General features: G+C 41.8%; 4 protein-coding genes, 3 long non-coding RNA genes and 2 pseudogenes across 41 annotated transcripts; 4 read left to right on the top strand and 5 right to left on the bottom strand.

The window, feature by feature from the left end:
• The first annotated feature begins 19,713 nt into the window (after positions 1-19,713).
• TJP1 (tight junction protein 1) lies at positions 19,714-275,311 on the top strand. Of its 27 annotated transcripts, none has more exons than XM_035714234.2 (31): positions 19,890-19,905; positions 27,675-27,756; positions 30,815-30,947; positions 191,314-191,370; positions 208,695-208,819; positions 209,514-209,616; positions 216,303-216,576; positions 219,594-219,697; positions 220,289-220,457; positions 221,422-221,569; positions 234,971-235,110; positions 235,901-236,006; positions 238,651-238,801; positions 244,279-244,387; positions 245,316-245,535; positions 246,018-246,202; positions 246,306-246,401; positions 250,096-250,178; positions 250,734-250,944; positions 251,257-251,357; positions 254,561-254,911; positions 255,244-255,483; positions 256,138-257,010; positions 257,165-257,262; positions 259,172-259,399; positions 263,346-263,396; positions 264,516-264,691; positions 266,946-267,423; positions 269,036-269,253; positions 271,010-271,153; positions 273,770-275,311. In XM_035714234.2, the coding sequence occupies exons 4-31, from the start codon at positions 191,323-191,325 to the stop codon at positions 273,862-273,864; spliced, it is 5,325 nt and encodes a 1,774-aa protein (XP_035570127.2). In that variant the 5' UTR covers positions 19,890-19,905; positions 27,675-27,756; positions 30,815-30,947; positions 191,314-191,322; the 3' UTR covers positions 273,865-275,311. The 27 variants fall into 27 exon arrangements, with proteins under 27 accessions (XP_025293890.3, XP_025293886.3, XP_025293883.3 ...); XM_025438113.3 differs by lacking the exon at positions 19,890-19,905 and adding an exon at positions 20,192-20,324; XM_025438105.3 differs by lacking the exon at positions 27,675-27,756 and having other exon boundaries at positions 19,714-19,905; positions 264,516-264,556.
• A 16,594-nt stretch (positions 275,312-291,905) lies between these two features.
• Positions 291,906-294,743, bottom strand: LOC112654033 (uncharacterized). The gene is made up of 3 exons (XR_003132662.3): positions 294,689-294,743; positions 294,037-294,221; positions 291,906-293,204 (listed from the first exon to the last, which is right to left on the bottom strand). It is a non-coding gene; the product is annotated as an uncharacterized LOC112654033 (long non-coding RNA).
• Positions 294,744-303,739: 8,996 nt separating this feature from the next.
• LOC112653978 (3-oxoacyl-[acyl-carrier-protein] reductase-like) lies at positions 303,740-304,511 on the bottom strand (annotated as a pseudogene).
• A 79,697-nt stretch (positions 304,512-384,208) lies between these two features.
• Positions 384,209-836,991, top strand: ENTREP2 (endosomal transmembrane epsin interactor 2). Of its 5 annotated transcripts, none has more exons than XM_049108392.1 (11): positions 384,209-384,427; positions 579,377-579,433; positions 706,628-706,738; positions 762,883-763,017; positions 806,411-806,518; positions 815,390-815,550; positions 816,171-816,306; positions 824,177-824,252; positions 830,173-830,379; positions 832,045-832,119; positions 833,547-836,991. In XM_049108392.1, the coding sequence occupies exons 1-11, from the start codon at positions 384,209-384,211 to the stop codon at positions 833,867-833,869; spliced, it is 1,608 nt and encodes a 535-aa protein (XP_048964349.1). In that variant the 3' UTR covers positions 833,870-836,991. The 5 variants fall into 5 exon arrangements, with proteins under 5 accessions (XP_048964349.1, XP_035570173.1, XP_048964350.1 ...); XM_049108393.1 differs by lacking the exon at positions 384,209-384,427 and adding an exon at positions 504,235-504,259; XM_035714280.2 differs by lacking the exon at positions 762,883-763,017.
• LOC112653811 (uncharacterized) lies at positions 586,273-592,775 on the top strand. Its single transcript, XR_003132546.3, has 3 exons — positions 586,273-586,466; positions 592,541-592,610; positions 592,737-592,775. It is a non-coding gene; the product is annotated as an uncharacterized LOC112653811 (long non-coding RNA).
• LOC112653810 (uncharacterized) lies at positions 682,041-690,888 on the bottom strand. The gene is made up of 3 exons (XR_003132545.3): positions 690,690-690,888; positions 683,344-687,690; positions 682,041-682,617 (listed from the first exon to the last, which is right to left on the bottom strand). It is a non-coding gene; the product is annotated as an uncharacterized LOC112653810 (long non-coding RNA).
• Positions 836,992-838,066: 1,075 nt separating the features above from the next.
• APBA2 (amyloid beta precursor protein binding family A member 2) lies at positions 838,067-1,076,892 on the bottom strand. Of its 5 annotated transcripts, XM_025438064.3 has the most exons (15): positions 1,076,737-1,076,892; positions 1,025,935-1,026,041; positions 951,580-951,633; positions 898,837-899,841; positions 877,879-877,959; positions 876,791-876,827; positions 862,492-862,637; positions 861,442-861,477; positions 858,244-858,330; positions 855,664-855,849; positions 852,050-852,229; positions 850,884-851,096; positions 849,294-849,413; positions 841,762-841,902; positions 838,067-839,349 (listed from the first exon to the last, which is right to left on the bottom strand). In XM_025438064.3, exons 4-15 carry the CDS (start codon positions 899,800-899,802, stop codon positions 839,278-839,280), a joined length of 2,265 nt encoding a protein of 754 aa, XP_025293849.1. In that variant the 5' UTR covers positions 899,803-899,841; positions 951,580-951,633; positions 1,025,935-1,026,041; positions 1,076,737-1,076,892; the 3' UTR covers positions 838,067-839,277. The 5 variants fall into 5 exon arrangements, with proteins under 5 accessions (XP_025293849.1, XP_025293850.1, XP_025293848.1 ...); XM_025438065.3 differs by lacking the exon at positions 951,580-951,633; XM_025438063.3 differs by lacking the exons at positions 951,580-951,633; positions 1,025,935-1,026,041; positions 1,076,737-1,076,892 and having other exon boundaries at positions 838,067-838,217; positions 898,837-899,836.
• On the top strand, positions 939,817-940,112 carry LOC112653979 (60S ribosomal protein L36-like; annotated as a pseudogene).
• A 42,332-nt stretch (positions 1,076,893-1,119,224) lies between the features above and the next one.
• On the bottom strand, positions 1,119,225-1,119,764 carry LOC112653862 (transcription factor BTF3-like). Its single transcript, XM_035714676.2, has one exon. The coding sequence runs from the start codon at positions 1,119,762-1,119,764 to the stop codon at positions 1,119,279-1,119,281; it is 486 nt and encodes a 161-aa protein (XP_035570569.1). The 3' UTR covers positions 1,119,225-1,119,278.
• Between the last annotated feature and the right edge of the window lie 31,348 nt (positions 1,119,765-1,151,112).

Raw genomic sequence — 1,151,112 nt, 5'->3', positions numbered from 1 at the left:
ACATGTGGATGTCCAATTTTCCCAGCACCATTTATTGAAGAGACTGTCTTTCTTCCAATGGATAGTCTTTCCTCCTTTATCGAGTATTAGTTGACCGTAAAGTTGAGGGTCCACTTCTGGGTTCTCTATTCTGTTCCATTGATCTATGTGTCTATTTTTGTGCCAGTACCACACTGTATTGATGACCACAGCTTTGTAGTACAACCTGAAATCTGGCATTGTGATGCCCCCAGCTATGGTTTTCTTTTTTAAAATCCCCCTGGCTCTTCGGGGTCTTTTCTGATTCCACACAAATCTTAAAATATTTTGTTCTAACTCTCTGAAGAGAGTCCATGGTATTTTGATAGGGATTGCATTAAACGTGTAAATTGCCCTGGGTAACATGGACATTTTCACAATATTAATTCTGCCAATCCATGAGCATGGAATATTTTCCATCTCTTTGTGTCTTCCTCAATTTCTTTCAGAAGTGTTCTATAGTTTTTAGGGTATAGATCCTTTACCTCTTTGGTTAGGTTTATTCCTAGGTATCTTATGCTTTTGGGTGCAATTGTAAATGGATTGATTCTTTAATGTCTTTTTCTTCAGTCTCATTGTTAGTGTATAGAAATGCCACTGATTTCTGGCATTGGTTTTGTATCCTGCCACACTGCCAAATTGCTGTATGAGTTCTAGCAATCTTGGGGTGGAGTCTTTTGGGTTTTCTATGTAGAGTATCATGTCATCTGGGAAGAGGGAGTGTTTGACTTCTTCTTTGCCAATTCGAATGCCTTTAATTTTTTTTGTTGTCTAATTGCTGAGGCTAGGACTTCCAGTACTATGTTGAATAGCAGTGGTGAGAGTGGACATCCTTGTCCTGTTCCTGATCTTAGGGGAGAATTATATTTGCTGTGGGCTTTTCATAGATGGCTTTTAAGATGTTGAGGAATGTTCCCTCTATCCCTACACTCTGAAGAGTTTTGATCAGGAATGGATGCTGTATTTTGTCAAATGCTTTCTCTATATCTAATGAGAGGATCATATGGTTCTTGGTTTTTCTCTTGCTGATATGATGAATCACATTGATTGTTTTATGAGTCTTGAACCAGCCTTGTGTCCCGGGAATAAATCCTACTTTCTGCCATTATTTCTTTAAATAAGTTTGCTGACCCTTCTCCCTCTTTTCTCCTGAGACTCCAATAATTCACAGATTGTTTCTTCTGATGGTATCATGCAAATCATGGCTTTCTTTCCCTTCTTTCATTCTTTGTTCTTTGTTCTCCTCTTAGTGGATAATTTCAAAGGTCCTGTCTTCTAATCCACAGATTCTTTCTTCTGTTTGATCCATTTTTTTAATGTTCTCTACTACATGTTTCATTACATTATTTTTTCAACTCCACAATTTCCATTTGGTTCTTTTTTATGATTTCTAACTATTTGTTAAAGTTCTCATTATGTGTATTGTTTCCTGACTTCTTTGAATTGTCTGTGTTTCCTTGTAGCTCATTCAGCTTCCTCAGAACAGCTATTTTGACATTTTTAGCAAGTAAATTGCAGATCTCCATGTCTTTGGGGTAGGTAACAGGAAAATTATTGTGGTCTTTCAGTGGTGTAATATTTCCCTGATTTTTCACATTCCCTGAAGTCTTGTTTTGCTGTTTTAGTATTTGAAGTAGGAATCACCTCCTTCAGTCTTTACTGACTGACTTTGGGAAACACCTTCCATATGGTGGGGATGCTCAGGTTTTCTCAGATCTTCTATGGACACAACCAGTTCCACACTTCTTGCTCTCTCTTGTGGCAGAATTCTTAGGCTTATATGAACTTCTCTCAATTCTGCAATATCAGGTGGAGTACTCACCACTCTAGGAGCCTCATATAACTGAAATCGTACAATATTCATTTGTTTGGCTTACTTCACTTAACAAAATGTTTTCATCACTCTGGTCTTTTTAATGCTGCTGGGTTTTTTCCAGTGTCTAGTAATTCTTGGGTCAGTTCTTCATTATGCATAAATGATCAGAATGAGTAGTAAAGGGAGCTGCAGCTTCCCAAAGTCCTCCCTATCACCAGGAGGCCTAAATGTGGCCTCTGTGCTGGTGGCAAAGGTAAAACCTTTGAGGGTAGTGGGTATGATGAAGGTAGCCAACCTGGAAACTCCACAAGTCAAAGTCAGGAGGTTTTTACTCTGGAGATGAAGTACTTCGTGGTCTCACTCTTTCTTTTCTACTTTAATGTCTGATGCAAACATTTTTTGAGTTATCTGAAGCCTTGCTTGGACTCTTGCTCTGGTTCCAGACCTCACACCTGGATTCCCTTTTCACACAGATTGTCTTTCTACAAGGAGCAGTCCTCTGACATTCTTCTTCTGCCAATTTGCTTGCTGTGCATAAATGGGGAGGCAGGGTGTGTGTGGAGTCCCACTGACCCTAGCTAGGAATGCAGATCTTTCTTAAAGCATCCTAGTGATTGATTCACAGTCCACACTCCCACTTTTGTTATTGATTAGTTCTGAGCTGAGCTTTTACTGTCCTAGTTGGGATTTTGTGCATAAAAAGAAATCCTTATAATTATTTATTTTAATCAATATTATATTATTATAGTTACAAAGGTAAAAAGTTTTACCATAAACATTTAGGCTTAACTTATAATCTTACTTTATTTACAAATTTTTATGATTTTAATCAAAATAAGAACAGTTTTTTTCACTTGTCCTTTTTGAGTTAACTCATACATTTAATATATTTACATATTTAATCACATTGCCTTGGCTATTTCAAAGTACAATTTTAATATAATTTGTTCTCTCAAATATTTCAAATACACCAAGGGAAGATGACAAATGTAAAAAACAAAAGCTTCCTAAGCATTTAAACCACACTTGACAATCTACTGAATTATCATCCTTATAAATTTTGTAGACAAAATCCTTTTAAGCCTTTCAAAATCATTTAAAAAATTAACAGAGTGTTTACAGGACATCATAATGGTTATATTTAAACACAACTTATGTAAGAGTACACTGAGTTTTAGAGATTATAAATAATTCATCCAACAAACGGGAACAAAATAAGTGTGTCAGACCAGCTGATGTTCCAAGGTCAATAGCTTAGGACAGTGGCCTGAGCTCCAACTGAACCACATGAGAGATCCATGGGGCAGAAGACCCCCATACCTCTGGGCTGGATGTCTTTTTATAAGCAAGTTTTGTCTACCATAGCATCGACAGTGTCCGTATTCATAAATTTCAGCTGAGATTTGACCAATTGCAAAATGTTAGTCAATTACAATTAACCAACTTCAATTTCTGCAATCTAGTGATTTAAAAAAGAAGCCTACCTTTAAATTAATGAGTCCTTCCCAGATCTTGTTTTTAAATTTAATCCTCTGTAGATCTCATGTAAGTTCCTAACAATATTCTATTAGAACGTTGAACCACATACTCAGATGTAACCTATTAAACCTTCTTATCCAGCAGATTAGTTGACTTCTAGAATACCTCATTTCTATATTATTCCATGTAAGTGAGTCACTCTATTTCTTTTCTTTATTCATTAAGATTGTCTAATTTCCACATATCAAAATCTCATATTAAAAACCTATACCTGAATCTTCTCAGAATTTATAAATTAATTTCATGTGGCTGGAAGAGAATTGCAAAATGTCCAACTTTAGTTTCTGCTGCTAATTTTCTGGAATTACTAGCGTATGGAAGCTAATTTCAGATTACCCATCTTAGTTCCCTGCTGTCCATTTTAGACTTTCAACCTATCTTTTTACCTCTGACATGCTTACATTTTAAAAACTCTTATTTAGTCCTCTAACAGCTAGCATAGTGCCTAGAAGATAATATACATTCAACAATTTTTTTAAAGTTTTATTTATTTATTCATGAAAGACACAGAGAGAAAGGCAGAGACACAGGCAAAGGGAAAAGCAGGCTCCCCCTGGGAGCCCAATGCAGGACTCGATCCCGGGACCGGGATCATGCCCTAAGCCGAAGGCAGATGCTTAACAGCTGAGCCACCCAGGCATCCCATGTTCAACAATTATTGATTGAATAGAATAGATGATTAAATAGATCAATTATTATCTTTCATTACTCGTACCTCAGTCATCCAAATTATTCAGAGAATTTTTTTGTTATTTATTATGTATTATTATCTTGGAGGAATTTAACATATATAGAAAAAGTCGGCTAAAATGAGCACACAATGATTGTTTCCTTAATTGCCCCTTTGGTTGTCTTCATTTAAAAAAAATATTTTACTTATTAATTCACAAGAAACACACAGAGAGGCAGAGACATAGGCAGAGGGAGGAGCAGGCTCCATGCAGAGAGCCTGATATGAGACTCAATCCTCGGACTCCAGGATCACACCCTGAGCCGAAGACAGAGGCTCAACCGCTGAGGCACTCAGGCATCCCATGGTTGTCTTTTTGAAACTTAATATTTTATATCAGCCATAGCATCAATCTGTCAATTAGACTCACACTCTGAGCTTCCAATTGCTGATGATTAACAACAGAATTTTATTAAAATTCTTCAATGGATATTTTATTGTGCAAGGAACAAATGTTATAACAATAAGAATTTAATTACCAAATGATTTGTGTCGCTAACTCTTCCTGGCCCATGCCCTCCTACCTCTTGATTAGTGTGATGATGCCAGCCATGGCTCTGAGTCAAAAGCTGAAAACACCAGATGGTGTCATACCTACTTAGAGACAGAGGAAACAAAGCTCATTTGATGAGGGGAGGGTCTTGAGTGGATTGTATTGCATTAAAGTCCTGGAAATGAATGCTGGGGTCTGAATAAATTTCAGTAATTTACCTATGGATTTTGAAGAGAATTTTTTAAATCTTCAAGAAACAGTTAACATTTGTGAAAAAAATTGTTAATACATGCTGACAAATAATTAGAGCCTTTAATGACAAAGATTGCAGGTGCTTAACCAAGTATCTTCTCTCTCATGCTTCTCATAACTCAGATTTTGTTTAGAGGGCCAGTGCACCAATCCAAAAAACTTTACTTCCCAGGCTCCTTTACAATTGAGTCGGTATTCAATGAAATTTAAGTAGAAATCTTTGGTTGGTGTTGTCTAAAACTCTTTAAAGGGAAAGAAGAGTCTGTTTGTCCCTTTCTATTCTCCTAAAATGCAGACATGTTGATAGGAGTTCTAGTAGCTATTTTGTGACCTTGAAGATGGAAAGAATGCAGAGCAGAAATTTAAAAGCTCCTTGGTCTCTCATGACTTTATGGAACCACTTTTCCAACACCAGACTGGCAGACTATGACTTATTTTTTTTTTTTAACTCTCTGTCTCTCATGAATAAATAAATAAATAAAATCATTTTTTAAAAGAAGGAAATAGATGGGCTTCCCTATTAGAATATAAAGAAAAGGTGACATTTAAATAGGTACTCAGGAACTCATTTAAATAGGGTACCTAGGGGGCTCAGTGGTTGAGCGTCTGCCTTCGCCTCAGGTTGTAATACTGAGGTCCTAGGATTGAATCCTACATCAGGCTCTCCACAGGGAGCCTGTTTCTCCCTCTGCCTGTGTCTCTGCCTCACCCTCTGTGTCTCTCATGAATAAATAAATAAAATCTTTAAAATAAAATAAATAAAACAAATAGGGTAATCAGAAGGCATCTATAAGATGATATTTGATGATAAGAAGGAGCCAATCAAACAGAAACTATAGTCAGTGAAAGGGAGAGTGACAGGAGATGAGATCAAAGTGGGCAGTAGCCAGATCATGCAGGTCCTCCTAGGCCATAGGCAAGAGTGTGGATTGTATTCTTTTTTTTTTTTTAATTTTTTTTTTTATTTATTTATGATAGTCACAGAGAGAGAGAGAGAGAGGCAGAGACACAGGCAGAGGGAGAAGCAGGCCCCATGCACCGGGAGCCCGATGTGGGATTCGATCCCGGGTCTCCAGGATCGCGCCCTGGGCCAAAGGCAGGCGCCAAACCGCTGCGCCACCCAGGGATCCCATGTGGATTGTATTCTAAGCGTAATAGAAAGATATTGGAAAGTATTTATGTACAGGAGTAACATGATCTGATTTTTTTGCATGTAACTGTTTTATTTATTTATTTATTTATTTATTTATTTATTTATTTATTTATTTAAGATTTATTTATTTATTTATTCATGAGAAACAGAAAGAGAGAGAGGCAGAGACACAGGCAGAGGGAGAAGCAGGCTCCACGCAAGGAGCCCGATGTGGGACTCGATCCCGGGTCTCCAGGATCACGCCCTGGGCGGCAGGCGGTGCCAAACCGCTGCGCCACCGGGACTACCCCTGTTTTATTTTTTTAATATTACTTTAAGAAACCATTCTTTTAGTGAAGTATAGTTGACATACAATGTTACATTAGTTTCAGATATACAACAGTGATTCTATAACTCTATTGTTAAGCCACGCTCACTACAAGTGTAGCTACCATCTGTCATTACACAACACTATTACAATACTATTGACCATATTTTCTATGCTGCACCTTTCATCCCCATGACTTATCCATTCCATAAATAGAAGCTTGTACCTACCATTTCCCTTCCCGATTTTGTCCATCCTCCTACCCCTTCCTTTCTGGCAACCACTGGTTTGTTCTCTGTATTTACAGATCTGTTTCTGCTTTTTTTGTTTAGATTTTACATCTAAGTGAGATCATATGGTATTTGTCTTTCTCTGTCCGGCTTATTTCACTTAGCATAATACCCTTTAGGTCACATATGGCAAGATCTATTTTTTCTTTGCGGCTGAGTAGTATTCCCGTGTGTGTATGTGTGTGTGTGTGTGTGTGTGTGTGTGTAAAATCACATTTTTTCTATCTATTCATTTATTGTTGGACACTTAGTTTGTCTCTTTGGCTATTATAAACAATGCTGCAATAAAAATAGGGGTGCATATATTGATTTTTGGGTTGGTGATTTCATTTTCTTTGGGTAAATGTCCTGAAGTGGAAATTACTGGATCATATGGTATTTCTACTTATAATTTTTTGAGGAAACTCCATACTCTTTTCTGTAATGGTTACACCAGTTTACATTTCCATCAACAGTTATGAGGGTTCCTGTTTCTCTACATCCTTGCTAACACTTGTTATTTTTTTTCTTTTTGTTACTGGCCATTTGGACAGATGTAAGGTGATATATTATTGTGGTTTTGATTTGCATTTTCCTGATGATTAGTGATGTTGACCATCTTTTCATGTGTCTGTCATATATATGTCTTCTTTGGAAAAATGTGGGGATGCCTGGGTAGCTCAGTGGTTGAGCGTCTGCCTTTGGCTCAGGGTGTGATCCCAGAGTCCTGGGATCGAGTCCCACATCAGGCTTCCTGCAGGGAACTTGCTTCTCCCTTTGCCCATGTCTCTGCCTCTCTATCTTTCTCTGTGTCTCATGAATAAATAAATAAAATCTTTTAAAAAATGTGTATTCAGGTCCTCTGCTCATTTTTAATCAGATTATTTGGGCAGTTTTAGTATTGAGTTGTATAAGCTCTTAAATATTTCGATATTAACCCGTTATTGGATATATCATTTGAAAATATCTTCTCCCATTCAGTAGGTTGCTTTTTCATTTTGTTAATGGTCTCCTTTGCTGTGCAAAAGCTTTTTTTTTTTATGTAGTCCCAGTAGTTTACTTTTGCTTTTCTTTCCTTTGCCTGAGGAGACACATTCATAATTACATTGCTAAGGCTAATGTCAAAGAGATTCCTGCCTGAGCCTTCTTCTAGGATTTTTGTGTTTCAGGTCTCACACTTAGGTTTTTGATCCATTTTGAGTTTATTTTTGTATATAGTATAAGAAAGTGGTCCAGTTTCAAACTTTTACATGTAGCTCTCCAGTTTTTCCAGCACTGCTTATTTTAGAGACTCTTTCCCCCCATTGCATATATATTTCCCCTATTTGCCTTCCTTGTTGAAGATCAATTGATTGTTTAAACACGGGTTTATTTCTGGGTTCCCTAACCTGTTCTATTGGTCTATGTGTCTATTTTTGTGCCAGTACCACATTGTTTTGATTATTACAGTTTTGTAGTATATCTTAAAATCTGGGATTGTTATGCTTTCTGTTTTGTTCTTCTTTCTAAAGATTGCTTTGGCTATGGAGATTTTTGTGGTTTTATACAAATTTTAATATTATATGCTCTAGTTCTGTGAAAATACTCTATTTTGGTATTTTGATAGGATTGCATTGAATCTGTAGACTGCTTTGGGTAATACGGACTTTTTTTTATAATAAATTTATTTTTTATTGGTGTTCAATTTGCCAACATACAGAATAACACCCAATGCTCATCCCGTCAAGTGACTTTTTTTTTTTTTTTAATATGGACATTTTTAGGGCAGCCCCTGTGGCGCAGCGGTTTAGTGCCACCTGCAGCCTGGAGTGTGATCCTGGAGACCTGGGATCGAGTCCCGCGTCGGGCTCCCTGCATGGAGCCTGCTTCTCCCTCTGCCTGTGTCTCTGCCTCTCTCTCTCTGTGTCTCTCATGAATAAATAAATAAAATCTTAAAAAAAATATGGACATTTTTAACAATATTTACTCTTCCAATTCATTAGCATGGGATATTCTCCTATTTGTGTTGTTTTCTTTTTTTTTAAATTTTTATTTATTTATGATAGTCACAGAGAGAGAGAGAGAGAGAGAGAGAGAGAGATCTCTCCACGGAATGTCATCATGAAATGTTAGGACAGTGAAATGAAGAGAAGATTTGAAAACTTCCAAAGTGTGGGAAAACAAGCAAGCAATGTAGTCAGGACACAAAGTACACTAGGTTTCTCAAGAGTAACATTGGAAACTACAGTACAATGCACCAATGACCAAAATTTTGAGTTAAATTACTCACAGTCTAGAGTTCTATATTCAGCCAAAAAAATAAAGTGGTGGTAAAATCAACTTTTCAGATGAGCATCATCTCAAAATATCTAGGTCTCATATATTCTTTTTTTTTAAGATTTTATTTATTTATTCATGAGAGACAGAGAGAGAGAGGCAGAGACATAGGCAGAGGGAGAAGCAGGCTCCCTGTGGGGAGCCCAATGCAGAACTCGATCCCAGGACCCCAATATCATGACCTGAGCCTAAGGCAGACGCTCAACCACTGAGCTACATAGGCTTCCAGGTCTCATCTACTCTTTTGGAAGTTATTAGAAGAGATTATCCATCAAAACAAGGAAGTAAACCAAGATGTGACGTCCAGAATACAGGGGACCCAGCAAAGGAGAGAAACAAAGAAGATACTCATGATAACAGTTGGGCAGAAGTCTAGAGAGCAAATCTTTACAGACTGCAGCAGCAAGATGGAGGGCTCCAAGATGCTAGGTCCAGGAAATAATGAAATTATTTGGTCTAGTCTGAGTGTATGGGAAAATGTATTTCATTTTACTGTATTTCATTTCATATTACTGTTGCAGATGTGAGAACACTTAGTCATGGGTTCTAGGAAAATTAAACAAGTTAAAAACATGGCAATTTATTAACTCCAGAAAAAATTTAAAATTGCATAAGAAGGAAATAAAATGATGGAAAAAATACTAGGGTCAGTACTAAACTATTTTTATGTTTTTTTTTTAAGATTTTATTGATTTATTCATGACAGACACACACACACACACACAGAGAGGCAGAGACACAGGCAGAGGGAGAAGTAGGCTCCATGCAGGGAGCCTGACATGGGACTCGATCCCGGGATTCCAGGATCACACCCTGGGCTGAAGGCGGCGCTAAACCGCTGGGCTACCCGGGCTGCCCTAAACTATTTTTAAATAGTCACAATAAGCAAATTCATGGATTTAACCAAATATGTTGATGATCCACATGGGAGGATAAATAAATCTCTTGCCTGAAGTTGCAAACATTCTGGAGCTAGGTGAAAGATGAGAGTTTAATGTCTCACCGCTCAATACATAGTCTCTCCCATACCACCTCATTTTCAGTCTAGCAGTCTACCCTATTGTTCTGATTCTACTCTCTAGTTCCTCCCCAGAGAATATACCTCTATTTCTGCAGGATAGGGGAAAGGTAGTTGTCTAACTAAAGAGGTAGGAGAGGATATAAGAGAAAGCTGACAGTTTCTGTTCCAGTTCTCAAGTAAACCTCCTATTCTCAGTACTTCCCCTCTCCCTTAACTTACATCCATCTTCTGTGGAACTGGTCACTCCATTTTAATACTTAGCATCACTGCAGTTCTGTGGTGAGAATGAGCTTGCTTCTCTATGGCATTGCCCTAGGTAGCCTAGGTAGTCCTCTCACTACTGCTAAAACATTTACTATTTCTCCACTGCTTTCCAACTTCTGAAATAGGTTTTCCAATACTTCCATGTTTCAGTGAAGATGGTATTTTTATTTCTCTTTCTTGGGCTTGTTCTTTTGAATTTACTTTTAAGAGAAGAAAGGGAGGGAATGTTTTTAATGTCACTGCCTTAAAACTAAAAGTCCGTATTGTTGCTAAGATTTAAGATTTAAGAGATAGCACATGAAAATCTGTACTAATGTCAACTTGAAGGAGTGGAAATACTGGTCTAGTATTCCACAACAACTGGCAGGTACTGGATAGTGGCTGCTCCTTTCTAAAAGGGTAGGCAGATCACAGATTCCACCAATCCCTGGTGACTAACAACTGGCCTGCTTTACTGTTTTAAATGCCTTCTCCTATTGGATTTTGAGTTTGTGAACCCAGTTCTCTAAGGTAAACCACAGGAGTGGGCAGCTGAGGTGGAACAGGGAAAAAAAGTCATTGGGAGTGATAAGGCCAAGGAACTGAGAGGCCAAAGTGTTTGACGGTCCATCCACATGGACGTTGAAGTCATGAAAAAGTATGCCAGAATAGAAAAAGAGAGGGAGTCAGTATATGACAATGAAGAGAGGGGGAAAAGGTGGTAGAGATTAAAAGCATAAACTTCAAAGGGTCAGTTTTTAGGTTTTTCTTGTTAATTTTGTTTTTGATAAGAGAAGAATCAAGAAATGGCTTAAAAGAGGCAGTATTGGCCAGGAGGAAACATACCCCACCTTCTGGCCTTTCTTGAGGCATATGGTGTACAAGAGATAAAAACACCTTCTGCTGTAGAGGACTGCAGGAAGAAGCACCGACTCAGGGGATAGCTGGACATCAAGCAAGGATAGGAGTTAAAGAGAATGTTCCAATCACGTGCTAAGAGCACAGGGGGGCTTGCTCACAGGGCATTCCAGAGAGCATAATTGGATTACCTGAATCTAAGATGAATGAAGCCATAAATCTGGATGCTACTGGCTGACTGGAGGGGCTTAGACTTTTGTTGGCTGCTGAGGTAAACAAGGATGTGAGGCATGATGGCATTAGACACAGGCATCCCTTAGAGCAGTGCTACACAAGCCACAGCTGCTATCTATTAGGTGAAAAATAAATTGGGTAGGCTGTGATTCACATTTTTAAAAATGAATAGAGGAGAATGGAAGGGTTCAATCCAGGTAGTAAGGTAAAATATTGTTTCTAGAAACTTTTGCTTCAGGGGTGTGTGTGTCTGTGTGTCTGTGTTTGCACACATAGGTGCTAGGACATCCATACATGTATGTGCACGCTGGTCACTATTTAAAATGTGCTTCTGACTGGGGGGTGGTAATTTAAAAATTTTGGAAGACCCCATTTTAAAGGAAGATGGATCACAGTTTCAGGCGCTGTAATCCTTGGTAATTTGCTTGTTAGGAGGTCTCTCCTAGGGATGCCTGGGTGGCTCAGTGGTTGAGCATCTGCCTTTGGCTCAGGTCATGATCCTGGGGTCTGGGGATCGAGTCCCGCATCAGGATCCCCTGCAGGGAGCCTGTTTCTCCCTCTGCTTCTCTGTGTTTTTCATGAATAAATAAATAAATTTAAAAAAAATAAAGGACCTTGCATAGTATCAAAATAGCAATTCTCTCATTTTCCTTCAAAGCATTGGCTATCCTCTGAAAACTAACAGACAATTTTTATTTCCTTGGCCTTGTAATACAATGTCAGCTTTCCAGCTACAGAAAACTCTGCGAATAGCTGGTCTGTTCTTAAAGAAAATGTTATGCTTTATGAAAAGTCATGAAGTCTTTTACTTTGCACTTGTGCCCTCATTCAACTTCAACAAATATTTACTGAGTGCCTACTACATCCCAGGCACTATTCTGGGTACCAGAGATACAGCAGTGAACAACACTGACATAACTTCTCTCCTCTGGACTTGGGCTTATTTTGGTGGGAAGGTTTTTTATTCAATCTCTTTGTTATAGTTCTCATATTTTCTGTATGTTCTTGAGTTAGTTTTAGTAGTCTGGTCTTTCTAGGAATTTTTCCATTTCACCTAGGTTATTTAACTTGTTGGTATACAATCACTCATAGTATTCACTTATAAAGTTTTTTTATTTCTGCAAGATTGGTAGTAATCCTTCATCCCAAATTTTAGTAATTTAAATCTTCTCTCTTTTTTTAAGATTTATTTATTTATTCATGAGACATGCAGAGACACAGGCAGAGACACAGGCAGAGGGAGAAGCAGGCTCCATACAGGGAGCCCAATACGGTACTCGATCCCAGGACCCCAGTATCACGACCTGAACCTAAGGCAGGTGCCAAACCACTGAGCCACCCAGGGATCCCCTAAATCTTCTCTTTTTATTTGCTTTGACCAGTTTAGCTAAAGGCTTGTCTAAAATTTTATTGATCTCTTCCAGAAACCAACTTTTGGTTTTATTGATTTTCTGCATCATTTTTTCTGGTCTCTATTTCATTTATTTATTCTCTAATCTTTATCATTTCCTTCCTTTTGCTTGTTTTGGGTTTAAACTGCTCTTCTTTTCCAATTTGTTAAGGTGGAAGAGTGAGCTATAAATAGGAGCTTTATTATCTTTTCCAATACTGTGTTCACAACTATAAATTTCTTTCTAAGCACTTCCTTAGCTGCATCTAAATTTTATGTTATGCCTTTTTTCTTTCATCAAAAGTTTTTTCTAATTTCTTGCATGATTTCTTCATTTCATTGGTTATTTAGGAGTGTTCCATTTAATTTCCATATATTTGTGAATCTCCCAAATTTTCTTGTTACTGGTTTTGAATTTAATTCCATTCTTGTTGCAGAACATACTTTGTATGATTTCAACACTTTTAAATTTGTTGAGGGCTTGTTTTGCTGCTGAATGTGGAATCTATCCTAAAGAATGTTCATGCATTTAAGAAGAATGTGTATTTTCCTGTTGTTGGGTGTGATACAGATGTGTTGGGTCTATTTGGTTTATGGTGCTGTTCAAGTCTTCCACTTCCTGCTGAACTTCTGCCTTGCTCTAGCCATCATAGAAAGTGGAGGTGTTGAAATCTTCAATTACTATTGTTGAGTTCTCTATTTTTTCCCTTTGATAATATTAATTTTTGCTATTTTGGTGCTCAGATGTTATGTGAATATATGTGTCTAATTGTTATGTTTTCTTAAGAGATGGACCCTTTCATCAGTCTAAATGTTCTTTGTGTTTAGTAACAATTTATTCCAAAGTCTATTCTGCTTGATATTAGTATGGCCACTCCTATTTTTTTTTTTTTTTTTTTTTTTTACTTTTTACATGGTACTTTCTATTCTTTCACTTTAACACATTTGTGTCTTTAAAGTTATCTCTTGTAGATAGCATCCAATTGGATCATGTTTTGTTTGGTTGGTTTTGGTTTTGTTTTGAAGAGGGAAAGAGAGAGAGAGGAGCAGAGGGAGAGGAAGAAAGAGAACCTCAAGCAAGCTCCATACCCATTGTGAAGCCTAACACAGGGCTTGATCCCACCACCCTGAGATCATGAACTGAGCCAAAATCAAAAGTCATATGCTTAACCGACTGAGCCACCCAGGTGCCCCTAGATCATGTTTTTATATCCATTCTGCCAATCTTTTGCCTTTTGATTGGAATGTTTAGTAATTCACATTTAAAGTAACTACTCCCCCCCCCCAAAAAAAATAAAATAAAGTCACTATTAAGGTAAGATTTACAGCTGTCATTTTGCTATTTGTTTTTTACATGTCTTGTGTCTTTTTCTTCTTCCATTTCTCTATTACTGCTTTCTTTTGTGCTGTATATATTAGAATGTACCATTTTAATTTTCTTCTTGCCTCTTTTTCTATATTCTAACGTTAATGGTAGTCCTTTTTTTACAATTACAATTAACTTTTTAAAAAATATTTTATTTACTTGAGAGAGAGTATGAGAGACAGTGAGAGAGCAGGAGTGAGGGGAGGCACAGAGGGAAAGGGAGAAACAGACTCCCCAATCCCAATGGGCAGGGAGTCCAATGTGGGGCTTGGTTCTAGAACTCCAGAATCATGACCTGAGCCAAAAGCAGATACTTTAATCGATTGAGCCTCCCAGGCACCCTACAATTAACTTCTTAACTTGAAATAATCTAAGTAGAATTAGTACCAACTTAATTTTAATCATACACCAAAACTATGCTCCAATATAGCTCCATTCTCTCCTACCTCTTTTGTGCTATTATTGCCATACAAATTACATATTTATACATTATAAATGAATATCTCATTTAAGTTACCTTTTAAGTTGGATAGTAAAAAGAAGTTCCAACTGCAAATATTTTGATTAAAAGATTTTAAAAATTAAAAAATTAAATATCTTATATTCTCTTTTATATTCAGCTCTGCAGTGTTCTTTACTAGTGCTCTTTAATTCTGTGTGTGGATTCAAGTTACTGTCTGCTATCCTCTAATTTTAGTGTGAAGGACTCTTTTGGTATTTCTTAGAATGCATGTATGCTGGTGATGATTTGCCAGTTTCTGTTTATTTGGAAATACCTTAATTTCTCCTTCATTTTTGAAGGATAATGTTGATAGATACAGAATTCTTCATTTGTAATCTTTTTCTTTAAGTACTTTAAATGTCTTCCCTTCTGATCTCCATGATTTCTGTTGAGAAATCAGATATTAATCTTATAGAAAATCCCTGTATGTGATGAGTTGCTTTTTTCTTGCTGCTTTCAAGATTCTCATTGTCTTTGGCTTTCAATAATTTGACTATATATGCCTGGGTTTGGACTACCTTGAGTATATCCAACTTGGATGTGCAGATTAATATAATTTTGTAAAATCTGAGAATTTTTCAGTTATTTATTCAAATACTCTTTGTGTCTCTTTATCTATCTCTTCCTTCTGAGACTTTGTGCATATGTTGGTACGCTTAATGATTCTTCATAGTTCTCTGAGGCTCTGTTCATTTTTCCTTATTGTTTTGTCTTTCTGTTCAGCACACTGGATAATCTCAATTGACTTATTTTCAAATTCACTGACTCTTACTTCTGCTATTTCAAACTTGTTGTTGAGTTCTTCTAATGAATACTTTACTTCATTGTATTTTTCAACTCCAAAATTTCTATTTTTAAAATTTAAATCTTTTTAAAAAATTTTTTAAAGATTCTATTTATTTACCCATCACACACACACACACACACACACACACACACACACACAGAGGCAGAGACACAGGCAGGAGGGAGAAGCAGGCTCCATGCAGGGAGCCCAATGTGGGACTCCATCCCGGGACTCCAGGATCACGCCCTGGGCTGAAGGCAGGCACTAAACTGCCAAGCCACCCAGGGATCCTCTCAATCTTCTTTTAAATTATGTATTTGGTGAGACGTTGTTCTCAGATTTCCCTTTCTTTATTTTTTTAAATTTTTTATAAATTTATTTTTTATTGGTGTTCAATTTGCCAACATATAGAATAACACCCAGTGCTCATCCCATCAAGTGCCCCCGCTAGTGCCTGTCACCCAGTCACCTCCACCCCCTGCCCACCTCCCCTTCAACCACCCCTAGTTCATTTCCCAGAGTTAGGAGTCTCTCATGTTCTGTCTCCCTTTCTGATATTTCCCACTCATTTTTCTCCTTTCCCCTTTATTCCCTTTAATTCTTTAGATATGATTTCCTTTAGTGAACATATTTATAACAGATGATCTAAAGTCTTTGTCCAATAAATCCAATGCCTGGGATTCCTCAAAGTTTCTATTAACAGCGTTTCCCCCTTATCTTGGCCATTTTTTTTTCTGTTGCTTTCCAAGTCCTATAATTTTCTGTTGGAATCTGGACATTTTGAATAATAGAATGTGGCAACTCTAGAAATGATATCCTTCCCATCTCACTCCAGGGTTTGTTACTGGTGGTTCGTTGTTGTTTTGTTTGTTCATTGACTTTGCTGAGCTAATTCTGTAAAGTCTGTATTCTTTGTCATGTTTGGCTACCAAAATTTCTTCTCAGGTGTTTAGTATAAGCCAATTATTGGACAGAAATTTCCCTAAATGTTTTCCAACCAGTAAGTGTCCCAGTCTTTGATGAGAAGCTGTGTGTGTGTGTGTGTGTGTGTACACCTTCAACATTCTGATAAGTAGTTTACAACTCTTCCCTAGCCTTCCCTTTCTGCTTGCCACTGAACTTTAAGGTCAGCCAGACATGAGAGATTAGGGCCTTATCAGGCATTTCCTGAACATGTGCATAGTCCTTGATATTATGGAATCTCATTCTCCATCTGTCCTTTAAATTTTTTGGTGAAACTAGCCCCAACTAGTTTCACTACCTCAGGTAGCTGTGATGTTAAACAATTGCTTCTGATTGTTTCTGACAAATGTCCTAGGAATAGGAATAAGGCTATCTGCACAAAGTGAGTTCTAAGCCACGTCAAATAAAGACAATCCCTATGGATGGAGCTTCTCAAGTCAAATAATGACAGTTCTCTGGGGATAAGGCTTTTGGGGACCTCTGAACCCATTCTGCTGCCTCCAGTGGCTGCTAGCATACTGGTTTTCAAAACCACTGTTTAATTATAAGGCTGTTGGTTTACAAGACTACCACAGAGCTGGAGAGATGTGAATTGGACAAGTCAGATGCTATAAAGCTCACTGTTCCAACCAAGATTCAGTACTTTCTCTTGTATACACACTCTTTGGTTTGTTGCAAGTCTTTGGTTAATTTCTGAAGTTCTGAGAAGGTTGATTTTGACAATTTTAGCCAGTATTCCCTTTTTATGGAGAAGCAGATTTTCTGCCATTCTGGAAGTGCTTCTACCAGGTTTATTTTTATCTTTCATTATCCTGAATTGATCCCTCAGCCTTCAGTTGTCTAATCCTTGAGTATAGCACAGTATTTTCATCAAATATCTTACAAGAAATATGAGAAGGTGATATAAAAGGCCATAAAAGAGGATGAAGATGTAAGTATAGGCTCTGATGCCTTTTCAAAGTACTGCTCCAAGGTGCTGACCCGTGTGTGGATAAACATTTGAAATGTCAAAGATCTGCCAATTCTTCATTCTTTGTGAGAGCTAAAACATTTGGATAAAGAAAAGTGAAGTGGATTAAGATGAGCTTTCTTACCAAAGTTACTGTGAAATCATGTTGGGAGCCTACTAGAAGATCTTTGTTTTATTTTATTTTATTTTTTGTTTTTTGTTTGTTCTAATTTTACATGCTAATTAACTTGAAAATGCAGTGTTTAAATAGAGGTACAAGAGAGATGTACTGTGGAGGGAGGATGTTAACATTTGGTAATTCTGTCTGATGGGTGTACAAGTTACCTTATCTGTACTGTTCGTATATACATATTATATACACACACGCACACACACAGAGAAGCAGTCCTTGCTTTGCAGGTTCAGATATGCCTGATGTGAGCTACTATGACTTAGTTAAATAACACCAGTAGCTCAACAATATGGTTCACATTTCAGTTATCATAGCCTATTAACTGTGAGAAAAATGCATAAAGTTCCATGGTAGCTCTACAAATCACCATGTAATTAACATACGTATCATGATCAGTGAGCAATCATAGCCATTCTTTCAAAGTCTGTCAGTGATTGGTAACTGCACATCTGCAATAGTTCAGGTAATGACAGTAAAGTGTGCAGTTGATAATCTAGTATCTCCCAGTGGTAAACCCACACAGTATTGTATGAAAATGGGAAACTTTCAGAGAGAATTGCTAAACAAAGATGATAGTGCAGCAAAGAGAAAAATGATAGACGGAAGTGAAGGGAAATTTGAATGGAATATAAATCGTGTTATAGAAGAAACAGGCAACTGTGAAGATACTGACACTGCCGTCTTTCCAGAGAGTCTAGATTTGCAGCCAGAGGAACTTACTGAATATGAACTAGGATGAGGAGACTGGTTGTGATGAAAAGGATGAGGATGTCCCAGACAATGTCACATTAAAGGAATTCTGACATATTTCACATTGAAAGCTCAGAGGATAAAATTTTGAAAGTCATCCAAACATGATGCATCACCAAGGCTCAGAAAAGATGCTCTATATGACAATTCTACCAGGAGAAGACGAGCACTATTCGAGTTACCTTTGATAAGTTTCTCTTATCAAACAGCTTAATTCTCAATGTCTGTAATATTTCAAACTACAGTGTACTAAATGATTAGTCTTACTTTTTTTTCCATTCACTTAATACACTTACAGCTTAATTCTCAATGTCTGTGATATTTCAAACTACAGTGCATTGAATGATTAGTTTTACTTTTTTTTTCATTTCCTTATAAATTTACAACCACTCATGAAGAGAGTTTGGACTGTTTTGACAAAAATTTTAAAGGTCATGGAACAATCTTAATTTTCCCAATTGATCATTAAAACAATTTTGCAAAATAAATAAATAAATAAAACAATTTTGCATGGTTCACGGTCATTGGTACAGTTCCAAAGTACTGTGCAAGAAAGGACTGTATACATATATATATATATATGCACACACATATATGGATGCATACATATGCCACATAGATCATGTATATAGTATATACACCTTCTGTATTATATATATATAGTATGTCCGTGTATACACATACATGCATTTTGCATGGATGCATTTTATGTAAAAATACACACATACATATATACACACATATACATGCTACATACATCGTGTATATAGTATATACACCGTCCGTATTATATATAGCATGTATGTGTATACACGTACATGCATTTTGTATAGGTGCATTTTTATGTAAAAATACACACATATACATATATGCCACACACAAACACAGATACGTACACATATATGGTGCATACGTCATGTATCGTATATACACCATCATACACATACATGCACTTTGCATAGATGCATTTTTATGTAAACATAAAATCTTCAAACACTTTAGGCTAGAACACATACATGATGATTGCAAACCATTAACCGAGAATCATAGACTAAAACCATTTTTTTTTTTTCTCTCTGTCTTCTGGGAGTTGTCAGGGGGTTCTCCTGGACTCCACACGGTTGCAAAGGCTCTGACGGCAGCCTCCGAGGAGACCGAGGCACACGCGGCGCGGGGCCAGGGAGGCGGGGGCGGGGGCGGCGGCCCGGCAGCTCCGGCCGCTCGGGCAGGAGGAGTGGAGCCGGGCCCGCCGCCCGGGGCGCCCGCGGGGGCCGCGCGGGCCGGGCGGAGGGGGCGGTGCGGGCGGCGGCAGCGGCGGGCCACGCACGGCGGCGGCGGCGGGAGCGGCCGGGCACGCACGGCTACGGCTACGGCGGCGGCGGCGGCGGGAGCTCCGGCCACGCGCGGCCGCGGCGGCGAGGGCGGCGGGAGCCGGAGCGGGAGCGGGAGCGGGAGCCGGAGCCGCGGGAGCCGCGGGAGCCGCGGGAGCCGGGCGCGCACGGCGGCGGCGGCGGGAGCTGTGGAGGCGGGAGCTGTGGCGGCGGGAGCTGTGGCGGCGGCGGCGGATGGCCCAGAGCTGATCTATGCGGCGCCTGGAGGGGCTGTGTCTGCGGCGGCGGCGGCGGCGGCGGGGCCCTGCCCGCGAGCGCAGCGGGGACAAGATGAAGTACCAGAAATACCTGACGGTGCTGCAGATGGCCATCGGCGTCACCCCCTCCAACCGCGGCAGCCTCCTGCCGCTCAAGAGGAGGCTGTGGTGAGGGCGCGGCGGGCGCGGGCGCGGGCCGGGGCCGGGGCCGGGGCCGGGCGGGCGGGCGGGCGGGCCCGAGGGCGCGGGGAGCGCCGAGCGCAGCAGCCATTTCGGAGCCCGTGGGGGGGCCCGCGCCCCGCGGGCAGGTGCGGCCGCCACACGCAGACGGCGCCCGGAGGGAAGGCGGGGGCCCGGCGGCTGCCGCCCGGGGCTGTCCTTGCCAGCCGGTCCCCGCCGAGGCGGTCGCTCGGGGTTTCGCCCCCGCCGCTCGCCCCCGCCGCGAGGGAGCAAGTGCCGAGGCGCTAGTGGCACGAGGCGGGCTGCATTTTGTCTGCACGCGTTCCAGTTCCTCTGACCTGGAAACCGTTATTGGGGGTAACGGGAAAAGATCGCCCTTAAAAGAAAAAATGTCCGAAGTTTTGCAGGTCTGGCGGCCACAGCTGATGATCTTTCGGGTTGCGTCGCGTTTCCGTGAGCGTTCAAGGGGGGCATGTGGCGTCCCCGGGGCTGCCCGGGCGTTCCGCCGCCTCGAGGCTTCAGCGTGAGGCTCTGTCACCAGATAGTCCAGCGAAGGGATGGGGACTGTCAAAAGAATATGTCAGCAACCTTGCTCTTCAGTGGCTATTTTGATTTTAAATTTTGTGGTCGGCGAGGTTCTGTGGAGATGGACACAGTTCCATTTTAATTGAATTGAATTTCAAGGTTATAGGGAAAAGGAAGTGAGGCCGCTGGTAGGCATTTGAGAAAAGTAGTTTGTGCCATCTAAGACTAAATGAGTGATCCAAGGAATATAAAGATGGAGCAACCAAAAAAAAAAAAAAAAAAGCTTAAAAGAAAAAAAAAAAAAGAATGCCCCATAATGAAGAATTTTGGAGGTAAGACCAAAAAATATGGGCAGCAGAGTTCAAATTCAGCTGTGCCACTTACTCTGTGACCTTAAGCAAGTTACTGGAGTATCTGTTTCTTGGTCTGTATGGTGAGAATGATGTTATCTACCTCCTGGGGTCATAACCCAGATCAACTGAGATAATGAATACAAAGCATCTGCCACTAGGTCTGGCTGAATAATGGGTGCTTAGTGACTATTAGTGTCTTCCTCACCGCCCTCCCTCTAATAATTTATTTAAAGAAAGAAATTTAGGGGTACCTTGGTGGCACTGCCTCCAACTCTGTTTCAGCTGGGGTCCTGACCTGGAGGTCCTGAGATCCAGCCCTATATCTGGCTGCACCCTCAGTGAAGAGGCCACTTGAGTTTCTCCCTCCTTCTCTGCCCCCTTCCCCCACCTTTCCTCTCTCAATCAAATAAACATTTTTAAAAAGAGAGAGATGTATTCTGCAAACAGTATTTTAATTTGATGAATAGCAAGGGATAACACATCAAGGACTAGACTGGTAATAGTTGGCAGTAATTAAGAAATGTCCACGGAAGAAGATTTTTAGCAAATATATGAAGACTGTCGCTATTATGAAGCAAGAAGCAGTAACATTGGAAGATGGCTTTTCAGGTTGATAAAGGAAAGAAAGAAGAAAAAAAGAGGTCAGCACCAGCTCTGCTTTTTCTCCTGAGCACTTACAATATATAAGGCACTACATATTTTACTTAATTGCCATGCATACTACCCCCCCACACACACACACAGCCGTGCCACTGGAATGTAAGTTGCATGGGGGCAGGCCTTTTTGTCTGTTTGGTTCATTACTAAGTCCCCTATAACTGGTATCTGGTACAAAATAGTTTCTGAAAAGATACATGTTGAATAGATTTATTCTTTTTTTAAATTCAAATTCAATTAGCCGACATATAGTACATCATTAGTTTCAGATATAGTTTTTAATAATTCATCAGTTGCGTATGACACGTGCTCATCATATCATGTGCCCTCCTTAATGCCCATTACCCAGTTCTTAATAATGCATAACCGGGAAGGAAATTTTCTTGATGTTAAATTTAAAAACTAAGATGTGGGAATATTGTTTGAGGAACTGTTGGGCATGAATATTAATTAGCATCACTGGGCCACCAAGTCAGGATACTAGGTTTATTCTTTTTCAGTGGAGTGCTGCTTCTGAGAATACATTCCCCAATACAGTGTGTGAAGAGAGGACACAAAGAAATAAAATCCAGGTAACTTTTGTGCTCTAGAGATTCATGTTTCAGGCAGGCAGGCAGGCAGGGAACCAGGGCTGTACTTAAAAACCATCTAATGAAGAGAGAGCCTGGAAAAAGCCAGGGGATTTTGTTTAACTTATCCACAATTTTAAATGAGCATTCCAGAATTTCTGCTCAATGTTAAGTGAATTTGCAAATGCTAATATAATTTCTATAATGGCAAAGTGAAGAGCATACATGATGGAAACTCTAGAGTGGATGGTACTTCAAACGTATATATATATAGTCCTTTCTTTAAGTTGAAGAATATTGTGAAGAATATTGTGCTGCCTGACTCATCTCTCTCTTACATCCTCTGGAATTGATTTTCTAGATAACATTTCATTTTGCCAGTATTAGAGCCAACGGCATATGGGGAATTAAGACAGGCACTATTACATAGCAAGAAGATGTGTGGATATGGGTTCTGACTCCAGCATGGTAGGTAGGAACCAATAGCAGACATCAGCATGGATTGTCGGACCTTGGGATGCACTATACCCATTTAGAAGATGTGAAGGATACTATGATAATTGGTTGTGGCACATATGAAGATTTATATGAATGTGCTTACGCGAAAGTGCATGCTGTCTGTGTTCCTCTCTCTCTAAATTCTTGCAGTCTGTGTGGAACGATGGCATGCCTGCAAAGCTTATGCGGATGGAAATAAAGGATAGGGTTGCCTGGTCCAGGGCTCTGGCCCCACACTTCTATCTAGTTTGACCACTTGTGCTCATTAGCTTTCTTCTGTGCACCATCTTTTCATCTTTCTGATTGGCTCTGCAATTCCTATAAGGAATAATAGATTTGTACACCATTTTTGGTGGAAAGTAAAGCAGACAAACAGCCAGATCTGCATCACTGGAGCCTGCAAGAACTTTGTCTTCTCCTTGTCTCCTTCTCCAAGAAATTTAGGAAGTAGGACTGTTTGGTTTTGAATCATTAGTGTTTAAGAACATAGAACTAAGGCCTGTGACCTCTACCCAAAGTAGGTGTGAGTTTGTGCAGCTTGCAGCCAGTGGGTATCTTCTATATTTGCTGCTTCTGAAAAGAGGCAGCAGGGCACTGTTTTTCCTAGAGCTGCTGTAACAGATTACCACTGATTCAGTAGCTTAAAACAGCAGAAGTGTATTCTCCCTCAGTTTTGGAAGCCAGAAGTCTGAAATCAAGGTGTCTACAGAACCAGGCTTCCGGGAAGGCTCTAGGTGGGAATCCTTCCTGCCCTCTCCCCATTCCAGGTGGTTCCAGGCATTCCTTGTGGCTGACTCACTCCCATATTTCTCTACCTCTTCACATGGTCTTTGTGTCTTCTCCACTTCTGTCTCTTATAAGGACATTTGTCATTGGATTTAGAGTCCACCTGGATAATCCAGGATGATCTCATCTCAGGACCCTTCATTATTTCTGCAGAGACCCTTTTTCTAAATGAGAGTCCCATTCACAGATTCCTGGGGTTAGGAAAAATGGAGAGGGAGCACCAACCAATCAAGTACAGGTACTGAGGCCAACTCTCTGCTTTTCAATAGGTGTGAAGCCCAAACAATTGTTATTCCTGTCGATTTTATGTGAAATGTGAAAAATATTTTCATAATAGTTTTATTGTTATTCATCCAGATTTTTGCATGGAGTGCCCTTAGTATCATTTACACTGATCTTAGGGGGAAAAGAGAATGTCACCTCATTTTCTTCATGCCTCTAAAGACATTTCTCCCCGCTATTTGATTGAGTAACTATTGAAGGTGGTGTGGCATCAGTGCACTCATTCAAGTAGTTGTCCAGTAGGCAGATTCTGTAAAAAAAAAAAAAAAAAGAGCTGCCATTCCTTGAGTTTATTACCTAATGGGCCCAGTAGAAGTGCTTTCCAAACATCCTTATATAACCTGCAGCACCACTATGAAGTAGCTGCTGTTTTCCTCCCAGTTTTACAAATGAGGTCATTGACTTGCCCAGAGTCACACATCAGGTTTTATGCCAGTTGTTGGGGTTAAAAACACATTTGAGCAGGGACGTGACAGTCTAGAAAGGAAGAACAACCGAAAACAGGTACAAAACAACTGGAAAGTGCCTTATAGAATGTTGTTTCTCCAAGGGTGGCCCATAGCCCCCTCATGGGTCACAGAGGTTCCTGTGATGGGACAGGAATGGCTCTAATATCCACATCCTTTCTTGGTTTCTTTCTTTTTTTTCTTTATTGAGGTATAGCTGACATACAACATATTTCTTTCAGGGGTACAATATAATGATTCAGTATTTATCTATATAGCAAAATGATCAGTACAGTAAGTCTAGTTAGCATCCATCCCTTTCTTAGTTTCTTTAATGCGCAAATTGTAGCCAGTTATACACATTCTTATTTATATGTACAACTAAGGGCCAGCCATGTATATAAACATTTTAAGGCTTCTGAAGTCTGATACTTAAAGACAAAAATTAGCATTTTACCAGCATTAATGGAAGCATCCTTCACAAGAATTCAGTATCCTTCTAAAGTCAGCTGCCTTGCTGTGCTTAGCAGTATCTCGAGGCCTCTGTTCTTACACCCTTGTTTGTACTTCCCATTGTCTGGGGGAAAGATGCTCTGCTATCACCCATCAGTATTCTTCTTGAGTAGGTTGTGGTTATCAGTTCCTGATATATTTTTTAAGGCTTTATTTATTTATTTATTTATTCATGAGAGAGAGGGGCAGGCTCCCTGTGGGGCGCCCGGTACAGGACTCGATCCTAGATCCCCAGGATCACCACCTGAGCTAAAGGCAGACGCTCAACCCTTGAGCCACCCAGGCATCCCTAATTCCTGATATTTTAAAATTAATATCATGTAGAAAGATTGTTAGGTGTTATTTCTATTGGTACTTTGTTCTTGTGTAACTGCTTAATTTCTACCATTTTGATTATTTTTGCCCAATTCTTTGTTAATACTGAGATCTTTTCCACTAGAAATTAGAGATGGATGAGGTAGGCAAGCTTAGGAGTTGTTCATTCCAAGTGAACCGTGGTCAGAAATTGTTGTGAGCCCAAACTTCTGCATTAGAAACCAAATGAGGAAAAAAAAAAAAAAAAAGAAACCAAATGAGAGGGTTTCTGCCTGTCAAGCATGCCAGCCCTGACCACAAGAAAAAACATGGTTGTATTACAGAGGTTATGAACAGAGTGGAGAGAAGCAGAAATTTTCTCCCCAGTCATCCCCTAGAGATGAATAAATGGAATTAAGAATTAGGAAAAAAACTTCATTGTAAGCTAAATATCGATTTCCCCAGAATTCAAGGGAAAATACCCAAAATGCTTACATCTCAGTTACTAACTTTATTTTCCCTGTCATCAAGGGCCATTCTCCTAAATATTTGGGAAATAAAGCCCAGAGTCTGAGTTAATTCAGTTCAGACCACACCATCAGGAGAGTGGGACCTTGGGATTAAAAATATGCCTGGGGCATCTGGGTGGCTCAGTCCGTTAAGTGTCCAAGACTTGATTTCGGCCCAGGTCATGATCTCAGGATTGTGAGATCAAGCCCCACATCAGGCTCCATGCTGGGTGTGGGGCCTGCTTAAGATTCTGTCTCTCTATACTCACTCCACTTATATTGTCTCTCTCTCTTTCTCTCTCTCAAATAAATAAATAAATAAACCAAAACAAAAACAAACCAAAAACCAAAAAACTAGAACAACAACAACAAAATACTCCTTTTTTTTTTTCCTCCACATCTCCATGTGGAGACGTCAGAAAGAACTGTCCTTCCTGGGCTTTTTGTATCCAAGTACAGCTCGTCTTAACTGAATTGTAAATATTCCTCTCTATTCTTAACGAGGTTCCAGCAGAAAAGTATTATATTTAGGAGTTTTAGTTATATTTAGATAGGATTTTTTTTTCCTGATTTCATCACTAGACTTGATATTACATTGAGTTAAGTCTAATAAATTTCTTGGCTGTCAGTCATGTATACATTTGGTGTATATAAAATCACAGACTTCAGATTTTAGGTTTGGTAAAAAGGTAAATAGTGATACTTTTCAAGTCAAATGAGAGAAAAACTTGTGAAAAATATCTTTGTCAAAAAGTTTATATTAGGGATCCCTGGGTGGTGCAGCGGTTTGGCGCCTGCCTTTGGCCCAGGGCGCGATCCTGGAGACCTGGGATCGAATCCCACATCGGGCTCCCAGTGATGGAGCCTGCTTCTCCCTCTGCCTATGTCTCTGCCTCTCTCTCTCTCTCTGTGACTATGATAAATAAATAAAAATTTAAAAAAAATTTTAAAAAAGTTTACATTAATTTCTTATGATTATATCACATAATCAATGCTATCAAAGAGAGAAAAGAAACAGAACTTAAGACTTACATATTGTTTTGCAAATCTGTTTTTCTTTCCTATATGCCTTCTTCTCTTAAATGAAATTCTTCATTATTTTCACGGAAGCTTTTATTCTGCAGAGAAGAGAGCAACACTGTACGATGTACTACTTTTTTTTTTTTTTTAAAGCCACAACAAAAATACTAACAGTTTGAGTAAACAACACCAAATGCCATCAATGGACCAACATTTTTGCAGAATCTCTGAAATGTACATACTAGATTGGATGGATCTACTGAGAGAAAAGCCTTGTAGGAACCACTGTCCACAAAATGAGCAGAACATTTCTGCACAAAGAGAGGTTGATAGCGTGCAGCAGCATTCCAGGGATGGAAGGAGCAGAGGACATTTGGGGAATTAAACAGATTCGATGCTCAGTTGACTCCTTGCCTCCCTAGTTTGTGACAAGTTGTGGACAACAGTGTTGCTTTCTCACTTACCAAAGCAGTGAATGCAAGCTCTTGGGCCAGAGACACAGGGCTGTAGCTGAGATAGCTACTGAGCCGTGACCCAGAAGAGAAGTTACTTCATAACAGCCTGTCCCATCTCCCTGCCAGAGTTGCCAAAGGCAGGCCACAATAATCTGGACAATGCAGAAACAGATGTTCTCTAATACAAGTATAAGTAGACATTAAAAATTACCAAACAGTTGGAGAAAGCCAGTATTAAGAGAATTACTGTACTTAACAAACAAAAGAACTAAGTCCTGAGAAAATAGAAAAACCATCGATTTAAATGGTTATTTTCAGAAAGATGCAAGAGAATATTAATAAAACACTGTATGAGACACTTCAGAAATTTAACCTTTGCTTATTAAACTGAAAGAGAATGGCTGATCGGATAAAACTGAAAAGCAAGTTAGCAATCTAGAGGAGTAAGCTAAAGAACCACTAAAGAATAAAGGGATCAAAAGTATGAAAGAGAAGTTAAGAGACCTTGAAACTATTTCCAAGAAAGGGTGGAGCTTTTGGTAGGGTTGTCCTGGTGTTGGAAAAGAAGGGAAACGGAGGTGGGTTTAATGTTGTTTCTTGTGGAACAGCAGATAGGAATACCACTGAACTGTAGATGTTGATAGAAATATTTCAGTTTAAATATATATGTGTGTACAAATGTATTCTGGAAATATAGAAGTATGTATATATGTATGCATATATTTACCTATGCACATATAAATATATAAATATGTGTGTGTATATAGTTAGCTAGAGTTAAGAGTTGCCCTAATAAGATGTGTAACTTTGTTTTTTGTTTTTGTTTTGTTTTGTTTTGTTTTGTTTTTAGATGTGTAACTTTGAACTACGAGTTGGAAAGGAGAGAGTCCAGGGGTGGGTGGAGACATAGAAAACTCAATCATATTAAAAAGGTGGGAAAAGAAAAAGAAAGCATTTAAACTAGAAAAATATAAACTATAAAACAATGTGGCAGGAATAAACCTAAATATATTAGTAAACACAACAAATTTGAATGGATTAAGTTTCTCTCAAAAGATACAGATTCCCAAATTGGATAAAAAAGAAAACAATAAGGCAGCCTGGGTGGCTCAGTGGTTTAGCGCCGCCTTCATCCTCGGGGCCTGATCCTGGAGACCCGTGATCGAGTCCCAAGTCGTGCTCCCTGCATGGAGCCTGCTTCTCCCTCTGCCTGTGTCTCTGCCTCTCTCTCTCTCTCTCTCTCTCTCTCTCTTTCTCATGAATAAATAAAATATTTTTAAAAGAAGAAAAGAGAAAAAATAATCTGGTTACATGCTGCTAAAGAGTTAACAAGATTAAGGGTATAGCTAAAAGAAGGGCAGGGGGAGACAGCAGGGGCTTGGAAAAGACAAGCACAGAAAAAGATAAGTCAAGAAAAAAGATAATATATAAATGTAGATGGGGAAATTAATAGACAAAATAGCATTTAAGGTAAAGTCTTTAACTGGAACAGAGACTTTTAATATGATGAAAGGTTAAATCCCAGAAAGATATGAGTTATAAACATTAAAGCATCTAATACAACAGACTTGAAATATGTAAAGGAAAAACTAATATATAAAGATCAGTTTCAAATCCATATTCATGTTGGAAAACTCCAAAATAGTCTTTTTTAATAGAAATCAGCCCTTCAACAAGGTAAGTGTAATTAAGGATACAGAGAAGTTGTTATAAAATGATAAAGTCACTCTTCCACTTGAGGATACTCCCACCCTCACATGAACATACTTTCTTAAATCTTGTTGATGGAGGTATAAGTTGGTAAAGCCTTTTTGAAAGGTGGTACCTAGCAACATCTAGAAACCTCTGACCCTGCATTTTACTTCTAGTAATCTTTCCTAAGTAAATACTATGTGCGCAAAGATGTTAACTATGTTCATTGCTTTATAGTTTGATAACAAACATTTGAAAGCTAAATGCCCATTGGTTAGAAGAGTGGTTGAATAAATTGTGGTACACCTATATAATGAAATACTGTTTAGCCATTAAAATAAATGAAATATGTAAGTTCAAGCCCCATGTTGGATGTAGAGACTACCTAAAAATAAAATCTTTAAAAAAAAATGTGTGGGGAGGGGAGATGCCTGGCTAGTTTAGTAGATAGAGCATGCAACTCTTAATCTCAGGGTTGTAAATTCAAGCCCCACATTGGGTGTAGAGACTAATTAAAAATAAAATCTTTTAAAAATTGAAATAGATCTGGTTATTCTGGGAAAATCTTCAAGATATATTACTAAGTGAAAAAGTAGGGTGCAGGGCAATTTGATCACTGCTAAAAAGTCTCAAAGAAGATTCACACATACATGGATAAGCATGGGCATTTGTTTGGAGTTTATACAAAGAACTGTTAGTGGTGGTTGTCCTTAGAAAAAGGAATGGGGATTTGGGATGGGGGGGAGAAGGAAGCTTTACTTTTCAATTTTGCATCTTTTCATACTCTTTAAATATTCTAACTATAGGGAAGTAGTACTTTTAAACTGCAGGCATACCTAATCTAGTCTAGTTTATGATATTCATTACCATCTTATTATTATATAAGTCAAATTTACTTTGCTAATAGTCCATCCAGTGTGTCCTTTTCAAGCAATGAGAGAAGACCTATTTTTTTTAGACAGAGAGAGAGAGAGAGTGCACGCTCACAGAGAGGAGGGACAGAGGGAGAGAGAAAAAATCTTAAACAGGTTCCATGCTCACCATGGGGCTCAATCTCAGTACCCTGAGATCATGACCTGAGCCGAAATGAAGAGTTGGACGCCTGACTGAGCCACCCAGGCGCCCCATTAGAGACCTATCCCTTTCAGACAGCATTTCAAGTATAAAATATTAATTAGGTCGGGAAAGTTGAAAAGTACATGAACATGGAATGTATACAAGCAGGAAATCTGATCATAAAATAAGGAAACTGATTTTCATAAGCCACACTTAACAAATCAGTCTTACTCCTTAAACCTTTGTCATCCCTAAGATGATAATCCACTAAGTAGTTTCCTCCCCGGTTCCCAGGGCACCTTCTAAGGCTGCCAGCATTAGTGGCACAGAAGCGATTGAACACATGGTGGACTTTGAGTGTGTGTTTACGTGTATCCCAATGTGCATAGATTAGATTAGATTATTTACCATTTCTTTTTATCTGTATTTACTTGGTTCTGTAATCATGTTAAAATTAAGTGTTGGCTGTCATGTTTAAATTTTTGAAGTTATTTTCATGCTTGAAAAAGCATGCTGAACAGTATTTGTGGTTGTACAAAGTGATAGCCAACTTGCTCCAGGTGTGCTGGGCTCTGGGCTGAGCGCTTGATAAAGAATCACCTAGTGGGGAGCAGATGCCTCCCAGTTACCTAGGAAACTTCAGTCTGGCCTTCATTGCTTCTTTGATGGTCACAGAGTTGACTTTTAGTGAGTCTTAATGTAGAAATGTTTGAACCCCATCAAGAAAAATTTCTAAGCCAGCAAGCTGCTAAGAAATACTTAGAAAGGGTATCTGGGGCAGCCCCTGTGGCCCAGCAGTTTAGCGCCGCCTTCAGCCAGGGGTGTGATCCTGGAGACCCAGGATCGAGTCCCATGTCAGGCTCCCTGCATGGAGCCTGCTTCTCCCTCTGCCTGTGTCTCTGCCTCTCTCTCTCTCTGTGTGTCTCTCATGAGTAAATAAATAAAATCTTTAAAAGAAAGAAAGAAAAAGAAAGAAGAAAGAAAGAGGAAAGAAAGGAAAGACAAAGAAAGAAAAGGAAAGAAAAGGAAAGAAAAGAAAGGAAAGAAAGAAAGAAAGAAAGAAAGAAAGAAAGAAAGAAAGAAAGAAAGAATGAATATCTGATCAGAGGTAGCTCCACTGTGGTTCCTTCTTGTTTGAAAAAGAGTACGAGATTTCTAGAGCTATTCTCCAGTAAGTCCTTATTTCATGCTTGAGAAACCTATCTACCTACAAACCTTTTAAGTTTTTTTCCCTTCTTGCAGGGTAACGCCATCCTCTGAAAATCCAAATGGTGCTACTTCTAGCGTCAGCCAAGGAAAACCTTCTTTAAGACGAATAAAAGGGAGACTGCACAGAAGCAAAAGCCTTGACAGCATCGATTTCTGTGAACTCACTGTAAGTGGACTGTGCAGTATTTTTTTTAATTTTTCAAAGAATGTGAACATTTTTATTTCATTATTTTTATTTGCATAAAAATGCAACAGTTGTATTTTGTGCACATTTTTTTTTTGGCAATAAAAACGGGTTTATCCAACAGGTTACCAACCAGAATGCTTTGTTAACTGGTATCTGTATGAAACATCTATAATAAATGATTCTGATTCGAAGACCAAAATAAAGAAATGCTTCCTGAACTCTGCAACAAAAATTGAATTAAGTTCAGTGGAGTATTAATGTAAGTTTCTTAGAAAATTACAAATCTGCATGTTAATGTAAGTAGGGATCTAAGTGTTTGATTAATCCCAAATATCCACCTTCCTGGCAGCGCCAGAAAATAGAGTTACTCTGATATGATTAGGACAGATCCTGATTCAGCTAATGCTAGTCCTTTCTATCTGTTCGAAGTGATTAACATTAGTGGTCATATTCTTTTTTTTCCCCCAGGCCAAGTGACAGGCTTTCATGTGAGTATGTGATACGTTCATGCATGTTTTAGACGAACACTGGCACTTTCAGTCCCCACTGTCCTTTGCTATTAATTATGTTGTTTAGCTCATAAGAGATAATGTAGTGCTATAAAGGACATAGTAGAATTTTCTTTGCTTTAAGAAGATTTTATTCAAATTTATGTAGGGTTCAAATTAATGGATATTTAGGATGTTTAGCAGACCAGATGTGTTCACTTCTCCCCTTTGAGCTCTGAAAATTTCTGAATTATAAAAGTACCATTGAAGGATGCCTGGGTGGCTTGGCTCAGTCAGTTAAGTGTCTACCTTTGGCTCAGGTCGTGATCCTGGGATCAAGCCCCACATGGGGCTCCCTGCTTAGTGAGGAGGCTGCTTCTCCCTTTCCCTCTGCCTGCTGCTTCCCCTGCTTGTGCACTCTCTATCAAATAAATAAACTCTTTAAAAATCAATCAATAAATAGAAGTACCATTGACCATACCTGTTTCAAACAGTGGTAACAAAGACTTTCTTTTTTGAGGGTATGACTTATGCAATCTTTTATCAATAGTTAATGAAACCAAAAGTTCAGTAAATGTGGATATTCTTAATTTTTATTTTAGTAACTATTCTTGTTAAAATAATTATACTCAATTTTGCCTAAAAGTGTACTTGACCATTTTATGACACAAGACAGCAGAAGGTGAAATGTGACCTTCTTGTGAAAAAGACATTTAAGCAATAACTGAGAAAAGACAGTAAGGTTTTGCTAAGCAAAGCTAATAATATGACTAAAGAAAATATAAATATGGTTTAATATAAAGAGAATTGCTTTGCAAAAGTCAAACACTGAATTGAGAAGCAGTTTTTTTTTTAAGATTTATTTATTTATTTATTCATGATAGACAGAGAAAGAGAGAGAGAGAGAGAGGCAGAGACACAGGCAGAGGGAGAAGCAGGCTCCATGCTGGGAGCCTGATGCAGGACTCGATCCCGGGACTCCAGGATCGTGCCCTGGGCCAAAGGGAGGCGCCAAACCGCTGAGCCACCCAGGGATCCCTGAGAAGCAGTTTTGAGTTACTTTTTGGAATATAAAAAATGGAAATTGGAATTTTATCAGGTTCTTTTTTATAGTATTAAACATTGTCATTACTGAAGGTAGTCCAATAACTAATAAATCTGGCATGTCATAAAATACGTTTGTTTGCTTAATTATGGTCTCTGTGGTTGGGGAAGAGGTAAATATATCAGTAGACTATGACAGGAAAAAAAAAAGCTTTACTTCATATACTATTGCTTTCAGCCTCCCAACAATAGAAATAGATTATTTTAGCTGTGAGGAAAAGTTAGCAGATAGAGCTATCTTTTATCATGATGAATATGTTTTAAAATTATTGATAATTCATCCCCTGCCTTGTGCCATGCAAGAGTTGATCTGGCTCAAGTGAGTACACAGTTCAAGCAAGGAAAAAATAACACTATCTGCAGAATTAATTTATTTCTTTTTGAAATCTCTCCAATTTGACTTTATCTCAAAAGTGAAATGTCTTAGTTATCCCCAGAGGGAAGACATTTGACACTGAGGTTAAGAGAGAGAGAGGTAAAGTTGAGATTGATGGAAGGTCCCATTCCAGGGAGGAGTATGTATGTGTTCAAGGACGACGTGGTTTTCTGCTTTCTGGAGAATACATTGAGAGGCCATGGACTTTGGTACACTGACATTTAATCTCTTTCAGTAATGAGAATGTATTAATGAAATGTAATTAGGGTTCACCCTTGAAGATTGCAGGGGTTAGAGGCATCAAGCCTCCATGCAGTCAAAAATCCACTTGTAAGCTGACTCCCCAAAAACTTAACTACTAATAGCCTACTGATGACCAGAAGCCTTAGCAATAACATAAATAGTCCATTAACATGTATTTTACGTGTTCTATGTATTATACACTTCATTCTTACAATAAGCTGAACTAGAGAAAAAGTGTTATTAAGAAAACTGTGGGAAGCCTGGGTGGCTCAGCGTTTGAGTGCTTGCCTTCGGCCCAGGGTGTGATTCCGGAGTCCTGGGATCAAGTCCCTGCATGGAGTCTGCTTCTCTCTCTGCCTATGTCTCTGCCTCTCTCTCTCTCTGTGTCTCTCATGAATAAATAAATAAAATCTTTTTAAAAAGAAAAAACATCATAAGGAAGAGAAAACACATTTATAGCACCGTGTTGTAAAAAATCTACTCATATCTAGACCTATCAGTTTTCAAACCTGTACTGTTCGAGGGTCAACAGTACTGCAATCAATTAGACTTTTTTGCAGTTTGAGTTCGTTTTGTTTCTCAGGTTTCGCAGTGATGGGTGGTAGGACAGCAATGTTTGAAGATTTTTAGATTCTTAGAAATCTTTATAGTGTGCATGTTCCGTTTTTAGGAAAGCAATAAACTGATTTTCCAAACAATAGAGAAATTTTTAAAAAGAGCCTAACAGCCTGGCTACTGCCACCATCTACCATAAGCTGTGGCAATTGGTGTTGTAATATCCAAAATACATAGGGGCATATAGCATCTTTAGCACAAGGATAGGAAGGTTGTTTTCCCCTCCACTTCTTCAAATCTGTCTTCTTTTTGAAAGAAAGAAGTGCTACTCTTGAAAGCTAGATTAGAAAAGAGTCTCAGAGGAGGAGAATGGGATTCAGATCTGGTTCTCTTACACAGTTGACTCTAATGTAATCATAGAAAACCACGTTTCAAAAGCTTCAGCCACAATGTCCAAAGGGTAATTACTTGGTAAATGATGGCCAATTATACAGGAATAGATACTTCTCATCCCCTTTAGGAAATAGTTTAGCCGGGGGGGGAGGAGCAAGATGGCGGAGGAGTAGGGTCTCCAAATCACCTGTCTCCACCAAACTACCTAGAAAACCTTCAAATTATCCTGAAAATCTATGAATTCGGCCTGAGATTCAAAGAGAGACCAGCTGGAATGCTACAGTGAGAAGAGTTCGCGCATCTATCAAGGTAGGAAGACGGGGAAAAAGAAATAAAGGAACAAAGGCCTCCAAGGGGGAGGGGCCCCGCGAGGAGCCGGGCTGAGGCCGGGGGAGTGTCCCCAGGACAGGAGAGCCCCGTCCCGGAGGAGCAGGAGCTGCACCGACCTTCCCGGGCGGAAAGGGGCTCGCGGGGAGTTGGAGCAGGACCCAGGAGGGCGGGGATGCCCTCGGGCTCCCTGGGACAGTAACAGCAACTGCGCGCCCAGGAGAGTGCGCCGAGCTCCCTAAGGGCTGCAGCGCGCACGGCGGGACCCGGCGGGACCCGGAGCAGCTGAAGGGGCTCGGGCGGCGGCTCCGCGGAGGGGGCTGCGCGGCCCCGGGAGCAGCTCGGAGGGGCTCGGGCAGAAGAAGAGGCTCCGTGCGGAGGGGGCTGCGCGGTTCCAGGAGCAGCTCGGAGGGGCTCGGGCGGCAGCTCCGCGGAGGGGGTTGCACGGCCCGGGAGCGCGAATCCACCAGCGCAGGCTCCGGAGCACAGGGCGCCGGGACACAGCCCAGGATCCCGCCTCCCCCGGGACAGGCAGAGGCCGGGAGGGCCCAGGACAGCAAGGACGCTCCTGCCCCAGCTGAGCAGATCAGCGGCCCCGCCCCGGAGCCTCCAGGCCCTGCAGACGGAGTTCCTGCCGGAGCTGAATCCAGGTTTCCAGAGCTGCCCCGCCACTGGGGCTGTTCCTCCTGCGGCCTCACGGGGTAAACAACCCCCACTGAGCCCTGCACCAGGCAGGGGCACAGCAGCTCCCCCAACTGCTAACACCTGAAAATCAGCACAACAGGCCCCTCCCCCAGAACACCAGCTAGACGGACAACTTCCAGGGGAAGCCAAGGGACTTAAAGAACACAGAATCAGAAGATACTCCCCGGTGGTTCTTTTTTTGTTTGTTTGTTTTTGTTTTTGTTTTTGTTTTTGTTTTTGTTTTGTTTTGCTTTTTGATTTGTTTCCTTCCCCCACCCCCTTTTTTTCTCCTTTCTTTTTCTTTCTCTTTTTCTTCTTTTTTTTTTTTTTTTTTTCGTTTTTTTTTCTTTTTCTTCCCTTTTTTTTTCTCTTTCTCTTTTCTTTCCTTCTTTCTCTCCTCTCTTTTTCTCTTTTTCCCAATACAACTTGCTTTTGGCCACTCTGCACTGAGCAAAATGACTAGAAGGAAAACCTCACCTCAAAAGAAAGAATCAGAAACAGTCCTCTCTCCCACAGAGTTACAAAATCTGGATTACAATTCAATGTCAGAAAGCCAATTCAGAAGCACTATTATACAGCTACTGGTGGCTCTAGAAAAAAGTATAAAGGACTCAAGAGACTTCATGACTGCAGAATTTAGAGCTAATCAGGCAGAAATTAAAAACCAATTGAATGAGATGCAATCCAAACTAGAAGTCCTAACGACGAGGGTTAACGAGGTGGAAGAACGAGTGAGTGACCTAGAAGACAAGTTGACAGCAAAGAGGGAAACTGAGGAAAAAAGAGACAAACAATTAAAAGACCATGAAGATAGATTAAGGGAAATAAACGACAGCCTGAGGAAGAAAAACCTACGTTTAATTGGGGTTCCCGAGGGCGCCGAAAGGGACAGAGGGCCAGAATATGTATTTGAACAAATTCTAGCTGAAAACTTTCCTAATCTGGGAAGGGAAACAGGCATTCAGATCCAGGAAATAGAGAGATCCCCCCCTAAAATCAATAAAAACCGTTCAACACCTCGACATTTAATTGTGAAGCTTGCAAATTCCAAAGATAAGGAGAAGATCCTTAAAGCAGCAAGAGACAAGAAATCCCTGACTTTTATGGGGAGGAGTATTAGGGTAACAGCAGACCTCTCCACAGAGACCTGGCAGGCCAGAAAGGGCTGGCAGGATATATTCAGGGTCCTAAATGAAAAGAACATGCAACCAAGAATACTTTATCCAGCAAGGCTCTCATTCAAAATGGAAGGAGAGATAAAGAGCTTCCAAGACAGGCAGCAACTAAAAGAATATGTGACCTCCAAACCAGCTCTGCAAGAAATTTTAAGGGGGCCTCTTAAAATTCCCCTTTAAGAAGAAGTTCAGTGGAACAGTCCACAAAAACAAAGACTGAATAGATATCATGATGACACTAAACTCATATCTCTCAATATTAACTCTGAATGTGAACGGGCTTAATGACCCCATCAAAAGGCGCAGGGTTTCAGACTGGATAAAAAAGCAGGACCCATCTATTTGCTGTCTACAAGAGACTCATTTTAGACAGAAGGACACCTACAGCCTGAAAATAAAAGGTTGGAGAACCATTTACCATTCGAATGGTCCTCAAAAGAAAGCAGGGGTAGCCATCCTTATATCAGATAAACTAAAATTTACCCCAAAGACTGTAGTGAGAGATGAAGAGGGACACTATATCATACTTCAAGGATCTATTCAACAAGAGGACTTAACAATCCTCAATATATATGCTCCGAATGTGGGAGCTGCCAAATATATAAATCAATTATTAACCAAAGTGAAGAAATACTTAGATAATAATACACTTATACTTGGTGACTTCAATCTAGCTCTTTCTATACTTGATAGGTCTTCTAAGCAAAACATCTCCAAAGAAACGAGAGCTTTAAATGATACACTGGACCAGATGGATTTCACAGATATCTACAGAACTTTACATCCAAACTCAACTGAATACACATTCTTCTCAAGCGCACATGGAACTTTCTCCAGAATAGACCACATATTGGGTCACAAATCGGGTCTGAACCGATACCAAAAGATTGGGATTGTCCCCTGCATATTCTCGGACCATAATGCCTTGAAATTAGAACTAAATCACAACAAGAAGTTTGGAAGGACCTCAAACACATGGAGGTTAAGGACCATCCTGCTAAAAGATAAAAGGGTCAACCAGGAAATTAAGGAAGAATTAAAAAGATTCATGGAAACTAATGAGAATGAAGATACAACCGTTCAAAATCTTTGGGATGCAGCAAAAGCAGTCCTAAGGGGGAAATACATCGCAATACAAGCATCCATTCAAAAACTGGAAAGAACTCAAATACAAAAGCTAACCTTACACATAAAGGAGCTAGAGAAAAAACAGCAAATAGATCCTACACCCAAGAGAAGAAGGGAGCTAATAAAGATTCGAGCAGAACTCAACGAAATCGAGACCAGAAGAACTGTGGAACAGATCAACAGAACCAGGAGTTGGTTCTTTGAAAGAATTAATAAGATAGATAAACCATTAGCCAGCCTTATTAAAAAGAAGAGAGAGAAGACTCAAATTAATAAAATCATGAATGAGAAAGGAGAGATCACTACCAACACCAAGGAAATACAAACGATTTTAAAAACATATTATGAACAGCTATACGCCAATAAATTAGGCAATCTAGAAGAAATGGACGCATTCCTGGAAAGCCACAAACTACCAAAACTGGAACAGGAAGAAATAGAAAACCTGAACAGGCCAATAACCAGGGAGGAAATTGAAGCAGTCATCAAAAACCTCCCAAGACACAAGAGTCCAGGGCCAGATGGCTTCCCAGGAGAATTTTATCAAACGTTTAAAGAAGAAATCATACCTATTCTCCTAAAGCTGTTTGGAAAGATAGAAAGAGATGGAGTGCTTCCAAATTCGTTCTATGAAGCCAGCATCACCTTAATTCCAAAGCCAGACAAAGACCCCGCCAAAAAGGAGAATTACAGACCAATATCCCTGATGAACATGGATGCAAAAATTCTCAACAAGATACTGGCCAATAGGATCCAACAGTACATTAAGAAAATTATTCACCATGACCAAGTAGGATTTATCCCTGGGACACAAGGCTGGTTCAACACCCGTAAAACAATCAATGTGATTCATCATATCAGCAAGAGAAAAACCAAGAACCATATGATCCTCTCATTGGATGCAGAGAAAGCATTTGACAAAATACAGCATCCATTCCTGATCAAAACTCTTCAGAGTGTAGGGATAGAGGGAACATTCCTCGACATCTTAAAAGCCATCTATGAAAAGCCCACAGCAAATATCATTCTCAATGGGGAAGCACTGGGAGCCTTTCCCCTAAGATCAGGAACAAGACAGGGATGTCCACTCTCACCACTGCTATTCAACATAGTACTGGAAGTCCTAGCCTCAGCAATCAGACAACAAAAAGACATTAAAGGCATTCAAATTGGCAAAGAAGAAGTCAAACTCTCCCTCTTCGCCGATGACATGATACTCTACATAGAAAACCCAAAAGTCTCCACCCCAAGATTGCTAGAACTCATACAGCAATTCGGTAGCGTGGCAGGATACAAAATCAATGCCCAGAAGTCAGTGGCATTTCTATACACTAACAATGAGACTGAAGAAAGAGAAATTAAGGAGTCAATCCCATTTACAATTGCACCCAAAAGCATAAGATACCTAGGAATAAACCTCACCAAAGATGTAAAGGATCTATACCCTCAAAACTATAGAACACTTCTGAAAGAAATTGAGGAAGACACAAAGAGATGGAAAAATATTCCATGCTCATGGATTGGCAGAATTAATATTGTGAAAATGTCAATGTTACCCAGGGCAATATACACGTTTAATGCAATCCCTATCAAAATACCATGGACTTTCTTCAGAGAGTTAGAACAAATTATTTTAAGATTTGTGTGGAATCAGAAAAGACCCCGAATAGCCAGGGGAATTTTAAAAAAGAAAACCATATCTGGGGGCATCACAATGCCAGATTTCAGGTTGTACTACAAAGCTGTGGTCATCAAGACAGTGTGGTACTGGCACAAAAACAGACGCATAGATCAGTGGAACAGAATAGAGAATCCAGAAGTGGACCCTGAACTTTATGGGCAACTAATATTCGATAAAGGAGGAAAGACTATCCATTGGAAGAAAGACAGTCTCTTCAATAAATGGTGCTGGGAAAATTGGACATCCACATGCAGAAGAATGAAACTAGACCACTCTCTTTCACCATACACAAAGATAAACTCAAAATGGATGAAAGATCTAAATGTGAGACAAGATTCCATCAAAATCCTAGAGAAGAACACAGGCAACACCCTTTTTGAACTCGGCCATAGTAACTTCTTGCAAGATACATCCACGAAGGCAAAAGAAACAAAAGCAAAAATGAACTATTGGGACTTCATCAAGATAAGAAGCTTTTGCACAGCAAAGGATACAGTCAACAAAACTCAAAGACAACCTACAGAATGGGAGAAGATATTTGCAAATGACATATCAGATAAAGGGCTAGTTTCCAAGATCTATAAAGAACTTTTTAAACTCAACACCAAAGAAACAAACAATCCAATCATGAAATGGGCAAAAGACATGAACAGAAATCTCACAGAAGAAGACATAGACATGGCCAACATGCACATGAGAAAATGCTCTGCATCACTTGCCATCAGGGAAATACAAATCAAAACCACAATGAGATACCACCTCACACCAGTGAGAATGGGAAAAATTAACAAGGCAGGAAACAACAAATGTTGGAGAGGATGTGGAGAAAAGGGAACCCTCTTACACTGTTGGTGGGAATGTGAACTGGTGCAGCCACTGTGGAAAACTGTGTGGAGGTTCCTCAAACAGTTAAAAATATACCTGCCCTACGACCCAGCAATTGCACTGTTGGGGATTTACCCCAAAGATACAAATGCAATGAAACGCTGGGACACCTGCACCCCGATGTTTCTAGCAGCAATGGCCACGATAGCCAAACTGTGGAAGGAGCCTCGGTGTCCAACGAAAGATGAATGGATAAAGAAGATGTGGTTTATGTATACAATGGAATATTACTCAGCTATTAGAAATGACAAATACCCACCATTTGCTTCAACGTGGATGGAACTGGAGGGTATTATGCTGAGTGAAGTAAGTCAGTCGGAGAAGGACAAACATTATATGTTCTCATTCATTTGGGGAATATAAATAATAGTGAAAGGGAAAATAAGGGAAGGGAGAAGAAATGTGTGGGAAATATCAGAAAGGGAGACAGAACATAAAGACTGCTAACTCTGGGAAACGAACTAGGGGTGGTAGAAGGGGAGGAGGGCGGGGGGTGGGAGTGAATGGGTGACGGGCACTGGGTGTTATTCTGTATGTTAGTAAACTGAACACCAATAAAAAAAAAAAAAAAAAAAAAAAAAAAAAAAAAAAAAAAAAAAAGGAAATAGTTTAGCCACCATAGGTGTCTCTGTTCAAAAAATAATGAAAATTTTGTCATATGATCTTTTTAAAATCTGTAAAAATTTTTATTAGATGTATGGCTTCCTTTGACTGCCAGAGCAATGAGCAAACCTTAAAGTAGAAAGACAAACTTAGTTCATTATCTCTGGTTATGTGCAAATATCAAATTTGCATGACCAACAGAATAACGTGTATGTTTTTATTTTTACATTTTACTTTCAATTTTGCCTAAGAAAAAATACAATTTTTATTGCTTTTGGAAAAACAGAGCAAATAGAGTAAGAAGAGGTCCACTTGCTATGCATTCAAGGTCCCAGTTTCTGGCTGAGAAACCTCGGATTCCAGCTGAGTTGGCTGGCTTTGGTCCAGGCGTCAGATTGATGCCATTTCACTCCTGGGGAGAGGTGATTGTTTCAGCTTTCTCTGTGGGGATTAAATGGGATGGGCATCCTAGTTCATTTGGCAAATCCTACAGCATAAATGACTGACTTCCGAGTTCACTGGAGGAGACTGGAATCCATCCAGTCTCACTGCTTCCATGAGACAGTGTCCCAGAGATCCTTGGTAAAATTTTGTTGGGCAAGGCCTGCACTGGACAAGTCTGTTATGAACACCTGTCTTGCCTGGAAAACCTGAGCCTTTGTTCAACACTCTAATGGGTAAAATGCTATAAAACCACGTGACAAGTTCTCACCGCCCCTCGAGGTGATGGAGTGATGTATTGACGATCGGAAGAAGAAAAGTGACTATTTTGTCTTTAGACGCAGTTAATGATGTTGATATGCTGAGCTATTCCGTTTCGCTCTGGGCCATGGCCTGTTTAGAGTGATCAGGTTGCCTTATCCCTCCCTGCTTCTCAGATTCTAAGTGTATAGTCAAAACATTTTTAGTGATAATTTAAAAATTCAACAGACTGCTTGAAATTTTACAGCTTCCTTGATCATACATCCTCCCTAAAACAGGAAAATGGAGCCAGTTGAGTAGGATTCATTCAGTGGGGGGAGGCTCTTCTGAATATAGACTTACACAATTTATTTCCTGCTTTGTGGGTGTAAATCTAGATTGCTAATTTTCTCTTTCTGCCAACAGACAAATACTCTAAAAAGTTTCATGTACAATAAAGAGAAAACAGTGAACCAATTAATAGTTTATGGCTGTGTTCCCTTAGCTTTGGATTAGACAGTTGCAGTCGTCACCAAGAACCATTAGGCAAAAATGATAGGTCTCAAAATCTTCAGAGGAGTTTTTGTCATTAGAGGAAAAATATGTGATAATAAGATACTATTTGGAGTATATTACTTTTATATGCATTTCTGGGCTAATAAGTCACATTTCATTGCTGCCTGGTTGTTAAGGTAATTCTTTTTTTTTTTTTTTAATGATCAGCAATTTTTCATATTTGAAAAGGTAACTTTTTTCTCCTGATAAAGAGGAGTCTCTATGTAGGCTGATAGAAAATAAGTGTAACCTATGGAGATATCAGTGATAGAAATTTTCTCCTTCTCCCTCTACCCTTTAAGACCTCCTCTGTGAGCTCTGTGGGACACTTGAGAGAGTCAAGAACACTGTTTTAAAACTAAATATCTGACTTTTAATACCTATCAAGCTTGCTTTCTTCTTGGCATGATTGGGTACCTGACTGGTGAATGAGGAGCTGGGCACCCCAAGGTGAGAAGATGGAAGGTGGATATGTGAAGGCACACTGAATACCAACTTACCCTGCCTCCCATTCTGTTGGGAGGGGGCCAGCCACTTCTCCCCTTTCTTGCTCCCATCTGATCACCACTGCCCATCTCACCAGTCAGTATGAGAACCTAGAAGAAACAGCAGGGAGCATTGGGGGCCCCTTTTACTCTGGGTGCACAGCTTTCCCCCCTGACCTTTAGTGATATGGGCATCTTTCTGTTCACTTTTACAAATCTGCATCATTGTAGGTGTTGGCCCACGACCACCAGCAGATCTCCTCACTGTGCCCTCAACTCTTAGTGCATGTTTTATTCCTGATTGTATCAAGGGCTTCACCTCCTCAGAGACCGGGAGCATGTCTTTTATATTCCCCTGAATGCTACACATGACAAATTTTATGCTCATTAAGTATCTATTGGTTGGTTGTTGGTTAATTGATTGTTTCGTTAGCTGTGGCAGCTCAGTAGAGAAAAACTTAGAGACCATTAAATGTTCCCATAGTAGGCATTAAGAAGTAAGAGATGATGTAAAATGATGTAATTCATTTGATATGGAGTTAGGTAAAGTAACCAGCTTAATCTGTTGACTTATTTATGGGAAACACCCCTGAATACCAAGAAATAAGGGGGGAGCAAAGTAGACGTTGTGATGCCATTTAGAGGTATTGGAGGTGGAGGTGATGGTATTGGTGATGAAGGTAGAGGTGGTGATGGGGGTGGAGATAGAAGTATACACACCCATTGTTATTAGTCTTTCTTTGAAACTTTTGAGAGCAAACTGTACATATAATGTCTCACAATCTCTACATTTTGAATACATAGGTCCCCCAAGCAGGGTCATTCTCCACTTTGCCACCATGTAACAAATCAACAAATCAACACTGACACAGTAATAGTGTTCAATCTACAATTCCCATCCAAAATTCACCACTTTCCCAGTGGTATCTCTCTTTCCTTTCTGGTGCAGGATCCCATCCAGGAACAGGCATTGGTTAGAGATGTCATGTTTCCTCCTTGACAGTTTTAAAGAATCCTCAACCTGGAGCTGTTCAGTGTTTCTCATGACTAGATTCAGGTCATGTGTTCTTGGCAGGAACAGAGGACCTGCCCTCACTAGTCCCAGTACACCAAGCACCTGGCCTCCTTGCTGGCTTCAGTGTCTGTGAACTAGACACAGGAGTGTGCTGTGGCCCACTCCCAAACCTCCCTGAGGATATGCATTGCTGTGGGGTACAGGAGTCTTCCAGAATTATCACCCTCATTAATTTTCCAGAGTGGGAGAAATCAAGTAGAGTTTTGAGGCTCTTGTGCAGAACAAAGGAATCTGGCTGTTATATATGTTTGGGACTTCCAGAGGCCAATCTAAGTCCAGTTTGTCAATTAACAACCAATTAATAGTAGACAGTTTGCCCTTAATGGTTACTTTCATTAAACTGCATATCTAAGGGACTCTCACAGACAGCCTTGCAAGGACTCTTGTCTTTTTGGAAACAGGCTGTCTATTCCTCTGAATACTGTCAGCTTCTACCTTTATCTAACAGGCTTTTGGGATTGGGTCCACAGGTCAGAATTTTGTCTTCCACTTATGTCAGCGACTCCCTCTTTAGTTTCTTTTCACTAGCAAATGCTTTTTGAGAAGTTTGTTGGCTCTGATTTTAGGCGAGATTTTTATTTATCAAAACTGAATAGAAAACTACAGATGGGCCTTTTAGAAATTTAGATCTTAAAGAAAACAATAGAGAAATATTATTTCTAAAAAGAGAATATGAGGTCTTCAGTATTCTACCTTAATATATATTTCATAGTCTGTTTTGAAAGCAGTTCTTTGATTTTGCCTCTCTTTCTAGGGCTTACATTCCATCCTTGGTGGTTGGGCTGGAGAGTAGCCAGCTACTGTCCTTTCCCTGTCTCCAGCCACAGCCTTCACCCTCTTCATGCAGATCAAGATGCCAGCCCCACAGCCAGAATATGTCCAGGCTTCATTTTTGGCTCATCTGGGACCCCTCTCCTTCATATCTTTCACACACACCACCACCACCACCACCTCCATCATCATCTTGTCTGCTGTTAGAATGGTCAGATCTAGTAGAGCAAGCAGAAAAGTAAACAGGCATGTTGCACTATGAACAATAGTGGAGGCAGTCCAGGGTACCTCCAGGGAATATGGAGTACTCATCTCAGCCTGGTACGGCAAAAGAATCACAAGAAGGTGGCCCTTCAACTGTATCTGGGAATGCATCTGACTTTATTTGGGGGAAAAGTAGGGAGGAGGTCATTGATTGAAGGAGCAGAGCAGGGAGTGGAGACAGAGCTAAGAACTACTAGGGGTATGGAAAGATACTATAGTTTGTTTTGAACCCCAGAGCTTTACAGAGATGCCCGGGGCTGGGCTGGGTGGATCTTGAGCCCTCATCTTCCTCTTCAGCAGAAGTAACTCCGCTTTGATCTGTTCTGCTGGAAGGTAGGAGGGACACACAGCTGGGAAAAAAAAAGATTCTCCCCTGGGACGGTTTTGTAAACTAAGAGAGCTAATGCTAGAACCAGAGAGTGCTAGTTCAAGGACAGTCAGAAGGAGAGGAGTAAGCCAGAGAAGTTCATGGATAGATGTTAGAGAAGCTGAGGAAGGCAGTTTCCGGAAGGGAGTGGGTAATCCACAGATACGTGTGGCCTCAAAGCTGGGGTGGGGAGGGGGGAGGGCAAAGCAACTAGGACCTGCCAGTGGTCAGAGAAGGTCATTCGAGGAGTGAGAACTAGAGTTTATATTTTCCTTTGTTTTTTATCTTGAGAGGAGAAATAATGTAATTTTTCATAAAGACACAGAACAGAGAGAGCCATCAGCACTTTGAAATCTACAGAGCTGATGTCATGGACCCTGACAGTTATGTCACATTTCTGACAGTTACAGCCCCCTCGCCCTCAAATCTATGAATGGGGCACACGATGTTAGAACTCACCCTCCGGGTGCTGTGCTGTTGGTGGTGACCGGGCACGAGGGTGGCAGGGGACATTTGGAGGTGGTTGGCCACATTAGCCAAGGGCAGTGGGGAAGGCCAGCAGGCTGGAGAGGTTGATAATAATAGAAATAAAAAGAATATTTTCATGGGTGCTGAAAGTGTAAATGTATGGAAATGATCCTTTATCTAAAATGGATCTGCTTCAGGTTCTCAGAGATGATCTATTATTTCACTATTTTTCATTCAGTGAATGGAATCATTTGATTTCCACATTTGTTATTGAACAGAATAAATAACCTCTGAAGAATGTAATAATGCAGTGTGTTTGTGTGTGCATGTGCATGCACGCATTGTTTCCATTGTGGAGAAAACTGGTCACATTTCTCTTTGAAACAGACATCATTGTGTTCCTGGATGAGAGCATGTTAATTCATCTGGTTATTCCGTGACTTCAGAGCAGAGAAGGGGAAGTCTCAGAATGTGTTGTTTGCCATCCCTGTAACGAGTTCTATTTTGGGGAAGCTGCCCATGTTGTAGCTAACATTTAGTGGGTACTGACTATGCCTGATGGAGAGGCTGAGTGAGGGCCACACACAATGAGAGTACCTGCTTTTTCACACTGGCTCAGGAGAACCTGAGAAAATAAACTAGGAGGAAAGGAATCCTTCCATTGCCTTTGCGCTTTATAGTTTTCATTCCTGCAGTGAATGGGGGCATGAAATATTGATTTATCTTCAGTGATGACTTCATAGCTTGCAGGAGGACTCCTTCCTCAGAGCCTGCTTTGGGTGCTATCATAAGACCCAGTCGTCCCTGGATATCTTTGTGGCCTGTTTGTTCCAGACTGTTTGGACACCAGCATTATTTCCAGATTATTGGAGCTAGCTCTCCCCTTCAGAGGCACTGAGAGGCGGCACAGACTTGAAGTGAGCCTTGGCGGGCAGAGCTTGACAGCCCTGCCTGGGGAGGTGCTATGGGTGGAAAGCAGAGATGATCGGAGCATTCCAGAACAGACCTCAGGCAGCCAGGGCTGGGAAGGAAGGGGTTCCAGACACAGAAGGAATACCAAGAGCCCAAAGTACTGAGATACCCCGTTTGCCCCAGGACCAAAGAACATTGCATGTGACCTTTATATACAATTTTAATATCAACTAAAAGATCCTCTGTGGTGAAGTATTACCAGCAAAATGTAGTTGTGACTAGGGAAGATGTCATTTAAACTGGGCCTCAGTATCGTCACAGAATGTGAATGTCCCTGTTTGCAGAAGTCCCTGGGGAGAATCTCAGTAAGGCCCAGGCAGATACAGCAGTTAATTGTGGCATGTTCCCATTGTCCAAGCCACCAAGCCTGGAAAGGGTTTAGTTTCTGCTTAGGAGGCTTTATCCTGAAATATTTTAACAGTCAGAGGTAGGTGGGCACTTCACAGTATTATTTTTGACTGGAATCTTCCCCTTGTGCCCCAAGGCAGGTGGCCTGGCTACACACAGTTTGGCCAGCCACATGGGGGCAGGGCTTTCTAGCAAGTGCACTCTGGCAGCCAGAGCAAGGCTGTCCAGTTGGGGTCCTTCTGGACTAAAGATTTCACGCTCCCTACTTGTCACCTGTCATAGCTCTACTTAAATTTGTGGTCCATGGACTTCCATGTGGAAATGAAAGTGGAATATTTGTTACAATTTGAAGTTATTTCAGATGTTTGAATTTCTTTTTTTTTAATTTATTTTTATTTAATAAAATAATTTTTATTGGTGTTCAATTTACCAACATACAGAAGTTTGAATTTCTGAAAGCAATTGTTACTTGGAGAGGTTCAGCCTAGGGCAGAGTGGACTTCTGAGTGAGCCACTCTGTGCTTGTTGGAAGGTGATTTATATCTCAAGAGCTTTGATGATTGGAGAGTATCTGACAGTCGAGGCTTTGCTTTATTCTTTGGGATGAAAAACAAAAGTGTTTCTACCCTTCTGTAAGGACTTCTGTGTGACCAGAATGAAGTGAAGCTTTTTTTGTTGTTGTTTTTAAGTGACCTAGTTGAAACTCTTTAGAACTATCTACATCCTGTATCCCAAACATGATTTTAGTTTGTGATCTTTTTAAAATTATGTTTTGGTATTCATTTCCGTGTTTGTTATAACCTTGGTAAGCATTTATTAACTTTGTTTCTCCATTCTCTGTTGTTTACTAAATTTTGAAAGATTTATTATAATTAGAGAATAAAAACTTTAAACTAGCCTTTAACATATTTTTTTTCCTTCTGATCCAACTGTATACTTTGGGTTACTGCATTTTATGTAGATAACTCAGAATCTCTGGCATTTTCCTATTTCGGCATGAAAATTCATTTTCAACATTTTGTTTTTTTTTTTTTTTTTTTTTTTTTTTTTTCATTTTCAACATTTTGGAAATTATATGATTCAATATATTATTGTTGCTACTACTTATATTTTAAAAACCTGTTTCACCTTTGGCTTCCAGTGTATGTTCCATGTTCTCAGCAGAAAGTTTAAAATGGACTATTTAGTTTTAAATGACTTATAAATGTTTATTTTTTCTCCCTTGAAAATGTTAACAAGATACAGTAAGATTGGAAAGACATGCTGATGTTTTGAGGTAGGGCCATATTTTAATTCATCTAAGCTTTGTTTTAGTGTAACACTAGATTTACCATCTAATAATTAGATCTTTTTTCTGGTAAAGAGAGATGTTTTCCATTGTACTTTTTCATATCTAGGTGTATTTTGGAACAGGACAAAAGAATAACCTAATTGGAGCTACTGCATTATCAAAAGTGTCATTTAGGAAAGGATTCCAGAGTCAGGGTTTGCCCTTCTTGACTTATTCTCCAGATGATGATTGTGTTAAGTATGTCTCTGTATGTCATTTTTTATCTTGGACTGGGTCAGTGTTGTCTGTGTTAGGTTGTATACCGATGGTCCCCAACTTAATGATGGTTCAACTTAATAAATTTTCACCTTTATAGTGGTACAAAAGTGACGTGCCTTTCAGTAGAAACCATACTTCGTATTTTGAATTTTGATCTTTACCCAGGCTGGCGATAGATGGGACAGTATTCTCTCATGATGCTGGGTAGTGGCAGTGAGACACTGTGCCTGGTCAGCCACAATCACAGAAGTAAACAACCAGCACCCTTACAACCATTCTGTCCCTATACATCCATTCTGTTCTTCACTTTCTGTATAGCACTCAATAAATTACATGAGATATTCAGCACTTTATTATAAAATAGGCTTTGTGTTAGATTATTTTGCACAACCGTAGGCTAATGTAAGTGTTCTGAACACATTTAAGGTGGGCTAGGCTAAGCAATGATATTTGATCAGTTAGGTGCATTAAGTGCATTTTGACTTAGGATCTTTCTAATCTACGATGTCTTTATTGGGATATAACCCTAGTGTAAGTCAAGGAAGATCTGTACTTGTTATTATCTTTGCACATTGTGTGCAGATGGTATCTGATAACTACTTTTCAAAGTTATTTTTTTTAAGATTTATTTATTTATTTTTTGGGGTGGGGGCAGAGTGAGAGAGAGTTTCAAACAGACTCCATGCGGAGGAGCCCAATATAAGGCTCCGTCTCATGACCCTAAGATCATGATCTTATCCAAAACCAAGATGGAATATTACTCAGCTATTAGAAATGACAAATACCCACCATTTGCTTCAACGTGGATGGAACTGGAGGGTATTATGCTGAGTGAAGTAAGTCAGTCGGAGAAGGACAAACATTATATGTTCTCATTCATTTGGGGAATATAAATAATAGTGAAAGGGAAAAGAAGGGAAGGGGGAAGAAATGTATGGGAAATATCAGAAAGGGAGACAGAACGTAAAGACTGCTAACTCTGGGAAACGAGCTAGGGGTGGTAGAAGGGGAGGAGGGTGGGGGGTGGGAGTGAATGGGTGACGGGCACTGGGTGTTATTCTGTATGTTAGTAAATTGAACACCAATAAAAAAAAATAGATTTGGAAAACAAGACCCAATTCTAAGACAATAAACAAATTGAAGATCAAAAAAAAAAAAAAAAAAAAAAAAAAACAAAACCAAGATTCTGACGCTCAACTGACTGAGCCACCCAGGCACCTGTGCTTTTCAAAGTTATTAAATACTTCTATGTCTTGCATTCCTGAGGAAATACTTTAGTACCTGCTGGTTTTAGTATGCCATTGTTTCTTAGTTTTCATTTCAGAAGATACAACATACAAACGTACTGCTATTTTTTGTATGTTTTCTCAGATTTGTTTTGTATCATTTTTTAAAACATGGAATCAGTGCCTTTTTTTGGATGATATGAAATGAGAAAATCTAAAACTTCCCCGGTAGAAACCAGCACAATTTGAAGCCTCAGGATCCCCAAATCTTTGTTGAAGATTTGATTTTCCAGCATATTACCACCTGATACTAACTTTTTCTTCCTGGTTTTTGACTGATTGAAGAGTTTCAGAAATAGTTTACTCTTAAAGTGTGATCTTCTCTGAGCATAAATTCTGTAGCATTCATGTCATATATAATCTATAATTATGAAAGATTATAGTCTATAACAGTATTGTTTGCTAATTACCGAAAGAGCTGCATAAATTTCAGAATTTGTTTTTAACATTTACACCAACTTAAAATAAGTAGTAAATGAAATGAACCACCTGTTACTGCATGCATGTTTGTCCGTAGATTTGATGAGAGGATGATTGGAGATTAGTAGAAAATGAGAGGAAACTATAAACAAAGGACTGAGGCTAAAGGTAACTGACCTGCTCTCCAGCTGGACTCCACTGGAGCAGCCAGTGTTCCTTGCGTGTATACTGTAGTCCCCAGAGTACAGATACCTGGTATACAAACAGAAACTAAGCCAGGAGCTGGATGATCAGAGTGGCAGATGTGAGAAGGAAAGCCTCATCTTGGAGAACCAGTGGGTGGCCCTCTAGACCCAGACATAGGAAGGCCAGAGGCTTGGTCTTGATGGCTTAGAACTTGCTGGAGCTGAAGCAACAGGAAAGAACATCAGTGTCTACAATAACGTGGACCAAGGAAGGCAGATGCTGACAACGTAAAGTAATATAATGAAAACTTAGCAGACTGCTATATTTAGTATGCAGTAGAGTGTTTTTAAAATTTTGTAATTTTTAAAGCATGGGAGTGTATTAAGCATCTTTATATGCCTAGGGGAGCCTTTGAAGATACCATAGGAAGAAAGAGGTGGATGCAGGCTCCGGAGGTAAGGAGGGAAGGATAAAAGTCAAGGCACCCAAGTGTGGAGCTCTCCACTCCCCAGAGGAAGAACTGCATAGTTGCATATAGAGATAAATTCCAGGTTGGGAGGCAGTTTCATTTTCTGAGTGGGCAGAGATTGCCACTTGAGGAAGAGGTGACAAAGTAGAATTGCTACTGAGGGCAAAGGAGAGGAAATGACTGCCAGGCATGGTTGAGGGGCCAGCAGAGATCAGAGACTGTGACTCATCCTAGGACAGCAGTGAGAGCTGGCCTAGCTGGAAGTGAAGGGTGTGGGCAGTGAGACAAGAGAGGAAGAGAGGCTGGAATTGAAAGAGGGGAGGCTGACTGAAGTGATGGCCCAGGGGGACTGGACTGATGATGTAAGGAAGTGAAATGAAGGGACTGGGGACACCAGGGCTTTCATGCAGAAAACAGGAGCTTTGACCTGAATGCTGGACGGACATGCTTAACTTGTCGGGAATAGTGCTGGCTTTGGGCGTGGACTGATGAACGGAGGGGCAGGGGCGGGGTTATTCCAGGACTGGTAAAGCTGGGAATTTGATGTCATTTGGAATGACCCTGGCCATCTGTGAAGAAGCAGGCCTTGGGGTGTTTATGATTCCCTACTGTCCCCTCCTGGTCATTAGTGTGCTGCTCTAGCAGGCCCTGGTGAACCCATAGTACCTTATGGGAGACACAAGGATTTTAAGAAAACACGGGCCAGTCACTGCTGGAAGAGATAGGGACTTAGAGAGTCGAGTTGTTACTGATGACTGGAACAGAGGAAGGGAATACAGAGTTTAGAAGGTAAAGATAAAGAATTTAGGGATCCCTGGGTGGCGCAGCGGTTTGGCGCCTGCCTTTGGCCCAGGGCGCGATCCTGGAGACCCGGGATCGAATCCCACGTCGGGCTCCCGGTGCATGGAGCCTGCTTCTCCCTCTGCCTCTCTCTCTCTCTCTCTCTCTCTCTCTCTCTGTGACTATCATAAATAAATAAAAAAATTAAAAAAAAAAGATAAAGAATTTAAAATTAAGTGAAATTTGAGGAGAAATTTGAGAATAAGGAACATTTGAGAAATGAGAAAAGAAATGCTTTGTGGAGGCAGTTTGAACTAATTGGAGAGTCAAATGCTAAATATTAAAAACACCTAGGAGATCTACAAGTGATGCTGGGAGTGTGCCAAAGAGCAGCAAATGGTTCATCTAAGCAAATAGAAGAAACATCCGTGGAATGTGGAAGAATGTGGGTATAATAATTTCTCTGTGACTTCATTTCTGACAATCATTTTCCAAATACTTCTGAGAGTAATAATTCAGTTTCCCTCTAATGGCATTGCTTTGATATTACCTCAAAGACTTCCACACTTAACTTACTAATTTATTTAGCCTACAGGAAGATAAAAGCTATTTCAGAAAGTGGAATTGTTGGAACATTTTGTAAATCCACAGTCAAATGAAAAATCTTTGCCAGCTTTACTTCCTCTAATCACCATTAACTCTTCACCCACCGCTTATAACAAAGCTAATTATAGCTTTGCCTCCAACAAATGTTTGTATTTGAAGTTGAAAACTACTTCAGAGGTTCCACATATTTCAGTTGTAGGCTTTATTTCTGCACATACTTAGAACATAACCTTTTAAAAAATGTATTACTCAAATTTTAGATCTCTTTTTAGGGAATAATTAAAGAGGTCAGTAAGCGTTCTTGTTTCTCCAGTTTGTTGGGTTTGTGGCACAAAGGAGTCTACATGCAGGTTTTATCTTGGCGTCACTCAAGGTGGGGCTGACTTTTAAGAGGTGAGGAGAGCGTGGAGCTTGGATGTTGAAGAAATTGAGAAAATCACAGTGACAGCCCAGCCCTACTTCTCCAAGACCGAGGTACAACCTCAGTTTAACTTAATACCAGTACCATGAATCATCACATTTCTTGTTTAATCACAGATGTTTAGGAACACATGAGTTGGGTTATTTCACCTTGAATTGTTTTGCTTTTAATTCTGTAGGTTCAACTAGCAGTTGCTCAGTTGAGCATGGCACACAGAAACATTCATTACTCGCAGCATTCTCCAGGAGTGTGGATAGACACTTGTATATCAAAGAATGATGTTAAAATAAACAAGGTTTTCCTTCTTTTAAGGAAACGAGCCTGTCAGTCACTTGGGTCACTGGTTAGGTTGTCCTAAAAATTCCCCTTAGCATCACTCAAATACTTGTCTTGGTTCTCATGCCATGAATGACTTGAAGCAAAGACATAATGAGGGATTTGGTTTTTTATTTCTAGTAAACTCTCAGATACAGCTTTGCAGATGCTTTTTAATCCAAATAGAATTCTGTACCATGCCAGATTTCAGTACTCAATTACCAGGTCTACCTCCCGGAGGTTCCCCTGGTCATGATCAGCTTGAAACACCAATTTTTGGGGCACCTGGGTAGCTCAGTGGTTGAGTGTCTGCCTTCGACTCAGGTCAGGATCCCGGGTTCTGGGATCGAATCCCGCATCAGGCTCCCTGCAGAAAGCCTGCTTCTCCCTCTGCCTATGTCTCTGCCTTTCTCTCTCTCATGAATAAATTAAAAAAAAATTTTTTTAAAAAAAGAACACCAATTCTTTTCTACAGCATCAGACCATGAATCATGTTTCCTGTTTTCGAACTTCATTGTCTCCCACTGTCTTCAGGTTTCTGTGTCCTTGTTTTCTTCTGTCTTCCAGCATCTTCAGTCTTGGGGTGTATCAGGAAATTTTTTCATAATAGGTGTATTATCTGGTCATAATGGAATCGAGGATATGAGGCTCACTCCGTAGAGCTAAATCTGATTTCTGCCATCTTGAAAAACATTTCCACTGATTTGTCACCTTCTCTTTCCTACCACGTTTGTTGACTATGTGGTCCATACACACGCCTCTACTCCCACTTTCTTTGCACTCCAGCAGTCTGATATTTTCATCACAGCCCTATTGTCTTTTCTTAGCATTTATTCTCTTTAAGTGCTCTCCTTTTTATAATTCAGCAGTGGAGTAGTATTCTCTCCTTGAAATTCTGCAATATCTGGATTCTCCTCCTACCTCTCTGATTGTGCCTTTTCTTTTTTAGAGTCCTTTAATCCAGCATCTCAGTGTAGTCTCTATTCAAATATTTAGTTTTCACTCTTCTTTTCCTCCTAGTCTCTTCCTTCAAAGGTGATCCATTTATTGCCCAAGGAATGATCTTGCCAGTCAGCATTCCCAGACCTTACCTTCTTAAGTGTTTGCTTACAGCTCCAAATCGATGGATGTCACTTGAATGACCCGCCCTCATTTTAGATCCAACTTTCCATGCATATGTACATATGTATATATTAAGGTACATATTATAGTGTACACGTACATCTCTGTATAATAATGGAAACAAAGTATAGAAAAAATTTAAAATATTAACAAGGATGTTTGCATGCATAAAGGATTATTTATGATTTTCCTGTTTCTCTATATTTGTTTCTTTTTAATTTTAACACTTTAATTATTTAATATTTCATGGCACCTGGGTGGCTCAGTAGTTGAGCATCTGCCTTTGGCTCAGGTGGTGATCCTGAGGTCCTGGGATCAAGTCCCTCATCAGGCTTCCTACAGGGAGCCTGCTTCTCCCTCTGCCTATGTCTCTGTGCCTCTATTTATTTCTCATAAATAAGTAAAATCTTTGTAACAATAGAAAAATTATTTAATATTTCAAATGTATATTTTAATACCTTTACAAAATTTCTAGTTATTTTATGTAATCATAAAACTATTAAAATATATTAGTTTGAAAATATTTTTCAGTAGTTCTAATACTGTTCAAATCAGCTTTAGAATTCTTTGTTTCAAATAACAAAAAAGGAAGGGCAGCTTGGGTGGCTCAGCGGTGTAGCGCCGCCTTCAGCCCAGGGCCTGATCCTGGAGACCCACGATTGAGTCCCACGTCTGGCTCCCTGCATGGAGCCTGCTTCTCCCTCTGCTTGTGTCTCTGCCCACCCCCCCCTCTCTCTGTCTCTCATAAATAAATAAAATCTTAAAAAATATATAACAAAAAGGGAAAATATATTCTCAGAGAAGCTAAATATTTATTTTTCAAAATGGAATCGAAAAATGATGACTTCACATTTTTCACATATACCTAAGTTATCTAGAGAGAAGATTGATTATAGATTTGTAGGAGTTTTTTGTATATTTTAATTATTAGTTCTTTGATGGTAAGATGCATTGCAAAAATTTTACCCTTGTGGTTTATCTTTTACTTTCTATCTCAATTTGAATGTAGTCATGTTGGTAGTCTTTTCCTTTATGATTTTTACTCTTTTAATGTCTTGTTTAAAAAACCCTTTCTAGGGCACTTGAGTGACTCAATAAGCTAAGCATCTGCCTTGGGCCTCGGGTCATGATCCCAGGGTCCTGGGATCCAGCCCCACATCGGGCTCCTGTTCAGCAGGGCATCTGCTACTCCCTTTCCCTCTGTCTGCCATTCCCCGCTGCTTGTTCTGTCAACAAATAAATTAAATAAATAAATAAATAATAAAATCTTAAAAAAAAAACAACAACCCACCTTTCTTCAGGTCATAACGATGGTCCCCCTTATATTTTAAGAAATATTTTAAGGTTTACTTTTCACATGTGGTGAAATCTTGAAATTTATTTTTGGGTGTGGTGAGAGGTAAAGATTGCTTTATTATTTTCAAGATGGATAATCAGTTGTCTCAGGACTGTATATTAAATGTTTCAATCTCTTCATATTAATCTGTAATACTTTGTAAAAAGTAAAGCTTCCTTACATGTGTGGATGTGTTTCTCTTTTCTTTTCCATTGCTCTGTTTACCCATTCCTGTGTTGTGACTAAACTCTCTTAATTACTAGAACTTAATAACAAATTTTAAAAACTGGTAAGGCAGGTATCTTCTCTCTCCACCCTGGTTATTTAAGTTGCCTTGGCCTATGCTTGGCTCTTTGATCTTCTTTATATTTTTTATAATAAATCTGTCAGATTCCAGACAAAACACCTCATCAGAAGTTTGATTGGAATTACATTGAAGTATAAAATTAGAATGGGGGAGAATTAATATCTTCATAATTTTGATTCATTAGGCTTGGATAGAACATATATCTCTATTCTAAAATTACTTTAAATAAAGTTTTATCTTGTATGACTTATTAGATTGGTTATACAATATAGTTTTGGGCCATTGTAAGTGGCTTATATTTTATTCTCATTTTCTAACTATGCTAATACATAGATATGTAATTGACTTTTGTGTTTTCATGTGATAACCAGCATTCTGTCATTTTAATTCTAATAATTTAAGATTTCTTGGGTTATTCTATATGCTTTATTAGTCTCTCCATGGTACAAAAACAAATTTATCTTGTTTTTCAATCCTTATGCCAGTCCTATTTGTCCTACTTCCGTGTTGGACATTACAGTAGTCTTGATAGGGTAGTGATAGTGAGCATACATTTCATGAAACATTAGAAACATCCATTTCCTTTTTCTTTTTTTGTTCATGAGAGATACAGAGGCAGAGACATAGGCAGAGCGTTAACGGGCTTCCTGCAAGGAGCCCAATTCGGAACTTGATCCCAGGACCCTGGGATCACAACCTAGCCAAAGGCAGATGCTCAACCACTGAGCCACCCTGGTGACCCAGAAACATCTATTTCTAATATTTCATCATTCAGTATGGTGTTTGTTGTATATTTTTGTAGGTCACCTTTATCCAGTTAGAAAAATTCTCTTCTGGTCTTAGTTTGCTAAGAGCTTATATCATCAGTGAGTAGTCAGTTTTTAAAAGTACCCTTTCTGGGCAGCCCCGGTGGCGTGCAGCGGTTTAGCGCCGCCTGCAGCCTAGGGTGTGATCCTGGAGACCCTGTATCGAGTCCCACGTCAGGCTCTTTGCATGGTGCCTGCTTCTCCCTCTGCCTGTGTCTCTGCCCCTCTCTCTCTGTGTCTCTATGAATAAATAAATAAATAAATAATCTTTTTTAAAAAAATAAAAAGTAAAAGTACCTTTTCTACACCTGTTGAGATAATGCATTTTTTTTCTCCTTTAGTCTTAATTAGTATGTGCATGTCAATGTGGTAAATTAAAAAATTATACTAATGGATTATTGCTTTTATTTTTTGTTTTTAGTTCATTGTTCTGCTCATATCCTTATATCTTCCTCTAATTTTTTGATTTGTACATTTAGATCATAGGTTTTTAGTCTTCTTTTTTTAGTTTTCTTAAGGATTTATTTATTTATTTTAGAGAGAGAGAGAGAACAAGTAGGAGGGGGGAGAGAGAGAATTTCAAGCAGACTCCATGCCCAGCATGGAGCCTGACACAGGGTCCAATCTCACAACCCTGGGATCATGACCTGAGCCAATAGCAAGAGTTGGAGGCTCAACTGACTATGCCACCCAGGTGCCCACCCCGTTTTTTTAAGTAATCTTTACATCCAACATGGGTCTTGAGTTCATGACCTCAAGAACAAGAGTCACATGCTCTTCCAACTGAGCCAGCGAGGCACCCCCAGTCTTTCTTCTTTTCAGATATACTCCTAAACACCACATTTTTCTCTAAGTAGTGACTTAGCTGAATCTCATGTATTTTAATATTTAGTGTTTTCATTGTCACTAAAGATTTAAGTGCTTTCTAATATCCTTTATGGTTTTTCCCTCTGACCTAACAGTTATTTAGAACTCTGTTCATAAATTTACAGGAAGATAGACAGATTGGTTACTTCTACCGCCTTGATTTCTGATCATACCATGGTGACATAAGAAAGTCTGAATGATAATGATTCTTTGGTAATTGTTGAAATTTACATTATTGCCTCATAGAGTTGGTTTTTTTTAAATGTCATCTATAGGATTTAAAATAATAGGTTCTGTAGTATGATCTTATGTTTCCCTTAGGCTTGTTAGTTGTTATTCAGATTTTCTGTATTTGATCAATTAATTTACTGAAATGAGTGTTTTAAAATCAGCTACTGGGGCACCTGGGTAGCTCAGTCAGTTGAGTGGCCAAACTCTAGGTTTCAGGTCAGGATCTCAGGGTTCTGGATTGAGCCCACCATCAGGCTCCATGCTCAGCGAGGAGTCTGCTTGAAATTTTCTCTCTCCCTCTCCTGCTCATGTGTGTGTGCACTCTCTCTCTCAAAAATAAATAAATCATTAAAAAAAATCTACCTTAATAGTGGTATTACCCATTTTTCCTTCTAGTAATTTTTACTTTTAGAAGTTTTCTTGTTTGTGTCTCATGATGTACATGTGCATGAGTTTCTGTTAGTTATATAACCTTGCTGTAGAATTACTGTGTCTTACGTTAGGTATTTGTTCTGTTAGAGAATACTAAACAGTTTTCTAAAGTGGTTTAAACAATTTTTATACTCTTACCAGTGGTGCATGAGAGTTCCTGTTACTCTATTTTTAGCAACACTTGATGTATGTTTAAAACAAATTTAGCCATCAAGTTAACATAATACCATTGTGGTTTCAGTATGCATTTCTTTGATTACTAGTTAGGTTGAGCCTCTTTTCATATATTTATTGATTCTGCTTTATAGTTTCCAATACTCTGCCAAAACAGTCTTTTATTTTGTTGACATAGTATGCAAAATTATTTTATGTCTCACTCTCTAATATCTAGAGTGATTATGAGTATTCTGTTGCTTATAGTTTCTTTTTTTGTTTTTTTATAGTCTTTTGAGGTCTGGTTATTTTTGAGCATCAGAGAAAAGAAAAAAAATTAAAAATAAATCAAGGTCTAGAGAAATGTAGTCTTTCTCCAAAGTAGTTTTGCTAGGTACTTATCAACCATAGTGATCTGGGATCATCTCAGTCTAGTTTCCAGGACTGAGATGATTCAGAACTAAGCTTTAGTACCTACAAAGACCTGCTGATTTCTGGCTCATCTTTATTTGTAGGGAGCACTCCTTGAGAATTCCAATCCAAATTAAGGAGGATTCACCAGGCTCCCTGAATTTGGTGGGCCTTGGACTCAAAGTTTCTAAAACTCAAGTTTCTGAACACAAGAATTCAAGTTTCTTGAATTTCACTACTCCAGTTTCTTTCCCTTAATTCCTGGATGGAGTCACAGTGCTGTTGAGCCAGACTCTCTAGAGTCAGAGGACGCCCAAAAGGGAAGGTGGCCCCAAGTATGCTTGTCTCACTATTTGAACCTTCATCTTCCCAGGATTTGCCTTGGCAGTTCTTTGTTGATTCTGTGATGCCATCAAGAAAATGTCCTTTAGGGGATCCCTGGGTGGCTCAGCAGTTTAGCACCTGCCTTCGGCCCAGAGCATGCTCCTGGAGTCCTGGGATCAAGTCCCACATCAGGCTCCTTGCATGAAGCATGCTTCTCCCTCTGCCTGTGTCTCTGCCCCTCTCTCTCTCTGTGTCTTTCATGAATAAATAAATAAAATCTTTTAAAAAATACGGTAAAATTATTTTTAAAAAATGAAAATGTCCTTTATATTTTTCTAGTTATGTTCAGAGAAAGGCTTAGTCTAAATTACCTAGCCCATCTTTCCCATAATCTAAATCCCTCCCATAGATACATTTTTCTTATTTTTATTCTTAATCTCTATGTGTATGTGTCTCTGTGGATTTTGTGGGGTTTTCCATTTTACAAATCTAAATTTTTATCTAATTAAGCTGACACATTTCATTTATTTATAATCAGATTTATGATATATGTAGATATGTTTCTATGCCATTTTTCTATGTATTGTGTTTATCCTACTTTTCCAGAATTTTTATTTCTTTGGGTCTTTCATTGTCCATCACACATAGGGATTTTTTTCTTGTCTCAAATAATTATTTACTATTTGATGGGTCCATATGGTTATTTCTGGGCTTTTGATTGTGGGAATCAGGGAAAAGATTATGTAAGAAAGCTCTTTTTAAAAAAAGTTCTCAGCCAAAAAAAAGTTCTCAGCTTTGCTTATAAACACTCAACCTGCTATCTCTACTTTAAAAGTATATAGATATGTGTTTTTTTCTCTTCCTTTTTGTCTTTATTTCTTTGGTTTTCAATAAGGATTATATTTTCTGAACCTAGAGCTTGTTCCCCCGGGGAGAGTGTTGGGGTTATGGCATAGTAAACTAAGCCTGCTGCCCTAGCTTGTGGCTCCCTCCCAGATTTACCGGTCATCAGGAAGTGCTGCCGAGAGGCCAAAGGTGGCCTTGGCTAAGTGGGGTGCCCAAGAAAACATGATAGAAGAAGGGAAAATGAAAATGTATCTTTGAAGAGAGGATACCAAATTATTTTTTATTTTCTTCTTTATGCTGGTCAACATCTGCCTGTCAATAATAGAAACCACTGAACTTTACCTCTTAAATAGGTGAATTTAATGGTATGTGAAATATACCTCAATAAAGCTAAAAAAAAAAGGAAGATCAGCCTGTCGGAAGAGTTAAAGGAGAATGTGTCAGAAATTGCTGACCTGCTCACGGATTCCAGAAGCCTGCTCATTCTGTGTCATGGATTGAGTATGTTATATACAGGAAGAAAAGTGTGTGTATAGATGTCTATATAGGAATGATTTTATGGACTCTTGGTGAATGCCATGGTTTACAGGTTCTAATTATTGTGTCCACAGCAGAAAATTGACATATTTTTCTTGTTTTTAATTTTTAAAAAGATTTTATTTATTTATTTGAGAGAGAGAGAGAGAATGTTAGAGGCAGAGGGAGAGGGAGAAGCAGGTTCCCCGCTGAGCAGAGAACCCAGTGTGGAGCTCGATCCCAGGACCCTGGGATCATGACCTGAGCCAAAGGCAGATGCTTCACCAACTGAGCCATCCAGGCAGCCCTAAATTTTTTTAATAGCAAAGGAAGTATAGCACAGAAGAGAGACCAGAGTGCTATTTGATAAATGCCTTCAGTGAGGTGAATGTTGTGATGAGTCCACATTGCAGAGGAGAAAATGTGGGCATGGAGGTGTTGAGTAACTTGCTTTAGTAACCAGGAACAAGGGAGGAGGAGAGCCTGGTTTAATGGGCCTGAGCATCTACCCTCTTTCCCTCTCTCTGTGCCTCAGGAAGATATGTCAGAGTTGTTAGGTGCTCCTCTGTCCTCAAAGGATTTCGCTGTTATTGGAGAAAGGTGCTCAGCTCAGAGGATCCTGAGAAGACTGAGCTTCACATTTTGTGGTGTTGCTTGTCATTTCCGCAGTGGTGTCGTCTGTATGCTAGGATAGAAGGCAGCTGAGCAGACTGGGGTGCAGCCCTGAAATACTTAGAGGCCAGCCTCTGGGTCAGGGAGTGCCTGATTCTCTCAGTCCACAGGAAAGGTAGCAGTAATGATGACTAGAATTCGTGGCTAGACCTACAAACCATGCTTTAGACAGCAATTAGCAATTCTAGACTGGCCTATATGTGTAGCAGGATCCGCTCTTAGATTATTTACTGTGTGTGGAGCAAGTTAAACGAGAAGATGCTCCAGGGAACTGCTGGCACAGGTGGATACCAGCCAGCAGTGCTCCCATGGGATTAGCTTTGCTGTTTACAACCAGCATGTGCTGGGAGAATTCCTGCTTCTGCATTCCAGCCAGTTATGAACGATGGGATTTAGGTGCAGCTAGAAGTCAGAGCTGCCCTAGTGGGCCTAGATCCTAGCAGCATTCTGCAATCTGCACACACGTGCAAACTGCAATCTGATAACTGCAATCTGCACACACGTGCAAACTGGGTCTGAGATTATCTCTTCAGCTCAGGAGAGCAGCCAGTTTGAATCTCATAGTTTCAGTCGCACATTTCTAAGGAAGTGGCTATGATTGTCCACCGCATCTCCAGATCAGTCATCCCTTGTGGCTAGACAGTGTGGTCATATTACACTAGCATAGTGGTTCTCAAGGTTCTCAAGGGGTTGGTATTTAGAAAAAGCAGTGGATGTCCCCCATATCCGTGTTATAGACATGTATAAAGTGCATAAGAGGGATCACACTGTTACATACACTTTGTGTTCTGCTTTTTTTTCACATAGAGATCATGAATACTTTTTCTTTATATTCTATAATCATTGAAGACATTTGAATGACTTCTCACTGCTCCTTATTGGGCATTTTATAGTTTATTGATTTTTCAGTTGTTTTGTTAAATGTTGAGATTGCTTTTTTCCTAGTTAAAAAATAATTGCTTTGAAAATAATTTTCTAAATGTATATTTTCTTATAATAGATTTTAAAAAGGTAATATCTGAATCAGTGGACAGGAGTTGTTATTTTAGCTGTTGGTATGGTATGTATTGTCAGATGGTTTTCTAGAAAGGTAGAGTAACAGATGAGTGTAGAGAAGGCTTGTTGTATACAGATAGTGAAACTCATGCACACAATAGAAAAAACAAATAAGGTATATTTAGCTTTAAGGATGAGACTACCAAGGTGGCAAAAGGACATGTAGATATTAGGAGAGCTTTTTGCTTTTTAATGCCTTTATTGGGGTATAATTTATATACCCTGTACAGTTCACCCATTTAAAATGTAGAATTCAGCGGCTTATAGTATATTTACAGATTGTGCATCCATCATCACAACTAATTTTAGAATATTTACATTACCCTCCAAAACCCCACTCCCTTTACCGTCAGTCCCCCATCCTCCCATTCCAACCCTCCCGCCAGGTCTATGCAACCTGTAATCTTGCTTTCTGTTTCTATTAGCATGAAGTTTTCAAGGCTCATCCATGCTATAGCATGTGTCAGTACTTCATTGAACCTTTTTGCTGCTAATTATGAGAGCTTTAGGGACATCTGGGTGACTCAGTGGTTGAGCATCTGCCTTTGGCTCAAGTAGTGATCCTGGGGTCCTGGGATCGAGTTCTGCATCCAGCTCCCTGAGAGAAGTCTGCTTCTCCCTCTGTCTCTGCCTCTCTTTGTGTGTCTCTCATGAATAAATAAATAAAATCTTAAAAAAAAGAAAAGAAAAGAAAAACTGAGAGAACATACCAATTTAAGAAATGAGAAGTTTAAGGAATAATTGGCAATAAAGAAGCATTTAAAAAAGAGCAAGCTTTGGTCGTATCAGCAGAAGGGCCTCTAAGTCTGTAGTTAGAGAAGCAGAGGGCCCACTTGGGAGCAATGATCATGAATTTACAGCGGCACTAAATTCCTTTGTTATGTGACTTTCTCCATTGTCTTTGTGTTTTTAATGGCAATAGCAGTAGCCCTTTTTATGGATGTGTCACAGTTTACTTACCTTACCCATTGTTAGTGGATGTTTGAGTTTTTCATGGCTTTCACTGTTTTGTATGCTGCTTCAGTGGGCAATCTGCTGGATAGGTCTTCGAGCATTTCTCGTCTTCTAGAAGTAGATTGTCTCCTAGGAGTAGGTTTGGTGACCAAAAGGGTATGGTCACTTTACATTTTGAACAGAGGGCTGCTTGCCTTCCTGAAAGGCAAAGGGTGTTTATGCATTAACCAATGGAACAGGAAAGCATTCATTTCCCTGTATCTTCAACACACTGAAGTAGTCTTAATTTGTAGTGATCTGATGAGTGAAAAATAGAGTCGTTAGAGTCCTTGTTTACATTTCTTGGAACTATTCAGGTTGAACAGTTGTTTTTTTGGAGTTTTTTTGGTGGTTATTTTGCCATTTATGTTTTTCTTTTTAAAAGTATAAGGTTAGAAGTTTATAAGTAGAAATTTAAAATTTCATAGTCAGGTTTTTCAATATTTCAGTATTTCTTCCATTGCTTTAAGTTTAATTAAAATTGTAAAATCTTTTTTTTAAAGATTTATTTATTTAAAAAACAAGATTTATTTATTTATTCATGATAGACATAGAGAGAAAGAGAGAGAGAGAGGCAGAGACACAGGCAGAGGGAGAAGCAGGCTCCATGCCGGGAGCCCGACACAGGACTCAATACCGGGACTCCAGGATCGTGCCCCCGGCCAAAGGCAGACGCCAAACCACTGAGCCACCCAGGGATCCCCAAAATTGTAAAATCTTCTAAATATTTTCTTTAATATCTTTTTATTACTGTTAATTATCATTATTCTGTTAACCTGTTTATTATTCTATTATCCTTTGTTCTATTACCATTCCTTTCCACTACATTTCCTGTGGCTTTTAATAACCATTTAATTTCTTTTAAAAATGCCACCTTCAGTGTTACTCCTCAAAATATTTATTCTTCTCGAGTTACAAGAAACTTACAACCCTCAATTAGACATTTTCCCACACAGCTAACCCTTGCATTTTCACACCAATTATTTCTTTTTACTTTAACTAATTTTAGAAGACTCTCAACTGCTAACTGAATGTTTTCTTAGAAACATAAAAAAGCATTGCCCTTTACAAATGTAATGTTTATGTGCAGCCTATGGGTTAATCTGTTAATTTACAAACTAAATGTCAAATTCATAGACTGCAACCTTTGCCGACCTTTGCATTAATTTCCTTACTTTTGTACAGTTCCTTTGACTTCCTCAATTCCTCTCTTCATTTTCCCTAATTTCTCTCTTTTCCATTCTTTGGAAAGAAGGGAAAGTTGCATTCTTTTTATTCTCCCTAGAAAATCTTCCTTTTTATTTCAAAATGCATTACTTTATCATGAGTAGTCCTGAAGAAGAGAGTCTGTCTTTGGAATCAGAGGTAACTCTAGCTCTGAGTGATAAATATGGAGTATTTGGATTGTGAAGACAACAGGTAATAGCTGAATAAAGAGATGACTGAGAATATCATATAGAAGTATCACTATAATTTACTGAGGAAATGATAGTTTTTCATATCTGACACACACAAGCAACTTTCCTAAAGCAGAAACTATAGGAGATAAAAGGAGAAATAGGCAGGCACTAATAAATAGAGGTATTTAACATACTGCTCTCTGATTTATACAGATCAAGTGCAAAAAATTAGTAGGTGTATAGATGGCCTAAATAAATACTAAGGGGATCTGAAGCTCTGTATTGAACTGTGTACCGCAGTAATAGGGAATAATACAATACAATAATATAATAATAATCTTTTTCAGGGTTGAAAAACTTGACATTTTTTTATTGTGGTAAGAACACCTCATATACCTACCCACTTAACAATGTTGTACAGCAAGTCTCTAGAACTTGTTCATGTTGCATAGCAATTTTACCATTTAAATTTTTTCTTTTATTTTTTCAGCTATATTGAGATACAAATGAAAAAATTGTAAGACTTTTTTATTGAAGTGTAGTTGACATACATACATTAGTTTCAGGTGTACAGCATAGTTATTCAACTTTTATACACATCATGAAGTGACCACTGTGATAAATCCAGCTGCCATTCGTCACCATACAAAGTTGTCACATACTAACTATAAACAACTTCAAATAATTTTGAAAAACAGGAATCAAAATTTTCTGAATAAAACTAGAAATTAATAGAAACAAAAGGTTGGTTATACACGGTATAAATATACATAATATTACTGAACTGTATGCTGAAAACTGATTAAAATGGCAAATTTTATGTGTATTTTACCTTTCTTTTTACAACAGAAACCCCAACTACCTGGTGAAACCAGAGAGAATATGTGGTCGACCTTTAGTAGATAACTGGTGCAGAATGGAGCTGATTTTGCCACCATAATGACCTGGTTCAAATCACATGATTTCTTCCATGGGCTTGATGTATAAGCAAAGCAATCACCTTTAAAATTCGCTTCCCTGATTTTCAGGTGTATAATATTACCTCCTTTAGAATGAAGATTTATTTAGAATTTATGTAAAATACCTAGTAAATTCATGTTTTTAAAAAATAACTATGAGGGCACCTGTGTGGCATCTGCCTTTGGCTCAGGTTGTGATCTCATGAGTCCTGGGTTTGAGCCCCGCATCGGGCTCCCTGTTCCGTGGAGACCCTGCCTCTGCCCCTCTCCCTTGCTTGTGCTCTCGGGCGCATGTGCGCCCTCTCAACTAAAATCTTTAAAAAATAATAATTACTAATTACTATGTTCTTTCTTCAGAGTTTTCGTCGTTAAAATAGTTCCTTGAAGTGACCTTGTAATAATCAGTCAACACGAATTCATGATTTTCATTAACATTTAAAGACAATACTAATATGGACATCAAAGAGAAATGCAAAAAGTGGTCACAAGACTCCAGATTTCTCTGCTTTAAATTCAAGAACAGGTGAGGAGTAGCATTTTTACTTGAGTGCCAATTTATTCTAAATAGAAAACAGAAGTAATTATCACTTACAGTTGCAGCTATAGGATAGAATTTAGACCTAAAACAAACCTTGGAGTCAACGCCCTACTTAAACAGATGAGGGTATTGAAACCCAGAAAGGTGAACTGCTTCCCTGAAAGTCTTAACAGCTGATTAGTGCTAAAGCCAGAATTCAACTTTGTTCTGTATCAGGAGCGTATATCAGAAGCAGAGTAAAATTAACAGCACCAAACAGAGAGGGTTAACAACATACACAGAAAACAATAAAGCAAATAGAAATAAAAATAAAAAATAAAACTTCCGTACAATGTGGAAATTTTTAGAGTGGAATGCCCCTGTGCAAAGTCTTCAAGGTTATTTTATTCATTAAAAATGAAACTCACTCCGGTACAGTTAGAACTCTACTGGGGGTGCGTGAGTGGCTTAGTCAGTTAAGCCTCTACCTTTAGCTCAGGTCATGACGCTGGGGTCCTGTGATCAAGTCCCGTGTCCCTCGGGCTCTCTGCTCCTCAGGCAGCCTGCTAACCTGCTTCTCCCTCTCCCTCTGCCCTTCCCCCTCATGATTTCACTCTCTCTCTCTCTCTCAAAATAAAATATTTTTTAATTAAATAAAACAAAACTCTACTAACAGTTGTTGGAACAAAAGGAAAATATGAACAAAACTACAGAATTCTGAGAAGACAATGTTAAAAACATGCCATATGAGAGTCCCAACAATATAGTTGAAACAATGCTTAGGAAGATTCAGATCTTTATAAATAAAAATCAAAACAAAAAACTTTAAAAAATGAACCAAGCACCAAACTCAAAGCACTGGGAAAATAACAGTGAACTAAAGATAGAAATAAAGCATTCATAATATAAAAACTGAAATTAACTCTTAGTAAACACCAAGAAAAATTAATAAATCAATAACTTCATTCTTGAGCTAAAGATCAAGAAAAGAGAAAAATTACTAGTCCACCTAATTTTTAAAACATGGGAAGAAAATAATACATACCCAAATAAGATATGGCAAGGAGGAAATAACTGTAAAAACAGAGGAAATTTAAAATAAAACAAGAGACTACTTTGCACAACTCTATGCAGATATATTTGAAAACCCGGATGAAACAGACCACCTTTTGGGCAGCCCTGGTGGTGCAGTGGTTTAGTGCCGCCTGCAGCCTGGTGTGTGATCCTGGGGACCCTGGATCGAGTCCCGTGTCAGGCTCCCTGCATGGAGCCTGCTTCTGCCTCTGCCCCTCTCTTTCTCTGTTTCTATGAATAAATAAATAAAATCTTTAAAAAATAAAAGAAACAGACCACCTTTTATGAAAATATAATTTACTAAAACTGAGCCCAGTGGAGACAGAAAATCTTAAAGGGCCCAACAATACATGAAGTAGGAAAAATTGCAAAAGAGTTTGGGTTAAGCACAATGCCCAGATGATCTAATAGGGAAATTATTCCAAATCTTCAAAGCTCAGATAATCACAATACTTTTAAAACTGTTCCAGAGCACAGAAAAAGAAGGAAAATTTCCAAATGTTGTTAATGAAGTAAATTAACAATACTAAAATCCGATAATGGCTTTACAAAAAAATGGAAACTGAGGAACAGTATTGCTTATCAATATCAGTGTAAAAAGTTTAAGTAAAACAAATATAATCTGATGGTACATAAAGAAGATACATGACAATCAAGTAGAATTTATTCCAGGAATTCAAATGTGACTTTTTAATCCATTTGTATGGCATTTTGTATTAGGTCAGTGGATCTCTGGAGAAAAATTAATTATATAGTCATCTTCCTAGAGCCAAAGAAGTCGTTTAGCAACATCCAACACTCATTCCTTAAAAAATGCTCAATAAAATAAGACTTAAGTGCAAAGTATCTTAACATGACTAGACATTCTCACATGTGTATACACATATTCCAAAGTGATGTGGGAAAAAAATCTAGAGGCCTTCCCTCTATAATCAGGAACATGAGAGGCATACAATTTAGAAAGTGTTAAAAATCTGTTTGGGGACACCTGGGTGGCTCAGTGGTTGAGTGTCTGCCTTTGGCTCAGATTGTGATCCCAGGGTCCTGGGATCCAGCCGAGCCTGGCATCTGGCTCCCTGCTCAGCAGGGAGTCTGCTTCTCTCCTCTCTCTCACTCTCAAATAAAATCTTTACTTAAAAAAACAACAACAAAAACAAAAAACAAAACAAAAAAAAACCTGTGATGTTAAATCTTAATTGGAAATAACAGCATGAACTGATTTTTTATTTAAAAAGGAAAACGTATTTCCTGGCTCTGTCCACGGAACAGTCCTAGGAGTGGTAACTATAACATATCTAGCACTCTGACTATAATGTCTAATCAGGACTCCTTGAAAGAATGGCTAGTTCTAGATTTAGGGCAGTAAATATTCAAGATGTGCTTGGAACATTTTATTGTCCTGGAAAGCAAAGAAGTTATTAGAGAGTATTGGGACCATATTAAGAGACACAGGAGTCAACACTAAGAGGCAGTCATTGGCCAAAGTTGGGAAGATTAGGAAATTACGTGTAAAAATGCAATTAATTGAAACAGAAAGAATGTGTAGAAACCTATTACTTTCTAAGAGCACTTTAATAGAGGAAGTCTGAAAACTCATTGCAGCCTATTGGATGAATCCAGAATTAGGGTCCTAGTCTGACTTAGAAACTTAGCAATTAAAAGGAAAGAATTACACACTTATCCTGCCTTTGTGTATCATCTGTAATACAGGTAGACAAGTAACTAACTCATAAGGAAAAGTTGTTCTTTATAAAAGAATGTCAGCTCATAGCTGTGGAAAGAATGGTCAAATTAGAAAATAATCATTTTACAACCCTTGATGAAGTAGTAGATTACGGCAATGGTTATTAGTAAGTGAAATCACTAGATGGAAGGTGGGGCGCGGGGGGTGGGGACTGTTTGATGCAGACTTCAGGCTGTCAGCACCTCAGTCCACTATGGATTGCTTAAAGAGGGGCCGGGAGACACTGTGGGCCCCCAATGTGATGGCAGCAGGAAGCACCCAGCACTACCTATGAACTGTTTCTGCCAAATAGTGAGACCTGAATTTTATCCTGCTTTTAGAGCTACCTCTATTTGCAAGGAGATATGAGAGAGGAAGAAATAAGGCAGATGACACTGTGAGGAAACAGCAGACAAATCCAAAGTGTGAGATGACTGGAACAAAAATGAATGGCATTAGATTAATAAAGGTGAGGGTGGGAGGACTCCTAGAACAAAGGTATACAATCACAGGTAATACATATGTGAGCTCTGAATCTCAATTAAAACCTGTTTGGGTAAAAAGACATTTTTCAGACCTTTGGCCGAGGTCATGATCCTGCAGGAAGCCTGCTTCTCCCTCTGCCTATGTCTCTGCCTCTCTCTGTGTGTCTCTCATGAATAAATAAGTAATCTTAAAAAAAATAATAAAATACTTCAGCAGGGGCACCTGGTTGGCTCAGTAAAGTGTGCGACTCTTTTTTTTTTTTAATTTTTTATTTATTTATGATAGTCACACAGAGAGAGAGAGAGGCAGAGACACAGACAGAGGGAGAAGCAGGCTCCATGCACCGGGAGCCCGACGTGGGATTCGATCCCAGGTCTCCAGGATCGCGCCCTGGGCCCAAGGCAGGCGCCAAACCGCTGCGCCACCCAGGGATCCCTAGTGTGCGACTCTTGATCTGAGGGTTGTGAGTTCAAGCCCCACGTTGGGTGTAGAGATTACTTGTAAATTAAATGAAATAGTTCAGCAAAGAAGGAAAAGAAAAAAGAAAAGTAGAATTAGTGAAGCAAATCTCGACACCATGGAGTTGGCGGGATGGGTTCATATATAGTTCTTTTAAACTGTTGAAAGACAAGTGCCATCCCAATAAGAGTAAACTAGCCTATCTTGGAAGGGGGACTCAGGCACTCAACATCTTTCTGAAGTGGAAGCACTGGGGAGCTCAGTTAACTGGATGGCAAGGAATTTGATTGGAAGAAACAAACTTTTTCACAGGCAGCACTGTTGTGAGGCAAAGGTCCGAGATATGAGGGGACCCCCATAGGTATTGAGGGTCAGGAAGCCTGAGGCTGCATCATTCCATGGATATTGAAATTATCCAAGATGGTGGGAAAGCCCCAAGAATTCATTATGAAAGTTTTCAAAACTACAACCAAGCTGCAAGAATGTTACAGTGAATACTCATCTATCCAGTACCTGGATTCGACTTTGATCATTTTGCTTTGCTTATTTTATCACATATCTGTCCATCTCTGTATCCATCCATCCATTTTACACTTTTGACTCATTGCAAGTACATTGTGGACATGTGTGTGCCTCTCTTCTGCAGGAGCTTTGAGGATTAAATGTGAGAGTATCCCTTAAATTGTTAGATACTATAGAAATACACAGTATTTTAAATCTGACTAAGAGAAGAAGTTGCCTGACTTCAGGTTGCAAATGATGACTAAGTTCTTGAGTCAACTCTGGGAGCTGAGCCAGACCCAGATGGAGACAGGGCCACCCCTACATTTCCTTGCTCAGCAGGACATTGGGCCCGTAGTTGCTGACTCCACATGTTGGCACACAGCAGCCACTCCTCCCATCCTGCACCTCGCACACCCTTGCCTACGGATGCAGACACTTTTCTGCTCTCAGGAGATCAGCAACCCAAAGGCAGGTAAAGGAAGGCAAGTGCAGTGTTTGCAGTGGAAGACTAAGGTGGCATATTCCAGAAAAGACCTAGCAGTGATGTCAGTAACCCAGTCATTGAAACATCCTCCTTCTTGCGGGTTGATTTTTTTTTTACATCTTTTATGTGCATTTCTTTCCTGTAATTGTAGTTGTTTCTAATCTGAGGGAGAATATGACTGGGCTAGTCCTGGTACTTGTCTCTTACCATGGGTAGCTAGAAAATTACAACTCAAAAAGTTCCAGGATGACTAGACTTACATTATATTAAATGCTGAAAGATCTTTTATTCTCCTGAACCAACTTGAGCTTTATGTCCACTTGCATGGAGAAAGCAAAAAGTAACAGTAAAAACATTTTTGTGTCCTGTTGACTGGTCTCTGAAATAGGCCCACGTTACAGTTTGGGCTGTGTAACTAATGTAATCTCTGACCCCTGGGCACATTTTGTACCTGGCAGTGCCTCAATTTCTGTGTCTGTAAATGAAGTTGATAACACCTTGTCTGCCCCTCTCTGGTTGGTTTTTGAAAAAGACACACATTAAAGAGTAGCAAGTATAAGGTGGACTGTCTGCCTTGACCAATTGGGGGAACAGACTTTGCACTTTTGCACTCAACGGCATGGGTCTTTTCTGTCTGGAGTCTCATCTCCTTTGCAAGGTCCCCACTGGGGAAGGGAGAGAAAGAGGATGAGTGTGACAGGGCCCCAGCTGCATGGTAGCTGGGGCTGCTTAGCCCTGCTGCCAGGCTCCAGGCAGGATCACTTCCCAGAGCATCTGGAAGAGATGAGATGGCTGGGAGTGAATGGAAAACCTTGTTCTTGGAGAACGCTTGCCAAGAGCTCTGGTAGGCTGAGTGAGGGCCAGTGGGGAGGTCCTGGAGTATTTGCCACTCTGCAGTTGGGTCCCCAAGATCACCTCCATTCTCTCCCAACCCAGTCCACTGGGTCACACTCTGTCTCTTACATTGCTGATTTTCCTCAGTATTTACCCAACAGGACTGGACTTGTTTCTTTGTTGTCCCTCCCCTGCTTAGAATGAAAATGAAAACTCCGTGAGGACAAGAGCTTTATCTTATCCACCCTGTGTTCCCAGCACCTGGAACAGAGTAGTGCCTAGCACATAGTAGGCGCTCAGTAAAGATGTTGAGAGAGTGAATGAGTCAGAAATAAAGCCACAAAAACACAGCACAAGGCAAGGCCAGAGAAACCCCTACTTCCCACCCTGTGCCTTGTTCTGACCAGTTGACTTCTCTTCCCTTCTCTGATGGAGACCCTTTTTGCCTCTTGCCCAGTTAGTGGTTTACTTAGGTATAGGATTCTAGCTTGAAAAGTATTTTTCTCTGAATTTGAAAAACACATTCTGCAGTCTACCTATGAGTGTTGCTATCGAGACCTCTGACACTATTCTATTTTTTAAGCATTCATATAACCTGCATTTTTCTCTGAAAGCTTTTAGCAGCTTGTCTTTATTCCTGGTAACATTTCACCATGATTTGCCCTATATTTTCATCTTTGCCACACACTGGGAAAGTCCTTTGAATGTGAACACCAGTATTTTCTAATTTTGAGAAAATATCCTCTGTTGTTTCTTCAATCAACAACCTTTGGTCTCTTCTTTCTGGGAATCCTGTTAATTCGATGTTGGGCCATTGTATTGTCCTGCAACATTTGATCTCTCGCTCTCTCTCTCTTTTAAACATTTTATGTATTTATTCATGAGAGACAGAGAGAGGCAGAGACTTAGGCAGACAGAAAAGAGGCTCCTCACAGGGACCCCGATGTGGGACTCAATCCCAGGACCCCAGGATCACGCCCTGAGCTAAAGGCAGGTGCTCAACCACTGAGCCACAGAGGCGCCCCTGATCTCTCTCTTTATACAACTCTTCCAAAAAAAATTTATTGATGCTATTTAAACATTTTTCAGACACCTTTCTCATTATTTTTGGTTTCTGTCTTTAATGTTGGAAAGTTTTCCTGAAATGTTTTCTCATCCTTAGTTATCACTTTATATATGTGTGTAAGTTGCTAACGAGCAATTGGAAGCCCTTGAGCAAGCTGACTCTTACTGAGAGAAAGTCTTTATGCAGGGTAGGGGGTAGGGGAGCAGTCCTGGGGATCCAAGTGTTCGGTAGACCGGCATTCACTGACTCCCCCTGTTTTCAGCTCTACAACACCCTGCCCTGCCCTTTGTGGTCAGTTCCAGTGCCCCTGAGCCTGGAGCCTTTCCTGGGACTCAGAGCACATTGGTTTCTGTGTCGTAGACCATCTGCTAGCATGAGGCTGCAGTCTTTGCTTTTTCTTGTTAGTAAGTTAGTAACTCCTCCTCACTACCCCTCTTCCAAAATGGGTTGCCATCTCCCATTCACTGGGATCTTTTTACCTTGTGGCTTTATTTTTTATTTATTTTTTAATTTTTTTGGTCAGTGATTCAGGAGGGAGAGGAGATAGCATATGTGTATTATCCACCTTTTTAATTAGAAGTTTGCATAGGTTTAATAGTTCTAATCATGTAATTATGGATATGCCACTTTAGTCTTTTTAATCTACTCACATGCAAATGAAAATTCAAAGTGCTTATTTCAGCCAGCTATTCACTTGCTCTAATTATCTACATTGGTACCGCCATCACCTGGGAGCTATGATCAAGATGTGGAGTCATCTTCTAAACCCAGGCTGCAGTGAGCAACAAGTCCTTTCAAAGTAGTGTCCATTCATTTATAGCTGAGGTGGCATGGTTGTGTGGCCTCATAGGATGAGGCATTGCATAAAACAGAAAACTCTACAGTAATGAAACCTTTATAAAGTTAAATCCTGAATGTCTTATTTCTTTTGGTCAATTATTTAAAGAGGGTTGAAAAATACTTTCAAAGTTGTCAAAAGAAATTAACATTAATTTGGCTAAATTTAAACCATAAATATATGCCCTGAAACACTGGTGTGTCTGTGTGTTTGTGTGTGTGTGTCTTTGTGTGTGTGTGTCTGTGTGGGTTTTCTGTGTGTGTATGTGTGGCATTTGGAAGGTGGATTAAGGATAGAGCTTGAAAGAAAATGTCACATGATGTCACACCTTACTGTATTGTTGATGATTTTTTTAAAAAGATTTTATTTATTCATGAGAGACACATACACAAAGAGAGAGGCAGAGACAGGCAGAGGGAGAAGCAGGGTCCCTGTGGGGAGCCCGAAGCAGACTTGATCCCAGGACCCTGGGATCATGACCTGAGCCGAAGGCAGACACTCAACCACTAAGCCACCCAGGTGCCTCTTGTTAATGATTTTTAAATGGTTTATCCCAGTTCCTTCATTACCCTATAGAATGATGCACTAAAATGAATTAGTGAGTTGCTAATTTAAACATAACATGTGATGCTTTTAAACATAACATGTGATGTCCACGTATAATCATCTAGGTACATCTGCCCTATTCAGTGTGATCCATAGGTAGAACTCCGTCCTTGAATTGACAACAAACATATGGAAGCAGAACCTCAAGAGCTGGCTGTTAACTGTAAGCGAGACGCTGAGGACAACACTTGTGTAGGTGTAAAGTTCACAAAGTTCTAATAATTTCCATCTTAGCTAACTATCAGACAAAGTAAATGTCACTTTAGTAGTACCAGTTTTAAAATTTTTTTAGTTGAAGGTGAAGTTAGTTGGCCTCCAGTGGATTAAATGTAAGAGATCCCATTGCTCCTTTGATAACATGGATTTTAAAGCATCCATTTTATTTTTCTTTATTATCTTATCTTTTTAAGATTTTATTTATTTATTCATGAGAGAGAGAGAGAGGCAGAGACACAGGCAGAGGGAGAAGCAGGCTCCATGCAGGGAGCCTGACGCAGGACTCAATCCTGGGTCCCCAGGATCAGGCCCTGGGCCAAAGGCAGGTGCCAAACTGCTGAGCCACCCAGGGATCCCCTCTTTATTATCTTTTTACAGTTTTATTTATTCAAGTAATCTCTACACCCCACATGGAGCTTGAACTCACAACCCTGAGATCAAGAGTTGCAAAGCATGAGTTTCTAAAGGACAGATTCTCCCACTGAATAAACTTTTTAAAAACATAAACAAGGCAATTATTCAATAAAAGGACAAAATTTGTGTCAAATTTGATTTCAGTAGCTACAACTTGAATGTTTTTGTTACTGTACAGTTTGTCAAATTGTAATGTGCTAAAACAAAGGAACTGCATATTTTACATTCAAAAATTAATTTTAAGATTTTCTAGGTGATCTTTAATATTAAGAATTCTGCATCTAGAATACAAATGATAACAGGCACTAAGAAATACTGCTTTGACAGAGTACCTCATATAGTTACTCCACTTACATGTTCTTGTCTAAGTTATATGAAATCCTATTAGCCAGATTTGGCAGTGGTTAAGTATTAATATTCATATTAAGTCTTAATGTGAAATTCTTTTTATCAAGTGAAGCCAAATGCAAATCACAGTAAATGAGCTTGTATGGTGTATGGTGTGTGAATCATTGTTGATAAAGTCCTCTAACAGAGCCAGGGATTTTCCAGTTGAAAGGGAGTGCATCTGGTCATGGGTTATTGAAGGTGGGTGACTGTGGTTGTGATAACTATTCCAGTTAAATTTATGTAGGAGAGGAATGGGAGAATTGCTACATTTTTGGTTAACTCCTGGCCAGTAAATTCCGAAACAGTAAATTAGAGAATCATAAAAAAAAAATCCTCATATCCCTTAAACACTTTATATTAATTAAATACATATAAATACACATTCTTCTACCAGTGTTTTGATGTAGATCCCAGGCCTTTTCTTCCATTAACCACACAGCCATGGTGCAGTTGAGGTTTCTTTAAAGTAGAAAGAACTGGATAGTTCAGGTGGAAGATTCTTTATGACTTTTAGTAATTTCCCTTCCTCCTTTTTAGAGTTGATTTTTTCCATGGCTAATTTGACAGAATGTTGGGTTTTTAGTAAAACCAAAATTTGCTGTCATCAGATGCTTCCAGGGCATTCATTCATTGAATGATTTCTTTGGTACCCCACTCGTCAGTTACACTAAAAAGCACAAATGAAATAGTACAGTTGGCTAAGATTGTATTGTGCATGGAGCTCAGTTGGAGAGAGAAGTGTGTGCGTGTGTGTGTGGTGTATGTGCCTGGTCTGTCTGACTATGGGTGCAAGTGCGCGTCTGTGCAACCATGCTTGTGCTTGCCCATGTGTGTGGTGGGATTGGGGAAGCCCACGGGGCCCCAGGATTGGTGCTAGTCCTCAGTGGCTGTGAATGTTTCACTGAGATGATGAAGAGCAGTAGTGGATCTGACAAAGCTGCGTGAGTAGAGTTCAGATAAGAGCACCTTGCTGGGTAGATAGGAGCATTTAGGAAGCCTTGGCTGCTTTTGTTAAAGGCCCTTTTCTAGGGACACCTAGGTGGCTCAGTGGTTGAGTGCCTGCCTTCGGCCCAGGGCGTGATCCTGGAGCCCTGGGATCGAGTCCCACATGAGGCTCCTTGCATGGAGCCTGCTTCTCCCTCTGCCTACGTCTCTGCCTCTCTCTCTGTGTGTCTCTCATGAACAAATAAATAAAATCTTTTTAAAAAATTAAAAATAAAGGCCCTTTTCTTGGTCACACTCATCTCCACGTGGCAGCCATCCTACTCTCTGGAGCTAGCACCTTTGGCCTCCCAGGCAGTCACTTTATACCTCCATAAGGCTGCTCCCACGTGGCTGAGCTTGACTCTGCACTCAGACCCCCTCATATCTTTCTTTCTTCTGACACTGTCATAGCATCTGGCTCTTGATACCTGTCTGATGAACAGTCTCACTGGCCTTCTGTCATTTGGCTTTCTCCAGGCTTCCTGAGGCTAATTTGCAGCTCTTTGGATTTTAGGTCCCCTGGAGGTGGGTCAGACAGAGCAAATGGAGCAGTTGGAGAAGCAGTGTATAGAGCATCTCTCTCAACTCAGGCTGCAGGAGAATCTGAGGAGATTGGACTGGGGTAGGGGACTTTTAAAAGTGGTGATGGCCAGGGCCCACAAGGGGCCAGCAGCTTTGGATCTCTGGAAGACCTCCATCCTCTGGGTTGGGGCATTCTGATTTACCCAGGGCAGGAACAGAGGGGGTGTCCAGCTAGCCAGATCTGCCACTTACTTTTGCCCTTTGCTGGGGGAAGGTTGGCTCAAAGCAGAAGAGCAAAAACCCTTCTGGGGGCTCAGACCCTGGATAATGTGGTGAAAACTATGCATTGTTAGAAGGAAAAAAATACTCCCAGATCCACAGCCTTTTGTCAAATTTCAGAGAACTGAAAGACAGTAGGGGTAAAAGGAAGCAGCTCCTAATAATGTCCTGTTCTTACCCATCTTCAACCCACTCTGCTTATCCTTTCCTCCCTTCTCTTCTGCTTGAAAATTATGTCTGGGCAATGCTGCCTTGACCCTTACTGACTTCTTTACCACTCAGGGCTGAAGTGGTTTTTTGGCTCTGGATCTACATTTTCCTATAGCATGTGCCAAGAAACTGCCTGCTAAACAAGCTGTTTGGTGGTAGAGAGGAGACTGCAGCAGAGATGATAATGTGGCCTGGTGGTTCTCAGAGCACTGGCCCTGGACCAGTAGTCAGCAGCATCAGGAACTTGGAAATGCAGGATCTCCGGCCCATGCCACACCTGCTGAATCCAAAACTCTGGGGGTGAGGCTCACGTTCTGGGGGATGTTTATTCAGGCAAGAATGTGAGAAACAGAGTGAATGAGGCCTCTGCTCCCCCAGTTTTTTAAGATTTTATTTATTTATTTATTTATGAGAGACACACAGAGGCAGAGACATAAGCAGAGGGAGAAAAGCAGGCTCTATGCAGGAAGCCCAGTGTGGGACTCGATCCTGGGACTCCAGGATCATGCCCTGAGCCAAAGGCAGACACTCAACTGCTGAGCCACCCAGGTGTCCCTGCTCCCCCAATTTTAATGAACTTTTCCTGGTTGGTGTGACGCTAGGACATTTTGTCCCATGGCTGTTGGACTGCTGTGCTCGCCTCTGTAATGAAACACGTGCTGATAACAGTGATTTACTTATAATTTAGACTTCTGTCACACATTATTTAGATAACAAAAGAAAATATCTTGAAAATTGTATTTTAACCACAGAAATTTTTGTTTTACTTAGAAACTGAAATGCTAGAAGTGAGCAGCAATTATACTGTTCCAGACCCAACTTTGAGTGCCTGTGTGTGTCATCATTATTTTAACTTTGGAGAGGGAGAAGGAAACACACCAAAAAGAACTTCGAGTCTCCACTTGGCAAATGTTTCACCACTAAAGATGTAAATTTGTTCCTCGATACAGGGTATGTGTGTAAAAACACAAGAGACGAAGCTATATTCGTTTAAGGGGTAATCCATGCTAGGGACTCAAATTCCTAATTTGTAAAAACATCAAGTCATAGGAAATGTTTTGAACATTTGAAAAAATTATCACTGTCTGGATTGCTATCTTCAGTTTACTTCTCTCATATATGCTAAATTCATTGGCTTATGTGATTGAGGTGAATGCCATCTTCCTGATGTTTCCCAATGCCATGAGAATAGGAGAGCAGGCCTCCAGCAGAGAGCTCCAAGAAGGACTTTGAAGATTGTTTTCTCATCTGCTTTTTATTTTTATATGCAAACAGGGTCCTCTGTAGTTCATCTTATCTCTGTCTTTAGCCAGAAATACTTTGGCTCATAAAAATTGGGCGGGGGGGAATCTCTGGCTCAGAGTGACACAGGTGAAAAGGCTAAGTATTCAGTTCTTTTATGTGAAAACATTTATATTTCTTCTTTGTGTAATGATACCCTGTTCTGTCCCTTTGCTCACTCTTTCCTCCCCACCCTTCCCAGTCACCAAGGATAGAAGCTTTCTTTTCATCTTTAGATCCTCCTCCTCACTCCCTACTTAATGGCAAGTCCAGAAATGGCAATCCTTATGAAGTGTCATAATTTATTCTGTCCTCTGTGCACTTGAACATTACCTTTCTCCTTCTTAATCTTTCTGAGGCTAATGGACCCCATGAGTATCCACAGACCCTCTTCTGGAGGAGGAGATGCGTGTACTCACATGTGTACACATACACACACACATACAATTTTGCAGTCATCTCAAGAGATCCACAGACCCTGCTTAAGAAACTTTCACAGAGCCATTTTCTTGCCTATAATATCTCCTGCAACAAATACATTCTTCATATTTTTTACCATTTATCTTCCTGAAATAGATTTAATTATGTCACTATCTGCTTGAGGTTTTACTGACTTGTCTTTGTAGAATAAGATCTAGTCTGTTAAGCATCATCTTTAAGGACCAGGGAACTCCATAATCTAATTCTCCTTCATTTGGCTTCCCTGCTTTCACCAGCTTCCTACCACCTGAATTATTGTTCTCCAAATATATGCCATGGGTTTGTATAACTTTTTGCCTGCGCCTGCTGCTCTTGTACCTAGAATGCTTACATCCTCACTCTCTTCTTCATCTTTCAGAAATATCTTTTTCAAGGCTCTGATGCAATGATTGCTGTTAATGAGATCATCTGTAACTCCCTTGTGAATCTGCCCACCTCTGCTTCCTGTGTCCCTACAAAACCATCTACCCGTACTAGAGCATCTGTTAAGTTGAACTATATGAAATTGCTGATAATTAGCTGCTTTTAACACGTTATTCTTGAATTTACATACAGTAGAATTCACTCTCTTTGGTGCACAGTATTGAGAGTTTTAACAAATGCATTAGCTTCTGTAACCATCACTGCAGTCAAGATACAGAACATTTCCACCACTTGGCCCCCAGAATATTCTTTCATGATACCCATCTGGAGTGTTCAGTCTTTTTAATGTAATTTTTAATACTTAATCCAAAACACAATGGTTATCTGCTTATATTTCTCATGAGATTGTAAGCTTTTCAAGAATCCAAAAATCCAAGCCATGGTTGTTTTCCCATAGTTCCTAAAAATGCCTAGTGCATTTTAAGTTCCCAGGGCCTGAGTCAACACATGAATGCGTGGTTAACACAAATAATTGGGAGGGTTGCTTTAATTACGACAGTGAACTTCCCTCCTCCTCATTTTCCTGCCTTTTTCTTCTTCAGCTGAATCTGCTAATGGATTCCATCATGCCCTGCCCAGTTCTTGAGTCAGTCATGACAGAAACCATATCCTTGACTCCTTCAGTCTCCAGATTTTGGAATGAAGTTATGATTGTAGCTGGTGCTCAGGTGCAAGAACATCTGGCTCCAGGGGACCCAGATGGACCAGGTTCTGCCACCTGCAGCTGATAAAAGCTAAAGGCAGGAAGACAAGTGGCAGTGATATTACAGGATTTTTGTCCATTTAGTACCTGCGTCTTGGTCACACTGCTTCAAAGAATGAAGAGGTAGACCAGATGAAGAGTGGTGGGCAGCAAAGTTTATTGAGCAATAGTAGAAAGCTCCCAGAGAGGGAAGGGGGCCCAAGTGGGTTGTCTTCGGAATTTCTAAATTTAGGGACTTTTATGAGTTCTTTTGCAGAACTTTCTTAAGCCATCAGGGCTTTGATCACGTGACCTGATAGGTGAATGTCTCTCTGCTAATGGTCTTTTTTTGCTGACATCTGGGGGCTTATGTCTTTTTTTTTTAACTTTTTTTTTTTTAATTTATGATAGTCACATCAGAGAGAGAGAGAGGCAGAGACACAGGCAGAGGGAGAAGCAGGCTCCATGCACCGGGAGCCCGACGTGGGATTCGATCCCGGGTCTCCAGGATCGCGCCCTGGGCCAAAGGCAGGCGCTAAACCGCTGCGCCACCCAGGGATCCCTGGGGGCTTATGTCTTAACTGCCTTTTGCCCCTGATATGGACAAATGATTTTGTGGTTATTTGTCTTATTTTAGGATGTTTTACAGAAGTCATTTCTGCAAAGCCTGCAAAGCAAGATGTCTATGCGGTCCTGTCTAAGCTGCAAAACAGGATGTCAGTGCTATTTTCTTTTAGCCATCCTGACTCCATATTTTCTTGTTGGGGAGCCTGGTCCTGACTATCTAACTGTCCAGCTAACTCCTAACAATGATACAAGAAAGGAATTTATTTCAGTGAGGCCAACACCAGGAAGAGGGTAGATTAATGTCTCAAAGACTGTCTCCAAAGTGGTAAAAATACTTCCAGGTTTATGTAAGGAGATTGTAGGACACAGGTCAGTAGATGATTCAGGTGGGCAGTGAAGGTCAAATCATCATTGTCCTGGGGTCAATCATGGGCAGGGTGTTGCTGGCTCTGGGCAGTTCTTATTGCTTGTTGTTGAGGGGTCATTTGGGTTCCCCTCAAGAGATGCTTTGCCCCAGGGTCTTTTTTACTTGAGTTAGGAGATAAGCTGGAAAGCACTTAATCAGTGGAGGTAGTTGACATCTTTCAAGATCTGATGTGCTTCCTGGTGACTCTGAGCCCAAGGCATTTAAATTACCTCTCAGTGGCATTAGGCAGCTGCTGGCTTGCTGACATGTGAGGACCCTTCAGGAGAGACACCACTGCATGTAGATGTACTCAAGAAGAATAGAACTTCATCATCACCACACTCTTTATTTGTCTCTATTCTCTCAAAATCATCATGCACAACTTACTTGCCTCCCAGGCTCTGAAAGCAACAGAGCTATCTGGAGCTGAAAGTGCCAGCTAGTGACCAGTTATCAGACACCCTTTGATCTGAAATGTCTCCATTACTGTGTACATGTGTGCCTGCCTTTCCCTGTCTTTCAGTGAACATGGCACATTTGATACCACCTCTGGTAATCTCTTACTCTCTTTCAATTTATCCCATTTCACATAATCGAAGATCTGTAATCTGTTTTAGTTGGGGCCTCCCTGTACCTAGAGTATATTCTTTTGGGGAGAGGAGATGGTTTTAGTTTTTTGGTCATAACTCTCCTATCCTTAGAGCTCTCAAACTGGGGTTGATGTTAGCCATTACGCCTCTCAGTCATCACAAAAACTGATTTATAGGACCATTTTTATAGGTAACTAGTATTAGCACAATTTTATAGGTAACTAGCTATAGCGCAAGATAAATACTTTTAACTTTAATAAAATATTACAGAATTATCTACATGCAGGTAATAAGCATAATCTCCATTGTGTGATTTCATTAAAATACTTTTTTCATATAAACAGTGTTTAAAATGTACAGCAAATATGATATCAGAACATATTTTAGACATGGAAAGGTTAAGGGAGTGGTGAAAGTGTTCAAAACAGGCCTGTGTTTAGGACTTCCTAGCGATAGCCCAAACACTTTGGCAAAGATTCAGGTATTGTAGCAATGAAGTTGGGTGGAGTGAGCATAGTCAAGTCACTCTTTCCACTTTAGTATTTAAAAATATAAGTGGGCTTTGATGTTAAAGAAGAAAGTGTACATAGAAAATAAGTACTGTGTTTATTTCTTCTCGAGTTTCTGTGACATTATAACATTTCGTAGTATAAAAGTCTCTGTCTCCACTGCCTGTTATTGTTTTGCAAGGAAAGTAGGCTGTTAGATGTCAATTCAGATTTGGGGAGGTGAGTAACAGTTCAAATTGTTTTTCCAGATAAGGTGTTTTCCCCAGTGGTTTGTAGTAGTACAAATAAACAAATATCACGTTGCTTTTTAGGGTGTTTTCCGATTTCAGTGCAGATATCCCAGCCCTTCTTTATTTTTTTTATTTTTTTTTATTTTTTTAAGATTTTATTTATTTATTCATGAGAGACACAGAGAGAGAGAGAGAGGCAGAGACACAGGCAGAGGGAGAAGCAGGCTCCATGCAGAGAGCCTGACATGGGACTTGATCCCGGGACTCTAGGATCATGCCCTGGGCCAAAGGCAAGCGCTAAACCCCTGAGCCACCCAGGGATCCCCCAGCCCTTCTTTAAAAGGAACATGAATCTGGATCATTATAGAAACTCTGCTTTACGGAGATAAATGATGACTTAAAAATTACTCGAGGAGCTAAGTTAGCTTCCCACTACTGCCTGCTACAGCTTAACCCATGGATGGGTTCCAGGTTAAGCCCACAGCTGACCCTGGGAAGGGTTAGCCACCCTACTCCTTGGGGGCCTGGGTTCTAATCTACAGACTCCAGTTTGGTGCCATAGTACAGAGACGTCACATTTGGAGGGACAGGTGGACAGCTCCCCTCAGAACTTTGTGTCAGCATGCTGTGCAAGTGGGAGTTGCCGGGGCCCGTATCGTGAGAGCAGCAGTGGGTCTTCACATGATAGGAGACCAGTCTTGTACCCAAGGCCATTGAGGATGTAGGCACTATGAAGGGTAAATGTTTCTGACTCCTAAGCATTTTGTACAGAAATCGGTGTAAGTGCATCAGGATCCTCTTCTCTTTGCATTATTATATTGAAATACCATTTAAAAAATTATCTTTTCTTTGAAAAGGTTAACACCTCCATAAAGCAATCACTTGTGCTTTTTAAAAAAGATTTGTTTATTTATTTTAGTGAGAGAAAGCAAGAGCAAGAGATGTGTGCAGGGTGGGGAGGGGCAGAGGAAGAGAGGGAGGGAGAGAATGAGCCTGACGCCAATGCTGATGCTGGGCTTGATCTCACCACCTTGAGATCATGATCTGAGTCAAAACCAAGAGTGAGACGCTTAACAGACTGTGCTACCCTGGCACCCCAGCAATCACTTATTTTTATTTGTGAATTAATGAATCACTTTCCTGCTACCAGATAGCTGAAACCAGATCTCTGAGGTTTAGAGGTGAGCAGGATGTCAGTGAGTTTAGAGCTGAGGGAGGCAGCCTGGAGAGGGCCAGCCCAGTGGGTTTGGCTCAGATGGGTGCTGAGATGCCTCCAGGGTAGAGAGAAGAAAACTTGAACAACAAAGGACACTAAAGATAAACTTCACTTTTCTCACTTTACCTTTGACCAACTCCAACCATAAGGAAACTGTAAGACATTTGTTTTGAAGAATGTGGAATTAAATGATTATCCAAGTCAACAGTCTTTCCTGACTGAAATCTTCCTGCTCTGGGATAACATTTTTGTAGAAAAATCCCAAGAAATCTCCCTTTCTGTATCCTTAGGCAGAAGTAAGGCCTTGGCACCTGCATCCCAGGGACGTGCTCCATGCTGAGTCTGCTCTAACCATCGCCAGTGCTGTCATGCATGGGGTGGGCCTTTGGACATGCTACAGAATCCTTGAGTGATTAAAATAATGAGATTTGCCCCTTTTTCCTTTAAAAAATTAGTAACTATACTTACCAATTCTAGCTGGGCATACTGCAGTTCCATTCTGGCGCTAACCACCTCAAATTAGTGCAGACCCCACAAGTTAGAGGGCCTGCTTCCCAACAAGACCAGCCCTTATTTCAGATGCCAGCTGCACTGTGGAAGTCTCAGGCCACTTGCACTTCCAACCAAATGGCTCTAAATTTAGAGGTTCGCATGACCCCCTCGGGTTTCCTAACTAACGAGCAACACACAGAACTCAGGAAAGCACTGTACTTAGGATTAAAGTTTTATTATAAAAGGTCTGAATCAGGAGGACCGGCCAAATGAAGAGACATATGGGGCGAGGTATGGGAAGGAATGCAGAGCTTCTGTGCCCTCTCCATGTTGAGTCAGGGTGTGTGAGCATCATGGCACATTCATGTGTTCACCAACTAAGAAGCTCTGCTGAGTTTCAGTGTCCAATGTTTTTACTGGGGCTTCGTTACACAGGTAAGATTGATGAAGTCATTGGCCACATGATTGACTTCAATCTCCAGCATCCGCTTTCCTGGAGATGGGGTGGCTAAAATTCCCAACCTTCTGATCACAAGGTTAGTCTTCCAGGTGCCCAGCCCCATCCTGAAGCTCTGCAGGGGCCACCCTGAGTCCCCTCATGAGCATAACAAAGACACTCCTAGGACTTCTGACATTCTAAGTGTTTTAGAAGCTCTGTGCTGGAAACCTCAGGCAAATTATTTTTTACATTACAGTAATGTATTCATATAGTTAACTGAGTTGGATAGCACTACAGGATATAAATACCTTCAACTTTTAACTTTTTCTTTGAAACTTACTTCCACATTGCTGCATGACATGCATACTCTGATTTCTCTTGATTTGTCTGCCGATTTGTTATCCATTGACTTTCTGTTTGGAATATGGAGAAGTAGCCCTTTCACCCTGTGTGTTCTCCCTCCCTGACACTTGCCCTCCTCCCTCAATTCTGAGTTCATGTATTATAACTACAATACCATTCACTGCTCAGCCAAGTAGTATATTAATAGTATTTTCCTTTCTTGCACAGATTTTCATTTTTCTTGAACTTAAAATTGCCTTATTTTTTTAGTTCGCTGAATTTTCTCTGCATCTATTATGTCTTCTTAAATGGAGGAGCCTACAGAATGCTTCTTCTTAAGGTTCTTTATCAGGTAGTCACAAAGCTTTTGTCACTTTTCCCTGGGGGGCTTTTCTTGAGCCACCCCACACTCTAGCCAGGGTCTGGATGTGTTGTTTTGCAGGCTGTGGCACAGCCCTGTTCCTCACTTGTCACTTACACTGTCATCCTGGACATTTCCTCCACCTCTTCCGTTTCATGGCTCCAGAGAGGCCACCTCCATTAATTTTCTGAGAAAGGGTATATATCAGATTATGATGTTTTCTGCTATAGTGACAGCCAACCAAAAGTGACTTAAACAGGACATTTCTTATATCAGGTAAGTCTGGAGTTAGGATGGTACAGGGTAGGCTAGTGGTATTTTGAAACTTAGTGTTAATAGGATTTTTATGCCCTTCGTGCCCGTGGTTCTTGGTCACACTGCTTCAAAGAATGAAGAAGGAGAGCTTATGAAAAGTGGTAGGCAGCAAAGCAAAGTTTATTGAACAATAGTTTAACTGCCTTCAGGGTTTCTAAATTTAGGGATTTTTATGAGCTCTCTTGTAGAACTTAAGCCATCAGGGCTTTGGTCATGTGTCTGTCTACCTGATAGGTGAATATCTCTCTGCTGATGGTCTTTTTTTGCTGACATCGGAGCTTATGTCATAACTGCCCTTTGCCCCTGATATGGACAAATGCTTTTGTGGCTATTTGTCTTATTTTAGGATGTTTTACAGAAGTCATTCCTGCAAAGCCTGCAAAGCAAAATGTCTGTAAGGTCCTGTCTAAGCTGCAAAACAGGATGTCAGTGCTATTTTCTTTTAGCTGTCCTGACTCCATATTTTCATGTCAGGGATCCTGGCCCTGACTAACTCCTGACATCAGGTCTTTTCAAACTTTGAATTCTTTGAGCCTTGGTATGTGGATTTGGCCTTGTGGGCTAGTTGCAGGGTGGGTGCCAACTGCAGGTGTCCTATACAGAAAGCAGTTATCTGGGAGTGAAAAATGAGCCATTTTCTCTGGTGAGCCTCATTTGAATCCTTTTTTGAAAACTTCCTAGCCACTTTCACTTCACATCTAATAAGGGCTCACCCTCCTGGGGCTGATACCCCACCTCCTTCAAAACCACTTAATATATGAATAAAATTTGGGTTTTTCAGCAAGAGAGAAGAGGAGTAGCTGCTGGGTTGGCCATTAACAGTGGCTGCTGTGGTGCAGCAGATTCAATGTCTGAGAACATTTTTATATCACTTGCCCACTTGATAGTTTTGTTGAGTCTAGTATTCTAGGTGGGAAATTAGTTTCTGCTGATTTTGCAGGCATCACTTAATTATCTTCTAGTTTCCAGTATTGTCACTGAATCCAGTGGCATTCTGATCTCCAGTCCTTTATATGCTCTTGTTCTTCTCTTCACTTTGGAAAAATTTAGGAAGCTTTCTTTATCCTTGATGTTCTGATGTGCTGTGACATCTTTTTTTTTTTTTTTTTCTTTTTTAATTCATTGTGCTTGGCACTTAGAACTAGAAGATGTCTTCCAACTTTGGGGAAATTGTTTAGTGGCATTTTCTTCTTCTCGTTGGGCCCCTTAGACTGATCTTTTAATTTCCTTTTTTTATAAATAAAAATTTTATTTATTTATTTGAAAGAGAGAGTGCAAGAGTGGGGGAGAGTGCAGAGGGAGAGGGAGAAGCCAACACACCACTTCCCCCCTGAGCAGGGAGCCCACACAGGCCTGGCCAATCCCAGGACCCTGAGACCATGAAGGCAGCCGTGTAACCAGCCGAGCCACGGCAGGCGCCCCTATTTCTTTTTCTTTTAATCTTCTATTTCCCAACTCTTTATCCTTTTATTTTTTCTTGTGATATGAGATAAATTCTCAATTTTATCTTCCAAATTTCCATTTATTTTTTCCCCCTTTCTCCCTTATTTTTAGTTTTCAAGAGCACTTTTGTTCTAGGGCTTTTTAAAGAGCAATAAATGACAAGAGGAATAGGTGATGTGATGTGATGGGTGGAAATTCCAGGAAACTTCGTTCTACAAGCAGAGGAATTAGAGGTGGTTCATGTGAAATGAATTTCAGCATCCCTTGAATAGGTAGGCAGGTTGCTTAGTAAAAGAAAAGGAGGTAGGAGGAACCTCTGGGGAGCTTGGGAGGACTGTAACAAAGGCCACGAACAGGAAAGTGATGGATAAGTTAAGACCACAAAACAGATAGCATTGAGAGCTTCATTAAAGCAGTTTGTTATTTGTCTCAAATTGATGTTCTTAGGTTTGTCAGACCCCTGTGTTTGTTAGTACTTTTAAATGACATTAACTCTTCATTCTTGATTACAAAAGTAATATATATTTGTTGTAGAAATCTTGGAGAATATAAGAAATCACAAAAAGGGGCACCTGGGTGGCTCAGTCAAGTGTCTGACTCTTGATTTCAGGTGAGATCTTGCTCTCAGTGTCGTGAGTTCAAGTCCTGTGTTGGGCTCCCATGCTGGGCATGGAGCCTACTTGAAAGAAAGAAGTAAGGGGGACACCTGGGTTGGTCAGTGGTTGAGCCTCTGCCTGTGACTCAAGTCATGATCCCGGGGTCTAGGATTGGGTCCCACATCAGGCTCCCTGCAGGGAGCCTCCTTTTCCCTCTGCCTATATCTCTGCCTCTCTCTGTGTATCTCTCATGAAAAAATAAAATCTTAAAAAAAACAAAAAATAAAAATAAAAAAAGAAAGAAGGAAGGGAGGAAGGAAGGAAAGAAAAACATAAAAATTGTGTATAATCCCACCACTCAGAGATAACTGTTATTAATATTTTAGTGTTTTCAGTGGCATACTTAATAATATATGAATATGCTGTATCTTTCTATATACTTTTCATTTTTATTTTTTTAAAGATTATATTTATTCATGAGAAACACAGAGAGAGAGGCAGAGACATAGGCAGAGGGAGAAGGAGACTTCTCACAGGGAACCTGATGTGGGACTCAATCCCAGGACCCCGGGATCACGCCCTGAGCCAAAGGTAGACGCTCAACCACTGAGCCACCCAGGCATCCCTTTATACTTTTTAAAAACAAAATAAGAATCATACTATAGATTGTTTCATACTGCGCCTTTTCCCCATTAACAGTACATCACATATCTTGAGTATTTTTCACATGAAATATCTTTTTGAGATCATTATATTCCTTTGAATTCTTTTTAAATTAATAGACTTTATTTTTTAGAGTCACAGCAAAGTTAAGCAGAAAGTACAGGGAGTTCCCACCTAGCCTGTGTCTTCCCACATTCCACCCCCATAGCCTCTATCAGACGCTGTCCCTGGGTAGTACATTAGTTACAACTGATAAACCGAAACTGACACATCATTATCACCTAAAATCCATAGTTTATTTATTTATTTTAAAGATTTTTTTTATTTACTCGTGAGAGACACAGAGGCAGAGACACAGGCAGAGGGAGAAGGAGGCTCCCTGCAGGGAGCCTAACATGGCACTCCATCCCAGGACCCAGAGCCAAAGGCAGACACTCAACCACTGAGCCATCCAGGCATCCTCAAAGTCCATAGTTTATATTAGGATTCCCTCTTGGAACTGTATATTCTGTGGGTTTGGACAAATGTACAATGACATATATCAGCCGTAATAGTACAAGACAGAATCGTTCACCACTCTAAAATGTCTTGCACTTTAGCTGTTAATCCTTTTTCACGTCCCCTTGAACTGCTGGCAACCATTGGTGTTATTACTGTCTCTATAGTTTTGCCTTATCCAGAATGTCATGTAGTTAGAATCATACAATATATAGCCTTTTTCATATTGGTTTCTTTCTGTTAGTCACACACATTAAAGTTTCCTCCATGCTTTCTGTGGCCTTACAGTTCCTTTCTTTTTATCACTGAACAATACTGTTGTATGGCTGAACCACTGTTTATTTACCCATTCACCTGTTGAAGGATATGGTGCTTCCTAGATTGGGTAGTTATGAAAAAAGCTGTTAAAACATGTATGTGCTGGGACGCCTGGGTGGCTCAGTGGTTGAGCGTCAGCTCAGGATGTGATCCTGGATTCTGGGATCCAGTCCCACATCAGGCACTCTGCGAGGAGCCTGCTTCTCCCTCTGCCTATGTCTCTGCCTCTCTCTATCTCTCATGAATAAATAAATAAAATCTTTAAAAAAGTTTTTTTAAAATATGATATTTTAAACTTGTGTTTGGTAAGCCTTCTGAAATCATCTTTTCTAAAGGTTCTATACTAGCTTATGTGTCTGCCAGGAGGGTTTGCGAGTGACTACTTCCCACACTCTTGCTAACACCCTATATTACTGTATTAGTTTCCCAAAGCTGCTGTAACAACCACAGCCTCTGTGGCTTAAAATTACATATGTATTCTCTCACAATTAATGGAGATTGGAAATCTGGAGTCAGGTGTCAGCAGGCCTGGGTTCCTACCAAAGACTCCGGGGAAGGATTCTTCCTTGCTTTTTCTTAGCTCCTGGTAGTTCCTGGCAGTCTTCCATGTTCCTTGACTTACAGCTGCAACAGGTCCCATCTGGCCTTTGTCGTCATATGGCCTTCTTACCTATATGTGTATCTTTGTGTGCTCTGTCCTTTTGTGAGGACACCAGTCATTGGATTTGAGGCCACTTTAATCCAGCATGACCTCGTCTTAATTACATGTTCAAAGAGCCTGTTTCCAAGTAAGTCGCATTCTGAAGTTGCTGGTGGACACAAGTTTTGTGGGGATACAATTCAATGCGCTACAATGATCTTTAAAAAAATTTTTTTTTCTGACAGAGTGGAGGCGGGGCCATCCCGTTTGTGTTTTAATTTCCATTTCTGTAATTACTAGTGAGGTTGAAATCTTTTGATAGGGTCATTTGCACATATTTCTTGTTTTGTAAATTGTAGCCCTCGCCTGTTTTTCATTTGAATGGTTTATCCTAACTCCTCAGACTATCTGTTGTTTATTTTTATTTACAGAAAGAGGTTAGAGATGTCTTCCTCTCACATCTGGCAGCCTCTCTAATTGTGTGCCAGATGTAATCACTTCTCTGTGTGCCTCTACCGCCTGCGAGGTCTGAGTCCCTCTTGTTTTCTCACAGGAATCACTGTAGGATCCTAGTGTAGTTTCCCTGACTCCACCCAGTCTGCTCTCAACACCGCAGCCAGAACAATCCTTTTCAAATGTAAATCAGATCCTGTCCCTCCTCTGCTCAGTACCCTTCACTGGCTTCTGTGCACCCTGGGAACAAAGGCCCGAGGAGCCTCCTCGTGGCCCACAGGTCCCTGGTGATGCAGCTTCCTCCTTGTCCTTTCCTGCCACTAACCGCCAGCTTCCCTTCCCTCTTGTTTATCCAGACATTCTACTGTTCCAGGACTTAGGGCACTGAAGCCTCCAAGGAATTCAGCTTTGCTGAAATCTGCTCTAGTTATTTTAGGCCTCACACCTGGCAATAGGAGGTCAAAGATATGATAATGGAGCTGCCCCCAGGCACCTCTTTTCCAACTCTGTAGCTCATTTTGTGTGAGCATGGGATTTTGTCTTCAGGTTACCTACTATGAATACATGTGTTTATTTGGTTCCCCTGACAGAATTTCCCATTGCTCTGATCCACTTAGGTTGCTGCTTTTCAAAAAAGTTCTACTCTGATTTCTATAGGAGGAAGGGCAGATATCTCAAAGACTTGGAAAGGGAGATTTTCTGATTTTTAAAAATATTTTGAAAACTTGGTAAGGTTAAACACATAACATTGAATGATTAATAATTTTTCAGTGAGTAGAGTAATTTTATCTGCTGTTTTACCAAATGGCAAGGAGATCCTTCTAGATTAAAATACTTATCATGCCATTAGAAGTACATTTGATACTGGAATAAAACTAAATATCGCATTTATGGCATGCAGGTTTGTGCCATTGTAAAATATTCATCTTGAGCTTTATATAGATCAGTTAGAAAGTTTTGCTTCATTCAGCCTCACCCCTGTATGGAGATGGAAGATGAGTGGGAATGGGATGAAGGGGGCCTGGCAGGTGTGTTTGTGAGTAGCCTGGCCTTGTTTACAGACATTGGGCTTACCTGAAAATCACTTAGGTCAAAACTTGGCCTGTTAGATAGAAAAGATACTTTTCATAAATGGGGTTCACAGTTGTGTTGTTCTTTCCTTAGAAGTGAATAGCACATAACAACTAAGATGTTAACTTGCTAAATTGTTGGTTTCTACATTCTCTGCTTGTTATCAGTTTCCTTTGGCTCAAACTTCTCCCTTGAGGGCAGGGCAAATGGTACTTCAGTGCAGTTGATTAAGTAAAGGAATTCTGTCTTAACTGGTTCATGTCAAAAAGGGAACAATAATAAAGAAGAGTTGCTATGTTCCTGATCATTTCTTAAAGGTGTTTGTAGATAGGAGTAGGACTCTATTCCCCCAAACCTAAGTCACTGTTTCAACTGCATAGAAAGTTTCTTTTAAAAATTAAGCCTGGTCTTTGATTGTTTTCCATATAGTTAACTGAGTTTACTGTATCGTTAGTTCACTAAAGGTTTCTTCCTCTGTGTGTACTGTAGTTAGAATAAAATACAGACTAATGACACTGTGAGCTTGCATTTTCTCAAGTGGTAGAATCTGTAACTTTGAAATAATCAGCAAGCAGAGAAATACATGTTGCATTTCTTTCAGTGGAAAGGTTTTAAACATTGCATTTCCTTATGGACTGTTTATTTGTTTTACATTTTCCAATTTTCTTACAAAGTAAAACTTCAGATATCTCTGTGATTCAAATTAAAGAACCAAACATGACACTGTCAGTAATTTCATTTAATATCTGGATTTTTTTTACTATTTATCTTCTAACTTTTTGGAAATAGAGCTGTGATCAGAATTGATGTGAACTAGATAGAAGGTTAACAGAAATTAGTGGCTTATTTTCTCATATTATTTAAGATTTTTGTAGGTTTTGGGAGGCCTGGGTGGCTCAGGGGTTGAGCATCTGCCTTCGGCTCGGGTTGTGAACCCACAGTCGTGGGATCGAGTCCCACATAGGGCTCTCTGCATGGAGCCTGTTTCTCCCTCTGCCTGTGTCTCTGCCTCTGTCTGTGTCTCTTATGAATAAATAAATAGAATCTTTAAAAAAAAGAAAAAGATTTTTATAGGTTTTAAATTTCCATCTTACTAAGAAAAATCACATGAAATACAGAATTATAGGCTGGTACTAAATATGTGTATAATGTAAAAAGACCTGACTCATGACTGACTAAGCAAACATGTCACCAATTCAGTAATGTTAAAAGTGATACTTATTCACTGCAGAGGATTAGAGTGCACCGGAGGGTTCTGTGGTTCTTGGAATCTGTGGAAAGAGTAAGCCCACGGGCATGACTTGAGGATCAGGCAGCTGTATGTTTCTGTAGAATTTTGCTTTGGAGGCCTAAAATGCAAAGTTTCGCTGCTGATCAGCATAGACTGCACCAAGTTAGAATTGTGAGAGTAAGAATGGTCAAACCACATAACTATGTAGTCAAGGAACATTTGGAAGGAATTCAAAGGCATCGCAGTCTTAGTGACCTGCCTCTCAGTGTTGTGACACACAGAGGAGACAGTGTCTCTGTTCTCAATAGTAGATGGTCATTATTCAGTGTGGGGCCAACGTTCCTTTGACTTCCTGTCCTCTGTAGCCTCCCCCCCCCTCCCCCCGTTCCAGTTCTCATGGGTTCTCCTCTCGTGAAGGCCGCTTTTCTGTCACCTACTCTGGGAAGCCATCAGAGTCCATCACACCGTCCCTGTGACTTTCATACCTTACGTGCATTCTTTTGACTGCTATTGAACCTGGAAATAAAGAGGAATATTTCTTTCTCTCACTGGGTTGTGAACTCCTGCAGGGTGGCTTCCACATTTTACCCTATTTGTAGCTCTAGACCTAACAGAGTCAGAGCCAGATAAAAAGACATGGAATAAGGTGTGTTGCTTTGAAAGCAAATAAACTTGAGGGCTCTTGTACCAGGCACTGGGCTGTGTGCTTACATATAATCATTACTTACCTGATCCTCAGAGGCAGAAGTCAAGTCCCACATGCAGGTTAGGCAGTTAGTAAGTAGAATTTGAATCCCATCTGACTCTACTACATACCATCTTATTAAATGATAGGGCCTATAAGATAATAATATGACTGAAGACTTGCAGGGTATCAGGATTTTGATAGGGATTGTGTTGAATATGTACATCAATTTACAGAGTGTTACCAATTTAACAATATTAAGTCTTTCAGTCCTTTAACATGGGATAATTTTCCTTTTACTAAGTATTCTTTAATTTCTTTCCTTGATGTTTTGTTGTTTTCAGGGTACAGGTCTTGCACTTGCTTTGTTAAAATTATTTCTAAGTATTTTATATTTTTGAGGCTATAATAAATATGATCGTTTTCTTATTGACTACTATTTTTAAGGGTATAAAGTATTACAGATTTTTGTATCTGTTAGATACAGATTTTTCCCCCTAGTTCTTAAAGGACAAAATACAAGGAAATGGAGTTTAGTTGAAAATAAGTAAGTTCTTTCTGAGAATTAAGATCAAGGGAGACTCTGGAGTTTCAGTGCTCCATGGTTAAGAAGAAGATGGACTGCAGTCCAGAGGAATCAGCTGAATCTTCCCATTCTCTTTTCAGTTCACCTAAATCATGCTCCTACCTGCACCCCTTCACTGAAGCCACTGTCCTGGAAGTCACCAGTGACCTTCATGTTACCAGATTCACAGTCATATTGGTCATAATAATCATCTTCCTTGACCATCTGAATGATCTTCATCAGCACAGACACAACTCCCTTTTCCTGAAACATACTCCTAGGACCCCATACTCCTCTGATTCCCCTTCTGTCCCACTGTGGCTCCTTTTTCATCTTCCAACACCTTAATATTGGGTCTAAGGCTTCCTTTTTCTTTTCTTTTCTTTTCTTTTCTTTTCTTTTCTTTTCTTTTCTTTTCTTTTCTTTTCTTCTTTCTTTTCTTTTCTTTTTTCTTTTCTTTTCTTTTCTTTCTTTTTTTTTTCTTCTTTCTTTTCTTTTCTTCTTAAGATTGTACTTATTCATGAGAGATACAGAGAGAGAAGCAGGCTCCATGCAGGGAGCCCGACATGGGACTCGATCCTGGGACTCCAGGATCACACCCTGAGCCAAAGGTGGATGCTGAACCACTGAGCTACCCAGGCGTCCCTAGAGCTTCCTTTTTCTATCTATACTCCTTCGTTGACTTTATCCAAACTCAAGGCCTACCAAATAACATCTAAATGCTGTTGACTCTCAGATTCACATCTCTAATATAGACCTCTGCCTTGATTGTGAACATCATACCCTTTATCTGTTCTGATACCCCAGTCTTCATTGATGGTAACGTCATCCTTTACTTGGTCAGGTGAAAAGCCTTGGGATCATCCTTGACTGCTTCCTCTCATGCTCTACTTGTACCCAGCCCATCAGCAAATCTTAACCTTGGCTACACCTTTGGAATGGATCCAGTATGTGACTGCTTCTCACCACCTACATTTACCACCCTAATCTAAACTGTCATTATCTTTTTCCTGAATTGTTGCACTAACTTCTTAGTAGCTTCTTGCTTTCACTCTTGCCCCTCTTACCACGTGTTCCCAGCACTCTCTTCGAAGAACCTGAAAGGTCATGTTGAAAGTTAAGCTCTATTATGTCACTCCTCTGCTCAGAACTCTGCAAGGGTTCCCATATCATTCAGAGGGAAAGCCAAACTCCTTACCATGACCTAGAAAGCCCCTTACCTGTCTTTTCCTATCATTTATTTCTCTCACCCCAGTAACTGCTGTACCTACACTGGCTGTCCTGACTCACTTGTGCAAGTTCCTCCATTTGTCTGGACAAATGGCTCCTCTCCCACTACTTGGAGTCTTGTTTTATTTTTTTATTTTTATTTTTTAAAGATTTTATTTATTTAAGATTTTATTTTATTTTAAGACACAGAGAGAGACACACATGAGAGACACACAGAGAGAGGCAGAGACATAGGCAGAGGGAGAAGCAGGCTCCCTCCAAGGAGCCTGATGCGGGACTCGATCCCAAGACCCCGGGATCACAACCTGAGCCGAAGGCAGATGCTCAACCACTGAGCCACCCAGGTGCTCCTGGAGTCTTATTTTAATGTCACTTTTGTCTGAAACTGTTAAAATTGCATTTCTCATCCCTTCTAAATTCCCTCACTTCCCTATTTTTTCCTTACAGTGCCTACCACCATTAAAAATACATTTTATCTATTTTTTTAAAGATTTTATTTATTTATTCATGAGAGACACAGAGAGAGAGAGAGAGAGAGAGAGAGAGAGAGGCAGAGACACAGGCAGAGGGAGAAGCAGGCTCCATGTTGGGAGCCCAACGTGGGACTTGATCCTGGGTCTCCAGGATCAGGCCCAGGGCTGAAGGCAGGCGCCAAACCACTGAGCCACCAGGGCTGCCCCATTTTACCTATTTTTGATCATGTTTTCCCTACTAGAATATAAAATTCAGAAGAACAGGAATTGTTGCCTGTTAAACTGCTGTATCCTCACCTATAACAGTGTCTGGCACAGAGTAGAAAGTTAATAAATATATTTTGAATAAATGAATCAGCTCATCCAGTTTCCTGCTAGTAGATGGTTATTTGTTGGGGTTTTTGGTGGGATCCTCCTAGCTCTATGTATGTGTACACTCTTAATGAGCCTTCGAGTGGCTTTAAAGCTCACAACAAACCTGTGGTAATGTAGGCATGATTATTTCCATTTTACTCAAAAAGAGGTTGGGGTTCAGAGGATGTCCATAGAATTGCCCATTACACATCTGGTCAGACAGGCATTGATTCCCTGTCTGGTGGCCTCCAGCACATCAGTGTCCCTTTCCCTACTGCCTATTCCAGGGGCACCCCTCATAGCTGGTAGTGTAAGGAGCACTAGCAGAAGTTCCCAAAGACAATAGGGAGGAAGCAAATGAAGTAAGAAGCTAGATTAGAGAGTCACTCAGCATTATGATTGAAGGGAAAAATATCAAATTGTCTTAGTAATTGGGAACAGGCATAGGTTGTAATTAAAAGAGGGGGCAGCCGGGGTGGCTCAGCGGTTTAGTGCCTGCCTTTGGCCCAGGGCCTGATCCTGGAGACCCGGGATCGAGTCCCATGTCAGGCTTCCTGCGTGGAGCCTGCTTCTTCCTCTGCCTGTCTCTCTCTCTCTCTCTCTCTCTCTCTCTCTCTCTCTCTCTCTGTCTCAAACCAATCAATCAATCAATCTTTACAGTCAGTAGAAACATTGGTGTTCATGAAAGCAAAGATAATCATATGGGCCACCAGATCTTACTTATGGGCAGCCTGGGTGGCTCAGCGGTTTAGTGCCGCCTTCAGCCCAGGGCATGATCCTGGAGTCCTGGGATCAAGTGCCATGTCAGGCTTCTTGCGAGGAGCCTGCTTCTCCCTCTGCCTGTGTCTCTGCCTCTCTCTCTCTCTCTCTCTCTCTCTCTCTCTCTGTGTGTCTCTCATGAATAAATAAAATCTTAAAAAAAAAAAAAAGTAAGTAGAAGATGTAAAATAAGGATTTGAGACTTTTCTGTCCATATGTAATTAAAAACAGAAGAGAGTTACTTCCTCATGCTAGTAGAGGTCCGTTTTTACCTAACGGTTGGGTTAGGAGCATCATGGTTTTTGGAACTCCTTTCGTCAGGTCACTTTCTGCCTCATGAGACATTGGCTTCATGTTTTCAGGGCTGCTGATTGCATGTACAAAATAACACATAGGGGCCTGATAAGATTATCCATATCATTGCAGTAATGCTTTACATTCCCATCCCAGAAACCAACACCAATACTTACCTTTGTCCTTATTGTTTCTGTGCATACTTCAACTAATTATTCTAGCTGAAATCTAATCAAAATGAACCAAGGAGTTCAAGTATATTTTAGTCTATCAGTGATTGTTACCTACATATTTTCATGTTTAATAACCATGTCAACTATTTATCATTTTCTCATTTCAAGAGACTTTGGGGTGGGAATTACTTGTTTGAGATTATATTAGCATTGTGTAACAAACATGCTGTATTTCTTTTTTCTGATAGATTTTATCTGAAACGTTGAAATTAAAGAAAGTTTTGCTTGTAAAAAATATCTGAAGGGGTTCTGTATAGCTGCTTCTTGTGTTCAGATTCCTTCATGTTACATACATACTTCTATAAATTTAGAATCTTTTCTAATCAACCATCCATGAAGTGTATGGACAGAGTACACCTTTCATTATGTGTTGCACTAGTGACATCACATTTTTCATCTAGCAAAGACACAGAGTTAATGAAGCCACCAGGGAAAAACTTGCTTCCCATGGCATGGTCCAATAAGACTCCTTCCCCCTCTTTGCCTTTTTGCAAAAATCTACCTGTTATATAAATACTGCTTCATAGAATCTGTTTAAAATGAGATGAAAATGGATGGGGGGCAGTGCAGAATATGACTTTGACTTTTACAAGGGAATAAGTATTATAAATCTGTTACTTCAGAAGCTTTTGTTTTTATTGTACAGTTTATAAAATGTGGAGAACAGGAAACTAAAATACTGTTCAGAGAATCCTCTTTTCTCAGTAGTGCACATTGTAAATTTTAAGTGCAATGAAAAGGTGATGCCAAGAAGGATCTGAATCAACAGTTTCTGATTTCACATTCTGGTCACAGAATCTCAGAATTTGAGATTAGAACCATAAAGATCTCTAATCCCTTCCGGTATTTTCCCAAGATGGCACCTAGTACTGTGTTCAGTGCTCCTCATCCCATTTGGCATTTGGCCCTCACCATCAGTCTGGAGGGTGATTCACACCCATTCATAGGAGGACTGAATCCCAAGGAGGGTTTAAATTTGATGAGTAGAAGACATGGGGTTTGAAGTGCAGGCTCTGGATTTCAGATGTGTGTGGGGCCGCAAAGCATCATGGGAAAAGATGCTGCCCCCTAGGATGACATTGACATGGTTCCAAAGCAGGAATGTGGAGGTGGAGCTTGGGTCCAAGACCAGCACACTCTCAGTCTTAGCCCCCAACTTGGTACCTCTGTGCCAAGTACACATTGGTCCGGGTGTGGAGTGCAGGCTTCATTGGTGCTACCCTAGAACAAGTAGACATTTTCCCTGGCAGGATCTGTTCTTATTAAGAGTTTTTATACTCTTCTGTGGCATTGATTTTCTCGTGATTCTCCTTTTTTGACTGCCGATGAGAAAATAGTAAAAGAGGATTCTCTTTCCTCTGTTAGCAGTTGTGTAGAGATTTACTATCACATCAAATTCTCTGTGAGGGACTTAGAGGGGCCTAATAATTTTCAACATATTTTGTATTGGCCATACTGTGTCTATTATGCCTTTCACAACAGAACATTTGCCTAACGGTCTGTCCTAGAATTTTGTCAGAGATTGATGCCATATTTGCCAGTTTGTCGCTTCTTGCTCTTTTCTGACAACGGGGCACATATTCCTCTGGTTTCCATGTCCTGTCAGCTGTCCCATTTGTTCACTTTAGGAACCAAACCAGCAGTGGCTCCCCAGAAACATCCGTCATTGCTTCTCATTGCACTTGGGCTTTGAAGTTGTTAAAAATGCCCTTCTTTACCTTCAGCTTTGCTAGTTTGAGGATCTTACTGAGGTGTTACAAATTAAGCAAAATGGTGAAGTGGCCCAGCTTCTATTTTCTTAGCCTGTTTCCCCTTAATTCTCATTTTGCTTCAGATGACTTCTAACAATTGCTTCATTTTAAATAATAGGAAAAGAATCTCATTTCCTTGGCAGCGGGATGCTCCCAGCAGACGTGGTTTGTCGGGCATTTTCACTCAAGAGTGGCAGACTTGGGGTGGGGGGAGTGCTTGGCCAATGTCTGGGTCATGGCAGAACTGTTTTGCTGAGTGGGTCATGCAGCTGAGGATGAGAGCTGTATCTGAACAGAAGCAGTGGTGAGAGAAGAAAAGAGAGATTAATGAAGCTGGCAGAAAGAGAAGTTTTGCACAGAAGAGAGGAGATATTTAATGAAAGAAATTAAAAACTTTTTTTTTCCTCTGTGGTCTATGAAAAAGAATGCATGCACCTGCTACAATTTCCTCACAAAATCTTTAGTAACAGGACTATGACTTGCTAACCCCTCGTGGCATTGGCTCTCTCTGGAGGACTGGATGAATTACTAAGTGTGACTTCACAGTGGGAGAGGGCTGAGGAGGGGCATGGCCTGCCCTGCCCTTCTTCACTGAAAAGAATCCCACGGGCGTGGCTGTGCGAGAGGCTGGGGAATGAGTAAATAGTCGGTCCTAATGTCCAAGAGGGCCTACCGCCCTTACAAAGAACTATTGTAGTTACTTGTGTTTAAAAATAATATCCAGTTTACAGAAGTTATGCTTTTTTTAAAGCTAGTTTTCCTTTTCAATTTACAAAGCTTATTATTCCATTAATGGATATAATTATTTGGTAAACAAAAAGACTGTTAAGTTTTGTTAATTGGATTTCTCCCAAACATTTTAAACTACATTTATAGGGTTAGTATGTTTTATTTTTAAGCATTGAAAATGCCTGAGAGGCAGCTGCACAGGAGAATAAGGCAGGAGGAGGTGTTGTCTGGGCCTTTGGAGCTGGCTCAGCCTGGAGGGGGGATCCCCTAAGGCATGGACCAGCCTGTGGGCAGCAACTTGGGCACTTCCCAAAGTCTCCACACCCCCACCCAGCACCACCCCCTGGCCCTGCCATCCCTCACTGCAGCCTACACTTCTGATAAGTCCAGAACTTTCGGTGTATCTGCCCTCCCCACTCCTCCCTGCCCTCAGCCCCAGGCCCAGGTCAGGCTCCCTCCTGAGACAATGTTGATCTGGCTCAGCGCCTCTCAGCCATGGAGGACTCTCACCCTCCCACCAGGAAAAACAAAGTTCATGCAATCTAACCAATATATATGTTTATTTATGTATTAATTATATGCATATGCCACCATACAAATATATTAGACAAACTATAAAATACTTACCAAAAAATAGAAACTGCAAAAAGAATGAAAGAGTAAATAGATCTAAAAAAATAAAGTATAAAAAACAATGTCTGAGATTTACAAATCCCTGTGGGAAAAAAGTCCCTAATAAATTAAACTTCTAAGTACAGTAATCAAGTTATCTCAAACATGGTGTGCCTGGGTAGCTCAGTTCGTTGAGCATCCTACTCTTGATTTCGGTGCAGGTCATGATCTCAGCATCATGAGATCTAGCCCCATGTTGAGCTTCATGCTCAGCGGGGAGCCTGCTAGAGATTCTCTTCTTTCTCCTACCTCTTCCCACTCACATACTCTCTCTCACTCTCTCTCTCTCTCTCTCTCTCTCGTTATGTCTGTAAAAAAATAACAGGTTATCTCAAACATGACGATATTTACAAACAATACATTTCTTTTTTTTTAAGATTTTATTTATTTATTCATAGACACAGAGAGAGAGAGGTAGAGACACAGGCAGAGGGAGAGGGAGAAGCAGGCTCCATGCAGGGAGCCTGACGCGGGACTCGATCCCGGGCCTCCAGGCTCACACCCCAGGCTGCAGGCGGCGCCAAACCGCTGTGCCACCGGGGCTGCCCAAACAATACATTTGTGATACGCCTTGCAGTTTACAGATGTCAAGACAGTTTTGACGGGTTTCCTGAGATATTATAAACAGTTTAAATGACAGTCACTCAAAAATATCCTTATATTTAACACTGACACAATGCACATACATATATGCTGTGTATTTGATTTACTTTGAGGCCTCTCCTCCTATTTACTTCCCAGGATGGGTTATCTAGCTAAGGGAACAGATTGACCATCTCTAGGTCTTGGGGAGCAGGAGTCCTTGGCCTTGTGCTGAGCACATTTTCTGTGCATTTTTGAGCACTTGATGAGATCCAGTCTGTTCCTGCTGCCTCCTCCGGCCCTGCCCTGCCCTACCTATTATTCTTGCTGGGTCTTCAGCCCCATTCCATAGTCCTTTTAATAACATCCCATAGCATTCAGCATTCCTGTCATGCTTCTGTCATGGTGTTACTCAGATGACGGGAGTGACAACACTTGGAGGTGGCACTGGAGCTTTGGGAACCTGAGCCAGAGCCATTCCTCCTGTAGGCAAAGAATGTCCTTTTCAGATGTACACCTGGGGGGGGGGGAGCAGAAACAATAAAGTACTCTTATGCAGACTGTTTTATTTATCCCCCATTTTAGAAAACCAGTTATACTTGAGCTTAAATGATTTGTTGTTTTAAATATAAGTATTATTTAATATGTGCTTAATTCATAATGGGTTTTTTATTATTTATTTTTTTAAGATTATTTATTCATGAGAGAGAGAGAGAGAGAGGCAGAGACATAGGCAGAGTGAGAAGCAGGCTCCGACGCGGGGAGCAGGGAGCCCGACGTGGGACTTGATCCCCAGAACTCCGGGAACATGCCCTGAGCTGAAGGCAGACACTCAACCACTGAGTCACTCAGGCGTCCCAATGTTTTTTTTGTTTGTTTTTTTGTTTTTTTTTTTTTTATGATTGTGGTGAAAAAATATTGGGAGTTTAGGATACTCTGGGAATTAATTATAATTTTACTTTTGAAATGGATGGTAATGCTACATTAATGACTTTTGGCTTTACATCCTGTTTTTTTGAACAAATTAAAGGTATTAGGTGATGTGTGTATATATATATTTATTAAAATATATAACGTAAATGTAAATATATACATATATATGTACACACACAGTGATGGGCGTATATATCCATTTTAATTAACTATTTTAATGTTTTATACGTAAGTCTAGGTTTCAAAATAAAGTTATATTTCTCACAATGAGTATCTAGATTTTTTAACATTACATAATAAAATGTAAATGTTATTACACATCATTTCTAAGCATCATTTTAAAAGACTGCATAGTTTATTTAACTGCTCTTTAATGCGTTTTTAGATTGTCTCCACTTTTTTTCACTGTGATGAGTATCTTTGTGCACAGAGAGTATTTATTATACGCGATTATTTCCTTAGGCCAGATTTCCAGAAGTGGAATTATTGAGTCATGGATAGGAATATATTTAAGATTCCAGTTACATATATTGCTGAATTGCCTTCCCAAAAGTTTGTACTCATTTACTAGGCTACTAGCAAATCTAATACAAATGTTATATCTTTGTTTATTGGAAAGTCTTTTTTGATGATCATTTTTTAAAGAAGATTTTATTTTATTTATTTATTTATTCATGAGAGACACAGAAAGAGAGGCAGAGACAGCAGAGGGAGAAGCAAGCTCCCCACAAGGAGCCCGATAGGGGACTTCCCGGACCCCTGGATCATGCCCTGAGCCAAAGGCAGACTCTCAAATGCTGAGCCACCCAGGTGTCCCTTGATGATCATTTTTAACAACAAATAATTTTTTCCTGTTTGGTTTGCTTTTACAGAAGTATCTTAAATATCCAGTATGTTTTTCTATCTTAAAAGAATTTTTGTTGTTATGCTCTTTTTTTCATGGGTGTTTATCTCAGTATATGGAATTGGATTAGGGGGCCCTTTTTTCCTGCCTGAATTGCTACCCAATTGGCATAATCCTTCCCCAATTTTCTTTGGTCAGTTTGTGGTTTCTTAATATGTGTAGGTTTTATTTCTGGGTTGTCCACGCTAGTTGCTTGTTCTACTTACTCATGGATGTTTCTGCCCCTGTCACACCGTTTAAATAACACAGTATCCTAACCTCCTTCAGGATTCTTCTGCAAATATTCTTTTGTAATTCTTGCCTGTTTGTCCTTTCAGATTAATTTGTGAATACTGATGTTGAATTTCCAAATTATTTTGGGAAGAATTGGCCATTTAAAAATGTTTGATTATCTGAGTCAAACACATGGCATGGCCTGTGTATTGACTCAAATCTTATTTTTTGTATTTCTCATAGAATTTTCCAGTTTTCTTGAAATAGGTCACACATTTCTCATTATGGTTATTACTACTTATTTTGTAGTTTGTATGTTCATCTCTTTTTTCATCATATTTTCAGACTGAGGGTACCTGGTATTTTGATTTTGTATATCTTGTATTCATTCACTTTTTTTTTTTTTAATATTCATTCACTTTAAAATTAAATCTAGTAGCTTCCCATGTGATTCTACATCACCCGAAAATAAACATTTTATTATCTTCCTTTTTAACATTTAAGTTTTGGCATTTGTTTCATGTCTTTTAGCATTGGCTTGAGTTTCTTTGAAATTTCTAAAATAACAAAAATTTGCAAATGATGAAACAGTAAGACTTTAAATTAGTAAAAATGTATTGAGGAGGGCAGCCCGGGTGGCTCAGCGGTTTAGCACCACCTTCAGCCCAGGGCGTGACCCTGGAGACCTAGGATCGAGTTCCACGTCTGGCTACCTGCATGAGGCCTGCTTTTCTCTCTCTCTCTCTCTCTCTCTCTCTCTCTCCGCCCCCCCCCCCATGTCTCTCATGAATAAATAAATAAAATCTTAAAAAAAAATGTATTGAGGAATGGTGACAGTGGCATGATATGCTTTAAGTCTTACAGAGACTTTTAACCTTTATTAAACAATGCGTTTGGGCATGTCCTGGTCTTCCTACACTGCTGATGTTCACATTTATTTAGAGCACACAGTATTTTTAAGTTGGCATCTCATCCAGCGTGATCTCTTGTCTGAGGGAACAGGCAGAGCCTGGATTACGGTTGATGAGAGGTTTTCAAATCTGAAACTGGCCAGTGGAACTTAACACATATTGTTGTGTCTTAAACTACAGATGCTTTTGCAAAACTTCTTTGCATCTCTGAGCTATGTGGTTTACGTTTCTCAACCTGTAGTAGTTTCTGAGTACTGCAGACTGGGCCACGTGATGCAATTTTTACTAGTCCGTGCAAAACCCAAGAAAAATAGGTAAAATATGTTTTTTATAATCTGAATTTTTGCTACTTTAAAAACTACTCTTTTTTTTCTAAGATTTTATTTATTTATTCATGAGATACACACACACACACACACACACAGAGGCAGAGATACACAGGCAGAGGGAGAAACAGGCTGCATGCAGGGAGCCTGACTCGGGATTCGATTCCCGGTCCCCAGGATCAGGCCCTGGGGCAAAGGTAGGTGCCAAACCGCTGAACCACCCAGGGATCCCCTAAAAACTGCTCTTTATTGAAATAATGCTTTTTCCTATTTTGTGTATAGATGTACATTATGCTTCTATTTCCCCCTCAAATATTCTGAGATACCAAAATAAAAGGTTGTCAATTCTAGGTCAGTTTTCTGCTTTACTCTCCCCCCGCCCCCTAGTTTTCTGCTTTACTCTCTCCCCACTTCTTTCTTTAATTTACTGGCCCAAGGCTGAAAAAAAAGCTGATGGTTTATCAGGTTTTTTTGTTCTTGTTTTAAAGGTTGAAAACCCTGGGCGTCTTGGGCCCACAGTCCTAGGCCTCACTGGGGGCGTTTACTGATAAAGAAGTAGGAAGAGGGGACAAAGCCTCTCTGGCTGAAGCTCCTCCCCACAGCTTTCAGAAATGCTGCTTTGTTTGGATTTCCATTTATCCTCCCTGGTACTACCTCCGGGAGCTCATTGACAGCCAGATGCCTAAAGGGAACCTTGTAATGAATCAAGCCCTGGCCTGGAAGTCAAGATATCTAGATTCAAGCCTGGTAGCTGCCACTCACTTACTTTCTGACCTCAGGGAAACCTCTATTCCCATCTGTAAATCGTTAACCTATAAGACATTGTGAATGTTGGGGTTGTCTATCAAAACTAGGGGTATGTGCAGGATCCAGCTCTACAACAGAGCCTGCAAAGGAGCTGAGTCTATGGAGTGAGGAGTCAGGAAAACAGTCCCAGCAGGGCCAGCCCAGCAGCCCTGGAGGCGAGGGAGACACTGTGCCCAGAGGGAGGGATCTTGTTTGCTGTCACCTATCCCTGTCAGTTCACTAGAAGCACTTCGGTACAAAGCAGTACTTTTGAGGCTGCAGCCCCAGTCTGACGGAAGCCTTTGGTGTGTACACTTGGTAGTGAATGAGATGGTAAGATGCGTGTCTACCTTGCCTTTGGCCCTCAGTCCCTAGCCCTGCCCTCCTTCCTGCCTGGCCTGATCTGTCTTCCTATATATGAAGTCTCTTCATCATCTGAACCAGAAGCGAGGGCTAGCTACTTGCATCTCTTGGATCTCTTTGGTTAATATACTGCTGTGGTGTTTATGGAAGGCTATCTTGAATTGCACCCCTTTGTAAATGTATCATCTCTGCTCACTTGTAAACTACCTGAGGGCACTTCTGTAGCCCCTGCTGCTAGGACAGTGATGCATTATGTAGTGGGCATTCTTTTTTTTTTTTTTTTTTAAGATTTATTTATGATAGAGAGAGAGAGGCAGAGACTCAGGAGGAGAGAGAAGCAGGCTCCATGCCGGGAGCCCGACGTGGGACTCGATCCTGGGACTCCAGGATCGTGCCCTGGGCCAAAGGCAGGTGCCAAACCTCTGAGCCACCCAGGGATCCCCTGTAGTGGGCATTCTATACAGATTTGTTGAATAAATGAATGAGAAAAACCTAAGATATTACTATAAGATAGTTGCAAAAAATATAAGTGTTCATTCTGCCTTTCTACAGTTTAGTTTTTAGTAAATGTTACAATAGTATGATAGTTTGATTATGGATTAAGTTCGAACCAGCTCTGCTACTCAACTCTTGGACAACCTGGGTTCAAGTTTCTGTACTTGAAAAGGGTAGAGATAGGATAACAGAGGTTCTCAGAATTTAGTGGACAGAAGAATGAAATAAGGTGCTAATTAAAACTGTGGATGTCTTGGGGCAGCCAGCTGGCTCAGTCAGAAGAGCGTGCAACTCTTGGTCTCAGGGTTGTGAGTTTTAGCCCTATGTTGGTTGCAGAAATTACTTACAAATAAAATCTTAAAAAAAAAAAAAAAGTAGATGGTTAGGCTCTGTCCTCTGAGATTTGCCAGGCCTGGGAAAGGGCTGAGAGCCTGACTGTTAAATCCAACCCCCAGGATCTGTTGAGAACCAACAAACAAGGTGATCTGTATGGTTCCTCCAGCTCTATTTTATTTATTTTATTTTATTTTATTTTATTTTATTTTATTTTAAAGATTTCTTTATTTGAGAAATAGCACAGGCATGGGGAGGGGGAGAAAGAGAATTCCCCAGCAGACTTGGCACCAAGTGAGGAGCCCAATGGCAGGGATCCATCTCATGATCTTGATCTTGACCCTGAGATCATGACCTGAGCTGAAGGCAGGAGTCCAGTGCTCAGCCGACTGAGCCAACCAGATAGATGCAACTGAGCCATCCAGGAGCACCTCTCCAGTACTATTTTAAAAGAATACTTAAACCATGATAGACATCTATCTGTAGTTACTTTCTTTCAAAAGATGTTTAGTTTATTTCTCCTATTGTGAGTTCAGTGCAGCAGCAAGTACAGATAATGAGCATGCGCCAGATAATACAATTTAGTAGAAAAGGGGTGCCTTCAAATTCTCTACAAGGAGAGAATAGTCAGCAGGCTGTCCTTGTTTTAATAGGGATGCTCTTGGACAGCTTTGGGCCTAAAGACTTTTTTCCAGAAATTTTTATCTTTTAGGAATTTCCATATTTAACACGTTGACTTTGTTAGTAGCTTTGTAGTGCTGGAGCATGGTTGTGACATGTCACCACCAAACACAGGAAGCTGTCGAGCTCCATGTATAATTTGTCTATTCCTTCATACATTTTAACTGTAAATAATTTGTGAGTAGAATGTATCCACACATTCTAAAAGATTCATAAAATCTTACCATTCATTGAAATGCAGTTCTTTTATCATGGGAGACTGCCTCTTTAAAAGAAGACAGATGAGGAGGCAGCCTATCTTCATAATTAAAGTCAGAAGTGAAAAAGGAAACCCTTCCTGAAGACACCTCTTTTTCTTTGTCATTTGATCACCAGTAAATGGCAGTGATAGAATAAATGATCTCAGGGTCCAAAAGGGGGAAAAGTACCATTCACCGCTAAAAATGTGTGCGTGGAGTGCGGTAAGGAGTTAGTCACTGCAAGGAATGGATGAGATTATATTGATTTTATAATTTTATGGCTGAGCCGTGATACAAAAGTTAATCTCCAACTGAGCGGCAAATATAGGTTATTTAAGCAAGTGTAAGTAACTCAGTAAAAAAGAACACAGAACACTCTGCATTCCCTGCATTCCCTGAGCGTTTTGCACAGGACTGCCATCAAGCCCTTCCTTGAGCACCTCCCTCACCAGCTTTCAAGGCTGCAGGAAATGGACCTCGCATAACCCTAAGTCCCAAGGCAAGCCTAGAGCTTGGAGGAAATCTTTTACTTTATTAGATTCCAAATTAAATTTCTTTGACAAGAGATGGAGGAAGCAGACAGATTCCCAGTAGGCTTCAAGCAGTATGCAATCAGAGGTCTCCACAGTTTAGCATAGAATGAGTATTTGCTAGATGTTCTTTTCTAGCAGGAACAACAGTTCTGAAACTCAAGTGGATGTGTATGTTTCTTTTCATTAACTAGATCAATTCTTTCAAACAACCATCTTATTTTATTTTTAAAGTTTTTATTTAAATTCCAGTTAGTTACCATAAATTTAATCTTAGTTTCAGGTGTAGAATTTAATGATGCATCACTATTATACAACACCTGGTGCTCCTCGCACAGGTATTCCTAAGTTCCCATTACTTGTTACCTGCCTCCCCGCCTCCCCTCTGGTAACCATCAGTGTGTTCTCCATAGTTAAGGGTCCATTTCTTGGTCAGCCTTTCTTTTTTTTCCCCTTTGTTCATTTGTTTTGTTTGTTCAGTCCCACATGTTAGTGAATTATACATGGTATTTGTCTTTCTCAGACTTATTTCAGTTATCGTACTACTCTCTGGCTCCATTCATGTGGTTGCTAATGGCAAGATTTCTTTCTTTCTTTTTTTTTTTTTTACAGCTGAGTAATATTCCATTGTATATATATCTCAACTCTTTTCTTTCTTTTCTTCCTTGATGTAGGTTTAAGGGTTAGCTATAACCAGGGTTAGGGGTAGGGCCAGGATGAGGGTAGGGTATGTGCCTGGTATCCTACAGTTGAGAGAACTCTCCAGAGGATTCCATTTAGGGTTAGTTCAAAGAACCATTTAATTTTTTGTTTATTTGTTTTTTTAATTATTTTATTTGTTTATTTGAGAGAGAGGCAGAGATATAGGCAGAGGGAGAAGCAGGCTCCCTGTGAAGAGCCCGATATGGGACTCGATCCTAGGACCCCAGGATCACGCCCTGAGCCAAAGGCAGATGCTCAACCACTGAGCACCCAGCCCCCAAAGAACTGTTTTAAAAGAATTTAACTGCTTTAGGCATTTTTGTATTCCTTCCACCTGGAAGTCATTGGAGTGGCAGAATCAAAAGAGGGGGCAAAAAGAAAGCAAAGACAAGACAGAAGGTATTACAGAGTAATGGAGTCATCACCAAGGCCAAGTGGGTAAACAGCCAACTGGTCAAATCTTGGGTCTATTTAACTTGTCTGGTTACTCTCAAAATCACCTTCCACAAAATTTATCCAATAGGATTTGGGGGTTATTTATGTATTTACTTAGGTTGTTTTTTTTTAACCTTTATTAATAACCTGCTTAGTCTCTCAAGCTGAATTGGACTAATGCCTCTGAATTTGGGAAAGGTAATAATGTGTGCTATAAATGTAAACATAGTTGCTTTTCATCTGGCCCAGCATGTTTAATCCAGCCAACTTGGTCTCTTGGGAATTTGGCACTTAAACCCAGTTACAGATTTAATTTTGGTCCTGTTCCCTCTTCTGTGCATGATATCATGTGCCTGCTGGTCATTTTGTGGCCCATTTTCTGCGGTCTATTGAGTGAGTTGTTTGCTTAACAATTTAGAATGAATGTCACAAAATCATTTTTAGAAAGGTTATTAATGTCTCTAAAATCTCCATGTGCTCCCAGGGAGTCTTTTATCATTGATCTTGGTAATGAGGACATGAGAATCATTTCATATTTTTGATCTGCCTTGTAGTACAGCATTGAGCCTACTGACATCTCTTCTCCTCTTCCCTCAAACCAAAATACAAACAAGCAAAACATATAGTAAAAATTCTGCCCAGTGCTTGATAGTGGGGAGATTGTGGTAATGAGGGGCTTACTTGGTCTCTTTGGTCCATGTACTGGGACAGTGTAAGGTTAGCTTGGGCTGATGGGAAGACATCGTACTTCATATTCAACTTATGTACTTGAGTATCTGGGAATTACTACTAAATATCCACACAGCTTCCTAGGTAGAGGTGGAAAGTTTCTATCCAAAGTGTGGGTCAAATCTATTTTGAATCTATTGGTATAACAGCTGATGAACATCAGTTGGATAAGGTCTTAATTAATAGGTGGGGTTTTATCTCTTTAAATTAGTATTATCCCAGATTAGCAGAGAAGGAAACCAGCTAGAAAGAGTGAATTACTTGCCCAATGTTAAAAAATGAGATCCAAAGGATTTGAACTCAGGTAATGAAGCTCTAAGCTTCTTCTGCTTACCCACTACACTGGACTACCTGCTTCCAAAGGACACATCAGACCATGCACAAGGATGTTTATTATTATTATTATGGCTGTGTTTTTAGAAACAAAGCAAAAAAACAAAAAAAATCTGAGTGTACATACACAGAGAAATGTTGAAATAAATTGTTGCAATACATTGCACCAAGAAGAAAATTATTTAAGATATGGTAGAAGGAAAGCAATAAATATAGTAAAAGCTTGTGTAATTTTGAAATTTACTTTATATTCATGAGAAACAATTGTTTTCTTAAGGCAATACTCAATGTATTTCGGAGTAGCTAACAAGATGAAGATAATTTTCACTGCCGTTTGAATACATTCATTAATATTATCATTTGATCCAAACCACATGTGGAAGAATGCACATCTGACATTGAAATGCTATTGCTAAAGTTAGTGGGTCAGAGGAGTGAGAGTTCCTTTTTCCTTTTTCTTTTTTGACTTAGATTTCCCTGATGATTGATGATGTTGACCACCTTTGCATATACCTGTTGGTCATTTGAATGTTTACTTTGGGAAAATGTCTATTCAGGTCTTTTGCTCATTATTTTTAATTTAATCACATTTATTATTTTAATTACTGAAGTATGGCTGCAGAAGAGTGGGATTGATGGTGATGATGATGATGACAAGATTGCCATCTCCGAGAAAGACATTTCCTAGGATACCCAGACTGAGCTTTTTTAAAAAAGTTTTTATTTAGGGAAGCCCCGGTGGCTCAGCGGTTTAGCGCCGCCTTCAGTCCAGGGTGTGATCCTGGGGGCCCGGGATCAAGTCCCACTTCGGGCTCTCTGCATGGAGCCTGCTTCTCCCTCTGCCTCTCTTCTATCTCTCTTTGTCTCTCATGAGTGAATAAATAAAATCTTTAAAAAAACAGTTTTTATTTAAATTCCAGTTAGTAACATTCAGTATATATTAGTTTCTGGTGTGCAATATAGTGATTCAGCATTTCCATACAACACCCAGTGCTCATCACAAGTGCCCTCCATCATCCCCATCACCTATTTCAACCATCCTTCCACCCCCAGACTGAGCTTTTTAAACCATTGTAAAAATTGAACTGGTTAAATCATTAATAACATTAGAAGTAGAAATCTAAGAAAATATTCAAGAAAAAAAGAAGACCACCAGAGAATCTGGCCCTGGCTCTGGGGAGGTCCTGGGCAGTGCACCATGGAGACAGCTAGCAAGTAAGATGGAGGTAGCGCTGCACATGGATGCCAGAGAACAAAACTGGAGCAGACAAATCTTGAGACTTCTTATTATCAGTGTCTTCCCAGCCTCAAGACAGTCTGCTGCCTTTCTTAAAAGTTTCTTCCCCCCGACACAGTATTTGATAATCTCTTTATCCCATGTTAACCATTTGTTTATGAATGTATGTGAGGGAGATGAGCACTGGCTGTAGCGTGGCCATTATGAACATCAGGTCACTTTTTCTCCCATACTAATCCAGGCCTGCCCTGCCTCCCACAGCAGCTTCCCTGTTGGTCCCGGCAGAATGGGAATATTATACAAGCAAATTTGGAAACAAATACATCAAAAGGGAAATAAGTTTTCATCTTAGCTGTTTACATGCATGATTAGAAATTATACAGAGCTATGGAACTCTAAAATTGTAGGGATAGGCTTTCAAAGAATGCCTCTAGAGACTTCCCTTTTTTGCAGATTTCTTTTTTTTTTGGGGGGGGGCTTTTTTGCAGATTTCTAAGGACAGATTCTAAGGACAGATAGTGAACTATGGTCTGTTTTTCTAAAATGAGATTATTTCTGAATGATCTGACTTAACAAAAATATTTATTTGAAAATATATCCATTTCTTCCAAGGAATTCTTAATGGTTCTGGGCAAAATCCAGGGGCTGTTGACAGAGATCAAGTTAGTTTAAACGGCACTTGACTAGTAACAGTTAACCAGCTTTTAAAAAATTATACTTAACTATAGAGAACAAACAGATGGTTAGCAGAGGGGGAGGGTGGAGGGATGGATGAAATTGGTGATGGGGATAAAGGAGTGCACTTGTGATGAGCACCAGGTGTTGAATTACTATATTGTACGCCTGAAACTAATATTACATATATGTAATTTATAATTAAATGGAATTTAAATAAAGACTTAAACTATACTTTAAGGGAAAACAGGCCAATTTCAATGTAAAAAGTTTAAATATTAAGCTTCTAAAGAAATAATCATGCACTTAATGTCCTTGAGTCAAATATTAAGGCAAATTTTCTAAAATCTTTTGCATCTGTTATTGTTTTTCATGAAATTATAAACACAGTGACTCAGATCTGAATTGGTAAGAATTTGGTGTCATAGAATGCTGCCATAGCAGAGCAGCAAAGTAAACTGCTGTTACACAGAAAATTGTCACAAAAGTGGTAGAAACTGAATGGACTTCAAATTTAAATGAACTGAAATACTTCCATTTTGTTACCTAAGCATTCTAGTTACTTAAATCAAGGCTTCACCGTGTTCTCATAAATGTGTGATGTAAGCACTTGGGAGGTGGTATTGACCTGTCACAGGAAAAAGTTTGGGATGATTTCAGGCTTCAGACCCCAGGATGCTGTTTTTTCAGATTTGTATTCACAGCACTGCTAGGTATTACACTGCCCTTGAATTCTTCGGAGGAATGAAGGGCTGTAGCATGTAGTCTCTAGTCATTTCAGTGTTGTCAGCTGTGTGTGTTGTGGTACAAGCATTCCGTCTTAACCAGGATTGTGGACAGACTGACCTTTCATCTTGTAGAGCAGTGCTGCCCAATAGAACTTTGTGCACTGCCCAGTAGAACTTTGTGGCCACGAGTAACACGCAATTCTAAGTCTCTTGAAATGTGACCTAAGTGTGTCTGAGGAACAGGATTTCTAACTTTATGTCATTTTAATTAGTTTAAACAGCCAACTGGGGCTCGTGGCTGCCATGTTGGACAGCGCAGGTAGGGTTTTGGCCACAGGTGCCTGGGTGGCTCAGTGGGTTGAACGTCTACCCTCTGCTCACGTCATGATCCTAGGGTCCTGGGATGGAGCTTCTCCAGAAGCTCCAGGTCAGGAGTTTCTGATCCTTCTCCCTGCATGGGCTCGTCAAATAATAAAATCTTTAAAAAAATAGAGTTTTGGCTGAAGTAACAGCTGCCTTTTGCCATTGGAAGTATAGCCCACAGGGAAGATGCTAACATTTGCCTCATAATGGCAGAACCAAAACCCACATCCTGTACCGGGGGCAGAATTTATGGAGTTGTACACAGCAGCTCCAGAAAAATTTAGTTTTTAGATACTTACACAAATAGATTTGCTTGAGGAATTCCCACAGCAGATGGAAAGGAGGACTCATTGAAGTTAGGATAATAAGGTCAGCTGCAGTTTTCAAATGCAACAAGGTACTTGAAGAAAATAAAAATCAAACCAATAAAAATGAGGTTGAAATTCCTCTTTAAAAATCTGCCGGGGAGGGGGGTGGGTTGCAGCCCAGGTGGCTCAGTGGTTTAGTGCCGCCTTCGGCCCAGGGCATGATCCTGGAGACCCCCAGATCGAGTCCCATGTTGGGCTTCCTGCATGGAGTCTGCCTCTCTCTGCCTCTCTCTGTGTCTCTCATGGGTAAATAAATAAAATCTTAAAAAAAAAAAAAAAAATCTGCCGGGTATTGGCAGAAAGTACTGGCTAGCGGTTTGCTTTCCTCTGGGTCCACAGGTGGTCACATTGCCTCCTGGGGTGGTACACTTACTGGGGTGGAGTAGAAGGTGGGCATGAAGTCCCCAGTGAGTGGCTCAGCTTAGATTTAACACTCCTTATCAGGAGCTGCTAGATAACTGAACAATATGGGCACAAGGGGAGTGGGTCTATATTTAAAAGAAGAAATCCTTATATACCAGACCTCATCATCCAGTCAGGTGAGGTTTTGCTTATTACAGCCCGAGAAACATGTACATATGTGATAAATGTGACTTTCCACTGAGGAAGAGAAGGGAAAACGAATGACTTTTAAAAATCATACTAATGGGGGGCAGCCCTGGTGGCTTAGCGGTTTAGCGCCTATTTCAGCCCAGAGCATGATCCTGGAGACCCAGGATTGAGTCCCATGTTGCGATCCCTGCATGGAGCCTTCTTCTCTTTCTCTCTCTCTCTGTCTCTAATAAATAAAATTTTAAAATAATCATACTAATTGGTATTATTTGTTTCTTGTAATCATGAACTCTGTCTTTACCTGATTGGTCCTGCTTTATGTTTATGTGTGTGAAAATCAAACAGGCAGCCCTCTTCATATGATGTGTGTGTGTGTGTGTGTGTGAGATTAGAAGCATTAAATACACTAACAGTTACAATATTGATACCACTATGCATTAAGTTGTGGTGTTTAAAAGGCATTACTCATTGAGTAAGGAACTAGACTTTTTGTCTCAACAACTCACAGCCAAATTTGCAGACAAAAACTTTAAATTCTACTTGGTTTAAAACTATGGTTTTGCTAGTTTGTGCTTGATTTAGAGAATGTCATTAACATGGATTTTTGAGTAATGCCATTGCATCAACCCAGAAAGAACATAGACAACGATTCGCTGAGGTTTCTCTTATTTCATAATAGGGCGGATTCCTTTTTCACCCGGGGCATTGTCCCTCTGACTGCTGTCTGTCGCATGCTTGCCTCATGGTTGGTGATGCTGGTCCTGATCGTGCCCTGTGACTGAAATACGCTGTTTGTGAGGTTGGCCCTCCTCCCCCGCACTGCTGTGTGGACCAAGTTGCAGTGAGCCAAGTGCTTGATTGATTCTGACAGCGCACAGTGGGGCCTTCATGAGGCTCTCTGCAACCCCAGCCCTGCCATGCTCCCTGCTGTCACCCTGCAGGCCTCTCTCACTGTCACCCTCCTTCTCAGAGAGGAATGACCCATACTGCCGCAGAACAGAGCCTTTTTTTTTTTTTTTTTTTATTAAGGCAACCATCTCTCCCACTACTATTAGTTTGGTGCAATGATGGTGACAGGCATAAGTGGGAAATCTGAAAGAGAAAATGCAATATCCTCTTTATCTAAACACTAAACTGTGTGATTGAGAAACTCCCTGTGGGCTGTACATTTGGGGGGAGTGGAGGAGGTGGGAGAGAAGAAAACTGCTTTTCTTTCTGTCCCTTTGTTTTGTTTTAATTCTGATTTTTTATCCTATTAGGAGCTATGTCTAATGCTATACTTTGTGCAACATCACGTTTTTCTTGTTCTCAGGAAAATATAAAGCTATGATCTGCCGTTCTACACCAGAAATATTTCTAGATTTATCTGGTAAGAAATAACTATTTGGTACAACCCCTAAGAAGTCCGCCAAGGCCATAAAGCCCGGTGCCTCATCTAGGCAAGTGGAGTCAACTTCAAACCCTAGCTGAAAGTTTTTCTTTTTGAGGGCTGGTGCTTGAAATCTACCAGATGAGAATATTAAAACTTGAAAGTGAGGAGGAATATCAAGTATAGAAAATATTGCCATGATCATAAGTGAATGATCCTCTATGTTTTCTTTATACTTCTGATTTGTTTTTTATTATTTCTTTTATATTTATTTATTTATTTATTTATTTATTTATTTATTTATTTATACTTCTGATTTGATTCAAAAAGAAACTGACTCATGGGGCGCCTGGGTGGCTCGGCCGGTTAAGCATCTGTCTTCAGCTCAGGTCATGATCCTGGGTCCAGAATAGAGCCCTAAGTCCGATTCCCTGCTCAGCAGAGAGTCTGCTTCTCCCTCTACCCACTCCCCCTGCTTGTGCTCTCTCTCACTCTCTCTCAAATAAATAAATAAAATCTTAAAAAAAAAAAAAAGAAATATTCATGACAAGGATCAGTTTGCTCTTAGACCTGGAATTGTGGCAGGCCTCCCAGGAGTCTGGGGAGCAAGGTCCCAAGGAGTGAGTTCCTGCAGTAGGGTCTTGTTGGTCTTCTTCCCCAATGTGTTTTCCAACGCCTGGATTAGGTTAGGGCTATGAAGGATATCACCCTCAAATTTGGGAACAACTAATATCCAGAATTATTTTATTTATTACTGCAGTAGCATTGATACACAGTGTTGTATTACTTTCAGGTGTACAACATAGTGATTTTGACAATTCTGTCCTTATTACTTGTCACTGTAAGTCTTATCCTCTGTCACCATACACCATTATTACAGAATTATCGACTATAGTCTTTATGCTGTACTTTGGTGTACTTATGTATCACCATGACTTATAACTGGAGGTTTGGACTCCTTAATTGCCTTCACCTATATTGTCCATCTCCTCCCCACCCACCCTCAGGCAACCACCAGTTTGTTTTCTGTATTTATGAGTCTCCATGTTCATTTGTTGATTCCCCATATAAATGAAATCATGTGGTATTTGTGTTTCTTTGTCTGATTTGTTTCACTTAGCATTATACCCTTTGGATCCATCCATGTTGCAAATGGCAAGATTTCATTCTTTTGTTATGGCTGAGTAATACTCCATTGTATGTACACACCACATCTTCTTTATCCATTCATCTGTTCATGGACACTTGGATTGCTTTCATATCTTGGTTCTTGTAAATAATGCTGCAGTAAACATAGGGTGCAAATATGTTTTCGAATTAATGTTCTTGCATTCTTTGGATAAATACCCAATAGTAGAATTACAGGATTATATGTTTTTTTTGTTTTGTTCTTTTTGTTTTTTGTTTTCCAAATAGACATTAAAAGTAACGCTCAGAGCTGCTTGAAGTTCCCCAAGTTCACCCTACTCTCAGGAAAGAGTCTCACCCTTCACCCCAAGGTGGCCCTGGGTGTGTGTACTCCTAGACCGACACAGCCCCTGTATGGTTTCCCATGACTTCCATTTCTTTCTCTTTCTTTCTTTCTTTCTTTCTTTCTTTCTTTCTTTCTTTCTTTCTTTCTTTCTTTCTTTCTTTCTTCTTTCTTTCTTTCTTTCTTTCTTTCTTTCTTTCTTTCTTTCTTTCTTTCTTTCAAGGATTTTATTTATTTATTCATGAGAGACAGAAAGAGAGAGGCAGAGACACAGGCAGAGGGAGAAGCAGGCTCCATCCACACAGGGAGCCCAATGTGGGACTCAATCCTAGGACTCCAGGATCACGGATGCCCTGGGTCGAAGGCAGGCGCCAAACTGCTTAGCCACCCAGGGATCCCATGCAAGGTCCATTTCAGATGCAGCTTTGAACCTAAGAAATGACATTGTTGAAATGACTGGTGTATACATCTGCTTGTTAAGAATGATAAATCCATGAGACTCAGTCTCCTATTGCAAAGTACCAGCTCTCTCTGTGTCTGACATATGTTTTTGTTATACTATCCCTGAATTGTGTTTTGTTTTTTATTTTCTCTTCTGGCCTGCACTTTCATCTTTGTTTTATATTTTCAATTTGGATTTGAGTTCAAGGTACTCCATAATCATCTCTGATTGAAATATAGTAAGATTTAGGGGCACCTGGGTGGCTCAGCGTTTGACCGTCTACCTTTGGCTCAGGTCGTGATCCTGGGGTCCTGGGATTGAGTCCTGCATCAGGCTCCCTGCAGGGAGCCTGCTTCTTCCTTGCTGTCTCTGCCTCCCTCTCTGTGTCTCTCATGAATAAATAAATTAATAAAATCTTTGGGGGAAAAAAGAAATATTTTAAGATTTAAATCTTAAAAATTTTAATTCTAGAGAAAATAAAAAATGAAAAGATGCTGCCTCATAATCTAGGATAGTACAAGTAATTCCACATTTATGCTCACCATATAAATACCTCTATAACCCTAAAGCATTCTGGAGTTTATGAGTGAAAGAACCAGCAGGGCTGAACTTGTTTCACCTTGAAAGCTAAGTGCTCTTGTGGAGTCTTTCAGCTGACAGCCTCCAGGACCCCTCTGTGGTCATTATTGTCCTCTTCCCTGCCCACAAATTTTGCTTTCCCACAGCAGACCCTGTTAACCACCTGATGTCCTCTCCACAGCCGGGAGCTGCTGTCCATTCAGACGTGCTCTCCTTCAGAGTAACCCCAGAAAACAGGGAAGCAGTTCTAAGGCTTTCCATTCAGAGAAGCAACACAAGAGCTCAGTCATTATGAGCCTTTCTTGTTTCCATTCCTCATGTCTCATAGCAAGAAATCCATTCGAATATTTTTTTCACAGTTTGGCTAGCTAATGTTTCAATCATCTATTCCCGAATAAGTTCTGTGAGTTAATTCTCACTAGGGGTCTCTCATGGAATTGCAGTCAGGTGGTATCTGAGCTGGACTCCTGTGAAGGCTCACTTGGTCTGCACATCCAGGATGGCGATTTCCTGTGTGTCTGGTGCCTCAGTGTCAGTGGCTAGGCCAGCGGGGAGCCAACTGGCCCCTGTCTTCAGGCTGCTTTCCCCCGTGGGCAGTGTGCATTTTCTCATGAGAAACAGGGCACTTGGGCTTCTCCCACAGCAAGCCTTCCAGGAGGCTCAGGTGGAAACCTCACAGATTCTTAGGAACCAAGTCACACAAGTCACTGTAACTTTGCTTCTAACGCATTCTAGAGGAAAGGGCTGCAGGGGCTAAGTATGGAAGGTTTTGCTCTCAGGATGGTAGAAGTTGGGGGTGTCATTTTTGAAGATTAGCCACTACAGCCAGAAAACCAACTATATATATTCCCACATTTTATAATGTTTTGTACATTTATTAAAATCTTCTCATTTTATTGTTACTGTCACAGTAGTTGAGGTATCTATCTCTCTCTGACCCCAGTTACTGCTTTGCGTCCTTCTTTAGAACTGGATGGGAAATGACCCAAGAGTTGGCTAAGTGAACTTACGTTGTAGGCAGACTTCAGTGACCAGCTTGCTCGTTCTTTCTTTCTTTCTTTCTTTCTCTCTCTCTCTCTTTCTTTCTTTCTTTCTTTCTTGAGATTTTATTTATTTATTCATGAGAGAGAAAGAGAGAGAGAGAGAGAGGCGCAGAGACATAGGCAGAGGGAGAAGCAGGCTCCATGCAGGGAGCCCGACGTGGGACTCGATCCCGGGTCTCCAGGATCATGCCCTGGACTGAAGGCGGTGCCCAACTGCTGAGCCACCGGGGCTGCCCAGTGACCAGCTTTCAATGAGTGTTCAGTGTCTCCTGTAGAGAGGAGTGTCTGTCCTTTCCTTTGGGTGGTAAAACACTGCCGAGTATTCAGAATGTGCCTCTTGAAGTTGCCTCCTCCCCGCCGCCCATGCTAGAATCTGAGGAGGTGGCTGGACAAGGCCCAGCGGGAGGAGGAGATCCCTTGGTGCTCCTGGCCTCACCATGAGTGAGTTCCCTTGAGACTCTGGCAGGTTATCACACAGGCACAGCCTTGAGTTCCTCTTTTGTCTGAATAGATCAGTCAATAAACTTGTTAAGTTTTTAAATTCCTGCCTCCTTTCCTTTCTCCTCCTTGTCTTTGTCCTTAATGTAAAATTTCTCTCTTTAGTCTTCAAGTAAGTGGAGGAGACCAGCTTCTGTTTGGCAGCACACACAATGTTTTCCTGGGGCAGAATCGTTAGTCCTCCCCACATCCCTGTGAGGGGCGCTTCCCCTAACGGGAATTGATAAGGGCACGTTATGTAAAATCTGGAAGGCAAGCCTTTCCCTTTTGGGTCAACATTCAGCCGCGAGCTAAAAGGGCTAATCAACAGAAGCATTTTCTGTGTTCATTCCAGAGAATTTCCCAGGGGCACAATAAATTGAGCCTGCCTGTTTACAGGAACGTGGTTATTTAACAAGCTAGTCTCCAAAGCTTAAGAGTCTTTGGTTTCATCAGACTGAACCCAACCTGCTAAATTTGTGAGATTCATTACTGTCCACTCATGTTGCCCTATGTATTTTAAGATAATTTTGCATACTTAATGTATAATTGGTTTCTATATACGAGACCCATGATATATTTATTACAGAACTATTTTTTAGTGTTATGTCTTTTTTTAACCTTTCACCTGTGTTTCAGTCCTGCCCACTGGTATTTCCAGTTAGCTACCTTAGCTTATTTTACACATTCATTCGTTCATCTATTCAGTAAATGTTAATTTGCATACCTGTGTGGGCTATATAAATGTTATATAAGAAGGATGGTAGGACATCATCCTGCCTTCAAATTGCTGGATGTACAGGTCAGTAGGGCCAGGCAGTGAGCTTCATAATCATTTGGTGTCAGTACAGTGCTCATTTGATTTCGCATCAAGGGGTATCATTGGTGAGTGTAATGAGCAGTGTGTGTGGGTCATGGGGTTGAACCTGATTACAGTGTGATGATGACCTGGAAATAGCACTGCTCCTTCTGCAACCTTGACCTGAGAGCAGAACCTCCGATCATGGGAGTAATATTTATAGGGTAAATTCATTTTGATCTGGGGATTGCTGAGATTCATGTTTTCTGAGCTTTGATAAACCTTGCCAAATTCCCCAGAAATGTTGCATCTAATGTATACTCTCCTCTTAACAGTATGTCAGTGACCACACCCTCCCCAGAGTTTTGCAGTATGATGGGTAAAATAAATAGTATCTCATTGTTTATTCATTTTACCTCTTTTTAAAATTTTTCTATTTAAATTCAATTTAATTAACAATAGTGTATTACTAATTTCAGAGGTAGAAATTAGTGATTCATCAGTGACATGTAACACCCGGTGCTCATTACATCAAGTGCCCTCCTTAATGCCCATAACTCAGTTACCCCATCCCCCGACCCACCTCCCCTCCAGCAACTGTCAGTTTCTTTCCTATAGTTTTTAAGATTGTATTTATTTATTTGAGAAAGAGCACATATGAGAGAGTATGAGCAGAGGGGAGCAGAGAAGCAGATTCCCCACTGAGTAGGAAGCCTGTTGTAGGATTTGATCCCAGGACCCTGAGATCGTGACGTGAGCTGAAGGCAGATGCTTAATGGACTGAGCCATCCAGGCATCCCATGATTAAGAGTCTCTTAGGGTTTGTCTCCCTCTCTGATTTTGTCTTATTTTATTTTTCCTTCTCTCCTATGTTCATCTATTTTGTTTCTTAAATTCCACATGAGTGAAATCATCTGTTATTTTACCTCTTTAAATATGTGTGAAGTTGAACATTTTTTATGATTTTTGTTTTGTGTTTGAGATTTGTATTTCTCCTCCTGCAAATTTTCTGTGTGCTTCATTATTCTGTAAGTTTCTTTTTGTTTGTATAAGCACTTGTTAAAAAAGATTTTTATTTATTTATTTATTCATGAGAGACAAAAAGAAGCAGAGACACAGGCAGAAGGAGATGCAGGCTCCCTGCGGGGATCCCGATGTGGGACTCATTCCCAGCACCCTGGGATCCCGACCTGAGCCAAAAGGAGATGCTCAACTACTGAGCCACCCAGGTGTCCCAGTATGAACACATTCTAAATTAATGAAGTTAGCCATTTTATCTGTGTTGCAAATGTTTTCTCTATTTGTATTTTTGTGTTATGGCCTGTTAGAAGAAACCGTCCTGTCCATTTTTGTGATTCTCTGTTCATTGACACCTTCTCTTATAGCTTCATTTTTATACTTAGAAACTTTGATTCATCTGAAATTATTTTTAGTATAAGGTGTGAAAATAATCTGGCTTTATTGTTTCTGGATAGCTACCTAATTGCATGAAACACTGATGAATCACTCATTTTTTCTTGATATGCTACCTTTATAGTATATAATATACTTTTACCATATGCCCAACTTACAGTGAATTAAATTTTCTTATGCATTTTAATCTTTTATTGTGATCCACTGATCTTTCTTGTTTATTCCTTCTCTAATTCCAAACTGTTCTGATACTAAAGCTTCATTTTTTTAAAAAAGATTTTATTTATTTATTCATGAGAGACACAGAGAGAGGCAGAGACATAGACAGAGGGAGAAGCAGGCTTCCTGCAGGGAGCCTCATGCAGGACTCAATTGCAGGACCCCGGGATCATGACTGAGCCAAAGGCAGATGCTCAACTGCTGAGCCACCCAGGTACACTGATACTAAAGCTTCATAAATATGTTCAGCTATCTGCTGGGACTAGTTTCCAGCCATTAGTCTTTTTTTTTTCAGGGTTTTTTTTTTTTTTTTTCCATGATAAAAACCTTTCTTTTCAAAATTTTACAGTTTATTTACATCCGCAAAATCTGCCTCTTATGTCCTCACAACCAGTCTTTAAAGGAGGTTTAAAAGAACTTAAATTTGGGGGGGAACCCTGGGTGGCACAGCGGTTTGGCGCCTGCCTTTGGCCCAGGGCGTGATCCTGGAGACCCGGGATCGAATCCCACGTCGGGCTCCCGGTGCATGGAGCCTGCTTCTCCCTCTGCCAGTGTCTCTGCGCCCCTCTCTCTCTCTCTGTGACTATCATAAATAAATAAAAATTAAAAAAAAAATTTTTTTTTAAAAATAAATAAATAAATAAAAATTTAAAAAAAATTTTTAAAAGAACTTAAATTTGGGCTATTTTGCATAGAAGGTTCATCTTCTCAACAAATATTGGGAATATGGAGTATGCCAGTGTCAGACATGATTAGTTGTTATATTCTCCTGATTTGTTTCTTCTTTCTTTTCTTCCTTTCCATCAACCTTTATATTACACGTTGGTTGCTACATGCTGGCCACTGTGCTTGGCTGGGAGATCAAGAGGAAAGCCAGCTATTCCCTGATTCATTGATAGCGCAGCAAGCCTAGCCCTGTCCTTGTGAATGAGCTGCATGCAGATTAGAGTTTATACAGATTTCATAAGAAGTCAGACCGCCCAAAAGGGAAGAACGGAAAGAAGCCTCCTCAGCAGTTTTTTTTTCTACATTTTATCCTAAACCTTTGCAAAACAACCACTGGCCAGAATTGGCAACCATACAACTGACCAGTTATTTTTAATTCCTGGAAAATTACAAAGAGGGAATTAGGAGCTGTTTAATCCTCTGCTAATTCTTAAAAATGCTTTTAAAACAATTTTTTTATACACTGAGACAGTTTTTTTTTTAAGATTTTTCTTTTCTTTTTTATTTATTTATTTATTTATTCATGATAGACATAGAGAAAGAGACACAGGCAGAGGGAGAAGCAGGCTCCATTCTGGGAGCCCGATGTGGGACTAGATCCCAGGACTCCAGGATCACACCCGGGCCAAAGGCAAACCGCTGAGCCACTCAGGGATCCCCACTGAGACAGTTTTTGAGAGAGATACACACCCATGGAGCCTGTGGAAAGAGACTGGAGAACTATATTCAAAATTCCCACCAGGTGGCAAGGGAAAAAAGTGTTTCTCCCCTGACCTGAACAGACATAGGCTCTGTTGGGGTATGTGAGAGTTAAACAAGTTACCTTCTTCCGGGGGTGCCTGCTGTAACATTTGAATACAGGTTTACAGTTCTGCCCTTGTGATGGCTATCACGTAGATGATCTTCCTCACAAGTTGCTATTTGCTTTTATAGTTAAAACGACTCAGTTCTACTATTGGCCACAGACAACACATCTGACCTGGGCATTGCTCAACTTTAATGGGTTGGAAATTTCTTATGTCCAGGAGAGTTCCAGTGCCAGTCAGAAATTGCTGTTTCCACTGTTTACATTTGATGCAATACACACTTGGTCATCTTTTTTTTTTGGTCATCTTTGTTCTTGATACGTGTTGTAAGTCCAGTTCAGTGGATTTTGGCAGGACCATAGAGGGAACAAAGAAGCATCAAGAAGCAGAGCACCTTTGAGCATCTGCACTAATGAAACAGAAACCAAAGGATGACGTATTCAGGCTTGGTTGACTATTCTTTCCCTCAGAAGGCCCAGGACTACTGATGGTGGCTCCCTGTAGATCCCTGTGCACCTGAGGCCCCTGCTGTCTCAGGTTAGGGCAGCTACTGGAGAAAGCCCAGGGAAGGTCTTGTTTCCTTATACCGGCTCCTTGATAGTTCAGTTCCAACTAGAAGGCTCATTTTCTTTTTTGGAGGAGGGAGACAGAGCATCCCATGCAGGCTCCACACTGATCATGAGTCCAACACGTGATCCATCCCACAACCCTGAGATCATGACCTGAGCTGGAATCAAGAGTTGGACATTCACAGGATGCCTGGGTAGCTCAGCGGTTGAGTGTCTGCCTGTGGCTCGGGGGGTGATCCCGGGATCGGGGATTGAGTCTCATATCGGGAGCCTCCTTCTCCCTCTGCCTGTGTCTCTGCTTCTTTTCTCTTTGTGTCTCTCATGAATAAATAAATAAAAACTTAAAAAAAAAAGTGTTGGACATTCATGAGCCCCCTAGAACTCCCCAAAGGCTTCTTTATTTTTATTAAGCATACTGTACACCTTCAGTTAATTTGTTGTTGTGAAAGGCAAATGATATTCTTCAATGGATCAGAAGCATTGGAATGCTTTCCAAACATTCCAGAGCACTATTTTCTGATGTGACATTTGACTTACATGAAAGCAGCCTGTTTGTTTCCTGCATAAAATATACACTGAGGACAGCTTTTATAATATAGTAAATAAGATCCCACACAAATTCCACATGACATACTGTGTGGGGAGTTCACATAATAAAATGAAGAATGCTGACTGTTTGTTTTCTGACCAGTGTGGAGTTTTCATCCTATCCTACATCTGTCAAAGCCTGTGTTCAAATACAGAAATGATGGACTTAAACATACTGATTAAAAATGGACACTTTTTCTTCATAAACAAAACACGTTATTGCAGCGATCCTTTATATTTTAGTAAGGGTGAAGGCAAGCTCTAAATATAGTTAATGACTTAAGCTAATGCCAAATTTGTGAGAGAAAAATGTGCCGAAATTTAGGTGGGTGTTGCCAGAAAGAACAGGAATGTGGGGGGGGCAGGACAGGTGACACGGGGATAAAGTCATGCCAGACATAAACACACATTGCAAAGAGAAGAGTTAACAGGGAATTATAATATGCTGCTATTTTTGAAAAGGAGAAGGTGTCAGATCACCGAAAGAAAAAGAAAAAAGGCCGAAAGCTGTGTTTACATCAAAGTTTATGTCAGCTCTGTGTTTCCTTTCTTCCAACTGCTGGTGATGAAAGGTTGCTTTTTGCAGTTGCTCTTTGCAGATTTCTTTCTGTCTCCTTACCAATCAAGGGCAGACAGCTTCTCTCCTTGTGTCACTCCCATTCATAGCACAGAGCCCGGTGACTGAATTGATCTGAACAGACTGGACGTAAGCTTCTCTTGAGTGCTCTGCTTCTCTGTCTTTAGCTATTCTGCCTGCCCCCTGTTGACTCCCTCACTTCTTTTTTTTTTTGGTCCTCCACAAGCTTTTGAGGCCCTGGAGGGCAAGCTGCACTGATAGTTGGGTACTGCTGACGGCACCTAGCTCTGAGGAGGCTCGAGACATTGGCGGATGCAGTGCGCCTTCACTAATCCTCCTTGCAGCCAAGGCTCCTCCACCCATTCCTCTTCCTCTGGGTGCAAGTGAGAGGTTTTCAGATGCTTCACATATTAGTGCACGTTCGTTTGTTCATTTGTTAGACAAACGTTTACCAAAACAAGTTTCACAAACAGAAAAAAATGCCCTTCTGAACATGGTGATGTTCCAAGATCTTTGCAGATACTGCCACTTCCTTTCCATGGAAAAGGTCCTCTGAGGTTGAAGGAAGTTGCAGCCCATTTTCTTAGGAAAACAGCATTTGGAGGTGCACTGGAACCTGGTAGAGTAAAATTTTCAACAATATGAAGTGGAATTAACTATGCAGTTTACATTAACATTTGTAAAAATCACAGGCCTCATTCCCCATGCCCTTAGGCTTTAAATCCATGCTCTTTGTAAATATCTTCCTGGCACTCGCTGGTGTCAGTAATTGCTGAAAGAGCAGTTCTTACCCTATCAAAGGGATTGGTGTTGATTTGTGTAGCTAAAACCAAGAAAAACAGCCATCTAATCTTGTCCTTGAATAATTTCCTAGTCTTGTTACATATTGCTTATCCTGTTAAAATTCACTTGTAGATTCCAACTCAAGCACATTATGAAGATCTTGGCTCACATGAGAGTTCATGGTTTCCTGAACCTTCAGATCGCAGTTGGAAGGGCTCTCTTGTTGTGTCACTCCTGGAGAAGGAGAAAAAATCGGTTATTTTAAACCTTCTAAATTTAGGTTAATGTTTGCTTTTTTATTGTATGACTTTTGGGTTAATTTTAGAAAAGAGATTTACAAACACAGTACAGGTGTTTGTAAAGCGGAAAATTAAAAGGAATAAAAAAAAAAAAAACAGCATACAAATGTTTACCACTCAGTACTCAGTAAAGCAAAGAAAAAAAGCTGCCAAGTAAAAAAGATCTGTAGGAGAGAAAGCACCCCACATGGCTAACTGATAAGAAATGTGGAGATAAAAACAAGACAGACAGGAACTCAGAGGCATAATGCCAGCACCACAAAAAAGATCTGGAAACCCTCAAGGCCAGATTTTGGGTTCCTTGAGTTTATTCGTCTAATTTGGATGAAGACCTTGTGGAATTAAACCTGGCCCAGAGGCCTGCAGGTAACTAGAGCTGACAAGAGTTTATAGATAATAGTCCTGGCAGGAAAACTGTACAATTCTCAGTAATAACCACCTCCTATGGGCCAGGAACCTCATTAAGCTCTTGTGCGACTAAACCAAATGAAATGTATAGTCCCTACCCTCAGGGAACTTACACTCTGAGACAAGGACTGGGATAAATGAATTTTAGAAGAAAACAAAAGAATTATCTTGGAACTAGGGTGTATCTTTTAATCTGGAGAGAGAGAAATCTTCTGAGAGATACCAATTTAAGACAAAAGGAAATACCACCCCAGTGACTAGCGCCAGAATCTCCAGACAACTTTGGAAGCCTGTAGTTTAAAAGAACCTTTGCTTTCCAAGGGACTGCCAGGTCCATGTGCCGCAGCTTTCTGCCTTAAACCTTCAGTATTAAAAAAAAAAACAAAACAAAACAACAACAACAAAACACAGACAAGACATTTTTAAAGATTTCACGATTTTTTATTATTGCCATGAGAGGCCAGCGACCAGCAGTGCAAGCTATTTAGAGCAGCAGGTTCAGCAAAAGTTTTGTCACCATTCTGGGAGAATAGGGTGTGGGTTAGGCACATGGAAGTCCAGAGATTAACCTCTTTCTGTGTTCTTTTACCACCAAAGAGCCAACAGCAGCCTGCTTTCTAATTATTCTGGGAGTTTGTGTTCTCTCTCTCTCTCTCCATTGTCACCACCTTCGCTTGGGCCCAGGTTGCAAAATCAAATGCTCACAGGGTCTAGTTAGTAACATAAACAGGTGCTCCAACCCAGAGAAGCCTAAAGAGGGAGTGTTGGGGTTGTGGGACCCCAAAGAGAGCTTCCCTTTCCCTCCTCCCTGATCAAGTAGTCAAGTTCAAGATGTTTTAAAAACATTCTTCTGGCCAAGCAACACACATCTGCCACCTGCATCTGAAGACTGATTGTAGGCAGAGGACTCTACTTTGGACCTGGTCATGAATTGTTCCAGAGTCTCCTAAAGCTTTCCTCCAGGCTCTGCTTCTCATGACCCATCATCCATGTTGCCAGCAGTGAATTTCTAAAGCACAGACCTGGTGGTGGCATTTCTCTGCTAAAACCCTGGGATGACTCCCCATTGCCCACCTGACAAGGGCAAACTTAGCCTAGTCCTCACGCCTTTGCACTTTGACCTGTTCTGTCACTCCTCCCGCCCTTTTAATTTTTTTTGCCCCCAATTTAAGATCTCACCTAAGTAGTGACTCTGTATGCTTTCTACAATATTTCAGTCTAAAGGCTTTTGTAATTGAGCTTTTTTTTCTCTGCCTGGAATGACCTTCCCTGTGAAACTTGGTTTAAATCACCAGACAGTTGCTTAATCAGTTCCTTCTCTGTGATCTCACACTACTTTATATGTTTCTGCTCTTATTCCTGAACATCCTGCATTGGAATAAATGCCTCCTTCACTAGACTTCAAGATTCTAAGAAGTAGGAATCAAGGTTTCTTTTTTCCTTAACTTCCTTTATTCTGAATGCAGAGCAATTTTAACCTAATCTTTCTGGGCCTAAACTATCTATCTGTAAAACAAAGATGTTTGAGGTGTTAGATTGGAATTCAGTTGTTCTTAACTAGAGGTGTTCTTAATTAGAGGTTCTCAAAATCACTTGGAGTTCAGCAAATGGTACTGGGACGACTAGACATTTACATGCAAAGAAATGAAGTTGGACCCCTACCTCACACAATAAACAAAACTCAAAATGGATTATCGATCTAAATGTAAAAGCTAAACTCAGAAGAGAACACAGAAGTAAATCTTCAAGGCATTGGAATAAACAATGGTTTCTTAGATAATGGCACCAAAAGCACTAGTGACAAAAGAAAAAACAAACTGGACCTCATGAATATTATAAATATTTGTACTTCAAAGGACACCTTTAATAAAGTGAGAAGACAACTCACAAAATGGGAGAAAGTTCTTCCAAATCATATCTAATAAGGGCCTAGTATCCAGAATATATAAGAAGTCTTACAAGTCAATGATTAAAGGAAACCCAATTTAAAAATGGCAATAGACAATTCTCAAAAGAAGATCTTCATTTGAATATGGCCAATAAGCACATGAAAAGATGCTCAGCATCATTAGTCATCAGAGAAGTGCAAATCAAAACCACAATGAGAGGGGTGCCTGGGTAGCTCAGTCCATTAGGCATCTGACTCTTGATTTTGGCTCAGGTCATGATCTCAGGGATGTGAGATCCAGCCCCACCTTATGCTCTGCATGGGGCATTGGAGCCTGCTTAAGATTCCCCCTTCCTTCTGTCCCTTCCCCTGTTCCCATCTCTAAAAAGTAAAAAATAAAGTAAAATAAACAAAATTTAAAAATTTTAATTAAGAAAGAGGAAAGGGAGGCACCTAAGACCAAAGAGTTAACCAGGACTCCCCAGAGAGAGTAAGGGAAAGGAGTACTCTCTTCTGAGGTCAGAGTGTATGTAGGCTGTGGTCAGGTCTAGAGCTGGTGCCAAGGCAAGGACTGTGATACAGAGAACAGGTACCATTGTCACCTTCACATGGTATCTGACATAGGGTTCTGGGTTAGGCAGAGCAGGATGAGACAGAGGGTCCACCTGCTAGGCATATATGAAGCGTGTAGCTTCATTTGGTCAGTGGCCAAAATATCTTTGGAGAAGTCCTGTGATCGATTTTTTCCCTCCTAAGATATTTTCTTTTGAAACATAAACTCATTGGGCATAAATGTAAAAATAAAAACTGACCATAAAATTCATTCAATTCCCAGCATAGGGAGAGACAGTATGAAAAAGAGTTTGCTTTCTAAATTAGATGGTCAGCACAGACCCGTAAGCAAGATCATTGTAATAGCTGTCTGATAGTCCTTTTGGAGCTGACTGTAATGGTAGGGCTTTAGAAAAATGACACCTCTTCTCATTTTTACCTTAAAAATCGAACATTTCACCTCATAGCTACTCAGGCTGTACTGCATTTTCTTTTCTTCCACATTTTAGGCGGACTGTGATGTTGCTATAAATAAAACCTAAAATTTGAGGGTGAAAATTGAAAAATCACATTGACTATGAAGCGGGTCTTTTTATTGGCCATCCTATTTTGTCATTGCATGAACTCTGCCAGTGTCTCCGCCTTGAGTGTATCTCCTATACTTTAAAGCTGTTTTTTTTTTCACCACACTTTCAGAATCTTTTAAACAGTTTTTATGTAAACTAGGTGGGCTACTACTTGCATTATGTTGGCTTCCGCCTGAAATGTTAAAATTGGAATGCTAATACAGAGACATGGAGCAAAAAAACCCACAAAACCCAAAGGCATGAACATTGTTGGTTTGGAGATTAAAAAAAATAAAGCAATTGTTATTAACAGAACAGTTTTTAATAATAATAATCTTGGCAATGAAGCAATGTTTAAGAAGAGCCCCTAAGTGAAAGGTAGCATATTATAGTTTAATTTGTGTAGTAAGAGTAGACAAGTCATATTCATCATCTTGTGCCCTTCCCCAGCAGAACATCCACCTGAGTGGTGTAAGTAGGTGTCTTTAAATGATAACATTTATCCTGTGCTTTGTGGCTATAGCACTTTGAAACTTCCTAAGGCAGCTTTGCCTAATAGCCCTGTCTGTAAAATGATTGCAGTTTTTTTTATCTGATATTAGCATAGATTTTTATCATGTTAGATTTTTGTAAATATTTTATTTATTCATTTAGTTTAGATCGAGAGAGAGCATGAGTGGGGGAAGGGGCAGAGGGGAAGTGAGAGGGAGAGAGAGAATCTCTCAGACAGACTCTGCACTGAGTGTAGAGCCTGACATGGGGCTTGATCTCAAGACCCTGAGATCATGACCTAAGCAGAAACCAAGAGCTGGATGCTCAACTGACTGAGCCATCCAGGCACCTCGTCATGCTAGATTTTTAAAACTGATTTGTATATTTTACAATGATATAAGTAAAATATTATATAATGAGGATTATAGCCAAATTGAGCAAAGTAGGCTAGGTCTGACAGGGTGATATATTTACAGTGAAGGACACATATTTTAATAACTGATGGGGTGGATTGAACTGAGCTATCTTCAGTGTATCTGGGTATAAAGAATGCCTTTGGAGCAGTGTGGCAGCATGATAACCAGCATTTATTAATCATCCCTTACATACGTGCCAAGGTTTGTGCCAGGAGGCTGTGTTATTTCTAACCTTCCAAATAGCCTTAAATGGTAGATAGTTCTGGTTTCATTTTTTTTTCTTTTCTTTTTTAAAGATTTTACTTATTTATTTGAGACAGAGAGAGACAGAGAGCATGTGTGTGCATGAGTAGCGGAGAGGGAGAGGGAGAAGCAGATTCCCCACTGAGCCAGGAAGCTGATGTGGGGCTCCATCCCAGGACCTGGAGATTATGACCTGAGCCCAAGGCAGACACTTAACTCTCTGAGCCACCCAGGCATCCCTGGTTCCATTTTTCAATAAGGAAACTGATGCTCAGAGTTTAAGCCTATTGTCTGCTAGGATCCAGACCCCACATGGGTAAAATATGGCATAGCCCATCTGGCATAGCCCAGATGCTGCGTTATACATAGTCTTGCCGTTACCATTGTGACCTTGGGTGAGTCATTTAACCTCTACTTCCTCTGATTTTTATTTGTACAGTCAGAGACTTGGACTCTACAACTTCTAGATTCCTTTCAAGCTTCAAAAGTCCATGAGAATAAGGAATATTTAAAAGAGAACTTAAAAAAAAATAAAAGAACTATCTAAATACTCTCATTATATATAGATTACTTACACATAAAATCTTGGTCATTCAAAGTCATCAGGAATAGATTTGTGAACAGCCAACCACTGAACTTAAGTTTTTCAGTTTATGAATTCACATTGTTATTAAATGTATCCAGTGCTTCCTTGGCCTCTTTGAGAAGCATGTGCTTTGTGCAACTAGACTTTTGATGTGAGACAGCATTGTGAACACCTCTTCCCTGAGTTGGGGGGGCAGATGAGGGACACCTTTCTCACAGCTCTCAGAAGTGAACATGCCCCATCCATCATCTTTTACCTGTGACCTATTCCCTTAGACTAGAGGGAAATCTGACTGGTTCCCAGGTCACTTTCCACAAGCTCTGAGTGTAAAATAAAAACAGCTTCTCCCTGAGAATTTTTCCTGCCCTTTGAAGAATTTCCTTTCCTGATGCTCTTCCTCTCACTTGACCGGAAAGAACCATAACGAACATTCATTAGTAACTCCTGAATCAGCTCAGTGATTTGCAGATAGTTTAGTAACTGAGACTCTTTCCTTAAATGAAATCTCCGAATGTAAAATGGGAGAGGCTCCAGAGGGAAGAGAAAGGCGAAAGAGCCTTCAAGCTGCTCTGATAAAGAGGATTAGGCTGAGAAAGTGCAGGAAGCTGGATCCAGGTCTCCCCTGTGCAACCCAGAGGACCTCCAAAGAACACTGAGGGCTCTGAGGAACACAGATGCAAAGTGACTTCCTGGAAGGAGGGCTGGGGCAGGAGCCTCCACGTTGGTTGTCACCCTCTGTGTCCTTCCCTGTCCTTCCCAGTGCTTCGTTATTCATGCGACCCGAGGGACTGTCTCTTGCTTAGAGTTTCTGGTGGACTGTGTAGGATGAGAGCCTGCAGACGTTTTGTAATCAGATAACATACCTCTGCTACCTTGCCTCCTGATTCAGTTTTCTTAAAGCTCTTTGTTTTATTTCACTCCCCAAAGAGAATTTCCAATATGATAGTATTTCAAATACTACCATAGCCACACCATTCAAAGATAGTGACTGTCAACACTTTGATCCTTCTGATCTTTTGTTCTATATATATAGGTTTAAAATGATCTTATATAGTTGTGATTACAACATGTGTTCTTAGGATTTTTTCACTTAATGGAACAATATACTTTTCATTGTTCTTACAAATAGCATTTTAATGATTAAGTAATATTATTGTAAGCAATGTTGAATAAATAGTCCACAATCAATCCCTGGTTATTGGACATCAATCTTAGTGTTTCTGCTATTATGAATCATACTTCAGCAACCATCTGTCCTTAGGAAGCAATGTATTTACATTGCCTTAAACTGCATCACATATAGTAGAGACTCCATGTGCATTCTTTGGATTAATATTTCTTCCTGTAGCTGTTTTTATATTTAAGATCAGAAAATCAGAATTACTGTGTCAAAGCAATGGAAATATCTTTAAGAAAATGTATTCATTTAGACATATTTTGTTATTAATGAAGAACAGTTTGAGTACCAGAGCATCTCCCGATTCCCAGAGGCAGGAATGCATCTCTCACAACCTTGAAAAAAGCCTAGAACAAAAAAAAAAAAAAAAAAAAAAAGGAAAAAAGCCTAGAACAGAGATCTTGAATGACATTAATACTCAGTTCTGCATAATTTATGTCTTTTCTCTCTGCATATATATTTTATTCTTTTTGTTTGCCTACAGAAAGGGCTTCTCTGCTTTTCTTGTCCATGTGTCAGAAAACAGACCAAGGCCAAGGATGGATCCATGTGATGTAAGAGGCAGAATGATAGATTTGGGGGCTATCTCATGGTTGTCTCCTACATTGGCCTTTTAAGATATGTGAACAGAAACTTCTGTTGTTTTTAATCTAGCAGTATCCATTTAGGAAGTCTCTTGCATTGTCTGAGTTTGTAAATTTTATATACTCAAGTGCACCCATCTTTTCTGATTTCTTTAATCCATGCCATACCTAAAAGTGGACTTTCCCATTAAAGGTTATAGAAATATTTTTTCTGTATTTTCTCAGAATAATTTCATGGCTTTATTTTCTATTTTAAAATCTTTAATCCAACTAAAGTTATTTTCATGACATGATATAAAGCAACTACAACTTCATAGAAATTCCAGGACTTTTTATCACCTCAAAAGAGTCTCATGCTAATTAGTAGTCACTCCCCATTTTCCCTTCCTGCAAGTCTGGCAGCCACCAATCCACTTTCTGTCTCAAAGGATTTGCCTGTTCTGAACATTTCACATAAATGGAATAAGGCAATGAATGGCCTTTCATGTTTGGCTTCTTTCACTTAATATGGTATTTTCAGGGCTTATAAATGTTGTAGCATGTGTCAGCATTTCATTCCTTTTTATGGCTGAACAATATTCTGTTGTATGAATATACTTCCTTTTGTTCATTTATCCATGTATCCATTTAGCTGATGGACATTTGGGTGGTTTCTACTCTTTGGCCATCATGAAATAATGCTACTATGAATGTTTACAAATTTTTGTAAGGATATATGTTTTCAGTTCCTCTTGGGTGTGGAATTACTGGTGACTAATAATGTCGAGCATCTTTTCATGGGCACATTGGCTATTTGTACATCTTTGGAGAAATGTCTACTCCAATTCTTTGCCCCTTTATTTTATTTTTGTGCCCTACCCTCCTTTGCCCCTTTTTATTTTTTATTTTATTTTTTAAAGATTTTATTTATTCATGAGAGACACAGGCTGAGGGAGAGCAGGTTCCCTATGGGGAACCCGATGCGGAACTTGATCCCAGGACGCCAGGATAATAATAAAGCAGACACTCAACCACTGAGCCACCCAGGCGTCCCTTTGCCCCTTTTTAAATTGAGTTTTTTTGTCTTTTATTTGAATTATAAGATTTATTTATCTTATTTATTAGTATCTTTTTTCTGTTTTCTCTTTTTTTCTGGTGCCCTTTTTACTCTGAGTGAATTTTGTTGAGGATATTAATCCTTTTTCTTATTTATTGTAAATATTTTTTCCAACTCATTCATCTTTTTTTTTTTTTTTTTTTAGCGTAAAAAATTTGGCATAGTAAGATTTATCAATCGTTCTCTTTTTGGTTGATTTTTTTGCATTTACAAGCTCTTTTTTTTTCCTCACTCCCCCTCCCGCCACCCTTGCCTCCAGATCTGGTCAGTTTTCTCTTTTATATTCCTCTGGCTTATTTGTTGTTTAATTTTAAACACTTAAGTCTTCAGCTCATTTGTAGTTTATTTTCATATGAGGTGTGATACAAAGACTTGATTGCTTCCCTACCATCACTTCACCTAGAGGCTAATCCACTGTTATTATAAAGTTCGTTGATGCCATATTCTCTGTCCTGCTGCTGGCTTTATCTTTTATTAATTATCTTCTATCATAAGGTTTATTTCTCTGTTATCTATTCTGCTTTACTTAGCTTCTTCCTTGTTTTAATAATTATACCTTTATGTCATGTTTTAGTATGTAGCAGATGTGGTCATCTTCATACCCATTAGTTTATAAATCTTTCTTTCTCACTAGAGTTTTACACCATGGGTATGTTGGAGTCTTTTAGGTTCCCTCAAAAAATGTATATTGCATTGTATCAAACCTGTCAACAAACTTGAGACTGACTTTTGTCTTCAAGTATTTAGTTTTGCACTTAGCAACTGGGCATGTCCCACTTACTCAAGTCTTCTTGAGTAAACAAAAAAATTAATAAATAATAATAAAATAATATATTTTTTGTTTTTTTGTTTATATATAGAGCCATGCATGGTTGGTTAAAGTTATTCCTTGATACTGTGTTTCATATTTTCATATTTCTGTGAACGCAATGTTCATAAGTTCTATTTTAAACTAGTGTTTCTAGTGTAAAGATATCAATTTAACTCCTGTTTATCAATTTTGTGCTCATTCTTTGCAAGATGCTTATTAATTCAAGGAATCATTTATTTTATTTATTTATTTATTTATTTTGGTAGTATTGCTTCCCTTTGAATAGAATTAAAAATTGTTTCTAAACCTTTTTTTTCCCCCTCATAATACCTTTTTGTTCCGTTGTTTCTCATTCTGGGTGCAAAGTCAGTTTGGAGGTCTCATGCTTACATAAGCTAGATTTTGGCTAGTTAGAGTCTTAAATTATTTTTGAGACCTATTTTTTAATTTTTATTATTTTTATTTTTTTATTTTACTTTTTTTTAAGATTTTATTTATTTATTCATGAGGGACACACACAGAGAGAGGCAGAGACAGAGGCAGAGGGAGAAGCAGGCTCCATTCAGGGAGCCTGACATGGAACTCGATCCAGGGATTCCAGGATCACGCCCTAAGCCAAAGGCAGGAGCTAAACTGCTGAGCCACCCAGGCGTCCTGAGACCTATTTTATCTTCAGTTTAAAAGGTAGTGATTCTCATACTTTGCTTTGATTGACAAGTGTGTGAATTGTATTCTCTGATAAAGGGAGTGTACTAGTTTTCTGTGGTTCTTATTACGAATTACCATACAGTTCTGGAGAACTAAAGACCAAAATCTGGGGCACTTGGATGGCTCAGTTGGTTAAGTGTCTGACTTGATCTGAGCTCAGGTCTTTCTTTTTTCTTTCTTTCTTTTTTTTTTTTTTAAAGATTTTATTTATTTATTCATGAGAGACATAGAGAGAGAGAGAGAGAGGCAAAGACACAGGCAGAGGGAGAAGCAGGCTCCATGCAGGGAGCCTAACATGGGACTCAATCTCGGGTCTCCATAATCCTACCCCGGGCTGAAGGCAACGCTAAACTGCTGAGCCACGGGGGCTGCCCTTTTTTTTTTTCTTAAAGATTTTATTTATTTATTCATGAGAGACACAGAGAGAGGCAGAGACACAGGCAGAGGGGGAAGCAGGCTCCCCAGAGGGAGCCGTCCTCGAACTGGGTTCATGCCCCATGCCAAAGGCAGAGGCTCAACCGCTGAGCCACCCAGGCATCCCTGAGCACAGGTCATAATCTCACAGTGCTAATTTCAAGCCCCATGTTGGGCTCCATATGAGTGTGGAACCTACTTCAAAAAAAAAAGGGGGGGGGGAGAGGAAGACTAAAATCTATGCGCACTCCCTCCCAGAGATCTAGGGGAGAATCTGACCACTGTCTCTTCCAGCTTTCAGTGGCTGCCCAGCATTCTTGGGCATTCTTGGCTAGTGGCCTCTACTCTCCAATCTGTGCCTTTGTCTTCACCTCCCCTTCTCCTCTTGTGTCTCTGTCAAATCTCCCTGTGCCTCACTCTTAAAAGGACATTGTCATTGGATTCAGGGTCCACTGGGATAATCTAGGATGGTCTCGGTCTCAGTCCTTAATTTACATCTGTAAAGACAGTTTCCAAATAAGGTTATATTCACAAATTCTGGTGATTAATTTGTGGCCATATTTTGTTGGGGCCACCATATAGTCTACTACAGAAGTCATTGTGTAATTGCTACTAGAAACACTAGATTCTCTCCCTTGTTTTTAGTATATATATATATATATATATATATATATATATATACATACACACACACACATATATATACACACACACACATATCTTTCTATTCTTTCTATATATTCTATATAGTATATAAAATGTTACGTCTTGCACACAGAATTAGTTTGGTAAAAATGTATATCTTCCAAGTAATTATGTGATTTCCTTTGAAAATACCGCAGCAAGAGAATAGTCTCGTCATTTTTCCATGTATTATATATAAAACTGAGTAAAAGTGCTGTGACATACTCATTTTCTTAAACATGATTCATAGAAATCTAGTGGTGATGTGGTGAAGGTACAGCAACCATCTGCTAGAAATGCAGATGTAATGTTGCTCCCTTCATGTGTTGTGCATCTCTCCTGTGGAAAAAAGACAGCCTATCATTTCATTATTATGTAATACAGAATAGCATTATGTAAGTCATTCTCAACAAAAGATTTTCATTTCAGAAGGTCTGGGTTTTGGTATAAGGAAATTGCTTTCATGATCCTGAAAATAAACATATTTAGTGACTTTTTAAAATTATATTTTATAGTGCTTTGAATTTTTTTAGAATGCATTTGTATTTATTTTAGTTTTGATATATTGATAAGTAACCACAGGGCATCAGTTCCTCTTGCTCAGTTTTCATAGCATGGCCATTGCATTCAATATGAAGGTTGTCGGAAAATAATAGAGCCACATTAAAGTGTATATTTCTCCTTATCTAACCTTCATGTATTTTTAATTAAAAATATTATTGAGATAATTGTAGTTTTCATATGGAGTTGTAAGAATCAATACAGAGAAATCCTCTGTATCCTTTTCCAATTTCCCCAGTGGTAACATTTTATGGAAATGCAGTATAATGTCACTACCAGGACATTGACATCGATACAATCTGCTGTTCTTATTCAGATTTCCTGTTTTATTGCTGTGTGTATATGTATGTGAGTGTATTAAGTTTTCTACAATTTTATCACCTGTGTACCTACATATGTACCTACCACTACAGTCAGGATACTGAGTATTTCCAATACCCCAAGAATCTCTCATGTTGCCTTTCAGTAACCTTATGGTTTTCTCCCTCCCCCTGACACACTCAGCTAATTTATCCTCTATTTCTAAAATTTCATCATTTCAAAATGTAATATAAACAGAATCAAGCATTCAGTACAGAATAAACCTTTTGGGATTGGCTTATTTCACTCAACCTAGTTTCCTGGAGAACCATTCAAATTGTTGCTTAATATCAATTGTTTGTTCCTTTTTATTACTGAATAATATTCCATGATATGGGTAGATCACAGGGTTTTTAATTCACCTATTGAGGAAACTTTGTGCTGATTCTAGTTCTGGGGATATTTTAATAAAACTTCTATGAACATTCATATACAGGTTTTTGTGCAAATATGGATTTTCATTTCTCTGGGACAAATGCCCAGGAGTATAATTGCTGGGTATGGTAATTGCATATTTAGTTTTATAAAAAAACTGCCAAACTGTTTTTTAGTTAGTGTCTCTACCATATCACATTTCCAGCAGCAATGTATGAGTGATCCAGTTTTCCCACATCCTTTCTAACATTTGGTATTGTTACCAAATGGGTATAAACCTGATAGATAGGCAGTGATATCTCATTGTAGTTTTAATTTGCATTTCCCTGAAGTCTAATGATGTTGAACATCTTTTCATGTGCTTATTAGCCATCTGAATATCATCTTCGGTGAAATATCTGGTTTTTGCCAATTTTTAACTTGGATTATTTTTTTTGCTGTTGAGCTTTAAGAGTACATTATATATTCTAGCCTTTTGTTAGATATGTAGTTTGCAGATATTTTCTTGCAGTCTGTAGCATGTCTTCTCATCCTCTTAGTGAGGTTTTCGTCAGAGCAAAAGTTTTTAATTTTGATGATGTCCAATTTATCAGTAATTCCTTTGCCGAATTTGTTCTTCTGGTATCAAGTCTAAGAAATACATACCTACCCCTGGGTTCTGAAGATTTTCTTTTTTTTCCTCTAAACATTTTATAGTTTTACACTAAGTGTCTGATCTATCTTCAATTAATTTTTGTATAGGGTGTGTGGTTTAGGTCCAGGTTCGTTTTTTGCTGATGGATATCCAGTTGCTCCAGCACCATTTGTTCAAAAGACTATCCTTTCTTTGAAGTCCCTTTGCTCCTTTGTCAAAAGTGAGTTGGGCATACTTGTGTAGCTCTAATTCTAGATTCCACTGATCTTTGCTAATACCACAGTCTTGATTACTGTAGCTGTGTAATAGGTCTTGAAATTTCAGGGCAGCCGGGTGGCTCAGTGGTTTAGCGCTGCCTTTGGCCCAGGGCGTGATTCTGGAGACCTGGGTTCAAGTCCCACCTCGGGCTCCCTGCATGGAGCCTGCTTCTCCCTCTGCTTGTGTCTCTGCCTCTCTCTCTGTGTCTCTCATGAATAAATAAATAAAATCTTAAAAAAAAATTTCATAGAATGATTTCTCCCATCTTATTCTTTTTTTTTCCAGAGTTGATATAACTATTTTAATTCCTTTACCTTTTCTTTTTTTTCCTTTACCTTTTTTTTTTTTTTAAAGATTTTATTTATTTATTCATGAGAGACACACAGAGAGAGGCAGAGACACCGGCAGAGGGAGAAGCAGGCTCCATGCAGGGAGCCTGACATGGGACTCGATCCCTGGTCTCCAGGATCACGCCCTGGGCCGAAGGCGGCGCTAAACTGCTGAGCCACTGGGCTGCCCTCCTTTACCTTTTCGTATGTACTTTAGAATAATTTTGTTTATATACACAAATACCTTGCAGGAATTTTGATTGGTGGTAATTCTTCCTCAGATGTTTGGTAGAATTCTGCAGTGAATTCTGCTGGCCCTGGAAATTTATCTTTCAGAAGCTTTTAAATTAGATGTTCAGTTTTTAAGAACAGTGATACGACGATTCAGATTGACTGTTTCACTTCACGAGTTTTGAAAACTTATAATTTTGTAGGTATTGGTCCATTTCTTTGAGTTATCAAATTTCTGAGTATAAAGTTATTCATTGTATTCCTTTATTATCTTATTAATGACTATGGGATCTTTAGTGATACTACTTATTTCATTTCTTTTTTTCTTTTTTTTTATTAAAGATTTTATTTATTCATGAGAGAGAGAGAGAGAGAGGCAGAGACACAGGCAGAGGGAGAAGCAGGCTCCATGCAGGGAGCCCAACGTGGGACTCAATCCCGGGACTCCTGGATCATGCCCTGGGCTGAAGGTGGCACTAAACCGCTGAGCCACCGGGGCTGCCCACTTATTTCATTTCTGATCATTTTTTTTGTTTTCATTTTTATTTTTGTCTGGGTTGCTAAAGTTTATCAATTTTATTGAAACTTCCTCCCAGCCCCCCCACCCTACACCAGACTTTTGGGGTTTTTTTGCTTTCCTCCTTTGTTTTTATATTTTCAGTTTTATTAATTTCTGCTTTTAATCTTTATTACTTCCTTTTGCTTGCTTTGGGCTGATTTTTGCTCCTCTTTTTTTTCCCCCTAGTTTCTTGTGATGGGAAGTTGGGTTACTGATTTGAGTTCTTTTTGCATTCTTAAAATAAGCATTTTTAACGCTATAAATTTTCCTCTTAGCTACTGCTTTAGCTGCATCCCATGTATTTTGATATATTGTGTGTGTGTGTGTTTAAAGATTTATTTATTTATTCATGAGAGACAGAGAGATAGAGAGGCAGAGACACAAGCAGAGGGAGAAGCAGGCTCTTCACAGGAGCCTGATGCAGGACTCAATCCCGGATCCCAAGGTCAGGATCTGAGCTGAAGGCAGATGCTCAACTGCTGAGCCACCCAGGCCTCCATGATATATTGTGTTTTCATTTTCATTTAATTCTGTGTATTTTTAAATTTCCTTTGAGGTATCCTTTTTGACACATTGATTCTTTAGAAATGTTTTATTTCCACATAGTTATTGTTTTTTCATTTGATTTCACTATAGCAGCCAACACACCTGCATAATTACAGTTAACTTTAAATCTTTTGTGGCATGGTTTATGGCCCAAGCAGTATATGGTCTCTTCTGATGAGTGTTCCATAAATGCTTAGAAATAACTTATGTTTTGCTGAGGTTGGGTTTGTGTTCTGCATATGTCAATAAGATCCTGTTAGATTGTGTTGCTCAGATCTTCTCTATCCCTGCTGATTTTTTTAATTGAGAAGTCAATTAAAATCTAGTTTTGGAGAGGAGGGCTATAGTCCCCAACTATAAATGAGGGCTTATCTGTTTCCCTTGTCAGCTTTGTCAGCTTTTGCTTCATGCATTTTGAGGCTGTATTGTTTGGTGCATACTAACATTGATACTTAAGTTTAAATTATGTTAAGCATATCTTAAGATGTTAAGAACTCAAGTCCTAGCTATTATTAATTATCTATTTAAACTACCTTTGCAGTACACTAGAGACAAATTTAGAAACAGAATTTCCTTGTACAGATAATGTAGCAATTATTATTCTAAAAGATTGCCTTTAACAGTTTTCTTATATGTAGACAACTGGTGATGCCTTATTATTGTAACACCTTTTTAAATATAATAGTGAATAGAATATATGATTATAATTATTTTAAAAACTTGTTGACTTATATCATCAGTAAATGAGAGTTCTAAATAATACCGTAATAATTGTGGACTGTGATCCTATACATAAGTTAAAAAAATAGATCAAGATTGAAAAAAAATTTTTTAAAGATTTTATTTATTTATTCATGAGAGACAGAGAGAGAGAGGCAGAGGCAGAGGCATAGGCAGAGGGAGAAGCAGGCTTCCTTTGGGAAGTCTGATGCAGGACTCCATCCCAGGACCCCAGGATCATGCCCTGAGAGAAAGGCAGACACTCAGCCACTGAGCCACCCAGGCACCCTCAGAATGAAATTTTAAATTTAATCAAATGGAGTCTCTTAGATTTTTTAAAAAGATTTTATTTATTTAATGATGAGAGACGCAGAGTGAGAGAGGCAGAAACAGGCAGGGGGAGAAGCAGGCTCCATGAAGGGAGCCCGATGTGGGACTCGATCCCGGCACTCCGGGATCACGCCACCGAGTCAAAGGCAGACACTTAACCACTGAGCCACCCAGGTGTCCTGAGTTTCTTAGATTTAAGGTCTTGAGTAGGTTTTGTGGAACACCTGGTAGATTTGATCCTTAGCTAAATTATAATTTTCTTTGTGAAAGTTACTTATGACACTTCTATCTTTCTTATATTTGCCACATTCCAATTTGTGTTATATTTACATGTGTGTTTGTTTAATAGTATACTATATTATCATTTCTATGGAACTAGATATACAGTGTGATGGTTTTAAAATATATCCACAAGATCTTTGATGATCTTCCCTTCAGGAAGTGGAGCTTAAGTCTCTCATCTTGAATATGGGGTGGGCTTAGTGACTGGCTTCTAATGATAAAATAAGACAGAAATGATGGTGTGTACTGTGGACTCGGCCATACACACCATTGTGGCTTTCTCATTGTTCTCTCCTGAATCAGCCATTCTGAGAAAAGCCAGCTGCCCTGTCATGAGGGCATCCAAGTAGCCGTATGGAAAGTTCTATGTGGTGAGGAATTGAGGTCTGTAGACAACAGCCATGTGAGTGAGCTGCCTTGTAGGCGAATTCTCCAGCCCAGTTAAGCATATGACTACATCCTTGGCCAACATCTTGATGGCAACTTCATGTGAGCCTCTGAGCCAGAATTACTCAGCTGAACTGCTCCTAGATTCCTGACTTTCACAAACTGTGTGAAATAATAAATGTTTGTTCTCTTAAGTCACTAGGTCATATTATGAGCAACAGATAACTAAGACACATACCATTTTGTAGCATGTTGCTTTACATATATAGTATGTGCTCAAAATATATTTACTCATTTTTTCAAAAGGCACTTATTTGAATCAGGCGTTTATATGTTTTCCGACACTTTCTGTAACCCTAACCCTTTTGTTCCTCCTTGAACCTCTTTCTGGTCTGACCTTGTTGATTCCTGGCTCTTTCAGATCCCCATTGTTCCCATTTACCTTGACATGACTAATCTTGTATCTGAGATTGGGATGTTTGAATGTTGTGATTTTGGAGAGAAGGCAGTTGGGGTGATGGGAAAGCCCAGTGTGTGCCCCTGGATATGTATAGCTAAAAGGTTGTGGAGATAAGCAAAGTCGGGGCTTGAGAAGCCAGTGGTGAATGTCGACGTCCTGCCTGGTCACAGGAGACCATTGAGCAGAAGTCTATGAACTGACATTCTCTGCTGTTTTATAATAATGAAAGCAGATTATGAGTACTTTTTACTTTGAAGTTTGCCATTTAAATATAGTGCTTTGTCTTTATTTTTGCTTCACTTTTTATATATTTATTCTTGTCACTCACCTAGATTGTAATCCCCTCACAAATCTGCTGTAGCCCTGGGAGGTTTCTTTGTTTCCTTTGCTGTCTCCGGGGCTTCCGTTCTTCTGGAATTCCTAGGAAGATCAATTAGCCATAGCTGGAAAATCCATCTTTGAATAGATCCCAGGATATTGTTTTTTTTTTTTTTTTTTTCTTTTTTTTTTTCCAGGATATGTTTAGAGTTTAGGGGAGTGAGAGGGGAAGGAGGTACATCCTGACCTATAATGTCTCTTTGTCCTTGTATGTTACAGCTTTCTTATCTCTAGTGTCATTTTAGTGAGATTTAGGAGAAGAGATAAACACATGGACAAACACTCATGTTTAATTTAAGGCCTTATTAAAATATTGCAAACTGAATAAGAAAAGTTTTAAGTTAAAGACTGGCTTTACATACTTTTTTGGAGTATCCATTTTGGTCAGTACTCAGTTATCTTCCTCATAACAGCATTTGACACAGTTCACAATTAATCAGTCCCTTCTTGAAATGTCTTCTTCACCTGACTTCTAAGACACCATCCTCTATCTTATTGGCCACTTATTCTCAGTTGCCTTTTCTCCTTCTCCCTGACCTCGCAACATTGGTAGGCTGCCAAGTATGGTTTGGGGTCTTTCTCTGCATTTACACCTACTCTCTGTGAGCTTATGCACCTATGGTTTAAGGCATCTTAAATTGAGGATCAGTGCATCCAACCTGAACTTCTTCCCTAAAGTCCACTTTCACATCTCCAACTGCCTACCCAACATTTTTACATAGATGTCTAACATGGGCCTCAGATATAACATGTCCAAGACCAGCTCCTGATCAGCTCCAAAACATTTTTTTTCCAGGCTGTATGATTTTATTTGATGTTATTTCCGTCCTTCCAGTTGCTCAGATCAAAAGTCTTCGCATTAACGTTAACTCCTCTTTTTTTCCATACTCTGTATCCAATCTGCCAGCACATTCTGTCAGCTCTACCTTCAGACTGCATCTGGAATTCACAGACAGCACCTCCAGCCTGGCCTCAGAGCCAGGCCCAGCCACCATGACCTCCTCTGTAAGCTACATTAGGTGCCTCCTCACTGGCCTCCCTCCTTCCCTCCTTGTTCTCCCACTTCACTCTCCGCATAGCAGCAGAGTGGCTTCTGTGAAAACAGTTCCTCCATTGTCACTTCCTGTTCACATTACTCCAGTGGCTCTCCATCTCACATAGGAAAAAGCCTCTCAGGCCCAGTGTGACCTGCCCACTCTGCCATAGTTCGTAACTTCCTTGACATGATTCCCTTTGTCTTGGCTGAAACCCACTGACCTCCTTGCTTTCCCTCAAACAAAGGCCTCTCCCATCTCAGAGACCCTGCAGATACTCTCCCTTCTGCCTAGAAGGTCTTCCTCCCATATGCATGTGGCTCACTCCCTGGGCTCTCTCCCTTGTCACCTTCCTATTAAGATCTTCTTGAATCCGCAAAATGAACAGTCCACTGCTTTGCCTCTCGGATTTCCTTTCTTTCTTTGCTTGATTTTTCTCCCTAGCACTTATTACCATGTAACATTTTGCATATTTTTTCTTATTTATTTATTTTACTTGGTTCTGCCTTTCTCCACTATAATGGAAGCTATGTGTGGGATTTTTGTCTGCTCTTAATTGCTGAGTCCCCAGCATATAGAACATGATAGATAGTCATTGAATCTGGACTAGAAAATAACTTTTGTTGGGGTGCCTGGGTAGGGGTCAATCAGCTAAGCGTCCAACTCTTGATTTCAGCTCAGGTCATGATCTCGGGATTGGGGGATCGAGCCCTGTGTTGGGCTCTGCACTCAGCACTGAGTCTGCTTCTCCAGCTCCCTCTGCTCCTTCTCCCACTCATGTGCACACATGTTCTCTTTCTCTTTCTCTCTCCCTACCTCGAAAATTAATTAATTAATTAAATCTTTAAAAAAAAAAGAACTTTTATCATTAGAATGGTTGCTTAACATTTTTGACTTTATTATTATTTTTAAAAGATTTATTTATTCACGAGAGACATCCAGAGAGAAAGAGGCAGAGACATAAGCAGAGGGAGAAGCAGGCTGCTTGCAGGGAACCCCATGCAGGATTCTATTCCCAGGACCCCCAGATCATTCCCTTAGCCGAAGGCAGACACTCAACCACTGAGCCAACCAGGCGTCCCAACACTTTTGACTTTACATTGATATAAAAATAAATAAGTAAATATCAAATAGGTTAAAACTAAAAAGAAATAAAGAATAATTCAGCAAAACAATGAGCGGCTATTGAGTGCTTACCTACTATCTCACATGTGAGCCCATTTAATCCTCATTGAGCCAATTTGTAAAAAGCAGTGATTTTCATTTTTATTGATAAGAAAACGGAGACTTTGAGAAGTTAGATTGCTTATATGTAATCAGTTACATCTGGTAAAGCAAGCACCATGATGAAACTTTGCTTGTCCAAAGCTACAGGTTAGTTTAGCATTTTAGAAGTGAAGCTTTCTTCTCACATATAGAGAAGAAACTTGTAATTTAAGAACACTTACCATTCTTATTGCTTGGGTAGTCCATATTAAGGGAACTGCAAAGGATTCTTACATATTTCTTCATCAGAGATTTCCATTTCTAGTCATATATTGATTCTTCCTTTATACTTATATCTGGAAGCTCTCACTTTCCCAAATTTTCACCCCTCTCTTAAAATAAAAGAATTTATCTTGGGCTTTCTAGTTAAAAGTTTACCAGAAGGTCAAAACACCTCTCTCTATCCCACCACCACTGGAAACATCCTCAGTTATGGGAATTCTTAATGGGTCTCCAGGCTTTGAAATCCCAGTTATGGTGTTGAATGCACTTTGTTATGTGTCACACTGTAAGAAATCAGAAGAAAGACACCACAAACTCAAATTTGATTTTCAATCAAATCAGCTATGGTCAAGAAGGATATGGATTGCATTTTTGTTGATAAGTATTATTTTCCCATTTAAAATTAGTAAATAAAAAGAAGGGCCACAGTTTTGACCTTTTAAAAATCTTGAGAATTTACTAAAGCTGCTACTTCTTGATGGCACGTTGAGAGACAAGTCAGGGCTTCCCAGCTTATACAAGACAAAACTTCACTAAGTCAGACTAATTGAGCACAGAGAAAGTTTGAATTAGTCAAAAGTAAAATTATAGCATGTAAAAAAATGCAGCCTTTTAATATTTTGCTTCTACTATAACTCCCATTAAATAGTACCTAAGTGTTGCAAAGTATAGGTCCTGAAGGGTGGGCCTCCTTTTAATGAGTAGTTAAGAATCATTTTTAATCATCAGGTTGTTTGTACACAAGTATAAATTATTTTCAGTGGGTTAAATATTTTTGCTGAAAGATTTTCTCCCTGCCTTTCTGCTTGGTAAGCTTTTTACCTCGGACTAGCCCGACTCAACTTTCAGCCTGGCCCAGACTACACTGGCACCCTGGCTCAGTGTCCTACCACCACATTTAAGGCCCAGTCTTCTAGGCAAGTGGAGAAGGGATCAGCCTTCTTCCTCTTGTCAACTCTATGTAGTCACATTCCCCCTTTGTGGGTTCTTCTTGTTCCTCATGGGAAATGCCAATGCCCTGTTTTTAGAGGAGCAGCCCTCAAACTGGTGGCACCCTTTGAAATATACTTCAAGGCTGAAACATAGGAACTCTTATTCTGAGGTCAGTGTTTTTCTATTTCAGATGGTTACACTTCCACCATGTTCTCTTCTAGGGACACCTTCCCCCAGAACTCCCATCCCTCTGTATCCCTAGTTCCCTCACTGTGTTTTTAGCCCTTGTTCTACTGGTGCTCATCTCCTATTTGATCTCTCCTCTAGACTACAGGCAGATTCTTTGAAGACAGAGACCTTCCCTTTTTCTTTCTTTCTTTCTCTCTCTCTCTCTTTCGAGAGAAAGAGAGAGTGCGAGTGTGAGCAGGGTTGGGGAGATGCAGAGGGAAAGAGAGAGAATCTTAAGCAGGCTCCATGCCCAGCACAGAGCCTGACACGGGGCTCCATCCCATGACCTTGAGATCATGACCCAAGCCAAAACCAAGAATTGGACGCTTAACCAAAGCAACCCCCACTCCACTCCTTAGTCTTTCCTGTATTCCAAACACCTAGCATGGTGAGTGACATCTACTAAGGAAACAATTTAGGGATGATGGAGAAGAATGCCTTGTATTCAACAGCAGGGTGCTACTATGTGCAGCTTTATTCCATGGCATTGGAGTATAAAAAGTGGAGAAATTTGGAAGTATTCCCTCTGCAACCTTCCTACTGTAGACTTTGCCCCTCAACTTCTGTCTCTTTTTTTCCTGGACAAGGGGAAAGTGAGGAGACTATATATAGTTTTAATTTGTGAACTAAGAATGAAATGGGAAGTGGCAGAGAAGGAGGAAGAGAAGGAGACCAGCCCATATATCTTCTCCTTGAAACTTTCCTCTCCAGTCCTCTGGAACAAACACAATCAGGTCAAGGTATGACTAGAGCCACTAAAGAGGGCCCATCCAACTCTAAGGGCTTTCTAGAAAGGCTGTTTTACATACCTCACTAAAGGTGACTGGATGTCTTCCATTGCCCAGTACCCTGATTCTGACACTGAAAATCCTTTGTCATAGGAAACCACTCCCTGGGATACAAGAAGCCCTGGCTTTTGGTGATGGGTACTGAAGGTTGGAGGAAAAGTATAAAACTCATTAAGTGGTCTCCAAAATAGGGGGTGACAGCAGTGGCGCTTTAATGCCAGATGGGTACTGCATAGATGATTTACCTTCTGTAGTTGCTGTCACCACTTTTTCCCTGAAACCAATGGCATCTGTGATTTACAGTTCATGGTAATGGATCATCCATTGTTGCATCACTCCGAGCAAGGAGATGGAAGTGTGTAATTAACGGTGTTGTAACCATGAGCGTTAAGAATCTGACTTTGACTTGGCCTGTTGATTAACTGTTGTGCTTTTATCAAGATTATGCTTGTTGGACAGCCCGGGTGGCTCAGTGGTTTAATGCCGCCTTCGGCCCACAGCGTGTTCCTGGAGACCTGGGATCGAGTCCCACGTCGGGCTACCTGCATGGAGCCTGCTTCTCCCTCTGCCTGTGTCTCTGCCTCTCTCTCTTTCTCTCTGTGTCTCTCGTGAATAAATAAATAAAATCCTAAAAAAAAAAAAAAAAAGAAGATAATGCTTATTAAAATGTTAACATTGTAATTCTCTTTTTTAAAAAAATATTTTATTTATTTATTCACGAGAAACACAGAGAGAGAGAGAGAGGCAGAGACACAGGCAGAGGGAGAAGCAGGCTCCATGTAGGGAGCTTGATGCGGGGCTCGATCCTGGGTCTCCAGGATCAGGCCCTGGGCCAAAGGCGGCGCTAAACTGCTGAGCCACTGGGCTGCCCCATGGTGAGTAATTCTGATCATGTCTTCTAAGAATTCACATAATTAAAACTATTACAATAGCAATGCCAGCACGGCCCAAATCTCATCGGAAAAGAAGGCTAATTGTGATATTTTAATGACAGATAGAAGGATGCATACAACTGGATTTGGGAGCTAAGTGACCAAAGCAGAGTATAGTACACAATATACAGAACAGACATTGGAACTGGGCATAGAGAAGGTGGTGTGAAAGGACATATGGAGGCTGAATCCCACTAATTTGGGCTGAGATAGGCGAGTACTTTTAATTCAAAAATTTCCTTGTCTCCCCAAAAGATGCCAATAAGCAATTACAAATTGCTGTGGGGCACCTAGGTTGCTCAGTTAAGTGTCTGACTCTTGGTTTCGGCTCAGGTCGTGATCTCAGGGTCCTGGGATTGAGCCCCGTATCCAGCTCTGTGGTCAATGTGGAGCCTGCTGGAGAGTCTCCCTCTCTCTCTGCCCCTCCGACTCCTTCTCCTTCAAATAAATAAATCTTTTTAGAAAATAGCTGCTGCTGAATAATCTTTGGCATACCACACCATTGAATATGCATTATGGTTTCATTTCCCTATTGCTGTATGAAACTGACATTTTTTGATTCAGAGGACACAGTAATGTGCCCTGTGGGCAAACAAGGAAACCTGAATACCAGGTTTGTTTGCCTCTTTTGTTGTAGAGCTGATGCTGTCATGTCTTTTCAACCACGCTGCAGTCTGTAGAATATCAGATCAAATGTTCTGCCCAGCTATTAGGCATTCTGATTTAAAATTGAGCTTTTGATTCATCTTCTTGATTTTTGTGAAGATTTTAATGAAATCTAAGAAAAGGAAAAAGCACAAAGATTGTTGGTATCTTGTTCTACTTAATATTTGCATATCCAACAGATAGTTCAAATGTAAATTTTGGAAATTCCATTCAAAATATAAACTTCTCAACAAAGAAACTGAAATGATGTTACCTATTAAATACCTACATGCCTCATACACACTCTTTCAAAGAAGCATGGATTGTTTATCTGTGATATTGAGGCTTTCACAATGCAAGTTTTAGGTCACTTTTCCATTTCCTGAAAATATGCAGAAGCATTTAATGAGATGTTTGAATTTATAGAAATGCAAGGAGATAGCCTTCTCAGCATTGCCTATAGGATGATTGTCGTGTTGGTCTGGCATAAAATCATATTTTCAAATGTGGAACAAAAGGAATGTCCCTCTCTAATTTGGAAATACATGGAGAATGAAATGGAGGAAAAAAAGTAAAGTAAAACAGACACTTCTATGCTCTTCAAAACTCTTTAGTGATATTTGAGTGAATGAGGCCAGAATAAGCCTAGAGAAGGATAAAGTGCCTGTATCTGAGTCATTTGATGTTATGTTTAGGTTGTTGCAAGAACTCTCATATAGTGATAAAAATGAGTCCTTTTTGGAAATGGCTTTCAAATTTTTTAAAGAAAATTATCAGAAAAGGGAAAAAAACCTCAAAAAGGGTCAAGTTAAATAGAATTTTCTCAGTGAAACTTAAGCTTTGATCTTAGAAATTAAAATTACAGCTTTGCTTCAAAACTATTTTCCTGGAGAAAGAGAGGTTTAACTTATTGGATTATTATTATTTGGATTATTCAAAAATGGCAGACAAACTTAAAACGTAAAACAGAACTTCTAGAAAAGAACATAAGAGAAAAATCTTTGGGACTTAGAACTGAACTCATCAAAATTGGGGATGCCTGAGTGACTCAGTTTGTTAAGCATCTGCCTTCCGCTCAGGTTGTGATCTCAGGGTCCTGAGATTGAGCCCTGTATTGGGCTCCCTGCTCAGTAGGGAGCCTGCTTCTCCCTCTGCCCCTCCTCCTGCTTGTGCTCTCTCTCTCTCAAATAAATAAAATATTTTTTAAATTACCCAATATTGAAACTGATCAAAATTAACAACCTTTAATCCAGGAGAGAGCCTGCTGGAAGGGTGAAAAGATAAGCTGTAGATTAGAAAAAAATATTTGCAAAGTACATATTCAACAAAGTCCTTGTATGTAGACCATATAAAGAACTCTCAAAACTCAATAGTGGGAAAAAAAAATCCTGTTAGAAAATGGACAAAAGAAATAGACATTTCCCTGAAGGAGATATATGGGTGAATTTCTCATTAGCCAGTAGAGAAATGCAAATTAAGTTGAGAATGAGTGGAATACTACTTAGCAAAACAAAGGAAAGAATTATTGGTACATGCAACAACTTGTATAAACCTTAAGGAAAACATGCTGAGTGAACAAAGCAGACCCCAAAAGGTTGCATATTATATGACTCCATTTATGTAATATTCATGAAGAAATATAATATAGTGATGGGGAACAGATTATTAGTTACCAGGGGTTAGAGATTGCGGGGAGAGGGGTAACATAAGAGATGAAATGAAATGGTGAAATGACAGTTGAGTGTCTTGGTGGTGGTGGTTGTGGTCATACAAGACGACAGTATAATCAAGTTGCAGAGAGTTACACATACAGATGCACAACAGGAGTGCTTGCATAGCTGGAAATCTGAACAGTCTTTAGAATGTACCACTGTCAGTTTCTTGGTTTCCGTATTGTACTAGAGTAGTGCAAGATGCTAACATCAGGGGAAGATGGGTGAAGGAAGCATGGAGTTTCCCTGTACATTTCTCTGCATCTTCGTGTGACACTACAGTTATTTTAAAATGAGAAGTTTTATAAAAAGAAGAGGTGTCTTGGACAGTGATAGCCTATATGATGAATTTATAGATACAAACAACCTGGTTAACAAGCCTTTAGATGCAAAGGGGATGGATGTTTTTGGGACAGGTGAGAATGAATTCCTACAAGTCTAAAAATTTATCCTTGCTAGTAAAGAGAATCATAAGCATTCCACACTCACATGATTTTGTTGAGAGGATATTTAGCTTAATGTCATCAGATCAGACTGACACCTGGGATCTGTGTCATGTGGGTTAGAGCTGAACAGAGCAAGTCAAAGTGAATTTTATGTATGACTGTATTCAGTTTTGCCACCAAAGAAAGCATGGAGGGATGTCTAAACTGCTGTAGGCAGAAAAGTGTTATTAGGAAAGAAAACAGAATAAAAATATCCTATTGTATCCTGGAGTTGAAAGAGTCAGGACATTATGATTGTGTGCGATGGTGATTAAATATAAGTAGTATCTGTTTAGCCCTGGTGTATTTATATTTTTAAGAAGTCTTACATTTATATATCTCAAAAATACACAGTAGAAGGCCTACAAAATTTAAATACCCAATAATTTTTAAAGGGTTCAACTGCTGTATCAGAGGACAGAAAGAAGCATTTTAAAATCTTGATACATTTTTCTCATTGTTTAAATAGTACTACTATTAATTACTACTGATTGCCACTACTAACTAGTTTTATGGTTGTTGTGTTTAACATTTATATAACAGAGAGGGAAATAATACAGAATAATATATAATCTCCATCCACACCTATTTTTTTATGTTAAAGCAATAACACATGTGTATAATTACTTACTATATATTATATTATGAAGTCTTTTTGCCTATTACTTCTGTCCTGGATTCACTCTATAAAAGTTGATCACCCTAGGAATAAACTTCTCTTTACAACAGTGCTAGGAGCAAAAATAAGTCCAGCCAGACCTGTATTTCTCTTGAGGTGTGGGGATGGGAGAGAATACCAAAGTATTCATCGATTTATTTGCTCCTCCTGACACCACACTGTGAAGTATTGACCTATGTGGATTGTGCTTTTCCCTAAGAGAGCATTCTGCTTTGAGCACCACAATCTAAGTGGGGCGCCCGGGTGGCTCAGTGTGTTAAACATTCTGCTTTGGGCTTGGGTTGTGATCTCAGGGTCCTGGGATTGACTATGCCTAGAGAAGGAATGATGAGAATACAGATTAAAAATCTTTGGGATGTTGGAGGACCTGTGGCTCAGTCAGTTGAGCGCCTGCCTCTTGGTCTCAACTCAGGTCTTGATCTCAGGGTTGTGAGTTCAAGCCTCATGTTGGGCTCCACTCTGGGTTTGGAGCCTACTTAAAAAAGAAAAAAAAAAATCTTTTGGGTGTTTATCACATATTTTAGCTGACTTAAGTTGATTATATGTATAGGAATATCATGTTTTATGCTATTTTAGGCACCAGTCCTTGCTGTGTTCAGGATATCAGAGAAATGAATTTGGCTTTGTCTGAATATTTCCAAACAATCCAGAGTCAGGAAGCCACACCCTTTCAAAACATACTCTCACACACAGATTCGAGCTTAGCTGGAATTTTGCGTGTTTTCTAGTTTGTCCAGCTTTTATAAAATTGTCACTTTCACATACTATGTGCTCTCACATGGAAATAGTAATCACATTTAAAAATTGAACACATTTAAAATGAGAACTTTTCCTAGAAACAGAGTCTATTGTTTTATCATCTGTACCTTTCCAAAACTTGGAAAACCTACAAATAACCACATCCAGCACTAGCCTGATATAGTGTCAGGATGAAAAGCTTTTGACTCTTTCGATCACTGAAAGTTATGGCCTTCTAAGGAAGGTCTTACAATTAATCCAGTCCCCTCTTCCCCGCCCAATCTCTCCATGTCTCTCCCCTCTGTTGTACAGAGAAGGAAACTTCAGTCCCAGGAGACCTTTCCCAAATCATTTCCATCATGTTCTTTCCGATGCTTTCACCACATGTGTCCACACTTTGTTAACAGAAGAGAACATTTATTTTAGTATTAGGTAGAATGATAATGAATCTAATGGATTTTCCTCAGCTCTTTGTGTTGTGCTTTCAGAAGGAGGAAGGCAGGACCATCAGAAGCAGGAGATCCAAGTGCTGCCCCAAGTGAGGGGTCTGTCTGGGGTCTTGGCTTCTGCACCAACTTTCAGCTCAGCTGCAGGTTTTTCCTTTGTCCACTTCATGTTTAGTTCCACAAATAATGAAGCTGCCACCAATTTTTCTTAGCTTTTAGAGTCCAGTCTTTACAAACCCCATATTTAATGATCTTTTCCTGTCGTTAGATTTTGTTAGATAATGTTAATTCCAAACCCATAGTCTGAAAAAGGCAGTTGCAACATTTACTAAATAAGAGTTTGCTAATTCAAGAGTATAATATGTAGCCATTTATTTAAAATGATTCTTGTGCTTAAAAAATGTACTTGCAAAAATTATATTGCACCTTTAAAAATATAAATGAAGAAGTTGGAAAAATTAGCATGTAAATGTGGGTGGCATTTGTGTGAACAGTAATTCTAATGTACTGAAAATAGCCATATTCATCACAAATTAAAGTATCAAATTAACTTTAAAATAGTTCCAAATAAATATCTATTATTATGGAGAAATATTTAACCCTCTCAAATTTTTCTTTTAGAAGTTTTCTGATGATACTAAGATGAGCTATATAATCCTTAGGAGGATTATTTTAAAGTTAATGTGATTTAGCTAGATTAATTAGTCATAATTTAGAATCCTCCAATATTTTCTCTTAGTAAAAGAGTATCTTGGCTAAAATGTCCATATGCACCTCAGTGACTTCTGCATCATGTTTTCTGGGGCACTTCATTTTATTTTATTTTTTAAATTTGTTCATGAGAGACCCGGAGAGAGGCAGAGACACAGGCAGAGGGAGAAGCAGGCTCTCCGCGAGGAGCCTGATGTGGGACTCGATCCTAGGATCCCGGGATCACGCCCTGAGCCAAAGGCAGACATTCAACCACTGAGCCACCCAAGCACCCCTCTGGGGCACTTTAAACGCTCTCTAATCAATCCTTATACCTGGGCCCGGCATTTGCAGGTGAACGTCTGTGGTAAAGAGGAAACACGATCTGTTCTTACAGTATGTAGGGTGAAACCTGTCCTGGTGGAGAGTGTCACAGATGTGTTCATGGGTGCTAGGGTAGCCCCAGCTGTGGCCTTTAGGGGCAGGAGGGTCAGCCACGCTCGCATAGATGTGTGCCTTCCTTCTGTACTGGCTACTTGGGTTGTGGAATTTGAGTCAGGGAAGAAAGGCAGGGCCTTCTGCCAGCAATCCCAAAGACTCTGTTTTGTCTGGAATTGGTGACTGGAGGCAAAGCCAGACCTTTCCAGTCCTCAAAAAAGAGTTCTTTGTAGTCCATCGGTCATATCAGTGGAGTAACCACTTGGTTTGATAGCCCTCACTGTACATACAAGAAGAGGTGTTCTACCAGAGCCTCCATTGCCTTTAGTGCAATTTCCAAATGTACCATTAGATCTAGTGACCTGGCATTCTTACTCAGATACCTTGACGGAATACATGCCATGTGCCCCCACAGTTCTAGGAAGCTGATCTTTTGTGTATGTTTGTGTAGTGCTTGTGTTGATTTAGCCATACATAATCAGTTTGTTCTGCTGCGTAACAAATCACCCAATACCTAGCATCTTAAAAAACATTCATGATTCTGTGGGCTGGCAATTTGGGCTCAGATCCGAGTGGTTCTTTTGCTAGACTTGCCTGGGCTGAGTCATGCAGATGCAGTCGTTTGTGGCTTGGCTGAGACCAGATGGTCTAGAATTCCCTCACTCAAATGTCTGGAGGTTGGCCCACTGTCCTCCAGGGCATCTCATTCCTCTTCCATGTGACTTCCCCAGCAGGCTACTCTGGGCTTCTCCCCATGGTGGTCTCAGGGTTCTCAGCAGCAAGAGAAAGCGCACCCTCATACCCAAGTGCTTTTCAAGCTTCTGCTTCTGTCACATATGCCTTTTAACTAAAACAGGTCACACTGCTGCCCAGATTCAAGGGATGGGATAAGAAATGTTTCACCCCTGGATGAGAAGAACTTCAACGTCGTGTTGCAATGGGGTATACAAAGAGGGATGGCTGGAATGGCTGACAATTACTTCTAATCCACCTGTCTTTGCTGAGAGGAATATTTATTTTTATTGTTTTTGTTGATTTTTCATGACAGAAAATTTCAAATGTACAGCAACATTTGAAACAAACTCCAAAATAGAAAGAATAACACAATAAACTTCCCATATGCCCATCACCTGGATTCACCAATTTTCAGTATTTGCTATATTGGCTGCCTCTATTTAACTTTTCTCCTTCCTAAAGTGGTGTGTGTGTGTGTGTGTGTGTGTGTGTGTGTTTAAAGACTTTATTTATTCATGAGAGACACAGAGAGAGAGGCAGAGACATAGAGGGAGAAGCAGGCTCCCTGTGGGGAGCCTGATGCAGGACTTGATCCCAGGACCCTAGGATCACAACCTGAGCCAAAGGCAGATGCTCAACCACTGAGCCACCCAGGTGTGCCCTTGCTGAAGTGTTTTAAAGCAAATCCCAAACACTGTGCTATTTCAGCTATATATATGCATCTTTTAAAAAGGGATACCTTCCTATGCTACTATAATACCATTACCACGTTTTGGTATCACTGAACACTCAGTCCATAATGAAATTTCCCCAAATGTCTCAAAAATGTATTTTTACAATAGGTGGGTATGAAAAAGAATCCATCCACAGAAAGTCCATAGCAGTTCCAACTTGCTTTTCTTTTCTTTTTTTCTACTATCTTGTTTTGAAAACTGGGTCCATTCTCCTGTGTAGGACCTCCTACATTCTGTAGTCATCTGTTTGCTTTCTGGTGGAGTCATTCAACTTGCATCTTTATCTCCTGTATTTTTGTTTATGAAAATTAGCCCTACAAGCTGAATTTGGGGACAGCATTCTCTGTAGATAGTAGTACTGTTTGCTTCCAGTTGTATCACATGGAGGCATCAGTGTTTGCTTGTCTTAGCTTTGAATGATACTAACGTTGATTGTTTTGATGACTAGTTGCCTAGGTCTATTGTTTCAGGTGTTACAAGATGATGGTTTCCTCATTGTATCATTCCAGATTTGTTAGCTGGAGTTATTTTATAAGGAACATCTTTTCGTCAATTAGAGTTATTTGGTTATCTGAAATAGAGCTCACACAAAATATATTCTTTCTTTTAAATTGACAGTTTACAGAATAAGAAGTTAGTACCCCAGTTATATCCAGGTCTGTTCCATAAGTAGTTGAGGGCTCTCTCACTTACTTTCTTCTTTGTTGTTATTTGAATTCATGGGTTTTAGATATTCATTGTGTTTCAGTTAATTGCCTTTTTTTTTTTTTGGTTGGGGCTCAAATTGTTTCATCATTGGCCAATGGGAACTGCTGGTAGTTGGCTTCTGTATCCCTTTGATCCATTATTCTTTGAGAACTTCCTTGCTTTCTGGCACAAAGTATCCCAAGATTATCTTGTATATTTCTTGCTCCAGATCTGTAATCAGTCATTCCTGGCTGGAGATTACAATTTGGGCACTAGCTGTGCTCATTGCTTTTGGGTTTTCATCCTTTCTAGTCTTTCATTGTCAAGAGTTAGGAAATCTCTGTATATATACATACATACATACATACCTACCTAAATACATACATGTATATCATATATATATGATACTTTAAAACATTAAATTATACTGATTTTTTAAAAAACAAATTAGAATTGTAGAATTTTTATTTAACTTCTTTGATTTTTGTATTTTTTTCTCTTCTCTTTTAAGCAAAAAATCTTGGTTCATAAGAATGTTAATATGTCCTAATATATATTGATGTATTAACTAATAATATAACCGGTACAAAAGCATACACCATAGTATTAGCATTATTAGCAGACACTAACATATTATCAGCATTATTACTTTGAAATTGGTATATATTTATATGTAACTTTGAAACTATCATATATAATATGCTAATATTACAAAATGTTATGTTAATAATGCTAATATATTAAATATACTAATATATTTGTTAATACACATATATAAATAATAGCTAATCATTATATATGTTAATATGCTAATGAATATGTAACAGTTTAATATTAGTTAATGCATACACGTATTAACAGTTTCAAAGTAATAATGCTGACTATTGAATGAAATTTAAGATTTCTTTGCAGTGCTGTTTTCCTTAAACTGTATTATACAAAGTATCTACAATCAAAGCACTTTGTGCAAGAGGCATTGGAAATAATTCTTTTCTCTGTGTGGTTAGGTTACCAACTTAATGTATGTTTTCTTGCTTCAGTCCATTTTCAGTTTTTACAGATACTTTTTCTTCTTGATTTCATTTTTTTAAATATGTAAAATATTTTTTATGTTTTTAAAACTGAAACTATGTGAAAGAGCATATGTAGAAGTTATTATTGATGTCTTCTCCTTCTCCAAAGGTAACTATATTTATTCTTAGTTTTCCTTCCAGTGTTTCTTTTGCAGGTATATACATCTATTTTATTCCCTTTTTTTTTTTTTTTTAAGATTTTATTTATTTATGAGAGACAGAGAGAGAAGCAGAGACACAGGCAGAGGGAGAAGCCAGCTCCATGCAGGGAGCCAGATGCGGGACTCGATCCAGGGTCTCCAGGATCACACCCTGGGCTGAAGGTGGCACTAAACCACTGAGCCACCAGGGCTGCCCTATTTTATTCCCTTTGAAAAATTATTTTATTTTATTTTTTTAGACAGCATGTGCTCAGGTGGCGGGGTGCGGGGGGCAGGGTCAGAAGAAGAGAGAGAGAATCCCAAACAGGCTCCACACCCAGCATGGAGCCAGATGTGTGGTTCAACTTCACAAACTTTGAGATCATGATCTAAGCTGAAATCGAGTTGGATGCTTAACTGACTGAGCCACCCAGGTGCCCTTAAAGATTATTTTAAATATAAAAATATATTTACCTTTTTTTTTTTTTTTACTGGAGTTTCACTTTTCTACGTTTTATGTTTGTTTTAAAAGAGTATTATTATAAAGGTTTATCACGCACTCAAACACACACATTGTAAAGAGAATCCAAACATACTTTGGGGGATTGGGTCATTCAGATTCTTTTAAGGAATCTCTCTTTTTTTTTTAATCCAGTGAATTTGGTACTTCCTGCCATCTAGGGAAGACACACTCCAAACTAAAGTGGAGTCAGGAGATTTCTTCCAATCTCCACTTATTGTTTGAAGCTGAAAAAATATCCCACAGCAATTGTTTTACAAACATGAGTCTGAGAAAAAAATGTTCCTGAACATAATAAGAACTGTGAAGCTCCAAGTGTACACTTTATGTTGTCCACTGTAACATTTTGGTTTATACTCTGCCTCATTCATAGTCATGTCCACAAACCTAAACTTAAGAAGAGTCTAGAGGCTCAAAATGAACAGGTCTAAAATAATTTCCGTAAGATTTGCAAAGGAGAAGGAATCAGCAGAATTGGAAGATTATCAGAGAAATTAAAGAGTTAAAATTAGCAGAATTTGATTCAGTTAATAATGTTGTAACAATGTTAATTTTTTAACTTTTAACAAATCTACCATAGTTATTTAAGATGTTAACATTAAGGGAAGGTGGATAAAATCTGTACTATCTTTGCAACAGCTAAAATTATTCCAAAATAAATTCTATTTAACACACACACACACACACACACAAGCAGCTGCATTGAATAAAAAAGTATACTTAAAGAGCTTCAACAAATCAATAACAGAAATAACCTAACCAAAAAAAAGGGGGGGAGTAAATGAAATAAACAGGCAAGTAATACACCATTTTTGTCTACCAGATGTTACACTGTATCATTACAACTTCTACCTTGTTATTAGTCACCACCCCTCACCCCCATGCTGTGCACTCACAAATCCCCCCCTCCCCAGATGGGCGCCTGCAGAAAACAGCGCACAGCCCGGCTCCTGGCCGCACACTCGCCCACAACAGGTGGAAGCTTCCGAGGACCAGGATGAGGGCAGAGGAGCGTGCAGGGTGCTCACAGGCGGTCCTCCAGCTCCACGTGCACAGCCGGGCACTTTTCTCCATGTGTGTGCACTGAGCACCAGTAAAATGGGGGGTTATGGAGAAAAATGTTTCTTTTATTTTTTAAGATTTTATTTATTTATTCATGAGAGACACACAGAGAGAGAGGCAGAGACACAGTCAGAGGGAGAAGCGGGCTCCCATTGGCAGGAAGCCCGATGTGGGACTCGATCCTGGGACCCCAGGGTCACGCCCCGAAAAAAAAAATCTAAAATCTAAAAGATAAGTAAATCTAAAAGATAAGTATTATCACGGGTTCATATGGGTGGGGGGAAGAGGATAGGTTGATCTGGTATTATTGGAGGGGTGGTAGATAGTATCAGTTTAAAAAAATTATTTTAAAAAAAGCATATGGTTCAACCCAGAAAAATCCCCTTTTGGATGTCTTACCTAGAGAAATACTTCACATGTGCACAAGAAGGCATAAATAAAGATTTTCACTGAAGCATTATAATATCAAAACCATCTTAAATTAGATAAATTATAGTATACCCATATTATGGACTACTAGACAGCCATTTTAAAATGATGATGTAGATTTTCATTGTTTGACATAATCTCCAAGACAAAAATATTAAGTGGGGAAAAAAGTGCAAAAGTAAATATTGTTTATCATTTGTTTTTAAAAAAAAACACCCTATATATTCCTGTATATCTACACACCCCTTCCTTTCTTTCTCTTTGTTTTCATATATATGTGTAAATAAATACACAAAACATGGTCTGGAAATACATACTCTGGTTCTGTTTAAATACTATTATATCTGGGTAATAGGAATGGGAATGGTGGCATGTGGTCCAGTTGGACTTTTAAAAGTATCTATTGCTTCTTTCATAGAAGGAATGTATGCCTGCATGAGTTGTGAAATTAAGGTGAAAAAAAAAGAGTGCCAAAGGATTTGGGATGCCTTGACAACAGAGAGACCTAGAGGTGAAAGAGAACTTCTGAGAAGCTTGTCACAAACTCATAGAATGTGATCTAGAGGGAGAGGTGGTCTCAGAGCTGCTGCCTATATAATTTATGGGGCCCAGTGAAAAATGAAAGTGTGGGGACCCTTTGTTCAAAAAGCAGAAGAAAGTACCATTAAAGGTACATATAATTATACCATTTATTTTTGTACTGAGCAGTGCCAGTTTTATTTTTTATTTTTTAATTTTTTAAAAAGATTTTTTTTAAAGATTTTATTTATTTATTCATAGACACAGAGAGAGAGGCAGAGACACAGGGAGAGGGAGAAGCAGGCTCCATGCAGGGAGCCCGACATGGGACTCGATCCCGGGGTCTCCAGGATTACACCCCAGGCTGCGGGTGGCACCAAACCGCTGCGCCACCAGGGCTGCCCAAGATTTTGTTTTTTTATTCATGAGACACACATACACACACACACACACACACACACACACACACACACAGAGGCAAAGACACAGGCAGAGGGAGAAGCAGGCTCCATGCACGGAGCCTGATGCGGGACTCGATCCTGGGACTCCAGGATCACGCCTCGGGCCAAAGACAGGCGCCAAACCGCTGAGCCACCCGGGGATCCCAGTGCCAGTTTTAGAGCAAAGATCAGAATATTTAACTTGTATGAGCAATCACTTCAGTTACACAATTTGGAGTTTGTCCCATAAGCTGGCCAGAAGAGACAGGCACAGACAGACTCGGAAAGGTAGGGAGGAGAGAGGACCCCATTCCTTAGGGGAGCACCCCTGGGCCTGGTAAAATTATAGCTAGTATAGACCCTCATAGGCCCTGGGGGTCCCACTTGCCTCCTGGGCCTATTGGGACACCCCCCGCCCCCCTGCCACACACAAGCCAACTGATCTAAGTGCCCAAGCTGAGGACAGGGCCTGGGGAAGTCAGGCTATAGGACTGCTGCTCCAACCCATACATAGCAGACGGGAACTACTAAGGATCTTTAAACCTCCACCCTGACAGCTTGGTACCCCAATGGGGACTAGGCTCACTTCCACTAAGATATGGCCTCCTGTCATTCTGGGGCTCTTGCACAGCCCATGTGCTAAGGGCACACAGGCCTGACCCCAACCCTCTCCCAAATCTTTGTGAGGAACAGAGGGTGGCAGAGCAGGGAGGGAGAGTGCAGGTCCTTCGGGAGTAGTGGGAGCAGATAGCTGAGAACCCCTCCAGGGAGGCCAAAACAAACAGGACCACTGTTTGTGAGCTGAGGTCAGCAGGGCATGCCCCATTGTCCCATTACCTTCACTTACAAAACACAAATCCAAAGCAAAAATTGTTAAGATTCAAGACAATGCTGCAGAGCATTAAATCCAGTGTGGGGCCCTTCTGAGTACCTGGTTCTGTACAGCTGTGCTGACTGCATACTTGTGAAGGCAGCCTGGGTGGAGTCAAGAGTTGTCCCCTTAACCCTCACTCCCACCTCCCATTTTTAAGCGGAAGACCTGACAGGAAGCTTGAATTCTGAGATGTAGAATCCTTTTGGCTGAGAGAGCATGAAGATGATGGTGAGACAGAACACAGCTAATAGGAGATGGGATTCACAGCATAGGGATAGCAGAAGACAGAAGAAAAGCAGGTGCCCAGGGTAGGAATATCATTGTTTGGCTGGATGGAAAGGGAGTTTCCATTCCTTAATTTCTATTTTCTCTATGAATCACTGCTTGGGCTGGGGAGGAGGTCTTTGACTGATCATTTGGAGAGTACAGAAGATGGGAAATGGGCTGGAGAGAAGGGGAGGCAAACTACTCAGAGATGAGTTAGAGCCTTGGCTGGCCAGTCCGGCCGGAGTCGTGGATTCCGTGGAATTATGGAGCTAACAATCTGCCTGGTTGTATGACATTCAGGACCTTGCAAAGAGAAAGCTCCACCTTGCCTCTTCTTTTAGGAAGGACTGTTCTTTATTCTGTCCTGAATAAAATATGATTTTTTAGTGTTTATATGTCCTTTTAAAAATGAAATGTTGGTGATAGTAACATTCTTTTGGTAAATTTTTTATTGTGGCAAAATGTACATAATATAAAACCTACCACTTTACATCTTTAAGTATATTAGTGTTTTTAAATTTGCAAATTTGACTTTGTTTGCAAAGCCATTACTTTGCAAAATAAAATAAGTGAAAAAGTTGGTAATCATATACTGCACCCCTGAAGTGTTATGTTTTAAAATTTTACTGGTCTGTGAAGTCTGGAAATTTCATGAGCCTTAGCAAGCTGTTCCTCATTTAATCTTGTTCTATGACTTTATTGGCAGAGGAAAACTCTGAAGCAATTTTTAGAATTTTAAAAGACATGGCATAGGAGTGAGGTTAGGATTACTTTTGTTGTTGTGGTTGTGGTTACAATGCTTTGATAAAATTCTAATTCTAGGATTTTGTATATACTCTTTTGTGGCATTATCAAGGTTGTCTCATGTTCTACCACAGTGCCGTAATAGTTCCCCTTTGCGCTTCATATGTAAACTCACAGCTCATACCAGAATAACAAATAGGCCTTTCTAAGGATAAAGTTTGTTGTAATGGAAACAAAATATATCTAGATTAAAAAAAAGTGAATGGCCATGGGTATAGCCATTCACTTGGTCAAGGCTGTTTTAATAAATGGTCCTATCTAAGATTTTTTTTTTTTCTATCTAAGATTTAGAAAGATTTTGCACAGTTCTTTTTTCTTCTTCTTCTTCTTCTTTTTTTTTTCATTCTGAGCCGCAGACACCAAAAACCCCACAGGAAGTTCTCTTTGTGAGTGTTGTGGTTTTTCATTTCCTGTTCACTTTGCACTAGATGATTAGACATAAGACAATCTGTGCAATCGAAAGAGATTCTTGGTTAAAATTTGTTACTCTGAGAATCTCAAATTTGCTTGTATTTCTTCCCATGTGATGAATGAGTCTAGAGGAGGTGTAACCACCTCCATGCTCAGTTCATAGCTGAGCATTAAAGTTGTGGTATAAATTTTGTTGTTCAGTAGATGAACTGAACTCTTCATTGTTACAGGGGCAACTATCTGAGATTATGCTCTATGCTTTCCACTTCTTATCAAAGCACTGCCCCAAAAATAAACCATTGGAATGGAGATATGTTTTTAAGACTTGACAAATATTTTACCCTTATTTTTACAAATGACAAAAACTTTCTCGTTTCTTTAGAGAAAAGGAAATACGTTAAACATATCCAGTTTACTTCAGATATTACAAATACCATTAAAAAATTTTAAAGGGTACTATTACTGAGATATTTTTGCAAATGTAATTTTTAAAGTAAGGTATTCTCAAGGTAAACTTTGCTTGATTTCATTATGTTTAAACCATGGCTAAAGTAAAATAAAGTTGTAATCAGGTATATTAGATCTTTGACAAATCATTGTTGTAATCTAGCATTTAAATGATGTATGGAAGACTTGATGAAAAGTGACAAACGAGAAAAAAAAATTTCTGTGCATTTTTAGGTATGTCTCTAGGTTTAGGTGCTATTAAAGACATGATGCCTAGTTCTAGGCAGGTCATGCTGATTGCACATCTTAATAAAATGGCAAAAGTAATAAATATATGAAAGGTCTTTTATTACTGTAAAAACTTTCATCACTTTAAAAACAGTGCTTGCTCCTAAGGACATTTTAATTACAATTCTTAAAAGAATAAATAATACTTTGACCAAAAACAACAACAAAAAAAATTACACCGTAAGTTTAACACAAAAGTGAATGTTATTTATTGTTACTTAGAATTTCTGACATTTGTGAAGAGCTTTCTGTTTTACCAAGTGTAGAATAATGAGGCCGGCAATAGTTTCTTACGTACTCTGGTGTTTAGCAAGGTGATCAGCCTTGTGAGAAGGGTATGCGGAGGCTGATTAACGCCGGACCGTGGGTTGCAGGTCTTTAACCTTGTCTGCTCAGAGGAGAGCTGGAGAACTGCCCTTAGAGGTCCAGGGCAACCTGAGCCCTTTGCTCCCCTCTGCGAATCTAGGCATCCTGGTTGCCGAAAAAGACTTCGGAGATCCCTGCCTACTGGGGTGGGAGAGACTTTGGCTGTGTCTCGAGGCCTCACGTGGGTGGGCCAGGACCTCGCAGTCCTCGTGGGTATTTCTCAGTCTGCTCACCCAGGAGTGCCCAAGACCGCGGTCCGTCAAGAATGAGAGCAATCATTTTGGCCGGGTTCGGAGCGTCTTAAGGATGAAATGACTCACTCTGCTTTCAGTGGGGCGGCAAGGCCCGGGCATGGGGTGACGGCCGTGGCCGTGGGTGTTCGCCACGTGAAGGAAACTACTGTCGGGTGTTCGCTCGGCCCGCCTTTCCAGCCGCCCTTCCGCGTGGGGCTGAGCCGCCGTGGCTTGCCGAGGAACCAGCGGACAAGTCTCTGCTGGAAGTCGAGAAAGCTTGGGTACAGAGGGGCTTCCTCCTCGGGGGGCGATTTCTGCCGGACCTTTGATTAAAACAAAACAAAACAAAAACAAACAGGAAGACTCGCATGCCAGCGGAAACTGCCCACCGAGTACTTCGGGACCGGGCTTTTCCTTCGGCGCCTGGGGTCGGCGGACCTCGGGAGGAAGCGGGCCCGGGGCCGCCCGCCCCGCAGAGGCCCCGCCCGCCCCGCGGAGGCCCCGCCCGCCCCGCGGAGGCCCCGCCCGCCCCGCGGAGGCCCCGCCCCGCCCGCGAAGGCCCCGCCCCCCGCCGTGGCCCCGCCCCGCCCCCCGCCGTGGCCCCGCCCCGCCCCGCCGTGGCCCCGCCCCGCCCCGCCGTGGCCCCGCCCCCGCCCCCGCCCCGCCGGGCATGCTCAGTGGGCCGGGCCGGGCCGGGCCGGCAGGTTTGCGTGGCCTCCCGCAGTTGCCGGCGCCGGCTCAGGCTGCGGACGCTGGGTTCCCTACCCCGCGCCCGGTTCCAGGGAAGTTAGGTGCGGAAGCCGGCGTCTGAGGGGCCAGCGGGCGGGCTGCGGGGCGGCCGGAGGCCCCCGGGGCTGCCCAGCGGGGAGCGGGCGGGGCCGCTGCGTCCGGGCTGGGGGAGCTCGGCGAGGCCGAGCGAGTGGCCGCACTCGGAGGGAGGCGCCGGCCGGGCGCGCCCCGCGGAGAGGACCCGGGCGGGGCGGGCGGGCGCTTCCCGGACTTTTGTCCGAGTTGAGTCCCCTCCCCGGGGGCCGGGCCTGCGCGGCCGCCCCCGCCCCCGCCCCCAGCCCCGCTCGCTCCCGGGAGATGTTTATCTGGTCCGTGGCGTGAGCAGCCGGCGGGCGGGTGGCGCGGAGTTTCGGGTCCGAGGAGCCTCGCGCGGCGCTGGAGAGAGACAAGATGTCCGCCAGAGCCGCGGCCGCCAAGGTGAGCGCCTCCGCGGCCGCCGGGCCGATCCCGAGCGAGCGCGGCCGCCTGCGGGCGTCGGGCCCCGCCCCGCCCCGCCCCGCCGTCCTCCCCGCCGTCCTCCCCGCGGTGCCGTCCTCCCCGCGGGCTGCTGCGGGCCCGGCGGGCTGCGGCTCGGAGCCCCGCGGGCGGGGGCGGGGGCGGGGGCGGGGGCCCGGGCGGGGCGGCGGGCGCGCGGAGGTGCGGCCCGGGCCAGGGGCAGGTGCAGCGCCGCCGGCGTCGGTGCCGGGCCCCGGCTCGCTGCGGGCGGGGACGCGCAACAGGTCCGCCCGGCGGACTCGGCTTCGGGAGCGGGTCCTGCGGGGCGGGCGGGAGGTCGGGGTTGGGGTGCGCCTCCCCCCGCCGGTAGCGCAGTCCCGAGAGGGCTGGTTGGTCACGGCGAAACCGTGTAGTTTCGATCTGATGTCACTCCCCGTGGTATGCGCGCGCCGGCGAGGAGGCGTTGAGGCAGCCAGGCGCTGCTCTGTGTAGTAGGTCGGCATTGCCCCTCCCGCACCGTGTAGTCTGCCTAAGGCACGGCATTGAGAAAGTAACCGCTTCACACTTTTTAATAGTTCGATTTGAAACGGACCCTCAGGAGCAGGTAGCATAAAATGCTACAAATGGACAAGGAGGTGAGGTCTAAAAAATAGCATCAGGAAGGACTTGTGGGTGCAGCAGAAAAAATAACGTTTCTTTTTTCCTGTCATTTTTCATGTGCTTTGCAGTATTCAGGCATTTTTTCTCAGTGCGGTGGAACCAACTTCTGCGTTACGTCGAAAAGCTCAAGTTCGTAAACTCAAAATCCGCCCTTCCTGTTTGCACATTTTAATCTTTCTCCTACAGTAGTAGTGCCTGCTCTTTCTAGCAGTCGCAGACATACAGAAATGTGAATTGTAAATCTCTCTGAAAATCAGTTCGTTACTTCAGATAGTATCGAAGTACTTAAGGTAGTGGTTTGTGTGTTTATTTTTTCTTTTGGAAATGTTTATTCATAGCATCTGGAATGGAAGTTTCTGAACTCAGGATTTTTTCTGGGAGGCAGAAGTCAGCGGTTACATTTAGTAGTGAATATATATATATATATATATATATATATATATATATGTATATTCTTTAAGAAACTTTAATTTGCACCTTTTTGACCTTATGTTGATGAAGAACAACCTAAAGATGAAACTTGAGCCAATGACTTGGAATAAAAAACGACATTTTGCTTAGATTTTAAAATGTTTATATTGTTCACCCTTTAGGGGTTTCCTTTCCTAGGTGGAAGGGCTCTGTTTTCATATTACACATAATGTCACTTTGTTCCTGAGGTGGGATCTCTGATACTTGATATCCAAGACGACACACTTCATTTTTAAAAGATTACTATGTTTATATATATATATATAAATACTATGTATATATACTATATTTAGCATATTGTATGTACTATATATATAAAAACCTAGTAAGTATTTGTTACCGTATTTCAATTCAGGCAGCGCTACATGAGGAAAATGCTACCTCACCAGACAACACACTTTAAAAAGGTTTTTTTCAAGTATGGAGAGAAAGAAGTTTTCAATGGCTTGTTACAGTAAAATGATTTAGAAGGAACAGTCCTTTTCCTCCTGAATTATGGGGTTGAGATTTTTATAGCATGTTGAAAAGCATCACTAGTTGAATATTACATTGTGGGAACATGTGTGTTTTTAAATATTTGTGAGTAAAGTGTAAGCTGAAAGCTTATTTTAAATGCTGTATTATGAGCCTACCACAAAACCTTTTGTAGAACAAGGCAGGTAGGCTGTAAAAAATAGGCGAAATGAAAGAATATTCAGCCATTTCCCTAAATCGCATTTAATTTCTCGAGGTGACTAAAAATGCTTACTACAAGTCAGACTGTGTACTTAATACTATACACGTGATACTTTTGTTCCCCTACTCTAACCCTCAGTTTAAAAAACAAAAAGAAGACCTTAATTTTGCAGCTGGCTTTTTTGTTTTAATTTTTGTTTTAATTTTTATTTATTTATGATAGTCACACAGATCGAGAGAGAGAGAGAGAGAGAGAGAGAGAGGGGCAGAGACATAGGCAGAGGGAGAAGCAGGCTTCATGCACCGGGAGCCGGACGTGGGATTCGATCCCGGGTCTCCAGGATCGCGCCCTGGGCCAAAGGCAGGCGCCAAACCGCTGCGCCACCCAGGGATCCCCTGCTTTTTTGTTTTAGCAGAGTAGTTTGTAGAACTCTTCTCTAAGCCAGTGCCTGTGGTTCTGTATCTTTTTGTAATAGCTGAATAGTCTGCTATCCTGAGAATATGCCGCAGATCATCATTACCTTATTGACAGACATTTAACTTGTGTTCAGGATTTTGCTGTTGTAATAAGTAGCTTTATATTTATATCTGTGTACTATTGTGTTAAGTTCTTAAAAATGGAATTTCTGGGTCCAAGGGTATGTGCTTTTAAAAATCTGGTAAATCCTACTAAATTTTTCTCAGAGAAGAACATGCCTAGGGAATAAATGCAACACTTGTTGGTAAATTTTAAAGGACATAAAACCTGAGTGAATTAGATGTGAGGGAATTGGGGAGAGTCAGTATTATAGAATATACTGATTACCCCAAGTCGATTTATGTATAAATGTAATAAAATTCCAAATAGAATTTCAGTGGCATTATAGAAAACTTGACATATTAATGAGAAAGTTTATCTGATAAAATGAATGAATGAAAGCCATGAAATTTTGGACAAAGAAGGCCCTACTAGGAAACCTAATGTGTTATAAATTTGGAGTAATTTAAAGCTTCTGTCAGCTCAGGAATAGACAGTGGAACCACAGAATCCAGGAACAGTTTTGTATTTATGAGCTTTTGGTGATTATCAGCAGCATTAAGTGCGTCAGGTATTGTCCTAAGTGCGTAACATGAATTAACTGATTTAATTCTTACAGTAACTCTATGAAATGAGCATTACTATTATCCCCACTTTATGATTGAGGAAATTGAAACAGAGATAAAGTAATTTGCCCAAATTCACTTAGCCAGCAAGAGCATAATGAAATAATGCTTATTTCATAGAGTTACTATACTACAAGAATATTGTAGATTACTGGGGAAAGGATGGGTTATTTATTCAGTAGGTAATGCTGGGACTGCTGGTTATCCTTTTTTTTTTTTTTTTTAAATGGTAGTTTTCTGCTTTAAACCATAGGCTCCCCCCAAATCCAGATGACATGTTTGAGTAAGAGCAAATAAAATAGATCATTAAAAAGTACACCTGAGCTAGAAAGGGCTTCTTTGTACGTGATGTTAAATAATAAAGGAAAAGGTTTTTATACATGTAGTATACATCTGAATTGCAAGCATAATTACTAGAGCGCCTGATAATAAAATTATTCTAAAGTTGAAAATAAGGATTTGAGGGTGGTTCTCTGTCTCACCAAGGAGTTAATTATGTAAGAAAATGGTGTGAATAATTATTAGGAGGAGGGTTTCCTATTGGTTGACTCACAGAAAGTGGCTGAAGGAAGTTACAGTGGCTTGTGGATTTTCAAGCTGTTTCACTTTGGAGGAAGCAATAAAATTTAAGGTTGCACTATCATTTATGTTTATTACATTTTGGTGCTTAAACGTTTCCATTATGTTTAAGGGACAGCGTTTTTTTTCTTGTGGTTTTATCTCTAAAATTATAATGTATAAAAATCATTTACATCACTTAATTGATTTATTGTATCAAGTAAGGCACAGTGGACTTTTCTTATTTATTTATTCATTCCTTCATTCCTTCATTCAGAAAGGCTGGGCATGAACTTGAATTTCAGGGCTTGAACTCACAACCCTGAGATTGTAACCTGAGCTGAAATCAACAGTTGGACACTCAATTGACTAAGTCAGCCAGGTGCCCCTGGAATTTTCTTAATAGTGAACATTTGAAAGTTAGGAACTGTAGAAAATTAGTCTTTACAGGTAGGAATTGTGTTCTGAGCAGCTGGTACGATGTAGTTTTAATTTTGGTACTTACTGATCAATGCATATTTGCTGCATATTACTTTAAAAGTAAAGGAGAAACTCACCGAACTTTATGAGAATTCAGTTGATTATGTCTGCCAACTTTTAATGAGCTTCACTGTAGTAATATTTTTCTAGATATGCCAAGTTTATACATTACTTATTTTTCACTGGAAATATTTTAATAGTATTTAAGGCAAAAGGCTTTTATTTATGTTAGCATTTAATTTATGGTTAAAACTAATTCATGTTCTTTGTTGATCGTCTTGACTATATTTATGACTCAAGTTCATTTTCGGACGCCCCTGTACGACAGTGACTTTTCCAATCATACTGTGGCTTTTTTCTCAGGTTGTGTAATGGCACAAATTCCACTACACTGTTAGGAAAGACACACCCTCCCCCCCCCCCTTTTTTTTTTTTTTAAGATACGGATGTTTTCATGTTAGGATCTTACAACCTTCGTTTTATATTTAAGAAGGACTCATGCTGGGGCACCTGGGTGGCTCAGGCAGTGGAGCATCTGACTCTTCATTTCGGCTTAGGTCGTGATTTCAGGGTCGTGCTCAGAAGGGAGTCCATTTGAGAGTGTCTCTCTACCCCTTCCATTACTCCTCTTTTCCTCTAAAATAAATAAACTCTAAAAAAAAAAAAAAACAACAACAACCCCACCAAAGACTCGTGATGCCCATTGATTACTGTCAGTGAGTGATAGAGGAGTCAGCCATCCACAACCAACAAATAATGAATTTGAGACCAATCTGTGGCTTTGAGGGCTGTAATGCTGTGTAGATAGTACTGTTCCCTGTTTGGTTTGAAGGAAACAGATTACAGTAGTTCACTCATTTTTTCAATCCTGGAAACAATGTACTGGCTCTGACTTTTACTTGCTCTTTAATCTTTTTTCTATTTAGAGACCAAATGTAAACTCTGTACAGTTCTAAGAATAAAACAGTATAAATAAGAACATCATATCACCATGCTGTTAAGAAAAAGGTCTTAAAAAATAATTTTGGTGAAAATTTGGGAATGTAGTCCTGTTTCTCAACAAAACCATGACAGGAAAAAAAAAAAAAAAAAAAAAAAAAAAAAACCATGACATGGTTCAGTCTATTGAAAGACCATTAGCCCAGCTATAAATTCGTGTGTGGGACCACCCATCCCTGACTGCTCAGTCATACCTCTTTTCAGGCTCCTGTGCACACATGTGCGCTTGGTATCTGGTCCTAACTGAGCATTGTGGCTGAAGGCAGCCTAATGAAATGAGCAGGTATTTTTTATTAGGAGAGTTTCTGGTCAAATGTTAAATAAGATTAAGATATAATTGTTGATGACTAGTATGATATTTCTGAAGTACTGGACTGGAACTTGCTTTGCATCTTTGGATTTTGTAAGGCAGTCTTGAGAAACCTTTTGAGTTTAACAGCTTTTAATCTGGTAGGAAGAGAGCGACATTAGGATAGTTTACTGAGGGTTTTTTAGTTGTATTTTTTTTTTATTTTGTTTTGTTTTTACAGTTTACTGAGTTTCAAATTTCATCCAAAATTGATAGGCTTCAGAACTGTATTTCCAGTGCAAGGCAGTAATAAATATAGCCCTTTTGGTATCTCTGACCTAGAGTGCTTCTTTATTTATTTATTGTAGAGAAGAGTAGCTTCAGGTTGCTCCTTTATGGGTTAGCCAGGTGCTTTATTTCCATTCCTTCTGAAACAGATAAATTCTTAATAATGAGAAGTATGCTGTGAGTATATGAGTAGGGAGTTTCATTTTATAACTTAAAAATGAATGAAAAGAATAGACTCTTGAGTGATCGACTATGTCACAAAAACACTGCTTCAGAACAAGAGAAAACCTGTGTTGCCAAAATTTGAACCATAAAACATAGCATTTGAGACTTAATAACAAAACCTTGACTGTTACATATGTAATGTTAAATATTGAGTCTCAGATGGCCCTTAACTTTGGGATAGATCAAAAGATAAATTTCTATTCGTGTTGCAGGTATATATCAGAACCACCAAACTCTTTCGTGCTAGTGAAATTCTGGGAAGTTGACTGATAAATGACCTCAGTCATTCTAGTTTATTGTGCCCAGAAGGGATGTGAAAACAGGAGCTAATATTACTTTATATGGATACTAATTAGGAACATAAGGTTAGCATATGCCTCTTCTAATTAAAATTTTTTTTTATTTGCCAATTTTTTTTTTTTTAAATAGCATATATTCCCAAGGAGTGAAAGTTCTTTTTTTTTCTTCTTCTTCTTCTTTTTTTTTTAATCTTAGGAATTTTTTTTTTTTTAAGATTTTATTTATTCATTCATGAGAGACACAGAGAGAGAAACAGATACAGGCAGAAGGAGAAGCAGGCTCCACGCAGGGAGCCCGATGTGGGGCTCGATCCTGGGACTCCAGGATCATGCCCTGGGCCAAAGGCAGGCACTAAACCGCTGAGCCACCCAGGGATCCCCAATCTTAGGAATTTTCACTTTTGAAATTGTCATTGGTAATCTTTGGGGTTTGTACAGTTTCTGACGACTGAATTAAACTTAATTACCTCTCAGGTTCATAATTATAAAATCCAGGAAGATTTTGGTAATTAATTTTTTGTTGTTGTTGTTAACCCAAGAAACATTCATTGAGCACATTTTGTTTTGGATCTCTGTCCTCTAGAAGCTTATAGTTTCCAGCCGCTTTATACTGTAATAATCAGTTGTGATACGTGTTTTACATTTCAATTTTACATTATTTACTCATAAAAAATATGAGCCCACTTACAGTCATTTTATAGTAATACAGCATCTTATGTGCCTTTTTTGTTTGGGGAAGGTGGTAGAGTCTTATCTAGAGCCTAGGCTTGCTCTAACACATGAGTTTCAGTATTTTTCTTTGTTAATTTTTAAAAAATGTTGAATTGAATCTGGACACAGCCATGTAATTGTGTGCATGTGTTTGGTGAAAGTATCTCAAAAGGAGAAAAATGTTAAGAAAAAGGTTAAGAATTAATTAGAATTTATTTACATACTTAAAACTCCTTGAGAATACTAACATGGAAAATGCACAATATGCTAGCTGTTACTATTATATTTAGGATCTGACAAGCTGTGAAATACGGAATAATTTGAGTTTTTGAAATTTTACTTTACATTCAACAGATACTTATTGGGAACCTAGCATGTGCCAGGCCCTGTTGTAGATGCTAGAGATGGAACAGTGAACATCTCTATACACATGGAGCATTTTAACAGTGAGCAGACAACAACAAATAAAATACTGTACATGATGATAAGTTCTAGAATTCCTAACATGCCATTTCTGGATCATAACCTCCTTCTCCCAAAGATTACAACTGTCTTGTCTTCTGTGGTACTCATTTTCTAGCTTTTCTTTATAATTTTACCACTTAATTATGCATTCCGCAAACACAGTAGTTTTGCCTGTGAGATTTACACACACGGAATCTTCCAGTGTGGATTCTGTTATGTATGGTTGCTTTTGCTCAGCATTGCTTTTGTGAGATGTGGGTAACTAGTTCATTAGTTTTCATTGTATTCATGGATCAAATTCATAGTAATCCATTGTATGAGGACTTCACTGCCAAATCCACTTTGGAAAAAAAAAAAACAGTTTGAAGTAGACTTTTGTGGGTTTTGTTTTTGTTTTTTTGTGAGAAAAAAATTGTATTCCTCAATTCTCCTTTGTATTGTATTCCTCTAAGGGGCAAGAATTAGATAAGCCTATTAGCTAGTCATTGGAGTATAACAGCTCTGTGAAATAAAGTAAGCTGCTTTTGGTGTTCATATGATGTCTACCTTCAAAAGTCAAAACTGAAGTGTTTAGTTTTGAGGATATTTTATGACTAGGGTCTTAAAAATTCATCATCTTAAAGTATATTTTAGTAAGTACCCATTTACCTGACTCTGATCAGACCAATAAAAGCCACAATCAAGAAAGTACATGCTTTGGACAAAGCAAGTAAAAACAGGCCTGTGTTTCAAAGTATAATGTAGGAAATCTTTCTCGTGGTGTCATGTAAAGAAACTTTGGAAGATTTATATACTGGTTGTTGATTTTAAGTGTTATGTGTTGAAGTATCTGATCAAATGTATACCAACCCATATTTTTCTGCTCTATTGTCTATAAAATCAGAAAACAGTGGCCGTGGCAAGTAGATTTACATGTGTTGTAAGTACGAGAAAAGCGTGTTGATAATAAATAGCCCCCTAATACTGAGCATTGATTCTGTGACAAGTACTAAGGTATGTATTTTGTGTGCATTATTTTATTTAATCTTAACAGCTCTGTATATAACAGCTCTGTTATGTACTAGTGTTACCTGTATTTTAAATGTGGGGTTGAATTTACTTGCTGTAGCTAATTGCACACCTGTTTGTATGCTTTATAGTTCGTACATGCACATGCTTATACATTCATGAGTTCTAAAGGAGTGTCATGGAGATGAGTGTGGAATGGTGTTAGGTGACTTTTAGATCACATAAGTAGCATGAATCCTGGAAGCTGGGAAACACACGGTGCTGTGGCAGTCAGGGAGCACAGCTGATCTGAAGGAAGTAGCTGTTGCTCAGCTCCAGCTGATTGTTGGCTTGGAGGAAGGCAGGCCAGATCTTCCGGTTTTTCAAACAGGTTGTAAATCTGGATTTTTATGTAAATTATCTTGACTTACACATTGTCAGATGACTTACACATTGTCCTTTTTGTGCCTTTTTATTGTGAAATACAATACCTGTATAAAAGTACTTAAAGAAGATGTAAATTATTTATAAAATCAACACCCAAATAAACACCACCCAAGTCAAGAAATAAAATATTGCCAGCTTCTCAGAAGCTTTTTGCCTTGCTTGTTCCTAATAATACTACCCTAGTTAGGTAGCCTCAGTCTTGACCATAAGATCCATATGTTGTGACCTTCCTAGATGACACCTTTACTCCCCTAAGGCAGTGTGGTGACTTTATGTTTTTAAGATTTGTATGTTGTGTATGAGTTCATTCATCTGTATAGTGTTCTATTCCATGAATATTCTACAGTTTATTCAATCTGCTGTTGATGGACATTTGGGTTATTTCCTAATTTGGTCTGTTAAGAGTAATGCTTCCATAAACACTTGTACATTTCTTTTGGTGCACACCCATATTTCTCTTAAGATATGTATTTGGGGATGGAGTTGCTCCTGGATTGTTTAGTGTATTTTCAATTTTTGTAATTGAAATAGTGATTGAATAATGTGTTTTCCAAAGAGGTTGTACCAGTTTGCAGTCTTCATCATCAGTGAATGAGAGTTTCTTTTGCTCTGCATTTTCACCAGTACTTGGTGTTATTAGACACTTCAATTTTAGCCCTTCTGATGGGTCTTTTAGTACGATTTCTTTGTAGTCTTAATTTACATTTCTTTGACTAGATGAGGTTGAGCAACTTTTCATGTATATAGCCTGCCCAAGTTTTTTGCCTGCTTTTTTGTGGGACTTTCTTTTCTTATTGATGTGCTTTACATTTTTTGGATAAAACCCAGTTGATTTTATGTATTTTAGATATGTTTTCCAGCATGGTGGTACTCATTTTAATGGTCTTTTCATGAATGGCAGCTCTTGATTGGAATGTGGTTTGAGGGTAGTGGCACAGGGAAAGGCCAGCGAAAAAAAGAGTTTCAAGAGAGACCTCTCAGCTGGCCAGATCCTGCACAGAGAGAGATCAAGTAAACTAAGGACTGGAAAGGTTATCATTGAATAGCCCTAAGTTTTAATTGCTTTACTATATGAATTTAGATTATGGAATCTGAATCTTGAATCTTTTTTCTTTGTAACATACAGCCACTTAATAGCTGTTCTCTCATCCGTGAAACACAGATAATATTGACAGTACCCACCTCAGGGTGGTTGTGCACTCAGCACAGCGTTCAGCACATTGTGAGCTGTTATGTTAAGCTATATCTTCTAAAAACATTTTAAGTGAAGTTTGTTTTAATGTTAGAGAAGAGGCACCTAGGAATTAGGTTTCTTTTGCGTGTGTGCATCCTAGTATGAACATTTAATTTATGTGTTTATGTATGTATACATTTGCTTATTTGATACTGCACAAAGGTTGGCCTGTAGGTTAAGAGCCCAGCAAGATGTGCTATGGTTTCAGAGAAATCTTTGGGCTCTGAGATTTTTTTTTTTTTTTTTTTTAAGATTTTGCTCATTTATTCGTGAGACACAGAGGGGAGAGCAAGAGAAGCAGAGACATAGGCAGAAGGAGAAGCAGGCTCCACGCAAGGAGCCTGACGTGGGACTCGATCCCGGGACCCCCAGGATCATGTCCTGGGCCAAAGGCAGGCACTACACCACCAAGCCACCCAGGGATCCCGGCTCTGAGATATTTTTATTTTCTCCGAGATATTTTTGAAAAAAATTATTACATCTTTATTCTGATGGATTAGAGAATACTATTCCAAATCCAACACACAGCTGGAATATCTATCCAGTAAGGTGAATGATTGATTAGCAAATTCTGTCACTTTTTAACTCCTGAGCACTTAGTAGTAGTTTCTGCTTGTTCCATCTGTACTTTGTAGCATCCCCTATACTTTCCCTCTGCCCCAACACATGTATACATACATATATGTTATAGTCTCTCTGGATTCCTGTAATAGCTGCCTAAGTATAATATACCCCTTCTTTTTCCTTACTCTTTTCAAAATCCAAGTTTTACTAGCTTCCCACCCTCTTCCTAAAACTCCTAGACTCAAGTTTTACTAGCTTCCCACCCTCTTCCTAAAACTCCTAGACTTACTGCCTTTAGAAGACCAAAATCCATACTGTGGTCAGTAAGCTCCTTCTGGATTATTTGACTCCTGCCTATCGCTCTGGCCTCATTTTGCATCTTTCTCCTCCTTGCTCTGTGTTCTCAAACTATGCTGTCCTCTTTTTGGTTCCTTGTGGCTGTTACACTTCCTGCCAAGTTTCTCCTCTCGTAGCACTGTTTTTCTTTCTTTGAAGTACTCATTTAAGCCTGTGATTATATATTTAGTTGTGAATTTTTTTTTCTTCTTCTAGATTGTAAGCTCCATGTGAAGAAAGATCAGTACTGATGGTGTCCTAGTCACAGAACTTAACACGGTGTCTGGCATAGAGTAAACTCTCAAATATTATTTGAATGAGTGAAAGGACTTTCCTGCTCTAGGGGGTTCTTGCGTGTACTGTTTTTCTACCTGGAGAGCTTCCCTACCTTTACCCTTTATTCACCAAGCACCTGTCTCAAGAATCACATGTCCTGAGCCCAAAAAATAGGTCAGAACTCTCCTTTAAGATCTCTATATGGGCAGCCCCTGTGGCTCAGAGGTTTAGCATTGCCTTCAGTCCAGGGCGTGATCCTGGAGACCCGGGATCAAGTCCCACGTCAGGCTCCCTGCATGGAGCCTGTATCTCCCTCTGCCTGTGTCTCTGCTTCTCTCTCTCTGTCTCTGTCTCTCTGTCTTTCATGAATAAACAAAATCTTAAAAAAAAAAAAAAAAAAAAAAAAGATCTGTATACTTTTTTCTTTGTAACATACAGCAGTTTGTGTTTACTTGTCTTCTGGTTATTTGATTAATATCTGATGTCTTTCCTAAACTTAGAGTGGCCTTTTTAATACTCTGTTACTCACTTGTAATAGACTAGGTTAAAGTCAGCCTAGAAACTCCTAGAAGGTGCTAACACATCTCTAGACCTAGCTGCATTTTTCTTTTCTGAAGAGAGAGAGCTGTTGAAGTAGCCATCCTATGGGAAATTTATTTACTGGCCTGGCATCTTTGTAGCAGCATTCTTGATTTGAGTCTTCCCTAGATCAGTAATTAATTTCTGGCCCTCTCATTAAGGAGTGAACTTGTTGGATGAGCACTGGGTGTTGTATGAAGCGTTGAGTCACTGTGTTGTACATCTGAAACTGATACTACAATGTATGTTAACTAACTGGAATTTACATAAAAATTTAAAAACCAGGGAGATCCCTGGGTGGCTCAGCGGTTTGGCGCCTGCCTTCTGCCTAGGGTGTGATCCTGGAGTCCCGGGATCAAGTCCCACGTCGGGCTCCTTACATGGAGCCTGCTTCTCCCTCTGCCTGTGTCTCTGCCTCTCTCTCTCTGTGTCTCTCATGAATAAATGAATAAAATCTTTTTTAAACAGTTAAAAAAAAACAACAAAGAAGACATACAGCTGACCAACAGATGCATGAAAAGATACTCAACATCATTAATCAGGGAAATGCAAGTCAAAACCACAATGAGATATTACCTCAGACCTGTCAGAATGGCTAAAATCAAGAACACAAGAATCAAGTGCTGGCGAGGATGTGAAGAAAGGAGAACCCTCTTGTACTGTTGGTGGGAATGCAAAGTGGTGCAGCCACTCTAGAAAACAGTATGGAGGTTCCTCAGAAAGTGAAAAATAGAACTACCCTAAGATCCAGCAATTGCACTACTAGTTCTTTACTCGATACAAAAATAATAATTCATAGGGATACCTGCACCCCATTGTTTATAGCAGCATTATCAACAATAGCCAAATTATGGAAACAGCCCAAGTGTCTATCAACTGAACGGATAAAGATGTGGTGTTTGTGTGTGTGTGTGTGTGTGTATCACATATATATAAAATATGGAATATTATTCAGCCATCAAAAATAATTCAATCTTGCCATTTGCAATGACATGGATGGAACTAGCGTAGAATGCTAAGTGAAATAAACCAGTCAGAAAAAGACAAATACCTGATTTCAACTCGTGGAATTTAAGAAACAAAACAAACAAGCAGATGTGGGGAGAGGACAGAAACAAAGAAAGAGACAGACTCTTAACTATAGAGAACAAACTGATGGTTACCAGAGGAGAAGGTCGGTGGTGATGGGGAATGAGTGATGAGCACTGGGTGTTGTATGGAAGTGTTAAATCACTATATTGTACACCTGAAGCTAATATTACACAGCATGTTAACTGTATTGGAATTTAAATAAAAACTCTGAAAAATTTTCTAGTCCCCTCAAGTTACCTTTCTTTTTTATTTTTTTAAGTGGTAGAATTTCATACCCATACAAAAGTAGGTGAACAATATAGAAAGTCCCCATATTACCATCACCAGGTACAGTTATCAAATTATGGCCAGTTTCATTGATACTTCTCAATGTATTGTATCTTCTCTCCCCCACTATTTTGAAGCAAGTACCAGACTTGTGTTTTTTATCTGTCAGTATTTGAGTATATATCTCTAAAAGATAAGAATTCTTTAAAAAAGAATGAGATGACCATTATTACAATTTAAAAATAACTTCCAAATTCAAAATCCAGTGTTTAGTCAATGTAAAGTTTCCAGTTGTCTTAAATATGAACTTTTATTTTTAAATGTAGTTTTTAAGAATCAGGATTTAAAGTTCTGTTTTGGTTGTTTGGTATCTCCTAATTCTCTTAGACTATAAGGTTCTCCCAGGGCACCTGGCTTGCTCGGTTGGTGGAGCATGCAACATTTGATGTTAGGATTGTGAGTTCGAGTCCCACATTGGGTGTAGAGATTGCTTAAAAATAAAATCTTGGGCAGCCCCGGTGGCCCAGCAATTTAGCGCCGCCTTTCGCCCAGGGTGTGATCCTGGAGACCCGGGGTTGAGTCCCACATCGGGCTCTCTGCATGGAGCCTGCTTCTCCCTCTCCCTGTGTCTCTGCGTCTCTCATGAATAAATAAATAAAATCTTTTTTAAAAAATAAAATCTTAAACAAAAATACTATAAGGTTCCTCCATCTCTCTTTTTTATCCTGTCTCCCTGTAGTTTTATTGGTGAGGAACAGGGTTGTTTGTCCTTGTAATGTTTGGATGCTTGCTTTCCCATGGTGGTTACTATGTTTCTCTGCCCTCTCTCTGTATTTACTCTTCTTTGGTCATTAGAGCCAAAGCACTTCTGATAGAAATATGTGAGTCGCACATGTAACTTAGAATGTTTATTAGCTACATCAAGAAGTTAAAATTAAACAAGTTAATTTTAACATTTTTATATAGTGCATATACCAAAAATACTACCATTTTAACTATGGCAGTTAACTATGACACTTTAGTTTCTCTATTTCCTTGTCTTTCACAACCTTGACACTTTGAGTGAACACCGGTCAGTTGTTTTTTAGAATGTTCCAATTTGGGTTTGTGTGATGTTTCATGATTTGATTGACATTATGCATTTTTGATAAGACTACCACAGACATAATGGCTTGTCTTTCTCAGTGCATCATGTCAGGAGATGATGACATGATGATGATTCTCCATTTGTTAATTGGAATTTATCTGTAAGGAAGAGCTAACCCTTCTTTACTTATTTATTTGATTATTTATATCAGTATGCATTCACAGATAATTTATTCCATGGATTACAGTCTGTTAGTATTATTATTTATTTTGTTGCTCACATTGTTACAGCTTTGGCTATTGAAATCCTACTTAGAGCACTTTTTATTTTTTTGGTACAAGTGTTTAAGGTTCATTTTCCCTGCCCTAACCCTGGATTCACTCACTTAGCCAAGGAGACCTGATCCTTTTATTGGAGAGTGGAATTTAGAAACCAGGATCTGTGTGCCCATTGGTACTGTGATGGTGATGTTCCCAGGCCCTTCCAGCAGTCACAGCTAGACAGGCACATAGGTTAATGTTTTCCCTATCCTCTTCAGTTGTGGTATTCCTTTGAAATAGTTTATTTGTTAAGTGTATTCTGTTTGGGGTCCCACCTCCAAGATCACCACCACCACCTATCTCATCCTGGTTGATATTCATTTATTTATTATTTTGGGGTATGTGGAACATTACTGTAGTTCAAAGCATATACAAAAATATATGCTCAGAAGTGTTAATTCTTCCTCATTCCCAACACCCCCAATCCATTTTCTTTTCCTTTCTATTTCCTGCTTACCTTGTAATTTTTTAGTTTCTCATTTATCATTTCTGTATTTCTTCTGCACGGAGGAATGAATAGGTATATATGTATAATTTTATATTCCTTTCTTTCAAGGGAAGAGTAGCATACTATAGATAGATTTATTCACTTAAAGGTATGTCCTTGAAATTGGTCCATATCAGTTCATAGAGATCATCATTTTTAATAGCTGCATAATACTCCCATTGTACTGATATACCATAGTTTTTTCATTCACTATCCCATATATGGTCATTTAGGTTGTTGCCAAGATGAACTTGAAATTACAAACATTGCTGCAGTGTATGACTTTCTCCATATGTATATTCACATTGTTGGATATGTATCTTAGAAGTAGAATCTCTTCTACTTCTACGTGTTGTTTAGTTCTGTTAGGTATTGCCAAATTCCCTCCAGAAAGTCAGTACTAATTTGTATTCCCATTAGAAAGTTATGAGAGGAATTGTATCCTCACAGTTTTGCAAACAGACTGTGTTGTTGTACTTTTTATTTTTTGCCATTTCGATAGGTAAAAGATGGCATCTTGGGGTTATTTTAATTTCCATTTCTCTTGTGAGTGAGTTTGAACATTTTTTTCAAATATTTAAGGACCATTTTAATTGTTTTTATGTGAAGTATTTGTCTTTTTTCTTTTTAGACTTTTCTGTTTTTCTGTAGGTTTATTTCTTTACATATTAGAGATATTGGCCATTTGTGGTATATTTTGCAAATGTATTCACCTAGGTTTCTGCTTAAGAATGTTTATGGTGTGTGTGTATACGTTTGCATTTTGGTCATTTGGACATTTTTAATTTTTTTTTGTGTACCGGATTTATTTCCTAAGTGAGTTATGGTTAGAAAGCCTTTTCCTACACCAACATTAAAGAGAAATTCACTTGGGTTTTCTTCTAGTATTTATATGGTTTTATTTTTTACATTTAGAACTGTATTTCTTTAGGAGTTTATTCTCCTAAATGGTGGAGAATATAGATCTAATTTTATGTTTTTTTCAAGTGACTGACTAGTTGTTCCAGCACCATTTTATTAACAAGCATATCCTTTTCACCAGCAATTTGAGATGTTACCTTTCTTGCATCCTAATTTGCCATTTATTTTGGTAATCTATTTCTGGATTTTCCATTCTGTTCCACTGGTCTATTTGTCTAATCATGCACTAGTATCACACTTCTAATTATAGAATCCTTATAGTATGTCTTAATTAAGAGGACTTTAACTGATAAGGCTAGTTCCCTCTGGGAGTTTTTCTATTTTAGTGGGTAGTTTTTAAAAAAAATTGTTATTATACTCAAATGCAAACCTATAGTATGTTTTCTTAATGCCTGGCTTCTTATGTTCAACATTGAACAACGTTGTGAGATTCATCCATATTGGTTTGTGTAGTTGTGGTTTATTCATTTCATAATGTGTAATACTTTGAGTAAATGTTGTTAGTTTTCTATTTTATTGCTGATGGGCATTTAGATTGTTTTTGTCTTTTGGTTATTTGGAATAGTACTATTGTGAATATTCTTGTAGTGAGTGTACACGTTTTTGTTCCATAGTGACCATAGCTTATGCATACTGGCAGATTTCAAAGAAGTTATATGAGTTTACACCCCCAGTTGTAGTGAGTTCTGATTAGATTGTTCACTAACACTTCATGTTTTCTTTTTCATATTAGCTCATTGTGTTTGAATGTCTGGGTAGCATTTCATTATGTTTTTAATTTGTATTCTCCTGTTGATTAATGAAATATAGCACTTTTCCCACATGCTTATTGGCCATTTTGATATCTTCTTTTGTGAAGTTTCTTCCTCAAGCCCTTAGCGCATCTTTCCTATTAAGCTGTCTTTATTGATAGGAATACTTTGTGTATTCTGGACATGAATACTATGTTGGATATGTATATATTAGGTTATTTTTTATTTTTGACAACATACCAAATTTTTAAACTCTTATGTATCTGTAATTAGCATTACTTTAAAAACCTAGTTTTACATGAAAATAAATGATGAGGTAAAAAAATAAATTTACCTAAATGACTTGCATTAAAACTCCCTTCCTTTGAATCTTGATCAATTACTGTTGCCACCTTAATGGTAAGATTTTCAGCTTCAAGATGCCTGATCTTAGAAGCAGGAGGAAGCTCCCTGAACAGTGTGTCTAAGAAAGTCTTACCAGTTAAAACAAAGCTTGTCACCTTTTTTACCTTAGATGTTTTGTGATTTGTTTGAAATAGTTTTGGGGGGGCACTTGGTCGTTTAAGCCCAGTTGGTTAAGTGTCCCAACTCTTGGTTTCAGCTCAAGGCATGATCTCATTATGGTGAGATCTACTCCTGCGTGGGGTTTGCACTCAGTGGGGACTCTGCTTGAAGATTCTCTCCCTCTGCCACACCACCTCCCCTTGCCTCCTGCCATGCCCTCGCAGTCTCTCTTACTCTTTCTTTCTCAAATAAATAAATCTTTAAAAAAATAAAATAGGGTTTAAGATAGGAAGGCTGATTTTAAAGAAATGTGACCTATTGAGTCTGTAAATTTGGTCTATTGTCCATTGAGTGCTTTGTTCTGTGGGTATCGTGGGTTTTTCATGTATCTTACTTAGATTATTTAGAAATTGAAAGGATTTTTTTAAACTTTTTTATTTTGAACTAATGTTAAAGTTTTTAAAACAGTACCTTCCTTAATGTCCCTCATCCCACTCACTTTAATATTTTACATAAGCATAGAATTATCAAGGATAAGAAATTAACACTGATAAAATAATATTCACCAAATTATAGACTGTATTCAAATATTGCCAGTTTTTCTTCTGTTTCAGGATTCCACATTGTATTTGGTTGTTTCTTATTGGTGCCTTTGAATGTGTAACAGACTCTCAGTCTTCCCTGTGGTATATGACCTTTATATTTTGAAGAGAATTAATCTGTTATTTTGTAGAATGCCCCTCAATTTGTTTTGTCTGATACTGTCTAATGATTTTAGAATGAGATGATGCATTTTTGGCAAAAAAACTATAAAAATCACAATGTATCCTTGGTGCATCATTTCAAGGGATTCGTGATGTTGATTTGTATTATTGGTGATGTTTACTTTGAACATTTGTTTAAGGTATTTCTCCACTGTAAAGTTACTATATTTTTATAATTGATAAATATTTTGGAGGAGATAATTTGAGACTGTTAATCATGGTACTCTTCAAACTTCCACCCACTAATTTTAGCATCCATTGGTGGATCTCATCTGTAACCCCATCTTACTTGTGGGGTTTGCCTGATGATAATTTTGTTTCCCTTTTTCCTTCCACGTTTGCTAATTGAAACTCCACTGTCAGGAGTGCTGTCCCTTTCTCATTTTTTTTTTTATTATACTGGTATGGACTCACGAATATCCATTTTATTCCATGAGTTAAATTTGAATATTACCTATTTGGTTTGTTCTTTAAGTTATTCCACTTTGGCCGTTAGAAGTTCCCTCAGGTTGGTTCCTGTGTTCTTTTGACAAATATCCTTACATCCCTTTTTAAAAATATTTACTTACTTATTTTGTGCAGTCCCTTAATTTCTGGTATCACATGATGTTCTAGGTTCATCATATATTTTCATCCTGAAACCCACCTCTTCTCCAGGGAATCCTTGTTTATTAGTGGATAGTATTTAGAAATTTAGATCTCCATGATGGTTGTGCTCATTGCAGTTGGGTTTGTTTGCTTGCTTGCTTCCAGGCTGTTTCAGCAGATTGAGCTAGGAAATAGACATATGTATAATAATCTGTACACATCTACATGACTCTTTCTCTCTGTATTTATGGCTAAAACCATGGGTTTATGCTACTCAGATTCCAGTCTCATAGAATTCATTTTAGGCTTCCTCTTTTTTCTCTTTTCTTTTCTTTTCTTTTCTTTTCTTTTCTTTTCCTTTCTTTTCTTTCTCCTTTTTCATTTTCTTTTTAAGATTTTATTCATTCGTGAGAGACACAGAGATGGGGCAGAGACATAGAGGGAGAAGCAGGCTTCCTGAAGGGAGCCTGATACGGGACTCGATCCCAGGATCACAAGCTGAGCTGAAAGTAGATGCTCAACCACTGAGCCACCCAGATCTCCCTTCTTTTCTTATTTATAATTTTTTCCTTTTAACAGTAGAAGCCCAGCTCTCATTATCTGTAGTGTATTTACTTCTTGGTTCACTTATAATTTACCTAGAAAATAATTTTAAACTTCTACCCATTCTTCCAGTAGAAAGACTTTCTAACTAGGGTATAGAATTTCTATATAGTTCTTTTTGTCTTTGGCTTTACAACGTTCAGTCAAGATACTGTTTTCCTCTGTTACCTATTTAGGTTCTGTTCTCTTCTGCCTTTTTCATGTGGTCACGTTATTTATTTGTAACAGAGTTAAGTTTGTTACTGTTTGTATTCCATTTTAGATAACTCTCCCCTACCACCATACCTTTGTTTTAATGTATTTTTTGTTTTGTTTTTTGTTTTTTAGATTTTTAAATTTATTTATTCATGAGAGACACACAGAGGAGCAGAGACATAGGCAGAGGGAAAAGCAGGCTCTATGCAGGAAGCCTAATGTGGGACTTAATCCCAGAACTCTGGGATCATGCCCTGAGCCAAAGGCAGACACTCAACCACTAAGCCACCCAGGCATTGCTGGTTTTGGTTTTTTGATATGAAAAGGATATATATATCAGGAAACAATATTGTGGTTCTGAGAGTCAGAGCTACAAAAAGATGCATTCAGAAATAACTCTATTGTCAGTGCCTGCCACCCCGATCTGTTTTCCTTTTCTACCTGGAAAGAATTTGAAAATGTCAACCTAAAAAAATAACAAAAAAACAGAAGAAGAAAGAAAATGTCAACCTAAATACAGTTTTGTTTTTGATAACTGGAAAGCACTCAAAGTTTTCTAGAGTGTCTGTAACTGTCCCTGATAAGAATTGATCAGTGTTTAATGTGCAAATAATGGTAACTTAGTTAAGCTGATATTCTTTCACATTGATCTTAGGCAGTGGCAAATACGGTGATTTATTTGTAAAGTTGTATTTTAAGCAGACCTCCAACTTTGACCAAAAAATTCCAGTTACATTTATGTTTTCTAACTCTTAATGTTTTCTAATCATTTCATCATCATTTGGCTCCTAAATTGCTAACCAAGGAGTAGACAGAATAAAGCATTTGAAAATATAACCTACATTGAATGTAGTAGGGTGTTAGATACTAAATTTACTTATTTTTTATTGAGACGGTCATCCTGCAGTTGCTGTACTTTATTTTGATCACCAATTGAATTTTTTTAATATTTACTTATTTACTTATGATAGACAGAGAGAGAGAGAGGCAGAGACACAGGAGGAGGGAGAAGTAGGCTCCATGCCAGGAGCCCGACGTGGGACCTGATCCCGGGACTCCAGGATCACACCCTGGGCCAAAGGCAGGCGCCAAACTGCCGAGCCACCCAGGGATCCCCATCAATTGAATTCTTAAGTTTAGTGACTTCTTCAGTTATATTTGAGAAGTTTGTTGAATCTCTGAGTCTCCAAGACCTCTCTTCATTTGACTTTAGGTTTATCTTTTTTACTACCTGTTGGACATTTCTATTTTTTTTTAAACCGTTTTCAGATAACTTAAGTTATGTGACTTTTTTTTTTTAATTTTTATTTATTTATGATAGTCACAGAGAGAGAGAGAGGCAGAGACACAGGCAGAGGGAGAAGCAGGCTCCATGCACCGGGAGCCTGATGTGGGATTCGATCCCGGGTCTCCAGGATCGCGCCCTGGGCCAAAGGCAGGCGCCAAACCGCTGCGCCACCCAGGGATCCCTGGACATTTCTATTTTGAGAGTTTACATGACACCCTTGTTTTCTAGATCAATCCAAATGTATATTTTGTACCTTTTAGCATATACGCTAGTCTTTTTCTTTGTACTTCATTTCTATAGCAGTGATCACAATTGAAATTAAATACTTGAAACGTTAAGGAGGGGGGTACCTGGGTGGTTCAGTGGTTGAGCATCTGCTTTTGGCTCAGGGTGTGATCCCGGTATCCTGTGATCGATCGAGTCCCTCATTGGGCTCCCCACAGGGAACCTGCCTCTCTCTCTGTATCTCTCATGAATAAATAAATAAAGTTTTTTTTTTTTTTTTTTTTTTTTAAAGAAAGGTCAAGGAGGGCAGGGGTCATCTGTTTTATTCACTGAAACTTACTTACGTTGTACTTCTTAAGTTCCTGGCTCAACCTGATCTCAGTAGATTATCTTGCATTTTATTTTGTGTGGAAAATAGCTCAAGACAAAACAAAGACACTGTGGAGAGCAGAAGAATTCAGAAATAATTCAGTGTAGTAGCTCTACTCACAGAAGGATCCCAGAGAGACCATCACTTGATTTTTCACAATGGAGGACTGCAAGTTACCAAGAGTGTTCAGCTGCCTCATTTAAGAGGTAGTACTGACTAAGCCAGTCTAGGTATATATTTAATATTTAAAGGTTCAACAACTTAAAAAAAATATACGGAAATCTTACCCTTTTGTGATATTTTCCATTTTTATATTTTATTTTGGTGTATACTCCGAACAATAAATATTTTGTATTAACTGGTTTTCCTGGGTGCTCACTGGCTGTTCCTTTTCAGATTCCTTTGTTCCTGTTTTCCTTTTTCCTCCTAAAATAAGGGTCATCTTAGTCCTTGGGTAATTGGATCTTTTCTCTTGGGTTCAATACTACTTTGTTGATTACTTCTAGATCCTTATCCACTCCAGATCTCAATCTTGATCTTCAGCCCTATATGCAGCTCCTTACTGCCTGTGTGTCTGCTTCAGTAACTTCATAGGCACCTTCAATTTTGGATGTCTAAAACTAAATTTGTAATCTTTCCTTCGTCCTGCTTTTTCTAGCTGCCTGATTCAGAAACCTATCAGCCATCTTTAACTTTCCCCCCTTTTCACTTTAACTTTCTAACTGGTCTCCCTGCCTCAAATCCGTCTTCCGTGTAACAGCCTTCAGAATGAGGTCGGGCTCTGTCATGTGATTGCCTGAAATTCCTTAGTGTTTTCCCATTGAGTTTCAAGTCCTTAGCATTATATTACAAGGTCTGTTGTAATGACCCTTTTGTAGCTTCTCTTTTTACCCTTTCCTCTTCCACAAATTGTACAACTCAGCCATCTCAAAGCCATTTATGTTTTATGTGCAACATCAACAACCTTGCTGATGTGATGTTTCCTCTGAAACTTCTCTCCACAGTTTTTTTAACTGGTCAGTCTCCAAGCTTGAACTCAAACATTGCTTTCATAGGGACTCTGTCTCTGATCCTCACAGCAGACAGAATCCTCCTGTTCTACACCATTTATGTAGTGTTATACACTTTCTCCTTGGGCCCTTTAGGAGGAAGAGGGATCTATATTTGGCCTCCACAATACTTAGGATATCTGGTAAATGTTTGTTGAGTGAATGAGTAAATAAGTGAATGGGTTGCTTTTAAAATTATAGCCGTAAGATCATAAAATTTAACTAGCTTTTAACTCTTGATTTATATCTAGATAATGTTTAGGGGCTAAGATTTTCCTTCATTTGTAGAACAGTTGCCTTATTTTATTCTGTTTTGGAGTTGGTTTTATTCCAATTACAGGTTCATCTTGTTTTGTCAGTTCTTGTGTCCTCCTGTCTTTCCCACATTTGATCTATAATCAGCCCTAAAGGACAGCAAAACTGCCTAGAATTGGGATCTGAAGTTTTGGCAGGAATCCTTTTAGAGTTGGTGATCTGAGTAGTGTCTTTGCCAGCTGGAGCTTAGAACAAAGAAACCAAACAAACTCTTGGCAGATTCTGAAATGCAGTTTTTTGCTTCTCCAGAAATTGTGATTCTAGTCAGTTGATGCTGATTTAGAAATGTATGTAGAACTGAGAATCCAGTAGTCATGAATTGCAGTCATTCTTGATGCCTTGCAGTACTTCACTAACTATTGAATATGTGACCTGTTTGAAATTGGAATTATAATTGGACTACAATTAGAGATACAATCTAATAGAATTCTGGAGCTAGAAAGGACCTTTTACTTGAGATAATTTGATCCAGTTCTTTAATATTACAGGTGAGGAAAACTAAGGTAATCTATCTAGTATGACACATTTGGGCTCTGATCTCTGTATTTCTGGTTTAGTTCATTTTCTGTTTTTAATAGCATCTTTCCAGATTACTAGGGACTAATAGTGCTGGAATCATGCTTTAAAGGACTAACGCTTTTTCCTGGGTCTCCCAGAAACTTAAATGCTCTGGGAGAGAGATTATAGATTTACCAGAAGATCCTTGTCCAATTTATGCAATTATGTATTATTTTTCTTTTAATAAGAAATGAGAAGCAATTTTAAAATAAGGATGTTGAGTTTTAACAGTCCTTTATTTGAATAGGTAATAGATGAATTGATAAACACTACAAAAGGGGAGTCAGAGTGAAGATGTAAGGTATTCTTAGATATTCTTCCAAAGGAAAGCCTCTGCCCCCCTTTTTCTAAAGTGTCAAAATTCTCATTCCTGAACATTTTTTGTTTGTAGTGCTTATGAAAATAGTGTTTAATTTACTAGTACAAAAACTTTTATATCAGTTTTAGTCTTCAATTTCTGAGTAATTTATTGTGATCACTTTTTTTTTAAGATTTGAGAGAGAGATGATGATTTTCAAACATTGCAAAGTTGAAAGAGTTTTACAATGGATACTTGAATACTGATAAATAAGAGTCTACCATTATATTTTATTATATTTGCATTGTCACAGATCTGTTTGTTCATCTGTTCACTTCTCTCTTCATTCAGAATTCCTCATAAGGTCTGCCTAGTATCATATAAACAGCCATGAGACAGAATTTTGCTGCTTTTGCCACTGAAGGAAAACAAAAGCTATAGAGTGGAGAGAGAGGACATGCTTCATGATTTAACCTGCGACTACATTTTTGTTTTGTTTTGTGGTTTAAGTTGATAGGATTGGCAAGGCATAATAATATAGATTAAATCGATTTAATATGCTGGTCAAGAGCCTAACTAATCACCTTTTTAATGTCTCATTCTCTGTTGTCTTCTTGTACTGCATAGGTCTCCCTTGTGATAAATCAGACTAATAAGGCTGTTTGGCTTTAACAGAGAAGTGAGCTATTATATTGCCGTTTCTTGGGAAGGCATTGAATTAGTTGAGATGTGTGCTTTCTAATCTTCCAGTAAAGAAACATACTCATTTTGATTGGAATGCCTAGAACAGTTGTTTTAGCATTTTTAGTTTTTCCCTTATCCAAAGAAAATAAATTTCTCTTTTTGTACTTCTCTTGAAGCTTGTATATTAAGACCTTAATGTATTAGATCACTTACCAACAGTAGAATAAACATTTTTTATAATTAACTGTAAAACAAAATAATCTTCTTAAATACTGTTTGTTTCCCTAAAACAAAGTTAATAATAGATATTTGAAGTTTCAAAGGAGATTTGGTGAATGTGGTTTGAAATACCTTAGCAGTTTATTCTGATTAGGAGTGAAGAAAGGAAAACAAAGAGATAAAATACCTAATGAAAAAATGTAACTCCTAATCCCTTCTCTCTGAAGATGATCATTGTTAACATTTTGTCTCCTTTTAGCCTTCCTGTTACTACTCATGTTTAAGCATAATTAGGATAACAATATATAAGCTGTTTCATAACCTGTTTTTTCCTCCTTAACGTTAATCTCCTTGTTTGATTAACATTGTTTTACAAAATAGAAAACTCTGAGGTCATTAAAATCATATGGAGGATGATAAACTGCTTCATACCAAAGAAAGTGTTATCACAGTACTTGCTTGTTGTCAGATTACTTTTCCTTTGCACTGATAGGAAAGAGATTAAAAAGGCAGTGGAGCAATGCTACTGGTTAAAGTGGATCAAGAAAAGATGAGCTTAGAGCTATGCAAGCAGTTCTCATTTTTAATAAGTCAGCTAAGATTGGACAAACTGGCAATTATTGCAGATATTTTTATCACGTATATTTCAGTAGGACTCTCAATGTTTAGCAGAATTACTCGTATCATCATTGCTTTACATTAATGGAGGAATTTTCTTTTTTTTAATACTCTAAATCCTGGTCAGTTTCTGTGAAAAAACAGAACAGCTTTGTTTCTAGCAGAAGTCCCATTAAAGGGAGGTTTTGCTGCATTTGATTGGAAGATTGAAACAAAACCTTGGTAAGGTTGGTAGTTTTTATCTATGGGAGTGAACAGAGAGATCCTTTCTCTCCCTGTCCTATTCATCTGGCAGGAAATTTAATCTAGTTGCTTTGAATTTAGGGAAGCAGACTTTCTTTATAGGGATTCATTTTCTAAAGTGGTATTAATCTTTGATTAAAGATGCTGTGGGAAAGGAGAAATGGGTCCATGACACCTTGATGGGAATATTCTCACAATGCTAATGACAGTGTAATAGAAAACGGATCTCACTTGTGAAATTGGCATTTATAACAGTGGGTAATCCGTGATGTTCTGAGAATATTATATTCAGCATTCTCCCCTTCTACCCTGCCTTTTGTTAATTCTGGAAAGGCCTTAAAAAAATTTTTTTTGTTTGTAAATATATTTTTAATAGCGCCAGTTCCATGAAATGATAATAGTAAAAGAGACTGAATTACTTAGGCCTCCAAGAGCAATTAACCCAATTTCTAAGAAATTTTTTTCTGAATTTTTTAGTGTCAGTGCCTTAGATAGGATAGTAACTTACTTCCCTCTCTCATAAGACGTTCTTGACAGGAGGCAAACCTGAACTACACAGTGGTTTGAGTAATCCCTGAATTGGAGCTGATGTTTCAACTCTATGATGATTCTTGGGGTATTTTGTAGTTGCTTGTTTTTCTTTTTCTTTCTTTCTTTTTTCTTTTTTTACATTAGCATTAAGTCATTTTTTTAATTTAAATTCAGTTTTCCAGCATACAGTATAACACCCAGTGCTCATCATATCACTTTCCCTCCTTAATGCCCATCACTAGGTTACCCCATTCTCCCACCCACCTCCCCTGCTGTTTTTTGTTTATTTGTTTGTTTTGCATGTGTGTGCATGATACATAAATTAGAAAAACTTTTTTTCCTTAGGGTTATAAACAAAGCTTGAGAAGATAGTTTGTAGCAAAACTGAAACTAAGTGGAGCAGTAGTGTTTAATTGTGTGATTTTTAAAGCACCAATGTCCAAATCTATGTAATGGTCTTATCTGGTTTCCTGTAACATGTATATTTACAATTACGGAGTTCAGAGGTATTTGACTTTTCCTTCCTTTGTACAACATAAGGAATGCTTTTTAAAATGTTTTGTGTGTCATCAGATATTTTAAAATAGTACTATTTCAACTTTCATTCTTTTTCTATCTGATGTTAAGTATAAAGTTACAGAATTAGCTGCCATGAATGAATATAGAGCAGCATTTGTGCAGATTAAGTTAAAAACAAAGGAAGTTCCTGCGTGTAGTTTCCTGTCTATTACAACAAAAATAAAAGAAACAAAAAAGCCTTCCATAATTATTTCAGAATATCAAATACTAATAGTATGTATGTTGAGATTTCAGTGTGCAAATTGCTGGATGTTCTCAATTTATTAATGACATTTTCTTAAAAGATAATTTGTCTTTCTTTTCCTTTATCAGAACACAGCAATGGAGGAAACAGCTATATGGGAACAACACACAGTGACGCTTCACAGGGTAAGCTTCTGTTGCAGTAAATAATCTGTGTATAACTCAGGATACTGGCAGCTTTTGAAAACAATAGAGAAAAGCCAGATGTCAGGAAGTCAGAAGAAAGGGAAAAAACTTTTCTATATTCCTTTGTTTAAAATTAGAGTTGCAATAAATTCTTTATTAAGGTTAAAAGTGAACATGATTACTTTTTCGTATGTCCTTTTGGTGGTGGTTAGCTTTTTCTTTTTATTCCTGATGTAAGAAATTACAAAAATTTTTAAAAATTTGAGCCATCAGATAAAAGACATTGTATGATGGTATAAATTATAAACTGCTTCAGCCTTTCTGATTAGGTGTGCTTGTATTGTAGGCTTGGGGTTTAAAATCAAACCAAGTCGTGTGAGTAATAAAATCCTAAAAGATATTCTTGATTTGAAATACGTAGACCCAAGCTATTGCTTATGCAATTACAGGTGGACAGAGAGCAAATAACAGTAAGCAATAAGAGTAAGAGCTCTCTCTGAAGTGAGACTGTCCTGAATATGAATTCTAGTGCTGCCTCCTTTCCTTTAGAAATGGGCAAGTGATCTAACCCTATGCTAAAGCCTGGGTTTTTACAGACTTAAAATGGGACTAATGGCAGCTCTTCATGCTTAACCTGAAGTGAGCACCTCCCATAACTCTCCCCTATTCTGCCTTTGAAGAGAGCTAACTCTTCTGATTACTCTTGCCCTTAAAGAATGAATAGAGGAAATTAGATAATTTGGGGGGGGGGGGAGGCAAAGGGAGAAGGAGAGAGAGAATCTTTTTTAAGATTTTTTTTATTTATTTGAGAGAGTGAAAAAGAGAGAGAATAGGCACAGTGGGAAGGGGAGAACTCGCATGCTCCCCACTGAACAGGGAGCCCAACGTGGGGCTTAGTCCCAGGACCCAGAGATCACAACCTGAGCTGAAGGCACAACTGAGCCACCCAGGCACCTCAGGAGACAGAGAATCTTAAGTAGGATCCATACTTAGTGCAGAGCCGGGCACAGGGCTCCATCCCACAACCCTGAGATTGTGACCTGAGCCAAATCAGGAGTCAGCTGCTTAACCAACTGAGCCCCACCAGGTGCCCCAAGATCAGAGATTAAATACTTCATAGTACTGTTTCTACCAACTGTGTCCATTGTTAGGAAAATGGCAAGGTGTAGGTAAATCATATTCCTGAACTCTGCCCCTGATTATTTTGTGAATGTTTGAATCTGCTGCACATAATAGATAATGGGTAAATTAATTATTAAAAAACAGTGATTTCAAGGATCTCTGAGTGGCTCAGCAGTTTAGTGCCTGCCTTCGTCCCAGGGTGTGATCTCGGAGTCCCGGGATTGAGTCTCACATCAGGTTCCCTGCATGGAGCCTGCTTCTCCCTCTGCCTGTGTCTCTGACACTAGCGTGTGCTTGCTCTCTCTCTCTCTCTCATGAATAAACAAATCAACTCTTTAAAAAAATAAAAAAACACAGTGATTTCAGATAGTTGACTTTTTTATGCCTCCCTAAATGGTAAAAGAAATCATTAAGTAATAATGTCCTTAACTTTTAATTTTTAAGGCTAAAATATGGACAATTCTGAAATGTGCTAATAGATAGCAAAATATTTAAATCAGATTAAACATGTTGTAAAATAGCTTCATACCTTGTAATTATTAGATTGTTGTGATGTAATTTGGTATTGTGTATGTCACCACATTACATTTATTTTAATACCTTTATTGCTTTTGTTGGTATAATTTGCATATAGGAAATTTGTCCTTAGTGTACAGTTCTGAGTTTGATAAATTGACATAGTCTTGTAACCACCAGCACAACCAAAATATCGAACTGTCCTATCACCTGAAATTTTCTCTTGTACCCATTTGTAGTCAACTTCGTTCCCTCACTCTAGCACTTGGAAGTCACTGATGTGTTTTATGTTCTCTACTTTACCTTTTTCATAGGGTCATATAAGTGAACTCATATAGTGTGTGTGTGTGTATTTATACAACCCCCCCCCCCCACATGCATGCACTATATGTGTATATATGTAGCCTTTTTAGATTGGCTTCTTTACTCTTAGCTATTTAAGATTTCTCTAGGATGTTGCTTGCATCAGTAGTTTATGTTGCTGTTATTTTTAGGTCCTTCTTATTGCTTGAGTACCATTCCATTGTATGAATGTAGAATAATTTGGGTTGTTTGCAGTTTTTGGTGATTATAAATAATTCTCTAGTGTATAGATTTTTGCATGAACTTAACTTTTCATTTCTCCTGGTTAAATACTTAGGAGTGGACTTGGTCTGGGTCTTAGGGTAAGTTAATGTTTAACTTTGTAAGAAACCGCCAAACTGTCCATACCATTTTGCATCTCCATTAATAGTGTATAAGACTCTTTTGCTTTGGTATCCTTATCAACACTGAAATTATCGGGGGGGAGGGTTCCTGCCCTAATTTTAGCCATTCTAATAGGTGTGTAGTCATTGTGATTTTGCTTTGCAATTCTTTGAAGGCTGATGATAATGTATACCTGTGTGCTTTTCATCCATGTATCTTCTTTGGTAAAATATATTTAAATCTTTTGCCCACTTTTAATTGTGTTGTTGGTTTTCTTTTTATTGAGGTTTGTTGTTTTTTTTTTTTTTTTAAGTTGTGGTAAAATACATATGAAATTACTATCTGTTCAAGTCCTTTGCCATTTTTTAAATTGGGTTGTTTTTAATTATTGAGTTTTAGGGATTCTTTATATGTTCTGAATATTGACCACTTAGCAGATATATGACTTGTAAATATTTTTTGTCATTTTGTGGATGGCCTTTTCATTCTGTTGATTGTGTCCTTTGGTGCACAATCATTGTTACTGTGTTTGAGAATTCTTTATATATTCAAGATACAGATTCTTTATCAGGTATTGCTTTACAAATATTTTCCCCTGCCTGGAGCTTGCTTTTTTCCTTCTCTTGAGAGTGTCTTTTGCGGAGAAGTGTCAAATTTTGATAAAGTCCACTTTGTTAGTTTTTCCTTTTATCAATCATGCTTTTGAGATGTCTTTGCCAAGCCCGAGGTCTCAGGTTTTTTTCTGGATGTTTTATTTGAGTTAAATTGTGTATATGTTATGAGTTGTGGGGACAGAAAAATTTTTTTTTTTAATATGGATGTCTACAAAATTTTGAGCAACCATTAGTAAAAGGATTATCCTTTCTTCATTAAATGTTTTCTACTTTGGTCAAAAATAGGTCTTTCCCTAGTCTGTTTTGTTGCTTTAAGTGTCCCTTCTGCCAGTTATTTCTGTCTTTGTTACTGCAGTTTTATTTTAAAAGAGAAATCAGGTAGTGTGAATCCTCCAGATTTCTTTTTTTTTTTTTAATTGTTTTGACCATTTTAGTTCTCTTGTGTTTCTACATAAATTTTAGAATAGGTTTATCAAATAAAATCTGAGGTTTTTATTGGGATTGCATCTACAGAGTAATTCAGGGAGAATTGACAGCAATATTGAATCAAACTTTGAATGTGATGTGTCTTCCTCTTCTTTTATTTTCTTAGTACTGTTTTGTAGTTTTATTTCTTCTTTTTGATCTATATACAGTTCATTTCTTTCTCGTGCCTTATTGCACCTGCTGTGTTGTTGAATAGGAATGGTGAGCAGACATCCTTTCCTTATTCCTATTTATTTATTTATGAGAGAGAGAGAGAATGAGAGAGAGAGAGAGAGAGAGAGAGAGCACGTATGCACGAGCAGAGCGGGAGAGAAAAGCAGGCTTCCCGAAGAGCAGGGAGCCCAGTGCAGGAGCCCAGTCTCGGGACCCTGGCATCATGACCTGAGCCAAAGGCAGACACTTAACTGAGCCACCTAGGCACCCCAAAAGAAGACACTTAAATTAACTAGAGTTTGTTTCTCTTTTCTACTATTTTGCTTGCTTTTGTTAGGATTTTAAGCATAGGGCAGTGCTAAGTGCTTTTGCTAATTATCGTTATCTCATTAGCTTAGGTAAAGTTGGGAAAGATCTTGAATATTGAGAAAACAGTCCAATTTTCTGAATGTGCAAGAAGTGTCCTACCAACTCATGGTAGATGTAATAGGCAACTCTGAGTTTTCTATTTAGAAGATTAGTGTAAGTTTTGTTCTGTAGCTGGCTTCTTGTGCTTTAGTTTTCTTTTTTCATGGAAAGGTACCAGCTTAGGAAAATGTCATCAGAAGATACATAGAGATGAGTATATAATTCATAAATCTTTGGTTATTAAACATGTTAACTGTTGTGCTGGGAACATAGACCTGTGTTGCTTCTGGGCCTCATCAAAGAGACTGTGACAGAATAGAAGTTCTCAATGACCATCCCTCTAGGAATTGTTGTTGTTGTTGTTGTTGTTGTTGTTGTTTTTCAGGAATTGTTTTTTTTTTTTTTTGAAGGTTTTTAAAAATAGCACTGTCAGTACAAGTTGAGAGACGTATGCCAAAGCATAATTCAGTTGACTTCATTCTCTGAGGCTGCAGAAAAGTACTTTCAAATATATCAGTCTTTTGGTGTTCCAAGTTGATCCAGAATAAAATTTAGACTATTAAGAGCATTATCAGAAAAATTTGCTGTGACAAGCGGATGATAAACATTTTACATCTTGCAGATCATAAATTTGTCACAACTACTCAACTCTGCAGTTGTATTGCAGAAGCTACCACAGACAATAGGTAGACAGATAGGTATGACTGTGTTCCACTAAAACTTTACTTATTTGGCTTGAAGGCCATAGTTTGCTGACCGCGAATCTAGAGCAGTGGCTCCCTGGGCTTATTGTAAAGAGAAATCAAGTAAGTCATCCCCCAACTAACAGAGATTCTGATTCATTTGGTTTGGAATGGGGCCCCTAATATGGGATTTTAAAATGTTCTAGTTTGAAATAGAGGGCCATGGCCTCTGGCATCACGTTTTTAAGAAACATTGACAGAAGAATGGAGAAAGTCATTCTCCTTGGGGTGAGCTGGTGGGCTTTTGGCAGTAGTAAAAAGTAAAGGTGATAATTTGAGGCTATATTCTTTTGGCAGAACCTTGGAGTATTGCCAAATAAAAGCCAAATCATAGTCTTTGACATCTGGTAGTCAGTGATAAAAAAGGATAGAAGTAGCTTCTTTTAAAAGAAGAAAATTCCTGTAGATTAAAACTAACATTTTTCTCCTGTTTATTGTCAAGAATAATATGGTATGCTTTTGAATTGCCTCATTCTTCTATTTGCATTCTCAGAGGAAGCTTTCTTCACTTGAGAATACTAGAAGCCATTGAAATCCTATTATTCCTCAAGGCTAAGTAATTTTTTGGTGCTCCACGGTATGATAAGCACTATTGTAGTCCTTGGAATTAGAGAATAAAAACAGCCAGAACTCTTTTCTTCATGGATTCTGGTCTCCCTATTGGTCCTCAGTGACAGATGAATATATTCCTCAGGTTGTTGTCTACCCCACCTTCTACTGCATTATAATTTTCCTAAGGATAGGAAATCTTAATTTTATATCCCCTTGATGTTTAATACTTGGTTATGCCCAATAAAATATAATTATGTAGAAGGCCAGTCTATTCAGCAAGGTCACTCTTAGGAGGTCTGTCATAGCAGCATTGTCCAATACCAGTACAATACAAAAGCAAACCACATATGTAATGTAAAATTTTTTAGTCTTTACATTAAAAAATATATAATACAGGTGAAGCTAATTTTATAATCTTATTTAACTTAATATGTTTAAAATACCGTTCTCTGTATGTACTCAATATTCAAAAATTGATATATTTTTTCATACTGAGTCTTACAAAACCAATGTACCTTTTATAATTTCAGCATATTTCAGTTAATACTAGCCACATTTTAAGTGCTCAGTCATCATGTGTCTAATGGCTATCATATTGGCAGGTGCAGGTCTGTAGCTTGAGATGATAGTTCAGAAGGTCCTATGTTCCATCCTTCTTGCCACTGTGACACAATCCCACTTTCTTTAGTTTCAGATATGCTTTCTTAGAAAGTGAATATACATTTTTATAATCCTTTGAGAAATGAAGTAAATTCTCAGGAATTTAAAAGAATGAGTTGGTCATATTTTTTTTATTTTCTGAAAAAGCATTGTAAAAAAGATTAAATGAGTATATACTACACAATTAAAGGGTGAAAGTTGAATGCAAGGAACCTAGTTAGGAGATAGTCTGAGGGTGAACAGTCAAATGTTTCAGCTAGGGAGGTGATGGAATAAGAAGTAAACTTGGAAGAAGGTGCCAAGACAATAAAGTAGGGGAAGGTAGTCTTTGTAAGTAATGTTGCTGGAACATCACCCAGCAAAAGAGTGAATTTGGATTTCTACTTCACATCAGGTGCAAAATTAACTTAAAATGGAGCATAGACTTAAATGTTTAAGGGTTAAAACTATAAAATTCTTAGAAGAAAATTCTTGAAGTAAATCTTTGTGACCTTGACTTAGGCAGTGGTTTCTTAGATATGATGTTAACACAAACAACAAAAGAGAAAGAAAACAGATAAATTGGACCACATCATAGTGAAAAGCTTGTATTCCAAAGGACACCCTAAAGAAAGTGAAAGGATAACCCACAGAATGGAAGAAAATATTTGCAAATATATATCTGATAAGGGACTTCTATCCAGAATATTTAAAACCTCTTATTAACAACAATAAAAAGGCAAATAATTCAATTGAAAATGGACAAAGGATTTGAGTTGACATTTCTCTAAAGAAGATACAGAAATATCCAATTAATTCATGAAAAGATGCTTAATATCATTAGCCATCAGGGAAATACATGTTAAAAGTCACAGTGAGATACCCTAGCAACCCACTAGAATGGCTGTTATCACTGGCAGACTGTAACAAGTGTTAGCAAGGATGTGGATATTGGCTGGTAGAAATGTAAAATGGGGTAGCCATGATGGGAAACAAGGAGTTCCTCAAAAGTTAAGTATAGACTTACCATGTGACCCAACAATTCCACTGCTAGGTATACACCTAACAGAAATGGAAAAAAATTTTCACACAATAACTTTTACATGAGTGTTCATAGCAGCATTACTCATAATAGGAAGTAGAAATAAGCTCTAATTGTCCACCACCTGATGAATAATGAATAGGCAAAATATGGAGTATATCCATAGAAGAGAATATTATTTAGTAATAAAAAGAAATGTACTACAATATGGATAAATGTTTAAAACATTTCACTAACATTTACTAACATTTGAAGCCAGTCAGAGGACCATATGTTGTATGATTCCATGTATATGAAATAGTTAGAACAGGTGAATAGACAGAAAGTAGACTAGTGGTCACTTAGGGTTGGGGGTCATTAAGAGATGATGGCTGAAGAGCAAGGGATTTCTTTTTAGGGTGATGAAAATACTACTAAATTGTTTATGGTGATGGTTGTACATCTGTGAATGTACAAAAACATTTAATTGTACAGTTTAAAGAGTGAATTTTATGATATGTGAATTATATCTCATTCAACCTGTTCCAAGAAGGGGAGGGGGAACCCCCTACATATCTGTTGAGTAGTACCAAACTGGTATAAGATATAATGTAAGCATTTACACTGAAGTAAGCATGTAAGCTAAGGTAGGCTTGTTTTAGATGGTTGGAAACCATTGTTTATCTTGATAGAGTGCACTATGAATGTTTTGAACTATTTAATGTTCTGTGAAGTAAATGTTAATAACCACACAGAATGAGTGTCAGGTCTATCTACTCAAATACTGCAAAAGAGCTATAACTTGAACCCAGGTCGTTGGACTCTGCATATAATGCTTTTTCCATTTGTATGTCAAATTAATTTTAAATTTAAAAAATGTTTATGGAATATAATTTCTGAAATTCAGAACTTATATAATTATATTACATAAACTTCCTTCACATGCAATAAACAAAATTGGTAAGTTTGGTAAGGAAGGAGCCAAAGTTTGGGTCTTGTCCTCCCCCCCCCCCCCCCCATTGTAGAACATAGGTAGTGAGGTCAGTTTTGTGGAGAAAGTGACAGTTTTGGAGAATAGCAATTGGTGGTGTCCTATAAGAAGCTGGGAAAAAGAAAATAGAATAGGAATTAGAAATGCAAGCTACAAATTAGCAATCAGAACTGTAAGTAAGGCAGAGTGTAAGAATAAGTGGGGACACATATACAATTTGAATAGCCAGCAGACTGTTTAAGGATACAGAGATAAAAAGGAACCAGTCTGACATTCAAGATAATTTGAATAATGTTCTGGGAAACTACCAAGATAATGTAGAAAAATTGTAGGGGTCTTGTGACTTCTGATCTAGTTTGGGTTTACCACTAATTTTGAATAGGCAAGTGTATCAGAGTTAATAAAATCCTAATATTGTTTATTCAAGTCAGGGAACTCAAGTCCACAGAGGTCCAACATAAGTCATAATTTGAAAGTGGTAGAGGCACACATAGGATCCTAGGCCTCTGCTTTCATTTGTAAAAAGGAAGTTGAATCAGATGATTGCTGAGGATCCATTTGGTTTTAAAATTCAGTGATCCCAGGGTCCATTGCAAAAACAAACAGCTGGAATAAGTACCATAGGATGTTGAGTGTTGATAGGAGGAATTAAATGAAGAGGAAAATTATGATTGGTGAAAAAAGTTAGGATTAAGGTGGCTGATTTGTAAAAATGTTGCATATGGAAAACCAGGATTAAAAATAGAAGGCAATCAGGAGAAAAAATAGAAGGCAACTAGGGAAAATCTGTAAGTAGAGAATTGAGCATCTTTGAAAGAATAGAGAAGAATGTTTGGAAAAGAGGTTATCCAGATATTTCTGCAACTGAATCAACTTTTAGGAATGACTTTTTTCCTTTTTTTTTTTTTTTTTAAGGAATCAGAAATGCTTTAACACATGGAGTGGGCAAACACAGGAATGGGCAAACTTTTCTATAAAGGATCAGATAGTAAATTGGTTCAGCTTTATGGGACATAGATAGGGTCTCCTTATCTATGTTGCAATTACTCAAGGCAATTGAGTAATTCATTTTCAATTGAATTATTTGCCTTTTTATTGTTGTTAATAAGAGGTTTTAAACATTTTTTAAATTTAAAATTAATTTGTCATAATGGTATGTAAAGGAATGGCCGTGGCTAGTGTCCAGTAAAACTGGACAAATAACTGGACAGATCTCAGGCCATAAATTCTGTTTCCCTACCAGGCAAAGACATAAACATTTAAGTTCTTGCTGCTCGTGGCTATTCATGGTCTCAAAAGGATAAAATATGGTGAAAGTAAGATTCTTTGATGCTCTTCCACTCAAAAGCTATAACCACATATGTGTGTGCACATACAAATAAATGAGACCATATTATACTGCTTTAAATCACCTCCTCCACCATCATAAATTTTTTTTTAAAAACCCATTATCTTGGACATTTTCTCATGTATATATATAAAAGTCAACTATCTTTTGGAACACTTACCAATGTTTAATTTACATTTCTTTAGAAAGTACCTCAGGAAGGCAACCATGTTAGTCTTTTTAGTAAGTCTAGTACTGATCATACCAGTTGTCTAGAATAGTAATAATTCTGCCACTATCAATTTTAATTGCTGGAAACAATACTAAAAATTTTTATGCATGCTATACTGCTCCTCTCCCCATTAAAAAAAATTTTTATTTATGTATTCATGAGACACAGAGAGAGAAAGGCAGAGACACAGGCAGAGGGAGAAGCAAGGCTCCACACAGGGAGCCTGATGTGGGACTCCATCCCGGGTCCCCAGGATCATGCCGTGGGCTGAAGGTGGTGCTAAACCGCTGAGCCTCCTCTCCACATTTTGAAGCATGGTTTTTTTACTCTATCTAAATCATATTGGTATCACATAATTTGATCCTTTCACTCTTTAACCTAATTTAATCTTAGTATTATAAGTAAGTACATATTTAGTGTTTATCACCAGTCCTGTGTTTCTTGTCATTTTGATTGTCAGAAAGTCATTCTCCATTAGACTCTTTAAGAAGAGATCATGAAAATAATATTCTCTGGTTTTGCATGTTTATTGGCTTATCTTTGCCTTTTATACTTGAAGGTCTCTTCTACTGGATATAAAATCCTTGGCTTACTGTTTTGAGTATTTTAACTATTTTATTTTTTGCATAACATGTTGCTATCCCAAGTGTGATGGTAATCTAAGTTTCTTTGTAAGTTTTGAGATCTTTTTACCTAGATACCAAAGAACCTTTTTCCTTAAATCTAGTCATTTTATTGGAGCCAATTTTGGTGTTGGTGTCTCTGAATTGATACTCTCAGATAACTCATATCTATAGTGATATGTATCCTTTGGGTGTGTAGTTTCAATTAAAAAATAATAAAGTTTTGTTTTCATTTTTGGTTTTTTTTACAGTTTTTACTGTTCTTTCCCCTTGTTTTAGTTTTTTAGAGACTCTTGCTATATATATGTTGTATCTCTATTTCCTGTCTCCCAATATTTGTAATTTTTCTCTGACATCTTTTAAAAAAAAACCCTAGGTATCATTTCTTCGTTTTTAAAAAGATTTCTCCTTTCACTTTCTTTTATAGTATTATTTATTAGTCTTATGATCCTGTCAAAAATGACCTTTTAAAATTTATGATTAGCTCTTGAACTCTGTCAACTCATTTTTGAGTTTTTCTAATTCTTATTTATGTTCTTTCATGTCTTACATATTTTCTTATGCCTTCTAGTTTGTTTTGTAATAATAGTTTTGATCCTTTTTTTTTCTTTGAGCACTCATTCTGGCATGCTTCCATTTTCTATAGGAATATTATTTTGCTACTCACTATATTTATAGTAATTTTGTAAGGGATTTTATCCTGTTATTTTCTTTGCTCATTTTATGTAAAATTAGTGAGTTTTTTAGAAATTGGCTTCATTTTCCTGTGTGTGTGTGTGTGTGTATGTACACGTACATGCGTGTATGTCTGCCAAAAAACATAACTGCTGCGTTCGGACATTTGCTTTTTGCACACTTTTATCTGGACCTTCTCTTTTGTCTCTGTTGTTCCTGTCCCACCAAATTTTGATTTCCACTGCCAACAATTTCTCCATATTGTGTGGCCCTATCCTAGAAAGGCCTTGAAAGATCAGTGTTGAGAATTCCTATGGGTTACTCTGCTCCAGCTGGTTAAGGCTCTACTGCCAGGCTCCTTGCTCTCACCCACTATTGGAAGCAGGCGAAATGCCCCCCAATTTCAGCTGCTGCTCTCAAATTGACCTGCCATTCTTTCCAGTGAATACCTATCGGTTACTTGGGGGTTCCTCAGATCTTGGACGCTGTATGTATGGCTTTTCTTCCATAGAAGTGTTGGGGACACCCAAGTCTCATAGTTGCTCCTCCCTGACTGCTTGTGTTTTGTACTGTGAGGGGATACATTGGTTACTGGGATTTGTTTTAAAGTCCATGGGTGTTTTGTTTATTGTGTAGTTGCCCTGCTTGTTTTTACTTGAGAATTTTGGAAGGTTCAAAATCTGTGGTACTACCATGGGCGTTAATTTTTCCAGAAATCTGAGCTTCTAGTGCTCAAGTTAGTGCTTGTTTAAAAAAAAAAAAAAACAAACAAACAAAAAAACAACTTTCTATAAATGGGAACTTAACTATTGTTAACAAACCACTCTGTGTTAGGCTCTTGCAGAGTTATACTTAGCTGGAATATGTAGATGAGTATGTGCATTCCTCCTTGATTGGGACACCTGGGTGGCTCAATGGTTGAGCATCCACCTTTGGCTCAAGGTGTGATCCCAGAGCCGCGGGGAGCCTGCTTCTCCCTCTGCCTATGTCTGCCTCTCTCTCTCTCTCTCTCTGTATGTCTTGTGAATTAAAAAAAAAAAAAAAAAAGTTGGGCCTTGATACCCGGGTTACTTACAGTGCCATGTGTTAGGGAGCAGAAGTGTGTACCTCTTCTACAGTGGAAAAGTAGAGTGGTTTTATGAATGAGATGACATTAAACTTGGATTTTGAAGAATGAGCTGAAGCTTGCAAGACTGATGAGGTTCTAAAGAATGTAGAGAGGAGATGCAAAAGCATAGCATTTGCTAATGCTTGGCATGCTTAAGCAGGGATCCGTATCAGCGTGTTTAGAGCAAATACTAGAGTGCTGGGAAGCAAGTTGTCTTTGTATTTCACGATGCTTCATTCTAAGAAATTTGGACCTATGGGCAGTGGAACGACAGGATCAGGTAATCAGGTTTGTTTTAGAATGATAACCTTTCAAACATTGGAGGGAGGGTAAATTGTAACCTGGTGGAGGTAAGAAATCTATTGAGAAGGCCAAATACGATAATGGTGAAGGTAGAAGGAAAGGGAAGTGTAGAATAGTTGAAACCTTTGAAATTTTTTATTGCCACCCAGTTCACAAACCATTTAAGGCTGAGGTGGTCAGCACCTGCTGCTCATTAGAATCACTTTTTAAAAAGTGCCTACTATCTATCTCCCCTCTCCCAGTTTTATTTAATCGGTATGAGGTGGGGGTTATACATCAGCAAGCACGTTTGAAACTTCCCAAGTGATTCTCATCCCCAGCTTGATTTGGGGGAATCACAGACTTCTGGGTAGTCATTAAATGAACTGTAGCAAGCACTGATCCAGGATTTACATGCCTTATTAAGTGCCAGAGCTGCATAGAAGCAGTGGTCCAAGCCAGATTTTCGACCCTGACTCACTAGCCAAAAACTACACTTAGATTTTTTCACAAGTAAATCTTGAGGAAAATATCTTATCTCTTTCTTATTGAAAGTTCCTGACATTTTCAGCATTTCTTTATATTTTTGTGTTATTTTAAAATTTTTAAATAAAAGAATTACCAAGCAAGATGCAAATGAACAACATAAAAGTATATAGAATAAAAGATTAGTCTGCGTCTCCTCCAACGAAGGAAGGAAAAAAGCAAAAGAATAATCCCCCCTCTTAACACCACTCACCCCCCCCCCCATAGGTATTCCTTGGGCATTAGATTTTTCCCAGTATTTGCAATCAACAAACAGTCTTCAAGGAATAGCTGTGTATGTATTTTCATATTGTTGGAGATGTATATGTATCTTCAGGGAACATTCTTAGAATCTGGTTTGCTCTGTCAAAAGATTATTTTTTTGTGGGCAGCGGTTTAGCGCCGCCTTCAGCCCAGGGCGTGATCCTGGAGACCCGGGATGGAGTCCCATGTCGGGCTCCCTGCGTGGAACTTTCTTCTTCTGCCTGTGTGTCTGCCTCTCTCTGTGTCTCTCATGAGTAAATAAATAAAATCTTTAAAAAAAAAAAAAAGATTAGTTTTTTTGTGATTTTTTTCAAGTATTAAGAAATTCCTGAAGAATATTATAGAGTTTACATATCCATCAGCATTGTGTTTCTCTACAGCCTTCTCAACAAAATAGTTGTCATACTTTGTTTTACCATTCACTGCATGGTGTTAGTTTGTAGTTCTCATTACTTGAGTTTTAACATCTTAATATATTTTTTGCAAATGATGTATTTCATTGTTTTTTGTTATTATTGTTTTTGTGCTTTCTTCCCTCTCTTACCTATTTTTTAGTAGCTTCTAATATCAGTGTTTTCAAAAGATGGTCTGAGGACCCTAAAAGGTCTCTGAAATCCTTTTAGGCTCTAGGGAAAATTATTTTTATAACGGTATGAAAATCTTGTCTTTCTCACTATATTGATATTTGCAATAAAGATCCAGAAGCAGCAGTGGATAAAATTGGCCACCACAGCCCAAATCAAGGCAGTGGCACCAAACCTTACTAATAGTGCCACACACTCAAGAGTTTAAAGAACAATTCTGTGTTTGTTTCAGAATGATTTGAAGCAGTAAAATGATTAGTTTTAGTTTTATGGCATCTCAGCTTTTGAGTATAGTTTTATTTATTTATTTATATTTTTTTAAATTTTTATTTATTTATGATAGTCACAGAGAGAGAGAGAGGCAGAGACACAGGCAGAGGGAGAAGCAGGCTCCATGCACCGGGAGCCTGATGTGGGATTCGATCCCGGGACTCCAGGATCGCGCCCTGGGCCAAAGGCAGGCGCCAGACCGCTGCGCCACCCAGGGATCCCTGAGTATAGTTTTAAAATTATGCACTGAAATGGGAAATATGCATAAGGTACTTAATACTGAAGTAGTTGTGTGATTGTTTGAATTGGAAACAATTTGTGTGTATGTCTGTGTATACAACATACTTTTACTTGAAGGAATGTATGATTATCCAGACTTGAATATTTGACAGACATTTTTCTCGAATGAGTACCTGATGCTTCAGAAAACAATTCTGATGTATTTCATTATTTGCCAATAAAGAAAATTGAATTTAAAACAAAAACTAAACCCTTGGACAGCTTTTACCTACTACCATGAGCCAGTAGCTTTTCAGTACTTAGCAGATTTTGATGAGATTGGTGATATTAATATATTATTTTTATCTTATTTTATTTTTATTTCATTTCATTTATTTGAAAGAGAGTACTCAAGCATGAGCAGGGATAGGGGCAGAGGGACAAGCAGACACTGTGCCGAGCTTAGAGCCTGATGGGGGGTTCAGTTCCAGGACCCTGAGATCATGACCTGAGCCAAAGTTAGACATTTGACTGAGCCACCTAAGCACCCCAATATACAATTAAAAAATATATATACAGTGAAATGTGTCACCATTGGAACGATTTGCCTAAGTATTTTTCGAATGATTAAGGCATGCTGTTATAAAACCATGATAGACAGAATATCCATTGAAAGTGCAAAGCTGGCCAATGGATATTTATGTAACAATACCAAAGTCCATTGATACATCTTAGATTATACATTGCAACTGTTAAGAAACTCACACCAAGTTTTGGTGTAAATGAAATTTGGATATCCATAATCACCTAAAAGGGCTACTAAAATAACTTCCCTTTTTTAACTGCATATGTGTGTGAAGCTGGATTTTCTTCATGTACTTTAATAAAAAGCAGCTATTTTAAGAGATTGAACATACCTTCTTGAACTTTATTTACTAGTGACTATTGAATTTTGTCAAATGCCTTTTTAAGGTCTGTGGATAGAATCATAGAATTTTTTTCCTTTAGATTTAATAATAGGATACCAGTGAATTTCCTTGCATTCCTGTAATAAATCCCTTTATCATGAGTATTTGCAGGAAGTTGCCCTCTGCTCCTTTTTTTGCTTTAATACTTTTTGTATAGAGATATTTAAATCATTTTGGGCTTTAATATTTGGAGTGGAACTCTGTCTTTATGGACAGTCACTATCATTTAGATGTCAATAATATAATTGTTTTATAAAAACTTTACAAACTTTCCTTCATTTTTAGCATCTGGAGCAATTTATGGAGCTTTGAGGCTACCTGGGCAATGATGATTTGGTAGAATTCTCCTATGAAATCATCTGTGGCTGGTGCTTTTTTTGTGGGATGTTTTTCTCTATTTCATGTCCAGAAATTGCTTTGTTTAAATTGTGTTTTTAATTTCTGATAGAGTCAGTATTTCCCTAGGGAAATTACCTAGTTCTAGGTTTTCAAATGTATTTAAACTTGTTACGTAGTTTCTTGTATTTCCTGTTGATTTGCTAACATTTGGTTCTTTTTCATCATTTATTTTTTTAGTTTTAGGCCTCTTCCTAATTTTTGAAATGGGTATTGTCTGTCTTTGAGTTATATTAAGGGAATGATTTTGTGTAGTGATTTATTCTTGAAGTATTATTTTGGGAGGATATAAAGGTAGATTCATACAGATGCCATTGTTTTTGGCTACTCAGATGTTTTCCTATTTTTTTCAACATAACCTTTTGTTTACATGGACTTTATTGCAATATAATTCATATACCATGCAATTTGCCCTTTAAAGCATACAATTCAGTGGTTCTTAGTATATTTACATACTTGTATGACCATCACCAGTCATAAATATTTTCATTACCCTAAAAAGAAATACTGTACCATAAGCTATTACTCCCTAGTCTCTCCATCCTAGTCTCTCCATCCTTTTCCACTCCTTGCTTTAGACAACTGCCACTTTATAGATTTGCCTGTCTTTATAAATTTGTCTTTTCTGAACATTGCTTATAAATAGAATATTTATATTCTATAAGACCACTATATGTGGTCTTTTGTGATTGGCTTCTCTTGTAGCATGTGTTAGTGCTGTTTCATTTCTTTTTATTGCAAATAATATTCCATTGTATAGATATACCACATTTTTGTTTTTCCATTCATCAGTTGATGGACATTTGGGTTGTTTTCCGTTTCTTGGCTATTATAAATGATGCACATTTGGGTTTAAGTCTTTGTGTGGACATATGTTTTCATTTTGAGGGGTGTATATACCTACAAGAAGAATTACTGGTGTTTATTTTTAAGAAGTTTTTCTATTTTCTTTTGCTACTTTAGTAGGCTTCAGGGTAGGAGGGGAGGTCATGACATTTACCTAGTCTGCGGTGAATGTGATCTCCTCTGTTGTGGACTGGACAGACTATATCATCAGATGGTTTGGATAGTAGTGCGTAGTATAATACAATTTATATGAAAACACACTTGTCTGCTTTAGTGATTCTGGAACACTAGGAAAATATTTTATGTTTCTTTAGACTACTCTGAATACTATACTTCATTTCCTTTCAAGGGAATGGTGTAGATTTTTTTGAGATTAGGTCATTTTTTAATAACTTGGAAATATTTTGCATTTTTCTTGTATTGGTCTGCCCTTTGTCATCGTGATTAAGATTTTCAGCTCATTTAGAGGTATATTGTTTGTTATTTTATTTAATTAATGTATTTTAAAAGTTTTGATATGGTTCTGCTTTCTGTTATATGCGTTGTGCATATAAGACATTATTATAATGTACTACTTCTAAAGAGACTTTTATCATAATTGAAGGTAGTTGAAATAACATATTTGATTTTAGTAGCTATTGATATTTTATTATACAAAACGGCACCAGATGTTTATGGCACTAGATGTTTAAGTGTTCATTCTATAAATTAGTTGTCACTGTTTGTGATGATCACACTAATGCACTGCCAGTACCTTCAGGAGCCCTTCTGATAATCAAAAATAAATGCAGAATTTCAGTGTTCAGAATTTTTAAATATATTTTAGTACTTAAAAAGCATTCATGTAGTTAGCAATTTTTAATATTTTTGTATGTCCTGCATTTAATTTATTAGAGCATTCATTCCCATACTAGGATAGATCATTTCAGTATGTATCCACACAAGCAAGTGTTTGGATCACAGATGTAATAAGATTGTAATTTTTATATTTAAGCTTTTTTAGATTGTAGAGTACGATATAATGAACAATTATTTTTTGTAATAGCAGTGTTTTTCTGTAATTATTACTTTAGGCACCTGGATTTGGATTTGGAATTGCAATATCTGGTGGAAGAGATAACCCTCATTTTCAGAGTGGAGAAACTTCCATAGTAATTTCAGATGTGCTGAAAGGGGGACCTGCTGAAGGACAGCTACAGTAAGCACATTTCTTCTTTTGGGTGCCTGTGTTACGAGCACTATTCCTATCCTCAGTCACTGGCATACTGTTTAGTGACTTCTTCAACGTACATTTATACTTCTGTTTATCATAAATGAAAAGCCTAGTATCCCTTACCTTAAGTAGGTGGTCACTGTAAAAATAAAGATAGTGAAGAGAAAACTTGTTCAGTTTAAGATGGAATTTAGCCTTCAGAAACCTCTCACCCTTAATCTTGTCCTTATTGTTCAGTTAAGGTAAGCAAGATAGAGGCAAAATGTATACTAGCTAGCAAAAAAGTGAGTGTATAGTTAGAGGCATTGAAAGAAAACTGGAAGGAGAAATGCTTTATCTTTTAAAAAGGGAGTAATTTTTTCCAGCCATGTAATATAATATCATTTAATGCCCTCTAATTGTACCACCAAAAATCATTTTTTGTATTGTGGTACCTGTTCACTCTTTTGTAAGAACATTGTATTAATGATATAAAAATATTAATGGCCTGTGGTCAGTTACTAAACATAGGAGATCGGAAAGTAAATTGTTTGACATTATTGTATCATTGTTCTGAAAACAAATAGATTAACTAGTGTATAATTAAAATACTTTTATGGAAGTACTCATTGTGAAAATATATTCACAAACTTGTTTGTATGTTTTTTCTAACTTATTTTGGTGACCTTTTTTTACTTAGGGAAAATGACCGAGTTGCAATGGTTAATGGAGTTTCAATGGATAATGTTGAACATGCGTTTGCTGTTCAGCAACTAAGGAAAAGTGGGAAGAATGCAAAAATTGTAAGTATCTTTTACCTTTAATTTAATAAAACTATCAACCTTATGGTTGATATGTTTCTGGTTTTTGAATTCATCTTAACGCTTTAAGAAAATGAAAACTGGATCAGTAGTTCTAAAGTTAGCTTACAGGTGGTATGTTTTATCACTGTGTATATATTTTCTCAAAGTTTAGATACGAGGATTTATTTTATTTTTTTGAAGGGGAAAGGAAGGGTGATTAAATGGTCACCTCTTTATGACTTAATGTTTCCTTTTCTTTTAAGTACTTATTAGACTGAAACTTGGCATGTAGTCCATTTGAAGTATTTATTAGCCCTGTTTTCTGTTACAGGGTTTGTTTAGTGGGCAAGTTTTACATTGTCCCTTAAACATATACATCAATAACCACTTTCCTTGTTACTGTGATACAGTTTGAGGAGAAAGTGGTAAGATTTTCTTTATAGGGTTGTTTGGGGTGCATTTTAATGTTACTCTTTTAGTACATAGCTGAAATCTGTCCTCTATTTCATTATTTCTCTTAAGAAGTCTATTTTTTTTAATAAGTAAAGGGAAAGAAATTCAGTTAACTCTTGATAACTGGCCTCAAATCACAAGTAAAACTAAACAAATGTGGCACAGGGATGCCTGGGTGGCTCAGCAGTTGAGTGTCTGTCTTTGGCTCAGGGCATGATCCTGGGGTTCCAGGATTGGGTCTGCATTGGGCTCCCTCTGGGGAGCCTGCTTCTCCCTCTCCCTGTATCTCTGCCTCTCTGTCTCTCATGAGTAAATAAATAAAATATTTTTTTAAAATAAATAAAATCTTAAAAAAATAAACAAATATGGCACAGAATGGATTTAATGTAAAAGTCCTATGTAAAATTATGTCCACATTTTGGAACATGTCTGCTACTTCTTAACCCACTTTATCCCCCCCGCACCCCTCCTTTCTGCCCCTCTAGCCTCTGAAAGGACTGATTAAGACACTGCTTTGTGGCCTTAATTCAGATATAAAGAGCAGGAACAAGAGGCTGCATAGGCAGCTAGGTCCTTTGCCCTGCCTTGTCTATTGAGAACTTTTCTACTTTCTAGCAGACACTCAGAACCACGGTGGACACAATGGAGAGGGAGGGAGAGGGGCTGGAGTGAGGGGAGGAGCCTGCATTGTGTTTTGACCTTGGTGGTTGGGTGAGAGCTAGTAGGTGTATTCCCTGAGATTTTGCGCCCCACAGTTGCGAGGTCCTTTTCCCTTGTGTAGGCTGCTTGCCATATGGTTTATTTCTACACCAGTGTTCTTGCTGGTGGGTGAGAGCTCTTTCAGATTGCGGTAGGTCTGTGTTGAGTTATTGCATTCCAGATGACCAACATCTTTTTCTTTTTAATTTTATTTTAAAAAATTAATAAAGATTTTAAATAAAATCTTTATTTATTTGAGACACACACACACACACACACACACACACACACAAAGCCCAAGCAGGGGGAACGGTGGGAGTGAGGGAGAAGCAGACAGACTCCTTGCTGAGCAGGGAGCCCAACCTGAGACTTGATCCCAGGACTCTGGGATCATGACCTGAGCTGAAGACAGGTGCTTAACCAATGGTGGTTCATTGGAACCACCACCCAGGTGCTCCAACATTTTCTTTTGAGTATATATTTTCACAACTTCATTATAACCATATTTTTACAACTATAATGTTATTTTTATTTTTTAATTTTTTTAAAAAATTATTTATTTATTCATGAGAGACAGAGAGAGAGAGAGGCAGAGACACAGGCAGAGGGAGAAGCAGGCTCCATGCAGGGAGTCCGATGCGGGACCCAATCCTGGGACTCCAGGATTACGCACTGGGCCAAAGGCAGGCGCTAAACCGCTGAGCCACCCAGGGATCCCCTATCATGTTATTTTTATTTTTTTAAAATTTTTATTTATTTATGATAGTCACAGAGAGAGAGAGAGAGAGAGAGGCAGAGACACAGGCAGAGGGAGAAGCAGGCTCCATGCACCGGGAGCCCGATGTGGGATTCGATCCTGGGTCTCCAGGATCGCGCCCTGGGCCAAAGGCAGGCGCCAAACCGCTGCGCCACCCAGGGATCCCCTCATGTTATTTTTAAATCACAGTTCATACACATGCTGGCTAGTGGGTGGTAGAGTTTTTAAACAATTTTTAGAGCATGAGATTGTAGTGTTAATGGAAGCAAATTGCTGATTTTTATAATTGCCGATCTTAAAATTGAGTAAGTTTTAGCATTAGTACCTTAGCTGCTGATCCTGAGCATTGTTATTATTATTCAGTGTCTTTCAGTTGCTCATTTCAAAGTGAGCATCTTAGGTAAATTGAGTTTTTTCTCCCTGTTCTGAGATTGTGAGCTTTGCCTCTAACCCCAACTTTTTAAGCTGAAATGTTGAGCTGTTTTGTTTGCCATGCAAAATATTCAGCATACATACACCACATTGAAAATGCATCTAAGAAAGATGTATTCCAACACCCTAGACTTCTCTCCATAGAAATTATTTTATTTTATTTTATTTTAAAGATTTTATTTATTTATTCATAGACACAGAGAGAGAGGCAGAGACACAGGCAGAGGGAGAAGCAGGCTCCATGCAGGGAGCCCGATGTGGGACTCGATCCCGGGTCTCCAGGATCACACCCCAGGGTGCAGGTGGTGCCAAACTGCTGCGCCACCGAGGCTGCCCTAGAAATTATTTTATAAGTAGGTCCAAAACCTGTAATGTATTTGAAATAGAAGAAGGATTTAGGGCAGCTCAAGGATGGATTTTGCTCTGACCATACTTAGAGCTACATGAGTTGGAAAGGTGGAACTCAGGAAGATTGAGCAAGTATTTTTGCCCTATAGGGAGAGGCTAGAGGGGGATTAGGTAGAAGAGTGTTTTAATCAGCAAAGAGCTGTTCATTTCTACATTTGAAGTGACTGGATCATGGTCAAGTTTATCATTGCCATATGACTTCTAGAATAAAACTCCAGTGTCTTAGACTGTGGTCTTCAAGGTATCTTTTAACTCTTAATTCATCCCTAGCCATAACCAGAACCTCAAGGTCATTATATACATTGTTTTTGCTTGTTTAGTTTAGTTTTTTTTTTTTTTCTTTCAGTTCTGAATAAGTAGCTCCTCTTCCTCCCATTCCCAATCTACCAGTCTCTTTTCTTCCCTATGCTCTTATGTTGGGGTATTCGGTTGTTTATATGATTATCTTTCCATAAGCTAAGAGCTTGTTGGGTAGTAAGCAAATAAATTATTTCTTTTTTGTTGAACTTAAATGTTAGAACTCTTTTAATAGTATAACTACCACAAGTAGGCTTAAATTTGCTTTAACAACAAGTGAAGGGAAGTTAGAAATAGTTTATGACACAGCGAGCATGTAAATTTTTACTAAAAATATTAGTAAATTTTTACTGAAATCCTGAATATCCTAAAAAAGTATTATGAAGTAAATGATTTGGCAGAAACTCTTCTTAGAAATGACATCTGTGAGCACTTCAGTGTATCTCCACATGGCCTTTTATTGTCATGCTTACCTAGCCCATTTATTGATGGGCATTTCAGTTCCAGTTTCCACAAATAATAAAAAAAAAAATTACTGTGTTGAAGATTATTGTGTTTCTATTTATTCAGTTACTGTTTAGGAATAACTTCTTAGTGGCTTTTTAGTTAGAAGGCATTAATGACTTTATATATATATTGCCACTGCTCTTCGGAAAGCCAGTAGGGTATTGAGAGTCCAATTTTATCAACGATGTTTAAATCTTTGCCAAACAGACTGAACATAGTATTTCAAATGAAATATTTTACAATATGAGTTTGATCATCTCATAGTGTATATATTGCCTATTTATGTTTCTTTTTTGCTTATTCCTTTGCATTTCTGTGTTGATGATTATTGTATTAGAGTATTGTATGTATTAGGATTGTTAGCCTTCTGTCATATATACTACATATTTTGTCTGTTTGCTTTGTGAGTGTAAGTTGTTTATGGTGATTGAGGAAGGTTGTTTTTGTATGATTTTAACATTGAAATGCTTTCATTTTTTATGTTATGTCTGTCAGATGTTCACTCGATTGGTTCTGCCTTTGGTGTCAGGCTTACAAAAGTCTTTACCTTATCAGAGTTATAAAAGCATATATCCTATATTTTATTCTAATATTTGTCATAGTATTTTGTTGTTTTATTTTATTTGAATCTTTAATTCATCTAAGATTTGAAGTTGGCATTCCCCCCCAAATTTCTCTTCCAAAATTTTCAGTGTTAAAATCAAGCATAATTGTCAAACATGCTAAATATCTTCTTGTAGGTTTATAGCCATTAACTATAATACACATAGAGAATTATAATAGGATTGAATATTTTTCAATAAGTTAAACACTTACTGGTTGCAAATATTTCATTATATTGAGTATAATTAAATGCATGGCAAGGATCTTCTCCAAGGATCTTGAATCTTAATAGGATAGATGAGTATACACAGTCATAACCATAGTGCACATCTGAGATTGAAAGTAATTTTTAAGTACAGTAAATTTCCAAAGAGATGGCAGGTACTCTTGCAGAAGACATGGAAAGCTCCCAGTCCTCATCTAGTCACTTTCTTTTTGTTTGTATATTGCTAGGGAGGAATTAAAGATTTAAAGTAATACTGCAAACATATTGCAGTGCAGTATGCAGGAGGTTGAAATAGAGGTGACTAAAATGCAGAGTCCATTAAGAATGCTTTACAATAAATGTTACTTGTAAGGGCCTGAGCTGTGGGGCACAGAGGGTAGAAAGATAGGCAGTCTTCTCTCAGTTCATAACAGGGCATTAGCTGGCTGTCCTTTTCATATGTTGATGTCTTGCTTCTTCCTCAGCTTCAAGTGTTGTTTCCTAGGAAAGGACTTCTGTGATCACTCTTGTAGAAGCAAACAGCAAGCAGTATTGAATGTGGAGCAGCCATTTGAAGAAAATTAGTCACGAAGGGAGGATATAGGATAACTTGGAAATGAGTAGCAAGACAGAGGAATAGAAGATTAATTAGCAGATTAGTAATAGGCAGAAGACTAATTTGGGGGAGAGATTAAAGTTTTAAGTACCTTGAGGGGTATTATTGATGAAGAGGGTCTTGGAGGTCATATGGGAGGATTCCATTCATACAAGAAGAAGATCAACTTGGTCTTTGAGCCCTGAAGGAAGGAAAACTAAATAAATGAGATACTGAAAAAATGTAGGAGTATAGGGAAAGTAAAGTGGCATTGATCTCTGTGAGTCTGGCTCAGTGATTGGGATCTTGGAGAATGGTTTTGGAATACCTGTGTTAGCAAATTCCTTAGAGAGGCAGGAGGTACAGGAAAGGATTACTGAACAAGTAAAATGAATTTATGGAGGACCTACTCAGCATGTGTGGAAATGTAGCCATCTGAAGGTAAAGATAATACAGGACTGGAGTTTGTTGTGGCAGGTGATTGAGGTGTCAGGAGAAGATGATTTAGGGCAGCCCGGGTGGCTCAGTGGTTTAGTGCCGCCTTTGGCCCAGGGCCTGATCCTGGAGACCTGGGATTGAGTCCTGCATTGGGCTCCCTGCATGGAGCCTGCTTCTCCCTCTGTCCCCACACCCCGCCCCGTCTTTCATGAATGAATGAATGAATGAATGAATGAATGAATGAATGAATGAATGAATAAATAAATAAATAAATAAATAAATAAATAAGATCTTAACAAAAGAGAGAGAAGATGATTTAAATATCACAGCATGTTATCTCATGCTTGGGAGCAAGGCATGTTAAACCAGGAAGGAATTGATGGACTGAGAGAATAGAAGAGAATGGAGGAATCGGAAAGAAGATGGGCATAGATAGGAAAGTTTCAGTAGATCAAAATGTCAAAAGTAGAAGACAAGGAGTGTTACCCAAGAAGATCTTACAGATCTCTAATGAGATGGAGAGTATATCAGGTGAGAAGGCAAGGTGCATGCAGTCCAGGGATTAAGAGGCCACTCAATCAGAAGGTAATGCTTACAGATCTTGAACCTATAGAAAGCTGAAAGAAATAAATGAACAGGGAAAATAGAACCACTTATCAGAGTCATTGAGGAGAGAAAGCCAGAAGAAGGATTTTTACCAAGATGAGAAATTACAGATTAGAGAACTACAGAAACCGAAAGCAGTTTGTTCTGGTGAAGTATAACAGAGTTACTAGCCCTAGCTTACTAAGTTGAATGTTAGTGTGCAAGTACAGTAAATTTAGCTGTTAAGAATTTCAGTAGGACAATTGTGGACCTTGATACTGTGATGGATTCTTGAAAATATCCAGGAGTCAAATTGGGCTTGCAAGTTTGCTTGGTAGCAACTACAGTATATTTGATTAGAGTACAGTGCCCCATCCTTTATTCCAGCCACCAGCAATTACTACTTTTTCTTTAAGCTTGTGATTATTACTCTTAGAAAATCTTTCAAATTAAGTAACTAAGGACTTCATTAGGCTCACTATTCCAAACGTGGTTCTTAACCAGATGTCTGTCAAGGGAGCAGAAAACACAACCATTATGGAATGTATTCCCTAGTAATTTGTTATAAATTTTTGTGTATTATGTCTCTCTGATTCATAATTAGTTAATTGATATGAGACCAGAAAATCATAATTTTCCTTCCTCTTAGGAACTGAAAGTATACATATGAAAATCAGTAAGCTTTTTTGTATAATCTTTATTTGTAGACCATTCGGAGAAAGAAGAAAGTTCAGATACCAGTTAGTCGTCCTGATCCTGAACCAGTGTCTGAGAATGAAGATAGTTATGATGAGGAAGTCCATGACCCAAGAAGCAGCCGTGGTGGTCTGGTCAGTAGAAGGAGTGAGAAGAGTTGGGCAAGGGACAGGAGTGCAAGCAGAGAGAGGAGTTTGTCTCCACGGTCTGATAGGCGATCTGTGGCCTCCAGTCAACCTCCCAAACCTACCAAAGTCACATTGGTGAAATCCCGGAAAAATGAAGGTATTTTCTTCCAACTCATTTATCATTTTCACATGAAAATATTAACACTAATTGTGATAAGTAAAATTGCCATCCCTTCCTATCTTTGCTTTGTTGTCTCTTGTTTTATCGTCAATGTTATGTCCTGTTTGCAGGGATCATCTTTCTTCTCTTGAATTATTTGTTATAGCAGATAATCCTTCAAGTAAATTGTCCAGTAGTTGGATTTTGGATTTCTTATTGTGATTAGAGTAACCAAATACAAATTACGCTAACAAATGTCATACCATCACCAAGCTGAAATTTAGTGTTTTTACCTAGCTGTTAGGATCAGTAGTAGCATAGCCATGGGAAGAAATCTTGGGCTTGGGGGTCGAGGTTGGGCAGAATACTTTTTAAATGAAGAGATTAAGGGGAAGGAGCTCCTAATAGGGCATGCATCTCTTTATAAGGCAGGACATTTTTTTTAACTTAAGATTTTATTTATTTATCTGAGAGAGAGAGAGAGCATCAGCAGAGTGGGAAGGGCAGAAGGAGAAGCAGACTCCTTGCTGAGGAGGGAGCCCAATGCAGGGCTTGATCCCAGGACCCTGAGATCATGACCTGAGCGGAAGGCAGTTGTTTAACCACCTGAGCCACCCACGTGCCCTTATAATGTAGGACATCTTTAAAATTTTTGAAACTGAAGCTGCCTCCCCTCACTTAATCATATTTGTAAGTATGGCATCCTCTTGCAGTGGACATGTCTCTCAAATGCAAGAAAGCTTCTATGACTGGTCATTTTGGTACGAAGGTGTTATATTAAGAATATTATGCAGTCTCACTTTGGTCTACTCTACCAGCATCTGAAAGACCTTTTTCCAGTTCTTGTTCCCCACTCTACTCTGTAGTAGACTTCTCAAACTGTCTACCATTGCTATTTCTACTTCATTTTACTACTCATTCTTCAATCCTCTCTGGCCTAGTATCTTTCCACCTTGTTCTCCAAACCGTTCACATTAAATCCAGTAAAAGTTTTTAGTCTCTATTTTACTTGCCTTTTTAGTACCATTTTGCATAGCATTAACCACTTCCTATATTTTGAAATAATGTCTTCTCTTGACTACAAGAGAATGGTAATACTGTGTCCTTCTGGGGTCCCCCATCCCCTTTCTGTATCCTTTGCAAGTTCTTCTCCTCATCCTACTCTTATTAGGTAGATTTCTGTTCCAGAATCTCTTTTTTTTTTTCTTCAACATAACCTCTTTAGGCAGTCTGATTTAACTCATCACTTCAGTTATCTGCTGCTGATGGCAAAACTTGCTTCTCCAGTCTGTGCCTGTGTCTCTTGGGTGCTGGGTAACCACTAGGCATATTAACTGTGGTGTTCCCCGTAGCTCCCTCAAACTCAACACATCTCAGATGAAACTGACATCTTCCTCTTAAAATTTTGTTTCTTACAAAGTCACTCATTAGATATATTCTCATCTACCAGTTTCTCATGCCAGTTATGGATGACGTGTTTATCGCTAATTTCTCTCATACATTTAAGGTGTAAACATGATGGCTTGATATACATATATATATTATAAAATGGTCATAAACAGATTTATCACAGTCATCATTTATATGATACCTTAGTTACCTCACATCCTCTAATAGTTACTTTCGGGGGGGGTCTGGTGAGCAACTATCACCTCTTTTTTTTTAATTTATTTATTCATGAGAGACACAGAGAGAGAGAGAGAGAGAAAGGCAGAGACACAGGCAGAGGGAGAAGCAGGCTCCATGCAGGGAGCCTGATGTGGTACTTGATCCTGGATCCCCAGGATCACGCCCTGGGCCCGAAGGCGGCACCAAACCGCTGAGCCACCCGGACCTAATGAATCTCGAAAACTGGTTTCTGGATCCCTTCCTGTTAGTTCTGGAGCCACCTTCACAGGGTTAGAGGATCCTCTGGACGTTTCTCTGTGTTATTTTTTTGCTTCTTAGTTCTCAGTCCCCGCTGCCCTACTGTTACAGCTTCAGCGAACCTGCCAGGTCTTTATACATATTGATGCATTTGTTTTTAACCATTGTGTCTCTACCCACCCACCCCCAATCTCACATACACATACATACATGTACCCTCATCCTTCTAGTTGAGTAGTGTTTCTACTTCAGTATTTCTTCTTCAGGGAGGCCTCCTCTGACTCCACACTGGACACGGAACCCTGTATTGCCTCGTCTCATGTTTATATTTGCCCCTGCTGTGTGTGTGAGTTGTTGGAGTGCAGGGACTACCTCTCATTTGCTGCTATTTATCCATAGTGCCTGGTGCATAGTTAATACTTACCTAAGGAAACACTTGGAGTAATTGAATATATGAGGATTATTTTGAGGTCATTTCTGTATTGGTCATTTTTCAGCTTTTTGATCTTAAATAAGGAAAGGCTTGTCATCTATTGATGTTTTTTCTGTGATATAACAACCATTTCTTAAAGTACATATACTTGACTGCCTAGATCCCCTAAAAAGTCATTTTTTTACCCTATTTTTCCCGCTTGTGAGCCCTCTTTGTGTATTTGCCTTAAGTTAAGCTGCAACTCTGATACAATTTTTAGAAGCTTGAGTTAGATCTGCTACCCATCCCATATTAAAAACAAAAAACCACGTCTTGGGTTTTTCTTCTTTAATGCAGAAAGGCACAGTTCTTTTCTCTGTCCTGACAGACCCAGGGAGCGAGCAGTGCTTTTCCTCTTGACGTCACGTTGTCATCATTGTTCTAATATACAAATAGGCAAAATTCTATAGTTTTGCAGGTCCCTGGACAGTTTTCTGGACTCTTCCAGTGCCTTCTTCAACTCTAACCATTTCCTCACCCACAGATTCCTTTGCTTTCACATTGACATGCACACTTTTTTTGATGATTAGAGGAAATGGCATTTTTGCAGGGTAACCAAGAATAATTACTTGTTATTGATTGTACTTCAAAAAATGTGGTTATTTTTTATATTCTTAAAACTCCATTTAAGTGTCATAGCATTCTACACTAAAGATATTTAAATATATTATTTCAGAATATGGTCTTCGATTGGCCAGCCATATATTTGTAAAGGAAATTTCACAAGATAGTTTGGCAGCAAGAGATGGCAATATTCAAGAAGGCGATGTTGTATTAAAGGTATAGTCCTATTCTTACATTTTAATGAACTGAAATAGAAAACAAATTCTAGTGTAACTATACAGCTTTCTCATGTTCAAAACAATTTTACCAAAAAATTAAAAATCACTGGGGCACTGGATGGTTTGCCATTTATAATGGACAAAAATGGTTTGTCCATTATTACATGTCAACACTGATGTTTTTCTTTAGGCATGGAGTCATCCTCAGCGAACTAATCACTACAAATGAATAGCATTCCCTGGTAGGAGCTACTTTGTAGGTAGTATGTCTAGTCTTATACAATAAGTGGTTTTGATAACTGCTCTAAGTATTATTGAAATGTTTGTTAGTTTGCTTGTAAGTCCTAGAAAGTGACAGGCTTTTGGAGATAGGCTTGGGGATACTAATTTGGGTTTTCTGACAAAGCAATAATATGGTAAAGATTTTATTATTTCAGTAAAAAAGACTACTTTAATAATACAGGAAGGTGTAAAGGGAATATTTTGGTTCTTAAAGCAAGCTGAGGAGTAATTTAAATATTCCTGTTTCATAACATTAATATTTGTAATTTTGTCATTTATGTTCAACCTAGTTTCTTTTCTGTTGCAGATAAATGGTACTGTGACAGAAAATATGTCACTGACAGATGCAAAGACTTTGATAGAAAGATCTAAAGGCAAGTTAAAAATGGTAGTTCAAAGGGATGAACGGGCTACCCTATTGAATGTCCCTGATCTTTCTGACAGTATCCACTCTGCTAATGCTTCTGAGAGAGATGGTAAGTATAATTTTGTTTGGAAAGTCCCTTTAGTTTCCTATTAAAGTAGTAGGAAGGTTTGATATGTTTGAGTGAAATCACTTTCTACAAACCAGATACCATCAAAATCTAAGAATCTAAGAATTACATATATATATATGTGTGTGTATGTATATATATATACATATATATGTGTATATATATGTGTGTGTATATATATATATACATATATATGTGTATATATATATGTGTGTATATATATATACACATATATATGTGTATATATATATGTGTATATATATATATATACACATATATATATATATAGTGGAGGATTTACTTTTAATTACAATTTTTTCTAGTTTTATTGAGAAAAAAATTGACATATATCAGTGTGGAAGTTTAAGGTGCATAGCATGATGGTTCGATTCACATATATTGTGAAATGATTACCATAGTATGTTGGTTAATGTCCATGATCTTCTCCTATAGATAAAAAGAAAAAAGTTCTCCTTGTGATAAGAATTCTTAGGATATAGTCTCTTACAGTACTGTTAACTATAGTCATTGTGTTGTATATTACATCCCTGGTATTTTGTAACTGAAAGTTTGCACCTTCCTCTAATTCTCCTTCCTTTTCCCCTCCCTGGGCCCTTCCTGGTAACCACAAATCTGGTATCTTTTTCTGTGAGTTTGGTGGTTGTGTGGGGTTTTATTTTTTGCGGTTGGTTGTTTTGTTTTGTCTTTCTCTGACTTATTTCAATTAGCATATGCCTTTAAAGTCTATTGAGGTGATGTTGTCACTATTTTTTTTTTTTCTGTAGACAGCTCACCATCATTTATCAGTGGTTGATGAAGTTAATGCTTAAATCAGCAATTTTATATGAAATTATATTTAGTAGCATATATACATTATCATTGGAATACCTTACATTTTACTATAGTCATTTCATGGGAAAATAAATAGCACCCTGTTACTTAACAGATATTTCAGAAATTCAGTCACTGGCATCAGATCATTCTGGTCGATCACATGATAGACCTCCCCGCCACAGCCGGTCACGGTCACCTGACCAACGATCAGAGCCTTCTGATCATTCCAGACACTCTCCACAGCAGCCCAGCAGTGGCAGGTAAATTCTACTCTATTGTTAATATAGTATGTGCTTGATACATAATATTGGTTACAAATAAAACTAGAAGATAGATTTTGTTTTGGTTATCAAGTTTAGGTCAGGGTTTGTGTGTGTGTGTGTTTCTGTTGTTTTTTTTTTTTTTTAATCAATTTAGGGATTATCTAAAAACAGGTCAGTGAAACTTCTTAAAGAGCAAAAAAGTAAGTATCTTATATACGCAAGCTACATAGCTTCTTGTCACTACTCTGTAGCACAGAAGTATAACTGTAGACGGTATGAGAACAGGCAGAGAGTGGTATTCCAATGAAACTTTTTATAAAAACAGTTGGCCTTAAGCTGCAGTTTGCTGATTCACTGCATTAGAAGATGCTACCCAGCTTATAGAGTCTGTTGCTTGGGAAAGTTAACTATTCTATCAATACTTTCCTAGACAGTGTTACCTGGACTTTGTTTTCCCTTTTAAAAATACACTTTATGGTATTTATGCCAAAGATTCTGGTATACTAGTAGTATATGATTTACGTGAGTTTATATGATCTTTGGGGTTACAAATACTTTTGAGAAACTGAAAACTATGACCCTTATCCCTAGGAAAGTACACATGTACATATACATGTATCATTTTACAACAAATTTGTGGACATCCTTAGGGCTCTAGGCCACCAATTGATCTATGATTTTTAACAATAATCCATATGGAGATCTTGAGGAGGCACTTGAAAATTTGAGAACAGTTTAGGATTAGAGATGGTGATTTGGGATTTATTTGCATGGAGGTGTTAGCTCAAGCCATATAAGTTGCTAAATTTGCTAAGAAAGACAAACGTGGAGAGGCCAAGAACTGGACCGTGGGAAATACATTCTGTGAGGAAGCAAGACATAAGCAGAAAAAGGAGGAGTATCTAGCCAGAAGAAAGCTTTTTAAAAGATGTTAAAAGCCAGCTGGTTTTAGATATTTTTGAAGCTGATTCTTTATAAATTTCAAATATTAGATTTATAAATTATATTAACTCTGATCTTTATTTTAAGATTGTAATGATTTTTTAAAAAGGTATATTAATGTTACATGCCATCCTGGTTTATCTTATAACTGATTATTATTTTTAACTGCTGCAAGTTAATATATTAGTTCTTAAAATTTTCCTGACACAGCAGGGATGTTACCTGGAAGAAAAGGACTGCTACCACAACACATACACAGTGGTATAACTAACACCCTTGGGTGATTCATGGGAGCAACTATAATTTTAACACATTTCTCTCACCTACAAATGGTACTGGTATCAAACAATTTGGACATGATATCTTAAAAAAAAAAAAAAAAAAAAAAAAAGAATCATCCAGATATTGGCCATTAGTTTTTATTGTGAGCAAATTTGAAATTTTAGAAAGTTTTTTTGATGTCCTTTTTTTCTTTCCCTACTTAGATTTCATTTACACTTAGCATCTGTAACTTACAAGTTGTGGGGGTTTTTTGTTTTGTTTTTTAAGAAAAGATTTTTTTATATTACATTTGGGGTGTTTTAATTGGGAACCTCAGGTATTCTCATGGGTAACGCCAGTTATCATGAGATCTTTTAAAAATACAGAATTCTGGACCCTGTTCTTAGGTAGAGGAATACTGGTTTTTTTATTGTTGTTTTTAAATTCCTGGTATCATTCTCTTCCATGCACCACCAGATTTAGGAACTTTTGGTTAGAACATGTAGCATATACTAAAGAAAAAATAATGCTTCGACTACAGAAGACCCAAAGTATTAAGATTATTTCCAAATTTTTGTGCTGAGAGTTTAATTCCTGAGTACTCTGAGACCTGCCCATAGGCAAGATATACAGAGTACCAGTTCTTAAAGGTTTCGTTTCTTCCCCTAAAGTTCATGTTAAAAGTAACTATGGAGTTGTACAGATTATCTTGTTTTTAGAAGTAATTTAGATGTTCTTTGAGCGTAAAATCCTAGTATTAAAAAACACTATGGGTCCTACACAGCATTCCATCATCAATACAACCTACTTAATTCTTCTACATGACGTTCTTTTCTGAGAGAGTAAATGTTACATGGACAGACCTCTTGAGAAAAACATATTAGCCTGTTAATTCATTATAACTAGGTGAGCAATGTATCCTCACTGTTTTCTAGAACAGGAGTTGGCAGACTATACAACGTATGGACCAAATAAGCCTGTTGCCTGATTTTGCAAATAAAGTTTTATTGGAACCCATCCTGTAATGGTGTATTTGAGTGATTGCAACAGAATATATATGGTCACAGAGCCACATCAGGAAAATGTTAGCCAGTTCCTGGTCGAGAATGCTAAAATAATCTGTTTTTAAAATAAAAAACAGGTATGCCTGGGTGGCTCAATAGTCTGCCTTCAGCCCAGGGTGTAATCCCGGAGTCCTGCATCAGGGTCCCTGCATGGAGTCTTGTTTCTCCTCCCTCTGCCTGTGTCTCTGCTTTTCTCTGTGTGTGTGTGTGTGCCTCTGGTGAATAAATAAATATATTTTTAAAAAACCTAAAAAATAATACATGTATAGAGATAATTATTACAGTGATTTTCTTATATCTGATACTCGTTGCCAGGTTTGTATAGTATTTTATTCAGGGTGTTTCAAGCCCACTTTGGGCCAAGACTTGTGCTCTAGGAGCTAGGGATGCTGAGGGAGTCTACAGCTGGTGGCACTGCTTCATGATGATTACCAAGTAGCTTTCACTGAGAAGATTCTTTCACTGATTGCACTGTGATCCCTGCATATCTAGAGAGTATTTGATTTTCAGGCTATGTTCTAAACTTTTGCTTAGTTACAGTTTACTCTCCCTACTACTTAGCATTTAATTTAACATATCTGTTTTATGGCTTCTCCCCCTAGAGTGACAGCATATGTTTACCTTTTTTGTTCTGTCTTATAAACTGTTATATAAAGGTGACTGTGATGCTACTGATTATCATAAGCAGATGTAGAGAAAAAATTCTATTGCAGTGAAAGCTCAGATGGAGCTCAGATGAATTTGGATTATAAAAATTATGCTTTGCATTACTTATACTCAGTTATTCCATAAACTGACAAAGTTTACTTAAGGCCTAAGTTGTTGTCTGAAGTCATTAAGGAATGGATATTAACAAATAGAAAAGGTTTAATTTATATTTAGCATATCTGTTTAATAAAAATGGTTGCTTTTGAAGTACTTAAAAGCAATGTTTTAAGAAGATGGAAACTTTGTAAAATTTTTAAATATTCTCTTAGTCATTGTTTCTCCTGAGAGAGGATGCTTCTATTAAATTCTGAAGTTAGTGTTATCAGTATTGATGTGGTTTATGATATAGCAAATGCATAATAATAAAATTAAATTTTACAAATGAGAAATTTCTAGACTACATCCAACAGTTGAGCCCATTTAAGCTGATATATTTGAGATCAAACCTTTTACCTATATGGTCCACTTTTTACTATCAGTATTTTACTATACAAGATTGAATTTAGCTCATGATCTTGTTCTCTAAGAGTACTAGATAAATCCCAATACCTATGGATATAGGGCGTATTATGTATCCGCTTAAATGGCTTAGAGAAGTCTTGGCTTTTAGATTAAAGAACATTTTTTTAATTTACATGCTTTTCATTTTCTTTTACCTTCCATAATTGTTTTCTTAGGTATTAGAGAAACAAATATTCTTTACTTCTAGTATACGTAGTTTCTGTCAGATACTGCTTGGTTCTTGCTGGAACTTTGCCAATAGGCTAAAAATTTGAGATGTTTATATGTATCAGTTGTACATTTCTTTTTACTATTTTAAAATGTGTGGGGTCCCTGGGTGGCTGAGTGGTTTGACGTCTGCCTTCGGCCCAGGGTATAATCCTGGAGTCCCACAATCGAGTCCTACATCGAGCTCCCTGCATGGGGCCTGCCTCTCCCTCTGCCTGTGTCTCTGCCTCTCTCTCTCTCTCTCTCTCTCTCTCTCTCTCTCTTTCTCTCTCTCTGTCTCATAAATAAATAAATAAGTAAGTAAGTAAATAAATAAATAAATAAGGAGAAGTGCCTATCTTCTGACGAATTTCAAATTCTGTTTTCTGATTTTGGTTTTAGTTCTTTATCTTAAAAAAAAGTTTTATTACTTCCAATTTAATAGATAGATGCCTTATTCAGAACAAGATTTACATGTGATAATGTTGGTAATTAATTTGGTGTAGGTATATACTGCTACATTTTCTTTTTTCATGCTATGAAGTCCCTCAGGTTGTTTTTGGTTTCTTCTTCATCAGTGAAAGAAAGAGCCAGATAGAAAAATATAATTTTTGAAGTGTCTCAATGGAATCATTAATGGATTAATGAATTCTTCCCCATGGCTCATATGTCTTTTAGTCAGACTAAGGCAGTAAGTGGTGAGTTGATGCAGCACAGTGAAGGTTCAAAGATTTTTTTTAAAAACCAGTAATATTGACAGTATCCTGCTAATTTTTTTTTTTTTAAGATTTTATTTATTCATTCATGAGAGATACAGAGAGAGAGAGAGGCAGAGGGAGAAGAAGGCTCCACATAGGGAGCCCGATATGGTACTCGATCCCGGGACTCCAGGATCATGTGCTGGGCTTAAGGCGGCGCTAAACCGCTGAGCCACCCAGGCTGCCCTATCCTGCTAATTCTTACTAAATATTTATTGATGTCATATATGTGTTATACATCACGTCCTGAACAATCTAGGCAAGATTCCTGCTGCCATAGAACTTTGAGGCTTATATCCAGGTGAAGAAAACAGGTAAATTTGAAATATGCAAAAGTAATTTCCTTTAGTGATAAGTACTATAAAGAAAATCAGGGTAGTATGATAGTGAAGGCCAAGGGGACAATATTAGATAACCTGATCAGAGAAGAAGGATTCTCTAGAGTGACTTCTTCAAATGAGTAAGAAAGAGCTCTCTAGGTGAAGATAATTACAGAATAAGATCTAGCATGCACCATTTCTCAACTTGTTGAAATAACACCAAGATAACCTATGTAGCAGCATCACAAGAGCAAAGGAGAGAATGATTAGAGTTCTAAGAAGTATTTTCTTCTGTTTTGGAAAAAATTGTTTCTTTAGGAAAAATGTGGAAGGTTTTTTTTTTTTTTTTTGTTTTGTTTTTTTTAAGTTGTTTATTGGGACACCCGGGTGGCTCAGCGGTTGAGTGTCTGCTTTTGGCTCAGGGTATGACCCTGGAGTCCTGGGATCGAGTCCCATGTCAGGCTCCCTACATGGAGCCTACTTCTTCCTCTGCCGTCTTTGTCTCGCTCTCTGTGTCTCTCATGAATAAATAAATAAAATCTTTGGGGGAAAAAAGTTGTTTATTACTTTAATTGGGATTTTTTTTGTTGTTGTTAGATTCTTTGTCTAACATTTCAAAAGGAGTAGAATATTAATGACCCATCCTGAACTTTTGTTACTTAGATGAGAGCCAACTTGTTTTCAGTCCTTGGTAATTTTAGGTTACCAGGTTAAAATTCTAAGCTGAGGCTTTGTTTTTGATATGCTTTCTAAGGAGCCAGGCTGAGGGAACACTGTAGTTGGTGCACTTCTCTACTAATTAACTTGAAACCCAAGTGTAATAATATGTGTGTTCATCGAGTGCTATCAGTCTTAACTTCTAAGGGAAGACAGTGGATCTAATGGCAGAAAAACAAACTTAAATATTCTACTTTATAGCCACAATTTAAACAGTAAAAGTATGAATTTTATTTAATTCATTAGCTTTTATACAGGTACAATAGATAAAATATATTTAAAAGTGGACTATCCACTTGGTAACGTGTTAAGAATAGTAAATGTATGAAAACTCTTATTTCCAGATTTAAATAACATAGAACAGTCTTCTCTTGTCTTTTTGAGAACCTTTTAAAAAATGAGGGGAGTGTTGCAACATTGGTCTCTTGTAAAATCAACCAAACATACCACTCAGTCAAAAGGTTGTTTTACTCTAGGGGTGCCTGGGTGGATCATTCCATTGAGCATCTGACTCTTGGTTTTAGCTTGGATCATGATTTCAGGGTCACAGGATGGATCCCTGAGTCTGGCTCTGTGCTCTGTGGGGAATTGGGTTCTCTCTCTTTCCTCCTCTCTTTCTCCCCTACTCACATATGTGTTCTCTCTCTCTCTCTCTGTCTCTGTCTCTTTCTCTCAAATCTTTAAAAAAAAAAATTGATTTTCCTCCAGGTATTAATCTAAGTACCTGGTAATCATTGCACCACCAATGAAGGCTTAAGTATGCTATCCTCAAATTAAAAAAGGTCTTCCTCAGTGCTTCCCATTATTGAAAATTATGCATTCCTACAAAAATCATAGTTTGAACAAGAGATCTGTTTTCCTTCTAAATCAGATGGACTAGGTTAGTCATCACTATCATAAATAAGCATGTGAGATGAGAAGCTTTGTACAAAATGATAAACTTCATAAAAGTTTGTATCTGTGTTATTATTGCCTGAAAGACATTTGCCAAAATGAGCAGTCTAAGATACTCAAATTTTTTCAAAAGCATACACACACACGTGTGTGTATTTCTAGAAAGTAGGTTACAATGTGTAAAGAATAAGCTTAAACTGTAGGAATTTAGCTTGTAAATTCGCAAAATAAGTACAATTATTCCTTGCCTTCTCAGCATACCACACTTCACTTCTGTGTCCACATACCAGCTTAGAATCTTTGCATGTCTGCCTTTGTCATCCCTAGAATTTTGTTTGTGTCATGCAGATTGTTAATTTTTTTTTATTGCTATTAAGGAGGAACTACAATGTATAAATATCTTTGTTTCCATATAAGATTTAGAAGATTTAGCAGTGGTTGCAACATTCCTTATTTATTTATTTAAGATTTTATTTATTTATTCATGAGAGAGAGGCAAAGACATATGCAGAGGGAAAAGCAGGCTCCCTATGGGTAGCCTGATGCGGGACTCAGTCCCAGGACCCCAGGGTCACGACCTGAGCCAAAGGCAGATGCTCAACCACTGAGCCAGGTGCTCTGGTCGCAACATTCTTAATAGCCAGATTTGAGTGTGCCTTTAGTTTTTCTTTCTCATATTTTCTAGCTCTCCTGGCTGAACTCTCCTGTTGGTGGAGTATGGTTAAGTTAATTTCTAAACATATCTTTATTGTTCATTATGCTGTGATAGCCCAATAATCTTTAAAGGAATTAGTATCTAGTTTTTGGTTGCATCCTACGTTCTGTAGATCTTGCCTCCCTTTATGCAATAAATGAGTTTCTGAAAAGAAAGTATAAATCTGTTTTTTAGGATAAGACATTTGGTATGTAATTAGGAATTTGAAGTTGGTTTTATAAAAGAATGTTTTACTGGAGTGAATGTTCAGCCTCAAGTTTATTTTCTATATTAAGGATATTTTTAAAATAAGGCATGACCGACCAGTCACTTGAGAAGGTGTTTGGGAGCCAGAAGCATGAGAGAATGCTTCATAAATGGGCAGTCTGGCATGTTTTGTCAGACAAGGTCCAGTCAAGACAGGAAGCTGAGTGAGGAGTGAGCCTAGCACGTTTAATGTAAAGAGATTAAATTTAACAGGATTGGAGTAACAAAGATTTCACTAGTAAGAAGTAAAGGGAACTCTAAAGAATATAAGGAGCAGCCACTCCCCCTGATGCTGAGAGGGGATGCCAAAGGAAGAGGCTCCCCCACCCATCCCTAGCTAGGGCTCAGAGCCAGCCTTGTTGGACTTTTCCAATCCCCATGGCTCACTGAATGGCAGAGAATTCAGCTGTGGTGTGTTGCCAGAAGAAATATTTCCTCTAAGGTGCTTAGTAGGGGATCCCTGGGTGGCTGAGCGGTTTGGTGCCTGCCTTTGGCCCAGGGCGCAATCCTGGAGTCCCGGGATCAAGTCCCGCATCGGGCTCCTGGCATGGAGCCTGCTTGTCCCTCTGCCTGTGTCTCTGTCTCGGTCTCTAAAGTAAGTAAGTAAGTAAGTAAGTAAGTTTTAAAAAAATAAAGTGCTTAGTAAAGGAGTTTCCTGGACAAGTGTCTTGTTGGAGACCTTGTACTACAAAACTGTCCTAGGGAGTAACCAGGGAAAACTGCTAACTGCCTGTAGTGTGCTGCAAGGGGCCTGCTGAGGGAGCACACACCAGAACTCAGAGACTCCCTGACCAAGCTGCCTGCCCTCTGCATATAGGCCCAGAAACACTCAGGATTTTAATTACACCTAAAATTTGTCACTTAAAACAATTTGTTACTCCTTACTGATTTGATGAGTGTATGTTTATATTGCTGTTACCCAATTTATACAGTTGATTGGATAAGACTTAAAGAAGGCTGTTTACAATGAGTTCATTTATGTGAATTGTAAAAACTCTGCAGAGACTTTTTACCCCTTCTTTAACAACTGTCTTCAATAGAGTTTTTAACCAGATGAGAGTTTTTAGGTAAATGGATCACTGCCATTAGATTGATATATAAATGAAAAATCCGGAAAATAAACCCTGTCTTCTGCCCTCCAGGAGAAAAACAGATGACCTTAAGAGGATCTTGAGGTCCTTGAGAATGTTGAAATGTCTGTCACCACTACTCAGAGCCAGAGAATGTAGATAAACATGAGTCTTGACTCAGAATAGAAGTGGTTTTTGTATAAAAGTAAGCCTTCGTCTTACAGCAAAAATTACTTTTTGTTTGTTTGTTAAACTTAGATATTATTTCAGAGGCAGTCAAGTAGATCATATACAGAAGAGTTGAGGAGAGTATGTTTTCTTTTCATTGTCATAGCCTTGCCAGTTTTTTTCAATAAGTGCCACTGATTGTAGACTGATTTCCTATGTCCAAATTCAGTTGTTGTCTTGCAATAGACATAATGGTCACATTTGCTCTTAATGGAGTTAACTGTAGATCTATATCGCCCAACATCGTTGCTACCAGCCATTTGTGGCTACCAAGTGTTTGAAATGTGGCCAGTCCAAATTGAGATGTATTTTAAGTGTGAAATAACACATTGAATTTTGATGACTGAGCACACCAAAAAAGATGTAAATTAACCTCATTAATAATTTATAGTTTACCTAATGAAATAATATTTTGAATGTAATAGGTTAAATAAAATGTATTCACTGATTTTTACCTCATTTCATTTAATACATATTCTAGAAAGTTTACAGTTACATAGATGACTTGCTTCATAATCCTTTATAACAGCACTGCTCCCAATTTACATGTATTTTTGAATAATGCCTCCATCTTTTGGTAGATAGCAGAAATGCACTAAAAAGAGCAGTGATACTCCAAATATTAGTTGTATGAAAAATTTCGTAGAATGATATGAGTTCCATTCACCTGAAGTGTTAAGTCATAACAATTAAGAATATTTGGCAATACAATACGAAAATTAACCAATGGTGAAAATACTAGCAGTTTTATGTGATGGAGCAGGAGCCGTATTACACAACAATTGACCCATTGGTTATCATTATGGAGGATGTTTACATTATTGTATTGATTCTAAGTTACAAGATGGTAGTTATCATTAATGTCAGTCATTTTAAATCTAGAACGTTTAAGTTATAAGAAAGAAAATCAATTGCAAATATTTGTCTTAAGATCTTTTTAAAGTTTGTTGCAGAGCAATAGATCTCTAGAACTATTAAAGTTACACATTCTTCAATCTTATTCTCTTTCTTTGAAATGTTCATATTTATAATATATCATTTGCAATTTTTAATGCAAAAAATGTAAGGAGATCTTCTATTTTGTACTGCCTTTTGTACTTGAGGTGCCTAGAACAGTTTGGGGATAAAGCTTAATTGTATTTATTTATTCTTGAGCTAATTGTACCTGAGATTATATTACATAAGCAATGGCTAAACATTTTATGTTTTTATGATTTAAAAATAGTTCATTCTGGTTTGATTCAGAAAAAACTTCGGCTTTTAGTTCTTCCTAAAAGAATATTTTATATACATGCAGCTCATATTAATATTTATATAACTTAAAACAGGAGTACATCCCCATTGAATAGTTAAGTGAATATGAAAATAGAAACTACGAAAAGTACTTATGTTTTATCCTTTCAGGAGAGTAACAGAAGAAACTTTTTCTTGATAAGAGACTTGTATGCATTAATCAAACCAAATTCTTTGTTTAAAGTTAGACTTAATTCCATTTAAAAACAATAGACATTATTTTGCAATGAACATTGTTTTAAAATATTTTAAAACATTTCAATCTTTACTCAGTAAGTAATGTATACGTATTTTTTGTTGTAAAAATTGAAATAGTAGAGATAAATCTATTCCACTTGGGTACAATTTTGTCTACTTCTCCCCTGGGCGGGGGGGGAACACTGGTGCCTGATTGGTTACACCCATCTAGCTCTTCCTCCATGTATGCATGTGCACGTACGTGTATTTGTAGAGCTATGGAGACACCTCATCCTGTCACACCATATACATCCTGCAGTTTGTGCTTCACATTTTGTTTCAGTTGTTCTTGTGTTTCTACATATAGCTCCCTTTCATTGTAACTTATTTTAATGTTAATTTTTATTTTCAATTATAAAAGCAAGATACGCTTATTAGAACAAGTAAAATAGGTCAACTCCACCTTACCCCATCTCCCACTCCTCTTGAATTAAGCCTTTCTCCATACTTACGCACATTTTTATGTGGCATCACGTATAGAGTTTGTGTGTGTTTTTAGTAACTGTAAAGGTCAGACTCTGCACATTTTTCAGCTAGCTAATTTTACTTAGTACAAGGTGAACATCCTTCTGGCTTGTTCCTTTGATGAGAAACTTTACATATTATGGAAATTCTGTTTCTAAGTCTTTGCCTGTGCAATCAGTGTTGTGTAATTATCTTTGTCCATAAGTTCATATAATGACTCTTGTTATTTCTGAAGTCATTAAAGAGTATATTGGTATTATTTAAAATTTTCGCAGATAATGCCGTATTTTCTAAAAGTAACATTTGAGACTACACTTGTTTCTCAGAATTCTGTGTTTACCAGTCTGATGATTGCAAATTGATAACTCCTTATTTTCAACTGATGGTTTCCTGATTACTAGTGGAGCTGAGCATCTTTTTATGAGATTATTGACCATAGTATTGCTTCCTCAGTGAATTACCAGATTCATTTCTGTTGATCATTTTTCTGTTATGTTGTTCTTCATTTCATCAGTCAGTAGTAGCTCTTTTGGGGAGTGTGCTGCAAATATAAGACTTTATAATATCTTTTCCTATGTAATTAAACATTTTTAAGAGTGAAATATATTCATCTTTATGGCTTCTGGATATTTATCTTATTTGGAGATATCGCCCCCAATGCAAGATTGTACAGATTCTCTCCAGGCATTTTATAGTTTCTGATACTCTTGTTGCTGGCATTTTTTTCCCTTTTCATTTTCTTTTGATTATAGAGGACATTGAGGAAAATCAGTTGATTTTTTTAAAATGTAGTTATAATTTTCTTTATATAATTTTAGTATTCTTTTATGCTCACTAAAATTCTCCCAGTATTTCAAGCATATTATCTTATGATTATACCATCTGAGTCTTCAAAATAATGGTAAATAACTGTAGTATTGGCAAGTATCACTATGTTGTTACTGATATTAGAGTAAATACAGTCAGAACTTCCCTGTTTAATATGGTGTTAGCTCTTGGTTTTGAAAAATAGTCTCCTATATATTTTTGGTTTATTTGTGATTTTTATTAGGAATGGCTGTTGAATTTTTTTTTTCACATGCCTGTTTGATATTTTTTTCTTATATTTGGGTGTAATAATGAATTATGTGAATAGCTTCCTAATGTTAAGCCAGCCATATGCTTGTAAAATAACCCTGCTGTGCTCATTGTATAATAAATTTTTAATACATTACTGTATTCCTTTAGCTAGCATTTTATTTAGAATTTCTTCCTTCATTTATAGTTTAAAATATTTGTTTTCTCTGTTTGTTCTATCATTGTCAAAGTTTTTAGTGTTAAGGTACTGTTAGCCTCAGATTGAATTGCTGATAGAGCATTTGAAAACTTTTTGAAATACATGAGATTTTTGTGATACTATTACTATGTATTACTATGTGTTTGGAATTTTCCATAACAAAAGGTTTGAAAGAAAATGCATTCTTTTTTTTTTTTTTTTTAAGAAAATGCATTCTTGAACATGTATTTATTTCTCTAGGATAAGCCTAGAAATGGATAGGTTTTATTCATGTTTGCCTTTTTTGTTTCAGTAAGTAACTCCCATTTTGCCCTCAAGTAGTTGTGCTTATTTACACTTATTTTACCCTCCCTGTACGAGTGTCTGTTTCTCCATGTCCTTCCCTGTGGTTGATGTTATCGTGTTTGAGTTCTCATGAATGATGAGGTAATTTGAAGTTATTTTATTGTGCGTTTTCCTAGTTATTAGGGAGGGTGAACATATTTCCTGTTTATTGTTACTTGTATATTTTTGGTGAATTGAATTGTCTCTTCCTAATACTCATTTTTCTCTTGAGTTGTCTCTTTTAAACTCTTTTATAGTTCCCTATATGCTCTCAATATCAAATTCTTGTATGTGTTGTTAAGCCAACATATAAATTGGTCAATATATAAATATTAAGGTATTAAACTCACTATATATGTTAGGTCAAATTATATGAAATTGCTCATATTCAGCTGTTTGACCTAAAAAACTCCATTTCATTTGGTTTAACCAAAAACAACATAGATTTTTTTAATTGCATGTTTTGTAAATTTTTATGGAATCACTGTTGGCGTATGAGGGATTTTGTGCCTTGAGTCTTACTTTAATAGCCCTCTATTTTTTTTTTTTTAAGATTTTATTTATTTATGCATGAGAGACGCGGAAAGAGAGAAAAAGTCAGAGACACAGGCAGAGGGAGAAGCAGGCTTCATGCAGGGAGCCTGATGTGAGACTCAATCCCAGGTCTCCAGGATCACTCCCTGTGCTGAAGGCGGTACAAAACTGCTGAGCCACCCAGGCTGCCCAATAGTCCTCTATTTTTGATGATACAAATTTTTTAAAAATATATTACGATTTGAACTTAATTCCATCTGAAATTGTTTTTTGTCATTAATATGCATAGAGATCTATCTAATCTTTCTCAATTTGTGAACATTTGTCCTAACATCATTTATTAAATAAATAGCATATTCTTTTTTGACAGTTTTGAACTGCCACTTCCATAATAAATTTTGCTACTGTGGATAGATTAATCCATTTTCTATTTTGATACTTTGATCTGTTTTTCTGTTTCTTTGGCAATACCACTTAAGTTTTAAGTACTTGGTTTTTATAATATTTTGATAGCTGTTAGAGCAAACCCTTGTCATCATTTTTCAAGGTTTGCTTGATTATTCTTAGACTGTTTTCTTACAAATGGTTTTCACATTCATCTCTATGCTCATAATTTTTTAAATTTTAATAATGTGTAGTCTCCGGAGCAGAGAGGAAGAGAGAATTTCTAAACCTGGGGCTGTCTCAACTCCTGTAAAGCATGCAGATGATCATACACATAAAACAGTAGAAGAAGTTGTAGTTGAGAGAAATGAGAAACAAGCACCCAGTCTTCCAGGTAAGCCAAGCAAAATACTATGTTGGGAAAACATTTGCAATCAGATTAAATAAAATAATTGTCAGAATTTACAGACAACTTGAAGATCCTTTAATGATTATGATTTTTTTTTTTTGTACTTGGCTTCTAGCATATTCCTTATGGGTATGAGATTGACATGGATGAGTAGCTTTCATGAATTTTTAAAAAAAAATTTTTTCTGGATAGATAATTATTCATAGTTAACAGCTATTCATAGTGAGTAAAATTGTTCTCCAGCACTGCTCATTTAGGAGATATATTAGATTGGCTTAAGAAATTTTAAGTTATTTTTCCTATTGAAAGTGTTTTCATAAACACTGTTATACACCATAGAGATGTATATACCAGACCTAAGAATCTGCAAGTCTCCAAGATCCATTTGCTTGAAAGGCCAGGAGATTTGGATTCTAATGTCTTAGTTCCTTCTATCAAATCTTTTTGCTCTGCTTGTTTAGTGGCAAGAATGTGGATATTTAAAAACAAATTTTATCACAGTGAAGAGGTCTGCTTTGATTGTCTTAGAGAAATGTAGGGATTCTCCCTCCTTCCCTCTGTTCCTCACTATAGGGATATATATTAGAATTTGTAACTTTAAAATACATAACACATGTTCCTTATCAGATTCTCTGAGCTTATATTTTTGCTGATGAATTTTATATATATTTTGTGGACTTTTTATTGTTTGGTTATTTTCCTAGTTGTTTACATTATTATTCCAGTTTTTAATAAAGTGATTCCTGTACAGTTTTTAAATTTTTCTTTCTCATAGAACCAAAGCCTGTGTATGCTCAAGTTGGACAACCAGATGTGGATTTACCTGTCAGTCCATCTGATGGCGTCCTACCTAATTCAACTCATGAAGATGGGATTCTCCGGTAATGTGATTTTAGACTTGTGTTGTCTTCTTTGTCCATATTGTATATTGTATATCCTTTTTAAAAGCATATACCGCTTAATGCTACGATTAAGGTTTTATTTCACATTATTTATGTGATAGAGATTAGAGAACAAAAAAAGAAACTTTTTGGATGTTGACTTTCTTACCACAGTCACCTACCTAGTTTTCAGATCGGGAATTACAAAAATTAAAAGTTGTTTTCTGCTTGCTTAGATATCAGAATTTTCACGAGTTTTCTAATGCCCTGGCATTTGAAAAAACAGGAAACACCAGTGTTTCTCCATTTTCACACTATTGACATTTTGGGTCAGGTGCTTGTTGATTGTGGTGGACTGCCCTTCACATTGTGGATTGTTGAGCCACATCCCTGACCACTAGCTGCTAGTAACACCTCCCAGTTACGACAACCAAAAATGTCTCTAGACCCTGCCAAATGTTCTTGGGGACAAAATCATCCTTGTTTGAGAACCTGTTGTAGGTTAATTAGCAACTCAAAAGTAAGTTTTTTATATTCCACACCTTTTATTGCTCTGTTCTATACATGATGAGATTGAGATGTAAATTTTTAAACCAGATTTCAAACCATCATGATAATCAATTTAGTCTTTGTTGCCTCTGTGGTGAAAGGAACAGGATGTGAGTAATTGAAAAATAACCAAACTCAAGTGAGTTTGATCTAGACCCCTGCTCTTACCTGTTTTCTTTGCTAAAGAAAATTGGGTTGTTACTGCAAGACCTAGCTAGATAGAAAGAACTCCTGAAATAGAAGGGTAGGACACAGTATTAAAATTGTATATTGTTAATATCAGATAACTGATAATTCAACATTTTAATAAATTATGAAGGAATTAGTTTCCTTCTTTTTCTTTCTTCAGAATTGCTTGAAAGCTTTTATAACTCTTTAAGGTTTAAGAAAACTGTAATGATTAATTCCGGAGACCTGTTTCCCAAGAGAGCCCTGAGGAACAGATACCAAAGAGGATTGAGGTTGTGGGTAGGATTGTACCTGAGCCAAGAAACCTTCAGTTACTCATTCAAATCCACTGGCTGGATTTGGGGCAGAAGTGGTTAATGGGTTTACTTTTAGTTATTGCAAGTAGTTGATGTAACACAGAGTAGAAAATGTCAGTCATCCTTGGATATATGATACTGTGATTGAACCTAAAGCTGTCTTTCAAAAAGACAGAGTTTACTAAGGGATATAGACTACAATCAACGATTTTTACTTTTTGAGATACACTAGATCAGCCCATGTTATGAAAGAACTATCAGGAACCTGGAGTCTCAAGGACTTTGAGGAAGTATTTCAAAAAGCTCTCCGTACTAACTGGTTTGAGAGAGGAGTCTGTGAGCAGGCTCTGGACTTACCTAGAAAAGTAGGACACTGCCACAGCTAAGCAATTCACATATTCCATGATAACACTGGCCCATACTTTCATGGAAGGACCAAGGGTGCCACCAACCCTGGCAGTGAGTGACCTCATTTAACCTACAGGCTCTTATGCTTACATCTAGTAAATGTTCGCTCCAGGGACGGAAATGGGACAAGTGTGAATACCTTATAAGATCTAAAAACTTAAGGTGGTCTTTAGTTGATTTAAAAGAATTAGACTCCCCCCTTTCCTCAACTCATTTATTCATTTGATTTGTGTTTTATGCTTTCTTTTGTCTTCTAATCATTTTTCATTGTTACTTAGTGAATTAAGAGGAAGGGGACTTTTTCTGCACTGCATGTCAGAATAGGTAATAGAATTGTGTGTCTTCTAGACTAGAAAAATGGGAGAGTTCTAGAAATCTAGATGGGTAATTTGTAATCATGTAGGTAATTTGTAATTAATTACCATAAAGGGTAGTTTGTAATTATGATCCGTTTCTGCCTACCCATTCTTCCAAGATGCCCTTTAGTTTTTATGTCAAGACTAGCACAAGGTTTTAGCACTACAATGATTATAAAAGAATGTGCATATATTAATTCCTTCCTATTCTCTCTCTAGTAAAAGAAGGGCAGAGATTGAATGTGGGACTAATCCAGAAAGGCTGAATGCTGATAAGTTTTTTATTTAAAATTCAAGGGGGCTGCAAAGTAAGTGACTTGTGTCAGAGTGCACCAACCGCCAAGTTTAAAAATGACTATCTCAAAAAAATAAAACAAAAAACAAAACAAAACCAACTGTCTCTTGGATCACAATGCTTAGAGCCTCATTTTAATTCCCTGGTATCAGGAAAATTTGTCAGTTTATGCTTCAATTTCTACCCATGTAAAATAGTACGTCTCAGTTATTCCATTGAGATGATATGGTATGAATTGGGATGGAAAAAATGGAAGATGTTTTTAACCATTGCAAATGCCCCGAATGCATCTAAAACGCTAAGAGTTGGGAAAAGAATGTTTTCATAAAGTAGTTTTATAAATTAGTTGTAAAGCAGTAATAAAAGAAAGTACCAGTAAAGCTGATTTGGAATTGTGTAATATGAAATTGTATTCAGTAAATTAGTGGTATGAGGGGAATTTCTGAGATGATGGTCCTTTGTTTCATTCTGAGTGTGGTTTTCATTGTAGCAGTTTACTATTAACTTCAAGCTTCTCTTAACCATTTCAAATGAAATATTTGTTTTAACAGGCCCAGCATGAAATTGGTAAAATTCAGAAAAGGAGATAGTGTGGGCCTGCGCCTGGCTGGTGGAAATGATGTTGGAATATTTGTAGCTGGTGTTCTAGAAGATAGCCCTGCAGCCAAAGAAGGCTTAGAAGAGGGTGATCAAATTCTCAGGGTATGTCAGTATATCAGAGATGCGGTTTGAAAGTACTTAGATCTTTAGAAAAAGACATCAAACACAGCAAACCTAATATTATAATTCAAATATAATCTTAGGTCACAGTCTCTTGAACCAAATAACCATTCATGAGGAATCCATCCAGTCTTTATTATACTAGCCTTGTCCCTTCACATTTCTGCATTTGCTCTCATTTACTGCTGTGATTATGTGTTACTACGGAGTGTGATCCTCTGATTTCATTTTAATCTCTGGTGTTCATAGAACTTAATAAAAAAAAAAGTCTTAGATATTATAATATCGACCAAGTAGTCTTTTTAAGTTCAACTAGACATTCAGGCTGACAAGACTGTCATGGGCCACAGCTTGCCATCCCAGGGGAGTGGTCCTTGCAGCAGTTCACATAGCCCTAGGGATGGCTCACGTGCAAGGAATTGGGGTGTCCATCAGGCAAATGTGTCAGCTGCCTTGGCTCCAAAGCTTCATACCCCACAAGAGGTAGGACCAGTTACAGGAGTCAGGAAGTCCAGCTTAGGTGTGGTCTCTTTTCTTTTGCTGTTGTTTTTCTGTCTATGCCATAAACGATGCTGTCTACTCATATAGTGCCATCTTTATCTGTCTCCTTAAAACATCCAAACCTTTTGGCAGATAAACTATGTCCCATTTTAACCAGAAGATCACATGTATTAAATGTGAGTTCCTATTTGCTCCACCTCTCCAGCTCAGACTGTCATTGTCACCTCTAGTCTGGTCTTCCTGCATTTGGTAACTCCTGCTCCATGTCCTGGATTCAGTCTCCTGCTCAGAATCTTGTTGTTCTGTTCATGTTTTTCTCTTTCCCTTTCCTCTGGCTCTTCATTTGTCCTCCACTGTTTTATTTTTTATTTTATTTCATTTTATTTTTACTTATTTTTATTGGAGTTCAATTTGCCAACATATAACATATCACCCAGTGCTCTCATCCCGTCAAGTGCCCCCCTCAGTGCCTGTCACCCAGTCACCCCAAACCCCCGCTCACCTCCTTTTCCACTACCCCTTGTTTGTTTCCTAGAGTTCGGAGTCTCTCTTGTTCTGTCACCCTTACTGATATTTCCACACAATTTCTCTCTTTTCCCCTTTATTCCCTTTCACTATTTTTTATATTCCCCAAATGAATGAGACCAAATAATGTTTGTCCTTCTCTGATGGACTAATTTCACTCAGCATAATACCTTCCAGTTCCATCCACGTCAAAGCAAATGGTGAGTATTTGTCATTTCTAATCACTGAGTAATATTCCATTGTATACACAGACCACATCTTCTTTATCCATTCATCTGTCAATGGACACTGAGGCTCGTTCCACAGTTTGGCTATTGTGGACATTGCTGCTAGAAACATTGGGGTGCAGGTGTCCAGCTGTTTCACTGCATCTATATCTTTAGGGTAAATCTCCAGCAGTGCAATTGCTGGGTCGTAGGGCAGTTTTATTTTTAACTCTTTGAGGAACCTCCACACAGTTTTCCAGAGTGGCTGTACCACCAGTTCACATTCCCACCAACAGTGCAAGAGGGTTCCCCTTTCTCCACATCCTCTCCAACATTTGTTTCCTGTCTTGTGAATTTTCACCTTTCTCACTGGTATGAGGTGGTATCTCATTGTGGTTCTGATTTGTATTTCCCTGATGGCAAGTGATGCGGAGCTTTTTCTCATGTGCTTGTTGGGTAATGTCTATGTCTTTCTCTGTGAAATTTCTGTTCATGTCTTTTGCCCATTTCATGATTGGATTGTTTGTTTCTTTGGTGTTGAGTTTAAGAAGTTCTTTATAGATCTTGGATATTAGCCCTTTATGTGATATGTCATTTGCAAATATCTTCTCCCATTCTGTAGGTTGTCTTTTAGTTTTGTTGACTGTTTCTTTTGCTGTGAGAAGCTTTTTATCTTGATGAAGTCCCAGTAATTCATTTTTGCTTTTCTTTCCCTTGCCTTCATAGATGTATCTTGCAAGAAGTTGTGGCCAAGTTCAAAAAGGGTGTTGGCTGTGTTCTCCTCTAGGATTTTGATGGATTCTTGTCTCACATTTAGACCTTTCATCCATTTTGAGTTTATGTTTGTGTATAGTGTAAGAGAATGGTCTAGTTTCATTCTTTTCTGCACGTGGCTGTCCAATTTTCCCAGCACCATATATTGAAGAGACTGTCTTTTTTTCCAGTGAATAGTCTTTCCTGCTTTGTTGAGTATTAGTGGACCATAGAGTTGAGGGTCCATTTCTGGATTCTCTATTCTGTTCCATTGATCTATGTGTCTGTTTCTGTGCCAGTACCACACTGTCTTGATGATCACAGCTTTGTAGTACAACCTGAAATCTGGCATTGTGATGTCACCAGCTCTGGTTTTCTTTTTTAATATTCCCCTGGCTATTCAGGATCTTTTCTGATTCCACACAAATCTTAAGATGATTTGTTACGACTCTCTGAAGAGAATCCATGGTATTTTGATAGGGATTGCACTAAATGTGTAAATTTCCCTGGGTAGTAACATTGACATCTTCGCAATATTAATTCTTCCAATCCACGAGAATGGAATGTTTTCCATTTGCTTGTGTCTTCCTCCATTTTTTTCAGAAGTGTTCTGTAGTTTTTAGGGTGCAGTTTTTAGGGTATAGATCCTTTACCTCTTTGGTTAGGTTTATTCCTAGGTATCTTATTCTTTTGGGTGCAATTGTAAATGGGATTAACTCCTTAATTTCTCTTTCTTCAGTCTCATAGTTAGTGTGTAGAAATGCCACTGATTTCTGGGATCCCCACCAATACCAAGGAAATACAGACGATTTTAAAAACATATTATGAGCAGCTACATATACCAATAAATTAGGCAATCTAGAAGAAATGGACGCATTTCTGGAAAACCACAAACTACCGAAACTGGAACAGGAAGAAATAGAAAACCTAAACAGGCCGATAACCAGGGAGGAAATTGAAGCAGTCATCAAAAACCTCCTAAGACACAAAAGTACAGGGCCAGATGGCTTCCCAGGGGAAGATTCTATCAAATGTTTAAAGAAGAAACAACACCTATTCTACTAAAGCTGTTCCGAAAGATAGAAAGGGATGGAATACTTCTAAACTCTATGAGGCCAGCATCACCTTAATTCCAAAACCAGACAAAGATCCTACCAAAAAAGGTGAATTATAGACCAATATCCCTGATGAACACAGATGCAAAAATTCTCAACAAGATACTAGCCAATAGGATCCAATAGTACATTAAAAAGATTATTCACCATGACCAAGTGGGATTTATCCCTGGGATGCAAGGCTGGTTCAACAAAGCAATCAATGTGATAGATCATATCAACAAGAGAAAAAACAAGAACCATATGATCCTCTCAATAGATGCAGAGAAAGCATTTGACAAAATACAGCATCCATTCCTGATCAAAACTCTGATTCAGAGTGTAGGGATAGAGGGAACATTCCTCAGCATCTTAAAAGCCATCTATGAAAAGCCCACAGCAAATATCATTCTCAGTGGGGAAACACTGGGAGCCTTTCCCCGAAGGTCAGGAACACGACAGAGATGTCCACTCTTACCACTTCTATCCAACATAGTACTAGAAATCCTAGCCTCAGCAATCAGGCAACAAAAAGAAATAAAAGGCATTCAAATTGGCAAAGAAGTAGTCAAACTCTCCCTCTTCGCAGATGACTTGATACTGTACATAGAAAACCCAAAAGACTCCACCCCAAGATTGCTAGCACTCATACAGCAATCCTCCACTGTTTTCTTTCTTTCCTTTTGCTGTTGAAATTGTTGTCAGTATGGTGGAGTCCCTTCCCTTACTCCTTTTCAGTCATCACCATCATAAAGTTTTATAGTCTGACTTCTACCGTAACCACTACTGAATCTGACGTTTCATAAGCTATCACTGACCTAATGGGACCTTCAGCCCTCATTTTCCTTTCTTCCTTAGCTGTGTTTTGACTGTCTTAAGTAATCTTTCTTGAAGTGCTTTCTTCCTTGGATTCTATAACACTGTCATTCTGGTACTCCTTTAGTCTTTTACATTCTTTTCCAGCCTTCCCTTAATGGTTCATCTAAGGCTTGGATAATGTCAGCAGCCCCCTGCTTCTCTCTTGCTGTATAGTCTTCATCTTGGCTTTGAGGGCTCCTGTCAGTAGCCCACCATCAGAAACTTCATTTGGAGGTCCTGTCTTGAGCCCCCTCCTGCTTTTCAGCTGCCTGTGGGCGTTTCCCTCCTACTGTCCTTTCCTTTTAGACCTCCTGTAAAAGTCAAGGCGTCATCTTTGCCTTACTGGATTCCATCTGGCACTACTTTGATTCCTCCCAGTGATGTTATATTGTTCTCAGACACAACATGGAGAATGATGTTCATTGTAGTAAAGAAATGAAACCGACCTATCTCTTACCCACCTCATATGCTACTTGAAGTAATTAGGGCATACATACATTTGATTTTATTTTTTTAAAAGCTCTTATTTTCTTTTTTAAGTAAAGTGCTACTCCCAACAATGGGATTCAGACTCACAACCCTGAGATCAAAAGTCACTTGCTCTTATCAATTGAGCCAGGCAGGCATCCCTTATGTACATCATTTAAAAATTGTTTCTTAATAATTTGCTTTTGTTTTGTATCATAAAAGTAGTGCATGTTAATTTTTTTAATGTGGAAAATTTTTGAAAGCTAAACAGTTCTATCTGTAATCCTGTTTATAGTCATCAGTAACATTTTAAGTTTCCTTTGGCCTTTAAGAGCTTCTGATATAAGTATATCCTGACTTGGCAGACGTTGAGCCTACATCAAACAGATGATCTTACAGAGATGGGACAATGCATATACTTTTTTATTTTTTTTATTCATAGACACAGAGAGAGAGAGGCAGAGGGAGAAGCAGGCTTCATGCAGGGAGCCCGATATGAGACTCGATCCCGGGTCTCCAGGATCACACCGCAGGCTGCAGGCGGCACCAAACTGCTGTGCCACCGGGGCTGCCCTACTTTTTTTTTTTCTTTTTATCTCATTTCCTTCTGATTCCTTTTTCAGAGACTAGTAGAATATAAAATCTTTTTTCTAATTGAAGTATATTGGTATACAATATTATTACTTTAAAGTTATATTTGTGGGATTTATAATTTTCAAAATTTAAAGCCAGACCATTTATAATAACAAATATTTGGAATTAGGGATTGTCTTTTTTGGTTTAAATGGGTTAGATTGTGCAGTAGGTGATCTTAAATGTCAGGATGCATTGTGGCTACTCTTAAATTTATACCATCACTCAATTTATTTGGTTTCTACTTATTTTAAATTAGAGTATATTATTTTTCTCCAAAGGAAAGTTCATTTTTTCCCTCTTAAAGATGTGATATTTTCAGATTAGGTAAAGTCTGAGAGTCTTTGTTTTCTGTGTTAGATAAGTAATTTCATCATCTTAAAATATGGCCAAGAGCAATTTGTGAAATATATTTTAACAGGTAAACAATGTAGATTTCACAAACATCATAAGAGAAGAAGCCGTCCTTTTCCTACTCGACCTCCCTAAAGGAGAAGAAGTGACCATATTGGCTCAGAAGAAGAAAGATGGTGAGATACTGTCAGTAGAATGGAGAAAATCTGTAGAATTCTGAGAACTTAAATAGCGATTTTAATTTCCAATTTTTACTAAATCATTCAAAGTTGAGTAATAAATGAATTTGTTCATCTCAGAGGGAGTTTAAATCACTTAGAGGCACAGTCTTACACATGGCTTATTAGAAAGCGCGATAATAGAACCAATCTTTATAGCATTTTAGTTTAAGAGGAATGCCATCCAGCCCTCACAAGGCATAGAAAGATCCTAGTTATTAGTTATCAGAACCATACAAAAGTATATGGTTAGCTTCCAAAGTTTTTACTGATGTTGTCTAAAGAATATATTTTTGTTAGCATTAAAGAAAATGCCTAATTTTCTTTGATTAGGCTGATAAGCTTTTCATTTAGAACACGGTTTCTCACCGTCAGTACTGTTGTCGTTTTGAGCCAAATAATTTTTTGTAGGGCTGACCCATGTATTGTCAGGGTGATTAGAAACATCCCTGGCCTCTACCCACTAGATGCCAGTAGTATATATACCAGATATTGGTATATGTCTCCAGATAGTGCCAAATGTCCCTTGGTGAGCAAAATTACCCTCGTTTGAGAACCACTTATAGAAAATGGGAATATCTGTAGTATTTGCAGCAAAACTAAGATGATATAAATACCACCATGAATGGTTTTGAACAAGTTGCTTGATCTGTTTCTGCAGTACTTTCCTCATCTGCAAAATGGAGGTGCTAAGCATTCCTGTTTTGAGGTAATGGTGCTGTATATGAGATAGAATGCCTAATGCATTACTTCACATAGAGGAAGGATTCAACATACATTGAATACCATTGGTTTTGCTATTACCACAGCATCTTCACATAATCTCTTCAGATTAATTTCTTATCTTATTAGCTATTGATAATGTTTTTGTTTTGATTCCTTTTAGTTTATCGTCGCATTGTAGAATCAGATGTGGGAGATTCTTTCTATATTAGAACCCACTTTGAATATGAAAAGGAATCTCCCTACGGACTTAGTTTTAACAAAGGAGAGGTGTTTCGTGTTGTGGATACCTTGTACAATGGGAAACTAGGCTCTTGGCTCGCTATTCGAATTGGCAAAAATCATAAAGAAGTAGAACGAGGCATCATCCCTAATAAGAACAGGTATGAATATTTGGATACTTCTATAGAACAAGTTAAGTAAATGATGATGGAAGACTTGAATCCCCCTGGGAAATTTTGGCAATGTAAAGAATTAGTTTTCATTGTAGTCACCATATCTATGACTGACTTAGTTGTATAAACTCCTTTAATTTAATTCATTATATTTTATTATTTCTGTATTTATTTATTTACTTGAAGTGGGCTCCATGTGGAGCTCCATGTGGAGACCAACTTGGGGCTTGAGCTCACGACCTGGAGATCATGACCTAAACCGAGATCAAGAGACGGATGATTGAGTCCCCCAGATGCTGCGAAACTTCTTTATTTTAGTTTAGCCATTAAGATTTAATCTGCATGTGAAGTTCTGTCCAGTATTTTGACATTTTGTTTCATCTATGGGTCTTTTTCCATTTTATTTTTTTTAATATATTTTAAATATATTTATCCATCTTCTATTCTCTATTTTATCCTTCCTTGTCCAGGGCTGAGCAGTTAGCCAGTGTACAGTACACACTTCCAAAAACAGCTGGGGGAGACCGTGCTGACTTCTGGAGATTCCGGGGTCTTCGCAGCTCCAAGAGAAATCTTCGAAAGAGTAGAGAGGATTTGTCAGCTCAGCCAGTTCAAACAAAGTTTCCAGCCTATGAAAGAGTTGTTCTTCGAGAAGGTAGTTTATTTTTTACAGATTAATCTTCATACACTTTAATGTCAATATGCTTAGGAAAGAAAACGTATAAACTATGTTATTTTTTCTTTGAATTTCTCCCCAGCTGGATTTCTGAGGCCTGTAACTATCTTTGGACCCATAGCTGATGTTGCCAGAGAAAAGCTGGCAAGAGAAGAACCAGATATTTATCAGATTGCAAGTAAGTAGCCTTAAGACTAACTTAGATGAAGTTGAGGGTGTTAACCTTATTAGGTACTCCTCCAAAAGATGGGTCTGATCCATTCACTTAATAGAAATAAAACTTTCTATAAGTGAAAATTTGCAGTTTATCCAGTTTGAGTGATTGTGTCCTAGTTCCCTTTAATAGTTAAAATTATTACCATTTACAAAGCTCTGGGCTTCATATGAAAATTGCACATGATCTTGTTTAATAAATCCTGTGACAATATCACCATGCTGTAAGTAGTAGAGTATTGATGCTGAGCAGCTTGAGTCTTAGGTGGTCAGGACCGTCACCAACCAACCTCTTTAAACTTTCCTTATGACACCCAGCTAATGAGTCCCAAAACTCCAATATGAACCCATCCCTTACTGACTCCAATCCAGTGCTTTCAGTCACTGAGCTGACAGAAATACTCAAGTGTATAAAAAGGATAATAAAAGCATGATTCATGCCATCAGTTATTATTTAGGCATTTACAGTAAGTTAGTGTTAAATATAAATATTGAAGATGTAGTGCCGTAAATGCCTAAGAGATTTTGCTTGCAGATTCTTTTATTATTTATTTAACTTAGCTGTTGTGGTAGTTTAAATATACAGACTTAGTTATGACCACTTTGGTTTGCTTTAAGCTATATGTAAAAACTTACACTCTCCCCCACAATTATAGAAATAGTGTCTATTTGGAAAGCTTAGAAAATTAATTTTGACATATATTATCATCGTCATCCTAATTTTATCCTGTCGTATTTTCTTCCACCCTACCACCCTTTGTAAGCAAACTTTTGTGTGGAGCTTTATTTATTGTTTTCCTTCTTAATAGATAATACCTTATTTTTTTTATTACCCATTCTGCAACCAGATTTTGGATGATTAGCCTCTGTTTACATAGGTCGTTTCAGTTTTATATTTTCATAAAGGATGCAGAAATCTATTTATTTGCTTGTTTCTGCTATGCTTTGTTTCTCAAAGTATTTAAATCCTTAGGAATATAGCTTTTCCTGTATTTATGGTAATTTTTTTAGAATTCCCAAATATAGGCAGGAATGAACCATAGGACATGAGCATTTTCTGATTACTGCTATGTGTGATCGCTCGTGCTTTCTGAAGGGTTGTGCCTTCATAGCTGTCGTTCCTACTGTCACTAGATGAGACCCTCATTAACATAAGTTTTAATTTAAAAAATCAGAACATTACCTTTTTATTATATTGCTTTAGGTTGTTGGTAAAGTTGAATGAGGATATTTATTTCATGAAACTGAGAAAATCTGCAGACAAATGATAGTAAAATTTAAGCAAGTTTAGAGGGTATTATGCTGAGTGAAGTAAGTCAGTCGGAGAAGGACAAACATTATATGTTCTCATTCATTTGGGGAATATAAATAATAGTGAAAGGGAAAATAAGGGAAGGGAGAAGAAATGTGTGGGAAATATCAGAAAGGGAGACAGAACGTAAAGACTGCTAACTCTGGGAAACGAACTAGGGGTGGTAGAAGGGGAGGAGGGTGGGGGGTGGGAGTGTATGGGTGACGGGCACTGGGTGTTATTCTGTATGTTAGTAAATTGAACACCAATAAAAAAAAATTAAAAAAAATAAAAAAAAAAGTTAAAAGAAAAAAAAAAAAAAAAAAAGAAAATGTTTATTTCTGATTCCTCATTCAGTTTATTTTTTTCAGAAGAGGTTTTTTGGGTCATCATTTGTAGGTAACATTTGGCCTGAAGAAGTTGCTGGTAACCCCACCCATAACCAAACTTAGGATTTTTAAATTTAGGAAAAATAAGTGTGAAGATTTGTAAAGCTCTGCCTGAGGGAGTAATTGATTGCTTTAATTGGGTTTATTCTATGTTTAAGCCAGGTATTTATTTATTTTATTTTATTTTATTTTATTTTATTTATTTATTTATTTATTTTTTTAAGGAATCCAACTTGGTTTCCTTTTTTCTTTTTTTTTTTTTTCTTTTTTTTTTTTAATTTATTTATGATAGAGAGAGGCAGAGACATAGGCAGAGAGAAGCAGGCTCCACGCACCGGGAGCCCGATGTGGGATTCGATCCCGGGTCTCTAGGATCGCGCCCTGGGCCAAAGGCAGGCGCCAAACCTCTGCGCCACCCAGGGATCCCAAGCCAGGCTTTTAAAAAGAGGATTCAGATAGGTTAGTTATGTACCCTTTCTGAGTCCAACGAGAGTCTTTTTTTTTTTTTTTTGTATTTTTTTTTATTGAAGTTCGATTGAGAGTCTTTTTTGTTAAAGAATTAGTAGTATTTTCTCCAACCAGAACTCCTGGTTAATCCCTCTCTCTAATTCTCTGTTCACCAGATTTGAAATTCTGCCATGTTTGCTCGTGGAGCTTTATCTTATGATAGTCTCGTTCTCTAGAGTCATTCAGCTTGTCCTGCAGTGTAACCTTTGTTCTTCCAAATCTCTGATTTTGTCTGATCAGAAACACCAGAGCCCCTCTTTGTCTTTCAAGCTTTCCTTGTGACCAGAGTCAGAAATAGTGATGTGCCTTTTTAGTGAAGAACTTCATGTAAATTGGACCTCTGAGATTTTTGGTTTAGTAACTAGCTCAAGCTGCATTTGGCATATTATACACCAGTAGGCAGGGACAGGTTGCCAGTATGAAACCACAGGCTGTCTGTTACAAATTGACAGCCTTCTCTGCTCCCAGGTTCCCCTTTGTATTGCTATAAAAAAAGGCCTCTAACTTAGAACTCCCCAGCCAGGCTGCTAGAGCATTGTTGCTGATGGACTGTGGACCTGCCCAGGTATTGATTTCATCAGTCCCCAGTGGCTGAATGGGACAGAACTCAGAAGAGGCCTCCTCAGTTTATCTCTATTATCTGTACAAGTAATGCCATTTTTGTTGTGTGTCATCATGTGCAAAACATTTGGAAATAGTGCCATGCCAAACCATACTAGAACATTAGGCAAAACAAAAAATGTCCACACATATATCTTTTTACATCTTTTTTAATGTCTTTTTCTAGAACATTGAAGTAGTTAGAAGAGAATATAAAAAAAATGTGTATTAAAACTTACATTATTGCAAGTTTAAATATTTATACCAAAATAGAATTTATAATTTTATTTTCCTTTAATGAAAGCAAGCTTATCAGTATTATTTCTAAATCTTCTTTTTAAAATCTCATTTTCATTTGAAAGAATTGCCATATTTAACAATTTTTCTTGACCAAGTGACAGTCTTAAATAATTTTTACTCTTCACTTACTGATTCTATTTAAAATCTTGGTATTTTTTTTATTGTAGATTATTAATTTTGATCTTTCAAACATAATGTAGCAAAGTATTACTTGACTGCTGAGTATTTTTGGCACCCCACTGAATACTGCTCCTGAAGTGAGCATCTCATTTGCCTTCTCTAATCCCAGAATTGTGGGGCATCCTTAATCTAACCCAGGGGCACTCAGCCAGGGGTAGTTCTACCCCATCCAGGGTACTAGCCAGTCCTGGAGACATTTTTATTGGGCACAATGTGGACAAAAGGCATGTAGCAGGAGGAGGCTAGAAATGCTGCTGAACAGGCCATAGTGCACAGGATAGATCCTATAACTGTTACAGAGCCCAACGTGTCAGTAGTGCCCAGTGGTTGAGAAACTGTGGTCTAACCAATGGAAATTTGATGTTTTGTTTTTGTCCTGATACCATGAATAGAAAGTGAACCACGAGATGCTGGAACTGATCAACGTAGCTCTGGTATTATTCGTCTTCATACAATAAAACAAATAATAGATCAGGTAAGTTATTAAAAATTGACCTATTTCATTATAAACTGTGAATGTTGTGTTTTTGAGTGCGATGGACTTCAGTTAATTTAGAATTAGAGAAGTAGCATTTCTAAAATTATTACTCGTCTACCATAAGAAGATAAAGCCCCTATTGAAGGGCATTGCAATAACAACTTTCAAGGAAACAATATTACATGCATTAAAGGACATTTACATTGATAGGGAATATGTTGTTACTCTACAAGATCATATCAGGAACATTAAATTCGTATGCTCTTTTTCACTTTACAGAACACAGATAATGCTGTCAACTTGCAAGTATTGGGGCTATCTTAAAGTGAGCTAATGAAGCTTTTTGTTTTGTTTTGTTTTTAATTGGGCTAGAAATTGTATTGAATTAGCTTCTGGTTACAAGTTTTTCTAACATGTACTCTTGAGATGTTTTGGAGCCCAATTAGAGGTCCATTACCATTGGAACGTAGTCTAGGCTGTGACTTTCTTGGAAGGTGATGATTCTTAATTGTTATCTTGTGTCCTTGTTTATTTTTTTCTCTGTGTCTCCAGGACAAACATGCTTTATTAGATGTAACACCAAATGCAGTTGATCGTCTGAATTATGCCCAGTGGTATCCAATTGTAGTATTCCTTAACCCTGATTCTAAGCAAGGTGTGAAAACTATGAGGATGAGGCTATGCCCAGAATCTCGAAAAAGTGCCAGGAAATTATATGAACGGTCTCATAAACTTCGTAAAAATAATCACCATCTTTTTACAAGTGAGTATATTAAAGGCCTTCATTTAGTTTAAAATGCCTGGGCAACAATATGTAGACAAAAATACTGTGGTGTTCAAATGCCAAAAGCTATTTATAACCTTTGCCTTGGAAAACCTCCTATTATGTTGACCACTGCTGTTTGCGTGGAAGAAAATGTACAGTGCCAAAATAGAAATTTCAAAGGTGTGTGTCTTCAGACATTATCTTTCAAATAACTAAGAAATGATGGTTGAGCTGATGCATGCTGGATCGACTGAATTCTGGCTTTGACCATGTTCTAATCGTAAAACAATGCTGTTAATTTATTTTCAGCTACAATTAACTTAAATTCAATGAATGATGGTTGGTATGGTGCATTGAAAGAAGCAATTCAGCAGCAACAGAACCAGTTGGTATGGGTTTCTGAGGGAAAGGTAAGAAACTTCCTGTTATTTAATGCTTTTAATAGATGATATGACCAATCTGAGATGCCTTTGAGTTACCATTGTTTTCTAACTAGATCAACATATTAGAGTACTTTGGGGAGAGTTTACTTTTAAATTTTTATAATTTGTAGGGATTGTGAAAGTTGTTTTTGATAGTAAAAGATTCTGAAATTTCCCCACCTATTTAATTACCACTTCAGGTGTGCTCTCTCAGAGTTTTCCAATGCTAATAAAAGAGTAAGGTTGAGTTCTGGCTCTGTCCCTCCTTGTCTGACTGAGGAATGACTTAGACCCTGGCTTCAGTTTCCTCCTCTGAAAATGAGGAGAGTTGAGTGAGCTAGGTCCTTGTTTCCTAGAGTGCTGTCTCTGCACACAAGATTCAGCACTTGGTCTGAAAGAACAAGGCATTCTAAAGGCAAGTAATGGCTGGGAAATACTCTACAGAGGGGCAGCACTGTATCCACCAGCATAGGAAGGGCTTTGAGAAGTGAGTAAAGAACATATTTTATTACTTTGTTTACCTTGGGAATCTTTTTCCTGCTTAGCACTTGTTCATATTGTTATAGCATACTAAGAAATGTTGGACAGAGCAGTAATCTCCTTTTTAGATACAAATTCAGATTTTTATATACATTCAAATGGCCATCTTTAAAATAACTCCTTTCTATTCCCAGTCTTTCTGGTTTTATTGCAGTCTTTGATGGGAAAGGTGTGTTCATTTTTTTGGGCAAATTAATACAGCTGAGAGAAACTTTTGTTTTTAATATCTTTTACCTTCGGTGTAATATTAATATGTTTTAGTTGCTAGAGAAGATTGAAAATATCTCTGATTTTTTGTTTCAATTTTTTATATTTCCTTGTTGGCTTGTTTTTTGTTGTGTTTTGCCCCTGCATGGCCCCTACTTTCCTCTGCCTGGCTATGGCTACAGATGCTCTGGCAATGCATGCTGCATGCTTAGGACCACCACACCCTTTATCCAGAAAACACAACCTCTGCAAGAAGAGATGCTAAATGTTTGCATCTAGAGGTCGTATCTGGTCTGCTGTTCCCAACCCGGTATTATTATTGTGTCAGAATTGTGGTTTTTCTCATCAGTACCACTTTGGGGGATGCACTCTGTATAGTTAATTAGACCACTCTGAATAACTAGCATATCAGCTAGGACACTTGACAAATGGAGGTAGAAAAAACCCACTGCATCACTTTACAGAAACACACTATTATTTTTACTCATGTGGCATTTTATACAAAGGATCACAGTCCTTTCCATACTAATCTGTAAAAACACAATTCTTTTAGCAGCTTTTGTCAGGTAGGATGGTTGATAATAACTAGTGACTGATTAGGTTTTATAAACCTGAAATGAAATTAGTTTATAAATGCACAAAGTATGCTGTCTGCCTATCTGAGGGTTTTTTTTAATCCACAAATCTTAATTTTCTGTGATTTCTTTTTGTGATATTATTGTGTGCTTCCTGTCTTTGCTTGGATTTAAAAATATAGGTCTAACTCACCCCAACTTTTTATGTGAGGAAAAACAGATCATTTATTATTAGATTGATGCATTTTGTAAATCAGAATAGCTTGTTACACTTTAAATCAAACTTGATAGATCTCCTGCCCCTTCTATTCAAGTATAATAATAATAGATTCTTAAACTAAAACCACATCATTTCACATTGACTTTCCTGAGCAAACTACTCTGGTCTAATTGCTAGGAAGAATTCTTTTTTGCAAGATCTGACACAGTCTTATACCCTACTAAACCAAGAAAAGTCATCCTGAGACTTTCTTAACATGTAGGCATATGTCATTTCTTGGTTCAAAGCAACCCATGGTTCTTGCTCACTTGTGCATTTCATACCACTGCAAAAGCTATGTAGGTTGGTGAATTCCAAGTCAGTTCTTCCCTAAGGACTTAAATATTTCCTTGGCTGGCTGCTGGGTTATAGTCTTCCAGAACCCTGGCAAGTTAAAGGTTACAGTAGATAGCAAAAAGACTTCTCTTCTGCAGCGGCCATTATAGAATTGAGAACCCATTGAGATTTCAATGAGAGAGACTCTGCTATAACTTACAGCCCTGGAATTCTCACTCCCTGAGCCCAGCAGGTTCTCTGTTGAAAACCAGAGCCCCTGGGGTGTCTGACATACCTTAGTCTTTCATATCTGGAGAGCAATACTCAGTGTCAAGCTTTTGAGAGAGCCAGGTATAAGACTGTGTGGAATGTTCCATTCAGGCTACTCAAGCCTTATGTTTGTCCTTCAGCCTGTGCTAAAATGGAAGAAGGATTATCTGAATTCTGGATTCCAGATCCTTCAGCGCTCATGCCCAGCTGGGCACAGTGTCCACCAGGCAAGATCTTCAGGGACTGTACTAATTAATCCAGGTACTAGTTTCAAACTAGTATCTAAATGACAGCCTGTTGATGCAACTCTTTAGATTCTTTTCCCTGGAATGCTTCTCATTTTCTTTCTAGTCTACTCAGAAGATAATGTAGACTAATAAAAACCAACTCTGCTCTTAATTACTTAGAAAAGAGAAACATTATTGCATTTCTCCCTCACCATCCACTGGATACTACATCTGTGAAAAATAATAAAGACAATAATTCTTAATTTAATCAGGCAACCAGTACTTAGATGATGCTTTTCCATTGTGTTTTACAAAAACTTGAAGGTCAAATACCAACTTTAAAAAGTCATTTTCTTAATATATATATTTATATGTATTTGTAAGGTCTTATGCAACTTGAACTGTGGCATTTATTTTCATAGTTACTCTTACATGAGCTGTTTTGTCAGTGTGTCCTTGTTTCTGTGAGTTTGGTTTAGCCGGATTCTCCCTCTTCACCTTGCTTTGGGCTGATAAACTAGTGACTGATTAGGTTTTGTAAACCTGAGTGGTGTCAGGGTTCCTTCGTTGACTTCTGGGGCTGAGCCTCAGAGTCCAGCTTTGTCATGGCTAACCAGCCAACATTTCATTCTTCCAAGCCCTTCAGATCTCAAAGGATGCTCTGTGTGTCTGCATGTGTGCTTGTACAATCTTCTTGACCTTTCCTCACCAGAAGTTTTGAGAAATAGATGTGATTTCTCCAAAGAAAAATATCCTTTTCAATCTCCCTTGTAAAATAAAGGCCATCTCTTAAAGAACTACTGAATAAAATTTTTAATTTACTTTTATTTGACCCAGGCGGATGGTGCTACAAGTGATGACCTTGATTTGCATGATGATCGTCTCTCCTACCTGTCAGCCCCAGGTAGTGAATACTCAATGTATAGCACGGACAGTAGACACACTTCTGACTATGAAGACACAGATACAGAAGGCGGGGCCTACACTGATCAAGAACTAGATGAAACTCTTAATGATGAGGTTGGGACTCCACCGGAGTCTGCCATTACACGGTCCTCTGAGCCTGTAAGAGAGGACTCCTCTGGAATGCATCATGAAAACCAAACATATCCTCCTTATTCACCACAAGCGCAGCCACAACCAATTCATAGAATAGACTCCCCTGGATTTAAAACAGCTTCTCAACAGGTAAGCAGCAAGCATTCAACGTTTTGTAGTTAGAGGTGCATTATTAAGTTTTAGAATGTGGTGATTGAGTTGAAGAATATATTATTTTGTCCTTTCTTCAGATTAAGAATTAATCTTTAATTTCAATTTGAGAATACCGAGGACTTAATTCTAAACTTTGTGTGTTCGTCTTACACAGCAGTATACTGAATATTTTTTTTAAATAAGGATGTGAGGTTATAGTTTTGTTATTCAGCACACTAAAATGTATGTCTACCAGCCCCTATAAATGGAAGTGGGAAGTTAGCAATAAAGAGAAGCACTATATTTAAAATATTTTAAACACTTCACAGAAAGCAGAAGCCTCATCTCCAGTCCCTTACCTTTCGCCTGAAACAAACCCAGCATCATCAACCTCTGCTGTTAACCATAATGTAACTTTAACTAATGTCAGACTGGAGGGGCCTACCCCAGCTCCTTCTACTTCTTACTCACCACAAGCTGATTCTTTAAGAACACCAAGCACTGAGGCAGCTCACATAATGCTAAGAGATCAAGAGCCATCATTGCCGTCGCATGTAGAGCCAGCAAAGGTACCTGTGCTGCAGTGTTGCCTTCATTTGTCGCTCTCCATCAGTCTAGCACACAATCATTTTTGCTTTGCCCTTTGAGTGTTCCTTTTGCTTTTTTACTGTGGGCTTACACACCATAGTGCTTTTGAATCAATTATGAATCATTTCAGTTTTGTAGTTTGCATGGCTTCTGGTGGTATAATGATCATTTGAAAATAGGCCTTTTAATTGGGATTTGTGCTTAATGTTTGTATTACTTTTATTTTTTGGCTTTCAGTATTTTCCAGAATTCCTTATAGTATGTAGTTGTGACTTACCATAAACATTTTTGTGTTTTGTAAATTATGGTGTCTATAAATTTTCTTTATGATTTTTATTTTTGGTGTCCAAATCAAGTGGAATCAGTAGTCAGTGTATTGCTTTTGTACTAAATTTAATAATTATCTTTAACTCACTTTTCATTTAGAACATGCTAAAACATAAAAGCCCCCCTACCTGCATTATTAAATTTTGAGCTTTCACTTCAACTAGCTTTCTCACTAATCTCTTTCTTGTCTTGGGAATAAATGGTAGAACGTGCCATTTTCATATATCAAATTCTTCTATTTTTGTCTTATTAAAATAGACTAGAATTGAAAACAAGCCTTTGTACTGAACCGTGAATTTTTTACACAGGTGTATAGAAAAGATCCCTATCCTGAGGAAATGATGAGACAGAACCATGTTTTGAAACAGCCAGCTGTTGGTCACCCAGGGCAGAGGCCAGACAAAGAGCCTAATCTGAGCTATGAATCCCAACCCCCATATGTAGAAAAACAGGCCAACAGAGACCTCGAGCAGCCCACATACAGATACGACTCCTCAAGCTATACAGACCAGTTTTCTCGAAACTATGATCATCGTCTCCGCTATGAAGAGCGCATTCCCACATATGAAGAGCAGTGGTCATATTACGATGACAAACAGCCCTACCAGCCTCGGCCTTCTCTTGATAATCAGCACCCTCGGGACCTTGACTCCAGACAGCATCCAGAAGAGTCCTCAGAAAGAGGGTATTACCCACGTTTTGAAGAGCCAGCCCCTCTGTCCTATGACAGCAGACCACGCTATGACCAGCCACCTAGAACCTCTACCCTACGACACGAAGAGCAACCAACTCCTGGATATGACATGCATAACAGATACAGACCAGAAGCGCAGTCCTATTCTTCAGCAGGCCCTAAGGCATCTGAACCGAAGCAGTATTTTGACCAGTACCCACGAAGTTACGAGCAAGTACCATCACAGGGATTTTCCTCGAAAGCCGGCCACTATGAGCCTCTCCATGGTGCTGCGGTTGTCCCTCCTCTAATACCCGCATCTCAACATAAGCCAGAAGTTCTGCCTTCAAATACCAAACCTCTGCCTCCACCCCCAACTCTGACTGAAGAGGAGGAAGATCCAGCAATGAAACCCCAGTCTGTACTCACTAGAGTAAAAATGTTTGAAAACAAAAGATCTGCATCATTGGAGAACAAGAAGGATGAAAACCACACCGCTGGTTTTAAGGTAAGCATGTAACCATGCCTTTTCTGCCTTGGACTCCTGGGCACATTTGGTGAAGGAACAATTCAGAATGCTTTGTCACTCTCCCTCCCCTGCTTAAATGAAGCCTCTTTTGCAATTATCTGTTCTTGGGGCATGTTTGTGTTCTGTTTTGCAGCCTCCAGAGGTAGCTTCTAAACCTCCAGGTGCTCCCATCATTGGTCCTAAACCCACTCCTCAGAATCAGTTCAGTGAACATGACAAAACACTGTACAGGTGGGTATGCTTTATGGTGTTTGTGGCCTACACCTGACTGGGAATCTGACACTTTCAGTCAGTGAAGAAGCCTTTTACTCTGTGAGGAGAGGAGAGGAGAGGAAGAGGGAGATGTTCTTGTTTGTCTTTAAATGAAAACTACCAGCCTTTCTAATTAATTGGTGGCCTTAGAAAGAAAAAGATCTTGATTATGCCTTCTGTAACAGACCTTTGTTAATGCTTTTAGTATCAGGTCTTCCAAAAAGATTATTTTTCTCGCCAGCGATTAAAAATAAAACTTTCAAAGCCCTACATTTGTATTATATTCTTTAGTTTTGTAAGTGTTTTCAGACACACAAACTTTCAGTTTTTAGGGGTAAAGAAACAGACTCAGGTTGGCTAAAATAACAAAAATTAATCATTTAGTGAAATGATTAGTGAACATGTGCCATATTCTTGCCATTGCTCGAAGTACTTCAGTGCAGTGTGGGTAGACTATCTTTTTCCCCATTTAAAAGGAAGGTACTGGGGCAGAGAGGGATTGAGCAGCTTATAGGACTTGGGTATAGTCCTATATATAGTCTATATATAGACAGTCCTATATATAGTCTATATATAGAGTTCTATATATAGAGAGAGTTCTATATATATATATAAAGTTCTATATATAGACTATATTAGGACTATACCCAAGTATACTTATGCTACTGTCTAGCATATACATTTTCCTTTTAGTAATGTCTAGTACTTTTTATGAAAACATAAACTACTGTAGGGTTACTGTAGGTAGCCAGTATCATTAGCAAATGAACTATTTTACATAAAATAAATTTGTAATTACTGAAAGCTTAGGTCCCCCCCACTCCTTTTGGGGTGTGAGACCTATTTATTTTTGAGGCAAAGTTTCTAAAATTCACTAAGTAGAGGATACATAACAATGTACCAATTTCCAATGGTTTTTGACTCAGGAATTTTCAACTTTACAATTGTGTGAAAGCAATTATGCATGCAGTAGAAATTGTACTTCAAATTTTGAATCTTGATTCCCCCCCCCCCCCCCCCCCCCCCCATGTCTGATACAGTACTCTCTGCTGATGCTGGGCTGGGGACAACTCCCAGTCAGCCACAGGATCAGGGGCTGTTTAGACAATTAAAGAGTTAGTACACTGAAAACCATTCTGTAGCCATACAGCCATTTTGTTTTTCATTTTCTGTATAGTATTCAATAAATTATATGAGATACTCATTTTATTATAAAATAAGCTTCATGTTACATGATTTTAGCCAACTATAGGCTAAAGTATGTGTCCTGAACACATTTAAGGTAGGTTAGGGTAAGCTATGGTGTTTGGTAAATTAGGTATATTAAATGCATTTTTGACTTAGGGTATTTTTACCTTATGGATTTGTCAGGATGTAACCCCTTTGTAAGTTGAGGAAGATTTGTATTAACTTGCTTAGTAACTTTTTTTCCCACTGCTTCCTGTGCCCTCTAGAACTTTGGACTAGATAGAGTTATTTCCTTATATAAGAGTCATTTATCAATCCTGGATTAAAGTTCTTAAATTCTCTGTTATTACTTGTTGCTAACATTGGTGTATGTACTTGGATAAGTTCTCCACTGTCTTCCTTACATTCCCTTTTCTCTTTCTAATTAACTGCTTCTAACCTGCTGTAAGGCTCTATAACCAGATCATTATCATCAAGCTTTTTAGATTGTGTTAAAGGCCTCAAAAGCCAGAAGAGGGCTGCCTTCCGAGTATAATGTATGAAGGCATGGGATTTGGAATGCCCATTTTGACTGTTGGACTGCTCAGTACAATCCTGAATAACCATAGCAGTGAAAGGTCATGATAAAATATTTATATATTCCATTTTCTTTGTAAAAGTAATATCTAAGAAAGTTGTTCCATTTGTTACTCATTGTCAGGATCCCAGAACCTCAAAAACCTCAGATGAAGCCACCCGAAGATATTGTTCGGTCTAATCATTATGATCCCGAAGAGGATGAAGAATATTATCGAAAGCAGCTCTCCTACTTTGACCGAAGAAGTTTTGAAAACAAGCCTTCTACACACATTCCTGCTGGCCATCTCTCAGAGCCTGCCAAGCCAGTTCATTCTCAGAATCAAACAAACTTTTCTAGTTATTCTTCGAAGTAAGTTATTTCACTTAAGACTTAACATTTTAAAAAAGGATAGATAAAGGTTCAGTTGCATAAAGTAGAAGTTAATCACGTGAAATTCAGTATGTTTGGGAGGAATGCAGTTAGGTCCAAAATAGATGATTCCGGGCAGCCTGGGTGGCTTAGAGGTTTAGCGTCACCTTCAGCCTGGGGTGTGATCCTGGAGACCCAGGATCGAGTCCCACGTCAGGCTCCCTGCATGGGGCCTGCTTCTCCCTCGGCCTGTGTCTCGGCCTCTCTCTCTCTCTCTCTGTCTCTCATGAATAAATAAATAAAATATTTTTTTAAAAAAAATAGATGATTCCTGTCGCTCCAGTGGTTCAGCGTTGTGCATAGTTTCTAGCTCTCGTTTGTGTGTGTGTTTTGTCTTTAAACTCTGATAGCACATACACAAAACTTTTCCCTTATGAAAGATGTTAAAATGTTTTGAGGTAAGGGAATAAACTGTGAAGACCCTGAGTGTTAGGTGAATCATAAGTCACCCCTCTGCACAAAACACTTAATGCTGGTTCTTTCCTTCTTTCCTGATTTTGCTTTTTAAATATGAAAGCCTCAGGACAGGGAGTGACATCATTTGAGGGAGAACAATAGAGAGGTTTTTTTCAAGATGAGAAAGAGCTTATCTTTTTTTATTGTTGGAATTGAGGGGACTTTAAGGATATCTGGTCCAGTTTTATGCGTGAGGAAACCAAGGTCCAGTGAGGTGACGTGACAAGGTAGAGAGGATCGAGCACCCAAGTTTTTGACTTGTAGTTGTCTTTTCCCTATTCTGTGCTCCTCCCTTCTGTTGACTTGTCTTTTGGGGGTCTTGTTGATTTGTCTTTCTTTCTTGGGGCTTTTTTGCTGTACAGACCCAACTGAGATTGGGTTATAAACTCACATAGGCACAGGTGGTGGATTCATAAAATTAGGTTCTTAATATTAGAAGTTTTAAAGAATATTCTAAAAAAAATGTCCACTCAATAGTAAATGACAAATGATAGTTAAGTTCAGACAATCCCAAGCATTCATTTATACCAAGCATTCATTTACACCATTATGAGACCCTACTGATAAGCAAGTTGTGAATTCAGACAAGAAGAGAAGATCCAAAGCTGTTTGAGAGTCTCTGAGTTCAGTGAAGTAAGTTCTCTGTAAAAGGGTCCATCCAGATCTCCCTTTTGATTAACAGAACTCAAGTGATTAGGGGCATTACATCTGTAAATCCCTGTCACAGCAGCACCTACAGTAGTGCTTGAGCAAATGATGGGTACTATTGTTTGGCCTACCAAAGTTGACAAAAAGCCATCACAAATCACTCTTGCTTCCAAATTCAAAAGCACTCAGATTTTCAGTGAATTCGATGCTTGGGATTGTCTGAACTTAACTATCATTTGTCACTTACTATTGAGTGGACATTTTTTTAGAATATTTTTTAAAACTTCTAATATTAAGAACCTAATTTTAATTACCACTCTTCTCTTAGACATCATTTGAGTGAAGATTTAAAACCTTTTTTTCCACTGTTACCCATTTAAATCTTTGTCTAGAGAAGAAAGCTGTTTATGACAACCATAAATGCAAACTTTGAGTACTGCAGTGGGTCTCATTAAATGCAAACAGGGTCTTAGACCAGTAGTCTACCCTACCATGACAATAGGGAGGTGCCCAGTATATCTGGAGAGAGTGTCCAGACTCAGACAGTGAGGTGAGACTTAGTGAGCTCACTTTTACTTAAATCATTAAACACATTCATTCCTGTTAGAAGCAGGTCCAAGGGTGTAGTGTAAGGAGAGAGATTTGATTAAATTTGATTTGTTGATTTGTCTTTATTTTATTTATGTACTTGGTAAACAGAGTCCAACCTTAAATTTAGGAATACATTTAGGCCTAAAATGTAAGTAAGTCTTTTCAGAGAATGAACTGACCAAGCATTTTTGGGTTTGACTTAATGGGGTTTTCTACAAAGAAAGCTTAATGACCTATTTGTGCTGTGTAATTTTCAGACAGGGTCTAGAACGCTGCCTGGTCTGTGGGGGGTGGGGACTCCGTAGCACAGGACACAGTGTACTAGGGGTGTCAGCTGTGCCCCCTTTCCATTAATGCAACCCTGGGAGGAACAAGTCTTAGCTGGTCAGAGGTTTCTCAAGGATATATTGCTTTTGACAGAAATAGATAACCTTTGTGTTTGTGAATATGCCCAGGACTCTTGAGTGTTTGGCTTTGCCATTTCCTGTTGTGTTACGGGAGCAGGGAAGTGTGACTTGAGATGGACACTAGTACACATTTCCTTCCTTTGTTGGCACAAAGTAAAAACTCTGGTTGTGCTGTGTTTCCCCATATGGGTATCCGGTGGGCAGAGTGTTGGGAAAGGGGAGTGAGGGGAAAGATAAGGATGACCAAGAGAAAAGGTGTTTCTCTGCTGTCTCCTTCTCATGCTGTTATACTCCTTGTGCCCATTGAAGACAATTTTAACAACTGGAAAATCATTTAAAGTATATGATCCTCTTTGTCCTGTATTTCAAAACCGTTTACTGTTTTCTCGGTCTCCCGTACACTGCCTACAGGCCTTTATTTTCTGAAGTAAAATATAGAAATAGCAAAGTTGTCTTCTTCCCGGTAACATACGCCAACATGCCATGTAAAAATACCCCTCAGAAATAAATAGTGGCAGTTAGGGGAGAAGTCTACTAGCACAGGACAGACACCCCAGAAAGTGAGTGGCTGTCACCTGTCTTATAGTTCCAGAGAGCTGGCTTGGAAGTGGGGAGGTTAGGAAATGTGGCTCAGACATTCATCTTCACAGCCAGGGAAGAGTTCCCAGGACTCTACAACAGGGCTGGAAGAGCAGTCCCCTTCTGCATCTATGCAGCTCTCCCAGCCCAGAGACTCAGCTTCTTTGAGGCATCTAGGGAGTTTATTGTCACTAGAATCTCTCTCTCAAGAATCCACTTATTTTGAGACTTCCAGGTCTCAAAATAAATGTTAGCGGGTTTCAGCTTTTTAAGAACTGAGTAAGACTGACGTTAGGTTGTGTCTCTTTGTGTGTGACATTCGGTGAGAGAAGCTGTGTGTTTCAAGCTTGGCAGCTTTCCAGACAGGCTCCACCCATCCCAGGACTTCGCTCTGGGACTGGGGATGGGCAAGGTCTTGCTAGGAAAGAGTACAGGTTAATCAGTCATGTTTCAGGGACACCTGGGTGGCTCAGTGGTTGAGCGTCTGCCTTCGGTTCAGGGTGTGATCCCGGGGTTCAGGGAGCCAGTCCCGAATCAGGCTCCTTACATGGAGCCTGCTTCTCTCTCTGCCTGTGTCTCTGCTTCTCTCTCTCTCTCTCTCTCTCTCTCTCTCTCTTTCTGTCTCTTATGAATAAATAAATAAAATCTTAGAAAATGAGTTTCAAAGGCAGGCATATATTCATTGGCCCATTCCTCATTACCTTGCTGGGCATCAGCGCAGCCAGGTGTGTTATACCACTGCTTCGTGTGTTTTCACTTAGAGGATTTCTTTTGCTCAGCCTTTTTTCTTTTAGTGGAGCACTTCATTCTTATCCAGAGCCTGCTGATTATTCTTAGTCCTGCTCCTTAATTTAGTTCATTTCTTTGCTCACCACTAGCAAGTGAAGCCCGAGGGCAGAGGTAGAAGAGAGATCAAGCACCTTGTTCCTCACTAGCTCCACAGTTAAAATATGTAGAGGGCGGGTAGGCGGACAGTCGCAGGACCTACCAATGTTACTATATTTTAATTTATTGGTGATTTTCCTAGCTTTAATGGGAGTTAGTGGTGGTTTCTTTTACAGATCAAATTATTCTGAAATGGTGGATGTTAATTGTTTTGGTTGATATTTTAAAATGACATTTGAGTTCCGTTTGCTACAAATGTACTTAGTTAGATTGACCATTTTCTTTCATTTTTCTATTGCGCTTGCTTTGCCATCACCTAGATTTCTTGGCTCTTACACTAGCTATGACTACTTGAAAAGGAGCACCAAGTGGTAAGACTGGCATTGATGTGAGGCTGTTACATAAGGTGTCCCTCACTGCATCACTGGCATTATGTGCACTTTCAGATTTTAAAGTCCTCTTCAAATGTTTAGCATAAGTGCCTGAAAGCAATGTAACAGTGTAGTTTTAATAAAGCCAATACAAGACTAGACTTCTTCAGTGAAATTTTCTATGAAAGTACATTCCAAATGTCTGTTTTGTTTGTGCACATAAAGCCAGTGCAGCTTTGGCTCTCTGCAAAGGTTTAGATGGCAGTGTTGTAATTATGGGTCTATTTTAAAGATTTCTTCTGTTTGAATTTTATGTGCTACATATTAACAATTGGCAATCTGAAAAAAATAAGCATGCATGGCACAATTTAACTTAAATGAGCCTTGTAAAATTAAGCATATCTGCTACTCTAGCAGTTGTTAAATGAAAAATGCATCTAGTAAATAAAGGTCAATTTCCAAGTGAAAGGTGTCCAGTGTTTTTAGTGTCACTGGAACACAGCCACACCCATTTCATTTATATATGATGGCTGTTTTGGGGCAGAGTTTGAATAGTTGTGAGAGAGACTGGCCCAAAACACCAACAACATTTACTGTCCAGCTCTTTACTATTAAAAAAAATTTTTTTTTAATTGCCAACCTCTGGTCTATAAAACCATTTTTTTTTTTTTTTTTTTTTGTAGCGCTCTGTGCCAGAAGCCAAGGCGTTTTATACCTTAGATACCAAATCAGAAGTGAATCTAAGGAAGATTTGGGCCAATAAATATTTTTTTCAAAATATTTGGAAGACTTTCTCAAACTTCTCAATCATTACTGTTTTTTGTAAGCAACACAATTAATATTACAAGTATACCCAAAATTTCATCTGCCTTTTGGTTGCCATCTTCTGGATGTTTTACTAATATTCTTTAAGTATCTGTGCTGTCTTTACATTTCTTGTGCTGATAAATGGTTGAATTTGTTTGTACATTTGGGTAGAGTTAGCCATTTATACTCATAAGAATATTTTTGTGAAATTCTAGATTTTTCTTTAACTCAAGGATACTTAGAGGATGAGAACTTATTTTGTAAATGTGAATCTATTTTCATATGTTGGCATTCTCTTCATTTTTTTCACAGGGGAAAGTCTCCTGAAGCTGATGCCCCTGATAGATCATTTGGTGAGAAGCGCTATGAGCCAGTCCAGGCCACTCCCCCTCCTCCCCCATTGCCCTCCCAGTATGCCCAGCCTTCTCAGCCCGGTACCAGCTCCTCTCTTGCCCTCCACACGCATGCCAAGGGGGCACATGGTGAAGGTAGGAGAGTTAGCATTCCTGTTGTAATAGAGTGATACTTAGAAAATTGAATTCTTGCAGTCTGTAAGCAAAAGGGTTTTTCATTAAAAAATGCATACATGAAACTTTTAGGCTGAGAACAGTGAAAACTAAGGGTTTTGGTAAATAAAAGTACATCTCCTGTTTTTATGACTATGACCAATGTATCAGACCAGCCTTTTAGCTAAACAGATTTTAATCTATTAGATTAGAATAGACTTAATAGATTTAATTAGATTTAATACTAGATTTTTTTCTATTAGACTAAATAGATTTAATCTATAGATTTTCATATTTTACTAGCACAGCTCAGTTTCTGGAAGTATTTGTTTGCCAGTATGTCTGAATCTAAATATTTGAATGGTAGTTTGTAAAATTACGGTTATGCTCCTTCCTCACTCGTAGATATAGGAAAGCTTTGAGGTTCCATATAGCTTGTGTCCCTTAGCACCTTGCAGTTAGGTACTGTGGCGGAATCCCAGCAAGGTGGCCAACAGCTCTCTCGTTGGTTCATCTTAACAGCTGTGCCCTGCGTTTCTGCCCGCACTCTCTCCTTCACAGCTCTCTGAGTGGTCACTGTTTCCCCTGACCCATGTGATCGCTGGCCCTGGGCCTGGCTCCTCTCCTGCATCCTGCTTGCATCATCTTTCCTTTTCCCTCTGCCCTTAGACATGTGCACTCAACTAGTCCATTGTTAGAGCACCTTGTTCTGTCCCTGCTACCTCCTCAAACTGTGTCTCTTTGCCTTCCATCAGACTCCCCTCCACCCCCCCAAGAGGGCCTACTGTCTTTACCTCCAAATGCTGCTTGTCTTATTTGCCCTTTCAAAAAAAGGATGGTCTATTGTACCCTAAAAATATACTACAATTTATCAATTATCCTGTTGTCTTTTTGCTACTACAGATATTTCTCTATTATTTACGTAGGAGTCAAATTCTAGGACAAGTCTTTAACCAGATGAGCTGTAGAGTCTTAGTGGCAGATTGAGCTTATTACCTCATGTTAGGAATTTCTTTCCACACTGTGCAGATAAAGTTTTAATTCTTGCCAATCCTTAAGTGCCCTTTTATTTCTTTTTCTTACCTTTTTGCTCTGGCAAGGACTTTGAGTAAAATGTTGAGTGGAAATGATGGGAGCAGACATCTTTGCTTCCCCATCTTAGGGAGAAAAGATTTATTATTTCACCCATACCACGTTAGCTATAGGTTTTTCTCATAGCTACTCTATTATGTTTTGGATGTTCCCTTATTACCTTCCAGTTTGCTGAAAGCACCTGGTCACATGCATTAAGATGATCATGACATTTTTCTTCTTTATTCTGTTAATATGAAGTATATTGCTGTGTTCACAGAAATTTGGGTTCTTTTTTTTTTTTTTTTTTTAATACAGTATCCTTGTCTGGTTTGCTATCATTGTTGTGCTAGTTTCATAAAAAAGAGCCTAGGACATGTTCCCTCTTTCTCTTTTTTTCTGAAAGACTTTGTTTTAGCATTGATGTTATTTTTTCATGAATAAGTTGCTAGAATTCAGTTGATACTACTTGATACTGCCACCAGTGGTACATGGAAATTCTTGTCCCGCATCTTTGCCAACTCTTGACATTACCAAACCGAAGTGTTGCCAATCGAATGGGTGTGAAATGGTATTTGAGGCATTTGGGATTACAAGTAGTGGGGTTGAGTACCTTGTATGGTAAACTGAGCATTCCGGCCTTCACTTCCATTGTTGCCTCTGTGGAGCTTTGCCCATCTTCCATTTGGTAAAATTTTTTCCTTTGGGTGTATAGGGGTTCTTCAGAGGTTTCAGATCCTAATCCTGTGCAGTTAAATAGTTGTAAATAGCTTCTCCCAATCTGTGGCTTTCCTTTTGGTTTTAGTTAGGTGGTGGTGTTTTGTTCGTTTTTAACATAGTGGTATTGTCATTCTGTTTATAATTTGTTACAGATGTTGGAGAGAGGATACCGAGACACTAGTCTCGGGAGGCCTAGACTCTTAGCAGCCTGACCCTGACTCCAAGGCAGCAGGATACGCTAGAGCACTACATGTGTCCATGCCCCTCCTGATCTGTCAGTATCACAGACAGTCACCAGGGCTCAAGAGCCACCTTCTGACAGTGTGGACCCTGATCTGGGCCGTGACTCCAGCACTGGGACAAATTATTATGGGAGAGATCTCAGAGGGGCTGTTGAAACCTCTGAAGAGGTTTTAAAAATGCTTATATATGTTTATTCTTTCAGGTAATTCAATATCACTGGACTTTCAGAATTCTTTAGTGTCCAAACCAGACCCACCTCCATCACAGAATAAGCCAGCAACTTTCAGACCACCAAACCGAGAAGATACTGTTCAGTCTACTTTCTATCCACAGAAAAGTTTCCCAGATAAAGCTCCAGTTAATGGAGCTGAACAGACTCAGAAAACGGTCACTCCAGCATATAATCGATTCACACCAAAACCATACACAAGTTCTGCCCGGCCATTTGAACGCAAGTTTGAAAGTCCTAAATTCAACCACAATCTCCTGCCAAGTGAAACAGCACATAAACCTGACTTGTCTTCAAAAGCCCCTGCTTCTCCCAAGACTCTTGCAAAAGCACATAGTGCAGCACAGCCTCCTGAGTTTGACAGTGGAGTTGAAACTTTCTCCATCCATGCAGATAAACCTAAATATCAAATGAACAATCTCAGCACAGTGCCTAAAGCTATTCCTGTGAGGTAAGATATTTTGCCTGTTTCTTAGCCTTGTGATTTGTCTAATGTGAGTGTGGCATAGTTTATGTGATTTGGGACTTAAAATGAACATTTTAACTTCAACTTTAAGCTGAACAGTGTTGTCCAAAACGTTGTTGTGATGAATGTCGTTATGTACTCACAAGGGGTACAAGATAATAAAATAATAAAACTCACAACCAAGTGTGGTCAGTAGGTGTTGTCATTATCCATATTTTACTAGGAAATGAGGTTGAGTGACACTGCAGTTTGAGCAGAGTCCCACAGCTAGGATGAGAGGAGCTTACATTCCACATCTGACCTCAGAGCCCAGACTCTTAACCAACCAACCATAGCTTCCCATAACCTCTAACCTTGGGCTGGTGAGATACGCTTGGAGAATATCTGAAAATCATCATAAGCATCTGTGTTCCTTGTCCACTCTGTTCAACAGTGACGTTAGAAATAAAAAGGTAACAACCTCAAAATGGTTGTTAAAAAATCAGTAGCTCTTTTTAAGTTTTAATGAGTAAGCTATCTGAGCAAATGAGACAAAGCGAGCTTCCCTGGATCTAAACCCATATGCTCGTTTCCCTCTTGTCCTGATGTGGTGACTAACCAGACCCATTCTGGCCACACAGAAGCTCATCTCAGCCTCAGCTTCCCAAATCCACTTATATTGTCAAGCCACCTGTTGAAACAGCAGGGCCAGGAGGGCCACCTGCAGTCAGCTTCCCAAGAGCAAGAATGGTCCTGAAAACGTACTGCCTCCTTGTGAATCTTTCCAGTAGCGGAGGCCGGGAAACCTGTTCTCTCTCACACACAGCAACATTGTCCGTGGTGCTCTGGTCGTGTGGGAATGAAGCTACAGCTTCCCTTCACATACTTTGGCATTCCAGCTTTCTGCTCACCTTTAGGTTGGGACTCAAAATTTCACTCCAAGAAGTCTTGATAGCCTACATTATTGAAGCAGTCATTGGGACTACATCCCCTTGGCCTTTGGTATTCTCTGTGTACTAAGTGAATATACTGTGTTTTTCATGGGTGCTTGACGTGTACCCAGACCAAAGTATTACCTCATTGTGCTGTAGAAGCCATTGATAGCAGGGGCTGTTTGATACTCAGGGAGTGCTGAGAAAAGGCCATAAGTATGCAGGCTCAAAATCCTAGGGAGGTGGGGACTCTAATTAATACTTATCAGGTCTTAGATGCTTTCAGTTCTAAGATGCACCGTTGTCTTATGTATCCCTAAGAAGGAAAAAAAAAAAAGTGCTACCAATTAAACCATGACTGCTAGTTTTAAAACACAAAGTTCATGGATGTTAAGAGGTGTTTCTTAAAACCAATGAACTATAGTAGTTGGGCGAGCAAAGTAGTCAGGCTTTGTACATCCTGGTTGCAGAAATCAGTAATGAAGGGAAATTGATTACTTATCTTCAGAAATGAAATTGATTTCTCCAGGAAGAATATGACTTATTATTTTCTTGAGTAAAATGGGTCACTGAAAACTTCTTGATGATACAGAGAAATCAACTAAAATGAAACCAACTGTTAGAATTGTAGTGGAGATGCCTGTGTATCATTGAGGTTTACTCATCGGTTGTTTCTGACCTCTCAGCCCGTCAGCTGTGGAAGAAGATGAAGATGAGGATGGCCATACTGTGGTGGCCACAGCCCGAGGCGTCTTTAACAACAATGGTGGGGTGTTGAGTTCCATAGAAACTGGCGTCAGTATCATCATCCCCCAAGGAGCCATTCCGGAGGGAGTCGAACAGGAAATCTACTTCAAGGTCTGCCGAGACAACAGCATCCTCCCCCCTTTAGATAAGGAGAAAGGTGAGTGTGCTTATTTTTCTGTGTAGTTACACTAACTAGAGTTGCCCTCTGTGCTCTTCAAAGCTTGTATGTAGCACTCAGTTGAGAAGATAATCTGGACCCCTTTGCTACTTTGCAACCCCAGCATGTTCCTCCCACTGGGGAAGGGAGGTGCCCTGCAGTAAGGCGAGGGGAGAGGTGAGCACACTGGACTTGTCCACACAGTGGACGTTACTTTTGATGCGAAAGTGACTGTGATGATAGGTGATAGGCCTTCAGGCCTTCCTCCACCTATCTGCTGGGTGGTCTTAGCTGACCTCACCAAGTCTGTCTTTGTGTGCTTCACCCCTTGCCTCTCTGGAGATGGGTCTGGGTAACACCCAGTCAGAAACCCTTTGCTCCCTGCTTGTCTCGTGAGTGTAAAAAGAAGCATCCTGGGGCAGGTGCTCATCACCCAATCCTAGCACTGGTAAGGGCTCAACAGAGTAAGTAAAGAATCCCTATCAGATATTACCATGCCTGTTTCTGAACTTCCGAAGGAATCTAGGAAAGCTGTTATTTTTCATAATTTTTCTGTATCCATCAGGACAATGTGATGAACTGTGTGTCAACTTCTTTTGAAATCTTGTAGCAGTTGCTTTACTTCCTTACATACATCATTTTAGCTCAGTTTCTTACATTTTGTGGAACACGAACATAACATAGGTCCCTTAAACCACATCTGCAGCAAATACAACATTTAAAACATCAGATAAAAGTAACATTTATAGGAAGTACATTTGAATATATTTTACAAAAACTCCATAATCGAATGCAGTTACCACCAGCTACCTGTGGCTATTTTTGTTTATATCCTTTGTTGAAAATTTTATTGAAAACAAAGGATACAAAATAGAATACTATTTCACCAAAAACTTAAAAAGGAGAAGTGATAGACATAAACGGTTTTGAAATGAACTTCTAATGGGCTAACATTATCCTTTGTTGTGATGGTAAGGAAATTACAGATTATTTTAAAAATCATAGAAATGACTATAACATTACTAGGGTGAGGCAAAGTTCCTGTTTATGTTAGAAATATGCATATTCTCTACTTTGTCATAAATTTGATTCCCAGATTAATTTTTCTGCAAGAAGTTTTCATGTAATATTTTTTTCTAATTTTTCCCTTCAAGGTTTTACTTAAATTCAAGTTAACTAAGTATTAGTTACAGGAGTAGATTTTAGTGACTCATCATTCACATACAAACCCAATGCTCATCACAACCTAAGTGTCCTCTTTTATCCCCAACACCCATCTAGCGCACCACTTCCCTTCCAGAAACTCTCAGTTTGTTCTCTGTACTTCTGTTTTGCCTCCCTCTCTGTTTTTGTCTTATTTTCCTTCCCTTCCCCGATGTTCATCCATTTTGTTTCTTAAATTATCTGTGATTATTTTTAGTTGGAATGTGCTAGAAGTGCAAAATACACCCTGATTTCAGAGATTTACTATATTGATTATATGTTGAAATAAATATATTTTTGATATATTGGGTTACATGAATATTAAGTTTATTTCACCTGTTTTTTATTTCAGTGTGGCTACTAGAAAATTTTAAATTTTAAAATTTAAGATCCCATGTGTCTTCATTGTATTTTTATTGGTCACTGGAGCTGTAGAGAATTAACTGCATTTGGCTTTAAAGCATATCATAAGAACATGGGGGTGTGAGGAGAACTGTGGTCTGGAAGGAAGAGGCCATCTAACCTGTCACTCCCACTCCCTCTCCAACTGCAGGTGAGACACTGCTGAGCCCCTTAGTGATGTGTGGGCCCCATGGCCTCAAGTTCCTGAAGCCCGTGGAGCTGCGCTTGCCACACTGTGCGTCCATGACTCCTGACGGTTGGTCTTTTGCTCTAAAATCATCCGACTCCTCGTCGGGTATGCTGTCTTCACTCTGTCCTTTGGGGGCTTTGGGTACTGTCATTGATTAATCCCTGGGCTGTTGGAGCTACCCATGCTGTTTGTGAGCAAATCTCTACCTCTGTTCCTGTGGCCTTGTAGGCATCACCAGTGCTTTAAAATTTCCTTGTGGTGCATGCATAAATGAATATGGAAAGGCTCAGAAGTTTCTGCCTTCTAAACATTGATGATTTGGCTAAAGGTTAACTGTTTCTTGAAGTTTAAGAAAATTATTTGTTCTGTCAAAATTATTAAGATGCAGTGAGAGAATTGTTACTGCCCTGTATATATAGGCATTTTCATCTTATTAAAATGATTTGATTCCTTTATTACATAATTTTTATTTTTGGTTACCATTCTTTAATTTCTCAACCTACAAAGTATAATACACCAGAGAAACTTGAAATACAAAAAATACCTCCACTGTGATCATACTTGGCCATGGTTTCCCAGTGTAAAACTCTTAAGTATCTTCTATTATACACACTACTTTTAAATGGCTTTTTGCTCTTAAGGTCATAGCTTCAAAGCTTCCATTGCATTTTCACATTTCTCACTTCCTTGGGTGACTACATCAGTTACCAGTTGAAACATTCTATATTTATGGTATAGATCACTGTAATTGAACCTCCTATAGAAAAATAAGAATTTAAAGTTTTGCTTTTGAATTTTAGTACACCAGGTAAGTATTATTGCAGTTTGAATATGAAATAGAGCTTTCAGGTATAGAGATAATAGGAACATGCTCTATTAGTACCCAAGATTAGAAATTATATATAAATCTATATTTCCTGATACCTATAAGTAGAGCTAATAAATTAATTCTATTTATATTTATTTATTTATTTATTTAAAGATTTTATTTATTCATGAGACAGAGAGAGAGAGAGGCAGAGACACAGGCAGAGGGAGAAACAAGCCCCATGCAAGGAGCCCGACATGGGACTCTATCCTGGGACTCCAGGATCATGCCCTGAGCTGAAGGAGGCGCTAAACCTCTGAGCCACCCGGCTGCCCATAAATTAATTTTAATACAATAGATAGTAGAGCTATTTCCTCAGGGACTCCACTGAGAAGCATTTTATTAGCCTAGTTTGAATTAATGAATTAATATTAATGAAGCTGCATTTTAAGCATATATTCTGAAAGATTGCAACATGAGCTCTGATTATTTTCTAAACCAATATAAGAATCTTTAAATATTTTTCCCCAGATATTATATGAAGCATAAGTGATTTCTCTGTTTGTTATTCCCATATTTTAAGCTACAGAACATACATTATTTTGTTAGATTGAAACAACTTTTTCCTGTGTTAAATTTGAGTACATTCACCTAGAACAGAAATATGTTTGTGTGATCTTCTGTGGCTTTAGAATGCTTTGCTACTATAAATTTCTTTTCAGAAAGTCAAGGGTAGATTTTTGATAATGACTGACTTAATCCCAACAAAAGTTAGTATACTAGAAAGAAACTCGAGCCAGAAGTTAAGATTTTTTAATTTACTTTCAAGAGTTGAAGCTCTGCTTCATTGCCTAAACAAACTGTTGTTATCTGCAGTATGGCATAAGCCCAAATAAGTTTGTGAAGTGATTTAGCCTCTGTTTAATTACTATGTTTTAAACTGCTGTGCCTGTCGTGAGTCAGACACCATCAGGTGATGTACAGCTCAGTGTGGGCAGGGTCTCTCAACCTTAGCACTTGTTGACATTATGGCCAGATGATAATGCTTTGTTGTCGGAACTGTCTTGTGCATTGTAGAACTTTTAGCAGCAGCATCCCTGGCCTCTACTCGCTAGGTGTCAGTTGTGACAGGTAAAACCTTCCCCAGACATTGTCCCATGGGGGTGCAGAACAACTCTTGGTTAAGAACTGTTGCTGGAAGGAAGGCAAAAGTCAGTAACTTTTGTATACTTACCTTGGATGCCATAGAGACATCTGCCTTGACACTTGGTGTCCACTACCCCGGGCTTCTTAATTCTAGCTATTGATCTCAAATCACCAAGAGCTTATTAAATTCAGATACTCAAGCCCTGCTTCAGATTTAACAGTTGATGGGTTTTCAGAGCTCCATGAATGATTTTGTTGTACAGCCAAGATATCAGGGTTGAGAAGTTCTTGGTCCAGACGTAAAGTGATTTGGGGGGAGGTAAAGGGGAAGGAAGGGTCTTTAGGAACCAGATTCTGTAGAACTTTCAGGCGTTCATTTGTTAGTCTATAGTTGAGTGTGAAAAATAGGTTCTCGTACTCAGTTAATTCTTGTCCCAACTTTCAAAAGTGCTGTTAATAATTATGTGGACCTAGGCACCAGAACTACGTCAGGCATGTATGGTCACCCCAACTTCTGTTCATTGTTTGAAAAGGCATAAACTTGAAAACACAATAAAAGAGAAATCTGAAGCTGCTTTGAATCCTTAGATTCCAGTGGGTCTTCATTGAAATACAGCACTTAGCATTTTGATCCAAGTGCATATGCTGAAGAGATAGGAGAAAATTGTATCTGAGGATATATATTCATGTTTGCCCCATGATTACACAGTATCACAGCTAGCGATTTTACCAACTGCAAATGACAAGCACTTCTTTTTATCTCCTAGGTGATCCTAAAACCTGGCAAAACAAGTGTCTTCCTGGAGATCCAAATTACCTTGTTGGAGCAAACTGTGTTTCTGTCCTGATTGACCACTTTTAATTCTTAAAATATAGGAACTTGATTAAATAATGTGAAACTGGGTTAAACTTACTAAATCTAAATGGAAGCACTCTATCAAGTATTATACTTTCCTTAGAATTGATACTGCAGTTCTTAGTATTAAGCATTTTGTCTGAACAGATGAAGATTAGTGAGCATGCCCCTGCACCGTGGTCAGAAAACATGCTGCAGACTGCGTGTTTGTGATGGAAAAACCGTCAGTATTGGCTGGAGGGTCAGAGATGGTTTGCTTTGTAATGATTTTTGTACTTTTTTACAGTCACTGCTTACTTCACTGATTTCCGTTAAAATACCAGCCAGTAAATGGGGTGCATTTGAGTTTTATTCTTTCCAAAGTACACTGTTTCAAACTTGATTATGGCCCTGGCTTGGCATACACATTTTATTTTATTATGCATGAGGTAATATGCACACATTTAAAAAATATACCTGGAGCATATAAACCAGTGTAGTAGATTTAACAGAAATGTACAGCAAGGGGAATTTGTAGCTTTGGGGGGGTGGGGGGGATGGTAGGGAAGTCAAGTGAAGACAATTACTTATTGTATATGGAAACACATTTTTTTAGGGAAGGACACCAAAGCATGTGAGACTGGTTCTGTGGCCTCTTTGGATCTATAAATTAACCATATCACCACAGACATACTAACCAGCAGGAATGCCTTACCCTCATATTTTTAATTCTTAGATCATTCTCTCTGTGTATTACTAAGTTTATATGGCTTTTGTGCACATCTAGTTACTGTATCATGAAAAAGATTGAGTAAATTGTGGATTTGGTGGTTTCAGAAATGTATAATCACCCAGAGAAAATAATGGTGTGATTTGGGGATTCCCCACCCACCACCCCCACCAAGGGGCAGTGGTGGTTTTTCTGTTCTTTTGGCTATGCATTTGAAAATTTTGACATTTTAAGGATGCTTGTACATAATGCGTGCATACCACTTTTGTTCTTGGTTTGTAAATTAACTTTTATAAACTTTACCTTTTTTATACATAAACAAAACCGAGTTTCTTAAGGCTACCTTTGTATTTCTCTCCTGTACCTCTTGAGCCTTGAACTTTGACCTCTGCAGCAATAAAGCAGCATTTCTATGACACATACAAGGTCATTTTTTAAAGAAAAAGAATGCACAGAGTTGTTACATTTTTAAGTGCTGCATTTAAAAGATACAGTTACTCAGAATTCTCTAGTTTGATTAAATTCTTGCAAAGTATCCTGACTGTAATTTGTGATACCATGCTGTGCCCTAAAGTGTATTTTTTTACTAATAGACAATTTATTATGGCACATCAGCACGATTTCTGTTTAGATAATACACCACTACATTCTGTTAATCAATCATTAGGTGTGACTGAATTTCTTTTGCAGTTATTAAAAAATCTCAAATTTCTAAATCTGCGGAATAAAACTTTTTAAAATAAATTGCTGGTTTAGTCTCTTTGCCCATTGTTTCTAATTTTGTGCAGCTTTATTATATTACCCTGTTTAAAATCCCGCACATTGGCCCTCATCACCTGTTTACCCTGTCACCTCAGGCCTGGTGGGGCACCTGCCACAGCCGATGCACTGTGATGGACGAGCAGTGCTGGTCCCTGAGACCTTGAGGCAGAGCGAGAGTCAAAGGAGGCTGACTGCAGAATCCTGGGCAGTGTTCCCACTGCATTTGTAAATATACATACAGTTAGTATGCATTTGTGTTCCTTACAAACAGTTCATATGTAGTTTGTATCCTGCTTTTTCCCAAAAACATAGCATGGGCATTTTCCTATGTTGTTATATTTAGGAGTAGAAAATGATTTTTAATGGCTATAAATATTCCACCATGATTGCCATACTTATTTAACCACCGTTGTATTGACATTTACGTTGTTGCTAAATCTACATTTATGTAGATTTTTACTACATTTATGTAGATTTAGCCTATTTGCTTCATCTTTTTTTATCATGGTTAAAATGTATGTACAGTAAAAGTATCCATTTTAGTGAATAATTTTCCAGATTTTGACAGACATACAGTTTTAAAACCATTACTATTTTTTTTAAGATTGTATTTATCTGAGAGTATGAGCCAGGGTGGGAGGAGGGGCAGAGGGAGAGGGAAAGGCAGACTCCCCACTGCTGAGCAGGGAGCCCAGAACCTCGGGATCACAATCTAAGCCAAAGGCAGACACTTAACCGACTGAGCCAACCAGGCGCCCTCCCTGTTACCATTTATTAACAGTAGTCATCAGTTTCATCATCTCCCAAAGTTCATGCTCTCCCCTGCCCCCCCGCCTACTATCCCTGTAGTTTGTCCTCCTCAAGGGTGTCCTGTCCATAGGATCCTGCGGTATGCAGCCTTGAGTGTGGCTTCTTTGACTCAGCATGAAGCATTTGAGATGCACTTAGGAAGTTGCAAGTATGAGTGGTTCTTTCTTACTGTGGACCAGGTTCCACCATGTGAATGCACCTACCTCTGTTTATCCAGCCCCAGGCGCAGGTTTGGAGATGATGAATAAAGTACATAAAAATGCTACAAATGTATTGCAGGTATAAACTGAACTTTGTAAGAAACTGCCACCCTGCCTGCCAGCATGCCATCCTGTCCTGCATCCTGCCACCTGTCTCGGAGCACCCAGTGGCCCCAGGCCCTCACCAGCAGTTGCTGTTTGTGATAGTTTTATTTTAGCCTTTCTAACGGGCTGTCTCTGGGTGGGTTTGATTTGCATCTCCCTATTGTATTGGCTCATGATATTGAGTGTCTTTTCATTTATCTGCCATGCATTCTTTGCTGCAGTATCTGTTCAGATCTTTTCTCATTTTTGCAAATTGCATTGTTTACTGTTTCAGGAGTTCTTCATATCATCTGAATGCAGGTTCATTATCAGATGTGTGATTTGTGAATACTTTCTCTCAGAGGTCTCTTCGTTTTCTTAATAGTGTCTTTTGAAGTGCATAAGTTATTAATTTTGACAGAGTCCAGCTCATTCATTTTTTATAGATCGTGCTTTTCGTGTCCTGTCTGATAAATCTTTACCTAAACCAAAGCAGAAAGATTTGTTTCAAAAGTGTTATAGCTTTAGGTTTTATATTTATGTCTCTGATCTATTTTGAGTTCATTTTATACTAGTGTGAGATATTTGTTGCGTTCCACTTAGTCTATTTATCTTATTGGTAGGTGGCCCATAATGTTACCTTAGCTCTTTAGGTACACTAGTCTGTCGTGTTTTAAATGTGTGCTTATCCTGAACGCAGACCCATATACACAGAGCCTCAACTAGACTCCAGGTTTCCGTATGTATCAGTGGAAGGAACATACCTCTGCAGGTCTGTTGGTTGTACTGACCTGCCTGGCTTTTACTGCATGAATGCCAGGCAAGGTTTATATACCTGGTGCTTTTTAATGTTTATAGGAATAAGGGCATTTTGTTCCCTCAGACCATCTTCCTGTAGCACTGAGCATGGTACACTGAAGTGACTCACAGTCACGTTCTGGTTCAGAAGGGTTTTTTTTTACCCTTTGCCATATGACTTTCTCATACTAGGAAACCTTGTGAATGTCCCCTAGTGGTACTTGAGTCCGTTCTTCCTCCTCCTTGACTTCGCACGTTTTCACTTGGTGCAGCACACACCAGGCATCACGCCACTGGAGATCCGGGTGAAGGAACACAGTTCTGCACGCAGTGGCTCTCCAGCCTAGATGGGGATGCACTTGACCAGGAAGGGATGTGGCAGCAGACCCAGACAAACTGGGAGCAAGTTGTTTGCCTTTGGCCTTGACTGGCAGTTTGAAAATAGCTGGCCAGCTAGGAAGCTGGCACCTGTTTTTGCAGAAATGACTGGGCACGGAGGTGTCCCAAGCTGGGTCATTGAAGAGGACTCCTCAGGCTCCATAGTCGAGTTACCCCGGATAGAGCGCTGGGAAACCACTGTCTTGTGCAGAGTAGCAGAACCATGTTGTCACGTCAGTAAATCCGGTCTTGGTAAAAGCACAGTTAACAGCATCTCTAACTCCTCATTGTGCTTTCCTTTCAAACCACTGGACAGTGAAGAGACAGTTACCCAAGGTGTAGAAAATCTAGGGTTTTCAGAATTCTCAAAGAAGGTGTATAAACTTGTTCCCGTCCTATCTTGTAGGAAATCGTGGCTCTGCAAACAGCACCTGCCAGAGCTTATTTCCTCCAGGTCACAACGAGCACTCAGGTCAGCTGGAAGGTGGCACAGAAGGTTCTCACGGAGAGATGTGCAGCTGGCAGGAGCCCTCTGTCTCCCTCCCCCTTCGCAGGGTAGGCTGTTTCCAGTTGTCTGAGAAACCACATACTTATGAAGACTCAAAATTAATTCTGTTAACACAGTGTGTTCCCTACTGGCAGGATGCATGGCAGGGAGTGTGTAAACCAGCTGTCATTTGGGGCACCTGACAAGTGCCACTGAGAGAATGCAGAAGAGCCCTGCATCAAGTTGCCCTGCCCTGTGCTATGTGTGGGAAAACCACACATGGAGGCAGAGGCTTGGATGCTGGTGTATTTGTGCTAGCTTGAGGTCACAATTACATTTTTTAAGATTTTATTTGAGAGAAAACACAAGGTGGGGGTGGAGGGAGCAGACTTCCCGCCCAGCAGGGAGTCTGATACAGGGCCTGATCCTAGGACCCCAACGTCATGACCTGAGCTGAAGGCAGATGCTGAACAGACTGAGCCACCCAGGCGCCCCTCAGTCTTTTTTTTTTTTTTTTGAGAAAAATAAAATTTTGTCCACAGATTTATTTTTTTTTACTAGAACCTGAGATATAAGGAAAATGTGAAAACAGACATGGAACCAATTTGCTAATGTCTAAATGTTGGGGAGAAAAGCATAGTATTCACACTTAAAATCCTTCAGTGCTTGGCAACTGGCTAGTGGCAGAAATGAGCCTCAAATCAGAGGGGAGAGAGTTTGGTCGAGCCCAGGTGTCAGGGCTTCTTGGAGGGTACTTTCAGGACATGGGGTTTCCCAGAACGTCTGTAAGGAGTCCCTTCCATGTTGTGTAAGGTGAGGGGAAGTCCAGTCCACTGGAAGGCAAAGCTTGAGGCCTAAAGGGCCTGGGCCTTGGTGTCCACTGGGAAGAACTGGAGTCATGATGGAGAGCTATAGGGTTTCAGAAGTCCTTGAAGCCAAGCAACTTAAGGCAAAATTGGCTTTCTTAGTAAACTTGGTTTTGAGTGTAATGCAACTGTCCCAGGTTTTCATTGAGTTCCTCTCAGATCTGGAGAGAAGGGTGGAGGTGCACGTGGAGGCTCCCCAATGGGACTAGTGTACCATGGAGCGGGGCCTCCTACCTGTGCTTTCATGTCTCTTCTCTGAGGGGACAAGTTTTTCTTTTTCCCTTCAGTTCTGAATATTCAAGTAAACAGGCTGAAGTGTTCTATCAGGCCTTGGGCTCCTGCCCGCCCCACTCAACTGTTGCAAGTGTTAACATCCCCCATTTGTGACAGCATATCATAACATAGGGAAGCATCTGGGTAGGCACGCGTGATCCGGTCCTACCCCTCACACACCACGGATGTCTGAGCCTTCCTCCCCTGGCTCGTGCCGACACTGTGGGGACACAGGGCGGTACTGAGGGCAAATTGAAACCAGCAAGGTCAGACCAGCCTTCCTCCCAAGCCAGCCTCAAGCTCCAGAAACAGCACCCCTTTAAGAGTTTTTAGGAATGTCTCTCACAAGAAGCAAGAGCAGAAGTTCAAGGCCATGACCTACAGAGTCAGAAGTTGACAGCAACGATGGAGATGTTTTCCTGCCCTGGGGCGAACAGGGTTAATGAGAGGATATGCCCATTATCTTGAAAATTGCCAGAAACTGAGCCACCCACTTGCCTGCAGGAACCACCCCCCCATCTCCCTACCCACCATTGCGCTTAGCTCCTCTTTCAGGTGCACTCTTGTTTATTATGCACAGATTTCTTCTAAATCATTTTGATTGGAGTTTAGAGGAAGTACAAACTGCAATGTGTTTCAGGAGAGAACACTCAGATCCCCAGGAACATTCGAGCTAGCATCAGTAAGTGTGGGTGATAGTTGTGGAAGGTTCCAGCTCTGCCTTGTTCTTCACCTTGAAAGAAATTACCCAGGGTTAGCAGTTCGCGGTGTGGTGGAGAATGCCAATCTCCCAGAGCCCTGGCGCCCAGCCAGACACCATCCTCCTCTCTTGGTCTCAGTCACCTTTGCCACCCTGACTGTGCCATGTGCCCAGCCCAGCGGGGAGAAAGCCTCCTGCAGTGCCCTCCTTTTCCTGACCACACTCCCCGCCTGGGACAGAGCAGTAACTGCGGCCTAGTGAGACTGCTTGCTGCAGGGGCAAGTCTGTCCTGATGCAAATTTCCCCAAATGGGAGTCTTCGTGCAGGTCCCGCTCTGGGGAACAGCCTGGAACGCCACCGAGGATCAGCACAGCACAGGAAGGCATGTATGGCACGTGCCCTGTCATCGAGAAATGGCAACAAACTAGTCACCACTCATCCCAGGAAAACCTACCTGCCAGTCCCACCCCACACTCTGGCCTTATCAAGGGCAGGTTGAAATGCCAGCACCCGTTTCCTGGTGACCCTTGGCCACACTGATACTGTAACTTGAGGAATCAGTGGCTCGCCCAGCCTAAGCCACTCCTGCCTGGCTGCAAAGGGAAAGGACACCCAGGAGCCTGGCTTCCTGCCCTGCAGTGAGTTGGGCCACAGGAATTATGGAAGGATCTGGAGCATCCGAGTGCAAAGGCGACTCTTAAGTTACGTTCCAGCTGCACCTCAATATCTGGGGGAGAGTTATGCGGGACCAGCCAGCCTTGGTGAGACTGACCACGTGTTGAATTCAGGTGCTGCTGGGACCACAGAGCATAGGAGGTGTTAATTGGGGTGGCTGTGATGGATGGGAGCATCTGGACCCTCTGCCACGTGGAGAGGACAGCATGAAAGATCTGCATGTGCTCAGCCTTTGCACAAAGAACTTAGAGCCTAAATGGTTTTTACTTTCAAGAGCGAGAAGTGGCTTACAAGTTACCAGAGCCAGAATGAGCGTGTAGGGTTGTTGTCAGGTTGCAGACGGGCAGTCCCACTTCCCATGGGCCTTCGCTCTGATGTGAACAACTGGGATCCGCGGGAATGTTCTTTCCTCCTGCCAGGACATCTATGTCCCTGGATCTGTGACTGGATCATGGGCTGAAGGCCAGGCTAGTTGTTTGTGGAATGACTGGGGCTGTTACTGGCGACCCCTTTCGAAAAACAGTCCTGTTTCCAGAAGGCAAGAGAAACACCCACAATGATGCGTAACAGAATTGGCAGGCTTTCTGCTTGCTCAGCGGATCATCAGTGGAAACGTAAGGCTCTTGTTTGCAGGGTCACTGCCCACCTCCTTATTTTCTCCATCTTATTTTATGTTTAAGAGTAAGAGGTGCAGGAAAGACCGGGAAGCAGCCCCAGTCGGGTCCACGGGGGCAGCAGGGTCACCCTACAGGTGTCCAGGTCCTGTCCACTCAGCCGACGCTGCAGCTCTCTCAGGTGCCAGAGCTGATGACTTTAGCCTCCTCCATGAGCTTTTCCGCAAACATTGTAATTCTTGTCGACTTACTGCAATTTGAATTTCATGGCAGTTATACATTTTATGCTAAAATTACTCATTTTCCCCCATTGCGGCAGGATGATGAATACAGTACAGATGGCACCTGCTACTGTTCTCATGAGCCTTGCAATTAGGAAGAAAATGATAAAAACCCCAGACTTGGTACCTACTGAACAATTGCCAAATCTGAAATGCACTGGCAAGAAAAAGGGGTTACCACTCATGCTGCAGAGGGAACAGGCCCTATTAAGAACAGAGCCGCGCCACCCCCCTGCAGTCCTGGCCGAGGCAGGGCCTCTCTGACTTTCCACATCAGAGTCTGGGCCTCTCTTCCTTCATCTCTTCCTTCTTCCTCTCCTTCATCTGCTTCAGTTGAAGCCTGAAGCCCTTGTGTGGCCTCGTGGCCTCATGGCCTTGTGGCCTGATGGGAGAGGCCAAGGCCAGCAACCCGTGGCCCCTGCTCTGCCAGGGAGAGGGGGGCCATGTCCACAAACACCCCCTCTTCGACAGCCAGTCTCTCCTTGCATGACCACCACCAACCCTGAGGCCACAGCTCCAGCCCCAATCCCCACGGCTCTGCACACCCAGGCATGCTCTTCCTGCCGCGTGGGATCAAGCCCAGCGTCTCCCCTCTGTGTGCCACACCAGCCAGAGCATCTGTCTCCCCTGCAGGCCCGGCCTTCCTCCTCATCCGTGTCCATGTCTGAGTCCTACTCCCTTGTGTTCCCCTGCCCATCTTGTCTCCACTTCCTTCCTCCTGCTGTACCCTGGCTCATCTGCAGGAAGCTACTAACTTTGCTCAGCCATCCATTTGAAAGTGGGGACTTCAAATGGAGTCCATTTGAAGTCCTCCATTCTCATATCTCTTAGATTTTCTTTTTTAATTGAAATACAGTGGACAATGTTACATTGGTTTCAGGTGTACAACACAGCAATTTGACGAGTTTAGGCATTACTCAGTATTCACCTGGAGAAATGTAGTCACCATCAACACAACAGTATTATGATATGATTATGTTCCCTATGCTATGCTTCTCAGCACTCTTTACAACAGCTGAGATAATGGAAGTAACCATCAAGAGATGCCCATCCATAAATGAATGGATGGCATAAATGAATGGATGGATGTGTACACACACACTGGAATATTAGCCATAAGAAAAGAATGAGATCTTGCCATTCACAACAACACGGATGGATCTAGAGGATATCGTGCTGAGTGAAATAAGATAAAGACATATCATACCATTGCACTTATATGTGGCTTCTTTTACATATTTTAAACAATTTTATTATGAATAAGCAATACAGAAAAGTCAGAATAGGGTCATAATCTATAGACTGTCTTGGTTCAACAATTGCTGTGCTAACTACTCTCCATGTTTGCTTTATCTCAATCTGCACACACACAATAAATATGTTGGCTGCTCTATCGGAGATTAAGTTGCAGACATCATGATAAAGGTGGCATTTGATGGAATCTTTAATAAATGATACTGGGACAGCTGGCCAGCCCCTTGGTGGGGAGTTGTGCCCCACTGCAATTTTGGCTGAAATAAATTCTAGATAAAACAAAAGTTTTCATCTGAAAAAATGAAATCACATAAGTACTAGAGGAGAATATGGGTGAGCATTTTAATAATTTTGAGACAAGGAATCCTTTTTAAGGATTTGAGAAAGAGTGCATGTATGCATGTGCAAGTATGGGGAGGAGCAGAGGGAGACAATTTCAAGCCGACTCCTTGCCCAGTGCAGAGCCCAACACAGGACTCGATCCCATGACCCTGAGATCATGACCTGAGCCCAAAATCAGATGCTGGGCACATGGGTGGCTCAGTGGTTGAGCATCTGCCTTTGGCTCTGTGTGTGATCCCAGGGTCCTAGGATTTAGTCCTAGGATTTAGTCCCACATTTGCTCCCTGTGTGGAGCCTGCTTCTCCCTCTGCCTGTGTCTCTGCCTGTCTGTCTCTCATGAATAAATAAATGGAGTCCTTTTTTTAAATTTATTTTTTATTTGTTTTTATTGATAAATGGAATCTTTTTAAAAAGTCAGATGCTTAACCAACTGAGCCACCCAGGTGCCTCCTGAAAGGCTTTTTAAAATATGCCACAAAACTCAAAAGTCATGAAGGAAAAGAGAAAAATATGACAACATAAACACAAACATCTAAAGTATACCTCATGAGCTGACTTTAAAAGAATAACTATGGACAGCAGACCAGAAGTCAAAATTTTTGCTTGGTCACGTGACTATTTAAACTTCAACTAAATACAATTAATAAAATATTCAGTGCATTTATTCTAGCCACAATTCAAATGCTTTATAGTCCATCCCGCATGGTCAGGGGCTACCATTCTGAACAGCACAGTTTATAAATCTTTCCTATTGAGGCAGGAGAAAATATTCACAGCACATTAGCAAAGGTGCTTCACATGCAAAGAGATCTCGCAGCTCAGTTTTAAAAATAAGACAAATTCAAGAGCAAAGCTCAGTAACTGGCAGTTCCTGGAAGTCTAATGGCCTAGAAACGTGACAACACGCTCCACTTTGGGCACCACTTGAGAAACGTCACAGAAAACACCAAGGTCTCAGTCTCCCCTTGGGTCCCATCACCTTAGTGAAGACACTGGGTACAGAGCTGGGCCTCAGGAAGCACACGCTCTCACAGCATTGGCTCTGCCTTCTCCCAGCATGACAGAGCCAGAGACCTGGAACTTAAAACTCCCAAACCCTCGGACCCAACAATTCTGCGCTAAAACGTATCTCACAGCAAAACAAGCAAGTGTGCAAAGTCAGATTCACAAGGATGTTGGCTATGGCACTCTACGATGCAGGAGAAGCTAGAAATGATCCGCTCTCCATGACTTATGGTGAAAGGGACAAAGGCTGGAAACCCAGGCTCACTGAGGTATAGTCACAGCGACATGGTGCAGATGAACCCGTGGTGACACAGAGGGGCTGCAGGAGCTGAAAGTTAGGTGGAGACGGAAACCGCTCGCAGGCACAGTGCTCCTCAAGGCTGGGTTCCCAGCTGAGTCCGGCTCCTTTGTACATCCCAGGACCTTTCCAGGACACCTCCCCTCCCTGTGCCTCTACTTCCCCATCTCCACGACAGGACTGGTGACAGCATGGAACCTGCTCTGTGCTGGCTGTGTCCTCCCCGAATTCATATCATGCTACCCTCACCCCCACGGGAGGTGATTAGGGGTAGAGGAGGGTCACCAGGCCTGGGGCCCGCATGATGGGTCCAGTGCCTCCACGAGGAGGGACACAGCAGGGTTGTGTTCAGGCTGTTGTGAGCTCTCTCCCCTCCGGTCGCCCGGTGTGCAGCCAGAAAGGAGAGGTCATGTGAGCACTTGGGAGAAGGCGGCTGTCAGCAGCCCAAAGGGAGCCCTCACCAGCACCCAACCCTGCAGTCCACATCTCCCCTCTGCCTCTCCCTCTGTGATCTCTCTGAATCTCACTCTGTCTCAAATAAGTAAATAAATAAAAAATAATAAATAAATAAACAAATAAATAAATAAAATCTTTAAAAAAATAAAAAAAAATAAATTTACCATCCTCAAGTCCAGATTGCAAAACAGCCAAGTCTATCTACAACGCGTTTGTATGCACGCAGAAAAAATTCTTGAGGACTATGTGTCCAGTGTTACCAGAGCTCATATCTGCGGCTAGACAGGAGGCAGGTGTGATGGGGGCTCTTAACAAAGGCCTGTAAGTTCTACATTTTTTCCTAACAGGGATGGTTTATTTTTATAATTGGGAGGAAGGATAGAAATAGGAAGGAGTAACCCTGGCTGTCTTACTTGGGCTGTTTTAACAAATTATCATAGGCTTGGTGGTGGGGGCAGAGTGCTTTAAACCACAGAAATGCATTTCTCGCCGTTCTAGAGGCTGGAACTCCAAGAACAGGGCACCAGTATGGTCGAGTTGTGATGAGAGCCTGCTTCCTGCTGTAAGTTGCATCCTCACACAGTGGAGGGCAAGGGGGCTCCCTGGGGCCTCCTGTAAGGACCCTAATCCCAATCACGAGGGCTCTACCCTCATGGCCTCATCACCTCCCCCAAACCCCACCTCCTAGTTCCATCTGACTGGGGCTCATGAGCTTCTCCATATAAATTCAGGGGGGACACATACTTGCAACCCATGACCCCCATCTCCACCAAAGACCTCACTGGCATCTCAGTGGTCATGCTGCATGGGGACCCTGTGTCACAGCGGTGCCTGTCTGCTGGCCTGTGTCTCACAATATTCACACAAGAGGCTCAGGCAGCAGTCACCCAGCACCCAGGGCCAGGCGTCAGGAGGAGCAGCAATCTGGAACCCGGCAGCACCCAGGCCCCAACAGCCCAAGAGATAGGTTTTCCCTGGGTGAAACCTGTCGCTTTGATGTTGCCCCCTGAAATTCTCCGTGAAGCAAGTCTGCACATTAGCAGCTCTAGTTCCCGGGCTTCAAGGACTCCGGCACAGGGGGTCCCCTTACTGGAAGGGGAGGCTTCTCGTGCCTGTGGTACACCACAGCCTTGCTTCCCGAGAGCAGGACTTACCGTCTTCACTCTGTCACAGCCGAGAGGAGATCTAGGAACCCACCATTTTCAGGAACAAGGAGAGATTTTTGCCCTCCTGTGTAAAAGCAAGTTACAAAACAGTAAGTTCAATGCTGAGAAGGAGGAATGTATTTCCTCACAATTAAAAATGGTTCTTGTGTTTGTTGAACGCATCTAGCCAGTGTACCAATTTACTGGTGAAAGCCGGCTTTTGGTCTCAAAGGAGAAGCTCCATGTTTCTGATTCCTCGTTTCTCCTTCTAAAAGCGCAAACATGACTTTTGTTCTCACACCACAACTGGGCTTATAGATTTCTTTAGCTTTTCACCCCAACCACTTAGTGAACAGTTCCCTCAGCCCGTGGGGAAATGTTCACTGACTTAATAAGTTCTGGTATCTTTTTTGAGTGGTTGTTTCTTAGTTAACAGTTTGGAGATGCGGGAAAGGGATAGGTCCCTGAAGAAGGAGAGAAGGATGTGACAAATGCCTCCCCTGGTCCCCACCCAAGCCCCAACTGCACTGCTGAACCACATGGAGAACAATGATGGGTAGATGTGATTATGCTGGGGCCCATCTTCATCTAAAAACAAAGCCAATATAAGGTAAACAGGGAAGCAGAGCTCTGATAACACAATTTGAACACCTAGGTCCAGCTGTGCCTGAAGCATCCCTTGAATGTCTTTGTTATGTAGGACAGCACTTTCCTCTTTAGGGGTTGGATGTCTATCACTGAATTCCAAGCAAGTGGACATGAAACTGAAAGGCCACTCAAAACTCTGGGCTTGGGAATTAACTCTGTTCCCCAGTCTCCATCTTAAGGGTTCTGATATCGGGACATACACAAGGTTTATCGGTGACTTGTCATTTATGCAGTAAGCTTTAGTTTTCCCTTCTCCCTGAGGGTTCACCACCCGGGAGTCACCAGCTTAGGTAAGGGCATCAGTACTCACACCTGGGCATGCATTTGCTCCTAAACCATAGCGGATATTTCATTTTAAGCTGGGAGTGTTTCCCTTATGGCGGCATCACCGCCCCCCACAGGCTGAAAACCCTGACCTGGTGGAGGGCCTGAGCTCTGGGGCTGCCAGTACACTGTGCCTCTCAAGGCCACTCTTCCTCGACCTCCCTTCCTGTCATTCCCACCCACTGTTTTCCCTGTCACCAGTGCATCTCCCCCAACCCCACTCCGCCACCGCAGGCTACAGCCACTGTGTGCTTACCAGTCCTGGGTCTCCTGCCACAGGTGGAACGTTCTCTGGACACTGTGCTCCCCGCTGTTCTGTGAGGTGCTCCTTTTCCTGGGCTGGATCCAGTCTTTCCCAGCTGCCCTGCTGCACCTGGGGCCTCACCTCTTATCCTCTGACCCCCTTGCCCAGGGTGGGGGCTGCAGGGGGCTGCAGGAGGCTGGAGGGCAGGAACAGCTCTTCCCTCCCCTTTCGCCTCGTCCTCCTTTTCTCCAGCTCCGCCCCCCCCCCCAAAAAGATCTTTCCTTGGAACAGCTCAGGACAAAGCTAGAGCCAGCTCTTTCTGGACCCAATTGACTGATATTCCAGGCTGTCTGCAAGGTGCCTGCAGCCTGATTCCCTCCCCCCTTCTTCACCCCCGTTTGTCCCTGTCTTCCCTCAGCCCCCTGAATTTCACCATGAAAGAGCACCCATTCCCCCAACACTGTGTCACCTGGCCTGTGGCTCGGCGGCCAGAACACCTACACGAAGGGGCAGGACATGTCCTGACACGAGCAGCTCTGTCACCAGGGGTTTGACTTTTGCCACCAGCCTCACAATCTTCACCTGCTGGAGCTAGAAACCAACAACTTATTATCTGTTGGGGGGGGTGGGTGGGAGGGGTAAGCTGCCTTCCAGGGAGAAGAGCCCCCAGCCGGTCAGTGGGGGGGGGCGGGCCAGGGGCACCCCTGCCAGCGGGGTGGAGAAAGCTCTCCCACGGGGAGCCGGGCTCAGAGCCGCCCACGGCCCGACACCCGGGCCGGGGCAGGGGCCGCTGGGGGCGGCCAGGGATGAGGCCCTGCTGGAGTGGAGCCGGGGGGCGGGGCCCGGCGGGGCTGGCAGGGCGGACGGGGGCTTTGCAGTGACCTGGAGGCCTGGGGCCGCGGGGGCGGGTGGCGGGGGGGGGGGGGGGGGGGGGGGGGGGGGAGCGTGTCCCCGGGGCTCAGCGAGGGGCAAAGGAGGGGCAGCAGGTGCGGGCAAGACAAGCAGATCCAGGGACGGGGACCCTCCTGCTCCCCAGGCCTCTTTGCCCGATTCCTGTTTTTCTTTTGAAATACTCACATATGTTTCTGTGCTGAGAGGAAAAACTTTCTTCACCTGTTCTTCCTTCCATCCCTCCAAAGTGTTAATCCCTCAAAGCAGTCTATCTCGTGGGGTCTTAGAAGAAGGAAAAATCTGATTCAAGCTCTCCTCAGGCCAGGGCGCCTGCGTGGCTCAGTTGGTGAAGCGTCTGACTCCGGATTTGGGCTCAGGTCGGGCCGTCAGGGTCTGTGCTCCCCGGAGGCTGTTGGAGAGTCTCCCCCCGCCCCTCCCCCTGCTCGCTCACACACTCTCTCTCTCAAATAAATTAATCTATAGCAAAGCAAAAGAACTCTGCTCAGGCCAGCCGGGAGGACAGGGAAGCATTTGGTGACTCCAGAGTGGGGGCAGGTGGGTGAGGAGAAGGTTTTCCCGGCTGCCTCGGTCTCCCCCCGTGTCACAGGCCCAGGCCCACTAGCACTGGTTTCTTCTCCAACCTCCATGCTTTTGGCCCAGAGCCGCCCTGCAGGCAGCTTAGCCCAGGGCACCACCTCTGAGGGCCAAGGGATGGGGGAAGGATGCAGCGGTGTTTCTCTTAAATTTTCACTTGGAAGTCTTTGAACCTTGTAGGGTGGTTCAAAGGGCCCCTTTGAAAAGCTTATGACCGACTCCTTCAGAAAAACAGGACCTTAAAGGAGAATCCTGAGCATGCCACTGTGGGGAGGCACCTCCCAACCTCACGAAGCCATCATGGGTGTGCTGTGTCCACCCCGGGGGGGCATTCAAGGACGATGGGGCTCCTCTGAGACACCAGGTGTTGCCTCTGAGGGGGGCCACAGCCTCACGGCCTCAGAAGCTGGGAGGCTCGTTGGCATCACCTGTCCAAACAGAGAGCCCATGAGGACCCCAGGGTGAACAAGGGGACTGTATCTGGAACCAGTTTTTATGTTCCAAGGTGTATCTTTCCACCAGTTGAAAAATAAAATGTTAGAACAGCAAATCAAACAAAAGCTGCCTTGCCAATACATGGAGAACAGCTTCCCATCTTAGCCCTCCTCGGGCATGAGGCCTTGGGCCACTGAGTGTCCACTGGGAGTACCAAGGCCCTTGCCTCACAGACCCCTTCCCTGGGCCACTGAGAGGGGCCCTGGCAATTTTGTGCCATCGCTTCATACTTTTTCTTTAAAAGTGCTCCCGAGTCCCATAAACTCTGAGCCCCACAAATATTCTTCAGAAAGTAGAGCGATTCAGTTTGGTTTTTATTGTCACAGAAGTCACCACAGAGCCTTGATCAAGTAAATCCAGTCCAGCAACTTCATAAGGGGTAGTGGTGTGGCCCAGGGCCATAGGCAGCCTCAAATGGCCAGCCCATCTCCACAGATATCTAGTCCCTGAAGACCCAAATCCTCCAGTGCCTTGACTCCCCCAAAAGCTGGTGGCTGGGAATGGACACTGGGACCCCTGTTCTGTGTGCCACCCGCATTCCCCTCCCCCCCCCCACCCCCGACTAGAGTCTTCACTCGGCCTACTGCAGGGCCACTGGGCTTTGAGCAGAGCAAGTCTGGCTCTGGGTGCACTGTCCAGAGCTCAGCACCCTTTCCCTGGCACTTGCACCCCCCTGCCCTGCCTGTCCTCTCGCCAGCCCCCAACACCCAGCCCCCACCGTGGTTCCATCTCGAAGGTAAATTTGACAGGTTGCATTTAACCCAGATTTAAATTGCTGCAAAATAAGATATTCAAAATCTGCATGTCACTCAAGTTTGTCTCAAATAAGAGATGCAATCAACTCCTTTATCTTGACAGCAGAGCTGACGTGGCTTTGCAGTGAGTGGCATCTGGAAGCTCTGACTTGATGTGGTGAGAGGGTGCAGTGAACCCTGGGATGGGCAGAGTGTCACCCGGGAGCCGAGCCAACATGCCTCATGGTCAAGGCCCTGCAGGGACCAGCTCCTAACCTCTGCAGGCAGCAGTCTCCATGGACAGTAGCACCTCCTTACTTGTAGTGATGGGGTTCAGGGATGGATGAGGAGGATCACCACAATCGGCACATCATTACAATGAGACTCACGTGGGGAAGTGACCCCGTCTCTGCCCCTGAGGCCCTTCTATGAGAGGGAGATGCCTGAGGACCCGCAACAGGCCTGGTCCCGGTCTTCGTCCGCTGAGCAGGGCAGTGAGAGAGTGCATCCCCTCCACAGGGGCCACAGAGGAACCAGACAAGCATTGCCTCTGGGCCAACCTCACGTGCAATGAGCAAGTCCTGAAGAGGCAAATTTTCTGGGGCACCTGGGTGGCTCAGCGGTTCAGCGTCTGCCTTTGGCTCAGGTCGTGATCCTGGGGTCCTGGGATCAAGTCCCACATCAGGCTCCCCATAGGGAGCCTGCCTCTCCCTCTGCCTGTGTCTCTGCCTCCCTCTCTGTGTCTCTCATGGATAAGTAAATAAAATCTTAAAAAAAAAAAAAAGCAGCAAATTTTCCTCAAGAAGTAGTTCTGTGAAAAGTCCCCTCGAGCCTCAGTGCCTGTTTGTTCGAAGTCACCTTAACTTGCTTCTGCTTCAGGCCTGCATGAAAAAGCTATGGGTGTCCTCCTGCAGGAGTGAGACTTGAATGTGAGCATGGGTGTGTGTGTTGCATTAATTGGAGAGGTGGGAGCCTGACCCCTGGGCCCCAAGGCCACTGCCCTGGGCCAGTTCACAGGAGGGGGAAGCAGCAGCATACACAGGCCCCCAGGGGCTGGTGCCTCCACTCCCTGGAGCCCATCTTGGCAGCCACCCTGCATGCCAAGTGGGCTAGCCCCTGACATCCTGATTCCAGCAACTTCATCCTGAAATCCACCCAAGTATACAGGGCAACATGTTTTTTTTTCTTTTTAAAGACTTATTTATTTATTTGAGAGAGAGAGAGCACCAGCAGGAGGGGCAGAGTGAGAGAGAATCTTAAGAAGACTGCACTGAGGGGATCCCGGGGTGGCTCAGCGGTTTAGCACCTGCCTTCAGCCCAGGGCCTGATCCTGGAGTCCCGGGATCGAGTTCCACGTCAGGCTCCTGGCATGGAGCCTGCTTCTCCCTCCCTCCTCCTGTGTCTCTGTCTCTCTCTCTCTCTCTCTATGTCTATCATAAATAAATAAATAAATAAATAAATAAATAATAAAAAAAAAAAAAAAAAGGAGACTGCACTGAGTGTGGAGCCTGATGTGAGGCTCAATCTCATGACTCTGAGATCATGACCTGAGCTGAAATCAACTGATTGAGCCACCCTGGTAGCCTGACAATTTTTTTTTTGTCTTAAAAAAGAAAAAATCAACTTATTTTTCTTATTCAGAAGGTTACACTTTGAATAAAAGTATAAACAAGGAAAATCACAGTGTACAAATCTACTTCCCTATCCTCAGATAACACCGTTAATATTTTGATTTATTTTCATTGAGTTTTTTAATGTCCATTTTTATGACATGGAAACATAGTAATTATACTGTTACCTAACCCCCATCCCCCCACTTTGTGACTTCAAGAGCTTCCCCTGATAGTAAATATGCTGCTAAACCAGAGTTCAGCACAGGATTCCTTCACATGGGTAAGTCATGACTCAACGAATTAATTGAGTACATTTTTCCAGGTTTTAAAAAAAGAGTTTATTTATCTATTTGACAGAGAGAGCACGAGAGAGCTCAAGCATGGGAGGGGCAGAGAGCAAGAATCTCAAGCAGACTCCCCGCTGAGCAGGGAGCTGGATGTGGAACTCAATCCCAGGACCCTGGGATCATGGCCTGAGCTGAAAGCTGACTTTTCATTGACTGAGCCACCCAGGTGCCCCCATTTTTTCAGTTTTAACAAGTGTCTCCTGTACATTCTTGAGATAAATTCCTAGAAATTAAATTACTGGGGCAAAAATACAACCATTTAAGAATTTTGGTTCCTGGAAATGTAAAGGATAAAATGTGAGTGAAACAGGTAACTTCACCACTATCTGATTCCAGAACGCTTTCTTCACCCTCAAAATCAGCCTCCACCCAGCAGCAGATGCTACCCATTCCCCTCTGGCCCAGCCCCTGGCAACCACTACTGGGCTTTCCATCTCTTGGAGTTGCCTCTTCTAGAGATTTCCTGTACATGGAGTGGTACAATATGTGGCCCTTTGTGACTGGCTTTTCTCACCTAGCACAAGGTTTTCTGGTCCCTCGATGTTGAAATATGAATCAGTATTTCTTTCCTACTTACTGCCAGTCTTGTTTGTGGATCTGCTCTGTGTTGTTTATCCACTCATCACTTGATGGGCATTAAAATAGTTTCCACTTTGGGGGGATTGCAAAATAATACTGCTGTGAACATTCGTGTACAAGTTTTTGGGACCTATGTATTCGTTTCTCTTGTATACCTAGAGGCAGAATTGATGGGTCAGGTGGTAATTCTATGTTTAATTTTTTAAGGAACTGCCAAACTGTTTTCCAAAGTGGCCAAAGAGTTTGGGTTCTCATTTTTGGTTTTATTTTTATTGTAACTCTGTATGGTTGTCAGGTTCCTTTTACTTTTTTTCTTGATTATTTATGTTGCATTTTCCTGGACTGGCAAGAGGGGATGGAGACAGGACACGGTCTGCACAGTCTACCCAGTTTTGCGGATCAATTGATCCCTCTTCTATTGTCAGAGTAAAGGGCACTTATTTGATAAATGACGCCTCTTTCTTCTGCCATATTTCAGTATGGTGTAATCTCTCTTGGACCGGACCCTTACTTGTAGCTGTTTTCTTCTCTCTCTGCCTCTTAGGTGTGCTGTAGGCATGAGCAATGGATGTTTTGGTTTTCTCTCCTTGCTCTTCTGTACAATTTTTAGGAACATGAGTGGAGAGAATCTAATTTCAACAGCTGCCATCATCCTTTGGGGTAGCCAAAAGCATATTTTTGGATAGCGGAAAATGCCATAGGGAAAAAAGCAGGCAGAGATGATGGAGCAAACCAGGATTCTGTACAGACAGGAGGTAGTTATGAATTAAATTTTGTCCCTTAAAAAGATATGTATTGAAATCCTAACTCCCAGTGCCCATGAATATGACTTTATTTAGAAATAGGGTTTGGTAGATGTAGTCAAGTTAAGATCAGGTCATATTGAATTAGGGGGGCTCTAATCCAACGTGACTGGTGTCCTTATAAGAAGAGAAGAAGAGGGTGCCTGGGTGGCTCAGGGGTTGAGCGTCTGCCTTTGGCACACGTCATGATCCCGGGGTTCTGGGATTGAGTCCCACATTGAGCTCCCTGCAGGGAGCCTCCTTCTCCCTCTGCCTATGTCTCTGCCTCACTCTCTATGTCTCATGAATAAATAAATAAATTCTTTTAAAAAAAGAAGAGAAGACACACAGACATATAGGGGTTACTCTAGGTGACAATGGAGGCAGAGATTAGGAGGACCCATCTACAAGCCAAGGGACATCAAGGATTTTCAGAAACCCCCAAAAGCTAAGGGAAAGTGTAGAACAGATCCTTCCCTTGAGCCAAGGCCTGGTTTGACCTCTTGATTTTGGACTTCTGTCTCCAGAACTTTGAGAGCATCCATTTCTTTCACAGAACGACACAGTTTTAAACCACCCAGTTCATGGTTCTAGCAGCCCTGGAAAACTAATATAGATGTCAAGGAAGGCCACTCTAAGGGCTTATCCCAGGGAAGAGCTTTCCCAGCTTAGGGCAAAGCAAGTGCAAAAATTATGAGATGGGAGTATGCCCAGCAGGTTCAAGAAGCAGCAAGGAATATGAGGTGATATATAACTAACCTTACTGTGGCCATCGTTTCTCGATATATACCTGAATCAAAAACTTCATGTTGTACACTGTGAATCTGCACAATGTTGTATGTTAATGACCTCACAGTAAAGCCGGGGGAGGGGTGCAGCAAGGCGCAGAGAGTCTGGAGGCAGTCAGCACGCGGGACAGCAGACTGGGGGACTCACGTGGCGGTCAGAGGCACCTCAAGGACTTCACGTCTGATTCTGTAAGGGGTAGAAGGCCGTTTTCAGCCCGGAATGGTACAATCAGATTGTCATGATGGAAACTGTCTAGCTCTTCTTTTTGAGAGAGAGAGCATGAACAGGAGGGGCAGAGGGAAAGGGAGAGAGAATCTGAGGCAGACCCCATGCTAAGCATGGAGCCTAATGTGGGGCTCGATCCCACCACACTGAGATAAGGACCTGAGCCCAAACCAAGAGTTGGACACTCTACTGACTGAGCCACCCAGCTGCCCCTCTATCTAGCTTTTTTATGGAGAACAGCATGATGAGACAAGAGTGGGAACAAGATGACCCATGGAGGCCATTGCAACTGTCCAGTAAAGATGGTGGCCCTCTGAGCCAGGGTGGGGGCAGGCAGGCAGCAGCACTGCAGGCATAACCAGACTGTCAAGTCAACAATATTGTGCACAGGCAGGATGTTGGGTAAGTGAGAACCAGAGGAGTCAAACCTCATTGCTAGATTTCCACCTGCGCCACTGACACCCCCGGGGAGATGGAGATACCTGGGGAGGAAGGAGGATGAGAATTTTGTTTTAAACACGTGAAATTTGAGATGCTAATTAGATGTCCAAGTGTATAAACAACTCTGTTTTCTCTCAAAAGGGGATTTAAACACATTCCCTGCATTTCTTAAATGCACACACCTATACTTTGCATAATGCAGATGGGTCATCTCTTGAACATTCAGATGTTCAAAACAGGTCCTCTCTATCCACTTAGCTGTCATGTTAGTCAAAGGCAAGGAGGATGTCGGCGTCACAAACGGCTGCTGGCAGGTGGCATGCTGCTTGGGAAGATAGAATTGAGCTGGTTCATCGGGCCACACACTCCTACAGCTTGTCTGTGCACTTTTCCAAATACCCTCCGCCTTTAACAGCAGGTTTTCTAGCACAACCCAGTTTCCTCCCATGAGGAGGAAATTGGAGAGATGCAAGTATTCCCTGGAGAGTTTCCATTATCACCAGCAAGAAAGCAAGTGGTGGCAAATGATGTTTTGTGCTCTCCACAGTGAATGATCTGTGCCACTCGTTTAGAAAGAACTACTCTTTTTATCTAGGGGGAGTACGATGGTTAGTTAGAGAGAGAGAGAGAGAAACCAGGGTAGTCAAGCATATTTGCATTTTGGTTAGACTGAAAGTCCCCGGCAACTGCTTCTTAAGTGGTGTTTGAGGCATTAAAGCTGCTAGGTATGTTTTTGCTATTGAACGAGGCTCTGCTTATAGAGAATTCTTCATATGGAGCCCACATGCACCAAAACAGGTGCTAAGAGAGTGGAAGATGCAGGAGAGAGAGAGAGCATGAGTGTCCTTGCAGAGGTCAGAGGCCAGGATCCAGCGCTCTGGGAAAGGCTGACCATGACCCACCAGGAAGGACTCATGGCCACGTCCAAAGAGAATTCAGAAAGGTGTGCAAGAAGGCCAGGGCTTGTGGCAAGTTCCTAATCAATGATTGCAACTTCCTCTTTGAAGTAGGAAGGGAGCAAGAGAATCAAGGGCTTCAGAAAACCAAAGACTCTAAAAATCTACCACCATAGAAGATGGTAGACAGAGCCGACTTGGGGATATACCAGGATTGCCAGGCATGTGGCACCCCCCACTGAGGAAATGCCTGACTGAGATTTCTGTCTGGTCGTGCCCCACAGCAACAGCACGTAAACAAAAGAGGCAGGACACTGGTCCATGTAGGCCAGGTGTTTCCAGATAAGTATAAAAAGATAAAGGGATAAGGGAGTTCCAAATGTTGGAGGGGAGACTACAAGATTGGTTGAGGAACTAGTTAGTGTAGGCTGTTATAATCATCTAAATGCCCATATTTTAGTAAGTTAACACTAAACACTAGGTCTCACAGCCCAGTGTGGGGCCAGGTCAGTGGGGTACTCACAGCCCCCAGCCCGAGCACAGAGAAAGAACAGCAAGTACTGTGCTAGAGCAATTTTCGATGGGTCAGACAAAAGTGGCAGCAGCATGACCTCTTCTAGCTGCAAGGGATGCTGGGAAATTGTAGATGTACAATTAAAAAAAACAGCATTGAGAAGACATGGCACTTGACTTTTATAGCATAAATGAATTCACATTTAAGAATTCTTCAGATTTTAATATACTTTGATGACATATTTTATGATAGTAGACATCAATCGACAAAATGTAAGGCTACACCCTGCAACCAGTGCTGTTGCTAAAAATGATTCTTAGAAATGACTCCCTCTCATTCTTGCTGTTGCCCTGTGGAGCACACAGATGTACAAACATGTGTGTGACAGATGGAGAGGCTGAGGCTCAGAGCAGTTGGGACTCACACACCCAGTGGGGTTTCAGGGCTCGACTGAGATGGGCATGGAAGAGAGACTCCATCTCGTGGATGGAGTAGGCAGCAGAGGGTGGGCAGAGAGAAATGTGCCCGCAGGCTGGGGTTGGGTGCCCCCCATGAGAAGAAGCGACATTCCTTCCCCTCTTCCAGGACAGGCAGCAGGGCCTAAGCCAGTAACAGTGGACCTGTCACAAATGTTACAAAGCCCAGACAACGCCATGAAGAAGATGGCCCATGAATATCACTATGCTGGACATATATTACCCTGCTATATTAAAAAAATGTTGTTTTTATTTCAGGAAAAATCCTCACAAACCCGATTTTTAAAAAAGTATGCATAATAAGACAGCAGCAAAACCAAAACTATGACTCAATTGTCTTTTCTTTTTTTTTTTTTAAGATTTTTAAAATTTATTTATCTATTCATGATAGAGAGAGAGACACACAAACAGAGGGAGAAGCAGGCTCCATGCCGGGAGCCTGATGCAGGACTTGATCCGAGCACTCTGGATCGCACCCTGGGCCAAAGGCAGGCACCAAACCGCTGAGCCACCCAGGGATCCCCCTCAAATGTCTTTTCAACTCATCTACTGGTTCTTCTAGAGGCTCCATATTCCCATAGTAAACCAAAGTGGAGTAGCTTTGTGGGCATTTAATCAGACATTTATATTTTCTTTAGGTAAATAGTGTTCTGATCTCATAAGTAGATGTGGACATGGAAAAAATATCTGTGTTTTAAAGATTAATGAGTGTGTCACTGCTCACATTTATATTCAAATGGACAAGAACAGTTATTCCAGGGGCAATACTTTTTACACTAGTTTAATAATGGCACTGAGAGTAACCATTAATAGTGAAAAGGAGACCGTAAGCCATTAATGGTTTTATGACTTCTGTGTGTTACAGCCAAGGATACTTGTAAATTTGTGTATGTGTGTATAGCTCATTAAATGTTCTACTGAATTATAATATTCACCTAATATTATGTGGCCCTTGTTTATACTCAGGTTTTAAAGTATAATCTCAGAGATAAATCAGGTCAGCTAAATTAACTCACAGGGAGGGTGTCTGAATTCTATTATATAAAGTTTCTTCTTCTCAAAGGATATAATTCTCTGCATTCTTCCGAATGGAATTTTAATTTCCTTTCTCAATTAAAAAACAAAAGAACATTTTTGGCTTTGTTTGTAATTTATGTTTAAAAAAGTGTCCTTACAAATCAGCAAAACAAAAGAAAAAAATGCTACAGTTACAACCACATTCTTAATTCATCTAAATATCATTAATGTTTCAAAATAGTTTTATTTTACTTATTTATTTTTCAAAATAGTTTTAATAACTGGATTCTAATCACAAAGGACAGACATAAACAAACATTAAAATTTTTTACACATGGGCACCTGGTTCAGTTTGTTAAGCATCCAATTCTTGATTTCGGCTCAGGTCATGATCTCAGGGTTGTAAGATCGAGCCTCTGTGACTGAGCTTGCACTGAGCATAGAGCCTACTTAATATTCTTTTCCTTTCCCTCTGTGCCCCCATTCCCACCCTCTCTCTCTCTCTCTCTCTCACTTGCCCTCAAAAAAAAAAAAAAACAACTTTTACATGAAGCATGTATTTGTACTATTTGTCAAGAAGAAATCTGAAGAAATACTGATTATATTTGTTTGTTACTTCATATTTTAATTTTAAATGAGGAATATGCTCTGTTATTCAAAATCCAAAAGATATGTATCTAAAAGGTATATAATGGAATGCTCCTATGGCATTATTTATAATACCTAAAACCAGAGACAATCCAAATGTCAAACAATAGTACATAAATAATTGCAGTGTGATATATTCATGCAGTGGAATATCGTACAGCAATAAAAATGAACAACTATTTACTCACGCAGCAATGTGGATTTCTGCAAGCACGGTGCAGAGGGAAAGAAGCCAGGCATAAAATTATCTGGATGATTTGGTATGCTTCCATTTCTGTCAAGTTCCAAACAAGGCAAAACTAATCCATGGTGTTAGAAGTATGATAGTGGTTACCTTTGGGGAGGAGAAACAGGATAGTTTGGGGGAAAAAGCATCACTTCTAGGGTGCTAGCTATGTTCCATTTCCTGACCTGGGTGGTGGTTATCTGGCTATGTTGTTAAAAGAAGAAGGGCTACTCCATGAATGAAAATGTGAGCGCTGCATTTATATGTTTTGATGAATGGGAAAGGGAAAGGGGAAAAAATCATGGATTTCTTGTGTTAGAAAAAGAGACGTTCATGTGGTTTTGCCAATTAAGGATTGCAGCTTGTACTGCAGATCAGGCAGGAGTCCTCGTCGACACACATGGTCATGCAAAGCCTGTCTCCTTCTGTAGCTGGGAAGGAGTTTTCACTTAGGTCTGGTGACCCTAACCGGGGTTGTTCACACTCTTGGTCGTTTATCAGCTTCACTAGTAGGCTGCTCAAAGTTTACTTATGAGCTTATTTATCAAAGTCATTTATCAGCTTTGGCTGGTTAGAACAGGATTCGGATTTGATAAGTGCCAGGAAAGTGTTGCAATGATTGTAAAATTGTTCTTCCACAGCACTTTCTTGTGGCCCTGTCTTAGGGATGAAAGGTTGAATGCAAAAGATAAGACAATTACCAAGCTTTCAGATCTGGGTTTCAGATCAGCTTTGAGTGCTGCATCAAGTAGATTTTTTTGTTTTTTATTTATTTATTTTATATTTAATGAAGTGTAATGCATACCCAGGACAAATCTCTGTTATTAGTATGCAGTTCTCTGAAAAACAATTTTTTAAAGATTTTATTTATTTATTCATGAGACACAGAGAGAGAGAGAGAGAGAGAGGCAGAGACATAGGCAGAGGGAGAAGCAGGCTTCCTGTAGGGAGCCCGGTGTAGGGCTCAGCTGCTCAACTGCTGAGCCACCCAGGCATCCTTACAGTTCTCTAAGATTTGACAAACATGTAGTTGTGTAACCAGTGCTACCATTACACATATGATTAAGATACTTAATCATAAGTATCTTAAGTATACTTAAGATTCCTTCACCCCTAAATATCACTCCATTCCTAATTCCCAGTTTTTTGGCAACCCATGATTTGTCTTATTTCCCTTCAATTTTGCCTGTTTTAGAATGGCATATGCCTTTTGAATCTGGCTTCTTTCATACAGCATAAGGCATCTGAGATTCATCCCCAATAGTTGAGTTGTATTCCATTATGTCACTGTACTGCAATGTGGTTATCAACCCACCCTGGTCAATGGACAATTAGGATATTTCCAGTGTTTGGTGATTATGAATAAAGTAGCTTTAATCATTTGCATACAGATTTTTGTATAAAGATAAACTTTTATTTCATTTGGGTAATACCTAGGAGTAAGATTATTGGCTGATTTAGTAAGTAAGTGATAAACTCTTTCCAAAAGGGTCTGCACCATTTTCTTTGCCATTAGCAATATATGAGAGTAACTGTTGCTCTGGATCCTCACTGTTGTTATTGTTCAATTCTTCAAATTTTAGCTATTCTAATAGGTGTGTAGTAGTATCTCATTGTGGTTTTTATTTTTTCCAATGATAATGTTGAGCATCCTTCCTATTTCTTTGCATTAATCCAAGTATCTGTCTGCTATCAGAATTCTTCCACCTTAAAAACTTCCTATAATATTTCTTACATTGTAGATCTGCTAGTAATGAACTCCCTCAGTTTTTGTTTGTCTAAAAAAGTCTATTTCTCCTCAATTTAAGCAAGATATTTTCAATGGGTATAGCATTCAGCGGTGAGAGTTCTCTTCTTTCCAGACTTTAAAAAGTTTCCATTGCCCCTTGGCTTGCATAGTTTCTGATGAGAATCTACTGTAATTCTTACCCATCTTCCTCTTAATCTTTTGTATTTTTTCCTTTTGGCCTCCAAGATTCTCTCTCTCTTTCTCTCATTTGCTCTTTTTGTATTTGACTATTTGAATATAATGTGTTTAGGTAAATGATTATGAAGTAGGGCAGTATTTCTCTTGCTTAGTATTCACTAAGCTTCTTGCATCTCTGGTTTATTTCTCTTATTCTCTGTAAAAATCTCAGTCATGATCTCTTCAAATATTTTTTCTATCCTTTTCTTACTCTCTTCTCCTTCTGAGATTCATATGACACAATATTAGACTATTCGATACTGTCTCACATCTTTTGGATTCGCCTCTTTTTTTTCTTATTTGTATCTTGGTTTGGATAATTTATATTGACCTCTCTTCCAGTTGACTGATCCTTTCCTCTGTGGTGTCAAGTTTTAATGACCCACTCAGGCATTTATCATTTGTTTTGACCAAGTTTGCTTTATTTTTTTAAAATTTTTATTTATTTATGATAGTCACAGAGAGAGAGAGAGAGAGAGAGAGAGAGGCAGAGACATAGGCAGAGGGAGAAGCAGGCTCCATGCACTGGGAGCCTGATGTGGGATTCAATCCTGGGTCTCCAGGATCATGCCCTGGGCCAAAGGCAGGTGCCAAACCGCTGCGCCACCCAGGGATCCCCCAAGTTTGCTTTATTCTGGCATTCCATTTGATGCTTCCTTATAGTATTTATTTATTTGCTGAAATTCCTCATCTTTTCACGTGTATTGTCAAATCTTCCATTAATCTTTAACATATTAATTGTAGTCATTTAAAATTTCCTATCTGTACTTCTGACGTTGAGTCATATCTGAATATGTTTCTGTTCATTGCTCTGTCTCTTGAAAAGAGTTTGTTCTTTTTGTATGCCTTGTAATTTCTTGTTGAAAGCCAGATATGGGGCAGCCTGTGTGGCTCAGCAGTTTAGCACCACCTGCAGTCCAGGGCCTGATCCTGGAGACCTGGGATCGAGCCCTGCATCGGGCTCCCAGCATGGAGCCTACTTCTCCCTTTGCCTGTGTCTCTGCTTCTCTGTGTGTGTGTGTCTCATGAATAAATAAATAAAATCTTAAAAAAAGAAAGAAAGCCAGATATGGCATGTTGCTCAGTAAAGGCTAAGTAAGTGGTATTTTGCATTGAAATGGGAAAGGGAACATCTTCTGCTAGGCTTTTAGGGTGGGAAGTTTAGTCAATATAAGCAGTAGTTGAGTTGGATTTGGGTTATCTTTTGCTATGGTTACTCTCAGTGCACCACTGGCTTCAAAATCCAATCCAAAATATCTTGTGCATAGATTGGAGCTATGCTGACAGAGTTTTTCTCATGCTCCTGTTCTATTCTCAGCTTTACGTTTTTCCTATGGTTCCATGCCTCAGAGAGAGATGGCATATGGAAGAGGCTAAGGACACAGAGTGGCATGAAGAATTGGGGTCGTTATCACACTCTAATAATGGGTGGAGCTAGAGTGTATTACGCTAAGCAAAATAAGTGAGAGAAAGACGGATACTATAGAATTTCATTCACATGTAAAATTTAAGAAACGAAACAGATGAAATAGGGAATAGCAAGAGAGAGAGAGGAGAGAGAGAGAGAGAAGCAAACCTTAAGAGACACTTAATAGAGAAACTAAGGGTGGCTTGAGGGGAGGTGGGTGGAAGATGGGCTAAATGGGTGATGGGGATTAATGAGTACACTTATTGTGATGAGCACTGAGTATTGTATGTAAATGGTGAATCATTACATTGTACTCCTGAAACCAGTATTATGGGACATGTAGATTAGAATTTAAATACAAATTTGTTAACTAGAATTTAAATACAAATTTGGGGAAAAAATTAAATGATAAATAATAAAAATCAACATGAATCCAATGACATTTAAATATCACACTACTCACCCCAAAAGAGTTCAATGCAAAATAGATGTTGCCTGATACTTTACATGCAGTTTGTGTCTTCATCATTTATTTTCAGGCAGATATTTTCTTTTAAGACCAATGCTTTAACTATTCCTTGTAAAGACATTTAATTCATTGTTATTGCATATTTATTTACATTATAATTTATGACTGATCATAAGTAATCGGCTATTATCTTTCTAAAATTTTAGGTTAGAGAAATTATTAATGCAAAATACTCTTAAGTTTTAAAATATCATTATGTCTCATACTGATTTTTTTTAAAGATTTATGTATTTATTTGAGAGAGAGAGTGTGTGAGGTGAGCAGGGGGCAGGCAGCAGAGGGAGAGGGGAATCAGACACCCCACTGAGCACAGGCCTGATGAGGGGCTCAATTCTATGACCCTGAGATCACTGCCCAGGCCAAAAAACAAGAGTTGGATGCTCAACTGACTGATCCGTCCAGGCACCCCTCATACTGTTTTTAAGTAGTTTGCCCTCCTGAGTGTTGTGTGGATTAAAAGAAAAAAAAACAAAAAACACTTCTATTTCCTAAGTTGAAGAGATCTATGTAGCTCATGATTGTACAAGATATTAAAACCTTAAGGGTTAATCCACATCATCATTGAGAATTGTTATAGAGGTCAGTTGTACCACCCTTACATTTGCAGATTATTTTGCCCAGCTGTTCAGCCAAGACTAAGCCACTCAAAGAAACCAGACTCTAACTTCATGTCCATATCTAATTAATACTGATACTTTTTTAAAATTTTTATTTATTTATGATAGTCACACAGAGAGAGAGAGAGAGAGAGAGGCAGAGACATAGGCAGAGGGAGAAGCAGGCTCCATGCACCGGGAGCCCAACACAGGATTCGATCCCAGGTCTCCAGGATTGCGCCCCCGGCCAAAGGCAGGTGTCAAACCGCTGCGCCACCCAGGGATCCCTGATACTTTTTTTCAACCTGTGTAACAGTTGATCTTCTAGGCATATGGAAAGGGAATCCAGTACTTAACTTTAGCAGGGTTGCTAAAGTATTGACAATTAACCAGTGCCCTATAAATATTTTTATTTTGGCAATGGCCCACAAGGTTAACTTCTAGAGAATTTAGCTTGACACAATGAAATAACTCAAAACAACTAGACTATATAATTTTGAGAGAAAATATATAAATTAAGAAGATAATACTTATTCATATCACTTGCAAAATGTCTGTCTACTAAAATTGCTACCGACTATAAGGTACATACCTTTTAGAAAACACAATTGGTCACACATTGTTCTTTTCAGGCATATTCATATAAAAATAGAAAATGAACATTTGTAGCAAATGTCACCCACGTAGGTATGACTGTAAATCAAGAATCAAACAACATGTACCCTTGATTCTAATCATTATTATAACTTAATAATCTGTATATTATATCATGAGTTGTAATCCCCCATCCACTACTAGAATATGCCCTGTATGGTGATTCTAACTCATGACCCTGAGATCAACAGTCAGATGCTCTGAGTCAGATGCTCAGATCATGAGCCAGGCAGGTGCCGTATATGGCGATTCTCAAAGGAAAAATGTGCACATCGATAGGTTCTCCAAACCTCCCAAGAGAGGTATTTTTCTTTACATGTTCAAGTCTTTCGTCCTATCCGTGTGGACAAATACTGGTACAACTACATTCACTGCAATTTTCTTTCTTGTAACTTCTTTAGCAAAAGTATATGCAAATTTAATGCATCTTCCTTTACTGACGCTATACAAAGATTGGCCAGAATTGCCTTTGAAACCAGTATGTCCTCTAGTAACAATAGATCCTCTTTGGTGTTGAATCATAGCCTTTCTGGCAGCTTTCCAAGTCAGCACAGAACCATCAGGTTAGTATGTGCCAAGATATCTTATCTTCAGCTTTTGTTCTTACTAAAAGGCTATCCCTATTAATTCCAGCTGCATTTACTAAGAGATAAAGTCGACCTAAATTTTTCTCCATCTCTTCAAATGTATTTTGAGCCTTATGTCTTTTGGCAGCATCATAGCTAAATGCCAAATGATCTCCACCACAGTCACCAGCACCAGTGGCTTTGGCCACTTGCAGACTTCTGAGGATGATGGCCAATCAGTAGCCCTTCTGGGCCATTAATTGGGTCACTGCCCTGCACTGTGGGAGCCCCCTCAAACAGAGCACACTGCCCATCTTAGATCTCAGAGCCACAAAATCAGGAGAAAGAGAGCTAGCAGATCTTTTCCAGATTCCTTCAGCTTTTAAGCCATCATGGCTGAAATGGAAAAAAAAAAAAACAAAAAAAAAGGCCAAACTGCCACAAAGAAGTAGTACCACTGTACTGTTCCTGCTCCTACTGCCCCAGTTTAAAGTTTTTGAGAGTTCCAAAAAAATAAATAAATAAAAAATAAAGTTTTTGAGAGTCCCACTGGTACCTCTACTTTTCCTGCAAATCATAGTGAGTAGGGGCAATAAGATTTTGATTAAATGAGAATATTTTACCAAGTTCCTTTATGACTGTCCCAGTACCTTTAACACTAAGGAGGAGTAGGGATAGTATCCCCCAGGTGGGACAAAATATTGTCTAACAATTTGTGTAGATATTGCAGTTCTTGCAGTGGTGTTTCTGCCTGAGAAGTCTTTATCACCCAGAAAATTTATAAGTGATCTTGATCACAGGTTCATAACCTTATGACTTGGATGAATGAACAAAGCCCTTCTTTAAATATTTAAAACTCCCCTGGGACATGGTTCAGACCCATATGTATCCCACCTTCACAGTTCTGGTTTTTTTCTGGGTTATGGTGGTACAGATTAAGCATAAGTCCTTCATATCTCTAGCTCCCATGGAGAAATTTCCCCATAAACTCTTATTTGTGGTGGAAACAGAGTGACTACATTTTGGCTAACATTTACCTCATTTTAAGGGTGCAACCAAATGGCCATCTTAACTGCATTAGGAATCATTAAAATTAACAGAACAATTTGGTTTTAGCGAATGTTTCTTTTTTTCTGAACCTGAGGCTGAATACCCCATGTCTGAAACAAATTTTATGTATAAATATATTCATTTTCTTATATTTGTCTCATCATAAATCAGTCCTATCAGCAAGGACAAAAGGGCCACTTATTTTAATGATCTACCAATGTATTACTTTCATCTTCTTTATCATTACTCTTTTGTGGCTATTAGTTCCATCACTTGGTCTGACCCAGCTTTGGGTGGAAGATTATGCTCTTATACAGTTTTATATAGTCTCTGCCTAACCTTAATGGTATCGACCTTGATCATTTAAGAAGAACATTTGTTCCACATTCTCTAGGGAAACATCAACTCGATCTTTCTCTTGGACACTCAGTTTTACAGTTGCTCTTATAGAGTCACGAGGCTCTCCTTCATCAAGTGGTGGAAGCAAGACTGTGGGGTTGAGATGATTACAGTGACAAATGGTCATGCAAGAGTCCAGCAATAGTAGTCGTTAATTTCATCCTGAGCCATGCTTGATGTTGCTAGCTACTAGTTAGGATTGAACAGCATGTGGAACCTATGCAATTTGTGGTGTGGCAAGGGTAACATCCACAGAAGCATCTACCAGTTTTACAACCACGATCATGGCACATAACAGGGAGGAAGACACTACTCGTTGAATCTAGAGAAGTACTTGAATAGGAAGTGGTGTTTCCCATGTTGTTGAGCCAAAGCCTCTACCATTGGTACCCTCCTGCCACCCTCCCCGCGCACCCCCCCCCTTTTTTTTTTGCTTCTGCACAAGGAAATGTACTGAAAGGACATAAGATGATTTTTTAAAAGAGTTTATTTATTTATTGTTGAGAGACACAGAGAGAGAGGCAGAGACATAGGCAGAGGGAGAAGCAGGCTCCCCGTGGGGAGCCCGATAGGGGACTCAATCCCAACACCCCAGGATCATGCCCTGAGCTGAAGGCAGACGCTCAACCGCTGAACTACCCAGGTGCCCCAAGATGATTTTTGTTTTGTATTCCAGTAGACTTGGAATTAGAATCACCTATAATTTAGATTTCAAAGAGACAAGTCAGTTGCAGCTTCTCAAGTCAATTCTGGTTACCTGTTTTTGATAAGTTTTTGAAGGTATGATAGTTGCCTATCATACCTCTTAAATTACGCAAATCCTGTCAATTCCCATGTAGTTGTTAAGTTTGGGTATTGCTGGATCCATTTAATCCAATGTGGGGGTAGAGTGTCTTCTTAGGTAGAGAGCTCACCTCCTAAATACTGAACTACCTCTGACAAAATTGTAACTTTTCCTTCAGGCTTTACCATATTAAGCCCCTTGCTCTTCCAAGAGATAGGTTGAATCCTTGTTTTCCAGGAGAGATAAATATGAAGTAAGATCTTCTATATTTAATGAAATCTTAACCTTTTAGGAGTGTTACCTTTTTTAAATGATTACTTAAAGGCTGGAAGGAATATAAAGTTGCTTGTGTGAACCCCTGAGGCATTACTGACCAAATATGTTATTAGTCATTCCGAATAAAGGAAAACCTATCAACTGTCTTTATTTATAGAAATGCTAATGAACGTGAGGCCACTATCATGAACTATTTACCAGTAAGTGGAACTAGAAAGAGAAGAACATTAACATTACACACTTCTGGAAACCTAGGAATAACTCCATGAATGGCTCTTAAGTCTTGCACAAATTAATATCACTTTCCCCTAGGTTTGTAAGAAGAGCATGCTTAACTTGCACAAGGAATGTTTTGTTGTTGCTCTGAGGATCTATGACTGGTTTATTCCTTGAATAACTTCTGATTTCAAAGGATATTAAAATAGCTTCAGCAATGACTGAGAAGGACTACCCATATCCTTATGAGGTCTGTTCCCATCATATTCCTTCCATCAATAGAGCTTTTGTTCATAAATTGTCATGTGCCAGTTGGATTAAGGAAGCTCAAATTCCAAGAGTCAGGGCACCTGGGTGGCTCAGTGGTTGAGCGTCTGCCTTTGGCTCAGGTTGATATCCCGGGGTCTTGGGATTGAGTCCTGCATCAGGCTCCCCGCAGGGAGCCTGCTTCTCCCTCTGCTTACACCTCTGTCTCTCTCTGTCTCATGAATAAATAAAATCTAAAAAAAGAATAAAGTTCCAAGAGTCATTGTCTAGGCCAGTTTAAGAAAGTCAAGTGCAGAAATAATACGCTGTGAAATTGTGTTTCTAGTGGTTCTTTATTTTCTGAGAACAATCTTTCCGGTGAGCACTTAATCTGACGGCCACATTTATGTGAAGTGCTTCTGCCAGGTGGCCGGCAGGCATGGCAGCCCGAGGAGTGATCAGTGCTGTTCTGTTGGGGCTGATACGGTAGTCAAAGGCTCAATGGGTGTAGAAAAGGAAGCAGGCTTGGAATACCTTCTGTAAAACAATTTCCCGGAGTGACTGGTTGTTTTATTGCAGTGGGGCTCAGGATAGAAAGAGTAGCTCTTGTGTCAACCAGGAATTGGCCTCCTTGTCTCTTTCTGTTCACAGATGTGGTGGGCAGGGTCCTCATAATGCCCTCATGCCCCAGGAGTCCTGTCACTGGTTATTCAATCAAGCATTAATCTAGGTGCCGCCAAGGAGGGATTTTGTAGTTGTAATTAAATTTCTACATCAGGCGACATTAGGATTCAGAGATTCTCTCTCTGTGCACAACTCACCTAATTATGAGTCCTTAAAAGCAGAGGATTTTTCTTCTAAAAAGGGAAGTCAGAGAAATTCCAGGAATGAGAAGGAATCCCAGGTGCCATTGTTGGTGGGCAAGAGAGGCCACATGTGAAGAAACGTGGCAGCCCCTGGCCCCCAGCCTGGCCAACAACCAGAGAGGAAACCAGGAGCTCAGTTCTCACCACAGAACTGAATTCTGTCGGCTTCCCGAATAAGCTCCGAAGTGGATGCTTCCCCTGAGCCTTCAGCTAAAAACCCAACCTGGCCATCCCCTTGTTTTCAGCCTTGGGAGACCCTGGGCAGAGAGCCCAGCTGAGCCCACTGCCTTCTGACTGACAGAGCTGTAGAATAATAAATGGGTGTTGTTGTAAGCCGTTAAGTTTGTTAGGCATCAAAAGGAAATTAATGCAATAATTTCTCTTTTTCCGAAAGAGGAAAGAGGGAGCATAGCTGAGCACTTTTATGGCCTTTGGAATTAAGTCCCTGGAGCTCTTTTGGCTACAATTAACATTTTGCTTTCGAGACAAGTCTGGTGTGGAAGCATAAACCAGGTATTTGACCCGCCTCCACGAGGATGTGCCACAGTCAGGAAAAATCCCACATGACTCACTCCGAGATAAACAAAAACAAACAAACAAACAAACAGCAGGGTCTTCACATCTTACTCTAGTCCTCTCAAATAAAATATCAAGCGTTTCCCACAAAACCATTGGATGCTTATGAATATGACAACCAATGAGAAACGTGAGCAAATTACTGGCTTCTCACTAGGAACACACTATTGGATATGTGACAGCCTTGGCAATATTGCAAGAATTGTGTGTATGTGTGTGGTTGTTGTTCTTTTAAACATTTATGCTTTAAATAAATGAGTAAATGCTTCTGAAGTCTGACTCCCTTGTTCTTTGCCCATCAACTTGGTCTTTTCTTTCCCAAACACTTTTGCCCCTGAGTCTTCCCTTGATACTGGACACATTTTTTTTTTTCAAAGTCTCTGCTGTTGGCACTATCTCTCTCTATCTTTTCTCCATTTTAGACTTTATTCTAGGTTAACTGAGAACCAGAATTCTCACATGTCTTATCCCTGGGGTTCAGGTTTGGTGTTGAGATCATTAAATTGGAGGGCCATGGATTTCTTTCCTTTTCTGTATTCTTCATCCCTAAGTGTTCTCTGATAACATCCTGCTCTATTTTGCAGGTCCTCTAAGATTGCAATGTGCCCAATTTCTTCGTATTGATTTAGGAACTTGGGGACTCAATGTATGATGACTTATTCAGACAGAGCCCTTTGGTGGTTTGCTTCCCTGTCTATATCTTACTCTTTGTAAGTAACTTTAGTGAAATGTAATTCATATACCAGACAATCTGTCCATTTAAAGCGCACAATTAAATGTGTGTTAGAATATTCCCAGAGTAGTGCATCCATCATCACCACAATCCATTTTCATATATTTCCATTGTCCCAAAAGAAACTGTACCCCTTAACCATTATCCCCCTCAGCCTTCAGCAACCACTAACCTACCTTCCACCTATAAAGATTTGTGTATTCTGGACACTTCATATAAATAAAATCATACCATGTGGACCAATCCAATGTGGATGATCTAGCTATGGCCCTTTGTGACTGGCTTCTTTCACTTGGCATAACGTTGTTAAGGTTCATCCATGTTGTAGCACATATTACTACTTCATTTATTCTTCTTGCCAAAAAATATTCCCCTGCATATACCACATTTCATTGGTTCATTCAACAATTGGCAGACATTTAAGTTGTTTTCACTTTTTGGCTATTGTGGATGCTGCTGCTATGAATATCAGTTTACAAGTATTTGTGTAGACATATATTTTTATTGCTCTTGAGTATACACCTAGGAGTGGAATTACTGGATCATATGGTACTTAAGGAATTGCCAGACTGTTCTCCAAAGTGGCTGTACTATCTTATATTCTTACCAGTAGTGTGTGAAGTTATGAAATTGGAAATTGTGAATCTTACAACTCCGTTCTTTTTTCAATAATTTTTGGCTATTTTAGGTCTCATGAATTTCCTTAAGAAAATCAGGGCACCTGGGTGACTCAGTGGTTGAGCCTCTGCCTCTGGCTCAGGTTCTGATCCCAGTATCCTGGGATCGAGTCCCTCATCAGGCTCCTCTTGGGAAGCTTGCTTCTCCCTCTGCCTATATCTCTGCCTCTCTCTCTCCCTGTGTCTCTCATAAAAAAATTAATAAAATCTAAAAAAAAATTTAGAATCAGCTTGTCAATTTCTGAAAATAAGTCCGCTGAGTTTTTGCTAGGGATTGCATAGATTCTACAAATCAATCCAGGGAATATTGTCATATTAATATTAAGTCATTCAATCCACAAACATGAGAAGTCTTTCCATTTTTCTAGGTCTTCTTTCATTTCTTTCAACAATGTTTTATAGTTTCCAGAGTGCAAGTTATGCATTTTTTAGTTGAATGGATTCTTAATTATTTTTTATTACTTTAGATGCTCTCTGTGAGAAGTATTTGTTTTTCTCAATTATTTATTCAATCTCTTTTCTTCATATATGCATATTTAGATTTTTTTTTTTTTCTTGAGTCAGTTTTAGTAGTCTGGGTCTTTCTAGGAATTTTTTCCATTTCATCTAAGTTATCTAAGTTGTTGGCACACAAGTTTTTCACAGTATTCCCTCATGACTATTTTTTATTTCTGTACAAGATTATTTTTTATTTCTGTGTTTCTGATTTCATTTTTGATTTTAGTAATTCTATTCTCTTTTATTCTGGGACAATCTAGCTAAAGGTTGGTCAATTTTGTTGATCTTTTCAAAGAACTCACTTTTGGTAGTATTGATTTTCTCTACAGTTTTTCTGTTCTCTATTTTATCAAATTCCTCTCCAATTCTTATTCTTTCCTTCCTTCTGCTTGCTTTGGGTTATTTTGCTCTTCTTTTCTAGTGTCTTCAGGTGGAAAGTTAGGATTATTGATTTGAGATTTTTTTTTCTTTTCTAACATAGATGTTTATAATTTTAAATTTCTCTCTAAGCACTGATTCAGTTGCACCTTATAAGTAAGTATATGCCTGATTTTCTTTTAGTTTATGCAGCTTGAATTTTATTTATTTATTATTGTAGTGTAGTATACATAATATTTGTCTTTTAATCATGTTAAGTGTTATACCTGACTCTTGCATAAATGTTTCAGTTAATCTATATCTTACTTCTCCAATATTTTATGAATGAGTTGAAATTTGGATCCAATCTATTTTAACCAAGATAACTTCATGTATACCCCTGAGCAGTTTCCTATTTCTTTAGCATTCTTTAGGCTTTCTAAATACCAAAGGCATATAATCCTTAGGATTATATCTTGCCTTTTCTAACTGTGATTTTCATTCCAAAGTCATGAAGATTAGGTTAATCAATTGGTGAAAGCAAGGCCTAGAGTACAGATATCTAATAGATCTCTAAATTGTTGGGGTGCCTGGGTGGCTCAGTTGGTTAAATGTCTGCCTTTATCTCAGGTCATGATCTCAGGGTCCTGGATTGAGTCAGCTTTGGGCTTCCTGCTCAGTGGGGAGCCAGCTTCTCCCTCCCTCTCTGCTTGCTCATTCTCTCTCTTTCTCTCTTTCTAGCATGCGTGTGCACTTTCTCTTAAGTAAATAAGTAAAATCTTAAAAAAATAAATTATTTGGTAACTGTTTTTCCTATCCTCAGTGGGATTTGGGAACTCATTTGTTATAGCTATCAATTATACTCTCATCCAAGGTTTAAATACTACTGCATAAATGCTGCTAGCCAGGTGCAATAAGGACTTAAAGGGAAACTGAGTCATGATTTCATGTGACAGCATGTATGGCTGCCAGGAGAAGAGGATAAGATTTCTCAGAGTTTGAGTCATATTGGAGAGCTCCCCTTCACCTATCTACAGAATAAGGGATTTGGTATGGCATAAGCATATCTTCCTCACAAAAGGTTTTGGGGGAATAGGAGGCAAAGAAGTGAAGTGTGGAGAAATTGAGGGTAACAGAAATCTCCATGATTTTGGAGAGCTCCGGAAGTATGTGGGGGATCAGAGATGTTCCTGATCAACTTTCTCCTTAATCCTGCTAAAGGACCTTACAAAAAGTCCAATATCGATCATTTCAGCATTTATAAATGTTTGAATACCTTAAAAAATGGCTGTTGAATATTTGGAATCTCATCCTGTTATTTCCAGTGCTCCTCATGGATATGAAATCTTACAAAATCAAAAATCCCTCATAGCGATCATTATATCACTAATTATCCTTGGCAAAAGACTTCCACTTTGCCAAGTAAATGAAAGAATTAGTATTATCATGAGTATACATGTAAGAATTCAGAGACCACATTCATTTGGGGAATATAAATAATAGTGAAAGGGAATAGAGGGGAAGGGAGAAGAAATGGGTAGGAAATATCAGAAAGGGAGACAGAACATGGAAGACTCCTAACTCTGGGAAACGAACTAGGGGTGGTGGAAGGGGAGGAGGGCGAGGGTGGGGGTGACTGGGTGGCGGGCACTGAGGGGGACACTTGACGGGATGAGCACTGGGTGTTATTCTGTATGTTGGCAAATTGAACACCAATAAAAAATAAACTTATTATTAAAAAAAAATAATTCAGAGACCGCCCCCAGGAGGAAGTGCTATTTATTTTCAGTTCCTAGTACCAGTGTTTAACAAAGAAACACACAGAAGGAATTCCTTTTCTAGTCAGAAAACAGGATGTTTAAATGTTGAAGTGTATAACATGGTGCTTTCTCAACTGAATGGTCAATTTAAGTTCAGCATTTTGGTAACCACCAGACCCTTAATGGGTGTGGAGTAAGGCACAGCCCAACCACAAACTTTCTGCAGAATTTTTAGAACAACACTCAGAGAGACAAACCACAGACAACTGCCATAAGTGTAGCAAATGACACAGACTTTCTGAGTCAAAAGGAGTTCAGTATTCTGGCCAGCACTCGTTTTTATGAGTTGATGTGTATTTGAATGAGAAGATACAATCGATAATTAGAATCACAAGATTTAGATCTATGAAGACTCTGCAGATAGAGTTTGGCCTGGATGTTCAGAAGCTCAATTAACATCTTGTTCTCAGGCCTGGTGATGAACACTTCTTCCAGCAGATAGTTAGCATTACAAAATAATGTCATACCATGTGTCATGTGATGAATATTCCAATGCTGACCAGGATTCCAATGATGACTAAGAAAGAAAGATGTTACTGCTGTTGAGTGACTCACCATCAGAAGCAGCAGATTCCCTAACTATGGGCACACTCCCTACATTGGGCTGTCTGCTGCTCCAGAGGAGCAGAATCTACAATGCAATCTTGGTAGAACCTTCAGGATTGTTAAAGAATTCCTCAGTGACTGAGAAAATAGAATCTTGGATTTGTCTACTTCCAAAACAATAGTAAACTCACCCATGGAGATAGCCACTGAGTGGCTCCTTGAAGGAAAATGTTAGTTTTGTTTTGTTTTGTTTGTTTTCTCTAAAAAATCAGTTCATCGTGATTATACTATACTCAAGAATTAAAGGTTGTACCATGGACCTGGTGGCATAAGTCCATAAGTCGGTCCATACAAAGCTTAAAACACAGATCCCTCTTGTCATTGGTCAGGAAAAAGTCCTGGACCTGGAGAGGTCCACTTATAATCTCACACTTTAGGATTCTAGATATTTATCAACGTTAGCTGGTTTGAATCATTTGGGGTTGAAATACAGCTTTCCATTTTGACACATTTGAGGCAAATCCTACTATAAAAGCATAGTTTTAACTTGAGTGTCCTCTAAGAGATGACTCTTTGATCTGAGGACTGCTTTATTTCAAAAAAAGTTATTTTATTTTATTTTTTAAAAGATTTTATTTATTTATTCATGAGAGACAGAGAGAGAGAGAGGCAGAGACACAGGCAGAGGGAGAAGCAGGCTCCATGAAGGGAGCCCAATGTGGGACTCGATTCCGGGACTCCAGGATCACACCCTGGGCCAAACGCAGGTGCCAAACCGCTGAACCACCCAGGGATCCCCAATAAATGTTTTTTTAAAGGTCAAATGAAGATCAAATAAAATCTTTTTAAAAGTCTCTTTATTGTTTATTAATTGTACAGAAACACTCTCACTAAAAATTATTAAAAACCAAATTGTTTTGTTGTTTGTAGCGGGACTGATAACGACTGAATAAGCATCATTACTTTCTAAAGTCTTTGTTCAATACTTTGTGATGCATAGGTTTCTCAACTGGAATGACTTTGCCTGTCACCACCGCAGGGACATTTGGCAATGTCTGGACACATTTTGATTGTCACCACTGGGAGAAGGGGCATGCTATTGGCATCTTGTGGGGAGAGGCCAGGGATGGTGCTAACTAACCTGTGTCAGTCCCCCACATCCATGAATTATTTGAATTAATTAAATTATCTGGTTCTTTCACAGGCACTCTTGGCTGCCTAACAGCTACTCTTCTTTGTTGACTGAGCCAGATTTCCTTTCAGTTTCCTATCTTTCATTATGTCGCAGACTGAACCAGTTCTGACCCAATGGGCAGCCACCATTACTCTCTGAAGGTCAAGATGGTTAAATATGGGAACAGATACACACGGAGTTGCCCAACAGGATCCTGCTCATCCTTGCTTGCCTCTGCCCCACATTCATTTCTTCCTGCCTGCTGGCAAATAGCAGCCCCAGACCACCTCCAGATGTTTGGCTGAAAGTCCACACAAGTAAGAGCTTCCTGTAGACTTCTCCCCTTGGAGATGTTGATGATGGGATGTGTTTGACTTCTCAGGATGCCTTGTTGGTCAGCCCTGATTCTCCAACTTCCCCTCTCAGACCTTCACTTATCTGGCTCCTCCAATAGCCAGTTAAGGTCTGGTTCCCATAATAGATCGTCATCCCAGTAGTTCTCCTTCTGACAAAGCCTAAAGGTTGAATAGGAATATTCCTCAGTCTTGCACTGGACAGTGTTCTCTGTCCTTGGTGTTACGATATTTCCATCTTTTATTGCACTTCAGAGAGAGTCTGGTCTAATCCAGGAAGGACCATCACTCTGATTTGGGCAGGTTCTAAAATAGAAAGGCATCATTCATAACCTCACATATCCATTTGGGCACATTCATAGAAAAGGTGACTTTTTGAGAAATCTGATTTTACTTTCAATTTTTGGAGAGAAAGTAGGCTATGTCATATATTTCTGAGAAGTGGATCTAGGAAGTTTTGCTCACTCCCCCCCCCCCCGCCCCCCCTGCTCACTCTAAATGTCCCCATGGGGTTTTTGCAATGATTTACTGGCATTGCATCAGAGCATAAACATATTTAATCAAGATCTGATCTCAAGGACAATTATTTTTTCCATCAAATCCTAAGCATAAGAGTCCAACCACACCTGAAAATCTTTTTGTTTAGATTTCTGGTCAGTTTCCTCTTTTTGAAAAAAAATGAGAAGAACCTTTTTCTGCAGTGTGTTAGGATTTACTCATTTACTCGTCCTTCTGGCTTATCCTTTTGACAGCCAGCACAAAGTTTCCAAGGAAGTAAGCTTCATGTTTAAACTATGTTTATGTTGAACTTTATCTGTCTAAAAATCAGGCATAAGGATCTGATTCTAAAATAATTATTTGTAGTAGAAAATTTTATATAGAAAAATTTATATATTTACATACTTAAATTTGATAAAAATTTATATTTAAATTTACCTAGAAAATTTTAAGGTAGTACATAAGTCACTATAGTTCCCTCAACCCAGAAATACCACTGACACCGTCCTGAGCACTTTGATCTCATCTCTGGAGATTGTATATATTCATAGTTTACAAAATTAGGGCCAAATTATATATACTGAGGAGGTTAGTGAACTTCAAGAATAAAATACTCCCCTGATGCAGACTGGGGAGTAATGCAATATTTGAAGACATGAGAGAAATAAAACTATGCTGGTGTTAGGGTTGTTTAGAAAATAATTCTGAGACAGTAGCAGAAGCATTATATCATTGTCTTTTCTAAAGTCTTGGTTTTGATGATGGACACAATAATGCTGTGGAATAAACAATTTCAAAGTTTCAGTGGCTTGTAGCAAAAGCATTCACTCTTGGGATCCCTGGGTGGTGCAGCGGTTTGGTGCCTGCCTTTGGCCCAGGGCGCGATCCTGGAGACCCAGGATCGAATCCCACATCGGGCTCCCGATGCATGGAGCCTGCTTCTCCCTCTGCCTGTGTCTCTGCCTCTCTCTCTCTCTCTCTCTCTGTGACTATCATAAATAAATAAAAATTAAAAAACAAAAACAAAAACAAAAGCATTCACTCTTAATGCATGGCTCTCAGGGTCCACTGGGCTCGGCTGATCTAGGTGGGGCTACACTGGGCTCTGAGGTGCTCCAAGGGCCTCTTATCTTCTGACCAGCAGTGCCTGGAACATATTCTTCTCATGTTCAATGGCCAGAGCCCGTCGCTGAGCCAAACTGCACAAGCTCATTCAAAGCCTTTGTCTTTGCTCATAATCCAAATGACCACAGATGACAATATTGCCTTCACATTGCTGTTAAGAACTATAGTTTTGATGAGAAATGTGGGGCCAGGGTTTGAGCTTGTAAAGACCTCCAGTGAAAGGTCAGCCTTCACCCAATGCAGTTTTTGGTCCTTTCTGTCCTTGAAGTAGGGACCAGCTCCACTTTTCCCATGTCTGCATCTCTGGTCTCCTTCATAGTAGGGCCTAGCCACCATGGGAAGTAGACATTTGGTGTCAGATAGATTTATGCTCTGGAGGCATTTTCCTTCCCAAATAGCCTTACCTCATCAGAATGCAGAAGGGACCTGGCCCAAGAGCTCCCATTATTGATGACACCAGCCAATATTTCAGACACATCTTTTCCTTGCATCAGCAATGGCAGCTTCATCCCAACTTTATAGGAAATGAGCAAGGTTGCAATTAATGCCCATAAATCACACTTGCCTGGAGCTGACTTCTCTTTTTTGATTCTTCAATGCATTGTGGGCTCATCAAAAGGGCTCAGCTAAGACTTGATAAGTCAGTCTCATGTGACCTGATTCACAAGGGGGCAGTGCAGTGTGACCCTGAACACACAGAAGGAGGTCCCTCCCCCATAATGCTCTATCGTGCAGACCCCACCAGGTTGTGATTTTGGCTTCACCTCCCAGCATAGCCTCCTCTCTTGCTATTCCCCAGTGCCAGGTGGCTATGTGAACACAGTACAGCCCCGTGGCACTTCCAAGCATCTCCATGTAATCTGTGTTTCTGTTCCACACACATCCCGCCCTGCAGTCTATAGAGCACAAGACTCCTGAACACACATATGAGTGAGACTGGGTGTCCCAGACTCACAGACCTGCATGGGGAGGGCGTTTGTGGGAAGAGGTGGGCAGAGCTGGCTATGAGTTGTAGGTTTTGGCCCCAGCACCAACAGAAAGGGGTCCTGGCCTGCTCAGGGATAAATAGAATGGAGTCCCGGCCTTATCCCAGATGTCACAGCCAGCACTGAATGGCGGCAGTTCTGATAGTTATTTTAACCTTCCAGGGAGAGCTGAGCTCCCACCTGTTTGGCAAACTGGCCAAGCCTTTTCCAAGCTGGTCCTGGAGGCCTCCTCCCTACTCTGTGGTGGGCACTTAAATCTATTGCACATGATGGGGCATCTGGAGACCTTGAGACATTCTTGGGGCATCACCACTCATAGCACCAGGGGTGCTGAGTCAGCCAAGGGCAGAAAGTACCATTCATGCAACTGGGAAGACCCAGGTCAGACTCTGAGCACTGAGCCCATAATGGAATGCCTACCCCACTTAACAAAACAGACATGATAATGGCTGCCTTATGAAATTTCTTACTGCAGAATTTTGCATAAGCTTCTTTTTTTTTTTAAGATTTTATTTAGTTATTCATTAGGGACACACAGAGAGAGGCAGAGACATAAAGAGATAAGCAGATTTTCTGTGGGGAGCCCAGTGTTTGACTTTATCCCAGGACCTCGGGATCACGCCCTGAGTCAAAAGCAGATGCTCGACCATTGAGCCACCCAGGGGTCCCTTGCATTAGCTTCTTGAGGTTGTGCTTTTCCTTCCCCATCCATGTATCTTTACGTTCTGCTTTCCTGGTTTGCTTGGGTTCTTTTTTAAAACACTGAAGCTCCCCCACCCCCACCCCATCATACCAAACACACCAAAATGTCCCACCTCCAATATCAAATGCAATTTTTATCTCACCATGTGTCAGTGGAATTATAATTGACTATTTGACATGAAAAATACATCTTAGAGACATTTAACTAAAATTAATGCAGATCCTGTGCTTTCTTCCAAAAGTTGGAATCAATACTCTTCCCCTCCCAATCCCTCCTCAAGCTATAGGCCCTTGGAAAGCTGGTACTTGTAATTAGTCAGCCTGCTGGGCTCTCCAGTGGCGCTTGAAATGCACTGTCATCCAGACCCAGAGAAATGCTGACACTTGGTGACTCTAGTCTCTGCACAGTCACAGAATCCTAGGGTTCCCAGAAGGCAATTTTCTGGAGAACTTACTCTCATGGGAGTTTGTAGTTGCAACTGGAAGATCACAACTGGTAGTTTACTTGTTCAGCAATCAGAATTCATTCACATCGTATGCAACCCTAATGCCAATGTTTGTTTTATTCTTGACACTGTCCCTGAATCAGGAGCCCCAAGTAAAGCAGGCCAGGAATGACAGGTTTCATCCCCTTGTAGCTGACCTCCTGACAGCCAGGTGGGCTGAAGGCAGAATGGCTAGTCTTTCTGTGACACCCCCAAGTCACCTGTGTCCCCTGGAAGACTAGGCTTCCCAGGAGCATCTCCCACCTGAGTGTCATGGGTGCCAAAAGGTCAATCCTGAAGGACAGGTGGAAAAAGCAGAAATCAGGCAGGGAAGCAGAGGTAGAAGTGACAGATAGAAACGGCACAGGGCAATCCAGGTGCCCAGGAAGCAAATGCCCAGCCACATTTGCAGCTTGCTCTTGAGGCCTGTCCACAGTAACCATGGCTGCAAGAGGCTGTGGACAGAGGTTGCTGATGTAAAAGGTGCTAGGCCCATGCTCAATCCACATGGACAGGGTCAGAGGGCCATGGGCCTTCTGAAAGTGAGGCATGTAAGTCACATCTCAGGGAGCACAGAGCTCTTGTACACAGGATGAGCAAAGAAATGATTGGGCTGGACTCTTGGATAACTATTGGCAAATGGCAAATGCATCATATTTATATTGGAGATGATTATGGAAAGACAGGGCATGAATTTAGCCATGGGATTTTCTGTTCCTCTGGCCCAATTCCTTCCAGCCACTTTTGTGGGACCATCTGGGGCCTGCTCCTCTGTGAGGGTGGTGCATGGGGAGCAAGTGGTCTGTCATAGCAAACACTTGGGGTGCTCTGCGGCAGTGTCACTGATCATAGTTAAGGGAGAGTAAGACAAGTCTTGATTCAGGGTGGTAGTGCCCAGGGAGACGTTTGTCTGCAGAAGAGCCCAACCTCTCTTTTCAATATCGCAAAAAGTTAAGAAACAAACCAAAGAAATCCTTCCTTCAATGACTCTATCACTTAACAAACAAATGCATGTATTTCCTTGGCACAGAAATCACAATATACTTTCAGCTAACATAAAATTTTCTCTGGTAACCTAATTCTACGTCAATTTTTTTTAAGACTCCAATTCATGATTATTTAGGCATAATGAAAGGAAACAAGTTGATATTAAAAAGGAGAGTGCAGTAAAAAGTTTGCTTTGTACAAAGTGCTCACACAAAGTTGCTAAAAGAACTATATATATATATATATTAATACATACTATGTTGATCAAAACAAACTGTGTACTTTTAACAATTTTAACTGAAGTATAATACAATATTTTACTTCATACAATATTATATTAGTTTCAAGTTGTACAACATAGTAATTTGACATTTATACACATTATGAAATGCTTGCCATGATAACTATAGTTACCATGTCACCATGCAAAGTTATTACAGTATTATCGAATATATTCCCTATGTTGTACTTGATCACATTTTAATAGGCATGTTATAAGACATTTATATGTTTGGAAAAAGCCACATTGATTTATTTCAATAAAAAAATTTTTATTTCTAAAAAAAAATCCAGGAATTTCTAACTACAAAGTAAGAGGGAAAAACCTCTAGGATAAAAAAACAGCTCTGGTTCTAGACAAGCTTGTGGAGATTTAGTTCTCTCAGGTCCTTTCTGCTAAGATAACTAAAAGCCCTGGAGATAATTCTTTAGCCATTCATCTGTGGATAAACACTTACATTGCTTCCATATCTTGGTTATTATAAATAATGTTGCAATAAATATTGGATGCATGTATCTTTTTCAAATTAGTGTTCTCATTTCCTTTGGGTGAATACCCAGTAGTGGAATGACTTGATTGCATGGTATTTTCACTTTTAATTTTTTGAGGCACCTCCATACTGTTTTCCACAGTGGCTGCACCAATTTATATTCCCACCAAGAGTGCGCAAGTGTTCTTTTTTTCTCTATGTCCTCGCCAACACTTGTCATTTCTTGTCTTTTTGATTGTAGTCACCCTGACAGGTGTGAGGTGATAAATCATTGTGGTTTTGATTTGCATTTCCCTGATGATTAGCGATGTTGAGCATCTTTTCATGTGTCTGTTGGCCATCTGTATGTCTTCTTGGGAAAATGTCTGAATAGATTGACCATTTTTAAATCAGATTGGTTTTTGGTGTGGAGTTATATAAATTCTGTATGTAGTTTGGACATTAACCCCTTAGTGGATACATCATTTGCAAATATATTCCCCCATTCAGTAGGTTTTGTTGATGGCTTCTTTTGCTATGCAAAGTCTTTTTATTTTAATGTAGTCCCAATAGTTTAATTTTACCTTTGTTTCCCGTGCCTAAGGAGATATATCCATAAATATGTTGCTAAAGGTGATGTCCAAGAGATTATTGCCTATGTTTTCTTTTAGAAGTCTTATGGTTTCAGGTCCCACATCTAGGTCTTTAATCCAGTTTGAGTTTATTTTTGTGTACGGTGTAAGAAAACGGTCCAGTTTATTCTTTTGCAAGTAGCTGTCCAATTTTCCCAGCACAATTTATTGAAAAGACTGTCTTCTCTTCATTGTTGATTCTTGCTTCTTTTGTGATGGATTAATAGACCATATAAGGATGGGTTTATTTCTGGGATCTGTATTTTATTCCATTGACCTATGTATCCATTTTGTGCCAGTACTATATTGTTTTGATTGAAATCTAGGATTGCGATACCTCCACCTTTGTTCTTACTCAAGAACGGAGGAAGAAGACGATTTGGTTATTGGAGATTATTATTTTTGATATGATCAAAATTGATATGGTTATGAACAAAACTCAACATCATTTTATGAACAATTCTCAGCAAACCTGAAATAGAAGAAAACTTCCTAAACTTGAGTAAGAGCATCTACAAACATCCTACTACTAACAGAATACTCACTGGTGAAAGATAAATTTCTTTCCTCTAAGATCTCGAGCAAGATAAGATGCGCTTTCACCACTCCTACTCAGCATAGTACTGAAATTCTTAGCTCCAAAAGGCAAGAATAAAATTAAAAAACATACAAAACAAAAAGGAAGAAATAAAACTGTTCCTGTCTGCAGATGACATGATTCTCTATGTAGACAATCCCAAGATACCTAGAAAAAAAGTCTTAGAACTAATACATGAGTATAGTAAGGTTGTGGGATATAAGATCAATACACAAAAATACATTGTATTTTTATAAGCAATAACATACAGAAGCCAAAATGTAGAAATATAATACTATTTGCAATTATTTGAAGGAAGAGAAATATTTAGTATAAAATCTACCAGAACATGTCCAGAATCTGTGTGCCAAAAATTTAAAATACTGATGAATAAAATCTGAAGTCTAAACATATGGAGATATTCTGTGTTCATGAATAAGAAGACTTAACAATAATTTACTCCCAAATATTCCATTATCTTAATGCAGCACATATCAAATTTCCAGCAAGTCTTTTTGACATAGATAAGCCTATTTTAAAATTTACATGTAAAGGCATAGCTTAAGAAAGAAGAATAAAGTGTGAAGAATCACCCTTGGAGATAAAGTCTTACTTTAGAGCTACTGTAATCAAGATAGTGATTGGCAGAGGGAGAGACATAGATCCCTGGAACAGAACAGAAAACCCAGAAATCAACTCACACAAATATGCTCAACCAACTTTTAACAAACGTGTAAAAGCAACTCTATGTAGGACAGATAATATTTTAAAAAATATGTTAGAGCAATTGAATATCTATAGGGAAAAAAGAGAATCACAACTTAAACCTCACACCTTATTAAAAAATTAACTCAAAATGGCTCAGAGCTTTAGTTGTAAAATAAAACTATAAAACTTTTAGAAGAAAACAGAGGAGGGAATCTTTGGGATGTAGGGCTAAGCAGAGCTCTTAGACTTCACTCCCAAACCACAATCCATAAATTAAAAAGTAATGCATTGGACTTCATCAAAACAAAAACTTTTTGCTTGTCAAAGATCCTTGTAAGATGATGAAAAGACAAGCTATGAGAGAAGAGAAAATATTTGTAAACCACATACATAGCAAAGGACTTTGTATATAGAACACATAAAGAACACTCAAAATACAAAAGTAAAAACAATAATGACAATAATAAAAACAAAATCACACAAAAAAAGCTCAATCAGACAAATGGGCAAAATACATGAACAAAAAGCATTTCACCAAAAAGAGATGCAGAGGGCACATAAGTACATAAGAAGGCATGCAATATCATTAGCTATTAGGGAAATGTAAATTTAAACCACAATGAGATATCACCACATGCTCATTAGAATGAGTAAAATAATAATAGGGATAACACCAAATATGGCAAGGCTGTCAAAGAAACTGAAACTCTTGTACGTTATTGGTAGAAATGTAAAAATTATATGGTCACTCTTGAAAGTAGTTTGTTTCTTAGAAAACTAAACGTGCATTAACCATATGATCTTGCAGTGCGATAAAAAGTTACATTCACACAAAAATGTGTATATGAATGTTCATAGCAGCTTTATTCATGCTAGTCAAAAAGTGGAAACAACCCAAATGTCCTTCAAAGGGTGTAAGGTTGAAAAGACTCTGGTTCATCTATAAAATGGAATAACAGCAATAAAAAGAACAAACTTTTGACCTACGCAACAGCTTGGTAGATCTTAAGGGCAGGATGCTTAGTGATAAAAGCCAATCTGAAATGGTTACATGTGGTGAGTCAATTTAAAGCACCTTCAAAATGAAAAAACTATAAAGTTGGGAAACAGATTAGGGGTTGTCATGAACTGAGCCAAGAGTTGGCCAGATGGGTGAGGTTACTAAGAGATGGTAGAAAGTTTATCAGTGATGATGGAACAATTCTGTGTCCTGAGCATGGTGTTGCATGAATCTGTACACAGAGGAAAACTGCAAACTCCTCCCCAGCACACACACACACATACACTTATACACAGACACACATACACACAAATGTTAGAAAAAGGTAAAACTGAATAAGGTCTATAGTCTAGTTAGTAGTGTGTGTCAAATGTTAATTTATTGGTTTTAAGATCATACTAAGGACACCATTGGAGGGCTCAAAGTACCTCTATGAACTATTTTTACAACTTCTTGTGAGTCTACAATTATTCCCAAATAAACAATTAAAAAAGCAACCAGCATTGATGCTTGTTTTTTACCCCTTTAATACAGATTTTCTTAGATTCTATAGTTAGATCTCACTCAGTTCTCCAAAATAACATCACTAAGCTATAGCAAAGTCTGTGCTGTTCTGGTTGGAGACAGAACAGCGTTTACACAAATCTAACATTTTGTGGGAACACAACCCTGATCAGGTGGAGACGTGTTGCCTTACACATAGTCCAAGGCCAAGAAAATGTATGGTTACACCACCCACACATTTGATTTATGGCCAGAAACTTGAGTTAGAGTGTTTTCTATATACTACATTGTCTATATATGTGTGCACATGTGCACCCTGTACTGAGAAATAGAAGAGAGAAATTCTTGTGTCTTTTCTATTATAGCAAAGATAGAAATGGTTAAAATTGTATTTGGCAATGAGAAATGAGAGAATGGATATCATGCGAATCTTTGAAGAACTGCACTGTGGCATGTGGACTAAGAAGACACTGAAAACTCATCAAAAGGTGGATAATAAGTGTAAGTGCTGACAGGCAAAGGGAACTCCTATTCTGCATATTTCATGGCTTATAACTGGTACAAAAATAACAATTTTAACTATGGGTGAAAATAAGAAGGAAAGAAATACAGAAATGCAGAAGGAAGGAAGGAGGAAGGAGGAAAAAAGATGGAAGGAGGAAGGGAGGGAAGGAAGGAAAGAAAGGAGAGGAGGAGGAAGAAAAGGAAGAACAAAAGGAAAGTGTGGGGAGGGAAGTATCCCAGAGACAGCTGGTCAGGTTCCAAGGACTCCTCCAACCTAGGTCTTTGGATCTCATCAGTCACTGTGGACAAGAGTAGAGCAGACCCATTGTCAATATCTGCAAATGCAAGGGAAGCACCAGTTGCATCGTTTTTATGCTTGGTGCAGGAGCTTTGCAGCCCAGGAACACTGTCCCTGATGCCCTGTATCACCTCGTTGGCACAGGACAGCAGCCAGGCCTGCAGTAGTCAGCTCCTGACAATTCCCCTGCTCTAGCCTCCTTGACCAGTGGGCCAGGAGTTTGTTCATGTCCCCAGTGATGGTTTCTGCAGGTGGAGGTTTGGAGATGGAGAGAAGCCAAGAAGGGGTCCCAAGGTCATCTTTGAAGGTTCTACTTGGGTTCTCTGTTCTCGTTTCATGTCCCTCTGTCCATTTTAATGGCTAGCCCAGGAACAGACTTTAGGTTCAGCACCTAACAGAAGCAACAGCTCTACATGAAGCCTTTAACCACTTCACATAGATGTGTGAAGTCGAATCCTTACAGTAAATCCTACATTCTGTATCATACCTTATGGTTCTGCTTCCTTGGTGGAACCCTGGACACAGACCCACTCATTAGGACTGAGGATATGAAGGAAGCCAGGATCAGTCTTCCAGCTACAGTCTGAGGATTTGAGTTTCTTGGGGATCTTTGCACTGCAGAAATAAACTGCGCATCGTGGGAGGACAGAGGAAGCCACAGGAGATGGCCAGGGATCAGAAAAGCCACCTGGAACAGAGAAGGGTGGGCCTCCCAGTATACGACCAGGAGGAAGACAAGCCCGGCAAAGGGATGAGTGTGAGGTGGGGGAAAAGCCAAGAGAGTGGGAATCAGGGAATCTTGGTGTCTGCCCTGTGATGGTCAACAGAAGTTCAGAGAGAACCAACCTCTTCTTTCCTAAGCAATCAGAGCTTCCCTTGTCACTATTGCAATGAGACAGGTGACAGTTTGCCCTTTGTAGGCACTATTCAATATTGTGTCCTTGTCCCTCAGGGGGCAGTAGGCTTGATGGGGTAAGCGTGTGGGTCCTGGAATTGACAAATTCCAGGTTTGTGTGTTTCCCAACTACACCATGACCAGAAGTAGGATCTTCAGAAGCTGCTTAACCCTCTGTGCCTCAGTTTCCCCATCTGTAGATAAAGATATCTACATCATGAGCTTGTTGTGAATGTTTAATGTCAAACACTCAGCACATGCCTGACATGTAGTAAGTGCACAGAAAATGTGATTCAGCTTTAAAATTCAAATGGGGAGCACTTGGGTGGCTCAGTGGTTGAGCATCTGCCTTTGGTTCAGGTCCAATTTTCTTTGTGAGAAATAAATTAATTGAAAGGATCCTGCATCCTTGGAGAACATAAAATCAGGTTTATTGAATATGGCAGTGAGATTTGGGACACCTTGTCTCCAGAGACCCTTTCCTTGGCACAGTGCCAATAATCAGGAAGAGACTCAACTTCCAGGTTCACTCAGTTGAAAGAAGGGTTTGGTTCATGAATCTAATACCTCAACTTTTTAGGAGGGCTCCCCAAAGAACTGGATTCTGTCTTGCAGGTCTTGGAACTCTGATGGGACCAGCACAATCCTGACACCTGGGGGAGCAGAGGTGTCAGTTCAGGATGGTAGACTCCACTGATTCTCCCTCCTGCTTAGCACAGATTGAACTGATGAAAACTCTCAGTTCTCATCTCTCCTTGCCCCCCGCCCCGCAGAGAGGGAAAGAGTAGATCTATATATTCCATGCCCTAACTTCTCTGGGGCCGCCCCAAAACTATATCTGTCTCATCAGTCCACTAATGGGTAATCCAAAAGAATTGAAATCAGGATCCAAACCAGACATTATCACTCTTATGTTCATTTCAGCATGTATTGAGACTATCCAATAGCCAAAATATCTAGGGATCCCTGGGTAGCGCAGCGGTTTGGCGCCTGCCTTCAGCCCAGGGCGCGATCCTGGAGACCCGGGATCGAATCCCACGTCGGGCTCCCGGGGCATGGAGCCTGCTTCTCCCTCTGCCTGTGTCTCTGCCTCTCTCTCTCTCTCTGTGTGTGTGACTATCATAAATAAATAAAAATTAAAAAAAAATATCTAAATAACCCAAGTGCCCATCAGTGGATGAATGGATAAAGAAAATATGATGTATATACACAATGGAATATTTATTCAGTCCTTAAAAAGGAAATGCTCCAAAATGCAACACACAGATGAAACTTGAGAACATTATGCTAAGTGAAACAAATCAGTTATAGGAAGGCAGATTCCACATGATTCCACTTATATGCAGTGACAAAAATAGTCAAATTCATATAATCAAGAGGGAAATGGTGGTTACCAGGGGCTGGGTACAGGGCAAAGTGCGGAGCTACTAATTGTTGGGCATATAGTTTCAGACAAGCCAAATAAAGAAACTCTAAAGATCTGCTGCACAACATCGTATCTACAGCCAGCAATAATATATTTTACACTTAAAAAATTCATTAAGAGGAGGAATGCCTGGGAGGCTTATTTGGTTGAGCATCTGCTCTTGATCTCAGCTCAGGTCTTGATCTCAGGGTCATGGATTCAGGCCCTATGCTGGGCTCTCCGCACTGGGCCTGGAGCCTATTTAATAAAAAAAATTGTTAAGACGATGCATCTTATATTAAGTGTTCTTATTACAATAAGATTAGAAAATCTGAAAAGAAAGGAAAGTTCACAAATGAGCACAGAGGTCTAAACTGGTTATTATCAGATAAATTATGTGGCAGCACAAAAATACAGATAATGGATATTATCTATAATGGATAATAATCTTATAAAATGGATGCCATCTGTTGTTCCTAATGAGTTGTACTCAGAACTTGGTTTGCTTTTAGGTGCTACCATATCAACACACCCATTAGTATAGTATAATTGCATTAGCTAAGTTGAATCACTTGTGAATCTGAAACAATACCTTTTTCTATTTCACAAACATACAGACATAGGGGAGCAAATGTAAGAACCTATCTCAGGCCTCTCTTCTATATTTTCAAATTATTCCATAAACTAGAAGAGAAAGGAAAGCTTCCAAATTCATTCTATGAAGACAGCATTATTCTGATACAAAAACTGAATAAAGACAGTACAAAAAAAATGAAAACTACAGGCCAATATATCTCTGATGAACATATATGCAAAAACTCTCAACAAAATATTAGCAAGCTGAATCCAACAGTACATTAAAAAAATCATTCACCACAATTAAGTGGAATTTATTCCAGGAATGGAAGGGTGGTGGATATTTGCAAATCGATCAATATAATATGTCACGTTAGCAAGAGAAAGGATAAAACCATATGATCGTCTCAATAGATGCAGAAAAAGCATTTGAAAGGCTGCTGAGGTATCACATATCACATTCCCAGATTTCAAGATACACTACAAGGCTGTAGTAATAAAAAATGGTGTGATATTGGCACAAAAATAAACACATAGATCAACGAAACAGAATAGAAAATCCAGAAATAAATTGACCTTATATGGTCAATTAATCTACAACAAAGGAGGAAAGAATATACAATGAAGAAAAGACAAATTTTTCTATAAAAGTTGTTGGGAAAAATGACAACTATATGCAAAAGAATGAAACTGGACCATTTTCTTACACCATACACAAAAATAAACACAAAATGGATCAAAGACCAAAATGTAAGGCCTGAAATAAAAAAACTAGAAAAATATAAAGGCAGTAATTGCTCTGACATCTGCCGTGGCAACATTTCTCTAAATATTACTTCTAAGGCAAGAAAAAAGAAAATTAAACTATTGGGACTAAACCAAAATAAGAAACGTTTGCACAGTGAAGGAAAACATCAGAAAAACAAAACGGTAACCTAGCGAATGGGAGAAGATATTTGCAAATGATAAATCTGATAAGAGGTCAATATCCAAAATATATAAAGAACTTATCCATGAGCACCACAACCCCATAATCAGATTACAATGGGCAGAGAATCTGAATAGACAGTTTTCCAAAGAATATATACAGATGGTCAACAGACAGATGAAAAGATGCTCATCACTAATCATCAGAAAAATATAAATCACAACCACAGTGAGATATCACCTTCCATCTGTCAGAATGTCTAAAATAAAAAACACAAGACATGACTAGTGTTGGTGAGAGTGTGGAGAAAAAAGAACCATTCATACACTGTTGGTGGGAATGCAAACTGATGTGGCCACTGTGGAAAACAGAATGGAAGTTTGTCAAAAAATTAAAAATAGAATTACCACATGATCTGGTAATCTCAATGCTGAGTATTTATCCAAAGAGAACAAAAACTTGAATTTAAAAAGATATATGCACCCTTATGTTTATTGCAGCATTATTTACAATAGCCAAGATATGGAAGCAACCTAAGTGTCTATCCATAGATGACTGGATGAAGAAGTGGCATATATATATGTGATGGAATATCACTCAGCCACAAAAAAGAATGCGGTCTTGCCATTTGCAACAATGTGTTTGGACCTAGAGAGTATAATGCTAAGCAAAATAAGTCAATCAAAGAAAGACAAGTACCATATGATTTTACTCATAGGTGGAATTCAAGAAACAAAAAAAAAAAAAAAGGAAAACAGACTCTTAGTTACAGTGAACAAACGGGATGGTTGCCAGAGGGGAGGTAGCTGGGGAAATGGGTGAAACAGATAAAGAGAATCAAGAGTATCTCTCGGGGGCGGGGCGAGATGGCAGAGGACTAGGGTCCCCAGGTCACCAGTCCCCACCAACTTACCTAGATAACTTTCAAATCATCCTGAAAACCTACGACTTTGACTTGAGATTTAAAGAGAGAACAGCTGGAATGCTACAGAGAGAAGAGTTGGCCCTTCTAACAAGGTAGGAAGACGGAAAATAAATAAATATAAAAGCATCCAACGGGGAGGGCCCCGCGAGAAGCCGGGCTGAGGCCGGGGCGAGTGTCCCCAGGACAGGAGAGCCCCGTCCCGGAGAAGCAGGAGCTGCACCAACCTTCCCCGGGCGGAAAGGGGCTCACAGGGAGTTGGAGCAGGACCCAGGAGGGCGGGGATGCCCTCGGGCTCCCTGGGACACTAACAGACACCTGCGTGCCCAGGGAGAGCGCCACACCCGGCGGCCGAGCTCCCTAAAGGGCTGGAGCAGCTCAGGGGGCGGCTTGGGCAGAGGCTCCCCGCGGAGGAGGCTGCGCGGCCCCGGGAGCGTGATTCCAGCAGCGCAGGCCCCAGAGCCCAGGACGCGAGGGACACAGCCCAGGCTCTTGCGCTCTCCCCAGGACAGGCGGAGGCTGGGAGGACACAAGACAGCGAGGATGCTTCTGCCACCGGGCAGCCCCCAGCTGTGCAGATCGGTGCCCCCTGTCCCCAGAGCATCCAGGCCCCTATGGACTGAGAGCTGCCGTGGTTACTGCAGGAGCTATATGCAGGGCTGGGGACCTGGCCGCCGCCAGTGTTGCTATTCCTCCTGGTGTCACCCTGTGCTAGGGACAGAGCGAGGCTACCAAGGGACAGGGACCTCATGGGGTAAATAGCTCCCAGTGAGCTGTGTACCTGGCAGGGGGTGGTGCAGCTCCCCCAGGTGCACACACCTGAGAATCAGCACAGCAGGCCCCTCCCTCAGAAGACCAGCTGGAAGGACACGGGAAGAACAAGTTGTGGCCGAGCAGCGCTGGAAAGCTCCAGGGGAAGTCGAGGGATTTACAGTATATAAAGCCAGAGGATACCCTGCTTGTTTTTTTGTTTCTGTTTTTGTTTGTTTTTGTTTTTGTTTCCCTTTTTTTCTCTTTCTTTTCCCCCTTCCTTTTTCCAGTACAGCTTGTTTTTAGCCACTCTGCACTGGGCAAAATGACTAGAAAGAAGAACTCACCATAAAAGAAAGAATCAGAAATAGTACTCTCTCCCACAGAGTTAAAAATTTGGATTACAATTCCACGACAGAAAGCCAATTCAGAAGCACAATTATAAAACTACTGGTGGCTCTAGAGAAAAGCATAAAGGATTCAAGAGACTTCATGACTGCGAAATTTACATCTAATCAGGCTGAAATTAAAATTAAATTAAATGAGATGCAATCCAAACTGGAGGTCCTAACAATGAGGGTTAATGAGGTAGAAGAACAAGTGAGTGACATAGAAGACAAGCTGATGGCCAGGAAGGAAGCTGATGAAAAAAGAGAAAAGCAACTAAAAGATCATGAGGAAAGGTTAAGGGAAATTAATGACAGCTCAGAAGGAAAAAATCTACATTTAATAGGGTTCCAGAGGGCGCCGAAAGGGACAGAGCACCAGAAAGTGTATTTGAGCAAATCATAGCTGAGAACTTCCCTAACTTGGAGACGGAAACAGGCATTCATATCCAGGAAATAGAGAGATCCCCCCCGCCCCCGCCAAAATCAATAAAAACCCTTCAACACCTGACATTTAATAGTGAAACTTGCAACTTCCAAAGATAAAGAGAAAATCCTTAAAGCACCAAGGGACAAGAGATCCCTAACTTATATGGGGAGAACTATTAGATTAACAGCAGACCTTTCCACAGAGACCTGGCAGGCCAGAAAGGGCTGACAGGATATATTCAGGGTCTGAAATGAGAACAACATGCAGCCAAGAATACTTTATCCAGCAAGGCTCTCATTCAGAATAGAAGAAGAGATAAAGAGCTTCCAAGATAGGCAGGAACTGAAAGAATATGTGACCACCAAACCAGCTCTGCAAGAAATATTAAGGGGGATTCTGTAAAAGAAAGAGGAGGTCCAAAGAAATAATGCACAAAGACAGGGACTGAACAGGTATCATGATGACACTAAATTCATATCTTTCAATAGTAACTCTGAAAGTGAATGGGCTTAATGACTCTATCAAAAGACTCAGGGTTTCAGACTGGAGAAAAACGCAAGACCCATCTATTTGCTGTCTACAAGAGACCCATTTTAGACCTACAGCCTGAAAATAAAAGGATGGAGAACCATTTACCATTAAACTGGTCCTCAAAAGAAAGCAGGGGTAGCCATCCTCATATCAGATAAATTAAAGTTTATCCCAAAGACTGTAGCAAGAGATGAAGAGGGACACTATATCATACTTAAAGGATCAATCCAACAAGAGGACCTACCAATCATGAATATTTATGCCCCTAATGTGGGAGCTGTCAAGTATATCAATCAATTAATAGCCAAAGTTAAGACATACTTAGATAATAATACACTTATACTGGGAGACTTTAACACGGCGCTTTCTGCAAATGACAGATCTTCTAAGCACAACATCTCCAAAGAAGCAAGAGCTTTAAATGATACACTGGACCAGTTGAATTTCATAGATATTTATAGAACTTTACACCCAAACTCAACTGAATACACATTCTTCTCAAGTGCACATGGAACTTTCTCCAGAATAGACCACATACTGGGTCACAAATCAGGTGTTAACCGATACCAAAAGATTGGGATTGTCCCCTGCATATTTTCAGACCATAATTCTTTGAAACTAGACCTCAATCACAAGAAGAAATTTGGAAGAACTTCAAACACGTGGAGATAAAAGACCATCCTGCTATAGGTGAAGAGGTCAACCAGGAAATTAGAGAAGAATTAAAAAGATTCATGGAAACTAATGAGAAGGAAGATACAACGGTTCTAAATCTTTGGGATACAGCGAAAGCAGTCCTGAGAGGGAAATATATCACAATACAAGCATCCCTCAAAAAACTGGAAAAAACTCAAATACACAAGCTAACCTTGCACCTGAAGGAACTGGAGAAAGAACAGCAAATAAAACCTACACCCAGCAGAAGAAGAGAGTTAAAGATTTGAGCAGAACTCAATGAAATAGAGACCAGAAGAACTGTAGAACAGATCAACAAAACCAGGAGTTGGTTCTTTGAAAGAATCAATAAGATAGATAAACCATTAGCCAGTCTTATTAAAAACAAAAGAGAAAACACTCAAATTAATAAAATCACAAATGAAAAAGGAGAGATCACCACCAAAACCAAGGAAATACAAATGATTTTAAAAACAAATTATGAACAGCTATACACCAAAAAATTAGGCAATCTAGGAGAAATGGATGCATTTCTGGAAAACCACAAACTACCAAAACTGGAACAGGAAGAAATAGAAAACCTGAACAGGCCAATAACCAGGGAGGAAATTGAAGCAGTCATCAAAAACCTCTCAAGACACAAAAGTCCAGGGCCAGATGCTTCCCAGGGGAATTCTATCAAACCTTTAAAGAAGACACAATACCTGTTCTACTAAAGCTGTTCCAAAAGATAGAAAGGGATGGAGTACTTCCAAACTCTTTCTATGAGGCCAGCATCACCTTAATTCCAAAACCAAAGATCCCACCAAAAAAGGAGAATTGTAAGAATCCCTGGGTGGCGCAGCGGTTTAGCGCCTGTCTTTGGCCCAGGGCGCGATCCTGGAGACCCGGGATTGAATCCCACATCGGGCTCCTGGTGCATGGAGCCCGCTTCTCCTTCTGCCTATGTCTCTGCCCCCCCCCCCCCCTGTGTGTGTGTGTGTGTGTGTGTGACTATCATAAATAAATAAAAATTTTAAAAAAAGGAGAATTGTAGACCAATATCCCTGATGAACACAGATGCAAAATTCTCAACAAGATACTAACCAATGGGATCCAACAATACATTAAGAAGATTATTCACCATGACCAAGTAGGATTTATCCCCGGGATGCAAGGCTGGTTCAACACTTGTAAAGCTATCAACGTGATAGATCATATCAACAAGAGAAAAAACAGGAACCATATGATCCTTTCAAGAGATGCAGAGAAAGCATTTGACAAAATATAGCATCCATTCCTGATCAAAACTCTTCAGAGTGTATGGATAGAGGGAAAATTCCTCAGCATCTTAAAAGCCATCTATGAAAAGCCCACAGCAAATATCATTCTCAGTGGGGAAACACTGGGAGCCTTTCCCCTAAGATCAGGAACATGACAGGAATATCCACTCTCACCACTGCTATCCAACATAGTATTAGAAGTCCTAGCCTCAGCAATCAGGCAACAAAAAGAAATAAAAGGCATTCAAATTGGCAGAGAAGAAGTCAAACTCTCCCTCTTCCCAGATGACATGATACTGTACATAGAAAACCCAAAAGACTCCACCCCAAGATTGCTAGAACTCATACAGCAATTCAGCAGTGTGGCAGGATACAAAATCAATGCCCAGAAATCAGTGGCATTTCTATACACTGAGACTTAAAAAAGAGAAATTTAGGAGACAATCCTATTTATAATTGCACCCAAAAGCATAAGATATCTAGGAATAAACCTAACCAAAGAGGTAAAGGATCTATACCCTAAAAACTACAGAGCACTCCTGAAAGAAATTGAGGAAGACACAAAGAGATGGAAAATATTCCAGGCTCATGGATTGGAAAAAATAATATTGTGAAGATGTCAATGTTACCCAGGGCAATTTACACATTTAATGCAATCCCCATCAAGATACCATGGCCTTTCTTCAGAGAGTTGGAACAAATCATCTTAAGATTTGTGTGGAATCGGAAAAGACCCGGAATAGCCAGGGAATATTAAAAAAGAAAACCAGACCCGGGGGCATCACAATGCCAGAATTCAGATTGTACTATAAAGCTGTGATCATGAAGACAGTGTGGTACTGGCACAGAAACAGACACATAGATCAATGGAATGAATAGAGAACCCAGAAATGGGCCCTCAACTCTATAGTCAACTAATATTCAACAAAGCAGGAAAGACTATCCATTGGAAAAAGGACAGTCTCTTCAATAAATGGTGCTGGGAAAATTGGACAGCCACATGCAGAAGAATGAAACTGGACCATTCTCTTACACCAGACACAAAGATAAACTCAAAATGGATGAAAGATCTAAATGTGAGACAAGAATCCATCAAAATCCTAGAGGAGAACACAGCCAACACCCTTTTAGAACTTGGCCACAGCAACCTCTTGCAAGATACATCTATGAAGGCAAGGGAAACAAAAGCAAAAATGAACTATTGGGACTTAAGATAAAAAGCTTCCGCACAGCAAAAGAAACAGTCAACAAAACTCAAAGACAACCTACAGAATGGGAGAAGATATTTGCAAATGACGTATCAGATGAAAGGCTAGTTTCCAAGATCTATAAAGAACTTATTAAACTCAACAGCAAAGAAACAAACAATCCAATCATGAAATGGGCAAAAGACATGAACAGAAATCTCACAGAGGAAGACATAGACCTGGCCAACACGCCCATGAGAAAATGGTCCGCATCACTTGCCATCAGGGAAATACAAATCAAAACCACAATGAGATACCACCTCGCACCAGTGAGAATGGGGAAAATTCACAAGGCAGGAAACCACAAATGTTGGAGAGGATGCGGAGAAAGGGGAACCCTCTTACACTGTTGGTGGGAATGTGAACTGGTGCAGCCACTCTGGAAAACTGTGTGGGGGTTCCTCAAAGAGTTAAAAATAGATCTGCCCTACGACCCAGCAATTGCACTGCTGGGGATTTATACCAAAGATTCAGATGCAATGAAACGCCGGGACACCTGCACCCCGATGTTTCTAGCAGCAATGTCCACAATAGCCAAACTGTGGAAGGAGCCTCGGTGTCCTTTGAAAGATGAATGGATAAAGAAGATGTGGTCTATGTATACAATGGAATATTACTCAGCCATTAGAAACGACAAATACCCACCATTTGCTTCGATGTGGATGGAACTGGAGGGTGTTATGCTGAGTGAAGTAAGTCAGTTGGAAAAGGACAAACATTATATGTTCTCATTCATTTGGGGAATATAAAAAATAGTGAAAGGAAATAAAGGAGAGAAAGGGAAAGGAGAGAAAATGAGTGGGAAATATCAGAGAGGGAGACAGAACATGAGACTCCTAACTCTCAGAAATGAACAAGGGGTGGTGGAAAGGGAGTTGGGCCGGAGAATGGGGTGACTGGGTGATGGGCTTGAGGGGGGCACTGACAGAATGAGCACTGGCGTTTATGCTATATGTTGCCAAATCGAACTGCAATAAAAAAATAATTAAAAATAAATAAATAAATAAATAAATAAATAAATAAATAAATATTAAAAAAAAGAGTATACCTGTCTTGATGTGCACTTACTAAGGTATAGAATTGTTGAATTATTATTACATTGTACACCCAAAACTAATTAATACTGTATATTAATTATATTTCAATAAAAATGAATTACTTGTAAAAATGACAAAAATGTCAAAGGGTACAAAATTGTAGTTAGCAGATGGATAAATTCTGGAGATCTAATGCACAGCATTGGGATTATAGTCAACTATACTGTATATACTTCAAAGATATTAAGATACCAGACTTTAAATGTTCTCACCCCCCCAAAAAAAGGATAATTAATTATGTGACATGATAAAAGTGTTAGCTAATGCTATGTGGATAATCATATTGCAACACAGGAATGTATCAGATCAACACTCTGAACACCTGAAACATATAATGTTATATGTCAATTATATTTCAATAAACATGAAAAAAAAAAAGAATCTATCTCAGGCATATCCAGTACAATGAAGTAAGTGTATGTGTTGTGATGGATTTATACCTTTGAACTCTGGCTCCCTGGCTCTGCAAAAATAGAAAAAAAAGTTTTTAAAAAGAGATAAACAAAAGGATAAGTTATAATTATGGAAATAATTTACATTGTGATAAAGTTTGGTGGGGTTCCTGAAATCTTAGTGCTTTCTAGGGTAGGATAGCAGTGAAAATTGTGGTTTATTTTTATTATGATAATAATATTAACAATTTCATTTATGTTTTCCAAGTTTGCCTAGACTACCACATTAACATTTGTTGCATTGCCCAGGGCTAACAGCAACTTGGGATGATAACATGGTTATTTCAGCTCCTGGAGCTCTTACTGAAAGGTCTCTGATTCACTCAAAAGAACAATAAATAATGATAATAATAAAGGTATTTTGATGTCTAAAATCTTTCAAAACATGGCATCTGTGAGGAGACTGACGAAAAAGGACATGTTTGGTGATGGAATATAAGTAGGACTTATTAACTGAATGGATTCTTAATCTATGCATAACATATGAAGGAAATGGTTACCTGGGATTGGACCAGCCCTATTCAATAGATGATGATGATACTTCCCAAAGAAAGTGTGAGTTTTGTTCACTGAGGATGAGCTTTTAAGCAGGCTCAGGAACATTATACGTCCATCCTTTTTCATTTAAAAATTGTTTTGAATTTTTTAATTTTATTTTTTAATCTTAATTTTTTAATTTTAATTTTTTAAAGATTTTTTATTTATTCATGAGACATAGCATTTATTCATGAGAGAGGCAGAGACATAGCAGACGGAGAAGCAGGCTCCCTGCGGCGAGCCCAATGTGGGACTTGATCCCCAGACCCTGGATCACACTCTGAGCCAAAGCCAGACACTCAGCCATTCACCCACCCAGGTGTCCCTATTTTTCTTTTTTTTTTAAAAAAGATTTTATTTATTTATTCATGAAAGACACTGAGAGAGAGAGGCAGAGACATAAGCAGAAGGAGAAGCAGGCTCCCTGCAGGGTGCCTGATGCAGGACTCTATCCCAGGACCCTGGGATCATGACCTGAGCCTTAGGCAGACACTGAACCACTGAGCTACCCAGGTGCCCCATCCTTTTTCATTTCTGAAGAAAAAAAATTTAAGATTTTATCTCAGTAAACATTTCATGATTTCCTCCCTAAACTATAGAGTAATGGCAACTCATATGTGAGCGAATGGGGGGCTGTGCTTTAAATATCACAGGAAGGAATTTCTATCTCCATAAAAAGGACTCCTGAAGAATTTATTCTTTAAATAGAAAATGGATTCATGTTCTAGTTGTGCCCAAATGAAGTTTCTTATTGGAAGATCAGTTACATTTAATCTATTCTACTAGAACCATGCTCTAAACTCTTATAGGTAAGCTCTGTGTCTTTTTTATTTTTTATTTTTCGGTAACATTATAATTTTTTTCTTTATGCCTGGTAGTTTTCTGAGATTTATTTATGATTCCTCAAGTAGCCAATGTTACAAATGAACAGCCTGCATTCTTATCCACCATTTCCCTTTGGCAATGTCCACTCCATTCCACTCAATACAAATATCCTTCTTTCCAGCCTCTGGCTTGATTCTAGGAATACAATCATGAATGTCATGGTCTTTGCTCTCAAGAAGTTAATTGAATGTCAAAAAAATGAACTATTAATTGTAGACTTGTAGTAAAAAAAAAATAGATGTTCTACTTTTGGCTAAAGGGCATTCTCAATGTCCTGTACATAATAGCACCATAAACAATGACCCCAGTGTTTCTACATATTGCCACTCTGGTCCTAAAATATTTAGTGTCTGTGCATTTACCAAACATGAATAACTATGTATCAAGAGTTGTGTTGGCTTCTTTATGATACAATATTCCACATGACAGAAATTCTTTAGAATAATTCCAGGTACATGGTAGGCTCTCACATAATATTTATTAAATGAATAAAAAGCATATAGATAAAGAGAAAAAATAATAAATGTAACCAGATTAACATTTTGTCAAGCAAATTTTAAAAAGTTTCCATCTGTTTGTTTGTTTATTTGTTTTTTAATTTGACAGTATGACTGCCTCACCGAGCAGGGGTATGAAGAAAAGAATCTTGGGTCTCAGTACAGAGATGTTGGTCCATCATAGCCTCTTCATCTGGTGGCAGAGCCTTTATCTTCTCACACAGCAGGCTAACTTCTCCCATGTACTAGTAGAAGAAAGGCTGATCTAGGCATGGTACTCTCTGTTAGTTTGTCCAAAGATATTCCTTAAAAAGGATCTTTTTGTGAATAATTAAGGGAATGCTCTGATTCACAAAGAATTTCTTCCAAACCAAGGGATAAGCATTAAAAATGACTTGCCTGCTCTCCAGGTTGCAGAACTGCTGTTTATTTCTGTTGTTCAAATACATTGTCTTGTAACAAAATACGTGTAATCCTCCAACAGATGCTGCAGCCTGTGGGGTCCGAGGAAGCCTGTCTGATGGCAGTTGCTCTGGGGCCTGTGGTAGAAGCTGCCTTCCAACTCCCGTGCTCAGATGACAGGGCGAACTCTTTGGGCACCTGTTCTTCAGGCTTCTGAGCCATTAACAAAGGCAGTAGTGAACTCTGCTTCCCTGTGTCACACCAGTAGGATAGATAAGAAGAACAATCTTTGCACACTGGAATGTTTTTTCCCCACCAGCTTTATTGAGATATAACTGACAAATAAAATTGTATATATTTAAAGTGTACAACAAGATGATTTGGTATAGCTATGCTTTATGAAGCGATTACCAAAATCAAGTTAATTCACACATCTATCACCTTACACTGCTACCTTGTTTTTTGTGTGGTGAGAATGCTTAAGATCTACTCTCTTAGTAAATTTCAAGTATGCAATACAGTATTACTAACTACAGTCACCACGCTGCACATCAGAGCCCTAGAACTTAATCATCTTAGAACTGAAGTCTTGCAAACAAAACAAAACAAAACAAAAAACTGAAGTCTTGTACTCCTTGACCAATATCTTCCCCCCAAACCCTAACCCTGGTAACCACCATTCTACCATGTTTCTATGTGTTCAGCTTTTTTTCTTTTTAGATTTTACATATAAATGAGATTGTATAGGATTTATCTTATTTCGCTTAGCATGATATCCTCAAGGTGCATTCATGTTATTGCAAATGGAAGGATTTTCATCTTTCTCATGGCTGAATAATATTTCATTGTGCGTGTCTGTGTGTACATATATCGTGTGTGTGTATATATATATATACATACACACAGTATAATATATATTATATATATGTATATGTATATGATCTTCTTTATCCATTCATCTATTAACAGACACTTAGCTTGGCTATTGAAAGCCATGAAATGTATGGAAGTATAGATATCCCTGAAACACTGATTTCATTACACACACACACATGTACAAATTTACACACATACGCAGGCGTGAGGTTGCTGGGTCACATGGTAATTCTATTTTTAATTTTTTGAGGGAATGCTATAATGTTTTCCATAGTGACTGTACCAATTTACATTCTTACCAACAGCATACTAGGGTTCCCTTTGTCTACATCTTTGCCAATACTTATTATCACTTTTCTTTTTGACAAAAGTCATCATCATAACAGGTGTGGGGTGATATTGTGGTTTTGATTTGCATTTCCCTGATTATTAGTAATGCTGAACATTCTTTTGCTGGTGGATACCCAGTCTTTCCAATATCATTTATTGGAGACTCTACTTTTTTCCCATTGTGTGTCCTTGGTGCCCTTATCAAAGTTTTGTTGACTGTATATGCATAAGTTTGTTTCTCTATTTCATTGGTCTGTGTGTCTGTCTTTATGTTAGTACCATGCTGTTTTGATTACTACAGCTTTGTAATAGTATAGTATTTGTATAGTTCCAAATCAAGAAATGATCACACTGCAGCTTTGTTCTTTCTCAAATTGCTTTTGCTTTTGCAGTTCCATATGAATTTTAGGATTGATTTTTTTTCTATTTCTGTGAGAAATAACAATGCAATCTTGATAGGGATTGCACTGAATCTGTCGATCACTTTGGGTAGCATGGACATTTTAACAATATTTATTCTTCCAATCCATGAAGATACTTCCTTTCCATTTGTTTGTGTTTTTCTCAATATCTTTCATCAAGGTCTTATAGTTTTCTGCACACTGGAATGTTGAAACAAGAAATGCAAGCTTAGAACTAAACCCATGCTATTCCTTTGCATAGACCCATCTGAGCAGCTTCTCCCTGGTGGTAATGAGCTTCAAGGAACTTGCTTAGAATTTTATTAGAGCTGATAAACCCACAAAAAATTCATATACAGAGCCTCATGTAATAAAAATTGAGAATATAAAGTATTATGAGTGTGAACTGCATGTTAAGTGGATGGCAAAAAATGTCAGAAGTCAAGGACCATGGTCAATGACATGAAGTAAAAGACCATGTCAAATGACTCTTAAGGAAAAGAAAAATCACAGATGTGAAGAAAATCTGGCATCTGTTTAAAAATTCCATAGAGCAGCCATGTTTGCAAAATTCGAATGCAATCTTCTCTTTTACATATATTTTGGGAATTTAATTGTCCAAATAAAATTAGAGAACAGAGCTCATGAATATAAGCTTGAAAGTGTGGAGGTGCATGATGGTGACAGAAATGGCATCCTTGTTTTAAAGGAAATAAAATAAGCGAAGGAAATGTTTGGAGTTTCTTAAAGATGTTTCCTGAATAATGAGATTTCCATGCCAGAGAACAACAAGCATGAAGAGATTCAACTTTTTACCCATTCAACAAACATTTATGAACAGTGTGAAATCTTGGGGTTTGAAAGGAGCAAAGAGTGTCAAGGCACTGGGACCAGGACACTGGAGCTGAACACAGAAGAAAAAGCAAGAAATGGACAAGTGGAGAGGAGCCAGCATGCTGGCATGTTGGTGGCTTGCTCAAGAACTGCAGAGAAAGTGGCTGGGAAGGGTACAATAAGAGTCAGAAGATAAGCTTGAGATGTCGACTGAGGCCACACTTGGAGTTGTCTTCATTCCTAGGCCCAAGGGTATGAACTCTAGCCACTTGATACTATGGAATTATGGGGAAATCTACATCAAGGAGCAGGAAAAAAAAAACTGGTGTTCTTTTTTACAAGATTTTTTATTTTATGAGTTCTAAGGTATCTTTGTCTACCTGATAAAGGGGGCTCCCCCACTGGGTTTCTTCTCCTCCCCAGGTCTTCAAGGGGGGTTGGGTCATTTCCATGTTGATTCTTTGGTTTTTTGTGTTGCAAAATTCAGAGAAAGGAAAGATGTGGAAGAGTCTCAGAGTCCAAGGTTGGGGGCCAGGGGAAGTTTGGAGGTGAAAGAGCACAGTATAAGCTCCAGGAAGTGACAAGAGTGGGGGATAGACAAGTAAGGATTTGGAGAAATGTTTCTGTGGGGATAGTACCCCCTTCATGGTGCCGAGGAAGCACAAATAAAGAGGCTAAGTGATTTTGAAAATTACAGGTGTTTGCTGGACTGCATTTCTTGGAACATGACATTAGTCTGAGAGCAGCCCATATGAATCAAGCTTCAAAGGGGTGACTGATTGATCTGGAAGCAGAATTTATGGGAGATGATCAGAAAGAGTAGAGGAAGTGTAGAGATGATCAAGGAATGGTGGCAATAGAATGGAGCTTGGGGATTGATTCCCTGCAGAGGAGTCTGAATGAAGAGCCCAAGATTTCAGTGTGATGTAGTCTCATAGGGGATGGGAAAGAAGATTCAACTTGGATGGCTTCTCCTATCAATCTACAGAGGTTGCCTAGAGTACAATGTTGAGAAAGATGGCAAGACCAAGTGGGGAAAGAGTGCAAGTGGTGAGTGGAGAGGTGTGCATGAGCTGAGGAGCTTGCACTGCATATTTTGACCCTAGACTTGAGGAAGGTTGGCATCATTGACAACATTAAGGGCATCAACATGGAAGCTGGTATTTCGGGAAGGAGAATGAGCTTGGACGAAGCTCAAGCAAAGCCTGCTGTTTTTACTATTTTACATTTCTAGCTTTAGCCAATGCATTTTAAAGTTACCACATTCATACCCTAGTGCTATCAGGGACCTAAGCATCACAGTGTCTCCTTGAAGCAGGCTCATCTACTTACAAAAAATTTTGGGTGCCTCCAAAGGGGAAGTCATATGCTTACAAGACTAAATGTACTCTGCCCATACAATCCAGCAATCATGCTCCTTGGTATTTACCCAGAGGAATTGAAAATGTATGTCTACACAAAACCTGCATGGATGTTTATAGAAGCCTTATTCATAACTGCCAAAACTTAGAAGCAATCAAGATGTCCCTCAGTAGGTATATGAATTAATAAACTGGTACATCTTGACAATGCAATATTACTCAATGCAAAAAACAAATGAGGTATTAAGCCATGAAAAGACATGGAGGAATCTTAAATGTGTACTACTAAGTGAAAGAAGCCAACCTAAAAGGGTTACATACTACATGAGTCCAACTATATAATATTCTGGAAAAATATTTTATACTGTCTATGAAGACAGTATAAAAATTAGTAGGTTCCAGAAGGTAGAAGAGGGGAAGGAGGGATGTATGGTAGAATATAGAATATTAGAAGTTTTAGGATGGTGAAATTATTCTGTGTAATATATTAGTGGTGGATATACGTTATTATACATGTGTCCCAAACCCATAAAATGTGCAACACCAAGAGTGAACTCCAAGGTAAACTGTGTACTTTGGGTGATAATGATGTGTCAATATAGATTTACTTATTGTAACAAATGTGCTATGTGATGGAGGATGTTAATATTGGAGAAGGCTGTGCATGTGTGTGGGCAGGGGTAAATGGAAACTCTGTGTACCTTCCTTTTAACTTTGCTGTGTATCTAAACTGCTCTAAAAAATTAAATATTTTTAAATAATTTTTTTAAGATTTATTTATTTATTCATGAGAGACACAGACTGAGAGAGAGAGGCAGAGACACAGGCAGAGAGAGAAGCAGGCTCCACGCAGGGAGCCCGATGCAGGACTCGATGCAGATCCTGGGATCACAACCTGAGCCAAAGGCAGGTGCCCAACTGCTGACCCACCCAGGTGTCCCTAAATAATTTAAAAAGGAGTTGTTTATTGATTCCTTGAAATAACATGACCAAATAGACAGTGGATGGATAGCTTTTCTCCTTTTCTTTCTCTACTGGGGTTAACTCTGCAGTTTTCTAAGTTCAGATAAAGGCTGGGATAATGTATTTTATGCAGTGTTGCCTGGCTGTGAGTATGAGGGATAGTCTTCATTTAGCTATCAAAGTTGTGCTGAAACAAGGAATGGATCTTCCTCTGAACAGTGAGCTCTGCCAGGGCAGAGGCCTCGGCTATATCCCCAGGCCCCATCACAGTCTAGTGCATATGCGGTCAATACATAATTGCTAACAGCCAATACATAATTGCTAACTGGAAGAATGAATCAATGTCTTTCCTGCTTCTCTCTTTCTTCAAGGAGTCCCAGAATTGTACTTAGTAGCCTGTTTTTAAGTATATTTCTCACAATAAGAATCTTTTTTATATTTTTTTTATTTTTTGTTTACTTTATGATAGGCACACAGTGAGAGAGAGAGAGAGAGAGAGAGGCAGAGACACAGGCAGAGGGAGAAGCAGGCTCCATGCACCGGGAGCCCGACGTGGGATTCGATCCCGGGTCTCCAGGATCGCGCCCTGGGCCAAAGGCAGGCGCCAAACCTCTGCGCCACCCAGGGATCCCTCACAATAAGAATCTACCTGAGCTATAGACTCAGACAAGTTTTTTTTTTAATATTGTGGTGAATATATTTCAATAAATGTATTCAATCAACAAATCTTTTGAGCACCTATTGTGTTTGCTCCTTTGATTTAACTGTTCCTCCTCTAGAAATTAATCCTACAGATATGCCCGTACTTGTGCATCAAATGTGTGCAAAGGGTGTATTGACTGTGATAGTCAAATTCAAAAACACTGTACATGTCCATCAGTGGAAGATTGCCTAAATAAAGTGCCCTGTTACAGAGAATGATGCAAGCAGATCTTATACAAGGGGCATAATTTTTCAATTTCTCCCAATCCGGGGATCCCTGGGTGGCTCGGTGGTTTGGCACCTGCCTTTGGCCCAGGGCGCGATCCTGGAGTCCCGGGATTGAGTCCCGTGTCGGGCTCCCGCATGGAGCCTGCTTCTCCCTCTGCCTGTGTCTCTGCCTCTCTCTCTCTCTCTCTTTCTCTATCATGAATAAAAAATAAATAAAAAAATCTTTAAAAAATTTTTTCTCCCAATCCCCACAAAGATACAGAGAAAATACACAGTGAAATCTAAAACCCACAGACAATATTTACAACAAAACCAGGTGTCAAATGATCCCCACTAACCCCCAACATATATAAGTCACCAATAGCCTCAAGACCTGTATGGTACCAATAATGAAGGGTTGAAAGAAGTTAGGAAGAAAGGCAAGGTTGTAAGTGAGGGACCTGAGAACAGAAGAACCCCCAAATAGCCTAGGTATTCACTGGAGAGCATTGGAAGCCAATCTAGGAAGCTCAGACATCAGAACAGTGGACTCTCCAGCACAGAGTAGTGTTAAGGGCTCACTGTAAGAAGGTTAGAGCAGCTTGGAGCAGTTGGGCCCTGAGGAATGCTTAAGCTGACCAAGACAGAACCTCATGCTTGGGAAGAAGTGCTGGGAGAGGAATCAAAATTGAACAGGATGAGGAAAAAGAAGGAAAAAGAAATTTCACTCTGAACTAGGGGAAGGGAGCAGCTAGGATGTCCTGGAAAGAGGGTGGCCATATTTTTTTTTTACCCAGAAATAGGTGCCCTGGGAAATTTGAAGAGCTTTCCTAAAACTACGTCTTTCTAAAAGTTCAGGAAAACAGATTTCACATGAAAAAACAAGCAACAAAATAGCATCAAAGTCAATGTTATACAAAGTTATTGGAAAAAAAAAGAAGCGCCAAGCAACTGCAACCAACAATAAAGTTGCACTAGAGAGATGTAGTCATAAAACATCAAGCTTCAGTTTTTATATTTCCAGCAAAAAATAAACATTAAGCAAATGATAGACATAAAAGAACATCAATCAGAATTAGAAAAACTCAGAAATGAAGTGACAGAACTTGGGGAAAAAATAGAACTAAGAGAAAAATTCACCCAGGAAGGAAGCTTAACCTACAAGGAATATGAGAGCAAATAAACACGACAGATATTGTCTCAAGAAAAATACAAAGTGGGGGAACCTGGGTGGCTCAGTGGTTGAATATTTGCCTTTGGCTCAGGTTGTGATCCCGGGGTCCTGGAATCGAGTCCCACATTGGGCTCCCCACAGGGAACCCACTTCTCCCTCTACCTATGTCTCTCCCTGTGTCTCTCATGAATAAACAAATAAAATCCTAAAAGAAGGAGAAATACAAAGTGAAAAAAAGAGAAAAAAGAACCAAAGATGAAATAAGGAGATAAGGATTTAAGAGAAAGTACTGAACACCAAAGTATATGGAACACAGGAGACGAGATCTTCTTCAAGAAGAAAACCAATGCAAGAACAAACACTAAGAGCCTTAATCCAAGAAAAATTCTCTAAAATAAAAGATTTAAAACTACGTATTTAACTAGTACAATGCATACCTGACAATATTGGCCCAGAATGACCAACATCAAGACATAGTCTTATAAAATGACTACAGTTTAAAGAAAAAGAAAAAAAAAATCTTCTGGGCATCTAGAAAAAGAGAGAATGTAACTTATAAGAAAAAGAAAAATAGAGCATGACCAGTTTTTTTGTTTGTTTGTTTTTTTGACAGTAACACTTTATGCCAAAAGAGAATGAATTAACATACTTAATCCATGATCAAGAAAAGACAAGTATGAGCTCAGGGTTTTATACCCAGGAAAACTGACCTTCAGCTATAAAGGACTCAGCAAACTTTTACTAACATGAAGGAACTCATGGAATATTGTTCCCATTTTCCCTTCCTGAGGAATCTTCTAAAGAACAAGCCTCAGAAACCAAAAGGGTCAGAGAGGCATCAGCATGAGGACTAGAGGTGAGTATTAAATACATAGGACCCAAGGGCACCTCGGTGGCTCAGTCAGGTAAGCTGCCAATTCTTGATTTTGGCTCAGGTCATGATCTCAGGGTCCTAGGATTGAGCCCTATCTCAGGCTCTGTACTCAGCCGGGAGTCTGCTTGAGGATTCTCTCTCACCCCCTCCTTTATCCGCCCCCCCCCCCCATGCTCTCTCTCTCTCTCTCTCTGAAATAAATAAATAAATCTTAAAAAATCTATGGGACCTGTAGAACCAGGAGTAAAGGAAGGCTTAAAAGTAAAGAATAGAAAGCAATAGCCATATGCTCTGATAATGAGGACATAATACAACCATTATAAAATGAAGTGAGAATGAGGAAAGCGTGTGAGCAACATTCTTTGATATTTTCAGTTAATCATATTATTGGTATTGTTATCCTATTATTCTGAGTATGTCATGTGTGTTATGTGAGATACAACAAATGACTTTGGGACATTTTAAATCTACTATCACTTGTGTCCTCGAGAATGAAAGTTTTCTTTTTCTTTTCGTTTTTTTTTTTTAAGATTTTATTTATTTATTCATGAGAGACACAAAGAGGCAGAGACACAGACAGAGGGAGAAGCAGGATCCCTTTGAGGAACTTGATGCAGGACTCGATCCCAGGAGCCCAGGATTATGATCTGAGCCAAAGGCAGGTGCTCAACCACTGAGCCATTCCTGGTGCCCCAAGAATTAAAATTTTCTAGATGAAAGGAAAAACATACAGACATAAGAGAGAGAAAGTTTTGTGAAAGTCTTGTGGTCTCAAATTTAAATTGGAAACATCAATATTGTGATGGTTAATATTAATCACCAACTTGACTGGGCCATGGGGGGCCCAGATATCTGATTAAATATTATTCTGGATATGTCTGTGAAGGTGTTTCTGGTTGAGATTAACATTTGAATTGGTAGTCTCAGTAAAGTAGATTGTCCTCTTTAATATGTGGGCATCTCATCCAATCAGCGGAAAGCCTGAATAGAACAAAATGGAGTAGTAAAGGAGAATTTGCTCTCTCTGCCTGTCTTTAGGCTGGGTTTTCTGCTTCCAGACTCTAGCTAGAACTTATACCATCAGTTCTTCCGCTTCTCTGGCTTTTGGATTCAGGCTAGAACTACAGCATCATCTCTCCTGGGTCTTCAGCATGGTGACTGCAGAGCTTAGAACTTCTCAGCCTTCATAATAAAGTGAACCAATTCCTTGTTAACTATATATTTATCTATCTACATACCCACAAACATTTTATCTACATTTCAATCTGTCCATCTGTCTGTCCATCAGTCTATTATCTATCTATCTATCTATCTATCTATCTATCTATCTATCATCTATGATCTATCCATCTATATCATATCTCTCTCTTTCCTTCTCCATCTCTATCTCTATTTCTACCTTTATCTCTCTCTCTCCTATTGGATCTGTTTCTTTGGAGAGCCCTGACTAAAAGAAATATAAACCCAGGAGGTATTTCATTTGTATATTTTGTATGTTTGGGGTTTTTTGTTTCTTTTTCTAGCTTGGTCCACTAAAAAGGCCTAGAAACAACAATCCACTCAGTAGCACTGAAATACCACTTCTTTGCAAGAGAAATAAGGGCTTCAAAATGATTGATATGAGGCCTGGAGCAGGAAATGTACAAGATGAGCCTGGAACATCTTGTCATACCAGATGTCAAAGAAGCTATTAAGGACCACTAGAGTCAGATCCAAAGGACCCAAGAGCCAATTTGAAGAGGCTGTTATTGACCAAATTGAACAATTTGAATTTCACTAAAGATAACAATTGAAATGTGTTGAAATCCACTGAATAAGTTAAATCCATGAATTAATAACAACATTAAAACAAAAAGAATGAATCATCTTCAGAAGATGTGAGGGCACCAACTCTTTATCTTGAAAACAGGGAAATGAAAGAACCCAGAATTTTCTTTTCTTTTCTTTTTTTTTTTAGAGATTTTATTTATTTATTCTTGAGAGACAGAGAGAGATAGAGAGAGAGAGGGGGGGGCAGAGACATAGGTAGAGGGAGAAGCAGGCTCCATGCAGGGAGCCCAACGTAGGACTCAATCCTGGCTCTCCAGGATCACACCTGGGCTGAAGACAAGCACTAAACAGCTGAGCCACCCAGGCTGCCCAGAACCCAGAATTTTCATGTCCTTCCTTTTTTTTTTTTTTTTTTAAGATTTATTTATTTTATTTATTTATGAGAGAGACAGAGAGAGGCAGAGACATAGGAGGAGGGAGAAGCAGGCTCCATGCCAGGAGCCCGACATAAGACTCAATCCCTGGTCTCCAGGATCACACCCTGGGCTGAAGACAAGCGCTAAACCGTTGAGCCACCCGGGCTGCCCTGACAGTAATGTTTGAAGATTGAATTAATGTATAAGATCAATGTAGAAAGTATTAATAGCTAATAATTTACACAGCAGTTTGTTGAGTTTCTGAGGAGAAGCACATTACAGGTTCCCTGGGGCATTATTTGCATATTATCAAGAATTTATGTTAGAGCATTTATAAAGTACTGTCATTCTTACCATGTGTTTATGAATATTTGGATCCATTAAAAACCTTTTGGTTGCATCTTTAAACATCCCATTCCATCAATCATGCAAAATTTTTTTTTCCTTTTTTTTCTCCTTTCAAATTTATTTTTCCTGAAAGTTGGAAGGCTGTGAAATGCTCTGAATCTTGCATCCATTCAGGAGCTATTTACATGTGCTGTTGGAGAAATCTTCCTTAACAAATGCAGGGAGGACTCTTTGACCTCCTAAGGACCCTTGGTCTCTCTCTTCTCCACGAATTATAATTAAACTGGATCCCCCCCCCCCCCCCGCCCCAACACAGAAGCTTTGTGTAGGCCCACCTAGAAGGGGCATTAAGGATTTTAGGTCACTGGAATACCATTCACAAAGTTCTGGCAGTAAATGATTCCACCTGCCCTGAAACTCTAATTTACCAAAGAGTAGCCTAGTTTTACTAAATTGCAACTGTAATTTACTAAATTTTACTGAGGAAGTAATTTCCTAAATGGTACCCTAGTGGCCTGGACAAGCAATTACAGTTTCCAGTCCTATCTAACTTTGAGGACACAGACTATTGGAAAAACTATCAAGCTACACAATTCTATGGATGTGCTTCATCAAAAATTCACTGTTGGCACTGTTCACAGCAGAGCTGAGATGAGATTGAATTGGGAGGACACCTAGAAAGGAGTCAGAGGAGAGAAGCAGGAAAGCCTTGGGATGAACATGAAGTTGGTCATACTGTTGGCTACAGCTAAAGCCAGCTCACATAGCACAGTCATACCAAGCAGAAATACCAAAGGAACAAGCACCAGGCCAGGGTACTCAGCCTAGATGGGCCATCCTTGTGCAAGGCACAACCATACCTGGTTGCCCAGCTGCTAGTTCCATTTCTTATCCATAAGGCCAAGATGGAGCCTGGAGGCACTACAGAGAGAAACTTGGAGGAATGGATGCTGATGTAGAAACCAGAAGAACTGCATTCTGGCCACAGTTCTGCCTGTCACTGGTTGAAAGAGCTGAAACTCAGAAGTTTTGCATAGAGGGCACTCTATGGACCTCTATGGACCTCTAAGGACCTCTTCTTCATACGGCCATTACCCTGAAGAATAGAAGATATATCTGATTTCCCTAACACACAGAAACAGTTACAGAGACTTAGACAAAATGAGAAGACAGAGAGATTTATCCCAAATGAAAGAACAGGATCTGGCCACAGCCAGAGATCTAAGCAAAACTGACATAAGTAACATGCCTGATGGATTATTTAAAGCAGTGATCATAGATACTTATTGCACTAAAGAAAAGGGTGGAAGACATGAGTGAGGCTTTTAACACAGAGCTAAGGAATAACAGCACAGATAAAGGGCTCAATGAATGAAATGAGAAACATGTTGGATGGAATAAACAGCAGGGTGGAAGAAGCAGAGGAATGAATGAATGACCTAGAAGATAGAGTAATGGAGAGTAATGAAGCTGAATAAAAGAGAATAAGAAGAATTATACAGTATAAGAATAGACTTAGGGAACTCAGTTACCTCATCAAAGGTAATAACATTCGTATTATAGGAGTTCCAGGAGAAGACGAGAGAGAGAGAAAGGGGGCGCAGAAATTTTATTTGATGAAATAATAGCTGCAAATTTCCCTAATCTGGGAAAGGAAAAAGATATCCAGATCCAGGAAGTACAGAGAGTCCCCAGTAAAATCAACAAAAGTAGATCCACACTGAGACATGTTGCAATTGATTTGTCAAAATATAGTGATAAACAATAAATAAATAAGTAAACAAACAAACAAACAAATAAATAAATAAAATCAGCAAGACAAAAGAAGACAGTAACATATAAGGGAACCCTCTAAGGCTAGTAGGGGATTTTTCAGCAGAAACTTTATAAGCCAGAAGAGAATGGCATGATATATTCAAGTACTGAATGAGGAAAATCTGCAGCCAATGATATCCTATCCAGAAAGGCTATCATTCAGAATAGAAGGAGAGTTAAAGAGCTTCCCAGGCAAACAAAAACTAAAGGAATTCATAACTACTAAACTAGCCCTACAAGAAATATTAAAAGTGACTCTCTGGGTGAGAAGGAGAAACTAAGGTGGCAGTGTGAAGGTAGAAAAGAGAAAAGCAATAAAATGAAAAGCAGTAAAAATGAATATTTCTGTAAAAAAAACAGTCCAAGAATTCACAAAATAAAAGGATGTAAAATATGACAACATGTATCTAAAACATGGGAAGAGAGGAGTAATAGATGGTTCAAACTTAAACAACCATCAATTTAATACAGACTGCTATATGCAGGTTGTGTTATACACAAACCTAAAAGTAACTGTATATCAAAACCACTAATAAATATGCAAAGAATAAAGAGAAAGAAATCCAAATATATCACTAAAGAAAATCAGCAAACTACTAAAGAGTCAAAAAGATAGGAAAGGATCAGAGAAAATCTTCAGAAACAGCCACAAAAATAATAAAATGATAATAAATACATACCTAAGTACTTTAAAAAAAAAAGATTTGTCCAATCATTTGAAAGAGAGAGAGAGAGAGAGAGAGAACATACGAGTGGAGAGAGGGGAGAGAGAGAGAGAGAGAATCTTTTTTTTTTTTTTTTTAATTCATGATGGAGAGAGAGAGAGGCAGAGACACAGGCAGAGGGAGAAGCAGGCTCCATGCCAGGAGCCCGACACAGGACTCGATTCTGGGACTCCAGGATTGCGCCCTGGGCCAAAGGCAGGCGCCAAACCGCCGAGCCACCCAGGGATCCCCGAGAGAGAGAGAATCTTAAGGAGACTACTCACTGAGCTAGGAGCCCAATGCAGGGCTTGATCCAGGACCTTGAGATCATGAAAACAAGACTGGGCATTTAACCAACAGAGCTACTCAGGCATTCCCATATCCATCAATAATTACTTTGAATGCAAATGGACTGAATGTTCCAATCAAAAGACATTGGGTGACAGAAGGGATAAAAAAGATAAGATTCATCTATATGCTGCCTACAAGAGACTCCCTTTAGACCAAAAGACACTGGCAGATTGAAAGTGAGGGAATGGAAAAACATCTATCATGCAAATGGATGTCAAAAGAAAGGGCAGCCCCGGTGGCGCAGCGGTTTGGTGCCGCCTGCAGCCTGGGGTGTGATCCTGGAGACCCAGGATCAAGTCCCACATCGGGCTCCCTGCATGGAACCTGCTTCTCCCTCTGTCTGTGTCTCTGCCTCTCTCTCTCTCTCTCTCTCTCTCTCTCTCTCTCTCTCTCTGTGTGTCTATGAATAAATAAATAAAATCTTAAAAAAAAAAGAAAAGAAAGACAGGGTATGGGCACATGGGTGGCTCAGTTGGTTAAGCATCTTCTTTGGCTTGGGTCATGATCCTGGGTTCCTGGGATCAAGCCTGATGTCAGGTTCTCTGCTTAGTGGGAGTCTGTTTTTCCAACTTCCCCTCATTCCTGCTCACTCAAATAAAAAAAATAAAATCTTAAAAAGAAAAGAAATCCAGGGTAGCAATACTTATGTCAGACAAAATATACTTTAAAACAAAGATTGTAGCAAGAAACAAAAAAGGACACTATATAATAATAAGAGGGAAAATCCAACAAGAAGATAAAATAATTGTGAATATTTATGTGCCTAGCATAGGCACACATAAATTCCATAAAACAGTTAATAACAAACATAAAAGAACTAATAGATAATAATATAATAGTAGGAGACTTTAACATCCCATTTAAATTCATGGACAGATGATCTAAACAGCAAATCAACAAGGAAACAATAGTTTTGAATGACACATTGGACCAGATGGCTCTAACAGTTATATTCTGAACAGTCCATCTGAAAACAGCAGAATATACATGGAATACACACTTTTCAAGTACCCATGGAACATTCTCCAGAACAGATCACATGTTAGGCCACAGAACAATCCTCAACAAATTCAAGAAGATCAAACACATACCATGCATCTTTTCTGATCACAATGCCATGAAACTAGGAGTCAATCACATGAAAAAATCTCAAAAGACCACGAATACATGGAAGTTAAATAATATGCTACTGAACAATGAATGAGTCAACCAGGAAACAAAAAAAGAAATTTAAAAAGTACATAGAAACAAATGAAAATCAAAACACAGTGGTCCAAAACCTATGAGATGCAGCAAAACTGTTCTAAGAAGGAAGTTTATAGCAATACCAGCCTACTTTAAGGAGCAAGAAAAATCTCCAATAAACCACTTACCTTATGCCTAAAGGAGCTAGAAAAGAACAACAAACAAAACCTAAAACCAGCAGAAGGAAGGAAATAATAAAGATTGGAGCAGAAATAAATGGTATCGAAAATAAAACAAAAAACAATAGAACAAATAAATGAAACCAGGAGCTGGTTCACTGAAAAAAATCAATAAAATTGATAAATGTCTAGCCAGACTTATCAAGAAGAAAAAGAGAGAGGACTCAAATAAAATTACAAATAAGAGAAGACTAATAACCAGCAACACAAAAATACGATTATAAGAGAATATTATGAAAAACTATATGACAATAAATTGGACAACTTAGAGGAAATGGATAAATTGCTAGAAACATATAAACTATCAAACAGAAAGAGGAAGGAATAGAAAATTTGAATATACCAATAACCAACAAAGATACTGAATCAGTAATCAAAAATCTCCCATCAAACAAAAGTCCAGGACCAGATGGCTTCACAGATGATTTCTACCAACATAGAATACCTGCCTCTCTCTCTCTCTCTGTGACTATCATAAATAAATAAAAATTTAAAAAAAAAGATTTTATTTATTTATTCATGAGAGACATAGAGAGAAAGGCAGAGACACAGGCAGAGGGAGAAGCAGGCTCCATGCAGGGAGCCCGACATGGGACTCGATCCAGGTCTCCGGGATCACTCCCTGGGCTGAAGGCAGATGCTAAACCGCTGAGCCACCCGGGCTGCCCTCTACCAAATATTTAAAGAAGATTTAATACCTATACTTCTCAAACTATTCCAAAGATGGAAGAATGAAAAAGTTGCAAATTCATTCTATGAGGTCAGCATTACCTTATACCAAAACCAGATAAAGATACCACTAAAAAAGAGAACTACAGGCCAATATCTCTGATGAACATAGATGCAAAAATTCTCAACAAAATATAGGAAACTGAATCCAACAATACATGGAAAAAAGTCATTCATCACAATCAAGTAGGATTTATTCCTGGGTTGCCAGGGTGCTTCAATATTCACACATCAATCAATGTGATGCATCACATCAATAAGGGGATAAGAACCATATGATAATTTCAATAGATGCAGAAAAAGCATTTGACAAAGCACAACATCCATTCACGATAAAAACCCTCAACAAAATAGGTTTAGAGAGAGCATACCTCAACATAATAAAGACCATATGTGAAAGACCTACAGATAATCACCCTCAATGGGGAAAAATAGAGCTTTTCCCCAAAGGTCAGGAACGAGACAATGATATCCACTCACTACTTTTATTTAACAAAGTACTGGAAGTCCTAACCACAGCAGACAACAAAAAGAAATAAAGGGCATCCAGATCAGTAAGGAAGAAGTTAAACTTTCACTATTACAGATGATATGATACTATATATAGAAAACTCAAAGACCTCATCAAAAAACTGCTAGAACTATAATAAACAAATTCAGGAAAGTCTTAGGATATAAAATCAACATATATAAATGTCTTGCATTTCTATGCATCAATAATGAAGCAACAGAAAGAGAAATTATGAAAACAATCCCACTTATAATTATAACAAAAATAATAAGATAACTAGATATAAATCTAACCCAAGAAAGACCTATACTGTGAAAACTATAAAATCCTGGTGGAAGAAATTGAAAATGACACAAAGAAATAGAAAAACATTCCATGCTCATGGATTGGAAGAACAAATATTGTTAAAATATCTGTACTACCCAAAGCATCCTACAAATCTGATGGATTCCCTATCAAAATTTTTCACAGAAATAGAACAAACAATCCTAAAATTTGTATGGAATTGCAAAAGACCCCAAATAGCAAAAGCAATCTTGAAAAAGAAAAGCAAAGCTGGAGACATGGTAATTCCAGACTTTAGGGTGTATTCCAGAGTACAAAGCTGTAGTAATCAAAACAGTATGGTGCTGGCACAAAAATATACACGTAGATCAATGCGACAGAATAGGAAGTAAATTCAGGACTCTATGGCCAATTTATCTTTGACAAAGCAGAAAAGAATATCCAATGGAAAAAAGACAGTCTCTTCAACCAAAGGTGTTGGGAAAACTGGACAAGCAACATGCAAAAGAATGAAACTGGGCCATTTTCGTATACCATACACAAAAATAAATTTACAATGGATTAAAGACCTAAAAGTGAGACCTGAAATCATAAAAATCCTAGAAAACAACCCAGGCATTAAATTCTTTGACATTGGGCATAGCAACTTTTTCTAGGTATGTCTCCTGAGGCAATGGAAACAAAAGCAAAAATAAACTATTGGGACTATATCAAAATAAAAAGCTTCTGCACAGTGAAGGAAATAATCAACAAAACTAAAAGGCAACCTACAGAATGGGAGAAGATATTTGTAAATGACATATCTGATAAAGGATTAGTATCCAAAACATATAAAGAACTTTTGAAAGTCAGGGTGTCCCAGTCGCTCAGTTGGTTAAGCATCTCCCTTCAGCTCAGGTCATGTTCCCAGGGGTCCTGGGATTGAGCCCTGCATTGGGTTCCCTGCTTAGCAGGGAATCTGCTTCTCTCTCTCCCTTTTCCTGCCACTCCTCCAGTTTGTACTCTCTCTCACTTTCTTTCACTCAAATAAATACAATCTTTTAAGAAATACTTTTAAAGAACTTATAAAACTCAACACCCAAGAAACAAATAATCCAATTAAAAATGGGCAGAAACATGATTAGACATTTCTCCAAATGTCTAATGGCCAATAGACATGAAAATCTGTTCATCATCACTCATCATCAGGGAAATGCAAATCAAAACTACAATGAGATATCACTTCACACCTGTCAGAATGGCTAAAATCAGCAACACAAGAAACAACAAGTGTTGGTGAGGATACGGAGAAAAAGGAACACTTGTGCACTGCTGGTGGGAATGTAAACTGGTACAGCTACTATAGTAAACAGCATGGAGGTTCCTCAGAAAGTTAAAAATAGGGCTACCCTACAATTCAGTGTCACACTATTGGTTACTTAGCCAAAGAAAACAAAAAACTAATTGAAAGTGATACACGCACCCTTATGTTTATAGTAGCATTATTTATAGTAGCCAAGATATTGTAACTGCCCAAGTGTCCATTGATTGAAGAGTGGATAAAGAAGATGTGGTGTATATATATACAATGGAATATTGCTTAGTCATGAAAAAGAATGAAATATTGCCATTTGCAACCACACGAATGGAGAGTATAAAGTTAAGAGAGTACAATGTTAAGAGAGCATAATATTAAGTGAAATCAGTCAGAGAAAGACAGATATCATGATTTCACCCAAATGTGAAATTTAAGAAACAAAACAAATGAGCAAAGGGAAATAAAAAAGAAAGGGGGTGCTGCCTGGGAGGCTCAGTCAGTTAAGTGGCCAACTCTTGATTTCAGCTCAGGTCACGATCTCAGGGTGGTGGGATGGGGAGTTATCACAGAGTCATCACACATCACAGAGTCTGCGTGAGTTTCTCTCCCTCTGTCCCTCCCCCTGTTCATGTATATGAGCACTTTCTCTCAAATAAATGCATTAATTTTTAAAAAAATAAAAGAGAGAGAAAGGGAGGCAAACCAAGAAATAGACTCTTAACTATAGGATGCACATGAGAAAATGCTCTGCATCACTTGCCATCAGGGAAATACAAATCAAAACCACAATGAGATACCACCTCACACCAGTGAGAATGGGGAAAATTAACAAGGCAGGAAACCACAAATGTTGGAGAGGATGTGAAGAAAAGGCAACCCTCTTGCACTGTTGGTGGGAATGTGAACTGGTGCACCCACTCTGGAAAACTGTGTGGAGGTTCCTCAAAGAGTTAAAAATAGATCTGCCCTACGACCCAGCAATTGCACTGCTGGGGATTTAACCCAAAGATACAGATGCAATGAAACACCGGGACAACTGCACCCTGATGTTCATAGCAACAATGTCCACAATAGCCAAATTGTGGAAGGAGCCTCGGTGTCCATCGTAAGATGAATGGATAAAGAAGATGTGGTTTATGTATACAATGGAATATCACTCAGCCATTAGAAATGACAAATACCCACCATTTGCTTCAATGTGGATGGAACTGGAGGGTATTATGCTGAGTGAAATGAGTCACTTGGAGAAGGACAAACATTATATGTTCTCATTCATTTGGGGAATATAAATAATAGTGAAAGGAAATATAAGGGAAGGGAGAAGAAATGTGTGGGAAATATCAGAAAGGGAGACAGAACATAAAGACTCCTAAGTCTGGGAAACGAACTAGGGGTGGTGGAAGGGGAGGAGGGCAGGGGGTGGGGGTGAATGGGTGACGGGTACTGAGGGGGGCACTTGATGGGATGAGCACTGGGTGTTACTCTGTATGTTGGTAAATTGAACACCAATAAAAAATAAATTTATTAAAATAAATAAAAAATAAAAAAATAAAAAAAACTGAAAGAAAAAAAAACTATAGGGAACAAACTGATAGTTACCAGAGAATAGAGGGGTAAGGTCATGGGTTAAATAAGTGATGGGGATAATGAGTGCACTTGTGATGACCACAGGATGATACATTGAATTATTGAATCACTATATTGTTCACCTGAAACTAATATAACACAATATGTTAACTAACTGTAATTAACATAAAAAGTTAAAAAAAAGAAGGATGCTGAACAAGTCTCTTACCTTTTCTAGGTCTTTATTCTTACCTGCAAAAGGAGAATTAGAACAGATACATTTCTGTTGTTGTTTTCTTGTTTTTCAGAGCCTGTAAAATGAACTCTTACCTAGAGCACCAAGAGATAGATTTGATGATGCAGAACTGCTCAGAAGGAAATAGCAGTGGCATTCAGAGTCTTGTGGGCTTCTCTTTCTCCAACAGCCTCCTCCAATGGCCCTAAGGCAGCCATTGAAGTTGGCCATGGAACCCTGGGGCTCCTTAGAAGGGACACAACATGCCACTTAGGGGCAGATGGCTCTGGGACCCCCTGAGGCCTTCATGTTCCTAGACCCTATGTCTCCAATTCTTGGCTTCCTAGTGGCTCTGCCATAAAGGCATTCACAGGGAACTGAGCTCTTTTGGTCATTATTTTGTATCTGATGGGCAGAGTCATAATGTGACCCATGATAGGTCATAGGTGATGACAGAGAGAAAGAAATTAATTGCAAGTGAGCTGTGTACGAGTGATGAAGATACCATAGAGTTGTAGAATCCACAAATTCTGTAGCCAACATCTCACTGAAGCCTCCTAATAGTCCTTGGATCCTCCCCACTTTCCAGATGAAGCAACAGGTGCAGGAATATCAAGTGGCCTGCCCCTGATCACATAGCTACAAAAAGTCGCTGGTTTAGCCAGGTGTTTTGATTCCAAGCCTGCTGTTTTTTCCACTCTCTGTATCACAGCTGCCTGTTTTGAGTAATCTGTTGCAGATTAAGCCTGAGAGGAATAAAGAGTTGACATCCAAATAGCTATAAATCCGCAGTGGGGCAGACAGTCTGTGCCAGCATCTAAAAGTTGCAGTGGTGGTGGAGAGAAAGCTAAATGAGGTGTTCATTGCCACAGTTTCCTTTCATTATATAAGGGGTTTGCTTGTCAAGCACCATCTGGAAGATGATGCGCAGCCACTTATCCAAGATGAATGAAGATGCACAGAGGCATATTCCAGAACAGGACATACATCTTTGTTCTGTGATGTCAGACACAAAATTGAGTTATTTAAAAACTTATTCTCAAATACAGGCACAAAAGTCATGGAATGGGAAAGTCGTAATGAAGTTGGACAAGCCAAGAATATGAGGTTTTCATCTTGGAAATAAATATGCTTCTGGGGAGAAGAGCTTAAAAACCTTTTTACTGCACAGTAAAACAGATATAGAAATCCACACAAATCAAGTGGAGAGACTAGTTAAATTATTTTAAGGTGAGTGGCTTTGTACCACCTCCCCAGGTCAAGCAATTAAACTGCCGGTTCTTGCAGAATTCCATCCATGAGCCCTACACGATGGAGGCCTCTTCTTTCTCCTCCAAGCAAGCATCTATCCCCAGACACTACAGTTTATTCTTGCCCATTTAAGAAAATTTAGTATGTCTGTCAAATCTCTTTTTAACCTCTAGGTTTCTCTTCCATCTTTTTCCTTTCTCTACAATTTATTTGTTGAAGAACCCAGGCTGTCTGGCAGTTCAGGTTTTGTTGAGTGCATTCTTGTGGTGCAATTCGACCATGTTACTGTACTCTGCCTTCTGAGTTTTCTGCAAATTGGCAAGTGGATCCAGAGACTGGCTTGGAATCACGCTCAACCCTTTCTCAGGACACAATTGATGTATTCTTTCATCAGAAGGCATGTCATGTCTGGTTTTCACTCTTTTTTGATGCCAGCAGCTGTTGGTGCTCACTGTGTATATCTTGAGTTGCAAAATGGTGATATTTAATCCAATATTTCTTTTTCATCTACTGGTTAGGATATTATAAAATATCATTTCTCCTCATCTATTACCTGATTGTCCAGCAGGACATTTCAAATAGGAAAGGAGGAACAAATGCCTGATTATTTTCTTGTTATTTGCCAGATTTTAAGAGAATGAGTTGTTTCCCTTTTATCTCTAACAACCAAGGAGTTGTTTTTAAAGTATCATTATGACCTTGTGGATTTTAACATATTTGACACTTTTGAATTCATTTCAGTGACTATCCTTATTGACATTCAAATTTCCCCATCTTTACCAAGTAGGAACATCTAAAATCAACTCCTGAATCCTTCTGGCACTACTCTACTAGCATTTCCTGGCGTTTTTGCTATCTGATGTGATCCCAAGCCTGGGATCAACCACTTTTTTTTATTGAGAAGTGGTATTTCAGGACAATAATCAAAGCCCTAGGGATGTTTATTTGCTACTGGGTTGGTCGTTATTTCTAGGATTTTTAGTGGACAGAGTTAAGGAACTCACACACAGATATACAGATATACAACATATCTCATGAATTCATACTGCTATTTCCCATTCAGATTCAGGACTACAGGAGTTTTACGTAACTTAGCCTATGTTATATCTCCAACTTCTTTCCTCTAGGAAAGGACACAAGGGATGGTATGACTAGAATAACCTATAATTCTTCATTTGCTTAATGTAGAATTATGCAGCAAGGAGACTCATAATATTGATGTGAATACTACCATGACCAATTGATTACTGAGAGCAGTTAAAATTTTTGCATTTGCCCTTCTCATTCAAACCCAGTTTTACACAGGCAACACCCTTTCTGAGGTGTTGGCCACAGCAACTTCTGGCAAGATACATCTACGAAGGCAAGGGAAACAAAAGCAAAAATGGACTATTGGGACTTCATCAAGATAAAAAGCTTCTGCACAGTAAAAGAAATGGTCAATAAAACTAAAAGACAACCTACAGAATGGGAGAAGATATTTGCAAATGACATATCAGATAAAGGGCTAGTACTCAAGATCTATAACGAATTCATTAAACTCAACACCCAAGAAACAAAAAATCCAATCATGAAATGGGCAGAAGACATGAACAGAAATTTCTCCAAAGAAGACATACACTTGGCCAACAAGCCCATGAGAAAATGCTCCGCATCACTGGCCATCAGGGAAATACAAATCAGAACCACCTCACACCAGTGAGAATGGGGAAAATTTACAAGACAGGAAACAACAAATGTTGGAGAGGATGTGGAGAAAGGGCAACCCTCTTGCACTGTTGGTGGGAATGTGAACTGGTGCAGCCACTCTGGAAAACTGTGTGGAGCTTCCTCAAAGAGTTAAAAATAGACCTGCCCTACGACCCAGCAATTGCACTCCTGGGGAGTTACCCCAAAGATACAGATGCAGTGAAATGCTGGGACACCTGCACCCAATGTTTATAGCAGCAATGTCCACAATAGCCAAACTGTGAAGGAGCCTCGGTGTCCATCGAAAGATGAATGGATAAAGAAGATGTGGTTTATGTATACAATGGAATATTACTCAGCCATTAGAAACGACAAATACCCACCATTTGCTTCGACGTGGATGGAACTGAAGGGTATTATGCTGAGTGAAGTAAGTCAATCGGAGAAGGACAAATATTATATGGTTTCACTCATATGGGGAATATAAATAAAAAATAGTGAAAGGAATTAAAGGGGAAAGGAGAAAAAATGAGTGGAAAAAGTCAGAGAGGGTGACAAACTCTGAGAGACTCCTAACTCTGGGAAACAAACAGGGGGTAGTGGAAAGGGAGGTGAGTGTGGGGATGGGGTGACTGGGTGATGGGATGAGAACTGGGTGTTATACTATATGTTGGCAAATTGAACTCCAATAAAAAATATACAAAGTAAATAAATAAATAATAGAAAAAAACAGTTTTTTTAAAAAATAAATTTTTATTTATTTATGATAGTCACAGAGAGAGGCAGAGACACAGGCAGAGGGAGAAGCAGGCTCCATGCCGGAAGCCCGAGGTGGGATTCGATCCTGGGTCTCCAGGATCACGCCCTGGGCCAAAGGCAGGCGCCAAACCACTGCACCACCCAAGGATCCCCCCCCCAAAAAAAAAACAGTTTTAAAAAATAGCTGTATTTTATATCCACATTGTCATGTCTTCATTTGTTTAGGCTGCTGTAACAGAATACTCTAGACTGAGTGCCTTATAAACAACAGAAATTTATTTCTCACAGTTCTGGAGGCTGGAAGTCCTAGATCAAGGCACCAGCAGATCAGTGCCTGAGGAGGACTATCTAGTTCCTAGATGGCCATCTTCTTGCTATGTCCTCACATAGCAGAAGGGGCAAGGGAGCTTTCTGGGGTCTCTCTTATAAAGGTGTTAATGAGGGCAGAGTCTTCCCAAAGCCCTCATCTCCAAATATCACCACATTGGAGATTAGTTTTCAACAATATGATTTTTGGAGGGTTACAAACATTCAATCTATAACAGCATAAAATCAATACTCTTCTTAACACTCACTTGGTCTTTTAAAATATAACAGCTTAATTGAAACATAATTCATACAACCACAAAAGGTACCCTTTTAAAGTATACAAGTCAGTAGTTTTTAATGTGTTTAATGCAATTCAGTAGTTTTTATTTTTTATTTTTTAAATATTTTATTCATTTATTTGACAGAGAGAGGGAGAGCACAAGCAGGGGGAGCTGCAGAAGGAGAGGAAGAAGCAGCTCTCTGCTGAGCAGGGAGCCAATGTGGCAGCGCTCTACGCCAGGGCCCTGAGATCATGACCTGAGCCAAGGGTAGACAACCAACTAAGCCACCCAGGTGCCTCAATTCTGTAGTTTTTAATGTGCAGCCACCACTAATTTTAGTACCTTTTCATCACCTGAAAAAGAAACCTGTACCCATTAGCAGAAACTCTCATTTCTCTTTTCCCCAGCTCTTGGCAAACACTAAGTTACTTTCTGTTTCAATGGATTTGCTTCTTTTGGACATTTCCTATCAGAAGAATGATACAATATGTGATATTTTGTGATCGGTTTGTTTCACATAGCATAATGTTTTCAAAGTTCATCTCTATTGTAGCATTATCAGTATGACATTCCTTTTCATGGCTGAAAATGATATCATTGTTGGGATATACCACATTTTGTTTGTGTGGTCATCAGATGGGGCTTTCTAGGTTGTTACAATTTTTTTTTTTTTTTGGTTACTGTGCATAACAACACTGCTATAAAGGTTCATGTACACATTTCTGTGTAAAAAACATGTTTTCAGTTTCTCTTGGGGTAAATCCTTGTGAGTAGAATTGCTGAGTCATATGGTAAAGCAGAACATGTTGAGAAACTGGTAACCAGTTTCCCAGAGTGGCTGCACCATTTACATTCCTGCCTGCAAGGACAATGCTTCCATTTTCTCCATAGCCTTGCTAAAAGTTGTTATTATCTGCCAGTTTGATAACAGCCTTTTTATTGGCAACAAAGTGGTATCTCATTGTGGCTTTCATTTGCATTTCCCTAACTATGGATGATGTTGGATGTCTTTTCATGCATTTATTGGCCACCTCTATATATTCTTTGTAGAATATATTTGTAGAAATTTCATTTCAGATCTTTTGCCCATTTTTCATTTGGGTTGTTTTGTTATTGTTGAGTTGCAAGAGTTTTAAAGACATATATGTATTAGACTCATCAAATATATGATTTATAAATCTTTCTCCTCTCTCTGTGAGTTGTCTTTTCATTTTCTTGATCTGTCTTTTGAACAACTTTTAATTTTGATGACATCCAATGTATCTATTCTTTCTTTTTTTTTTTTTGTTTTGGTTTTGTTTTTAAAGATTTATTTATTTATTTATTTATTTATTTATTTATTTATTTATTTATAATAGACAGAGAAAGAGAGAGAGAGAGAGGCAGAGACACAGGCAGAGGGAGAAGCAGGCTCCATGCTGGGAGCCTGATGCGGACTTGATCCCAGGACCCCAGGATCGCACCCTGGGCCAAAGGCAGGAGCTAAACCACTGAGCCACCCAGAGATCCCCTATTCTTTCTTTGGTGCTTGTGCTTTTGACATCATTGCTAAGAAACCACTGTTTTATTTAAGGTCATGTGTGATATAGAGCTATATTTTCTTCAAAGTGTTTCATAGTTTTAGTTCTTATATTTAGGTCTTTGATGCATTTTTTCACAGCTAGAGAACTTTATTTTTAATTTTTATTTTTTAATATGCAGTGTTACACTTCAGGTGTACAAAACGGGATTCAACAATTTCTATATATTACTCAGTGCTCATCATGGTAAGTGTAATCTTAATTCCCATCCTCTATTTCAGCCACCGCTGACCCACCTCTCCTCTACTAACTCTCTGTTCTCTATGTTGAGTTTGTTTCTTGGTTTTTCCCTTTTTTCCTTTTCTTTGTTTTTTTAAAAAAATTCCATACATGAGTGAAATCATGTGGCATTCATCCTTCTCTGGCCAATTTCACTTAGCACTATACTCTTTAGCTCCATCCATGCTGTTGCAAGTGGCAAGATTTCACTCTCTTTATGGCTGAATAATATTCCACTGTACATATATACCACATCTTTATCCATTCATCTATCTATGGACACGAGCTTCTTCTGTAATTCGGCTATTGTAAATAATACTTCAGTAGACATAGGGATGCATATATCTTTTGAATTAGTGTTTTTATATTCTTTGGGTAAATACCCATTAGTGCAATTACTGAATAATATAGTAGTTCTATTTTTAATTTTTTGAGGAACCTCCATACTGTTTTCCACAAATGTTGGTAAGGACATGGAAAAGAAGGAATCTTAATGCACTAACAGTGGGAATGCAAACTGGTGCCCCGTGATGCATTTTTTAAAAAAAGATTTTATCTATTTATTCATGAGAGACACACAGAGAGAGGTAGAGACACTGGCAGAGGAGAAGCAGGCTCCCTGCAGGAAGCCTAATGCGGGACTCGATCCCAGGACCCCAGAATCACTACCTGAGCCAAAGGCAGACACCCAACCACTGAGCCACCCAGGTGTCCCCTTGTGATGCCTTTTTTTTTTTTTAAGATTTTATTTCTTTATTAGGAAGAGAGAGAGAGCGTGCACAAATGAGCAAAAGCAGAGGGAGTGGCAAAGGGAGAGAGAGAAGCAGGCTCCCCACTGAATAAGGAGCCCAATGTGAGGCTCAATCCCAGGACCCTGGGATCATGACTGAAGGCTAAAGTTGGAATGAGCCACCCAGGTGCCCCCATTTGATGAATTTTTGAGTTAAGTTTTACATATGGTATGAGATACGGTCTTCATTTAGTCTTAGTTCTAATAGGAAATATATATTTAATGTTCATCACCTGTACTTATGTCAGTGTCTCTCTCATTATTTTGGTTGTTTGAGGTTCATGACTTACTAAGATTATTCAGGAAGGGCTCATGGAAATGTTATTCCCCGAGTTCTTGTACACTGACAAGAGTTTTTTACCTTTATACTTGAAATTCATTTTTATTAGATCTAAAATATTTGGGTTTCCTTTTTTTGGTTTCCATTTCCTTTTTTTTTGTTATCTTAAAATTGCTTCTATTATTTTCCTGGGGCAATGAATTATTGCCAAATATTTTATTTCCCTTATGAGCTACTTGTTCTTTTGACTTTAATACCCAAAGGATAGCTTCTTTATCTTAGGAGTTCAGTGATTTTAATACAGTTTATCTTGGTCATAACCATTCTGGTGTGACATTCTCCTGTATTATAAAGGATATGCTCCTTCAACATGCAATTTTAAGCCTTTAGATTTTTTTCAGGATTATTTTATTGAATGATAGTTTTTAATATTTGTTTTGTTCCCTTGCTTTAGTTTCCTTTTTGCAGGAACTCCTTTCAGCCATATGTTGGATCTTCTTTAATACTCCTCAATATATGCTACTATTCATAAATCTTTTTAAACTTTTACATATAATTTAAAAATATATTTCCTTTTCATTTTTATGACTCTTAGCTTATTATCAATTATGTTTATCACTCCTAGCTTATTATCAATTGTATTTCACTTTTGTAACTTCTGGTTTAGCCTCTATTACTGAAATCCTTTCTTCCTTCTGCTTTACATTTAAGTCCATAATCCACTTTTAGTTAATTTTTGCATAAAGTTGAAGTCCATCTTTTTTTCCTTTGCTTATAGATGTCCAATCACTCCAATACCATGTATTGAAAAGGCTGTCCTTCCTTCTTCATTGAATTCTTTGTGTGTCTTTCTCAAAAATCAGTTGCACATATTTTTGCAGTCTATTCTAAGTTCTCTATTTGGTTCCACTAATCTATGTGCTTATCCCTCTGCCACAACCACAATATCATTTTTTTCTTCTATGACTTTATTTAAATTCAAATTAGTGAACATATAGTGTAGTATTAGTTTCAGGAGTAGAATTTAGTGATTCATCACTTACATATAACAACACCCAGGTCTCACTATGTCAAGTGCCCTCCTTAATGTCCATCATCCATTTAGACTATTCCCCCACCCAACTCTTCTCCAGCAACCCTTAGTTTGTTTTCTATAATTAAGAGTCTCTTATGCTTGGCCTCCCTTTCTGTTTTTACCTTTTTTCCCCCTTCCTTTCGCCTATGTTCATCTGTAATATTCCATTGTATATATGTACCACAGCTTTTTTCCCCAATCATTAGTTGATAGACATTTGGGCTCTTTCCATAATTTGGCTATCGCTGATAGTGCTGCTATAAGCATTGGGATGCATGTGCCCCTTTGAATCAGTATTTTTGTATTCTTTTGATAAATACCTTGTAGTGCAATGGCTAGGTCATAGGTAAGCTATATTTTTAAATTTTTGAGGAAACTCCATACTGTTTTCTAGTGTGGCTGCACCAGTTTGCATTCCCACCAACAGTGTAGGGGGGATCCCCTTTCTCCACATTCTTGCCAACATCTGTTGTTTCCTGAGTTGTTAATTTTAGCCATTCTGACCAGTGTAAGGTGGTATCTCATTGTGGTTTTGATTTGTATTTCCCTAATAATGAATGATGTTGAGTATCTTTTCATGTGTCAGCCATCTGTATGTCTTCTTTGGAGAAATGTCTGCTCATGTCTCCTGCCCTTTTGTAACTAGGTTATTTATTTTCTGGGTGTTTTGAGTTTGATAGGTTCTTTATAGATTTTAGATATTAGCCCTTTATCTGATATGTCATTTGCAAATATCTTCTCCCATGCCATAGGTTGGCTTTTAGCTTTATTGATTGTTTCCTTTACTGTGAAGAAGGTTTTTATCTTGATAAAGTTCCAATAGTCCATTTTTGCTTTTGTTTTCCTCGTCTCCACAGATGTATCTAGTAAGAAGTTGCTACCACTGAGGTCAAAGAGCTTGCTGCCTGTGTTGTCCTCTAGGATTTTGATGGGTTCCTGTCTCTCATCTATGTCTCTCATCCATTTTGAGTTTATCTTCATGTATAGTGTAATAAAGTGGTCCAGTTTCATTCTTCTGCATGTGGCTGTCCAATTTTCCCCACACTATTTGTTGAAGAGACTGTCTTTTTTCCATTGGATAATCCTTCCTGCTTTGTTGATTCTGTTTTCATTGATCTATGTGTCTGTTTTCTTACCAGTACCATACTGTTTTGATGATTAGAGCTTTGTAATACAGCTTAAAATCTGGACTTCCAATGTTTCCAGCTTTGATTTTTCTTTTTCAACATTACTTTGGCTAGTTGAGGTCTTTTCTGGTTCCACACAAATTTTAGGATTGTTTATTTTAGTTCTGTGAAAAATGCCAGTGGTATTTTGATAGAGATTGCATCAAATGTGTAGATTGTTTTGGACAGTAGAGGGATTTTAACAATATTTGTTCTTCCAATTCATGAGCATAGAATGTTTTTCCATTTCTTTGTGTCTTCCTCCATTTCTTTCATAAGTGTTTTATAGTTTTGGAGTACATATCTTTCACTTCTTGGTTTAGCTTTATTCTTAGGTATCTTATGGTTTTTGGTGCAGTTGTAAATGGGATCAATGCTTTGATTTCTCTTTTTGCTGCTTCATTATTGGTGTATAGAAATGCAACGGATTTCCATGTGTTGATTTTATATCCTCCAACTTTGCTGAATTCCTATATCAGCTCTAGCAATTTTTTGTGGAGTCTTTGGGTTTTCTACATAGAGTGTCATGTTGTCTGTAAAGAGTGAATCCTTGCTGATTTGGATGCCTTATTTCTTTTTGTTGTCTTATTGCTGAGGCTAGGACTTCCAGCACTATGTTGAGCGATTGCAGTGAGAGTGAACATCTTTGTTGTGTTCCTGACCTTAGGGGAAAAGCTCTCAGTTTTTCCCCATTGAGGATGATATTAGCTGTGGGTATTCTGTATATGGCCTTTATGATGTTGAGGTATGTTCCTTGTATCCCTACTTTCTTAGGGGTTTTTATCTAGAACGGATGTTGTATTTTGTCAAATGCTTTTACTGCATCTGTTGAGAAGATAAGATGGTCCTTATCTTTTCTTTTTTATTAATGTGGTTTGTCATGTTGATTGATTTGCAGATATCGAACCACCCCTTCAGTCCAGGGATAAATCCCACTTGGCATGGTGAATAATCCTTTTAATGTACTACTGCATTCAATTAGCTAGTATGTTGTTGGGAATTTTTGCATCCATTTTCATCAGGGATATTGGTCTGTAATTCTCCTTTTTAGTGGGGTCTTTGTCTGGTTTTGGAATCAAGGTAATGCTGGCCTCCTAGAGTGATTTCAAGATGTGCTACAAAGCTGTAGTAGTCAAAACAGACACATAGATCATTGGAACAGAACATAGAGTGCAGAAATGAATGATATTAATATTTAAATCAGTGGACTTTGAGTAAAGCAGATTACTCTTCATAATATGTATGGGCCTTATCCAATCAGTTGAAGGTCTTGGTAGAACTAAGGCTGACTTTCCTGAGAAAGAAGAAATTCTGCCAGCTGATAGCCTTTGGACTCAAATTACAACCCTTCCCTGGGTCTCCAGCCTGTTAGCCAACCTATTAGATTTTGGACTTACCAATCCTCCACAGTGTGGAGACAAATGTTTAAAATAAATCCCCCCTCTCTCTTTGTATACATCCTATTAGCTCCTTTTCTCTGGAGAAACTATGATTTATATAATAATCATCATTTTTTAATTTTCAGCATACATCTTTTTAAATCTTTTTGTAAGTATAATTAATACATGGTATTGTATTAGTTTCAGATCTTTTACCTTTTTTGTTAAATGTATACCTAAATACTTCATTTTCTTTGTAGTTATTGTAAATGGTATTGTGTATTCTATTTTTAATTTTAGTTTCTATGTGTTCATTACTGGTTATAGAAATGAAATTGATTTCCATGTGTTGGTCTTGCAGCTTGTGGACTTGCTGAACTTGCTATGATTTTGGAATAAATTACTTAGGATTTTCTACATTGGCAATCATATAATCTGCAAATAGGAACAATTTTATTTATTTATTCCTAGGTTAAATGCCTTTTATTTCTTTTCCTTGCCATATTGCAGCGGCCAGAACTTCCTGAAAATCATCTTGAATAAAGTGAGAATGGATATCCTTTTATTCCTGATCTTTAAGGGAAAACACTGTCTTTCATGATTAACTATGATGTTAACCTTTAGGGTTTTTTGTAGATGGTCTTATCGAGTAGAGTTTTCTTTTTTATTTCCATCTTTTCTGGGATCTGTTCCTTCCTTTTTATATTTTATGATTTGACTTATGTTTTTCTTGCATTGTTTTTAAATGTCTATCACCATAATAATAATAATAATAATAATAATAATAAAATGTCTATCACCTTATTTTCAAATAGTAAGTTACTATTTTAATCTATTTTGTAGTTATATCTTTCTGGTATGCTGTTACCATCTATAGGGATGCTATACTGCTCCTTATTCTCTTTTTTTAAATATCCTCTTTAAGAATCTAATTCTTGGGATCCCTGGGTGGCGCCGCGGTTTGGCGCCTGCCTTTGGCCCAAGGCGCGATCCTGGAGACCCCGGATCGAATCCCATGTCGGGCTCTCGGTGCATGGAGCCTGCTTCTCCCTCTGCCTGTGTCTCTGCCTCTCTCTCTCTCCCTCTGTTACTATCATAAATAAATAAAAAATTAAAAAAAAAAAGAATCTAATTCTTCTTCATCCCTATGAGAAAAGAGTAGGAAAGAGACTGCCACATTTTTTCCAGGTTAGGGATTATTATAATCAAGTCTGGAACCATCTACAGAGTGGTTTTGGACTAGACTCCATATGTAAATCACTAAATGATTTCTGGTTTCGTTTCTTATTCCACCCATTCAAAGGCTATTGAAATAATTATATAATTGGAAGAGTAGAACTAATAAAGGCCTTACCATAATGTCTTTTGAATTATAGATGGGAATTAATCTATAGAAGATATAGATTCTGGCATAGGGTCTGAATTGATCTTTACATGTTTAGGGTAATGCCTTGCACATAGTATCACTCAATAGATATTTATAGAATTGATGGATAAAGGCAGGAAGAAAAAGAAAAAAAATTCTTTAAGAAAACTTTATCGAATGAAAAATATTTACTGTATCTTTTGTACTAATACGGCACTTTACTGAGCACTGTAAGAAATCCAAAGTCTTCCCTTAAAGTTATGGTACATTTGAATAAATAGCTTTGTTTGCTTTTCCCTATGGTGGCATGGAAGATGGCTTCTGCAGGTCATCTTTGCTGGACAACTATAATTTGCTCTTTGTCTACCAATGGTGTCAAAGCTCACCCTTCCTCCTATTTTGATTTGGTTTGGCTTGGCATCTTGAGTCCTAATCTGTCTTCACCTTCTAGATTCAGGGTCTGTTTAACCTGCTCTTTGGTCTTTTCTAACCTAACTGGTACTCCATGGAGGGCTGAACCTAACAGGAGTGCCTTCATATAGCAGTATTGTCACACTAATAGAAAAATAATGAGCACTTAGCATTTGCTGTAGGCTGGTGCTGTTCAAAGCACTCTAGAGAAAGTTAATCATTTAATCCTTACAAAGGAGTTTATAAGGCAGGGATTATTACCACCCTCAGTAGAAAGTGGTGGAGCTGGGGTCTGAACCCAGACAGTATGACACCTGCATTTGCACACTGACTACTCCGCTGGCTTGCCTTTGAGATGTGAGAAAAGGCCTAGAGAAGAGAGAAACTTTGCATAGATGATAAAGTAGGGCAGTCTCAGCAGGAATGGCTTACTAATGTCCAGAAGGTAAAGAAGGAAAGCCCAGTGTTCTTCTGCAGCAGAAGGCTAGGGAAACGTGGTGGGCACGTTGGGCAGAGAGAGAAGTTGGGTTTGCTGGATGGTCTGGGTCGTGACTAAGACTACTTGAACACAGCATACTACTTAGTTGCATGAAAAAGGTCAACATATCCCTGAAGAATTACATCTCAGCAATGTACTATTGCTGTGGGGATGCCTGGGTGGCTCAGCGGTTGAGCATCTGCCTTAGGCTCAGGGCATGATCCCGGGGGCTGGGATCGAGTTTACCATTGGGCTTCTTGTGGGGAGACTTCTCACTCTATGTCTCTGCCTCTCTCTGTGTCTTTCGTGAATAAACGAATAAATTTTTTTTAACTTTTTTTAAAATTATTTTTTTATTGGAGTTAAATTTGCCTACATATAGCACACTACCCAGTGCTCATCCTGTCAAGTGCCCGATTCAGTGCCCATCACCCAGTCACCCCAACCACCCCGCCCACCTCCCTTTCCACCACCCCTTGTTCGTTTCCCAGAGTAAGGTGTTTCTCATGTTCTGTCACCCTCTCTGATATTTCCCACTCATTTTCGCTCCTTTCCCATTTAATCCCTTTCACTATTTTTTTATATTCCCCAAATAAATGAGACCATATAATATTTGTCCTTCTCCGATTGACTTACTTCACTCAGCATAATACCCTCCAGATCCATCCACATCGAAGCAAATGGTGGGTATTTGTCGTTTCTAATGGCTGAGTAATATTCCATTGTATACATAGACCACATCTTCTTTATCCAGTCATCTGTCAATGGACACTGAGGCTCCTTCCACAGTTTGGCTATTGTAGACATTGCTGCTATAAACATCGGGATGCAGGTGTCCTGCTGTTTCACTGCATCCAAATCTTTGGGGTAAATCCCCAGCAGTGCAATTGCTGGGTCGTAGGGCAGGTCTATTTTTAACTCCTTGAGGAACCTCCACACAGTTTTCCAGAGTGGCTGCACCAGTTCACATTCCCACCAACAGTACAAGAGGGTTGCCCTTTCTCCACATCCTCTCCAACATTTGTTGTTTCCTGTCTTGTGAATTTTCCCCATTCTTACTGGTGTTAGATGGTATCTCATTGTGGTTCTGATTTGTATTTCCCTGATGGCCAGTGATGCGGAGCATTTTCTCATGTGCTTGTTGGCCATGTCTATGTCTTCCTCTGTGAAATTTCATGTCTTTTGTTCATATTTTTTGCCCATTACATGACTGGTTGTTTGTTTTTTTGCTGTTGAGTTTAATAAGTTCTTTATGATCTTGGAAACTAGCCCTTTATCTGATACGTCATTTGCAAATATCTTCTCCCATTCTGTAGGTTGTCTTTTAGTTTTGTTGACTGTTTCTTTTGCTGTGCAGAAGCTTTTTATCTTAAGTCCCAGTAATTCATTTTTGCTTTTGTTTCCCTTGCCTTCATAGATGTATCTTACAAGAGGTTGCTGTGGCCAAGTTCTAAAAGGGTGTTGGCTGTGTTCTCCTCTAGGATTTTGATAGATTATTGTCTCACATTTATATATTTCATCCATTTTGAGTTTGTCTTTGTTTATGGTGTAAGAGAATGGTCCAGTTTCATTCTTCTGCATGAGGCTGTCCAATTTTTCCAGCTCCATTTGTTGAAGAGACTGTCCTTTTTCCAGGGGATAGTCTTTCCTGCTTTGTCGAATATTAGTCGACCATTGAGTTGAGGTTCCATTTCTGGATTCTCCATTCTGTTCCGTTGATCTATGTGTCTGTTTCTGTGCCAGTACCACACTGTCTTCATGACCACAGGTAGTACTACATGAAATATAGCATTGTGATGCCCCCGGGTCTGGTTTTCTTTTTTAATATTCCCATGGTTCTTTGGGGTCTTTTCTGATTCCACACAAATCTTTAGATGATTTGTTCCAACTCTCTGAAGAAAGGCCATGGTATTTTGATGGGGATTGCATTACATGTGTAAATTGCCCTGGGTAGCATTGACATTTTCACAATATTAATTTTTCCAATCCGTAGCATGGAATATTTTTCCATCTCTTTGTGTCTTCCTCAATTTCTTTCAGGAGTGTTCTGTAGTTTTTAGCATATAGATCCTTTACCTCTTTGGTTAGGTTTATTCCTGGATATATTATGCTTTTGGGTGCAATTATAAATGGGATTGACTCCTAAATTTCTCTTTATTCAGTCTCAGTATTAGTGTAGAGAAATGCCACTGATTTCACGGCATTGATTTTGTATCCTGCCACACTGCCGAATTGCTGTATGAGTTCTAGCAATCTTGGGGTGGAGTCTTTTGGGTTTTCTATGTAGAGTATCATCTCTGCATCTCTTGAGAGGATCATATGGTTCCTGTTTTTTCTCTTATTGATATGATCTATCACATTGATTCCTTTACTAGTGTTGAACCAGCCTTGCATTCCAGGGATAAATCCTACTTGGTCATGGTGAATAACATTCCTAATGTACTCTTGGATCCTACTGCCTAGTATCTTGTTGAGAATTTTTGTATGTGTGTTCATCAGGGATATTGGTCTATAATTCTCCTTTTTGGTGGGATCTTTGTCTGATTTTGGAATTAAGGTGATGCTGGCCTCATAGAAAGAGTTTGGGAGTATTCCATCCCTTTAAATCTTTTGGAACAGCTTTAGTAGAACAGGTATTGTGTCCTCTTTAAATGCTTGATAGAATTTCCCTGGGAAGCCATCTGGCCCTGCACTTTTGTGTCTTGGGAGGTTTTTGATGACTGCTTCAATTTATGCCCACATTAGGGGCATAAATATTCATGATTGGTAGATCCTCTTGTTGGATCGATCCTTTAAGTTTGATATAGTGTCCCTCTTCATGTCTTACTACAGTCTTTGGGATAAACTTTAATGTATCTGATATGAGGATGGCTACCCCTGCTTTCTTTTGAGGACCATTTGAATGGTAAATGGTTCTCCATCCTTTTATTTTCAGGCTGTAGGTATCCTTAGGTCTAAAATGGGTCTCTTGTAGACAGCAAATAGATGGGTCTTGCATTTTTATCCAGTTTGAAACCCTGCGTCTTTTGATGGGGTCATTAAGTCCATTCACTTTCAGAGTTACTATTGAAAGATATGAATTTAGTGTCATCATGATACCTGTTCAGTCCCTGTCTTTGTGCATTATTTCTTTGGACTTCCTCTTTCTTTTACAGAATCCCCCTTAATATTTCTTGCAGAGCTGGTTTGGTGGTCACATATTCTTTCAGTTCCTGCCTATCTTGGAAGCTCTTTATCTCTTCTTCTATTCTGAATGAGAGCCTTGCTGGATAAAGTATCCTTGGCTGCATGTTGTTCTCATTTAGGACCCTGAATATATCCTGTCAGCCCTTTCTGGCCTGCCAGGTCTCTGTGGAGAGGTCTGCTGTTAATCTAATAGTTCTCCCTATATAAGTTAGGGATCTCTTGTCTCTGGCTGTTTTAAGGATCTTCATCTTTGGAATTTGCAAGTTTCACTATTAAATATCAGGTGTTGAATGGTTTTTATTGATTTTAGGGGGGATCTCTCTATCTCCTGGATATGAATGCCTGTTTCCATCTCCAAGTTAGGGAAGTTCTCAGCTATGATTTGCTCAAATACACTTTCTGGTGCTCTGTCCCTTTTGGCGCTCTCTGGAACCCCAATTAAACACAGATTTTTTTCCTTCTGAGGGCTGTATTTATTTCCCTTAACCTTTCCTCATGGTCTTTTAATTGTTTTTCTCTTTTTTTCCTCAGCTTCCTTCCTTGCCATGAACTTATCTTCTATGTCACTCACTCTTTCTTCTACCTCATTAACTCTCATTGTTAGGACCTCCAGTTTGGATTGCATCTCATTCGATTGATTTTTAATTTCAGCTTGATTGGATCTTAATTCTGCAGTCATTAAGTCTCTTGAATCCTTTATGCTTTTCTTCAGAGTCACGAGTAGCTTTATAACTGTGCTTCTGAATTGGCTTTCTGACATGGAATTGCAATCCAAATTCTCTAACTGTGGGAGAGAGTATTGTTTCTGATTCTTTCTTTTGTGGTGAGTTCTTTCTAGTCATTTTGCTCAGTGCAGAGTGGCTAAAAACAAGTTTTACTGGATAAAGGAAGAAAAAAAGGGAAAAAACAAAAAACAAAACAAAACAAAACAAAACAAGGAGGGGTATCCTCTGTTTCTATATACTGTAAATACCTCGACTTTCCCTGGAGCTCTCCAGCTCTGCTCGGCCAAGAACTTGCTCTTCCCCTGTCCTTCCAGCTGGTCTTCTGGGGAGGGGCCTGCTGTGCTGATTCTCAGGTGTGTGCACCTGGGGGAGCTGCCCCGCCCCCTGTCCGGTGCACGGCTCAGTGGGAGCTGTTGACCCTGTGAGGCCCATGACCCCTCGCAGCCCCGCTCCATCTCAGGCACAGGATGATACCAGGAGGAATGGCAACAGTGGCAGAGGCCAGCTCTCCAGCCCTGGAGTCAGCTCCCGCAGTAACTACTGCAGCTCCCAGTCTGTAGGGGACTGGATGCTCCTGGGGTGGGGGGGGGCGCCGATCTGTACAGCTCGGGGCCGCCTGGCGGCAGGAGCGTCCTTGCTGTCCTGTGCCCTCCCAGCCTCTGCCTGTCCTGGGGGGAGCCCCGGATCCTGGGCTGTGTCCCCCACGTCCTGGGCTCTGGGGCCTGCACCGCTGGAATCGCGCTCCCGGCCCAGCAGCCCCCTCCGCGCCGAGCCTCCGCCCGAGCCCCTCCGAGCTGCTCCCAGGTCCAGCCATATGCGCTGCAGCCCTTTAGGGAGCTCGGCTGCAGGGTGTGGCGCTCTCCCCGGGGCGCAGGTGTCTGTTAGTGTCCACGGGAGCCTGAGGGCATCCCCGCCCTCCTGGGGTCCTGCCCCAGTTCCCTGCAAATGCCTTTCCATCCAGGAAGTTTGTTAAATTTCCTGCTTCTTCGGGACCCGGCTTCCCTGTCCTGGGGGCTCTCACTGCTTGGCCTTAGCCCGGCTCCTCGCGGCCCGTCTTCCACTGGATTGCTTTATATTTATATATTTTTTTCTGTCTTCCTACCTTGTTAGAAGCACCAACTCTTCTCTCTGTAGCGTTCCAGCTGTTCTCTCTTTAAATCTCAGGCCGAATTCATAGGTTTTCAGGATGATTTGAAAGTTATCTAGGTAAGTTGGTGGGGCCAGGTGACCTGGGGACCCTACTCTTCTGCCATCTCGCCCCGCCCCCTCAATTAATAAAAGCTTTTATAAAAAATATAATGTTGCTGTGAAAAGTGGGGCCAATCATGGAAATGACACCAAAGATTAGTGAGTCCTAATGTTTATCTTCCCAAAGACTTCTCACTTATCTGTGAGTAAAGTGTTTCATTTTTGTTTGCTACTTAAAAACAAAAAGCTATTCAAGTAGTTCTGGTTGAAGGTGACTTTCATTCTTCAAAACCAAATGATAAATTTTAATTCATTATTTCCTGTTCAGTTGATGGATGAGAATTCTTGAGTTTCATGTGGCTTGATTCATAATTTTGATGATATGTTTTCCTTAAAGACAAAACATTACTTTCATGTGTAATTTTGAGTCAGTGTGTATGAATATGAGTAACTGCTTATTGTCATGAAATCATTACAATATATGTTCTAATAACCTTATTTAATAGCGCTAGTTGAGTTAATTTAAATGGAACTTACTTAACCTCATTGTACTCCCTGACTAATCCAGCATCATTTATTTCTCAGTGGTTTCTCACAAAATTCTAGTCAGTAGCTTAAATGTATTAACAACTTCAATTTTAACACAGAGTGTAGTAGAATTCAATTGAATAAATGTAATTGAATACCACTATCTGCCTAAGACTATGCCAGGTGCGTTAGGGGATTGCAAGCATGACTGAAACTGTGTTTCTGTCTGTAAGGAACTCATGACTAACGGAATAATGTCACCCAGCATTCATAAAGTGCTTTAATGTTTGCAAAATACTTTTATATATTGATGATCTAATTTATATCTCATCACAGAGCCTATGAGGTATCATAAGTATTTCAAGTCCTGTCAAAATTAGATCTCTTTCCTCCTTGCACTATATTGTCCTTTAATTAGTTTATTAAGTGTAGAACACTTTGGATATTGACATCCTCATGTTGACTTCTTATCCATGAACACAGTGCCTTTCCATATATTTAGACGTTCTTTGATTTCTTTCAGCAATGTTCTGTGCTGAAATGTTTGTAGAATTTTCAGTGTACCAATCTTTCACCTGTGTTTAAATTTATTCTTAGATAGCAATTAGATAGACATTTTATAACCCAATGAACAGAGACAAGTCAAAGGTTTCATACGTGTATTATTCTTTGTTAAAGTCCAGAGCTGCCTACACTGACCTCTAACTCTGCAGTTATAAACATCTAAAGAAATCTGCTCCAGAGCTGGTGATGACTAGAGGACATGGGGGAACAAGTTCAAGGTACTGATTTTCAATTCTATACCTAGAATTGGAATTACTGGTAATGTGATAATTCTATGTTTAGCTTTAAGGAACTGCCAGACTGTTTTCCATCTGCACACTTTACATTTCCACTAGCAATGAACAAGGATTCCAATTTCTCTACATCCTTTCCAGCATTTATTATTTGCAGGATTTTTTTATTACTACTATAGTCATCTGTGAGGTGGTATTTTATTGTATTTTTTTCTATTGTGGTAAGACATATATAATGTAAAAAGGAAGGAAATTCTGTTATCAGTATAGATCAGTATATAATATACTTATAATTTTGTTTGTCTTTTTGTAACTGGCTTATTTCACTCAACACAATGTCCTCAAGATTCATCTATGTTGTGGCATCTATCAGAATTTCCTTCCTTTTTTTTTTTTTTTTTTTTTTTTCAGAATTTCCTTCCTTTTTAAGACTGAATGACACTTCATTGTAGATATGTACCACATTTTGCTCAACCATCTGTCCATTGATGGACACTTGAGTTGTTTCTGTCTTTGGCTATTGTGAATAATGTTGTTATAACCATGGGAATGCAGATATCTCTTTAAATCCTTTCAACCTTTTTGGATATACACTCAGAAGCAGAATTGCTGGATTAAATGGTAATTCCGTGTTTAATTTTTTGAGGCACTTCCATGCTATTTTCCATAATGGTTGCATCATTTTACATTCTCACCGGCACTGTGCGACAGTTCCAATTTCTCCATATTCCTGCCAACACTTGCTATTTTCTTTTTTTTCAAAATTAATAACCTGATTAATTTTAATTTTAATTTAAAAAATATTTATTTGTTTAGAGAGAGAGAGAGCGAGAGAGCATGCACAAGTGCCAGGAGAGGCAGAGAGAACCCTCAAGCAGACTTCCCACTGAGCATGAAGCCCAACGTGGGACTTGATCTGATATGGGGTTATGACCTGAGCTGAAACCAAGAGTTCGACATTTAATGGCCTGAGTCACCCAGGTGTTCGAATTAATTAATTTTTATAATAGCCATCCTAATGGATGGCAAGTGGTATCACATTGTGATTTTCATTTACATTTCCTTAATCAGCAGTGATGAGCAACATTTCACATGCTTATGGGCCATGTGTATATCTTCTTTGGAGAAATGTCCACTCAAGTCATTTGTCCAAGTTAAATTGGGTTGTCTCTTTGTTTTTCAGTTTGTGGGAGTTCTTTATATATTCTGGATATTGAATCCTTGTCAGATATATAATTTGCAAATATTTCTTCCCATTCAATAGTTTTTCTTTTTACTTACTTGATAGCATTCTTTGATGCACAGAAAATTTTAATTTTGATGAAGTACAAGTTGTCTATTCTTTCTTCGTTGCCCATGGTTTTGGTATATCTAAGACTCTAGAGTCAAATCCAGAGTCATGAAGATATACACCTATGTCTTCTTCTAAAAGCTTTATGGTTTTTGTCCTCATTTCAAGATCTTTGATTCATTTTGAGTTAATTTTTGTATGTAATGTGAGGTTTCTTTTTGCATGTGAAAAATCCAGTTGTCCCAGCCCCATCTGTTAAAGAGATTACTCTACCACTTGGCACCCTTGTGAAAACTCAATTGATCTGAGATGGATTTATTTCTGGGCTCTCAATTTTATTCTAATGGTCTATCTACTTGTAAGTACCATGATGTTTTGATTACTATAGCTTTGTAGTAAGTTTTTAAATCTGGAAGTGTGAGTCTTTCCAACTGTTTCTTCTTTTTCAAGAGTGGCTATTTGGGGCCATTGCAATTTCATATGGATTTGAGGATTGGCTTTTCCATTTCTGAAAAAATAATCTGAGGAGTTTTGATATGGATTACATTGAATCCACAGAACACTTTGGGTATTGACATTTTTTTTTTTTTTTGGGTATTGACATCTTAATAGAAAGTCTCCTTATCCACAAACAGAGTATTTTTCCATTTATTTAGGTCTTTAATTTCTTTCAGTAATGTTTTGTGTTTTTCAGTATACAAGTCTTTCACATCCTTGAATTTTCCAGGTGTTTTCCAGGTGTTTCAGATGCTGTTGTAAATGGAATTGCTTTATTCTTTTTTAGACTGTTCATTGGTGGTCTATAGAAACACCACTGATTTTAGTATGTTGATCTTATATCCTACAACTTTGCTGAATTTATTACTGCTAGTAGCTTTCTTGTGGATTCTTTGAGATTTTCTATAAATATAGGATCATATCATTCTGTAAACAGAGATAGTTTCAATTCTTCTCTTCCAGTTTGGATGCGTTTTATTTCTTTTTCTTATATAATTTCTCTGGCTAGAATTTCTAGTTCAGTGTCAAAGAGCAATGTTTAATGTAGACATCCTTATGTCATTCCTGATCTTGGGGGAAAGCTTTCATTCTTTCATCACTGAGTATGGTGTTAGCTGTGGGTTTTTCATAAATGCCCTTTGTCATATTGAGGAGGTTAAAGTGAATTTTTAAGATGCCATTTGTAGAAATAATTTGAGGGCTGGGATTAGATTATCATTCTTCAGAGGTGATTTGTTATTGCTTTTTGCCAGCTCAGGGTTTGGGATTTCTGAGCATCTGCAATTAGAGGATAGGCTGGCTTATTCCTTACTCCCTGGGTGCAGCCTTTTGGGGTTCTATCACAAAGCAGGGGACTGGTATACTGGTATATCCCTGATTCTTGAGGGACTGGACTCAAAACTTATCTTTTTAACTCTATTTTTCTGCCAAAGCCAGAAATGCAAGTGCCCAGGGCAGAGGATTCCGACCTGGTGAATACATACCTCTCTGGATTCTTTTCCTCTTGAAACTTGATCTAGTGTTTCTCCATTATCTCTATAACTCTTTAATACTTTTAGGAAGATATTTAACAAAAAAATGTCATCTGACTTCTCAGTTGTCTTCAGCAGGAGAATCTGCAAGCCTGCTGTCCCTGGAAATGGTGGTTCTTTGTTGATTATTACTCTTCCAGAGGTGGATATTGTGAAATGCAAGTACAATTTTCTTCTGCCTTATAGTTCGAAGGGACAAATTTATTTTTTATCCATCTATGGACAGGTATGTTGAAAAGAGCAAGAATCTGAACAAGGGCACTGTGAGACATCTGTGTTCTCATCTTCCTGTTGGTGCAAGCAGTCATGTAGCTTACCTTTCAGTAAAAGCTGAGCCACCTTGTCATGCTATGCTTAAGAACAATTGTCTCAGTCCATTAGTGTCATCTGATCTAGGAAGAAGGAAAAGTTGGTATAAGTTGGTCCCAGGGGTCTACAAGAATCTCTCATAATACTAGGATCATGTATTATAGCAGCTTTTTATTTATTTTTAATTTTAATTTTTAAGAGAGATCTACCTACTTATTGATGAGAAGAGGGAGAGAGACCCCCAAGCAGACTCCCCAGTGAGCAGAGAGCTGGATGTGGGGTTTGATCCCACAACTCGATCACAACCTGAGCTGAATCAAGAGTTAGATACTCAGCCGAATGAACCACCCAGGCATCCCTTTTGCAGCCTTATTATAAGAGAAAAACACTGAGGAGCAAGGAGGGTCAATGAATTATAGGATCAGAGCTAGGGTTAAATCAGCTCCCCACCCTTCTTTCCTGATTCATGTCTGTGAAACTGATTCACTTTATTAACATCTCCAAATTACAATTGTTTATCAAAAGAATGTTGGCTATTACAATCAATACAACAGAGTTTTAAAGTTCTCTATAATACAGAAATGATTTTTAAAATGGCAAAGTGATTGTAATTTCTGGATCTGTCTTTCCCTCTGCCCCCAAATCAGATTTCACAGAAAGTGTTCATCCTCTCTCAAATTTACAGAGAGAGTAGACCCACCTACACCAAAATCCTCTGCTTTGCTGCCTGGAGCTCTCTTTCCATGCCATTTATAAGTAGAAGGAATTGATTCACATATATTTTGTTTTGTTTTGTTTTGTTTTGTTTTTGTTGTTGTTGTTTTTTTTAAAGATTTTATTCATTTATTCATAGAGATGCAGGGAGAGAGAGAGAGAGGCAGAGACAAGCAGGCTCCATGTGAGAGCCCAACGAGGGACCCAATCCAGGGTCTCCAGATCATGCCCTGGGCTGCAGGCGGTGCTAAACCGCTGCGCCACCGGGGCTGCCCTGATTCACATATATTTTGGAAGCACATCTAATACATAAATGGGAGTACATTGGAGGTTTCTACCATTCGGTCCTCTCCCCAGGATACACCAACTGGCATCACCCTATATTTAGTCCACATTTAATTCATTGCTGACACCTCCCAAGTATCTCAAATCCTTCCAGTTCTGGGTATCTCCACCATCTCTATCTTAATCTAAAACACTGTCATTTCTTGCCTAGACGAAAGCAATAACATGTGAGGCCTGCATTCTCGTGGGCATCCCTCAATCCATTTTCTGTAGAGGTTTCTTTTAGATAAACAGGTTTGGGCAGTGGAAAAGGACACAGGGACCCCCTGGCTTGAATCCATACAGGCCCATCAGGAGACCCATGTCAAAATATCCATAGGCTCTGACTGATCAATAGGCTACTTACAACTAGGCACAGTGACCAAAAAAGGGGACAATTCCATAAATTGCCAAACCTCCTTACCTTCCCTCCTTAAAAGCAGCCTCCTCCTCCTACCTCTTTGCAGACAGCCTCTCCTCTGCTTGCACCGTATTCAATAAACATCTACCTCCTTCATTCTGCTTCAGATGAATTCTTTCAGCTCCTACCCGATTGTTGCCCCACATTTGGGGGCTCCCTACTAATGGGACAGATAGGCCATTTAGACACATTTTCTACATTGTGGTCAGAAAGCTCTTTCCAAAGCTCCTTATTATCAGTTTTTTGGCACCATGCAGAATTCTCCACACATTGAACCTAGATGCAATTGGCCTTGGAGCAATTATCTGTGTGTTGTCAATCTAACCACTAGACTGAACATTCTCTAGCTTATTTGCTTTTGCTAATCTTACATCTTCATTGTCTGGCACACATTGGGGGCTTAACATATTTTTTGAATGCTGCATAATGTCAACAAACTCTTTGTAATTTACTTATTTGTTCTGCTTATTGTATTGTTTCTCTCCTTGGGTCTTATTTGTTTTGTTCACTTATGTACTTACTCTAAGAGCCTAGGAGTGCCTGGTGCTTAGAGATTCCTTCCTAAAATGTAAAACTGTTGGATGGGTGGAAATAGATAAATGAATGAACAAGGCAGGTGACTCCTTTGAGAACCTAACCTCTGCCTGTCCAGAATCTTGCTTTGGTATTGCTCCAAGCCCTTAAAAAGTGGGGCCTGAGAGTTTTTAGATAGAGAGTGTCTCTGGGAAATTAGAATTTGTACTCCAGCACTCTAAATGATGCCAGCCTGAGGCTCAGCCACGCTGTAGATAAAAACTGGAGGAAAGGCAGAGTTTGGCCACAGGCCAACATTTTGAGGTCAGTTACTTTATCTGTAGAATTCCCCACCTCTGGTTCATCCCTTGGCCATCCCTTTAAATTGGAAAATAAATCCCATCCCTGCTACGGGGATGGCTGATAAAGGCTTGAGCTATTGGCCCCTTCAAGAGGAATTTGCATTTTAATAGAGGCCCGTCAAGCCCCAAAGGAATCAATATCTCTAACGGTGAAATTTCAAGCACCAGCAACTGAGATGTTCTGGGGCGAGACTCTCCAGTGTTTTGGATCCAGCAGGGGACACCTTCAGTTCCACTGCACGACTGTGGAAGAATGGCCTGGGGGAATGACCTACCCTTGCCCTTTATTACTATGAACTTTGCCTTTTTATGCCTGATCCCTTTAGACTTCCCAACACTGGTGGGTCTCTTAATAACACAGTGTTTTTCAACACCGGTGGTCTGAAAGTTGTCACATCAACAGGCCACAAAGAAAATTGACAACCAAAACTTCCAAGTTTTCTGGGTACCTCAAGGGGGCCGAAAATCAATTGAAAACCTTATACTGGCTAAAGGGAGTGGGGGAGATTTAATAAGTAGTTAATGACATGGTTCATTTAAATTCGTTTTGTGCGATTTTAAAAAAAATAGATTTTATTGATTTATTCCAGACAGAGAGAGAGAGAGAGAGAGAGAGAGAGAGGCAGAGACATAGATGGAGAAGCAGGCTCCTCGCAGGAAACCTACTGTGGAACTCGATCCCAGGACCCGGGATCAACTCCTGAGCCAAAGGCAGACGGACGTTCGACCACTGAGCCACCCGGGCGTCCCTGAGCGGTTTGCTTTAAGCCCAAACTTTTCACTTGTATCCAAAGCCCTGCAAACTAAAGGTGAGTGAGTAAGAGACATCCGTTTGTGAACCGGGAATGTCTTAAATGCCCAGTCCTCCCGGGCTCAGTTCTCAGCAGACGGCTGGGGAAACTGCGGAACTGCAGGAAAGCGGCATCTTGGATCTTGGAATTCCGCATGCGGTAGAGGCTGCCGCGCGCCACACCTGGGGCAGCGCCCTGGGATTCCGCGCCCCCCGCCGCCGGGGGAGCGCCCTTCGGCGGCCGGGCCCAGGCTCGGCGGGCGGCGGGTCCCTGCGGCGCGGCCCTGGGCTCGCGCCGACGGAGGGTTCGGCCGCCGAGGCTGCAGCCCTCGACCTTGACGCGCCTGCGGGCCCCGCTCCCGACCCGCGCGGGGCCCTAGAGCGCCGAGGTCCGGCCTCGGGGACCGCCCCCGCGCCCCGGCCCCCGCCCCCGCCCCGCGCCCCGGCCCCCGCCCGGCGCCCCGGCCCCGCGCGCGGCGGCGGGGCTGGCGCTCGGGCACGGCGGCGGCTCGCCCCCGGCACGCGGCAGCTCGCGCCCGCGCTCGGGCGGGGAACGCGCGGGGCGGGCGGGAGAGGGCGCAGCGCGGCGCGGCCGGCGGGCGGCGGGCGGCCCTGCGGAGCGGCGGCGGCGGCGGCGGCGGCGGCATGGGCGCGGGCACGGGCAGGGCCAGCGGGCGCCCGGCTCCCCGCCCGGCCCGGCCCGCTCCCGGCGCGCGGCCGCCGCAGCCCCCGCGGCCCGCGGGAAGGCGGTCCCCTGGCCCGGCGCAACTTGCCTCGGACGCTCGGTGAGGAGAGGCGGCGGCGGCGGCGGCGGCGGCGGCGGCGGGGGCGGCGGGGGCGGCTGGCGGGGGCGGCGGCGGCGGCTGGCGGGGGCGCGCGCCGGGCCCGGCCGGCGGGAGCGGGAGGCGTGCGGGCGCCCTGCGCGATGCCTCGGGCCGGCGGTCCCCGCGCGCCGCGCCCCGCCGCGCTGCCCCGCAGCCTGTCCCGCCTGCGCGAGTGCCCGGGCCGCTCCCGCGTCGTGCTGGCGCTCGGGGCCACGCAGATGGCGCTCGGATGCCTCATCGTGGCCGTCAGCTTCGCGGCGCTGGCGCTCACCACCTCGGCCCGCGTCCGCCACTCCTGCCCCTTCTGGGCCGGCTTCTCGGTGAGTGTCTGCGGCCCGGCGGGGCCGGCCCGGGGGCGCCAAGTTCGGGGCGCGGACGCCCGGGGCCGAGCTGCGGCGGCGCGGGGTGCAGTTCGGAAACTCCGCGCTGGGTAACTCCGGGGACCTGACTCACCGCTCCCGGGGCAGCGCATTCCCTTTCCTGCGGCGCCCATCCCCGACTCGACTTTTCTTGGAGGGAACCGCAGCCCGGGCACAGCCCTCGGCCGAGCCGGCAGCCGCCGGAGGGACCCCGCGGTGAAGGGCGCGCGGCGGGCGCGCGTGCGGGGTGGAGTGTGCGCCCTGGGGACCCGCCGCTCTCCGCGGCTGGACTCGGGGCGGCCCCGGCCCGGGGGAGGGAGGGAGGGAGGGTGCGCGCGTCTCGCCTCGGCGGGGGCCGGCCCGAGGGGCGGGGGCGCGGGCGCGGGAGCGAGACCAGCCGGCGAGACCCTCCAGCCCCCTGCGGCCGGCGGCGGACTTGGCGTTTCCCGCGCGCGTCTGGGACGCGGAGCCCTGTGGGCGGCGGGCGCGGGCGGGCGAGCCGGGGCCCCGTCCACACTCGGGTGCGACCCCTCCCTAGAGAGACCAGGGACTCACGGACCCCGCAGGAGACGCCACCGCGAGGTCTCCGCCCTAAGGAACCGACCGTCCCCGAGAGGGAATGGCCGGGCGGCGGTGCGTGGAGGCCTCTTTATATCCTTCTGATGAAAGTTGTGTTTTCCTTATATTGATAGAGAGTGGACATATGGAAACGGAAAAAAATACACGCAGAGGACACATTTATAAAGAGAAGCGCTTGTTCTGAGAACTCTTGACATCTGTAACTACATTTGGTTTGCGGTGCCGAAGTACATCTTATGGGCTTAAACTGTAAACTCAGTATGTTTTAATTCCATCTCCAGAAATCCAAACTAAGCCTTTGTAATGCATGTTTGCTGTTTGCTCTCGGATGTTGAAATTTAACAATTCTGCCCAGCGTTGCTGGTTCGCGTTGCAGTTCCTTTATAACGGCCTCTGTGCTTCAAGCCCATTGCAAGGCTTTTGAAATGAGATCGGAGTGAAACCGACTTTGATCCTTACAGGTGCGGTCCTTCACCCGGATAGGGGTGTTCATTTTCAAAGCTTGTTTCAGACCTCGGGTGAGGCTTGGAGAGCTGATTAGGAACCACAGTGTGTGTGTGGCCACAGCTCAGGGTGTTTAAATCCGAGAGAGGACGTTGGAGGCAGAAACCGGGGAGCCATGATTCAAATGGACCACTATATATAGTTTTCACACATCTGTTGCTCAGTTTTTAGCATTATTTAATATGCGTTATTTTCACGTCGTCTGTTTTGTGGGCACTGATGTTTATGTCTGCTGGAACCAGCCTACAGGTGGCAGACTGGTAAATTAGCCTCACTTCCTGGCTCCTCCCTGAGCCTCCCTTTGTCCCATTTAGACTTAGCTATGATTTTGGTACTCCCAGAGGGCATTGAAAAACAGCTGCCTTTTAATAATAAACCTAAAAGGGAAAACATGACCTGGACATGGTAGAAAAACTATGTGAAAAGTGTGCATTCACTCCATTTTAGTTTGAAGGGGTAAATTGTAATACAATAATTCTGCGTTCGTTTCCAGTGTTATTCCTTTCGACAGGTATAACCTATTCGTTTTACCTTTCCCCGATTCAGAGTAATTCTGCAAATGTCTGCTCTGTGCGGGCATTCTTCTACGCTCCGGGGACAGCAATGAACACAGCAAGCTCTGCTTACTTTTTTTTAGATTTTAAGGTAACTTCTCTATCTCCTACTCTACCCCTTTACATCCACTTTCTCACCGCCTTGTTTTCTTTCTTCAAACTTAATCTGCCACAAGCACCTTTAAAGTTCTCTTAATACGGTATATGCCAAATTTCACATCTTGTCTCTGCTGTTGGCAGAAATAGTGGCTGTTTCCAGTTGGGACAGGTGTGCATGTTAGCCTGGCTGTGAGTGGTAACATTGGCCCCTTACCCTATGTATGCCTGTCCTTTGAGGCCCGGAAACTGCCCTGCAAGGATATTTTTCATTTAAGGATAGTGACTAGGGTGTCTGGCTTTATTCTGAAGTCTGCCCTGTGGGGTAGCACTCTAGCTCCTCTGCATCTTCTGGAATGAAATGTGAGGGCTCTGTAGCAATCTCTAGATTTCCATGCCTTCTCTGTGGTTTGTACATGGGGAAGAATCCCTGTAAAAATGACTTGCCTCTATTTAAGAGAAAATAGTACATACAAAAAAGAGCTCACATTTTTTGAGCACGGACTGTGTGCCAGACATTAAGCTGAGTGTTTGATATGGTGTGATAGCACATTTCATCTGTGGTCATTGGTGTTCACACTCTTGTGCAGATCCTTCCACTTGAATTTGGACGGGGCTTCCAACGACTTGCCTTAGCCAATAGAGTCCTGACGACAGAGGCAGTCTCAGGGCTGGGCCTAAGCCCTAAGAAGTCTTGGCTGCTTCTGCAGGATACACTGAGATGGAGAGGGAGTAACTAACCTGCTGTATTTAGGGTTTTCCAGAGAAAGAACCAGTAGCTTGCTCATTCATCCAGTCCTCATTCCCTTGAGGAACAGGCCGATGTGGAAGCCGAGAAATCCCATGATCTTGCCATCTGTGAGCTGGAAGACCAAGGAAATTGGTGGTGTGATTCAGTCTGAAGGCAAAAGGCCAGGAACCAGGGGGCCAGTGGCGTAATTCTCGGTGGGAGTCTGAAAGTCTGAGAACCAGGAGTCCTGGTATCTAGAGGCAGGAGAAGACAGATGTCCCAGCTCACTGAGAGGGTGTGAATTCACCCTGCCTCCTTGCCCTCATATTTTATTCAGGCCCTCAAAGGATTGGGTGATGCAAGCCCTCCTTGGTGAGGGCAGCCTTCTTTACTCAGCTTACTGATTCAAATGCTAATCTCTTCCAGAGAAACCACCCCAGACACCCCCAGAAACCATGTTTTAACAGCTATCTGGGCATCCTCTAGTCCAATCAAGTGGATATATAAGATATAGAAAGTGGATATATGAGATTAATGTGTCCACTTCACTGCGTCCATGCCTGCAAAGGTGAAGATTCCAGAAAAATTTGGAGAGGCTTTGCATTCAGAAAGGCTATGTGAGGTTCAGGGAAGTATCTTGGCAAAGTTGGAGACAGGTGGGGGTGGGGTGGGCAGCAGGTCTGGCAAGAGGGAGCAGATGTTGCTATTTCAGCCATCTATGGACCACCTTCAAATGGTGTTCCTGCCCCAGGTCCTTGCCACCCAGCTGGGTGTTGGGAGGTGGGTCATCTCCCTCTGTGGTTGAATGCCTGGCCCATTTAGAGAGATGATGATCGGCGCGAACAGTTTAGGAGACTCATGGAGCTAGGTCTTGAATAGCTGTCCTTCAGCAGAGCAGCTTCATTATGTTTCTTTGAAAATTTTGTAAGGCCCAGGACATCAGAGACAAATTCACATTGTGAATTCTCTACTTTATCAGTGACACACATTGATAAGGATGGAGTCATTGGGAGCCAACTGTGTGGCTGTTATGTATGTATGTATGTATGTATGTGTATTTTGTTTTTCTGTGAAAGCAATGCTGTTGAATTTTTTTTCATACTTTGAAAGCAATATATACTTTTTGCAATAACTGAAACATAGAAGTGTAACAAAGGAAAAATGATAACAATGCCTCCTTCTATCCCAATTCTGGGCCACCAGGGAGCCTGTATTACCAGTGTTGGGTAATGGGATCCTTTTATGCTTTCCTTTACAATCACAAAAACATTAGAATTTATGCATATGTGTGGAATATGTTTCTTTTAAAAAAATTTACAAAAAGATTATGCCACATCCCATGCTCTGTGACTTTTTAAGTTTAGTATCTAATAAATATTCCCAGCCATAACCCATTATTTATGATTCCCATTATTTGTAATGACTACATTAGAGTCCATAGTATGAATTATTATAATTTATTCAGTTATTCTCCTGTTGGGAATATTCTGATTTTATCAGTTCTCTGCCTTTACAAATATTGCTGCTTATCTAATCTTAGGTGCCAGGACTTTTTTTGTTTTGTTTTGATTTTTTTTTTTTTTTTTTTTTTGAGCATAAATTCCCTGAAGTGGAATTGCTGGTCAGAGGGTATTCAAATTTAGAATTTTGTCGGATATTGCTAGATTGATTTCCTCAGAAGATTGTAGTCATGCCCATCCACAGAAGCATTTCATCAGTGTGCCCTTTTGCCACCTTCTTACCAGCACAGGATGTTAGCAATCCTTAACGTTTTTATTCACTGGATGGGAGAAATAAGATATTTCCTTGTTTTCATTTGATCTGCATTTCCCTGGTTACTTTATTATATGTTGCAAATATTTTCCTGCAATATCTTCACTTCTCATTTGCCTTAAATTTTTGGTGTCTTTTGCCATGTAGAGAATTTAAGGACTTCTTATGTAGTCAAATCTGTTCTTTTTCTCTTTTACAGTTTCTGGGTTCTTTTCTCAGAGTTTCGTGTGTGTGGGGTGTCCTCATTACAGACATCACACAAATATTCTTTTAAACTTCCTTCTAATGTTTTCATTTTATCTTTTAATATTCAAATTTTATTTTATCCAGAATTGATTTTTCTTTTGCTATGGAAAAAGGCCCTAACTTTATTTGCTTTCGGACAAATTTCCTGTGTGGTTCTGTTTTGGGCCTCTCTTCAGTTTTACTCTCTTAATTGTCTATGGCGGAGCCAAGACCAAATTATTTTGATTCTCGTAATCTCATGGTGAGGTTCATTATCTGGTAAGGCACACCTCTCCGCGCTCTGCTTTTTCCCAAGTGCCTTGGCTGCTCTTCCATATGAACTTTAAAATATCTTTATCTACTTGTTCTTTACCTTAGGATGTCATTATTTCACATCTGTTCCTGAAGAGCATTTTCACTAGATACAGAATTCTGGGTTGGCAGTGCTTTCCTTTCAGCCTTGAAAAATATTCCAATTCCAGCCATCCTTCATGTTTCCTGATAGAAATCCACAGTGATTTCAATTGTTATTGTCATAGGAGGTGGTGTACATTTTCTCCTGTCCTCTCCCTTCTGCCATTAGACTTATCCGGTGAGTTAATATATTTACTGTCTTTTCACTTAAAAGGATCCCATTTGGTTCTTCTTCGTATCTCCTATTTCCCCCCGCCCCCCCTTGCTTTTTGTAGTTTTTCCTTTAATTCCAAAATAGTAACCTTTACTTACTGGAACATTTTTATTATCATTCCTTTACAGGCTTTTTGTTGGAGAATTCCAGAAACTATAATTGTTTTCCCCTGGAAGTTGACATTTTCCTGAGTCTTTGCATGCTGAATAATTTGGGGTTGTCTTTTAGACATATTGAATATTACGTTGTGAGTCTCTGGATACTATTTTGAATCCTGAGGAGAATGTTGATGTTTCTGTCTTAGTAGGCTATCAGTCCTCTTGAGTTTAGATCACAACTTCTGACCAGCCTACTGTGGATGGTGGTTCTGATGTCAGTTCAGTTTCCAAAGTCTCTATAATCCTAATCAGAGTTGTCTTGTACATGTGCCACCCAATGACCAATCTGGCTCTTGGTGATCTATCCTGTGGGTCTGTTCCCAAAGTTTGTGTTTTCTGTTTAGGGTTGGTAGTATGTATACATGTGCACCTTGGGGATGAGCCATGAATCCATAAATTAATTTTAGGAATCTCTTTCCCTGGCTCCTCCCTCTCTGGGACTTGGTTGGTTTGTTTCCCTGGAGCTTCCCTTATCTAGTCCTCTAAGAGGGCTAGGGCTTTACCTTGCTTTGCTACATACTTCCTGTGTGGCCATTTGGGTAGGGCCCATGCAGGACGAGAACAGATGGAGAGTCAGCGACAGCACTCTGCCCGGCCTTCTTGGGACCAAGCTTCTGCAATCAGAGAGGACTAACCCTTGTCTGTTCCTGTCGGGGCTCTGGTATTGCTTGGGGCTGAGGTTTGAGAGAAAGAAGAGAAAGACATCCAACGAGAAAAACGATGGGGATTGCCTTACTCTCTTTGGCACTGGGAAGCCTATTTCCAAATCCTTAAGCCAGAACTAGAGTGCTTCTGGACTCTTTTTGTCTGCATCCATGCTCAATTTTGGGTCTTAAGCTGTGTTGAGTTTTGGCTGGGGGACACTGTAGAGAGAAAAATGATAAAACTACTGCCAATTTGGTGGTACTTTGAATTATATTGTTCTTCCTCAGTCTAACTGCTGATTTACTTTTCAGAGTTTTCAAGCTGTTTATTCTGTGCCTTCTATTAGGTCATAGCTGCAATCAGTGGGAGACACAGGGTAATGTATGCTTGCTTCCTTTACCTGGAACTGGAACCACAATGTTTTTATTTTTAATATACTCAATATGTGAGTCAAACATCCAATAATCAGAGAGTTGGCCTTTAAATATAAGTCCACAGACATGTAGTTTTGAACTTGCAACAACTCTGAGAATATTGTACCTATGAGTTTAGTAGAAAATGAGCTTCAGAAGACTATAAAATGATTGAAGATTTTAATAAATTCTAGGGATGAACCCTGACTGTATTTAACTATAAAACAAAAATGTGACAATAGGAGGACAAATTAATACATAAATGTTATGCACTCTGATTATATAGAATTATACAGCTAAAAAAAATAAATGGCAGGAGATGAGGAGAGAGTAAGGGGAAAGTAGAATGAACTCCTTGGCACATTGGTTAAATTAGCTAGGAATAAAAAGTGTCTCTTGAAGCTGACAAAGCAATGGGGAAGTTAAGATTATTTAAGACTATAAAGATTAATACCAAACTAATACTAGGGACTTAGATTGATGGTTCAAGAAGAGCAAGAGAGGGAAGAAGAAGCATTTACTAGCTACTTGCATTATTTCTCATAGTAGTGAGGTGATAATACCCAAAAGGTTACCAAGGGGGTTTTACAAGGTACTCATAGAAAAGTAGTAACTAGAATCCAGATCCTTCCTGCATACCTAAAGAAATGCAGAGAGAGAGAGCAAGGAAGCAGAGACTGCAGCCCACATACTAAAAGATAAAAGACTTTGTGTATGAGTGTAGGTGTTTTAAGCGTAAGGTTAAAAATCTGCCAGAGCTGATGCCAAATATGTATAGACTGTATTAATATACGTAAAGGATCTTAATTAGCCTAGTTAAAAAACTTTTTCAGGTTTACTAACAAAGCAAGATCCAGAGATAGGCCTAAAAATAAAAAAAGCTGGAAAGGCTAAAAATAAAAAAGACTGGAAAAGATATACCAGGCAACTTCAAATAAAGAGAAAGCAGGTGGATGGACGAGATGGAATTCATATATTGCTGCTTGTTCATGATATAATAAAATGCTGTCTTCATTATTTGCTTCTCCTGATTAACATTTTTTAAAAAAATATTTTATTTATTTATTCATGAGAGACACACACAGAGAGAGAGAGAGACAGAGACAGAGACAGAGACACAGGCAGAGGGAGAAGTAGGCTCCATGCAGGGAGTCCGATATGGGACTCGATCTAGGGACTCCAGGATTACACCCTGGGCGGAAGGTGGCACCAAACCTCTGAGCCACCCAGGGATCCCCTGATTAACATTTTTTTTATAAAGATTTTATTTATTTATTCATAGAGACAGAGAGAGAAAGAGAGAGAGAGGCAGAGACACAGGCAGGGGGAGAAGCAGGCACCATACAGAGAGCCCGATGTGGGACTCAATCCGGGGTCTCCAGGATCACGCCCTGGGCTGCAGGCCCCACTAAACTGCTGCGCCACTGGGGCTGCCCCCCTGATTAACATTTTAATAGTTCTTACTACTCCTCTATGGAGAAACTACTTATTTCTCTTATTTAGAAATTTTTTTACCTTCTTTTTAAGTAACTTTGAGCTTTCCATGTCTATTCATTTCACCTATAAATAATTTTGTTTCTTTACATTCAGTATTCTTCATGTTTCAGTATTTTCTATAGCTTATTTCTTTTACATACTACATGATTGAAACCTTAATAATGTCAAAGGATAGTGTGAAAGGAAACATTCATGTCTTGTTTTTGATTTTAGTGGGAATGGCTTTAATTTCATTACTTCGAGCCAGTGTTTGCCTTTATTTCTTAGTAGATAGGTAATTTTGATTACTTAGATTTTGCTGCAATTTCAGACGTGGAGAAGTTACAAGAAAGGTCCAAAGATTCCCATACCCTTATGCAAGGGTGTGTCAATAACTGACCAATAATTAACTTTTTTTTTCCTCATTAGCTTTATCGTTTCCAGACCCCCAAACTTCCAGTTGACCCACTGATCTGTCAGTAATGCATCTAGCTACATATTGTTTTCTGAATCACTTTGCCAAGTACATTGCAGACCTTGTGTCCCTTTGCCCCTATATACTTCAGTGTATATTTCCTTGTAAGGGCGTGACATAAACATGGGGCAGTAATAAAAGTCAGGAAATTAACATCAACACAACACTGTTATCTATGGTCCATATTCGGATTTTGCCAATTGTCCCCAAAATGTTCCATATAAATATTCCTCCCTGCCTGCTCTCCAGTCTAGTATTCAAGTTAGGAATTAAAAGTCATACTTAAGTAGTTTATTTCTGTTTAGAATTCTTATAAAGGATGACTGCTGAATTTTTCAGATGTTTTCAGTTGTATATTCATACAATCCCTTGGTTTTTCTCCTTTAATGATTGATTGATACACTGAGGTATGTTGATAGATTTTCTAACATTGAATTATCCTTGGATTTCTGGAATAAACCTTATCACTTATTCTGTTAACATAGTGTTGGAATACATGTGCTGACATATTAAGATGTTTGTTTCTGTAATCATATATAAAGTTGGCCTAGAGTTCATGCATATACAGTAGCATACACTATATTTAGTTTTCTTAAGTTGTGCTGACTTTGTAAAATAACTTGGTGAGCTTTCCATATGTTTCTGTGGATTAGTATGAGAAAAATCTATTCTTTATAAGTCAGCTCATCTATAAAGTCTAGAAAGTGCCTATTTTAAGTAATTTATTCTTTTTTTCTAAGAAGTAGATTCTTAATGACCATTAATTATCTTACATATTAGTCTGTTCAAGTTGTCTTCTTCAGCAAATTTTGGCTTTTGTTTTTATTTATTTTTTTCTACTTAAAAATTGTCACTTGCTACGTATTATAATCATTCCTAGTTATTAATTTCCACTTTTACATTACTTCCACTTATACATTCCTTCCCTGTTTTGTTTTATTTTCTTAGTATGGTAGACTTGTACTGACAAATGCATACTTGACATATGCATTTTTTTTAAATAATAAAAGCAATCACAGTTAAAATTTTGTTGAGTATAGGTATATTTGTAGCACATCGATTTCAATATAGAGTTCTCCCACTTACATTGATTTGTAGATGTTTATAATTTTAGTTTTATTTTTTTCTTTGATCCTGGGATGCTGTGAAAGAATTTTTCTTAATTAGTAGATAGTCTTTTTTGAGAGGTGGAGTTTGGGTGTCATTGTTACTGATTTCTTATTTTACCTAATGAGAGTCAATGTAGCTTGCAAAGTTTCCATTTGTAACTTAGCAGTTTTTAAAATCATCAGTAGTACATTGTTAATTTTTTCAGAGTTAAATCGTGTTTGTGTGTGTGAGAGAGAGAGAGATGTTACAGTGTTTGACAGGTATGTTTAAGTCATCCCTCCTGTTTTATGTTTTACATTTTTGTATTTCTAGCACTCTGTTTATGTTTTTTACCTTTATGGTATTCTATGTGTGTTTATGACTGTGCCTTATTTATTGATGATATCTTTTGTCATAATATAGTATACATCTTTGTTCTGTTCTGAACTTTAGGTATTGGATTCCACTTTATCTGATATTAGTATCACCACGCCTGCCTTTTAAAAAAAATTTACAGCAACCTTAGAGATTTTCATTGTCCTTGTAATTTTTGTAGATTTTCATTGTCCTTGTAACCTTTTCTCAATTGAGGCACATAATTATCAGTTTCTTTGCTTATCGTTGCTTCGTATATCCTGTCACTTCCTTGTGGTTTAAATTTCTTTCTTTCTTTCTTTTTTTTTAAGACTTTTTATTTATTTGACAGACAAAGAGAGAGAGTACAAGCAAAGGGAGGGGCAGACACAGACTCCCTGTTGAGCAGAGAGCCTGACATGGGACAAGACTCAATCCCAGGACCCCGAGATCATAACCCAAGCCCAAGGCAGATGCTTAACCGACTGAGCCACCCAGGCGCCTCTTAAATTTCTTCTGTAGTCAAAGATGTCTTTATCATTCTTTCAGTAAGGGTTTGCAAATGCCTATTTGTCTGAAAAAATTCTGTTTCACTCTGTCTCTTCAAAGATTGTTGATCTGGGTGTAGAATTCTAAGTTGATGGTTATTTTTCCTCAATATTTTGAGGATATCTTCTGGCCTTTGGTTTTGTAGAAAATCTGCTCTTAGCCTGCTTGTAAGAAATCTGCCTTTTCCTGGTTGCTTTAAAAGTTATCTTCTTGGTCAAAAAAAAAAAAAAAAAAGTTATCTTCTTGGGATACTATGGGTGGCTCAGCAGTTGAGTGTCTGCCTTTGGCTCAGATGGTGATCCCGGGGTCCTGGGATCAAGTCCTGCATTGGGCTCCTCACAGGAAGCCTGCTTCTCTCTCTGCCTATGTTTCTGCCTCTTTCTCTGTGTCTCTCATGAATAAATAAGTAAAATCTTTTTTTTTTTTTTTTTAAGTTATCTTCCTGACTTGGTGGTCTGCACTTTCAGCAAATGTGGATTTATGGCATGAGTCCTGTTTGGGAGTTAACCCATTTGAGTCAAAGGATTGATCATGTCTTCCCATATGTATCTTAGACTTCCTACTATCCTGCTGGTCTTATTTCCTCTTGTTCAGATCTTCTAACTCTGTCTTTGTGTGCCACAGTCTGAATAACGTCCTTATGTTTCTTCCATTTCATGAGCTGTTTCTTTTCAGTTATTGAACCTGTCCTGTGGAGTTTCTGATCTTGGTGACAGTATTTTTTATTTTTAAAGGTTCCATTTTCTAAATCTGCCTTTTCTTCTATCATAGTACTTTATCCTTTTCTTGAGGTCTTGATTCTCTCTTTTATGTCTTTAAGAAATAAAAGCAAAAATGGTTTATAGACCTTGACATTTGGTGTTTCCCTTACTGGAAGTTCTTTGTACTACTCCTGCATGTTGTCTGCTCATGGGTGGGTGATCTGGTTTCCCTGTATATTTTGTATTAGGGTATTTTAGTGAGGAGAGGGGTTGAACACATCTTTAGTGGCCTTCTGCTGTGGAATCCTCATGTAGTCAAATGAGCGTTCATTGCTTGGGAGAGGCTTTGCAAAAGTTTTTTTTTTGTGTGTGTGTGCAAAACTTTTGTTAGGTGCCAGATATCACCATCTGGGACCAAATTTTCTGTTAATTTATTTGCTTGAGAGTTTCCACATAATATGCATGCCAGAAACTTATTGAATGTTCATTCTTTGAAGGTGGTTGCTTTATGCTTTGATTTCTGTTCTGTCTCTGCTTACCTCTGTGGACCAGAGATCCTGATTTTCCTTCCAGCTTGGACACTAGCTAAGCCCCTGGCCATCATAGCTGCCACTCCCCAACCTCTACCTCAGTTGCTCTCAATAGGGAACATTTTGTTGTTGTCTGTTCAGTCCTTCTTGCTGTCTGAGCTGGGAAAGTCTTTGTGTCAGTTGAGGCTGCTATCTTGCTTGAATTGGAAGCCAGTCTCTCTCTCTCTCTCTCTTTTTTTTTTAATTAATTAATTTATTTTTTATTTTTACTTTTTAGGAAGCCAGTCTCTTTAAAACTTGTTTTATGTGTCACTTGCAAATGGGATGTAGCTGGACTTTGATTTTGAATCCGACCTGTAAATCCTTACAGGTTTGATACAGGGAATTCACAGCATTCCCATGTATTGAGATAGGTGATAGATTTAGTTTTAATTCTTTTGATTTAATTTATTATTACTATATATTGTCATTTTCTGTTTTTCCTCTTCCTTTTGCTGGCCCGATCAAGTTGATTTTTAAAAAATATTTCTTTTTAAAAAAGACTTGTTTATTAGAGAGAGAGAGAGAGAGAGAGAGAGAAAACAAGAGTGAGGGGAGGGGCAGGCGGAGAGAGAATCCTTAAACATACTCCCTGCTGAGCCCATGTGGAGCCTGATGTGAGGCTCCATTCCAAGGCCCTGAGATCATGACTTGAGCAGAAATCAAGAGTTGGATGGTTAACCAACTAAGCCACCCAGACGCCCCATAAAAATATTTCTTTTTGGAAATCATAAAATATACATAACATAAAATTTACCATCTTAGCCATTTTTAAGTATATTCTTCTGTGACGTTAAGAAAATTCACATTATGGTGCAATGATTATCACTATTCTTCAGAGCTTTTGCTCAACTGAAACTCTGCATTCATTAAATGCTCCCCCAGCCCCTGGCAACCACCTTTCTGCTTTTCTGTCTCCATGAATTTGGCTATTCTAGGTGCCTCATGTAAGTGGAATCATGTGATACTTGTCTTTTTTCTGACTGGCTTATTCTACTCAGCATGATGTCTATAAGGCTTATCCATGTGACAGAATTTACTTTCTTTTAAGGCTGCATAATATTTCATTGTATGTATGTACTACATTCTGTTTATCAATTCACCCTTCAGTGGACACCTGGGTTACTTCCACTTCTTGGCTATGGAATAATGCCGTGTACGTGGCTGTATAGATATCTGTTCTTAAGTTGATTTTTATTCCATTCTCCACTTTCTTCTCTATTTCATTTTGGACAATCTGTTTCAATTTGAATTTTCTTTCTTTTTCTTAAAGATTTATTTATTTTAGAGAGAGGGAGAGAGAGGGAGCATTGGGGGAGGGGCAGAGGAAGAGGGAGAGAGAAAATCTTAAGCAGACTCCCCACTGAGCATGGAGCCTGATGTGGGGTTCCATCTCACAACCATGAGCTCATGACCTGAGCAGAAACCAAGAATCAGATGTTTAACCAGTTGAGCCACCCAGATGCCTTTTCCTTTCCTTTCTTTTTAAAAATATTTAATTAATTTATTTAAGTAATATCTACACCCATTGTGGAGCTCAAACTCATAACCTTGAGATCAAGAGTCACATGCTCTACTGACTGAGCCAACCAAGTGCCCATCAATCTGAATGTTTTTAAAAGATTGGTTTATTTATTTTAGAGAGAGAGGGGTGGGGTGGGGCAGAGTGAGAGGGAGAGAGAAACTCAGAGTCCCTGCTGAGCATTAAGCCTGATGTGGGCCTTGATCTCACGACCATGAGATCATGACTTGACCTGAAACCGAGAGTTGGCTGCTTCACCAACTGTGCCACCTAGGTGCCCCCAATGTGAATTTTCTAATAGTGCACCAAATAAAATGATTGATGCAATCACTATCCTTTTCATTCAAGCCAAATGGTTTTTCACCCCTTCCCACCCCTCTGTTCCACCAGCTCCTACCTCCTGCCCAGTAGCCCCTCAGGAAAAATCTCTGGAACCTTTCTCTGTCTCTGGTTCAATTTGGAAGGCTAGTTCAAAAGGAAATGGATTTTGGACATTATATAGTACATATACTCTTTGTGAGGGAGAATAGTTTTTTGCTTCATACTTCAGTCTTTTATTGGGGAATTTTGAATTTGAATCTTGAAAAGGTCAACAAATAACTGTATTCTATGGTTTTATTGAAGAGTAAAGAAAATGTAATAAAGCCCACTATGATTTCTTAGACTACTTGATATTGTTGCCATATTTGTTGATGAGTTCAAATCGTGTGTGTGAGGTACTTGGCCCTCACAGAGCTGGGTGGTAGGGTGACCGCAACAGAAGGAGAGATTTTTTTAAAATTTATTTTTTATTTTTTAAATTTTTTTAGAAGGAGAGATGTTGATAGACACAACGAAAGCTACACAGGGCTTCCTCTCGGCCTCCAGCACCCTGCCCTCCTTGGTTCTCCACAGGCACCTGCTGCTGAGAACATTGCCTAGTGAAGGGAGGACCCCCTCAGTCCTTGGAGAAAGCATTTTGCCTTTCTTATGTATGTGTAATGGCTCCTGTTAGCTTTTCTGGAGGCTCTGTAGGAGTGCCTGTCTGTGTGCCTGCCTGGGGTAGCCCTGGGCCCTTGCTTTGAGACACCAGCTATGATTTTTAGTGAAGGCCTGATTTTTAGCTGTCTACCCCCATCCCGCCATCCCCACCATGCCTCGGTTCAGGCAATCCAAATTCTATTTCTGCATTTAGGCATTTTAACAGACTTGATATTGATATCATGTTTTGGAATTATAGTTTCAATTTATAATCATGGTCTGCTTTTATCTCCTCTACATCTGTTGATGAAAACATTGTATTTTATTTAATGGGTGCAGCATAGTGAAGTGGATGGTGATTTAAGGAGCCTACAGGAATTGAGGATACTGGCATTTTGGGGGAGGGGGTTGTTCAGTCAGGTATTCAGGGCATGGCAAATGTCAACAAGTGACTTCTTTTGTATCAGCAGCTACTAGAGCTTGTGACTGAATTATCTACCACTGAGGCAGTTTAATTGTTCTAAAATAAGTCCTTAAGATCTAAGCACATTCTTTTACAGAGAAAGTAGAGAACAGTTGAAATTCATGAAAAGGTAAATTTTTTTTGAAAAATATTGAAGTTATCTAATTATAAGTGGTATTGGCTTCTCCTCCATGATGAGAAATTATAGATAATGCCTTTGATAGTGAACTTGGATGGTGATTTGATTTTATTTTTTAAAGATTTTATTTATTTACTCATGAAAGACAGAGAGAGAGGCAGAGACACAGGCAGAGGGAGAAGCAGGCTAAATCCCGGAAGCCGGATGCGGGACTCGATTCCAGGTCTCCAGGATCATGCCCTGGGCTGAAGGCAGGTGCTAAACCGCTGAGCCACCCGGGCTGCCCAAGGATGGTGATTTTAAAATAGAGATTTGGAACCCTCAGCAAAATTTGAAAGGACTATGATAATGACACCTACTTAACATGTTAATAAGCTACTTAGCCACAAAGAGCATATGCTCATCAGAATCACCTGATTTAAGAAAAAAAATACTTTTTATTCTCCCCCATTTATACCCCACACAGAGTTCTTTGCAAGTATTCACAAAGGGATGGATACTCACTACCTTTTTAGAAACTAGTGTTAGAGCCAGTCGCAGAGAAAGACAAAGAAACACAGCATCTGCTTTTCACTTGTCAAGTTGTCAGATTCAGCATCAGTATCCCAGTGTCCTCTCTCCGTGCCTGCCACTGCCTTTTGGTGCCATGAGAAGGGGGTGAGGCTCAGTGCCCACTCTTTTTTCTTAAAAGGAAATAGCACCTAGGAAGTGTTAGTGGATTAATGGAGCTTTAGGTCTGTGTACCTGGTGGTAGATAGCTTCTTCCAAGATTGATTTTCTTTTTTGAAAAAAGAGGGTATAGAAATATGTACACACACACACGTATATGTATATAGTCCATGATATTTTATTTTTGTTATATAATGAATAATTAAAAAAACACACACACACACACAAAACAAAGAGCCAGGAACCCCTTGAGCAAGGCACTGCCTAGGGACTGGAAGAGTCATACCAGAGGCAGTCACTTGTATTCCAGATGGCAACTGTCAGGTGAGGGGAATGGAGTCAGAGTTTAGGGGAAAGAGAAACAATGTTTCTGGGTGGAGAAACAGCCCTGGCAGTGCCTGTTCTCTTGAAAGCAGGGGCTGGCCAGTGTTTAGACATAGCTATGTTATATGGTGGTGCTGGTGATTATGATGGTGATGTCAAAAGTAGTAGCTGTTTAATATTGTAGAAATTAAAATTCAGATAGCATGGAAGGATACAGACTGAAATGCAAAAAATCCATCCCACAGCTCCTGCATTCCCCATTCCTCAAAGTTAAATATTCTCAGTCTTTCTTTTGTTATTTCTTTGGGGGCAGGTACACCGTTGTCTTCCTATCCAAAGTCCCTGAAGAGAGGTCTGATGCTCATTTTCTTTGATTGGCAGCTTAGCCAGTTTTTCCCCTTCTGGGACATTCTAGGGTCTCTGTTCTTGGGTGTTCTGATAGCCTGCGGTATTTAGTGAAGGGTCTTAGCCATTCAAGGTGTCCCTTCTTTAATGCTGGAAATCCTGTTCTTTGATTATTTCTGCATCTTGGAGTGAGTTTGTTTGTTTATGTATGTATGTATGTATGTATTTTTCTGTGCTGCTTTTAGGGAACTCCTGTTCACTGGCTGTTTGACCTGTGTTGATCTTACAGGCTCCTCAGCTTGGCTTCCCTATTTTAGATGCCTTTGCCTTTTGCTTTGTCATCTGGGCGATTTCTTCAGCTTTAGCGTCTGGATCATCTATGGAAATTTTCAAAAGTAATTGCAGCCATGACACGGGGCTGGACAATTTAAAGGGTCCCAGAGACCGCCGGGTGTACTTGGGTAAGGCTTTAATGAGGGAGAATACATGGCAGCAGGAGAAAAAACACAAGCATGTATCAGAGAGCCCTGGGCCACCCTGGGGGCAGCTCCCAGCCAGGATCCTTCCTCTGTGGCACAGGATGCGAGCTTTGCCTGAATTGTGAACTGTCACGATATTTGACAGTCTTAGCCCAAAGTGCACCTTTTCTACCCTTTCTGGTCATGTAGCCAAAGCCAGGCTACACAGCCAGATTCAAAAGAGAAATATCTAGAGAAGCCAAAGGCAAACTATCCCTCCATCTGAACATGTTCTGTAAACATCTGATGAGTTGGAGCGGTTGCCCGGGTCAGTTTCGGACCCAGCAGAAGTCAGTGTTAATTGCTAGTTGGTACATTTCCTTCCGGTTTGGCTAACTGCCTGCACCTGTGGTCCCAAGTCTCTGGAGACTAGCCTAGCTTGCAACCGACTGGGTGAGACTCTGTACCTACCTGGCAATCGTTATTAAAACTGTGATGAGCTCTTTCGTATTTTCAGCTGATTCTTCTTAGCATTTGTCTTCCTTTCCGCTTGCATTACCTTTTCATTTCTACCTGAGGGTACTCATTGGAATCAAGTAAAATAAGTTTTCTTCTTATCTTTGAGTTCTCTTTGCTCTAGGGTTACATTAGTCTGTTATTCTTTGTAAATCTGCCTGTTGTGCATTGGATTTTCCTTATTGGTGTGGTGGTTCCTGGCTGTCCTTTGGTGTTCATGTTATAAGGAACATGCAAGTTGATTAAAGAGGTGCTTGGCATGTTTTCCTCATATAGCATTCTTTTGGTTTCCACCTGTCAACATACCCCAGCTGTAAGTGCTGGGGTGAGGGCAAGGGGGTCTGAGGGCGTGACATCCATCTGCAGTTTTGCAGCAGTCTTTAGTTACCTGCTTTAGATAGCATTTCTTGTTTTTCCTCTTGGGACCTGTGTTCTGGGGGCTCATCGATACAGATTAGCTTCTCTCTCTAAAGCCTTCTGTCCTGGATCCATGGATCTGAGACCCTTCCTCTGGTTCCTCTGACAGTAACTAATCTTAGCTTCTCTTCCCATTACTTTTAATGGTCTTCTTTCTCTCCTCTTCCACCCAAACTAAGCACATTGGCAGGAGAACCCCAGAGGAGCAGTTCACATAGTCTGAGACTGGATAGTGGAGTCAAAGTCCTGCTGGCTCTCCTTGAGTCCTGCCCCAATTTTCCAAGGTGTGTTCCATACCTCTCTTCCTACCACTTGGTATAAACTTTCTGGACTTCACTTGAGTTATTGCAAGAATGATGGTTTTGAGAATTTAAATTGCCCCCCCCCCCGTTTTTTTAATTTCCTGTAAATCATGTTACCCTACAGCTCTTCCATGCATTAATTCAAGGACATCCAATTGCTTTGGGGGTGTAACAGGCACCCTCCCTAGAACAAAGCACTGCATTACTCAACTTTGAGTCTCAACACTTTCATGAATCTCTAGAGAGGTTATGGTTGTAAAAACCACACTTTGTTCCAAGTGAAGAGTTGCTCTAAATTTCAGTAACCTTCTTTTTTACACTGAGAACAAAATTTAAAGGTGAGGAAATTCTTTGACCTTCATGCTCCATGTTGGTGGACAGAGGGCATAATGGAAGGGAAGTTCCCATCCAGTAGGAAGCAGGAAGGAAGAGGAGGTAGAAAGCCCTCTGGGGCTGGAAGGAAGAGCTTGCAGGAGTTGGAGTTCCCAAGGAGAAGCTTCTTGGGTCCCTGAGAAGGGCCATGACATGATAGCACCCCATTCCACTTGGTAGAAGCCAGATGGGTGAGTGAGAACGTGACCACTCAGGCTAGTGGTCCTCTTACCCTCCGTATCCTCTAGCCTGGTGCAGGAACCATAGGTAGCACTTATGAGAAAGAGGAAAGGAAATGCCTACATCAGGGATTTGTGGGGCAGATGGTCTATGTTGCACCTATTCAACTCTGCCATTATACCATGAAAGCAGCCCTAGACAATTCATAAGTGAATGGGCATAGCTGTGTTCTAACAAAAATTTGATCACAGAAACAAAGCAGACCAGATGTGGCCCAAGGGCCATAGTTTTCTGACCTCTGGTCTAGAGAGTTAGGCCTGAGATTTCCCACAACTTGTGTGTGGAATAAAGATGTCTGGAAGTTTCCGTGTAGATGTGAGTGAGAGATGTTGAATGGAGCTAGGAGAGAGAGTCAGGGTGCCTTGATGGTGTTGGCAAAGATACTCTTTTAGTTGAAGCTGTAGGATAGACCATCCTTGGCTGAGGCCTGTGAAGCCCAGTACCAGGACCCTCAGCATCACCCAAAACTAAGGTGAGGTGGGGGCAGAGGAAGTGAAGGACAATGTCATGCTCCCTGGGAGTGATCACATCACATTGCTGTGTGAGGTACACCTCTGCAGGGGACACACCGAGGGCAGAGCTGACACCAAAGGATGGGGCAGGGGCACAATGAATTCTTTCACAGGGGGGTCATTCCTTGGCTCAGACTCCTTTCTCGCCACACCAGTGGGTACTCCTGTAACTCACAGTTCTTCACATTTGAGATAGTCACCTCCCTCCTTCCCAAACACCCCACCCCAGAGAAGCTAAGATTAGTTTCTGTCTGCACTTGGACATGTCATAAGCACTTCAAATTCAGGATGTCCCAACCCCAAATTCCTTGTCTTCTGCACATATGTTTCTTCTCCTCTCTTCTCACCCATTTCCTCAAACCAGTTAACCAAGCATCTTGGTGGTCAGAGTCCTGTTGATTTTTCTGCTTACTATATGTATCTCTTTTTTAAAAAAAATTTTTTTTAAATTTATGATAGTCACACAGAGAGAGAGAGAGAGAGGCAGAGACACAGGCAGAGGGAGAAGCAGGCTCCATGCACTGGGAGCCCGACGTGGGATTCGATCCCGGGTCTCCAGGATCACGCCCTGGGCCAAAGGCAGGTGCCAAACCGCTGCGCCACCCAGGGATCCCACTATATGTATCTCTTACCCAGAATATTTCTGTAGCACCCTAACTGGCTTCTCCACTTGTACTTTGGTTTCCCCTGGTGTCTCCTTCACACATTGGCCAGAGTTATCTTTAAAAGTGCGAATCTGTAATGTCATATTGAGTTCCAGGATGGTGGATTAGGCAATTTGGACCAATCCAACTATTCACAATGAGAAAAGCTAAATATGTCAAATGTGTGAGGCCATTGTGGATGGCCAACAGATGGTCCCCCAAAGATGTCCATGTCCCAATCTCTGGAGCTTATGAATGTGTGCCTGACGTGGTAAAAGAGGCTTTGTAGGTGTGATTAAGATAAGGGGCTTGAGATGAGGACTTTCTCCTGGATCATCTGGATGGACCTAATGTAATCGCAGAGATCCTTACCAGGGGAAGAAGGAAGTCTGAGTCAGTGTGAAGAGATGTGATGCTGGAAGCAAGTCATTGGAGTGATCATGTGGGAGATGACATGACGGCCACAAGCCAAGGAATGCCAGCAGCCTCTGAAAGCTGGAAAAGGGGAGGAAATGGAGTCTCTTCTCAAGCCTCCAGAAGGAACAAGGACAGCCGACCCCTTGACTTAGCTCAGTGAGAGTGATTTTGCATTTCTGACCTCCAGATCTGCAAGATCAGACACTTGTGTTGGCTGTCAGCCACTGAGTTTGTGGGAACTTGTTACAATAGCAGCAGGAAGTGAATACAGTGGAGAAGTCTGGAGGGGATGGGAGTAGCTGGAGAAACAAAGAAATGAAGGTTGTTTACCTTCTGATGATGTGAGGATGAGGAGCTGCACAGAAAGCCGGGCTCCAGCCAGATGGAATACAGGTCTGTTCAGTAGAATGGAATAGGTGCCAGTTTCTAGTTCTGAGGACCCCTTCTCAGATGAGTGCTGGTAGAACGGGTCCTGCTGTGCCTGCACCATCTAAACTGTACTTGGAACAGTCTCAAGAGCTAACCTGTTGAACACTTGCCTTTTTTTTTTTTTTTTTTTTGCCAGATGCTATCCTATAGGTTTTACACGTTAGCTCATTTCCACCTTGCAGCAATCTCACCTTGCAGCAATTACTGAGGAGTAAATGCTCTTTTCCCCTTTTGCAGATTGGAGATGCCCTAAGAAGCTCCACCTGGGGGTAAGGTTGGGTGGGATGTGTGCAGAAGATGGAAATGGGGGTGGTTGGAGAGGTTGGTCTTGTACTGGACGGGAAAGGGCAAGTAGCAAGCCTGGGTCCTGGGGAGTTGGTGCTGGTCCCATGGGCCTACCTGTATTATCTCCCATGGCATGGTCACAAGTTGGCATGGATTGAGTGTGTCTGGAGATCCATGTTGCTTCACCCATTCTCCCTGGAGGATCCGGATGTCTGGGTGGGAGCAGCAGATGCCAGGCATGGGAAAGAGCAGAGCCATTCTTGTGGGGTGGCTTTAGCAGGCTGCTGAGCAGAGAGAACGGTAATCACACCTGCTGTGCTCTGCACACTCCCTACAATCCCTCTTCCCTCTCCTTCACTCCTCTTGCAAGAAGCCTCGGCACCCACCTCCACCTTTCGGGGATGGGGGAGTTTACTCGGGCCTGTCATCACCTGGCACAAGTGGGTGTTCAAGAAACATTAGTGGTGACCTCTCTGGGACTTAATTTTTATCATTTCTGGAAAGTGGGGCTCAAATCTGAGTTCTGTTTCAAATTGGACAATGCTATGGACAAGGGAAAATACAGAAAGTCGTTATTTTACGCATTCAAACGATCCCAGTGTATAATAGCATAACATTCAACATTCTAAAATAAACAAAAGCAATGGGCACAGGTTTCTAGGCATCAGGGCTGGGCCATGATTTCTGGGTTCTCAGGTAAGGGGGATGCAGTAGGAATTTGGTGGTTCAGGTTGGAGTTGAGGAGGAAATGGGCTGTTCTCATGGTCCAAGCACTAGGAACTAGGTTACTACATGTATATTTACATCGCAGATCCTGTAATTGAATTGTGATTTAATCCCTTTGAGCCCCCAGTGAGTGCTACCCACTGTCTGTCAAGGTGAACGTTAAGTGGTTGTGGATGTAATGTAGTCCTGCCAGCCTTTCCTGTTCTGTATATCATATGGAGACCCTGGATTCTGAGGGGCAGCTTTATTCCACCCAAAGTCTCTTGAATGAGCTCTCTTAATTACCTAGATGCAGGCATGGGGGTGCCTTTGGGGCAATGGGAGAGGGGCCGGTGGTGGGAATTGTGTGTCTGCATTGATGTTCTGCTCCTTGTGACCCTTGACTATGAAGCTGGTTGCTGGGAGTGGGGTAGATAAGCTTGTATGTTGCTCTGGGCTTTTATTTTTATTTTATTTTATTTTATTTTATTTTATTTTATTTTATTTTATTTTATTTTTTTATTTATTTTTTTAAAAGATTTTATTTATTTATTCATGAGAGACACAGAGAGAGAGAGGCAGAGGGAGAAGCAAGCTCCCTGTGGGGAATCTGATGCGGGACTCAATCCCAGGACCCTGGGATCACAACCTGAGCCAAAGGCAGATGCTCGACCACTGAGTGGCCCAGGCATCCCCCAATTTTTTTTTTTTTAATTTAAAAACCATGGGGTTAGTTTTTGAAAATACAGAGACTACCAAAAGAGAAAACACCCCTTCCTGGCAACCTTGATTCTTTCTTTGGAGCGGACCTGTCACAGCCCAGAGAACCCCTGTGGGCGTTTATCAGACAAAAAGGAAACTTGTATAGGAGCTTGTTGGAAAAAGTGATTCAGAAAGCTACAAAAGGAGAAGTCACAGTCTTCCTGCTATCCCCAGAGGTATCCCTGAGCAAAGAGTATTTCTTTCAGACCCAGGGTGAGTCAGAAGGAGAGATGCTGTGTGTACTGTTCTGATTCTGATTATTGTCCTGTATCTTGTGGCTCTTTGTGTATACGGCTCCTCTGCTTTTTCTAAAAATTTCACCGTGCTCTATTGAATGAGTACAACCTAATTTATTTAATAGGCTCCTATTGATCCCACACCGTGATAATTTTATTTCTGTGAAAACATACTTGATAATATAACCTGGTTTGAGGAAGAATCTTCATAGGCTATTACCTGCCAACAAATTTCTAGGTCGAAGGATGCCTGCATTTTATGTTGACGTAGATTTTGTGAATTGCCCCAAAATAGGCAGCACGGTTTGCAAACCTGGCATCAGTAAGTGAGAAAGCCTCAAACCCGTTAGTGGGCTCTGTTCCATCATTATGTTCTTGGAGAGGTCTGTGCTGACCACCCTATTTTAAGAGAGTTTTCCTACTCTGTTATCTCAATTTTTGTTTTCCTTCAAAGCACCCAATATGACCTGAAATTAAATTTGTTGTCTGTCTCACTAAAATCTGAACTCCTTAAAGATAAGAGTTTTGGTATCTGTAAAGCCTGGCCTGCAATGGACCTGTAGGCATTCATTTTACACTTATTAAATTAATTAATGAATGGGCTTTGATTTGTTATCTTTTAAAATGTGAAAGGGCTGCTTCCTCTTCATCCTTTTTTTTTCCTTTTCACAAAATTTACTTGCATACTCTTACTGCATAATAAGTGATCCTCAAAGCAGCCGAAGAGAGGTATTTTATTTTTTTAAAGATTTTATTTATTTATTCATGAGAGACACAGAGAGAGAGAGGCCGAGACACAGGCAGAGGGAGAAGCAGGCTCCATGCAGGGAGCCTGACATGGGACTCCATCCGGGGTCTCCGGGATCATACCCTGGGCTGCAGGTGGCGCTAAATCGCAGCGCCACCAGGGCTGCCTGAGGTATTTTATTTTGCTCATGAGTTTTTCAGTGTGGAAGTTGGACAGGCTCTGCAGGGTGATTCTTAGCACATGCAATTCTGTCAAATGTCAGCGGGGGCTGGAGTCATCTGAAGGCTCTAGTGGGCTGAATGTGCTTACTCACGTGCTGGCAGTTATTCCTGGCTGGCAGCTAGTAGCTCAGCCACGGGGCCTACCTGTGGCCTTTTCAGCCTCATGGTCTCGGGGTGGTTGCACTTCCTACATTATGGCTACTCCCTTCAGAATAAGTGTCCCAAGAGCACCAGGTGGAAGCTGGTGGCTTTTTCTAGCCTAGTCTCAGAAATTCCATGATATCATTCTCGCTCCACTCTGTAGGTTGAAGCAGTCATGAACCTGCTGCATTCAAGGGGGGAGGGACATAAATCCTGAGTTTCGATGAGAGGGGAGGGCACGTCACACTATAAAAAGCATATGGGATGGGCGATATTATAGGGGTTGTCATCAGAAAACATAAACTGCCACACCTAGTAACTGTCACATGTTTGTTTTTTTTCAGATTTACTATTGGTATCATTTTGTCAAGTGCCAGAACAAGTCCCACATGCTTCATATTTCATTCCATTCCATTCCATTCCATTATTTTAAAAGATTTATTTATTTGAGAGAGAGAGAATGCATGCACAAGTGGGAGGGGCAGAGGGAGAGGGAAAGAGAGAATCTCAAGTGGACTCCACACTGAGCACAGAGCCTGATGTGGAGCTTAATCTCAGGATCCTGAGGTCATGACCTGAGCTGAAACCAAGAGTCTAGTGCTTAACCAACTGAACCATCCAGGTGCCCCTTCTTGGTATTTTAAATAGGTTTGCAGAGGATTTATAAATTAATTTAGGGAGAATTAAAAACTTTACGGTATTGGATCTTCCTATACAAGGACATGGTATAATTTTACTTTTTTTGTGTGTGTCCTGTGGGAGAGCTGTCATGTTCTTTTCTTTTTTGGGGGTGGGGGTGGGTTTTATTTATTTATTCATGAGATACACACAGAGAGAGGCAGAGACACAGGCACAGGGAGAAGCAGGCTCCCTGCAAGGGAGCCTGATGTGGGTCTCGATCCTGGGACTCCAGGATCATGCCCTGGGCCGAAGGCAGGTGCTCAACCACTGAGCCACACAGGTGTCCCTGTCATGTTCTTTTCATAGAGGTTCAGCCCACATCTGCTTATGTCAATTCCCCACTGCCCCATTCTTTCCCGGTGTTATTGCGAATGTGCTCTTTTCAGTTGGTGTTTTCTGTTTTTGTTTATAGGAAGAGAAGATACTTTTAAATTTTGTAAGTTGCCAACTTGCTAAATATTTCTAATAGTTTTTAAAATTGGATGCTCTTGTACTTTCTGGGTATGTCCTGTCATTTGCCAATAACACAAATTTTGTGTCATTTGCACTTGTTGATATCACAGATATATTGGGTCCTAATTTTATCACCCCAGATGGTTTATCTTTTTTTTTAAAGATTATTTATTTATTCATGACAGAGAGAGAGAGAGGGGGGGGGGGGGCAGAGACATAGGCAGAGGGAGAAGCAGGCTCCATGCTGGGAATCTGAAGTGGGACTCCATCCCAAGTCTTTAGGATCACACCCTCGGCCAAAGACGGTGCTAAACCACTGGGCCACCGGGGCTGCCCATGGTTTATCTTTTTAAGTGCATTTTTCCTGTTTATCTTTTTATTTACTTATTTATTTATTTTGTTAATCTGGGTGTGTCTGTGTGGTGTTTCCCTTCTTGTACGTTGAATTGTTTAGAGTCCACGTTTAGTTTTTCTAGTGGCTATTCATCCAAACCTATGTATTTGCTATATATGACGTTCTATTTCTTAGCTTAGCAATTCTTAAATTGTATCTACTGTTTTCTTGTCATGAAAGTGGAATAAAACACCCACATTTTCCCTTCTACCTCCTGAGTTTTGTATCTCATATGCATACTTTTAGGTTTTTTGTTTTGTTTTGTTTTTTGGTTACATTTTACTTTCACAGAGCAACCTGAAAGCTCTCTTTCTAGGTTTACCAATGCTAGGCCCTCTCTTAGTAACTGTGAGACACATGAGGAAACGAGTGCATTTATCCATCTTCCCATTTTCCACTCCATCCTGTCCAATTCAAAAGACAGTTCCTTTTACATTGTCATGTTTAAACATTTACCATCTGTAACCATAGGAAAGAGTTTCTTACTTTCCTCTCTGCAGGAGTCATACCATTTTTTTTTTTTTAATCTCTGGGATGACATGGAGGTGTTAGGGAAAATTCTTTTTAGTCTCTGGAAGTTACCTTCAGCTGTTTCCTTTCTGCCTCCTTTCTGAGTTAGTGGCCGTTAGTGAGATTGTTGGGGATTTTATTTACTTGATGCTCTCTTGCTTCCTGCTTCCAAGTTGGGTGGGGCTGGAGGCTCTGAGGACCTGCTGTGTAGTACAGAGGCTTGGCAGCAGCTTTGCTCTGTTGTTAGATTTTTGGGAAAGGATATTTTGGTATTGCTTTTCTTTTTTTTTTTTAAATAAATTTATTTTTTATTGGTGTTCAATTTACCAACATATAGAATAACACCCAGTGCTCATCCTGTCAAGTGCCCCCCTCAGTGCCCATCACACATTCACCCCCACCCCCCGCCCTCCTCCCCTTCCACCACCCCTAGTTCATATCCCAGAGTTAGGAGTCTTCATGTTCTGTCTCCCTTTCTGATATTTCCTACCCATTTCTTCTCCCTTCCCTTCTATTCCCTTTCACTATTATTTATATTCCCCAAATGAATGAGAACATATAATGTTTGTCCTTCTCCGATTGACTTACTTCACTCGGCATAATACCCTCCAGTTCCATCCACGTTGAAGCAAATGGTGGGTATTTGTCGTTTCTAAAGGCTGAGTAATATTCCATTGTATACATAAACCACATCTTCTTTATCCATTCATCTTTCGATGGACACCGAGGCTCCTTCCACAGTTTGGCTATTGTGGACATTGTTGCTATACACACTGGGGTGCAGGTGTCCTGATGTTTCATTGCATCTGTATCTTTTGGGTAAATCCCCAACAGTGCAATTGCTGGGTTGTAGGGCAGGTCTATTTTTAACTCTTTGAGGAAGCTCCACACAGTTTTCCAGATTGGCTGCACCAGTTCACATTCCCACCAACAGTGTAAGAGGGTTCCCTTTTCTCTGCATCCTCTCCAACATTTGTGGTTTCCTGCCTTGTTAATTTTCCCCATTCTCACTGGTGTGAGGTGGTATCTCATTGTGGTTCTGATTTGTATTTCCCTGATGGCAAGTGATGCAGAGCATTTTCTCATGTGCATGTTGGCCATGTCTGTGTCTTCCTCTGTGAGATTTCTCTTCGTGTCTTTTGCCCATTTCATGATTGGATTGTTTCTTTGCTGTTGAGTTTAATAAGTTCTTTATAGATCTTGGAAACTAGCCTTTTATCTGATACGTCACTTGCAAATATCTTCTCCCATTCTGTAGGTTGTCTTTTAGTTTTTGTTGACTGTATCCTTTGCTGTGCAAAAGCTTCTTATCTTGATGAAGTCCCAATAGTTCATTTTTGCTTTTGTTTCTTTTGCCTTCGTGCATGTATCTTGCAAGAAGTTACTGTGGCTGAGTTCAAAAAGGGTGTTGCCTGTGTTCTCCTCTAGGATTTTGATGGAATCTTGTCTCACATTTAGATCTTTCGTCCATTTTGAGTTTATCTTTGTGTATGGTGCAAGAGAGTGGCCTAGTTTCATTCTTCTGCATGTGGATGTCCAATTTTCCCAGCACCATTTATTGAAGAGACTGTCTTTCTTCCAATGGATAGTCTTTCCTCCTTTATCGAATATTAGTTGACCATAAAGTTAAGGGTCCACTTCTGGTTTCTCTGTTCTGTTCCATTGATCTATGTGTCTGTTTTTGTGCCAGTACCACACTGTCTTGATGACCACAGCTTTGTAGTACAACCTGAAATGTGGCATTGTGATGCCCCTAGCTATGGTTTTCTTTTTTAAAATTCCCCTGGCCTTCGGGGTCTTTTCTGATTCCACACAAGTCTTCAAATAATTTGTTCTAACTCTCTGAAGAAAGTCCATGGTATTTTTTTTTTTTTTTTTTTTTTTTTTTTTTAAAGATTTTATTTATTTATTCATGATAGTCACAGAGAGAGAGAGAGAGGCAGAGAGACACAGGCAGAGGGAGAAGCAGGCTCCATGCACTGGGAGCCCGACGTGGGATTCGATCCCGGGTCTCCAGGATCGCGCCCTGGGCCAAAGGCAGGCGCTAAACCGCTGCGCCACCCAGGGATCCCAAGTCCATGGTATTTTGATAGGGATTGCATTAAACGTGTCAATTGCCCTGGGTAACATTGAAATTTTCACAATATTAATTCTGCCAATCCATGAGCATTGAATATTTTCCATCTCTTTGTGTCTTCCTCAATTTCTTTCAGAAGTGTTCTATAGTTTTCAGGATATAGATCCTTTACCTCTTTGGTTAGGTTTATTCCTAGGTATCTTATGCTTTTGGGTGCAATTGTAAATGGGATTGACTCCTTAATTTCTCTTTCTTCAGTCTCATTGTTAGTGTATAGAAATGCCACTGACTTCTGGGCGTTGATTTTGTATCCTGCCACGCTGCCAAATTGCTGTATGAGTTCTAACAATCTTGGGGTGGAGGCTTTTGGGTTTTCTATGTAGAGAGTATCACGTCATCTGGGAAGAGGGAGAGTTTGACTTCTTCTTTGCCAATTTGAATGCCTTTAATGTCTTTTTGTTGTCTGATTGCTGAGGCTAGGACTTCACTTCCAGTACTATGTTGAATAGCAGTGGTGAGAGTGGACATCCCTGTCTTGTTTCTGACCTTAGGTTAAAGGCTCCCAGTGCTTCCCCATTGAGAATTATATTATCTGTGGGCTTTTTGTAGATGGCTTTTAAGATGTTGAGGAATGTTCCCTCTATCTCTACACGCTGAAGAGTTTTGATCAGGAATGGATGCTGTATTTTGTCAAATGCTTTCTCTGCATCTAATGAGAGGATCATAGGTTCTTGGTTTTTCTCTTGCTGATATGATGAATCACGTTGATTGTTTTACGAGTGTTGAACCAGCCTTGTGTCCTGGGGATAAATCCTACTTGGTTATGGTGAATAATTTTCTTAATGTACTGTTGGATCCTATTGGCTAGTATCTTGTTGAGAATTTTTGCATCCATGTTCATCAGGGATATTGGTCTGTAATTCTTTTTGGTGGGGTCTTTGTCTGGTTTTGGAATTAAGGTGATGCTGGCCTCATAGAACAAATTTGGAAGTACTCCATCTCTTTCTATCTTTCCAAACAGCTTTAGTAGAATAGGTATGGTTTCTTCTTTAAACGTTTGATAGAATTCCCCTGGGAAGCCATCTGGCCCTGGACTTTTGTGTCTTGGAGGTTTTTGATGACTGCTTCAATTTCCTCCCTGGTTATTGGCCTGTTCAGGTTTTCTATTTCTTCCTGTTCCAGTTTTGGTAGTTTGTGGCTTTCCAGGAATGCGTCCATTTCTTCCAGATTGCCTAATTTATTGGTGTATAGCTGTTCATAATATGTTTTAAAAATCGTTTGTATTTCCTTGGTGTTGGTAGTGATCTCTCCTTTCTCATTCATGATTTTATTAATTTGAGTCTTCTCTCTCTTCTTTTTAATAAGGCTGGCTAATGGTTTATCTGTCTTATTAATTCTTTCAAAGAACCAACTCCTGGTTCTGTTGATCTGTTCCACAGTTCTTCTGGTCTTCATTTCGTTGAGTTCTGCTCGAATCTTTATTAACTCCCTTCTTCTCCTGGGTGTAGGATCTATTTGCTGTTTTTTCTCTAGCTCCTTTATGTGTAAGGTTAGCTTTTGTATTTGAGTTCTTTCCAGTTTTTGAATGGATGCTTGTATTGCGATGTATTTCCTCCCTAGGACTGCTTTTGCTGCATCCCAAAGATTTTGAATGGTTGTATCTACATTCTCATTAGTTTCCATGAATCTTTTTAATTCTTCTCTAATTTCCTGGTTGACCCTTTTATCTTTTAGCAGGATGGTCCTTAACCTCCAAGTGTTTGAGGTCCTTCCAAACTTCTTGTTGTGATTTAGTTCTAATTTCAAGGCATTATGGTCTGAGAATATGCAGAGGACAATCCCAATCTTTTGGTATCAGTTCAGACCCGATTTGTGACCCAGTATGTGGTCTATTCTGGAGAAAGTTCCATGTGCACTTGAGAAGAATGTGTATTCAGTTGAGTTTGGATGTAAAGTTCTGTAGATATCTGTGAAATCCATCTGGTCCAATCTATCATTTAAAGCTCTTGTTTCTTTAGAGATGTTGTGCTTAGAAGACCTATCGAGTATAGGAAGAGCTAGATTGAAGTTACCAAGGATAAGTGTATTATTATCTAAGTATTTCTTCACTTTGGTTATTAATTGATATATTTGGCAGCTCCCACATTCGGGGCATATATATTGAGGATTGTTAAGTCCTCTTGTTGGATAGATCCTTTAAGTATGATATAGTGTCCCTCTTCATCTCTCACTACAGTCTTCGGGGTAAATTTTAGTTTATCTGATATAAGGATGGCTACCCCTGCTCTCTTTTGAGGACCATTGAATGGTACATGGTTCTCCAACCTTTTATTTTCAGGCTGTAGGTGTCCTTCTGTCTAAAATGGGTCTCTTGTAGACAGCAAGTAGATGGGTCCTGCTTTTTTATCCATTCTGAAACCCTGCGCCTTTTGATGGGGTCATTAAGCCTGTTCACGTTCAGACTTACTATTGAAAGGTATGAGTTTAGTGTCATCATGATATCTATTCAGTCCTTGTTTTTGTGGATTGTTCCATTGAACTTCTTCTTAAAGGGGAATTTTAAGAGTCCCCCTTAAAATTTCTTGCAGAGCTGGTTTGGAGGTCACATATTCTTTCAGTTCCTGCCTATCTTGGAAGCTCTTTATCTCTCCTTCCATTCTGAATGAGAGCCTTGCTGGATTAAGTATTCTTGGTTGCATGTTCTTCTCATTTAGGACCCTGAATATACCCTGCCAGCCCTTTCTGGCCTGCCAGGTCTCTGTGGAGAGGTCTGCTGTTACCCTAATACTCCTCCCCATAAAAGTCAGGGATTTCTTGTCTCTTGCTCCTTTAAGGATCTTCTGTTTATCTTTGGAGTTTGCAAGCTTAACTATTAACTGTCGAGGTGTTGAATGGTTTTTATTGATTTTAGGGGGGGATCTTTCTATTTCCTGGATCTGAATGCCTGTTTCCCTTCCCAGATTAGGAAAGTTTTCAGCTATGATTTGTTCAAATACATATTCTGGCCCTCTGTCCCTTTTGGCACCCTTGGGAACCCCAATTACATGTAGGTTTTTCTTCTTCAGGCTGTCATTTATTTCCCTTAATCTATCTTCATGGTCTTTTAATTGTTTGTCTCTTTTTTCCTCAGTTTCCCTCTTTGCCATCAACTTGTCTTCTATGTCACTCACTCGTTCTTCCACCTTTTTAACTCTCGTGATTAGGAAAGTTTTCAGCTATGATTTGTTCAAATACATATTCTGGCCCTCTGTCCCTTTTGGCACCCTCGGGAACCCCAATTAAACGTAGGTTTTTCTTCCTCGGCTGTCATTTATTTCCCTTAATCTAACTTCATGGTCTTTTAATTGTTTGTCTCTTTTTTCCTCAGTTTCCCTCTTTGCCATCAACTTGTCTTCTATGTCACTCACTTGTTCTTCCACCTTGTTAACTCTCGTCCTTAGGACTTCTAGTTTGGATTGCATCTCATTCAGTTGATTTTTAATTTCTGCCTGATTGGATCTAAATTCTGCAGTCATGAAGTCTCTTGAGTCCTTTATGCTTTTTTTCTAGAGCCACCAGTAGCTGTATAATAGTGCTTCTGAATTGGCTTTCTGATATTGAATTGTAATCCAGATTTTGTAACTCTTTGGGAGAGAGGACTGTTTCTGATTCTTTCTTTTGAGGTGAGGTTTTCCTTCTAGTCATTTTGTTCAGTGCAGAGTGGCCAAAAACAAGTTGTATTGGGAAAAGGAGAAAAAGAGAGGAGAGAAAGAAGGAAAGAAAAGAGAAAAAGAAAAAAGAAAAAAGGAAGAAAAACAGAAAAAAAGAAGGAAAAGAGAAAGAAAAAGAAATAAAGGAAAAAAAGAGGTGGGGGAAGCAAACAAATCAAAAAGCAAAAAAACAAAAAGCAAAAAACAAACACGGCGGAGTATCTTCTGATTCTGTATACTTTAAGTCCCTTGACTTCCCCTGGAACTGTCCGTGTAGCTGGTCTTCTGGGGGAGGGGCCTGTTGTGCTGATTTTCAGGTGTTAGCACTTGGGGGAGCTGCTCTGCCCCCTGCCTGGTGCAGGGCTCAGTGGGGTTGTTTACCCTGTGAAGCCCCAGTGGCGGCGGCCGGCTCTGGAGCCCTGGAGTCAGCCCCCGCAGTAACTCTGGAGCTCTCAGTCTGCAGGGCCTGGAGGCTCCGGGGCGGGGCCGCTGATCTGCTCAGCTCGGGGCAGGAGCGTCCTTGCTGTCCTGGGCCCTCCCGGCCTCTGCCTGTCCTGGGGGAGGCGGGATCCTGGGCTGTGTCCCCTGTGCCCTGTGCTCCGAGGCCTGCGCTGTTGATTCGCGCTCCCGGGCGCGCAGCCCCCTCCGCGGAGCCGCCGCCCGAGCTCCTCCGAGCTGCTCCGGGTCCCGCTGCGCTCGCTGCAGCCCTTAGGGAGCTCGGCGTGCTCTCCCCGTGGCGCAGGTGTCTGTTAGTGTCCCCGGGAGCCCGAGGGCATCCCCGCCCTCCTGGGTCCTGCTCTAACTCCCTGCGAGCCCCTTTCCGCTCGGGAAGGTCGGTGCAGGTCCTGCGTCTCCGGGACGGGGCTCTCCTGTCCTGGGGACACTCGCCCCGGCCTCAGCCCGGCTCCTCGCGGGGCCCCTCCCCCTTGGAGGCCTTTTGTTTCTTCATTTCTTTCCCCCCCCCCACCCCCCCTGTCTTCCTACCTTGATAGAAGCGTGAATTCTTCTCACTGTAGCATTCCAGCTGTTCTCTCTTTAAATCTCAGGCCGAATTCGTAGATTTTCAGGAAAATTTGAAGGTTTTCTAGGTAATTTGGTGGGGACAGGTGATTTGGGGACCCTACTCTTCCGCCATCTTGCCCCTCCTCCCGTATTGCTTTTCACTGTGCCATCTTCCTCTTTTTTTTTTTTTTTCTATAAAGAGGTATTTGACAATTCAGTACATACTGCTTTAAGTGCAATACTCCCATCATTGTCTTTTTAATAGAAAATAACCACTTAGATAAAAAGAAAAAGACTTTAATAGATAGATAAGAACTGTATCCTGTGACTCACAGTGGAGTTTCATTTGATCTTAGCCCAAAAGGCCAAGAAGCAATTCATAGTGAAGCTTCAAGCAGAAGGTTGCTTTACTCTGAATATAGCTCCTAGGCCTGTCTGCTCAGCATGTGAATAATAAAGCACATAGGTGGGATATGACTCAGGATTCTTCATTGCAAGAAGTAGAGTCCATTTTAACCAGTGCCAGAGAACTCCATGTAGCAAGGACCAGTGCCAAGACCCAAGCACCAGGCTAGGACAAGTGAAGACAGCTTTGCAACCACCACACAGCACAGACACCCCAGCTTGCTCAGATTGAGTGCCAGCAGCTTTGCAACTACTGTCTCCCTCCCTCCTCTGCTTGTGCCCACTGTCTCATGCTGCTCACCTGTCAGCAAAGCCAAGTCACGAGCTTGAGCCCTTGATGCCTGGCAAGGCTGGATGACCTCTTCTACCTTGGGGACATTCTCCAGATGTAGGAAGGGTGTTTAGATGATGCTAGGTGCCATAAATTTAACACAAACTACTACTATGATAGTGTTGTGTGTAGTCACAGGGGAGGGAGCATGCCAGGAAGGAGAGTGCATCAGGCTGGAGTTGAGGAACTTCCACTGCTTCCATGGTGTCTTATATTTATTAGTTCTGTGGCTGTGGGCAGAAAATTTGCTCTCTTTGACCTCAAGTTCCTCATCTGTTAAAAAGGGCTCAGGAAGTGTGATGTCTTGCATCCCTTCCAGCATGTGTAAGACCCTTTGTAAATCTTTGCTGCATGCATGCATGCATGAATGGGACTTATCAGATGGCCATGGAGAAAGACAAATGAGCACAAAGAGACATTGGGATTAGATGGGTTAACTTTTGGTTATGAATTTTGTTTTAAATCAGTGTGATTTGAAAGTCCTGGAAATTCTTCACATTTGAGCTTTTCTTTTTTTAAAAAAAGTTGATTTATGGTAAGAACAGGGAAGCAAAAAGTTATCGAGAAAGCTTCAATGAAAATGAATTATTAATGATTATCTTAGCATTTAGAACATTAGAATTTTTATTTGCTTTGGTAGCTGTCAGACTTTAAGATATGATAGCATCCATATAAAATAATGGGAAAGATCCTTTCCTAAGTGAGTTAAATTATTTATAATACTTGCTTTTGCAGTAGATGGAATAAATGGTATTTATTGAGTGAGTACCCAGAGGAATTTAGCTTCTCCATCATCTTTGGTAGAATTTGCTCATTGAGTGTCAGCTCAATTTTAATTATGTGCTGGCTTTCCCTTAATTTTGTTTTTCTTGGTTAAGAGTGGGAGAAAGTGAGGGAAGATTATTTCTAACTTGTTGTCTTCCTCAGGTGGGTATTATAAAAATTGTCCCATATCTAAAGGACCTTGTGATTTTTACATAAAAGATGTTAAGTATATGTAGCAGAGGAAGAGTCTATCTAGATATGTCTTCATAGAAAATCTAGATGTATCTGATGGTTCCGTGCAGGTTAGCAGAGGGATACTGTCCATGAGGCTGAGAAGCAATCATAGGACTGTGGTCTCTGCTGTAGGTGCCTCACAGAACCCATTTCTCCTTTGTTACCCCCTATTTCCCTTCTCTGTTCTTAGGATTGACTCTACTTCTAACTCCATGAATGAATCCTGGATAATTGTGTTATCCCATTAACTTGCCATACAATGTGTTAAAGGAATGAACAGTCAATTTCAGTCAGTGTGAAAAAGTGAATTCCAGGACCTAAATGGAAGTTTCCAGAAAAAGAGTCTTGCTTCCCCTAATATGAAGTTAAGAGACTGGAAATCACTACAGATATTTAATCCTGGTAATAGGAAACCCTGAGGATTTCTGTGTAAATCCCAAGGATGATGCTGATGCCACAGAAGCAGAGAATAAGGTAGAAAAGACTTGGGACTCTAGTGACAGTTGAGCTCCTGGTTCAAGCATGCCCTGAAGACAGCAGTAGTCTCTGAACTCTTCAGTTATGAGAGGCAGTAGGTTTTTTATGTGTGAATGTGTGATTGAATATTTCAAGCATGTAGACAAGAGGGTAATACAACAAATTCCCATCTTTTATAATGAAAAGTATAACTCTTTTTTACTTGTATCAAAGTACAGTTCCTTTCCCAAGAGAACGAAAGCACAGCAAATAGTGTTGGAAGTATCTTCTGATCCTTCTGTACACTCTCCAACTTATGATTGGTTGACTTACAATGTTGCAGCTTTACGACGATGCAAAAGTGATATGCATTTAACAGAAACTTTACTTTGAATTTTGATTTTTTCCCCGATTAGCAGTATGTAGTATGATCCTCTGGGAGTGGCAGCGAGCCACAGCTCCCAGTCAGCCAGGTGATCCTGAGTGTAAACAGCGGGCACACTTAACCACCATTCTGCACCTGTACAACCATTCTGTTCTTCACTTTCAGTACAATAGTCAGTAATTACATGAGATGTTCAACACTTCATTAGAAAATGGCCTTTGTGTTGGATGATTTTGCCCCACTGTAGGCTAATGTGAATGTTCTGAGCACATTTAATGTGGGCTAGGCTAAGCTATGATGTTTGGTTGGACTAGATTATTTAAGTGCATTTTGACTTACAATATTTCCAAGTTATAATGGGTTTATTGGGACATAACACCACTGTAAGTTGAGGGAGGTACATACTGCTCTTATCCTTTCTCTTTCAATAATTTTGTCAGAATGTGTCTTGGTGTGACACACACACATTTTTTTTCCCTTTTCCCAGAGATAGTGTGCCCTTTCAATATAGTAGTTAATTTAATTTATTTAAAAAAATTGTGATTAAATGCCCATAACATAAAAATTAACATTTTAACCATTTTTGCTGTATAGCTTCATACAACTTCCTATTCTCCTCACCCCTCAGTCTCTGGCAGCCACCATTCTACTTTTTGTCTCTGAATTTGACTAAGTGCCTCATATAAGTGGAATCATACATGTTTATCTTTTTGTGAGTGATGTTTATCCCTTAGCATAACATCCTCAGGGTTGGTCCATGTTGAGCATGTGTCAGACTTTCCTTCATCTCTAAGCCTGAATAATATTCCATTGTTGGCTGTATCACATTTTGTTTATTCATTCATCCATTGATGGCCACTTGGGTTGTTTCCACCCTTTGGCTGTTGAGAATAATGCTGCTGTGAACATGAAAATACAGGTATGTTTGAGTTCTGTTTTTACTTCTTTTGTGTATATACTCCAAAGTGAAATTGCTGGGTCATATGTCATTTCTAGTTTTAATTGTTTTAAGGAACAGCCTAGTGTTTTCCACAATGGCTGCACCATCTTACTTTCCCACTAGCAGAGCACAGGTCTCCATGTTCTTGCCAGCACTTGTTGATTGATTGATTGATTGATGGTAGTCATTCTGATGGCTGTGAGATGGTACTTCATTGTGGATTCAGTTTGTATTTCTTTGATGATTGGGACTGTTGACCATCTTTTTTTGTGCTTGTTGGCAGTTTGTAGATCTTTTTGGAGAAACATCTATTCAAGTCCTTGGCTTATTTTATTTATTTATTTATTTTAAAATTTTATTTATTTATTCATCACACACACACAGAGGCAGAGACACAGGGAGAGGGAGAAGCAGGTGCCCTGCAAGGAGCCCAGTGTGGGATTTGATCCCGGATTGCAGGGTAAGGACCAGAGCTGAAGGCAGATGCTCAACTGCTGAGCCATCCAGGTGTCCCCCTTTACTTATTTTAAAAACTGAGTCAATATATAGTTTTAAGTATTTTCTTTTTTGACCTTTGGGAATGTCTGCATGGATTATAGTTTTTGGTAGCTGTTCTGTTCCCCCTGCCCCCTCCTAGGACTCCTATTATATACTTATGTTGGACTCTCTTTGCCCACCTTCTCTATGGCTTTCTGTTGAATGTTCTTTATCTCTTTTTTCAGTTCCTTTTTATTGTTAAATTTTCCTCTTTTCCTAGTTTTATTATTACCTGTGTTTATAGATAGGATAGGTTTCTAGTTTTATCACTCTGGTGTTCCTTCTGTGGTTTTCACAAAGCGACAAACACTTGGGCCATGTATTTGGTGAAATTTGCCTTCTCTTTTCTGATCTACCACTTGTATGTGGTCCTTCTCCTTCCTTTGCCCCTATTATTCATACTTATAATTTGGTTTCTACTCCCAGTAATTTTGTCTTGCAAATTGGAGTCTGAAGAGCCCCTACAGTGTCATTATTGTTCTTATGCTGGCCGTGACACTTACCAGTTTATTATCTGTTGGTGATTTTGGAGTTTTCTGGTTTCCAGGGTCTTCAAATGTTTTATGGCTTTTTCTCCACTACCTTACACATTACATTACTTTGATCTTAAGATCCTTCCTTTATTTTTTATTTTTTTATTTTTTTTATTTTTTACTTTATTTTATTTTTTTTCCTTCCTTTATTTTCTCAGTGTCACAGGCTGGGGCTTTTCCTTGGATACTGGGTTGTTAATTTGGGTGCCATTACAGGCTTTCCAATTTAAATTTCCAACATCAAGTGATCCCACAGTTTGTCATGTCAGAAGTATCTAAAATTTCATTTTTGAGATAGCATGGGTTTGTGATAAAAGCAGCAGTAGTCTCATCAAGTGTTGATTCAGTGAAACTTCACTGACTGGTAATGATGCAGCATTATTACAGATATTTTCAGTGTTCCCCAAGGTTAAATGTGTTTTCTTTTCAGGTGAGCACAGTCAAGGACACAAATCTTAAACATGTTAAACAATGTTTGGATATAATTAGGATTAATATTGGAAGCTATTTTCACTTGTTAATAGTAGGAGGTTGAATTTACAGTACTCATATGTGACTTAAAAAATCTGTTATTCTACCTCCACCAGAAGAATTTGCAATAGGTTAATAATAAACTGTGCAAGACAAGGTGGACTTTGGCAAGTACCTTCATTGTGGCAAAAATGACTTGGTTCATCACGTAATAAATTACTGTAGCATAAAACCTGGGATATACCTTATGTTACAAAGGCCACTCTTTATTAAGCAGCATCTTTATAGAAAAAAGAAACACTATAATAAATGTAGCTTCCATAGGGTATCTAACCATTGGTAGCTACATTTATCCCCAATATCATACTGTTGCATCTGTAACATCACAGAGTTTGAGTTATGTAAGCTCTCTTCTCATTCACAGGATAATTTTTTATCTCTTTGGTCGTTGATGCTTGTATTGGCAGCCTTTATCAAGATGCTTGCTTCTTCTGTGCTTATGTTCATGACCTCTTCTACCCTTTTGGGATGGATAGCACAATTTCAAGGCATATTGAAGATTACCAGATGCCTACATTTCTTCTTTGATTAAGCCTTGAATTTTGCTTTCTCCATAACTGCATTGTGCGGCTGTGATAATTAAACAGCTGCTCTGGAAAGTCAGCTGGAACTTTGGACAGAGAAATGTCACAGTGCATCAGCCAGTCCCACCAACTTGTCCTGACTTTGAGCATTTTATGATGTATCCAAAAGATTCGGCAGTTGTTGCTTATTTTAATTGGACAGCTTAGCCACATGAAAGGCAACTTTCTGTCCCCACGATAATGGTTAGTTTTAGTTCTGTGTCATTGTATAATCTTTTTGAAGATGTTTCTTGAGACAGTAGGCCTTCAAGTTTCAGATCATATTCAACCACCTGGTACCACCAGTGCAGATACATGCACTGATACCTCTTATGCCTTGGTAAGTTTATACCAACACAGGCCATTAGAGCTGCTAGTCAGCTTATACCCTCACTGCAGGTAGCAGATTTTTTTTTAAAGATCTTATTTATTTATTCATGAGAGACACAGAGAGAAAGAGAGGGGCAGAGACACAGGCAGAGAGAGAAGCAGGCTCCATGCAGGGAGCCCGATGCGGGACTCTATCCTCGGTCTCCAGGATCACACCCTGGACCGAAGGCAGCGCCAAACCACTGAGCCACCCAGGCTTGCCAGGTAGCAGATTTCTTTCCAGAAATGGGATGAGGCACCTCAACATCAGGTGAAGAAACACTGGGGTAAAACTTAGGGAAATTCAGTACCCCCTCTACTCTGAAGCAGACATAACACCTTACTCCAGTAAAGATCTCTCTTGCTGATTTTCCTGGGGAATTATACTCATAATGATATAATAGGGAAGGTTTTGTTTTCCTTAATTCAGGCCAACTACAGCAGTCTTCTTCTGCTGACCAGTGGCCAGTCCTGACTACCATTAGTTATTTAAAAAACAGTGTATATTTTTCAATTTGAAAAGAAATTGAAAAATTGTGGTAAAATAGACATAACAAAAGGTAGAAATACCCCAAGTGTCCACTGATAGATGAATGGCTAACAAAATGTGGTCTATCCATACAATGGAATATTATTCAGTCTTAAAATGGAAGGAAATTCTGACACTTGCTACAACATGGATGAACCTGGAGGACATTATGAACGGGTGAAAGAAGCCCGTTACAAAAGGACAAATACTGTATGATTCCACTTACATGAGGTTCCTAAATTGTCAGATTCATAAGGCAGAAAGTTGGGGGCATAGGAGGAGGGGAACTGGGGCATTTAGCATCTGAAGAGTTCAGAGCATCAGTTTTGCAAGATGAAACAAGTTCTGTGGATGGATGGATGATGGTGATGGTTTGTAAAACGGTGTCAATGTACTTAATGACACAACTATATGCTTAAAATTAAAAAACATTTTTTTAAATTAAAAAAATTAATAATTGGAAAAACCCCAAGAAATTAGGACTGTTATTTGAATGAGATAAAAATACAGTGCACTTCATTTAAAATCAAAAGCAGGGGGAGCATGGGTGGCTTAGTTCGTTAAACATCTATCTGCCTTTGGCTCAGGTGATTGCAGGGTCCTGGGATTGAGCCTCACATCGGGCATCCTGTTCCTCAGGGAGCCTGCTTCTCCCTCTCCGTCTTTTGCTCCCCTTGCTTGTCCTCTCTCTCTCTCTCTCTCTGTCAAATAAATACAATCTTTAAAAAACAAACCCAAAGCAGAACCATTGAATTCAGGAAACTAAAAAAATAAAAGATGAGTTTTTTTAAAGGCCTATTTTTGCTTTCACACATGTGTAATAATTCTCATCGTGTCAGCCCTGGTCAGCAATGTAACACGCACTTCTCTCATTTCTGGCTGGTCCTGGATAAAGTAGCTACTTTCTAGCTGGCTTTTGAGACGCCTCTGGTCTAGTTCAGCAGCCCACTCCTCAGACTGTCCTGTGCAGCTCCTGTGTGCTTTCCATACCCAGACCCCTCAAACCCTGCCTGTTCCCTCCAGTTACAGGATATTTGTGCCTCTTCTTCCCTTGGTCTAGAAAACCTCTTTACCAAGTCTGAGGTGTATAACTCTTTACTGAAGCTGGACTCCAAGCTCTCAGAACTCCTTTTTATGCTTCGTGTCTTACCTTTTAGTTGCTTTCAGAGAGGGCTCTGCTTGGCCCTGACTCCTCCTTTTGCTATGAGAACCCCAGCCCTCACCCCACTCCATTCCTTGGCCCACCCAGGCCTCCTCTCCTACACTGTCCTCTCTCCTTGCTTTGTCTTTTCAACTCCTTTTACTATCAAAATTCACTTCCACTGATTCTTTGTTTTCTCCCCCACCCCCACCCCCCAGAGCATAGGCTCCCTGAGGCAGGGGTCTTTCAGGAAGGTGTATCCACCTGCCTCGAGGACCAGGCTTGGCTCATGGCAGGTGCTCAGTAGGGATTTACAGAATAAGCCAATGAATAGATGAAATGGGCTTTGATTCCTGCAGACATACTAACTCTGCATCCACTGTCTAGCTTCCAGAGGTAGATCAGTGGGTCTTTATCAGTTTGTGATGCCTTTTACAGTCAATATAGGTCTGTGAATACTTGGTGGTTTGTGACCATCAGGCCAGGAGTCCTGTTGATACCTAAGGATTGCTCTGGCTTTGTCATCTTGGGATGCCAAGTTGATTCTTTTTAATGGGCTTTGTTATTTTAAAAAAGATTTTCCTCACATCCTCAGACAGATTCTATGTCTAGTCCAGTGGTCTCTAGAATATCATTAGGACCAACAATTCAAGGCTGTAGGACTACTTTGTTGCCTACCTTTCACTTATTTTATGGATTGCTTTTTTATTCTTAACGTTCAGAGAAAACTGTTAAAAATTCCAGTGGTATCGTCTATCTTTATGAGCCCTAGTTGGCTTTAGCAATTCCTCGATCACACTGTTTAAGGGAGATTACATGTGCAGTTTGTAGGGTTACATCACTTTACAAATGGCATCTTAAATGCTTAAGAGCAAGAGAGTTGGTGATTACTTTTATCATGTCAAGGAGACAAGCAAAGTCTTAGGACTTTCTCTCTTGACATGTAACTCTTGATGTATTCTTTTAAGATGACCATATTACTATAAAAGTAGACACATATCTAACTGTCTTGGCTTGGTTTCCCCCTGGGATCATGATGTTTCCCCTTTTTCTTGGCTGGTGCCTAGAAACAATTTCATGGAGTCATGGTGGGTGAAAATAGAGTTGACAGGTTTGCATTTGAATGCTTTCCTTAGGACTCTGAGGTCTTTTTTCTTTCATTGAAACTGGAAGACTCTTGGTATGGCTCCCAGAAAAGCTGGGGTGTCAGAAGAGTGGGGTGTGGGGAACGAATAGGCCATGGGCTTCAGCTGTCAGGTGTGACTCAGACCAAGAAGTCCCCTTGAGGCCAGGGTACACTTGAGCAACTGGCCCACACTGGCCACACTTGCTTAGACTTTGTCTTGGGAGCCAGTGACTAAGGGCAAAGTGACAGCAGTGTCGGCGGCAAGCAACTGCAGCATGGTGGGCTTCCCAGGCAGTATTGCAGTGGCACAAGGGTGTGCCTACATCTAGCCCTGGGAGTGCCATCTGAGCTGTCTGCTGCTCAGTGCTAGCACTGAATCCCCTCATTCTCTGGGTGGGATTAGGGGCCTGGTGCTTGGCTTTGTTGCCCTCAGGATTTCCTTTTGCCTCCCTAGGGATTGTGCGTGTCATCCAATATTCTCTAGGCAAGTTACATTTTCCACTTTGGTCAGCCCACCTGTGTTCTCTTGCTTGCACACAAAAGTGCAGAATAATACCATGCTGGAAGAAGTGGACTCAGGCTGTCCAAAATCTGGACAGTGGTTGCAGGCCACCTGGGTCTGAGGATTCACCCAGGTTAGGGCAGAAGGCTGGGCAGTTCAACCAAGATGAAGCGATAGGTTTCTGACAGTCTGTGGCAGGTGTAGGGGTGCCAGTTTTCAGATTATTACATCGATCATCCAAAGCAAGAGGTGAACCTGAAGGCACAGAAGGTGACCTTGGGAGATGGAAGAGGGAGAGGTGTCTAAGGAAGTCAAGGACTGAGGAAGACTGGAGAAGAGCTGGTTGCTTCTAATGGTTTGTCAGGTTGGAGAACAGGGAAGATGAGCCCAAGGTCTTCAACTTTCTGCTTTCACCATGGCCTGATCATGAAGGATTTTCTATGATTGCACTGAAACAAATGGAGTGTATGTGCATGTGTACACTAAAAGAGAATTGCTGGGAGATTCAAAGTGTGACCCTTATGATTGCTGATCACACCAGCAGATATGTTTGCATCCTTGCCTGCCTCTTGTTTGAGGAAGATCATGATGGAATGTGGAGGAAGATTTGGAAGACAAACCCCACGGTCAGTCCCTGCTCAGCTATCTTTGCCAACCAAAGCAGGTTCTGGTCTGCCTCACTTGAACACCTCATCTGGGAGGCCAGTTTACTCATGCTTCTATCCCACCACCCCTTATCATATCCAGACTTGAGTCAGACCCTAGCAGGGCAGGTTAGTGTAGCTGCTATTACAAAGTCCACTAGGAGAAAGCTAGCATACCAATTGAACTTGGATTTTGCTGATTTACATAGATGCAAATTTGGCTAATGTATGCATGATTAGAATCCAAGGGTGCTAAACCAAGGAGGGACGGGCATAATTTTAGACTATGCCAAATTTATCAATGTGGGTGGACTTCCTCCAAAAAGAGCTTAAATCCCACACTGATCTGTAATCCATTGATTCTTTATCTTTCCAGGTCCTTTGTTCCCTCACATCCTCACCTCCTTCCTTACCCAACCTAATTTCTTCTAACTTACTTTCTGAGGTCAATCATTATCTTACCTCCATTGTTTGCCCCTTTACCTCCCTTGCTCTTCTCTTTCTTCATTGTACTCTTTTGGCAAAACTCCAAACCCACTGGATCCTACTCTTTGCTTACTCCATGCGTGAATCTGCCTAGCTATATATGACTGGTACAAAACACAAGACCATGCTACATGGTCTAAATAACCACATTTGTGGGTTGCATATGGTCTAATTTGGTCAGTAGCGTACAGTCCAACCTAATGCATCTGTTTTTAAGTTCCCAAATCGTGCATGGAGAGTCCTGGGGCCATGGCATTGCACAACTGAAGAGATAGAAAATAGACCCTCCATTTTTTTTTTTTTTGATGAACAAGCAATATATTTACTTTAATCATTAGATGTGTATTCACTTCCCAATTATTTACAAGTAGGTTGTCTTTTTAGGATTATTAGCTTTGATTACCCGAGTTGCTATTTACTGTTGTCAAAATGGATTATGAAGGGTTAATTAAGTTGCTGTGTTATTTAAAATATATATTTTTTAAAAAAACAGACCCAAATTTGGACCTGTTTCTCATTGCTTGGGCCCACTGTGGTCTGCTGGTGGCTCACTGCTGAAGCAGGTGTGGTGTTTCCTTTCTTTCTCTCCCCAAAGAGAGAACTGAGCTGTGGTCTGCCCGAGTGTGAGGTTCCCTTGCTTTAGGGGAGAAATGTCAGCCTGTTGTTTTTTTACTGGGGTGTCAGACCAGCTCATTTGAGAAGGGGGGATTCTGTGGTGAAGATGGCCATAGATGTCGGAAGACAGAATCCCTGCCAGTCCCTTTACAATGGACCAACTGGACCTGGAATACAAGAGGCTCAAAGGTGACCACGAGTGACCTTTCCCCAGATTTTCTGGGCTGCATAAACTACTTGAGATTCTAATACTACATGATGAAATTGAATTTCTTTCCAGGGGGACAGAGGAACCTTAAAAGTATATCACTTAGAAAAACTTAGAGAGGTATTTCTTGTCTGAGTCTATCCTAGTGTCTATGTCCCTAGTCACTTCTCCAGCTACTGCTTCTCCTCCCCCCCCTGGTTACCACTACATCAACAGTCCAGAGCACCTCCTTATGGTCCTGATGTCTGATATGTTTAAAGTGAACACTGCTTACTGCAACCAAAATGTGTAATTTTCATGATATAAGAAAAACATGGCTTGGTAGAAACTTTTTTGGAGAGTTGAAGTTTGTTGTGCTGTGGACTTGGGAGCAGATAGATGTGATACATCCAAAGAGAGTGGAGGCCTTTTTAGACCTGCCTATGCAGCCTTGGGTGAGTCGCTGAGCCTCTATTTCTGCAACTGTGGAGCGGTGATAAGGAGCCTATCTGTGAGAAATCCAGTCAGAGAGAATTAACTGAGCTAGTCTGTATGCAGTACATAGAACATGTACCCAGTGCGTGTTATCTCCCCTTACTCCTACAGAGGTCAGAGTAGCATGGAAGGGTCTGCTGTCTTTGGATGGTAAATATGTCACCAAGTTTCATTTGGATAGTTGAGAATTTTGGCTGTAATCTTGGTCCTTCTATTTAATGCCTTTTATTCTTTTTGTGCATGTGTGAAATGCTAGTGGAATTTATGTATTTTGTAGTCCGAGAATTGCTTTTAATTCTTGGGAAGATATTGGATTTTGTGAGTTTTTAAATCTAGTCGGGATAAATCCTTTGGGCAGTCTCTCCTGTTTTGTTAAAACAACATAAATCCTTATTTGCTATTACAGTATATATGGAAAGTTTTCACAGTGAAAACTCGGGCTTGAGCATTGGTTTGGCTTAGTCTGGTCAGCCCATTTGTGAAAGTGAGATTTTAGCTTTAGGTTAGAAGATGATGCTGTTTGGCACATCAGTGACCAATAGTCAGTCTGTGATTGCAGCTTCTCTCAGAAGTTGCTAGAACAGCCGGTGTTGGAGCTACTAAAACAAGTGTGTGGGATGCATCAGTTTTGTGTATCTGCCAGCAGGAAGGTATGACCATGTTTTCTGCCTACGATTCTGAATAGATGCCTAAATCATCAAGAGAATTTGAATACCACAAGTTAGTAACCACTGTCTCCTTCTTGCATAATTACATTTTATCCTTGTAGAATATATTAAAATGTACTTGAAAGTTTTAGTAAAACATAGATCACTTCTTGAGCTTTTTGTTTATCAGTGATGTTTTCTGAATAAAATATTTCCTCTTTATCACAGTATAGTGAAATAAATTTAAGTTTGCTATTTGTAATGTGGGATAAACATTAGAAATGGAACATTTCAGACAAACTTTTGATCCCCTGGTCCTCCCTACCCCCATGTTTGGCTCTCCTCAGGTGGGCCCTGATTTTTTTCTTTCAGGTTCCAGATCTGTGAGTCAGGAGTCTGTTTGATATCCTTGGCTCTCGTCAAGGTAGAAGATGCTCTTTACCCCTAAAATGGCCTATTTTCCAAGTAGTAAACTCTTTTAATGTGAAATTCTGAATTATTTAAAATTTCATGGTTAGTTTCAAAGTTTGGAATGTCTGTGAGGAGTCCTGGTGAAAAAGATAGGAGACATTTAAAGTATGTTTGTTGAATGAATCTTTGGTAGACAGATTTGCCTGCTCCCTTCCCCTACTAACTCCCCTTCTCAAGGAGAGCCACATGTAAAGAGTTTGCAAAGACAACTGTGATAAAGAGCCATAAGAGGAAGAGCCATGACTCTGGGATCATGACCTGAGCTGAAGGCAGACATTTAACTGACTGAGCCACCCAGGTGCCCCAATAATATTTTTATTGTATCCCAAAATGAAAGCCATAGAAAGGGCAGCCCGGGTGGCTCAGTGGTTTAGTGCTGCCTTCAACCCAGGGTGTGATCCTGGAGACCTGGGATCGAGTCCCACATCAGGCTTCCTGCATCCAGCCTGCTTCTCCCTCTGCCTGTGTCTGTGCCTCTCTCTGTCTCTGTGTCTCTCATGAATAAATAAATGGAATCTTTTTTTTAAATACATTTTTATTTATTTATGATAGTCACACACACACAGAGAGAGAGAGAGAGAGAGAGAGAGAGGCAGAGACACAGGCAGAGGGAGAAGCAGGCTCCATGCACTGGGAGCCCGACGTGGGATTCGATCCCGGGTCTCCAGGATCGCGCCCTGGGCCAAAGGCAGGCGCCAAACTGCTGCACCACCCAGGGATCCCTAAATGGAATCTTTAGAAAAAAAAAAAGAGCCCTACAAAGTCCAATGTACTTTCAGTTAGAATTTTAGATAGCATTATAAAGCCCTAAATGTAGTCTAAAAAATAAATGAAAGTAATTTTCAATAAATAATATGTAGTTTGATGCTTAGGCAGGTCTCCCACTAAGATATGTAATGAATGAGCAGATACTTGCACCTCTGCCCACCATCACCATGGACATGACAGCTGCCCCTGAGGCTGGGATGGGATATGGTGCTGGAGTGGCCTTGTCATCAGTGGCATGATTCTCTGAAATGCTGACCAGCTCAGTGTAAAGGTCTGGACACCCTACAGTTCCCTCAATTGACCTGGTGGTTGTAGTCCTGGTGGTTGTAGTCCTGGTTGTAGTATATATCAGAACAATGGAGAAACTTGTGTTTAAGCATGGAAGAGAATTTCAGGCTGAGGTTATTATATAATGATGGGGTGCCTGGGTGGCTCAGTGGTTGAGTGTCTGCCTTCAGCTCAGGGCATGATCTTGGGATCCTGGGATCAAGTCCTGCATCAGGCTCCCCACAGGGAGCCTGCTTTTCTCTCTGCCTACATCTCTACCTCTCTCTGTGTCTCTCATGAATAAATAAAATCTTTAAAAAAATAAACAGGTGTTGCAGTCACATTAGCATTTCAAGGTTAGCACCTCTTGTATTGAAGATGGCTACTATTTCTGGCCTGGCCATCATTCCCCTCATGCCAGGAGTGATACAGTCCTATGATAACCCAGAGTACCCACAAGAGCCTGGAGGGTTACTGCTATAGAGCTGGGCTCAGGGAACTTGTTAGGTCCTGTCCCTTGGTGTGAAAAGACTGCTCAAGACAGAACCTGAAGCCTTGTTCTGGAATAAGAATGTATGTTCTGGAGCACCTCCTCCCCACTGAGGTGCCTTCAGCATATCTGAGTGTGGGGGATGTGAGCAGGAAGGGCAGCCCCAGCCAGGACTCCTATAACTGAAAGGGTCCTACTGTACCCAGGGGCCTCTTAGTCACATCAACTTTTCCAGTGGAGACCAAGGTCTACAGAGTGTGTTAAAGCACTCAGGCAAAGGCTGGCAGGGGGGTTTGGCTTACTTCTAGCTCTGCCTCTCTTTTAGTCAGGTGACTTAAATAGAACTCCTTAGCGTCTCTGAGCTTCCATTTTCCTCAGATGCAGAATGGGCATGAAGCCTTTATGCTTCAGAGTTCCTGTGAGATCCGAAATGAGGTGATGTATGTAAATGCTGTGTAAACCCCAAGGTAGAATTCCTATTAGCCCATTGGAACTTAGTCAAATCAGCAGACGTCTCTGGATGTCATTCTGTGTAAGACAGGGAGTCAATGTGTATTAGTCACGTCTTTCTATGTTCTATATTTTAATACTTTGACATTTTGGGACCTGGTTGAGCCTAGAGAGATGCCCTTCCCAGTGCTCGCTAACTGCTAGAGTTAACAAATGACTTGTCTACAAGTATGCCTCTCAAGTGCAAACCAGTCATTCCAGCATGCATATCCCCAAGCACCTGCTCTATTGAGCTCTACACTATGGGCCACTTTACCTGTCCACCTGCTTTACCCACTCTGGGGTCAGTTACCAGACAACTAGGGACAGCCCCTATGCCCAGAGCTGGGTATAGCTATTCCTAAGTCTGTTTACTCTGCCTCACCTGATCCTTCCCATGGAAACCACAACAGAGGCTCTCGCCCATGTGTTCCCCTCTCTCTGCCCCCTGACTGACCCTGGTGCTTCCTCATGTGGCTCTGTGGTGTGCTGTGCCTTCTGTCTCTGGGCAACTGTGAGCAAAACCTCTTCCTTCTCTGGGGATTTTATGTCTGCATGTCTAACTGTACCTGATCAAAAGAAATTCTGGGTCCTCTTAAAACATGGTGCCTGTTCATGCCTGTCCAGAGGTTTTCAGTGAGGATAAAGAGAAGAATGCACAGGGGAGCACTTGAAGTCTGAAGACTGGTGTGATGACAATCCTGTGGCCTTTCTAAAGTGGGCTGGGAACAGATTCAGGAGAAAAGTTGAGAATGGATCTCAAATTTATTTTGGGATCATTAGGACTGAGGCATTCTCAGGCTCCTGAGGTGAACACATGGGTCTCTCTTGGTAGGTTCTCTTGGGAATCTTTGCTAAGTGATGGTGGCTCAGGCTACAGAAGTAGACACAGTTACCCATGAAAAGCATGTATGATGAGAGGTACTCACGGCTTGAGGACAGAACTCCGGAGAACTATGGGGTCTTATGGAAAACTGGAAGAGAAAATGAAAACAAGAGACGGAGGAATGGTCCAAGAAGTGGAAGGACAACGAGACGCGAGAGAAGTATCACAGGAGCCAGGGGAGGGCGTGGCCAGCAATGCTCTGCACTGCACAGAAGCATGTGTCCTAATTAGGTTTGGTAAGGAGAGGATCAAGGGCAAATTGTTAAGAACAGTGGGGGGCAGAAGCTGGATGATGTAAAGCAGAATTAAGAGGTGGAGAGGGGTGGGAAGGTAGGGGTCAGGCAGGTGGGAATGGAGGCTGGCCTGAGGGAGAGGCCTGACCGGGTTTAATGGTTTCGTGTAGGTTCAGATAGTTGAGGGTGGGGGGTAATGAAGAAACCAGTAGAGAATCAAGGATCCAGAATATACATTGAGAGATTTATCTCCACTGGAAGGGAGCTCTGCTTTCTCTCCTTCTTGGGTCTCTTAAGTTGGGAATGTCATAGCTGTAGGTAAGTTTATGGTGGTGGGAGAAACCAAATGAAGACCTTCCTGAAACTCTAGGTGGCAGGTTATCACAAGCCTACAGCTGCCTATTTCAGAAAATAAAACCCCATCAGAGATTGTTTTGAGAAATAAATGAGTTAATGCTTTTGGAAGACATGTCTGGCACATAGGAAGGACTTTTAAAAAATGTAGTTTCCCAAAAGCAAATTAGGGTTTAAATAAGTATTTATGGGTTTGGCTTGGGATCTAACCTCAGCTGTTTATAGCATGGTTTCTTTGGAAAAATATGTTCCTAGTTCCAAATAACTGACTCATAAGCAAAATTATGGAATGCAACTTGGGGTATTATCAGTGATAAACTGTGGTACCTTTCCTTTAATTTGAAACATACTAAAAAGAAAGAAAAATATCACCAGTAATTCTAAAAATTCCTCTGAATTTCATAAAGTAGAATTTCCTCTCTCTTTGCCTTCCACCATATTATAAACTGTGTGAGCTATAGCCTTCCTATGTCTATACTGAGATCACCAAGGGTGCATGTGCATGTGCATGCACACACATGTACCTCCCCCCCCAAAAAAACCTTTATATGGACTTTTGCTATCTGAAACTCTTGGGAGCTAATGTGCTCACAGCCTCTTAACTGGACATGTGAAAGGCTTTGCTTTCTATATTGGAAACTCCCAGAGGAGACTCTAATTTATTTCATGTTACGGTTCCTATCCCTGGGAAAAAATCATAGTGGCTGGAGCTGGGGGGCCATGTAGAAAGAGTATGATTGGAAGTTCCTTTTTTTTTTTTTTTTTTTGATTATTATATAATGGCAGTTCTGAGTAGAATCACATGGATGAAGGAGAATTTATAAGAAAAATGGAATTTTAGGCAGATAAAACAACACATATCACTTGAGTAATATAGTTTTATCCAGTTATTTTTAATGGCTGCATATTACTCTGTTTTATGAACATAATCCATGTAACCATTTTCCTTTTGATAGAGCTTAGACAGCTCCTTAACTTTTTTTTCTATTTGAAACACAGAAATGTAATTTTCATGTGTAGAGATCTGTAATTAAGTGAATTACAAAACAACTTTGGCATATAGACTTTTACCGTGGAACTAATCCTCCTACTATCTAGAATTATAATTCTTTGTAATGAGACTTTTGGACTTGATTTACCATCAGAGGATGAGTTTTCCAAGGAAGTATAATTTGGCTCATTTTAGGGGCTCTGTTTTTACATCTTTATTTTTGGGTTTCTTCACCATTTGAAACCGGCTTGTTATCTTTTGAGTGGGCACAAGGCCATTGTGCCAGATGGCTGTGACTATAGGCATGCTGGGCAGGAATGTGTGACTCTCACTTGGGTAATAGAGGCTAGATTTCTCCTGGGAGTGATGAGCCAAGAGGATGAGCATCCTTTCATTCGTTTAGAAGAACATGTGGCTGTTCTTTCAACTCATCCTTCTTCTTCATCTTTTTTTTTCTTTTTCTTTTTTTTTGGTCAGCCCTCACATTGAGACTGTAGCTTCTAATTTCAAAGGATGTAGAGGTGCTTTATAAACCTTGATGGTATTTTTATGGAGTGGAGTTTCCAAATGCTGTAAAATGTTACTGTCGGTCACCTAGTATCAACAATATCCCTTCCCTAGGATATCTGCTTCCTGAGGGACGTATCATTGAGTCTGTCTTCTTCAAGTACAACAGCACCTAGAAAGTAGGATGAATTCAGGAAACATTTGTTCATTGAATGAGTCTGTGGTTTCTGCAGGGCTGATCCATGGGCTAGCGGTCTCAATTATGGCATGCACTGTCATTCTCACTGGGCCTACTTTGTTGTAATCCTAGAGGCAAACAGGGAAGTCTGAGAGAATGGAGGTCTCTGTTGAGTCAGGAGGATTCTGCTCCCCTCCTCCACCAAGAATCAGTAGAAGGGACTTAGCTTGAGTCCATGGGCTAGGGAATGAGCTTGAGGGGATGGACCCGTGAAATTTTACACAGAAGCTTGGGTCTTGTGTAGGAGTTCATTTTTCTGAGGAGGAGATTGTCTTTCATCAGTATCTCCAGGGCCCCTGAAGAAATGAGGTTGCAAGACTAGTGGGTCTCCTGCAGACCCTTTCTGTTGTTGCTTCTTTGATTCTACACTGGTAAGGAAATGAGACAGGCGTTCTTGGAGATTACCTAGGAGTAAAGCAGTAGTCTGTGTTTCATATCACCTAGGGCTACATGTCAGTATGTGAGGAAGCGCAAAGGTCATACAAATCTTGTTAAATAACTGGGGTAAAAATAGGGAAGAGAATGAATTGATCGGTTTATTTTCTTCTAAGTATGTTTTAGACATACTTGTCTTTCTACTCATAAGTTGAGGACAGGCTCATGTTTCTCAAGCTTGTCTTCCTGCAGAACCCTTTTTTAGTGCAATGTTAACTCAGATATCATTGACCAATTAGAAAGTACCCTGAAACCTAAAAGAGATTGAATTGATGATACAAGGTGAGAAGGTGCATAAATGGCATTGGGAATAGAAGTGTGCAACAAGAGGGGGGAGAGCATGGAGAAATTAGGGGTTTCACCTCAGACCCTGAGCAATTCTATTTAGAAGCCCAGGAGAGCAAGTGGAGCCAAAAACCAAAACCAACAGTGTGGCCAGATTAGGGGAAACCAGGAGAATGTGTTGTTAAAGGAGTTTGAGAGTGGAAAATATGACCAGAAGGAGCATGTGTTCAACTGGGTTGATGACATCTTAGAAGCTGAGCAGAAGAGCAGAATTGCATCCTTTGGATGCCACAACATGGAGGTTGCTGGTGACCATTGCGGGACAGGTTTTGTGGAAGAGAGGTGACAAAGTCAGATGGGAGGCGAGAGTGGAAATGTGGGAGCAGACATGGTTTTCTAGAGGTGTTAGGCTGTCAAGGATAGAAAAATGGGGAGGCACTGGAAGAGTGTGGGGCTCACATGCTGGAACATCCGGGAGGGAGCGGCTGCTTGCTAACTGGCTGTTGTCAAGTTTCTGTTCAGCAGGCTGTTAAGAGGTAGCAGGCTGGGGCTCGTCTTGAAGCCAGGAATTTGTCAGTGGGGGTTGCGGGAATGATTCTGAGGGTCTCTCTAAGATAAAAACACCATTTTCTGGAAGCTTGAGGGGAGCATTTAGTTTTTGAAAGAGAGACACTTTCCTTGTGATAGAATGAAATTGTGACCCTATTTTCTCTTTCATTTTTCCTTTCATCAGGTGATTGAAATGTTTGCAAGGACCTTACAATTCAATCTTACAGGAATGCTTTTTCCCTCCAAGCTTGACATTATATCATAAACATGGAATTTTAATTTTACTTTTTGCATCCAAGCTTAAACAATTAATTCTTGTACTCCAGTCTATAGAATGCACCTCTCCTTGGTATAGCATATTAAGTATTCCCATTGGAAGCATTTGGATTTAATAAATACAGAATCAATTAGCTCATTTTGGAAATAAGTCTCAGTTAAGTTCTTTTTTTGAGTTGCTAAGTTTTTCTAATTACTAAAAAATGTACATATTAGGAGAGGAGAGACTTATTTTTGTTTCTTCACCTTCTGTTTGTGGTTAGTTTTTTTGTTTCTGTTTTCTGGGTATATAGTCCTATGAATGTACATAGATTCCTGTAACCACCACCAAAATCATGTAGAGAACAGTTCCATTACCTTAAAAAAAATTCCCTTATTACGTGCTACTCCTTTGTACCCCCAACTCCTGCCAACTACTGATCTGTTTTCCATCACTATAGTTTTGTTTTTTTTGAGAATGTCCTGTAAACAGAATCATACAGTATGTAATTGTTGTGCCCAAGATCGCGAATCCGAGAAACCACCGAGGAGCCGACACCAATGAAAACACACGAGGGTTTATTTACAAGCTCAAGCTTGGGTCCAAGTATACCCGACACAGCGGAGCAGGGACTTGGACCCCGAGACTTAGCAACTTTATAGGGGCCAGTGGACAATGGGATACGTGGAAAGTTGCACAGTCATGCTGGTCCACTTGCAGGTGGCTGATTTAATTACATTTTACCCTACAGTATCCATTTGAACTGGCCTATCATTGAGCCGGATTTCCGGTTAGGGTGTGCCCTGGTCTTTGACTAGGGCGGGGCAGTGCCCTAAGCAATAAGCAGGTCAGCACAAGGCGGGTGCAGCACAAAAGAGAGTCAGTCCTGCTCTGCTTGTCTAGGGGTAGGGGATTTTGTTAAATTTCCTGGGTCCCACATTCCCCCTTTTTCAGAGGATCCTATGCAGGACCCAATCATGGGTCCAGGTTGCTCTCAGAGTGAGCCAGGGGGAATGATTAAACCAGGATTGTAACCAACCTTGTTGCTTTTCTTGCTCTCATTTACATTTAAGGCAGCACATAACCCCCCCCCCCCTTTGTTGTAAGAAGACTAATTTTAATTTTTTTTTATTTTGAAGGACAACCTCGGACTAGGGAGTCTTGGAGGTGGGAAATAAGTGAGAACGGTACAGTCTTAGCTTTAGGGGATTGTCCTTGTCTGGTTGGCTTTTCCATTCTCTAACAAAGTCCTTGAGAATGGCGTGTGGGTCAGCTGGCCGGACGTGTGTGTAGTGGACCCAGGGAGTAATCCCGTCGACCTTGAGAGCGGTGGGAGTGGTCAGGATCAGGAAGTAGGGTCCCTTCCAGCGAGGTTGAAGTGTCTGGTGTTGGTATCTCCGCACATATACCCAGTCACCTGGCCGATATCTATGGGGGTCCGGGGGTGGCCCAGTCTCGTAGAGGGCCCTCAGTTTAGGCCACACCTGCTCATGGGTTCATTGTAACATTTGGAGGGAGAAAAGAAGTTGGTGATCATCAAATTCAGCAAGCACCTCAGGTTTTAAATTGGGGATAATAGGTGGAGGAAGACTGAACATGATTTTGTAGGGAGTCAGTCCCATCTTATATGGGGAGTTCCTCACCCTATATAGGGCGAAGGGGAGGAGAGTCACCCAGTCCCCGCCAGTCTCCAGGGCTAATTTAGTTAAGGTCTCCTTTAATGTTCTGTTCATCCTCTCTACCTGTCCTGAGCTCTGGGGCCTATGTGCACAATGTAATTTCCAATCTGCCCCAAGTACTAGTGCCACTCCCTGTGTTACCTTAGAGACGAATCCTGGGCTGTTGTCTGACCCAATTCTAACGGGAAACCATACCTCGGTACGATGTCTTCCAGTAGTTTCTTGGTCACGATCTGTGCCATTTTATGTTTGGTGGGAAATGCCTCTGTCCATCCTGAAAAAGTATCTACAAACACTAGTAAATACCTATACCCGTATTTTCCAGGTTTTACCTCAGTGAAGTCCACTTCCCAGTAGGCTCCTGGGCGGCCCCCTCGGAGCCGGGTGCCCGGGTTAGATCCGTGGGCAGAGGCATTTGTTAATTGGCATGCACGGCAGCATGCCACAATCTGTTGGATCTTTGCTTGAGAGTCTTTAATAGTGATCTTTGCACGTCGTATGAGGTCTTCCATCTTCCTTGTTCCCATGTGAGTACTCTGATGCATTTTGGATAGGACTCGCCGTCCTAGTTCCTCTGGCAAGATGATGCTGGAGTCCGCGGCCCTCCACCAGCCACACAAGCACTGGGTCATAGGCAAGCATTTGATCCAGTGTAAGTCAGCATCAGTATAGTTGGGGGTGTCAGGCAGGGTCGGTGCCCCCGGATCAGGTAGCGTGGTAGCTAAGACCTGGGTCACCAGAAGGGCTGCCTCCTTTGCTTTTAAATCGGCTCGCCGGTTTCCCCTGGCTACTGGCGTGTCTGCCTTTTGGTGCCCTGGACAGTGGATGATGGCTAGGGCCTTGGGCAGCCAGAGGGCCTTTAGGAGTTCAAGAATCTCCGTTTTGTTTTTAACAGTCTTTCCCTCTGCTGTCAGAAGCCCTCTCTCCCTGTAAAGGGCTCCGTGGATGTGAGCGGTGGCGAAGGCGTACCTGCTGTCGGTGTAGATGTTTATTTGTTTACCTTCCCCCATGGTCAGCGCCTTGGCCAGTGCGGTCAGTTCTGCCCGTTGAGCCAACGTTCCGGCTGCCAGTGGCTCTGCCCAGACAGTCTCCGTCTCCGTGGTTACGGCTGCCCCCGCATATCTGAGTCCTTCTTGGACAAAACTGCTGCCGTCCATGTACCAGGTGACGTCCGCATTCAGCAATGGCTGGTCCTGGAGGTCAGCTCTGATTCCGTGCACCTGTGCCAAAATTTCTTAACAGTCATGCAGAGGGGTTCCCAGTCTGGGTTAGGGAGTAGCCTTGCCGGATTCAGGGTTGTTGGTGGCTTAAATAAAATTCTGGTAAGGTTTAGCAGTAGGCTCTGATAATGGGTCAGATGGGCATTGCTGATCCAGCAGTCTGGGGGCTGTTTGAGTGCCCCTTCAATAGCATGTGGGGTAGTAACATGCAGTTCTTGCCCCATGGCCAGTTTGTCTGCGTCCTTGACCATAGTGGCCACTGCAGCAATAATTTTTAAGCATGGGGGCCATTCAGCAGCCACCGTGTTCAGCTTTTTGGAGAGATAGGCTATGTATGGGTCTCTTCCAGGGACCTAAGTACTGGACAAGGACCCCTTTTGCCACCCCGTCTTTCTCGTCCATATACAGGTAGAAGGGCTTGGCTAGATCGGGCAACCCAAGGGCTGGGACAGACAGCAAGGCCTTTTTAAGGTCATTAAAGGCTCTTTTCATGGCCTATGTCCATTCAAAATTTTGCTGGTGCCTGGTGGCCTCATAGAGGGGTCTGGCCATCTCGGCAAAACCTGGAATCCATAAGCGACAGAACCCTGCTGACCCCAGGAATTCGCGTACCTGGCGGACGGTTTGCGGCTGTGGGATTCTTAAGATGGTTTCTTTCCGTGCATCCGTCAACCATCTTTGTTCATCTTTTAATTTGTACCCAAGGTAGCTCACCTCTGTTCTGCACATCTGGGCTTCTTTAGCTGAGGCCCGGTATCCTAGGGCCGCTATGGTCTAGAGCAAGTCCCTGGTGTCTCTCAGGCATGTGTCCTGGTCCTCCGCCGCCAACAGGATATCATCTACATATTGTAATAAAGTCAAATGAGGGTGCTTGGAACGGAACTCACCCGAGTCTTCGTGTAAGGCCTCATCAAAGATGGTCGGTGAATTTTTGAATCCTTGTGGTAGTCGAGTCCAGGTGAGCTGGCCATTGATGCCTTTCTCAGGGTCCGTCCATTCAAAGGCGAAGAGGTCTTGGCTCCTGGGCGCTAAAGGCAGGCTGAAAAAGGCATCTTTTAAATCTAATACCGTATACCAAGTTTTGTCTGGAGGTGGGATGGAGAGGAGGATGTATGGGTTTGGGACTGTAGGGTGCATATTCTCTATTCGCCGGTTGACTTCCCTCAAGTCCTGGACTGGCCTGTAATCGTTAGAGTGCGGTTTCTAAACCGGCAGCAAGGGAGTGTTCCATGCCAACCGGCAGGGCCTTAACATGCCCGAGTCCAGTAGTCGCCATATGTGGGGTGTGATTCCCTTTCGTGCTACTAGAGGCATGGGGTATTGGCGGACCCTGACAGGGTCTGCCCCCGGCTTTAGTTCTATGTATATGGCTGGTCGATGCTGGGCCAGCCCGATTTCCCCAGTTTCTGCCCATGCTTGGGGAAATTCCCGCAGCCAACGGTCAATGTCAGTCACTGGGGGTGAGGGCATTTGGTGGAGATGATATTTGTCTTCTAAACTCAGGACAAGCACCTGAATCGGGTGCCCCTTCTTGTTTAGGACTTTGCCCCTTCGAGGTGGAAGCAAATTTGCGCCCCCATCTTGGTGAGCAAATCCTGACCTAACAACGGGTAGGGACACTCAAGGATGACCAGGAAGGAGTGGGATACCCAGCCCGTGCCAAGATCCACAGTTCTTCGGGTAGTCCATGAGTATTGTTTGGTGCCCGTGGCCCCTTGCACCCATGAAGTCTTGTTTGCCAATTTCCCTTGGGGTTGTAATAAAACCGAATGTTGTGCCCCAGTGTCCACTAGGAATTCAACAGGTTGTCCCTTCACTTTAAGAGTTACCCTGGGCTCGGGGAGGGGTGCCGAACCCCGACTCCCCTAATTGTCCAGGTCCTCCATTTTTAAGATCTTGGCAGGGGCCTTAGATCTTTTGTCAGGGCAGCTTTTCACCCAATGGCCCTCCTCTTTGCAATAAGCGCATTGGTTTTTGTTCAGCTTAGGGCGCTCCTGACGGGGACCAGGGCCATCCTCCTTACCTGTCCCTAAAGCCAGCTTCTTGAGGTGCCTCCGTCTTTCCTGTGGGTCGTCCATGGTTGTGGCCAGCAGGATCTTGGCCAGGTTTCGGGTCTGCTGGTCACTTAGTTTGGTTTGTTGTTCTTCCGGAATTTTTCTACTATTATAGACTTGTTCTGCCACTATTACTAAGTCCTGCAAGCTCTTCTCTCTCAGTCTCTCTACTCTTTGCAATTTTTTTTTAATATCTGGAGCGGCCTGGTTAACAAAGGCCATGATAATTGCGGCCTTTGTTTCCGGGGCTTCTGGGTTCATAGGGGTGTACTGCCTAAAAGCCTCTATGACCCTCTCTAAGAAGGCTGCTGGACTCTCATCCTTACCCTGCCTCACATCATAGACCTTGGCCAGATTGGTAGGCTTGAGACCTGCCATTAGAGTCTGGCGGTAGACCCGGAGTCTCTCCTTACCTTCAGCTGAGTTGTAGTCCCAGGTGGGGCGGGATAAAGGGAAGGCAGCATTTATGAGGTCTGGGTTTTGAGTCGGCTGTCTGTCCTCTCCCAGGACAGACTTCCAGGCTTCCACCTGAATTCGTTCTCTTTCCTCGATGGTGAAGAGAACCGCAAGAGCTGTTGGCAGTCATCCCAAGTAGGCTGGTGGGTAAAGAGAACAGTTTCTAAAAGCCCGATTAGATCTCTTGGATTATCAGAGAACTTTGCATTTTGGGTTTTCCAATTATATAAATCACTGGTGGAGAATGGCCAATATAACATTAGCTGTTCACCAGTCTCATTGGGGGGCCCCATGGCACGGAGAGGAAGGGCGGTGGAGTCGGCCGGCCTGGCATTCGGAGGTGGGGCCGTCCGGTGGGTCCGACCGAGTGTCCCCGCTGCTGGCCCGTGCACAGTGACTCCCTCATCAGGGAGGGGTGGCGCCCCTTCTGCAGCCCCCCGATGCCTACAATGGAGGGGCGGAAGCGGGGGCGGGGGGGGGATGCCCAGTCTGGCGGCGGGAGAATCAGGTCCTCCGGGGAGGAATCCTGAAAGACCGGGCGAAGGGTCTATGCGGAGGGGTGCCTCGGGCATAGAGTCGGTCTCCTTCTCGGCTTTCCGCATGGCTAGAATCTCCGTGGGTCCTGCTTTGGGGGGTAAAAATGGTTTTAGCCAAGGAGGAGGATTCTCGATCATGTCCTGCCAGATCAGGATGTAGGGCACCTGGTCAGAGTGGCCGTCTGGTTTGTCCCTGAAGATCACGGTCTTAACCTGTAAGATAATAGGTAGGTGAAAAGTTCCTTCCTGGGGCCATCCCACGTCAAAGGTTGGCCATTCTGATATACAATAAATTTGGAATTTCGTTCTCCATATGTCTATGCTCAGAATACGAGCTCTTTTCCTAACATCCGAGAAGTGAGAGAGCATAAGAGACAGGGGAGTGGTTTCCGTCTCCCCCATTATGTTCCCAATCCACACCAAGACACAGACAGTAAAGACGATTAACAAGGACCCAACAACACAGACAAATGAACAAACAGGTAACAGGACATAGTAACACAGACAAACGTGCAGTTAACAAGAACACGGTAACAGACGTTCTGTGCGGCCGCGGAGACAAAACAGAAAGTAACCTGAAGGGCTGGCAGCCGGCCCTCCTTACAGATGAGGACCCCGTCCTCCTTACAGACGAGGACCCCGTCCTCCAGGCAGGGGCAAGGGATGTCTCCTCAAGACCCCCGGTCGCCGGCCCGCCAGCGCGTCCGCCTAAGCCAATGCCGACCCAATACAGCTTGGAATTCCTACAGGCACAGTACAGTTCAGAGCTCTCAGAGAATATGCGCGCCAAAGGTGGAAAAAGTTGAGTGCACGCACCACGCGTGAAACCCTCTGGACGGGGTCCTCGAGGTTTCTTGGATCCCGGACGAGCCCCTAAATGTTGTGCCCAAGATCGCGAATCCTAGAAACCACGAGGAGCCGACACTGATGCAAACACATGAGGGTTTATTTACAAGCTCAAGCTTGGGTCCAAGTATACCCGACACAGCAGAGCAGGGACTTCCACCCCGAGGCTAAGAGGCTAAGCAACTTTATAGGGGTCAGTGGACAATGGAATACGTGGAAAGTTGCACAGTCATGCTGGTCCACTCGCAGGTGGCTGATTTAATTACATTTTACCCTACAGTATCCATTTGAACTGGCCTATCATTGAGCCGGATTTCCGGTTAGGGTGTGCCCTGGGCTTTGACTAGGGCGGGCCAGTGCCCTAAGCAATAAGCAGGTCAGCACAAGGTGGGTGCAGCCCAAAATAGAGTCAGTCCTGCTCTGCTTGTCCAGGGGTAGAGGTTTTTGTTAAATTTCCTGGGTCCCACAGTAATCTTTTGAGACTAACTTCTTTTACCCAGTGTGGTGCCTTTGAGATTCATCCATATTGTTGCATGTGTCAGTTCTTGATCTATTTCAGTGATTGCCAGGGGTATTCCATTGTATGTATTCACCACAGTTTGTTATTTATTTACTTATTAAAGAACATCTTAGTTTTGGCCTTTTGTGTCTGGCCCCTTACACTTAGGTTGTAGCATGTGTCAATACCTCATTCCACTTTATGGCTGCATGATATTCCATTATATAGATACACTACACTTGTGTATCCATTCATCACTTGGTAGACATTTGGGTTTCCACTTTTTGGCTACTATGACTAATGCTGCTGTGACCATTCATGTACAAGTTTTAGAATGAACATACGTTTTCGATTCTCTTGTGTATGAACCTAGGTGTGGAATTACTGGGTCATGTGTAATTCTGTTTAATATTTTGAGGAACTGCCACACTGCTTCCCAAAGTGGTTGCGTTGTTCTACGTTCTGCCAGCAGTATTTTGGGCTTCAGTTTCTCCACATCCTTACCAGCACTTATTGTTTTCAGGTTTTTTTTTTTTTTTATTATAGCTATACTAGTGGTTGTGAAGTGATAGCTCATTGTGGTTTTGATTTGCTTTTCCTCAATGACTAAAGATTCTGAGAATGTTTTTGTGTTCTCATTACTTAACTGAATATCTTCTTTGGGGAAGTGTCTATTCAAATGCTTCACTCATTTTTCAATTGGGCTATTTGTCTTTTTTTTTTTTTTAAGATTTTATTTACTTATTTGAGAGAGAGAGAGACTGCTAGAAGAGGGAGAGGCAGAGGGGGAGAGAGAAGCAGACTCTCTACTGAGCAGGGAGCCAGACATGGGGTTCAATTCCAGGACCCTGAGATGATAACCTGAACTGAAGGCAGGCGCATAACTGACTGAGCCATCTAGGTGCCCCTTATCTTTTTATTACTGCATCATAAGAGTTAGCTTTTATTCTGGATACTAGATCCTTATTAGATATATGCTTTGCAAATCTTTTCTCTAATCCTGTGTGTTGTCTTTTCACTTTCTTGATGGCATCTATTGAAGAACAAACATTTTTGATTTTGTTGAGATCTGGTGTATCTGGTTTATTATTATTATTATTTTTGGTGTTAAGTCTAAGAAACCATTGCTCTTAATCCAAGATCATGAAGTTATCCCAGCATTGTTTGTTGAAAAGACTATTTTTTTCCAAATTAAATTTTCTTGGCACTCCTGTTGGAAATCAATTGACCATAAATATGGGTTTGGTTTTGGACTTGTAGTTCTTTTCCATTGATCAGTATATCTGCTCTTATGCCAGAACCACCCTGTTGATTACTGTCACTTTATAGTAAGTTTTGAAATCAGACAATGTGAATCTTGCTATTCTGATCCCTAGCATTTCTGTATGTTGTAGAATCCACGTTGTCCACAGAAAATCTAGTTGAGATTATGTTGAATTTGTAGATAAATTCCCCAAATTTAATTAAATTCCTCAAATTTTCAAACATGTTTTATGGTTTTCAGCATAAAAGTCTTATATCTTTTTTATTAAATTTGTTCCTATTTTTATGCTATTTTAAACAGAATTTTCTTAAACTTATTTTTGAATTGTTTATTGTACATTTATAGAAATATTATCAATTTTTAATGTCAATTTTGTGTCTTGAAGCCTGGCTGACCTCATTTGTTAGCTCTAATAGTATTTTTGTGTATTCTTTAGGATTTTATATCTAGAAGATCCTGTCATCTGAAAATAGGGTTTTAATTATTCTTTTATTAATTTATTAATCTGGATGCCTTTTATTTTGTTTTCCTACCTAATTGCCCTGGCTAGGTGCCACTATAATGTTGAAGAAAAAGAAATAAGTGAGAACAGATACCCTTGTTTTGTTCTTGATCCTAAGGCAGAAAGCTTTCAGTAAGTTGTATGTTCTTTGTAGGTGCCCTTTATTAGATTGAAGAAGTTTCTTTTTATTTCTGAGTGGTTTTTCTGCTCCTTTTTATTTTAAGTTTTTGTTTTTAATCATGAAGGGGTGTTGGAGTAAATACTTTTACTGTACCTACTGAGATGATCATATGGTTTGCTCCGCCTCTCCTTTTATTGATATTTTCTATTCTATTGACTGATTTTTGTATGCTAAATCAACTTTGCATTCCTGGGATAAATTCCAGATGATCATGCTGTGCAATCCTTTTTATATGTTTCTGGATTTGGTGTGACAATATTTCATTAAGAGTTCTTCAGTCTTATTTATATTGTTTTGTGGCTTTCTTGTGGTGTTTTTGTGGATTTTGCTATCAGAGTAATACTACTTTTACAGAGTGAGTTGGAAACCATTCCTTCTCCTGTTTTTGGAAGTTTGTCAAATAGATATTAATTCCTCTTTATTGTTTAGTAGAAGTCTCCAGTGAAGCCATCTGGTACCGGGGCCTTTTTTTTTTTTTTTTTTTAAATTACTAACTCAACCTCTTGTCTTATTATGGATCTATTCAAAGTCTCTATTTTTCTTCATAGAAATTTGTCCATTTCATCTATGTTGTTTAGTTTGTTGGCATATAGTTGTTTGTACTATTCCCTTGTAATTCTCTCATTTCTGTAATATTGGTAGTAATATCCTCACTTTCATTTCTGATATTAGTAATTTGAGTCCTCCGTCTTCTTCCTTTTCTCTTTTTCTATCTGTCCCTTGCCTCCCCCTTCTCCCTCCCTCGTCCTCCCTGTTACGTCAATATAGCTAAAGGTTTGTCAGTTTTAAAATTTGTTATTTTTAAAGAACCAACTTTTGACTTTATTGATTTTCTCTATTTAAAGAATTTCTCTATTTTGTTTATTTCCACTCTAATCTTTACTATTTATTTTGTTCAGTTGCTTTAGTTTGATCCTCTTTTTCTAGTTTTTTAAAGTAGATTTGAGATCTTTCTCCTCTTTAAGTATAGGCACTTACAATTATACATTTTCCTCAAAGCAGTGCTTTTGCTACATCTCTTAAATTTTGGTATGTTGTGTTTTTGTTTTCATCCATATCAAAGTATTTTCCAATTTCTTTTGTGATTTCTTATTTGACACAGTGGTTATTTTGTAGTGGACCATTTAATATCCACATGTTTTTGAATTTTACAGATTTCCTCCCCTTATTGTTTTTTAATTTCATTTCATTCTGGTCAGAGAACATACTCTGGTTTCAGTTGTTTCAATTTTTTTATTGTCTTATGGCTTGGCATATGATCTATACTGAGAATGTTCCATGTGCCCCTTCAGAAGAATAAGTATTCTGCTGTCAGTGAGCAGAGTGTTCTGTTAGATTGATTGGTTTATAGCATTGTTAAAGTTTTATATTTCCTTATGGATCTTTTGTCTAGATATTCTATCCATTTTGAAAGTGGGTGGTTGAACTCTGGAACTATTATTGTTGAATTGTCTATTTCTGTATTAAATTCTTCCTGCTTTTGCTTCATGTATTTGGGGCTCTGTTGTTACATGTGCATATATTTATAATTGTTTTATTTTCTAGTTAGAGTGGTTATTTATCATTATTAAATCTTCTTGGTCTCCAGCAATATTTTTTAAATTAAAAAAAATTTTTTTATTGGAGTTCAATTTGCCAACATATAGAATAACACCCAGTGCTCATCCCACCAAGTGCCCCCCTCAGTGCCCATCACCCAGTCACCCCAACCCCCCACCCACCTCCCTTTCCACTACCCCTTGTTCATTTCCCAGAGTTAGGTATCTCTCATGTTTTGTCCCCCTCACTGATACTTACAATCATTTTGTCTCCTTTCCCCTTTATTCCCTTTCACTAATTTTTATATTCCCCAAATGAATGAGACCATATCATGTTTGTCCTTTTCCAATTGACTTATTTCACTCAGCATAATACCCTCCAGTTCCATCCATGTTGAAGCAAATGGTGGGTATTTGTCGTTTCTAATGGCTGAGTAATATTCCATTGTATACACCAATGCTTCTTTATCCATTCATCTTTTGATGGACACCAGACTCCTTCCATAGTTTGGCTGTTGTGGACATTGCTGCTATAAACATTGGGGTTCAAGCAATATTTTTTATCTCAAAGTCTATTTTCTCTATTAGTATAGCTACTTCAGCTCTTTTGGTTACTGTTTGCATAGCGTATTTTTTCCGCATTCTTTTACTCTGAGTCTACATGTGTGTTTGAATATAAAGTGTTTGCCTTGTAGAGAGCATATAGTCAGATCATTTTTTAAAAAAATCTATTCTGTAAATGTCTGCCTTTTAAAATTTGAGTAAACACTGTATGATGTCCATGTTTATTCAGCCCATTGACATTTAATATAATTACCAGTGAGGTAGGATTTTTATCTGCCATTTTTCCATTGGTTTTCTGTATGTTTTATGCCATCTTCCTCTATTCATGCATTGCTGCCTTCTTTTTGTGTTAAGTACATATTTTCCAGTATGTCATTTTATTCCCTTGTCTTTTCTTTCACTACATTTTTGAGTTATTGTACAGTGGTTGCCCTGGAGATTAAAATTAATGTGTTAATTTATAAGAAATACTTTGGAATAAAACCAACTAATTACAACAGTATACAAAAATTTTGCTTATATGTGTCTCCTTTCCTTACCCATCATTTGTGCTGTTATTATCATATAAATTACATCTTTAAGTATTGTGCTCTTGATCAAAATAGATATTTAATTTTTTTTGTAGATGTCTTTTAAATCAGAGAAGAATTCCAGACAAAAAATACATTTGTATAAGCTTTTATATTTACCTTCATGGTGTTCTTGTTTTTCTTCCTGTGGACTTCACTTACCTAGTGTTCTTTCATCTCAGCCTAAGGGAGTCCTTTCAGTGTATCTTGCAGGGCAAGTCTGCCAGTGATAGATTATCTCAGTTTTATTTTTTTATTTTTTTATTTTTTAAATAATAAATTTATTTTTTATTGGTGTTCAATTTGCCAACATACAGAATAACACCCAGTGCTCATCCCGTCAAGTGCAGTTTTAGTTTAAGATGGGAGCATCTTAATTTATCCTTTCAAAAGGATAATTTTTTATATATCAAAGTCTTGGTTCAGAGTTTTTCAGCACTGTGAATATTTATTTCCACTGCCTTCTGATGGCATATCAACTGTTAGTCTTATTGAGGATCCCTTGTACATGTTGAATTGCTTCTCTTTTGCTGCTTTCAAGATTCTCTTTGTCTATCAGCAATTTTTTCTGCTTTGTCTGGGTGTACATATATTTGAGTTCATCATAATTGGAGTTTGTTGAATTTCTTATATGCTACACCTCATATTTAGTGTTTTTCATGGAAGTTTTCACCATTAGGTTTTCAAATATTCTTTCTGTCTCTTTCTCTTTCTCCTTTCTTTCTGAGGCTTTCATTATATGTATCTTGGTATGCTTGGTGAGTCCCACAGATTTCTGAGGCTGAGGCTCTCTTTATATTTTTCATTCTTTTTTCTTCTGTTCCTCAGACTGCATAATCTTAATTTATGTGTAGGTTCACTAATTCTTTCTTCTCTCTGCCTAGATCTGCAGTCAAGCTCCTATGTAAGTGTTTTATTTTAGTTACTATACTTTTTTGAACTACAGAATTTTCACTTCATTAACAAAAATAATTTCTATCTCTTTCTTTGACCCCCTGATTGATGAGACAACATTCTTTGGGCATATTTGAAATATCTTACTTGAAGTCTTTATCTAGAATGTCCAACATCTAAGCTTCCTCAGGGAGCTGCTATTGATAGCTTTCTTTCCCCTCTGTATATGGGCCATATTTTCTTGTGTCCTTGGTGCCTCATAATCTTTTGTTGAAAATTGGATATTTCAAATAATATAATGTGGCCACTCTGGAAATTTGATTGTTCCCTTTCCCCATTGTTTGTTATTATTGCTATTTGTTGTAGCTTTTTAAATGCCTCTTATAATAAAGTTTGTATTTTTTGTCATGTGTGGCTACTGAATTCTCTGCACAGTTAAGCTTAATGATCAGACAGAAATTTCCTAAATGCCTAGAATCAATTAGACTTTCAGAAGTCTTTATGGAAGGGTTGTGTGTGCATTTTGGGGGCATGCTCTTAACACTCAGCAAGTTAGTTTACAGTTCCACCTTAACCTTCATTTTCTGCTGGCACAGAATCTCAAGGTCAGTCAGAGATGAGAGTGTAGGACTTTCTCAGACCTTGAACATGCACACAGTCCTTGGCATATGCATAGCCTTTTGCCTGCTCATGACCTTCTGGATTTTCAGAATGGAGCTTTTTTTTTTTTTTTTTTTTTTTTTAAAGACTTTATGAGAGAGAGAGAGAGAGAGAGAGAGAGAGAGAGAGAGAGGAGCAGGCTCCATGCAGGGAGCCTGACGTGGGACTCAATCCCAGGTCTTCAGGATCAGGCCTTGGGCTGAAGGCAGGCGCTAAACCGTTGAGCCACCCGGGCTGCCCATATTGGAGCTTTTCAAAGGCCCTATAGATATCTCATATTTCCTGGCTTTTTCCTTTAAGCTTTTTGACCAGCCTATTTTTTGTCCCTTTGTTATCCATTGCTTCTAGCAGCTGTGATTGTTATCAGTTGTTAATCGTTGTTCACAAATATCCCCAGGAAAAAGACTTCTACTGAGCAAATTCCGAATGAGGTCAAGTAAAGCCAGTCTTCTGAGTGAACTCTTTCAGAGAACCACCAAACAGGTCAAATAATGGTGGTTCTGTGGGAATGGGACTTTGAAGAAACTTCAACTCTGTTTTATCAGGCTGCTGGTATGCATCATGATTGTGGGCTGTTGGGTTTCAAGGCTGTAGCACAAAATGGGATGTGGCGATGGAATAGGATGAACTAAAATGCCACAAAGCTCTCTGTTCTTACTGAGATACAGACATTTTTAGTTAATAAACCCTCTTAGATTGCTGTAAGCCTTTAGTTTATTTCTAGGGTTCTGAAAAAGTCTATTCTGACTTTTTTGGGCCAATTTTCTCATCTCTTTCTTTCTCATTCTCTCAGAGAGAGAATGAAGAGAGAATATTCGTTGGTCCTTACTCTGACTTTTTTTTTTTTCTGACATCACTCTTTTTATTAAATTTGGGAGGGTTCTTTATATATTCTACGTACAAATCCTATATAAAATATATGCTTTGCAAATGTCTTCTCCCATTATGTTGCTTGTCTTTTCATTCTTTCAGTGATGTCTTAGTATTTTTAAAAAGATAAAGGTGTAAAATTTTTATGAAGTCCAGTCTTTCAATTTTTACATTTTATTTCATAGATTGTGCTTTTGGTATTTTATCTAAGAAATCTTTGCCAGATCCAAGGTCACAAAGATTTTTCTTTTTTCCCTGCAAAATTTTACAATTTTCTGTTTTATATTTAGGTCTGTGATTCACTTGAAATTAACTCTTATATGTAGTTTGAGATATGGATTAAAGTTAATCTCATTTTGTCCATATGAATATCTAGTTTTTACAGCAGCATTTGTTGAAAAGACTCTCCTTTCTTTGTGGAATTTCCCTTGTACATTTGTCAAAAGTTTTTGTGTGCCTATATATGTGGGGCTAATTATGCAGTGCTCTGTTGGTCTATTTGTGTATCTTGATGCTAGTAACACACTATCTTGGTTAATATGCTAAAAACACCTGTGTGTGTTCTGACAGGGAGTGAGATCTCTGTATCAGAGAACAAACATCTTACTCCTCACAGTGCATCTTGTATCAGTTCTGTTAAGGGAAGCATGGTGGCTGCTAGTTGTTCACCTGTGGGTACAGTGGCATTGCCTCCTTGAGGAGGAACTGTGAATTCAAAAAGGATGGTTGACATTTCTGGCCTTTGTCTTCTAAGGCAAGAGGAGAGAGAGAGAGAGAGAGAGAGACACCCTTACGCTGCAGTGTAAACAAATCCCCTTAAAGGAAAGTAAAGTTTACTAGGTTCATTACTCTAGAATATAAGAAAATGACTATATGGAAGATTAAGTCTCTATATCTCTCCAGAGTGATACATTCATTCTACCTTTCAAGGCATTCAAATCATCCTGTAACTATGTATTCCAGTGCTGCTTACTCAGGAAGTCCAGACTACACAGACATTCACGGAGAATTCTCTCTCAACATGCTGTAGCTTTTATATTAAACCTTCAATCAGGTTGTGTTCATCCTCTAACTTTGCTCTTATTTGTCAAAGTTGTCTTGGCTATTCTGTCTCCTTTGAATTTTCATGTGAATTTTAGAATTAATGTTTCACTTTTACAATGAAGCCTGCTGGGATTTTTATTGGAATTATATTAAATCTATGGGTCAGTATTTCTCGACCTTGACACTGGCACTATTGACATTTTGGGCTGGATAATCCTATGTTATAGGGGCGGCTGTTCTCTGCATTGTAGGATGTTCAGTATCACTCCTGGTCTTTAGCCACTGGACAGCAGAATGATTCCTGCTCACAAGTTTCAACAACTGTTAATGCTTTCAGACATTGCAAACATCTCCTGGGGGAACAAAGTCACCCTTGATTGACTAATGTACATCAATTTGGAGAGAATTGATGTAACAATATGTTTTATGCCCTATGAACATATTATACTTTTCCATGTATTTAGGTCTTTAATTTCTTTCAGCAGTGTTTTTTTTTCTTTTTCATTTCCAGTGTATAGGTCTTACACATATTTTGTCAGACTTACCCTTATTTATTTCATGTTTTTTTTTCATGTTTAATGCTATTATAAATGATATTGCTTAAAAGTTAAGTTTCTAATTACTTGTTACTAGTGTCTAGAAATTCAGTTGGTTATCAATATTGTATTCTGCAGCACTGCTAAACTCATACATTAATTCTTGGAGGTTTTTGCTAAGGACTTTACGATTTTTTTTTATTTCAGTGCTGTTTTGAGGTTTAAATCCTTTATTTTTCTAATTGATTTTTTCATGGGAAACATGGGAGGTATTGTGTAGAATTGGTGGGTACATAGAATCAGGTTGCCATATGTGGAATTCCTTTTACTTTCTTTTTTTTTTTTGTGACTGCTATAGTATTTTTAAAATTGAAGTATAGTTGAAATACAATATTATACTGCTTTCAGGTGTATAACATAGTGATTTGATGTTTATAAACATTACAAAATGATCACCACAATAAGTCTAGCTACCATCTGTCACCATGCAAAATTATTATATTATTGACTATGTTCCTTACGCTGTACTTTATATCTTTGTGACTTATTTATAACTGGGAGTTTGTATCTCTTAATCTGCTTCACCTATTTTGCCCAACCCATATTCCCTCATACTCTGTGACAACCACCACTTTGTTTGTATGAATCTTTTCTGTTTTGTTTTATTGGTTTATTTTTAGAGTCCATATATAGGTGAAATCATATAGTATTTGTCTTTCTGTGACTTACTGCACTTAGCATAATACCCTCTTGATCCATCCATGTTGCCATGTAAATTGCAATATCTCGTTCTTTTTTATGGCCAAGCAATATTCCATCATATGTATATGTCCATTCATCTCTTGATGGACACTTACATTGTTTTCATATCCAGCCTATTGTAAATAATGCTGCAATGAATGTAGGGATATTATAGTATTGATAGTGAGTAATTTAAATAATTCTAGAAGGATGAAGGTGGAAAGTGAATTCATGTCACAGAGTTAAATGAATGTTTGATGGTCATTTTGCTCTCTGATCACCCAAATAAAAGACTGTTGACCTTTCATCTCTTTTAATTGATATTTGTAAAGTGCATATCCGTTTGCTATGCTTTTTTGAGATTTTTAAAATTCTTTAGTAGTACTTCAGAGGAAGCCAGAATTTTGTGTTTGATATACCAACACCCCATACAGTTGAAAACCCATGTATTACTTTTGACTCCTCAAAAACTTAACTACTAATAGCCTACTGTTGATGGGAAGCCTTACAGATAATCAAAACAGTCAATTAATACATATTTTATATGTTATATGTGTTATATGCTCTATTCTTAAACTAGGGAAAAGGAAATATTAAGAAAATCATAAGGAAGAGAAAATGTATTTGCAGTATTATACTGAAAAAAGTCCATGTAGTAGTCTTTAGTAGTACTTCAGAATTTTTCATCATTTTATAGGTTTTGGACCATCACCTGGGACACCTGGGTGGCTCAGCGGTTTAGTGTCTGCCTTCGGCTCAGGGAGTGATCCCAGATCTAGGATCAAGTCCCACTTTGGGGTTCTTGCAGGAAGCCTGCTTCTCCCTCTGTGTCTCTGCCTCTCTCTCTCTCTCTCTCTTTCATGAATAAATAAATAAAATATTAAAAAACAGTAACAAACAAACCATCACCTTACATGGTTACCTTTTTGTGGTGAGAATGCTCAAGATTTACTCCCTTAGTAAATTTAAAGTATACATACAGTATTATTAGCTGTAGTCACCATGTTGTACATTAGATCTCCAGACATTATGTACCTTATAACAGAAAGTTTATACACTTTGACCAGCATCTTCTCTTTTCCATCTTCTAGCCCCACACAATTACCATTTTGCTTTTTCTATGAACAACTTTTTAAAAACATTAGATTGCACATCATCTGAGTAAGATCATACAGTAGTTTTCTTTCTATATGTGGCTTATTTCACTTAGTATAATGTCCCACAGGTTTATCTGTGTTGTTGTAATGACAGTATTTTCTTCTTTTTTATGGCTGAGTAATATTTCTGTGCATATGCATGTGTGTGTATCTATGTGCACACATACACACACATATATTTTCTTTATTCATTTGTCTGTGGACACATGGGTTATTTCCATATCATGGCTATTGTGAGTAATACTGCAGTGAACATGGGTGTACTAATTTGAGATACTAATTTTGTTTCCTTTAGATAAATACCTAGAAGTGGGATTGCTGGATCATATGGTAGTTGTAGTTGTTTTAATTTTTTTCTTTTTTAAAAAAATTAATTAATTAATTTATTTTTAAATTTATTTTTTATTGGTGTTCAATTTGCCAACATATAGAATAACATCCAGTGCTCATCCCATCAAGTGCCCCCCTCAGTGCCCGTCACTCAGTCACCCCCAACTCCTGCCCACCTCCCTTTCTACTACCCCTTGTTCGTTTCCCAGAGTTAGAAGTCTCTAATGTTCTGTCTCCCTTTCTGATATTTCCCACTCATTTGTTCTCCTTTCCCCTTTATTCCCTTTCACTATTTTTTGTATTCCCCAAATGAATGATACCATATAAAGTTGTTTTAATTTTTTGAGGAACCTCTATACTGTTTTCCATGGTGGCTATCTTAATTTACATTTTCCAATAATCTACAAGGGTTCTCTTTTCCCCACATCCTTGCTAATACTCATTATCTCTTGTCCTCTTGATGAAAACCATTCTAAAAGGTGTGAGGTGATATCTCATTGTGTTTTTGATTTGAATTTCCCTGATGAGTAGTGATGTTCAGCACTTTTTCATGAACTTGTTGGCCATTTGTATGTCTTCTTTAGGAAAATGTCTATTCGATCATTTCCATATATTTTAGATATTAGTCCCTTATATGATATGTGGTTTGCAAATGTTTTCTCCTGTTCCATAGTTTGCTTTTTCATTTTGTTAATTTTTTTTGTATAGAAGCTTTTTAGTTTGATATAATTCTACTTGTCTACTTTTGCTTTTGCTTCCAGTACTTTTCGTGTCATTACTAAAAAAATAATTGCCAAGACTAGTGTCAAGGAGTTTTTTTCCTGTATTTTCAGGTCTAATACTTACATCTTTAATCCGTTTCAAGTTAATTTTTGTGAGTGGTGTAAGATAAGGATCTAGTTTCATTCTTTTACCTGCATTCAGTTTTCTTAGCACCATTGATTGAAAAGACTGCTCCGTCTCCCTCTTGTGTTCTTGGCATCTTGTTACTTTGACCACATGTATGTGGGTTTGTTTCTGGGTTCTTGAGTTTGTTCTGTTGGTCTGTGTGTCTGTTTTTATGCTTCTACCAGACTCTTTTGATTACTGTAACTTTGTAATAGTGTTTGAAATCAGGAATTGTAATATCTCCAGCCAGCTTTGTCCTTTCTTAGGATTTATTTGGCTATTCAGGGTGGTTCCACACAAATTTTAGGATTGTTTTATCTATTTTTGTGAAAAATGCCATTGGTGTTTTCATAAGGATTGCATTGAATTTGTAAATCACTTTGGGCAGTATGGATATTTTTATTTTATGGATATTTTATCCCATAAACATGGGATATCTTTGAATTTATGTGTGCCATCTTCAGTTGCTTTCATCAGTGTTAATTTTCATTGTGCAAGTCTTTCACCATTGGTTAAATTTATCCCCAAATATTATATTGATTTTGATGCTATTTTTTAAAGATTTATTTATTTATTTATTTTTGAAAGAGAGTGAATACACACTAGCAAGCAGGTGGGGGGAGGGGCAGAGAGAGAATCTCAAGCAGATTCCCCACTGATTGTGGACCCCAATGTGGAGCTCAATCTCATGACCCTGAGTTGATCTGAGCCAAAATCAAGAGTCCGATCCTCAACTGACTGAGTCATCCAGGCATTCCTTGATGCTATTATAAATATGATTGTTTTTTAAATTTCTCTTTGAGATAATTCACTGTTAGTGTATAGAAACACAACTGATTTTTGCATGTTGATTTTGTATTCTGCAACTTCATTGAATTTATTAGTTCCAACTTTTTTTTGTGGAATCTTCAGAATTTTTATATGTAAGATCATATCATCTGCAAATAGTTTTATTTCTTTTTTTGATATGAATGCCTTTTACATCTTTTCTTGCCTAATTGCTCTTTCTAGAACTATGTTGAATAAAAGTGGTGAGAGTGGGCTGTTTTTTTGTTCTTGCATTTGAAGAAGCAGTCATCTCCTCTAGTCTTTACTGTCTTTGGAGAGAAATACCTTCAATAGTCAGTCCAGCTAGGGATTCTGAGGCTTTCTCAGACCTTTTATGGTTGTGCTTGCTGCCTACTTTTTTGTTTTTTTCTTGGAGGGGTAGTTCTTAAGATTGTAAGCTTTTTCTCAAGCCCATAAAAAGCCAGGGCAGGTACTGAGAGCTGTGTAGATCCCCTCATTATTCTAGGTGGAGTAAGAAAGAAGTAGGTCTTTTGGGTAGTCTCTCACTCAGCTAGGGAACTTGGGCAAACCTCTTCTATGTTTTCATTTTCCCCACAGGAGATGTCACAGGCTAAGGGGTCTCTTTTGGCACTGAGTTGTGCTGCCTTGTGGGAGGGCTGCTGCAGGCTGAGTGAAACTTTCTCTTACTCTCTTCAGTGTCTCTGCTCTGGGATTTTTTGCTACAACACTGTGTTGAAACTTCTCTGCTGGACTCCTGAACTTCCACAAAAATACTCTTGTCCAGGGGTGATGGTCAAAATTCGTGTTCTGTGACAGATGACAGTAGAAAACTATTTTACCGTCTTTCTGGCATTACTCCATCATTGTTTCTTTTAAAGATACTAGTTTTTGTTTATGTGACATAATTATATTTATTGATACTCTTCAAATTTTACTTTAGCTGTTTAATTTAGCTTAAAGGAACTTCTTATCTACTGAGTGTGAGAGTAGGTGTGTGTGAGAGAGAGACAGACAGATAGTGGGGAGTGTATATTATCTTAGAATACTAGAGAATTTAGTGCTCCAAATAAATAAACAGGCTTTGTTTTTTTGACATGGTAAGACAAATTGGTCCTTTTACTATGTACAGCTCAAGGAACATTTCAGGCAGTATTTGGAGTACTTACTGGTGGAGAGAGATTTTATTCAGTAAAATAAATGTCTGCTTTTGTACCACAGCGGTGCATGTATTTCTTTGGAAAATTGTTACTAGTTCATCTTGAAACATCTTTTATCTCTGTATGTTGTCCTCATATTCTGTGACCTCTCCTCTTTTGTCTCACTCTAGTGTACTTTGTCAAATGGTGTTCTTTTATGTTTTTGCATTCTGATAGAATTTCCGAAGCTTTTCCCTCGATCACTAGTTTGGTTTTCCGGGGTATAAGTTCTGATCTTTACTTCCTTCAGTATGAACTCTTCTTCTGTACTCATATTTTTTAATCTCCGTGGCATTCCTTCTCGCTCCAAATGCGTTGCCTTTCATCCTGTCCCTTCTGAGCACAGCCTGCTCTCTCCTGGGCTCTCTGCCCTTGGCTCAGGGAGGCTCTGTCTGCCTGCAGTCCGCCCAGGATGCATCTTCAAAAGACCTTTCTGGTCCTACACATCATTTTTACAGATATGTTCTCCCTCTTAATGTCCATATGCTCCTCCTTTTCCCTATATTTCTATGTGAGGTACTTTGATTGGCATTTTCTTTCTTATTTATCATTATCAGAATATCATTACATGGACATTTTGTTTAGGATTACTTTATTGTGAAAAATAATGAATACCTATTACATTCAAGCAATATAGATAGGTATAAAAAATAAAGGAGAAAAACCACACATACAAAATGCCACCTCCAACAAATACCCATCAATATGCCATCTGGTGAACAGCATTTCAGACATCCCTCTGATTATGGATATAAATAGAGAGTATGTGGATAAGGAGTTTCATATGCATTTTACTGTAAGAATTAGTACTAAATTTTATTTTTTGTTATGATTTAACAAGAGACAATACAAGTATGCTTCACAGTCCAGTTGAAAAACGTTGTAAAAGTTTTTAAGTGGTTGACCAGAGTTATTTTTTCCAAAAACTAGTTCAGTTTTACAGTGTCTCTTGAACGCCTGTTACAAGCGCAGAGGAAATTGGCAGACACATGCTTAATTTCACAGAACAATATAGCATAGGGGTTACCACCTGGCACTTAGACAGCCTGGGTTCAAATCCCACCTCTGCCACTTGACCTTGGGCAAATCATGGAGCCTCACTGTGATTCAGCTTCCCTCCTTGATATGATAGAAGCAATAATAGTATCTCTTTCACAGGGATGTCATGAACATTGAGTGAGTTATTATAATTTATAATTTAAGGCACTTAGGGCATTATCTGGCATATTAATATTATTTTCCCTCTCTACTTTTTTCTACTTTTTTTCTAGTTAAACTGTTAAGTTCACAGGGCAGGGTTAGTACCATTTGTATTCTCTGCTGCTCTACTTCCTGCAGTATTTCACCATTGCCCCATATTTAGGTGTGTTTGGTGTGCATCAATAGCCCCAGCACCACATATTCTTCCTAAGGTGCTTCCTTTGCTAAGGGGATACCTAACCTCCTCATTTTGGTTGATTCATTTGTGGCCAGATTTTATTGTCCAGTAGTTGTTTGTTATTGTTGTTGTTGGTTCGTTGGTTTTTTTTTTTTTTTTTAAGTAGGGAACGTAGTTGGTTTATCCCTTAAAGTCATTCTTTTTTTCCTTAAGTAACCTCTACATTCAATGTAAGGCTCAAACTCATGATCCTGAGATCAAGAGACGCACAGTCTACTGACTGAGCCAACTCCATTCCTTAAATTCCTGAAGAGAATAGGCTCCTCACTTGAAGGAAAACCTATCTAGGAATAAGTTTCCTTCACTCAAGACAATATGGTCCAGCCAATTCCTCAAGAGACACCCTCCTCTGTGCTGCCCCTTGTGGGTCTCCTCATTCTCCCTGGAGATTCAGATGTTGAATCTGATTTGATCTCCTTTGTTATGATGAAAAACTGAATGCACCCAGGAAAAGTATAGAGAAAAAATATATATAATGTATGCTTGGGTCATAGCATCCACATATAAAAGGCACTAGCATTTTGCCATAATTACTTCGGTTCTTTGTTAATGAAAGAAATTGCTATGTATAGTCGAAGCCTCTTGGACACAGCCCCCAGCGCCTTCCTGCCCCCACCCCACCCCCCGACCCCCACTGCATCCTCTTTATTCCCTTTTTAGCAGGTTGACACCATCTTGTGGTCCACGTGTGTTCTTTTTGCCCACACTTTTATACTTCCTACTATATGTGTCTGTAATCAACACAGAGCATTGTTGGGTGTATTTTTTTTTTTTAAGATTTTATTTATTTATTTTGAGAGAGAGAGAGAGAGAGAGAGAGAGTGCATGAGTGGGAGGAGGGGCAGAGGGAGAGGGAGAAGCAGACTCTCCACTGAGCCGGGAGCCTGATACGAAACTCAATCCCAGGAACCTGGAACCATGACCTGAGCCAAAGGCAGATGCTTAACCAACTGAGCCACCCAGGCGCTCCTGTTTGGTGTATTTTAAACTTTATGTAAATGGTATTGTGTTGTCAATCATCAGTGTTGTATTCTTTTACTCAGTGCTGCCCTTTTTATACCTACATATGTTGATGTGTGTAGACCTTGCCATTTCTTTTAGTTGCATATGTAATATTTTGTTGCATGAATGAAAACCTCAGAGTTTTCCATTGCTTAGTGTTACAAGCAGGGGATTCAGCTACCATTCGTGTATCTGCCTGTGTATGCTTTTGTGTGACCACTTACTTCCCTGGGGCACTGGGTCTCAAACTTGCCAGCACACTTGAAATCCCCTGGGGAGGGCAGCCCCAGTGGCGCAGCGGTTTAGCGCCGCCTGCAGCCCAGGGCGTGATCCTGGAGACCCTGGATCGAGTCCCACTTCGGGCTCCCTGCATGGAGCCTGCTTCTCCCTCTGCCTGTGTCTCTGCCTCTCTCTGAATGAATAAATAAATAAAAGAAATCCCCCGGAGAGGTAAAAAAAAAAAAAAAAAAAAAAAAAAAAAAGCATGTCTATGTCCCAGTGCCAGGTATTCTGATTTAATTGGTCTGAGCATCAGCGTTTTAAAAACCTCTCCAGGAAAATTCTCACTTGCAGCAGTGTTTGACAACCTCTGCTTTAGACAATGCCATCTAGTATTGGGTCCACAGATCACATGGGACTATTCCAACTTAAGTTAATTAGGATCAAAGATATGAAAAGTACAGTTCCAGGGCACCTGGGTGGCTCAGTGGTTGAGCGTCTGCCTTTGGCTCAGGTCATGATCCCGGAGTACCGGGATCAAGTCCCACATTGGGCTCCCTGCGTGGAGCCTGCTTTTCCCTCTGCCTTTGTCTCTGCCTCTCTCTGTGTCTCTCATGAATAAATAAATAAAATCTTTTTTTTTTTAAGTGTAATTTCTTACTTGCCTTAGCCACCTGTCAAGTGCCTAAAAGCCTCAAGTGGCTAGTGGCTAGTGTAGTAGACAGCACAGATGGAGGACATTCCCACTGCTGCAGAGAGCTCTGTTGGACAGCACTGTTCTTTCTAGGGTATAGATACCTGTGTGGACATTTATGGACTGGGGACACATGCCTTGTTGGCTGTACGAGCTATGGCTGTGCTACTTTTTAAATCAGCTGTCTTTGTTTTTTACTGCTACTATAACAAATTGCCACACATTTATTAGTGCCTTAAAACAGCAGAGATTTATTGTCCTAACAGTTCAGCAGTCCAATGCAGGTCTCACTGGATTATAGTCAACGTCTGGTCAGGCTGCACTCCTTGGAGGCTCCTGGGGAGAATCCATTTCCTTGCGCTTCTGATTTTTTAGCAGAATTCAGTTTCTTGTGTCTGTAGGACTGAGATCCTTTTCTCCCTGCTGTGGCTGTTAGAGAGAGTCATTGGCAGCCTCTGGAAGCCACCTGATGCCTTAGCTGGAGGCCCCAACTCCATCTCCAAAGCCAGCAACAGTGGCCAGAGCCCTTCTTGGATCTCTTCTGCCTCCTTTCTTAGCACAATGGGGAAAGGTTCTCTGCTCCTAAGGACTTAGGCAGATCATGTGATTACACTGACCTACCCACCTACATAACCCAGGGTGATAGTCCCATCTCAAGATCCTTAGCCTCTGTCACTTACCAGAACTCTCTTTGGCATATTCACAGGGCATTCGGGTGTAGGCATCTGCAGGGGAGGCAGGGGATGGAGGGGGGCAGATGTGATAGAGGGGCATTTTTCTAGAGACCATCCCAATTTACATGTCCTCTCAAGCATTTGAGACTTCCTTTTAATCCATATGCTCACAACCACTTAGTATTATTACTCTTTGACATTTTTGCCAATATGGGTAGACAGAGATACCCTTGATTACTAGTGAAAGCGATAAGTTCTCCATTCTTAAAGATGGTTAAGTTTACCAGGCCATGTTTTGCACTAATTGTTCTATGTCCAATTTTCTTGGCATTGCAGTCTCACTGGATTTGTGAATCGCTGCACTTAGAATGAGCTTCAGGTGGCTCTAGGAATTAGAGATTAGGTTAGATTCCTTTTTTTCCTGCTATTCTCTTGGTTCTCCATCCTTTTCTGTGGCTCAGCTTGGGCCCCACAGTAGGAAAATGGCCATAGCTCACATACCGCCCTGAGTGTTTTGGTCTTTCTGCTAAATGGACCAGCTTAGGCCATGGCCTACTCCTTGACCCATCACTGAGGCCAACAACTGCCCTGTACCCACCTTTGCTTAGGCCCTAGAGTGTACCCATCCTCCATGGGTCACTCTGGCTCAGCAGAAGAGACCGTGTGATTGGCTTGCACCTGTGGGTGCATCCCCACCTACTGCTGGGTGGGGTCCATCCTCCGTACAGGCTTTTAAACTGCTGGGTTATCCACAGTTGTCTGAGTACTTTAGTCTTAGGGTAATTTTTGTTTCCTCTTGCTATGGTTGAATTGCATTTCCCCACTCTGACACATTCCCAATGTATATGTTGAAGTCCTAAGCCCTCAATACTTCATACTGTGGCCTTACTCGGAGACAGGGTCTGTAAAGAGGTGATGAGGTAAAGTGAGATCTTTAGAGTGGGCCCTAATCCAATTTGATTGGCATCTAAGTAAAAGGGGGAATGTGGTGTGGAGGTTCCCCATGATGTTAAAAATAGAGCTACCCTACAACCTAGCAATTGTACTATTGGGTATTTATCCCAAAGATACAGATGTAGTGAAATACCAGGACACCTACACCCCAATATTCATAGCAGAAGTGTCCACAATAGCCAAACTGTGGAAGGAGCCATGATGTCCTTTGACAGATGAATGGATAAAGAAGATGTGGTCTATATATACAATGGAATATTACTCAGCTATCAGAAAGGACGAATATCTACCATTTACACTGACATGGATGGAACTGGAGGGTATTATGCTGAGTGAAGTAAGTCAGTTGGAGAAAGACAATTATCATATGGTTTCACTCATATGTGTAATATAAGAAATAGTGAAAGGAACCATAAGGGAAAGGAGGGAAACTGAGTGGGGAAAAATTAGGGAGACAAACCACGAGAGACTTCCAACTCTGGGAAAAAACAAAGGGTTGTAGAAGAGGAGGTGCATGGGGGATTGGGGTGACTGGGTGACGGGCACTAAGGAAGGCACTTGATGGGATGAGCGCTGGCTGTTATACTATTTGTCGGCTAATTGAATTTAAATAAAATTTAAAAATAAAAAAAAGTATAGAGAAAAAATAAAAATTTCAAAAAAAAAAAATAAAAGCAATGTGGACCCAGACATGGACGTAGGAACATTGATGTGAAGGCATGGGGAGAAGGTGGCTATCTGTAAGGCACAGAGAGAGACATGGAACAGATTCTCCCTCACAGTCCTCAAGAGGAACTACCCCCAGAGATACCTTGGTCTTGGACTTCTGGTCTCCAGAACTGTGAAACAATAAACTTGGTTGTTGAAGCCATGAATCTGTGGTTCTTCAGCAGCTCTAGCAAACGAATCTACCTGGGATGCATCATCTGCCTCATGGACACTTCCATGCTTCCATTCCTTGCTGGTTGTTTTCCTTTGAATAGGCCAGTTTCCTCCTGGGTGGGGTGGGCCTGTCCTGGGAAGGCATGGCTGCCATTCGCATGTGGCATGTGGATCTGTCTTACCATTGTGGGTTCTAAGGTCTCTGTCTCTGAGCTCCACCATCTTGGGCCTTCAACCTTCTCTGTACCTCTTCACCCCAACCCTACCCCCCGACCCCACCTGGGCCAGACTCTTGGCTCAGGGCGAGTTTCAAGTGCTAGCTGACATCATCTGTCCTTCTCTACCTCCTCCTCCCAGATGAGCTGACATCTGGGTCTCCCTGACTCTCAGCCCTGTGCTAGGCCCCACCCCCCACCCCGTTCTCCCAAGGACCTGATAGCAGTTCAAGAAGAGGGGACATATCTTCCCCAGCAGCTCCCATGCTTGGAGAGATGCTGCCTCATATGTTGTGGGCCTGCTCAGTACCTTGTGTCCTGACCCTGCACTCCTCTGTATCTCACTCTTCTGTTTTGGGTGGAGTTTGGGGCTGGGCATTGGGTACAAATGATCCTGTCATCACCATCTTTATCTCTCTTGCTCTCTCTTTCCCTCTGAACCAGGTGTGAGCTCAGGCTAGACTAGAAGTAGGACCCAAGAGTGCTTACGTGGGCCTTCGTGCTGTCACCTCAGCAGTGAATAGTGGCTTGGCTTTGGTGTGAATTCCCAGCTTCTGGCAAGCTCTCTTTCAGAGGTGGCCCAGAGGCCCAAATCTGATGGATGGTGGAGAATGAATAAAACACAATTACCCTGGGTATTGACATCAGGATCCTGTTCCCACCTGCCCAGTTGGAGGTGGAGCCACACCTCTCAAATGGTAATCCATGACAGGGCTAGGGTTTCCTCCCAGTCTTTGGGGAGTGGCTGTGCTGTCTGGGAAGTAGGGAAATGGTAGAGGTGGGGGTGGAAGTGCAGGTGGGGAGAGAGACGGGATGGTGCTGAGGCTGCTGTGGGCCAGCATCACAGAGAAGCATCTAGGACTGACAGGACAAGAGCACAGCTCCTTCCTGCCATTTTCCAGAGCGCAGTCTGGCTGGGTGCTGATCAGCCCAGGGCCACATGCCTCATGATCAGTTAGTTAACTGCTTCCCTGAGTCGGACATTGAGTGTGGTACTCTGGTGGTCATCTTTTTCTCTGTCTTCTTCACTGATACTTTAGAGGAGTGTAGGAGAGGCTGTTATCTGGCCTGCTTTGTGAAACAGGAATCTTCCTGATTTTTTTTTTTTTTAACTTTATGGTGAATGGCATGTTATATAAAGGTTTAATTGCTATCTCCCAAATGCTGGCTCCAGCTCAGGTCCCTCCCCTGAGCTTCCAGCCTTGGGTATCTGGCCGCCTACCCAACCAGTGTGATTGGCTGTCTCGTTGACATTGTAAACTCAACATCCTCAGCATGAACTTCTGGTCTCCCCATACCTGCTCCTCCCACTGTCCCCACCACTGCAGCTCGTGGCAGCTCTGTTCTTCCAGACCATCAGGCCAGAGAGCTGGGAGATATGCTTGGTTTCCCTTTTTTCTCTCTCTGACTATTCCATTGGCAAACACTGTTGATTCTACTTTTAAAATATATCCAGGATGCAGCTATGTCTGTGCACTGTCCCTACTGTCCCCCTGATTCCAGCCACCGCTGTCTCTGGAGGGGTCATCAGGGCAGCCTTTCTGCAGGTCTCCTGCTTCCACCTTGCTCCCCCAACATACTGTTCTCAGCATGAGATCCCCATCAAAGCATAAGTAGGATCATATCTCTCCCTGCTTAAGATCTTTCAGGGGCTCCCCACTTTTTTCCATGTCTAAGCCCAGTGCCCCACAGTGGCATCTAGGGCCACAGATGATCTATCCAGCCATCCAGCCACCTCCTGACCCTGTGACTCATCTTCTTCCTGCCTCCTTGCTTTCTGCAGCCACACTGACTGGAGCTCACCATGCAAGCTCTTGCCTCAGGGCCCTTGCAGGGGCTGTTCCCTCTGCTGCGAATGTTTTCCCCCCAGATATTGGCATTGCTCACTGCCTCCCCTTGTTCAGATCTTTCCTTAGAAGTGACCTTCTCAATGAGGCCTACCTTGACCACTCCATTTAAATATTCCTCCCTACTCCTTATCCCCACAGCCTGCTCATCCCTCCCAAAGCTCATCCCTCTCTAGCATACTGGAATGGTCACCTTGGTCACTTGTTTGTCGTGGTTATTGTTTGTTGTTTTTGTTCTTTCTTTTTTAAAATATTTTTAGTAGATTTTATTTATTCATGAGAGACACACACCACACACACACACACAGAGAGAGAGAGAGAGAGAGAGAGAGGGGCAGAGACACAGGCAGAGGGAGAAGCAGGCTCCACGCAGGGAGCCCGACGTGGGACTCGATCCTGGGTCCCTAGGATCATGCCCTGGGCTGAAGGTGGCGCTAAACCACTGAGCCACCGGGGCTGCCGTTATTGTTCTTTCTTTGTTGACTACCTGTCCTCTCCAAAGACAGGGATTCTTGTCTGCTTTGTTTAGTGCTGTATCTCCAGTGCTTAGAACAGTGGTTGGCACATAGAAGGTGCTCAGTAAATTGATCGTGAGGAAAGGAGGACCTATGTGAGAGGAGATGCAATGCTGAAATAGAACCTTTTGAGAGTTAATCTGACGTGTGCAATGGGAAACATATTGACTATTATGATATATGCTTATTAATAACGAATGATTAAATTTCTCCAATTAATATATCCACTAAGTTAAACCAGGTATTTTGTTGTTCTCCTTCTCAGGTGCTGGTACAATATATAAAAGTAGCTTGAATGCCAGTCAGTAATAATGCCAACTGGGAAGCCAAGGGTCCTGGAGCCCATAGCTTGATGTCCTAGATTTTTAACCATTTCCCACCCTTGAACACACTCACTTCCCTGCCCCACCAAATCTCTGTTCTGTAGGGGGAGCAGGTAGGGGTAGCTACAGGCCACCCTGGGTGTCCCCTCCCTTCATAGGCAGAGGGGAGGGGAGGGGGAAGAGGAGAGTCAGACTCTATTTTGATGGAGCCCTTCAAGAAAGTTGCCTTCAAGGTAAATTTTAATAGAGTCAAATAAAATATATATATGAAACTTTTGAAATGACACCCTTAGGAAAGAGGTCTTCTGGAATTTGAAACCCTCAACGGGTTTACTGACTTCAGGTTTTACCCAGGCACCTTCACAGATCAGACAGCTGACTCATTCCACTTGCTTCTTTCTGTGGGAGCCCTTACCAACCAAAGGAGGGGCTGTAGGAGCTGCCAGACGGGCATCCATACTAATCAGTGGGGCACTGGTGTAGCTATGAGCGTGCAGGTGTTTTATTTTCACAGCTTTTTCATATGCCCAAGAAGCTGGCCCAGGCCTCTCTGCTGCCAATTTTTTTTCATTCGTAATAGATTTTGTAAGTCACTGGTTGGTAGAACCAGGTCAGGTTTGCTTTTTGGTGGAGTGATGACCCTGTGTCACTCTATGATGTCTCCCTGTGCTCTCATGCCCACCTGTGCAAACCTCTCCTGCGGGGTGTGAGCCTTCTGTGAAATCACGGGGTATCCTTTCTCAGCTTTGCTGCTCTTCTCAGGGCCGTGAACACACACATCACATCTCTCTTTCCCATGACTTGAGCATCAGTCACATAAGATTCAGTGTCTTCTTTGCTGTAAGGCTAATTACTCCTCTCCACTGCTATTGTCTACTACGTGTTTCAAAGTTGCTGCTGCTGCTGAGTATAGTGCTATACACAGTTTTAAGCATTCGCTGTTAAAATTCGTGATACGTGTACCCCACAGCAAGTCTTAGACAGGATCTCTTGTTTACTGCTAGAAGTATTGGGTGCCAGTCAGCACCTAGATGTGACCCATCCTGACTGTGCTCCCTGCTCCCTGTGTGGCTTGGGTGTCCTGCTGCTCAGTCAGTATTTGTGGGATGGTTGAATGGGTTGTGTCTGAATAATTCAAGACTTCAGGAAATCCTTTCTTAATGGTGAATTCTTAGGGTTCCTAGTCAGGTGTCAGAACTTTTCAACATTCTGAAGGAAGCCTTTAAAGAGAGTGGTCCATCTGACCCTACAATTCTGTTTATTTATTTAAGAGTGGACAGGGGGAGGGGCCGAGGGAGAGGGTGAAAATCTTCAAGAAGACCCCCTGCTGAGCACACAGCCCTACATAGGACTGTGTCTCGCCACCGCGAGATGGTGACCAGAGCCAAAACCAAGACTCGGATGCTGCACTGACTGAGCCACTCAGGCGCCCCCCATGACCCTACAATTCTATTGAGGGGTCGTTCTTTTGTAGGAAATGAGGATAGTGTGGCCTTTGTTGAGGTCACAGGTGACATTGTGCTGTCCATTTGGCCTTGTTGATGGAAATGATGAGAGAATATTGGGAGGGGGGAACTGACAAGTGCCTGTGAAAATGGTGAGCCAGGTGCTTGTGTCTATAAGCTTTTTTTTCATTCTCCGTGCTTTACTCTTTTAATGCACTTTGGTCCAAACAGCCCTGTGCTTTGAAGAAAACCATTCAGAGAATAGGTGATTTTGAGTTCCCAGAAATCTCTGGGGGTTGTTCCAAACAGGCAGGTATGCATTGTGTAGCTACTGGTAAAAGAATGACAGGAATTAGATTAAAACTGGGAATTAAAAATAAAACAGCTGGGAATTTTGAGGCATCTGGGTGGCTCAGTGGTTGAGCATCTGCCTTCGGCTCAGGTTGTGATCCTGGGGTCCTGGGATTGAGTTTTGCATTGGGCTCCTCACAGGGAGCCTGCTTCTCCCTCTGCCTACGTCTCTGACTCTCTCTCTGTGTCTCTCATGAATAAATACATAAAATCTTAAAACAAAAAAACTGGGAATTTTTGCCTGCACAGAGGTGGAGATCATGCAGAGGATAGAGGATCATGCGTGGAGGCAGGAGGGAAGGAGGGTTTGTGAGGTGCACATCATTGGGCATCTCAGGCTCTGTAGTGTCCACCCCGACCTGCTCCCCTGAAACCTTCACGTTCCTGCTGATGGCAATACCACTCTGCTCAGGCTGCACACATGAAGTAATCTTTAACTCTGTGTCCATACCCCCCCCCGGCCCCTTTAACGAGAGTATAAAATCCATCAGACTGGGACCTCTTGCCTCTGTCTTCCACTGCCATTGCAGGTGCAAACCACTGTCGTTGTTTTCTTCTGGTGCTGCTTCTTTTTAAATATTTTATTTATTTATTCAGAGAGAGAGAGAGACAGAGACATAAGCAGAGGGAGAAGCAGGCACTCTGTGGGGAGCCTGATATAGGACTTGATCCCAGGACCGTGGGATCTCTCTGTGAGCCGAAGGCAGGTGCTCAACCACTGAGCCACCCAGGTGTCCCTGTCATCTTCTTCTGATGACTGCAGTACCTCCTCCCCACTCAGCTCCTTTAACATGGAGGTGGGCATGGCATGCCTCTGCTCTATATCCTCGGAGCTCCCTGCCCTGTTTTCCTTTGCCTGATCTGCCCCCTTGGACCTCAGGTCACCCCTTCCCCTGATACTCTTGGGCTTGCTCCCCCTGCCCCGGAGCCTCTCAGGCCTCCTGCTGATCTTCCTGCTACACCAGGATGCTCCCAGCTCAGCACCTTGGCCCTGGCCTGTCCCACTCCCCTCACCCCCAGATGTTCTCATGGCTCCCTCTCTCTCATCACCTTCAATTTTCCTCAGATGCCAGCTTCTCAATGAGAAGAATCTTGACCATTCTGTTTAAAACTAGGCCTTCCCTGATAAGAGGATCTTGAAGAGTTGCTGGTGCTCTCACATTAACTGCATTATTAACAATAGCCAGGATGCAGAAGCAACCTAAGTTGGCTGATGGAGATAAAGAACTGTGGTATGCCCATACCATGGAATACTATTCAGCCTTAAAAAGGAAGGCAATCCCGTCATATGCTACAATGTGGATGAACCGTGGGGATATACTGAGTAAAATAAGCAGTCACTAAAGGGCAGATGCTTGGGGTACCTGGGTGGCTCAGTGATTGAGCATCTGCCTTCAGCTCAGGTCATGATCCTGGGGTCGTGGGATTGAGTCCCACATCCAGTTCCCCAGAAGGAGCCTGCTTCTCCCTCAGCCCATGTCTCTGCCTCTCAGTCTGTGTCTCTCATAAATAAAAGAAAAGAAAAGAAAAAAAAGAAAATGGCAGATGCTCTATGATTACACTTACAGGAGATACCTAGGGCTGGGGGGAGGGGCAGTGTGTGGTGGTTTAGTGGGTAGAGTTTCTGTTGTACAACAATGCATGAGCTAATGCTGCTGAGTTGTACCCTTAAAAATGTTTAAGATGACAAATTTTATAGCATGTGTTCTTTACCACTATAAAAAAGCAGAAATAAAAAAACTAGGCCTACTCTGTCACTCCCTGTTCCCCCATTGAGTTCCCACCCCCCTCTGAGCACTTATTATTCTCTTATGTACTTAATTTACTTAGGATGTCTTCCCTTGAGAATATAAACCCCACAAAGGTGAGATTGTTATTTGTTTTATTCACTGAAGTCTAAGACAAAATCCAGGCACTGATCAGGCACTTCATAAATATGTATCAATTATGAGAATGTGCCCTAAATCTCGGCACAGCCAAATGTCAGAGACTAAGACATGGACTCGGGAGTGCTCCTGGTGATGAGTGTGTGCCTATTAAGGGGAGGATTTGTGCTTGGGTAGAAATGCTCCTAGTGAAATAGGAACAGACAGGCAGGGTTAGAAGGTATACTGTGTGTTTTTAAACTGGAGCAAATATTCACCGTTTCTGAATGACTGTTGTAAAGGTCTTGCTAAATGACAATTGCCTGTTCATCGCACATACCCCAAGCTGTGTGTCATGCAGTTTCCTGGTAGTATGGCAGGGTATATGCACTGCACCAGGAGTATTTCTCCCTCCTCTTGTGGACAAGATAGAGGAGACCTGGCTTTTGCAGAAGGGAAAAAATCCTGTATTTTCTTTGCTTCTTGCTCTATGGTAATGCAGATCAATGGTTTTCAAACTAGGTTTGGAAAACCTTAGGGTTTTGTTATTCCTTTTCAGAGAGCACTTTAGCTTTTAGTGGCTTTACATTTTGATGTTCAACTTAATGGTTTATTTGGCAGAGAGCTCTGTTGCATACGGCTTTAAGGTCCTCAGGGCCAGGATTCTAACTGGGTTTGTCAGTTAGCCTCTCTTCTGCTGGGTACTTCAAAGCGGGTGGTCCTGAGATCTTTTCTTTTGGCATTTTCAAAGGGCAAGGAGTGCATATCTAAAACAAGGCAATGAATGGAAAACAACTTTTCTTTAAGGTTCAGTACTTAAAGCTAAGACATTACGCAAAAGGAAATGTTTAAAGAAGGATTTAAGAAGAAAATCTCATTGCAGATGAAAAGAGGCTGACTCTAAAGAACCTGACAGATTCCAGAGAAAAGAGAATCCTTGGGTGCATATTCCTGTAGCATTTATAAAACCCTGGAGCTCACCATTTATGTATAAAACTTTAGCAGTACGGAGACAGGCAATGGCTTAAGTTGCTAAGTTCATCAGTTGGGTGAGTGAATGACCAGGTATGATCATTAGAAGGGTGACAGGTGTATTATTCACTTGGGTGGCCATAACAAAATACCATATATTTCTGGAGGCTGAAAGTCTAGGGTCAGGGTGCTAGTAGACTCATTTCCTGGTGAGATTCTCTTCCTGCTTCCTGGCTTCACCTTCTTGCTTGGTGCTCACTTGGTAGAGAGAAAACATTCTCTCTTCCTCTTATAAAAACATGAATCCCATCATAGAGGCTCTCCCCTCATGATCTCATCTAGTCCTCTTCTCCTCCCAAAGACCCCTTCTCCCAATACTATGACATCACAGGCTTAGGGCTTCACTGTTTCAATTTTGTGGGTGGAGCATCAGCTTTGATAGTTATGAAAAGGAGAGGGAGAATGCTCATTTTATTGCCTGGGTGTGATGATCTCGCCTTGCGTTTGTCCTCGCCTAAGTTGAAAATGTTTCCATCTCTCTTCTTTTGTTTTTATTTTTAAAGATTTTATTTATTTATTCATGAGAGATGTAGAGAGAGAGAGGCAGAGACATAAGCAGAGGGAGAAGCAGGCTCCCTGTGGGTAGCCTGATGAGAGACTCAATCCTAGGACCCTGGGATCACGCCCTGAGCCAAAGGCAGATGCTCAACCACTGAGCCACCCGGGTGCCCCATCTCTTCTTTTAAAGAGTAAGCACAGACTTGTTATACTCCATATGTGCTGGTTATAAGGCAGATGACAGTTTTATGGGTCCTGAAGAATGTACATTTTGGGGACCTTTTTATCCTAAATAATACAAAACCACAGACACAAACGCACTAGGGCCTCTTCCAGCTTGCTGTGTAGAAGGCCCCAAAGCTTAAACTTACTTAGTTTCACAGTAAATCCAATTGTCTCTTTTTTCTTTTAAAATAATATTTATTTGTCATTTTTGCTAATCTTAGCAGTAATACGATTGATTGTAGAAAATACAGGTAGGCCAGAAAATCTGCCCTAACTTCATAACTCTCAGATGATCGCTGTTTATATCTTACTATGCATAAGGTATTTTGATTCAAGGATGTGCAGATTTTCACATTTCAACATTTCCAGAGCCTGGATGGCTCTTCACAATACATAGTGTGTCAGCATTTTCCTGCATCGTGTCTTTTCTCCAGTGGCATGACTTGTGTCACGTTGGCATCTTAGATGTGTTGGGATAAGGGTTTCTCATCCCATGGATACTATACTCTGTGAACATCCCTCCAGGTTGGAGGTGATGGGGAGGACAAGAATCAGCGGTGCAGAGTGACAGAGTGGGATGCCCTGCTGCATCCGGTATGTGCCCCTGGGTGGATGCCCTCTAAACTCCTTCTGTCCTGTGATTAGAGCGTTTTACCTCATGAGGATATTAGGGGATTGAGTGAAACTGTCAGACATTAGCAGCATGCTTATGCTTGGTGATTTGCCAGCACAGGTGGGTTCATCTGTGAGAGGCCTGCGAGGTTCCAGGCTGGGGGACCATGGCCAGGTACTTGGGAGAAATTTGAAAAATCTGTGACAGTCTGGGGAGGCTGATGTAGAGCCCCCATGACAAAATGAGCCCATCTCCCTGCTTCTTCAGGAAGCCCACTTGATATGTGTGAATTTTTTTTTTTTATGTGATCGCTACACCCTACGTGGGGCTTGAACTCATGAGCATGAGATCAAGAGTTGTGCATGCTCTTCTGACTGAGTCAGCCAGCTACCCCCTTGAAGGTCTGAGTGTCTACTGCAGAGTCATGGCTTATTTAACAAATCCCCACTTACCCAACAGTTGTTGGATGTTCTGGTTGTTTCCTTTTTATCTACAAGGTGACTTGGCATCGTATATCTTTGCATCAGAATCTGCACAACTTCAAGAAAATCTCATTAGGATAAATTGCCAGATGAGAATTATTCCAGCCAAGGGAGATAGATGTTTTTGAGGCTTCTTAAGGGCAAATTGTGACAGTGTGGCTGTCACTGAATCTTTGTCAGCCTGGGTACTGCTCTGTGGGGGTGGGGAGATGCCAAAGCCTCCAATTCAGGAGATGAAAGCTATTAACACATTGTTACTAGCCTTTCCTGATTTGCTTATAACTATTTTTACCTTCTTTGTTGGCGAATATGTTTTGTTTTGTTTTTCTTTTTAACATTCAAGTATTTCTTCCACTCAGGTAAATGTTCTTAGCCTAGCTTCAGAGAAAAAAAGGTCAGAGAGAGATCCTAAGTATAAGCATGTATGCACAATGCAGAATGTAGATGCCAAAACTTTGAAATATTTGCGTCAGCTCTTCACAATATTTTTAAAGAATGAAAACATCACAGATCCGGTTATAATCTCTTTTGTATCCTCCCCCAGCCTGTCTGTTCCTTTCAAAACCAAAGAGAACATTCCTTTTAAAATTTCGTTTCTGACTGCAGAACAAACATGTAGTACCTGCACATGTGCTTTAAAAAAAATCACACAAGTGGTATTAACTGCATGTATCATTCTGAAAGTTATTTGTAGCATTTTGTATCATTTTCTATATCCATCCAAATTTTATGGCTTCATTTACCACCTGTTTAGAATTCCTTTGTGAGAATATATCCCAGTCATCTGCACTGTGCTATGATGACCATTCAGCTTGTTTCTGGTGTCTTGCCTTGACAAGCAGGCTAATGGGCATGTCCTCTCATATGTCCCCCGTGCAGCAGGACCAACATATTGGCAAAGCCCATACCTAGAAGTGGAATTTCTGCGTCATGGGGAGTGAGCATCTTAACATCCCTAGAAGTACCATATTTCTCTTCCAATCGTTTAAATCAATTTGTACTCCCACTAGAGGCCAGGAAGAGTTACGGTTCTATTTTCTCTGCAGGTTTGGAGGGACCCTACTTTTAGAGTTCTTTTAATGGAAAGAAAACAACATTATAAATACAAATTTAGTCATGAAAGCAGGTATTTAATTAGAATGAGAAAATAAATCACAAGTTATAAATTCAAAAACTGCTTTGAGATGTACCAAATATGTCACACAATCCAGAAAAATAACATTTGAAAAATTTAAGAATTGCATGGCACAATGCTCTTCTTTCTGTGTTATGTTGCCACATACTCTTTGATTGCCTATTCATATGGCAGTGATTTTGTAATTTCCTTTTCTCTAGATTCTCAAATTATTGTTTAGTTGTTTTTCACTAGCATGGCTGATTAAAATGATTCTGTTATTTTTGTGTTTTATTATTGAGATAGTCACATAACAAAAGTCACCATTCTAAAGTGTACAATTTAGTAATTTTCAGTATACTCCAGGGTTGTGCAGTCATGAACCACTTTTAATTCCAGACCATTTCCATGACCCCCCAAAGAAATTCTGTACTTATTAGCAGTCAACTCTAATTTCCTCTAATTCTCAGCCACTGATGACCACTAGTTGACTTTCTGTTTCTACGGATTTGCCTTTTCTGGACACTTCATATAATAGGAATCATACAATATGTACCTTCTGTGTCTGGCTTCTGTTACTTTGCATAATGTTTTTGAGGTTCATTCATGTTATATAGTATGAAACAGTACTTCCTTCATTTTAATAGCAAATGATTTCCATTATATGGATATACTACATTTTGTTTAACCATGTATCAGTTGACGGACATTTAGTTGTGTTCACTTTTTGCCTATTATGAATAATGCTGCTATGAACATGGGTGTATAAGATTTTGAGTGAATATATCTTTTCCATTATCTTAGGTATATACCTAGGAAGAGATTTGCTGAGTTAAATAATAATTCTGTGTTTAACATATTGAGGAACTGCCAGACTTTTTTTCAAAGAAGCTGCACCATTTTGCATTCCCACCAGAAAGGTATGGCAGTTCTAGTTTCTCTGTAGCCTCTTCCAACACTTGTTATTTTCCTTTGTTTTTTTGTTTATGTGAATTGGTATCTAATAGTTTTGATATGTATTTCCCCAGTGATTGATGATGGTGAGCCTCATTTCAGGTGCTTACTGTCCACTTGTATATCTTCTTTGGAGAAATTTCTAGTTAAATTCTTTGCTCATTTTCTAATTGGGATATTTGTCTTCTTATTGTTGAGTTATAGCAGCTTTTTATATATTATCAATATTATACCTTTATTAAGTATATAGTTCACAAATATTATAAATACCTTTAATTCAATTTATTGTCTTTTACTTTCTAAATATTATACTTTGATGCACAAAAGTTAAAACAATTTTTTAAAGGTTTTATTTATTCATTTGAGAGAGAGAGAGTATGAGCAGGTGGAGGGGCAGATGGAGGGGGAGAAACAGACCCCTGGTGTGCAGAGAGCCTGACACAGGGCTCCATCCCAGGATCCTGGGATCATGATCTGAGCCAAAGGCAGATACTTAACTGACTGAACTAACCAGATGCCACCAAAGTTCTAAATTTTGATGAGGTCCAGTTTACTTATTTTTTCTTTGCATCTGTGTGCTTTTGGTATCTTATCCAAGAAACTGTTGTTTAATTCAGAGTCACTAAGATTTATACCTCTGTTTTCTTCTAGGAGTTTCAGAGTTCTAGCTCTTACATTAAGGCTTTTTATCCATTTGGAATTAATTTTTATGAATGGTGTAAGATAAGGGCCCAACTATATTCCTTTGCATGTAGATATCTAGTTGTCCTAGTACCATTTTTGGAAAAGAGGATTCTTTTTCCCCTTGAATGGCCTTAGCACCCTTGTTGAATTCCAGTGTGCCATAGATCTATGGGTTTATTTCTAAACTCTCAATTCTATTCCATGCAGTACTACATTCTCTTGATCCTTGTGGCATCTTAGGAAATTTTGAAATCAGAAAGTGTATATCTTCCAACTTTGTAGTTCTTTTTCAAGATTGCTTTTGCTAGTTTGGGCCTCTACCATTTGCATATCAATTGTAGGATTAGTTTGTCAATTTTTTTTTTTTTTTAAGATTTATTTATTTAAGAGAGAGCACGCACCATGCACATGTATGCTCACAAGAGTTGGGATAGGGACAGAGAGAGAAAGAGAGTTTTTTTTTTTTAATTTATTTACTCATACACACACACACACACACACACACACACACACACAGAGGCAGAGGGAGAAGCAGGCTCCATGTAGGGAGCCTGACATGGGACTCGATCCCGGGTCTCCAGGATCATGCCCTGGGCTACAGGCGGCGCTAAACCACTGCACCACCGGGGCTGCCCTAGTTTGTCAATTTTTGCAAAATATCTACTTGGGATTTAGATACAGATTGCATTGATCCATTAGTGAACACGGGCTGTCTTCCCATATATTGAAGTCTTCTTAAATTTTATTTAAAATATATTTTTAAATATTATTTAAAAATAAAATTTTTTATAGTTTGCATTCTACCAGTCTTGCACATCTTTTGTTAAATTTGTTCTTTTTGCTACTCTTGTTAATGGAGTTGTTTTATTGATATCACTTCAAATTGTTCATTGCTAGTATAGAAATACAACTGATTTTTGTATGTTGAACCTGTGTCCTGTCACCTTGCTGAACTTGTTTTTTAGCTTTAATAGTTGTGTGTGTGTGTGTGTGTGTGTGTGTGTGTATTCCTTAAGGTTTTCTATATGTAAAATCATGTCATATGACAACAAAGATAATTATGCTTCTTTTTTCCAAATTGCATGTGTTTTATATAATTTTATTTTTTACCGCTTCCTTGCCTAGGTTAGAATCCCCAGTGTGATGTTGAATAGAAGTGGACATCCTTGTCTTCTTCCTTAATCATAAGGACAAGCTTTCACTCTTCCCTCATTAAGTGTGATGTTAGTGAAGAGGGACTGAATGGACATTTTTCCAAAGGCATACAGATGGTCAAGAGACACATGAAAAGATGTCCAACATAACTCATCATCAGAGAATTGCAATCAAAACCACAATGAGATCACCTCACACCAGTCACAGTAAAATGATAATAAGAAGAGAAATAATACATTTTGGCAAGAATGTGGAGAAAAGAGAACCCTCATGCACTGTTAGTGGGAAAGCAAACTGGTGCCACCCTGGAAAACAATATTGAGGTTCCTCAAAAAATTAAAAATAGAAATAAGATACAATCCAGTAATTCCACTGCTGAGTATTTATCCAAAGAAAATAAAAACATGGGGTGCCTGGGTGACTCAGTTGGTTAAGTGCCTGCCTTTGGCTCAGGTCATGATTCCAGGGTCCCAGGATCTAATGCATCAGGCTCTCTGTTCTTTGGGGAACGTTCTTATCCCTCTGCTGTTTCCCCTGCTTGTGTTCTCTCACTCACTCTCTCTCAAATAAATAAATAAAATCTTAAAAAAAATAAAAACACTAATTTGAAAAGATACATGTATCCCTGTGTTTATTGCAGCACTATTACAATAGCCATGACATGGAAACAGTCTAAGTGCCCATCTGTAGATGAATGGATAAAAAAAGACATGAGCCATATATACAATGGAATATTAGTAAAAAAATGTTGAAATCTTGTTATTTGCAACAACATGGGTGGGCCTAGAGGGTATCATGGTAAGTGAAATCAGTCAGACAGAGAAAGACAAACACCATTTGGAATGTAAAAAAACAAATGAACAAACAAAGAAACAAATAGAAAAAGAAGTGGACTCATAAATACAGAGAATAAACTGGCGGTTGCCAGAGGGGAGAAGGGGAGAGGGATGGACAAATGAAGGAGATGAAAAGGTACAAACTACCAGTTATCAAATCAATGTCACGGAGATAAAAATTATAGCATGGGAAATATTGTCAATACTATGTAATAACATTGTATGGTGACAGATGGTAACTACACTTAAATGGTGAGCATAGATTGCAGAACATAAAGAATTGTGGATTCTCTATGCTGTACACTTGAAATGAATATAACATTGTATGTCAACTGTATTTCAATAATGAAAGAGTATGATGTTAGCTGTCAGTTTTTCATAGGTACCATTTATCATATTGAGGAAATTCCTTTCTATTTATTGTTTGTTGAGTTTTTTTATCATGAAAGGATGTTGGAATTTAGCAAATGCTTTTTCTGCATCTATTGATAATGTAGGTTTTATGCTTTATAAAGCATATATATATAGCATATAATATACTATTACTACAGTATATTATTTCGATTGATTTTCATACATTAAACCAACCTCATATTTCTGGGACACATCCCACTTGGTTATGGTGAATAACCCTTTCTATCTGCTGTTGGATGCAATCTGCTAACATATTGTTGAGGATTTTTGCATGTATATTTACAAGGGATGTTAGTCTGAAGTTTTCTTCTGATGTCTTTGTCTGGTTTAGGTATCAGAGTTATACTGGCCTCATAGAATGAATTAGGAAGTGTTCACTCCTCTTTTTGGAGGAGTTTGAGAAAGATTATTGATAGTACTTCTTTGAAGGTTTTGTAGAATTTACCAGGGAAGCCATCTATCTGATTCTGGACTTTTCTTGTTGGAAGTTTTTCCATTCGTGACTCTCCTAGCCAGTTGGGGCTGCTGTAACAAATACCATAGTCTGGGTGGCTTACACAACAGACATTTACTTGTCAGAGTTCTGGAGGCTGGGAAGTCCAAAATCAAAGTGCTAGCTGCTTTGGTTTCTGGTAAGTGCTTTGGTTTCTTGCAGATGACTGCCTTTTTACTGTTATCCTCACATGGCTGAGGGAGAGAGAGAGTCTCTTTCATGTCCCTTATTATAAAGGCACTAATCTCATTCATGTGGGCTCTACTCTCACACCCTGTCCCCACCTCTTCATACCATCACACTGGGATTGTAGCTTCAGTATATGAATTTGGAGGAGACACATTCAGTCATAGCACTGACCTATTCTCTTTGTTACTAGTCTATTCATGTTTTCTGTTTCTTCTTGAGTCAGTTTTGATAGCTTGTATGTTTCTGAGAATTAGTGTATTTCATTTGGCTTATGTGATTTTTTTTTTTTTGACTTAAGTTTTTCACAGTATTTCCCTAGAATCCTATTTTTTTTTTTTTTTTTTTTGGTAAATTTTGTATTGATTTTCCCAGCTATTTTTCTTTTGGTCAGTCTAGCTAAAGTTTATCACTTTTGTTGATCTTTTCAAATAACCAACTTTTGATTTTATTGATTTTCTTTATTTTTTTCTTCTCTCTTTCATTTTTTCCATTGTTATCTTTTTCTTCTGTTTGATTTAGGTTTAGTTTACTCTTTTTTTTCCCTAGCTTTTTATGGTAAAAGACTAGAAGAAGATTATTGATTTGAGATTTTTTTTTCTTTTTTAGCATAGGAGTTTTCAGGTAAAAATTTCTGAACATTACTTTCACTTAGAAGGAGTAAACTCTTATGATGATTAAATTGTGATATGCAGTGTTTATTTTTTATTTGTCTCAAAGTACTTTCTAATTTTCCCTGCAATTTCTTTGACCCATTGTTTATATAGTACTATGTTGTTTAATTTGCACATATTTTGGATTTTTCCAAATTTCCTTCTATTTTTTTAACTTATTATGATTAAAGAACATAGTTCATGTAATTTGAATATTTTAAAATTTAGAGAGATTTTTTTTTTTGAGAGAGATTGTTTTGTAGCTTAACATATATTCTGTCGTGGAGAATGTTCTATATGTGCTTGAGAAAAATGTATATTTTGCTGTTTTGGGGTTGGATATTACATAGTTAAATCTAGTTGGTTTATGGTGTTGTTCAAATATTCTCTTTCCTTACTGATATTCTCTCTAGTTGTTCTGTTATTGAAACCGAGATATTGAAGTTGCCAACGATTGTTGTGGAGTTATTTCTTTCTTTGATTCTGTCAGTTTTTGCTTCATATATTTTTAGGGCTCTGTTGTTGTTGTATTTATAGCTGTTACATCTTCATCATGGATTAGCATTTGTATTATTATATAATGTTCTTCTTTGTCTGTAGTAGCAATTTTTGTCTTAAAGTCTATTTGGTCTGATACTCCAGCTCTCTTTTGATTCTTGTTTGTGTGGAATATCTACTTCTGTCCTTTTACTTTCGATTTCTGTCTTTTAATCCAAAGTGAGTCTGTTGTAGGCAGGATATAGTTTGATCATGTTTTCAAATCCATTCTGCCAATCCTTGTTTGTTGTTGTTGTTACATTTAATTCATTTTCATTGTATGTAATTAAAAATAAGGAAGAACTTACTTCTGCCATTTTGCTGTTCGTTTTCTATACATTTTATGTCTTTTTTGTTTCTCATTTCCTCAGTTACTTTTGTGTTAAGTAAATATAGTATGCTATTTTCATTCCTTTGTTTTCTTTGCTGTATATTTTGAGTTATTTATTTAGTGGTTGCCCTGGAGATTTCAATTAACCTTTTAAGTTGTAACAAAATGGTTATTATTCATGCCAACCTAATTTCATTTGTATAGAAAACTTTGGTCCATTCTCCTCTCTCTTTCTGCTATTAGTATCACAAAGTGTATCTTTATATGGTGTTTGTCCTCAGCATAGACCTATAATCATCACTTCTGCAGATGTGTTTTAAATCAGATAGAAGAGTTACAAACAAAAATGCATTTGTATTGTGTTTTATATTTAGCCATGTAGTACCTTTAGTGGTGTTCTCTATTTCTTTGCATGGTTCAGGTTACTAGTTAGTGTCCTATCACTTCTGCCTGAAGAACTCCTTTTGGCATTTCTTGTAGGGCAACTATGAGCCCTGTTTTTGTTTATCTAGAAGAGTCTTAGTTAGTGTCTTCTTCATTTTTGAGGGACAGTTTTTGCTACATAGAGAATTATTCCTTGACAGCTGTTCTTTTCTTCTTAATTTCGGCACTTTGTGTCATTCCATTGCCTTAGAGAAACCATGGTCTCCATGGTTTCTGATGAGATATTAGCCTTTAGCCTTGTTGAGGATTCATTGTACATGATGAGTTGCTTCTCTCTTGCTGCTTTCAAGATGCCTTCTTTGTTTTTTTGCCAGTTTGATTATGGTAGGTTTAGGTGATTGAGTTTATCCACTTCAGCTACTTGTGGAACTCTTACTGGTTTGTATAATCTTTGAATGTTATATGTAGATAATCATTCTGTTAGTAAGTAATGATAATATCTCTTTCTAATCCTTATTTGTCTTTCTTATTGTTTCTTTTTATTTATTTATTTATTAATTATTTATTTTTTAAAAGATTTTATTTATTCATGAGAGAGAGAGAGAGAGAAGCGGAGACACAGGCAGAGGGAGAAGCAGGCTCCATGCAGGGAGCCCGATGTGGGACTCAATCCCGGGACTCCAGGATCACGCCCTGGGCCGAAGGCAGGTACTCAACCGCTGAGCCACCCAGGGATCCCTGTTTCTCTCTTTTTAAAGAAAATTCCTTGGGAATGCTTTCAAATATTCAGCATTAAGTATACTGCTTGCATCAGGATTTGCAAGGTTCTCAGTTGAAGTACGTTGTCAGGGAAGCAGGGGAAACATTTTATTGAATTGTTAGGAAGTTCAGGAACAATTTCTGTTAATTTCTGTGAATGGGCCGTACTTTCTTCTTTCTTTATGTGTTTCATAATTCTTTTTTGAAAATGAGACATTTTGAACATTATATAGTAGTTAACTCCAGAGGTCAGGTGATTCTCTCTCCTCAGGGTTTGTTGTTGCTTGCTCTCAGCTCTGTTTGTCTAGTGATTATTTATTTTTTCTAGTGACTATTTAAAACTATTTTGTGGGGATGCCTGGGTGGCTCAGTCAATTAAGTATCTGCCTTCGGCTTAGATCGTAATTCCAGGGTCCTGGGATCGAGCCCTGTGTCAGGCTACCTGCTCAGCAGGGAGCCTGCTTCTTCCTCTCCCTCTGCCCCATGCTCATGCTCTATCTCAAATAAATATATAAAATCTTAAGAAAAAATAAAGCTATTTTGTGAGGTCTGCCACAAGTAGTCTCTGAAGGTTTTGTTAAATCTTGGTTCAGCTAGTGCTGTCACAGAGATTTCCTTGAGTGCCAGAACGAGAGAGAGAGAATGGAGCAGCAACACCTCTCCTAGTCTTTGCAGAATGACTGTGTTGGGGTGCTTCTTCACTACCTAGCCAGGCTGTTTACAGCTCTGCTCTAGCCTTCATTTGCTGTGAAGATAATCCAGAGATGAAAGAGTAGTGTCTTCTCAGGTCTTTACTGAGCATGCATTGCCCCGGATATACATCTAGCTCTCCAAATTTCCCAGTATACTTGGGTGTTTCTGAATACTCAAATTACCAAAGAAACTCCCTCTCCAACTTCTCTTTTCAGGCTTTTGGTACTCTATAGTATGCCTCAGTTATAATCACCTGTCTCAGACTGCTGTAAGGAGTTCATTTGCCTGACATTTTTAAGGAGTGCTTTCTGATCTTCTATCCTGAGAAAGTTCCAAGTTAGGTGAAACAGAGATGAGCCCCTTGTGCCAGTTTTTCAGGCAACCTCTAGACAGGTTAGAGTGGACAACACAATTCTTTATGAATAGAGTCTACTTAACCTCCTTCTGGAACCAAGGACCAGGGTCCTAGCCTTGGGAACATGGTCTGTATCTTTAAGACCTGCTACACTATTAAGCTGGAGAGGAGGGCAAAGCAGGGGCAAATAAAAATACACAGGGTTTTCTTTCCATTTTTTGTATTACCTTTTTCTTGTTTCAGTGTTCTTGAACCTTTTACTGCTTTCCAGAAATCTGACAAAGTTGCTTCTATTTTTGCTTGATTTTTCAATGTTTCTGTGGAGGGATGGGCCTTGGAACTTCTTACTCTGCCTTTTTGCTAATAGCCTGGGCCAGAAGCCAGAAATGTTTAGTTATTGGCAACAAGATATATTTTGGCCCTGCAGAGTAAGGCCTCAGGTTAAAGCTTTAAGGCCTTAGACTAAGTGATTAAAGAAATAGAACAGTAAAAATTCTGATTCATAACTTTATGGTTTTTCCCTGCTATAGCCTTTAGCTTATTTTGTAACTTTAGATGTAATGATACATTCTTTTAAGAGAATTTTTCTTTCATATTGTAAGCAATAGATACTTTATTAATTTCACATTTCATCCAGTAAACAATGTGAAAGCTGTGGCAGGCCCCTGGGAAACAATGCATTTATAAATCAATGGGATAGCATCTTAGGTGAGTATTTCTTTTTTTTCCTTGGTCATTTAAAAAAATTATCATCGAAGAATAGTTAACATATAATGTTATGTTAGTTTCAAGTGTACAACAGAGTGATTTGATACTTCTATACATTACTCAGTACTCACCATAAGGAGTGTAATCACTGTGCAATATTATTACAATATTATTGACTATATTCCCTATGTTATACTTTTCATCTCTCCATGACTTCTTTATTTGATAACTGGAAGTTTGTACCTCTTAATCCCTTCACCTGTTTCCCCCTTCATCCCCATCCATCTAGTGTGGAAACCACCCATTTGTTCTCTGTATTTAGGAGTCTGTTCTTTTGTTTTCTGTTTTAGATTTCACGTATAGGTGAAATCATATGGTGTTTGTCTTTCTCTGTCTGAGTTATTGGTGTTTCTTTTAATGTGACCACTTAAAAACTTAGATTTATTTGCATGTATGGTAAGCCTTTTTCTTAACAAAAGGTAAGCAAATAAACATGGTGGGGGTGTGTGTGATATATAAATGATTATTTTCTGTTGGTCCTGTCTGTGTTTGTTACAGTGTATGTTCTTACCCTTAATAGTTTGTGATTTGATACTTAAAAGGCACAAAATTTTAACCTTCATGCAGTAATGCTTCTGGGTCTCCTGAACCTGTGGTATTGGTGGTGTGAGCAGAGATTTATCATGCTGGCCAAAATAGATGCACACAAATATAGTCAGCTGATCTTTGGAGCCGTGGGCTGCCTTTTGAGCAATTTTGGTTATCTGTGTGAAATCCTGAAAGGGGCCTCCAAATCCACATGTAATCCATCCACACAGGTGGGTGTTGTGAATAGTGAGGGCCATGGGGTAACTTTCTATTTTAACTAAACATTTTTATTAGTAGGTGTGAAGCTCAAGTTATTCTAGTTCACAAAGGAGCATTCTGGCTGTCAACCTGTACTGTAGCAAATTAACACATTAAAAACATCTTGAAAACCTTATGTTTGTTTCTTCTGAGTTTTGGCATCCTGGGAGAGCTCTTGACTGCCCTTCCAGGTTCTGTGTGTATACCTGCATATGCCTTGTATGTCCTGTAGGAACTTCAGGACCATAAGGTGGCTAATTAGCAATGAAATAATCATAGAAGGAATCACAGATTTTATGACAGCTGAAATTTAGGATTTAGCTATATATCTAATTTTAAATTAATTTATGAAATCACTTATTTTGTAATTACTTGAAAAGCATATTATGATCAGCAATACCAGAAAGTTATTTTGTGGATATTAATAAACTTACTCTAAAGTTTATATGGTGAGGCAAAAGACCTAGAGTCGCTGACATAATAATGAAGAACAACCAAGTTGGAAGACCGGTGCTACCCAAGTTCAAGACTTACTACAAAGCTCTAGTAATTAAGATTTTGTGGTAGAGGAAAGATGATATACTAATATATCACTGGAATAGAGTGGAAATCCAGAAATAGACTCACACAAATATGGTCAGCTGATCTTTGACAATGGAACAAAGCCAATTCAGTGGAGAAAGGATAGTAGTGTTTTCAGCAAAATGATGTAGGAACAACCAGATATCCACAGACTCTTCACAAAAATTAACCAAAGATGGATTATGAACCTAAATGTAATGTAAGACCTAAAATTATAGAATTTGTAGTAGATAACATAGGAGAAAATCTATGACCTTGGGTTGACTATGACCCTGTTGTATTTAGATACAACACCAAAGCAATGAAAGAATTGACATTAAAATTAACAATTTCTGTTCTACAAAAGACATTTTCAAAAAGATGAGCCACAGACAGGGAGAAAATATTTGCAAATGTCATATCTGATAAAGGACTGTTATCCAAAATACACAAAGAACTCTTAACTCTAAGAAAATGAACAACCTGATTAAAACATGGGCAAACTATCTGAACAGACACTTTGCCAAAGAAGATATACAGATGGCAAGTAAGAATATGAAAAGATGTGTCAACATCATATGTCACTAAGGAATTTCAAATTGAAACAACAGTGATACACTGTTACACACCTATCAGAATGTTCAAAATAGTGACAACACCAAATGCTGACAAGCATGCAGAGCAACAGGAACTCTCGTTCATTACTGGTGGGAATGCAAGATGGTACAGCCTCTTTGGAAGACAGTTTGGCAGTCTTTTACATGACCTAGCATTCTCTTACCATATGATCCAGCAACCATGCTATTATTAACTTGCTATTAACTAAATGAACTGAAAATGTTTGTTCACCCAAAAACCTGCACACAAATGTTCTTAACAGCTTTACTCATAATTACCAAAAACCTGAAGGCAACCGAGGTGTCCCTCAGTAGGTGAATGGATACACAATTGTGCTACAGCCAGACAATGGAATATTCTTTAGCACTAGAAAGAAATAAGCTATCAGGTCAGGAGAAGACTTATCCTTAAGGAGAACTTTAAATACATGTTACTTAGAACCTTAAGGGGAACTTTAAATACATGTTACTTTAAATACATGTTTAAATAAATGGAGGAAGGTCACATGAAAAGCTCTATACCCCATGATCCCAGAGATATGACATTCCTGAAAAAGCAAAAACATAGAGACAATAAAAAGATCCGTGGTTGCCAGGGACTTGAAGGGAGGGAGGGAAGAATGGGTGGGGCACAGGGGGCTTTTAGAGCAGGGAAACTACTCTGTATGATACTATATTGGTGGATACACATCAGTATTTATTTGTTGAGACTCATAGAATGTAGAACACCTTGAGGGAGCCATGATGTGAACTGTGGGCTTTGAGTGATGATAGTGATATGTCAATGTAGGTTCATCCTTTTTTTTTTTTTTTTTTTTTTAGATTTTATTTATTTATTTGAGAGGGAGAGAGGACAAGCAGGAGGATGGGCAGAGGGAGAAGGAGACGCAGACTCCTTGCCAGGCAGGGAGCCTGATGTGGGGCTTGATCTCAGGACCCCAGGATCATGACCTGCGCCAAAGGCAGATACTTAACTAACTGAGCCACCCAGGTGCCCCAGGTTCATCCATTGTAACAGTGTGTCACTCTGGTGGGGACATTGATGATGGGGGAGACCGAGGGTGTGGGGGGGAGGGGAAGTGTGGGAACTTTGTACTTTCTGCTCGGTTTTTGCTGTGAACCCAAACTCCTCTAAATAGCAAAGTCGACTAATGACCTGAAATTTTAAAGTGCCGTGTTCAGCAGTGTATGGGACCAGAAGGCAGGACTTGCTCATTCATCAAGTCAGTGGTGAGCGGGAGCATTCCTAACAAGAAAAATGTCGAGGGCCAAGCTCTGTGATTTATAAAGGAAGATTAAGGTGCTGCTCCTTTATTTATGGGCTTCTCCTTGCCGGGGAGAATCCCCAGCATGTGCTGAACCAGGATGTGTTAGGCACATAATTTAATATTTTTTGTCTTTATGCTGTATAAGTGTTTGCTCCAGAATTTTCATTAGATTATAAGTAGGTATGGTGAAGTTGCTAAATTTATCCACAGTAAGCTCAGGTGAAGGGAACATGTGGCTTCCTTGTCTTTGTGTAACTGGTCTTGCATCAGCTTGCAAGTCAGGGCATATTAAGCATTTTAATCTTTATGCCTTATTAGTGTTTTTAAGTTAATTAATTCTGTTTCATTCAAACAGATTTCATAAACCCTTACCATTTTAAGGGTGACCCAGAGACTTGGGAATGTCTGCCCTTTGTGGGAACCTACTAGAAATTTAGGACCCCAGTCCCCACCCCAGGTGTGCTGCATCAGGGCTTGCAGTTGATCAATGTCCCCAGGGGATTCCTGTGCACTGTTCAGTTTGAAAAGCACCCTATAGGTTCTGCCGAACATCTCCGAGTTTCCGGTCCTGCTGCCTCCCTGCGGGCTCCTTTCCAGAATGGCAGCAGGCTCTAGGGACGCTATGGCTCTCTGACCTCCTGGAGACTAGGAGCAGAGATCCTGGGTTTGGAGTTCTTTGGTGCTGTGGCCCCCGAGACGGCATCTCTTCTCTACCTGCTCGCTGTTGTCATGCAGTGTCCTCTGGTTTCTTGTACCTGGGTATGGTGTGGGGGCCTTCCCGCACTGACTCATGGGACCTCCTGATTCCTCATGGGACCCCTGAGCATTTGACATGTTCCCATCATGCCTTTAGTGTCCCCTCATTTTGCCATGTGGGCCCGGTTCTTAGTCTCCCGTCCAAGTCTCTTAGCCGCCACCTCACACCTCAATTGTGGCTGTGGAATTTTCTGGGTCCCCCTTCACCCTCCTTGGGAAGTTAGAGTGGCCTATGAAGTGGAACATGGGGGTCTCCCCCTGCCCGCCAGGTTTGCTCTGCCAGGTCCAGTCCAGGTTGCTGTGGCTCTGCCCTCAGGTCCTTTCCTTCCTGGGCACACCTCCCTTCTGCTAGGAGATGGGAGACTGGGATCCTTTTCTTTTCTCGAAGTCTTCTCTGCATACTCTCTACTCCCCCATCCACGAGGCCCCCTTCTCTGCCTCATGCCGCCCTCTGATTGTAGCCCAGCCAGCTTGTGGTCTCCCTGCCCCAGCAATGGGCTGGCCACTGTGAGAGGAAAGAATTCCGTGAGCAGGTGTCCTGATGATCCCTTTAGGGCTGGACACCCAGCTACTTCTTGGTGTATGTTTATGTTTTTGCCTTTTTAATTGTAGTAAACATTTTTTAAAAACATTTTATTTATTTATTTGACAGAGAGACAGAAAGAGCACGACTAGGGTGAGGGGTGGAGGGAGAGGGAGAAGCAGACTCTCTGCTGAGGAGGGAGCCTGACTTGGGGCTTGATCCCAGGACTCTGGGATCACAACCTGAGCCAAAGGCAGATGCTTAACTGACTGAACCCCCTAGGTGCCCCATAGTGAACATTTTTTCATATACATTTTTGGATACTTGACTGGTGATTTCCTTGGTATGAACTCTTCAAAGTGAGATTGTAGCCAGTGCAGATTGAGATGTGCTATATAGGGACTCCTGGGTGGCTCAGTGGTTGAGCTTTTGCCTTTGTCTCAAGTGTGATCCTGGAGTTCCGGATCGAGTCCCACATTGGGCTCCCTGCATGGAGCCTGCTTCTCCCTCTCCCTCTGCCTATGCCTTTGCCTTCTCTCTGTGTCTCTCTTTTTAAATGGGGCTACTACGGGATTTAAAATTTCACCTAGGACTTGGAGTATGTTTCTATTGAACAGTGCTGCCTGGAAGCAAGCAGAGCATGATCCACAGAAGAGTAATTGTAATTGTCCAGTGTAGTAGAAACAGTGTTTACAACAGTTCATACCTTTCAGCCACCTGAGGTCTTCACAGTCCCTCCTTCTGGATGTGTAACTTAAGAGTACCTTTAAGTAGAATTACTGGATTATATGGTAATTCTAATTTTTTTTTTGAGGAACCTCCATACTATTTTTCACAGATAAAATGAAAACTAATTTGAGAATACGTATGCACCCCTATGCTTGTTGCAGCATTATTTGTAATAGACAAGATATGGAAAAAACCTAAGTGTCTATTCATAGATGAATGGATAAAGATGTGGGGTATATCATATATACACACAGACACATACAAATACACAATAAAATATTATTCAGCCATAAAAAAGAATGAGATCTTGCCATTTGCAACAACATGGATGGATCTAGAGAAGGTATTATGCTACATGAGCTAAGTCAGTCAGTGAAATACCATAGGATTTCACTCTGATGTGGAAAATAAGAAAGAAATGAACAAAGGAAAAAAGACAAACATTAAAAACAGACTCTTAAACACAGAACAAACTGGTGGTTTCCAGAGGGGAGGGGAAGAAAAGGTGGGGGAAACAAAAAGGGATGAAGAGTACACTTATCATGATGAACACTGAGAAATGTATAGTACTGTTGAATATCTATATTGTACACCTGCAACTCATATAATATCATGTTAATTATATTTCAATAAGAAAAGGAAAAAAAAAAAAAAGAATGCCCTTAGGTGCATTCACCTCCACAAGAGCATGCAGCCTCGAATCTTGCCCAGCTCAGAGCCTGGGCATGATTCACAGGCACCTTGGTACAGTCTGCAAGATCACCCTGGACCACTGCCCCCCACCTGTGTCTGAGAGGGGCAGGGTACCTCTGGTGGGGCTGTGGCTCTTTGACTGCCACATCCTGTGGCCCAGGTGCTGGCATTGGCAGGGGCTGGCCAGGCTTGGTGTTCCTCTGGTACTAAAATTCCCTGAAACATTTCATAGGCTTTAGTGTGTATTCTCTGAGCTCTAAGGGCTAATAACCAAAGCCAGGATTCTGGTTTCTTTGTCTCCTAGCAACAGGTTTTCTTCCCAACCCTTATTTATTTATTTTTTTGAACTTTTTGTTGAAGTCTAACACACATGCAGAGAATTGCACAAATTGTTGAGCATACAGCTCAATGTTTTTTTGTTTTGTTTTGTTTTACAAAATGAATATCTCTGCATAACCAGCACCCAGATCAAAATGCAGAACCTTGCCTGTACCCCAGGAATCCTGTTGTGCCCCTTCTAGTTGCAAGTCCCCTAAGGCTAACGCTAATTCTGATTTTTAGCCTTATGTATTAATTTTGCCTATTACTGGGGCACCTGGGTGGCTCAGGTGGTTAAGTACCTGCCTTTGGCTCAGATCATGATCTCAGGGTTCTGGGATCCAGCCCCGTGTCGGGTTCCCTGCTTAGTGAGGAGTCTGCTTCTCCCTCTCCCTTTACACCTCCCCCTGTTCCTGCTTTCTCCCTGTGTGTGTCAAATAAGTAAAATATTTAGAAAAAATTTCGCTTGTTATTTGAACTTCATATAAATGGAATCATACAGTAGGTGTTATTTAGTGTCTGATTTCTTGCCCTCAGAAGTGTTGATGAAATGCCATGATACTGCTGAGTGGAGTTGTGACTCATTTGTGTTAACTGCTGTGGAGTGCTGTAGTGAGTGAATATATCCTATTTATTTACCAGTTCTGCTATTGATGTAGATTTGGGTGGCTTCCAGTTTGGACTGGTAGGGTCACTGCTGCCAGATGCATTCCTGTGTGTGGTCTTTGGTGAACACATGCCGCATCGGGGTGAGTGTGTGTACCCATATGCTGGGTACGGTGTGCACATATGTGCCACTGTGGTACTTAATCCAGCTTTCCAGGATGTCGTCCTGGTGTCCACTCCCTCCAGTGGTGGCCGAGACTTCCAGGTGCTTCTTGCTGGCATTTCATGGCCTTCATTGTAGCAGTCCTTGCGTGTCTTCTGCACCAGGGAAGAATGAGAGGCTCACTTGCTCTTTGCCCCTGGGGGTCATTTCTACCATCCTTGCCATAAGGGTCTCCATGCAGGCAGGGGCTGAGTAACTGGGTCTGCTTGGGAGGAGCTTCAGGCATCATCTTCCTCCTTGTGGCCCAAGCTCTGGGTCTCCTTCACTGCCACGGTTTGTGCTAATTTTAGGTCAGGGTGAGCAGTCAGATTATCCAGCTTTAGGAATTTCAGATTGCTGGATTCTTAAGCACATTGGATTTCAGGCTCCAGGCTGAATGGGCCTTTCTCTGCCAGGCTCTTTTCTCTATTACCTCCTCATGCTGATAGTCCAGTTTCACCCTGAAATGCCTTGAGGGTTACAGAATGTAGTTCATGAAGGCCAACATGCAGATTTTAGCCTATCGTGTCCTTTTTGTTTGTTTAAAGATTTTGTTTAAACTTGAGAGAGTGAGAGAGCACAAGTGGGGTGCAGGGCAGAGGGAGAAGCAGACTCCCCGCTGAGCAGGGAGCCCGATTTGGGGCTCAATCCCAGTACCCTGGAATTATGACCTGAGCTGAAGGCAGATGCTTAACCAAATGAGCCACCCAGGTGTCCCTGTCCTATCATGTGTCCTAATGTTGCAGCCTCGTAAGCTTGTGGGTGAGTGAGCCCCAGAATAAAACAGGGGACAGGGCAATACTTATTATGCCTCTAGCTTCCCAGTTCCAAAGAGAGGGATTCTCAATGCCCTCCACCCCACCTGACCACCTAGGCTGGAAATGCAGGCACGGAGCCTGGACAGGACCCAGGCACAGCTTGACTGTGTCAGAGTGCTGCAAGTGGGATACATGGAGCCCTCCTACTCTCTCCATCCTCATGCCACTTAGCTTGAGATTGGAAGTCCAGAGAGAGTCCCTGTGGCCAGGCCTAGGTCACAGGCCTATGCCTTGCCCATTGAGTGTGGCAGGGATGATACACCAGCTCTCAGGACTATCATACTCAGTATACACTCACACTGCGGTGAGTCAGAGAGAGGTAAATACAGGAAGGGCAGTAATATGTTGCAAATGGCACATCTAGGGAAATAAAAAAATTAGATATGCAAGATGAGAGAAGGAAGACAGATATATGCAATATGTGTATATATATATATATATATATATATATATATATATGTGTCCTTACAGTTAATAGCATAAAGCCCTCATTAAAAAAGATGTGGTCAAAAAAAAAAAAAAAAAAAAAAAAAAAAAAAAAAAGATGTGGTCAGAGAATAAAATTTAGTTATATGTTTCTAAAAAGCCGCATAGGTAAACCGAGACCGGTTAAAAATAATGGACAAAGATACACAAGACAGGTACAGATGAAAAGAAGTGATATTAAATCAAAGCAGAAGGCATCAAAAGAATGAGTGAGGTTATATTATGGTTAAAAAATAGATTCTGCAGTTGAGTTGAAATTGTTCTGATCTTTTGTATGTGGGAAATATACTCTCAAAATACATAAAATAAAAACTATTAAAAATGCAGTGAGAAATTGACAAAAATTATAGTTGTAGTCTATAAGTTGCTGATTTCTTTGATGGATAAGATAAAATGAATAAAGATACAAAACAATATAATGATATAAAAGGACAATTTAGTAGCTCTCTACCAATATTCTTTTCTTCCAGCAGAAAACCATTTAATTCAAATATTGATGAACCATTTAAAAATTGATTTTATTCTAGATCTCAAGGAAAACATTAGCTTATCCCAAAACGGAAATCTATATCTATGGCCACCATGTTATAATTTAGAAATTAATAAAGACATAGATAACCAGTTGTCATTTTCAAAAAGGTAAGTAAATAAAGGTAAATAAATAAAGGTAAATAAATAAACACAGCCACTAGGTCCATAACCTTTGATTCAAAGGAGAAATCAAAACTGAAATGTCAGGCTCTTTAAAAAAAAGGCCCAAATAGTATACCATTATATAAAGTTTTAAGATACACAAAACAATATCATTTTAGGGAGGCTTCATTTGCATTGTAAGTCTAAAACGCACAGAAATGACACCAAGTGCTGAATGAAAATTTAAAAAACAACAATACTTTCAGTGAAACTTCTGTACATGTTTGCACAGGAAAATTTATAGTTTCAGTGCTTTTATTGTTAAGAAAGAAGAATTTTTAAAAAATGAATGCACCACTTGAATAGACTGGAAAAAAAACTCCACAATCATCCACATCCAAGTAAAACTAGGAGAAAGGAATAATGATACATTTGGAGATGAAAAATTAAGAAACAGAAAAACAGTAGAATTGATGAATAAATCTAAGAGCTCATTCTTGGAAAAGCGCAATAAGATAATCAGATCACGTGATAAGAATAATCTTCCCAAAGCAGAAAAACAAAGAAAATGTATTGAATAAAATGAGCATGTAATGCAGAGATAAGCATTTAAACATAGTGTTTGTGCAACTCTAATGTATTTGAAAACTTTATTGAAATAAATGTTCATCTAGGAAAAGATACCATCACATTTTCTCAAGAAGAAGCAAAACCCCAAATGGGCTGGTGTCCAAGGAAGAAAAAACAATATTCAAGGAAATTTTTATAAAGGAATAGGAATGGGAGGAGATGTTTCCAGCTAGCTATTAAACGTTATTACTGGTAATTCAATTAAAATGAAATGCAAAGAGAAAGCTCAGAAAAAAAGTTTGCCTGTGGTAGGAAATGTATTAAAATATTTGACGTGTCAAATCTAACAGATCAATAAGAGAATAAAGGAATATTTGAGGAGAAAATCAGTACCAAGAAAATGAAAGCGAAGTTTAAAAAACAACAGCATATAAATGGCCAGTTAACATAAGGAGCATGGTTGGAGTCCTGATAAACCTCACTCAGTGGGATTGCTGACAGGATGATGCTTTTGTTTTGCGGGGAACATAGACTTTGGACTTTGACACTCAGGCTTGCATCCTCCCTGGCAGTCTTCATCTGTAATTAAGGGCCTGCTGCTTTAATGCCTCCGTTTTCTCACCTATAAAGTAGGCATAATAGGGACCCCTGACTGGCTTGGTCGGTGGAGCATGTGATTCTTGAATCTTTGGATTGTTGTAAAGGTTAAGTGGGATAATTTATGCAAAACTTTTTTTAAAAATATTTTATTTATTTATTCATGAGAGACACAGAGAGAGAGGCAGAGACATAGGCAGAGGGAGAAGCAGGCTCCCTGCAGGGAGCCTAATGTGGGACTAGATCCCAGGACCCCAAGAATCATGCCCTGAGCCCAAGGCAGACACCCAGGTGTCCCTATGCAAAACTTTTTAATCTTACTATGCCTGGACCATGATAAGCAGTTCATAAATAGTAGCTCTCCTGCCCGTGTTACTGTTATTATTGGTATGTTAACATCAATAACTAAAAAAAGATTTGAAGAATGGTAAAACCCATTGGTGGTGAAGATATGAAGAAATGGGCTCTCATATACTGTTCCCTTACCCTGGACATGCTCTCAGAGATCAGGGCCCGTGTCTGGCCTGTTTATTGTCACATCCCCAGGACCTAGCACAGCACCTGGCTTGTCACAAAGTATTTTTTTCTGGTTGAGTTGCAGTGAATGCTGGCAAGTCTTTGAGGGTCACTGGCAGTGTGATTCCCAAGCCTTAAAGAATGTGCCTATTTGACAAAGAAGTTCCATTTCTTGAAATTTATCTTGAGAGAACGGCCCTTTATTAATGCAAAAATACGCATGTAATAGCAATATAAATGGGAACATAATTGTCCTCCTCAAGGGGATTAGCTAAGTCAGTATTACCACAGAGGCTGCTGTTAGCATTTTGGGCCAGTGTGTGCACACGAGGGCTGTGCATGGCAAGGTGGTCCCCTTGCCTAGGCCCATCCCCTCTGTACCAGTAACACTTCCTGGTCCTGTAACAACCAGCTGACACCTGAAGGACCTTCTCTCCCTATGCTGTGAAATCATACATGCGTATTATTTTGTAAAGGCACATTTGTTGATGTGAAAAGTGTTTATGACACATTGAATGCAATGAACAATTCACAAAAGTTCATGAAAAAGTATATACAGGAAGGGTGTCTGGGTGGTTCAGTCAGTTGGGCATCTGGCTTTTGATTTTGGCTCAGGTCATGATCTCATGAATTGTGGGATCAAGCCCTGCATTGGGCTCCACGCTCAGTGTCTTTCTCCCTCTGCTCCTTCCCCGGCACTATCTCTCTCTCTTTCTCTCACATTAGTAAGTAAGTAAGTAAATAAATAAGTAAATAAATAAATAAATTCAGGATGACCCCCTTTTTGGTCCATATGAATTTGGGTAGGCATGTGGACAAAGTCTCTGAGAGTGTACATCAAGAAATTAACAGTGTGGTCTGTGACTGGTGTGATGATGGGTTGTTTTTCTTATTGGCATTTTCTCTATTTTCTACAGTGAACATGTATAACTGTGAAATTAAATGAAGAAGCAGAGGCAGCCTGTACCCCTGGTGCACCAGGGGCATTGGCCTCGAGGACCCCAGGTGGCTGGATCTGAGGGGGCTTCCAGGCCTGTTCCTGGAAGTGGGGGAGGTGGGGGAGGCTGCAAGCATCCAAGCTCAGGGTGGACATGCAGAAGGACAGGCCTGAGGCAGGGCTGGTGGTAGCCCAGGTCAGAAGCAAGTGCCCTGTGGTTTCTGCTTAAAGAAGCCAAGACCCAGAATCTGGCTGTGGAATTGGAAGGTGGTCAGGGGCAGGGGTATGAGAGTAGGGACACATGTCCAGTAGCCTTGCCTGGATGGCTGTAGTGGCCAAACCATGAGGCCAGGCATGTCATTCCTTTTTGTAGACCTCATGCTGACTTCCTTGGTGCCTTGAGACAGCAGACACTCAATAGCTATTTAGTGAATGAGGTTCTAATGTCATTTTCTTTGGGTGTTTTAGCTCAGAAAGCCTTCTGAAAATGAGGAAGGGTCCTCTAACTGCTCCTCTGTGAATCCTAACAGATGTGAACATAGACTTTTTTCCTTTTGGGGGAGGTGAACTTTACAATGGTAAGCAAATGCTTTACAACTGTAAGCAAATGCTAAAATACACAAAATGCTTTTTCAAAATATTAGCCCATTAGGTAAATAACTGGTTTCATTTTAAAACATTATTTTTAGAAATGAAAGAGTTGTAGGTTTTAGTCATAAAAATTATAGAGCTAAAGTTTCATTTTAAACAGTATAATTTGCTGTCTAAAATTTATATATAAGTATTATGTCTCTAGATTTCAGACAGTTGTCCCTTGACATTTTGTAAATTCGTATTTATTTTCATTTGCAGATCTGTCCCATTTTCCCTAAATATGATTATCTTGCCTGTGAGTATTTCATAATAAACTGTTATCTCATGGATGGAAATTAATGTGAGCAGGATATAGATGCCTATCATTGGGCAGGGACATCATTGAGAAGTGAAGTAGGAGACCTGTCAACATGGGTCAGTCTGTGTTTTCTGTTACATCTGCTTTTCCTGGAGACTGGAAGACCTGCTGGTAGAGGTTGAATGATTGGTGAGGATGAGTAGAAATGAGGAGAAGGCATCCAGAGTGCTCACTAGTGTCTTAGGACTCTCATTCTGTTCCAGGATAGCTTTGTCTCTAGGGAATGGTGGGGATCCTTTGAGGAGGTCACCACCTTCTCTTCATTTTCTCTCTGAACACCTAGAGTTGCATCAGATGGCCTTGGAGTCCCCTCTCTCTGCCCCGACTGTGCTTTCTATCTGCCTTAGTGATGGTCAGCTTCAGACCTCTTTAAAGTTAATTGTGTTCTGCAGACCTGGGAGTGGACAGGCCCTCTGAGTCCTGGTCCAAGTTTGGCACTACTGGTGCTTGCCATGGGAGCCGAGTGGAGCATGGCACATTTTCCAGCAGCCCTGTGCAGGAGAGCCAGGGTGGGCTGGGCTTTCCTGCTCAGCTCAGTGGTAATAACAGGACTACGTAGAGTTTGCCCACCGTGAGCCTTGTGCTGACCTGAGGGCCTCATCAGCCCATAGCACAGTCCTTGGAAGCAGTAGTTCTTATTGGCATCATTCACCTGAGGACTGCAGGCACAGACTGGCCCCCAGACCAGATTTGTCACCCCCCACCCCCATACTGCCTCTGTTAAATGCTGCGTGTAAAGTTTTAGGTGTATTTCGACAGGAACCTGTGCTCTTTGTGGGGTCAGATTCTTTTTTTTTTAAGGTTTTATTTATTCATGAGAGAGAGAGAGAGAGAGAGAGGCAGAGAGAGAGGCAGGCTTCATGCAGGAAGCCTGACGTGGGACTCGATCCCGGGTCTCCAGGATCACGCCCTGGGCTGAAGGCAGCACTAAACTGCTGAGCCACCCAGGCTGCCCATGTGGGGTCAGATACTATCCTAGATTATACAGGTCCCACAGGATTCTGCAGGATAGTAACAGGGAGGTCCCTCTGCAGTGGGAAAAGGGGTTTCCTTCTGAAGTAAAATGAGAGAAAATCAGCAGGTAATGGATGGGACCAGGCATCTGCAGAAATCATCCCCCAGAAAGAGGACTTTGAACTGTACAAGGAGGTTTTAGGACACCCAAGTCCCAATTTGGTGACTGGGACGTATAAATTGTCGGGAGTGGGGATGATCCGAAAGATTGGATGTAACCACGAAGCTGAGATGTAACCATTTGATGGAGAGAAAGTTTGTGTTTTCTGAAGGGCTAATTAATGTCTGTGGTCTATTTCTGGTGCCCCGTAGCCCTTCTGGATGACAGAGCACTACACTTGCCAGGCCAGAGCTGGCATCATTAGGTTGGCCTGGCTTGTTCAGGTGCCCAATCCTGTGCTTTCCAGGCAGCCTCTTGGTGACCTTTCCAAGCGCTTTTTCCTGCAGCGTTGTGTTGAATGGTGCTGAGTGGCCACGCTGCTGCTGGGCACGTCTCCTCCCCTGCTAACCCGCTGGTTGGGGTACTGGCTGATGAATCAGCCTTTTGTGGAATTTTGAAGGAAGAGCCAGCAGGAAGTGGTGACTGTGTAGAAAGGGGCAGCTTGGGGACTTGGTGACAGCCCCTTGGGTAGGGGGAAGTCTTGATAAGTTGGTGGGCAGAAGCCAGGTTGAAGGGAAGGAGTGAATATATTACAAGGAGATGGAGAAAAGTGGTGGATCTAGATCCATGGCTGGGCCATCTGCCTCTGGGCAGGGGGGCAGCACTGGCAGTTGGGCACGTTCCCAGGATCTGCAGCCACTAGGGGAAACAAGTGTAGACGGATTGTCCTTGCCAGCTTCCCGGAGTCATTGGTAACCTCCTCGCCTACCCACCAGCTTGGTGATTTGGACTTGCCCTGAGAGTTTCAGTGAGGTGTGGGGTGAGGACTGGTCTTTTTTTTTTTTTTTTAATTATTTATTTGTTTATTCATGAGAGACACACAGAGAGAAGCAGAGATGTAGATAGAGGGAGAAGCAGATTCCCTGCGGGGAGCCCAATTTTGGACTCAATCACTCCCTGAGCCAAGGGCAGAGGCTCAACCATTGAGTCACCCAGGTGTCCCAGGACTGGTCTTTATGTGATGTGGGCTTTTGCCCTGATTTCTGCAATAGCTGGAGCATGCCCTTAATTAGGGCAGGTGGGAAAGACATGAGCTTTTGCGGACTTGACCAGGTGCCCACCCTCCAGGTGGATGTTTAAAGGTTGTCCGTACTATCATCCAAGAGACCCAGCATTGACATGGGAGCCCCCTGTTTGGTCCTGACCACCCTGTGTGCTGGGTGACCTCGGGTTTTTTCATCTGTGTGTTGGATGAGGGCAGTAGCACTTAGCCCTCTCAAGGTCTGGGGTCCCTATCAGAAGTGGTTGGAAGCTGTGACCCTGTCACCACTCTTAGGGCTTCCCAGAGCCTGTGGGGGCACTCCTTGGCCTTGAGATTTTCTGATTGTCCTGAATGAATGCTAGAGGACTAGCACTCAGCCAGGGAGATGAGAGCTGGGGGCTGGCCTGCCACCCTGAGGTCAGTTGGCTGTGAGCCTCAGGTGGGCACTTATATTTTCTGCTCTGAACTGCTCTTTCCATCCAGTGCCCACCAACCCCTGGTCCTTTGCCTAGTACTAACATAGCATAAATCAATATAGAAGTCTTTCTGACAATTAGTTTTCCCTCCCTCCCTCCCTCCCTCCCTCCTTTCTTTCTTTCTTTCTTTCTTTCTTTCTTTCTTTCTTTCTTTCTTTCTTTCTTTCTTTCTTTCTTTCTTTCCTTCCTTCCTTCCTTCCTTCCTTCCTTCCTTCCTTCCTTCCTTCCTTCCTTCCTTCCTTCCTTCTCTTTCTTCTCTTTCTTCTCTTTCTTCTTTTCTCTCTCTCTCTCTCCCTCCCTCCCCTCCCCTCCCCTCCCCTTTCCTTTTTCCTATTCACCCTAAACACAGAAGGATATCTTCTGGTTCATCAAACCAAGGCCTACAGGTGGCCATCTGCCACCCCCAGATGTGCTTTATTTAACTCACGCAGTGTTTAAAAAATGTTTAATTATCTCCCAACACTTAAAACTTGGTGTGATGAGTACAGGGTGTTATAATATATGTTGGCAAATTGAATTTAAATAAAATAAAAATAAAGAGAGAAAAAACCTTGGGAGAGTTTGCAGTAAAATATAGATTTTGAATTCTTTTGCAGAATTGGAAGATCTGGCCTCCTTGAGGGTGGATTCCCACAGGACAGCTGAGTGGGGGGGTGGCCAGAGCCTTCATGTGGGGGAAGCTTTTTTTTTTATATTTTATTTATTTATGAGAGAGAGAGGGAGAGAGAGAGAGAGTGTGTGTGTGTGTCAGAGACACAGGCAGAGGGAGAAGCAGGCTCCATGTGGGGAGCCTGACATGAGACTTGATCCTGGGTCTCCAGGATCATGCCCTGGGCCGAAGGCAGCGCTAAACCGCTGAGCCACCAGGGCTGCCCCTGGGGGAAGCTTTCTGGTGGCCATGGGCCCCCTTGGTGGCCTTGGCTTTGAAGGGCACTTTTTTGTCCTACCAGGTGACGGCTTTGGAACCTCTTGTCTGAGACTGCCATGTCCTTTCAGTCTGTGTGCTGTCTACTATGCAGGCACAGCCATGGGTTCAATGCCCTTCTGTAGCAGGTGGCAGGGAGCAAGGAGCAGAATGTGCCAAGCAGCACAGAATTTCAGAGTTTTACTGAAAGGAATGCCTCCCAGTCTGATGACATGGGCTTTCTTATTTTGCTTGAAGCATTACGGATTTTCCAGGGAAAGAGATGCTGACATTCAGCTGTGGAAGAGGGCAGGCTGCCCTGCCTGAGTCAGTCACAGCTGAAGCCAAAGAGGGGAAGGGGACTGCAGGCTGGCCCCCAGGTGGGAGTGAGGCGCAAAACCTGTGTGATGGACAGGACAAGAAAGCCAGTTGCCCAGTGCTGGGCATGGAAGGCAGGGGTGGGTGTTGTGAGATGCTCCTACCTCCTCCTGCACCAGCATCCACCCCTGCGTGCTTGCTGAACCCCCTACCTGCCTGGCCTCTTAGGGATCAAGGGTACTGACCTGCCCGTAATGGCTTGTCATCCTTCAACCGATATTTATAATGCATTTTTATTCCCTTTCAAGTAATCACATGTAAGTGCTTGTGAGCTTCACTCTGGAATCTCCAAAAATAGAGAAAAGGGGATTTTTATGTATGTGTATATATATGTATACGAGTATATGTGTGTCCTTGTACATGTATATATGGGTATATTTGTGTATATATATGTGTGTATATATGTATGCCTGTATGTGTGTATATACATGTGTGTAGGTGTATCTATGTATTTGTGTGTATATTTGGTATATATGTATTTGTAGGTGTATGTATCTATGTATTTGTATTGTGTATGTGTGTATTTCTGGATATGGGTGTGTGTATGCACATGTGTATATGTGTGTGTATGTGGATATATGTATGTATGTGGGTATGTATTTGCATGTATGTATATGTGTGTAAATGTCTGTGTGTATATATACTCTGAAGCCAGAGCTGCCTTGTCAAAAGCAGTTGTCATTTGGTGACATTTTCAAGGTGGGTTTGGGTATTCAACACCTGCCTTCCAGAGGTGGTTGTCTCCTAGTCTCACATCCTCTGCTGAATTGTCACCGCTGACACTAAAAGAATTAGATTACCAGCCATTGAGCTGTCCCCAGAGATGAGGACGAAGTAATGCATCTGATGCCACCACAGGAGCATTGTTCTATAAAACGTAAACGTCAGGGTTCCTCGCAATGATCCCTGTTTTGCAGTTCTCTGAGGAAAAGATAGAGCAGGATTAAAATGACCGCTCCACTCTGCTCCAGCTGCACTCACCATCATTCTGAGGGCCTGCTTTGGTTATGGGGTCCTCCTTGCCCCTGTGGTCACCGATGCCTCATTTTTTCTGCCTTCTGAGCATCTTCCCCCGTCCCAGCCCTCCAGGACTCCCATCTCGTGCTGCTCTGTGCTGCCCTTTGTGCTCTATCTGTTCTGTCCCTGCTTTGAAAAGTGGCCTCTCTCGGGCTTCTCAACCTCAGTGACGGACCATCAGAATTGCTCCCAACCAGTCGTGCCATGGCCTGGGCCCTCCGTTTCTCACTTTGCTGCCTGGAGCAGTGCACCTGACTCTGCATGTGCTGATGCAAGTGCAAGTGTGTGTGCAGATGAGTAGGAACTCCTTTTTCAGAGGGGGGCATTGGGCAGAAGCACTGTGCTGTAGATGAATGTGACTTGTGTTCACGGAAACTGTGCACGGGGCCATTGTACCCAAGGTGGGAAGCCTGTTTTGCTTTCTTGTGTCTATGCTGACCCTGGGGACCCTTGGCCACCTTGCTGCTATGGAGGATTTGCTGGGCGTGCAGGCACCAGCCAGTAAAGGTCTGGTCCTTCCTTTGTTACTAGCAAACTGCCAGTTCTTCTAGCTGTTTCCCTGAAGCTTCTGCTTCTTTGCTCCCTGTGTGTCTCGGCTCTCTGGCGCACACGCTCTCAGCAGCCTAAGCCTTTGCTTCCTGTCTGCCTCTGCCCCCTCTCTCCTTCTTGTCTCCCCTGCCTGGTGTATCATCCCATCACTGATCTTTTCCAAATGTACTCCCATTCATGGGTGGTGGGTCCTTCCTTCAGCAGAAGACTGGCTCCTCAGCACAGCTCCTACCCTGGGATCCGAGCAGCACACAGTGGATCCTTCTGGTTGCTCCTGCAGCTGCAGAGGCTGCTGGGCCGTCAGGAGCAATGCTTGCTGGAGCTTTTCACATCACTGTGTGCCCTCTGTGTACAATGCTCTACCCAACAGTTGGGAAAAGATCTTCCCTTGTTGACAGAGGAGCCTTTTCTTCCCATGAAATTAAAAAATATGCATTTGTGAAATGTGCATAGGTAGTTAATCTGGATCAGGGTCGAAGCCATGGGGCTCATGCTTTCTTTACTTGGCAACACCCTTGCCTAGGAGGACCTCGAGCCCCCTTCTAGATCCTCTTGGGCTCTGCACATTGCCTGTTGAGATCCACCGCATTGGGCTGAGCTCTGCCTGTGAAATTGAGGAGTCAGCAGGAAAATGTAGAGTAATTCCGCAATCCCTGCTTGGCTTGCTTTCAGCAGGCACTCACTGGGGGCCAAAGAACAGCAGCCAGTATTTTAGGACAGTCTAAGAAAGCACCCGACAGTTGTTGCTAATGTAAAACAAGGTATGATGATTGTCAAATGACCGTATGGGCTAGAACAATTTTTAATGGCAATTTGGCATCAAGAAATGAACACTAACTAGCAATCAAGCAATGAATTAATCTAAAAAGAGGTTCAAAGGAAGAAATTTTTCAGCATCAGTCACCTTGTCTGCCAATGCTCATCACTTGATTGCAGCTTCCAGCAGTTTCTGGAAGAATAGAGAAGAATTTCGAGGTACATCTGGGCTTCCAGATGGCCTATTGGCAGTGCCAGCCATGGCTAAGGGAGTGTTGTATGCTCTTAGTGATAAGTCTTTGATACCCCTGGGTTGACCTGTAGGAGGAGGGAGTGGCAGTGAGTTGAGATGAAGTGTGCAAAGTTGCTGGTTGGCAGGTGTCCTGAGAACACACTCATCTGCTTGTGAGTGAAGTGCAGCCTGAGGAAAAGACACACAGATCCCAAGACAGGCAGTGCCCACTGTGAATGCAGTATGCAGGGAAGGAGCAAACACAACAATTGCAATGGTCCCCTGGCGACCCCCAGCCCCACCCTATTCTGCCAGAGTTTAGGGGCACCTTGTAATTTTCTGCTGCATGTTTATTTAATTCAGCATCCATTCTTTGATCTTGTCTTAGGCTCTTCTCAGTGATTTAAAGAAATCCATTCTCTGGTTTTTAAAGCTGTGTTGAACATACATAATATCAAATCCCTGCTGCTTACAGGAAATCTGTGGTTTTAGCTCTTACTTCTGAGTACCTATGGGCATTGATTTTGGAAAAGGAGAACAAGTGTATCTATGGTGGTAAAGGGAATTCAACTGTAGCAGGAGATACGGAGGCGCCAGGTTTTCCACGAGAATTCCTGACTGAGACTGGAGTCTCAGGAAGGGCCTGGCTGGCTTCCTTCCGGGAGGTATATATGAACACGGCCTTTGGGGTTGGACGGGAGACCCCCTTATTATTATTATTACTTTTTAAAAAGATTTTATTCATTTATTCATGAGAGACACACAGAGAGAGGCAGAGACATAGGCAGGGGGAGAAGGAGGCTCCATGTAGGGAGCCTGACGTGGGACTCAATCTGATCCCAGGACCCCGGGATCATGCCCTGAGCTGAAGGCAGACACTCAGCCACTGAGCCACCAAGGTGCCCTGGTGAGACCCCCTTTTTAATTTTTAAAACACTTCAATTGTAAAATCGACATACCATTTTTAAGTGGACAGTTTAGTGGCATTAAGTACATTCACATTGCAACACTTGCCGCCATCCATTTCTAGAACTCTTCATTTTTCACAAACTGAACTCTGCCATCATTAAACACTAACTCCTCAGTTTCCCTTCCCCAGCCCCTGGCCACCAACCATCCTGCCTTCTGTCTCCAAAAATCTCACGACTCTTAGAACCTCATATAAGTGGAATCATGCAGCATTTGCCATTTTTTGACTGACTTATTTCACTTAGCATGATGTCCTCAAGGTTTGTCCATGTTGTAGCAGGTGTCAGAATTTCTGGAAGGGAGGGGCACCTGGGTGGCTCAGCAGTTTGGTGCCTGCCTTTGGCCCAGGGCATGATCCTGGAGTCCTGGGATTGGGTCCCACATCAGGCTCCCTGCATGGAGCCTGCTTCTCCCTCTGCCTGTGTCTCTGCCTCTCTGTGTGTCTCTCATGAATAAATAAATAAAATATTTAAAAAAAAAAGAATTTCTGGAAAGGAGACTGTTGCAATGGGATGTGTCAGGGGTGCAGGTGGCCGACGTAGGCACTCTTCCCTCACTCACCCCGAGTGCAGGGGGAGAAATATCTCTTAATGTTTGGCCACACTGGATTGCTCAAATGGCCTTTGTGCTTTGTAAACCTTCACCAGATAACCAGTATAAGTATGTGTGGATGTGGGGTGCAGGGTGTGCCCCATACTAGAAGCACTGTTTTGAGTTCTTTGGAGGTGGTAAAAGCAATGCACTGCTGGTCTCTGTTTTTAAACCACTTGCATCCTGTCCAGCGCGTGCTGTCTATTCTCAAGAGAAGGCGCAGTCAAGTCTCTAGGGTCTCTGGGCAGTGATTCGATTAGCATCTGGATGCAGGAGCAATCAGAAGAGGCTTCAGGGAGGAGGAGAGCTGGACCAAGGAATGGTAGGCAGGTGGGGTTTGTGCAGTGGGGTTTGGGTACCCCAACTTCAGGCAGAAACAGGCAGAGTGTATTTGAAGGCTACTGAGTCACGCTGCAGTATGGGTTGTCCGGAGGAAGAGCAGGGCTGGACAGTTCACTCAGCGCTCGGCTGTGGGTGGTCATAATCCAGGCTTCGGATGTTCAACTTCAAATCTTGAAGGTTATGTCTGTGGTCCCATAAGGAGTGATGTTATAATAGCAGGACACTGGCCATTTCACTGTGTCGTGCCCACATGTAATCCCTCTGACGCAGCCTCAGGAAGTGCCTGTAACTAGGACAGCCCAGCCACAAAAGCGCCACAGCCCTCAGAAGCATCCTGGTTAACCTGCATGTCACCCTGTGCCCCCACTGAATGCTCATGTGGTTTTTTTTCTTAGCATCCAAGCGGGACTGCCTCCCTGCACGTGGGATCATACTTTATTCTGGACACTTGGTCTCCGCGGGTGAGTGATGCTCTGCCATTATCCATCCTTGGTTAGCGGGAGATGCACAGACCACAGGTCTGGTGGTTACTGTTTTGGCAGCTGCTTTGGCTGGGACACTGTGTGCGTGCATCCCCCAAAACGCGGCTTCTCCACTTGTCCGTCACTCATGTCAGAAACCTGAGAGGTATCTTGAGACTCCCCTTCCTTCACCCTTGCCCCTCACCCCTGTCCGTAGGACACACCCAAGTCTGCTTCCTTCTCCCTATCCTGCTGCTGCTCCTCTGGGCAGAGCCCCTGCTTCTTACCTAGGGGCTCATCTGTGGCTTACTGGAGCCCTGCCTCTGTGGCTCACCTAGGGGTCATCACATCTTCCCCTCTGCTCCCTTCACTGTCATTCTTGCCTGTCCACTGACCATCTCTATCCAGCAGACAGAGTCATCACTACAAAAATATAAATCAGACCTCATCAGTCCCCTGTGTAGACTCTCAGCGCTTTCTCTCCATTTTTCTCTCCTCCCTTTTTCTTTCCACCTGGATGGAGCTGGTCCTCCTGTGTCTTCCATAGGAGGGCCAGCTCTCATGTTGTTTTTCCTGATCCTCAAACCAGGTTTTCCTTCCTCCAGAAGTCAATGCCCTCTCCAACTCCAGCGTCTCCACAGCCAATGGGTGCATCCCTCTGGTGGTTCCCCCCACCCCACCCTTGTTCCTTCTCAGAGCTCTCCTTCCTGCACACACAGCCTAAAGGAGCCCTCAGCTACCACCCCCCGTGTTCCATTTGTCATTCTGTGATCTGTCCTGTCTGTTCCCTCCTGTATTGTTCAGTACCTGTTTCTCTTAGTTTCTTGGCACCCACGCGGCATCTGTCTTATTTACAGCTGACTCGCCACACATAGAACAATGCCTGGCACTTAACTGGCACTCAGTAAATATTTGTAGAATAAATGAACGAACCCAGCAGGTCATTAGTATTGGGCCGAGCAAGGCCTGGCATCATCTAGCTTCGATGATCCAAGATCCCATGGCACAAACCAAGGAAATATCTACTTCTGCAGGGACCTACTGACTCTGAAAATTGTTAGGTATATCACTGATGTCTCTGAAAGAAGAAACTCAATCAGTATTCATATTAACTAGGTGTTAGGCAGTTTGTTTTTCTTTTACACTGTTAAAATTCTCCCTTTAAATTTAAAGAATTTTGAAAATCATTTATATATGGCTGGCATCCATTTCTCTGAAGAAAACCTACACATGGCCAGTAAGCACTGAGAAAATGCTCTGCATCACTTGCCATCAGGGAAATACAAATCAAAACCACAATGAGATACCACCTCACACCAGTGAGAATGGGGAAAATTCACAAGACAGGAAACAACAAATGTTGGAGAGGATGTGGAGAAAGGGGAACCCTCTTGCACTGTTGGTAGGAATGTGAACTGGTGCAACCACTCTGGAAAACTGTGTGGAGGTTCCTCAAAGAATTAAAAATAGAACTGCCCTACGACCCAGCAATTGCACTGCTGGGGATTTACCCCAAAGATACAGATGCAGTGAAACGCTGGGACACCTGCACCCAATGTTTATAGCAGCAATGTCCACAATAGCCAAACTGTGGAAGGAGCCTCGGTGTCCATCGACAGATGAATGGATAAAGAAGATGTGGTCTATGTATACAATGGAATATTCCTCAGCCATTAGAAATGACAAATACCCACCATTTGCTTCGACATGGATGGAACTGGAGGGTATTATGCTGAGTGAAGTAAGTCAGTCGGAGAAGGACAATCATCATATGGTTTCACTCATACAGGGAATATAAGAAATAGTGAAAGGGATTAAATGGGAAAGGAGCGAAAATGAGTGGGAAATATCAGAGAGGGTGACAGAACATGAGAAACACCTAACTCTGGGAAACAAAGGGTTGCAGAAGGGGGGATGAATGAGGGGATAGGGTGACTGCGTGACAGGACTAAGGAAGGCACTTGATGGGATGAGCACTGGGTAGTATACTATATGTTGGCAAATTGAATGTAAATAAAATATTAAAAAATCATTTAAATTAAAAAAAGATATGACTGTCATCCTACAGAGCTCTTGATTTATATCAACTATCTTTGTTTGTTTGTTTGTTTATTTATTTATTTATTTATTTATTTTTTGGTTTGCTGATTATGACCATAAAGTCCAGGAATCACAGACTTGCAGATTAGAGATGCATTTAAAGAACCCGTAGCAGCACCCAGCTATGATAAAGACTTAGTTAAATGTCAGATGGTCTTTCCAGTTCTGCTGTCTGTCGTTCTTACAGGATACAGTATCAGAAGGTGTTTGGAGTTTGTTTTAAATCACCCCTCTGCAGAAGGTAGGCTTTCTTCAGTGGTATTTCTGATTCACAGGTACTTGGTCTCCTGGGGCCAGTGATGAGGAGCTCCCGCAAGTCACAGGCTCCATCATCAGGAAGAAGTAGCTGGAGCTGAATCTAATTTTGTACACTGATTACTACTTCTCCAGTTCTTCCTGCAGAGTTAGGAAAACTCCTTCCTCCCCTTCCCACACTGAAGCCCTTCAAGTGGGAGACCCTAACTGCACCCTGTTGCTTGCATAGCTTTTTGTTCCTCTCACACTAAGGCTTGCCATCTGGCATTCATCTGATGGTTTCTAGGCGTCTTGTCCTTCTGGACAAGCACTGAGTGGAGTTGGGGGGTGAACAAGAGGTGGACTGTTTCCACTGTGATCTGGGCAGCTTCTGGATGCATGGCCTGCTGTCTTAGGTCACAGGGGTGGTTACTAACACCCCCTTTCCTCCTTTTCTCCTCATGGTCTGCTACTCAGGGCATTTTATGAAGATTCTGGTACTAGAATGTGAAACGTTTTAACACTGATAAGTTCATCTGTTTGCTTTGCAAGTTAGCGTTCCATCCAGCCTGTTGAGATGATCTGATCTCAATTTGGTGCCACATGTCCGAGGACATGAGCTGGATGTTGTAAACTCTGTGGTGTTAAGCCGGTACCTGTTTTTCATCCAGGCCAGGCCAGGGTACTGTGCCCAAGACCCCAGCCTTTGTTTCTCAAGGCCAGGCAGTGGGTGGCCGCGCTGGCCCCAGTGTGTTAACATTCTGCTGAAATAAAGGTCCTCATCTGCTTAGCATTCCTCTAATATGCCAATCTCATAACCTTATTAAAAGAGAAAATGAGGTGAATTTGGCCTAGCACTTCCTTCCTGAGTACTAACGAGCCTTCTGCTCACATAATCCCTCCTCCGTCTGGTCCAGGATAGACATTGGGCTTATTGGTGTGACCTTCCTCCATTTGCTTTACTGTGCACCTCTGCTGCACCCCATTATAGATTAAAATTAATATTAAAAGAACCCAACAAGAGCACAACAGAGTGAAAGTCCAGTAGTGTGGAGAAACTAGTAATCGGAATAGCTGTCCGTGCTCCTCCCTGCACACAGACACCCAGCCTCAGCCCTGGGATAGCCACTCTTGGGTCCCTTAGCTTGCCTTGTTCACATTTATTCTTTTTCTTTTTTGGTGAAAAACGACATTATTTACTAATTTTGTTTATTTTGGTAAAAATGCCCATAATGTAACATTTACCATCTTAACCATTTTTCTGCGTATAGTTCCATGGCGGTAGGTACATCCGTGCTGTGGTGCATGCATCACCACCAGCATCATTTCCAGGACTTTCTCATCTTGCAGAACTGACACTCTGTGCCCATCAAACACTGACTCTTATTCTCCCCTCCTCCCCTCCCCACCTCTGGGAACCACATTCTACTTCTTGTCTCTGGGAGTTTTACAACTACAGGAACCTCATTCTAGTAGGATCATACAGTATTGGCCCTTTGGTGACTTGCTTCCTTTTTAAAGATTTTATTTATTTATTTGACAGAGAGCAAGAGAGTACAAGCAGGGGGAGGGGCAGAGGGAGAAGCAGGCTCCCCGTGGAGCAGGGAGCCTGGTGTGGGACTCAATCCCAGGTCCCCAGGATCATGACTTGAGCTGAAGGCAGATGCTTAATTGACTGAGCCACTCAGGCACTCCGGTGACTTGTTTCTTTCACTTCACATAAGATCACCCATGTTGTAGGAAGTATCAGAATTGCCTTGCTTTGTCAGGCTGAATAATATTCCATTGTGTGTCTAGACCACATTTTGGTTATCCATTCATCAGTTGATAATGGACATTTCTAGCTTTCAGCTTTTGTGAACAATGCTGCTCTGAACATGGATGTACAAATATCTGTTCCAGTCCCCATTTGCAAGATGAAAAAGGTTCTGGAGATGGGTTGTATAACAATGTGAACATAGTTAACACTATTGACATGTATATAAAAAAATGGGTAAATTTTATATCATACGTATTTAACCACGATCTTAAAAGTATACCAAATGAATAATTAGCCCCTTTGGAGATAAAACATTGTGATACTTTTGGATCATCAAAAAAATGGTTGAGAACCAACTCATGTTTTCTGATTTATTGATATTAGTATATGCCTTGGTTGAGAACACAGTCGTAACTATTATATTTGGCTGATAAACTTATGTGACAGTAGGCATTAAGTAAACTTGGCATTTATAAATGAAGGGAAATAAAGGATAGTCAGCGGGGTTCTCTGTGACAATACATTTATTACAAAGATCACACAGAACAAGGCAATAAATTTACAAAAGAGGGTAGTGTCAGGCATGTCCAACACCCATGAAAATAGGTAAAAATAGATTTCTTGCAATCAGCCTAGTCTTGTCAGGATAGTTACTGTCTTGAGAAAATCTCATTTGTAGACAATAAATGCTCTGTAGCGAGGCACATAAAAAAAGTTGTAACTTGACAAGTTTTCCATTAAATGAAAACTAGAAAGAGATCAGAAAGTAACTGAAAAGCTGGGTAGCTTTTTTACTTGTCAATTCAGAGCTCATACAAGACTGACTTCTAGGTTTTATTCACCACCAACTGTGTATTAATTGGAAAAGAGGGGACAGTGACTTGGATTAGTGGTGTCAGCCAGAGTCTTTAGATTTTCTGTGAGTATCTAGAGGTATCTAGAGTTGTTAGCTTAGAAGGATCCTCGTAATCTTTCACAATTGCTAAATTGCTTGAATATGTTAAGCCTAGTTCAACATGAAATTTAAGACTTGTAGCTGACACGGATTGTTTCCTGTTTTTGGAATTAAATGTTTATTCTGAAAATGTTGTCTTTAGGTGTTTATACTTAAGATTAGAAAGATCACTTTGCAGCTTTTAAAAATTATTATTATTTTATTTTGAGAGAGAGATTGAGAGAACTAGCAAGGGTGAGCAGGGGGAGGGGCAGAAGGAGAGAGAGAATCTCAAGAAGCCTCCAGGCTGAGTGTTGAGCTGGACTTGGGGCTCAGTCCCACAACCCTGAGATCATGACCTGAGCTAAAATCAAGAGTTGGACACTTAGCCAACTGAGCCACCCAGGGGCTCTGATCACTTTGCAACTTTTAATGAAATGTGGTCATATTGTAGCTGTAGTTAATGGTATTTATACTAACAGAGGAAACTGATTTATCCAGTCAAGTAGTGTTGAGGGGAGAGTCACTGCACAAAGGTTGGATTCCCCAGCACAGAGTGTGGGCAGAGGGGCAATAAACTTCTTGGGCCCAGGGCCTTGCTGCATGGGTGGCTCACTGGAGAAAGCCAGGTCTTCCTGGAGCCCCCGGGGTCACTACCTCAGGCCTTGCCTGAGTCTGTGTGCCAGTCCCTTATGGGCTAGGGATGGTAACTCCTTGGTCTTCATGGTAATCCTCACATAACCTAGTGGATGGCTTTCCAGTTTGATTAAAATATTGTACCTAGAAACCTCAAGAAATGAGGCTATCTTACAGTAACAGTGAAAAAATCTTATAAAGCTGGTAGAACTGGCCCAACTCCCTTCACCTCCTAGAACAGGGTGCCTGGCTTCAGGGAAAATGATGGGACTCACTGTCCTCTCCCAGGGAATGTTACAGTAACAGTTTTATAGGCCTTTCAACTTGTCCTTCCCATCCCAACATTCTAATCAGCTTTGAAACTAAATTCTTAGAAAATGGCTGGGTTGACCAGAAGGACAAGGGCTGAGATTTTTATATGTATAATACATATATAATATAATTATATATATAAAATATATAATTTTTTCCTTTTTCTTTTTGGCCATGGAAAGGTTGACCAAGCTCTATGGCAGTGCAAGAGGGGAATCCTAGTTTCTTGGGAGTGCTGTTGATTGACTATATCAGAGAGAGAGAGGCAATGGGTATAGAAAAATCCCATCTCAGCCCTGCATGGCACTTGTTGGGGGGAAGGCTGCCTCATGCTGGGAAGGTCCTTTAGCTTTGGGATTGGGCCCACTAGCTCTGCACCTGGGAAAATGTGAGAGTAAGTACCAGACTCCTTTGAAATCCACATATCCCTTCTGTTAGCAAGCCCAGGGGCTGGATCAGTCTTCTTCATTTGAGGAAAAGCACTACTGATTCTCTGAAAAAGAAAATACTACTGTATGAAAGAAAGGAAATATTTTCCTGAGGAATCAGAGGAGAGATATTCCTCTGAAAGTGAATAAGAGTATGACCAGAAACAACTTGTATTAAGCAGTTTTTTACTCTCAATAGAGAATTTTCCCTTTTTTAGAGTAAAATGTATTTCTAGCTATGGTTGTTGGAACATGATGGTAGTGGGAGAAGTTGGACAGACTTGGCATCCAGGGGAGGCATGACCATGACTTTGGCTCGTCTCATGGAACACTTCTGTGGCTGGGCAGGGGATCGAGGGGGGGTTCCTGATTGCTCTCCTTTTCCATGGTAACCAAGGCTCCCGACTCCAGGCTCAGGCCTGGGCTTTGAGACTGACACCCGATATCCTCTTCCTTCAGGTGTGGGGAAGCCAACCTCCTTTGCAGGTGACAGGTGATCACCTGTCTACAACCTCAGCTACACAGAATTTGGGGCGTATATGGTCCATGCTGCTGGAAAACAAATTGCAGGTCTGGGCACCAGCTGAAGCAATTCTTAAGTGTGACTCTTAAATGTGACAATTTTTAAAAAAGATTTTATTTAATCATGAGAGACACAGAGAGAGGCAGAGACAGGCAGAAGGAGAAGCAGGCTCCCTGTGGGGAGCCCAGTGTGAGACTAGATCCCAGGACCTGGGATCACACCCTGAGCTGAAGGCAGACACTCAACCACTGAACCACCCAGGTGTCCCATGTGACACTTTTGTCTGACCAATAGAGGAAACACCCAGTAGCCTCATGCTGATTGGGGAGGAGTGACCAAGGGTCCGTGAGGACCTGAAGAGGGAAGAAGGAGGCCTTGGCCAGAACAACCTATGCTGTGAAAGAGGCTTTCATGAACATAGCCAGGGGAGTATCTAGGAGCTTCTGCAGTGAGGCACATGGCAGCAGGAATTAGCACCAGCAGGACGGACAAGTCCAGGCCCTGGGCTCACTGTGACCTCTGTTGAGTCTCTGCCGTGTGTGCCCACTGCTTCCCACTGTATGATGTCTGCCAGTGACCAAGGACTGGTTTGTGCCCCTGCTGACCTCACAGCCATGAGTGGGTCCCATAGTTCAGGGCTCCATTCATTCTCATTCTCATTTCTAAGCTTTTAGGATCAAAGTTGATATTCAGTACAATTTAAACAAAAAGGCACCTGGGTGGCCCAGTCACTTAAGCGTCTGCCTTTGGCTCAGGTTGTGATCTCAGGGTCCTGGGACTGGGCCTTACATCAGGCTCCCCACTCAGCAAGGAGTCTGCTTCTCCCTTCCCTGCTCCTCTTTCCCAATTGTATGTCTCTCTCTCTCTCTCTCAAATAAATAAAATCTTTATTAAAAAAAATCATTTTCTTAATGTTCATGCCTGCTCTCTACCAAGAATAAATGAGGGACAGGGACATCTTTTTTTTTTTTTTCCCCCAAAGATTTAATTAATTTATTTGACAGAGAACACAAGTGGTGGGTAGGGGCAGAGGGAGAGGGAGAAGCAGAATCCTTCCTGAGCAGTGAGCCTGATGTGGGGCTCTATCCCAGGACCCTGAGATCATGACCTGAGCCAAAGGCAGACGCTTAATTGACTGAGCCACCTCGGTGCCCCTGTAGATTCTAATATGCAAAAACAACATGTGCCAAATAAGTTTTTAGTAGAGTGGTTAAATGTAAATAGTAAAAATATAAATACACTATTATGAAATATGTTTGAGTATTTAATTGATCCCAAGATAATAATGATAGTAGTAATAAGATGGCAGCCGTTTCAGCTATCACATGCTGCCTTACAAACCACCCTAGAACTTCCCTATACCCACTTATTCTGCATATGAGTTGTGTTGGAAATTTAGGGTGAGCATGGTCAGTGGTTCTTTTAGCTGGGCTCACTCACACGTCTGTAGTTGCTGGCTATACACTAGGGTGCAATAGGAATAGCAGGTACAGCCGCTCCAGCAGACTATGGCTTCCTCATATGGTGGTGGCACAGTTCCAAGAATTGCAAGAGGGAAGGCACCAGCGTGTAGGTTTCGCCTTCTAATTGCCTCTGTTCTTTTGGTCAAATTAAGTCACAGAGTCAAGCATAGTCAGGGGATGACTCCCAGCTTTTCATTGGAGGAATGGCAAAGTATTAGACTATTTTTTGCAATCTACCATAGGCACTATTTGAAGTGTTTTACATATATTACGTATTAGTTATCTCCTGTTGCATAACAAAGGACCCCTAAACTTAGCAGTTTAAAACAGCAAAAGCTTATACTTGACAGTTTCCATGGGCCAGGAGTCTTGGCACAGCTTGTTTGGGTCCCCTGATCAGGGCTTTATAAAGCTGCAGTAAAGGTGTCAGTGGAGAGGATTGTATTCTCAGCTTAATCGGTGGCTGTAGGCAGCTCCCTGGTCCTTGCTGGCTGGGCCTGAGGGGGTTCCATGCGGACACCAGGAGGTGAGGTCACTGGGGGCCAGCTGGGAGGCCATCTGCTGCATCCTATCCTCATGTGGTAAATGCACTCCATTATCCTTCATTTTCAATCAAGGAAATCAAGGCAAAGAGATCACCCAGGTAGCAAGTGGAGAAGCTGGGATTGGATCCCAGGCTGAAGGACCATGACACTCTATTTGCAGTGGAAGGTATAATAAGGGGGCAAGATTGATACAATTGACCACAAATCCATTAGTGTCCTATGTGTGTCAAGCGCCATCACAGAATTGGCAAGTCAGGGCATAACACTGTCTGCCTGCCACTCCATCCCTATTATACTAAAAGCAGTCATAAATCAATAGGAAAACAGTAACATCAGATGGAAAAAGTCTGCCACGGACTTTTATTGGCAAGTCACTGAAGAAATATGAAAAGCAAATAAACAGTTGCTGAACCTCACTACTAATCAGAGAAATGAAAAAAAATTTTTTAAAGACTTTATTTATTTATTCATGAGAGACACACAGAGAGAGAGCCAGAGACACAGGCAGAGGGAGAAGCAGGCTCCATCTAGGGAGCCCGATGTGGGACTCGATCCCGGGACTCCTGGATCATGCCCTGGGCTGAAGGCAGATGCTCAACTGCTGAGCCACCCAGGGATCCCGAGAAATGAAAATTAAAATAATTCTTCTCTCTCTCTCTCTCTTTTCTTTTTTGGTCCACCAAACTGGTAGAGAGTCTTAAATATTAGTTCTTGGTGGGGTGATCATATAGGGGGATAGTCAAATACTCTTATACCCCACTGGGGGAAATGTCCGTGGGACATGCTATGTTATATAAAACAAATGTTTATATCCTTTGACTCATCTTACTGTGAAGGGTTTATACTAAAATTAGAGATATCAAAAAAATTTATGTGTGAAGATCCTCACTGTGGCTTTGTTTATCTCAGTTGGAAATTGGAAGCCTCCTGAATCTCAAGCAATGGCAGGATGGTTACATTGTGCCATTCTTAGATTATGTGGTCATTAAAACTGCATTTTCAAAGAATATTCAGTGTCCTGCAGAAATCCTCATGTCATATTAAGTGGACACAGTGAGATGCCTGCTGTACAGTAGAATTCCAATTTTGTACGATACATGTACAGGATTAAAAAAATACTGATAGAAACAGGCCACAGTATGAATAGTGGTTATCACTAGGTGGTTATGTGTATTATTTCCTTTATTCTTTACCGTGTTCTTTGAGGCAGCTCGAAGCATCCAGACTAGGCCTCAGGGGCTCGCAGGCCAGCAGGTGTGTCCCTCTCTGTGTTCCCTAGGGATAAAGCCAGCCAGTCCCCTCCCTGGTCATTCTCACATCTCTGCAAAGATTGTGCCCAGCAGTGACGATTTCCTGTATTTTAAAATCGAGACCAAAAGCCATGGGTCACATTTCAGCTAGGTAACTGTGTGTTTTTAATCCCTCCCCCAAAAGATGAGGTTGGTAAATTAGCTTGTTGAATAACATTCTCCCCTGGCCTAGGAGGACATGGTTATGAAATTGTCTAGAGACTAAAACACCACAATCTCTGCCTTTTGGGGAAGATGTTCCCTTTTCTCTCCCTACACTGATGTGTCCAGGGATGGCTTGGTAGAATGTTGATAAGTCATTGAAAAATCAGGATCCTGGGGTGCCTAGGTGGCTCAGCCGGTTAAGCATCTAAGTCTTTTTTTTTTTTTTTTTTTAAGATTTCTTTATTTACTCATGAGAGAGAGACAGAGAGAGGCAGAGACCTTGGCAAAGGCAGAAGCAGACTCCCTGTGGGAGCCCGATGCAGGACTCGATCCCAGGACCCTAGGATCACGACCTGAGCCGAAGGCAGATGCTCAACTGCTGAGCCACCCAGGCATCCCAAGTGTCTGACTGTTGATTTCAGCTCATGTCATGCTCTCAGAGTCATGAGATCGAGCCCCATGTGTGGCTCCTCACTCAGTGCAGAGTCTGCTTGGGATTCTTTCTTTTTCCCTCTGCTCCCTCCCCCTTCTCTCTCTCTCTCTCTCTCTCTCTCTCTCAAATAACTAACTAAAATCTTTTTAAAAATAAAAAAAAATTGAGATCGTTTTGTCATCATAAAAGGCCATGTATGGTCAGTACCCCCATGTGATTATTTTAGAAGGGGCAGGAAGCAGGGTGGCATTTCCTTTCATGTTGTCTCATTATTTGCTTCTTACTCCTCCAGTTTAATATACTCTCGGCCCTTCTCTGCTTTTTCCATTCATTTCTGGGCACCTTTCCTGAGCTTCCTGCTGCCCCTCCAACCTGGCCAGAATTCTGGCTTCGTTTCCTTCTCCATCCTTCCTCCTGCCCCTGCTTCCCCTGGGATGTGATTGCCCCTTCCTTTCCATTCTTGCTCATGCTTTAGGGGTTTGCTTTTGAGTGTTATGTGGAGATACCCATCAAAGATGTTCCTTCAAATCTAAGAAATACAGTCTCTATTTTAAAGATATTTTCCTGAGGCAGGATATTGAACAGATTACGATACTTGGATTTCTTTTGGGAAGGTCCCTAAAGTCTGAAGGGACAGGGACATTCCTCTTTAAAATCTGCTCTCTGAAGTCAGAGGCAGGTAGGACTATTAGGATGGTGCAGGATAAGTATCTCTGATATGCCAGGTAGTACTTAGGAGCATGAAGCAGGTAACGCATAATAGTCACCGGTGTTCTGGGGCTATGTTCTTATTAGCCAAAAAAGTTAGTTGAGCCCTGTTCCACACAGTGTGGCAGGTGGACCTCTCTTTGGTATTTCTGAGGCTTCTGGTGGGTAAGGACCTTGGGTTACTTTCTCTGATTACTTGTTCAAAATCCCTGCTCCCTGGGATTCCCATTATCAACTCCTCCATACTTGCCTGTACGGAGGTGGGAGCTCAGCAGGGCGTGTGGGTGTGTGGGTTTGTCAGCTTCTGACTTTGAGTGCTGCTAAAAGCAAACAGCTGGGTAGGCCACTAGTCATTTATGCCTCAGTGTGAATGAAGCGTGTGTGAAACATTGCTAGTTTGGATTTAGGGGATTAATTGAGAGTTGTCTGTATAGAAAATCAGCAAGATAAACTAGAAAGTATGCATTTTAAAGGAGCTGAGGTAACAATATAGAAAGTAGGCCTTTCATATTTGAACTTTTCACTTCAGGAAGCATTTTTTGAAACTCTTAAGTGAAGACTGAGCTTTATAGTTGCCCTTTTGAGCGCTGCCTCCGAGCCAGTATTGCCAGTGAGCAGGACTTCCAGGTGAGCAGGGTCTCAGCAAGACACCAAGATGGGCAGGATGGTGGTCCCTCTAGGGAACCCCACAAAGTCCAGGTGGGAAAGAGTCTCTACCAGCCAGCAGTCAGATGGTGAGGACCCTCCTACTGTGGGCAGGGGGGGATCTGTTGGGTTGTCCTTATTTTTTGTTGTTGTTGTTGTTGGGTTGTTCTTAAACCATCCTTTCTACTGAGTTATACTCTGGGGGCACCTGGGTGGCTCAGTTGGTTAAGTATCTGCCTTTGGCTCAGGTCATGATCCTGGGATCCAGCCCTGCACTGGGGTCCCTGCTCAGTGGGGAGCCTGCTTCTCCTTCTTCCTCTGCCTTCCTCCCACCTGCCTGTGCTCTCTCTCAAATAAATAAATAAAATCTTAAAAAGAACAAAATCTACTTATTTATACCCTGAATCGTCCACAGCAGCCTTGGCCCCTTCTTTTCCTCTTTGTTTGGACATGCCTGGGCTTTACCAGCTCTGCTTGGTCCCCCACGACCCCCTGCACCAGCTTCCTGTGATTGAGGTCTCCTGGTGACTCACCCTGAGTCTATGCTGTTTGTAGGAGGCTCAGCTGTTAATAAACAGCCAGCTGCTGGGGTGGTTCTTTGAACTGTCTGGGGAAAGAATAAAGGGGCCAGGGGGAATGTGGCTAAATCCCGTCCCTACCAGGGCAGAGAGTTTCGGAGTATGAAGGGAAGCTGCAATCTGCGTATCATGTGCACCTGAGCCCTGTGTCTGGGAGACCATTGTGCTCTTTCCACATCCCATGGGGATGGGAACAGGACCACTGGGGCTTAGTGAGAATGGCTCCAGGTAGTGAGCATTGGGGTTAGGCTTGGCTTAGTTTCTCTCGTTTATTCAGAGCCATTAACACTCCTTACTACGAAAGATTTCACCATCATTGAAAGTATACTTAAAGGAAAGAATCACCTCCCATATTTGTAATACTAATACTTTACAAAATGCTTGGCTAATTAAAACCATAAAGTGATCTAGGGTCTTGGAGGATGGCAAACATAATAAAAGCCTTGAGCCTTAAGTCAGCACATTGTTTTGGGGGTAGGTTTGAAGTGTAACTATTGGTATTAAAAGATCCATTTACTTCTTTAATAAAATTTGTCACTTTTTATTTTAACTGCGTGTAGGCTTCTCTGCTTTCGTGTGGTACTTGGGCATGACTGATTTATTCTGTCGAGTTCCTGTCCTACAGAATAAATAAAGGGTAATTATTCACTTCTAGCACATTAGAGATGTAGAGAACGATGGTTATTTGTGTTTACATTTCCTCTGCCAAGCTCCTTCCTCTCCCCTCTCCCCTGCTCAATCCATGATAGAGCCCTCCATTATCCTGAGAAGGTCCTCCCCTTTCTGGGTGTCCCCATCATTGCACCACCGCTGCTCCTGACTCTGGCTGCCCCTCTCACCAGCCCTGACTCAGATGGCCTCCCTGTGACCTCAGGGGTCTGCGAAGGCTGCCCTCCTTTATTCCATCTGGGAGCGACTTCTTGCTCCTCTTCAACCTGACCCCTCTGGTTCTCAGAGGCTGGTTTTCTAGATAAAGGGAAATGCCCAGTTTGGCAATTAACGCTTGTCATGGCCGGTGCTCTTTTTCTTCTGGTTCATTCTGCAGTGATCACAATATCCTGTCTTCTCTCTTGAACCGTTTCATACACGCAGAGTGTTTTTCACAAAGGAGAACTTTCCTCAGATTTCCAGCAAGTCTTGTTCAACTGGTCTAGTGCTTTTTAAAATCGAAGACCAAATGGGTACATTTCAGTGGCAGTGCAGAGAGTGGGGGCAGCCTGTGTCCTTGCAGCCTCTCCTTTAGTGGCTAAGAGGAAGCATGTGGGCTGCTGGGGGCCCTCGAGGACTACCGGGGCAGGGAAGAGCATCAGGAGAATAGTGTTCACTGAGTTACGTGTCCCTAGACCATCTGCTTTGGAAAACTCAGATTGTATTTGTGTATTTTATATTTTCAGAATTGTTTTCACATTTCTTTTTCCAAAGCTGATTTGGAGTACGGCAAGATACCTGGAACACAGGATGGAAAAAACTAGAATAAATTTGGATCACCTGGTTGAACAGTCTTGTTTTCATCTCTACTGATGTAATGCAGCACTTCTCATGTGGAAGGGTTTACAGAAGTTTGCATGTGAACTATATTATTACTGATGAACAAAAATAAGCCTCTGTGGTCTTTGTTGGTTCTGATCTGTTCTTGACATGAACATCATCATTTGTTGATGGTTTCTTTTTTTTTTTTCCTTTTTTTTTAAATTTATTTTTTATTGGTGTTCAATTTACTAACATACAGAATAACCCCCAGTGCCCGTCACCCATTCACTCCCACCCCCCGCCCTCCTCCCCTTCCACCACCCCTAGTTCGTTTCCCAGAGTTAGCAGTCTTTATGTTCTGTCTCCCTTTCTGATATTTCCCACACATTTCTTCTCCCTTCCCTTATATTCCCTTTCACTATTATTTATATTCCCCAAATGAATGAGAACATATAATGTTTGTCCTTCTCCGACTGACTTACTTCACTCAGCATAATACCCTCCAGTTCCATCCACGTTGAAGCAAATGGTGGATATTTGTCATTTCTAATAGCTCAGTAATATTCCATTGTATACATAAACCACATCTTCTTTATCCATTCATCTTTCGTTGGACACTGAGGCTCCTTCCACAGTTTGGCTATAGTGGACATTGCTGCTATAAACATCGGGGTGCAGGTGTCCCGGCGTTTCATTGCATTTGTATCTTTGGGGTAAATCCCCAACAGTGCAATTGCTGGGTCGTAGGGCAGGTATATTTTTAACTCTTTGAGGAACCTCCACACAGTTTTCCAGAGTGGCTGCACCAGTTCACATTCCCACCAACAGTGTATGAGGGTTCCCTTTTCTCTGCATCCTCTCCAACATTTGTGGTTTCCTGCCTTGTTAATTTTCCCCATTCTCACTGGTGTGAGGTGGTATCTCATTGTGGTTTTGATTTGTATTTCCCTGATGGCAAGTGATGCAGAGCATTTTCTCATGTGCATGTTTGCCATGTCTATGTCTTCCTCTGTGAGATTTCTCTTCATGTCTTTTGCCCATTTCATGATTGGATTGTTTGTTTCTTTGGTGTTGAGTTTGAGAAGTTCTTTATAGATCTTGGAAACTAGCCCTTTATCTGCTATGTCATTTGCAAATATCCTCTCCCATTCTGTAGATTGTCTTTGAGTTTTGTTGACTGTATCCTTTGCTGTGCAAAAGCTTCTTATCTTGATGACGTCCCAATAGTTCAATTTTGCTTTTGTTTCTTTTGCCTTCGTGGATGTATCTTGCAAGAAGTTACTATGGCCGAATTCAAAAAGGGTGTTGCCTGTGTTCTTCTCTATGATTTTGATGGAATCTTGTCTCACATTTAGATCTTTCATCCATTTTGAGTTTATCTTTGTGTATGGTGCAAGAGAGTGGTCTAGTTTCATTCTTCTGCATGTGGATGTCCAATTTTCCCAGCACCATTTATTGAAGAGACTGTCTTTCTTCCAGTGGATAGTCTTTCCTCCTTTATCGAATATTAGTTGCCCATAAAGTTCAGGGTCCACTTCTGGATTCTCTATTCTGTTCCATTGATCTATGTGTCTGTTTTTGTGCCAGTACCACACTGTCTTGATGACCACAGCTTTGTAGTACAACCTGAAATCTGGCATTGTGATGCCCCCAGATATGGTTTTCTTTTTTAAAATTCCCCTGGCTATTCGGGGTCTTTTCTGATTCCACACAAATCTTAAAATAATTTGTTCTAACTCTCTGAAGAAAGTCCATGGTATTTTGATAGGGATTGCATTAAACGTGTATATTGCCCTGGGTAACATTGACATTTTCACAATATTAATTCTGCCAATCCATGAGCATGGAATATTTTTCCATCTCTTTGTGTCTTCCTCAATTTCTTTCAGAAGTGTTCTATAGTTTTGAGGGTATAGATCCTTTACATCTTTGGTTAGGTTTATTCCTAGGTATCTTATGCTTTTGGGTGCAATTGTAAATGGGATTGACTCCTTAATTTCTCTTTCTTCAGTCTCATTGTTAGCGTATAGAAATGCCACTGACTTCTGGGCATTGATTTTGTATCCTGCCACGCTACCGAATTGCTGTATGAGTTCTAGCAATCTTGGGGTGGAGACTTTTTTTTTTTTTTAATTTTTATTTATTTATGATAGTCACACAGAGAGAGAGAGAGAGAGAGGCAGAGACATAGGCAGAAGGAGAAGCAGGCTCCATGCACCGGGAGCCCGACGTGGGATTCGATCCCGGGTCTCTAGGATCGCGCCCTGGGCCAAAGGCAGGCGCCAAACCGCTGCGCCACCCAGGGATCCCAAAGACTTTTGGGTTTTCTATGTAGAGTATCATGTCATCGGCGAAGAGGGAGAGTTTGACTTCTTCTTTGCCAATTTGAATGCCTTTAATGTCTTTTTGTTGTCTGATTGCTGAGGCTAGGACTTCCAGTACTATGTTGAACAGCAGTGGTGAGAGTGGACATCCCTGTCTTGTTCCTGATCTTAGGGGAAAGGCTCCCAGTGCTTCCCCATTAAGAATGATATTTGCTGTGGGCTTTTCATAGATGGCTTTTAAGATGTCGAGGAATGTTCCCTCTATCCCTACACTCTGAAGAGTTTTGATCAGGAATGGATGCTGTATTTTGTCAAATGCTTTCTCTGCATCCAATGAGAGGATCATATGGTTCTTGGTTTTTCTCTTGCTGATATGATGAATCACATTGATTGTTTTACGGGTGTTGAAGCAGCCTTGTGTCCCAGGGATAAATCCTACTTGGTCATGGTGAATAATTTTTTTAATGTTTTGTTGGATCCTATTGGCCAGTATCTTGTTGAGAATTTTTGCATCTATGTTCATCAGGGATATTGGTCTGTAATTCTCCTTTTTGGTGGGGTCTTTGTCTGGTTTTGGAATTAAGGTGATGCTGGCCTCATAGAACGAATTTGGAAGTACTCCATCTCTTTCTATCTTTCCAAACAGCTTTAGGAGAATAGGTATGGTTTCTTCTTTAAACGTTTGATAAAACTCCCCTGGGAAGCCATCTGGCCCTGGACTCTTGTGTCTTGGGAGGTTTTTGATGACTGCTTCAATTTCCTCCCTGGTTATTGGCCTGTTCAGGTTTTCTATTTCTTCCTGTTCCAGTTTTGGTAGTTTGTGGCTTTCCAGGAATGCGTCCATTTCTTCTAGATTGCCTAATTTATTGGCGTATAGCTGTTCATAATATGTTTTTAAAATCGTTTGTATTTCCTTGGTGTTGGTAGTGATCTCTCCTTTCTCATTCATGATTTTATTAATTTGAGTCTTCTCTCTCTTCTTTTTAATAAGGCTGGCTAATGGTTTATCTATCTTATTAATTCTTTCAAAGAACCAACTCCTGGTTTTGTTGATCTGTTCCACAGTTCTTCTGGTCTCGATTTCGTTGAGTTCTGCTCGAATCTTTATTAACTCCCTTCTTCTCTTGGGTGTAGGATCTATTTGCTGTTTTTTCTCTAGCTCCTTTATGTGTAAGGTTAGCTTTTGTATTTGAGTTCTTTCCAGTTTTTGAATGGATGCTTGTATTGCGATGTATTTCCCCCTTAGGACTGCTTTTGCTGCATCCCAAAGATTTTGAACGGTTGTATCTTCATTCTCATTAGTTTCCATGAATCTTTTTAATTCTTCCTTAATTTCCTGGTTGACCCTTTTATCTTTTAGCAGGATGGTCCTTAACCTCCACGTGTTTGAGGTCCTTCCAAACTTCTTGTTGTGATTTAGTTCTAATTTCAAGGCATTATGGTCTGAGAATATGCAGGGGACAATCCCAATCTTTTGGTATCGGTTCAGACCCGATTTGTGACCCAATATGTGGTCTATTCTGGAGAAAGTTCCATGTGCGCTTGAGAAGAATGTGTATTCAGTTGAGTTTGGATGTAAAGTTCTGTAGATATCTGTGAAATCCATCTGGTCCAGTGTATCATTTAAAGCTCTCGTTTCTTTGGAGATGTTGTGCTTAGAAGACCTATCGAGTATAGAAAGAGCTAGATTGAAGTCACCAAGTATAAGTGTATTATTATCTAAGTATTTCTTCACTTTGGTTAATAATTGATTGATATATTTGGCAGCTCCCATATTCGGGGCATATATATTGAGGATTGTTAAGTCCTCTTGTTGAATAGATCCTTTAAGTATGATATAGTGTCCCTCTTCATCTCTCACTACAGTATTTGGGGTAAATTTTAGTTTATCTGATATAAGGATGGCTACCCCTGCTTTCTTTTGAGGACCATTCGAATGGTAAATGGTTCTCCAACCTTTTATTTTCAGGCTGTAGGTGTCCTTCTGTCTAAAATGAGTCTCTTGTAGACAGCAAATAGATGGGTCCTGCTTTTTTATCCAGTCTGAAACCCTGCGCCTTTTGATGGGGTCATTAAGCCCGTTCACGTTCAGAGTTACTATTGAGAGATATGAGTTTAGTGTCATCATGATATCTATTCAGTCCTTGTTTTTGTGGACTGTTCCACTGAACTTCTTCTTAAAGGGGAATTTTAAGAGTCCCCCTTAAAATTTCTTGCAGAGCTGTTTGGAGGTCACATATTCTTTTAGTTGCTGCCTGTCTTGGAAGCTCTTTATCTCTCCTTCCATTTTGAATGAGAGCCTTGCTGGATAAAGTATTCTTGGTTGCATGTTCTTCTCATTTAGGACCCTGAATATATCCTGCCAGCCCTTTCTGGCCTGCCAGGTCTCTGTGGAGAGGTCTGCTGTTACCCTAATACTCCTCCCCATAAAAGTCAGGGATTTCTTGTCTCTTGCTGCTTTAAGGATCTTCTCTTTATCTTTGGAATTTGCAAGCTTCACTATTAAATGTCGAGGTGTTGAACGGTTTTTATTGATTTTAGGGGGGGATCTCTCTATTTCCTGGATCTGAATGCCTGTTTCCCTTCCCAGATTAGGAAAGTTTTCAGCTAGAATTTGTTCAAATACATATTCTGGCCCTCTGTCCCTTTCGGCGCCCTCGGGAACCCCAGTTAAACGTAGGTTTTTCTTTCTCAGGCTGTCGTTTATTTCCCTTAATCTATCTTCATGGTCTTTTAATTGTTTGTCTCTTTTTCCTCAGTTTCCCTCTTTGCTATCAACTTGTCTTCTAGGTCACTCACTCGTTCTTCCACCTCATTAACCCTCGTCGTTAGGACTTCTAGTTTGGATTGCATCTCATTCAATTGATTTTTAATTTCTGCCTGATTAGCTCTAAATTCTGCAGTCATGAAGTCTCTTGAGTCCTTTATACTTTTTTCTAGAGCCACCAGTAGCTGTATAATAGTGCTTCTGAATTGGCTTTCTGACATTGAATTGTAATCCAGATTTTGTAACTCTGTGGGAGAGAGGACTGTTTCTGATTCTTTCTTTTGAGGTGAGGTTTTCCTTCTAGTCATTTTGCTCAGTGCAGAGTGGCCAAAAGCAAGTTGTATTGGGAAAAAGAGAAAAAGAGAGGAGAGAAAGAAGGAAAGAAAAGAGAAAGAGAAAAAAAAGGGAAGAAAAAAAAACGGAAAAAAAAAAGAAGAAAAAGAGAAAGAAAAAGAAAGGAGAAAAAAAGGGGGTGGGGGAAGGAAACAAATCAAAAAGCAAAACAAAACAAAACAAAACAAAACAAAACAAAACAAAACAAAACAAAAGAACCACCGGGGAGTATCTTCTGATTCTGTGTACTTTAAGTCCCTTGGCTTCTCCTGGAAGTTGTCCGTCTAGTTGGTCTTCTGGGGGAGGGGCCTGTTGTGCTGATTTTCAGGTGTGAGCACTTGGGGGAGCTGCTGTGCCCCTGCCTGGTGCAGGGCTCAGTGGGGGTTGTTTACCCCGTGAGGCCGCAGGAGGAACAGCCCCAGTGGCGGGGCAGCTCTGGAAACCTGGATTCAGCCCTCGCAGGAACTCCGGAGCTCTCCGTCTGCAGGGCCTGGAGGCTCCGGGGCGGGGCCGCTGATCTGCTCAGCTGGGGCAGGAGCGTCCTTGCTGTCCTGGGCCCTCCCGGCCTCTGCCTGTCCCGGGGGAGGCGGGATCCTGGGCTGTGTCCCGGCGCCCTGTGCTCCGGAGCCTGCGCTGGTGGATTCGAACTCCCGGGCCGCGCAACCGCCTCCGCGGAGCTGCCGCCCGAGCCCCTCCGAGCTGCTCCTGGAACCGCGCAGCCCCCTCCGCACGGAGCCTCTTCCTCTGCCCGAGCCCCTCCGAGCTGCTCCCGCCCCGCAGCCCCCTCCGCGGAGCCGCCGCCCGAGCCCCTCCGAGATGCTCCGGGTCCCGCCGGTCCCGCCGTGCGCGCTGCAGCCCTTAGGGAGCTCGGCGCACTCTCCTGGGCGCGCAGTTGCTGTTACTGTCCCGGGGAGCCCGAGGGCATCCACGCCCTCCTGGGTCCTGCTCCAACTCCCCACGAGCCCCTTTCCGCCCGGAAAGGTTGGTGCAGCTCCTGCTCCTCCGGGACGGGGCTCTCCTGTCCTGGGGACACTCGCCCCGGCCTCAGCCCGGCTCCTCGCGGGGCCCCTCCCCCTCGGAGGCCTTTGTTTCTTTACTTCTTTTTCCCCGTCTTCCTACCTTGATAGAAGCGCGAACTCTTCTCACTGTTGCATTCCAGCTGGTCTCTCTTTAATTCTCAGGCCGAATTCATAGATTTTCAGGATGATTGGAAGGTTTTCTAGGTAATTTGGTGGAGACAGGTGATTTGGAGACCCTACTCTTCTGCCATCTTCTGTTGATGGTTCTTAAACTATGAGCATCACATGTACATTCACATAGGTTGGTGTCAACACTCAGTGCCAGGATAATGGAGGAATGAGTCATTAACGCATTTAGGATACCAGTACGGAGTGGATTTTGTGACCTGGGTGAAATTTCACAGAGCAAGCAGGCAGAGCTGTCCTGCTCAGTGCCTGTGTACCCATCCTCAAGTTCCAGAAGTAGACGTCTATGTTGAGAAAGTATCGTGAGGGCTGAATCATGGCCAAATGCCAGCCATAGGGAATCTTGAACATCTATATGTTTTCCTTTCAATCCACAAAACCCCACTATCCATGAAGGATATCATTCCCTTGCTGGTTCAAGGAAGACATATCCCAAAAGAAAGATGATCCATCTGTATGCCAGTATTTTTCTGTGTTTTTTGTTGTTGTTGTTGTTGTTTGTTTTTTAGAAGCACATCTGGTAGCTTTAATTAGAAAGGAGAAGGATCTCATTGGTTTTGTTAAACACTTAAATAATTGGATGTTCCCTACGACTTATTTTTAACTAAAACTAAAAAATATTCAAGAACCTGGATTTTTTTTGGATGGGATGTGAAGCTGGTGCTTAGACAGAGACACAGGTGGTAGAGGGCAAGGGGCCCTAGCTCAGTAAAGACTGTGAAGGGGTGTGCTATGTAAAACTTCCCTTTCCTCTTCGTTCAGTGAGTTTAAAACACTTCCACTGGATAGCAGAGCTGGTTAGAAGTGATTTAATCTAATCGAATCCTAGAACTGCTTCTTTTTTCCATGGAAATCTTCAAGGGTATTCTTGATCACTGTGCTTCAAAGGGTTGATTTTTTTTCACTTTATTAGATCTTAGTCCCATTTTTTTAAAAAAAGGTTTTGTTTATTTATTAGGGAGAGAGAGAGAGTGAGCATGAGTGGGGAAGAGGGAGAGAGAGAGAAGCACACTCTCTGCTGAGCAGGGAGCCTGACTCCAGGCTCCATCCCAGGACCTGAGATCATGACCTGAGCTGAAGGAAGCTGCTTAATCGACTGAGCCACCCAGGCACCCCATATAATCCCAATTTTTAATATTTAAATTAAAAATGATTTATGTTTCAAATTACAAAAAGAGTTTATGCCTGTTGTAAGAATTTGTGATTGGCTGGGTACTGGTTCCCCAAAGATGTCCACATCTTAATCCAGGCAGGGAACCTGCTAGGTTACATGGCAGAGGGGGTGTGGAGGAAGGAGGTAAAGTTGCTAATATGCTGGCCTGGAAAGGGAAGATTATCCTGGATTATTTGGCTGAGCCCAGGGTCCTTATAAGTGTAAGGGCTATGGAAGAATGGAGCATGTGTGGCCTCCAGAAGCTAGAAAAGGCAGATAAGTGGATTCACACCCCCCAGAGCCTCCAGAAAGGAATGTAGCCCTACCAACACCTTGATTTTAGTCTTGTAAGAGCTGTATTGGATTTCTACAGGACTTCAAGATGACAGATTTGTGTTGTGTCAAGCTGCTAACTTTTGTGTCAATTTGTTACAACAGCCACAGAAAACAAATGCAGAAGCAAAACACTATGAACTATAAAGAAAAAGCCAATCCTGTCCCATTCCCCACCCTGTGGTGCTACTGGGGATCCAGGCTCCTTTTCCTTGCTGCTTGCCATCTTCAGCATGTTGGCTCTGCTCCATGTTTCTTGTCTCAGGGTTACCATAGGGCTGCTGCCTCTCCCTATAACATGTGTGTCTTCTAGACAGTCAGAACTGGAAACAGAAAAGCATGGCAGCTGTTTTGGGAAAGAGAAAGTCCTCTAAGAACTCCCAAGAAGACTTCCACAGACATCTTGTTAGCCAGAATTGGGTCACATGGATCCTCCTAAGCAAAGGCGGTCTGACAAGGCAATGTTAGTTGGGCACAATGGCACCCCAGCAGATGGATTCTTCTGTGAAGATGGAGAATGTCAGCACTGATCCACAACTCTGACCTTTGCAACCTTTGTCTAAAGTCTGATGTATCATCCATGCTTCAGCCTTGTCCATACCTACACTTTTTCCCTTATCTAGAGTTAGTCTCAGAGTGGTCAGTGGACAACCACATGAGTTCCCTTTTCAGAAACTCTTGCCTTTCCAGCCATCTTTACCTGAGAATGTGCCCATTAGATGATATGTTCAGGACTGGTTATCCAGCCTGTACAACACCCGTCAGAGTTGTGGTCATCACATTGTTTTCAGCTTAGTCATTGCCCCAGTAGGTTTTGACGGGCTAACGTATCAGTAGTTAATCCTGCTACTTGTTCTTCCTAACTCACACCTTCCCCAGGATTAGCCTTTCCCCTGGATTTCTGGTGTTTGGGAAAGGCTTTTCAAGGTAGAGAAGAAATGAAAAAAAAAAAAAAAAAAGGAAACTATTAGCAGAGAATCCATTGTTTTGGCAAGGTTGCCTCCTAAGGAAAGTGGAAGGGGCCTAGCAGTAAATTCCCTGGTGCTGACTAGGAAATTCCATGTTGACTGGTTAGAAGCTACCTTTGGGGGTTGTTAGTTAGTTTAGATATTAAGCCTCTGGTGTGCTGATGTGGGGCTCTTAATACAAGTGACTCCATTTTGGACTTGTGGTTTTTGGGGTTTGTTTTTGTTTTTTTAAACAATTCCCTCCTTTTGGTTGAACTTTCAACTTAATGGAAAGATGTGATCAAAATTCCAGGCTTCAGTGCCACTTTCAGGTATGGCTTGGTTGTTCTCACAGTCTCTGTTGGTCTTCCATATGGTATTTACAGGTCATGATGTTTTTGCTTCATCTTCATGACATTCATGAGTTACCATCTCATGTTCTCAGCTTTTAAGTTGGTCATAGTCTTTGTTCCCTTTCTGATCTTGCAGTCTTCAGGAGATCGTTTGTTTGGTGGTTAGCAGCTAAGAACACACGTTCAAAGCTTTTGAGAGAATATAATACATCAGGGAGATTATTATGATTTTTATAAAGCAGGACAATTCCCGATATTTGGAATGCATTTCAGAGCCAAGGTCCCCAAGACCCAAACCTCTCATCAAAGAAGTCAAAGAAAGATTCTGCTGAAGGAGTCACCTTTTGAAGCCGAGTGGCTTGCACAGTGATTTTAGGTAATTGAGTTTTAGCTTCCCCAGAAACGTTAATCCAGGTGTCACAACTGGCATTGGCTGCAGCACAGACACCTCTTTGCTCAGCTAAAAGATAATCAGGGGCTGTCCGGTGATCAAGGACAGCTCTGGCTAGAGGGCATGAGAATCTTTGTTGGGCATCTATTGTTTTAGCAACAGATTCCATACTATCTTCAAGAGTTAAGGAGAGGTTTCTGATCATATTCTTATTTATGTTGACTCTTAACTGGGAGAGTATGGCTCTGTCCCAGGAAGTGAATCCTGAGTCATGAATGCCTCTTGGTAATTCCTTTCTAGCTCAGTGATGTAAATCCAGGAGGGAGTCAACCAGTGAGGTGCAACAGTTAGGGGCACATGAGGGTAACTGAGGAGGCATGACCTAGTTATATGGCACTGTTAATGGACAGACAGGAGTTTTTGATGACAAATCCAGCCATCTGAAAAGCAAAGCTTACCTCCACCTTCTCCTCCTTCCACCCAGCAATGGCTTGGGAAATAGGGATGATGGCATTATTTTTCCTGACCAATGCTGGAATGAAGGAAAGAAAAGGAAGAAGAGAGGGTTTCATGTTTAAAGTATGAAGTCTTGATCTGGAGCTTTGATCTGGAAGCAGTCCATCTCAATGTTGGCTACTTCTCTTCCTTGGCAACATGATTTGGAGGTTTCTGGCATTCATAGGGGATCAGATATCAGCTGGAGCCTTCTTTAGACTCAAGTCCCTGAAGTTTGGCTGTCATCTGGGCAGTAACAGGACCTGGTTTAGTCCCTTGCAAGGAGATTCAAGGGAAGTCTCTTTCTCCAGATACCAAATCAGAAGGGGAACAGAGAACTGGAAACATTAGTTTGGAGATCCATAGCCAGATTTTGAAGAAACCAGAAGAATTCAGGACTCGGTTTGATTTATGGGTATATAAAAGGGACATAAAGACAATGGACAGGATTAGAATCAACTATAGAGAAAGCTCTCAACATAATTTTTCTCTCTACTATGTACCCCCATTTTATATAGTAAAATTCATCACACTTTGCCTGATTATTTATGGACATATAGCAAGAATAGTGAGCTCTTTTACTTTTTATTTATTTATTTATTTATTTATTTATTTATTTATTTATTTATTTATTTTTAGTGAGCTCTTTTAAAGAGTGCTTTGCTGAAACTTTGCAAACAAGTTACCAAGTCTATTTTTAGATCTCTCTCAAACATGACAGTCCAGTCAAAGCCTCAGTAATATGGCCAGCATTTACAGTTGTGTCCTGTTACAAGAACAGATTCTCATTGAACTTAGGTTAGGTAAGTAACTATTTTGCCATGAAAAGAATACTTGAGTTTCTGAATTTTGAAGGATCAGGTAGGAAGAAAAAAAATACATTTTAACTTTGTTCACAAAGGTATATCTTACCAAATTGTTAATAGCTTAAGACAAAAAGGTTTCCTAAAATCTGAAAAAGCTGAACATGAGAGAACCAGTAATGTTTTAAACAAGAGTCATAAATGTAATCATCCTTCCCAAAGTTCATTTATTCCTGTTACTGATTCTTGTTCTTCTTGAATCCATATTTGCTGTTAGTTTCCGAAATTCTTACCCAGTCAAGATGTATGACCTGGAAGCTGTCAGAAACCCATATCTTAGAGTACTTGTCAGATTTCTTTTCATGAATTTGCGGGAAGCTTCTGTAAAAGCATCTGAGTAAAACAATAACTGTCTGTAAATGACAAAACTTAAAATGGCATAGTTAAAGGTCTGATTTGAGTTCATTACAATGCAATTGACAATGAAATTTGGTTATTTTTGTGACGTACAACATTTTAAGATAGTAACTGGAATTTTGGCTGATAACATCATACCAGGCCTAAATCAGATTTCCAGAAATTTCATGTAATTTCTGGAACACTTATATACCCATACAACATAAAGAAGGCTTAATATTACTTTTTACTTGATAATGCTTCCTATGTAATTTGACATGGTAAATAAGCCTATTAGTCTAGCATCTCTCTTTTCATAAGGAGAGAGAACAAATCCTTTGAGATATCCCAGGATGCCTCTGGAACATTTCAAAGTTGGTCAAGATAAAAAAAAAATTGCATTTAGAATTTGATTTTGGGGAAGTTTGTCAAATATATTGAAAGGTTTGGACCCTTGGTCAAATAGGATCATAGATCACTGTGAAGCAATTCTGTTAGATATTTAACCAAAGTCATATTAAAGCTTTCTTGGGCAAATATAGAAAATAATCTAGTTCTAGGCAAAATTTAGCTCTTCTGTTACTAAGAGTAGGTTTACTTAAATAATCTGATAAAAATAGAATAGAGAATCTGTTTTTCTAAGATTACATTAAAGTTAAAGAAAAACCTTTGTCTACGATTTCTTAAAAAGGGCAGACCAATAATCTGAGAAACCTTTGTCTTTTTCACAGAGAGAAAAACTAAACTCTAATTTTGTACCAGTGAACTTTTTATATTAAAACTCATTTTTAAAGAAATTCATTTTAATCTTAGCCAGATGTCTTTTCCACAGACTTTCTACAACTTTCTTTTTTTACATTCAGACTTTGTCCTATATTTTTCCTCTTTAAATAACTGGTCTCACATTAGGACAAAGTTATTTTTCCTTTTACAGAAATACATTTCTGTTCTTCATACCTTCTTTTACCAAAAATACAGACTCTTCTTTTTTTTTTTTTTTTTTTTTGGCATGTGGAGAAGTTTCCCTTGTCATTTCTAGTAGCTTTAACCATATGTATTAATTAGAATTCTTAACCCTTAGGAACCTTGACTAAGATGTTAACTTAGCTCTTAGATGTGAACTGTCTTTTACATTAGCATTCTGTCAGTTGGCAAACTTATACTTTTTATGATTCCTTGAAATATATGTTTTTTTTTTCATAGAAAATTTCTCAATGTGGCATAAAACACATTTACTAACAGACCCAAACATCTTTAGTTTCACTGTAATAAGAAGACAAAAGTAGGTAAACAGTGTAGCAATGAATGTTTCAATATTTTATCTTAATTTGGAAATGTTCTGGGTATTCAGTGATTTTTAACTGAACTCATTATTTAATGCAACTTAGCAAAACTCTCTTAAAGTTTCAGGTTAACCAAAAAGGTTTTGGAAACTTATTTTTTAGTACACATATCATAAAACATAATTTTTGCAAAAATGTCTGCCTAAAAACATCCCTCAGATTTATTCTAAATCATTTGCTCCCAACAATTATGTTTAGATTACTCATCAAAACTTCATGAGACATCAGGCAAAACCAGCCATCACTTGTCTTGTGGATGAATTTTGTAAGAGATAAAGCATGAACTTATTTGATTGGTAAACCTAGATAGAATAAAAAATATACTTAATATTGACCACTCTAACGACAGGTATGTTTTAATTAAACCAACAAGCTTAAATTTTAATACTGAGTATCCTCCCAGATCACATGAATCTCTAAAACATTTGGGCTTGTTTCTATTATATATATATCTGAGATTTAGAAATGCTTGATTTATAAATGCATATTTTTAAGTCAATTCAATAGAGTTCTTTACAAATTAATTTTAGCAATACCATCTAGAGGTAAGAAATATCACCCATCTTCAACAGACACAAACATATAAACTGAGACCTTAGAGCTATTGTTTTAAATTTTCCAGCCAGGAGATAAGTATGATAATGCAAAATTCACTAGTTTGTAAAAGAACAGTTGGATGCAAATGTTTTCATAGAATAACTTAAGCTCGTTCAGCTAAACATTTCCTCTGATATTTATGGAGAAGATATTTAAGATTTTTCATTTCTCAATTTCAAATGATTAATTCCTCCTTTTTGTTCCACTGCTGGTAAAAATTACCTCTCTTAATATTTCCATGTTGAAGGTACAGGGAAAGAATACAAGTCTCTCTAAGAAGAATTTTGGTTTCTTCAGTCCCATGATTTTACAAACCTTTTGAGATAATCAGGGAAGGTTTTAGAAGTGCTGCAAAAGAATAGGTGAACTTTGAGTTGCCTCTAGAGCTACATTTCCAGTTTTGTCAAGATTTGTAAGATAAGGACAGTTGCTTTTAATTTTTCAAAGAATTGGGTTGCAGCCTGGATGTTAAAGAACTGATGGATCTACCCGGCTATGTTGGAATTAATTTTTTCTTTTTTAAGTTTTCCCTTGGCTATTTAGAGGCATAAGGTAGAAGCTTATCAGAAAATCCCTGAGAGTCTTGTTAATTCCCGGAGGGACCCATAGGGGGCCTTTCCTTGAAGGTAGATATAGGGGGTATCTGTAAGGTCATGAACTTGGTGGACTTTGTTGCACATCATGCATAGGCAGTTCAGGTAGAGGGTAACTAGAATGAGTATTCACATAAAAGAGGACATAGGGAAGTAGTAATAATTATGTCATTCTTATAGTTTTTGTCTTAGGTACCTCTTGTGTCTTTTAAATTTTTTATTGGCTTTTGGCAACAAGACTTTAAATGAAGCTATTTTTGGAATCCTGAGGCCTCTGCTTTTGAGTGCACTTCTTAACTAGTCTTATCTAATTGGAACATTCCTCCTAATGGCCACTGTAAATCTAGGTTGTAATTCTCCTGAGGGCTGGCCATGATTTGGTAGGACCCCAGGCACCAATGGATCTGAATCCACATCTAGTCACCACCTCTAGCCACATATGGGGTGCAACTCAGATTTCTGTCTGGCCTTCTTTTGCGGTCCCCAAAATGATGATTACCAAATCCAGTTCTTCAGGACACAAAGCAAGCTTAGTAAGATTCTGCTATCTTTGCTAGGTATCTGTACCTCCCAGGATTACAGTTTTTAGACATAAAACAAGCAGGTGTGCTGGAAGGTGGTATGCTCAACTCTGAATTTAGAGGATCCCATTTCTTTTAGCTACTAGGTCTTTGGGTCTCTCAGAACCGAAGATCTGAGGGGGGCGGGTTGTGCCATGGGGTTTGGGAATTGTGGGATGTTTTCTAGTATGCCCCATGGCAAGGAAATTTTCTTGAGGTTGGTGGGTGACCTAGTGTCAATCTAACCCATTCTCTGACCAATATATTTTATCATGGGAGCTTTCAGGTGGTGAGCTCTCTAACAAACTTTAAATGCTTGACCTATGCCCACTGGTGTTTATGGCCTTTTGTTTTGTTTTAACTTTTGAGATTCCCATTAGCACTGGCCTTCATTTATTTATTTTTAAAGATCTTATGTACTTATTCATGAGAGACACAGAAAGAGGCAGAGACACAGACAGAGGGAGAAGAGGGCTCCCTGTGGGGAGCCTAATGCAGGATTCAATCGCAGGACCCTGAGCCAAAGGCAGATGCTCAACCACTGAGCCACCCAGGTATCCAGCACTGGCCTGGACTTAAAACCAAATTTTGTTCACCAGAGGCTTCGCAGGTGACCCAGTCCAGCTTAAATTGGAATAGTCCAATCCTAGACCCAATCCGATTCTGGACAGAGTCTCCTTTTTAAGTCAAACTTGGTCCAGCTTTGGTCAGTAACTACCAAAGTTCCTCATGTGCAATCTGGGGACTTAGGAAAGGATTGGGGTTTTCCACTCAAATAGGGAACTGTGCAAAGACAGATTGGGAGATCCATGCAAAGACAGCAGAGTTCGGGATTGAAAGGAACTTATCTTTAGCCCATGGAAATGTCAAGAAAGTGAACTGAGAGGGGTACACACCTGTGTTTCTTGTCCCCAGATGCCACTGGAAGTTCAGTGTGGATTCCATCACTGCCACCAAATCTGTTAAACAACAAAATTCATGTGAGTAAATTTGAAGATCAAATTGGCTCTTTTAAACAATTCATGAATTAGGCAGTATCCACCTAGCACATAGAAAGGAACTGCATTGAGCTATAGAAAAGAAAAGAAGGGTGGACAGGAGTGGAAAAAAAGAAAATTATTAGCAAGGAATCCATTGTTTTAGCCCAGGTCACCCTCCTAAGGGGAAAAGAAGTCTACCAGTAAATTTCTTAATGCCCACCAGGAAATTCCATGGTGACTGGTTAAAGGTTATATGCCTTGGCGGGGTGGGGGGGGTTTGAAACTATGATTATGTTAGGTAAGTCTTGGTTTGTTGATGTGGGGCCTTAACAGAAGTGACTCCACTCAGGGCCTGCAATTTTCTTTTTAACACCAGCCACCTGGCTTCCCCTCCATGGCCTCCAAGCCTTTGCTCGTTTGCTACCTCCTTGTGGAGGCTTACTCTGGCTGACTGTTAATAATGCCCCTGCCCTCGGGATCCCTGGGTGGCTCAGCGGATGAGCGTCTGCCTTCAGCCCAGGGCGTGATCCTGGAGTCCTGGGATCGAGTCCCACGTTGGGCTCCCTGCATGGAGCCTGCTGCTCCCTCTGCGCCTCTCTCTCTCTCTGTGTGTGTGTGTGTGTGTCTCTCATAAATAAATAAATCTTTAAAAAAAAAATAATGCCCCTGCCCTCATGCCGCAGGTGTTCTGATTCCTTTCACCTTTCTGATTTACCCTTTTTTTTTTCCTGTAGCACCTGTTACCTTCTAATATATCTTATAGTTTATTACATTTATTGCATTGTCTCTTCTTGCTTAGGTGTAAGCTCTATACGGGCAGGGAGTTTTGTCATTTCCATTCATGTGTTCCAAGCCTCTGGAGCACTGCTTGGCTGAGTCTCAATAAATATGCATGCATGCATGCATGCATGAATTAATGGAATTTGAGGCCAACATAATCAGCTTGAGAGATTCCTGGTGGTGGCCCTGTCTTTATACAGCACCAGTGAGGTTTTCCTATAGATAAACAAGGAAGCTTTACTGTGGGCAAAATGTGGAACACCTTATGCTTGGAGGGGCTGGGCTATGACTCCCAAGGAGGGCAGGGGTGGGCTGGGTCTCCAAAGACAAATTACATCATTTCTGAGAAGAAGCCCTGAGAGCTGTCACCTGGCTCACCCTCTCTTGCCTTTTGCTTCATGATCAGTGACATTGCAGGAGTGGCTGCTACTCCATCAGCTTAGTTCTAGAAGGGAGGTAACATGACCTGAGCCACAACAGACCCCCGTGGGCTGATCAGATGGATGGGAAGTAAAGTGTAATTATTATAAACTGCTATGATTTGGGGGTCATTCGTGACTGAGTCAAATAAACAACCATGAGACAATAGAGGTTTCCAAAACAAGGAACCATGGAAATTGGAGTGGATCTGAGAGGATAGGGCTGGTGCAGGCTTTGTGGAGTTTGAGAGGCTCGTGCATGTCAAGATGCAGATGTTGGGTGAGCATATGGTGTGAATGTCAGGATCAGCAGAGAGGCCTGGTCTGGAGAAGAGCCATTGCTATGGAACCAGGCAGTGAGCTGCCAGAGTGTACAAGCTCCCCTGCTCACATGACAAGGAACAGAATCCCAAAGAATTCAGCATATGAGAGTACCAGAAAAGGAACCAAGTAGGAGTCATTGTAAGTGTTGGTGGAGACTCAAGAAGCAACATAGGATAATTCGAGGGAGTTATATGAAATGATACATGTAAACACCTGCATGGTACCTGGCAGGAATAGTAAATGTTCAATAAATGGAACTATACAAACAGGATTCATGCATATGTGTACATAAATGCATATCCAGCATTATTTATAATACAGATTCACATCCACACCGACCACTCTCTCTCCCTCCTTCCCATCCCACATACAACTGACCCTCAGTGAATGCAGGTAAGATCCAGGAAAGCAGTGGGTTTATAGCTGTAGAACTTGGTTAGCAGCATCAAATCCTATAGATTTCTGAGAATATTTACCAGTTACTGAGAAAAAGGACCGGTTCAGAACTGGGGTTCAGCTGCTTGCTGCTTGAAAGCCAATGCTTAAGAGACAAACATTGGTGGGAAAGGAGAGATTGCTTCATTCAGGAAGAGGCAGCCTGGGAGGATGGAGGATTAATGCCCCCAAAAGCCGTCTTCCCCCTTCCAGGCGATGTAGGAGGTTTTTAAAGAGGAAGATGCAGGAAATGGTGAGGGAGGCTAAGTGCAGGAGAAGCTGGTGCTCAGCAGTTAATCATCTACCCTCACAGGGCTTCCAGATTCCTCTGCTCTGACAATGATCAAGGTTCCAGGTATCTATCAGTGAAGGCTACCCATGCAGTGCAACAAGCTGCATCTGGGCAAGGTAGTCTGGACTCCTGTACCAGGAAGCAAGGCTCCTGGGCGGCTCTTATTGAGGACACCATGGTCAGTGGCAGCTCTTTTCCAGTGTAGTTGGGCTTTATCTTCCAGAAAGTCTGGTCCAGAAAGTCAAGACTGGTAGTCTGTGGGATCTCAAGGGAAGTAGGTTAATTCTGCTATAAACTTTAGGGTTTAGCTCAGCAAGCAAGGTGTGCATAAACTTGAGGCAAGTCAGCCCTTAAAGGGGTGGGTTGGAGTGCCCTCACAGTTGGCCCACTGGATTAGGCGATTGGCCGCGGGGGTGGGGATAGGGGTGGTTATGAGTCACTTTAGTATAGAGTCCACCACCATCTATCCATGGAACTTTTTTGCCATCTTCCCGAACTGAAGCTCTGTACACATTAAACACAAACTCTTGGTTCTCCCTCCTTGCAGCAGCTGGCAACTATGTTTCTGTCTGTGGCTTTGAATTTGACTGGTCTGGGGACCTCATATAAATGGAATCATACAGTACTTGTCCTTTTACAATTGGCTTATTTTACTTAGAAATGTCCTCCAGATTTATCCATGTCATAGCAGGTGTCAGGATTTCCTTCCATCTTAAGGCTGATTAATAGTCCATTGTATGGATAGAGCACATTTTGTTTATCCATTCATGTCAGCAGACACTTGGGTCACTTCCACCTGGTGGCTATCATGAATGATGCTGCTGTGAACATGGGTGCAGAAATATTTGTTCAAGTCTGTGCTTTCTGTTTTTTTTGGGGTATATACCCAGGAGTAGAATAATTGCTGGGTCCTAGGGTAATTGTGTTTTATTTTTTGAAGAACAAAGGGAGGCCAATTTTTAGTGGGGCAAAACAGGATTATGTTGGCTGATGGTAGAAGGACTCAGTGTAGAGACTTTTAAAAAATTCTTTTGATGATTTTATTTATTCATGAGAGACAGAGGCAGAGAGACAGAGGGAGAAGCAGGCTCCCTGCAGGGAGCCTGAGGTGGAACTCTATCCTAGGACCCCGGGGATCACGACGTGAGCCAAAGGCAGATGCTCAATCACTGAGCCACCCAGGCGTCTCTCAGTGTAGAGACTTGAAGGCACAACTTATGGAGCAGAGCCTGGAGGAAGAATGGTGTGGGATTTGAGAGAAGGGGAGAGCCATGATGCTGGTTCTGCGGCAGAGGAGGGTGGGCGGGAGGCGGCAGGGAGAGCTGTTTGTCACCCAGGGCTGGCCTGCCCCCAGAGTGCGAAGCATGGCAGCAGGCTTGGCTGAGCCCCGGGGCTGAGGAGCAGGGACTTGCAAAATGGCAGCCTAGGTGACATTGAAAACTGGATACTTTTAGCAACATCCGTGTTTCTGTTTTTCTCCAGGAAGACTTGGAATCTTGGGGGTGAATTTTTCTCAGTTGTTAATGTTGGAAATGAGTAGAGGTTGTAATTTTACAAATGTGACATTAACTCAAGGGTACTGTAGAAAATTTTATAATTAATGCATAATACTCTATTATAGGCAGAATAAAAATGAATCCTCTACATATGGTGTTCTATGCAAAGTGACATGCGCATTAGCTGGCACTAGGTATTTAAAAAAGAAAATGAAATTAGGTCACTGCTGTAATAATTACTTGACTCAGTGGGGGGGGGGCTTTGTTCAGAAATCATTTTTTTAAGAACTCTAGAGTTTTATGATTCCATTTATAGGAAGTTCAAAAACAGGCCAAACTCATCAATGATGATGGAAATTCTAATAACTGTGGTTGCCTATGGAGGGTGGGGATCAGGAGAAGAAGGTACAGGAGAAGAAGGTACAGGAAATGTTCCATATTTTGATTGGGATGTTAGATAAAGTGTACGCGTTAGAACTGCATGTTTATAGCCTATGGATTTCACTCTATGTACGTTTTACTGCAGTGAAAAAAAAATGTGGCATAAAGTAATCACGTAGTGTTATGGTACATTCTGGGGATTGAGATACACCAACAGAAATGAGAATAATGATGTTTAAAAGATGTTGTAGTCACAAAACCTAAACTGTTTGCAAAGCAAAAATTCTCTGGAAATCTCCTGACTTCAGGGTTAGTAATACATGACATCGAACAGAGCCTTGGAAGTCACTTTCTGAGGTGAGGTGGGAAAAGGTGTTTTATGTATATATACGTGTACACACATATGTATATGTGTGTATGTACATGTATATGAGTGTATATGGGTATATATGCATATATATGTGTATGAGTATACGTATATGTGTGTATATATGTATCACTTATGTGGTTAGCTTATGCAATGATAAAAAATCTTATTTATACAGCATCATATGGTATTATGGACTGAATTATATGAAAAATGTGGCACTAAATAGACTATTAAAACTACACTTGTTTATAGTATGAGGGTTGAAACAAGAAGACAGAGGACTGCCTTGTTTTATTTCAGCTGGAAACCTCACCTGGGAACATGTACCTCAATTATTTGCCTTCTGCACAGGTGTAGGTCTGCAAATGACTGCAAAAGTACCAGGAGCATTGATTCTGGGGTTACACATACATTTTAGTTAGTATATGAATTTGCAAATATGGAAGCTGTGAGTAATGAGGATGGTCTGTATGTATATGAAGCCGGGTCTACACACATACCTGCATTTCTGTGTTTATCTCTCTTTCACTCAAGCTAATAACCATGAGTGTGGTGGTATTTCCAACTCTAACCCAGGACCATAGGATTCAGTGCTATCCCCCTTGCTTATTATAACTTTCTTCTCTGGCTTCATTAAATCTCTTTTAATCAAGTAAAATCTCCCAAGTTTTATTTTGGTGATCATGACTCCTTGAAGAGGTCAGTTGTCCTGTAGAATGTCTCACATTCTGGGTGCATCCTGTTGCCTCCTCATGGTGCTGTCTGACCTGTTCTTCTATCTAATGGCATGCATTTCAATCCTCCAATCCCACTTTGCCTTGCTAGGGAAATTGCCCCCCTGATCTTTGAAAGAGTGGCCATTGCTGGAGGCGTTCTTTGTTTTAGGGACTGTGTGAGGCACTTCTTTATTATATCTGTAATTTCCACTGCCCTCTGAAGAACTGTGGGTTACTGTCTTCTTGTGAAGATGAAAACACCAAACTTAGCTTGTGATGTACAAGTCTACGCAGCTGCCCAGGGCCAGAGCCAGGATTTGGATCCAGGTCTGTTGTGTTCAAGACTGTGCTGATTCTAGTGCCCAGCTCTGCTCCCAAGGCTGGGAAATTTGGCTCTCCTGGATGGAGCTCTGGCAACTGTATTTTTACTTTGCTGGCTAGGCGATTCTTTGGCTTTTAAAATTTGTATTGAATTCTTTGGACTTTTACTCCTTATTCCTACTTAACAACACATTTTCCTTTATGTTGAGGCCAGCTCTAAGATGGACCCTGATGTTGGGATCACTGAAGGGCTCTTCGGATGGATGTTCAGGTGTGGATGGGAGTGTGAGTTTGCTGCCATTCAAGAGGACATTGCTTTTTTTCCCACTAAAGAGCCAGCATCTTCAGGGGAACTGCCTTCCTTGAATATTTTCAAGGGAATTCACATCTTTGCTGAAAATACCAATGTGATTTGCATTTACTTTGGAAATGTGAGCACATTTTATCCAACCTACAGGCACTAATGAAGAGCTGATGAACCACAGAGACACTGGTTCAAATAAATGATTACAATTGGCAAGAGAAGTGCAAACATGACCCTGATGAATTATAATCAAGAGTGAGTGGAAGGGTGATGTTATTAATTATCCAAACTCTAAATCTAGTTTCAGAACTGTGAATAATAATAGAAATTAGAGCTGGAATATTATATAAAATGTTCAGTACTTTGAAAACAGGCCACTTGATACAGAAGACTGTGTTTTTACGTTCATCCTGTGGCATTTATTTATTTCTGTACTTAGAACTGTATACTAATCTCCTCTTAGAATCCAAATAATCAGCTGAAGTTAGTAATTTAAACATTTACTTAATTTTCATATTTTACAGTTAGCTACAAAAACAGAGTTTTTTCTTTAAATATAGAACTTTTGACTCACGAACTCCATAAAGCCAGCTTTATGGTCTACCACAGATTTTAGACTTTGAAAAATCATTATGTACTGGAAAGAACCACTAATTCTTTTTAAATAGCTGATTTTCCATTGGCCTGATGGGTCAGAGGTGCTGGGAAGTTGCAGTTATGATAAGCTGGGGATCTTGGGCTTCAGTTTTGGATACTTAGCAGAAGTCAAATTTGGTTTATTGACATTTTTGTTTGCCTGGCCCCACTTCCTGTTAGTTTCCTTTGAACCTTATGAGTCCCTGGAAAGGAGGTTTGTAGTCAGCAGGGAAAACAAAGTACATTTAATTGAAATTTTGTCTAAAGATTATATATGTACCAGAGTAGCATATTTTAAAATATAACATTGTTGGAAATCTCATAATGTCACAGATATATTTGAAAAATACTTTCTAATGAGTAATTAATGTTTAAACTGGTGGATAAGTCAAACATTAGCTCATCTTAATGATTGAACATTGAAATCATCCATTCCCTTGTATTTTGCTTGAAGCTTCTGGATTCATTTAATTTAAGAGTCTACTAAAATTATAAAATCAAATTCATCTGTATTCAAAATTTTCTCAATACTGGGCAACCAAAATTAAATTTAGAAGTAAATCATATTTGTAGGAACTGCTGTGACTTCGGCTGTCCTGTATCCTCCCAATTTCCAACTTTTTTTAAATTGAATCTGTAATAAATATTTTAAATTTGAACTTCTAATATAAATCTCTGATAACAAAACATCACTTTTGTCTGTTGATTTAGGAATTTCTTTGGGGAATAAAAGTTTTCTTAAAGTTTAAAAACCGTTGACCCAAAGTCCATGTCCCCCAGAATTCCTCAGAAATAAAATCCATGGCTCTTTTACATTTAAATGCACTTAGACAAGACCTGTGGAATATTGCTGATGTATAAAAGATAATTTGAGTATGTTGCAAAAGAATCAAGTACATTTTTCTCTCTAGGTGGAACGTCAGGTGTTTTACAATATAATTCCTGTGCATGAACAGAAAATGACAAATGGCAAAATTCAAGATATCTGAACTCCTGCTGGATTGAATGGTGGGAGTTTCACGTACTCTCACCCTGTGAGTGACATCACTAGCTGGGCTGGCTCCACAGGCACACGGGTCCTTCCTAGCCCAGATCCCATATGTAGCTTTGTCACCACTGGCCTGTCTAGTACATTGGTTGCCTTGTCAATAGCAAAGGGTTTTATGGTTCTCCCAGTGCATATGCTATGCTGTCATGTTGGTTATAATTAGGCTGGCCAAACTGAAGAGGTTCCCAGGATACAGGACTTCCGGTGTGGAAATCCAGGAAGTGCCAGGCAAACTGGGACACAACATTTTTGTAGTGACATTTACATTTTTGTATTTTCTTTTGGCAACATTATTTTGAAAGAAACTGAGAGCTTTATTTTTATAGCCCACTCTTATTTTTATGTCTGCTCTTCCCTTTTTTCCCAGTAAGGCAACTTGACCAGAACTAAAGGACAGTTTTAAAAATTATACCACAAATATGCTTTGAAGATTCGGGTCACTTTTTTTATTTTTTTTTTAAAGATTTCATTTATTTATGAGACACACACACACACACAGAGAGAGAGAGAGAGAGAGAAAGAGAGAGAGGCAGAGACACAGGCAGAGGGAGAAGCAGGCTCCATGCAGGGAGCCTGATGTGGGACTTGATCCCAGGTCTCCAGGATCAGGCCCTGGGCCGAAGGCGGTGCTAAACCACTGAGCCACCCAGGCTGCCTGATTTGGGTCATTTTTATCATCCAGTAAAGAGAAAGTTAATATTAATGAATGTTAAAAATTAAATATGCAGTACTGAAAACTTGTCCCAAGCACCATCCAGGATGTATTATCTTGGTAAAATATTTGCTTGTTCCTGGGAGTACCATGTACATGTACCTAAATCTGGGTCTGGCTTCATCTGCAAGTCGTTAAAGAGCTGGAGGCTCTCCTCCTCTGAAATTGGCATTATTTCTTTCTCTTTGGCGACTGGCAAGTCCATTTCTACCTTGGAACAATTTGAGAAGCTATGGATCTCTGAGCTCACGTTTTGCTGGCTTATTAACACAGATGCTAATGGGATTATGTCTTCTTGCTTAATTTGATTCCATGGCCTCTTTTTTTTTAAAGGTTGTATTAAGAGATCTTTTTTCCCTGAAGAAGGGAAAAATCTTTGATTTTTAAGTTACTTTTATTTTTAAAATTACTATAAAGTAAAATTGCTGGTTTGGGTGCACCATTCTGTGAATTTTAACACATGTACATCTTATACATTTCAGACTATTGAATTGTTCCATCATTCCAGAAAACTCCCTGGAGCTAGCTCTTTATGGACAAACTTACTCTCACCTCCACCCCTAAGTGCTGGCAACCACTGATCTGCTTTCCATCATTATAATTTTGTCTTTTACAGATAGTCATGTGAATGGAATCATACAGCATGTAACCTTTTGAGATTGGATTCTTTTGCTCAGCATAATTAATGCCTAGGAGATACATCCAAATTGTTACTGCATTAATAGTTCCTTTCTTTTCATTTGCTGGGTGGTATTCCTTTGTATGAATGTATCACATTTTGTCCACTTGTGCATCAAAGGACATTTGGGTTCTTCCAGGCTGCTTTTGGGGGACTATGGAGTTGCCACTGTATACTATAGTGTATACATTTTTCTGTGATTATGTTCCCATTTATTGAGGGTGCATACTTACAAGTGAGATTGCAGATAAGTATACATTAAAACAAACAAATAAATAAACATAATGCAAATGCCAAACAGAAGACAGATTCCCCAGAAAGGAAAATGAGGGAAATCACTGCAAGGAAACACACGTTTGTCAAGTAGGGCAGAGCAAAGCGGGCGTGGGGGGTGTGGGGGGTAGGGGAGGTGCTCTTGGAGGGTGGCTGGAAGAGGGGGAAAATTGGGAAGCATACACCAAAGCCATTCAGTCCCCTTGATATAGGCCATAACCAAAGGGCTGCAGGATAAGCATTACTGAACTGAGAGCAATTTCTCAAACTTGCTCACATCTGAGATTCCCTGGGAGCCACAAATTCCCATTTGAGAAACACAGTGTTGGAGTCACATAACACTTGGCCTGTGTCTGCTGTGCTCTCTTGCTGATTCTTTTACCAGAATTCTGCTTTGAAATGTCCATTGGCAGCACAAGCCCTTTTCACTGTGTGAGTTGTCATTTCTCAAATGTCAGGACTTGCTTTGCTACCAGTGGGATGTCTTCAGACCCCAGCTTGACAATCACAGGATGAGTTGTGATGTTTCCTTCCTATGGAAGTACGGTTACTTATGCTTCAGGCTGAACCTACTGGAGCAAGACTCTTGTCTTTTAAGGCCCTTGCTTGGCCATGTATGGATATATTTTGAGTGCATTTGGGTATTGTGTAATTTGTAGCACACGATCCGTTCAGTGACATCGAATCTTACCTAACGCTCCATTGTACACCTGGATTAGCATGAGACACAGGTGAAGGGATGTTGGGGAAAGGAAAGAATGTGGTTTTAATCATGCAAATATCCAGTAATCATAAAACTTCCCAGGTGCATCTTGTTTGGGGAGGCCCAGGAAATAATACCCAGTGGGGACCTCTGCGGGGACCTCTGCACTGGGGAAACATCTTTTTTAAAAGCCTTTGTGAATACCAGACCTATCAGAGATCACCAGTCTCCTCCAAAGTGGAAACTGTGAAGTACACAGATCTTCACTCGTGGATTACCAAATTCTGCAATCATGGAAGCCCAAATGACTTCTTTGAAGGATTGCAGGGAATTCTTGAATGCCTGAAAATCAAGATATGTGCCAGAGCTACAGCAGCTATATGATCATTGGCTCATTCAGTAAATTTTATTGGTCATCTGTTTCTAGATACAGATGTACAAAGCTCACAGGCTCTAGCAGAGACAGAGTAAACAGACAAATCTCCAATATAAAGCCTGGTCGTAATAAGTATGATGACAAAGAAGGCAGGATGTGGGGTTTGAGCAACAGGTTGGTGGCTCCCAGTCATTAGGTAAATGGATTGCCTATGTATTGTTTATGAAAAGGTGAGGGTGGTTCAGGTTAGGTAAGAAAGATCTAGGGACATTAGGGTCAAAAGGTAGCTGTAGCTTCTGTGTAGGTCCCCCCCCCCCCGCCCCCGATTCGCTTGTTAAGAACTTCCTTTGACATCTTTGAGGTCTTCTGTCTGAGAGACAGACAGTAGGAGACAAGGGCACAGGGACAGGCTTCCCTCCTGGAAATCACCACCATCTGCCAGAGTGGGCTGTGAGACCAGCCTCTGAGGCCTGCGATGGGGGCTGGAGCATTGGGATTCTCTCTTGGGTTCATCCAGAGCCAAACCCAAAGAGTAGGAACTTTCTGGGAGTCATTTTATCTTGATTCAAAAGAAGCCATTTTTAACTAGCTATGTTATATGATGAGAAGTAAGATTTATACCATTAAATAAATTGGTCTTTCCCTTGTGGATATGTGAGTTAGTATCAGCAGCCTTAAGAAAAAAAATGTAGGTAAATTGCCACTGGAGTTTAGGATTTCTAAGGGCCGAGGAGATGTTTGACCATTAGTTCAAAAAAGAAAGGCACATCAGAAAGGAAGGAGGCATCTGTGATCCTTTTGAGGCAGGGCACAGCTTTTAATGTCATAACTGGATTCTGGTTAGGCACTGTAATGAGCATGCAACCTGAAGGCCCAGCTCACTGGGGTAGGTTGGAACCTACCATCCTGGGCCGGACCCACCCAAATGATGTGAGAGGAGGGTACCATCACAGATGCTGGTGCTGGGGGTGCTTCTGATGGTTCTGGTGCACAGAGTGCCAGGACCCTGAGGAAGGAGAATCCGAGAGGACCCACGTGGCCACCTCAGGTTCTGAGAGGACCAGGCATGGGTGGGGAGGTGAGCTGTGGGCATGACTGAGCTTCATTTACACTGGGGATTCAGTCATAAATGAGACGTGATCTCTGTGCTCACAGAGCATCAGTCACTGCTGAAGGATGCAGATGTTTTCATACCATGATGGAGGCCTGCCTGGGGGCGCAATGAATAGGTGGAGGGCAGGGGAATACATCTGGGTTACCCTGGGAGGATGGGGGCGGGACAGAGGTGATGCAGGAGGTCAGTGCTTGCTGGGCCAGCAGTCGAGTTGACCTGATTTCAGGCCTGCAGGGATGGCGAGGGCTTCTGCCAGCAGTGTGGATGCCAGGGTCTGAGAATGAAGCTGGGAGGGGGGAAAGGGCCCACCAGGCCTCTGTAGGTGTGAGCTGCTGTGCTGATTCCAGTCCATTTTCAGGGGTGCTATTCTGTGTGTGACCCCACCATCTTGGACATTAGCCATCCCTGGAGGCTTGCTGTGTGTGCTGGGGACTCAGAGTCCTGGCCCCAATGGATGTTACAGTGGCAGGGAGATGGGCCAACTGGAGACACCTCATAAATGTGTGAGGAAGATAGTGTAACATAGCACGTATGCGAAGACAGTGACACTGGAGTGGTTCTTCAGGGAGGACTGCCTGGAGAAGGTGACATTTGAGTGGAGACCAGAGCAGTGAAGAGCATTCTAAACAGGACAGATAAGCAAACCTAAGTACAGCCCCAAAACATGCAGGACCTCTGGTATGATTGGTGTGCTGATGGGACAGACAGAGGACTGGGGTGGCGGGGCCCAGTGCATGGCGGGGCAGTGGTGGGGAGAACGGAAGCCCCCTAGGAGGCAGGTTTTATTCTAACTGCAAAACATTCCAACTGAGGTTATAAACAGGAATGTGCCGGAGTTACCTTGAGCTTTTGAAAGTCATTTAATTTAGAATGAGAGTGGATGTGTTGAGAAAACATGTCACTAATTTTTCATATTTAACACGATCCACTTTGCCTCCTCATTTGAAGGTAAGTGCGTTTTGCAATGATATGGCATATTATGGCCAGAGAGCCATTTTTGAGCAACAAAGGATGAAATCTTCTGCAATTTGTCATGGTTTTTCTGACTATCAAAATAGCCTGTTCACATTGAAAGAAAATGCAAATGTGTTGGCACTTCCATTATTTTCAGACTTCCTAATCAGAGTGGTCTGTGTTCATTTCATTAACTTGAAGAATAGAAAATGAGGATTTTTAGACCTGGAGTGAGAGGAAAGTGGATTGATCTTATTGCTTCAATCTCCCACCCCTTGTCCTCATAAAAATTGCAATTAAAAAAATTTTTTATGGGAAAATAGACTTATGAGATTTATTTTACTTTTTAATTTATTTACTGATTTTTCCCAGGCTTTGCTCTATATGTTCTGTGCCTGGAGATGCCAGGGATTATAAGATTACAATCAGGCTAATGAGTTTACCACTGCTTGGGTCTAAAAATAACCTTAACAGAAATGGTTGTATATATGATATAAATTTGGGGAGAGGCTTCCACAAGATAAATTTTACTTTGTAGGTTCTATTTTCGTTGAAAGCATACCTGTACTCTGGGGGCAAGTTCTAAAATGATATTGTCAGGAGAATGATTCCAAGCATCATCTAGCAGTTGTAAAAGATTTGGAATGACATATAGGTGGACCCTGCCCACCCCCCCTTTCGTAGACCTATTTCATAAACATTTAGATTCATTAAAAAGATAAGTGGTGTGGAATTCTTTATGTATAGAACATTAGTTCATCACAATAAAACCATACCTTGCAGGGGCGGGGTGGCACAGCAGGAAGAAATAGAGTTGACACTTGAACAACACAGTGGTTAGGGGGACCAACCCGCTGAAAATCCATGTATAATGTTTGAAAATTAACTACTTAACAAAAACTTAACTACTAGTAGCCTACTGTTGACTGGAAGCTTTACGCATAACATAAATAGTCTGTTAACATGTATTTTCTATGTTATATACTATATAGTGCATTCATACAATCAAGTCAGCTGCAGAAAAAATGTTACGAAGAAAATCATAAGGAAGAAAAACTACATTTACAGGACTTATACTCTAGTTATGGAAAAAGTCTGCATATAAGTGGGCCCTGCAGTTCAGACTTGTGTCGTTCAAGGGTAAACTGTACCGGGTGGTCCGGAACATAGGTGCTAGAGCTGGATGCCCTGGGCTCAGCCTAGCCCCCATTACCACCACTGTGGCCTCACGTGGGTGTCTTGGCTACTCTGATCTGTTTTTCTTCTTTAGAATATCAGATCTTAACAGTACCTCCCTCTTCAGACCCTTGTGAGTATTAAACAAGTAGAGTGTGTGGACATAGAGGTGCACATGAAGTGTGAAGAACAGTTTTGGCACGTGGCATGCATCAGTAACCCTTAGCTATAATTTACACTTTGGAGCTGGAGTGTACTTCGGGCAAGCAGCAGAAGCCAGTTATGTCTCACAAGCCCAAAGGAGATTAGCGGAAGGTCACTGGGGAGAATGGGAGCTCATAGAGCAGTGTCCGTGAGACCAAGAATGGGGCAACCCTGATGATGTCTAGGTCAGTTTCATCAGACACTGCCATTTTGTTTTTTCTTATGTCCTTTTTTCAGTTCACCCAAGATTCAGAATGGGTCCTTGGCTATTTTGAAGGAGGTGGTGGTCTCTAGGAAAATTAAAGCTGGATTAGATTAGTCCTTGTGCAGGATGATCCTTCTCTCCTTGCTTCTTTCCTCCTTCACTCCCTCCTTTTTCCCCCCTCTCTCCCTCTCTCTTCCATCTGCCCATTCATCTAGTCATCCAGCCATCCACCTACTCTCTATCCATCTATCCATTCATCCATCCACTATCCACACATCCACAGATACATATATCCATTCACCAACCCACCCACACATCCATCCATCCATCCATCCATCCATCCATCCATCCATCCATAAGTATCTGCTGTGTGCCAGGTCCCATGCTAAGAGCTGGAGATACAGTAGTGGATAGGATGGACTAGGCCTTTGCCTAATGAACTTACATCCTGGAGCAAGGGGACAGGCAGTAAATAAGTAAACCATTTCATATGGAGATATGTGTTGAAAAAGAAATAAAACTACAATGCAGTGGGTGGGGGAACTCAGTGAAGGCTTCTTTCTGAGCAGGTGACATTTGAACTGAGACCTGCATGATGGATGGAGCCAGCCAAGGGGAGAGCCTTCTATTAATGGGGAGAGGCAGCCATTATCTCTAACTTCTCTTTCAAAACAAACTTCCTGCCTCTCCCTACTCCTTGTGTTGTTGAAATAATCTGTAAGTTTAATTCTACATTGTTGTTTGTTTTGCCTCCTTATCACTTGGATCTAGGGCTGACAGGGCAATGTTGCCTGTCCTTGACCTTGTATGCTCCCACCTTGGCCTGGGATAACACATCCATCTATGTGACCTTCCATGGGCTCCTTGCCAACTTCTCAGCAGGCTTGGGGTTGGGTGGAGTCGTCAGCAGAAGTTTGCACTTCTTGCATTTCCCAGTCCTTTTCCTCAGAATTGATTTTTCTTTAGAGACGGTGTATCCATGGTGGTTGTGGTCTTTAACACCAGTTTCTGTGAGTCAGAGAAAGTACAGGTTGAAAAGGATTGAAAAGTGTGTGTCCAGCTCCTCTTGTGCAGGTAGGGGTTCATGGCCTTACATCAGGAATGGATGACTAAAGCAGCCTCTCTGGTTGGGGTGACCTATCCGGTTAGCTCCTTTAATTGGAGCTTCTCCTTCACCTGTCACCTCCAACCATGGAGTGGTATCCTCACTCTGGCTGGGATTGGGTATTGATTAGTCCTGTTGGCATTCTAAAGCTGATTACCTGGTTATTTCTCTGAGAATCATGGGAAATCCCAGTTTCAGATCATTGCTCTCTGTAGTTTCAATCACAATTTGATTTGTCCCCCCACCAGATCTTGTCAGAATCAGGACAGAGGGGAGAAAGGCCTGAAACCAACAAAGAAGGTGACATTTTTAATGGGTTCAGTGTGATTTAGAGTATACATATAAATATAAAATCTGAGTTTTAACATGGGCTATCCAAATTCAACAAAGTAACTATTAACAGTGCCAGTGTAAGGTCGAGAAGACCTATTATTTTGGCAGTTAATGTGAAAACAGATCTGGTGTCTCCATTAAGAGCGAGTTCAGTGCGAGCCAGTGTGATCAGCTATCTGGCAAACCTTAGATTCTTTTAATAATCCTGGTGCATCTCTGTGCAGCGAAAGTTCTTGCTTATAATTCTGATGACCCATGGCTATATTTAAAACTTTTTATTTGGCAAGCATTAGGAATGAGTGATAGCTCCATTTTTGTATTTCATGGTTTCTAAATGTGATGCTATTTCTTGACATTTTCATTATACTAACTTTTATATCAGCTGGTAAATGGCAGCTCAGGAAACTCCCACATTATAAAATCTGTCAATTTTGGGTGCTATTTATAATATAAATAGTGACACATTTGGAAATATGGGTGGGCATGTACTAAGAACACTGGTCATTTTAAATTCTGTTTCATAATAATGTATTTAAACAACTCAGAAATTTTATTTTTTTTTCTTTTGGTAAAACAGCTAAAGAAAAATTGGAAAAGTGAAGCTTTAAAAATGATAATGTATTTTTTGAGTGTATGAGAGTCTAGCTGTCCAAAAGCTTAGTGTGAAAGAACTGATAAGGAATTTATAAGGCTAACCAAGGGGCTGTTCTTGATTTAGTTGTGGAAAGCAGACTTCTGTGATTCCATGAACCTTACATCCCAGGTTCTTGGTTGTGTGTATTTTGTTTTGTTTTTATTGTTTTTTGTATTTTGTTTTGTTTTGTTTTTTTTGAGAGAGAGAGGGTGTGCTTGCATGAGCCAGGGAGAGGGGCAAAGGGGAGAGGAAGAGAGAGAATCTTAAACAGGCTCCATGCTCAGCATGGAGCTGATGTGGGGCTTAATCTCATGACCCTGAGATCATGACCTGAGCTGAAATCAAGAGTTGGATGCTTAACTGACTGAGCCACACAGGCACCCTTGAGGTTTCTGGTTTGACTGTTATTTTACTGTACTGATTCTTAAACCTGTCTATTGTCTCATTTGATATTCTATTGAAAAATTAATTCTTATGATGAGTGGGCTGGATACATGTCACAATATTTTATCTTAATAAATAGCCAGGGTGTGTTCTATTTATATTATGATCAATTTGTTAATCTCTGTGTCAGTTTTGCACTTTTAAAGTAAAGAGGACTTAGAGAATGCCCTAAATCCAATGACCATGTGATGACCTCTACTTTGGTGTTCTCAGTGTGTATTCTGTTGGTTCTGGTTGAAAGTACAAATTCCTGAGTATGTAAACAGAATAGTGCCTCTGCCTCTGAGATGTCCATGTCCTAATTGCCCCGAACATGTAAATATGTTACTTTATATGGCAAAAGGGACTTTGCAGATGTGATTAAGGATTTTGAAATGAGATTATCCTAGATTATCTGGGAGGGGGCCCAATGTCATCACAGAGGTCCTCAGAAGGGAAAGAGGGGAGACAAGGGAGTCAGAGAAAGAGGTGTGAGGATGGGAGCAGAGCTCAGAGTAATGCTGGACCACAGGCCAAGAGCCTCTAGAAGCTGGAAGAGGCAAGAGAGCAGATTCTTTCCTTGGAGCCAGAAGGAATGCAGCTCTACCAACCCATTTTGGTCTTCAAGCTTCCTGAAGATAATAGATTCATGTGTTTTAAGCTACTAAGTTTGTAGTAATTGGTTACATCAGCCATAGAAAACGAATAGACTGGGCTACATCCCAAGTTGGATGGTCTGGGAATAGAGACTCCATGATTTGCCTCTTTGTCTCCCCACCCCTGCAAACACACACTGTAAGATTCTGATGAATTGTGGAGTAGGGGAAGTCATTAACTCACATTTATTTGAAAGTAGCTGCAGAGTAATGATTTAGGCCTGGTAAAGCTTTGATAATAGAAGCATAAGAACAATAGTAGACATTGTGTTTATAAAGACATATAGATGCTTATACAACAGAAATTTCTAGTGTGCTTTAAATATAATCAAATCACCTAGGGTTAAAGAAAAAAAGAAAGCACTTCTGAGTTATGAGTCTGTTCTGCCATCTGTCTTTGAAACCCACACACCTGCAGGTTTCTTTGGTCTTCCTTCATCACTTATTTTAAGACACAGTGAATAAGTCAAAGCCCCCATGTTTATTAAAAAAAATGTTTTTTTAAGATTTTGTTTATTCATGAGAGACACAGATACAGGCAGAGACATAGGCAGAGGGAGAAGCAGGGTTCTTGCAGGGAACCTTATGTGGGACTTGATCCCAGGACCCCAGAATCATGACGAGCCGAAGGCAGACACTCAACCACTGAGCCACCCAGATGTCCCAAAGCCCCCATGTTTAATCTTGATTGCACAATTCGTTTTTACTTCTGCATGTAATGCACACACATATATGTTATATATATGTTTGACATATATAGGAAAATTTTCTGAATTTCAGCAGTTAAAAAAAATCAACAATGAGCATTAAATAAAAACAGGCTACTTTCAAAGGAAAGAGAACTTGACTGTTACTAGATTTTCCTCCTCAGAAGCAAATGCTAGAAGATAATACAGCAACATTTATATGTTTCAGAAGGAATAAGGTTATTAAGCAAGATTTTTATAGGCTTTCTATATGCAAGATTTCTAAGCTTATTCATGTAAATGGGAAAATAATAGTTATTTTCAGAAATACAATGGATTCAGTCTCTGCCCATTTCTGAAGAATTAGTTGATGTAAGCCAAATGAAAAAATGTATGAATAAAGGCAGAAAATGAGAAGCATTGGTATAAATGATTCAGCAGTAAGCAGCTAAACCAATAAAATGCAAAGTGTGATTGGTTGATGCTAATGTGGTTGTTTCAATAAAATCTGGGAGGTAGGGTGGAGTAGAAAATCTTGCCTTCTTGCCTAGGGACTCTTGGTACACATGCTATTGATGTATACATGTTAGATTTGTAATTTTAAATAGGTATCAAAATTTAAATAGAAAAATGGTGTGTAATTTCCAAGTGACTAAAAAAAGAAAACAAATAGAAAAGTTGCTCAGAACAGTAAAAGATGGGAAAAGTTAGAAAATAAAAGATAAGAAAATCTAATAAGCATAAACATAAGAGCAGGGGGAAAAATCAAGTATGTCGCTATCACAATAAATATAAGTTGCTTAAATTCCCCTATTAAAAGACAGTGCTTTGGATTGGGACAAAAAACAAAAATCCAATAGATGGTATTGACCAAAAAATGTACTTAAAATAAAAGACCCAGGGCATATGCAAAGAGGTATCTGGCAAGGACCAAAAAAAGAGTGGGACTACTGGTGTAAGATCAAATAGAATGTAATAGTAAAGTAACTGTAAACAGAGTAAAGAGGTGGGATGCCTGGGTGGCTCAGCGGTTGAGCGTCTGTCTGTCTTTGGCCCAGGGCATGATCCTGGAGTCCCAGCATTGAGTCCCACCTCAGGCTTCCTGCATGGAGCCTGCTTCTCTCTTTGACTGCATCTCTGCCTTTCTCTGTCTCTGTCTCTCATGAATAAATAAATGAAATCTTTTTTTTAAAAAAACAGAGTAAAGAGGCTTTAAAATTATTAATCAAGTACAATCATCATCAGAGATATTTGAAAACACATTGTCTTATGGGTTTTGATGACAGAAATAGAATGTACTAGTAAGTCAGTGGAATTAATGGAACATGACATGGATGACAAGATCAAGTCACAAGTAGACACAGTCATGATAAAAACGTGACGTTTTGGTGACTACCAGTGAGGAAAGTACTGGAAGGGATGTGGTAGGAATTGTTCCAGAGCACTGCTTTCAGAAAGGCTTGAGTTATAAGTAAAAGCTGTAAGTATACTTATATGAGTATAAGGCTTGAGTATATGAGTATAAGTTATAAGTTATAAGTGATTTCTGTGAAATCAAGACATGTATTGAGACTGTGAGCTTGAGAATGCCTGGGGGTGGGGTACTGCCTGTTATTTCTGCGTCAAGATTAAGACCAGAATAAAGAAAACCAGAGTTCACAGAACCACTGTCCTTACTTCTTCTCACTGCTATCAGTGTTCTCATCTTTGGTTACAAGTGGTGCAGGCTGCCTACTGCCTCTCTTTCATTCCCTTTACCCGAGACAGTAGAGCCTGACTAGAAATGTTAGAAGAGGGTCAACGATGACATTAACCTTATCCTTTTTCATAACAGGAAATCTTGAGATGGTCTAAGTGTACATTATTGGAGGATTGGTGTCCACATATGTCCACAGTACATTTTTTAAAAGATTCATTTATTTAAATAAATGTTTGATTATTTATTATTAAATATATGTAGATATAAAATAAATTTTATTATTAAAACACTAATTTGCTTATATTTATAATAATTTATTAATTAATAAAAATAAAATTTATTTAAATTTTAAATTATTTTAAAATAATAAAATTTATTTAAAATAAAATTTATTTATTTAAATAAATAAAATCTCAAGACAGTCTAAGTGTCCATTATTAGAGGATTGGCGTCCACTGATGTCCACAATACAGTTTGATAAAGATTCATTTATTTATTTGAGAGAAAGAGAGCAAGCAGAGGGAGGGGCAGTGGGAGAGAGATAATATCAGGCAGACTCGCCACTCTCATGACCCTGAGATCATGGCCTGAGCTGAAATCAAGAGTCAGACACTTAACTGAGCTGCGCAGGTGCCCCTACAACACATTTTTAAATGAAAACCTGTACTGTGGGCCTAGCTTTTATGAAAAGTATGAAATGAACTTAATAGAAAAAGCTAGATATAAATACACTCAAACATTGCCATTGGTTTATCTCTGCATATGGTAACATGGGTAAATTTTACTTTCTTCTATATAATTTTTCAAATTCTCTAAATTTAGCATTGTGAGTATGTATTATTTATGTAGTCAGAAAAAGCTATTTCCATTTTGAGAAAAAGGTACCCTACCTTACCTCTCTCTAATTCCCACTATAATTTCCTATGCCAGCATTTCCTGTAACAGTGCAGTGAAGGATTGCTTATGCAAGATGTTAAATATGTATTTTAAATAAAAGATTCTAAGGTCACATTTAGGGAAGGCCTAGTTGTTCAGGGTTGACATTTTTTTTTTTTTTTTCTGAGCTACATTTTAAAACTTCCAGGGGCACCTGGGTGGCTCAGTTGGTTAAGCATCTGCCTTTGGCTCAGGTCACGATCCTGGGGTCCTGGGATCAAGCCCTGCATTGGACTCCCTGTTCAGTGGGGATTCTGCTTTTCCCTCTGCCTCTCTCCTCACTAATGCACTCTCTTTCTCTCAAATAAATGAGATCTTTGGAAGTTTTTTCGTTTTGTTTTGTTTTGTTTTACAGTGTTTGTTATTCTGTTGTGCATTGTCACTCTTCATGAACGATATATATACTATATCATGTTTTCAGACCTCACTGACTATGGAACCTTTTTAAATATGCATTCATTTTGAAGAGTATTCTGTGGGAAATACTCTAAAAACACACTCATTTATCCCACAATTATTCATTTGATCATGGATCTCAGATTCCGTGCAGACTCCTCCTTTGCCCTTCGAGATCTGGTGTAATTGGCTGGGACATGCCTAATTACTTTGGTCAGGATGTCCCAAGCAGTCCCCATACTTCCTTATAACTCTCACGGATTATGTGCTCCATTTCCTGGAATCTCCATGCTCAGGGATTATTTCTGCACTACCCTGTCTTATCCAAATTTGACAGTCAAAAAAACCTGTGTGAGTTTTTGTAACCTTCCCTTCACCCTGGTCTATCCATACAAAGGCATCTTTTCTGAAATATCTTTAAAAAAAAATTATGGGTGATTTTGTAGGGGAGCTGGTAGGAGGTGGGAGATTTCCCTTGCACAGCTGAGTGCCAACAACTTTCATTATTTGCAGATAGCCGGAGTTCTTTGGCCTTAACAGCCACCAAGGATCTTTCTCTATTCTTCTCTCATTTAGTGTACTTCTCCAAAATCCTAGAGTTTACCCTGTTGTCTCTTCAAATATAAGAATCAAACATTTCCTTCCCCACTATGATTCAAGGACTTTTTACTCAGCCCAAGTAGCCTCTCTGAAACTCTTATAGGTTTGTTAAAACTTACCAAGAGGCAGGAGAGCAGATAATGGGTCTATGGGGTTTTTTATCCTAGATGAGAAGTCAGTTGCTCAATGCCATTCAGCTGGCATGTCTTCTTGAGTTCTTTTTCAGGGCTCTACCATGCCATCTTCGGCATCTGGAATGATGCTGGCTGCTGTCCAGTACTTAGGGCCCATTGCTCATGAAATAATAATTGAAGAAATTAACTCATCTTAATCATTTTGGCACTTTGTGGGAAGAAACGCCAGATTTATTTTTCCCCATGGTACCATGAAAAATGGGGCAATTTGGGAACTTTGGTATAACTTAGGAGAGTTTTAATTCTTTTGAATTTAAAACATTTAAATGTAAAATGGTCAGTTGTTTTTTTCACAGGTATTATAGATGCTGCTGTTACTTAGGTGTCTTGAACATTTCAAATTTTATGTTACTAAATAGAGAAATATTCATGTTACCTCTTTTTAGAATTAATTTTTATGTCATCTAATAAAATAAGGACATAGTTTAAAAAGTCAAATAGCAAATAGGAATACCTAATAGTTCTCTGCCCTAACTTGTTCAGAGGCAATTACTTTTGATTCTTTATTTTTTTCCAAGCACTCACAGCATTTCCACATTTCTGAGTAGGACAAAGTTCCTGCTTTCTTTGATTAATCAGTTTTAGGACTCATTTTAGGTTTCTTATTATGGCATTGAGGATTTAGCTTTTTAACCTTCTGTCCCTTCTACTTTCCTTTTCTTACCCTCCAGAGTAGATGTATTATAAGTTTAGTTAAGTCAGTATTTGGGTTTACATTACCATGCAAATGCAAATATTATTCATGCAGAGCCATGTGGTGAATTATGATTGTTGCCTAACTTACCTTTGGTTTTCCTCAAGTTGACACTTGCCTTTTTTTTTTTTTTTTTTTGGTTAATCATTCAATATTTCCCCTTGCTGTAACCCTTCAATACAGATTTATACAAAGTCAGGTCCAGCAAGTAATCTTTCTATTTCCTTTTTCTTTTTGGATATTTTAGTTGCTTATCTTGGATCGATGGCTCTCTAGGACTGCTGTATATCTGGAATCCTGGAATATCCCTTTGCTTTCATTTTTTGGAATACTGCTTACCTATTTTCTGGATCTTAGGTTTTCCTCATTTTGGCTTTGTTCTCTTGTTTTGGTGGAGCACATCCTACATTAGTTCCATCTAAAAAGATGCTGCATGGCTTCAACATACCTTCTCTTGGCTCACACTGCTGCAGTGTGGACTAGTGCTGGTCAATGCCTACATCACAGACCTTTTGCTTTCATCTTTTCAGGGAATACACCTGCAGAATTCTGCTAGGGTAAATGGAGGAGAATTTAGGGATCTTTTTCAATCAGCCTTCCCAATTCTTTTTCCTTATTTTAGTTTCTCCTTCTCAATTGTTATATAAATTGCAAACAGTGGTCTCACTCTCTTGTGTACTGTCCCCCAGGTTGTTTATTTCTTCACCACTTGTTAGTTCAAAAGCTTGCTGGTGCCAAACTTGAAGGTTTACACACCCAATCATTTTAAAGAAGAGCATGAATTTAAAAAATGTATTTATTTATTTAGCATTTAGAGCCTTCTTTTTTGCATACTCTGGAAGACCTCCCTCAGCATGTTAGCTGTTGGTAAGATCAAGCCTTGTAGTTAACAGTTGTAAGCTGCTGCTGCTGCTGCTCCTCAAGCTCTCTGACCCAGAGACTTCTCATTGTGCTGTTGAGTGACATCACCTAGACACATAAGCCCCTCTCTGATCCCTCTACCTCTACTCTGGGTGTGCCCTTGTTCTCCTTCCCTTCTGGGTAAGTGGCAGCCTGGCCTTAGGCCCCCGGACAGTGTCGTGTTATAAGGGCTTGTCCTCTTATGCAACTGGGCACCAACTGGGGTTACTGCCTTCCTTGACCTATCTTTTTCCTTGACCAACCCTCAAATCCTTCAGACTTACATTAATTCAGCTCTGGTACCAGGGATGTCCAGTGAGGCATGTGCCTGAACCTTCTGGAAATTCTGAGGTATATACTGTTTTGTTTTGTTTGCTGCTGCTTTGGAAAGCATCTTATTCAATTCTGCCAAATCAGTGCCACCTGTCTATCTTTTTCATAGCTGCCAACGTTTGTTTGCAGTCAATATTTATTTATACCTTCCATCAGCCTTTATTCCTTCCTGTTTATCTGGGCTTTTCTCTGGGTCATTTTCCTTTTGCTCTTCTTAATGCAACTTTGCTGGTAACAAGTTCTGCTTGGATTATCTGAAAAAGTCTTTATTTCACTTTTATTTTTTGAAGGGTGTTTTCTTGGTTATAGAATTTTAGGTTGCCAGTTATTTTCTTTCACGATGTTATAGGTGGTTACCATGATTCCTGTTAGAAATTGACCTTCAGTTTTTTAGTTACTTCTTTGAAGATAATTTGTGTGTGTCCAATCCCATCCCTTTACAGCTTTTAAGATTTTCCCTTTTCTGTGATTCTCTCTCTCTTTTTTAACTAGCCAGCTTGGCTTTGTAGGACTTGTGGAATAATTTGTGGTTTGATATTTTGTTTTGGAAAATTCTTGGCTATATGTCTTCCATCCTCTTCTCTTTTCTCTCTCTTGGACTTGAATTACATGTCAGGCCTTTTCATTACATCTTATACTTCTCTAATATTATTTTTGACTTTTTATCTTTTTTGTTAGGTACTTAATTGACCTGTCTTCTAGTTTACCAGTCCTGCTTGCTGCTTGTCTAATTTGCTGTTAAGTCCATCCATTGAATTATAAAGTTTAGGGATTTTTTTTTAGTTCTATACTTTTAGTCTTTGATTATTATTAAAGCTTTTAATTATCTTGGTGAAATTCTTCTTTTCATTTGATTTGTTCAGCCTTTGTTTTGTTCTCTTGGATATAATCATTCTGAAGTTGGTCAGCTAACTTCATTATTTGGATTATCTGGTAGCCATGCCCTTATGCCATCTGGGACTGCCATGCTGGAGCTGATTTGCAGCCCAGGTGAGCTGCAGTCTTGTTCTGGTTTTCTCTGGCCTTATAGGGTTTTCAAATGAGACTCCTTTGTATTTTTCATAGACCTGCCCTCTTGCATTTCTGAATGATAATCTTTATCTTCACCCTTCTTTTCAGTGTCTTCTTTAAAATAATTAATTAATTAATTAAGAGAGAGAGAGAGAGCAGGGGAGAGGAACAGAGGGAGAGGGAGAAGCAGACTCCCCACTAGGCAGGGACTCTGATGCAGGGCTCAACCCCAGGACCCTGTGATCATGACCTGAGCTGATGGCAGACACTTACCCACTGAGCCACCCAGGTGCCCCTTCAGTGGCTTTTTGTTAAGATTTATGTGTCTTACCCTCAGAATTTGAAAAATGTCCCAAGGAGTAAGCCAACCATGTGCTTGGATCCCAAGTCTCTCCCTAAAGGCAAGCCAGTGTTCAGGCTTCTGATTGTGTCACAAATTGGCAAGTGCCTCTAGGATAAAGGGAGTTGCAAAGTTTATCTCCCATCCAGGAGAAAGGCTTCCTCCTCATTGCTGCTGCTCTGAATTTCTTTGCTCTCAGTTGTTTTCAAAGAGTTGACTTCCATATTCTTTCTAGCTTTTTCTGTTGTTCTTGATGGGAACGCTGATGGAATGGTAACTACTCCAGCCTGTCTGAAAGTGGAAGACCTGAACCAATTATGAAGTGCCTTTTAGAAGCATAAATCAAGCTTCTCTTATGCATAACTAGTAGCATCCCTCTACTGCCCTGCCCTGTTCAGTAGCACCTTTACGTAAATAACATATGACATAGCAACACAAATGTTAAGTAATGGTACCTGGAATTCTGTGTCCCTTCTGTACTTGGTGAAAAGTGGTGCTGTGATAGATTAGCGTCATCCCTGTCAATCATGGGATGGGGTTGCCCCCTGTTTGCCTTTCCTGTTAAAAGAGTCCACTTCAGTCCTTGACAGACATTTGGACAAAGCTCTTAAAGAAAACAAAAGCATATTAAGTTAAATGCTGCTTTTACACTAGAGAGAGCTGGTGAGCAGGAAGTGTTTGATAAAAGCTTTGGTTCTTAGAGTGCTGTTATTAATGTTTTGATAAAATGTTGGGCTCCCTGTGTATTTTTCATTGTGTAATGCATAACTTAAACTTTGCAGTAGACTTCATGATAGCTCATCTACAAAACATGTTTGCTGTAAATTCTAAATAAATGATCCCAGTCATTATTCTCAAGTGTTCTAAATTGCTTCTATTCTTTCTCACAGTTGTTAGTATGCTACATATTATGCCATTCTGATTTTTTTGCTGGGTAAAACATAATTGCTTTTGTGGAATATAGCTCTATTGATGGTGTAATCAGATATTAAAAATAGTGTTGCAGAGTTTTGCAGAAAATGCAGTAAAAGAAGCAGTGAATGCATGTGTCTTTTCACTCCTGTTCATAACTATTCTTTTCAGACTAGAGCTATTATAGAAAATCAAATCTTGATTTGAGAGGATTTATGTGGAAATAACGTGAATTATATTTGCAAGATAATACATGCTACTTACATATTTTGCGACATGAAAGTTTCTTTTTGTCCTTAGATTATTGCACATGGGACTGGAGACTTAAAACAGTCTTTCTTACATGTGGAATTGCTTCTCTGGTATATTTTTTGCTGTTCACAAGTATTGGCTCTTTCATGGAATTAGTTGGGATTCTCACTGTTGACTTTCCAATTTACAAGATATGTTTCCTTGAACAAGTTATTTCACGTGTTGGAGGCTTGGTTTCTTTGTAAGAAGGGAGACAGTGAGCCACTCAGAGTTGATGCTTAGTGAGGTACCCTTTGTGAAAGTCTTCATTAAGAGTTGGTTCTTAGGTTCTACTCTTTGAAGCTAACCAAATGCTCTCCATCTCTCTACCCTTCCACATTTCCCTGGGCCACCATTTTAGGCAGTGTAGGCAAAGTTTTAAAAGCTGTAACAAAGTTTGGTTGGAAGAAGGGAAGAGATGGGTCATGAGCACATTGTCATATGTAGGGGCTGTGATTGGTGAACCCTGATAGCACTGTATTTTGGAAATTGTATTTCAAATTCTTGAGTAGTACTTTGGATTAAAAATCCATAGAAATAGACACTGGGATGGGAGAGAGATAGCGTTTGAAAAAATAATCTGCTACACAAGAGAGATACCTTTGAGAAGCTGAATTAGCTGAGATTTATGGACATAAACCTATATTGAAATAATAGAAGAAGGGGATATAACTACCAGACAAGTAAACAAAAAGCAGGACCAAGGTCAATGGATTCATAAATTCAATTCACCTTTTATCTTATTAATAAATATGAAAAGTGTGGTCTATGAATATATTGCAGAAGAGGGAGAGAGGGAACAGCATCTAGAAGACCCAAGACACTTAGTGGAGCCATCCATTGAGAGTTTGGAAGTTGGTATTTTCAGTAATCTGGAAAAAAAACATGGTTTCCAGAAACTGGAGGAAGTGATTAATTTGTTGTTAAATTTTAGAACCTGTTAAATACGTATGAGTTGGTATAATCTCAGGATGAAATCACGAAAGAAAGAAAGAAAGAAAGAAAGAAAGAAAGAAAGAAAGAAAGAGACTCTATGTTCTTAATTAATAGAAAAAAATGTAGTGAGAAAAAAGTTTTAAATTAAAAGCAAGAGGGAGGTGAAAAGCATAGAAAAAGTGGGGTAAATAATTAAAAAAACAAATCCAAATATTTCAGTGATCTTGATAAATTGTAAATGGAGTAAAACTTATCTTGTTAAAAAAAAAAAAAAAGGAGAGAATAGAAGACATTGGATCAAGGAAACAGTGGCTCCCCCACAGGACAGAGATGAAAGGAAGTCCCTGGGAGTCATGTACCACACCAAGGGGACAGGTGGATGAGGAGGAGCAGGGGAGGAAGGACCTGATCACAAGAGGGACATATCCAAGAAAACCAAAGCAGAAGGAACACCTCAAATGTTCAGAATGAGAGGAGACTATCAAGTCTGTAGAGGACTGGGGGTGAATTTATGCTAGATATACAGAAGACTGAGGTGTAAAATGGGACAATTAGCCTCAAAGATTGTCATGTGATTTTAGAAAGAAACTGTAGGGACGCCTGGTTGGCCTGGTGGTTAAGCATCTACCTTCAGCTCAGGTCGTGATCCCAGGGTCCTGGGATTGAGTCCTGCATCAGGCTTCCCGTAGGGAGCCTGCTTCTCCCTCTACCTATGTCTCTGCTTCTCTCTCTCTCTCGTGAATAAGTAAATAAAACCTTTTAAAAATAATAAAAATGAAAAGACACTGTAATTCTAGTACTTCTGGTAGCCCAGTTATAGATAATACTTATATGTCATAATGATGTTCATACTTCAGGCTGAAATACCCAGACAAATGGGCTATTGTTCTACTGGAATTGGGCATGGGTGAGAGAGAGTGGATTTGGCTATGCCTGGGGACTGTGTGGATTGCTGAGAAAGTTAAAATCCTCAACCTTTCTAGTTAGAAGGCAACCAAAGCATCATGCTGAGAAATTTGAATGTGGATACTAGAAGAAACAGGAAAAAACAATTGTAAGTGGCAGTCTCTTTAGGGAACAGTTTGATTTTTCAAATCATGTAAAAGAATCACTTAGATGAAAAAAAATTAAATAAGTGTTCTTAGCTATATACACTTGTTCAAAAATATTTTACTTATGTTTGTGATTTGATTTAAAGTATTCATAGACTAATGGGAGATCACTTTAAGTAAGTGATGATATTTCATGCAGTGGAATATCCTTCAGGCATTGAGGTGATGCAAATGAATACTTACAGGGTGTGATGTCATAGCCATGATACATTATATGGTGATGAGGGAAGATGATTGACACCACTGTGATCCAATTTTTAAAAATCTAAATAGAAGCCAGTAGAGTCCAATCTACAATAGAAGTTATAGAAGTGGTGAGAGATAGATGCTTTCCTTTTCTTCCTTTAGCTTGTAGGGCTTTCCTGAAAGCCCTGTTTATTTTTATATATTGAACTTACATTGCTTTTGTTATTAAGAAAAAGGGTAACAGTGAGAACACTGCTTGCTCCTTGGGACTGTGCTACGTCAGTGTGATTGCAGAAGTGGACAGGCGTGCAAGTGAGGAGGATGGTTGTCCTGGGAGGCTGTCTGCACACCAGGAGCCTTCAGGAGCATCACTTGTACCCAGGCCACTTGCTCAGTATGGGGACTGCCTGCATATTAAAGGTGTGCCCTTCTGCCCTGAGGACTTGCTGCTTGGCAGGAGGATAGGCACATGGATGGGAGTGTGGGCCATGGTACCCTAGGGCCATGGTCTCATAGCTCTTTCCTGGTGGGGGGAGGGGCGCTGCACATTCCGGTGATTAGCTGTGTGGGAAGGGGAAGGCCCAAGTGGTTCATTGAGGTGGAAGGGCCTAGATGAGGCAGAACAGGTGGGCAGGGACTCTGTGGGCCCAAAGATTTGGAACTTACCCTGAAGGCAAAAGAAGGGGAGAGGGCCATGGTTGTATCTGTACTGTAGCATGATGATTCTGCAGCCTGGAGAATAGGTTAGGGGTGCAGTCAGGGGTGAGGGCCAGGGAGACCTGTTGTTGAACTCTTGCTATAGTTATGGGGGCGAGGTGACAGCCAGGTAGCCAGGTATGGGTGGAGGGATGGGCGGGGGGGCGCATCCAGTGTGAGCTGGATGGTGGGAGGTCCCTGCTTTGGATGGCGTTTGAGCATGAAGGGGTGTCAAGGAAGGAAGTTGGATAGCAAGATTTCTGACGGGCATACCTGTGTGAATGGCAGGCCCCAGACAGGGGTAGGGAATGTCTCAGCTGGGGTGGAGCTGTGATGGCAAGGTTGGCACTGTTGAGTCAGACCTGCTGATGAGGCATCCAGCAGGTTTCCACGAGGCCTGTATGGGTACAAAGGGCCTAGAAGGCAAAAAAGGCTGGAAGGAGGGTTTAGACCCTTCCTCAGGATAGAGCAGCATCAGGAAAGAGATCTCCCGGGACTGTTCACATGTGGAGGAGAGGAGAAAGGATGAAGAGATGGGTGGGGGGTGTTCTAAGGGAGGGGTGGATGCAGGGACCAGTTGCAAGAAAAGGGGAACAGGACTGGTGAATAGAGGCCAGCCATGAGTTACAGGGGTGCTGGCCCTTGCTGCCCTGCTCTTGGGAACACCACTGCATCCATCCAGAGCCACTTGGGGGAGATTCCCTGCATACTGCAAGCACGACATAGTCGTCCAGGTTCCCCATTTTCTGTTTGCGGATCCTAGTAGGATCTAGACCTGTGGGTGGGTATAGATCATGAGTGAAGGACAGGGGCCGAGGTGGAATCCCATTGTCCCTGAGTGAGCCGCTTCAACTGGATGGTCATAGCAGGAATGGTCCTCACTCCCATGGGATGGTCAGAAGTGCAGAAGTGCTCCTGGTACCCTCTCACAGGAATCCAGTCTCCCTGCCTCCCCTGTTCTCCCAACCCTCTGCCTTTTCAGGGCACCTCGCTAAGTTCCAGATAGAAGACTTGTTCTGGTTTAGCATCGCCTTTGGCCCAGGGCATGATCCTGGAGTCCCCGGATCGAGTCCCATGTCAGGCTCCCTGCATGGAGCCTGCTTCTCCCTCTGTCTGTGTCTCTGCCTCTCTCTCTCTCTCTCTCTCTCTCACTGTGACTATCATAAATTAAAAAAAAAAAAGAAGAAGACTCACTCTGTACCCAAGTCTCTGTGTTTGGCCCAGATGGCTGAGGAGGACCAGGGGTTGTGCTAGGACAGAGGGGTACCTGGGGGGTAGCATCCAGCCCCAGTCTGGACTACAGAGGATACTCCAAGAGGTAACTATGAATATATAGGACTTTAGGGGACCCTGAAGGGTCCAGGCCACTGGCTTGAGGGCCACGAATTCTGAGAAAAGAGTATGCTTCAGGGTAAGATTAACTCAGAAGACTTACGGTTCAGGAGTATATGCCTTTCGGCCCGAGAACAGGGGAAACCCAGGCAAAGGCACCTGTAAGGAACAGTGCTAGATTTTGGAGTTTGCTGAAGTAGTGTGTAGCTTCTACCATTAGTACAATGGACCTTTATTCATAATCACTTGGAAATGAAGGGGGCAATTTGTCTACCAGGCAGGTTCACTTCCGATTGTAATTCCGGTAGACTTAAAAGTTGATGTGGGTCTGTGAATTCGCTTGCATAATTATACTCTGATAGCTTTTCATTACATGTAATGTGATTTTAATGGAATTAATGTTCTGTATCAACAAATACATTGTTTTTATTATGCAAAGAGGAGACTTTGAAAAGAAGAGAGTCAAAATGATTTGTACCTAGGTTTACATAATATTCTTTTCCAGACGGGCAGTATACCTGCCCACTGTGTATTTTCTTCCTCATGTTCGATGAAGGTAGGAGAGGGGCAGGAGCCTCTTACACCCATTTGGGTGCTTGTTGGAATTCATCTTTGAAATTTGCATTTATATCTTAAGTTCTTATTATTCTCTGTCAAAGAATAGCAGAATTGCTCATGGCCACCTGGCTGGCACCTTTCCTGGCAGACCAGGCCCTCTCCACAGATACCTTGAACCCCTACCACCTTCCTCACCTTCATTACAGTCCTTAGGATTCTGATTTCCTGCCTTCTTTACTCAAACCTCAATCCATAAGTCTCCAGAGACCCTTGACATCTGTTCCTAAGCCAAGGGCCTTTCAGTGTGAATTTGGAATTTAGCCTCATTCACCTGTCCCACCTTTGGAAGGGAGCGTTAGGAGTTATGTCCTCCTTCCCTGAAGGGTACGTCCACCTCCCTTAGGAGGCAGAACCAGCTGTCATTAGCTTGTGCTTCAATAAAATGTTTTCTGTCTTACCCATAAAACATGGGGAAGAGTACAAGGTGGAAGCCCAAGTCCCCCTCTCCAGAGATGATCCATGGCTGTCTTTGGGATTTGGTGCAAGTTTCCTTATGTATTTTTTGTGTTGGCATTTGGATTTATTTACTTAATACAAGAGAAACTATCCTCCTTCCCTCCAAACCATTCTTGTAGCCTGCTTTTCTTTTCTTCTGCTTTTCTTTTATGCAGCATGAATATTTCCACACAGAACTAAATATCCTAACACAACATGATTTAATGGCAGCGACTGGGAAAGACCCAATAAATATAAGCTGTTCTCTCTTGCAAAACACTCAGGTCATTTCCCATTTGCAAAATTATAAAGAACCCTTTGATTAGTACCTGGAATTCTTAGAAGTGGAATTACTGGTTCCAATGGTATGCATAGTTTAAAATATTCATGACATAGTACATGCACAGATTAAAGGCTGGCATTTCAGAAAGTTACAGATTTAATAGCAAGTATCCCTTCCCTGCCTCCCTCGTCTGGTTTCCCATTGTCAGGTTTCTTGGGTATCCTTCCAGGGAAAAACACTTTTACATATGTACCAGCACCCATCCATTTGTCTCTTCACACAAATGGGATCATTCTCTGCTTGTTGGGCTATGTTTTGTTTGTCAGTTGTTTGTTTGAGGTTGTTTCACACCAGCATAAACAGATATACCTCGAAGTTCATGTTATATATATCAAAGTTGATTTAACCAGCCCTTTATTGTTAGCCACTTGTTACAGGTTTTTGCAGTAAATATCCTCGTGTAAGTGACTTGGCGTACCTCTGGTACTGTTTCCATAGGCTCTGTTTCCAGTAGTGAAATCATTCAGCAAAAATATGTGCCTTTCCTATTTTGAGAGGACCCAAAGAAGGTTACATCATTTTACACCAACACCAATCATGTTAAAAGATGAACTTCTTTCTCCTCTGTCCTTACCAGCACTGTTTTTTTTTTTTTTTTTTTAAATCAAACTTCACCCAAAAGTTGGCAGCCTGGGAATATTTGTTGTGTTGTTTTGGCTTGCTTTTAAAAAACTGGAATGGGGGAACCTGGGTGGCTCAGTTGGTGAAGCATCTGCCTTCAGCTCAGATCATGATCCCAGGGTCCTGGGATTGAGTCCCACATCAGGCTCCCAGCTCAGCGGGGAGCCTGCTTCTCCCCCTCCCTCTCCCTTTGCCAGCTGCTCCCCCTGGTTGTGTCAAATAAGTAAGTAAAATCTTTAAAAAGAAAAAACTAGAGTAGGTTGAAGCATCCCTTTATATGTTTATCATCCATAAAAAATGTGAACTTCTTTGGCCATTTTTTTCTATTGAGTGGTTCCCTTATTGATATGAACTCTTTGTAAGTTAAGGCAATCAGCCTTTTGTCTGTCGTATGTATTTTATTTTTCCCCTTTAGAATTGATCTTCTATTTTATGTTCTTTTTAGACCACAAATATTTTGTTGGCTTTTGCTGTGGTAAAGCTGCATTAAAGAAGCACCCCAAAACTCAGTGGTTGGCAGTAGCCAGTCTTTTTTTTCTGCTCTGGTTTGCAAGTCAGCTGGGATCCCCACCTTGGGCTGAAGGCTTGGTTGGGTTTAGGTCTGTGCCATGTGTCCATTCTGGGGCCCAGGCTGAAGGGGCAGTGGCTTTCTGGGCTGTGTCCCTCTTGTATCCAGGAGCAAGAGCACAGAGGACAACAGGCAGCATGAGATATTGGGTGGCACCATGAGATGCCCTAGAGGTCTTGGGGATGAGGGCCACCTCCACCCAGTGTGGCCGAGCAAGTCTTATGCCAAGTCCAATATTGGTGAGGATGGGTACTCTATGTGCTCTCTCTGGAGGCTTCCATGTAACCCGTCAGAAGCATGGATTTGTACTTCTAATATGGAGAGGCTCTGGAATTAAGAGCAGAGATCCAGTCCATCATATATAATTTTTTAAAACAAAAACATTTAGAATTTATTAATCCTTTCTATTAGGATTCTGCATCATGCCTCAAAACACTGAATTTCTTTCAAGATGGTTTTAAGAAATGCTCCAAGTTCCTCTAGGACTTTCGGGTTTTAATTTATGATTCACACTCTTCGGTTACTCTGGAATTTTTTTGGTATAAACAGTAAGGTAGAAAATAAATTTTGTTTCTTTCCAAGTGGTTAGTTGTCCTAATGCTTTTTATTGAATTGATTTTCTTTTTCCCTTTATAATATTTAATTAGAATTTCATGGAATTCATGCATTCTCTGGTCCTTCTCTTTAAAAAAAAAAGTGGGGTTTTTACATCTGAGGACTTTTATATTTTTAGTAGATGTTTTAAGATTTTCTTGATATTGTTCTTGCTCATTTCTGATTAGTCTTTGTGTTCTAAGTCATTCTGCCTTTTTGTCATAAATGGAATTTTTTGGTTATAAAAGGAATTGTTATAAATGGAATATGTCATTTTATTCTTTTTTCTTACCAGTCTATGCTTGCATGTATATAAGAAAGCTATTTTTTCTGTAGTTTAGGAGCTTATATCCTAATACTGTAATGTGGGCAAGGGCTTTAACTTTGTCATCTGTGCAGTGGGGCGCAAAAAATCACACTTGCTTCTTACAGTTGTCAAAGAGCTTAAAGTATAAAGCCGTAGTAGATATATGTCATGCAGTCAGTGTTCACTAAATATAAATAGTATCATACTTTTAAAATATATAATTTTCTAACCATTTGATTTACCAAATTCTTCTGATTGGTTTCTTATTACTTTTGATCAATTTCCCATCAGTGTTCTAGTTAGGTAATCATATCATTTTCAAGTAGTAATCATTTTGCCCCCTCTTTCCAAATTTATTATGTTTCTTTCTTGTTTTGTATTATTAGCTAGTTGTATATAACAAATTACCACAAGCGCAGTGGCTTAAAACAGAACAGACTTATTCTCTTGCAGTTTCCATTGCGTCTGGAATCTAGAACATTTGGGCTATCTGCTCAGCATTTGAAGGCTGAAATCAAAGTGAGGCCAGATACATTTTCATCCAGAGGCTTGAGGAGGGAAAGATCTATTTCCATAGTCCCTCAGGTTATTGGCAGGATTCATTTTTATGGTTGTATGACTGAGGTCCCTATCTTCTTGCCTGGTGTCAGCTGGAGAGGATCCAGCTCTTAGAGCCCCTCTCATGACACAGAAGCATACTTCCTCAGGCAGCAGCCGAATCTCCCTGTGCTTCAAATCTTTGACTTTACAAAGGGCCCAGACTCAAAGGGTTTGCCTAATGAGCTCAGGCCTACCCTAGAGAATCTTCCTTTTGATGAACGAAAAACCAAACTTATTTGGGACCTGAGTATACTGCAAAATTCTTCCACCTTTGTCATATAATGTAACTTTATCACAGGACTAAAATTCATCATATTTGTAATCCCATCCACACTCAAGAAGAGGGGATTCTATAGGAGGTGTACACCAAGAGGTGGGTTACTAGGGACTGTCACATAATTCTGCACACCACACTGGTATTTTCAGATTAATTTTAAATATAGGTGGCAATTTGGGGCATCTTTATTTTGTCCTATTAAACCAAGATTTTTTTTTCATAAAAAATAGTGATTGAATTTTAGCAAGTGTTTTTTATACATCTTCTGAATGGTATTTTCATTTTTGTCATATTCATATAATTAATTTTATTACTGTGCTTCCTCTTACTGAGCCATCTTTTCATTCCTTACATGAACCACCTGCCTTGCTGTTTATTCTTCTAAATGTACTGCTGGAGAAAGCATTTGACAAAGTACAGCATCCATTCCTGATCAAAACTCTTCAGAGTGTAGGGATAGAGGGAACATTCCTCAGCATCTTAAAAGCCACCTATGAAAAGCCCACAGCAAATGTCATTCTCAATGGGGAAACACTGGGAGCCTTTCCCCTAAGGTCAGGAACATGACAAGGATGTCCCTCTCACCACTGCTATTCAACAGAGTACTATAAGTCCTAACCTCAGCAATCAGGCAACAAAAAGAAATAAAAGGCATTCAAATTGGCAAAGAAGAAGTCAAACTCTCCCTCTTCGCAGATGACTTGATACTGTACATAGAAAACCCAAAAGACTCCACCCCAAGGTTGTTAGAACTCATACAGCAATTCGGCAGTGTGGCAGGATACAAAATCAATGCCCAGAAGTCAGTGGCATTTCTATACACTGACAATGAGACTGAAGAAAGAGAAATTGAGGAGTCAATCCCATTTACAAATGCACCCAAAAGCATAAGATATCTAGGAATAAACCTAACCAAAGAGGTAAAGGATCTATACCCTAAAAACTACAGAACACTCCTGAAAGAAATTGAGGAAGACACAAAGAGATGGAAAAATATTCCATGCTCATGGATTAGAAGAATAATATTGTGAAGATGTCAATGTTACCCAGGGCAATTGACACATTTAATGCAATCCCTATCAAAATACCATGGACTTTCTTCAGAGAGTTGGAACAATCATCTTAAGATTTGTGTGGAGTCAGAAAAGACCCCGAATAGCCAGGGGAATATTAAAAAAGAAAGCCATATCTGGGGGCATCACAATGCCAGATTTCAGGTTGTACTACAAAGCTGTGATCATCAAGACAGTGTGGTACTGGCACAAAAATAGACACATAGATCAATGGAACAGAATAGAGAATCCAGAAATGGCTCCTCAACTCTATAGTCAACTAATATTTGACAAAGCAGGAAAGACTACTCACTGGAAAAAGGACAGTCTCTTCAATAAATGGTTCTGGGAAAATTGGACAGCCACGTGCAGAAAAATGAAACTACAGCATTCTCTTACACCATACACAAAGATAAACTCAAAATGGATGAAAGATCTAAATGTGAGACAAGATTCCATCAAAATCCTAGAGGAGAACACAGGCAACACCCTTTTTGAACTCGGCCAAGCAACTTCTTGCAAGATACATCCATGAAGGCAAGAGAAACAAAAGCAAAAATGAACTATTGGGACTTCATCAAGATAAGAAGCTTTTGCACAGCAAAGGATACAGTCAACAAAACTACAAGACAACCTACAGAATGGGAGAAGATATTTGCAAATGACGTATCAGATAAAGGGCTAGTTTCCAAGATCTATAAAGAACTTACTAAACTCAACAGCAAAGAAACAAACAATCCAATCATGAAATGGGCAAAAGACATGAACAGAAATCTCACAGAGGAAGACATAGACATGGCCAACACGCGCATGAAAAAATGCTCTGCATCACTTGCCATCAGGGAAATACAAATCAAAACCACAATGAGATCCCACCTCACACCAGTGAGAATGGGGAAAATTAACAAGGCAGGAAACCACAAATGTTCGAGAGGATGCGGAGAAAAGGGAACCCTCTTGCACTGTTGGTGGGAATGTGAAATGGTGCAGTCACTCTGGAAAACTGTGTGGAGTTTCCTCAAAGAGTTAAAAATAGACCTGCCCTATGACCCAGCAGCTGCACTGCTGGCGATTTACCCCAAAGATACAGATGCAGTGAAACAGCTAGACACCTGCACCCTGATGTTTATAGCAGCAATGTCCACCATAGCCAAACTGTGGAAGGAGCCATTTTTTTCCACAAGCCGTTTTAATAAGTTATAACTCACCAAATTGAAATAAACATTTGTTTTACCTTCCACCAACCAAGTCTCTGTAGGATTTGACAACTTTTCATCTTCAAACAAAAGCTGGTTTCCCCCAGAGGCCCCTCTTTAGAATTGTAGATTGTAAACAGATACAGAAAAGTATTAATATTCAGCAGTGAATATTAACTCAGAGAACCTTCTCTGGGTTAAAACAAAACAAAACAAAAGGCAAATTGTTTCTTTAAATTTTTTTTTTTTAGTGCCTTCCATGTGCCAAGACTTGTGTTAAGGTCCTGTGAGGTAAATACTCTCATTGTCACTTGTTCCCTGTAGAGATAAGAACACCGAGGCCCTGGATGCCTGGGTGGCTCAGTGGTTGAGCATCTGCCTGTGCCCATCGACAGATGAACGGATAAAGAAGATGTGGTCTCTGTATACAGTGGAATATTACTCAGCCATTAGAAACGACAAATTCCCACCATTTGCTTCAATGTGGATGGAACTGGAGGGTATTATGCTGAGTGAAGTAAGTCATTCGGAGAAGGACAAACATTATATGGTCTCATTCATTTGGGGAATATAAAAAAAGAGCAAACAGGATTAAAGGTGAAAGGAGAGAAAATGAGTGGAAATATCAGTGAGGGTGACAGAACATGAGGGACACCTAACTCTGGGAAACAAACAAGGGGTGGTGGAAAGGGAGGTGGGCGGGGGGTTGGGGTGACTGGGTGATGGGCACTGAGTGGGGCACTTGATGGGATGAGCACTGGGTGTTATATGTTGGCAAATTGAACTCCAATAAAAAAATAAAAATAAAATAAATGTACTGAAGTCTAACATTTTATTTTAAAATTGTATACTTCTGTTTATAAGTAAAATTGGTCTGTTTTCTATTCTTGTGGCATTTTACAGGGTTGTAACTGTTATGCTGACCTTTGTAAGAAGAATTTGGAAAGTTTCCTTGTTTTTTTCCCCCTCTGCTCAGAAAAAAATTATGTTGGAAATTTCTATAATTTGAAGCTGTTGAAGAATTTGCCTATGGCTGTTTGACCACTTTCCTAATTTCTTGGTGTTTATGGGCACATTTGAATTTTTTGACTTTGAGGCAACTCCAAAATATAAGTTACTAAACTTATATTTTCCTAGAATATCATCTATGATATCATGGTTATTATAGACTTAATGTTTGTGTCTCCCTAGAATTCACATGTCAAATCCTTATCCTTAGTGTGATGGTGTTTGGAGGTGGTGCCAGTGGGAGGTGATTAGGTCACAAGAGTGGCACCCTCATGAATGGGATTATTGCCCTTATAAGAAAGACTGCAGAGAACTCTCTTGCCCATTCCACTATGTGAGGATATATGAAAAGATGGCCTTCTATGATTCAGGAAGCGAGCCTTTACCAGACACTGAATTTGCTAGCACCCTGATCATGCTCCTAGAAGCATTATAGGTCTCTGGGGTTCACCACCCCATCCTCAGACAAATACCACACAATGACCACAGGATAGAGCAGCCAGTGGCTGGAGCCTGAGCGGCACGGAGCAAGGTCAGAACAGTGTGTGGCTGGAGTGGGCAGATGCCTATGAATGTCCACTGAGCAGTGAGGTGGGATGAGGAGGGCTTGAATGAAGATTTCCATGTTGAGCCATGAGCTGAGCCCCTTGGAGATCACAGTGTTTCTGGATCTTGAGTGCTTCCTGGTTACTTGCAGAAATATACCTACCTTGGGGAAAATTTCTCCATTTTTGCATCCACAGAACCTCACTGATTAAGGGCAGGTAATGTGTTCACAACAAAAGACTTCTGAGTTTACAAACATCAAAGAAAGCAAGCTGCAAAACGTGAGCATCAACAGAAACAACAAGAGATATAGACTTAGGTAACCTTCTTTTCACTCCACATCTTGGACTGTAGAACCTCTGCATATGGAATATTTTAAGCAACTTTGGACAGAATCATACAGATGAGCACACAAAAAGAAACTGTCTGAAACAAATAGTCATATTTGGGGAAAGACAAAAGCAGAACTTGTAAATATCTAAAATATAACCATTAAAATTCTCTAAATAAGTGCAAATGGTCAACAGCTGATTAAATGTAACTCAGGGAAAATTAGTCACCTGGAAGGTGAGCCTAAGGAAATTATTCAGAATAAAACACTGAATGACACAGATATGGAATATGTAAAAGCAGAACTAAGAGATTTGGAGGATGGTATATGAAGGGTCAGCATGCAGCTGCTGGAGTCCCTGATGGAGAAAATGTTGGAGAGGCAATATTTGAAGTGATCTTGGCTGTCTCATTTCCAGAATATTAATTCTGAAAAACATAAATTCATCACATCAGAAGCACAGGGCATACCAACAAGGATATGTAAAAAGAAATCCATGCCTAGGCATATCACATAAAAACCTCAGAACACTAAAGCCAAGGAGCCCATCTTAAAAGTCTTTAAAGAGTAAGAACAGCTTTGCACCTCAAGGAGCAGCAGTTAGAAGACAGCTAACTTCCTGATGGCAACAGTGGAATCCAGATGACTATGGAATAGTAACTTCAACCTTTTGAGAGGAGAAACCATCAACCTAGAACTGTGTACCCAGCAAAACTACTTTTCAAGCATGAAGGCTAAGTAAGACATTTCCAGGGAAACAAAAAATTGGAGTTTACCACTAAAAGATCTGCACTAAAGGAGCTTTTTTTTTTTTTTAAAAAAAAGCTATATTATTCATTTGAGAGAGAAAATGCAAGCAAGAGTACAAGTGGCAGGGAGAGGCAGAGGGAGAGGGAGAGGGAGAAACAGACTCCCTACTGAGCAGGGAGCCCTCTGTGGGTCTTGATCCCAGGACCCTGGGATCATGACCTAGGCTGAAGGCAGATGCTTAACTGACTGAGCAACCCAGGCAGGTGCCCCTGCACTAAAGGAACTTCTAAGTTAAGGGTTTATACCTTGTGGCCTAGCAGTCTAGGAAAGCCTGCGGAGTCCATCTCAGAGTAAGACTTTTGAATGCAGAAAATGAAATACGATTACAAAGGAAACCAATTATTTTGAAATGTTTTAAAATCAAAATATTTTACAAATGTGTTATAATGTTACACATGCTATTTTATTAACTCATTAAATAATAAAATCCACTTGTGGGTCTAGTCACTACCCTACCTTCAGCGTGAACACCCTGATGGAAGGAAGGCTTCATCGCACAAGGCAGAGCCAGGACAAATGAGTTTGGTACCAAGCACGTGTGAAGTAATTTTCATCAAAGAAATATTCACTGCAGAACAGACTATGTTGTTTTTTTCTTGGATTTTCTTTTGACTCATGGGTTATTTGGAATATCTTAAAACATTTGACTTTTTCCTTCTTTTTTTTTTTTTTCATGGGGCTATCTTTCCAATCAGTGTCTCATTTTGCTCTTATACAATGAGGGAATGAAAGATATCGAACTCTTTTCTATTGTGGAGAAGGTAGGTTGAGGAGGAGAATGGCTTTCTTTGTGGACATCTTGATTTTGATGTATGGAAGCCTCCAGTGGGAAGTGGTGGAGAAAGTCAGAGCTGCAGGTGGGAGTGAATGGTTGGAGGAGAGAATGATGGGTTGGGAATTGTTCTGAGAAAAGGAGGCCAAAGCCATGGATTGGGATGGATGTGAAGACATGTATGTTTCCCAGAATGGAGCTGAGATGGACACAGAAGGCTGAAGGTTTGCATTACAGAGTGAGCGCTGCCAGGTGGTCCCAGGGAGACCCAGACACAGGAAACCACTCAGAAAGAAAAGAAAACGTAAGTAGGATAAAGTAGGAGATTCAGCTACTCCATGAAGCATAAGGAAGAATTTTGCATAGTGCAGGTCTGAAGTCTAAAAGCTTTGAGAGATGGGTTCAATAGACTTTTTCTCATTTTGGGAAGCTCAGAGTATTATTTGCTCCATTTTTATAATAACATTTTGTTCACCAGTTGTGAACCCTGGCTTCTTAGTGGTGAGTTGGTACCACTGTAGCTATTAGACATACCTGCATATGTTTTGTGAAATAATTTAATTGGCTTTCAAGCCTATGTTCTAGAAGGACTTACTTCCCAACCTAAAGTGTTGCATTACCATTTGCCTTTGAACCAGAAATGAAGCTCCCAGGAAAATTCTTGATTTGGGGCCAAGAAAGAACTTTTTGATCATCGAGGAAAGGATTTAAAGAGCTAATTTCTCCCAGGCCTCGGTGTTCAGGCAGTAGTACCAATCAAACAGGAAGGCCTTTAGCTCTAAAGATGCCATTACTTCCTGGCAGTCAATAATTCCCTTTCATCACCCTCAACAGCAGGAAATTCTGTCTCACTTTTAATATTATCTCTTACCTCTATTTAGGCTGGGTGGGAAGTGGAGGAAAAAAAAATGAGTTGGTATCCTTTTAACAACCTGCAGGTGCTTGAAAAGTTAAGCCTCTCTCTCTGAGCAATATCATGCCTATCACCTTCTTTTTGGCTTTTCTTTCACAGCCACTTAATTATGTGTTACTTTTCTCTGACCTTCTTCAGTTTCTTCATATTCTGTGTAAACTGGGGACTTTGAATAACGATATTGGCAAATGAAATGGGACAAAGGTTTCACAAGATGCAGCAATTTCACAGCTAACTAGCTCCATGACCCCGTTCCTGACCAAAGTGGTACAAAATAAACCTGCAGAATTACCAAGGTGGCAGAACAGACAATATAATTCTCACCGGTAGCTGGAATTGAGCAAAAACCAGTTCAAACTGAGATCCAGTCATTTCTGAGCAGGGACATGCTCCTTTATTTCTCTGTTGCCCAGTGGACCAGAGAGAAGGAGAGAAGGCATTCTAGAAACTGGGCTTTGAAGAGCCTCCTCCAAGATGCCACCCATTGTTAGAATTGGTGTGAATGGTTCTAGATGGGGGAGTGGGCAGGGAAGTCTGCTTCTTCTGGGGGAGCGTGGAGGAAAAGTTGACATTTGAAAGCAAGAATGCAGTATCCCACTCTTAATTATTAATATTCGTGTATTAATAAGCATGGGTGGCCATAATAAAATCCCATCGACTAGGTGGCTTAGCCAACAGGAATTGATTTTCTCACACTTCTGGAGGGTGAAAGTCAGAGAAAGGGTTCTGGTGCAGAACCCTTTCCTGCCTTGCAGGCTGTCAGAACCTCACTGTGTCCTCACATGGCCTTTCCATGGTTGTGCATGTAGAGAAAGATAGAGAAAGGAAGAGAGCTCTTTCTTATCCTGAAGGCCACCATCTCATCATGAAGGCCCTACCCTTACACCTAGTCTAACCCTAATGACTTCCTGAAGATCTTACCTCCAAATGCTATTGCACTGGGGATTAGGACTTCAATATATGGGTTTGGGGAAGACACAAACATCTACTCCATAATAAATAGTTTTCTATTACTGGGTAGCAAAGTACCGCCAACTTTACAGTTTAACACAACACCATTAGAGTTTTTTTAGGTCAGGAGTCTTGACATGGCCTGGGTGAGTCAACTGGCCAAGGTCTTACAAGGCTGCAAAGTGTTGCTGAGACAACATCTTACAGGTCACTGAGTAGGATCATAAGAGTGATGACAGCACATTGTGTTGATCACTAAGGGCAGGACTTTTAGACAAGCCCATAGGTCATCAGGGATCATTTTAGGATGTGTGTGCCACATTGAGTTTGATGTTATTTATTTATTTTTTTTGGTATGGGGGAATTGGCTCCATCCCCAATTACAGGTATTAGTGATACTTAGAAATGTATCATTTTCTTCAATAAAGCAAACTGTCCGTATTTGTTGGTAGTAGAATTACTTGAAGGGAATTCATGGAATGATAACTATAGGCAAGGAAAGTCAAGAATTTTTACTGTAGCCTAAGTTAAGTGATATTAACTAACTTCCTTTGTGTTTATAAATGCCTGCTCTCTGGAGGGTTGTGGGTTTCCAATAATAATTCTGTTATAAGCAACTTGGTCACTGTAGACATCTGATAGTTTTATGAACTTCAGCTTAGAAGAGATCAGGGAGTTCTATCTGAGCTTATTAAATATGCCTTGAGAGGTCTGGTAGTTTAGAGATTTAATGGGACCCCATGTACTCATGAATTCACAGGCCCTTTCTGTGTGAGGAGGCACTGGGCCATGTCCTGAATAGGTAAAATTTTCTACAGTATGAGTAGGAAGTAGAAGACAGAGTATAAGTGGATGTTTTCTGGGAGGTGTACCTTCCCATCCCCTATCCAGTGTTTGTCTGGGTCAGGCTGGTGTTGGTGTGAAGGGAAAACAGAGGACACTCTTTTGAAGTCATATCCTAAGGAGATGGCAGGGTCCAAGCCAGCTGTGTTGGGGCCACGTCTAGGAGTTGGGTTTGAGTGACCAGGAGGAGGGGTGCCATTCTGGGAGGAGGGATGACAATAGGGAGAGTGGGTTGGGTATAGGAGGGAAGAGAGATGGTAGGCATTGTGGAAGAAGAGCAAGGGACTGGGCTCAGACACAGAACAGTACTCAGGGATTTTTATACAAGTTGCAGCTGAGTGGCATCATGAAGAGAGATTTGGGAGATGAGAAAGTGTTCGCAAATACTATTTGTCTAGATTGACTATGTTTGCAAGATGCAGGCTTTGAAGAAAGAATATATATGTGACATGCTTGGGAGCAGAGCCCTGTTGAGTTCTCTTTGGTTCATTTTGTTGGTTTGTTTGCTTTATGTTTGTGTATGTGCATAAGATTCAAAAGTCTTTTGTATGAACCTCTGGTCCAGATGTGTTTGGAAATCCACCTGAGACTAGCATGATAAGGGGATTGATAGAGACTGTTGGGCCTGAGACTTGGCCCCGCCCACTGCAGAAGTGTTTGAGAGTTAACTGGAGTCAGTTGCCAAGGGAACTTGGGGATCTGTTCAGTAGGATACTCTCCTCCTAGGCCTGGGTCAGTCCTTCTGGAATAGAGGAAATGTAGCCAAAGCCCTCCACCCCAGAGCCCATCTACCTGGCCCATGCCCACAGTGGAAAGTTGGGGTGATCTGTCATTACAACAGACCTCATATGAAAATACCTTACTTATAGTGGGGCCTCCCAGAATATTGCTCTGGCAGATGATGGGGGTGAGGGAGTTGGGACCATCTCTGGCATTTGGATAGGAGTGATCAGGAGCGGGGGGGTGCCATTGTAGGAAGCAGGAGTGACAAGAGAAAGACTGGGTTAGGGAGGTAGAGATTGCAGGTTTTTGTTTTTAGACACGTTGAGGCAGAGTGTGACACCGGGAGCAGTGGGCAGCATGACTCAGTGGTCAGGGAAGCATCTGCAGGAGGTGTTGACAGATGGTGTTAGAGGATCCTGAATGATAGATGGATCTCCAGTGAACCAGAGGGTGAAGGAGAAATAGGTCTGAAGAGAGGTCTTGGGAAGTGGGAAAGGAAAGGGGGGGGGGACCTGGAGCAGAGAAGGGTGTTAAGAGAGTGACACAAAGCCTGGGAGGATGTGGTTAACCTCAGGTGTATAAGCTAATCCATGCACTGTGCCCTACACTTAGCAACCCCGCAGGTGACCTTGGGAAGTGTGTGTGTGGGTGGTGAGGGCTGAAGCTGGATTGAGTGGGGCAGGGTGGGGGAAACACCCGTGTTTTGGTGATCTGTCCTGATCTGTCCACCGTGCCTGGACCCATGGACACTGGGAATCAGTGAGAAGTGTGTGCCTCAGGGATTGTGAACCAGGAGTGGAAGGGTGGTTCTCTTGAGAAAGAAGACACAAGGGTGCTTCTGTGGTTAGGGTGACAGGGAGGAGCTGGGATGGGGGTACTTCTAGAAGGTCCTGGGGGGAACACACTCAGTGGGCAGTAAGAGGCCGGGGGCGGCCCAGGAAAGGAGCCAGCAGCTCAGTGTCATGTGTGGGAAGCTGGGGGCCTGCTGGTGGCACTGCCTCCTGGTGAGGTGGGAAGCTGACTGGGGGACCAGGTGTGTGAAAGGAGAGGGGGGGCCGCTGGGTCTGCCATGCCTAGTACCCAGACACAGAGGGCAGGTAGCTGGGTGACACACAGGGGGGATCTCCGCCTTTCCCCCAAGGTAGTGTTTCGAATCCTCTCTGTGAGTTTTAAGTCACACGGCCAACTAACTCACAGGACCAGAGTGGAGAAAGTACCCAGTCTGGATGGAGGCTCTCAGAAGGTGCGTTTGTCCTTGGGCCCGTCAACGCACAGCATGAGCGACCTGTCAGGAGCTCGCAGCTGTCTCAGAGGCCTTTGTGTCGCCCACAGGGCCTGCAGGCTGTGAGCGTCAGGGGGGAGAGCTCCCTCACGTGTGAGGGCCGCCTTCTAGAAACAGTCCTTTCCCAAGCCCAAGTGACCAGTCCTGCTTTGATTGTCTGTTAAAGGTCTCTAGAGGGTCTTACCTCCCTGCACTGTTTGTCTTTCCAGGTGCTGCTCTCAGGACTCATTGGCGTTGTCTCCTGGAAGAGGCCACTGTCCCTTGTGGTAAGTCGGCACCTGGTTTCCATGGGCAGCCTTGGAGCGGGGCCCTCCTCGCCGGGGTGTGAGTGCTTTACAGGTGACAGCAAAGAACATTTTGGCTTTCTTTGCAGAAAGCAGGATACAGACCTTATAGAACTGGAACCTCTCAATGCAGAGGGGCTCATTGGTAACAACCACTGCGCATCTTACCCTCTCTACTTCTGAGAATACCCATCAGGTGCCTGTCTGAGATGCTCACATGCCATTCTCTGCCTTTGTTCTGTTTGGGTGCCCTCATCTGAGGACAGGCTGGGATCAAAGACGTCTTAGTAAGTGTAGATGAAAGCATTTCCTCTAGGCGTGTTGTTTGTGCATATATATACATATGTGTGCATACGAGCACACAAGCCGTGCATACTTCACCAGAGTTCAAGAAATGTTAGCTGCATGTGTGTTCTGGGGACTGAAACTTTGAGTTTCAGAGGAGGATGTTTATTTAAATAGAAGATCAGAGGGGTGCTGCTGGCATTCCCTATGCCATGGCTGTGACCCTGTGCCGGGGAGGAGCAGGCTGCATGGGAGATGGAAAGGAGATGATGGCTTTTCCATTGGGGAAAGTAACCCCGAGCAAATTCATGTTTATTGATTTGTATGATTTGTATGCATGTTTTTCTCAGCATGTGCATTAATATATTTATGTGTCCGTATCAGGGCCAGACGAAGAGGTTTTCTGGGTTTTGATGGATAATGAAAAAAAAAAAAAACATGGTGTGGCTTTTTTCTCTTTTGTAGTAATCAATTATTTAAAATCTCTTCTTTAAGTGATTAGGTTTGGAGATAATGACATGTACTAAATATTAATGGGAATAGAAAAAAACCCCACAAATCTGCTTGTTGGAAACACCTCCTCCTCATGAGAATAACTACAGCATCCTGAAGAGGCACTGGGAAGAGAGTGGCATTAATTCAGTGAGCCTCTTCTCCCATGACTTGTTGAGAGATTTCCTTTGCAGAAAAAATGTGTCTTTTTTATGTAGAAAGTTTCAAACATGCACATGAGTAGAGAGAGAAGCTAGTATAATGAATCCCTATGTACCCCCCATCTGTCTTCTACAGACACCAACATTTGGCCTGTTTTGATTCCTCCAAGCCCCTTGCTGAAGCATTTTAAAGTACATCACAACCAGTGTGTCAAGAAGCTGACTCCTTTGTGCAGAGGGAAGTGGTGGTGGGCATGCCAGCGTGGGGGCCTGATGTTCTTGGGCTGTGCTTTTGGGTTCCTTTTGTGGACATGGAGCCAGCTTGTTCTATTCCTCCTCACCAGCCCTTATGGTACAGGCTGAGGAAGGCCTCTGATAATGGCTGCCAAATGAAGAAAAACTACAACTCCTTTTGGTGGGTGTGCGGGCAAAAAGATGAGAGGAATGGTGTCCGTGATCACACAGCCACTCCTCATGCCCGCCCCAGTCCTGGCCCCAGGATGGAGATTCTTGCAGGGCTGGGCATTGTACTGTGAAGGATACTATGCAGCTTGTAGCTGAAAAGGAGTCAGGACCCCATGTGGACATGGCTCAGGTGTTTCCTGGGGGAAGCCAGAGCAGTAGGATGGGATGCCAGGGCCTCACCCTAGAAAGAGGGATAAAGTACCAGCTGAAGCTGCTACAGCAGAACATTCAAAGTGCCTGCTCACTAGTCCCTGTCCATTGGGGTAGAACCAGTCACCCTCTGGGCCACCGTGAGCATTTCCTCCCCTTGATTTATTTCTGCCCAACCCCCAAGTAGAAGAGAAGGGGTTCCCTCAGCTCAGTTGACCACTTTCCTAACAGGGAGGTAAGGGGATGGGCTTGGATAACAGTAGGTGCTATAACAAACCCCAGACTTCCAGTGGCTTAACACAATGTGAATTAAGAACCCAAAAGCACAGCCAAAGGACATGCTTCTTTGAGAGTGGCTATTCCAGGCAGTGGGCCACTCCCCCACACAGGGGATCCTGAGACTGTGGTTGCTTCCTTCCTGGGCCATGTCGAGTCCACTGCATTTCAGTGAAAGAGGAATGGCAATGGGAGAGAGTCTGAAGGTTACCTTCATCACTCTCATGTCACACCTTTTGGGAGAGCCTGTCACATGGACCCATTTGGCTGGAAAGGAGACTGGACAAAGTAGTCCCTTTCTGGACACAGCACTTCCCAGCAGCAGCTCCATACTGTGAAGAGGAGGGCAAGAATTCTGGTAGACCGGTGTTTCTCTCTACTGTAAGAACATTATTCTGTGTTGACCAGGACAATACAGTCTTTTGATTCATTAGTAAAAACTCACTGTCCAGACTCAACCAGAAGGGCGTGAAGTCTGGATTTAAATCATTCTTTTATCCCCAGTTCCTGCTTCTGTCCTCTATCCTAAAGGTAGTGTTTCCTTCTTCCTGGAGGTATAAAACTGACAGAGCCCCTAGGACTATTCTGGTTCATTTCCAGGGGACACACTGCCCCCTGCCCCCACCAAGGACCCCCCTGGAGTGAAGAAGGCTATCTGTCCTTTGGGGTGGTTGCAAGAGGCAGTGTTGGACTCTGCTGAACCAGACCTGCACAGCCATGCCCGGTGCCCTGCAAGGGCTGGATGGGTGAGGACAGCAATGCGTGGGCATGCTGACAACAGGGTGTTGTCACTGGTCTGTTGGTAATACCTTTCCCCTAAGTGGCTAGTGCCTGTGGGCCTGTCCTAATCTCTGCCTCTCCTTTCTTTTCATTGCTCCAATTTTATAAGATGGAATGGGGTGAGAAAGGGTATACTTTTCACCGAGTGACTGATAGGAAGTGGAGAGGGGTCAGCAGGCTGTCCTAGAGGATGGGGAGGGAGAATGCCCCTTCCAGGCTGGTGGATGTGATGCCAGAAGGAGGAGGACAAGAAAAATATTGTGACTTTCTTGGGCTGGTATTTTATTTTATTTTATTTATTTTATTTTATTTTATTTATTTTATTTTATTTTATTTTATTTATTTTATTTTTTAAAATATTTTATTTATTCATGAGACACACAGAGAGAGACGCAGAGACATAGGCAGAGGGAGAAGCAGGCTCCATGCAGGGAGCCCCATGTGGGATCATGACCTGAGCCAAAGGCAGATGCTTAATCACCCACCCACCCAGGCATCCCTTGCGCTGGTATTTTATTATTTTTTATTATTTTTATTTTTTTGCACTGCTATTTTAAAGGAGCCTTTCATAATGCTGAAACTTAATAGCTATCTCAGTAGAGAATATGTATTTTTGCATCATTATGGTTCTTTTTCTTTATTTTTTTTTATTGAAGTGTAATTACCATATGCTTATGTTAGTTAGTTATATAGTTCAGGTTATGTTGTTGTATTAGTTTATAATTATCATATAATACAATATTAGTTTCAGATGTATTGAATAGTGATTCACCAGTTCTGTACATTACTCAGTACTCATCATAATAAGTGTACTTAGTCCCCATTACCTAGTTCACCCATCCCCCACCCACCACCCATCCGCAACCACCTGTTCTCTTATTTTATTTATTTTATTTTATTTTATTTTATTTTATTTTATTTATTTTATTTTATTTTATTTATTTATTTTATTTTATTTTTTGGTTGGTTCTCTTATTTTAAGAGTCTAATTTTTTATCTCTCTTTTTCTATTTACTCATTTGTTTCTTAAATTCCATATATGAGTGAAATCATATGGTTTTGTCTTTCTTAGTCTGACTTACTGCACTTAGCATTATATGTTCTAAGGCCATCCATGTTGTTGCAAATGGCAAGATCTCATCCTTTTTTTTTTTAATTTATTTTTATTTATTCATGATAGACATAGAGAGAGAGAGAGAGGCAGAGACACAGGCAGAGGAGAGGGAGAAGCGGGCCCCATGCCGGGAGCCCGACGCGGGACCCAATCCCGGGACTCCAGTATCGCGCCCTGGGCCAAAGGCAGGCGCAAAACCGCTGAGCCACCCAGGGATCCCCCTGATCTCATCCCTTTTTATGGCCAAGTAATAGTCAGTGTGTGTGTGTGTGTGTGTGTGTGTGTGTGTGTGTGTGTGTGTACCACTTTATCTGTTCGTCTATGGACTGACACTTGGGTTGCTTCCATATCTTAGCTCTGGTAAATAATGCTGCAGTAAACATAAGGGTGCATATGTCTTTTCAAATTAGTGCTTTCATTTCCTTTGGGTAAATACCCAGTAGTGGAATTACCAGATCATATGGTAATTCTGTTTTTAATTTTTTAAGGAACATCCATACTGTTTTCCACAATGGCTGAACCAATTTACATTCCTATCAACAGGGCAAAGGATTCCTTTTTCTGTACATCCTCACCAACACTTGTTATCTCCGGTCTTTTTGGTTCTAGCCATCCTGCTGGGTGTAAGGTGATACCTCATTGTGATTTTGATTTGCATTTCCCTGATGATTAGTGATGTTGAGCATCTTTTCACATGTCTGCTGGTCATCTGTTTATCTTCTTTGGAAGAATTCTGTTCAGGTCCTCTGCCCATTTTTAAATCAGATTATTTCTTTTTTTGTATTGCATGTATAAGTTCTTTATATATTTTGAATATTAACCTCTTATCTGATATATCATTTGCAAATATCTTCTCTCATTCAATAGGTTGCCTTGTCATTTTGTTGATGATTTCCTTCAGTATGTAAAAGCTTTTCATTTTGATGTAGTCCCAGTAGTTTAATTTTGCTTTTGTTTCCATGGCCTGAGGACACGTATTTAGAAAAATGTTTTGTGGCTGATGGCAAAGAAATTACTATCTATGATTTCTTCTAGGAAGGAATTTTATGGTTCCAGGTCTCACATTTAGGTCTTTAATCCATTTTGAGTTTATTTTTGTATATGGATAAGAAAGTGACCCAGTTTCATTCTTTTGCATATAGCTGTGCAGTTTTCCTAGCATTATTTGGTGAAGGGACTACCTTTTCCCCATTGCATGTTCTTGCCTCCTTTGTCATAAATTAATTGACCATATCATCATAGACTTATTTCTGGCCTCTGTTTCGTTACATTGATCTGCGTGTCTATTTTTATCCCATACTATTCTTTACTTTTGATCACTACAGCTTTGTAGTATATCTTGAAATCTGGGATTGTGATACCTCAGCTTTGTTCTTCTTTCTCAGGATTCCTTTGGCTATTTGGGGTCTTTTGTGGTTCTATACAAATTTTAGGATTATTTGTTCTAGCTCTGTGAAAATGTTGTTGGTATTCTGATAGCGATTGCATTAAATCTGTAGATTGCTTTGGGTAGTATGGACATTTTGACAGTTGAAAAACTTTTTTTTTTTTTAAGATTTATTTATTCATGAGAGAGAGAGAGAGAGAGAGAGAGAGACAGAGAGACAGAGAGGCAGAGACATAGGCAGAAGGAGAAGAAGGCTCCCTGCAGGTAGCCCGATGTGGGACTTGATCCCAGGTTCCCAGGATCACACTCTGGGCCGAAGGCAGACGTTCAACCACTGAGCCAGCCAGGTGGCCCAACATTGTTTTTGCTAACCTATGAGCATGGAATATCTTTCCATTTGTGTTATCTTCAATTTCTTTCATCAGTGTTTTATAGTTTTCAGAATGCAGGTCTCACCTCTTTGGTTAGGGTTTGTTTTTGTTTTTGGTGCAGTTTTAGATGTGCTTGTTTTCTTAATTTCTCTTTTTGCTACTTCATTATAGGTATATAGAAATGCAACAGAATTCTGCATATTGAATTTGTATTCTACAACTTTACTGAATTCATTTACCACTTTAGTAGTTTTTTGGTGGAGTCTTTAGGGTTTTTTTATATAAAGTATTATGTCACCTGCAAATGGTGAGTTTTACTTCTTCCTTACTAATTTAGATTCCATTTATTTCTTTTTGTCTGATTATTGCGTAAAAGTACTATGCTGAATAAAAATGGTGAGAGCAGACATCTTGTCTTGTTCCTGATATTAGAGGGAAAGATCTCAGTTTTTCACCATTGAGTATGATGTTAGCTGTGGGTTTTTTACATAAGGCCTTTATTATGTTGAGGTATATTCCTTTTAAACCTACTTTGGTGAGAGTTTTTAACGTGCCTTTAACATGACCTGCCTTTGGCTCAGGTCATGATCTCATGATCCCAGGGTCCTTGGATCAAGTCCTACATTGGGCTCCCTCCTGCACGGGGAGCCTGTTTCTCCTTCTTTCTCTACCTCCACCACCCCCATCTCTGAAGAATAGATAAATAAAATATTTTAAAAAAAAAAACTATAAAAGGTTCAACATTATGCTGGATTGCAATTAAGAATGAGATTATATAGCTCTGATTTAAAGAATTTTTGAAGATTCAGTGAAACATCTTGTGAATGCTTATATATCAGTAATGAAACTAGTCTCACACATAATCACAGGTAGTATAATTTTTTAAAAATTTGAGCGAAGTAGTGGCCATTAGATTATTTGTAACAATACTGCTAGGAGAGTAATAAGCATGAGGTTAAAAACATTTTTTATAGTTAATTTTTGTAAACAAAAGATTTTCACAGTTTATTTTATACAGTTTTTAAGCAAAGTAAATCTATTTTTAAAAGCATTAATTTGTAGGAATATGAGTATCATATTGATCCCATGATAATTTAGTACTGTTAGCATTTTATATTATACTGTTCGAAGTTTTTGAGAGTGGTTTGCTTTTATTGTGAAATTTTATCAGCCAAGATGGGGATGTGTATCAGTGAACGTTTAATCAAAGAAATAGAACCTCAAGGAGCCAACACCAAGCATCTCTGTGGGTCAGATTCTTCTGAGTAATGCTTGGCCCCATTTTCCACTACAGTAACCACACCCACCTGATCTTTGGTGATTAAGTGCTGTCACTTGGTCCCTGCCACCCTGGAGTCCCATAATCCTTATTGCATTTAGGAAACCTAGCCTGATGGTAGTGCAGACCCTTCCCACTCTAATTTCTGACCTACAGAGAAGAGTTACCACAAAGCTCTTCAAGGATGCCAGAGTTCCTCTCACAGATTTCTTATAGTTGTGGTGAAAAGTGTGTTCTCTGGATCCTCCAGGGCAGGTAAGCAAATCTTAAAGGATCAGCGCATTCTTATTCCTGTCTCCCTAAGCCTTTAGATATCTTCCTCTTATGGTATACCAAGGAAGTCAGGAGTTACAACTTCATTTAGTTGAAGTTGGATCCACCTTTGGATTCATATGTTAACAAACCAAACAAACTGAACTCTGCTCTTCTCTCTCTTCTTTTCATTTTTAAAGACTTTATTTGTGAGAGACACAGAGAGAGAGAGGCAGAGACATAGACAGAGGGACAAGCAGGCTCCCTGAGGAGCATGGTGTGAGACTCAATTCCAGGACCCTGGGATCATGACCTGAGCCAAAGGCAGATGTTTACCCACTGAGTCACCCAGGTGCTCCAAATTGAGCTTTCCTTAACTATGCCAGCTAAACATGGAATGCCAGGATCTCTGCTTAGCTGATAGCAATAAATCTGGCCTGATTCTACTGTGTATTCCTTCTACCTTGCTCCTCCACCATTAACAGTAAGTTCTAAGATGGTCCCCAGCCTCCAACTACGAGACAGTTTCTAGGCACAGGTAGGGGAAATGTCGGAAGAGCCTGGTACACTAACTGAGTTAAGGAGAAGAAGGTGAAGGTCTGGGGATTTCAAGGTGGCTAGAATTCACAGGATAAAGTGCCAGAGAGGAGAGACTTCCACAAACAGAAGTCTGGAGGTCTGCAGAGGATCCCTTGTGAATATTCAGCTGATTTTGATCAGCTTTTTCATATGAGGAAACTGCCTAAGGCAAAGAAAGAATCATCTTAGTGGATTAGAAGGAACAGTGAAGGCATAAAAACAGGACGTTCTACCACCCAGGCTGGAAAATCTCATGATTCACTCAAGCAGTGAGTAGAATACTTTTAGAAGAATCTCTCCTCAGTAATGGGGAATACTTAACCCCAGAGTACATGTCACTCCAGTCCTTTGTGACAAATCTTTTTTTTATATATAGATTTTCTTTCTTTATTCCTGAGACACACACACACACACACACACACACACACACACACACACATAGGCAGAGACACAGGCAGAGGGAGAAGCAGGCTCCATGCAGGGAGCCCAACAGGGGACTCGATCCCAGGTCTCCAGGATCACGCCCTGAGTCAAAGGTAGATGCTCAACTGCTGAGCCACCTAGGCATCCCAAAAAATGCCTTTGTGACAAATCTTAAAAGCCAGATCCAAAAGAATCAAACTATTTCCAACTAATTTGTGTTCCAGGATAAAGTTCAAAAATGTTCATAGGAGTACAAAAATATACAGCACCAAGTAAGATAATAATCACAATGTCTGGCATCCAGTCAAAGATTACTAGGCAAGCCAAGAAACAAGAAAATACACCCTGAAATGAGGAGGAAAAATAAGCCAATTTAAACTGATACAGAACTTACCCACATGTTAGAAATAGCAGACAGGGACATTAAAACAGTTGTAACTGTATTCCACATGTTCAAAAAGTTAACTAGAGACAGGAAGATATAAAAAAATACCTATTTGAATTCTGAGTGATGAAAAATTCAATACAAGAGAGAAAAGATTCACTGAATGAGATTAATGGCAGATTCAATAAGAGAGAAGAGGGTTTCCTTAATGCTTTGGTTGGTTAAGTGTCTGACACTTGATTTTGGCTCAGGGTCATGGGATTGAGCTCTATATCACACTTCGTGCTCAGTTGAGATTTTACTTAAGATTCTCTTCCTCTTCCTCTGCCCCCCCCCCAAATCAATCAATCAATCAATCAATAAGAGAAGAAAAGATTAGTGAACTCAAGGCATTGCAATAGAAGTTATCCAAATGTAGAACATGGAGAAAAAAGAATTTTTGAAAAACAAAAGAAGCATTAGTGAGCTATAGGGGAGAAGTTCAAGAAGCCTAATATATGCGGAATTGGGGTCCCTAAAGGAGTGGGGATGAATAGAAAAAATATTCAAAAATAGAGAGTAGATCTTAAAAGTTCTTATCACAAGAAAAAATATTTTGTGACAAGGTCTGATGGTGGACATTAAGTAGACTTATTGTGGCAATCAGTTTATAATGCATATATATATCCCAGATCATTATATTATACATCTGAAACTAATGTAGTATTATTTGTTGGGGCACCTGGATGGTGCATTTGGTTAAGTGTCTGATTCTTGGTTTCAGCTCAGGTTGTGATCTCATGAATCATGAAATGGGGCTCTGTGCTCACCGTGGAGTCTGCTTGGGTTTCTTTCTCCCTCTGCTCCTCCTCCCACCCTTGTGAACTCTCTCTCATTCTTCTCTCTCTGAAATAAATAAGTCTTTAAAAATATATGCAATGCTATATGTCAGTTGAATCTCAGTTCAAAGAAAAAGAACTAATAGCCAGTTTTTTATTTTATTTTTTCAAAATTGGGTCGAAACTGTAAACCCACAGATCCGAGAAGCTTAGTACACACAGGATAGGAAATATGTAGAAAAACACACAAGCATTTTGTGGGACTTTTACATATGTGTGAAAAAAATAGTATAAAGGTGAGGAGGGAGGTATACAATGCAAAGCTCTTAAAGATATGTGAAAAAGTATGTGTCTTGAAGGCAAATTGCTGTAAGCTAAACTGTATACTATAAACACTAAAGCAACCACTAAAATAAAAGAGTTGGTTAATAAGCTAACAAACGAAATAAAAAGTCATGCAAAGCACCTAATTATCCAAAAGAAGGCAGAGAAAAGAAAGAAAAGGGGAACAGAGAATAGATGCAACATAAAGAAAACAAATAGCAAGCTTTTATGACTCCTTTCAATTTCTTATTTGAATTTCTTGTTCATTTGTTTTGTCTATTTTCTATAAGACTGGTTCCTTGGTTTGTGGGATTTCTTCATATAGTAATTCTTTTCTGCTTTGAATGGCTAATATTTTATTCCAGTCTGTTGGTTGTCTTTGCTTTTTTAGTTTTAATGAGTGTCTTTTTATTTTTTTTTATTTTTTAAAAATATTTTTATTTATTTATTTATTAGAGACAGACAGAGAGAGAGAGAGAGAGAGAGAGAGAGAGAGGCAGAGACACAGGCAGAGAGGGAAGCAGGCTCAATGCAGGGAGCCTGACGTGGGACTTGATTCCGGGTCCCCAGGATCATGTCCTGGGTCGAAGGCGGCGCTAAACCGCTAAGCCACCGGGGCTGTCATTTTATTTTCTCTTTTTAAAAAATGCAGAATTGTTGGCTTTTTATCTTGTAAACTCTGTTGTTTTGTTTTCTTATGTGGTGTCTAGGGTTTCTTTAAAAGATTGCTCTGGCCCCACAATTCTGAAATTATTTTCCTGTGTTTTTCTAAAACATTTATAGGTTTACTTTTTTATGTTTAGGTAATTGATCCCAAATGTACTTTTAAGTAGGGTATGAAGCATAAAAATCTAACTTTATTTTTTCCAAATGAATAATCATTTCTTCAGCAGCAATTTTTGAATGTTCAGTATTTCCCCTCACATGTGAAGTATCCTCCTCCTCCCCACTACTATGGACATGGGTCTGTTTATTCATCTCTTCTGTTTCATGAGTCTATTGGTCCCTTTTTAAGTGAATACAATGACATTTCAGTTAGTCTAGCCTTATGATAAATAAGTCACTCTTATTTTTTTCATAAATTTTGCTACTTGTGTTTATTTTCGGGAAATTTTTGAATCACTTTGTAATGTTTTACATTGATAATAATTTGATTTGTTGTGGCTACCTTGATTTTATATATTAACTTCTGGACAAATGATATCTTCATTACTGAGAGATGGGAATACATTTTCTGTTATAATTTCTGGAAGGATATTGTGCGTTGATGTTTTATCTGGCTACAACACAACATAGTGACCTGTTGTGGTGGATTTGACTAAATGTCTGTTAGATATTTCAAGAGAAGTTTTCTGGGCAAATTTCTTCCATTAAGTTTTTGATTCTATCTCTTCTCCTATTTTTCTGCCTTCTAGAATTTATCCTAATTGGAGTAGGTAGAAGGATACTCTACATGCTAAGTTGATGCCAAATAATTCTTAACACTTAAAAATATATATATTTTCCTTTTTCTTCCTTACTGCCTGGGATATTTCTTCTGTTGTATTTTCTGGATAACTAATTTGGGCTTCAGCCACCTTTCTTCTACTATCTGACCCTTCTGCTGAATGTTTCATTTTGACAGCATGTTATTTTCAGAGAACTCTCTTGTTCTCTAATTGCTTCTTTTTCATAGCAATATGTTCACAGTTTGTGAAGCACTCATTGTATGGATGCTGTCTCCTTCAGGGGTATTAATTAGAATTTTATTTATCAGGTTTCCTCATTCCTCTGTATTCTTACCTCCCCCATAGGTCAGTTGGTCTCTTTACTCATCTAGCTTTTCAGAAAATTTGTTTTACTCAGTATGTCAAGCCATCCTTGATTAACCTGTTTATATTTACAAAGGAAGGACTGTGTTGATGTGGGTAGGTGGCTGGTATGGTTGCTTGCCTGGTGTCTTGTGTTTCTTGTCTGAGGTGGCATGCGGCTGTTCATATTTCCTGCCACCCCCACCTGTGTAGACCTGCCCCAGGATGGAAAGACCATCTTTGGGATCTGTGAGAGCAGAAGGTCTGTGTGGACTGGAGGATCTATGTCAGGCCTCCTGGGAGAGGCGGCCAGTTCAGGGAGGATCGCTCAAACTTATTTTCCACCAGGCAGACCTGGATTTTCCAACTTTAGTGTCCATTGTGAAGGTTCTGAGGTACCTCGAGCCATGCTTGCCCTGGGCTGATGATGATGATGGTGACAAAGCAATTATTAACATTTATCAATTATTCTCCACGTTCCAAATACTCTCCTAAGGACCATCCTATGAAGTGAGTCCAACAGGGTTTAGTTGTGCCCAAAGTTTTACAGCTTGTGAGTAGCAGAGCTCAGGTTTAAACCCAGGTAATATGCCCTTGCTCTTAACCTCTAGGCCAGTCTCTTACCTGTACATCAGACCCACCTGAGGCATTTAAAAAAAAATACTAGTCCAGACCTGGGGCATCCTTTCCATTTAGCTTCTGTACTAATGAGTGTGGTTGTAAAATACACTATGTGCCAGGCCCTTTTCAAGTATTCTCACTGCTTTGTTCTCGTGACACCCCAGTGGGGCACTTCTGATACCATCCAACCCAAAGGAGGAACTGAGGCACAGGACAGGAGTGGAGAGGGGGGCAGTAAACAATAGGCTAGACTCCAGCTCGGACTGATGGGGTCTGTGCTCCTAATCACTGTGCCACGCTGCCTTCATTGAGATCTTTAAATTTAGCAGCAACAAATTTCTTTAGCTTACTGAAGCATAAATTCAGCTTCCTTAGCACGTCAGGCTAAGCCTTACTGCAGCACAGCATCAGACTAAATAAAATGCTTTTATGTCCAATTCATTATTTCATGATTTCCTTTTCATTAGAAGCTGCCAGAAAGAGGAAGATTTTTTTCTTTTTTCTTTTCTTTTCTCAAAAAAGGCAGCTTCCATGGTCTTGCATTCATTCCAGCAGGTGTTGGGGTGGTTTTTAGCTGCCGGGACCATTCCAGCCGTGATAAACCCAGGTACGTGGTACCAAGAGCTGTGATGAGCTCTCCCACTGTGCTTGGCACTGGCCAGAACATCACCAGTCTTTTGGAGCTTAATTCATTGGAGCTGCCCCAGGAGTGGTACTAATAGGTGTTTACTAATTACTCCCAAATGTCGGGGCGCCTGGGTGGCTCAGGTAATTGAGCATCCCACTCTGGATTTCTGCCCAGGTCATGATCTCGGGGATCATGGGATCAAGCCCCATGCAGGGCCCCCCAGGTTCAGCAGGGAGTCTGCTGGAGATTCGGTCTCTTCCTCGCTCTCTGCCCCTTCCCCCATAAGCAAATAAATCTTTAAAAAATGAATAGTGTTTTTTAAAAAAATAAAAAAATAATTACTCCCAAGTTGAGACCAACCAGCCCTCTATATCTCTACCAAGTATAAATGGCTGATTCTTATAGTGCCAATTTTATTGGAAACCTACAGACAAATGATGAAAGAAACAGCTTTCATTGTTCTTCAATTCAGCTTGAATTCTGTTTTTTATTGTTTTTTCTCACTGCAGTATTTAGTGAAACATACAAGTGCCAAGGAATTGGAAATAGTATGATGAATGGACTTCAACCTGGATTAGGGTGGGTTTTTTTCCCCTCTCTTTTCATTGCTACGGCAATCATTTCCCAATATAAGAAAACTTAAAATCTTACACTACATATATTAGCTTCTTTTTAAAAAGTGTCTGTGAATTTTTGTATTAACAGAAATGTTTCCTGCTGTGCCCATCAGAAGTTCAGTTTTGGTTTCACTATAGATGCATATGTTTGGTGATATTTTGTGGAAAAAAAGTCTTTGAATTTCTTTAACCTTTAATATGAGTTATAGAAAGCCTGTAGGGCTTTCTTTCAAGCTCATGAATTGAGCTCAAATATAACTTTAATATGCTATTTAAAAATATAGGTGAGTTAAAGGTTAATATATTTAATGTAAATGTATTTGGAGTCATTATTTATTCAGAAAATTCATTATAAATCCACTTTGGGGATTTCTTACAGTCAAGATCATGACCTCTCTTCGAGAGAATGTATTTTGCTTGATTACATTAAAGATGAAGCCTTCATTCCTTGAGTGCTGAAGAGGATTCGAAGGAAGGAAGGAAGATGTGCAGAAATTTGTACAGGTCCTTGAAACAATGCTGACTCTTACTCTGTTGATAAAGCAGCCTAAGTAGCTAAAACCCTTTATCTTGTTTATAAAGATAGACTAATATGCTCATCTTTAAACTTACTACTAACATTATTAAATTTCATTAGGGATAGGTAGTCTTCCCAGAAAACCAAGACTGACACAGACTAATTGAAGTAGAGTATAAGAAAAGCACTCAAGGCCAAGTGAAATTAACAATGGTCATTGGTAAAATACCCATTTTTATTAAAACACGACAGTGTGATTTTTAAAAAAATATTTGCTTGAGTCTTTTACTTCTCAGTGTAAATTCTTTTGTTTTGATCCATCAGGCACATTTTTAATTGAAAATGTAATAAAACTTACTTTCTACGAGAGACAATGAGCTTGGACAAGAAAATTAAAAACAAGGTAGACAAAGATATCTAATAAGGTGGTCATGCACCTAAAAGCGTAATGAATTAAAGGCATCACTTTGAATTGCAGCTGGAAATGACTGTAATAGGTTTTCCCCTGGTTGCTGCTTTTGACTGGCTGTTGAGAATCTTTTTAGAGAGATGGAATTATTTCCAGAGGCCAGTCTGGGGAATTTTGCTCTCTCAAAGAGCGCAGAGTCCAGAGAGCAATAAGGTCCATACAAATAGCACTGATGACTGTCAGTGGTCTTTGGGAGCTCAAGAGTCTCATGGAGCATGCATACCTTCATGTTGCAGATATCCAGTATGTGTATCTGCTTGGAGTCCTGGACTCTTTCTATGTATCTATTGATGGCATGAGTGGTTTACTTGTAATCCATGTCCATTGATTAACAGATGAGTTGCATGTAGCTGAATCCCCAGACCCTGATCGATTTCTTCATTATGATAAACCCAGTATCTAGTATTCCCAGTTGTGGGCATCAGCAAAGTGTAGGATGTTTCCAGAAGAGAAGGTTTTACTGGTGGCTACTGAGGCTTCAATACATGTTTCCTGGTATGCTTCAGTAGATGACCTTAGTGTGTATAACCCTGGGCAGATTCTGTCTTAGAGCCAGGTCTTTATTGTGTGTGTCCTGGATGCATAGAAAACATGGTCAGCAAGCCGTAACGCTCAGAACTGTCATGTAATGAAGCTCAGAGTCTGTGATGCCAAGGAGTCCTCCAGATCACATAATACACTGTGCCAGTACCTGAGCTGAGAGATGAGTTGGGAACAAAGGAGCATAAGATACGGTCTTGCCTTCAAATGTTTAGAATCTAGATGAGGAGATGATATGAGTTGGAAAAATATAAACAGCAATCAAAGCATTCAAAAAGTAATAGAAGATAATAGGAAATAGTTGCAAGTTAGAACTTAAGAGAAGAATTACCCATAATTTTTATTTTGAAAGATGAAAGGAGATGATGCTTTGCAGGTACTTTTCATGTAGTAGCTCATAGCAGCCCTCCAAGACAAGTATTCACTGTTCCCAGTGAAAAATGAATTCTTTCCAAAAGTAACATGTAATTGGCCAAGGTCACATGAGTGGTAATTGTCAAAGTTTGGATAGAAAAGTCTAGGTCCATCTGCTTCTAAAGGGCCTGCTCTTTTCATTATGTCCTGCTGCCTCCACCTGGGTTGAAGTGGGGAAAGATTGATTCAGACGGCATCTTCTAGGAAGAGTGGGATTCAACCTGTATATTAGATGGGTAGAATTTGTGCACGTGGATTGGAGAGTAGAATCCTTGCCAGCAAGCAGAACAACATCCACAAAATCCAAGAAGCAAGAAGAGCACAAGATCCAAAGGTCCAGGAGAAACTCAACTGTAGAAACTTTTGGGAGAGAGGGATGACATTGGCTGAGTCACCGACTGGTTCCTGAATCTTCTCTCTAGCTTTCCAAGTTGTCTTCAACCTTTGGTTGAGCACTTCTAGCATCAGGAGTTAGGGGACTGCCCAAACCTGCCAATCCATGGAGTAGTTTCTTTAAAGTGCTTCCTGGTGATATTGTAGTAACTGGCTCTTGACCTTATGGGGCCATATGGACCCGTTTTGGTTCAACATTGACCTAATCACCTGATGCTTATGGTCTGGAAAAGACAGAGCCTGTTGTCAGGGCAAGAGAAGCTCTGTCTTTTGATCCAAGTGGTTTAAGCAGGGTGTTCTGGTGGGTCATAGCTGACCAGGGAGGAGGTGCAGGGTGACACCTCACCTGAAAGTGGCAGTGGCATAGCCAGTGACATACTTAGTATGTGTTTTTGCTGTGCTGGCAAAGATGAGTCTTGCAAATTTCATAGTCTTTTGTTTATAGACATTTTTCTTTTTTTATTAAAGATTTTATTTATTCATGATAGACACACAAACACAGAGAGAGAGGCAGAGACACAGGCAGAGGGAGAAGCAGGCTCTATGCAGGGAGCCTGATGTGGGACTCGATCCCAGGACTCCAGGATCACACCCTGGGTTTAAGGCAGGCGCTAAACTGCTGAGCCACCCAGGTATCCCATATAGACATTTTTCAAAAGCATCTATAGTTAAAGGAAACGTGCAGTCTGTTTTTGATAAGAATTGTCTGATGTCCACCTTAGAAATTCCTGCCGCCTCTAAAATGCCTTTCTTTCCTAATGCACTTCCTTTGCCCTGGGGTCTTCATGGTCTTTAATAGAAAAAAGTCGTTAAGGAAAAAAAGTCTAATATGCTGAGGTAGCTGTAATATAAGAAAAGTAATAAATGAAGTGTCACTAGATTCAAACTGCATATTCTTTCAGAAAAAAAAGGCAATTACTGTTATAAAGATACAGCATTAGAAAAATTATTGCAGCTGAGAAGTATGTGGTATGTCTGTCTGTGGCACAGTTAATTTTAAAAGTATTACCAAGCATACAAATCATAAGACTAAAATGCTGAACCATATTAATTGAAAGTGAATTTAATATGCAGTTCAGAGGAACTGTCTCTACTTATCCAGCTCTAAAAAAATTGTAACTTATAGGCTATTAGTTATCAGATTTTCTTTCAGATGTCCAACCTTTTTAATGAAGAATATTACTCATGGACCTTATCTTTGATTCCTGAATAATTTTTTTTTGCTGTACAATAAGTAATGGTAACTTTGGAACATTCATATTTTACCCTGATTTTTATGTGCATTGAAATCAAATTTCTGTAGGTTCCAATTTTTAATAAAATACAAAAATTCTGATTAGCAATGAAAAGATTTCAGATTTGATTGTTCTGCTCTTCACTTTGTGTGGTTCAACTATTGATAGAAAAAAATTGATTGAAATTGATTTAAAGTAACACTGTAGATAGGCAATATTATCTAATGACTGACAAAAGTTTTTAAAATCATTCATGCTGATTATTTGCAGATTGACGTTAGGAGGAAGAATGATATTACCTGCCTTTCTTATATGTGTGGTATTACCAAACACAGATCTTTTTTTTTTTTTTTTAAGATTTTATTTAATTATTTTAGAGAGCGATAAAGAGCACAAGTGAGGGGAGGAGCAAAGGGATTGGGGAGGGAGAACCCCAGGTTGTCTCCATGTTGAGCACAGAGCCCTACACAGGGCTTAATCCCAGGACCCTGAGATCATGCCCTAAGCTAACATCAAGAGTCAGACACTCAATCGACTAAGCTGCCCAGGCGTCCCCCAAACACAGGTCTTGATGAAGTTTTTTTCTGCATACTATTAGCTATATTCTAGAACACCTGGAAAATGCAGAGGCATAACTGAGCAGACACCTGTAGAGTTCTACTTCTGCTCATAGCCACTATTAGCCTCATTTTGTCTTTTCCTACAAACAGACATTTGCTCCATGATCCATATTAGGTTCTTGCACTGAAGCTGTTTTTGCCAATTTCTCACTTCCACCACTCTTTGCTCTATTTGAATTTTATGTTCTTAAGTATATTAGTGTTCATTATTTGTGGATCATGTCACTTAGTAATAGAAAATATAATTTATTATATAATATATAATAAAATTGCCCAATTGAGTGTTTATTGCCTTTGAATTCTGCTTTGTCTAAAATTAGAGCACCACCCTCATTTCTCTTGTTCAGATTTGCCTGCTATCTTTGCGTATCCTTTATTTTTTATGTTACTGCCCTGTGATATTTTATTTCAGTATGTCTTTTAATACAAATAAATTTGCTTAAAACAGGGTGACTGTTTCTTGTAAAATCTCAGTGAGTGTGAATGATTTCAAGTTATTCTTTCTGTCTTTCTGTCTTTCTGCTTTTATGTGTTTTTCATTGGTACTTTTGATTTTTATTGTTCTTTCTAAACACGTTTCATTCAGTGTGCTTTACTCTGCCAACATTTAAAAGGTAAGCAGCCAGTTTCTTATGCTGCTGGGCAGGTACGTTTTAGAATATAGTTCATCTTTTCCATTTTAAATTGTGAAATATTTATTAGTAAAACAAAATATATGACACCTAGGATGGAATGTTATAAATTCCATATGTGAAGCATAACCTTGAAGCAAACAATGGAGAGCCCCACCAGCCAGCATAAGGGATGTAAATTACTCACCCTGGGGCCTGCTTATTCACCCCTCTCCATCTTGTCTCCTTCTCTTATTCAAAGGGGAGGTTTGAGGGTCGCCATTTATTTACAACATAATGTATATTTCCCTAATACAATATTTTTATTGTTTTTGAACTTGATATAAACGGAATCACAATCTATTCTTTTATGACTTACTTTTTTTTTTCATTTCAGTGTAGCATTAGTGGATTCATCCATGTTTGTGTGTATAGCTCTAGGTGGGTTACTTTTATTTTTTTTAAGATTGTATTTATTAATTCATAGAGACAGAGAGAGAGAGAGGCAGAGACACAGGCAGAGGGAGAAGCAGGCATCATACAGAGAGCCTGACGTGGGACTCGATCCAGGGTGCCCAGGATCACGCCCTGGGCTGCACGCGGCACCAAACCGCTGCGCCACGGGGGCTGCCCTAGGTGGGTTACTTTTATTGCTGGTATTGCAGCAATACAATACAATAGCAATGTATTTGTCTATTCTCCTGGAGTGGAACAAGTGGGCTATTTATGTAACCATTTTTTGCTACTATTAACTGAGCTGCTCTATTATAATACCCATCTCTTCACATACAGGAGGGTTCCTCTGGTATATGCACCCAGATATGGAATCATTGGGTCATGGGGAATGCATATCTTCACTTTCATGGAATAATGTCACATGGTTTTCCCGAAGCCAACAGACACCTAGTAGTGTCCCACCTTTTTTTTTTTTTTTTTTTTTTTTTAGAACTTCATAGGGCTTGATTTGAAAACTTTGCCAGTCTGGTACATGTAACAGTATCTCTTGGTGTCAGATTGCATTTATTTTATTTCTGATGAAATTGGCCAGCTTTTATGTTTTTATTAGCCACTGTTGTTTCCCCTTCTATAATAGGTGGGTTTGTGCTTCACTCATTTTTGTTTATCTTTCTCTTATTTCTGGAAGTTATTTATATCTTCTGGAGGCTATTTCTTTGTTAAACATATGAAACTGTCTCTGTTTTGGTTTTGACTTATGATTTCCACTTTCTTTGTGGTTTTCTCTATTTATCAGTCTCTTTCTCTGTGGTTAATTTTTGTGCATGTATGTAAGAATTTTTGTTAAGAAATCCATCCTGGAGTGATATAATTAATATGGAAGAAGAGGAGTTTTCTACCATCTTCTCCCACAAAGAACACTGATTATGAGGATCAGCTACAGGTGGGCATGCCTTTGTGGAAGTCCGGGACTCCAGCAGAGAAGTTCCAGCAAACTATTGGAGCAAACACTCTCCAAGATTAGATTTGATATAGAGGGTAACCGGAACAGTTACAAGTTAACTGCTTCACCCCTCCTCAAAGGCAGCACAGCTCAGCACCAAGAGAATTGTCTTAGCCTGTGATTTCTCCCAAGGAGAAAAGTGAGATTGCGTGCAAGTGAATGTTTCTGTCATCCTCAGCTGTGTGAGATGCTTCCAGAGCCCCATTTGTTTCTAGCCCAGTCAGAATACTGAGGTGTGCTAATGACTGGAGGGTAGAAGGGGCTGGGGGAACAGCAGCCAGGGCTCTCAGAGGGCATCAATGGGACATGTATCATACTAACCGTGTCATGGACTCAGCCTGCCCACAAACCACAAGGGATGCCTTGCCTGTGATTCCCCCAACTAGCCCACCCATCTGACTAACAGGCACCCCCGCTACTCTGCATGCCTCACCCACCAACTCCCTCATCTTGTGGATGGCTTCCTTTTTGTGCCTCCATGGTGGTGAGTACAAGCCTTTGCAGACAGCTAGTGAGTACATGCAGAAATCCAGCCCCGCTCTCCAGGATCCAGAGAAAGCACATAAACTTATGATTTAGCACTGCTCTAGGGAAAACAAACGGGAGGCTTTCACTTGGACTGGCTTGATGAGATTGAGAGAGAGCAGTCTCAAGAATTCTACCTTTCCCCACTCCAAGAGGGAACAAGAAGTCTGAAACAGGTGTATCCATAGAGGGAGTCTGAGGAAGCCTCAGAATCTCTGTAGGATGACAAGGTATTTTTCTTCTGAAGCCAGCCAGTAAAGACGAGAGGATGTGACTGCTTCTTCAAATATGAAGACAGCAATTCAAGACTTTAAAGAATATGCAAAATCAAGGAAACATTCCACCACCAAAGGAACATGACAGTTTTATAGTAGCTGACCATAAAGAAATGGAGATCTGATTTGCCCGATGAAGAATCCAAAATAGTTGTTTTAAGAAGTTCAGTGAGCTACAAGAAAATACAGAAAAATATTTTAACAGAATCAGGAAAACAATATGAAAAAATGAGAAATTTAACAGATATAAATAATTCTTTTTCAATATTTTATTTATCTATTCATGAGAGACAGAGAGAAAGAGGCAGAGACATAGGGAGAGGGAGAAGCAGGCTCCCTGTGGGGAGCCTGATGTGGGAGGGACTCCATCCCAGGATCCCAGGATTATGACCTGAACCAAAGACAAACGTTCAACCGCTGAGCCACCCAGGAGCCCCAGATACAAATAATTTTTAAAAGAAACCGAGATACTAGTGCTGAAGGATAGAATGGATGAAATGAGGGGAAAATATGGTAGAGATCCTGAACATCAGACTTGATAATACAGAAGGAAGAGTCTATAAAACTGAAGATGGGTCATTTGTAATTACCCAGAGGACAACAAAGAAAAAGGGATGAAAAAATGTGGAGAAAACCTACTTAAATTCTAGAATACCATTCAAAGAAACTATGTATTTTGGGGTTCCAGGAGAAAAATAGAGGGAGAAAGAGGCAGAAAGCTTTTAAAAAGAAATAATTTCTTTTAAAAAGAAATAATGGCTAAGAACTTCCCAAATATGGGGACATATTTAAACATTCAAGTTTATGAAACCTATACATCCCCAAACAGTTTGAATCCAAAGAAAAATTCACGGAGACATATTGTAATAAAACTCTAAAATTAAAGACAACTTAAAAAAAGCAGTGAGAAAAAAATTCCTCGTATATAAGGAAACCTCTATCAGGCTTTATCAGTGGATTTCTTAACAGAAACCTCTTGCAGGCCAGGAGAGAGTGGGACGATATATTCAAAGTGAGACCTGCCAACTAAGAAGACTTTACCGGGTAAAGTTTTGCCTCAGAAATGGTGAAAGACTTTCTCAGACCAACAAAAGCTGTGGAAATTCCTTCCCACTGGACCTGCCTTACATGAAATGCTGAAAGAGGTTATTCCATCTGAAATGAAAGGACAATAATTAGCAACATAAAAACATAGGAAAGTATAAAACACACTGACAAAAGTAGTTAAATTGTCAAATTTATAATACCTCAGACTTAACTCTAGTATAAAGGCTAAAGGATAAAAAATAATAATAAAATAACTATAGGTTATTAAATAAGCCTACCAAATAAAAATAACTACAGGTACAATTTGTTCATATGTACACAATATTAAAAGTTATATTTAAAAAACAAAGACATCGGCCAGCCCTGGTGGCGCAGCAGTTTAGCACCGCCTGCAGCCCAGGGCGTGATCCTGGAGACCGGGGATCAAGTCCCACATCAGGCTCCTGCATGGAGCCTGCTTCTCCCTCTGCCTATGTCTCTGCCTCTCTCTCTCTCTCTCTCTTTGTGTGTGTGTGTCTCTCTCATGAATAAATAAATAAAAATCTTAAAAAAAATAAAAACAGACATCAAAAACAATGTGAGGGGGAGTAAAATGGTAGAATGTTATCTATAAGGTGTTTTGTTAAGCCTCATGGTAACCACAAGCAAAAACCTACAGGTACAAAAAAAGGTAAAGAGAAGGGAATCAGGGGCACCTGGGTGGCTCAGTCAGTTAAGTGTCTGACTCTTGATTTTGGCTCAGGCCACAATCTTGATTGTGGGGATCAATACCACAATTTTCCATACCACTATGGAAAATCATCAGTTCACAAAACACAACAAGATAGGAAGAAAGGAACAAGGAACTATAAAACAGCCAGAAAACAATAAGATGGAATTAGTTAGTTCTTATCTAGGAATAATTATTTTAAATGTATATACATTAAATTCTTTAATTAAAAGGCATTGAGTGGATGAATGGATAAAAAAAAAAAAGCAAAACTCAACTTTAGGCTGCCTGTAAGAAACTTGTTTTAGGATTAAAAATACACACAGGCTGAAAGTGGAGGTGTGGAAAGTGATATTCCAGGCAGCTGGAAACCAAAAGAGAGCAGAGGTAGGTATACTTATAACAGACAAAGTACAGTTTAAGTAAAAAAATGTCACAAGAGACAAAGAAGGTCATTATATAAAGAAAGGCATCAACTCATCAAGGTGATGTAAGTTGTAAATATATATGTACCCATCCTTAGAGCATATATATAAAGCAAATGCTAAGTCTACAGCCCTAAAGGAAGCAATAGACAATAATACAGATCTAGCGGGGGATTTTAGTACTTCAGTTTCAACAATGGATAGATCATCCAGACAGAAAATCAATAAGGAAGTGCTGGACTTGAACTATGCTTTAGACCAAATGGACCTAACAGACATGTACAGAATATTTCATCCAACAGCAACAGAATTCACATTCTGCTTAAGTGCATCCTAAACATTCTCCAAGATAGACCATATGTAAGGTCACAAAACAAGTCTTAGCAAATTTCAGAAGATTGAGATTATACCGTATATCTTTTCTGATCATCATGATGTGAAACTAGAAATTAATAGCAGGAAGAAAATGGCTATTTATGCTATTTATGAAAATTTCACAAATACGTGGAAATTAAACAACACATTCCTGAAAAATTAGTCAGTCAAAGGAAAATTCACACAGGATATCAAAAAGTCTTGAAATAAATGAAAATGGAAACACAACATTTAAAAACTTAAGAAAATTTAAAAAAGCAGTTCTAAGATATAAATTTATAATAATAATAGCCTACTTGAAAAAAGGGAAATCTCTCAAATAAACAACCTAACTTTATACCATATGGAACTAAAAAAAGAACAAACTAAACCCGAAGTTTTCAGAAGGAAGGAAATAAGAAAGATTGGAGCAGAAGTAAATGAAATAGATATAAGAAAACATTAGAAAAGATCAATAAAGCTAACAGCTTTTTTTGAAAAGATAAAATTGACAAATCATTAGCTAGACAAACAGAAAAAGTGAGAATAAATGAAATCAGAAATGACTAAGGAGACTTTATAACTGATACCACAGAAATACAAAGGATTTTAAGAGACTACTATGAAAAATTTTCTGTCAGCAAATTGAATAACTTAGAAGAAATGGATAAATTTTTAGAAACATACAACCTACCAGATTGCGTCATGAAGAAATAACAAAATCTGAACAGAATATTAGCAAGTAAGGAGATTTAATCAGTTATCAAAAACTTCTCAACAAAGAAAAGCCCAGCGCTAGATGGTTTCTCTGGTGAATCCTACCAAACATTTAAGAAGGAGTAATGCTGATCCTTCCCAAGCTCTTTCCAAAAGATTGGAGAGGAGGGAACACTCCCAGACTGATTCTGCAAGACCAACATTACCCTGATACTAAAGTAACGTAAGGACACTGTAAGAAAAAATTACATGTCACTGTTTCTGATCAATATGGATGTAAAAGTTCTCAACAAAATCTAGCAAACCAAATTCAACAGTATATTAAATAGATCATATGCAATGATCAAGTGGGATTTATCTCTGGAATACAGGGATGATTCAACATAAGCCAATCAATAAATGTGATACACCAAACTAACAGAATTCAGGATGAATATCATGTAATCACCCCAATAGATGCAGAAAATATATTTAACAAAATTCAATATCCTTTCATGATAAAACACAACAAATTGGGTTTTAATTTTTTTTTTTATGATAGTCACAGAGAGAGAAGCAGAGACATAGGCAGAGGGAGAAGCAGGCTCCATGCACCAGGAGCCCGACGTGGGATTCGATCCCGAGTCTCCAGGATCACGCCCTGGGCCAAAGGCAGTCGCTAAACTGCTGCGCCACCCAGGGATCCCACAAATTGGGTTTAGAAGAAATGTATCTCAACATAATAAACGCCATATGTGACAAGGCCACAGCTAACATCATACTCCATGGTAAAAGTTTAGAAACTTTAACTCTATGATCAGGAACGAGGCAGGAGTACCCACTCTTCATCTGTTTGCAGATGACATGATCTTACAGAAGTTCAAATGGCTCTACCGAAATACTGTTAGAACTAAAAAATGAATCCAGTACAGTTTCAGTAGACAAAATCAACATATAAAAATCAGTTGCATATGTACAACTAATTATGACCTATTTGTAAAAGAGGTAAAGAAGACAATCTCATTTACAGTAACATAAAAAATAATAAAATATTTAGGAATATATTTAAGGAGGTGAAGGATCTGTATGCTGAAAACTAGAAGATATTGATTTAAAAAATTGAAGATTTAGAAAGACATTCCATGTTCACTATAAGAATAAATATCATTAAAGTAGCTATACTACCCAAAGTCATGTAGCCATTCATTGAGATCCCTATGGAAATGGCTTTTTTTCACAGATAGAAAGTCAATCCTAAAATTTGCACAGAACCACAAAAGACCCTGAGTAACCAAAGCAATCCTGAGAAAGAACAAAGCTGGAGGCCTCACACATCCGGATTTCAAACTGTATTACAAAATTATAATCATCAGAACAGTATGGCCATTGACATAAAAATAGACACATGGACCAACAGAACAAAATTAAGAGCCAAGAAATCAACCCATGAATATATGGTCAACTAATATTTGACAGAGGAATCAAGAATATTCAATGAGGAAAGGACAATCTATTTAATAAATGGTTTGGGAGAACTAGATATTTATATGCAAAATAAATAATTGGACCTTTATCTTATACCACTCAGAAAATTAACTCAAAATGTCAACACCAAAAAAACAAATAATTTGATTAGAAGATAGGATAGGCAGAGGACCCTAACAGATATTTCTTCAAAGATAGGTACATGATACATGTACCTATAGATCATGTACCAATAGATACATGAAAAGATACTCAACATCACTAATCATCAGGGTGATGCAAATCAGAGCCACAGTAAGATATCATCTTACACCTGTCAGAATGGCTAGAATTAAAAACAAGCTATAGTAAGTATTGGTAAAGATGTAGAGAAAAAGGAACTCTCATGCATTGTTGGTGGGAATGCAAATTGGTGTAGCCACTGTGGAAAACAGTATGAAGGTTTCTCAAAAAATTAAAAATAAAATTACCATATGATCCAGTAATTTCTTTACTGGGTATTTACCCAGAGAAAACAAAAACACTAACTCAAAAAGATACATGTACCCTATGTTTATTGCAACATTATTTACAATAACCAAGATATGAAAGCATCTCAAGTATCCATCAATAGCAGAATGGACAAAGATGTGATATATGCATACAAATGAATATTACTCAGCCATAAAACCAAATGACATCTTGCCATTTGCAACAACATGGATGGACCTAGAAGGTAAAATGCTAAGTGAAATAAGTCAGATTAAGAAAGACAAATACCATATGATTTCACTCATTTGGAATTTAAGAAATAAAACAAATGAACAACAAAAAAGAGACAAAAATCCAGACTCTTACACAGAGAAAAGCTGGTGGTTGCCAGAGGGGAGATATGTGGGTTTATGGGTAAAATAAAGGGGATTAAGAGTACACATATTTTGATGAGCACTGAGTAATATATAGAATTGTTGAATCATTATATTGTACACTTGCAACTAATATAACACTGTATGTTAATTATATTTCAATAAAAAAGAAAAATAACTCAAAATGGATTAAAGACTTAAATGTAAGACCTGAAACATTAAAACTCCTGGCAGAATAGTTATGAAGAAAGATCATGGGTCTTGGCAATGAGTTTTTGGATATGACACCAAAAGCACAAGCAGCAAAATAAAAATAAATAAATAAAAAACAAGTGGCAGCATCTAACAAGAAGCTTATGAACAGTTAAAAAATTTAAAAAATGAAAAGACAGCCTATGGAATGGGGGTGGGGGAACATTAGCAAACCATATATCTTATAAGGAGTTAATATTAAAAATATAGAGGAAACCCATATAACTCAATATCAAAACAGATGATATAATTAAAATGGACAAAGGACCCAAACAGACATTTTCCAAAGAAAAGGGCCAACAGGAACATGAAAATGTTTTCAATAGTCCTTATCATCAGGCAAATGCAAACCAAAACTATAATGAGATATCACCTCACACCTGTTAGAATGGCTATTATCAAAAAGACAAGAGATAAGTATTGGTCAGGGTGTGGAGAAAAGGGAACCCTTGTGTACTATTGGTGAGGATGCAAATTGGTGCAGCCACTATGGAAAACTGTATGAAAGTTCCTCAAAAAGTTAAAAATGGAACTACCATATGATTCAGCAATCCCTCTTCTGGGTATATATCCAAAGGAGATGAAATCACTTTCTTGAAGAGGTATCTGTATTTCCAGTTTCACTACAGCATTATACATAATAACCAAGATGTGTAGATAGTCTAAGTGTGCACAAATGGGTGATATCATAGAGATAGCATGCACACATGTGCGTACATACACACACACACACAAACACACTGGAATATCATTCAGCCATAAAAAAAGAAGCAGGGGGATCCCTGGGTGGCTCAGCGGTTTAGCGCCTGCCTTTGGCCCAGGGCGTGATCCTGGGGTCCTGGGATTGAGTCCCACATCGGGCTCCCTGCATGGAGCCTGCTTCTACATCTGCCTGTGTCTCTTCCTCTCTCTCTCTCTGTCTCTCATGAATAAATACAATCTTAAAAAAAAAAAAGAAGAAGAAGCAAACCCTGTCATTTGTAGCAACATGGCTGAATCTTGAGGGCATTGTGGTAAGTGAAATAAGTCACAAAAACAGACACATACTGCATGAACTCACTTATATGTGCAATCTACAAAAGCCGAAATTATAGAAACAGAGCATAGGTTGATGGTTACCAAGGGCTGGATGTGGGGGAAATGAAAAGATGTTGTAGTACGCTTTGATACTAACTTTCAGTTATAAGATGAATAAGTTTTGGGGAATTGGTGTACAGCATCATTACCATAGTCAACAATGCTGTATTGTGTATTTGAATGTTGCTAAGAGATTAGATCTTAAATGTCCTTACCATACACATACAAAAAAGTAATTATGTGGGATTGTTACCTGACCTTATTGTGTCAGTCATTTTGCAGTATATATGGGTATTAAATCATCATGTTGCATACCTTAAACTTACACAATGTTATGTAAATTGTAACTCAATAAAGTTGGTAGACAAAAGAAAAACCCTTTCCTACTTTTGAGGTCATATAAATATTCTTTTTTTTTCCTTCAAAATCTGAAGTTTTGCTTTTCACATTCAAGCATTTATTCCACTTGGAATTGAATTTTGTGTATGCTTTGAGGTAGGAATTCTCTTTCCTTTCTCTTTTTAATGTGGATAACTAACTATATCAGCATCATAGCCTGTTCTTTACCCAGGGAGCTACAATGCCCACTTTGTCATAAATGTTTCCATCTCTTTCTCTTTTTCTCTCTCCCTCTCCCTCTCTCTGTCTGTTTCTGGGCAGTCCATTCTATTCCTTTGGTTCATTTTGTTTGTTTCTCTATTATAATGTACCTTTGAGAATGAGTGATATTCTACCTTCTTCTTTTCTCCAGAAATATCTTGACCATTCTTGGCCCTTTGTTCTTTCATGGAGACTTTAGAATCAGCCTGTGAAATTTCATGAAGGTCTTTTTTGGGATTTTTATTGGAATTTTATTATGTCTGTATATCATTTTAGACAGAATGAACATCTTTATGATACGGAGTAGTCCTGACCATGAAATACTATGTCATTCCATTTTTTTCAGGTCTTCTACAAAGTATTTTGAACTGGGTTTTGCGATTTTTCTCCATAGAGGACTTTGATATCTTTTGATGCACTTATACTTGGTCACTTAATTTTTTCAATGTCTAGGTAAATTTTATCATTCAAAAAATGCATTTCACTTTTACATTTCTAGATCAGTTTTTGATTTTGTGAAAGGTCCTCAACCCTAACCTTTACCAAATTACCAAAATCAAAGATGAAATCTCTTCTTGATATAGAGTAGTTTGTATTGTTTTAAGCATAAAGTTCATTGCATATCAAGTAAAGTAAACTCCTAGGTGACCATCACCATTGTTAAGCTAGAGAACATTTCATTGTACAGGAATTCTACCCCCAAAGAAGTTGTATTTTAAAATCTTCTCCTCTGGAAAATGTATGTTAGCATTTTTTATTTTGTGAATCTAAAACCCCTTTGCATTTTCATTTTATACTTAGATCTCAGATTATAAAGCATTCTTTATTATAAAGGGAACCCCTTTATTTAACCTAGTGATTCACTCCCATGTCGGCTGTCTAATGACAGACCTAAGCACTCTTGTACTCTGATTTTTTGTTATCTCTTTGGATTGGGTACATGAGAATATATTTTTCCCAAGCCATGTATAAATGAAAGTAGCCATCTGTTACTTTCAACACAAGAGAAGTTGGGCTAGTTTCAGAAGTCTCAAGTAATCATTTTTTCTGGCACTAGTAATTTGAGGAAAGTTATGAAGCCAATGTAACTTTCATTCTATAGTGAGAACATAATTATATATTTTGGGCTCTTCTCTGGCGTTTTATATTATTGGTCATTTTAATATCCTCCAAGTGAGGGATTTTTCTCATTTTTATCTCCCTGTTTCTTTTTTAGCATTCTTATGAGTGTTTCTCAAGTTTATTTTCACCAGTTGTTTTCAAACTGCTTTTTATAAAAGCAATTAGAATGCTTAAAAACTCAATTTATTGTCTAGAACCGAACTTTATAAAAGAGATAAAGGGCTGTCTTGGGGGATGCCTGGAGCTCTGCATACTCAGTATCCTTTAGGGTCCTTCAGGAAACAAATGATATAGTCAAATTAGGTAATGTAGAGTTTAATGAGAGACTATTTACAAAGATGAAAGAGAGCTAAAGAAAACCAGCAGAGGATGCTGAGAGCTTTATAGCTGCCCCTAGGACTGAAGAGCAGAGGGAAGGAGTAGCTCTAGAGCCTAGAAAGAGCAAATTCATGGAAAGGACCACCTGGGAAGAGATGTGGCCTTTAGTAGAAGAATGCAGGCACTGATACAGTGGTCTGGCAAAGAGCGACTAAATACCCCAGCATTTCTTCCCTCCTCACCAAAGTCTTAGTGCCTCACATAGCTGAACTCTTGGGAGAATAGGGGAGCCCAGCTCATGTAGTCCTTCAAGGTCAGCCTTCAGGTAGCAGTACAGAGTGTGCAGTGGATCTGGAGGCAAGCAGAAAAATCTAGCAAAATTGGGGGAAAAATTAAATGCTACTGTATGGCAGATATTTTTAGCAACTTCATTTTTTTCCAGTATCCTGTTCTTTTCTGTTTCCGTGCAGAGTTTAAATTGGCATGTCTCTCTCTTTTTTTTCATTCTTTCGTGTGTGTGTGTGTGTGTGTGAGAGAGAGAGAGAGAGAGAGCGAGAGAGAGCAGCTTCTTCTTGTCTTGGTTTATTTCATTTTGGTCACCAGCTATTCTCATCTCTTCCTTTTTTGTCAGTGCAACCTGCTCATGTTTCATGGAGGCAATATCTCTTTATTGTTGGGAAATTTATAGAAAATTTCCAAGAATTTCTCTGGTTTTATTGAACTATTTATTTAAGAATTAGCCTTTCCCCCCCTGGTATCTTGGAACATGCCCTCATTCTCTTCTGATAGGAAAGCCTTATTTAAGTTGTAGATGTGTGTACATATACATACGTGTATCTTTTTATACATTCTTGAAAGGAAAGTGATCTTTCTTTACTGGGAAGCAGTATTACATGGTTAAGAGTATTACATGGTTCCATTTCTTATTCACTGTATGACCTTCACCAAGTTACTAAACCTCTATGTTTCAGTCTCCCCACTGATACCATTGGAATAGTAGGATTTCCTATCTGGGTTGAATGACTCTATCTCCATGCAGACTCAGCTCACTCAATTGTGCAAATGGGGAAAATGATAGAACCTGCCTCGTGGTGAGCATCAAGGCACACAGTAACCAGTGAATATGTGTGGCCATTGGTATTTAGACTACAAGGGTTGTTGGAATGACCAAAATGAGATATTGCATCTAGGTCCTGGGCATCTTAGCGCAGAGTTCCACATGGAACTTTATTTTTTTTTAAACATTTTTTTAAATTTTTATTTATTTATGATAGTCACACAGAGAGAGAGAGAGAGGCAGAGACATAGGCAGAAGGAGAAGCAGGCTCCATGCACCGGGAGCCCGATGTGGGATTCGATCCCGGGTCTCCAGGATCGCGCCCTGGGCCAAAGGCAGGCGCCAAACCGCTGCGCCACCCAGGGATCCCCCACATGGAACTTTAAATGGTTATGTATCTGGGGTAATGGAATCTAAAAAGTTGTCAAGTGACAAGAGATGGATCTTCTCATATGATAATAAGCAAATATAACCAAATGATTGGCCCGGAAGAACAGGAAGAAAAATATCTAGGAAATACTCAAAGTCAAGTTATTATGAAAAAGGAATAAAATAATCTGACAAATGAAATAATAGAAGTTACAAGGAAAAGTACTGGTTTGACTGGTGAAAAGTGACAGGCAGTCAGCATGTCAGAATGAGCGGCAGCCAGGGTGTGGAGGATGAATGCACCAAAGGACAGGCTCGTAAATGGCAAAATGATGAGTGAGTTAGTAAATCTGTCAGATGATGAATGAGCTGACAGTACACATTGGACAGATGACAGAGGAGAGGCCACGTGAAAAAGGCAGTCAGCAGAGATGGGAAGGGAAGGTAAAAAGTCTGCATTTCTAAAACCAAATGACTTTTACATGTAATATCATAAGCAGGAAAAAGTCATGCATTTAATCATGTCCCTGATCTCTTTTGATGACTGTTAAAAACATAGCAGAATTTTCACTGAAGATGCTAAGATTCCATGTAGTGTGCTCATGGCTGTTAATGATCATTTGTGTTACATACCTATCACTCACTAGTTGTTACCCTATCCATTCCTGGGGATTTTCATCTGTAAAATAGGAATAATAGTACAGTATCCTTTTGTATAGGGTCATTTGAGGATTGATTTCATATGAAATACTTAGAACAGTACCTTGCACATAATAAGTAATGAAAAAACTACTCTTGCTGTCAATATTATTAATATTGTTATTACTACTATTCATTTTTTATTTGTTTCCTCTTTGAAGTGTAAACTTTCATCTGACATATCCTCACTGCCTAATTTAGCATATGGATCTCCCTAAAGATTCCCACATTTGTCAAAAAAATAAAATGGTGATGAGTTGCCTTATCTCTTACTGAATATTAATAAGTATTACAAACTATTTTTTGAGGAAGAGAGGCTTCTAGGGTTTTTTTTTTCAGAGTTTAGTTTTCAAACTTAATAAATACCAGAGATAAATTTAAATTCCTGCTTGTAATTATTAAAGTAAATGCATAAATTCACAAAAAGAATAGCTGAAGTAAGATCAAAAGAAAAGTAATGAAATTGAAGTCCAAGAGACAATAGAGACAGTCAAAAAACTCAAAATTCTTTGAAAAGCATTATAACTACACAAATCTGTTATTAGAGATTAAGATAAAAACAGAGAAGAAACCTATAGAACCAATAAAGGAACATAGCAATATGAAGAAGGGATTTTAGACTTCACATAATTACCAACCTTACACACATATATTTGAAAATATAAACTAAATAGCTGACCTTAATAAATAATATAAAGAATGGAAATTAATGTAAGAAGAATAAAAAACCAAAATAGAGTGATAACCATTAAAGAACTTGAACTTTTTAAGATGTATGTATGTATGTATGTATGTATTCATTCATTCATTCATTCATGACACACACAGAGATTGAGAGAGAGGCAGAGACAGGCAGAGGGAGAAAGCAGGCTCCATGCAGGGAGCCTGCCGTGGGACTCAATCCTGGGACTCCAGGATCACGCCCTGGGCCGAAGGCAGGCGCTAAACCTCTAAGCCACCCAGGGATCCCCCAGAACTTGAATTGGAATCCAAAATCTCCCTTTTCCCTGATGGACACCAGACTTAGATGGTAAATTTCAGCAAACTTGTAAAAAAACAAACAAACAAAAAAAACAATAGTAGAAAAAGGAGGGAAAACCGTTCAACTTACTTTATTAATATGGTTAAAAACAAGTAGAGGAAAGGAAAATTATAAGCCAGTTTCACTACTGAGCAAAAATGAAAGAAAAAAAACCATAACAAATTGCTTCTAGGAATTTATATCAAAATACAATATAACTTAAACAGTTTACTTTAGGGAAGAAAGATTGGATTAACTTTTAAAATCTGCCAATTTCTTAATTTTAAAAATTAAGGATGACAAGCCATATGATTTTTCTCAATAAAAGTTGCAAAAACATTTAACCAAAATCTTAATATAAAAACATAAAACTGGTGGCTCAGTCGGTTAAGTGTCTGTCTTCAGCTCGGGTCCTGATCTCAGGGTTCTGGGATCAAGCCCTGTGTGGAACTCCCTGCTGAGCAGGGAGTCCACTTGTCCCTCTCCCTCTGCCCCTCCTCCCACTTGTGCTTTCTCTCTCTCTCTCTCAAATAAATAAAATCTTTAAAAAAAATTTAAATCCAGAAAAGTAGGATAGAGAAGAATTCTTTTACCCTAATGAAGCATATATCGATATATATGCTGTATAATCTATAGTATATGCCATGTTAAATTTTTTAAATGTTTGAAATTAAGTTGGGAGCAGGACAGGAAGCCTACTGTCACACTTATTCAGTTTTGTCCTGGCAGTTCTAGCCAATGCAATTAGACAAGAAAAGAATGAATCACAAGTATACGAGTATACTTGGTATACTTGGTATAGGAATAAGAAAGAAAAAAACATAATTACCTTTATTCAGACTGCTTGATTGTCTGTATAGAAAATCTACAAACTGTTAGAACCAATAAAAAGGTAAGATATGATCAAATTACAGAAATAAGCAGTATTTGTATATTATAGCATAAACCAATATGAAAATTATAATTCAAAAATGTAAATGCTATGATTAAATTTAACAAAAGATACAGAAGACTTTTCTTAAGGGACATAGATCTCTGATTAAATGACGAAAGAGCATGTTACAGCCAGTTTGGTGTCATAAAGAAGGCATACTTTCTAAAATTAGGTGCAGTTCCTATCAAAATCTCAGAGAGCTTTTTTGTGAAACTAAATAAGCTGCTCCCATAATTGATACCGAGCAGCAAAGATTCCCAAATAGCCAAGCCAATTTTGAAGTAGATCTGGCAAGTGGGATTCACTCTATCAGCTATTGAGATTTATTATAAAATCATAATAATTAAAGTGATGTGGTTTTAGCATAGAGATAATCTAATAGATCAGTGGAACAGAATAATAAGCCCAGAAACAGATCCATGAATTTTGGAATTTGATGTATCACAGAAATGTTATTTAAATCATCATTTTATTGAATAGTTGTCTATTCAGTAAAAGCCACATGTACCACTGGGCATCCATGTGAAAAAAGATGAACAGTATGAGACCCTGCCTTGTACAAGGTCTGAATAAATTCCATATAGACTAGAGACTTAAATTTGAAAAGTAGAATGACAAAAAAACATAAAGAAAATATTAGAACATTAAGGAAAATATTAAGACTAAAAATTTCTGTGCATCAGCAAAATACCATAAAAGTAAAAGATGAGCCACTGGTTGGGTAAAGATGTGTACGAAATGTATGATCAAGCAAGGGTTGGCGTACAGAATATTATGAATGGTTACAGGATGTTAAATAGGCAAAGTATTCAGCAAGAGAATAGGCAAAGAATCTGGTAGATGGGAGCTAACAGCAAGGTCACTTTCTTCTGCCCCTTCCCTGCTTCTTCTAACCTCCATTCCTCAGAGGCTGACATCTTAACTTGATTTTAATTTTTCTGGTGGTTACATCCATGTCACCAAGTAATAGGACTGTATTGCCATTTCTTGATTTGTCCTCTTGTTCATTTATCCTTGACTTTCTGTTTGCTAGATGATAGACTGTCTTCTAATGCAGCCGTATGCTGTCTGTACTTTCACTGTTGGTTACCTTCATAACATGAATATGATCCTTAAATCTCAAGTTATTAATCCATCAACTGCAGACATTACATGTTCACAACTAATATTGTAAAATGAGTGAATTAGTTTGGTCTCTTAATTTGAAAAACTGTGTAAAATGATAATTTATTGCTTGGTTGGCAGTGTTTGTACCCCCAAATGTGAGGGAGGGGTTCAACAGAGATGTCCTTGGTAAGAAATAAGATGCATCTGAGTGTCTGGGGAAAATGGAAACAGTTCATAGTAATTTATTCTAGGTTAGTGTGCTATTTCCACCCCCCTTGCCTTGCTGCGAATTAATTATGTTATCACTGTAAGGTTTTCATAGTGTAGGAAGCTAAAAACACTGCCTTCTTCCTGTATCCGGCAGCTTGGGATGTTTCTAATTTGTGTTATCTTTTGTATTGTTAGTTTACATTCTGGTTTGCCAGCGTGCATGTAAATAAGTCCCATGCAGGAAACGTGAAAAGCCAAAATTCACGTACTCATGATTGATGCCAATTTGTCTGCAGTAGAAGCTTGTATACTTTCCTGATTAAACTGTTCTGTGTGTTTTCAATGGTTATGTTAATCTGGATTTCACAGTCTGACTTGCGTTTTGTCTTTACAATTGTGTGGACTTAAAAGTGAGTTGACTTAATTTTGCTATGAGGATATATGTTAGGATTGTTTTTTGTTTGTTTGTTTTTTGGTTTTTTGTTTGTTTGTTTGTGGACCTCTTGAGAAGGAGCATACCCTGTGGCATTTCCTGGAGGAAGCAGGTTTTGCAGGGCAGAGGGAGTAGTGTTGACCAAATGTGAAAGCCTGATGAATATTCCTGAAGGGTCTGGAAAAAAGCAGACAGTGCAGTCCAGTCGGGATAGCAGCCCCAGCCAATCTGCCTGGCTTCAGTGGGGGAACAGGTGTGCATGTGACAAGTGGGAGGAACTCTGAGCAGCCAGATCTGCGGCGCATTGTCCCATCACATGGGCTCTGTTACTCGTTTTTGCTCATTGCAACTGCAATTGATAAGATATTTGAGCTGAAGCTTTCAGGTTGTGTCTGAGATTCTGAATGATCTTGGTAACGTTAAAATATCTGATTAGAATTCAGACTTTAGTTCACAATTGTACAGAAAAAGATGGGCCATTTTCACTTACACCATTTAAATTTCAGGAGGCATCTTTTCCCCCCCCAGGTCATCTTTAGGTTTATATATAATTGTATTATTTTCCCTGCCCAGTTCCACTCAGTATCAGTGGGAAGTGGGTTTACGTATCAGGTGAGACAGGGTAGCCCTGCAGGCGTGTTTGCCTGTGAAATGGATCACACGTTTGTTTAGTCCCCCAACTGGTGTTTACAATTGGAGGTGCTTTTGAACGAGACTCAGGTGCTAAGGATGCAAGGACAAATGGGAGTCTGGAGCAAGTGCTCTGCTGGGAAAGTCAGCCGGGAAACAAGAATGCCAACAGTGAATAATTCCAGGCATCAAGAGTGCTCAGAGGCGGCCAAGTGGGGCATCGTGACATCACAGAATGCCCAGGGGCAGAGGCAAAACAGGCGAGAGGACAACAGCTGGCTGTGTTTTAAAGAACTGCAAAAGGTGCATCTGTGCACTTTCCTGGCTGCTCTCTGCCCTCAACTGTTCCAGGTCACAAATAGAACTTAGTGTTACTGCCACCCCCAACCTCTCCTTCCTGCTGGCCCCAGATCTCGGCTCAGTTCCCTGGTTCTGCTACCCCTTTGTTAATAGCACTTCTTCCTGATGTTCTGGGTTTCAGACCTCTTTTTCTATTACTCTGATTCCCAGTGCTTAATCCTCCTATTTCTGTTCCTGGTCTGTAACCTTAGCGTCAATCCACTGATGGGGCGGCAGGTACCCATGGCAGCTGGGGGTCACCATCCCAGCCCTTGTTACTTACTGCTTGGGTTAAGTCCCAGCATCAAGTAGCTTATAGTCTATTAGCAAGGATCAGACAGACAAATTATAATTCTAATCAGAAGTCGTAAATTACAAGCAAAATGGGTTTCTGTGCAGGACAGCATAAAAATAACTCTAGTTTGCAACTTCGCAAGGGCCATTGTGGATGTCCTCAACTAACCGTTCCTATAGAGTGCCATGAAAACCTCATTATCCCCGTGAAAATATCCAATAAACAGTTGCAAAATTGATGTGTTTCCCATGCTGTCTCTTTGACTTTGCAGTTTTGTTATAAGAACCAGGATGGCTTGAGTTTTTAGGGCTGTCACTCTTTTGCAACATCAATTAGTTAGATGGGCTTGTGAAAATGTACTCCTTGCTCAGACCTTTGCTCAGATGGTTTTAGACTGAGGTTCCTACACTTCTAGGTAAAGCTTCCCAAATGCCACTCTGTCATGACTGGGGCCTCTTGTGGCCCAGACTTGGGGTTGTTCCTGCTGGAACCATGGTGAAAAGTACAGAATTAGATCACAAATGTGAGTCTCCTTAAAGTGGCAGTCTCTGGGATGGGCAGTGGGAGGGGTCACACAGCCCATCACCTAAGAAGTACATAAAAATCCAGTTTGAGTCTCTCCTCTTTCCCAAAATTTTATGCCCGTTGTGACTAACATCTCCTCTGCCATCTGACCTCTGTACCTACTGGCTCGACCTCATGGCTCGTTGTCTCTTTCTTTCTTTCCTTTCTTTCTTTCTTCTTTTTTTGTCTCTTTTCTTTATACCTGTCCTCACCCCATGCCACTCTCTCCAGGCCAGAGGCTGTGGTGTTACCTGGTTCTCCCTCCTTCTAGAAGCATGTCTGGGCCCCTAGAGAATTACTATGGCACTATGGCTGCTTTTTTTTCTGTGAAACTCTCAGGGAAACATTTTTTTTTTTTTTTAACAAAATCTTCCTCTTTACAGACAGATGAGAGACTGTGTAGCAGTGGGGAGTCGGAGCCTAGGATGCCTGCATCTTCCTAGCTGCAAAGTTTGGGTCAGATAGCAGAGCCTGAAATCAGATTTAATGTGGAAGGAAAACCATAATGCAGGAGACTGCTTTTTCCACACAAAAGCTATATTTGTTTCCCAAGATAGCTGTAACAATTACCACAGATGGTGGCTAAAACAACAGAAATTTATTCTCTCCTAGTTGTAGAGGCCAGAAGTCCAAGAGAGCAGGACTGGGTCCGTCCAGAGGCCCGTCCAGAGGCCCGTCCAGAGGCCAGTCCAGAGGCGGGAGGATCCTTCCTTCCTTGCCTCTCCCCTAGCTTCTGATAGGTGTGTGAATTCTTCTTGTGTGGACACTGTATGGCCTGTGGCTGTTTTTCTATTGGGGCTGGATTTTAATTAAGGTTGTGTAAAGTCCTGGTTCACTTCATGTTAAGGAAGCCACAGAAGCTACTGAGCTTTTCCACTGACCTACTCCTGTGAGCTACAAGGATTCTTTCAAAATTCCTGTCAAGCTTGTCACTCTCCATATTGGAAACTCTCCTGAGATCCCCTATTTCCACAGAATAGGAGTCAGAGCTACCCAAGTTTGTGACTACCTTTCTCTCCCACTCCTGAGGCCCTCTTCTGGACTCCTCTTGCTCACTCAGCTCTGGCCACACTCTTCTTCACTGTGTCCTGAGTCTAGAACATTCTAGCCCTGGATAGCAGCAGCACTGCAGGTCTGCACAGATTTCAGCATTTCAGGGAGGCCAGCCCCATTTAAAATTGCTGCTCCACCTTTTACCCCTGCCCTGGCTCTGTTCCCCCCTCACTTTTTTTTTTTTTTTTGGTTAGATCAGGATTTCTTTTTATTCCTTGTTGGTTTAAAATGGCTAATCAGAATAAAAAATAAAAGGGCCTCTGTCTAGAGGCTGGGGTCTCCCCTATTTAGAGGTTAGAACCCAGGTACCCCCACTACCCAGCACCATACTGAGGTGGGCTGAGGGGTAACCCCCAAGAGACAATCGGAGGGGCCTAGGCCTGCCACTCCTTCTCTCTATCCCGTTTTTGGCATGTGATGAATAATATTGCTTTTTGGATTCATCTCTCCCGGCCTTGGATTTAAAAATAATGTGAACCATGTGAGTTGGGGGAAGGCTCTGATGGGGACTAGAGAGGCCCACCCTAATCCCCCCTCTTCATGCCCTATATGGTTTATCACGTTCCTTGTCCTCTCAGTCCATGATGTTTACTCTTTGGTTTTATTCACTGCTGCATCTCCATGCTGAAAACAGCGTCTCGCATGGTGAAGACACATGACAGTATTTTTGAACTGAATCAGTGAATTCAGAATTCAGGAACTTAAAGTTGACTTTTTTGGAACGCATGTGCAAAATGGGCTATTTATCACATATAAAATTGCTTCTCACTAAGCCGATCAACCTCTCAAACCCTAATTCAGTAACATAATGATCCTCCCCATTTGTCTCAGGTTGTGTTCTCTGTAAATGTGTTAAACTGGACTCTCCATGCCTCCCAGTGACACTGGTGTTGGTGAACAGGAAGGTTGGCCTCCTGATAGAATTTTTAAAAAATATTTTATCGATTTATTTGAGAGAGAGAAAGAGAGCAAGAGTGAGGGAGAGGAGCAGAGGGAGAGGGAGAAGCAGACTCCCCGCCGAGCAGGGAACCCGATATGGAGCTCCATCCCAGGACCCTTGGGATCATGACCTGAGCTGAAGGCAGATGCTCAACTGACTGAGCCACCCAGGTGCCCTTCTAGCTAGAATTCTTTGGTCAAGGCTCTGTTCTGCAAGAGAGAAATGCAAAATCCAGCTGATTTTTGCCACCCAGATGTTCTGTCTGCATTGCCTCGGTCCTATCAGTGAAAGAACTGTATGTACATCATGCAGTCAGGCTGTTCCTCATCAACCAGCATTGACTGCTTATGAGCCCCTCTAGGCGCTGACCAACTTTACATGGAAGCTTTGTTCCAGTTAGCCCTTTAACATTTTCTTCAGTCACTGAGATACTTGTCCATCTTCAGGTGCTTTCTTTTCTCCACTTTTCAGATAAAAAGTATTCTATTATAGCAGAGGTGTTTGTTTTTCTCATTCAGTTTGAGATGAAGTCCTGAGTCTCTTTGTGTTTCCTCATATGTGTGTAAAATAAAATAATGCCATCTGTAGAAAAAAAGTAAAAAAGATCTAAATTTCAGAATTAAGAACCTGTATGTAAGATGAAAAATGATTCCTTCTTTTAGGAGTCTGAGAACAGAGGAAGATCCATTCCAGGTTGTATGTAAACAGAGCATTTCAAGAGCATTTCAGATAGTGCTGTGTGATAGGCCATTCTGAAGTGAATCCAGACTTTTCTGTGGACTATAAATAACTATAAATAACAACGGATCAAATGGGCAGCAAATCAGAAACTGTTTTTAATTCTTGGCCTCTGGAGAATTATAGACCAATATCCCTGATGAACATGGATGCAAAAATTCTCAACAAGATACTAGCCAATAGGATACAACAGTATATTAAGAAAATTATTCCCCATGACCAAGTAGGATTTATTCTCGGGACACAAGGCTGGTTCAACACTCGTAAAACAATCAATGTGATTCATCATATCAGCAAGAGAAAAACCAAGAACCATATGATCCTCTCATTAGATGCAGAGAAAGCATTTGACAAAATACAGCATCCATTCCTGATCAAAACTCTTCAGAGTGTAGGGATGGAGGGAACATTCCTCAACATCTTAAAAGCCATCTACGAAAAGCCCACAGCAAATATCATTCTCAATGGGGAAGCACTGGGAGCCTTTCCCCTAAGATCAGGAACAAGACAGGGATGTCCACTCTCTCCACTGCTATTCAACATAGTATTGGAAGTCCTTGCCTCAGCAATCAGACAACAAAAAGACATTAAAGGCATTCAAATTGGCAAAGAAGAAGTCAAACTCTCCCTCTTTGCCAATGACATGATACTTTACATAGAAAACCCAAAAGCCTCCACCCCAAGATTGCTAGAACTCATACAGAAATTTGGCAGCGTGGCAGGATAAAAAATCAATGCCCAGAAGTCAGTGGCATTTCTATACACTAACAATGAGACGGAAAAAAGAGAAATTGAGGAGTCAGTCCCATTTACAATCGCACCCAAAAGCATAAGATACCTAGGAATAAACCTAACCAAAGAGGTAAAGGATCTATACCCTAAAAACTACAGAACACTTCTGAAAGAAATTGAGGAAGACACAAAGAGATGGAAAAATATTCCATGCTCACGGATTGGCAGAATTAATATTGTGAAAATGTCAATATTACCCAGGGCAATATACACGTTTAATGCAATCCCTATCAGAATACCATGGGCTTTCTTCAGAGAGAACAAATTATTTTAAGATTTGTGTGGAATCAGAAAAGACCCCGAATAGCCAGGGGAATTTTAAAAAAGAAAGCCATATCTGGGGGCATCACAATGCCAGATTTCAGGTTGTACTACAAAGCTGTGGTCATCAAGACAGTGTGGTACTGGCACAAAAACAGACACATAGATCAATGGAACAGAATAGAGAATCCAGAAGTGGACCCTCAACTTTATGGTCAACTAATATTCAATAAAGGAGGAAAAACTATCCACTGGAAGAAAGACAGTCTCTTCAATAAATGGTGCTGGGAAAACTGGACATCCACATGCAGAAGAATGAAACTAGACCACTCTCTTTCACCATACACAAAGACAAACTCAAAATGGATGAAAGATCTAAATGTGAGACAAGATTCCATCAAAACCCTAGAGGAGAACACAGGCAACACCCTTTTTGAACTCAGCCACAGTAACTTCTTGCAAGATATATCCATGAAGGCAAAAGAAACAAAAGCAAAAATGAACTATTGGGACTTCATCAAGATAAGAAGGTTTTGTACAGCAAAGGATACAGTCAACAAAACTAAAAGAAATTACAGAATGGGAGAACATATTTGCAAATGATGTATCAGGTAAAGGGCTAGTTTCCAAGATCTATAAAGAACTTATTAAACTCAACAGCAAAAAAACAAACAAACAATCCAATCATGAAATGGGCAAAAGACATGAACAGAAATCTCACAGAGGAAGACATAGACATGGCCAACATGCCATGAGAAAATGCTCCGCATCACTTGCCATCAGGGAAATACAAATCAAAACCACTATGAGATACCACCTCACACCAGTGAGAATGGGGAAAATTAACAAGGCAGGAAACCACAAATATTGGAGAGGATGCGGAGAAAAGGGAACCCTCTTACACTGTTGCTGGGAATGTGAAATGGTGCAGCCACTCTGGAAAACTGTGTGGAGGTTCCTCAAAGAGTTAAAAATAGATCTGCTCTATGACCCAGCCATTGCACTGCTGGGCATTTACCAAAGATACAGATGCAATGAAATGCCGGGACACCTGCACCCCGATGTTTCTAGCAGCAATGTCCACAATAGCCAAACTGTGGAAGGAGCCTTGGTGTTCTCATTCATTTGGGGAATAGAAATAATAGTGAAAGGGAATAGAAGGGAAGGGAGAAGAAATGTGTGGGAAATATCAGAAAGGGAGACAGAACATGAAGACTCCTAACTCTGGGAAACGAACTAGGGGTGGGGGAAGGGGAGGAGGGCGGGGGTTGGAGGTGAATGGGCACTGAGGGGGCTACTTGACGGGATGAGCACTTGGTGTTATTCTGTATGTTGGCAAATTGAACACCAATAAAAAGAAAAAAAGAAATTTATTAAAAAAAAGAACTTGCCTTTATTACTATTTTTTAAAAAGGTTTATTTCTTTATTTGAGAGAGACAGTATGCATTAACAGGAAAGGGGCAGAGGGAGAGAGAATCTCCAGTAGACTCTGCACTGAACACAGAGCCTGACATGGGGCTCGAGCTCATGACTCTGAGATCATGACCTGAGCCAAAACCAAGAGTCAGACGCTCAGATGACTGCACCACCCAGGCCTCCCCAGAACTTGCCTTTAAGATGTGACTGGTCCCTTTTGGAGTTTGGCCTTAGCTTTCATTTGTAGCCAAGAATCCTTAACATGAAAACCGTAAAGTGGAGCATTTTCTGAAGTTTACATCATCTTTTTGGGGAGGGGGGAACAACAGTAACTAAATAATAGCAACATAAATCTTGATTTGCACAAAAGATGATAGGTTTTCACCAAAGATAATAGGAAAGTGAAATAATGAATTTGGAAGTCAGCTGGAAAGTACTCTTTGAAGCTAAAAAAAATGCCTTTTATGGAACTTCTCTATAAAATAACAAAGAATTTAGTTAATGTAATTATTTGACTTTAATAGGATTAATTTTTGGAGAAAATGACCTCCAAAGACCTCACCCATTGACCTCTGTCCCTCTCTCTGCTCAGTGAGGCGCAGAAGAGTGAAGAAAAAGCCAGGGCTCCTGGCAGGGGTTGCAGAGCTCAGCCTGGACATCAGCTCCATGCACTTTCCTAGACCCTCACAAGGGCCCAGCAGGTGACATTTCTGAGATTTTCTCACTCAAAGTGTTTCATCAGGAATTGCTGACTATGCTCTGTTTACTGCTGGCTCCTTTGCTTGTCTTTTGCCTGGTTTCATTCTCTGCTATTGGCTTCTTCTTTACCTTTGCTGGCTCTTCTTTTCCTTCTTGATTTCTATGTGCCTATGTCATCCAGAGCTTTCATCCTTGGTATTCCTCATGTGATACAGCTTCTGCCTAAACTCTGGAGCTTGCCTGTCCTAATTCAAACCTGGACTCTGCTGCTGTTGAGCTGGATAACCATGGAAACTGAGTTACTTTCTCTGTGCCTCCATTTCCCCATTTGAGAATTAAAATGGTTAATAAGGTGCTTGGATCAATGGCTGGCAAGTAATCAAAATCAGTTGTCACTTTATTTTGCCTCACTAGGGAATATGTTTAACGGGCAGTGGCCTCAACTGAAGGATTTGGACAGAAGATGGACGTAATAAGCATGCATGCCTGGGAATATAGATGAGTAGGGACCTCAGGTCCTTGGTATCTTCTTGGATTGCAAAGAACTCTCCATGTTGGAGTTGTATTTTAGATTACCCTAAAGCAGAACCCAACACAAGGGAGCAGGCAAAGGGTTGGGAGAATGAATGGGACAGGAGGAAGAATCCTCAACAGAGCGTAGTGAATTTGTCACTGTGGGGAGTTGGGCCCCAGTTGCCCAGAATGACCCCAGAACTGATGCCACTGAGTGTTATGCCCGAGAGCATTGACTCACTTATATCTACTGCTTCCGGAGTAGAGGGGACCCTACTGCACAAAGCAGAGACACATGGTGGTGACCTGAGGTGGCCTGCTGTCAGTCCTTGGGCAACCCTGTCTGCCCCACCCCAAGTGCAATTTTTTTCTCAACCTCATGTTCTTCTCTAAGGTATTACAATACCATGCATTTTAAAATATGATAGATAGCATTATGTTTAAAAGAATTATATCTCAGTGTTTTTAAAAAGTGCCTTCTTCATCAGGAATTCATTTTCTGTGTAACTGGGGAATTCCCTTTTTGTGTCTTAAGTGTATACAAAGCAAATAACATTTATCTCTTAATTTACATGGCATTTGTTTTAGTCTATATACAAAAGTTGCTTGTGTCCTAAACTTCATTTTCTATTTTGAATAGGTAATGTATTTATATAGTTTAGAATTTCTGAGTATAACAAAGTCTAAGTTGAGAAAACCTATTTCCATCCTGTTCCAGTCCACCCTACCCCATCCCTCCAAGCCCAATTATTTTACTCATTTCTTGTGGAAACCTGCTAGTGTTTCTTTATGAATCAGGGTTCCCTGGAGAAACAGAGCCCATCGTATGTGTGTGTCTGTGTGTGTACACACATATGCATGTATACATATGTATGTATGTATATATTTATAGGGAGGGAGGGAGAGAAAGGGAGAGATATTTATTTTAAGAAGTTGGCTTATGCAATTATAGGGGCTGGCAAATCTGAAAACCCTAAAACAAACCAGCAGGCTGGAGATAAGCTAAGCATTGGTGTTGCAGTCTTGACACCAAATTGCATTGGGTACCAGGCTAGAAACTGAGGCAGGGTTTCTATGTTACAGTCTTGAGAAGAATTATTTCAGGGAACCTAAGTCTTTGCTTTGAAGGCCTTCAGCTAATTGGATGTGGCCCACCCACATTATGGTGGGTAATCAGCTTTACTTACAGCTTATTGATTTAAATGTTAGTCACATCTAAATAATACCTTCACAACAACATTTCGACCAGTGTTTCGCCAAATAGTGGGGCACCATAGCCTAACCAAACTGACAAAAATTAACTGCAAAATTCCTGTGTGAAAACATAAGCAAATAGGAACATAGATTCCCACCTTCCCTTCTTTCTTGCAAAAAAAGAAACATACTCTATACCCATTCAATTCCCACCAAACATTACATTTAGATTAACATTACATTTAGATCTTTCTAAATCTAGACCAAATAGCTTCCCTGTTCCTTTTTTACCAGCTCAGTGTTGTATGCAGCTATAAAATGTTGTAAATGTGAATGTTGTAAATTTAAAATGTAAATGTGACCATCCTTGAAGTACAAAGCTTTTGCATGGCAAAATAATTAATGAATCAAAAAAGCAAATACATCTTCTTTGGAAAAATGTCTATTCAGATTCTCTGCCCATTTTTCAAACAGATTGTTTGTGTAAGTTTCTTATATATTTTGGACACAAACCCTTTATGAGATAACTCATTTGCAAATATCTTCTGCCATTCGGTAGGTTGTCTTTTTGGTTTTGTTGGGGTTTTTTTGTTTATGTTTTGTTTTGTTGGTTTTTTGATGGTTTTCTTTGCTGTGCAGAGGCTTTTTTTATATGTAGTCCTAATTATTTTTGCTTTTGCTTCCCTTGCCTTAGGAGACATATCTAGAAAGATGTTTTTATGGCTGATGTCAGAGAAATTACTGCCTGTGTTGTCTTCTAGGATTTTTATGATTTCAGATCTCACATTTAGATCTTTAATCCATTTTTTTAAAGATTTTATTTATTCATGAGAGACACAGAGAGAGAGAGAGAGAGAGAGGCAGAGACACAGGCAGAGGGAGAAGCAGGCTCCACGGGTCCCCAGGATCACGCCCTGGGCTTAAGGCGGTACCAAACTGCTGAGCCACTGGGGCTGCCCTTTAATCCATTTTCAATTTATTTTTGTGTATGGTATTAGAAGGCAGTCTAGTTTCAATCTTTTGCATGTGCAGTTTTCCCAACACTATTAATTGAAAGACTATCTTTTTTCCATTTGCATATTCTTACCTCCTTTGTCAAAGATTAATTGACCACATTATTGTGGTTTTATTACTGGGCTCTCTATTCTGTTCCATTGATCTATGTATCTATTTTTGTGTCAGCACCATACTATTTTGATCATTGCAGTTTTGTAATGTATCTTGAGGTCCGGAACTGTCATACTCTCAGGTTTGTTCTTCTTTCTCAGGATTGCTTTGGCTATTTGGAGTCTTTTATAGTTCCATACAAATTTTAGGATTATTTGTTCTAGTTATGTAACAAATTCTGTTGGTATTTTAATGGAACTCCACTAAATGTGTGAATTGCTCTGGGTAGTATAGACATTTGAACAGTATTTGTTCTTCCACCCTGTGAGCCTTGAATATCTTTCCATTTGTTTATGTCATCTTCAATTTCTTTCATTAATGTTTTATAGTTTTCAGGGTATAGACCTTTCACTTCTTTGACTTAGTTTATTCGTAGATGTATAGTTGGCCGACAGATACAGAAGAGATGCTCACCATCACTAGTCACCAGGAAGATGCAAATCAAAATCACAATGAGGTATCAAGTCAAATCTGTTAGAATGATGGAAATCAAGAAGACAAGAAACTGTGAGTGCTGGCGAGGATGTGGGGAAAAACCCTTGGGCACTGTAGGTGGGAACAGAAATTGGTGCAGCTGTTGAAAAACAACATAGAAGTTCCTCAAAAAATTAAAAATAGAAATACCATATGACCCACTAATTTCACTATTATTCACCCAGCAAAAACAAAAATACTGGCTTAAAAAGATATATGTACCCCTGTGTTTTTTGCCACATTGTTTACAATAGCCAGGATGTTGAAGCCAAAAAAAGAATGAGATCATGCCATTTGAGACAACATGGGTGACCTGGAGGATATTATGCTAAGGAAAAAAGTCAGACTGAGAAAGATAAATACTATATGATTCCATTCATAAGTGAAAACCAAAAAAGTCAAATAAAGAACAGAATCAGACTTAAATACAGACTTAAATACAGGAACAAACTGATGGTTGCCAGAGGGGAGAGGTATAGGGGATTGAGGAAAATGAGTGAAGGAGAGAAGGAGATATGGGCTTCCAGCTATGGAATGAGTAAGTCATTGAAATAAAAGGCAGGGCATAAGGAGTACAGTCAACAATATTATAATAGGGATGTCACAGGACAAATGGTGTCTACACTTGTGGTGAATGCAGCATCACATATCAGCTTATCAAATCCCTGAGTTGTACACCTGAAACTAATGTAACGTTGTTCATCAACTATATTAAAAATAAATAATAATAAAAACTTGGGCAGCCTGGGTGGCTCAGTGGTTTAGTGCCGACTTCAGCCCAGGGCGTGATCCTGGAGACCCGGGATTGAGTCCCATATCGGACTCCCTGCGTGGAGCCTGATTCTCTCTCTGCCTGTCTCTGCCTGTCTCTCTCTCTCTCATGAATAAATAAATAAAATCTTAAAAAAGTAATAAAACAGCAAATACATTCAAAAGCAAAATATCAAACTGAGAGAAATATTTCCAACTCAGATCACAAATAGTTCCTGCTTTGTGGAAACTGATAAGAGACATCTCCAAGAGAAAAATGGACATAGAGAGAGAGTTCATAAAAAGAAGAGAATCAAGTGGCCTTGCTCCCATGGAAATACTGTGAATGTCACTGATGCCCAAAGGAAGTCTAATTAAAACAACACTGAGAGGCATGTTTCATCCCTCAGGTTGGGCAGAGACCCGCGATCTGGACAACAGGATCTTTTGACGAGGCTGTGGGGAACCTGGTCCTCTCATGCCGTGCTAATAGGAATGTAAAGTGGTACAGCCCAGAGAAAGATTACTTAGCAGTGTTAAACTGACCAGAGGTGAATTCGCTATTCTCAACAGGAATCCCTGATCTGGGATTTGATCTTGCGGGTGACCTGTGCATTCCTAAGGTGATGCCTCAGGGCGACTTGTATGCCACACAAAAGACCGAATGAACACAACCAAGAGTCCATCCATAGAGGAACAGGTTGATAAACTATGGCACATGCACCATGAAAAACCTGCAGTTTTGAAGCATTTCTGTAGCACTAAAAGCTTTCAGTAGGGCCTCAAAAATAACATATAACTAAGATGCGAGGAATAATCATTTCCTTCACTGTCCCACATGAATGCACATCCAGTCCTACCAGGTTTTCCTTCAAAAATTACCAGGAGTGCATTCTTTCATCTTGATCTCTATAGCCACCTCTTGTGTTCAGGCTGCTGTTACCTGTCACCATCCCCTAAGCCATGCAGCAGCCAGAATCAGGGAACCTTCTTCCCAGCACTACGGCCCTGGCTGCAAGGTGAAGGCTAGAATCTGCTGCATCATTGAGCGGGAGAGGCAGCCATTTCTATTTGGAAAACCCCCCTATGGACTTGGGGGCCTGACCAGTATGTTTGTTTGCTCCTTCCTTCTTCCCTTCCCTTCCCTTCCCTTCCCTTCCCTTCCCTTCCCTTCCCTTCCCTTCCCTTCCCTTCCCTTCCCTTCCCTTCCCTTCCCTTCCTTCCCTCCTTCCTTCCTTCCTTCCTTCCTTCTCTTTCTTTCTTTCTTTCTTTCTTTCTTTCTTTCTTTCTTTCTTTCTTTCTTTCTTTCTTTCTTCTTTTTTCTTTCTTTCCTTTCTTTCTTTCTTTCTTTCTTTCTTTCTTTCTTTCTTTTTCTTTCTCTTTCAATTTTATTTGTATATTCATGAAAAACACAGAGAAAGAGGCAGAAGCAGACTTGCTGAGGGTAGCTTGGGGTGTGGGACTCGATCCCAGGACCCAGGGGATCGCAACCTGAGCCAAAGGCAAATGCTAACCACTAAGCCACCCACGTACCCCCAGTCCACTTCTTTAAATATATACATGGGAACCTGTCAGTGAGTCCTCTAAAACCTTTCAGTGGCTTCTCATCATATGTAGAAAAAAAACCCCAGACTTTCCCTGTTGGCCTGCAATACTTTGCCCAAGCTGCTGACTGAATCCAGAGGTGTCCTGTGCACCAGCCCTTCTGGCCTCCTGACAGGTTCTGGAATGCCCCAGGTTTTTCTTTATGTTTGGAATGCTCTTCCTCCATCTCCTTTCATGAGGGCCCTGGGCACGGGTGCCACCACCTCCCCCACAGAGGGTCCCCATGACTGCCCATCATGTAGCCTGTTTATTTCCTCCAGAGCACTTGTCACAAGATGCAGTGTCTTTGCTTCCTGCCTCTCCTCCTCCTGACTGTGACTTCGGAGAGGGCAGGTACAGGGCCCGTGTAGTGCCTGGCCTGTGTCAGCCTGCATCGTGTATTGCGATGGACAACTCCTGCTCATTCCCTGGTCTGGTAGGGGCCACTCCTATGGAGCCTTCGCTGAGCTCTCCAGGCTCACCAGCAGATGCACCCGAGGTGCCCGCTTTGAACTGAGCGCAGCACCCATCAGCCTACTCTAGTGCCTCATGCCTCTCAGCACGTTGCCACTCAGCTGGACAGGAGGCCCGCATCTTCAGTGCCTGCCATTTGTATGTTTGATGGACAGATAACTGGCTGAACATTGAAAGAAGAAATGGACGAGGGAACCAACATGCAGACAGATGAATGAGCAAAGAAACCAAACAATGAGTGAGCAGAGAGAATGTGGTAGAAAAAGGGCTAGGCTAGAAATGAGGAATCTGGGATTTCAGCTGCAGCTTTGCTACCACTGGGGAAGGTGTGCTTGGGCGAGATGTGTTTACTACTTGGGCTGCGAAAGGCACCTTGACCTCTCCTTGGGAGAGTTCCCCCAACTGCTTGCTAACCAGATGTGTGGGTGCTCACTGCTCCATGGGAACGTCAGCTCTAGGTGTGGAAGCTGGTTCTGGCTGGCTCATTGCTGCATACCTGCTCCTACCAGCACGGTGCCTGGCATGTTTGAGTAATGAATAAATGAAGCATTAAATTGGAAAGGGAAAAATAGAGTAGAAAGAAAAGTCAGGGGCATGTAGAGAAACAGAAGTAGACAGTCTGTGACTCTGATGCTGTGGAAATCTTGAAATGGGGCTGATGATCCTTGCAGGGGTTTTGGACTTGTCCATCAGCTGATCTCTCACACATGTGATTTCCTCAGCCACACTGCCAGGTTGTCATCCTGGCTTTTTTATATTTCTATTTTAAAAATCAAACTAGCAATGTTCTAGTTAACAAACATAGGGTGGGAGATGGTAGCAGCTTCCCAGGATAATACTGGTTTTCTGTTAAAACAAAAACAAAACAACGAGCTTTAGAACCATCAGAAATCGCACAGCTCTCTCTGTGTGGTTGTTGCCTTCATAGTCCTACTTAGCTTAGCTTTATTAGAATGGCTTTTGTCTCAGTTAGTTTTGGGTGAGCTGAGTGCACTTTCCCAGTGAGGCTGCAAACACACTTGGTCAGAAAACATTGCATTCTTCTCCATGTCTCTCCCCATCACTGGCCTTCTGAGCACCACCCCTGCCTGGCTCCAGATCCATCCTCCTCACTGTTGTAGGTCTGGTCACTTGGCTACCCTGCTCAATGCCCTTCTGTGCCCCAACCCCACTGTCTGTAGAGGAAAGTGCAGACACCTGACCAGTCTGCAGTACCCTCTTGTGGTGTTTTTGTCTCAAGGTTTCACGCATGCCCATGCTAACCTCTTCCCAAAATGCTTTCCTGGAGTTAGTGCAGTTGGCAAACTATTCATCCAACATCGTTCCTGATCCTCCAGCCTGACTTTATGAAATATTTTCTTCATGCCACCACAAAACCTGGCATATGTACTAAATTGGATGCATCATAATTCTGCCTTCATTTGGGGCAAAATTGAAGAATTATGGCTATTTTTTTTAAAGATTTTATTTATTTGAGAGAGTGAGTGAGTGAGAGATCATGAGCAAGGGGCGGGGGAAGGGCAGAGGGAGGAGCAGACTCCCGCTGAGCAGGGATCCTGATGCAGAGCTTGATCCCAGGACCCCAGGATCATAACCTGAGCCAAAGACAGATGCCTAACTGACTGAGCCACCCAGGTGCCCCAAATTATGGCTATTTTACAGTCTTTCTCTGGCCACCATGATTGCATCTGATTGGCAGACTTCTTAATTTCATCTTGCAAGAATTTTGAAGCAACCCTTAAGGAAAACTATTAAACACCAGTGCTTAAAGAGAATCTCTTAAATGTCTTACCTTAATACAAATTCAAATTCAGACCTATACCCAGCAAGAAAATCAGGATATAATAACACAAAGTAAAAAAGAATCTTTTATGACAAACTCATCATGTGGCTACATCTAAAAGTAAGGGCTGGCCATGGCCAATGACATTGGGAGAGGACTGAGCCAGACATTTTGTCAGCACCTTGCTGTCGTGTTCTGCTTGGAGGGGAACACCCAGACCATGTTTTGCATAGACAGTTTATTAACTGGTAACATTTTCATATGTTAATGAATGACTTTGGAGTGATGAGATTACATGCCTTACAGTGACAGTTCTTTATATTTGAAAATCCTCCTAATTAGGCATCTTTCTCTGCAAATCAAAAGATATAATTTATCTTGAAGTTATGCATAAATTGGAGCACGGCTGGGTGCTGCCGCTGTAGCCATTAAAACATTATTTGGTAAATTAAATCTGTATTTAGTTCAGATCTAATGATTGAAATATTATTACAACATATGGTAGGGGAAGGGCTGAGCATGTTACAGATTGCAAATTCCCTTTATTATGCCTTTACTTCAAAGATGACCCCACATCACAGAGCAGCAAGCAGGCCTGTTCCCATGCAGCACCTCTCTCCTGTCACTCCCTGTCTGTCCCTGTTAAGTCCTGTTTACTTGTTTCATCTCTACCTCCCTGGATGTTAGAACCTATTCTTATTTTTACTTCTGGTTTTCCCTTTACTTTCCTCCTTCATCCTCAGGCTTATAACATCTCAGAAAGCCTGGTTCCAGGGGTCTCAATACTCACTCACTAGCTCCCTGTCATCTGCCTTGGAGCTGGATTGAAGAGGGGGCACAACAAGCAGCTGCCAGGGGCCTCATCTAGTACAGGCCTTGAACATCATTGAAATTATTCAGAAATGCAGCCCTGGTCACTGAGATTTCTACAGGTACTAGATTCACACTAAAGCTGCTGAATTAGGAATTGGCCCAGTTCTGCTGAGGTTGGCAGTATCCTTGGGGACACAGAATGCTAACGTAAAGACCTGCCTGGGCCAACTGTTCCTGCAGTCCCAAATGTGGAAGGTGGGGCTGGAGACAGGCTCTGAGGCCCAGTTAGAGTTAGCTAATGATTTGAATCTGAGTGGGAGACCATTGGTTGCTGGGAATCAGTAATTCATTTTATGATCTAAATTTTAACCATTTAACTATGCCTCTTATAGTTGTTTTATTTGGAAAATGATATTTTAAAAAACCTTATTTGACAATTATAGAAGAGGGCATAACAATTTTTATTAAAAGACAAGTCGTTTACTCTCATTCTGCGTAAGTGTTGAACAGATATTAGCATCATTAGCTGGAGCATTTGGGCCAAATGCTCAGCAGAATGCTGGGCTGTGAGTCAGCCATGTTTCATGGATGGCTAATCAGATGGAAGGGCTAGTTTCCTGAAGAAGCTACACAAACAGGCACTTGCTGCCCTGCCTCTATGTCTCTTATTTGTACTCTCCATCCTGAGTAATGGTTCCACTAGGAACCATCTGTGGAACCTGGGAGAGTTGCAGAACATCTCTGGGAATGGGGCTGACATAGGCTTGACCTGAGGCTCTGAGGACACCGTGTAGCTGTGTGTTTAGGAGAGTATTCCTCAAAGTTCAGGCAGATTGTGGTTGCCAGTAGACTGTTTACGTTTGATTTTAAAACAGTGTTAGTTTTTATTGTTCATTGGAAAACCATGCGGTGCAGGTTATCTGTAAAGCAGATACTACACTTCCAGTTATCATTAGTTGCAAAGTCCAAGTTTAGATGAACATGGCAATAGGAAAAGGGTTTACATTGTACCAGTAAGGAGTATTTTTTTTTAAGACCTGAGCAAAATGTTTTGCCTCTAAAACTGGGGCAGGCAACCAGCAGAAAGGGGTTGGAGCTGTGTCTCTGAAGAGACACGATGGGGGAGACATGTCTCAGGTCATATAGGGCTGTCGTGTCTGGAGGCGACCTGGGTGAGTGACCTGTGGCCCATGTTTCTGTGATCTTCAGCCACACTGTCTTTGATGTGTCTGATGCCTTCTTGAAATGAGAGCTGTGAAGTCCCTAAGTGACCTCAAGTTCACTTTTATTGAAATTTCTATTATGTTGGAGTTGAATCACAACTTTGCTTATAAGCATTCCCATAACATTCTTCTTATATACTGTTTTAGTCTCCATTTTAGTCAAGTGGCTGTTAGGGAGCATAAACATGAGATACATGTTTTTCTGGGGAAGTTCACAGCGTAAGATGTGGTTTGACAAAGACCACGCAGTCCTCTATATTAGGAGACATATTAGTCTCGCTTGTTTGTTAGAAAGCGCCTTTAATGGAATTTCAGTTATATTATAGCCTCTAGACAGATACCTAACTCAGTTTGAGGCTGGAAAGAAAAAAAAAAACTTCACAGAAATGGTGTCCCAGTTATCAATATTGCTACATGATAGACGACCTTGAAGTTTAGCAGCATTAAATAACCAACCTTATATTACATTCATGATTTTATGAGTGAGGAATTTAGGCAGGGCACAGCAGAGCTGTCTTACCAGCAACTGGAGCCTTACCATGGCTGGACATGGCTGGGATGTCCATCGTAGGGCTGTATGTCTGGGAACTAGGTTCTGGCTATCAGCTGGGTTCCCTGGTTCATTTTCATGTCTTGTCTGCTGGAACTGGACTATTCAAAAGGCTCTTTCACTCACATGCATGCATAGCACCTGGGCAGGGATGGCCGGAGCAGGGGGGTGCTGGCCTGACACCCCTGTCTCTTCATGTGGTCCATGTGGCTACTTGAGCTTCCTTAAAGCATGATGATCTCATGGTGGTTGTACTGATTACCTGGTAGCTGGCTTTTCCCACAGGGAGCTTTCTAGGAGATTCAGGTACAAGCTGCCAGACTTCTTATGACTCAAGCTCTTATTCCCAGAGTATCACGTCTGTCACATTTCTTGATCAAAGAAGTCATCAGGTCTAACCCATATGCAAGGGCACTAGAATTACACTCCACTTCTCAATGGAAGAAGGAGCCATCTAGATTTCAACATTGAAGATTCAACATTGTTTTAATTAAGATGAAATTCAACCTAAAGTCCTAGTTTAATATCTAATATTTTGTCCAAATGCTTAGGATAATAGCAGAGACTCTGTGATTGATGTGAGAGAGGAAACTGCTATACAATCCTTACCATTTTGAGAAACTCCGATGCACTTTCAAGATAGAGCATATTTTATCTGCAGTGGGCAGTGTACATCTCTGAGCTTGTTAGTAAGAGTATTCCTTGGTTTGCAGACACATCACTCCAATATCTGGCTGGTTGTTCACACAACATTGTCCCTGTGTCTCCATGTCCAAATTTCCGCTTCTCATTAGGACACCAATTATGTTGTATTAGGGTCCATCCTACTTTTGTGTCACTCATATGAGTTCACAATGTCTGAAATGACCCTGTTTTCAGGCAAGGTCACATTCTGAAAAATTGGGGGTTAGGATGTCAATAAGAATTTTAAGGAGACACAATTCAAACCATAACATAGGACAGCCTCAGAAACATAATTTTGATTATATGTCCTTGGGAATAAAGGAATTGATAAAGCTTTGGAGAAAATGTTATTACTAAAAAGTAATAGAAATCAGGAAAGAGGGACATCACTGCTAGAAGGAGTGGAACATGAGTGCCTGTTGGCTGCCTTGTCCCCCCTACTGCCTCCTCGGGATAGGGGCCCTGCATGTCCACGTGATGAAATATAGTTGACATATAGTGTTATACTAGTTTAAGGTGTACAACATACTGATTTGATAATTCTGTATATTACTCAGTGCTCACCACAACAAGTGTAGTCACCATCTGTCACCGTACAGTGTTAGTACAATATTATTGACTGTGTTCCTTGCACTATACTTTTGACTGGAAGGTTGTACCTCTTAATGCCCTTCACCTCTTCCACCCATCTCCCTCTCCTCTGGCAACCACAGGTTGTTCTCTGTATCTGTTGATCTATTTCAATCTTTCTTTGTTTTGTTTTGTTTTGTTTTTAGATTCCACGGAGTTCCTAGTGGATATTATTCTTTGTGAAAGTAAGTCAGGTGAAGAAAGACAAATACCATTGGATTTCACTTGTATATGGAGTCAGATGTCCTTTAAGGAGGCAGTTCACTGTAATGGGCCCCCTGAAAAGTCTCATCAGGCTGATTGCTTATTGGGATCATTTTCTAAGAGGGGGCAGTTTGGAACTCCCCCATTTCTAGCAGTGTGCATTATTAGAATGCATTTTGCAAAGACTTGTAGCATTAAGTTTTTAGGTAAGTGTAACATTATTGTATGAGCTTTGGCTGCCCTCAGCCTTGCTCCTTACCACTGCTATTCATTTATCCCCACATTACAGGCTGAAAGGAACTCGAGACACCACCTAGCCCACTGTCCTCCCTTCAGGAAAAACTCTCTCAAAGCTCTTCAACGAAATGAAAATTTATTCCATGTTTTTTTTTTTCTATTTAAAAACATTCAATATTGACTTCCATTAGAAGCTGCCCATAAATAACCAGTATAAATAATTGAATGTCAGTGATCTAGAGGCTACCACAGATTTTGCATTTTAAATTTAGTGTTTACATGTAAAATTATGGCTGTAGAATTACACTGGAGTCATGATTTCATATTTCATTTTCTGAACTTTTATACCACCTACCTTTTACAATTTCCTGTTTATTTCCAGTTATTCCTTTGAGGATGGCATGAGAAAGCTGGCGGTTTCCTTTGACCTCTAACATTAGCTGGTTTTTGTGTAAATTTTATTAAGTTACATTTTTGTTTTGGTTGGAAGTTTTGCTTTCATTAGCAGTACACTGTATCTCCTTCCTTGTATGTCTAAATTATTGACATATATGATTGACACTTTAGTGATTAGATATGAATGATACGTATTTATTTTATAGTAGATTTGTACAAAATGCAATTTGGATTTTTATATTTACTTAATCATTACAGAATAGAAATGATAGTACCGGAGGAGTTCTTTGAGAACATTTGACTGTGGTAGTGGGTGGTTATTACAGAGTCTCTACCCTCAGACTTTCCTCAGTGCAAAGACTTCCACAGCACAGGTAAATGAATGCTGCAGGTATGATGGCTGGGAAAGCCAGATTCTTGGCTGGTCCCTACCTTTCCTCTGAGGATCCTGAACTGTCAGCCATGGGAAGGGAAGATCTCAAAGCTCTCATGCTTTTATTTTCTTTGCTTGTGTGAGAAGATGGAGTCTATAATGCTAAGTGGCTTGTCTGGCAGCTCAGCCTGCACTCTTGCCATTAACAGTCATGCTGTCATTGAATGTATGTGCACCCATGTTTACATTAAGCATGTTTAATTCATGGGACATGTTGAAATGTCATAAAGGAACCCTTTGATTATGTCAGTCATAGGTAGGGAGACGAGACTCTCCCTTTTTAAGCTGTATTTGGATAATCTACTTCCTGAAGTATAAATGAAATGGTGCAGAGGCTCGCTCTTGAGTGTCTTGAGCACTAGCACCAGTGACACCTGTGCTTCCTAGAGACTTGTGACAGGAACTCAGGTGGCTTTTCTGACTCACATCCCTGGCTCCTATTGTATTACTCTGTGGCCTTCATGACAAGGCAGCATGAGGGATCTTATCAGTCCATCTGGTAGTCCTCATAGGTCTCTCTCCTGTGTATCCATATGCTTTTCTCTCCTGGAGTTCCCATTGTCTGCACACAGGAGCAGGCTAGTAATCATCAGGCTACCTGCTACCAATTGAATAGCTCTCTCTGGCCCTTCTGAAAATCATGCTCTAAGATTATTCATCCCTACAGCAAACAAGCAAGTGTTTTTTGTTTAGTTTCTTTTCTTTTTTAAAAAGATTTTATTTATTCATTTGAGAGAGAGAGAGCACAAGCTGGGGCTAGGGACAGAGGGGGAGGGACAAGCAGACTCCTTGCTGAGCAGGGAGCCCAACACGGGGCTCTATCCCAGGACTTAGAGATCATGACCTGAGCTGAAGGCAGCCACTTGACTGACTGAGCCACTCCGGTGCCCCCAATAAGCAAGCGTTAAACCCCCTTTCCACAGTCTGAAGCTCACACCACTTGTAAATTAATTTGATTCAGTAATTGAATCCGGGGAAGACAGCTCACTGGCCTGCCATGTGTTTGTGAGGACACAGTCCCTACGCCCAGCCTTGGGGATTCTGGAGCAACCAGCATTTGTTTGCAAAAGCAACCTGCAATGTAGTGGGATATGGCTGACTAAGATCTTTGTGCTGCATGATTGCTGCTTGGATTCTTTAAATAAACTTCATCTTTTAGGACAGTTTTAGAGTTAGAGAAAAATTGCAAAAGTTGTATAAAGAATTCCCATAGTTTCCTATTAGTAACATCTGACATTGGTAGTGCACATTTTTAATGATAATGAGCCAATCTTGACAGGTTATTATGAAAGTCCACAGTTCATTCAGATTTCTTCCCTTTTTTAATCTAAATGTCCTTTTTCTTCTCCAGGATCTCATTCAGGATACCACATAACATTTAGTCATCTTGTCTGCTTAGGTACTTCTTGGCTGTGACAGTTTCTCAGGGTTGCCTGGGTTCTAATGACCTTGACAGTTTGGAGGCATATGGGTCAGTTATTTTGTAGGATGACCCTCCATTGGGATTTTTCTGATGTTTTTTTCTCACAGTTAGACTGGGGTTATGGCTTATGGGAGGAAGTCCACAGAGGGAAAATGCTGTTCTCAGTACATCCCATCACATCAGGGGGACACGCTGGCAACATCATCACTATTGGTGTTGACCTTGATCACCTGGCTGAGGGAATGATTGTCCAGTTTCTCCACTATAAAATTTTCCTTTTCTTTCTCCATTTTTGTACTGTCCCCTTTGGTAGAACATCACCATGCACAGCCCACACTTGAGGAGAGGGTAGTTATATTCCTTCCCCCTGAGGATGGACTGTTCCCATAAATTATTTGGAATTCTTCTACATAGGAGATTTGTCTATTTTCTCCTATATATTTATTTACTTGTTTTTTTTTTACTTATATCAGCATGAACTCATAGATATTTATTTTATGCTTTGGGTTATAGACCAATAGTAATTTACTATGTTGCTAAAATTGTTGTAGTTGGTTCCTGTGTACTGCTGTCATACCCACATCATTGTACAGTTATTATATATATAGTTTATTATTTTATATATAATTATATAAATTATTATTAGTGTCAGGAAGTAAGAAAGAAGTAATACATGGGCACTACAAAATGATCTAGGCTCAGAATCTTATATGTTTCTTGCCCTACTCCTAGAATCAGCCAGTTTTTCCAAGGAGCCCTGGCTCCTTTTAATTGGAGGATGGTCTTAGAAACCAAAATTAGGGTGTAAGGTGTGCTCACTGCTCCTGGACAGTCTTTGTGTCTAAGTTCTGTCAGCCAGAAATATAGAGATATATACTAATACCTGTGTATATTCATGCTATAAATATTTCTATATGTGAAAGGAATATTCTTTTATTTCTCTTCACTCTACTCTCAGTACTTGACTTCTGGTCACTAAACGTGTGTGGGATTTTCCCACACCAACCAAGTCTCCAGCAGTCCAGACACCACTCGGTGTCCTATACCTCAGTTCAATTCTACAATTATCTGAGGCTAGTGCAGACTTCACATGTTAAGAACCTGGACCTACAAGGTTGCCTCCATTACCCCCTCTTGCTTCAGATACCAATTGCAAGTAATGAGTCCTCGGGTTCCTCACAAATTATGTCTTATTGGCTACGTATCAGGGCTTCAATGACCCCCTCTTGAGGTTTGATAATTTGCTAGAACAACTCCCAGAACTCAGGAAAATAGTTTACCTACTAGATTACCAGTTTATTATAAAAGGATATATAACTCAGGAACAACCAGATGGAAGAGATGCATAGGGCAAGGGGTAAGAGGCACAGAGCTTCTGTGCCCTCTCCAGGCACACCACCCTCCCAGCAATTCTATATATTTAGCAACTTGGAAGCCCTCCAAATCCTTTTGGTTGAAACTTTTTAATGGAGGCTTCATTACTTAAGCATGATTGGTTAAATCATTGGACATTAGTGATTAATTAGACCTCCAAGGCCCCTCTCCCTTCCTGGAGGTCAGGGGGCAGGCTGAAAGGTCCAACCTTTTAATCACATGGTTGGTTCCCCTGACAACCAGCCCCCATTCTTAGGGGCCTCCCAAAATTCACCTCATTGACAAAAAAACTCAGATGTGTTGAAAGTGGATTGAACTACCTCATTCATCTTTTTTTTTAATTAATTAATTTATTTTAGGGAGAACACAGTAGGAGGGGTAGAGGGAGAAGAAGGGAGAATCTAAAGCAGACTGCGTTGAGTGTGAAGCCCAGTGGGGCTTGATCCCACAACTCCGAGATCAAGACCTGAAACCAAGAGTCAGAAGCTTAATTGACTGAGCCACCCAGGTGCTCCACCACATTCACCTTTATGCTATATAGCTATTTCAGGAACTAGGGACAGAAACCAAATGTGACAACAAAAGATGCCCTGTCACTCTAATCACTTAGGAAATTACAAGAGTTTTAGGAGCTCTGTGCCAGGAACTGGGATGAAGATCAAACATATAGTATTATGTCACAATATGTAACCATTGGTGTGTATATTAAGCTAAACATGAGCGCATAGTGAGGTCTCCAACTGTAATCCATTACCACATGGATCCTTCTGTTACTAGACAAAAGTTCGTTACCCAATGTGCCGTGAGTTTAACATTGACACCGTCTTTTGTAGAGAAAATGGTTTTTATTGCAGAATGCCAAGTAAGGAGCAGGAGGAAATGTCTCGAATCCCCCGCCCCCCCCCTCCTCCCCCCGCCTCTCCCACCCAAGGAAAAGGGAAGCTGAGCACTTACGGGATTTTACCATGGAGGGGTGATTCTTGAGGGTGGATGTAAGTGACTGGAGGTTGGAAAAAAAAGTGAAGTGAGAAGAAAGGAATCACTGTTTCTGGGCAGGCACCAGCCAGTGACATACATATGTCATATGTACAAAAAAATTGGCAGCGCTAGCATGATGAACACAGGGGAGAGGGGTAGGTCTCACGGTGTGCCATCCAAGAGCTTAACTTTTATTCACATTTGGTACTTTCGTGTGAACTGCAAGAATTCTTCCCAGTTTGCTCCAGTCTTAGCTGGTCTTAGGCGTGGTTGGTCCACTTTTGCAAAACAGGCTTATACATAAGTCAGGTCAGCAGTTTTCTGAGGGCACAACAGTCAAGCCTTTGTTAAGGTAATATGTTCGTTTCACTTCTGGTCTCCTCCTTCTGCCCTCACGCCAGCAGTGAGAAACCTGGCACTCACCACCTACCATGTATTTACTTAATTGCTCAGTTCCAGTATGCTTGTATGGTGGTATCAGACAACCAGGACCCCCACAAGAAACAGTTCTGTCAACTAAAGTTCTGTGCTGACATACAGTTTCTTTTGCCTCCAGTTTTACAGATCCCACGCATTTCCAGAGTTAGTTAGGTTAGCCCCCTTTCCACCCACTCGTTTCAGTGAGATTGTTTCATATTTTTGCAAAACAGATTGTTTTGCTACATTCTGCATTCCATCCGTTGGATCTTCCAACCTCCTAAATACTTCTTTTAAAATTGCATACATCAAGGTTTGCTCTCTGTGCTGTACCAGTCAGTGGACTTTGGCAAATATGTAGTGTAGTATTCACAAGTATAGTGTCATGAGAATAGCTTCGCCAAGCCATTCCCCGTGCTTCGTTGCAATCCTCTCTGCTCTTTCTGAACTCCTGGTAACTCATCTCACTGTTGCTACAGTTTTACCTTTTCCAGAATGCCATGCTATTGGAATCATATAGTGTCTTAGTCTTTTCAGGCTGCTATAACAAAATACTACAGTGCAGAGCTTATACCAACAGCAATTAATTGATTGATTAATTAATTAAAAGATTTTATTTATTCATAAGAGACACAGAAAGAGGCAGAGACATAGATAGAGGGAGAAGCAGGCTCCCCGTGGGGAGCCCAATGCAGGACTCAATCCCAGGATCCTGGGATCATAACCTGAGCCAAAGGCAGCTGCTCAACCACTGAGCCACGCAGGTGCCCCAACAACAAAAATTTATTTCTCACAGTCTAGATGCTGGAAGTCAAATCCTGGTGCAGGGACTGGTGAAGACGCTCTTCTAGGTCACAGATAGGACAAATTCTCACATGGCTGAAGGGCCGGGAACTTGTCAGAAGCCTTGTCTGTGAGATACTGATCCCATCATGAGTCTCCACTCTCATGATATAAACTCCTCCCAAAGGCCCCACCCACTAATACCATCACCTTTGGGCGTTAGGATTTCAACATATGAATTTGAAACACATTCAGACCATAGATATAGTAAATAGCTTTTTCAGACTGTCTTTTTTCACTTAGCAATATGTGTTTAAGATTTACCTGTATCTCTTTTGACCCTTGATGGTTCATTTATTTTATTGTCAAGTAATATACTACTGTGTAGATGTAACCATAGTTTGTTTATCTGTTCACCTATTGAAGGATATCTTGGTGGCTGCCAGTTTGGGGCAATTATGAATAAAGTTGCTAATTCATCCATGTGTAGGAATTTTCAAATGACTTGGGCATGTATCTGTGAGTGTGATTGCTGGATCATATAGTAGGACTATGTCTGGTTTTATAAAAAACTTCTAAACTGCCTCTCCTCCCAAGTAGCTGTACCATTTTGCATTCCAGCCAGCAATGTGTGAGAGCTCCTCTTGCTCTGCATTTTCAGCAGTAATTTGTACTGTTGGTTTGGGGATTTTAACTATTGTTATAGGTATGCAATGCTATTTTACTATTATTTTAATTTGCAATTCCTAATGACAACTGATGTTAAGAATTATTTCGTATGATGATCTGCTGTTTCTATGTCTTCTTTGTTAATGTATTCAGATATTTGCCCATTTTTAAAACTCAGGGTCTTTTTTATTTCTTTTCTCATTGTTGCATTTTATTTTATTTTATTTTATTTTATTTTAATTTTGTAAATCTATTTTTTATTGGTGTTCAATTTACCAACATACAGAATAACACCCAGGGCTCATCCCGTCAAACGCCCTGCTCAGTACCCGCCACCCATTCACCCCCACCCCCTGCCCTCCTCCCCTTCCACCACCCCTAGTTCGTTTCCCAGAGTTAGGAGTCTTTATGTTCTGTCTCCCTTTCTGATATTTCCCACTCATTTTTTCTCCTTTCCCCTTTATTTCCTGTCACTATTTTTTATATTCCCCAAATGAGTGAGACCATATAATGTTTGTCCTTCTCTGATTGACTTATTTCACTCAGCGTAATACCCTCCAGTTCCAACCACATTGAAGCAAATGGTGGGTATTTGTCTTTTCTAATGGCTGAGGAATATTCCATTGTATACATAGACCACATCTTCTTTATCCATTCATCTTTCGATGGACACCGAGGCTCCTTCCACAGTTTGGCTATTGTGGACATTGCTGCTAGAAACATCGGGGTGCAGGTGTCCCAGCGTTTCATTGCATCATTGTTGCATTTTAAATTTCTTTATGCGTTTTGGATACAAGCCCTTTATGAGACATGTGTTTTGCAAATATTTTCTTTCTGTCTGTGGCTTATCTTTTCCTTCTCTTAACAGTGTCTTTTGCAGAGCAGACGTTTTAAATTTTGCTAAAGTTCAATCTAGCATAAGCAAATAATACTATACTGATTCACATGTAGCACAGCTATCTTATTAACAGTGTTCCCAATGTCTTTGTCCCATCCTTTAGGTAGGACACTGCTATCAGGACATTGCATCTATCCAAGTGCTGTAATCACCTACTACATTGTTACTGTTATTTTTTTAATTTTTATTTATTTATGCATGAGAAACACACACACAGAGAGAGAGGCAGAGACATAGGCAGAGGGAGAAGCAGGCTCCCTGCAGGGAGCCCGATGTGGGACATGATCCCAGGACTCCAGAATCCTGCCCTGGGCCGAAGGCAGACGCCCATCTGCAGAGCCACCCAGCCATCCCTGTTACTGTTATAAGGAGTTATTTTTTTGATCAATTAAGAAAATGAAAAACAAAAGCATTTGTTTTATCTTCATTTATTCCTTTTTCAGAGTTCTTCTGTTCTTTATGTAAATCTGAGTTGCTGACCTATTTCATTTTCCTTCTCTCTAAAGAACTTTTTAAACATTTTTTTAGGGGATGTCTGCTGGTGAAAATTATCTCCATTTTTGTTTCTCAGAGAAAGTCTTTATTTTTTCTTCAATTTTGAAGAATTTTGCTGGATGTAGAATTCTAGGATGGTATTTTTATTTATTTTGTATGGTTTTGTTTTACCACTTTAAAGGTTCATTCTGTTCGTGCTTGCTTTCCTAAAGGGAAGTGCACTGTTATTATCACCTTTGTTCCTCTTTATGTACAGTGTTATTTTTTCTCTGGATTCTTTCCAATTTTCCTCTGTTTTTGGTTTTCAGCAATTTCACTGTGCTATGCCTAAGTATAGACTTTTTGGTATTTATCCTGCTTGGTGTTCTCTGAACTTTATTTATGGTTTGGAGTCTATCATTAAATTTGAAAGTTGTCACCATTATTACTTTAGATGATTTTTTATGTTTCTTTCTTCACCTTTTGGTATTCTGCGTATAGTATACCTCTTGAAATTGTCCTGTGGTTGTTGGATTTTCTGGTTTTTTGAAGGGGTTTGTTATCATTGTTTTGGGGGAAGGACAAGGAATTGTTTTATTTTTTCACATCAGTTGGGGACATTTCTATTGACCTATCTTCAGGCTCACTAATTCTTTCCTTAGCTGTGTCCAGACCACTAACAAGTCCATCGAAGGCATTCTCCTTTCCTGTTACAGTGTTTTTGGTTTCTAGTATTTCCTTTGATTATTTCTCAGAGTTTCCATCTCTCTGCTTACATTACCCATCTGTTCTGGCATCTTGTCCACTTTTTCCATTGGAGTCCTTAGCATATTAAACATAAGTTATTTTCAATAGCCCATCTGATAATTCCAGAATTTCTTCCATTTCGGAATCTAGTTCTATTATTTTCTCTGTCTCTTCAGACTGGGTGTTTCTTGCCTTTTAACATGCTGTGTAATTTTTTGTTGAAAGCTCAGTATATCATATTGGGCAGTAAGAAGTGAGGTAAGTAGACCTTGAGTGTGAGGTTTTATCTTCCTATGGCTGGCATTTGGATCCTGTTTAATGTTTGCTTTCTCCAGAGGTCCTCAGGGCCCTAAAGTCATCTACTCTCCTTTGTTAGTTTCATCTGTTTTCTTTTTTTTTTTTTAAATCTTTTTTAAAATTTTTATTTATTTATGATAGTCACACAGAGAGAGAGAGAGAGAGGCAGAGACACAGGCAGAGGGAGAAGCAGGCTCCATGCCCCGGGAGCCCGATGCGGGACTCGATCCCGGGTCTCCAGGATCACGCCCTGGGCCAAAGGCAGGTGCTAAACCGCTGCGCCACCCAGGGATCCCAGTTTCATCTGTTTTCTTTGGACTTTTCTAAAAACTGCTCTTTGTGTCTTGCAGCTCTTTTTGCTATAATCCATTGTGATTAGCCTAGAGCCCTGTTTGTATGGTGGGAAGGTTTATGTAGGGGAAACACTCAATCATTTCAGTGTCCAAGTGGGCCAGTGTCCCTGTGCTATGGCCTTCCTAAGTGTTTCTTAGACTTTAAATCATCCTTTAGGTGAAACAGGATGCTAGAGGGGCATGGAGGCATGCTTCCCACAGGTGGAACAAGACTGGTAAAATCTTTGTACCCCTGAGAATAGGCCTTTCTTATAGAGAAGGTTCTGTTCACATCTCACAGTGTGGTTTCTCCCTCCCCCTGTCATTGCCATCAAGGGATCTTTTTAGGCTCTTCACCATGAGGAACTGGTGGTGTGCTTAGAGGTAAAACACACAAAAATAGGGGAACAAAGACTGTGGCACCATGTTCAAGCTAGTCTATACTCAGTCTCCAATAATTTGTCATAATTGACGTTTTTTTGGTTACCCATCTATGGCTCCAGGAGCTTCTGAGGTGAGCAAATCTCTGTGACTGTCTGGTTCCAACTCTACTTTCAGATTTCCGGGTTGCAGTTTGTCCTGAAACCTTAGCTTCCCAAGGGGCCTAAGAAAAGTCATTGATCTTTGATTCGGTATGTTTTTTTTTCCCTGGTTGTAAGGATGGGAGTGGTGACTTTCAAGCTCTTTACATATCAGCGCTGAAATTGGACATCTCTGTTTGGATAATTAGAGAACTTTGTTACTCCATATGACTTCCTTACCAGGGGCTTGTTTGTGGCTACCAGTGAATTAGTGCAGGAGAACTCATGTCCCACTGTCTAATGGATAGCAGTAATTAGTTTGAATAGTTGGGGATAAGAGAGTTGTTCAACAATCAGCAATCTTACAATTCATTCAGTCTAAACGTCCTTGTGTTACCGCAGAGGAAAATAGGGCTGTCTGAGCTTCTCGTTCAAAATAACTAGTTAATGAGTGGGAAATATCAGAAAGGGAGCCAGAACATGAAAGACTCCTAATTCTGGGAAACGAACTAGGGGTGGGGGAAGGGGAGGTGGGCGGGGGGTGGGGGTGACTGGGTGACAGGCACTGAGGGGGGCACTTGACGGGATGCGCACTGGGTGTTATTCTATATGTTGGCAAATTGAACACCAATAAAAAATAAATTTATAAAAAAACAAAACAAAACAAAATAACTAGTTAGTCTTTAAATTAGGGGTCTGGCTCAGGCTTTCCCAGATTCCTTTTTACTAGTCTGTAAGGAAAAAACCTGTGTGTTAATCGAACCTAGAAGATCTGTGGAGTATAATAAATATATGCATTTCTTTTTTGTTTCTGACTCCTGGTACAGAATATCTAAAACCTTTCTAATCCCCTGAGTGACAAGAGTATCTTTTGTTTTTTTTTGTTGTTGTTGTTTGTTTTTTTTTTAAGAGTATCTTTTGTATGCTGATAGGATGACTCTTGTCTGGGGGCCTTTAGATTAGCTTCAGGAGTGGGGACTGGTCTCCAGAAAGGCCAGGTTGTTATTAGGGGATTGGAACTTTGACTCCCAACTCCCAACCTCCTGGAGCTGCAGAGGGGGTGGAGATTGAGTTCAATCACCAGTGACCAATGACTGAATCAATTGTTCCTTCATTTAAAACCCCTAAATAATGGGATTTGGAAAGCTCCTGGCTTGATGAACCTGTGGCAGTGCTGGGAAGGTGGTATTCTGCAGAGGGCATGGAAGCTCCTCACTCCGTCCTCCTGCCAGCACCCTCCCCAACTTTGCCCTATATATTTCTTCAATTTAGCTGTTCTGGGTTTTCTCCTTTATCTCGAAGCAGTAAACATAACTAGTGTCTCCCTGGTTCTGTGAGGCATCTGGCAAATTCTTGAACCTGAGGAGGGGATTATGGGAACCTCTGATTTATAGCCAGCTGGCCAGAAGTACAGGTGGCCCCAGGACTGGTGACTAGCTTCTGAAGTGGGGGCAGTGGTATAGAAATGAGCCCTTAACCTGTAGGGCCTGTACCATGGTTAGTGTCAGAATGGACTTGAATTCTTAGACACCCTATTGGTCTCTGAGAATTGGAAAAAACCTCACACAACCTCCCATTTCCATTCAGATGAAATGAAAGAACAGGTAGGTGGTTGTTATTTTCAAGTGTCTTCAGTGTCCACAGGAACAACATGATGCTTTCTGGCACCTCCTTGCAGAGCTCTCATTCAGTTTGAGAATGTAGCACAGGTGTAGAAATGAAATATTCTTGCTTCCCATAGCATTAAAAAAAATGGAATAGGTGCTTCAGGTGACATACAGTTAAATTTTAGGATTTAGTTTTACATGTGGTTTTTAGCAAGTTGGCTTCTCTTAGGTAACCACTTTCTAGAGGAAAGCACTATGTGACTGTAGATGTTCCTGGCGAAAGAGAGCATTCCATTAAAGACTTTGGTTTCCACCTAATCTTTACAAGTTTGCCTCCATCCCATGGATGTCTTTTCTGGGCCCATGTGTGACTTTTTTGGACTTTGCTGCTGGGACACTTTCCATCTCTCTGAGTGAGTTGGTCTCTAAAGCAGTAAGACAAATTTTGTATGGGTCTGTCGCATCTCTCATTGCTTTATGGTCAAACCCCATGTTTTCTAGGTTAGAATTGAAGCATTTTTGGAATTATAAAATATTGAATTTTCCTCTGGTCTAGCTAATGCATTTGAGCATTTTTAACAAACCAGCAGTTATGATAATTTTAATGGGAGATTCGTGTTCTATTTTGCATAAGTGATGAATTTAAATTTGATGGAGTCTTTGAATATAAATCCCTGGAGTGTACAGATCTAGTGCCTTAATGCTTTGAGGTCTGTCCCTGCCTATTTTTATTAAAATATTTCCTTGGGATCCCTGGGTGGCACAGCGGTTTGGCACCTGCCTTTGGCCCAGGACACGATCCTGGAGACCCGGGATCGAATCCCACGTCGGGCTCCCAGTGCATGGAGCCTGCTTCTCCCTCTGCCTGTGTCTCTGCCTCTCTCTCCCTCTTTCTCTCTCTCTCTGTGACTATCATAAATAAATAAAAATTAAAAAAAATAAAATAAAATATTTCCTCATTTTAAATTATTGTATTTACCAGATTATTTTAAAAGGAGCAATATTTTGCCTGTGGCTTTATAATTAACCTAATCTGATTACTGTGGGTTTTTTATCGGACAATAGGCAAAAATATGTTAGTGAAGTTTTAAGAACAGCAGGCTGAGCATCTGTGGTGCCACATACTAAATATTATTTATGGCAATAGCTGTATCTTGTTTCTTTGGACTAGTTATATGTTATTGTATGTACCTGGGATTTCAGTTTAGCAATATTGAGTATACACTGGGCATCAATTTAATTCTATTCTAGAAAAAAAAAAACAGACAAAAAAGAGGCTGTTTTGTATAATTATCAAACTGAAATAGTTTAATTCTTTATTTGTCTTTGAAATATTCTCTTGCAATATTACTTTAATTTTGTGTTTAATAAAATGCTTTGGTTATTTGTCAGTTATACTCACATATTGATTTGTTTTATATTTATGTAAGTATAAAAAATAACCAGCCCTTTGTTCAATCCTGCTACATGACTGACCTTTGTTATACCATTAATTTGCCTTGTGACTTAGGTTTATGTGTCCTTCATTTAAAAATGAATGAACCAAAAAGAAAAGGAACTGAGTTTTCCCAAACATAGGAAGATTTTAAAATCCGGCTACACAACTTAGAGCTGAGATCTGAACCTACATCTTTTTCTTCCTTTTTTTTTTTTATTTTTAATTGTGGATAATTTCAAATATATGCAAAGGTAAAGAAAATAATGTATCAAAAATTTTTAAAGATTTTATTTATTCATGAGAGACACCGAAAGAGAGGTAGAGACACAGGCAGAGGGAGAAGCAGGCTCCATGTAGAACTCAATCTCAGGACCCCAGGATCATGACCTGAGCCAAACCCAGGTATTGGACTTGATGCACCCATCAGTCAGCTAGAGCAACCCCTTGGCCATTCTTGTTTTACTGATACCTTCCACCATTGGTCCTCTGGATTATTAAAGCAAATATGAGACATCATATTGTTTCATTTCAAAATACTGAAATATGTATCTGTAAAGGGAAAAGGTTCCTTTTACAAAATGATAAAGTTGCAAAGCCATTACCACACCTAATAAATAGTAGTAATTTGTTTTATAATAAAATATCCCATGTTCAGACTTCTCACACTGTATCTGTCTGTGTCTCTTAAGTCTCTTTCTCTTTAAAAAAAAAAAAAAAAAGTCTCTTTTTTATTTTTTTGCTGGACCAGATGAGGGGGCTGCTAGAGCCCATATAGCTCTTGTTATCTGTTAATATATACGACTAGAGAGACACAGAGAAATTGCTTACCCACCAATCCAATATGCTGATTTATTTCATTTTGCTTTTGTTTTTAGGGATTTATTTTTTACATTTTGATTTAATTTTGTGTCATGATCATATAGAACATTTACCGTTACAAAGTCAAAGCATATTATATAAGGATTTTTGGAGAATTTTAGTTGTCATCCTGTCCCCTTTATGCAGTTTCTATTTCTTTCCTCTCCAATCCCCCACCACTTCACCTCCAGCCCCATGGCAACCAGTCTTAGGGACTTTTGCCTTATACTTTCATCTAAAAATTATAAGCATGTATGTGTACTCTACACATCCTGCATGTATATTTGCATACTAGAAACACCGTCTTAGCTCTTGGTTTGTAACTTAATGATATATCTTGGGGATAAGTCTATAGCATCGTACAGAGATAATTTCTCATGCTTTTTACAGCTGCATGATACTGCAGCTGCTAATGTGAGGGATGTCAACCCTTGTCTATGATACTAATTTATCATTTGTCTTTTTTTATTTACTTCTGGTGGGTTTTTTAATATGTAAAGATTGTAATTTCTATATAGTTAAATTTCATATGCTTTTCCTTTACTGCTTTGGATTTTGAGTAATAGGGAGTATTTCTCAAGTTGTAGCTTGTAGAGAAACTCCCTGTTTTCGTCTAATACTTAGATGGAAGCTCTCTCTCCTTTCCCCCCACCCGTCTTTACTTTTCTACTTAAATGTCTGATCAATTTAGAATTAATCCTGATCTGATTTGTGTGAAACAGATATATATTTTTCCTTTTCCATATGACTATCTGGTTATATCAATACTACTTATTAGAAAATCTATTTTACCCTCAGTGGTTTGAAAGGACACCTTTATTATACCCTAGATTCCCATAAACAGGACTATTTCTGGATATTTTAGTTCCATTCCATTGGTCTGTTAATTCATAAACCAGTACTATGTTGTTTTGATAATAGAGGCTTTATAACATATTTTAATATATAGTAGGTTAGCCTTCTTCATTGATTTATTTCTAAGGTTTCTTTTGAGATTCTTGCTTGGTTGTTCTTCCAAATGAACTATATAACCAATATGCCCGGCTTCTAAGAAGCAATGGTGAGATGTTTTTATTGATATGATTTTAAATTTATAGGTTAACCATGGGAAAACTGACATCTCTGCTGTTGACTCTTCTTATCCAAGAACCTGGTGCATTTTTTTCATTTATTCAAACTACTTTTTTCTTTTATGAATGTTTTACAATTTTCTTTATGTAAGTTTTAGACATTTCTTATCAAGTTGACAGTGATGGTATTTCTTTATCTATTTTACTGTTGTAAATGTGGTCTTTTCCTGTATTATATTTTTTGACTCTTGTCTTTGGTATGAATGAACATTATTGATTTTTGTGTATTTATCTTAGTACCTGTTTTGTTTTTGTTTTTTACACAGTTTTATTTTTCTGTGTGCTTGTTTTACATGAATTCTTTTGGTTTTCCACATATATAATCACATGTTCTGCAAGTAAAGATATTTTAACCTCTTCTTTCCCAAACTTTATGGCTCCAGTTTATTTTTCTTGTCTGATTAATGGCTAATCCCTTGAACTCAAGGTTAAAAAGTAGTGGGCATGGTAGGTACCCTTTTCTTGTTGCAGACTTTAGCAGAAAAACTAGTATCTTCTGTATATTCATAGGCTAGCTTTTGAGGTGAGATTATGTTGTACATTGTATGTTTTCTATTATGTAGGATGTGACTTTATCATCTCCCTCAGTTCTTGGTTTTTTGAGTGTTTTTCATATGTACAGATGTTGAGTTGTTTACATATCTTTGTAGTATCCTAGAGATTATCATATGATTTTTCTCCTTGGCTCTATTAACACAAGGAATTGTATTTCCTACTGTGAAATCACTCTTGCATTTCTGGAATGAGCTGCATTTGGATTAATCTTTGTCTTCCTGAATCTACAGTCTTCCCTGATTTTCCCTGTAGCTGGACAAAGTCTTGGTCTGACTTGTATCTTCAATGCCTAAAACAATATATATATACATATATACTCACACACACACATATATTATGTATGTATGTATATATATGTATGCATATGTATATATGTTTATCTAAGGAATGTTTAGTGGATTTTCTTCCTTTTAAAGTAATGATTATGTTCCCTGGGTGGCTCAGTGGTTGAGTGTCTGCCTTTGGCTCAGGTTGTGATCCTGGGGTCCTGGGATCAAGTCCCACGTCAAGCTCCCTGCATGGAGCCTGCCTCTCCCTCTGCCTATGTCTCTGCCCCTCTCTCTGTGTCTCTCAGGAATAAATAAATAAAATCTTTTAAAAAAATAAATAAAATAATTATATTTTTAAAATAATGCATATTTCTAAGAAACTAAGCAATATAGAAAAGTTTAACAGCAAAAGCAATAAATTAACAGAATTCTACCATCCAGAAATGATCTATTTTTTATATTAGGTGGCCATAAATTCAGAAATCTCTCCATGCATATAGCGATAGAAGATGCGAGCTACAAGGAAATAACACTCTGTGTGTTTCAAACAACTGTTTTTATTTGAAATTAATAGAAAACGCACTGAAGCAAAATTAAAGTTAATTCTAAACTTCAGCCCTGTGCTCCTTCATGGTAAGACACCTTCGTTTCTAGAATTAAGGGAAAAAACTCCCAGCCACCATTCAGATCCTCTTCGTTGTAATTAATCCCATATCACTTGCCTCCACGAAGTTACTGTGGCGATCTCACGCCTTCCCCCATACCAGTACCGTGATTTTCGCTCATGTCTACTCTGTCTGTTGCTGTTTTCACATTATTTATTGGATGTGCCGTGGTGAGGGTTTAATTCTCACTTTGTAATTGGTTTCCTTAGTTCTGTCGCCAGTGTCCTATAATCATACTCCAACCGTTTATCACCTCGAGTGCTTCTGGTGTTGGATTTATATTCTTATTAGGATCTTGAGTTCCACGAAGTACTTGCAGGGAGCTTCTATTTCTTGGTTTATGTTTTCTTCCTGGTTGTCTGGCTCTGTTTTCGCAATCCTTCTGCCTCTGTTTGTTGACTTGCCTGTCTTAGCAGTAGATGTTAGTACGTGCATCTGCCAACACTCTGTCTCGCTCATGTGCGATGCCATTGCCTCCATATCTGTGTTCTTTGGCTCCCATGTGTGTGACTCCTGTCCCATCACCTTCATCCCAGTCTATTGTCCCCTGTCAGAGACAGATGTTGCCTGCTAGCCTTTTTGTAAGCGTCCAGGAGATGATGGGGAGGGCCCATGCAGGCTGAGCGCTGCCCTTGCCAAGGCCCTGGAGTCCTGCTTTTCCTTCTGAAACCCCATGAAATGACTCCTTGGCTGAGGCCTGGGTGAGTCCCACTACTGTGAGCATCAGCCCGGCCCCTCAGTCTTGGCCCTGTCTTCCTTTCTGGAGCCATGAGGTACATACAACATGTGAGCTGCTTTTCCAAAGGGATTTTAAAACCGTATCTCTGGGGCACCTGGGTGGTTCAGTGGTTGAGCATCTGCGTTTGGCTCAGGTCATGATCCCAGAGTCCTGGGATCAAGTCTTATGTCAGGCTCCCCACAGGAAGCCTGCTTTTCCCTCTGCCTATGTCTCTGCCTCTCTCTGTGTGCCTCTCATGAATAAATAAATAAAATATTTTTAAAAAAGTAAAAAAAAAAACCCAAAACAAAAAACAAACCATATTTCCTAGAGCCACCTACCCCCAACTCAGTTCACATTGTTACCAGGCAGAGAAACAATTCTGAACTCAGGTTCAGCTGCTCCCCACTTGAAAGTCAATGCTGGAAAGACAAGTATTGGTGGGAAAGGAAAGGTTGCTATATTCAGGCAGCCAACAACATGGGGAGACGGTGGACTGATGTCACAAAGGCTGTCTTCCCTGTGTAGGGGAAGCTGGAGGGTGTTCCGAGGGAGGACATGGGGAAGGGAGGGGGAGCTGTGTGCAGGAGAAGCAATTGCCCAGGCAGAGAGTTGTATGTCCACATGACCTGACCAGACCCGCTGGCATCAGCAGGAGCTATTTCTGAATGTGGTCAGGTCTTATCTTATGGGGAGGTCTAGTCCTTTGCTCCTTAAAGCCAGCAGTCTCCAAGTCCCTGGGAAAGCTAGTTAATTCTGTGACAGACCAGGGAACTTCAGTCAGCAAGCAAGGAGTGCCTAAGCTTGAAGCATGTGCACACCTCAGATGGCTTCATGTGCTCTTGGTGTCACTTCAGACTTGCAGGTGTTGCTGAGAATGCTCAGGACTCGATTTACCTTCTGTGCTCATGCAGACTTTTGAAGGCCATGAGGGGGCAGGGATCAGATCCTTCTGGCATCTCCTATTTCTTCCCATGTTTCAATCTTCAAGGTCCCTTTCCTACTCAAATATAATGTAGTACCTTCTTCTCCCCCCCCCCCCCCGTTTTTTAAGGATTTTATTTATTTATTCATGAGAACACACACACACACACACACACACACAGGGGCAGAGACACAGGCAGAGGGAGAAGCAGGCTCCATGCAGGAAGCCTGATGCGGGACCCCATCCCGGGTCTCCAGGACCATGCCCTGGGCCGAAGGTGGTGCTAAACCGCTGAGCCACCCGGGCTGTCTCTTCCCTTTTTTTGATTGTGCTGGTGAATTTCTTAAAACATTTGTCCTGTGCCTTTCATGAGGAACCGAAAGAGGGGCCTGTGGTGTTGCCTCACATGGGTATTTAGGTGAGTTCCGGGGCTCTGCATTTCCTCCTTGCACTCTGCCACCCACCAAAGCCAGTAGACATTTATGGAGGGCCGCTGAGGGCAACATGTATCATGTTTTAATCTTTGTAGTTGTCCTTTGTGATAGGCATTAGTATGAACATGTCTATAGACAAGGACACTGAGGCACAGAGAAGCCAAGCAACATTTACTTAATTTGTACCAGGAGAGTCCTAGTCCAGAGCCTGAAGTTTTTTTGCACGATGCTGCCTCTGTGTGAAAATACAGGAGGGAATCTCAGGGCATGGAAACCAGTTACTGTGACGGTGTAGGCAATTCCACAGCATGTGAGCAGGCAACCATGTTATATGAACTGAGAATATTTTTTTCAAGAAATTACTCTGGGCACTGTCACTGTTAACCACTCTCAAATTAATGACTTCTGAGGGTATTTCTTCTACTGTCATTCAATCGCTGTAGAAATAGCTTCCTATTAGGTGCCAGGAACTGCTCTGGGTGCTTATGAATGTTGGTCTCTCACCCTTCCCACTGACCTGCAAGGGGCTCTGATCTTTGAAGAAAGAGGCGGTCAGAGAGAAATGGGGTGATTGCACAGGGTCACCCAGCTAGTGAGGGGCAGTAGCTGGATTCACATTCAGATCCACATGGCCCCTGAGGCTATGCTCTTTGAATTTGCTCTGCTGCCTGGGGTTGATTGAGCTTTTGATACTGAGTTTTGAAGAGCTCTCTGCTTTGCCTGTGACCAGTATTTACCATCTTTAATGCATGTGCCAAGACAAGTCCCCACACTTTAAAAAAAAAAAAAAAAAAAAGATTTATTTATTTATTTATTTATTTATGAGAGTGTGCACAAGTGGGAAGGGGAGAGGGTGTGAGAGAGAGGGAATCTCAAGCAGATCTGTGCTGAGCATGGAACCCAGTGGGCCTCCATCTCACAACCCTTAGATCACTATCTCAGCTGACACCAGGAGTCAGACACTTAACCAGCTGTGCTACCCAGGCACCTCAGCAAGTCCTTACACTTTTAAACAAGCATCAGAAGGGTCTATATTACTGTTAGGGGAAATTGTTGGGGTCACAGTATATGAAAGAAGTGATCTATAGCCAGGAAATCTTGGGGGAAGAAATTTACTTAATTTACAACTGTTTGTTTCCCAGAAAAAATAATAGAAGTATGTGAAAACATTTTTACTACTTATTAGTTAGTATTTAACTCCGCATTTTTACATAAAATGTAAAAAAATAAAAGTCAAATCTTCTTAATAGGTATCTTAGTTCGGGCTGCCATAACAAAATACCATAGACTTGGTGGCTTAATAACAGAAATTTATTTTTTCTAAGTCCTGGTTAGGCTCTGCTTCCTGACTTGTAGATGGCTGGCTTCTTGCTATGTCCCTACATGGCCATTCTTTGGTGTATGCAAATGGAGAAAGAGTGATCTCTCTCTCTCTTTCCTATAATGGCCACCAGCCCTATCAGGTTAGACCCTGCCCTTATGACTTATCTAACCTTAATGATCTCCTAAAAGCCTATCTCCAGATTCAGTCACATTGTGGGGTTAGAACTTCAACATATGAATTTTGGGAGAACACAATTCAATATTTAGCAATAGGGAAGTTGTTTTTGTTTTTTTAAAATCTCATTTCTCCTTTTTATGTATTTTTGCTGTATTTATATTTCATTCAATTTTGCAGCTGAATTCTAAACACCAGTCAGAAGGATCTGTTTCTAGCTGATCTACAAACCACTCAGCACATTATTAATTTTTTACTGTAAGTGGTAATTATTATAGAAGGTAATGAGAGTGATCAGTATGCTTAGATTATTTAAAAATTCTAGTAGACTTTGAGTATTTTATATGGTAGCTGAAGAATAATGTTAAGTCAACTTTTAAAAGGCATGTCAATGAAAAAGAGGCTGTAAAGAAACCAAAGTAGGTATTTGGAGTTTTGGGGATTACAATCCTGGAGACACAAAGTCCACTGAAATCAAAAGTGTCCTCCAAATTGCTAGCAGAAGTTCAGGTTTATAAAGGCAAACTCCCCCAAGTTACATAACTTGTTTTGAAAGGATTAAGATGGTGCTGGCAGGGTTTAAACTAACAGGTGTTAGATTATCTTTAGTTCAGTCCAAAGTAGAAGGATGTGTTCCAAGAAGTGGTGGAGTTGTAGCTGATTAAAGTAAAAAGTTCATGGTGTTCCGGAAATTGAAACAGAAGAGGTGCATAGGCTCTATTTCCTCAACTTCTTTTCTACTCTATTTTGAGTGACTCTCTTAACAGTGTTATTTCATTTTGAATCTCCCTTCACAGGTGGCTCTTCAGATGTTCATTCTATGGGATCAAGTAATCATCGTGTATTTTTTATATAAGAGAAAGGAGAGGGTGCTCTGTATGGCTTTTGTAGAGAGATACATTCAGAATTTAATGTTCTCATTTAGTTACAGAAAACTAGAGAGAACTGCTGCTTTAAACAGTTGGGTTCTTGGCAAAAGAACTTAAAAAAGAATATTGCCAATTTTCCCTGTGGGTCGTAGGTGCCTTGATATAACTTGCTCTTGGGGAAAAAAATATGAGACAAGTATAAAAAACTGGCTCAGTGTGATTAGAAAGGAAAGTCTATCTTTTTAGAAATGTGCTGAATTCTGAAAGTTAATTAAAACTAAGACATTGTCACGTGGTATTCTAAACTTCTTATATTTAGCTTTTCCCTTAAAAAAAAAAAAGATATTTCTTTCTTCTCTGTAAATGTAACTGTCCTGGTGTCTTAAATCTTCTAGCCAGAGGGGATCACCATCTCCTTTAATATTCAAGTGAACCTGTTTACATCCCGGTGCCCTGTATTTGGGAAACCCAGCATGTTCTGTCCCTCTCCTCTTTCCCTAAAGATGGTTGTGCTTGGTCTTGGAGATTTTCCTGGTCACACAGACTCTGGTTTTCCAGCCTGCTGAATGCTAAGATCCTGAATACTGGGTCTCTCATGACTGGCCTGTACCCACTCCACCTGCCCCAGGCTGGGCACTGCTCCCCAATCTCAAAGGAACTGACACATGTTATGACAGCAACCTAGGGGGTACCTGCCACACTGGCAGTTCTGGAACTGTTCCTGGATTCCTTTGATCATCACAATGCAAATTCAATAGTCATCGTTGGCTCATCTTCCTTTCCATGTGGCTTATAGATCAGTTGAGTCTCACAGGTCTCCCCTACTTCACTGGCTACCCCCTCTCAGCCTCTCTGCTGACTTTTTCTCCTGAAGGGTGAAAAAGGGAGAGTCCTGAGTCTTACTCTCTGTCCATGTTCTCTCACTGCTGTGACTTCAGCTAGACTCATGGCCTTAAATACTACCTCTAGTCCAACCTCTTTCTTGGGCTCCTGCAGACTCATGTATCCAGCTGCCCAGTCACCATCTTTATATTAATGTCTGATAGGCATCCCAAATCGAATATGTCCAAAGCAGAGTCTTCATTTTCCACTCACGTCTGTTTCTTTCAGCTCTTTTCCACATTAGTAACTGATACTGCCATTTACCCTCTTGCCCAGACCAAGCATTTAACAACCCTCTTTGACTGTTCTTTCTCTCTCTACAATTCCATCAGCAAGACGTTTTAGCTCTCACTTCATGATATACCCAGAATCCCATTCCTTCTCATCACCTCTACCATGACTTCCCTAGTCAAAGCCACTATAACCCTTTGTTAGACCAACACAGCCATAATACTATCTACCTAATTCCATTCTGGCTTCTAAGTCTGTAAAGCCACACAGGTGCCTTGGTGAACATATAAAACCCTAAGTCACATCACATCACTCCTCAGTTCACAGTTCTTTCGCAGCTACTAGTCTCACTCAGAATATTAATCTCAACTCCTCATCATGCTCTACAAGACCATGTATGATTTGTCCCTTGCCCACCTCCTGGACCCTCCTCCACAAGCCACACTCACCTTCCTGCTCTTCCTTGTACACCCACATGCCTTCCTTCCTTAGGATCTGTGTGCTTGCTGTTTTCCCCCTGCCATGCTTTTCCACAAGATCTTACCATGGCTTTCTCCTTCTCTTCTCTTAGGCTATTGCTCAAGTGACAGCTCTACACAAAGGCCATCACTGACCATGCTACCTAAAATACTCCCCGTGCCCAGATTATTTAATGCAACAAAATCTGGTCCTCATTCTCCTTTGCTTCCTTCTTCCAAAATGAGTAGAGTTGATGAGTGGAATTGAAGATGAGAATTTGGGAGAGAGGGACTCCTGAGGTTTTCTATTGTGAACACTAGATAAAACCACTGATTTTCTTGAACAACAAGCCAGTTCCTTGAGATGGTTTATGCCTCTTCCATAATACTTGAGGACAGCTAAAATCATAAAGCTTAGTTTTAAAAGCTAAAATACTAGAAATTTAGATACTTTTTTCCTTCTGGCTATATAACAAGTAGAAAAAATATTGTTATATTGGTATTCTTACTGTGCTATCCAAATAATTTACAGCTCTGGATTGCTTATTAGATATTGTGGGTCCTGAGTAAGTTTCTCAGGGTTATCAGGTATTTTCATATTTATGGCAGAGAATTTAAAATATTTTTAAAATTTACCTACAGTAAATTCCACCTTTTTCTGACGTACAGTTCCATGAGTTTCAACATATATACAGGTTAATATAACCACCACCACCACAATAATATTCTCTTATGATGCCCCTTTATAGTTCATTTTTAACTCTACTATTAATCCTCGGAAACAAATGATCTGTTCTCCATCCATATAGCTTTTCTGCTTCCGGAATATCATCTAAGTGGAGTCATGCAATATGTGCTTTCATGAGACTGGCTTCATTTACATTTAAGACTCATCCATGCTGTTGTACATATAAATAATTTTGTTCCTTTTTATTGTTGTGCACTGTTTATTCATGTGGATGTAACACAGTTGCTTTATCCTGTGGCCCAATGAAACACTGCATTATTTCTACTTTTTGGTGATAGTGAATGAAGCTTCCATAAACATTTGTTTATAGTTTTTGTATGGACATACATTTTGGTTATCTTCCAATGAAATACATGGAGTAGGATTCCTGGGTCATATGCAGAGGTAAGCCCAACTTTGTAAGCCATGGCTAAACTATTTTCTCTGGGTGGTTGTACCATTTTGCATTCCCTCTAGCATATGGGACAGTCCAGGTACTCTGCATCCTTACTAACACTTGCCTAGTCCATTTACTTTGTTCTGCCATTCTAATAACTGTGCATGTAGTAATATATTATTGCAGTTTTCATTTGCATTTTCCCTAATAACCAGTGATGTCCAGCATCTTATCATGTACTTATTTGTCATCTGTATATCTTTTCACATGGAAATGACTGTCTGAACTTCTTAAATTTTTATATGAAGGTGTTTGGAGGTTCATTACATATTCTGGATGTAAATCATTTGTCAGTTAGGTTATTTGAAAGTGTTTCCTTCAAATCTATGGCTTCTCTTTTCATGTTAACAGTGCCTTCCCCAGAGTAAAAGTTTATTGGTTATTTCTCTTCCAGTTGATCAGTATTTTTTCCTTCAGGGATCATGCTTTTGGTATTGTATCTAAGGATCTTTACCTAACCCAATGTTCTGAAGATTTCTTCCTTTTTTTATTTTTTTTTTTTAGTTTTTTTTTTTTTTTTAGTTTTATATATTACATTTAAGTGTATGATCCATTTTGAGTTAGTTTTTGTGTATGATGGGAAATGTACCTTGAAGTTTATATCTTTTGACATTCAGGTATCCAATTTTCCCAGCACCATCTTTGGAAAAGACTACCCATCTCCATTGAATTGCCACTGTACCTTTGTCAGAGTACAAGTTGGCCACATTCGTGTAAAAGGATGTTTGAGCTCTCTGTTCTGTTCAATTGATCTGTGTGTCTACCCTTTGGCAGTCCCACACTGTATCGATCACTGTAGCTTTATGGTGAGACTTTAGATCATGTTGTGTGAGCTCTATAAGGTTGTTTTTTCTCAAAAGTGTTTCAGCTATTTGAGCTTACTCTTGTTTCTGGGGGCACCTTTTTTCAGTGATCTGACTATAAAATGTAGGCCTTTGCCTTCCCACATCTTCATGTACTTCCCATTTCTGCGCTTGCCTCAGAGCAAAGTGATTAGAAGGAAGAATCTGCAAGGGTGCCAGCATTGCCACCTTCCCCACTGCCCACTACCCCAGCATCTGCTTTCTTACTGCAGCTTCCACACTAAGGCTGTCCTCAGGAGGGGTCAGGAGAATCAAAATAACTTTGTCTAACAGTCACCCCTCCTTGCCCCTTTCCAAGGGACTCTGATAAGGTAGAGTGAGTGTTTTCTTGGAACTTTTATGTCTCTACATAGTAGAATCTAAGCCAGGGGACAGTGGGGGCTAGAAATTAAAACTAAGTGCAAACCAAAAAACAGGGCTAGAAATTAAAACTAAATGCAACCATCACCATATGGTTCTTTGAATTTCTGTTTCTTACCCAGTTAACCTGCTCTTATTAAGTTCTCAGAGTCCTAAGATAGTTGCTTTGTATATTCTGCACAGGGTTTTGAGTTGTAATCAGTTGGAGAGTGAAGGTGGAATGTGTTGTCCCATCTTAACTAGAACCAAAAGCTCTGATAGAGAATTTTAATTAAAAATGTGTCTTTGCATTTATAAGTCATTCATCTATTCATTCAACTACTTTTTACCTTCTAACTACTAGCACTGTTCTGAGCATGTGAGTTACATCAGTGAATAAATTATATAGAAAGCTGATATCCTAATGAAAGTGTCAAGTAATAAAATTCAAAGGGTAATGCTGTATGTTAGAAGATATGTGCCAGGGAAAAAGGAATAGGTAGACTGTAGTGCAGAGGACTGAGAGAGTGATAAAGGAAGAGGTTACTATTTTATTTATTTTTATTTTTTGAGACAGAGGGGTAGGGATAGGGGCAGAGGGAGAGAAAAAATCTTAAGCGGGAGCCGTGCCCAGCACAGAGCCCAATGTGGGGCTCAGTCTCAGGACCCTGAGATCATGACTTGAGCTGAAATCAAGAGTTTAACCAACGGAGTCACTCAGGTGCCAAGAGGTTGCTATTTTAATATGGCAACAGCAGGACTCATTGAGCAGATGATACTTGGGCCAAGTGAGGGAATGAGGAAGTGAAGGAGTTAGCCATATCTGGGGCAGAAGGAATAGTTAGTGCAAAGGCCCTGAGTGGGAGTAACAGGTTCTAACAACAGCCAGGGGGCCACTGTGACTAGAGGGAAGTGAGCAAGGGAGGGAGGAGGAGTAGAAGATGAGGTCAGAGGAAAAGAGCAGAAAATAAGGTATAGGTCCTTTAAGTAAGTTGAAGGACTCTGTGTGAAATGGGGAGCCACTAGAATGTGTTAAGCAGATAGTGACATGGTCTGATTTAACTTTTTAAAGGATCATTCTGGCTGCTGAGGAGGGATGAGCTGCAGGGGAGGCATGGAAGAAAGAAGAGCAGTGAAGAGGCTATAACAGTGTGATGGCTAATTTATGTGTCAACTTGGTTGGGCCAAAGGTACCCAGATATTTGATCAAACATTTTTCTGGATGTTTCTGTGAAAGTGTTTTTTAGGAGAGACTAACATTTAAATTGGTAGATTTTGAGTAAAGCAAATTTCCCTCCATAATGTGGTGGACCTCATCCAATGAGTTGAAGGCCTTAATAGAACAAAGACCGATCTCCCCTGAGCAGGAAAAAATTCTGTTAGCAGACTGCCTTTGGACTTGATCTGCAACTCTTTCTCCAGTCTCCAGCTTGCTGCTCTATCCCCAACAGATTTTGCATTTGCCAAGCCTCCACAATCGTTTGAGCCAGTTCTGTAAAACAATCTCCCCTGTTCTTCACTCTGTGTTTGTGTGTGTGTGTGTGTGTGTGTGTATATATACATATGCGCCCCTCCCCCCTGAATATATATACAAACACACACATCCTGTTGGTTCAGTTTCTCTGGGGAACTCTGTGTAACCCAGATAAGAAATGACGGGCACTGAGGGGGGTGGGGCACTTGACGGGATGAGCACTGGGTGTTATATGTTGGCAAATCGAACTCCAGTAAAAAAGTATACAAAAAAAAAAAAAAAAGAAAAGAAAAAAGAAAAAACAGAAATGATGGTGGATTGAATCAGGTGGGGATAGTAGTAGGGCTAATGATAAATAATTAGATTTAAGGTGATTTGCATAACCTCCTGAAAGTTTGCATATGGGATTAAGAAAAAAAGAAAGGTTAAAGGTGACTCAGAGGTTCTGTACAATTTCAACAGAATGACAAATGTGAGAATGCTATAGAAAGCAGAGTGATACTTAATTTAAAAAACAAACTCCTTAGAACATATATTGGGAAAAGAGATCTTCTTTAAAAATATTTACAAAACTGTAAAATACTTAGTCCTAAAATTAACAAGAAATATTATGAACCTATAGGCAAATAAAAACACTGAAACTCTACAGAAAATCATAAAACATGATTTTTAAAAACTGAAATAATTGACAGATACTCAATAATAGATCTCAATTTCTAGAGAATTTTAATTTTCTAGATCTAGAATAACATATAAATGTGATTAATACCAATTAAAATAACTAGATTGGGGCATGTATTAGTTTCCTAGGGCTGCTGAATCAAATTACCACAAACTGGGTGGCTTAAACCAAAAAACACCTATTAGTAGAAAATTGATCAGATCAAATTTTTCAGTTAGTATGCTTTGGAACACTGATGACCCATAAATGGGTTGCAGGTGTCTTCAGGTGGTGAGGTGGCATTCCCATATCTTAGGTTACTTGAAGGTGCCCCCCAAAGAAGCTGGTTCTAAAAGTGCATGCTATGTGGTCTCTTCAGGGAACAATATCTAGCATTCCATCTACCATCACAATACTCTGCACCAGTGCTGTTCATTGAAGGCCCTAGACTCATGGAAGTAATGGAAGAGTTTATGTTCTAGCTGTCCCAAGGTTGTAGGTGGATAGGTTGCAGGAAGGCTGAGCTCCTGGATGGAGGTAGTAGCTATAGTTGGTAGCATCAAAATTATGTCTTCATCTATATCAGATACTTCTGGCTATTTGAGCTTATGTGTCCTTTCAGTGCTATCTACACTAACCATAGGGGAAATATTCCCACAGGGCAAGCACATTCTGCAAATTACAGTACCATGATCATGTGGAAATATGAATAATTCTGAAAAGATTTAAAATCCATTTGCATTATTAAGAGACATTTCTGTATTACATTTATCAAGAAAAAAAGCAGTATTCAATTTTTTAAGTATAATTTCATTTGTAAAGTTGTATGGAAAATATTGTTTTTAAATTTTTTTTATCATCTACCTGTATATTTCTCACAAATAAGACTATCAAAAATTTAAAGAGCTCATTATTTGAAAAGTCTACTCAGAGAATTCTGCTTCCCATCATGACAGCATAGCCAGTACTGAATTAGCCCTCCCACTACAAATAATTACAACAATGGACAAAAAAAAAAAAAAAAAAAATGAGGCAACTGTTTTCTGATATTAGATAATAAGTACTACAAAATTACAATTCTTCAGAAAGGAGAAACTTATAAATGAGTTCTACAGTCATCCTAGTTTTCTGCTCCAGATACCACTTTCCATACCACAATGTAAGGAGATGGAGCCTAAGCAGAACACAGTTGTCTCACTGAGTTTGGGGGACGTAGAGTAGAGCTACTAACCTGAGTTTGGAGGGCAGCATATTGGAGAGAAGGGAGCTGTACAGAGAAGGAGCTCCAGAAGTCTTCATAAGAGTTCCCCAGTTACTTAGCCAAATAATTAAGCTGTGCGTATGCAAGATGAGATTCTGCAAGGCCTGCCAGAGAAGAACTGTTGGAGGGCTATGAGCTAAACAGATTCTAGAAGTTGCATGAGAAAGCAAGGAGTTTCAACCATGGACAAACATCGTTGAACAGCATCGGCACTGAGCTCACAGCCTAGAAAGGCCATGACTTCAGAGTAGATCTACCAAAGCTCTAGAGAAAGGGCTACTCCAGACCATGGGTTGGCAATCTCTGGTTCATGAGCCAAATATGGTCTTTTGCCCTTTTATACAGCCCATGAGCTAAGAATGATTTTCACATTTGTAAAGTATTATAGTGTTTAAAATAACAATGAAGAAATATATACAACAGAGAACATACATGTGTAAAATATTTACTATAGAAGAAAAGTTTGCCAATTTCTGCTCTAGATCCATCATAATAAATCTTAAAAACAAGCTCAGAAGGATTGAGCTGATCCACCAATAAATCAACTATTGACTAGAACAAAATTCAGCACTCTCTGAAAAAGGAAACTAAAATCCAGATTCTTGACAGTGTCACATTCACAATTTCTAGCATACAATCAAAAATTACTAGATTAATTCATTAGAGAATAAGTTTCAGACAACCAAAATGACCCAAGACATTGACAAAAGACAACCAGAAAGTTTTTACTGGCCCAAATAAGGACAATATGTACATCAAAAAGAATAAAATTGCAGAGGAGTGAAACACATTAAATATGTTTTGGTCTATAAGTTCATAATGATCTTTACCAAAAAAACGACTTGCTACTCCCAGAGGATGCTATTTTTTTGAAGACTAAATAAAGGGAAGGATTTAATCATAGTAGAGAAGTGGTTCCCTCTCCATATGAAAGAATTCAGACTTATAAATGAGGAAGAAATAATATAATTAGAATATCGTCACTTTGCAACATCCACTGTAGTAATGCATCCAGGCATTGGCACCTAGACTTGGCATGCCATGTTGTGAATGAACACAGTATGACCTATCATCTTACCAAAAAGAAAGAACCTGAGTCCAATCAAACCTCTAAATCCTATTGCTTACTTTTTGTTGTTGTCACTTATTTACAAGACATACATGTGAGAAGTGAACATTTTGAACTTCACCAGAAGTAGATAATTAGTAAATGCATACAGGTACTACAGGGGAAATGCCTAGGGTCCTTCAACACATAACATGTAAGGAAGAGGGAAGACTGAAATTAAAAGAGACAAGAAGACATAATAGGTATTTTTTGGCAATTAAAATGCTTTATTTATATGAGTGGTAGGAGTAAATAAACAAATTGAAAATGTGATTATCACTTAAACTACATCCTGTCTTTTATAACTATTGCTCTCTTGGTGGGAGAGTCCTCCAGATGAATCCTGCTGCTATGTCATGAGGACACCCAAACAGCCCATGGAGAGGCCTACTTGATGAAGAACTGAGGCCAAAAGAGTTCTAAGTAGAATGGAAAATTCTATAAACAATTTTACCAAAATCTCAAAATGCAAAATTTCTGAAAAATGGGACAAATATGGGGCATCTGGTGGCTCAGTCAGTTAAGCATCTGCCTTTGGCTCAGGTCATGATCCCAGGGTCCTGGGATCAAGTGCCATGTTCAGGCTCCCTGCTCAGTGGGAAGGGTGCTTCTCCCTCTGCCCTTCCACCCTGCTTGTGATCTCTCTCTCTCTCAAATAAATAAATAAAATCTTTTTAAAAAAGTTGGACAAATAGGCTTTACTTTTCAGCTGTTCAACCTGTTTCTGTTAGCAAATTTTCTTCTCGGCAAAAGACTCTAAGGGCTGTGGATCCATTCTTTTAGTTCTGTTCATCAGTAAAAACCAAGTATATCAATTAGACTATTTAGAATCACTGTTTTTATATTGTAGTTTATTTTAAATATTTCCTAAGCTATAAATAAAATAGCTATTTCCTAAAGAGTTCATTTGAAATCCTGGGGTGCCCATCCACAATGGGCCCCAAATGAGTATACATTTTAGGAGGATTGGGAGGAGGGAGGGAGGATCTGTATATCACATATAAATCTGCACTATGGAAGTGAATATTTCTTAGAGAAGGTAATATGTAGTCATCAAAGGTGTTTCCTTCTTACAAAAGATCCAGAGTGGTTTATGCAGTTCTCATTGGTATCTGATTGGGAAGAGAAAAGGAGAGAGAGAGAGAGAGAGAGAGAGAGAGAGAGAAAGAGAGAAAGAGAGAAAGAAAAGAAAGAAAGAAAAGAAAGAAAGAAAGAAAGAAAGAAAGAAAGAAAGAAAGAAAGAAAGAAAGAAAAGAAAAGAAAAGAAGAAGGAAGGAAGGAAGGAAGGAAGGAAGGAAGGAAGGAAGGAAGGAAGGAAGGAAGGAAGGAAACGGAAATTGGAGGGGAAGAAGAATAAGGACAGGAGGGTAGAGAGGTAGAGAGGTGAGGTTGAACAGAGTGTGTCAAAGAGGTTGGAAAAGCGATACAGAGAAGGACATTTGCTATAATGTCATTGATGGTGAACAAATCACTGCCCATTTGCCATCTCTTGGAAATCTTTCGTGACCCCTCCCCCAATGCATTGTCCTATCCTTTTTACTATTGATGCATAAATGAATTAACCCAAAAATAAAGACATAACAGTCTTTAAAATGAACAGACTAAACTGTAGTGTCTTAGTATTCACATTCAGTGTTGAAACAATAAAAGAATGCAGCAGCAGAGTATACACGGTTCCTGAACATGTAGAATATTTATAAAAATCAGCCATACACAGGGCAATAAAGCAAGCTTTACCATGTATCAAAGGTTAGAAACACCAAGAACATGGTCTCTGAGAATAGTATAATTGAGCTAGAACTATATATGAAAAAGATAAGTAGAAAAGATGTGTATGTTTGGAAATTAAGTACTATACTTCTGAATAGCCTATGGATCAAAGAAGAAATCATAATCAGTGTTTGGAAATATTTTGAACTGAATGGCCAAGCAGAACTAAGGAGATAGAGGTAATGCTGTGTTTAGAGGGAATATATAGCTTTGGAAGCATATATTTGAGAAGAAGCAGAGCTACAAATAATGACCTAAGTATTCCTCTCAAGAATTTAGAAAAACAACTGCAAATTAAATGGAAATTTAGTAAGGAAGAAATAGTAATTATAAGCATAGAAGGGAACAAAATAAAATTTCAACATACAATAAAAAGTATAGGGACAGCCTGGTGGCTCAGCGGTTTAGCGCCGCCTTCAGCCCAGGGCCTGATTTTAGAGACCCAGGATCGAGTCCCACGTCAGGCTCCCTGCACGGAGCCTGCTTCTCCCTCTGCCTTTGTCTGTACTTCTCTGTCTCTCTGTTTCTCATGAATAAATAAATAAAATCTTAAAAAAAAAGTATGAATAAAGGCCAAAGAGGATTTATTGCTCACCCATAAAGTTGGTAGATATGTGGCAAGACTGATAAAGAAGCAAACCAAAGGCATAAATCCTTAATATCAGAAATGAAAAGGAGGGATCCCTGGGTGGCGCAGCGGTTTGGCGCCTGCCGGTTTGGCGCCTGCCTTTGGCCCAGGGCGCGATCCTGGAGACCCGGGATCGAATCCCACGTCGGGCTCCTGGTGCATGGAGCCTGCTTCTCCCTCTGCCTATGTCTCTGCCTCTCTGTCTGTGACTATCATAAATAAATAAAAATTAAAAAAAAAAAGAAATAAAAAGAAATGAAAAGGAGATATCGGGCAGCCCCGGTGGCTCAGCCGTTTAGCACCGCCTTCGGCTCAGGGCCTGATTTTGGAGATTCGGGATCGAGTCCCACGTCAGGCTCCCTGCATGGAGCCTGCTTCTCCCTCTGCCTGTGTGGGTGTCTCTGCCTCTCTCTGTGTGTGTCTCTCATGAATAAATAAATAAAACCTTTAAAAAGAAAAGGAGATATCACTTATGATCCTACAGACATTATAAAGACAATGAGAGGATATTGTCAACAAATTTATCACAATACATTTGAAAATTTAGAAAAAATGAGGAATGCTTAGAAAAATACAACCTAAAAAAAGAAAAATACAACCTACCAACACTGACACGAGAAGAAATACACAATTTGAATTAACTGTTTAAAAAACTGAATCCATAATTAAATACCTTACCTGGAAGAAAACTTAAGGCCCAGATGACTTTACTGGTGAATCCTGCTGAACACACAAGGATGAAATTGGGTCAGTTGTACACAGACTCTTCCAGAGAATAGAAAAGAAGATTATTTCCCATTTATGAAGGTAGCATGACCTTAGTACCAAACCTAACAAAGGCTTTATGATAAAGGAAAATTACAGAACCATTTCCCTCTTGAATATAGATGCAAAAATCCTTTAAAAATTTTAATAAACATGTCTCTGCAATCAAGGGGAAAAATCAAAGGAGAAGAAATAACCATGGAAACAAATTCTTAGAGATACATAAAAAGGATGGCACATTGTGATCATGAAATGTTGGATGCAGGACTGCAAACTTGATTTACACCCAGGACAGATTGAAGAAATTTTTTTTTATTCCTTAAAAGATGAAGGAAATTATGTGATGAGCTTCAGCAAATATTCATGATAAAAGTTAGCATATTTGGTAGAGGTGTCTTGGCTACTACTTACTGGTACACATAAACTCTTCCAGCCTTAACAGGAAAACCACTTGCCTCTGCTTATGGGTTCTGTGGGTCAAGAATCCTCAGGGCACAGAGTGGGGTTAGCTTGTCTCTGCTTTGTGATGTCTAGGCCTCTCCTGGGAAGAATCAATAGCTAGAGGGCTGTGCTACCTCTTCAGCATCACCTCCTACCACTCATCTCCAGTACCATTGTGCTGCAGCCCCTGGCTTCTTGGCTGTTCCTTCAACACACCAGGCAGGCTCCTGCCTCACAGGCTTTACACTTCTGCCAGAGCCCTCTTCACTCAGATATCCACCAGGTTAGACACTCACATTTGTCAGTTGCCTTCTCTTTGAGGCTTTCCCTGGACTCTGTAAAGTGAGAATCCCCCTCTAGTACCTTCTGATACTAGCTACCTTTGTAACTTTGCTTATCACCTTCTGATAATAATTAATTTACTTAACTATACTTTTATTCTTTTTCATCCTTTCTCACCAGAATGTAAGCTTCATGAGGGTAGATATATTTTCTGTTTTGTTTACTGCTCTGTTCTCTGAGTCTAGATTACCATCTGGCCTATAAGGCATTCAAAAAATATCTGTTGACCACATGCAAGGATGGATGGATGGGTGGATGGATGGACGGATGGATGGATGGATTAAGATGAGGCATGGAATCACAATGGTGGGGAATCACCAGGTAAAAAGGGCGTGAGATATTATGCCTTGACTATTGGGAAGAATGAGTTAAAACTCCATGTCTTGTTGTAAAACTTACTCAGACTTACTATGAGAAAGAAGCAAGGTACAGGACACAGTTTAGTATGCCCTGTTTCTATCCATCTAAAAAATAATTTCTGGATAGATGAATATGTATAGAACAATCATCAGTGTTTTCTGGAAGGAGTCAAAAGATGCTATTCATAATGGAAGCATCAGAGAGAGGGCCTAGAACTTAGATGACAATGAAGATCTTAACCTTCTTATTTAGTACTTTTTCTGTACAATTTGAATGTTCTAATCATGTTATTCATATTTTTGCTTCAAAACATTAGAAGGGGTTTTGTGAAGTTTTTCTTTGCAGTGCTCATTGCTAAAATAATAAATAATTGCTATAATTTTTTTTAAGAAAGGGAATTTCATTTAACAAAATTCATGAAAAGCATTGCTTATCTTTAGGGACTTCCTTGAAGTATGGAGAGGTGTTGGTGCATCAAATAAAGATTAGATGGCATTCAGGATTTCCTGTTTGCAGGAAAGGCAGAAGAAAACTTTTACTTATGTCCTTAAGGTATTCATCAACAAAAACTTCAGCTCCTCAGAGTGCTTTGTTCCCTAGCTGTCTGCTTTCCTGTATTGTTACTGAAATCCACAGTAGATTGACAGGCTTTTAGCAAATGGGCAAAGTTTTAAAATTTTTATACTGAGTTTTCTGTCTGAGTCTGTGACTCTGTGTGTTGCCTTTGACTCAATGATGCCATGGTTATCAATTAAACTGTGGCTCCCTGGAGCTCTCCAGGAGGGCAGGACTTTGGAAGCCCTGGGATCTTTGTCCAGCTTTGTATAGTTAATCTATAAACCAGTGTCCATTTTCTCTGTGCTTTTTCACTTTTGATGCTTGTTCACTTTGTACATGATCCCACTCTTCATCCTTACACTACAAATATCTGATATAATATAGCATTTGCTGGAGGCTTCTTATCCAGTAAAATCCCAAGAGGAGAATGAAAAAACAAAAATCTTTTTTTTTGGAAAATTGAGAAAAGCCATTTTAAGAATATATTTGATTAGCAAGACACACACAAATATTTCATTTATCATGATGAGCTTTTCATCTCTCTTTTCATCTTAGAATGTGAAATATAAAGTCCCCATTTACCAACTATTTTAAGTATGGTGATGCTGGCTTAGAGAAGTGCAGAGGTTAGTGTTTTAATGGGCCTGTGCAGCTCACTTGCACTCAAGGCAAATAGGAATTAATTCTACTGGAACTTGATAAAGTTTAAGTCCATCAGCAGCCAGACTACTTTATATTAGATTTTCAAATGAATGAAAAATTAATGAAGAGCTCTTACAATAGCTTCAGAATGGGCATATTTATAACCTTATCCTGCTTGCCAAAAATAATTACTCCCATTTTTTTCCTGCCAACCATATTAATGTCTTTCACAGAAAATGGGAAGAGGGAGTTGGTACAAATTGGGTATTTCCTATAAGAAAGAAGAAAGGTTTTGGGAATTTTTGAGCAACTTGTAAGTCTTGTCAATTGAAACACTCTGCTTGGAATGTTTCCTATTTTTATGTTTATTTGTTTACATATCATTTATCTTCCAGGTCAATTACACAGCATTTATTTCCAAATTCCATAATTATGAAAGTCTGGCATCACATTAGGAGTTGCTTCTTACTGTGCTTAACTGTCTGCTGAGGATCCTGGATTTGTTTTCCCAGCGGAGGCTGATCCCAGTCACCCTAGCTGATCCAATTCTGGGTTAGCCTGGGGAGGAAAACACCTGTCTGACCTGGCTTGGAAGGACAGAGGGAGGACTCGATTCTACTTAGACCCATCTTGCCCACATTCCACACTAAAGCTCTGAGAGACTCCTGAACCCACCCAGCCCTCTTCCTAGAAGCTGCACCCTCTTGCCCACCTTTTGGGATATGGGCTCTTCGCACCTGACTCTTCTCAGTCTCTGGGGAAGACACTGAAAAGGAGACAGAAAGGGTCCATTTTTTTAATGTTAAAATGTTTTAGTATTATTGCTCCTCATTCGGTTTATAGTTGTGTGTAGTTATTTCCATTTTTAGATTTGTATTATATGTTCTGAACAAGTTATGGTTTTTGGTTTTGGTTTCTAGTCAGTGAATCCAAGTGCATGGAAATGCTTAATGTACACCCAAAGCAGATTTTTATATTTACTCTAGAGCCTCAGAGAGTTTTTTTAGGTGAATCTTGGGCATTCTTAAATTAAGAAAATATGTCTAAATGGACATAGCTTTAAAAAGAGGGTTGAATTAATAAAATTAGAATTAATTTTTTAAAATATTTTATTTATTTGTTTGAGAGAGAGAGAGAGACAGAGCATGAATAGGGAAGGGCAGAGGGAGAAGCAGACTCCCCACTGAGCAGGGAGCCCAATGCAGGACTCGATCCCAGGAACCCAGGATCATGACCTGAGCTAAAGGCAGATGCTTAACCAAGTGAGCCACCCAGGTGCCCCTATAATTAATTTTTAAAAAGAAAATGAACTACATTTAAGAAAAAAAAACAATTGTAACTAACTAACCATAAGAGTACAAAGTGAGAATGGGCAGGGCAGAGGCTGGGATTCCTGGACAGAACACAGAGAGGAGATAAATTTTATGTTTTGAATATTAAATTCCTTTTAAGAAAGTAATGATTTCTTAGCATGGTGATCAAGTCAAGGAAACTGGACAATATGAATTATGGTATCATGTAGAAGAATGATTATGTACAACCTGGAACAAATAATAGTATTTGTCTTTTGTTTTGTTTTCTGACCAAGTATAATTACATACATTACGGCAACAAATTTTGAAGTATAATTTTAATAAAAACAGATTTCTGTTGCAAAAAACCCAGAATGAGCTCCAGCTTTAGACTTATTCGTTGGCTTATTTGTTACTGTATGATAAACAGTGTATCCTTTAGATAGATAGATAGAGATTCTTCTCATATTTTCTTTTTTTTTTAAGATTTTATTTATTTATTCATGAGAGAGACAAAGAGAGGAAGAGACATAGGCAGAGGGAAAAGCAGACTCCCTGCAGGGAGCCCAATGCAGACTTGATCCCAAGTCCCCGGGATCATGACCTGAACCAAAGGCAGACTCAACCACTGAGTCACTCATGTGCCCCTTCTCATGATATTTTTTCTTTTCTTTTCTTTTTAAGATTTTATTTATTTATTCATGAGAGAGAGAGAGAGAGAGAGAGAGAGAGAGAGGCAGAGACATAGGCAGAAGGAGAAGCAGGCTCCATACAGGAAGCCCGATGTGGGACTCGATCCTAGGACTCCGGGATCACGCCCTGGGCTGAAGGCAGATGCTCAACCACTGACCCACCCAGGCGTCCCTCATGATATTTTCTTATATTCAGAACCTCTTGACTTGAGTACATATTGCACCATGAAAATCTTCTTAAAGAGTGTAGTTCTTAATTTGAAAACATTCCCCCAGTTTTATTGATATAATTGACATATAACATTGTGTTAGTTTTAGGTGTACAACGTAATAATTTGATGTATGTATACATTGTGAGATGATCACCACAAGTTTACTTAACATCCATCACCTCACACAGTTAAAAAGTTTTTTTTTTCTTATGATGAGAACTTTTAAGACTTACTTTCTTAGCATCTTTCAAATATATGTCATGGTATTATTAACTAGAGTCACCATGCTGTACATTAAATCCCCAGGACTGACTTCTCTCAACATTGGAAGTTGGTGTCTTTTGACCATCTTTACCCATCTTGCTCACCTCATTCCTGCCTCTGATAACCATCAATATGTTTTTTGTGTGTAGAATTTGGAGTTTTTTAGATTCCACATATAAGTGAATTTTTTTTCTGATTTATTTTACTTAGCATAATGCCCTGAAAGTCTATCCATGTTGTTCCAAATGGCAGAGTCCCCTTTTTTTAAAGGTTTTTATTTATTTATTTGAGAGAAGAGAGAGAGAGAATGAGTGCACCAGAGGGAGGAGGGGCAGAGGGAGAGGGAAAAGCAAGGCTCCCCGCTGAGCAGGGAGCCCAACCAGGGGCTTGATCCCAGGACCCTGCGATTATGACCTGAGCCCAAGGCAAACACTTAACCGACTGAGTCACCAAGGCCCCCCTTGAGTTTCCTTCTTTTCTATGCCTCAATATTACTCCATTATATCTGCATATGTATATTATATATACATACATAGACACCTTCCTAGATACATATGCAATTTCTTTATCCATTCATTCCTCAGTGGACACCTGGGTTGTTCACATATCTTGGCTATTTAGAATAATACTCCAGCGAATATGAGAGTACATGTATCTTACCAAGATAGTGACTTTGTTTCCTTTGGATATATGTATCTTATATTTTTAAGCTCAGATTATTTCTGGCGCTGGCCCTTCCTCTTACACGGTGGACCTCACCATCAGCTTTCGTTTCTCCCACGAGGGGATGCTGTGGCTAGGAGGTATCCACTGCTGCCTCCAGGCCTCCCTGGTGACCATATGAAAGAGGACAGGGAGTGGAGGTTAGGCTGTAGGGAATGGTGAGATCACCCACCCAGTATCAATTTCCTGTCCTGCGCTTACTGCAAGAGCACTCTGTCAGGACAGCATGAGGTATTGATTTGGATGTGGCGATTAGTCCCTGGTAGGCTGGAGAATCCCACTCCTCAGAGTATCTGGACTTAATCTGTCTCCAGTGGCAAAGTTTGAAAGATGCTGCTCAGCACTGCCCACTTTCGTGCTTCTCAATGTGTGTTGAAAGCCATGCTCCAGGGAGAGTGTAAATCCAAGGACAGAGAGATGGGTTTCTGTCACTTACAAACCAAAGATCTGTCTACTTAATACATAGGTTCACCTCTGTTTTCTATCCTCTTCATTAATGTTTGCCTCTCATAAGGATCTTAATTGAGAAAAGGCCTCATGATAAGCAATGGTTGTTGTGCTGTGAATCATATAGATCCAGCCTGCTGGTGTGTTTTTGTGACAGCATCATTGATACATGGCCTCTCAGACAGAATCTGTGTGCATCACTGCAGTAGAGAAAGCATTATCATTGTGTTTTAAACTCTTTTTTAAATTATTTGTTTATGATAGTCACACAGAGAGAGAGAGGCAGAGACACAGGCAGAGGGAGAAGCAGGCTCCATGCACCGGGAGCCCGATGTGGGATTCGATCCCGGGTTTCCAGGATCGCGCCCTGGGCCAAGGGCAAGCGCCAAACTGCTGCGCCACCCAGGGATCCCTCATTGTGTTTTAATACTAAGTAGTATTGAGAAGCAGAAAACTTTGCTTTTTATCTTGTTTCCTGTGGCAAATGTATTTGACCTGCATCTGGCATTTTTTTTTTAATAATCATGCATTCTAGAGAATACATAAGAATGGAGAAGAATTGAGAAATAAAAGAAGCATTATCCTCCCCCACTCTGTTACTTTTTAAAACAAGATGTCCAACTATACAATGGTGAACCTCTGCATTTTCCAATCCCAAAATATTTCTCTCCATTATGTTATTATACCTTTTTGTGTTTTGTGACATAACCATGTTAAAAGTCATATATGAAATTATGAACCAAAGCCTGTGATGACTGTATTCATATATTAGTGAAATAACTTGTTAAGGTCCTCAAAGTATTGGCAAAATTACAGTCAGGCTTCAGCTAGGTATTCTTTGATACAGATGAGCTTTTTCTTTAAAGTGGGGAAATGGCATATAAATTAAAGCAGTGTGGTAGTAGAAAATCAGAAAACCATGAGATGGGAGCTTAGATTGTATTCCAGCATTTAAGTCATGGACAGTTTCTAAGACTTCACAGGGCTGTACTCTATCTAGTTTTCAAAAAATAATAGTCACATTTCCTTTTGTTTTAGCTGACATTTAAAATGAACTTCGAACTTCTTAGAAGAAAAAACTATGTGAACCTAAATGTTTTGTTATTATTAATAATAACTGTAATAAACATTCAAAGTAAAGATTCAATAAATATTGTTTATCAGCATTTCTCCTGAAATACCAATAAAATGGAAATAAAGGAATTGGGGCATCTGGGTGGCTCAGTCAGTTAAGCACCTGTCTTTGGCATGGGTCATGATCCCAGGGTCTGGGATCCAACACTGCATTGGGTTCCCTGCTTAGTGGGGAGCCTATTTCTCCCTATCCTTCTACCCTCCCCATGCTCTGTCTTTTGCTTGCTCCCTCTCTAAAATAAATTTTAAAAATATTTTTAAAAATAATTTTAAAAACTCATAAAGAATAAATGAACAGATGGGAAATGCCAGCAGAGTTTTGCAAGGATGAAAAACATAGTTGCATGGTGAGCAGCTTAGGTGTCTGCTTTTCTCCATTCTGCTGAGTGCTGGGGGTGCAGGGTAGAGCCAGGAGGAAACAAGTTCATTTGTGCCTAATGGCCCTGAAAAGTTTCAGGAATTGGAGGCATTGGAGATTTCTGAAGGCAAGGATATGGATGGGGCAAAAACTAGAGGTTTGGTTTAATCTGTATGGTAAGCAGTTAAACCTGTCCCCTCCCCTGAGTCCCAAGCTGAGACTGTACAGCTTTGAAATTGTCCTTCTCCAAGAGTAGACAAGGGTTGAGTCAAAGAGACATTAGGATTAAGGGGAGTTGGAGAGATGACAGGTACAACTAAGGCAGAAGTGTGATGCCTTATGGGAAAGTCAGGATGAGCTAGTCTATGCTTCAGTAACAAACAAAAAGACTTTGAAATTTCAATGGCTCAACATAGCAAAGGTTTGTTTCTTGCTCACAAAATGTCTTATATTGGCTAGGCAACTCTTTGGGGCCATGGGAGGTATTGAGACCACTTCTGTTTGTGGCTCTACCATCTTATCTGTGGTCCCCACATAGCTGCCTAGGGAGAAGAAAGGGGTGTCCCCCTCACTGCTAAGTGCCTCGGACTAGAGGTGACACAATCCTGCTGCTCCAGACTTAGCCCCATGACCCATCCCATCTGTGAGGGAGACTGGACCCCCTATGGCACACATGGATGTTCTGGGGACACATAAGATTAAATGAGGTTCTGGGGGGGAATAGTGAGGCCATGCCTCCATCTGCCATCTCAGCCTCCCTCTTTGTAACTCCCAGAGCACTGACTGCTAGTCCCAACCATCCTTAGGCTGAAGCATGAAGATTCCTTTCTGTAGAAATCCATTGTCCAAGGGGAGAAAAAAAAATCACAGTTCTGGGGAGATAGGGGAACTCATCAGTGAGGCCCACTGGTAGACAAGTTCCTCTTGAGCATAGAGAGCTTCAGTCAACATTTTAGCACCTTTTATGTCGTTGCTCTTCAACAGGATTTTATTGAGCACCTTCTGTATGCCAGGAGATGTTCCGGATGCTGGGGATATAGCCACGAAAAAAATAAACAAAATTTCCATTCTCATGAAGCTTTATTCTAGTTCAAGGAGATGGAAAAACAGGTAGTAAATCATATGTAACATGCAGATAAGTGGAAAACAGGAAGCACATAAGGAATATAAGGTATGAGGCTATTTTAATAGAGTGATGAGAGATACTCTCCTGTTGCTGGAGACCTGGAGGAGGTGAGAGTGAGCTATGTGATCATGGCCTGGGAGAGGGCTGGGTTGGAGAACTTCCCCGGAAAGGGACTAGCTAGTACAGAGGCCCTCAGGTGGAAGTATGCTGGACACACTCAAGAGACAAGGAGAGGTATGCTGGAAGGGACTGTGTGAGGGGTAAAAGGCATTGAAATTAGAGGTCCAACAGGGGCTACCTTGTGTGGAGACTAGTGGATGATTTAAAGGACTTTGTCTTTTACCCTAAGTAAGGGAGCTCTGTAATAGTGAGCAGAGGAAGGGCTTTGAAAAGGGTCCCTCTGATACCTGTATTCCAGGAGGTCAGGGCAGAATCCACAAAAGCAATGAATGAGGAATGAGATTCATTCATGTTGGTGCATTTAGATGGGGTTCCTTAATTCTCATTGCTGTATTGTGTTCTACTATATGTCCCACATTTTATATTTACATGTTTTATTGTGGATAGTCAGTTTGATTACTTCAATTTGGTAACTATTGGCAAATAATGCTGCTATGAATGTTCACTTAAATATCTTTTTTGTGCACTACCTAGAACTGAAATTCTGGGGTGTGTGGGTTTAGCTTCAGTAGATAATGCCACATATTTCTCCACAGTGATTGTTCCAGTTTACATTATTTCTAGCAGAGTATGAGGGTTCCGTTTTTCTCCATTATCACCGGTACCTGGTGTTGCCAGAGATTTTCCTTTGAGGCATATGGTGGGTGAATCATGGTATCTTACTATAGTTTTGTTTTATTTTATTTGTAGCTTTTATTTTTATGCATATCCTTAATTACTAATGAGGCTGAACACCTTTTCATATGTTTATTAGACATTTAGGTACCCTTGTTTGTGAAGTACCTATAAAAGCTCTTGCCCATTTTCCATTGTGTTGTAAGTACTTATTTGTTTTAAAGAGTTCTTTATATATTCTAGAAAGAAGCCCTTTGTCAAGTTATTTGTATTTGTCAGATGGATATATATATACACACACACAATCACAGATATATATATATATATATATATATATATATATATATATATATATATATTCTTGCATTCAGAGGCTTTTTATCTCAAAACCATCTTTTTGGTGTCTTGATTAAAATAAGGTTTTCCTATCTCAAGGTCATAAGGATTTTTTCCTGTTATCTTTAAACATCTTTAAAAATAGTATTATTTCCCTTTTTGCATCCAGAACTATAATTGCATTTAATTTTTTTATAATATAGTTTCATTTTTTTAAAAGATTTTATTTATTCATGAGAGACTGAGAGAGAGAGAGAGAGAGGCGCAGAGACATAGGCAGAAGGAGAAGCAGGCTCCCAGCAAGGAACCTGATGCATGACTCCATCCCAGGACTCTGAGATCACACTGAGCTAAAGGCAGATGCTCTACCACTGAGCCACCCAGGCATCCCTATAGTTTCATTTTTCGACATGAATATCTAGTTGACCTAGATCCACTCAAAAGACAGTCCTTTCCTCATTGCTGTGCAAATATCATCCATGTGATGTGGAACTGTTCTATCCATGGGTCACTTCCTGGATTCTCTATTTGATATTTTGGTCTTTTTGTCTATATTATATATTGTCTTAAATAACCATAACTTTTAAGTAAATCTTGGTATGCAATAAAGTAGACACTTTGTTCTTTAAGATTGTCTATTCATGGCCCTTTGCATTCTTGTATAAATTTTGTAGTCAGCTTGTCAAATTCTACAAAGAAACCCTGCTAGAATTTTTTATGGGATTATAGTGGATCTGTAAATCATTATGGAGACAGTTGACATCTTTACCACAGTATATTTTCCATCCTATGAGTATTTATTTGGATCATCTTTAGTTTCTTTCAATATTTTTATAAATATCTGAGTAGAGGCATTACATGTTTTTCATTAGCTATAAGTCCTATATCTACTTACCTATCTTTAATTTTTTTGGCAGTGTTGTGCATAGTGATCAGTTATCGATTGCTGTGCCACAAGCCACCTCAAAATGTCATGGCTTAGATCTCTACAGTTTATTATCCCTGAACGATGATTCTGTGGGTACTGTGCTGGTCTTGCCTGAAGTCCCTCCTGTGATGGTACTCAGATTATGCTTGGCAGTCCCAATGGCCCCACTTGAATATTCAGAACTTTGATGCTGCTGAAGTTGGGCCTCTCATCATCATTCATTAGTCTAGGTAGGGCATCTGTCCACAGTAAAGAGAGCACTATAAAAGGGAATATCCCAATAGGACAAAAGCAGCCGATGCAGGTGTGTTCAGGCATATGCTCCAAAATTCACATCATGTAACTTCTACCACACTTTATTGTTCAAAGCAAGCCACAAAGTTAGTCCATGTGTGAGGGGGTGAAAAAATTATCTGCCTCTTGATGGGAAAAGCAGCCACCCACATTATAGTACAAAAGGGCATGTAGGATCCATCTTTGGGAAAATGTGTCACATATGGCATATATTTTAATTGCATTTTCTTTGTCATTGAAAAGTGGAAATGAAACGGATTTGTGCCTAATGACATTGTCTTCACCTACTTTGATAATTTACTAATTCTAATGGTTTATCTGTATAGTTTTTTGAATTTTCTACATCTAGAATCATGTCATTTGAAAAAGAAAAGACAACTTTGTTTTTTTCCCAATCTTTGTAACTTTTATTTATCGCAGAGGAACATTTTCAGTATTTCATAATAAAGAATGATGTTTAATGCGGATTGTAGTGATCAGTTAACTTCCCCTTCTATTTCAAGATTTGAGTTTCTTGTTTCGTTAATATTTTTTAAGATGGATATTGAATTTTCTCCCTTGACTTTTTTGAGATGACCATATGAAAGATCTTCTTTATTCTGTTAATGTGGTGAATCACCTTGATTGACTTTTGAATGCTCAGCCAATTTGCCTTCCTAGATTGAACTCAGCTTTCTCAATGCTGAATCTCTTGATGTTCTCTGTTTTGTTCGGGGCTTTTGATTATATATTTGTGAGGGATATTGGCCTTTTATCTTCATTTTTCAAAATGTCAGATTTCTATACTAAGGTTATGATTTCTTTATAAAACACAATGGGAATAGTTCCTCTTTTTCTTTTCTGGAAGCATTTATTTAAGGCTGGTGTTATCTCTCATTTAAGTGCTTGGTAGATTTCACTAGTGAAGTCTTCTGGATTGAGTTTTTTGGGGGTTTTTTGAGGAAAGATTTAGAATTACAGAAACAGTAGTTCCTAGGACTATTAAAACTTTGTGTATTTTTCTTATATAAGTTTTGTTTATATTTTTCTAGGAATTTGTCCATTTCATCTATTTCAAATATGTGAACATTGTAATTAATATTCCCTTATCCTTCTAATATATATAGGGATGTAATTTGCCACCTGTGTGACAGCACAATGAGGCTGGTTCTGGGAGTGGAGGTTGAAACCAGTTGCTGCTGCCAGGACAGGGGTATTTCTAGGACCTTACTGACTGGAAGAGCAAGAAAACGAGAAGCAAGGCCTACCAACAGAAACCAACAGGAGGCCATCTATGGTTTACAGACACCCAACCCCAGCATAAGTGAGCAGAGGACTTGGAACAGAAAGATCAGAGCTTAATAAGCAGCACACCCTCCCACTGAAATAGCTTCAGTGTCCTCTTCACTTCTGGAAGAGACCCTTAGAATTATTTTTCTTTACATCCCCCACCTCTTCTCCTTATTCCTGGGGTATGCTGAGATTGTTTGGGTCCAGGATCTTACCAAAATCTTATTCTTCTACTTCAGAAATTATGATCAACTGTAGAACAATTTACATTCACATTATCATTGTCCATTAAGATTTTAAAATAAATATTACAAGATTTGTTCTGCTTACTAAACTCTGTTTTCACATCCCATGGTTCCTTGTTTGATATGATACTTTGGTGAGAGTATTTTGGAGTATTCTCAAAGAGGACACCTGGGACACCTGCTTCCCACTCAGCAAATCGCATAATCTGCTCCTTTATACTCACATAATAGTTTGCATGGGTAGAGAATTTTTTAATTAAAACTGAGAAATGTGATATTAGATTGTTTCTAGAAGCAATTTAACTCTTGTCTGGAAGCTTATATGATTTTTCTATTCTTGAAATTCAGAAATTTTAGTAGGATGGGTCTAAATTCTTTTTCCAGAGCCCTTTCAAATAAGAAGACTTGAGTTGATTTTCCCTTGATATAGTTTGCATATTCTGTCTTAGGTTGTTCCCCTAAATGTCTGTGATTTATTATGTCTCCTGCTCTGCCCTTCATATCTTGATATTTCACTTGTGATTTTTATTCCAATAACTCTTGTCCTGTATTGTGTAACACATCTCTCACTTGAACCTTCTAAAATTGTGATTTCGTTTTTAGCAGGGACCATTCTCTTATAGTACTTCTACTAGAATTTTAAATTTAAAAACCAAGAATTATTTTGTTCTAGAAGCATTTTATTGTACTCTAATAATAGTTCATTATATGTTCTCATTATATTTTTATTTGATAGTCTATTTCTGTTTCTTCTATTAGTTCTGCTCCATAGTAGCCATCTGTTCTGGAATTAGGCTGTCTTTTTCCTTCAAACCACTGTGCTTCTGAGATATGCATGTGAGTTTGCTTTGCCTGATCATGTTGCTGGGAGTTTCCCCAATGTTGGTTTGGGCTCAGCTGGTGTCTGTGACAGGATCCCTTAGAGATGAAGAAGGGTGAGACTGCTTTTCCCTCTGTGGGGAAGGGGCAGTTGGGCTGGCAAACTCCACTGTCTCACTTTAGATATGGCCGGAGGAGGTGTGGGGATAGGGATAGTGTCCATTTTCAGAATCAAATAGAGCTAGATTGTCTCCAGGCCTACCTTGCAACTTCTCCTTCAATGGAGACAGCTGGGTAACACCTCAGCCATACTGGGTCCCTCTCTGCTGCTCAGAAGTCCCCTGGGTTATCCTACTCTGGGTTAGGATGGCTGCTTCTCACTCTGAGCTCTTCCACAGATTCAGCTTTTCTCCATATTACCTGACCTTTGGTCTATAAAGTCTTACTGATTTCTGGCTCTCTGTGCTAAGTGTGCACTTTTATCAAAGGCCATGGGGAACAATAGTGGGTCAGCCTCTGGACACACTCCTACCCTAGGCATCATCAGTAGCCACAGGATGCAGGAGAACATTTGCTGGCTGGCTGGCCTGGGGCTCTCAGAGCATAGCTGTCTCCTGGTCGTTGTCATATTAGGAACAGTTACAGGTAGGAAACAAGGCTAGACTTGAGGGTGCTGCATGAGTCCAGGTGGTAAGGATAGATTGGAACTCCCCAAAACCTCCAGAGCCTGAGGTTATAACTTCCTGTCTTCTCTTTCCAAGAAAACTGGAGACCAAGTATATAGCATAGAGTCTCAGGGGTCACAAGTCCACTCATAAACCAGTCACTTGTTATGTTGGTTGTATAGCTTATTTATATATTTAGAAAATATCACCCTTGAGTAAGATTAATCAAATGAACATGTGAATGGATGTTAATATTAAGTGGCAATTGAGTTGGGCTGAATTTCTGTAATCTGCACCTAATAATCACACCTGGGCACAAAGGATTAAACATAACAGATATAGCCACATTAATTACTGTGTGAAATTTCCCAATATACAGTTTTTAAGTGTGTAGAGTAATAACCACACTGAATTAGGTGATTTGCTTAGACATAAATGTGAAAGGAAAAGAAAACATGCATGAGTAGTATGAACCACTTGGATAATTATAATCAATTGTGCAGTTCAAGAAAATTTCGTAAGCACATTTTTAATGACTGATTGGATCATAGGAAGTGGTTAATTAGCTAACATTTTCTTTTCCCACACCACCTCTCTCAAAATTATGGGATTAATAAAATCTGAATTTAAAAAAATGTCATCCTTTTCAAGAAAGATGCCTTGGTTTGTCCAGCCAGATTATGGGTTGTTGCCAGCTTCAAGAGGCTGCAATCTTTCAGAAAACCAAGCTCCTCTGCCTCTCATGCATTTACAGCTGTGCTTGCCACACGGTGGCTTCCTGGTTGCTGGAAACAACATTGCAGCCAAGTCAGCTGGGTCAGACACAGCAGGTAGGCAGCAGGTTACCCTCTGCTCTTTCTTCCTTCACAGATGGATGTGATTTTCACTTATGTGTGGGGTTTTATCTCTTCCTTAAATCACTTTCTCAACCACAGCACTGATGTGTATTTATAAGGTTGCCATTTTTCCCTGATGTCAAAAGGTGTGTTGTCTTACCCTTTCTGTTTCTTTCTTCCCCAAGCCTTATTTGTGTCTCCTTTTGTCCAGTTAAGATCAAACTTGTTTATTGCCTGGAGTGTCATTCTTTCTGTTCAAGGCTTCTGAAAGCTACACACAGCATCCACATCTCATGCACATGCAAGGAAAGGAATATAAAGGAATTCTTTACATATATTAATGTATATATCATATATAATTCTTTATATTTAGAATTGTTTATATGTTTTATATAATATAAACACACACACATGTGTGAGTGTGTGTGTATATATATATATATATATTTTTTTTAATTAGAGGTGGGGAGGCAGAGAATCAAGCAGGTACCACACCCAGTGCAGAGCCTGACAAAGGGTATGATCTCACAAACCTGAGATCATGACTAGAGCCGAAATCAAGAGTCAGATGCCTAACCAACTGAGCCACCCAGGAGCCCCTATTTCTTTCATATATTAATGGGATTTTACAGCTGAAAAAGTTTGCTTAAGTCAGCCCTGCCTTTCTGCTGGTGAAGAGGCTGAGATCTAACTATGAGAGGCCTTCCAGGACCCAGAGAAAATTGGTGGCAGGGGAAGGATGAAACTGTGTTCCATTAAACCATGTAGCAGAAAGATGTTCATTTGTTGCCTAAAATACAAACATCTTTGTGATAATAGCAGAAATCATTTCAACAGTAGACTCTGCTCCATTTTAGTGTAACTTTTTAATTAAAATTTCTTTCTGTTGCTATTGATTCAGAAAGTCTAGGTGCCCTAACTACATCATTTGATGGTTCTCATTACTGTTTTCTTAGACTTCTTCTGTTTCATCTCATTACACTTCAGAAGGAGCAACTTATTAAAGATTCTTCAGCTTGGCCTTCTTCAGGTCCTTTTTAAAATAGGTTTAAGACATAATTAACATATCATAAAATTCACTTTTTAAAGTATACAGTGTTTTTTAGCATACTTCAGAGTTATGCAACCATCATTATCTAATTTTATCACATTTTCAATCACCCCCAAAAGAAATCTCATATCCTTTAGCAGTCACTCCCCATTCACAATAAAACTGTGTTCCACAGAAGCTGTACCATTTACATTCCCAACGGCAATACCTGAGGTTTCCAATCTCTCTGCCTCCTTGCTAACACTTGATATTATCTGCCTTTTTTGTTTATAGCCATTCTGGAGTGTGAAGTAGTATATCATTATGGTTTTGATTTGCATTTCCCTAATGACTAATTATGCTGAACATCTTTTCATGTGATTAGCCATGCTTACATCTTTAGAGACATGTCTATTCAAATCGTTTGCCTAGTTTTACAAATGGATTTTTGCAAGTTCCAAGAGTTGTTTATATGTTCTACATATCATTCCCTTATTAGATACATGATTTGCAAATAATTTCCCCCAGACTGTGTAGATTGCCTTTTCACTTTCTTGAGTATCCTTGGACACAGAAAAGTTTTTAACTTTGATGAAGTGTAATTTATCAGTCTTCTAATTTAACACCTCTGCTTTTAGTCTCTTATCTAAGAGGTCTTTGATAAACCCCATGTCATGAAAATTTGCTATGTTTCATTCTAAAATGAGTTTTGTAAGTTTTATTTCTTACATTTAGGTCCATGATCCACTTTATAATTTTGTATGTGGTGTGAGGTCAGGGTCCAGTTAATTCTTTTGCATGTGGATATCCGTCACCCCAGGACCATTTGTTGTTACTCCCATTGAATTACCTTGGTCCCCTTTAAAAAAAAAAAAAATCTGTTGACCATAGATGTACAGATTTGCTTTTGCACTCTCACTTCTGCTCCATTGCTCTATATGTGTATCAGTTTACCAGGGCTGCCATAACAAATACCATGGCTTGGGTGGCTTAAACAACAGAAAATTTATTTTCTAACAATCTGGAGGCTAGAAGTCCAAGATCAAACTGTTGGTAAGTGTGGTTTTCTCTTGAGCCTCTCTTCTTGACTTGCAGACAGCTGCCTTTTCACTGTGTCCTTGCATGGCCTTCTGTGTGCACACATCCCTGGTATTTCTTCCGGGGATGAAGAAGTATGGTGTCCTTCTGAGGGCATCAGTGTTATTGGATTAGCAGCCCACTCTAATGGCCTCATTTTAACTTAATCCATTTAAAGACCTTACTTCCAAATTCAGTCACATTCTGAGGTACTAGTAATTGGGGCTTCAACTTATGCATTTGAGGAGGAGGAGGGAAACACAATTTAGCTCATAACAATATGTCTGTGCTTGTGCCAGTACCATACAGCTTTGATTACCATGGTGTTGTAAGTTTGGACATATTGTAGAAGTGTGAGTCCTCCAACTTTGTTCTTAAGTGTTTTGGCTTTTCTGGGTCCCTTGAATTTCCTGATGAATTTTAGGATCAGCATTTCAATTTCTATAAAAAATGCAGCTGGGATTTTGTTAGGAATTGTCTTCAATCTGTTTTATATATTGTTAGATTTTGTCTGTTACTATTTTGATAAGGATTTCTGCATCTGTATTCAAAAGGAATGTTGGGGGAAAAAAACAAAAGGAATGTTGCTTTGTAGTTTCTTGTAATGCCATTGTCTGATTTTGTATCAAGATAATACTGGACTCAGAATGAGCTGGGAATTGGTTCTTCAGTTCTCTGGAAGAGTTTGTAAAGAGTTGGTCTTAATTCTTTTTAAAAGAATTTTGGTAGAATTCACCAATGAAACCACCAATTTTCTTTGTGGGAGGTTTTTAAACTACTAATTCAGTCTTCCTTTGTTGTAGGTTTATTTATAGTTCCTATTTCTTCTTGAAATCTGTGTCTTTCTAGGAACTCTTCCATTTCACCAGATTTATCTGATTTGTTGGTATATAGCTGTTTAGTGCTCACAGCATTCTAATTTTTTTCAAGGTTGGTAGTAATATCCCCTCCATTCCAGATTTTATATCTGGGTGTTCTTTCTTGGTCAGTGTAGCTTTTTGTCACTCTTACTGCTTCTTTGAATTCTTGGATATCTAATGAGCTGTTTTATTTCACCTGTGCCAGGTTCTGTACTTCTCTTTCCTCTACAGATCATGCTGCTGGAGTTGCTGGTAAGTAGGCTGGGAAGTGGTGAGAGGCTCAGAAGTTTCTGGCACAACAGGTTTTGCTTCTATGAACCACCGTGAATCAAAGAACACACTGTTTATGGGTCTCCTGAGGTACCGTGAAGCAGCCTCTTGGAGTCCAGACTCAAAATGTTTGAAACTCCTCAAGGCCTCTCCCAGCCTCAAGGCCTGATAGCATTTTGACCTGTCTGTAAGGCTTCCTCTAAGGGCAGTTAGCAGCCTGGGCAAGCACTTGGACTACTCTCAGAAAGATGGCAGCAGTAGGCTTTCTCAGAAGGGAGACATGGGTTTCTGCTAGCTGAATATCCAAAGTACCACAAGATCCTGGGTCTTCCCAGGCCTTGGGAGTGTGCAGGCCTTCTCCTTAGCAGGTACCTAAGCTCTCATTTGCAACTCAAGGAGGAAGAAGCCTTGTCCTCTCTCCTTTGCAGATTTTAGAGAACCCATGGCCTTTGTGTATTCTCCAGACTTGAATGCATACCTGTTTTAGTTGTTGATTTAGTTCAAGGAGGGGAACAAGGAAAGAGAGGGGATCAGAGATGGTATCTGTGTCTACCTACCATCTCGCCAGGACTCCTACAGCCATCTCTAGAGTACCTCTGAGTATTATTTCTGGTTTTCTATTTATGACTGTTGTCTCCTTCAGGAGCACCAGTTATACATACATGTGAGATGTATCTTGTCTGCCCTCATATTTTCATATTTCTTTCTCATTCATCTTTTATTCTTAATCCATTTCAATTTGTTCAGTTTTCTCAAAACAACTCTCTTGGGAGTATTAGCCTTGTCCATTCTCCTCTTTGGTACCCTTGCCATGTGAGTATACCTCTGTTCTAAAATGAAACCTAGAAGAATGAGGCTTCTGTCACCTTGAATGGTGTGGCCTGTGGGAAAATACTTTGTTACATATGGAGAAACAACTAGAGTAACAAATGCTTTAAAATATGTTCCAGATTGTCTGAAACTTTTTTCTGCAGAGGTAAATCACCAGATTAGCTCATATGTACATTCTTATATGGAAAAAGTCTTTCATGATTTCTACTTTGGCTTTATTGCCAGCAATTAAAATCATTAAGTGCATTCTTCAACCACAGAACGTGGCAAGAAACAATAAAAATATCAAATTATATTCAGAGTGCCTCTCATTACTTTCAGCAACTTTATAGGTAATAACTTTGTTTAGCTCCATTCTCTTGAAACCAAGTCTCTTTCCTTAGTACCTTCGTTTCTCCTGCTTAATTGGGCTTGGAACTGTTTAGCCAGAATATTTCCAGTTTCAAGTGAGGAGAATCAACTGGAAGCAGATAAAGCAAAAGATCTGACTTGCTTCAGTAAATAGTTACCCAGGAGTCTGACCTTGAACTCAGGATCCAGGAATTCGGATGGTAGCATTAAGACTGTTTCTTCATCTCTTAGATCTCTGAGTTGGCTTCACCATGAAGCAGGCTACACCCAGGCAAAGGTGGCTAGGTTTACATTACCACTGAGCTTGTTAGCTTGGAGAAAAGAGAACTTATGTGAACCTTTGGAGGATGCTGACTGGACTGCTAAACCAGTCACTGTGTCTGGCCTGAATCACATGCACTCAGGTAGAGCCTTACCAAGGTCTCTTAGAGATGGGAAGAAGCAGTTTGTAAAGGGAAAAGATGCAGAACAAGAGGCAAAACCAAGCAAACAAGAAGAAACTTATTGGCCACTATTGAGACCTTATGTGTAATTTTATAACCTAATAGACCTTAATGATTTCCTTAAGTAAAAAGTTACCCTCGGTAACTGGAAGATTTGTATTTCTTGAAAAGAGAGTCTAAGGTATTTCTGGGCCAAATGGCTGCAGTGCTTGAAAGGAGCTATCTCATCAAGCTATACCTCTTCACCCCCTTCCACCAGCCAAGGACAGCTGTATCGCCACGTAAAGTATTCTTGCTTGAAGGACAAAGTGTTATCAAGTAGTCCTATTGTGTGATTTAACTTGTATATATCTTTGTTACAAATGAGTGGACACAAGGGATTTTATTGCAACCATTAAAGTATACGGAATCCTTTTCCTATCTACTCACCACAACAGGATCTGCCTCCCCTGCTCCAACTCCTTTGCTCACATGCAGCACACCGTCCCACTTTCTTTCACTGGAAAAGGCAGTGAAGCTGCTCATATACGGTGGCTGCATCCTTTTATCATTGCTTTTCTACCCAGAAAGCCCTTACCTGCTTTTTGCACTAGGCTGCTGACAGAAAATTTAAAACCTTTCTTTGGTTTTGCAAAAAATACCAATGAATGAAGAGGAGAATCCAGTAGATAATAAAGATGATTAGAGCTTGTTGGCAGTCATTTGCTACCAAGGAGATGAAATAAAGCAACTAATTACTCAGAGACATCTAAAGAGCAAGTGGTAACTGGGAAGCATTTTTGTTCAATACATTTGAAATCTTAGCTAGCTTAATTTTTGCCTCAAGAATTTTTCTTTTTTTCCCTTTTCAGTCTAGTAATAAAAGTGTTTAGGTCATTAACATAAGCTGAAAATGTTTTTTTTTTTTTTTTTTTTAAACTACCTGTCTTTGTTACTTCACTGGCTGAACAAAATCACAAATGTCATATTCAAGTCACACTAAATTTACTGAAAATTTGAATGTGTGTAACTGCTATAGCATGGTGTCAATGTGAAGTTAAAATCATTGAGAATATATTTCTCATTTATCTCTTAAGCAAGACAATCAACAATGAGTTTCATTTTTAAAAGAAAATAACTTTAATAGCACTTTGTTTCTTTCCAGACCTTTCTCTCATTTTTGTGTGTAGAAGTATTACACTGCAGTAAACATCTTTCTACATACAGCTTCGTAGAGTCCTGAGATATTTTCCTTAACATAAATCCTGTGGAAAGAAGCAAACTGTTATCAACTACCCTGTTCCAACCTTGTGCTAGGTACTTGGCAAACGTATCTCATTAGTTCCCTGATGCCTGGGCTATTATAGTAAGCTCCCCCCGCCCCCCCACCTGTGGTTTCGCTTTTCACTCTTTCAGTTACTCTTGATTAGCTGTGGTCTGCAAGCAGATGATACTCCTTCTAACATATTCTCAGAAGGTCAATAATAGCCTAATGGCTACATCAGTGTCTGTGTCATTCACCCCACTTCATCCCATCACATAGGCATTTCATCATCTCACATCATAAGAGGGGTGACATTTTGACACATATTTACATAACTTTAATTAGATATACTGTTAGAATTGTGCTATTTTATTATTGGTTTTTGATTTTAATCCCTTACTGTGCCGATAAATTTTATCCTAAGTACATATGTATGCATAGTACATATAGGATTCATTGCTGTCTGCAGTTTTAAGCATGCATTGAGGGTCTTGGAAGGTATTCCCTCTGGATACGGAGACTACTATCTCATCTTGTTACTTTGGAAACAGAAAGGAACATCAGTAGCTCCCCCAAAGTCACACAGGTTTCTAATTGTAGGTCCATCTGACCTTTGCTTTCTCAAGGACCTCATATTATGTTCTCTGCTTCAACATATGGTTAAAAGCAGTGTGTCTGGAGGTACACTGTCTTATTTTAATTTATTCATGAGAGACACAGAGAGGCAGAAACATAGGCTGAGGGAGAAGCAGGCTCCCTGCAGGGGAGTCTGATTGGGGACCCAATCCCAGGACCCCGGGAGCATGACCTGAGCTGAAGGCAGACGCTCAACCACTGAGCCACCCAAGTGTCCCTGGAGGCAGGCACACTGTCTTAATTCAAAACCAGATCCACCACCAGAACCACCTATTTGCTATAAGACCCCAAAACAGTTAATATTTCCCTCTGTGCCTCAGTTTCTTCCTTTGTGAGAAGAGAAACATAGTCAACACACAGGCCTCATAGGGCTGTTGTGGTAATTAAATGGAGTAATACATGTAGACGACTTAGAACAGAGTCTGACCCACAGTTACCTTTGTAATAATCATCAGCTGCTGTTTACATGTATTATTATTAGTGTTGTTACTACCATCATCATAACAGTTTTTCCCTAAACATCCATGGCTTTCCATGTCAATCTGAAATGGAGGGTGGCTGGGTAACTTCTCCATGTGATGCTTAAACTTCATTCTAATACTATTAGATGTCTGTATTTTATCACCTGCATTCTTCTGGGCACAGTGTAAAGAGGTAGTTTTAACTGTTATCTTTTCTGACCTATTTTGAGTATGACAATCTGCTGAGTAAAAATGCTGCTGAAGGATACTGCACATTTACACTGAAAATGCAGCCTAATTGTTAACAATGGTTTTCATCTCATTTTTCATTTCTCTATTATCTGTTGGTTGATTTTTTTTTTTTTTAACTCAGGGTACAAATGATCCTTTTGGAGAATTCTGCAGAATTCTTAATTGCAGGAGATTTAACAGAAGTCCACATTTGTAAGGAAAATGAAGATGAATTTTCTCATTGTATAAAAAAAAATGAATGCCTTGATGTATTTGTTTTTCTTAGTAGGCTTCTGTCATTAAGATGGATGCTTGAGGATATATTGTTAGATCTTGTGTAGAACAGAAAGTTATTACTCATAGTTTGCCAGATTTGCATACTCGCATCACAACACAGAATATCATTTTACATTTAGATTCACAGTCCCACTGCCATTATCAGATTGCATTTTCATATTGAATTACAAACAAAAATTTTATGTTACTAACACTTAATGAAATTTTAATAAGGCTGTGTTTTGGTGCTATTATTCAAATAATGTGTTTTGAATTGCTTTCCTTTGAATATATTTGCATTAAAGAGGAACTCAATATGATCTGGTTCTTTGAAGAGTGTTCCCACTTTCTGGGCAGCTTTAAAAAGACAAAGTAGGAAATTGTTTCTTCTCTGCAAGTCTGTAAATCGAAAAGGAACACATTTGCTAAGATCTGTAGAAGTGATGGCAGCAGGCTGCAGATGGTCTGAGTTAATGAAATGACTCCTGTTGGCTATTAGAGCTGCACAATTAAAAATATATAGACAAAGTGCAGACATCACAGATTATAAGGAATGATACCCCTGGGTTCTCCTTTCTTTCTCACGGAGCCTTCAGGCTAAGATATTAAAAATCAAGACATTTAAGAGATTCACATTATTCCAGTTCTTGATCAGTGATGCCCCAAATTAAAATGGGAATCTCTTGAGACAGCACGTTTCTGTTTGTAGCATTCTTCTTGGCCGTTTCTGTGCAAATGGTGATGCTGGGCTCAAGGCAGTTTTTTTTACAGGAGCAAGTGCTTTCCAAAAGACGTAAGCCAAGACTTCACTGGCACATGCTTTGTGTGGTTTCGTCCTGGTTGTCCCACAGGAGGCAGCTGAATGCAGAGACCATAAATACTGAAAAAGGGACACCTGGGTGGCTCAGTGGTTGAGCATCTGCCTTCAGCTCAGGTCCCGCATCGGGCTCCGCGCACGGAGCCTGCTCCTCCCTCTGCCTGTGTCTCTCATGAATGAATGAATGAATGAATGAATGAATAAATAAAATCCTTAAAAGAATAATAATACTCAAAGAGTGAAAACGTGCTTAGAAATCCTGCTTGCAAGGCAAGCCGGCTTCTACCAAACATTCGTGTTTAATAAACTCTTAAGGGCCGGACAGAAAGTAACTGGTGGTAAAGGTTCTGGAGGGTCTGGACCGCAGCCGAGGGAAAGGCGTGGCCAGGGCAAGCCAGGTGAGGAGTCAGCTGGGTCTTTTATCCTTTCTGCGTAGTTTCGTGTGGAAGGAAATGCTTTTCCTTCGCTTCCACGCACGCTCTCCTCCTCCTCCCCTCGCCTTACCTTTCCCCCCACATTCGGACTTTTAAGTACGCTCTACCTAAAAATACTCGCGATTTTCAAACTCTTCGTACTCACTCTCTGCAGTACTTGCCCGAGCCGGTGTGGTCCTGAGCTTGGCTGCGCACACCTGCCTACGAGCCTTGGTTCCTAGTGTCTATCTGGGGGGTCTGGCGAGGACGGCCCGGGACGCCGGGACCACAGCCCCCGCCGGGACGCCGCTGCTTTCCGCCGACGCGCCGGCCGCGCAGACGCCCCTGACGCAGCGCGCAGCCATCGTGACGCGGCACGCAGTCTCCTCCGACGCAAGCGCGGTCTCCGCGCCGCCGCTCGCGCCGCTCTGGCCCCGCCCACGGCCGCCGGGACGCGCTGCGCGCCGACCCACAATTCCCGCCGCGTTCGGCTTCCCGGCCCCCCGGCCTCCCCGCTGCCCCGCTTCCCAGCTGCCGCGGCTTGTGCTGCCCGTTACGGCTCCCGCCGCCGGGGACATGTTGCAGAAGCCGAGGAGCCGGGGCCGCCCTAGCTCCCAGGCGGACAGGGACAAGGACTGGGGCCGCGGCGCCGCCGAGGAGGCCCCGAGCACCTCCCGCGGGGCGGGCGGCTCCCAGGAGGCCCGGGGCGCGGCGTCGCAGAGCGCCCGCCGGGCCGGGGCCTCCCCCGAGGTGGGGCCCCGGTCCCAGCAGCAGCTGGAGCTGAAGGTGGCCGAGCTGGTGCAGTTCTTGCTGATTAAGGACCAGAAGAAGATCCCGATCAAGCGCACCGACATCCTGAAGCACGTCATTGGGGACTACAAGGACATCTTCCCCGACCTGCTGAGACTGGCTGCCGAGCGCCTCGAGTACGTCTTCGGGTACAGGCTGGTGGAGCTGGAACCCAAGAGCAATACTTACATCCTCATCAACACCCTGGAGCCGGTGGAGGAGGATGCCGAGGTGAGAGGCGACCAGGGCACGCCCACCACCGGCCTCCTCATGATTGTTTTGGGTCTCATCTTCATGAAGGGCAACACCATCAAGGAAACGGAGGTCTGGGACTTCCTGCGTCGCCTAGGGGTGTACCCCACAAAGAAGCACTTGGTTTTCGGGGACCCAAAGAAACTTATTACCGAAGAGTTTGTGCGGCAGCGTTACCTGGAGTACCGGCGGATACCCCACACCGATCCTGTAGACTATGAGTTCCAGTGGGGGCCCCGAACCAACCTGGAAACCAGCAAGATGAAAGTCCTTAAGTTTGTGGCCAAAGTCCATAATCAGGACCCCAAGGACTGGCCAGCACAGTACTGTGAGGCTTTGGCAGATGAGGAGGCCAGAGCCAGACCTGAGACAGGTGGCCCAGCCCCCTCCTCTTGAAGTTCCAGGCTTTCAGAGGGACCCCTGGAGAGGGTCCAAGGCTCTGGGCGAAGGGGTAGGGGTAGGGGTGGGAGGGAGCCTGTTTCTGTAACGCTTAAATGTGTGTGGCTTTAGGACGTGTTTGCAAAACGTCTGTTCTCTTTTAATGTTGTAAGTTATTTGGACCCACTTTTAAAAACAATCAGGAGAGGATTTTTGTTTTGATTTGTTTGACCTGTATGTTTTGGCATAAAGATTTTGGTAGCTTTATGCAGCTGATTGGAAGACTTTGTCCTATGATCTGGGACAGGTGTTTAAAAAAAGGAACACATCAGTAAATTGCTTTGGCGCCAAGAAAATAAAAGCGAGGTGGCTATTATTTGGTCTCCTAACTAACCCAGTTTGTAAGTTAAAATAAAAGCCTGTATAAATTAAAATAGAACTGTAATTGTCTACATCCTTTTTCACCTGAAGAAATATTTGTATATTTCCCATATATAAGTATTATGCATGATGTAAGCAACGTACATGTTGTATTTTCTCTGAATAGCACTTTTTTGGTACTCGTGATTATCACTCAGTTCTGTGGCTGACCATTTAGTTCTATTTAGTTTTTTGTCCCTCCCCCTTTTTTGCTGCTATAATTGTAATAAATATTGTATATCTCTGAAGCAGTTAAATATTGTGCATTTTTCCATCATGGTTCATGAGATATTAATTTCGTGACTCAGAACTAACATCTTAAAAATTTTTTTCCTTGCTACATATTATTAAGCCAAATGGTGTTTTGTAGAGATTGGTCCTTTATATGTGTGTGCATATTGGATAACGATCTAAAATAGAAAATACATTTCTCACTGGGTTCAAAAAAGTTGACAAAACTGTTTGTGATTAACCTTGCCTAATTGGGAATCAGACTACCTGGGTTCAGCTCCTGGCTTCACATAACTAGCTCTATGACTTTTAGGCAGGTTACTGTACTTGTATACAGATGTTTCCTCACCTGTAAAATATGCTGATGATGCTCATGCTATGTGTGATAATGTAGTAATTAGATATTGGAAGTATATATAAAGTTCTTGGTGCAGTGCCTGGTGTGGAGGACTTTAGTTGTTAACTTGTTCCTTAATTTTTTAAATTTGTTTTTTAATCTTGGTCTGGAGCAGTTAAATGTGTTTTTTCCAGGTTTTCTCATTATCTTCTAAATCACAGAGTAGGAGTTATTAGTTCAAAATTATGTCAGTATTCTAGCCTATTGTGTGGTGCCATGGAAAAACATAACTCATGGTATATAGTCAGTATAGCCCACATAAAGTAGAGCCGGACAGTGAGACATAAGATCTCCCCTGGGCTTGAGAGCTAACTATAGTGAAAGGGTGTGGGTTTTGAGGTTGTCTGACAAGTGGGACTTGAATTAGGGCTCATGCTATGTCAGCATGGTGATTTGGGGTAGATTTTAAATTCTCTCTGTCTCAATTTATCTGTAAAATGGAAAAAAACAGTAGCTATATCATAGTACGTTACATGGATTAAAGGAGTCCAAAGGAAAGATCTCCTAGTTTCTTCCCATTGGTTTCCTTCGATAGCCTCTGGCAAAATGCTGTTTATATTCAGGGACTCAACAAATAATTATTCAGCAGGTAAATAAGTGTAATTGTTTGCGAAGGTACTACAAATTAACCCTCAAATGAGCTTGAAATAAATACTTTAGCTTAAAAAAAATTGGTGGATTTGATCAACCCTGGACTAAATGCCATCTAGAAGAGTCTATGGTGCAGTGGAATGGAAGAATGTGATAGATTAGTGAGTTTTATTTCATTCTGTTGAAATGGAATTTGCATTTATTTCATCAATGGAATGTAATTGGTCCTTGAAGGTATTTCTTCTTGGCTTGAATTTTATTTCATTGTATAAATTACTTTGTCATTGAACATCCTGCTTACTGGTCCCTTACCTCACAGACTGCTTTTCCTTCTGGAGTGTTTTAACACTGGTGTCTTCCTCTGTATGGTGAAAACTATCATTACTCAGAACCCACTATCAGTTATGTCTGAGGCACATCTCTTCTCTCATGCTTTTCCATAGAGATGTTAATAACTTACCTATAATGAATTACCATTTTGTTTCAGATTTTATTCTTTATTTTTTTGAATTTTTATTTATTTCTTTTAAGCAATCTCTACACCCAACTTGGGCCAGCCAGCACTCACCACGCTGAGATCAAGAGTCACATGTTCCTCCTACCGAGCCAGCCAGGCGCCCTCGGATTTTATTTTATTTTATTTTATTTATTTATTTTTTAAAAATCTTTTATTTTTTTATTTTTTAAATTTTTATTTATTTATGATAGTCACAGAGAGAGAGAGAGAGAGAGAGAGAGGCAGAGACACAGGCAGAGGGAGAAGCAGGCTCCATGCACCGGGAGCCTGACGTGGGATTCGATCCCGGGTCTCCAGGATCGCGCCCTGGGCCAAAGGCAGGCGCCAAACCTCTGCGCCACCCAGGGATCCCGCCCTCGGATTTTAAAATGTAAAACATTACAGGCCAGATGAAGCCCTTAAGTCTTTTTACCCTTCTCAGAGGTGTTAAAGTTTGTGGATATCATTCCATTGTTGGGTTTAACACTTTTACTATATATATAGGTGAACAATGTATAGTAGTATTTTGTGAGCTTTTATGTTATGACTTATATAGGGGGTATTATACTGTACTGTTTTGCAACTTGCTCTTTTAACTCACCTTGTTTTTCACATTTACCCACAAAGATCTGATGTATTCATTGTAGTTGTTCTTTACTGTAGAAAAAAGTAACAGTTTATCCGTTTCCTGATGATTGGAGAGGTTCTTTCCAGTTTTTAGCTATTTGCCCACAGTGTATAGTGCTTCCTTAAGCACATGCTTGAGTTTCTCTAGCCAGAAATAACTAAGAGCAATCCAGGGGCCTGCCAGATTGCTCTTGAGCTTGTATTAAGTTACAATCCGCCAACATTTTAGAGTTCCTTTTTACTGACCCACCCTATCACCCCTTATGAAACTTCGGTTCTTCCAAATCACCACACTTCTACTGTGGGTATGCAGTGATAATTTATTGTAATATTAACTTGCTTGTCTTATTTACTAGTGTCGTTAAGTATTTTTTCTTCTGTTGTGTGGGTTTTTTTTTTTTTTTGCCTTATTTTGTGTTCTGCTTTTTCTATTTTTTATTTGTAAGATTTCCTTATATGTTCTGCATATTAATCCATTATCTATTATATCTAGTGCAAATAGCTTGTCACATTTCACTATTTGTTCCTTTTTTTTTTTTTTTTTGGTCCTACAGATGATTTAATTTTAATGTGTCAAAATCATTGCTGTTTTATTTTTAAAGGCTATGTTTTTTGTGTAGTGCTTTTAAAAAATCTCCATAATCCTAATAAGTGTTAAAAATTTTGACTTTCACATTTAATGCTTTTAATCTATTTTTGTATATGATATGAGGTATGGGTGTAATTTTCATGTTTGTCCTATATGGATTGCCTAGCACCAACTTTTCATGGTTTATCCATACTGATTTATAATATGTTCTCTAATATATCCAATATTAATAAATTTTGGCTAGGACTAAACTGATTTATTTGCTATCCCTTTGCCAATATCATGCTATTATAATTCTATAGCATCATAATGTAAGGGTTTTTTTCTCTTTTCCAATTCTTATACCTTTTATTTTAGTCTTGTCTTTTTTGCATTGGCTGGAACTGCAATACATTACTGAAAAGAAGTAGGATTTTTAAAAAACTTTTTAAAGGTTTATTTATTCATAAACATAGGGAGGTAGAAACATAAGCAGAGGGAGAAGCAGGCTCCCCGTAGGGAGCCCGATGCAGGACTCTATCCAAGGACCCGGGATCACACCCTGAGTTGAAGGCTGACACTCAACCACTGAGCCACCCAGGTGTCCCATGAAATGAAATGGTAACAGGTTTCAAGGATGTTCCTGATTCCTTGTTCCTGATTTTTAAAGAGAATCATTTGTAAAGTTCTGCACCAACTATGTTTGCTTTTAGTTGTTTTCCCCATAAATATGTTTACTTGTATTTTTAAATTTCCCCCCATTCCTAGCTTGCTTAGTAGTATTGACAAATTATGAGTAGCTTTTTAAATTTGTATCCTGCTCTTTATTAATCTAATGTGATTCAATTTTTATTTTTACTCTGTAAGTTCAGTATACTTTTTGATATAGTTTAGGGTAGTAACACTGATAGGTTTTTCTGATATCTAACAATCCTGGGACAAATTCTTCTTGTGAATGATACATTTTAAAACAATTTTTTTATTTGCTAAAAATTTATAAATTTTATGTCTTTAGTCATAAGGGGAATTAGCCTATAATTTTCCTATATTGCGGGAATCCCTGGGTGGCTCAGCAGTTTGGTGCCTGCCTTTGGCCCAGGATGTGATCCTGGAGTCTCAGGATCGAGTCCCACGTCGGGCTCCTGGCATGGAGCCTGCTTCTCCCTCCTCCTGTGTCCCTGCCTCTCTCTCTCTCTATGTCTATCAGAAAGAAAGAAAGAAATCTTTAAAAAAAAATTTTTTCCTATATTGCATTGCATTACTGGCTTTGAGATTGCACTTACTTATTTTATTTTATTTACTTATTTATTTTTTATTTAATACCTAAAAAAGTTGTAAGGAATTACAGTGCAAGGAATTTTATCCCTCCAAGCTATTTGAGTGCATTCGTTATGATGTTTCTTTAGTCTCCTTCAATCTGCAAACAGTTCCTTAGTCCTTGATTTTTATGATCTTGATGCCTGAGGAGGGATCCCTGGGTGGCGCAGCGGTTTGGCGCCTGCCTTTGGCCCAGGGCGCGATCCTGGAGACCCAGGATCGAATCCCACGTCGGGCTCCCGGTGCATGGAGCCTGCTTCTCCCTCTGCCTGTGTCTCTGCCTCTCTCTCTCTCTCTCTCTCTCTCTCTGTGTGACTATCATAAATAAAGAAAAAAAATTAAAAAAAAAAGATATGTTGATGCCTGAGGACTACAGGTGTTATTTTATAGAACCTCTGCAGTTGGGGTTTGTCTGCTATTGTTTCATGATCAGATTCAAGTTACGCATCTCTATCAGGAAGTGATGCGTCTTTTTGGATCCTATCAGTGGCACAAGATTTCAATTTCTCCTGTTGTTGAGACTTTGTAAATATTCTGCACCAAATTTTTAATTTATTCATTGTCTGTTTTTATCTCTGTAGACTGATGGGTTATAAACTTTTATTTTGATACTCAAATCATCTCTGATTTGGCCAGTGGAAACCTTTTAAAGCTGACTTGTAGGTCTTCAGCATGCCCCCGTTGTGAGCACTTCCTTACTTTCTGGATCTATTATCTACTGAAAACTCAGATTATATTGATAACGTCATTCCTATTCTAATACCAGTGTTCTTCTGGTTTTCCCCCCTCTATTTGTACCTATCTTCTCTCCGATAATGAGTAACTCAGATCCCATTATCCTTATACTGTGTATTTGATTAATCCCCCTATATATAACCAGTCTCCTGTTGTGACTGCCCCACCCTCCCACGTGGGGAGCCCTTTACTCCCTAGTGCTGAGCTGACATCCCACAGGAGCTGCCCTCTTGGGCTTACACCCACCTCAATGCTTGGGCTCCAGTTCCTTGGGCTCCTTGCCTTTCATTCCCCTCCCATGTGTATCTTGCTCTGTTCTACTTCATGCCTTTAGCACTGAATTGCCCAGGAAATAAAAAACATTGTTCCATTCTCATAAATGGTTGGGCTGCTTTTCTTTTGCCATATTAGAGAAGGATTGCATGTTTTTGAAGGTTTTGAAGAAACCCATCTGTAAGAGGCTCTAGGCCTGGAGTTTTTGGTGGGTAGATTTTGAACTACTGATTTTATTTCATTAATGGGATGTTCAGGTTTTCTCTTCAAATTACTTTTGGTCACTTTATTTTCTAGAAAATGTTTTCATCTATTTTCTGATATATTAACAAAGTTTTCTTAGTATTTTCCTTTGATTTAAAAATAGTTCTTTAGCATCTTCATTTATATCCGCTTTTGCAGTCTCAACATTATTTTTGCTTTCACTCTTTTTTTTTGGTTATACTCCAAGCGCCAGTTTTGGCCAGGAGTTTTGGTTATTCAGGGCTTCTTGAGTTTCATGCAAACTCTAGTGTTTTAAATATAATACGAATTCTTGGTTTATATCGGCATATAGCTTTACTTTGAGCATGTAAATAAAACCTTGTCATCCTGTTGCATAACTGTATAGAGAATTGTCACTGTTGGAAAGATCCTATTATGAGTACATGATGAGAAAAATAGGATTTTTCATTATTTCCTTCCCATTTATTTAACAGAACAAGTACTAAGTTGGCCATTTCAGAGCTCTGTTGTAGTTAGCCCAGCCTTGGGATACTCCAGAGTTTCTGAATATCAAATCCTGTTCTCTGGTTATAAATTGTCTAGCCCTAAGGGCAGATGAGGGAATACAGTGAGCTTCCATACACATTTGCAAATCTGTTTTATTTGTTTTGTTTTATATGGGAAGAAGAGATTTGAGAAGGTTTAAATGTTAGGCCATATGAAGAAAGAACATACAAGCCATATAGAATTAGTGTAATGACAGCTTGAAGACTGCAAAACATGCTGATTTCTAAAGATGAACTGGAAGGTAAACTTAAAGGAAAGAGCTGACCTTTTATGATAACAGAGCAACACAATCACTGTGTTTACTGGTGAGTCTTTTCATGGTAGTTATCTCGTTTTGTACCTTTTGTGAGCTTTCCTTTTTTTCTCACTGGGAAATAGCAGGCCTACACAAGTACCCTCTAAAACTTAAAAATGCCTTTTCCTTATTTGGCAATTTAGATTTTCATTTTAGGCACTTTTTTTTTAAGGTTTTATTTATTTATTCATGAGAGACACAGAGTGAGAGGCAGAGACATAGGCAGAGGGAGAAGCAGGCTCCCAGGAGGGAGCCTGATGCAGGGACTCAAGGGGACTCAATCCCAGGACCCTGGGATCATGCCCTGAGCTGGAGGCAGATGCTCAACCCCTGAGCCTACCCAGGTGCCCCTAGGCACTTTTTTTTTTTTTTTTTAAGGAAAGAATGAGTCATTGTTTCTTGCCCTTATATGAGAGATGTTATAGTTAAATGTTATCAGTTGTGTTTTGGCATTTGTGAAGGCAGCAAACATGGATTCGGAGGATCCAATTCCTATGAGAAATTACTGAGTTTATGACAACTCTAGCCATCATTTGTTGGATTTTTTTCCCCTTGTGTTGCCCTGCATTTACATCTAGCCCATTATATGCTCAGACCCCTTTTCCTATCTCCTTTACTAATATCCCAGTGTATTTTGTTTCATAAGATATGTTTTAAAGGACTAATTAGCTTTTATGGTTTAAAATTTTTTTCATTGTTAGACTAATAATCTGCCTAAATATTTAGATCCATGGTTAATAACTTATTTTTTTTTTGTCTTGGTCTCAGATGTTCAAAATAGTTTTTCCCTATTCTACGGCCAAAAAGTTAATGGACTCCAAATGGAATTTATTCTGCTACAGATTATCAGTAGCTCTGTAGTTACCAAAATGTGTGTTCATTGCTTGCTTGGGATTGAACTGAAAGTTTTGAAAATCTAAGTAGAAGAGTTTTCTATGGACTAAAACCATATCTTGATGTCCATGTCCACAAATTAATTTGGTTTTGTAGTAACACTTGAAATTGAGTCTAGGAGAGCCATTGCAGCAGTACTGATCTCTGACGATGTAAAGACAAAGGACCTTTCCCAGGTCAAAATCATTCCCTAAAATATACCAGACTGTGGATAGTCAGATTAGAGTCTGGGTGATTTTATTGGACCTTGACCAGAGAGGGGAGTCTGCATCTATCTGTTTTGGCATCCACACCACTTTTTACAGCATCTGGCTCCTGATAGAGGCTCAAAATATGCTGAAGGAGTTAATGAATGGTCCATTAATCCCTTCTTGCATAGTCATATTAATAAGAGCTGACATTTAGTCATCTTGCCCTCTGCTTGGCATATATGCAATAAGTGTTTGATGAACTGTCAAGCTGATCTTCAGTGACATTGTTTCCTCCCTGCCTTGCTTCTTGCAGATACTCATTTCCATTTTGATCATTGTGCAGCTGCTGCCTATGGATTTCTCCCTACAACCTTGTATTCATTCAGTAAACATTTCTCAACACCTGCTGTGAACTAGTAGCTGAGAATGCAGCTGTGGGCAAGATACACATGATCTCTGCTTCTATAGTAGAGAATCCAGCCTCATCTACAGGGGTCGATGAAGGCTTCTCAGAAGAGGTCAATATCAGATAATGGCTTAGAGAAGAGTAAGAATCAGGCAAAGCAGCATGCAGTTTTGGGAAAAGAAAATAACGTGAACAGAAACTTGAAGATTTTCAGGAATTAAGAGATACTATGGCTAGATGGTAGAGGGTGTGGCAGGAAAAGCTGGGGACAGGCTGAGGAAATAGGAAAAGGCCAGGTCAGCCATTTACAAGGTGTATTGGGTCTTGGAAATCCAAGCCAAGGAGTTTTATTAAGGCAGAGAGATACTACTGAAGGATTTTGAGCACAGGAGTGACATCATTCATTCATTCATTCATTCACTCATTCAACAGATATAGATCAAATGCTTGGCTATGGTCTTGAGGTCATCAGTGAATAAAACAGAGGACTCTGCTTTTGATAATCCATTCGTATTTTAATAAGATAATTCTGGTTCCAGAGTCCAGGGATTCAAGACCAGAGGCAAGAAGAACAAAGAAAAGCCACCATGGAGAAGATGATGATCATTGAAATTATAGCACTAGTGGAGATGGCAAGATTTCTTATGTAGAATTAATAGGACTTGCTGATTTATTGGGTGCAGTCAAAATAAGGAAGGGTGAGTGAAAGACATCTCACACCTATAATGTGGGAAATTAAGGAGACTGGTGATGCCGATAGTTGGGCAACATTTCAGGAGGATTTTCCTGATTTTGATTTTCTGTGCTAAGTGATTATGAGAAAGCTCTGGTATATCCAGGTGGAAATGTTGAGCAGACAGTTGTTCATATAATGGTAGGATAGGGCTGGGAGAAAGACAAAAATAAGAGTCATCAACATAAATGGAGCCATACTTCATGTTCTTAGATTAGATAACACAGAGGGAATTTACAGTATAAGAGCAGTATATGGATGTTGTGGTTATTAGGGATGTTCACAAATCATCCAGTTCTTTCTTTTCAGAGCATATGGTAGGACTGTACTTCCCCATCCTTTGGATGTAGAGCGTGGTCATGTGGCTTCTTTGGCCAATGAAATGTGAACAGCTATTGCATGTGACATCTCCAGGCAGGAACTTTAAGTTCCATGGCTGAAATGATTGTAGGAGCATCGCTAAAGTAAAGCCTTCACTGGCTTGATTGGCTAAGTGAACCTGGGGCAAAAACCACTTGACCTGTTTCCTATATAACAAAAATTTAAAAATACACTTCCATTGTGTTAGGCCACTGAGATTTTAGAGTTATTTTTAACCTATCCTATCCTGATTGGTCCAGAAATTGATCCAGAAATCTTACCCTGATTCAGAGGAGGTTGGAAAGATGACCATACATGTTGTATAATGGAAAACTATTTGGTAAAAGCGACTTTTGTGATAACTTGAAGAAGCAGATTATACACCTAATGAACCTGTAATTCTAAAGTTAGAAAACAGCAGTAGTAGCATGAATGTTGGTGCCTGTGGCTGCATCTAGCAAAATTTTTAAGAAAGAGACGAAATTGGAAGACACTTGGCTGGTATATGTTCAGGGATGAATAGAATACAGAGAATCCAGAAGTGTATGGATATGCAAGTGCTTCTGAATCACCAACCAATGAAAAATAAAACTGAGCTACAAAAGCAAATTAAACCACATTCTTGGGGCAAAAATCAAATCTATGGTATAGTTGTCACTCCCATTGTCAATACACATGAATGTATTAAAGCGGTTTAGGCTTAACTAGGAGTTGGATGTCTCATATTTTTTAAAGGACAAGATGAGAGAAAGAGTTTAAATGTAGTCTGTCCATCAAATACATGAAGACCGAAAGTACACAATCAAGTAGAGAGAGAAAGAGGAACATGATAGGATATATATAGCAAATCTAAGATGTATACCTAGAAAACAAGTATAGATGTGGCTATTGGCATATGCCCCCCCCCAAAAAAAAATCAAATTGTTTTTAAAGATCTGACCTGTTAAAAAAGCCCTGGCGTGAGCATGCAAAGACTGTGACTATCTGAGGTTTAAAACAACCTTAGGTCCCCACCTTTTGTGAATCAATGCCTATAGTATATGTGCCCTAGAAGGATAACGGGAAAGGTAGAACACCAGAATAGAGTCAAGGTGTATGGTCTCAAAATAAATGTCATGACCTTGTTTACATAAAAAAATTAAAATCTTATTTTTTCACTATGACCAAGTGGGATTTATTCCCGAAATGCAAGGTGATTAAATACATGAAAATCAGTGTAATATGCCACATTGACAGAATTAATTTTTTTAAAAAGATTGATCATCTTAGTTGATGTAGAAAAAGGATTTGAAAAAATTCCCTTTTGTGGTAAAAGCACTCAACAAGCAAGAAACAGAAGATTTCCTTCACATAGTAAAGGCACTATATAAAAAAACCCACAGGTGACCTAACACTTAATGATGAGACACTGAAAGCTTTTCCTCTAAGATGAGTAACAAGACAAGGATGCCCACATTCACCACTACTGTTGAACGTAGTATTGAAAATCCAGTTAGGCAAGAAAATGAAATAAAATATATCCACACTGGGAAGGAAGAAGTAAAATCATCTCTGCTACAGATGACATGATTTTACAGGTAGATCTCTAAAGGTTCCATTAAAAGAACTCTTGGAATTAATAAATGAATTCAGCACAGTTGCAAGATATAAAATCAAAGTACAACAATCAGTTGCATTTTTATAGACTAGCAATGAACAATCTGAAAAAGGAGTTAGGAAATAATTTCATTTGCAATAACATGGTAAGAATTAAATACTTAACCAAATAGGTGAAAGACACTGAAAATGATCAAATATTGCTGAAAGAAATTAAAGAATGCATAAATGCATGGAAAGACATTCCATGCTCATGGATTAGAAGACTTAATATTTTAATAGGCTGAAAGGCGCCAAAGGTGACCTGCAGATCCATGCAATCCCTATCAACATCCCAACATTTGTCTTCAGAAAGAGAAAAACCAATCCTAATATTCATATGAGATTTTAAGCAACCCCCCAATGACCAAAGCATCCTCAAAAAAGAACGAAGTTGGAGGACTCACACTTCTGATTTCAAAACTTTTTGTAAAACAGTACTCAAAACTGCATGCTACTGGTGTTAATGACAGACATATAGGCCAATGGAATAGAATAGAGAGCCACGAAATAAACCCTCACAAATACAGTCAAATGATTTTTGGCAAGGGTGCCAAGATCGTTCAATGGGAAAAAGACAATCTTCAACAAATGGTGTTGGAAAACTGTATTTCTACATGCAGAGAATGAAGTTGGATTCTTACCTTATACCATATGCAAAAAAATAATTCACAATGGATCAAAGACCTAGTTTTTTCTTTTGCTGCCTGCCATATCTAAGAAATCATTGCCAAATCCAATGCCATAAAGCTTTCTATGTTTTCTTCTAAGAGTTTTATACTTTTAGTGCTTAGCCTTAAAACAGAAGGAAATCCTGACATATAGTACAATATGGATGAATCTTGAACATGTTATGCTAAGTAAAAAAAGATACAAAAGGACAAATTCTGTATGGTTTCACTTATATGAAATCCCAAGAGTGGTCAAATTCATAAAGAAAGACTGTAGACTACTGGTTTCCGGGATTTGAAGGGAACAGTGAGTGAGGAGTTAGTGTTTAATGAGCATGGAGTTTCAGTCTGTGAAGATGAAAAAGTTCTAGAGACGGACGGTGATGGTGGCTGAATGACAATGTGAATGTACTTAATGCCACTGAACTGTACACACAAAAACCATTAAAGTGGTCCGTTCCATGTTATGTACAATCACAATAAATACATAATTTAAAACATGGTAAATTTTTTGTTTTGTATTTTACCACATTATTTTCAAGAGTAAACATGAAAAAAAATCTTATCCCTTTTGTTCCTCAACTTTCTAGCGTTCCTCAACTTTCTATATTGTTGAATACCACCTGTGTCTCACAATAGTCTCTTTTCTTGGCTTCTGTGTAGATTGCTGTCCCAATGTTTTTAACAATTATTTCTGAGCACCATTTTGAAACTTTGTGGACTAGTTCATTTCTATATTATTTGATTGATAATATGGTACTGTTGTGACATCTAATGTAGAAAATTAATGCTCACCTCTGTGCACCTCTTACACAGGATGCTGTAAAAATCTACAGCTACTAGAATCATTACTAAAATATTACTAACATGAACTTGAAATATTTCCTAAATTAACAAAATATCCTCTTTTGTTTTCTACCCTGTGTGTGTATTTTAAAGGAAAAAGAAATTTTGCTATATTTGGTGGAGATACATTTATGGGTAATAAATGATAATACTGATTTTTTTCCTATACTTAATTTAGCCAAAACATTTTAGGTATTTTTTTCAAAACATTTTAGGTATTAATAAAAATTAAGACCTTCTTACTTTTAATACATTGCTGGTAGGAATGAAAAAAAATGATATTACTTCTATGTTAGGGAATTTGGCAGTGTCTAGCAAAATTAAATATTTATCTTTTGATCCAACAATCCTCTTCCTAAGCATATATACCAAAGTCATATTGGCAATCATTTAAAAAGATGTATGGAGGGGTGCCTGGGTGGCGTAGACTGTTAAGCGACCAACTCTTCGTTTCTGCTCAGGTCCTGACCTCAGGGTTGTGAGGTGAAGCCTTGCATTGGGCTCACTGCTCAGTATGGAGTTCGCTTACTCTCTCTCCCTCCGCTCCTCCCTCCTGCTCTCTCTCTGAAATAAATAAGTAAATCTTAAAAAATAAAAAATGAATATGGCTGTTTGTTGCAACATTATTTACCGTAAAATACAAAAGACCAAAACAACCCAAATATCCATCAATAGGAACCTGGTTGAATAAACTATGGTACATTTGAGCAATGAAGTACTATATAGCTAAAAAAGGAATATTTCTGTGTACTCTTATTAAGTGCTTTCCACGATATTTGGTCAAATAAAAGTGGATGGGGAAAATATGTATAGTATGCTAATATTTATTTGTCTTTACTAAAAACCAAATAATGGAAGGATAAGATTTAAAAATAAATGGCTACCTATAGGAGAAGCAAGGGAACAAAATGGAGATTAGAATAAAAACTAGACTTGTTTGAAACTTATGTATTTGACTTCAGAATCCTTTTATACAGTTCCAAACAAAACTAAATTCAAAAAAACTAACAATAAAAAAAATGAATCTGTGTTCTCAGTCAGTAGCATAAGCACACATCAAGGAACTCTAGTGACTCTAAAACACCATAATTTGACTACTTTTTCTTGGTAGAATGTACTCTAAGGATAGAAAGAAATATACAAATCTTGAAATGTGGGACGCCTGGGTGGCTCAGCAGTTAAGAGTCTGCCTTCAGCTCAGGTCGTGATCCTGGAGTCCTGGAATCAAGTTCCAGATCAGGCTCCCTGCCTGGAGCCTGCTTCTCTCTCTGCCTATGTCTCTGCCTCTCTCTGTATGTGTCTCTCATGAATAAATAAATAAAATGTTTTTTTAAAAAAATTTTAAACTTTTCAATAATCATGTTTTTAGTGCTAGTATTAGTATTGTTATTTTGGGACTGTTGTGTGGGTATCATGAGATTGAATCGGATGGATAATTGCAATGAGAAATAAGATTTTTGGCATGGTTGGAAGGAAATAGAGATATAAGTTTGATGTGATTAAGTAAAAACTCCGTGGTTCTAAATTTGAATCAAAAACATCAGTATGATGTTATGATATGTTGTATCTAACAACTGAAAAAAATTAAAAACAATGATCAAGATTCAGAACAACCAATTGTACTATATGGAGCTCCTTTGTATCCTTGTAAACTTATTTTAAAAAATTGAGACAATTAAAGAAATGTGAACTCTGAACATTTGATGTTAATGAATGATTTTTCTAGAGGTGATGACATTAATTTGGTTATATTTTCAAAAAGTCTTATTTTAGAAATATACACTGAAAGGATGAAATTATATCATGTCTGATATTTACTACAAAATAATCTAGAGTTAGTGGTTGAGTCTGGATGATAGGTACATGGGGGGGCATCATTAAGCTATCTTCTCTGGTTTTGCATAGGTATGAAATTTTCCATAAAAAAATTAAATTTAAAGGCCTCCTAATAAACTTCTTTCTGTTGGTTTTCTTTACTAAATTCTAAAGTGTTATTTTTTAGACGATATAAAAGTATTATGAGACTGTCTCGTGTAGAGTATTTTCAAGTTTAGCCTTTAAAAAATTTTACAGTGTAAATCAAACTTTGAGAAATAATACAATCCTTTAAAAAATGCAACTATTACTCATGTAATTATTTGATCAGCTTAAAACTTTTTTGAAGCCAAATCACTTTTCCTTCAAACTTCTCCAAGTGAATAATAAATTTTTGTTTGGTTTGTTTCCAGATAACCTTTTTCATGCTGCTCTCTGCAGTGTGTGTAATGCTGAATTTGGCTGGTTCAATTCTCTCCTGTCAGAATGCTCAGCTAGTCAACTCCCTAGAAGGCTGTCAGTTGGTGAGTAATGAAATGCAAACCTTTTAGAAAAGGTCATAGGCTTTGATTTTGCCTGAAAGTAATTTCAAAAATAAATTTGATTATATCCTTGGATTTAGTCTGATGTCTTATAATTGCATAATGAATTTTTTGTAAGTCAAATGATTATGGACTTTAATGACATCTACAAAATACCTTCACAGCAACATTGAAAAACCGGGAGCTTATGGCCTAGCCAAACTGACATAAAAAATCCATCCTGCCTTCCTTTTAGATTGATACATCTTTGACCGACTCCATTATCAACTGGAAGGAATTTAAGTTGATTCATTTCTAAAAATTATTTCAAACTAAACCTTGTCCTACTTGTAAGTCAGTTGCTAATAGTGTATTTCTAAGGATCACAGTATAGTACTGTTTGAGAGCAAATGTTTTTAGTAATGATTATATTTTGGCATTTGTTGCATTGATTTTTCTCTGCACTGAATTTTTAAAAATAAATTTTGTAAGTCAGTTTTAAGTGCCATATACATATAAGTTTGATAATGGGTACATTGAAATAATTTAGTTCACATTTTGTTTTGTTTTCAAACAGTAGATTATCTTTTAGATCTAGGAAAATGGTAGACAGTGTGCTATGTACATAGTATGAGATCAGTACGTAGTTTGCCAGATAGAAGCTTCATTCCATATAGTGACTTAGCTCCCGAGATGGTAACATGTGCTTCCGGGTGGGACAGTCAAGTTCAGTAAGGGTTAGTTTAACTCCGGAATATGACCACAGCTGCCAGAGGTGGACACTTGCATTTCCTGATTTATCCTGGAGACGCAGGGCTACCTTTTAGAACTATTCTCCTCCACAGCTGCCTGTGCATTTGCTGGGCCTGCAGCTGTGATTTCTGAGAGGTCAGGGGCCATCCTGAATTATCTGCTGCTTTTCTTGTAGCAGAGCCATGCTTCCTTTTATTGTGGCCATGCTGTCTGAGTTCAAAGGAGCAGCTGTTGGGAAGCCTGCTGCTCTCTACAGTTTTTATCCATCAAAGCTAGAAGGATGAGTGTAAGTTGGCACAGTTTCAATGCAGAAGCACCTAACTGAGCTCCAAAAAACTCATTGTGAGAACTCTGTCTTGTTATTTTCTGTTCAGTGTGGCCTAGACCACACTGATCAGATTTTATCCCGATGTGATATATTGAGTATCCTTGGTATGGTGCAGTATTGCTCATGACTTCTAATAATTGATAAAACCTGGAGCCCCACCACCATCAGAAAGTAGTTTATACTTTCATAGTTCATACTTTATACAGAAAGTAATTCATACTTTTATATACCAAGGTGGTATAGCGCCACCTTACCAACTTGTCTCCATAGCTAGGGTCAGCCCCTTTATTCCTAAATACTAGGTCCTGTGAATATAATAACATCTGGCAACTGACAAGGAGCTGGCCATTTTTTCCTCTGATCCCCATTTTTTAATGCAAGGCCTTGTGTGTGGGACACAGTGTTTAGGGTGATGAGAAGTGACAGTGCACAGTGGTCTAGACCAAACAGAAGGCCCACATTGTACCCTGCCTAGAAAGGCTGATCCCTCTAGGTCTTATCTCAGACCCTCTTTTCCTATGTCACAGCAGCATGAAAAGATAAAGCAGGTAGATTCAATTTCCTTTATTCCTTTCTGCCTTCAGGAAACCCCTAATTAAATTAAAGGAACATCATGTACACAAGTGCACTTTCACATACATCTTGCTTATATAGTACCATGGAATCATCAACATTTTTCTGACTTTAAACCTTAATCCTAAACTTAATCCCACTCTCTTTCCAGACACTTTTTTAAAAAGATTTTGTTTATTTATTGATTTGAGAGAGGGGGATGGAAAGGGAGAGAGAATCTGAAGCAGACTCCATGCTGAACCCAGAGCCCGGCACAGGACTTGATTTCACAACCGGGAGATCATGACCTGAGCTGAAACCAAGAATTGGATGCTTAACCTGCTGTGCCACCCAGGTGCTCCTCCATTCCAGACTTTAATCAACTTTTCAAAAATATTCTTAGAAGTTAGCCTCCAGATGAGTTTTAAATTTTTTGGGTCAAGGCTCAAAAGGAATAGATTTGAGAGTTGAACTGGAATCACATTAAAATTATAGATTGACTTGGAAGAGAATTCATGTGTTAACAATACCGTGTTTTCCCATTCAGGAGCATTGTTTGTGTTTTTGTTTCTCCAAATTGTTTTTATAAATCCTTCAGTGCAGTTCTTATTTTCCTTTAGGACACCTAGTGCATTTCTGTATCTATATGTGTGTTTGTCCTTTTCCTATGGATTATTAAAAATTAACTCATTTAATCTGCATATGTATGTATATATACTATATATATATATATTCCAAATCCTCATCCCCTTCTAGAAAGTTTTTGGTAGTCAGACATTTTGTATGCTTATTTTATGTATTATCATTTTTACACTCATGGGGAGTCTATTCTAAACATCATTATTCACATTGCTTTTGTCAGCCAGCCGTGTAGCTTGGCGACATTTGTATAACAGCATTTGGAGATCTGCCCAGCTGTTAAATAGAGAGCAGCAGAGAATTCCACTGGATGGATGGATGCAGGATAATTTATTTAGCTGCCACTTAATGAAGGACAGGTTAGGGATGTTTCTAGTGTTCTGCTAAAACAAACATGGCAGAGAAGATTACCCTTTGTGCACATTCATTACTCCACAAATAGAGTGGCTGTGCTGCTGCTGTGGGAACTGACCTAAGTGTAAGAGGTACAGTGGCCAACCAGAGTAGAATGTGCGAGCAGATCTTGAGAAAAAATTACTAAGCGTGTCCTTTCAGTCAAAGCTTAAGAGTGCACTTTAAATTTAGAATTTTATTCCTGTATTATCCTCCAAAGATGGGACACCAGACTCTTGCCAACAGTACATGACTGTGGCCGTTTTCCCAGATGCATGCAAACTTCTGTGTATCATCAGAATGTTTTTTGGTCCTTACCAGTCTGACAAAAGTGGAAGATCTTAATGTGGAATTTGCATTTCTTTAATTAAAAGTAGGGCAGCCGGGGAGGCTCAGCAGTTTAGCGCCACCTTCAGCCCAGGCTGTGATCCTGGAGACCCGGGATCGAGTCCAAGTCGGGCTCCCTGCATGGAGCCTGCTTCTCCCTCTGCCTGTGTCTCTGCCCTTCTCTCTCTTTCTCTGTCTCTCTCTGTCTCTCATAAATAAATGAAATCTTTAAAAAAAATAATTAAAAGTAAAGTTGAGCATCTTGTATGTTTATTTAGATGTGATTTCTTTATTTGCTAACTGCCAGTTTATTTGTGTTGCCTATTTTTCTGTGAGGATGTTGCTATTCACAATTGATTTGTAAATGCACTTCGTATATTAAGGAAACGGCCCATTGTTATATGCGTTTTTGTTATATATGTTTTTTTTGTTATATATGTTTTTTCATAGTTTGTTATTCTTTTTTTTTTTTTACTTTTTTTGGTATTCTTTCTTATGTGGTAATTTCACATACTCAAATTGATTTTATTCGTTTATATATTTCTACCCTTATGATTTCTGGCTTATATGTTTTGTCTAGAAAAGCATTTCCCTATCCAAAATTATAAAAGTTTTCCTGTTTCCTTCCCAGAATCTTAGGGTTTCACTTTTTAATATTTATATATTTCATAGATCTTGCGTGTAGTTTGCTATAAGTATCATTATGTTTTTATAGTTTTAATAAATACACATGTGGACTTTCCGTATTTCTTTTAAAGTTTAGTGTTATAAATTTTAAATAACTTGCTGCTCTGGTGGGTGCATTTTTAAAAATTATTTTTTTTTCTAAAGATTTTATTTATTTATTCACAAAAGACACAGAGAGAGGGAGATAGAGACATAGAAGGAGAAGTGGGCTCCACGCAGGAAGCCTGATGCGGGACTCGATCACACCCTGAGCCAAAGGCAGACAGACACTCAACCGCTGAGCCACCCAGGTGTCCCTAAAAACTATTATTTTTTTATTGCAAGACGCCCCTAATGGCAGATAAGATTTTTAGTGATTTTTTATTATTTATATTTAATAGTATGTGCCATTGAATGTACAATTGAGTCTTTGATCCATAGTCTGTCAGAGAAATTAATTATAATATTGTCTCTGCTTTCCAGTGTTTGTGTTTGTTTTGTTATGCCATGTAGTTATTTTGTCTAAAATTATCAAAATAACATTAGATATTAATGACATTTTGTTGTCTACATTTTGTTCCTGAGTATAATGATTTACTGTCAAACATGATGCTGAACGATAGTTTCAGATAGCCATTTTATAACGTGAGGGTGATAATTTTCCATTCATATTTTACTAACAGTCTTTAAAAATCAAATGGAGGTTGAATTTTATCAAGTTTTCTTTGGACATCTGTTAAAATTATATATTTTTTATTTTGATCCATTGGTATGACAGGTTATACTCATAGATTCTCCAAATTAAGCAACATAGAGCATAATTGGAATGAAATCCCCATAGTCTTTAAAAATATTATTGGATTCTGTCAGTTTACTTTATGTATTATATTTCACTTTCATTCGTGATTTTTGTTTTATATTTTTCATTCAATTCATGCAGTTAATTTATAGTTTTTGGTTTTCTCCTGCCCTTCCATACTTTGTTTCATGATTGTAGTAATTTCATAAAAATTAGTTGAATAAATGAAACCTGGGGAATTTACTGTTCCTTGATGGATATTGACACTCAAGTATATATTTCTCTGGGTCCAACACTATTTTATAAAACAGTTATTTGGCATCATTTTCTACTCCAGCTTTTTTCTATTTCTTTCCAAACTTTTTTTTTTTTAAGAGTTTTATTTATTTCTTCATGAGAGACACACAGAGAGAGGCAGAGACATAGGCAGAGGGAGAAGCAGACTCCCTGCAGGGAGCCTGATGTGGGACTCAATCCCAGGACTTTGGGATCACTCCCTGAACCAAAGGCAGACGCTCAACCACTGAGCCACCCAGTTGCCCCTATTTCTAAGCTTTTGACAATGTCTGTATTATTAACATGTATTGATCTTTCCACATTTATTAATAGAAAGTAATACATTGAATTGTCTTAAAAGTGTCTTTGGTCAATATCTATGTTCTTACTCCTTTTATTTGTATTCATACTGCTTTATATTTTCTATTTCTCTTCCTTTCTTGTTATATTTTTCCAGAAATATATCTATTTTGTTTATTTGAAATGTATCCATTGAAAAATTAAAAACTACAGAAGTATAAGAAAACCCCTTATTATCTCAGGTGGCATGCACCCTTATGGAAATTTCTATATGTAAAACTGAGAAATAGCCTCATATCTAGTCTGTGTTTTTGATTCCTTCATTAGATTCTATGGATGCAACTTGTACACATTATGTAACAAGCCACCAACTGCAAGGTGCTTACATGGTCTCAAACTTCTAATTTCATAAATTATGCTGGAGCCCATAGTCTTTTTTTAAAAAAAAGATTGTATTTATTTATTCATGAGAGACACAGAGAGAGAGAGGCAGAGACACAGGCAGAGCCTGACATGGGACTGGATCCCAGGTCTTCAGGATCAGGCCCTGGGCTGAAGGCGGTGCTAAACCGCTGAGCCACCCTGGCTGCTCTGGAGCCCATAGTCTTATTATAAATAAGTCTGTAGCCAAACCTGTGTATATTTATGTAGGATAGTTCCTAAAATTTGGATTGATGATGGCCCAAAGGCTAAATGCATTAAAAGTTTTGATAGATACTGCTTTCCAGAAAGGATTATGTTCATGCATACTTCCACCTGCAGTCTGTAGGAATGAGTATGTCCTACTCCATGCCAGCATTAGATATTACCAATGCTGAAAATGTTTGTGATTCTGAAGGATGAAGAATAAAATCTCATTATTTTAATTTGCATACTCTGGTCACTAGGGAGGTTGAGCTGCTTTTTTTTGTTTTTCCATAGGAGCAGCATTGAAGGAATAGATACACTGGGAAGAATTGAGTTCTATGAAGATCAAGTTTTTAAATCCAAAAATGGATTATTTCTTTCCTGTTTTCAGGTCTTTTGTGTCATGAGGGAAGTCTTACAGCTTTCTTCATGAAGTGGTTAAACATTTTATATTAACTTTTCTCATTTGTTTGCAGTTTTTGATGCTAATATCAAGGGTATTTTTCTTCATTATTTTTTTTTATAATTGCTTATTGCTATGCTATAGGAAAGCTATTGATTTTTTTAAATTAACCTTTTCATTTTGAGATAATCATGGGTTTGCAAACAGTTGCAAGACATTATACAGAGAGGGACCCTTGGGTGGCTCAGTCAGTTAAGTGTTTGCCTTCGGCTCAGGTCATGATCCTGGGGTCCTGGGATCGAACCCCACATGGGCTCCTTGCTCTGCGGGGGGTGGGTGAGAGAGGTCTGCTTCTCCCTCTCCCTCTGCTGCTCCCCCTGCTTGTGCTCTTTCTCTTTGTCAAATAAATAAATAAATAAATTTTTTTTAAAGAAGAAATTATAGAGAAAGACCTATGTCACTTTTCCCAGTTTTCCACATTACTAACATTTTACTAGGCTACTTTATACTGATACAGTGAAGATGCAGAACATTTCTACCACCATACAGGTCCCCTCATGTTGCTTTTCTATAGCCATCATCACTTCCCTTCCACCTCCACTCCCTCCTTAACCCCTGGCAACCACTAATCTGCTAGAATACTCCATTTCTGTTATTTTTTTAATTTTCAAAATGTTACATAAGTGGAATCATACAGTATGTAACCTTTTGGAATTGACTCTTTTCAGTCAGCACAATCCTCTGGAAATTCATTCAGTTAGCTGCCATCTACCAGGAATTTCTTCCTGTTTACTCCATGGAGTGAGATTCCACTGTAGGGATATACCACTGTTGGTTTAACCATTTACCTGGGGAGGGACATCTGCAGTAATTCCACTTTCTATTACAAATAAAGCTGCTATGAACATTCACATAAAGGTTTTTGCATGAACATAATTTTTCATTTCTTTTAGATAAATACCCAGGAACACAATTGCTGGATTGTACGGCAGGCACATGTTTAGGTTTTTTTGAGACCCTGCCTAGCTGTTTTCCAGATTGTCAATCATATTTTACCTTCCGACCAACAGTGTATAAGAGGTCCCATTTCTCTGCATCCTTGCCACCATTTGGGGTTGTCACTTTTTTTTTTTAACTTGAGCCATTCTCATGGTATGGAGTTATGTCTTGTGGTGGTTTTCCTGATGAATAGTGATGGTGAGCAGCTTTTGCTGTGCTTCATTGTGTTCCATATATCCTCTTTGGTGTAGTGTCTGGTCATATCTCACATCTTTTGCCCATTTTCTTTATACTGTTGAGTTTTGAGAGTTCTTTATATTCTAGATACTAGTCCTTTGTTGAAGATGTGCTTTGCAAATGTTTATCCCAGTCTATAGTTTGCCTTTTCATCCTCTTAATGGGATCTTTGAAAGAGCAAAAGTCTTTAATTTGATAAAGTCTAATTTATCAATTTTGCTTTTATGGATCATGCTTTGGGTGTTAAGTATAAGCATTCTTTACCTACCCCTAGATCCTATGAATGATTTTCTCCTTGATGGGGCAAGAGTTGCCTTTCCCCAATAGGCCTCCACTGATACCTGCCTTGCTAGGAAGGGTGAGAATCCATCATTATTGCTCCCCAGGTGGCTTATACTAACATGGGGTTGGGAGGTGGTCTCATTACCACTGTGTGGTGCTCATTTAACCTGGAAGAGGAGGGATTGCACCTCCTATTGCTGGGTGCAGTGGAAACCCAAATTCTCCTTGTGGTCTTCTCAATACTGTGGGTGTTAGGGAAAGGGGTATCTGTCTTCAGGTCTTCCTCCAACTACAGGATATATGAGGCAAAAAGAAAATCCAGGAAACTCATTGCTGTTCCCTTCCCTGGGTCCTGGGTCCCTAACCGGTCTGTCTTTATACTTTCCAGTCTTTTTTTTTTTTCTTTCCAGTCTTTTAATATACATTTGATACCTAATGTCCAGGGTTTTTTTAGTTGTACTTAGAGGAGTAGGAAAAGGTACATCTCTATCTTTACAAAAGTAGAAGTGGTATTGATTTTTGTTTGTTTTCTAGAACTCTTTTTATTCATTCTAAAAGTTTTTCCAACATATCTTTTCATGTCCAGGTGGACTGCCATATACCTGTGAACTTAAGGGTGTTGCCTGTCTATTATGCAAATTTATAGCTTGTATATTTTCTCTTGGCTTTTTACATTGATAAAGTTTTTTAAAAATTTTATTTATTTATTCCTGAGAGACACAGGGAGAGGCAGAGACATAGGCAGAGGGAGAAGGAGGCTCCTCACAGGGAGCCCGATGTGAGACTCAATCCCCAGACCAGGATCATGCCCTGAGCCAAAGGCAGATGCTTAACCTCCAAGTCACCCAGGTTTCCCCATTGATAGAGTTTTAAGTTGGCATTCAGTACCCTGCAGTGTAATAGGCTTTTAATCTAACCACTGAGCTTCATAGAAAGACACAAGGGAAGAGGCAGGGCATAAAGAAGGGAGAGCCCCTTCATATCATCAGGTGGCCCAACAACTTCCCTTGCCCTTATCTACAAAGCTGTGTACCACTCTCACAGAAGAGGTTCAAGTATGCACAGGCTACCCTGACTCAGAAGAGCCATGGCCTGTTTTCCAACAGTTTTTATAACATGTGGGAGTCTCAGAGGCCCAAGGCCTGCCTCCCAACACACAGCTTTCCTGATAAGGTGGACTCCTGAAGGGCGAGTGAGGCGGGCAGAGCATTCCCACACTGCTGTGTAGTGTCTAAGAAAGCAGTGTGACATAAGAAGCCAGAACTTCCAGGTCACTTTCCCAAGTACATCTGGATCAGCCCAAACTTTCTGTTACCTCTTATTCACCATGAGGATACACAAGGGAAAAGTTTGGTTCATAAGAGACCTTTTTCATACCATGTTTCATTCCTGACTTTCAGGGGGTTCAAAATGAAAGGGGTTGACCTGAGGAGTCACCATTTAGCGTAATGGTTGCTGTCAGCTTATGAGAAAAAGTGCCCTTCATAACTCACAGCACTTCCGTCTGGCCTGGCTCTTGGAGATTTTAATTTTAATCAAGAATGCATGTAAATTTTATCATCATCTTTCGACATCTGTGAAGCTGACCATACAACATTCCTCTTTTAGTTTATTAATGTAGTGATTTGCATTAATAGATTTCCTAATGCTGAACCAGCTTTGTGTTATGGAAATAGGTCCTCCTTGGTCCAAGCGCTTCTGACACAACCTATTATGCTACATTCAAATTGCTAATATTTTATTTAAGAGTTGTATGCCTAAATTCATACATGAGACCAATCTACAATTTACCTTTAGTTGTGACTTGTGCAGTTCTTATATTGGAATTATGCTGCTTTCATGGAATGAATGTGGAAGCATGTGGTTTGATCTGTGTTCTGAAACCATTTAAAGATCCCAGGAATTATTACAGTTTGTTACATTTTGGGGAGTTGATTTGGCAGCTTTTAAATTTTTACATAGGGTCATTGTGTTATTTATGTTGTTTTGTGTACTTTTGTTTATACGTATCTTTCTAAAATTGTGTACTTCATCTCTTGTATTGTTATAAGGCTACAGGTAATGTTCTTTAATAATTAAAAAATGACTGTTTAGCAAATCTATAGACATAGAAAGCATGAGGGAAGGCTGGAGGGCATGAGGGAAGATGGGGGGTTTGGGCAGAGCTTATGGTTTATTTTTGGAGTGATAAAAATGTCCTAAAATTGACTGTGCCTGTATAACTCTGTCAAGATACTAAACACCAATGAATTGTAAACTTTAAATAGGTGAATTGTATGTGATTTGGACCCCAATAAGGCTATTGTAATTTTAAAAGCCTTTTGGTTGATGTCTTCTCAGATTTCTAATGCTAGATTATGCTTCCTCTCCCTTACCTTCTAAAAAATCGTTTTCCCCTCAAAGAACCAGCTGCCAGTTTTATTAACCATGATTACTCTTTGAGTTGTTTCGTTGACCATGTTTTATTTTATTAACCCTTTCTACTTCCCCAAGGACTATTTTGTTCACTTTCTACCTTTTGTAGTGGAATGACAGAGGTACACAGGGCTCTCTCCCTGAGTTTCATTGAATTACAATGAGATGATAATTCATTGTTGCTTTGCTGTTTAATCTAAGCATTACTGAAATTTATAATTTCCTGTTTTCCTGTTTCCTGTTTCAGCTTAACTTTCTAGGTACCTAGATTTTTTTTTTTCGTTTCTTTTTTTTTAAATCTTTTTACTGTTAATTTCTAATACTATTACATGAAAGCATGTGTCTTTTAAATACATATGTGTATATATGTATATCTTTTCTCAGTGTGTTAGGTTCAGAATTAATTCACAGATTTTTGTGTGGAGAGCTTCTCAAAATATAAATTCAATCCAGTGCTTTCCATTGCACCTGGAATGCTGTTCAGAGAGCACTCCTTGTGGCCTGTGAGTTCTTTGATTGGGTCACTCCTATATATATATATATATTTTTTTTTTTAAAGATAGTATTTATTTATTTATTTATTCATGAGAGACACAGAGAGAGGCAGAGACAGGCAGAGGGAGAAGCAGGCTCCCCACTGAGCAGGGAGCCCAACATGGGACTCCATCAAAGGACCCTGGAATCACGGCCTGAGCCTAAGGCAAACGCTCAAACCACTGAGCCACACAAGTGCCTCAGGTCCCTCCTCTTTCCTGTTTCTGTGGAGTCCTTTTGCCCCACTCCTCCTCCATCCAGCTTCCCACTTACCCTCCAGGCCTCCTCATTTTTCTATTCTCCTACAGCTTCAGGTGGTGGTCCTTAACATCCCCCACCCTTCCTTATAGCTTATCTTGGTGTGACTTCCTCCAGTATGGCTTCCTCCACCCCAGACTTCCCATGCTTTCCCTTCCCCTCTCCCCACCTTTCCAGGGGTGCCCCTGGCCCCCCACCCCACCCCGTCCCCAGCCATGGGAGCTCCAGGCTCTTTCTCATCTTGAGCTGCTCCTACAAGCTGCACTCTCTGCATGGGGAGGGTGGGTTGGGGTGGTGTTCATCCTCCCAGGTGGCCAGCAGTGGGAGGTTCTTTCTCATCTTCTAGATTCCAAGAGTAGGTGGTACATCCTCAGAGATGATCCCTGAATCACCCTAACCCAGAGGCTCCCCACCTGTGATATTCTTCCCCTAGGGCATTCTTTTCCTCCAGAGACTGGCCTCTCCCTCATCATTTCCTACTTGGCAAAGCAGCAGAAGGGAAAAGACCACCTCTGTGTTATACCCTGGGCCTGGTGCCTTTCCCAACCCACAGTGCCTTTGAGTGAATCAACCAGTGAATGGCTCCTGGCTGCTCTTTTCCTAAGAGCCCCAGAGGAAAGCAAAAAAGGGATTTTAAGTTAACATGCTGTTTTAGGTTAATTACAAAACAAACAAACAAACGAACAAACAAAAAAACATTGTTGGTTTTCAAAAGACTTTTAAAATGCCTCATCACGTTTTGTTTCTTTTTTTTCACGTTTTGTTTCATTTGAAGCTGCTTCTGCAATGAAATAGTACAGCATCAAACTTGTGTTTAAAAATCCTTTCCTGTGGCTTTATTTTATCAGTTCATTCTGCAAAAGTTTTGGGTTTTGGTTCACACTTTTCTTGCTTTTTTAAAACTGTAATTTTATATCAAAATGTGGTTGCCACACAATGTTACATTAGTTTCAAGTGTACAGCATAGTGATTGACAATTCTGTATGTTATTTCTTACATTGCTTTTAAATGATAGCATAACAGAATGCTCTTCAAATGCAGATCATTATGATGTGATGCATTATGTGTGTTGATAAGTATTTGTCTCAAATGAAAAGATGCTGTTTCCCTTTTTAAATGTGAAATAAAATATCAGAAAGGGAGACAGAACATGGAAGACTCCTAACTCTGGGAAACAAACTAGGGGTGGTGGAAGGGGAGGAGGGCGGGGGGTGGGGGTGAATGGGTGACAGGCACTGAGGGGGGCACTTGACGGGATGAGCACTGGGTGTTATTCTGTATGTTGGCAAATTGAACACCAATAAAAAATAAATTTATTATTAAAAAAAGAAATAAAATATTAATAGTTCTTATTATAGAAGACACAAGAAATACATAAATTAGAATAAAAATGAAAGTTTCCCTCCCACTCTCTACCTCCCACTCCCTGCCATCCTGTGCGATTACTTTATGATGCATCCAAGTCTCTCTGTATACATATATATTTATGTACATCTATGTGTACATGTATATGCACAGAGAGATTTTTTCACATAGTTTTTTTTAAAAGATTCTTTATGTATTTGAGAGACAGAGATCATGAGCAAGGGGGAGGAGCAGAGGGAGAGGGGGAATCAGAATCCTTGCTAATGCAGGGCTTGATCCCAGGACCCTGGGTTCATGACCTGAGTCAAAGGCACTTGCTTAACCTACTGAGCCACCCAGGCACCCCTCATATAGTTTTTTTTTAATAGACTTAAATAATTTTGTCTCATTTCCCTACAGAATGATATCATTTTAGACATTTTTCCCTGCTCAATGATATTATTTCAGACATTTCTGTGGAAGTATACAATTGACCCTTGAATAGTATGGGTTCGTTTTTATGTGGATTTTTTTAGATAGATACTATACTGTAAATGTACTTACTCTTCTTTATGATTTAATAACATTTTCTTTTCTCTAGCTTACTTTATTATAAGAATAGAATATATAATTCATATAACATAAAATATGTGTTAATCAACTGTTATTATTGGTAAGGCTTCTGGTCAACAGTGAAGTTTTAGGGAAATCATAAGTTATATGTGAATTTTGGACTATGTGGAGGATGTTGGCATCCTAACCCCCAAGTTGATCAACTATATGAAGGGAGTCCCTCATTCTTTTAAAGGCAGTTTTGGGGGGCAACTGGGTGGCTCAGTCAGTTAAGCAGCTACTATTGGCTCAGGTCATGATCCTAGGGTCCTGGAATCCAATCTCACATTGGTTCCCTGCTGGATGGGCAGCCTGCTTCTCCGTTGGTTCCCTGCTGGATGGGGCAGCCTGCTTCTCCGTCTCCAACTCGTGTGCTCTCTCCTGCTCTCTCTCGCTCTCAAAATAAATAAAATCTTAAAATAAAAATAAGGGCCATTGTGTGCACTTCCCCTAGCACACCATATTTATCTATACTGAGAGGCACAGACATGACCATATTGAACATTCATTTTTGTCCTTGTTTTTGGCAAATTTAAACACAGATACAAATTTTATTAAGAAGAAAACAAACATAATCTCTGTCACTGTAGTATGGAGTGGATTAAAATATTTTTCTTTCTCGGTATTGCCACAGGAACTAGAAACTTAGGTGGAAAAATTTCATAAATGGTAGATATTTAACTCATTTTATTTTATTTTTTTTTTTTTTTTTAATTTTTTTTTTTTTATTTATTTATGATAGTCACAGAGAGAGAGAGAGAGAGAGGCAGAGACACAGGCAGAGGGAGAAGCAGGCTCCATGCACCGGGAGCCCGATGTGGGATTCGATCCCGGGTCTCCAGGATAGCGCCCTAGGCCGAAAGCAGGCGCCAAACCGCTGCGCCACCTAGGGATCCCTAACTCATTTTAATATATATTTAGATAGAAGCTTGAAATGTGCTCTTTGATAGTTTTATGCAAAACTACTACTAATTGTTATGTGATGACTGCTGAGTTTCTTGAGCACTTGCTATGTTGAAGGTATTGCTTTGAGCACATTATATATGTTGATTCATTTACTCCTGACAACTATCAATAGGGCACAGGTACTATTTTATCTTTACTTTACAGGTAAAGAAACTGAGGTGTTGGGAGTTAAGTCAGAGAGCTAGCAGGTGCTGGCATTAGTCACCCTGTATTCACAACCACTGGCAAATCATTACAGTTCTGTTTATGTAATATTTTAACTTTAGAATGATACTAACAGCTAAAAAAGGAGAGGATAAGAAGCATTAGGCAGTGGAAGTAAAGACAATGTCTCATTTATTCTTTTTTTTTTTGTCTCATTTATTCTTGATCAAAGTCAATCACTGAATACATGGGAAGTAGCTTCCTGTATAGAGAATAATTTCAAGGATCCTAAATCATAACTTCTATGTCACAGAAAAGAGAAGTGAAAACAATGTGTTGTTTTGTAAGAAATGTGAGTTCTTCTCCAGCTATATCAAGCATGTAACTGGGAGAAGTATCCTTCCCTATAAATAAACAGTAACATGAATATATTGTGCTTACCTATGATCACATCACTGTTTTTCTGACCCTAAGTCCTTTTTAATTAGATTCATCACACTCCAGGGACAGTGCAAATATATCCTTGTCAGCTGGAGAGCCTGGCTGTCCCTGATCCTGCTGTGCCTGTTATCTGCACACTAATTGGACATCTCTAGTGTCTGCTCAGGTTTTCTGTTATGTACCTGTAACTGCAAGAACAAAATAAAAAGTGGCCTCAGGAGATATGACACCTGGGCAAGTGTTTTGATGGGAAGCAGATCACTACCTTCTTCTTTTCTTGTTTGTTTGTATTTTTGTTTGGAGAGCTTTATTTCAGCCTCTCCCCTATGAGTGCCTCCTAGGTATGATGCATGATTTCTGGTAGGTGAAGCCAGAGTACAGCCTCTTTTCCTAAAAGTAATGAGCAAAGAATATTTCAAAGTACCCAGGAGAGCAGGTGATGAAAGAAAAGCATTTGGTAGTAAAGGAGGAAGGCATGATGTACTTGGGAATTAAAACTTCCGCCTTACCTTTATTTCCAAGTCCATTTAAGGGATGCAGAAGGGATTATGATTTTGTTAGGAACTGTTACCTTCATTTATGTGCAGAAGTAGCTACTGATGAAAGGGTGTGCTGGAACAGACTTGTATCGATTTGGGAGAATGGCTTATTAAATTATCAGATTTTGTGATCTAGTTATAGCCATTATTAAAAATTAACTTCTATAAATTACAATTAAATACATTCTATTAAAAACAAAAATAGGGACGCCTGGGTGGCTCAGCGGTTGGGTGTCTGCCTTTGGCTCAGGGTGTGATCCTGGAGTCCCAGGATCAAGTCCCACACTGGGCTCCCTGCCAGGAGTCTGCATCTCCCTCTGCCTATGTCTCTGCCTTCTCTCTGTGTCTCTCATGAACAAATAAAATCTTTAAAAAAACCCAAAAATAATATATATTCTAACTCACCACTTACTTTTTAAAAAACAAATACACTCTTCTTTCCATGATCTTGAGGTTATTTACATCTATTATATCCTTATGGTAGAAATACTGTATTATGTGTTATATTAATAGTCAAGTTTCTCCAGAGAAACAGAATCAGTAAGAGACAGAGAGCTGACCCTCAGAGAGCACAGGTTTGAACTGCATGGGTGCACTCCATGGATTTTTTTTTCCCAATACAGTACTATATTGTAAATGCATTTTCTCTTCCTTAAACCTTTCATGATAACATTTTTCTTTTTTCTGTCTTACTTTATTATAAGAATACAGTATATAACACACATAACATACATAATATGTGTAAATTGACTGTTCATGTTACTGGTAAGTGTTTTAGTCAATAGCAAGCTATTAGTAGTTAAGTTTTTGGGGAATCTAAAGTTACATGCAGATTTCCAACCATATGGATGATCGGTACCTGTAACCTCTGCATTGTTAAAGAGTCAACATATATACACATACAGAAAGTGTCTGTAGTCACTACATAAAAACACATATGTGGAATTTATTATATATGAAGAGATTTGTTATGAGGAATTGCTTACATGGTTGTGGAGGCTGAGAAGTCCCATGATCTACTGTCTGCATGCTGGACTCCAAAGACCTAAGAAACAGGGAGCCTATAGTATAAACCCCAGTCCAAGGACCAGAGAAGATGAGGTAAAATGTCCCAGCTCAACAATGAGGCAGGAAAGGGGCGCCTGGGTGGCTCAGTTGGTTAAGTGTCCTTCGGCTCATGTCATGGTCCTGGGGTCCTGGGATTGGGGACCCTGCTTCTCCCTCTCCTTATGCTACTCCCCCTGCTTACACATTTTCTGTCTCTATCAAATAAATAAAATCTGTAAAAACAACAATTACAACAACACCAATGAGGCAGGAAAAAAGAGAGTTTTTGTTCTATTTAGGCCTTCAGTGGATTGGATGATGTCCACTAACTTTGGGGAGGGCAGTTTACTGAATCACTGATTCCCATGCTAATCCTATCCAGAAATACCCTTACAGACCCAGAAATAATCCAGGCACCTCAAGTTGATGTGTAAAATTAACCATCATATGTGTACTATTGTGCTTCTCCTCACAATTCTGCTTTCACTGATGTCCTGTTGGTAGCTGGAAACTGGCCATGGTGGGAGTAGATTATTTTAAATCATGTTGCTTTCACTAAAACATTGAATTCTCTTTCTTGGAACCTTTATTTAGAATGTTAAACATCCATGTGTTTTAACTTTTTCTGTTATAGTTTTAAAGTCATAATTATAATATATCAGATACAGAAAGATTATCAGTCCATCTCAGTTCTTGCAAATTTTATTTAGCACTTTAGTGCTAATTTAAGTAAGGTACATTTTGGAAATCAGCAAAGACTAAGAATCAGGGCTTTATTTATTAGTTTGCTGATTTTCTGTATCAGGTATAGGTTTTTAAATTTTTGTTTCTGTTTTGTTTTGTTTTTCTGTAAAAGGCCGAATAGTAAATATTTCAGGCTTTGCGGAACAGATCGTGTCTATTGCAACTATTCAACTCTACCACTGTAGCACCACATCAGTCATAGACTTTAGGTCAACGACTGGGCATGCCTATATTGTGATAAAACTTTATTAAACCAGGCAGTGGGCTGGATGTGGCCCATGGAGTATAGTTCACCAACTCTGGATATAGATTTAAGAAAGTAGTGGAAAAAATGTTAATGGTGCAGATTAAATATAAAAATGTGTTGTGTCTATAGCCACTACATTGAATGTAGCACAAAAAGTTGAGGACATATTCTTCCCCTATCCAAAAATAATTATATGATTCAGCAAAGAAGTTGCTCATTTCAGGTAAAGTTCCAAAAGCCTTTATTTCTCTTTCACCATACTGATTAATTTATACAAAAATGCCAATCAAGCACATATTCATAAACTGATTTATTTGAATAATAAAAATGGATAATGAATTTTGCAAGAAACAGCAAGTCAAAAATTGCTATAGATAAGAGGGGGAATTTATAATGATTAAAATGTCTACACAAAAGGAAAATATGACAATTGTAAACACATATGTGCCAAATAACAAAAAACTGAAATACATGAAGCATAAACTGACATAATGAAAGGAGAAACAGTCGATTTAACAATAACCGTTGGAAGCTTCAATAACACCCTTTCAATGATGGATAGGACAACTAAACTGAAGATCAATAAGGAAGTAGAAAATTTAAATGACAGTATAGACGTTACAGATATTTATAGAACACTCTACCTGACAACAATGGACTCTATATTCTTCTAAGTTGCACATGGAACATTCTCCAGGATAGACCATATACTAGACCATAAACTAAATAAATTTAAAAGGACAGAATAATACAAAGTATGTTCTCTGACTAAAATGGAATGAAATTAGAAACCAATAGTCCAAAAAGAAAACTCACAAAGATGTGGAAATTAAGTAACACTCCTTAATAATTGGGTGCAAGAAAAAAATCAATAGGGAAATCAGAAAATACCTTGAGGTGAATGGGAATTAATAAATAACCTACCAAAACTTAGTGCAGCTAAAGCAGTGCTTAGAGAGAAATTTATAGTTTTAAATGCTTACACTGGAAAGAAAGGTACCAAATCAATACACCTAATTTTACATATTAAAACACTGGAAAAAGAAGGAAAAGCTAAACCTAAAGTGAGCTGAAGTAAGGAGCAGAAATTTATGAAAAAGAGATTGAAAAAACTATAGGGGGGGCAGCCCCAGTGGCACAGTGGTTTGGCGCCACTTGTGGCCCAGGGTGTGATCCTGGAAACCCGGGATCGAGTCCCACATCTGGCTCCTTGCATGGAGCCTGCTTCTCCCTCTGCCTGTGTCTCTGCCTCTCTCTCTCTGTGTCTCTCATGAATAAATAAATAAAATCTTAAAAGAAAAAGAAAAAAACTATAGGGGAGATCAACAAAACCAATGTTTGTTCTCTGAAAAGATGAACAAAGTTGGCAAACTTTTAGATAACTTGACTGGGGGGTGGGGAATAGAAAAGAATCAGAAATGAAAGAGGGGTGGGGGGAACTACCAAGCTTATCACATAATAAGAATTATAAAGGAATACTATGAGCAATTATATATCAACAAATCAGCTAACAGGTGTAATGGACAAATTTTAGAAACAACAAACTACCTAAATTGACTTAAGAAGAAGTAGACAGTCTGAATAGACCGATAACAAGTGAAGAGCATAAACTACCACCAAGAGTCACACAGGTGCAGATCGTTTCACTACTGATTTTTCTTTTTAAGATTTTACTTATTTACTTGAGAGAAAGGGAGAGAGAGCATGAGTTGGAGGGAGAGGGGCAGAGGGAGAGGAGAAGCAGACTCCCCCACTGAGCAGGAAGCTTAATGTGGGAGCTCGATCCCAGGACCTTGAGATCATAACCTGAGCCGAAGGCAGATGTTTAACCAATGGAGCCACCCTGAGGAGGGAAGAGTGGGAGGAAAAAATAGTTAATGAATTAGTGATGAAAACAAAGAAGACCTTTTCTTCAATGAATAAATATCAAAGTGTACTGCACCTTACTGCAACATTATGTCTAGTCAGGAGCAAGAGTTTAATCATCTGCTATCCCTGAGATGTTGTATCATAGACATGTTTTGTATTTGATGCTATTTTTGTATTTGATGCTATTTGATGTGACAATGTGAGCATTGTCACAGTGGTTATGCCTTTCTTTGCATATGCATCTGCCTCTGTGTTATTCTTTCTTATGTATTTTAAGGCACTTAGAAAAACCATCTAGACCTTTATTTAAACTGTTTAATCTCTCAGCTCTTGATTGCTCATGGCTAACAGGAGGAAGAAGTGAAATGGTTAATTCAATACAATAGGTCAGACTCAAATTTACTTTCTTTGGGTACCAAATCATTTTTACAGTTTATAATTACATCTGCAATCCACTGTCTTTGTAGAAGTTTATACTTCAAAAAGGGTTATGCAGTTACCCACATTTTCATTCCATCCCTGACCCAGTCATCTTATAAATTGTTATAAAGCAGTTTTGGGGGGGATAGGAAAAGAAATGAAATGTTTTGGTTTAAAGTGTAGACCTGATTGTTAAGGATTTAAAAATGCATTCAGACTTAGAGCAAAATAATACATGCTAGCGTGGAGAAAGGAGCAAATTACAAAGCAATTTCCCCTTGTTTCTTTTTTCTACATTAATACTTTTCATGTAAATGAGTAAATTGGAAATTGGAGTAGAATGAACACATAGAATTATACAGAAGTAATGAAATTTAGACATTGTCGATGTTAATCCTCTCATTTTAGAAATGGGCAAGGAGAATAGGTCTATCTGTGTTGATCAGATAACTTCTATAAAACAGAATAACCACAAATCCTTTGTTTTTACTCCCTATAGCTATTAGATCTGAAAAATCTCAAGAACCCTGTGAAAATGGGTACAAAGACTTATTTTGTATTTAATGCTACTCCACAGTGAGCATTTATATTAATGTCATCTACAAATGCCCTATTTCTAAATAGAAACAGAAGAAGGTTAGGATTTTTTCCATTGAAATTTTTACTAAGAAATTTGTAGATTTATGTGGAGTTGTTAGAAATAATAGAGATTGTCTGTACACTTCTTCTGATTTCCCCCAATGGTAACAATATCACAACCACAATATTGATATTAATACAATTAATTCATCTTATTCAGATTTCCCCATTTTTACTTGTATTCATTTTTCTGTTTGTATGAGTATTAGAGTATGTATATTAAGTTTTATGCAATTTTGTCACCCGTGTACATTCGTATATCCACAACACAATCAAGATACTGAACCACATATTTCAACACCATAGTATTCCCCATGCTAGTCTTTTTATAACCATACCTACTTCCTTTCCACCCCATCCTGGTAGCCACTAATCTTTCCACTATTTCTAAAATGTTGTCATTTCCAAAATATTATATAAATGAAATGATAGTATGTAATTCTGTGGAATTGGGTTTTTTCATTCAGCACAATTCTGTGGAGATTCATCCATGTTATACTGTGTATCAGTAGTCTATTCCTTGTAACTGTTCAGTAGTATTCCATAGTACATATATATGACTGTTGAACCATTATCTGTTGAAGGACATCTGGGCTAACTCCAGATTTTGGCTATTATGAATAAGGGTGCAATGAACATTCATGTACCAGTTTTTGTGCTATCACAAATTTTCATTTCTCTGGGATGAATATCTAAGATGTGATTGATGTACCATATGATAATTATATGTTTAGTTTTATAAGAAACTACCAAATTGTTTTCCAGGGTGGCTGTATCATTTTATATTCCCATAAAAAATGTATGAGTGATCAAATTTCTCCACATTGTCTTTGCTTTTAGTCATTTTTGTAAGTATATAGTGATATGTTGTCATCTTATTTTTCATTGCCTTGATGGTTAATGATGTTGAACATCTTTTCATGGGCTTTACTGACCTCCCTATATGTGGTTTAGTGAAATGAATATTCATGTGTTTTGTCCACTTTCTAATTGGTTTCTTTGTGTTTTACTATTGAATTTTGAAATTTCCTCCTATACTGTAGATACTAGTCCTTTGCCAAATATGTAGCTTGCCAATGTTTTCTCCCAGTCTATAACCTTGCTCTTCAAACTCTTCAGAGAACAAAAGTTTTTAATTTTGACGAGGTCCAGTTTGTTATTCTTTTCCTTTCAGAAATGATGGTTTTGGTGTCAAGTATGAACACTTTTCCCCAATGTCTTTCCTTAATGTTCTGTGGCTTTACACTTTAAACCCTAAAAACTACAGAACACTTCTGAAAGAAATTGAGGAAGTCACAAAGAGATGGAAAAATATTCCATGCTCATGGATTGGAAGAATTAATATTGTGAAAATGTCAATGTTACCCAGGGCAATTGACACGTTTAATGCAATCCCTATCAAAATACCATGGACTTTCTTCAGAGTTGGAACAAATCATCTTAAGATTTGTGTGGAATCAGAAACGACCCCGAATAGCCAGGGGAATTTTAAAAAAGAAAACCATATCTGGGGGCATCACAATGCCAGATTTCAGGTTGTACTACAAAGCTGTGATCATCAAGACAGTGTGGTACTGGCACAAAAACAGACACATAGATCAATGGAACAGAATAGAGAACCCAGAAGTGGACCCTGAACTTTATGGTCAACTAATATTCAACAAAGGAGGAAAGACTATCCACTGGAAAAAAGACAGTCTCTTCAATAAATGGTGCTGGGAACTTGGACATCCACATACAGAAGAATGAAACTAGACCATTCTCTTGCACCATACACAAAGATAAACTCAAAATGGATGAAAGATCTAAATGTGAGACAAGATTCCATCAAAATCCTAAAGGAGAACACCGGCAACATCCTTTTTGAACTCGGCCACAGTAACTTCTTGCAAGATACATCCATGAAGGCAAGAGAAACAAAAGCAAAAATGAACTATTGGGACTTCATCAAGATAAGAAGGTTTTGCACAGCAAAGGATACAGTCAACAAAACTAAAAGACAACCTACAGAATGGGAGAAGATATTTGCAAATGATGTATCAGATAAAGGGCTAGTATCCAAGATCTATAAAGAACTTATTAAACTCAACAGCAAAGAAACAATCCAATAATGAAATGGGCAAAAGACATGAACAGAAATCTCACAGAGGAAGACATAGACATGGCCAACAAGCACATGAGAAAATGCTCCGCATCACTTGCCATCAGGGAAATACAAATCAAAACCACTATGAGATACCACCTCACACCAGTGAGAATGGAGAAAATTCACAAGACAGGAAACAACAAATGTTGGAGAGGATGTGGAGAAAGGGGAACCCTCTTGCACTGTCGGTGGGAATGTGAACTGGTGCAGCCACTCTGGAAAACTGTGTGGAGCTTCCTCAAAGAGTTAAAAATAGAGCTACCCTACGACCCAGCAATTGCACTGCTGGGGATTTACCCCAGAGATACAGATGCAGTGAAACACCGGGACACTTGCACCCCAATGTTTATAGCAGCAATGTCCACAATAGCCAAACTGTGGAAGGAGGCTCAGTGTCCATCGAAAGATGAATGGATAAAGAAGATGTGGTCTATGTCTACAATGGAATATTACTCAGCCATTAGAAACGACAAATACCCACCATTTGCTTCAACGTGGATGGAACTGGAGGGTATTACACTGAGTGAAATAAGTCAATCAGAGAAGGATAAACATTATATGGTCTCATTCATTTGGGGAATATAAAAAATAGTGAAAGGGAATAAAGGGGAAAGGAGAAAAAATGAGTGGGAAATATCAGAAAGGGAGACAGAACATGAGAGACTCCTAACTGGGAAACGAACTAGGGGTGGTGGAAGGGGAGGTGGGGGGGGGGTGTTGGGTGACAGGCACTGAGGGCAGCACTTGATGGGATGAGCACTGGGTGTTACGCTATATGTTGGCAAATTGAACTCCAATAAAAAAATTTTAAAAAATAAAATTAAAATTGACCCATTTGAATCAATTTTTGTATAAAGTACGAAGTTTAGATCAGGTTTATTATTTTCCTGTGATTGATTGTTGATTGCTCCAGACCATTTATTGAAAAAGCTATCCTTCCTCCACCAAATTGCTTTTGCACCTATTTAAACAATTAGTTGAGAATATTTGTGTGGGTTTATTTCTGTGTTTTTTTGTCTGTCTCATTGATCTATGTGTCACTGGGCACACTGTCCTCCACTACCACATTGTCTTGGTTACTGTAGCTATAGAGTCAGCTTTAACATTCGGTAGAGTGATTCTTCCCACCTTATTCTTTTTTGTCAAGATTATTTTAGCTATTCCAAAAGCTGTGATTTACATGTAAATTTTAGAATGTGCTTGTCTCTGTCTCCAAAAATTACTGCTGAGGTTTTAGTAGGAATTATATTAATTTTATATAGTAGTTTGGAGAGAATTGACATATTTCTGTGTTGAGTCTCCCAGTCTGTGAACATGGTATATCTCTCCACTTATTTACATCTTTTTAAAAAATTTTTTCCTGATAGCATTCATTATTTTCAGCATACAGATCCTCTACATATTTGTTAAATGTATATTTAAATATTTTGCTCTCTTTGGATTGATAGTAAATGCATCTGACATTGGTTTTTAATTTAAGTTCTGCATGTTTATTGTTACTGTATAGAATATGATTGGGGATGCCTGAGTGGCTCAGTGGTTAAGCGTCTGCCTTTGGCTCAGGGCATGATCCTGGAGTCTCAGGATCGAGTCCCACATCAAGCTCCCTGGATGGAGGCTGCTTCTCCCTCTGTCTATGTCTCTGCCTCTCTCTCTCTCTCTGTCTCTCTCATGAATAAATAAATAAAATCTTTTTTTTTAAAGAATGTGATTGATTTTTATGTGTTGATTTTGTATTCTGTGGCCTTGCTGAATTCATGTTTTTAGTTCTAGGAGATTTTTTTGATAGATTCCCTGGTATTTGCTTCCAATTTGTGTGCCTTTTATCTTTCTTGCCTGTTTGCACTGGCTAGAATTTCTAGTATTTTTTTAAAGATTTATTTATTTATAAGAGACACAGGACTCAATCCCAGGACCCCAGGACCATGACCTGGACCAAAGGCAGATGCTCAACCACTGAGCCACCCAGGTGCCCTGACTTTCTAGTATTATATTGAATAAATGTAGTAAAGATGGACATATTTGCTTCATTCACAACCTTAGAGGGGGAAAGCATTCAACCTTCCACCAGTAATGTGATTTTAGCTATAGGGTTTTTGTATACATTTTTTTCGTGTGTGTGTGTGTGTGTGTGTGTGTTTCAGAATGAGTTCATTTCTTTCTATGCCTAGCCTGCTGACAGGTTTTTATTTTTATTTTTATTTTTTTATTTTTTTTGCTGACAGGTTTTTATTTTTTTATTTTTTATTTTTTATTTTTTTTGCTGACAGGTTTTTAAATGAATAGGTGTTGGGTTTTTTAAATGTTTTTTTGTTATTAATTAATATCACGTGATTTTTCTATTTAGTCTATTGATAAGGTGGATTTCACTGATTTTCTAATCTAATCAGTTTTACATACATAGAATAAATATTCTTGGACATGGTATATAATCATTCTCATACATTTTTTGGATTTAGTCTGCTAATGTTTCATTGAGGATATTTTGCATTTAAGTTCATGAGAAATATTGGTCTGTTTTGTTTTTCTTGTTGTCTGGATTTGGTAGCAGGGTAATAATGACCCCATAAAATGAGTTGCAAAGTTCTCCCTTCTCTTTTCTGGAAGACATTGTATAGAATTGTTGTTAATTTTTCTTAAATTGTTTCACAGAATTTTTCAGTGAATCCGTCTAGGCCTAGAGACTTCTTTATGGGAAGATTTAAAATGATAAATTTAATTCCCTTAATAGTAATAAAGCTATTAAGATTATCTATTTCATATCAGTTGAGTTGTGGTTGTTTGTGTTTTTCAAGAAATTGAATCTTTTCATTTGGATTGTTGTTAAATTTATATATGTAGAATTCATATTATTCCCCAATCATTACTTTAATGTATGTAGGATCTGTAGTGATATCTCCCTTTTCATTTATGATATTGTCAATATGTGTATTTTATCTTTTTCCTTGTTAGAGATTTGGCAGTTTTGTTGCTCTTGCCAAATAACCGTTCCCCAAGTTGTCTGAGAGTGGTGATACTTGAAGGATAGTTATTTGTCAATTTTTGTATTTTTTTCATATTTGTGATCTATTTGGGCTTTTAATCATTTTTTAAGTCATGAATATAAACAATTTATAATATTCTTTTATAAATATTTATAGCATTTCATATATTTTTTTCATTTTGTATATTTTTATCTATTGTTCCACCATATGCAAAGTTTTACCCATGATGTTGCTAATTTAGGCATCTTGCTTTTCTTGTTCATTGCCCTTATGAGTTAATAACTAAATGTTAAATTAATCTGCTTATAAAGGTGAGAATCTTCTTTCTCCTTTTTTCTTTTCTTTTTTTATTAAGATTTTATTTATTTATTCATGAGAGACACACAGAGAGAGGCAGAGACATAGGCAGAGGAGAAGCAGACTCCCTGCTGGGAGCCCCATGTGGGACTTGATCCCAGGATCTCGGGATCATGACCTGAGCAAAAGGCAGATGCTTAACCACTGAGCTACTCAGGTGCCCATCCTTTTTTTTTTTTTTTTTTTTTCTATTTTGGTAAAATAAACATAGCATAAAATTTACCATTTTAATTACTTTTACTTGTGTAACTCAGTGGCATTACGTGCATTCACATTGTTGTGCAACATCACCACCATCCATCTCCAGAATTTTTTCATCCTCCTGACTAGAAACTCTGTGCTCATTAAACACTAACCTCTGTTCCCTCCTCCCAGCAGCATCTGGCTACCATTTTATTCTACTTTTTATCTCTGAAGTTTTGTCTACTCTGGGTACCTCATATTAAATCATACAATATTTGTCTTTTTGTTTCTGGCTTATTTCACTTAGCTTAATATTTTCAAGTTTTTTTTTCCTTATCTGTAAGTTTAGCCTATTTATTTGTATTTATGAAAGCATTTTGGTCTCCTTCCTATTGACTTGTATTGTGTGTGGTGTATTTAAATTTTCATTATGCCTCAGAACTGCAAAGTGTTTTCCTCCTTTTCTGTAATGCATCTTGACTTGGCATGTATCTACTGATTGGAAAAATAAATTAGACTCTTATCTCACTGCAAAGTAATTTAGTCTCTATCAGTTTAAAACAGTCTCTCCTCCAAGATTAACTCTCTTCCCAGAAGACATTCAGCCCTTCAGCACTTCTTCCCTCTTCATCTCCTCCTTTTTTGTCCCTGGTGCTATCCAGGTATAGGGGGAGCAGATTTAGCATCACAAAAGTGGGAGTGGTGGACATAGTGGTTCCTGTCCTTTGTGTCCTCCGAGCTCTTGCTGGTGCATAGATGATAACCCATGGCAGATCCAGCTGAAAAGTCTGTGCTAGCATCTGCTAGGATGTCCGAGGTCCTTACCAGGGTCTCAGCTCAAGACTTACCTGCTTGGGATTCTCCCATCTCTTCTCAGGACCACTTGGGACACAAAGGAATTCTGGGATCCCTCATGTCCCCACTTGTCTCTTTTTATTTTTAGGATTTTATTTACTTATTATTTATAGTGTGTGAGCAGGGGTGGAGAGGCAGAGGAAGAAGTAAAGGGAGAGAGAGAATCTCAAGCAGTCTTCATGCTCAGCATGAGCTTGACACATGACTCATGACCTGAGATCATGACCTGAGCTGAAACCGAGAGTAAGATGCTTAACCAACTGAGCCACCCAGGCATGCCCCAGGTCTCCCTTATGAGTGTAGGTGTGAGAGGCAACATCTCAGACTCTCTCACCTTAAATATGCCACTCCTTTACTTCTACTGCCTTGCATCTGCCCCAGGTTAGCTCCATCTTAGAGACCAAGTTCCAAGAAAGGAGGCTGATCCCCAGATGCTCACAAACACAGGATTTCTACAGGCTAGTAACCCTTCTCCCTTATTCTCAGCCTGATATCAGAGATATGAAGGTACTGGGCTTCTGAGAAAGGACCCCACATGAATTCTGACCTTCCAGTCCTTTTCCTGGCTGGTCAAGGTATTACTGTCTTTCTTTTTGGAAACTCTGTCAGTCTACCTTCCCTCTAGTCAGTCCTCCACACTGCTACTCCCCAGAACTCTTTATTCTCTTGGGATCCAACACAAGGCCATGATAAGAGCTCAGGAAACATTTGCTGAGTGCTGGTCTGAGCAGGATCTTCACAGCAAACCTCGCCTCCTGTGTGTGATAGCTGGTTCACTTAGCCAAAATAATCAACTGAATAGTTTAATGATTCAGTCTGTTACTGTTTTTAAAAAGTCATCTATAATTTTTATGAGCCAGTTATTTTATGCTTTGTCAGTGGGTTTCTCTGGACCACAGGATGAGACCCTCAGTGGCACATTTTGTGGATGACGACCTTAATTTTGTGGTGGTCTCATGCTTTCCAGAGCCTTTTAGAGTTTTTTCTTGTGGCTCGTAACTGCATTTATTACCACCACTCCAGTCTCAAAATTGAAATCATCCAGTAACCAAGCCAACGCCAATTATGTAGCCACAGCCCTCAGAAGAGCCCCTCAGTAACCAGGGCAACCCTGATTTAGCTTCATCGTGATGAATAATAAATTACGACAGGATTGGGTCTGAGGCTGAGGCTCATGGAAATGGCTGGCTTTAAAGATGAAGGGAAACTTGCTGAAAGTCCACAGCCACTCTCGAGGTCTTGTTGGTCCCCAGGTCCTTCAGTTTCCTCTGTGGCCAAAAGATGCAGCTTTCATTCTGCTAATCAGGAGTCAAGAGTAGCCGTGGCCTCTCTCCACTTCACAAGAAATTTAGCACTTGATGGCTCTTTGTGGTTTGTCATGATTACACAGAATCATTCCCCTTGTAGCAACATAATTCTGCTTTAACTTGTCTTCGTGTGCATTTACCATTATCCTGGCTAAAGCAACAGTTTCAAAGTTGATTCCAAACTGCAAAGTTTTCTAGCAAAGAAACCATTCTCAGCAAAATAAAAATTGTTATGTTTAAAGTATGCCAGCGGTGGTTCCATACAAATATTTACCTGTCCTGCATACATTCACTGACTCTTTCAGTCATTGGATCAGTTTGTTTTTACAGAGGCAGAGCCATGTGTCTGGCACATTCTGGGTGCTGAGGTTGGATCAGTGACAAGACGGACGAGTCCTGGCTCTGCCCCTTCCCCGTGTGCAGCATTCCTTCTAAGAGGACAGGGGGATGACACATCAACAAAGGGCTGGAAGGAAGTGGACAGGGAAGTTTCTGACAACAGAAAGTGCTATAAGGGAAACCAGGAATGGAGGTGTGAGGAGGCAGCCCTGTGCTACTCCAAGCATGTGACACATGACCTGGGGCCTGAGCAATGCATGGAAGCCCTATGAGGAACAGAGGAGGAGTTTAAGGAACAGGTTTGAGGAGTGGGTGCAGCAGGGATGAGGTCCTAAGGGTAATGGGATGAGTTTAAAGAGCAGGAAGGAGGCCATGCCACGGGAATCCTATGAGTGGAGAGAGACTCCCTGAACTTACACTGTACCCCCTGCTGTGTGTCCCATGGCCCTTGTAGTGCTCAGACCCTGAGACTTCTCTCCACTGGACTTGATACCTACCTCTAAATAAGATCACTATACTGTCCTCTAGTGGTTTTGCTTCTGTAACTTTGTGGCTGGGGTACTTTGTGACTGTTTTCCTGCCTCTCCAGTCTCCTGCCACCTGTTAGGTGACATTTCCTCATCCTTGTACCTAGATCCACGTAAGCTGTAGGTGGGATTGGTTAACTGCCCTGTCTCCCACAGTTCATGGAAATGTAACAAGGGATTGAAGGTTGGCCATGGTCTATCCTAACAGTGTGGACCCTGATATAACAGCTAGTGCTGCTTAGGAGATGCCGACATGTCAGCATACGTGAGTGATTTTTCTCAGACACAGGCTTTTCTGTTCTCTGAGCCTACAGTTAGGGCTGTCTGTGTTTGAGGAAGGCAGCCCAAGTGGGCAGCTTCAGACTTTACTTAATCCATTTTGGTACTTCTTTACCCTCCCTGGTCCTCTGTCAGATGTGCCTTCTCTGGAGAAGGGTCTTCATTCTGCTGAGATGTACAGGGTGTGAATGAATGAGGCCACCTGGCAGGGCCCAGGGATGGAGATGGAGGTCCAGGAGCTGCAGGTCCAGCTTCTCAGGGGACCCTTCTACCCCCTCCACCTCCTGGCCTACTGGTCCAGTGTCATATTTTGCAGGCTTTTAATATCTACTAGAAGTGTGGGCTCTAGAGGGGAAAAAAATGGTGATTAAAACTAGCTCTTTCTCAAGGTAGCTGGGGGCAGCCCAGGTGGCTCAGTGGTTTAGCACCACCTTTGGCCCAGGGCGTGATCCTGGAGACCCGCGATCGAGTCCCACGTCAGGCTCCCTGCATGGAGCCTGCTTCTCCCTCTGCCTGTGTCTCTGCCTCTCTCTCTCTCTCTCTCTCTCTCTCTGTCTCTCATGAATAAATAAATAAATAAATTTTTTTAAAAAAGGTAGCTGGCATAGTCAGAGCATCCAACTGCATACAGTTTATTCAGCTGGTGGGCTTGTGTCTGCTTCTTCCAGAACCCCACTAATATTTCACTAGAGGGTTATAATAGGAACAAACTTACAAAGGACAAAGTGGGGGCAGATATGATGGTGGGAAGGGGAGTCCACATTGTAGAAGAGAAAAGGTAAGTGGAGAAGGGGACTTCACTTGGCAGAGAGGAGAAAAGAGAGACTCATGGGCTACTGAGGGTGAAGCCAGGTGCAAACTCACTGGAGCTTTAAAGCCTGGAGCTTTATCTTGAGGGACCAGCTCCCACCAAACACTGAATGAGCCTGGAACTGGGAACTTCTCAAGAAAAGCTAGAAAATAAGATTTTTATGTGAAGTTCCACAACATTACCCTTAAGCACTAGGTGAGTTCCCACAAGAATGAAAGAAAGTAAAAAAAAAGAAAAAAAAAGAAAAAAGAAAAAGAAATCACTGTCCATTGCCCAGAGGGTGACTGTGTCTGTAAACAGTGATTCCAAATAGGAGGAGCAGGAAGGAGCTGGTGGCCCTTGTACTTGCCCCCCTAAAGCAAGGGTGGAGTGTGGAGGGGAAAACAGGTCCCCCCGCAGCCACTCCGGAGCATGAGTCACTGAGATGTGAATGGATGTTCTTTTAAAAAGAAGGACTAAGTAAAGAAATGGGGTGAGGAGAGAAGGAGGGGAGGGATGTGGTCAACTCAGTGTGCAGTTCTCTGCTTGGGAACGGAATAGTACACGCTTTTGATTATTAAAACTCTGAGAAGTTATGCATAGAGAGAGCCCCATTTAATTCTTTAAAACATGATTTCCTGAGTTCATTTGACCAAAGAACTTCATTTAGCCTCTTTGTAATTTTCTCTGTTATTCCAAACACGGCTGCTGCGAACATTCTTGTCTGGGTCTCTCTGGAAGAAAAGCTCTAAATGCTCCTCATTTTCCTGTTAGCCAGCACAATTGTTCCAGCCCTTTCACCATTTCTGCCAGCCACGTGGAGCTCTGCTTTGATTACAGTGTGAACTAATGAAATCTCAGAGTCTGGACTAAAATGGCAAGTCTGCGCAATTAACCCAAGGCTTCCAGAAGAAGAATCTCTGTGTCCAACTAGCTCCACACTACTCACCTGATGAGACCGTCTCAAGAAGAGCAGTTTTTGTTTTCCTCTTCCCAGCGGGGCCGATGCAAAACATTCATAGCCTTCCAACTTGCGCCATCCTTGAAAGTGCCATTTGAACACAAAGGTCTTATAAAAATCTGCAAGACCGAAGAAATTGTTGCCATGTCCTACGAAGATAACCTTCAAAGAGGACAGTGAGTCTGGCTTGGTGTTCTCATTTGACAACTGCTACCTGGTAGGAAAGTTGCAGTTGGCACCTTCCAATTCTCACACTCCCTTAAAGTCTGTCTCTCATCAGGATGGAACATGTGATGAAAAATTTGAATATCCAGAATATAACCACACAAAAACTGAAATAAAGGTAGCAGAGCTGTTGTTTAAATAACAAAGAGGTTTTGTTTTATTTTTTTTCTCATGAAAGGTCAGGAAAGGTTATAAGGCTTAGTTGTATGATTTATATTGTTAAAACAAACAAAATCCAACTGAGTACATTTGAATATCTAATTGGTTTTGTTACGTGATTCTTGAGTCATCAGGCAGGTAGAGGGGAAGAGCCCTGAGTTGTACTAAAGGAAAGGTTTTTATAGGAAGGAGGGTGGGGCAAGGAGTTAATAAGAAAAGAAAGGACTGTTGGAGGGGTGGCCACTTTCCCTTTCTTAGGGGGAAAAGCAGGGGCTCTTATCGGGCAGAGTACCTCTGTTGTGCCCAAGATCGCGAATCCGAGAGACCACCGAGGAGCCGACACCGATGCAAGCACACGAGGGTTTATTAACAAGCTCGAGCTTGGGTCCAAGTGTACCCCACACAGCGGAGCAGGGACTTGGACCCCGAGGTGGGTTTCAGCTGGGTTTTTATGGGCTGGACTAGGGGATTTCCAGAAGGGATGGAGGGATTTCTTAAGCTCCGTTTTTATTCCGATATGGGGCTTTCAAGGGCATTAAGCTCTGTTCTCATTCTGATATGGGACTTTGAAGGGCGTTCTGCGGTTTTTCCTGTAACTGAAGTAGGGTAAAGTTCAGCTCTTATTCACTGGGCCCTGAGAGGGCTGTACTTGTGCTAACGCTGAACTTGAGGTGGAATGGCCTTAATTTTCTCTGCCTCCACATTTCCCCCTCTCAGAGGAACCTAGGGTCCAGGTTGGTCTCAGTGTGAGCCAGGGAGGAATGATTAAACCAGGATTCGAACCAACCTTGTTGCTGTTCTCATTCCCATTTACGTCTAGCCAAACCTTCTCTGACTTTTGCCATAGATCAACATTCCTCGTTTAAGGCAGCACCTAACCCTCCTTGTTGTAAGAAGACTAAGTCTAATCCCCTTCTGTTTTGAAGGACAACCTCAGACTAGGGAGTTCTGGAACAAAGTCCTTGAGAACGGTGTGTGGGTCAGCTGGCTGGACGTGGGTGTAGTGGACCCAGGGAGTAATCCCGTCGACCTTGAGAGCGGTGGGAGTGGTCAGGATCAGGAGGTAGGGTCCCGTCCAGTGAGGCTGAAGTGTCTGGTGTTGGTATCTCCGCACGTACACCCAGTCACCCGGCCGATATCAATGGGGGTCCAGGGGTAGCTTAGGCCATGCCTGTTCATGGGTTCATTGTAACATTTGGAAGGAGAAAAGGAGTTGATGATCATCAAATTCAGCAAGCACCTCAGGTTTTAAACTGGGGATAATAGGTGGAGGAAGACTGAACATGATCTCGTAGGGAGTCAGACCCATCTTATATGAGGAGTTCCTCACCCTATATAGGGCGAAGGGGAGAGAGTCACCCAGTCCCCGCCAGTCTCCAGGGCTAATTTAGTTAAGGTCTCCTTTAATGTTCTGCTCATCCTCTCTACCTTGTTCTGAGCTCCGGGGCCTATATGCACAATGTAATTTCCAATCTGCCCCAAGTACTAGGGCCACTCCCTGTGTTACCTTAGAGACAAATCCTGGCCTCTTGTCTGATCCAATCTTAACAGGAAAACCATACCTTGGTAAGATGTCTTCTAGCAGTTTCCTGGTCATGATCTGTGCTGTTTCATGTTTGGTGGGAAATGCCTCTGTCCACCCTGAAAAAATATCTACAAACAGTACTAAATACCTGTGTCCATATTTTCCAGGTTTTACCTCAGTGAAGTCCACTTCCCAGTAGGCTCCTGGGCAGTCCCTCTGGAGCCAGGTACCTGGGTTAGATCCTTGGGCAGTGGCATTAGTTAATTGGCATGCGTGGCAGCTTGCCACAATCTGCTCGATCTTTGCTCAAGAGTCTTTAAAAGTGATCTTTGCATGTCGTATGAGGTCTTCCATCTTCCTTGTTCCCATATGAGCACTCTGATGCATTTTGAATAGGACTTGTCGTCCTAGTTCCTCTGGCAGGATGATGCTGGAGTTTGCAGTTTTTCCCGTAACTGAAGTAGGGTAAAGTTCAGCTCTTATTCACAGGGGCCTGAGATGGCTGTACTTGTGCTAACATTGAACTTGAGGTGGAATGGCCCTTGTTTTCTCGGCCTCCACAACCTCCTCCATCCTTTGGGAGATAGAGAGGGCCCTGTGACAATTACCTCATTGATACTAACCAGAAAATTCCCCAAGTGACTGGGTAAGACTCCATTCCTCAGGGATGTTGAACCTGCAGTTAGGTTAGCTATGAAGCCCTGGTGTACTGACTTGGGGCTTTCATCTAAGTAGTGGCACTTGGGGTCTGTGATTTTCCTTTTAACAATCTGATGCAGGCTACAATAAAGGTCCTATCTTCTGGAATCAGATAATTTTTTCCTGAAATGTTTTATACACATATACACATGTGCATACACACAAACACACTCATTCAAATAAAAAAACCACCCTAGATTCTCATCAGCTTTGAGTTTATAAAAGAATATTTTTTTATAAATTTATTTTATTGGTGTTGAATTTGCCAACATATAGAATAACACCCAGTGCTCATCCCATCAAGTGCGCCCCTCAGTGCCCGTCACCCAGTCACCCCCACCCCCTGCCCACCTCCCCTTCCACCACCCCTAGTTCGTTTCCCAGTTAGGAGTATCTCATGTTCTGTCTCCCTTTCTGATATTTCCCACTCGTTTTTTTCTCCTTTCCCCTTTATTCCCTTTCACTATTTTTTATATTCCCCAAATGAATGAGACCATATAATGTTAGTCCTTCTCCGATTGACTTATTTCACTCAGCAGAATACCCTCCAGTTCCATCCATGTCAAAGCAAATGGTGGGTATTTGTCATTTCTAATGGCTGAGTAATATTCCATTGTAGACATAAACCACATCTTCTTTATCCATTCATCTTTCAGTGGACACTGAGGCTCCTTCCACAGTTTGTCTATTGTGGGCATTGCTGCTAGAAACATCGGGGTGCAGGTGTCCCGGCATTTCACTGCATCTGTATCTCTGGGGTAAATCCCCAGCAGTGCAGCTGCTGGGTCATAGGGCAGGTCTATTTCTAACTCTTTGAGGAACCTCCACACAGTTTTCCAGAGTGGCTGCACCAGTTCACATTCCCACCGACAGTGCAAGAGGGTTCCCCTTTCTCCACATCCTCTCCAACATTTGTGGTTTCCTGCCTTGTTAATTTTCCCCATTCTCACTGGTGTGAGGTGGTATCTCATTGTGGTTTTGATTTGTATTTCCCTGATGGCAAGTGATGCAGAGCATTTTCTCATGTGCTTGTTGGCCATGTCTATGTCTTCCTCTGTGAGATTTTTCCCATATATATGTCTTTTGCCCATTTCATGATTGGATTGTTTGTTTCTTTGCTGTTGAGTTTAATAAGTTCTTAATAGATCTTGGAAACTAGCCCTTTATCTGATACGTCATTTGCAAATATCTTCTCCCATTCTATAGGTTGTCTTTTAGTTTTGTTGACTGTTTCTTTTGCTGTGCAAAACCTTATTATCTTGATGAAGTCCCAATAGTTCATTTTGCTTTTGTTTCTCTTGCCTTCATGGACGTATCTTGCAAGAAGTTACTATGGCCGAGTTCAAAAAGGATGTTGCCTGTGTTCTCCTTTAGGATTTTGATGGAATCTTGTCTCACATTTAGATCTTTCATCCATTTTGAGTTTATCTTTGTGTCTGGTGTAAGAGAGTGGTCTAGTTTCATTCTTTTGCATGTGGATGTCCAATTTTCCCAGCACCATTTATTGAAGAGACTGTCTTTCTTCCAGTGGATAGTCTTTCCTCCTTTGTCGAATATTAGTTGACCATAAAGTTGGGGGTCCACTTCTGGATTCTCTATTCTGTTCCACTGATCTATGTATCTGTTTTTGTGCCAGTACCACACTATCTTGATGAGCATAGCTTTGTAGTACAACCTGAAATCTGGCATTGTGATGCCCCCAGATATGGTTTTCTTTTTTAAAATTCCCCTGGCTATTCGGGGTCTTTTCTGATTCCACACAAATCTTAATATAATTTGTTCCAACTCTCTGAAAAAAGTCCATGGTATTTTGATAAGGATTGCATTAAACGTGTCAATTGCCCTGGGTAACATTGACATTTTCACAATATTAATTCTTCCAATCCATGAGCATGGGATATTTTTCCATCTCTTTGTGTCTTCCTCAATTTCTTTCAGAAGTGTTCTGTAGTTTTTAGGGTATTGATCCTTTACCTCTTTGGTTAGGTTTATTCCTAGGTATCTTATGCTTTTGGGTGCAATTGTAAATGGAATTGACTCCTTAATTTCTCTTTCTTCAGTCTCATTGTTAGTGTATAGAAATGCCACTGACTTCTGGGCATTGATTTTGTATCCTGCCACACTGCCAAATTGCTGTGTGAGTTTTAGCAATCTTGGGGTGGAGGCTTTTGGGTTTTCTATGTAGAGTATCATGTCATCGGCGAAGAGGGAGAGTTTGACTTCTTCTTTGCTGATTTGAATGTCTTTTATTTCTTTTTTGTTGCCTGATTGCTGAGGCTAGGACTTCTAGAACTATGTTGAAGAGCAGTGGTGAGAGTGGACATCCCTGTCTTGTTCCTGATCTTAGGGGAAAGGCTCCCAGTGCTTCCCCATTGAGAATGTGGGAGCTGCCAAATATATCAATCAATTAATAACCAAAGTTAAGACATACTTAAATAATAATACACTTATACTTGGTGACTGCAATGTAGCGCTTTCTACAATCGATAGGTATTCTAAGCACATTCCAAAGAAACGAGAGCTTTAAATGATACACTGGACCAGATGGATTTCACAGATATCTACAGAACTTTACATCCAAATGCAACTGAATACACATTCTCCTCAAGTGCACATGGAACTTTCTCCAGAATAGACCACATACTGGGTCACAAATCAGGTCTTAACCAATACCAAAAGATTGGGATCGTCCCCTGCGTATTCTCAGACCATAATGCTTTGAAATTAGAACTAAATCACAAGAAGAAGTTTGGAAGGATTTCAAACACATGGAGGTTAAGGACCATCCTGCTAAAAGATGAAAGGGTCAACCAGGAAATTAAGGAAGAATTAAAAAGATTCACGGAAACCAATGAGAATGAAGATACAACCAACCGTTCAAAATCTTTGGGATACAGGAAAAGGAGTCCTGAGGGAGAAGTACATCGCAATAGAAGCAGCCATCCAAAAACTGCAAAGAACTCAAATACAAAAGCTAATCTTTTTAAGGAGCTAGAGAAAAAAACAGCAAATAGATCCTACACCCAGCAGAAGAAGAGAGTTAATAAAGATTCGAGCAGAACTCAATCAAATAGAGACCAGAAGAACTGTGGAACAGATAAACAAAACCAGGAGTTGGTTCTTTGAAAGAATTAATAAGATAGACAAACCATTAGCCAGCCTTGTTAAAAAGAAGAGAGAGGAGACTCAAATTAATAAAATCATGAATGAGAAAGGAGAGATCACTACCAACACCAAGGAAATACAAACGATTTTAAAAACATATTATGAACAGCTATACGCCAATAAATTAGGCAATCTAGAAGAAATGGTTGCATTTCTGGAAAACCACAAACTACCAAAACTGGAACTGGAAGAAATAGAAAACCTGAATAGGCCAATAACCAGGGAGGAAATTGAAGCAGTCATCAAAAACCTCCCAAGACACAAAAGTCCAGGGCCAGATGGCTTCCCTGGAGAATTCTATCAAACGTTTAAAGAAGAAACCATACCTATTCTACTAAAGCTGTTCGCAAAGATAGAAAGAGATGGAGTACTTCCAAACTTGTTCTATGAGGCCAGCATCACCTTAATTCCAAAACCAGACAAAGACCCCACCAAAAAAGGAGAATTACAGACCAATATCCCTGATGAACATGGATGCAAAAATTCTCAACAAGATACTAGCCAATAGGATACAACAATACATTAAGAAGATTATTCACCATGACCAAGTAGGATTTATCCCCAGGATGCAAGGCTGGTTCAACACTCGTAAAGCAGTCATTGTGATTCATCATATTAGCAAGAGAAAAACCAAGAACCATAGGATCCTCTCAATAGATGCAGAGAAAGCATTTGACAAAATACAGCATCCATTCCTGATCAAAATTCTTCAGAGTGTAGGGATAGAGGGAACATTCCTCAACATCTTAAAAGCCATCTAAAATAATATTTTTTAATATTGTTTCATTGTCCCTTTGATGCTTGTTCCAAAGTACAATTAAAAACCAAGAATGTTGCAGCTCTTTGCCTTCAGCAGCAGCACGAGTGCTTTTCCTGGACCACGTGTCTTTGTTCTAATGTACTTCAATTATATGAAAAGTGGAATTTGGAAACATTGATCTGTCTGTAACTGCCAAGGTCCTTTGATGGTGTAAAATGTCATAGTGAAAGCAGTGTAGGGACCAGAAAAGCTCTCTCAGTGTAAAGGTGGAAATTTAAATTCTAATGAGCTTGGAGGCACTCAGAACAAGCCCAATGGGAACCTTCATGGTGCTAGATGAAAACTAGTCAAGCCCCAGCTTGGGGACCTGTCAGCAGGCTCTGGGCCTTGGGGGTGGTCCTTAGGATAATCTAAGGCAGGAGGGATATTGGAAGGGGAGGTGGGCGGGAGCATGGGATGACTGGGTAATAGGCACTGAGGGGGGCACTTGACGAGATGAGCACTGGGTGTTATACTATATGTTGGCAAATCGAACTCCAATAAAAAAATGTACAAAAAAAAAAAAAAGGAGGGATACTGGCCTGGAATATGAGCTATAGATGCCAGGTGGTTGGGGGTGTGGGCTCCAGGGAGTGGCTGCTTTGCATATGAAAGGCAGATTCGCCAGCAAGTTGTTTACTCTTCAAATCTTAGCTAGCCCAGGAACAGCTGTCTCTCCAGGACCTATAAGATCCCGAGATGTCAGAGCATCAGAAAGTGCAACACATAAAAAACATAATTAATACAAAACCTCTTTGAAGCCTCTAAAATCTGACTGAATTATCCTAAACGACACTTCGCATCTACCTTTTTTGTGTACTAACTCTTCATCCCTGCATTCAGGGCAGAGTTGGTTATGCAGGCCCTGCCCAGCTGGGGTGGAGAAGGCAGTGCTCGTCCTGGGGCAGTTTTCACTCTGCTGGGGTATAAGTGGGTGGTGTGCATTGTACCCTGAGAGATGCTCGCATGTGGGACTCAGCAAACTCGAGCCTCAGAGTACTAGATCCCACTGGGGAGGACAGAAGAGACTCCTCACTGTAGGGGATGCTTTAGCCAAGTTTTGGAAAACACAATCCATTCCTTGTATTCTTCACATTGGGTAATGGCAACAGTGCAAGCCGGGTGTATTCCCGGCAGAGGAAACGGTGTCTGAGGAACAAAAATCAAAACGCAACTCCTCTCTGGTTTCCCACCATCATTCAAAAGTGCCCCCCTGACACACTGCAAGTGTCCAGCTCAGTGACTTCTTAAAAACCTTGTGAACAAGCTGCAGATCCAGAGATAACATGGCCAGTATCCCCAGGAGTCCCCATCTTTCCTTTTCCCAGGGTTCACCCTCCCCATGAGCAGCCACCACCTTAACCTCCATCAGCTTTCCTGGCTTTCAACATTTTATAAAGAGAATCATACATTAGAATAGTGTTTCCTTCGTTTTTATTCTGCCTTTTTCATCCAACTCTACTCTGTTGGAGTCAGTCATGCCATTGCAAGTAACTTTGGCTTCTCACTGGATGGACACACCACAGTTTATTTTTCCATTCTTCTCTCAACAGACGCTGGGTTATTCCCAGAGAGGCCCTTGAGGTTGGTGGTGCTATGAATATTCTAGTGCACATCTACTGATGAACATCCCTAAGCCATTCTGTTGGTGATACGTAGAAGTGCAATTTCTGGGACCTAGAGTACACATGAGTTTGGCTTTGATAGATGTTGGCAAACACTTTTCCAGAGTGGTTTGAGCTAATCTTCATTTCCACCAGGAATGCATATGCTTCCCATTTGCTTAAGAATCTGACATCCATTGGGTGCTGGTGCCTCCCCCAAACCCAGGGTATAACTTGGGGCAGAAGCACTGAGGGGAGAATTGTTTCTCCCAGCTGCTGGGCAGAGGCAAGGAGAACACTTGAGAGCCTCCTTATATGATATGATGCCAACATTTCTTGATCATTTCCAAGTAGACCATACCTGTGTAAGGAATAAGCTAATTCGCTTTTCGTTGAACATCAACATTTTACAGTATCCTTCTGTACATTTAGTCGGAAGTGGGTTTTTTTTTTGTTGTTGTTGTTTTTGCTGTTTTTGGTCACCAAATCTGCCATGCCACATGGCAAGTAGGTTTCATCTTGCATGCCAATCTCTGTCATCTGGCAGTAAGTGCTGAGAGCAGTGCCTTAAATAGGAATCTGACGGTCTCTGGACTTCCTGGGAAAAATGTATGGAAGCTGTGTTTACCATAAACAAAGAAGGGGGACATGAAGGGATGTGTGTCTTGTGTTTGCCATCTCTTCTATGGGGAACACAAAAGTAAGTCCCAATTCTCAAGAATTCTACAATAGCTTTTTTGGAAGGAAAAAAAACTTTATGATAAAATATCATCATAAAGTAAAATAAACTGAGTGCTATCATTTAGAAATGGGAGAAGAGAGGACAAAGGTTTTTAAATATCACTGTGGGAGGTACACCTGACTGGTTCAGTGGTTAAGAGTCTGCCTTTGGCTCAGGTCCTGATCCTGGGGTCCAGGGATCAAGTCCCACTTAGGGCTCCCCAGAGGGAGCCTGCTTTTCCCTCTGCCTATGTCTCTGCTTCTCTCTCTCTGTCTCTCAGGAATGAATGAATGAAAATATATATATATATATATATATATATATATATATATATATTTACACATATATATTGTTGCCATTACCCAATGTATATATCCCATGTTTTCTGGAATTTTACCAGTGTCATTCAGTGTCCTCAATGTATCCACCAGCATGAGAGTTCTCCAGTCTCACATCAGTAGGGCCTGTGTTTTAGGAATCCTCCAGTGCCATCAGCAGGGATGCTGTAGAACAGAGGGGTCACTCAGAATAAGCAGGGCCAGGCCGGGCGGGGGGCGGGGTGGGCGGCAAGTTATTGAGTTTGGCAGTTGTCAGCAGATTAATGAGAATGTCTGTGAAAAGGCGAAATGCTGGAAGTATTCGAAACTAGGGGCAACTTTTTGCAAATCTATTCTCCAATTACAGTGATAAAATGAATAACACCAACTGTTAGCAATATATATATATATATATATATTTTTTTAATACCACTGTGGAGATCGGGAAAGTTTACACAAAGGAGGGGAGTTGATCTGGGCCTTGAGGATTGTGATTCCTGGAAGGGGTTGGTTGAAGGGGGCAGTCCAGGGAGGGAACGCTATTAATAAAGATGAGCATGGAAAGGTCTCAGCTTGTCCTGGGGATGTAAGCAATTTGACATCTCTGAAACACAGGCAAAGTGGAGAAAGAGTGGTACAGACTTCCGAATACAAGTTCTGGCTCTGACACTTGGGCAAGCTCAGTGATCTTGGCGAGTCACTTAGCTTCTCTGAGTCTTGGCTTCCTTATTTATAAAGATAATAGAGATGGAAAGTTCTTAACACAGTCTGGCTCACAGACTTGGGTAACTGTCAGGTCATCAAGTAGCAGTACCAATTATTCATCACAACAGAGTGGTTTTATGTCTACTTATAGTTAAATGTAAATATACATGTGTCTATATTGGCAGATATGACAAATTGGAAAATTTCACTTAGGATAATGTTTATTTTAGTGATGGACAGAAGTCATTTTTTTTCTATCCTTTTTGGTCTGTGTTTTCTCTTTTTAAAGCCTGTAAGGGATACAGGTAACTTCACTTGATATTTCTTAAGAATCTAGGAATTTTTAACTTTATCATATTTTTAGATTATTTGAAAAATGTACTTGAAAAGTTTTTCTAAGGATAAATCTATCTTTACAATGTATCGCAGTATCTAAATTGGTTTAAGAATTAACTTCCCTAATGAAAAAGGTGTGTTTCCCATTTCATTCTTAAGGTAGGATACAATCAATTCATCTATATGTCTCTACCTATTTATTTGACTTTTTTTTACATATTTCCTTTAAAGTGTTCAAGATTCAGACTGTGAAATTTTTAAAATCTCAAACACTTTCCAAGAAATAAAAAGTGGTAGGATAATCTGTAACTAATTATTAATAGTTATTGTCATTACTTACTGTTCTCTCAGCAAAAACATTCTAAAACAATTGTTAAATGACATGGATACATTTTAAGAGGACCATTTTCTCTTGAAAAAAAAAAAAAGAGAAAATATTAGCCAAGACCCACCTATGTGAAATCTAAATCGTAAGAAAGCTGAAACCAGGACACCTGGGTTGCTTAGTGGTTGAGCGCCTGCCTTCAACTCAGGTCATGATCTCAGGGATCTAGCCCTCTGTTGGGCTCCCTGCTCAGTGGGGAGTCAGCTTCTCCCTTTCCCTCTGCCCCCCCAACTCATTCTCTCTGTCTCTCTCAAATAAATAAAATCTTAAAAAAGAAATGAAGCTGGAATGTGGTTTGGTGGCTGTGGAGGGGGACACAATTCTGTGTTCTGTGGCATCTTCTCTAGGCCATTAGTGTTTACTTGGCTCATGGTCTCAGAGATTTTGTTATTATTAGGATGTTTGTTTGGGTTTTTTTCTGAGTCCTTATCCTTACAAGTGGATGAAAGTTGAAGAAACTGAGTTTTTAAATTTCCAGACAAGCCAGACAAGCCATGGTACGCAGGTCTGTGGGTTGGACCTGGAGTCCTTCCTAGCTTCTCTGTATGGGACAGTGTGTCATGTTGTGGGGCTGTTGTCTGTGCTCCCTGCAAGAGACATTTTGCAGAAGCCCTTACTTTTTTCTTTCCCAGGGTGGGTGACTCCCTGAGGCAGAGTCATGGATATATCAAAACTACTGCTGAGATGTTGTATACCTTAGATTTAAACAATGTTATATGTCAAATGTATTTCAGTTTTAAGAAATACAGCTAAGACTTAGCTATTTCTGTATTTTCAAGGTCAGAGTCACAAGTCAAGACAGGATTGGAAAGAGAGGCTTCCCCAACCCCTTCTACCCTCATCCCTTCCTAGGAACAGTTTGCCTAGAATATTCCTTCTGGGGCTGTAGGCCTCTGGGGGAGAACCAGGCCAGGAGAGGCCAGACATGGAGTTGTGTTATCTGGGGTGCCCCGCCCTCCCTGTGACTGGCTGGCTGCATCTCCAAGCCTGGTGGGAACCCATTGCCTCTCTGGCAGGAATAGGTACCCTAGTCTCTTAATTCTTCGAGAGCAGGGAAGAGCCTAAGAGACCAGGAAAGGGTCTGGCTTCAGGGGCTGCTGTGGCAAATGGATTTAGATGCTTGGGAAGAAAGGGAGTGGTCTGCTGTCATCAGCCCAGAGAGTCTGGGTAATGCTGAGCTCCCAGCAGCATCACATTGGGGAAACTGTGATGGAGAACGTAGAGTTCATTGGTCTTAAACTTTCTATGTTCATGGAACACTTGTGAATATTAAACATTTTGGCAGAACATTGAAGCTAACTCAGTGATGACAATTGTTTCTTGTTTTAAGTACCTGTCGTGATATAATTCATACACTGTTTTATTTACTCATTTAAAGTATATAATTCAGTAGTTTCTGGTGTAGCCCCAATATGTGTAACAATTACCACAGTCAATTTTATTTTTTTTAAGGATTTGGTTTATTTATTCTGAGAGAGAGAGTGAGGGGAGGGGCAGAAGCAGAGGGAGAGAGAATCTCAGGCAGACTCCATGTTGAGTGCAGAGCCTGATGCAGGGCTTGATCTCATGACCCTGAGATTATGACCTGAACTGAAACCAAGAGCTGGACACTCAGCCCACTGAGCCATCCAGGTGCTCCACTACAGTCAATTTTAGAACATTCTCATCACCTCAAAAAAAAAAATCCAAAAAAACCCTGAAAGCCCATATCCTTTACTTATCACCTCCCTACACCCTTATTCCTACCTCCACCCCCAGCACCAAACAACCACTAACTAACGACCATCTACTTTCTCTCTATAGAGAGAAACATCCTGTACTGGACATTTCATATGAATGGAATCCTATACTGTGTGGCCTTTTGTGTCTGACTTCTTTCACTCAGCATAATGTTTTCAGGGTTTGTCATGTTGTAGCATGCTTACTAGAGTTTCTGGGATTTTACCAGTGTCATTCAGTGTCCTCAATGTATCCACCAGCGTGAGAGTTCTCTAGTCTCACATCAATAGGGCCTGTGTTTTAGGAATCCTCCAGTGCCATCAGCAGGGATGCTGTAGGACAGAGGGGTCACTCAGAATAAGCAGGGCCAGGACTGGGGGGGGGGGCAAGTTATTGAGTTTGGCAGTTGTCAGCAGATTAACGAGAATGTCTGTGAAAAGGCAAAAATGCTGGAAGTATTCGAAACTAGGGGCAACTTTTTGCAAATCTATTCTCCAATTACAGCGATAAAATGAATAGCACCAACTGCTAGCAATCTTTGTGCTTTGCACTTTTACCCCAGGAACAGGAAGCTCAGAAATCTCCATGCTTTGCTTACCCCATGTCTCAGCAGGCTTGTCACCCTCAAGGACAGTCAGCCCACTGAGTGTCCCTGGGATCTGTGAGTGTCCCCAGAGTCAGCCTTCCCTGGTGCTTTCCTTTTGGGAGTGTCTGAAGGTCACATATCTGTCTCATTTGTGCTTCTTAAAAGAATCACAGGGGGCATTCTTTTCTGTTGGACGAGCCCTTTCTACTCCCAGACAAGCTGATGGGCCATAAATAAGGGGGGCAGGCTGACTGTTACATGCTCCAAAGAGATTCATGAAAAATTACAGCAGCTTCATTTGCAAAGCTCTGCTGTGTCATTCCAGTGACCCGAACACTGAGGGGCACTCCCGAAATAAATCTGTCAGCCTCTGCACACCCCAGATGTTGAGGTCAGAGAACTCATCAGGAGGTTTCCAGAATTTTTCTTAGAATTAATCACAAACTCGGTGAAACAACTGATGGAGGAGATTTATTTGGATGTCTATTCCCAGGGGTCATGGAAGGGTTAGTTAATGTGATAAACTCTGCTTTCCAGCCAAGCCCAGTCTCTCTTTTCCTCCCCCTTGCTCCTCCACCCAGGGAGCAGTCTTGCCACTTACTTACATCAGCTCCTTCTGTCTTTGTGCCAAGGTGGCGGCATGATCATGTGAAATGATTCCTTGCATAGTTTTGAGATGTGAGAGAGCAAACCAGATCAGGAGAGCTCTGGACACTTTGTCCAGTTGATTAGAGCAGAAAGATACACCAAAGCCAAAGACAGTGCTTCCAGATCCAAAGGCTGAGAATACCCATTGGTGCTTGCCAGCCAGTGGTCATGGCATGAGGAGAACTTGCCAGAGTGTAACATGACTCCTGTGTATTACTATAGTTCTATGGGAAGAAGAAATGGAAAACAACCATTTGGTACATTTCTTACAGTTTCTTTTTGTGAGTTGATCAGACTCTAAACCAGATGATACTTTTTGGAGTGCCATTTGTCCTGCTTTCTTTTGGGCAGCACATTTTCCCATTATCGACATTCTTGGTGCCCAGCCCTCAGCCATGCGGCAGGCCTATGAACCAAGCTGTTCCAACTGGAATTCATCTCCAGGACTTGGAATCTTTAGTTGAGTCATCAATAGGTGAGGGAGATGAGGGATTTTATCCCCGCTGTCCATCTAAAGAAGATGGCACATATTTTAGGCCACCTTAGATGTCCTCAGGTGCCCATGCCTTGTAAGATTCCTTCTGTGGTTTGTAGTCTTGTCCATTCTTTTGGTAAACCTGGTTGTTCCATTTTTGTTTTGTTTTTCACATTGCCAATTTTATTAGTTGATGTTTTCATAGAAAATCATCCATTTTTTCTAGATTTTCAAATTTACTGGCACAAAGTTATTACTTGCCTTTTCTTCTCATTTTTAGTGCCCTATGTATTTGCATTTATGTTCCTTTCCTCATTCTGAAAACTATTAGGGATATTAACTCTCTGCTCACCTCCTGAAAACATATCCAAGAGCTCCAGACCCATAACCTAGTAGGTTAGCAGCCTTGGTGGAAAATGTGTGTGTGTGTAGTGATTGCTGTACTCCAGGACTGGCTGGCCAGAGACTTTGTCCTGGTCTTTTATTTTGAGAATTTTAGAGCTTTCTGAGATTTTTGGTTTACTTTTAAAAGGACTGTACATTCTGTGCTTATGAAACCATTCTTTTACATTTTTCTGGGTCTTTATTGTTTTACTTTAGACTCTTAGTCAAATACATTTTATTTTTATGTTTTGAGACAATTATAGATGAATAACTTATTATGCCGGCACCCGTTATTAAGTAAACTGTCTTTTTCCTGATGAGTTGAAATGCCATGTTTTCCATAAACTAAGTTCCTATAGATTATCATTCTGATTTCTGAAACTGTTCTAACCTGTTGAACTCTTTATTTTTTAAGCCATGACCTTAGTGTTTTGATTAGAACACTAATATCTGTTAAGACATCCACTCCTCCCATTATCACTTTTCTTTCCAAAAAATTTTTGGGGTTCTTTCATATTCATTATTCTATAAATCTTTAAAATAATTTTGTTCAGTTCTATCCACTCCATTGGGGTTCTGATTGGAATGCCAGCACATGCGTGCATTTCTTGGGGAGGATTAGCAATTTTTTAGGATATCACATCCTTCCATTTCCAGTGGGGCCTATGCCTCTCCACTGACTCAGACAGTATGCATCAGTCAGGGTTTTAAGTTGTGAAGAAACCATCTCGAGCTAGTTTTCACCTAGAAGGAACCCAAGAGCTCACAGAGTCTCCAGGATGGCCAAGAACCAAGTTTGGAGGCTATCGGGCCAGGAAAGGAATGATGCTCCAAGTGATACTAAGGAATTGCTTTGAGGAAGACCCCATCATCACTGGGCTGTGACCCCACCAGTAGTGTGTCAACTGACCCTGATGATCCTAGGCTTTGGATACTGTTTCCAGAACCTCAGTGCCTGCCTCCTCTGGAAAGTGTGTGTGTGTCTACTGCCCCCTATTTCAGAATGGAATCAGTTCAGTACATACGTCTGTGTCCCAAGTTCCCACCTGAGGTCTGATGCGGGCATGTCTCATGGGTGAAGCCCTCTCTCAAGTGCTCCCTCTCAACAAGGCAGGTCTGGAAAGCATTTCTGGAGAAGGTGGAAACTCATAAGGTGAGGGTTTCCCAAACTGAGGAAGAGGGTTGAATGGTGGTGGCTGGCCATATAGAATGACCCAGGTTTACTATACCTGAGTATTTGCATTTTAAGAACATTTTATACATAGCTTCACAATGGTTATTTAATTTTCATGATTAATGCATTTCTAGGTATTTTGTATTTGTTACTGTTAACTTTGGGTACAATATGGTTGCCATTTTTATTTTTTTTAAGTTTTATTTATTAATTTTTTTAGTACACCCAACATGGGGCTCAAACTCACAACCCTGAGATCTAGAGCCCATGCTCCTCTGATTAAGCCAGCCAGGTGCCCTGCCATTTTTATTTTGTTGCTACTAGTATCATATTTATTATATTCAATGTAACAAATCCTCTTAATTCCAGTTGTTTTTTAAGTATATTCTCAGGTCTTTTTAGATACTCAGTCATATCATTTGGAAAGAAAGACAATTCTGTCTTTTTCAATATTTACACAGCTTATAATATTTTCTTACCTTAATGCAGTAGCTAAAATGTAGGAATTATCTTTTCATTAAAGACTGGAATAAACTGAGCTTGAAATGCCATTTTGGACTTTGCAATGTCTTCTTTGATTATTGGATTTCGGGTTTACTGCATCTCTTGGACTAAGTGCAGTAGTTTATATTTTGCTAGGAAATATTCATGCCCTCTAGATTTTTGGATTGATAGCTGAGGGGAAGCCTATATTTTTTAAATCTCTATCATGTCTATAGTTAAAGCTCCTTTCTCGTTTCTAATGTTGTTTGCTTTGGCTTTTGTTTGTTTATTTTTAATCCTACCCAGCTTTTCTCTGTTTTGTTTTGTTGTGTGTGTATGTGTGTGTGTGTGTGCGTGTGCGCGCGCGCGTGTGTGTGTGTGTGTGTTGTCTATTCAGGAATCATCTTTCAGCTTTATTATCCTAACAGCTTTATTTCTATTACATTAGTTTCACTTTTTTATGTTAAATTCTTTTTTTCCTATTTTCTGTTAATTTGGTTTTGTTCTTTTCCTAATTTAAGTTTTGCATTTTATTTCTTTTTAAGCAAGCCATTTGTTTTTAATTCCATTAAGAATATAAAAGATATTTAAGAAAGTGTACAGAACAAAAATATAAAGCTCAGCTCTTTATCATGAGGCAAATATCCATGGGACCTCCACTAAAATCTAGAAATAGAGCTTCCCCAATAACCCAAGGTCCTCCTGATGCACTCCCAATTCACTGCCTTTCCATTCCCACTGAGGATAATCACCATCTTAATTTTTAGGATATTCACATCTTTTATTTTCTTTATAGTTGTACCAACTATGCATGCACCTCTGAACACTGTAGTTTAATTTTGCTTATCTTTTGGAACTTCATCTGAACAAAAATATTTCTTATTTCTTCTTTTGTGACTGCTTGCATTCAACTTTATGTTGTGCAACTTATTCATGTGGTATATAGCTATAGTTCACTCATATTCACTGCTTTATAATATTGCATGGTATGAGTGTAATATAATTCATTCATCCATTCCACTGTTGATGGACCTCAAGCACTTCTCTGTGGGAGGCTATTTTGCATAATGTTGCTATGAACTTTCTAGCACATGATTTTTGTTACCATTGCATACATTTTTTGGCTGTGTTCCTAGAATATATTTTGGCTATTACATTATATTGGGCAGTAACCTTTAACGTAAATAGGTAATGCTAAGCTGTTTTCCAAATTTGTTGTTCCACTTCACAACCCCATCAGCAATATATAAGAGTTCTTGTTGTTTTACCTCCTTCATATCTCTTGGTATTGTCTATTGTAATTATTTCTCAATTTTAGCCATTCTGGTGAGGGTGTGACTGACATCTCATTATAACTTTGATTTATGTTTCTCAGAGTACTATTGCGGAAGGGGCTCCTTATCATATGTTTTATATTGTTTGTCTTTTTCTTAATGTTTTGAGAGGGTTTTTCTGTTTGTTTATTTTGGATCTAAGTCCTCTGTACTTATACTACGTGTGATGCAAAATCTTCTCCTGCTTTGACTCTCATATGGGTAGTTTGATGAAAAGAAGTCTTAATTTCAAATAGATACACCAGTCATCTATTTATGATTAACACATTTTGAGCCATGTTTAAGAAGTGTTTTCCTACTCCAAGGACATGAAGATATTCTTTCTTTTCTTCTCACAGCTTTACTGTATTGACTTTCATATGTTCATCTCTAGTCCATGATAAAAAACCTCTCTGAAGAATTATGAACATTCTTGAAATAAATGAATAAATAAAAAACTTCAGCAAAGAGGTAGAAGATATATAGAAGAACCAAAGTTTTAGAAGTTTTAGAAGCTCAAAATGAATGAAATGAAAAGCTCATCTAGCTCAATGGCAGAACGAAGGGGAAAGAGAAAAGAATCAGTGAATAGGAAGATGGAACAATAGAAATTACCCAAATTGACCACGAAAGAGAAAATCGACTGGAAACAAAAATGAACAGAGCCTCAGTGACCTATCATCTAACATTCATGTCACTGAAGTTAGAGAGAGGACCAAAAAACAAAGTTCAAAAATACTTGAAAAAATAATGTCTGACACTCTCTAAATTTGGCAAAAGACATTAACCAAATTTGGATTTGCTCAAGAAGCTGAGCAAATCCAAACAGGATACTCTGAAAGAAATCCACACCAAGACATATTATGGTCAAACTTATGACCTTAAAGACAAAAAATCTTGAATCAGCTACAGAAAAATGATAATTTACTTGTAGGGGGAAAAATAACTAGGAAGAAAAGATTCTCTGTTTTCTAAAATAAATAAAATAATAGTGAGGGGTCCTGTTTATAGGCTATGATTCTTTATTTGCTCATTCCCTATCCCTTTTCTTGGTGTAAGATATTTATGTGGTTGCCATATGTTAAATTTTTCATCGTACTCATCTTTTACATGGAAGTTCTGGCCATACTATAAGTTTTCTTTACTATTATGATGACTATTTCTAAACATGTGGAAGTTAAATAACACACTCTAAATAATCCATGGATCAAAGAAGAAGCCTCAAGGGGAATTCAGATATATTTAGAAAGGAATGAAAATAAAGCATGGCATATTAAAATATGTGGGATGAAGCTAAAGTAATACTGAGAGGGAAATTTGTTGCACTAGATGCTTACATAAGAAGAAGTCTCAAATCAGTAACCCAATTTCCTACCTCAGGAAACTAGAAAAGGAAGACAAAATCAACCAAAAGCAAGAAGAAAATAAAAGAGATAAGAGCACAATTCAGTGAGATTGAAAATAAGACAATTTTAGAAAATCAATGAAAAAAGGAGTTTATACTCTGATGAGATCAATAAAATTGACAAACCTCTCCTCAGTAAAAAAGATAGAAGACACAGATTATCAATGTCTTAAATGAAATGAGGAAATATGTAACTTCAGACTCTGGAGACATCAAAAAGATAAAAAGGGAGGGGCAACTGGGTGGCTCAGTCCATTAAGCATCTGACTCTTGATTTCATCTCAGGTTATGATGTCAGGGTTGTGAGATCAAGCTCCATATCGGGCTCCACACTGGGCATAAAGCCTCCTTAAGATTCTCTCTCTCTCTCTGTCCCTCTGCCCCCCCCCACACCTATGCACATGCGTTCATTTGCTCTCTGTTCTCTCTCTCTCTCAAAAAAAAAAAAAAGTAATAAGGGAATCGTATGAGTGCACAAATAAATTTAGCAATATAGATGAAATGGATCGAGTCCTTAAAAAACACAAAACTACCATAACACACAGTATGAAACCTTTTGAATTGTCCTATAAGTACTAAGGAAATTAAATTTTTAATTTTAAAACTCCCCAAATAAAATCTCCAGGGCCAGGTAGTTTCACTTGAGAGTTCTATCAGATATTTAAAGAAGAATTAACTCCATTTTCACATGCTCTTTTTGAGAAAATAGAGGAGAAGGAAATACTTCCAATTTGATTTTATGAGTGTAATATTATTGTCTACCAAAACCAGAGACAGTACAGCAAAAGAAATTAATATAGATGCAAAAATCCTTAACAAAATACAAGCAAATAGAATTCAGCATATATAAAGAGTACATATATAAATTGTACAGCATTACCAAGAGGGGTTTATGCCAGGGATGCAAGGCTGGTTCAGTATTCAAAAATCAATCAATGTAATCCATTTTATGAATAGACTAAAGAAGAAAATCACATGGTCAGATCAGTTGATACAAAAAAAGCACTTAACAAAATTGAATACCCTTCCATGGGAAAAAAAAATCCTCAGAAAAATAGGCTTAGAGGATAACTTCCTCAACTTGAAAAAGAGCATCTACAAAAACCCTAGAGCTAACATAATACTTAATGGTAAAAAACTAAATGCTTTCCCCCCTAAGATCAGAAACATTCTTGCCATTCTCACCACTATTTTTCAACATAGTACATAGTACTAGACGTTCTAGCTAATGCAACAAGGTAGGAAAAGCAAATTAAAGGAATACAAATCAGAAAGGAAGAAATAGGCACAACTTGGTGGCTCAGTTGGTGAAGCATCCAACTCTTGGTTTGGCTCAGATCATGAGCTCAGGGTTGTGGGATTGAGCCCCTCATTGTGGATCCTGCTTAAAATTCTTCTCTGACCCTCCCCCTACCTCGCTCACACATGCACCCACACATTCTCTCTCTCTCAAAAAAAATTTTTTTAAAAGGAAGAAATAAAACTAACCTTATTTGTAGATAACATGAGTCATCTCATGCACCCACACATTCTCTCTCTCTCAAAAAAAAATTTTTAAAAAAGGAAGAAATAAAACTAACCTTATTTGTAGATGACATGAGTCATGTAGATGACATTTTGTCTATAGTCACATGAGTGTCTATAGACAAAATCCCAAGGAACCTTTAGAAACAATTCCTTAGAATTTATCAGCAAGTTGAGCAAGGTCACAGGATACAAGATAAACATACAAAATTCAATTGTATTTCTCTATATTAGTAATTTGTATATGGACACTGAAATTAAAAATATGATCCTATTTACAATCACTCAAAAAATGCATAGGTGTGACTCAATTGGTTAAGCGTCCAACTCTTGATTTTGACTCAGGTTATGATCTCAGCATTGTGAGATCAAGCTCCCTGTATCAGGCTCCACACTAAGTGTGGAGTCTACTTGGGATTCTCTCTCTCCCTCTCACTCTGCTCCTCCTCCTCCTCCTCCTCCTCCCTCTCTCTGTCTCTCTGAAATAAAACAATCTTTTTTTAAAAAAAGACTTTATTTATTTATTCATGAGAGGCACAAAGAGAGAGGCAGAGACACAGGCAGAAGGAGAAGCAGGCTCCCCTCAAGGAGCCCGAAGTGCAACTCGATCCCGGACCCCAGGACCACACCCTGAGCCAAAGGAAGAGGCTCAACCGCTGAGCCACCTAGGCATCGCAATAAAGCAATCTTAAAAAAAAAAAAACCTATGTAGGTATAAATCAAAATAGTTATTGGACTTGTACATTGAAAACTACATAATCAGGATCCCTAGGTGGCTCATTTAACGCCTGCCTTCAGCCCTGGGATCCTGGAGCCCCGGGATCAAGTCCAACGTTGGGCTCCCTTCATGGAGCCTGCTTCTCCCTCTGCCTGTGTCTCTGCCTCTGTGTGTGTGTGTGTATGTGTCTCATGAATAAATAAATAAAATCTTTAAAAAAAAGAAAACTACATAATGAAGATAAAATAAGTCAAAGAATTCTAAATAAATGGAGAGACATACTACATTCATGAATTGGAAGATACAACATAATGAAGATATCAATTCTCCCCAAATTGACGTGCAGGTTTAATGCAATTCCTATCAAAACCCCAGAAAGTTTTTTTGTAGACATAGACAATCTTATACTAAAATGTATATGGAAAGGCAAAGAAATTTTTTCTTTTGGAGAGAGAGAAAGAGAACTTGAGTGGTCGGGGAGGGGCCAAGGGAGAGAGGGAGTCTTAAGCAGGCTACATGCTCAGCACAGAGCCTGATTTGGGGCTAAATCTCATGATCCTGAGATCATGAACTGACCTGAAATCAAGAGTCAGATGATTAATCAACTGAGCCACCCTGGCGCCCCTGGCAAAGAAACAATTTTGAAAAAAAGATGAAGGGGAAGAATCAGTTTATTTGGTTTTAAGACTTACAGCCATAGTAATCAAGGCAGAGAGAGAGAGAGAGAGAGAGAGAAATAGACACATGGAACAAAACAGAAGTCAACCAGTCCACATTAAAGCAGGAGATAGAGGCTCAGTGGAATGGTCTTTAAGAAGAAAATGAAGCTGACAGAGCATCTGATGAGTAAGATCATACTCAGGATATTTCCAGTTCTCTTGTAGAGATTGCAGGTGCATTAGAGAAGGGCACATAGGATACTAAACAAGCAATAAAACAAAAGTTAAAACTTCAGAATAAAAAACCAAAAAATCACATATATTACATGATTTTGTTGACTATGTGGTTTGCAAACATTTTCTCATGGTCTATAGTTTGTCTTTCATCCTTATAACGGGTCATGTGTAGCACAGAAATCAATGTTTGCTCTTACACATCTGGTGTCACTTCAGGAGCTCTTTGCCTCGCCTTAGATCCTAATGATTTTCTCCAATGTTTTCTCTAAAGATTGTGTAAGATTGCTTTTCTGTTTTTACATTTAAATTTAATTAAAATTAAACTACATTAAATTAAATGCCAGCCACACCTCAACAGTATTGGTCACAGTAAATTGCTGGGCTGTACATTTACTCGTGTGGGTGATGATTGGTCTTGAGCATAACCTGAGGTACTAAGTACTTAATATAGTTTAAATAGATCTCCCTGATTATGGAATCTTAATTCGTCAGTTGGAAAAATGTGTGTGTGCTCTGTAGAAAGTGTTGGGCTGTGGTTTTGAATTCAGAGTGGGCATACTTAGTAAGTATCTAACATAAGATATTATTTCCAACTTACATGCAGACTTGGCCATGTGTACCTTGAGAATCTTGGTGTAGGTCTTTCTACTCCCTTGAAGGAGACTTACCTAGACCTGCCTATTCCCCCAGTTATCTCTTCCTTCCTCTTCCAGCATTAGGCTACTTTATCCCCACAATAGAGGGTGATGTGATAAGCTGATTAGACCAGTGTGGCTAGTGGACAGTGTGATACCCCTTTCCAGGGATCTTTTCACAAAGATGCCAAATAGGCTAGTTACCCCTCGTGTTGTTCCAGCCGGGGTGGCAGGCAGGCGGTGGAGAGATTGGGAGGGAAAGCCATTCTCAGCCAGCACTGTTGTAGGTTCTGGCATGCATCTGCAAATAAGACAGACCCAGATCCCTTCCTTATATACTCTTGGGCAGAACAGAAGATGGAGAGAAGGAATCAGTCCTAGGGCATGTGAGAAGGTGGTAAATGCTGCGGGCAGAGGATAAAATAGAAGGGAGTGAGGGGGATCAGGAGTGGGGCTGAGGGAGGGAGAGAACAGAGGAAGGGCTCTAGGGCAAAAGTTTCTAGAACATAAGTCCCTGACATCAAGCTTTTGATTCTCAAGGCATTCATTTCAAAGACATCTGTCTTGAATAAACACATTTCCCACCATTATAAGCCATGGAACTAGATGAGGACCAGGATGCCTCAGCCATGAAGATTCCCTCTTAGAAAGCCCTAGATGACCTCTTGAGTGACCCTGCTTTTCCCCCTTCCCGTGCCCTAATTCCTGCTCTTGTGGTTTAAATTCGCCAATAAAGAGTGAACCTATGAAAGCCTAGGCACCGCACCCTCGACCACAGTAAAGGTAAAGCCACAGGTTGCCCAACTCAGGCGGGTAATGTCTTTGGGGGCTCATCACAGGTAATATGGATCCAGGTGAATCCCCCCAGGCATTCCTAGCCAATAACATCACTACCAAAAGGCTGAAACCAACATAAAACAGTTTCCCGGGCAAGAGGAATGACTGCTGTACTTTCCCATACTTCTTCATTTCGTGGCATCTCTACTTAGAGAAAAACCTGCAGTCCAAGGGATCAGCTATGGAACAGTATCCCTGCACACAATACAGCCCTGGCCAGCCGGCAGCAAGGGGCCTTGTCCAGAGCACACATGGGATGTGTGGGATTAGGGGGCGCAATCCCCGCTGTCCCCCCTTGGGGATCTGAGTTCTGTGTCTTCTGTGGATCAGAAGGACAGGCTGCCCTGTGCAAAGGAGTGGAGCCACGGGAGGGATTTGTACTGAGTGGCCTGGCCCTGCAGACCCCAGCGTGGGTGGCGGCTGCACCTTCTCTTGGGAAGTGTCACAGGTGTGTTGTGAGGGCCCCCTTAGCCAGGCTGAATGCTCAGTGTGGACTTCAGCTCTGGAGACTGGAGACGTTGGTAAAAGCATGAAAGGCAAAGGTGAATTTTAGAGCCCCGTTCCCATGGGTGGGTGGCCAAGGGCCAGGGTGGTGGTTTATGCAGGTGGTTTACGCAGGTACAGCTCTCCTCCTGCTGCTGCTGCTTGGCTTCCAGCCTCAACTCTTTTCCTCCAGCCTATCACTCATTACTTTATTATTTTTTTTAAGATTTTATCTATTCATTCAGGAGAGACACACAGAGAGAGGCAGAGACACAGGCAGAGGGAGAAGCAGGCTCCTTGTAGGGAGCCTGATGCAGAACTTGATCCCAAGACCCTGGGATCAAGCCCTGAGCCAATGGCAGATGCTCAACCACTGAACCACCCAGGCGTCCCTCATTACTTTAGAAGATTGAATTAAAAGAGCAAACACTGCAGCATAAAGTAGATAAGGGATAAACTAGGGATCCCTGGGTGGCGCAGCGGTTTGGTGCCTGCCTTTGGCCCAGGGCGCGATCCTGGAGACCCGGGATCGAATCCCATGTCGGGCTCCCGGTGCATGGAGCCTGCTTCTCCCTCTGCCTATGTCTCTGCCTCTCTCTCTCTCTGATGTGACTATCATAAAAAATAAATAAAGCAGAAAAAAAAAAAGATAGGGGATAAACAAACTATCCAGAGGTTTGCAATAGATGAAAATTTGGCCCATGGGCAATAGTCTTGACCTGTGGCTGTCCCTTTGTCTTTCTGGAAGTCTGTGTTTGTGAGCAGTTGGGTGTGTATGGGATAGCAATTAGGCGTGAAAGGCTCAGCTGGGAATGGGAAGGAGGAAATGAGGGTGAGCCGGTAGGGCCGAGTGAGTGGCAAAATGCAGTCATTTCTCATTTCTGCAGTCTGGCTGACGCGTGCTACACCAGGCTGTTGGGGGGGGGGGGGGCGGCTGGCATGCTCTGAGGATCTCCTGGGCCCTAGGCTTTTTAAAACATTTGTATTGCATTATTTTTTCTTTCCATGATTTTTAATTTTCCAAGATATTTTTATTCTGCATTTATTAAAATGCCGCACCTCATTGCATTGTGAGTGCTATGGTGGTGACATGTAGTGGCTGCCCTCAGGGGAACAGGGAGGACGCAAGTAACTGCAGAGAGATAGAATAAGTCTCCAGCGGGACCTGGGGTGGGAATATGTTGCCCAGGGGAGAGGCAAGCAGCTTGTGGGGGGAGGCGGGGGAACCAGACAAGACTACCAGGATGACGCTGGAGTTGGGTCTTGACGCATGAGTAGGAGTTTGATGGACCGTGCAGTGAGTCAGGAAACTGCTGACCATGGGAGCAGCATAAGCCAAAGCACAGAGCCATGGTCACACATCTCCATGCATAGCTTGACATGAGCAGTTGTCAGTTCATTGACTTTAATCTCTGTGACTCATCTGAAATTGTAACGTCATAGCTTAGGTCACTACAAATTTACTTCTTTTTTATGAATCGCTTTTAAAATCGGAATTTGAAGTTATTCCTACTAGTGGTTTTCTTTGTTTTTTGTTTTTCCCCCAGCTTTGGTCCATAAAAAATCATTTCGGCTTTATTACTTAAAGAAAACTGAACCAGGGTGCATTTTCACACAATCTTAACTGTGTAGCTCAAGTGTACCCACCAGGGCAGAATGCCGTTTTAATGGTGAGATCTGTCTGTGTTCCTCTGTCTAGATTAAGTTTGACAGTGTCGAGGTGTGTGTCTGCTGTGAAAGGCAGCACCAGTCGTCGGGCTGCAGCAACCTTGGGGAGACGCTGAAGCTGAATCCACTGCAGGAGGACTGCAACGCCGTGAGGCTGACGTTGAAGGTGACGGCCAAGGGCACTCCCTGTTCATGCATTCCATCCCATGCATTTACAGACATTTTCGGGAGACTTTATTCATGTATATATTCCTTCCACTTCTTAATCCACCTCAGTCTCAATACAAGAGGGAATATCTTTGCAGAGAACATTTTCCAGAATTATAGATTTTCACTTTAAGAGGTGTTGCTTTCTGGATCTCCTTTTCCATTTTTATCATCCCACTTTCCTGCCTCTGACATATGTGAAGGAGGATATTGAATGGTTGAAAGGGGTCTTTATAAATGTGGATGTGAAGCATTCTACCGCTTTTCTAACATTTTTTGCTGTTCTGCCATCGGAGAACAGATGGGTATTTATTTTGCCTTTTTAAAGATATTTGGAGAAAGACATTTTACAATTTCCCATGGCAGTCTGTTCTCATGTACAGCATCTGATTTTTTTTTAAGTGACATGGAAAGTTGTTTATATTGTTCCTTTTTTTTCTTCCTACAAGTGTTTTTGGTTTGTTTTTTGTTTTTTGGGGTTTCTTTTTACTCTTGGAAACCAAAATTGGCTGCTTAAAAATAGCTATGAACAATGAACCCAGTTCTTCTCTTTTCCCTGGACAAAAGTGTGCTAAAATTTTTTAAAAGGTTGAGAGCAGGGCAGCTCTGGTGGTTCAGTGGTTTAGTGCTGCCTTGAGCCTAGGGTGTGATCCTGGAGACCCGGGATCGAGTCCCACATTAGGCTCCCTGCATGGAGCCTGCTTTTCCCTCTGCCTGTGTCTCTCTGTCTGTCTGTCTGTCTCTCTCTCTCTCTGTGTCTGTCATGAATAAATATATCTTTAAAAATCTTAAAAAAAAAAAAAGGTTGAGAGCAAGGTCAAAGGATTCTTGGTGAGTGGTAAAACTGTGTTTACACGTTGTAGGGAGCTCTAGAGAATGTGCATAGGGAACACAGTAGCTAGTAAACTGGAGACTCCAGAAAGCCACCCTGGAATCTGGGGAGAAGCAGAGAAATTGTTGCCCTCTGGAACTGGGTACCTGGGATTCATCCTCCCTGAGTGTCCTTTCAGATGCTGGCAAGAATGACTCCTCAGTCTGGGTGAGCTCCCAGGGCACCATGAAACAGAGATACAAGATATACCTAAAGTACAAGGTGGGGCTGGGTCTGGTGCCCTGGGACCTGTCTCATTTCTCAGGGAGGAGTGGGCCAAGTTCCGTGGTCCCAGATGAAAAAGGAAGAGTTTAAACAATCCATCTAGAGTGACAGATCCAGCAGGCTCAGAGGAGCCCAGACTGCAGCATTCAAGGGCCTGGTTCTTACGCACAAGGTGTGTCTTATTGCCTTACATCGAGCACAACCATGGTTTCTCTCTTACTGTGTCACAGGGCTTGTGCAGGGTCAGTGCCTGAGGCCCGCCATGGGGGCTTCTATGGGGTCGGGGTGTGGGCAGCCAGTGCTCACTCTGAGATCTCCTTCTGACAACTGCTAAGTCACCATCTCAAACTGGACACCCTTTCTGGTTCTAGCTCTCCAACTTCCCTTCATGTGGTAACATTATACCGCCTAGTCTCCTTGTGGTCGTTTAGGGCCATGTGAGCAAAACTTACGTGGATCACTTCCAAGCCCGAGTATTCCCTGTAGTGTGAGATTGTCCAGAGCTCTCTTTCCTTCTGGCATGGTAATTGGCAAGTTGTAGATGGGAGCTGTACCATCAGTGTGGGCAACTCTAATGAGTAGGGCCCCCATAACTCACCCACATTTACCAACATTGGACATTGTAGCATGAGTGAGAAACACACTTTTGTTGCCTTAACCCACTGATATTTGGGGGATACTTGCTACCATGGCATAATCTCACCCATCCTGTCTATGCAAGGCAATGGTTTTTTTTGGCCCAGGTGTCAATAATATTTTTCAATTATAAAGTCCATTTGCTTCACTGTGATACACCTTGATATTGGTCAGCCTTTAAGTTTCAAATGGTAAATGTTTGCAGAGTGAGTTTGCATCCTGCTTTATTTTGGCCTTGAACTAGAAATCTGAATTTTTTCCTATTCTCTTTGTTTTAGGGTAACTGCATTTCTTGAACCACTTTTACCCATCTTTAATAACTATCATTTTTTTCCCCTCTGATTGTTTAAACTCTTTCATCTTATTTTGCTCGGTTTCTCTTAAGGCTCTCTTCCTATCTTATTTTCTGCAGGAAATATTATCTTTGTGCTCTGCTTTCAATGTGTTCTTGAGCTTTGGCAGGTCATTTTGCAAGTCTCTGCTTCTCTGTGTCTTATTCCCTGAGCCCTTGTGTCTCTGCTTTAAGCCTTTGGGTTACAGCGACCCTCTGTTTGTTCCCAATTGTCACCGTAGATGTCTCTAACTGGTTAATTACAGTGGAGTTTTCAATGTAATTCATATCTTTCTTAGATCTTTTCTGACATATATGGATACTTTAAAGCACAAAAGCTAACCTGTATCAAGCGTTGTGCTCTATCTAAATAGGCTTTCGCATAATGAAGATTTTATACTTCCTTCTCATAAGATATGTACTGCTTCCTCTGAGATTCATATAGGTCTAACATTCTTTAGTTTTCTTATAATTAGTGGTGCAGTTATTTTTAATGTGGTCATTACTCTTGATGTCATTTGAGTTACACTGTGCTTGATGACATCCACGCAGTAAAATACTCTGCAGCAGGGACCTGATGGTGTTTCTGGGCATTAAAACTCTCAGATCAGGGGCGCCTGGGTGGCTCAGTTGGTTAAGCATCTGCCTGCAGCTCAGATCATGATCCCAGAGTCTTGAGATCAAGCTCCTCGTGAGAGCTTCCTGATCAGCGGGGAGTTTGCTTCTCCCTCTACCACCTCCTCCTGCTTTTGTTCTCTCTTTCTCTCTCTCTCAAATAAATAAATAAAATCTTTTTTAAAAAACCTCTCAGAACACACATGGGTGGTAGGAAGAGGATGCGTTCTTGCCAGACAAAGCACATTTCCATGGGAGCCCCTTCCTGTAGCTTGCAGATATTCTCAACCCTTAGTCAAAGGAGACATAAGGGGGAGTCATTAGTTTCCCTTGCTCGTTCTTTTTTGGTCAGCAAATTAGGGCAGGTTCACTGGTCTCTTAATAGTCTGATTTGAAGCTCTAGTTATCTGATTAGTAATACTCCATGCCTAAATTTCCATATTAAATTATGGATTATCCATACTCTGTATCTAATGAACTTAGTTTGTGCCGGGGAAATCTCACGTAACTGGCTAAGGAATCAGAACTCCTTTGACTTTAGTTGTGTCTGAGTTAACTAATAGTGACTTAATGATATTGGTCTAACTACTCATTTACCATTATGCCACCCTCCTCCCTGCTACGCCCTCCACCCACCCATACCAGAAGGTTGTACATGCACAGTCAGCCATTAGGGAAAACAAGCAGAAACCAATCTTTTTTCCTGGCTAATGAAGAATATATTTGAAATCCAGAAGACGATGCAGACACTGTTTTACTCAGCCGTAAGATTATGTTCAATGGCTTGGAGGCCTGGAAGCCCCCTCTCCTGTTGGTCTCTTTTCTGGCCTTCCCTACAGCCTCCATTCCTGGATTTGCTTATACTTCAGCCAGAGAACACCTGGGGGCAGACAGGCCTCTCTCGAGGGTATCGATTACCAGTTAAACATAATGCATCATGTCCTGCCAGAGTGTGCTGCTTCATCCTCACCACTGGGGTGAGGACAGGGCAGAGGGCTCAAAGGGGATCTAGGACTCCATCGTGCCATGGAAGGATCCCAGGATGGCAGAGCCAGGGGATGAAGCATCCTGACATCCAGCAGTCTGTTGTGTAGCTAGAGTGAGGTCGGATGGCTCCTTGCCAGTCCCTGAGCAAGTCTGGTGGTTTTGGTTTTCCAAGGATCTGGTGTTCCAAGATTCCAGTTTCTGCTCCCTGATGGTGGGAGCTGGCTGTGGGCATCCCATTATGAATAATCTGTGATAAAAGGTGTTTTGGTAGTTGAATGGTCACTTGTGCCAAATCAAACCCAACACAAGATTGGGACATATTTTCTGATCAGTATTAACAGAATTTTTAAAAGGTTACAAAACTCAGAATTATTAGCTGGTGAAATATGCCTCATCATATGCTGATATGATATCCATCCCAACTTTAATTCTTTGCAAGATCCCAGAATGTCCTTATGGTTTTATTATAATGATGTAATTCTAATTCAGAACAGAGTTAAAAATCTATTTCTTGCTTCATCTATCTGGATTTAATTTATTGAGCCATAGGGAACCAAATTACCCAAAGAAACATTATCAATGGATAAGGAGATAAAAGTTTCCCCAGAAATCAGTTATCGAGTTTTTGTGCTTTTTTGTCTTATCTTATAGATGTTTTATCTTTGTTTCTTTAAAAAAAAAAGGCAAGATCATTTCCTAAAAGACTTAGGAACTTGGAAAATGAACTCATCATTTAACTGTGGTTCTCTGGTATGTTCTTAACCATGCTAAGAAATAAATAAACATGATTCTGAGCATAAGTGAATAGTCAACATTTTGTGACAAAACTTCCGGCCTGGACTGGCAGCATGCAGCACCATGCACACACACACATGCACCTGCTAGACGTGACCTTGACATTTTCAGAAGTGGGCAGCCGCACAGTGTAAGGCAGATGTTTCTATCCCTGTACAGCTTTCTTCCCACCCCTGAATTCTTAAGGGGAACAGAGATGGGATCCTCTCTGGCCAGGCATGATTCTCTATGCTATCCCACTTATGCCAGCAGCAACCATGGGCCCCATGTAAGGGAATGTCTGGAAATAATGAGTTCTCCTGGCCCTTGAACCCAACTTATGTCTGACAGGGCTGCCCCCTCATGATGGAGAAGGGGACCCCCCTTGTCCCTGAATGGCACATCTGCCCCTGGTTTCCAACACCACCGAAAGCCTGCCTTGCCACCCTCTGGTTCTAGTGGTATCACTCCCACAGCCTGGTTGTAATACGGAGTTTGGTGGATATCTACACAGACTTACGTAGTATCAGTTCAATGAAACAGCCTCTGGAATAATCATACAGATCAAAGGTTCCACCCAAGAGTGCTGTGACTCATCTGCCCCTGCTGAGTTGAACCAGAGTCCAGGATACTCAGATATTGAGGTGGAAGTATTTTTAGTGATATGTTCATAACAGTCCCATCCCATGCAGGTGGGTTCACTGGTCTGGTTCCCTCTCAAGGTCTTGTGGCACTTCCGGCCTTGCCCAGGACCAGTGGATGGGCTGCAGGTGTGCCCATACCTCCTTGTGCAGTGAGATGAAGGAAGGGCCAAGCGTGGAGAATATACGCCCCAGGAGGGCTTGCTCACTGCTGAGGATCAGAGCACTTTCTGCAGTGTCAATCCTTTGCCTTGTCCCGTCCTTTTTTTTTTTTTTTTTTTTTTTTTTTGCCTTGTCCCTTCCTTTAATGGCTTTTTCTCTAAGTCTCCTTCTCTTTCTGGTTTCCCCAGAAACATAGCATGCCAGGGAGATGCCTTATTCTAAGCCCTGGAATCTCATGATATTAACACCCCTTCTCTTAACCCCACCTTCTCCATAACAGCCCCTTACCCTGCTCCAAGGTCACCATACAACCTGGTCTTTTCCCTGAGCTGTGTCACCTCCAGGATGGCTTGGCAGGGCACCCCAGTTCTCCGGTCCAGCCTTGTCACCTTTACCTTGCTTGTCCAGCTTTCACTCCCACTAGACTTGCTGTCCAATCTCAGCTGGACTCTACTGCGCGATACCACACTTTTCCCTATCTGTGAGCCATATCCACCGCGTCAAGGACACAGGGACCAGTGTGCCAGAGCTCCTGCCCTCTCTTTTTCCTAGTACCTTTCTGGCTGGCTGGCACACACTTGCTGGATGATGTGCACTCTCTCTCTGACTCACCCTGACCAACAAGAGTAGCAGACCTTGCTGCAAGGCCTGTGGCTTATGCCTTATGCTCAGGGGTCACCAGCCTCCCCTGCAGTCTGTGCGCAGCACTCCTTCTGAGACCTTCCTCCTCTGGTCATCTCATTCCTCAACTCTGTAATCTCTCCAGTATTTGTCAGGGTTTTTCAAAGAAACAGAACCAGAAAGATGTATGTAGCAATGCATACACATACTTACACATACATGCACACATATGCTATGTATATACACATATAAACAGAGACAGATCTTAAATAATTGGCTCATGTGATTGTGGAGGGTGGCAAGTCCAAATCTGCAGGGTAATCCAGCAGGCTGGAGACCCAGGGAAGGGCTGTTTTTGCAGTTCAAATTTGAAGGCCATAGGCTAGCAGAATTTCTTCTTGCTCTGGGCAGGTCAGTCTTTTTTGTTTCTACTTGGCCTTCAACTGATTAGATGAGGCCCACCACATTTTGGAAGACAATGTACTTTACTCTGAGTCCACTGAGATAAATGTTAGTCTCATCCAAGAACACCGTCATAGAAATATCCAAAATGTTTGACCCTATTTGCTAGCACCATGTGAACCAAGTTGACACAAAAAATTAACTGTCACATCCTGCTCCACATTGGTCTCAGTGTATTTTCTGTCCCCAGCATCACACCACCACATATTGATGCTAAAATTGTACAACTGATTGGGTCACTACTTGCTTTTAGGGCAAAACCCTAAATCTTGATTGTGTTTTAGAGTCCTTATCTCCTCTCTGGCCTCAGCTTGTGACATTCTTGTGTCTGCCCTTCCTTGCAGTCACACTGGTCTTCTTTAACCTCTGGGATGCCCTACAGGGGTCTCTGCACTATTCTCTTGGCACATGATGCTCTCTGTGTCCAGAACATTCCTCTTCCCCGTTTCAGTGAGCTTATTCCTCCCGACTCTTCAGCTTTTGCCTTTCCCCTCAGACCAGACCAGGCCACCCTTGTGCTAAATTCTCGTAACTCCTTATACTTGATCTTCACGTGATAGCTATCATAGATTGTGACTCTGCCTTTATGTAACTTTTTAATTAATTCCTGCTCCCCCTCTAGGCAGTAAGCTCAGGAAAGGCAGAATGGTATCTTTGGCTTACTAGGACTTCCAGGGAAAGGCACCGCATGATCAACACTCTAAATATTTCTGAGATTGGTGCATTTTTAATGCATTCATTCAGGAAGTTTTTTGAGCATTTTTGTTTCGTGCCTGAGTTGGACACTGGATGTACAGAAATAAAAGACAGACCCTCCCCACTAGGTCTAATGGAGAAGTCACAAGCAGAGGAGCAATTTCAGTGCACTGTATTATTTCCACTGTGAGAGGAAATAAAACTATTAAATCATAAAAGAATTTTCAGTCTTCCCCTCTGTCCTAAGAGAGGCCATTATTTTGCTGAGTGGTGTCATGGATAAAGTTTTAGATACACACAGGCGATGGGGATGGGTTAGCTATAAGGATTAATTGGTGAATTAGAATTGGTGACATGTAAGAAACTGAGGAAGTAGGAAGAGAGGGCAAACATTTTGGATTCTATTGCCAAATGATCCCAGACACACACAGCTCTAGATGCAGTGATGCTGCCAGCATAGGTGCTTGGCCACACACATACCCCATCTAATCCTAACAGAAATGACTGAAGACCCATAATAATAGATTGTATTAGTTCTGCAGATAGACAGAACCAGTAGGATAGACACAGATATAGGTATAAGCATAAATACAGATATATGGAGATCTCTTACAGGAAGTGGAAGCCAAGAAGTCCCACAGTCTATCATCCACAAGCGGGAGAGCCAGGAAAGCCCATGGTGCAATTCAGTCCAAGTCCAGAGGCCTGAGAATTGGCGGGGGTAGGGGTTGGAGGTGGTGATGGCATGAGCCATGGTTTGAGTTTGAAAGCTCAAGAAGCAGACACACCAACGTTAAGGGAGGGGAAGAGATGACATCCCAGTTAAAGCAGAGAGCGCGAATTCCTCCTTCCTCCCCATTTTTGTTCTAGTCAGGCTCTCAGTGACTTGGATGATGCCTGCCCACATTAGTGAGGATGATCATCTTTACTCAGTCTCCTGATTCAAATGCTTATCTCTTCTGGAGACGTCCCCCCAGATGCACCCAGAAATAATGTTTTACCAGCCTTCTGAGCATCCCTTAGCCCAATCAGCACATAAAATTAACCATCACAGTATGGAAAAGCCTGCAACACATTGGACATTAAGGAAGGCTATCAACCTATCCTTTCTAGAAAGCTTCAGAATTTATTGGTGTAAGACCAAAACAAAGACAGATAGAAGGGTGTGGCTCACAACTCATCTCCATGAGGTCTTCTTGGAAGTCACTGGAAGCCATCCTCCACCTTAGGAATGTGTCCCAGTTTTGAAGAGCCCTTGTTCCTCAAATAGGTGAGGTGGTTGGAGGTGCAGATGTGGAATCCATTGTGGTGCCAAAGGGTATTTTTGACCCCCATCATCCATAGGCTGCACTCCCATTCTTTGAAATGGATAGCAGACATTTTTAAGGTCTGATGCAATGTGCTCTGTAAACACAGCTTCAGGATCCACTCCACTGCCCGCTCCCCACCCCAATTCCACCTAGATTACTATCCTGGAGCCTTCTAGACAGTCTGGAGCTCTCACCAAGGGATAGCTCCAGAGTCCTTTGGCTGTAAGCAGAACTACAGACAGCTTCTCAGAGAGACTCCGGACCAGGGTCCTGTACCACACAGGTAGACACCTCTGCACCCTCCGCACTGGGACCCGCAGTCTTTGGCATATTCAGATAAGGAACCACAAAGAGATATTGGCCGCATTCCTTCCTCCCTCAGGCTGCAGGATCTGTGCAATGTTAGCACAGCCTGCATTTCAACACTTGATGGGGAGCGTTCTGACAAACAGTCTCTCTGGGACAGTTGCAGCATAAGTAATAATAGACAACATTTTCATTCCTGAGAGTGTCCCACTCTGGTGCCCAAACAAAATCAGGGATTCCAGGAGGAGTGCCATTGCTTTGTCTGGGGGCAAACAGACTGGTGGAAACACTCAGGATTTATACAAATGAACCGGAGGAGACAGCGTGGGGACCACACTGGAGAGGCGAGCTTATTTCTAAAGCCTTTAGTTATTTTCAGGGCTCTAAATTAAAATAGGGTTGCTGGGAGGAAGAGGGCATGAAGAGGAAAATATGCAGCATGGGAATTTTTCAATATAATTCAATAATGAAGCCATTTGAATGAATGCAAAGGAATAGATGGCAAAAGGGAACATGAAAGCACAAAAGCATTTATAACAAAGGAGCCAGATGCAGCTTTTGAGGGCAGGAGATAAATTCACTGTCTCGACTGTGGTTCTGGCTACTTGGGTGTGTACATGTGTCAAAAATCAAATTGTATGTTTCAAATATGTGTGTTTTATCCTATGTCCACTGCACTTCAATATCTGTTCAATATCTGTTCAATATCCTTCGTGGCAGGAGAAAGGAATTAAAGACAGAAGCTAGAGTCGGGATGATACAGGAATTCAAACATGAGTCTAGGACGTTTGATTTGATCCAGAAATCAGCAGGCAACTGGTTGCAGAAATTTAGAGTAACGTAATCACGGCAGGGCTGAGCAAAATTGCTTTGAGCCATAGTGGAGATGGGCAAGAGAAGTGAACAAGAGTCCCCGGACAGAGCACATTTGGCTTAGGAGCAAAACATATGGCTAAGGAAACCACTCAGCAGAGGAAGAGTGCAGTGATAGCGTTCCTTTACATGTGGCCCCAGTTGGGCTTTTCTGGGTAGCCGTCTCTCTGAACTGCTTGGCCAGCCTGTTCAGATCCACCACGTTGTGTTCTCCATTATTCCAGCCCCCGTGAGGTCTGAGACGCAGACTTTGTCATTTGCCTGTCAGAGATGAGAAAATAGGTCCAGAGTGTGCAGGGCTGAGCTGTGGTCTCCTAACTGGTGGTGGATCCAGATTCTGTCTTTAATGTCAAATCTGGCGTTTCCTCCACCACCACCGTGATCTGCTTAGTAGGAAGCAGAGGCGGAGCAGTGACAGGAGTGTAGTCATTTCTGTCCAAACAGCGATGTCCCAGGCAGGCCCTTGCCCTGTTCATCTGCAGGCACATGTGAGAGTTGACGCCTCTGTCCTGCAGAAGTTAGGAGCTAGTTCAACATACCGAAACGTCTGAGAATAATGTAGCAAATACCACCCAGACTGGCCCAATTTGGCCCGATCCTGCTAGATTTATAATATTTGCTTCTAATCTTTTTTTAAAGTAAGAAATATATTATTATAAACCCAGCTGAGACTCCCTAGCCATGGCTCCCCCTCTGTCTGAAATTAGAAGGTGCCCAGGGGTAGTCACTATCCCAAGGTCTTGCCATCCTCATACATTTTCCCATACTTGGCTAAAATTTTACTTAAAATTTGACACAATCAGTACCAGAAGCTCAGTCTTTTAGCTTCACCCACCATCGTGATGTTTATCCACGTGGATCGTGGATATGTGTAGCTTACTTCTGCCTTTTACACTTCTGTGTAGGTTTGTAAAATCCAAATGTTCTTCACTCATCTCACTTATCTGTCTCGTGTTAATGGACATTCATGTGTTTTCAGTTGTGTACTATCAGAACAATAATAGGTAGCCATGCACTCATCGACATAAGCACATGTGCTAGGTTTTCTCTGCATGCAGACTGTAAGGGTATAAGGGGTGTGCACCTGCACTTTTACAGGACATTTCCTATTTCTCTACAAAGAAATTGCACCCACCTGCTCTTACTGCTCAAGGAAGGGGTTGCCTTGCTCCAACCACGTGGATGCCAAGAATTCTTGAGGTTCAGACTTTTCATATGATTATCGCCTGTTTGTGTTTCTCACCAGTGAACTGCCTGTTTTGTCTGTTCGCCTGTTGGGCAATTTGTTCTTTGTTCTAAATGATACCATTAGTCATAAACATCTTGCATGCAGTCTGTGGCTTGTCGTTTCATTATGTTTTGGATGGCATTTGTCAGAGAGAAGTTTTCCATTTTAACACAGTCAAATTCTTTTCCAGAATGATGTGTCCTGTTTTTGCACTTAAATATTTTTCCTCTCTGGAGGTCATGTAAATGTCCTCTATTTGTTTCTGTCAGTTTGAAAACTTTGGCTTTTCACATTTAGTTCACTAATCCACCTGGGGTTTAATTATGCATTTGGTATGAGATGTATCTAATTTTATTTTATTATTTACATATAATCACCAGTTAGTACCAGTCTGTGGCCATTTATTTGTATAGCCATATATCAAGTTTCTATATTTGAAGACATCTATTTCTGAGGTTTTTCTTTTTCATTGGTATATGGCTTGACTCTGTCAATACCACATTGTATTAAATGCTGTTCCTTTTTCTTTTTAAGATTTTTATTTATTCATGAGAGACACAGAGAGAGAGAGGCAGAGACATAGGCAGAGGGAGAAACAGGCTCCCTGTAGGGAGCCCTGTGTGGTCTCAATCCCAGGACCCTGGGATCACAACCTGAGCTGAAGGCAGATGCTCAACCAGTGAGCCACCCAGCCATTCCTAAATGCTGTTTCTGTGTTAGTCTTGTATTTGGTAGGATAAGCCAGAACTTTGTTCTTCAAAATAGTCTTGATTCTTTTTGGTTCTTTGTTTGCCTCCCTCCCTTTCCCCTTCCCCCTCACCCTCCACCCCTACCTGCACACATGTGTGTGCGCACACACACACACACACAACCATTGTTCATAACTGCATTGCATTTTTAGATTAATGTGGTGAGAATGGTCATTTTTATATCTCCATTTATTTAGCCTTCTGTTATGTATTTCAGTAAAAAATATATAAATTTTGACTACGGTCTTGATCATCTCTTCTTAGATGTTTCCAGGTGTCATGTTTTGTTGCTGTTGGAAAAGTAGATCTTTTTAAAATTATATTTTCTGATGTTTACATTTTTATATAGAGAATCCATGTTCATTTGTTCATTGATCTCACATCCAGTTACTTCTAACTCCATTTACCCCAGAAGTATGACTGTAGATTGCTTGGGATTTTCTATTTACAGAGTTCCATTGTTTGGGCATAATGACAACTTGCTTCTTCTTTTCCAACTTTTACATTTATTATTGATTAATTTTTCCTGTCTTCCTGAACTGGCTAGGAGATTTTTTTAGTCTAGTACATTTTTTAAGGTTTTTAATTACCCTGTGCTCATTATGACAAGTGGACTCCTTAATGCCTATCATGTATTTAGTCCATCCTCCAACCAACCTCCCCTCTGGTGACCATCAGTTTATTCTCTACAGTTAAGAATCTGTTTCTTGGTTTGCCTCTCTTTCTCCATCTCCTTTTGCTCATTTGTTTTGTTTCTTAAATTCCACATATGGGTGAAATCCTATGGTATTTGTCTTTGTCTGACTTATTTCACTTAGTATTATACTGTCTAGCTCTATCCATATCATTGTAAATGGCAAGATTTCATTCTCTTTGATGGCTTAGCAACATTCAATTGTGTGTGTGTGTGTGTGTGTGTGTGTGTATACATACGTACACACACCACATCTTCTGTATCCACTCATCGGTTGAAGGACATTTGGGCTGCTTCTTTATCTTGACTATTGTAGATAATACTGCTATAAACATAGGGATGCATGTATTCCTTTGAATTATTGTTTTTGTATCCTTTGAGTAAATACTCCATAGTGCAATTACTGGATAATAGGGCCTATTTTTAACTTTCTGAGGAACCTCCATATTCTTTTCAATAGTGCAAGAGGGTTCCTTTTTGTCCACATCCTCACCAACACCTGCTGTTTCTTGGTTTTTTTCATTTTAGCCATTCTGATAGGTGTGAAGTGATATTTCATTGTAGTCTTGATTTGCATTTCCCTGATGATGAGTGATGTTGAGCTTCTTTTCATATATCTTGGCCATCTGGATATCTTCTTTGGAAAAATGTCTCTTCATATATTCCTCCCATTTTTTGTTTGGATTATTTATTTATTTATTTATTTATTGGGTATTGAGCTTTATAAGTTCTTTGTATATTTTGGATACTAACCCCTTATCAGATATATCATTTGCAAATATCTTCTGCCATTCAGTAGGTTTTCTTTTAGTTTTGTTGATAGTTTCCTTTGCTGTGCAGAAGCTTTTTGTTTTGATGTAGTCCCAATAATTTATTTTTGCTTTTGTTTCCCTTGCCTCAGGAGAAGTATGTAGAAAAGTGTTGCTATGGCTGATGTAAGAGACATTAATGTCTGTGCTCGCCTACAATTTTTTATGGTTTTAGATCTCATATTTAGTTTTTTTTTTATTTTTTTAAATTTATTTATGATAGGCACACAGTGAGAGAGAGAGAGAGAGGCAGAGACACAGGCAGAAGGAGAAGCAGGCTCCATGCACCGGGAGCCCGACATGGGATCCGATCCCGGGTCTCCAGGATCGCGCCCTGGGCCAAAGGCAGGCACCAAACCGCTGCGCCACCCAGGGATCCCATATTTAGGTCTTTAGTCCCTTTTGAACTTATTTATATATATGGTATAAGAAAGTGGTACAGTTTCATTCTTTTGCATGTGGCTGCCCAGTTTTTCCAACAGTATTTCTTGAAGAGACTTTTTTTTTTCCCACTGCATGTTCTTTCCTGCTTTGTTGAGATTAATTGTGGATTTATTTCTGGGTTTTCTATTGTGTTCTTTGCTTTTTGTGTCTGTATTTGTGCTAGTACTCTGCTGTTTTAATGGCTACAGCTTTGCAATATAACTTGAAGTCCAGAATTGTCATGCCTCCAGCTTTGCTTTTCTCTTTCAAGATTGCTTTGACTCTTTGGGATCTTTTGTGCTTCTGTACACAGTTTAGAATTTTTTCTAGTTTTGTGAAAAATGCTGTTGGTATTTTGATAGGGATTACATGAAATGTATAGATTGCTTTGGGTAGGGATCCCTGGGTAGCTCAGTGGTTAAGTGCCTGCCTTCGGCCCAGGGCGTGATCCTGGAGTCCCGGGATCAAATCCCACATCAGGCTCCCTGCATGGAGCCTGCTTCTCCCTCTGCGTCTCTCTCTCTCTCTCTCTCGGTGTCTCTCATGAATAAATAAATAAAATCTTTTTTAAAAAAAGATTGCTTTGGGTAGTATAGAAATAATCTTAAGATTTGTGTGGAACCAGAAAAGACCCCAAATAGCCAGGGGAATATTGAAAAAGAAAACCCAAGCCAGGGCATCACAATGCCAGATTTCAAGTTGTACTACAAAGCTGTGATCATCAAGACAGTGTGGCACTGGCACAAAAACAGACACATAGATCAATAGAACAGAATAGAGAATCCAGAAATGGGCCCTCAACTTTATGGTCAACTAATATTCGACAAAGTAGGAAAGACTATCCCCTGGAAAAAGGACAGTCTCCTCAATAAATGGTGCTGGGAAAATTGGACAACCACGTGCAGAAGGATGAAACTAGAACATTCTCTTATACCATATACAAAGATAAACTCAAAGTGGATGAAAAATCTAAATGTGAGACAAGAATCCATAAAATATGCTATATGTTGACAAATCAAACTCCAATAAAAAAATATTTACAAAAAAACAAGAATCCATCAAAATCCTAGAGGAGAACACAGGCAATACCCTTTTTGAACTTGGCCACAGCAACTTCTTGCAAGATACATCTATGAAGGCAAGGGAAAGAAAAGCAAAAATAAACTCTTGGGACTTAATCAAGATAAAAAAGCTTCTGCACAGCAAAAGAAATAGGCAACAAAACTAAAAGACAACTACAGAATGAGAAGATAATTGCAAACGACCTATCAGATAAAGGGCTAGTATCCGAGATCTATAAAGAACTTATTAAACTCTTTTTTTATTAATAAATTTATTTTTTATTGGTGTTCAATTTGCCAACATACAGAATAAGACCCAGTGCTCATCCCGTCAAGCACTCCCCCCAAATGCCCGTCACCCATTCACCCCCACCCCCGCCCTCCTCCCCTTCCACCACCCCCAGTTCGTTTCCCAGAGTTAGCAGTCTTTATGTTCTGTCTCCCTTTCTGATATTTCCCACCCATTTCTTCTCCCTTCCCTTCTATTCCCTTTCACTATTATTTATATTCCCCAAATGAATGAGAACATATAATGTTTGTCCTTCTCCGAGTGACTCATTTCACTCAGCGTAATACCCTCCAGTTCCATCCACGTCGAAGCAAATGGTGGGTATTTGTCATTTCTAATGGCTGAGGAATATTCCATTGTATACATAGACCACATCTTCTTTATCCATTCATCTTTCGATGGACACCGAGGCTCCTTCCACAGTTTGGCTATTGTGGACATTGCTGCTAGAAACATCGGGGTGCAGGTGTCCCGGCGTTTCATTGCATCTGTGTCTTTGGTGTAAATCCCCAACAGTGTAATTGCTGAGTCGTAGGGCAGATCTATTTTTAACTCTTTGAGGAACCTCCACACAGCTTTCCAGAGTGGCTGCACCATTTCACATTCTCACCAACAGTGTAAGAGGGTTCCCTTTTCTCCGCATCCTCTCCAACATTTGTTGTTTCCTGTCTTGTGAATTTTCACCTTCCTCACTGGTGTGAGGTGGTATCTCATTGTGGTTCTGATTTGTATTTCCCTGATGGCAAGTGATGCGGAGCATTTTCTCATGTGCGTGTTGGCCATGTCTATGTCTTCCTCTGTGAGGTTTCTACAGCAAAGAAACAAATAATCCAATCATGAAATGGGCAAAAGACATGAACAGAAATCTCACAGAGGAAGACAGAGACATGGCCAACAAGCACATGAGAAAATGCTCCGCATCACTGGCCATCAGGGAAATTCAAATCAGAACCACAATGAGATACCACCTCACACCAGTGAGAATGGGGAAAATTCACAAGACAGGAAACAACAAATGTTGGAGAGGATGCGGAGAAAGGGGAACCCTCTTGCACTGTTGGTGGGAATGTGAACTGGTACAGCCGCTCTGGAAAACTGTGTGGAGGTTCCTCAAAGAGTTAAAAATAGATCTTCCCTTCAACCCAGCAATTGCACTGCTGGGGATTTACCCCCAAAGATACAGATGCAATGAAATGCCGGGACACCTGCACCCCGATGTTTATAGCAGCAATGTCCACAATAGCCAAACTGTGGAAGGAGCCTCGGTGTCCATCGAAAGATGAATGGATAAAGAAGATGTGGTCTATGTATACAATGGAATATTACTCAGCCATTAGAAAGGACGAATACCCACCATTTGCTTTGACGTGGATGGAACTGGAAGGTATTATGCTGAGTGAAGTAAGTCAGTTGGAGGACAAACATTATATGGTTTCATTCATTCAGGTATTATAAAAAACAGTGAAAGGGATTATAGGGAAAAGAGTGAAAATGAGTGGGAAATATCAGAGAGGGTGACAGAACATGAGAGACTCCTAACTCTGGGAAACAAACAAGAGGTAGCAAAGGGGAGGTGGCAGAGGTTTGGGGTGACTAGGTGATGGGCACTGAGGTGGGCATTGATGGGATGGGCACTGGCTGTTATACTGTATGTTGGCAAGTTGAACTCCAATAAAAAAATATACAAAATAAAAAGAAATTCTAACAATATTTGTTCTTTCAATCCATGAGCATGGAATCTTTCCATTTCTTTGTGTCCTCTTCAGTTTCTTTCATGAGTGTTTTATAGTTTTCAGTATACAGGCCTTTTACCTCTTTGGTTAGGTTTATTCCTAAGTAGCTTATTATTTTTGGTGGAATTGTAAATGAGACTGTTTTCTTAATTACTCTTTCTGCTGCTTTATTATTAATGTATAGAAATGCAACAGATTTCTGTACAATGATTTTATATCCTGCAACTTGACTGAATTCTTAATCAGTTATAGCAATTTTTTGGTGGAATCTTTTGGGTTCCCTATACAGAGTATCATGTCATGTGCAAATAGTGAAAGTTTTACTCCTTCCTTGATATGGATGCCTTTTATTTCTTTTTCTTGTCGTATTACTGCAGTTGGGACTCCCAGTACTATGTTGAGTAAAAGTAGTGAGAGTGGACATCCTTGGTTCCTCACCATAGAGGAAAAGTTATCAGTTTTTTTCCCCGTTGAGGATGATGTTGGCTGTGGGTTTTTTATATGGCCTTTATTATGTTGAAGTATGTTCCATCTGTATCCACTTTGTTGAGGGCTTTTGTCATGAACAGATGTTGTACTTTGTCAAATGCTCTTTTCTGCATGTATTGAAATTATCATATGGTTTTTATCCTTTCTCCTACTGATGTGATATGTTCTAGTACATTTTTGAGTGGAGATTAAGGCAGTAGGTAGCCTTGTCTTCTTCCTGATTTTAAATGAAATATGTTCAGTAATTAAGAATATATCCAATAATGTTTGTTGAAAATTTCTGTACCAAATAGTATTTGCCATGTTAAGGGGATTACCAGTTTGCTAAGAGTTTACCACAAAAATTTTAGAATTTAGCAAATGCTACATCTCTAGAGATCAGTATGTATGCATGTGTTTTTATATATTACATATACATATACATTTGAATGTACAAATGTATATGTACATACTTATCTCAATAAGGTATAATGCTCAGACACAGCTATTTGCTAAGACTTAAAACTCTGATATATGTATTAATATATTAATTTAATTAATTATAGAATTATAATTTATTTTATATTAATTATATAGTTAACTAAATTGTAGTAATTAAATATATTAACATATTTAGGGCAGCCTGGGTGGCTCAGCGGTTTAGCACCACCTTCAGCCCAGGGCGTGATCCTGGAAACCTGGGATCGAGTCCCATGTCGGGCTCCCTGCATGGAGCCTGCTTCTCCCTCTGCCTGTGTCTCTGCCTCTGTCTCTGTGTCTCTCATGAATAAATAAGTAAAATCTTTTTTAAAAATTAAATATATTAACATATTTAAAGCATCAGATGCATATATATGTGAATTTATATATACTCACACAAATAATTCTATTCTGTTGATATAGTGAATTACATTAGTGAATTTTTTGTTTTAAAGATTTTATTTATTTATTCATGAGAGACACAGAGAGAGGCAAAGACACAGGCAGAGGTCGATGTGGGACTCGACCCCAGGGCCCTGGAATCACGAACTGAGCCAAAGGCAAATGCTTAACCACTGAGCCACCCAGGTGCCCCTACACTAGTGAATTTCTAAAGTAGAACCATTCTTGCATTTCTGGGATAAAACTCAGTCATGTTTTCATATGATTATGAAGATCCACTTTCCTTATGTTTTATTAAGGATTTTTCATTATTACTCATATCATCTTCCTCCTCCTTCTTGAGATATTCTTAGTATATTTTACTTTTCTGGAAGAATTGTTCATTTTGTTTAGGTTTTCAATTCATTGACACATGTGTACTGTGCCTATAATTATGTCTCAATTTCTGGTGTTTGTAATTTTTCCCTTTTCTTTCTTTTGTTATTCAGCCTTGCCAGAGCCTTGCCCGTTTTACTAGTTTTTTTTTTTTTCCAAAGCACAAGCTTCAGATTTATTGATCCAATTGTTTTTTTTTCCACATATCCATAATTTCTGCTCTCATCCCCCATTGAATCCTTCCTTCCAAATTGCTCTCCCTTTTGTTCCCTCCCCAGGGTGTGTGCTTTGTTATAAATTTCAGCCTTTCTTCTTTTCTCATATAAGGACATAAGATTTTTTTTTAAAGATTTTATTTATTTATTCATGAGAGACACAGAGAGAGAGAGAGAGAGAGAGGCAGAGACACAGGCAGAGGGAGAAGTGGGCTCCATGCAGGTAGCCTGACATGGGACTCGATCCTGGGACTCCAGGATCAGGCCGTGGGCCGAAGGCAGGCACTAAACCACTGAGCCACCCAAGCAAGGATCCCCTAAGGACATAAGATTTTAATGTCTCTCCCTGCATACCCCAAGTTTTGATGTCATTTTTGTTTTTCAGTTCCAACCTTCTCTGATTTTCATTATAATTTATTTTTCAATCCCTGAGTTACTGAGCAGTATATTTTGAATTGTGCAGATATATGGAGGGATTCCTTGCTTCCCTTCTTTTATTAAAAGCAAATGTAATTACACTGTAGTCAGGTAACCAACCGATGCACAGGTGTTTTTGGTATTAGTTCACTGAACTTTACTTTGTATCCAAGTTTGTGGTGAATCTTTGTAAAAAGTCCTGTATAATCATGTTGGACACAGGGTTCTGGTAGGTGTATTAGATCTGGCATGTCCGGTTCTCATCTGTCCTCCCTAACTAATCGTCTGCTGGGAATGTTGAGACAGGTGTGTTAAAAACTCCATTGTAGCAGTGGATTTGTCCATTCATACCTCTAGCTGTTCTTGGTTTCCCTTCTCTGGTCATTCCCATCTATTTTTTAAGATTTTATTTATTTATTCATGATAGACACACAGAATGAGAGGCAGTGACATAGGCAGTGAGAGAAGTGGGCTCCACGACATGGAACTGAATCCCAGGACCCTGGGATTATGACCTGAGCCAAACGCAGATCCTCAACCACTGAGGCACCCAGGTACCCAATGGTCATTCCCATCCTGATGGAGTCAAGATTCTGGGCTCTAATCCAAACATGCTTCTGGCATTTAAGGAAAAGTGTCTAGTCTGGTCAGATACAAAAAGAGACATGCCTACACCTTTAAAGAAATGTCACATATCAGTTAAGTACAGATCAGAAATGGTACTTCTGGTTATAAATAACTCCAAGTACACAAGAGGGGAAGGTTAATGAGATCGTTTAAATTACTTCTGCTGCGTGTTCTTGAGTATTTCCCATGAGTTTCTCCATTCCTCTTAACTTCATTTTGATCCGCCTGGGCTCTAATCAAACTATTCTCTCTCACACATAACCTCAAGGCTGAGGGCTAGGGGAGGCAGGGCAGCAAAAATAAGCAGCCATGGGACAGAACTTTTAGGACACAGAAAAATAGCAGAACAATGAAAAGTGGACTAGCATCAGAATTCTTTCCCCTCAATTGAACAAAAAAGAACAACAGTATAAGATCAGTTCAGAAGGCAAAAGTGTATTCTAGGATGGACATCTAATACTTTTTGGTGCTATTTTTTGAAGCTTTCATGGACAAGGCCTGAAAGTCCTCTGTTGAGTTTATACTCTGTTGAGTTTATATGTGTGTTTTTAATCAGAGGCACTCAGGTCCCCAGCCATGTATAATAATCATAGCCAGTGTTGATTAAACCCTGCCGTGTGCCAGACATTGCTCTCAGCACTTTGCATTTATGAATGAATTTAACCTTTGTGACAGTCCTGTGAGGTTTGAGTATCATTATTCCCATTTTACAGATGAGGATACTGAGGCACAGCCAAATGAAACACTTCCCACAGTCATGCAGATGGTACAAGAGTCCCAGCCAGTCAACTCTGAATGCCCAGCTCCCACTGCCATCTGCAGGGAACAAGTAGACCTACTACCCAGGACCATGGCTTAGCCAGAGGACAGTGAACACACATGCTCAGAATAAGCTTCAGCAAGAAACCAATTGCTTTCTTTTTTAAGATTTATTTATTTGAAGGGCAGAGGGGCAGAGGGAGACAGAGAGAGAGATTCTCAAGCTGACCCTGTGTCAGGCTTTTGCTTTGTGCCCAGCACAAAGCCTGACACAGGGCTCGATCTCACGACCCTAAGATCATGACCTGAGCCGAAATCAAGAGTTGGACGCTTAGCCAACTGAGCCACCCAGACATCCCAGAAACTGATTGCTTTCTAAATTACCCAAAATTAAACTGTGCTCACTCTAATTTGTGTTCAATGCCTTTAAAAAAAATCTGTGAAAATTGATAAACCACAAAGTAATGTTTTACATATGTGATAATACTCTTTGAACAGAATGTTTTGTGTTGCAGGACACCTGGGTGGCTCAGCAGTTGGGCATCTGCCTTGGACTCAGGGCATGATCCTGGGGTCCAGGGATCAAGTCCCGCATGGGGCTCCCTGCAGGCAGTCTGCTTCTCCCTCTGCCTGTGTGTCTGCCTCTCTCTGTCTCTCATGAATAAATGAATAAAATCTTAAAAAAAAAAAAAAAAAAAAGAATACTTTGTGTTGCCTAAGTTCCTTTTACCAAGCAATCCAGGTGAAAAGCCTTGGCATGTTGTGTATTCCGCCCTCTGTGAAGAGAAGTTCTTGGTTTACAAGGCAAAGCTTTAGGGCTCCTGGTATGAGGTGTTTCTAGTTTCGACAGACTCCTGGGGAGGGCAGTTTGCCCCTTCCTTACCAGCTAAATAAAATATCAGTGAAGTACCCTTGCAGTTCCATTCTCTTGTCATGCAAGGAATGAATTGTCATTTTGATACATGGGGAAAAATGATATGTCATCTTCCACGAAGTCAACATTGACGCACAAGTGACAAGTGACGCTTGGGATCCTCCTAGTGAATGAGGACACATCCTAAAGCTCAGGGGCAGTGCCTGTAACCAAGTCATATCTGCAGGTGTCTTTATTCAGGAAATGGCGATCTTAACAAGCCCTCATTTGCAAATTTTTCTTTGAAGGTTATGATTATCTTACTTTCCTTTTAAAATAATGCCCGAAACAAGGTCTACTCTATTTTCTGAATCCCACGTATTTCCCCATTCACCTAACGTGAGTGGAGTATCCTTCCTTCCTTCCTTCCTTCCTTCCTTCCTTCCTTCCTTCCTTCCTTCCTTCCTTCCTTCCTTCCTCCCTTCCTCTCCCTTCCTTTATTTTAGCTGTCAAGAGATTAATTTTAACTATAGAGTTTTCACTTATAAATAGTTATAATCAATTGCTTGTGTACCTGCTAAATAAGAGATTCTAAAACATTTTAAAGCATTTAAAGCAATTAAAATGTAATTAACATTAGAAAGTAACATGAATACATGTAATTATTTTAAGTGTTAATTAGCTGGAAATGCTTCCTAATTTTACAGACGAATAACTTACTTATTTTGCGCATGGCCACCTAGGAGCCGGCCCATGGAGAGAATGGGAGGATGCTACCATGGCCGTGAGGCAGAAAGGTTGATGGAGAGAACGACAGGCCAGGGAAGCAGTGTAGATTTTGTTCCGCTGCTACTGGCATCCTTCATGGACTTTAAGCTGGGAGAGACAGGAAGCAGGTACCCTGGAGGTTCTTGGAGGGGGCACTGCGGATGGCAGGAATGGACCGTGGGGAACTGGGAGCCCCCCACCCCACCCCAACTCTGAGGGGAGGATGAGGACTTTGCTGGGAGATAGGCAGAGGACATATTTCTGGGACCTTGGTGGCTGTATCAACAGCACCATGGAAGGTTTGGACATGGGGTGTGCAGGACAAGTGGATTCAAGGATGATGCTAGAATTTGGGCTCTACCAACCGTACAGATGGCATTTTGGTTAAGCAGGAATGACAGACATTGTGGAAAGGCAAGGGGACCTGTGTTGCTGTCATGTTCTCCATGCTCCATCTTCCTTTGTCCCCCATGGACTCTGCTTGTCGTGCCTTGGTAATGGTAATAGGCTGCCTACTTGTTTTCTCTCTCCTCCTCCATTGGCCTGTACCAGTTGTGGCCTCATTGCCTTCCTCAAGGGTGTGGACTTCTGTACAAGTACTGGAGTCTGGGTCATTACGTGTCCAAATCTCCTCACTTGCTGACCTCCCCTTTCAGCTAGACCCCCTCCAGATGGCTGTGTAGCCAATCCCCATGGAATTTACCAAGAAAGGTACCAAGCGGATGCTGAGTTAGTTAGTCTGGCGCTTGCCCAGATAAATGAGTCAATCAGTTACTGTCCTTCATAATCAACACTAAATCAATAAATAATGATGGAGTAAGAGTTTGCTGTTTTGATCTAATTCCTAAAGTCCAGATTGGTCTCTGGCCTTGTGATTGTGTGGATTTATAGGGCCAACTAATTGATTCCTGAAAGAGTTTCTTTTAAGAAGGCTCAAATGTAATCAAGTCTTCAGTTCCGAAGCATAGGAGGTATATATTAAGGGTACTTTCATGAGTGAAAACACTCCACTGCTCTTTGCAGTCAATCAAGGCTGACAAAATGTATGCCGCAGCACCGCATGAGGATCCTTTTGTACACTTGGTCAGTATTGGCTTCTAGACCTTCACAGTCAGGGTTATGGATGACAAGAGTGGTTTAACACAAGAGGAAAATCTAAATGGATTGCCAATAGGTGCACAATGTAATGTCTAAAGCTACAATCTTGGAGCATCTGGGTGGCTCGGTTATTGAGCCTCTGCCTTTGGCTCAGATCATGATCCTGGGATCCTGGGATCGAGTCCCACACCGGGCTTCCTGCATGGAGCCTGCTTCTCCCTCTGCCTATGTCTCTGCCTCTCTCTGTGTGTCTCTCATGAATAAATAAATGAAATTTTTTGTCTTTTAAATTTTTTTTTAAATTTCCCTTGCAAATCATTCTGCATGAAAACAAAGAAAACACCTTAAGGCACATTGTTGTTTTAACCAATGGCTGGTTGAGTTGGAGTGCCCCTTGTGCTGGCTGTCCTTTTGGGCACTGGGTCTCCTGCCTTGCAGAGCTCCCTCACCTGACTTGACTGCTCAGACATCACCATCCATCACTGCCTCCAGCTGTGCCCTGTGGACTCTCCTTTCTGAAATGACAAGCTTGGGCAGTTTCTCTAACCTCTGGTCACTCCCAGCTCTTGACATGAGATTTGGTCTCCTCCAAAGCTTCACTCCACCTGCAGTTCAGGTGCCCCTTCTCTGGGCTCCCTCTTGACTCTCTCCATGCTAGCAGCTGTGGGGTAAGAGCTGGGACACTTCCATCCCATCTTTCTGGGGTCTAGTCCCTCCAGGGCATTGGCAGGTAAAGGGATGAGAGAAGGAGCCTTGCTCTTTGTCTTATGTCAGGGGTGGGGCTGCCATGCCTGCCCTCCATCATACTGATTCCTTGGCTTCCATGGTGGCCTCTGTGTAGATGGTGTGGTTGATTTCCCATGGCATCAATTTGACCCTGTCCTCTCCCATATTCCGAGGGTCAGCCAGGCTTTCTCTCATTTTGGCAGTAGTCCATGCCCCCAACTGCACCCCCCTTGCTCTGTGGCTTACCAGGAGGCAGGAGGACACTGAATTCTGCACCCAGGATGTGTCCTGCAGAGGGGCTGCATCCCTGCCTGGTGTAGAAGAATTCACCGGCCCCCTGGGCACTGGCTTAGCACCTTCATGTTGCCCATGGAATCTTTTTAGAACTGAACATTACGTTTAAGAAAAAGTGAAACTTCCAGCAACCAACCAGATTGACAAAAAATTGACGGACATTTTTTAAACTTTGGCCTAGCCTGAAGAACCATGTTTGAGAGGAAGACGGGTTTGCTCTGCATTGGCTCTCTCGTCCCAGCTTCACCCCGGGCAGCCAGTGACAAACCATTTGCTACCAGCGCCTCCACTTATCTTATCAAAGCATTTGTTTTGAAGTTGTTACACTGGCGGATGAAGCATCTAAAACTGATCGTTGCCGATAAAACTTCTCTTGACTCGAAGATTGGTTTAAAAAAGTTATCACCTCTTGGTTTTCCTTTTCCCTGTCAACTATTTTGACATTACTTTGGCATTTATTCAAGAAAATTTAAAGCTTTAGGACTGACTTGATATAGTGTCTTGAATGTGGAGAGTTAAGACAACTCCCCCAAATTATTCTTTTTTAAAAAAAGATTTTATTTATTTGTTCATGAGAGACACACAGAGAGAGGCAGAGGCAGAGATATAAGCAGAGGGAGAAGTAGGCTCTGTGTGGGGAGCCCAATGTGAGACCCAATCCCAGGACCCTGGAGTCACACCCTGAGCCAAAGGCAGATGCTCAACCATTGAGCCACGCAGGCGCCCCTTCCCAAAATTATTCTGAGAGGAATTTTATACAGTACATTTTAGGGTTTTTCCTCAATACTCTATTGATTCAAAAAAGAACCTCACTGAATATTTTCTCATTATAAAAGCAATACTTGACCAGTGTGTATGTTTTACAAACTAGACAGATAGATGATTGATAGATTGTTAGATAGGTAGATAATTTTAAAATGGATATGTTGTATACTATAATTTTTCTGCACAACACTCATTTATATTTTATAAATAAGTCATATATATATATATCTTAACACAGAGCAGAAGCTGTGTTAATAGTATTAGGAACTTTGGTTTTTTTCCAATTAATATATCACATAAATAGATAATAGATATGCTAGTTATTGATTATTGGTTATTCCTCTTTACCTCAGACCCTCCCTCCATTATCAGCTCAAGGCTGGTCCTTATATTTGGAGTGATCCAAATCCTCAGACTCCATCCCTCTGGCATCTACTTGGGTATTCCCAGTGAGAGGCACCAGCAGGAGATTGGAGGGTGGGAAGAGAAGTCAGGACATCTACTTTCAGCCTCCCCTTCTCACAGACTGTGGGTTTCTACCTGTAGCCCCAGCTTTTCTGGAGGGGCTTCCTCTCTTGGCTATACTTTTGCTGGGTCCTGCTAGCATGGCTCCCTTCCTTTGTACCCTCAAGCATGGAGTGCTACCAACTCCCTCTTGCTGCTGGATGATTTGCCATTCTTTGTTTGTTTGCTCAACCCTGTCCACAGAGATTATTCATGAAATTTTCTCTAGTCAATCTCAATACTCAGTACTCAAGTGTGTCAGCTATGTACTGCCAGGAGCGTGACTTACAGAGACAAACGGTTGTGTACACAGATATGTGTGCAGGTGGACCTCATTTTTTGTAGTCCCATAGAAGGTTCCACTGTATAGGCTTCTTATTGACATTTTTATTGACTAGGAAATAGTTAAGATACACAGTATGGTCTAGAAAATGATGCAGTTAATTCCCATGTGCCAGCCATATGTGTTAGAATAGAAAGGTTACTAGTTCCACAAAAGTGCCTCTCCATAATTGCATCTCATTTCCCCCTCTTCCCTGTGTTCAAGCTCATCATAGTTGGGGCTATATTTGTGTCCCTAAACAGCGGTGTCAGTTTCTGTTTTTAGATTCACGTAAATTGTGTCTATTCTCATTGTAGCCGCCTTTCACTTACGTAGAATATTATTTGTGAAAGTCATCCATGGTGGTGTGTAGGACTCTGTTTCTGCTGCTGTACTATCTTCTATTATAGGGATCCAGCAACATTTATTGATGGAAATTTGGAATCTTTCAAAGATGTTTTCATTACAGATAGTATTACTCTACACACTGTTGAGCATGTGCCCCTGGGCTGCTGTGTGAGCATTTCTCTAGGAAATGTTCCTCAGGATGGTCTTGCTGGGTCCTGGGCCTTAGGCCTCTTCTGCTTCTCTAGGCATTGCTGAGTCATTCTCCAAAATGGTTGTGCTGGTGTGCACTCCCACCAGGGCTCTCTCATGATCCCCATTTATCTATGACCTTGCCAAGCCTTCTACTTTTGCCATCATGAAGAGGAACAGTATCTCATTATGTGTGCCAAGTGCATTTTTCTGACCACAGGAAGGTGAAACATTCACATGCTAAGAACCATCCCGTTGCCTTGTCCATACTTGTTTCATATCTTTTGTTGCTTTTTATATTAGGTTGTCTTTTCATTTTTAGAAGCTTCTTATATATTCTGAATCCTGATCCTTTCTTGGTTGTTCATATTGTAAGCATATCCTCCCATTCTGTGTGTGTGTATGTGTGTGTGTACCTGTCTGTTTATGATGTCATTTGTCATATAGAAGGTTCACCATTTCAATATAGTTGATTTTATCAATCTTTTCCTTCTGGATTGTTCCTTTTATGTCTTGTTTAGCAAATATAGTTGATCCTCGTTATTCATAGTACTGATGTTCTATAAAGTAATTGCAAACACTAAATGAAGGAATCCTGAACCATTGCTCCTAGAGGAAATACAGGGTTAGGTTTCTGTGAGTCTTTGGTCACAACATTTTCATCAACCCATCAATATAGAACTTTGTTGTATGTGTCATTCTGTTTAAAGACACCCTATTTAATACATATATTTAATATATATTGTGGGTTCACTGAACTTGAAGTCAAGGCCAACAGCACTAGAAATCATGCCTGAATGAAGCTCATAAGGCACATTACAGGCTTCCTGCACTTTATTTTTTTTAATATTTTATTTATTTATTTGAGAGTGAGAGAGAGCATGTGCGAGAAGGGGGGAATGGCAGATGGAGAAGGAGAAACAGACTCCCCCACTGAGCAGGGCTGGATCCCAGGACCCCAGGATCAGGACCTGAGCTGCAAGTAGACACGTAACCGACTGAGACCGCCAGGCACCCCCTTCCTGCACTTTAGAAATACAGCACTTTAACACTATGCTTGGGGGGCATTTTATTTATTTTTTTTTCATTTTTTTTATTGGTGTTCAATTTACCAACATACAGAATAACCCCCAGTACCCGTCACCCATTCACTCCCACCCACCGCCCTCCTCCCCTTCTACCACCCCTAGTTCGTTTCCCAGAGTTAGCAGTCTTTACGTTCTGTCTCCCTTTCTGATATTTCCCACACATTTCTTCTCCCTTCCCTTATTTTCCCTTTCACTATTATTTATATTCCCCAAATGAATGAGAACATATAATGTTTGTCCTTCTCCGACTGACTTACTTCACTCAGCATAATACCCTCCAGTTCCATCCACGTTGAAGCAAATGATGGGTATTTGTCATTTCTAATGGCTGAGTAATACTCCATTGTATACATAAACCACATCTTCTCTATCCACTCATCTTTCGATGGACACCGAGGCTCCTTCCACAGTTTGGCTATTGTGGACATTGCTGCTAGAAACATCGGGGTGCAGGTGTCCCGGCGTTTCATTGCATCTGTATCTTTGGGGTAAATCCCCAGCAGTGCAATTGCTGGGTCGTAGGGCAGATCTATTTTTAACTCTTTGAGGAACCTCCACACAGCTTTCCAGAGTGGCTGCACCAGTTCACATTTGCACCAACAGTGCAAGAGGGTTCCCCTTTCTCCACATCCTCTCCAACATTTGTTGTTTCCTGTCTTGTGAATTTTCCCCATTCTCACTGGTGTGAGGTGGTATCTCATTGTGGTTTTGATTTGTATTTCCCTGATGGCAAGTGATGCGGAGCGTTTTCTCATGTGCGTGTTGGCCATGTCTATGTCTTCCTCTGTGAGATTTCTGTTCATGTCTTTTGCCCATTTCATCACTGGATTGTTTGTTTCTTTGCTGTTGAGTTTAAGAAGTGCTTTATAGATCTTGGAAACTAGCCCTTTATCTGATACGTCATTTGCAAATATCTTCTCCCATTCTGTAGGTTGTCTTTTAGTTTTGTTGACTGTTTCTTTTGCTGTGCAAAACCTTCTTATCTTGATGAAGTCCCAATAGTTCATTTTTGCTTTTGTTTCTCTTGCCTTCATGGATGTATCTTGCAAGAAGTTGCTTGGCCGAGTTCAAAAAGGGTGTTGCCTATGTTCTTCTCTAGGATTTTGATGGAATCTTGTCTCACATTTAGATCTTTCATCCATTTTGAGTTTATCTTTGTGTATGGTGAAAGAGAGTGGTCTAGTTTCATTCTTCTGCATGTGGATGTCCAATTTTCCCAGCACCATTTATTGAAGAGACTGTCTTTCCTCCTTTATCGAATATTAGTTGACCATAAAGTTCAGGGTCCACTTCTGGGTTCTCTATTCTGTTCCATTGATCTATGTGTCTGTTTTTGTGCCAGTACCACACTGTCTTGATGACCACAGCTTTGTAGTACAACCTGAAATCTGGCATTGTGATGCCCCCAGCTATGGTTTTCTTTTTTAAAATTCCCCTGGCTATTCGGGGTCTTTTCTGATTCCACACAAATCTTAAAATGATTTGTTCTAACTCTCTGAAGAAAGTCCATGGTATTTTGATAGGGATTGCATTAAATGTGTAAATTACCCTGGGTAACATTGACATTTTCACAATATTAATTCTGCCAATCCATGAGCATGGAATATTTTTCCATCTCTTTGTGTCTTCCTCAATTTCTTTCAGAAGTGTTCTCTAGTTTTTAGGGTATAGATCCTTTACAGCTTTGGTTAGGTTTATTCCTAGGTATCTTAGGCCTTTGGGTGCAATTGTAAATGGGATTGACTCCTTAATTTCTCTTTCTTCAGTCTCATTTTTAGTGTATAGAAATGCCACTGATTTTGGGCATTGATTTTGTATCCTGCCACGCTACCAAATTGCTGTATGAGTTCTAGCAATCTTGGGGTGGAGACTTTTGGGTTTTCTATGTAGAGTATCATGTCATCGGCGAAGAGGGAGAGTTTAACTTCTTCTTTGCCAATTTGAATGCCTTTAATGTCTTTTTGTTGTCTGATTGCAGGCTAGGACTTACAGTACTATGTTGAATAGCAGTGGTGAGAGTGGACATCCCTGTCTTTTTCCTGATCTTAGGGGAAAGGCTCCCAGTGCTTCCCCATTGAGAATGATATTTGGGGGGCATTTTAAATAGCAAAATCGACAACAAAAAAGCACAAAAAATATGGCACTGAATAGGCCATGAAAAGGACACTTGTTTACAGTGTGAGAGCTGAAACAAGAAAGCAGAACATATCCTTCGTCAGCTTAAGCTTGGAAGTATGCACATCAGGCAACTTGAATTTTTTCCCACTCCATGCATGTCCTCAAATGACCAGGAAAGCACTGTGGGTGATTTTTGGGGTTGCAAATGGATTTTAGCAAGTACATGAATTTGCAGATACGGAATTTACAAATAACGAGGATTGACTATACTTTCCTTCCCCAAAGTTATAAAGATAGTCTCTTCCATTCTCTTCTAATAGTTGTAGAGTTCTGTTTTTCAGGTTTAGGTTTTTTAAATTCCCATTTGTGAATGGTTGTGTAATTAGTAATGATTTTGTATGGATAAATAATTATCCTAGTACCATTTATCACTATCCTTTTCCTACTGATTTGTCATATGTCAGTTTTCCATATACATGTGGTTCTTTCTGTGAACTCCTCTGCTCCGTTAGTCTATTTTTCTGTTTTTTATCACTCTACTTTTATAATAGCTCTTGATATGTGATGGATACAGATTCTTTCACCTTGTTTTGTTTAATTTCCATTTAGTATCTCTTAATGCAATAATGGATACAACAATAGAATAAGTATTATATAGATTATAATGCAGAATACTAAAATGAACACCTGGGACTCACTGGAATATCACCAGTCCTTGGCATCTACCTGTGTGCTTCTCCAGCAAAGAATTTGAATTTTGTATTTTACCATCTTGAATTTTATATATTTTATTCCTTAATTGTTTCTTTATAATTTAATCACATAGGCACATGTGCCTGTATACAATATGATTTAGTTTTGTGCTTTTTCCTTACCTTTACAAGTGGTATATAAGCATTTACTACTTATTTTCTTAAAATTAATCCATGTTGTTTTGTGTAGTTGTAATTCATTCATTCATTCTCACAGCTGTGAGCATAACACAATGTATTCATCACTTCCCTTGTGGAAGGACACTGAGTGGGTCCCTGTTTGCTGTTAGTAACAATACTGGTCTGAATGGATACCTATGCATACGTCTTATGGTCCATGTGGTAAGAGCTGCTTATGACAATAGTCTCAGGAATACAATTGTTGCAAATATTCAACTTTAGAAGATGGTGCCAAGTAACTGTATCAGTCTCTGCTCCCATCAGTCAGCATCCTCATTGGTCCACATCACCAGCACTTAGTATTTTTTAATATATTTTGCCAATCTAGCAGGCATACAAAAGGTATTGTATGATCACAATTTGGATTTCTCAGCTACTACTGAAATAGATCATCTTTTCAGATAGTTATCATTTCTGTTTCCTTTTTTGATAATTATCTTTCATGTTTATTGCCTATTTTTCTAATGATTGTCTTTTTAATTGATTTGTATAAGGTTTGTTTTTTGTCTTGTTTTAGAAGCCCATCCCTATTTCAGGGCAGAAGGCTACTCTTATGTATTTATTTGACTTAATTTTTCCTTTCACATTTATGTCCTTCATCTATATGGCATTGATTTATCAGTATGATGTATGGATAGCCAATTATTTTAACATAGATTATTGAATAGTTCATTCTCTTTTTTTTTTAATTTTTACTTATGATAGTCACACAGAGAGAGCGAGAGAGGCAGAGACAGAGGCAGAGGGAGAGGCAGGCGCCAAACCGCTGCGCCACCCAGGGATCCCAGTTCATTCTCTTAATAAAAATCTTCTTTGTATCATCTGTCATGTATTGTTTTAATATTTATTTGCATCTTTTCCCACACTCACTTTTTTGTTTATATGAATGAATCTTCTTTTTCCCCTCTGTTGGTACCACAGTGTCTTCATGACTGCAGTTTCATGATGTCTTGATAGCTGGTAAGAATTTAAACTTATAAATGTACCCCAAAGTAAAACTATTGTTCCCTCCCATAAGTGTTAGTATGTAGTCCTTACATTTGATATCTACACTCCTCTGCCCTGAGCCTTTCTCTGGAACCCAGGATCTTTCAGGATCCAGCCACTGGGGCATTATGGGCACCCTGTCATTGCTGAGCTCTGCCTGGTTGGCTGGTGCTCAAGTTGTGCCAGCTGTTAAATCTTTGAACTCTCACCTCTGCCATAACCTATCAAAATTAAGCAGATTTGTTGAACCTTTTAAATAATTTTTAGATCTACTAATTTAGAGTTCCTTTTCTTGTCTTTGCATAATTACTTAATACAGATTTGATGTATAAATTTCACAAGCCAATAGCATCCTGCATAATGACTCTTAATAAACTAATAAAGAATCAGCATACTCCAAATCAATGATAGCTTAATTATGCTCTTGTTCCATGCAAGAGGAGACAAAAGAAATAAAATCCAAATTTACTTCAGGCGTACCCTTATAAAAGCTGGTATTCAGAAGAGATGGCTTAGGCAACCAAGAGCTGATCTCCAGCTGCTAAATTAAAACAAAAAAAAAGATAAATAAAATAAAATAAATTTAAAGACCTGATGTTCATTCCGGTCATCTTTATTCATGATTTATCATTGTGCTTCCATTTAAAAATAGTTCCTTAAGCATATACATAGCTGTTCTGTACTCCGTATCTCTAACAATTCCGGTATTTGAAGTCCTTTAGAATCTAAATCTGCATTTTATTCTTTCTGATGCCTTCCACTGGTGGGTGGCTCGTGTCCTCATATACAGGATGATTTCTGATTGAGAACTCCTATTTGCTTAATCCTAATGTATAGGAATCCTGTGGACCTAATTGAGGACTACTTCCTCCAAAAACAATTCATCTTTGCCTCTCCTAGAAGCCAGGAACTGTTGCACACTTTTAGTTTCTTTTGAGTGTCTAAGCTGAATTCTGGAATCTTTATTCACTGACCCTTTTTACTGCTAGCCCAAGGAACCAAATTCCAGTTCTGGTGTTAGCAGTTACCCTCTGGACAATCCTGTTCCTAGACTTGCTCTCTGCTCACATCATCCAGTTCTAGTTTTGGCTCATAAGTTGGTCCTCCAATTTGGAAGGAGGAGTGGAAATGAGGTCTTTGGAGATCTCCTCTATTTCTGCAATGTCATCAATGCATCAAGAACCACACATTATTTGGAATCTGTTCTACAGATGGGGAGGGCCCCATCTCAGGAAGTCTGCCAACCCTACTACCTGAAGTGGAAGTCTGCCATGGCAATTCTTGGCCTTATACTCTGCTCTCTAGGTTTTAGAGTCATCCTGACAGTCTATACACACATACACAGAACCTTGTTGTCATATTTACTGGAATTCAATTAGGTTTATAAATTAATTTGTAGAGAATTAACATGTTAATGACATTGAGTCTTCCTATTCATGACTACAGTCTGTCTTATTTATTAGTTCTCAATATATTATTTATCATTTCATCCATTTTTCTATATTCTCAAGTGTATTTTTGTTGCTGTGATAAAATCATACTTTTTTAAAGACTTTTTTGTTCTTTTAGAGAGCAAGAGAGAGGATGAGCAGGTGGAGGGGCCGAGGGAAAGAAACAGAGAGACTTTCAAGCAGGTGCCCCATAAGCTCAGAGACCGATGCAGAGCTCAATCTCATAACCCTGAGACCATGACCTGAGCTAAAATCAAGAGTCAGATGCTCAACTGACTGAGCCATCCAGGCACCCTAAAATCATATCTTAGAAAAAATTGTTCTTCCTGTTTGTTGCTGGTATATGATAATGCAATTAATTTTGCATATTGATCTTATATCCAGCAACATTGTCCACTAATCTTAATTTAAATATTTGAAAATGTTGTTGGGTTTTATATGTAAGTAATCATATCATATGGAAACAATGGCAGCTTTTCTTCTTTTCTAATTATATGTAATTTACTTCTTTCTAGTGTTTCATTCCAATGGTTGAGATCTGCTATATGGTGTTGAATAGAAGTGATAATGGTAGCCATCCCCATCTCCTACCTGATATTTGCTGTAGGGCTTCTTAACTTAAAGGACCATTCATGTATTTTTAGTTTATTAGGAGCTTTTAAAGTAGTGTTGGAATTGCAACCGCTATTTTGTATCTATTGAGATTAAATATGGTTTTAATTTAAATGATATTAAATAATTTAATTAATTAATAATTTTAATTTAAATATGAGATATAATAATTTAATTTAATTTAAATATGAAATAATTTAATTTAAGTATGAGATTAACTATGGTTTTGAGATTTAATATGGTTTTCATTTAATGGGGTGAATTCCGTTAATAGATCATCTTGTGTTAAAACATCCTTATAATGGAGGAATAAAACAAACTTGGTCATAATGCTTTTTTTTTAAAGTAAGCTTCACGCCCACCATGGGCTTGAACTCATAATTCTGAGATCAAGATCTGAGCTAAGATCAGGAATTGGACACTCAACTTACTGACCTACCCAGGTGCCCCTTATAATGAATCTTTTAATATGCTACTGGATTTAGTTTTTTAGCAATTTGCTTAGCATTTTTGTGTTTAGGTTCACAAGGAAGAATTTTCCTCTCTTGTTCTTTTCATATCTAGATTTGTCTCATTTGTTTTTTAAAAAATGGCTAATTATCCCAACACAAGTAATATAATGTGCCATTATTATGATAAGGATCTGTACCTTCTCTTCTATATAGTTATATATCTATATATATATCTATATAGTTATATACCTATAACTCTTCTATTCCTGTATCAGTGCCACACTATTTTGTGATTGTAGACGTATGGCACATTTTCAGGTGTGCAAAGCCCTTCTTCTTTTCCAAAGATTTCTTGACCACATTTGTTTATTTTTTCTTTCCTAAATATATGGTAATGTTTTGTTTGACACTGTTTTAAGGCTAGAGGCTAGTTAGAATCATAGTGAGTTTTTAAAAATTCTGGATTTATGGGAAAAATATATGTTATAAAGGAATATATAGGAAAGATATATTTTGTAAAATATATACAGACCATTAGAAGTATATTTTATGTAAGCCTCTGGGTAATCACAAAGAAAATACCTATAAAAGTTAAACAAAAGAGAAAGGAATCATCACCAAAAAAAAAAAAAAGAACCAGAAGACTGGAACACAAAGGAAGATGACATGAGAAGGAGAAAAGAACAAAGGCCTAGCAGACAAACAGAACACAGTTAACAAAATGACATTAGTAAATCTTTCTCTGTCAATAATTATGTTAAATCTAAATGGACTAAATCCCCAATAAAAAGATATAGAGTGGCTGAATGGATTAAAGAAAAATCCAACTCTGTGCTGCCTACAAGAAACTCACTTTAGATTCAAGGATACACATAGGCTAATAGCTAAGGGATGGAAAAGGATATTCCATGTAAATGGTAACCAAAGAAAATGGGTGGCTATGCTTATATGAGAGAAGGTAAACCTTAAGTCAGAAACTGTTTATAGACAAAGAAGGTCATTGATAAAGGTCAATTCAACAGAAAGATATAGCAGTTGTAAATAAATATGCACTCAACATCACAGTACCTACATAGATAAACTAATATTGACATATTTGAAAGGAGAAATCAGCAAAACAATAATGGTAGACTTCAGTATGCCACTTTCAATAATGAATAGAACATCCAGACAGAAAATCAATAAAGAAGCAGTGAACTTGAACAAAATAGACCTAACAGATACATACAGAGTATTTCATTCATCACCACAAGAATACACGGAACATTCTCCAGGATAGATTACAGGTTAGGGCATAAAACAAGTCTTAACATAAACTTAAGAAGATTGAAATCCTACCAAGTATCTTTTCTATCCACAATAAAGTGAAACTAGAAATCATAACAGCAGGAAAACTGGAAAATTCACAAATATGTGAAAACTAACATGCTCTTAAACAACCACTGTGTCAAGGAGAAAATCAAAAGGAAATTTTGAAAAAACTAATATACATATACAAAGATCCATATATGTGCACACACATGCACTCATACACACACAGGTAGAGGAGCTTATTTTTTACCTGATTACCCTTTCTTGAATTTCAGGAACATGGCAAATTGTTTTCTTGATGTTAAAACTTGATAGAATTACAAGAAAATAATTAGTCTGTGAATTACTGTTACTTATATAGTTATCTAAGCAATTTATATCCACCAACTAGAAACCAAAAGCTAATGCTTCAGGGGGCAAAGAACAGGTTTTGGATTACCAAATAAGGTGCAGTTCTGCACCATTGTGGGGAGTGTAAATCTCCCCTGAGTCCTTGCTCAAAGTTAAAAGTGTGATTGAACAAACAGCACATATTGTATGAGAAGCAAACCTGTCCTCTTCTAGTAGTATTTGTGTTATTGATGATGCTCAAGAGGCCAAAGCAAGACCAAATTTCACTTAAATTTGTAGGGATCCTAAGTAGAATGTTTGCATCTGGAAATAACTTTCACAAGTTCCTTCGTAAATCACTCACCTTTTCTATATGAGCCTAATTTTAGCTCCATTTGTAAGATCAGTATTCAAGCCAGCCACGAAGACTGCTGTCTGCAAGAACTGCTTTCTACAGAGACAAATTAAATGGCCTGGGATCTATTCCAAGATGTGCTCATCACTTGAAAAATTTTATGGAAAAGAGAAGTCACAAATTTTACACACACACACACACACACACACACACACACATCATACTACCAATGAGAGTTCTTATTCAGAGTCTTTGCTTATCCATGAATTTACTTGGGTGATGGTGAATTTTTCTGTGTGTGTGGTTGGAAATTTAGAAATTCAGCATCTCATTTCCTTCCAGTCTTCTCTTAAAACTCAGAAAAGAACAATGAAACATCCTGTACATTTTCAAACAAGTGTTTACCAGTCGCTTATTTTGAGTGAGGTATTCCATTATAAATAATAACAGAAGACTGGGTCTCTGTTCTTGCTGTCCTCTCAAAATTAAAATGGAAATATACTGTCAGGAACTATGCAGGGTCTGAGATTGTACTTGCTCTCAAGCTAACAAAGTAGCCTATTGCACTTACTGTCACTTCTCAGGCAGAAGACATGAGACCCCTGACTCAGAGACAAAGGATTCTATTACTCATGGCAAAAGCAACTGCCAGAACTTCATGTTGGTTTGTGTCAGTTCCCTGTGGCCCTCAAGTCTCTTGGGACAATTGCAAAGGGCCCATCATGAATGCCTGCACACGCAGTGAGACTGCATTATGGGAGAGAAGCCCTGAGCCTGGAGAATTTGCTGCATTTGTAATAAGCCTACACTTTGTCTAAGGTTAAGGATACCTCCTTCCTCAAGGTTGCTTCTTGCAAACCCAACCCTGGGAAATGAGTGGGGTAATGAGCAGTCCAGGTTTCTCTTCTCGGCAAGCGCAGCAGGAGTTTACAGGTATGCTCAGGGTCCTTGGCAGATTGCTCCTCCCAACGCAGATCTGCATGCAATGTCAGGTAACAGTCCATGGCCAATGTCTAACATCACAGTGCAATAAAGAATACATGGTGCAGGTCATCCTGGGGCTTCAAAGGAGGAAAAATTCTTTGGGATATCGGCTGTTGGAGAAGAAGACCCTGGGGGAAATGAGATTCAACCTGGACCTTGAAACTGGAGTCACATGTGGATTCAAGAGGCAAAGTCACATAAGAAAGGACTGCAATTAGAGAATACTCCACCTGGGTAGGGTGAGTCAGAAGAGGTAGAGAGCAGTTGGGAAGCTGGGGTAGGTTGTCCAGGAATGTAGGTGTGAATGAAGGCCTGAACTGGACAGGCCTGGGATTCGGGAGCAGGGGACAGATGGAAAAGACCCACAGAGGATGCTTGCGTTCAAGCTGGTGACATGAGAACTACTTGTGCAGAGTTTTGAAGTCTTAATGTATTTGCTTCATGCTCAGAGCAGAACAACCCAATTGCGAGTGTACCTTATGCTTCCATACAGGAGATTCTAAGCCCTGGAAGTTACCGAGCATGGCCCTACCCACCTGGAACACAGAGCAGGATGGGGATAGCATAGTTTCTCTGGTCATACTGCCCTACACTTCCATCCACCTTTTCTAACATCCAGTTTTTCCACATTTGAGTCCCATTCCTACCATGAAAGACCCTCTAAGATAGACATCCCTGCATTGAGTAATTAATAAGCTTCAATAGGATAATTCTGATATAGCCCAACTCCCATCCCTTAATTATAACAGACATAAAATTACTGTTAGCTATGGTCTCCTCACTTAATTTTTATGCTGTGGCTGATAATGGTCTCCTATGGGATCTCTTTTTTAATTCAAAGAAAGAAAAGAAATATTTAGGGGGACAAATGGTCAGGGAGCTAATAGAAATGAACGTAAGACCATTTGTCCTCTGGGCAAATTTTATTGGAGTGAGTATGCACAGTGGCTGGCAGCGAAACTTAGCATCCACAGTGAAGACATGCCTTGTTTTCACACTTGCCATTTTGAATGACCTTATAAAAATATTTTATAGAACATGGATTTCAGTGCTTGTGGAGGAATCTCTGATAAAGCTGTCAAAGGGCAGAAGTAAAGGTATTATTTAAGCCAGAAAGAGAATTCCAAAGAAACACATAAGCATAATTCCAGGTGTTGTGCCATTATCGGGGGGGGGGGGGGGGGGGGGGGGGGCGGGGAGCCAAGCATTTTAACAACTGGAAGAAGAAGAAAAAAAGTCTTTTTTGGTGTGTGTTTCAAATGAATACACTCCATGAGACATAAAGCGGTGTTTGCCTCATGATGCATATTCAAAAAAAGGATGTGATTTGTGGGGGGTTTTTGAGAGGTTTTATTTGGTTGCAAATGAGAGTATATATAAAGTTAATATTCTTTTCAGAAGGGCATTTCTTTTAAGAACAGTGGAATATATGGTCAATAAAGTTGAAATTTTTAGATTGAGGACAAAATTAAGGCATTGATTATATTTTTGGTTATGGTACATTATGAGCTGTCACTATATTGGTTCTAGTTTTTAAAATTACCCCCTGAGATATATATATATATATATATATATATATATATATCTCAGGGGGTCATATATATATATATATGATATATATATGTATATATATAAGATTTCTACATACTATCTCAGGTTATCTCTGGTGTATCTTTAAGGTGATAATGGCAATTTCATCAAAGAATGCCCTCTTCTCTGGGGAGTCTGAAGCACCCTAATCCCCTGCAGTCTGGTGGATCTGGAAGAGGGAATGAGTAAACCCCAGGTCATCAGATATATCAAAGGGTACCCACAGAGGAAGACACATATTGATTCTGTAGGGATGACACCTAGCCTGCATCTCCTGTCCTGATCTTCATCATGAGCTCCAAGCCCACCTTTCTAACTGATCATGAACATCTCTCTGGGCAGGTCCCTGGCAACCAGCTTTATGTGTCCCAGATCACACTGGTTATTCTTCAAAGACTGCCTCTTTCCCACAGGCCCCTGGCACACTGCTAGCATCAGGCTCCCATTCTCAATATATGCCTCAGAATCATCTCCTACTCTCATTCTTCTCCCTCATGCTGGTCTGTCCCCAACCAGTGGCCATGCCCTGTTGATTTCAGCTTCATAGTCATTCTAAGACTCCCAGTCTCCATGTTTCTTCCTCCACATGCTCTGGTTTCACCCTTCTGCTGCAGTGGAAACGTGCTCACCCCCATGTTTCCACCCTCTCATTTCAACACATGTTTACTGAGCACCTGTTACATCCCAGCTTCTGCAGTTGGCCCTACAAAAGGTGTCTCAATCATTTGTGAAAATAGTTTGTATTATCTCTTTCCCAACATCAACACACCTTCAGAAGTATCGCATCACTTAGAGAATAAAATCCAAGCTCCTTAGCCTCTCTCCAACCACATCTGTGCATGTATTCTTCCACAACTGAGCTCCCACCCTGCTCCATCCTTAGTGGCTACAGGGGCAGGGAGGACACTCGGGATGGCCATAGTAATGTTGCAAAAGAACTTAAGGCAGCTGTCTAAGTCCTGCTGCAACCACTTAGGAAATGAATACCAAAAAAGCCACCAAGAGCTTTTGACCAAGATGGAATTATAAGGACTGGATTTAGTCTCCCACCTGTGAAGTGACTCCCCACGGTCCCAGCCAAGAAAAACCAAAAGAGACAAAATGTGAAGACACACCAGGCAATAAGGACAGTGATCCTGAAATATGGTCAACAAATGAGGTAAGCCCTCGAGGGGCCCCAGCTTATAGCCTCGAAGTCTCCAGGTCATAGGGGATCTCAGGAGGATCCCTGCAGACTCCCAGAGTTGGAGACATAGAGCTAAGAAAATTAGGGAGACTAAGGCCTGGGGACTAGAGTTCCCAGGACAAGAGTAGTGGAGGGAAGAGAATTTTGAGATCTTCAGAGGATCCCCCTGGAGTAGTCAATTGAATATTGATTAGCCCATGCATATGAAGAAACTATTGGAATCGTAAAAAAGAATCACAGAAAAAGGTTTAGAAATTGGTGCAGGCCTGAGAGTAGCACCTGTTCCCACATTGTTCAGAGGGCCCAGAACACTCTTACCTCAGGAATGGGGAATACTTAGCCCTAGACCAAACTCTTCTCTCTTCTGCCTAACAAATCTTACAAACAAGATTCAGTTCTCTCTCTTCACATTGTCATTGAATGATTTAACATTGGGGATGTGTTTAAACATGGTATGTTAATTTTGTCCCCTATAATATTATCATTATCATCCTCCTTTTGGCTATTTTACAAGGCAGCTTTGAGAGCAAATGAGCAGGGAAAGGGGTTGCACAAAGGTGTGATCACAATAATTTACAGGCGATTGAGGAACTTTCTTAAAGGATGGTATAGATAAGAATACATTTCATGTATATATGAGTAAAACCACTGGGAATGCTCTCAGACCAAAAGGTCATTTGGACACATACCTAGTGCATATATCAAGCATTCCATGAGGAAATACAATGAGTATATTTTCTCGTGAGGATTTGTCAACCCCTTGATTCGATCATTGAAACTAGCCTCATTAATACCATTGTCTTTTAGGTGAAAGATCCATTTTTTTCCTGATAGCTTTTTGAGTATGTACAGTATTTTGTACATTTTTGTATGAATAAGATTAGATTGGAGGATATATCATTACAGGAATACCTTGTTTTACTGTGCTTCATTTTATTGTACTTCTCAGATACTGCGTTTTTTACAAATTGAAGGTTTGCTTTGAGCAAATCTATTGGCAACGTTTTTCCAACAACATTTCCTCATTTCATATCTCTTTCATATTTTGGCAATTCTCATAGTATTTCAAACTTTCATTGTTATTATATTTGTTATGGTGGCCAGTGAGGAGTGATCTCTGATACTACTATTATGATTGTTTCGGGGCATCACAGACCATGCCCATGTATAGGATGGTGAACTTAATTGATCAATATTATATGTATTCTGACCACTCCACTGGCTAGCCATTCTGTAGCTCACTCTCTGTCCTTGAGTCTCCTTGCTTCCTGAGAGACAACAATGTTGAAATTAGGCCAACTAATAACCCTACAACAGCCTCTAAGTGTTCAAGTGAAGGGACAAATTGGATGTCTCTCACTTTAACCTAAAAGCTAGCGATGATTAAGCTTAGTGAAAAGGGCGTGTTGAAAGCTCTGATAGGCCAAAAGCTAGGCCTTTTGCACCAGCTATCCAATTTGTGAATACAAAAGAAAAGTTCTTGAAGGAAATTAAAAATGCTATTCCAGTAAACACATGAATGTTAAGAAAGTGAATCTTATTGTTGATGGGGAGAAAGTGTAGTGGTCTGGAAAGAGGATCAAGCCAGCCACAATATTCCCTTAAACAAAAGCCTAATCCAAAGCAAGGCCCTATCTCTCTTCAGTTCTACAAAGGCTGAGAGAGGGAGGAAGCTCAGAAGGAAAGTTTGAAGCTAGTAGCAGTTACTTCTTGAGGTTTAAGGGAGAGAGCCATCTCCATAACATCAAAGTGCAAGGTGAAATGGCAAGTGCTGATGTAGAAGCTGCAACTAGTTATCCAGAAGATCTAAGTTAATGAAGGTGGCTACACTCAACAGTAGATTTTCAATGTCGGCAAAATAACCTCATTTTGGAAGAAGATGCCATCCATCTAGGATGTTTGTAGCTGGAAAGGAAAAGTCAATGCCTGGCTTCAAAGATTCAAAATACAGACTGATTCTGATGGACATACAATGAAATTAATGTTGTTTTCAGGCCTATCAATACATCCATTCTGTAGCCTCAGATCAAGGAGGATTTTAACTTTGAAGTATTATTATTTAAGAAATACATTTCAAGCACATCAAAACTGCAGTGAGATACCACCCCACACATATCAGAATGGCTAAAATCAAAAACACAAAAAAACAATAAATGTTGGTGAGGATGTGGAGAGAAAGGAACCCTCTTGCACTTTTGGTAGGAATGCCAACTGGCACAGCCACTCTGGAAAGCAGTATGGGGGTGTCTCAAAAAGTTAAAAATAGAACTACCCCAATGATCCAGTAATTGCACTACTGGGTATTTACCCAAAAAATGTAAAACACTAATTCAGAGGGATACATGTATCCCTATGTTTATAGCAGCATTGTTTACAATAGCCAAATTATGGAAGCAGCCCAATTTTCACTGACAGATGAATAGATAAAGAAGATGTGGTATATATATACACAATGGGATATTATTCAGCCATTAAAAAGACATGGTATATCATGGTATATCATTGCACACTTATCAGAATGGCTAAAATAAAAATAGTGATACCAAATGTGGGCAAGGAAACAGAGAAACTGGATCATTCATACATTTCTGTAGGAAAGTAATATGATTCAGCCACTCTGGAAAACAATTTGGCAGTTTCTTACAAAACTAAGCATTCAATTACCATCTGACCCAGCAATTGTACTGTTGGACATTTTTCCCAGGGAAGTAAAAACTTAGGTTGACACAAAGACCTGCCCACAAACATTCATGTCAGCTTTATTTGTAACAGCCCCAAACTGAAAACAACACAGATATTTCTCACATGATGCCCTAGTAAGCAAACTGTGGTATATCCACAATGGAATACTGCTCAACAATAAAAAGGAATGATCACATGGAACAGAGTGGATGAATCTTGATGGAATTATGCTGAGTGAAAGAAGCCAGTTTTGAAAGGTTATGTGCTGTACGATTCCACTCGTGTACCATTCTTGAAAGGACAAAATTATAAAAATGGAGACCAGACTAACGGTTAATAGGGTTTGGGAATGAGAGATGGAGCTGAAGGATGGGGAGAGAGGTACGTGTGTTCTGAAAGGTCATCGTGGGGTGGGGATCCTTGTGGTGATAGAAATGTTCTAGATCTTGACTACATCAGTTGTCAGTCCTGGTCATGATATTTTACTGTAGTTTTGTAAGATGCTACCATGGAGGAAACTGAACAAAGGCTAGGCAGGACTTCTCTGTATTATTTCTTACACCTGCCTGTGAATCTACTGGTACTTCAAGGTAAAAAGTTTAATTAAGGGATGTCTGGGTTGCTCAGTGGCTGATCATCTCTCAGGTCGTGATCCCAGAGTCCTGGGATCGAGTCCCACATCAGGCTCCCCAAAGGGAGCCTGCTTCTCCCTCTGCCTGTGTCTCTGCCTCTCTCTGTGTCTCTCTCATGAATAATAAATAAAATCTTTTTTTAAAAGTTTAATTAAAAAGCTTGGCATTTTACTAAACTCTTCAAAATTTTGAGTTACATTTTAATTGCCAAAGATAGCCCACCCACTGAAATGTTGATGATTTCAAGATTTTCTCAGACAGTGAGTGCCTGGTAGTGATTGAAAGTGTGAAATACATCATTTAGTATCTAAGAATAATTTGATCAGCACTGTAGAAGGATAACAAATGTGTCTCTGTTAAAGGCCAGTTTTGATTATTAAAAAAAAAAAAAAAAAAAAGAACAAAAGTCTACAAAAGAAAAACCTACGTGGAGTGGATGGCATTTGGCCACACTCATTCCAGACCTTGATGGAAATGCTAAGGATCTGCCATGTTGTCAGATGAGACTGACATTCTGCTGCATTTTTCTCTCACAGGATCTCCTCTTCAGCGTGTGTGCCCTCAATGTCCTCTCCACCATCGTGTGCGCGTTGGCCACAGCCATGTGCTGCATGCAGATGGTCTCTTCCGATGTCCTGCAGATGGTGAGTGGGCCCCTTCCTTCCCAAGCTACTTTGAAACCAATGGAGAGGGGGCACTTGGGTGGCTCAGTGGTTGATCATCTGCCTTTGGCTCAGGTCATGATCCTGGGCTCCTGGGATTGAGTCCAGCATCAGGCTCTCTGCAGAGAGCCTGTTTCTCCCTCTGCCTGTGTCTGCCTCTCTCTTTGTGTGTCTCTCATGAGTAAATACAATAAGAAAGAAAGAAAGAAAGAAAGAAAGAAAGAAAGAAAGAAAGAAAGAAAGAAAGAAAGAAAGAAAGAAAGAAAGAAAGAGAAAGAAAGAAAGAAAGAAAGAAAGAAAGAAAGAAAGAAAGAAAGAAAAAAGAAAGCAAGCAATGGAGAGTAGACACTTGTAGCTTCCAACCAGAAGTCCCAAGGGTAATGGGCCCTGAGAGTCCATGGTGCTTGGCAGTCACCTCATGCTGAGAACCTGTACATTTGGTGCCACTAATGTATTTCTTTTAGGCATTGTTGGAGTTGCATGTTAATAGAGTCCTGCCACCCTCTTGGTCCTCTGGATGGCTCCTTGTGTGTGCCTTTGAGTAATTTTAGTAACAATCCTATAGCCCTAGACACCCTCTGGGCCCAGAATCTCCAGAGCAAAGTGCTTCCTCAAGCTTCAGAATTTTCTTTTAATAAAGGAGGGTTTTTTAGAAAATGAGTTCCTTTCAAATTGAAAAACTGCTCATCTGTGCTTTTTAGATTTGCTAATTAACCCTGAGCTCATAATTTAGTGGCGGAGTCACTAGCTGGCCATCATTTGACACTACCCACCGCCCCCCCACCAGGGTCTTACAGTCTAAGAACCGCTGCTCCCACGGGGGAGAAATGAGAATAGAACCAAGGGTCACACGCTTATTAATATACATTTATAAGTACACGCTTAATAAATAATGAAGGCTCTTCATTATTTGGATGTGAATGAAACGCAGCCCACTGTACAGTATATTACCACTAAAAACATTACAAAAACCAGAAACTGGAAGATACGTTCTCCGGTGCTAAGGGTAGAATCATCTGTGTGTCTGTCTGTCTCTGTCTTCATCTCTGTCTCTGTCTCTCTCTTTTTGCTTCTTCAAGACCTATCCTGCTTCCCTCTCAGTGTCTTAGGCATCTCATAAAAGAAAAAGCAAGTTATTCTTGTAGTAGGCTGTTTTATTTGCTCTTTCTTATCCACCCCATGGCAATACATCAGTTCATCAAGTTACAGGGCCAGAGAGCATCATTACCAAGATGTTAAAAATTCATTGGCTCTAATCATATGCAACGTCCGCCTCTTTGTCCCAGTGTATATCTACACAGCTGTCACAGCCAGGCTGACCTTTCTGAGAGGTGGCAGTTTTCTGAAAGGGATCTAATTAAACAGTTATTCAGCTGTGATGAACTTTTGGCCTCGCTCACCGAGGCCTCATGTTGGTGATTTTCTCTGGTGTGTTGTATAAAGGAAAGGTTAAGTACTGTGGGGTTCTACTCACCTCCGCACATTTTACTATTGATTTGTAAATACCACACCAATTTGACCAAACTAACAGAACCAAAGGGCTATCAGTGTAAAAGTTTGCCTTCCCTGGTTTGAAGCATTAGAGTGAAAATTACCAACTAAATCCAAATCAGGTGTACGGTGGCTGTGATGGCATATACAGCAATAACATCGATGCAGGGTCATGCTGTCATTCCACCATGCGGCACCTGAGTGGTCCTGGAATCAGCTACGTCTGGGTCAGAGTTCCACCTCTTCTGCATATGAAGCAAGTGACTCTAGATGTGTCACCACACCTACCGGAGCCTTGGTTTCCTCACCTCCAAAGAGGACCTAATGGCATACCTGGTGAACATTCAAGAAGTGTGACCTATTTGACTCTTAAATGCGGGGGGAGTATTGGTTTGTTATTGGGAATCTCCTGCAGCCATGACCATGAGTGCCATGGTCCTTGATCTACTGTCAACTATAAAACACCATAGGGAAGTGAGGTCTTGTCATAATGAACACAGCCACCATCAGGACCTCTGGTTTTTCTCTTGCTGGGTATTCAAGGGTAACTTTGCTTCTAGCCCCTAGCGTGGAAGTAGAAATTTGTTAAATCCCTGCTGGTGAGTCCTTTTCCCTTTGCTACCAGGGGTTACGGGACCAGACAAGGCTCTGCTCTCCTTCTGAGTCCCTGGCTGTGCCGCTGACCTGCAGCATCTCCGGGGAGTCAAAAGGGAACTAGTGGCACATGACCATGGTGCCTTGTGGGACCAGTGAGTGACCTTGGGGCATGTCACTGCCTATTTATCCCAGTTTTCTCTGCTCTATGTAAGACTGTTCATACTTTGCTGTCCTCATGGGGCCGCTGAGGGAGGAATCAGATAGTACATGTGCATGGGCTTTGAAAAACCCTGCTGGCCACGTGGAGGAGGTTGGCTTTTACCACATGGGTCAGAGGCTGGGCAAGGCTGGCCACACAGGCCGCATCTGGGAAAAAGGAGAAGAGGGGAGGCCCAGGGGCTTATGGTTCGACCCGAGGGATGGAACCTGGAATTGAGTTATTCATGAGCATGCCTCACAAGTTCTTTTTAATTTTTTAGAAAAGTCTTCTCCTCTTTTTCCAGCTTTAATTTGACTTGACTTTAATTTTCTGACTTCACTTCATTAGACTGCTTAATTAAAGAAGTAATATATGATCACTGAAACAAGAAAAATAGAGAGATACATAGACAAAGTTAATAACCTACCTTCTCCCACCTCATACTCCTGAGGAAAGTTTACAGCGAATCCTTCCATTTCTTTCTTGATTTCTTAGGTTTATATTAACATAAACAAATAATCTATATTCCTTGTCCCTCCTTCCCTCCATTCTTCCCTTATGTCTTCCTTTTTTTGTTTTTAAATATTAATTTATTTGGGAGAGACAGCATGAGCACAAGCAAGGGGGAAGGAAGAAGCAGAGTCCCTGCTGAGTTAGGAGCCAACACAGGGCTCCATCCCAGGACCCCGGGATCATGATCTGAGCCAAAGGCAGATGCTTAAATGACTGAGCCACCCAGCTGCCCCTTGTTGTCTTCCTTTTAACTACATGGAATCACGCCATTTATATCACTCTGAAACTTGACTTTATAACCTGAAACTATCACAGATGTCCTCTATGTCAATATACACAGAAATGTCTTCATGTCAACATTGATCTGTACCATGGATGTAATGTCAATCAATTGGCCACTTCTCTATGTGTGGGTGCTTGAATCGTTTCTGGGTTTTGATTTTGGTTTTGTTTAGGCCTGTGCAGATGGTGCTACCAGAAGCTCCTTGCACATACAGTCCTAGCTCTCTTGGTCTACTTATGCTAAACCCACTGGCTCAGTGGCCACGGTTCTCTATCCCACCCGTAATGTGCCCTGCCCACTCCTCATGGCACAGCCACCTACTGGCTGCTTCTGGGGTTCACCCACATGCCAGCTCTGCTCCCAGCAGTTGGGTCACAAGTTTTCCAAGGGACAATTGTAGCTGTCCCCAAACCAGTCTAGGCCAGTGGTATTTGGCTTGTGAGTACATACTGTAGTGCTACATAAGCCAATGAAATGTGAATGCAAAAAAGATCATTGCTTAACCAAAAAAAAAAGTGCTTTGGGAAGATTTGGTGAAAAAGGGTCCCTAGATATATTGCTGTCAATTTTGATGTGAGTGAGACAATTAGTAGGGGTTGGGTTACAACTTTTTAAAAATATAGGAGGTGTCTGCATACATGTTGTTTCACAAGTACCATTAAGTTCCAGCTCTACTCCAAAAACAGAAACAGGAAGCAAGATAATTCTCATTATTGTCGTTTAGGCACCAAAGGCTACGAGGCACTCCAGACAGCAGACTGACTCACAGTGAGGGCCTTAGTCTGGCTCCAGGGGAACCCATAATTCCTCCTTACTTCTGGGGATTCACATCTTGGGATAATTAACCATTTTTGAAACTTATTCATGAATGCATGTATACATGAGATGCAAAGTTTGATGTCTAGCATCAGAATTTATAAGGCTGAAGTACTCTAATATGTTTGGGAAATAGTGGCAAAAGGCGACTGATTATAAAATTCAGTTTATTAATAGTTTCGTGGAGAAAGCTTTTACCTCTGTGTCTCTAATCTCACATTTTTAGTTTTATTCCTTGAGCGTAATTTCATTTTTCCCATTTTTTCATGTAGCTCTTTCTTCCTCATGAACTTTATTGCCAGCCACTTTAAGGGACATCATTTGCTATTACATGTGCCTCCATTAGGCACTTGCTTGTGAACTTCATCTTTTATTATTGTCATTTATGTTCTCAACACTAGTCATACGCCCTGTAAAGCAGAACGCCTCCAGAAAGTGCAGAGTGCCACGCCTTTCCCAGACATGCTTGCTGTGGTCTTTGCCCATGGAACTAGCAAAGGGTCAAGGGTGGTTGTAACACCACCTTCTGGAATTCCCAGAATCACTCAGATTTACCAGTATTTTCACCTCTCCAGCTCACCCCAGTGCCCCACAGAGACTGGCCCTCCTTGGACCCACAGTGATCTTCCTTGAGGTCTGGGTTTAACAGAAACATCTCTGCCTAGTAGGTGCTATTTATCTATCAGACTAGAACTAAGTATCAGATTAATCTTTTTTTTTTTTTAGATTTTATTTATTTATTTTTGGGGGGGTGGCAGAGGGAGAGGAGGAGAGAGAGACTCTCAAGCAGACCCACACTGAATGTGGAACTTGACTCACGGCTGGATCTCACCACCCTGAGCCGAAATCAAGAGTTAGATGCTTAACTGACCAATCCACCCAGGCGCCCCCTATATCTTAAAGGCTAGTTACAGCAGACAGTCCTAACAGTGAAACGAATTTGCTGCAAACATTTTGACTTTAAATATGCAGATGAGCCTCTGTCCACCAGGGTTTTGATTTGGGGCCAAGATCTTCTGTTCAATTGTGGGTCTATGTCTTGGTGTTTCAAGTTGTATTTCTTGTATAAACTTCATAAAAGTTGCACCATCTGTGATTTCCAGATTCAGTTCCTTTAAATTGGAGTGAGAGACCTGCAAAGTGAGCAGAATGCAGGTCTCCCCTGGATGTTTTATGACTCTTGTCCACTCCCTTATAGCTGCCTGGCCAGGACCCAGCTTGGCAGCACTTTCTGCTCAGTGGCTGTCCTTTGTCAAGTCTTTCCAAAGCATTCTACTGGGTTCTCATAGAACAAGCAAGTTCTCTCGCCTGCATTCATGTCATGATGAATTACAGCAGTAATTAAACTGGCCTTTAGCTGTTCAGAAATGCACCCCTGTGCCCCGGGTAGACAGGGAAGGCACCTGGCATGCCTGGTGTCCTGGCAGGACCAGAGAGCAGCAGTGTGCCTCGGACAAGCAGGACTGCAGGGTCTGTACCGGGAGGGGAAACCCAGTTCATCCGGTCGGTTGGCGATGAAAAGTCGATTAAGAAAACTTCTCCTGTAGTAATATTAGAGTATTTCTGCCAAGTCTCGGGAAGGGTAGAGGAAGAGGGCTATTGCCCTGTATTTCTTAGTCCTTATGGGAAATCTCAAAGATGTGGGTGATTATTCAGTAGCTAGAGTGTGGTAGGGAAGCCGGAGGGTGTGAGGGGCTGGTCGGGAGCCTGGGGAGGGATGTAAAAGGAGGCTGGCAGGCCTGCCCAGAGGAGAAAAGGCAGCCCAGAACCCAAAAGAGTTCCTGGAAATTCTAGCCCCTTGTCCTGCCCTCCATCCCTTACTCCCCCACCAGCCCCTGTGACAGGAGATGGAGGCATTAGGGCTGCAGAGCTCATACCAGTGATCTGGTCCTTTGTTTAAGCCACACAAGTCTGCCATCTGGGTCTCTGACTGAGAAGTGGTGTTTCCCAGTGTGACCTGTCAGGCCAGGTGGGGTCAGGGAGGAGGATCGAGACTCAAAGGGACCAGAAATGTGATCACAGTCTCATGGGCCCTCAGTGGTCAGCCAGGGTCACCCAAGCCCACTCACCTCCTCGCACCCCCAGCAGACCCGCTGTTCTTATAGAACCAAATTTAAGGGTATCTGTCGATGGGCCTTGGGAAGATGCCCTAGGCCAGGTGGTACCCCAGCCCTCCACCCTGGTTCCAGTGCACCTGGAAGGACAGTGCACATCCATGTTGGGGTTCCCTCTGCTGAGTAGACAGATGAGGAGGGGCTAAAGCACTCCTCGATTGTGGATGACAAGCGCTGGGCAGCATGATGCTTGCATCAGGTGTGTGGGCACCTCAGCCAGGTACCAGCACCACTCCACTCCACGGGGACAACCGGGGCAGTTGCAGGTGACCCACCTGGGAAAGAAGTGACAATTCAGAGCCACTTTTCCACCCACCACAGCCCGATGCAGGCTTATTGCGCCTGGCCACTCCTTTGCAGATGTGAGAGCATGAAGTGTGTGGTGAGTGGGCTGGCCGGGGGCATTCCTGCCAGCTCCTGAAGGATGACTAGGAGGTTGCCAGGTGAAAGGGAGGTGGGGAACATCCAGGAAGAGAGAACATACACAGGATGCACATCCATGGAGGCAGCTTCCACCCCTTAGGGTGGAACACAGGGGTAGGAGTGGAGAACAGGAGCTCTCTTCTTCCAGGCTCCCTCTAACGCCCCCTGGTGGCAGAGCCCAACAGGGAACCAACTGACCCGGGAGTCTGAGCCACGTGGTTTGCAGACTTCCAGCCCTAGCATCTCAGAGCCATTCGGAGCAGTGACCTTGGGCTTAGAGACAGACCCCACCTCATCAGAGAGATATTGATGGCGGGGGGCGGGGGGGTGTATGTCAAGTGTCACTTGCAGGCTTCTGCCTGGGAAGGCTGAGAAACCTAGGTGAATAGGACAGTTTGCAGCAAGCTGAGTCTTGAGTTGCTTCCCCAAAGATGGAGCCAACACACCACTGGAAAGGTGATCTGGAGTTTAGAGCAGAAGTGGTTAAACCTGTCATTTAGCCCTTAAAAAACCTCTGGTGTGTGGCAGCATCTACAAATTTAAACCTGCTAATAGGATCATCTGGAGCGCCACACCTCTCTCCTTGAAAATGCTTGTTATTCCCATTCCTGGTGGGATTGTATGTGTAATAGGAAAGCATTTTGGCTTTTGCATTTCATGCTTGAGTGTGCTATTGATTTTTCTAATTTCTGATAGAGACTAATTCAAAATATGTCCCTATTAGATCTCAAGGACATTTGGCCTTGTCCTAACTGCTCTGCTTTAGGCAATAAGCATCAGGGCCAACAGCTTTCCCAGGCAGAGGACGATAGACACACATTCAGCTCATAACCACTGACTCACCTCTGTTTCACATAATTAAACAAAGCCATGGCTCAGGCCTGCTGAAAAGGCAAGGAACGTGCTCTGTGTGCTAAGAAAGCCCAGAAGAGACAATTTCAATCCGATGTGTTATGTGTGTAGACAGGTCACTATTCTTTCTCTGTTAATCCAGAGCATGATAAATTCATGGCATTTGATCACATTCATGATCATGACCTCACTCATGCTTGTGCAAAAATGTCCTACCAACCCAGACTCTTATCAAGTCCAGACCACCCTACCCACTGCTGCCAGAAGGCACGTCCTACCATGCAGCTTTAATAGTGCTACTCCCTGGCTCTAGCACCCTCCATGGCTCCCCAGTGCCTCCAGAATTAAGAATTAACTTCTAGAGTCTTATATAAATTTGCTTTTCTTAAACACGTTTCATCAGCTCACCTGTTCTTCTTGAGCCTGGCATACCTTCTTGTAAGCCCACCTGTTGAAATCCTACCAATTTTCAGAACCATTCAAGAGTCATCTTTATTAACCCTTTGTCGACTCCAGATCCCTGCACAGTGCTTGGAGAGCTTGTTTACTAGCGGAATTGTCCTTGCTCGGCCATGTATAGTTGATTGTCTCACCCATCCCTCACCCTCCATGCGGTGGGAGGTCCTAGCGTTCGAGTAGCACAGAGTCTTCCTGCACCGGCAGGCACCCACAGTGAGGTATTAATTGGAAATAGAGGAATGGCTCAGACATCTCCATGCCACAGGTAACCTCTGGGGAACAGTGACCAGAGGATGGGAAGTTATTGGCCAGTGCTTCCCATGGGCAGAAATGGAAAACTAGGCAGAGGTGGGGTTCTTTTTGTTTAAGCTATTTTACCTGTTTGCTCAAGCAGCATCTTGGCTTTAAGGTTGCACCCAGAATGTTCTGGAGCTCATGGTTTCTTTTCCTGAGGGAAAAGTATTTTACCAAGTTTATGAATCCTAGGATCGAGAAGTATTCATTCGTCCTATGTGTCCAAAGGGACCCATAATGAAATATTTGAGAAATGTTCTGTGAATGGGTTAAACAGATTTTTTTTTAAATACAGACCTTCTCAGGGCTTTTAACACACTAACATGTGTTATAGGGCTCCAAGAGGGGAGAACGATCTGTAGCATTTCCCAAATTTCTTTCACTGTAGGAATTTGACAGGGGTTGGAGATGAACATCTGGAGGGTCTGGTGTTTTCTCACGAATGCACTTTGGGAAGGGCTATCTGAATTTATGGATATCAGGCACCCTTTTGACCCACAGGCTTTGAGTAGTATAATCTGAAGAGAAAGATTTCAGGGTGGGAATAGAATTAAAGACTCCCCAGACTGTATTTCTCCTGAGAACGGAGGCATTCTGTGTAGCAGTGCAAGAAACAAAGCCTAAGGAAGGAGTTTGGGGGCGAGGCATTCCTCATGGAGCCATCATTTTGAAGCGTGTGTTTCGCTGTCATAGCCCGATGGTTTAAATTACATAAGTTCTGAACAGACCATTAAAGCTTATGTGTAATCAGCTTAATTAGACACAAGCCACACAAGATATCCCGAATAACTCTGGATCTCTCTGTTTTCTAGTTCCTTCCACAAAGGGCGCATTCCGCCAGCCCGGCCTGCGTGACCCCCCATGGCACCGTGCTCCACCAGACCCTGGATTTCGATGAGTTCATCCCCCCGCTCCCACCTCCGCCCTATTACCCGCCAGAGTACACCTGCACGCCCACCGCTGAGACCCACAGGTGGGTCTTGCCGCTGATGGTGGCAGCGACCCTCAGGGACGCAAGGAAGGTAGAAGCAGTCCAGGATGTGGAATTGGCGATAGCCGTGCTTGTTTGCACTGGGGCAGTTGAGCCGAGGAGAGGGGACATCTGAAAGGCGTATTTGATTAGAGAGTAGAGCATGAACGGTGCCCGGCGAGAGAGCCCTGGCTTAGAGAGAGAGCGTTTCTCTGGCTCTCACTGCAGTGAGAAAAACACAAAAAGCAAAACTAGCCCGACAAGAGCGGCTCTGTTATGTTCTCTTGAAATGCAAAAGTGCCATTGAGTTATGGTCATTAACATGACCTGTAAAATTTAATTAAACATTTAATCGGCTCTATGATTATTTTAATTTTAATGGACAGGGCCAGAGAGTTTATTGAAAATGTCAATATCTCTCCAGGAAAAAAGAAGAAACAAAACAAAACAAAAAAGCCAAAAGGTAAAACTGCCTAGCGAATGAGCCTTTTATTTCAAAAACACAATGAGTATTTGACCAGGGAAAACCCTGACGAGTGATGGTCTGATTGCTTTTAAGAGAAATGTCAGCAGTTCAGGCTCCTTCTCCTGGGAGCGACAGTGTCATGGTTCTGCCTTTTCAGGGGCCTCCACTTGGACTTTGCTCCCTCTCCATTCAGCACTTTGTATGATGTTGCCATCAACAGCCCCGGCCTGCTCTATCCTGCCGAGCTCCCCCCGCCCTACGAGGCCGTGGTGGGCCCGACCACCGCCAGCCAGGTGAGACCTCAGCCCCAGACAAGCCACTGCTCTATAATAAGGCCCACTCTTTGCGTTTGTATTTCTCTCTGTGGTTTTGTGGACAGGAGGCAGCAGGCTCAGAGAGTAGAACCTGCAGAAATCCCACCCCAGGCCTCAGGATGCCAACCCAATATTTGTGCTGTTCCCCTGCAGCATCTTTCAGATGCACCTGAGCCTCACACCGGCTGGTGGTATATCTGGGGACACAGTGCAGAAGGAGCTGGTGCAGGTTGAAACCTGGGAGCAGAGACCCTGGGGATAGAGCTCAGGCCGTGAACCACATACCCAGGGCACCCCGGCCTATTTCAGCTCTGTGCCTCTGTCATTGTCCACGGGGGAGGTGAGACACCAGTCCAGGATCCCTAGTCCTGCCTGATGCCTGGCAGCTGTAGGCCAGGGAGGTGCCAGAGCCACCAGGTGGGTGTAGTAGGCCTTCTCTGAGCCGGGGGAGCCAAGCCCTCCCACCACCTTGGGGTTCCTGACCCACAGTGGGCATGTGCTGGGGATGTGTTGGCAGATCTCAGTTTCCTCGTCTGTAAAATGGGGATCATAATAGTACCAAGCATATAGCAATGGATCCAGCACAGCACTTGACACAGAGCAGGTTTTACCAAAAGTCAGTTGCCCGTTTTATGGTACCATTGTCATCGTGACCGTTATCATCACAGTTGTCACTCCGGCATATCGAAGGCCACTAGCCAGGGCAGAGAGATGGCAACACTGAAAAGTTCACACAGCACCCGAGTGCAGGACTGGCTGCGGGAAGGCCACAGGGTTGGGGGCGCATGTGAGGAGCACAGCAGATAAGCAGAGAAGGGGCACATTTAGGGAACTGAGAAATCCTGCCAAGGCAAAGGCTGCAGCGAGTTCTGAGATCTGAGCGCGGGGCAGAGGAGAGAGTAGGCAAGACCAGGACCAGGAGCAACTGAAGGGCATCACAGCACTCTCCGGAGCCCGTCTGCACCCACATACCTTGGGACTTCTCAGCAGCACCCTAAGCCACCTGCCAGGAAGGGGTGCAGGCCTCAGACTTGGCGTAGACCTTCTAATGTCCTCTGACATCCTGGGCCCACGTGGTGAGTGAGAAGGCCAGGAGACGTGCCCATCCTTTCCCGAGCCACCCACTCCGGAGCTCCTGGCCCACAGGGACGTCTGTGGGTGGAGAAACTTTTGCATGATGACTGATCAGACTTAGCGTCCGCAAGCCTCTGAAGATGATCGCATCCCCAAGGGAGAGGACATTCTGCAGGCTGGACAGTTGTGGGACTGGAAGAGAAGGCAAGATGTGCCTACCTCTAGGCCCAGCGGGATGTTGGCCACACATTTGTTGCAAGAAGGATTGTCCTTGAGGGTCACCTGGGCGGGACTGCTCACCCTTGCACAGGCGACAGTCAAGGGCCTTCTCTCCTGCTCTTGCCCTGGAGCATCCTGGACCAGCTCATTAGGCTGCAGACAGCAGAGCGGGACTCGGCCAGGGACTCTTGACCTTTTTTCTGCCCACAGTAGAAACAGATGCATGGGAGCTGCCGGTCCGGGGGTTGGGGGGATTTATTAGCGAGAGGCATGCCTGCAAAATCTCGTTTTCAAACGCACAGTAATTGGATTTCTCTTGAATTTCGTAAAAAGCTGAGTGAAGAGTTCTGCCATTCTGAAGTGATTTATTTTCCTCTTAATGATAAAAGTATTTCAAATCAGTATTGCCAATGAAAACTGTGTCCTGTAAAGAGAGTCATAAGGACTCTGAGGGAGCCCTCTGTCCTGCTGGAGGGCACTGGGCAGGGGCATCCAATTCATATTTGGGGGGTCCAGGGAGCCTCTGTGAGCTGAGGGCTCAGGCCGAGCGGGTTGTGGCAGGTGGCAAGGCTCAGAAAGAGGGGCAGCACAGCATGCGTGTCCTCAAAACAGAAAGCTGCTCAGGATGTCTGACATGAATGTGATCTGGGTAGAGGGTGACCTGCTCAAGGCAGCTCATTGGATTCAGGGGTCATCAGGACCTCTCAAGCAGGTGTCCACAGGGTAATTGGATCTCTAGCTTGTGGCCTTGGAGAGCTCCGGGTTGGCCACAGAGGCGGTCACTGAATTCCGGGGAACCAGGAAGGGGTGGGAGACCACTACAGAATGACAATACTTTGAGTGCTCGAGGAACAGGACAGGCTGCAGAGTCAATAGAGCACAGAGGGGGTCCTCGAGGGCCTGGACTAACAGACACAGCGCTTCAGGAAGGGACGGGTCAGGTGGTGCCCAGAGGCTGTGGAGGGCTGACCCGGGTGCCTCTGGCTCACCATCCACAGAATGCCGGTGAAAGCAGCATTCCTTCAGCTTCAGCAGGAGCAGCTGCAGTGGGGCAGTGGAGCAGGTGCTGGCACTGGCTAGAGGAGGGGGTGGGCCACGAGGTGTAGCAAGGGTGTGGGCTGGTAGTTTTTGGACTCCAGAGGGCCTCCCAGGCTTGTCAATCAAATGCAGATGGCCGAGCCCACCCCCAGAGTTTCTGAGTCAGGATTGGGAAGGAGAATCCTGTAAAGAATTTGCCTTCCTACCAAGTCCCAGCTCTGCTGCTATGCTGCTCTTCTGGGGAGACACTTTGGCAAGGATGAGAGAAGTTAGGAGATAGTTAGAAGGACGTTGGCCTTAGGGCATGAGGGCTTACCAAGGAGATGTGGAAGGGCCCAGAGGATGGGACCAGCTGAGCCAGGGTCAGGGAGGGAAGCCTATCGAAGGTAGGAGGGGAAGGCTGACGGAGCATCAGATGGTCAGCTCTGCCCTGTAACCAGCAGGGGCACCAGGCAGGGCAGTAGACAGGCCTGGAGACCCCTAGCAAGCCCACAGAGGTGTGCTTCTCCACGGCTGCCTTGGGAAGAAGAAGGAGCTCTGCTCTCACCCTTCCACCTGCTGCTAGAGGCCATCAGAATTCCAGATCCATGCTGGGGGCCAACCTGGGCCTGCCTCTCCATCCTCCCTTTTGTGAGTTGTTACTCCCATTTCCAGCAGAGAGAATGCCATGGAAGGATGAGTGATTATGTGCCCACTACTCTCTGGAGAGCAGCAGGACTTCTCAGAGCCCTTTGCTTCTGGATCTTGATGGCGAGAACCCCCCAACAGCAGTCCTAATGATGAGATTGTGGAACGTCCTTCTCCATCCTGTCAAGGACCCCAGGTCCTGGAAAGTGGCCTCTGGATTTGGGTGTGACGTTTGATGCACCACCCCACAGTTTCACACCAGAAGGATATTGATGAGTGTTTTATCGCTGGTTTACTCTTTTTTCTCTGGAGCATAGAATACAATTCTTCCTTGACTTATGATGGGGTTATAACCTGAGAAACCCACATAATTTGAAGATATCCTTAATACCCCTAACCTACCGAGCATCATAGCTTATCCCAGGCCTCCTGACATGTGCTCAGAACACTTACTTTAGCCTACAGTTGAGCACAACCATCTCATACAAAGCCTATTTTATAATAAAGTGTTGGCTATCTCATGTAATTTCTTGAACACTGTCCTGGAAGTGAGGAACAGGATGGTTATGGTACAAAATAGTTGTGAGTTCTGTGGTTGTTTACCCTGGTGACTGAGTGGCTGAAAGGGAGCTGGGGCCCCTGCCTCTGCCCAGCATCACAGGAAAGGATCTTGCCCCAGATTGCTAGCCTGGGGGAAAAAATTAACAGTCAAAATTCAAACTACAGTTTCTTTGTAATGAATGTGTTAACCGCATTTGCACCATCGTAAAATTGAAAAATCCTAAGTCGAACCATCGTACGTTGGGGACCGTTCGTATGTGGGAGGATAATACTGGGTCTCATATGACACCGTTCTCCAGAACTATTGAGAACTCTTTAAATGGAGATTTCTTTCACATCATTTTAATGATAAAATCATCAGGGAGGAGGAAGGCCTGTCTCCTAGTGCGTTGACTCAGAAACCGCCAGCTTACAAGCGCCTTGTGTAGCACCATCTGCAGAAGCAATGTGTGTCTGCATGGCCCTTCTCTGGGCTGGCCCTCCTGGGGAGGGGGGAGGATCTGGTGATTCAGGGGCCACTGCCATCCTCCCCTCCAGGGGAGGCCCATTCTCTTGGACCCCGTGGTCTGGCAGCACTTTTCAATTCCACAGACACCTCTGGAAGTCTGGAAGTCAATGAAACTCATTCCCGTGCACAGAGGGAAGGCTGCGCTGGCCAGCTGCCCCCTCCTCTGGGGCAGCCCTCCCATCTGAGGACAGCAAGGAGCTTCCCCCCCTTTACAGCACCATCCTCTCTCCCAGGGGGCGCGGGGGGGGGGGGTTAATTACTTCCCCTTATGGACAAATGTCATGGAAATCGCCTCTCAGTACAGGTCTGGATAAAGAGAGGAAGACAGAAAAGCAGAATGTGCATTATGCAGGCCTTGTAGAGGGGCAGGAGGCCGTGCATCTGGGAGGGATTTTTTTATGCAGGAAGGAAAAGCACCCCTTGGCTCAGCACATTGCTTTTGACCCATTCGCTCTGCTGGATTGGCCACATGCATGTTGCATTCTGACTTCATTTGCAATATCCTTTTCTTTCCCATGGCTTAAGACTACAACTGCAGGACAAGATGAAACGAAGTGCCTTCCTTTCTATAGCAGGAAAGTTCCTGAGATTTTGCCAGTTTGATATTCCTACGTGGATGATGGGACTTGCATTCCAGGGATCACGAAAGACTGCCGTGATCTGTGGGATACAGAACCATGAGCTGAACAGGATCCCCTCCTCATGGAACTAACAGTTTGGCATGATGACGGGACAAACTCTAAGAAACTTCTCCCGGCTTCAGGGGAAGAACCAGCCTTGACAGGTGGAGCGGGATTGGGCGTGTGAATAACAGGCAAGGTCATCACGGTACAGCCTCGGCAAAGACACGGTGATGGGTCAACATGGAGCCTGGTTGGGGAACGTAAGGTAATGAAGGATGTTCACTGAAATGATTTGGGTACAGATTTTATGACCTTGGATGTCAGACCCTAGCAGTGCCTTTGAAGACGTTGGCATTTGGAGTTGACGTGATCCAGTGGTGCTTTAGGAATTTTAATTTGGTGGCCGTCTGGCAGGCAGGAGGGAAACCCGAGATGCGGGACTAGAAATTGTGAGAAAGGCACTGGAGGTGGCCAAGGTACAGCCAACCACAGGTCCTAAAAGTTAGAATTTATAGTTTTGAATGCAATTATTTTTACACTTAAACATCTGCAAAGCGAAGCTGCTCTGAAGATTGCCTTGAGAAACTAGCCTAAAATCTTAATTCACATTTTCTGTGATTGCAGACAGTTGCCCCCAAAGAACAGCTTTTTATAACTCTGACACTACCTGGTTGACCCAACCCAGGAATGGGAAATTTACTCCAGAAATAGTAGTAGGCAGAATTTGCATGCGAGTGTCTTAGCTATAGAGCTTCCTAAAAGAAAGGGAGGTGAGGAGACTTAGCTTATTTGCCAAAATTCCAACTGACTTTAATTTTTTATTTATGAGAGGGAGAGAGAAAGAGATGAGCTGGAGGGGAGAGGCAGAGAGAGAGAGGAAGAGAGAGAGAATCATCAGCAGGCTCCACACCCAGCATGGAGCCCAAAGCAGAGCTCGATCTCATGACCCCGAGATCATGACCTGAGGTGAAATCAAGAGTCTTATGCTTAACCAACTGATCCACCCAGGCACCCCCCAAACTGACTTTTTTAATTCCAACAACTGGTCAACACAGTGTGTCTGGGAATAAGTAAATGCAGCCTCCCTGAGTGTCCCATGTGAAGCCACATGCACAGCCTCACCTCTCAGCGGCCCTCTCCTGCAAGAGCTATGTTGTAAGCCTTTGTTGCTAAATTCAAATTTCAACTAAAATTCTGTGCTATAAATATATTTCTTCTCCCCCTTCTCCGCTGCCTTTATATTTAATGGAAAATGCCATGTGAACTGCACAGCTATTACCTCTGCGGCTTTCGTGTGGCAAGGTGGCCTTGGCCATCGAGGAGGGCCAAATTCAAATTAAACCCTTGACACCCCGCTTACAAGACATGATAGATATGCTGCCAGGAGCCATCTCCTCTCAAAACCAGATTTGACCAGGAGCCAGAGGGAAGCCAGTGCCGCTTCTGCAAAATATGAAATGAATCCAATTTCCTCCCGACCTTGTCCTGCTGGGCCTTTTATTTTTCTTGTTTTATTTATATTTCTTTATTACCAGCAGCGCTTCTCTGGACCTTGAGTGTCCAACTGACAACCCATCCCTGCAAAATAAAAAAAAATAAAAATAAATAAAAATTTAAGAGTCAGGACGGAGCCTGGAAGGAAATGAACCTTGAGGGCATTGTTCTTTTTTTGTGTGATTTAGAATATTCTCAACAGAGATGTCCAACATCATTTGTAGGCATATAGCGACTTCTGTGAAAAAGCAGGTGTGCACTGGTAGCCACGTGATTCCTCCTCCCCCGACTTCCCCCACCCTCTCCAGCAGGATGGGCGTGCTGAGGAGGGAACACGGTGTGTGCAATATCACACATAAGTGGGATCAAAGGGAACAGTTAGGTGGCTATGGGTCTTCACCACAGGTGCAGTTCTTGCCCGCCAAACCTGGCTGCAGGTCCCCGTCCAGGGCACGCTTCCCCTTCTTGGTGTTGGTGAGGGGGCTGCAGCCCAGCACCTGCCACAGCTCCAGCCTGGTTGAAAGAGGAGAGAAAAACCGTTCACTATCTGATTGAAGTGGCGGGAGACAAGGGAGGCAGGAATGTAATTACATGAGCTGGAATTGGACCAAGCTGCAGGGGCCCATCTCACCTTCCCAGGCCTCCCCCAGAACTCATTATTTGCAAGTAGGTCCCCAGAGCAATTGTGAAATAACACAAGCATCCAGAAATCGTTTTTTGAGGTAGCACAGGAACACACGTGTACAGTGTTCATAACATTGAAGCACATGGTCTATTTGGGGCCACTGTCCCCCTAGCAGTAGCAATGGAGCAGATGTGGTCACCCAGGGTGGGAACTGAGGATGTGAGCAGAGGATGGGCAGGAGAGCAGAGGTGCCCCATCCCTGCCCTGCAGAGAAGGCCTCTCTGGGCAGAATGATCCATTCAAGAAGAAATCTGCAAGAGCACGATGACTCAAACACAATGCAAGCTGCACAGCCACCCACTCCCTCAGAGCAGGACAGTGTGTCCTGAGCCATGGGGCCCACATTCAACGCAGCACATGGCCCAAGTGGACCTGGACTCGGAGCCCAAGCTCAGGCAGGGAGGGCAACCTTGGAAGCAACCCCTTGATTCCATCTGCTGAAAACAAAAGGTTAGGAGGAGCAAATGCCAACTCCGGGCGTAGTCTGGGAGCTCACCGAAACTAAGATTGTTTGTTAAATGTCCAACCTGCGTCCAAGCTGTGCTGGCCCAAAGCATTACAGGTCTCATGGCTGTCCCCTGTGGCTTTTTTCTTCCTGGTATGGAGGCGGAGAGGAGAATGGCTGAGAGGAGAGGGTTACAAGTGAGGCCAGGGGCTATCCTGCCTCTTAGAGTGACTCTGGAGAGTCCTGTATGCCCTTTGTCCCAAACAGTGCCCCTGGAAGTAGAAGGTGAGTGGGGTCAGGGTGGCTGGCGCCTGGCCCTGCTGAGCTCCCAGGGAATGCTCAGCACTCTGCTTTCAGGAGGGCAGAGAGATGGGCTTTGGCCCTGGCAGTGGTCCTTTGGCTTTGGCATCCTCATTGACCCCATAAATTTCGGGGAGAAGAGCAGAAATGTACGTACATGTCATTTAGATCTTCCTAGAAGATGCACTCTCAAGTCAGCCTTGATTTCTGGAGGCTGTCGTGAGGTCCCCTCCAAACTGCAGATGACCTACCTGATGCCTTGTTTCTTGCTGCAGCTTCCGAGCGTAGATCAACAGGCGACCGAGTCCAGCCCCGGGGACCCAGATGCCATGGCTGGTTGCAGCACACAAGGTAATCTTAGCATTTGGAATAAGACGTTTCTATTTTTCAAAGGATGTCCTCTTTCCTTCTTTTTCCTTCTTTCTTCCTCCCTGCTCCTGTACTCCCTCCATGGCTTGCTCTTCAAGAGGATGGAATTTGCTCCAGCCTTTGCTGTTAAATACCATAGAAGTTCTCCACTGTACCTCCCTTAGCTGCATGCGGTAGTAAGTCAGTGCACCTGAGGCCTCATGCTTTCTTGGGGAAACTTGCCCCCAGAACCCTTTCTCCTTCATTTGAGGGGTACGGGTTTGAAGAGACACTTGACTCGATCTGGGATGGACCTTTTTCTTTTTCTTTTTCTTTTTTTAACAAAAGCATTTATTTGAGGTCTTAGAATTGCAGGTGGGGAGCACAGAGTCAGGTGGTAACCCAAACTATGTCCCACTAGGGAATAAGAGGTTATTTTTTTATTATTATATTTTTTAAATATTTTATTTAAATTCAATTTGCCAACATATAGTATAACTCCCAGGGTTCATCTCACCATGTGCCCTCCTTAGTGCCTATCACCCAGTTACCCCATCCCCCCGTCCACTTCCCCTTCTGCAAAACTTTGTGTCCCAGAGTTAGGAGTCTCTCATGGTTTGTCTTCCTCTCTATGGGATGGACCCTTTCTGGAGCTAAAACTATATACCAGGCTCATGTCCACTGAGCTCCTCCCATGGGAGGGAGCCATGCCTGGGCCCCTGGGCCCTCTCGCTTTGGCGAGAAAGGCTGGGGTAAGGATGCTGGAAGTTGTGTCCTGGCGGGAAGTTGTGCAAGGTCTCGCATCAGACATAAGGTGGGAGCTGCAGTACAAAGCCAGAGGTGGAGAGATAGTCTGAGGTGTCAGGAAGGCAGACGAACCCCTGGTAGCAGAGGGAACAAGTGGGCAGGGGCTGGGTCCTCAGGTGGGCTCTGGTGGGTAGGTTACTCAGAGATGGAAGTCAGCTAACACATGAGATAACTAAGAGTCCCTGAAAGCACCACTGCTATAGTCCAGGGCTGTCTGCCCTTGACCCCAATTCTGAGTTAACATCCAAGAAATGAGAAAGGAGCATCCTTCTAGAAGGATGCCGCTGGGTTGTAGGAGACCTGTCTCTGCAATTGTAGGATTTGGAAGTGACCTTGTCTTTCACTTGGTGGCTCCTAGCAACCCTCAAAAGCCATGTCTGAGAGGTGGTGCCCTGTGACCTGCCCAGAGCTATTGTGACCGCCTTCAGGGCACCGTGGGCCTCAGTCTCCTAGCACAGGTGACCACACCAGCCCAGTTCTTTTATTTTTTATTTTTTTATTTTTTATTGGTGTTCAATTTGCCAACATATAGAATAACATCCAGTGCTCATCCCATCAAGTGCCCCCACTCAGTGCCCGTCACCCAGTCACCCCCACCCCCCCGCCCACCTCCCCTTCCCTCACCCCTAGTTCGTTTCCCAGAGTTAGGAGTCTCTCGTGTTCTGTCTCCCTTTCTAATGTTTCCCACTCATTTTTTCTCCCTTCCCCTTTATTCCCTTTCACTATTTTTTATATTCCCCAAATGAATGAGACCATATAATGTTTTTCCTTCTCAGATTGACTTACTTCACTCAGCATAATACCCTCCAGTTCCATCCATGTCAAAGCAAATGGTGGGTATTTGTTGTTTCTAATCAGCCAGTTCTTTCTAGACTTTGGACTGACAGGGCCCCTTTCCCCATTCCAGCCACATCCCTTCTGAAAATATAAGTTCTGGAGGAAAGCATGGTTGGCAAAGCCAAGCAGCCTGGTGGCTCCCGGAGCCCTGGGCAGACAGAGGTGGACAGAGGAGTCAGGAATGCATCTGGGCAGGGCCTTCCTTACTGCGCAGCATTTGGGCGGTTAACCGAGCTTGTCCAAGAAACTTGGGGCTGCTTCGGACACCAACTCCTGGCAGAGGGGCCAGCCTGGAAGTGGGCAAGAATGTATGGAAGGGTGCTGACAGACACACTCATGGGACAGCAGGCCAAGCAGGTTTCACTTTAGCAAAGATGCCTCCCACCAGGTACTTGCTGTACAGGCTGAGGGTGAGGTCCATGTCACTGTTTTGGCCTGTGCATATCCAACTCTTCCAGCTCATTTGTAGCTTTGGTGCCTTGTTAAAAGTCAGCTGGGCATAACGGCATGGGTCTATTTCTGGGCTCGGCATTCTCTTCCATTAATCTGTGTGTCAGTCTTTCTGCTAGGATGGCTGACGCCCGGTGGGAAGCCTTTGTATCAAGCACAGCCACACCTCTACTTTGCTCTTCTTCACCAAGATGGTTCTAGATCCTCCAGGGCCATGTGTTTCCATATCCAGTTTAGAATCCACTTGCCTGTGTCCACAAAACACTCTAGCTGGGAATGTAGCAGGAACAGCATTAAACCTGCAGCACATTTGGGCGTCTGAGCCTTCTAGTACAGGCACACATCACGTCTGTCTCTCCGCTGATTTGGAGCCTCTTTGATTTCTTTCATTCACATTTTCAGAATACAGATCCTGACCATGTTTTGTTGTGTGTATAGTTGGGAGTTTCATTTTCTTTGGAGCCACTGTAAGTGGTATTGTGTTTTTACTGTTGGTTTCTGCATGCTCGTTGTTAGTACCTGTGACTGACCATGGTACAGATGGGATTCGTTCTTGTGTGTTCAGCTGGTATCCTGCAACCTTGCCAGACTCATGGATTAGCTCTAGAATTTTTTTTTTTTGGTGGGGGTGAGGGGTTGCTCAGAATGGGGTAGATGCTGGTGGTATTGTTTCTCATTTATTGAAATAAAATAGTGATGAGGACATGGATGCTGGCAAGGGCCCAGGGAAGCTGCTACACCCAGCGCTGACTGAAGGCTTGTAAATCAACCCACCCCTTTGGCAAAGCATCTTGATAAAGAGCCATAAAAATGTTTATGCCGTTAGATGTGGTGATCACGCTTCTGGAACTGCCCTAGGAGAGTAACATAAAAAAAAAAGAAAAAAGAAAAAAGAAAGAGAACCGTAGGCATGAAGATAACGTGCATTTTTCTTAGGAGTAAAAGCTTCCAGGGGCAATGAAGTCTATTGGTAAGAGTCAAAGAAACTATGTTACATATGCTAAATATGTCATTATACATTAATTCATAAAAAATGCTTGTAATCTGTTAGGTGAAAAACTGGAAGTCCACTAGGGTTATTGCTCCTGTGTAAATGAGCTCACAATACAAGCAGGTGAGAGAATCTTGGCCGATGAGCTTCCCCTATCAGGTTATCCTCATTCTCTAAGTTTCCATTAATTACAGCTATTCAGAGCCAAGTCACATTTCTCTCTCTGTGACTCTATTTTCTGGAGGAACTCAGCCATTGGATTATTGCTGACATTAAGAAAATTGGGATCAAGGGTAGATGCTTATGTCCAATCTCATCAAATGGTACATATTAAAAATTGGCAGGTTTTTGTATATCAATTATATAATATGTTAAAGCTGTAAAAAAAAAAGAAAAAATGAAGATCAAAAGACAGCAGCAGGAATGAATATTATTCAGAATAATTTTAATATGCTGCTGTGTAATTTTGATCCAGTTAATAATTACACTTACTGGTTTGAAGTTTTCTAACCATAGAGAGAAGTGTTTCTTTTCTACATCGATACATTCACCTTTGAGTGCCTGCCCAGTCATTCCCTTAGAATAAATCGCTATGAGTGAGATTGCTGAGTCCAAGGAAGTGGGTATTTTAGGTTTTGATGTGTCGGCCATGTTGCACTCTGGAAAAGTTTTATTGCTAGTGTATGTATCTACCAACAATGTTCATGACACCCTGAGACATCATCATTCCTGATAATGTCTGTCACCCCTGCAGCTGAACGTGATATGCACGCAAGATTGAGCACCTTTTTACATGTTTATTACCTATTTGTAGGTCAGTTTTCCACTTATTTTTTTGCAGTGTTTTGTTGGGGGGGTGGATTTATAAGAAAAATATTTATTAAATAGAGACATTTTCTCACCTTTCCTAGTCATTGCAGGGGTGCTTTCCCAGTTTGTGTTCTCCCTCCTATTTCTTTTTTAAAGATTTCATTTATTTATAAGAGAGAGAGAGCATGAGGAGGGGGCAAAGGGAGAAGAAGATTCCCCACTGAGCAGGGAGCCTGACGTGGGACTCAATCCCAGGACCCTGAGATCGTGACCTAAGCAAAGGCTTAACCAACTGAGCCACCCAGGCACCCCGGCTTCCTCCCTATCAATGATGTCATTTACCATACAATTTTTATAATTTTTTTTTACAATTTTTCTTATTGTCAGATTTTTCAAACTTTTCCTTTCTGGTGTCTATCATTTTTACAAAGTCTTTCTTCACTCCAAGTTCGTAGATTTATTCTCTTATATTTTCTATGAGTATTCTTCTAGTACCTTAAAAAAGAAAAGGATTGGGGCATCTGAGTGGCCAGTCAGTTGAATGTCCGACTCTTGGTTTTGGCTCAGGTCATGATCTCAGGGTAGAGAGATTAATCCCCACATTGGGCTCTGCACTGAGTGTGGAGCCTGCCTAAGATTGTCTCCCTCTGCCCCCTGCCTCCCCTCTTTCTCAAAAAAAAGAAAAGAGAAGAGAAGAAATAAAAAGATTAATCATCTTAAAAAAATTTTTTTTTTGCTATGATTTCTGAGGTTTGGTTCCTCTTTCTGTTTCTGCTAATTGTCTCAAAGCATCTAGTAAGGGAGCAGGGGGTAGACAGGGGAGGGCAGAGGAAGATGGTGGAAGGCAGGGGTAGACAGGGGAGGGCTGGTGAAGCAAGAATACTCTAGAAATGGCCTCCTCCGTTCCATGGCCTCGTGACCCTCTTCCCCTGAGGCCCCTCAGCTGTGTGTCCTGCGTGTTGGCCTGGGCCGTGAGGTCACCAACCCCTTGGCATGGGCAAGCTCGCAGGTAGAGGGCACTGGAAACAGACCTCCCACAGGACCCATGCAAAAGGATGGAAGGAGTTGCTCACGCGGCTGTGATTCTTACAAAGCTCCCCGCAGCGAGCCGCTGACCTCAGATGTCTGCCCCGATGGGTGAGGAGCCTCATGGAAGCCGCTCTGACGTTGTCTGGTAGAGGGATGAGAGCAGAGGGAGCAATGCTTCCTAAACCTTAATAATGTGCACACAGGCCCCTGGGATCTTGTTAAGACAGATTCTGATCCAGTCCCCCGCTGGCCCGGGTGCCAGCCTTGGAGTGGTGAGGGACAGGAGCCCGAGCTGGCCAGCATCACAGGGAGAGAGGGCAGGGGTGAACACTTGAGGTGGGGTGGCATCGGAATCACCTGGGGGCTTGTTCGAACCCCAGTGGCTGGGCCCACCCCCGAGTTTCCGATGTGGGGACCTAAATGTGACACGTGCCCCAGCGGTGCTGATGCTACCGGCCTGGCCCGGGCTAGCAGTCCAGGCCCTGGGCCGTTCCTCCGTGTGCGGCAGGCAGCTTCTCGGGCCTGGGAGGGCCTGGCTGGGGTGTCCGACGGCCCCCCGGGCCCGCCTTGCTATGCATGGGCTGTGTCCACGGAGCCTCCTGTGCCGCCTCCTTCCTGTACTTCAGATGCCCTGGGCATGCCCTGGATGGGAGTTGGGGCTGGTTTCTGACTTCCAGTCCCTTGTGGAATGTGAAGAGTGTAAGTGCCCTGCACCTATACCCCTCCTGGGATGATTTTTGGGAGGTCATCTGGTGTCCACCAAAACCTTCCTGCCATCAAGCATTTGTGAACCTGCTCAGTGTTTCCATGCCCTCAGGATTACAGGATTGTCTAGATTTGGTGTTGAAGGGCAGCCTGCTCAGGCCCCCTGGGAGGGCTCCAGGAGGCAGAGATTTTCACTCTCAGCTCCAACAGGAGTGTGGACAGGCCCCATGCCTGTTGGGTGGCTCTGTGGTAGCCCAGCGTCCTTGCTAACTAATACTGTCCCTTGCCTTGCAGAGCCTGTGGATAGCTCGAGCCTCCTGGCATCCGAGGGTGCCACTGCACCCGGCCTAAGCCCTGAAGACCCCATGGGTGCCTCGCAGCCCCTGCCACCCAGCCTTGAGCCTCCAGAGGGCCCTGACCAGGGCACGCAGGTGGTGCCAGGTCCTGGGCATGTGGCCCGCTCCACCAGCGACCCCACTTCGTGCTCATCCAGTGTGGCAGGTATGACTGGTCCAGTGCCCCTGTGTCCCTGGCGTGTGCCCTGCTCTGCCCCTGGACACTGCAGGCCTTGGTGAGCTGAGAGTCAAGGCCAGGCCTTGGGACCTCTGTGCAGGGAATGTAGCCTTAATGCCCGAGGGCCCTAGGGAGTGGTGGCCAGGTAGGGGCCCCTGCTGTACACCCACCAGGCTTCCTACTTTCTAGCTGGGGAGGAAGGGGAGGAGAGATGGAAGGTGATGAGAGCTCACCTGGGGTCAGCTAGCCTCTGACTTTATCCTGCTGGTTCTGCACTAGCTCTGGGGCTCAGGTGGGGACTCAGGTCAGGCAGGCGACCAAAGGCTGTATCCATCAACCGACCTTGATGGCTCTTCCCCGGGACTAGCCTGGGCTCCACACCTGTGGGCCGTGCCATTGCCTGGTTAGTGGTCTGGTGGGACCCAGGGCCACATAAGGCAGGGCTGTGCCTCAATGGCAGTGCTGGGTTGGTGGGGTGTCCTCTGGCCGGAGCCGCCACAGGCATACACAGGTGTGTCTCCAGTGGCACTACACAGGCACCATTGGCAGCACTCCCTGTGTGGCCTGGAGCCCGGGTCAGAGTCGCCCCTCGTGACTCTGAGGGGGTGGTGCCCTCCCTGGGCTGCAGCTCCCCAGGGGTCCCGTGTGCCCTGGAACTAGAGAACCACCACTTCCTCCCACGGTGCTAGTTTTGAGTGGGGAGGATGGCAGTGTCTACACCGGTAAGGACGGGTGGGAATTATACGGCTGCAGGGCCGTCGGAGTGTGGACTTCCCACCCTGGAACCAAACGAGGCCTGAAGAGGCCCACTGGGTGCCTGGCCTCAGTGGTCCAGTCCAGCTGAACCCCAGATAGACGAGATCCGTGTCCCAGGAGAATTGTGTCCCTGGAAGGAACCAGGAACCTGCCCAGGTCATTGCCCTCAAGGGCCCTCCAGGTAGAAATGCCAGATTTGCCCCTCCAGGCTCCTGGGCCTGCGCTCCTCTGTCTCTGCCCAGGTTCAGGTGCCAGCTCACCACACAGGACTCCATCAGAGGCTTCTCCTGAGGCCCCTCCCCCACCCCGTGCTGGGGGATTCCAGACTCAGCCCCTCTCTGCTCCTGTGAGGGCTGTTACCTGTAGGATCCCACATACCTGGGGTGTCTGCTCTGTGGCCTCTCATGGCTCCCTTGGGCCTATCCTCCATTTAGGGAAATTGGGGCTCGGCCGATCATGACATTTTGGGGGTGGGGATGAGGAGAAGAGGTGGCTGGATGACAGGTTGTCACAGGGCCTTCTCTGCGTCCCCACACCAACCCTCTTCTCAGCCAAACAAGGTAGTGTTCGGACTGGCAAAAGCATGTGCGTCCCCGGGATCTCTGGGGACCCTCAGGTGCAGATGGGCATTCCGATGGAGCGTGCTGGGTTTGCTTGCAGCCCTGGCCCTTTGCTGGGCTGAGGATGTAACAGGCCCGGGGCGGCCCCTGCCTTGTGGGAGCCAGCAGTGGGCCTGCTCCCATTGGATCTGCACACGGGTTGGCGGCAGTACGGGAGGCCCCCCTCCGCTGGTCTGGCATCTAGAGGGTACTTCTCAGCCACGGGAGGGGGATTGTAGTGTCCTCAGGAACTCCTTTCTCCCTTCCACGTGTTAACTGAATACTCTCTCTGATGAAGGCAAGGCCTCTTCACACACCCCCTCCTGCAGCCGGGACCTCGAAGCAGGACCATCCAGGGCTGCTCTGGGGACTGGTGAGACATCCTTTTCTAAACCACTTCGAGACCTGCTGTGAATGGGGGAAGGTGGGCAGGGGTGGGGGCAGTGTCTGGTGGTCCTTGGCTGCCCGTGTGTGTGTGTGTGTGTGTGTGTGTGAGAGAGAGAGAGAGAGAGAGAGAGAGAGAGTCGGGGCCTCATGGTGTCCCCCAGGAGCACGGGCTCTCCAGCTCTGTGGGCTTTGAAAGGACAGCCTTGGGGCACCTGGGCGGCTCAGTGGTTGAGCATCTGCCTTCAGCTCAGGGCATGATCTGGAAGTCCAGGGATCGAGTCCCGCATCGGGCTCCCTGCAGGGAGCCTGCTCCTCCCTCTGCCTGTGTCTCTGACTCTTTCTGTGTGTCTCATGAATAAATAAAATTAGAAAAGAAAAGAAAGGACGGCCTTCCCTTGCCTCTGTCTCCTCAGGAGAACACCTGAGAGGCTATCACTGAGTTAGCATGCACGTGGTGCTTGTTTCCCTGTATTTATGAGATGCTATTTTAAGGGGAGATTGGCCTCCCATGTGAGGATTTTTTTGTTTCTTTTTTTTTTTTTTTTAACAGTTTCTCTTGCTTAGTTGTCAGGCTTGCCCCACTGCCACCAAAAGTATGCCAGACCACCCAGACTGTGTTTCCTTTGTGTGACTTGAAACATGCCGTGGGCAAGTCAGGCCTAATCTAGCGCTTGGGAGATGGTCACAGGAGCCTGCCCAGGGCTGGCTCTCCCTGGAGGCACTGTCAGGCCGTTGTGCATTCCCTGGCTCGTCCGGAGTGGCCATGGGCCTTGTTGTGAACTAGTGTTGTTTCCCTGGCCTTGCCTGGTGGGGACTGGGAGCCAGACCCTGGTGTCCTGAGCCCTGGTGCCAGGGAGAGGTGGTGCCAGGAGGAGGAGTCAGGTGCTCTCACTGCTCCTCTGTCACCCCCAGTTCCGGTCTTAAGGTGGCCCTTAAGGTGGTCTTAAGATGCCATCAGCCCCACCTTAAGGTGGTCTTAAGATGCCATCAGCCCCACAGGGGCAAAGGTCATTGAGCCAAGGACAGCTGAGAAGGGTCAGCCCCCTGTGAGTGCAGGACTTCCCACAGAAGAGACAGAAGGAAAGGGGTCCCGACCTGTACCTGGCCCTCTCTCCCTACCTGCTTTGCATTTTGCCCTCCCGTCTCCAGTCCTCCAGCTCCAGGTGGGGTGAAGCTGTGGCCCGTCTGGGTTAACCCCAGCTCCATTCAGGGCTGAGAGGGGCCAGGCCACCCAGGGGACGAAAGGACATGGAAGCAGGGTCAGTCCCATAGCTGCTGGCCCCGGAACGTGGAGATGCCAACAGAAAGCTTGTCCCCAGTAGGCTTGTGTTCACTTGTCAAGAACTTCTATAACAGCGGCCATCTGTTTTGTTCTGGTTGTTTTCAGATTTTATCTTTTCCCTTGATTTCTAGTTTCACGATCACACTCCATCACGGCGGCCTGTGCATGTCGGCACCTGCGCTCGCCCCCTGGCCCCCTGGACACCTGGAGAACGGACCAACGGGCAAAGCCAGAGGCCTTACACACCGTCTTCAAAGAGCGGCCTCACTCGTTAGTGCACAGCGAGGCCCACACAGACCCCCGGGGTTTGGTGGTGAAGTTCTTGGAACACTCGAACTGTGCGCTGCCTCCTGAGGTGCGGCACGTGGTGGGCACATTCCGCCCAACGGTTGCCCCTGATGAGCCCCACACGGAGGAGGCCGTCCTCAGCGCCACTGTGCTGGACCAGGTGTGAGCAGGCCGCAGGGCCCGACGGGGACATGGACAGGCCCGGGCCAGAGTGTCCCTGCTGGCGGGCCTGCTGCCCAGGAGTGTCCTGGGTGGCCCGGGTGGGGAACCCCTGTCTTCCTCTGGAGGAGGATCTGGTCCCTTGTTTTCTTGGGGATGACACTTCCTGCCTATCCCAGTAATACAGAAAAATGACTCTCAATGGCCATCGTCAGTTCCTTGGTTTTTTCAGGCACATCACACCCCACCAGCGTTACGGGAACACAGTGACAGGTGACAGTGGAACTAGAGACAGTGAAGTAGCTTCAAAACCTGGGCCATCCAGAAGCAAGATTCTCTCTCCCCCCACCTCTGAGTGAGCTGAGTGTTCCGTGGCTAGAGGAGGGTATCCAGTAATGAGACCATTTTCTTATATGGTTTGTGTCACGCAGTAATCTACCTTTTATCGTCTGCTGAGTGGAAAGAAAATGGGTAATTCTAGCACGGATGGCAGCCTGGGCCCAGCTCCCTGCCTGCAGGGTGCAGGGCTATTGTGCTTACAACTCACAACAGGGGACCTTGCTGTGGCTGTGGCCTGGAAGCAAGCTGGTGTGGCAGGGAGCTTTGCTTGACACCCCCACCCCCATCTGCCCCCATCACCCAGGCTCCTGGGCCTCCCGTCGCCCCCCTCCCTCCATGGGGTGCCCTTCACACTGTCTCTCCAGCTCTTTCCCTGTCTACCGTCTCCTACTCTGCAGACACCTTTGGCGAGCCCCTGTGGGGCTTCTCGCTGTCTGGTGTCCCCAAGATGGCCTGGAGGGGGTGGGGGTTTGGGGGTAGAGGCCTGTATCCCAGGATCTGTGCACCTCCCCACAGAGCATGTCACGGATGACCCCAGAGCATTCCCTTCCCAGCCAGGCAGCAGCCACGTCTGCATTGGAGGATGCAGGTTGTAAATCGTTTCTTTCCATCCAAAACCCCCTGAATTGACTACTTGGAAGCAGGCCAGCCCAACCTCTCTGTGGGGGCAGCTTGGGCATTTTGACTTTCTTGGTACTTCTCCCCACCGCCACCCCCCATGTTCTGGCAACCTTAACAGTAGCCACTTCCCCACAACGGCCCTGGAGCAACACTGTTCTCAAGAACCTTCTGCAGCGATGGGAATGTCTGTCCCTGTGCCATCCACAGCAGCGGTCACCAGCACCTGCACTGCAGCCCTGCATCGAACAAGGAACTCACGCTTCTCAACCCAGAGCCCAAGGATTGAGAGAGCCCAAGGCCTGGCACGGAGAGTGCAGGGGGGAGGACCCGATGGTTACCCACTGTTGCTCGCTGTCCAAGAGTCTAGGCTCTGTGTGCTGTCCTCCCCTCTGCTCTGCGCCCCGCTGTAGCCAAACTGCTGGGTGGAAGCTGGGAAGGGGGTGACAGGGAGAGTCTGCAGTCCAGACGCCAGGAGCCTCCCTGGGAACGGAAGTTCAAGAAGCCTGCGGCGACGGTCAGCTTGGAGCACTTTGCTTCAGTCGTGTTCCTTGTTCACTGCCTCCTTTGCCTCTGGAAGAGGTGAGAGAGCTGGAAAAATTCCCATCAGACCTTTGGATGCCAACCAGAACTTTTCCACTGGAGAATCCCAGAGATGAGCACTTTATCCAGACTATCAAATGGCAAATCCCTAATTTCTCTCAGCTGAGGGCTTCTGAAGTACCCCCCAAAGCAAATCCCTTCCAGGTACGTTTAACCAATAGTTTTTCCAAGTGGCCTCCCCTGAGCCCATCCACAAGGCATTCATGGCCTCTGAATCCAGGCATTCTCAGTGTCACTGGCGTGGGAAGCGGAGTTTAGCAAGCTGCAGGAATGTTCGTCTGCACATGCTGGGGCCCCACTTTCAGGCTTGGGGCCCACACAGCAGTGGCCCTGGGCCGAGCCCCAGGGCTAAGCCAACCTGGCTTCAAGTTGACTGAGGCAGCCCCTTGCCCTCCCTCACACCTGTGGGGTGGAGCTCAGGCATCAGTATTTTTACTGTGCACCAGGGGGAGCGGCCGCCAAGAGCTGCCCTGGTGCTCTGTGCCCTTTGCTTCTCCTCCCTGCAGCGGTACAGTGTGTTTTCTGCCATCCGGGGCTCCTGCTGCCACCTGGGCCTTCACTCATGTACAAACGGGTGATCCAGCCAAAGCCCAGAGTCCCAGATGTTCTCAAGGGCTCTGCCCTTCACACACCCTTCCACGCTCAGTTGTGCTTTTGCTCTCAGCAACTCTGTCTTGCAGTAGAGGAGAGTGTACTCAATTTTATACCACTGAGCTAGAACCTTCTGCCCATCTCCTAGGTGCCCCAGGTGGCCCATGTGGGCTCTAGCAGGGCCCAGATCCTGGCTTTCTGGAAAGGTTCCAGATGAGAGAAGTGACAGAGCCACTAGGAACAAGCCAGGGAGCGGACCTGCCAGTTCTAGTACCCGAGACCCTGCTCTGCTCAGTGGCATCTGGGAGCCAGGAGCCCCAGCAGTGGGCACCCCCAGCCCTGACCATGTGGGCGCATGGTGGAGCGCGGTGGGGAAGCTGGTTTCCTCCTTGTGCTGGTACACCCTCTCCCACCTCTCCTCTCTGTAGAACATCAGCAGAGCCCGACACGCTGTGCTAGGAAGCTAAAACATGGGACCCCTACCTGCAGGGACCCCCCCCACTGCACAGGCCTGGGTCCTGAGTGCTCTCCTGGCCTTTTCCCCACAACCCAAATGGGGTGGGTTGGGGTGTGTGTGTGTGTGTGTGTGTGTGCAGAGCCTGTCCATACACTGCCATTTGCCTGGGGGACGGAAGAAGGTTGTGGTGGGTGAGCTCCGGACCCCACCTCTCTGGCAAACAAGGGGGGACTCATCTGTCACAAGGACCTAAGGTCTTCTTCAGCTGGTGACAACAATGCAAATTAAATGCTTGTAACAAACCATGTAACAGAAAGCTCATTTCAAATGGATGTTTCCTGCTCCGGCCGCCCCTGCCCCCAGCTGTATTGATTCACAGATGCTGCTATTAGGCAGAATTTATAGGCAATTGTTTTCAAGCCACAGGAGACCTGTTTGTACAACTTGAAGGTTGTATTTATTTAATGTACCTCAAGGTGTTTTCATAATGATCAGTGTTTTAATAAAAACTATTTCTGGCCTCTGTGTCTCTGGGTCTAATTGGGACCGACAGGCCGAGAGCCCGTGTGGGCCTCTGAGGACCAGGATCTCCAGCGGCGTCAGGGAGCATGAGGCACCCACGGCTGTCCAACCGTGACTCCCAATATCTTTCCAGAAAAGGGCAGGGCGTGGGGGCCAGGAGGCGGGAAGGTGCCCCCACCCCCCGACGCAGGCCCTGCCAGAGCTGGCTCGGAACATTCTTTAATTTGGATTTTTTATGTGAATCATTTGGTGGGACACCCCCCGCCATACCCCACCCTCATGTCATTTGCTAGCCATGCCTTTTGTCTCCGGAGCCTGTTCACCTGCCCTGTCTTGGGCAATACAGGGACCTACCTCTTGGCTCTCCTAGGCTAAGGTCCGTTCCCTCCAGCTTTTATCCATGTGACATTCCCTGTCATCACCCAAGGACGTGGGCTATCTCTGGCTAGCAGCGAAGGGCCTCTCATCAGTAGCTCACAGCATGGAGTGCAGATTGCTGTGGGGAGACCAGAGGTGGGTCCCACTGCGCCGAGCTTCCCAGACCATCAGGGGGACACATCACTCCAGGCCTTGTGATCAAAGCCCATGTTCACCCCTACTTCCCTATACCAGGTGACAGGCCACAAATAACCCTACAGGTAAGCAAACACCACTGGGATGGGTTGTCTAAGTTTCTGTTTTACACACACACACACACACACACACACACACACACATACCCCTCATCTCTCCTGGAGATAACTGAAATTTAAACCAGGAGAACAGCAAGGCTCCTTCTGTCCCTTATTCCACCAGCAGCCTGTCTCCTCCGCGGGATGGGGTGGGTGAGGCAGGCCTGGTGACCGGTCTCCATCACTAATCCTGCAGCCCCCCAATGGCCAGCCCAGCCTGACCCCTGGTGCCTCGAGCACCCACCTCTCCGACCCCACTGGGGAGCACCCCTGAGGCCCCAGACCCCAAACCCGAAGGGGCTGCCATCAGCACACGGCACCACCGCAGAGCCACGCTGTGAGGCGTTGAGGTTGAGAAGTCAGGCATCCACTTCTCCGTGAACAAACCAGCCACACAAACAGCTTTTCCTCATGACTTCAGGTTTATTAGTGAGATTAGCGAGTCTTCCTAAGGTCGGCTGCATGCAACACAGGTCACTCCTTGAATACAGTAATCCTAAAGCTTTAGTTACTGCATGGTAAGGCTTCTTAAGTCACAGTGTATTCTTCAAGGCCTGGGCAAAAGAAAGAGACTTCCAGACAACATGACGTCAGTTAACAATGACCTCTAATGAGCTGAACTAGACTACGTTTCACTTGATGTACACACACTCTAATACTGCTCGCGGTGACGTGACGCCCGGCTCGCCGGCGATCTGAGCTCTCCTCCGGCTGCCCGGGGGCGGCAGGGGTGGGGGCGCTCGTGTGTGGATGCGTGTGTGCAGACAGAGGTCTGAGACGGAGGGCCGCTGCCCCTTGTCCCTGGGAGGGGGAGCCAGTGGGCCCCAGCCTGGGAAGGGGGGTGGCTCGGTGGCCGGCTGGAGGGGTGCCCACGAAGTCCAGCCTCCAGCGAGGACAGGAGCAGCAGGTGTGGTGGCAGGTCATCCAACAACCCTAGAGTCTCAAGAAGGGCTGGTCAAAGCAAAAGTCAAAACCATGATGTTATCTAAATAAATATGGAGTTTTGATGTTGTAGCCATCATCTTTTATTTAACTCAGGAGCGTCTCCCTGCTGGTTAAATACAATCACATGTTCCCGGACTTCACATATAAGTCACAGCCTGGGAGCCGGGCTGCAGCAGCTCCAGCGGCCCTTTCCCCCGAAGCACCCCAGGGCTCCCCCCCACCCCAGGGAAAGGGGCAGAGGGGGACAGTCACTGCCACCACCACCCCCACCCCCACCCTCGAGCCTGCTGCCCTCGCCGGGCTCCCTTCACGGCCGCTCCCCAAGGCCTCAGGGAGGAAAGATACACTCCACGCCACACACAGATACAAACACACACCCTTGTCCATCGCAACGAGGAAACGGGTCAGAATGGGCAAAACACGGGACTGTTCTACAGAGATTGCTTCCTGTGACTCTCCTTTGACATACCCCTTTTTATCCAAAAAAACAAAAAAACAAAAAACAAAACCAAAAACCAAAAAAAAAAAAAAAAAAGTGGGTGGTGAGGGCAGGCCCTGCAGAGGAGCCAGTGTCCTTGGGTGGGCCGTGGGGTCAGGGGTCAGGTCCTGGGTCCGGCCTTTCCAGCTCCTGCGAACCCAGGTGGGCTGGGTGGTGCGGGCTGGGCGGGCCTAGATGTACAGCGGGGTCTCCTGGCCCGTGAGAAGCCTGAACATGGCAGCAGGCATGGTCTTCATGTGGATCTGTCAACGAGAGACAGGGGCTGAACTGGCTCTCCCTCTCTGGCCTCTCCCGTCCCCATGGTACTGTCAACCAGAAGCAAACGCTGGGCAACCAGGTCGCTCTGGGAACCCCCTGAAGGTTTTCTGCGCAAAGCACCAGCTTTCAAAGTAGAGGAGGAATGACCACACCTCACTGGAGATTCAGGAAGCATTTCCTGACTCTCATCTGGCCTCCCCATCTGGGTCTCCTAAGGGTTTACACACGTTCAAGGGCTAGCTTTCCCCTCTGCTCAAGCTGACAGCAGAGGAGCGAAAGATCAGACTTTTAGTTGTGACTACAGCTTGCCCACTCAGCTGGGGGCAGGCTGGGGGTGCCCAGGCCTCTGAAGCCCTTCCTGTGAAGCCAGGGAAAGTGAGTGTTCTGGGGTCCAAGAACTGGCTCACTGAGGGCCAGGGACCTCAGCCCCCTCACCCTTTGGGGCTCAGTTAGCATGTGAGCCTTTGGAGCCTGGCCTCACTCTGTGGCGCAAAGGGCCTGGGTCGACAAGCAAGGTGCAAGATGGGCCCCTGGGGGACCGACCTTGTGGGGCCCACCCCCTGTGGAGGCTCTGGGAAGAATCAAACCAGTGAAAGCACAGAGGAGGTGGGCTCTGCTTCAACTCATCTCTTCTTAGTGTCCTCCCAGGATGATGCCAGGACTGAGCATTGTGGCTCTAGGAGGTCTGGATGGCCTCACCCTCCTGGTGCCCAGTAAGAGGTGGCCGGTTGCGGTGGGGGGCATGGTGTGGCTGCCCCTCCTCAGGCAAGCAGGTCTCAGGTGTCGTCTGACCAAGCCAGAGAGGTCGGTTGTGCAGATAGTTCTCACAGTGTTACAGGCTCCTTGCCCAGCCCCACTACCAGGATCTGTTTGATCGATTTAGATTTTAGTGCTCCCACCACCCCCAGCATAGCTTTTTCCATCAGGAGAATATTCTGTGTAATTCCTCAATCTGAAACCCACCCAAAAAACCTCAAGTCTTGGTATCAGGGACTAATGTTCCAAATGTGCTCAGAGATGGTGGAAAATGCAGGCAGACACTGCAATCCCCCAGCCACACCTCGGCTGCTTCTGTGCCTCTTTGAATGCCAATTCATCTCAGGTCTGAAGAGTTGAAAACGTTTCTCCTCCACCCGATTGGTTTCCTCGTAAATGTGAGGCTGATCACCCCAGCGGGGTGGCCATTTCAAACATCCACTAAGGAAAATTGGATTTTCCTTTCTTTGAAGCCATTTGTAAAAGGAGGCGAAATGTTGCCTACCTGGCACCCCTCTTCCTCTTGAGAACCAGCCATCTGCCACCGCCCACCTACAGGAAAACAGGCCTCCTCCCCCAAGCTGGGAGCTTCACAAAATAGAGTGTAGGCCCCCCAGGAAATGCGGTCAAACGCCCCCTCTGAAACAGCACCTACCCACTCACCTAGGCACCAAGCTCCACCTCCAGTGGCTACCACAGAGCCTGAGCCTGTCACTGCCCTGCTCCACCCTTCAGGGTATGAACCCCCCACATAGCACCTATGCCCTCTACAAATGGCCCCACACACACACCTACCTCTGCAGCTGTCTCAGCCTCTCCCAGGAAAACCCTCAGCCCATTTGTCCTGACTCTGGGGGCACACGGCCACGACACCCAGACATACTCATGCTGGGTGAGGCTTCCTTCTGGACACTGGGTTCTTAGACTCTGAGCACCATACTTCTCACCCCGAATTACCCTCTTTACTTGTGAGCTCCTTGAGGAAAACTGTGCCCTCCCCTCCGATTCTTGTCTACCTCAAGCTGACATCATACTGGTGCCAGAAAGAACTAGAAAAGGAGGAAATTTCAAGGCAGCAAAGCAGGAAAGCATGCAGCAGCCACAGCTGGCCTGCTCTGCGGGCAGGAAGACGGCAGGAAGCAGGCAGAGGGGCAAACCCTGGACCACAGGCTTGTGCCTGGTGAGGTGGGTCCTGTGGAGGGCAGGGCTCCCTGACTGAGCATGCAAGACCCAGTTCCAGAAACCAAGTCAACCACCTTTGCCCTCCTATCTGCTGCACTGAGCTGGAATGAACAGCCAAATGCCTGCGACTCTGCTCATCCTTGTCACAGGCACTCCCTGGGGCGGGAGCCACAGCCTTGCCAGCTCAGTTGAGGCCCAGGGCCTCTAGGAGAGGGAGTGACTCACAGAGGTCAAGGTGGGAGCCCAATGACCAGCACAGGCATGTTCCAAGGTCCCAGCAAGGACAGACTCTCCTGAGAAGGTAGGTTTTTCTGGGAAGGGGACCAGTGTCTTTCCCGAGAGCCTTATATACCGCCCCCTCTTCAGTAGCCTAGATATTGGTCTTGGAAATGTAGGGCCCAGATGGCCCTAGGCTCCAGTTCTGACTCCAGCAAGGGGACAATGGAGTGTGGCCTTACCTCTCCAACGGAGTTAGAAAGAGCCTGCACTATCTTCTCATGGGCTGTGGCCACCACACTCTGCCCGTTGATCTCAATGATGCGGTGGCCGACTCGGACGCCTCCTCGCTCTGCGATGCCCCCTCGCATGAGGCTGCAGATCTAAGCAGACACATGTCAGGTCAGCACACAGGTCTCCCCTCACCCCAGGTGGAAGGCAGGGATGTTAATCACACAGAAGGAGAAGCCCACAGGACAACTGCTTCTACATGCAATCTGCTGACTGACGGGGACATTTATAATGTGTAAGAGGTTAAAAAACCCAAGTCGACAGCATGGCCAGTGGGAGAACCCTGTGGGCCCTGGGTGGATCTGCCCCCCTCCTACCCCCCAGCCATTCAGAGCCTCTGTTCCTGTGTCAGGGGAGTGTGGAGGGCTGGTGGTGGACACAGTTGAAGCACATCCTAGAAGATTCTCCACCAGCTACATTCTGCTCCTCTTAGAGGTAAAAAAGTCATTGTTCCCATCTCACAAAGAGATATGAATTCATGAGACAACCAATGCAAAGAGTTTGGGGAAATGACAAAGAAGGCCTAAGTTTTTTATATCCGCCCCCTTGTGGGATTCACTAAAGATCACAGCCTTAGAAAGCTGGCCACCTGCCCAGACCACGGGTAGATGGAGGCAAACCCCAGAGGGGGTTTGAATTGCTGAGAACTGCTGGCTCAGGGGGAGGATGTGGGCCAGCTGTACCCCGATGGCCCTGCAGGAGGAACGCTGAAGTCCTGGAGATGCGGCAGTGGAGGGAGCAGAGGGGACACAGGGTCCCTCCCCACCACACTGCTGCCCAGGACCCAGTGCAAGGGTGGAAGCAGGTCCCACAGCAGGGACCCCTGGGCTGTGGTTCCTGCAGCCTCCACTGCTGGAGGTCTCTCCCGTCTGCTCCCCACTCCCCTGGCACCTGACCCCAGATGCCTCTTCCTCAGCCTCTGCTCAGCAGCCCTGGAAGGCTGCACCCCACCAGCCATGCTTGAGAGCAGGGAAGGCCCAGCCCAGAGCCAGTCAGGAGAAGGCCCACCCAGGAACCAGCCCACATCATCTAAAGGCCTCACTGAATTCATGGGGGCCTCTGTGCTTATGGTTTCCTCAATCCAGAAACATTACCAATACAGCTCTTGTCTCAGTGAGGATTTGGTCACTTTTTAAGGCATCTTCACACTTGAAAAGGCAGGGGACCCCAAAAGAACCAGGAAGGGTTATTCTGATCAGCACCTGAAGAGGTCAAGGGTTGGCCTACCTACAAGTAGAAATAACACGCAGGACCAGCCAAGCCCTTCCTCCCACCTCACTGTTCTCATTCCATGGCAAGGCTCTACATTATCCAGGACTCTGCCTTGTGGTGAACACCCTCCTGCCCTCACCCCAGCGACCCCTGCCTGTGTCAGAGCCACCCCTGATCCCACCATGGCCAGGCCTGCTCATTAAGCTGGGGCCTCTGATTTCCAAGGCTGCTGGGGGATGACTCTCCCCTTAGACGGGACAGCCCTGCCCCCAGCCCCCACCCCACTTCTCTCCCTCAGATCCTGGCATGGCAAGTTTTTAAGGCTGAGACAGGCTTAGAAGGCCACTGGCCATAGGCTGACCTTGGCACCACATGCAGGATCCCATCTGTCATGTGTTCTGTGGATCTTGCCTTGTCACTGATGCCACAGGCCTTTCTAAACCAACCATGTGGGTCCCTCCCAGTCCTCAGGGTCTCTGTCTTTCTGGTAGAACACATATACACAGACTGATGTCATGGTTCCACACCACTACTGCCCAGCCAACTGGACTCCCCCGGCAGAGCTGATCACAGTTTAGGACTGTGATCCCTTGAGTCGGACAGGGCTCAACCAGGAGGTAGGCAGAGAAAGAGAAGACGATGGCCCCAATTCTCCATACATGAATTAAGGAGTAACTTCTAGTTTTTATCTCCCCTCAGATGATGTAAGGGCATTTTTGCGCCTGTTGTAACTGGGTCTGTGAAGATCCTGAGGAAGGTGCTTCAGGATGACCTGGCTCACTTCCTGGCCTGACCAAGTAAGTGCCAGAAGCTGGCACACTCCACAGAAGGTGCAATCTTGGTTACACCCCTGGTGGCACCTTCCTCCCTAGCAATGGAGATTCAGGGAAAGAAAGTGAAGAGGGAACGGGAGACAATGGCTTTGCACCTTTAGAGGGAATTGGCAGGAGCATGGACCTGGACCCTGGCAGGAGACTCCAGCTGGAATCCAGGGGGCAGGCAGGGGAAGAGGAAAGAAGAGGAGCAGGACATACCGATGAGAAAGCCATGTGCATGTGTACACGAGTACACACACACACACACACAGGCCCTGGCCTTCCCAAATGATGCATGCCCACAGGAACCAGGGTGTATTCCAATTTCAGGGGGTACATTTCTGCGGGGGGAAGGCTGGTGTCTCCCAGCGGGAGACGTCTTGATTTCTTGAATGGTGTTGTGGAAAGAGAGAGGAAGGATCCATTTAGAAATAGTGCTAACTGGGTCATCCGGGACCTGGCTGCAAACTAATGCCTTGTGCTTTGGGTGTAATGAAGCTGAAAATGGAAAAAGCAGTTGTGCAAGACAAACTCAGATGCCAGCAAACTTTTCCAGGGGATTCAGGGGAACTTGGTCACGTGGGACACCCTCACTGGTAGGCACAGCAATCCCTGCAGTCTTAGGGAGGAGAGAAACTGGCAGGCTCACCACCAAAGCCACGATCAGGGCCCCGTGTACACTTACAGGAGTTACTAATGCTCTGAGCCCTAAATACAGACTTTTCGGCCTCTGCACTGCTCACAAATGCTGCCAAGTCTATGCACACCCTCGCCCATCTGCACACAGGGCCAGGGTAACAACCTGATGATGGGCAATGAGAGTGTGGGCATGCTCTTCACGACAGCTGGCCTCAGGCACAATCAATCCCTGCTCTGCACCTTCCCAGCTGGGAGCCTGGGGGCAAGTTATGTGACCTCCCTGCTCCTTAGTCCTCCATGAAATGGTAACAGAACATGGTCCCTAACTGGACCAGCCTGGCAGACACCAGCTGCACAGGGATACCCTAGGTTTGTGGGAAGAGCTTACCCGTGGGGTGGCCTTCATTTCTTGGTTCCTAGAATGGATCACCCCAGACAGATGGGCCAGGGGGCCTCAGAGCATGTGCAATAATGAAACTAGACAGACTGTTCACAGCAGCAGGATTCACAATAATCAAGAGGTGGAGGCAACCCAATGTCCACTGATGGATGAACAGATACATGCAATGTGGTCTAGTCACACACGGGAGTATTAGCCCTGAAAAGGAATGAAATTCTGGCACAGGCTACAAGGTGGATAAGCCTTGAGGGCATCATGCTGGGAGTTAACTAACCCAGTCACCAAAGGGCAGGTACTGTCTGATTCTACTTATCTCTACAAGGTACCTAGAAAAGTCAAGTTCATGAGACAGCAGGTACAACGGTGGCTGCCAGAAGCTGGGCTTAGGAGAGAGGAATGGGGAGTCAGTTTGTATGAGTACAGAGTTCCCCTTTTGTACCATGAGACTTCTCGAGACTGGTTGCACAACAGTGTGAACGTACTGAACACTTGAAAATGGGTAAGATGGTAAATGTTATGTTAATCGATTTTACCACAATTCAAACAAACAAAAGAAAAAACAGATGTCCGAGTCGAGAGCTGGGGCTGAAAGAAAAGAGGGTGGGTAAGGCTGATTCCAGAACATAATACAGCTTCTTAGCCACATGGGGCCTCTCATTTTGGAGAAAAGACAGGTTGTGCCAAGCTCCAGGAGGAGGCCAGCACCAGCGCTAGCACCTTTCCTGTGCACACACCCATGTGTACACACAGACGTGAATGTACACTCTGACAGGTGTGCAGAGGACCCTTCCCTCTCATGTGACAGCACCCCGATCTCCTTCAATGCCCCGGTGCTGGGACTTCTCTCATCTAAGCACTTATCCTGCACAGTAATAGCTGCCGCCCGCCACAGCAAAGCCTTCTGTAGTAATCACGCAGAAAACCACCGTGGGTGTGCACAGGAGCTAACTAATGCCATTTCCTAGCCAGGCATCCCGTCACCACCCACCCCTGCTGTGGTCAGGTGGTGTGGAGGTGGAGGGGCTCCTGCACTGCAGCCTATTTTGCTTGGAGGACACAGGCTGCCTTGTGGCTGCCCCAGGCCAGCTAGGGGCTTGGTGTGGGGGGACTCCAGGTGGGGCTTGGTGAGGGGAGAAGGGACCTCTGAGGGCCTCGCTGGCACTGGGGACCAGGAGGCCAGAGGTCATGAAAGAGGTGCCAGCCTGGGGAGAGCTCCACCACTGCAAGGCAGCAGGAGACCACAGAGGAAGGGACGGTCACCAGGCCAGGCCCCTCTGGAGAGGCAGGGTGGGCTAGAAGTCCAGGTCCAATCTGATCATGCTGTGAGAGGCAAAGCCTGACTCTTCTGTCCTCAGAGCAAGCTCTTGGTCAGGAAGAGCCAGCATCCTCAGGCCTCCTGAACGTTCTCCCAAATATACTCCTCCAACAAGGCCTCAGCTGAGCAAGGGAGCCTGTGGCATTCATCAACCACCACGGATGATGGGACATGGCCTGAGCAGTGCTGGTGGTGGCAGCTGTCTGAGTAGAAGGGCCTCTGAGTGTCTGGGTGGGGGTAGGGGGTGCTGAACCTGGACAGCCAGCTCCTACACCCACACCTGCCCATGGCATAGGTGTGCTACTCATGGAGCAGGTGCAGGAAGACACTGCAAGCACTGCTGACCTGAGGGTCACTGCTGCAAGGCCAGGAGGAGATGTGGGGCTGATTTGTACAGCTGCCTGCAGCCCATTTCCCAGGTCATGACAGGAGCAACCACGCAGATTCACTTGCTTTATCTAAAACGCTCCCTGGTACTCTGAGGGCAAGCTGCCGCATACTCGGAAGGAAGTCCTCATGAGCCACCACAGCCCCCACCTCTCTGGCATCAGCCACCCCACTGCTTCTCATCCTCAGTGTCGCCCCCAGGCACCGAGCTTCACACACACCCTGGACTCAGCCCCTGGAGCAGTGGCCAACGTGGCAAGAAGAGGACAGCACTCTTGTCTGTGCATCTGTGACTGGGATGGGCGGCCCTGGCAAAGCTGTCCTCAGCACTGGGGGTGATCTTCCCCCCAGCTCCAAGACCCCCAAAGCCTAGATCTGCTGCTACCTCTAGCCCCACACCTCCCAAACCTCAGAGAAGCCCTCTGCCCTCCTCACTGCCCTCGGCCTCCCAGCCACCCACATGGATGTGGCGTGCCCCTCCCCCTGCAGAGACCACCCCCTCCACCTCCCCAGGACAGCCCCCCCACCAGTCACCCTGCCTTCTTCCCGGCTGCCTCCCCTCCCCACCTCTGAGAAGGAAGGCTCACGCTTCACCTCAAACCCCCCAACCTGTCCTCACCACTGCATCCGCTTCCTCTCCCATTTGCCTTGATTTAGCCCCAATCAAACACAAACCAGAGCCCGGCCCCTTCCTTGTCTCTTCTTGCCCCCAGCCCTCTGCCCCCTGCCTTCTCTCCTATAGTCCCAGATGGCCTGGCTAGCTGTGTGACCCGGGGCAAGTTACTAAATCTCTCTGTGTGGCAGCTGCCTCCTCACCAGGACCCACGCTCCTCTTTGTGCCCGCGTAATTACACAAGCTGAAGAGAGGAAGGTGTTTGGGGAGGGGGCGGCCATCAGGCTTGTCCTGGGCTCACAGTCCCCAAGAACAGGCAGTCCTCCTAGCCACCACCCAGGAGCCTGGGAGGGAGGCACTTCTGGAGCAGTACGGCTCCCAGGCAGGCCCCGTGTGAGGGCTTGCCATGTCAGTGGCAGGTCAGAGGCCTCTGTCAGCCCCTCCCTGAGCAGGGGCCTCTACACAGTGCTCACAGCGGGTGCAGGCAGAGACCCTGGGGGGGTTTTGCAGAGCTGTTAGGGCAGCTTCTTGTGCCCAGGGCACCCACATATACAGAGGGCCTGGCAGGGCAGGGCCAGGCCAGACCACCAGCTATCCACCTCCTGGGACAGATGTACTGACCTGGACAGAAGTCCCAAAGGCGATGCAGATGACCCCTTGCCTGGCTGCAAGTACCAAGGGGCCTATCTCCTCTGCAGAATCTGTGCCCCAGGGGGCCTTCTTTAAATGTCTTGATTTACTTTATGGATTTTCTTAGTTTATCTTCATAACCACATTTTAAGGAGAGTCCAGAGAGGTTAAGTGACCAGCCCAGGGTCACACAGCTTTGGCCAACTGGTCACACAGGCTAAATGCCCCCATACCCCTTCCCTCTTTGTCATGGGCACCAGATGGCCATCTTCCCAGCCTGCCCTGTGTTTTGTGGGGCATGTGACTGAGCTCTGTCTGGCCAGTGAGATTTGGCCAGAAATGGCAAGGGTCACACCTATGTCCCTATCTTTCTCCAGCTGCCAGCCAGACAGAGCAGCCAGTGGGGGGCCTCCAAAACCCAGCTGAGGACATGCCTGGGCCCCTGAGTGGCCCTGTGGAGCAAAGGCCCCTCCCACAGTGGGAAAAACCCACTGAATGAGAAACCAACTCTTTGTATGCTGAGATTCGGAGAATATTTGTTATAGCAGCAAGGGGCACTAACATGAGAAGGATGGAAATGGCCCTGTGACTCTCCCAGCTCCATGTACCTCTCTATACTTCTGCACCAGAGAGCAACAGGGATAATTCTGACTCATTTGTAGTTGTCTTTCTAGAATGTTCTCCCATTGTGTTTCCTCTCTTCTCACGGGCAGGCTAATACATATCCCCACCCCTTACCTAACACTACTCCCACCTACTGTACAATCTCTTCCTCAGTTCTTTACTACTCAAGGCTGGCCTAAGCAATCTGGAAATGACTGGACTCGCCTCTTCTGTCCTTCATCTGTGGCCATGTTTTTGCCTGCTGGGACCTTTGCACAAGGAAACACCAAGAAACAGATTCATTCATTCCAGCCAAAAACTCAGTCAAAGAAAAGGCAAGAACTCTGAATGAAGAGCTTTGGCCTGAGGAACAGGCACAGATGTCTGGGCAGACCAAGGCTCACTCAAGCCCAGAATCACCTCCTCCTGGAAGCCCTCCCACTTCCTCAGTGCCTGACACAGTGCAAGCACTTCACACATGGCTCTGAACGGGTGAATGAATGAGTGAATATCTGTTTGTTGAACACAGAGAGTCGGATGTTGCCATTGGCTGGATGTGTCCAGATTGCAGTAGTTAGAAAAACCTGCCTCTCCTCCAAGGCAGGTGTTTGCCAGTAATAGACATCACAGGGACATTCCCTGGCTGCATGCCAGCCCTCCCTCCTACCCAGGCCTGCGCCAGGAGCTGCCAAAAGCTCCTGCCTGGTGTGGCCTGGCTACTGGCAGCTGTGCCCACCAGCTGGGGCCCACGCCTACAGACAGAAGGGGCCTAGGGAGCAGGGTGGGTGGAGAGCTGCCACCCCCAGCCCCCTGCATTCAGGTCCACGCATGCACAGGGGAGGTGGCCAAGGCGGAGAGGGCAGACTCACGATCCCGTTCTGTACGCTGAAGCCCAGTTGGTACTTGAGGTCGGGCCGCTTGATGAGGACTGTGGTGACAGGTGGACAGCTGACGATGTTGAGCTTCACCTGAGTCTGGTTCTTCAGACCCTGCAGAATGGGGCAGGGGCCACGGGAGCCTTAGATGCCACCTTTGAGCAGGCTCTCATAGGCCCAGTCCGAGGCTGCACCAGCAGGCAGGGTGGAGGCCCTGAGTGCAGGGGAATGAGTCTGGCAGGTTAGCCGCCTCTCGGCTTCCACAATCCTCCATGTGACCCAGAGATTGCCAGCTACTGCAGGTGGGAGCCAGCACCATGGCCCACTATGCTCTGGTGTGCTGTCGGACCCAGGTGAAAACAGGCTATTCCTAGAGCCAGAGGGGCCAAGCCAGCACACTATGGTGTATGACCAATGGGACGGCAGCAGGGTCACCCTCACAGGGTCATGGGAGGGGTCATCCCTGCATTGAATGCAGGAGGAGCACCTTGTTTGGAAGGACCGTGGGGGAGCCCTCCTCAAAACAAAACATGTCAATGGCAGGGGTGGGGACAGGGAGTGAAGGGTTCAGTGACAATCTGTAAGCAGGAGGGTCTATTGTCCATAGAGAGACTAGCCAGCTGGAGCCAAGGGCCACCTCAGGCCCTGGGGAGGCTGTGACTGTCAGCAGGTGCCTCAGGCCACGGTTGTGAGATTAGGTTCCGGGGGAGGAGGGGGCAAGGGGCTCTAGTTCCATCTTGTTCCTCTGGCCCATCAGAGCCTGGGTGACCAAGTGCCCTAGGCACTTCAGCCCTCGGAGGGAGGCTCCTGGCAGACCAAGCCTCTGGTTCTACAGGCTGAGGCCTTTGCCTCCTCTACCCTCTCTCTGCCCAGGTGCTCACCCATCAGGCAGATGCTCTGCTGGGCTGGCGCTGAGAGCTGGCTCATGGGATGCTATGGCCCCAAGAATGCCTTTCACTTCTCAAGCAGACAAGGGAGGACACAAGTGTGTCCTCTAGCAGCGAGACCATACTGGGTGAGGAGGGAACAAGCCACAGAGGGCTGGGGACAGATTGCAGACAGAAGGCCTCAGGACTATCCACAAGCAGACAGAGCACGCTGTCTGGAGACCCTGGACAGAGCAAAGGCACTGTTGTGCTAGGCCTCCCGAATGGCGTCTCTGATCTTAGTGCCCTAAGGCTCTTCTAGACCTGGAACAACCAGGTGTGAAGACCCCCCACCCCGCTCCCAGCAGGGACCAGCAGCTCAGTTATCTCCCAAAGCTGCAAGCTCAGGGGTCACACCGTCAGAGCAGCCTCCCTGCTCTCAGACCCATGCAGGGTGACCAACCCTCCTGGTGTGCCCAGAAGTAGGACCCTCGGGAGCTAACCTGGGAAAGTCCCATGTGAACCAGGTCACCCTGCACCTGCGCATCTATGTCACTCGGAACCAACATTTGTGAAACCCCCAAGGGCAGCCCAGGGCCTTCTCTGACTGCGGTGCTACAGTACAGTTTTGGGTCTCTCTGGACCCGTTTCCTCATGTGTCAAGGGGGAAAAGACAATGCGGCAAGAATAAAAGTAGGCAGGGGCCCTGCGTGCGTACCTTGATGATGCCCTGGCAGGTGGCGAGGGGCAGCCCCACCAGGCTGGTGCCGTTGATGGACATGATCTGGTCCCCAATGCTCAGCTTCCCTGAGCGGGCCGCCGGGCCGCCATTCATCATGTTCGCCAGGATCACCGTGGGCAGGATGGAACCCCAGCCTGACTCCACCACCACCACGCCCAGGATCTCGCCCTTGTGCTTCTCCAGCTGCAGCTGCAAGGAAATGAGCAGTGAAGGGTGCCCGTGATAGGGGCCTGGACACCTGCGCACCTACCCCCGGCCTCGCCCAGCTCTGGCTCCAAGCCCTCGAACTCCCTCCCATCCATGCCTGGCAGGGACGCCCCCAGGCCCAAGCGTGGCTCCCGCGTCCTGTCTCCTGCTCTGCTCACCTCCCACAACCCACGGAAGCGAGAAGAGTGTTAGATTCCAGGGCTCAATTCTGCCCCCAGCTCCTGCTCGTATCTAGAAAAGGTCTACCTTCTGTCCACCCCAAGGGACACTCTCTCGGAAAGCTGCCTGTCATTCATTCAGCAAGAAGCCAGGATCATTCATTCATTCATTCATTCATTCATTCAACAAGCAGTCTGATCATTCCTTCCTTTACTTCTTTACAACTAGTCAGGGTATGGGTGGTCCCCAGGGTATCTGCTCCCATGTTAGGACACAGAGGACTTTCTAAAGATCCCTGAGCAGCACACACTGAACCATGTGAGGGAGGGCCTCCACCACTGGCAGCTTTGAAACTCCCCTGGGCAGCACACCCAAGCTCCCCGATCTTAAAGATGCTTCTCATATCCTTTTCAGAAACACCTCCTGGGTGCTGAGCTCCAGTAAATGATAATAGCAGCATTAAAAGGCACATTTTCAAGGTCATTAAGACAGATCGTAATCAGTTCCTTTGTTACAACACCACCTCATTTCACACACAAGTGCTCAGCTCTCAAGGCAGGAGCAAATGTACCGCCCTTCATTCTGCTGTGAGGATGTGGATTTGTGTGCGAGGGCCCTTGGAGGGCTCACTCTCCAGTGCTCTCACCAAGAGTGCTCTGGGGCATCACCAGGCAGCTCTGGCTCTGCAGGAGCTCAGCATGGGTGGCAGAGGCTACTACAGCATGGTGGCATCCCCATGGCATCCCCATGGCCCACCCAGGGTGCATGTGGCTCACCTCCTTGCAGTTCTCAGAGTTGGAGAAGTGGATGAGGTCATCGTTGTACATCTCCTGGGTGTTGATGATGTCACTGTACTCTTTCTGGCTCAGGTCTTCGGGATTTATGCCGTTGGCCCGCAGGAACTCCTGGTAAGCCACACTGAAGGCCTGGCCGATGGACTGTGCGATCAGCTGGGCCTGCAGGCAGGGAGAAGCCACTAGAGACCAGCACAGAAGCACAGGCACCACGCAGCCTGGAGAGGAGGGGCCGCGGGCTGGCTGCAGGGCACACACATAAGCCTGGACTGGGCCCTTGCCTGGGCTCAACAAGCAAGAGTGAAGCTACAGGCTCTCATCCGGTGACAGACGTCTTACTACCTGCACCGTTTAGTCACCTGCCATGGGCCAAGCCTCTCTGCTGCCTCATCCCCATCAGGGCTCAGTCCTGGCTGTTCCCATCTGAGCCATTTACATCCTGGACCACCCAGGACAAAGCACCATTCCAAATAAAGTTGGGGAATATCACAAATTATTTGCTAAATATCCTTTTGTGGCTTTAAATGACTTTACCAGGTTTCCTTTCCACCCATCTTATTGCAAAAATCGACCTGAGTTGTGTTCTCTGAGGAGGGTCACAGAGACTCTTAGTTGCTTCCCCAACATTTATGTCTCTGTAGCAACAAAACCCAATGTCAACGGGGGAGACAAGGTATGTGTCCAGCTGTTCTTGTGGGGAGTTGTGGCTGTTCCCAGCTGAGACAGGTCAGAAGTACAAGACCTGGGACCCCAGCACAGACTCCACAGAGCAGAGTACTTCTTTCTACTGCAGGGAACTGTCTGCATGGACATTAACGAATTTCTGACACTGCAGAGTCTTGGACATGGAAAAGTTACTGCCAGGCTTCGTCCATCACCAGCCAGTGTGCAGACAGGGGACTGCAGGGTGGCAAGAGCTAAGGCCCCGAGCTCCTGGAGGGACACCAAGCACTGGCAACAGTGTGGCCACCAAGAACAATGGGGCTCCCAGGGGCTTGGCCCCCAGCAATGCCTTCCCCCACCCAGCCCTGACCGCAGGAGCCTCCACCTGCCTCCCACTGGCCACCAAATGGGCCTTCTGCATGGCTGCCCCCAGCAAAGCTAAGGACCAGAAAATGGTGAAAACAAAGGATTTGACCTAAATGCTAAATCCCTTCCTCCTACGTACTGCATATTTAAGTGCTACAAATGAACATGCCTCTGTAACAAAGCGGGCGGGGCCAGATAATAAAGGCAGAGCCAGAGCCAGAGCGTGGAAGGCTTTCCTGAAATAGGTATGGATTCTAGATTGAACTGCCCTCCCACACTGGGCCCAGGACAGTTTACATGAGGGACAGGCTGATATATACTTGGCAGAAATAAGCCCTGCTCACTCCCAAGACCAGTATCTTGGCATTTTGGCAGCACTGCTCAGGGTGGACTGGCCAGAGATGGCCAGGTGACACCCTGACCTGGACAGGTGTGGAGTGGAGGGTGGGGAGCCCAGAGATGGTGCACTGGGAACCAGCAGCCAGGGCTCTGTTTGAAGCTAGGAGTCAGGCCTGGGGAAGAGGCCAAAAGAAGGTAGAGGGTGAGTGTGGTGGGGATGGGAGCCTGGGACATCCCAGGGCTTGCCGCCATCTGCTCCCAGGTCTCCGGGTCTGTCCCCACTGGACTGTGGTCCCCTGGCAGGGAAGGGTTCTGGGAGTATCACTCCCTCCACCGCTGCATGGATAGCCTGGCAGCGCTGTCCAACATTCTGGGACTCTGTCTAGGGGTCTGCCTGGGCGCCCCACCCTGCCAGGGTTCCTCTGGGTGCAATCCAGGAGCCCTTGGCATCTCCCCACTGACTGCTGATGGCAGTCTCCTATTTCCCCAGCCGCCTGTGTCCTGGTGTCCCTCCCAGTTGGTCTGGGGGAGCCCATGGGGAGCACCGCAGGCAAGGCTTCCCTGCTCCCCAAGTCACAGCCAGGGCCTGTGGGTGCTCAATGCTGTGAGGCCAGGAGCCCCATGCAGACAAGTGGGAGTGCAGGGGGCTCAGAGAGGAGCTGGCATTGGCAGCTTGGTGCTCAGAGTTGGCCTCCTGCAGGAGGTGAGGAGGCTATCACACCTGTGTGTTATTATTACCTGTGTGGCTCATCTACCCTGGCCTCATCCCTGCAGTGCCTCAGCTCCATTTTATAGAGGGAAACTGAGTCTCAGAAAGAGCCTTGGTATCTGTAATGCCACCTTCCAGGTGTTCCACTCCGCTGTCATCAGATCCTCAAATCCCTTACTTGTCCCCCACAGCCCCCTGGAGGGAGCCACCATCCAGATGCTATGCTCTGGGCAGATGCTGAGTGTCCCCCCACACTCCACCGGGTGGATCCTTCCCTCACTCCTTTGAGGACCACTTAGAGTCCCACTCACGCCCACTTCGTCCTGCCTTCAGCCTTATCTTCCCCCTGCACTGAGAACACCAGGGTCAGCACCATGGTCAGCACCCCTGACAACAGCACCCCCAACTCTAACCTAAGGCCCCCAGCCATCCCTGGGGCTGGCATCTCAGATCCCCATTATGCCTCCCCATTATGACTTCTCTGCTCACCCTGTGCCAATGGCTTTACCCTGCCCTTCACTCACAGCCTTCCAAGGGCCCATCTCCCCCAACCTGGTCTCTAAGATATCCTTAGGCCCTGAATCACACAGATGTCCCCATCCAGGTGCCCACAGATCTCTGCATTGTGGTGAAAAGAATCTGTGTGCACCAGTGGGCTTGCGTTTAAATTTCTTCTCCAATCAACAGACCATCACTTCAAAGCACTTCTAGATGACTTCAACTTTTTAGCAAAAAGAGGACTGCCTCCACCCTTCAGCCCTGTCTTCAAATATAAAAATCTGGGGGTCAGTTCCTTCTGCTTCAGGTCCCTGACCTGCAAGTTCACCTAGAACAAGAATGCCCCTTTCCAAATATTCACAGAAGAAACTGCTTTTTAAAAATTATACTTTGGCAACAGCCACAAGATCTGCCCGCCAGGGGGCAGGAGAGAGACCTGGGCCGCTGTCCCCAGTGTTCACCTCTTGCCCCCACCCCCCTCCCTGATCCCTTTCTCCCAATTCCGGGCTGGGAAAGATGCTCTTATCCCACTGCAGGAAAGGGCCAAAGGTTTCGTGGTCTTTTAGTGAGTCTGAATTATCATAAACTCCAGAATTACAATGTGGAATAGCCATGAGCAAAAGCAGAACTGCTCCTCGGGCACAGATGTCGCCTCCCCGTACACAAGCCTGGCATCTGAAAATGTGCACCTAACCACAGACAAGCCAGGGAGTATTTTGTTTTAGGAGAAAAAAGGCTGTGTTAAAGGATTTCTGCAGATAGCGCCCCAAGCCTATTTAACTATAGTTCAATTTATCAACTGCCCTAAAGGAACTTACCTCACAAAGTGAAGTGAAAGTGCATTCACTGTCTCTGCAAACTCTTGAGGGTTAGAAAACAACCCCACTGATTCCCCTGGAAACATCACTGACGGTGCACAGGACTTCTCTACCTGAGACACGGTTCCCAAAGAGCCGGGGATGCCAGAGCCCTTGGGAAGTCGGGCCAATGGGAGAGCTGGCATGCCTGCGTGGTCACTTACGTCCTCAGACTCGAACACATGGCAGATCATCTTGTACTGCTTCTTCCCCTCTTGGGCCCCAGGGGTGGTCTCGATGCAGTCCTGCGAGGCTGACCGGGGCATGCGGCGCCTGGCCATCAGCACCACGATGTTGCCAATGTCTGCTATGTAGGAGATGGTGCGCAAGGCGTGGTCCATCATGGTCTCCTGTCAGGAGGGGGGCGGGTCCATGTTAGGAAATGTTAGGAAGAACCCACTAGTAAAAAACTCTCAGGTTTGGGATTCCTCAGCCTCGACGATAATGATGTGTGGGGTGGGTCATTCTTTATCGCGAAGGGCTGTCCTGGACTCTGTAGGATGGTTAGCAGCAGCTCTGGCCTCTACCCACTAGATGCGGGTAGCATTGCCCCCTTCCTAAGTTGTGACAGCCAGAAATATTTCTAGCTTTTGCCAAATGTCCCCGTGGGAAACAAAATCATCCCAGTTGAGAATTGGTGCTCTAGCAAACAGTGCCAAGGTAAATCTGACTTTGCTCTACAGCACCCTCCCACTTCTCAGAGGCACATGTCAGAGTGGAAGGAAGACAGGAACACTGGCAGGTGGTGACACCCGTCCCCACCTGATCAGAGACAGTCTGTAGCTCTGGAGAAGGGTCCCTTCCCTGCAAGGCATGTGCTTCTCCCTAGCAGATGAGGAAGGCTTCGAGGCCAACTGTTTCCACAGATGGGTTCTTCTGGGATCCCAAGCAGCATGGGCCCTGGTCAGGGGACACTGAGGCAGCTCCCCTGACTGATCGATGGGCCTCTGGAGCTATTCAATTCCCTCGGCTCCTGGCAGGTCCATTACCCTTGAAGGCTTTTGTTGTCTGACAGGAATCTCCACTGAGTGTCTTGCCTATGACCCCTACCTAACAAGGCTGCATACAAAGGCTCTGAGAAACTAATCAGCTGGTCTTTTATGCCTTTGTGCCTTTTCCACAAAAGAAAATTGGCTGCTGCTGCAACCTCTGAAGCCCCCTTTCTTTATCACAGAATCCATTTTTACAGCAGGTATTATTCCTTGTCTGTCCTCCAGGAGTTGATCTGTTTTCTGGCCAAGGCTATGGGGGTGGTTTCCAACCACAAGAGCCACTTTTCAGGAAGGGGACTTGGAAGAGAACTGTCAAGGGCAGCTTTTCGGCATTTCCTGATTTCTGGCCACATGACCAGGGCAGAGCCACCTTCCTCACAGATACAAGGAGGAACTCTGGGCTTCTTAAAATACATATGCTGTCTAGTTCTCTTCATTGCAAGGGTCCAGGACCTATGACCACCCCCTGCAACAGTGAGCATGGCCAGCACCCAGGTCTATTTCTGTAATACCATTTCCCACTAAAGGGAACTGTGTGTGCCTCCTCGAAGTAACAGGTAATTCGAGGTCTGGGGCAGGAGCAGCCTAAGGAGAGCTCAGAACACCTCACCACTTCAGAAAGCAAGGACATGATCAAAGACTAAGGGGAAGATGTCAAAATCACACAGGACACAGATTAAAGGTCTCTGGCCGAATCAAAAAGAATAATGAGGATAATGATTAAAGCACAAGCTTAAAAAAAATCTACCAGTCCACAGTGAAAAGAAAGAGAAAGAAACAAAAGGTCTTCTGTGTGGGGAAAGATCTGATCATAAAAGTGGAGAGCGTGGCCAAAGTAGAAAATCAGCATTCTGCACTTCCAATGCTGGAACTAACTCAAGCAAGACACTCACTGGGTGCTGAAACCTGCAGGCAAAGCAGGTGCTGGGGAACAGGGTATCCACACATCTGGAGTGTCACCATACAAAATGACTGGCTGATGACAAAGAAGCAAAGGGGTCATTCCCCGGGCATCTGGTGGCCCTCAAACAGCCCATAGGGGGGTCTAGTCCCAGGGTGAGTGGGGCTTCCCTCTCACTCAGCAAACCTCCAGCACACGGCACTGCCTGAGGTCTTCCCAATTCCTCCTTCCATCTGCCCCGTACCCTTGACCTCTGCCCTCTTTCTCCTCAGCTTCAGGCCTTTATATCTTGCATGGTTCACTTGCTCCTCACAATCTGTCTTCTCCACCAGCAGCAGATTAAGGCCCAGGAGAAATGAGCAGAAGCTGGACACATGGCACATGGTTTACAGGTAGAAAATCTTAAGACAGCATCCCCTGCCACCCCGCTGGAGCACCACCCACTCAGAGGGCCCAGAGCTCACACAGGATTTCCACCCTCCCGTTCCATCCCCCAGGCCTGGCATGCAGAGGTTTCAGGAAGGCCCTCCTAGAATCCTGATGGTGAGCACACACACAGCTTCTAACTCCCTGTTTTCTTTCCCTGTCATTTTGCCTACTTAATCTCAGCTGAAACAGACCTATACCACATCCTTGTCTCTTCCCAGCCTGGTGCTCCTCAGCTCCCTGCAGCTTGCTCAACTCATCCAAGACTCAGGGTCCGGAGCAACCATCCTTGGGGAGGACAGCCGTTCAGCTCATCCCAGAGGGAAAGTTCTCCTGCAGCCAGACCTTGTTCTCCTCTGGTCCCCGAGGAGGGAAGCTAGGGGTTGAATTACCTGATTTTAAACAATGGTCTTTAAAACACTTACCTGTGTGTCCGCATTTAAGACCTTGATCCTCTGGGTGGAGATGAAGAGATCCACCTCAGTCAGGGTCTGGGCATCCCCCTCCGAATTCTAAGAAAAGACAGTGGATACTGTCACAAATAAAAAAAAAAACTAATTTGAACAAAGGCCTGACAATTTTACTAATGACCCTGAGTGCCCCTAGAGGGAAATGCTACTCTAGCTTGGAGCAGCCAAGGGAAATCTAAATTGCATGCCGTCTTCCAGCGCAATCTGTAGCGAAGTGAGTTCTAAAGGCAGTTTGCACAGGGCGTGAAGAAGGAGGGAGGAGACAGCTTCCGGAAGCCTGAGCATGGAGGGGGGCTGGACACCTGGGGTCTTGGGTCCCAGCATCCAAAGCGCACCCCCTCCATTCCCTAAAAAGTAGGCCTGCCTGCCAACCCTTATCAAACTCGGCAAAGGCAGTCTGTGTACTCGGGCTACATACGTTCCTCGGATTTGGGATTCCAAATATCCCCAGGAAATGCAGAAGAAATTTTCAAAGGAGTTGGATTAGATTGTCAGCATCCTCTTCTGATTTAAATAGTCCCAGTTATGTCAACCCCCAGCAGGCTTAATGCTGATCTTCCAAAAACCGGTAAGGGAAGCAAGACCTCAACTGGACTCAGTGCTGCCCTCCTAGCAACGCAGGAGAAACCAGAAGCTGTGACACAAACACCCCTGTTTTGTCAGATCTTGGAGTATGTTTGTCATATGGCCATTACTTATGTGTACATGGAATGTTCTAGAAGCTGAGTGAACTATTTATTCAGGGTTTGCTCTAAACCAGGACAGTCTTTCATTGGTTTTTATATCAATGGGAATCCTAATTACTACTGCACAGTGGCAATGAAATACAAATTCTTTCGGCTTAGCCACTGGGGTAAGTAATTCTTTATGGTCACTGGGAGCCTACAGAGGCATATCTTCCACTTCAAAAGAGCAGAAACTGTGATTTAATTCCTCACTAAAAAATCGAAAATCCCTCTGCTGAAAACTCCTCAAGAAACTGGGAGTTGCAGAGAGCCATTGTATAATATTGATAAATTTGGATTTTAGACCAGTGTTCAGGGGAAAAGGTCTTCTGGGCTTTCAGCCCACCATGAGGTGACACTGCCTTTAACTGATCTTAAAGAGAAGAGAGTTCCAAACAATCCACTTGAAAATAGTTCCGCAGGGATGTGGAAGAACTACTTTTTCTGATTTGAGAAACCAGGTTATATTCTATGTCCACATGCTTTTAAATGGTACATATTATGGGACTGTTCCTCAAACCCCTCTTGCTGAAAAAAGTAGATTGGGCCAGAAGCAAAAAAGAAAAGAGAAAGAAAAGAAAGAAAAGAAAAGAAAAGAAAAGAAAAGAAAAGAAAAGAAAAGAAAAGAAAAGAAAAGAAAAGAAAAGAAAAAAGGAAAGAGAAGAGAAAAGAAAAAAAAGAAAAGAAAAGAGAAAAGAAAAAAGAGAAGGAAGGAAGGAAGGAAGGAAGTTAGTTGCAGGTGGACTTGGTTTTAGTGACAATTTTTGGAGGACATTTGAGTGCTGTACACTTGCTTGGAGAAGAGGGACAAATGTGGAGCTGAATGAGTTCAAACCAAGGATGAATGGATGAAGCCAAAACCTGGTCATTAACAGGAAACAGCAAAGCTTGCCCCGTCATCCTCTCTGCTGGAAGAAAGTGAGAGTGCCAATAGCAGGAATCCAACAGAGGGCCACCAGACAACAGGGTGGGCATGTTGTGGATGCGGGGGGGTGGGGTGGTGGCCATGAGCCCATAGCCACCAGTGGGTTAGCTATGCGGGGGATGCTGCTGACTCCTGGTCCCAGGCTCATGAAGCACTGTCCTATCAGGACCCGCCTGGCCAAGTGTGAACAGACCAGGAAAGGGGCCCTCCGCAATGATCCTGGACATTTCCCTGCCTGAAGGGAAGAATAACTCTCTACAGATATAACTGGCAGGTGGCGGGATTCAGCAGGCTGCAGAGGCTGTTTTGAGCTGAATCCTCCTGCTCCCAGCCCCCTTGGGCTCTTTGGATGGCAACCCTGGAGGACCAGGCTGCCATGGACGACAGAGCCTTGCTATAGCTGCGTAGAGCTTGTGCAGCCCAGGGGTACGCTGGGCAAACTGCAGGCAAGGGGGCCCTCTCCCTTACAGGGAAGCACAGCCTCACTACAGGTCTGCAAAGCCAGGCCCATCTACACTGCCTGGAGGCACCCAGCAGAAAGCCGTTAGGGTAGAGGGAGTTGGGTGAGTTCCTCCGTCTCCGCCAGCTCAAGGAATCCAAGGAGAAAGCACTGGGCAAAGAGCAACTGTCACAGGGAGTGCAGTCTCACTGCAAGAGAAAGGGAGCGCCCAGATGGGCTTCTCTGGCCACGCAGCCAGAAAATGGTGTTCTAGGAGAGGAATGGAAGATTAAATCTCTTGCTGTTTAAGCACCAAGCCTGCACGAAATCAGTCCCTTCCAACCACCAAGCATTTGAGGTTTTCTGTATCGGGAAGACCTGGCATTTACAAAATGACCAGGTTTACAAACAAATGACTGGAGGTCAACTTGATTTTTTTTTTTTTTTAAGTTGGTTCCTGCTCCAGAAACTCTTCCCCCACCCCTTTTTTTAAGTACACTCCACGTTGGGCGTGGAGCCCAATTTGAGGCCAGAACTAGGAACCTGAGATCAAGACCCGAACTGGAATCAAGAGTCGGATGCCTAACCAAATGCACCACCCAGATGCCCCGCAGCAACTCTTCCCAGTGGGGAACGCATCCCATGGGCAAACTGACCTTCTTCTCATCCTGATTTAGTAAATCAGCTTAACAAGTCTTTAAATATCAGAACAATTTAATGAACTTTGTGCAGGAGGCCTAAGCAATAATGCGTCACATGGTCGTATCAAATGCCACATGTAGAAACGTCTGCATGAAACTAACATCGAGGCATTAACCACGTTCTAGCACAGGAGAGACTACCCAAGAGACTTATAAAAAGGGCAATGATGAGGCTCTTCTGTAAGTGGGCGGTTAAAAGTTTAAAAAAAAAAAAGCATCTGCGGTTTCGTTCAAAAGCCTACTATATATCTGCCAACGGAAGAGGAAAAAGCTGTTTGCCACGTGATGTGTGCTCCCACCAACAGGACCATCCCCCAGACTGCACGGGACAGAAACACAGGCAAACCCCTCAGCCCCACACACCGCTTTTTTCTTGATTTTAGCAGCCTTTTGCATCCTCTGAGCCGCATGTAAGAGAAGAGAAAAACAGATAAAAGAAGAAAGAAAGGAAAAGAAGGTAGGGCAGCCACATTATTTCGGTCTTGTTGCCAATACCCCAGTCCTATGGCCTGGCCCTTAGAGGAAGCTCCCCCGCCCAGAGGCAGGACAGGTGGGTGGTCGTCACTTCAGGGAGCGCTCACGCTGGCCACGAGAAGCCTCAGCACCTGTCCGCTGAGCGCTGCACATCACCAACAACCGTCCAGATCCATGAGGGCAACACCGGGGATAAAAGACGCTGCCCGCAGAGGATCAGGACTGGGGTCTGGGGCAGGAGGGCCCAGGGCTCTGCACTTCTCTTCCCCTGTCCACCATAGGCTCATGCCCAGGCCCCTGCACCTCCATAAAGAAGGTCAGTGCATGGTAAGAACACTGGTGAGACCCCTGATGTGGTTTCTCACCCCACGGGGGCTTGCAGCATCTACAGACCCCGTCCTGCCCAGAGGGGGCACCTCCTCGGACCACCACGCCCTTCCCTCCCCACCCCATTAGTTTTGCTGACTTGGCTTATCCACCCCCTGCCCAGATGCACCCACCTTTCACAACCAGGCGACTCAGGATGTACCCAGAGCCGCATGTATGGCAGAGTTTTCCTCGAGGTCATGAATTCAAATGACATGAGATTTCTTTGTTTCCACTTTCTGAGAGCACCGTGGTGCCAACGATACACATATCATCAAAATGTGCCTGGGGAATGCATCCCAACATGTTTTATGAGTGGAATGCTGTGGAACAGTCATCCTTTAAAAACTGTTTCCAGGGGCCGAGTGGTGTTTCCTCATGAAGGAGCCAGCTGCATCTGCCCCCCAGCCCTGCCACGGCATTTCTTCCAGACAAGCCAATGCTGCCCTTGGCCTCGCCAGACACCCCAGGCCTTCCTGCTCTGTGTGGAGGGCTTTGGGGTCCCTCTCTCCCACTCCAGCATCCCGCCACCCCCAACAAAGTGAACCAGGGCTCCACTGAGCCCACCAGTACCTTGACCCGGCTGACGGCCTCCTGTGCCTGCATCATTCTGATGTTTTTGGAAGGGTTACGTTCCGAGAGCAGCTGCGTGGACCCCAGATAGTTGGCAGCAAAGATGATCCCATCAATGAGGTCTTCTGGTTCACAGGGCCCTGGAACTAAAGAGGGCACAGTTGGGATCTTCCCAGAGGACAAAGGAACACGGCCTCAGGGGAACGTAAGACGAGGGCTGACCCACCGCCCACCTGCAGCCTGCAGAGGGAGGCCGGTCTGCTTCCCTCCTTGCTGCACGGCAGTGCATGGTGCAAGTACCTACACAAAACCAACATCCAGGCCAGAAAAGTCCACATGCATGGCTCAGGAGGACACCTCCTGGACCTCGGGCAGCTGTCACTTGGGGCACCTCAGTCTCCAAGGTGACAACCATGTGTTGCAACCCCAGGGATGCACTTTCCCAAACTAGGCACCAGTCCCATGCCGCCCCAGAGCCCTCCAAACTCAGGACCCGCTACACTCCAGTTCTTCTGGGGCCTCTTCCTCCACTGCTCTGCTGCAGGGGTCTGGTCCCATCACACACCTAGGTGGGGTCCCCCCTCCATCCCACACACCTCCACCTGCTGCCTCTAGATCAGTGCTGTTGATGGGACTCTCTGCCAGAATATAGAATGTTCTATCTTGGTGCCGTTTAATAGGGGAACCACTAGCCACATGTGGTTTTTGAGTGCTTGAACTGTGGCTCTCGCAAGAGGAAATGAGTTTTTAAATCTTATGAAATCAAATTAATCTACATGGAAATAGTCGCACATGGCTAGTGGCTCCTGGCCTGGGCAGGCAGCAGTAGGGAAGATGAGCGAATCTTTTCTGCGAGGGGCTAGATGGAAAATCTCTTGGGCTTTGGGTCTGTGTGCAATTAGTCACCTCTGCATCCACAGGACAAGAGCAGGCACAAGCAATCTGTTCTATGAGTAGGCACCACTGTGCTCCAGTAAAACTTTATACACGAAACTGGGTGGCTGGAGAATTTGGGCCAGGGTCCATCATCGGTAACCTGTGGACCATCACTCGGCCTTCCTCTGAGACCCACCACCTCCCCCACCATGTCACTGCTTCTTCCCTCTCCCGGCCCACCTCTGGCCAGACCCTCCGTCTGAGAGACCTTGGCTCAGGCTCTCAGGCTCCTCCTCTGTCCAGTGTCCACAGGGCTAATGGTCCTGTGGCTCCCTGGTCCCCACGGCCAGCTGTCTCCTCCTGTCCCTCCCCCCAGCCAGATGTTCTATATTCTCACCTCTGACTCATTCTGCTTCTAAAAGCATCAACTTGCCTAGCTTGGATGCTGCTGTCTACCAGTTCCATAACATGAGCCCAGCACCCTCAACTCCCTGCCCCATGCCCTACCTGTCAGCCCCAGGGAAGTGATGCAACACCAACCACCTGTTACCAGGTACCTGCAGCTAGAAAGAGCTGGAGTCACCCAACAAGGCAGGTTGATTCCATTACAAATTCATGGGCCAGGATGTCCTCAAAACTTGTTGGCCACCCTGAAAGGTTCTTCTGAGAGGTGCCCCCTCTCCCTCTGTGCAAGCACCATGTCATATTTTTCCTCATTTTCTTGAACTTCCAGCTGCCCCTCCCTTGGCTGTACCTGCAGAGCATCACCTTCACACCCCATGTGGCAGGTGTCTGTCTGAGCAGGCCTCCATCCTACTGTTCTGTGCAGTGGTGGGTCCCCCCTAGGGACCAAGGATCACCTGCTATCCCATTCCTCTCTGGACCAAGTCCTATCAGTTAGGTCTTCCCATGGCTTTAAAATATCCTCCAGCATCTCCAGGCAGGTTCAAAACCCTCCTTCACCACATCCCTGACTCCAGTGGGGCCCCCTCCCTCCTCCTTCCAGAAGGCAAATGTCCAGAATGAACTGCCTATTTGGCTGGCACCCCTTCCCCAGCACATCCCCACCTCGCTGTTAGCTCCCTGCTCCCATGCCGCCAATGATAACACCATGTGTTATCACCTCAGTGCCCTCATGTCCATGGTGCCTGGTGGTCACCGGGTCACCATGGCCCCCCCTTCCTGAGATACATCTTCCTAGCTGGTCAGTCACTCGGTCTCTTCCTCCCTCTCTGGCTGTTCCTTCTTGGTTCCCTGCAGGCTTGGCCTCCCCTACGGGGCCACTGAATGCTCACAATCTGGGAACTTGGTGCTGGTGATGGGTACTTAGTTCTCTGAACCCCAAACCCACATACTCAACAGCCCAAAGCAAAGCCTGGATCCTCCTCCACCTCAATCTGGGCACTGAAGCTGGCTCCTCATCTCAGACACCACCACCTTCCCAGCTACACAGGTCTTCACCCCCGAATCCAACCCATCCCCAAGTGCTGTCCACTTTGCTACCACAACAATCCTGTGTCTACCTTCCTCAGGTTCAGCCACCACACTCTCACTCCACCCTGGACATGAGGACAGCCTTCAATTGGCCCATGTGAGCTGCAACAGACTGTTCATGTTCCTCCTAAAGTCCTGTGTCAAAGCTCTAACCCCCACTGCGATGGTATGAGACGTATGACCTCTGGGAGGTGATCTGGGAGGCCGGGAGGGTGGGACTCTCAGGAATGGGATCAGTGCCCTTACAGCAGGGACCCTCTGCCTGCTTATAGCAGGCACCCCCTGCCTGCTTCCTGCCACATGTGGACACAGAGAGAAGGCCGTCTGTAACCCCGAGGGGGGCTGTCACCGGAATCCAACCATGTGGGTGCCCCGGCCTGGGACTCTGTCCTCCACAAGTATGAGAAATAACTGTATGTTGTTTATCAACTCCCCAGTCTCTGGTGCTTTGTTACAGCGGCTGGACTAAGACGGGAATCTTCTACCCACAGACCACTCCCCCTGCTGCCACGAGAGGGTCCTTCTAGATGGGAGATTTGATCTTTTTTCCTCCCCTGCTGCAAACTTCACGGGGCCTCTCATTCTCTCAGGACACAGCATCCCTGTTCAGTGGTATGTGTGTGAGGGCACAAGGAAAGTTTCGCTGGTCTCTGTCACCCACATCATCAGACCCCCCAAGCCTGGGCCCCTGGCTCTGGCCCACAGGCAGCTTGGGCACTGGGAGCCTAGTGAGTGGCCTGCAGTGAGCAGGCTGTCACCCCAAGAAGCGACCCCGCAGCTTCCCTGATGCCAGGCCGATGACACTAGATTCAGGGCAAGCCTCCTAAATGGCTCTCTGAAACCTTAGTTCTCTTCAAGCCACAGGAGTAAATGGCATGAGGGGAGGTGCCTAGAGGAAACCTGTGCATTAGGCTTTCACCGCAACCAAGTCCAGCTCTGTGGACTTGCTGTTAGAGCTCCAAAGCTGGTCCTAGTATGTGGCCACTGGCCTCAGCTGCCAGCCTCAAGACCCGTACCCAGGGGCACGCACATCAGACTCATGCACGGGGAACTACTCCTGTGTCTTTCTCACCTGCACCACAGCTCCCGCTAAAGCCAATTTTATAAAGTGCTTTAGAACAAGGCGAAATATTCTGACTTTGGAAAGGAATCTGTTAGTAATAACAGGCCCCGGCAGGTCCCAACTTAGGATGCCTCATGCCCTGCCCCACAGAACTGTGGGGGGCCTCCCATCATGAAACTGCTGCCCTGGAGACGCCCTCCCTTTCTCCCCACTGACCCTGGCAGCCTCCCCAGCAGCACTCAGAGGATGCACCCCTTCCTCCTGGGTGCTCCAGTGATTTACTCCAGGGATCTTGGATGATGCTTCTGGAAGCCTCTACCAAAGCCTCAGGGAACCACGGCCCAGGCCTCCTCTCTCGGCATACCAGCCCTGTCTGCAGAAGCCACTGATTCCCTCTCAGTGGATACCCTGGTGACCTCCACAGTCTGCTGGCAAAGTCTCTCCCCAAGCCTGAAGCCCCTCCCTCAGCCCCAACTCCGATATCTGTGTCTGGAGGAAAGAAGCATCTCCTGCTACAGAAGTGAGTGAAGGGGTCCTTTCGAGAGCCGTGGGTTGGGTCAGAGAGACATGAGAAAGCAGGGCCCCTTTCCTTTGGTAGCCACATTGAGCCTGTGTCTGAGGAGTGGACAGCTGCCCCTCCCCATGGTCTCCCCACCGCATCCATTTCTCTGGGAAAGCTCTTCCCACCCAGCTGACATTGCTGGGCCTGGGGGAGGTTGCCTGTGATAGCAGAGATGAAGTGCTCCATGGCCTCGGGGTAGGAGTCAGCAAAGGTCAAGGGGGGTTGGGTACAGGAATCCGAGAAGGGGGTCTGAGGGCCTGAGTGGGGAGCGAACTTTGGGCCTGAGGGCTGGGAGGGATGTGGGGGGGTGGGAGGCAGGGGTTGGGGCAAGGTACACTGGAGGGCCCATGGGGCACCCTAGCTTCCTGGCAGCTTTATAGGCTCACCCTTTCTGTGTTTAAGAGATACCCAAGAAAAGCACAAGAACCCCCAACACATGTTCAAATCAAGCATTTCTCATCCCATTATTAGGGCAAGTAGCCACATGGGCTCGTGCCTTCTCTCCTAGCACAGCCCACCCACATTCCTCTCGGGGTACCCACTCTGGCTTTGGTGGGAGAACCCTCCTGCCGCAGGTATCTGGGCAGTGGGACCTCAGGGCCAAGGTCCTCTGAGGGCTCCTCCCAGGCCCTCCCACCTCACCAAAGTCCATCAAGGGTCAACACGTCCTTGCTGCCCCAACACACACACATGAACCCATACACGAGCACACACACTCATGCATGCACACGTGATGTCTGCAAAACTTCTCACACAGGGGCCGTGGCTGTGGCTGTGACCCCCCAGGCCACACCTCCTAACTGCTCTGATGCACCTACTGGGGATTCCAGATGAAGTGCCCACCACGGCACCAGGGCCTGAACATACAATGAGGTGCCTTCTGCAGGCCGGCACTTTAAATTGCCAAGGTAATAAAGCACCTATATTACTACAGGCCCAAATACAAGAGAACGATGAGTCCTGCAGACAATGTTGAGATCTGAGGGGAAGGTGATCCCGGCAGTAGGTAGCCCGGCACCCTACATTCCCAGAGTGTGGCCCTGCCCTATGACCAGCTTCTTCACCCTCATGCGGGGAGCAACAGGGGAGCCCACCGCTGCAGGCAGGCCTCTCACAGAACCAAAGACAAGAAGTGCCACCCAGGAGAAAGGCCCCACTTCTGAGCCTGCAACTCCCCAGGGCTCTGACCCCAGGCCCACTCGCTCCAGAGCCCATGCATGATGCAGTAAGGCAGGGTCAGGGCTTCGCAGGGGACCAGGCACAGAGCAGAGCTCACCAAGTCATGCTGCCACGAGGAGTATTTCAATATTGCAACAAGAACTTGGGGGATCTGTGCGGGGCGGAGTGGGGAACCAACTGTCCCTCCCAATTCTATAGAGGGAAGGCACCCGCCCCTCCCCCTCCACCTGTCACTGTGGAGGGCCAGGCCACATCCTGAAGGCCGGAACAGCCATGGCAAGGATGGGGACTAAGGCAAGGGGGTGCCCTCTCTCAGAGAGTTGGGTCAACAAAGCAAACAAAAAAAACAAGGGCTTCTCAGACAATGCGAAATAGGAGGCAGGAAGCAAAACCCAGTGTGAGGTGACAGGGACGCAGTCCGGATCTGATGAGGAAGGGGAAGCCAAGGTGAACAGAGACCTGAATGACACAAAGGAAGATAGAGATACTTGAAAAGGAATGTGTTTTCTGGGGAGTTCTGTGAAAATAACAGCCTCACGGGGTCCCAGATGTATGAAGGGAGGCAGGAACAGCCTTCCGGGGTCAGACAGAGTCTGCCCAGGGATCCAGACACATGCCGAAGTCTAAGTCCTTCCACCTGCCCTGCTCAAAAAGGCTTTGTGCCCTTGGGACAGTCATCTCTCTCTGTCTGTCTGTCTCTTTCTCTCTTCCTCTCTCTCTCTCAGTCTCTCTCTCTCTCTTTCTGGCCTCAATTTACTCACCAGCAAAATGGGATGAGGGGGAACTCCTCTTAGGGGTTTTGCAAAGGTAAGAGTAAAAGGATGAGGTTCATAAATGCTAAAAGCATATAAAGTACAAGGCATAAGTTAATGAATTCTTAGCTTTTATTTGCATCTAACTCAAAGGACACATCATAGCACTTCACGGAGGCAGGGCCTCAGGCACCAGATGAGGGAGGCAGTGGCAGTGACAAGTGGCAGAGTCCAAGGCTGGCAGATGTGCTTACATGGCCTTGTGGGCATGCTGCATGACAGCACACTGAGGCTCAGAGGACAAAGGGATGCCACGGTCACACTGATATTAAGGGACAAAGTAGGACCAGACCAATTGTAGGCGGCCTCCGCCATCATCAACATGGGGAACCCCCTGGCTGCAGGTACAAAGTGGTGCAAGCCTCTTCCAAACCCTGTACCCAAAGGGGTAGTGGGAGGTGGCAGGTCATTTAAAACATCCAAAGCCGAAGTCATGTGAGGATGGAAGGAGTGACAGAAGATCTCAAGCAGCTCCTCTGTTCCTGGAATCATGTTCAGAGCCTGAGAAGCCTGCAGAGTCCCCAACCTCATCTGAGTGATTCTGCCTCAATGGACCTGGAGTGGGGTCTGGGAATGTGTACTACACACATCCCTCAGGTCACACTGAAGGGATGCTCACCTTTGGATGCTCACCTTGAGCACCTTGGACAGCTCGCCAGACCTTTCTAAAGTTCATATCCTGATCTCTAGCACACAAGCACTCCCCTCTTCCCTGCCATCTTAGAAGCAAAGTCCTCTGAGAGGTCAGAGGTCTTGCCAAGGGCAAGGCACCTGACTGCTCCTTCCATTTTCCTCTCTTGGTCCTTGCTCTGTAGGACCCCCTCCAGCTAGCCAGGGCTGGTATCACCAAAGGAGAGGAGGGGGGCGGGGGACGGCTGCAGAATGGGAAAGGGAGTGGAAGGAGGAATCTCTCCCTGTCCATCCATCAGCCGCCTTGGTGTGTGCACTGCAGATGCAATGGCACTTGTCACCGAGGCAAAGGCCCGTGTCACCCCCTGCCCCAGAGGGAAAGGGGACTGCCAATCACACCCTCCTCCCTGCCCCTCAGGGCATCTTACTAAAGTATGTCCATTTTTATTGTCTTATGCGATCTTCTCCTCCGGCCTCATCCTCTCCAGGGAGTGTAGTGCCAAGTGCCTGTCAATTACTGAGGGTCACCCCACAGCAGGACCCAAGCCACTGTCTTGCCTGCAGTGACCGTGAATGACCAGTAGATGGTGGCGCTGCATTCTGCAGGGAAGTCTGGGTGGTGCCAGCAGCCCACACCCACAGCAGCACCCAGGGCCAGGGCAGGGGCCAGGGTCCTCACGCCCTGTGTGTAGGCTGGAGTCGAACAGCATTCCGTGGAACCCATCCCTGAGAGTAGGAGTCAGGCCTTGCCTTTTGAACAGACTCCCACCTCTGAGGCCACTGTCCTTTGACTTTCCCCTTGCCAGTTCCCAGGATGACCTTGCACAGCTTGCCAGACTGTTTCAGCTTCCATCCCTGAGTTGATATATTAAAAGCTGGCTCCATCTCCCTCTCCTTGAGTGAGCCCCACCAAGTCTGGGGGAACAGACCCCCATGTGCAAAGGCCACCCCATCCTGGGCAGCGGGATCCAGCACCAGCACCCATGGACACCTGCTCCCTGGGAAGAGGCCAATGGAAGATTCAGGTCTTTGTTACAACTCCAAAAGACGCCCACCTCCACTGCCCATCTGCCAGAGGTTCTTGTCATTTCTGCCTTGGTCTTTTTTTCAAAAAGGAAACAATACAAAACGGTGCCTCCAGCATTCTGCCTGTCAGACCCACTCCCACTTGCACACTTATTATGAAGCAGAGAAGAGTAGCCCATGTGGGGAGGCAAGTATCACAGACAAAGCTCTCAACTCCAATCATGAAATGCAGAACCAAAAATCAAACAGCTTCATTACAATACAAAAGCAGCTCACCCTACATATCAGCATAAATTGTTCTTACTTGGCTCAACCCTTGAACTAACCCTATGCCAAGACCACCAGAGGGAGACAGAACGATAAAAGAAGAAAGAGAAGTTTAATGGCAATCCTACCTCCCCAAGAGACTGATTTCTCCTTTTTGTTTTCTTGTTGTGACATATATCATACAAACATAAGTGTATGCAGAATGAATCTGCATGGTTTGGACATGAAGAACAGGGTGCACCAACCTCCTTCCTCCTGGAGGAAGCCTCCATTTGAAACGTCTATTGGAGGGACACCTGGGTGACTTGGGGATGGGGATTCTGGGAGAGTCTAGATGCAAGAACCTGAGAGTCTTCCAAAGAAGCTCAGGAGGCAGGTGGGCTCAGAGGTCCTGATAAACTTCCTGTGACTACCAGGTAAAGCTGCAGACACAGAAGAATCAGCAGGGAGAGAGGGGGCTGAGTGGGGAGAGGTACCAGGACCCAGCTCTGCCGAGCTCCAGCACTCTGTTCCCTAGGGGGCATGCCCAGCTGTGCCTATGCTGGCAGGAGGAGAAAGGAGGCCTCGTGCTTCTGCAGAGGTGCACAGTGACCAGGAAGCCAGCAGTGACCTCGGAGAGGAGCTTCAGAGCACAGCAGGGCAGGAGCCAGCCAGAGGGTTGCAGAGTGTAGGGGAGATGTGCAGAATGATGCCACCATTACCAAAGAAGAAGAGGAAAGCAGAGTAGTGGCTATGGATACATGCAGGCTGGCACAGATGCACTCAGAAGCCAGCAGAGGGGAGAGTGGAAGACATCAAATTAGGTGAGGTTCAAAAGCACAGAGAGGGACCTAGTCTCAGCTGGAAGGAGGGTTCACAGCTCTGAGGGAACAGGACAGGGAGCAAGTGCTAGGAGCAGGCCAAGTGCCGAGGCCATGTGTCGGGCAAGCCACCGAAATTAGCGCAAGAGCTGGCCCAGGGGAGGTGTGGCAAGAGTGGGTGAGGAGGCAGGAGGAGATGAATCTCAGAGTTGTGAAATTAGACCTCAGATCAGACCTTCTACCCACAGACCTGGGGTGTGGTCTCACAGCTCTGGCATGGCTCCACCTGCCCTGAATACCATCCCTGCCACCTCGGCACCAGCCTGTGTCAGAGCCAGACACCCAACACTGCCGTGAGCTGAGCTATACCTCCAAGAAGCCTCCAAGAAGTTAAAGGTGATCCTATAAGAAAGGCTGATACAAAGGAGAAGACACTGTCTAGAAACCAGAGTCCTAGAACATTCACCAGGGAGAAGGCCTGCCTGGGGCTACAGGACAGGTTGGGTCATCACTGAAGGAAAGGATCTGAAAGTTCTACCATGTGGAACATTAGACACCCAACAAGCGAGATGAAGTCACTGGCTGCCAAGAGGAAGAGAAAGAGTCACGCAAGGTCAAAGTCAAGCTCCTTGCAGTGGACAGATGTGTCCAAGGCAGATCCTAAATATAAGTTTGTACCTGGGAGAATTTCATCCCAGTAAAAGCAGAATGAATATAAAAACTGGCCCAAAACAGGGAAAGGCACAGGCATAAAGCTGCTCACGGCAGCACTATTTATAAGACCCAAACCCTGGCAACCACCCAAATGTTCCCGCATAGGGGACATCCATCCTCACAATGGGCATCCAAACATCACAAAGTACCTCTAGGTACTGCCCTGCATTGCGTGGAACTCTGGCACAATCTCCAGGGTTTAGTGTGAAGTGTAAAAAGCAAGATGGACAAAAGGGTGTTAACTCATTAACATTCACCTAAGAAAGGGGAAGATTTAACTAAGATAATAAAAGTATGGAAAATGTTAAAACTGGTTATCACTAGAGGGAGGAAAGGATTTGGGAGGTGGGGTAATAGGGTGGGAAACTAGACACCTTGATATACACCTTGTTCTGTACACTTGACTTTAGAATCATGTGAGTATTTTCTATAATTATAAAACAAAACTCAATGAAAAAAGCAAATTCCTAAGGGGAAAAAATGCATCTAAATGTGTATGCAGTGGTGACATGGTAATGAAGAGAACTATTCTGAAAGATTTTAAGACAGTAATTTTACAGTACATCCCTCCTGGACTATTCTCTGAAGACCAAAGTCAATGCAAATGAATCTTGAATTGTATCTATAAACATATGTCCTTGGTGATGTTGGTCTTGTTATTCTGAGACTATTGTATGACTGATGAAATAAAACAAATGCAGAATGCTGTTGGTGTCCTTGAGACCAGGTATTTGGGGCATAGGAATAAAAACCCTATGGTCCCGACAATATGAATTCTGATCCATTTTATTTTAAAATCAGTTTGAACCATGACACAGTCTATCCTAAAAACATAGAGGATATTAGTTACCTATGTGCATGCATAGCAAATTATCCCAAAACTTAACAGCTTAAAACAACAAATATTTACTATCTTAGTTCCTGTGGGCAGAACGTTTCTGGCTCGGGGGCTCTCCTAGGGCTGCAGCCATTTAGAACAAGGGAGGTTCCATTTCCAAGTTCACTGATGAGGCTGTTAGCCAGAGTAAGAGAGGTCAATGGGACCTAGATTTCCCAACCGGGTTTCAAATGGAGGCTTCTGATATTTCATATACTAACATAAAGGTAAATTTAATGCGTGCCAAATAAAAATTCCAGTAGGAATTATTACTGTGTAACTAGAAAAACTAATTCTAAATGTTCTATGGAAAAATAAATACACAAGAGGACCTGGGGAAGTTCTGAACAGAAATAATGGTGACAGAAGGCAGAAATTAGCCTTGCAGGTAATAAAATGCACTATAAATCCCCAGTTAAATAAAGCCGCTTGGTCCTGGAACCTCAGTGAAGATCCAGAAACAAACCTAGGTATATATGCTAATTTGTTATATGATAAATGCAGCAGTTCATAAAAGTTCTAGAAGGAAAAACATAATGGTAAGAGTGCTGGGGTGCCAGGGTGGCTCAGTTGTTGAACATCAGACTCTTGATTTTGGTTCAGGTTGTGGGATCAAGTCCTGTGTAGCTCCATGCTCAGCACAGACTATGAAGTACTGGCTCTCTCTCTGCCTCTGCCCCTCCCTCCATTCCCATGCACACTTCCTCCCCCTGTCCCAAATAAATAGTCTTTTTTAAAAAGAGTGTCAAGGTCATACTAATCTCAAAAACTTAGTAATTTCAAAGGAAAAATATTAATATAGTGTATTCCATAAAATGTTCAGCAAAGTAAAAATATGGAGGGATTTCTGAGTGGCTCAAAGCAACTGGGCTGAGCAACTGACTCTTGATTTCAGCTCAGGTCATGATCTCAGAGCTGTGGGATCAAGATCCTTGTGGGGATCCGTGCTGAGCATGGAGCCTGCTTAAAATTCTTTCTCTCTCTCTCTTTCTCTCTCTCCTTCTGCCCCTTCCCCGTTCCCTGCTCATGCCCACTCTTGCACTCTCTGTCTAAAAAATAATAATAAAATAACATGCATTTTTTAAAAACATAAAAATATGGAGGCTCCTTAAAAGTTAAAAATGGAACCAGTCTACAACCCAATGATTGCAGTACCAGGTATTTATGGAAAGAATACAAAAATACTAATTCAATGGGATATACATACCCTAATGTTTATAGTAGCATTATCTACAATAGCCTAACTATGGAAGCAGCCCAAGTGTCCATCAACAGATGAAGGGATAAAGTAGAGGTGGTGTATATTTATGTATGTGTATATAGATGATATATATAATTGAATATTATTCAGCCATAAAAAATGAAATCTTGCCATTTGCAATGACATGGATGGAGCTAGAGAGTACATTGCTAAGTGAAATAAATCAGAGAAAGGCAAATACCATATGATTTCATTCATATGTGGAATTTAAGAAAAAAAAAACAGATTCAGCAAAGGGAAAAAGAGAGGTAAACCAAGAAACAGATTCTAAACTGTAGAGAACAAACTGATGGTTGCTAGAGGGGAAATGGGTGGGGGGATAGGGAAAATAGGTGATGGGGACAGGGAGGGCACATGTTATGATAAGCACCAGGTATTGTATGGAGGTGTTGAGTCACTATACTGTACACCTGAAATTAATATTACACTGTATGTTAACTGGAGTTTAAATTAAAACTGTAAAAAATGCAAAAATGTCAAAAGATGACGGTAGCTTGGAGAAAACTTTTACAATATAAATCAAAAGGCAAATTTCCTTTATATGTAAAGAACAGTGCAAATCGATAAGAAACACCAAAACTCCGAGAGAAGAGTGGGCAAAGGAAACAGACAATGCATAGGAAAATAAACACAAATGCCTATAAACATGTGAAACAGCATTTGGCTTCACTTCTGATGGAAGATATGTGTGTAAAATCAACAACACACCACTTTCCATCCATGAGCCTAGCTAAGATCAAACAGTTGGATGGCATACAGTGTTGGTGAAGCAGCACTCTCACACACAACTGAAGGTGGCGTACCCGTCTCCCTCTTGGGCTGTTTCTATCCAAGTCGGTGTGTTGCTGGCCTGTAACCCTGCTCTATCTAGGACCAGCTTCTGTGAAGGCACACACACATGAACACGGAAACACATCCATGAGGCTCCTTACTGCTGCACTGACTAGAAGCAATCAAGTAGTCCATAGGGGACTCACTAATACCCATCATATGGCCATGAACCTGAATCCCGGGGAGCCACTTAATAATTCAGTGGTCCTATAGTAAGCTTATCTCTAAGAGGTACCAAGAAATGAAAAAGCAAAGTGCACACCCACGTGTCTAAGTGTAATACCTATCTTAAGAAGAGGATCTATAGTTTTGTATATGTCCAAGAGATTTCTGGAAGGATTCATAAGAGACTTAAGAGTAGCTTCTATTGTAGAGAGGGCTTAGGGGTCTGGGATATACAGAGAGAAAAGTGTGAAAAGTACAGGGATGTGCAGATAGAGAAAGGATTTCCAGGGTAGAATAAATTTTTAATTATTATGGCCTCTGGCTTGTTCTAAGCACTGTTCAGAAATATCTTAACAAATCTCTACTGAATAAAGGTTTCTATTTTAACATTTGTCTAATCCCTATTCACGACTCCATTTGGACAAGATCAAACATTGTAAAAAAAAAAAAAAAAAAGGGAAAGTCATTTTGGTTTTCATAACCTCTCTTTAGAATGCTCTGGGTCTCCCTAGTCCCATGCATTTATCTAACTTACTCCAGTTCTCCTGCCAAAAGCACCCAGACCCACGCCCACCAGTCCCTTCAGGTGTGCCTGCTCTGTGCCTCAGGAGCCTGGCCCCTCTAACAAGCTGAAGAGGAAGAGATGTGAGTGGCCTTCAGTTTAGGAGTCTCATCTGAACAGGTTCACCCCAACTGTTCATTTTAAGAGATCGGATCATAAGTGTCCACTATGTGAAAAAAAAAACAGTAATCCAGTTTTAACCAGCACCACATGTCAAAAGCTGGGCAAAACCCATTTGAGCCTACTTGAGTTGGTTAAAATGGAATCAAGTTTATATGAACAGTATAACAATGATTCCAATAGTTTGAAACTGTTTTTAATCCAGTTTGAGCAACACTGAGCCAATATAATGTTGAACCCGCCAAAATGAGATTGAGCCAATCAATTCATTTTCAGCCAGTTTGAATGGGGTTAGCCTGGTTCAAACTAATCCCTTGAAAGGGAATTTGGGGGCCTTAGTTTACCAGATGTCATTTCTTTATTAAAAAAGAAAATCAGGGGTAGGAAAGGTTTTAAAATTATTTATCTCTGAAGATTGATTTACCTTACTCCCATAAATATTCATAAAAATTAATTACCAGCTTACTGAAATAATTAATAAAATTCACACATTTTATTGTAACTCTAGCAAGAGCAGGAAACACCCTTTGGCTGAAGAAAGATCCTATGGTGTTGTTGGAGGACCTCAGAAAGGAGTGGCCCAAGGTTCTCTGAAGCCATCCAGACAATCCAAAATTGACTCAACGCTGAATGCTTAAATCCAGTATTACCCCCCTCAAAAAAAGACAGGAGAATGGAGGGAAATGAAGAGTCTGATAAAGGAGTAACAGGCTGAATTTGGATGCAATTATATCCAACCTATTCAAAATTATTAGATCATAATGACCAGCTCAAAGTGAGCTGCATGACACATTTCAATCTATTAAATTCAACAAACAGTGTCACAGGGGAGGCCATTAGGGATGGCCTACAGTTCCCTAATCAATGGAACCACGCCCCTGTAAATATGGGCTTACAAAGTGCACAAACAACCAAATGCCTGAGCACCTTTGCTTGTTTTTACCTTGAAGGTGTGCTTTCTACACAAGCTTTTTTACAGGAGGAAACCAAAAGTAAAAATACCATTTGCTTTGAGATAAAAATGCAACTGTTCTCTAAGAGAAAATTCAAGGTCACTTACCAGCCACAAAACTTGGAAATGATGCCACCTTCTTTGTCTGTTAGGAAATATGAAAAAAAGAAAGAAAAGAAAAGAAACACATGACAGTTCTAAGTAGATGGTCTGAAAGATCTAGGCTATGATGAGTACCATGTATGAAAAGCTAACCCCCAATGAGCATCTGATGTTTCCAAAAAGTCAGCTTCATAAAGCAAACCAACATCATTCAGGCACCATGGTGTTTAGGCAGGACACATGGAATCCATTCCATGGGAAAACCTGAGGTACTAAAGGCCATCATCTAAAACTTAGGGACTCTCAGATTAGCATGTCACTGCTAGAAGGGAGCCTAGAGACCGTATAGCCAATGGTTCTTCAACTGGTGGGCATGAGAATTACCAGGGCCCATATTTTAAAGCAAGATAAAGGAGACTGGACACCACTCTATGGATGGCCAGACTTATTTCATCAAAGCTAGAAAATCTCATCTAAACAATGTCATCCAGAAAAGGGAAATTGCTTGCATAAGGCCTCATTTTAACAACATCCATCAAGGCAGTATTAGTTTGTATAGGATTGTTTTTTAAAACCGTGCTGTTGGTTTAGAACAATGGTTCTCAACCAGAATGATATTTGTTCCCAAGGGGACATTTGGCAATGTCTGTAGACATTTTTGGATGTCACAGCTTGGGGAGGAGGTTGTGTGCTACTAGCATCTAGTGGGTAGAGGTCAAAGATGCTTCTAAAAATCCTATAGTAGAAAGGACAGTCCTTCATGACAAAGAATGTTCTGGTCCAACACAGCTGTCAGATAATGGGATAGAATGAGTTCTTGTCAAAGAATGGAGCACAAACGAACCCTCCACCCCAGCCCCCCACACACAGGTCATTGGAAAACATAAATACACAGTGGTGTGAGCCTGAATTGGCAGGAAAGAACCTTTCCTTTCTTCTACAGGGACACCCACTTTGCTTAAATGCACTGAATCCCCTTTTCCAAGGCATTGGGTGGGATAAGTACATGGTAGAGAGGGTGAGCAGACCATGATGGCATGGGTAGCTTCAATATTAGGACTTAGACCACAACTCTTATCCTTGGAAACAATTACCTCTGGGATGTTGTTATTGTCCACAGGTCCATTGAGATCAGAGCGCTGCTGCTTCCTTGGCTGCTCCAAGCCATTGTAAACCTAGAAACCCAGAAGTTAAAGATGAAGATGGTGCTTTTATATGTTAGAGAAGTGAACCAAGATACAATCTAATACAATTCTGTGAAATGTATGTGTATGTAAGTATGTGTGTGTATATATGTGTGTGCACACATACAGTTTAAACTTTTCTACAATTAACATGTATTCTATTGTATTTATAAAATGTTTTGAATCATATTTTCTCTTTTTTTACCGTCACCACACAGGATTATTACAATATTATTGACTACACATCTATGCTGTACTTTTCATCTCTGTGACTTATTTTAAAACTGGATGTTTGTGCCCCTTAATAGCCTTCCCCTATTGTGCCCATTCCCCAACTCATTACCCTCTGGAAACCACCAGTTCGTTCTCTGTACTTATGACTCTGTTTCTGTTTTTTGTTGGTTTGTCCAGTCTTTCAGATTCCACATATAAGTGAAACTATATGGTATTTGTCTTTCTCTACCTGGTTTATTTCACTGAGCATAATACCCTCCAGGTCCATCCATGTTGTTATAAATGGCAAGATCTCATTCATTTTAATGGCTGAGCAATATTCCATTGTATTTATATACACATCTTCTTTATCCATTTATCTATTGATGGGCACTTGGGCTGCTTCCATATTTTGACTATTGTAAATAATGCTACAATAAACATGGGGGTGTATATATCGTTTTGAATTAGTTTTTTTCTTTTCTTTGGATAAATTCCACCAGCAGTGGAATTACTGAATTGTAGGGTAGTTCTATTTTTAATTTTTTGAGGAACCTCCATACTGTCTTCCACAGTGGTTGCTCCAACTTACATTTCCACCAGCAGTACAAAATAATTTCCTTTTCTCCACATCCTCACTAATACTTGCTATTTTTTCTTTTTTTTTATTTTAGCTATTCTGGCATATATGAGGTGATACCCCATTATAGTTTTGATTTGCATTTCCCTGACACTGAGTGATGTTGAACGTCTTTTCATGGGTGTGTTGGTCGTCTGTATGTCTTCTTTGAAAAAGTATTCATGTCTCTGCTCATTTTTTAATGGGTTTTTGTATTGGGATTGAGTTGCATAAATATTAACTCCTAACTGGATATATCATTTGTAAACATCTTCTGCTCTTCAGTGGTTGTCTCTTGTTTTGTTGATGGTTTCTTTGCTATGCAAAAGCTTTTTATTTTAATGAAGTCCCAAGTTTATTTTGCTTTTGTTTCCCTTGCCTCAGAAGACATATCTAGAAAAATGTTGCTATGGACAATGCCAGAGAAAGTAGTGCCTTGGTTATCTCTTTGAGGATTTTCATGGTTTCAGATCTCACATTTAGGTCTTAAATTCATTTGGAGTTTGTTTATGGTATAAGAAAATTTCCAGTTTCACTCATCGGCATGTAGCCAGCTGTCCAGGATTCCCAGCACCATTACTGGGAGACCATCTTTCTCCCGCTGTGTATTCTTGCCTCCTATGTTGAGGTTATTTGACCATATATGTGTGGGTTTATTTCTTGACTTTCTATTCTGCTTCATTGATCTGCTGTGTCTATTTCTGTGTCAGTACCATACTGTTTTGATTACTAGCACCTTGTAGTATATCTTGAAACCTGGGATTGTGATACTTTTAAGCTTCATTCTTCTTTCTCAACATTGCTTTGGCTATTTGGGGTTTTTTGTGTTTATGTACAAATTTTAGGATTATCTGTTCTAGTTCTATGAAAAATGCTATTGGTATTTTGAATGGGATTGCACTGAATCTGTAGATTGCTTTGTGTAGGATGGGCATTTTAACAATGTTAATTTCCATTCTATGAGCATGATATGCCTTTCTATTTGTTTTTGTCTTCCTCATATTTTGAATCAGGTTTTCTAATTTTATTATTTATTAAAATTGTGGTAATATACACATAACATTAAATTTGCCATCCTACCCACTTTAAGTATATGGTTCGGTGGCATTAAGGGCATTAACATTGTGCAAGTATCACCACCATCCATTTTCAGAATTCTTTTCATCTTGCATATCTGAAACTATGTATGCATTAAATACAAATTCTCACATTACCCTCTCTCCCTCCAGTCCCTGGTGGTCTCTATCAATTTAACTACTCTAGGTGGAATCTTACAGGATTTCTCTTTCAGTGACTTGTTTATTTCACTCAGCATCATGTTTTCATGGGGTTCCCTCATGTTGTAACATTTGTCATAATTTCCTGCCTTTTTAAGGCTGAATAATATTCCACCATTTATATATACCGCATTTTATTTATCCATTCATCTGTCGATGGACACTGGGTTGCTTCCTCTTTTTGGCTATTGTGAATAATGCTGCTCTGAACATGGGTACGAGAACTCTTAGAGTTCTTGTTTAAGTTCTCTGGGTATACACCTTTAAGTGAAATTGCAGGATTACACTGTGATTTTATTTTTAATTTTTTTAGGAGACCACATATTGTTTTCCATAGCAACTATACCATTTTACATTCCCAACAATAGTGTCCAAGAGTTAAAATCATACTTCTCAAAAACCCAAATTCTTAATTTAATGCAAATTCTAAACTCTAAAATCTAAATTCATTAATTACTGCAAAGTAATCAATCTACTACTAGAAAAAACAAAATGCCCCAAGCCTACGTCAAAAGTCTTCTCTTAAAGAGAGCATCCAACCAGAATTTCAATTAACAAAATTTAAAGTTTAGGTATCTCTATTTAGTGCCTTGTACCATCCAGAAGATAAGTGGCCAGATCCATCGTACCAAAATCACTGTCCAAACCACAAAGGAAGGTTTTAGTAAGCCATCACGTGAAGTTCCAGAACTTTCTGGAAATAAATTGTCAAGCATTAACAATATAATGATGATGATGATACAATGACATTAATAAGTCATACTTATAAATAAGTACATTTATATTTACATTATAAATATAAATATATACTATACTCATGCTTATTTAGAAAATAACTATGTTATACTATTCCTACGCTTGCTTTACAATTGACAAGACTGAGGTTCTCACTCACTTACTGAGTGCATGTTGGCACTAAGGGCTAGGTGCCCACAGGTCTAGGTGGCATAGCACAATGTCACTGTTGGTCTTCTTCCCTGTCTAGACTGTCACTGTTGTGTTCCTTAATATCATTCAATCTGTCTGGGAGAGCTAAAGAAAAATGAAGAAGTAAAAAATAAAAAGAAAAAAAAATGAAGAGACATGGGCTCACCCTCCTGGCACTGATGGCACCAAGCAGCTCAAGGGTTCCTAGTTGAGGACCCACCACTATGTTTCAGCAGCAGTGGGGCAGGGACAGTAGGGAGGACAAGAATGTCTCAGTTGGGAGGTGGGAAAAGTGGGGCTGGACTTCAAGCATGGGGAAGATTTTGCACAGAGGAAGAAAGTAGGGCATCACCATATTCCGAAAGAAAATCAGAACTCAAGCTACAGGAAGAAACGAGGCTTTCCAAGAATGAAGGGAATGCAGAGGTTCAGCTGGGGCCCAGAAGATATTAAATATATCTGGTTGGTCCTTGCTTCCTTTGCTGGAAGCCCAAAGAACCATCCTTACCCCAAGCCCCATGAGCTCTCAGATAATGCACATGGGCCCTGGCTTCACCCTGCTGCCCTAGTACGTCCTAAGGTAGGGCTCTGGGGCTTGGGCAAGTCTGAGATCACTGGCATGCTCCTCTGCCCTTCCTAGCCCTTCTTCTGGGAGCTGAACCCATCCTTCCCTAGATGAGAGAGCTGTGATCCACCCAGGGTCTCCACCTCAGTAGACCCCATGCTGACCAAGCCAAGCTGACAGTACCCCTTCCTATAGGGCCAAGCCTGATACTACTCTTTCCAGGTTCCTACTGGAGCCAGGTTTGTATCCCAAAGTCAGAGTTAGGTCTTCCCTCTGCCTCACTGGTTCTGCACCTCCCTTTGTTGCCAAGGTATGCCAGGCAAACTCTCCCAAAGGGTACAGTGGGAGCTCTCATCTGAAATGCTATTCCCATCCACCTTAAGTAAAACTCAAATTTGCAACATCCTCCCAGAAAACTTTGTTGTCTTGTACCCCTAGCTATTTCAAGGTCCACTTGAAATATAGCACATCTGTGTTTTCCCTTTTGTTTGAAAGATCTCTAACCTGGTGACTTTCCCTAGGCTGCGTTCACAGATTCCATTTCCTAAAGGCGCTGCATTGCCTTACTAGAAGCTAAACGGACATTTCAAAAACCCCTAAGGAAACGAAACAAACAACTGACAAGCGAAAACAGGCCAACCACACCTAGTGTACACTGAATATGTCCCCATCAATTTCATATATTGAAACTTAATCTCCAAGGAGATGGGGCCTTTGGGATATAACCGGGATTAGATGAGCCTGTAAGGATGCAGCCCTCATGAATAGGATTACTGTCCTTACAAAAGAGACCCCAGAGAGCTCCCTCACCCCTTCCGCCATGTGAGGACACAGCGAGAAGACTCTGGCTATGAACCAGGAAGTGGCCCCCACCAGACACCAGATCTGCTGGCGACTTGATCTGGACTGCTTGCCTCCACAACTGTGAGAAATAAATGTCTGTTGTTTATAAGCCACCCAGTCTATGGTATTTTTGTAATAGCAGCCCAAACGGACTAAGATAACACTGCTTCTACAAACATTACAGCTTGGGATGGGATCTAAATTTTCTGCCATGGATATAGGGCAACAGACTGTCGTCAGGGTGCCAGATCCATTATGGAAAAAGGCAATGTCAGGACTGCTGCTTGTCTTACACTGGGTGGCTTTGGCAAATGGAAGAGGTGACCCTCTGCGGGCACAGCCCCCATGGGATTAGGGCTTGGTCGGGGGAGCATAGGCTGGATGCTGCACCCCCCTCCCCATCTGTCCTTAGAACACCAGGCACAGGGCTATAGCATGTGGTGACCATGGGCAATACAGGGTCTCAGATTCACTTATGATGGCAATTCCCTGCCCCCCCCCCCCAAGCCCAAACCTTTCCTCTGTGTCAGCATTTTCTCCACTCATCACCATGACAACCACATCTCCTAATAAACTGCCAGGGTTGTTTTCAGAGAGGTGGCCTGGGAGAGCCCATCTGGCGCTCTAATTTTCATCTTGAGGGCAAGGCGGGGGTTGCGCTTGGCAGCATGGGGTGCAGCATCTGAAATTAACATCGTAGAGGCCCACGTGGATTTGGGGGGCTCCCGGCATCTGAGATGAATCCTTTTGTGCACTCCCCAAAGTACAGCAGCTAGCCAGCCTTCAAAAAAGAGATGCCAGCCAGAGACACCTCAGTTCTTCATGGCCAACAGGGAAGCAGGGCCATGTCCCTCACCAGGTGAGAGCAGTGGGGTGTTCTTGTTGCCATGGGCTAGAAGCCTTGCCAACCATTCACTGAGAGAAGGATGGTAAGTGAAACATGTGAAGTAAAATCTGGCGATATGGTATGTGGTGGGACCCCCTCCCTAGAGCTCTGAGAGCACAGAACATGAATGTGTGGCACAGACAAGTTATGACATGCCAGGACCAGAGACAGCTGCTCAGGGCAGGGATGATTTGCCTGCAATAAAAATATATTAATTCAAATAAATTGTTCTAATAAGTATCTTGGCTCCAGTTGGTGCAACTAAAACTAGGACTTTTTTCAAGTGCCAATTCTGATTTTGTCTGCTTGATTAAACAGAAAATACAGCAATGTCACCCACATGGCTTGACATGAAACAACAGCAAACAAGTATACCCACACTCATGCCATCTATAATAAAAACCAAACATTCCCAAGCAGTCTCCTGAATGACAAGCATATTAGTGACACATGGAGGGACAGAGTGTCAGCTCAAAGCCAGGCAAGCCACAACCTTCCCACAAAACTGTGCTGTCTCCCCTCCCACATGACTCCTTGTTAGAGAAAACAAGCTTATGAATGACTCAGGAGGTGGCAGCCTTCTCTGGAAATCACTTCATGCTCCCTGTTTCCAAAGGCATTGGCCACCCAGCAAAGATGCCTTCCTCTGTCCCATTCAGCAGGGGTCAGCCAGGACCTGCTGCATGTCGGGTGCTCAGAGGTGGCTGATCTGAGAGCATCAGCCACCACGGTCCACATGAAGGTCTGACTTTGCACCTGAACAGATTTCACGAGCCCTTCTCCTGACAGGCAGGTGGCTCAGAAAAATGACAATATTGTTCTTTTCCTTCCATTCCTCTTATGATTCTGATCACTCCCATGACATTTGTCTAGAGAAGAATGAGTGCCTGGATGGAGTACTTATTCTTATAACAGTCAGCCCCATGGGGGTGATCATATCTTTTTGAAGCCAATCTGCAGCTTAAAAGAATTATGCCAAAGTCCATTAGGAAAACCAGCCAGTGGGTCTATCTTTTAACATCTCCAAGTGGACCTGGGAACAGGAGGAGGAATGAGAGTCTCTCCCCACTTGCCCTCCACCCACCCCTATCTAGATATTTTATGGAATATACCTATACTAAAAAAAATTATGCATCATCTGTCCAAAGTTCAAGCTTAACTGAGTGTCTGATTATTTACTAGATCTGCCAGCCCTACCTGGGGCCTGGCAGGCTGCCACCTCCACCAACCCCCACCTGGCACACTCAGGGCCTGGTCTTGTTCTCTATACCTGGTCTGCTAAAACTTCTACTGACCACCAGGACCACCTCGCATGTCCTTGACTCTGTCCTTCACTGGTGCCTGGGGTGCTTAGCCCAGCATTTCAAAGTAGAAGCAAATTACTCCTTCATGAAGCACTGTCCGAAGGCTATGTCCATAGAGCCAGTCCCAAGCAAGCACCAGCTAGGTATCCTGCATGGTGCCGAGTGCCTCACATTGAGGATCAGAAGACAAATGCAATGAAGATCTTGACCTGGGGTAGCTCCCCATCCAGCATGGCACAGCTCAGTAGTCCTGCTAGCTACAGACCCTCTGTGGGGCAAGCCAGACATTGAACAAATGCACAAATAAACAACAAAAGTTCCTGTGTGATCTGGCCTGAAAGGCTGAAGGGGGAGCCCAAAGGCTGAACCATCAAAGCCTTAGGGGCTATTAAATCTTTTTCATTTGAGTGCAACCAGGACCCTGGTGCATTGTTGGTGGAAACGTAAAATGTTGAGCTGTTGTAGAAAACAGTATGAATCCTCAGAAAGGTGCACACTGAATGCCTATATGATCCAGGAATTTCACTCCCAAAAGAGCAGAAAACAGCGATCTACACAAAATCTCGTACCCAAATATTCATGGCAGCATTACTCACAACAGTCAGAAGGCAGAAACAACGTGAATGTCTGTCCACAAATGAATGGATAAACAAATATGGTATATCCCTTCAATGGAATATCACTGAATCATAGAAAGGAACGAGTTCCTGACATATGCTATATAACATGAGGGAACCCTGAAAACAACATGCTCAGTGAAAGAAGCCAGACACACAAGGTCACATACTGTATGATTCCACTTAGATGGAAATGTCTAGAAACAGGCAAATCTATATATGGAGAAAGTAGATTTATCATTGGCAGAGGCTGTGGTGAGGGGGAAATGCATAGTGACTGACATAAGTATGGGCTCTCCTTTTAGGGTGATGAGAATGTCCTGGCCAAATAGTGGTGATTGCACAACACTGCACTAAATGCCACCAAACCATACCCTTTAAAATGATCAAAATAGTAAATTTTATGTGTGTATCAGTACAATTTAAAAATAATGTGGATGGGGCTCCTGGGTGGCTCAGTGGGTTAAGTGTCTGACTCTTGACTCTGGCTTGGGTCAATGATCTCAGAGTACTGGGATCAAGCTCTGTGTTGGGCTTTGCACTCAGCAGGGAGTCTCCTTAGGGATTTCTCTCCCTCTTTCTTTGCCCTTCCCCTGGCTCGCTCTCTCTCTCTCTAAATCTTTAAAAATTATTTTTAAATATTGTGGAAAGGAAAACTAACCAGAGCCCTTTAAGGATCAAAGATGTACCACCCTTGACTGTGTTATTCACTTTAGTTTAGCTGAAGGTCACCCACCAGCTTGTGCAGGACTGACTCTCTCCTTGGATACGAAGGCCAAAAGAAGGAGGTGAGCTGTCCAGATGTCACAGAGACTCATCTCTCCTGGTCACCTGCCTCACATACCGGGTCACATTTGGACTCATTTGTGGAAAGGAAGGCGCAAAGTGTGCTATGGAACTTGGGAGCCTTCCATTTGGTTTCATTCAATTCTCAAAGGAGAAAACCTACACCACCCCTTTCTAAAACTGTGGCTGGGAGGCCATGGGGGCTGCTTCTCCCATAGGTTCTACAAGCTGGCTGGAAACACTGGTGTATCTTCCCATCCTGCTAATTTAAAGGTGGGAAGCCCTGTGTGAGCAGTTTAATGACAGCAGCCCTCCAGGACAGAAGAATAGTTCTCTTGGCCCTTCTGGCAGGTGCTTGCATTCTCCCAGGAAACTGAAGCTTCTTCCCATACCCAGTCAAGAGCCCCATGCTCCCATTCTGCAAAAGCTAGCTTGACATCTGAGGAAGGAAACAAAGGTGCATAAGTCAAAAGGAAATCAAATGAGCAATACTAAGTCAATGTTGGAATTCTATATTGGACTTCTACTCATCTAAACACACCACTGTTCCCTACATGGAACTGCCATGACCACGTTCCTCTCACACCAGGACTTCTATGTTTCAGTCATTATTATTAGTCCTAAGTAATAAACGACTAGGCCTGCAAACACTAAAACAGACTAAAACAAAGTCTTATGATTCATAATTTGAAAAATAAGTTTAACCAGCTAATTTGGAAAGAGTATTCCAATGACCCACCCAGTTAACTTCTACTAAATCTACCTGCTCAACTTCTGTGATTATACAACATAGAATATTCGGTTTTCCTAACACTGAGGATAAGGAGGGAGAAGAGAACTAGCTGTTATTCTTTTTAAGATTTTTGTTTATTATTTGAGAGAGAGAGAGAGAAGGAGAGATTGTGCAAAAGTAGGGAGAAGGGCAGAGGGACAAGCAGACTCCTCACTGAGCAAGGAGCCTGACACGGGGCTTGATCTCAAGACCCCAAGATTGTGACCTGAGCTGAAATCAAGAGTCAGATGTTCATCCACTGAGCCACCCAGATGCCCCAGAACTAGCTGTTATTTTAATGATTTATTTGAATGATATCAACAAAGTAGGACCTCAATTATCTTACTTAAAAATGATCAGACCCACTGCCTTGTGGCCACACATATCATTGTCCACAGGCCCAAATGAATGAGGTCAGTTCATCTTGACTGCAACTACGCCAAACTGGTTTTAATTGGCCCAAAATGTGTGTGTGTGTGTGTGTGTGCGCGCACGTATGTTTGTCTGATACTGGTTACATGGTTTCAGATTGGCTCAACTTAGTTTTAGATGATTCAAATTGGCTCAAGCTAATAAATGAGCCAAGAGCCTTTCTTCCCTTTTTTTTCTTTTTTCTTTTCTTTTCTTTCTTTCTTTCTTTCTTTCTTTCTTTCTTTCTTTCTTTCTTTCTTTCTTTCTTCTTTCTTTCTTTTTCTTTCCTTCTTTTCTTTTTTTTCTTTCCTTCTTTATTTTTTTATTGTGGTAAATATACATAAAATAAAATTTATCATTTCAGTCATTTTTAAGTGGACAGTTAAAGTGGCATGAAATGCACTGACACTGTTGTGCAACCATTATCACCACCCATCCACAGAACTTTTCATCTTCTCTAACAGAAACTCTGCACCCATTAAACATGAACTTCCCATTGCCCCTCTCCAGCCTCTGGGAGCCATCATCCACTCTGTGTCTCTATGAATTTGATTACTCTGGGAACCTCACATACGTGGAATCATACAGGATTTGTCTTTTTTGTGACTGGCTCATTTCACTAAGTGTAGTATCCTCAAGGTCCGTCCATGTCGCAGCAGGTGCAGGATTCCCTTCCCTTTTCTGGCTGAATAATATTCCACTGCATATAAAGGTCTTTTTTTTTTAACTTTATAAAAAGATTCCATTTATTTATTTGAGAGATAGAGACAGTGGGGGGGTTGGAGGGAGGGGGCAGAGGCAGAGGGGGATGGAGACTTCCCCACTGAGCAGGAAGCCTGATGTGGGGCTCAATTCTAAGATCCTGGGATCATGACCTAAGCTGAAGGCAGATGCTTAACCAACTGAGCCAACCAGGTGCCCTAAGTCTTTTCTTTTGTACTTTATCACAACTATGGTTCTTTGGGTTGTTAATTCATTATGTTTCATTCTTCTTGGCATTTAAAAGAGAGTTGGAGGGTAGCCTGGGTGGCTCAGCGGTTTGGCGCCACCTTCTGCTCAGGGCCTGATCCTGGGGACCCGGGATCGAGTTCTACGTTGGGCTCCCTACATGGAGCCTGCTTGTCCCTCTGCCTGTGTCTCTGCCTCTCTCTCTCTCTCTCTCATGAATAAATAAATATTTTTTCTTTAAAAAAAAACAAGAATAATGAATCCAGTCAATTGAAACCCACTAAATACATATAAAAAAAGAGTTGGGGATTAAATATTAATGAGATATTAGGCAAGAAAAACCTTGGGCAGCAATTTCATGCCACAACATCTCCCATAATTGCAAATTTGATGCAGCAAAAAGAGCCCTGATCTGCCATTGGTTTTGTTTTCTGGAGCAGGTTTTGAGGACTGATGAGTGGCTAGATCACTCCTCTTCTCTTAAAGATTAACATTCTTATTTCTCAAAGTAACTAATATGCTACCTTTATATACTTGGGTTCCAAGAAGGGATGGAAGGAAGGAGGAAAGGGAGGGAGAACGGGAGGGAGGGAGGGGGAGGGGACAGATTATGAGAAGGAGGAGCTTCTATTTTCAATAGACCAGGAAAAAGAGGAAGCAGGGGCACCTGGGTGGTTCAGTCAGTTGAGCATCCAACTCTTGATTTTGGCTCAGGTCGTGATCTCAGGTTTGTGAGTTAAGCCCCACATCAGGCTCCATGCTCTGTGGAGAGTATGCTTAGGATTCTCTCTCTTCCTCTGCCCCTCTGTACCCACCAGCTTTCTTTCTCTAAGGTAAATAAATTGAGAGAGAAGAGAAGAGGAGAGGAGAGGAGAGGAGAGGAGAGGAGAGGAGAGGAGAGGAGAGGAGAGGAGAGGAGAGGAGAGGAGAGAAAAAAGAAAGTAGCAGCAGGAGTGGTCCCAAGATCCCAGAAGCACCCAGGCACCTGGCCTGAGTGTGGCATAGTCCAGGTCTAAGCTTGTCTGCTGAAGACAGTGGGGCAGTTGAGTCTGTGTCAGTGTGCATAATGGTCAAAGTCAGCAGACCCAGGGGTGCTGGGAAGGAAAGTTAGGAACAGCTGTCTCCTCTCTGGCACCAAGGGCTGATCTGAAGGGAAGCAAGAGCCTCAAAGGCTGGGTGGGGAGTGTTAGGGTAGGGGTCAGGCTACATCAGAAATCAGAGTGGGCAAACAGGTCTCAGAGGCAGAATGAGAGGCCACTTGCAAGTGTCCAGGCCAGTGAAGAGGAGGGCTGACCAGAGAGGATGAATGAGCAACCTCCCCAAACAGCAACACCCCTCCAACCTTTATAACATGCCCAAGCTTCTCTCCTGAGCAACAACCCTCATCCAGAGTCAAGTTCAGGTTCACTGACCTGTATGGCCTGTGTGCTCTCACAGCAGGGTAAGGTGGCCAACTCTGGGGACAGATCCTGCAGTGCATCAGCACCCAAGACACTACATGGCCATCTCAGTCAATGTATCTTAAAAGGAGACGGGAACCAGACAGATGCAGGCCTGGACCACATGCTCCCTGTTGAAACCAGAGGAGCCAAACAATGAGATTCTGTAAGCACAGTTCCAAATATCCTTCAGCTCTAACAGTTTGGGCCTTGGCTTGGAGAGATGCCGGCTTCTCTGCTATGAAGGCTGATGGTGGAATGAGCAAACAGATCTGGACCTGACAGGGTCTGGGGAGTCCATCCACATCCCTGGAGGCGCCATGCTGCCCCACACCTTTCTCGAAGTTTCTAAGATGTGCTCAGGCTTCCTGAATTGTCTGTGGTGTTAGCCATATAGGGTTGGGAGGTATTCTCTATTTGCCTCCTGTTATCACAGTCCCATGACGCTTTAAGTAATGGATTAGCCTTGGCTGCAATCAAAATGCTTTGGGTTGACAACTCCATGACTGCCACCCCCACACTGTCACACCTTGGGAGAGGGCACCATGTGTGACATCACACATCTCTGAGTCTTGTGTTCAGCAAAGTGGCCTTTCTTCCTGAACAGAAGATGTTTCTAAAAATTATTCCATGGAGCCTTGCACTTCCTAGGGACTGTCATGTGACTCAGCAGTTTTGTCAGCAGGCTGTGTAGTTGCAAGCCCCTGGAATATGTGAGGGACTGTGGGAGGTGCTGCAGGGGCTGAGGCGGGGAGCTGCCTGTGGGCCAACTCCCTGCCTCAGTCCCCTTCCCACCCACTCCTCCCACTCCCCAGACCTGCTCCAGACATACACACTGCAGGCTACTCAGGTCGATTCAAGATCCACACGTGCTGGGCATCCTCTCCCTGCTGGCACCTCCTCAGGCCCCTCCCTTCTTGTCCTTATAGACACGGCTCATTTACTGGCTTCGGTTCCCAAATGTGAACCTCTGCCCTCATAATCCATCAGAGTTGCAGGGGGCTCCCCAGCATGATCTCTCCTAAGAGGTTCCTCCCTCTTCCAGCCCCCATCACAATGCCAGCCCCCACGCACCTCCACCTTCAGCATCACCTGGTTAGTTTGCTTCCCAAGTCTCCCCCCCCCCCCGCCCTCCGTGAAGTCCCACAGCTTCTTGGCTTCTCACCTCTGCTGCAGTCAGTCCCTCTCCTAACCACCTGGCCCCATCTGGGCTGGGGAGTCTCTATCTCCCTCTAGAACAAGGCTTGCAATGTGGGCTTATGTCACTTTTAATCTTTGCATCCCCAGTACCTAGCACATCACAGGTGCCAATATGCAAGGGCTTCTGGGGAAGGAATGCAGATGCCAGCAGCCCAGGGAATCTGGGAAGCCTGGTGGAGACACTTGGCTTTGAAGGAGAGCGGGACTTATGTGCAGATACTCCAGGTTAAGGAGAGTGCCTCAGACAGCCACTTGGAATTAGTGAGAGATGGTGGTCCAGAGCCCAGCTCATCTGCCCAGAAAGTGGAGTTCTCTGTTAATTTCCTATTAGGAATGTGGTGTGGGGAAATGAGGGCAACCCTTGGAGATGTGTAGGTGTCACTCTGTTCCCCAAAATCAGACTCCAGAGCAGAAAGAAACTGAGGATGTCCCCAGGTGGGCACGTGAGAACTGCCTACTCCTGACGTCTCTGCAGAAGACAGGGCCCACCTGAGGAAGGCCTGCAGAGAGGGGAGAGCCCAAGGACACCTCTGTCAGCCAGGTACCTCTGTCCTGCCAGGTATTACCCTGACCATATATATATCCCACCTGTCTGCGGTATCCCTGGCCAGTCCTGGTCCTCCTCCCACCTTGCCTCATAGTGTTGGCTTCAGCCCTCCTGTGATGGCACTCCAGAAGGCAGTGATGCCCACCTGCTTAGAGATGTGCCCAGTCCTGCACAGCTTGGCCCTGGACCCAAACTGTTTGCAGAGCCTCACCCAACTACCTCCCACCACATCCTGAAAGAGGCTCCCCTGGACTTGAAATTATCACTATCACCATCCAGGGGGGTGCTCCACACCCCTCATATCCACTGCAGACTCTGATCCATACCAACTCTGCTCCCCGCAGCCCCAGGGTATACATAGTTGGTGCATGTAATGCGTCCAGAATGTTCCAGAACTGGAAGCTAGGGCAGCAGGATGAGGTCCAGGCTTCCTGGCTCTGGCATCTACTCTCTTTACCACTGCACCTTACTCTGTCATCAAGGGCTAGAGGCGGGAACATTTCTTTCTAGATTATTGCTAGTGGAAGGGCTCTACACAATTTTCTTGGACAATAAAACAGTATTTTAGAGACCCTGGCTTTAATGAGATTTTAAAATCACCTAAGCAATCCCAGATTCCTGATAAATAAGCTGCTCTGTGACAACAACAGCCACCTCTGGTCACATGTCCTCAAGAGGCTTCATAAAAATCAAATAAGGCCATTGTGCTGACTTAACAAATAGGCCCAGAGATATCAAATTTGGAAACCTAAGCAGATCAACGCCAAGACCATACCAGCCTGTTGTTTCTCAGGGTGGCCCCAGGAACTAGTTATGGCAGGTGCCACAGCTACCCATCATCCAGAGGAGCAGAGGAGGCTGGAGAGGGGCACAGGAGCCCCCAGGACTCTCCCGTGCCACTTCCTCATGTGCACAAGAAAGACAGGACCCAATGCTATGGGTGGGAAGAGGAGCAGGGGTGCCTTCAGAATCGGGGGGCAGGGCTGTGGGAAGAAAGAGGCCACCTACACTACATAGAAACACAGGGGGTGGGGGAGGACCTTCCCCGACTGGGCCATGCCTTTGTCTCCCCAAGAATTCCTGCCCTCAGAGCCTGCCCCCAGGTTTTCTCCAGCTCTGTTTCACTTATGGCAAGCTTTGGAGGGAATGCTCCCTCCAGGGCACAGTGCAATCACCAGATCCCTTTGAGCACCTGCTGCCCCATAGCATGCCAAGAGAGGTTACCCGGGAGCCAATAATCCTGGGATACCCCTTTAAGCCTCTCAGGGCATGGTGCCCTTTACTGCTAAACAGGTGCCCATACCAACTTCCTATGCCCTATGCCGCTGAACAGGGCACGCATGAGAAGCACCAGCCCAGAGGAAGTGCCCACAGCACCACTGTCCACCCTACCCCCAGGCAGGCTGAGGTCACCCATGTACTTAGCATCTTCCCTCTGTATTTGGTGCCAGCATTCCTACCACAATTCAAAAAGTCCTTCAAAAAGCCAGCCTCAACTGAATGCCAAAGCACAGCAAAGCCATCCCCACAGGAGCAATGATAAACACTTGTACATCTGATGTGGTCTCGAAGCTCTGCATCATGCCTCAATTTAACTGTTGTATTAAGCTGGCTATGATGTATTGATTTTCCTTTTTTTTCTATTGTCAGAGGGTTCTTTTCAGAAAGCGCTGGCTGGACCAGTGATAAACAGAAATCTTGAAAATCCCCAAAAATCCAAACATGCATTTAGAGTGCAATCTCAGCATGCAAGGCAATTCTGGGCAGTTGCCACAGAAATCAAACTCTTTGAACTAGATGGTCATTGAAGTCCTGATGTGCACCCAGCCCACAGAGGACACATAACAGGACAGGGAATGCGTGCAGCTCAAGACATCTCTCAGAGCCCAAAGGAGGAAGTCTATTAAGGGGGGAGTCTCAGGCACAGAGCAGATATTTTCAGAGTACCTCTTCTCTAGCTAGATGTCCCAAGGTAACACATGAAAAAGATGGGATTCCAAAAGAATCAGTCCAAATCGAACCCAGTCCTCATCAAACCCAGATGCACTACGCATCACCCAGAGACTGCAAGAACCCGTCACTTCAGATTAGGTTTGGATGGAATGCTCCAAATGAGGCAGCTGAGGCTTACGTGGGAAAAGCACCACACCCGTGGTCACACAGCTTGAAGATCTGAAGATCCATAGATCTGAAGATCTATGGAACTATGATCTTTGGTGCCAAATATGCTCTTATAGGAACATGGAGGAGCAGCCCCAGGAGAGCACTGATCAGCAAGCCCCTCTTCATAGGCAGTGTGTGGATGCCTTGCCAAATTCCCAAAGCTCATTCCTGGGCTGTGAGACCAGAGTCCTCCCTCTACTCAACAGAGACAGGTGCAGAAATGGCAATTCAGTCTGGTTATTCAATACTAACTAGGCTGGATGCAGCTCACGTATTCTTTAATCATTATTTCATAATTATATATATAATATATATAAATATTTTTTTATAATATATATAAATATATCAATATTTCATATCAACCTGGATTAAAAAAGCTGGATAAAATTAAGGAAAGTAGTTCACAGATAATCTCTATTTGACTACTTTGATCTGTAGCCTGAGACCTCATGAAGCCAGGATGTTAGGACAATTTTACAGACCAAAGGTTTTGAGGACTCTGGGTACCTCACTGGTATCATGACACACATATCGTGAACCATGGAGCACATCAGGCCTTGCAGCTACCCAGTAAATAAGGACACAATGGGAGAGATACTGCTGTCGGGGAGGAATACTGCCCAATTCATCCACACTGCCTCATTCACCAGCAGGCGGACTCAAACACCCCTGCCACAGAAGTCAGCATTAGCTCTTCTAGAAAGAAGCCCTTCAAGAGCTGCATGGTGCAGTGGTGAGAGGCATGAATCTTGGTGCAACACAGACTGTTTACCCCTCGAGCTGTTTGACCATGGGTGTGGTGCTTTTCCCACGTAAGCCTCAACTGTCTCATCTGTAAAATGGGAATAATCCTAGTTCCTATCTCTTCCAACTGTTCTAGGATTCACTTAGATTGGACACAGGAAGCCCTGGGCACAGTGCTGGCTTGCAACCACCAAACAGCAGCCTCACCTCCATCATCACCTGGGATTTCCCACAAATAGCAAAGCAAGAAACATGAACTCCTCAGAAGCCAAGGGTCCCTATGGCAACAGAGGTGACACCTTTTCTATCATCAGCATTTTGGGTTGATGTTGAACCATCCTGGAATAGAGCCATGAAGGGAGAGATCTAGGGAAGTCTGGCTCCCCGTCCCCTAGGATGGGCAACTATGGTCAGTATTTTTCTGACAGGCTCTGCATGGAGAGAAAAGGGTCTAATAATCAAGTTTTTTTGGGAAACACTGGCCAAGCAGGGCTGGAGGTATCTTGATTAGCACTGAGTCTGGGACTTCGCACAGCACACATACAATCAAGGAGCAAATCTCTGAGATGGGAAACCTCTGCAGTAAAGTTTCTCAAACGTCAACCAGATGCAGTCAATGCTCCTTGTCTGTGAGAGTTATATTCCATAAGCCTTCTGTGAACTCCCCGTGTGTGAGTACTGACCCACCTCCTAGGAGAAAGAACCCGGATGTGGTTCCTGTAAAATCTGTGGTCATCATTTTTGTTGATCAATCAATACATAACCATGTTTTATGTGTTTCTATTTAGACACCTTATTTAGTGTGTATTCCCACAAATAATCATATCTAGTATTTCTTTATAATAAAACAAGTCGATAGGAGTCTAACATTTCCCTGACCTTGGATAATGAGACCATAAATTTCTTTTGCTCTCAGCCTCATCACAGTGCCTTCCTTATGCTCTTTTGATTAGTGGGTCATCTCACGAATTCACAAAGTTAGCCCCTTTCCCAATGCTTCCTCATATACTATACATATTACTTTAGCACTTTGCAGAGCAACCTTGTGTACAGATTGGCAAATTCTCTCTTCCTCTTTCTGGCTGTGCCATATTGTTGACTCATGGCCAACAGCTCCATAACTCACACCTACAGAAAATATCTAACACAACGTATCCATAATGCACATCACAGCTTTCTCATGCTTAGAAACATCAGACAGCACACCACCACTGCACTTGGGGGTCATTTTACCATCCCACAAAAAAAGCACAAAAATGCAAAAAAAAAAAAAAAAGATCACAAAAAAGATCATGAAAAGGACACCTGTTTGCAGTGTGAGAGCTGCAACAAGAAAGCAGTGTCTCCTTGTTCAAACTCAACTGGGATCATGCACGTGTTTCTGCCTCTCTGTGCATGGCCCACGAATGCTTGCAAAGGTGCCACAAGTATTGATTTTAAGCTTACCCATAAATGTTAGTGAGTACGCTGATTCACAGATAATGGAATCCATGAATGACTAGGACCAGCCAGGCTGTGTTTACAGAACACATCTAACAGGATGCTTTGGGAAATGCTATCAGGTAGTTTGCCTCTTTGATTTGAAAATTCAGTGACAGAATCAGGCACTGCCACATAGCAAGATTTTGGGGTTTTCTTTGCTTCTGCTTTCCAAATTCCCCTCAACAAACCTGCACTGCTTTGAAATAGTTCTTTCTTCTCTAGGAACACTCAACACAAATCTCTGTTCCCCACAATTCCATTCTGTCTTGAAAACAACTTGAGCCTATCTCCTCTGGGTTCTCTCACATCCTGCCCTCCCCATCCCACCTCCACCTCCTAGTGCAGACCTCTTGGTCTCACCAGGATCACACAGGTGAGAGGTCCACCTGCAAACTGGAGCCTTTTCCAAAGGAGACACACCAAAGGAAACATCTGTAGCAATTAAGTAGCATCTGGAGCATACAAAGTGCTCCTAGGAAATAGAAAAGCATCCAGATACCACAAGATAAACAGCACACATCAAGCAATTCATAGAAAAGGAGAAACAAGTAGGCAACATAAACTTGGGGAGATGTTCAACGTTCATGTCCACTATGGGAATTTATTTTCACATAATAAACCAGAAGAAGGGAAAATTGTAAGAGATGTCTATGCCAGTTTGACTGGTAAAAGACAATGCCACCTTCAACCGGCAGGCTCAGTGTCAGGGTATGTGGGGATGAATGAATTAGATGTCACGTGGCCTGAATGGAACATTCAAAGGTCAGTAAAAATGATTCCAAAAACTACATGGCAACACAGAGAAACATTTGCAATATGTCATGTTCTAAAAGGTGGATGGCAAAATTACATCTGGACTTCAATGACAGCCACATACATTATTCATGTTCAATGCTAGAGTCTGAAGAGGAACACAGAAAAACCAAGAGCTCATCTGCTAGGGCGGTAGGAGACATGGTGGATACTTTCTCCATATTCCCATTTCTAATTCCATTGTAATACTGTTGTCCATGCAAGGACAAAATAAAATGCTAGGCAATACTGTTCAAAGAGGCCATGACGTAACTTCTCCAGCTTTAAAATGAGTGTCAGAGGGACGCCTGGGTGGCTCAGTGGTTGAGCGTCGGCCTTTGCCTCAGGTTGTGATCCTCAGGGTCCTGGGATCGAGTCCCATATCGGGGTCCCTGCATGGAGCCTGCTTCTCCCTCTGCCTGTCTCTCTCCCTCCCTCTCTCTCTCTCTCTCTCTCTCTCTGTGTGTCTCTCATGAATAAATAAATAAAATCTTAAAAAAAAAAAAAAAAGATGATCCTATCACAGTGGCTCTTTTGGTCCAATTTCAAAGGGTTCCTCATCTGGAGAATGGGTCACTTGGATTTTTGAGATGTAAAGACCTAAGTCACATTCATTCAGACAGGGCACAGCACCTCAGGAGTCCTCGGGCCCCGTTTTCATCCACGACCCTTATTGGCCCTGAGCTGGGAACCACCAGGCTTTCCCCTTGATGGAATTCATTTGTGAGAATGAATGAGAGAGGAAACCAAAAAAAAGCTCTGCGATGATTAACCAGTGTGAAGGAGCTTTTCCAGTGTCTGGGATAAGAGTGTTAGCTTCAAGGAGACACTGTATTTAGGAAGAGAAGTACCCTGCTCTTCCAATCAGTGCCACGTCTCTGAGGAAGGGCGCCCCTGTGGGGTCTTCATGGCTTGGGCTACCCCACCTCCACCACCTCCACAGCCCTTTGAAACCAGCACCACCACCCGTGCATTCATCCTTTAGTCTCTCCAACCCAAAGTCTGCATCTGTTCTCAAATTAGCATCTAGAGGTTCCAAGAAAGTGCAAAAACAGCAAAGCATCTGACATTGTCCACTCCCTGTCATGCTCTAAAGGTAATGTCCTCTTGACAAGAACTTTGTCAGGGAAGTCATTTGTGCAAGGCAGAATATGTGCACCCGCCCTATGCAGCCCACACCTGTCCCTGGGGTGCCATAGCCACTGTTAGGCCATGAGTTCAACTCCACCAGAGTGAAGTGGACCAGCAGTGTTTTGGCCTAAAGCTCAGACCTTAGGCCCAGAGCCACCTGCCCTTGGCGGGGGAGCTCCCCACGTCCACTGGTTCAACAGCAGTCTCTCTACAGCCTCAAACCCCTGGTGTGTGCACAACTGCCCTGAATGACAGAAACACCCTGAAAGTGAAGTCAACTTATATTTAAAAACCTTTAAAAAGAACAAAAGGCATCAACATGCAAGTGCTAGAAATCTAGCAGCAAGCAAATATGACTTATAACTCAAAGACATGTTCTTAGCATATGTATATCTGTTTTAAACTCATGGCCTCTTCTCGGTGGGGGGGGGGATAATAATTAAGGCTTTGAAAAATATAAAAGCATTTTGTTCTCATGCCCATGGCATTGGCCAAATAGAAGTTACTTTACACAAGTGTAACAATCACATCTTCTTTATGTATTCACAGAGGGGTGTTATTCTTTTCTTTTCTTTTCTTTTTTTTTGAAAAGCAGCTTTTCAAATATAGCTATTAGAATACATGTTCACTTCGATATAATTAAAAGAAAATATAGTTATGCTTAAATCCATTGGCCTCATTAACATGCATTTTTCTCCAACACTTTGTCAAACCTTCAAATAATTATTTTCAGAATAGTTATTTACAGCTAATTGCACAGAATGCCAAGCCCCCAAGCTTTCAGAAAAGTGTCACCAGGATACAATGGCCCCTGTGAAATGTGCTTAAGTCGCTCTCCCTTGTCACTGGGGCATCGAACCACTGTCTGCAGACTGCACAAGCCAGCCATTCCACATCCTTGCCAATGTCCTGTTGGCCTGAAGAGACCAGTTTGTGGGGGGATGGTACTTGCACAGACCATCCAAACCAGGAACAGATCCCAGGCAAGTGGGCTAGAAACCAAATCTCTATTAGGTAGGAGGGAGGTGTCTTCTGGATGGCACTAGAACATCCATACACCTGCTATGTAACTAACTGAACGAATGAGGAACTACATGAGCATTTCAACTATGGGCTTTGGCATCCATGTGGGTGACACCAGAGCATCCTTTGCTCTCTGGACCCCTCCACCTCCTCTTCCCTGGGGACAGCCAGAGTCCTACCTGCTCTTGGGGCCACTTTGCCCTCTCCTCTGGAGTCCTGGACTTGGTCTTGAAGCCTCTCTGGGGGTCTCCGGAGTGCTTGGCCTCAGGAGGGAGGTTCAGTGACTTGGGCCTTCCCTCGTGTCTGCTAGGGCCATGGCTGGCCTCACAGGGTGGGCAGGTTTCTGTAGAGCCCCCGGGGCCCGGCTCAGGCCCCCGCACCAGTGTGTGTTCAGGGCTGGCCTCACCGGCACTGGTGATGCTGGTCATGCTCAGGCTCATTTTGATCTCAGCCACAATCTGGTCGATGTCCTCCTCCTGATCCTCCAGGTCCCCGTCCCCACGCCTTGGGCGATAGGGGGAGGCACCACCCGCATTCCCGTTGGCCTCCGTGGGGTAGTAGTCCTGGTAGCCCTCTTCACTGGGACAGTAGTGGACGCCTTCTTCCTGGTCCTGGGCCTCTAGGGCGGAGGCCTCATCCTCCGGGACGGGGAGGTGGCCATCCCGGTAGTCTGGGCTGCCTCCGTCGGCGGGGCCGTGGGGGTGGGGGCCCGCTGAGTCTGTCCACTCCTCCACCGCCTCCTGGCACTCGTCCGTCTCCAGGTGGCGGGGGCCGTGGGCCAGGTAGCCCTCCCCGTTGCAGTCCATGCCCTCCAGGTAGCTGTCATCCTCGGGGCAGTAGCGGATGTAGTAGGTGATGCCCTCCTCCTCCTCGGGGAGGCCCTCGTCGTAGTCCTCCTCCTCGGAGGTGTTGTTCACGTAGTCGGAGCTGGAGTCCCCATCGGGGCTGTGGTCGTGACAGCCCTGGTCCGGGGGCGCGGGGCTCTCGGGCCGCAGGGCGGCCAGCTCCAGGCGCTCGGGCACGTACTCCTCGGGGGGCAGCTCCGCCTCCCCGCCGCCGGGCTCGGGGCCGTGGGGAGCAGGGCCCGGCCTCGCCCGGTGCTCCAGCGTGCCGCTCGCCGTGCTCTGGCGCTTCCGGCTGGCCATGGCGATGCTCACGCGGCCATCGTCACCCCCGGGCAGCCGCTGTGGGGAGGAACGTGGGAGAGGACAGTCAGAACCCCACCGAGCACAGCCGCCCCGGCCCGCTGTGGCCACCACGCTCGTCCTCGCACAGCCTAGCAGCAGGGCAGACGGCAGCTGCCGCGCACTCCCGGCCAGAGCCCCGCGCCCACGTCACGCGGAAGGGCGCCGAGGGGCCGGAGGCCAGGCACCTGCCGTTCACCCGGAGGGGAGGGCGCCTCCCTCCCTGCATCCCACCGGCTCACTCAGGACTTCCCAAAAATGCACACGGTGGGCCGCCGGGGTGCTCAGCGGTTGCGCGTCTGCCTTCCGCTCGGGTCATGCTCCCAGGGTCCCGGGATCGAGTCTCGCACCGGGCTCCCTGCAGGGAGCCTGCTTCTCCCTCTGCCTGTGCCTCTGCCTCTCTCTGGGTCTCTCATGAATGAATAAATAAATCTTTAAAAAAGAATTGCTCGCCCAGCTTAGGTAGCCAAGGTGACAAGACACAGAGTCATCAGATCAAGTCATTTGCTCCCAAAAAGAAAAAGAGAAGCTTGCATTCGGAAGACATGATGAGGTCTGATGAGGAGGGATCCTACCTCTCAAGTCTAAATCTGCTGTTCTTCAAAGGTACCCTCATATTCCCTCCTTGGCACACAGAGGCCTCTCCTTCCTCCTCCTGCTCAGACAGCATCCCCCAGTGTCCAGAAGTGCTGGGAACTGTCCAGGCCAACTGCACAGGGACACTGAACCCCAAACCCTGGCCTCATGCATGTAGCAGCAGCAGGGGGAGAGCCCAGAAGAGGGTGACCCTGCAGGGAGGACAGCACTGCCCAGCCACGGAGAGAAGGGGAACCCACAGGAGGGGGCCGAGGGTGGGTCATGGTTACTGCAGGGCGCCTCAAAGGTCCTATGTATCCAAACCAAGGAGGTCCTTGTCCTACCACCCAGGACTCTGCATTTCATCTCATGAACCCTGCAGAGTCATCAGGCAACTTTCAGCAGGTGCATGACATGCGGGATTTCTCTTTTAGCCTCACTTCTCTGAGCCTGGCATAGAAGAGACACTAGGGATGAGAAAGCTGTGGAAGGGAGACCACTGACAAGTCGATTCCCATGCTCTAGGGCAAGCAAGGGGCTAACATCAGGGGAAAGGCACAGAGGATATTCAAACAGATGGTTAATGCTTTATTTCTTCAACTGAGTACTTCTCAAGATGTTTGCTTTATTCCTTAAATTGTGCTTTTACATTACATATGCCTTGTTTTTGTTTGCATCATAGTTCATTTAAAAAAATTTTTTTAAGATTTATTTATTTGACAGAAAGAGCATGTGCACACAAGTGGGGGAAGGGGCAGAGAGAGAAGGAGAAGCAGACCACCCCTCCCTACCCCCACTGAGTAGGGAGCCCAACACAGGGCCCAATCCCAGGACCCCAATATCGTGACCTGAGCCAAAGGCTGATGCTTAACCAACTGAGCCACCAGGTACCCCACAGTTCATATATTTTTAAATAAATAAATAAATAAATAAATAAATAAATAAATAAATAAATTTATTCAAGATTCATTTCTTCCCATGTCCAGAGAGAAGAAATGAGAGCCTGTACCCATGAAAATGATTACAATGGTAAGTTTCATGATATGTAGTTTTTATCACCATTTTAAAACTTTTTTTTTTTTTTTTTTTTTTTTAAGAAATGTGAGCTTAAACTAAACCAGTGGAAAGGAGAGAGAAGACATGACTCAGGGAATATTTGGGCAGCAGAAGCAATGGGATCTGGAATCAGCAGGAATAGAGAGTAAAGAATGGAGACAGGGGCTCTCATAGCACTTCTGGCTCAGGCTCGAGCTTGCTGGGCTATACATTCTCTTTCTTCTACTTTACCTCCCAGAAAAGTCCTAAACTAAAGACCCTTTGCATTCTGTATTTCCCAGGGCACCCACACAGTATTTTGCTTGTAGTAGAGCCTAAGACACGTTTTGCTATGACACTGGGTTTATCAGATGGCCAGTCACAACATGATGACAATAACATGGATCAGTCCCTGACCTTCTAAATAAGCAGGCTATCATGTAAGGCAATCCCAGGCAAAAATCTCAGTGGAATACTGGGGAAACTTTGACTCGATAATTCTCAAGTTCATTTGGAATAATAAACATGTGAAAATAGCTGAGAAAGACCTAAAAATGTGAGTAATGAAAAGAACATTACTCTGAAGTCACAGTAATTAAAATGGCCTGGTATCATGACTGGACAAACAGCAATGGTATAGACTAGAAAGCCCAGGAACAGATCTACATTTATACAGTTTTATCTATAAAATGTAGTTTGCCTGGGACTGAGGAGTTTCCCAAGACACAGAGCTTCCAGTGCTAAAACCAGAATAGGTGGTCACCCTAAGGCAGGTGGGGAAAAAAGATTCTATTCAGTGGCAGGCATGGGGATTCTAAATTTTGGTGATTTTATTTTTTTTTAAGATCTTATTTATTCATGAGAGACACACAGAGAAAGGCAGAGACAGAGGCAGAGGGAGAAGCAGGCTCCCTGTGGGGAGCCTGATGTAGGACTCCATCCCAGGACCCCGGGATCATACCCTGAGCCAAAGGCAGATATGGTCAACTGCTGAGCCACCCAGGCATCCCAAACTTTGGTGGTTTTTAAACTTTGCTGCACGTTGGAATCACCTGGAAGATCTTTACAAGTGCTGATGTCTGGCATTCCAAGTTCATTGGTATGAGGTATGACCTGGCATCAAGATTTTTAACATGTAGCAAAATTTGAACCCCACCGGGATAACCATTTCAGAGAAAACAATGCTGCTTCCTATGTTATAGGTACATACTTTTCAGATGGAGTAAATTTTTAAATGTAAAGAATCAAGGTTTCCAGATGATGGCTAGGTTTGCTGGCTTCAAGGGGAAATGGCCCCTCCTATGGGAAATCTAGAAATCAAGGTGCCAGAGAGGGAGTGCAGCTCACAGACACAAGGCAGGTCAGAGGAAGCACTTGTGTCCTGTGGCTTTAAAAGGTGTGGACATCTTCCCTTGAAGCAGCAGATTCAGCAGAGGACAGCCCACTTTTGTCCAGACTTTGAAAATCTCAGAGGAGTCTCCCTTCTCACATGTCAACCACAAGGTCTAGATGGTCAACCTAATTACTGCCAACTCACGAGAAAAATCATCCTCCCCCTGTACCTCTAGCCCCCTAAAATGAGAAATTTTTGTATGTACAACACTGGGCCTTTTCACCCAAGAAATATCTTCCCATTTATTCAAGTCTTAAATATTTCTCAACAGCACTGCAGTATTCTTCATAGTTAGTTTATTCTTAAATTATATATATTTTGTGTGTGTGGCTGTGTGTCTCCCAGTATATATTTACCTGGCTATTGTTAGTACATAGAAAAAAATCTATACTGATATTGTAAAAGTCCATTTTTAAATTCTAATAATTTTCAGTTGGTAAATTTTACTCTTCTCATTTCCAGCATTTGATCACCTTGTCTGGCTGCACTGCTCTGGACTTCCACTACACAGCTAAGGGATGAAACAGGCATCCTTGACTTATTCCTAATTGCAATGAAAACTTCTTTACTTCTTAATAGGGCTGATCCAGGGTGAAGCATGGATGGCACTTACCTCACTCACACAATTTAATAGAGCACCAAAAACCTCAGGAATTAAAACAGAGAATTTTTTTTTTTAAGAGAGAAGCAGGAGGGGCAGACGCAGAGGGAGAGAGAGAATCCTAAGCAGGTTCCATGCCCAGCACAGAGCCCAACATGGGGCTCAATCTCACGACCCCAAGATCGTGACCTGAGACAAAAGCAAGAGTCAGACACTTAACTGACTGAGCCACCCAGGTGCCCCCCACAGTGAATATTTTAATGCAATACTTTAAAAATAAAAATTAATGTAAGAATAGATGATAAATAAAATATCGAAGTTTTAAATAAAGATGAGATCAGTATTACTGATTTTTCTTTCTGTCTCAGCTTCCCATAGGGCTCTGGCAGGACATTGTAAATGATGTTTTGTTTTAAGTTTTCACCATTAAATACCATGCTAGTTGTTGGCTCTTCTAGAGCTTAGTAGTATGGACCTTCTAATCTGGTTCTCTTTTCCATAGATACAGATGGAAAGGGACCCATGGCAGAACCCTAGACAGCAGGCAGCCGTATCTTTGAAGGTTTGCAGAATTACATTTCACCTTGGGTATAAGAAAAAGAAACCTCCTATTAAAGATGAAGACAGAAGGTCCTGTTTAAATTCAGACCTCCATTTACAGTCAGACCTCGGGCAAGATATTTAACAGAGGGATTTAACCTTCTGCCCTTGGTAAATTGGAAATGATAGCACCTGCCTTCAGGGCTTGACGTGGGTTAAATAGGAGAATAACCCACACAGGCCTCAACTCTGTAATGGTTGTCTCTTTATACTATATACATGGAGTCAAGGAAATTTTTAAATGAAATCTGAAGGCAGAGAATGCTTGACTAGGTGCATGTCCTAGATGCAGAGCCTATGCTCCCTTGGATGGGAACTTGCCAACATAGGTAGATGGGCACCGCTACTGTCAGGTGACAGTGACCTTGGCCAGGGACATAATGTGCATCTCTGCGATGGGATACAGGTGCATCCAGGTGGGACTGCTGTAAAGGGAGTGGTCTTGAGGAAAGCCAAGAGTTGTTCCCCCATAGCAGCGGTTCACTCATATTGATGGGTACAAGGCCTACCTGCGGAGTGTGCAGGTTCACGGGAGTGAGATGCTGAGGAGGTGAGCCAAAAGCCAGGCTTAGAGCTGCAGGTGATTCTGATGTCAGAGGCTCTAGGACTCTACTTGAAACCCTGCCCTAAACAGATGCTTGGGGGTCTCCGGGGGCTTCCCGCTAACTACAAAATGGAAGTGACATCCTTGCTCAAGAAACATAAGACTCTTCCCTAGATTCTCCATCATGTTTCATGCCTTCTCTCCCTAACCCTTTTCAAGATCCATCTCCTGGGTCACCTATACTCCTTGCCAACAGGACAAAGGTGGGTGGCCTGGGCAACACAAGGGCTATTCAAGAACAGCAGACACTTCCCAGACCGGGAAGGTGTGGTGAGGCCAAAGGCTAGGGAGAAGGAGAGGTGGGAAGAAACGCTGATGGAGCGAAGTGGTTCCTGCAAAGAAAGAGCTCTGAGTTTATAATATCCAGTGGGGCTCAAGAAAGGTGCATCTGAAAGCACAAAGTCCTAACACATAGCCTTTGCTTCAGAGGCACTTGCAGCTTGATGATCAAGGATTCCACTTAGGATACGTCACTTACGAGCAGCTTTTTCAGCACCCTTCGTGTCTGCAGGAAGGTCCCACAGAGCAGCCAAATCTCACCTTCCTGGGCTGCAAGGCTCTCTGCAAGCTCACAGTCAGCATCTCCTGGGAAGATCTGCAATGACTTCAGCGCATCCTCCTTCTGGAGGTGCAGCTGTTACAAGGGGGACAGCTGCCCTGTAGGAGGCTGTGAAGAGCTTCACTCCCTGCCTTTGGAGAGGGCAGGACACATGACTAATCTTAACACATCATTTGTTAAGCAACTGTGGGCAGATTTTTGTACCCAGGAGGTGACTGCTTCTGAGGGCACAGTACTTCCCAGGGATACAGATTACGATTTGTTTTGCTGCGTATTTAACAGAGAACACAGAAAGGAAGAGACACCCCCTCATAGCTGTTCTGTCCACAGATGGCTACTGTTATTTTGTGGTATGTTTCTCTCCCTTATCTTCTAAACATCTCTTTTGTATGATAGAGGTCTTACTGTATAAACACGGTGCCATGTTCTCCTCTCTTCTCTTAACATAAGCAGTAGGGACTCTCTATAATTATGATTTTAATGGCTATACAGCATTTCCTGGCCCAAAAGACATAATCTAACTGTTCCCTATTGACACATGGATTGTATCCTATTTTTGTATGATAAAAAATTGTTCTGGTGCTTCCCTGAGGACCTACTCTAGGCCTTTTACCTGCTTCCAGGGCTTTTATCCAGTACCCTCTACAGTTTCTTTCAATCCAAGGTCCAGGTGCTCAGAAAAGCCCCAGGAGGCCTGTGGCCAGGAGAGAGTTAACCACTCCTGCCTGCACCCTGGGAGGCTTTGCATATGAGCCTGCAAGCAAACATATTGAGGTCCTCTGCTTCTGATTAATCATATTAAAGATAAATCCTTCACAACAGACCATCTGGAAAGCAATTCAAATGTACAGAAGAAACACAATTACCTGCTATGCATCCAAGAAAATGAAAATGAGGCCCTATGTCCAGACTCAATTAATTCTAGAACAGCACATAAATCAATAGAAAATGCAGCCCCTGACTCGGTGCTCACCACTCTCCTCCTGAAACATCCTAATGAGATGTCGGAAATAAAGGCTCATTGTCAACAATAAAAAGTCCCAGAGTCTTATTCTAAACCACATTTCTCTTTGACATGGAAAAATAGCATTGGCCAGCTCTCAGAAGCACTAGTCATATAGCCTACCAAGATGGAAAGAGAGACTCTGTGGCCATAGCGCAGGCTAGGTAAAAACATCATCATACAAATGAGATGGGTACTCAAGCAAATTGCTGCTGCCCACAAACTTGTTCCTCAGTTTGGTCTCACATGTTGTAGAGATAACACTCTTTTTTTTCCCTCCCATATATAACTTATGTGCTTTGACTGCACACAACCTGGGCTTACACACTCCTCGAGTACACCTGTACACTCCACTCGAGCATCTCAGACAAAAGTCATTAAGTATCTTGCTACAAGATCAGACAACCATGAGCTCTGAAGGGACATTAATAATCTTCCAGATACCAGGCTGAGTTCCAACATGATCACACAAGACACTACAACCTAACTTAGTTCACAACCGAGAGCTATGCTTCTCTTTGAAAAATGGCAGAAAACAAAAGGGCAACAATGTTGAGCACACTCCAAACCTTAATAAATAAAATCTTTAAAAAAAAAAAACCTTCAATAACAGGATCTTACTTATGCCAGTGTCAGCACATCCACAAGACAATCACACAGCGATTAAAATATTTACTAAGAGTTTATCACATACAATGCATTGCTATAATGTCTTCACATCCAAATAAACACAGTAAACTGTGAAGAAATACATTAAAACACCAGCAAGGATTTCCTCTGAGTGACAATTATGGCATTTACTTTCCTTCCTTCTTCCTTTCTGAGTATGGTACTTCTATAGACATATAACATATAAAAAGACAAATGCCGCAGAGGGTAAGCCTGCTGCAGCCATACCTGCCGGGTGACACTGCTGCACAGAAGGGACGTAGGTCTCAGCATCCCCTGAAAGGATCCTGGGACACAACTTGTTCCATCTGGGCTTTCAATACGCCAGCATATCTGCCCCACCACATCTTCATCTCAGAATGAACAAAAGGGAATGATCTGACCCTTACATACAATTTAAAAATGCCGTCAGCCCCTCACCAAAAGCAAGTCCCCAGGAGCTGGTACCTGCATCCCACAACGTCATCTACACCTGAAACCAGCATTCATGCTGTAATGAATGGCAACATCGTATCCTTGGGCCAGTAGACACCTGCAATTCTTACTAGCTACCCCTAACTGTAAGAAACGAACTTTCTCCTGCAAGAACTCCTGGAACCAGTGGGGGCTTACTAAAGTCTGCATCTGTTCCTACTTGCCTTCAGGAGGAAATCCAGGATCCAGGTAAGAAGGCAATTAAACAACACAAATATTATCAGCACTGACCTTTTTCTCAACACGCTTGAGAAAAAGGTATAACATCTGCATTTCCCAAGGCCTTGGGCCAGGAAGGACATTCTAAACACATTCTTTACCAAATCCATCCCCTGAGACAAAGGAATTGGTCACCCCAGAGGAAGCAACCACAGGACAAGAGGGAAAAACAGATTCATTCATGCTGGTGGTCCAGCTTTTTCCATATTTTTTTAATCGCTTCCAAAGAAATGTATCACTTACTCTCCAGCTATCAAATAAACCATTATGGGCTGCATTGGGTCCCCTCCCCCTTCAAATTTATATGTTGATGTCCTCACCCCAGTAGGTCAGAATGTGGCCTTGCTTGGAAATGGGCATTGCAGATGTAATCAATTAAAATAAGGTCATTAGGGTGGGCCCTATTCAATATGACTGATATCCTTATATAGAAGAAATTTGAAGACACACACAGGGAAACCACCACGTGGTGAAGATGAGAGATGAAAGCAGGGCTCTACAAGGTATGGAATGCTAAAATGGTGAGCATGAAGAGCTACCAGAGAAGCATGGAACAGATTCTCCCTCACAGCCCCCAAAAGGAACCCATCCTATTAACACCTCGAACTCAGACTTTTGGCCTCCAGAACTATGATACAATACAGTTCTTTTTTTTTAATTAAAGATTTATTTATTTATTTGAGAGAAAGGGGGGGTAGCACATGTGAGTGGGGGAGGGACAGAGAGGGAAGGGGAGGGACAGAAACAGACATCCCACTGAGCACAGATTTCACAATCCTGAGATCATGACCTGAACCAAAACCAAGAGACAGATGCTTACCTGACCGACCACCAGGTGCCCCTGAAACAATACTTTTCTGTTGTTTGTGCCACCCACTTTGGGCTACATCGCTACAGCAGCCCTAGCAAACTAATACAATCCTAAGGATTATATGTACATTACTCAAGGGAGATCTTGTGTTTTTTTTTTTAATCTTCTGCAGAATTCTCCAGCATGTAATCAGGGATGTGTTACCACCTTGAGTCTGCCCATTTTGTCAGTTATTCATAAGTTTCCTTGCCTTTCCGCCCTACACATTTTATTTTACTTATTTTTAAAGATTTTACTTATTCATGAGAGACACACAGAGAGAGGCAGAGACACAGGCAGAGGGAGAAGTAGTCTCCTTGCAAGGAGCCCCTTGTGGGACTCGATCCCGGGACGAGGATCACACCCTGAGCCAAAGGCAGACCCCAACCGCTGAGCCACTCAGGCATCCCCTATACATTTTAGAATCACTTTGTCAATACCAATACCTATTTTTAAAAATCTTGCTGAGAATTTGGGAGTGCATCTAATCTACAGGTTAATTTAGGAAGAATTAACATCTAAACTATGCTGAATTTTCCAATGCATGAATATGATATATCTTTCCATTTATTTAGGTCATCTTTGATTTCTCTTATGAGTACTTGTAATTTTCAGTGTATAGATCTTGCACATGCTTTGTCAGAATTATATATATTTCTTTTCTCTCTTTTTTTTGGTGCATTTGGAATGTTCTTTTTTGGGATGCCTGGGTGGCTCAGAGGTTGAGCGTCTGCCTTTGGCTCAGGTAGTGATCCTGGAGTTCAGGGATCGAGTCCCACATTGGGCTCCCTACATGGAGCCTGCTTCTCCCTCTGCCTGTGTTTCTCTGCCTCTCTCTCTCTCTCTCTCTCTCTCTCTGTGTGTGTGTGTGTCTTATGAGTAAATAAATAAAATCTTTAAAAAAAAAAAAAAGGAATGTTCTTTTCTCCTGACAACTGCTTTAATTAATATAGTCTAGAAATGTAACTGCTATATAGTGACCTTGCTAAATTCATTTATTAATGCTAGGGCTTTTTGTAGATGCCATTGGATTTTGCAGACAATGATGAAGTCTGCAAATAAGAGTTGGTTTTAGGAGCACCTGAGTGGATCAGTTGGTTAAGTGTCCAACTCTTGATTTCAGCTCAGGTCATGATCTCAAGGTCAGTGGGCAGTCTGCTTCTCTCTCTTTCCCTTTCCCTCTGTGCCTCTCCCTGCTCACCCTCTTTCTCTTTTAAATAAATCTTTTTTAAAAAGAGTTGGTTTTATGTACTCTTTTGCAATCTATATGCCTTTCTTTTCTATGCCTTACCACACTGCTGAGGATGTACTCTATAATGCTGAATAGGAGTGACAAGAGCTACCAGCCCTTGCCTTGCTCTTGATCTTAGGTGCGAAACACTCAGTTTTTCAATATAATCTTAGCTGTACCTATTTTGTAGATATCCTCTTTCAGACTGAAGATAGTCTCTATTCCTGTGTGCTGAGTGTTCTTTTTAAGTCATGAATGAATGTTGAATTTCGCCAAATGCTTTTTCTACCCCTATGTGGTTTTTCTTCTGTACGCTGTGTAATACATTGTTTGCCTTTTGAAGCAACCTTGTATTCCTGGGATAACCCTACTTGGCCATAATGTCTTGTCTTTAGGTGTTACTGGATTTGCTTTGCTAATATATTACTGAGGCCTTTTATTTTACCTCTATGTTCATAATTATGTCAAATTACTTGGCACTCAAGCTTTGACCTCCCTCCTAATGGTGTTGCATTTTATCTGTCCAGAGTTTTTAGTTTTAATGAATGAGAGAGAGGGGCTCTAGGGGGCTTATTTAATCCTGGCCAGCACTAAATGTCCTCCATTGATCTGTTCATACATTTTGAAAGGTACATTAATGAAAAACCTAGTTATTTTTATTTTCTTCAATTCATCAAACACATGTAACTGCAATTGATGATTCTGGCTCACTCTGCTATCAGCTGCAGCCATTGCACCAGCAGAGAAGCTATGCTGGAAGGCAAAGTGAACATTTCTGCCAGTCCCAGAGTCCTCAGTCCTGGCTGCATGTTACAGTCAGCCGGTCCCAGTCCCATAAAGTCAACATTTCTGGGTGGGGCCCTAATACCAGCATTTGGACAGTCCAGTGATTCTGAAATACAGCAAGACTGGAAGCCACTGAATTGAGTATAATGAAAATATGGTTTATGACTTGTCAAGGAAGACCCTATAATCCCCCAAGGTTTACAGTCTCCAGATAAGTAGCTCTGGCCAGGAGAAAAGGGGGCAATTGCATTGCTGAAGGTTGGCCAAGCAGCCTCTCTTCCACTACCCACCCCTGCAGGCATTACATGTCTTTGGTGTCTTTTTCTAGTAACACATAAAACCTCTAGGGCTCTCTAGATCCTGGTCCTTCATAGCTATTTTCCCCTTGGGTCTCAGGAAAGCAGTGCTTCCCTTCAGCACAGGCCCCAACACACACAGAGTGTCTTTCCCTTCTTTTACAGCCTGGCATGAAGCTGAAATAAGGTGATACGTTCAAAGGACGCTTTTAAGACTGGGCATGCCCCTGCCTCCTCCCTCTGTCGTGATCAAGAATTGTATGATCATCTCCAGGTCTTTCTAGGAAGTGCAGACAGACAGGGAGACAGACAGGGGCCGGGAGGGAGGTCCAGATGGGGGTCCAGATGGGGGTCCAGGGCTTCCTTCCCTGGGCATTTGACATAATGTTTTAGTACTGACTTGTGGTCTCTAATAGCAGGACTGAGAGTTTGCAAAGTAACCAGATCGGCTGATCTGGTTCAGCCTTGTGTAAACAGCATATGAAACCAAACTGTATCACAGAGAGACATGGTCATTTTCCAAAGCTAACGATCCGATGATGACCCCATGGCTTAAATTTCTGTACCTCTGCACTCCTCCACAGCTGGGGTCCTGTTAGTTTTCAAGTATCCCTCTGAGGCTTTGGTCACTTGGAGCTGGAAAAGGTTGTTCCCCAGGGCTACGGAGGAGGGCAGTGCAAGAACAGCTCTGCGGGAACAGAGCAAGAACAGCTCTGCGGGAAGCCACGGTTCACCACTACCAAAACGAAGGGGGTCCTTGAATTAGGAAAGCAGTGAGCAGAGGCTGTCAGCACAGAGCCAGCCACCACAGGGCCAGCAGCCCAGGCCAGAGCACAGAGTCTCAATGGCTGGCCCAGAGATGGCAGCTGGAGCATGGACCGGCCCAGGACATAGCAGCCCAGGATCCTTCTGGAAGGACAGCCCCTCCAACAGGGAGAATCAAGGGTCCCACTCACTCTGGCTCTGATTTCTCCTAACTCAGGCAGGAAATAACCAGGCCAGAGAGGTACCTCTCCCTGCCTGGCTTGGGGCCTCCTCACCCACAGGACATGCCTATAGACACTCCTCTCCTTTGAAGCTCCCACCCTAGTCCCAACAAACCCCCTGGAGCCACTGGGTCACGGTGATGGCCAACCTGTGATCTCACACAATCATTTATTTGCTTCATCCTTCCAGCAAGTCACCCCAAGCCATCTGCTTGGTCTTCTGGAACATTCTTTAACTCTCTACAGATGGTGCCTACACACACACACACACGCCTGGTTCATAAACCAGTGGAGGCGGGGATGGGTCTCATGTTTAGGGATCCTGCAGTGCCCAGAAAAAGGGGCTCAATGAGACTGGCTGAAAGTGTAAATGAAACTCCGCTGTAGAGATGAAGATCCAGAAATTGATACAAATTGTTGGCTATTCAATCACTTTGTCAAATAATTATCTTCTGAATAAAAGATCTCCCACAGGATTTCCTTAAATAGCCAGCTTCTTCTGGGTGGTTTAAAATGACTTAAATTTATTTATGTGTAACTCTTCTACAAATGTTTCCACTGTGGGAAGCAGGGAACTCTGGGTTCCCTGGGGAACTTGGCAGGAGCAGGAAGGTGTCGTAAAAGAAGATGCGCGGTCTCCATGCCCCCAAACCACCCCCGCAGTAGGCTCTCTCAGAGTGAGCAGGCCCCTCACCTTTTGCTGGGGAAAAGGCAACTCTATCCCAAACCCCAGTTCTTGGGGTCTGCTGACAGCCCACCAGATTTCTCCAGAGCTGCCCCCCACCACCCCTGGGCTCAACTATTATCTGCCCTCCTAGCTGAAGTCTGCACGTCAATTTTGATCCTTACGACAGGAGACCTGGATGGCCTTTTTCTCCTAAATAAGGTTTTCTTCCCCAAGGAAAGGGTGATAAGGGGAGAGACAGTGGGTACTCTCAAATTAGGGCCCTGGCTGTGGCTTTTCAAGACAAAAATAAAAACTATATCTAGTGGCCATGAGGCTGAGGCCAAGCAGAGATGTGTGGTGGGCAGGGAATGCAGAAGTCTGGGGGCAGAGGCTCACCTGCCAGTACCTGGTAGTGAGGGGTAGGTGACCCTCGGCACTCCTCCAGCCTAGGCCCGAGCCAATGGGCAGGGGAAGGCTGCCTGCCACCAGCAGCCTCTGGGCCCTGGCCTCCAGCTAGGGACAAACAACCCAGTGCTGCCATGGGTTGGAGGTCTCCAGAGCCCTGCATCTTTTGTCTCCTTATGGTATCTCTGGCCTGCTTTGCTTCCCAGCAGCCCCTTCACACAGTGGGCCTCATTAGGGTTACCTGTGGGGTTTGTTAAAATGCAGAGTGCTAGGCCCCACTCTTAATGCTTCTGACTCAGGAGGCCTGGGAGTAGGCCTAAGAATGTGCATTTCTAGCAGGTGCTAGGTGAGGGTGACGCTGCTGCGCTAGGACCAAGTGTGGGGCACCACATTTACTGAGATGTCAGGCCCCCTGCCAACCCTCCAGCAGCCACCTCTTTGGAATCAATAGTAAAGATCCCACGATTACTTCCAGGAAAAAACAGCATAACAAGTTCCAGATCTGAGACAGGCTAATGCACAGTATGCCTCTCCCCTCGGGGTACCTCCCCCATCCCACCTTCCTCACTAAGCATGAAAAAGAAAAACAGGATTTCACAGCCACACTTACTCATTTAACTAGCCTGGGCAGAGTCCAGAGCTCAAAGGAGCCCCTGCTGGAGAGAATAGCAGATTCACCCTTTCCTGCCAAAATCTGGGCAAATACACCTAACTACTCTCCCAGGCTGTTGATAAACCTATTTTTCAACACTGATGCCTATTTACTACAATTATTCTAATTAGTCCTCAACTGCAACACATTAAAATGCTAGTTCATTGGCAAGTCCTCGAGGCTCTGCTTGTCTGGCTCACTGGTTCCTACCAATGAGGGAAGGCCAGTGTCCCCAGGTGACGAGGCCCAACAACCAAGTTGCGTCAGCCTGTGGCCTCGTAATAAGCTTTAAGAGCAGGATGGAGGTCAGATGCCCCCTGGAAGTCGGGGGCTCCAGGACCAAGCTTTACTGACACCCACATCCAGAGCTGAACACTCACTACCCCCCCCACCCGCCCCCAGCAATCTGAGGCCACAGTCCATACAGGAACTTCTTCCTGAGGCCAGCTATTTCCATTACAGTCAACCCAGTCCTAAAAGCCAATGATTGAGCACAGCTGGGCAGAGGCGCTGGGGCAGGAAGAACCTCCTTGGGAGCCTGCGTGCATAGTGATCTCTATTCCAGCCAAACTGTCCATTCTGTCACTGCAGTTTAAAAATGATGGCCAAGGGGGCAGGCGCCTGGGTGGCTCAGTCAGTTAAGCATCTGCCTTTGGCTCAGGTCACAATCCCAGGATCGAGCCCCGTGTCAGGCGCCCTGCTCAGTGGAGAGGGTGCTTCTCCCTCTCCCTCTGCTCCTCCCCCTGGCTTGTGCTCTCTCACGTTCTCTTTTACTCTCTCTCTCTCTCAAAAGAATAAATACAATTTAAAAAAAAAAAAAAAAAAACAATGCCCAAAGATCCAAAATGAAAACCCAGCAGAGGGTTCACCTCAGTGGCTCAGTGGCTCTCTAAGCATGGCTCCTGGACCAGCACTGTTGGCATCACCTAGGAATTTGCCAGAGATGAAAACTCTTGGCCCCAGACAGACTCAGGGTGGGGCCCAAGAATCTGTGTCTTCACAAGCCCTCCAGGGGATTCTGATGCAACCTCAAGTTTGAGAACTACCACCCCTCAATCCTGTGATTGTGGGCGGCCTATAAAAGTGGCATCGGTTCCAATTAGGCTTCACTCTTCAAGGTAAACAAATGACATATATACATTTTTTTTTTTTAAGATTTTTATTTATTCATTCATGAGAGATGCAGAGAGACAGAGAGAGGCAGAGACACAGGAAAAGGGAGAAGCAAGCTCCATGCAGGGAGCCCAACGTGGGACTCGATCCCAGGACCTGGAATCACACCAAGCCAAAGCCAGACACTCAACTGTTGAGCCACCCAGGCGTCTCTATACATTCTTCCGAGTACTTTTTTTTTTTTTTTTCATAAAGTCTTCATCACGGTGGTTGGGTCTGACCTGAACTCTAAAGGGACCCTGAGCCATTCTTCATTAACTGCTAAACATGACAGCAATCAGTGGCTGTGTAATAAAGAACCTGGCTGGCCCACATCCCTGGTTCCTGGGAAGCAGCCTGTAAACATTTAGGATTCCTAAGTGATAGGAACATCTGTCTTATCAGGTGAGCTTCCCCTGTTGGCAGTACTATTCAATTACTACCACACTTCCATGGTGGGAGAACATGTCCCTGAGGACTACAGAAGCTTCCTGTTTTGGAACCCTCCCAGACTTTGCCCTGTGTCTCTTGGTTCTTTTAGATTTGTATCCTTTTGCTATAATACAATAAAAATGCTCATTGTTAAACACAGCGCTTTCCTGAGTTGTGGGAGTCATTTTAGCAACTTCCCAAACCTAACGGTGGTCCTGGGAACTCTCCAAAACGGTGGTCAACTGCTAAGACATGAGAGCGGTCATGGGCACCTGAGGGCACAGGATGTGGCTAGCCTGGGCTGGCTGGTTAAAACAGCTCCTCCTGGTTAACCTGTTTAAGCAGAGCATGCACAAAACAGAAACAGGCTTCAGGCTAGACCAAGGCCAAGTAGCTTCTAGCTTAGCCTCAGAATAGGACAAAGGTAGATAGAAGGCAAAACAAGCAAACAAAAACACAACATCCAAAAACCCTGAACATCTGCAAATTGGTTCAGTAAACAATTATATCTATGTAATGGATCACCTGCAGCCACTGAAAGTGGTAGATGATCTCAGCCCCAGGGACACGTTAGTGGTCCATTTTTAAAATGGGCCGATACCCAGGGCCCCACAGTCAGAGCACCCGATTTAAATATCAACTAGAAAAAAAAGGATGGGGAGATGGAGGAACACTATATATAGTTTTCACTATATTTATATGTTTCCTCTTTCTCTCTCTCTCTCTCACCTCCAGGATCTCCACACCACCCTCTCTCCAAAGAAGCTTGGGATGATCACTGAGTCTATTCTTTCCTTTGTGCTTTTCTGCATCTTCCAAATGTTTGACAACAAATACACTGTGATGGTTAATTTTATGTGTCAACTTAACTGGCCAAGAGACCCTGGATGTCTGGTTACACATTATCTCTGAGTATGTCTGTGAGGATATTTCCAGAAGAGATTAGCATCTGAACTGGTGAATTGAGTAAACTGCTCTCCCCAGTGTGGGTGGCCACCAGTCAATTCATTGAAGGTCTGAATAGAAACAAAAAGTAGAGGAAGGTTAGACTGACTCTGCCTGACAGCTGAACCAGGACACTGATCTTTCTCTGCCCTCAGTGCTCCTGACTCTCAAGCCTTCAAACCTTCAGACTTGGGCTGGAATCTGTACTATCGTGTCTCTGGCTCTCAGACCTTCCAGCTACACGACTGGCCTTCCTGGGCCTCCAGCTTGCAGATGGAGGGTCACGGAACTTGTCAGCATGTGTGTGTGTGTGTGTGTGTGTGTGTGTGTGTCCTAGTAGCTGTTTCTCTGGAGAACCCTAATATTTATGTAATCAGGACAAAATGAACCTCCTAAAGCAAGGATGGAAAGGGTTTCTTGAACCATTCACTGATTCTTTTGCTAAGTCAGCTTCAGCACTTCCTGAGCCAAGCACCCAGACCAACTGCTCTGGAGATTGAGTCCTTGCCCTTAGGAACACCCACTCTGAGGGGTCCATGGGCAGTAATGGGTCTGAAACAAACCCCACGGGCACTGATGTTCCCAGAAAGACAGGTGTCCCAGGCACAGCACTACTGACGTGAGAGCCCTCCCCAAAGAGGTGGCACTTGAAAGAAAAAGTGCATGAGACTTTGCAGGGAACCCACACAGGCAGCAAGAGGCAAGAAGGCTGAGCTGGTTTGCCTATGACACCAACAATGAGGAGGACAGTTCTGGATCATGGCTAGGCACTGAGATCATATATCCAGTTGGGATATATATCACTGGCCCTAAACACTTCAATTTATTAGAAAGTTCCAGCATCCACATCATCTAAAGCTCATCCAGGTTGACAAAAATGGATTTAGGGGCAGGGAAAGAGGTGGTTGGTGAAGAAGACTGATAAGACCATTCCTGATCCTGGGAGAGAGGTCTTACTACAAAAAACAAGGAAAGAGAGCATCAAGAAGCAACATCAGGTCAAGAAAGCGGTGAAACAGGAGAAAGCCAAACAGCAGATGCAGGTCTTGTCAAGCCCTTGGACATAGATCATCCTTTTCTCTTTCTAAAAAACCTTTTTAAAATTAATTAATTAATTAATTAGAGAGAGAGAACACGAGCAGGGGCGAGGAAGAAGCAGACTCCCCACTGAGTGGGGAGCCTGATGTGGGGCTGGATCCCAGGACTCTGGGATTATAACCTGAGCCAAAGGCAGACACTTAACTGACTGAGCCACCCATGCACCTCATGGATCATCCTTCTGCAGGTTGTCCAGTGCAGAGCTTCTCAACCTTTAAAGCACACCAAAAACCTGGGCATTGTGCTGCTTTGCTGACTCTGAGAGATTAGGGTGGGACCCACAGCATGGTCTCGGAGGAGGGACCAGCCCCAAGTGGTACAGTTTAGATAAGGATGGAAAAGGCTCCCAATCCACAGTGGACCAACCAGAAGGCCAGACTTCTTGCTGACCCATCTTGTCCTAGCAGCCCATAAAGTGATGATGCCCACACTATGACCAGACCGCATCTGTCTTTCTGACTGGTCTGTAAGTATTGTCCACCTTCTGTGTGATTCCCACAGCAGGGTGGAGCAGGCTACGGAGAAAGGCTCCCTGATCTCAGGGCTCAGGATCCTGTGTCAGAGGGAAGATTCATAGAAATGAAATAGAACACTGCCCAGCACCATATGACGTCAAGTGCTGAACCCTGGTCCTCTATGAACTGAGCAAAGAAGCCAGAACAGGGCTAGTCAGTGCTACTAACTGGAATGCAGAATTGGGGGGCGGGCAATACAGCATCACCACTAGGGATTAAGAGTCCAAGAGACAGATGGCTTGTTTCTGACTCTGAGGTTGTCCCGAGTTAGAAGTTAGTGAGAGAGCCAGATGGATCCCCAGATGAAAAAGACTACTACATCAGTCAGGGTTCTCCAGAAAAAGAGAACCAATATGATATATATAGAGAGAGAAAGAGAGAGAGAAATTTATTTCAAGGAATTGGCTCACAGAATTCTGGTAAGTCTGAGATTTACAGGGCAGGCCAGCAGACTGGAAATTCTGATAGGAGTTGCTGCTGCAGGGATCCCTGGGTGGCGCAGCGGTTTGGCGCCTGCCTTTGGCCCAGGGCGCGATCCTGGAGATCCGGGATCGAATCCCACATCGGGCTCCCGGTGCATGGAGCCTGCTTCTCCCTCTGCCTGTGTCTCTGCCTCTCTCTCTCTCTGACTATCATAAATAAATAAATTAAACAACAACAACAACAAAAAAAAAAAAACAGGAGTTGCTGCTGCAGTCATGAGCCTGCAGGCAGTTTGGAGGCAGAATTATCTCCTCTTCAGGGGAAGTCAGTCTTTTCCCTTAAGGCCTTCTACTGATTGGAGGGGGCCCACCCACATGGTGGAGAATAATCTGCCTCCAAAGGCTACTGATTTAAATGTTAATTACAAGTTAAAAAAGAAAAAACAAAAAACAAAAAACTTTCACCGCAAGAGATGGGTGTTTGACCAAGCAACTGAGCACCATAGCCCCGCCAAGTTGACACATCAGATAAAATCTTTTTTGAAAAAAAATTAACTATCACAACTGCGCAAGTATTAGTCTTCCTTCAACACATCAGCCACTGGTACTAGAGAAACAGAAGTAAACAAGGCAAGGTCCCTTTTCTCATGGAGGTGTCACTTGTTCCTGTTTTGGAGGAATTGAACATTCTTCCTCTCTATGGCCCTTCCAAGGAGACTCTGGTTTGGCACATACTTATGGCCCCTACCCATGATCTCCTCCTGTTAATGCTACTTCCTTTTCTCAAGGAAGAAGCATCCATGGGGTGCTGGGCGGCTCCATCAGTTAAGCATCTGCCATCAGCTCAGGTCATGATCCCGGGGTCCTGGGATCAAGCCTCATGTTGGACTCCCTGCTTAGCGGGAAGACTGTTTCTCCCTGTGCCCTACCCCACTCATGCATACACTCTCTCTCTCAAATAAATAAATGAAATCTTAAAAAAGAAGAAGAAGAAGAAGAAGAAGAAGAAGAAGAAGAAGAAGAAGAAGAAGAAGAAGAAGAAGAAGAAGAAGAAGAAGAAGGAGGAATAAATGTTCAAGTATACTCAGAAATGTTTGCCATCCATACATTAGGACTAAATCGCCAGAAAATCCAAAGGACCACCTTCTATATAATTTGGGAGTTGGGTCTCATAAAATGAAAATTGTAGTATGTATCATAATTTGACTTTTGGACATACATCTCTGGGTCTTTTCTATCTATCCTAAGCCCTCTGGAGTTCTCCACCTTCCCATAGCAACTAAAGCTACTTTTTCTGAAAATAACTCAGAAGTAGGCAGAAATGCATGCTAAAATATATGCATAAAAGAGGAAGTTCTGGGGAAAGTGAACAAGACTGCAAAGTTGCCCTGATGTGGCAGACTGCAGGGTAGCAGGGGCCCTGAGCAAACAGGTGATTAGGTGGAGTTTCTAGAGTAAGATCAACTGGTAGTCAACCCTACCCATGCCTCCATCTCTAGAGCCAGGCAGCCTTATAGTATTAGGGTTTTGTCAGCAAGGAAGGAAAAGGGTGGGGGGAAAAGATGTTAAGAACCAACCAGCAGTTCTGCTGCCCACATCATAGTGAACCTTCAGGGCAGCATGGAGAAGAAATCCTAAAGGCCTCGAAAGGTAGCAGTGGCGATTATATTAAAAAAAAAAAAAGCCAAAACCAGCTTATGGGATTGATATCAGATTTTTCATCAGCAACACGGAATGTAAGAAGACAATGGGAAACTATCTCTAAAGGTGTAACAGAAAATTGTCAGAATTTATATCCAGCCAAACTATCATTCACGTGAGAGGTTAAGATGTAGACATTTCCAGCCATGCAAATAGAACATGAATTCCTGACAGTACTGTCACAAAGAGGAAAGAGAGTACAAGAGGAGCCACAGTGATGGGGAGGGAGGCAGTGAAGCATTACTAATCATACGTAACTGATGGCGGTGAAATAGTTCAGTAATCTGGTATTCTAGAACTAAAATCATAAATTATATCCACAACAAGAGCAGAGGGCAGGGGGCAAGCAGAGGGAGGTAGAAGGATGCCAATGTATTTTTTAAATTTATTTTATGTAAATTCAATTAATTAACATATAGTGTATTATTAGTTTCATATGTAGAATTTAGTGATTCATCAGTTGCATATAACACCCAGTGTTCATCATATCACCTGCCCTCCTTAATGCCCATCACCCAGTTACCCCATCCCCCACCCACCTCCCCTCCAGCAACCCTCAGTTTGTTTCCAATCCTATGATGAAATGTCTCCTATGGTTTGTCCCCCTCTCTGATTCCATTTTATTTTATTTTTCCCTCCCTTCCTCTATTCTCCTCTGTTTTGTTTCTTAAACTCCACATATGAGTGAAATTATATGAGAATTACCTTTCTCTGACTGACTTATTTCATTTAGCGTAATGCCCTCTTAGCTCCATCCACATCATTTTTATAAGAGAACATATTCCTTAAGTCTGGATGACAACACAAAAATGCAAGTTTCTCTTTGATCTTTAAGAAGAACAAAATGCCTAATTTCTAAACCATTAGAGGAAAACAAAGGGAACTCAGAAAGCTCAATCCACTCAACCAAAAGTAGAAAAGAAACAAAAGAGAAGCAACAGGAAAATATTAACAAACTACAATGTCAAGAATAGTCCGAACATGTCAGTATCCTCAGATTAAATTCACCTAATAAAAAATATTTTCATATTAATCTACAAAAGCAACATAAAGTTTAGTTATGTGCTTGTATGGAGTGAATCATGTGCCCCCCAAATTCATATGTTGACGTTCTAATCCTCAGCACCTAGAATATGATCTTATTTGGAGATAAGGCATTTAAAGAGGTAATAATTAAGTCAAAATGGGGCTATTAGGGTGGGCCCTGATCCAATGTGACTGGTGTCCTCATAAGATAAATCTGGACACACAGAAGACACAAGGGTAGCACAGGTAGAGAAGGACAGCCACATGACAAGACAGAAGGGGACAGCCATCTACAAACCAAAGAGCGAGCTCTCAGAAAAAAACTCAACCCTGCCGGCCCCTTTATCTTGGACTTCCATGGTATTTTATTATGACAGCCCTGGGAACTGTCATAATAAAACTGGGAACTGGGAAGAGTATAAAGAACTCTTTTAGTCTGTTTCAAAAAGATAGATTTTTCAGATAATCTTAGAAAATCCAACTATGATGCCTTAATCCATTCAGGCTGCTATAACATAAATACAATAGCCTGGTGGCTTTTAAACAATAAACATTTATTTCTTACAGGTCTGGAGGCTGGGAAGTTGAAGATCAGGGTACCTGCAGCTCTGGTATCTGATTAGAACCCTCCACCTGTGAACCAGGTGCTTTTCTCACTGTGTCCTCACCTAGCGGATGGGGTGAGGGAGCCCTGGCATCTCCTTTCTAAAGGCACTAATCCCATTCATGAGGGCTCCACCCTCAGGATTTAATCACTTGCCAAATGCCCCACCATCACTTTGGGGATTAAGTGGAATTCTGTTGTCCATCACACGACATAGAGTGACATATATCATTCACACATATCACGAAGGTTGTGTTCAGGGCTGCTTTGCTGGCAAGCCCCAACAGACGGTGTACAGCCACCTGTAGCCAGGAGGGTCACACCCCAAACAGTCATTACACTTCTGCATGCCCCACATGTCTTCTGCCCTTGCCAGCATCTGAGTTCACACTGCAGGCCCATACCACCAGTTGCGGATCACCTGCTCCTGCCTGCACCTCCATCAAGGGTGGCCTATTGTTACAACACAAACTTCCTTGCTCCCTGGTGGCTAATCTATACCTTCTCCAACAAGAGCATGTCCTTCCTTGGATCTCTTCCAGGTTTATTCTTCTGTGCGTACTCTCCCTCATACCTAGGGTACCAGAGAGGGTTTCCCGTATCTTAGAATTGCTCTTTTAAAAGACTTAATAATTCTTCTTTAAAAAAAATTATTATTTATTAGAGAGAGAGAGAGTGAGCGAGTGAGAGGGAGAGCACAAGTGGGGCTCAATCCCAGGACCCTGAGATCATGGCCCAAGCCAAAGGCAGACACTTAATCAAATGACCCACCCAGGCGCCTCAGAAGACTTAATAATTCTTTATAGTAAGCTCCCCCTATTTAACCTATGCCATGATTTTATCTCCTGAATGGATTCAGGCTACTGCAAGACAGTTAAAAACAATAAAAACAACTACTGTTATGGCTTAGATTTAAAACATATCCAAAATGTAAATTATAAATTTTTAGAAATGAACAAAAAATTGGATATCACAACTAAAGAATGTGGCCACATTAGTACTCTCTAGGAAATATATACATTTCCTAGAGAGTTGCTTTTTTTTTAAGTAGAAAAGATGGTCAAAAGTATAAAAGAAGCCTAAAGAAAGGAAAAGTGAAAATTTAAGATACAAAGCAGAAATTAGTAAAATATGAGAAAAAAAATTAAATGACAAAGTTCATCAAAAGTTGGCTTAATATAGGGAAACCTGGGTGGCTCAACAGTTCAGCGCCTGCCTTCAGCCCAGGATATGATCCTGGAGTTCAGGAATTGAGTCCTACATCAGGCTCCTTGCATGGAGACTGCTTCTCCCTCTGCCTATATCTCTGCCTCTCTCTCTCTCTCTGTCTCTCATGAATAAATAAATAAATTCTTTAAAATTTTTTTAAGTTGGCTTAATATAAAAAGAACATATACACTAAAGCAAACATGACCAAGAAAAAAAAAAAAAGGAATAAATATAATTGAAAAAGTGGCCATAATTACAAATGGCCACCTTTAAAAATTTTTTAAATTACAAGGAAATGGTTTTTAGAATTTTATATTGAGGGATGCCTGGATTGCTCAGCAGTTGAGCATTTTAGCTCAGGTCATGTCCCTGAAGTCCCGGGATCAAGTCCCGCATCAGGTTCCTTGCATGGAGCCTGCTTCTACCTCTGCCTATGTGTGTGTGTGTGTGTGTGTGTGTGTGTGTGTCTCATGAATAAATAAATAAAATCTTAAAAAATAAATATATAAAATGGAATTTTTATTGATAAACTTACAAATCTAACTGAATGAAAAGGAAGATTTTCTTAAAAACAAAAATTACAAGTATCTGAATAAGTACAAAACGTGAATAACCATAGAAAATATTTAAAAATAAGTAATAGGTGTAATTTTAAAAAGGCACCAGATCCAGATAAGTTTATCCAGATTTATTAAATTTTTAAGGACCAGATCATCATGTCATATCTCAGAAAAAGATAGAAAGCTAAAGCAACTTGTTTTATGAAAACCAATCCAGTCTCCAATATGAACAGAGACAGAAAAACTCTAAATAAAGTTTAACAAATAGGTTCAGTATGAGTATTAAAAGACCAATATACTATGAACAAAAATGGTTTATATCATAAAAGGGAAGATGGTTCAACCACAGAAAATCTACCATATGATTAAAATTGGCTATTACACCAACTTCTTATTCTGAAAATTAATAATCAAAGGGAAATAAGCATTTATTCTATTTTAACCATAAAAATTAGGGGCACCTGGGTGGCTCAGTCAGTTAAGCAACTGACTCTTGGTTTGGGCTCATGTTATGATCTTGTGGTCGTGAGATCAAGACCCGTGTCAGGCTCTATGCTGGCATGGAACCTGTTTAAGATTCTCTCTCTCTCTCTCTCTCTCCTTCTGCCCCTCTCCCCTGCTAGCATGCATGCTCTCTCTCTAAATAAAAAAAATAAAAATTATAAAAATAATAGAAATTATATTATAGGGTGGTCCAGTTGATGGGAGAAGCCTATTTTTCACAGAACAATGCCAGGTAATAAATGCAAATTATATGAGATAAATATGAAATCCAATTTAAAACAACTAGCAGGTTAGCTGATTTAGGCCAGGATCATCCATGCATCATGCAAGGTTAACTGAGCAACCAATATATATGGTACCAAGGAGCTATTTGTAGATCACTTCTAAGTCCCAAGAGGAATAAACAACTTGCAACAGATGATGAAGCTGTCATTATCTTAACCCAGTGATTAATTATAACTAGTCAGATCAAATGGCAATAGTGAGATAACCACATACCATGTGTGAATTGTGGTATGTTGCAATATGAAACATACAACATAACTTATAAAATATTCTTGCCAAGAAATTTTCATCTCAATCTAAACATGCTTTGGTAGATTAGATTTATCACTCAACATATATCCCTTCCTCCATGGATACCTTCCCCCCCCACTCTATTTATATTGGGTTTGGCGATGTGACTTGCCAATGGAATATGGACAAAGTGACAATATTCAAGTTCCAAGACTATGCCTTGAGGGCCATCTCATCTTTCCACTTACTACTCTTGTATTCTTACGATCCACCATGAACTATGTATGCCCTAGACAGCCCCTGGGGCTGGGTCTCAGAATAACCAGGCTGCTTCAGACCAGCCCTGGTTTCAGAATAAGCATGTGAAAGACAGAGCTATCTCAGCAGATCTGCAACCTATACAAACCCGCCCTCACTGCTCCACAATCTGTGAATATAAAGAGAAATGCTGATTATTGTGTCAGATTCTGTTGCTGTCTTATACAGCATGAACTGACTAATACACAAGTCATTGGACCTAAATTCCAGTTTATAAGAACCACAAGAGATGGAGAGAAAGTAAAATGATACTACAAGAAAGCAATCAAAGGCTGAAAATTGGACTTGATACACAACAATTGGTCCGGTTCAGTCTTTACAATCAGTAAATATAATGGGGGAAAAAAAGCAATGGGGGAAAAAAAGAGGGGGTATCCTAGTTAAAAAGAGAAGATTTAAGAGACTACAACAAAGCACTGTCTGGTTCTTGACTGGGTCCTGGTAAAGAGATCAGCTGTAGAAGATGTTCTGGAGATGGCTAAATGTTTAATATAGATAGGGTATGAGGTGATATTAATGAATTAATGCTGACTTTGTTAGTATGACAATGGTATTCTAGATGTAGGAAGATTTGCTTACTTTTAAAGTGCAGACTGACTTTTTATGAGCAAATAATGATGGCTGTACTTTATAACCTTTAGCAAAAAAGGAAGAGAGACCAAATGTGACAAATTCTCAACAACAGAAACTAAGCAAATATGGCAATGGATATGCTTATTATGTTCTCTTTTCCTGTGAATTAGAAAATCTTTAGCTCAGAAAACAAAAGTATCATGACAGTTAGCTAAAACTTATCACCACTACTGACACCTCTTCCCCAAATCCATCAATGCCAGATGATGCCATATGATCATGACAAAAAAAAAAAAAAAAAAAAGCTTGATGAAATCCAATGAGTAATTCTTGATTGAAAATCACCTTAAGAAGCAGATCAAGAAGCAAACTTCCTTAACTTGATAAAGGATGTTTAGCAGCAAACATTTTATGACAAAACAACAAAAGCATTCCCTTTCACCTAAGGAACAAGATTAGGATATCTATTATCACTGTCACTATTCTATCTTATACTAATAATCCCAGGCAGAGCTACAAACACAAGGAAAAATCTTACGAGGTGGGAAGCTGAGAAGAGGCATTTTTGCTGGTTAGCTCTGGAGAAAAGCAAGAGAATCAACTGACCAATTACTAGAAGTAAGAAGAAAGCTTAGTGAGGTGGCTAGGCACAAGTTCCACCTATAAAACTCAATGGCTTTCCTAACCATTAGCAATTACTGCTGAGAAATTATAATAATGAAAAAGATTTCAGACAAAAAGCAACAAAACTGAAGCATCTAGGAAAAGAATGTAACAAAAATATAAAACTTTAACAAAAAACATACATTGTGGAGACAACAGATAATATTGTAAACATAATATAATTACATATAATTATATATATAGTATAAACATATAAGTATAAAACTATATGCATACACAAAATTATAATATAATAATATATAATCATTATAATACTATTACAAATACTTTTATTTGGTCCAAATCAATTTATAAAATCTCAATTCCAGTAGAATCTCAGTAACAATAACAAAATCCAGGTGACAGAGGAAGCAACTGCAGAAACACTGTAGAACAACAAAAGATATAAAAATAAAAATGATTTTTTTGTTGTTGATATAGGAATATACAAATGAACCAATAGAGTGGTGAGTATCTGGAACAGCCCAACATCTATGATAATATAATATGCAATGAAGGCAATATTTAAAATCACTGGGGGGAAAATGGGCTGTAATTATTACAACCCATTTAGGAAAAAAGATATCCCTGCCTCAGGGATCCCTGGGTGGCTCAGTGGTTTGGCGCCTGCCTTTGGCCCAGGGCGTGATCCTGGAGTCCTGGGATCGAGTCCCACATCAGGCTCCTGGCATGGAGCCTGCTTCTCCCTCCTCCTGTGTCTCTGCCTCTCTCTCTCTATGTCTATCATAAATAAATAAATCTTTAAAAAAAAAAAAAGATATCCCTGCCTCATACCCCTTTTGAAAATAACTTCTGGATGGACTCATGATCTCAGTATAAAGGAAATTACTCTATAACAGTAGACAGTCTATGGGATCCTTGGGTGGCTCAGCAGTTTGGCGCCTGCCTTTGGCCCGGGGTGTGATCCTGGAGCCCGGGGATCGAGTCCCGCATCAGGCTCCCGGCATGGAGCCTGCCTCTCCCTCTGCCTCTGTGTCTCTGCCTCTCTCTCTCTCTCTATGTCTATCATAAATAAATAAAATCTTTAAAAAAAATAGCAGTCTATGTAGGAAAGACTTTCTTAAATAAGACAAAGAAAAATCATTAAGACTAATAAATTTCCTGGGGCACCTGGGTGGCTCAGTGGTTGAGCATCTGCCTTTGGCTCAAGTCGTGATCCTGGGGTCCTGGGATCGAGCCCTGCATCAGGCTCCCCATAGGGAGTCTGCTTCTCCCTCTGTCTACATCTCTGCCTCTCTCTGTGTGTCTCTCATGAATGAATGAATGAATGAATGAATGAATGAATAAATAAATCTAATAAATTTCCTATATCAAAATTTTAAACCTGCATAAAAAAAAAACACCTAGAAAAGGAAGAAAAATTAACAGACTGGAAGAAAACAGTGAAGAGTATATAAGACAAAGGATTCACATATAGGAGGAGTTACAACATTTGCTTGTACACAAGAGACCCAAACATTCACACCAATACCAAAACTTATCCTACATATCAATAGGAAAAAGACAAGCCAGTACGAGACAAAGAGTAAAAATAACTAATAGAAATTGACCCAAGAGACAATACAAATATTCTTACCCTTATAAATCATCAGGGAAATACAAAGTAATACCATAATCTTCCTCCCATGATATCAGCAAAATTACAATATCAAGAGCTAATTGTCCTGTAGGGACTAAAGGACTCTGTAGCCACTTTGGAAAGAAACCTAATCATACCTATTACCCTGCAATCCCACTTCTTGCTATGTACTCTAGAGAAACATGAGCCCATGAACATTACTGCTTGTACAGCAAACATCAGAAAACAACCCAAACATTCTTTACAGAAGAGTGTTCATGCAACACTACACAGTACACGTAGTCACTGGAAGCCGACAAAGTTAAAACAAAGCAGCAGTACTAGGCAGTACTGTATGTGAATTCTCTGAAATATCGTGCAGTTGGACATTCAAGTAGCAGAACAATGCATAGACTCTGAGATACCCTCCATTTGCGTAAAAACAAAATACAGCCACATACTTACACAAATGCACATATGCTTATGTTAGAGTGCAGTAACAGATCCAGAGGGAAACACTGTAAACCCTTAGGAGTAGTTCTCTCCAGGGAGAGGAAGAACACTACAGTTGGTGATCAATGGAGCGCCAGGCTTTATCTGTGACATCTCAATTTTGTTAGAGAATGTACATCTGTGTTGTGCAGATCTTCAAATGTTTTACAAAGAAAATATAAACAATTTTGGCCTTTCTATAATATCCTTAACCAAAAATAAACTGTCCTGAGCCATAGGGGAGTGCAGAAGGCCAGCTTCCTCCTTAGAGAACTGACACTGTTAGACACAGCCCCCACCCCCAGGGGAATAGGATGAGTAAAAGGAGAGATAAGGATAAGGTGGGGGATAACCTGGGGCCCTCCTGCCAAGAGCCTGGCACCCTTCTGCCCAATTCACTGTGAGTAAGAGGGCAGCCTGGATAGTACCCTGGTCTTTTGCTTATTCCCTCTCCCCTCTATCGTCATGCTTTATCCAGTCTGCAAGTTCAAGAGCAAACTTGATCTCTACTACATGGGAGAAGGTTATACCATAAACACTACAATACCAAAAAACACCAAACTGGCCTCTTGTGCTCCTGCCTTCACAGCCCTAGTCCCCAACATGCACCAGCCCATTTACTCTCTTGCTAGGCAGGGATGTCATGATCCTCCTTTTCCAGTTGAAGAAGCCAAGGCTCCAAGAGAAGCTGTGGCTGAGACAAGGTCACATAGCAGTGAAGGATGGTGGCCCAAACCCTGGACACTTGTCTCACCATTCCTGTGCTGTCCAGTCTTTCCCACTGTCTCTCCACTCTCAAACCATGGCTTCTTTTTACTATTGGTGTAGATATATTGGCATTGATACACCATATCCTGCCATTCTCAGCCTCCACTCTTCTCCCAGTGGTAAGGAAAGGGAGGATTGGCTTTACCAGAGCCCAAAGGCCAAACTCTCTGGCCTCAGTCAAAGATTCCCTCACAGATCCCAGTTCATTTCCCAGCCAGAGGCTGCTCACTGGCTACGTCTGCTTCAGATCATCCCTCCTGGATCCCCCTCTTCACAGCTGGACTGACCTGCTTCTTCCCATATTTCCTATTGCAGCTGTACAGATGCCTTTGGCAGATGGACTGCCTGGCCCCCCTGAGATGTGAGCTTATCCTTCCTGTCCATAGGTTGCTAAAACTTAAAGCACTAAACAGTCCCACTCTGCAATCTGCCAAAGGTGCAGAAAGATGGAAAATCAGATGGAGGCTATCAGAGTCTCCTAGGCATCTGGGTGCATTGAAAAGCTCTAGAGCAGTTTCAACACACAGTAAGTATGCAAACTCTCAAAAGAATGAGCACTGTCACCCCAAATGGTACCCAGCTAAGTAGTGGTTCTCAGCTCTGGTTGAACATTGTAATCACTGGTGAATTAAAATCTATGTCTCCATCTGTATATCTCTATCTATCAATCTATCAACACCCAGACCCCACTCTAAGAAATCTTGATCCAATTGGCCTGGGACAGACACCCAGGATTGGCACTTTTTAATGCTCCCTGGGTCATGAGTGTGTAGCCACAACTGCAAACAGAAATTCCAATCCACTTTTGGGGCTTTACTCCTCAATGTGAATGAACAATCAAGGATCACAGATTTGGGAGGAAGGCCTCATACAGAAAAGAAAAATCCAGATTAGTGAGTACAAGGAAACCAAATGAAACTGATAAGGCAAGAAACAGGAGAAACTGCCAAAAATACATAATAGGAGTACGTGGGTAGCACAGTCGGTTGGAGCATCCATATCTTGATTTCAGCTCAGGTCATGATCTCAGGGTCATAAGATTGAGCCTCGCTTCAGGCTCCATGCTCAGCAGGGAGTCTGCTTGAGATTCTTCTCTCCCTCTGCCTCTCCTCCCCACTTTTCTCTAAAGAAAAAAGAAAAAAAAAAACCCAACAAAATAGTAGTGCCATCAACAAATGGAAGAAGATACTGCTCCCCAAACAAAAAGCAGAGTGCTCCAAAAAAGAAATGATGACAGAACAGAATGAGCTCTTAGAAATTAATAGTAGTAGAAAGTATAAAAAACCTCATTATAGGAATTTAAAGATAAAGTCAGGAATATCCCCAAAAGCAGAACAGAAAGGAGATAGAAAACTATAAAAGACAAGAAAGATGTATAGGATGAAATTAGGAGGTCCAACATCAGCTAAATGGGAATTCTGGAAAGAGAGAAAAGAGAAGGAAAGCATCAACGAGAAAATAAAAGGAAATTTCTCAGAGCCAGAGTGCTAGGTGAATCTGCTCTGAGTTCTGATTCTCTTTCCAGCATGGCCACCAAGATGCACCAGCTCAGGGAGCCAGAACATCAAACTCCAAAGTTTCTCATTTGTATGCAGGCAAGGCACTGTGCTGTGCAAACTCACCACTGAAACCATTTGCCCCAGGACCCAACCCTCCTTCCTCAAAAGTGATGTATGTCTTGCATCATTATTGTCTACTTGTACTCAGAATTTATAATCCTTTTTACTGGTTTTCTTGGAAAGAAACCTAAGCATAATGATCGCCGGCTTTATTTAATAAGCATGATCTGGAAGAAGGAAGCTGTTTAAAGTCTGAAGGGTGAAGGAGAAGGGAGAAAGAACAGGAGATGGAATGCAGGGAAAGAGAAACTGAGGCAGAGACCAAGGAGAAACAGGCAAAGAGGAAAGGGAGGAAAGAGAATCTCAGAGAGTAAGAAAAGACCCTGAAATCCAACCACACATAGGGATGGGCACCCCACGGACAGAGAGAAGAGCTGCTCCTCTCTGCTCACCAAGCCTATCACCTGAGCTATAGTGTGACCATAGGATCACTGCCTTCTAAAATGCATTTCAGTGGTTCCTGATTTTCCACTGACACTTTTCTTTAATCATCGATCATAATAATCCAACCGGTGCTTTGCAGGGCACACTGCCCCTGGCAGCACATTCTCACACAGGGCCTTCAGGTTAGAAGCTGGTATTGCCATCCCCACATCACTAGGAGGTGCTACAGGCTAAGAGACCTTCCTGTCTAAGATCCTATGGAGAAGTCTGGATTCCTTAAGAACCAAGGGATCTCCCCATGAAAAAGAATAGGCCTGAATGTTTACTAAGCATCCATGCTGACAGTCATACTCTTCAGGCTCTGGATGCCTCATCTAGAATGAAGGCTAATACAAGCTGACTCTGTACTCTGAGGATCAGAGATACGTACAAAATGTCTAACACAGCTCCTGACACATAAATGCTTCTGGTCATCATAATAAGTCTGTGAAGGTGGAAGGGGCAGGGAAGGAGACTGAGTCTCTGCACTGCAACGACCTGCCTAAGGTCACACCATGGTGTCTCTGCCTCCCAGCCCAGAGCTCGTCCTTCCAGTTCTTCCTACACCCTTGTCCCCTCACATCCTTGACTCACGATCTGCTACTTGGGTGCAAACATGCCGAGCAAGCAAGTATTCCAAATAGTGGATGGATCTTCCTGAGCTTGCCTGATGACTCCTTTAAAATATATATATATTCTCTCAACTAAAAAAGTTCTTTTTCTTCTTCCTGATATGATAATAAGCTCTACCACTAACAGCGCTGTCCAGAATCTAGGTCCTAAAATATTTCTATCCACCCCTCTCTCCTTACCATCCACCAGCAAACTAGACTGGTGAGTGCAGATCCTGGTATGGCAGCCATGAACTGGACAGGAGAGGTGCTACCCACTAGCAGCTGAGGTCATCACCCCAGGACTAGCTGGGGACATTTTTGTCTTTTAAAACAGGAAAATTTCTTCCACTGAAGATGCTGTAAGAGACATAAATGAGGGACCCCAGACACTCATTTTACAGGGTCCTCACTCACTGTAACTACCCTCAATGACATCTACTTAAGGACCAAGACGACTTGGCTGATTCTCCAAGAGCATGCCTTTCCTCTCTCTTTGTTTAAAAACAGGCATTCTGGACAAGCAACATGTAGGTCTTAATAGGAATGACAGTCACATAAACACCAGCAAGAGACTGCTCTTTTTCAGGCACAAATCCTCAAATACCAGATGTGACTCAGTTTCATTTTTTTTATGCAACTTCCTTCAAAGCTAAAAAGGTAGTCCACAGCTATCCAAGACCCTTCTTATAAACTGTTCTCAGCACCAGAGGAGCAGAGTCACTTTTGATAGTGATTTGGGAGAAAATGTAGGAAAGAGACAGGTGAGAGAGACTGTCTATAGGAAAGCACCATGTAGATGTCTGTAAACGATGAAAGGGCAATCTGCAGACTGGTGAGCTTAACTGATTCTAGAATCAAGATTTTAGAATGACTGTTCAATAAAAATTTTTGCAATGATACAAGTGTTTTATTGGTGCATTGCCCAATAAACCAGAGGTTTGAGCATTTGAAAGGTGGCTAGTTCAACGAGAAACTAATGTTTTAACTTGCTTAATTTTAATTAATTTAAATTAAATATGAATAGCCACATGTGGCTAGTGGCTGCCATACTGGACAGAGAAGTTCTAAACTGTACTTTTGAAAGGGCTGGTTTAAGAAAAACCAACACCATCACCTTTAAGAAAAATAGCCATTGTGACAGCTAACCACTTGCCTGTGAAAATGACTCCCATTTCTCTCTCTGATAGGATATGTAGAGAGGTACACAAAGGAGACTCTGAAAAGAGAATGCACCTGGATTTTAACAAGATACATGACAGGTCCCGCCCAACAGTTTTGTGGGTCAAACTGAAATACATTAAATTGGATGTGACAAAATGAGATCGATTAGTGCCTGATTAAATGATCATACTAAAATGGCATCAATTCGTGGATAACTCGATCTGTGAGGACTTTTACAACAACTTGGGTGTTGTAACAACAACTCATGTTCCATCATGAGTAATAATACAGAAGACAGCTGCTCTTCAGAACCACAGAATACACAAAAACTAGGGTGGGAAGATATCCAGCCCAAGTGCAGGGATAGCAGAGGCAAGGTTTAGCAAGAGCTCACATGGAAGATCCTACATGTTGTGCTCCATCTAGGTAAAGGTATGCTTTCACTGCCAGATACCCTAACGTGAGTCACCAACTCGATCCCTAAAGTGATGTCCTTTCACAAAACCATTCTTAACCATATAGAGAAGCTTAATATCTTTAAGGTCTAACCAAAAATTTGTATCAGTAATTGCACTATTTCTAGGTCTCCAAGACTGAAAAGCTCAGTTCATGTAGCACTCCCCATCTGTTCCTTCCATCAAAAGTGTTTATGATGAAGGTTATCTTCTTCCAAGATCATTATTTTTTCTTTACCTCGAAGAGAAGTCAGTAGACAATTCTTTATAGCCCTTGTGACTAAGAGTATAAATAAAGGATGTGTAAAGAATGATCTGTTTTCTTATATGATGTCTAAAATCTGTATTACTTAGGATATCTGATGACTGGAAGCAAAGCCCCAAGTCTTCAAATTTTATGAGGCACCATTAACCATGACATAGTGGAGAAAACAAACAACATTATGCTTGATAAGTCCTAATTCTGGCTATGATGTACCAGTTTGTGCCAGACTAATGCTCTCACCAAGAACAACCAAAAACTCTTAATGGCATTTTTAAGAATCTCTATGGAAACATTAGAGAGCTGCCAATGCAACTAGGACTCGAGGGGCTAAAATCCTGACAAGCAAGAAAAGAAAAAAAAAATTTTTTTTTTAAATAGGATCCATGACCAGTGTGGAATCCAATGTGCGGCTTGAACTCACAGTCCTGAGAGATCAAGCCCTGAGCTGAGATCAAGAGTCAACTGCTTAATTAAATGAGCCCCATGACAAGTAAGAAAATATAACTGAAATAAGCTCAGCATTTTGTGCAGCTTTTCTCTCCAGGGCTTTTGTGGATTCATAACTGGTAGGAGCCAAGAGGCTTAAAAAACAAGCAGAAAGTGGTAGTTAAGACGGGACAGTACTAAACAGAACTTTTGGCAGTCTTACGAGGTTGGGGATACCAGAAATCGTAGTTTAGGGCTACTAAAGCAGTGAGAACCTGAGAAATCAACTCCTGGAAGGAAGAGGGAAAAGAAAAATGAGTCTGATATTTGGATATGGATAGGAAAGAGTGAAAGGTGGAAGAATGTGAACAAGAAAATAAGTAACATAGTATTTGGCTTACAACCCTAAGTATAAAATAAATATCCAGAAGTCCATACAGACATAAAATTATATGAATGAGTATATCAATAGATAAGAGAGAGAAGACAAATCTGTGTACAAGAATTCCATATAATTGGTTGGCTCCTGTCCCCTCATGGAGATGAAACATAACTTCCAAGTGATCAAGGTTAATATCAACAGTGATACGTTACGTATCCTTGATTTGATATGATGAGAATGGTATTTTTCCTTAGGCAGGCTTTGGATCAAGAGCCCACAACTCTTTTATAACCATTAGAAAAGTATCAGACACACCTAAACTGCAATATATTCTATAAAATACCTCACTAGTACTCCTTAATGTTGTCAAGGTCATCAGAAACAAGAAAAGTCTAAGAAGCTATCCCAATCTAAAAGTGCCTAAAGAGACATAAAGATTAAATTCAATGTGGTATCCTAAATAGAATAGCTGGAACCAAGAGAGAGAGAGGGAGAGAGAGGGAGAGAGAGGGGGAGAGAGAAAGGGGGGAAAAAGGACATTAGGTAAAAACTAAGAAAACTTGAATGAAGGACAGACTGTAGTTAATAACAATGTATTAATACTGGTTTATTACTTGCAATGTACCATTCTAATGTAGGATGTTAATAATAGGGAACAGTGGATGTAGAATACATGAACTCTGCTCTACTATCTATTCAACTTCTCTATAAATCTAAAACTGCTCCAAAGTAAAAAAAAAAAAAAAATCGTCTAAAGAAAGTTGGTGTAGCTATAGTGATAGATAAAGTAGACTTTAGGAAAAGAGGCATTTCTAAGGGGAAAAAAGAAGTAATTCATAATAAAACACAGGGCAACCACTAGGAATAAATTCTAAATTTCAAATTTATACATATAAATGTCATATGCTCTCAAAATGCATAAAGGGGAAAGTTGACAGAACTATAAAAAGACAAATCTAAAATCACAGTGGGACACTTTAACACACTTCTCTCAGTAAATGATAACAAGCAGAATAGAGTCAGAATGGAAATAGATATGAACACCATAATTACCAAAATTTTCCTTGTTGATATATGTAAATTACTGCACCAAGAAACTACATATGAGTGCACATGGAAAGTTTTACAAAATTAATCGTATAGTGAGCAAATCTTAAAATGACTCCAATAAATTTTTAAATGTTAAAAATCACAAAGGATGTGTTTCTGACTACAACAATTAAACAAGAGATAAATAATGTGTTTCTGACTACTATAATTAAACAAGAGATAAATAATGTGTTTCTGACTACTATAATTAAACAAGAGATAAACAATAAAAATGTGACTAGAAAACATGCAGGTACTTGGAAACCAACCACTTTGAAAGAACTCACATATCAAAGAAGAAAATCATTACAAAAATTAAAAACATTTGAACAGGGATCCCTCAGTGGCTCAGTGGTTGAGCGTCTGTCTTCAGCTCAGGGCGTGATGTGCTGGGATCAAGTCCCACATCAGGCTTCCCACAGGAAACCTGCTTCTCCCTCTGCCTATATCTCTGCCTCTCTCTCTCTCTGTCTCTCATGAATAAGTAAATAAAATCTTTTTAAAAAATACAACCTATTAAAAAATAGTGTTACATACTCATATTCACAGCTGCACTATTCACAAGAGCCAAAAGGTGGAAGCAGCCCAAATGTCCATCAATGGATGAGTGGATAAAGAAAATGTGGCAAATAGATACAGTGGAATATTATTCAGTGTTAAAGTGGAAGGAAATTCTGACATATGCTACAGCATAAATGAAACGTGAAGACGTTATGCTAAGCTAAAACAAGCCAGTCACAAAGACAAATACTGTATGATTTCACTTATATGGGGCATCTAGGAATAGTCAAATTTATATAGAGAGAAATTAGAAGGGGAGTTGCCAGGAGCTGGGGGAATGGGGAAAAGAGAAGTTACTGTTTAATGGGTACAGAATTTCAGATTTGAGGGAATATAAAAAGCCCTGGGGATGTTTCACAACAATGTGAACATTGTTAACACTACTGAACTATACACTTAAAAATGACAAATTCTAGGTTATGTGCTTTTAATCGTAATAATTAAAAGTAGATTACAGCTAAAGCAGGTTTACAGGGAAATGTATAACTTTAAATTGCTTTATTAGAAAATGAAAAAGGCTACAAAAATAAATAATTTAGATACCCATTTACTTATTTGTGTATTTGTTTTATTTATTTATTTATTTATTTATTTATTTATTTATTTATTTATTTATTTAAGAGCCAGCAAGCCTGAGTGGGGAGAGGGACAGAGGATGAGGGAGAGAGAGAGAATCTCAAGAAGTCTCCTCACTGAGAGTTGAGCCTGACATGGGGTTTGATATCATGACCCTGAGATCAAAGCCTGAACTGAGACCAAGAGTTGGATGTTCAACCAACTGAACCACCCATGCACCACATGGGAATCTTCAATTTATAAAAACCTAGCAAGACTGATAAAAGTAGAAGTAGGAGGTAGAAGAGGGAGCATGTACAAATCATAATATTGGAAATGAAAAGGAAGGTATCACTTGTAAAATATAATGATGGACATAAATAATACAAATAATTGTGACAATTTTTATGAAATACACAGCTGCCCAAAACACAACTTAGCAAAACTGACAACTGAAGAAACAAAAAATTCAAATGGTCCTGTATCCACCAAAGAAATTGAATCTGTAATTAAACTTCTGAAACAATTTCCAAACCCAGTGGCTTCCCAATTGAAATCTTCCAAAAAGAAAGAGAAAGAAAGAAAGAAAGAAAAGAAAAAAAGAGAAAGAAGGAGGAAAGAAATAGCAACATTGCTCCAAATCTTCCAGGGAACATAAAAAGAAGAAACACAGCCCCATACGTTTTATAAAGTCATCGCTGCCTTGATTCCAAAACCTGACCTTGACATTATATGAAAATATTACAGGCAAATCATTGTTAAACACAGTTGCAAAAAAATTTTAAAAATTATTAAATCAAAAGGAGTTACACAAAAATCATATCATATCAGAAATCAGTTGGATTTAGTCCAGAAATGCAAGGTTGGTTTAATATTCAAACTCAATCATATAATTCACCACATTAATTAAAGGGAAAATATTCAATGATTATTTTATTAGGTACACAAAAAGTATTTGATAAAATTCAACCTCCATTCATGACAAATCTGTAGTAAACTAAAATAAAAGGGAACTTTCTTATTCTTATAAATACTATTCAAAAAAAAAAAAAAAAACTGAGAGCAACCAGCTTAATTCAAAGTGAAATACTGAAACCTTTTTTCCTCAAGAGGGCACTCATTGAACTGGGGCTTGCCATCAGTGCAAAAAGGAAAAAACAAAAACAAAAACAAAAAAACAAAAAAAAATATTACAACTAATAAAATAATTTAACAAAGTAGCTAAACACAAGGGAAACAAGAAACAGTCACATTTATAAATACCAGATAAAAGTAACTATAATACAGAATTTTAAAAAGCACACAGCAACAATAACAACAGCAAACAAAACAATACCCAAATACCTTGGAAGAAATCTAATACAGGGGCTCCTGGGTGGTTCAGTCAGTTACGCATCTGCCTTCAGCTCAGATCATGATCCCAGGGTACTGGAACTGAGCCCAGAGTATGGCTCCCTGCTCAGCAAGGAGTCTGCTTCTCACTCTGCCCTTCCCCCTGCTGGTGCTCTCTCTCACTCTCTCACTCTCTCTGTCAAATAAATAAAATCTTCAAAGAAAATACTTTAAAATAAAAATCTAATAGAAAATGTTATATATACAACTACAAAATGTATCGAGAAAATTAAACCCAAAAAGAAAGAAGTTACATGTTCGTGGATTGGAAGACAGTATTATAAAGATATCAGCTCCCTTTCAATGGATCTATAATTCACAGGACTCTCATCAAAATCTCAGTAGGATTTTATAAGCAAATTTCTATACAGAAATTGAGAGAATGATTCTAAATTTTATACAGAAATGCAAAGGGCCAAACACAGCAAGATAATCTTAAAGAATAAAATGAAAGGACTTAAAACTAGCAGAAGTAAATGCTTATTATAAAATCACAGTAATTAAGATATTGTGATATTGGTGGTACTGGATCAAGAATAGCAGACCTGCAGAACTGAAGAGACTCATACATGTACAGTACTTTTAATGTTGTAGTGTGTTGTGATCATGTCACAGAGGGTGGTTATCTACCTCCCCACACAAAACTGGTTTGAATGTTGAGACTGGTAACACCAATTATCAAAAGGGTATGAAGAAATTAACTACTCACATATTGGTCTTTCTGGGGGAACATGGCAGGCACAAAACCCAGGCCGTGGTGGTTAGGGGGTGGGGCCACAGAGGAGTGTGCAAGCAGTGGCTGGGGCTTATGAGGTCTAAACTTTACCACCACCACCTCTCTAGGTTATAAGCGAGCTTTCTTTTTTTTAAAGATTTTTATTTATTTATTCATGAGGGATACAGAGAGAGGCAGAGACATAGGTAAAGGGAGAAGCAGTCTCCCCACAGGGAGCCCAATAGGAGACTCAATCCTAGGACTCCAGGATCTTACCCTGAGCCAAAGCCAGATGCTCAAACACTGAGCCACCCAGGCATCCTACATGCAGGCTTTCTTAACAGCTTTTCCAGATACAGGGCAGAAAGAAAAGCAGGAGGTGGAGTCTGAAAGCTGCCAGCAGTCAAACATCAAAAAATAGAATCAGACCTTTATTACAGAGAGCACTGGGGCTAATAAATGGTGCTGATTCAACTAAATTCCCACTGGAAGAAAAATGAATCTTGAAATCTACCTCATGCCATATAAACAAATCAACTCCAAGTGGATTATAGATCTAAAAGTGAAAGTTCAAACAATAAAGCTTCTAGAAGGAGGAGGAGGAGAATGTTCTCATATTATTGGGTATTATAAATTTCCTAAACAGGGCACAAGAAGCAATTATCTTAAAGGGAAAGATTAATAAACTAGGCTTTGCTTCACCAAAAGATACCACTGAAAGTGAGAAAGGAAGAATAAGAAAATTTGTGGAATGCTGGCATCCAACAAAGTGATCAGGTACCGAACGTGTAGAGAAATCCTACAAAGCACACAAAGAGAAAGAAAGCCCAACAGAAAAATGATCAAAAGACTCACACAAGAACTTCACAAGAGAAGATACCCAAAAGGGCAGTGAAAATACTTTTTTAATTTAATTTTTATTTTTTTAAGATTTTACTTATTTATTCATGAGAAACAGAGAGAGAGAGAGAGAGAGGCAGACATAGGCAGAGAGAGAAGCAGGCTCCTTCAGGGGAGCCTGATGGGGGACTCCATCCCAGGACCCTGAGATCACCTCCTGAGCCAAAGGCCGCTCAACCACTGAGTCATCCAGGGGCCCCAAAAAGGCTGAAACTCACTGATCAGTTTTCAGTGAAATGCAAATCAGAACCACAGGATCCCACTCTGTATCCACCCAAATCAAAATGACTGGCAACCTGTTGGGATACAGAACAACTAAAACTCTTACACTTATAGGTGGGGGTGGAATTTGTTATAACCACTTCAGAAAACTGGTTGGTAGTGTTCACTAAAATATAAACATACCCGTCCCCTACGATCCACCCATTCCATCCCTAAGTAAGTCAATAGAAATGTGATCGTGTGTGCACATATAAGAACGTTCACAGCAGCAATAATGACCAAAAACTGGAGAAGATCCAAACTTCCATCAAAAGTAGAATGTGTAAATTCTAGTATATTTACACAATACACAACTACCTGACTGAAAACCAGTGCAACACCATGAATGATTCTCATTGAGTAAAAGAAGCTACAACAAAAGAGTACATGCTATATAGATTCATTCATTTAAAAAAATCCAAAAATTAGCCCTTCCGCCGCCGGAGCATCGGGCAGCAGCAGCCGTCTGCAGCCATGGCCCTGCGCTACCCCATGGCCCTGGGCCTCAACGAGCCTACAAGGTGATGGAGAGCGTCAGCAAGCCGAGGCCCAGCTGCCGCGGGCGCCTTGCCAAGCGCACCAAGTTGGTGCGGGACAGGATCCGGGAGGTGCGCGAGCGGGGGCCCCGGAGCTGCTCCAGGTGGCCGAGGGCACGCGCGCCCTCCAGCTCATCAAGAAGCGGGTCGGATGCACATCCGCGCCAACAGGAAGACAGAGGAGCTGAGCAACGTGCTGGCGCCATGCGGAAAGGGGCTGCCAAGAAACACTGACCTCCCTCCCCCCCCACCCCCCCTACCCCCAATAATAAAGCCTTCTCGGAAGCTCGGGGTCCTGTGCTGGCCCGGGCTCGCCGGGAGGGGTCTGGGGGAGGGGCGCTGCACAGACACGCGGGCAGCCAGGCAGGACTGGAAAGGGTTTTAATCATCAGTAGATAGTTCATCTATGCCGGAAAAATAAATAAATAAATAAATAAATAAATAAATAAATAAATAAATAAATAAATAAATAAATGAGTAAGTAAATAAATAATCAATCCGAAAATTAGCAAAAAAAGTATTTGGTGATAAGATTCTTGTTCCTTTGGGGTTAAGAGGGGATGTAGCTGGGAGAGAAGGCGAGGGGGATTCTTGGGTTCTAGAGACACTTTATTTCTTCATGGGGTGATAGTTTCATGGATGTGTTCACTTTGAGAAAATTCAAGGCAACAAACACTTAGGATTTCTATGCTTTTCTGTTCATGCTATACTTCAAGTTAAAAAAGTTATTTGAAGGCAGCCCCGGTGGCTCCCATGGAGCCTGCTTCTCCCTCTGCCTGTGTCTCTGCCTCTCTCTCTGTGTGTGTCTCTCATGAATAAATAAATAAAATCTTTTTTTTTAAGATTTTTTATTTTTATTTATTCATGAGAGAGAGAGGCAGAGACACAGGCAGAAGGAGAAACAGGCAGAGGGAGAAGCAGGCTCCATGCAGGAAGCCCGACACAGGACTCGATCCCGGGTCTCCAGGATCACACCCTGGGCTGAAGGCGGCGCTAAACCGCTGAGCCACCCGGGCTGCCCAATAAATAAAATCTTTTTTAAAAAAAAGTTATTTGAAAAAAATAATATGGTAGTCTACAGTGCTGGTCTTGCGCATTATGCAATTAACAACATAGGCTTTGAACAGGTGGGTCTCCAGAGCCTTCTTGCTTTTCCGGTCACAACGTTGTTAGTAAGTCCTAGTGGTCATGATGGGGTGTGGACTGTTAGTGGGAAGGAAGGGGAATGCAACTCACAGGAGACTGGAGAAGCCACCAGATTATGGGCAGGGGCTCAGTTTTAAAAGTTTTCTTCAGATTCCATTCTGAGCCAAGGGCTCTGTCTGCTGTCACGGCACGATAAACACTGCCCTCATTTCTGTGAGCCAGGCTTTCTATGATGCCCCAGTGCTCTGGGTTAAGGCCATCTGGGGACAGTACCCGGGCGAGGCTCACTTTCAACAGTCCAGCATTTGGAAGAAGGATCAAGCCTGCTTCCCCTACACACACTGGTACACACACACACACACACACACACTCAGAGACTCACACTCACATGAATGTGTGCACACACACATACATACACACAGAGACTCACACTCACATACAGACACATAATCAGACTCATACACACTTATACATACTTAGTCTCATTTACTTGAACACACACACTCACAGAGACTTGTATGTACAAGAGATTCACATTCACAGACTCACACATTCTCAAACATATAGATGCATACACTTATAGACACTTATGCACAGACACAAACATTAACACAAAGACTCATACACGCTCACACACACACATACTCAGACTCATACACACACACACTTACAGGGACTCATTCACATAAACACACACACAAGACGCATATATACATACACACAGAGACACATATACACTCACACACTCTCACACACACTCCCTCCTGATAAAACCATCATAGAGAACAGTTTCCCACCTGGAGCAGACTGGAAGAAAGACAGAGACATAGTCACAATGACATGTGAAGCAGAGTAACAGGAGAGAGCAGAGAGGGAAACCAAGTCCCAGGATGATGGAAAGGCAGAAACTCAGGGGTGTGAAGAATAATTGTAGGTAGAACCTACATGTGTTAAGTGTCCCTGAGACTGGCCCCATGCTTTTAATAACATTCAAGAATATGGTGCTGTGTTCCTTCTGTTTTTCAAGATGTGGTAAAATAAACATAACATAAAATTTGCCATCTAGACCATTCTTCACTGTACAGCTCAGTGACATTAAGCATATTCACATGACTGTGAGACTAGCCATCCCCAGAACTCTTTACTCTGGCAAAACCAAACTCTCTGCCCATTAAACTCCCTCCTTAACCCTCCCAATTCCTTTGTTGGATGAGAAAACAAAGAGGCATCAGGTCCCAAAGCAACCTTCCCAACAAAGCAGGGCTGCGGGGCACCTGGGTGGCTCAGTGGTTGAGCGTCTGCCTTTGGCTCAGGTCATGATCCTGGGGTCCTGGGATCGAGTCCTGCATCGGGCTCCCTATAGGGAGCCTGCTTCTCCCTCTGCCTGTGTCTCTGCCTCTCTCTCTCTGTCTCTGAAAGAGCTCTGATGAAGCCTGATTATACCTATGTCTGGCACAAGACTGTGCTCCATAACAAAAGGCTACTGTTGCCTCTGGATCTGAGGTATAGGGGAGAGGAGTATGCTGATAGAAGAAGTGAAATCATCTGCAAGGTACCTTCCACCCAGGGAGCTGCCCTGTGTAAATATAGGACCTCACGGAAAAACAGAGGCAACCGGGTGCTTGCAGAGCTGAAAAGAATCCTTGGTTTCATTAAGTTAGCCACAGAGCAATGAACGTGGGCACAGCCAGGGTACTATGAACTCCAGTCTGCACCCCACCCCATCTCCACAGGGGCCTGAGGAAAGGGAGGAAGCTATGATTTATCTCTGAGCTACTGGCTCCCCAAAGCTGATTGATTTTTTTTCCCAAGTGAAATCTCACTTTGTCACACGCAGGAGCTAATTTTCTTCAGCAACTGACAAGTCTCTCGGCCTGGAATAACATCCTAATGCTCCTGCCATACAATGATGTCCCCACTCTGCTGCAGGACATCAAAGTGGGACTGTCAAGGCCTAGCATGAAAAAAACAAACACCCCAGTGAGGGTCGTCTTCCTCAGCCACGACCTGGGAGGCCACACAGATATTCTCTGTTTTGAAGGCTCAAAAGAGAGGTAGAGGTCGGTCGTCTCTGGGAACTACTTCGAGAATCAGGATGAGTCAAACCCACCCTCCCAAAGTACACCTGCCACTCCTGGAGACATTTTTACGAAAGATTAATGCAGAGACTGAACGTACTTCCATCCTGGTGACTCTTTCCTGCTCTTCACAGACTTGACTCCCACCTCCCAGAGAGAACAGAGGTCATGGCCAGAAAGGTCTCAGAATCTTCTCCTCCATCGCTCCCTCCAGAAAACTAGCAGCTCTCTTCATTGTGCCCCAGCCTCCACTTTCCCTCCTCATTGTGTCTGTTACACACTGCATCTGTTCTCTCCTCAGCCGCAAACTACAGTTAAAAAATTAATTTTCCACCTCCACAGAAAAATACCTTGTTCCCTTCTGTTTCCACCCCTTTCTCTTCTCCCATTCTTAGTCCATGTTCATGAAAAAGAAAAATCCCACAAGCCACTTTCTCTGCCTTTGAAAAAGCTTTTAATTCTAGCGACTCCCACCTGCTTACTGAAAATCCTCAGCCTCCTTCCCTCCTGGTTCCTGCCCACTTTCCCACCATTCTCTTCAGGCTCCTGGCTTCCCTATACAGTCCTCCACCTCTCATGGAGATCACCCCCACCCATGGTCTCAGCCAGCCTGGCTAAGGGCCTGACTGCTCAGCCTCACTCCTACCCCCTCAAAACCTCCATGGTGTCCTTCATGAAGCAGGAATTCAACAATTCTTTTTCCACCTCAAATATGGTCTCTACACCCTCTGAGTTCCCACCTTCTGCTCCCTCCACATGGTTGTCAACTTTTCTTCCACATCCTACCAGCCTTTACTCAAGACATACCGTCTCTCCCCGGGAACCATATGAGGAGCCTCTGGTATCTGGGCCTTTGTTCCTTCTGCCTGCCTTCCACAGACACCTATGGTGTCAGCCCTCTGGTGAAGCCCTGTCAGGGTTCTCTGTGGCCATCTGAACAGGACAGTCTGGCCTCTGCTGCCTCATCCTCTGGCTCCTCTGACAAGCCACGTCAAGCTACTGCTGGCCCTGGAACAACACAGGTTTGAACTGAATGGGTCCATTTATACATAGTTTTTTTCCCCCCAATAAATACAGTATAGTAGTGTAAATGTACTTTCTCTTCTTTATGATTTTCTTAACAGCATTTTCTTTTCTCTAGCCTCCTTTATTATAAGAACACAGTATATAATACATTTACAGAATATGTGTTAATCAACTGTTTATGTTACTGGTAAGGCTTCTAGTCAACAGTAGGCTATTAGTAGTTAAGTTTTGGGGGAGTCAAAAGTTATACACAAATTTTTAACCTCATGGGGCAAGGGGGGTTGGCACTCCTAACTCCCACATTGTTCAAAGGTCAGCTGCATTCCCCAGGAACCGCCAGGCCGCTTCATGTCTCCACACTTGTCATACACGTATTTCTGTTTACCTGGAACACTCTGCCTTCCTCTCCCTCTCTCCCAGAAAGGTATACTCCCCCTTCAAGATGAAAGGTTAAACTTCACTCCTTCTGCATAACCTACAGGACTGATGAGTTACCTCTCCCCAAAATCCACTTGACAGTATGTATGACCACCAAAACACTTGACAATTCCTACACTGGCTAATAAAGTGGAGGTCAGCTGTTCACTTTCAAACCTCCTATAAAGACCTTGCCAGGAGGTGAGTGGTGCTCTCTCCCTGACCCCTGAGGCCAGGATATGGTCAATGACATGGCCTTCCTTGTAAAGGAGGGCCTCTGCCAAAGCTGGTAACAACCACAGGAGCCCTTCCACAGTCCAGGAGCAGAGCTGGGCACTTCTAAGTACTTTCACTTTGACAGCCACCCCGAAGGGCCGGCAGGCCACCTCCATTTTCCCTTGCAGACTGACCAAAGGAAATTAAGTGACTTGTCCAAGAAAGGTGTATAATCTGTAGTGGCTCCAGGCTCTCTGAAAGCAGAACTGTGGCAGTATGCTCTGCTACAACAGAGGAAAGCCCAGTCGTGCTACTCTGGAAGACTTAAGAAATGTTTCCATAAACATATATGTTGTTTATCAACTAGTCCAAGCACAGGCTGTGGTATAAAAATTGTTCTGACTTCAATTATCACTTTCTTGTGTATCTAGAAGTACACGTTGTCAAAATCAGTTTGGAAGATGATGAGTTAAACAGAATTAAATAAGTTATTTTCTTGCAGGATTGCAAAAGGCCTTTAACAGGGTGCTTTGGGATTCTCCAAGAGGGGGCGGTACAGTGTGTCCCAGCCTGATCTGAATGCAAATTACTATTTTCAGGAACATCTCATGAGACTCCACAGAATAACGTTTGAGAATGCCAGCTGACACACTCATGTAATTAATGAGAACTGGGTGTAATTAATTGGATCTGAATATTATTAATAAAAAGTTACATACAGTAATGGTTAACTTCCTTCAATTTAATCACACTAATTATGTTGGGCTCAACCTAGTAGCAGCTCATCGTGCTATTTTCTTAGCACATTTTTCATCTTTTAAAAAAGAAGGTGTTGATGAAATTTTTTCTCTCTTAATAAGTGCAACTTAAAAAAAAAAGTTAGGTGTCAGAGCAGGCATTTTCAGGTATTTGAGAATACACAAACCAAGCCTGAAAGCATATCTTAATGGCCAGCTCAAGACTGTCTCTTTGCCTCCTCCCAGGAAGGATACCAATAATACTGGGGAGCTATAAGATGCCATGTCCTCTCCATTTATGATGTGGTTCATTATCACAACCACCCCCTAAAACCACAAGTCCCCATTTACAGAGGAAGTTAATGAGCTTCTGGAAGTTTAAAAGACTAGAGCTCCAGACCTTCTGGAGCATCTACTATACACAAGGCACTAGGCTGGACATTGGGAACAATGCAGAATAAGCAGGCATGTAAGTCCACAGAGAGATCAATGGTGATGCAGGAAAGCACAGAGCAGGCTCACACGGGACTTAATGTTCAACCAGCGCCCCAAGAGGGTGGCCCATGAGTCCTGTCTGTCAAGATGGGGAGAAGCACACAGAAGAGGAATCAGCCACACAGGGCCAAAAAAAAAAGTTCTCATGGAGACACTACTGTTGACACAACAGGGCAAATGAGTGTGCAAAGCTGGGCTCATTCAGCCAAGATACAGAAACAACTCATGTGTTCATCAACAGATGAACAGGTAAAGAAAATGAGGTATATATGTACAACAAAATATTATTTCAGCCTTTAAAATGAAGGAAGTCGGGGATCCCTGGGTGGCGCAGCGGTTTGGCGCCTGACTTTGGCCCAGGGCGTGATCCTGGAGACCCGGGATCGAATCCCACGTCGGGCTCCCAGTGCATGGAGCCTGCTTCTCCCTCTGCCTGTGTCTCTGACTCTCTCTCTCTCTCTGTGACTATCATAAATTTAAAAAATAAAATTAAATTAAATTAAATTAAATTAAAAAAATAAAATAAAATAAAATAAAATAAAATAAAATAAAATAAAATAAAATAAAATAAAATAAAATGAAGGAAGTCCTGCCATTTGCAACACAGAGATGGACGTGGAGGACATGATGCTAAGTGAAATAAGGCAGCACTAAAGGACAAATACTAGATGATTCGTCTTATTTCTAAACTCCTCAAAGGTATAGAAGTAGACAGTAGAATTATGGTTGCCAGGAGGGGAATGGGAAATGGGGAGCTGCTGAATAGGTATAAAGTCTCAATTGTGCAAGACAACTAAGTTCTAGAGAACTGCTATTAACCATAATGTCTACAGTTAACAGGAAGGTTAGTACCTTAAAAAATTTTAATAAGGTAGATCTCATGTTAGGTGTTCTTCCTATGAAAAGAACAAACAAAAAACAAAGGGACACAAGGGAAGTTTTGGAGGTGATGAATAAGTTCTTTATCTGAATCATGGTGATAGTCACATGAGTGTATGCATATGGCCAAACCTCCCAAACTATACACATTATGTGAATTTTTTTGTTTACCAGTTATACCTCAATAAAGCTGGGAAGAAAATAAAAAAGAAATCCTAACCATTTCAATGATGAGATGAATGCAGCACTACCTATAAAAAAGTAAGCCTAGGAAGCTAAGAATTCCAGTTGAGTTTAGAGGATTAGCTAGTACATAGGAGCAAGATCCCCCTGCTGAGAAGGAAACACAACACAAGAGCAGAGATGTTTGTGTGGGCATACATTGAGGTGTGTAATAGAACCTCATCTCTTATCAACTTTCTCAAATACACAGAATCAGGGTAGAGAGCAACGTAACAAACATCCATGAATACACTGTTCAGGTTTCCCCAACATTACCATCCTCACCTCCTCCTTTTTCATATTACTTGTTCATTTTTTCAATTACATTGTCTTTTTCTAATTGATTTGGAAGCATTTCCTATACAGACAGTATGCTAATCCCTTCCAGTAAATGCATCTCAGATATTTATTCCAGGTGGCAGTTTCCTTGAGTTTTATATAGTGTCTCTGCTCTTAAAGAAGTTGCTAATATTGGTATTTAATTAATCAGTCTTTTCTGTGCCTGTGTGTGCATCTTACCCTTTTCTGCCTCAAGGGCATAAAGAAAGAAACTCTCTTCTATACATTTTAGTATCTTGCGCTTCATTGCCATTAATTCTGTTGGTATTTACTTGTATGTATGATATGAGGTAGGGATCTCATTTTATCATTTCCCATGAGGACAGCCAGTTGGCCTGCATCACTTCCCACCTGATCAATAACATATCTCTGCCACTTCCTGAGTTTCTGTGCGTGTGAGAGTTTGTTATTAGGCTCACTATCCTGTCTTGCCATCCCTCTGTCCTCCCTATACAAACATCACACAATCTTAACTGTAACTTTCCATCAGGAATCTCACTGACTCGCCCTTATGCCAGCTTCCCCTTAACATTCTAGGTTTGTGTTTTCTTTTAAGGTCTAGTAGCTGGGAATTTCATTGAGTCTTATACTTTAATTATTTTTTATTTATTTATTTTTTTATTTATTTATGATAGTCACAGAGAGAGAGAGAGAGAGAGAGAGAGAGAGAGGCAGAGACATAGGCAGAGGGAGAAGCAGGCTCCATGCACCGGGAGCCCGATGTGGGACTCGATCCCGGGTCTCCAGTATCGCACCCCAGGCCAAAGGCAGGCGCCAAACCGCTGCGCCACCCAGGGATCCCGAGTCTTATACTTTAAAATCATTCCTGGTCAGATTTTACACAGCACTTTTATGTGTTTACACTTTGGCAAGAGCATGCTGACATCATTTCAGGGAATCATTTTCACAAATGCAACATCTTCTAACTTAACATATTCTCTGAGACTGCTTATGATTTAAACATAGCTTATTAATTCTCCCACCATTCCTCCAGGAAATCACTAAATTTATATGCAGTTGGCCCTTAAACAACGTGGGTTTGAACTGTGTGGGTCCACTTATATGCAGATTTTTTTTAATAAATACTCTATCGTACTGTAAATGTACTTTCTCTTCCTTATGATGTTCTTAATAGCATTTTCTGTTATCTAGCTTATTATAAGATCTGTATATAGCACATATAACATAAAAAATACATGTTAATCAAATGTTTATGTTACCAGTAAGGCTTCCAGTCAACAGTAGGTGATTAGTAGTTAAAATTTCTGGGGAGTCAAAAGTTATATGCAGATTTTCAACAATACAAGGGTGTCCCTAACCCCACATTGTTCAAGGGTTAACTGTAATTACAAGACATATATTCTAGAGATCAACAGTCTGTAGGATTGATATCAGAGGACAGTGAGGTCAAGGATTTAATTCTCCCAGGGCTAAAAAAAAATAGAACACAGCCCCAAACTTTTATTGTAAGCAGAAGCATATTCACCAAGTTATTCTACGAGGAGATGTAAGGCACAGACTCTGCGTATTAGTATTCTGATGTTACAGTATGGGTCATTTGCAGTAGAAAAAAATAAATAAACCCGGGTCCCTTTTCTCTGCAGCTCTCCTCACAGCGATTCATTCTAGCATAATTGACATTTAAAAATATCCATCTCATTGCCACTTTTCTCTCATGGAAGAAATATACTTTTCTGCAGGGAAGCTGTAGAGAATTGTGATGAGTATATTCACTTAAATGGCAGTCCCATTACACCACAGATGGGTGAGTGAGATCAGAGAGAGAGCGAGACGACTTGTCTACTGCAGCTGATTTTGATACTATTAGAGTATTTCAGGATACATAAAGATCCCACTAGGTCTTTTTTGAGCTCAGAAGAAAAAAATACCTTATCCCTTGGAGGCACAAACAGAATTGCTCTGAGGCTCCACCAGAAAGCAATGACAACCCCAATTTCATTTAGTTAAACTTGAAGAAGCCAATTTCAGAGAGGACAGTTTCCACAGGATGAACACACTGTACTGGCTGTTTGACCTGGGATTCCCAGAACGGAATTTCACTGCAGTCTGTGAGACCCCTTCCCCATAAGAACATCTCTTTACAAGCTATCCTTGCTGCCAGTTATAAACAAAATCTCCTCCTTCCCAGAATCCCCCAAAACGCTTCAACACTGTCACAGCTGAGGGTGGCTGACACACCTCCTACATGTGAGGCTGACAAATGTTTAGACAAATGCGTCTAAAATCAAACAGGATGGAAAAAGCCTCGTTGAGAGCACAGAAGTAAATTGGTAAACTTTAAAGACCAACAACTGAGGAAAAGTTCAGAAAAATGCTCATTTATTCTTCTGCCCAAACACATCAAAAGTCACACAGCTCCTCTGACGTTTCACTCTCTGATTCCTTTGGATAGGGGCTGATTATTCTTAAATATCTTATGAATGGGGACCCCTGGGTGGCTCAGTGGTTGAGCATCTGCTTTGGCTCAGGGCGTGATCCTGGGGTCCTGGGATCAAGTTCTACATCGGGCTCCCTACATGGAGCCTGCTTCTCCCTCTGCTTATGTCTCTGCCTCTCTCTGTGCCTCTCATGAATAAATAAAATCTTTAAAAAGATATCTTACGAATGTGCTACCCTCCGTACTCCCAAAAGCCACCACAGAATCCATCCAGGACATCCGTGACCAGAACACCCCCTAGTACGATGGGAGGCAAGTTCCTGCCTGTGTAGAGCACAGGGCTCTTGGGTGACTACCATACAACAGAGGCTGGATTAGAAACTGAAATAAATGCAGCTGCCTTAATTTACAAAAAAAACTAGACAGAAACTAGCTCTTTCAGTAGCTCTAAACAGCAGTCCCTGTGTCCTTCTACTACACCAGAGGCCAAACAGTGGTCTGAGACCCAGGTCTTGATGCTCTGCAGTATCCCAACCCTGCTCCTGCTGGTCTTCATTTCTATCCTCAGAATTGGCAAAGATCTTCCCCACTGGGAAACTCCAAATTTTCCCTCTCCTTCAGAAGTCCCCAACCCACTATACTTCCCTATAAATGACACCTGGGACTGCTAACCACTGGCATTGCCCAATCCCAACCCTGCGATGCTCCCTCCCATGGATGCATGAGAACCCATGGAATCCATCTGAAGCTCAGACCTGCTCTGGCATCAAGACAAAAAGCTCATTCCTGGGTGGGCTTCCTCACCTCCAACAACAGTCTGCCTTCTACCCCGCTCTCCAAACATACCCATCTCCTACACCAGCTCCCCCACAACCAAGCCACTGGGGGTCTCTGGCCTAGGAAAAAGAACACCTACATATTTTTAGCCAGAACACATCTCCTGCAAGTGTCCCCCTGGACCAGGCGCTCAGGTGGCCCCTGGTCTACAAACACTTGGGCAAATCTGATACTATAGGTCCTACCAGGCAAGTGCAAGCCAAGTGCCGACCATGAGTCAGTGGGTTTGGACCACAACCCAGCTTCACCCACATGGCAACACAACACAGGGCCATTCCTCATCCCTGAGAAGCTTAGGAGGGCTCTTTCTGATTAAAGCTAGATTCTTCCTCCCAGCATCCTAGATGTGTACTCCCATGGAATGGTGGTACACATCTAGTTAGACTAGCAACATTGCCCAAACTTGATAGTGAAAGGCTGTACGTGGTGTTTGTTAGTGATATCTATCTATTTTTGATATAGATAGGAATCAAGGTAGGAGTTACAGAAATAAAAAAAATAATAATAATAAAAATTAAAAAAAAAAAAAAAAGGAGTTACAGAAATAAGTCACTGAATCTGGTGAGGACTATGGTTTTCAGAAATACCAGTCTAGTGAGGAGGGGATGGGGAGGAAGGTGTGTTGCTGTTGTCTTGGGGGTGGCTGGGAGAGGCATCCATCCCAGGCAGCAATTAATGCCCCGCAGAGAGCCCAGTGCTCACGGGCTCCTTAGCTGCATCCAGCCCTACCCTCAGACTCCCTGTGTGCAGACTAGCGCTGAGTTACACATCCACAGCCTCCCAGGAAATAAAGAACTGTGACAAATGCCCAGTTCCACTTGAAATGTAGCATCTCTTGAGTAAAACAATTCCATTTCACACCTGTCAGAAGCAAAACCTCACTCCACACAAGGTGACCTCGTATTTCTTACCAAAAACAAGTGGTTTGGTAATGTTCCCCAAAACCTCCTGATGATGAAATCTTTCTGGAATAAAACAGAAGGAAATAGAGGAAATTACTTGGGTTTCAGAAAAGACATGGGTGTTCATATAGAGCCCCTTCAAGAAGTATAGACATTGTAATGAGTGAGAGGTTTTGAATTACCTATAAAAGTGAACTGATTAAAATTCTAATAAGATGATCACAAATTACCAGAAACAAATAATCTAAATGTTTCTTTAGCCATTCCTCACATAATTATTGCCCTTAAGGACATCAAGTTGGGCCAATAAAGCAATGGCTTGTGTATCACTCTGGGAGGAGAGACTATCTGCATTTTAATGAAGCTCCTCAAAGCGCTCATGAATATGTATATCCCCACAACAAAGCCTGACCCCACTAGTGTGCAGAACCGGTATTCTGGGACACTTTCAGAGGGAAGTAGGTGTGCCTGTGGAGGCTGGAGGGGGGCAGTGAAGAGAGATTAAAGCAACAGAAAGAAAAGCAGGGCACGGCTCCTTTCCTCTGCTCAAGTCCACAGCCCACCCTTCCTCTTGGGCAAGGAGGTTTCTTAAAGAGAACAGAAAAGAGGCCATCAGGTTTCACACTCCTCTTGGATAGTGAGAGATTTGCAAAGCTTTGAAAGCAGAAGTCTGAGAGGTTCAATGTTCCTGGGGCTCAAGGAGAGGCCCTGGTTTGGATCAGGAACTCAAGGTGAGGGGCAGAAGATGGCCAGAGAAATAGAAACCTGGAATAGTAAAGAGGAGAGGGATTTGTTGGTCATAAACATCACATCCAAATTCTTTTTGTTTTCCTCAATATAAAACTGTATGTTAACTATATTAGAATTAAAACTCTTTTTTAAAAAATATTTTTTTAATTTTATTTATTTATTCATGGGAGACAGAGAGAGAGAGAGAGAGGAACAGACACAGGCAGAGGGAAAAGCAGGCTCCATGCAGGGAGCCTGATGTGGGACTCGATCCCGGGTCTCCAGGATTGCACCCTGGGCTGATGGCGGTGCTAAACCACTGAGCTACCCGGGCTGCCCGAATTAAATTTTTTTAAAAAATTCCTCTTCTCCCTCTGATTTGGCTAAAGACAGGGCATTATAAAGGAAAGTCTTTGTTCCTTTCAAAACCACACCAATGGCAGCCTCCTCCGTGGGGCCTCATCTGCTGGCAACAGAAGGTCTAAGAGCATTTCATGAATAACTATGCTGGTAGGATAGTTCACCTCCAGTCTGGTTCTGGGCTCAGAAGTCACTAGGGATGACACCATTCTTGGGGCGGGGGAGGTAATAGGGTCTTGCTATTGGCACAGGCAGACATGGATTCTACTTTCTCACAAAGGTCTAAAACCTGGACCCTGTGTTGACTTTTTTTTTTTTAATGAAACCTGACAGCCACTCTCATTTCCCCAGACAGACATTTCTAGCAGTGGATTTTAATCAGGGAATTTGGGGGAGGCCCCTGCCACTCCAAACTGTCCCATAGATGCCTCTGGTCCAGATATTTTTTAAAAAATGGATTGGTTATCCCTTAGAAGGCTGAAGATGCTTCCATTCTGACCAAGCCGTGTATATATCTGTAATCTGCTTGCTCCGCTCAGGGGGAACTTAACATCCACAGAGTTGCTCAATTTTTTCCAAAGGTCTGGTCCTTCTATTGCCTTTCAAAACCCTTTACATCATCAGCCTCAATTTCAGCACATGTAAAGCATGGACAGTAAGATCGATCTTAAAGATGGTTGGCAAGGTGAATGCAACAAAGCACCCAAAACACTGCCTGGAAACACATTAGCATCAAACAGATTTCCTTCTTTACCCCCAAACCTCACCATCCCAGGACCTCCAAAAAAGAAGTGATGCCAGGGTCAGTGCACATACTAAATGCCATGTCCAGAGGCAAGAGCACTTCACTGGAGGTCATTAGACAGGGCCTCAATTCCTCACTCTGTTACAAGTTGGCTCTTTGAACTCAAGCAGTTCACCAAGAAAGACCTCTCTCCTCTCCCAGAATCCCCTACTCTAGCTCTGGGCCATTTTGACCAAGAGGGCTACAGGGAAGAGCCCAGAAGCTCTAGTCTACCAGCAGAGGCTAGAATTCTCCACACATGTCTGCCATGTCTCACCTCCCCTCTCAGGTCCAGAGCCACCCACAATGCCCAGAGCCATGGTGGGCCTATGGAAATGACCATGTGCCCATGGATCCAGCCTCTCCCACTTCCTCCCAGCCCAGAAGCACCGTGGGGAAACTCAGAGCTAGTCTGCAGGCTCAGCTGGGCTTCCCTGCCCTGGAGATGAAGCCTGTCCTATTGCTCTACCTGAAGGCAGGAGCCACAGCTCTCCCTCTGCCTGCCCTTAGTCTGCAAGTCTCAAAAGGACAAGAGTCTCATTCATCTGTCGCCTGAGCAGCCCCCGCCTGTGCCACAGAGATTCCCAACAGAGGCACAGAGTTGTCAGGCTGCCTTGGAAAAATGGCAGAGCTCTGCACCTTACATAACTCTTTTCCATAGGAGGAAACAGGCCCACATCTTAACTCAATTTAGAATCAGGTTTTTAAGTGTCTATTTATAGGCATCACACAAGTATCCCTTGTGGATGGCAGAGGAATTGGGGCTCTGAGCTCTGGTCCCCAACTCTTCATTAGCATTCTTTTCATGTTTGTCTTCTCTAAATTCCCCAGCAACATTTTAATTCAACAGCAAGGTCACCTATCACTTGGACCGAGCATTACTTCCCATCTCCTCAAAAGAAAAATATGAATTTTCTTGTGCCCACTCTCTTGGGGCCCCTGGCTTGCATTGGCTAAAGTGGGGTTGTGTTATCTTCAATGAACTGTGTCTCTAGACAGACAGCTCACCTTTAAAAAAAACCAACAAAGTCATGAGTGCAGAGACCCAGGAAGGCCCTGGCGGGGGGCGGGGGGGGTGGGGGTGTCAGCTGGTCCCTGCTGGCTCTGAGTCCCCCGACCTGGCTAGACAGAATCAGGGAGGGCCTTTTCCCATTCCAGCAATTCCAGCAGCTGGAATGAACACAGAGTCACCTACACCTGCCATGGCTTTTCTTCTCAGCCATGTATGGTCTGGCTGTTCCTACTTCTGCCAAACACATGTCCCAGCCTCTTTCTACCCTCTCTGGAAGCACCAAGGGCCAGGTCACTTCCCCTTGGTCTTCCTGGCCATTTGTGATTAGACAGAAATCTGAGAGCCTGCTCTCCTCCCGGCAACATACAATCATTTTTGGAATAATCTCCCAATCCTTACCAAGCCCCAGGCTGGAAATGAAGCACACAGGCCTTCCCATAAGATTTAAAACACTTCACTTATCCAATTGTTGGCCTACCCACAAGTTATTTGGGAGAGGGGGAGGGTAGCTTATCTTGTATTCCTGCTTCCCAGGGGAGGCGTGACATACAAAGCCATAGGAGCCTGGAAGATTCCACAAAGGCTCCTTCTGTCTGCATGCTGACTGGATTCTCTGAGGTCTGGAGACCCTCGTTCTTGGAACTAGTCCAGAAGGAAAGGCAGGCCCTCGCCTGGGGTACTGAATCTACAGCAGAATTCAAACACAGAGAATACTTCCAATAAACAGCCCTCCAGCTGCCTGACTTCAAGTACCACGAGGTTATTACAACCAACAGTATCTTATGACTACTGTTGCTGAGGCAGTTGGTATTTGGTGTCAGGATTAATTAACTCTCTCACAGGATGCCCACTGCAACTGCCATTGTAGGTTCTCTATTATTCGACATGCACATTTCTGGCAATCAATTGGAGCTCTGATCAAACACAGCCTTTGAAATGCCGCGTTTCCAGACACTTGGGAGGTAAACATAAATCCTAACCGTGGCTTCAAGCAGACGGTTCATAAATGTGCTGATTTCCTTTGATATTAGGTCAGGGGAGGCAATGGGAGGCCCCAAATCCACAAGCCACCCTCAGGGCCCAGCTGCAGCCCACATGGTTGGGGAGGGGGTTCCCGAGATGGGAAGCCTCATACCTCAATGGGCCCAGCTAGAGCCGCTCAAGCAAGCTTCCACCCAAAGCAAGAGATACAAGCCAGCCCTGAAACAGACCGTGCTGTGCTGGGGCAAGTGGGTGTCACAACCAAACTTCATAGGCATCTTCTTGGCAAAGTTAAGGCACCACTCACAGTTTGATGGAATCCCATACTCGGACCCTGTCCTGGGAGAATGCCCAGCACAGAGGCAGGAAGTCTGCCTGGAGACCAGGAGGCTGATCTTACAGCCTTACAAAGTGGCTGGGGACGTGCACCATGGAAGCACATTTCCTGGAACCAAATGGGCAACCCTGTGCTTTATAGAGGCAGGGCTCTGGGCACAGGGGTTTGGGGCCAACTGGTACGTTATCATTGGATTGTAGAGCAAGTACAAGAATGTGATAAGCAATAATAACCCAGATTCAGTGAAATCCTTGCTGATGGAAGACTCTGGTCACACTGAGCAGAGGCCCTGGGACAGGGCTGGGAAGGGTCTGCACAGAGCACTGTGGCCAGAATGATGGGGGAAAGGTCAGGGAGCGTCGAAGGCAGGGCACATCAGCTGCACACTATGGCCAGCATGGATGTGGTTCTTTCTAGTACCAGCCTGCTGGCTGCAGCCAGCACCGAAAGCCAGGTGTCCATGGGACTCTCAGCACCCCTGCATGGTGGAGAGCTTAGAATAGGAGTTCACACGCATGTGGCCTTAGTGGGTCAGCTCAGGTGACCACAGGGCTCATCTGCACTGGACTGTCTCCAGAGGGGAATAGGCAACCGGCAGAGGTCAGCATCTGGCAGAGAAACTGTTGCATGAGGAGGCCTCCTGGGATCTAGCATTACAGCTCCACTAAGCTGCCCCCGGGGGATGCACATAGCCCACAGGTATGGCTGGAAGGACAGAATATTGTGAGGATGTGGATGCTCCTCCGGTTTATTGTGGGTCTAAGGCAGGGGGTCTGTTGCTTCCTGATGGGAAGGACTCACCAGAACAGTGCTCAGTTGGGCACAGCAGGATCACTCCAAGGGAAAGTTAAAATGTCCCTAAGGAACCATTTCAAGTACTGGCCACAGATGATTCTAGTGGGGAAACAGGGGCTGGGCTCAGAGAGCAGCTCTAGGTCTTCAGAACCAGATGAACAGAAATGATGCAGCCCAGGTTATGGTGGGCTGGGAGCTGGGGGAGCAGTGATGGTAGAGTTGGGGAATGTTCCAGCTTGAGTGGACACCAATGGGCTGTTTTACACAACTAAAAATCTTAAAATTCTAAATAACTCAGTCTCCTAGACAGCTGCAAGGCAAAGTCTTCAGATGCTAATAATTTTACTTATAAAAACTAGAATGCATTATTTGTCTCCTCTGGGCAGGAAGCTGCATCTGTAGAATAAAGAGCTCAAACCATAAGACTCTCATTTGAGCAAATGTTTGGGAGTAAAATGGATTTAAAAATCATCTTCAAAGGTCACAAAGTTTCAAAAACAATTGTTTTGTTGGAGAAGGGGGACTTTTAAAAAACACTATTAAAAATACTACATTTATTAGGAGTAACACACAAGTCACTACCAATGAAATGGTCAAAACTCTCCATTCTTAGAAGCAAGCTTATCTTTTTAAGTCTCAAAGTGACCGGTCATGGGGGATGTGTCATATTCTGCCACCAGATTTCTTGGTTGCGAAAGATCTTTCTTTCCTCCCTGCACCAGATTCCAACACAGAGACTCTTTATCCGTGATTAGTTTCCCAAACAGGGACTGTTCTTTCAAGGTGATTGTTTCCTCTCCATGGAGCCTGTGAGGCCACCCAGGTGGCAGAATGGGGGAAAAGACACAGGTCATTTTGATCCAGTTCAAAATCTAAAAATTGGCTCTAAACCCAAACTGGCTCTAATGTCCAATATCCAATATTTTCTGTGTCTGCTTTTATGTAAACTCATCTGAGACTCTACCAAATAAACCTGAGAGCTCCTTACAGCATGTTGAGCTGACTTATTAATGTTGAGATTGAAACTAAAGGTGTCCTCAATAAATCTGTCCTTGAGCGGCCAGTGATGCTCTGTGGACATAAACACTGCTCCCAGGGCTCTTCTTAGCAGAGTGTTTACACTGTAATACCTGACATATTTCTCTGATGATTCTCAGTATGAAATCAGGCTTGTGTTTGGAGTTCTCACCTGGCTCTGGGGACAGAGAAGACAGTGCAACCCTGAGGTATGAAGATCAGAAAACGGTGCCAGGACTGTCTACTTTGCAGCCAGAAGTGGTGTCTTAAGAGGCGAGGGTGAAGGGCAAAAGGAGGGCTGGCAGGGTGGGCTCAGGCAGGTCTGAGTGGACCCTAGGGATGGAGCGGAGTGTTCAGAGGTGCCTTCCAAGCCTGCATCTGCCAGGCTCACTTCATTATTATTCTCTCCCATGCAAATGAGGCTTGTATTTTTGCCTTGAGGAATCTGATGCCTTCCAATCTCATCCCCTTCCCCCTACCACCATGGGTCCCCTGGAGATAGGCTGGGATTTTGTGTTCTCTTCAGGTAGCTCAGCGATGCTGAAGGGAGGGTCATCCAGCAGGCTGAGAGCCAGAGCAAGGCAGTGCCTGCCAACCTTATCAAATGAGGACACGGTGCTCAAGAAAGCTCTGGGCGAGGTGATGATGCATGGACACCGTCTGATATGACCATGCACGGCACATCGGCTTCTCTGGCCCATGTCACACTTACTGCGACAGGCACCGATGTGCACCTCTGAATCCTTAGAGCACTGCCATGAGGTAGCAAGGTTGTTGTCACCCCTGTTTTACAGATGAGTAAACTGAGGCACACAAAACTTAGTAAGGGCATGCCTAAAGCCACACAAGAAGTTCTGGAGCTGAGGGGCACCTAGGTGGCTCAGTCCATTAAGCATCTACCTTCGGCTCAGGGCACTATCCCCAGATCCTGGGTTCAAGACCTGGGTCGGCTCCCTGCTCAGCAGGGAGTCTGTTTCTCCCTCTCCCTTTGCCCCTCCCTGCTCCCACTCATGTTCTCCCTCTCTCTCTTTTCTCTCTCTAAAAAATAAATAAAATCTTTAAAAAAAAATTCTAGAGCTGGGACTTAATCCTGGCAGTGTGGCCCAAAAATCCATGCTCTGAGCTCCTGTTTTGTTGGTAGGAAGAAATGAGAAAAAGATGTTTATAATATATAAAATCAAATGAAGGATTAAATGATCAATAAGAAAATTCAAAGAAGCCAAAGGTATGAACCAGTAATTCACAGAATAATCAATACATGAAATAAATATACATAAATACATGACAATAAATATATGAAAAGATATTCAACCTCACTGGCAGGCAGAGAAATGCAAATGAAGACTTCTCTGTAGAGACCACTTTTGCCCATCAGACTAACAGAACTTAAAAACATCCGATGATACCAAGTGGTATCTGGGAAAAAGGGAAGGGGAAACCTACATGCTGTTGGTGGAAACATTCATTAGTAGACCCACTTGGGAAAATGACTTCTGGAAAATGTGAAGATTCATACATTTATCCCGCAGCAATTCCAATTGCTAAGTATTCTAAACAAAATCTAGCTCATGGTCACATAGAGACATACATGGGTATTCAAAACAGCCTTGTTTGTAGCAGCAAGGAACTGGAAACCATCTAAAAACATCCACCAATGAAGAACACAGTGTATTACATTCCTACAAATGAAATGCCACATAGCGGAAAGGTATAAAGGACAGCTGCACGTTTTCACATGGATGAAACTTGCAGTTATAATGTGAGTTAAAGAAAAGGCAAGCTACAGGAATAAAAACCGTATCATTAGATATCATTTGCACAAGGCTTAAAGACATACAGAAATCATAGGCCTAGGTATAATGACTAATGTAGTAAATTAAAACATACTCCAAACTCCAATAGTAGTTACCTCTGTGTGAGAAACAAGGAGACACAGTCAGGGAGGGGCTCCAGTTATACTGGTTAATTATGATAGTTTAAAACATGTCCACTAATTCTTGTTTTTTTTCTTTTTTTTAAGATTTGTTTGTTTGTTTGACAGAGAGTGACAGCCACAGAGCACAAGCAGTGGGGAATGGCAGAGGGAGGAGCAGGCTTCCCGCTAGGGGGCACAACTTGGGGCTTAAATACAGGACCCCAGGATCATGACCTGAGCTGAAGGCAGATGCTTAACCAACTGAGCCACCCAAGAGCCCCGTGTCTACTAATTCTTTTCCACTCCCTTCAAAAGGTGGAGCCTAATTCCCCTCTCCTTCAATGTGGGCTGGGTTTAGTAACTTGGGTCTGTCTAGTGAACAGAATAAAGGAGAGGTGACAACATGTGGCTAAGGAGACTAGGTCAGAAAAGTCACTGCTGTGTTCTCGAGACTCTTGGATCACCTCATTCTGCAGTAAACTGCCTACCATGTTGTAAGGATGCTCAAGCAGCGCTGTGGAGAAGCCCCATGCGGAAGAACTCAGGCTCTCACCAAGAGCCACAGCAAGTAATCTCAGAAGTGAGTCCTCCAGCCCCAGTCAAGCTTTCAGATTACTATGGCCCTTGCCCACATCTTGACCCTGAGACAGAGCCATCAACCGGGCTGCTCCCAGATTCTGACCCATAGACTCTGCGTGTGAGGTAATGTTTACTGTTTTATGCCACTGAGTTTGGGTATAATTAGTTACATGGAAGTAGATAACTGATACAGTAATATTCTCTACTTTAAGTGGGTTGTGGGTACACAGGTATTTACCACATAATTCTTTTTATGTGTGTCAAATATTTTATAATAAATATGTCGGGCACCTGGGTGGTTCAGTCGCTTAAGCATCTGTCTTCACCTGAGGTCATGATCCTGGGGTCCTGGGATCTCATCCTGTGTCAAGCTCCCTGCTCAGTGTGGAGCCTGCTTCTCCCTCTCCCTCTGCCCTTCCCCCTGCTTGTGATCTCTCTTTCTCTCAAATAAATTAATAAAATCTTTAAAATAAATATGTCAAATATTTTTGTATGTCAAATATCTTATAATAAAAATTTAATTCAGGGCAGCCAGGGTGGTCAGCAGTTTAGTGCTGCCTTCAGCCCAGAGTGTGATCCTGGAGACCAGGGATCGAGTCCCACGTCAGGTTCCCTGCATGGACCCTGCTTCTCCCTCTGCCTGTGTCTCTGCCTCTCTCTGTGTGTCTCTCATGAATAAATAAAATATTTTTAAAAATAAATAAATAAAAATAAAAATTTAATCCAAAAGACTTGAGTTAGGGCAACATGAATTAACAGAAAGAGTGGATAGTAAAAGACAGGGAAGCATGAGAGACAGGCGCTTCATCATTCCAGGTGATCAGGGAATGGTTTCTCCCAGAAAAGTCCCCATCTAAGCTGGAAAGTCATGGGAAGTTGCAGGCAGGGGAGGAGGAAGCAGAATGATTTGCTTCATTAACATATTAAAATAAGGAGTCTTTCTAGGCTAAGAGAGTGTGTGTCTGAGCCTGAGAGGTAGGCCAGCAGGGACAGGGGGATGTCTGGCAGTGGCTGGGGTGGCCCACCCTCAGCTGCTCCTCCAAGGTCTTGAGGCCATCAGAGAAGGGCAAGGTTGCCCAGAAGCCAGGATCTGGGCACCATCACATGTCTCTCTCTGCATATGTCTCCTTCTCTCCTTCCGATTCCAGAAAAAACAAACATACATTTCTTAGAAGCAGTTGAGAGGGAGAGAGTCAACCAATCCAGTAAAAGCAGTCAGAACCAGTTCAATCTGGCAGACCCAGTGTATATTAATCTCAAAGAACCACCATAACTTCCAGACCACTTATCTGAAATCCTCCCTAAGCGCCTAAATCCACTATCTCATAATTGGTGCTGTGTTGTGCAATCTACTCATTCAAAGAACTGTGTCCAAAACCCATTTTAATTGAAACAACCACTTTTCTCCCTAGGAAGTGGCAGCTGAAGCAACAGTAATGCTTAATATACTCCATGTTTGCTTTCCTTTTAAAAAGCAAACGAACAACACTGTGGAGGTAACAGAAAAGTCCAAGCTATGCTCTCAGGGCTGTCTTTTTGAGGCTGACTTGTTGGGAAAGGGCCACTGAGAGTTCAGACCTGTCTGTGCTTGCTCTCCTTCCTCACCATCTGTAGCTGGCCCCGGGGGACAAAGGGAAGGAGAAGACGTGGGGAGAGCCAGGATGAGTGAGGGGAAACAGGGCAGTGTTGGAGTCCCAGGGGAGAGCATCAGAGGTGGCCCCAGAGAGGAAAGTCGTCCCCGTGCCTGGGACACTCAGCTGTCCCCTTGCAGAGCAGGCACAGATTGGACAGCCCAGGCTCGGCCACTCAGGACAACCTCCCAGCCAGTGGAGGCCCAGCTCAGACACAAACCCCCACATTGTGATGCCCCTGAGCTTCCCTGCCACCACCATCCCCAGGCCTGAGGCCCTAGCAGCCCCACTACCAAGGCGTCAGAGCAGCCTGGCAGCCCAAGCTGTGTTGCACCCCTAAGAGATGGCAAGAGGCAGGGCGATGGCCAGGCTTCTGAGTCCCAGGCCCAATATCAGCGCCCACCTCTGCTTCCGAGCTGTGACCGCAGCATGTTCCTCCCACCCCTTGGAGCCTCGGGATTCCACCTCACAGGATCCTGAAGCTCCCTCGGTCCCTCCTTGGCCTTCAGAACAATAGTCAGCCCTCCTTGGGAGGAAAGCAAGACAGGCCAATCAGGGGGCCTGGTGGTTAGTGCTGGCATAGGACTCAGGAGCTCTGTGATCAGAAGTCTCAGTGGCCTCCACTGTGAAATGGGGATAATCCGAGTCTCCTAAAAACTGACATCACAGGATTGTCATGCAGCTCACATGAGGTACCAGCAGGTACTTGGTGAAAAATACATGCTGCCTCTTATTACAAAGCCACCCAATTCCTGTGGCCCTGGAGCCAGACCACTCTCTCTCCCATCCATTCCCCATGCCCCAGCACCCCAAGAAGGAAGGCATCAGGTACTTGTTTACTGCCCACAGTAAGTCTCTCAGAAGGAGGACCCCATACCCAAGTCAGCATTCACAGCACCCAGCACAGCATCTGGCACCTAGGAAAGGTCCCATGACCTGATTCCAGAACACCCACCAATGCTGCCTCTGCAGCCCTCAGTAGACATTCTCTTAAATCTACCAGCTCACCTCACACCAGAGCTTGAGAGCCCGGGTGCCCTCTTGGGATGCGGCATTTTCAGAAGGAAGTTCATTAACCCAGAAGGAGGCAGATTCTGGGATAGGTCAGGGGGCTCCCAGCACCACTTATACCTCAGCAGGACCCTGGCCCAGGGGTGGTGGCTGCAGAGTCGCCTGGGTGCTTTGGATCACAAAGTCCCACTAAACTACTCTGAAACCTCCTCCTACACATTCCCTGGGTCCCTACCTTCCCCACTAATGAGTTTCTGAGAAGACAGAACTCTGTGTTGCAGGAACTAGAGGGGGTCCTCCATCTAGTAGGTAAAGGAGCGCAGCTGCCCCAGAGCTGTCCCCAGGCCAGGACCCTCCAACCCATCTGGGTCATTCCTTCACATGCTGCTGCTGGGGAGGGAGTCCATGAGGCGACACTCCTCCTGGAGGTCACCTGTTCATGGTACCACATACCCAGGGGGCTTCTGCATCTATGACACACCAGCTTCTATGACAGAAGTCAAAGTTGAGGTTGAGTTTTTAAAGTATGCTAGAAGAGACTCTCGAAAATAATATATCAGTAAAAGCTGAAAGAAATAAAATTGCCATGCATGGTCATCAAACTGAATTATTCAGACAGGATCCTTAGCATTGTCATCCATGTCAACACTGAAACCAATTACTCACCACACATACACCACCAATACACAGCCTCTCATCTAGAAAAGAAAGGCAAGGCAATGAATTTCACTTTCAAAACAGGGCTCTCCTCAAGCAAGGATCACCCCGTGTATTCCACTGCGCACAAGAGCTGAGGGAAGCACACAGGGAGATGGTGGCTGGGCTGGAAATGTCTGCAGAAATGTTTACACCCACCAAATCTCAGACTTACGGCAGGCAATCCAAGCCCACTGGAAGAGGGAACAGTGTGGCCATACCAGGGTCCATACCAGGGAATCCCACAGTCAGCTTGCATGGTGGGGACATGAGTAGGCAATATGCAGTGACTTCCATTTTCACCAACTTCCCACCAACTTCAAAAACGCATGGCCTTTAGGTGCCAGGACCTTTACCCACATGCAAAGCCACCTTTGGTTTAATGATGCATTTCATTACCATTTCATTTTTACCTAAAGATTACTGCAACCTAGACCCATCACTGAGGCCGGTCAACTACCGAGGTCTCTCATTCTCATTCTATGAGGCAGGTTGGAGGCTGGCTGTACAGGCAGACATGCAATGTTCCCAGGTGGCCGGTAGAGAAGCATACTCTCAATATATCATCAATGTGTCCTTCAGATGGTACTGGTTGTCAATTGCCTCTTGCTAGTCTCACTTTATCACAGTCATCTGCTGTTTTTTTAGGTCCAACCTTATCAATTTATTTTCCTAAGACTATTCTTTAAATAAGACAGGAGTTCTGGGAGAATCAACTATAAATCCTCTACTGCCAAAGCAGAAATATACACAATCAGAATATTCTTACTAAACCTGTCTTGAGATGAAGCTGATATAATAGAAGAGAGGGCTGAGAGAAAGAAAAACTGGACAAGGTCAAGCAGCTAGATCAAGCCTTGCCTGAAACCATGTGTTCCATTACACAAGAAAGTTTATGGTATCATGAGATAGGTTTTCTGTTAGATCAAGTGTCTTCATGGATGAGGAAACTGAGGCCCAGGGAGGGAACATGATTTTGCCAGCCCAAAGAACAACAGAATGAAAGCTCAGTTATGTTGCATTAAGTCCTGCCTTGTGTCAAAATCCTAGGCTGTGTTCAACTGTGATTTACATAAAATCCTTAATTCATTACCTGTGTGAAGACAGGTCAGATATCCCAGCCGTACATAATCAAAATCTAGCAGAAACTACATTTAATTCAACCAGATCTTTTGAGTTTCTTCAAAAGCAACAGGGCAAGCCTAATTGGTCAGTGGGGACTGTACCCAACATACAAGATAAACAGTACAATTTACATCTAACATTTCTGCACCATCTCCCTCTCTCAAAGATAGCTCTGACTGGCTCACACTTGTGTGCTTTAGAAAACTTCAAGGCAGCTCTCAGACAGAAATGTTCTCTTAACTAGCCTCATAAATAGGCACTGCTCTGGTGATCACCTGGCTAAGGGTGTGTTGGCTTGCTTGCTTGCTTGCCTTTTTCCTTCCTTTTTCTTCTTCCTTTTCTCTTGTCTCTGTCTCTCTCTCCCCACCCCACCCCCTTTTTTTCCTGATACCAGGGCCCAAGGAAGGACTAGCAAAATCATGTCTTAATTCCAGTGTTTGTGTGTTTTAGACCTGAGAGTCCAGAGGTAGGTGACTTTCTCAGAGTCACAGCCCAGGGCTGAATCTACAAGTTCAGAGGACCCAGGGTTCATTTCACCCTGCACTGAGCCTACCTCCCAAGAAACTGGGTCACAGAGAACACCATGTGTTCACCCAAGCCCGGTGACCAGAGGCAAGTCTGGGCTCTGCCCAGGACGCAGATGACATCAGGGAAGCAGGAGCATCCAGCTGCCCACGGCCCCTGCAGGCCTGCATGGGGCAGCCATCCGCATGGAGAGGAGCCCACACTGGGGCCACGTACAATGCCAGGGGAAGAGGAAGGTGCTCCAGAAGAGTTTTCTGCTTCACAGTAGCCCCAAAGGAAAAGCCTACCAGCAGCAATGCTGTAGATTCTGGAAACCCACAAGAGTCACAAGCAATCCCAGGGTGCTGTGCCCAGAAGTCTCTGGAGTCTACCTGTCCTCCTGCTCTCTGCCCCCATACCTCACTAGCCCTCCCACATGTCCAAACTGGCTGGTGGGGTCTGGCCCACCTCTGGCCACCTCCCCACCTACCCCGCCACCTTAGCCTCACCCCTCCCCTGCCTGGATGTCAGTGCACCCCTCCTGCATCACCCAGTACAGTCACCCCTCCCATGGCTCTGCAGCACGTTAGCTCCTCCAAATGCTGAGCTGAGGAGCTTAAGGAGAGGGATGTCTCCCCCTTCCGTGTCCTAGCTTTTCCCTGGTGAGGCCTTGGGGGATGCTGGTCCTATTTCTGATACAAACAGGCCACTTGTTTTCTGTCTTGGCTGTGTCAGAAGGTGATGCTGGCTGCTGAAGAGCAGAGGGTGGTTCCCCCAAAACGAAGAGCAAGCATCTCAGCACCCTGAGAAGCAGAGCTGAGCCCTGCCACGGTCTCTCCTGCTTGTGTTAGCATCTGAGCCCAGCTGGCGCCTCCCAGACACCAAAGGCTGCAGAGCAACTGCTTTTGTTCAATTGTGGCCCAGTGGTCCTCAGGCAGCACGGCTCTGGGCACCGGGGATCGGCCACCCCAACACACAGAGCATATGACCACCCACTAGTGTTGGGTGAATAAATGGATAGATCAACACAAGACCTGCTCCCAGAACTAACATCCAGGGAAGGGCTCACATGGTAAGGCGAGATTGTGCCCAAAAGTGCCAAGGGAGGCCCTACACTTGACACAGTCATCTGTCCACAGGGAAGGGAGGGGGTGTCAGGAGGATCTGAGAAGAAGTAAAGAGGTGTGGCACCCTGGCAGGGGCTCAGAGCTCTCAAACTTCTGGAAAGGTAAGCAGGCTGCATCCATTGCTGCCACCCCAGGGAACAGTGAAGTCACAGTGGCTGGAGGGGGTCAGATCTTTAGGATTTTAAGATCTTCCTGTCCCCTGATTTGGCAAAGAGCCCTTTGCTCTCCTCAAATGCTTTGGACCCTTAGGTAGTTCAGGCTCGAGGCTCAAGGTGTTTGGGAAGATGCCATCTAACTCTGGCTAGGAGCAGAAACTTCTCGATCACTTGCTGCACTTCAGGTTGTAGAGAAGAAAACCACAGGCTTCTCCATTCCATGGGACAGGCCTGCTGACTCTCACAAAGTGATACAAACCTCACACAGGGAGTACAAAGATCCTCACAGCTGAGGCTGGTACATCTCACAAGCTGCCAAAATTGCTTTTATTATTTAAAGGGAGGTGGGAAGAAAGAATCTCCATTAAAGAACATTAGCAATCATGGCTCCCTTGTGTGGGCTCAGGATGGCCTTCAAGGCTCAACAGCTGGACTGGAGGGGCCCATCACTAAAATACTCCAAGCACACACCCAGGGGGTGCAGGAAGCCCCATAGCTGTCCCTGGCCCTATGAACTTTGAGTGGCAACCCCTTCCCCACAGTTCAGATACTCAGCCGTGTTTCTGAAAACTCCAGAGCAATGAATCCAGGGCCAGCCTGAACAAAGGCAGCCACAGATGTCTTCTTCTTTGTGACAGTGAAAGTAAGTGCTGCTTACAGCTCCCACACTGCAGCATGGCAGACACAAGCTGGGTCAGAGACATGAGCAAGCCAGTAGCAGATCTGTACTTTCTCTTGGCAAATACTCAAGAGGGACAGGGCTCTCACCTTTGAGTGAGAGGGAAGGGGACCCAGGGAGAGAGAAATGCTAACCCCACAAGCCAGGGCACACCAGCCCTTCACAAAAGCCCCCACAGCTTGGCCTCACTACATTCCTTTGAGACAGACCCGTTTTGTTTTGTTTTCCTTTTGTGTCAGTTTTTTACCATGCAGCTCAGACCAGTAGCCTAGCCCCTAAAGGAAAGAGCTGGGATGTGAACTGAGGTCTGCCTAAGACCACAGCCTGAGCTGTTCTTACTGCCTCTTGACTAAGGATGGGGAAAGACAGGTAAGTGGGTCCAACCACCCCAACTTTCTATTGTTTGAGAGACATGTGGCAGCCAGTCAGTAATATTCTCCTGAGTGCCGCTCAGCACTTATGTGTGAGGCATCAAGGCATCTATCTTCTAGAAAGGGTATGTGCCTGACATGTACAAGAGCAGAAAAGGAAGCTGAAACATGAGCATATCTAGAAGATGCCTCACTTTCCGCAGTTCCAGAACAGCCCAGGGGGCTGATGTGCTGGAGAGAAGTCACCCAGAGAAGTTGGAGGCAGCCCTCAACACGCTGGTAGCCAAGCGTGCCCTATACTTGTTTTCTTAATGAAATGCTTGTCTCTTGCACATGGCATTCCCCTCCTTCACAGGAGAGCAGGAGGCTGGACCCCAGTGGATAGAATCAGGAAGCTCCCAGTTTGAGCATCCAACACAGGGAGCCAGAGCAGAGGACTCTTCATTCAGTTAGAGAGAATCCTGGGGTGATTTCACACACTAACAAAGAGAAAAACAGTAATGTCAGAAGAAACCGACCAGTGAGGTGAGGTTTACTTCTGCATTCTGGATATTTATTAAAGTCAGAAACTCGGGATGCCTGAGTGGCTCAGTGGTTAAGCATCTGCCTTTGGCTCAGGGCGTGATGCTGTGGTCCTGGGATCAAGTCCCACATTGGGCTCCCTGCATGGAGCCTGCTTCTTCCTCTGCCTATGTCTCTCATGAATAAATAAACAAAATATATTAAAAAAAGAAACCCACCCACTAGTCACCCACCAGGGCTACAAGGTGTTACAGACGAGCTTTAACAAGACCATCAAAGAATAGGTCAGCTGTCTTACATGAACCACTTTCCAGAAAACTGAACATTATTGGTCCGAATAACCTCTCTACTAACCTCTGTACTGCCAAAGGAAGACAGAATAAGAATGGCAAATTTTGGCTAAACATAGATGCAAAACTCTGAAATGAAACATTAGCTGAGTGCACCCAGCAATTGCTAAGCAAATAAACACATCATTATAAAATACAGGTTTATCCCAGGAATGCCAAGTTGGTGTAATATTAGAAAGGCTGTTAATGCAATCACGTAAGTCATCACATGAAAAGATCATCTCAGTCATGCAGAAAAACCATTTCATAAAATTCAATATGCATTCATAATTAAGGAGGAAAGAAAAGCTCTTAGCAAATGAGCAGAAGGGGTGTTCTTGAATAGAGACTGTGAACCTAGCCCACAGTAAACACCCTATTTAACAGGTGGATCACTAGATATGGCTCCACGTAAATAAGGAATAAGACAAGAATTCACAGCACCGGGGGCACCTGGGTGGCTCAGCTGGTTGAGTATCTGACTTCAGCTCAGGTCATGACCCCATGGTTCTGGATCAAGCCCCGCATCTCTTTGGGCTCCCTGCTCAGCAGGGATCTTGCTTCTCCCTCTGCCACTTCCCTGCTTGTTCATGCACACTCTCTCTCTGTATCAAAAAAATTCTTTAAAAATTCACTGCATCTAACCTGACAATGTCCTGCCACTCCTAACCAAAAAAATAAGAGAAAAAAATCAAAGAATGAGGATGGATTGGATGAGAACCACCTGGAATGATTTCTGGGGGGAGTGGAGGGGGATGCCATCCTCAGAGAAAATCCAAGAGTCTACAAACGACTCTGCAAGGTTGCTAAATAGCAGATCAACAAACCAACTCAGCAACTATCACAAAAGGTCATTTCCAAAGAGATGCCACCTGGACAGTAGCCAAAAATAGATACCTAGGAAGCAATCAGATGTAAATATACAAGACCTTTATAGAAAAATACCTCTTAATTTACTGAAATACATTAAAAAAGGCCTATTAAAATCGGGTCTCCATATGCTATGAGTATGTATTTTCATTTGCAGTGTTGTCTTCCAAGTAAATTTATGAAAGGGGATTGCTGAGCCAGCACCAAGGCAGATCCACTGGGGTCCAGGCTGTCCAACGCTTCTGGGGCTGGAGTACTTTGTCCTTCTCCATAATCTCACCAACAGAGAATGCTCTCAAACTTGGATTTTTGCCAATTTTAGCAGTGAGAAATAGTATCTCAGGCTAATTTCAATTTACATTTCTCTTTACATGGGAAGTTGAATATCTTTTCATACACTGAAAAGGCCATTTGCATTTATTTCTCTGTAAACCATCTGTTCACATGCTTTTACCTATTTTCTATTTGGATTTTTGGTCTACTCCTTTTAATTTTTATTAATTCCTTAAATTTTAGGAATTAATATGATCTAAGCTGCCATTATTTTTTCCTGGCTTATTCTTTGGTTCTTATTCTTTGCTCATGATGTTTCTCCTCCTCACAGGAAAGGGACTTTTTCCCCTAATGATACTGAATTTATCAATCTTTTTTTTATGTTGTTTTGGATTTTGGATCATAATCTCCCTCATAACCTCCCTCATGTATAAAAGAATTTATCTGCATTTTCTTCCAGTACTTGTGGTAACTATCTATCTAGAGTCATTTGAAATATATGTTGTAGATGATAAAAGATGTCAATTTAGTTTTTATCTTTATCCAAATAGCTATTGTTAGATAATGAAAACATATTTTGGTCTCCACCCCTGTTCCTGGCCCAGGGGCTCCTAAAAATTTCTCATTTCCTAAGTGATCGGAACACTAGGAGCATCTATTGTTCTCATTTGATCTCTGACCTCAGTTCCTGAAACATGGCTCCTGAAACACTTATTATTTCCTGGGTGATGGGAGTGTCTTTGTTTCCCTCAAATGAGGGAACTCTTGGAGGCTTCTGCTTCTGGATGGTTCTTGGATGGGGAGGGGGTCAGGTCACCACAAAGTACAAGGCATGATTCTCATTCTCTTGAGAAGGGAGAGGGACTAGAAATGAAGTTAAGGATTCTGTCCACAAGAGGAAGCCTCGTTAAATACGCCAAAGTATGCAGTTCAGAGAGCCTCCACGTTAGTAAACACATCTACACCAGTAGGGTGATGCACCCCAACTCCACAGAGATGTAAGTTCCTGCACTCAGGACCCTGCCAGACCTTGCCCTATGTATCTCTTCATCTGGCTGTTCATCTGTATCCTTTACCATACTTTGTAATAAACTAGTAAACATAAGTGTTTCCCTGAGTTCTGTGAGCCGCTCTAGCAAACTGATTAATGAATTAATCCAAAAAGGAGTTCAGCGGAACCTCAGATTTATAGTCGATCGGTCAGAAGCACAGGTGACAACCTGGACTTGCAACCGGCATCTAAAGTGCAGTGGGAACAGTCTCATGGGACTGGGCTCTTAACCTGTGGGATCTGACACTATCTCTAGGAAGGCAGTGTCAGAACTGTGTTAAAGTGTAGGACACACAGCTGGTGCTACAGAGAATTGCTTTGTGTGTGAAAAACCCCACACATTTGGTGTCAGAAGTGTTGCAAGTGTAAAAGAGACACACTGGGGGTGGGGGGCGCAGGGAGGGAGGGTTTTTTTCCTACTCAGGAATAAAGACTGAATTTTCCCCACTCAGTGACCCAGTCGTCCCAAAAACATTTTTTAAAAAAGGTTTGCTCTGCTAACATTTTATTTAGGACTTGTACATCAATATTCCTAAGTGAGATTGGTATGTTGGCTTCTTTTATCAAATAATCTTGAAGTTTCCATTTTTTCCATGCTCTATGCTCTAGAATGATTTAAGTAGCATTGAGATTATCCATTATTTGAAGATTTGATACAATTTCCTGTGAAGCTATATAGGTTTGGAGTTTTTTTTGTTTTTTTTTCAATGAAAATTGATCTGTTTAAACGGTATGTGTCTCCTGGAGTTCATTTGGGTAATTCCATTTTCCTAGAGAAGTACTCTTTTTATCAGGGTCTTCATTTTATTTGCACAGTATTGTAAAAAATAACTTCTAATGATTTTTTTAGCATGCTCTATTTTGTTGATAATTTCCCTAACATCATTTCTTATTTTGTGTCTTTGTACTCCTATAATTAGGTTAGACAGTGGTTTGTCCACTTGATTTTTTTCCCCTAAAAATTACCATTTTGTTGGTTATTACTTGTTTTTCTGTGTTCTAATTCATTAGTTTCCAACTTTACTCTTATTTGCCATTCTGCTCTCACTCGGTTTATTTGGTTGCTTTATCTAACATTCTGAGTTGGACATTTAATTCATTCATTTTTTATTTTAAGGCACAAATTTATGTGCATCCTATAAACTGATGTATTTATAGAATTTGATCTTGTGTTTTTCCACAATGAAAGGCCTTTTTGATTTTTTTACCTAATGATTAACTTCTAGTTTTACTGTGTTGTGATGACAGAAAACATTTTATCATTTCTATGTTACAAGAACTTATTGAAGTTTTCTTTGTAACCTAATAGATGCCAACTTTCACAAATGTCCCACTTATTCTGGAAACAAAGTTGAATTCTTTATTATGGTACAAAGTCTGGTATATTGGGGGCTTGGTCCCTTGTCTTCTTCACATATCTTGGATGGAGAGTGGCTGCCATGGTCTCCAGAATGAATATGCTTCTCTCCGCATCTCCCACCCCACAGGTAATCTCTACTTCATAGAGTTTCCTTGATGTTCAGCGCAGCATTTGTAGCCACAATTATAATATCTGCTCTGTGAATTGCAGCCTTTTGTGTCATACAGTATCCCTCTTTATTTCACTTCATGTTTTTGGCATGAAGTCTACCTTGGTAAGGTTGACCTTAAAAGCAAAAACAAACAGAAACAAAAACAAAACAAAACAAAACAAAACAAAAAGCCAACCATTTTACCAGCAAAATTAGTTTACTTAGGAAGAGCAGAGGAATTTCAATTCAAGACAAGCAAACTATGGCAAACCATAGGCAAGTCCAGAGAACAGAGAGGGACTTACATTTTAAAGGAAAGAAGCAAGTTGGAAGGGGCTGTTTCACAGAGTTCTGGGTGGCAACAGCTTCTTATTGGCTAAGGGTAGCAGTTTCTCATTGGCTGGGCTATTGTTGTGCAAGGAGAAATTCTTCATTCCTCCTGCTGAGAAATGGAAAGTAAGCCTTCTCTGGCAGGGGTCTGGGCAGTACTGCATCAGATCTCCCCCTTGGGGCTTCCTGACTTTGTTTTTTATGAGGTCTCCTTTATTTTCACAGTTGAAATCAGGATTAAAACCCCTAATTTCTTTTCTTTCTGTTGGCTTCATTTTTGTACACTCTTCCATCCTTATATATATATATATATAAACACATAAAGTGTTTATAATTACTTTGTTTTAGGTATGACTTTCTTAAACAGCAGAGTTGGGTATCACTGCATGAACTAATCTGAAAGTCTTCTATTCAGATTAAATCAGATTAAATCCATTTACACAGCAAAGGAAACAACAAAAATAAAAGGCACCCTACTGAATGAAGATATTTGCAAATGACATATCTGATAAAGGGTTAGTATCCAAAATATATAAAGAACTTCTAAAACTCAACAGATAATAAAATAGTAAAATAATAATATTAATAATAATCCAGTTAAAAAATGGGCAGCAGACATGAAAAGATTTCTCCGAAGAAGACATCCAGATGGCCAACAGACACACGAAAAGATGCACATCATCACGCACCATCAGGGAAATGCCAATCAAAACTACAATGAGATACCACCTCACACAAGTCAGAATGGCTAAACAAAAAACACAAGAAATAACAGGTGTTGACAAGGATGTGGAGAAAGGGGAACCCTCTTGTACTGCTGGTGGGAATGCAAACTGGTGCAGCCACTCTGTAAAACAGCATGGCAGTTCCTCAAAAAGCTAAAAATAGAACTACCCTATGATCCAGCAATTGCACTAGTAGGTATTTATCCAAAAGATACAAAAATACTGATTTAAAAGGATACATACACCCCAATGTTTATAGCAGCATTATCAACAAAAGCCAAATTATGGAAAGAGCCATATATATATATATATATATATATAATGGAATATTAGCCATAAAAAAGAATGAACTCTTGCTATTTGCAATGTGGATGGAGCTAGAGTATTATGCTAAGTGAAATAAGTCAGATAAAGGCAGATACCATCTGATTTCACTCATATGTGGAATTTAAAGAACAAAACATATGAACAAAGGGAAAAAGAGAGAGGCAAATCAAAAAAGAGACTCTTAACTACAGAAAACAAACTATAGTTACCAAATAGTAGGTGGGTGGGGGCATGTGTGAAATAGGGGATGGGAATTAAGGAGGGCACTTGTGATGAATATTGCACACCTGAAACTAATATTACACTGTATGTTAACTAACTGGAATTTAAATTAAAACTTAAAAAAAAGATGTTACTAAACTCATAAGTAGAAACAAAACTAAATAAATACATATTCTTTAAATAGATTATAAAAAATAAATCCCCTTCAATTTCTCAGTGTGATTGGTGTGTTTGATTTCAGCTCAATCACATTCTTTTGTATTGTAGTTACCATGTGTATTTCACTTTGTAGTCTGTTTTCTTCATTCCTGTAGATTTTTCTCCACTTTGGGTATTTGGGAAGGTGTACATTTTTGTTTGGGGCATTATTTCTTTGACCAATATTTCTTACTACTTGATCTTTTAGCTTTCAGAGTTATCCTTGACCTGATTTTCCTACCTGCAGGGCAATCCACGAGCTTATTCTACTTTCCTTTTTCTTTCTCGCTAGTCCACTTATTACTGTTATTATTTCCGTTTTGTCAATTTGCATACATTTATATCTACTCTTCCACATCTACCCCTACCTTTGTTTTAGGCCTTACATATGCAATTAAAAACCATATAATACTCATTACCAGTCCTTTTGCCAAAGTTCCCCTGACCAACTTTTCACTCAAAATTTGTCCTCTACTGCATGGCATATATATATATCTGACACCCAGAGTGGGGTCGTTTTTAACACCTCCATCCTCTATACGACAAAAATATTTGCTGTAGTTATCATAACTAGTAATTGTCATTATTTGCCTGACTTGATCTATAACAATTTTTTAAAAAGAAGATTCCATTTTAATGATACAATTCAAATTCAGTACAGAATTGCCTGTGTTAAGTATTTTGTTAACAAGCAAAAGTAGGGATCCCTGGGTGGCTCAGTGGTTTAGTGCCTGCCTTCGGCCCAGGGCCTGATCCTGGAGTCCCAGGATCGAGTCCCACATCAGGCTCCCTGCATGGAGCCTGCTTCTCCCTCTGCCTGTGTCTCTGCCTGTGTGTGTGTGTGTGTCTCTCATGAATAAATAAAATCTTAAAAAAAAAAAACAAGCAAAAGTATTACACCTCACAGTTTATGCTGTTTTCCTGTTTCAACTTTAAATATAAAAATGCCACGTGGTCACACAAGACAGTACTGAAGAAACTCATACTCTGTTTCTTTGTCTTCACAATTACTGTGTTAGCATTGTTTATTTCTAAGTCTACTGCCAAAATGCAGGAATATGTAGTCCACAGAAGAAGCCAGTACATGAAAGGATCTTGAGTGATTCTGAATGGGTATGACCTTAACTCTCAAAATACCCATGTGTACCTGAGTCTACGTATGTCAGAGGATGACTAATGGGGAGTTTTCCAAATTCACTGCTGTGGAGAAAGCAATGTTTATTAAACCATAAGTAATACAGATGTGCTCATGTGAAGCCTGCACACACCACAAAAATGCCAGTAACAGGAAAAATTGCTTAGAAATTGGACCAGAAAGATTATTTTTCTCAGGAGGGGCATTTCTCAACTGACATTCTTTAACAGTGCTGGAACAAAGTGATAATACAAATCAGACCCACCTTTACTCAGTTTATCACCGCTTTTCAATTACCTGTAGATGAAGCAATTCCTTATTGCCTACTTCCAGGGCAGACCATTTCTGCTGCCCCCAGCACACCACAAATTCTGATAGCTCTTTAAATAGGGCTGGTGGGTACAATGGTCTTTTACTCCTCACATCTTTTAACTGTTTTTCTAAAATCTTGACCCTTCACAGACAATTGACTGGATATAAAATCCTTAGCTCACACTTTCTTGAGTTTCTTGAAAATGTTGTAGCACTGTTGTCTTTCTTTGGATATCTTTATCACAAAGTCTGATGCCTACCTGGTTTTCCTTCCTCTGATGGTGCATTTATCTTTATGTAAATTTATGGCACATTTATTTTTAAAGTCTAGTAGCTTTAGAGCATAATTTTGAGTTGACCATTCCCAGGATGATAGTGGACTAGAGTTGGTACCTGAAAAATGCAGAGATTAGGGGTACCGATCACCACACAGCTAAAGATCCACATGTAACTTCTGACTCCCCCAAAATTAAACTACTAACAGACTACTGCTGATTGGAAGTCTTACCGATAACATAAACATTTTAGATTGACACATATTCTCTATGTATTATAAACTGCATTCTTACAATAAAGCAGGCTAGAGAAAAGAATATGTTATTAAGAAAATTTTAAGGGGACCCCTGGGTGGTTCAGTGGTTGAGCATCTATCTGCCTTTGGCTCAGGGCATGATCCCAAGGTCCTGGGATCGAGTCCCACATCGGGATTCCTGCATGGAGCCTGCTTTTCCCTCTGCCTATGTCTTTGCCTCTCTCTGTGTCTCTCATCAATAAATAGATAAAATCTTAAAAAAAATTAAGAAAGAAAATGTATAGTACAGTGTTTCTCTAAAAAAAAAAAAAAAACACACACAAAGCAGTAGGCTCATGCAGTTCAAATCCATGCTATTCAAGGGCCAGCTGTATTGCCAGACAGATTCAGATATTTTGTTTCAAGAATTTTTTCTTGAATTACAGTTTTAATTTTAGTTCTGTTCCACTGCTTCTCTTATTTTCTTCAAGGTCTCCAACTCTAGGTACATTGGATCTTTTTCTGTCAGTATGTTTGGGGCTTTTCCATCTCTCTTATTTCTGTTTCATTTTCTTGATTTTATGCATCTCTATCCTTAGTGTGCTTTCAGTGGCAACTACTATCCCCTTGGACACTTCATAATTTGCCACTAATTTCAGAGATAATTTTATTTTTTTCTTCCATTCCTTTCCTTAAAAAAAAAAATTCCTTTCCTTAGTTTAATAAACTCCCATTTCATATCCCCTGGTTTTTATCCATTTCCAGTCCAACTTTTTAATCTCTTGAATCACAGTGTTTTCTTCACATTTGCAATTGCTTTTAATTACACTGCATTTGTTTTTCTTTATTTCTTGACTCGTCAAATGCCTAAATATTTTGTGACTCATTTCCTTGTTCTTCTTACAGTAACACTGTATGGATTCTAGGCTTATTTAAATTTATATTTCTTTTAGTTAGACTCTGCAGTTTGCCTGGACCAGGAACACCAGGAGATGGTGGGGAGGAGTGCAGGAGGTAAGAGGGATGTGTGTGACTTGCTTCAGAACTTGGAACACTCGGGGATCCCTGGGTGGCGCAGTGGTTTAACGCCTGCCTTTGGCCCAGGGCGCGATCCTGGACACCCGGGATCGAGTCTCACGTCGGGCTCCTGGCATGGAGCCTGCTTCTCCCTCTGCCTATGACACACTCTGCCTCTCGCTCTCTCTCTATGTCGAAAGGAAGGAAGGAAGGAAGGAAGGAAGGAAGGAAGGAAGGAAGGAAGGAAGGAAGGAAGGAAGGAAGGAAGGAAGGAAAGAACGAACGAACTTGGAACACTCATGTTCTCCTTTCTTACAACTCTGATGTATAGTTTCTTTAATAAAACAAACAATCCAATCATGAAATGGGCAAAAGACATGAACAGAAATCTAACAGAGGAAGATATAGACATGGCCAACAAGCACATGAGAAAATGCTCTGCATCACTTGCCATCAGGGAAATACAAATCAAAACCACAATGAGATACCACCTCACACCAGGGAGAATGGGGAAAATTAACAAGGCAGGAAACCACAAATGTTGGAGAGGATGTGGAGAAAGGGGAACCCTCCCGCACTGTTGGTGGGAATGTGAACTGGTGCAGCCACTCTGGAAAACTGTGTGGAGGTTCCTCAAAGAGTTAAAAATAGACCTGCCCTACGACCCAGCAATTGCACTGCTGGGGATTTACCCCAAAGATTCAGATGCAATGAAACGCCGGGACACCTGCACCCCGATGTTTATAGCAGCAATGGCCACAAGAGCCAAACTGTGGAAGGACCCTCGGTGTCCATCGAAAGATGAATGGATAAAGAAGATGTGGTTTATGTATACAATGGAATATTACTCAGCCATTAGAAATGACAAATACCCACCATTTGCTTCAACGTGGATGGAACTGGAGGGTATTATGCTGAATGAAGTAAGTCAATCAGAGAGGGACAAACATTGTATGTTCTCATTCATTTGGGGAATATAAATAATAGTGAAAGGGAATATAAGGGAAGGGAGGGGAAATGTGTGGGAAATATCAGAAAGGGAGACAAAACATAAAGACTCCTAACTCTGGGAAACGAACTAGGGGTGGTGGAAGGGGAGGAGGGCAGGGGGTGGGGGTGAATGGGTGACGGGCACTGAGGGGGGCACTTGACGGGATGAGCACTGGGTGTTATTCTGTATGTTGGTAAATTGAACACCAATAAAAAATAAATTTATTAAAAAATAATAATAATAGAGATTTTCCTTCTCTCCCTCCTCTCCCCCTGCATTCTTCTCCCCTCTCTTCACCCCTCCTCTCCCTCTTTTCCTCTTTCTCTTTCTCCCTCTAATTTTCCTTCTTCCTTTCCTCCCCTTCCTCCCCTCCCTCTCCTCTCCCCCATGTTTCTCTCCTCCCTACCCAGATTTTGGGTCTTTCTCCTTCTTCTGCCTTGATGCTTTGTTGTTTCACTAAATTCCTTAACCTCCAGCTGATCCCTTCTTCCTTTTACACCACACCTCAGGGAGCTATTCTGCTTCCCAAGATGTAGTTCCCTTTCCTCAGGCCCCATGCACTTCCCAAGCCTTTCTTTTGCACTCCCTCAACAGCCAAGAGTCAAGTTACCTCACCTCAGACCCACTCTCAGCATTTCCTCACTGAGGGTAGGGTGTCCTCTCTCTCCCTCCTCCTGTGTTAAGTTTTCTGAAAGTATGAAAGTAAGCTTTCTCACAACTGAAGATTACAAACCATGAGGATGGATTTTACACAATACCTCAAAGATGACAAGTGGGAGGGAGGCCTGGACATTGCTACACAGAAAAAGTGAAGTGTGCTTCCAAAACATTCCCATAAAAATAGTAGTAGTACCAATAATAAGAGAAATCGGTGGGTTACTCTCCAAACCACTGGCATGTGTGTCCGCGGCTGTTTCACACAAGGCTGAGTAATGTGCGCTGCTGTATGATTTTGATTTTTGCAGAATAATGGGAAGGGTTTAATATTATTCAGAAGGAAGGAGGAGTTAGACCAGGTATGAAGCATGAAGGAAGACATGAGAAGTCATCACTCAGTCTCAAAAATCACATTTCAACTTGAACAAGCAGTAAAAAGCTCTCGTGCATTCCTGAGACACACAGATGTATGAAGCAAGCCAGGCTGTGAGGGGGTTCCTCAACTCCTGTCTCACTTGAGAGATGCTGGTGTTTCCTTGGCAGACAGCACCTCAGATAAGACTTCGTGAGGAAATGCTGTGCAACCTCCGACTCTGGCTTAGACACCTACGTGGGAACATTCCAGGAACTACAAAATGATTCAAACAGGAGTTCGTCACCATCCCCACCTGGAATTTTGTAAGCTTTGGTTCTGTTCATTCCTTTCCATTTTTAGTCTTTTCATTTCAGTCACATGGGAAATCCACTCACTGGGTGATGTGTAAACTAGGAGTCACCTTCCTTCTCTGGATGCCCCCCCTCAAATCTCTTCCAGGACAACCCAGGACTCAGGAGACTAATGACTGGAATTTTGCTTGCCAGAATGTAGGCTGATTTGTGATGTATGTGTTTCAAACCCTACTCTGGGTTTCCTTCTGTCTCTACACACAGAGCCCACACAGAATATTCAGTTATTTCCTTTTTATTTTTTAAGTGAAGTCAAAATTGCTTTTCTGCCCCAAAACCTGCCTCACTTCTGTCTGGTCCAGCTTGCCAGTCAGGACTGATGTGGTATAATCAGAACCATCTATAGAGCACCACGGGATGATCTATCCAGGCAGGCCTCATCAGAACTAATCAAACCCTGAGTAGATTTGATATGAATACCACAACAATCTTACCATACGAGGCCCAGGCACACAACCCTTCTGAGTTATCCCATTCTCCAGGAGGACAGAACCCAACCTCAAATGACCTTGGCTTACTGCTTTTGCCTCTCACCATGACATGTGTGTGTGAATACATGCATCCACGTGCACACAGATACACATTCATCCTTGGTCACTGCCATGTGAGGCTACTGGTGTTCCATGGCCAACATGGAGTCACCCACAGCTTGGCTCAGACCCACACAGGTGATAGTTGCCCACTTCCTCTACCAGCAGACACTCCCTGGTCCCAGTGACGACTCTTCATTCATGCTTCATACCTGGTCTAACTCATGACTCATGAGGGATTATAATTACCCCCGAGGTCTGTGAGGAACTGCCAGGAGTTCACCCCACAGCACCCACATTGACCAAACTCCATCCCGTAGAGACCTCCCCTGTGTTCTAGATGAGGCTCTTAGATGTCTACCTCCAGAAATGTGCAACAATACATTTCTGTGGCTTAAGCCCCCAAGTCTATGGTACTTTGTTCCAGCAGCCTTGGCAAACTAATATGGTGCCATTCTACAGCTCTCTGTATCTATTTCTGTCTCATATATGAAGAAGCCTATTAGAGATAAAGACAATAAAAGGCACAACCAGAAAATAACAGTCCTGAGGATGGCCACCACCAGGACAGTGGGGGTCTCAGGTGGGTCATTCACACCCCTCATCCCCGACCAACCTGCTGAAGAAGACACTCAGCATTGCCCAGAGCCATACGGCAGAGCCTGGTGACAGAGGAGTCCACACCACCACTCCTCACAGTTAACCTCTAGGAATTCATGGATTTGGCTAGAACAAGGGTAGACCAGATACCCAGGGCCTATGTCCCTCAGCATCCCATCACAGCCTCTTCTTTGTTATGGTGTCTAAACTGGCCACTTGGCATCTGCACAGTACATTCTGTGTAGACATAAATGTTGCATACTCATCATCCCTTTTCATTTTTTGCACAAAGTACATTTCTATGTGACACAAATAAGGGAATGTTGCAAGATCTTGCCCCCATCCCCACCCCAACACACAAGGTGTTCTCCCACCAGCAACTGACAAGAGGCCACCCTTCACTTTCAAATCTACCTTCTGATGCTGTTTGGATCTGAACTAGAGACTTGGCAGAAACACAGAAAAGAACAGATGTGCTCCATGGGCTCAGATATTCAGCAGCATCACATCAACAACATAGGCAATAAGCAAAACCTAGAGGCAGGGCGCGGGGAGATGGCAGTGTTGTCAGCGGCATGGTTTTTAAATCTCCTATAATGCCCACACAAAACAAATATAGCAACTGTAGATTAAAACCCCAAACCATAGACAACATTTACACAAAACCAGGTGACGGTGTTTCCCCACAGACCCAAAAATACAAGCAGGTGGGAACAGATTACCAACAATCCAAGACCTGTGTGGGTCTTGACATAGCAGAAGAAACCAGGGAAGTAGCAGGGTGTCTAAGAAACCTAACAACAGGGGAACCCCAGAATAGCTAACAGACATTCACAGGGAAACCCAACAGACAATCCAGGAAGGGTGCTATAATGGATAAAGTGTTCACAGTAGTTCCACCAAGGTGCTTTAAGTTCTCAAAAAGGAAATCAGGGCTCCCTTCTAATTCAGGACCCACACTGTGAATGCCCACTAAGAGTGGCATCAAAACTGAACAGGACAGAGACTGCAGAGATGAATGAAAGAGAAGGTCCAGGTACAAGTAGGGAAAGGAAAGAGTGAATCTCAGGAAGCCATAAATCAAAAAGTTGATTGATTGACTGATTGAAGAGAAAGTGAATGAGTACACAGAGGGAGAGGGAGAAACAGACTCCCCACTGAGTTGGGAGCCTGTATGGGCCTTAATCCCAGGACCCCGAGGATCATGAACTGAGGGGAAGGCAGACATTTTACTGAGACACCCAGGTGCCCTGGAAGTCATACTTCTATGCAACACTGCATATAAATAACAGGAGACAAAGCTGTATGTGCATAGAAAAGCTCTCCTGAACCACTTCTCCTTCCAAAGTTCAGGAAAACTAACTTCACATTAAAAAGAACGACTAAAAGAACTAAAAGAAATTAAGAGAAAACACGAAACAATATGAATACAAATTAGAAATACTCAGAAACCAGATGACAGGGCTCAGGAAAGAATCAGACATGTTTTTGTTAAAAGGAAGCAATTATTTCAGAAATTAAGACTAAGCTAGAAGGGATGCCAGAGCAAATAAACAGAATGGAAAATTCTATTACAAAATAAAAGATGAAGAGAGGGAACATGTTGAAAGCCAAAAGTGAAGTAAGAAAGAATTCTAGAGCATATGACAGCTACTGAAGGTGAGCAAAGAAAATCCAGAGTTCATACAGGAAAAAAAAAAAAAAAGAAAAAGAAAGAAAGGGGGAAAAAACACATATTGAAAACTTTAAGAAACTTTCTTAAAATTTAAAACAGAAATGTGGGGTACCTGGGTGGCTCAGTTCATTAAGCCTCTGCCTTTGACTCAGATCGTGATCTCAGGGTCCTGGGATCAAGCCCCAAGTGGGGCTCCTAGCTCAGCAGGGAGACTGCTTCTCCTTCTCCCTCTGCTCCTCCCCACTGATTGTGCTCTCTTTCGTTCTGTAATCTCTCTCAAAAACAAAAATATCTTCAGTCTCATTGTTAGTGTATAGAAATGCCACTGACTTCTGGGCATTGATTTTGTATCCTGCCACACTGCCAAATTGCTGTATAAGTTCTAGCAATCTTGGGGTGGAGTCTTTTGGGTTTTCTATGTAGAGTATCATGTCATCAGCGAAGAGGGAGTTTGACTTCTTTGCCAATTTAAATGCCTTTTATTTCTTTTTGTTGTCTGATTGCTGAGGCTAGGACTTCTAGTACTATGTTGAATAGCAGTGGTGAGAGTGGACATCCCTGTCATGTTCCTTATCTTAGGGGAAAGGCTCCCAGTGCTTCCCCACTGAGAAGGATATTTGCTGTGGGCTTTTCGTAGATGGCTTTTAAGATGTTGAGGAATGTTCCCTCTGTCCCTACACTCTGAAGAGTTTGGATCAGGAATGGATGCTGTATTTTGTCAAATGCTTTCTCTGCATCTATTGAGAGGATCATATGGTTCTTGAGTAATCCAGAAGTTGACCCTCAACTTTATGGTCAACTAATATTCGACAAAGGAGGAAAGACTATCCATTGGAAAAAAGACAGTCTCTTCAATAAATGGTGCTGGGAAAATTGGACATCCACATGCAGAAGAATGAAACTAGACCATTCTCTTGCACCATACACAAAGATAAACTCAAAATGGATGAAAGATCTAAATGTGAGACAAGATTCCATCAAAATCCTAGAGAAGAACACAGGCAACACCCTTTTTGAACTTGGCCACAGTAACTTCTTGCAAGATTCATCCATGAAGGCAAGAGAAACAAAAGCAAAAATGAATTATTGGGACTTCATCAAGATAAGAAGCTTTTGCACAGCAAAAGAAACAGTCAACAAAACTAAAAGACAACCTACAGAATGGGAGAAGATATTTGCAAATGACATATCAGATAAAGGGCTAGTTTCCAAGATCTAAGAACTTATTAAACTCAACAGCAAAAAAACAAACAATCCAATCATGAAATGGGCAAAAGACATATATATGGGAAAAATCTCACAGAGGAAGACATAGACATGGCCAACAAGCACATGAGGAAATGCTCCGCATCACTGGCCATCAGGGAAGCACAAATCAAAACCACAATGAGATACCACCTCACCCCAGTGAGAATGGGGAAAATTAACAAGGTAGGAAACCACAAATGTTGGAGAGGATGTGGAGAAAGGGAAACCCTCCCGCACTGTTGGTGGGAATGTGAACTGGTGCAGCCACTCTGGAAAACTGTGTGGAGGTTCCTCAAAGAGTTAAAAATAGACCTGCCCTACGACCCAGCAATTGCACTCCTGGGGATTTACCCCAAAGATACAGATGCAATGAAACGCCGGGACACCTGCACCCCAATGTTTCTAGCAGCAATGTCCACAATAGCCAAACTGTGGAAGGAGCCTCGGTGTCCATCAAAAGATGAATGGATAAAGAAGATGTGGTTTATGTATACAATGGAATATTACTCAGCCATTAGAAACGACAAATACCCACCATTTGCTTCGACGTGGATGGAACTGGAGGGTATTATGCCGAGTGAAATAAGTCAATCAGAGAAGGACAAACATTATATGGTCTCATTCATTTGGGGAATATAAAAAATAGTGAATGGGAATAAAGGGGAAAGGAGAAAAAATGAGTGGGAAATATCAGAAAGGGAGACAGAACATGAAAGACTCCTAACTCTGGGAAACGAACTAGGGGTGAGGGAAGGGGAGGAGGGTGGAGGGTGGGGGTGACTGGGTGACAGGCACTGAGGAGGGCACTTGACGGGATGAGCACTGGGTGTTATTCTATATGTTGGCAAATTGAACACCAATAAAAAATAAATTTATAAAAATAAAATAAAATAAAATAACAAAAATATCTTTTAAAAACAAGGTGAGGATGCCTGAATGGCTCAGTAGTTGAGCATCTGCCTTTGGCTCAGGGAGTGATCCTGGGGTCCTTGGATCGAGTCCCACATTAGGCCATTAGGCTCTCTGCATGGAGCCTGCTTCTCCCTCTGCCTCTCTCCGTGCCCCCCACCCATGTCTCTTATGAATAAATAAAATCTTTAAAAAATAAAAAAGGTGAAATTATATATTGAAAAAGCCCACCATGTACTTGAGAATGGTGACCCAGCATCACCAACATCAAGACATACTAATAAAATTACTACACACACATACATATACATACGCATGGAAAAAAATAGACACTGAACATACAAAAATAAAAAAGGGCACATAATAGAAAGAAAATTAGATAACAGATTTTTTGACAGCTATGACTAACTCCAGAATATTTAAGACACTCAAGAATCTACTATCCAGGAAAAACTGCCTTTTAAGTGTGAAGGGCATAAGCAAACTGATAACAAAATGCAAAGACATGAGGATTTCCATCCCACGAGGTCTTCCTGACCTACTGGAAAGCAAGCATCAGAGAACAAAAATGACCAGCAAGGCAGTGACATAAGAACCATTGACTAGGGAGGCCTGAGTGGCTCAGCGGTTGAGCTCCTGCCTTTGGCCCAGGGCATGATCCTGGAGTCCCAGGATCAAGTCCCACATCGGGCTCCTTGCAGGAGCCTGCTTCTCCTCCCTCTACCTGTGTCTCTGCCTCTCTCTCTGTGTCTCTCATGAATAAATAAATAAAATCTTAAAAAAAAAAAAAAAGAACCAGTTACTAAATTGGTTGAGCTCTAGCTCAATTGCTAGAGCTGCCATAACAAAGTATCAAAACTAGGTGGCTTAAGCCACAGAAGTGTATGGCCTCATAGTTCTGGAGGCTAAAAGTCTGAGATCAAGATGCTGGCAGGGCTGGTTCCCTCTGAAGGCCATGAGGGAAAGATCTGCTCCAGGCCTCTCTCCTTGGCTAGGATATGGCCATCTTCATCTTCATATGGCATTCTCATATCTTCCTATCATCTTCTTTCTGTGTATATATGTATCCAAATTTCCTCTTCTCGTAAGAATATGGTTGTATTAAATTTGAGCCCACCCTTGATCACCTCTGTAAAGACTGTTCATCCAAACAGGGACACATTCTGAGAAACTGGGAGTTAGGACTTCAACATATGGATTTTGGGGGGATATAAATCAACCAATAACAGTGGTGCTGGGCATCAACAGTTGCTACACTCACAGACATTATGTGCTTCCTCTAACTTTGTCAAAGAGTTAATCTAAGTCTGACACAGGCACTAAATCAATGCCAATGTGTGGAAGAAAGAAGAGGAAGGGACATAGAGAATTGCCTGAGTGTAACCATCCAAAATAAGACTGCAGGACATTCTATAGGTCAAATATCCCAGAATCTTTAGCAATTATTTTATAAGGAAAAGAAAAGAGCAGATAATATGGCAGCTCCTCAAAATATTAAAAATAGAATTACCCTATGATCCAGCAATTCCCCCTGAGTATATACCCAAGAGAATTGAAAGTAGGGTCTCAAAGAAATATTTGTACACCCATGCTCATAGCAGCAGTATTGACTATAGCCCAAAGATGAAAATAACCCACATGTCCATTAACAAAAGCATTACTGGTAGTGATGTATCCATAGGATGAAATATTATTCAGCTTTAAAAAGGAAATTTTGACACTGCTACAACATTATAAAGACATAAAGCCAAGGAAAATAAGCCAGTTACCAAAGGACAAATAGTACAATGATTCTACTTATATGAGGTACATGGAGTAGTCAAATTTGCAGTCATAAAGTAGAATAGTGGTTGCCAGAGGCTGCAGAGGCAGGGACAAGGGAGTTGTTGTTTAACAGGTACAGAGTTTCAGTCTTACAAGAGAAGAGTTCTGGAAACTGGTTGCACAACAATGTGAATGTACTTAACACTACTGAGCTATATACTTAATGGTTAAGATAATAAATTTAGGTTACCAATATTTTACAACAATTTTAAATTTTTTAATTAAAATAAATTAAAAAGTAAAGAAAAAAATAAAGAGAGGAATTTCTTTTTACAAAAGACTTAAAAAGATATATTAACTTTTAGTTCAGAAATAAGATCATGTAAACTACTTTTCCTTCTCCTCCCCCTTCATGCTATGCAAAAATTCAGACTTAAAAATTTATTATATGTTCTAAAATTAGATTGCAAGTGATGGATCACAACTCTGTGAATATACTATAAAGCAATGAGTTCTACATTTTAAAAGGATGAATTACATGGTATGTGAATTACATCTCCATAAAGCCATTCCTCCTCCCCCAAGAAAAGGATAAAGGGGAAATAAAGACATACTCAAAAAATAAAAATAAAAACTAAGAGAATTCGTTATTAGACTTTTTAAGAATGGCTAATGGAAGCTCTCTGAACAGAAAGAAAATGGTAACAGAAGAACACTAGAACTATCCCCAAGCTCTAATGAGTTTCTTTTGTCTTATTTTAAAGCTGAAGCAAAGATCGTAGCTTCATCTTATGTGGTACACAGTGAATACAGAGGAAATACTTAAGACAGTTATATTAAAAAATCATGAGGGTAAAGGGACCTAAGCAGAAGTAAAAAGTAACGTTTCACCACTTTGCTCAAAATGGTAAAACTCTGATAGTGGAATGTTGTGAAAATATCTAGAGCAACCACAAAGAAAACATAAAAAGTGGTATACTCAGACATGTTATAAATATGGCTAATGGAATGCTAAAATATGTTTAAGCAACCCACAAGAAGGTAAGTAAAATGAAATAAAGGAATGAAAAGAGGGGATACACAAAAATAGACTTCAGAGTAAAGAAAATTAATAAAGACAAAGAAGCATATAAGATAATTATAAAATTATCAACCTATCAAGAACAGAAAACAATCCTAAGTGTATACTGACCAAACAGCAGAGCCTCAAAATATATGCAGGAAAAAAAATGATCTAGCTAAAAGGAAAAAAGATAAATTTATGATGGTATTTGGGAACTTTAGTATCCCAATTCTCAGAAACTGAAAGAGCTACTAGACAGAAAATCAGCAAGGACACAGAAGAACTGAACACCATCAACCATTAGGGTCTTAATGACATACATTGACCACTTAACCCAACAACAGTATGGAACACATTCTTTTCAAATGCTGTGAAACATGCACTAAGATGGACCATATCCTGGGTCACAAAATAAACCTTAATTAATTCAAAAGAATTGAAATTAAGCAAAATATCTTCTCTGAAATTAAGCAGAAATCAGTAGCAGACTACAGACTACAGAAAATATCAGACTACAGAAAAATTTCCAAATACTTCGAAACTAAATGACACACTTCTAAATAATCCACAGGCCCAAGTGGAAATATCAAAGGAAAACTTAAAATACATAGAAATGGATTTTTAAAACCCACAACATACCAAATTTGTGGGACACAGCTCACACTGCTCAGAGAAAAACATACAGTTCACTAAGAAGACTGCAAGATGAATCAATACATGAAAATCAACTGCATATCTATACAATGACAACAAACAAATAGAAATCAAAAATTTTAAATGCAATATCATTTACAATTGCTCCAGAAATAATGAGATACCTATTAATAAATGTTTTAAAATGTATACAATGTGTATGATGAAAATTACAAAATACTGGTGAAAGAAATCAAGGAAGATCTAAATACTTGGAGAGATATACTATGCTCATCGATTGGAAAACTCATATTAAAAAAAAAGTCAACTTCCCAAATGTCCTTTGATGGATGAACAGTTAAACTATGATACATCCATACCATAGAACATTACTCAGCAATAAAAAGGAATGAACTATTGACATATGCAACAAAAAGGATAAACCTCAAAGAAATTATGCTGAGGGCTAAAAGTCAATCTCAAAAATATATACATACTTCAAGCCTCCTTTTGTATGACATTCATGAAACAATACAGATAGGAAGGACAGAGCAGATGAGGAGTTGCCAGGGGATATGACTGATACAAGAGTGTGTGTGTGGTATGTGTATGGCTACAAAGGGGTTGCAGGATGGAGTCCTTGAATGATGATGCAGTTAAATAACTTGTTTGTGGTGGCAGTCACAAGAAATTAGCTACACATGTGAGTGCATCAAACTACACAGGTGCGGGCAGCCCGGGTGGCTCAGCAGTTTAGCGCCGCCTTCGGCCCCGGGCGTGATCCTGGAGACCCGGGATCAAGTCCCACATCAGGCTCCCTGCATGGAGACTGCTTCTCCCTTGGCCTGTGACTCTGCCTCTCTTTCTGTGTGTGTCACTCATGAATAAATAAATAAAATATTTAAAAAAAAAAAAACAAAAAAAAACTACACAGGTGCACACATACATACATTTGCACTTGGATAACTGGTGAAATCTCAGTAAGTTCTATTGCTTAGACCAATGTCAATTTCCTAGTTTTATTATTATTGTGCTAAGTTATACAAGATGTTAACACTGGAGAAGATGAAGGTGAAGAGTGTGTGGGACCTCCCTGAACACTTCTTTGTGCCTTCCTATAAATCCAAAATTATTTCAAAATAAAAAAGGAAATTTATTTTTTTTAAAGATTTTATTTATTTATTCATAGAGACAGAGAGAGAGAGAGAGAGGCAGAGACAGGCAGAGGGAGAAGCAGGCACCATACAGAGAGCCTGATGTGGGACTCGATCCCGGGCCTCCAGGATCACGCCCTGGGCTGCAGGCGGCGCTAAACCGCTGCGCCACCGGGACTGCCCAAAAAAGTAAATTTAAAAGAGTATGTCAATTTACCCCAAAAATATAACAGTAAAGACAATGCTTCCTTCCAATTTATATTCTAAAAGAAGCCTAATTTGGTCGGATTGTGCTGTCAGTGAGAACTTGGTCTCAACCAGCCCTGTGGAAGTAGAAGCAGGCTTTCTTACCCGTTTCATCTGGAAACAGAAGTTGAACAAACCTAAGTTCACATCTCAGCTGTGAGGCTCTGAGTAAGTGTCTGGGAAGCTCTTGTGAAGCCTCCACATCCTCATCTGTCAGATCTGAAAAGAACTAACTGACCTCACAGTAAGGCCCTCAATAATGTGTCAGGCACAGGGAAGGTCCCTCATCTAGGGAAGAGTTGGTGCCTGTGATTGTTCAACAAACTCTCATGCTGAGAATCTTAAATGCATCCCCCTGCCAGCCCTGGATTATATAATTTTAATTTCACTTCCTATAGCACCCAAATGACAGGAGCATCTTGACAATAGGGTATTCCTCTTTCTCAGCCCTAAAAGGATTTATACATTGACAATACCACATCATCATATCAGGCCACACCAAACAAACAAAATAGAAAAACATTTCTTACATAATATATGAACCTGATAACCAACTATGAAATTCACACTCGTACTTATTCACCAAAGACTTTTGGTCCTATCTTCTTCTCTATCCCTACATGCTGTTGACTTCTTCAATATATCCACTAACCTTCTAATACCCCACTCATTTAACCCCAGATGCCACAGAGATCTGCACAGTTCTCAAAAAATACTGATGTCTGTATGAAAAGTTTTTGTATTGTCCAGGAAATAAAGTACTGATTTAAAGAAGACTCCATAATCACTAGATTCTAGAAGTAAGGCTGCACATCATAATCTCTAGGACAATCAATAAAAAAACATTTAAAAAAAATGCATACCTAAGAAGCTGGTGGGAGGGCAGCCCGGGTGGCTCAGCGGTTTAGCGCCACCTTCAGCCCAGGGCCTGATCCTGGAGACCAGGGATGGAGTCCCAGGTCAGGCTCCCTGCATGGAGCCTGCTTCTCCCTCTGCCTGTGTCTCTCCCTGCCTCTCTCTCTCTCTCTCTCTCTCTCTCTCTCATTCTCTGTGTGTGTCTCTCATGAATAATAATAATAAAAAAAAAGCTGGTGGGAGAGGATGGAAAAATAAAACTACTTCGTTTAAAAAGGCGAAGATGCTATCAAAGAGGATTGGGATTGTATCAAAAGGTCTCAAGGGCCAAGTTGATGATGTTCCATTGGTCAAAGTTAGAACAATTTGAATTTCAATAAGGATTAATAAGTGCAATGATTTGAAACCTACAAATATGTTCAAGTCCATGAGTTCATAATGATAGTTTTAAAAAAACTAATTGATCACCTTTGGAAGATTATGGGAAACACCATTATCTTTGAAACTGGTAAATGAAGTGATAAAGAATCATGTGTTCACCCTGCCTTTTCTCTATGAATTGTCTCCCTGGGTAAGCACAGAGGTGAGAGAGAAGTGTCTACAGAATCATTCTGGCTAACATGTAAAACAGAAATGATATAATTAGAATATTATTTCATTCAAAAACATTTTTTTAGATACTAACATCTGGGAGAAAAAAATATAAGATCTATCCCAGACCAATTAGACCCAAATCCCCAGGAATGGGCCCAGGCATCTGTGCTTTCCAGATGCCTGGAGTATAGCTGGAATGTGCAACCAGAGTTGAGATTTCTGTGTATCTCTTCAATTCCCTGATGTTCTCACCTGTGACAAGCTTCTCCTTCCTTCCAGTCCAATCATCTGCCTCATCTCCCCCAGGATGGTTTTCCTCCATCTGGAATCCCCTCCAGCCATCCTTTCTCACCCAAAGACACTCAATTCTTCACATCCAGCTCAGAGCCTATTTCCTCTGAGAAGACCCCCTTGGTTTTCTACAGAGCTGTACTGAGTATGTCTTACAGCTTCATGGGCGTATCATTTATATACCACATAACCTACCTATTATAAGTGGTAATAATTTTTGAATGTATTCAGTTGCTCAACTATCACCACAATGCAGTTTTGGAATGTTTCCGTCACCCCCATGTCTGATTACAGCCAATCCCCACCTACATCCCCTGGCCAAGGCAACCACCAATCTTTCTCTCTCCTATAATTAGGCCTTTTCTAGAAGCGTTGTATAAATGGAACTCTGCAATACATAGACTTTTATGTCTGGCATCTTTCACTCAGCATAATGTTTTTGAGTGAACTTGGGTATTTTTAAATGTACAAGGGGAGTTGGTATTTAAAGGAATGCTGGATGAATCCATCCATAAGCAAATGAATCACTTCTCAATGTGACTCCTCATTCTCTCATTTTATTGTATAAGAATGGTGTTGGCATCTTGGCTCCTTCAGGGGCCAGCTTACCTCCGGAGGTGGCCTGAGTTCCCATCCATATGACAGGTTTGGACTGACGGGAGCAAAGCTGTTTGGGCCATACTTCCTCCATTTTCACCCAACTTACACCATAAACCCATCTACTATCTGAAGCCTTGGTCCCTAAATGTTGACCCCCAGAGTGTGCAACTTCTGAAGGGCTCTGAGAATTCATCTGCATCCCCTGCACTGCTAGACTGCACTGCTAGAAGATTAGCTGTACTCTGTGTTCTGGCAATGGTTTCTGAGGTATACAGATGTTGTAAAATTATGAAAATTCTAACTGCTCTTAATTTCAACTTTTCCTTGTGAATTTTTCCAGTTCATAGAGATGGTAAGCTTCACAGGAGCAGGCACTATTTCAAACTCTCTGCTGCATGCCCCACACTCCTGTCTCATCAGAGGTAGCCCAGGAAGATAATTTATATATAAAAAATGCTGATGTTGGGATCCCTGGGTGGCGCAGTGGTTTGGCGCCTGCCTTTGGCCCAGGGCGCGATCCTGGAGACCCGGGATCGAATCCCACGTCGGGCTCCCGGTGCATGGAGCCTGCTTCTCCCTCTGCCTGTGTCTCTGCCTCTCTCTCTCTCTCTCTCTGTGACTATCATAAATAAATAAAAATTTTTTTTAAATGCTGATGTTACATAGAGACTGTATCAGTCAGCTAAGGCTGCCATAACAAAGTATCACAGTCTAGGTGGCGTAGACAACAGAAATTTACTTTCTCACAATTTTGGAGGCTAGAAGTTTAAGATCAAGGTGTTCGCAACGCTTGTTTCTTCTGAGACCTCTCTCTTCAGTTTGTGGATGGCCACCTTCTCCCTGTGTCTTGTTATCATCTTCTCTCTGTGCCTGTCTGTATCTTTATCTCCTCTTCTTATAAGGACACCAGTTAGATTTAATTGGGGCCCACTCTAATAACCTCATAGTAACAGGGACACCTGGGTGGCTCAGCAGTTGAGTGTCTGCCTTTGGCTCAGGGTGCGATCCTGGAGTCCCAGGATTGAGTCCCACATCAGGCTCCCTGCATGGAGCCTGCTTCTCCCTCTGCCTGTGTCTCTGCCTCTCTCTCTCTCTCTCTTTCTCTGTATCTCTCATGAATAAATAAATAAAATATTTTTTTTAAAAAAAACCTCATAGTAGCTAACTTACTTCTTTAAAGACCCTGTCTCCAAATACAGTCATATTCTGTACCAGAGTACCAGGCTTCAACATATAATTTGAAGGGTAGGGAGACACAATTCATCTCATAACAGGACCTGATGATATAATTCTCTCTGCTATTGTGTATATTTGAAAAATCCTATAATGGAAAGTTAAACTTAAAAAGATTCATTCAATGAATAGTTACTGAATGACCAAAATAGTACTAGAACATGACTACGACCAAGTAGGAAAGGTGTAGGAAATGCTTTGATATTAAAAAGACATTTCCATTTTCAAAAACAGTCAGGAATATTACTAAAAAGAATGACCCTCCTGCTTTGAAAATATAATGAGGTCCACAGAGTTTGGGGTTGTCTCCTAAAATCTAAATTGGCTCTGAATTTGCTGAGCAGCAGAAAACACAGAAGAGATTGAGGGAGAGAGAGCATGGAAAGCCTCTTAAAGTTCCTACCTGCCCATCACTTCTGCTCCAATTTCATTGGCCAAAGCAAGTCACATGGTCAGGTCTAACTCTGAGGAAGTGGAGAAGCACAATCCTCCTCTGCACTCAGGAGGAGGATGAGCAAAAACACTAGGTGGTAGTGGGCACTGAAACCCACTGCTCCCACAAAGACACCCACAGCAATGGATATGGACTGCAAATGCTCCCTCCCCCACGTGTCTCAGCTCCTCTGCCTTCATCCCAGGAATAATAAGAACACAGTCCTGGGGCAGACGTAGTGGGTTTGGTGCAGATAGGCCATCTGTCAAAATAAACAATGCTCCTGAAGTGCCTGGATGGCAGAGTCGCTTAGGGTCTGACTCTTGGTTTCAGCATGATCTCAGGGTGGCAAGATCAGGTTCCATGTTCAACGTGGACTCTGCTTGAGCTTCTCTTTCTCCCTCTGCCTCTCCACACCTACTTGAGTGCTCTCTCTCTCTCAAATAAATAAATCTTTAAAATAAATACATAGATAAACAAACAAACAATGCTCCCTCATGGCTTGGGGACAGCATCCTGGACACACCATGTTCCCACAGAAGCCACCAAAGCATGTAGGAAGCTTGATCCACAGGGGCAAGGATCCTCAAGGAGGTAGTGCCACCTGCCCTACACTTCCCCACCACAGAACTGCTCAAAGTTCCCCCAGTGCTCCAACATGTAAGAGAAAGCTCCACATTGCTGATCATCAGGGACCAGGACAGTTTCTGTCCCAAGGACACCTAGTGGAATGGGACCATGACTCCTACCCAACATCACAGCCCTGCCCCAGGACACCATGTGGGAGCTGGTCCAGAGTCCTGAAGGGCTAGCATGCCTCCCTAGGCACCTGAGCAGAGCTTTGTTGAATACCCTTTCTAATTCAAATCACTCATATGCTCCTGTAGATGAAACCAACTTTCTTATTTAACTTCATTGTTATCTACAGTTAAATCAATGACTATAAAAACCAGCTTCTTAGACTCTCTTAATTACCCAGAAGAAATCCCACAATAGATGCCATTTCCGTGAATAGAGCAGGTGGGCAGCTACAGTAAAATTTCTTTAATAGAACTGATGTTCCTCCTGGAGTAATTTAAATAAGCCACAATGGCACAATCATTAAAATTAATTATAAGAGCTTAAAAAAGTCACAGGATGGGAATCTGAGAATGGGGTTCTAGTCTTGGCTCTTTGGCAAATGAAAGGATGTGTAGACCTATAGCTCTTTAGGGTGGAGACATATCATCCGTAAGATGATGAGCATGGTGGAAAGAGCCATGGCTTACTGACTGCTGGGGACCCACAGGCAGATCACAAAGTCCATTTATTGGGCAGTAACTGGAATTTTCAAAACAAAGTAGAATACTATATAGAATACATCACCTCTAATGAACGTAAAAGATTGTTTCCTGAAACTTGTTTTAGATCTATAATGTATATGTTCTAGGTGGTGAAATAAAGTGTATTTTTTATTGTGATTTAAAATTAAGGGCAGCCCGGGTGGCTCAGCTCATTTTTGCGCTGCCTTCAGCCCAGGGTATGATCCTGGAGACCTGGGATTGAGTCCCATGTCGGGCTCCCTGCATGGAGCCTGTTTCTCCCTCTGCCTGTGTCTGTGCCTCTCTCTCATGAATAAATAATAAAACCTTTAAAAATAAAAATAAAAATAAATAAATTAAATTAAATTGTCTGGAAAAGACCTACAATTCTAGTTCAGTGCAACAAATACTCACAGAGAAGTATTGTTGGGAAGGCCCAAGAACGGAGTCACACCACGGATGGATGGCATGATGGGTAAGGTGACTGTGCCTCTGGCCTGGCCCCTCTCTAGAGGAAACTAAGCCCATTGGTCAGTGTCTACATGGATGCTACTCTGGTGGACAGGGTGATGAGCCCTCCCTGGATAGATACTCACAAAGGCCAAGCAGCCAAGACAAGTTGGTTCTGGGGTTTTGAGGACAGATGGGGCAGGTGGGGCATGAAGTTACCTGACTTTGCTCCAAGCAGGGTCAGGACTAGAGTGTGGCAAGTGAGGGGCCCGGACTATAAAATTAAGCACTCTTGCTCTTGAGTGTAGACTGTCACTGTAGCAGCTTGCCAGTGAGTACCTCCCTGCATCGTGTGTCAGGTCTGGGAACCCACGGTGAAACGAGGCCAGCCAAGGTCCTGAGCTTCCAGACTTCCACTCTGGAGGGGGTACAGGTAATAATCAATAAGTTACAGAGTTAACACAGAAGGTGCTCATGCCTGGTGAGGGGGCGACCAGGACTATATAGGGTGGTCTGCAGAGGTCTCATGGAGAAGAAAACAATTGACCCAGCACGTGAAGATGATGATAAAGCCAACCAGCTACATTTCCGTAGGGAAAGGTTTTAGAAAATAAGTCAGAAAGGAAATAGTTGCGGGGGCGGGGGGGGGGGGAGGCGGGCACCAGCTTTCATTCTGAGTGAGGCCAGGCATTTGGAGGTTTCTGGATAGAGGAGGGTCATGATCTCAGTTTTAAAGCAATAACCCCAATTTAAAGTTTTAAAGCTGCGGTAAGGAGGCAGACCTCACTAGGGAGATGTGCCGTAAGGGTAGAAACAGGAAACCATCCAGCCAGAAGATTACTGGGGCAGTCCAGGTGATGGCAGGGGAAGGGATTCTGGAACAGCTTAGATGGAGCACTTGAGAGGAAAATGGGAGTCAAGGTTGACTCAGAGTCGAGGGTCCAAGTATCTGGAAGGATGGAGAAGCCATTTACTGAGATGGGAAACTTGTGTTGGGAGGGACGATGGGGGAAGAGATGGAACCTGTTCTGCTGGGATGTCCCATTAGACCTCCAGGAGGAAGCACTGCGTGGGCTTGGGTATGAGTCTGGTGCTCAGGAGAGAAGTCTGAACTGAGACATAAATTAGGAATTCTTCAGCATATGGGTGAATTTAATGTGACACGGTTGGATGAGACCAACAGGGTGTGACTATGGATCAAACAGGGAAGGAGTCCTTGGATTGGTCCTGGGGACACCCAAAACTCAGAGGTCGGCAAAGGGACTGAGTGATGAAGAATCCCAGGCATAGGGTACCATGAAAAGCAAGGGAAGAAGCATTTCCTGGGGGAAGGGAGAGAACAAATGCTGTGACAGGACAAGTAAAAGGAGGACGGAAAAGTGACCACCGGACGTGGCAACTTGGAGGTGCTTAGTGACCTTGATGGGGCACAGTTTTGGGTAGGGCTGGTAAAAGGATCAGCAGAAGGGGCAAACATCTGACCAGAGCAGGTTTAACAGAGAATGGGAGAGAAGGAACTGCAGAAAGACAGTGGAGACAACTCTTTCCAGAAGTTCTACAGCCAAACAAAGCAGAAAAATAGGACAGTAGCAGGAGGAGGAAGTGAGAGCAAGAGATGTTTTTCTCTTTTCTCAAATGGGAGAGAAAAGTGGCATGTGTGAATGCACAGGAAAGGATCCAATAGAGAGCAGGGAATGGTGCTGGGGGGGCAGAGAGAAGTTCCAGGGGCGGCATCTGGCGCTAACATAAAGAGGGGGTGGCTTTGAGCCGGATACATTATTTCCAGTCTCAGGAGGGGCGCAAAAGATATGGGCACAGATGCTGGCAGGGAAGAATGTGATGAGGGGGTGGGGGTCTGAACCAACCATTCAAATCCTCATTACATCAGAAATTCTGGAGCCTGCAAAACCTGGAGGTAGGCTGGGATTCCAGTAAAGGGAGATGTTAGGTCCTCTGGGCCAAAGGGAGCAACTAGGTCATCAAGTGACCACAGAGACGAGTTTCATCTTCCCTTCCCCAATGAGCCTCAACATTTACAGAGGACAAAGAACAGACTTTTGGCCTCTGAAGATAAAAATTTGAGCCCATTTTTATTAGCTGCTTGGAGTTGGCAAAAAAATTGTATCATTGCTCTAAGTTCTATTTCTCTATCAGAACCATGGAGAGACAAATACTCTTGTGTTTCCCAGGACTGCTGAGAAGATAAATACATATAAAAGGTCTCAGTTAATGAAAATTCAAGATGCAGGAATATAGTAAAATATCACCTTTATAGAGTTTGACAACCTACATAACAATAAGAGATATCATTTAGGCACACACAGAGTAAAAACATAAACATGTGCCCCAAAATACTAAACAGCAGCTTCATTTTAGATTTCTCAGGGGGGTGACTGAGGAAAGGCATCCATTGCATCATGAACTGCACATACCTTATTTCTTAATAAAGGGTGGAAAGTATCCAGATGTTCCTCTTATTATTCTCTGTATTTTTTATATATACCTTGAATGTATTCTTGTGGCCTTCCAAGTCTTTTTGCTCCTGTTCTATTCAGCCATCTGTGTGGTATTTCCTTTCCCCTCTGGGACAGGTAGGAATGGCTCTCATGAGCAATCAGGATGCTGTGTCCAGGGCTTGGCTATCAGATAGGGCCATGCATTCAAAAAGCAAGCAGAGATACAGAGGGCCACACGGGGTAGTATACACACTCTATTTCCTACCTCTGTCCAATAAGACAGGTAGGTGCAATGGCACCTCGGTAGCAACAAGCTCTCTCAACACTCAGACCTTGTTTTATAAAAGCCATCCTCCAATAAAAGGAACTAATAGGGATGCCTGGGTGGCTCTGCGGTTGAGCGTCTGCCTTCAGCTCAGGGTGTGATCCCGGAGTTCCAGGATCAAGTCCCACATCAGGTTCCCCACAGGGAGCCTACTTCTCCCTCTGCCTATATCTCTGCCTCTCTCTGTGTGTCTCTCATGAATAAATAAATAAAATCTTTTAAAAAAGGGAACAAATTAAAGGAACCAGGGACCCTTGGAGAAACAGCTGATTCTAGGGCCAGGGCATAGAAACCTCAAGATGAGCCTGCAGCATCTTGTTGAGACAGTAAAGAAGCACTCATAAAATGAGAGGCTAGGGACATGTCAAAGAGAGACAAGAGCCAACGTGGAAAAGCCACCACTGGTCAAAGGTGGAATAGTGTAGGACTGTATTATAAAAACCCAGGAGTCCATACTGATATAAAGAAATATTTAAATAAATAAATGGGGCAAAACAGATAAGTTTCTGACACAGAAAAATTCCAAATAATTTATGTAGACAGTCTCCTGTCAAGGAGGTGGAACCTAACTCCCCACTCTGTATATGTGGCCTATGCAAGGTGGTGTCCTTCCCAAGAGAAATATGGAAAGGGGGAGGGGGTGCTTTACAGCAGAGAAACCCAGCAAAGACCAACTCAGACCAGTGAGCAAGGTCAATCAACATCAATCGTGATAAATCATGTTGACAGAAGCACCTCAGAGATGATTTCTTAAGAATGGCACCTGACCTCTGGTCTTCCTTCCAAAAACCCGTATTGCAGTCTAACCATGAGAAAAACATCAGATAAACCCAAATTGAGACATTCTACAGAATGCCAGACCAGTACTTCCTAAAACTGTCCAAAAACTGCCACAGATCAGAGGAGGCTACAGAAACATGTTAACTAAATATAACGTAGAATCCTGCATGGGACCCTGGAATAAAAAGAAGACATTAGGTAAAAACAAACAAACAGCACATGAGGAAATCAGAAGTGCCTGGCATCTCAGTTGGTTAAGCATCCACCTTTGGCTCAGGTCATGATCCTGGGGTCCTAGGATCAAGTCCCACGTCAGGCTCCCTGCTTCTCCCCTTCCTTGTGCTTGCTGTCTCTCTCTCCCTCTCTCTCTTTCTCTGTCAAATAAATGAATAAAATCTTAAAAAAAAAAACTAATGCAATCAGAATAAACTATGCAGTTGAGTTAGTAGTGATGTGCCAGTGTGAGTTCCTTAGTTGTGCCAAATATATCACATTGATGCAAGATATTAACCAGAAGGGAAGCTGTGGGGCACATGGCCGGCTCAGTCAGTAGAGTGTTTGACTCTTGATCTCAGAGTTGAGAGTTCAAGCCCCAGAACTAACTTAATAACAACAACAAAACTGGGTATTCTACGCAACTGAGGAATTCTTGAATACTACGTCTGAAACTAGTGATGCACTCTATGTTGGCTAATTGAAATTAAATTTTAAAAATTAAAAACATTTTTAAAAACCAAACAAATAAAAAAAACCAAACAAATAAACTTATAAATAAAATAAAAGAATGAAAGTGAGGCAAGGGGTACTTGGGTTCACTCTATACTACCTGGGCAATGTTTCTATAAAACGAAAACTATTCTAAAATCCAAAGCTTGTTAACACCACCAGAGAGCAACAAGAAAGACAGGCACCTCCCCTGCACAATCCAGCTGGACTGTGGTTGACACATACACCTCTCCACTCACCGTGCAAAACCCTCCAAGACTTCTGTGGAAATTCACAGGCTTCCTGAAGCTGCCCTGGCTCTGACCTGCTGCCTCCACTGAATTCTAGTATTCTAGAAACTTGACGCCTTCATGCATTCCTTTCTCTCTCCTCCACGCCTGATGCACACATCTGCACACATAGGCACACATCTGCCATGCCCACGCTACTTTCTGGGTGCAGCAGCCCTCCTGAGGGGTCCGGGACATGGCAGTCTGTACACAGCCATGCAAACCACGGCAGCTTGACTACCCCACCTGTTGCTCAACCTCCACTCCCTGTCCTCCCTTCTCCCTCTGTTCTCTTCACTTGAACAAGAAACCAAACAAACTAGCCAACAGACTAAAACCAAATTTCTCAGGTAGAGGCCCTGAGACTTAAAAGCAGACTTCGGGGGACCTGGGTGGCTCTATCTGCCCTCGGCTCAGGACGTGATCCCAGGGTCCTGGGATCAAGTCCCCCATCGAGCTCCCCATGGGGAGCCTGCTTCTCCCTCTGCCTGTGTCTCTGCCTCTCTCTGTGTCTCTCATGAGTAAATAAATAAAATCTTAAAAAAAAAAAAAAAAAAAAAAAGATTTGCTGGCTACCCCCAGGTGACACTTGCTCTCTGAAGCCTGGAATCTTATCACCCCCAGCTCTTGCCAATTTCAAAGGCTACCCATCCAGCTGCTCACTGAGCAGTATTCACAAAGCACCTACTATGTGCCTGGTATTGCACAACACAGAGGGAACTCAAGATACTCCACACAACTTGGGTCATCCCCCGATTGTCCCATCCACTGCAGTTTGAAGTGAGCATCCTCCAAAGGTGCCGTGAACCCCCCTGAGAACCAAGATTCCATGTTATGCCTTGTCTCCGCCTTTATAACATCCTACCACTAATAAGAGAACAGCCACGATATGACCATAGCACAGTGACATGGCACAAAAAGGAGAAAAGGGAAACTGTTAATCATTTCCACTGGGCACAGGTATAGGCAGAAGCAGCCCCTGATAAACAGGAACAAGCAGGGCTGCTGGCAGTTATGAGCCTGGAAAGACAAAACTAGGAACCCCCTTCCCCCCTCCACCGCTCTCAAACAGATGCCCCCCATGTGCTCAATTCTGAAGTTACACAGGGCAGGAAGCTCCAAATCCACACCAAAACTCTTAGAAAAGAAAGAGAGAAGACTTTTCTTCAATCTCAGAGTCCAAGAACATTAATGCTTTTCTCAAAACTTCTCAGAATCCTCAGGGGTCAAAGGAAGCAGGGGGATCAGGGAGACAAGAGGAAAGAGAAGTAGTCACTATGGCAAAGAAGTGGGACACACATATTGGAAGAGCTGGGAACACAGAAGGAGGACCAGCCCCTGTACAAGTACCAGCGCCCCCTCTTTTGAGCGTGGTCCCAAGGCCAAACTCGGAACTCTGCGAGCCTAGGACTCCTCCTCTGGTGCACATGAATCCCTCATGGGCTGTTCTGAAAAATCAAATGAATCCACATATGCAAATACACCTTTTCCCAATGGTGCAAGCACCCAAATTTCCGTGCCCCCGCATGGAGAACTGGGCTCTCCATCTCATCATGCTAGTTATCCTTTAAATTTGCGTTTAAAGCTATGTTATTGGGCAGCCCGGTGGCGCAGCGGTTTGGCTCCGCCTGCAGCCTGGGGTGTGATCCTGGGGATCCGGGATCGAGTCCCACATCGGGCTCCTTGTAGGGAGCCTGCTTCTCCCTCTGCCTGTGTCTCTGCCTCTCTCTATGTGCGTCTCTGATGAATAAATAAATAAAATCTTTAAAAAAAAAAAAAGCTATGTTATTTATAAAGAAGTTGCCTGAAAGCAAATCTTGAAGCAGAAGCATTAATCAGCATCGAACATTTCCACTTCAAACATCAGCAATTTAGAAGAAAAACCCATAAACAGACCAGAGTATGATCCCAGCACTAAATAATAAATCCATCATTAGCTCTGAGCTGTATTTACCACGGAGCTTTCTAAATCTCTGGAGGCGCATTTTGGCAGCTAAAGCAGCTCTGATTTTAAGGCTCGTTTTATGATGTCACGGGACAGGAGGTCTGGTCCCACAGCAGCTGTGCAGCCAAGCCTTTCCATCCTGGATAGCGGGGGCCAGGCTTCCAGGCCCCTCGCTCCCCAGCCACGGTTATGGAGCTGGTCAGAAGAAATTAAGAGGCCTACAGAGCCCAGGCTGAGGGCAGCCACCTCATTCCCAAGGCTGAGAGGCAGCTCAAGGGACCTAGTGCTGGTGGCAGGACAGGAGAGTGATCACTTCCTGACAGCTCTGGCTCCAGAATAAGCAGGGAGAAGGCACTGTCCCTCAAGAACAGTTTGGTTCTCCGTGTCCACCTGCACAGGTACCTGGCCACACCCACGAGCATGGACAGGTAAACGCAGCTGGCATGCAACCAATACACAAGCCTCAAATACCCAGAGGTGAGCACAGCTCAGGTGCCAGCTCTGAGGGACGCCCCCATTGGTCCTTGCTCATCACCACCCCCAGGGAGCTGCCTTTCATTTCACCAGATGTTTCCCACTAACAGCCCGGCATGTATCATTCCAGAAGAGCAGCAGGCGGAACTTTCACCTCCCAAAAGGTGCAAGTACGCTAGGCAAGGTAAAGAAGATTTGGCACCCCAAATATGCTCTTGCTACTTATGAAAGGCAGGACTGGGTGGCTCAGTGGTTGAGAGTCTGCCTTTGGCTCAGGGCATGATCCTGGGTCCTGGGATCAAGTCCCACATCAGGCTCCCTGTGAGCTTCTCCCTCCGTTTGTGTCTCTGCTTCTCTATGTCTCTCATGAATAAATAAATAAAATCTTAAAAAAAAAAAAAAAAAAAAGAAAAAGACAGGACAACGTTGCAAAGACTTTAGCAAAATGAGATCCCACTGCAGGGACAGAACAACTGGCCAACCTTGATACCCTTTTAAAGCTCAGCCAGTAGGTCTTAGTTTCCCATGGCTGCTGTAGCAAAGTATCGCAAATTTAGTGACTTAAAGCAAGGCGAATCTACGGTTTCCCACAGGTCTCCCCAGTTTAAAGCCCAGGTGTCAACTGGGTTGGTCCCTTCTGGAAGCTCTGAGGGAGAATCTGTTCCCTTGCCTTTTCCAGCTTCTAGAAGCTGTCTACCACATTCCTTGGCTTGCCGCCCCTTCTTCTATCTCCTTTCATCTCCAAACCCCACCACCGCAATCTCTGCTTCCATCATCCCGTGATCCCGTCACCTCTCCTATGACTCTTCTAGTCTCTCTTATAAGGACCCCAAGACTGCACTGCACCAGCCCCACTCCCCCAATAAGCCAGGACATCTCCCCGTCTCCTCCCATGACAGAGTCACATCTGCAAAGTCCCTTCTGCATGTAATCTGACGGCCAGGCGGGCTCCCCAGACAAGGTGTAGACATCTTTGGGGGACCAGCACACTCCCTTCAAATTGGAATCCTATCTGCAACAAAACCATCCTCAGTGGCTTTTTTTAAACAAGCAAAGTTCAATAGGCAGAAATAGGCAGGGAGAGTGCAAACTGTGTCCTTCATTTGCCTAACAGTGATCCGCTCATTATCCACCTTCTTCAACAAATCACACCAAGTGTGACCACGTTAGGTGAAAACCTCTCACACTGAAGGCCCAGAATCCTTCTCTTTCTCACAGCTCCATTTATAACGGGCTGCAAATAAAGTTGAGCACACTTGCTGCCTCCACCAGTCTTCTTGGGAAAGCAACACAACAAAAATAAATGAGTACAGATCATTACTTTAAAATTTCTAGCCACTGGCGACCTGAATACACATGGAAAGAGTTTCATTACCCTCTTTATTTTGCAAAGTGAAATTTTCATATTGCACCCCCAAATCCTCAATGCTGACAAAGCGATCCCGACAGCACCACCCAGCATGGAGGTCTCCGGCACCATGGGAAGTTGCAAGAATCGATATGATGTTAAAACATTAATCGTCAGCAACCACGATCACCCCAAGGTCACCTTCTGCATTATTACTTACGTTGCTTCCCACTTTAACTTCTTAATTATTGAGATAAACACTGAGGCTCTGCTAGTCTCCTTACCTTGGGCCCTCTCCATCCTGAACAAGATTTCATTTTTAATGAAGTCCCAACAATCGCACCATGGCAAGATACCCACGCGGGCCTGCATGTTGTCTGTGTGGCTGTGCTGTGCTTGGAAAGCTGCTGCTCCCCAAGATGCCTCTAAGAACAAGGCTCCATTCTTCAGGGCAAAGTATGAATAAGAGACAAAGCCCATGGCTTCCCCAGGAGAGGTAGGAAGGGTTCTCTGCCCCAGCCCAGGGGCCGCACACTCCAATCATCCTGCCATCCTCCCTTCCAGCTGCTATTCCAGGCTCCCCAAGACTTTAGAACCCCCACAGGGCAACCAGCATGCCAGGGCTGCAGCCTCCGCCTACACCTTTCTCCACAGCACCATCCCAAAGCAAGAAGGGACTTCTGATGACCACTTGCCATATTCTTCCCCAGCATCTTTTTTCACAACTGAGACTGGAGGCAGCAGCTCTTTCCTGCCCCATCTCTGCACATGTCCACACACATCAGAGCTTCTGCAGTCATCGCTCAGACACTAAGCTCCTTCTACATGCTAAACACTACACCAGGTTACAAGAGGTGCAGGCCCTGGCCCTGCCTGCCAGGAGTTTTCACCCTGCATTTGTCATCAAATGCAGGGAACAGATGGCCTGGAAGGTGTGCAACCAGCAGTGGGAAGGGTGGTACGCAGGGTGACCCTCACCCAGCCTGGGAAGGCCTCCAAGGGAGAAGAGGAGTAGAAGAATGCAGAAGACCAATTAGGTGACAAGGATGTGGGGAGGCATCTCAAGCAGAAGGCACAGCATAGCCAAGATGCCTACATGGAAATTTGAGGAGGACCGGAGAAAATGTTCCACAGTGGCTGAAGTCTAGGGGGAAGAGGCTTACAAGAGGGAGAGGAAAGAGGGGAGCCAGGCTTCTGCACACTTGACAAAGGGTTTGCACTTGATCCTGAGAGCCCCAGTCAGCTGTGCTTCTTGAAAAGATAGCTTGGCTGCAGGGTGGAGAGTAGGTCGGAGGTGGTGGCATGCAAAGGCTAGGAGAGGAGGCTGGCCTGGATGTCCCGGAGAAGCAGTGGAGGCTGGGGGAGGAGGAGTCCTGGCTGCAGACAAGGCAGCTAAGGGAGCATGCATTAGAGCCAGCAGGCACACCATGAGGGACCACCCCAGCCTCCCCAAGCAGGCACGTGAGGCCAGGAGAAGGGTTCCATCTAAGATCCATAAAAGGCCTATGGGGGTTTGGGTCTAGAATGGGAAGTGAGGGGTGGGTGCAGGGTGGAGCCACCACCCAAGGGGGGTGAGGAAGGAGACAGGGCAGTCAACTGAGCACCCTGCAGAGAAGGCGCCCCCACCCCCAGGTCAGTCTCAGGTCAGAGAAGGTCTCACACGAATCCCAAGAGACAAGCTGACCCCTGTCCCAATGGACGCTCTTGGGATGTTTGCAGCTCTGAGCTCTCACTTCCCAAGGTGGCACTGAAAGCCTGGCTCTGAGCCTCAGCTTCCTAACTCATCCAACTAGACCAATTGTGCCAAGAAAGTCTCACTGTGAAGGTCTGCAAGACCAGTGCTCTCTGGAAATCCGAAGGTGCTAGGCACCAACGGGGCTGGCATGGATAGCTGTGCCCATCAAGTAGTTCATGTGGCCCCATCTTTCCAAACCTCCTGAGGTCAGGCCCGTTTCTGCCAGCGAGTGTGAGCAGAGGGGCCTGTGTCTCTCCTGACTGAGCCAAGTAAGCCCCAGAAGGCTTGCCCACCACTCCCACCACCATGGCACTTGGACCCTCTCCACCTAGAAGATGGATGGAGGGGCTTCCGGGCCTGGAACCTGAGGCTCGGAGGCAGGAGATAGGTCTTCAGTATAAGGCCCCCAAGGGTTCACCCACCCAACCGGGTAGAAATTGGCAAGGCCTCAGACACGCCCGAGGCCTTGGTTAGAGGACCCTCTCGTTACGAACTGAGATTTCCCAAGACTCAAAGAAACTGCATGAGGGAAAATGCAATCTATAAATTCTTGATTCCATATTAGTTTGGCTCTGTAATTTTGGGTGAGTCACAGTATTTACAAATTAGACAGTTGAAAACATTACAGAGAGGCTCCAACCGAAGCCCCAGTTGCCACTGAGGTCATTTAGGGGCTGCCCCAGGACAGCTCCATGTATGATGAAGGCTGGGCTGAGAGGTCCCAAGCCTGGCATTCACTCTCTCCTTGGAGGGAAAGCTCAGTGGGAAGAGGGAGTGGCCACACATCCAGACGTATCCTTCCGGTCTGCACACCTGTGTCTGTTCAACAGAAGATCCCTCAAGTCTTGCGGGTGAGGATACCTCACAGGTCACTTATGGGAGGAGGAGCCACACAAGTCACAGGGTCTGACCAAGTGCAGGAGAGAGATAGACAAAGACAGTGGGACACCCTGGACTGGCTCCAGGACTAGGGTGGCTGGCAAGAACCTGCACTGAGTACCACCCCAGGAAATACCAGTTTACCCATGCTCCCTCCATGAATCCTTGTAAGGAAGGCCAAAAGGCATTAGAACCAAAGCCTCAGATGAAGGTCTCCTGGGCTCCCCAGGATGCCAGCAGGCTGGGCCCAGCTCTGGAACTCACCTCATTGCAGTGCTGTGTGATTAGGCATGTGTTCCTCCCCATCCTGCACAGCAGGTCCCAGCCCCACATCTATTTTATGGATGAAGAAACTGAGGCCCCATTACTTGTGAGAGGGCCACGCAGCCAGTAGGGGGTATACTGCCTGGATTCCAACCCCAGCCATGTGGCTTCAGAGCCCCGCTCCTAACCACCATTGCAACCACACTACCTCCCACAGGAAGTATTTGTAAAACTCGACTGCAAAGCAGAATGGCTGTCCATCAGAATCAGCATTTCAGTGGCTCACTCTGAATGTCTGCACAGGGCCCCCCTCCTCCCAGGGACTGAGCACCATGGGGACGCTAATGGGGACCCTGCCCTGGGAGGCACACCCACATCATCACTCTTGGTGAAAAGAGTAAACAGGTAGCTCTGCCTTCCTTGGAAGCCTAGAAGCTTCCACCCACGCCTCTTTAATGTCTCATGGTTCCCCCTGCCCTCCCAGGCTCCCACAGGCAGTTCCCCCCATAAAATCCACACATATTCAATCCTGCCTTGGCATCTACTTCTCAGAGGACCTGACCTAACACAGCTCCTTACAAGAAAGAAAAGGGAATAAAAATCACAGAAAAAAATAACATCCAAAACACCTTGTGTAAAGCACAGAACCACAGACAACAAACATATTTCTGGGTAATTCACAATAAAAGATCTAAGAAAGAAAGTACTAGAGATGACAGCAGTTAGCTGTGTGTGCTGTAGGAAGGGGCAACAGGGATTCAGTGACAGGATATTTCACACTGCCAGGACCAAGCAGGGGCGGAGAGGGAGCAGGACCCGGGAGGCCCTCTCCACCCTCACCCCTGCCTCTGACCTCTGGGCCCTGCCCTCCCAGAGCAGTCATGCTCCATCTGACCCTGCGAACTGTGCTCACGGCCACACACCAAACACATTCAGTGATGTGTGACTTCAGCCACGGCAAAATCACCAGGAAGGGCTGCCCTCCCACGGAGGATGGCACCCCTCAACATGACCTTCTCGGCACGTCCCTAGACACCCCCAACCCCATGCAGATGGGGAAGGAGACAGGAGATGCCCTGCCTCCCAGCCCACACCCACGTCCCTCACTGCGACAATGTCTCTGCCACCCTTTCTGGCAGGAAACTGCCCCCCCCAACCCCACCCCTGGGCAGGGCAGCCCTGTGTCTCATGCAATAACAGGGGTATGCTCTTGTGGAGGGAGAGCCAGTAAGATCTGAATAGTGCTTTGCCTTTTTGTCAACTGCTTTCTCTTTCTGCATTAAACAGACGTCCATGGCACTCATTTCACAGGCTGGAAGACGGGGACACTGAGGCTCAGAGAAGTATGGGACTCCCCGGAGGTGCCATAGTTACCAAAAGGATGAGTCAGGGCCTATCTCTGCCTCTGGCCCCACTGACCTCTCTCCGCTCCCTTGGGGCCTCTGTATCCCCTCATGTCTGCTCTTGCCCATCTTCACCAGGTCACTGATATGCACCCCATCTAGGTCCCTCTGTTTCCCTCTGGCTTTCCTCACGGTCCATCTGCCCATCCCTGGGTGACCACAGTCTCGTGGGAGAGCCAGGGGCTCCATCCAGGGACCCTCTGAACTCTGACCATTCCTAACCTGTTTTCTGAGCACTCCCTCTCCTCTGTGGGGGAGCTGGGCCGTGGAGAGGAAGAAGGATAAATCAGGTGCCCAAACTGTTAGTACTCCTGGGGATAAGCTGGCCTTCTGCACAGAGCTGGCCACTCACCAGGTCCACACATGATCGGGGCCCAGGCACTCCATGCCCAGCTCTGCAAGGCTGATTTCATGGCAATGGTTTTGCATCCTGGGGTGGGCAGAGGGCTCACAGCTCCCAGAAGCTGGTTTGGGAGGTCACAGGACAGCAGAAGAAAGCCTGGGAGCCCAACAGCTTCCACTCAAAACATCCTCCTCAAAAACTACAGGGTAAAAGAGGGCTGGCAGAAAGAGAGCCATGAGGCAAAGCTGGAGGAGCAAATGCAAAATGATCAAGCATCACATACACAGGGAGGCTCCCAACACCTCTGACAGACCCACCAGTGCAGCTATTGGAGATGCCGGGAGCGCTGCAAAACCAAATTCTGTATCTATTTCCAACCAGACTGAAACATCTCTTGGGAGGAAAAAATTTCCAGTGGGCCAAAAACCTTCCTTCCTCTACAAGGAATCAAATCAACAAGCAACAAGACAAAATCAGGACCTCAGAAACTCATCTGAATGCACACTCTGTTTTGCATCCAGGTTTGGGAACAGCAGTTCTGCTCGGTCACGTGTTCTGGTTGACAGGGATGTGCTCTGCATCAGTTAAAGAATGTGAACTAACACAACACTAAGCCAAACGGAAATTAACAGCCCTTGTCTTCTGTTGGGTAAGTAGAGGTCCCTAACTGGGAACAGGTGCACTCAGTGAGACCAGCTGAGTCCTGCTCTGCAGGCTGCCCTCATGCACACCCCATGTCTATCCTGAGCCAGACAGACTTCAGAGGCTGAGGCAAAGGCCCAGCTGACTCCTCCCATCCTACCACAGCCAGAGCTCCATCCTACCAGGATCTGCACTTCAACCTTGGACTTCAGCCCCCACTGCTGACCCTCTGCCACTAACCCCCCAAATGGCCTCTGCCTGTGCCCAGAGGGGCTAATGCAGTGGCCCTCAGCTCTGCTGGCCTTTGAATCCCGGGATGCTTTAAAAGCCACTTCCCTGAACCCTACACTGTGGGTTCCAACTCCCCCCTTCCCACCCTGCCTGCACAGGTTAGCCAAGACAAAACCAACAGACAGAGCTGTACTCTGTCCTCAACCTCAGCAGGTAGGCAAAGGAGGGACAGCAGGGCCTCAAGACAAGGCAGGGTTCATGCCACTGTGCAAGGCTCTTGCTCTGCCTAGAGACCTGTGATTTAGAGATGTGTCAACCAAATAAAATTTCAAAGAAATATGGTATAGGAGAACTGCCTCTCCTACTTCCAGGTCAGCCTACAGGGTGAAAAAAATGGAAAATCCCTGTTTTGTCTTTTAGAAAAAAAGTGTGCTATATTAAGTGTGCCAGGTACCTGGTGTGGGACGCAGTTCACTGTGATCCACTAGATGCTCACCATGCCCTGTGGGGATCTTGCCCTCACTTTGTGAGCATCCAGCTGGTCAGTTCTAGAGTGGATTCCACCCAGATCTTTGGGCCCTACCACCTGCTCTTCTTTTGGGAACACAATGCAGAAACCACCACAGCAGCAGGCAGGCAGCAGGGCAGGCAAAAACTGAGCCTACAAGGTGCTGATTCCTCTCTGTCATGTTCCTCTTTGACCACCAGTGCCTAGCACATGGCAGGTACCAGCAAACACTTGGGAAACAGGAGGTGAATAAAGGAAAGGTAGAAAGAAGGAAGCCAGGCTGGCTGGCTTCAGAGCAGAACAATGTCATAGGGCAGAGGCTTCTGGGAGGGGCTGGGACTGTGGGAACTGTCTATTCAACAGCCATCTCCACTCTCTTCCTTTGGAACAAAACTCGGATTTTAAGTTGAGCTGCAGAGCCTCCCATTTAGCTAGTTGAGGCCATGTAACTAGCATCTGGCCAAAAAGATAAACAAATGCAACAGGGACTCCCAGGAAAGCTTCTTAAAGGCAGCTTTACTCAGCTTGGAGGTGGACCTCTTTTGCTCACCCTTCCTCCTTCTGCTGCTTGGAACACAAACCTGATGGCTGGAACTCCTGCAACCACCTTGGACCATAAGATGCTTTGCAGTTAAAGTCATGTGGACTTTGCTTAAACATCGGGTTGCTTTTTTTTTCCTTTTTCTTTTTTCTGGCCTCACTCTGACAGTAAAGCCCTACCCGACAGCCCTGGGCAGCTGAGCTACCAGGTAGCAGCATAGATAGTCTTTCCAGAACTATGAACATCCATGGCTCTGAGGATGCCTCTGAGGATAAAGCACTGAGGCTGCAAGTGAGAGTCCTGAGCCACCAGCAGCCCCAGCAATAAAGAGGCCCACAGTCAAGGCCGAATCAGTGTAAGCCATCAAGAAACCATACCCAACTGGGGCCGGGGGGACTTCACCGGTCACTGGTCAGCCTTTATTCTGCCTCCAACCTTTTTCCCTCTTTGTTATCTCACAAAGACTAGCATTTTAGCTGCCAACCCTCAACTACAAGGTCTACACAGCAGACAGGGATGACTGGACCAAGCAGACAGGCACCTGTTTTGCACAATCAAGACTAATTAGTGATCTCTGGTCCTCCCCTGTGGAAAGGTGTGCACAGCGCTAGTGACACCTGCCACCCCCACGGCCATTCCCACACTCAGAATCACAAAGGGCAAGCTCCTTCTGGTCTCCTCCAACCCCTGCTCAAAACCTTGCAATGGCCCCCGGCCCCAGGACGCAGTCCAAACTCCTTAACGCCATTCCCAAGGCTGCAGGGGTCTGGCTACCTACCTATTCCACTCACCTCTGCCCTAGTCTCTTCTATCCAGGACTATCTTTCCTTGAATTTACAGACCAGTAGTAAACAGCCCTGCACTCCCACTCCTGGCCTTGTCCCAGCACAGGTGTCTCAGCACATATGGGCAACTCTCTCTGCCTGGAAGCCAGCCCCCATCTTTCTTTCTCCTGGGCTGATCTACTCTTGCCAGCCTCAGCTAATAACCGCATCTTTCTGGAAACTTCCCTGGTGCCCTTTGCTCTAGCCACCATGGGCCGCCCTTCCGTGGACTCCAGGATCATACCCCGGCCTGTAGGCTCCTTGGGGGCAGGACACAGGTCCTGTGTCTGTCACTATTCCCCCTTCCACACAGAGCCGAACAGGCACACGGCACAGAGGACAACGCTATGTCCTCTGGGAAGTGGCTCCATGGGCTGACTACACAGCCTGTCAGGCTCCACAACAGGCCCTGACTTCAGACAGGTAAGCTGTGGGCTTGCAGACTTTGCTTTCCATCAACAATAAGATTGTTAACATCTGAGGTTGCACTCAGGGCTTGCACTTGCTTCAGTGCCTGTTAACCAGCAGACAGGGCCTCCCCAGTCACTCCCCACGTCTCTTTCAAGGGGCAGGACAATGGTTGGAAGGGTCTTGGTTTTCATTCCCTTCACAGGCTGGGAGAGACCTGGCTTTAATCTGCCCAGTACTGAAATTCGTGGGCTGACCACTGAGGCGGTGGTCCCTTCTGCTGGCAAGACAGGACCGACCCCCTTCAGGAGGCCCTCCATCTCCACTGCCAGAAAGCCCTGGTCATCCTGCCAGAGGCCCCTGCAAGAAGCCGAGGCATTTCTTTCACCGCCCTGACGGATAACGAGCGTGTGGTAAAATTCAAGCATGCACCTTAGTGGTCACAGTGGCAGACTAAATGTGAAGAACACACCCTGACCCAAAGACCCTCCACATGGCGTGCGGACAGGCTTCCCTCCCGGCTGCACGGTCCACCCCCTGGCCTCCCCTCACAGACCCGCTCTCTGCCATCACAGGGGCTTCCTGCTCTCCCAACGGCCGGCCGGAGGCAGGGAGGCTGGGTAGGGAGGCTGGGTCTCCCCACGCCCTTGCCAGCAGAAGCGCAGCCTCCCGCCCAAAGGCGGTCACTGCTCATCCCCACGCTCTGCTAGGCTCACTGGGCTCCACATGCCAGGTAAAACCCCGGTACCATGGCCTCGCCCAGCCCAGGCTCAGGCTTAGAAGCTCCTGCGGGGCTGGAGAAACGTGTGTGCTTCAAGCAGCCGTGCTCTGAACGGGACCTCAGGGTATGGTTATTACTGTGCTGAGTAAGATCCTCCATGCCAAGAAGTGCCACAAACAAGCATTTGCCAGTGTCACTGCAAGTCAAGCCCAAAGCTCTCATAGAAGAGGGGACACGGAAGACACGAGAAGTACCCAGCAGGTCATCTGGAGAGGGTGCTGAGGGGCTCGCTTTTCCCATTCTGCCCCCACCCAGCTGCCCTACAGGAATGCAGGAGGGAAGGGGGAGCACAGGGACCACCGCAGGAAATCATCAACGACACCGGGAGGGGCCCGGCTCCCTCCCCTGACTGCCAGCAGCCAGCAAGCACCCACACCCTGCTCAAGAGCAGGGGAGAGGTCCTCGGAGCTCCTCTGAGATCCTCTGGGGAAGGCTGTCCCCAGATTTCAAACCCCTCTACAAGGGGTCACCTAAACACCAGGAGCCGGTAACCCCATGCTATGACCTGTGCAGGCCTACAACCAGGCCCACCTGGGAGCTCCAGGGTTTAGGTAAGGTCCCGGTGAACCTGATGGTCCTTCTGCCAACACCGCCTCTGAAGCCTGGCTTCACATACTGTCTCAGAGTTTTAAGGGTCTGCCTCGCCCTCTGACCCCTCCTGCTCTCCTCGCCTTGGGTGCTCCCTTCTCTTCCCACGGATGCCTCAGCAGATGCAGAGACACTGACCAACACCAGTTCTGGCCGAGCCATGGTGAGAGTACAGCCTTTGTTTCCTGGAACCTGATAGCCACCAAATTGGAGGAGGAGGGGCTCTCCATCGTGGCTGAGCCTCACCCAACAGGAACCTTTCTTTCCTCAAACATCTGTGCATTTTAATATAACTTCCCAAAATATTACTCTGCAATTATTTCCAGAGACTTAAATGGGATCCCCAAATACATACAATTAAGACTAAAATTGTAATTTTAAATTAACTGCTATTTGAATAAACATAAAGCTTTCCCATCTCCATGCCAAATGCAGACAACATCCCAATTAACCCTTAGACACCACTATACTCCTGGAAACCACCACTCCAGACCCCTCACAGAGTCAAACCGCTCCTGACACACGTGGAGGCCACTCCACCAACTCTAGAAACAGTCATTCGGTCAGCTTTGCAAAATGAGAGCATTTCTCCAGCTACCTACTAAGAGAGCAGGTAGTGCTCCCCGTTGGAAGCACAGCACTGACACGGACTCACAGCTGCAGCACCAGGCCTCAGGGGCAGGGGACAAGGACACAATCACTCCTGCTTTACTGGCTGGAAGCAAGAGACTCCTTCTGAGTCACGGCGCCTTTAGTTCTCTGTCCTCACTATAAAATTCCACTGGGGGACTCCCCTCCAAAGTGCTGGAGTTCCAGAGTGACCACCTTGGGGCTGTGTGTTCTGGGAGGCCACCAGCTATGGGCGAGCACGCTGTGTCATCCTTCCTGTTCCCTGCTAGCGCCTGCAGAGGTGGTAAGCACGCCGACATCCACCATTGACATGTGCCCCCTCACCACATCCCCAAGCCAATTCTTCCAATGTTCTGGGCCACAGGAAACCAGGAGAAAGGGGGGTGGCTTTTACTGGAGGGCTGTGCTTCATCAAGAGGGGCAGGTGGTTCTGTCTACCCCTGGAGCAGGGCACCTAGACCCCTGCGATGAGTGACCTGAGTCCCTGGCATCTGGGGGCTGGCACACAGGTCTTGTGAAAATTCACAAGAGGAGCTGCCCAGGGAGGAGCAGCCAGCTGCTCTTGGGTGTGGGGCACAGCCAGCCCCAGAGGATGCCCAATGCAAGGGACAAGTGGAGCAGTCACCAGCTGCAAGGCACCAGCCCAGCAAGGCTTCCCTCAGGTGGTGGGCATGAGTTACAAGTTCCCAGCAGGAGCATCTCTGAGAAACCCACAAGAGTGCCCCTCCAGAGGACATTCAGAGGTCAACATCTGCTGGGCTCTGAAAATGCCAAGCAGCGCCTTTTAGGTAAGACTGCCCAGATACTCCATGTCTCATGGCCCAAGCCAGGAAGCAGAGATGGAGACAAGGGACGAGAGCAGAGTACACACACACACACACACACACACACACACACAAAACCCTCCACCTACTGCCGCCTTCGGAGACTGGTCAGGCTTCAGCCACACAGAAGAAGCTCCAGAGAGTCTATGATTACTTATCATATTACTGAAATGAGAACATTTTCTTGCCTTACAACAACAGAAAGCTCCAGGATGTCCCTGAATGTTCAGTCAGGGAGGTTCGGAGGGACAGTGGTGTAAAAATAAAGCTTTTTTTTTTTTTTACTTGTTTCTTATACAACACAGGTGATTCAATGTAGTGGGTAAAGTGGCATCAGGCTCTGGTGTCTCCAGTGGACACCAGCATGACCACACACTGGGTATGAGACTTGATGGACCCTTCTGCAATAAAACTCTCCTGTCGTCCTCCAGATGCAAAACTCAACGTGGGCTGTATGCATGTGCATTTGTTTGAAGTGTTTGGCCCAAACCTCATTTAGAACCACAGAAAATGTTGCGTACATCCATATGTGAGGTGGATACACAGGTCTGCCACGACCACAGAAGCTGCCCAACCAGTCCCACAGCTTGGTGGTGAGCCCTACCTGGCTTGGCATCAGTCTAGGCCAACCTCATAAGCTTTTGAGGGCAGAAAACAGTCCCCAGACTTGGCCCTCTTCTGGAAACATCTCCGGCAACAGCATGGACCACACTGTATCACTGCCAGCCCCTTTCCACCCAACACCCTAGGGGACTGAGGCCTCAGAGGTATGGAGGCACATGGCCTTTGGGCCTCTGCATTGTTATAAAGAAAATCACAGTCCCAAACTGGCGTCACTTAGGCCAAGTCACCCAACAGAGTCTTCATATTGAACCTAACCAGGGTTGCAACCTCCCCTAGAAATGGAGTCTTACCCAGTCAGTGAGGAATGTTCTGATCAGCATCAGTGAGGTCATCCGTCACAGGACCCCCTCCTTCCCCCAAAAGAAAATGAGGTGATCTGCATGGTAAGGCCTCCTGCTCCTCACCTAAAGGGAATGTGACCAGGCCTGAGATGATCCCTTCATTTCTTTTGCTAATAACTTCCTTGCCCCCCTCCTTCCTATAAAAACCTTGAATTTCATACAACTCCTCTGAGCTCCCCTCTACTTGCCAGAGTGGGTGCATGCTAGCTGATTCAAGAATCATTTCAAGAATACAATTAGATTTTCAAAGGTATTCAGCTGGGTTTTTGTTTTTTAACAGCACCAACTTGACTACCTCTACCTTTCCCTTAAATTCCTTTTATATGTTAGTCAGTAGGCCAATATTATCCTTTCAGTAAGCTAACTTTACTGTGAATGCCTCAAATGGGGGCAGAAGCAACCTATCTCTAGTGAGTGGGTGGCAGATCCACACTTCCTCTACAAGATCCGCGGTCTTCAGGAGTACATATTTTCCCCCCTTCCCCGATGGAATTAGGAAAACAATATTTCTTACACTCATAACAAAGAGCAGAACAGATGGCAATGGTTTAAAAATCTGTTCATGAGAACTGATGCTGGCGGCACGATCATCAGCAAGATGTGGAGAACGGGGACAAATTTGTTTTTTTTGATGTGCAGGAGGCTCGCAGTTGCAATCCCCAAAACAAAGTATTGGGAATGTGGGGGAAAGGGTGGGATGCAAGATTCACCCACAGCAAGAGGGCAAAACAGCTGGCCATTCAGAAGTGGCCACAGAAAAGCCACCTGCTTCTGTGCTGGCCGGGCCTACCCTGCTGCCCAGCGAGCCCTGCTCCCAGCGCCGCCATGAGCACTGCTGGAAGGACAGACCATCGGCACCTGTTAGCAGCAAGCAATATCCTCATGCATTTCAGGTGGTAACACCGGGCTTTTTCCTCTGTCCAGTGAGGACATCTGGACACCTCCTCCATGCAGTCTCATTCATCTGTGCTTCAAATCTACCAAAACCGCAGCACACAAGACGAAAGTATAAATTATCAGCCACCCGTGACCAGGTGGCTTGGTGGCATGACTTATCACTTTTATTCATTCAGACTGTGCCAGGCATTCTTTTAGGTGTGGGGATTAGGGGAAAAGGACAGACATAGTTCTACTCTTCCGGGTTTTATATGCTAATAATGAAAACAGGCAAAAGATTAGTGAACTATCAAATAAAGTCTATAATTCCAGGTAGTGACAAGATCATGAGGAAAACTGAAGCCAGAGATGGGCTGGGTTTCAGGTCCAACGTGTACAGAGCTTGGAGGCTGTCCTAGCATCCTTAGAATAAGAAAGAGCTGGACAAACTGAACATGAATGACTTTTCCTGGACCCATCAGTGAATTCAGTTTGCAGACTGTCCCCTGAAACCTGAAGGACAAAGGAATATCTCTTGGCTCTGGCAGAGGAAAGAGGAAAGAACCATGGTGAAACACACCCAGAACCTTCTCCCTAACAAAGGTTTGTGTCCAGGGTGAAGGACTTAGCCAGAACCTTGTCTCAGAGCCTCCTGGGAAGGGCAGTCCACTCACTACAGCCCCTCTGGCTTCCCTGTTTCACCTGAGGGGGCTAGAGGAGCGAAGTGAGAAGAAACTCTGGTGAAGGCCACGGTCTGGGAGCATGGGTCCACCTAAAGATGGAAATTTCATCCTAGAATGACAGAATGCCTCCCTGCCCCCACACCTCTCTGGTGGGCCGGGAAGCACCAACAAAACGGCGGCAGACCCTCCGTCTTGTTACCCTCGCCTTAGGACTTTCCCGCCACCAGCAGACGGCCCAAGGATGCGTCATCAGGGGGACAGGGCCTATGCAGGAAACCTGAACCGCACCTTATCCAAACCCCATATAAGGACGTAAGCAGTTATTGCCCCATACCGATTCCACCAGTAATATGCCCTAATACCTACCACCGCATACAGACACAACCCCTTACCCTTCCCCCCTTAAAAAGCTCGCATGTACTCCCTTTGGGCACAACTTCCCCACTTCACTGCCTTATGGGGCTGTGGAACCTCGCCCAAGAGCGCGTCCATTAAAAGCCTGCCTCAACCAACTTTTGCCTGACCCCTCTATTTCATTTCACCACCAACCGGATTAAACCTGACACTCTCCACCACATCACAAGATTCCAGTAGGACACCAGTGGGTGATGGCTAAAAGAACTGCAGATTCTCTGCCCAGAAGTGCCAAGGGAAGACCAAAGTCAAGGATGGGGAGATAAAACCAAGGAGGATTCTGACACCTCCAGCACCTACAGCTACAGGAGACATGACATAAGGCCCAGCCCCTAATGAAGTTTGCATAAACCCTCACATGAAAGGCTTGTTACCTCAGTTATTTTTCCAACAGGATATGTCTGGCTTTCAACAAATTATAAGGCATATTGAAGATTAAATAAATAAATAAATATAAATATATATATTTTAAAACCCACATTTAAAAAAGATAAATCAAGCATTATAGCTAGATTCAGATATAACACAGATTTTGGAATTACCACACTGGGAAATTAAAATAATAATGATTAATATGTTAAGGGTTCTAATGGGAAAAATAGACAACAGAGAAAAACACAAGTAATATAAACAGAAGGATGGAAAGTCTAAGAATCAAAAAGAGATGCCAGAATTTCTTTTCTAAAAAAGAGGGAGGGGGAAAAAGAGAAAGAGAGAGAGAGAGAGAAGGGGAAAGGAGAAAGGAGAAAGAGAATCTTAAGCAGGCTCCATGCCCAGAGCAGAGCCCGATGAGGGGCTTGATATCACAACCCTGAGGTCATGACGTGAGCCAAAATCAACAGTTGGACACTTAACCAACTAAGCCACCCAGGCACCCTGATGCTAGAAATTTTCTTTAAAAAAAGAATCTATAGGAATGCCTGGGTGGCTCAGTCAGTTGAGTGTCTTGGTTTTGGCTCAGGTCATGGTCTCAGAATTCCTGAGATCAAGCCCTTACACTGGGTTCCTTGTTCAGTTGGTAGTCTACTTGTCCTTCTCCCTCTCCTCCTCCCCCTGGTTCGCTCTCACTCTCACACTCCCTCTCTCCCTAGAATAAAATCTTAAAGAAAAAAAAAAGAACCTGTAATAGAAATGAAGAATGCCTTTGAAAATGAAGAATATTCGATTCAAAATAGCTGAGGACCAAACTGGTGAGCTTGAAGATAGATCATTAGAAACTTTACCAACTGGGGACACCTGGGTGGCTTAGCAGTTTAGAGCCTGCCTTCGGCCCAGGGCATGATCCTGGAGTCCTGAGATCAAGTCCCACATCGGGCTCCCTGCATGGAGCCTGCCTCTGCCTGTGTCTCTGCCTCTCTCTCTCTCTCTGTCTCTCATGAATAAATAAATAAATAAATCTTAAAAAAGGAAGAAAGAAAGAAAGAAAGAAAGAAAGAAAGAAAGAAAGAAAGAAAGAAAGAAAGAAAGGAAAGAAAGGAAAGAAAGGAAGAAAGAAAGGAAAGAAAGAAAGAAAGAAAGAAAGAAAGAAAGAAAGAAAGAAAGAAAGAAAGAAAGAAAGAAAGAAAGAAAGAAACTTTACCAACTGAAATGCAAAAGAGGAAAAAAAAAAGAATGGGGGTTGGGTATAGCATCTAAAAATTGTGGGACAGTATCAAGTGAGGTAATATACAAGTAATTGGAATATCAAAAGGAGTCAAAATAAATAATGGAGAAGGAAAAATATTTCTGGTAATAATGGCCAAAATTTTTCCAAAATTGCTAACAGCAAACCAGAGATCCAGGAGGCTCAAAAAACACCAAACAGAATAAATACTAAAAAAAAAAAAAAAAAAGAAAAGAAAACAAAGAGAACAAAAACTGACACAAAACCAAAAAATATCTACTCAAGCTGAAGAAAACCAAAGAGAAAATGAAAATCATGAAGGAAACAAGAAGGAGGTGGGAAAATATTTTATCTAAAGAGGAAAAGAGGGATCCCTGGGTAGCGTAGCAGTTTGGCGCCTGCCTTGGCGCGATTGGCCCAGGGCGCGATCCTGGAGACCCGGGATCGAGTCCCACGTCAGGCTCCCGGTGCATGGAGCCTGCTTCTCCCTCTGCCTGTGTCTCTACCTCTCTCTCTCTCTGTGTGTGACTATCATAAATAAATAAAAAATTTTAAAAAAATAAAATAAAGAGGAAAAGAGTATAGAGTAACAGCAGACTCCTCATGAAACTATGTCAGAGGGATCCCTGGGTGGCGCAGCGGTTAAGCGCCTGCCTTTGGCCCAGGGCGTGATCCTGGAGACCCAGGATCGAATCCCACATCAGGCTCCTGGTGCATGGAGCCTGCTTCTCCCTCTGCCTATGTCTCTGCCTCTCTCTCTCTGTGTGTGTGACTATCATAAATAAATTTAAAAAAATTTAAAAAAAAAAAACTATGTCAGAGTAGATAAAAACATCAGACCCAACTAAATGCTGTCTACAAGAAACCCATTTTAAATACAAAGACTCTGCCAGATTAAAAGTAAAGAAATGGAGAGAGATACACCATTCTACTGCCAATCGAAAGAAAACTGGAGTACTGATACTAATTTCAGACACAGCAGACTTTAGAACAAGGAAAATCATCATGGATAGAGAGGGGTCAATTACATAATGATATATAATTTTATTCAATTCTTTAGGGAGATATTACAATCCTAAAATAAAATAAGATAAAAACAGAGAGGGAGGCAAACATAAGAGACTCTTAACTACAAAGAACAAACTGAGGACTGCTGGAGGAGGGTGGGTGGGGGATGGACCAGATTAGTGATGGGGATAAGGAGGGCACTTGTTATGATGAGCACTGAGTGTTATATGTAAGTGATGAATCACTAAATTCTATTCCTAAAACCAATACCACATTATGTGTTAACTAACTTGAATTTAAATTTTACAAGGAAGGTATTATAATCCTAAACAGCTATGTACCTAATAACAGAGTATTCAAACACAGGAGGCAAAAACCAATAGAAATGAAAAGAGAGATGAATCCACCATTATAATTGGAGACTACACCATCCTCCCAACTAAATGGTTATCGGTCAATAACCGATATAATAAGGAGGCAGAAAATTAACAAGGATAGTTCACTTGAACAGCACTATCAATCAACAGCATCTAATTGACATTTATAGAATATTCTATCTAATTACAGCAAAACACACAGTCTTCTCAAGCTCACATGGACCATTCACCCAAGTATCTCAGTCTGTGGGCAGCTGTAACAAAATGCCACAAACTAGCAGGCTCATAAACCAGACTTTTATTTCTCCCAGTTCTAGGGGCACCTCCAAGATCAGGATGCCAGCAAGGCCAAGGGCAGGTCCCCTTCTGGGGCTCAGACTTCTTGGTGTACCCCCATGTGGCAGATCTCTGTGAGGCCCCTTTAAGAAGGGTACTAATACCATCATGAGGGCTCTAACCACCTCCCAATGGTCCCATCTCCAGTACCATCACCTTGGGGGGCAGCACTTCAACAAAGGAACTTGCAGGGGGAGAGAAGACACAAATTAACTCATAGCAGAAATAAAAAAATACTGATCCCGGGCAGCCCAGGTGGCTCAGCAGTTTAGCGCCGCCTTCAGCCCAGAGCTTGATCCTGGAGACTCAGGATTGAGTCCCACGTCGGGCTCCCTGCCTGGAGCCTGCTTCTCCCTCTACCTGTGTCTCTGCCTCTCTCTCTCTGTTTGTCTCTCATGAATAAATAAATAAAAATCTTTAAAAAAAATCCTTTAAAAAAATACTGATCCCATGGACATTAAAGGGATAATAAAAGAATACTACCAAGAACTCTATGCCCCCAAATTCAATAATTAAGCTAAAATGTACCAATTTCTTAAAAGATATACACTACCAAGCTCACACAGGAGAAAAACAAACTGAATATCTGTTGTAAAGAAAATAAATCAGAAAAAAAAAAAAAAAGAAAATAAATCAGGATGCCTGGGTGGCTCAGTGGTTAAGCATCTCCCTTCGGCTCAGGGTGTGAGCCTGGGGTCCTGGGATCGAGTCCCACATTGGGCTCCCTGTAGGGAGCCTGCTTTTCCCTCTACCTGTATCTCTGCCTCTCTCTCTGTATATCTCATGAATAAATAAAATCTTTTAAAGAAAAGAAATTAAAAAGAAATTAAAATTAAAAGAAATGCTTAATAGCCTTCCCAAAAAATCACCAGGTCCAGATGACTTCTCTCATGAATTCTATCAAATGTTTAAGGAAGACAGGATACCAATTGTCTATAATCTATTTCAGAAATTAAAAAAGGAAGGAATGGGGTGCCTGGGTGGCTCAATCAGTTAGTGTCCAACTCTTGATTTTGGCTCAGGTCACGATCTCAGGGTCATAAGATCGAGCCCCACATCAGGCTCCGTGCTGGAGTGAGGAGTCTGTTTCAGATTCCTTCCCTCTCCCTCTGCCCCCACCCCACTTCCACATGCACATGTGTGCATGCTCTGTGTCTCTCTCTCTCAAAAGAAAAAAAAAAAGGAAAAGAAAGGAAAGGAACATTTCCTAACTTATTTTATGAAGCCAATATGACCCTAATTCCAAAATCAGATAATTACAAGAAAACTAAGACCAGTATCTCTCATGAACATACACTTAAAAATCCTCAGCAAAATATTAGGAAACAGAATCCAACAACGTATGAAAATTATATGTCACAACGAAATGATGTCTTCCAGGGATGCAATGTTGGTTCAACATAAGAAAAAGCAATTACTGTAAGCCTTCACACACAGACTAAAGAAGAAAAAACATATGATCATATTAATTGATGCAGAAAAAGCATCCGATAAAATCCAACACCAATTCCTGATTAAAAAAACAAAAAAAACAAAAAACTACTGGGTGCCTGGGTGACTCAGTGGTTGAGCATCTGCCTTTGGCCCAGGGCATGATCCCAGAGTCCTGGGATCAAGTCCCACACCAGGGTCCCCACAGGGAGCCTGCTTCTCCCTCTGCCTATGTCTCTGCCTCTCTCTCTGTGTTTCTCATGAATTAAGAAAAAATTTTTAAAGACTTTAAAAAATAATAATACATTTTAATTTAATTTAAAAAATTTTAAAAAACACTCACCAAATTAGTTATCAAGGAGAATATCCTTAGCTTAACAAAGGGAAATGCAAATCAAAACCACAAGATACCATTTCACACTCATATAGTTGACTATAACTTTAAAAAAAGAGAAAGAAAGAAAAAGAAAGAAAGAAAGAAGAGAAGAGAAAAAGAAAAAAGAAAAGAAAGGAAAAGAAAAGAAAAGAAAAAAGAAAAAAGAAAAGAAAAGAAAAGAAAGAAAAGAAAAGATAAGATGTTGGTAAGGATGAGCTGCCTGTGGGGTCTGGTCACAGACCCCTCAAATACTGGAACTCTCAAATACTGCTTGTGAGAATGTAAAATAATATAGCAGTTGTGGAAAACAGTTTGGTGGTTCCTTAAAAATTACCACATGATCCAGCAATTCCACTCCTAGGTATATTCACAAAATAACTGGAAACAAGTATTCAGACAAATATCTATATGTACACATTTAAAACAGCATTATTCACAATAGCTAAATGACTAAAACAACCTAAACGTCCACAGATGGACAAGTGGACAGACGTGATATGGTATATAAATATGCGATGGAATAGTACTCAGTCGTAAAAAGGAATGATGTTCTAATACCTGCTACAACTTGGATGAGCCTCATAAACATTATACCAAATCAAAGGTCCTTTGGGCTATTATAACAAATACCACAGACTGTGTGGCTTATAAACAATAGTTATTTCATAGTTAGGCTGTGACACAGAAGATCACATATTGTATGATTTCTAATTTTGTAGGAAACATTCACTATAAGTAAACTCATAGTGACTAAAAGCAGAGTGATGGCTGTCGGGGGATGGATGACAAGGAATGGGGAGAGACTGCTTAATGAGCATGAATGTTGCCTTCTGGGATGACAAAAATGTCCCAGAATGCAATAGAAATGATGGATGCATGACACTGGGAAGGTAAAAAATGTTACTAAATTGCATACTTTATCGTAAAGACATCTTTAAGATAAAGTATGTAATTTATGGTTAATGGTTAATTAACCATTAATGGTTAACTTCATGTTCTGGGAATTTTACCTCAATTTTTAAAAATGCAGATAACATCATACTTAATAGTGAAAACCGGAGGCTTTCCCCCTCAGATTGAGAGGGGGAGAGAGGCAGAGAGAGAAAGAGAGAGAAATAACATCCAAATGCTGTGGGGCACTCAAGATGATGACAAAAAATCATGTGTTGGATTTGTCAACACTGGGTGTTGGCGACCTGGACCTCATCTTGGTGGGAGAAAGTGTAGGAAGCCAGCCAGAGTAAGCTGAAGAATTGCCAGGCTGACTTCTAGTTGTTAGGAAACAGGGTCACATTTCTGCATCTTCTCTTTAAAAAATTAAAAAAATAAAAAAATAAAAAACTTTATTCATGAGAGACAGAGAGAGAGAGAGAGAGAGAGAAAGAGGCAGAGACATAGGTAGAGGGAGAAGTAGGCTCCATACAGGGAGCCTGATGTGGGACTCCATCCCAGGACCCCAGGATCACACCCTGGGCTGAAGGCAGGTGCCAAACCGCTGAGCCACCCAAGGATCCCCTCTGCATCTTCTCCTGAAATTGTTCAAAAACAAAAGAAGAGGAAACACAAATAAACATTATAACTGCTAATTAGAAAACTGAATTTTCTCACATCTAAGGGATATTTGTTACTATCTCCTGATCTAGTCTATCCTGACTGATACATATTTTATAAGGATTTAAATCAAAATTATGAAATAACTATACTGGTTAAATAGAGCAGCCCTACAGAATGAAAACTCTGAGTTAAAATCATATTTACCACAATAGGAAATCCAGAAATAACAGCACATACATAACCTTTACAAATATGGCAATAAATCCCAGAAGAAACACCTAAAAGCTGCAAGTGGTGGTCTATGGGGAGCAGGAGAGGGCAAGAGTTGCACAAGGTCAGTAAGGTGGTAGCCAAGAGTCTGCCATTTTTCTCATAAAACTTATAGAACTTCTGACTTCTTAAAAATATGCCTTTTTTTGAGGTTTTATTTATTTATTCATGAAAGACACAGACAGAGAGGCAGAGACACAAGCAGAGGGAGAAGCAGGCTCCTCGCAGGGAGCCTAATGAGGAACTCGATCCTGGGACCCCAGGACCACGACCTGAGCCCAAGGTAGACGCTCAGCCACTGAGCCACCCAGGTGCCCCAAAATATGTATATAACTTATATTGATAAAATAAACATAGTACTTGAAAAAGTGAACCACTCTGTCTCTCTCTCTCTGTGTGTGTGTGTGTGTGTGACTATCATAAATAAAAAAAAATTAAAAAAAAAAAGTGGGATCCCTGGGTGGCGCAGCGGTTTGGCGCCTGCCTTTGGCCTAGGGCGCAATCCTGGAGACCCGGGATCAAGTCTCACGTTGGGCTCCCGGTGCATGGAGCCTGCTTCTCCCTCTGCCTGTGTCTCTGCCTCTCTCTCTCTCTCTCTCTCTCTCTCTCTGTGTGTGTGTGTGACTATCATAAATAAATAAAAATTAAAAACAAAAAGAACAAAAAGAAAAAGTGAACCAAAGGCTGTGAAGGGGGCTGAGGGCAGTGGTATATGTCATGTCACAGCCAGAAAGGACCTGGCCAAGAATGCTATGTAAGCACACCTGTGCAGAGGGCTGGGTCCTAGCTGCCTCAGTTTCTCCAGCACCCAGGACAGAGCCTGGCATGTGATGGAGGTGTGGCTGAGGCTCTGGAGCAGCACCAGTGGTTTTAAACCCCAGCTTTGCCACTTCCCAGCTCTGTGCGTGTAAGAACTTCATTCAGGGAGTCGATCTGTGCCACTCCCCCAGCATGGTGCCACATCCAGGTATGTGCAGAATAAATGGTTCTCTTTGGGCTTTTAAGTTTTCAACAAGTACTTGAAGAAGCTGCAGCACTGCAGGGTTGACAGGAGGAGGGAGACAGAATGGGGTGGGTCACGATGTTTCCTGAAAGACAGTATAAAGTGGGGTTGGCATCGAGCAGCTCAGTGGGAACAGGGTCTGGATGAGTGACCATCAGGTGGAGAAGTTAGTCAGAGCAAGGCTTCTGGGGGAGGGCAGTGAGGGAGCCAACGGGGGTTTTGGGGGATGCTGTATAAGAACAGGGAGCTGGAAGGCCTGGCAGGCTGGCTACTGAGGGACTGGACGTGGGCAGGGAGCTCAGCCATGGCCTGCCGTGTGCTGCACTCAGGTATCCGCTAGGGAAAGGGCTCGTGTGGGATGATCACAAGGCTGTTGACGATGCCCCCACTCCTTGGCAAGAGTGCTGGGCTGCTCTGCTGACCAGACCCCACAGGCAGCTGGGAGACAGGCCCTGCCCTGGAAGGGGACTTACTACGGGTTGAATTATGGCCCCCCAGATAACTTCCAAGTCCTAAGATAGGGTCATCGGCAGCGGCCCTCATCCAATAGGACCAGTGTCCTTGTCAAAAAGGGAAATTTGGATTCAGAGACAAAGACACAGGATCAGGGCCTGGAACAGAGCCCCTCACGGTCACCAGGAGGAGCCCATCCTGCCGCCACCTTGACTTTGGACTCCGGCCTCCAGACTGTGAGAGAATAAGCCTCTGGTGTGTAAATCCCCCCCCCAACCCCGGCTGTGGTACTTTGCCACAGCAGCCCTGGTGACTCTCTCTACTGGGTGACATGGCAGAGGTGACATACCCTCAGACGCAGATTCACATGATGCCTCAGTCACAGCCCATCCACTAGAGGGAGGGATGGGAAGGAGGACTTTCCTCAGTGGTCCCCAAGCCTCAGGCTGCCCTGCCCTACCTGCTGACCCGGGGAGGGTCCGGCCCATAAGAGCAGCATCTCAGGCCAGCCAGCTGGGTCAGAACAAAGGCCTGGAGTGCAGAACAATTTAGTAATTATTATTGATAGGTCTGGAGGGGAGATCCTGCCCACATTCTGCCAGTGCTGACCGCTGGACTCCCAGAGAGAGCCACTCACCTGGATGCCCCCCACGCACCCGCACGCTGACAGGAAGGGGAGCTACCTGGGGAGACAACACAGAGCCACTGAAAACACCAGGGCAGCAGAAAGGCACCTGGCGGGCCTGACAGGGAAGTGGACAGGAACCCAGCAAACACAGTCTGTGTGGCCACCTGTCCCCTAGTGGTGTCCTGCCCTCCTTCCCATCTTTCTCCACAAAATGAAGGTAAATTTGAAAAAAAAGTAAAAGGAAAACAATGAAAACCATTTAGTGTGTTGCACTGGAGCTTTAGTGAGAGAGACATGTTGTCTCAGCTCCCACACAGCACATGAGCTGAGGTGCCCACACAAATGGTGACAACCACAGGTCCTACTCACTCAGAGTCGCCAGGCCCCAGGGGACTCTTGGCCATCCGCAGGATTGTCGTGGCCTCAGAAGTGGATGCACCCAGATGGACTCCAGCAATGCTTGAGGCTTCCGGAGACTGAAACGAGAGAGACACAAACAGGGCGTCAAGGGGCTGCAGGCAGGCCTCTCATTTAGGAACACATGGGTATTCTAGATCGGTGACAGAACGATCATTAAAAAGAAAAAAAAAAAAAAAAAAAAAGAGGCTAACAGCTCTCTGCACCAAAACGTTAAAAGCGGCTCACACTGTGGGATCAGAACTCTGGGGGTCTGCAGAGCAGCCCAACATTCTCAGAATCAAAGAGTTGCAAGTAGATCATGAGTCTCTCCGAGTTTTCGAGTGATCCCTCCTATTCATTCCCCAAGGTCAGCAAGCACAGAGAGCTAACAATTCAAGGCCACCAGCAGCCAGGCCCCAGCTGAAGAGAGCCAGGAATGTAATTTTCTCTGATCCTTTTGGAAGGAAGATACGCCGGTGGCATTCACGTTTGCAGGTTTCACTTACTCTCACCCGAAAAGAAGGATGTTTTTTAAGGTTCTGTTCCCAATTTGTTTTCTAAAACGCAAAATGCAACACAAGATACAGAGCTTGGTGTCATCTGCGTCATTCATCTTAATGTCATGTGTGACATACGTTGGGGGCAATTCTACAAAATAGACTAAACTGAGCCTTTTCAAAGAAAGGGCAACCATACGCACATGTGGGTGCACAGTGCAAGCCAACCCCTGTGCAAGTGACGTCATTTCCTCCCTGACACATGGGGACCTAGGGTTCAACCCGCGGCCTGCACAGCAGTGTCACCTGAGATCTTTGTGCGGAGCTGGACTACAGAGAGACATCTTGGCTTACACCCTAACTCTGCCCCTTACAGCCTGGGAGGACTAAGGAACCTACCCATGCTTCAGTTTCCCTACTTCAGAGGAGGATGGGAGCACTGAGATAGTGGGTGTCAGGCCCCATCCCCACCTTGGTCAAATGGAGACACTGACCACCCCCCCCACCACACCATGACTTAGAAAGTTCCTCGAGTTTAATGTCAATGGCTCCTGCCCTGCTCCCCGTCCACGAAACAGGCCACCCAGCTGAAGGCCTCCTAAATCCAAGCATGGGCCCTATGCCCCCTCCCATGGGCCCACTCTGATACCAATGGACAAGTGCATCACTGTCTGTGCAGATAACATGAAGGCCAAACCACACCTGTGCCTGCCCCCACCTACAGCCAAGGACGCCAATGGGGGGCACAGACGCATGATATTACATGACACGGTCACCAACTCTGGACCACGGTATGCAAAGCAGTGGAGCACCCAGGCCTGAGCTCTACCCATTGCTTCAGTCTCCCCGCCATCACACCCCAAGCCCCACATGCCTCACCCCTTTCATGCCAGTGTTCAAATCATTCCCTTTTTTGTTCCTCCAGAAACATACTGATGAACTCCTATTCATCCTTCAAAACCCAACCGGAAAACACATCCCTGAGCTTCAGTGTCTTCTCAGCCTGTCCTGTTTCTGCCATTTTAATTACCAACCGTATCCCCTGCTCCCTCTGGGAGCCCACCTGGCCTCTGGAAGGCAGCATTCCACAGACTACAGATGCCACCACTGCCAGCAAACCAAGAACACGGGCTTCAAACAGAGCCTTAAAGAAAGAGGGTAAACACAGACTGGGAGAGAACTCTGAATGGGAGCACTGAGTTGGGGCCATAGACGCCAGCCACAGCAGAAGGGAAGTAATGAAATGTACTACTAAAACTATGCTGAGCCCTGAATGCCAGGCTCCGGGGCAACTGTGACCTCACAGGCAAACAGGGCCACCATAAGTTTCTGACTGTGGACAGGGGTTACCATATGGGTTTGGTGCAGGACAGCCCAGGAGGGGCAGGGCTCATCCAGGAGCCCCCAGAAGGAATGTAGAGGTCGTCAAAGGGGTCCAACTTGCTAAGCCCCTTAGGGAGAAGAAAGAGGCACTGGCATTCACTGAGCCCCCCAAAGGGTACATTGATGAAGCTATTCAGAAGAGGATGCATAGCAAAGCTCCTCCCTAGCTCCTCCCCACTCCCCATGACCCCTGGCTCTGCATTCTGTATGGAAAGCCTCCTGCCAGTCCCCAAAGCTGCATAATCACTCTGCAACACTGCTTTGAACCAATCTGCCCACTAACTGCTACGGGCCACAGGCTGCCACATACAGCGCATCCCTGAGGCTAAAAACACAGCCAGTTTCTTGGCAACACACCTCCCCCAGGGGCCTTCCACAGGGGCAGAGGTGTGGCTGCCAGGGAACCAGGCACCCTCCATTCAAAAGTCAACCTACCATGTGTCAGGCTCGGATCCTCAGCTCTCTATCTGCTGCCATGGCCCTCTCTAGCAGGAAGCAGGTGACACTATGTCCCTCCCCACACCTTTTCCCTGCCCTCAGCCACTCACAAGGCTCACCCAGAAAGGTTCACAAGGAAATGGTAAACACTCTAGCAGCCCATAAATCCCCACAGTCATGAACTGACCAGGAATAACGCATAGCTCCCAGCAACTGCCCACCACCACTCATTGCCAACCCCAGAAAGAATGTGGGGAGGCATGGCGGTGGGCACTGGCATGCTAGGCCAATGCTGGTATGGCCTGGTCCTGATAACTAGCCACCTTGTCCACCTCACAACAAATGGTGAGTGGCAGGAAGACATGACCTAGGGCTGGGCTGGCACAGAGACACTGCCAGAGGACAGCCTGGCCTGTTGGGGGGGCATGGTGACATGGTGCTGGCAATGTCACACCCACCTCCAGCAGGTCCGCACGGACACTGGGCCCCTGCACAGCAGAAATATGGCCACGTTCTAGAAGGCAGAGCTCACAGGGTCAGGCCTGTCCCCAGGGTCAGAGGCAGCCCCAACTTTTGTAACCTGCTGGCATCTCTTCTTGCCTGAGGCCCTCTGTGTGCTGTGACTGCACTGTTTGGCCCTGCGCTGCCCCCTGCTCACACTCCCACAGGCCAGCACACACACAGCCCTATCTTCTCCAGTCAGGGGAAGATCCCACCACATCCGCTCACCCAGGCTCAACGCTAGTGAGCTCCAAGTGTGATAGAGGCCTTTCTCTACCTGGTCCCTAAAGTATCTTAGACGAAAAACATCCAGATGGCCACAGGTACATGAAATGCCCAACAGCCCTCATCATCAGGGAAACAGCTCAGAACCACAATGAGGTATCACCTCACACCTGTCAAAAGGGCTAGAATCCAAAATATAAGAAATATTAAGTGTTGGCGAGGATGTGGAAGAAAGAGAACCCTTGTGTACTGCTGGTGGGAAGTACAGTGGTACAGCCACTGTGGAAAACAGTGAGGGAGTTCTTCAAAAAATTAAAAATAGAACTACCATTCAATCCGGCAATTCCACTTCTGGGTATTTATCTGACAAAAATGGAAACACGAACTCCAAAAGATATCTGCACTCCCCTGTCATTGTAGCATTATTTACAATAGCCAAGATATGGAGACCACCCAAGTGCCCACTGACAGATGAATGGATAAAGAAAATGTGGTAAAAAAAACACACATATATATACACAGTAGAATATTATTCAGCTATAAAAAAAAAAGAAATCCTGCCATTTATAACAACATGGGTAGACTCTAATGGCATGTTAGGTGAAATAAATCAAACAGAGAAAGACAAAAACCATATGATCTTACTTATACATGGAATTTAAGAAAAACAAAAAGAAGCAAACAAAAACCCTGAGCTCATAGATACAGAAAACAGACTGGAAGAAAACAGAATGCCAGAGGTGGGGGGTGCAGGAGTGGGTGAAATGCATGAAGTAGATCAAAAGGTACAAATCCCCTTTTATAAAATAAGTCCTGGAGATGGAATAAACAGGATGGTGACCACAGTTAATAACACTGTATTGCATATTTGAAAGTTGCTAAAAGAGTAGATCTTAAAAGCTCTCATCATAAGAAAAATAATTTTCTGGGGCACCTGGGTGGCTCAGCAGTAGAGCATCTGCTTTCAGCCCAGGGCGTGATCCTGGAAACCCAGGATCAAGTCCTGTATCAGGCTCCCTGCATGAAGCCTGCTTCTCCCTCTGCCTCTGCCTCTTGTGTCTCTGCCTCTCTCTGTGTGTCTCTCATGAATAAGTAAATAAAATCTTTCCAAAAAAAAAAAAAAAGAATTTTCTAATTACATGGGGTGATGGCTGGTAACTTCACTTAATGTGGTGATCATTTTGCAACAGACACAAATTACTGTTCTGTACACCCAAAACTAATATAATATGTTAATTGTACCTCAGCTTAAAAAAGGAAAAGAATCTGAGAAGGCAAAAAAGGTAAAACCTAGGTTTGAGAAGACAGAAATGAGAACATACAGACCAGGGGCTGCCCCCAAACAGGTAGGCCAAAAGGTCCTGCCTTGAGGCTTCACCCCACAGACACAGTCCAGCCTCTGGGGCAGCCATATCCTCTCAGCATTCAAGAAAATGGCACATGGCCCTGGTAGGTCTCCTGAAACAGCAAAGTCAGTGTCCAAAAAACCCTTCGTATTTCCTCTACCTCCAAGGGCCAGAGAATCAGGAACTGCTCTAAGTGTCTGCCTAGGAAGCCAAGCATTGATCTCCTGATCCATGGAACATGGGGAACTTGCTCTTATCGTCCCCCAAAGCATTCCCATCTCAGTGGATGGCTACTTCCTTCAGGATGCTCAGGCCAAAGCCTCAGAGCCATCCTGGGCCCTTCTCCTTCCCCCATCCTCATACTCATCAGAAAATCATGCTGGCTCCACCTGTGAAGTTAACACAGACTTCAGCTCTGGTCTCCCATGACCACTGATGCCTGAGCTGAGACTCCATCCCCTGTATGACCACAATGGCTCCTAACTGCTCATTACCTTTATGTTGGCCCCTTCCAATCTAGTCTTGGTGCACCAGCCCAAATGATCCTTCCCAATGGTGTCCTCACCACAGTCTCTGAGGCCCTACACAATCTGGCATGCATCTCTCCCACCACCTCTCAAAACCCCTCCCTCTATACCTCTGCCCTCCCTCCCTCAGCACCAGCCCCCTGGCCACCTTGCTCTTCCTCAAACATACCAGACAGATGTCACCCCAGGCCCTTTGCATAGGCCATTCCCCTAGCCATCCACATAGCACCCTCCTTCCCCTCCTCCATGCTGCTGCTCATACATCATCCTCCCTGACCACTCTACTTAAAAGCATAATACCACCCACCTGGCCCTTCTTGGCCTCCTCCCCTGCTTTATGCTTCTCCATAGCAATTGCCACCACATAATGTGTGAAATATTTCTTTTATTTACCTTGGTTATCTCCTGCCTTCCCTCACAGGAAAGCAAGGTCTATAAGAACAGAGATTCTCAATCAATATTCAACAAAAATGTGTGGAATGAATGAATGAGTCATCCTCCACCTGGGAGGAAAGCAGGACATGTGCATGACAGAGCCAGCACCAGCAGCCCAGGAAGCTGAGGGTGACACAGCGCTGCTCTCCACCTCACACAACGATGATGATGAGACTCCAGCATTTCCAAGCTGCCCAGAAGGAAGAAGAGGAAGCCTTTCTTGAGTCTAAATTTGTGTCTCCTCCGATTAAGCCCCCAAAGAGTGCTACTGAGAGCCCAGAGCTGGAAGCACCAGGTCCAGCCTCTCCTCCTGTGGGTGAGGAGCCAAGCTCAGAGGGCCACACAGACCCTCCACACCACATCCCAGGCCTTGCCATAGTCTGCAGCCTTGACCACACCTCCAATAGCAGCGGGTACAGGGTGTGGACCCAAGGCTGGCCACAAGCATCCCCAGAGGCAATTGTGCAGTGGTCAGGAGCCCATCTGGAGCCAGACTGCCTGGGCTTGCTTCCTGAGAACCCCACCAAACTACTTAAGTCCCCTGGCTTCTCCCGTCCTGCCCAGAACACAGAGGGGGGTGGGGCTCAGAAATCTCCACAGGCTTCTGGGAGGAGAAGGAGCACCAATATGTACCCAGCTGCCTAGAATGGGGCCAGCCAGGGATGAGTAAGCACTGTGACACCTCTAAAGCAACACTTACAGCTCCCTGATGGAACCCAAGATAAACCCAGTCAAAGATGGGCCCCTCTTTCTCCTGCTTTTCCCAGGAATGGTAAGGTGCATTGAGAAATGAGCACCAGCCTGTGCCCTCATGGTCCAATCCTCTGCAGAGCCGGGCCTCTCAGGGCACAGATGAGGAAACAAGTCTTGAGGGAAGGAGCCCACCCCGGCTGACGGCTGATGGGTAGAGGGGCACTCCCTAGCTTTGGATGACCATGGTTGGCCCTGACTTGAAGCAAAGTCTAGGATGGTCACTTCTGCAAGACCAGATGTAGAGGCGTGGCATGTGGCTGTGCTCTCAGGTGGAATCTGTGACCAGACAAAGGCAGAAGGGGACCCACCTCCTTCACAAAAACTCAAACCCACAGGCACACCCCACCTCGATGGCCCCACCCCTTTCACATGGTCCTGGGAATCGAGGTGTGCTCCAAGAACCTCTGTCCCTGGGAAGGTGCTCTGGTCTGGTGTGTGTGACAGAGGCCATATTAAGTGCTTCTGCAGGCTCTGGAGGCAGCAGAGCCACCTGGTCAAGTGTCTGGATTAAAAATATCAAGATCAACTGTGAAAGGCAGCAAAATGGTGACCACAAGGCTCCATGTGCCTCAGAGAGTGGTGCTGGGTGGGGGGGGGGGGGGGGGGGGGGGCGGTGGGCAGAGGGGAAGCAACACCCAGACCCCAGCAGAGAGAGCAGAGGAGCACACAATGGTTTAGGGCAGAGGGATCAGCACAAATCCAACCCAGTGGCCCAGGGTAGACGGTCCTTGTCCTACAAACTAGAGCCTGGAAGGCCCTCCCTCCAGGAATGACCAGGCTCTTCCAGCCAGCAGGAGGGAAGGCTGACCCTGGGGAGTTAGCACAACAGCCTGAGGGAATTCTATTGTTATCCTGCCCTCCCAGCCCAGCAGACAGGCTCAGGAAGGGCAGGTTATTTGCTCAGGGAGGGAGAGCAGAGTCCCAGCAGAAGCCAAGGCCCAAGCCCTGGGGTGAGCACATTCAGAAACCCTCCCTATTCTCCTGCCCACTGTCTTGCTCTCTGAACACTGGACATGTGTAGCATTCAATGCAGGATGTGATGATGGGGCCACATTTAAGCACTTTAAGGTATATTTTTGTACTTTGCCAACTTCTAGAGTGTTACCATTTTGCTTTATGCCAAAAGGACGTTGCTCTTCAGCTACCACAAAAATTTCCTCCATATGATCGAGCAGGGGGTATGATGATGGAAACGCCACTAATTATGTAAAAATGCTCCAAATGGATTAAAAATTTTGCATACTATGTGAAGTATTCTTAATTAATGGATACAAATTTGGGGGAAATTTGGGAGGAATCTGGCATCTGACTAGGTCCTCAGACAAGAGAATACTAGAAATAGGTACTAAACCCCCAAAATGCTCCCTTGTCTTCTGGCAGGGTCACCATGCCCACACAGGAAGCAGAGGCCCCTAAACCCCACCCCAGGCCTATCATAGTCTCAGTAGCTTCCAGCTATGGCTGGGTGGGCTATCCTTCGATGTGCCAGACACCTAGTACAGGACCACGGACTGGGATCCATCTAAGCTGACTGCTCCCTAGAGTGTAACTCTTTCTGAGCTCAATGGAAGTCCACACTCCCTGCCCACCTTTCAGTACCTCCAATGCACGTCTGACAGGCACCTCAAGCTCAGCATGTCCAAGCAGTGTCAAGTTCTCCCTGCAAAAGATCCAGCTCCAGAAGGAGGGGCGAGATGGCGGAAGAGTAGGGTCGCCAAGTCACCTGCCCCACCAAATTACCTAGATAACCTTCAAATCATCCTGAATATCTACAAATTCGGCCTGAGATTTAAAGAGAGAACAGCTGGAACACTACAGTGAGAAGAGTTCAGCTTCTGTCAAGGTAGGAAGACGGGGAAGAAAGAAATAAAGAAACAAAAGGCATCCAAGGGGGAGGGGCCCCGCGAGGAGCCGGGCTAAGGCCAGGGCGAGTGTCCCCAGGACAGGAAAGCCCCGTCCAGGAGGAGCAGGAGCTGCACCAACCTTCCCGGGTGGAAAGGGGCTGGCAGGGAGTTAGAGCAGGACCCCAGGAGGGCGGGGATGCCCTCGGGCTCCCTGGGACACTAATAGACACCTGCGCCCCAGGGAGAGTGCGCCGAGCTCCCTAAGGGCTGCAGCGCGCACGGCTGGACCCGGGAGCAGCTCGGAGGGGCTCGAGTAGCTCCGCAGAGGGGGCTGCGGGGCCGGAGCGCTAATCCAACAGCGCAGGCCCGGGAGCACTGGGCGCCGGGACACAGCCCAGAATCCGGCCTACCCCCGGGACAGGCAGAGGCCGGGAGGGCCCAGGACAGCAAGGACGCTCCTGCCCCGAGCTGAGCAGTTCAGCGGCCCCGCCCCGGAGGCTCCAGGCCCTGCAGACGGAGAGCTCCAGAGTTACTGCAGGAGCTGACTCCAGGGCTCCAGAGCTGGCCCCGCCACTGCGGTTGTTCCTCCTGGGGCCTCACGGGGTAAACAACCCCCACTGAGCCCTGCACCAGGCAGGGGGCAGAGCAGCTCCCCCAAGTGCTAACACCTGAAAATCAGCACAACAGGCCCCTCCCCCAGAAGACCAGCTAGACGGACCAGTTCCAGGGGAAGTCAAGGGACTTAAAGTATACAGAATCAGAAGATACTCCCCCGTGTTTTTGTGGTTTTCTTTTTTTTGTTTTGTGTGGGTTTTTTTTTTTTTTTTGCTTTTTGAATTCTGTTTGCATCCCCCAGCCTTTTTTTCCTTTCTGTTTTTCTTTTTTTCTTTTTTTCTTCCTTTTTTCTTTTTTCTTTTTCTCTTTTCTTTCCTTCTTTCTCTCCTCTCTGTTTCTCCTTTTCCCAATACAACCTGTTTTTGGCCACTCTGCACTGAGCAAAATGACTAGAAGGAAAACCTCACCTCAAAAGAAAGAATCAGAAACTGTCCTCTCTCCCACAGAGTTACAAGATTTGGATTACAATTCAGTGTCAGAAAGCCAATTCAGAAGCACTATTATAAAGCTACTGGTGGCTCTAGCATAAAGGACTCAAGAGACTTCATGACTGCAGAATTTAGATCCAATCAGGCAGAAATTAAAAATCAATTGAATGAGATGCAATCCAAACTAGAAGTCCTAACGACGAGGGTTAACGAGGTGGAAGAACGAGTGAGTGACATAGAAGACAAGTTGATGGCAAAGAGGGAAACTGAGGAAAAAAGAGACAGACAATTAAAAGACCATGAGGATAGATTAAGGGAAATAAATGACAGCCTGAGGAAGAAAAACCTACGTTTAATTGGGGTTCCCGAGGGCGCCGAAAGGGACAGAGGGCCAGAATATGTATTTGAACAAATCATAGCTGAGAACTTTCCTAATCTGGGAAGGGAAACAGGCATTCAGATCCAGGAGATAGAGAGATTCCCACCCCCCCCCTAAAATCAATAAAAACCGTTCAACACCTCGACATTTAATAGTTAAGCTTGCAAATTCCAAAGATAAAGAGAAGATCCTTAAAGCAGCAAGAGACAAGAAATCCCTGACTTTTATGGGGAGGAATATTAGGGTAACAGCAGAACTCTCCACAGAGACCTGGCAGGCCAGAAAGGGCTGGCAGGATATATTCAGGGTCCTAAATGAGAAGAACATGCAACCAAGAATACTTTATCCAGCAAGGCTCTCATTCAGAATGGAAGGAGAGATAAAGAGCTTCCAAGACAGGCAGGAACTGAAAGAATATGTGACCTCCAAACCAGCTCTGCAAGAAATTTTAAGGGGGACTCTTAAAATTCCCCTTTAAGAAGAAGTCCAGTGGAACAATCCACAAAAACAAGGACTGAATAGGTATCATGATGACACTAAACTCATATCTTTCAATAGTAACTCTGAACGTGAACGGGCTTAATGACCCCATCAAAAGGCGCAGGGTTTCAGACTGGATAAAAAAGCAGGACCCATCTATTTGCTGTCTACAAGAGACTCATTTCAGACCGAAGGACACTACAGCCTGAAAATAAAAGGTTGGAGAACCATTTACCATTCAAATGGTCCTCAAAAGAAAGCAGGGGTAGCCATCCTTATATCAGATAAACTAAAATTTACCCCGAAGACTGTACTGAGTGATGAAGAGGGACACTATATCATAATTAAAGGATCTATCCAACAAGAGGATTTAACAATCCTCAATATATGTGCCCCGAATGTGGGAGCTGCCAAATATATCAATCAATTAATAACCAAAGTTAAGACATACTTAGAGAATAATACACTTATACTTGGTGACTTCAATCTAGCGCTTTCTACACTCGATAGGTCTTCCAAACACAACATATCCAAAGAAACGAGAGCTTTAAATATTTTTTTTAATTTTTATTTATTTATGATAGTCACAGAGAGAGAGAGAGAGAGAGGGGCAGAGACATAGGCAGAGGGAGAAGCAGGCTCCATGCACCGGGAGCCTGATGTGGGATTCGATCCCGGGTCTCCAGGATCGCGCCCTGGGCCAAAGGCAGGCGCCAAACCGCTGCGCCACCCGGGGATCCCAGAAACGAGAGCTTTAAATGATACACTGGACCAGATGGATTTCACAGGTATCTACAGAACTTTACATCCAAACTCAACTGAATACACATTCTTCTCAAGTGCACATGGAACTTTCTCCAGAATAGACCACATACTGGGTCACAAATCGGGTCTGAACCAATACTAAAAGATTGGGATCGTCCCCTGCATATTCTCAGACCATAATGCCTTGAAATTAGAACTAAATCACAACAAGAAGTTTGGAAGGACCTCAAACACGTGGAGGTTAAGGACCATCCTAATAAAAGATGAAAGGGTCAACCAGGAAATTAAGGAAGAATTAAAAAGATTCATGGAAACTAATGAGAATGAAGATACAACAGTTCAAAATCTTTGGGATGCAGCAAAAGCAGTCCTAAGGGGGAAATACATCGCAATACAAGCATCTATTCAAAAACTGGAAAGAACTCAAATACAAAGCTAACCTTACACCTAAAGGAGCTAGAGAAAAAACAGCAAATAGATCCTACACCCAGCAGAAGAAGAGAGTTAATAAAGATTCGAGCAGAACTCAATGAAATTGAGACCAGAAGAACTGTGGAACAGATCAACAGAACCAGGAGTTGGTTCTTTGAAAGAATTAATAAGATAGATACACCATTAACCAGCCTTATTAAAAAGAAGAGAGAGAAGACTCAAATTAATAAAATCATGAATGAGAAAGGAGAGATCACTATCAACACCAAGGAAATACAAACGATTTTAAAAACATTATGAACAGCTACACGTCAATAAATTAGGCAATCTAGAAGAAATGGACGTTTTTCTGGAAAGCCACAAACTACCAAAACTGGAACAGGAAGAAATAGAAAACCTGAACAGGCCAATAACGGAAGGAATTGAAGCAGTCATCAAACACCTCCCAAGACACAAAAGTCCAGGGCCAGATGGCTTCCCAGGGGAATTCTATCAAACGTTTAAAGAAGAAACCATACCTATTCTACTAAAGCTGTTTGGAAAGATAGAAAGAGATGGAGTACTTCCAAATTCGTTCTATGAGGCCAGCATCACCTTAATTCCAAAACCAAAGACCCCACCAAAAAGGAGAATTATAGACCAATATCCCTAATGAACATGGATGCAAAAATTCTCAACAAGATATAGCCAATAGGATCCAATAGTACATTAAGAAAATTATTCACCATGACCAAGTAGGATTTATCCCCGGGACACAAGGCTGGTTCAACACTCGTAAAACAATCAATGTGATTCATCATATCAGCAAGAGAAAAACCAAGAACCATATGATCCTCTCATTAGATGCAGAGAAAGCATTTGACAAAATACAGCATCCATTCCTGATCAAAAATCTTCAGAGTGTAGGGACAGAGGGAACATTCCTTAGCATCTCTAAAGCCATCTACGAAAAGCCCACAGCAAATATAATTCTCAATGGGGAAGCACTGGGAGCCTTTCCCCTAAGATCTGGAACAAGACAGGGATGTCCACTCTCACCACTGCTATTCAACATAGTATTGGAAGTCCTAGCCTCAGCAATCAGACAACAAAAAGACATTAAAGGCATTCAAATTGGCAAAGAAGAAGTCAAACTCTCCCTCTTCGCCGATGACATGATACTCTACATAGAAAACCCAAAAGCCTCCACCCCAAGATTGCTAGAACTCATACAGCAATTTGGCAGCGTGGCTGGATACAAAATCAATGCCCAGAAGTCAGTGGCATTTCTATACACTAACAATGAGATTGAAGAAAGAGAAATTAAGGAGTCAATCCCATTTACAATTGCACCCAAAAGCATAAGATAACTAGGAATAAAACTCACCAAAGAGGTAAAGGATCTATACCCTAAAAACTATAGAACACTTCTGAAAGAAATTGAGGAAGACACAAAGAGATGGAAAAATATTCCACGCTCATGGATTGGCAGAATTAATATTGTGAAAATGTCAATGTTACCCAGGGCAATTTACACGTTTAATGCAATCCCTATCAAAATACCATGGACTTTCTTCAGAGAGTTAGAACAAATTATTTTAAGATTTGTGTGGAATCAGAAAAGACCCCGAATAGTCAGGGGAATTTTAAAAAAGAAAACCATATCTGGGGGCATCACAATGCCAGATTTCAGGTTGTACTACAAAGCTGTGGTCATCAAGACAGTGTGGTACTGGCACAAAAACAGACACATAGATCAATGGAACAGAATAGAGAATCCAGAAGTGGACCCTCAACTTTATGGTCAACTAATATTCAATAAAGGAGGAAAAACTATCCACTGGAAGAAAGACAGTCTCTTCAGTCAATGGTGCTGGGAAAAATGGACATCCACATGCAGAAGAATGAAACTAGACCATTCTCTTACACCAGACACAAAAATAAACTCAAAATGGATGAAAGATCTAAATGTGAGACAAGATTCCATCAAAATCCTAGAGGATAACACAGGCAACACCTGTTTTGAACTAGGCCACAGTAACTTCTTGCAAGATACATCCACGAAGGCAAAAGAAACAAAAGCAAAAATGAACTATTGGGACTTAATCAAGATAAGAAGCTTTTGCACAGCAAAGGATACAGTCAACAAAACTAAAAGACAACCTACAGAATGGGAGAAGATATTTGCAAATGACATATCAGATAAAGGGCTAGTTTCCAAGATCTATAAAGAACTTATTAAACTCAACACCAAAGAAACAAACAATCCAATCATGAAATGGGCAAAAGACATGAACAGAAATCTCACAGAGGAAGACACAGACATGGCCAACATGCACATGAGAAAATGCTCTGCATCACTGGCCATCAGGGAAATACAAATCAAAACCACAATGAGATACCACCTCACACCAGTGAGAATGGGGAAAATTAACAAGGCAGGAAACCACAAATGTTGGAGAGGATGTGGAGAAAGGGGAACCCTCTTGCACTGTTGGTGCAAATGTGAACTGGTGCAGCCACTCTGGAAAACTGTGTGGAGGTTCCTCAAAGAGTTAAAAACAGACCTGCCCTACCACCCGGCAATTGCACTGTTGGGTCCTCAATGCGATGCAGAAGAGCTAGGCACTCAGAGTCTCAGTTAGCTTGGGAACCACCATGGACTGGGTGGCACTTCCACAGAAATTTATTTCTGTTTTGGAGGTGAGAAGTCCAAGATCACATTGCCAGTGCTTTCAGGTCCTAGTGAGACCCCCTTTCTAGGTTGCAGACTGCCAATTTTGTACATATCAAGTGGTGGACACCCTCACAGAGCTGTCTGGCCTCGTCTTATAAGGGCAATAAGTTCAACTATGAATTTGGGGAGACACAAAAATTTAATACAGGATGTGGGCCTAGGCCCGTGTAATGGTTATACCTCAATAAAATGTTTGCTTAAAGAAATAAAAGTGGCTGGGGTAAGAAGGGGAAGACGGGAAATGGGAGATGCCCACTGAGGGGTATGAGTAATGGAAATGTTCTGGGATTACATGGTGGTGACAGTTGCATAACATGGTGAGCATGTTTAAAAACCCCTATACTGTACACTTTAAAGGGGTGAATTTTATGGCAGTGAAGCTGTTACATAATTTTTTAAGTCATGTCCTCCTCTCCTCAACCTCTTCCTCCAACAGCTCACTGCCATTCAGAGTAAAAGTTCTCTCAATGGCAGGAAAAGCCTCCACTCTCCACCTCCCAGTGCTCTGGCCTCCCTCCTGGCCTCCAGGCCCTCTAGCCTCCCTCCCGGTCATGTGCTCTGCCCCTGCCTCACAGGCTCTTTGCTGTTCCTTGGACAAGCCAGGCCCAAGCTCCATGGTGTCCCACTCCCCCCGAGGCCCCATCCACCATCCTGCCCTGTGCCCATCATGATCCACCACACCTACTAGGGTGGAAGCCCTAGAATTCCCACCTGCTGTGGTCCATAAAATAGTTCCCTACCTACAACAACACCCAGTGGCAACCCCTTGAATGTTGGTTCCATGACAGGACTGTCCCCAGGACACACACACAGACCGATGCTCAGGGAAACCCATGGCCAGGTGGGCAGAGGGGTCCCATCAAGCCGGGTCTGAGGACTTCAGCTGCAGCTCCCCCACCAGCCCCACACCATGTTTGGGACCAGCTCACTCATCAATACCTCCCCTGTGCCGGGCATAGGCTGGGGTGAGTGGTGGGCCCTGGAATCCCCACTCCCATTTGTGAGTCGAGAGGAAACGGCCTTCCCCACCCAGGCCTCCAGCTACACGGGCCTCTAAGACCCAGGGGGCCCAGCCCACTGAGGAGGACAGTCACATCCTGGCCAAACACACAGAGGAGGGCAAGGGCTCTACCTTCTGGACGGCCACAGTTGGAAGAAGGCCATCAGGATAGCCTCCCTGGTAGAGCTGTGGGAAAAAGTTTGTTCCCACTGAGACACCCACATCCAGGCTACTTCCTGTTGCAGCCAAAAATGGTGCTGGTTCTCATCTGGAAGAGACTTCAAGTCCCTGCCCACCTTCCTCGCTATTCACGTCCTCACCATGTGCCAGGGGAGACAGGGAGGCTGCCTTTGCTGGGTGCACAGGAGGCCATGGCAGCAAAGTGGCCCGTGTGTCCTGCCACTGCACCATGGCCTTGGCCCCTAGGGAACGCCCACTGCCACCCACTCCCCAGCCTCACAGGGCCAATGGGGCCAGGCAGTGCCCTCCCTGCCTCCTGCTAGCAAAGCCTGGATCCCGCACCAGGCCACACACCCATCCCCACCCAGGTATTCCTTTAAGACACCACATCTTGCAGGATCATTAAAAAGCAACATAGAATCCAAGAGGGTATGAGGGGAGGAAACTGGTGGCTTCCTTTCGGGCAGGGAGGTCACCCTGCCTCACCTCACTGCCAGGTTGGAATCTCGCAGAGGCTCCCAGGGATTATGATTATTACCTGGACGGAGTAATGGGGCGTGGAGGATCAGGGCAGCGAAGTCTGCCAGCCCCTTTGCCCCACAGTGGCCCCAAAGCAGTGGGCAGCTGTGCTGGGAGGAGTGGGTGCAAGGGGCAGTTTGGATACTGGGACCAGAGCAGGCTCAGGATGGGGCCACCGGGAGGACCAGGCCACCAAGGGGATGCCAGTCTCTGGAGACGAGCCAGCACCTCCGTACCCAGGCCCTCCCTCATGCCACACGAAGCCAGGCTTCAAAAGGCGATCCCAAAAGGACAGTCTTGAAAGGGGAAGCTAACAAGAACACAAGTAGCTGAGTCAAAACATTTGTCAAAATCCCGGGAATCCATAATCTGAAGAGTGAGCCTTACCTGAATTTAGGTAATAGTAAATACTAACAATAATACAGCGGTATTGGCTCACCAATTCTAACTAGCATACCTACTGCCACTATATGGGAATAACAGGGGGAAGCGGGGTTTGGGAGTGAGGGCGTCAAATGGAAACTGAACTTTTGCTCGATTTTTCCGTAAGTCTGAAACTGCTGAGAAGCATTAAGCCTGTTGATTTTTTTTTTTTTCAAATATAATGGTTGGTACTTAGAAGGCTAAATGTAAGCCTGGATGCCACTGAGGAGCTACTGGGCAATGTGGAAGACAAAGCTTCAGGATTCCCCCAGAATGCAAAGCAAACAGACCTGGGAAGCAGCCCTGCAGGAGGCCAACTCACTCCTGACTTAGTGGACTAGACCCTAGGAGCATCTTCCCCAAAGCCTCCAAACTGAGGAATGGTAGTATGTTTTCAGGGTTTCCAATGTTCACCTTCTTTCCCCCTTGATTGCTTTTTTTTTTTTCTTGCAGGGGGGCAGGGGAAGACATGGTGGGCAGGGAGTATGAGTACAGGAAAGGAACCTCAGAAAACCTGCCAACCTTAGCCTGCTTCCTTGGCCTCTTCTGGCTGCTGCATTTCCCAGTTCAAGGACTGAGGGAGTGTTCTCTCCTTGTATTTGGCTGTTGGTGGTAAATTCTCTTTTTTTTTTTTCTGGATTTCTCTTTTTTAAAAAATGTATTTCTTTAGGACAAGTCCCACTGAAGCCTTTCAGAAAAGCAATTCAGCGTTCCCTATCAAAAATTTAAATATGCATATCCTTTTATCCAACAATGCCATTACCAGGAGGCCTCACATAGATCTGAAATGATGTCTGTTAGAAGGGTTTTTCATTGCAGCCATCTTTTTAAAAACTGGAAACAACCCAAGTGCCCATAAATAGGAGAACCATTAAATAAATGATGGCAGAGTTCACACGCTGGAATACTCCAAGGCATTTTTTTCTAAAAGAGGTAAACTAATATGTACGGACAGAGAGAAATCTTAGGGCCTCTTGTTGAGGGAAGACAGCTAGAGGGCTGGGCGTATGGGTACAGATCCCAGCTACAGATCCATCAAGCTAGCTAGCAAACATATACATATCTGCAAGTTCATGTATGGATGCAAAGGAATGCAAAACAGACCAAAAGGGCCAAATGCTTGTTAGCAGTTTCCTCTGGGGAAGGGAGTGCAAGCAGGGGGAGAGAGGCTGAGAGGGTGCTCACTTTTAATTTATTAAATACATATGTCCTGGGTTGAGTCTTTTACCCAAATACATTTATTATTCACCAGCACCATAATGAAACCCTCAATCTGTGCCTTCCATGGTTTCACGCTATCTTTAGGAAGCTGTCTGCAGGAAGAGAAGTGAGCAAGGGGATGGGAAAGGATGGGTAGGAAGATTGGGGGCAGAACTTCCCCCAGAAGCCCCTGCTCCTGAACATCAGGAAAGCAGAGGAGAGTCTGAGTCTCTGTGGGAAACAGCCACTGGAGCAAAGATGCAAACCTCCCGGATGATCAGGACATCCACACACAGCACAGGGAAGCCCGTAGGTAACAAAACCACAAGGGAGTGGGGGGGCCAAGGTCCAAGAGAGAAAGAACACAGGGGCTCGGGGATCTCGGGGACCAAGATGTTCTAGGCCAAAACAGTGGGATATGATGGGGCATTAATCTGGGGTGGGGGATGAAGCAGAGAATTCACCATTCCCTGTGTGGTGGACGTGCCAACATATGCGCCGGGTGGATGTAAGTGTGGTGAATGGTATGTGCAGTGTGCATGGGTGGTGTGGATGTTTGTGTACGGACGTGGTGTACAAGTGATGTGTGTGTGGATATGTGTGGTGGGTAGTGTGGCTCGTCTGTGTGTGCAGGACCAGGGAAGGCAGGCAGGCCGGCAGTCTGGAACATGCAGCAGGGACCAGTTCAGCCCTGGCAAGGGGTACTCAGAGGCAGCCCCCACCCAGCAGCTTGGGCCTCTCAGGCATCGTGGGGTGCTAAGTTTCTAGGTGGCTCCTCCTCCCAAAATAGCACTCACCAAGGGGTTTGCAAGGGTCAGGGCAGGCCCCAAGTGCTCTGAACATCTTTCTCTTTACCCTTCCCTGGGGAGGGGGAGGTAAGGGGAAAAGCTCAGAGCAAGAGCCCTGCAGTGGCGCTGTACCAGGAGGGGGAGCAGCTGCCAGACATGCAGAGTCCCTGAGTGAAAGTGCCCTGGGGAACAGAAGCAGCTTGTCCAAACAGCCACCTTTCTGAAATCTGGGCAGAATATCGAATCCTCCGGTGCCGTGTAGGCCATGGGAGTCCACAGAAAAAAAGCACTCCAAAAAGAGACTCTGCGGAAAGATGGCCCCCCAAACCCCAACCTGCTTAAAACTTCAGCTACAATGTCAAATCCTTCCTAGATAAAAAAAGCAAACATACATATCTTCCCATGTGACAGACCTTTCAAAGCCTGCTTCCCTTTTAAAGCAATTTAATAAAAATAAAAGTCTCATACAAACCATGCATGGTAGTGAGCTGCCTTCACGGGGTGTGGGACAATGAAACAAGTACAGAGGCCTTGGATGCAGCGATGCAGACTACCAGCCCCATTTGTGTCTCATCTGCAAGATGTCAGATGCTGCTACCCAGCAGGGAAGCAAGGAAGCTATCTTCCAACCCCTGTGATAGGAGGCACTCTCACATCACTAAAAAACCTGTACCTGGGACACCTGGGTGGCTCAGCAGTTGGGCATCTGCCTTCAGCCCAGGGCATGATCCTGGGGACCCAGGATCGAGTCCCACATCGGGCTCCCTGCATGGAGCCTGCTTCTCCCTCTGCCTGTATCTCTGCCTCTCTCTCTGCCTCTCTCATGAACAAATAAAATCTTAAAAAAAAAAAAAAAAAAAAGCCTGTATGTAATTCACAGACTAGACACAATGGAAACCTAAAATGTATTCTAAAAACCAAAAGTTTCTCCTAAAGTGTCTCCTCAAGGACCTGAAGGAATATTATGTAGCTAATTATGCAGACATAATTATGCAGACAAGGGCACACAGATGTGTGTTCTAGGAGGGTCCAAGTGTACCCCTTTGTCCTGCAGCTCCTCACTGAAGCCTGGCAGGGGAGGCTCCCCACAAAAGAGGCCAAAGCTAATGGGCACAGCCACTCATTTACCTGGATGTCACACCCAGACTAAAATCTGCAGAAATGGTTCCAAAGCCTCAAAACATACTGAAGGAAGCTAAGTGACTTTATGTCACAACTTGTAGCATTTTTTCTAAAATTTTCAGAACTGCTAAAATTCTAAAGACTGGGAGCCCCTCATGGTGGGAGCTGCCTCATGCTATCTGCTTCGTAACTCCATCACCTGACCCAGCCCATGATGGGAAGGGCCACTGCTGAGGCCTCAGCCTCAACCTGCTGTTCTGCTCACCCCGTCGGGTCACTGTGAAGACAAAGCAGCTGACAGATGTGAAGGTGCTGGTATCACACAAAAACAGCAGGGATGGCTGTATTTGGAGGGGTGAATCCTCATGCTTTAAATTCAGTTATTGAGCAGGCTGACCCAAGCCCACCTCTGACCGTCCAGAAGTTCTTCTATCCAGGCCATGTAACACACACATACTGTGGTGCAGATACAATCTGCTTGATACACAACAAAACTCAGTAGCCGCTGCCCCAGACAGTGCTAATGTGTTAAATACTAGCACACAGACTCCATGGAGCAAGGAAGCCCCTGGCTCGCCCACCACAATGCCTAGCAGGAGGTTTCAGCAAGTACTTGCCAAATCCTGAATAAGTGGAAAGATGGACAGATGTGATGTGTCTTTGAAATCATTGCCTTACAAGTATTTAATGTGTATTTTTAAAGAAAATACACACACAAGATACCTTCAAGTAAAATGGCCAGGGAACAAAGGATAAAAATCAGGAGGCTTTAAGACCAGGGGCCTGTCCTCTGACATCCCCGAAGCTTGGGAGGAATTCCCGATAATTGGATGAGAGTGCCTAGAAGAAATGAGGCCAGCTCTACTCTCATCTCCAGGGAATGCAAAGAGTAAAAGCCCTTCCACCAACCAGCCATGGCCCCACTTCACCCCACTCTTGCCCAGTTAAGTGGCTAGCAGCTTGGAATTCAGGGCTTTGCATGAGGTCTTCATTTTTTTTTTTTTTTTTTTAATTTGAGAGAGAGAGAGAAAGCAAGCACACAAGCAGGGGTAGGAAGCAGAGAAAGAAGCAGACTTCCCACTGAACAGAGAGCCCAATGAGATGCAAGGCTTGAACCCAGGACCCTGAGATCATGATCTGAGCCAAAGGCAGATACCTAACCAATTGAGTCCCCCAGGTACCTCTTTTTTTGTTATTTTTTTTTTTTTAAGATTTTATTTATTTGAGAGACGAGAGAGTGTGATCTTCCTCTTAACACTACTGTCTAGGGCTGGATATGATTCCAGGAGGAAAAAAAGCCAGTCCTGAATGAAGGCAAAAGCATAACCAGCCCCATCATAAATTCCAAATCTCTGTGTTTCTGAAGCCCCAGTTTCTCCGTTTCAGATTTCAAAGCATAAAAGGACAAATCTTTGAATAACCCATGCTTCCTAATCTATAGTATATTCTCAGAAATAGAAAGTCTATGGCCCTTCCTTGAAATAGCCTGGCTCTTACATGTGACAAAATGATGCAAAGTGGCATCTCCATGACCCAAATACAAACACTAGAAATACTTCCATGTCTTCTGAATGGCAATAAAAGTATTTAAAAAAACTTAATATCAAGCCCATTTAATACAATTCAAAATAGCTCAGGCAAATACACTATTTGAGAGAATGGATGTGTAATGAAAAATTCAAACAGATAACGGCTACATAAAATTGAAAAAAGAAAAAAATCCCTTCATTGCTATATAGGATCCAGAGATGATGGTCTTGAAATCTCATTTGAAACAATATGTTCCAACCTCCTACTAATCCAAATGACTCTGGTGACGTCTGGCTTCAGCAGCTAGCTGCAAATATGCAGCCTCATTATTGTACTTAGAACGGCAATAACAAGGAAGCATCTCTTACCACCCTTCCATCACTAAAGCTAACATGAATCCATAATCTGCACTGTTACAGCTCCCTTTCTGAAGAGAATCAGAAACCATTTTCAGCTGGGCTCAGAGCAGTCTAGGGGACTGTCCACAAGGCCACGGTGTGGGGTGGGTGAGGTGGGCAGGGGTAGGGGAAGCATCATGGCAACTGTCTTTTTAAACATGAAACATGTCTGGATGGCTGAGCAAGATGTATGTTGATTTAAAAGCTCTATTAAATTGAAGAAAGAGAAAGAATCCATAAACGGTTCCTGACAGAAGAAGTGAATATCATTAGCCCAAAAACTGTAAATGAAATGGAGGGCAGTGCATTGAATTAAACCCCCTCCCTGACCCCAGCTCTTATCTCCACCAAGCAGGCCAGGAGGCAAGCCGCAGCCACACAGTCCTGTGCAAGCCCCAAACACCAGCAGCACATTATCTTATTTGTTCAGGGGAAGCAAAATGGTCCAGTGCTGGTGGCTGTGTTCTTTCTTCCCAACAAGACCTAACTGCTATTGTCCTTCTCTGGGATCCAGTCTCCCTAGATAAAGAGTGGGAAGACAGCCAGCAGAACTCAAACTGCTCCCTCGTAAGCTCTTCCCTTGTAGATCAGACCTCAGTGCATAGTTTCCAAATCAAAAACGTAGAACCCATGAACAGAGAACCTTCTGTTCCAGAAGATATTTATATGAAGTCAGAATCAGAATCACATCTTATGGGGATGTCTGGGTGGCTCAGCCATTGAGGCTCTGCCTTCAGCTCAGGGCGTGATCCTGGGGTCCAGGATCAAGTCCTGCATCTGGCTCCTTGCAGGGAGCCTGCTCCTCCCTCTGCCTGTGTCTCTGGCTCTCTCTGTGTGCCTCTCATGAATAAATAAATAAAATCTTTTAAAAAATCACATCTAATGGTTGTTTTTTTTTTTAAACACAGTTAATCAGTGTGCCTTACTGCAAAACCTAGAAGATGTTTAACATTTATAACCAGAAACACTGCTTCTTATTGGAAAACCAGAAAATATAAGTTATTCATATAGTGATCCTCCTGTTTTAGAAAAGCACCACATTTATGAAATTGGGATATTCCCCCGAATCAAGACTTACGATCCTTGAAGCTCTAAATATTCTAATTTTTAAATAATGTCATATCAAGCCCAGTTAATAGAATGCAAACTATCTCTGAAGCAGATACACTCTCAGAACTGATATAAAACTAAAATTTCAAATAGATGCAGTGACATAACAAAAATGAAGAGAGAAAAATTGCTTCATTGCTAATAGGATTTCCAAAGATGATATTCTCAAACCAGCCATGGTTTTGGCATCTATAAAAGCAAATCGCTGTAGTGCAATGGGATAAGTGTTATGAGAAAATGATGCACATATATAGTATGAAATAAGAACAAAATTTGAGGATTGACACTACCAGACTTCATGACTTACTATAAAGCTATAGTAATCAAGACAGTACAGTATTGGTGAAAAGAATAGACAAATAAATCAATGAAATAGACTGGAGAGCCCAGAAATAGGCCCACATAATAATTATCAATTGATTTTTGACAAAAAAGCAAAGGCAAATATAATAGAGTCTTTTCAATGAATGGCACTAGAACTGGACATCCACTTGCAAAAAAAGTGAATCCAAACACAGACTTCACATCCTTCATAAAAACTAATTCAAGGGCAGCCCAAGTGGCTCAGCAATTTAGCACCGCCTTCAACCCAGAGAGTGATCCTGGAGACCAGGGATCGAGTCCCATGTCGGGCTCCCTACATGGAGCCTACTTCTCTCTCTGCCTGTGTCTCTGCCTCTCGCTCTCCCTCTGTCTCTCATGAATAAATTAAATCTTAAAAGAAAAAAAAACTAATTCAAAATGTCTCACAGACCTAACTGACAAACACAAAAGTATAAGAGCCTAAGAAGTCAACATGGGAGAAAAATCTAGATCTAGATGACCTTGTGTTTGGCAATGACCTTTTTTAAAAATATTTAACACCAAAGGCAAAATCCACAAAAGAAAGAATAAATAAGCTGAACTTCATTACAATTAAGTTTCTGCTGTATGAAAGACACCGTCAAGAGAATGAAAAGACGAGCCACAGACTGAGAGAAAATATTTACAAAAGACATATCTGATAAAAGCCTGTTATCCGAAATATAAAAGAACTCTTAAAATTCAACAATAAGAAAACAAACAAGCCAATTATAAAATGGGCCAAACATGTGAACAGACACCTCACCAAAGGAGACATACAGATGGTCAATAAGCATATGAAAAGATCCTCCACATCATATGTCACCAGAGAAATGCAAATTAAAACAACAATGAGATACCACTACATACCTATTTGAATGGCCAAAATCTGGAACACTGCCAAATGCTCACAAGAATGTCAAGACAAGGAACTCTCATTCATTTACTGGTGAGATTCCAAAATGGGACAAGCCACTTTGGAAGACAGAGTGACAGTTTCTTTTTCTTTTTTGACAGTTTCTTAAGACAAATAAACAGACTACTCTTACCATGTGGTCTAGCAATTGCATTCTTTGGTATTTTACCCAAAGGAGTTGGAAATTCATGACTACACAAAAACCTGCACATGCATATTTACAGCAGTGTTCTTCACAACAGCCAGACTTGGAAGCAACCAAGATGTCCTTCAGTAGGTGAACAGATAGACTGGTGATGGAGTATTATTCAACACAAAAAAGAACTGAGCTATCAAGCCATGCGAAGACAGAGAAGAACTTTCAATACATACTGCTAAGTGAAAGAAGCCAAGCTGAAAAGGCTATATAATGTATGACTCCACTTGCAAGACATTGTATAAAAGGCAAAATTATGGAGACAGCAGAAAGATCAGGGGTTGCCACGAATCATAGAGGTATGGGGATGAATGAATAGGAACACCGATTTTTAGGGTGGCAAAATAAATTCTGTTGGGCTGTATGATACTCTAATGGTAGACACACATCATTATATATTTATCCAAACCTACAGAATGGACAACACCAAGTGACTCCTAATGTGAACTCTGGACTGTGGGAGATAATGATGTGACAATGTAGGTTCACCAGTTGTTAACTAATGCACCACTTTGGTGGGGATGCTGACAATGAGAGAGGCTGTGCAGGTGCCAGGAACAGAAGGTATATAGGAAATCTCTGTACCTTCTGCTCAGTTTTGCTGGGAACTTAGAAACCCTTCCCCAAATGGTCTATTAAAACAAAGAAAATAGTAGGAATTGTCTTTTCCAACTAATTCCAGCATTGTGATCTGAAGGCTTTAAGCAAAGTCCAGGTGCCCCAGATTGAAAACTCCTTCAGCAGCCCCGTCTATAGACTAGAAATGCCTCAATCCTCATGCCTTTGACACAAGACAATGAAGGCTGCTGTCAAGAGGCAGTAACATTTGGCTAGCACAGCACTTTAATCTATTGCTCACTATTAAGATTTCATCAGGAATGACTGCGCCAGGACTTTGACCCCACCAATCACTGAGCACTTCTTGTTTCCTGCCTCGGGCTGCTGTGGCTGCCATCCCTGCCCTACCTTCCTGAGGATAAACACCTCTGTCTCAGCCTTACCAGGTAAGTGGACAGAGAGTTTTGGTCATTGGCTGCTGCAAGGCTCTAAAAAAAGGACATAATTCTTTCACTCAGACTAAATAATTAAATGAAGAAAGGGCTTATTGAAAAGCTGCATTCCCTGATCCAAGCTTCCCCACTCGACTGTCAACCTTTTTCATCATCTCTTATTCTAATTCTTCCAGTAGCTATTCCTACCCATCTAAATAATAGTTTTAAACTCTGTTTCTAGGGGCGCCTGGGTGGCTCAGTGGTTGAGCATCTCTCTTTGGCTCAGGTCTTGATCCTGAGGTCCTGGGATCAAGTCCTGCATCAGGTTTCCTTCAGGGAGCCTGCTTCTCCCTCTGTCTATGTCTCTGCCTCTCTCTCTCTCTCTCTCTCTCTCGAATAAATAAATAAAATCTTTAAAAAAATAAACTCTATTTCTGAATATATTATTGACTTCAGATAATATTTGACATCCTTGTATGAGAGGTGACATTTGTAGGACATCCCAGCCTCTTATACAATTGACTATGATCACAGAACACATGATGGGAGTTTCCATCTGCAGCAGGAGCTCTGGGAGAAACACATCCTTCCAAGAAGTTCCCACCCAACTCTGGGAACAGATAAGCATCCTTCAGATGGCCTATAACCATGGAGCCTTCAAGATGAATATAGGCTCTTTTCTTAAAAAAAAAAAAAAAATTAAAGAAAGAAAGAATTTTAAAGCTCTAGATATGAGGTGGCATTAATTTGGTATGTCTCTGCTAATCATTTAGAAAGGAATTGTCTCCTGCTCGCATCTGCATCCTCTGCACTCAGAACCAGGCTCAGATGCCCATGGGGACACATGTTTGCCTGATGCAGGAGTGAGCAAGTACCACTTCAGCCAAGCCAGCTCCTAGTAACACTCTGTGAGTGGCTGAGTCCAGTCAAGTACCAAATCCTTGCTTGTTGCTTTGGTTCTTTCTACTACATGAGGTACTGTCAATGTCCGATGGATAAATGGATTTTAAAATATGATACATACTTACAGTGGAATATTACTCAGCCTTAGAAAGGAATACAATCCTAAATATATAAGAAACCCATAAAACCCAGCAAAAAAATAAACAAACTGATTTTAAAATGGGCAGAGGACTTGGACAGACATTTTTCTAATGAAGACACCCAGACGACCAACAGACACACGAAAAGGTGCTCAATATCACTCATCATCAGGGAAACGCAAATCAAAACCACAATGAGCTATCACTTCATACCTGTTAGAATGGCTAATGCCAAAAAGATGAGAGCTAAGTGTTGGTGAGGGTGTGATGAAAAGAGAACACTTGTGTACTATTGGTAGGAATGTAAATTGGTGCAGCCACTATGGAAAACTGTACAGAAGTTCCTCAAAATATTTAAAATAGAACTACCATATGATCCAACAGTCCCACTTCCAGGCATACAACCAAAGGAAATGAAATCTGTATCTCAAAGAGATATCTACACTCATATGTTCATTACAGCACTATTCACAACAGCCAATCCATAACAACAACCTAAGTGTTTATCAAGGGATGAATGGATACACATACACACACACACACACACACACACACGATGAAATATTCAGCCATACAAAAGAAGAAAATCCTGCCATTTGCAACAACCTGGATGAATCTTGAGGATATTATGCTAAGTGAAGTAAGCCAGACATAGAAAAACAAACACTATGTGATCTTACACAAAGAATTGAAAAAAGTTGAAACAGACAATAGAGGTGGTGGAGGATGAGGAAATGGTAAAGATAGTGGTCAAAGGGAACAGGCTTTTAGTTATAAGATAAATAAATTCTGGGGGTGCCTGGGTGGCTGAGTCAGCTAAGCATCCAACTTTTGGTGTTGGCTCAGGTCATGCTCTCAGGGTCATGAGATTGAGCCCCATGTCGGGCTCCATGCTGGGCATGAAGCCTGCTTGGGATTCTCTCTCTTACTCTCTCTCTGTCCCTCATTCCCCTCCCCACCCTCTTTCTTAAAAAAAAAAAAAAAAAGATGAATAAATTCTAGGGACCTCAGGTGCAGCATTGTGACTACAGTTAATAATACCATATTATTTATTTGAAATTTGCTAAGACAGTAGATCTTTAAGTGTTCTCACAACCAAAAGGAGCCCAATGTGGGACTCGATCCCGGGCCCTGGAATCATGACCTGAGCCAAAGGCAAGCTTCAACAGCTAAGGCACCCCGGTGTCCCAACATACATATATTAAATCATCATGTTGTACACTGTCAAAAACACATCACACTGTGCAACACAAATATACAGAATTTTTATTTATTAATCATACTTTGATAAAGCTGGAAAAATACAGGAAGGAAATCGTGCCACATCATCGTGCTACATCATAGATGAACCATGAGGACATTATGTGACGTGAACAAACCAGTCGCAAAAGAACAAACACTGTATGATTCCTCTTACATGAGGTTCCTAGTGCTGTCACATTCGTAGAGACAGTAGAATGGTGGTTGTCAGGGACTCGTGGGGAAGGGAAGAGAAAGCAGAGTTACTGTCTGATGGGTGCAGAATTTCGGTTTGGGGAGATGAAAATGTTCTAGAGATGGATGGTGGTGATGGTTGCACAGCAATGTGGATGTCCTTAATGTCACTGAACTATAGAGTTAAAAATGGTTCAAATGGTAAATATTGTCACATATATTTTACCATAAGAAAACTAAAAAGGAAAAAATATTATAATATCCAGGAAATTGAGGGACACCTGGGTGGCTCAGCGGTTTAGTGCCTGCCTTTGGCCCAGGGTGTGATCCCGGGGTTCTGGGATCAGGTCCCACATTGGGCTGTCTGCACGGAGCCTGCTTCTCCCTCTGCCTCTGTCTCTGCCTCTCTCTGTGTGTGTCTTTCATGAATAAATAGACTAAATCTTTATTAAAAAACTGGGAAGAGGTGGATCCCTGGGTGGTGCAGCGGTTTAGCGCCTGCCTTTGGCCCAGGGCGCAATCCTGGAGACCTGGGATCGAATCCCACATCGGGCTCCTGGTGCATGGAGCCTGCTTCTCCCTCTGCCTATGTCTCTGCCTCTCTCTCTCTCTCTCTCTGTGTGTGTCACTTCATAAAAAAATAAAAATTAAAAAAAAACTGGGGAGAGTTGCCTTTTCTACAGCACAGGCAGTTCATGGCAAGACACTGGGCCAGTGAAAATACGGAAGATTGGGGGTTGGGGGGGGGGGGTTGTCCAGCCACACAACAAGCACAGCCACGTGCTTAGCCATGAGAGAGGCCAGAGGTATAGTTTGCAAACCCCAGAAGAGGTTGTGTTTTTTTTGGTTTTTGTTGTTTTGTTTTGTTTTGTTTTACCACTGGCAAAGTCAATTTTTTTAAAGAATATTAAGTTTTCAACAGACTTTAGAAATGAAAGGGCTCCCCTCTACACATGTCAAGAATGAGATTTCCTTTCTGACACTCCATCAGGCCTCGGCAGGGTTGGTTCACATGGAAGACACATCCTCAGCACCTGCTCCTCCAGGGAAAGGCAGACTTTATGGCCTAAAGGGTCATAGAGCCTCGCAGGGTTTAAGCAACAGGAGGAGCAGCCCAGTCAGTCACTCACTCCAGATCATTTGAGAGGCAGCTATGGGGAGAGGTAGTGAGCAGTCAAGTGAATGACAAGGCAGGAGCTCTACTCTTTAGAACATGACCTAATGTCTACAAAAGCAAACAGTTTTGGTGCGAAGAATGGCCAGGCCCTGCCAGGCTCCTAGGGACCTGACCTTCCATCTCACCTGGGCTCCTGCCCCCTCTTCATCCGGCCAATGTCCCCGGGTATCACCTAAGGCCACGTACTACTGCTCTGCCTTGCTCCTGCTGAAGGCCAACAGCAAAACAGCTCTGCCCTAAATACAAATGCTTCCAGACAAGATGCAGCAAAATAAAAGCCACATGGGTCCTTGAGATGAATCTGGGGCCTCTCCTGGCTGAGGCTGGCCCATGCAACCACACATGCAGGTGGCCTCAGAGATGAGCCAGGACCTGCCCAAGGCACCATGGGGGACAGAACTGTGAAGCAGGCCTTGGCTACACATTTTCCATTAAAAGAAAGAAAAAAATGGGCTATTGCAAGCAGGCATGTGAACACAGTGAAATGCTGTCACAGTCCACGCTTTCTAAATAAAACCCACCTGATTAGGAACACCGTGATTGCAGCCCATTTCAACATTCTGCTCTACAAGGCCAACTGTTGGGAGATTGGGTTTAAAATCGAAAATCAAAGAGCTGTTCCTCAGTGATTCCCAGGACTTGAGGTGCACACAAGCAGATATTAAACCCGTCCACACACACTGCTGCTCCTGACCTCCACCCACCATCCTAAAAGTTACCTTACAGATTTCCAACTTTCAAGCGAGACATAATCAGGTACCTAAGTCCCTAACTAATATTGCATGGATTGAGTTACTGGATTAGAACACCACCACCTCTCCAGTTTAGGGGTACCTGACAAAGCTAATACCACCATCGAGAAAGGCTGCCTGTCCATTTTCCATCACTTAGAATACAAATTCCAGAACCCATCCACAACTTCAAGGAAGGACTCAAACAAAAGAGAACTCATGTCCGGCTAAGCAAGGAATGCATCCTTCCCAAATAATGGAGATTCACCAAGCCCTTGTGTCAGATGTCACACACCCAGGGCCCTTGGACTTGCCCTCTCTCCTCTGTCTCCATATCGCACATCCTAAGAGCTACCTCCTGTGCACAGTGGACCTCCCATCCCTACTGCTGGCCATCCCTCTAACCAGACTTTCTACAATACCACAGGCAGAGTGGTAGCTGCTCTTCCATTGGGTTGTGACAGGGCTGGCCTACTTTTGCTTCCATCAGCTCTGAAGACAGCACGGAAAACCACGCAGCCTCCTCCTGCTGCGCATCCTCCTGTGAGGGGAGGAAATGAGCCAGAAAGAGGCTGGAAATGGGGTGTCTAGGGGCCTGAAAGAGGAACAGATTCCTGGCAGATGGGACGGTAATAAAACAAAACACTAGTTTGGAGCCCATCTATGCAAGCAGGCCACCTCTCCTCTCAGACTTCTGCCCTCGAGGGCCTGGACCCACCCCACCCCCCCAATCCAGGGAGTCTCAGAGACCACCCTGGCCCTCCACCAGAGGGCAGCATGGGTCACCCCATGCACCCTGCAGCTCAGTCCCCTCCAGGCTTAACCTGGCACAGTGCCCACAAATCTCCAAAGTGCAAAGTGCAAAGAGCACCAGCACCACCTCCTAGAGGCACTAGGTAGGTTTACCTCAGAGAAGGAGGAAATAACATCCCAAACATATCATGAACAACTACTGATAGCTATGGTACCCTCAAGGAACGTTCTACATGAAAATGGGGTAAAATAATGCAAAAATTCCATGATGTGCACAAGAAACTAGGAATCTTAACTTGCAAAAGCAGCTCTCTACCATTTGTCAGAAAGAAGCATCTAGAAATGGACAATGTGATGCCCCAGAGCCCAGGCTACAGTGTAAAAAAGAGGAAGCAATGTTTTTGTTTAATGGCTTGAGCAAAGGGATTTGATCAAGGGGAAACCTGCAGTCAACTCATCCCCTCTACCCCCTCGCAGTATCCATCCTCCCAGATCCCCACCGCCTGGACTCACTTCCTAAGGATGACACTGAGTGACCATCACCACAAATTCCAGGGCCTTCCCTGAGGGTCTGTGTGGGAATTCTGTGACATAGACACCACCTCTTGGCACAGTTGGGATAGGGTATTCCTTGGTTCAGGCTTGATCAGTGCCCATGCTCCCCTGCTGGGAGCCACCTCACTGGGATCCCCCAGCCTCTGACTCCCATATGCTGGCCCACTACCTGCAAAAGGGAGCTTCAAGAACCCAGGCTGTATCCTACACTTCCCACCCCACCTCCCAACGCCTTAACCTGTGCACACACAGGGCCACCACTATTGCCTGGGGGGCCCCACCAATTCTGGAGGGGAGCAGATGCCAGGCTGGCAAGGGAGCCCACAACATCGCCCATTAGCCTGCCCCCACTTCAGGGCAGAGCAAGTGGCCTGAGGGGTTGCGAACCCATGTGGGCCCCGTGAAAGGGCTGACCCCACAACATGAAGCAGACGGTGGTCCTGAGGGGGTCATGAGACCCCAGGTGCTCACAGAGCTGCCTAATCAAGCCCCGCCCCCCACAACAATGAGCCAGTAATAAAAAGGCATCTATCCGGAAGGAGAGGTCAACATTGGCAAATGATCCCCCAATGAGAAAATCCAAGAGAAAGAACCAACCAACTATGTAAGCTAACTGACAGAATTAAACCAGGTGGGCAGACAGGCCAGCTTTCCTGTATACCAGCCATAATAGCTGGGGAATGAGGCCAGGGGAGTGGGGAATAACCCCACTGACATGCCCACAGGGGCCAGGAAATACCTATGAATACATCTAACAGGAAACTTATCAAATGTATAGGAACAAAGCAATGAAACACGAGTAAAGGATATAAAAGGCCTTCTGAATAAACCCAAATATCCAGATGAGAAGAAAATACAAAGACATCTATCTCTTCTCCCTCAAATAAACATCTAGAGCAATCCCAATCAAAATCCCATCAGATTTTGGGATGAACTTGGCTTATTCTAAAGCTTATCTAGTCAAAGAAATGTATAAGGAAGGTTAGAAAAACATGGAAAAAGGAGAATCAATGAACAGGCAGTGGCCCTTTAAGGCAACAAAGCATAACAACAAGCCACAGTAACTTTTTTTTTAGTATCTTTAAAAATGTATTTATTCATGAGAAACACAGAGAGGCAGAAACATAGGCAGAGGGAAAAGTAGGCTCCTCATGGGGAGATGATGTGGGACTCGATCCCAGGACCCTGGGACACAACCTGATCCAGAGGCAGACGCTCAACCACTGAGTCACCCAGGTGCCCCAGCCACAGTAACTTAAACAGTTGTCGGCAGAAGAATACACCAATAAATCAGAACAGGCAATCCAGAGATACGGGACAGCCCCAATATCCAGGACACAGCAACAACTTCACACATGACAAACATGCATCCCAAAACAGAGATGACGATGGTCTATTAATAGATCTTGTCAGAAAACTGTATGTGCATATGAAAAAACTTCCATCTCCACCTCACTCCATACCTAAAAATAAATTCCAGATGAATAAAATATAAATGTCAAAAAATCTGAACTATCAATATTGGAAGAAAATCTACATAGGAGGTAAGTATATACACTTAGGGAGAAGAACTCCATTTTCTAACTAAAATGAAATTCGGGAGCTATCACAGAAAAGCTTGATAGATTTGACAACATAAAATTTCCACATTTTTGTGCCATCAAGGATGCTTTAAATGAAGGTGAAGAATAAAAGACACTGGGGAGACAATATTGCAAATGTAGAGAGCAAAGGGGAAATGACCCTCCTGTAGGAAGAATGCCTATAAATCCAGAAAGAAAAAAATGAAAAGTCAACAGAAGTGCAGGCAGGGATGCAAAAAAGAAAATGAAGAGAAGCAATTCAGATTATCATGAAGCACCTGAGGGGAAGCTTGTTTTTGTTCATAAGTTTATATAAGTGATAACTTTATGCCCATATGACCAAGCAAAACAAAAGACCTCATCTGTTGATGAGGACATGGGGAAACAGTTGTCCCACACAACTAGCATCCTTTAAAATGCTCAGGACTGGGGCGCCTGGGTGGCTTGGTCAGTTAAGTGTTTGCCTTTGGCTCAGGTCATGATCCCAAGGGTCCTGGGATTGAGTTCCGCATCAAGTTCCCTGTTCAGGGAGGGGATCTGCTTCTCCCTCCCCCCTCTGCCCCCTCCCCCTACTTGGCCCCACCCATGGCCTTTCACTCTCTCAAATAAAATATTTTAAAAATTAAAAATTTAAATTTAAAAAAAATGGCCAGGACTGCTCCAGAGAGCACCTTGGTGATATCTAGTCATGCTGGAAATGCTCAAACCATCTGGCCCCGAAAGTCTGCTTCTGGAACCCGCACTACAAAGATATCCCCATGCATGTACAAGGATATATGTGTGAGATTCTACGTTCTAGTGTAACCAATATATGGGCAATGGAAACGACCCAGAAGTTCGTCAATAAGTAAAGAGTCAAGGAGCCCCTGGGTGGCTCAGTTGGTTAAGCGTCCGACTCCTGATTTCTGCTCAGGTCATGATCTCAGGGTTGTGGGATCGAGCTCCACATCAGGCTCCATGCTCAGCGAGGAGTTGGCTAAAGGTTCTCTCTCCCTTCCCCTCTGCTCCTCCCTGCACACACTCTGTTTCTAATAAATAAATAAATCTTTTAAAAAATAAGTAAACAGTCAAGTACTGTACAATGTTAGAATAATGTTACTATGCACAACTGATAAGCCACAATGTCTAAAATGCATTGCTAGGGGGAAGAAATCTAAGTACAAATCATATTGATAATATAATCTCAGTTTACTGAAAAATATTAAACATACATGTACTTGTGTAAAATGTAAGTAAAACATTTCTCTAAACAAATCAACAACAACAACAACAAAAAAAAAAAAAAAAAGGAGGAATCTGCACCAAACTTTAACAATGCTTGTCTTTGCAGGGGGTGGAGGAGGAGGCGGGGTGACTTTTATTTTCTACATTACGTATTTCTCTAAAGCTTGAATCTTTATAATGAATGCATATTAGCTTTATAACCAGAAATTAAAATTAAGTAAAAAAAAAAAAAAAACGTACCCAGGCAAAACCAACGGCAAAGGAAGGAATCCCAGATCTAGAGTATGTCAGACACCTTCCTTGCAAAGGAGGCCAGGATCCATCTCAACCCCAACCTCTGTTGCCAGAAGAATGTCTCTCTTCCTCTAGAGATACAAGATTACTGTTAGAAAGCACTATCTTAAAAACAGAGATGTCATATCTACTTATTTTAATTATTAGCTCTTTAGCCATTAGCTAATGAAACTACATGCAAATTCTGCATTCCACCAGACACTATGTGACCCCCAAAAAAGTTCAGGATCACCCCAGTACTGCATCCCTTTTTGATGTCTTTAGGCTCTCCAGGAGGTGGCAGAAGGAGTGTTTACCCCTGGTGGCCAACAATGCTGCTGCCCTGGGGAGACAGGAACTGGGGCAGAGAAAGGGAGGCTTCTCCAGCCGGCCCCTCCTCGGGGTGGGGGAGTACTGCCTCCCAGGTCTTGATGCAGCAGCTCCTGGTTTTCAAGATTCTCAGTGTTTGAGAAATAAACAAGTACTTATAATTCATTACGGAAGGTTCCCAAAGAATTTGCTCCCACACGGAGAAAATAGTCCATTTTCCTAAGAACTTGCTTAAAAGTCCAATTTGAGGAAACTGATACAGATTGCCCCATTTTAGGTTCTTCAACCAGAGGAAATTTAAAAATTCTTCCTTCCAGCTCAACAGAGCGAATCCACAAGTCAATTGCTTCTGCAAAAGGAGGACAAAGATCCTCCTGGGGCCCCAGGATTCAGCAGCCTTTCCTTGGCTTCTCAGGGCAGCCAATGGCTCCAGGACAGGACACCAGGCCAAGTGTCCCACAGTGGCAACCAGCCATCTGACTGACATGCAGCAGGGCAGCTCAGGCAGTTCAGGAAGAGAGGGCTTGGTATCGCTCCACTTGCCAGATCACCAGAAAAATAAGATACTTTAAAAATAATAATAGCTTGTGAGCCCAGGGTTGGGGTCCGGCCCATGAGGTCAGCACCCTAGTGCTGCCAGCATGGTGCAGGGCTGGGGGCCATCAGGAAAGGGATGGCTCCCTGGAAGAAATGGTACCACACCTGAACCATCACCCCACCCTGACTGGCCGCGGGCATGTCACCGGGAAGTCTCTGAAAGTCTCCATACAGGCTCCCCTACACGTTATTGGTTTCCTCTCAAAACACCGAAATCAAACCCTGGAAGATGGGCCACAGGGAGCCTGTGTGTTGTAAGACACTGGGGAGTGGGGGGCAGCTAGAATGCTATCCTATCCGAAGGGCTGCTGTTCTATGGGGTGCCATCAAATGGGGGGAGGGAAAGGAGGAGGAGGGAGAAAGAGAGAGAGAAGGAAGGAAGGAGAGGGAGGGAGAGGGAGGGGGGAGGACTGGATGAGAAGGAGATAGGAAGGGGAGAGGATGGGCAGACGGGAGGGAGGGAAGGCAGCCCCCTCTCTTTCTCGCTGCCAGTGGGCACTGAACCTTTCTGGTGGTCAGCGTGAAGCTTTCATGTGTGGTCCAGCAATTCTACCAGAAATTCTTGTAAGGAGAGAAACATGGTATCTGCCAAAATAATAATAATAATAATAATAATATAGTAATAATAATAATAAATACTACTAATAATAATGGAAAAGAAGCTGCAAGAATATTTATTATAGCATCATTCACAGCAGAAAAACATTCTCAACAACTCTGATGTCCAAGCCTGGGGGCCCAGATCAACGGATGCCATGCAAAGGCACAACGGCCAGGGAAGGGGATCCTGACACAAAGGAGCACGCGTGTGGGCAGCCGAGCACCATGCCCAAGCAGCCAGCCAGGAAGATGCCCACCTGAACCATGGTCCCATGGCAGGGAGACCTGGGCATTTCAGTTTCTTCTGTCTGCTTATCTACTTTCTAACACAGTGAATCTGTAGGTGCGGAATAACTAAAAATAACATTTTAAGATAAAAAGTATTCTCTCTTGCCAAAAATGGCTTTAGCACTATTGAACTGAACCATAGGAAACCGCCTGCATTTGGCCACTTCTGACTTAACAAAAATAGCAAGTTCATGTGGTTCAACTTGATTTTGCCATAAAATCCAGAGGAGTTGTAAGACCTGCGGGAATCATTTCCTCTAACTGGCTGGGGGACCTGTGAGGGGCCATTACTTACGCGAGGTCCCCAGCGGTGTAGGTACCCTTCCCACCACCAGCCACAGCACCAAGCCTCACCAGTCCCCCACCAAGGGCCTCCTGATCCTGCAGGGACTCAAGCGCCAGATCCCACAGTGACTCGGGGCACACATCTTCTCATTCATGACTCATGCCATCTTGCAAAGCAGGTGTCATCTCCGGCTACAAGTGGAGGAGCTGGAAGCTGCGCTGGGCTTCAGCAAGTGGGCTGAGCCCCAGGCAGGCTTCTCCAGTTCTGCACAAACCACAGGCACCCTTGCTGGGCACCCATTTACAGGGCAGCAGGGATCCTAATCAGGTTTCTCCCTCCCTTGTGGGGCTCCACCTTTCGCTTTCTGCTGTGCCTCCTCCAAAAAATATAGGAAGTTGTGCTTATATAAAGACTACAAAATTACCCAAAAACCAGGGGTTCAGCAGCCAGCCAGCCCTTCCTATGGGAACAAAGCCATTCCTACCACCTACTCGGGGTTGGCCATGAAGCCTTAGCACCAGCTCAGCCCACAGACACTTGGCTCCCTTGTGCCTCCTCAATGAACCCTCAATCGCACACACATCAGCTTTGGTCTGCGATGCCTTTTGTGACAAATGCTAACCCCTACAAAACGGCCTCTGGTCACTAGCTGTAAGTGACCCAGGAGCTGATCAGGGGAGTCCATGTGGAGCTCAGGACATTGAAGCTTTGGTGTCAATGCTTTCTTTTTCTGCACACATGAGAAGGAAGCTCTGCTGTCCAGCCCGTGAGTATCCTGGCTGGGCTCAGCTCACCTGGGGGTGGTCCCCAGCACCTGGGCAGACCACACCTGAGAAACTTGTTATTTTCAAGCACCCAGAAATGTGAGGCACACAAAAATATATATTCCAGATTTTTAACTGAACTTTCCTCCAGTTTTCCAGCAGATAGTAAAGAAAGAGGGCCACCAGGCATCACAAAGCCAAGGGGGTCTGGAGCTGGATGAGGAGCAACAGCGAGGCTCAGACTTCGCTTTCTAGAACAGTATGAGACACACAGAAAATCTGAGCAGAAGGCAGATTTTCCATAGACCCCTACATCCCGTTTCCTGTTAACGTAAGATTAACATCTAATGTTAATGTCCTACATTTGTTACAGTTAATGAACCAGCATCAACACACTGCTGCTAAAGTCCACACTTTACTGATACTCCCTTAGCTTTTCTCTAATGTCTTTCTTCTGTTCCAGGATCCCAACCTGAACACACTACAGTTTGTCATCATGCCTCCTTAGGTTCCTCTTGGCTGTGAGAGCGTCTCCGTTTTTTATGAGACTATTGATTCATCAGCGTTAAGGACTGCCAGGCAGGTATTTTATAGAACGTACTGGAATTTACCATTTTCCTTATGATTAGATTGAAGTCATGGGTTTGGGGGAGACAGACCACAGAGGTAAGGTGCCGTTTCCATCACGTCCTATCAAGGGCACAGACACTCAACATGACTCATCACTGTTGGTGTTAACCTTGACCACCTAGCCAAGGCAGTGATTGTCAGGTTTCTCCACTGCCAAGTTACTGTTCCCTTTCCATCTGTGCTCTCTGGAAGGACATCTCCCAGTATAGTCTACTCTTGGGGACCAGGCCGTACACGCCCCCTTAGCACCCTCTGATTTTTATTAGCCACCATCAGAATGACCACCTCATTCAGGCGTGCATCTTTGCCCTGCTGTCTCACCCTGCAGGAGATCCCTTTTATATAACAATAAAGATTCTTATATCCGTTGACGATGACCTGTCCCCTTCCAACAAACTCATCAAATCCAAAGCCCCCTGAGGGCAGGGTCTGGTCTTCACCACACTGTTTCCTTTGTGTGTGTGTGCCAGGACCCAGAATGATGCTTTGCACAATGCACACATAAATGCTCACCCCGGAGCTGTGCCAAGGTCCCCAGGGTGGCTAGGCCACCAAGAGTCATCCGCAAGCCGACACAGGCAGGGCGTGCTTCCGGCAAGAGTCCAGCTCCCTAGCTAACTGCCTAAGGCAAAAGCTGATGCTGGCCCAGGCCCACCGCCAACTCCATCCACCCCACCCCCACACTGCCCCCACACTGGAGCATCCCCATCTTTAGGGAGTCTCCATGCAGCAGGACAACAGACAAACTCATAGTATGAGGCCAGGTGATGGTGAATGCCAAGAGGGGAGCAGGGGAGATGCGTTTTAGCCAGGGATACTAGGGAGGCCTCTTTGCTGAGAACATGTCTCAGCTGCAGCACTGAGGCAAAGGAAGAAATAGTTAAGAAGTTCCATCTAGTCCAGGAGAGAGGGGACGGGGACATGAGGGGGTGAAGGTTCTGGGTTCAGGGCCACCCAGCTCCCTCACCAGCTTCATAAACAAAGCTTCCACACCCGGCATGAAGGAAACACAGCTAGAGAGTGCTCGCTGGGGGCTCTGAGAATCCAAGCCTCTAGACTTCTGAACTACACCACCACATACACAGAACCTGCTCCTAAAATCTCTGTGATGCCCCCACAACAAGCAGATGTGCTCTCACAGCTGTGCCAGGCTGGCTCCCAATGGGCTTGGGTCCCCACAGACTCCCTTCTGGCCCTGAGACCATGTGGAAGAAGCCACCATGCCTTTCCTGCACCAGGTCAAGGCTGACAGTTAACCAGAATGAAGCCAGGGACACACATGGAACCTCCAGGGCTGTAGAGTTACACCTGCCTTGTGTCACCACCTGCCTCCCGTGTATCTCTAAAGAGCAACCATGGAAAAGACCACTGAGACAGGGCTAGTTGTCTCAACGTGAGCATCAGCACAGCAGAGAGGCTGCCCAAATAGTATTGGAAGGAATGAGAAAGAACTCTCAGGTGGAAGGGGTAGGAAAAGCAGGCCAGGGAGACATGTGTGCAAAGACTCTGGGAGTTGCACATAGAGCAAAGCTCTATGCATCATGCAAAACTAAGATCTCTGGGAGCCTCTGTGTGATGTGGAAGGTGGCCTGGAGGGTTGTATGGACAGACAACATCATGGGACCTCCACCCAGATTTCTGGGCTGACCCAGAGTTCATACATAGCCTTTCCCTCCACTCTTGCTTTCTAAAGCTCTTTGGTTTCCCTCTCACTCACCTGAAAGTAAATAGCATGTGATCCCAACATACTCAGGTTGTTTGTGTCCAGTTTTAAGAGCACAGCTCCCTTCACATGCAGGAATAAAAACTCACTTCATCTAGATAACTTATCCATTATCAATTACATGTGTACAGATCTTAGCATCTCACTTGGGTTTACGTTCTCTGATTTCATTTAGAAATGAAACCGTATTTAGAAAATAACGGTTTGACAACATGTTCGGGATGCCTGGGTGGCTGAGCAGTTGGGCACCTAGCTTTAGCCCGGTGCATGATCCTGGAGACCCGCTATTGAGTCCCACGTGGGGCTCCCTGCATGGAGCCTGCTTCTCTCTCTGCCAGTGTCTCTGCCTCTTTCTGCACCTCTCATGAATACATAAATAAAATCTTTAAAAAAATACAGCTTGAGTCTAAATATTAATAAGCACTTGTTGGAATGGTAAAATTTCATTATGTCACATTAAATGCAATCTTGATTTTGATATTATTGTTCCAGCAGTAAAATAAGACATGAGTCAGTCTATTGAAAGTTCTCCTTGAAAACTTCAAGATGATGTACTACTTTTTTTTTTTCAGCTTGTATTGAAGTAGATGTACTGAAAAGTTTTGTATCAGGAATTCGAACTCACCTATGCAAACCACCACCCAGATTAAGCACCTCCAAAAGCCTGGCCCGGCCCTACTATGCTCTCTCCAATCACCACTTCCCAAGGTCAACCTGACTTCCAGTCCCGCAGATAAAAGTTCCCTATTGACCTTCCTATCAACGGACTCTAGGGCCCGGGGTGTTTTTCACTCAACAGTATATGGCAAGACTCATCCATACAGTTGCACACACTCATAGAAGGTCTGCTCTCAGCTTGCTCTATGGCAACCCCAGCCTGCTGGGCGAGTCTGCTGTTGATGTATGTGGGCTGTCTGCAGTTTGGCAATGACCACCACTCTTGCGCATGCCTCATAATGGCTGTATTAACATCCTGCTGCCGCTATAACAAATCACTACAAAACTGGGTGACTTAAAACACACATTTATTCCCTCATGGTTGTAGGCTGAAGGCTGAAGGTTGAAGGCTGAAGGCAGTTTCCCTGGGCTGAATTCAAGGCATTAGCAGGGCCGCGCTCCCTCCAGGGGCTCTAAGGGAAAACTCATTCCTCTCCTCTCCCACTTTTTGGGGGCTGTCAGCATTCCTTGACACGTGGCCACACTGCTCCAGTTTCTGCCTCAATGGTTCCACAGCCTCCTCCTCTGCCCAAACCTCCCCCTACCTCTCTCTTAGAAGGACCCTTGACACCTGGGTGGCTTAGAGGCTGAACATCTGCCTTCAGCTCAGGGCGTGATCCCAGGGTCCAGGGATTGAGTCCCGCATTGGGCTCCATGCAGGGAGCCTGCTTCTCCCTCTGCCTGTGTCTCTGCCTCTCTGTCTCTCATGAATAAATAAATAAAATCTTGAAGAAGAAGAAAGAAGAAGAAGAAGGAGAAGAAGAAGAAGAAGAAGAAGAAGAAGAAGAAGAAGAAGAAGAAGAAGAAGAAGAAAAGAAGGAGAAGAAGAAAAGAAAGAGAAGGAGAAGAAGAAAAGAAGGAGAAGAACAACAACAACAACAACAACAGCAGCAGCAGCAGCAGCAGCAACAACAACAACAACAACAACCCTTGTGCCAGCATTAGGGCCCACCAGAAGACCCAGGATTATCTCATCTCAAAATCCTTAATCACAGAGAGGTTACCATATAAGTTACATTCATGGGTTCCAGCAATTAGGACCTGATTTCTTTTGGAGCCACCTATCAGCCCAGTGGCCATGTGCACTACATACATTGCATGCAGCTGCATCCAGAGGGGCATTCCTGGTCAGAGGTATATATGTATTTTTTGCTTCAGTTGGTAACAGCTTCCCAAACCTGCTGTACAAACTTATGCCCCAATCAATAGCAACAATTCCAGCTGCTCCACATCCTCCCAACACCTGCTATATTGTTAACTTCAGCCATTCTGGTAGGTGTGTACTGATATCACATAATGATGGTTAGCTTGATGTGTCACACTGACAAGGCCACAGGGTGCCCAGACCGAACAGTGTCTCTAGGTGTATATGTTGGTCAGGGAGGGAGGGAGGTGTTTCTGGATGAGATCAGCCTCTGAGTCAGTGGACTCAGTAAAGCAGACCGTCTTCCCCAACGTGGGTGGACATCATCCAATCCATGGAGGGCCTGAACAAAAATGAAAGATAGAGGAAGGTGGAATTCACTCCTTTAGTCCTGTCTCCTGGGACAGCTCATTTCTTTCCCACCCTTGGACTGGGGTTCACACCACTGGCTCTCCTGGTTCTCAGGCTTTTAGATTCAGACTGGATTATACCACCAGCTTTACTGGGGGCTCTGACTTGCAGATCATGGGACTTCTCAGCCTCCACAATCACATGAGCCAATTCTTCATAATAAACACACACACATACACACACACACACACGCACGCACATCCCTACCCTATTGATTCTGTTTCTCTGGAGGACCCTGACTAATGCACACGTTTATCATTTATTCCATATCTCCCTAATGACTAATGGAGTCAAGCATCTTTTCATAGGTTTATTGGACCTGTTTCAGGTGAAGTATCTTTTGTCCCCTTTCCCTACTCAGTTGCCTGCCTTTTTCTTATTAATAACATAGCACATTATTTTAAGATGAGTAATTTGTTAAAATATACTTTGCTAAGCACATGTGTTTGGAGGGGGAAAAAGTTTTTAGCATCAGGGCCCGAGATGTGAGGTCTCGCTGTGTTCAAATGATCAGCTGACATTAATTCTGGACAACGAACACTCATCGTGGACTCCAGGTCTCTGTCAGCGTGGCCAGTTCCATAAAGAATGCACGTGAGAGCCTGAGGACCACTGTCCGGAACTGGGGTAGGTGAGATTTAAAAAATAAACCAAATTGATGACTTATTGTCTCCATTTACTTCCCTGAAACCAAAGCTAGTTTCACCTTAAGGATGGCCATTAAGAAAGTAAACCCTATTTGTACTTGTACAATTAAGTGTGGATTTTACAGCTCTCTTCTGGCTCTGAAGGCAGTGATAGCCAGTCCCTCAAGCAAGGCACTCATTTACTCCTCACTGAGGATACCATGCACGAGCATGGACAGGCTGCCACACCACCGACACAACCACTTGATTTCTGCTATGAAGCATCAGATAGTAAATACACCACCGGCTGACTTCTCTATCATGGAGAAGGAAGAAAGCAGCTCTGGGAATCCATCGAAGTGAACTGCTGTGTGGAATTAGGTGCTTGATCAAACCAGCAGGAGAGTGAGCCCTGAGACCCCCCTGCCCATGCCGCCTCACCACTCCTTCCTGCCTCCTGGCTGTGGGGCCCGTGACAGAGGTCAGCAGGCACACACCACCCCCTCATCAGATGAAGCTGTCTCTCAACAAATCACAGTGCCTAACTGGCCCAACAACTAACTAGCAAGCCAGACGAGGCACTTGACAGTAAGTGATAAAGGAAGCGTCAGCCAACACCCAAGCCTGGCCAGCAGGTGGTGACAAGGGCCAGGCCGAGGACCTCCTCGTGGGAGGGAATGCTCCTCACCCCTACCCTGGGCCAAAGCAGAAAACAGGCTGACCACTCTCTGAAAAGGAAGGCACTCCATAATAGATGGTTTCTGAGCCACCATAACCCAGAGGATGAGCAGCCCCTGCAGTCAATTCAAGCCTAGAAAGGGGAAGAGAGAACATGGGGTTGTGGGCACCCTGGGGAGTCAGGGCCACAGACAGGAGGCATCTGAGTATCTCTTCAGAGCTGACCAGCCTGCAGAGGCCTCTGGAACCCAGCTTCCTGGCCACAGCACATCTGTCCAGCAGCTGCAGCTCCCCACCCAGTCCCTGTTCCCTCTACCTCTGCATGAGGAGTCAGCCCCCCTCGATATAGAGGACCAGAAAGACACCACCAGGAGCCCTCGCAAGGACCACCAGGCCTCCCAGGCAGTGCAAAGATGGCCATGTGGGAGGCAGGGTGGGCAGGGCAACCAGGCTGAGGTGGCACCTGCCTCTGTGACCTGTGGGCCCCTTATCTTTCAGGGCTCTCTGGCAACTGGAAATAGGGCTTCTCTGTTTGCACAACTGTCCTTCCAGTAAGTCAGAATAGCTGCAGAGGTTAACTCCATGTAAGCAAATTAATAACGTGATTTATGGTTTGTCATGGATTTTGTCGTTTTTGTAGAAGAACAGTGGCAATTTAATCTAGAAAGCCTGTAAATCTCTAAAGGGTAAAATTAAACATCCGTGCCAGCAAGACTGGGTCTTGGCAGCGGCAGCCTCCTCCTACACGAGATGGGAGGGAATCAAGTCCCTGGAGCCACATGGCTCTGAGGGGTGCAAGGCGGGGCCCTGCCCTTCTTCAGCCATGCATGGGCTCCCACACCCCCTCATATGCCTCCCCATACACCCCTCCCCTGGCCTCTCCGTGAGCCCTCAATGGGCCTCTCATGTTCCAACTGGTGGTGAAGCCTGCCTATGGAAAACACTGCCCTAAAGATCTCTCAGCAAAGTGCACGTCATTTGTATCCAATCCCCTTGTGTGCCCACCGCAAGCAAGGACGCCCCAGGGCGCCCCAGGGCTCCCAAGGGCCGCCCAAGCCCCTGGTAGTCAGGACACCCCCTCCCCCAACTCCGGCTCTGATCCGCACACGGCATGCATCTGCTGCCAAACACACACTCTGCCTCCCTGCATGCCCCACTCCAGGCTGGTCCTCCTGCCTGGAGGCTTCTTCTGGCCTGAATTGGGGGGGGGGGGGGGCACACCCGCCCACTCCTCCAGGATGGGCTCCATGACCACCCCCACCCATGCTGAGGCTCTCACACCTGCCAGTCTGTGCTTCTCTAGGAGGGTGGTGGCCCCAGAGCCAGAGTCAGGGACTCTGACGACATTCCACAGTCTACAGCAGCCCCTCTCTGCTCCTTCTCTCCTGACCTCACCCGGCTCTAGACAAGGCTGGGGAAAGGCAGAACAGAGGCGTTCAGACATTATCTGTGGAGCGGATGAAGGAATGGGTGGATGGATACAGCTCCCAACAAAGGGCTGGGGGTACCTTTTTTTTTTTTTTTAAGATTTTATTTATTTATTCCTGAGACACAGAGAGAGAGGCACAGGTACAGGCAGGCAGAGGGAGAAGCAGGCTCCATGCAAGGAGCCCGATGTGGAACTCGATCCCAGGACCCCGGGATCACGACCTGAGCTGAAGGTAGACAATCAACCGCTGAGCCACCAGGTGCCCCAGGGCTTGGGGTATCTAAAGTGGAGGCGCCAGCCCGCAGTGCCTATACCACAGAGGCCCCATTCATCAAGCGACCAGGAGGTGAATGACACAGGCAGAGTAAGGGGCTGCTATTTAAGTGGTAGTACATATCCACCCTACATGAGAGATAAAAAGAGCAACATATACAGAGTTAAGGCAGGGGTTCCCAGAGCAAGCAGGCAGGGAGAGGCTGTCACATCCAGGGGCCCCCAAGGCAGCTCCCCACATGAAGTCGATGTGAGTCAGAGGTGCCTCTGCCTCTGGGGGCAGCACATCAAGTCTAGCAGCACCAGTCACCACTGCTGATTTAAGCACAGAGTAGCCCGGGATCAAGAGGAAAACCATTACTTAATGAAATGCAATTAATTTAGAAGCCGAAATCTATTAAAGCCCAAAGGAGAGACAGTCAGGAGTTCTTGGTCTGGAGGGGCTGCTGCTCTCAGAGCTTCCAACCCAAGAAACAGCTCAGGGACATCCCCACAAGAACCAGAGGCAGATGGCACATCCATCACCATACGTTGGCATGTACCTCTCCAGCACCCCAAGAACAGAGAAAGGCCACAAGCAGAATCTTCACAGTCCATGGACACAAAGTCACATCTAGTAACGGCCAAGGGTCGGGCTTGTCCCACTACCATTCCCTGGAGAACACAGCCCTCGACACAACCAAGGCCTGCCTCGGGGGCCCGTGATCTAGCAGTCAGGCCAAGTGGGTAGCACTGGGACCCCTGGTCAAGATCAATTATCCATCAGTCATCTTCCAGCCTTCACGGTTACCAGGCAGTACCAGCTAGGGATCCAAGGTGTGCCTGGTGTCTGAGGCCCATGGGACAAGCTGGGAAGAAACTAATTCTCTCTCTCTCTCTCTCTCTCTCTCTCTCTCTCTCTACCCCCTCCTCTGATGATCAGGTTAAATGAGAACTCTATTGTAACAAAATGCTCGCCCACATCTTATCTCACTTCATCTTCATAACTCACTGTAACTCAGTGGCTGGTGAGGAAGGAAACACAGACCTACATGTGCCCTTTTAGGAAGATCTAAGTCAAACTCTGAGCAGTGGCATTCACTGGCTGTTTGGAGTCAGAGCCGGACTTTCTAGAGCTTCGGATTCCTAACACAGGCCCTACTCCTACTCCACCCCACCCAGGACAGCTGTCACCAGCTCTGGATAATATGGACAGATGTTAGAGCACATGGCTCACTTATTGCACCAAAAGACGGAGAAATGTAAACTGTGTTTTATTTGAACAATGCACACACTTGCTGCCAGAGGGACCAGAGAAATCCATCATCCCTAAATGCATGCGTTCGCTCAGTTAATGGGTCTCCTGTTATTGAAACAATGGATTTTTCCAAGATAAGCGATAATCAAACCAACTGGGAAAAACAATACACTATATATTTTTTATTAAATTAACGATGCATACAACAATTCAGAAAAATTCCTATTTAGAGCTGCCTTGCTAGGGAATCAACTCCAGGAATATAAAACCAATCAAATAAAAAATCAGATACAGATGTATTACACACACCTATACATACAGAAATAGGTATATATTATACAACCCAATGGTGAATTCTAAATACAAATACTGTTCCCCTGATGATCTACATATTCAAATTTGTTGAGAACTAAGGCCTGAGCATTTCACACCCAAGTGTCTCTCTGCACAGTTGATGCCTGGGACAGGAGGAGCAAAGAATCCATGGTAGCTCCAAGTGCCAGCTCCAAGTGTATTTCCCTTTACAGACCCACCAAGAATACTAGCTGCTTTGCGGGGTGGTGTGCTCCCAACCCTCTCACTGTCCCCGTGAAGGGCCCCCAGGTCATCCGTGACATATCCATTACTCTCCAACCAGTGCTCAAGTCCACTGGTCACCGGCTATCAGATTCTCTAGACACATACGTTGAAAATTCCTTTTAAAAAAAAAGATTTATTTACTTATTTATGATAGACAAAGAGAGAGGCAGAGACACAGGAGGAGGGAGAAGCAGGCTCCATGCCAGGAGCCTGACAGTCGATCCTGGGACTCCAGGATTGTGCCCCGGGCCAAAGGCAGGCACCAAACCGCTGAGCCTCCCAGGGATCCTCACATATGCTGAAAATTAACCCCTCTGTGGATCACTTGGGTGGTCACCAATCCTACTCATGCCCACCCAGGTGAAAAATAAGTATGATACCAACTAAGCCGAGGTGGGATGGGGATGGGGGTGCGGAACACAGGCCTCAGGCTCTCTCCGACTCAGGCCGGAATCCCAGCACTGCCCTGTAATGTGCTCCTGGACAAGTCACAGCCGCCTGGTACACAGCCTCCTTGTTGCCAAGATGAGAAAACAGATCTGAGTCTCGGGATCAGCGGGACATTATTTAAAAGGGCAAACACAGGGGAACAGAACTCAACTAGCAAAAGCACCCACCAATGTGTGTTTAACTGGGTTGGTGTCCCCATCAAAAACCATCTTCAAATGCTGGGCTCTTTGGTTTTCAGAACACTATGGGATAAAAATATTTTCTCAGTCATTAGATGCAAGAAACTCAACCACATGTTTTTTTTTCCTTCTGGATTTTGATTCTTCAGACACAAAACAACAGATGTAGCACCTGATATGAGAACAGCTCCTGAGAGTATGAAGCCCCCACACTGCATTCTCTTACACAACTGGAGTGGAAACTACCCAACCTGACCCCTCAGGCTCTCAGTACAAAGGCAAAAACCACAACAGGCCCAGAAGCCACAGAGGCCCCCTCCCCAAAAAAGCCTGAGGCATGGCAACGATAGTGCACATTATTTCAATACTAGAAAAAATATATATATATATATACACACACACATATATTCAAATGTGCCCCAAGACAACTGCAGGCAACACATATAAGGTAAGCATGAGAGAAGCAGAAAGACTCCCAAGGCCAATGACTTGGCCAAGGCCCCAGGGATGAGTAGCAAAGCCAGGTTCTTTGAATGGAGCTCTCATTACTCCAAACCCCACAGTCCTTCCCAACCTCACGCTGCCTTCGTCCTAATAACATGGGTGCACCTTCCCTGGGCAAGAGCACAGCACAGGCAAGAGAATCAAGTGGGGGAGGCTTCGGGAGCGGAAGGCTGGCAAACACGGGGCGGGCAGAACGGCTGGGAGCCTTGAGATGCCGGGTCTGACATAAGGTACAAGACAAGTTTAGAAACATCCAGATGGAGGAAGAAGGGAACCTGGGCGAGAGGGGGCCTCGTTCCCGGCGCCTCAATGTCCCAGGCAAACAACACAGAACTGGCCCCAGCAGCAGGGACAGCCTGGCCGCCCACTATCCAAACAACCAAAAATCCAAAAAGGAGCTTCTGTGAAGAACCGCATTCACCCATTCTTTGGGCCGGACTGCCTTCCCGAACCTGCTGTCTCCCAGCCTACACGAAAATGCGCCTGCACGGTATAATCCCACAGCTCCTTCCAGTCTGCCCACTGTGCACGAGGTTCTGTGCTGATTTCTAGGAAGGATCCAACCAACCGTGAATACAAATGTGAATACAGCTCAGTTCCAGCCATGGGGCTTGGGAAAAGGAGGAGCTAGGGGGCCAGGCTGAAAGGAAGAAGGCCTCTCCTGGGGTCTCACTCATTCATGCATCCACTGAGGAGCACTGAGGGTCTAGTCTAGCAGGTGCCTGGCACTGCTCTAGCTGTCAGGAATACAGAGGAGAATGAGGTTTTACACTGGAGTGGTAAGAGTCAATAAATTAAAAAAAAAAAAACAGGTATATAAATAATAAATTGAACATTAAGTACTAAGAATAAACATAAAGCAGGGTGAACAAAAAAGAGGGAAGTGATGTTCATTTATGCTGGGGGGGGCGTCAAAAAGCTGGCACAGAACCAGAGAACTGAAGAAAGTGAGGGAGCGAGGCAGGTGGACATCTGGAGGAAGCCACACCAAGGAGCAGGAACAGCAGGTGCAAAGGCCCTGAGGTACACATGCGCATGGCAAATCTGAGGACCAGCTGATGAAAAGGAAAGAGTCCATATTTAGCTGGGATCATCAAAGACACCCCAGGCCAAAGGGGCAGGCAGAGACAGGATGGGAACAACCCATGGCAAGCCTGGGCAGTGATCCTGTCTGCCTGGAGGGACCATGGTTGGGCGCAAGGAACGGAGCTTGAAAAAACCAGACCAAGGAATGTGGGTGTGGAGTGAGCACTGGGAAGCCACAGAGGGCTCAAGCAAGGAACACCAGACCTGGCCTGGGCCCTACTTTCCAAGAGGCAACCTCACAGCCCAACTTACAAAACCCCACAGCCAGCACAAAATCCCAATTCACATAGCAATGGTACCCTACCCACATGTAGCGCTCCCAAGCACACTGGGGAACCGTGAACCCCATGGAGAGAGAGCCTGGCTTGTGACCTTGTGGTTACTGTCCTCCCTGGGCTCCCTCATGTGCCCGAGAGAGGACAGGGAGGGAATGAACTGAGTTTGGGAAAGGCGATGGAAGACCGCCCACGCCAGCTGACTCAGCCTGTGCCAGCAGCCTCCTCGGAGGCCTGAACTGGACCCAACCCAGGTGGTGGGCGGGGGACACAGAGGGAGGATGGAGCCACAGAATCCTCCCTGTGGGCACATGGTCCAAACACCAACAGACACCTGGGCTGCCTTTGGTGAGCAATCATCAAATGGGACCTATACTGGGGACTGAGCCCTTTGACAGCCAGGACCCAAACATCTCCATTCCTCACGGCCACCGGGCACGGTGGGACCTACTACCACCCCAGGCTCTCTCTCTCACTCTCTCCATTTCTCTCTAAGGCCAAGCTGCAAGGCAGGCACGCTGGTTTCTGCCCCTTGTTCCAGAAGGCCCTTGAGGCCAGCTGGGGATATAGATGTTCAGGGCCTCTGTACATAGCTGCCCCTAGCCCTCTCTGACTTCGGTGACAATAAAGGTCTCCCCAAGAGTTCAGCCTGTGCTGTCCCCAGAGGCCCTCACCAGTGGAGTCACCAGGTCCAGCATGCGGAGCCAGGACAAGAAGGAGCCAGGCCTCATGTGTCTCTCCCTCAAGACAGGCGCACATGGCCGCCCAATCCAAACAAAGCCCAGCCGGAGGCTAACCTCCCCGTCCAATGTGTTTTTCCTCTGAGTTCCTCAGTTGTAGTCTAGGAAAAATCAAGGTGTTTTAGCGCTCCCTCTCAGCTTCCAGGGATGTGACTGGTGTCTTTTACAATTAGCTTTTATTTTTATCTAGCATTTCTTAGCTTGCTTGGCAAATGGAATTATTTGTGCACCTCCATTTCACAATCCATCCCCACCAATTATTCCTGTGAAACTAATATTTTATATTTTTAAAAAGGCAAAGGAGGGAGTTATAACTACTCAGGGGATAGTTATGCAAACAAGTTAATGAGCCATACCTTGGGTGCCAGAGGAAAGACCCATGGGGAGCAGGTCACTCTCCTGCTTCACTCTCTTGATAGCGCCTACTCTCTCTCTCTCTCTCTCTCTCTCTCTCTCTCTCTCTCTCACCACGCGCACACACACACCATCTGGTTCAGCCCGCACTTCTCCCAGGCACAGAAGCCAGTACTCTGGAGATGGAAAGGCAGGCCGTTGGGGGGAGGGGCACGACCACTGATCCCTAACCAATGACCCAGTGAGGAGGGGTCTCGAGACCCCTGCTCCCACAGAAGACCCTGGCAGGGCCCCATCGCTAGCGCCACCCCCCAGACCCAACGCAGCTCGGGAGACCACTCCAAGGGGCTCCCCACCAGGGCTGCTGGCATCCGCTGGAGAGGCTCCCGGCGCGTCAGGATGAGCAGCAGCAAGCCCCACCTAGTCCGCTAACTCCCTGGACACCACCCAGAATCCCGGCGGCTTCCAGGTCCCAGTGGTTCTTCACTCGGGAGACCCTCTCTGGCCCCGGCTGCAGATGCGAGCAGCACAGACGGCCACCCTGGAGCGACCACACAGGGCAGGACGTCCTGGCGGCTCTGGACTGAGAAACACATCACAGAGAACCTCGAATGTTCGCCTCGGGAAAAGTGCTGCTTCTACTCTCGAAGCTTTCAGGTCATTATTTCTAAAACGGCTGCTGTTTCTCAAAGAGGGAAGGGGGAACCCCAGGAAGAAAGACAGAGGTTGACGAGGCCGGGGACAACTGAGCCCACAGGAAGAGGTGCTGGGATGGAAGTCCCGATCTGGGGGCCTCCACCAACTGCAAGGCCATTTGTGGGCTGTTAACCACAGACTGGAGTCTGGCCCCGGTCAGGCAGTAAATCAACAGATCTGCGGAAAAAAAATTAAGTCCTCCTTCTGCAAGTAAATACTAAGTTCAGACAAGCAGGCTCCATCTCTGCCTGCACCCGCGGCGAGGCTCAGCCAGGGCGGCCCCCCTTGGGCGCCCTCCGGACCCTCGCCTGGCCCCCAGCCCCGGCACCCCGAGGCCCGCCGCCCAGCCTGGGGGCTGGGGCTCGCGCGCGCCTGGATCCTCGGGCCCGACCTCCCAGGGCCCCCCCGCCCCCGGCCAGGCCAGGCCAGGCGGCGCCGGCCGCGGGCAGGGGCCGAGGCGAGTGGCGGGTCGCCGCACCCGCACCCCAGCTCCGAGCGGGCCGCCAGGAGGGCCGGGGCTGGCATTTTTAATTGAGGACCGGGTCTCTCCGGGTCTCATTATGAACGGATGTGGGAGGCGGCGAAGACCGGGACGCGCCTTCCCGGGAGGCAGGGAACCCAGGAGCGACCCCAAACTCGGGGCTTGCCCCGCACGGAGACGGGGGGCCGCGGAAGGCACCCGCCGCCCCGCCAGCCCCGCGGGACCCGAGCGGGCAGCCCCCCCGGCCAGCGCCCCCGTCGCGCACGGCCGCCCCTCGCCGGGGATGCGCGAGCCTCGCGCTCGGCCTCGCCGCGCCCGCCCCGCGCCCCCCGCCCCCCGCCCCGGACCCCGCAGCGCCGCCCGGCCGGGGGCAGCGCTCCGACCGCAGCCTCCGCGCCCCGGGCCCCCCGCCCCGCCCCGCCCCCGCCCCGGCCCCGCTCACCTGGCCCGGGCGCCCCCGCCCCGCCGCCGCCGGCTCCGTCCGCGAGGCCGAGCGCCGGGCCGCCGCCGCAGCTCTTTGTGAGCCCGCGCCGAGCCGCGCACCGAGACTGCTAATGAGCCCGGGAAGCTGAATAGCGGCGGGCGCGCCCCGGACGCGGCGTACGGCACGCAGGGCCGCCTCTGCCCGGCGCACGCGGCGCGGCCGCCCGGCTCCCCGCACCGGCCTGCGGCGGCCGCCCCCGCCCCCGCCCCCGCCCCCGCCCCGGACACGCCCGCGGGCGGGACGGGACGGCGCGGCGGGCGGCCGGGAGCGCAGGGAGGCCGGGGGCCCGGTCCCCTCCGCCCGGCGCCGGACGGTCGGGGGCGCACCTGGGGCCCGGGCCTCTGGGGCTGCGCTCGGGCCCCGGGAGCGAAGCCCGGGCTCTGCAGCCGCGGCGCCCCGACTGCCCGGGCCCCGGGGATGTCCGGATGCCCAGGCGCGCCCCGGACCTGCGGGGTGGGCGGCCGCAGGGGCCCGGCCCTCCGGCGGCTGCAACAGGCGACGGCGAGCGCCACCGCGAGGGTCCGCACTCTGCCCCGGGCGCCGCGCTGCCCCCTGGCGGGCTCGGGGGCGCGTGCGGCGCGGAGGGGCCGCGGCGACCGCGCCCTGCTGGGCCCCGCGCGGCTGCGGGCTGCGGGCTGCGGGCTGCGGGCTGCGGGCGGAGGCCCCGACTGCGAAGCCCGCGGGGATCGCAGCCCCCCGGTCGCGGGCTGCCTCCCGGTCCTCTCCAGCCTCTGGCGTCCCGTTCCCTGTGCTACCTGAGCCCTCCTCTGCGGACCTCCCCCACCTGGGACCTCCCCGAGCTCTCTCTCCTCGTCGTCCCGAATGGAGACGACCCTAACCTGGTCCGCGTCCAGATGCCCACGCACCCCACCCACGGAGCGTCGCCGATGCACCCCTCCAGCGTGAATGAGCCTCTTTAAAGCCCGCGAAGGTTGTCCCGAGGACGCTGTTGTCACGTTAGACCCCTCTGGCCCTTTCATTCCGCCCTAGGGCAGATGTAGTAACCTGTGGGCTCTGCCGGGATGGATGCACGGGGTGCCTCGATGTCCAGGACAAGGGCTCAGGTGCCTCCTCCCCCATATCCTGATTATTTGCTTTCTGTTTTCTTCTGTCCTTTGGCTGGATTAGGGTGCCAATGTGATGGGGGTATTTCTGAAGAGGAGTGCCGCAGGAGGAAGAGAAGGCCTGGCTGGGGGGAGGGCAGCCCCTTCTGCAGCTACTCTGAGGGCCAGAGCTGAGACCCTGAGGAAAAGCAGAAGGGCGGGGAAGCTAAATCCTGAGCCAGGCTAGCACAGGCTGCTGACTTGGTATGGACTTCTTGGGGCCTTGATCTCCCTCCCATTCCCATCTCCCCTCTGCCAGCCCAGTGAACACTCACAATACCCCGAGGGCCAGAGCCTGGAGTCAGGGAGGAACTGGTCCTGGTAGGGCAGCTTCATAGCCCAAGCGCCAAACAAAGGCAGAGTCCAAAAGCCAACCAGGGGCGGATTCCTGACCTCCTGCCTCTTGCCCCTCTTGCCTCTGAGATGAGCTTATCTCTCTACTGTTTGTGTTCCACCTACTTAAGCATTCTGTTTATCTAGCCTTGCAAGGGGCCTAGCTTTTCCCCCCAAATGCCAAAGACTGGATAGAAACAATTGGGAAGTAATAATTCCATAACCTTAAATGTCAAGTATGAATCCAAGTACATTCACCTTGCCTTGTTCCAATGTGGTCAAATTCCTCAGGAAAGCAGACACCTATGCCTGGAGATGATCCAGACAGCCTTGTGTGTCTGTGAATATGGGTGGGTAGCTAATTCTGCACTGTTCCCTCCAACAATTCTCCTAGAGCTCTTCCCATGGGCCAGCTCTGGGCCAACCACTGGGGTTAGACCTTGTCCCTGCACATAGGAGCAGTGGTGGCTGATGCCCACGGTCCACAGGGTCAAAGGCACAGGCCTGCCTCTGCCTCACTTGGGGCTCCTAAATCTGGTGAGCTCTAGCCAACTGTCACTGTTCAGAGAATTTTGAAAGAGCGTTGGAGCAAGAAAGACATAAGTCTTCCATGAAACTTAAAAATCCAGAACATAAAAGATTGCTAAATCTGATTTCAGAAAACTTCCTGCATGCCCATCTTCACCATAAGCAAAGTCAATAACAAATCAGGAACGAAATATTTGAAACTCAGGACCAATAACCCTTCATTTCCCTAATATACACATACCATCAAAAATAGGGATCCCTGGGTGGCGCAGCGGTTTGGCGCCTGCCTTTGGCCCAGGGCGCGATCCTGGAGACCCGGGATCGAATCCCACTTTGGGCTTCCGGCGCATGGAGCCTGCTTCTCCCTCTGCCTGTGTCTCTGCCTCTCTCTCTCTCTCTCTCTCTCTCTCTGTGACTATCATAAATAAATAAAAATTTTAAAAATAAATAAATAAATAAGAAAAAAGAACAACTCAGTAGAAAGAAAGAAAAAAAAGCAGACCAAGATATGGAGCAAACAGTTCACCTGGAAAGAAACACGAATGACTTTTAAACATCTGAAAAGATATGCTTCTTATTCATAATTAGAAATGCAAGTTGAGGGATCCCTGGGTGGCGCAGCGGTTTGGTGCCTGCCTTTGGCCCAGGGCACGATCCTGGAGACCCGGGATCGAATCCCATGTCGGGGTCCCGGTGCATGGAGCCTGCTTCTCCCTCTGCCTATGTCTCTGCCTCTCTCTCTCTCACTGTGTGGCTATCATAAATAAATTAAATTAAAAAAAAAAAGAAATGCAAGTTGAAACTACACTTAGACACCACAGTTTTTATCTCTCAGAGACCCAGGAGTGCATTAACACATTATGTCCCAAGGGTGAGGGGACACTTGCAGACTCCTGCACTGCTTGTGGGATTGGAAATTGGTACAACTCCTGTTGAGGAAGATTAGATCACTTCTATCGAAATTATAAATGCACAAGCCACTTGACCTAAAAATTCAGTTTCTAGGAGATTTTCCCTTTTCTATTAAAGACTTATTCCTTCATGAGAGAGATACAAAGAGAGGCAGAGGCACAGGCAGAGGGAGAAGCAGGCTCCCTGCGGGGAGGACCAATGCGGAACTTGATCCCAGGACCCCGGGATCATGCCCTGAACCAAAGGCAGATGCTCAACCACTGAGCCACCCAGGTGCCCCTCTAGGGGTTTTTATACGAATATACTACAGACTTGCAAAGCAGCCATGAGTAGAGTTACCTCTGTGTCATTTATGTGGTCGGTGCCTACAAACAGCCTTGGTCTTGGTATCTCGTGAACAGCGGACCATTAAAAACACAAGCGCATATCCACTCAAGTAACGTGCAGCCATAAAAGGAGAAAAGAAAGAAAAATGATGGACTATATGGAATGTTCAAGACACGCTGTTAAAAGAAAGAAGAGAAAAAGGTGTGTGTAGTGTTCCAATGTGTGTAAGACAGAGGACAAGGAGAAAGAGGGAGTGTACACATGCCTGCAGGCAATCATAAAGCCTCTCTTGAAGGATCATCAGAAACAAATAAATGTTGGTCGTCTGTGGAAAGGAAACTGGTGGCTCGAGGGGGAGTGACAGGATGGATGACTTTTCACTGATCCTATTTTTTTGAAGTATATAATATTATTAGTTATCCCAAAACAAAATTTTAAATTATCATTCATAACCCTGGTTCTTAACCCTCTAAAGGGTAACAGACTTCTTTTTTCCCCCTTTTTATTTTATTTATATGTTTATTTATTTATTTATTTATTTATTTATTTTAATAATAAATTTATTTTTTATTGGTGTTCAATTTGCCAACATACAGAATAACACCTTCTGAAATCTCTGTTCCTTTCTCCGGAGGAGAAGAAAACAATAGACACTCGGATCCAGAAACTAAGATGAATACTGCCATGACCTGGAGGAGGGGCCACACGGTCATGGGACCTACCACCACTTAGTGGTAGTATTCATGAATTACAGGCTTGGTGCCAATCCTGTTTAGCCCAGAGGAGCTCCCCTCCCCACCAGAACAGATTTCTTACAGGGCATTTATAAGTGGAGTCTAAATCTTGCCAATTCTTCAGCTTTCACCATAACTTAGTTTTTAAAAATAACACACGCCTTCCTTATATAGGGCAGAAGATTAACGCTCTGCCTTATTGGCTGCGGAAGACATTCCTTTATAAAACTCTTGCATGATGGAATATTAATTTTTATTCCTAAGCTTAGTATATGAATGGATTTGTCTCACAAAGACATGTTCCCTGTCTGTGGGGATAGCAGAACAACTCATCTCCGATAAAGTTACCGCCGGGCCGCGTTGGGTCTCATGTCTCTTACTAATTCCAAGCACTTGAGCTTTTCTTCCTTACCTCTTCACGCCTTCATCCTTGTGTAGTCAGGGTGCCTTGAACTGGGGAGCCAGGTGTCTCCTCCAGCTAAGATACCAGCCAGGACAAGGCCTCAGGTAGATCACCTGAAGCCTCCATAGTAGTAGAGTTTCCTCCTCTGTTCAGATGAGAAAGCTGACCTCCAAAATCCCCAAGGTCCAGGGCGTATGATAAGAAATGTCATCTAAACCACCCCCATGAGAATCTCTTGATTCTCTTTGTTCAGGATTTAAGTCAGTGTGAAGACTCTGACTTCAACCAGCGTCACACTCTGGATTTTCAAGACCCCACGTTTTACTTTCAAAGATACAGAGACACATATTATGAAAATGCCTTTAATAACCATGGAAGCAAAGTACCTTCCTAAAAAGTAAATATGATTGATTTTTTTTTTTTTTACTTATTTCAGGACACAGATTCTATTGCTATAAAATCCAGGCTTTATAGCAATAAATGGATGATTATAAATAATGAAACCCCTGGCTCCTGACCCTCCAGATTCTGGCCTCAGGAACCACACAAAAGAGTCTGCAGGAACATGCGGTAGAGCCTTTATCCTCAAGTAGGACCGTTGAGGAGGGACCCCTTCTGTGGGTGCTGACATAGGTCTGGGAAAAGCAGAGGTCTGTTGTTTTCACAAGAGAAGTTACCCACTGCATTTCGGGTGATACCTACAAGGCAGACCTTCTTTACCCTAGAGACCCTCTAGTGTAGATAATGGCAGGGAGGTAGTAAAGACCATGAGGTATGGAAGTAGATAGTCTGTATCACACAGATGGTAGGTAGGTAGGTAATGTAGCAAAGAGCGCAGAGTGGGCGAAGTATGGTTCAGTGTAGTCAGCCACTTGAGCATGCCTAGTCCCCAGGAATAGAATGCATCAGCACCAACAATCTCAGTGGGGTGGAGAGGATGGACTGGATTGTGGAGGGCACAAGGCTACTCTGACACCCTTTATTATATGATTTTGGTCAAGGGGACAGGGTGCTAGAGGTGGCTCGGTCTTCACAAGAAGGTGAGCCCTCTTGAGGGGGAAGGACTGTGACTCCAACTCTGCTGTTCTCTGAGATGCATCATGAAGGAAGCCACAGAGGGATAGGGTAACCCAGATCAAAGCCTGGAGGGGTATCCAGACAGTAATCCAGGACCCCATGTAACAGTTCTAGAAAGGTCTGCTTTGGGCATGTCCAGAGGGCATGTGTTTGGGGACCAGTGGCCAGGCACAGTCACAGACTGGGGGCAGAGCTCACTGTGGAACTTCATCATGGTAGGGGCCCAGAGGGGCCAAGAGCTCCTGCAGGACCCATCTTGAAGGCTCACTGTTGACATCAAGAAGCTTCTGCCTTTGAGGCCTGACTGCATCTGTTCTGGAGATGCTGAGCATTTGGAAGGGAGGGATCTGAACCCTCTCCACAAGGGATACTTTTAAACAGGATGCCGATAGGCAGACTGAGCACCAGCAATTAACAAGAAAAGGCAAATCAGCAGTACCCAGATTTGTGACTGGTATTTGTGAGGTGGGTAGTGTGATAAGGCGGCATATCCTTCCTTGGCTCCGAACCACAGAGCTCACCCTTCTGCTCTTCCCGGAGCACAGAGGGTATCAGATGTTTGGTGTAGCTTTGAGTTGTCCTTCTTGTTAATGGCCACCCAGATGTTCCTCTGTGGAACCATACTTCCCTCATCCTCCTCTTAGGAGAAGGGGCCCCTCTGCCCCCCTTTCCCTTCCCACGGGATGAGCACATGAGTTGGGCCAAGCCAAATCTCTACATTCTATCCCCCTGACTCTAGGACTTAGCTCAGGGGTGGATGTGTGACCCAAGCAAGTTCCTAAGATTTGGTCTCAAGACCTTTGCTGGAAATACTGTGAAAGAGACACCTTCACCACTGAGTTTGTAAGCAGTGAGGATAACGCAAGCCTAGAGCTGCCAGGCCCCCCTGTGAAGAGGCCTGCTGGAGACTGAGACTAAGTAAGACAGAGGAAAGCCGGGCTGCAGGAGGCAGTAGGCCACAATGACATCATGGAAACACTGGATCCAGCCATGCCTGATCTCCCTGCCACTAGACTTTTTCAGTTATATAAAGTCAGTTTGAGTTGAGTTCCTGTCCCCTGTAACCTTTAAGAGTCTGGTCTGATATAATGAGAATCATGAGGGCTATTTGTTGTAGCTAGTACCAGTAAGTACTAGGAAGAAACAGAGCCACGAGATTCCAGAAAACAGCAGCATTCATTGTCACAGGGCCTACTTCAGTTCCAAAAACAATCTTCAATCTCATTTGAGCACCTCTGGAACCTTGGAACCACTTCTTAATGGGAACTTTAAAAACTGGATACATAAAGCTTGCAGAAGGAGAGCTCTGGGGAGGGTTTCAGAGAGCTGCCTCTGTGGCTGGACTGCCTGTCAGCTGGAGAAGCTCAGGCCATGCTGGGTCACGATGGGGTCAACCGTGGGAGTGTTGCTGTAAGGAATGCCTTTATAATCATTAGTGCTAGGCTCTGCAGGGACCTTCAACTTTGCATGGGCTCTAAGGACGACTGTACTATGTGGCTTTTCCCGGGGCAGAACCCTAGGCTGAATGACCTCACTCCAGGCTCAGGATTCACCTTGTCTTGGAACCTGCTCTACTTGGTTTATACAAGATTAACCACATTTCCCCGTCCTACATCAGAACTGGCAGCCTAACCCAGGCGACTTTGCAACGTCTGGCAGTGTCCCGAGACATTTTGAGCTGTCGCGGGTGGGGCTGATGCTACGGGCATCTGGTGGATACAGACCAGGGATGCTGCTAACCAGACTACAGATGTACAGGGCAGCTGCCTACAGAAGGAATGACTGATTTGTCCCAAGCCCAGCTGTCAATGGTGCGGAGACTAGAAACTCTGTTGTATTATCTTCTAATGTGTCCATTTATTTACATGAAAAAAAGATCTTGTAAATATGTAAAAATGACCTGTTCCCTGTCCCTCACCCCCAGGCAGAGGCTTAGAGCCCCCATCCCACATCTAGGTACAAATGCAGGCCCTGTACCAGAGGGAGGGACTGGCTCAAGGTGTGTTCACTGGCTCCCCATCCACAAGCATAACACTGCTGGTTGAGTTCTCAGGGCCTTGGTCAGGCAAGGCCTGATGACAACCTTGACACCTGCCTTAGGGGGCAAGGTGACAGATAGATGGTTCCCTGGCAAGGAGAAGTGCTGTGGGCAGGGCTTCCTGGAAGGAGTGCATCAAGCCTTCCCTCCTTCTCCTTGGGGTTGCCTTGCCACCCCCCTTCCCTCCCTGCCCTTCCCCCTAACTCCCTATCCTCCCCCACACTCTGCACCAATCGCTGGGCTGGATCCCAGCTATTTCCTTGGGTCTGGCTGCCTGTCTTGGAAATAGTCCTAGAACCCTTTACACTGAATGCACTGACCCCAGGAAGCCTCCTTATAGCTTCCAGAGAGAGGACTTTGAGGTATTGTTCCCTTGCAGCAGGGTTCCTTTCTCTCTGGAGTGGGATCTTTGTTGCATTGTCAGGGAAGCTCTTGTTATAGACACCCCAGGCAGAAAGTCCAGCCTTCCGGGCAGTGCAGGGGTCCCCGAGTGGGCCTGGCAGCATCCCATCCCAAGTCCCACAGGCTGGAGCCTGGCAGGCAGCAGAGGCGAGCCACCCCACACCCCTGCCTGACGACTGGTCCATTTTCTCAGTTACCTTCCTCCCGCCAGGGACCCTGGCAACGCCACTGCTTCCTGGAGCCTCTTTCCTGTGCTGTCCCAGAGAGTCTCCTACCCCCCTAGAGCCAACCTGTGGGGGCTGGGTGCTCGGCCAGCCTGTATTTTCCTACGTGGCTTTGGTTGCTGCTTGCAGGTCTTTATTTATTTGCATGATCATTCAGTTAGCAGTTCTCTCTGACACTGGAGGTTGTACATTCAACTGATGCATAAGGCTGCTCCAAATCCACTTCTGTGCCCGAGCTGTGGCCATTTCAGCCAAATGGATAACCCCAGGGCTATATCATGTTTGGGAATATTTCATGAGTTTAGGAGGCCACTTTTTGGACAGCAAGGTAGGTAAAGATACATGCCCGCGGCTACTCAGTTCAGGAGAACCCAGGGCATGCCACTGTAGCACATCAACGTTAGGACTTTACATGTTAGCAGTTGTTACGGGCTGAATTGTGACCCCCCCCAAAGGTGTTAAGGTCCTAATCCCCAGTACCTGTGAACATGACATATTTGGAAATAGGACCTTAGCAGATGATCTAGTGCAGATGAGTTCAGTAGGGTGGGTCCTAATCCACTATGACGGATGTCCATATAGAAAGGGGGGATCTGGACAGATTGTCACACATGGATGGAAGATGAGGCGCAGACGCTGGAAGAAGATCATCTACAAGCCAAGGAACGCCTGAAGCCGCCAGCAGCCAAGACAGAGGCCGGGAACAGATTCTCCCTTGTGGCCCTCAAAGGGAACCAATCCTGCCAACATCTGCATTTCGGACTGCCAGCTTCTGGAACCATAAGATAATACAGTCCTGTTGTGGAAGCCACCCAGGTCGTTGGGCTTGGTTACAGCAGCCCCGGAGAACCAATGCCTCTTCGAAACTTGGATGCTTCCGCGGCATGTTGCAGCCAACAACAGCTGTGCCTATGTGGTCCCATGTACACCCCTCTCCAGCCTTGATGCGGTTCTCTCCTCCACTGGTCCCTCTGCTCTCCTTGGAGAACCACCACCGGCGAGCTGGAACTGCCAGAAACAAAACATCCTCCAGGGCAGGTCCTGGTACAGGAGTATGGAAGCTCTCTTACCTCTAAGTGAGACAAACCTAGAGGGGTAATTGACTCCTCCAGCCCCACATGGGATCCAGCTGATCTGGGAATTCAGCTTGAAAATGCACCCTTCCTCAGCTTCTTCCAGAGCCCCCTCACTGGGCTCTCCTGGGAGCAGTTCCCTACAAGCCACCTCCACAAGCACCTTGATCTCAGCCCCCATTTTCAGGGCTCAGACCAAAGAACGAGGGTATAGAAGTGGCCTCAGGAGACAGACCCTGAGGCTGGGACTCTGGAGACAGCTGACTCACCAGGCAGAGGTGAGTGGAGTGCCGAGCATCCCACCAGCTCCACTCCTGGGGCAGTGCAGTCCTGTGTTGAAAAAAAGTGGAAGCCAAGTGGAAGGTGCTTCCCTGATTGTGCAGAATTCCCAGTGATGGAAGGGAAGAGGAAAAGGAGGGAAGACGATCAGCCCAGCCCACTTCAGGGCATGTGGCAGCCTTTGAGCAAATCCTCCTGTCCTAACATTATATGTTCTCATTCATTTGGGGAATATAAATAATAGTGAAAGGGAATATAAGGGAAGGGAGAAGAAATGAGTGGGAAATATCAGAAAGGGAGACAGAACATGAAGACTCCTAACTCTGGGAAACGAACTAGGGGTGGTGGAAGGGGAGGAGGGCGGGAGGTGGGGGTGACTGGGTGACGGGCACTGGGGGTTATTCTGTATGTTAGTAAATTGAACACCAATAAAAAATAAATTAAAAAAAAATCCTCCTGTCCTGCATTGGAGACGGCTTGGCCCAGGTCACTTTCAGAGAAGCAGAACTGCAGAGATGGCCGCACGCAGAGCCTCCAGCAGTTCTCCTGGAGCAGAGGTACATCCCTGTTAGCAAAAGAGGGAAGCCCTATTCTAGAGGGTCCCGGAGAGACAGCGGTGAGGGAAAATCCTCCCCTAGACAGACTGCAGGCAGCGTACCTGGTCACCTGCCTTGATTGGAGGGAGAAGTGGCCTAAGGTTGGACATCTTGACGCACAGTCGTAAGTGGCATGGCCGGCTGATCAGGGCCTGAGGAGCAGAAGTGGGAGCTCTGTGCTGTGGTGGCCACATGTGGATGGGCCCATGGGAGCAGGCACACTGTAGGAGGACCTTGGTGTTGCACATTAACGCCCACCTCACAGTGCCCAGTGCAGAGGAAGTGTGACATAAGCAGGTGGACAAGGGGATTCCTCCAAGAGGTATCCACCAGTGTCTGTCCTCAGCCAGTGCAGGGTTTGCACAAGGGGCTCATGAAGAGTAGCCATGGTGGCAGAGAAGGAGGCTGTGCATGTCCCAACAGCCTGGACTTCCTCCCACCGAGACTGATCCAGCTACTGCCATTGCTGAACATCCCACCTGCCAGCAACATGGACTATGCTGAGCCCCAGATATGCCACCACCCCTCCGAGAGCCCAAACAACTACCTGGTGGCAAATCGATTACCCCTTCTGTTCTGCAAATTCCAATAGTTCATTCTGACTGGGGCAGTCACATATTCCAGGGATGGTTCAGCATTTCCTGTCAGCCCCACTCTTGGAGGACTCACGTTATCTGATTTACTGACACGGGATCCTGCACAACGTTACCTCGGACCAAAAGGCCCACTTAATAGCAAGGGAGGTATAGAGAGCAATGACCACATGATCATCAGATCCATGTTCCTCCAAGATTTTGCACCAACCGGAAGCTTTTGGCCTGGGGAATATGGAAAGAGCCTCCTGAAATTGCAGCTAAGTTGTCAGCTTAGGGATACATTGTACAAGGTTGGGCCCTGCTCTTCCGGCTGGCACAGGCCTTCAACCAGAGGTGCAGAATGACTGGATGCACAAGCCTTGGAGCCAGCAGCAGTCCCTGCTGCTGGAATGACCCTGCTCATCATCGTTCCTAGTGACCTGCACAGGGGATTGGTGCTTCCCACCACCACAATTTTAGGTTCTGTGGGTCTCCTGAGGGTCTAGAGGGCCTCGTTGCCAGAGGGGAAGAGATCTTCCACTGGAGACGCAGAAGGAGTCCTGCTGGACTTACAGCAACAGGTGCTACCTGGTAATTTGGAGTTCCTTGTGCCAGGAGACAATGGACACCAGAATGGGTTACCATTCTGTAAGGAAATTGACTCTAATTGCCATGTAGAGAGAAGAACCACGAGAACCATACTTGAATTGGGGACCCATTGTGGCACCTCGGGGTGCTCCCATGCCCGATTTGAATCCTGACTAGACAGCACTACAGCCATAACCTGGTAAGTGTGTGGTAACCAGGGGCTCAACCCCCAAGAGCTGGAGGTGATCCCACTGGGCACACCACCCAGCCAGCAGTGCTGGCCAAGCGTGAGGGGAGTTTAGGACACATGGTAGCAGTATATATAGTTTCCTGGGGAGCCCATAGCAAACTACCACAGACTGGACAGCTTAAACACCAAAATGTCTCACAGCCCTGGAAGCCAGAAGTCCAAACTCAAGGGATTTAAGTAGGGTGGGCTCTTTCTGAGGGCCATGAGGGAGAAACTGTTCCAAGCTGCTCTCCTTAGCTTGTCAAAGGCCGTCTTCTGTCTGTGTCTTCACATCGTCTTCCACTTACCCACATCTGTCCCTCTGTCCAAGTTGCCCCCTTTTACAACGACACCAGCCATATTGGGTTAGGGCCAATCTAACAGCTTCATTTTAGCTTGAGCACCTCTGTAAAGACCCTGTCTCCAAACACAGTCACAGTCTGAGATACTAAGGACTAGGATACAATATGTGAATTTGTAGCAGGGGATGAGGGTGCTGGGGGGAGGGGAACACAATGCAGCCTATAACATGGAGGGAGATATTGAATATCATTTTAGGCCTCAGGACCAACTACAGCTATGGATCTGAAGCTCATCCCGTTGACCCTCCCTGGCAAGATCTCCCTTGGATAATGTGACCAACCATGCTCCTGAAGAAGCCAGGACAAGATTATGTAAATTTACTATGAGAAGCAAGCAGCCCTGAGAAATACAAGGGCTGGGCTTAGGAGGCACCGTGGGAGATCCTGTTGGGTCATGAGGACTCTTTTCGCCATCGTGCGCTCCTGGCTGCAGCTGGCACCACACCTCTCTAGAGATCTGCCCCTGGGCTACTGAGCTTGCTGTGGGTGGGGAGCTGGGCATGTCTGGACTTATAGACCCTCAGAACAGCCTGAAGACAATGACTGTTGTATACAAGGGTAAAATAAAATCATAATAATAGCAACAATATTAATTGGCTTAAGGTGGGTGTCTTCTCTGCTTAATCACTGGACATCTGTGGTTGTATGTTGCAGAACATCTGAGCTAATTTGGGGAAATGATCTGAGCCATTTCTAGAGAAAAGCTGCTCAAGACTTGTACCCAGGGCGCCATTTCTGGGCAGGTGGCAGCTGAGGAAGACAAGATTCCTATGGAGCCGTCGAAGCAAAGCTCCCTGGAGTCATCTGCTTGCTTTCAGGAGAGGGTGTGTCTATCAGTTTGTATTGCTGTGGTAACAAATGACCACACACTTAGTGGCTTAAAACAACACAACTGAGTATTTTAACAGATCTGTAGGTTAGAAGTCCTTCATGGATCTCACTAGGCTAACATTCAAGGTATTCACAGGGCTTTCCTTCCGGAGGCTCCAGGGGAAATGCCTTGCCTTTTGTAGCTTCTAGAGACCACTCACACACTAGAATCATAGCCTCCTTCTTCCATTTTCACAACCAAGAAAATCGTATTTCTCTAGTCCTGCTTTTGTCTCCCACTGACCACAAGTTTTAGGGAATCAAGGGATTAGCTTCTGCCTCTCCAGGTAATCCAGGATAATCTCCCCATCTCGAGGTCCTTTTTTTTTTTTTTTTTTAAGATTTTATTTATTTACTCATGAAAGATGCACAGAGAGAGGGAGAGGCACAGACAGAGGGAGAAGCAGGCTCCCTGTGGGAGCCCAATGCAGGACTCAATCCCAGGACCCCGGGATCATGACCTGAGCTGAAGGCAGACACTCAACCCCTGAGCCACCCAAGTGTCCTTCCATCTCGAGGTCCTTAACCACATGAGCAAAATCTCTTTTTCCTGTAAAGCAAATATTCAGAGGTTCCAGAAATTAGGATGTGGGCATCTTTGGGGGGGCATTGTTTTTCCTACCACAGCACAAAACACAAAAGGTCTGTACAAAGGAAGCAGTGTGCATCATGTTTAAGCAACCACGATTAAGCATGGGCTGTGACCCTGGGTAAGTGTCTCTCTTCTATACAGCTCCAGGTTTCTCAGCTGTAAAATGGGGGAAATATTATTTGCCTTAGGGGTTTTTTGTAAGAGTTCAAATAGATGGCACATGTATATCTCTTAACCCAGAGCCTAGCATGTAAAAAGTGCCAATTCATGTCAGTCATTATCATAATCATTACTGTGGTAGAATAGAGACATCCTCCTAGGATGGGCTTTTGCCTACCTGACATTTTTTTTTTTTAAAGTCCCACCCGAAATTTCAGGTTCATGGGGTTCCAGGCAGGGCTGAGATTCCTCAACTGAAAAATGGGGTCATTGTTTCTTCTTTAGAAAATTGTTGTGAGAATCTAGTTAATTGTTAATCATGTATATTAAAAATAGTCTCATGCCACACACTGACCTGGGGCCTGGACTGTAGCAATAGCAAACTGGTTTGAGCCCTGCCACTGGCACATTGATAATAAGTGGGAGCAGACAGCAGGGCAGCATGCATGGGCACGGATGCTCAGGCTACAGACTGGGAAAGATGGACCACAAGGCTTGGCCAGGCAGAATGTGCTAGCACTGAAGACTTCATCTAAGATTTGGCTGTTGTAGTTCAAAGTGACATCAGAGTCAGCTAAGGTGGCTAATTGACTCCTCCAATACCTGTTTAAATGATTCTAAATGTTAAAATCTTTCTTTTAAAATAGCCAGCATGGGTTTTATTTCCCAGCCTGGATCCTGATACAGTACTAGGCATGTTCTTCAGAAACAGACACTCCAAGATAGATTCTGGGGTTAATCTGGTCATGTCCCAGGCCTGGAGCACAGTGATAAGCTCCTTGACAGTGGAAAATATGGTCCTAGCAATCTATGCCATCCTGGGCGTCACCATTAGCTAAATTCCTACCTGCAGTTGCTTTGAGTGGAGCCCTACTAAAGCCAGAGCCCAGGTGACTGCTGCCCTTAACTGCAGTAAGAATGGCTTCAAGGACTGTGGGACTGGATTACTCTTCTTACTACACCAGACACCCTACAGAAAGAATATGACAAACTTATGGTTGAAACTTCAGCTCAAGTCACAGTCAGGAAACCAGAAACTTTTGTCATTTTCTGTGCTATAGCCATAGAGTTACCTTTGCCTACAGTCAGATAGAGACTGTGTGAATATTGCAGAATCACAATGTCAGTTGAATTCAAAGACTTGACAGGTACCCAAGTGAGCATGGAAGGCAGTATGGCCCTGAGGTTTGGAATGCAATATATCAGTAGATTCAGATGAAGCTGAGAATCGTGAACCATAAGTCTGTCTGAATCTGAGTCTGTTCCCAGCTCATGGAACGGGCCTGCTCTCTTGTGTCTAAGGAGACTTGCCTTCTCTTGCTTAAAGACCTGGTGCTTGGCCTCCTATAGACCAGGTCTGACAGTGGGAAATATCACTGTAGAGATGATCCATGCAGTGTCCTTGGTAATGGTGGGATTCCACAGTGGCAGAAACCAATGGCAGTACTTAACTACCAAAGACAAGAGAGAGTGTTTATTATAATGAGCAGTAAGATAGAGGTGACCAGAATGCTTTGACCCACATGACTTTTGACAGTGGCTAATGGAACCCTAGAGAATGAAATTATTAGCAGCCAAATTTCCAGACTGAAGCCAGTTTGCAGACCCAGAGTCTCCTTCATTAAAGGGGAGACCTAGCATCCAGAGAAGAGACCCTGCAACATTGGCACAAATACATGCTGTAAATCTCTCTTAAATTCTTCCCTATTGGACTTTTTGGCTGTTTACTAGGGTCATGTATATGGTGGATAAAGGGAAATGTGGACCTTTTGGAGATTTCTGGACACTGGCTCTAAAGTGACATTAATTCTTAGGACACGGTATAACAATTTTTATTTTTATTTTTTTAAAGATTTTATTTATTTATTCATGAGACACACAGAGAGAGGCAGAAACACAGGCAGAGGGAGAAGCAGGCTCCATGTGGGGACCCCAATGTGGGAACTCCAGGATCATGCCCTGAACCAAAGGCAGATGCTCAACCACTGAGCCACCCAGGCATCCCAACAATTTTTAGAAAATCAAAAATGCCACTGTATTCTTCCAGTTAAAGTGGAGGCTCGTGGTGGTCGGGTAAATGGAGTTCAGGCCCAAATCTGACTCAGAGTGGGCCTAACAGGCTTGTAGACCTACCACATAGTTATTCCCCCGGTCCAGAATAGATCATTGGAATAGACAGACGTGGCCCCTTATGGAGTCCCCAGATCGGCTCCCTGGACCCATGGGATGAGGGCCATTGTAGGAGGAAGGGGTAAAGAACTAGTCTTCCCTGCTGGGATAACAAAGCAGAAGTAGGATTGCATCCTGAGAAGCTGCAGAGATCATGATCACCATCAGAGACAGGAAGGGGCAGAGTGAGAGGTCTGTCACAGCCCCATCTGATTTGCCTCTTTAGCCTGTGTCAATGGCATATGGATCTTGGAAAATGACAAGGGATTGCCATAAATTGAATCTGGTGGTGACTCCCAACTGCAGCTGCCATTCCAGAGGTGGTCTGGAAATATTCCAGATGTGTGTCCTGACTGGTGCAAAACATAGTGCCTGGCACCTGGTATGTTTTCTGCTATCTGGCTGTTTCTTTCCTCTTCCCCCCACCCCACTTCCTCAAGTGAACCTAAACTGGTTAACATTTTAGGTTCTAACTGAGCATGTGACTGAGTTGACATGATCCTACAATCATATGTGGCTGATGAAACTTCATCCAGGCAAAGTACAGGAGGGTAAACAGTGGGATGCATGGGAAAGCTCCTTGCTTGCCCCTCCAGATGCACTCTTACCCTTCCTCCCCTGCTCTATGCCCAGGAACCTGACCTCTGTAGACTGTGTCTATGGGGTCCCTGGTCTCCTAGCTTCCAGTGGGCTTGCTCAATGGGAGATACTGGCAGGACACTGGAGGAAGTAAAATGGGTGATGGTGGATCTCCCCCACCTCTTTTCCTTCCAGATCTCCATGAACTGGCCATGTTCTTCTAGCAAAGACCACAGTACCTCACAGGCCTTTCCCACAACTGCAGATCTTACTGGATTTCCATAATGGATCCCTCAACTTGCTCCTAGGGTACTAACAGCTTCCCAGTGCTGCCAGCCCCAGAGTGCTACATTGTGGATTTCTCTTAATCTTGCTCCACCTTTGTAGAAAGTCCTTGCCCTAAACTCTTCTCATTTATTTCTTCTGAAGGAACCATCTGTTTCCTACTGGGACCCTAACCCATTTAAGGACAAGGATTAATTCATTCATCTAATATTTACCAAGTAGTTACCATGTAATTAGCGTTAGGCGTTGGGGAAACCACTGAAATGAAACCGGATACACTTTTGCCCTCTCAGAGCTTTCTGGGAGAGATGGGCATTAGTCCAACAATCACACAAACAAAGGAAAAATCACAAATTAAACAGAGGGAAGGATGAGCACTTGGCAAAATCTCATAGTGGGAGAAGGTAGTGTTTTTCCCTTTAGGCTTGAGTCAACATTCCAGGTAGTGGGAACAGCATGTGCAAAGGCCTCAGAACTGGCAGGAGCATAGCTTGTTTGAGGAATTTAAGAAAGGCTTATATAGAGCAGGCTGGAGGGACAGGAGGGTATGTGCAGGTGACAAGCCAGGCCTACTAGGCCTCACCAAAGTCTTTACCCAAATGAAGAACCAGTAAAGCCATCAGAGCATGCAATATGCGGCCTTTGAGACAGCCTGGAGATCCACACCTCTTGAGATTCATGCCCTATATTCCTCTCACTTTGAGTGCAGGTGGACTCATCAGCTTGTTTCTAATGTACAGAACACAGAAGAAGTGATAGGAGGTCACGTCTGGGACTGAATTACAAAAAAGACTGGGGTTCCATTTTGGATGCCTTCTCTTGTTCTCTCTGTCTCTGTTCACCAGTTGCCACGGATGGGCTATGTGGTGAGGAGCCCAGGTGAGGTCATTTCCAACATCCACATGTGTGTACCTGCAAACAGATTCCCCAGCCCCAGCTGAACCTTCAAGTAACTGTAACTTATCTACAGCGTCACAAGAGACTGCGACCCAGGACACTCAGCTAAGCCATGCCCAGATTCCTGACTCATAGAAACAGAGGGTAATAATTATTTGTTGTTTTATAGGGGCAAATTTTGGGGTAGTTTGCTACATAGCAAAAGGTCATTAATATAGAGCATATTTTATTCATTCAGCAAATACAGAGGAACTAGAGACCAGGCATGCTATAAGTGCTGACATGATACATTTTATAAATTTTATACAATTTTTTGAGTAGGTAACAATGTAACATGGTTTGAAATTACAAAGTAACAATAGGTGACTTAAAGAAAAAAATCTCTCCTGCAGACACCCAGCTTCTTCGCCATGGCTTACTTAATGTTAACAGTTTCTGGTGTACTCTTCCAGAAAGATTTTATGCATGTACAAATGTATGGTTGATCCTTGAACAACATGGGTTTGAACTGAATGCATCCACTTAAATGTGGATTTCTGTAGTACAGTACTGTAAATGTATTTTTCTCATGATTGTCTCAATAACATTTCCTTTCCTCTAGCTTACTTTATTGTAAAAAAAATACTACATACAACATATGAAATATGTGCTAATTGACTGTGCTATTGGTAAGGCTTCTGGTCAATAGTAGGCTACTGGCAGTTACGTTTTTAAGGGGTCAAAAGTTATACACAGCTTTCGACTCCATGAGAAGGAAGGAGGTAGGGAGGTGGCACCCAAACCCTGGCATTGTTCAAGCATCAAATGTACATTGGTTCATAACATCATTATGCAATTTGTTTGTGATTTTATTTCCACAAAACCATATATCTTAAGGAATATTCTATGTCTGTACATAGAGAATTGCCTCATTGTATTTCACAGCCATATAGAATTCCATTATATAAATGCACCCCTTTACCTGTCCCCTATTGATAAACCCTTTGGTAATTTCCAATCATTTGTTATTATGAGCAATGGATGGTGCAACAAATAATCACCACCATATAATATTTTCCCCTATAGGGTGAATTTGTAAAAATGTATCCAAAAGTATGCAAATGCGTAACTTTGATAAATATTTCCAAACTACCATGGCAGTGGTACACCTGGATGGAAGCTTCCTAATGTACTTGGCCATCAGTGACAGTGAGAGCTTCTGCTTCCCCACAATTGTCAACAGTGTTATCAAATGTTTTGGTCTTTGCCCATCTGATCAGTGGGAAATAGTATCTCAGTAAGGCTTGAAGTTATCCTTCCTGTATTCTGTGTGAGGCTGAGACTCTTTTGACATGTTCAGTAGCTGCTGCATGATTACAGGTGTGTTGTAATAATAATAATAATAATAATAATAATAATAATAATAATAATAATGGAAACAAAAAAACACTCAGGCTGCCAGAGTGTAGAAGGACTGTGGGACCAGAGCGGATGCAAGAAGCCCAGACAAAGGAGAAGGGAGTGCAGCAGAAGGATCCTGAGCTCTTTGAAAGCCTAAATAAAGAGGCCTTTGTGAGCAATGTGTGTGTGTGTGTGTGTGTGTGTGTGTATGGGCACATGCGCACTTCGGGAGCCGGAGGGTTGGGGAGAGGCAGTGCCAGGATTTATACTCAGTCTCTGGCTTGTGCAACTTGAACAAAGATGGTGCCCTTCACCGAGATGGGCAATACTGAAGGATCGCCGGATTTGTTGGGGAAGATCAATTATGTTTTCCACTGTTGCTATGAGAACCACCAACTTTGTGCCTTTACTAAATGCTGTGTTAGTTACTCCTACACCAAAGCAGAGTTTTAAATTTCAACACATATCTTGCATTTAACATATTTAAGATACTAACCAAGCTAGTAAGTCACACGTGCAAAGTATCAGTCCATCCGTACGATGTTAATGATTTCTCTGGTCTTTTACCATGTGTGGCAGAATCAGGGGCAGGAGAAAGTGGAGAAGGCTGGGAATCACCTGGGGCTGTGCTCAGAGCCCTATGTAGTTACTTCAATATACACTCAAGCAAATGGGGCGCCTGGGTGGCTCAGTCAGTTAAGTGTCTGCCTTTGGCTCAGGTCATGATCCCAGGATCTTGGGATCCAGCCCAGCATAGGGCTTGCTGCTCAGTGGGGAGTTTGCTTCTCCCTGTGCCTGCTGCTCCCCCTGCTTGTATTCTTTCTCTCAAATAAATAAATAAAATCTTTTTTAAAAATAAACTCAGGTAAGTAATGCAGGTGAACGGGGCTCCCTGAAATTGGTTTTCTCCAACTGTGACCTGTGAAGCCAGGAGATGTCTCTGAAGTTAGTTCTTCAACTTTTCACTTCTGAGGAGCCTTCTGATCCAGGGTGTGTAATATTAATGTTCTTCAGGTGTCTGAATTAGATCCCATCTTGTCCCTAAATGTGTTATTCCAGGTGGAGGAGAGATTAACTACCAAAAAAAAAAAAGTATTGTGTACAATTATATATGTATATATCTTCTTGGAAGAGAACAACAAAAAAAAAAACCTATCACCTAAAATACCAACTACACTAGACGGATGATATTGTGATAACCCACATCACTGTTAACCCCATAACCCCACCCTTCTCCTAACCCTCAAGCTCAGACCCCTAGCTGGAAATATTGTCCCCAAGCCACTAAAATCAGAGAATACATCAGTCAAATTCCTGTCTTTTCTACTGCCGAAGCCAAGGTCTTGGTATAAGAGAGAAAGAATAATTCCCTGCTCTTCTGTCTGGGACAATGATTCTCAGACTGTGGTCTCCCAAGCAGCAGCATTAGCATCCCCTGACACCTGGTTAAAAATGAAAATTCTCAGGCTTCATCCCAGACCCACAAAATCAGAAGTTCTCACATGTGGAGCTCAGAAATCTTTAACACCCCAGGTGATTGTGGTGTCACAGAAAAGTTTGGGAACTGTAAGATGAGAAAGTTCCAGGTCACAGCGTGGAAGAGTAGATTAAAGATAGCAGAGGAGCTACCTGAGCAGTGGAGCCTAAGGCAGCAGACACATAAAACTCCTTGGGGACCAGCCAAACATGTCCCCACAAGGCCTGGAGGCTGGTGGATACAGATGGTAGACACCTAACTAGGTACTCTGACCCATGACACATTGAACTGAGACTTGGTCAGAAATCCAGGGCCCAGAGGGGAATAGCAGACACCTCATTAGATACCAGCAGGGAGGGCTGAGTAGGCACAAGGGAAGACACCACCCACACTATTGCCAGCATGAGACCGAGGACCCCTAATGAGGCCCAGATGTTGCTCTGCCGCTGCCACCTCCAACCCCGTCTGGTGCCAGACTGCGCTAGACACAAGTGTCTACTATCAAGAGAGCAGCTTGACTACATGCTAAAATTTCTTCCTTCTGCATAACATCTTTAGACATGGTAGAAAATATATGTAAAACCAGAGTAATAAATTCAGAGCTAAGACTGAAGTCAAAAAAGGGAACTTCCTTGGATTCAAAATGGTAAAGCTTTTCTTAAAAAAAAAAATGGAAAAGAAAGGAAATGTGTATGGGAAACAGGAGAGGCTGTAGCCATCTGTAGCCTGGAGGCCAGGACCGATTCTGGCTGCATGGAGATGCCTCCAGCTGGCTGCCTGCAGGGAGCAGTTCACAGCTCAGAACACACTGGGGAGAATTTTCTCAGAGAAGATAAGAACCAAATATTAAAAAACCCAAGGAAGTTTTATGCCACAGATGCAAAACAATACAATTAATGGAAGAACCAAGGGTATAGTGATAGTAGAGCATCTGAAAAAAAAAGAAAAACCCAAACCTTTAAAATACGTATACCTTTGAGAGATAAAGGAAGAACTCATTAATTCATTCACGAACCAATTTTGATTGTTGAAATTTAAAAAAAAAGCAATTAAATACAGAGGCTGAACGCTCAAGATGCTGAAGAGAACTTGAAAAGTATCATGCACGTGTGTGCGTGCATATGCATCACACACACACACACACACACACACACACACATATGGACCCACACAGTGAATCTTTGACACATCAAGGATAAAGAAAAAAAGAGAAAAGCCTCTAGAGAGAAAAAGTAGTTTATAAACTAGTTATAGGGAAATAAAAATCAGGCAACATCAGATTTCTTATTAGCAATCTTTGATACACAAAGACGATGAATAAGAGTTTCAAAGTACTGAAGGAAAATATTTATATAACTTCGAGCCCAGAATTCCAAACCCAGAAAATTATCTTTCACGAGTGAGAATGAAACAGACTTTCAGGCACTCTTAGAACTTTTCACCTGGGTGTCTTTGCTCAAAGAACTACTAAAGGATGATGCATGAAGAAAAATGAACCCAGGAGGAAGTAATAGAACTCCAGAAATATTAGTGAGCATATAAGCCAGTAAAACACTTGCATAAATTTATAGAAATTTTGATTTGTTGGAATTGGGGGAGTGTCTTTGAACAGCAGACTGGGAGTAAAATTCATTGGGCAAGAATAGCAGACTCTCTTCTAGCTACTTGAAGTAGAAAAGGAACCTATTAAATGACACTGAATAAATCACAGAATCTGCAAGAGGGCCAGAAACTCATGGCAGGAGCTAGGTGGCAGATACAGTGCTCAGATTATACTGTGGAACACCATAGGAGAATTTCCTGCCATGCCGGTTGCCACCTCTACTAGTCATGGCAAGTCACTCTTCATACTACAACCACTGCAGCCCTTGGAAAACTAAATGTCTACCACTGAGGCCATAATGGATTCTTCATGACACTTCTTGATCTCTCTCCCTTGAATAAAATCATACTGAGTCTGACCAATTGCTTGCTTGTACTCCTTATGCTAGGGAGGCTGAGATGTGAGTTTCTTGTTCCTGCCTTGGGGAGACATGGACTCAAAAGATAAGGAGTTCCTTCAAACTTAGAAAACTGTGAAGATGTTGAATAGCCCCAAAAAGCAGACAATTTTCTGCTATGGGCAGGAAAAGAATGCCAAAAAGGAAGGAAGGAAGGAAGGAAGGAAGGAAGGAAGGAAGGAAGGAAGGAAGGTAAGAAGGCAGGCAGACAAAGTATAGTAAATACAAAACAGAAAATAAGATGTTAGGAAAGAGTCCAAACATGTCTTTAATCACAGTAAAAATAAATGGGTTAAATTCACCTATTACAAGACAAACACTCTCATATTGAATATTTTAAAAAATATATTTATATACTAATTTAACAACAGAATTTATTTGTATAATCATTATATACTTGGCAGGAAGTTGATGATCCACTCAACCTGGGTAAGTTGAAAAGAGTTTGTAAATACTAGTTATTTGAAACAAACAATAAAGTAAGCCTTTTGCAAGTATGATAAGAAAAATCAACATTAGGGCCAAGGAGGGATGAGAGACTATGGCTGCAGAGATACTTTTCAAAATCATAATACATAGGGGCACCTGGGTGGCTTAGTGGTTGAGCGTCTGCCTTCAGCTCAGAACGTGATCCCAGGGTTCTGGAATTGAGTCCCACCTTGGGCTCCCCACAGGGAGCCTGCTTCTCCCTCTGCTCATATCTCTGCCTCTCTTTCTTTGTCTCTCATGAATAAATAAATAAAATCTTTTTTAAAAATCATAATATATAAAAGGTATATTGCTGGTTTTAAAAGGACAGATAAATCTTAAGATTTATCTGCCTCCTTCTATTATAAATCACTCTGAAAAATTAAAACACCAAGAAACAGAAATACGAAATCTATTTCAACTAAAGGAGACATCTCCAATCCTCAACTACAGTATAGGAATATATATGCATAAATATATCTATATCATATATCTATATATCATATTTATCTGAATATATATATTAAGTTTTCCAAATTAAATAATGATTGTAAGATTGGACTTAAAGAAATAAAAGCAAATGTAGTTACTTTCTCCTTATAAAAGATATGTTAAAAATGTAGATGCAAAAAAATTGGGCTGACCAAGAAAGACTAAGTGAAAACAGGTGTAACTATATTAATATCAAAATAAGCTTTAATGAAAGAACGCTATTTGAGATAAAGACAGTATTTCATAATGGTAAAGGGGTAAAGTTACTAGTAAGAAATGGTAATTCTAAATTTGTTTATAACTAATTACATGGCTTTTACGACACACAGAGTAAACCTTAACAAAATTAAAAGAAGTAAATTAATGCTAATTGTAGGGAATTTTAATATATCTCAGTAATTGATAAAACTGACAAAAACATCAGTAAAGTAATAGAATCTTTGAACAATACATGTAGCAAACTTGATCTAATTAAAATATGTGGTACACATTGAACATGCGGAACACACATTCCTTTCAAGTACACATGCAACATTTATAAAAATTAATCACATCCTACCTAAGCAAATAATGACAAATTCCAAAGAGTTTTAATCATATAAATATTATTTAGTCACAGAAGAATTAAATGTTTAGAAATTAAGCAAATAGTTTTTAAGAACTTATCTGTCATAAGACGCAAAATACATTGTAAAATATTTTGTAGTTAATGAGAATACAACACATTATAATTTGTGAGATGCAGCTAAAGCTATAGCCAGGGTGAATTTTTTAGTCATAAATGGATATGTTAGAAAAAAACAAAAGCCTGAAAATCAGATAAAAATCAAAGAAAATAAAAGAGAATTAACATGAACATATTAGTTAAATTAATGACATAGAAAACACAGTATGGTAAAAAAGTTTTTTAAAAGGTCAAGGTTTGCTTTTTTGAAAACACTGGTAAAATTGATTACCCCTAGCAAGACTGATCAAGAAAAAGAAAATACACATTTCTAATATGAAGAATGAAAAGGAACACATCACTGGCAGACATTATAGGCATTAAACACATAAATGGGTATTATAAAGAAATTTGAAATTTTGATAAAATGAACAGATTCATTTGAAAAACACAACTTACCCAAATGAAGTCATACTAACATGAGAAATTGGATCTATAATTGAATCTGTTTTAAGACTTACATAATCTTGAGGTAGACAAAATTCTTAAGAAGGATACAAAAAGTACTATAAGTTAAGGAAGCAACAGATAAATTTTGTAATTTAAAAATTAAAAACTTCTGGAGATCCCTGGGTGACTCAGCCTGCCTTTGGCCCAGGGCATGATCCTGGAGTCCCAGGATCGAGTCCCACATTGGGCTCCCTGCATGGTGCCTGCCTTTCCCTCTGCCTGTGTCTCTGCCTCTCTGTCTCTCTGTGTCTCTCATGAATAAATAAATAAAATCTTTAAAAAATTAAAAACTTCTGTTTATCAAAAATAATCATTAAAGAAGTGAAATGGCAAGACACAGCCTGGGAAAAGACCATAGATCTATGTACTTATAGATACAGATATATCTCCTAGCAAAAAATTATATCCAGATTATATAAAGATACAAGGAATTCCTAAAATTCAATGAGAAAAAGGCAGATACCCAATAGAAAGCCTGGACAAAGACTTGAACAAATACATCACAAAAAGAATATCCAAATAATTTTTTAAAATGTGAAAGATGTATTTCCAATTTCATTAAAAATAAATAAAATATACCTTAAAACCACAATGACACACTCACTTATTTGAACAGCTAAAATGTGAAAGATGAACAATACTGACTGTTAGCCAGGATGTGAATCACAGGTAAGTGCCATATACTACTGGCAGGATTTTGAGCTTGTACAGACTTTTCTGAAAATTGTCATTACCTACTAAAACTGAAGGATTGAATAACCCATTACTTAAAACCAAAAATATATATAAGAATGTTTATGGGGGGGCGCCTGGGTGGCTCAGTCAGATAAGTATCTGCCTTTGGCTCCAGTCGTGATCCCATACTCCTGGGTTTGAACCTGGATTTTGGCTCCCTGCTCTGTGGGGAGCCTGTTTTTCCCTCTCCCTCTGCCTCTCCCCCTGGTGGTTCTCTCTCTTTCTTTCTCTCAAATGAATAAATAAAATCTTAAAAAAAAAAAGATTGTTTATAGTAGTACTATTTACAATAGACATTATCTGAAAACAATCTAAATGTCCATCAGTGGTAGCACTAATAAATACATTTTGATATATTTATACAAATATACAATAAAAGCAATGAAAACAAACTAAAGCTTCCTACAATAACGTGGATGAACCCCATGAGTATATTTATGACCAAAAGAAGCCAGAGCCAAATTAATACCTCTTGTATAATTACAGTCATATAAAGGTAAAAATTAGGAAAACTATCTATATTAGCAGCTAAGGTATTGGTTACCTCTGCAGTGGAGAAAGGGAAAAAAGATTGGGAAAGGATATGAAAGGGACTGCTGGGTGTTTATAAAGTTCTTCTTCTTTTTTTTAATCTGAATGATGGTTACAAAGCAAGTTCACTGTGTCAAGTTCCTCAAAGAATAAATTTATGATTTATACATGTTTCTTTACACATACATTTTGATCCTATAAAGTGACAGATTAGGTTTTATTCCAGAAATTTAAGGATAATTTAACATTACAAAGTTGTAGTAAAAGATAAAAACCATGTGAGCTATTGAGTTGATAGCTCCCCTCCCAATACTCCAAATAAAATCAATAGGCTTTCATACCTGTTCATCCACTAAGAATAAAAGTGAAATTTATAACCTGATTAGGGCATCATGAAAGATACTACTTGTTGCTTACCTGTTATCCTTTATCCCTTTCTTCCTTATTAATGGAAGAGGTAGCAACATGCCCAGTTATAAATACTCACTGCTTGCAGCCAAGGATTGTGACTTAACTCAGTTGCAGCCAAAAAAAAAAAAAAAAAAAGAAAATGGAAGTGTAAACCTGAAACTTTTGAGAAATCTATGTTTTTCAGATAAAAGGAGATAGACTTAGCCTTTTGCTCTTCCCACTCTTGCTGCCTGGAATGCAATCCAAGGCCTGGAAGAATAGCAGCAATATTGTGACTGTAAGAACAAAAGCCACACAGTAAAGATGATGTTGCGAAGTTGGAAAGAAACCTAGATTGTCTTTCTCTCACATTTGAGGTGACAAAAATGAAACCTATGTTTCTTTAAGTCATTGAATCAGTTTTCCTTTTTATGCAGCTAAATGCAGTCCTAACTGATGTATCTACCAAAAATATATATCAAGCATCATGTTTAATAAACAATAAAGACCTTAAATCTAGTAATAATACAATGATGCCTCTTTCACTGCTGTTAAGCAACATTGTATAACTATTCTATGTGATAAAGTCAGACAATAATACATAATATATAAATGTTAGAAAGGAAGCTGAATAACAATTATTATTTGCAGAAGTATGATTGCCTCCCCAGTAATCCTAGGAAAACCAACTAAAAAACTATTAACCTATTAAAATAATTCAGCAAGGTGATCAGATACAATACCAAACCTATGAAAATCAAAAGTTTTCATCTACATCTATATATGTAGCTTTATACTACATCTATAATTCATCAACAAACTAAAAAGGAAAGATGGTGATATTAATAATAGAGTATAACATTTAATTGAAGGGCATAAGAGAATGACTGAGGGCAGCCTGGGTGGCTCAGAGGTTTCGTGCTGCCTTCAGCCCAGGGCCTGATCCTGGAGACCCAGGATCGAGTCCCATGTCAGGCTCCCTGCATGGAGCCTGCTTCTCCCTCTGCCTGTGTCTCTGCCTCTCTGTCTCTCTGTTTCTCATGAGTAAATAAAAAAAAAAAAAGAGAGAGAATGACTGAGTAGCCAAAGCAATCTTGAGAAATAAGAACAAAGCTGGAGATATCACAAACCAGGCTTTAAGACATACTACAAAACTGTAGTAATTAAAACTATGTAGTACTGGCACCAAAAAAAAAATCAATGGAACAGAATAGAGACCCCAGAAATAAGCCACACTTATATGGTCAATTAATCTATGACAAAGGAGACAAGAATATACAATAAGGAAGAGACAGTCTCTTCAATAATTGGTGCTGGGAAAGCTGAACAGCTACATGTAAAAGAATGAAACTGGACCACTTTCTAATACCATGCACAAAAATAAACTCAAATTGAATTAAAAAGATCTAAACATGAGAAACCATTAATATCCTAGAGAAGAGCACAGGCAATGATTTCTCTGACATAGCCATAGAAACACTTTTCTAGATATGTCTCCTAAGGCAAGGAAAACGAAAGCACAAATAAACTTTTGGGGCTACTTCAAAATAAAAGACCCCTGCACAGTGAAGGAAACTACCAACAAAACAAAAAGGCAACCTACTGAACAGTAGAATATATTTGCAAATGATATATCTGATAAGGGGTTGATATCCAAAATATATAAGGAATTTTTACAACTCAACACACACACACACACACACAGACACACACACACACACACAAAAACAAAGCCAAACAATCAATTAAAAAATAGATAGAGAACCTGATTAGGCATTTTTTCCAAAGAAGACATACAGATGGTCAACAGACAGACAAAAAGATGCTCAACATCACTAATCATCAGGGAAATATAAATCAAAACTATAATGAGATATCACCTTATCGCAGTTAGAATGGTTAAAATCAAAATCATGTGAAATAATGATGAGGTGAGGAGGTGGAGAAAAAGAAACTCTTTGGGTGGGAATGTAAATGTTACAGCCACTGTGGAAAACAGTATGGAGGTTCCTCAAAAAATTAAAAATAAAAATACCATATGATACAATAATTCCACTATTGGGTATTTACTCAAAGAGAAAATGAAAACATTAATTTGAAATGATATTCACCCTATGTTTATTACAGCATTACTTACAATAGCCAAAACATGGATGCAAGGTAAGTGTCCATCAATAGACAAATGAATGAGGAAAATGTGATATATATAGATAATATATAGATATGTCATGGAATACTATGCAGCCATAAAAAGAGTGAGACTGTGCCATTTGAGACAACATGGATAGATCTATGGATCTAGAAGGTAGTATGCTAAGTGAAATAAGTCAGACTGAGCAAGAAAAATACCCTATGATTCCACTCATACATGGAATCTAAAAAACACACAAAAAGTAGAATCACATCTATAAATACAGAGAACAAACTGAAGATCCCTAGAGAGGAGGAAGGTAAGGAAGTAAGCAAAATGGATGAAGGGCAATGGGAGATAGAGGCTTTCCATTATGGAATAAATAAGTCACAAGAATAAAAGGCACAGCCTAAGGAATACACTCAAATGATATTCTAATAGTGATGTTGTGGAATAGATGGTAGCCACACTTGTGGTGAGCATAGCATAATGTATAAACTCATTAAATCACTAAGTTGTATCCTTGAGACTAATGTGATATTAAGTTTCAACTATACCAAAACATTTTTTAGAAAGACAATGAGGGGTAAGAATGACAAATAATTAGAGAGATGTACCATGTTCATGGAGGGGGAAGCATACACTATGTAAACATGTCAATAACCCCCAAATCAATCTACATATTCAATGCAATCACAATTAAAATCTAATGATGTTTGCACAAAACGATTTATCTTAATCTTCAGAAGAATGAATGCAGTTTCAAGAATAGCCAAAATAATTCTGAAAAAGAATAAGAAATTGGGAGAATTTGCCAACTTGGTGTCAGAACTTTTCACATATCTTAAATAATCAAGTAGTGCAAACTGGCTCTGGGAAAGGCCATTTCAACTGAAAATAATAAAGCATCCAGGATCAGATTCATGTTTATGTAGAAATTTTGAATGTGATGGAAGGGGTAGTTTAATTCAGTAGAGATAACTGTTTATTTAGTAAATGATGCTGGGAAAATTAGCCATCCAATTGGAAAAATATGTATAACACTGTATGTTAACTATATGGGAATTAAAAGAAAAGGAAAAATAAAATTAGCTTAAAATAAAATCTAGAGAAAATAAGTCAGTAAAGATAATTTTAAATTATTAAAATAAAATATAGGAGAATGCCCTTAAATGTATTAGGGGTATCACTTAATTCAACTCGAATGAAAAGAATGCATTCTAACACCAGACATCTAAATGGGGAAAAAGAACCCAAAGGAAATGACTGCTAAATCTGACAGCAAAATCTTTAAAATTTCAGCATGACAGAAAAAAAGGAAGAAATAACAAGTCACAAAAAGGGAGAGAGATTTTCAACAATCACGACTTGTCAATGATTAGTGTTCCAAATATGTTAAAAAAAAAAAAAAGAACTCCTACAAATCAATAAGAAAAGGGAGCCCTGCCAATAGAAAAAGTGGGAGAGTGACATGACTGGCAAATAATGCAAGAAAAATTTAAGTATTCAAAATCCTATTAAAGTTATTCAACCTTACTAGTAACTATAGAAATGCAAGTTAAAACAAAACAAAACAAAATACTGTTCCCCTTCATTAAGTTGAAAAATAATTAAGTTTGATAAGATCAAGCATTGAAAGATTTTGGATAAACAACTACTCTTATAAATGACTAGTAGCAATGTAAGGATGGCCACTTAGTAGTATATGTTAAAAATAAAAATGTGAAATACTTTGAAAAAAATGTCCATTCAGGTCCTCAGCCCATCTTTTAATCAGATTGTTTATTTGGTTTTGAGTTGTATGAGTTCTTGTTTTTTTTTTTTTTTTAATTTTCTTTATCTATTCATGAGAGAGAGAGAGAGAGAGAGAGAGGCAGAAACAGACAGGCAGAGGGAGAAGCAGGCTCCATGCAGGGAGCCAGCCTGATGTGTGACCTGATCCCAGGACTCCAGGATCACACCCCGAGCCAAAGGCAGGCGCCAAACTGCTGAGCCACCCAGGGATCCCGAGTTGTCTAAGTTCTTCATGTATTTTGGATACTAACCCCTTATTGGATATGTCACTTGCAAATATCTTCCTCCATCCAGTAGATTGCCTTTTTGTTTTGTTGGTAGTTTCCTTCACTGTGCAAAAACTTTTTATTTTTATTTATTTTTATTTATTTAATTTTTTTTACCTTTTTATTTTTATGTAGTCTTAATGGTTTATTTTTGTTTTTGTCTCTCTTACCTTGAGATATATCTAGAAAAATGTTTCTATAGTCAATGTCAGAGAAATGACTACCTGCGCTTCTCTTCTAGGATGTTAACAGTTTCATGTATCACATTTAGGCCTTTGACTCAATTTGAGTTTATTTTTGTGCATGGTATTAGAAAGTGGTCCAGTTTCATTCTTTTACATGTAGCTGTTCAGCTTTCCCAGTACCAATTATTGAAGAGACTTTTTCCCATTGTATGTTCTTGACTTCTTTGTCACAGATTAGTTGAACATAAAAGTGAGGGTTTATTTCATAGGGCTCTCTATTCTATGCTACATGGAATAAATTAGACTGAGAAAGACAAATGCCATAAGATTCTTCTCATAAATGGAATCTAAAAAATAAGCAAAAATAAACCAACCAACCAAAACCAAAAACAAACGAACAAAAAGCAGAACCAGGCCTATAAATACAGAAAAGAGATGGTTGCCAGAAGAGGAGGGAGGGGGGAATGGGCACAATAAGTGAAGAGGATTAGAAGATACAGTTTTCCAGTTATGGGATGAAGAAGTCACAGGAATAAAAGTCACAGAATATAGTCAATGATATCGTAATAGTGTTATATGGTGATAGATGGTAGCTATACTTGTGGTGAACGTAGTATAATGTATAGAGGAATTGAATCAGAATCTTGTACTTGAAAATAATGAAACATTGTGTGTCAGCTATACTAAAAAAAAATGTAATGTGAAATACTATGACCAATAATGCTATCTCTAAGTGTCCATTCTAGAAAAAGACACATGTTGCTAAAGAAATTTGGAGAAAATGTTCTCTGCAGCATTGTATGACACAGTGAAACACCGGTGATAACAGAACTACTTAACAGGGAAACACCTCAAATTGAATTTAAACTTAAAAAAACTTATGATGTTAGCACAATCCTTGGAACACAGTAAATGTCTAATAAAATATATTTATTAAAACAACAGGGAAACACCAAATAAGATATGGTGAACTAGTAAGCAGAGTATGCCAAGTGCTCTTATTTACAGAGGTACATCGTGAGTACATTGGAAGAAATGAATTTTAACTGTGAGTATTCAGGAGAGACTTCATGAGGAGATACAATTTGAGCAAATACTTGAAGGAGAGTTGGGGATTTCTTTGGGCAGGAAAAATGGGGTGAAGGATATTCTAGGTAAAGAAAACAAGAGTGTAAGACACAAAGGTTTAGACCACAGTTCAGGGAATACATACCACTATGAGTCACCATGATAAAGACTGAATAGCTGAATGTGCCCTTTCCAAGACTTTATTCCTTCTAGGGGGACCCATAGGATGCAGATGTGATCAATGAGACAAAGAAGAGGTGTGCTGCAGGTTGTGTGTTTGCTCTGTTGCTTTCCTGATAAACAGAAAGACATTGCTTATGTGTCCCCTTTCTCTGTCTTCCTTCTCTACATGCACATGGAATGTATACACAGATATCTACACCCCTACCCTTACCCCTAATCCTACACTTACCCCTACACCTAACCCTACACCTACTCCTACCCCTACCACTAACCCTACCCCCACCCCAGCCCTAAATCTACACCCTACTCCTACGCCTACCCTTAACCCTAACCCTAATGCTACTCCTTCTAATCATGAAGGATAGGCTGAAAGAATCAGGGATGGTTAACCCTGACATTACGGAGCCACTCAACCAATGCCTGCAAATGTCCACCTCAAAATACATAAGAAAAAATTAACTCTATTTTTTTAAGCCATTGTACTTAGATTTTTCTCCTACTTGCAGCTCAAATCATTCCCAATTGATTTAGCATAACGTATTTTTAAAGTATGACCATCACAAAAGAGAGGCAAAAAGAACCCCCAAAATGATGAAAATCTCATAGTAAAATTGTTGACTGTTGGCTTCCCAAGCAACCACCAGAAACTCCTGTTGATTAAACATACCTAAATCTATTAGGCTGACTGCAGTAGGGAAGAAAATCATGTTGACAGATCTTAGAACTGTCTCAAAAGTGGGAAGATCAGTGAAGGATATTGATAGAGTTTTAGGTCCTGAGCTGGATGATTTTCAGGAGGATCTTACAATTTGAGAAAGTGCGTCGATGGGTAAAGTTTATTACCTGAAAGCTTTGGATCATTGGACACCATGAAGTTGGGTTCTCAGAGAGCCTTGATGAGTATGTCGTGAGTCCTGATACGCAAACTATTTTTGTTAGTTCACTTTTGTTCGAACAAGTATTTTCTGAAATAATAAGTTATTTTGCTATATCCCAGTGATGTTTAGTATAGGCATAGGACAAAATTTTGACTGAATTCTCCCAGCTGAGTGCAGAGGACAATTCAACCATACTGGAGCAGATCAAAAGGTTTTAGGAGAGACATGCTGAAGAAGATGAAAATTAAAGCACCCTTTAAAGAAACGTTTAAAGCTGTTTCAACATATTGATATATGATAAAGCAATTGACGGCTTTGGGGTCCTATATAACTAATCAAGCAAAGAAACAAAATTCAATTATTTACTCAAGAAAAAGTAAAGCATTTTGCAAGGAAGGAAATAATAGACACTACATAACTCTGCTATAATCAAACATGGAGTGTAAAATATAATTGCCTAATATTAATCTAACCAAAACTATTGTTTGCATGATGGATACATATGTGTGAAGAGATTGATTTTATCTTCCATAAAAAATGTTAAGAACTGAAAAATCGAGAAATAGTAGTAGAAGTATGCTATTTAATATTAAAAGAATCAGCTACAGTATTTTAGAGGGTCTCTGTCTGGAGAGAGGGAAATGAACAAATGGGGTGTTGGTATTGGTGGACTGCTGTTTTCTATTAAAAGTCTTGAGAAGTGTTTTCTTTAAACTATGTGCCTAAAAATCTTTAATACATTTAAAAAAATTGTAAACCTATAAGACATTCATAGCCTGAGACTGAGTTTGGATCAGGACTGAGGTTTGTGGTCTAATTATTTTTGACCCACTATTACCACATCTTTCGCCACAAACTTTCTTAGACAAATTGACCTTGAGCACATGTCAAAGTTTATTAACTTGCTAATAAGGGAATCAGTGAGAGGGTGAAAGAGTACCCAAGAGGGTACAATGTGGGGTTATGTATCTGGAAGATAGAATACATACATAATCAGCTAGTTTTTGAAAACAAAGTCAAGAATGCAGTTTTCCATCACTTGGACATAGAAACACCATGTTTGTATGAGTTCTGAGAGAGAAAATCAGGAGACTTTCTGTTCCTGAATTTTATATAAACTAAAAGAAGAGTTAATTAACATGTTATTTAAATAAGTCCAGAATAAGAAAATGATGTAAAGCTCTCCCAGCTCATTTTACACTAACCTATAACTTTAATACAAAGCCTAATAACATTGACAAAAGGTCCATGGCAGGGGGTGGGGGAACAGATGACAAGGGAACATCTGTGGTCATTAAGTGAATAACAAAGATTTGCCCCCCAGATGACCCAATTAACAGGGAAAAGTGAGTGGTCCCCAAACAAAGGTTAGACCAGATTGTGGAGGAGGGCTGACTTTGCACACTGAGTGCACATGCTGCAAATGAATTTGGGGATCAAACTGTTTGTCCATTTTCTAATTTAGGACACATATTTTTAATGTTTCACACTAAAGTAGAATCAGGCAGCCAGTAACTTTATCGTTGCCTGGTTTCTAGAGTGAAAAAAAATCATAAAACAACCCTCAACTATCAGATTAGAGTTTTAATGACTCTGTCTCACAGCATGCTTTGGAGGAATTCCTTAATGGGGCTTTTGGACATGACCCTAATCATGCTGAATGTAATGGATTATGTGGATAGAGCACTTGGTTTTTCTTTGATATATTCCTGGAATTTATGTGCTAATTTTTTATTTAGAATTTACACATTTATAGTTTTCTTTTGTTGATTAGTCTATTTTTTAATTATTACATTTTTTTATTGGAGTTCAATTTGCAAACATATAGGATAACACACAGTGCTCATCCCGCCAAGTGCCCCCCTCAGTGCCCATCACCCAGTCACCCCAAACCCCCGCCCACTTCCCCTTCCACTACCCCTTGTTCATTTCCCAGAGTTACGTGTCTCTCATGGTTTTTCACCCTCGCTGATATTTTCACTCATTTTATCTCCTTTCCCTTTTTCCCTTTCACTAATTTTTATATTCCCCAAATGAATGACACCATATAATGTTTGTCCTTTTCCGATTGACCTATTTCACTCAGCATAATACCCTCCAGGTCCCTCCACGTCGAAGCAAATGGTGGGTACTTGTCGTTTCTAACGGCTGAGGAATATTCCATTGTATACATAGACCACATCTTCTTTATCCATTCATCTTTCAATGGACACCGAGGCTCCTTCCACAGTTTGGCTATTGTGGACATTGCTGCTAGAAACATCGGGGTGCAGGTGTCCCGGCGTTTCACTGCATCTGTATTTTTGGGGTAAATCCTCAGCAGTGCAATTGCTGGGTCCTAGGGCAGATCTATTTTTAACTCTTTGAGGAACCTCCACACAGTTTTCCAGAACTGGCTGCACCAGTTCACATTCCCACCAACAGTGCAACAAGGTTCCCCTTTCTCCACATCCTCTCCAATTTGTTGTTTCCTGTCCTGTTAATTTTCCCCATTCTCACTGGCCGGAGGTGGTATCTCATTGTGGTTTTGATTTGAATTTCCCTGATGGCAAGTGATGCGGAGCATTTCCTCATGTGCTTGTTGGCCATGTCTATGTCTTCCTCTGTGAGATTTCTGTTCATGTCTTTTGCCCATTTCATGATTGGATTGTTTGCTTGTTTTTTTGCTGTTGAGTTTAATAAGTTCTTTATAGATCTTGGATACTAGCCCTTTATCTAATACGTCATTTGCAAATATCTTCTCCCATTCTGTAGGTTGTCTTTTAGTTTTACTGACTGTTTCTTTTGCTGTGCAGAAGCTTCTTTTCTTGATGAAGTCCCAATAGTTCATTTTTGCTTTTGTTTCTCTTGCCTTCATGGATGTATCTTGCAAGAAGTTGCTGTGGCCGAGTTCAAAAAGGGTGTTGCCTGTGTTCTTCTCTAGGATTTTGATGGAATCTTGTCTCACATTTAGATCTTTCATCATTTTTGAGTTTATCTTTGTGTCTGGTGTAAGAGAATGGTCCAGTTTCATTCTTCTGCATTTGGATGTCCAATTTTCCCAGCACCATTTATTGAAGAGACTGTCTTTCTTCCAGTGGATAGTCTTTCCTCCTTTGTCGAATATTAGTTGACCATAAAGTTGAGGGCCCAATTCTGGATTCTCTACTCTGTTCCATTGATCTATGTGTCTGTTTTTGTGCCAGTACCACACTGTCTTGATGACCACAGCTTTGTAGTACAACCTGAAATCTGGCATTGTGATGCCCCCAGCTATGGTTTTCTTTTTTATTTTTCTTTTTTATTTTTTTATGGTTTTCTTTTTTAATATTCCCCTGGCTATTCAGGGTGTTTTCTGATTCCACACAAATCTCTTTTTTTTTTTCTCCACACAAATCTTAAGATGATTTGTTCCAACTCTCTGAAGAAAGTCCATGGTATCTTGATGGGGATTGCATTAAATGTATCAATTGCCCTAGGTAACATTGACATTTTCACAATATTAATTCTGCCAATCCATGAACATGGAATATTTTTCCATCTCTTTGTGTCTTCCTCAATTTCTTTCAGAAACGTTTTGTAGTTTTTAGGGTATAGATCCTTTACCTCTTTGGTTAGGTTTATTCCTAGTTATCTTATGCTTTTGGGTACAATTGTAAATGGGATTGACTCCTTAATTTCTCTTTCTTCAGTCTCATTCTTAATGTATAGAAATGCCACTGAGTTCTGGGCATTGATTTTGTATCCTGCCACACTGCCAAATTGCTGTATGAGTTCTAGCAATCTCGGGGTGGAGTCTTTTGGGTTTTCTATGTAGAGTATCATGTCATCTGCAAAGAGGGAGAGTTTGATTTCTTCTTTGACAATTTGAATGCCTTCTATTTCTTTTTGTTGCCTGATTGCTGAGGCTAGGACTTCTAGTACTATGTTGGATAGCAGTGGTGAGAGTGGACATCCCTGTCTCATTCCTGATCTTAGGAGAAAGGCTCCCAGTGTTTCCCCATTGAGAATGATATTTGCTGTGGGCTTTTCGTAGATGGCTTTAGAGATGCTAAGGAATGTTCCCACTATCCCTACACTCTGAAGAATTTTGATCAGGAATGGATGCTGTATTTTGTCAAATGCTTTCTCTGAATCTATTGAGAGGATCATATGGTTCTTGTTTTTTCTCTTGTTGATATGATCTATCACATTGATTCCTTTAAGAGTGTTGAACCAGCCTTGCATCCCAGGGATAAATCCCACTTGGTCATGGTGAATAATCTTCTTAATGTATTGTTGGATCCTATTGGCTAGTATCTTCTTGAGAATTTTTGCATCCATGTTCATCAGGGATATTGGTCTATGATTCTCCTTTTTGGTGGAGTCTTTGTTTTTTTTTAATTTTTTTAAATTTTTATTTATTTATGATAGTCACAGAGAGAGAGAGAGAGGCAGAGACATAGGCAGAGGGAGAAGCAGGCTCCATGCACCAGGAGCCCGACGTGGGATTCGATCCCGGGTCTCCAGGATCGCGCCCTGGGCCAAAGGCAGGCACTAAACCGCTGCGCCACCCAGGGATCCCCTCTGGTTTTGGAATTAAGGTGATGCTGGCCTCATAGAACGAATTTGGAAGTACTCCATCTCTTTCTATCTTTCCAAACAGCTTTAGTAGAATAGGTATGGTTTCTTCTTTAAACATTTGATAGAATTCCCCTGGGAAGCCATCTGGCCCTGGACTTTTGTGTCTTCTCAGGTTTTTGATGACTGCTTCAATTTCCTCCCTGGTTATCGGCCTGTTTAGGTTTTCTATTTCTTCCTGTTCCAGTTTTCATAGTTTGCGGTTTTCCAGAAATGTGTCCATTTCTTCCAGAATGCCTACTTTATTGGTGTATAGCTGCTCATAATAAGTTTTTAAGATTCTTTGTATTTCCTTGGTATTAGTGGTGATCTCTCTTTTCTCATTCATGATTTTATTAACTTGAGTCAGAAGACTATCTTCTTTTTAATAAGGCTGGATAATGGTTTATCTATCTTATTAATTCTTTCAAAGAACCAACTCCTGGTTTTGTTGAACTGTTCCACAGTTCTTCTGGTCTCTATTTCATTGAGTTCTGCTCAAATCTTTATTTACTCTCTTCTGCTGGGTGTAGGAAGCAGAAGAATTTGCTATTTGCTGTTTTTTCTCCAGCTCCTTTAGGTGCAAGGTTAGCTTTTGTATTTGAGTTCTCTCCAGTTTTTGGATGGATGCTTGTATTGCAATGTATTTCCCCCTCAGGACTGCTTTTGCTGTATCCCAAATATTTTGAACCATTGTATCTTCATTCTCATTAGTTTCCATGAATCTTTTTAATTCGTCCCTAATTTCCTGGTTGACCCTTACATCTTTTAGCAGGATGGTCCTTAACCTCCATGTGTTTGAAATCCTTCCAAACTTCTTCTTATGATTTAGTTCTAGTTTCAAAGCATTATGGTCTGAAAATATGCAGGGGACGATCCCAATCTTTTGGTATTGGTTAAGACCTGATTTGTGACCCAGTATGTGGTCTATTGTTGAGAAATTTCCATGTGTACTTGAGAAGAATGTGTATTCAGTTTCATTTGGATGTAAAGTTCTGTAAGTATCTGTGAAATCCATCTGGTCCAGTGTATCCTTTATTTTTTTTTAAGATTTATTTATTTATGAGAGAGAGAGAGAGAGAGAGAGGCAGAGACACAGGATGAGGGAGAAGCAGGCTCCATGCCGGGAGCCCGATGCGGGACTCAATCCTGGGACTACAGGATCGTGCCTTGGGCCAAAGGCAGGCGCCAAACCCCTGAGCCTCCCAGGGATCCCCTGGTCCAGTGTATCATTTAAAGCTCTTGTTTCTTTTTGTTGTCTGATTGCTGAGGCTAGGACTTCCAGTACTATGTTGAACAGCAGTGGTGAGAGTGGACATCCCTGCCTTGTTTCTGATCTTAGGGAAAAGGCTCCCAGTGCTTCCCCATTGAGAATGATATTTGCTGTGGGCTTTTCATAGATGGCTTTTAAGATGTCGAGGAATGTTCCCTCTATCCCTACACTCTGAAGAGTTTTGATCAGGAATGGATGCTGTATTTTGTCAAATGCTTTCTCTGCATCCAATGAGAGGATCATATGGTTCTTGGTTTTTCTCTTGCTGATATGATGAATCACATTGATTGTTTTACGGGTGTTGAACCAGCCTTGTGTCCCAGGGATAAATCCTACTTGGTCATGGTGAATAATTTTCTTAATGTACTGTTGGATCCTATTGGCCAGTATCTTGTTGAGAATTTTTGCATCCATGTTCATCAGGGATATTGGTCTGTAATTCTCCTTTTTGGTGGGGTCTTTGTCTGGTTTTGGAATTAAGGTGATGCTGGCCTCATAGAACGAATTTGGAAGTACTCCATCTCTTTCTATCTTTCCAAACAGCTTTAGGAGAATAGGTATGGTTTCTTCTTTAAACGTTTGATAGAATTCCCCTGGGAAGCCATCTGGCCCTGGACTCTTGTGTCTTGGGAGGTTTTTGATGACTGCTTCAATTTCCTCCCTGGTTATTGGCCTGTTCAGGTTTTCTATTTCTTCCTGTTCCAGTTTTGGTAGTTTGTGGCTTTCCAGGAATGCGTCCGACATAGACTTGGCCAACATGCATATGAGAAAATGCTGTGCATCACTTGCCATCAGGGAAATACAAATCAAAACCACAATGAGATACCACCTCACACCAGTGAGAATGGGGAAAATTCACAAGGCAGGAAACAACAAATGTTGGAGAGGATGCGGAGAAAAGGGAACCCTCATACACTGTTGGTGGGAATGTGAACTGGTGCAGCCACTCTGGAAAACTGTGTGGAGGTTCCTCAAACAGTTAAAAATATACCTGCCCTACGACCCAGCAATTGCACTGTTGGGGATTTACCCCAAAGAGACAAATGCAATGAAACGCCGGGACACCTGCACCCCGATGTTTATAGCAGCAATGGCCACGATAGCCAAACTGTGGAAGGAGCCTCGGTGTCCAACGAAAGATGAATGGATAAAGAAGATGTGGTCTATGTATACAATGGAATATTACTCAGCCATTAGAAATGACAAATACCCACCATTTGCTTCAACGTGGATGGAACTGGAGGGTATTATGCTGAGTGAAGTCAGTCAGTCGGAGAAGGACAAACATTATATGTTCTCATTCATTTGGGGAATATAAATAATAGTGAAAGGGAATATAAGGGAAGGGAGAAGAAATGTGTGGGAAATATCAGAAAGGGAGACAGAACGTAAAGACTGCTAACTCTGGGAAACGAACTAGGGGTGGTAGAAGGGGAGGAGGGCGGGGGGTGGGAGTGAATGGGTGACGGGCACTGGGGGTTATTCTGTATGTTAGTAAATTGAACACCAATAAAAAATAAATTAAAAAAAAAAGCTCTTGTTTCTTTGGAGATGTTGTGCTTAGAAGATCTGTCGATTGTAGAAAGCAATACATTCAAGTCACCAAGTATAAGTGTATTGTTATCTAAGTGTGTCTTAACTTTGGTTATTAATTGATTGGTTATAATATACTTGGCAGCTCCCACATTTGGGGCATAAATATTCATTATTGGTAGGTCCTCTTGTTGCATAGATCCCTTAAGTATGTTATAGTGTCCCTCTTCATCTCTTATTACAGTCTTTGGGATAAACTTTAATTTCTCTGAGATAAGGATGGCTACCCCTGCTTTCTTTTGAGGACCATTTGAATGGTAAATGGTTCTCCAACCTTTTACTTTCAGGCTGTAAGTGTCCTTATGTCTAAAATGAGTCTCTTGCAGACAGCAAATAGATGAGTCTTGCTTTTTTATCCAGTCTGAAACCCTGCGCCTTTTGATGGGGTCATTAAGCCCATTCACGTTCAGAGTTACTATTGAAAGATAGGAATTTAGTGTCATCATGATACCTATTCAGTCCTTGTTTTTGTGGATTGTTTCCTTGGACTTCCTCTTTCTTTTACAGAGTCTCCCTTAATATTTCTTGGAGAGCTGGTTTGGTGGTCACATATTCTTTCAGTTTCTGCCTCTCTTGGAAGCTCTTTATCTCTCCTTCTAATCTGAATGAGAGCCTTGCTGGATAGAGTATTCTTGGCTGCATGTTCTTCTCATTTAGGACCCTGAATATATCCTGTCAGCCCTTTCTGGCCTGTCAGGTCTCTGTGGAGAGGTCTGCTGTTATCCTAAAACTTCTCTCCGTAAAGGTTAGGGATCTCTTGTCTCTTGCTGCTTTAAGGATCTTCTCTTTATCTTTGGAATTTGCAAGTTTCACTATTAAATGTCGAGGTGTTGAGCAGTTTTTATTGATTTTAGGGGGGGATCTCTCTATCTCCTGGATCTGAATGCCTGTTTCCCTCCCCAAGTTAGGGAAGTTCTCAGCTATAATTTGTTCAAATACACATTCTGGACCTCTGGACCTTTCGGTGCCCTCGGGAACCCCAATTAAACGTAGATTTTTTTCCTTCTGAGGCTGTCATTTATTTCCCTTAACCTAGCCTCATGATCTTTTGTTTTTCTCTTTTTTCTCAGTTTCTTTCCTTGCCATCAACCTGTCTTTTATGTCACTCACTCGTTCTTCTACCTTGTTAACACTCGTCGTTAGGACCTCCAGTTTGGATTGTGTCTCATTTAATTGATTTTTAATTTCAGCCTGATTAGATCTAAATTCTGCAGTCATGAAGTCTCTTGAATCTTTTATGCTTTTCTCTAGAGCCACCAGTATCTTTAGAATTGTGCTTCTGAATTGGCTTTCTGCATTGAATTGGATGCCTTTTTATTTATTTTTTTTCCAGAGCATGAACTCTTCTCACTGTAGCGTTCCAGCTGTTCTCTCTCTAAATCTTAGACCGAATTCGTAGGTTTTCAGGATGATTTGAAAGTTATCTAGGTAATTTGGTGGGGACAGGTGACTTTATCTATGAGAATGGTTCAATTTTATTCTTCTGCATGTGGCTGTCCAATTTTCCCAGCACCATTTATTGAAAAGATTGCCCTTTTTTCCATTGGATAATCTTTCCTGCTTTGTTGATGATTAGTTGACCATAGAGTTGAGGGTCCATTTCTGAGCATTGATATGTGGTTTTTTTGTGCCATTACAATACTGTCTTGATGATCACTGCTTTGTAATATAGCTTGAAGTCAGACACTGTGATGCCACCAGCTTTAGCTTTCTTTTTCAATGTTCCTCTAGCTATTTTGGGTCTTTTCTGGTTCCATACAAACTTTAAGGTTATTTGTTCCAGCTCTGTGGAAAATGTTGATGGTATTTTGATGGGGATTGCATTGAAAGTGTAGATTGCTCTGGGTAGTATACACATTTTAATAATATTTTTTCTTCCAATCCATGAGCATTGAATGTTTTTCCATCTCTTTGTGTCTTCCCCAATTTCTTTCATAAGCGTTCTGTAGTTTTTAAAGTACAGATCCTTTACCTCTGGTTAGGTTTATTCCTAGGCATCTTATGGTTTTTTGTGCAATTGTAAATGAGATCAATTCCTTTATTTCTCTTTCTTCAGTCTCATTGTTAGTGTAGAGAAATGCAACTGATTTCTGCCCATTGCTTTTGTATCATGACACATTGCTGAATTCCTGCATGTGTTCTAGCAATTTTGGGGTGGAGTCTTTTGGATTTTCCACATAAAGTATCATGTCATCTGCAAAGAGTGAGAGCTTGATTTCTTTGCTAATTTTAATGCCTTTTATTTATTTTTGTTGTCTGACTTTTGATGCTAGGATTTAAAGCAGTATGTTGAACAACAGTGGTGAGAGTGGACATTCTTTTTTTTTTTTTTTTTTACCTTGTTTCAAACTTTATTCCCAGGCTTCTTCAGCTTAATTAGCTGCAAAGAATGAATTTTGTATAAGCAAAAACTGAAAAAAAGCTGCAGCGTCCAAAGGGCTTGGGTTTAAAAATATTAGAGATCTAGATTTTATCAGATCCATGAGCAAAATTTTTAAAAGCAGTCATAAATAAAATAGCACCTCCTAGTAACTTCTTCAAGATCTATCTTCTTCAGAAGTTGACTCAATTCAGTTTGCTTCATTCTTGGAAGCTTCATCAAAATTCTCCACAAGATCTGGAACTTCATCATCATCATCTCCTCCAGTAGAAAGTGGTGCTTTTCCATCCACAGATTGTGTGGGCAGAGCTTCAGCAAGTCTTCTTAAACTAGTCAGACTGTCTGCACCAAGCTGGTTTAAGATACTGGGTAGCATTTCTGTCAGCTTCTTTGTCTCAGCATGGCCTTTAACGGTGAAAGTGTTAGCTGCCAGCGATGCCTGAACTTTAGGGTTGTTAAAGTGGATCACTGTTCCTTGGTTTGTGAACATATTCACTTCTTCAATACCAGAGATATTGTTTACCCTTAACTTCTTTAAGGAAAACTGAAGCTTTTTATCATCTGCTGTAGCTGTTTTATGAACCACCTTCTTTTGGTGAGCAGTTCCTTTCCCACCAATGAGCACTTGTGCTTGCAGTTTGGCGAGTTTCTCCTGGTTTGTGATAGTTTCTTTCATCTTGTTGGAGCAGAAATGGGACCGCACAGGGGAATAGGGTTAGCGCTCAGGGGGCCTTGGGCAGATCAGCTGAGATTAGTTGCACACAAGCGGGGATGCAAGATCAAGAATGGACATGTTCCTGACCTTAGAGGAAAAACTCTCAGTTTTTTCCCATTGGGAATGATATTCTCTGTGCACTTTTCATAGATGGCTTTTAAGATATTGAGGTATGTTCCCTCTATCCCTACACTGTGAAGAGTTTTAATCAAGAAAGGATACTGTATTTTGTCAAAGGCTTTTTCTGCACCTATTGAGAGGATCATATGGCTCTTGTCCTTTCTTTAATTAATGTGATGTGTTACATTGATTGATTTGTGAATGTTGAACCACTCTTGCAGCCGAGGAATAAATTCCACTTGGTTGTGTTGAATAATTCTTTTAATGTACTGTTGTATCCTACTGGCTAGTATCTTGGTGAGAATTTTGGCATCCATATTCATCAGGGATATTGGTCTGTAATTCTCCCTTTTTTTTTTTAAGATTCTATTCATTTATTCATGAAAGACACAGAGAGAGAGAGAGAATCAGAGAGAGAGAGAGTCAAAGACACAGGCAGAGGGAGAAGAAGGCTCCATACAGGGAGCCTGACGTGGGACTCAATCCCGGGTCTCCAGGATCAGGCCCTGGGCTGAAGGCAGCACTAAACCACTGAGCCAGCCGGGCTGCCCTGTAATTCTCCTTTTTGATGGGGTCTTTGGTTTGGGGATCTCGGTAATGCTGGCTTCATAGAGTGAGTTTGGAAACTTTCCTTCCATGTCATATTTTTTGAAAGAGCTTCAGAAGAATAGGTATTAATTCTTCTTTAAATGTTTGGTAGAATTCCCCTGGGAAGCCACCTGGCCCTGGACTCTTATTTGTTGGGAGAGTTTTGATTACTGATTGTGAGTCTGATCAGGTTTTCCATTTCTTCCTGTTTTAGTTGTGGTAGTTTATACATTTCCAGGAATGCATCCATTTCTTCCAGGCTGTGTAATTTGTTGGCATATAGTTGCTCATAATATGTTCTTAAAATTATTTGTATTTCCTTGGTGTTGGTCATGATCTCTCCTATTTCATTCATGATTTCATTAATTTTGGTCCTTTCTCTTTCTTTTTGATAGATCTGGCTAGGGGTTTATCAATCTTATTAATTCTTTCAAAGAACCAACTTCTAATTTCATTGATCTGTCTTACTGTGTTTTCTCCTTCATTGAGTTCTGCTCTAAATGTTTATTATTTCTCTTCTCCTGCTTAGTCTAGGCTTTATTTGCTGTTCTTTCTCTAGTTCTTTTAGGTATAAGTTTAGTTTGTGTATTTAAGGCTTTTCTAATTTTTTGAGAGAGACTTATTTTGGAATGTACTTTCCTTTTAGGATTGCCTTTGCTGTATCCCAAAGGTTTTGAACAGTGTGCTTTCATTTTCATTTGTTTCCATGAATTTTTAAAAATTCTTCTTTAATTTTCTGGTTGACTCATTCATCTTTTAGTAGGATGCTCTTTAACCTCCAAGTGTTTGAGTTCCTTCCAAATTTCCTCTCATGATTGAGTTCATGTTTCAAAGCATTGTGGTCCGAAAATATGTAGGGAATAATCCCAATCTCTTGGTATCAGTTGAGATCTGATTTGTGACCCAGTATGTCATCTATTCTGGAGAATGTACCATGTGCACTCAAGAAGAATGTGTATTCTGTTGCTTTAAGATGGAATGCTCTGTATATCTATGAAGTCCATCCGGTCCATTGTGTCATTCAAAGCCCTTGTTTCCTTGTTGATTTTCTGCTTAACTGATCTTTCTTTTTTTTTTTTTTAATTTATGATAGTCACAGAGAGAGAGAGAGAGAGAGAGAGGCAGAGACATAGGCAGAGGGAGAAGCAGGCTCCACGCACCGGGAGCCCGATGTGGGATTCGATCCTGGGCCACCCAGGGATCCCCTTAACTGATCTTTCTATTGCTGTGAGTAGGGTGCTAAAGTTCCCTACTATTATTGTACTACTATCAATGTGTTTCTTTACTTTGATTATTAATTGGTTGACATAATTGGCTCCTCCCTAGTTAGGAGCACAAATTTTTATAATTGTTAAATCTTCTTGTTGGATAGACCCTTTATGTATGATATAGTTTCCCTCTTCATCTCTTACTAGTCTTTGGTTTAAAAACTTATTTGGGGCAGCCCTGGTGGCGCAGTGGTTTAGCACCGCCTGCAGCCCAGGGCGTGATCCTGGAGACCCTGAATTGAGTCCCGCGTCAGGCTCTCTGCATGGAGCCTGCTTCTCCCTCTGCCTGTGTCTCTGCCTTTCATTCTCTCTGTGTGCCTCTATGAATAAATAAATTTTAAAAAATCTTTAAAAAAATAAAAAAAATAAAACCTTATTTGTCTGAGATGAGGATTGCTATCCCAACTTTCTGGAGGTCCATTAGCATGATAAATGGTTTGCCACCCACTTATATTCAGTCTGAAGGTATCTTTAGGTCTAATTTCATTGATTTCCTCTCTTAAAATGAGTGAAAATATCAGTGAGGGTGACAGAACATGAGAGACTCCTAACTCTGGGAAACGAACAAGGGGTAATGGAAAGGGAGGTGAGCAGGGTTTGGGTAACTGGGTGACAGGCACTGAGCGGGGCACTTGATGAGATGAGCACTGGATGATATGCTATATGTTGACAAATTGAACTCCAATAAAATAAATAAAATAGTCTCTTTTAGACAGCATCTGGATGGGTCTTGCTTTTTCTTTTTTTTAAATCCAATCTGATAACCCTGTGTCTTTTGATGGGAGCACTTAACCCACTTACATTCAGAGTAACTATTGAAAGATATGAATTTAGTGTATTACTTGTAAAGTCTCTGTCTCTACGAATTGTCTCTGTTCTTTCTGGTCTATGTTACTTTTGGACTCTCTCTTCACTTACAGGATCTCCCTTAATATTCCTTGCAGGACTGTCTTAGTGGTCCCAAATTCTTTCTGTTACTGTCTGTCCTGGGAGTTCTTTATCTCACCTTCCATTCTGAATGAAGGCCTTGCTGGATAAAGTATTCTTGGCTGCATGTTTTTCTCAGTTAGTACCATGAATATATCATGTCAGTTCTTTCTGGCCTGCCAGATCTCTCTGGACAGGTCTTCTGATAACCTTATGTTTTTACCCTTGTATGGGCTTGTCCTGGGCTGCTTTTAGGACTTTTTTCTTTATCTCTGAAATTTGCAAGCTTGTCCTGGGCTGCTTTTAGGACTTTTTTCTTTATCTCTGAAATTTGCAAGCTTCACTATTATATGTTGGAGTGTTAATTTTATTAACACTGTTTTTATTGATTAGGTAGGAGGGGTCCTCTCTACCGCTTGGACTTGAATGCCTGTTTCCTTCCCCATATTAGGGAAGTTCTCAGCTATAATTTGCTCAAATATTCCTGTTGTTCCTCTCTTTCTTCTCCCCCAGGGTCCCCAATAATTCTGATATTATTTCAATTTATGGCACCACTGATTTCTCAAAAGCCTCCCCTCATAGTTCATTAGTTGTTTTTCTCTCTTTCCTCAGCTCTCTTCCTTTCCATCAACTTGTCTTCTATGTCACTTACTCTTCCTTCTGTCTCATTTACCTTAGCTGTTAGAGCATCCAATTTAGATGACTTCTCAGTTAAAGCATTTTAAATTTTGGCCTGATTATATTTCATTTCTGCAGTAAGAGATTCTCTAGTGTCTTCTATGCCTTTTTAAGCCCAGCTAGTAACTTTACAATTGTTATCCTGAATTCCAGCTCTGATATCTTACTTATATCCATATTGATTAGATCTGTGGCAGAGTATTACTTCTGGTTCTTTCTTTTGTTGTGAATTCCCCCTTCTAGTGATTTTGCCCAGAGAAGAATGGATGAACAAGTGAACAAAATAAAAAATATCAATCATGATCTGAGTGAAATACACTAACAAATCTGAAGAGGTCAGAAACCAAAACAAAAAAGAAAAATAAAGGAAAAAACGGGGGGAGTGGGGAGAGCATAATCTCCCAGGATGGACAAGACAGGATGCTGCACTTGGTCCTGAGTGTATTCTGGTCTGTGTGTTAGAAGACACTAAATCCTAAAATTGCAAAGAAAGCAAAACTTATATACATACAAAAATAAAATTGAATACAGTGAACGGAAGCCAAAAATGAAGAATATATCTAAAAAATGCAAATGTAAAAAAATGAAAGTTAAAAAAGGCTTAAAAACAAAGAGCTGATAAAATAAACCAATTGAATAGAAAAAAAGAAATGGAAAATTTTATTTTATTTATTTTTAAAAAAGATTTTATTTATTTACTCATGAGAGACACACAGAGATAGGCAGAGACACAGGCAGAGGGAAAAGCAGGCTCCATGCAGGGAGCCCAATGCAGAACTGGATCTGGGGTCTCCAGGATCACGCCCTGGGCCAAAGGCAGGCGCTAAACTGCTGAGCTGCCCAGGGATCCCCAGAAATGGAAAAAAATTTTTGAATAATTTTTTTTTTATGATAGTCACAGAGAGAGAGAGAGAGAGAGAGAGAGGCAGAGACATAGGCAGAGGGAGAAGCAGGCTCCATGCACCTGGGAGCCTGACGTGGGATTTGATCCCGGGTCTCCAGGATCGCACCCTGGGCCAAAGGCAGGAGCTAAACCGCTGCGCCACCCAGGGATCCCGAGAAATGGAAAATTTTAAACATCTAAGTCTAAATTTCATCTAAGCAAATCATGAAAAAAAAAAACCCTCAAAATCTATATACTATTTTCCCTATACTATACTGGAGTTTTGCAGTTTTGTGTGGTCTGCAAACTTGGTGTTCCCTGTTCTTCCTACTGGACTCCTGTGGGAGGGGCCTGCTATCCTGATTCTCTGGGGGCTCAGTGTAGGCTGCTTGCTGTGGGTGGCTTTCGTTCCCTGAAGGCTTTCTGCACCTCTTTAGAGAGTGAACATAAAAATGGCCACACCCTGATCTCTAGCCTCTAAGCTGAAAGATCTGGTGTGTTCCAAACTCTGCTATCCTCCCTAGAGAAGTAAAGGGTTGTGGCATTTATCCATTTTGCAAGGCCTAACTCAGAGAGCATTGGCCAAATGGTGCCTACACTCACTCTGCCCCTCCTGGAGTAAGGTGGGGGCGTCGCCCCATTTCTGTTCTTTACAGGGCCTGCCCTGTAAAGAGAGTTGTCATCCAGTGAGGCTGTAGTTCTCACTTTATAGCAAAAAGAGCTGAGAGCCCCATCCTGGGCTTACTGACCCGTAACGGGTTTCTCCAATCCAATGTATGGAAACTCTACAGGCTCAGCCGCCCTGTTCTATGACCCCAGGGATCCTGAGACCCCACTGTCTTACCCAGGATTGTACCCCATTCACCACGGAGCACCTTTCAGGCAGGGATGTCTCTCACTGGTGCAGATTTCTAAAGGTTCCAATTTTGCCCTTCAGGGCTTTATCACTTTCTGGTAACTGGCTTATACAGGCTTCCCCCCACCACCCTGCCATTTCTCTCTTCCATTTCTCTTCTCCACACTCCTTACCTTGAAAAAAGTGGTCACTTTTCTATTTGTAGAGTTCCAGCAATTCTTTTCTTCCATCTCAGGTTGAATTCATAGGTGTTCAGAATTATTTGATAGTTATCTAGTTAAATTCAGGGAACCAGATGAAATGAGGTCTCCATCTTGCCTCATCTCCTCATCAAAACAACTTTTAAAGAGAAGAACATACTTGTAGGCTTTACATTACCTCATTTCAAGACAGTACAAAAGCAATAATAAAGACAGGTTTTATAGACAAAAGATGTACATAAAGACATATAAATATAAAGACATAAAAAAACTTACAAAATAAAATCCCACAAAAATATCTTAAAATGTATATTTGAAAAAATAGCTGGAGGCATATACAATAAATTGTTAAGTAGTTATCCTGGGGGTAGAGATGGTCTACCCCTAGTGAGAGGTCTCACTTCATATGTGATACATTTTTATTATAATTGAATTTTTTCATTTTAAACAAGAAGTTTATTTAAACAAGACACTTGACTTGAAGAGAACACTGTCTAGTATTCATTTCTTTCAGGGTAATTTATCCCTACTTAAAGACAGATTGCCCTACATGTAACAGCTATGCACGAAAAAGTTATGAAATTTTCCTTGGTTTTATAATGACAAATGAACAACATTAGAATTCTCTAATCAAAAAAAAAAAGAATTCTCTAATCGAACAACATATGCAAGGATTTTTATGTTGTTCTTTTATTTGTTAAGTGGTGAAAGCAAAATAACTTACTGGAATATAAAGATAAGAGCTGACTGAGCATGCCACCAATGGAGAGAAGGGGTATTTTCATAGAAGCAGTATTTTTCCCGATCCCATCTCCATTGGATGTCAGTCAAAACATACCATTGGCCATTTCGTTTTTTAAAAATGCAATATGCTTGTGCACATACACAGTTGCTTTATCTATAATAAAGAAAGGGGAAAACAAAAGAATAGAGAATACTATACTGTGGTGGTCAGGATATGATGGGATCAAATTACAGTTTTCTATTTGAGACTGTCTATTTTTAACTTTTTGAGGAACCTCCATACTGTTTTCCAGAGTGGCTGTACCAGTTTGCATTCCTGCCAACAGTGTGAGAGGGTTTCCCTTTCTCCACAGCCTCACTAACTTTGTTTTGTGTGTTGTTAATCTTAGCTATTCTGACAGGCATGAGATGATATCTCATTGTACTTTTGATTTGTATTTCCCTGATGATGAGTGATAGGTGACCATTAGTTGACTGTAGACCATTTCTGGGTTTTCTATACTGTTCCATTGATCTATGTGTCTGTTTTTATGCCAGTACTGTACTGTCTTAATGACTACAGCTTTGTAATATAGCTTGGAGTCTGGACTCATGATGCCTCCAGCTTTGCTTTCATTTTTCAGGATTGCTTTAGCTATTTGGGATCTTTTGTGGTTCAATACAAATTTTAGGATTGTTTGTTCTAGATCTGTAAAAATGTTGATGGTATTTTGATAGAGATTGCATTAAATGTTCAGATTGCTTTGAGTACCGTGGACATTTTAACAATGTTTGTTCTTCCAATCCATGAGCATGGAATATTTTTCCATTTCTTTTTGTCCTCTACAATTTCTTTCATAAGTGGTCTATAGTCTTCAGAGTATAGATCTCTAACCTCATTGGTTAGGTTTATTCCTAGGTATCTTATTGTTTTGGGTGGTTATAAATGGGATCAATTCTGGGACGCCTGGGTGGCTCAGCGGTTGAGTGTCTGTCTTTCGCTCAGGGCCTGATCCCGGGGTCCTGGGATCGAGTCCTGCATTGGGATCCCTGCAGGGGTCCTGCTTCTCCTTCCGCCTATGTCTCTGCCTCTCTTTGTGTCCCTCATGAGTGAATAAAATAGAATCTTTAAAAAATATATAAACAAGTAGGATCAATTCCTTGATCTCCTTTTCTGCTGCTTCATTATTGGTGTATAGAAATGCAACAGATTTCTGTACATTGATTTTATATCCTGAAACTTTGCTGAATTCATATATTAATTCTAGCAATTTTGGGTGGAGTCTTCTGAGTTTTCTACCTAGAAATGTCATCTGCAAATAGTGGAAGTTTGATTTCTTCCTTAATGATTTGGATGCCTTTTCTTTTGTTGTCTAATTGCTGAGGCAAAGACTTCCAATACTATACTAAATAACAATGGTGAGAGTAGACATCTTTGTCTTATTCCTGACCATAGAGGAAAAGCTCCAGCTTTTCCCCATTGAGGAATATATCGGCTGTGTGTCTTTCTTATATGGCCTTTATGATGTTGATGTATGTTCCATATATATCTACTTTATTGATGGTTTTTATCAAGAATGGATGCTGTATTTTGTCAAATGCTTTTTCTGTATCTATCGAGAGGATCACATAGTTCTAATTCTTTCTTTTATTAATGTGGTGTATCACGTTGATTGATTTGCAAATATTGAACCACCCTTGCAGCCCAGGAATAAATCCCACTTGGTCGTGGTGAATAATTCTTTTAATGTCCTGTTGGAATCGATTTGCTAGTATCTTGGTGAGAACTTTTGCTTCCATTTTCATCAGGGATATTGGCCTGTAGTTCTCCTTTTCAGTGGGGTCTTTGGTTTGGGGATCAAGGTGATGCTGGCCTCATAGAATGAGTTTAGAAGTTTTCCTTTCCTTTCTTTCTTTCTTTCTTTTTATTTATTTATTTTTTCTTTCTTTCTTTCTTTCTTTCTTTCTTTCTTTCTTTCTTTCTTTCTTTCTTCCTTCCTTCCTTCCTTCCTTCCTTCCTTCCTTCCTTCCTCCCTCCCTCCCTCCCTCCCTCCCTCCCTCCCTCCCTCTCTCTCTCTCTCTCTCTCTCTTTCTTTCTTTCTTTCTTTCTTTCTTTCTTTCTTTCTTTCTTTCTTTCTTTCTTTCAACAGTTTGAGAAGAATAAGTACTGATTCTCCTTTAAACGTCTTGCAGAATTCCCCTGGGAAGCCATTTGGTCCAGGACTGTTGTTTGTTGGGAGATTTTTTTTATTACTTATTCAATTTATTTGTTGGTTATGAGTCTGTTCAAATTTTTCTACTTTTTCCTCTTTCAGGTTTGGTAGTTTTTAGGTTTCTAGGAATTTATCCATTTCTTCTGGATTGCCCATTTCGTTGGCATATAATTGCTCATGATATTCTCTTAATAATTGTATTTCTTGGGATCCCTGGGTGGCGCAGTGGTTTAGCGCCTGCCTTTGGCCCAGGGCGCGATCCTGGAGACCCGGGATCAAATCTCACGTCGGGCTCCTGGTGCATGGAGCCTGCTTCTCCCTCTGCCTGTATCTCTGCCTCTCTCTCTCTCTCTCTCTCTCTCTCTATGCGACTATCATAAAAAAAAATTGTATTTCTTCAGTGTTGGTTGTTATCTCTCCTCTTTCAGTCATGATTTTATTTATTTGGGTCCTTTCTCTTTTCTTTTGGATTAGTCTGTCTATGGGTTTATCAATTTTATTAATATTATATTTATGTCTTTCAAAGGACAAGCTCTTAGTTTTGTTGATCTGTTATACTATTTTTTTTATTTATACATCATTTATTTCTGCTCTAATATTTATTATTTCCCTCCTTTTGCTGGCTTTAGGTTTTATTTGCTGTTCCTTTTCTAGCTCCTTTAGATATAAATTTAGGTTGTATATTTGAAACATTTCTTGCTTCTTGATGTAGGCCTGTATTGCTATGTACTTCCCTCATAAGACCACCTTTGCTGCATCTCAAATGTTGTGGACTGTCATGTTTTCATTTTCATTTGCTTCCATGTATTTTTAGTTCTTCTCTAATTTCCTGGTTAGCCATTCATTTTTTAGTAGGATGTTCTTTAACTTCCATGTATCTGTAGTCTTTCCAATCTTTTTCTTGAGGTTGACTTCAAATTTTATAGGATTGTGGTCTGAAAATGTGCATGGTATGATCTCAATCTTTTTGTACTTGCTGACAGCTGAATTGTGACCCAGTATGCGATCTATTCTAGAGAATGTTCCATGTACACCTGCAAAGTATGTGTATTTTGCTGCTTTAGGATGAAATGTTCTTAATACATCTGCTAAGTCCATCTGGTCCCAGTGTTCCTTATTGGTTTTCTGCTTAGATGATCTGTCCATTTTTATGAGTGGGGTATTAAAATCCCCTACTATTATTGTACTGTTATCAATGAGTTTCTTTATGTTTGCTATTAACTGATTTACATATTTGAGTGCTCCCATATTGGGGGTATAAATATTTACAATTGTTAGATCTTCCTGAGAATAGACCCCTTAATTATGAGATAGTGCCTTTTTCATGTCTTCTCATAGTTTTTAATTTAAAATCTAGTTTGTCTGATAAGAGCGCATGGCTACTCTGGCTTTCTTTTGATGTCCATTAGCATGATAGATTGTTCTCTATTCCCTCACTTTCAGTCTGCAGGTGCCTATGGGTAAAAAATTAGTCTCCTGTAAGAAGCATATCAATGAGTCTTATTTTTTTTTGAGTCTTATTTTTTTAATCCATTCTGAGACCTGTGTCTTTTGATTTGAGCACTTAGTCCATTCACATTCAGAGTGATTAGTGATTGATATGAATTTAGTACTAGCAAATTTGGTGTTTCTGGTGATGTTCTCTGTTCCTTTCCAGTCTTTGTTGGTTTTGGTCTTTCTTTCTCACTCAAAGAGTCCCCTTTAATATTTCTTGAATGGCTGGTTTAGTGGTCAGGAACTCATTTAGTTATTGTTTGTCTGGGAAACTCTATCTCTCCTTCTATTCTGAATGACAGACAGCCTTGCTAGATAAAACATTCTTGGCCACATATTTTTCTCATTCAGCATGTTGAATATATTCTGACTTGCTGAGTTCCTGTGGACAGATCTGCTGCAAACCTGATTTGTCTTTTCCCTTGTAGGTTAAGGACTTTTTTCATTTGCTGCTTTCAGGATTCTTGTCTGTGTATTTTGTGAATTTGACTATGGTATGTCTTGGTGTTGGCCAGCTTTTGTTGATTTTGATGGAGTTCTCTGTGCTTTCTGGATTTTGATGTCTGTTTTCTTCCTCAGATTATGAACTTTTCAGCTATAATTTGCTCAAAGAAATCTTCTGCCCTTTTTTTCCTATCTTCTTCTTCTGGGACTCCTATGATATGAATATTACTACACTTTAAGGAGTAAAGTGTACTCACTGAGTTCTCTAAGTTTACATTTGTGATCCAATACTTTTCTTTTCAGCCTCATTATAATTATTCAGAATTTTATCTTTTATATCACTGATTTGTTCTTCTTTTTCATTCATCCTAGTTGTCATTGCATCCAGTCAGCTTTGCATTTCAGTTATAGTATTTTTTACTTTGGCCTGACTAGTTTTTAGTTCTTTTATCTTTGCAGTAAGGGATTCTCTAGTGTCTTCTAAGTTTTTCTCAAGCCCAGCTACTATCCTTATGATTATTATTTTAAATTCTGTCCAGGCAACTTATTTATATCTCTGTTGATTAAATCTTTAGTTGAGACTTCTTTCTTTTGAGGTGAATTCCTTGTCTTGTCATTTTGTCTAGGTCGCGGGGTGTGTGTGTGTGTGTGTGTGTGTGTGTGTGGTGTGTTAGGAAATCCTGTTATATTCTTGCTCCTGAGAGTAATGGCTATATTAAGAAGAGGTCTTATACTGCTTTGGGGCTGATGCTTCAGGAAGTGTTTCAGAGTGTGCAATATGCTATTGTGTTTTGGCCAGTTTTTCCCTTGGAGGTCAGTGCTCTGCAGAGTTTCTTCTTGCCTGCAGTGGGGGGTATTTGGACTTTGTTCAGTGTGTAACAAGTTTTAACTAGTTGTGTTTTGGCCTGCTTGTTAAAAGAAGCTAGATCCTATTTCCCCTAGAGCTGAAGCTTTGCAGCACTCTATGATCAGTAGCCTTGGCGTGTGGCAGAGGTTTATGTTAGTCTTCTGGGGGAGGGGCCTGCTACATTGATTCTCAGGTGGACTTGCCCTAGTGGAGATGCACCTGCAGGGTGCAGGGTGTTGGGGCTTGGTGTTAGGGGTTCCAACTTCTATGTTGCTCACTGAAGTTGGTCAGTACTGATGGCAGGGAGTAAGGTGGGGGAGTTGAGTCACCCCATTCTCTCCACCCAGACAGAGAAGTTTGAGCCTGCCACTCTCCAGAAAGCCCTCACAGGTGAATGAACATTCTCCCCTCTTGTGTCCCTGACTTCCCTCAGATCCCTATCTACACCTTGTCTATGTCCAAGCTGTCTGCCTGTCAGGCAGCATAGTTCTCCTGTGTTTTATCTCAGGTATATGGCTGGGTTTCAAAACTCCAAAGTTTAGGGACCTGGTGCAGTATGGACCCACACTGATTCTCTGGGGGAAGGTCTCACCAAGCTGTAGCCAGTGTTAATTTGTCTCAGAAAAGCAGTGGTACAATCACACAGTGGTTTAGAGTTTATGGTAAAGTGCACCTAAAACCCAGCACCACGGTTTACTGCCCTCAGCAGGTGTCTCTGTTCCTATGCTAATGACTGGGGCAGCATGTTGGTGTTTGGCAGATCTTTTGTACCGAAAGGCAGTGCCATCTCCCCCAAATGCACTCCACAAAACAGGACCATCTCTCTCCATGCAATCCAGGAGGGTCCTTAGATCATGCTGTCTGCTACCTGGCCTCCACACTCCTTCCTCACAAGAGCACCATTAAGCACACCTGCCATGGTGCTGGTGATGGTGAGAATTCTAAAGCTTCAGATTGTGCTCCAGTCAGCCTCTTTCATTTTCCTAGTCAATGGTTTTAAGGAAGAGTTTTTCTTGTGCAATCCCCTTCATGATGCTTTCACTCTCAGTCTCTCTCTCTCTCTCTCTCTCTCTCTCTCTCTCGATCCTCTCTGCATGATCAGAGCTCCCTCCCCTCTGCAGCTTTCCAATTTTTTCCTCCCTCAAGTAACTCTGCAGCTCCTACCTTCCATGATGTGACTATTTTTCTTCCTCTAGATGTGCAGTTTGTTCTCTCAGTCCTCAGATCAATTTCTTAGCTGTTCAGAAGGATTATCTGTTTATGATTTATCATTTATTTGTCTGTTTGAGGGATGAAGCAAGCATAGGGTCCTCCTACTCCTCTGCCACCTTAACTCCTCCCAAAATTGTAAAAATTTTTTCCTGGACTTTTTGTTTTTTGAGATGTAATTGGGTAAGTTTAAGACGTACCATGTGTTGATGTGATACACTTGTATTTGCAATATGTTTACTGCCATAGCATTAGTTAATATCTCTGTCACATCACATAATTATCATTTGTTTTCTGTTGTGAGAACATTTAAGATCTAGTCTCTTAGCAACTTTGAAGTATGTAATAGAGTATTGTTCACCATAATCACTGTGCTGTGCACTAGATCTCCAGAACCTATTCATCTTCTAGTTGCAAGTTTGTCCTTTGACCAACATTTCCTTGGTTCCTCCATAACCTCCCTCCGCCCCCAATCTCTGGTATCCACCATTCCACTATATCTGGGTTTAGTTTTTTAATATTCTGCATATAAGAGATTAACACAGTATTTGAATTTCTCTCTCTGATTTATTTCACTTAGCATAATGTCCTCAGGGTCCATGCATGTTGTCACAAGTGGCAGGAGTTCCTCTTTTCTCATGGCTGAATAATATTTCATTGTGAAGATATATGGATATAATCTTCTTTATCCCTTCATCCACTGATGGGTACTTGCATTGTTTCCATCTCTTGGCTATTGTGAGTAATGCTGTAGTGACATGAGTGTACAGATATTTTTTGATTTATAAGCAACAAGATTGAAGGCCTCAGTTCATTTTATTTAATGTGGATTGAGGAGTCTTAGTGCCTCATCTAATTGCTTTCTATTGGGCTGTCTTCTGGCATTATTCCATTGGTCTGCATACAGAGACATTACGGGAAATTGCTTTTGAAATTTTCTCCTTATTTATCACAGGGATAGTGTTGAGAACATTTTCCATAAGCCCAAAGTGTCTTCTTTATGAGAACCTAAGGAAAAATTTCTCTCAGGTATCATTACTAGTAGAAAATCTGATTGTCTTAGATTATGGGTGAGGTTTTATCTTCTGGAACTCATGCAATTTGCAGCTGTTTGTTTTCTTGTGTTGTTTGGATCCTAAGAAGATCAGAAACAAATGTGTGGCTGACATCTGGAAATTGAACAGAGACTCATGATGGGCATGACTTCACAATTTTACTATTATACTCTAAATTCCCATTTACTGTGACTTTTATTTTCTTAAAGATTTTATTTATTTATTTGAGAGAGAGAGAGAGAGATTGCACAAGTGGAGGGAAGGGCAAAGGGAGAGGGATAAGAAGACTCTCCTGAGTGTGGAGCCCAATATGGGGCTCAGTCTCAGGACCCCAAGATCACAACCTAAGACAAAGGCAGACACTCAGCTGACTGCCACCCAGGCATCCTTCATTTATTGTGAATTTTAAAATCTATTCAATTCTGTTGTATTATATGTTTCTTTGTAACACACACATACACACACACATATGTACAGTGTTGTCCTCAAATGAGGCAATGTTACATAAAATGAATTTAAAGTCAAAAACAGGGCAGCCCAGGTGGCTCAGCAGTTTGGCGCTGCCTTCGGCCCGGGGTCTGATCCTGGAGACCCAGGGTGGAGTCCCACATAGGGCTCCCTCATGGAACCTGCTTCTCCCTCTGCCTGTGTCTCTGCCTCTCTCTCTCTCTCTCTCTCTCTCTCTCTCTGTGTGTGTGTGTGTGTGTCTCTCATGAATAAATAAATAAAATCTTTTTTAAAAAGTAAAAAACAAGTTAAATGTTGAAATTCATTTTCCATTGTCTTTTTCTGCAGATCGTATCAGGATATCTTGCAACAATGGATACTGATTTTGAAAAGACCAGCTCTCTGCCAAGAGGCTTAGAAGTGACATTTACTTTGGTCTGTCTCCCAGCCTGCCCAGATCAGAAGATTGATTTGAGCATAACCCAAATGAACCTGTCTTATATGGGTAGACTTACATTAACCAAACCAATAGAAATGATATGAGTCAGAATTTTGTATTATTAACTTAGGATGAAAAGTATATTCATCATGTAGACCTTGGATGCTGACCTTGACTTATAAACATGGAATGACACCTGAAAGAATTAATCTTTTTTCTGAAAGAATTAATCTTATGCCCCAAAATAACAATAAACAAAACACAAGGCCCAGCAAACAGCTGGGAAGGTATGCTCTGGGATAGTGATTAGAAAAGCTCTGCTAACTTCCAGCTCATTGATTATCCCTTTTCCTGTTCTCAGTCTTCCTTGTTATGTCCATAGCTTTGCTGCAAACAATTAAAAGTTAGTTAGTAAATTATGTTTGCATTCCTGTTTTCCATTCTGAGCTTATGTCTTTATTCTGATCACCTTTACAGGAATTTTGGGGATAACTGTTTAGTTATACATTTGAAAACAATATCTTAGTTTTCTAAAAAAGATTCCCAATCACATCCACTATTTGTGAATTATAGTTGTGTACTTGGCAAAGGGCAACCCTATTTTCCTTAACTCTGCATTCTCGAAAGGAGCTTCTTGGCACTTCTCTTATTAAAAACATGGCAACCTATCTCACTTACAAAAGCCAATTCTTTTGATTGATAAAAATGAAGACACATTTTGGCTTTTAAACAACAAAGGTTGAATTAAAACTGTGGTAGCTTTCTATATCCAATAAGCATTTCAAAATGAAATACTTGTTCAATTGGTGAAAAGCTCAGAACTAACACCTATTATTATTTTAAACTCAGCAGGGTGGCAGCATCCACACTCACACCTTGTGGATATTGGGAACCTGTGTCACATTTGTAAGTTTCCCTGAGACACAGAAGCCTGTTGTTTCTGTAGCTGCAAGCTGAACATGGTTTCTTGACCAAAAGGTACATACAAGCCCATAAAATTCTATTCATTCAACAGCTCTGAGAAAAGGAAATCAGAAAACACTTTGGTAGAGATACAGAAAAAAAAGTTTATTCTCCTACCCTGGACTCCATGAATAACTTTCAAGACTAGATATTCTCTTTCATTAGGACATCACTCTGGTCCTGTTCTTTTCTAGGAATGCACTTGTTGCTTGAGTGCCCACATACACTCTATGCCACTGTCATGTAAACAGAGCAAGGAACCACACATTTAGATGAAATATCTAGACATATTCAAGTCCAGATTCTGGCCTCTCAACAGATACAGATTCCCCTAAGACATTTAGTTGTTTATTCCCTGGGGGCAGAAATAGTGGAGGGAGCCTGGTTTCAGATTAGGCAGAAGCGTGTTTTTACCCTCAGCTATTTCTGCATTTCTAAAAGGCGGTTAATGTTAGAACCCAATCTGATAGAGATGTTGTGAGTTAAAAACATTCAGTGTAAGTTGAGCGATGGAGAACGAACCCACAAAAATTATCTTTAGGATGAAGTGGGTATCATCCACCCAGGGAGAAGGCTCAGAGAGAAGGTAGGTGAAACAAACCCTTGGGACAGAGGAGGGAAAAGCTATCCCTGTCCCCAGACTGAAGGCTCTGACAGCTGGAACTGATAGTTAAGCATTCACCTACCATAGCGCCTATACTGAGTAGAGTGGAGAAGACTTGGCAAGCCACTGCAAGATGAAACAGATTCCAGGACAGTGTTCTTGCCTGAGTTCAGTGAGAAAGACTTCCATTTGTTGGTTCATCTGCCCAGTGGCATGTAGCTGCCTGGATCTCCACACTTCTAATAGTCTCCTTCCTTTGCCAACACTAAGGGGGCCAATGGTAAGAGAGCTAACTCCAGGCAACCCCCCCTCCCCGCCCCATTCCTTCATCCTTCCCTTTTGTCCTCAACAGACAAAGGGAGGTGCAAGTCTGATGGTTTTTAGACTTTCTTAGTTACATTTTCAGTAAAAACATCTTGAGTGTACCTCTCTATATAGGTATAATTATTATATCTGTATGTAAACATTATTATGGTATTATGGAACATAAAAGAAGAAAATTTCCAATGACATAAGAGAAAAATGGAAATGGAAAAAAACCTCTGCATTCCGATGGATTGTCCTTTTTTGAATAAATTTATTTTTTATTTATTTATTTTTTATTGGTGTCCAATTTGCCAACATATAGAATAACACCCAGTGCTCATCCTGTCAAGTGCCCCCCTCAGTGCCCGTCACCCAGTCACCCACACCCCCCCGCCCACCTCCCCTTCCACCACCCCTAGTTTGTTTCCCAGAGTGAGGAGTCTTTCATGTTCTGTCTCCCTTTCTGATATTTCCCACTCATTTTTTCTCCTTTCCCCTTTATTCCCTGTCACTATTTTTTATATTCCCCAAATGAATGAGAACATATAATGTTTGTCCTTCTCCGACTGACTTATTTCACTCAGCATAATACCCTCCAGTTCCATCCACGTCGAAGCAAATGGTGGTTATTTGTCATTTCTAATGGCTGAGTAATATTCCATTGTATACATAAACCACATCTTCTTTATCCATTCATCTTTCTATGGACACCGAGGCTCCTTCCACAGTTTGGCTATTGTGGACATTGCTGCTATAAACATCGGGGTGCAGGTGTCCCGGCGTTTCATTGCATCTGTATCTTTGAGGTAAATCCCCAGCAGTGCAATTGCTGGTTCGTATGGATTGTCTTACGCACAATGTAAAACCCTGCGGATTCCACCTCCTCCTCTCCTCCATCCCCACCTCCGACACTAACTTCAGGTTAAGAAAATATTACAGTAATGGGAACTTTAAGGAAACTTGAACTGGGCTTTGAAATTCAAGTCTAGTCTTTTCACCAAAGAGCCATTTGGCCATGTCCTTTAAATGCTTCTCCAGCCTAGCTGACTCAGTCAGTGAACCAAGCAACTCTTCAGTTTAGGGTTGTAGGTTTGACCCTCACATTGGGTGCAGAGATTACTTTTTAAAATAAAGTGTTTTTAAAAAATTCCTCTCCAGCTCCACCAAAGCTTCTTTAGATTTTGGTGATCAAATTTTTGCAAAATTTGAAGACTCAAATATATGAGTATCTAAATTTGGTAAAACCAGTTGGTCTTATCTTATATCCATTGTGAAAACAACATGAAGGCAGTCACCACTTTGTACTTCTTCACAGACCACTATTTCTGAGCCGTTAGTTAACTAATTTGTCCCTTAATTTCTGTTACTGTGAATCTTTAATCCAGCTGGCTTTCTCTTAATTTCAACATGGAAGAGCAAGAAATATATGGTAATTGTTTTAGTACTTCTGGAAAAAGGCATCTTGAAATGCCTTTGAAAAAACAATACAAAAACTTGATGCCTTTATGTATTCCCTAGAGAGTGAGGTGTCTGATAGCCATCAAGCAAGTGTCAAGTGGAATGGGTTATAAGTATTTGTCTTTTCTAGTGGCCTTATTTGATCTGAATTCAGCAACCCTAACACTCTGAGATTAGTGTCATCACCCTCATTTACAGCAATAAGGTGTGCACCTGCAACACTAATTTGAAGCTCAAGTAGGTCAAAGACACGATTCAGTTGCCCCTACCTGCTATAAGGAAACTTATTAAGATTAAGAAGGCACAATTTTATATTTTATTAAACTGCTTTCTAAAGAGGTTAAGCCAACAAAAGTAATTTGTTCAACAATTTACTGAGCACCAACTAAATGCAAAGTGTTGTATGAGGCACTGAAATAGAATAGTGAACAAAACAGCTTATGACCTAAACCAATATCTCACAATATCATACAACCGCTACTAACTTGTTAAAATAGTTAAACAAGATAAAACATAGTATTTTAAAATTTATCTGAAAAAGCTACAAGTGTCCGTTAGCTTTTTTCCCCAATAACATACTTTGGGTTATTCTTGACATGAATTATGAACACTTACTCTTTTTTTTCTGTACTTGAAACTAATTAGAACTTCTTCATGTAATTCTGAGAGTTTTTGTTTGTTTCATTTTTATGGTCAATTGTACTTTAGTAGGATGCTTTCAGCTACAAATAGCTAAAAGCTCAAATCAAACTGGCTTAAAAATTAAGGATATTAGTTAGCTCATATAAAAGCAGTTCAGAGGAAGAGTGATTTCAGAACTGAATAATCCAGCAATTAAAAATGTCATTGAAAACCATAGACTTCCAGTTTCTGGTCTGGCACATAAGGAGCTGGTAATTCTTTTTTTTTTTTTTTTTTTAAGATTATTTACTCATGAGAGACAGAAAGAGAGAGAGGCAGAGACATAGGCAGAGGGAGAAGCAGGCTCCTCGCAGGAAGACTGATGTGGGACTTGATCCTGGATTTCAGGATCACACCCTGAGCTGAAGGCAGATGCTCAACTATTGAGCCACCCAGGCATCCCAAGAGCTTATAATTCACCACTCCATCCTCACAACAAGTGAAAAGCTAAAGAAACTAAAAAGTTAATAACTCTTTTTATAGACATCAGAAAAGTGAGATAACTCTGGTTTCCCAAAATTGGAGGCCCAGAAAGGCAGATACTGAGAACCACAGCTTACCAGAGCAGAAATCCACAGGCAGAAACCACTGTAGGAACAGCGCCAGGGTGGAAAATGTAAACTGTAATTGATGAATTGCTGGAGGCTCAGTGTGGACAAGTCTATGAGTTAAAAACTCCACTGGGGGGCAGCCCGGGTCGCTCAGCGGTTTAGCGCTGCCTTCAGCCCAGGGTATGATGCTGGAGACCCGGAATTGAGTCCCACGTTCGGCTCCCTGCATGGAGCCTGCTTCTCCCTCTGCCTGTGTCTCTGCCTCTGTGTGTGTGTGTGTGTGTGTGTGTGTGCGTGTCTTTCATGAATAAATAAATAAAATATTAAAAAAAAAACTCCACTGGGGACCCCACACTTTTGTGACTCTTACCTCCAGAAGTTCTACCATGTTCTCTTAGTGAATATAAGGAAAAAACCCCTCTGGATAGGGGGAAAGTATCCATTTTTAAATATGCCAGAAAATTTTATTCTTTTTAACAAGAGTAATAATTTTGCCAGATCCTAACTTACTGATATTTTATTAGAACCTAACCAACCTGGGGGAAAGAAAATACCCAACTCTAACACCCTCCATCCATTCTATCTCACTTAAGGGGGAAGAGGGAGGAATTCAGACACACTTGTGAAGTTCACAGCTCAGGGGCACAGGCTTACTAAAAGACCAACTCTTAGGACTATTGAAGGGTTCCCCTCATTCCACACATAACCACCACATTAATACAAGGCCTATTTATTAGAATTTCTTCTACCCAGTGCATCATAGATGGCTTTCAACAACATCAACAAAATTACAAGGTATACTAAAAGGTAAAGCACAGTTTGAAGAAACAGCAAGCAGGAGAACTGGACTTAGATATGGCAGGGATGTTGGAATTATCAGACTGAGAATTTAAAACAACTCTGATTAATATGCTAAGAGCTCTAATGGATAAAGTATACAGCATGCAAGAATAGATGTGCAATGTAAGAAGAAAGATGGAAATTCAAAGAAAGAAACAGAAAGAAATGTTGGAAATTGAAAAAACACTACAGGCGTACCTGGGTGGTTCAGTCAGTAAATTGTCTGAGGTCATGATCCTAGAGTCCTGGGATCCAGCCCCTCATCAGGCTCCCTTCTCAGCAGGGAGTCTGTTTCTCCCTCTCCCTCTGTCTCTCCCATGCTCATGCTCTCTCTCTTTCTCACTCAAATACATAAATAAAATTATTTAAAAAATAAAAAATAATTTTAAAACCACTGTAACAGAAATAAAGAATTCCTTTTTTAAAGGAGGCTCCACACACCGCATAGAGCCCAACACAGGGTTCAAACTCATGACCCTGAGATCAAGACCTGAGCTGAGATCAAGAGTCAGACACTTAACTGACTGAGCCACTGAGACACCCCAAAGAATGTCTTTATGGCTCATTGGTAGACTAGACATGACAGAGGAAATAATCTCTTAGCAAGGGTTTATGTCAATAGAAACTTCCAAAACTGAAATGCAAAGAAAAAAGACTTAAAAAAAAAGAACAGAATATATATGTAACTGGAATAACAGGAAAAAAAAGATAGAAAGGAATAGAAATAATATTTAAAGTGATCATTATAAGAATTTTCCTAAATTAATGTCAGACACCAAATCATAGACCTAAGAAACTAAAGGAACAACAGGTAAAATAAATAATAAAAAGCCACTACACCCAGGCATATCATATATTCAAAATATAGAAAAGTAAAAATTAAGAAAAATTCTTTAAAGAAGCCAGAGGAAAAAACACCTATAGAAAAGCAAATATAAAAATTACACCTGACTTCTCCCCATAAAACATGCAAGTGAAGTGAAATATTTAAAGCGTTGAGAAAGAGAAAAAAAAACCCTACCAATCTAGAATCCTATAGCTTGCAAAATTATCCTGCAAAAGTGAAGGAGAAATTAAATAAAGACTTTTTCAAACAAAAATTGAGAGAACTTGTAACCAGTAGACTTGTCTTGCAAGAGACATTAAAAGAAATGCTTTAGAAAGAAGAAAATGGGGCCATCTAGGTGGCTCAGTGATTGAGTGTCTACCTTTGGCTCAGGTCATGATCCTGGGGTCCTGGTATTGAGTCCCACATCAGGCTCACTGCAGGGAGACTGCTTCTCCCTTTGCCTCTCTCTCTGTGTCTCTCATGAATAAATCAATAAAATCTTTTTAAAAAGAGAAGGAAATGGTATAGGTTAGAAACTCAGATCTACATAAAGAAGGAAAGAGTATTATAGAAGGAATAAATGGAATAAATGAAGTAAGACTAAAAGCTTTTATTTTTCTTATTCTAATTGATCTAATAGATAATAGTTTGTTCAAAAAATAATAGTAACAATGCATTTGATGATTATATATATAGTGAAATGAATGGCAGCAATGTTATAAGGGATAGGAGGGAGGAATTAGAAATATCTTGTTATTATTAGATATTTGCTAAGTGAAATAGTGTTTTTTGAAAGTAAACTTGGATTAGTTGTAAATGTAGATTGTAAACTCTAAAGCAATCACTAAGAAAAAGTTTTTTAAAAAGGAAGTATAACTGATGTTCTAGGAAAGGAGAGAAATGGAATCATATAAAATGGTTAATGAAAACTAAAAATGGCAGAAAATTGTAGAAGAGAAAAATAAGGGGGAAAAGGCAAAATAGAGTAAAATAGCTAACATGGTAGATATTAATTCAACTATGTCAATAATTTTTAAAAAATATTTATGGATGTATTTATTTATTTAAGAGAGGTAGAGAACAAGATGGGGAGAGAGAACAGGAGAGGGAGAGAGAATCTGAAGCAGACTCTGAGCTGAGCACAAAGCACAATGGAGGGCTTGATCTCATGATATTGAGATCCTGACCTGAGCCAAAACCAAGAGTCAGACACTTAAGTGACTGAGCCACCTAGGTGCCCCTCATCATCACTTTAAATGTTAATGGTCTAAATACATCAAGAAAAGTTTAAAAGATTTAAGATTTTAAAACCACAATGAATCAAAAAAAACCCAAGACCTATCTATATATTGTCTACAAGAAATCTGCTTTAAATATACAGACACATATACATGAAAAATAAAATGATGGATCTACCATGTAAACACAAGTCCAAAGAAAGCTGGAGTTGCTATATTAATTTCAGACAGAGCAGATTTCAGAGCAAGGAAAATGATCAGGGATAAATAGGAGCATTATATACTGATGAAGAAGTCAGTTCTCCAAAAAGATACAACAATCCAAAATTTGTGTGTGCCTAAAAATAGAAGGTCAAAATATATGAGACAAAAACTGATAGAACTGTAGGAAGAAATAGATAAATCCATTACTGTAGTTAAAGATTTCAACATCCCTCTATCAGATATGGACAAATCCAACAGGCAAAAAAGCTTAAGGACATAGCTACGTTCAACAGCACCACTAATTAGCTGAGTATAATTGAAATATATAGTCTACTTCATCCAAAAACAGCAGAAAACACATCCTTCACAAGCTCACATGGAATATCCACCAAGATAGATCATAGATCACATTCTGAGCCATAAAATACATCTTAACATATCAAAAAAGGAAAAACCAGAAAACAGAAATCACAATGTGTTCACTTTGACCACAGTGGATTTAAAATAGAAACACAATTGGGATGCCTGGGTGGCTCAGTGGTTGAGCGTCTGCCTTTGGCTCAGGGCATGATCCCCAAGTCATGGGATCAAGTCCCACATTGGGCTCCTTGCTGGGAGGCTGCTTCTCCCTCTGTCTGTGTCTCTGCCTCTCTCTCTGTGTCTCTTATGAATAAATAAATAAAATCTTTTAAAAAAAATAGAAACCAATAAGAGAACAATAGCTTGGAAAATCCAAAAATACAAAAGATTAAACAATATACTCCTAACTAACTCATGAGTCAAGGAAGAAATCTCAAGATAAATGTAAAAATATTCTAAACTAAGTAAAAATTAAAATATAACTTATCAAAACTTTTGAGATGTAGCAAAATTAGTGATTAAAAAGAAAGTTATAGCAATGAATTCATACATTAGCAAAGAATACCTATAATCTATAATCTAAGCTTCTACCTTATGAGCAACTAAATTCAAAGTAAGCAGAAGAAAAGTAATAATAAAAATTAAAGCAGAAATCAATGAAATTGAAAACAATAAATCTATAGAAAAAGTCTACAAACCCAAAAGCTGGCTCTTTGAAAAGATCAATAAAATTGATAAGCCTTTAGCCAGGTTAACTAAGAAAAAGGAGATATGAACAAATTACTAATATCAGAAATAAAAGGGGTGATACTATATATCACATGAACATTAAAAGATAGCAAAGGAATACTATTAACAAATCTATACTCAACAAAACTGATAACCTAGATGTAATGGACCAACTTCTTGAGAAACACAACCTACCAAAACTCATAAAAGAAGTAAGTCAATCTGGGCGCACCTGGGTGGCTCAGCGGTTGAGCGTCTGCCTTCATGCCCAGGGCATGGTCCTGGAGTCCTGGGGTCGAGTCCTGCATCAGGCTCCCTGCATAGAGTCTGCTTCTCCCTCTGTCTCTGCCTCTGTGTGTGTGTGTGTGTGTCTTTCATGAATAAATAAATAAAATCTTAAAAAAAGAAGTAAGTCAGTCTGAACAGGCCTATAATTGTTAAATAATTGACTTAATAATTAATAACTTTACAAAACAGAAAGGACCAGACCCACATGGGTTCACTGATAAATTCTACGAAACACTTAAGAAAAAAGTTCTACTGATTCTTTACAATCTTTCAGAAGATAAAGCAGAGAGAATATTTCCTAACTTGTGCTGTGAGGCCAGGATTACCCTAACACTAAAACCGAAGGCATTGCAAGAAAACTACAGACTGATGTAGCTCATGAACATAGATGCAAAAATCCTTACTATGCTAGCAAATCTAATCCAACAATGTATAAAAGGAATTATACAACATGACCAATTTGGGATTATCCCAGGTATGGAAGCTTTGTTCAATATTCAAAAACCAATTAAAGCAATTTATCACATCAACAGGTAAAAGAAGAAAAATGACATTATCATATCAATAGTAGTGGAAAAAAGCATTTGACAAAATCCAACATTCGTTATGATGGTTAATTTTATGCGTCAAATTGACTGGGCTGAGGGAAGCTGAGATAGCTGATAAACATTATTTCTGGGTGTGTCTGTGAGTGTATTTTTGGAAGAGATTAGCATTTGTGTTGGTTGGTAAACTGAATAAAGCAGATGGCTCTCCCCAGTGTGGGGGGACATTATCCAGACCTCTGAGGGCCCATATGAAACAAAAAGGAGGAAGAAGGACAGATTCACTGCTTCAGCTGAGGCATCCATCTTCTCATGCCCTCAGACATTGGCACTCCTGGATCTTGGCTTTTAGATTCAGATTGGTATTTATACCATTAGCCTCCTGATTCTCAGGCCTGGGACTCAGACTGAATTACTCGTGTTTCCAGGTTCTCCAACCTTGTAGGTAACAGATATATTTCTTGACTTTGAGCCAATTCCTACAATAAATCTATCTATCTATCATCTATCTATCTATCTATCTATCTATCTATCTATCTATCTATCATCATCTATCAATCATCTAACTAACTAAATGTATACATATACTATTAGTTCTGTTTCTCTGGAGAACTCTAATACACCTATCCATGATAGAAAAAAATCTCAGGGGGCAAGATGGTGGAAGAGTAGGGTCCCCAAGTCACCTGTCCCCAACAACTTACCTAGATAACTTTCAAATCATCCTGAAAACCTATGAATTTGGTCTGAGATTTAAAGAGAGAACAGCTGGAATACTACAGTGAAAAGAGTTCGAGCTTCTATCAAGGTAGGAAGATGAGAAAAAAAATAAAGAAATAAAAAAGCATCCAAGGGGGAGGGCTGCCCGTGAGGAGCTGGGCTAAGGCCACAGGGGGAGAGGAAAGCCCCCACCCAGAGAAGCAGGAGCTTGCCCAATCTTCCCGGACGGAAAGGTGCTGGCAGGGAGCTCCGGCAGGATCCCAGGAGTGGTGGGGATGCCCTCAGACTCCTGGGGTCACTAACAGAGGACCTGTGCCCCCGGGAGAGCACACCACACCCCACAGCTGAGCTCCCTAAAGGGCTGCAGCACGTGCCCGGCGGGGACCCAGCAGCAGCTAGGGCGGCGGCTCAGCTTATAGGAGGCTACGCAGACCTGGGAGCGATTCCAGCAGTGCAGGGCCCGCAGAGCCCAGGGCGCGGGGGACACAGCCCAGGCTCCTGCACTCCCCGGGGGACAGGTGGAGGCCAGGAGGGCACAAGACAATGAGGATGCTTCTGCCACCGGGCAGCCCCCAGCTGTGCAGATTGGCCCCCCAGAGCATCCAGGCCCCTGCGGACTGATAGCTGTGGTGGTTACTGCAGGAGCTGACTCCAGGGCTGGAGAGCTGGCCGCCGCCACTGCTGTTGTTCCTCCTGGTGTCACCTTGTACCTGGGACTGAGCAGGGGCCTCACAGGATTAACAGCTCCCACTGAAATGTGCACCTGGCAGGGGGCTGGGGAGTTCCCCCAGGTGCACACCTGAGAATCAGCACAGTAGCCCCCCCCCCACCCCCCCAGAAGACCAGCTGGAAGGAAGAGGAAAAGCAAGTTATTGACCAAGCAGCACTGGAAAGTTCCAGGGGAAGTCAAGGGATTTACAGTATATAGAATCAGAGGATACTCCTCCTTGTTTTTTGTTTTCTGTTTGTCGCCTCCCCCTTTTTTCCGTTCTTTTTCTACTTTTTCCACAACAACCTGTTCTGGCCACTCTGCACTGAGCAAAATGACTAGAAGGAAAAACTCACCACAAAAGAAAGAATCAGAAACAGTCCTCTCTCCCACAGAGTTACAGAATTTGGATTACAATTCAATGCAGAAAGCCAATTCAGAAGCACAATTCTAAAGATACTGGTGGCTCTAGAGAAAAGCATAAAAGATTCAAGAGACTTCATGACTGCAGAATTTAGATCTAATCAGGCTGAAATTAAAAATCAATTAAATGAGACGCAATCCAAACTGGAGGTCTTAACGACGAGTGTTAACGAGGTAGAAGAACGAGTGAGTGACATAAAAGACAGGTTGATGGCAAGGAAAGAAACTGAGGAAAAAAGAGAAAAACAAAAGATCATGAGGCTAGGTTAAGGGAAATAAATGACAGCCTCAGAAGGAAAAAAATCTACGTTTAATTGGGGTTCCCGAGGGCACCGAAAGGTCCAGAGGTCCAGAATGTGTATTTGAACAAATCATAGCTGAGAACTTCCCTAACTTGGGGAGGGAAACAGGCATTCAGATCCAGGAGATAGAGAGATCCCCTCCCTAAAATCAATAAAAACCGCTCAACACCTCGACATTTAATAGTGAAACTTGCAAATTCCAAAGATAAAGAGAAGATCCTTAAAGCAGCAAGAGACAAGAGATCCCTAACCTTTATGGGGAGAAGTTTTAGGATAACAGCAGACCTCTCCACAGAGACCTGGCAGGCCAGAAAGGGCTGGCGGGATATATTCAGGGTCCTAAATGAGAAGAACATGCAGCCAAGAATACTCTATCCAGCAAGGCTCTCATTCAGATTAGAAGGAGAGATAAAGAGCTTCCAAGAGAGGCAGAAACTGAAAGAGAATATGTGACCACCAAACCAGCTCTCCAAGAAATATTAAGGGGGACTCTGTAAAAGAAAGAGGAAGTCCAAGGAAACAATCCACAAAAACAAGGACTGAATAGGTATCATGATGACACTAAATTCCTATCTTTCAATAGTAACTCTGAACGTGAATGGGCTTAATGACCCCATCAAAAGGCGCAGGGTTTCAGACTGGATAAAAAAGCAAGACTCATCTATTTGCTGTCTGCAAGAGACTCATTTTAGACATAAGGACACTTACAGCCTGAAAGTAAAAGGTTGGAGAACCATTTACCATTCAAATGGTCCTCAAAAGAAAGCAGGGATAGCCATCCTTATCTCAGAGAAATTAAAGTTTATCCCAAAGACTGTAGTAAGAGATGAAGAGGGACACTATAACATGCTTAAAGGATCTATGCAACAAGAGGACCTACCAATCATGAATATTTATGCCCCAAATGTGGGAGCTGCCAAGTATATCAATCAATTCATAACCAAAGTTAAGACATACTTAGATAATAATACACTATTACTTGGTGACTTGATGTATTGCTTTCTACAATTGACAGATCTTCTAAGCACAACATCTCCAAAGAAACAAGAGCTTTAAATGATACACTTGACCAGATGGATTTCACAGATATTTACAGAACTTTATATCCAAACTCAACTGAATACACATTCTTCTCAAGTGCACATAGAACTTTCTCCAGAATAGATCACATACTGGGTCACAAATCGGGTCTTAACCGATACCAAAAGATTGGGATTGTCACCTGTGTATTTTCAGACCATTATACTTTGAAACTAGAACTAAATCACAAGAAGAAGTTTGGAAGGATTTCAAACATGTGGAGGTTAAGGACCATCCTGCTAAAAGATGAAAGGGTCAACCAGGAAATTAGGGACGAATTAAAAAGATTCATGGAAACTAATGAGAATGAAGATACAACAGTTCAAAATCTTTGGGATACAGCAAAAGCAGTCCTGAGGGGGAAATACATCGCAATACAAGCACCCATCCAAAAACTGGAGAGAACTCAAATACAAAAGCTAACCTTGGACCTAAAGGAGCTGGAGAAAAAACAGCAAATAGATACTACACCCAGCAGAAGAAGAGAGTTAATTAAGATTTGAGCAGAACTCAATGAAATAGAGACAGAAGAACTGTGGAACAGATTAACAAAACCAGGAGTTGGTTCTTTGAAAGAATTAATAAGATAGATAAACCATTATCCAGCCTTATTAAAAAGAAGATAGTCTTCTGACTCAAGTTAATAAAATCATGAATGAGAAAGGAGGGATCACCAACAATATCAAGGAAATACAAAGAATCTTAAAAACTTATTATGAGCAGCTATACACCAATAAAGTAGGCATTCTGGAAGAAATGGACACATTTCTGGAAGACCACAAACTACGAAAACTGGAACAGGAAGAAATAGAAAACTTAAACAGGCCGATAACCAGGGAGGAAATTGAAGCAGTCATCAAAAACCTGAGAAGACACAAAAGTCCAGGGCCAGATGGCTTCCCAGGGGAATTCTATCAAATGTTTAAAGAAGAAACCATACCTATTCTCCTAAAGCTGTTTGGAAAGATAGAAAGAGATGGAGTACTTCCAAATTCGTTCTATGAGGCCAGCATCACCTTAATTCCAAAACCAGACAAAGACTCCACCAAAAAGGAGAATCATAGACCAATATCCCTGATGAACATGGATGCAAAAATTCTCAACAAGATACTAGCCAATAGGATCCAACAATACATTAAGAAGATTATTCACCATGACCAAGTGGGATTTATCCCTGGGATGCAAGGCTGGTTCGACACTCTTAAAGGAATCAATGTGATAGATCATATCAACAAGAGAAAAAACAAGAACCATATGATTCTCTCAATAGATTCAGAGAAAGCATTTGACAAAATACAGCATCCATTCCTGATCAAAACTCTTCAGAGTGTAGGGATAGTGGGAACATTCCTCAGCATCTCTAAAGTCATCTACGAAAAGCCCACAGCAAATATCATTCTCAATGGGGAAACACTGGGAGCCTTTCCCCTAAGATCAGGAATGAGACAGGGATGTCCACTCTCACCACTGCTATCCAACATAGTACTAGAAGTCCTAGCCTCAGCAATCAGGCAACAAAAAGAAATAGAAGGCATTCAAATTGTCAAAGAAGAAATCAAACTCTCCCTCTTTGCAGATGACATGATACTGTACATGTACTGCTAGAACTCATACAGCAATTGGCAATGTGGCAGAATACAAAATCAATGCCCAGAACTCAGTGGCATTTCTATACACTAACAATGAGACTGAAGAAAAAGAAATTAAGGAGTCAATCCCATTTACAATTGCACCCAAAAGCATAATATTCCTAGGAATAAACCTAACCAAAGAGGTAAAGGATCTATACTGTTAAAAGTACAGAACATTTCTGAAAGAAATTGAGGAAGACACAAAGAGATGGAAAAATATTCCATGCTCATAGATTGGAAGAATTAATATTGTGAAAATGTCAATGTTACCCAGGGCAATTTACACATTTAATGCAATCCCCATCAAGATACCATGGACTTTCTTCAGAGAGTTGGAACAAATCATCTTAAGATTTGTGTGGGAAAAAAAAGATTTGTGTGGAGTTTGAAAACACCCTGAATAGCCAGGGGAATATTAAAAAAGAAAACCATAGCTGGGGGCATCATAATACCAGATTTCAGGTTGTACTACAAAGCTGTGGTCATTAAGACAGTGTGGTAGTGGCACAGAAACAGACACATAGATCAATGGAACAAATAGAGAATCCAGAAATGGGCCCTCAACTTTATGGTCAACTAATATTTGACAAAGCAGAAAAGACTATCCACTGGAAAAAAAGACAGTCTCTTCATAAAATGGTGCTGGGAAATTTGGACATCCACATGCAGAAGAATGAAACTAGACCATTCTCTTAGACCCTACACAAAGATAAATTCAAAATGGATGAAAGATCTAAATGTGAGACAAGATTCCATCAAAATCCTAGGGAACAACACAGGCAACACCCTTTTTGAACTTGGCCACAGCAATTTCTTTCAAGATACATCCATGAAGGCAAGAGAAACAAAAGCAAAAATGAACTATTGGGACTTCATCAAGAAAAGAAGCTTCTGCACAGCAAAAGAAACAGTCAACAAAACTAAAAGACAACCTACAGAATGGGAGAAGATATTTGCAAATGACCTATCAGATAAAGGGCTGGTATCCAAGATCTATAAAGAACTTATTAAGCTCAACAGCAAAGAAACAAACAATCCAATCATGAAATGGGCAAAGGACATGAACAGAAATCTCACAGAGGAAGACATAGACATGGCCAACAAGCACATGAGGAAATGTTCTGCATCACTGGCCATCAGGGAAATTCAAATCAAAACCATAATGAGATACCACCTCCGGCCAGTGAGAATGGGAAAAATTAACAAGATAGGAAACAACAAATGTTGGAGAGGATGTGGAGAACGGGGAACCCTGTTGCACTGTTGGTGGGAATGTGAACTGGTGCAGCCACTCTGGAAAACTGTGTGAAGGTTCCTCAAAGAGTTAAAAATAGATCTGCCCTACGACCCAGCCATTGCACTGCTGGGGATTTACCCCAACGACACAGATGCAGTGAAACGCCGGCACACTTGGACCCCGATGTTTATAGCAGCAATGTCCACAATAGCCAAACTGGGGAAGGAGCCTCGGTGTCAATAGAAAGATGAATGGATAAAGAAGATGTGGTCTACGTATACATAGACAATGGAATATTACTCAGCCATTAGAAACGACAAATAACCACCATTTGCTTCGACATGGAGGGACCTGGAGGGTACGATGCTGAGTGAAATAGGACAATCGGAAAAGGACAAACATTATATGGTCTCATTCATTTGGGGAATATAAAAATTAGTGAAAGGGAATAAAGGGAAATGAGGGAAAATGAGTGAAAATATCAGTGAGGGTGAAAAAACATGAGAGACCCGTAACTCTGGGAAATGAACAATGGGTAGTGGAAGGGGAGGTTGGCAGGGGTTTGGGGTGACTGAGCGATGGGCACTGAGGGGGGCACTTGGCGGGATGAGCACTTGGTGTTATGCTTTATGTTGGCAAATTGAACTCCAATTAAAAAAAAGAAAAAAAAAAGAAAAAATCTCAATAATCTAGGAATAGAGCAGAATTGATTGGTTAAAAAATATTAATAGCCCTACCACTAATATCATACTCAGTGGTAGAAACATGAAACCTCCTGCTAAGATCAGACACATGACAAAAATGTCCCCTCTCACCTTTTCTTTTCAACATTGTATTGGAAGTTCTAGTTAATGCAATTAGACAAGAAAAGGAAATAAAATGTATACAGATTGATTAGGAAATAAAATTATCTTTGTTCACAGATGATATAATCATCCAAATAGAAAATCCAAAGAATTCTTCCTGGATCTACCAAGTAATTATAGCAAGGTCACAAGATACAAGGTTAATATACAAAAGCCAATTGTCTTACTAGTGGAATTTGGAATTAAAAACACATTATTTGGGCGTCTGAGTGCCTCAGTTGGTTGGGCGTCTGCCTTTGGCTCAGGTTGGGGTACTAGGATTGATTCCTGTGTCAGGCTCCCTGCTCAGTGAGAAGTCTGCTTTTCCTTTATACTTTAGTATCAAACTACCAAATATAAAGATCTATATGAAGA

This window comes from Canis lupus, chromosome 3 (genome assembly GCF_003254725.2).
Source record: "Canis lupus dingo isolate Sandy chromosome 3, ASM325472v2, whole genome shotgun sequence".
In the NCBI taxonomy this organism is placed as follows: Eukaryota; Metazoa; Chordata; class Mammalia; order Carnivora; family Canidae; genus Canis; species Canis lupus.
Note: the sequence above shows the minus strand (reverse complement) of the source record. Positions and strands in the feature narration are given on the sequence as shown.

Excerpts from the sequence above, each read along its gene's own strand:
- TJP1 (XM_025438097.3), top strand. The coding sequence starts at position 19,733 with ATGCGGCGCCTGGAGGGGCTGTGTCTGCGGCGGCGGCGGCGGCGGCGG. Across the intron at positions 246,203-246,305 it reads AAGAGTTGTTCTTCGAGAAG|CTGGATTTCTGAGGCCTGTA; the intron begins GTAGTTTATTTT and ends ATTTCTCCCCAG. Across the intron at positions 267,424-269,035 it reads CCTAAAGCTATTCCTGTGAG|CCCGTCAGCTGTGGAAGAAG; the intron begins GTAAGATATTTT and ends CTGACCTCTCAG.
- ENTREP2 (XM_049108391.1), top strand. The coding sequence starts at position 691,100 with ATGTTGCAGAAGCCGAGGAGCCGGGGCCGCCCTAGCTCCCAGGCGGAC. Across the intron at positions 706,739-762,882 it reads CCCTAGAAGGCTGTCAGTTG|ATTAAGTTTGACAGTGTCGA; the intron begins GTGAGTAATGAA and ends TCCTCTGTCTAG. Across the intron at positions 816,307-824,176 it reads GCCCGACCACCGCCAGCCAG|CTTCCGAGCGTAGATCAACA; the intron begins GTGAGACCTCAG and ends TTCTTGCTGCAG.
- APBA2 (XM_025438064.3), bottom strand. The coding sequence starts at position 899,802 with ATGGCCAGCCGGAAGCGCCAGAGCACGGCGAGCGGCACGCTGGAGCAC. Across the intron at positions 877,960-898,836 it reads CAAAGTGGCCCCAAGAGCAG|GTTTACAATGGCTTGGAGCA; the intron begins GTAGGACTCTGG and ends CTGGGTTTCTAG. Across the intron at positions 858,331-861,441 it reads CTAAAATCAAGAAAAAAGCG|AATTCGGAGGGGGATGCCCA; the intron begins GTGTGTGGGGCT and ends GTCTTTTCTTAG.
- LOC112653862 (XM_035714676.2), bottom strand. The coding sequence starts at position 1,119,764 with ATGAAAGAAACTATCACAAACCAGGAGAAACTCGCCAAACTGCAAGCA.